Genomic DNA, 1,153,433 nt, shown 5'->3' on the forward strand with positions numbered 1-1,153,433 from the left:
TGATGTTATTGCTGTCGCATTCCATTTGTGAGGCAGGAGATCAGACTCCAGCTGGTGACACAACTTCAGGATAGTTTGCCTATTTTAATGAAACTTCTTAATTACATCCCTTTCTTCCATGGTGACAAGGTCTGGAAATGGCCTAAAGACCTGAGGCCAACATCTCCTACTCATGCCTGGGTTCAAAGGTCTGCATGTGTGAAAAAGAACACATCAGCTTCAATGGTCACTTCATACTTTGATGATCAACACACATCTTAAGTCTTTGTAACATTAGGAATGTAATTGTGTCATACATGTACATACATTGTTATCAAGTTTTTTGAACTTCAAAACTATTTTTTAATAATGTGCAAATAATACATTTGACATGTATTATTTGCACTTAGTTTTTTTTTTAGATACAGCCATTGAGGGTTGTACTTTCCCCACTGCACTATCGATCTCAAACACAGTAACAGGTCACTTTTTAATGTGTCATATTTTGCCAAAAACAGTGTTGTTCACACCTGACATTTGCATAGACACTAGCCTCCATTCTGAGTGTTGGTCAAGCACTAACAATTTAAAAATACACAGCTTCACATCCTAAAATGGCAGCTGCCTGACCTTTGCGTCAGGACTTTGGCTAAACGACAACTGTCAGCGGAAGTTGTCAGTGTAATAGGTGGAACAGTCCATGACGGACCCTGCCATAGGCTAACATGTGTGATGGCTACACACAAAAGCCAATGAATGTACACGTCTCAGTCAGGGATCGCATCCACTGTGTACTTGTACGTGGCATGTTGGAAAAAGCTCACTTGCCTCCTAACACTGCAGCCAGAAAGACCTCCTCATTTTTTGCTGCTGGTAATCACCTCTGGGAGCAACAATACTGGGCAAAGCAGGTGACAGGGCCCCTGCCTTTAGCTTGGATGAGCTACAGTTCCTTGCCAGGGAAGTCCTTTCCCCGTACAGCCAGCTGTATGGGAACTCAGATGAACAGGCACATGTCTGACTGGGAAATGTGTGACTAAGAAACTGGTTAATTAGTCCCTTTTGTGCATTGATGAAGTGCTGTGATTGGAGTGTAGTGAACTGAATGATTTAGCTGGGGATGGAGGGCATGAATCAGATATTGGCGGGAGGGGAATAATCCGGCACAAATGTGACAGATAGCCCATCTACCGTATTGTGATCCCATAATATCCTATGGAGATTGTAATACAGCAAACTGGGCGTCCGTCACATTTGTGACAGAGTATTCCCTCCACCAGGATCTAAATCAGGCCCAGAATGTTGTTTGACAATTTTAGAAATGTCTGTACATGTAAATGAAAAGTCATCTAAAAGGAGAAGCGGAAATATCTCTCCATGTGTATCACAATTCCAGATTTCATCAAACAAACTGAAGGCCCCTTACTACCAGTGTGCAGTAGCCAGTTTACCAGTAGTAAAAGTGAAAATATACAGCCCATGTCAACATGAGAGAAATGTTAAGTGCAAGAATATTTTCTAAAGTTATGGAGTTGTCGGGGCGTGGCCTGACCGCCGGGCAAGATGGCCGTCACAGCGTGAGGCTCTGCCTGGCCCGGGGCCGTTTCTCCGTTCTATTACTCCGTTAGGCGGTGCTGGCGGGTGCGGACCTAGCGCGCTCCCCTAGAGGAACCCCTGGGCTGTCACTGGTGGCCCGGGAGCGCGGGAGTGGCCTGAGCGGATGCGGAGTGGCGCAGGCGGGCCTGCTGATGGCCTCGTCCGCGCGTGCAAGGTGCCGGGCGGGCGGACGAGGAGGCCCGTGGCTGTTCCCGAAGGAGTGTGGCCGGGTGCGGTGATACAATTAGGGGGCCGCTCGGCGACTTGATCGAGTCGCGGCCCTGCGGCGCACTTGGATTTTGCAGCGCTGCTACTGAGGAGGCACTGCTGGACCCCACGGTACATCTGAGATCTGGCAGTTCGGCCGGGTGAGGAGGAGGCCCGGGCGGAGACGGGCTGGTGAGGTGAGGCCTCTCCTGGGGGCCTCGGAGGTTTGTCGTTGCTCTCCTTGGCTTTCGGGGGGGAGCCGCCTGGAGCGCCTGGGTAGGTCCCCGGGCTGCTTGCTGGAGACACGTGGCACTGCCCAGTCGAGGGTGGTGTCGGCTGTGGTCGAAAGCGAGGAGATTATCCTGCTTGGCGGTGTGGACTGCGAGAGCCTGCGCGGACTGGCTGGTGCCCTGGGGCCCTGCTGTTTGCTGGCCTCTATTGCTGGTTCAGGGTCCTATAGTGGGATCTGCGCTGTCTGGAGAGAGACATTAGATTGGGTGTTTCCGCTCGGTCCGTTCTAATTGCTTGGGCCTGGTCAGAGGTGTTGGTGTAGAGTGGAACAATGGGCAAAGCTGAACAGCGCCAGGCAAAACTCACCTTTGAGGGGGGGGAAAAAAAAGAACGCTACTGTTGGCTCACAGCCCTGCGAGGAGATGAACGGAGGGGATAGTTCTGAGGTGTCGGTGAAGTCCATGTTTTTGGACCTTAAGTCCAGCCTGGCTGGCATTGTCGCCAAGTTGGACCATGTAACTGAGCAGCTCGATCGCATCAGGGCCCGTGTGGATGATCACGATTCCAGGTTTGAGGCCCTAGAGTCATGCACCTCTGAAATAGAGGACGCACGCCAGGGTGACAGGGACCAGATTGCACGAATGGAGCGAATCCTTGAAGTCATAAGCAATAAGAACGAGGACTTGGAGGCAAGATCCTGCCAAAATAACATTTGCATCGTGGGGTTGCCGGAGGCGACCGATATGGGTCGAATGGAAGACTTTGTAGAGCGAATGCTATCAGACCTGTTTACTGGTGAGCTCTCTCGGATGTTAGTGGTTGAGAGAGCGCACAGGTCCTTGGGGCCCGACCTCCGCCGGGGACCCCTCCACGTCCAATTATTGCGCGCCTACTGAACTACTGTGACCGAGACACTGTACTCTGTTTAGCAAGGGAGAGACGTCCGCTGTTCTATAAGAACTCGGAAATACATTTTTTCCCAGACTATACCCTTGGCGTGCAGTCTCAGAGGCGTGCTTTTCTGCCGGTTAAACGACTGTTGAATCAAGCAGGAGTAAGTTTTGCCCTACTATATCCTTTCATGAGGGCAAGACGCTCTACTTCACAGATCTGAAACAGGCGGCCAAATTTGCTAGGCAGTTGCCTAAGGTGCGGGAGACCGCGGGGCACCGGGGTCGTGGTGCTGACGACGTCGCCTTGAGTGACAATGACTAACTGGCTCTGGTCGGCCCAGTACCCATTGCTGGAGCTGCTTGGGTGCGCTGGTTTGCTCCTTGCCTGATCCCGTCTACTTAGTAACCCGTAGTTGTCCCATGGGCCCCTCTTCCCCGGTGTTAGCTGGGCGGAGAGCTACTAGGCTGGTTACAGCCCCTGGGATAAGTCCTGACATTCACTGTTTTTGTTCTTGGAGAGGGGTTGGGGGCCTACATGGGTGGGTTCCTGGTTGGGTCCGTTTGGGGGGCCTGAGTGGGTGGGGGGTGGGGGGATTTCCCATGCTCGTGGGGACTTGTTTTTCTTCCTTTCTATGGATGTTTTGCTTGATCTTATGTTATATTTCTGGCAGGTGGCGGTTTGCCTTTGTGTGCAATGCTGGATGACTACCGATGGGGCTGAGGGGTGAGGAAGTTTCTGTGGTTAGGTGTTTGACTTGGAATGTACGAGGGCTTAACGATAGGAGGAAAGCTCGACTTGTGGCTGCATATGTCAAGCGACATGAAATTGATGTTTGTATGCTTCAGGAGACGCACTTGGTGAGGTCCACAGTGTGCAGACTGAAAACTGGGTGGGTGGGTGAGATGCACTGCTCCACGTACTCGGGTTACTCCTGTGAAGTCGCAATCTTACTTCGTAAGGGTCTGCAGTGGCGCACGAAAGAGGTCTTGGTGGATCCAAATGGCAGATACGTACTGATGAGTGGTGTGCTGCTAGACAAGGCCTGTCGCCTTGTTGCTGTGTATGGGCCGAATGTTGATGATCCAGGATTCTTCCTGGAGCTGTGGCGCCTGGTGGAGTCGCTGGTGCCGGGTGCAGTGCTCTGGGGGGGAGACTTTAACGTAGTATTGGATGCCAGGATGGATAGGGAGAGCTTGGCCAGGATGCAGCATGTCGCGGCGGCTAAATCCTTGGAGGCTGTGATGCGAGATGGCGCGCTGGTGGATCTGTGGCGTCAGCAGCACAGAGAGGCGAGGGAGGGTACATGTTTGAATTATGTGCATGGTAGCTGGTCTTGAATTGATCACTGGCTGGGTACCAGGGATATGTTGGTCTGGACTAGAGCGGTTAATCATCTCCCCCGCACGCTGTCAGATCATTCGCCGGTATGTCTGGAATTGGAGATACCAACTGAATTGGGTCGGTCAGTTATGTGGCGGCTACCTCCGGGGGTGCTTCGGGATGTGGCCTTTCGAGAAGAACTGCGCGAGGCGATTAGATTGTATTTTGCCGAGAATCAGGGGTCAGTGAGGTCCCCAGGCACTCTTTGGGAGGCATTTTTAAGGTTGTTATCAGAGGAGTCTGCCTTTCGAAACAACACGGTATAGTTAAGGCTTGGATGCGAGTGATGGCTGAAATTGAGGGTCGGCTTGCTGAGTTAGAGAGGCGGCTGGCTTCCCACTGGTCCAGTGATGTTCTTGCGGAGATCCGCTGTGAGGTATCGCTGTATGAAAAGGCCTCCCTTAGAGAAATTTGCTTTCTTGGGAGAGAGGCTCGCGCCCGCCAGTATGGGGAGGGCGAAAGGGCTGGACGTACGTTAGCAGCTTTGCTTCGCAAGCCTTGGGCCAGTGACTACGTCTCCGAGGTCATAGATGATGAGGGTGGGAGTGTGTTGGGATCAGGTGGAGTTATGCAGGTGTTTACAGAATTTTACACGAGGCTTTATGCGGCTCCGGCGGGCTTTAGCACGGCTGATGCACAGGTGTTTTTTGAGGACATCACACCAGTATGGTTTGATGAGGCGCATAGGATATATTTAGACGAGCCGTTCTCGGTAGAGGAGGTGACTGCGGCCATTCGTGGTCTTTCTGGAGAGAAGACCCCTGGTGTGGACGGCCTGTCTCCAGCGTTTTATAAAGAATATGTGGATATTTTAGCTCCTCGTCTGTTGGAGGTATATGCGGAAGCCTTGGAGACTGGGTCGCTGCCGGCCTCGCTCCGGGAGTCTTTGATAGTGACGATCCTAAAACCTGGAAAGGACCCGAACCGATGCGATTCGTATCGTCCTCTCTCCATGATTAATATTGACAACAAAATCTTAGCAAAAATGATTGCGGCGAGATTGCAGCCTCTCCTCCCCAAGTTGGTGCTACCGGATCAGTCGGGTTTTGTTCCGGGAAGGTCTACATGTAATAACTTGCGCACCTTTTTCGCGGTGGCCGGTACACTGGTGGAGGATGACAATGCAGCGGCTGTCTTCCTGGACGCGGCTAAGGAGTTTGACTCCTTGGCCTGGGATTATATGTTCGCTCTTTTGGGTCGGGTGGGACTCAGCGCGCGCTTCTTAAGCTGGATTAAACTGTTGTATACATTGCCTACTGCTAGACTGCGCCTTAACGGAAGTGTGTCCGCTCCGTTTCCGGTTGCGCGAGGCACACGTCAGGGATGCCCGTTGTCCCCTCTCCTTTTCGCTGTGGCGATGGAGCCTTTGGCGGCTGGGCTTCGGCAGAAATACAATGATAGAGGATTACAATTCCGGCAGCGTCCTATTTTGATATCTTTGTACGCTGATGACATTGCACTATATGTACAGAATCCTGACCAGAATCTGGACACGTTATTAGATGAGATTGTACGCTTTGGAACCTTTTCAGGTATTACTATTAATTTGTCTAAATCTGTGGTTCTGCCTTTGACCCCCAAGGCATCGCGGTTTGATTCCCGATACCCCTTGGCATGGGCAGAGGGGCCGGTGCGGTACTTGGGTATACAGCTGAGTTGTGATGTGGAGGCGTTGTGGCTGGCTAACTATGGTGCTGCTCTGGCGTGGCTGGAGAGGAAAGTCGAGACCTGGCGAGCCCTCCCATTATCATTGATAGGGCGTATCGCTATTGCAAAGATGGTGGTCCTTCCGAAGTTTCTGTACCTGTTTGTGAATCTTCCTCTTCCGCTCTCGAGAGGCTACTTAAAACGTCTGCGCTCCGCGCTGATTCGTCTGGTATGGGCGGGGCGACGTGCGCGTATTTCTTGGGAGAGGTTGACGCTACCGTTTGAATTTGGTGGGCTCAGTATTTCCTAGGAACCTCTAAATGTTTTCCAAAAACAGTTACTTACTGTTTGGTGAGTGAAGCAACAAAATGTTGTCACAGCAGCTCAGACAAAATAAATCACTCAAAACTTCTTTTCTTTTTTTTTTTTCTGTCTACGATATAGGTAAACGTCCATCAAAAGCGATATATATGGAAGGCCATCACTAAGAAGGTGCAGGCCCTGGGGGTCCACAAGTGGCACAGCCTGCATTGCCGGAAGAGATGGGAGGACCTCTAATGATGGATCCATAAGTCAGCGGAAGGCCAGCTTGGCCAGTCCTCCCAATGATCCAAGCAGGTGAGCCGCACCCTGACCCCCTCTAATGTCCCTGATCCTTGCTGTGGCATATGCAGTGTTTGATGGGCAGTTGAAGGCCCAACAGCAGCATCAAGGGGGTAAGTTGTTGTCTGCAGGAGCTTTTGTTTTTTAACCCTTTTTTTTTCCAGCCAGAGGAGTAGCATCAGCGGGGTGTTTGTGGTATTACACCCTCCCCCTAATAAATGTATTTTCTGGTAAATAGTTTGGTACAGGTACTTTCAGGTGGGTGTAGTGAGGTGTCTGTTGGATTTCACAAGGCATTTTTCCATAAATACAGACAAAAAACGGACAGTCTCCCCCTCTCTCTGTTTTGAAAAACGTTGGTTATTTTACCAAATATTGTATTTTCTCTCACCTAATATCCCCACCAATCAGTTTTCTACTCCATTTCCAATGCCCCTAAAGCCCCTCTAATGTACCCTGCTTCTCTGTCATGTAAAGGCATGATATGCATGCCTGATTGTTGGGAAATCTGAAGCCCACTCCCCCCCCACCACCAATCTCACTGACCAAGCTAGGACCCTGTTTCCAGCAAAATTGTATGGCATCAACATGATGGTTGACACAAATCCAATACACATGAGGATTTCATGAGGTGTAGGTTCATCAGATGGTGTATGATACTGTGTTTGGTGTACTGTTTTGCCCTAAAGGTTGCCACAACATTCCTCATCACAAGCCAAGTACTGTTCTGAGCAGACATATGGCTGCATGCGAACTAAGGGGTACATGCATTTTATCTATTTAATGAAGGACAGTTGGACCAAACTTGCCCCATTTGTGGATTGGGTCAGGTGTGATGCTCCATCACAATGTGAATAGGTAATGTGGGCCCTGTTACTGGTGACATGGCAAAATGTGTATTTATGATACAGGTGATGTATCAGACTTGACATTGGTATGTTTGTGCTATGACAACTTGGTAATGAGCATCTGCACCAAAAGAAATGGAAACATGTGCACAATTGCATTGTCCCTTATCTGAAACATGTTTAAAACCAGTTTTCACAGCAAAATTCTAGTCAGTTCATGTAGAAAGTAGCAGATTGTCATGAAGCATTAGTCCTTCACAAATGTGCATGTAAGACAGTCTGTGTCACACAACATGAATTTGTATGCCAAACTGTATTGATTGCAACAGACATGAATGTGTCCACATTGGTAAGAGAGTTACATGTACACCAAACAACATTTGGCTGTCCTTAGTACTGTCCAAATGGGAAATCAATAACGGGGAGACATGTGATACTTAAAGGGACATTGGCAGATGGAGAGTTACATCATATAGATAGTTTGGTTTCCCATCTTGAGAAGTCAACATCATGACTCTTTTCGAACTGAGAATATATTTTAGCTCTATACTGCAGTGGGATGAAAATGTCTCAAGGCCTAAGTCTTTACTCTTGCTGTTGAAGCCCTTTGTCATGAGGGAACTTCAAGTGGATAAAAGACAAAGGCATACCTGATATAGCAGCTAGAATGGGGAATTTCTAGACTCTGAGCAAATGTTGTGTGATCAAAGTTCATGTTTAATTGTATTTACACAGATACACTCAAACTGTTATATCTGTGTTTTCATCATGAGCTGGGCAATGCAAAGCTGACAGCGGCCACATTAGTGGGAAGGAAGCTGGCCACTGTGGCTTGGATGTGGACATCACAGACACTGAGGGACCCCGTGGCATGGAGGGTGAGGGGGACTGGCCTAGAGGCCACCAGTACCTCAACATCTTCTTCAGAGGCCTCCAATGAAGATCAACCCCTAATAGTGGAAGATCCTGGAGCGACTGTAACTCCTGAGTCATCGCCTGCCACCCACGTTCCTATCTCCACCCTCCCTCTTGCTTCCCCCTAGTTGGCCTCAGCTGCCCCCCCTAAAAGGGGTGGTGTCAGCTTTGCTGCAGGCACCTCCTACCCTGTCCTGGTGTCCCAGGCTGCGCTCACTCAGGAGGCTGTAGACCTTTTGCAGACTATCGTTGTAGGCCAAACAGCACTACTGAATACCATCCAGGGGTTGAGTGATCAGAACACTAAGATGTTGGCTTACCTGAATGGCATTCACAGTGCCCTTTCTGCCCTACAGTGGTCATTCCAGGGTCTGGCCTCCTCATTGACCTCAGCCTCCCATCCACCCCAAACTCATGCCTCCAACTCCCACCACTTCCCCATCCAAAGTCCCTTTACTCAGCACTATCCAGAGTACACACACACCTTTACATGCACACACACCAACACACACAATCAGCAAATACACCAGAACCACATGGACCCACACCTTCAATAGATACATGCACATCAGACTCTACCATTCCCCCATCTCCGAACCCGAACTCCCTGCCAACTACCCTAACCATTTTACTAAGGAAGACTTTCTTTTTTTCCCAGGCCAGACCCCTTTCACATCCCAAACCACCCCTCCCAAATGTCTTTCTACCCCTTCCACATCCCAACCCACACCTTTCCACATCCCAAACTACCCCTTCCAACTGTAAATCCACCCTCCCAAAAGCCTTTCCACCCCTTCCACACCTCAACCCACCTTTCCACATCCCAAACCACCCCTACCAAATCCCAGCCCACCCCTTACAAATCTCAAACCACGCCTTCCAAATCCCAACCCACCTCTCCCAAACCCACCCCTTCCAATTCTAAAACCCACCCCTCCCTAACCCAAAACCACCCCTCCCAAACTCCAAACCACCCCTCCCAAACCCCAAACTACCCCTTCCAAACCCAAGAACCCTCGTAACATCATTGAGACACCTTCTCTCTTACCTATATATGCCCCCTTCCAGAAGAGATTTATTTTGGCAGTGACATTAGGAGGCATGTTGTGGACATGCACCAACACTATGGACTACTGACCTAGTGCCTGTGTTTTTGTCTGTACGGTTTGATTTCATTTTTTTTATGAGAGAGCTATCTCATTTCTATAAAACATTTTTATTTTGAGAATACCTTTGTCCAAGCCTTATTTAATGATTGTTACTAATTGTTTTTGATAATGCTATTTCTGCTAATATGTGTTTCATGCACTTAGTCTCATTTGTGGCAGTCAGAAGCACAGGTTGTATATTTTAGATTTTTTTAATGCATACATTAGTGTTGTACACTTGTGATGGATACAATAATTTTGGTGCAAGCAGTCATCTTGTTACTAGACACTTACACTAAAGTTATATGAGTTTCTGCCATTGTGAATGGAGAATGCATGTGTGTTTATTTTTACGTGAAGCGTCAATGGTATGAACATATGCATTACACAGGGAACCTGGCACTTTACAGATAAATTACATCTCATGTTTGTCATACATTGCACCCACCAATGGGACATGTAACCTTCATACATCTCCGCCATGTTTGCAGTTTAAAGGTAAGATTAATTCTGTGTACACCCACTTGTATCATGTTGTAGTGCAACTGCTACATATTTATAGGATTGAGTAGTTCCTATTAGGTATACTGTTTCAGTTTATAAGTTCATATTTATTGGGAAATTATTGCACACACCTGTGTGGACATATTTCTCTTTGTGATTGCTGTGACTTTTTGTGTAAGTGGGTGCTACTAATATCTTGATGTCTGTTATGATACAATTTTCTGAGTACAACATTACACACATATGCATATGCATAGCACATCATTACTAAGGTGTTAGCAAAACGTTTTTATCCATGTACGAGCCCAGTGCGAATGTACAGCAACAATTCCAAGGATGACAGTTATAACAGTGAAGATGGGGTAGATTTTCTTTTTGGTCCAGGAGCAGCAGCAACAGCAGGGCTTATATGACCAGGTTCATAGTGGAATGTAATGTGGAAACAAAAAAAGTGAGTTTCATTCTTTTAATGTCCCAATCAGCCAACTCAGGTGTGGAGGTTTAGCTACCACAGTTGCATCAGCGGAAATGCACATTATGAGTGGTTCGGTGGGAAAAGGGGCTGGACTCCCCCCGCCAGCTGCTATAGCCTATGGTGCTGTCAACAGGGGTGGAGATTATTAGCGGTGACAGCAGACCGTCAGCGGTCTTTCACCTATGCTCCAGCTAACATCTAAATAGGGTGGGCAGACTGTCATGGCGGCGGACAGGTTTTTAGACAAAAAACAGATGGCGGGCCGTTACCTCCAAGATCTGAATCAGGCCCTATATTGTGATAGTGAGTAGGTGAGCTAGGAGTCATCTGCCTAGGGTATGATGTTCATTCTGTGGATTCTGATGATGTTGGCCAAGAGGGACATGTAGATGTTGAACAGTGTAGGGCTGAGGGAAGAGCCTTGAGAGATGCCACAGCTGATGTTCTTGGGTTCTGAGTTGAAAGATGTTAGGCAGATTTTCTGGTCCTTCCGGGGAGGAAGGATGCAATCAATTTGAGGGTGTATCCTTGTATACCAATGTGCTGAAGCCTCCTGATAAGGATAGGGTGGGATAAGGCGATGAATGCTGACAAGAGGAAGAGGAGGACCCGGGCCGCCATTTCTCCATGGCCAAGTTGGGTTCTGATTCCATCAGTGGGAGCGATCAGGGCAGTTTTTGTGTTGTAATTGGTGTGGAATCCGGATTGGGAGGGGTCCAGAAGATTGTTGATCTCCAAGTGTTCTGTGAGTTGGCAGTTGATGACCTTTTCAAGGACTTTGGCAGGAAAGGGAAGCAGAGAGATGGGAAGGTAGTTCTTTAGTTTGGTGGGGCCAGTGGAAGGCTTCCTGAGAAGGGGTTTGACTTCTGCATGTTTCCATACTTTGGGGAAGGTGGCCATGGCTATGGATGAGTTAAAGATGGCGGTGAGCTTGCTGATGATCATCCTGCTCCCGAGGTTGAAAATGTGGTGGGGACAGGGGTCTGTGGGTGCTCCTGAGTTGGCGGAATTCATGATGGCTGTGGGTGATGTGGTCCCAGGTGGTCAGCAGGTGATCAGAGATAGCATTAGGGTTGCATCCATGGGAGCGAGAAGGCAGAGGGTGTTGGTGGAGGTGGGCTGGGGTTCTAAGTTTTTAAAGATGGTGGAGACCTTGTCATGGAAGAAGCCCATCAGAGGATTGTAGAGTTCCTGAGAAAGAGTGATGATGTTTTCAGTGGCTGGGGGTATGAAAAACTCTCTGACGCTGTTGAAGAGCTCTTTGCTGTGGTTAGAACTGTATTCAATGAAGTCAACCAGGGCACTCCTCTTTGTCTCTTTCAGTAGTTGGTGGTATTAGTTGAGTGATGACTTGAAGGTAACTCAGTCTGTGGGCTCCTTGCTAGTGCACCATTTCCTTTCTTGTTGCTTGCAGTTGTGTTTCATTGTTTTCAGTCCTCTGGTGTACCAACTGACCTGTTTGGTGGGTTCCTTGAGTTTGGTGAGCTTGACGGGGATGGCTCTGTCAGCACAATCGATGATCCAGGTGGAGAAGTTTTTGACAGCTGTCCTAGGCTGGTTTCAGTATCAGGGTGGAAGGTGTTGAGGGCTTAGTCCACTGGCTCTCTGTTACTTTGTTTCAGCTGTGGTGTTAGGTGCTGGGAGAGTTGGTGGCTGTGCTGGGGGATTCTGTGATGGTAAAGTGGACAATGGTGTGATCTGTCCAGGTGAGCTTGGTGACAGGGCTTTACTTGACTTTGTCGCTGGCTGTGAAGATGGGGTTGAGTGTGAGTCCTGTGTAGTGTGTAGGGTCGGTGATGAGCTGGGTAAAGCCAATGTTGTTCATGCTTTTGAGGAGGTTGGCAATGTTGGCGTTGTTGAGGTCCTCGAGGTGAGAACTGAAGTCTTCGAAGAACATGTAGTGTTTAAAGTCAATGGTGAGCAGGGTGATGAATATGGGCATGGTGTCGCAGAAACTGGGGCATGGTCCTTGCATTCTGTAGGTAAGGGTGCCTCTGATGGTGGTTTTGACATTGATTTGGAGTTGGAAATTGAGGTGTTCCATGATCAGGGTAGTGTCGCCTGTGGAGATGGTGCAGTGAATGGTTTCTTTGTGGATGATGGCGATTCCATCTCCATGTTTGTTGATGCGGTTCCAGTGTACTATCTTGTAGGAGTTGCTGAGGCGATGTTGGGAGTGGATGCAGGGCTGAGCCAGGCCTGAGTGAGGAAGACGATGTTGGGGGTGAAGGAGGTGATGGTGTCCAAGATCTCTGTGGCATGCTTGCAGAGTGATCATGCATTGAGCAGGAGGCAGTCATGATTGGCATGGTAGGCGCAGTGGTGGTCACTGTGCAAGCCAGTGCTCCTGTGTTGCAGGAGAAGAAACAGTGCCAAGAGGTAAAGGGTCCTAACGTTGATTGTGGAGAAGTGCTGCAGCAATTGTTGCAGAGTCTGAGGTCAAGGGCTCGGAGCTTAGCTGCCGTGTACTGGCATGTGGCAGGAGAATCAGGGTTCCTGGTGCTGGGCGCAGTCTAGGTGGCCTCCATCAAGTAGGTCCTGGGAGGAGGTAGGAGTGCTGGGAGGCAGTGGTCGGGGTCTGCGAGTGCAGGGAGTGGGAGGGAGATGCGGTGGGAAAAAAGCAGCAGGAAAAATGGTGGGAAAGTGAGCGTGCAGAGAAACAATAGAAATCAACAAAGGTAGTACACAAATAAACAAGTTGAACAAGACTAGACAAAGATGAGATAAACAAGGTTGAGCACAATAACACAACAACAAAGTGAACAATTCAGTAACCAGTGAAGCAGCAAGGGAGGAGCTAGGGAAGAGCTTACTGACTGCCAAGATGGGGTACTAATTCATTTGAAAACGAAAGGTTCCCACTGGGACCTCTTTCCCATTTGGGAATTTAAAAACAAATATTTGTTGGCGAGCAGGCAGTGGTGCATGGGATCACTGACACTTTCAAACAAACTTTTCCAAAAAATAAAACTTTAAAAAAAAAAAAAATGCATCCCCATTTCCTTTAAGGAAAAAGGACTGAATTTGAAAAACAATCTTCATTTAAAAAGCAGTTGGAGACATGGTAGCCTGCAGAATCCTGCAGACAACCATCTCTATTATTATGTCCAATAATAATGAGTCACAATTTGCAAACTACCTCATGAAATTAATGAGGTAGATCTAATTATGACTTATTCCAATTTGGAATTAGTGCATAGGTCAAGTTGCATAATTCCACACTGGTAGGAAAAACACTGGTCGCAAATTGCAACCTGTTTATGTGGCCAGTTTAATAGTACACCTGACCCTTAATTATCCCAATCCCTTTGCTCCTTTAACTATCTTTCGATGACAAATTTGAGACAGGCTCAATGGCAGAATTGAGTGCCATGGGCACGCAATATTTTTATTCAGCGATGTTTAGGATTTTGTTATTTTTTTATGACTAAAAGAGGATTGCTGATAGGTAATGGCTATCTGGACCACCACTGTCCCTCGATAATGAACTCCCATACACAGTAATTATTCTCAGTCTATGTCCTGTTGTTTACTCTTAATACCAATTAACCATGCCAAAACAACAAATTAAGTCTTCCATGATCATACCGTTTCTCAGCAGGCAGCTGGGAAATTCTCACTTGAAATACAGCAAATGAACTGATCACTATCCAACCCACCGATTTTCTAATGAAGCCTTAGGGCTTTCACAGAGTCCATCTGAATTTTTTTGATTACTTGAATAATAGTTCAGATTTTATGGAGTAGGTAATTTTGTGAGCAGTCAGACAAACTTAGCCATGTTAAACACTCCAAGGCTTATTGTAACTTCGCTGATTGCTACTGTGACTGATCATGAATGGACGAGGAGGGTTTGACCCTCTTCCCTAGTTCTGACCCAGTTCTTCTTTCCTTGCACACTCTTGGTGTCCCCTACCAGCTAGACACTGGACAGACACCCCAATTATGGATTATCCTGCAGAAAATGTCCCATACCAGAGCAGGCATACTAACAAATGAACATTCACACATTTATTACTAAAGTGCAAAGGTCAGATTCCATGTTATTACTACAGTACTGTGTAACTAACCAGTGAAAACAATGCTTAGTGTCTTACAAAGAGCATTTTACACATGTTTGATAGGCAAGACAATCCTGCTGCTAGCTGCTAGGCCTAGTAATATTTGCAGATTCATAAAATATAATAGGCTATTTATTACCATTGTTTTTAAAGAAGATTGCCAACATGACACATTTGAGGTACAATCTCTCATGAGTCAAAGCCACAATTGACACTGGCAATAAAGAGTATATTACATTCTGTACAAATGTGTTTATAACATATATAAATAAACACGGGAGGTGACGTGTTGGGTCAAGCAGCACTCACTTTCTGAGTGGTGTCCACTGTCTTCTGCTAGCTTCAATCTCACACTCTTGCTTACCTGGCAGGTCTGCGGCACATACTGTCCTTGCTATGCTATAGGGTGTTGTGAGCCCTCACATGGTATCATTTCTGTGGTCCTTTATTAGCCATGTCACCCTGGGCAGTTTCAATATGATGCCATGCATCTATTAGTTGGATTGCATGTGATGTGTGTGCAATAGAATGTGTTCTGAAACCCACAATGCAGCAAGCTGCAGTGCACGTGTGAGTGCAAGAGTCAATGCAGGTGTGAGTGAATGTTCGAAAGAGTTTACTGCATACATGTCAACATTTTAGAAGAGAAAATTTTGAGAATCTGAAAATAAAACGGGGGAATGTATTCTCCCTATTGACGTCTATTGAATAAGACGCAATTTCAGGCAGGAGATAGCTAAAATAAATCATCTTTGCTTCACAAATTGGAGTCTCCCACCTACCTAAATCGGCCCTTTTGACATTTATGATACTGGTGCAAGTATCAATCCTAGTGCACGTACTAGTGCCAGTGCATGTATGAGTGCAGCTGTGAGTGAGGTTACTGGTGCAAGCACTAGCTCAAGTGTGATTAAAGGTGGGAGTGTTATGTGAATGTGAGTGCACGGATGGGTGCAAATGTCAGTGAAGGTATGAATTAATGTGCAACTGACATTGCTGGTACTAATGCCAGTGTATATGTGAGCGAGGTGTGAGTTGAGGGTATTGTTGCATTTTGCAGAACATGTACGAGAGTAGGAGTGAGGATGTTGGTGCCTGTGCCTGTGTAGGTATTAGTGAAGTTTCTGGTGTAAGTGCTGAAGGTGGTGTGAGTGCAGGTGAAATCTTGAATGATGCAAGTGTTAGTGCAGATTTGACGGCAAGAGCCAGCATCAGCAATGGTGCCAAAGGCCCTAATGTAAGCAAAGAAAAAAGTCCTTTGTAGCCCTTTATGTTAGAAAATACTGCCAAAATTGAGATGCAGAAGGTCCCTCATTCTCCTGTGTTCCTGTGTCTCTGCATCTGCAGCAATATTAATAGCTGAGCTCTGATTGTGGTGCGCTGCAGAGATCATACTCAGCCACTCGGTCTTTGCCTATGAAGACCCTCATGTGGCTCACTCACCAGGTGCAAGAGGTGCTGCTATAGTCTGAGTGTGTGAGCTAAGAACTCTATATCATCCCACAGAAAAATACAACTCTGCAGATCCAGGCCAGTCTAGAGGGAAGTATGGATCTGTTTGTGGCAGCAACACTGGGTAGCAGCTCATCTACTTAGACAATGTTCATCTGAATCAGTGAGCAGGGCCTCACTCACCTGAGCTTCTCCGGCTCAGCCAGTACTTTCAGTTTTCCAAGAGCATGCAGCAAGGATATCAGTTGTGCTTCTCCATGGGCCCTGCCACTCCCACTTAGCCCATAAATGACCCCGACATTCAAGACAGAAAATTTAAAGGCACACACTAATTATTTTGTATTACGTTTGTTTTGATAGTCCCAAAATGCTTTCACATATTCAAATAAGAAATCGAAAAACAAGCAACAAAACTGATGCATTAAACTGTGTGTGGGTATGCAGATAAAAATATAAGTTAGCTGGGCCCAGCCATCTTGCCCCTGCCTCTCTCCCTCCCTCACTGTCTAGCTCTCTAGACAGCTTCATGTGCTTTCAGTTTCAGTATACTGTAGTTAGGCAGACGGTGTGGGGGGAGAGATCGCGGACATGCAGAGTTGGAGGCTAAACCTAATTACATTTGTTTTTAATAATAAAAATTCAAAGTTTGCTTTTAATTAGGGAATTGGACCAAATTCTAGCCTGGTTGGTATCCTCCCCCACCCTACGCCCCTGACCCCAATGGCTATTAGTCGTTATTTTTGGGTTGGTAATGTGGTGATCAGAAAGAAAGTCAGGAAGTGGATAAGACTAGGAAAATGTGGTGACATGCTCAGTTGGATATTATTCTCATATTACTCCTTGCTGGGCCTTTGAAATGTACTTTATTGTTTCTTATCAGAATGACAGCCTATCCATGGTAGCAATAATGAGTAAATGGGAGATAGCCACCTCAGAATTATACCTCCTGATGTACTGCTAAAAGCACCACCTCGTCCATGAGCCAGACTTCTCATGATGGTGTCAGTTACTGAAGTTTGCAAGGTGCTCTATATTTCTGAGTTAAAACCTGTTTGTAAATCATTGCGACTATTTTAAAGCCAATCATTGTTTTCTAAAATTGTGACAACGTAGGAAGGTAGAGGAGTCTATTCTGGTAGAAGAGAAGTAAAAAAAGAACAAGTCTTAATTAGAGAAAAATGGAAGAAAAGATAAAAGAACGCAGAAAATCACATCCCAAAACTCAAAGAGAGATATTCATTTCAGAACATCTAAACTGAAGACATTTAAGATGCATAATAAATGTTCGCAGCTGGGAAGTAAACGTTGATATCTCAGGCATGCAATAGCCACAAGTGTTGATAACCTCTTGCTCTGCTAAACTATAAGAGGATACATTGTACATAGCCCTGTCTCAGAGCTTTAACCTTGAGCAACATGTTGCTCAGACGGGCCATCACAAGAAGATGCATGCACTGGTTTCGAAGTGGTAGGCACTGAGAAATGTCAGAAGAAACGAGTTATGCTATCAAGCAGAGCTAGAACTAGGACAAGGACTATTTCGGGCATCAGTTTGTGCCTGTGATGTGCGAGGGAGCAGTATTCCCAATGGAACTATCTCAGTATTTACAAGATTAAACAATGGTTACTGGATATTTTCATCTTCATATAGGAATATAGAAATAAGTGCAGGAGACGGAAACAGATATCATCCCACCAGTGTCTTCATGTAAAGTCTCTTAACTTTTTGCCAATTTTCACTTGCCCTCTCACGCAATTGCTTCTTTTAGCTTTTTTCACGTTTAGGTAATGACCTCTGCATTGTCAGGCGCCTAGTCAATACTCAGAGGGACAAAGCTCCATGCAGAATTAATGTTCCGAAAGCAGTCACCTTGCGGCAGCAGGTCGAAAGGTAATTTTAGAGAGAGGGCGCCTGGCCGGGACATAAAGTAGCAGCTGCGAAAACAGAACCCAAGCGGCTCAATTTCCCATCCACGCTTCTAGCCGCGTCCAGTGTGCTAATCCTTTGAGGCTCGCGAGCCACTTCTGTGGCTACCGCGTAATGTGTGTTTTGTTACACTTAAAGAAGGTGTGACTAACGAGGTTTCTCTTTGGCACAGCAACTTAAACCTTTCACTCTTTTGACAGAAATACGGGTAAAAATCCAGCTGTGGTATATATAATTCACACTCGGGTTTGTACAAGTTTCACTAAAGAACTATCTTTGAGAAACGATCAGTTTAATACAAAAGATGTCGCCCAAATACAGGCACATTATTGCATACATATAACCACCGGTGGTACGTCGAACATTTTTTTTTCTGCTGATGTAGACAGCGCGAACTGATCGGGAACTATCAGTGCTTGAAATGGAAAAATAGAAGTGCATGTACTATGTTTGTTCCAGAGTACCTGCTTGTTTCTGAGAAGTGTCGGTACTCTCAAATTAAAAGTATTCCTTTTTTCGTGAGAAGTGCAGGTACTCTCCCTCTCAAAATCAAAAATTGCCGGTACTCAGTACCGGACAGTACCGGTCCATTTAAAGCACTTGTGGAGATCTTTATATAACCACCTGTGACATTACACATGGTCACGTTCAGTTTTTCAGGCGGGGGGAGGATAGTGATTTGCCAAAATCACAGGATTTTGAACAGCGACAAGACTCGATACTGGTGCCCCCGTTCCAAAGTCGGCAGCTGCCTTCCTCCATACACTAAGAGTAAGCCTTGATAATGCATTTTTAAAATATAATTTCATAATGTATACCAAAAGTACAATTAAATCATAATTCTCAATGCACAGATCAAACACTGGCAAGTAGTACAAAGCAACATCTATCTATCTATCTATCTATCTATCTATCTATCTATCTATCTATCTATCTATCTATCTATCTATCTATCTATCTATCTATCGCCATTTATCAGTGCTTGGACCAGTGCTTTAAATGGGCAGGTACGGTCGGGTACGGAGTACCTGCACTTCTATAATTTGGAAAGGAGAGTACCTGCAATTCTCAGCACTGATGCAAAAAATGTAATGGGTAGAGTACCGGCACTTTTCAGGAGCAAGCATGTAATCTTAATAGTGAATACCTGCACTTCTATATTTTCATTTAAAGCACTGGCTTGGACTCGGTGCTGAGTTGGACGACTGTATTGTACTCTCTGGTAAATATTAGGACAATATCTTTAACAATGCATTTAGTGCTAAGTGACTATGTCTTCTAACAGGGACGTTCTAAAAGTGAAAAACCCTGCAATAGAACACGCACACAGTGGCTTCACGAGGCCTTCTTCCACCGTGCCTTGTTCGCAGAAGTGCAATTACTTTATTTGAACTGTAAGAGACACCACAGCACCAGCAGCCTGCGGCCCAGTGAGTATGTGTGTGTAGGTGGGGGCGGGGGGCGGAGAGAGAGAACGGAGAGGCGGCGTATGGGATTTCCTGCACCTGTGTGAGGTTACCTCATCCCTGAGGTCCAAAGGGCGCCCTCAGCCCCTCCCTCTTCCTGGGTCTCGTGTCACTTAATTGACTTTAGCAACTTCCTCTCGTTTTTTAATAGCACAGTGTCTTCTTTATATGGTACTTTTTTTTTTAGCAGGAATGTAAATAATTGGATAGCTCTGGAAACGCACCTGAGCAAGACAACCTGCTTTTTTGACCCGAATGTGTCAATATATTTTCAAGATGTGAGCTCTGGGAATGTTCAAGGGCTAATCCAATTCTGTATGTCAAAGGGTGTCACTGACGCAATTTTACGGTTCCATACCAACACTCAACTATGAACTGATCTGTAATTCAAAAACTATTATCTACTATATTTGTTTTGTACTTCACTTATTTTTAATCCGCTGGAAGCAACAGCTACTTCCCTTTCGTCACAGGTAAAGTACCAACACTTCCTTTTTTTCTCCACAAGTACTGTACGGATACTTCCCCATCCCCCTCTCACACACAAAATGGAGCCCTGATACTTCTTTTTGCTCACAGGCAAAGAACTGGTGTTCGTTCTCTACAACTAAAGTTCTGGTATTTATGTTTTGCGCATGTGGGATGCTGGTACTTTCCCATCACGTAGAGTAGTAGCATTCAATTTCCTCTGCAGATGTGTTGTATTGGTACTTCTACAATTACGGTGCTAGCACTCTTTACTTTGTTCACAGAGACTGCACTGATAAACTTGGTGTTTGCCACACGCACGATACCAATACCCATTGGTATAGTTCGTGTGGCAAAACACCAAGTTTCACCTAGAACGTAGTAGCAATATCATTTTTTCTCTCTAGGTGTAGAATAGTTTCCCCACAGGTAGGTAGCTACAGTTCTTTTTATCCACATGTAGTGCAATGGTACTTAACGTTTTAGCACAGAAACTGTCTGTACTTCACTGCCTCCAGAAGTAAAGCAGTAGTAGTTATAACTGCTAGAGAGTAGGGTACTTAACTGCCCCTTCTTCCACCTATGGAGAACTAGTACTTTTTTGCCGTCACAGAGTACCAGGGTCATGTTAAGGATTTTGGGGTCTCCAGACAAGACTTATTTTGGGACCCCCTGTATAGACCAAATTTGTTTGTTTTTTCACCAATTTTCTGCTAATTCAAGTCGGCATGATGCCAAACAATACTGAACTATACATTAAACGTTAACAGGGTCAAACAAAATAATGGAATATGTCTTGCCTGAGACCACAAAAATACTTAAGATGGCAGAGAGAGAGAGAGAGAGATAGGCATACACGTAAGCAGAGGTGGGAAAATGTTTAGAGGCAGAAATATAATAGACAGATTTAATAGAGAAGAAATTCACCTTTAAGGAGGGCGTTGAAGGCAGGGGTCTGGGCAATTGCCCACTGTGCTCATGCCTTAAAAAGTCTCTGCTTCTTCTCCAAAAGTAGCGTGCAGCTATGTTTTTCTAAAGACAGAGATTCAGACAACTATCCTCAAAGGGATGCCGTTTAATGGACCAATACCAGCTTCTTCACTGTGATTCCAGAAGTGGCACTTCTCATTCTGCAACACAAACGTTGCTGCAAAATGCAACAATATTTAACGTGCTACAGATTGCGCATTCAAGAGCAAATCAGCAAGGACGTTGACCTAAATATGCCGAGCTATCATGTTTATTCTTACTACCCATAGCCCGATTACTTTGGACATTGGCCTTCCTTGAACTATACACAGGAAAGGCACCCGGCCCAACCAGCCCTACTTCGCACCCCCCACTACTCCACCTAGTTAAGGAAACCTTTGAAAATACATACTCATTGACATTTTGAAAAATGGGTAGCATCTAAAAGAGCGCCGAGGCAGATGAACAGCACCAAGGGGCTGTTATAGTCTCTGAATTCCTAATTCAAAAACTAAGGTCACCCCTCCAAGTCTGGGCAGGTGGTCACCACGAAGCCAGTGTGATGCCAAGAGGCTCTCCGGCGCGCCGTCTGCTGCGCCTCCGCAGCGAGCTTGTCCCAGCAGCAGCAAGGTGTGAACCAGAGCGGGCGAGGGAGGAGTCGGCTCGGATCCCAGCAGCGCTGACAGTGTAATGTGTGAGCGGTGTGCGCGCAGGATGCGAGCCCAGCTCGGGTTGTCGAACTAGCGCGCGGCACCCAAGGGCAAGCAGCGCGTCTCGCGGGCACTGCCGCGCCGCAAACCCTCAGTGCGGACCGGGCACCGAGCAGACGGCGAGCGATGAAGAATGACCGTGCTGGGGCGCGGGAGGACGCTGTCCCCGCCTGAATGCGCCTCCGCCGCCGCCTCCAAGGACATGGCCACGGGCAGCGGCGGGGGCGAGGCGGGCCCCCGGAGCCGCGGCGCCCGGGAGCAGCAAGTGCAGCTGAAGCACAAGCTGCGGGAACTGCCCGGCCTTCTGAGAAGCGGCCTGACGCTCCGGAGGAAGAGCAGCGCCGCAGCGAACAACAGCACCTGCAGTAGCCCGGTGAGTGCCTACGCTGCCTTGCCCGCAGAAGGAGGGGAGTGCGCGGCTCTCGGGCTGTGGTAACCCGGGGCTGGAAGGGCAGCAGGCAGGTGACATGGGACGGGAAGGGGTCAGTGTTGGCATCCTGCACAGTGGGACATACTCGGTGGATGGTTCTGCTGTCTAGACCACAGCCTTAGGCTTGTGGTTTGTTTTTAAATAAACGGCCATGTGATTTGAGTCTCTGCAACCCCGAGGAGAGGTGCCTGTCACCGTGCTGTGCTCGTTAAAATCCCCGCCGAGAAACCTATATCTAGGAATATGAATACGTGTGCTGCCAATGCCACATATTTAGTAAACAGCGTACGAACAAAGAAAGACTCGTCAGCGCAAACTACATAAAATGCGAACGGTAGCCGAGAGCGGGGCTGGCCAAGCAGATGAGGTCAAGTGCCTAGAGGCTGTCACCTGATCTGGCGTGACCCTGACAACCTAGGTGTGGCACATTGTGCTCATTAGACAAACACTTTTTAGCCAACAGGGCAGGGGAAATCTATTTCTACTGTCAAAATTCCACATTGAAGTACTAGTGTGCTGTGATCAGATTCCAACTGGTTGCCTTGATGATTATGGATTCCACAGACAGGTTCAAGGAGATTCAGTTTACAGGGCTGCACTGCACCAAATCATTCATTCATTTAATCACCTGTCCATTCATTCTTTTGTTAGATCATTCCCACGTGGAAAACGCCAGTATTTTACACAGCCAAACAGCATAAGCATGCTGGTAGTATATTTTTGGCCAGTCCGCCCACGTAAAACTCAACCTAAAGGGTTCTGAAATGGATCTTGAAAGGATAGAGCTGATTGGTTGCAGCTGTAATATTATGCATAGAAATGGGTAGCCCGATTTGATTGTTTTTACTGCGTTGACATTTTATGACATCGTGGCGACCATGTCTCATAAACTCAGTAAAATTTAAATAACTATTCCCCTGTAAAAGGCAGAAAGGCTGTACCTCACGATCCTGTTGTCTATGCATGGCGGCAGATTTAGAACAAGTGTCGGAGAGTGTGGTTTGAAAGGATCCTCAAGGGAATCTCTCACTTGTGACCTGTAAGGAGGTTTTAGATAGTTTTACGCTATGAGGATTTGTGAACGATTACAGCAAAACCCTCGGGGAAAATCCCATTTTAAACATGGAGAGAACCATCCTTTCCACTCTGAGTTCACCTCACTGAAACAGTGAAACATCAAACACCGGTAGCCAGGAAGGGCAAGGAGTTGTTTCTGAGTGGGTTGTTTTCATCTTTCACGAATTATGCTCCTAGCTGGCTGCCACCAGACACATTAATGTGTTTCCCGTTCTCATTTTGAAACAGCACATTGGAGGGTAGCATTTTGACCTTTTCGACTCCGTCGAAACCTTGAGCCAGGATCTACGGATGATGCGAACACATGGCTTAAGAGAATTGCTTACAGTCCTTGTTTGCTTTTGAAGGTGAAAGGTACCTCTGTTACTCTCCAGGTCACACCATTGACTGCAACCATTAGCTCTGTATACAGCTTTTACAAAATGTAAGTTCATTATGCGTTTCCGGTTTAGCATGTTTGATGTGCTATAACACTAGCAAGATGTTTTTTTACAAATAAAAGGAAGAACAAAGTATGTATATTTGCACCTTTAGTTGATTGGAAGATTATTTTGGATCAAAATGGTAATTTCTTACATGAATCCTTTAGTGACGCACAAGGATTTAATCGTACATTAGTACCGTGTTAACAATAGGCATGGCTTTCTGTATAAACTTGCTTTCACACCCTTACGTGCACTGTACTAACGACACAAGTAAGCCTGTTACCAGGCTGAGAGAAGAAAAGTATGTCTGGAACTTCTAAGCACAGACTGTGTGAGCACAAGTTAGTGTTCATCCGCTGTCTGTCTACAGAGCAATGCAATTAATGATAGTGTCAGTAGGGTGTGATCCATGCCAGATTTCAAGGATTACCACTTCATAGAATTTGCAATATATTAATTCTGTCTGTATTTTGATGATTTCATTGTATGTATAACTGAATATACTACAAATTGTGCATGGATCTATTTTTTTACACCTGTGAAGTTCGTCCAAACTCTGTCAAATCCTTAGAGTATTATGTCATATCTTCAATCTATCCATCTTCTTAGAGGGATTCATTAATATCCACAAGTCTAGTCAGTCACAGCAATCCCTCTTTATGCCACAATTAGTCCCTCTATCTATTTGTAGAAAGCATACAGCATAGACATAATCAGGCCTACTTTTTCATCCATAATAAGCATAAAATCCCTCAGGTTTTCCTATGTGGGGAATCTGGCTATTTGCAGAACTCTAAGCAATTACAATACGAAGCACAGGTGATAGTAGAACATTTGTTTTAACCAACTTCATTCAAGATTCATAAAAATGTGAAGAGGACAAATGGATGTGGAAGAATTGTCCAGTGAAGAAAGAGTGCCTGACAAACTCAGGCACAGTTTGGTTATCTGCTCTTAGTTGAATCAAAAAAACCTCATGAAAGAGAGCAAACGTTCCAGATTAGGAAAGCATCAGGGAATTATGCCATAGCTCTCTACATAGATATCTTAAACCTCACATGAAATCACCTCTCAACCCGAACAAGAAAACTATGGTAATTTTGATCCCAGGCCCTAAATCTAATGACAATGTAGATGCATATTTCACATTTTGAAGTAATCCACATCAGAAGGATTAATTTTTTGCAATTTTATTACTTTTAAAATTGCTTGGGCCTGAACAAGATGACTGCCCAGGTAATGGTAAATATAATTCTCCTTAAAAGCATTGAAATACAGTATTTTCAACTTGAATTCAGAAAAGTGTCCACCCTAAATAAATATGTAAACAAATAAACATATGGTCATGCTGGTTAGTACATATACATTGTGGCCCAATTTTGGTGGTGTTTTGTCGAGTGGATTTTGAATTCTAGTCTATTTTCCAAGCACATTTGACTAATTGCTCACTGGTGTGTCCCCGCCAACTGACAGGATCCACTTAGTGGTAAGTGGCTAGAACTCATTCTTGATAGATGAAAGGGCGAGCCTTAAATAGCAGAAACATTAGCAGAGGAATTTTAATAATATTACATTGCATATTGCAAAAGTGCATTCATTCACACTCAGTGCAGTTTTGCGTTTTTCCAGTGCGACAGGTCCTTCATCTCCTGCGCCTTCCCTGCAATGTGAATCTATTTTCAAGTAATAATTGGTTTTATATGCGTTATGTAATTATAATTAAAACATTGGACTGTTGAGTGCTCCATCAATGACGGTGAAGTGGCTCACTACCTATATTGGCTGGGATAGACCTTTTGGTCCAACACTGCAATGTTGGATTTTCTGTTTCTCAGTATTTAATTTAGAACATTCTACTCTGAGGGTAAGTGTTCTAATAGGTCATAGCCCCCGTCTGCCTCAGGGAATACCTGTTGTTAAATGCCCTCTCCATTATTATCGGCTCTCTTCTATTGATCTGGCTTACAACTCTCACTCAGGGCCTTTACTAAGCAATATAGCTCTCAGCAGGGGACATAAGGATAATGTTTGATTAACAGTGTAAAACGTATAGATTAAGATAACTGACCTTTCCCAACAGTGAATATAACCATTTCGTGTGAAAACCGGATTAATGTGTGGGTTTGGAAGATATCTAATTATTATGCCAGTGTGAAGATTAAATAGGGCGCACCTTTAGTTGGCCACTTTTATATTTATGCTGCTCAACCTTTCCTAAAACAAGAACATCTCTACCATGGGTAAGGCAGAATAACTTACTGTGGGGTTGCTTGTAAGTTAGGTATAAAGTAGTGATGTTAAAACAAAGAGCTGTATGACTGTTACAGCTAGGCTGCCTGTCCCTTGTGAGTTAAACAAGACAAAATCAGGCATATTGTGTAGTAACATCATCACCAACCTGTTTTTTGTAGCGGCCGGAATTTTGTCCACCCTTTGATGCATTTTTATCTTGTCAATGATGTGGTAAAAGCAGACCACTCGTAGCAGTTTTACAGTTTATCACACAGTATGGCCAAATGATGCTATGTCTGATAATCACTGCACATAAATATTCACCATTTGCACCTGGGTCTCACTGACCGACCAGTCACCGCGGACTTCATTGATAAGTTGGTTAATGGTCTGACTTTGCCTAGCTTAAAGCCCTTTCCAAAATATTGAAAAGTTCCGGAGGTCAACTTAGGTCTGCTAATCTTCAGGGAGTTTCAGTAGAATTTAATTAGTTTTTAACGGAATAAACATTACACTGATTCCATTAAATTAATATTGCTCTTTGCATCACTTCAGTAGGAAAAAATGTCCGGACATTATGTGACTAACTGTTTAATAATGCAATGACTTAATTAAGATATATAGTTAAACAGATTAGAAGACTGGTTGGCTGCTTCCTACCTACATTTTGTGGCTGCATTCAAGTGTTTGGAGCATGAACTTTTAGTGCTAAGTGTTTGTACATGTCCTCCATTAATTAAAATTTAGCCTAAACTGATACTGTATTAGTCATATTCCTTAAGCACCAAAATTGTGGTCTTTGGTTTGTGTATTTACTTTGGTTTAAAAGTAGTAATACAGTGGCCGAGAATTCCTCCATGGTGACTACCTGACCAGCAATGTGATTTGATGATTGCCTAGCTGAGAAAGCATCCTTACTTCACTCTTTGCTGCTGTTTGAATACATCTGCCATAACGTTGTACTTTTCCACTCTGCATTCTGTGGGCAGAAGGTTTCTTGTACTGTGGTCTTTATTCCCACAGCAACATGTAATTTCAGAAGTTTTTGGGAATGTCCTCCAATTAAGTTTCCATTTATGTGTCCTAGAATAAATGTAACACTTTATGAACTTGGGGTAAATATGTGGTCGATTGATCTGTGGTTGGGAAGGTGCCACATCTGGCTTATGTATGCAATAATTTTACCATTATTCAATAATGACATTTTCCCGAGAGATAGGGAGAATTCCATAGGGAGGAGTATTGGTAGTGGACAAAAATACCCCAAATTGTGAGTAGGTTGGCATGTTATTGAGAGTATTTTGGAATCTCAATGTAGATGTTTGGCCAGCTGGTCTGTTTTGAAGTATTAGCAAAATATCCATCTTAGAGCAATAAATCATTTGTGGGTGTGAGAGGACATTTTGAATTTGTTTAGTATACAACCCAAGGACCTAAAGTGCAGCGATTATGTAGTCTGGGCACTTTAAGACAATTATAAGGAAAGATGTGTTGACTAGTGGACCAAATGATGGATGCTTTTTCAACTCCCTATATCACAACAATGTGACATGAGGGTATCTTATCAGAAGACTGATTTGGCATATTGGAATTGAAAACTGCCCTCCCTGTCTGATGCTTGGGACGTTTTTTCAAAATAGTTACTTTTCATGAATCTAACCTTTCCCTCCTGCAGCCACTCAGTTACCTTCACACTCAATATCCACATTTTTAGTCACTTACTGTCACAAGAATATTAAGAATATCAGAGGAACACTGATGGAACAAGAGGCAGGTTTTCCTGTCTCATGTAATTTACAAACACAAATACTGGTGAGATACTAGTCTTATTCAACTGCACTTGGCTACTTAATCATGCCTCATTCAACATTCTCATTAAGGATTGTCAACTTACTGGCTAAAACTCTTGTTGCTTGCCAAGCTAAAATCTTGAAAACTCTTGTATCAGTGATAAGCAAAGATCTGCACAATGTGGCAAATTTGTCTCTGTGCAATAGAAAATATCTTATTTGTGCTTCTCTTGTAAATGCATCTCTATGTCAGGCCTTCACAGCAATATTTATTCTCATCTCCAAACGTTTAAAAAGATAAAAAAACTAGGGAGAAGGTGGGTGAAAATCAGCTGCAAAATTTCGCTGAGGCAAGGTACATTGTCCAACCACAACAGATGAGGTTTAGGTCATGAATGGGAACATAATTGTTGATAGAGTCAGTTTTTAAATGACCAGAGACTGCTTATGGTGGCAAGGATGCAATTTTCATCCCGTCAGAGTTATCCACAACTTTTGGCAACATAGATCAACTGCAGAAAGACAAGCAGTGAGTTGTGGAATGTAGGGAACAGCTTTAGCTTTGACAATATTCTTCCAGTTCAATCACTATAAAATTGTGGTGGTTCAGACAATCACACCATTTTGGTGCCCTTTGATTTGTCAGGTCCTACTTGGATCCATTTTCTCTCCCCTTCTTCTCAATATTCGTATACTGTCAGAGCATTTCATAGACTATTCTATTTAAATGTAAGTCAGCAATGACCAACTTGTGCTGAATAGGCAAAACTCCAAATATGACCTATCCAATCTTGCATGGCAGGAATGTGATGTCTATATGTATTTATAGAAACTTAAAATCTATGGAGAAAATAGCAAGACAGGGTTTTATGGCACCCCACTGGACCCTTTTAAAGTTGTGATTGAGTCAGAAATATTTATTGGGCTACGTCTTAAAGCAAGCACTAAGAGTGTTTTTACCAACTTCAAATCCTAAGGAAATTCTTGCACTTGCTTTCCATATTCTCAAATGTCACCATTATCCACTTTAATTACTTAAGTCACCAAAATAATTAATTCACAATGCAGCTGAAAAGCAGGGTAGCACAGCAGGATAGCAGGACAGCAGAGTGGCTGTCCTTTCTGCAGCACAGCAGCCATTCGTCCTAGCAGAGTCTTCCACAGGTCCAGAAATCTACATAAGAGTTGGTGTCTCAGGTCAAATATTTGTACCTGGTGCTGCCGTTGAAGTGTAAGAAGCTTTGAGAGGATTTCCTTTGAAGCACTCAGGTTTCTTGCTCCACTGCTCTGGTCCCAGACTAACTCAATGGGGTAGGCTATCGTTTGCCTGAAGACAGAACACAACCTATTCAAGTGGAAGTTGGGCTGTGCCCATCCCCCACCCTGCAAGTAATGGTCCCTTTAGGCACACCTAAGCTTTCTATTGTGTGTGGCTGTCTGGGAGGAATACACAAAGGCCAACTGCCAACTACACCTAGTTATGTGGCTCAGACTCAGGCTGTAGGCACTAAATGGCAAAGGCAGGAAAATGTCAACTTTCTGAAAGTGTCATTCACAAAATTAAAATTCATAGTCCATCTTTACGATAAAAGAGGATTTTTCATTACTATTCCAAGGACACCAGACATGAACTGTTGACCTGTTCCAAATTGGAAGTTATTCTTATTAAATGTAATAAGTTAACCCCAGTGTTATCTGAAGGGAGAATGCAGTCTTTACAACTGTGAAAATGAATTTAAGAGATTTCCACCATTAGGACATGTAAAACTTCTTTTTAAATGCATTGCAATCTACCCAATGTGCTGGTTAGGATTTACCCTAGGGGTACCGTATATGTAGTAAAAAGGAAGTTGCAGACCTGATAAAAGGTTGATTTTGCCAGGTCGAAATGTCAATTTAAAACTGCCCACACAGGCAGCAGTGCCAAGCCAGAGGCAAGTTTGGAAGGCTATTTAAGTGGGTAGCACAAGTGCTCCAGCCCCCCCTACAGGGGTGTGGAATGCCTGTAGCCCAATACCGAGGACATATTGTTTTGGGTCAAGGATAACAAGTTTTCCTATTTATTTTGTCCTTGGGACAAGCATGCCCAGAACCCGGGTTCACAAACTCTTTGGCTGCCAGTTTGCAGTGCCACATTATGGCACAGGGAAGGGGATTGTCTGAAGTTGGGGTAATATTTATGTCCTTATGTTACTGGTGCTCTAACTTGCATTTATGGTTCATTAATACAAAACCTTTATTATCGGGGTGATCGCTCTAAATACATTCTGTAAGCCCAGACTGCTTTACTGACAGTGGTTCCAGTAAAAACATTGTACACACGTTTGTAAGTTCAACTATATGATGCTATGTATAATGGTCCCAGTATGCTTTGTGATTAGATGTAAATATTTGAAGATACTTCCAAGTAATATTGATGATTCTTTGCGTTCAAAATAAAATGTTTACAAAAATGCATCTAGGAAAAAAATGTTTTTCTAACTTACTTTGAAATTTTGGGTATAATTTCTATGAAGCATCATTTAGTAAAATGCGTTGATGCATGTTAGTATTACCAAACATAGTCATAATAGAAAAATCATTGTAACCAACTTCAACAAGATTATGGGGATTATGAAAATAAACAAGTTCTGGCAAAGCCAATAGGTCTGACATTGGTGGTCAGTCTTTTAGATTTGTCAATGCGTGTGTGGTTTTGACATAGCTTTTGTAAAAGTTCATTGTTGTGGGAGCTGTTGGGCCCTCATCATTGAAACAAACATTGGCAGAAAAATATTTTTTGTCTCTCAAAGCACATATTGCCATAGTAGTTCCTGGCACTGATCAAAACTACTTTGTGCCCCAATATGCTACTTATGAAAGAGCAGATTACGATCATGCAGAGTGAATCCAGCCAACACAAGATTAGAAAGTGCAAGAGAGATAGAATTTTAAGAAAAGCAGTGTCTTGGTCAACACCAGACCTAATTAGGGGCCAGTTCTTAAAGAAAGTCACAAAAGTGCACCCAGCATAGATGTCTTTGCATTAGTGCAGATTTATGTATTTTGTGAATTCACAAGAATTTACACGAGTAGACCAGAAAATTGTACTGATATAAAATATTTGTGAACTGTATTTTAGCATTAGCAAATATGCATGTGTAGATTTGCTCATACGAAAATCTGTTGAGCATTTGCAAGTTCACTTTCACTACAACCACTTTTTTCCCAACCCTGGAAGAAGTTTTATTTCTGCCCTTGAGAGGAATACATTTCCAACCATTCTCAGTATGGAAAAGATTATAAAAGAGCTGGCGAAAACCCTTAATACATGTAAGTTAGTAGGTTTGCAGAGACTCAAAAGGGCATTTATTCCCTGGAACTATTGCTTACCGGCACTTCCAGCCCCAGCATGCAGATCTGCAGAAAGGTGACAAAATAAGGCAATTGGTTGTGTTCAAGCCTTACTACAGTATTTAGCCCTAGCATAATCAGCATTCTATTTTCAGAGCTCTTATATGATAGGTTGCTGCCATCAATGTTGCTGTATTACATGCACCAAAGGGACAACTAGATTTTTTACAGGATAAGTAGATTTATAAAGCAGCTTGTCACATGGACAAGTAGCTATTTTAGTACATTCCACATCCCTGCCACTAGTAGCATTCAATTTACAGACCCTGGGTACACACTGTACCACTTTACTAGGAACTTATAAGTGAAATAAATATACCAGTTGGGGATAAGCCAGTGTTACCATGTTTAAAAGAATGAGCACACACACTTAATCACTGAGTAGCAGTGGAAAAGTGCACTGAGTCCTAAGGCCAACAGAATCAAGAGCACAAAAATATGGAGAAGTAAGACAAAATGTTTGGAGGAAGACCACCCTAAGGCTGATAGGTTTAATAAAAATGAATAAATCAAAGACTATTATCCTTAACACATAACATTTTTTTTTATCAGCGTCTTCCATGTTTTTATCTGGCAAATATATGGTTAGTGAGTTGATACTTGTTGTTCATCCTATAAATGCCCTGTGTCTGTTTGTCTCAATCTCCAGGAAGGTCTGGATAAGAAGGTCTTTCTCTGTGCAAGTGGCTTGGTTATGGAACTTCTAAATGATAGACATTTACACCTAGCCTAACCTCCTTAAGTTCAGGAGGGTGTTAAAACTTGGTATCTTCGTGCTTAATTTGAATGGTGCCGCCATACCAACCAGTGCGATAATGCACAGACGATGACTCCGCACTTAATCTGTTTAACATAATATACCATAGCACCCCACAGTAGCTTGACACTTACACCCAGGTTGCATATGTAGTTAAAATTCACTGACTATTTTAGGTCTGTAGGCCACCTCCTTCTTTTGTTCACATGTTCCTTAAGACAGGGACTCCCTGATTAATTGAGAAATATCTTTATACCAAAGAAGGGTACCCTGTAAACTGGATTTGATTGACTGTATGCTTCATGTTTGAACTATTTTAAACTTTAATTAGTTACCGTGTTATTTCCTAGAGCATAAGAGAATTTGTTGTGCCAGCAAATCTGTTTTCTCAGTCTAGAAATTCAGTGAACGTTTAGAGAGCTGACAAAGCGGGGTGGGGCACCGAGGCTGAGCCATGCAGCTGCCTACTTGAAAAACTGGAAGCAAAAGTAAGTTCGTGATATATTATTTACATCCGGGAAAGGATAGTTTAGGAAATACAACGACAATTTCACCTCTTGTGAAACACATGCACTCGGCCAACACTTGACGACAGGATTTATGGTAATAACTTTTAACAGTTTGTAGCACTTCGCATTTATTTGCAACGACAGTAGTCTTAAACGTGAATGGCAGAAATGAACATTTTGCGCTTGAAGGGAGGCCATGTTCTAATATCATTAGGCATTAGCGCTCCCAGATGAACGCCCTTCCTTCTCAATATTTGCCTTAACATCTGTCGGATGAGAAACGTGTGTTGACGACTAAGTCTAGCTGTAAAGACGGGTCTATACTTGGCTGAGAGCCTGCTTTCGCAGCCACCGCTGCTGTAATATCGGATCCTGTTTATTTTGTGCATACACTTTGCCTGTGGCCTAAATCTGTTTCCTTGGCAGATGATACACAATGTTGTTTTCTTCGCTATGTTTATCTAACATTAATTAGTAAAGTGAGGTATAGCATAAGCACAGCTGCACCTGATTGGTAAATCAGAATGCATGGCAATTTCCTTTTAATTTTACTTCTCAACCTTTTAGTTTGTAATTATTTTCTAGATATTTCAGACCTGCCTCAGTCTAAAACGAAATGTCGCTGTGTGCGAGAAGGTAGGGCTTAGTGCCAAGCCCTTGCTAAGGCAGTTTGACCCATCAGCATAACCTCTCCACTTATACAAAATATAATTGACACACCATAACCAACATTGGGTGTGCACGGTCAAGAGACATGATCTGGAAACCGGCTCTGGGAATGGGTTTTCAACTCATCCTTTGTGGTAATGTGTAATATCGGCTCTTCACTGGAAGACCATGTAAATCGGGTGGGGGGCGGCGTTAATCGTAAGCCCCATAGTGGCACCATGTGAGTTAGGAGGTCTGGTATTTGAGAGTGATGTTATTTTCAGTATACATTCTATCTGTTTTCTGTACTCTAAAAGAGTGGCTGCCATTTATATTTTTGCACAAGGCCTGAAAGCCACCTTACATCTGGTGGAGGACCACCCACCATAAATAGAAATCACAGACTGCATGGCAGGGATCTCTGTGCCAAAAATACACCCACCAGTATAGAAGATGGATTTATGTCACTACTTATGCCAGGCTGTCCAGCATGTTTTTTAGCTCCACTTAGCATTGGTTTTCTTTTATCTGAATCCGATCATCAAAGTGGATTTTGGTTCTGAAAAAGAAAACTCAATGGCTCAGTTGTCCTGGGCCTTTTTTGCCCCTGTGCATGGACGCTATTGTAAGTTTTCCCTACCTGGGTCTACCATGCTTTGATGGTGGACTGAGGCAGGGAAATGAGTGATGGATAAAGCACCCTAAATTAGGAGGAGTGATAATCAATGTAATGTGGCAGCCAAGTGATAGACATGCCATCAGGTCAGTTTTACAACCAGGAAGCAGCTGAGGCTCTGTCTTCAGAAATCCTGTGGTTTCCCCACATCCAACTAAGGTAAAGGGAGCGTGTGGTAGAGGAGTGCGCGGCTGCCATTCTTTTTTTCATGGTTGCCACACATCCGGCAAACTCTAAATTACCACCATTATGTCCATATAAATGCGTGGGAACACTGTAGTGATATTTGACTACCAATGTCTTTTCCTCAGTGGTTACTGGTCAACGTTGTAGGAGGGATAATAGTGTTTTTGTGTATTATCCACCTTCTACAGGAAGAAATGTTTAGTTAATTGATAGGCATGCAATCTATGGCACAGTAACTCAATGAACCCTGATTTTACCTACAATTCTTTTATAGATTAAAACATGTTCATTTTACTGGCAGCACCTCGATAATACAGATGTATATCCTGCTTTTGTGTCCTAGCACACAAAGACAGACATCCTGACAGGTGGTCTGTTCAGTGATTGTTGGGATGTTCACTGGCATGGGGCATTAGTTCCAAGCACGACGTTTGAAACTGGTGTTATTTCCCATGTGACTGGATTTAGGAAGAACACTATTTGCTCTTGCAGACTATGGGGGTCATTCTGACCCTGGCGGTCATTGACCGCCAGGGTCAACGACCGCGGGAGCACCGCCAACAGGCTGGCGGTGCTCCCAAGGGCATTCTGACCGCGGCGGTATGGCCGCGGTCAGAAAGGGAAAACCGGCGGTGTCCCGCCGGTTTTCCGCTGCCCTGAGGAATCCTCCATGGCGGCGCAGCTTGCTGCGCCGCCATGGGGATTCCGACCCCCTCACCGCCATCCTGTTCCTGGCGGTTTTGACCGCCAGGAACAGGATGGCGGTGAGGGGTGTCGTGGGGCCCCTGGGGGCCCCTGCAGTGCCCATGCCAATGGCATGGGCACTGCAGGGACCCCCGTAAGAGGGCCCCAAAAAGATTTTCAGTGTCTGCCATGCAGACACTGAAAATCGCGATGGGTGCAACTGCACCCGTCGCACCCTTCCCACTCCGCCGGCTCCATTCGGAGCCGGCTTCCTCGTGGGAAGGGGTTTCCCGCTGGGCTGGCGGGCGGCCTCCTGGCGGTCGCCCGCCAGCCCAGCGGGAAACACAGAATAACCGCGGCGGTCTTCTGACAGCGTGGCGGTATTCTGTTGGGGGAACTTTGGCGGGCGGCCTCCGCCACCCGTCAAAGTTGGAATCACCCCCAATGTGTCTGAATAGCATTGATTTGCACGTGACCCACACGTTTTTTTGCTGTTCATCCAGTGTTTCTGTCAGGTATACACATGTGTGAGGGGCATATTAATGAATATTTATGCTGGTTGTTGAAGTAATTTATTATTGCATCAACATTCACCTCTGCAAAACCATCCACAGCTCCTTTGAGTCAGCCACCTTCCCAGAAAGATGGAAGCACGCAGAAATCAACGTCCTGCTGAAGAAACCAAAGGAAGACCCAGATGACCCCAAGAACTACCGGCCGATCTCCCTCCTTCCCTTCCCAGCCAAGGTCATCGAAAAAATCGTAAACAGCCAACTATCCCGGTTCCTGGAAGACAGCAAGGTACTCGACACCTCCCAATCTGGATTTCGCAGAAACCACAGCACCGAGACTGCACTCATTGCTGCCACAGACGACATTAGGACCATGCTCAACGAAGGAGAAACAGCAGCACTCATCCTCCTGGACCTCTCTGCAGCTTTCGACACGGTATATCATCACACTCTCCGCACATGCCTCCAGAACCCTGGAATCTGCGACAAGGCTCTCAACTGGATCTCGTCATTTCTCTCAGGCAGAACCCAGAGAGTCCGCCTCCCACCGTTCCTGTCAGAAGCCTCCAGAATCATCTGTGGCGCTCCCCAAGGATCTTCGCTCAGCCCCACGCACTTCAACGTTTACATGGCCCCCCTCGCCAACATCGCACGAACCCACCACATCAACATAGTTTCCTACGCAGACGACACTCAGCTCATCCTCTCCCTTACAAAAGACTCTACAACTGCGAAAAACAACCTCCACAACGGACTTCACACCATCGCCAGCTGGATGGAATCAAGCCACCTTAAGTTAAACACAGACAAGACAGAAATCCTCATCTTTGGCACCAACCCCTCAACTTGGAATGACTCCTGGTGGCCCACCTCCCTAGGAACTGCGCCCTCACCCACCACCCACGCACGCAACCTAGGCTTCATCTTGGACTCCACACTCAGCATGACTCAGCAGGTCAATGCCCTCTCCTCTTCCTGCTACAACACTCTCTGCATGCTCCGCAAAATGTTCAAGTGGATTTCGTTCGAAACCAGGAACACTGTCACCCACGCCCTGGTCAGCAGCCGATTGGACTACGGAAATGCCCTATAAGCAGGAATAACAGCCAAACTCCTAACAAAGTTGCAAAGAATCCAGAACGCATCCGCCACCTCATTCTGGACATCCCAAGCCGTGACCACATTTCCCCCCACCTCAGAGATCTTCACTGGCTACCAGTATCAAAGAGGATCACCTTCAAATTCCTCATTCACGCACACAAGGCCCTCCACGACACAGGCCCAGCCTACCTCAACGACAGACTCACCTTCCACACCCCCACCTGCAATCTTCGCTCCGCCAGCCTCGCCCTCGCCTCCATTTGCCGCACCACCGCCGGAGGAAGATCCTTCTCTCACCTAGCCGCCAAGACCTGGAACTCCCTACTGCTCCACCTTCACCAGACCCAAGACCTCTTGACATTCAGGAAACACACCAAGACATGGCTCTACGACCAGTAGCTCCCCCCCCCAGCGCCATTAGACCCTAACGGGTGATTAGTGCACTCTATAAATCCTTGATTGATTGATCAGAACTGTTTCTCAAAACCGTTACTGTTTCAGTTGATAGTTTGAGAAATGTACTTTACAATACAATTATTGCCAATATTGGTCAATACAGTATATGAGTGTGGATTGTCTTTATTTTGCCCCTGCAAAATGTGGCCTTGCTCTGCTCCATCACTAGAGGCTCAGTTCACAAGGTCTATGATTTCAGTGTAGCAATGCTGGAGTTTTTACGCCAAGCGTTCATCTGCAACCCTTAAGTTAACAACACAAGAGTGTCAAGGCTATCAGTCCAAGTTCAGCAATGGCAACCAAACTCAAAGCAAGTAGAAACTATTTGTTTCCAACCACCAACAAATGCATCAAAAAAAAGCTAGCTTTGACTTAAGCCTCAGGAGGGGGAAAGGGCGAGAAACGAGACACTTCGTATTCCACCTCTTTCTAAACTGTAACACATTTATTTGGTAATATTATTTTCCTCTATGAGATATTTGGAGGCATTTCTTCCCACTTGTTTTTTGATGTCTCTCTTACCGGCTACAAGCAGCACTTAGTTTTTTACCTGAATGGCAGTTCTTTGGGATCTCGGATACCTTGGGCCATTCCATATACTCACACCAGAATTAGGTTTTTTTCCCAGACCTAGAAATATATTCTAAAGATATTAGAAGAAATTGAAGTGGTGTTGCACAGGCTGACCTAAAATACCCACATTTAAATAAAGAGATCAGACTTTATAAACACCACTGAACAGGGTGTGTGACTGCTTCTACTCATGTTATTTTCTTAATAAAATAGTCTGGGAGAACTGCTGTTATGAAATATTGCCTTTGTAATCCTGGGCAGTTTTGGAGTAAGATTAATATTTTCCTATGTTGGAATGGGTTACAAATGAGATTTTTGTCCTACTGGCTGTTAAAACCACACAGTTTCTACATTTTTTCTTTCCCTTACAAATTCCTCCTGGTAATATTTAGAGAAATTGGTGACTATTGATCCAATTTGCACTAAACCGGGACTCTGAAATTTACTGCATGTTTGTACCTTACTTCATGCTTACCTAGCATCTTTGAATAACACTGTAAGTTTCTAATATATACTAATACCAAATATAAGAGAGAGTTACCTCTTCAGCCCAATAGGAAGGTATCCTAACACCACTTTTTCACCTTACTTTGAGCAAGATCCTCAGTGTATTAGTCATCAAGGAGGTAAAACGTCTCTGCCATCTGTGGTACTTCAGTCCCAACTTTAACCTTGAAATGGAGATCATATCAATCAAACAATATGGTGACTGCTCTGAAATGACTGGAGTAAGCTTGTAGGAAATCAGAGCATTAAGTTAAAGGTGAAAAACCATAGTTTTGATATGAGGGTTTATTAAGGATCTTGCACACATACCCCGTGTAGCTGATTCTGCAACCTGCACGCAGGCAACTGTTTCCTACAGTGATAGTTATGGCAAATTGAAAAATCAAACACACATTCCTAAAATTGAGAAAATAGTGAGTCTTTTAGGCAGGCATCAACAACTTCAGAGGTTAAAATACCATATATGCAGTCATAAAATGAGGAAGGCAAGGCAAGGTATAGACTGCTCATCTGCATTAGCTTGGTAACTGTAAATTCTGCACCTTCTTCGATTCCACTTAACATGTGTGGGACTGTAAAATAATGAACAATGTGAATATTCTGTTGATATTACTTCATAGTGATTTATGTGTGTGTGCCTTAGAACACGAGGAAATTATGCATGACATTTGTACATATATGTGCATCATAATGTAGTTGAAAGATTCATCCTGTTCTGGCCAGGTTAACACTTGGTATAATGTAACAAATCCAAGTCTTAGAGTTCAGATACAAAATGAGTTTGCATCAACAACATGACTTTGCTGAGTACTTCTCTGTATTACAGTGTTCCTTAATGCAAATTCTAAGAAAACAACAGATCTTGGAAAGGGAAACAAGTGATCTGTGTAACGAGGACTTGAGTGCAGCACCATTGATCACAACTGCTTAGCAGAGACTCTGTGAACCATAAGGGCAATTACACCTGATTATCCTAAACAACAGCTGCCTTGATAGCATATGCAAGAGTTCATGACATGCCGATAATTCTCATTAACTGTCAGTATGCTGTCACACAGTGGGTTCTCTGTGTGCAGGCACGGTCTAGACAGGACAGACGCTCTGTCATTGATGACCAGCCTCTTCTTCACAGAAAGGAACGTAGTGCAAGCAGGTTTGGACTACTTCTTCCCTAACTCAAGCACAACTAACCAATTCATAGTATCTCTAGCCCCAGTTTGTGACAGGTAGGCAAGACACAAAGGTATCACACAGGAGACTTCAAAAGTTTCTTTCTCCATCATCTTTCTTCTTGTCTGAAGTATTCTGGAAAGCACTTCTTATTCAATTTTTATGGGCTTTCTGAAATGTCCTTTTTAATTTATGGATTCCCACCCGCACCCCATGTTGTTTGTTGAGAACCTGATACCTTGTTTTAACCTTTGGGGTCAGTCAGCTTGAATTCCATTCCAGAGCAACTCAGAAAAAACAGTAACTCAGGATTTGCTGCATTAAATTAAAGTACTTGTGAGAAATAGTATTACTGTCTCTATATATCATCACAATTATCTAATTGGGTCCTGTGCTCAGACGTTATTAAGATCCATTTTGTTTCTTATCTCTTTATTAGCCAAATGCTATATTTAGATTGTTCCAGAATCAAAGCTGCTTTCCCTTCATCAATGACCAAATCTTCTTTTTTTTGTTTGCTCCATAACAAGCTGATCTCATCCCAATCAAAGATTAAATTACCTTTGAAACTTTCTGTCCCCCTTCTCTGTTCCCTATCTTTATCTCTCTTGTAATAAAAACAATAAGACCAATGGAGAATGTTATACTGATGACTAAGGCTCTACTGTGAATCTTGGGGGGACAGTGGCAAGAGAGAGAGCTGAAGTTCTACCTCTTCTCATCCACAGAAAGTTCTCTGGCTTCCCTTGCTTCATGCCAAGCCCAAGGGCTTTCTCAAGCTCTACTTCTCTTGAAATTGCATTGCATGCTTTTTAAAAAAAGTGAATCTTGTTGTATGCATGTCATCCACAAGGCCAACAATAATACAGTTAATACATAAAGAAATAAATAGCCCCTAATACAGTCAGTCAAAAGATTAACATCTAGTATTAGTGTCAGATTGTTAGACCTGACAGCCTTAGGGTAGTCACCCCTAACTTTTTGCCTGCCTCCCTCCTCGTTTTTGGATACTGTTTTTGCTGGTTTTTAGACTCTGCGCACTTTACCACTGCTAACCAGTGATAAAGTGTATATGCTCTCTCTCTGTAAACATGGTAACTTTGGATCATACCTGATTGAACTTTTAATCTACTTATAAGTCCCCAGTCATGTGCACTCCAGGTGCCTAGGGCATATAGATTAAATGCTACTAGTGGACCTGCAGCACGGATTGTGCCACCCACTTAAGTAGCCCCTTTTCCTTGTCTCAGGCCTACCATTGCTAGGCCTGTGTGTGCAGTTTCACTGCCACCTCGACTTGGCATTTAAAAGTACTTGCCAAGCCTAGAACTCCCCTTTTTCTGCATATAAGTCACCCTTAATGTGTGCCCTGGGTATCCCCTAGAGCAGGGTGCTGTGTAGGTAAAAGACAGGACATGTACCTGTGTAGTTATATGTCCTGGTAGTGTAAAACTCCTAAATTCGTTTTTGCACTACTGGGAGACCTGCTCCCTTCATAGGCTAACATTGGGGCTGCCCTCATACACTGTTGAAGTGGCAGCTGCTGATCTGAAAGGAGCAGGGAGGTCATATTTAGTATGGCCAGAATGGTAATACAAAATCCTACTGACTGGTGAAGTCGGATTTAATATTACTATTCTAGAAATGCCACTTTTAGAAAGTGAGCATTTCTTTGCACTTAAATCCTTCTGTGCCTTACAATCCACGTCTGGCTAGGTTTAGTTGACAGCTCCTTGTGCATTCACTCAGACACACCCCAAACACAGGGTACTCAGCCTCACTTGCATACATCTGCATTTTGAATGGGTCTTCCTGGGCTGGGAGGGTGGAGGGCCTGCCCTCACACAAAGGACTGCCACACCCCCTACTGGGACCCTGGCAGACAGGATTGAACTGAAAGGGGACCTGGTGCACTTCTTAGCCACTCTTGGAAGTCTCCCCCACTTCAAAGGCACATTTGGGTATAAAACAGGGCCTCTGCCCTACCTCATCAGACACTTGCTGGAGAAGAAACCGGAACCAGAAACTACATCCTGCCAAGAAGAACTGCCTGGCTGCTCAAAGGACTCACCTGTCTGCTTTCTACAAAGGACTGCTGTCTTGCTGTTGCCCTGCTGCCTTGCTGAACTCTTGTCTGGCTGTGAAAGTGCTCTCCAAGGGCTTGGATAGAGCTTGCCTCCTGTTCCTTGAAGTCTCAGGACCAAAAAGACTTCTTCCTTTCACTTGGACGCTCCGTGCGCCGAAAATTTCGACGCACAGCTTGTTTCGCGGCGAGAAAAACGCCGCACACCGACGCTGATCGACGCGACGCCCTCGGGACGATCGAGGCTTCGACGCACAACCTCGCAAGGACAAAGCCGCTCGACTTTCCAGGAGAAATCGACGCGACGCCCACCGTGAGTGCGAAACTTTGACGCACGGCCTCGCAAGGACAACGCCGCCCGACTTCCAAGGAGAAATCGACGCGACGCCTGCCGTGAGACCAAACTTTCGACGCACGGCCTCGCAAGGACAACGCCGCCCGACTTCCAAGGAGAAATCGACGCGACGCCTACCGTGAGATCGAAACTTCGACGCGCAGCCCCGCAGAACGACGCGCAGCCGGAAAACAAGCAGGAGAATCCACGCACAGACCCGGGACATCTGGTAATCCCCGCGATCCACAAAAAGAGACTGTCTGCGCGCCGGAAAACGACGCCCGACTTCCCCGCGTGGAAAAGACCGACGCAAGTCTGTGTGTGCTGAGGAGAAATCGACGCACACACCCCTTTTTCCACGCATCTCTTCTCCTGTGGCCCTCTGAGGAGATTTTCTACCAGAAACCAGGTACTTTGTGCTTGAAAGACACTGTATTGCATTCTAAAGACTTAAGACACTTTATATCACTTCCCTGTGATATTTCTACAATTTTCCATTGCAACTTTATTCTTTTTGACCTACAATTATCCTGATAAATATTATATATTTTTCTAAACACTGTGTGGTGTATTTTTGTGGTGCTATATGGTGGTATTGTATGATTTATTGCACAAATACTTTACACATTGCCTTCTAAGTTAAGCCTGACTGCTCGTGCCAAGCTACCAGAGGGTGGGCACAGGATAATCTTGGATAGTGTGTGACTTACCCTGACTAGAGTGAGGGCTTTTGCTTGGACAGGAGGTAACCTGACTGCCAACCAAAAACCCCATTTCTAACATTGGTGATCAGCGGTGAGGATAGGACTTGTATTTGTGCAGTGACATACAGTAGCTAAGTATTTCACTACATACCCACAGTTGAAGGTCAACTTGGTTTTTATCTCTTTTTGAAAATCCGTTTTTTTCCTGACAATTTTCAAAAACTAAATCCTCACTCAACATGTCTCTGACTGGGTCTCAGACAGGGGACTTTGACCTAGTCCAGTTGGATACATACACGGTCAAACAACTAAGAGGATTCTGCAGGGCATTAAGGGTACCCACCCAAGGGGCCTCCAGAAAGGAGGACTTTCAAGTGGCGCTGAGGGCCTGGGCAGAAGCCCATTTAGAGGATGATGAGGAAGAGGAGCCAGAAAATGGCCCCTCAGAAGGATTTTCACTATCTATGGATGGTGTTACCACTGCAATTGTGCACCCTTCCAGACCAGGGAGCAGTGTCTCCATGCAAAGCCTGACCGCAGAGGAAAGGAGAGAGGAAAGGGAGTTCCAATTGCAAATGGCAAAACTGAAAATTGAGGCACAACAGGAGGAGAGGAGGGCAGAAAGAGAAGCCAAACAAGCTGAGGCTGAAAGAGCAGCCAAACAGATTGAAGCTGAAAGAACATTCAAACAGATTCAAGCAGAAGCTGAAAGGGCAGCCAAACAAGCAGAAGCTGAAAGAGCAGCCAAACAAGTGGAAGCTGAAAGAGCGTTGGCTGAAAAGAAACTATTGTTGGCTCATGAACTGAGTCTCAAGGAGCTGGAGATCAAGGCAAGACAGTCTGAATCCAGCAATAATGGTGGCAGCATACAGACAGGACCTGCTGGAGAAAAGAAGGTTCGTATACCCAAAAATGTGGTGCCCAGTTTTGTGGTGGGAGATGACATAGATAAATGGTTAGCTGCTTATGAAGTTGCACTAAGGGCTCATGAGGTTCCTGAAGGGCAATGAGGGGTAGCTATGTGGGGTTATGTGCCGCCATTGGGGAGGGACACACTTCTCACATTGGACCCACCGGATCAAAACACATACCCACTCCAGAAAGCCACTTTACTTGCCAAGTTTGGGCTGACCCCTGAGGGATACCGTCAGAGGTTCAGGGACAGCACCAAACAAACCACACAAACATGGGTAGATTTCTTTGATTTCTCTAGTAAGGCACTGAATGGATGGGTGCGGGGCAACAAAGTAGCAGATTATAAAGGTTTATATGACTTGATCCTGAGAGAGCATATGCTTAATGTTACTTATACCGATTTGCGCCAGCACCTAGTGGATAGTAAGCTGACTGATCCCAGGAAGCTTGCTGAGGAGGCGGACCTCTGGGTTAGCACCAGAGTGTCCAAGAAGGTACCTGGGGGGGACTCCCACAAAGGTGGTCAGGGTTCCCAACAGAAGAAAGAGGGGGGAGATAAACTTACAGATAAGGAACTCTCTAAAGGCCCCCAAAAGAATTCCCAGGGAGGGGGTGGCAACCCTTCCTTTTCCAAATTTGGGAAGAAGCCAGGGACATTTGACAGGTCAGGAAAATCTAGCCCCAAATGCATGGAGTGTTACCAATATGGTCACTACAAAGGCGATCCACAGTGCCCCAAGAGGGCACCGTCCACTACCGGACAGGCGCCTGGGTTGACTAGTGTAGCACTCGGGGGGGAGATGGACCCCACTAGCTTTGGGGAGCAGGTAGAGATTTCCCTAGTGTCCCTGGGAGAAGGAGAAATGATGTCCAAGGTCCACATGCCTAAAAATACTTCCAAGTACCGGCAGTGGGTCCTCATTGATGGGCAGAAGGTGGAGGCTCTGCGTGACACAGGAGCCAGTATGACTACTATCAAGAGTCAGCTGGTGTCCACAGAGCAGATAATCCCTAATACATTCCACCAGGTCATAGTCGCTGACAACCGCGAGAGTCACCTACCGGTGGCTCGGGTTCCCTTTGAGTGGGGGGGGTCTCTGGTACTCTGAAAGTAGCTGTGAGTCCTGCCATGCCTGTAGATTGTCTGTTAGGCAATGATCTAGAGCATACTGCTTGGAAAGAAGTAGAGCTCAGATCTCACCTGGAGATGTTAGGGTTACCTGAGTGGGTCTGCATGACCACCCGGTCCATGGCTGACCGAGAGGGAAGTCAAGGGCATCTGGAGCCTGGAACGATGGCCCAGGGAGCTGCCAAGAGGAGGGACGAGGGGCGCGGGAAACCGGCCCCAGAAGTTCCCACAGTGGCTGACGGGGCTCCTGAGGAGGAGACTCCCGAGCCAACTGGGGAAGACATTGCCACCCTAGGTGACTTACCGGAGCTTGCTGGCTGGCAAGTTGAGGGTGGACCCACCAGGGAGGAATTCTGCAAGGCGCAGAAAGAGTGTCCCACTCTAGAAGGGTTGAGGAAACAAGCCTTAAACCAGGCAGCAGGTGACGCCTCTGGCAATCACCACCTATATTGGGAGAATGATCTCCTCTACAGTGAGCCTAGGGTTCCGGTCTTTGGGGCAGCACGTGTGCTGGTGGTCCCCCAATGTTACCGAGCCTTCCTACTGGGTCTGGCTCACGACATTCCCCTGGCAGGACATTTGGGACAAGACAAGACCTTCAACAGGCTTGTCAACCACTTTCACTGGCCCAAAATGAGGACACACTCAGACAAATTCTGCAGGGCTTGTCCTACCTGCCAGGCTAGTGGTAAAGCAGGAAAGAGGGTTAAAACCCCCCTGATTCCACTTCCTGTCGTTGGCACCCCCTTTGAAAGGGTGGGCGTCGACATTGTTGGCCCCTTGGACCCCAAAACTGCCTTAGGCAACAGGTTTATCCTGGTTTTGGTGGACCATGCCACCCGGTACCCAGAGGCAATCCCTCTGAGGACCGTAACTGCATCGGTGGTAGCCAGAACCCTGATGGGGATATTTACCCGTGTGGGATTCCCCAAGGAGATAGTGTCTGACAGAGGCACTAACTTCATGTCCGCGTACATGAAGCATCTGTGGGATGCGTGTGGTGTAACCTACAAGTTAACCACACCCTATCACCCCCAGTCTAATGGGCTTGTGGAGAGATTCAACAAGACCCTGAAAGGCATGATTGGTGGCCTCCCTGAGGCCATGAGGCGTAAATGGGACGTCCTCTTACCATGCCTTCTCTTTGCTTACAGAGAGGTCCCCCAGAGGGGGGTAGGGTTCAGTCCCTTTGAGCTTCTCTATGGGTACCCCGTCAGGGGACCCTTAAGCATTGTCAAGGAGGGATTGGAGAACGCTCCAAAGACACCCCCTCAGGACGTGGTCAGCTACATGTTGGCCCTCCGCAATCAGATGACCCGCTTCTGGAAAGAGGCCCAAAGTAACCTGGAGGCCAGTCAAGAGGTGATGAAACAATGGTATGACCAGAAGGCCACTCTGGTAGAGTTTCAACCTGGAGACAAAGTGTGGGTAATGGAGCCAGTAGAGCCCAGAGCTCTCCAGGACCGCTGGTCTGGCCCATTTGAAATAAAGGAGCGGAAAGGGGAGGCCACTTACCTAGTGGACCTCCAAACCCCTAGGAACCCCCTAAGGGTGCTCCACGTGAACCGACTAAAAGCTCATTTTGAGAGGTCGGAGATCAACATGCTTCTGGTCACAGATGAAGGAATGGAAGAGGAGAGTGAACCTCTCCCTGACCTCCTCTCTGCCCAAGAAGGTGATGGGTCCGTAAGCGGGGTCATTCTGTCTGACTCCCTGACTCTAAACCAGAAAGGAGACTGCTATGAGCTGTTGGAGCAGTTCTCCCCCCTCTTCTCCCTTACTCCGGGACTGACCCACCTCTGTGTTCATGATATTGACACCGGTGACAGTCTCCCTGTGAAAAACAAAATTTACAGGTTGTCAGATAAGGTGAAGGCCAGCATCAAGGAGGAGGTCTCCAAGATGTTGACGCTAGGGGTTATTGAGAAGTCCAGTAGTCCCTGGGCCAGCCCAGTGGTGTTGGTCCCCAAGGCTACTGCCCCAGGCGCGAAGCCAGAACTCCGGTTCTGCGTGGACTACCGGGGTCTCAACTCAGTCACACGGACTGATGCTCACCCCATCCCCCGAGCTGATGAGCTCGTGGACAGGCTAGGCGCTGCCAAGTTCCTGAGTACGTTTGATCTTACTTCAGGGTACTGGCAGATCGCCCTGACTGAGGGGGCTAAGGAAAGGTCCGCCTTTTCCACCCCTGACGGCCATTACCAGTTCCGGGTGATGCCGTTTGGATTGAAAAATGCCCCCGCTACCTTCCAACGGTTGGTTAAGGGGGTCCTGGCTGGCAAGGATGCCTTCTGTGCAGCCTACCTGGATGACATAGCTGTCTACAGTTCCAGCTGGGAGGAACACCTGCTCCACCTCAAGGAGGTGCTTCAGGCCCTGCAACAGGCAGGCCTGACCATCAAGGCTAGTAAGTGCCAGATTGGGCAGGGTTCCGTGGTGTACTTGGGACACCTAGTAGGTGGTGGCAAGGTGCAGCCACTCCAGGCCAAGATCGAAACTATCAAGGCCTGGCAACCACCTCGAACCCAGACTGAGGTGAGGGCCTTTTTAGGCCTCACCGGATACTACCGCAGGTTTGTCAAGGGCTATGGTACCATTGTGTCCCCCTTGACACAACTCACGTCCAAGAAGCAACCTAGGTTGGTGAATTGGACAGAGGCTTGTCAGAAAGCCTTTGACGCCCTAAAGGAAGCCATGTGCACGGCCCCCGTGCTCAAGGCCCCTGACTACTCCCAGGAATTTATCGTGCAGACAGACGCTTCAGAGCATGGCATAGGGGCAGTCCTAGCACAGCTAAATGAGGAGGGCCAAGATCAACCGGTAGTCTTTATTAGCAGAAGGCTATTACCACGGGAACAGAGGTGGAGTGCTATTGAAAGAGAAGCTTTTGCTGTGGTCTGGGCACTGAAGAAGCTGAGGCCCTACCTGTTTGGGACTCACTTCCTAGTTCAGACAGACCACAGGCCCCTCAGATGGCTCATGCAGATGAGGGGTGAGAATCCAAAACTTCTGAGGTGGTCCATTTCCCTACAGGGGATGGACTTTACGGTGGAACATCGCCCAGGGGTTGACCACGCCAATGCTGATAGTCTCTCCAGGTACTTCCGCCTTAGCGATGAGAGCTCCCAGGAGGTCGGGTAGCTCTCCCCACTTTCAGCTGGGGGGGACACATGTTAGACCTGACAGCCTTAGGGTAGTCACCCCTAACTTTTTGCCTGCCTCCCTCCTCGTTTTTGGATACTGTTTTTGCTGGTTTTTAGACTCTGCGCACTTTACCACTGCTAACCAGTGATAAAGTGTATATGCTCTCTCTCTGTAAACATGGTAACTTTGGATCATACCTGATTGAACTATTTAATCTACTTATAAGTCCCCAGTCATGTGCACTCCAGGTGCCTAGGGCATATAGATTAAATGCTACTAGTGGACCTGCAGCACGGATTGTGCCACCCACTTAAGTAGCCCCTTTTCCTTGTCTCAGGCCTACCATTGCTAGGCCTGTGTGTGCAGTTTCACTGCCACCTCGACTTGGCATTTAAAAGTACTTGCCAAGCCTAGAACTCCCCTTTTTCTGCATATAAGTCACCCTTAATGTGTGCCCTGGGTATCCCCTAGAGCAGGGTGCTGTGTAGGTAAAAGACAGGACATGTACCTGTGTAGTTATATGTCCTGGTAGTGTAAAACTCCTAAATTCGTTTTTGCACTACTGGGAGACCTGCTCCCTTCATAGGCTAACATTGGGGCTGCCCTCATACACTGTTGAAGTGGCAGCTGCTGATCTGAAAGGAGCAGGGAGGTCATATTTAGTATGGCCAGAATGGTAATACAAAATCCTACTGACTGGTGAAGTCGGATTTAATATTACTATTCTAGAAATGCCACTTTTAGAAAGTGAGCATTTCTTTGCACTTAAATCCTTCTGTGCCTTACAATCCACGTCTGGCTAGGTTTAGTTGACAGCTCCTTGTGCATTCACTCAGACACACCCCAAACACAGGGTACTCAGCCTCACTTGCATACATCTGAATTTTGAATGGGTCTTCCTGGGCTGGGAGGGTGGAGGGCCTGCCCTCACACAAAGGACTGCCACACCCCCTACTGGGACCCTGGCAGACAGGATTGAACTGAAAGGGGACCTGGTGCACTTCTTAGCCACTCTTGGAAGTCTCCCCCACTTCAAAGGCACATTTGGGTATAAAACAGGGCCTCTGCCCTACCTCATCAGACACTTGCTGGAGAAGAAACCGGAACCAGAAACTACATCCTGCCAAGAAGAACTGCCTGGCTGCTCAAAGGACTCACCTGTCTGCTTTCTACAAAGGACTGCTGTCTTGCTGTTGCCCTGCTGCCTTGCTGAACTCTTGTCTGGCTGTGAAAGTGCTCTCCAAGGGCTTGGATAGAGCTTGCCTCCTGTTCCTTGAAGTCTCAGGACCAAAAAGACTTCTTCCTTTCACTTGGACGCTCCGTGCGCCGAAAATTTCGACGCACAGCTTGTTTCGCGGCGAGAAAAACGCCGCACACCGACGCTGATCGACGCGACGCCCTCGGGACGATCGAGGCTTCGACGCACAACCTCGCAAGGACAAAGCCGCTCGACTTTCCAGGAGAAATCGACGCGACGCCCACCGTGAGTGCGAAACTTTGACGCACGGCCTCGCAAGGACAACGCCGCCCGACTTCCAAGGAGAAATCGACGCGACGCCTGCCGTGAGACCAAACTTTCGACGCACGGCCTCGCAAGGACAACGCCGCCCGACTTCCAAGGAGAAATCGACGCGACGCCTACCGTGAGATCGAAACTTCGACGCGCAGCCCCGCAGAACGACGCGCAGCCGGAAAACAAGCAGGAGAATCCACGCACAGACCCGGGACATCTGGTAATCCCCGCGATCCACAAAAAGAGACTGTCTGCGCGCCGGAAAACGACGCCCGACTTCCCCGCGTGGAAAAGACCGACGCAAGTCTGTGTGTGCTGAGGAGAAATCGACGCACACACCCCTTTTTCCACGCATCTCTTCTCCTGTGGCCCTCTGAGGAGATTTTCTACCAGAAACCAGGTACTTTGTGCTTGAAAGACACTGTATTGCATTCTAAAGACTTAAGACACTTTATATCACTTCCCTGTGATATTTCTACAATTTTCCATTGCAACTTTATTCTTTTTGACCTACAATTATCCTGATAAATATTATATATTTTTCTAAACACTGTGTGGTGTATTTTTGTGGTGCTATATGGTGGTATTGTATGATTTATTGCACAAATACTTTACACATTGCCTTCTAAGTTAAGCCTGACTGCTCGTGCCAAGCTACCAGAGGGTGGGCACAGGATAATCTTGGATAGTGTGTGACTTACCCTGACTAGAGTGAGGGCTTTTGCTTGGACAGGAGGTAACCTGACTGCCAACCAAAAACCCCATTTCTAACACAGATCATGAAGAAAACCGTAGGGGGAGGGATCAAACATCGATAAGACAAAACAACACATTGGGAAAGCCGACAAAATGCTCACAAATAACATATAAGAAATAAAGCAAGAAAAATACAACTGACATCTTTGCTGTTGATTAAAGCCTAGGCACATGGTGGGACTGACATGCACTTGAATGTGGTCTAATATAGGTTGTTTGTTGCTGCTGCTGAAATACCTTCCTTTAGTCATAGATACATGTAGGAAATCCACCTTTTCTGCAGGGTCACCTTGAACTTGTCACATTTTGTTGGACCCTACATCTTTGTGGGCTTTACAACTCTATGCACTTTACCCTTTCTTACCAGTAGGACTTGTGCAATGGTTAAATTGTCTTAAACGTGATTGACATATTTAACTTGCCTGTAAATCCCCAGTATATGGTGTAACAAGTGCATGCAGGGCCTGGAAGTTACATGCCACTTGTGTACTGCAGCCCCTATTGTGTCATCTAATACAGTGGGAGACCCCGGATTCCAGTATTGATTCAGTGGAGGTCACTGGGATCCAGTAATGATATTGTGGGGTCCACAGAAGTCAAAAGGTTGGGAACCACTGATCTAACACAGTGGCAGAGTAAACATGCCTTCAGACCCCTACTCTGTGTAGCCTGACTGCTGCAGTGTAAAACCTTCAGTGCAGCCTGCTAAAATAACCCTTTCAACAGGTTAAAGTCACTCTTTTAAATATTTGTCAGTCACATCTATTTAAGCCTTGTAAAAGGCATGGCTCATGGTATTCGAAAGTGGGGGCTGATCACATTACTAACAATACTAACCCAGAAAAGGTGCCCGATAGAAAAGCTATTGTTCCACTGATTCTAATAGTTATTAGAAATTGCAATTTATTGGTGAAGTCCGATTTTTTTTTAAATAGAGTCCACTTAAGTTGTGTTTGATGCAGTTCTGTTGTTTCTTCTTGAGAGCCAACCTTATTGGTTATGTGTACATTGATTGAAGTTTGTCAACAAAATGTGGATGGTAGAAAGGCATGGACCAGTGCATTGAGTTCCATTCTTTCTTTTTCACCGCCACAACAGTATAGGGTCTGTGTATGCCGCATAGCTGATTTACTCTTCTACCTGTCCTAGAATATTTGGAGATAGTTAAACCTTCCACAAAACAGTCCAGGACTCATGTTTACTAATCTGACTACAGCACTGAAATGATTGATTAAAGTTAGGAATCGCCCTAATAAGGTAACATAGGTTGTGATTTGGTAAGGTTGGCTCAGATTGGGGTCCCAGCAGTGACCACATTGGAGTAATTGTATTGTCACTAACATTTGCTGTTATCTCTTTCATGAGTTCCATTTTGTGTTACAGAAATGGTTTACGTGGTAGTGGCCATAAAATGTAGAGGCCTTCTTTTAACTATGCATAGAAATCTGCATCATAGCTGAGGAATTGTGGCAATGATTGGTAAAGCATTTCTCCCCTACATGTTTACTAATTCCCAATAACTTGTTTAAACCATGAAGATGAGTAATTATTAGATGTGGGCCATCATCAAACGTATACACAGGTGTCAAACATTCGCACAGTTTTCATTGTCATTCTGTTTACTACTAAAACGTGGCTCACCTAACACGTTCTTGCAGTCTTGCATAAAATGGCACCTGTTTGAGTTAAAAAGCATCACCAATATTGAAGTAGAGCGCCCAGCGTAACATGCAGTATAAGCCTATTATTAATATTGGTGTTAATGGTCCTGAATTAATTACGCCTTTGTTTTGAACAAATAGAGCAGGATTTTGTACAGCACCTTTCTGCCACTGGGTGCTTGGTGTCAGCTACGTTCATTCACCACTTTAAGACCGTGCGGTTTAAAAATCACGGGAGACCAGATGAGTTTTTATGCCTCGCTGTCACGCCATTTGCTGTATTATTCTGTCTCTCAGGTCATTACTTCATTAAAATGCGTGAGATGTATTGTTTTCAAGACCAGCAGCACCTGGGCAGGACTATTTGGTGAACGCAAAAGCAATGTTGGGATGAAGCCTTAGCTCACTAATAGCAACACATTGTACACGTTAATCAAAATATGACTTGAAGTATGATGCAAATAGGTCTGTAAATGCTAACACATTTAGACATTATTTTTCATCATGTTACTATTTCAATGTGTAACAAATTATTTTGTTGAAAATGAGATATGGCATACATTAGGGCGTGTTACCACATATTTATGGATCTTGGTGCAAGTAAAATGTTGTGTTTTTTGTTACTTGAGTTACCTTTAATCTTCAAAGATGCCTTTCTAGGATAACTTCAGTGTCTGTATTTTTACTTGGATGGGTTTACACACTGACTAATGCTTGATCTTCCTGTGATCACCATGGGCCAGATGTAGCATTATTGCAAATTGCGACTTGCAATTTGCGAGTCGGAGCGACTCGCAAATTGCAAGTCGCAATTTGCAATGCAGAACGGTGTCTCAGACACCGTCTGCGAGTCGCTATGGGGTCGCAAAGACCCACCTCATTAATATTAATGAGGTGGGTCGCAAATTGCGGCCCCATAGCGACTATAGGCACTCGCAAACATGGAGGCCTGCTGTAGTCAGCAGACCTCCATGTTCGTGACTGCTTTTAAATAAAGCAGTTTTTTTTTTTTAAGTGTAGCCCGTTTTCCTTAAAGGAAAACGAGCTGCACTTAAAAAAAAAAAAACGAAACCTTTAGTTTCGGTATTTTTTCAGGGCAGGTAGTGGTCCCTTGGACCACTACCTGCCCTGAAAAAATAGTTTTGGGTCCATTCACAAAGGGGAAGGGGTCCCATGGGGAACCCTTCCCATTTGCGAGTGGGTTACCATCCACTTCAAGTGGATGGTAACTGCGACTCCATTTGCAACCGCATATGCGGTCGCAAATGGAATTGCATTCCACTGCGAATCGCAAATAGGAAGGGAACACCCCTTCCTATTTGCGATTCGGAAATGCATTTTGCGAGTCGGTCCCGACTCGCAAAATGCATTTCTGCATGGGAAACACGCATTTGCGAGTCGCAAACGGCAAATTTTGCCGTTTGCGAGTCGCAAAGTGTTTCCTGCATCTGGCCCCACATTCTCTAATTGCGACATTGACTGTAAGATGGCTACCCTTGCCTCTCGCAAGATATCTTATACACTTGTAAAATCGTGTAGCCCTTTGATAAAGCAACCTTTTTAAGGTGTCTTCCAAACAGGATGCCACTACGTTTTTGTGATCTTTTAACTTGTCAATGCCACACTTCTTTTATGTAAAATAAATTTAATTGAGGGGCACCCCGAGTGACAAACATATTTTTCACAATTATTTTATAAAAATTGAAACTCGAAATGTATTTAACAATCCAAGCATTCCATTTATATTCATCTATCCCTTTTAAAATGCAATCACATCCATGTTTAGCAACATGCTGTGATGAGCCTGGTCTCCCCAAATAGTAAATGTAACCATGGTGTAATCTTCTATCAAATATGGATGCAGGGATTTTGAGGGCTAGTTGGGCCCTTTCTCCTTTCACACCCGCTTCCATCCAGAACAAGAGTGACAAAAGATGTTACTGATGGCTCATTACACAGTGGCTCACTGGCACTCTGTTTTTTCACTAAAAAAATAGCACTGTTTTCAGCATGATGATCCGCTTGGTCAGTGCCCGGTGCCTCTTGTAGATCAGTTCAGACTTGCCAGGGACCCATCGCACAATTGGAAAGCCCTCTCGTATAAGGGATTCTCTGTTTTAATTAGTATCTCACAGCTACCTACGACTGTCCCAGTAGTCAACAAATAGGACAACTTTCCTAATAGTTTGGCCATCAGTCTCCTTATCCATGTATACCTCAATCCTGACGAGTTTGATGGAGCAGAGAGCAAAGTGTTGCATAATCCCAGTAGCCATCTTTGAATGAAGTGGGTATTGCTTGATGGCAAAGAAGTCCTCACTTTCCTTTTATACAATAATAAATACTTTTGTTACTGGCTCCATAACTGAGTAGGACATAACTACATAGTATCCTACAATTTTTCATTGGTATCACACGCCTCTGTATGTTTCAGTCAAAATTTGTATAAGATATAAGTTGTTATTTATGTTCACACTATTAACATAAAAGCCTATATGCATATTTTACCCATATTATTATTAAAATTTATTTTAAAATTATTTAAATTTAGTTATGTTAATTCAATTCGAAAATCTTCCTGTTGTGTAAAGGTGGTGCCGGTGGTGTTCTCTGTGTCCTGCTTGTAAATGTCATTACTTTTGTGTAATACATTTGTTTCTGTGACATGATTACCTAACTCTTTTGTACAATTGAAGGTGAGTCGGCTCCAGATGCCCATCTTGAACTGCTCTTCAGCTAACATGTGATTATGTGACCTGGGTGTCCAAGAACTTTGCTATCTCATTTGTCTCCATTTCGTAACAGCTGGTGTATTTTTTAAGCCTCTTGTTTGTTGAATCAGTACATGCCCTGGTGCTGATTGTTAGTTGATCTCTGCACTGTTCTTCCTTTGAAAATGATAACTTCTGGCACTGCCTTGCTGTTCATTGTTTTCCTAGGCTCCTACCTCTGGTGCAATCAAAACATCCCTAGGTAGTATTGTGTTGGCCTAGCTTATCATAATTTTTTCCCTCCTCCTCTCTTGCTTGGTGTGTCAGTTACTGTTACTGGGGTATAAAACAGAGCCCCACTTACCCTGCACTGCCTATCTCATTAACAGGATGTTGGGCTACCAGATCGGTCCTCATATGTCTAAAGGAGGTCAGGCTTTTCTTTCACAAAACAACTTAATTTGAAACCAAAGTCGACAATGGTAGGAAAAAGGCGCAATCCATCTGCCCTTTTCCTGGATCGTTGCATCTTCTTCCTTTGGATGTTGCCCACACCCCAGTAGTCTGCATTTTATGTTTTTAAATCCAGTGTTCGAAGGCATGTGGGCTGTAGATATACATGTTCTGCATACTCCTGCCATCTAGTTTTGGGCCCAGATGTGTGCAAGCTCCTAGTGTCATGAGGTAAAGTGATCCCTCCTATAGGTGATACTGCACATGGGCATCGTCTTCATTGTTAGATTGTTTTCATTCCACCATCTGGTACATATGTTTTCTTTGGTGCTATGGTTCGTGTCCATTTTCGGTCTCCATTCATACTGTTGTTAAACTCTTTATACTCGTATGTATTGATTTTGTTTGCATTCTACCTTCGAAAGCAGAATAAAATCATCATCCGTCAATTCGACGCCGTCCACTCACGGCCTTTGGGCCTTTCTTTCTTATCTCATTGGATTCGATCGAAAATACGCTGCTTATGGAATGTACTCCATTTTCATTCTGCCCCGGCTACCACGGGAAATACCCGCACACCGACCTCCATCAAGTTTATAACCTGTGCCCATATCCCAGCCACGACTAGAAGAGCTGTGATGCCTGTTGATTCTTTTAGTCAAATAAAACACTGTGGGATCATCATGTACGTCAGAAAGAAATGCAGTGCACAGACCTGGAGGAGACACCAGACATCTTTGGTCACCATGATGTCTAACCGGAGGAATAACTGTACGAGGCCTTTACAGCAGAGGCATTTTTTCATACCAGACTCTGAATCAAACTCAGAAACCGAGCTCAGCTTGCAGATACAAGATCTTCCTTCAGGACAGCGCGCAGTGAGTACATATACACCTGCCCAACCCACCAAAAGACATTCAAAACCGACTGAAAATGTGGCTTCTGGGCCACCACAGCCGACAGGCCATGATAGGCACTGATCATTTGCTAAGGATGCCCCGCCCTTGGGCCCGGCACAAAAAGCCATGCTGAAATCTCCCGCCGCTGTACTGAGCCGATCACTCTCTGTGCCGATCCGACCATCTGCCTTCACGGCTCCCAGCACCCCGGCTCCGGCCACTTCACTGACCAAACAAAAATATACTTTTGCACTGAATCCTTCCACTTCATTACCGGAACTGATCCTAGATACTATGACCGAAAGGCTCGATCCAAAGCAGAAGAAAATACACATTCAGCCCTCTACTGGTGAAGTTCTGGCAAAGGCAGTGAAGTTGACTCCTTCCCCATCAAAGCACCAGCTTTCATTAGAGGAGGCCATAGATTTGCCTTCATCTTTTAAAAAAAAAAAAAAAAAAAGAAAGGAAGAAGGACATTGCCACCACTCCTATACAGCCCCCTCTGCCTGCTTCCCCTCCACCTCCTCCTCTACCTCCCTCACTCACAGTGTTACTCAGCAAGCCTCCCCGCAATCTTATACAGGGGAGATAACATAGATCAGACACGTACAGATCCCAGGGACACTTATGACATTGAACCCCTGGGAGATACTGACCCAGACTTTTACCCAACTAAACCACCATCCTCAGATGATGCCACATACATCATTCCAGGAACTTATAGCTAGCACAGCTGCATATCATCAGGTTCCCCTATACAAAGACTCTATAGAGGATGATTTCTTCCACCACTAGGACATGCCTATACCTGCCCAGGTTAAAAGGAATGACCGGTCATGCAGATGAGATCTTTAAAGATCCAATATTCACACGTATTATTCTACCAAGGATAAATAAAAAATACAAAGCAGCAACTTCAGGTCCCCTTACATTAGGGGAAATTGATGGTACACATATTGCCTTTGTGCCCCCCTCCCCCCTGGAGAAATGAACAGGTGTTCAGAAATCGAAAGAGTTTTCATTTGATGAATGTACAGATAGTGTACCTGGTGGACTAGTACATTTCCCATGTCAATGCGAAGTATCCTGGGTCTGTGCATGATGCCTTTATCCTGAGGAATAGCAGCATCCTATATGTGATGGCTCAACTCCAGAGGCACCGGGTGTGGCTAATAGGTGAGCCCTGGTTCCCACCCAGTATATGTTGGTGTATGGGTATGGGGTTGGCCCTAAGGGTAAGTGGTTGGCTACCAGGTATCCCTCGATTTTGCACGTGACTCTGGTTACCCCAACCTTTCATGGCTACTCACCCCAGTGCGGAATCGCAGGACAAGGGCAGAGGAACGTTACAATGAGGCACATGGGCGAACAAGAATAATAATAGAGAGGTCATTTGGCCTCGTGAAGGCCAGGTTTCGGTGCCTCCATCTAACAGGTGGTTCCCTGTGCTACTCACCCAAGAAGGTGTGCCAGATCATCGTGGCATGTTGTATGTTGCATAACCTTGCCTTGAGATGCCATGTGCCTTTTCTGCAGGAGGATGAGGCTGGAGATGAGCGTGTGGCAGCGGTGGACCCTATGAACAGTGACGAAGAGGAGGCAGAGGATGAGGATTTGGACAATAGAACAGCAATCATACAACAGTACTTCCAGTGACACACAGGTAAGACACTGTAACTTTACCTTCCATTGACAGTTTTATATTGGATATTGTCACTGGCAGGCTGATATTCCCACTACTATGGACACTTACTGTACCCTTTGGCATGTCTACTTACAGATATCTGCGCCCCACTCTGGCTCCTGGTGTGTTGACTGCAGCCAACTACAGGTCATACCTATGTATATATTACTGTACAGTTGAATTGCAATGTTTACAGCTTGTTAAATGAATACATACAGTAGTTCAATCAATTGACAGACTCCATTTTTACAAGGGTGTTTATTTATGTGCTAATACGTGGATGGGGTATTGCAATTGGCTGGGGTGGTGGTGGAGGAGAGTTCAGGATAAAGTTCTAGTCTATTTGCATCACAGGTGCACTGTCCAAGGGGGCATAGAAAGTGGAACAATGGCAGTTCAAGGTGGACAGGGTTACATAGTGGGACACAAGGGTGACATTCAGGAGAGTCTTATTTCCTGGCGGGGTCTTGGCAATAGTCTCTGGCTTCTGCCTGGTCACAGGGACCATTTGCGTGGAGGTTCTCCTTCTGCAGGGGGAGGGGTGCTGATGGCCAGTTGTTCCTGTGGTGGGGCCTCCTGTCCACTAGCGTCAGTGTAGTTGGAAGGCTGTTCATCGGTTTTGCTAGTGTCAGAGGCCCATTGGTGCGCCACTGCATCCTTCATGGTGTTGGCCATGTCTACCAGCACCCCTGCAATGGTGACCAGGGTGGTGTGGCTGTCCCTCAGGTCCTCCCTGATCCCCAGGTACTGTCCCTCCTGCAGCCACTGGGTCTCCTGCAACTTGGCCAGTATCTGGCCCATCGTCTCCTGGGAATGGTGGTATGCTCCCAGGATGTTGGTGAGCGCCTTGTGGAGAGTCGATTCTCTGGGCCTGTCCTCCCTCTGTCGCACAGCAGTCCTCCCAGCTTCCTTGTTGTCCTGTTCCTCTGTCCCCTGAACTGTGTGCACACTGCCACTGACCCCAGGTCCTTGATCATCCTGTGTTTGTGAGGTTGCCTGGGGTCCCTGTAGTTGTGGACACACTGCTGATTGACGTGTCCTGGGGACAGAGATGTATGGGCCCACTGGGTGGGTGCTGTCCTGGCGTTTCCTGAGGGGGTAGGCTCTGTGGTGGTATGGGACTGTGCCTGGATAACCGACTGTCCGGAAGTCCCTGATGTGCCAGGTTGGTCATCCTGATCCAGGTGTGCAGAGCTGCTGTCATCACTGTGGGCCTCTTCTGTGGGGGGACTGGATGTTGCCGGCACCTCCTCTCCGGTGACATTGTGTGTGGGACCTATGGGGATGTAAATGCAGTGCTATTGTTTCTGCGTGTAACATCCTGTACATGGGTGTGTTGCCCTGTATGGTTGTTATTGCCCTGGCAGCTTAGGCTTGTGTGAGTGGTGATTTGGTGAGTTAGGTGATCGTCTGAGGTTTGCATGCTTTGGTGATGGGTGTCCATGCAGATCTGTGATGGGTGTCCATGCATTGGTGTTGCATGCAGGACTTGGTTGTGGGAGGGGTGGGTTATGATGGTAGGATGTGTGGGAGGTGGTGGAGTGATGGGAGTGAGGGTGAGGTTGAGGGTGGGGGATGTGATGGCATGCAGGTAGGGGGGTGATAGTAATAGGTAATTGACTTACAGGAGTCCAGTCCTCCTGCTACTCCTGCCAGGCCCTTCAGCCTGCATGATTGCCAAGACTTGCTCCTCCCATGTTGTTAGTTGTGTGGGAGGAGGTAGGGGTCCACCGCCAGTCCTCTGTACTGCTATCTGGTGTCTTGCTACCATGGAACGCACCTTCCCCTGTAGGTCGTTCCACTTCTTCCTGATGTCATCCCTTGTTCTGGGGTGCTGTCCCATGGCGTTGACCCTGTCCACAATCCTCCGCCATAGCTCCATCTTCCTGGCAATGGATGTCTGCTGCACCTGTGATCAGAATAGCTGTGGCTCTACCAGTATGATTTCCTTCACCATGATCCTTAGCTCCTCCTCTGAGAGCCAGGGATGTCTTTGTGGTACCAAAGGTGTATTGTGTGTGGTGTGTGTGAGGGTGTGTGGGGTGATGTGTTGGGGTGTGTGCTGTAAGGTGTGTGGATGGTGTATGGGTGATGGTGTTCTGTGGCTCTGGTTCTGTGGGTCATCTTGGTGTGTCTCTCTCTCTGTTGTCAATTTTCTTGAGTTGTAAAGGATTGTAGGTAATGTGTGTGTGTGTTTTATAGTGGTGTGGGTGTGGTGTGTGTAGTTTGAATTGTCCAATGTGGTTGTTTAGTATGTGTTTGTGTATTTTGAGTGCAGCAGTATGTACCGCCAATGGCTTACTGCGGTGAATGTTCGCCGCAGTGATTCATGGGCCATAATACTTTGGGCGTAGTTCTGTTGGCGTAAGGGTGTGGGTTTTGGTACCGCCAGTTTATCACCAACCTTTGGGCTGGCGGACTTGTGTGTGTGTGTCTATATAGTGACGGATTTCTATGTGTGTGTCATAATATGGGTAGCGGTAAACCGCGGTGGCGACGGTATGTAGGCGGCAGTCAGCATAGCTGTAAGCGGGACTTACCGCCAATGTCATAATGAGGGCCTAAGTTTGTTATTGCTAACTTCCACAGTCTTTTCCCTCTTTCCACTTACTTGTATCCGAGCAACTAAAGGGTCTCTCTCAACTGACAGCACTTGCGATTCTTACATCTAATGCCAGTAAATGCCCCTTTTCCTCTTAGCAAATATAAAATGATGGCTTGCTACTCTATTGCACTCTTGGACTCGCGGGATTATTTCCGGTCATCATACTATATTTGCTGTAGTGTCTAAAGTCAATCTTCAATCAAAAACCTCTTTTTGGTTTGGTTCAGTTAGATGCACGGTCTGTTCTTAAGAGTCTGCTGAATAATCACTCTCTACGACTTTAGTATCATTTGAGCTTTTTTATTCTGTGGTGCTAGCCCAGATGTTTGGTCAGATGAGTACGCTGAGGACTATTGTGTGCAAAGTCAGTGTGACATCTAGGCATGAGGGAGCAGGCAAAGCACCTCTCAGTGTGTGAGGTGTGAATGATTTCCTAAAAGTGAGCTGGTACCAGGAGCAGTCTTCCAGTATGTCTAAGCATTTAGTGGGTTTGTTACCACTGATAACTCTACAGAAGTGTATCTAGATTGCAAACAAATGCACATCTTTGCTGTGCAGGGAGAATGAGTGTGTACATCCCTAACCACAGATGCAGCTTAATATAGTAAAGTTAAGCTACTAAACATAGCTTAACTTTAATTACCAGTACCATGCAGAAGCATGAGAAGAAGAAACTGTATTATCCTGGAAACACCAGTGCATAACACAGAAAGAGACTTAAGAAGAACAACTTCATTACTGCCAGCATTTCCAAGAGACTCCTGGATTTATGAGATAGAGACTTGATTTAAGGGAATGGTCCTTCTACAAAAAACAATAGAAGTCCAGTTTCTTATTTTTTGCATTTCTGTACATCATTAAAAGGTTGGGGTGTTAGGATTGGTGTGGCCTCCCTGTATATTTGCCTCTGCTTCCCATCTTTTGACTGTGTGCTAGACTCTGTTTATGCTGTTTTTGGCACTCTGGGCGCTTTCCCACTGCTGAGCAGTGTTAACATGCAAGTGCTCCCTGTTTAAAATGTATGATTTGGCTTTTCCATGATTGGTACATTTGATTTACTAGTAGGGCCCTAGTACAGTTCACTTGAAGTGCCAAGGGCCTGTAAATCAAATGCTATTAGTGAGCCTGCAGCACCCACATAAATAGCCCTGTAAACATGGCTCAGACCTGCCACTGCAGTGTCTGTGTGTGCAGTTTTAAACTGCCAATTCAACCTGGCAAGTGTACCCACTTGCCAGGCCCAAACCGTCCCTTTTTGTACATGTAAGGCACCCCTAAGGTAGGCTGTAGGTAGCCCCTTGGGCAGGGTGCAGTGTATGTCAAAGGTGGGACATGTATTGATGTTTACCATGTTCTAACAGTGAAATACTGCCAAATTCAGTTTTCACTGGTGCAAGGCCTATCTCTTTCATAGGTTAACATGGGGGTTGCCTGCAAATATCCTTAATGTGCAGTTTCCCTTTGAGAGCAGATGGAGAAATGGAGTTTGGGGTTTCTGAACTCGCCATGTAAAATACATCTTTTGGTAAGTGTTGGACTTTTGCTTTTGCAGGGTCATCCCCAGACTTTTTTGCCTCCTGCCTCCTATATTTTTCTGACATGTTGCTGTTGGCTTTTCAACTCTGAGCACTTTACCACTGCTAACCAGTGCTAAAGTGCATATGCTCTCCTGTTTAAATTGTATGTAAGTGGTTTATCCATGATTGGCATATTTGATTTACTAGTAAGTCCCTAGTAAGGTGCACTAGAGGTGCCAGGGCCTGTAAATCAAATGCTACTAGTGGGCCTGCAGCCCTGGTTGTGCCACCCACATAAGTAGCTCTGTAATCATGTCTCAGACCTGCCACTGCAGTGTCTGTATGTGTATTTTTACACTGTAAATTCGACTTGGCAAGTGTACCCACTTGCCAGGCCTAAACCTTCCCTTTCCTTACATGTAAGGCACCCCTAAGGTATGCCCTAGGTAGCCCCAAGGGCAGGGTGCAGTGTATGGATAAGGTAGGACATATAGTAATGTGGTTTATATGTCCTGACAGTGAAATACTGCCAATTTCGTTTTCACTGTTGCAAGGTCTGTCTCTCTCTCATAGGATAATATGGGGGCTACCTTTAAATATGATTAAAGTGTAGATTCCCCTAGAGAAGAGATGGACAGGTGGAGTTTGGGATCCCTGAACTCACAATTTAAAAATGCATCTTTTAGTAAAGTTGATTTTGAGATTGTGAGTTTGGAAATGCCACTTTTAGAAAGTGAGCATTTTCTTGCTTAAACCATTCTGTGACTCTGCCTTGTTTGTGGATTCCCTGTCTGGGTCAGTTGACAGTTGGGTTGTTTTTCACCTCACACCAGACAGTGACACAAAGGGAGCTGGGGTGTGATCTGCATTCCTGATTAGCCATCTCTGCTAGGAGGTAGGGGTGGAGTGGTCACTCTCATCTGAAAGGACTGTGCCTGCCTCTGACAATGCTGTCTCCAGCCCCCTGGTGTGTGTCTGAGGCCTTGCCTGGGCAAGGCAGGATTTCACAAGAAGGTGTGAGTCCCCTGTGAAGGAAGGTGACTTCAAAGACTAAAATGGGTATAAGAAGGGCATCCAAACTTACAAACTTTAGAAACACTTCTGGAATCAAGAGGAACCTCTGCCTGGAGAAGAGCTGATCGCTGAGGAACAAGTGCTGCCCTGCCTGTGACTGTGCTTTGTGGAGCTTTCCTGCAGTGCTGCTTCTGCCAGAGTAAGAGGGCAAAGACTGGACTTTGTGTGCCTTCCATCTTGAAGAAGAAATCTCCAAGGGCTTGATGTAGAGCTTGCCTCCTGTTATTGAAGTCTCAGGGATAGCAAAGACTTCTTCCTGCCAGCACCTGGAGTCTCTGGAGAGACCCCTACTCTGCTCTGTGGTGCCCTTCCAGTTCCTGGGACCCTGAAAGGAGAGGCTGGCAGCCTAAGGACAAAAATACACGCACCGAGCGCCGTGCGGGGAAAAGATCGACGCGAATCCGATCGCGGCTGAGAAAACGACGCGACGCCGGCTCCGCAGCTGAGAAACGACGCCGCAGGAAACGCGACCGGAGAATCGACGCCCGGAGCAGGAGAAACGACGCGCAGCATCGCTGACGAAGGCTGAGAGATCGCAACCTGCGCCGCGGGACTTTCGGACCGTCGCGTGGCTGGCTTTTTCGACGCGCATCGCCGTGCCGAGTTGTTTTCGACGCATATAACCGTGCAGGGTTATTTTCGACGCGCACCGCCCGTGCGGGGTTATTTTTGACGCAAACCAGGTACATTTACACGCTAGCAGCGCTAGTGTGTTGTTACAACTACCTAAAGACTCTTTTTATTTTAAACCTTTAAAAAATCATAACTTGACTTGTGTATGTTGGATTTTTGTCGTTTTGGTCTTGTTTTGTCTAGATAAATATTTCCTATTTTTCTAAACTGGTGTTGTGTCATTTTGTAGTGTTTTCATTAAGTTACTGTGTGTGTTGGTACAAATACTTTACGCCCAGCACTCTGAGGTTAAGCCTACTGCTCTGCCAAGCTACCAAGGGGGTAAGCAGGGGTTAGCTGAGGGTGATTCTCTTTTATTCTAACTAGAGTGAGGGTCCTTGCTTGAACAGGGGGTAACCTGACTGTCAACCAAAGACCCCATTTCTAACATTGGTGACCAGCGGTCGGGATTTGGACTTGTATTTGTACTTGACATACAGTAATTAAGTGTACACTACTGTTTTGATCTCAGACCACTACGTGACCACATACTACTTGTCTTGTGATTCTGCTTTTTGTTCTCTGATGTCCTCCTGGAAGTATTGATAATATTTTTGGACTTTGTTTTTTGGTTGTGAAGCCTTTGCAGAAATGGAAGTCAATTTCTGGCACCTATCTATGTATAAAAAGTGGCAGCTTAAAGCATTCTGCATGGAAAGGGGACTGGCTGTGAACAAGGAATCCAGAAGGGAGGATCTTGAGTCAGCCCTGTTTCAGGATGAATTGAAACGTTGTCAGGCAACACCACCAAATGAGTCTGAGGAGGATAACTACTCTGAGGAGGAGGATTACTCCAAAGAGGAGGGCAGTGGCCCTGAGGAGGGAACAGAAAGAGATGATAGGCTCCTAGCTCGAATCCGGAGTCTGGAAGAGTTTAAGAGGGCCGAGGAGAAGAGAGCCTTAGCCCTGGCAGAAAGGAGGAGGGACTTAGAGATTAAAAAAATGATTTATGCTTACGAGCTTAAATTGAAAGAGCTGGAAGTCATGAGGGCTGAGTCCAGCTGGAATGGTGGCAGCAACAATTGTATATCCAGTGATGCTGCAGAAGTGCACATGCCCAGAGAGGTGGTGCCCTACTTGAAGGAGGGAGTTAACACACGCCAGGAGGTTCAGGGGTATGAGGTAGCTCCAGTGATGCACAGGGTCTCTGAGGTAGATTGGGGAACTGGCATGAGGAGTCATATTCCTACTGGTGGGAGGGACACTCTACTGACTCTAGGTGAGAGTGACAGGGAGAGGGGTTCCCCCCAAGTAGAAGTCCTGGTTATGGAGTGTGAAGACATCCCAGAAGAGTGTGGGTTGAGTGTCAGGGACAGTCAGGTACTGTCTCACCAGTCTCAGGAGGGTGATGTGGGGTGCTTTGTCAAAGCAGAGTCACTGGATGGTTGGGTGAAGGGTACTCTGGTTAATTCATGTGAGGGGCTGAGTGATGTAATTGCTGGAGAGCATATGTCTAGTCCTTATTTTCCAGAGCTATGCCAACACCAGGTGGAGTGTGAGTTCTCTGACCCCAGGGAGCTTACAATGGAGGCAGACTTCTGGGTGAGTACCAGAGAGTCTGAAGAGGCATTTGGGGGTGCTCCTGAGAGGAGTGGTCTAGGTAGTTCCCAACCAGGTGAGGTAGGGAAGGATTGTAGTGTCCCAGGTAGGTCCCAGTGTAGTGGGATGGGTGAGGGACCCCATGTCCAGTCTCAGAGGAGAGGGAATGGGGATGGGTTGAGGCCCAAGGTGCCCGAGATCCGGTCCCAGGTCCTGGAGGGTTCCCTGCGGGAACCCCAGGAGGGGAGCCTAGCCTGTACCATAGGGCCATCTGTTGAGGGAGACCCCACAGTGTCAGGAGAACTTGGGGGGGCCGCTGTAGCCAGCGTCCAACCAGTTCTGGTGTCTGGCAGTGCCACTCCTAGTGAGGGGGTGCAGAAGTCCAGACAGAGGGTTGAGAGGGGGTTGCGGACCCCAGTGGAGAACCTGGAGGGTCAGGGGTCAGCTCTGAGAGCAGAGCCCCCCATGAATGACCTTGGTGAGACCATTTCTGGGCTGGGGGGAATCCAGACTCTGTCAGATGGGCAGAGGTCAGGAGACCTGCGCCAGCCAGACTCTTGTGTGGCCCTTCGGGACAGTGTGTCCCTTGAGGGGGGTAAGTGTGCCCCCCTGGAAGTCCTGGTGTGCCAGGCAGTGGTTCAACCGCAGGGTGGTGACCCTGGGTTGGATGACCAGGTTCAGAGGGTAAACTCTGACCTGGTAGGGGGTAGGTATGCCCCCCAGGAAGTCCTGGTTTGCCAGGCAGTGATCCAGTCTGTGGGTACAGACCCTGGATTGGGAGGCCAGGTTAAGGGTGTCCCCCCTGACCTGGAGGAAGGGGCTACTGCTAACAGTGCCCCTACCATGTTGTCTTCTGGGGGGGTCACTCCTAGTTGGGTGGTTCAGGACCCTAGAAGAGAGGGCAGGGGGAGGGAAGCCTCACCCCTGGCCCTGGTCCAACCTGAAGGTACAGACCCCAGGTTGGAGGATCAGTTGCAGGTTAACATCCCTGCACTGATGGAAGAATTGTGCAGGACTGCTTCTACAAGCACCCTGACAGTTTTTGACTCTGGGGGTGCCGCTTCTGCAGGGAGGGTACAGAGCCCCAGAGGGGAGGACCAGGGTCAGGTTGTCATCCCTGACCTGGTGGAAGAGAGAGTGGTCAAAGGGTGCCAGGCACCTGGGGCTACCGCCCCCCACTCTCCACAGTCACAGTGGTTAGAGAGGCCTGAGGTCGGGCTCTCATCCCTGACAGTTGTCTGGGGCCACTGTGGCTTGCTGTCCTGGTGGACAGAGTTGCCCCTGGGGGGGGGAGGACGAGAGTCACACCCCGGGGGTGGAGTGGGCAACACCACTGTGTTGGCCCTGGTGGTACTATCTGCCCATTGCAATACATCTGTGAGCAAAGTAAAGTTAGGTGTTGCACAGATGGTGTCTGTAGATGTGGAGAAGGGTTCCCCATGGGTTAGCTTAGTGGGCCCTGAGAGTATGGACAGAGGGATCCAACTGGAGTCAGGAAGGCGTAGAACTGGAACATGCCCCTGCTGTTGTGGGCCTGGGTCCCTGTTCTATCGCCCCAATCAGGGAAGTACATCAAGGTATTGATTGTTCTCCCCTGGCTTTAGGCTGCTAGGGGGTCGTGTTGGACTTTTGCTTTTGCAGGGTCATCCCCAGACTTTTTTGCCTCCTGCCTCCTATATTTTTCTGACATGTTGCTGTTGGCTTTTCAACTCTGAGCACTTTACCACTGCTAACCAGTGCTAAAGTGCATATGCTCTCCTGTTTAAATTGTATGTAAGTGGTTTATCCATGATTGGCATATTTGATTTACTAGTAAGTCCCTAGTAAGGTGCACTAGAGGTGCCAGGGCCTGTAAATCAAATGCTACTAGTGGGCCTGCAGCCCTGGTTGTGCCACCCACATAAGTAGCTCTGTAATCATGTCTCAGACCTGCCACTGCAGTGTCTGTATGTGTATTTTTACACTGTAAATTCGACTTGGCAAGTGTACCCACTTGCCAGGCCTAAACCTTCCCTTTCCTTACATGTAAGGCACCCCTAAGGTATGCCCTAGGTAGCCCCAAGGGCAGGGTGCAGTGTATGGATAAGGTAGGACATATAGTAATGTGGTTTATATGTCCTGACAGTGAAATACTGCCAATTTCGTTTTCACTGTTGCAAGGTCTGTCTCTCTCTCATAGGATAATATGGGGGCTACCTTTAAATATGATTAAAGTGTAGATTCCCCTAGAGAAGAGATGGACAGGTGGAGTTTGGGATCCCTGAACTCACAATTTAAAAATGCATCTTTTAGTAAAGTTGATTTTGAGATTGTGAGTTTGGAAATGCCACTTTTAGAAAGTGAGCATTTTCTTGCTTAAACCATTCTGTGACTCTGCCTTGTTTGTGGATTCCCTGTCTGGGTCAGTTGACAGTTGGGTTGTTTTTCACCTCACACCAGACAGTGACACAAAGGGAGCTGGGGTGTGATCTGCATTCCTGATTAGCCATCTCTGCTAGGAGGGAGGGGTGGAGTGGTCACTCTCATCTGAAAGGACTGTGCCTGCCTCTGACAATGCTGTCTCCAGCCCCCTGGTGTGTGTCTGAGGCCTTGCCTGGGCAAGGCAGGATTTCACAAGAAGGTGTGAGTCCCCTGTGAAGGAAGGTGACTTCAAAGACTAAAATGGGTATAAGAAGGGCATCCAAACTTACAAACTTTAGAAACACTTCTGGAATCAAGAGGAACCTCTGCCTGGAGAAGAGCTGATCGCTGAGGAACAAGTGCTGCCCTGCCTGTGACTGTGCTTTGTGGAGCTTTCCTGCAGTGCTGCTTCTGCCAGAGTAAGAGGGCAAAGACTGGACTTTGTGTGCCTTCCATCTTGAAGAAGAAATCTCCAAGGGCTTGATGTAGAGCTTGCCTCCTGTTATTGAAGTCTCAGGGATAGCAAAGACTTCTTCCTGCCAGCACCTGGAGTCTCTGGAGAGACCCCTACTCTGCTCTGTGGTGCCCTTCCAGTTCCTGGGACCCTGAAAGGAGAGGCTGGCAGCCTAAGGACAAAAATACACGCACCGAGCGCCGTGCGGGGAAAAGATCGACGCGAATCCGATCGCGGCTGAGAAAACGACGCGACGCCGGCTCCGCAGCTGAGAAACGACGCCGCAGGAAACGCGACCGGAGAATCGACGCCCGGAGCAGGAGAAACGACGCGCAGCATCGCTGACGAAGGCTGAGAGATCGCAACCTGCGCCGCGGGACTTTCGGACCGTCGCGTGGCTGGCTTTTTCGACGCGCATCGCCGTGCCGAGTTGTTTTCGACGCATATAACCGTGCAGGGTTATTTTCGACGCGCACCGCCCGTGCGGGGTTATTTTTGACGCAAACCAGGTACATTTACACGCTAGCAGCGCTAGTGTGTTGTTACAACTACCTAAAGACTCTTTTTATTTTAAACCTTTAAAAAATCATAACTTGACTTGTGTATGTTGGATTTTTGTCGTTTTGGTCTTGTTTTGTCTAGATAAATATTTCCTATTTTTCTAAACTGGTGTTGTGTCATTTTGTAGTGTTTTCATTAAGTTACTGTGTGTGTTGGTACAAATACTTTACGCCCAGCACTCTGAGGTTAAGCCTACTGCTCTGCCAAGCTACCAAGGGGGTAAGCAGGGGTTAGCTGAGGGTGATTCTCTTTTATTCTAACTAGAGTGAGGGTCCTTGCTTGAACAGGGGGTAACCTGACTGTCAACCAAAGACCCCATTTCTAACAGTAAGGTTGTTTTTTAAATTGTCTGTTTGAAAATGCTACATATGGAAAGTGGGCATTTTCTTTCTTAAACCATTCTGTGTTGGGCTGTTTGTGAATCCCCTCTAGACAGTGACACAAAGAGGTTTGGGGTGTAGCCTGCATATCCTGATAAGCCATCTGGGGGTAGAGTGGAGGGAACAGTGGTCACATACACCCAAAAGGGCTGTGCCTGCCCTCACACAATGCAGTCTCCGACCCCTGGTGTGAGTCTGGAGCCAGGCCTGGGCAAGGCATGATCTTGTGAACAACAGATACCGTCCTTTGAAGTTTGCCTACTTCAAATGCAGAAAGGGGTATAAGTAGTGGACCCAAAACCCCAGATTTTAGATCACTTCTGGAATCAAGAGGAACCTCTGCCAAGAAGAAGAGCTGGAGGAGGAGTACTGCCCCTTTGCCTGTGCCTGTGCTTTTCTGGGTTGGCCAGCAGTTGTTGCTCTTGCCTGAGAGAGGATAAACGCTGGCCTTTTTGGTTTATTCCTGCTTGTGAAGAATCTCCAAGGGCTTGGATTGAGCTTGCCTCCAGTTTTGAAGTCTCGGGCCATCAAAGACTTTGTCTGCCAGCACCTGGGCTCTCTGCTGAGACTCCTGCCCTGCCAAGTGGTGCCCTATCCAGTCCTTGGACCTTTGAGAGTGAAGTTGGCAGGACAAGGACTGAAATTCATGCAGAGAACACCGTGCAGGGAAATTTTTGACACACCACCAGCAACACGGCTGAAAAATGACACGCCACCCTCTTCGTAGCTAAAATCGAAGCTCTACCTGCATTGAGTTTGGGAGATCGACGCATTGTGGCTGGAGAAACGATGCAACTCCAGCTCGTGGCTGCTGATAACGACACAAACCCCACACAGCATGATTTTCCGACACACTGTGCGACCAAATTTCTCACACATCATTGCTGGGCATCAAAAATCAGCGCAAGCCTGCGCTGATCCGAGGTGCCACATCCAGAAATTGATGCTTCGCTCTCTTGTGGAAGAGAAAAACAACACACCGCCAACCCAATCAGAGAAGAAATGACACACTGCCTCGCTTGCGAGTAAGGAATAGACGCGTCACTGACTATTATGATGCACGTTCACCTGTGTGGATTTATTTTTTAAGCAAACCAGGCACTTTGTGTATAATCAACGTTTCTATTGTTTTCTATGAGGTAAGACTCTTAGGGCCATATGTACCAAAGCATATTCCTATATACACAGAATGGGTAAAACCCTTTCATACATCTTGCCCTTATTCTTTTGTAAATTCATATCTTGACTTGTGTATGTTGGACTTTTGTTGTTTTGGTCTTGTTTGATTTAGCTAAGTATTATCTAATGTTCTTAACTGGTCTGTGTTGATTTGGTAGCGTTTTCACTGTGTTACTGTGTGTGTGTCTGTACAAATTCTTTACACATTTCCTTTGAGATAAGCTAGACCGCTTCTGCCAAGCTACCAAGGGGTTGAGCATGGATTGTCTTATGATTGTAACTCCCTTACCCAGACTAGAGTGAAGGTCCCTGCTTGGACAGAGTGCAAACTGACTGCCAGTCGGCGACCCCATTTCTATCATGGGGAAATCTGCAAGTCCTTGTGTTCAAGCATTCTATCACTCTGCCATTAAATGTGCTATAGGACTCTGGAGATGACACTAAATCGGACCAACCCAATATTTTGTCTCCCTAATTCAGATTACTGAAAACCACCCAGAGCTACTGTCTAAGTAATGGATTCAATATGGATACATAAAGACCACACAACTTAAACACTGTATTTTAAGTACTACAGACTAATTTAAAAGCAGAGGATCTGTATTCCAAAAGGCCCCCAAGTATCTGTTTTATCCCTTTGCTCTTGTTCATAAATCACCTCGAAAGATAAGTAAGTTATTTGTGTTTGGGATCTCTTTGCCATGCAGTACATGGGTTGATACAGCTCTCATTTTGAGAGTTAAGCCCCGAAACAGTAAGTCTATCTGGGTAATTGTTCTGTAGTCATATGGGTTATTATATCCATATTAAGCAAATCAGACTTCCCCATTTTAAGACACATGGGGGGTTATTACAACTTTGGAGGAGGTGTTAATCCGTCCCAAATGTGACGGATATACCACCAGCCGTATTACGAGTTCCATAGGATATAATGGACTTGTAATACGGCTGGTGGTATATCCGTCACTTTACCGTCACTTTTGGGACGGATTAACACCTCCTCCAAAGTTGTAATAACCCCCATGATACTTTTAAGTAAAATCAGAAGTCATGATATATTGTGTAAGGCACATGTATACTTTGTTGGTCTCTACAAATGTATTTCTGAAGTCAACCCTGTAAGGTTTTTTGTTGGGTAATCATTATCACATATTAAGGCACAAAGAGATTATTTTAAAGGCCAGTCACTACTATATGAAGGAGAAACAGAAGGGAAAAAGGAAAAGCAGAAAGGACAGAGGAAGAAAAAAAAAGAAACAAAGGGAGGTGTAAGAGAGAATACAAGGAGAGGAAGAAAAAAGTTTAAAATGAGGGGACAAAAGAGGAGAGGAGGAAGAAAGAGCAAAGAGGAAGAAATAACATGCTGGGAGAGAGAGCAAGAGGAGGAGAAACAGTCCAATATAGAGAGGGGAAGATGGAAGTAAGAGAGCAATTCATAAAAAGTTAGGAAGAAAGAGAAACAAAACAAAAAGAATGAGAAAAAAGTACAGGAGAGCATGCAAGGAGAAGAATAAAGAAGCAGCGAAAGAGAGAAACAAAAGGTAAAGGAGACAAAGAAGGAGGAAGAAATTAAACCGTGATGATCGAAAGTAGCAAAAAATTAGATGAATGAAAGAAAGAGAAAGAGGGGAGACTGGGAAAGGTGGGCAAAAAGAAAGAAACAGAAAGGAGTGACCGAAAGGAGAGAAAGAAATAGGAAAGAAGAAAAAAAGTAATAAAAAAACCTAAAGAAAACACGATATAGTAAAAAGCATGGGTGGCTCCTCCATGAGGGCGGAGGAGTGTCACCCTGCCCTGCCAGCAGCGACAGCTGCAAAACTTTTACCAAAAAACAATAATAAACTATGTTTAGTATCGTTTTTTGGCAAAAGGGTGGGGTCATGGGGGTGACTAGCAGTGAGGGGAAGAAGAACTGCACTCCCCTCAGAGCACATGTGTGTTTGGCTGACCGTCTCGGGCTGGCCTAACACATGTGCTGTAGGCTCTCTCCAGCCCAGCAAGACAGTTGTTGGGCTGAGAGAGCCTGCACAGGCTCCCAGTATTAAGGTAAGTGTTTTTTTTATTTTTTATTTACATTTAATTACCAACCCCCTCCGCTCCCCTCCTCCATGCGCCGCCCCGTCCCTTCTACTTGCCACAAGATGCTCCTGGTAAAAAGAGAAAGGAAAAAAGAAAAACAGAGAGAAAGGGAGAAAGGGAGAAAGGGAGGAGGAAAAAGACGAGGCAAATGATGAGAGGAAAAAAGGAGAAATGCACAAAAATGACAGTATAGATGAACGAGGCGTAGAAAAATAATGAATTGGTGAAAGATAAGCAGAAAGTAAAAAAAAAGAAACAAATAAGAGGAAGCAAAGAATGGGAGATAAACAGACCGAAAGAATGAGATAAATTACGGAAAGGAAAAAAGACAAAGCCAGAGAAAGAGGAAATAGAAAATTGAAGGAAATAGTTGAGGAATAAGGAATAGACAAGAACATTTTTGAAAAAGAGTGCAGGCTGCAGGGCCCTGCGCTGACAGCTTCGCGCCTCAAAGAACTGAATGCAGTGTTGTAAATGCTGCCTTCACAGATCGGCAGCTGTATATTATCAATCCATTCGAAAGGCAATTAATGTGTGAGCTACTCCGAGGCAGCCTCGAAAACACCATATACATTGTGGAATTTTGTCATTGAGTTTTTCCACCAGAGGCGACTCTTGTCATCACAAAACTTTGTGGTATTCAGTGTCTCATCCTCTGAAGCACGAATGGCTGAGTGGGTTCCGTCGATATTGAATCTGTGACCTACATGCTATACACTCAGATCTAAATAGGGAGTGCCTTAATCACTGAGCTATTTTACAATTTAAATTAACCTGTTTGAAGCAATCAGTGAAGCAACATACATTAACTCAAAATGAATAATTGAGTTAATAAAATTATAGTAGGTTGTTGTTAAGTGATGCTGGGCACAACTAATCGTGCCCTCTTCTAAGGTTGCTATTACCCAATTCAGTGATACCCTGCATTAAACTGAAACGAGCCATCTTAGCTAAGGAATCTGCAAAAAATTAATGTCTGAAGTTTCACTGCCTAATTATTTTAAGGAACGTAAACTAAAACATCTGAAATAAACATGGGAACATGCAAATAAAACCATTGCTTACTAAATCGGTTTAGTGATGGTTATCATGTGTATGTATATAAACAAAGCTGAGGTGGGCTCAATCAATACAGGCACCACACCAGACTATTCAGTAGCAAGGGAATTGTTATGCTGTATGCATTCAAGGACGTCATAGAGTGCAAACCTAGCCGGGGGGAGCAATGGAAGACTACGTGGTGGAACAGCAGTTCTAGTGTGTATAAATGGGTTATTAGGAGAGGTGCATGATCCTGTACAGTGCGAGCAAAGGATAGCTTCCCTCCAGTGTGAGACCTTTTTGATGGTGCCCAAGTAGGTGCTCATTGGACAAAGTGGTCATTTAATTCAAAGTTGATCCTTACTGTTGGTGCATTAACTAAAAAAAGACTTCTCTCTTGATCTTTTCTTTCTTACAGGTCTTGATTCTGAGCCTGGGGATGCATGGCCCTTCTAGTTCTGCACTAGTACCTTGCAGTGGTTTGTTTTTCAGCTATTTACACTGGCACACAGCTTGTTACTGCTTTGTCAGTAATGGGGAATAAAAATAGCTAAATTGGTCCAAAGACTACTTTAGTGTGACTATAAATCATATTCCAGCATGTGTACATTTTAGTGGTTATGCAAATTACGGGCTAAGATATAGCAAAATACATAAAATGTTATTTTTTGAGAACAGGCAATGTATATCTCCTTTTTGAAAATAGTTACCATTTCATTATCCCCATCCTCCTTTGACAAAAGTGATTGAAATTGCACAGGTGACATTGCATACAATGTACCTTCCAATAGTATCAGTCAAATTTATGTCACACCTCCTTCGGCCCAAACTACCCAAACTACAGTTTATCATATGTCTTTTATAAGGCATTGTTTAGCACACTCCAAATGATCCATCTCTGCAAACCGTGATTGACACTAGTTGCAAGCAACAAACCACAACAAGTAACACAAGTTAAACAGAGTGGAATTTCATTAGATCAGTATTGAGATTGCAAACTATCATAGGATTTGCAAAGCAGTCCACTGGCGTTAAAAGCAATAAATTTTGAGTAGTAATTGCTACTCCTTGGTACCGATAAATGCTGCAATTACTCAGGAGCTGTTTTTGTTTCTTTCATGCAATTTATTAAACACCTTGCTTTTGACATAGCCTGAAGTTGTGTAAACATTTGAGGATCATGATTCCTGATGGAAAATATGTAAATCAAATGTTACAACCTCCTCATGACTACCAACTAACAGTATCATGGCTAGCTTTACATTTTTGTGTAATTTGTTTAGAACTAAGGGCCAGATGTACGAAATTCAAGAATTGCGAGTCGCAAATTGCGAGTCGCAATTCAGGATGCAGAACGGTGTCTCAAAGACCCACCTCATCAATATTCATGAGGTGGGTCGCATTTTGTGACCCCATAGCGAGTCCCTGCACTCACAGGGATGGTGGCCTGCTGTAGTCAGCAGACCTCCATGCCTGTGACTGCTTTTTAAATAAAGCATTTTTTTTTCTTCATTTTGCAGCCCGTTTGTCTTAAAGGAAAACGAGTTGCAAAATGAAAAAAATACCGAAACCATTTGTTTTTGTTTTTTTCAGAGTAGGGAGTGGTCCATAGGAACACCCCTAGTTGCATTCCCAAATTGCGAGTCGGTACCGACTCGCAATTTGGGAATGAGCATTGCGTGAGGCCGTTTGCATGGCGCAAACTGCGATTTTCGCAGTTTGCGACATGCAAACGGCTTGCTTCATCTGGCCCTAGATCCTCAAGGTAGGCGACTGTTGTTAGTGTCTAGGTGGGTATGTACTGAATATGTATATATATATATATATGTATTTATATGATATTTCTATAAAACAAACCTAGCTAGAAGGTGGCAGAGCACTGCACATGGTCAAGACGAGCATAAAGTTGATGAGAAATCGAAAATGAAGCTGGATTGCACAAAATTGATTGTGATTTTGTGTTCTTTGAATAGGGAGTCTTCAACTCTTCCACAAATTTGATGGGTGTTTGGGCGGTTCTAATGAATATCAGTGTTGTATAAGAGTTGGTTTGCTGACCCCTTGCCTCCTTCAGATTATGGTCATTTAGTTTTAAGTATTCCAGAAGGCCCTGTTTGTTTCTTCAATCTCCCATTTGAGATGTACCCTATTGAAAATCAGTGGGGCTAGGATGTTGAAATTATGATTAGAAAAAAAGTGGAGGCTGCGGTCCCGCTTATTTATTACTCAGACTCTTTGTCTATCAACTTCCTTTCTTCCTGCTGTTCCTACTGCACTGGGAATGACGAGCAAGAAAAGCAGGGAGCAAAAGGAAGAGAAGAAGGAGGAAATGAAGAATATGTGGAAGAGTGTTTGTTCCATCCAGAATTGCTTTCAACTCAGTAAAAGATTGTACCCGTTTGATCACTGGCTTCTGTAAACAGAAACTTGACAAGAGGGATCACATTAGATAGAAGACAATTTTTTGTTAAAGCCATAGTGTGAGCTTGGGATTTCTTTACTAAATGATTTTTGTTAGACAGTATCCCCATCGTTAGAGGGAAATATCAATTCCCAAAAGTTAACTGGATACAGAATTGTGCTTTTATTAAAGACATGGAGGCTAGCATTATGCATAACCTTTTATTTACTACTTCTGAGCAGCAGCTTAAAAGCTCCAAGTAGAACACAACATGAAGTAGTAGAACAATAGAACCTTCACATAGTATATAAGTCCCAAGCACTCCATTCTCATCTTCATTTACTCTGCTTCTTTAACCAATACGCCTTGTCCTGACCATCATCCTCTTCATCTGTACCTCATTGAGACACTGAAATTTCAAAATACACACTTAAAAATATATTTACAAATATGTATGCCTAAACGTTCAAATCTTACTTTGAACAATGCTTAATTTCAATGAATTTAACAAGCAATGTATCTAAACACTAAATATTTGAATTCACCTAACCGCCACGGGTGGGAGGGAGGGATACTGCTAGCCTCCCTACCTTTAATAAAATCACTATTATCCATACAGTTAACGTCTGAGAATCTGACAGTAGGCTAGCATTGTGCAACACTAGGTCATTTGTTCAATCCGCTGCCCTCAAGTTTACTCCTGCATGAATCTCTTTTGATGCCATTGCTCCTCATATTAAATGTGTTTTAATATATTCCGATCCTCTACTGCTTTCCTCATGGAACTCTTCACCCATCTTATGTAGCTGTAGACACTGTACCATATGGTTTCACATAAGATATCAATAATTGATCCACTCCTGCAGTCCCATGTTCGCTCACTCTTCCTTCATACTCCTTAATGCATCTCATCACACACATCTTTGGATCTTCATTTAACCTTGGATAAAAGACTGATTCTGTCAAAGTCTTAGATCTTTTCCTTATCTCAAACAAACCATGCGTCTGATAAAATCTACATGTCATCTCCAGTGTTCTTACATCCAAAAAATTTGTAAATTAAATCATACAACGTAAAGTTTCTATCTTCCATGATAAAAGTTTGGTTGACAAATACTTGTTACAAGCATTCCCTTTATCACTCTACAGTCTAACAGACTTCTTCCCATGGATAACCTGTTTAGAAGTGAACTTCCAGCTGCTATTGTGGACATATAGTAATTCACTGTTCTATAATTCAAACCTTTTCCATCTAGTTCGGCTAATAAAATGTGCAATCATACTCTCATCCACCTTATCAGGATCCAAATCCATTACCATTCACCAGCGTACCCAAATGTCCAATGCACTCTTATCTCTTCTCCTTGTTCCTGGTGCCCATGACTTATACAATTACTCTGAAGCCCATCCTGATAACAAAGAGCATCTTTCTGATCTCCTGAAATGTTCCATACAAAAAGGCTTCACACCCATGACTCTAGCAGAGGATGCTCCACACCGTCTATACCCTGTAAAAGCCCTTTGCGAGACTGTATCAATAGGGATTGTTTATTGCTATTTGCATCACTAATGGGCACCCAGCTTTCATCAACCAAAAGGGTGCCACTAACACCAATTTGCATTTCTGCCTCCTCACCTGCATCAAAACTATCTGTATAATCGAAAATGGAGGGAACGCATAACCCCGCATGTCCTTCCAAATGAGGCTGAATGCATCCACTGCCACAGCACTGATCTGGGCTCCAACTCACATGGCATAGACTTCCAATCTATGTATTCCTTCAAATGTCGAGAATTCCTGTCTGAAACTAAAATATATTTCCATGCAAATACTTTGCTCTCATGCTTAGATTGTGCTCCATGCAAAATTCCCAAAATTCCTTTGCTAATTTTGAAAGTCTCTTTTTGATCTGCTGCCTCCCAACTTTTACATGCAAGTCATAGCAGATATATTGTCCGTTTTCAATATAACAGTGCAACCCTGAACTTGTTCCCCAAAACTGCAAATTGCTAACTCTTCTGTCTTCATTGATATGATCTATCCTTTCCTATAAACTCCATCTTCCTCTTGTCACCTGTACATCTAATCTGGCCCCCGAACCTATATTGCTCACATCTGTCTCCCAAAAAAAATCTGGGGTAGCACTGAAGATCTCTCAGCCATTCCAGCCCTGCAGAATCAATTCCTCCTGTGTCTCGCTTTGTCTCCGGTCAAACTTGATTTCTTGAAATGTTGCAAGGCCCTGTAATTCAGAGGACTTGGAAATACTGCCTAAATCGATGATGACAGTAGCCCAATCACCCTTGCTATAACTCTCTCAAACTCAGTTCCTCCTTCATCAGTAAACCTTTTGCTTCTCTCTTTATCACTGTAATTTTCCTCTCTGATTACTGCAACTGAGCCTTTGCTGTCTCTACTTTAAAACCTAAAAACCTAATTCGTTGTGATGGCTCTCCAATTGACATTTCCTTCTTTATCACAAAACCCATTGTTTCCAACTTGGTCTGCACCATAAGGCTGTTTTTATTGAATACCTCTATATCCTGGTTCATAATCAAAATATTGTCCAAGTAAATTATCAGTCTGACTCCTCGCTCAATGAGATAACCCATTACTAGTCTTAACACCTTTAAAAACACCATGATCTTGACAAAAGGCCAAAAGGAAGGCAAGTAAACTGGTATAACGGCCCATTGTCTCTTAATTTCAGATACCTCTGTCTTCCTTGTGCAATTGGTACTGAAAAGTAAGTGTCCTTCAAATCTATCTTCACCATCCAATCTCTGTCTACTAAAATATCTCTCAAGAGATGCATCCCCTCCTTCTTGAAATGTCTGTAAACCACGAAATAATTGAACTCTTAAAATGTATTACTGGCCTCTATCCTTTGTTTTCTTCTTCCACCAGAAAAAGAGTACTCACAAACCCTTTCCTTTCTGATCCTCTCTTATATGATCCTTTGTTATTTCACTATTGCCTCTTTTGCCAACATTCCATTAATCTTTTCTGCAGCAATTTTATGCACTTCTTCTTGTAAATACATCTCCCTGGGATCCTTCCTTTGAAAGCGATTTGATTGAAATTCTATAATGTACCCCTTACTGCTTCCAATACCGAAGAGCTGGTTGTTATTGTCTCCCAGGAGACGGGGAAATGCTTTAACCTCCCTAACGTGTTTCTCTGGATAAAACCAAAAACACTATTCATACTCACCTTGTCCTGAATATGATCCTGCCTGAGACCCTTGAGATCTCCCTCGGGTTTATCTGTTCCTTCCACCTCTCCCCCTTTGAGGGTAGAAGTTTCCAGAGTATGAGTTTCCTTTAAAATCTTCTCTAACTTGACCATAGTTGCCCCCTGCGCATATAGGCCTGTGTAGTACGTACAGCCAAAAGTCCGACCGGCCTTCCGGCCCTGCCATATGAATTCCCTTCTCCGGATAATTTTCTCATAGAAGTATGTGCCTTGTCTAAGGCTGTGATGGTTTGAACATGCTTTCCCAGAGACTTCACTAATCCTTCTCCAAATAGAAGCCCTTTTGACTCTTCCCTTGCTCCTTTTTGGCCAAGTATCCTAACTTTGGACAAATCCTCAAAAGAACAGCCTTATGCCTCTCTGCAGTGAGGCCCTCGACGGCATTGCCTAAAAAGCAAATCTCCCTTTGGCATCAGCATCTCAACAGATTAGTATCCAAATCCGTGCCATTCAAGTAGGATTCCTCCGCCATATCAAAAAGTCTGCCAACAGGGCCCAAAACCTCAAGGTGTATATCTTCGCATTTTTTTGAGGACCTTCATAGTCCCTTCCTTGGATTGCGACCTATCTTAAATAAGTACGTTATTAAATCTGTGTCTAAATTAGGGGTCATTGTTTCCTTCACCTCAGTAACTGGTCAAGAGCTCTCTGCCTTTATTAGATTTCGTTCATTTCTCTCCAGTGGCTTCCTTAGCCGGTACTTGATTTTAATCAGCAACATGACCCAATGGCCACCACTCTGATGTACATGGGAGCCTTATCTTAGAAGGATTGGATAAAGCCTGCCCCCAAAGGATCTTTAACTTCTTTCTTATTGATTATACTTGACTCGTAATACCAGAAAACTCATCTGACCCATCATTGTATCCTAAATCAGAGATGTACTCATCAGTGCCAGCATCCAAATCCTGTTCCACCCCACTAGGCGGCCTGCCCCTCTCCTTTTGCAGGGTTCACTTGCCTTCCTTTTATTCTGCTATGCACACTTAATTGTGAGTCATTTGAAACTCCAGCTTTTCCACCGTATGATTCCTGTGTTTTTGTTTCTTAAAACATTTTTCTCCTGGTCCTCTATTATGTCCTCAGACAATGACCAAAATTCCTTCTCTTCTACCAACTTTCCTTTCCTCGTACCTTCTTTCAATAATGGTTTCACGGTGTCTGTACTTTATTCTGAATTTCTTTTTTTATCAGCCTTCTAATGACCTATTCTTGAACATCCTGGGATGATATATTTTCCTCAGCCATCCTTTTACTATTCCCTCACTCTATAATTTAGATCCTACTCTGTAGAACCTTCCAAAATGAAAACTCATTTATTTCCTTCACTCTCTCCACTCAGCCTACAAACCATCAGCTGTGACAGTTTGTACGTGTATTACCAAGCAAAATCCCTGCAACTTGACAACACTTTATCTCCCTTCAAAAGGACGCCTCTTTCAGCACTTTTCCTGAATGTGCCAAATCAGCCTTAAAAAAAAGTCCTTTCCCTGGACACAACGATTTCAACTGCGCCTGGACTGAAATGCTCGGCACGCGATCCGCCAGCACCGAAGTGCATGTCTCCGCAAACATGCTTGAACATGTCTATTTTGAACACCCTGCGCCAAGTGTAATGTTTTAAATCCATACTCTTTAATTGCCAATTAAATGCTGTATTTAAAGAAATCTAGCCCCTAAAGGCTGACAATATTTAACAGTATTAAGTCTCATAAACAGCGTATTAAGAAACATAACTATGTATGAAAGTCGTTACTAAGCCTGTCGTAAATAAATACAATAACATCTAAATTACCTGAAAACTGGGCAATGCCAATACACTTGATAAAGCGTCCAGCCCTTATAATTTACCTGTACCTGGATACGTTGGAGGTTGGTGGATCTTTTAACCGAGTCGGGCTCTCCTCATCCTAAAATAGTCGAGTCACTCAGATCAATAATCAATAACTATTGCAATCGGTAATCAATACTCAATTAATAGATCAATATAGCACATCAGAAATCAATAACAGTTGGTATTTCGGCGCACCATGACCTTTCAGTCATGAATAACCACACCAGTTTATTAAAAGTTAGTGAATTTATTTCCCTATATTAACAAAGCTAGCACGATGTATATAAGTCTCAAAACCAAATGATATATGTAGATGAACATTGCAAGCTGTCCATAGCGGCGAAAGAAACGCAATCTACGCAAAATCTGGATAATAATGCACTCAATTATCGCAATACAAATCACTAATATAACTAACTGTATTTGACTAATTTCATACATTGGTCAGCATAACAAGATTTCAAATCAACATGGTGCATCAAATGAATCCCTCGACTAACCTCTAATAAGCATTGGCATGTGAGACTTCATGCAAAACGAATTTAGTCAACACAAATTTGGAAAACTTCTAGCTAGGACCCTATCAAAATAGCAGTTGGTACCTAAAAGGAAAAACACAATGCATAATACATTTATCCTTTCATATTTACCAAATACAATCAGCATTCAAGAAAAGTCTTCGTCCTTCAGGTACCGGTTGATCAGCATGGGGCAAGTTTCAAGGGGGCAAAGTTAAGGGCAAGCTCCCTTGCAGAGGCAAGGAGAATGGGGCAAAGTTACTGCATGGGCAAGACGGGGCAAATCAGAGTTAAAGTCTCTAGGGTGAGAATTCTTAAAGTCTCTTTCTCTCAGATAGAAAAAAGGGCATCAGGGTGTCGTCCAAAATGGAGTCTGGCATCTGGCTTCAAACTGGCATCGAGGAAAATGGCTGACTTCTCTTTGTCCAGTGGGTTTAAGTAAGAAACATTCCAAATTCTGCAGGGTCTTCCATTGGAGGGTTCATAGGTTGGCTTCAAATTGTCCAATGAAAATTGTCTTTTACTAGCGCTCATTTATGCATACACTGTCCTTGGAGCCTTGGAACACAAATTGTAACATGGTTTGCCAATTATTTTACTATCTGTACCTTCATTGTCCGCACCTGCAGACTGACCTTGTATCAAAGGGGATGAAACCGGCCTAGTACGAAACCTTGGAGATAAGTGTATCAGTCAGCTCTACTGGAAAAATACAACTTCAAGCAAGAATATATGTTTCATTAGTTCAAGGAAAAGCCACGCAGTTAGAATTTGAGACCAGGCAACTAGGCCAAAGCCTGTACTAAATTTAAGCTAAGCAAAAACAGTTTCAAACGAGAAATCATAGCATACATTTGCAATTATGACGGATTACTACATTTTCAATACTTCATGATTAATAAAGATCGTTTACAATGATGGCGAACTACCCTGAGGGCACAATTTCCCTCGTACATTTTTTTCTTTACTAGAATCACACTACATTATACGTTTTGATTACACGATATGTATGAATATATGTTGGACCCTCTTTTTCTGCGTCATCAATCCCTCCTCTGATGACTAATTATGTCATCACATCAAATCTACCCACAAATTTTATTCCATTAAAATTCTGTATAGTAATTTTGCACTTCAGTCAATTCCCTTTTTCTTTTAGTCCCTTTTGATTTTTCTCTATATATTTCCACCATTTTGTTCTCTATTTTCTCTTCTCTTTTCCTTTTGTTCCTTGCTTTTAACATTTTGATAGCTTTCCATATTCCCCAAGAGCCTAATAGACAAATTAATATTATTAATATTCCCTTTAATATTTTTAGTAACAATCCGTTCCAAACGTTGCTGAGCCAATTTCCCACAGAAGCAAATCCTTTTCCAACTTTCTCCCAAACTCCTGGTTCTTTCAATTCCTTTAAATCTACACTTTCTTTAGTTAAATTTGTAAGCATCGTTTTAATTTTTCCACTGCTGTCTGGTATATATGTACAACAGTGACGTGTACCAAGCATTTTGCAAACGCCGACATCCTTTGCTAAAAGAATGTCTAGGGCAAGCCGATTTTGAAGAGTCATAGCTCTTTCTGCAGCAAGTTCAGCATCCATCAGGATTATAGCTCCTGAAAACTTTGTCAGCATGTTATCCACAATAGTAGACAACTTTCGTATTTTGATTGAATTCAGTATGACTCCTACTGAATGAATCAATGCTCCAAATATATCTCCTACCACACCAGAAGCTGTCTCCCTTTTCTGAACATGATGTGATTCAGACTGCCTTGGAAATTTCTTTAAGTCGTCTAGTTGGTAAATCTTTGGGAACACTATTCCCAAATAACACCTCCCATACCATCCTTTAGGAAGACGATAATAGGCGTTGAGTCCACAAATATAATATATTCCAGGAATAACTGGGTCTTGTCCATTCAGCTTGAACGTCCACTTAGGTTTAAATGCATACGTATGTTTGCATTCAACCGTTCCCACACAAACTGTGTCATAATATGATTCAGCTCTATATATACAAAATTTCCCTACGTGCAATGTATCTAAAGCTATTTTCCCTTGTGTCTTTATTGCGGCAAAAGCATAATTATCTACAGATGTCCTTTTGTGTAATTCCCTTTCTAATTCCTCCTTCATTTCTTTCCTCCTATCATCAGTGCGGTCTAAGAAATGTATTTCTACTGGTGAAAGCAAGCATGTAAGGTTCTGTCTATGTGCGTGAGCTGTGTGAAAAGGTGACATTGTTTCGAAGAATTCCCTCATTAATTTGGCATAAAAATCTCTAGCTATTTTACTCAGGTGCCCTATTATGGGGACATATGCAAAAGTAACATCATAATTAGTGTAAAAATAATGAATGTACGTCTGACCATAAAATCTGGACGCTATTATACTACATGTAATTCCATACGTAAGAGGCATGCTGTGATATGTCACCCCTTCCACCACTGAGGTAGGTATTTGTGTACACACATAAAAATCTTTCGCATCCATGTTCTCAACATACTCACTCAGTAAGCGATAGAAAACGTTAGATGAAAGTTCCTTCTTATCATGCAAGTGTCTCTCGTCTTGTTCGAGTCTCTTCAGAGCTGTTAGTTCAGTAACGATAATAGGTTTAGAAGTAGGAACATCATTCGTCTCATTCTCATTCTTACCATGCATTCCAAGAACTATTGCTACAATGATTAGTACGCATGCGGTTATTAGACCGATACACATGTATTTACAACACTTCATCTTACGCCCCTGTGTAGTGAAGCTAGTCTTGATCTGTATAGAATCAGAAAGTTGAAGACACTTTATCAAAGCGGATTTGCAGATATTTACAAAGCTGAACAAGTTCAATGTTCACACAGTTTTCTTTAGCAGTTTTGGTCTCTTATCGGTTAGCAGCGTTGTCTCAAAATCGGTTTCAAAGTCAATCAAGTTAGCAATGTCTTAGCCCGTTAAAAGTCAATCAGGTAGTCAATGTCTTCAATCGACAGAGTCCATGAAGTTTTTATTTCCAAAATGAAGTTCTGCCTCTTCGATCTCGAGACTGAGGGATACAAATTTGTCTGACCAATCGTTATTGGCTATGTATGCCCACTCCGGACCGGACCGGACCGGAATATCTTCTGTTCGGTATCCTTTTTCTTTTCAATTTTGCATCTCTCTTTGATTCTTTCTCACTGGTACTTTCCTCTTTGGCCAAGTCCTTTTCTTCACTTGGTGTTGGTACTACGACAGACACTTCCTTTCTTTTCTCTTTCACTTTCGGCCCTTCGCTGTCGTTCAACGTTTCTCTGATTCTTAATTTTACTGGTGATATGCTTTGTCTTCTTTTTGCACTGTGTCCACTTGATGGACCCGCAATTTCTTCCGAAGAAATTTGAACAGCTTCGTCCCGTTCCGTCTTGTCTTCTCCTTCTGGGAATTCAATTAGGTTTTCCTTTTCTTTTCCTGTGTCGTCTGTTTCTGGAAGAACCCTCCTCTGATCAGGCTCTTCTGCTTCTTCACCTGTTCCGAGCCCTTTGCTTCCGTTACTTTCTTCAGGTTCTATGTCACTTTCAGCTGCTTCAGGCTCTTTGTTACCTTCAGCTGCTTTGTCGCTTTCTGAGGCTCCTCCTTGGTCTTCCCCAAGTGAATCAGTTGCTTCGTCCTCAGAGAATATTTCTCCCTCCTCTATTTCTGCCTGTTCGCTTCTAGTTCTTTTTCGCTCTGTCTCAGCGCTTGGCACTTTGTTATCAGGTACTGTTAACTTCAGCGCTTCAACTTCCTCGTCTGTGGGACACAATACCCTCTTTGTGTGACTGGCGTGAATCCAGTTGGGAACTCCCGCACACTTCACAGCGGTGGTAGTTGTCAGAATCACTTGAAAAGGTCCTTTCCAACGGGGTTCCAAACACGACTTCCTCACGTGCTTCTTTATCACAACCCAGTCACCTGCTTTCAGGGCGTGTCCTGGACCTTGGATCGGTGGCAAAGTGGTTGCCTCCACCTGGTGAGAGAAAGAGCGAACCACATCAGCTAGACCTTTACAGTAGTCTAACACCATATCATCTGTAATATTCAAAAGCGCATTTGCAGGAACTGCTGGAAGTCTCATAGCTCTGCCCATGAGAATCTCGTGTGGGGACAGTCCAGTCTTTCTGTCAGGGGTGTTTCTCATTGACATTAGTACCAAAGGCAATGCGTCAGGCCATTTCAAGTTTGTTGATGCGCATATTTTCACCATTCTTGATTTCAATGTGCCATTCATTTGCTCCACTAGACCTGATGCTTCAGGGCGGTAGCTACAATGCAGCTTTTGCTCAATGTTCAGTGCTGCACAAAGCAATTTTAGTACTTCATTATTGAAGTGACTTCCCCTATCTGATTCTAAAGAGATCGGGAATCCAAAACGTGGTATTAGCTTTCTCAAGAGTAGTTTTGCAACTGTGAGACTGTCATTCCTGCGTGTAGGGTATGCTTCGATCCAGTGACTAAAAATGCACACAACCACCAACACATACTTCAAGCCTCCATGCACAGGCATCTCAATGAAGTCCATTTGCATCCTGCTGAATGGACCCCCTGCTCTTCCTATGTGGCTCAAATTTACTACAGTTCCCTTCCCTGCGTTCATCTGTTGGCAAATGACGCAAAGGTGGCAAACTGCTTCAGCAACTTGACGGAATTTGGGGTTAAACCAATCAGTTTTGAACAATCTAATCATGGCATCCCTCCCAAGATGAGCTTGTCCATGGTAAAATCTGGCTATCTGTGTCAAAAGGCTGTTTGGAAGAACGAATTTCCCTTCACTTGAAACCCATAATTCATCTAGTCTCTTTACACATTGTGATTTGGTCCATGAGAGTTTCTCATCCTCACTGACATCATTCTGTAAGGATTTCAATTCGTCCATTGTATCTACAACCTTTAGAGCAAAGATTTTGCTTGGTTCGAGTTCTGGTTCACTTATCAAATTCCATTCATCCCTAAGCAATATACAGTTCAATGCGCAAAACCTTGCGACTTGATCCGCATATCCATTTCCCAGAGAAACATAGGGCCTCATTATGACCCTGGCGGGCGGCGGAGGCCGCCCGCCAGGATCCCGCCCTCCAAATTACCGCGCCGCGGTCAAAAGACCGCGGCGGGTATTACGAGTTTTCCCCTGGGCTGGCGGGCGGTTCCAGTTAAACCGCCCGCCAGCCCAGGGGAAAACGACCTTCCCACGAGGATGCCGGCTCGTAATCGAGCCGGCGGAGTGGGAAGGTGCGACGGGTGCTACTGCACCCGTCGCGTATTTCACTGTCTGCAAGGCAGACAGTGAAATACATTTTGGGGCCCTCTTACGGGGGCCCCTGCCGTGCCCATGCCATTGGCATGGGCACGGCAGGGGCCCCCAGGGGCCCCGCGACCCCCCCTACCGCCATCCTGTTCATGGCGGCTTTCCCGCCATGAACTGGATGGCGGCAGGGGGGGTCAGAATCCTCATGGCTGCGGAGCGCGCTCCGCAGCCATGGAGGATTCCAATGAGCAGCGGAAAGTCAGCGGGAGACCGCTGACTTTCCGCTTCTGACCGCGGCTGAACCGCCGCGGTCAGAATGCTCATTGGAGCACCGCCAGCCTGTCGGCGGTGCTCCCGTGGTCGGTGGCCCTGGCGGCCACCGGCCGCCAGGGTCAGAATGACCCTCATAGTCTTGTCCCTTCGAGTGTGCACTGCATTTTACCACTGCTACTTCCCCTGGCAATTGAATGGCATGTAACAATTCTCTTATTCTTTCACCATTTTTCACTGGTGATCCTGAAGAGGTCATGAAGCCTCTCTGTGACCACAATTGTCCAAAGTCATGCACTATTCCAAATCCGTACTGACTGTCAGTGTAGATGGTGACTTTCATCAATGCAGAGAGTTGGCAAGCTCTAGTAAGGGCTACCAATTCTGCTTCTTGTGCAGAGTAAACTCCTTGAAGCCAAGATGCTTCCAGAACACCCGTTACCGTGCATACAGCATATCCTGCTTTTAATATTCCCAGGGCATCTCTCAAACATGAACCATCAACAAAAATGACTTGATCATTTTCTTCCAATCGGGTATCTTTTATATCAGGTCTTGGTTTGGTGCAAAATTCAGTCACCTGAAGACAGTCGTGCTCGATGTCTTCAGCGTTCTCAATTTCGGCATTTTCACTGGGAAACAAGGTTGCTGGGTTCAACGTAGTGCACCTTTTCAGCTGCACATTAGGTGATCCCAGAATTATTGTTTCATACCTTGAGAGTCTAGCACCAGTCATATGTTGTGTTCGGGAACGTGTCAAAAGTATCTCAACTGAGTGAGGGACCATGACTGTTAAAGGGTGTCCCATCACTATTCCTTCACTCTGAGTGAGGCTGATACCAACTGCGTCTACGGCACGCAAGCACCCTGGCAGTGCTGCTGCGACCGGATCCAAAGTAGCTGAAAAATATGCTACTGGTCTGTTTACGCCACCATGGGCTTGGGTCAAGACAGACAAGGAACATGCATCACGTTCATGGCAAAACAATGTGAAAGGCTTTGTGTAATCAGGCATACCTAGTGCTGGGGCCCTGCACATGCACTCTTTCAATTCAATAAAAGCATCCATCTCATCTCCTTTCAGCTCTATTTCATCTAGCGCATCCTTCTGGGTCAGTTTCAGTAAAGGTTTTGCTAGAGTTGAGAAGTTGGGAATCCATTGGCGACAGTAGCTCACCATTCCCAAAAACTTCCTCACCTCCCTCCTCGTCTTTGGGGGACTCATTTGAAGTACACTTGTTATCCTTTCCTTCATAATTCTTCGTGACCCTTTCTCTATTTGGTGACCCAAATATTTCACTTTCTTCTGACAGAACTGTAATTTTGAAGGAGACACCTTGCGTCCATTCCTTCCCAAATGGTTCAATAGGGCAATGGTGTCGGCTGTGCAGTCACTTTCTGTCTTGGATGCAATCAGTAAATCGGCAATGTACTGTACTAGGGTTGACTCGAATGGCAATTCCAACGCTTCCAAATCTTTCTTTAGAATCTGATTGAAAATTGATGGTGACTCCGAAAACCCTTGAGGAATTCGACACCAACTATAGACTCTGTCTAGGAATTTGAAACAAAAGAGAAATTGGCTGTCCACATGAAGAGGCACAGAAAAGAATGCTTGCGACAAGTCGATGACTGAGAACCACTCAGCATCGCAGGGAACTTGAAACATTATCACAGCTGGATTCGGTACTACGGGACAACATTTGATTATTATGTCATTTATTTTCCTCAAATCCTGAACAATTCGAACCTTTCCACTCGGTTTTATTAGTCCCAAAATTGGTGAATTACATGGACTGCTTAACACCTCTTTCAGTACTCCCTGTTTTACAAACTCATCAATGAGTTGGGCGACTTTCATAAGGGTGTCTTGTGCCATATGGTACTGTGGGGTCTGGGGAAAGGTTACATTGGGTTTTACAGTCACTTTCACTGGCTCCACTCCTTTCACCAATCCCACCTCTTTTCCTGTCATATCCCACACTTCTTTTCCGACTGTTTCCTGTAACTCAACAGGAATATCTGCTTCAGTGATCATTGGGTAAAGGGTAATCAGGGGATACTCTTCATCGACAGTTTCTACTTCGTCCCCTCCTACACTGTCCTCTTCTTCCCCATCACTGCTCGTCTGAATTTTAATTCCATCGTTCAAACACATAATTGAACATCCCAATTTGCACAGTAGGTCTCTCCCTAACAGTGATATCGGGCCTGAGTCACACACCACAAATTTATGTGACCCTTGGTAGTTGCCAATTCTGACTTGTACTGGATCTGTGATTGGGTTTGTCAAGTACCTATTTGCTACTCCCACTACTTGAACTGTTCTCCCTGAAAGTGGCAAATTTGGTACTTAAATGCTCCTGACAGTGGAACGTGTAGCTCCTGTGTCAACCAAGAATGAAACGCGATGACCCATAACTCTTCCCTCCACATACGGACCCTTCAGATCAACTTCCAAAGATGCTGCAAGCACACAATTTCCCTCCTCATCTGAACTTTCACTCTCCCATACATCGTTTATTCCATTCTCGCTGTGTAGTGGGAATTGGTGTACTGTGTCATTTTGACTCATTCCCTGACCCGTGACCTGTTGAGGAAGCATTGCTTGCTGCTGATTCATTGGTGCTAAGGGTATTTGCATTTGCTGATTAGGTACCATAGGAAACTGCTGTTGCATTGGCTGCAATTGTGTCATTTGCACACGAGGCATTTGCACCTGTTGCGGTTGCATGGGTTGTAAACCCTGCAGCTGGTTTATATTATTTTGGAAATTTGGGTTTGGACCTCTCAGTTTCGGTCCTCTCATAGTCTGGAATGCATTGACATCATTGTTTTGCTGACCTACACCTTCCTGCACCATCATTGGGCACTCCCGTTTCCAATGCCCGACGATTCCGCATGTGTGACATGGCATCACCTTCTTCATTGCCTGTATACCATTTGGAATCATAACGGTATTCAAATCAGGACCATTATTCACAAAACCTCCTCGGCCTCTGCCTCTCATCTGCGGCTGAAACATAGCATTTCCCTGCTGCTGCTGCTGCGGCATCTGTTGTTGAAAACCTTGCAACCCTTGTAAACCTGTCTGAGCTGCTCTAAGCTGCATCACCATCACCTTTTCCTTCAATCTTTTCTGCTTTGTCTCAATCTCATCACTGCAGTATTTTGCATAATTCAACACTTCATCAATCGACTTTGACTGCCAACAAATCAAATGCGTTTTAATCATCTGGCTGATTTCGGGTCTCAACCCTTCCACAAACCTGAACACAAAATGGAGCATGTCGTTTGCCTCAATCGTTTCTGTGCCACTGTAATTCTTAAAGGCTTTCAACAACCTCTCATAATACGCATGTATAGACTCTTTAACCTCTTGGGCGGTCCTGTCAATCCTTTGCCAATCCACATTTTTCGACGCAACCTTGGTTTTCAAGTGCTCAATCACCTTGTGGTACAAACTCATTACCGTAGGTGATGGCACACCTGTGTCCCTATCTCTCTCTGGTTCACTCGTCGGCCAACCTACAGCCCTTTTACAATCTTCCCACAAATCTGCCGGAACCACAATTTCGAATAAAGTATTCAGGTCTTCCCAGAGACATTTCGCGAGTTTCACAAATCTATCTGTTTGTTGAAACCACTCAATCGGCTTCTCTCTCAATTTGGGAAAGTCATCCGTAAAGGATTGAATATCGCACCTGTGCCATGGTACATGTACAAGTTTTCCCCCTGCTGTCTCTCTCATTGGTAACATAGTTATCAGATCGTCATTCTGTTGTTTTTTCTCATTCCGCTCTGGAGTATTTTCTTTCTTTTTGTCCTTTTTCTTAACCCACCTGCTTTACCATTTGTCTAAACATCTCCAGACCTGTGCACTCTGCAGTATCTCTTTAAGGTACGTCTTCATTCCTGCGGATCTCATGTGTTCGAAGTCTTTTGTCTAAAAATCTAACCTGTAACTTCTGCTCAGGTGTTTAGTCTTACTTATATCGATCTTGTTTCTGTCTGCAATTTCTTGTAACTTCTTATGTATGCTGCTTACTTCTCTTGTAATCCTAGGGCACATGTATCTTAGTTCTTCCTCTGTGTATGATTCTAATCTGTTCAAACCCATTGTTCCCTCTACCAGTTCATCTGCCTCCATACCCAACCTTATTTTATTCAGGTACTCTTCTCCCTTCCCGCTGGATGTACTCTGTGGGGAGTTCAGGCTGTTGAACCATTGTGTTAACTGTTGCACGTTCAGTCCCATCAGTGTAGCAGTTACATCAACTGCCACTGATGGTTTCTGTAATGTTTCAGTCTGTGAGGTTAACGGTACTAATAGTGGTGGATGTGACCTTACCACGGTTGATGGAGCACAAATTGGAATTGGACTGAATTCCGACAAGGACCCGGATCCATTTGGCAGTGCCGCTATCGGAGTTGTTTCTGGGGTGGTCTCTATGCATCTCCTCCCTGTCCCACTCTGTGTCATTATTACCCCTTGTTCACGTACATTTGGGTCTCCTTGTATGTACAGTGGTACTGGTGGACCTACAGTAATAGGCAGAGATATTGCTTCTGGATTCTGTCTGTTCCCCGAATTCTGTGGCATGTTAATCCCCACATTGTGGTTCATCATCGCTGGCATACCTAACTGGCTTTCTATTACTCTCACTTCTTGTGTCTGCTTTTGGGGCATCGAGAACTGTGTTGATTCAGCTTGAATCAATGTCGGTCTCTGATAGTTTTGTCCTCCCTGCGCCATTGAATCAGAAGTCATTCCCATGTTATGCTCATCACAACAGTGCCTTTGAACCTGTGGCTGATAGTTATCAGCAGGTTTCAATGTCGGCACGTCTGGGTATATTCTCTGAATCTGTGGTATTTGTGGTGAGAAAGGCATATCGGAACTGCTCGGCCTCTGAGATATTCTCAAATTCGGTGTTACATTACCCTGTATTGGTTCTGGAGGGGCAGTACTAATGCTTGAGCCTTTTTCGCTTTCTATATATGGTGGCAGGCGATCATTCAGCAATTGTATAATGAACTCCTCATCATCTGACTCGTCTCCCCTTTTTGAGTTTCTATTGTTCTCTCTATCTCTAGACTGACTCCTGTTTGTCTTATGTGTGGCTTTCCTTCCTTCCGTCTCCGCTTCATCAGTAATCGCTGGAAACAATTTAATCCCCTGCAATACATCTGATCTCCAAACCTTTTGTGTGCTGTCCCATCTAGCATCCGCTAGTGTCTTTTCTACTTTTCTTATTCTTGTCTCAAATTTCTTTTGTTGTTGGTTTCTAGCTATTAGCTCCCAAATTGCTAGTGCCTCAAACTGTGCTGGTCTTGGAGGTACTTTCATGTTGTATAGCGCAAATCTCAGATTTTCTAAAACCCTTAGATTAAACGACCCGTGGATAGGGAACGCTACACTTCCATGTTTCTCTGTTAATTTGCACCATTGTTTTAACCAAAGACATGGCGCTACACCCTTTTCTTCAATGACAATGTAAGCTGGTGTACCCTCAGGCGGTGTTTCTTCTCCTACATTTGCTTTAATATAAACATCTCCCCTCATGGCACTCTTAAATCCTTTGAAAAATTTCATCTTTCCGTCTTTTGTTTTTCTAAAATATGTAATCAATAAGTGACTTTAAATCCCGGACTACTCTTCGCTTGCCTTTCCCCTTCCAATTGCGCTTCACGGACTGCGTCCAATCCGTGCGCGACCCTTCTCACCAACCGTCCTATCCCAGCGCGGCTCCAAGTGACGTCACACTCACACACTGCGGCTGACAAAGTCCCGCGGCTTGTCCTCTTTTCATTCGGCTTCACTCATAAACTAATTTCTGCAATATAACGCGAGCACTTAACCAAAAGAATAAAACAGATCTGTTGGTTTACTACAGGAAGGGTAACACAATCGCTTCAGAAACCTTAGGGATTTTTCACTAGCCTCAGCAGTTATTCCATCTTTCTCGGTTTCCCACTTTCGCAAGCAAAATTTGACCCGCAAACTTTACTCTCAACTGATCAATGAACTATTCTAGTGCACTTTAGAATTCGTCAAATCTCAAAGTCGAAGTTTTTCTTTCGCTCCACAATATTCGTACTGACTTGTTGACCACGTCCGATCAACCTATTAAACCGACCAGATCACAACATCAAAACAAGTGTCTCATACACTTTTCAACATACTCCGGAGTCTCTTGACCTCACAGGGCCCGTCTCAACATCAACAACCACGTGGACAATTTTTCTGCACAAAGCGCTACACACACGTGAAGTTCGACGACTTCCCTACTCTCACACTTTTAGAGTAACACTCCTCTAATATCTTTTAACCCCCTAAAAATCCTCACAAACTTCTCAATTATTCTGCGGCAATAAGCTGTGCAAGCACAAAACCCTAACTTCACTCATACCGTCACTAGAAACGCCGAAAACAGTCTCACACCTCCATGTCCTCCATTCGCAAGCTCCGAGATCCCAGGAAAGTCATTGGGGACTTAGGGCATCATCATCCCTCCAACTTGTTTTATCAAAGAAAATTCTAACTTGACTCTGTCTATTGTTCGGATGGGGTCCCAAAGGGCTAAACCATCAATCTCTGCTACCATCTACTGATAACGCGCCCAGCCCTTATAATTTACCTGTACCTGGACACGTTGGAGGTCGGTGGATCTTTTAACCGAGTCGGGCTCTCCTCATCCTAAAATAGTCGAGTCACTCAGATCAATAATCAATAACTATTGCAATCGGTAATCAATACTCAATTAATAGATCAATATAGCACATCAGAAATCAATAGCAGTTGGTATTTCGGCGCACCATGACCTTTCAGTCATGAATAACCACACCAGTTTATTAAAAGTTAGTGAATTTATTTCCCTATATTAACAAAGCTAGCACGATGTATATAAGTCTCAAAACCAAATGATATATGTAGATGAACATTGCAAGCTGTCCATAGCGGCGAAAGAAACGCAATCTACGCAAAATCTGGATAATAATGCACTCAGTTATCGCAATACAAATCACTAATATAACTAACTGTATTTGACTAATTTCATACATTGGTCAGCATAACAAGATTTCAAATCAACATGGTGCATCAAATGAATCCCTCGACTAACCTCTAATTAGCATTGGCATGTGGGACTTCATGCAAAACGAATTTAGTCAACACAAATTTGGAAAACTTCTAGCTAGGACCCTATCAAAATAGCAGTTGGTACCTAAAAGGAAAAACACAATGCATAATACATTTATCCTTTCATATTTACCAAATACAATCAGCATTCAAGAAAAGTCTTCGTCCTTCAGGTACCGGTTGATCAGCATGGGGCAAGTTTCAAGGGGGCAAAGTTAAGGGCAAGCTCCCTTGCAGCGGCAAGGAGAATGGGGCAAAGTTACTGCATGGGCAAGACGGGGCAAATCAGAGTTAAAGTCTCTAGGGTGAGAATTCTTAAAGTCTCTTTCTCTCAGATAGAAAAAAAAAGGGCATCAGGGTGTCGTCCAAAATGGAGTCTGGCATCTGGCTTCAAACTGGTATCGAGGAAAATGGCTGACTTCTCTTTGTCCAGTGGGTTTAAGTAAGAAACATTCCAAATTCTGCAGGGTCTTCCATTGGAGGGTTCATAGGTTGGCTTCAAATAGTCCAATGAAAATTGTCTTTTACTAGCGCTCATTTATGCATACACTGTCCTTGGAGCCTTGGAACACAAATTGTAACATGGTTTGCCAATTATTTTACTATCTGTACCTTCATTGTCCGCACCTGCAGACTGACCTTGTATCAAAGGGGATGAAACCGGCCTAGTACGAAACCTTGGAGATAAGTGTATCAGTCAGCTCTACTGGAAAAATACAACTTCAAGCAAGAATATATGTTTCATTAGTTCAAGGAAAAGCCACGCAGTTAGAATTTGAGACCAGGCAACTAGGCCAAAGCCTGTACTAAATTTAAGCTAAGCAAAAACAGTTTCAAACGAGAAATCATAGCATACATTTGCAATTATGACGGATTACTACATTTTCAATACTTCATGATTAATAAAGCTCGTTTACAATGATGGCGATCTACCCCGAGGGCACAATTTCCCTCGTACATTTTTTTCTTTACTAGAATCACACTACATTATACGTTTTGATTACACGATATGTATGAATATATGTTGGACCCTCTTTTTCTGCGTCATCACACTCAAAACTTAGAACCATTAAAATTCTTCAGAAACCTCCTTTAAAACCCATATCAAGATAAATATAAGACAATACTTATCTGCCGAGAATAAGAACGGAATGCTTGGGATTTATATACTGTTTAAAGGTTCTATTGTTCTGTTACTTCATGTTGTGCTTTACTTGAAGCTTTAAAGTTGCAGCTCAGAAGTGGTAAATAAAAGGTTATGCAAAATGGTAGCCTCCTGTATTAACATAAAATTAAGTCCTGCAGCAACACTTCCAATTGTGGAGTGTGTCCAAATAGTGTAAAGATTTTTATTGGCATAAAATCATAAAATGACTCATTAAGATTGTTCTTGGTTATCGTGGTTCAAATTCCACCTGGATGAGTCGATGAAAATCTGTGAGAGTTCTCCTGATCTTGTCAGTGTCCCATCTTTGAGCTGAGCCAGATCCCGCGCAGTGCTCTGCTACAGTCTGGCTCCAGTGTCAGTTCAGAAAAGTCAACAATACATAAAACATTCGGTCTCATTATTTATTGCTGTGCATTTTCCAAAAGGTTCCTTCTTATTTAATTAAAAATAGCTTCAACTTGTCTTTTCGATCTTCTTTTCCACACATCACCATCCCTTGCAGCTGCAAACAGAATGTTCAGAGAAATGCAAGAAATGAATATCTGTAAGTGGCTCGCATGTGTCCTAAAACACTTCTGTGCCACAAAGCTTTGCCTACAGTATGCCTTTGCCCCAAACATTCTTCTCAGCTAAGAGATTGAACCCTGAACCACCTGAGTCAAAAAGATTGCTATTCCAATTGCTCCTGCTTCTGTAGAGGATATCTATGCAAAGGACTGTGGGTGTGTAGATTTTCGGGAGCGGTTTAGAAGCAGAGGGAACGACAATGGGGCAATCTTGTGTGCTTAGTTGAAGGTTTTTCTTTCAAGTGTACAGGAGGAGAGGGCGTGGCAATGCTGCACACCATTGTTACTGTCTCCCCTGGAGAGTGTGTATAGCATCTTGTACATGACATTTACAGGGGCATGAGCGAGCTTGAAAGCACTTTTTTTTTACAATAAACTGGGTTATTAGATACTTTCGAATTTATAAGGGCATCAGTCTTGCCTTGGCTGGATAATAGCCTGTGTAAGGGCACCGAGGAAGAAAACTCAGAAGGTAAAAAGAATGAAGCAGTGAGAATCTGTCCAAAACTAAAAACAAACAAAAAATTGTACCACATTACCAAGGAATTTTAATAGCCTCATTGAGCCCTAAAGGAGCAAATGATTAAATCCAAAATACAATTTTATCATCTACAAAGCCTTTGATTGGGAAGATCCGGATTGTCTTAAGAAACTACCTGTACCCCTGCTACACTCTCGGTTTTATGATCTCTTAGGCCACTGTGAACTGAAAAAAGCCAATAGGTCTCGTCTATACAAGAGGTATTGGGTTGGCAATGTGTTTTTGCCATATTGTACACCAGTGTGGCTGCTGTTAAGCATGGCTAAAGTTGTTAGTGGCGTAGAGTGTCATAGAGCGGAGTGGGGGGAAGTAGTGTTGTAGAGTGGATTTGCTGGAGTAGAGTGGAGTAGGGGGGAGTAAAGTGTTGTAAAGGGAAGTAGAGTTGAGTGGTATGGTGCAGAGAGTTTCATAGAGTGCAGTGTCACAGAATGGAGTGGGATGGAATAAGATGGAGGGGTTTGAGGTAGGCTGGTGGATTTGATTGGTGTAGATTGGGATGGATTGGATTGTGGTAGAGTGGGGTGGATTGGGTGGAGTGGGGTGGAGTTGGGTGGATTGAAATGGGGTGATAGGAATGGGGTGGATTGGGGTGGGGTAGATTAGTTTGGGGTGGATTGGATTGGATTTGAATGGGTGGTTTGGAGTGGGGTGGATTGAGTGGGAGGGATTTTTGAAGTGGGGTGGATTGGGGTGGACTGTATTGGAGTGGACTAGATTTGAGTGGGGCGGATTGTGGTGGATTGAACTGAGTGGGGTGAATTGGATTGATGTGGAGTGGATTGGAGTGGGGTGATTGGATTGTAGTGGGTTGGATTAATGTGGTTGGAATGGGGTGAATTAAGGTGGACTGGTTTGGGGTGGATTAGTTGAACTGAAATGGAGTGGGATGAATTGGGTGGGTGGAATGTATTTGAGTGTGTGAATTGAAGTGGGGTGGAATGCAGTGGAATGGATGGGATTAGAGTGAGCTGGATTGGAGTGGGGCAGATCAGAATGGACTTCATTGGAATGGTGTGGGGTGGAATGCAGTGGAGTGGATTGTGGTGGATAACAGTGGGGTGAAATTGGATGGAGTGTGGTGAATTGGATTGATGTGAGGTGAAATGGGATTTGATTGGAATGGGGCAGGTTGTTTTAAATTGGAGTAGGGCAGACTGCTTTCGATTGGAGTGGAGCAGATTGTATTGGATTGGGGAAGATTGTTTTGGATTGGAATGGGGCACATCGGAGTCTGGCACATTGTCTCGGATTGCAGTGGGGCAGGTTGGAGTAGGGCAGGTTGGGTGGGGCAAACTGGATTGGAGTGGGGCAGACTGTTTTGAATTGGAGTGGGGCAGACTATTTTGGATTGGAGTGGGACATATTAGAGTGGGGCAAATTGTTTTGGATTGCAGTGGGGCAGACTTCTTTGGATTGAGGTGGGCTAGTTTGTTTTGGATTGAGTGAGGCAGACTGCTCTGGGTTGGTGTGGGGTAGATTGTTTTGCACTGAGTGGGGCAGACTGCTTTGGATTGAGTGGGACAGACTGCAGTAGATTGGAGTAGATTGTTTTGGATTAGCGTGGGGCAGATTGGAGTGTGGCACATTGTTCTGGATTTGAGTTGGACCGATGGGAGTGGGGAAAATTGGGGTAGGCCAAATCGGAGCGGGCGATTGATTTGGATTGGAGTGGGGAAATGTTTAGTGGGGCAGATTGTCTTGGACTGGAATAGGGCAGATTTTTTGGATTGGAGTGGAGTAGATTGTTTTTTACTGGTGTGGGGCAGATTTTTTTGGTTTGGAGATTGGCAGATAGGATTGGGGCAGATTGGTTCGGTGTGGGGTGGATTGGGGTGTACTGCACAATTATTAGCATAATTTTGGAAATTACACATAAAAAAGAAAATGTCGCTCTGAGGTATTTACAATAAGTTAATCATCATTTTATGAGAACAGTGCCCACGAGCAAAAACAAAAACAAAACATGAGTGCAAAGCTAGAAAAGAAGACTTGACAATGTAAAAGAGGTAACTATTGACAATAAAACATTTTTGTTTGTTCTGCTGGGCACGTCTTTGGCAGTCAGACACCATCTGCTTGCAGGGACCTAGAAGTTAAAAAAAATGTAACAAAAAGTACCTCAGCCATGTGGGGAGCAGCGAGCAACCACTGATTAGCTTGAATCAGTAGGTGCATGGTCCCTGCTCCACAGACAGGAATGGAAATTATCTTGGCCTGCAGTGAAGAATTACCAGGATTTAAAAAGTGCCATGCAAGTCAACAAATGGTAAACAATGGGCAAGCTCCCAGCCGTTTTTAGAAAGCAACAGAGTTTTGCAAGAGAGACGCATGTGCTAGTGCATGCTCGTGCATGCTCAACCCTAAAAAGCACAAAGGAAGAGCCATTAGCATACAGGTCCGATAATAGTGGATTGTAGTGAGCCTACACCTGAGGAACCTACCCGATTTGAGGGACTTTAAGGGGGGATGATATGACCTTCAAGGACTATTTTCTGGTTATCAAGCCAACTCTGTGACTGCTTCTCCCATACTTCTTCCTTGAAGAGACCTGACATCATTATTGGTGCCATATATCTATATGTAACGAATCATTACCTCTGCTCTCCTGCCAAAGCATCACAACTTTGATGGGAGAAATTGGCTTTTAAATTGTGTAACTCTAATTGTTTCCTGTTTCAATGCATGTCATTTAATTGAGCAGATTGTTCCTTAAGTTAGATCATTTATATGTTGTTTTTAAGTGTGATTATATAAGGACTGTTCCCTGTATTCCACCAATAAAAGAAATGTGGCTCATTTCAGATCTCATGTCTGGATATTAAGTACATTTTATATTTGCACAGCAAGCATAGTGTAACAACTGATTGTGTTGCATTGTAGTGGCCATGGGCAAATAATGCAAGGTTCTGTGTGTGGTTTACGATTACTCTATAATAAAGCCATTATTGGCGAACGCAACACTTATTGACTCGGAGTTGAGCTCTAAGAAATGCTTTTTTCAAGGTCTCTTGGATAGCCACAAACCGTACATGTGAAATTGTTTCAAAGTCAAATTATAACTGCTGTGCAATTCTGAGGCGTTTTGCAACAACGTTTATGACAAAGGGTCACACGCTCGTGAAATAATGACTTAATTTTAGTTGCACATGGGCGCTGTTGTTGCCTTAGAGTACTACCTTTTATCTTCAGTTTACTAAAAAGTTAACTGAGGCCCTCTGGACACATTTTTGACAACTTTATCAACCCATTAGTCATACTCTAAATGTTCACTATGTATTTTAATAATTGGTGTTTGCGGCAAATTCATTTTACCCATAAAGATGGAGATTAAAGTTAAAATGGTGAAATAAAAAAGTACTTCCATTAACATCAATGTTTTTCTTTGAATTGTTAGATCTAGATTTTCTTGTCAGATGGGAGGATGAGGGGTTCAGATTTTTTATTGCATAATGTTTTTAGTGGAGAACCCGTTCACATATTGCTCTCGCTGCTCTTCCGAGAAACTTTAGATCGTTTCTTGTCTCTGGGGCACAGTATTGCTAAGCATGCTTGAAAATATTGTGTAGTATTGAGTTTGTGTTTATCTAGAGCTTCGTACCCCTGACTCGGCACCAAGGTGCTTTAGTTTGAAGAACTTTGAGTTCTAGTGTAGCTTGCATGGTAAGTGTTTTGTGTCACTAGTGATTGCCAATGTGGTGCTCCTACCCTGACATTGGTGATTTATGCGCAAATACATGAGGAGAGAAGAAGAGTAAGGTGGAGAGTAATGACATATGAACGTATCCTTTGGCAGAATTATTTTAGTGGTGCTTGTAAAGTAATGCCACTGTAACAACATACCTGTGTTTATGTTTGCAGTAGAACAAAGCAGTCCGAGAAATAGGTGCAACTGTTGTACTTATCACTCTTTCTAGGCACTTGCTTTCAAGTTTGAGTGGGTATGGTCCAGCACCATGTGGTGTCTATATTTTCCTCCGTGGTGAAGCGTCAATCTTACTCGTAGCTAGCTCTAACCACAGTGGATCTACCCTAAGTCTGTGTCAGGACACAAGCAGGATGCTGGGAGTCTACAGATTAATGATCTAGTCATTTTAAGCTAACAGTAGCATGCGGGCCATCTTGGTCAGCTACCTACTTGTAAATTGTGGAACAGGTTAGTCAGACCCATAATAATAAACATGGGCAATGCAGTTTGAAATATTGCTCAGACTACTAACAGCAGTGCTGTTATGGCATTGTCGTTTGAAATGTAAAACCTTGACTGTATATTATTATCTCGGGTCGGATTGCAGGTACCTTTAGGAAATATGTTATTTGTGGAAACTGGTATAAGTTTCATTTTTTCTATATTCTTTCCCTTATTTTTAAAGTTACAGGACATGGAACATTTTGTGTGTAGAATTTCTCTCTCTCATCAGGCAGTGAACACAACCATTCACACATACAAATTGGCCTGGCTTGCTATCTTCAGGGCCTGTAATTTTAGATAGATTGGACACACTACACACGATTTGGGTGGGTGAGTTGACCTAGCAATGGCCAAGCTGTTAGGCACAGAATACGGTCTACCCTGCTGTATGAACACTTTGCTGGCATCATCGATTTGTCCTAGACTGCCATTGGAGTAGACAGTGCTGCAGTAATCATAATAGGTTAGATTGAATTTTTGCCTGAAAGGCCTCCGGAAATGTATAGTGCCACACAACTTATACATATTTGCACATATTTTTATTTTGCTGTAAAAATAGGAATGTAAAGTGAAGGAAGTTGTTTAACTACTACATTAGAAGCACATATCAGGGATGTTCGGTATAAAAAAAACTAGAACCAAGAAGGCATAAAGATATCTATAACAATTATGCTAAGAAGGGTGCGGTCTACAAGAAGTCTAGAAGACTCATGACTGTATATGTTTGAGTCTCTTGAGAGCAGACTCAAGGATCTGTCCTTTGACCATGGACACAGGAGCATTTATAACTTGATCTACTCAGAGCATCCTGCCTTTTGTCACACTTGTTCCTGTTTTTGTTGAAGAGCTAAAAATTTTCAAGGTGACTGGGTTTGTCCCAACATCCTTAAATATCTACATATTATTTGGGTTTTAGAAAAATTATGTTTACATATTCTGAGACTTCGAGCCTGTCAGCATTAAACAATTTCATCTTTTAAGCTCACTTTCAGTCATGGCTTAGGGGAGAAGCCACTTTAGCTGGATGGAGCTTTTTGCATCAACCACACCTTATTTATCAACTATTTGAACTGAATGCACCTGGCTAGGGTGCTGCCTCGATACATATATCGTAGTGAGTCAAGCTGCTGGGCTCACAGAGGTACGGAGAGAATACGTAACCCACACTTGATGTTGGGGCAAAGTTCAAACTCAACAGATACTTTCACAGTGGAAGCTTCTACTGACTTGTTAAAAGGTTCACCATAAGTTTGACACTCGAATATTTTTTACTTTCATGAATGCTTACTTAATGCAGTTACAAGCTGTTGTGTGTTGGTATACTTGGATCTTTCATTCTCTTAAGATTTTCGTACATGTGTTTTGCCATTCCTGGAGATTTGCTGAGCTTCAGTTGGACTCTTTTGCCCATTTTGTTCCCCATAGGAACTTTTATCTACATAATTTGTATCTCTTTCTTAAAGTTTCTCTTTGTAGGTTTATTCCTATCATTACATGTATTATTTTAAATGTTTTGTATGGACCTCTAAGTTCTCTATTTCTTTGAAATACAATTGGATTGTTTTTTTTAATCACTAATCTCGCACTTTCTCTGAAAACTGCATGCTGCTCAGGCCTGTAGTGCCTTGCTCAGGCCTGTAGTATCCTGCTCAGCCCTGTAGTGTCCTGCTGGACACGTAAAAATGCAGCCCCTCCCAGGGGCCTTGCTAACACCCACCCCTCATCCATCCAACAGAGACATTACCAGTCAGGAGACCCTGCTAATAAAAGGGGCTGGGAGCATGGTCGCTTGGCCAGTTCAGTAACCACTCACACAGTGTTTGTGTCTTCATTTATTAGATATGTGGAACTAGGGACCACAACTTTACATTGGCGACAAGGACCTTTAAAACTGGACCCCATCACCCTCTCACTATCTGTCCTACCTTCCTGGAGAGGTGTGCCTGAAGACAATTTGGGTCAGCTAAGGCTGCAGTAGGAGGTTGATGGGTGCTTCAGTCCCACCCGGTGAAGGACGGTGCCAAAGCTGTATGGCGATGGGTGTCTTGGCCCACATGATGAGAAGGTACCACTGCCATGGTAAAAGGGAAATGTTCTGTGCAAGAAAGGGAGTCCGCATCTAACACATAGCAACACAATCTCACCATCTGTCCTGCCTGCTTGGAGAGGTGTGCCTGACAGCAGTACGGGTCAGCTAAAGCTGCGGTAGGAGGGTGATGAGCACTTCAGTCTCGTCCAGTGAAGGACGGTGCCAAGGCTGTATGGCGAGACGAATCTTGGCCCACATGATGAGAAGTTGCCAATGCCATGGTAAAAGAGAAATGTTATGTGTAAGAAAGGGAGGCCGGATCTAGCACCTATGGAGCTGGTAGAACATGAACCCTGTGCAGGTGAGGAAGAAAAACTGTGATGAAACCGACGATAGCACGTAACCCCTTGTGGCTGTTTGCTCGGGCTGAGTACACCTTGTGCCTCCCACAGGAACCCTGCTGCATTGGCCAGCGCTTGTGTTCAGAAAGGTGAGGCCACCCTCTGCGGAGCAGCCCTCACCTGAAACCACTGAGGCTGGAAACACCTCACCCTAGCACTCTTCTGCATAACCTGCCTGCCCGAGAAGACACCCTGTGATTGGAGCTGCTGCTAATATGGACAAGAAGCTGCAATGTGCATATTTAGGCCTAGCTGCGAAGGAGTGAAGCACTCAGGTTGGGTGCCAGCCAAACTTGGGTGAGCCTCAGATTGCAACAAAGAAAGGGACTTTGGCATGCAGCTAAAGGCGCTGTTGGCAGGAAGAAGTCAGCTCAAAGCATGTAAGAGGTGAGCAGCCCCACCAGTGCCCGAAAGGGCACCAGCTTAACAAGGGCATACTGAGCTAACTAAAACAGAGGATGTGAGCTCTAACTCAGTGGGGCACAATCTGAAAAACTATCAGACTTTTTTGGCAATAACTATGGACACACCTACAATACGCATCCCTACTGCCCAACAGTAAATAAAAAGTGGGTTGGGGCAAAGAGAGGTGCACAAAAGACTGAGTTACAGGAGGCCATAATCAAGCTTCCGTTCAGCATGCTCAGGGATGCGTTGCTGCTCTGACCAGCCTCCTGCTAAGAAAACTTCACAGCCGTCTCCATCACAACACAGCCTTCAGAATGCCCCATCAGTTACATCAAGGCCTGAGAGGTTGCTGCTAACACCAGAACAAAGAGATACTGTGCCAAATCACCACATGCCAATAGCCTGTATGCAGAGTGTCAGGGCCAGGCTGGCAGCCGCAGAGGCCACAGACCAACGAAAAAGGAGAAGAGACACAGCCAGGCCGAGAATGTAACCAGGCAAGCACCCCTCACAAAGGCAAGCACCCCATAGATACATAGTCGGTAGCAGAGATGGACATAGCTCTGCAGAAAAGGCCACAGTCAAAAGTCCCAAAATGAAAGGTCCATCTGGTGGCTAACAGAGACTTCAGGGGAGTAAGAGAAGAGAGAGAGCTATGGCCAACCATGTTGCGGTGGAACTGGAACTAATCTGCCTGTGGGCAGCCAGACCACCTCAAGAAGGCGCTCAGAGAGGGATTGGCAGCATAACATGGATGTTGTGCCATTGAGGTACCGGACAATCCCCACCGGCCCTTCAATAACCCTGCCCGAAGCCTAGTACCCCTGAGGTGAAGAGAGAGCCAGAGGAGTTGAACTGTGAAAATGAGGAGAGCCCACTGACATTGGCCTCCGCATGACAAAAGAGTAGAGGTTTCACAGGAGGGCAATTGGAGCACGCGGGTGCAACTAATAGAGAGTCACCCGCTAAAGAGACTAGGAACAACAGAGACACCACAGTGTTTGTCCAATTCACTTTTTTAATATCTGAACCCCTGTCTGAGAGGAGTATCGAATGTGAGAGGTCAGGAACCCTTACTAAATTGTCTTGCATATTGAGTGACTTTAAACGTTAATGCACACATTTTATGATTTAGGTAATGAGGACTTCAAGACCGTGATTAGCCTAAAATTAATTAGGTTCCCCGAAAAACTGACCTGATTAGAACTCCCTAATGGAAACACAGAAAGAACTACAAGATAGACACCGAAAGTGGCAGTTCTTTTATTTATAATATGGGAGCACACCAAAAGTTTTACTTTAAATAATTTAACAATGGGCAACCCTCCTGGCATCTTGATTTGAAAGAGAAGGTCGGCTCAATGAGTTTTTACTGCAGAGAGAGTTTTTTTTAACATTTCTTTTCTGTGAATTTGTGTGAGAGATTGCAATTCTGTTATTGTCCCGAACAAGGTGGCAACATTGTGTAGAATTGACAGAAACATGTCAACGTACTTGATGTTCAAATGCGGATTTACCTTAAAGAAATGAAAGACAAGCACCCTTAAATACAATTTTTGAAGGGTTATAAAACAATTCTATATGTTTTTTGCAGAATCCAAACCGTGCCTAGTCACAGAGACTGACATCTGATAAAGTGCTCAAGCGGTCTCAACTTTGTGTGGACAAAATGCGGGCCAGTAGATAGCATGTCCAGATGTCTGGCATGAGGAGCGTGTGATCACTGCGTGTTGTGTGTGTGGGTTGTGAGCTGTTTGGCAGAGTGTTACTGACTTCATGTGGCATCTAACTTTTATGGTGTATTTGGAACACTCGCCCCTCTGGCCGCATGTTTTTTTGGGGTCCAATCTCCTACGACTATTGTGATGTTGCTGCCCATTTGAAGAATTGATCTGGGTTTTCCTGTTTGAGCGTTTGTCTACGGGCTACGTGTCACCTCACTGTGATGTGTCACAATAGCTGCAGGCCTAGGTCACGGGGCTTGCCTGACCAAGTATTTTGACTCTGGGTTGATGAGGAGGTCACATCGGGTGAAACTGACAATAGTAATGCAAGTTTGTTGTTATGCGCACACATATCATGGCGTACATTTGACATTGTTTATCTCTATCAGCATAGTTTTTTAAAATAGTATTTTATTGATTTTTTTTTGTTACATACAGAACATAATGCAGGCATATTTCCCTCTCTTCCCATCTTCCCCAAGTTGCCATGCTCCTCTCTCTAGGACACCGATCCACCCGGTCCATAAATTATCAAATTTAGTGGGACATCCTCTACCCTCATATATTGCCTTTTCGTGCATATAAAATATGTCAATTTCCTGTTCCCAGTCTGTTATCTTTGGGGGATGTATTTTCTCCCAGTATGTGGTTGATTTTGGGCAGTCCCACAGAGTGTTATATAATGTTCAGTCACTGTCGCAGACAAAGCGAGCCTGGAATCTTTCCGATAATATTTAATTGTGTTCTGGTGTAACACACTTTGTATAACATTTTAATCTGTATTAGCTTATTCCTGGCTCTGATTGCTACTTGGTTGGGGAATTGTAGCGCATCTGCCCACTCATTGTCCTCTGATTCACCCACATCATTCTGCCATTTATGCCTCTAATTCTGTTTGAGTGCTCTTCATGAATGTCCAGCAACCTAATTTCCAGAGGAATGGACTCTATTGTTTCTTCCCCACTGTAATGTGGGCGTTCAATGCATGGCCTAATTTCACGCCTCTGTATTGTTGTGAGGGGTACATGTCATATTCTGTTTGAAAATGTGTAAATGGGGCCATGCCATTGGCATCCCACTCATCCACCAGTGTGATGGATCCCTACGAGATCCCACTGTCTAAAGCCCTCAGTGCAGCCACTACCAGCAGTCTGTTTCCCACCCATAAGGGCATGTTAAGTGTCAGTTTACCCTGCCATTCCATTTTCTTATGTAGTTGAAGCCACAACTCTACTATCAGTCTCGTAGCTGGGGGGCGTCTTTCTCCGGTTTCCCTCCGTATAGGATATGAAGATAGCCTTTAGCCCCCATCGTCTCTCTGTCCATTCGGATTGCAGGATGTGTCCGTAATGCAAAGGCCCATTTGTTTATTATGAAGAGGTGTGCATCCTCATAAGATTTATGCATATTGGGTAGTGCTATCCATCCCTCATACACAGATCTTTGGAGGTGGGAGAGCACTATTCTTGGTGCTCCATCCCGCCAAAGAAGCATTCAGAGGAGCACGTCTGTCTCTTTAAAGAGGGTATTAGGTAGCCTGTTCTGCATTATATAGAAGAACTTCAGTGGCATCACCATTTTAAAAACTGCCAGTTTGCTGAGTAGCGACAGCGGTAGACTCCCCCAGTGTCTAATGTCATCCCTCAAGCTCCGGACTAGCAGTACAATGTTATCCTCAAAGTGCATGCCGGGAGTCGCGGAAATCCATAGGCCCGAGTATTTGAAGTGGGTCCTTTCCACTCTGAGGGGCATAGGGAAAGGCATCTCTGCTTTCCAATCACCCACTGGGAAAATCAAGGACTTATCCCAGTTAATTGTAAGTCCGGTATAGTCTCCATGAGCATACAATGATATTCTCTCTTTGCATGTTGTGCTCCACCTCCACCCCTCTATTAGCGGATCACCTCGTCTCCATTCAGCCAGTGGCTCAAAGACCAGGGCGAAGAGCAGCGGCAACAGGGGACAATCCTGTCGAGTACCTCTCTCTATAGGAAAAACTCCAGACAGTACCCCGTTCACCCTCATCCGTGTTCAGGATTTCATGTATAATAGTCTGACCCATCTCAGGAAGCTGGAACTAAAGCCCATCTCTGCCACAATCGTGAACATATAGGGCTTCTCCACCAAATCAAGCTCTTTATGGGCATCCAGGGAGGTCACTGTCAGTGGGACCTGAAGCCCTGACACCAATGCCAGATTGTTATACAGTCTCCTATGGTGAAGTTGTGTGGATCAGTGTGGAATAAAGCTGTTGTGGGCTGGGTGTATCAACTCTTTTATCACTCCTCGGTTGCGATTCATCAGGACTTTAGTTAAGATTTTCACATCTATATTTAACTTCAATAGTGGCTTATATGAGTCCCATTTGTCTGCCTGTTTCTTGACCTTCAACACTGGGATTATTATCGCTGTTCTTAGATCTTCAGGCAGTACCCCATCGCTATATGCTTCGATGTACATTTTATGTAGGTGGGGAACTACCTTCTCTGCCATGCAGGAGAAGATTTCCACCAGGAGTCCACTAGGACCCAATGTCTTCCCAGGTCGCAATTGAGCTAGGGCCACACCAATTTCTCCTTCCGTCGCCTCCTCCGCCAATGCCTTAGCGGCTGAGCTGTCCAGTCTCCTACAGAGCCAGCCATTTACAAAGTCCCGGAATTCACCACTAGAGTTCTCATATCTTCCCCTATACAGGTCCCTCATGTAATTCGCTACTGTCTCTGCTACACTACCACTAGTGTGTAATTTAACTCCCTGAGGATCAGTTGTTGCCATAATGTGCAACCTCGCTGCCAGAATCTTCCCAGCTTTATCTCCACTCTCATATATACGGTGTTGTTGGGCCTGGTATATCAATTTAACCTTATTTGTGGCACTTACTCTGTATTCCTCTCTAGCCTTCCTTAGCTGCCATTCCACTTCAGTTCCTGCGTGTTGGGCAAATTCAGCCTTTAATGTACTATTTGCTGTTCTAATTTGTCACATTTTTTATTCTGTTTCCTTTTATCCGCTACTTCACCCGCTGTTTGCCTCCCTCCCTGTCACCTTGTGGACTTCCCACAATACTGTCTAGTTTACATCCTTTCACTCATTCTCCTTTAAAATAGGAATCGGTGACCTGGGACAGTCTGTCCCCTTTCTGAGTGGAGGATTGCCTCCATGTCGCCATTTGCCAGCAGCTTGTTTGACTCTCTGTGCTTGTCCGTACTTAAAATCTCAAGTCGGAAGTGGTGCGATACTCCACATGCTTGAAACTGTGTGTCTGTACATCTATGTGGTGAGTGTGCAGGAGTGAATATGTAGTCTATAAGGGACTTTAGGTTATGCGTTCCTGAAGGATGAGAGTAGGCTGCTGTATTAGGGTGAAGTGTTCTCAGCATACTTTTAAGTGAAAGATTCTCCTGACATGGGGACATGGTAGACAATTATTTGTGTGAATCATCGTGTATCCATCTGAATGATCGTTATGAACCAGCACTATTTGAATAGACTTCTGTTCACTGTCTTGAGTTTTCTCCCTTTCTTTAAATTTGTGTATTTGATATTCTTCTTGACATACATATTTTATGTCAAACTGTGGGGTGGGGATTCATACACACTCATTTAAATTTTTTTATAATTTGATTTTCAGGTGGAAGTTAATATCATATTTATGTATACAAAAGCACCATTGAGATGAATTAATGTATTACACAGATGAACATTTCTGATAATGGAAATTTGGTGGTAACAAACACAATATGAAAGTTCTGTGCAAATTTGACATTTAGTACGGCTTATGATTGCAGACACTTAAGCTGTATGTTTTGTGGCTGAAAGGTGAAGTCTGACGATTTACACTTTGATTTGCTTTCCCAAGGGAAGAATGTATTTTACTAATGATACAGTGTTCCATCCCCTTGGATTGTGAGGCCTTTCTCTCTTGTTTGGTCTTTCCTGCCAGACGAACATAGCCCAAGCAGGAGAAGTCCATAGGAAGTGAGACTGCACCAAAAGCACACAATGCCATGATATTGGTCCAGGCAATAGGACCACATTGTCATGCATCTTCAAGGCAGACTGTGCCACTCCCAACCAGCCCTGCCGGATGGCAGCTATGCCTCAAGTTGCAGGTTGTGTGCCACCCAGAGAAAGTGGGTCAGAACCACTGCTTCCTGCTGCCTGAGGAAGAATGTCCCAGTAGAGGGAACACCACAGATATGGAGTTTCAAGAAGGTCCCTGAGGAGAGAATGTGCAGGGCGTGACATGACACCACACTGACCCAGAGAAGAAGAGGGTCAGGTAGCAGGAAGATCCTCAAGGCTGAGGGCAGTCATACATATCTACCCTCAGAGTCGAGCTCCAAGAAAGTCTCTGAAGAGTGAACACAAGACATGTGGCTGGGCACCCAACCATACTAAAAAAGAATAGAAGAACCAGATCAGTGACTGCCCTGTTCACCACTAAGCTGGACCCCAACATCCAAGGAGGGTGACCCACCCTGGAGAAGGTGCATGCCACTGCCCGGAAGAAGAGACTCAAGGAAGTTGAAGTCTCACCCACATGGTCCAGAGACCGTCGGCTGCTGAAAAGGCCCTTTTGGACTGTTCTAAAGATGGTGCAATGTGCTATACCCACAAGAAGAGACTCTCAATGAGAAGTCTCATCCGCATCATTGGAAAGGTGGTTCATGCCGAAGCACCAAGGAGAAAGAGAAGAAGGAAGTGTAAGTGTGACCCATTGGGAAACCTGCCGACCAGCCAAGCCCAGGAGGGAAGATCCAGAGAGGCCAGGCCTGAAAGGCAAGATCAAGAAGATTCGAGGAGCTGACAGAGCATATCTAGATACACAAGCAGCAAGCCACCGAGGTGCAACGAGAACAACCTGATGACAGCGGAATGGGAGAACCAAGAGTAAACCAAAAGCACCTACAAACTGAGTTTTGTTTCCCCGTGTATCTGTCCAGACACAGTCACGACTGAAGAGCAATCCAAAATATCCAGGCTTCAGGATGCACATGCCTCCACAAAGGAAGAATGGTAACACCTGGCCACTATCTCCCCAGTTGTCAACGACCCAAGAAAGGCCTGCTATCATCAAGGCAAGTCATCGCCACCTGCCATTCAGTTTTACTCCACGACTGGCAACCCCAACATGCCAGCTCCTGTTCAGTAGTGCATCATCACTACCACGCATGGAGCATCAAACAAACAGACAGGAGTCCTTCATTGATGCTATACCATCAGACATGAAGCACCAGTGACTACCTGCTCACCCTGCCTGCATCCTGATCTCAGTGGCAGAACCACATCTTGACTAGGACCCATCTACCCCTGTGGTTACACGAGCAACTAGACAGTGTCTCCTCAGTGGTATTGCAGTGGCGCAGACGTGGCACATACACAGCCCCTGCATAACCCACAAGCAGTCCTGTGGAAACACAATCAAGGCACATCCCTAGTGTGAGAGATGGATTTGATATTGCCCCACCAACAGATTCCAAGAGGTAGTAAGGCTGCGTAATGGAGATTCTAACAGGTCACACCATGCAAGACTTTCTTCTGTGGATTGAGCAGCACCATTGGTAATTTCCTGGGGTATCCTGTTTATGAACTATTGACACCAATCACGAGTCATCATCAGCGGAGTGGACCAACTCCAAACAAGGGATGTGGTTCCACCCAGTATGCTGCCAGAATATCTCTGACGTCTCTGAGCCAGCGTGCATGTCTCTCAATTACTCAGGCTAAACTATGAAGGCAAGCAGAGATGTCCTGTGGCAGCCAACATCAACAATCCATGTACTCACTGCTATCTTGATGATTGACTATAGAGACTGGTGGACTATGGGGTATCCGGTTTGTTTTGTTTCCTAAGTTTGGACTTGTCTTTTCCATTGGATTTCGAGAGAGAGGTAGTGTCCGCTGGACACATAATGATGCAGCCTCTCCGCATGGGCTGTGCTAACACCAACCCCACAACCGTTCAGCAGAGGTGTCACCAGTCAGGTGACCTTGCTAATAAAAGGGTCCGGGCAGGCCAACTGCACGTGCTCTGGGCCAGTTCAGTAACCACACATGCAGAGTTTGTGTCTTCATTTATTAAGTATGTTGGCCTACGGCCCACGACCATACAAGGCCCAGCTATAAATGTGAGATAATGTTACCCTAATTTTAACTTCTTAACTCTAAAGTCCGATGTTTTAGGCAGGTGAAATGGTATTTTTACTTTCTCCACGATACCATGTTCGCCAAATGCGTCCAGTGCCTTAAATGTTTTCTCTTTTTCATTCTCTTTTCAGAATCGTGTTTTTTTGCTGCCTCTTTTATTTTCTCTTTTATTTCTATTGTATTTTTAGTGCAATGACAGTCCCAAGCTACTTCTCCTGTCATAGGTCTGCAGGTGATTTGATTTTACCTAGGCAAATTATTAAAGGTGTGTCACACAAAGTGCATTGAAAAATCTGGACTTTCCAGGCCAGGTTAATAAAACGATTTTACCAAACTGCATGTGTGTAGATTATGATAAAACAGGTTGCACCTGACTAAACTACAACGAGCAAAGTATTCACGTGCAAAACCTGTGCTTAGTAGCATTTTCAGGGGTTGGATAGCACTCCTTAAATGGGCACATCCCCTGTTCACAAAAGGATGCCCCTCCTTGTGTGCTGTTATTGCTCTTCCTTCCCCATACAAGACAAGGCATGGTACATGACTGAAGCAGGAAAAGGTGCAGAGCAAGTAAGACGAAGTCTGCCCCCTGCTTACATTGTGCAGACCATGATGAACACCACTGTACATCATTTGAATTGTTAAATTTACCTGCACTAGAATTTTGGGGTCAGTTCACGAAGAAGCTCTCCCTGAACCATGCGGGTGGAGGTCTGGACATCAGCAGGTCAATGATATTCACACTACATGGTTCAATGTACAAAGCATACTATAGTATCATATGTGCTTCCAATAATTTGGTATGCAGTGATGTATATGCAATGCTCCTGTCCCCCACAGGCACCCTGTGAGAATCTGAAATGTCATGCGAGGAAACCACACTCTCATATCTACGAGGGGCAGTACAACTACAGTTTTTGTGAAACCTGCCTGTAATGTTTTTATCTTTGGTCGTTTTGCCTTTTGATATTTTTTCCTGTGCTTTGGGTACTTTTTATTTTTTTAAATATTTTTATTGACACACAGTAAAAGACATATAGAGTTACATACAGATCCAAAATGAGCTGCAGCTCCGTAAATTTACAAAAAAAAAAGAAAATAAAGAAAATACCATCATACGAATTACATACTAACTAATTCATCACATATTACGAGCTATCCTTTAAATGTCCTGAAGCCATGATGACAATGGGGCCATATTCTTGCTCCCCTTTCCCTGTCTGCTTTGCCTTTAACAGCATACAGGCTGTTTTCTAGATGGTATATTGAAAGGAGTCGAGCTATCCATTGACTGCAAGTTGGGGAATCTGGTCTCAGACAGTCTGATGCAATACAACCCCGCAAAGCTGCCATAGCTAAAAAAAGAAACTGCTGCCCTTGGCCTTTGCAGACCTCTTCATCAGTCCCAAGCATTACCAAAACTCAACCTTTTCCAGGAATTTCATAATATCCTTAATACATAAAGACAGCTTTTCACAGTTATAAAACATATGACATAAATCAGCATTTGAACTTTGACAGCGTGAGCAGGTAATACCTTCTGTCTTTCCCCAACTCTCTAGCCTGGCTGGTGTGTGATATAAATTAAAAAGCGGTCCAGCTGATAATAATCCGCTCTGGGCCATGTCTAAAGAAGCTAACAAAGTAGTTTCACTATCCCCTATCCGCTGTTCTCAGTTTTCAGCCTGTTTGATCAAATCGTCTTGCATGGAGTCTAATAATTGCGGAAATAGATTCCTGATGGTACAACTATCCCTACTTTCCAATAACTCCATAACTCTCCCTGGATATAGATAGCAAAAATATCTAATCTGCAGAAATGTAAAGAAATCCTTGCTATCCAAGGAGAATTCCTCTTTCAGCTTAGAAAAATAATTTATTTGACCCCCCCACACTAAAGAGATTCCCTAGTTTGCGAACTCCGCTATGAATCTATTTCGAACAATAACTGTCCTTAAAAATCTCTGGGAGGAACAGGGTATTTCAGAGTGGCATATAGTAGCTAACCCGACCGAATCCGACCCTGCGCTTATCTGGTGACCAAACTTGGAATGCAGCCCTAATAGTCTTGAATCTAACCTTTTTAAAATGGCTGCATCGGCCGTATTACCCCATATCATTGTATATATAGATGGAAGGGGATCCATTACCAATTTGCTGGAATAATTAGGTATATATTGTGTCTGACTATATTGCAAGGCTGCAGCCAGATTATATAATCAGAAGTTGGGAAGTGTCCAGCCCCTCCTCTCTCTAGGTAGCATTAGATATTTAAAGGCTTGGCGTGTTTTAGAAAAGGACCATTTGAAGCTACTGACCAATGTCTTCATCTGCTTAAACCAGTTTTGGCCAAATTCCAGAAGGATAGTGCTAAAAAAAAATACAATACTTTGTGAAAGAAAATCATTTTGATCACATTACAACGCCCAACTCTTGAAAGATGCAAATTATACATCCGCTGCAGTTGTTTTTTGTTTTAGAGTTGGCCAAGACCGGAGCGAGGTTGATCTTTATCCAGTCATTGGTCGTCATCTGGCATTTATAATTATTCAGTGAATAGCCGGAGATCTTCTCAAATCTTGTTGTTTCTGACTCTATCTTTACTATTGCCGTAGCTGGGTCAGGTCACGACCGCAATGTCATTGGCATAAGCGAGTATCTTGGTGCTGCCTCCAACCATTACCACTGGTTCAATTTCCTTCGCATGTAGCAGCGCTCTGATAAGCGGATCTATGTATAAAGCAAAAGAGAGCGGAGAGCAGCGACATCCTTGTCTAGCGCCCCTCATAATTAAAATAGGCTCAGATTCCAGCCCTGCTATTTGCACTTTCACTATTGGTTTCCCATACAAGCTCTTAATAGCTCTCATAAACCCTGGGCTTATATTAGCCCTGTGAAGCGTAACCCAAAGACACATCCAGCCCACCCGGTCAAAGGCCTTCTCCGCATCCAACAATATCAATGCCATAGGTTCCTTAGCCACTTGTGCAGCTTCTATTAGTGCTATCACCCATCGGATATGGTCATCTGAACCCTTACCTGGAATAAAACCATGCTGCCATGGGGAGAGTACTTTGTGAATCACTGCCCTAAGTCTAGAGGCAAAAACTTTGGAATAAAGCTTTGCAGCTCTATTAACAAGAGAAATAGGACGATCTGAACCGGGTAGCCATTGGTATGTACTTTGAGTCTACATCAAGTATGGTGCTATATAATAATTACAGAACACTACTGGAGTATTTTGTAGCATAGTTAGCACACCCAGAATTAAAATAATCTGCCCTGTCCTTTATATTGATCGTTTATGACGAAGTATATTTTGTTATCTTCTAAAATTGCACATTGAAATGACAAGTTGAATTCAAAGCTGAACATGGATTTCCACTCTGGCTGTACTCAAAGGTAATTAAACTCTAAGTAAGTGGTAACATTATTAGAGCTAAGAGAAGTGCTGGAAAGTGTCTGGGTTAACAAAAGACCCAATGTGCCATTGGGGTTTTACATGTCTGAAGGATTAGTGCAACATACCTATATTATAGAAGTTATGACAGCCAATCCTGGAATTATTTTTTGTGGTTTTAGATTTGCTTCTTAAATGTGACATAATGATTTTTGCAAGGGCAGTAGATATGGTGGGTGTGAATTACGAGGAGAATTTATCAGTATTGATATCACTTGGTTATAATACATGATTCATTGCATCCTACTTGTAGGTTCAAAAACGGTTATCAACTCCTTTTTCAGCCAGACTGGAGTTATGGCTACCTGTCCCTTCACCACTGTAAGGTGTCCACCTGATTTATTCCTTGTGGGGACATGCTTCTGTATTAAGGTCCTAACCCAAGCCCCTCTTACTTGATATCTGTAATCCTCCCTCTAAGTACGATGTCATGCACCTGTGCTCCAGAAAATGATTAGTAAAGCAAACTGTCATGCTAACTCTGCCAGATTCCATTCTCTATGCTTAGATGTTCACATGCTCTTTTTTATGAAACTGTGTGTTGTTTGTAAGTGTATCTTTCATTATATCGCTTTTATCTATGTAACTGTGTTGGCTAACGCACCTCTTGACTCTACCGGTGTCTGTGTAACTTACAGTCTTCAACCACTTGTAAATCAACTTTTTTCCAATCGTTTTCTTTCACTTCTCACCTGGTTTCTTGTAAGGGTTCTCAGGCAAGTGTACTTCTTAGCTGCCCCTTAATTCCACATTCAGCGGACCTAACATGACCGTGATGAACCCCAGAGGTCTGTTGAATCTGACAAGCAATGTGTGGTCCTATATAATTTCAGTTATTCCTCCTTTGTTACGGGAAAGACTAACAGTTGCCTTTTCAGTATTGGGCTGGACAAAACAACGAATTTGTGGTCTAGATAATCCTCCTCTATATGTCGTTTGGGTGGATCTAAGAATTTACAGTTAGTTTGGGTAGCTCTCAGTTTGGTATTTCTCCTCTGGACAGAAATGACAAGGGTTCAGAAGTCAGAACAAAATCTCAATTGACTATGCATCTGTCATCCCTATGCACCAGTACATAATCTTTGAGCAGACTCTTAATAGCCTCTGAGCTAGTCACCTGGGTTATTCTCTTTAAAGATTTGTGATCTGATTAAGTCTCAAATTTGTCTGTATTTTTCTTCCTTAAAGGATCTGTGGTAAGAGTAATAATGTTCCATATTTGCATCTCTCCTTGGGTGACTAACAAGACATCTTTCATCCAGGTAATTTAGCTGCAATGTGCTCAGGGCGGGCCTAACGTTATATTTGTAGTCAAAATAATTGATCTCCATTTGCAATATGGATGGCCCTAAGTAGGTTACAGAATTGATTCTCAACCGTATACGAAGTTAAACTTTCCGTAGAGTTGGAACAGAAGTTGATTCTCGTGAGAATTTAATACAGCTGTGCTAAGTACTGAAACCTGTCTCGATTAACAAAAGACCACAATGTTAGTTTCCTTTATGAAGTTTGTAACATATTGTAGGCTTTACAAAGCACTGCATGTATACAGTATTTCAAAAATGGTTTCTGCAGACCAGGAAGGGTTTGCAGCCATTCTGGGACTCTGACTCAGTAGAGTCACTGTTGGACCTGGCTTTTTGACAGGGTCATCCCCAAACTTTTTGCCTCCGTCCTCCTATTTTTTCTGACCTGTTGTTGTTGGCTTTTGACCTCTGGGCACTTTACCACTGCTAACCAGTGCTAAAGTGCATATGCTCTCTGTGTAAATTGTACTATTGATTGGTTTATCCATGATTGGCTATTTAATTTACTTGTAAGTCCCTAGTAGAGCGCACTATATGTACCTAGGGCCTGTAGATTAAATGCTACTAGTGGGCCTGCAGCACTGGTTGTGCCACCCACTTCAGTAGCCCCTTATACATTGTTGAAGTGGCAGCTGCTGATCTGAAAGGAGCAGGAAGGTAATATTTAGTATGGCCAGAATGGTAATACAAAGTCCTGCTGACTGGTGAAGTCGGATTTAATATTACTATTCTAGAAATGCCACTTTTAGAAAGTGAGTATTTCTTTGCACTTAAATCTTTCTGTGACTTCAAACCACGTCTGGCTAGGTTTAGTTGACAGCTCCTTGTGCATTCACTCAGACACGCCCCAACACAGGGTACTCAGCCTCACTTGCATACATCTGCATTTTGAATGGGTCTTCCTGGGCTGGGAGGGTGGAGGGCCTGCCCTCACACAATGGACTGACACACCCCTACTGGGACCCTAGCAGACATGATTGAACTGAAAGGGGACCTGGTGCATTTCTTAGACACTCTTTGAAGTCACTCCCACTTCAAAGGCACAATTTAGTATAAAACAGGGCCTCTGCCCTACCTCATCAGACGCTTGCTGAAGAAGAAACCTGAACCAGAAACTACATCCTGCCAAGAAGAACTGCCTGGCTGCTCAAAGGACTCACCTGTCTGCTTTTCTACAAAGGACTGCTGCCTTGCTGTTGACCTGCTGCCTTGCTGAACTCTTGTCTGGCTGTAAAAGTGCTCTCCAAGGGCTTGGATAGAGCTTGCCTCCTGTTCCCTGATGTCTCAGGACCAAAAAGACTTCTCTTTTTCATTTGGACTCTTCGTGCGTCGACGCACAGCTTGTTCCGCGGCGAGAAAAACGCTGCACACCGACACGACGCCTTCGGGGGAATCGATGCGACGCCTGCCGTGAGAGTGAAACTTCGACGCACAGCCCCGCGGAACGACGCGCAGCCGGAAAACAAGCAGGAGAATCCACGCAGAGACGCGGGACATCCGGTAATCCCCGCGACCCACTGAAAGAGAATGTCCGCGCGCCGGAAAATGACGCACAACTTTCTCGCGTGAAAAATAACGACGCAAGTCCGTGTGTGCTGGGGAGAAATCGACGCACACACCATTTTTCCATGTATCTCTTCTTCTGCGGCCCTTTGCGGAGATTTTCCACTCCAAACCAGGTACTTTGTGATTGAAAGAGACATTGTTTGCTTTTTAAAGACTTAAGACACTTGATATCACTTTTTAGTGATATCTTTACAAATTCATATTGCATCTTTGATCGTTTTTGACCTGCAAATACCCAGATAAATATTATATATTTTTCTAAACGCTGTGTGGTGTATTTTTGAGGTGCTATATTATGGTATTGTATAATTTATTGCACAAATGCTTTACACATTGCCTTTTAAGTTAAGCCTGACTGCTCGTGCCAAGCTACCAGAGGGTGGGCACAGGCTAATTTTAGATTGTGTGTGAATTACCCTGACTAGAGTGAGGGTTCTTGCTTGGACAGAGGGTAACCTGACTGCCAACCAAAAATCCAATTTCTAACAGTCACCAACAAAAAATAAAATTTAAGAAAAGAAGGCAGTGTAGGAATACCCTGACCCCTTAAGCCTAGTACTGGGGTTCCCCAGGAACCCCTCCTCGGCCAAAACTCATTTTCTAAAAGTTTTACAGCGGAAATAGTGGAGGATCCACGCATCTGCGCAACAATTTAAAAAAAAAGGTGCAACCTCCTACGCTTGTTTACATTTCAGCCCTTGGATGGGCCGGGTCCCGAGGGCACAATATAATATATATTATGAGGAGGTAGGCATTTTCTGCAAAACTCTTGAATCTTCTTGAATAAATAAGCAGATGAGGGTTCATTTTGGCACCAATGCTCCTTTCACAGAAATTAAACATCAACAGTAAGCACTTAAAAGTTAAACATACGAGGTGACCCAGCTGAAGCTCTTCTTTTGTAAAGGGAAATGTCACCCAACATATTGAACTAATCTGAGGCAGAGCAAGGGTGTTATTTCTCTGGAATTTGCGTGGTGCAGGGTTGGTGTGGCGTGTGGTTGGATGGCTAGGATTGTTGGCCGACTATAGAGGTTGGGCACAGGCCCTGCAGCCAAACCCCGCCGTTCATGGCCAGAGTCTGTGCATGATGCGGGGTTGGATGCCTACACGGGGTTGACCAGGCCCTGGAACCAAACCTCCGTTGTGCACGGCCAAGGGCTATGCACTGCGAAAGTTGGATTAAGGTAACTTAATATTACTTAACGTTAAAGAAACCTTAGAAATTCACTGAAAAAAACAAGGTTGCAGGGATGTTATAGTTAGGAAATGGAATTTAAAAAAACTTAGAAATTCACTAAAAAACGAAAGGTTAGAGGGACGTTATAGTTAGATTCAGATGTTCGAAATTCAACAGTTATAGTTCTACTTATCTCAAGAAACTATAACTTGTGCCCTAAGGTAACTATAACTCACGCCCTCACCTTGCATTGCTAATTACCCCACGTATTATATCACTCATGACATCTTCTATGACATCGTTGATAATATCACCACAACATTTGCAATAAAATTATTGATGAGAGAACTGTGCATGGCAGGGGCGCGAGTCATAGCTACCTTAGGGCGCGAGTTAGTTTCTTGAGATAAGTATAACTATAACTGTTGAATTTCTATGGGTTTGTGTGTGGGTAAAATCTGAACCTAACTATAACGTTAACGAAATATATATATGTATATATACACATTTGATCATCTTTAAGCAGTTGTTAGGTTAAAAAAAGAACATCTATACCACTATCATCTTAGCGATTTTCGGGGGCCCTGGGCACAAAAATGTCCACACCCTCTTTTTGGAGCAGCTTTTAATTTTATTACCCATGTTTTGGGATAATTATAGCCCTGTGTTGCCTCACAATTTTTAATTATACGATAAAGGTAAAGATACCTACATACACAGATGTGGGCTAGAGAAAACGTTCACTTTCTCAGGGGGCCCCTTGGAAGGTGGGGAACCTGGGCAATTACCCACTTTGCCCACGCCTTAACACGTCTCTGATCTATACATCTATACTTTACCGTCATGATATTTTGATAATCGATATTCAGGCCACGATATGTTGGTTGCACCATATATTTGGACTTGATATTCTAACATAAAATGAAATAAATCTACTTTTTATTTATTGTGGAGCAATAGGTTTGGAACATGTGCACAAAATTTGACAGTGTGAAATTGCCCATCCTAATGTATGGCGTTCATGAATAAATCCATCCTCTATACAACCTAGTCTCTGGTCAGTTGTCATGAAAGGTCCCTGAAACTTTTGAATGGGGAACCAATTATGGTGCACCCACATATCAAACGTGAATGTGGACAAACAGGACAAGGTGGAAAATCTTCTAAATTCCCAAATCAAACAGCAAAACAGATATCCGAGAAACACGAGTAAATATTAATAATATGAAACAATTCGTTAATAAAGATTCAAATAGATTATAAGAAACATTACAGATATTAACAACAGACCCCCGCTTACCTTATTGCAGAGATATGTAAGTAAGTCATTTATTGTCATATAACCTACTGAAAAGACAACGGATTTCGTTTAAAGTGGTCTGTGTTTTTCTTTTTCTTTAAAACATGCTAAATGCCATCTTAAGTGGCAGGCCTGGTTTGCAAGGGCTCGCCTAGAGCAAATACACAACTTTTATGAGAAATATAAAAAAACAGGAGTACTTCAGACAATTTACAACAGGTGTGGATTTACTGAAGTGCTCACAGGGGGATATTTTTGCATGCAAAATGTGACGCAAATGAGTGTTTACACATTTAATGTTTGTTATTTTTATCATTTGGGAAAATAGTTTTCCCTGCTGGAGAATACTCTTCCTTACTAATTCCCACTCTAGAAACATGCTAGGAAGGGAATGCTGTATTAGCAAACCGGACACTATTCTCCATGGTAAAAAAAAAGTATTGGTCTGATTTATCAAAAAAGCTTGTAAGTAGCGAGCTAGATGGGACATTTTCGACCTCAAGTTGTTCACAAAACCTATCTAGTTCACACCTGGAAAACTGGGTCAGAAGCACACAGGGCCAACTTTAGCGCTGGTGGGCCCCGGTGCAACAATCTTTTTTGGTGCCCCCACCCCATGACCTCCTGCTCGGTTTCTCTTACTACCACTGGTAAAAGTGCCCCTCATCACTCCGTAGCCCCTCTCTCACATATATTTCCTTTGTTTTAAAGGACTTGTAAAAGCTGGTTTTACTAATCCACTCAGCTACATAGAATATAGAGCTGCTCTTTACAGCAGGCGCACTAACCCCTTGCGCTACTTTATGGCGAGTCAGAGCTGCCACTGGACAAAACGCCGATCTCTCTCCAGCAGGAATATTAATCACAAGAGTTATCTTGACATGGTAGTTGCTTCCGGAAGGCTGGATACTCACAAGGGACTTTTCAGCAGGTGCTTTTAAATCCCAAATTATCGCTAAACACAGCGCCCACCCCTTGAGGTCCGCGCCCCCCATCCAGGTCAGCACCAGTGTGGCCGCACCTCCCTAAGGCCGGTCCTGGATGCACAACTCAGGAAAGATTTTCTGAATTCCTGGCTATGCTTGCGCATCGGCATTCCGCTGCAGCTATTCCACATGGTGTAAAATAGCGCATGCTGAATTGCCAACAATTTGGCAATAAATATTTATTCCCACGAAGTAATCCTTCGTCAGCACCCTCACAAACTTAGGGGTGTTGTGTTCCCTTCATACTGTGGAAAGCAAATTATTCTTCCGGACAGGAGCACAAACCCAACCACTGCCAGGGTGCTTAATTTGTCAAATACATTCTGGTGTTCCTAATTTTTCTTAATAGGACCTCCACCAATTTCTCCCACTAATACCACTCACGTCCAATGCTGGCGTGTTCTCTTCCAACTCTGACCTTAACTAAGCGAAGCAACTGAACCTGCTTTTCTCAAATGAGGGTTCCAGAAGGGTTCATCCCCTCAAAGGTCCAGTGTGTGGGCGCCACTTTTCTGGTCCTATGAGCCATGATGAAACCTAAAAAGCAGCTCACACGCTTGTCCTTTCAGGATGGCCCTCCTAACAGCGCCAGACTGCGCACGAGGATACTTCAGCACTGCTTATGTGTACTTTTTTTTAATCAATAACAAGAGTTTTCCGTTGTAAACCAGACATATTTTCTCTGGAAATGTTTGTTTATTGTTACATATGAAGCTCCGTGACCACCCAGGAGAAAAATAATTCTGTGAATTGTGCAGAGAGGACACTATCCTTTGCTGAATGTGGATGCACAGAGTGACTGCAACTGCTTCCTCTTCCTGTTTAATTCGTAGGAACCAAACTAGTTTGTCAGTAGTTCAAGTCACTTCACATCCCTCTCTTCGCAGAACATTTCCTTATGTGAAAAACATTTCACGTGTAAAGTTATCTTCGCTGAGAATTTTCACAGCACTCTACAAGCTCTTGATGCTGCGATCAAGGGGTGGGGGATAATGACAAATGCTAAACACCTGCAGTGTGTGGGCTTTCTGTAAAAGTCTGCTTGCATTTCACTTGGTTCATGTGAAGGCCTGTACCTCCAGGGACTCTTCCGAGCGTGTAGTTGACGTCAATAAAGGTGTTGTGCATGTTCTGAAATCATTATCCTTTTTAAATTAGAGAGAATTAAGTGGTAACAATATGAAGCAAGCATTGGCAATGCCAATAGGTTTCACATTTGCGAGTTAGAGCTGTTGCCATTGTGTATGACAATGTCTTTTAACTATGTGTTATGGAGTGAATGTATGTGGTGTGGAATTATGTGGGTTGGATTGGAATTGTTATTTGTGGAATCGTTAGTTGTGGAATTGTGTGGCATGGGATTGTGTGGAGTGGATGTGTGGAGTAGAAATATGTGGCATGGTGTGCAGTGGAAATATATGGGTAGTAATTATGTGGTTTTGAGTGTACTGGAATTATGTGGAGTGGGATTGTGTGTCATAGAGTGTAATTATGTGGGATGGCATTTTTGATGTGTTGTGTAAATGTGTAGTTGAGTGTTGGAATTATGTGGAGTAGGATTGTGTGTCATAGAGGGTAATTAAGTGGAATGCCATTTGTAGTGTGTTGTGTAAATGTGTAGATGAGTTGAATTATGTGGTTTGTTGCCGAATTATATGGTGTGCAATGTAAATGTATGGAGTGGATTTGTGTTGTGTGGAACTGTGTGGCATTGAGTGAAATTATGCTGATTGGTATTATGTGGCATGATGTGGAGTGTATTTATGTGGATTGTTGCTGTGTGTCATAGTGTCCTAGAGTGGAGTGGGAGGAGCAGATTGTTGGAAACTGTATTTGTTGGAGTAGAGTGTCGCAGAGTGGAGTAGGGGTACTAGAGTGAGTAGAGGGGAGCAGAGTTCAGTTGCAGAGAGTGTCATAGAGTGCAGTGTCTCAGAGTGCAGTGTTGTAAAGTGGCCTGAAGTGGGTTGGAGGTGAGTGGGGTGGATTGGATTGGGGTAGAGTGAGTTGGACTGAAATGGGTGGACTGGATTGGGTGAATTGGATTGGAGTGGGGTGAATTGAATTGAGGTGAGGTGGATTGGAGTGGGGTGGATTATATTGATTTGGGGTGGGGTGTATTGGATTGGGGTATGGTGGATTGGAGTGTGACAGATTGTTTTGGATTGGAGTGTGGCAGATTGGAGTGTGCTAGGAGCTCTGAAAGAACAATATTAAATAAGAAGGTGGTTTTACATTAACCAAATTAACGCAATTGTTTGGTGAACCAAAGTGTTTCTTGGGACTTGCTGTTGATAGGATCTGTGATCTAAACTGAAGGGTTATAGGTGTATGTTAAAATGTTATGAAGGAGCTGTCTGTCAGCTCCTGGATGCTTCTTTGCCTGTATGAGATGTGGGAGTGTACCAAATAAATCCTTAATTGGACTTCTAAAAGTAATTTGAAGAACATCTTCTTTCCGTCACACTTGCTTTAAGGCAGATTTATAACGATGTGCTGCGCTTTGCAAAGTTCTCTAATAAATTCAAAGTTAATAGATTTGGTTGTTAAAATTGTGGTCTCTGTAGCGCATGTGATGTTTTATGCGCAACAACCACCTCATTGTATGGCTATCTCCAGTCTTGTGGAAACTGACTTGGTCCTGGTCCTTGATATCATATATCAATGCGTCCATCACTTATAAATGTGAGACCATATGGAGCTGGGTGGATCAGGTGACAAATAGGAAGGAAAGTTGTAAATCTTTTAGAGGTAAAAATAACAGTAAGTTACTCTGGAAAAAGATACTGAAAAATGCATTAGAAGGCTTTTTGTTTGGGGGGAGTTATATCTTCTTGGTTTTCATACATACGGTACTAGAGTTTTTTTAATATTTTGTGATACTGCACTATTAGCCAGCCCCACGCGAAATAGATAACAAGCACTCAAGCACACACAGACAGAAACAAGCACACGAATACACGCACACTCAAGCACACACAGACACACTCAAGCACACACACAAACACACACACCTTCAAGCACACAAGAACACTCACACAGACACACACCCACGCACACACAGACATACAGCTGCAGTTTACAACTCTGCAGATCTTTAATAATAAAGACGGGGTAGGGGGTGGTGCCAAGGGGACTGCACACAGAGAAACGATGGTGGAAGGGGAAAGCAGTAACACTGGTTGCAAATATCAGCTGCACACGTACATCAGAACATGAGCCGGGAAAATGTAAAAAAAAAAAAAAAAAAAAAAAGCTCTTGAAACGAACTAAAATTGCACACTCGCTCTGGTAAAACTAGAAGTGAAAATACATATTAAGCGCAAAGGAAATTAATTAATAAAATTTTCTCTGTGTTTATCTTATTTATAGAATTCTCTGTATATTCTTTAACGCTTTATTTTTTAAGTATCACAGGTGAGTGAGGTATATGTCTCCCATTTTCTTGGTCTAACTCGTCATAAATTCCCCATCCACCACGTTAAAGGAGGAAATGTGCTATGGAATGGTGATAGCATGTGGTAACACTGCCCAGCGGGCTGTTATTGCTATGGTATTAAAGTTTATTGCAAGTAGAAGCCTGCCCCCGTGCATCTTTCTATAGGCGTTCGCAATGGAAGTAATGCTGATGGGTGCTGCCCTCGTGCTTACACACAAACCCAGGGAAATCCAACGGGATGTGTGTCGGGTGCTCACAGTACCACGGTGGGAGGCAACTTTATTCGGAGAACCTTTTATTATTTTTTTCTACTTTGAAACATTCCTCCTCCCTCAGAACTGTGCAGACTGGCAGTCTGAGCCATGATCCCCCTTTCCCTCTTGCTAGCTCCCTGTCTTTGTGTTGAGCGAGGAAACTTCAGCAGAAACAGCACTGCAGTGGACTGTGCAGACTGCAAGCGCTCAGGGTGGATTTCTGTGCTCAGTTTGTCTTGCTTAGTTCTTGTCAGGAAACTGCACCTTCAAAACTGGCCACATATTTGCTGTTTTCAGATTGGAGATTTTTTTTAAAGTGTTTTATGTTACTCTTTTGTACAGGTGTATATTTGGTCAGCTTTTCGACAGGTTGGCAGCAGACCTTGCCAGCCAGGCAGCATCAGGGACACAAGATTACATTTTCAAGGTTCACAAGTGACACACTTAAGAGCCACATGGCTCTTGGTTATGTATAGCTGTACAAATGGCAGCTTTGAGTTGGAGTCCTCTTACAAACTTGTGGAAGAATGTTCTTACCAGCACCAATAGCATATCTTCGCATCATACAGGCCTAGTGCTTAATTTGTGCTTGTTGTTTCTGGTGCTGAGCACCGTGACTTTTTTTTGAGGGCCGGGTCTTATTCTTCTGCCTCAAGCATTTGCTGTGAGTAAAATACCCACAAGGGAAAGACGGGTGAAGGAAAAAACGAAAAAAGAGTCACAATGAGAGAAAGCAGAAAGCTGCAGGTGTGAGCTGAAGGGGCAGGGGTTGGCTTTAAATGGATTGAAGAGGCTCGAGATGATTTCAGGATTACGCTTCCTGAGTATTCCGTGTTTACACATTTAATTGCAGCAGCCGCATGTTTGAGGAGGGCTTTGAGCACCGGCACCTTTTTATTTACAAATTAAGCACTGCACAGGCCTTGCAGCTGTTTCAGGCCCGGGCGTTGTATCGCTGTCCACCTTTATTATTTAAAATAATTTTTAAAAACAAGCATAACTCCTTTCAAAAGAAGCCCAACAAGTCATATTTTACTAAAAGAAGCCCAACTAGGAAACATAAAAAAGACAAGCATTATTTAATAACAAGGACGGGTAAGGGGTTCGTGCGAAGGGGTCATCACACAGACAGACGGAGTATGGGTGTGGACAGCAGTAACACTGGTTGCAGATAGCAGCTCCATATGTACATCAGAACACAAGCCGAGGCAATCCCAAAAAATAAAATATTACCTCAATTGTGTTGGGAGCAGCAGACAAGCACTGATCAAGTTTAATCAATCTATGCTTGGCCGGTGCTCAACTACAAGCACAGTAAGGGACTTTTCAACTGAATTAGCCAATTAGGGATGTTAGAATGAAGAGGGACGCTGCAGCACACAAATGGTAAGCATGGAAGGGCTCCAAGCCCTTTTCTGTATATAACATGATCTCTCAAGCGAGACGCATGCGCAAGTGCATACACGCGCAGGCTCGACCCTAAAAAGAGTACCCTGCCTTCCCCTAACATTGCAATTTCTCTATTAAGAACTTTGTTGCAACTTCAGTTAGCATGCATTCATTAAACAGTGTAAAAATGTAGCTCCTCCAACAATTAAGCAAAAAACATTATTACCCTTTGATGCAAAGCAGGACAGAGAAAGGGATACCGATCTAGTGGCTGAGTCGGCAGAGAATACGGGAAATGAGGAATCAGTCTTGTCGTCTCAACTGAACCTGGACCTGGCTGTGTATTCCTGGACAATTGACTATTTCAATGTGCCTCCTTTTTTCAGCGTCATATTTTAATGCAATTAAAATATATCTGCTCATTGTGTGACCTTTGCAAATACTTTGCTTGTAAATGGTTAAACAGACTGTAAGATTTTGCCATCTATGACAACGATCTACACAAAATGCGCTCATGACCACTCGCTCAACTCTTGGTTGACTCATGGTATCATCATCAGCGTGGAGGGGGCATGAATGTTTATAAGTTCATGCACAGTGATGGCTGGCTTCTACGGAGAATGGTGGGGACAGATGGGTGAGTGCATGCACGTGCAGAGATACTGTAATGACAGTGTTCACGAACGGCAGCAGTGATGCGGCTGCCACTTTTTCTCTCATACAAATAACCTATCGAGGGCCTACACTGAGGCGTTTTCTTTTGCGCAATACTTTGTTTTCTATCCCAAATGCTATGTTTAATCTACTGAACCAACACATGCATCTCTGAGAGACGTAAACATCAGGTGCTCTTCTGATGTGGAGACAGAAGCTGTATTTTCGTTGCTGGGCTTCTCTGAATTACACTAAGTAGGAGTGAGATTACAACACGCATGAAGAGCGCGTGGCAAACATTACCAATCCAAAGGTCACAGAGCTATGGTTTGCAAAATGCAGCATGCTAATAAGCCTATAAACAACAGATAAGATGCTTATCAAATGAATACAATTTAGAAAAATCACTTACCGTACTTGCTGCACAGCACATCCTATGTTCTTCTTGGCTCGTCCAGGCTCCAACTCAGGCACCAGCCATTACCCTTACCCAATCCTGGCATTGCTCTCATGCTGTTGAGCAGCATGAGAGAAGCATCAGGAATGGATTGAGCTGCTTGTCTTGGCACTCCTGAGGGCACTGGAGGCCTGTGCTTGCTCTCAAACCCAGCTGCCTTAAAACAGTTGGATTAGAGATGTTTAAAGTGCGCATGCCTGGCTGGCCATCTGAAGACAGCCAGCCAAAGAGATATGCACACTTTAAACTTAAATGCACAGGCAGCCCACCTCTCTTTTCTGCTGCTGCCTCTCAGCAGGCCCGCCCCCGTCCTGACACTTGGTTCGGGAGGGTTGATGAAAAATAAAATGGTAATAAATTAACTTTATTACCATTTTATTTTTCATCTCTGGGGCTTTTATGGGGGCATTTTAGTTGGCGGGCCGCCACTCCTCCGCTCTGATGGAGGAGTCACCCTGTACTCCTAATAAATTCCTCTTAGCATACTAAAGTGGAAGAAACCCTTAGATTGTTACATAAATACACTGTTGAATTTCTAAGAGTCTTTACTCTTCTCCTTCAAAGGCCCTGCATGTTATAGCAAATCGGCCCTGCAGTACTAGAGCAAATGTAACAGGACCTAAACACCAGACGCAGCTCTTCTGCATGGGCGGAGGAGCTTCACCCCACCAGCAGCAACCGCTGCAAATCCTTTTACATGGAAAGGATAATAAACCCCGTTTATTATCCTTTCCTTGTAAAAGGGGCGGGCATAAGGGGGTCACAAGCTGAGGGAAGTGCACTGTGCACTCCACTCAGAGCGCATGTGTGTTTTGCCCGCTGTCTTGGGCTGGGCTGGAGAGAGCCTGCACAGGCTCCCAGTCTGCCTGGAAGCGCCCTGGCTGGGTGCTCCCAGCCAATCCTGAAGCTGCTCTGAGCTGGGAGCCTATGCCTGCAGCAGCGATGGGAGAGAAGCACGGGAGCAAAGCAGGTAAGTAGGTTTTAAAAAAAATAAATCCGTGCCTTCCGTGCCCGCGCCCAGTCCCAGCCATGGAAGCCACTGCTGCTAAACACACTTAACAAGGAGGCCTCACTAGAAGATTGCAAAAAAAGAAATATTAAGTTTGTGTCCTGACATAAGTGCCCCTGGCACCCACTGGCACCGACCGACTCAAAATAACTACAGGTTTGGAGAGGAACCTGTGAATACCCACAAAAAGTGCATGTTTTGTGAACGTTAAGAAATGTTGTAATCAAACCATGCTTTGAAAAGTCCTCTGAAGTGTCGGGTTAACTCCATTATAATATTCCACCATTAAGCGTGAGAAAAAGAATTTGTGTCTGCAAAGTTACCCTTTCTGAATTCCTTACAATCTGAAAATCAATAATTTTTGCTAGTACGTCAAACTCAGAAGCAAATGGCTTTGTGAATTGGGCACTATATGTGTCTATCCCTCAGATGACATACAAGCCTCACCCAGAGTAAAACTCCCTATTCTAAGTATTGGCAAAACTGAAATACAAATATTCATTGCTAACACTAAACTGGGTGCCTCATAAGCAATTCAGGAGTGTTTTATTCAAGCGTACAGTACACAGCCATAACGCAATCAATCAAGCTAAGTGTTTTTCACACCACTCTTTCCTCTTTCAAATTGACAGTAATTTCAAGCAGCAAACCTGCTGACACAGCGCTTTTCAATTTGAATACTACGCATTTACTGCTCCTCTCAGAGGTCAGACATTTTCCAACCAAAAAATAATTGTTTTCTTTATATCTTATTTAAATTGCAGTGTGCCATTTTGTAGCTCGTTATTGTTAGTGGTTGCCAACATGAACGCTATTAAAGCAGGCATAACTCTTGGATGTTGGCAACACGTTTATGAACTTGTCGAATAATATTAGATGTGGCAGTAAATAGATAACTTTCAAATATGTAAATCAGTCTGGCCCATATTCAGCTCTGTTTAGAGCATATACAGAGTGTTAGAAATGGGTTCTTTGGTGGGCAGTCAAGTTACCCCTGTTCAAGCAAGGACCCTCACTCTAGTCAGAGTAAAAGAGAATTACCCTCACTAACCCCTGCTTACCCCCTTGGTAGCTTGGCAGAGCAGTAGGCTTAACGTCAGAGTGCTAGGTGTAAAGTATTTGTACCACCCGCACAGTAACTTAATGAAAACACTACAAAATGACACAACACCAGTTTAGAAAAATATGAAATATTTATCTAAGCAAAACAAGACTAAAACGACAAAAATCCGACATACACAAGTCAAGTTATGAATTTTTAAAGATTAAACTCAAAAATAGCCCTTAGAAACACAAAATGCTTCGATGAGGTGTTAACAGGGCGTCGTGACGGAGTCGTTCCCAACAATCCGACACCAGCGGCGCCGGACATGGAGTCGCGTAGACCCCCAGGTACAGTACCTTTGGTGAAGAGTGAAAACAAATCGATGCGCAAAGCCGGGGATCACGGCGTCTGGGCGAAACATTGAATCTGCGCACTTCGAGCGGCGTCGGTCACGACGTGGTGCGGCGACTTGCACGGAGTCGCGTTCCAGCGGGGCTGCAGCGATGTCGGGCCTGCGAAGGTTGTCGCGTTCCAGGGAAGATCATGGAGTCGGGTGCAGTAGGCGTCACCGGATTCAGCAGTGGTATCGGTCCGAAGTCGATTTCCTTGGATTTTCACCAGCTTTCCTTTCAAGGGCCCATGGGCTGGATAGGGCACCACTTGTCAGAGCAGGAGTCTCTCCAAAGACTCCAGGTGCTGGTAGAGAGAAGTCTTTGCTGTCCCTGAGACTTCAAACAAGAGGAGGCAAGCTCTAGATCAAGCCCTTGGAGATTTTTTCTCAAGATGGAAGGCACACAAAGTCCAGTCTTTGCCCTCTTACTCTAGCAGAAGCAGCAACTGCAGGATAGCTCCACAAAGCACAGTCACAGACAGGGCAGCTCTTCTTCCCCAGCTCTTCAGTTGTTCTCCAGGCAGAGGTTCCTCTTGTTTCCAGAAGAGTTCTAAAGTCTGTGGTTCTGGGTGCCCTTCTTATACCCAATTTCTCCTTTGAAGTAGGCCTACTTCAAAGTAAAGTCTCTTTTGAATGTGAAATCCTGTCTTGCCCAGACCAGGCCCCAGCCACTGACCAGGGGGTCTGAAGCTGCATTGTGTGAGAACAGGCACAGCCCTTTCAGGTGTAAGTGACCACTCCTCTCCTCCCTCCTAGCACAGATGGCTCATCAGGAAATGCAGACTACACCCCAGCTCCCTTTGTGTCACTGTCTAGTGTGAGGTGCAACCAGCCCAACTGTCAAACTGACCCAGACAGGGAATCCACAAACAGGCAGAGTCACAGAAATGGTATAAGCAAGAAAATGCTCACTTTCTAAAAGTGGCATTTTCAAACACTTTGGGGGTTATTACAACTTTGGAGGAGGTGTTAATCCGTCCCAAAATTGACGGTAAAGTGACGGATATACCACCAGCCGTATTACGAGTTCCATAGGATATAATGGACTCGTAATACGGCTGGTGGTATATCCGTCACTTTACCGTCACTTTTGGGACGGATTAACACCTCCTCCAAAGTTGTAATAACCCCCATAGTCTTAAAATCAAAATCAACTTTACTAAAAGAGGTATTTTTAAATTGTGAGCTCAGAGACTCCAAACTCCACATGTCCATCCGCTCTCAAAGGGAATCTACACTTTAATCCGATTTAAAGGTAGCCCCTATGTTAACCTATGAGAGGGACAGATTGCAACAGTGAAAAACAAATTTTGCAATATTTCACTGTCAGCATATATAAAGTACATTACTATGTGTCCTACCTTAACCTTACACTGCACCCTGCCCTTGGGGCTACCTAAGGCCTACCCTAGGGGTGCCTTACATGTAAGAAAAGGGAAGGTTTGGGCCTGGCAAGTGGGTACACTTGCCACGTCGAATTTACAGTTTAAACTGCACACACAGACACGGCAGTGGCAGGTCTAGGACATGATTACAGAGCTACTCATGTGGGTGGCACAACCAGTGCTGCAGTCCCACTAGTAGCATTTGATTTACAGGCCCTGGCACCTCTAGTGCACTTTACTAGGAACTTACTAGTAAACCAAATATGCCAATCATGGATAAGCCAATTACATAAACATTTTGTAAAGGAGCACTTGCACTTTAGCACTGGTTAGCAGCGGTAAAGTGCCCAAAGTAACAAAAACAGCAAAATCAGAGTCCAGCACACATCAACAACCTGGGGAACAGAGGCAAAAATTGGCTATAAGAAGGGCACCCAAAACCACAGACTGGAGAACTCTTCTGGAAACCAAGAGGAACCTCTGCCTGGAGAAGAGCTGAGGAAGAAGAGCGGCCATGCCTGTGACTGGGCTTTGTGGAGCCCTCCTGCAGTTGCTGCTTCTGCCTGTGCTAGAGGACAAAGACTGGACTTTGTGTTGCCTTCCTTCTTGTGAAGATCTCCAAGGGCTTGATTTAGAGCTTGCCTCCTGTTGATTGAAGTCTCAGGAACAGCAAAGACTTCTCTCTGCCAGCACCTGGAGCCTCTGGAGAGACTCCCACTCTGCCAAGGGGTGCCCATCCAGTTCCTGGGACCCTGAGAAGAGAAGCTGGCAGCCAAAGAGTAAGAAATCCATGCACAGAATGCCGTGTGGGGAAAAGATCAACGCGACTCCGATCTGCGGCATAAAAAATCGACACGCCGCCTGTAACGATACCCGAAGATCGACGCCCAGGGCTGGAGAAATGACGCACACCATTATTGATGGAGGCTGGGATCTCGCAACCAGCGTTGCATGGTTTTCGGATCATCGTGCGGCTGGATTTCCGAAGTAAACACTGCTGGGCGTGTAAAAACAACAAAGGCCTGCCTGGAACCGAGAGTGCTGACCGGATCGACGCATTCCTCTACTGCGGAGAGAAGAAACTACACGCCCGACCCGGTGAAAGGAGAAATGATGCAGGGTCTCCCTCGTGAATGAAATCAGTGCATTGCAAGCCCTTTTTGACACACACTCGTCCAAGCGGGGTTATTTTTGACGCGCCCAAGGTACATTTTCACGCTAACAGTGTTAGTGTGTGTTTAAAATTACATGAAGACTCTTTGCATTTTCAGTGATAACTTGACTTGTGTATTGTGGATTTTTATCATTTTGGTCTTGTTTTGTTTAGATAAATATTTCCTATGTTTCTAAACCTGTGTTGTGTCATTTTGTAGTGTTTTCAATAAGTTACTGTGTGTGTTAGCACAAATACTTTACACGTAGCACTCTGAAGTTAAGCCTACTGCTCGTGCCAAGCTACCAAGGGGGTAAGCAGGGGTTAGCTAAGAGTGATTCTCGTTTACCCTGATTAGAGTGAGGGTCCTTGCTTGGACAGGGGGTAACCTGACTTCCAACCAAAGACCCCATTTCTAACAAAAGTGCACTGATTATTGCACATAAGCATGGGTGTTGCAGATATGTTCATGTAACAGAAGACACACCAAATCGACAGAGGGGCAACACATCAGAAGCACTCTTCAAACACCACGGAGCTTTATATGCAGTCTGATTAATAGCATCGTAGAACTCAAACATTGGGAGCAACTGTTGAAACATCAGGGGTAATATATGCAGTCCTGCAAGGAGCGAAAGCGGAGTAACTCATTTGAGGCACTGTTAAACTAACAAAGCAACTCTCTTTGTATACAGTGTTCCCATAGGACTCAGGGAGGGATAGAAGAGAGGAAGAAAAAGGGGCTAAGGCCCTATGACGTTCTAGATCCTAACAGATCCAAACGGGAATGGCACTATACAAAGATTACCTCAATCTTCTCTCTCCAACAGCTGTATGCAGATTGGCAGAGGAACAGGGAGGGTAGAACAGATGAAGCCAAAAGAGAGAGTTGAAGTCCCATACACCAGTAGTGGAAGGCCTTTGTAGATTTTATGGAAGAAAAGAGAGCAATAGACAGAAACCAAGAGAAAAAGAGTGTGGATTGAGAGGCAAAGGGACCAACATGGGAGAGAAAGGAAGAGAAGAAAAGGAAAATGAAGTGAAGGGGAAAAATAAATAACTAAATAAAAAGAGAGAGAGAAGATAGAACCAAGAAAAAACTAAATGTAAATACAGGACCAGCGTGCATCTTGTGAAAGGTTGCTCCACGTTATTGACTCCTTCCAATGGAGCAGGTGTAGATTGTTTCTTACAAGACTAAAGAATGTTGGCTTTTAAGTTTCTTTCAGGTAGAAGTGTAGCTTGTCCCTGGAGAATCTGGTTCTGATCAGATACCCTTCTTGGTCTTAAGAGAGGCAAACAAGGGACTTGCCACAAGACGTTTCCCTTTACCAGGGGATGCTCTTAACCAAACAATGCCTGGGTGATTTAATTTGCTTGGGACTGTGGAGAACAAGGCATAATGTATACAAAACTGAAGAAAGAATAATGAAGAGAGAGCACTGGATCCCTGCTTTTTATTTCATTATGTGAAAACGTTGGTGTCTGGTCAAAATCAAGCCTAATTACAGATTCCTGGAATTTAGGCTTCTTTATGTTTTCATACATTGCTATATATTCATCAGCTTTTTCTGACATCCCATTTCACCTGTATGATACTCTTCTTCAGTTTCTAGGCATTGTCTGTATGTATTTTTTCTCTATTCTGTTTATGATCTATTACCATGTTTAGTCGTGGTCTGATTGTAATGTCTTCTATTATGTTGATGCTTTAAAAGCAGGATCTTGAAGGTTGTGAGGGATAGCTCTGGAATGTCTGTCACATGAGAGGTGATGTGAAGATGCATGCTGAAGATCAACTGAACGTGAATGAGTCCCTTGACTCACTGTATAATGAGGGAATCCACCTGCTTTACACTCATCCCCCTTTAACAATTGAAGGAATACAGTGTTGAGATGCAAAAGTTCAAATTTATCATTGAGAACTTATATAATGATAGTGTCTGGAACGGGAAATAGGCAGTATTGTAAGGTCAGAGGTCATACATGTCAGGAAGCCAAATATCGATCCAGCATGTGTCAGGTAACAGAAAATAATCTAACCCAGCAACAAGAGTTAGTCTTAAAGCCCAGACACTAAGGGGGTCATTCTGACCTCGGCGGTAAAAGGCGCTTACCGCCGGTCAGAAGACCGCCATAACACCGCCGCGGTCACGGTAAACCGCCACGGTCATTCTGACCCGCAACTGGCAAACCGCCAAAAACCCGACATCAACAAAAGTCCGCCACACCAACGGCCAGCGAAAAACTGGCGATGACCAAACCTCCACCGTCACGCCAACAGAAATACGCCCATGCCATTCCGACCCACAAATCCCCGCAGCGGTCTTTCAACCGCGGTATTCCATTGGCGGTACACACCGCCGCGGTCAAAATACACACACCTTTACAAAACACTACCACATTGGACAATTCAAAATACACACACCTGAGACACATACACACACCACTCCCACACACCCAATACAATATAAAACACACACCCACATCACCCACAAACCCTTACGACCACAATTGCGACTGAAGACGAGAGAGAGACAGCACAGAATAGAGTAGACCATCACACAGAGGCAAATCACTACATCACCCACACAATATCCACGCAAAAAACACCACACACCAACACACTCACCACACTCTACAACACATACCCCACCCCACACCTCATCCACACCACCCCATGGCACCCCAAAGACACCCCAGGTTCTCTGACGCAGAACTCAGGGTCATGGTGGAGGAAATAGTTCGGGTAGAGCCCCAGCTCTTCGGGACACAGGTGCAGCACACCACCATTGCCAGGAAGATGGAGCTATGGCAAAGAATAGTGGACAGGGTCAACGCTGTGGGACAGCATCCACGAAATCGGGACGACATCAGGAAGCGGTGGAACGACCTACGGGGGAAGGTGCGTTCCATGGTATCAAGGCACAACATCGCAGTGCAGAAGACTCGCGGCGGACCCCCACCTACTCCCCCAGAATTTACAGCATGGGAGGAGCAAGTCTTGCACATCCTGCATCCTGAGGGCCTCGCAGGAGTAGGCAGAGGAATGGACTCTGGTAAGTCAATTCTTCACTACTTCATTCCCCCCACTCCACCTGCATGCCAAATCATACCCCCACCCTCACCCCCACCCCCATCACACCAACTCCTTGCAAATGGCTCACCATCACAACCCACCCATCCCAACACCTAGCCCTGCATGCGTCCACAAAGCATGGACACCCATCACCCAAGCATGCCCACTGCACATACCCATCTCCCCCACAAGCCACCGTCACAACAGCCCCCACAAGGGAATGCCAGCACTGGGGTACACGGCCACCCACCCATTGCACACTATGGCACACACAGAAGCAATAACCATACTCTTATACCCCTGCAGGACCCGAACGCCACCACACCGCCCAGGAGGGTCCAGAAATGTCCATCCCACCCCCAGAAGAGGCCCCCAGTGATGACAGCAGCTCTGTCTCCCTGGACCCAGATGACCAGCCCGGCCCATCGGGGACCTCGGGACAGTGTGTTCCCCTCAGACAGCCACTGGCTACAGCAGACCTAACCCCCTCTGGGAACTCCAGCACAGCTCCCACCCAGCGGGCCCATGCCTCTGTCTCCAGGACACGTCAATCAGCGGAGTGTCCACCACTACAGGGCACCCAGGTTGACTCACCACCCCAACAACAACAGGGAACTGGGGGCAGTGGTAGTGGGCACACGGTCCAGGGGACAGAGGCCCAGGGAAACAGGGGAACTGGGAGGGCTGCTGTGCGACAGGGGGGGGGACAGGCCCAGGGAACCCACTCTCCACGAGGCCTTCTCCTCCATCATGGGAGCATACCACCGCTCCCAGGAGACGATGGCTACGGTACTGACCAGGTTCCAGGAGATCCAGGTACTGCAGGAGGAACAGTACATGGGGTTCAGGGAAGAACTGAGAAACATTAGTTCCGCAATGGGGACCATCGTCGTGGCTCTTAACCAGATAGTCACCACATTGCGGGACCATGTGGCACCACAAAGGGCCCCGGTCACTAGCATGGACCAAGACCAGGCTACCACCTCCGCCGGCGCTAGTGGACAGGAGGCCCCCACACAACGACAGGCCACCAGAACCCCACCTCCTGCAGAAGAAGAACCACCCCGCAAGCGGGGCCTGAGATCTCAGAAGAAGACAGAGTAGGATGCCAAGACCCCCGCCAGCAAAGGATACCCCCTGATGTCATCCCACTGTCCCACATTGTCACCCTGTCCAACCTTAAACTGCCCCTGCTCCATCCTTCCACAGGCATATGGACAATGCACCTGTGAGACTGAAAACTGGAATCTGGCATGGACATTACTCCACCATCACCCATCACCGTTTTTCAACCATGTCCCTAAATTTAGCACTTTAATAAAATCACTTATTGCACAAAAAATATCTGGAGTCTGCTTGTATTTTGAACAAATGTATTAGACATAACGGTGCCAAAATGTTCAGTTACATTGTGATGACAACATACCACTGTCACACAGCTGTAGTCCATGGGCAAACAAAGCAGAGGTCACGCAGTGGGGCCCACATCTCTGAAAACGGAAGGGAAAGTCACAACTCAGTTAACAGAAACTGGGGGGAAACACAGACAGTAGAGAGGCAGGAGACTGTAAGTACATGTAAAATGCCGGTGTTGATTCTTACCTGTGTGTCATTGAAAATACTGTTGTATCACTGTGTCCCTGTTGTCTGTGTCGTCCCCGTCGTCTTCTTCCTCTTCACTCTCCACAGGCTCCACAGCTGCTACAACACCACCATCTGGACCATCCTCCTGCAGGAAAGGCACCTGGCGTCGCAAAGCCAGGTTGTGAAGCATACAGCAGGCCACGATGATATGGCACACCTTCTTCTGTGGGTACATTTGGGATCCACCTGTCATATGCAGGCACCTAAACCTGGCCTTCAGGAGGCCGAAGGTCCGCTCGATCACCCTCCTAGTCCGGCCATGGGCCTCATTGTACCGTTCCTCTGCCCTGGTCCGGGGATTCCTCACTGGGGTCAGTAGCCACGACAGGTTGGGGTAACCAGAGTCACCAATTAGCCACACACGGTGTCTCTGTAGCTGTTCCATCACATAAGGGATGCTGCTATTTCGCATGATGTACGCGTCATGCACTGACCCAGGGAACTTGGCATTTACATGGGAGATGTACTGGTCAGCCAAACAGACCACCTGGACATTCATCGAATGATAACTTTTTCTGTTCCTGTACACCTGCTCACTTTCACTGGGGGGAACCAAAGCCACATGGGTTCCATCAATGGCACCAATGATGTTGGGAATATGTCCAAGGGCATAGAAATCACCCTTCACTGTAGCCAAATCGCCCACCTCAGGGAAAACAATGTAGCTCTGCATGTATTTCATCAGGGCAGACAACACTGGACAAAACCTTAGGAAACATAGGCTGAGACATCCCTGATGAAATGGCCACTGTTGTTTGGAATGATCCAATTGCAAAAAAATGGAGTACTGACAGCACCTGCACCAGAGGGGGAATCCCTGTGGGTTGGCGAATGGGTGACATCAGGTCTGGCTCCAGCTGGGCACACAGTTCCTGTATAGTGGCTCGGTCAAGTCTGTATGTCAGTATGACATGTCTTTCTTCCATTGTCGACAGGTCCACCAGCGGTCTGTACACGGGAACATTCCTCCATCTCCTCGCAAGTCCCAGCGGACGGTGCCTAGGAAGGACAACATGGAGCACAGAGTCAAGCAACCGACAGGTACGTAACCACAGCTTGCACAGAACACGATTCGCTATGCATTGAATGGCTTGTATGAGTGGCAATGCAAGGCCTAGGCCTGTGTGATGCAGTAGAAATTAAGCCATGTGGGCCCTTGAAATGGCGGCTGCCTGACCTGTGAAGTGTGACAATGGGATGTGAGGTCAATGCGCTTGCGTGGCACACCGTGGCGGTAGGCGGTCGAAGACCGCGGCGCAAAGCAGCATTGGTTAACATTGAACCCTATGGGTCTCAGGAGCCAATGACGATGTGCGCCGGCGGTCGCGGTACGCACCGCCGCGGTACGCACCGCCGCAGGAGTGACCGCCATTTTCTATCTGCTTAATCACTCGAGACCTGATCATCCACAGGAGAGGACCTATACTGCAAGTGCTGCTGTGACCTCGGTCTGGAAGAGACAATGGCTGCTGCGACTGGGGAAATGGCCCTTGCGTTCACATCTGAGGAATTGGAGAAACTTGTTGATGGGGTCCTCCCCCAGTATGCGCTACTCTACGGTCCTCCAGACCAACAGGTTAGTACACTGGGACCATGCTTTGTGGGCAATGCCTGGGTTGAGTGGGGTGAATGAACGATGGTGCGGAGGGGAGCGTATGAGGCATACATCAAACGACAGATGAGAGCATGTGCCACATGGCAAGGGTGGAGATGGGGGGACACTCACATCGAGCATGCAGAAAATGATGATATTGTATTTTCTCTCCCTGTACGTGTCACATAGGTCAGCGCCCATCAGAAAGTCGACCTTTGGCATGCCATCGCCAAGGACGTCCGGACCCTGGGGGCCCACAACAGACGGGGCACCCACTTCCGTAAGAGGTGGGAGGACATCTGCCGCGGGAGCAGAAAGACCGCGGAGGCTCTGCTGGGGATGGCCTCCCAACGTAGGAGGGGTGCCACACGTCAATTGACCCCCCTGATGTCTCGGATCCTGGCGGTGGCCTACCCAGATTTGGATGGGCGCGTGAGGACATCACAGCAGACACAAGGGGGTGACTACACTCTCATTCTGCTGACTATGCGCGCAGTGGAGGTGTCTGGGTGGGAGAGGAGGGCTGTGGGTATCCCTAGGCCAGAGCGATTTCTGTAGGCTAGGCCCCTCCGTAAGGCATGGCCCTGTGCCCCCGGCCCCGCCCCCCACCTCTGTAGGGTTCCAAGTACAGCTATCCATGGCCCTGTGTCACCTATGTGTGCAGTTGTCGTCCATAGGCTTGTAGGCCAAGTCCCAATGATTGAGTAGTGTACCCCAAGTGCGCGGCGTAGTGCAGGGGGCTTCTGTGTCTGTCCTCTCCGCCAACTGTGTTGCCAATGCATGCACTCAACATGTCTTTATTTCCCCCCCCCCTTTTTTGGTCTGCTCTTCCTGTTCATGTGTGCATTAGCATCATCTGGCGGAGGAGAAGTGGCATTGGAGCACGAGGGAGCTGCATCTCACATGGCCCCGGAGGGCCATGCAACGGACTCAGATTTCAACAGTGAGACGGAGGGCGAGGGGGGCTCCACAACGGGGACACGTGGAGACATCAGCGACACCGACACGTCCTCGGAAGGGAGCTCCCTTGTGGTGGCAGCAACATCCGTGCCCACCGTAACAACAGGTACAGCCGCCACCCAGCGCACCAGCTCTGCCCTCCCAGCAGCCCCTCAGCGTTCACCCCGTGCCCGCTCGCACACCAAGGCGTGCATCTCCTTCGCCCCAGGCACCTCAGGCTCTGCCCCAGTTACCCCTGCTGCCCTCAGTGAGGAGGTCATTGACCTCCTCCGGACGCTCATTGTTGGGCAGTCTACCCTTTTGAATGCCATCCAGGGGGTGGAAAGGGAGGTGCATCGGAGCAATGCATACCAGGAGGGCATTCATTCGGGTCAGGCTGCCCATCAACGATCGTTCAACGCTCTGGCCTCAGCACTGACGGCAGCCATTGTCCCTGTCTCCTGCCTCCCTCCTCCAACTCCCTCCACCCAGTCCCACTCCCCTGTTCCTCTGCCTATCCCAGACACACCTACAGACCAGCCAGCACACACCTCAACACCCAAGGTCAGCTCATCCAAACATAAGCACCACACATCACAGAAGCATTCACACAAGCAACATCCACATGCAGACATGCCAACAGCCACTGCCTCCTCTGTGTCCCCCTCCTCCTCGTCTCCCTCCTCCCTCCCTGTGACGTCCCAACTCACACTTGCATGCACCACTTCATCAGCCACTACGTCCATCACCAGCACACCCACCAGAACACTCCGCACACGTGCAGTCACCACCCCCACTGCCATTTACACGTCCCCTGTGTTCTCTCCCAGTGTGTCTGTCACCCCCTCTTCCAAACCACACAAACGCAGGCAGCCACCCACCCAACAGCCATCCACCTCACGACAGCCTCCGTCACAAGCACCTGCACCCAAAGACAGCACACTTGACTCTCCTACAACCACATCCTCTTCCTCCACTCCCATACCCACTGCACCTACCCTTCCCATTGCTCCTAAAAAGTTTTTCCTCTCCAAAATTAACCTCTTTCCATCACCTGACCCAACCCTCCATCTCGTAAAAGTACAATCTGCACCTCAGCCACCACAACCCCTGGACCTACAAGGACCATAGTCCAGGGATATTGGAGTCCCCCACCTTCGAGGGCAGCTACATCGGCCAGCAGCAAAGGGACAGCCAGCCCACCCCCTGGGAAAAGATTGAAAAAAGTCAAGGGCCGGCGCGAGAGGGCAGAGACGGCAGCCTCCACAGGCACCACCCTGGCACCGTCAGGGAGTGGGGTGCCACCTGGCACATCTCCAAAGGGAGGCAAGGGCCACAGAGGATCAGGCAAGGATGGCAAGGGCAGCATGGCCGACAAGTCCGGCAGCAGGCGAGCTGCCCAGGAGGGCCCCACCAGCCCCATTCCAGGGGTGAAGGAGGACACCCACGGGCACGGGACACCAGCACAGGAGGGCCCAGCAAGCGAGAAGTCGGATGGCGAGTGAACACCATATATTGGCCGGATCTGGTGCCCTGGAGACACATGTGAAGAACCGCTGAACAGGGCCCCGCCGTCTCAAGAACCGCTGAACAGGGCCCTTCAAGACAAGCACCGCTGAACAGGGCCCTTCAAGACAAGCACCGCTCAACAGGGCACCGCCGTCTCAAGAACCGGTGAACAGGGCCCTTCAAGACATGCACCGCTGAACAGGGCACCGCCGTCTCAAGAACCGCTGAACATTGCCCTTCAAGACATGCACCGCTGAACAGGGCACCGCCGTCTCAAGAACCGCTGAACAGGGCCCTTCAAGACAAGCACCGCTCAACAGGGCACCGCCGTCTCAAGAACCGCTGAACAGGGCCCTTCATCTCAAGCACCGGTCCGCTGGGCCCTTCAACTCAAGCACCGCTCCGCTGGGCACCGCCGTCTCTGCACCGCTCCGCTGGGCCCTTCATCTCAAGCACCGCTCCGCTGGGCCCTTCAACTCAAGCACCGCTCCGCTGGGCACCGCCGTCTCTGCACCGCTCCGTGGGCCCTTCATCTCAAGCACCGCTCCGCTGGGCCCTTCAACTCAAGCACCGCTGACACATTGGCAGAAGGGGCAGGCCCGGATCAGTGTCGGACAGGGCTGCACGATACACTCTGGGCACCAAGAGTCCTCCAGTACCGCTGGAGTCTGTCATCCACTAGAGAGACTGTGGCTTTGCACTCCCCCGGATGGCACAGTGGGCAACCCACCCACTGCAGAGACTTGAGAGACTGTGGCTTTGCACTCCCCAGGATGGCACAGTGGGCAACCCACCCACTGTAGAGACTTCAGAGACTGTGGCTTTGCACTCCCCAGGATGGCACAGTGGGCAACCCACCCACTGTAGAGACTTGAGAGACTGTGGCTTTGCACTCCCCAGGATTGAACAGTGGCCGTGGAGGCCCCTCGTGGATCTGGCGTCGTGGACTCATGTGGCTGAGGTGGCCCCACTTCCCTTCCCCCTGAGGTGCCTGTAGTTTTCCTATCTGATGCCCCTGCAGTGTTCTCTCCAATGGATTCGGGTCTCATGTGTGGGCTTTGCCCTTGTGTTAAGGACCATTGGCCCACGTACAATGACAGAAAGCCAATTCTGACGGGACAATATACATATGTGTATATAGTTATGGGATGTTCGACTTACTTATTTACTTAGCCTTACAATATATTTGTATTACAATAACATATTATTTTGTCTTTGCATTCTTCCGGGGGGTTTGAGGGGTGTCACTCTGAGTTGTTGCTCTGCATTGGTGTGTAGGTAGTTGGGGGGGGTGTGTGTCACGTATGTGTGTGCCCGTAATCTTTTCTCCTCCCCCCTCCCCTGTGTCGTAGGTGCAGTACTCACCGTTGTCTTCTGCGCCGGCGTTCGTGCTCCTGGTAGACGAGCAGGTAGACAATTGCTGGTAGGATGTGTAGTTCTGGTTCCATGCTGTCCAGATTCCTTGTGGAGTGTGTAGAGGTGAGCGTTTTCCCATTCGTAGTCTGTTTCCGCCATGTTTTTATCGGCGGGGCTCCCGCCCCGGAAAAGGTGGCAGATTGGTGAGTTGTGATAGGGGGGGCGGTACATTGTCTGCCGCCTGTCTGTTGGTGGTGACCGCCGCGCTGCTTGTCTGTACCGCCGTGGCGGTCGGAGTGTTAAAGTGGCGGGCTGTGTTGGCGGTTCCCGCCAGGGTCGGAATTAAATTTTTTTGGCCGCCTGCCTGTTTGCGGGTTGGCCGCCGCTTTAACACCGACCGCCAGGGTTGGAATGACCCCCTAAGTCCTTTGAGGGGAGGTGTACTCCAGTAGCTGCCAATTTAAGGACGTACACCAAATCCTAGGACAGAGGTTTTTTTTAAGCCAAGAATAGAAAATAAGGAGATGCAATTGTGTGTGTAGGTGTGTATATAATATATGGAATTGGAGGAAAACTATAACCAAAACAACCAAGGGCCATATGTACGAACACATTTTCCCATTGACACAGGATGGGAAAAACCCTTTGCTACATCTGGCCCCAAATGCTTCCTGTTTAGTCTTGTGTGTGATGTCTTGCTTCGTGTTGATACACAGAGATCGACCCGGAGATAAGTCCAGCCTCACTCTGATGCACACTTTCAGAAAAAGCAGCTGTGTTACACAATACATAGCCCAGGTCTTTGCCGAGTCTCACTACATGTATGCAATTCAATCACATATAGACAAAACAGTGCCCTTTGCTGTACTTTTACATGCATTCTGTGTCCATGCAGGTACATTCCCATGTTGCACACTGCCTGCCTTCTCATTCCATCTGGAAAGCTGTAAAGGCTGGTTCTCAAGAATGTCAAAATAGACATGTACTTGTACATGCACCTGCACAATCACACTCTATGAAACTTAGTTATTGAATACAGAAAAGCCTTGTTTATGACCAGTCCCTGGGCTCTTGCGGCTATAGAAGCACATCTTGTACTAAGATATTACAGGGTCATCTTAGCCTTGCTTTGCAGCAGAGTCAAGCAATGTTCTTAATTACACTGTTAATCCTTCTTTACTTGTGCTGAGTTACATCACTTTTCTTCCCGAAAACATATCCTGCACTACTCCTAGCTATCTCTACCTACTCCTAGGTGCTAGCCTTGCATCTTGGGACTACTCTTAGTCCTCCGAAACAATACTCCAGGACTGGCAGCCACTGTATAAGGAGATGTTAATCATTTGTGGGCCTGGGCGGCGTTTGCAGAGTTCTGCTGTGCGGCACTCCACAAAGTGCCGAAAAACCTTGCCTCGCTACGCGAGTGGCAGAGTTTGGGTAAGTCTTGCTGTTAGCACTGATTTACAGTGCCAAGTGTTTGCCCACATTGTAAAATCTGTGTGAACTGCATCATGGGGAGCGCCAGAGGCCACTAATTTCTTTCTGCCGCTACAGCAGATTTGCTACTCAAGCGGCAGCTTCTTTAACACAAGCGGTAGCTTTCTCAGTGTGAGTGGTTGTGGCCTACTGTGACTGCTCACGTTCAGAAATCTTGTTCACGCTTGCCAACATAGTGATTTCTCTCACTCGCCAACTTTATGTTGGCGAGCACGAGTGAAAGAAAAAACTCCACTCAGACAGGGGATAACTCCGCTAACTTCGCCAGCAGTACACAGACATATAAAAGGGGGGGGGGGTCAAGCAAATGAACATACAGAAAATGTAAGGAGAGATCTATGGATATATGTTTAGTCCAAATTAATATATAGACCCTTTACTGATTAAATCAAATTTGAGGTAGTGAAAAAGAGAACATATTTATCTAAATGCCTAACCAAGCCTTGGCCTCTTCTTAGAGAAATCCTTTCTTCTTGTTGATTGAGTAGACCAGTTTCCATGACCATTTCCCTTTTTTTAAATAATCACCTGTTTTACTACTGTGTATAAGTGAGGGTATTTGTCTAAAACAGTTGTAAAAGGACAAAGGCCTGAAAAGAAAGGCTATGGTGCATTCTTGAAAATACTTACAGTGAGGCAGAGAGAAGCTGGGTACGTAGTTTTCTTTCTTCTTGTATAAGAAGGTGGAGAAACTAATGGAAGATATGAGATCAGCTGTGTCTTTAGTCCCTTTCTTATTTGCAAGATAGTGAGAGTTGTTAGTTGCTAATGGGTACGCTCTTCCAAATTGAGAATGATTGTCTTTTGGTCTCCTTTTCTTGCTTTTCCTATTTTAAGTTTGGAAATGTTTTTTGCTTTTGGTGTGGCAATGTATCTCGACATTGGTAGGTGATCTGCTAGGTACAGTAGTGCCTTTTTTTCTTGTGCAGTTGTGGATAATGCTTGGGTTTTGAGGATGATGCACGTCTAACACGCATTTCCTGGTCTTCCCAATTGCATTATGGGCGATCTAATGCAATGTAGCTTTTACATTATCGAAGCGCAGAGAGTGCTGGTAGCTCTTGGCACAGGGATTCACAAAGGCTGTCAAGAACACAGCAAAATTGTCATTGTATTTTGTCCTGTATAATTGTACATAGTGCACAACAAAGAATATGAAAAGTTAGTTGCATTGGTTCAGTTACACTTTCTTCCCCTACAGGAACAATATTTTTCCTCACTAAGAAATGTATTCCCTCAGTCATCAATCTCCTTTGGTTTTCATTCAAGATGTATAAAAATGTATACAAAAAGTGAGTTGCATTGGTTCATTTACGCTTTCTTTCTCTACAGGGACAATATTTTTCCCCATTGAGAAATCTTTTTCCTTGCATCCTCTACGGTTTTCATTCACTCCATTGGAACAGATTCACTACTGCACTTTACAGGATTACAGGAGGTTGGGAATGTGTTGCACAAATGTTTGTGGCTGTACAAAAGCTTTCCAGGATATTGCTGCACTGGATTGCCTCTTTAACACTTCTGGGAGGAGAGTAAATCAATTTAAAAGTGCATATTCACCTTCTTGCATAGCAAAAGGGAATTTGAATTCATAAATCAATTTCTAGATGTTTCAGGTATATGGGGAACTTCCACTGATGTAGCTTTCAGAAACAGAACATAGTTTCCTTTCTGCAATATTGTAATTGGAATCATAGCTAAATTAAATGCATCACGGAGATCAATGATATTCAAGTTATATTACATATTTCTATTTATTAGCATAAATCACATTGTGGCTACGTCAGCTCTCAGCCCAGTGGGACTTCCATCAGCCATATGGAACTGATAATAAACCATGATAGTGGTTCTTATACATGACATTAAATCTACATGTAACTAATCATAGTTATGAAATGTATTCACACGTTGGTCCATTTAACAATATACACGTTTGACAGCAACTACATTTTCACATTTGCATCTATGATGTGCTCTAATTGAAAATAAAGTGCATCATGCCCATTGAACTATCAACTTTAGGTTATGGGGTAAGCTGTATCCTTGATCACATATTGACCACCTGTAAAAGTTCACAATGCTCAATGCTTTCCATATAGGCCCTATTAAATTAGCATCTTTTGTTTTACATGATTAACTCCAATGGTACGGTATTTTTGTAAACAATATTTAGTGAAATATATGATGAACACATGATATTTAGGCCATTATATTTTGGTACTATACTTTCGCTACTGTGTGCGCACAGCCAGTGCCATTCCCTTCATGTCATTACAGGGGGCCATGTCCCCCGTAACCAAATATTCCTGGCTATGTGCCTGAAGACAGCACTCAACCAGTACCACCATCTCCTGAAAGAAACCAAGAAGAACACCCTAGCAGACCGCATAGAAGCCAGCACTAACCACAGCAAGGAACTCTTCACCATCGTGAAGGAGTTCTCCAATCCTACAGCCTCCACAAATTACATGACCTCCTCCCAAGAATTCTGAGACTCCCTGGCAGACTTTTCCCACAACAAGATCTCACACATCTACGAAAACTTCAAACCCCAACCCCCTGTCACCAACAGCATCAACCTATTCACACCCACGAACACCTACCCTGTGCACCTGCTCACCCATTGGGACCCTCTCACAACTCAAGCCACAATCTCCGTCATGAATTCCGTGCATTCAGGTGCACCCAAAGACCCATGTCCCACCATATCTTCAACCTTGGGAGCAAGACGATTGGAGGAAAGCTCAAGAAAGTCCTGAACACCTCTGCCTCCTTCCCTGGGGACTGGAAACACACTGAAGTAAGACCCCTCTTGAAGAAACCATCTGCCAACCCAACCAAACTAAAAACTACTAGCCCATCTTCCTCCTCACCTTCCCAGCTAAGGTTTTCAAGAAGGCAATCAACCAGCAACACATCTAGTACCTGTAATGCAACAACCTCCGTGACCCCTCCCAATTTGGATTCCAAGCCAACTATAGCACAGAGACCGCCCTGGTCACGGCCATCGTTGATATCAGGCCCCCGACCACGACCAAATGTCAGCCCTCATCCTCCTGGAAAGGTCTGCGGCCTACGACACCATCTCCCATCACATCCTGATCAACAGACTCCATCACATCGGAATCCAGGGAGACATCCTCAATTGGATCGCCTCATACCTCTCCTGAACAACTTAATCAAACTGACTCCCACAATTTACCTTGGTACCCAAGAAGATAATTTGTGGCGTCCCCCAAGGATGGTCCCTCAGTTCCACCCTCTTCAACGCTTACATGACCCCCCCAGCCAACACAGTCAGATTGCATGGGCTCAACATCATCTCTTACGCCGACAACACAAAGCTCATCCTCACGCTATCAGAAGACCCCTCTACCTGCAGAGCTAACTTTCACAGATGCCTGACAAATGTCGTCAACTGGATGAAGGACAACTGTCACAAGATCAACATGGACAAAACTGAATTTCTCATCTTTGTGAAGGACACCTCTCCTTTGAACAATACAGGGTGGCCTGCCGAACTCGGCCCAGCCCCTGCCCTGACAATACTAAACTAAGCAGCCAGGCTCATCTTCGACCTCTACAGATGAATCCACACGCGCCCTATCTCAAGAAGCTACACTGGCTCCCAATCCAGAAGATATAGCAGTTCAAGATGTTGACGCATGCGTACAAAGCCCTGTACAGTGAAGGACCAGCATACATCAACAAATTCATGAACTTCTGCCAACTGACGAGACACCTGAAATGACAACAGAGGACGCGCCTTCTCACACTTCGTGGCCAAAACCTGAAACGACCTGCCCCGAAGGGCCATCCCATCGCTCCAGCAATGCATGGAAGAACTCAAGACCTGGCTGTTTGAATGAGTCAGATTACCTCAGAGCAGCCAGCAAGTCCAGCACCTAGAGACTCTCACATGTGATTTACCTCGCTTTTTAAATCCTCATTGAGTGATTGATTGATCTCTTAAAGCTTTAGAAATGTGCTGACATAGATTGATGATTACATTTCAGAAAAACATGCTTGACGTAAACAAGCATCCCCTCAACACTAGGGCCCTCATTCTGAGTGGCTGATGGACCAATACTTTGCTTTTGTCAGCATCTCTTTTCTTTTAACTCTTTATCATTTTTTATTTTTTTGTCATCTTTGATGTTTAAACGATATCAATAATTCAACGGCCTTAGTTAAATTTGTTTGTGAGAACAAAAATTAGCTTTCTGCGATGTGCATTAAAACTAACAATAGTTTTCATACCAGTTCCTTGTACATGTTCCTGCAACAAAAAAAAACCTGTATTGTTCTTGAAAAATAAAACAAATTATGAATCATTTCATATTATTTAATTTTTTTATTGTAAGCATAGTGATGCCAGGTTTAGGTGGCGGCCCGTTTTCATTTTTTTCAAATTGCGTTTATTTTTGTGGCATATGGTGTATGATATATCAGTGCACTCTATTTTCAAATTGATTTTGCTGCTGCTCGAGTAAAGAATCTACTCAGGAAGACACCATCTGCCTGCGTGTACCTGTGACCTCCCATGTTTATAAAATCTAGCTGGAAGCCCTCCTACCAACTGGAAATTCATGCCAATGGGCACCAAACTTGCTCAACAGATTGCATTCTGAAGCCGTTTTTTGTTCTTGTCATTGCGTTGCTTGAACAACAACAAAATTCTGCCATGCAGCGATTGGCGGAATTTGGTGAGAACTCCGTGTTACAGTAGTAATGAGGAGTCACCAAAATTCTTCAATTCTGCTTGCAGAATTAAAAATCCGCCCGGGCCTGGCTTCATCCTTCTACAGCACACATTCAGGTGTGTTAGGCTTGGTATCCTTGGCGTGGTCTTCCCTAACGTTTTGCCTCTGTTTCCCAGGTTATTGATGTGTGCTGTTTGTTACTCAGGGCACTTTACACCTCCTATGTAAAATGGTAGTGTAATTGAATGTGGTATGGATTTCCATAATTGGCATATTTGATTTACTGGTAAATCCCTAGTACAGTGTACTAGAGGTGCCCGGACCCTGTAAAACAAATGCTACTAGTGGGCATGCAGCACTGGTTGTGACACCCACATGAGTAGCCCTGTAATCATGTCTCAGACCTGCCACTGCAGTGTCTGTGTGTGCAGTTCTAAATTGCCAATTTGACTTGGCAAGTGTACCCACTTTCCAGACCTAAACCTTCCCTTTTTTTACATATAAGACCCCCTAAGGTAGGTCCTAGGTTGCCCCATGGGCAGGGTGCACAATATGCTTAAGGTAGGACATATACTAATGCGTTTTATATTTCCTGATAGTGAAATACTGCCAAATTCGTTTTTTACTGTTGCAAGGGCTATTCCTCTCATAGGTTAACATGGGGCTGCCTTTGAATATGATTCATGTGTAGATTCCTTTGGGAGCAGATAGACACGTGAAGGTTGGGGTCTCTGAACTCACAATTTAAAAATACATCTTTTAGTAAAGTTGGCTTTGAGATTGTGTGTTTGAAAATGCCACTTTCAGAAAGTAGGCATTTTCAGGTTTAAACCATTCTGTGCCTGTTTGTGGATTCTCTGTCTGGGTTAGTTTAACAGTTGGGCTGTTTGCACCGCTCTCTAGACAGTGACACAAAGGGAGCTGGGGTGTAGCCTGCATATCCTGATGAGCCATCTGTGCTAGGAGGGAGGGGAAGAGTGGTCACTCACACCTGAAAGGGCTGTGCCTGCTCTCACGCAATGCAGTCTCCAACCCCCTGGTGTGTGTCTGGGGCCTGGCCTGGGCAAGGCAGGATCTCACAAACAAGAGAGACTTTCCTTTGAAGTAGGTCTACTTCAAAGGCAGAAGGGGGTATAAGAAGAGCACCCAAACCCCTGAAAATTATATCATTAGACTCAAGAGGAACCTCTGCCAAGGAGAAGAGCTGAAGAGCTGAGGAGAAGTGCTGCCCTGCCTGTGACTGTGCTTTATGTAGCTATCCTGCAGTTGCTGCTTCTGCCTGTGAAAGGGGACAAAGACTGGACTTTGTTATGCATTCCTGCATTCCTCCTGTTGTTGAAGTCTCAGGGCCATCAAAGACTTCCCCTGCCAGCACCTGGACTCTCTGTTGAGACTCCTGCCCTGCCAAGTGGTGCCCTATTCAGTTCCTGTGCCCTTTTAAGGTGAACCTGGCAGACCAGGACTGAAAATCCACGCACAGACAGCCGTCCATGACGTGGCTGAAAAACGACGTGCCGACGGCTTCGCGGCTGAAAATAACCCTCCACCTGCATCGCGACTGGAAGATCGATGCAACGCAGCTGGAGAAACGACGCACAACACCTGTTAATGAAGGCTGATAACTATATAAACCTCACGCAGTGCGGTTTCATGATACCGTGCAACCGGATTTTCAATGCAACATCGCTGGGCTCTGAAAAACAATGCAAAGCCTGCCCGGACCAGTTGTGCCTGTCCGGATGGACGCATCACTCTCTTGCAGGAGAGGAAAAACGACGCACGCTGACCCGACAGGAGGAGGAAAAATGCACGGTCTCGCTTGCGAGAGAGAAATGGACACATCAGTGGCCTTTTCCAATGCACACTTGCCCGTGCGGTGTTATCTTGACGCTACCCAGGTACTTTTGCACACTAACAGCGTTTTCACTGTTAACTAAAGGATTTAAGACTCTTATTCTCTAAAAATTTCATGACTTGACTTGTTTATGTTTTTTTTTTGTTGTTTTGGTCTTGTTTTGTTTAGATAAATACTATCTATTTTTCTAAACCTGCGTTGTCATTTTGTATGTTTTCACTGAGTTACTGTGTGTGTTGGTACAAATACTTTACACATTGCTTCTGAAGTTAAGCCTACCTGCTTGTGCCAAGCTACCAAGGGGATGAGCGCAGGTTAACTGAGGGTGATTCTCCTGTACCCTGACTAGAGTGTGGGTCCTTGCTTGGACAGAGGGTAGGTAACCTGACTGTCAACCAAAGACCCCATTTCTAACAATTTGTGTGTGTGAAATGCCTGCCTGTTGGTTGCTCCTTTGCTCTAACCACATAAAGCATGCCTATTTTCAATTGAAATCTTTTCCAGGTGTACTAGGTTGCCCAGTAGAAACACCCACAAACGACTTTATTGCTCTGAGAAAAACAGTATATTTTGTTGTCATTTAGTAGTTGATTGAAATAAGTCCGTGAGCGATACCATTTTTGGGGAATATGGTATTGCAGCTGCCCACAGCATGTCTATTCTGTGAATGTGTGCTGCTTCTGCACTTGCTGTACCTACCCTGAGTGTGGATTAAGCATGAATTGCTATGGGCTGTACTCTATGTTGAGACAATTTGCGCTGCTGCTGCCTGTGCTGTACATGTTCTGCGTGTGCAAGGGAAGCCGATTCTTAAGTGAAGGAAGGTTGAACTGCTGATGCCCACGGGAAACGGTTTTGCTTCTGGGTATGGGATTCTTGCACTACTGCTTATGTGTATGCTGTACCCGTTATGTGTGTACAAGGTAAGGTTTCACTGCTGATACGTGTGGTGGCTTGTGCTGCCGCTTGATTGTGCTGCTGGTATATGTGCTCTCAGTGCCTGTGCATGGGATGGAGGTTCCACTGCAAGTGCTTGAGTGCCGCTGCTGCCTACGCTGTACCTCGTCTATCTGTTTAGATCCTGGTGGCTTGTAAAGCTGTTGTATAGACAGTAACTTTTCTACGTTAGGGAGGCTTGCTTTGCTTCTGTCTTCTCAACACCCTTTTTGGGGATTTATGTATGTTTTGAGAGTCTCTGTCTTTGTTGTACCCTGTGTGACTGTGGATGTGCTCACGTCCACACTTATAGCCTAGGTGCACCTGTGCCATCTTACCCTCTGCTGATGCCCGTGCGATGCCTTGCTTGTGTGTTTCACTGAATCTTGATAATAAATGTCACTGTAAAAAAGCTTAAACTATTGTCATTGCTAATGTTTATCCATAGATAGAGTATTCACACTTTCCTTCTCTGCCTTTCATTTTAGTCACAACACCCCTTCGTTTAATAAAGTCTACAGTGTAACTTTTAATTAAAAACAAAACGTTGAAAACTTTACTTTCTTCTTCTTTCACTCATCGGTATTTGTTCAGAGATGTTGCCTACTGACATTAATAGCATTCAGTTTTGGGTTAGTACGTAGGGAGAGCAAAAGTGAGAAAGATCACACTTTCCACTCTCCCCGCAGACATTTAAGATGTTTGATTCATCCCAGACACGTACAATCTGAACAGCCACCCACGTACAATAACATGGCAATCTAATGTGCTAATTAACTTTTACGTCAGAAGTTCACAGTTTCACGGTTATACGCTATTTATAAGCGAGTGATAGAGACTTGTGACTAACAGCAATGCTTTGGAGAAACACGAAGGAAAGTTGAATCCATTTTTCAAGGTCACGAAAAACATTAAAGTCTGGGATAAATATCACATCACTCAGCAGGAAAGTATTTGTTTTTATTAAAGATGTTCACGGGAGGAACTGAATGGAATTGGTGACAAATGCTTGTCCAGAAACAGCATATTAGTGCCAGTCTAATGTGGAATCCTTGCAAATAATGAATTATTATTTGTATCGATCAGCACTAATAATTATCTTTAGCTGCCCACTGCAAAAGAGCTTGGAGGACTCATACCCACATTATGTTTTTGTTAATTTAATTTATTAAAAATTGTTCACAACGCAGGCAATATATGCTTCTTTGCAACACAAAGTAGGACCCAAATCTCAGGCCCACCACCTCATCAGACTAAAAATATTTTAAGATACGCTTCTGGCTTGGCCCCTGTAATATTTCAAAAAGAAAAACCTTTGTAGCCCCATAGAGATCCATAATAAGGAAGCAGACACAACCAGTGACAAAGAACATGGAAAACCACTCAAGTGAGCCAGTACGTGGTTATATCACCCTCTGTCCCTTCTTAGATATCTTAAGGCCATGGAGCAACTGAGAACGAAAATAACTATTCCACATCCTAATCTAACCACTTCACAAAGGTCCCTATATAAACTGCTTCCACTCAATTTCTTCAACTTTCTCACTCAACAAAAACGTCCTTGCCACCTCCTTTTGAATAATGGAATATCTCTTCCCCCCTGTGATCCATTTTGAGTCTTGGAATTTCCCTAAATAGAAAAAATCCAGTTTCTTCTTAATATCCAGGAGTTAATTTTTCCTTTTCAAGGTCTCCAACTTTGTTTTGGGACAGGAGAAGACAATGGGTCCTATAGCCCTCTTTTTCAGTTTTCTGATTTGGAAGAGCATTTCAGCTAAGATTTGTCACATCTGATTTCCATTTCCATATATTCTTATTGGGATATAACAAAACATAATTCCAGCCCAAGTTGCCAAACCTTCCAGATGTGCCAATGCTAAATATGCTTTTGAAAAATTATTTAACACAAAAATATGAAAATAATGAATTCCACATACATTAAGCAGCTAAGATTGTAAGGCATTGTTATAAATTCTGAAGGTTGTGGTGTGCACCAGTAGATCCCGATAAACTGAAAATCAATACAATTTCACAGGACAATGGAAACAAAAACTGTCTCAAAGTTACAAAAATATTAGCCTAGTGGACAGATAACAGTTGAGGCCTAAATCACAATGCCTAATCAAGCAAACAAATAAAAAAAATCCCAGATGACTTTTTATGACCACTGAATGGTAAATATTACTGGCATTCACCTGTGCTATTAACAAAAAATAAAAACGTTAAGACCTGAGATGGTTGTTGGTTCTCAATAGAAACCAAAAATGATCAGAGTAAGCTTACATAAAACATGACCATAACTTGTTTTATATTACATTAACCCATGTGAACTACCAGCTCTTCATCTAAATTCATTCCTTTTGGGGGATGAGATTTCAAAGGCAATGATATAGCATGATTCCAATCGATGTTATTTCAAAACTCTGTCCCCACCTCTGATGCTGGGAGGAGTTTGGTCAAATGCAAAAAATTGTAATTGGTGTTGTCACCTGAGTTAACATCTTTAAAGGGTTGTACCAGTGGGTATTGTCTCCTTACAGTGTTGATTGTCGTCATGTGTTATAGCACATATTTTGTTTAACTTGATGGATGGTACCACAAATGTAGAGCAGGTTGATTGGGCATTTCAGACCATATACACAGTAATCCTAACTACAAGAAAGATTATTTGTAATATTAAAGTTATGTGGGCAGTTAAAAATCTTTTCAAATTCTTACTATGTTTATGCACTTTGCAGTTAGTACAAATGAATAAGCCTTTGCTGCTGTATAAATTGCATTTCTTATTGTCACTGAGAACCGTATTCCTGCTCATCAATATACTTTGATACTGTCATCTGTCTGTATTATGTGACAATGTTTTTGCATGATATGCATGACCTTATCAGCTTTATTGCTGTATGTGATGATGAATCTGATGAACTCCAACTCTTTTATCTTTTTATCTCTACTAAATGAAAGGTCATCTTTCTTCACTATTTCCATACTTTCCTCCTCTGTTCTTAATACTTTATTGCTGTAACCACTCTCTCTCAAAACCTTTTTAACCTGACCTTTTTCTGTCTTTGGAAAGATTCTTCATAACTGCAATTTCTTTTCACTCATAGTATTTCTCCATATGGGTTACTGCTGATCACATTTCTGTGTTGACTGCTGCTTTTTTGTGTAAATCGTGTTACCTGCAGTCTTTTTGCATCATTAAATCAAGCATTCCCTATTATGTGTATCAAAATTTCTGGTAAAATGCAAGTTTAGATCATTCAAATTCAGTTGTTTCACAAAACGCATGGCTGAGTTGCTGATTCACCTCCATATGAAGAATGTCATCTATATAGCGAACCCAGGGCACTACATGTTTGTTCGATGTAATTTTCTTTCATACTAGAAACCTGCTATGCTCACCAGCCCAGAAACTAAATAGCATAGCTGGGGGCAAAGCAGGTCCTAAACGCAGTGCCCTAGGTTTGTTGTAAAATTTGCCATTAAAAATGACAAAGATGTTGCTAAGACAGCATTTTATCATGTCTGGCAACATTTGAGTATGCAAAATAAATTATAAAGATCTTGCTCTTAGAAAATGGCGACAATCTGCCATGCCTGGCTTATCTTGTATACTGGTGTGTAAACTGTTCACATCCAAAATCATGAGAATGTAATCATTTTCCCATTCCACTTGTTAGACATGACAGCCTTAGGGTCGTCTTCCCCTAGACTTTTTGCCTGCTTTACCTCTTTTTTGCTGACCTGTTTTGGTTGGTCTTGGGACTCGGGGCACTTTAGCACTGCTAACCAGTGCTAAAGTGCATATGCTCATTTTCCTAAAACATGGTAACACTGGTGTATCTACAATTGGCTTATTTGTGTCCAGGGCCTGTAAATTAAATGCTACTAGTGGGCCTGATGCCCTGATTGTGCCACCCACTTAAGTAGCCCTTGAGACATGTCTCAGGCCAGCCACTGCATAGCCAGTATGTGCAGTTTCACCACCTTGTCAACTTGGCATTCAGAACCCCTTGCCCAGCATTAAATTCCCCTTTTATGACACACAAGACACCGCTAAGGTAGGCCCTAGGTAGCCCATATGGCAGGTTTGCATTGTAAGTGAAAGGCAGGACATATGCTTCTTAGTTTTACTTGCCCTGGTAGTGTGAAAACTCCCAAAGTCGTTTTACACTACTATGAGGCCTACTCCTTCTCATAGGATGGCATTGCGGATTACTTAAAACATTTATTACGTGTAATTCCTGATTGAGAAGGCGAAGGACAGTCATGTTTGGTACCTAAGTACTTGTAATAATTAAACCTCTTAAATGATAAAGTTGGATTTATGATTGCAATTTTAAAAATGCCACTTTAGAAAGTTTGCATGTTTCTGCTCGGAGGCCCTGTGTGCCTGCTGCCTGCCTCCAATACACATCTTGTTTGGGTGACAGCTGGGCTTTTGCGTTCCCCCTAGACTATCACACACAATAGGGCCTGAGGTGTGCCATTTACATCCTGATGGCCCATCACCAGGCCGATGGCCTTCCTGATCTAGATGGGAGGGAGGAACTGATTCTTGCACCTGAATAGGGCTGTGCCTGTCCCCACACAAAGAGCTGTATAACCCCATGTAGTGTGTCTGGAGCCAGGACATGAAATGGAGCTCCTGTGTGCACTTCAAATCCTCTCTTTTAAGTCACCCTTCACTTTGAAGACACCACTGGCTATAAGAACTGTACTTCTGACCCTACCGTATCTCTACACTTCTGGACCTAAGGATACTCTGCTACGAATGACTGTTGTGCTGTTGAAAGGACTGCTATTTTGCTAGAACTCTGCTGGACCTTGCCGCACTCCTCCATTGTGCCTGCCCTGCTGCTTTGGCCCTCTTTTCTTGGAAGTGAGAAGGACTGGACTGGACCCGCATCTTTTCATCCCCAGAACCAAGTGACCCCACGGGCTTGCTGGCCTGCCTCCTGTTCTGAAGTCTCAGGGGGATCAAAGACTTCACTTACCTCTGTTGCAGCTTCTGCCAACTGTGAGTCCCACCCAGGTGATGCCAATCCAGTCCTGGGCCCTTGAAGTGGGTTCTGCAGCTGTGTTCTGAGAACATCCATGCATCGCCGTCACTGTACCATTCAGGACCTCCTCTTCTCTCCTTGCTTCCAACGCATCACTACTGCCACTGAGGACAAGGACTTTGCATCACTGATTGTGTGGCTCCGGATTAACGCATCACCATCAGCCCCGGCACATCACCTTCACATTACCGACTGCATGGCTCAACAACAACACGTCCCCTGCCTGCGCAGATTGGAACTGACACATCGCCTTCACACTGTCTCCTCTGTTCCTCGCATCAGATCACAACTGTTACTCAACCCTCCATGTAAGGTACTGTTTTAGCAGGACTGTAGCCAGCCTGTGCTCCATTGTGGTCTGCCTGAACTTTGGATTTACCCTGGTCTAGCGTGACCAGATAGCCTCGGTTGGTGCTTTAAATTTCAAAGCACTACAACTGCAGGTATTCCTTAATAATTCATATCTCTACGTCTACTTATTTAAATCTTTCGTGTTTTGGTCTTGTTTTACTCCCAAAAATTGTACTTTATTTTTCTAACTTGATGTGGACTATTTTACTGGTGTTTTCACTGTGTTACTGTTTAAGTGTTGCACATTACCTCTTTAGTTAAGCCTGACTGCTCTGTGCCAAGCTACCAGAGGGTGAGCACAGGTTAATTTAGGGTGTTTATCTTACTTTCCCTGACTAGGCTTGTAGTCCCTATTTGGCAGAGCACATACCTCTAACAACTAGATACCCAATTTCTATGATCACTCCTTATATTAGCCTAAACAAATGACCACTGTGCCAGACTTATGTGAGTAAAGATTGTACAAAGAGGTAAAGAAAGAAGTCCTTGTATTTGGATGTGTTCTTTAGGGGACACCCAATGGAAGATACAGTGGTCTGCCAGGAGAGTTCTTGGCATCTTTATGATGGATTTTCGGAATTAAATACAACATAGGAATTTTAGGATGGTCACATTTAAGGTATTGATATTCCTCCCAATCGAGAAGGAGCTGTTCCCTCCAGTTAGACAGTATGTTCCAATAGGCTGTGTTTGTCTGACTATTCACATTTTTCTCAACTTGTTCACAACATAAGACATCTTGGGGCTGTCAGTAACCTTCCTTAAGGTATTCTGTTATTTGGAAAGGCCAACCCTATTCCCACCCTTATCTTTAATCCCATCCCGTTTTATGGGGGAAATAAACATCCAAATCCCTACTACCTCATAACCCTTATATCTAACCTTAAAAACAATATAGGATCTCATGGGGTAAATCCTCTCAGCCTGCTTTGCCACTCCTATAACCCTTATCAGGGCCAACTCTAGGACAGTGCGACCAGTGCTGACTTCGGATGGGGCGCTGTGTTTGCAGGTATATAATGGTTAAAGGAACATGCTGCAGCGTTTCTTGCTCCAGCGATTTTCATACAACAATAAACATGTCAAGATAACTCTGGTGATTAATGTTCTGCTCGAAAAGATATTAGAGTTTTCTCTAGTGGACGTTTTAAGGTAGCACAGAGGGTTAATATGCCTCCTGCAAAGAACGTCTACCATGCAAATCACAAATTGCAAATAATGCAAATAGGTCAGTGGGTTACTACTTTTGTCACAAAGGTACTTCTGTTACTGGCAGTTTATAAGTTAACATCCTAATAAGAAACAGTAAGCTATTAGGTGCCATCAAAGAACTGCATGCATTATGCAAGGTATAGATTTGAGTGTTATGATTTTCCCCATTCTCTTACTATCCTAATTTTGCAAAAAGGGTTCATTTGGGTAATAATCAATTATTATTAAAGAGAACCCCCAATCATGGTATTATCTTTTAAATATTGAGTTTGCGGTTTTCCAGCCCAAGCACGTTTACACTATACAGCCTACCAGTATGTACAACATGTGACTCCTACACCTTGTAGTCCTCTGTCTTATGTCACACACTGATTTACACGCCTATGATTGATTGTCTCTTTGTAATGTGTGTGATGTAAAGTGCGCTAACACCTACACTAGTATGAGTGGCACTAAAAATGAATTAAATGCATCTGAGAGAGGGGGACTATGGAGAATTGAGGGGCACTGTTAAATGGTGCTAGTGAGAAAATCCGTGGCAGAGGTGGTCAGTGGGGCATGCCAGAAAACATTGTTGCACAGGGCGCCACCAGCGCTAAGGCCAACCCTGACCCTTTGTTGAATAAGATTCACTCCCCATAAAAAGCTGCATGCATCGCAAGCATGTACATGTCCTACCGCATGGGCGGTTTAATCCACAGATTAATGCTTTTAGATTAATGGAATACCGAAAAACACTAAAGGTATCAAAATGGGGAAAGTGGATCCAATCACCGTGCCTGACTTCATCAATCCTTGCATCATCAGGGGGTAAATTGGGAGTTTTATCCCTCAAGGTGTATCAGAAGTTGTATCATGCTCCACCCACCACCACGGTAGTCATCTATCCACCCTGGAAAAGTGACAGAAAAATCCAGTCCTTCTAGCACAGACCTCAACTTCCACAAGACCCTAAACACAAACATCCTTCGTCTGCACAACAGGCAGTTTGTGTGGAAGTTATTTGCCCAATTTGGCCCATCCAGGGAGGTGAATCCCTTTAGGCACCGAGGATATAATAGGCCTGGTGCCAGGGAGGCCCACAAACACCACTTTTCACATCAAAACCTCTGAGTCTCCTATAGCCTGAGCCCTCCTCTGTGTAGCAGATAGGGGGAGGAGCACCCCTGATCTGCAATCCTGGCATGGAAGGTAGAAGCCCACCAAACTCACTTTAAAGGGGAGAGCATTTCCCTGGCATGGGCACTGAATCTCCCAAAATTCCAGGCAAGGCATAGACAGTCTTTCTTCTCTTCACGGGAAAAGGTTAAGGAGTTATATATCAGTGGTTTTAGACTACAATTGAAAGGTTACCGACATCTTCCTTGGTATGTTCACAAATTTGCAAAGTGGAACCCGTCCCTTTGGACAGCTTACACTTTCTAAATGCTGGTGGGCACCTTCAAGCTTAGCAGACGTTATCCAGGGGTCCACTTCCTGCTCACCCTGATGTCAATCCTTGTTTGTGAACTTTTGGTTTTGTTAAAAAAAGGCACCCCTTGTCCCTTTAGGAAACCAGTCTGCTTTAGCAGTTCATGGGAGAAAAGAATGCTCCGTTGATTTCATTCTTTGCAAGTTATGGTTTAAAAAAAAAAAAAAAAACAGGCCCTGTTTATGTAAGAGACACTAGCTACTTTAAATAGAACGTTAACATGAAAATGCAAGGACGAGGTTGTTTGCCGGTCGCAGGACTTCATTAATGAATTCGCAGGCCGTAAAATATACCCTTCATGTTATAAAGTTAGAACTATTTCGTGACCTGCAGAGAATATATATTCTGCAGTACGATTGCTGAGTACACCTGTCACCGCCCAACAAAAAGCCCAACGCACAAACCCATCGATGCATAAAAATAGTCACTTGCTCACGACTTGGGTATAGTACAACGGCCCCTACGTAACTTATGCAAGAAACTTTCTTTCTGTCCCCACCCTCACCCCACACTGCTGATGCTGTATCTGTACAAAGTAGAGGCTTCCCACAGCTTAGATTGGAAGGCTTTGGATCACTGAGATATTGGAGAATGGTGTGAAAGAAACACATCTGGAAGGTGCTGCCAAATGTCTCTCCAGGAGCTTTGATAAACATGCCATTGCTTTCACAAAATGTTTGCGACCTGCATTACTAGAAGGGTTACAGAATAATTCAGAAGCTTAAAAAGGGTGGTGGAAAAACACATAACCATGTTTTTTTGGAGATGAGGGGGCACTTCGTTTCGCCGGTTGCAAGTAGTCCATTAAAAGTGGGTAGGTTTTACACTCAACGGAAAGGGCTTAAGAGTATGAAGCAAAATTATACTTAGAAGAAGGTGACTCCAAATGTATGTTATAAGCAAAGTGCAACAAACTATTGAAAAGCTTCAGAAACACAGAGAGGCCTGTCATTAGACCACAGTCGGTGCCATGATAAGAGCACTGAAAGATACGGTGATGATTTGCAATATCCTGTATCCTTTTAAAAACACAGCGAAGGAATGTTTTTTTATGTTATCCTCCTTACTCTTATGCCCCACTTGTTAATCTTTGTGCTGCTGCTTTAAACTGCGAGGTACACTCCAATACCAATTGTTCATTCATGGCTTGATCCCTTGAAACTGTTTTATAGCTGTTGGGGCACAATGTTCCATTTCCCTTTTAAGGTTTAGCTGGCTGTATTCAGAGAACATGGTGTTACAGTCCAGTAAAATTATTGCCAGTGAGAGAAATTCCTGGAGGGAATTGTGTTCATGCTCTCCCTTCCCTTCAACTCGCCTCATCACTGACTGCCTATGCTGCCGGATGCTCTACATTCAGGTTTTCTTGCTGAACAGACCTGGGCAGCACTGGCCAAATGCTGATCCTTATTTGTATTTTTCAGGGCAGTGGATTGTTCTTGTTGCATTTTACGAGGGGGGGGGGAATAAAGAGATGGGTCAGGCAACGGAGACCACATAGGCTGACACATTTGCTTTGGAGAGAGCAGCAGGCAAACATTGATCGACATAGACCTTTGGAAAAGCCACACTTTCTCATGGCAATCCACAGGCAGGCCTCTGTATGTGTCAGCCACTTGGTGTGGATTTGTATGTTCTGTCTCCCAGATCTCAACAAGAGAGCACACATCTCTCCACTCACTGCTTAATTAGTGATGGTGGTTGCAGGTAGTGGACACTGGAGCTCATTTTTCATCATTAGATGTTGAGACATAGCAAGAGAGCGCATGAACGGAAATCCAGAGAGAAGGAAGCAAAAGATTAAAAAAATGTAACTGAGAAAACATGGATGTTAAAGAGACCGGTGGTGTACGTGGTTGGAAAAAGAGCGTTGACTTGGATTCAAGATTAGCTAGCCTTGGTTTTCAGCAGTGTAGCCATACAGCAGTATCTGCTATAGGGTGACCTCCTGGCATTGAGGCAAATTCTGGACAGGACATGCCACACATCTGATTTACTCGCTGGGGTGCCGTCAAGTAGCTCTTTCCACTCTAAAGCTACCTGTGACTATGGGTGGATTAGTCCTTCTGGACTTAGAACGTTATTACTCAGCTGCACAGGTCCAATGGGTGGCTCGCTGGCTTTCTGCCCACCCGTGCGTGAGATGGGGTTTATCCGTAAAGACTTTTAAGGAGGGCCTACTGCACTGATCATTGTTTCCTACTGACCATTCTATGGCTCACCATCTGGGGTTATTGTGCACAACTTTCTCTTTCCTTATTCAAACCTGTAAACTCATTGACACAAAGAAACCCTGTGCTCCTGCACTACCTTTACTACGCCTTCCCACTCGCAGAGTACAGCGGTGTTCAGAACAACTCCATCAGTGGCATGCTGCAGGTGTCTTAAAATTGGGGGATTTGTTTCTGGACAGCGAGCTACTAAATTTCTAATCCCTTGTGGCAGACTACCATCTTCACCCAGGTCAACTCCTTACTTACAACCACTGATAGAGCGGTCAGTACTAGCAATTTTACCTGTATTCGGACGCTCTTTAGGCCGATGAATCTTTTGACTAAGTGGGACTCTCCGTACTCTTAATCGGTCGCCTCAATCAAATCAATAATCAATATCGAACATAAGCAATACCTTGATCAACATAACACTTAACAATTAATCCAGAATACATTTCGGCGAACCCTGACCTTTCAGTCAGGAATAACCACACCAGTTTATTGCAAAGTTAGTGAATTTATTTCCCTATATTAACAAAGCTAGCACAATATAAATGTGTCTCAACACCAAATGATAAACATAAATGAACATTAATAGCTGTCCATAGCGGCGAAACAAGTGCAATCTATGCAGCATTTGAATTACAAGGCATTCGATAATAGCAATGCAAATCACTAATACGATAATCTGTAATGAACTAATTGCATACATTTAGTCAGCATAACAAGGTCTCAAATTGCATCGTGCAACAAAAGGAATCCTCGTCTAACCTCAAATTAGCATCGGCATGTGGGGCTTCATGCGAAAACAATTTAGCAACATTAATTTAGTAAAACTCCTAGCTAGGACTCTTGTCAAAAATCAGCAGTTGGTTACCTAAAAGAAACACAATGCAATTGTATCATTTCCTTTCATATTTACCAATTACGCTCAGCATACATGGAAGTCTTCGTCTCACAGGTACCGTTTCTCGATCAGCCTGGGTACCGTTTCGACCGGCATGGGACGGGGCAAAGGGGCAGGGGTGGACGGGGCAATTGCCTCACGGCGGCAAGGTGAAACTATTACTTCATGCAAAGGGACAAATCAAAGTTAAAGTCTCTAGGGCCAGAATCATTTAAGTTCTCTTTCTCTCGATTAGAGAAAGCATCAAAGTCTCTTTCAAAATGGCGTCGCAGCAAGGTGGGCCATAATAGCTACGAAGTCTGCAAATGGCGGGTATCGAGCTGATAATGGCCGTAATGATCTAATTTCTTCTCGTGCACCTGGTTTTTATAGACAACAGTTCAAATCCAGTAGGGTCTTCCATTGGAGGGTTCATAGGTTAGCTTCAAATTGTCCAATCAAAAACAACAGTTCTCAAGCTTTTACTTAAGCATACATTATCCTTGGAGATGGGTACGCAAGTTGCAACATTTTATACCAATTAGCTCACTTTCAGAGCCTCCATTGTCCGCACCTGCAGATCGACCTTGGAGTAAAGAGAAAAATGCCAAGCTGGCACGAAACTTTAAGATAAGCATGTGAACGATCTCAGTGGAAAAGTACAGCTTCAAGCAAAAATACACGTTTAATAGCACATTGGAAAAATACGAGCATCTAAACCGTGAGACCAGGCAACTAGGCCAAAGCCTCCGCTAAAGTAATGCTAAGCTAAAACATTTCAAGCAAGCAAATCGTAGCACACGTTTATGATTATGTCGGATTAGTGCAATTCTAGTACATCACGTTATATAAAGCACGCTTATAAATGTTGGCAAACTACTCTAAGGGCACATTTTGTCCCCGTACAATCTTTATTAGTTCGGTTAGAGTCACACATGATTATTGCAGTACTACGTTTAAGCGCTAATAAATGTAAAACCTTCATTTCTGCTTCATCAATACCTCCTCTGATGACTACTTGTCATCACACCAAACCATGCCCACAAATTTTATTCCATTAAAATTCTGTCAGTTCTCTTTTCCTTTTAGTTCCCCTAGTTTTCGCTTTGTATTCTTCTGCCATCTTTTTCATTATTTTCTCTTCCTTTCTTCTTTTAATTCTTTCCATAATCATTATTATTCCCCTTTTTATTCCCCAAATTCCAAATTTACAAATTATTACTATTAATATTCCTTCTATTATTTTCAATAATATTCCATTCCAAATTCCCCCAATCCAATGTCCCACTGAAGCAAGTCCTTTTCCAACCTTCTCCCACACTCCTGGTTCTTTCAATTCCTTCAAATCTACACTTTCTTTTGTTAGATTAGCAAGCATATTTTTAATTTTCACACTATTGTCGGGAATATAAGTACAACAGTGTCGTGCACCAAGCATTTTGCAAACGCCACCATCCTTTGCTAAAAGAATGTCTAAGGCAAGCCTGTTTTGAAGAGTCATAGCTCTTTCCGCTGCAAGTTCAGCATCTATCAGGATTATAGCACCTGAAAACTTTGTCAACATGTTATCCACTATAGTAGACAACTTTCTTATTTTGATGGAATTCAGCACAACTCCCAATGAAGGAATCATGGCTCCAAATATATCTCCTATCACAGCAGCTGCGGTCTCTCTTTTCTGGATACGATGGGATCCAGACGTCTTTTGAATCATCGATAGGTCATCCAGTTGATAAACCTTTGGGAATACTATACCCAAATAACATCTCCCCACCATCCTTTCGGAAGACGATAATAGGCATTATACCCACAAATGTAGTATACACCTGGAATGACAGGGTCAAGTCCGTTCATCATGAATGTCCATTTGGCCTTAAAGATAAACGTGTGTTTACACTCACTCGCTCCTACAAAAATGTTGTCATAATAAGATTCACCTCGATATATACAAAATTTCCCTACATGCCAAGCATCTAAAGCTATTCTCCCTTGTGTCTTTATTGCGGCAAAATCATAATTATCTACTGAAGTCCTCTTATGTAGTTCCTTTTCTAATTTCGCATTCATTTGTGCCCTTCTATCATCTGTGCGATCTAAAAAGCTTATTTCTACTGCAGAGAGCAAGCAGGTAAGATTTTCCCTATGAGCGTGAGCCGTTTCAAAAGGTAGCATTGGCTCGAAAAATTCCCTCATTATTTTAGCATCCCAATCTTTAGCAATCTGGCTTAGCTGCGCTATTATAGGAACATATGCAAAGGTAACATCATAATTCGAGTAAAAATACTGTATGTTAGTTTGACCATAAAATCTAGACATTACTATGCTACATGTAATCCCGTAGGTAAGAGGCATGTGGTGATATGTCACCCCTTCCTTTACTGATGTCGGTATCTGTGTACACACATAACAATCTTTCGCATCCATAGTCTCAACATATTCTGTTAGCAAGCGATAGAAAACATTATACGAAAGCTCTTTCTTATCATGCAAGAGCCTCTCCTCTAATTCTAGTCTTTTCAATGCGGTTAGTTCAGTGACAGTAACAGGAGCAAAAGTAGAAGCATCAATCCTCTCATTCTCACCCTTACCATGCATTCCGAGTACAATTGCCATTATTATTAGTACACATGCAATTATTAAGCCTATACACACATATTTACAATATTTCTTTCTACTGTTTTGCGTCATGATCTGTATAGAATCAGAGAGCTAGAAGCACCTATAAAGAAACTGTTTAGCAATTCAGTTACAAAGCTGAACGAGCGCAATGTTCACACCGTCTTCTTCAAGAGGCCAAGTCACTTATCGGTTAGCAGCATTTGTCTCAATTCGGCAATAACTCAGTCTTTATCGGTTTAGCAAATGTCTCATCCGGTTTAGCAATATCTCAGCTGGTTTTAGCACTTTAGATTGTAGCAGGCAATGTCATTTATCACCCTTTCAATCAACACTGTCCATAAAACTTTTCTTTTCTATTGGTATCTCTTCTTCTTCGTTCTCGATGCTTAGAGATACAAACTCGTCAGTCCAATCGTCATTGACTACATATGCCCATTCAGGACCGGAATATCTTCTGTTCGGTATCCTTTTCCTTTTCAATTTTGCTTCTCTTTTCGATTCTGCCTCGCTGGTACTTTCCTCTTTTGTCAAGTCTTTTTCGTCACTTGAGGTTGGTACCACGACAGACACTTCCTTTCTTTTCTCTTTCACTTTTGGCCTTTCTCCGTCGTTCAAACCTTCTCCAGTCCTTTGTTTTACTGGTGATATACTTAGTCTCCTCTTTGCACCATGTCCATTTGACGGACCTGCGATCTTTTCTGAGGACGCTTGAACCGTTTCGTTCTGTTCCGCCTTGTCCCCTCCTCCTCCTGGGGAATCAATCACGTTCTCCTTTTCTTTTTCTGTATCGCCTGCTTCTGGGAACGCCCTCCTCTGATCAGGCTCTCCTGCTTTTTCACCCTTTTCGAGCCCTTCGTCACCGTTACTTTCGGCAGGCTCTGTATCACTTTCAGCTGCTTCAGGTTCTTTGTCACCCTCAGCTGCTTCAGGCTTTTTGCTACCCTCAGCTGCTTCAGGTTCTTTGTCACCTTCAGCTGCTTCGTCGCTGTCTGAACTTTCTCCTTGGTCTTCCCCAAGTGAGTTAGTCTCTTCGTCCTCCAATAATATCTCTCTCTCTCCTGCTTCTGCCTGTTCTCTTTCAGTTCGGTTTTGTTCTGTTTCAGCACTCAGCACTGTTTTATCAGGCACTGGCAGTTTTAGCGCTTCAACTTCCTCATCTGTGGGACACAACACCTTCTTTGTGTGACTGGCGTGGATCCAGTTGGGAACCCCCGCACACTTCACAGCGGTAGTTGTCGTCAGGATCACTTGGAAAGGGCCTTTCCAACGGGGTTCCAGGCACGACTTCCTCACGTGCTTCTTTACCACGACCCAGTCACCTGCTTTCAGTGCGTGTCCTGGACCTTGGATCGGTGGCAAGGTGGTTGCTTCCACCTGGTGAGAGAAAGAGCGAACCACGTCAGCCAGACCCTTGCAGTAGTCTAACACCATATCATCTGTAATATTCAAAAGCGCGTTTGCGGGAACTGCAGGAAGTCTCATAGCCCTGCCCATGAGAATTTCGTGCGGAGACAATCCAGTCTTTCTATCAGGGGTGTTTCTCATTGACATTAGCACCAAGGGCAATGCGTCAGGCCATTTCAAATTTGTCGATGCACATATTTTCGCCATTCTTGATTTCAGTGTACCATTCATCTGCTCCACCAATCCTGATGCTTCAGGGCGATAGCTACAATGCAGTTTTTGCTCAATGTTCAGCGCTTCGCAAAGTAACTTTATCACCTCGTTATTGAAGTGACTTCCCCTATCTGATTCTAAAGAGATCGGGAATCCGAAACGTGGTATCAACTCTCTCAACAATAGCTTTGCAACTGTAAGGCTGTCATTTCTACGTGTGGGGTATGCCTCAATCCAGTGACTAAAAATGCACACAATCACCAACACATACTTCAGACCTCCATACACAGGCATCTCAATGAAGTCTATCTGCATCCTACTAAATGGGCCACTGGCCCAGCCAATGTGGCTGGCGTTCACAACTGTTCCCTTTCCTGGGTTCATCTGCTGGCAAGTGACACATCGATGGCAAACTGCTTCTGCAGCTTGACGAAATCTGGGGTTAAACCAATCTGTTTTGAACAATCTTATCATGGCATCTCTCCCTAGGTGAACCTGCCCATGATAGAACCGCGCAAGCTGTGATAAGAGACCACTTGGCAAAACAAATTTTCCCTCATTTGAAACCCATAACTCGTCTGGTCTCTTTATACACTGTGATTTAATCCAGGAATCTCTCTCATCCTCCCTGACGTTATTCTGCAATGCTTTTAGTTCATCTATTGTATCTACGACCTTTAAGGCGAATGCTTCAGCTGGTTCGAGTTCTGGCTCACTTATCGAATTCCATTCATCCCTGAGTAATATACAGTTCAAGGCACAGAATCTTGCGACTTGATCCGCATATGCATTTCCCAGAGAGACATAATCCTGTCCTTTCGTATGAGCACTACACTTTACCACTGCAACTTCGGCTGGCATTTGAATGGCATGTAACAATTCCCTTATTCTCTCCCCGTTTTTCACTGGGGATCCTGAAGAAGTCAGGAAACCTCTCTGTGACCATAGTTGTCCAAAGTCATGCACAATCCCAAACCCGTACTGGCTATCAGTGTAAATGGTGACTTTCATCAATGCAGACAGTTGACATGCTCTTGTAAGGGCTACAAGTTCTGCTACTTGTGCAGAATAGACTCCTTGAAGCCATCCCGCTTCCAAGACACCTGTTACAGTACATACAGCATATCCTGCTTTTAAAATTCCCATCCCATCTCTTAGACATGAACCATCAACAAAAACAATCTGGTCATTTTCATCAAGTTTAGTATCCTTAATGTCAGGTCGAGGTTTTGTGCAAAATTCAGTCACCTGAAGGCAGTCATGCTCGACGTCTTCAGCGTTCTCAATTTCAGCATTTTCTCCAGGGAGCAAGGTTGCTGGATTCAACGTAGTGCACCTTTTCAGCTGCACGTTCGGTGAGCCCAGAATTATCGTTTCATACCTTGTGAGTCTTGCTCCGGTCATGTGTTGCGTTCGGGAGCGGGTCAAAAGTATCTCAACTGAGTGAGGGACCATGACTGTTACTGGGTGTCCCATCACTATTCCTTCACTCTGAGTGAGGCTGATACCAACTGCTGCTACGGCGCGCAAACACCCTGGGAGTGCTGCTGCGACCGGATCCAAAGTAGCTGAAAAATACGCTACTGGTCTGTTTACGCCACCATGGGCTTGAGTCAAGACAGACAAAGAACATGCATCACGCTCATGACAAAACAATGTGAAAGGCTTTGTGTAGTCAGGCATACCTAAAGCTGGAGCCCTACACATGCATTCTTTCAATTCAACAAAAGCATCCATCTCATCTCCTTTCAGCTCAATTTGATCCAAGGCATCCTTCTGGGTCAGCTTCAGTAAAGGCTTTGCTAGAGTCGAGAAGTTGGGAATCCACTGGCGACAGTAGCCCACCATTCCCAAAAACTTCCTCACCTCCCTCCTTGTCTTGGGTGGACTCATTTGAAGTACGCTTGTTATTCTTTCCTTCATTATTCTCCGTGACCCTTTCTCTATCTGGTGACCCAAGTATTTCACTTTCTTCTGACAGAACTGCAATTTGGAAGGAGACACCTTGTGTCCATTCCTTCCCAAATGGTTCAACAGAGCAATGGTATCGGCTGTGCAGCCACTTTCTGTCTTTGATGCAACCAGTAAGTCATCAATGTACTGTACTAGGGTTGACTCGAATGGCAATTCTAATGCTTCCAAATCTTTCTTTAGAATCTGATTGAAGATTGACGGTGACTCAGAGAACCCTTGAGGAATTCGACACCAACTGTACACTCTGTCTAGGAATTTGAAACAAAAGAGGAATTGGCTGTCCTCATGAAGAGGCACGGAAAAGAATGCCTGTGACAAGTCAATGACTGAAAACCACTCGGCATCGCAAGGGACTTGAAACATTATCACAGCTGGATTTGGTACGACAGGGCAACACTTGACTATGATGTCATTTATTTTCCTCAAGTCCTGCACAAGTCGGACCTTTCCACTTGGCTTTATTAGTCCCATTATTGGTGAATTACATGGACTGCTTAACACTTCTTTCAGTACTCCCTGCTTTACAAATTCGTCAATAAGTTGAGCAACTTTCATGAGGGTGTCTTGTGCCATGTGGTATTGTGGGGTCTGGGGAAAGATTGCATTGGGCTTTACAGTCACTTTCACTGGTTCCACTCCTTTCATCAATCCCACCTCTTTCCCTGTCATGTCCCACACTTCCTTTCCGACTGTTTCCCGTAATTCGGCTGGAATATCTTCTTCAGTTATCATCGGGAAAAGGCAAATCAGAGGATACTCTTCATCAACAGTTTCCATCTCATCCCCCTCTACACTGTCCCCTTCTTCCCCATCACTGCTCGTCTGGATTGTTATTCCTTCGTTCGAACACATGATCGAACAACCCAATTTGCACAATAGGTCTCTCCCTAATAGTGCTATCGGGCTTGAGTCACATACCACAAACTGATGCACCCCTTGATAGTTACCGATGCTGACTGGTACCGGATCTGTTATTGGGTTCGTCAGGTGCCTGTTTGCTACTCCCACCACTTGAACTGTCCTCCCTGAGAGTGGCAAATTTGGTACTTCACTGCTCTTAACAGTTGAACGTGTGGCTCCTGTGTCAACCAAGAATGAGACACGATGACCCATTACTCTTCCCTCTACGTACGGACCCTTTTGATCAACTTCCAATGATGCTGCAAGCACACAATATCCTTCTTCTTCTGAACTTTCACTCTCCCATACATTGTTTATTCCACTCTCACTGTGTAATGGGAACTGTTGTACTGTGCCATTTGTACTCATTACCTGACCCGAGACCTGTGGAGGAACCATCACTTGCTGCTGACTCATTGGTGCCAAAGGTATTTGCATTTGCTGATTAGGTACCATGGGTAACTGCTGTTGCATCGGCTGCATTTGCGTCATCTGCATACGAGGCATCTGCATCTGCTGCGGCTGCATGGGCTGTAACCCCTGCAACTGATTTACGGTCTGAAAATTTGGGTTTGGACTTCTCATTTTCGGTCCCCTCATTGTCTGAAATGCATTGACATCATTGTTTTGCTGACCAACACCTGCACCTGCACCTTCCTGCACCACCATCGGGCACTCGCGTTTCCAATGACCGACAATTCCGCACACGTGACACGGCATCACCTTCTTCATTGCCTGCACACCAGTCACAACAGTGTTCAAATCCGGACCATTATTCGCAAAACCTCCTCTGCCTCTGCCTCTGGCCTGTGGCTGAAACATCATATTTCCCTGCAACTGCGGCTGCGGTTGCGGTACCTGCTGTTGGAACCCTTGCATCCCTTGCAAACCTTGCAGACCTGTCTGAGCTGCCTTAAGCTGCATCATCATCACCTTCTCTTTCAACCTTTTCTGTTTCACTTCAATTTCGTCGCTACAGTATTTCGCATAATTCAACACCTCATCAATCGGTTTCGACTGCCAACAAATCAAATGCGACTTTATCATCTGGCTTATCTCTGGTCTCAGCCCTTCCACAAATCTGAACACAAAATGAAGCATGTCCTTCGCCTCTATTGTCTCTGTGCCACTGTAGTTCTTAAACGCCTTCAACAACCTCTCATAGTAACTATGAATCGACTCTTTAGCCTCTTGGGCCGTTCGATCGATCTTCTGCCAATCCACATTTTTCACGGCAACCTTCGTCTTCAAATGCTCAATCACCTTGTAGTACAAGCTCATCACCATAGGTGATGGTGCACCCGTCTCCCTGTCTCTTTCTGGTTCACTTGTCGGCCAACCTACAGCTCTTTTGCAATCCTCCCACAAATCTGCTGGAACTACAATCTCAAAGAGAGTGTTCAGGTCTTCCCAGAGACATTTTGCAAGCTTCACAAACCTATCAGTCTGTTGATACCATTCAATCGGTTTCTCTCTCAGTTTGGGAAAATCATCCGTAAATGACTGAATGTCGCTTCTGTGCCATGGTACATGTATTAATTTTCCCCCTGCTGTCTCCCTCATTGGTAACATAGTTACTGCCTCGCTACTCTGTGGTCTTTTCTCGTTGAGCTCTGTAGCACTGTCCCTCCTCTTTTCCTTCCTCTTTACACATCTGCTTTCCCACTTGTCTAAGCACCTCCACACTTGTGCACTCTGCAGCAGTTCTCTAAGGTGCGCCTTCATGCCTGCTGACCTCATGTGTTCAAAATCTGTGGTCCCAAAATCCAACCTATAGCTCCTGCTCAAGTGTTTCGTCTTGTCTATATCAACCCCGTTTTTGTCAGCTACTTCCTGCAAGCTTTTGTGTACCTTGTTCACTTCTTTTGTTATCCTGGGACATAGATACCTCAGCTCTTCTTCCGAGTAGGACTCTAACCTATTCACACCCATAGTCCCTTCCACCAATTCTTGTGCTTCCATGTTCAACCTCATCCTATTCACATAATCTTCTCCCTTCCCACTGTCCGAGCTTTGTGTGGAATTTAGACTGTTGAACCATTGTGTCAGCTGTTGCGCATTCAACCCCATCAGTGTACGTTCACATCGACTGCCATTGATGGTTGCGGCAACTTTTCAGTGTTCGATGACAGAGGTATTATCAGTGGGGGACTCGACCTCACCAGTGTCGACTGAGCACATATGGGGCTAAACTCCATTAAGTACCCAGATCCATTTGGCTGAGCCGCTATAGGAGTTATCCCTGGAGTGTTTTCTATGCACCTCCTTTCGGTCCCATTCTGCAGCATTGATCCCTGACCGCTCATACCTAGATTAGGCTGACTGTACAAAGGTACCGGTGGACCTACAGTAATGGGTAGTGATATCGCATCTGGGTTTTGTCCATTTCCCACGTTCTGAGGCACGTTCATTCCCACGCTATGGGTCATCATTGCCGGCATGCCCATCTGACTCCCCGTCATCTGAGCATGTGCTGTTCCCCCCTGCATCTGCTTCTGAGGCATCAAAAACTGAGTTGATTCAGCTTGTGCCAATGTCGGGTTGTGACCATTCTGTCCTCCCATTGCGGCTGGATCTAGAATCATTCCCGTACTATTGTCGCTGCTGTAATACCTTGGGACCTGCGGCTGATAATTTTCTGCAGGTTTCAACATGGGCACATCTGGATATATTCTCCTAACCTGCGGTATCTGCGGGGTGAACAGTAAACTCGGGTCCTTAGATCTGATGAAGCCCCTGAACTCTGTGTTTCATTATTCTGTACCGATGCCGGAGGGGCAGAACTGGTACTTGGACCTTGTCCACTCTCTGCATAAGGTGGTGGACGGTCGTTCAGCAATTGCATGATTAACTCCTCATCCTCTAACTCCTCTTCTCTTCTCAACTTTTCCTCGTCCTCTCTATCCTTGGAACACCTCCTGTTTGTCTTACAGGTAGCTTTCTTACCTGTCTCCTCTTCTTCCTTAGTAATTGCCGGGAACAATTTTATCCCCTGCAATACATCTGACCTCCACACCTTCTGTGCATTATCCCACCTAGCGTCCGCTAGTGTCTTTTCTACCTTCCTTATCCTGTTCTCGATCTTATTTTGCTGCTGCTGTCTAGCCATCAGTTCCCAAATTGCTAGAGCCTCAAACTGGGCTGGCCTTGGAGGCACCTTCATGTCGTACATCGCGAATCTCAAATTCTCTAGAATCCTTATATTGAATGTCCCATGGATCGGGAATGCTACGCTCCCATGTTTCTCTGTCAACTTGTGCCATTGCTTTAGCCAAAGGCACGGAGCTACCCCCTTTTCCTCCATTACAATGTAAACCGGTGTGCCTTCGGGCGGCGTCTCCTCTCCTACACTCGCTTTAATGTATGACTCCCCCTTCATCGCACTCCTTAATGCTTTAAAAAATTTCATTTTTTTTCTCGTCTTTTATTTCACAAAGTTTGTAATCAATAGGTGACTTTAATTCCCGGAATACTCTTCGCTTGCCTTTCCCCTTCCAATCGAGCCCCACGGACTGCGTCCAATCCGTGCGCGACCCTTCTCTACAACCAACCTATCCCAGCGCGGCTCCTAGTGACGTCACACTCACACACACTGTGGCTGACAAAGCCTCGCGGCTAGTCCTCCTTCACTCAGCTCCTCTCGTAACAACTTCTTGCATATATCGCGAGCTACCAAAAAATATAAAACAGATCTGTCGGTTTACTACAGGAAGGGTAACACAGTCGCTTCAGGACCTTAGGGACTTTTCACTAGCCTCGGCAGTTATTCCATCTTTCTCGGTCCCCACGTTCGCAAGCAAATCTGACCCGCAGACTGCTCTCAACTTGTCAATGATCTATTCTAGTGCACTTAGAATCTTGTCAAAGCCCGAAGTCGAAGTTTCTTTCACTCCCTTAACACACGTACCGACTCGTTGACCACGCCCGATCAACCTACTAAACCGCCCAGACCACAACATAGATCAACATACTCCGGAGTCTCTTGACCTCGCAGGGCCCGTCTCAACAACAACAACCACGTGGACCTTTTTATGCACAAAGCGCCACACGCACATGAAGTTCGACGACTTCCCTACTCTCACACTCGGAGTCGCACCTCCGCTATTTCTATGAAGTTCGACGACTTCTCTACTTCTACACTCGGAGTCGCACCTCCGCTATCCTCTAAAAAAGGAAAAAAAAATTCCTCGCAACCTTTTCACACAATCTGCGGCAATAAGCTGTGCAAGCGCAAAACCCTAACTTCACTCATACCATCACTAGTACCGCCAACGCTGTTTCCACACCTCCGTTCTCTCCATCCGCAAGCTCCGAGATCCCGGGAAAGTCGCGGTGGACTTAGCCCATCATCATTCTGTCAATCAGTTTTATCCAAGAAAAATCTAATTCAACTTCTCGAGTGTGGTCTCAAAAATCGAAACCGTTAATTCAACACCATGTACTTTAAGAGTACAGGGTCCCAAAAGACGAAACCGTCCTCTGCTACCATCTACTGATAGAGCGGTCCGTACTAGTAATTTTACCTGTATTCGGACGCTCTTTAGGCCGATGAATCTTTTGACTAAGTGGGACTCTCCGTACTCTTAATCGGTCGCCTTAATCAAATCAATAATCAATATCGAACATAAGCAATACCTTGATCAACATAACACTTAACAATTAATCCAGAATACATTTCGGCGAACCCTGACCTTTCAGTCAGGAATAACCACACCAGTTTATTGCAAAGTTAGTGAATTTATTTCCCTATATTAACAAAGCTAGCACAATATAAATGTGTCTCAACACCAAATGATAAACATAAATGAACATTAATAGCTGTCCATAGCGGCGAAACAAGTGCAATCTATGCAGCATTTGAATAACAAGGCATTCGATAATAGCAATGCAAATCACTAATACGATAATCTGTAATGAACTAATTGCATACATTTAGTCAGCATAACAAGGTCTCAAATTGCATCGTGCAACAAAAGGAATCCTCGTCTAACCTCAAATTAGCATCGGCATGTGGGGCTTCATGCGAAAACAATTTAGCAACATTAATTTAGTAAAACTCCTAGCTAGGGCTCTTGTCAAAAATCAGCAGTTGGTTACCTAAAAGAAACACAATGCAATTGTATAATTTCCTTTCATATTTACCAATTACGCTCAGCATACAAGGAAGTCTTCGTCTCACAGGTACCGTTTCTCGATCAGCATGGGTACCGTTTCGACCGGCATGGGACGGGGCAAAGGGGACGGGGTGGACGGGGCAATTGCCTCACGGCGGCAAGGTGAAACTATTACTTCATGCAAAGGGACAAATCAAAGTTAAAGTCTCTAGGGCCAGAATCATTTAAGTTCTCTTTCTCTCGATTAGAGAAAGCATCAAAGTCTCTTTCAAAATGGCGTCGCAGCAAGGTGGGCCATAATAGCTACGAAGTCTGCAAATGGCGGGTATCGAGCTGATAATGGCCGTAATGATCTAATTTCTTCTCGTGCACCTGGTTTTTATAGACAACAGTTCAAATCCAATAGGGTCTTCCATTGGAGGGTTCATAGGTTAGCTTCAAATTGTCCAATCAAAAACAACAGTTCTCAAGCTTTTACTTAAGCATACATTATCCTTGGAGATGGGTACGCAAGTTGCAACATTTTATACCAATTAGCTCACTTTCAGAGCCTCCATTGTCCGCACCTGCAGATCGACCTTGGAGTAAAGAGAAAAATGCCAAGCTGGCACGAAACTTTAAGATAAGCATGTGAACGATCTCAGTGGAAAAGTACAGCTTCAAGCAAAAATACACGTTTAATAGCACATTGGAAAAATACGAGCATCTAAACCGTGAGACCAGGCAACTAGGCCAAAGCCTCTGCTAAAGTAATGCTAAGCTAAAACATTTCAAGCAAGCAAATCGTAGCACACGTTTATGATTATGTCGGATTAGTGCAATTCTAGTACATGACGTTATATAAAGCACGCTTATAAATGTTGGCAAACTACTCTAAGGGCACATTTTGTCCCCGTACAATCTTTATTAGTTCGGTTAGAGTCACACATGATTATTGCAGTACTACGTTTAAGCGCTAATAAATGTAAAACCTTCATTTCTGCTTCATCACCACCTCAAACAATCATTAAATGCCCTGATTCTTGTCTGCCACCTAGTATTAACCCTACATGAGGTCAGCCAGAAGCTCTACACCATATGGACTGGTGGCAAACTGATAGAATGGGTGTACAGACCTTTCCTGTAACATGGAGACCACTCCAGATCTTCTCCCCATACTACCTGGGTGATTAATGTAGCCAAACCTTTGCAAGATACAGACGGGACTAAAATACTGGACTTTCCCCACAAAGTATCCCAAGGCTGTAACTTTAAGTACATTCATAGAGCTTCCTTGGGAATGCATTCCATCCGTTGCTTGCCATTGGCTTAGTGATTTGTAACTCACGTTTTGTTGCTTTGAATTTGCTGGCTTTATTTGTTTTAGGCTATGCAGCTAGAGTTCGTCCCTTCCCTTGCCCAAACCTTATTTACAGTGTCCTTCTGAATGCTCCCTTTCTGTAAACAGGCCTGTAAATCTTGTTCTTATCTCATCACATTTTCTGTGCATTCAAAGAACAAGGTCAAATGTCAGGCTCTGTCTTCGATGGTAACTTAGTGTTTACTTTTCTTTCTCTGACTTCAAAGTGAGAGGGTTTATGCATCAATCTTGCTGGATACTGGGGTTAGGAAAGACATTTTTCTATCACATGATAACATTTAAATAAACTTCAAAATATATCAGAATTAGGAGCACAAATTAAGCACATTTTTGTTAATTCTGAACTTTGCTGGTAACAAATACCTTTATATGATTAAAATAAATCATTGCATTGCATTAGGTGATGCAATTTCCACACATCATCATCTGTGCACTGTATAGATTTATTTGAAAAACTGTATGTCTGTGTAAATGTAATAGTCATTTAAATCAAAACATAATGGGGGTTATTACAACTTTGGAGGAGGTGTTAATCTGTCCCAAAAGTGACGGTAAAGTGACGGATATACCACCAGCCGTATTACGAGTCCATTATATCCTATGGAACTCGTAACACGGCTGGTGGTATATCCGTCACTTAACCGTCACTTTTGGGATGGATTAACACCTCCTCCAAAGTTGTAATAACCCCCAATGTCTGTAATGGCAGTCTGTTACCACACCATTCATACTCTACTCTGCTCTGCACTACTCCACACCACTCCACCCTCACCTGCATCACTTCACTTTAATCAATCAATCAATCAATCAAGCTATTTGTAAAGTGCACTACGTACCCGTTAGGGTTTCAAGGCGCTGAGTGAGGGGTGGTGCTGCTACTGGTCGAAGAGCCAAGTCTTAAGTAGTCTCCTGAAGGTGAGTAGGTCCTGGGTCTGTCGCAGGACGGTCGGGAGGGTGTTCCAGGTCTTGGCGGCGAGATAGGAGAAGGATCTGCCACCGGAGGTCTTACGCTGAAAGCGGGGGGCGATGGCGAGGGCGAGGTTGGCGGAGCGGAGTTGGCGGGTGGGGACGTAGAAGTTGAGTCTGTTGTTCAGGTAGGCTGGTCCACCGTTGTAGAGTGCCTTTTGAGCGTGGGTGAGGAGTTTGAAGGTGATCCTCTTGTCCACGGGGAGCCAGTGGAGGTCTCTCAGGTGGTGGGAGATGTGGCAGCGGCGGGGTTTCGTCGAGGACCAGTCGGAGGTGTTTTGGATGCGTTGGAGGCGTTGTATGTCTTTTAGCTGGGATGCCTGTGTATAGTGCGTTGCCATAGTCTAGCCTGCTGCTGATGAGGGCCTGGGTCACAGTTTTTCTGGTTTCCGTCGGGATCCATTTGTAGATTCTGCGGAGCATGCAGAGGGTGTTGTAGCAGGAGGAGGAAACTGCGTTGACCTGTTTGGACATGGAGAGGGAGGAGTCGAGGATGAAACCCAGGTTGCGTGCGTGGTCGGCAGGTGTTGGCGGGGGACCCACTGAGGTGGGCGGGGGTGCGTCTGAGGATGAGGACCTCCGTTTTGTCAGAGTTCAGCTTCAGGCGGCTGCTTCTCATCCACCTGGCGATGGACTTCATTCCCTCGTGGAGGTTGGCTTTGGCGGTGCTCGGTTCTTTAGTGAGGGAGAGGATGAGCTGGGTGTCGTCGGCATAGGAGAGAATGTTGAGGTTGTGCCGACAGGCCAGTTGTGTGAGGGGGGCCATGTAGATGTTGAACAGCGTCGGGCTCAGTGAGAAGCCTTGAGAGACGCCGCAGATGATGTTGGTGGCTTCGGAGCGGAAGGGTGGGAGGCGGACTCTCTGGGTTCTGCCAGAGAGAAATGAGGAGATCCAGTTGAGGGCTTTTTCTTGTATTCCGGCTTCGTGGAGGCGTGTTTTCAGGGTGCGATGGCAGACCGTGTCAAAGGCAGCAGATAGGTCCAGGAGGATGAAGGCTGATGTTTCGCTGCTGTCCATTTGCTGTCTGATGTCGTCTGTGGCGGCGAGAAGGGTAGTCTTGGTGCTGCGGTTACGTCTGAAACTGGACTGGGAGGGGTCCAGGATGGAGTTGTCCTCGAGGTGGTGGGTAAGCTGAGCGTTTACGATCTTCTCGGTGACCTTCGCCGGGAAGGGGAGCAGGGTGATCGGTCGGAAGTTTTTACAACTTTACACCATTCCATGCCAATGCACTCTGTTACTTCACACTATGCCTCTCTACTCTACTCTGTACCACTCGACTGTAGGCCAATGCATGTAATGCCTCTCTACACCACTGCGCCTCTGCATGCTACTCCAGTCTAGGCAACAGAAATCTAGTCCGCAAAACTCCACTCTATGCCACTTTTCAAGACTGCACTGTACACCACTGCACTCTATTCTAATACACTCTATGCTAGTGCACTTTACTCTGTAACACTCAACTCTAGGCCCCTGCACTCTACATCAGTACACTGTACATCTCTCCAATATACTCTGCACCACTACACTCTATGCCACAAAACTCTATACCACTTTGCTCTGTGCCATCACACACTGTGCCACTCTATGCAACTTCACTCTACCCTGCACCTCTCCACTCTACCTTACTCTACTGTGAAACAATCCACTTTACTCCACTGCACTCTATGCCACTGCATTCTATGCCACTGCACCCTACCCTGAACCTCTCCACTCTAACCCACTGCACTCTACTCTGAAACAATCTATTCTACGCCACTGCACTCTTCACGACTCTGCCCCACTGCCCTCTAAACCACTGCACTCTATGTCAATGCACTATAAACAGCTGCACTATACTCCACTGCACTTTGACACTCTACTCTGCAATACTGCACTGGCTGCCACTCTACTCTACAACACTCTGCTCTGTACTACTGCATTCTGCACCAATATACTCTATTCCACTGCACTCTATACCACTCTACATAACTCCACACCACTGCACTTTTCATCACTACACTCTGCATTGCTTTACTCTACACTACTCCTCTCTGCACCACTATACGCCTCTGCACGCTATGCCACTCAAATCTACTCAGCACTCCATGCCACTCCACCACTCTGTACTACTGCACTCTCTGCCACTCTGTTGTATGCCATTCTACTCCACTGCACTCTATGCCACCCTACTCTGCCCCATGCCACTCTATGCCACTGTACTCTATGCCAATGCACTCTAAACAACTGCACTGTATGCCACTGCCCTATGCTCTGCACTCTACGTCACTGCTCTCTGTACCCCTCTACTGTACACCACTGCACTGACACTCTACTCTGCAACATTGCACTCTCCGCCACTGTACTCTACTCTGTACTACTACATTCTACTACTACTACTACACCGCTGCATCCACTTCTCCTACCAAAAACCAGTCACTCACCACCACCGCACACAACCCCCCTGATGCAACTGGAGAAAAATATCAACGGATCAACTGATCTACACTCTCGCCCGGGCCCCACCCCCTGGGACCCCAGACCCCAACACAGCCACCACCAACCTGCATCGCTGGATAGAAGAGTGTGCCAACACCCTCGCACCGCTAAAAAAATAAAAAAAACACCTCTGACAGAGTCAAGGCCAGCTGGTTCACCCCAGAACTACAGGAATCCAAACGCCTATGTCGCAGAATGGAAAAAACCTGGCACCTTGACCCTACCAACTCCAACCACATCGCTTTCAAGGATGCCCTACGCAAACATCACCAACTGATCCGCACCACCAAAAGGACCCACTTTAAAAACCACATCGATGCCAACGCTCACAACAGTAAAGAGCTCTTCGGCATCGTCAATGAGCTCTCCACCCCCACGACCTGCTCCAACAAACCCCCGCCATCACAGGAGTTCTGCAACTCACTGGCAACCCACTTCCGTCGAAAGATAGAAGAAATCCACAATAGATTCAAACCCCAGACCCACCAGCTGACTACAAACACCCAAGAACCCAACACTCCAAGCAACACCCACCTCCTCCACACCTGGACCCCCATCAACATAGAGGACACCGCCACCACCATGGCCTCCATCCACTACGGATCACCATCGAACCCCTGCCCACACCATATCTTCAATAATGAAAACATCATCATCGCCCCCCACCTCTGCAAAACCATCAACAGCTCCTTCGAGTCAGCCACCTTCCCAGAAAGATGGAAGCACGCAGAAATCAACGCCCTGCTGAAGAAACCAAAGACAGACACAGACGACCCCAAGAACTACGGCCGATCTCCCCGCTCCCCTTCCCAGCCAAGGTCATCAAAAAAATCGTAAACAGCCAACTATCCAGATTCCTGGAAGACAGCAAGGTACTGGACACCTCCCAATCCGGATTACGCAGAAACCAAAGCACCGAGACTGCACTCCTTGCTGCCATTAAGACCATGTTTGACGAAGGAGAAACAGCAGCACTCATCCTCCTGGACCTCTCTGCAGCTTTCGACACGGTATGTCATCACACTCTACGCACACGCCTCCACAACGCTGGAATCCGCGACAAGGCACTCAACTTGATCTCGTCATTTCTCTCAGGCAGAACCCAGAGAGTCCGCCTCCTACCGTTCCTGTCAGAAGCCTCCAGAATCATCTGTGGCATTCCCCAAGGATCTTCGCTCAGCCCCACGCTCTTCAACGTTTACATGGCCCCCCTCGCCAACATCACACGAACCCACCACATCAACATAGTTTCCTGCGCAGACGACACTCAGCTCATCCTCTCCCTCACGAAAGATCCTACAACTGCAAAGAACAACCTCCACAATGGACTTCACACCATCGCCAGCTGGATGGAATCAAGCAACCTCAAGTTAAACACAGACAAGACAGAAATCCTCATCTTTGGCACCAACCCCTCAACTTGGAATGACTCCTGGTGGCCCACCTCCCTAGGAACCGCGCCCTCGCCCACCACCCACGCATGCAACCTAGGCTTCATCTTGGACTCCACACTCAGCATGACTCAGCATGACTCAGCAGGTCAATGCCATCTCCTCTTCCTGCTACAACACTCTCCGCATGCTCCGCAAAATCTTCAAGTGAATTCCCAGCCGATTGGACTATGGAAATGACCTATATGCAGGAATAATAACCAAACTCCTAACAAAGCTGCAAAGAATCCAAAACGCATCCGCCAGCATCATTCTGGACATCCCACGCCGCAACCACATTTCCCCCCCACCTCAGAGACCTTCACTGGCTACCAGTTTCAAAGAGGATCACCTTCAAACTCCTCATCCACGCACACAAGGCCCTCCACGACACAGGCCCAGCCTACCTCAACGACACACTCATCTTCCACACCCCCACCCGCAATCTTCACTCCGCCAGCCTTGCCCCCGCCTCCATCCCCCGCATCCGCCGCACCACCGCCGGAGGAAGATCCTTCTCTCACCTAGCCGCCAAGACCTGGAACTCCCTACCGCTCCACCTTCGACAAACCCAAGACCTCTTGACATTCAGGAAACGCCTCAAGACCAGTAGCTTCCCCCCCAGCGCCTTGACACCCTAACGGGTGATTAGTGTGCTCTATAAATCCTTGATTGATTGATTGATTGATTCTGCGCCACTGCAGTCTATGCCACTGCAGTCTGCATCACTCCACTCTATGCCACTGTACTCTACGCTGCACTGCACCACTGTACACCACTGCATTCTAAGCCACTCGCATCTACTCAACACTCTACGCTACTGTACTCTATGCCACTCTATTGTATGCCACTCTACTCTGTCCCATGCCACTCCGTGCCACTGTACTCTAAACCACTGCACTCTACGACAATGCACTTCAAACAACTGCACTATACCACACTGCACTCTACTCTGCACCACTGTGCTCTACGCCACTACTCCTATGCCACTCTACTCCACTCTACACCACTATGCAACTAACTTTTAGCCATGCTAAACAGCAGCCACTCTGGTGTATAACATGGCTAAAACACATTGGCAAAAGCCAATAATTTTTGCATATATGAGATCTATTGGCTTTGCCAATGTTTGTTAGTACTATGAGGTACCAAGGTCCCTGAAAGAACTGTGAATGTGTAAGCCCTTATTTTAAACATGCATTACACGCATCATAATATAGGCTGCCTCAAAATGCGCAAATACAATTTGGTCAAATAAAAAAAGTCCTTCTAAAATACAGATTTTAATAAAATACAGTTTCTATTTGATTAAATAAAAAAAAGTTCTTCTAAAATACAGATTTGAATAATATACAGTTTATACCTAGTACTAAAATTTGTTTTTACAGTCCATTAAAACCACTCACTCCATAGATCACCTTGTAACACCATTACAGTACCTCTCTGTTAGAAATGGGGTTTTTGGTTGGCAGTCAGGTTGCCCTGTGTCCAAGCAAGAACCCTCACTCTAGTCAGGGTAAGTCACACACAATCCAAAATCAGCCTGTGCTCACCCTCCGGTAGCTTGGCACGAGCAGTCAGGCTTAACTTAGAAGGCAATGTGTAAAGCATTTGTGCAATAAATCATACAACACCATAGCATAACACCACAAAAATACACCACACAGTGTTTAGAAAAATATATAATATTTATCTGGGTATCTTCAGGTCAAAACGATCAAAGTTGCAATACGAATTTGTAAAGATATCACTGAAAAGTGATAGAGAGTGTCTTAAGTCTTTAGAAAGAAAACAAAGTCTCTTTCAAACACAAAGTACCTGGTTTCTGGTGGAAAATCTCGTCAGAGGGCCACAGGAGAAGAGGTGCGTGGAAAACTGGTGTGTGCGTCGATTTCTCCTCAGCACACACGGACTTACGTCGTTATTTTCCACGCGGGGAGTCGGGCATTGTCTTCCGGCGCGCGGACAGTCTCTTACTGTGGTTTGCGGGGAGTACCAGATGTCCGGGGTCTGTGCGTGGATTTTCATGCTTGTTTTCCGGCTGCGCGTTGTTCTGCGGGGCTGCGCGTCGAAGTTTCGATCTCACGGCAGGCGTTGCGTCGATTTCTCCTGCGGAGTCGGGCGGCGTTGTCTTTGCGAGGCCGTGCGTCAAAGTTTTGATCTCACGGCAGGCGTCGCGTTGATTTCTCCTGGAAAGTCGGGCGGCGTTGTCCTTGCGAGGCCGTGCGTCAAAGTTTCGATCTCACGGCAGGCGTCGCGTCGATTTCTCCTGCGGAGTCGGGCGGCGTTGTCCTTGCGAGGCCGTGCGTCAAAGTTTTGATCTCACGGCAGGCGTCGCGTCGATTTCTCCCGGGATGTCGGGCGGCGTTGTCCTTGCGAGGCCGTGCGTCAAAGTTTCGGTCGTCCCGAAGACGTCGCCTTGATCAGCGTCGGTGTGCGGTGTTTTTCTTGCCGCGGAACAAGCTGTGCGTCGAAAAGTTCGGCGCACGGAGCGTCCAAGAGGAAGAGAGAAGTCTTTTTGGTCCTGAGACTTCAGGGAACAGGAGGCAAGCTCTATCCAAGCCCTTGGAGAGCACTTTTACAGCCAGATAAGAGTTCAGCAAGGCAGCAGGCCAACAGCAAGGCAGCAGTCCTTTGTAGAAAAGCAGACAGGTGAGTCCTTTGAGCAGCCAGGCAGTTCTTCTTGGCAGGATGTAGTTTCTGGTTCAGGTTTCTTCTCCAGCAAGTGTCTGATGAGGTAGGGCAGAGGCCCTGTTTTATACTAAGTTGTGCCTTTGAAGTGGGGGTGACTTCAAAGAGTGTCTAAGAAATGCACCAAGCCCCCTTTCAGTTCAATCCTGTCTGCTAGAGTCCCAGTAGGGGGTGTGGCAGTCCTTTGTGTGAGGGCAGGCCCTCCACCCTCCCAGCCCAGGAAGACCCATTCAAAATGCAGATGTATGCAAGTGAGGCTGAGTACCCTGTGTTTGGGGTGTGTCTGAGTGAATGCACAAGGAGCTGTCAACTAAACCTAGCCAGACGTGGATTGAAGGGCACAACAAGATTTTAGTGCAAAGAAATGCTCACTTTCTAAAAGTGGCATTTCTAGAATAGTAATATTAAATCCGACTTCACCAGTCAGCAGGATTTTGTATTACCATTCTGGCCATACTAAATATGACCTTCCTGCTCCTTTCAGATCAGCAGCTGCCACTTCAACAGTGTATGAGGGCAGCCCCAATGTTAGCCTATGAAAGGAGCAGGCCTCACAGTAGTGTAAAAACGAATTTAGGAGTTTTACACTACCAGGACATATAACTACACAGGTACATGTCCTGCCTTTTACTTACACAGCACCCTGCTCTAGGGGTTACCTAGGGCACACATTAGGGATGACTTATATGTAGAAAAAGGGGAGTTCTAGGCTTGGCAAGTACTTTTAAATGCCAAGTCGAAGTGGCAGTGAAACTGCACACACAGGCCTTGCAATGGCAGGCCTGAGACAGGGTTAAGGGGCTACTGAGGTGGGTGGCACAACCAGTGCTGCAGGCCCACTAGTAGCATTTAATCTACCTGCCCTAGGCACATGCAGTGCATTCTACCAGGGACTTACAAGTAAATTAAATAGTCAATCATGGATAAACCAATCAGTAGTACAATTTACACAGAGAGCATATGCACTTTAGCACTGGTTAGCAGTGGTAAAGTGCCCAGAGGTCAAAAGCCAACGACAACAGGTCAGAAAAAATAGGAGGAAGGAGGCAAAAAGTTTGGGGATGTCCCTGTCAAAAAGCCAGGTCCAACACTCTCTAAAAGAAAATATCTTCAGATGTCATCAGAAAGCTTCAAGTGACTCCTTTAACTAAAGTCTATGCAGGTTTCCAAGCCTCTTTACATTTACAGATTTACCAGTTGTGCACATTTGCATTTCTTTAGGGAAGGAGATACCTTGGCAAGAAGCCTTTTTCTAATCTGTCTGCCCCTCCCTCCCTCAGAGCACAGGAGATTCCTTGCCTTTCAATCTAGCTAGGGAAACTGATCTGTTTTAATTACCTTTCGTCCTTTAGGTGAAAGGCTAAAATTACAGGCTGTCTGTTTAGCCTTAGATCATGGCAGAGCGAAATTTGAAATTACGGGCAGTCCGTGAAAATTACGACAGGTGGTCACTCTAGAGTCTGTTACAACAACTCTGAGTCAATAAACATATTTTATTTTTAACTAGTGAGGCGCATGGGCTCGACTATCGCGCTGTAAGGCTCAGTTACTTCCAGGGCTGGCGGTATGGCATTGAAGTGAGCCCCTATTAATGTAATTCCACACCTCTAACGACAGATTAACAGATGACAAATGACATCGTTTTCTCTTTACCTGTGCTCTCGGACTTCCAAACTTCCTTATGATAAGAAAATAATGGACACCACGATGTAAGGAAATTAATCACTCTGTATTATAATGATGTGATAAGTAGAAGACTACAGTAATCGGCTAATAATCCGTTCATGAAACGTTCTGAACCCAGAACTAGCCCCTCATGTGTAAAAGGGGCTCAGCTGCAGCAAACTTTCACTTGCAAGTTTTGACATTAAAATGCCTCGCAAAGCTACTGTTCAGTATTATAAAGCATGTGAAGGTGTATGAGTAACCGGTTAGTTGTGTAGTATGAAGCTAGAGAATATTGGAGGAAACCATGGAAAAGAAAAGACTAACTTGGAATAATATTTCGGAAGGGGTTATCACCACACTTGTTAAGAAGATGGGATGTTAGGCCCCATTACTTTGGATTACATGATTAATTTCATTTGGATGAATATAACTTTTGATTTCAGTAAAGTAAAGAAGCATGAATGTTAGATTTAGTACCCTGTAGAGAATAGAGAGTGACAGCATAAATTTATTGTGTGGAGGAAGCTGTGTGAACACTTATTTTTTTGTTTAGAATATTAATCACACTAAGGTTCAGCTTGTGCACAAATACTGAGTGATACGATATTTTAATTCCCGAAATTACCAATATTGGGAGTATCAGTAATTCAGAGTTGAGTGACTACCGTGGTTTTCCAACGTGCACCTTGAGCAGCTCTTGAGAAATAGGGGATTACCAGATCAGAGTTATTGCACATAATTGTCACAGTAATTATCCATTTTTGTCCAGTTGACTACCCAGAATTTTCAGCAGGTTTTACCTGTTAAAGTTTCCTGGTGGGAAACGCCAGGAGTGTGGTATCCATGCATCAGTTATAAGTCTTATTTCGACTGCTAACCCAGTCAAATACCAAACTAGGAACCATTGATCACCCACAACGATGACATAAGAGTACTTAAAGATTTGCAAATCACCTTAAGGTTTCCTCACCTTAGGACAGCATTCTGCTCTCTGCTTTTTTCCGGTCGCAGACCTCAGTGACACGAAATGTGTGGATCGCATTCACTATGGTATATTTAAAGTGCATCGCTTCATTATACCTATCCTTAACCAGTCTATGAATAGGTCACCTCAGCTGTTATATAGTAAATCTCTTATAATCCCAAAAACAATATTGAAGACTGTGGTGGATAAATTATACATCGTATGATGCATTCCTCTTTAACTATTTCAACGCGTTCTTCCACAGTGTACAATACAATGCAACGTCTGTGAAGGGTCACATAGATAAACAGTATCCTAGGACAAACCTGTTTATCGAGATGGCATGGAAAGATGCAAAATATTTTCTAGGGATCAGACCATTATAAACTCTGTACGTCGACTGCAGACTAAAGTTAATGTGAAAGAAATAGGTCCTTAGACAAATTGTTAGCAAAACTACTAGGATCCGTCTACATTTGCATCTTTTAATTAATTCCCTAAACAGATAGATCAATTTGCGTTTATTTTTATTGTAAGTATATTTGTCTAAACCCCCCAGAAGGCCCCGCAACTGAACCGTGATTGAGAGGGGTTTGTTTTGAAAGGTCTGTAACTTTTTTCAGTCGGGGATTATGAAGTGGAATTCTTTTTACGTGTTGTTATGCTATCCCAAGAAATGCTACCATATATGTACTTCATTTAAAAGGCATGTTCCTGGCTTATCTGTGTACAATAGAGGTTGGGATGATTAAAACATAACAGGCATTCCCCACTCGGATCTTCAACTATACTCATGGCAGTTGTTAAATAATATATATAAATAGTTTATTTTAAACTGTGTGCTCATTTTCTGTCAGTCTTCCAGTCCTATAAAGTAATTGAACTGAATGTTCTTATGGCATGCAATAGAGTTATTGCCATTTAGCATCGCTGGTAGAGCAAACACAAATATTTGCCATACTGACTGGTCTTTCAAAGCTGGTGAGAATGACACTAGAGTCCATACTCTGCTACAGCAAACTTAATAACCAGTGTAGCAAACTTAATAGCCATACTTTTTGAAACCAGTAATCAAAAGAGCGCACTCTTTAGGTAGAGACATAAATATGTTTTCCACATCATTCTTGTCAACCAGCTAATATTTCATCCGAAGTAAAACGATGGCATTTTATGACCACAGGCGGGGCTTTATAATATCTTCATTTTCACACTGCCCACACAGTTCGCAAACCTTGTGAACTGAATTGAGGCAGTGATGTGCAAAGGTGTCTTTCTAAACACCATCATTTTTTTCTAGGTAATATTGATTGAATGAAAAAGAAATGTCACCATTGTCCATTCCTGCACACATTGAACAAGCTTTCAGTGAAGCGCTGAAAACAGTTAAAGATGAAATGATGGAAGAACATGTGCTTTGGCTTTTTTTTTTTAAACAGATTCAAGCTTCCACTAGTTTAGCTTCTTGAAGGTGTCACAGACACACTGTCTTTGCAACCTCTTGGCTTCCCTACTGTGCTGCGTGCAATACCAACATGTGTAGAAGGACTTGCGATCCATTTCTCTAGAAGCCTTAGTTTTACTTTAAAATTATCTGCATTTAGAAGGGTCAGATAACATGACTCGATGGTGTAGTCAGTTCATTTATTTTCTTAGCTTAAAAGCTTTAACGGGTCCTTCTCAATTCTGTCCTTTAGAAATGTCAATATCTCTTCATATAGGATTTGGGGCCTGATGTATCACAGGTTTTTGCCCATTTTGTGTCTAAGGAAAATACATAAGGGTCTTGTGAGTTATTGGAGTACTTGTTAATGAGGGAGAACATTCACAGCCCAAGCAGTAGCACATAACTGCCAAAAATGTGTGTTCTGCATGGAAACATGATGCAGATAGGCTATGATTTGAGGACTAGGTTTTCTGGCCACATAATCCTACAAAGGGTAGGCCATTAAACCATCATTGTGAGTGCACAGCACCTACATCTTCAGGCCGTGCTTAATTTGTAAACAGTGCCAGTGAACTCGTTAGGGTGCTACTGCAGCTTGCACAACCAATTGCCCCTACCAGCATTGCCAATGGCAGTACCAACACAGCTACTAACTATCACACACCTATAATTGTGATAATTCAGACTATTCTAGGCCACCAAAGCTATAAGAATGACTTGAGTGGGGCGTATTAGTAATTTTTGATGTGTATTGCGTCAATAAACAACTGTTGTGCTCATCTTCAAATTAGACAAACAGCACTACCATGTGGCAGACTGCCATAAATGCTAGTGTTGACAATTAAGTTCCTGTGCTGAGCACTGGAAACCACTGGCTCAAATTAAGCTCTTTTGTTTGCCAACTAATCAGAATTATCAGTCACTTGAAATTATTTTTTCTGCCTGTTATTTACCCACTGCCTGTAGTTGTTTAGAGGTTTGACCTTTGTTGGATCATACTTTCATAATGCCATTTAAAACTTATAAAACCACAGAAACTCTGCATTTACTCTAAGCTGAAGTAGCTGTAACTAGCTCCCTTGCCATACTCAGTGTTATCAATTATTTCATTTCAGCTGTCACAGTGGTGTTATAAATGACATCCTAGAACATGTCATGAGTAATGTAATATGTGATGTTCTAAACAGTGTATGACGAGGGTGCAAGTTATAGCTACCTTACTCAAGTATAACTGGTGAATTTCAGTGTTTTTGTCTGAGCAATTTTTTTTTGATTTTTAAATGACTTTTTCAATGATATTTCTAAGGTTTTTTACAACTATGTTATTGTCATACCTAGCTATAAGATCACTGTAACCTTTGTTTTTCACAGTGAATTTCGGAGGTTTTTTAAACATAGATTAACAATGTAAAGTAGTGTAATTTTAAATATGGCATACCTACTTGCTCTGTCAAATGGTCAGATCACCAAAATATAAAAGGCTGGCCTATTGGCTTTAGCAAGGGGGATCAGCACATGAGTCTATATAAAGCAGATTGCTAGACCTGTCATCCTTAGGGTGGTCGTTCATATGAACCTTTTGCCTTCACTCGTGCTATTTTGCTGCCCTCGTTTTGTTGGCCGTAGAACTCTGTGCACTTGACCCCTGCTAACCAGTGCTGGAGCCCTTGTGCTCCCTCCTTTAAACATGGTAGAATTGCCTTAAATGCAATTGACATATTTACTTTACTTGTATGTCCCTAGTAAAGTGGTACTACATGTACTTAGACTCTGTAACTGCTAATAATGCGCCTGCAGCACTTATTTTGCCACTCAAGTATGTAGGCCTGCAAACATGTCTCAGGCCTGCCATTGCAGCCTGTGTGTGCAGATTTAAACTGTCATCTCAACCTGGCAAAACAAACCTTTTTTTGTTCCCAAACTTCAGTTTTTAATGCATCTAAGTACCATTAGTTCAGGCCCTGAACAGCCAAGAGGACAGGGTGCCATGTATTTAGAAAAATGGGCATGTACTTTTAAGTTTTACATGTCCTGGTAGTGAAAAACATTAACTTTTTTCACTACTCCAAGGCCTATGTCTCCTATATGAGAACATTGGTTTATCATATCACATTCAATAAGTGATAACTTTCAATTGGGAGCAGGTGGACAGGTCAAGTTTCTTGTCTAAAGAATGGTAATTAAAATCCCTTGTTAATGGTAAAATTGAATTTTTTGTGACAATTCTTAAAATGCCACTTTTAGAAAGTTGGCATGTTCTTACCCCAAACATTTGATGTCATCCGGCCTGTTTCATGGACACAAGACTAGGTGTAGTTTGCAATGGTTCATGTTTGTTTGGCGTAATGAAAGGTGCTTATGAAGTGAAACCAGGATGCAGGAGTTAAATTTGTGCAGTAAGGCAAAATCAAATTGAAGATACTTCTTTCCTGATTTTTTCCACCAGAACTATGCTCTCCTACTGCTGTCTAACCGTTGCACCCCTATGCTGTAAACCCAATTAGTGCTTCTAGCTGCTATAAACCTGTAGGAATAGCTAAGAACCCTAGTGGTTAGCCCCGATCTTTTCGCAAAACTCCTATTTCTGATATTATTTCTTTTTATTAGCAAAATATTTTAAAAGATTTTCAGCATCCTCCAAGGTAAATAAAAACTTATCATTGTTGCCTGTGCGTAATTTCGATGTAGAAGGGTCTAGAACATTTTATCACCTGTTACTTTAAATCTTAGAATGCAATGACATCACTACCCTCTTTGTTTCTCAGTTTTCTTTGAAATGTCTAGTCGGACTAGCAGAGAAAATGTACTTATGTTTTCTGAATAATGGTCTAAGTGAGGAAATTAGGATCTTTCTTGGTTTATTAGGGGCTTTCTTGGATTGAAAATAAGGTTCTCTATGGACTTGTTGAATCTCGACCGATAAAGATTTGTCTGAGGGAGGTCTGGGATGTGGTATCTCAAATATTGCACAATTACATTTTTCAAATCTGATATACCGTATTTTCCGGCGTATAAGACGACTTTTTAACCCCTGAAAATCTCCTCAAAAGTCGGGGGTCGTCTTATACGCCGGTATACGGTGTGCTGAAACTTCAGGGACAGGCGCCCTGTAGCTGAGCCACCGTGCGTTGCATTTGGAAATCGATTCCAAGCGTATGATGGGTTCCGCATCCCACAAGATTCAGCTACTTGTGGACACGGAGCTGATTGGTCAACCGTGAGTTGAGCTGTCCTTACCGTGTGCCGCAATCCTCGCTGGCAGTTGTCTGGACAGGCACGTATTCCAGCATGTGCTCCAGGCTATTCCACTTGCACTGTTTTATGTTTACATGTTTGATGACAAACAGCCTTCTGTTTATAAGTGACAGTTTTCCTACTAAGTACCTGCATGTCATAAGCATTTGAATTAAAATTACCATGTTAAAATCAAATCTGATGTTTTTAAATTTTTATTTGGTGTGCGTTGGAAGAGGGGTAGTCTTATACAGCGAGTATAGCCCAAACCCTATATTTTAACAGGAAAAGTAGGGGGTCGTCTTATACGCCCAGTCGTCTTATACGCCGGAAAATACGGTAATCTTAGTCCCAGCCTCATCTAGGACTCCTAACAATATAATATTTTATCTTCTGGAAAAACATTCCAATCTATCCAGGTTAGCCTCCATTTCTTCTTGTTACGTGTGCAGAGATTGCATTTCAATTACTTGAGTCTACATTTTAGTTTGAATCACAGTTTGAGTGGGTTTGAGTAACCTGAGTCACAGTCTGGTTTACTAGTTAATTTAATCTTGTTTCCTGTTGACAAAAATACATACTAAGGTCAGTCATCTGAGAGGTCAAAGTCTCATGTGAGGTGTCTACTTACGTGGCCAGCTTTGCCTTACTGTCCTTAAGATATTTCATTGTGAGTAAAATTTAGACACAGGCTGTTTCAGCCCATCTGTCCACTGCCCCACTGTTGAGTTGGGGTGGAGGGGGGGGGAGAGGTCCCTGATCAGATTTGAGGCTGCAACCTCTGTGTTTCTTTTAAAGGTTGTCAAGTAGTCTTTTAAGATCAGATCCTCTTGTGTGGCAAATAAAGCAGAATCCATCTCATTATTTTGGGCCATGATGAAACTAGTCTCGTTGTCCATAACCACTGAAGTAGAGCACCCAACCACGAGACAGAGAGAGACCTACATTGCTTCTTTAATAGAGTCAGTGCTTGGCAATGCCAATTTGTGTTATCCGGTCCATCCTAAGAAATATATTAGAATGACTGCATCAGTAGCCCAAAGAATCAAATTAAAAACTCTGGTGTAAGACATTGGTTTACTGGTTGAGGGTGTGAAACCCCACTCAAGCAGCAACAACAATCCTTGTACTTCTGCTCTTTCCCTAAAACATGGCAAATTTAGCATATACCTGATTAGCACATTTAATTTACGTACAACTCTCTAGTATATGGTACTACATGTACCAGGGCCTGTAAATTAAATTCTGTAAGTGGGCATGCAGCACTTGTTGTGGCACCCACTAAAATAGCCCTTCAAGACATCTAAGACCGTCCATTGCAGACTGTGATGCAGTTTTAAACTAACAATTCAGCCTGGCAAACTAAACTTTTTACCACGTTTAAACATTCTTTGTATTTAAAAGGCAGGAAATTAGTTTTTACGGTTTACATATCTTAGTGGTGAAAAACTCCTAAATGTGTTTAGCACTATTGTAAGGCTTACCTCTCCCATAGGTTAACATTGGGTTTCCATATTTCATTTAGTAAGTTATAGCTTTTGACTAGGAACAGGCAGGACTGTCATTTTTGAGCTCCAATGACATTTAGATTAAAACCATTATAATGGTAATATCTGATTTTAAGGCAGTTGCGAAAGTGCCATTTTTTGAATGTTGCCATTTTATTGTTCTAACCATTTGGTGCCTGCTACCAGTGTCCTGGGTCACATGACTGTGAATGGTTTAGCTGTTAGGCTTTGAGTAGTTCTACAAGACGGTGAGACAAAGGGGGATTGTGTACTTCCAGCACACAGAAAGGAACCTGACACTAGTCTTTTGTCACCCCAGACCTTTTGGAGTCTTGACAGAGAAAGGGAATAACTTTTGAGCACCAGATGTGGGGGTAGTATAGGTAATCAACCCCCACTCCAAAGGCTGGCACCAGGTTTAAATTTTGGACCTCCTGAGCCATGTTTCTTTACACCTCTGACCAGTAGACACTACAAAAAGACTACCTTGAACCCTGGAGGACTGCCTGCTAATTGAGGCCTACCCCTTCTCCCAGAGGGCTGCCCTGCTGCACCAGAGGACTGCACTTCTGCATGAGGACTGACTTGACCCACAGAGGATTGCCATGCTGCTTGAAGACTGCCCTGCTCTCTGAGAAGGAAGACTGGGCCTGCTTCCATAATCCCAGAATAACCTGAGTGACTCCAAGGCTGACCTCCTGTTTTGAGCTAAAGGGACACAAAATGTTGCAAAGGCCTTCCTGCACCTGCCCAGTTGATCTGTAACTGGGCCTACCTGAGCAACGCAGGCCCTGTGTGAGTCCTTGATCCTCAAGCGGTGCCTCCAGAGGTCCTGGCCCCTTGACTGGCACCTGAGTGCACTTCTCTTCAAGAAAAGGAGAACTTCAGAAGTTTTGAACTTTTTATGACCACAAACCAATCGGTTAGCTATGCGACTCTGCTGCCCATAATGACTACTAGTGCGAAGCTTCCGTGAACCTGCCACTTTGTTCTACAATGAATGCCAGCGATTACCAGCAATGTTAATGTTTGTGTACTGTTGAAATTAACAGGAATTTGACCTTTATACTGTAGTAATAAATGGGTGAATACTACTTAATACGTAAAGTTGCTATAAAGAATCATTGGGCCAGATTTGTTTTTGTTGATCTATAATTCTCTCTCCAATTTCCACTCACTGATTGTCCTAAGCACGGCAGGCCACAACGGGGGACAAACCTCCTTAAAATCCCAAATTCTTTATTTCCTGCCCTGGGCTCCTCTACAGATGCTCCCTTGCAAAAGACAGTCGTGGCCACTACGTTTTTTTGTGTGAAGCAAATCTATTATTCCATGACAAAACACAATCCAACACTTTTCGGGAACAGGCGTCCCCTTGATCACAGGTCAGCCATCAGTAAACAATACCTCCATTAAATCACCACATTCAGTGTAAAGAGTGCTAGACATGAATGATGGACTTCAGAACTATGGGCCAGATGTAGCAAGGTCAGAATTTGCGATTCTGAAATTGCGAGTCAGTGCGACTCACAATTTCAGAATCGCAAATCCTGATGCAGAACGGTGTCTCAGACACCATCTGCGACTCGCTATGGGGTCGCAAAGACCCACCTCATAAATATTAATGAGGTGGGTCACATTTTGCGACCCCATAGCGAGTCCCTGCACTCACAGAGATGGTGGCCTGCTGAAGTCAGCAGACCTCCATGTCTGTGACTGCTTTTTCAATAAAGCAGTTTTTTTTATTTATTTTGCAGCCAGTTTTCCTTAAAGGAAAACGAGTTGCAAAATAATTAAAATAACGAAACCATTTGGTTTCGTTTTTTCAGAGTAGGCAGTGGTCCATTGGACCACTGCCTGCTCTGAAAAAACCTTTTAGGCAACATTCACAATTTTGCGAATGAGTTACCACCAGTGTGACACTGCTGGTAACTGCGAATTGCTTTGCGACCGCATTCGTGGTCACAAAGCAATTCTGCATTGCAATGCGAGTCACAAATAGGAAGGGAACACCCCTTCCTATTTGCGAGTCGCATTCACAATTTGCGAGTCGGTACCGACTCGCAAATTGTGAATGTGCATCGCCGAAGGCTGTTTGCATGGCAACGGCTTACTACATCTGGCCCTGTATCCTGTAATAATGCAAGCAAAAAGTGTCTGCCATCTTGAATATTTCATCAATACATAGCGATTGCAGCTTATTCAGTTATATAGCTATATTATCAGCCTAATTTGACCATTACTTTGAAGCATGCTTAAACTTAGACAAAATAAAACAATCAAAATCTCATAATGCAGACCCCAATTTTTCACACTTAGTCGGGTCAAAAGAGGCAACTAATCACTCTACATTACATATACCTGTCCTGGTCATTGTTTGGCATTCTTTACCATAAAAAAATCTGAACACCAACATCAATCTTTGCAAAAAAAGTATAAAATAGCTCTTTTGTTTGATAATATTAACTCAAAGGTTAATGTCCAACTTCAAATTGTGGCCCTGCTTGCTTCCATGAAAACTTCTTAGTCTACCCCCTAATTCCATAAGATGAAAAGTGACAAAATAAAAATTAAAAACAGTGAATAAGATACTTTGATGGCAACTAACAACTGAGAGAAGCAAAGAGACAAATAATGATACAGCAGTATCCTTTTAATGCAAAGATTGATGTCTGTGTTTGGTCGGCTGTATATAGGGGGGTTGGCAGCAGTGTGTGTCTGCAGGCCAATCCCTGCAGCCAACCCCCAGCCGCGCACTGTTGAAGGCCATGCTGTGGGTAGTTGCATTGGTGTATGCAAATGAAGTATTTTGTTATGTTAAAATAAAAACCCTAGAAATTAATATGGAAAAAAACAAAGGTTAAAAAAACATTATAGTTAGGTGTAACAAAAAGACTTGTTTCTGTTTAAAAAAAAAAAAAAAAACATAGTTTGCTAAAAAAAAGCAAAAGTTAAAGTAACATTACAGGTGGGTGAATTTGTCCTACTGCAGACTGCTTTTATCTGTATCAAACCCCTGAAACTCACCACACCTACATTGAGAAATGAAGTTGATATCAGTAGAGACCTGGGTACTGTATACAGTGCCTATTCTATGGAGAGATTTTACTCTATACCGCACTCTTTGCAAACAGTGAATCTTTCATGAGAAATCCACCACGGAGTATTAAAAGTATTCACTAAGAACAGAGTACACCATATGCAACATGTAAAAAAAAACAGTATTTTGTTAAAAATAACCAAGATCTAAAGGTGCTAAACAACATTCTAACCGCACCCTTCAGACAGTGATGAAAACTTTACAGATAGCCATTCTTCTCAAGCAAAACAAGCACATGTACATTAGTTAGTCCCTAGTGTACACATTCTTGAATGTTATGTACAAAGTGTCATACTGACACAATTCTGTCTAATAACTCAATGATGCATACAAAAGTTAGTATCTACTACATAGAATCTTACCCCTGTTGAAAAAAAAATCTGCAGAACCAAAACACTTGTGTGAAACATAATGGATACAAGTCAACTGTCACCTCCCACAGAGTTATTGCTGAATACAAAGATATGTAACATGTTCAGTATCTCTACACACCTATGGTGATTAGAAGCACATGTGTTTGAAAAACACTTACACCCATTAGCTGGTTCCAGTCTGTACAGAATTAGGTAGACAAATTATATAGTACTTAACCACCAATATGTAAACTATAAAACAAACTAGCACTCTTCTTGGATGATGTCATCAGTGATATAATTTGAGGTCTCATCATTAATATCATAAATTATGTCATAAGACGTCATGAATAATGTGTGAGGTCCTAAGCAGTGCATGGAGGGGGTGCAGCTATCTATAAGTAATGAACAGACCTTTCTTATCATACCTAATAATATTTCTTTAACCTTTGTTTTTTTCCAGTGAATATATATATATATAAATATATATATATATATACTATTAAGAAACCAAAGGTTACAGGGACATTATAGTTAGTCTCACATTTTAAACATACAGAATCATAGAGTTATCTCAAGTAACTATAACTTGTGCCCTCACCATGCAAAGTTTGTTCGTCAAACATTTTACTACAAATATTACATTGATATTATTAATTATGTTATCAAAGATGTCATGAGTGCCGTAATTTGTGGGGTAATTAGCAGTGCGTGGGGAGGGCATGAGTAATAGTTACCTTGGGCACGAGTTATAGTTACTTGAGATAACACTATACCAGATGAATTTCTATGATTTTACACATTTAAAAGGTGAGCGTAACTATAACATCCCTGTAATTTTTGTTTTTTTTAAGTGAATTTCTATGTTTTATAAAATTCTATTTCTTAACTATAACGTCCCTGTAGCCTTTGTTTTTTTCAGTGAAAATCTGATTTTTTTCTTCAGTGTAAAGTCATTTTCAATACTAAGGCCCTCAATACAACCCTGGCAGTCAGTGGAGAAATGGCGGTAATACCGCCAACAGGCCAGCGGAAAAATAAATGGCATTACAAGTATGGCGGTGACTGCCATGCTAAACCGCCAGTTCTCCACTCCGACCGCCAGGGTGGCAATGACCGCTGGGCTGGAGACTTCGGTCTCCAGACCAGCGGCTGTCACTACACCGCCGGAGGTATCACGACCCCGCATACCGCCATGGATTTCGTGGGGTTCTGTATCGCCACGAAATCCATGGCTGTAGGCACTATCAGTGCCAGGGAATTCGTTCCCTGGCACTGATAGGGGTCTCCCCCACGCCACTCTCCCACCCCGAGTCCTCCCCCCACACCCCTGACCCCCACCAACCCCCAAAGGTGGCAGGAACCCCCTCCCCACCCCTCTCAACATCAACACATACCCCCCTACACGCACACATACACTACAACTACACATACCCGCACACATACAAACAGAAATTCCAACAGACACACACAGATATACACGCACACATACTCACAGACGTACAAACAGACAGGCACGCACACATTTTCCAAACACCCAACACCCCCGCATGCATACACGCACTCACACACCCCCTCTACACACTCACACGCAGACCCCCATGCATGCACACAACACTCCTCCACCCCCCTCCCCTAATGGACGATCACCTTACCTGGTCCGGTGATCCTCTGGGAGGGAACGGGATGCATGGGGGCTGCTCCGCCTCCAGCTCCCCGTTACCAGAACACTGCCACACCGAATCATGGGATGTAATTCGGTGGGCGGTGTTCTGATGACGTGGCGGTAAAGCAGCCTCCACTTCACAGCCGACTGCCAGTATGGCTGCTGGCGGCTCTCCGTCCGAAAAAGGACGGAGGGCTGCCAGCAGTCATAATACGCTGTGCAGAAAACCACCTGCACTGGCGGTCTTCAGCACGGCGGTACCTCGGCGTCTTGCAAAAAGACCGCAGAGGTTAAAATGAGGGCCTATATGTTAATCCAACCACCGCTGCGCAAGACCGATGGCCGTGTGAGGCGGCAGTTGGCTGCAGGGACTGGCCTGACACCAGCCCCTGTGGCCACACCAATAACAACCCAGCCCTACGCTGTTCATGGCCTTCGGCCATGCACAGCAGGGGTTTGCCACAGGGCTAGACACTGCAGCCAACTCCTCTCCAGCCACTCTGCGCCCAGCCTTTGACCATGCTCTGCAGGAGTTGCCTGCGGCCTGTCTCTCTGGGTGTGAGAATTGTTGTGGCAGGTTGTATCTGGGTGGGAGAGTGGCTGTGACAGTGTCTGTCTGGGTGCGAGAGTGGGTGTGTCTGCGTCAGTGTATCTGTGAGTGGGTACATGAGAGTTTCAGTGGGTCTGAGAGTGGGTGTGTGAGAGTGTGAGTGGGTCTGTGAGTGAGTGCTTGAGGGTCTGAGTGGGTGCATAACGGTCTGACTGAGTGGGAGAAAGATTGAAAGAGTGAGAGATAGAAAGAGAGTGAGAGATAGAGAGTTGTTTAGGCTTTGATGGATTAAATACTTAGAATGAGATATTTCTGAACAAATTGAAAAGAAAAATGCATTTGTCAATTAAAAAGAGTGAGCTCACCTTTCAGTATCAACTTTAAACTTTTGAAGTTTAAAAGAAATTAAAGAAGGAAAACAACCACAGGCACACCTGGAGTAGAATCCTCAACTTTCAGTTTGAAGGTCTTTGACATGAAACTTTAGATCATAGGTGGCTCCTTACTGTGATGCTTCCAGACATACCTACGACAGTCAACCCACACATGATTGGAAAGAAACATGAATGTTCCATCACTAGGAAGGTTTAACAGTCAAAACACTACTAAATAAATAAGTGCAATGCCAAGCGATACTAGGCTTTGAACCTTCAGCCTCCTGAGTGACAACACAAGACCGTGACCATTAGGTCAGAAGTGACTCTGTTCTACTCTGCATCGAAAGGTAACTATAACATTATTACCAAACATCTTGCCAGTTTGAAGCTTTTAAGTCATTGCATAAAGAGATCATTGCAATGACAATCTCTCTCTTTCATCCCAATATGGGATGGAAGAGAGATAGTGACAGGACTTTGGGGGTTCCTGAAGGCCCCTGCGGTTCTAGCCGCCTCCCCACATCCTGCAGGAGATGGCATTGTTCCAGCAAACAGGGAGCTGCTGCATATTTGCATGCAGAGAGGACAGATGAAAACTCTGCTTTCTGAAATTGAGAGGTGTTTGACAGCTCTCACTTTCAGAAAGCGGACTTTGTTTGCTTTTGCTTGGTGGGAGATGGCAACCTGGGACATAGCAGGAGCCAGCCCTGGGGGAAGGGGTGGTGTCCCCATAGCCTTCAATGGCTACTCGAGGGGGGCCACGAGGCCCCCCTACACTTAGGAATTTGCCATGGGGAGGTTGTGATCCCTGGATCTCGGGGGTCCACAACAGGCCGTTTTCACTTATGTTATTGTAGCCCCAGGGAGGTGGTGGTCCACAGCGGAGCATGCGGGGGGAGGGGTTCGACCCCCCACATTCTATTTTGAAAGTGCCTCAGGAAGGTGGTGGTCTTCAGGGCTGCAAAGGGGCTGCACCCCCGGCTCCGCATTCTGTTTTAAAAGTACCTCGGGAGGTGGTGGCCCCTGGGGCTGAGGGGGGCATAGAGCTGCGCGGCCCCAACATGGTTTTACTTTCAATCTCTGGGGGGGTCCCTAGGGTTGAATGGGTGGTGGCCGAATGGCCCCCTACTTCCATTTTAAATTAAAGTCCCTGGGAGGTGGTGGTCCCTTGAGCTGCGGGGGTTACAAAAGTTCCTTCTAAATAGTTAAGGGAAGTCTTCAATTCTTCTGGTCCATGCTAGAGAATATGTTCTAATTAGCCCACAATGAAAAAGCCAAAGCCTGTTTTTTTCAGATATCACATTGGCATAATGTTCAAATAAAATTAATTTCTACCACATTACATTTTCGACTGCACTGCACAAGCAGTACATTAAAACTTAACAAACCTATCTGATTTTATATTTCAGCCCCTTCATAATTGATTGCTGACACCTTGCCTGTACGTGTGTGCTTACAGAGGCAATCCCTTTTATCCAGTGATGTATCATTTTTTTAGGGTCGAGCGCACAACGTCCTGTTGTAGTCCCTTTTGGGCTTTTAACCACCCTTATGTCACCCCTGTCACTTTCATTGGTTTGTGGGCTTGCCTTTTAAAATCCACTTGATTTCATTAGTAAAAGGCATGCACACGTCCTGCCTTTTCCAGTATTTAGCCCTCCTCGAGCGCAGCGGGCAACTACTAAAAACATACGAGGCTCCATGTTTTCAGCCTGATTTCTGCACTACTTTATCTTTTTATTTTCCACGCAGCGCGATCGCGCTGGGATTTACATAGCACGATTGCGCTCATTTTTTTCTTGCAATTTATGTGGCAAGAAAAGTCCGGTTAGGAGCTTAAACGCTAATAGCTCTAACTCGAGCAAATGCGAGACCTGTTGCATTTCAAATACTTGTTTGTCATTGCTGTTACCTACTCATGTAATCACTATTGTAACTGCTTACTAAAAAGGCACGATCATGAAGTCCCTATTTAATACACTGATGTGGAATCATCAGCAGGCTTCTTATGTGAATGGGCTGTTATTATTCTTTATTTCCATTAATTTTAATGGTGTCTAAAATAAAGGAAGTCCCAGTTATAACATCCTCAGCTCACATGGTTCAAGACTCTTTCTGCTGCTCTAGCCTTAATATTCTCTTTACTGTGGCAGTATTCGAGAATTATCAGTACGTGTAATACTCTACTAACCTGACAAGGTTTAAAGCGCCTTCATGTTCAGGTAAATACAGTACATCTGACATTTACTGGGCTAGATTTCAGGCCAATCGTGCTAATTTGCCTAAAAGCCCTCCGGGTGGCTAGAGGTACCGAAAGTCTTACTAGAGGCTTGGTTGGAGGTGGTTTCAGTGTTTTGAATTTTCACTGATCCTCTATTTTGACATTTGAAGGGGAATTTGCTATCTAATTGGCAAGTGAGTCTTCCACACACTATCGCTGTAGAATGTGTCAGCGAAGAGCAGATACGAGGTATTTTTCAGCTCCTTGTTGATGGCCTCTATGAGTAGCAGTGCATATAATGTATAAACTGATCAATAGCCTCTTCCATATTCTATAGTTGTGGGGCCTTTACAAGGTTTTGGTCGTGACTAGAAACAATCCTGTAAAAACATTCATAATGTGATGGCTTTATAATTCCAGAACAAACTGAGCTCAGCAGCTATTGACTTGGTGGTTCTGTGGTGTGCCAGAGAAGTGGCCACGGCTTGATCGTTTACCTGCCCTTAGTTTTCACTGGGTTTGACATTTTTTCGCTGTTCCCTTTCAGGAAATGAACGAGAACCAAACGTGTTTTTTGCATAATAATTTTGCTAGCCTATGGATTAATAGAACGGCTGGAGTGTAAAAAGAAAAAAGGTATAGGACCTGTGAACTTGAATTCGAAAACAGACCGAGGAGGCACTTGGTTGGGTTAGAGGGGTGAGGGCAGGGTCAGAGATGTGACTAAAAAGGGCAGATTATTCAGTAGTAATACATTGCTGGTCTTTTACCTAAAGACTACCAATTGCTAAATATTTTGACTGGTACCCTAAGAACTGATAGTTAAATGGACTATTTCTAAACACATTGATTGTTGACCTTTAAATACATTCACATACTATTCCATATTGTTAGTGGAGTGATGGCATGGATCTATTTTACTAAGTTAGGGAATTGAGTACAGATTAAACAAAGGTCTGTGCAGCATGTGCACTAACCCACAGACCTCACTGCCCCTTTTACAGAAGTCTGTGCAGAAGGTGCATTGACACACCGTTTTTTTTCTGGCTGAGATGAGAATAGGTGACCTTCAGTATGGACATGGATCTTTCCATTTAGTATATTAACCAACTGATCTACATCACAACAATTAGAACTACTGAACTACAGGTAAGACATATTATTAAGTATACAGTATGTAAATGTTTATTTTTTTCACTTCGCCGTTTTCCTCTTCTTTCCTTTCATCTTTTTACCTTGTTTTCTGATTTCTAAACCCCGGGCAAATTGTCCAGTGCAGTCCTGAGATTGCTTACCCAGGGCACACCCAAGACTCATTACCCAGTGGCCTCTTAACACTTCACTCAGTGCAATCCTAAAACCTCATCCAGTACTCCCCACGTGCACCTCACCACGTCCACCTTCCTGTCCATCACAATGCCTTCCAGTGAAGTGCACCACTGTGCCATGGGACATCCGTCACAGTGATGGCAGAGAGTACAATAGGAGTATGCAATAGCAGTGCTGCAGGGGTATCTCTAAGAGTGCTGCAGGGTGGTTTGTACTCGAATCTAATAAATAAACAGTAAAACTTCACATTTCCTTTGATTATAGCGGGAGGTTGTGTTGCTAACATCGATTTATCTGCTTGGAGTTTGGGTATTTTATTAGCTTGAATACAAAATCTTGCCCTTTTTTAACACACCTCATCCCTCTCAGTTTTAGCATCATCTCTGAAATGACCCTCCCTCATTCCGAGTGTGAGTCTTCTTACTGGATTCTGTTAACACACAGTAGTAGACCTTTGATGATGATGCCAGAAAGCCAAAATATGATTCTCTATGCCTCTGCTTTTTTGCCAGATTAAGTAAGAAATATAAGACTGTGTAAGAAGTCACAAAATGTCCCGAAGATCGCCTTTTGTTTATCATCCTATTTCATACATGTACTTTTCTCAAAGAAAGCAGCATTCTGGCGAGCAGGGGCTTAAAGTTTCCATTTTTTATTGTTTAACTGCCCATTCCTTTTCTTATTTTTAGCAAAAGAGGAAGCCCTTTCTTCCCCCTCCACCACGTCAAACTGAGAATTTACCGTCCAGGAGCCGTTGTTTTATTTGAAGTAAGGGAACGGTTTAGGCAAAAACTGAAACGTTTTAGAACGTTGTTTTCAAAATATACCACCACATCGACTTTGAATTTTAACTATGGACTTCATAGCTGGTAAATTTTGGAACGTCAGATGAGCAGTCCGTGGGGAAGTATGTGCCCTCTTCCAAAAACATGCATTCCCAAAAGAAGGCAGAGTTCTCCAATACACCTTTTTTTCTGCTGGCCAAGGATAAATGTAGTACAGAATTCCTAGTGATTTCACATTGACTTTTATCCAAGCGGCAGACAACAGTGTGTAGGAGAAAATGTCTGATTTACAGGCTAATGTCTATGGTACCAAGTCTCCTTGTCAGTCAGATGCACAGCTGAAGAAGGAGGAAGTACACGAAGTGTTCCTTGGGAGAAAGTTTGAAGGGAAGGAAGCATCACTGAGGAAAATTAAATGTTGAAGGTATCTCCACAGTGAAAAACTGTCCAAAAGAACAACCAACAGTCCAGCTGTATTAATAAACAAGGATCTGTGAAGGAAAGAACGTGGTTGCAAGATTTAGACAGAGATGCCTGGGATGGAGCTCTTTCCCTTGAGCTGCAGAAAGCCTCCATTGTCCCTTCCCCCACAAATGCTTCCCCCTTGCATATTCTCCTCCAGGGCTTTATGTGTATCGTTGGTTACTCTAAACCAAGAGAGAATGTTTTTGCCAAGGAAACTAAGCAAACTTCACTCTCACTACATGGCTTCATTGTTTCAGCCCCCCTAGATGTATTTTTTTTTTTTGATTATGGTAGCCTTGCAGGCATGACCACTAATCTCGTTCATGCCTCAACTTCATCACCACTTTATCTTGGTGATCTTGGTGTGTGGGCTCAATGCGTTGCCAATGGACCATGTGACACTCCTGTGCAACTCTTCCTTGCTTTAGCCTCAGGGCCTGACTTTTGGGGTGGGCTCCTTGGTTATTTTTGGGATGGACCAGCCACCCTGGAGACCATGCACAGAGTATCTCATTGCCTCTGACCAGAGGAGCAGAACAGCATAGGTCGATCTGTCACCAGCATCGCCAACACAGCGATAATTTTCTGTGAAATTCTAACCCAAGTGTTCTGCGAGCATTTACAGTCATGTGGCAAATCTGGCTGCGAATACACATTGAATATCCTAATTCATGAAAAGGTAAGACTGGGCATCTTCAATGCACCTATGCATGTGCGAGTTCAGAAGATGATTGTCACAGATGGTGGGGACCTGGGCCTGAGGAGACCAATTGTAGGTAAAGTATGAGTCCCTGGGTACATCATGACAGCTCTGGCACAATCAAGAACTGACTTCGGGAGTGTGGCATGTTCCTTTTAAATATAAGGGTCGTCATACCATTTGGAACAATTTTCCCTCCTTTAGACACAGACCTAGTAGTACTGCCCCTTTTGAATTCTAATGATCTCAGTCTGTGATTTTTTTATGGGTAGTATTTTACTGTGGGTAGAATAAAATGCTTTTCTTAAAAGACCACGCACAAATTGAACATTGGTTTATAACATGTTTATAAGTTGCACCAAATTCTGAGATTCTCACCCCACACGACCTCCCTGAGAAAGCCTTGGGCTGCTCTGCCTCGCTACCCTGAGTTAAATCCTAAAAGGTTGCCCTTGATGATTACTTATTTGTCCTGGGTAAGGCCCCACAACAGCAGAGGCACAAATAACCCAAGTTGACACAATTGGAGCCCAGTTCCCCCATCTGCCTGCCGGTGACCCCCGAATCATTTCCGATAAAACTGTTTCTGCAGTGCACACCTCACTACAGTGACAGTGAATTAAGAATGGTTATAGTAGAAATATGGCATAGAAGTCTCATGCAAGACATTATCCCGTGCTCCCCTCGTGCATTTTACTGCCAGCGCTGTAATATAAATAGAATGAGATGATTAGCGGTATTCTGGGAAATTAGTTCCACATTTTCCGAGCAAAAATACGTTTTTTAGAGTCTTGTCTATCATGGACCAAGGGATTTATAAAATGGAGAGATTTGCTTCTGGCTTTAATAGGCAACTTCAATTATAATCATTTGTATTAAATATAGTGTGTCGAAATAGAATTAGTTGATGTCATCTGTAAGCATACATGTGATAAGTGTCACTTACGTGTAACCAATTTAATTGACCTTAATGGAGACTATGTTCTTCAAGTAGTTTGTGTTATAAGGTCTGTCATAGCCAATGGTACAGTGATCCCCGCTCTCAAAGGTTCATAAGTTAATACTAAGCTAAATAATTATATGAAAATGAAAACGTGTTTTGCAGCGACGTATTTCAGGACATGAAGGGAGTAGTATTGTATGATGTCTGCCTTTAAGGTTTTGCTTTATCCCTAAAGAATATTATGTTTTCGTTCTATTGCAGGAGTTGATGTTCAGTCAATACATCTAAACGGGGACAACACTGGTGTATGCAGAAATTGTATGTGCACCATAATGTGCAAAGTTGTCTTAATTTGTAAAGTTATCTTGCATTAGAGATATCTGCTTAGGGCTTGTGATTTTGTGATCTGAAAGTGTCCCCATCACCCATGTGATGTAATTAATACTGAGTTCCAGAGTAGCCCATATGTGTTTCTTTGATGGTGATAGTGTTGCGAGTCAGTGTTGACTCCGTGGTGTGGCGATGCTGCACTCCCAGAGTGCAACGATTCACTTAACCAAGGTCCAGTCACCTTGAAAAGTGTATGTACACAAACACAAAGCAAAGCTAAACTGGTGGGAATGAGTGTGTACTGCATTCTACCAAGTATGTGAAAAAGCATTTGAGAGCAGGCGTTGGTTACATTGGATGCAGTCACTATCACCAATTGAAATGCTCTCTAGAGGAAGAGCTGGCCCGCTGTGTGGAGAAGAGATAGCTATAAAGTATTTCTGAACCGAGTTCACCATGAGGGCAGTGTCCATCCTTTGCAAATTTCAAGCAGAAATCTACAGTACATATTTTTTCTATTGCTTAAAGTGCCATTTGAGTGAACTGTTTTCTTAAAGTAAAGGTGAAACAAGAAACACTGCACAACACTGGTGTTTGTGTCTTGTTAGGCTCCTATTTCGAGGTAATGTTTTTCGTGTTAGAAGTATTTTAGCGACGCTGTATTGCAGCTGAGGACTCGTAATGTTCAAAATACTACCTTTACAGGAAATTGTGGTCTAAACGATTCTAATGTTTGGGACCCTTGAACGTTTACAATATTCATAAGTAAATATTAATGTGAAGATTGCACACGACGTTATCTCTTTTCATCGCCCAATTTGATGAGCTGTAGTTGTACAGTTGTGTGAGTAGAGTGTGGGATGTTACTGTGAGCCTTCGTGGCTTGCCACTAACCTGCCAAATCACTGGCAATCAGCTTTACAACATTGAACAAAAGTGATGTTTGCTGTTCAAAGTGATTATTAAAAAATTTCTTCGTTCCGCTCTCCCATAAGGAAGGCCTCACTTATGTCATTCAGCATCGAATGAAATAGAGAAAGAGTGATTTCACACAAGAAGTGCTCAGTAAATCATTGTATGGCATTTTTTTTTAAAGTGAATTCGACTTGAAGGAAGTTAAATCGATTAGTGTTTGGAAGGCAGTAGTGACGAAGTAGGTTACAGCAAAGAACCCAGTAAAAACATAGGGAGTATCATTCTTACAAAATTATTATAAAGTCTCTAAAAACAGTGGCATGTTATTCAGTGCCCCCATATGATTGTGAGAATAACCTATTGGTGCCTTAGTTTCATAGCCCAGTGTCACGGGAAGTTGTAGGATGTTATTCACTATACAAGCGCCAAAGACGGGAAACTCTAGAGACTTGTTACCCAGACAATCCTATGAGTTTATGGAAATTGGCCAACAAGATAACCCCATGCATCTTAAAACCATGGCTAAGGTATTCAGGGGAGATATGTGAAATTAGGCAAAACAAATATAGTATCCAGTAGAACGTTATACTTAATTTGGTTTAATTGTATTACAATTGAAATGTGAAAAGCTCAGAGCTAATTTATAGCATCACAATAGCATGTTTTTATTTGTGTTTGTATTTGCAGGGGTGCAATCTGCTCCATGGTGTAATTCTGGGTTACCTGTTTACCTGGCCAACTTGCTTTCAACATTTTCGAGGAGCTAGATTGTGTCAAGAAAGCCCCTCCGTACTTTTCCTCTCAGATGAGCTTCTTCTGAGGGTTCCTTCTGATGGTTTCCTCACCTAAACCTAAGAAACAGCCCAATGCCAGTGCTATTTACATTGAAAAGATGCCATGAGTTAATTCTCCTCCAGTGAAAATAAAAAGGCACCCAGTACTCGTTAATAGGAGTAACTGACAATAAACTTGTCAAAACTATTACTGAGGTCAAACCCTCCTCACTTGATATACCCTGCCCCACTAACCTTATTAAAGTCACGAACTATTACACACCCATCCACCTACACTGGATCAAACTTATCAAAGCATCCGGATCACATGGAGAAGTTCCTAAGTGCCTACAAATTGGTTGTCACCCCCATTGCTAAAACTAAAAGAGCAAATTTGAGAAGACAATAACAACATCCACCCCATAGCCATAGCCGACCTCCCCTTCTTTTCCACTAAAATCTTAGAATACTGTGCTGAATCTCAAGCTAAGCAATTTATCGCTAAGCATGACCTGCTTGAAAAACTCCAGTCAGGTTTTACAACGGATTGTAGCACTGAAACTGCTACCTTCCCAGTTTTGGATGATGCACTTACTCTTCCTTTGTTATGGCGAACCACTTATGTCTCCTTAAGATCTTGGAAAAATGACTGGGACCTTTCTGGGATGGTTCCCTTCCTAGCTCTGCAGCTGCTCCCAACTTGTCGAACTAGCAAATTCTTTCAGTTTTTCCTCTGTCTCCTCAGTCCGTTCTTTTACCACTCTCTTCAAACTTTACATAAAATCTGTTACTGCCCTGCTGTGACAAACCAACATCCTCTATCATCTCTATGCCAACAATACCTAAACAGTTCTGCTAATACATACCCTCCATAGAACTCGGGCTATGCAGCATATTCTCCTGGATTTACCTTTTCACCTTGAATTTAGCCTTTCTAAAACACAATTACCTTTGATCTCTCTTCACATCCTAATGTATAGTTGTAGCTCAAATCACCCAATACATTTGACTGAAAGCCCTTCATGATCAAGTGTGCTTAACCATTGGGCTTTGATGGACAAAAACCTAAATCTACAAGAGCACATAAATCCACTAGGCAACAATACTCAACAACAAATTCATATCTTCCAGAGAACCAGACCTTTTCTTCCTGATGATAACTCTCACCAAGATTGATAGTGGAAACTCACTTCTGGTTGGCATCCCTGAAGTGCACTTGGCCCCATGTAGGCAACTATCCTGGTGACCACAAGATTGGTAGCTGGAACCAAATGACTGAACACATCACAGCAACTATAGTCACCCTCAGTTGGATACCCATAGAATAGAGAAGCTATTTTAAAGTGGCTTGCATTGTCAACTGAGGTCACAGGAGTTCAACTGAGGCCACGCCAAGGATCGGACCTGAAGGGCACTTCTTTGGGGTCAGGAATTCACTCTAGCAGAGGTCACCAGGGCCCAGGCAGGCCCAGGCATTAGATCTGCTGGTCAGATGCAGGGATACCTCTGGAGCCTATGTCCCTGTAGCTCAGATCAAGAGGTCAGTCATTTGACCCTTAGAGAGTCACTTCTGTCTGGGATAAAGGGTGGAGGTCCAGTCTTCCTTCTCAAAAAGTGGGCAACATGGTAGCAGAGTAATGGCTGCAGAGTAGCAGACCTTTTGGCAGCAAAGCATCACAGTAGTCTTTCTTCGGTAGAATACACAGGTCCAGAGGTGTACTGGAGAGTTTGGTCTGAGGGTGCAATATTTATAATTGGATCAATCCTTGAAGTAGGAGAGGCTCCCTGAACATCCCCTTCAGTCTTTCACGTTTCCTACATGCCCTGCCTTCTAAGCTGGCTGCATAAACAATGCAGTGATGACAAGTTCTGTGTGTGGAGGCAGGGCACAACCTATTAAGTTGCAAGATGGGCGGTGTGCAGCTCTGCACCCCATCCTGGCAGTTGATGGCAAATACAACCATACCTAATCCCTCTATTGTGTGCTGGCTGGGAGAACTAAGGTCCAGCTGCCAACTACACCTAGTCATGTGATCCGGGAACAGGCTGCAGGCACCTAATTGTTACGGCAGGAATATGCCAAGTGTCTAAAAGTGCCATTTTCCAAATTATAACTTAAAATCCAACTTTACTGTTAAAGAGAATTTTAATTACAAGTTCTCAGACACCAAACATGAAAGGTTTACCTGTTCCCAATTACATGTTAGCACTTATTAAATGTAATAAGGCCACCCAATGTTGTCCTATGGGGAAGCTAGGCCTCACAGTAGTGAGAAACGAATTTAGGAGTTTTCACTACCAGGACATATAAATCTTAAAAGTACATGTACAACTTTTTTTAAATACACTGCACCCTGCCCTATCGGCTGTTTAGGACCTACTCTAGGAGTGATTTATTTGCTTTAAAAAGGATAGTTTTCGCCTAGAAAAAGGTTTCTTTGCCTCGTTGCAATGGCAGTTTAAAACTGCACAGACAGGCTGCAATTGCAGGTCTGAGACAAGTTTAAAAAGCTATTTAAGTGGGTGGCACAATGATTGCTGCAGGCCCTTTCTGACCATTTAATTTAGAGGCCTGTAGTACCACATGGGACTTAAAAGTAAATTAAATGTGCCAATTGGGTGTAAGCCAATTTTATCTTGTTTAAAGGAGAGAGCACAAACACTTTAGCACCTGTTTATAGTGGTAAAGTGTGCAGAGACCTAAAAGCCATCAAAAGCATGTTCTGAAAACAGGAGGTAGTGTGAGGGCTAAAGGTTCGGGAATGGCCCCACAGAAAGGGACAAGCCCAATACAAGCCTTATCTTGTTTTAGTATTTTTACTTTGTAATACTATCTGATCACTTTTGATCTGACCATGGCTGCCTCTTTCTTAAGATGGCAACTTCTATTGCTGATCAGCCTGTGCATGTCTTGTGCCTCTTGGTTCTAGCTCATGTCATCTCTTGTGTCCTCTTTGGTACTCGACGTCTCATTTCTACAAATGTAACCTGTGAACCATTCAGCCTAAATTTGCTTTTTCCCAGGCTCATAAAGAAGTGGTCTGTGCCCCTACTCCTAATGTGGATACACCAGGCTAAAATTTCCTATATACTTATAGTGCATCCTAACTGTAGTCTGCATCTTGGGTCTTTCCTTTGTAGAACCTCAGTTTGCGGTTGTGTTTCTGTTACGTACTGCTGCACAGATTCCCAGTTTCCCTTTGAAGGAGTAGAAACATCAGCGTTACATCAAAAGCTTTTTTTTTTTAGATCTATTCCCCCTTGACATTTTTCCATAAAGATATTTACCTTTTCTGAGTGTTATTGTGGGATAAATGGGGCCATTCTGACTAGGAATCTGAATGGTGAACGAGAGGTGAAAAAAGCACTCATTTTGAATTAGATCAAATCCCAGCCCTGTCCGTTTGCTTCGGTCAAATTATGCTGTAATGAAATAGTGCAAAATTATGAAAATTATGTAATGATCAGGAAAATGATTTTAAAAATGTAACATAAGGCTCAAACACGATTTGATATTGAGAAAATATGCAAATCGAAAGAGGAATGTAGAAAACCTGTAGTAGTAAATATTGAATTCCTAGATTTAGTTTCACTTGATTTGCTGTAACTGCAGAGTTCTGATGTGTGATAGGTTTAAATTGGAAAAGATCAAGTCTCATTCTCAGAAGAATACTGCCACTTGTAATCATCGCTTTTCAAGTACCAAGAATGATGAAATAGTAGTCAAGTTATGTTGTCATTGGTGCAAATGTTTATACTGGTAACTAATAAACATTTCAGTTTATCAGTTAGCTGTCACAGGTACCCTTTGCAATCTCAAACATGCAGTTAACTTTATTTAGTTCATTATTTATGTTGAGCCTAGGTAGTGCGTATGCGCTGCCTGTATTCAGTAAAATTACTTTGATCCCGTCTGCTGCGTACCATAGGTTGATTCCAGTGACACTCTTCTTTGCTTCCTTCTAACTGGTTTAAGCAGTTGATACCTCACTTCCGTTCTTAGCTGAGGAGCACCGGCCAAGCACCATATTATTACACTTTATGTGTTTATCTGTTTCTTTCAAGGACTACTTTGTTTTCCTTAGGTATTGGAGGGCAGGCTCGAAAGTGCTTCCTGTGCTTCAAGGTCCGCCGCTTTAACCATTAAGCCATATCCTATTTCCCACTTTCAGTTCTTTTTAAAGGGAAAGATTTGTAGAAGCTCTTCTGTTTTGTGCTGCCTTTGTCAGAGTTACAATTGAACATATAGTTCTAACATTTGTTGCATTCCATTAAAGGGGTTTTTCTTATCAACGTGCGCCTCACACCGATCACTTCAAAGACTGGTGCTTACATAGAGTGCTTCCTCTGCTACCATTTTGTTGCACTCTGTTAACCCATTTGATGTGTCACAAAATATGGGATACTGTTCATGTGACTGTCTTGGACGCGAATGCTGAACATGATTACACACAAAACTGCCAGCTGTGACGTAAGGCAGAATGTGAAATGGCAGAACAGTCTACACCACATGTGCAGCTTAGTGTAATGCAAAGTGATACTAGTACTGTCTGCTACCACTATCATAGAATAGAGGAGACATTTGCTCTGCTGAGAACCTTTTCTTTTGGCAACAAAAACAAAGAACTTCAGGTGTCTATCTGTTTCCTTCAAGGACAACTTTTTTCCCCTTGTGTATCAGAGGGCAAGCTTGAACGAACTTCCTCAGCTTCAAAGTCTGCCACTCTACCCATAACGCTTCATCCTATTTCCCCTCTTTCAATCATTTTTAAAGGGAACGATTTCTAAAATCTCTTTTCTTTTGTGGTACTTTTATTAGGATTGTCATTGAACCCAGAGTAACTATGGGTTACTGATCGTCTTTCCTTTATATGTTATGTGTTCACTTCTGCAGCAACCTGTTACTGCTGTATTACTCAGCTGCAGCCCAGATCTCTGGTGCCCCTTACTGTTAGCGTTTTGAAGCCCAGCATGCATGCACCGCACCGATATAGAAAAGATGCATCTACAGCCTTAAGTCAGCTGAACAATAAATGCCGTTTCATAGTGGAGCAGCACTTGGCAGTGCTTCCACTAGTCAAATACACTACACACCACACAGTACCATCCCACACAATTCCACAACTAACAATTTGTATCCAAACCACATAAGTCCACTCTACACCACATACATCCACCACACTCCAAACTAAGGGCCATATGTACGAACACATTTTCCCATAGACACAGAATGGGTAAAACGGTTTGCTACATCTGGCCCTAAAACACATGGGTAAAAGACATTACCATTTACAACGCCAATAGCTTTAACTCGAGCTAATGCGAGGCCTATTGCATTGCAAATGCTAGTTTAAGTTTACAATTTTTAGTTTGTGCAATAATCGATCAATCATTTAATAACATTAACAAAAATAATAATATTTAAACAGATTAATATGTGCAACCCATCCTAAATGTCACACGTAATTAAACAAAAAAACGAAAATTATAAACGCCCTGTTGGGTGCTGCATGCTGTGATAAAGTGCAATCAATTTCCGTATAATTTTCTTAGTTTTAAGTCCACTCTGGATAAAGTTTATTAAAGCCGTACATATAACATCAGAGACAAATGTTTGTTGTAAAATACATATAATAACAGTGGCAATTTTTTTCTACAAAAAATAAGTGCCAATTTGTATTCTCTGAAGTTTACAGAGTGCAAAATGTGTACAAATAACGTTTTCTGGCCATAACAAAATTTATAAAAACATTAAGTGTATAGTGCTTTGGGTTGACTGCATGTCACCAGGGCACCATGAATACTCACTGAGACAGAAAATACAATAGGGAAATTACACTAAAATTCACCATATTAAATCCAAAACAAGTCAAATTGTGTTGTGGAGTTACTCACAAGTAATTTCAGTGAATAAAGAATGGCTTTCTAAGTTGAAAAAATATTTCGATTTCACACGACGGCGAAGTATGACCGCGGGTGTCAAGCCATGGATGCGGTATAATAGTATATCCCTACCTGCATTTCCTGCTCAATTGTTCTGCCCGTATGATACAAAGAAAACGATAAAAGCTATAAAAGCCAAGTGGCTGCTCTCACCGACAGGCTGTGTGTGCTCATGTTTGCTTTTCTTTGTCAGCAGGTTTGTTATTAATGTGACTCCTTCCAAAAGATCGAACAGCTTTCGTCTCAGCATGGTTTATGGATTACTGCTGAAGCAAAATTTGGTTATGCAAATAAACTCGACCCTGTCGGATTATATATGTGCAGCTGTTAGCTTAAAATGGTGACTCAAAAACGACGTGAGACAAATACATAGAATACTGCGTTGTACATACAGGCTACCCTGAAAAAGAGGATGAAAGCACCGGTGTGTGCGCAGACTAGCGCGTTGCCGCTGTCACGCAAAATTAAACCGTTTACATTCATGTCTACGCCTTAAAATATGACTTCATCTCCTCAAACAACTGAATAAATAAATAGGTTTGGTCTCAAACGCGTATTTACTGATATCTTTACAAAAAAGGTATCTAGTAAAGGTTTGCTCAGAATACTAAATCCTCTGACAAATGGTATGTTGAGTAACTTCATTGTACTAAGATGCACCTATGGCCTTTGTGGCCACATCATACAAAATATCCCAGCGGGCATGCGTGCTGACTTTCTTCACACCTGGAGCATTTGGACATTACACAAGCCCGAGGCTGCAGACACTTGTGAGGTTCCTTCTGCAATATGGATAGCATCAGCGCTAAAATGTGTTCTGGTGTATTCTCAGGTAGTCATATCCTTATTTGCATGGGGGTGTTTTCCCGTGCACAAAAATAACCTCACCATGCAGGTGCAGATGCACGAGGGCAGAAGGCAAGTTCGATGACTGTGCACCAGTAAGAGGTGGGACACAGTTAGGGGGCCCTTTGAGAGCTGGTCACAGGGGTACCCGGAACCCCTGTTATTCCCTTGAAGGTGTGCTTAGTATTTCACTATATCCATCAGCAGTGGGATCCCTGCCCCTCTTAAAAACTATGGTGGATCAGCTGTTAAAAAGAGGGTAGAGCCACAGTTGAAACTGTTGGTTTTTTTGCCTTTCACTGATGCCCTCTTCTCTGTGAAGGGGTGAACCAGGGGCATAGCTCCAATGATTTTTTTGGGGGGTGTTTCACCCCCCTAAAAATGTATTCTCTAATAATAATTGGTTACACGTGCTTTGTCAGATAATAAGTGTCGTATTTCACGTGGGATTTGTACACGCCAAATCTGACCAAAACACACACACTCTTGTCTATGTTTAGAAGGCCTTAAAAATGTTGATTAGTTTGAAAAGTATTGCATTTTAAGAACTCCTAACAATCCGCACTCCTCTTTCTTTCCACTTCCCCTCTCATGTCCTGCTTCTCATAGAATGTGATTTAACAAGATGCCCCAGCATGATTATTGGGACATCTGAAGCTCATACCCCGCAAATCATACTGACCAAGCTACGTCCTTGGAGTGACTGCCAAGCAATATGCTTGTATGGAAAAGCATGTTGTCTTCCATGATAGGATTCTCTGTCCCTTTCTGTACCGGGTACGCATAACTGAGGGTGCACCATATGGGAGACATAAAAAGTGCACCCAATCAGTAATGCAACCCCAGGTGTCCTCTGCAGAAACACATTATGATGAAGGCTTCAAACACCTATGGCTACTTTGGATAACCTCGAAATTTCAGCTGTTTATTCTATATTTTAGTAGTTGTGCTGTTTCTGTATTGAATATCAAGCAAAAGAACCCACAGTCCCTACATGTTGCTCATGGTAACATAAGAAATGATTGGTTCTGTACCCTTAGATGAGTCTGTTGTTTATACATCTGACTATTAATTAGTATGGAAACAAGTTAACGTTCTGTCCATTATTCAGTAGCAAATCTGCTAACAGTGTAACTCTGTAAATTGAGATTTGAGTGTGTTTTTGCAGTTCGGTTGCCCCCCCATGTAACTTTTTGCACAATCAGTCTGAATCTCTTGCTTCTGAAAAAGGACAATGAATAGAATACTACCTTACCAGTGCTTCAATTTTTCATATTTCTTATGTGATATAGGGTTGGCTGCCTTTAATAGTCTTAAGCAGTAGTATGATAGGAATTTCATAAAAATAATTATCCTTCACAACCCTGACCGTAAGATGCCCATCAGCCTATGCCTTCTGCTGTCTTAGTGTTGGCCTTCCTGCATATGAAATTGGATCAGATGATCAAAAGGGTGAATATATAAGACAGTGGTGTAACAAAGGCCCCCGCCCCCAAGCTTCAGCACAGTGACCTGCCCTGAGAGCTCTGGAGTGAGTCCGGAAGGGGGGCCCCTGCATGTACTTTGCAGGGGGGCCCCCTTCAAGTTTTGTTACCACTGATAAAAAGACCCTCTTTATCATCAGATTAAAAGATGCTTTCCCGGGTGTACAAAGTACCTGGCATTCTTTCCATCATCTTCAATCCTCACTACTGTTAGTATTGTGCAGTGTGTTTCTGTTGCCATGCCACATGCCTCTGCCTTTCACGGCCCTAGCAAACACCTTTTAGCTTGCATTGATTGGTGGTATTGGGTAACGTGACATATTTGACTGTGAGCCTAGCATCAAGAAGAGGTATTTAAGGAGAATTTTCTGGGCCTCCGGGGTACAGAATTCTCACTAACCGTGACACAAAAAAGTGAAGGTCCGATAATGTTCTGCATCATTCCTCTAAGCCAGTGGTTCTCAACCTGTGGTCCGGAGACCCTTGGGGGACCGCAAAGCCTCCTCAGGGTGTCCACGACTGTTGAGGAAATTAAATAATACTAACAGATTAGGTCCCTAGCTTTCAGTAATGACTCACTCGGGGGTCCCCGGATTCCAATAATGAATCAGTAGGGTTCCCTGGGTTCCAGTAATGATAAAGTGGGGGTCCCCAGGAGTCAGAAGGTTGGGAACAACTGCCCTAAGTGGATCACCATACCAGAGTACTGATGAAGTCTAAGGTATTGTTCTCTACATAGACACACATTATATTGTGAGTCTATCTGCTTTCCACCTCATGTCTCATGTATTGGTTTTGAATACAAGTCAGGCAGAACAAAATTAACACATGCTTGGATGCATTAATTTCGCTGGGCCTGATTACTACTAGTTAGGTCTTTCTGAAAGCATATCTATCAGATTTTGATGAACCAGTACAGAATTTTTACAGCCTGAAAAAACAGGCAGAAAAACTGCATGAAACTTTTGCTGCAGCAATATCTGTGCTTAATTTGAGCAGGGAGTTTTCGGTGTGGGGTACTTATTTTTTAGGGTAAGCACTTATTTTTCTGCCCCAAACATTTACTGTGAGCAAAAGACACATATAGGAAACATGGATGAAGAGAAAAACGAAAGAGCGTTGCAAAGGGACAAAACAAAAGCTGTAAGAGTAAGTCGAGGGGGAAAGGAGTGGCTGTAAATAGATTAAAGAGGCCTGAGATGGCTTTCCCTGCTCTCACATTTAATTGCAGCAGCCACATGTTTCAGAGGCGAGCTTTGGGCACCAGCACATTTTTATTTCCAAATTAAGCACTGAGCAATAGCCAATTGTTATGCCACTTAACCACACCAGCCCCCACATACAAATAATTCCACATTCTATGGGGTTTTACTTATAAATGCACAGTATTGTAGAAATGCCACCTCACAGAAACAGTAAAAATGCATGCTATTTTATAGTGCGGTAAAATTGCCCCGGTACGGAGTGCCAAATAGGGTGTCTGATGCAAACTAGGAAGCACACTAACATTTCTCCAATGACTACATTCATCTAGACTGCTAGTTCTAAGAATAAGTAAAGGATTCCCAGTTTGCTCGAGGTTCCTTGTACCCCCACACTTTGTAGGAGGCTTCTGGAATTAAATTGTACACTGAATGATCATAATTATTTACCTGTATGCACTTCAAAATGCTTTGTTCTCTTGGCTTTAAATTAGATATTGATTGATTCAACAGGACACTCAAATGTACCAAAGATGATGGAGGAATATCCGGTGCAATTATAACTCCATAATTTTAACACTGCGATGAAAAACCTGTACATTGATTGTTCTCTGCCTACTGATGTAGTTAAACGATAGATTATTTACTGCTTTTAGTACTCCCCTTTCTGTCTCAAATGGTATGTATTTATTCGCACTGCTCCCGTGCTCTGCTTGGTTTATGGAACATTCGGGTAAGGAAGTTTGGGGGTTACTTTCAGCAATACATATATTGCCTAAATGTGTTATTTCTGGGCTCTTTATCAAAAAGTATTTATCTCAGCTGCCCGGAAAGCGTTTTTTTAGAAGTAAGATAAACAAGCATTTGCAATGTGATGGGTCTCGCATTTTTCTCGAGTTAGAGCTATTAACGTTGTAAACTCCTAACCAGTCTTTTCTTGCCACATAAACTGAAGATTAAAAGTAAAACAGTTTCACATCAGCGAGCAGATTCACAGGGATGCTGCTGCCATGAGCATCAGCATGAAGAGACAAACAAAAGGAAAAATAAGTTCGCTTGCAGTCAAATGTATCAGCAAAAGTGCAATTAGCCATGTAACAGGGGCGATGACCAAGGTGGTAGCAAAACCTCCCCAAGGAGGGACAAACATAAACCATTTACCAATGTAATCAAAGGATTTTTGAAGGGCAAGCCGATGAAGGAGTGATAGTGATGTACGTGAGGTGGGCGTTGTTAAAAGCCCAGATACATACCAACACATCGGAAAAGCAGCGCTTGTGCGCTGCTAAGCTCAACCTAAAAAAGAATCACCCTAGTCTTGCCAGCACCGTGTGACCAAAAAACGGCATCGCTTTTGAGGTTTCGAAACCCTTTAAGTAATTATGCCTTTTCTTAAAATTATATCCTACAACCTTTGGCCCAACAATGGCAATCGCAAAGAAATACATTACCCCACATTAGACCCAGCTGAGTGGAAAAAAAACTATATGGCCTCTCACTCCGATGTATCACACGTCCTGGTTTTTGGCATGCAATCAGTTTTTAGTTACATTCCTGAAATTACATTTTTTGGGGGAAAGTTAATACATTTCATTATGGTCCCTATTTTGAGGTACTTAGTGACTGCCAATAATAGGCAATCAAATCATGGGAAAGGGTGCCATACACCAAATTCTGAAGATTTTATTAAATGTTGGCCTGATAGTCACGACTAGGAGTTAAATTGATTTAAGCTTTCAACATCATTTGCATTGTGATTGTGTACGTGGCTTAGAAAATCTGAGTTTTGCATAAGGAAAAAAACACCTGGTTAACAAAGATAAAGATGTATAAAACGCACGTAGGTAATTTACACTTACTTAAATGCAAGAAAACATGACTTGAGCCACCTAGGGAGTGAAGGAGTATAAAAACTAAGTCAATATGTTTGAACACGCAACATGTGAACATCTAGTTAAAAGATAGACGATTTCAATTAAAGAAACAAACACGAAGAAATAATATACCACAAATAGATTTGTAGTAGTCAAACGCGAGCAAAGAAGTTGCTTCACTTTTCCCTGATATTGTACTATCTTTGTGCCAAGCAGGTGCAAAACAGAGCACCTAGTAGTCAAAGGGTTCTGTTATTTCTGTTGCAAGGAAAATTGTTATTTTAACATGTTTGAACTCCGAAAAAGGTAAAACGTCATTCTAAGAGCTCTGTTAGGCTCAGAACCACTTGGCGGGATCTGGGGGATCATTTGCAAACGGTATCTTGCCCATTGTAAGGTTTCCTATGTGCCAATTGCACCTGTGCACATTCCCAAATGCTCCTTGCTATTTACTGTCAACGGTAAATACAGTACATGAATGACGCTTGTAACAGACCAAAATATCTGCCTTAATACGATTCATAAACAAATCTCTATTTAAAGTCAGTTGACCTTAATTTATGGTTATAATATTAAGTATGTTAGGCCTGAAGCCTTTGTTGAGACTTTTTACTATAAACAGATCGTACCAATAGCATTTGATGTAAATTTTCACAAAGAACCAAATGGGCTTACATGCTTTATTTTTGGCTCATAACCAGCTCATGCCTGCTGTATTGCGCATGTGTATTGCACATGTGGTCTCAAACAAGGTTAAACTTGGCATCCTTGGCGTGGTCTCCCCTAAGTTTGTGCCTCTGTTTCCCAGGTTGCTGATGTATGCTGAACTCTTGCTGTTTTTGTTACTCTTAGAATAAAGAACAAAGGGAGGGGGAGTCCCTCTTACCCCACTGGATCAGGGGCAAAAATCGTACTGAAGACAAAATATCCAGCAAGGATAAATATAATACCAATTACCTAAGTGAAAACCTCAATTTTTCACTGAAACGTAATTACTTTATTACAATTAAGTCAATACAGTCATAGTGTCAACACATTACCTATTATCCTAAAGAACTAATGAACAGGAAATTAGTAAAAGCACAAAACATCTAATTATATACAAATATTACACATAAACTAAGCAAATCAACCGACAATTCCATTGGGGCACCGTAGTACATAACAGCTAGGGTGCTTAGCCATCCAGTGGCGAGCAGTCACATTAGAAGGTAGTGACAGTTGTCCAAGGGAAGTATCTTCCAGCAGTAAGTGAAGACATCACTAGGAATAAATGTCCGATACAATCCAAAAGTTATTAAATCCAATAGTTCAGAAATACCAACAGTCACTCCTTTGAAATTATAGTCGACGCGTTTCGGCCTTAACAAATCCGGCCATCTCACGACAATGAAAGCAGTGCCTTAAGGCAGATGCATGCATAAACTGCAAATGCTGTAACAAACAGAAACTTAACAGGTGCGAAACCAGCCAACACAATTCCTGGCATGGAGCTTTTTCAACTGTCACTAACTTCTAATGTGACTGCTCGCCACTGGATGGCTAAGCAGCCTAGCTTTTTTGTGCTTTTACTAATTTGCTGTTCATTATTTCTTTAGGAGAATAGGTAATGTGTTGACACTATGACTGTATTGACTTAATTGTAATAAAGTAATTACGTTTCAGTGAAAAATTGAGGTTTTCACGTAGATAATTGGTATTATATTTATCCTTGCTGGATATTTTGTCTTCAATACGGTTTTTGTTACTCTGGGCACTTTACCACTGCTATCTAGTGTTTAAGTGCAATTACTCCTATGTAAAATGTAAGTGTAATTGACTTTCCACAATTGGCATATTTGATTTACTAGTTAGTCTCAAGTACAGGGCCTGTAAATCAATTGCTACTAGTGGGCGTGCAGCACTGGTTGTGGCACCCACTTTAGTAGCCCTGTAAACATGGCCCAGACCTGCCACTGCAGTGTCTGTGTGTGCAGTTTTAAACTGCCAATATGACTTGGCAAATGTATCCACTTGCCAGGCCTAAACCTTCCCTTTTTATACATGTAAGGCACCCCTAAGGTAGGCCCTAGGTAGTCCCCTGGACAGGGTGCAGTGTATGTGACAGGTGGGACATGTATCAATTTGTTTTACATGTCCTAACAGTGACATACTGCCAAATTTGGTTTTCACTGTTGCAAGGCCTATCACTCTCATAGGTTAAATATTATTAAAGTGCAGATTCCCTTTGGGAACAGATAGAAATATGGAGTTCAGGGTCTCCAAACTCACAATTTAAAAATACATCTTTTATTAAAGTTTATTTTTAGATTGTTGTTTGAAAATGCCATTTTTAGAAAGTAGGCATGTTCTTGCTTACACCATTCTGTGACTCTGCTTGTTTGTGGATTCTTCAAAGGCAGAAAGAGGTATGAGAAGGCCACCCAAAACCCCTGAAGATTAGCTCACTTCTGGAATCAAGAGGAACCTCTGACAAGTAGAAGAGCTTAAGAGCTGAGGAGAAGTGCTGCCCCTGCCTGTGACTGTGCTTTGTTGGGCTATCCCACAGTAGCTGCTTCTGCCTGTGAAAGGGGACAAAGACTGGATTTTGGGGTATTTTCCTGCTTGAGAAGAATCTCCAAAGGCTTGGACTGAACTTGCCCCCTGTTCTGAAGTCTCAGGGCCATCAAAGACTTCCTCTACCAGTACCTGGACTCTCTGCTGAGACTACTGCCCAGCCAAGTGGAGCCCTATCCAGTTCATGGGTTCTTGAAAGGAGAAGCTGGTGAAAATCCAAGAAGACCTAATCCTGTGATGCCGCCTGCAACCAAAGCTGTGGTCCTCGCTGGAGTGTGATGACCCTTGGAGGCCCGACACCGATACAGCCCCACAGAAGTCCACCACTCATTGAAGTTGCCACACCATGACGTGACTACCGGATATCGACTCTGCCCAAAGCGCACGGATTCAACGCTTCGCACCAACACTATCTCACCTTCACTGCTCCACATCAAGGACCTGATGCCTCTTCATGACGCCTCCACTCCATCACCCCTGCTGCACCAGAAGCGACACCGCCTCGGATCCAGCAACGTCGTGATCCCCAACTTCTGGCACCAACTTGTTTTCACATTTTACTTAGGTACTATACCTGGGAGGTCTGCGTGACTCCGTACCCGGTGCCATTGGTGTCAGATTGTGGGGAACGACTCCGTCATGACGCCATGTTATTACCTCATCGGAGCATTTTGTGTTTCTTAGCGCTATTTTTTAGTTTAATCTTTAAAAATTCATAACTTGTGTATGTTGGATGTTTGTCGTTTTGGTCTTGCTTTGTTCAGGTAAATATTGGCTTTTTTTCTAACCTGGTGTTTAGTCATTTTGTAGTGTTTTTAATGCATTACTGTGTGTTGGTACAAATACTTTACACATTGTCTCTGAAGTTAAGCCTACCTGCTCGTGCCAAGCTCCCAAGAGGGTTAGCAGGGGTTAACTGAGTGTGATTCTCCTTTACCCTGACTAGAGGGAGGGTCCTTGCTTGGACAGGGGGTAACCTGACTACCAACTAAAGACCCCATTTCTAACACAAGGCAACTGTGAAAATGTGGATTATTGGTTGGGGTGGATTTTAGTCTATTGGAAAAGGTCCTTTTTTCCTCAGTCATGCCCAGACTTTTTGCCTTCCTGCTCTTTTTCTGACCCTGTTTTTGCTGGCTTTAGCACTTTTTCACTGCTGACCAGTGCTGAAGTGCATGTGCTCTGTGTCTCAAATATAGTAACACAGGCTTCTCCATGACTGGCATATTTGATTTACTAGTAAGTCTGTAGTAAAGTGCACTGTCTGTGGCCAGGGCCTGTAAGTCAAATGCTACTAGAGAGCCTGCAGCACTGGTTGTGCCACCCACTACTGTAGCCTTTTAAACCATTGCCATTGCAGAGCCTGTGTGTGCAGTGTAAACTGCCATTTCGACTAAACCTTCTGTTTCAGGTTGAGCATAGCAGCGCGCAAGCGCTGCTCTTCTTGACATGTTCTAATCTATTTTGTGGGCTTTAACCACGCCCATCTCTCGCGCATCACTTTCATTCATTCCTGGGCCTACCTTTAAAAAATCCCTTGATGTTGTTGGTAAATGCTTTACGTTTGTCTTGCCTTCAGGCTGTTTTATTACCTCCTTGGAGACTGACCCTGTTACATGGATTATTACACAATGATTCATGTGGCGCACTTTTTTTTTCTTTGGCCTTGCGGCTTCGCACTCTTGTCGGTATGTTGGTTCTTCCTCTTCCTTGTTTTCGGGCATTTTGCTGTTTCTTTGTGATGTCTGAGGGGTCTTATTTAAAAAAAAAAAAAATTGTAGTTTTATGTAGCGTGAATTTGACACAAAGGTATTACAGAGCACCAGTTACATTACACAAGAACACATTCATTTTTGGTAGCAAGGGGAGATTAAGGCCCTCATTACGAGTCTGGTGGTCCACTGACCTCCAAACTTGCGGTGGCGGTTCCACCGCCAACGGGCTGGTGGTAAAGACCACCAGATTACGAGTGTGGTGGTTTAGCCTGTGCCAAACCACCACTTACCCGTTCCTACCACCAGGGCAGTTGGACCCGCCGGGCTGGAGATTAGTATCTCCGACCCGGCGGTCCGCTTTCCACAAGGGTTTCCTCAGCGGTAGCACCACCACAGAAACCCTGGCGGAAAGGCTACCAGTAACAGGAAACTTCTTTCTTGTCACTAGCAGATTACTCCCCCACCCCTCCTGCAAGCCCAAACACCACCCACCCCCCCTTCCATACCAGAACCTCCCACCCCCCTACCAAGACAGCTCCCCCCACCAGTACAGCACCCCCTCCTCCTCCCCTCCTGCATACACGCACACAGACACCCACATGCACCCCTCATACACTCATTCACCAACACTTACATACATGCATTCACTTTCAAGCATCCATACACACATTCACTTTCAAGCATCAATACACACATTCACTTACAGGCATCCATCACGCATTCACGCAGACATTCCAATACACACTCACTTCAACAATCATACACGCATTCATACATCCATACACATACACACACATACACACATGCATACTCACTTACATTCATACGCACAGACAACACCCACTCACACACGCACACACAATACCGCACACGCTCCTCCCCTGTCGAACGATCAACTTAGCTTCTCTGGCGAGGGGTTTATCCGACAAGGAATGGTAATGGGCGTTTCTACTGCCTGCAGCGCCCTGCTATCAGGACACCGCCAGGCTGTATTACTGTTCGTAATACGGCTAGTGGAGTCCTTTTCGCGGGGTGGGGCCGGTGGTGGAACTGTCCTTGCACCTCCGACCGCATGCACGACTACTGGTGGATTTCTGCCCAGATTGCGGCGTTCTTCTGGCAGTCTTCCGGTGCCCGAGGCTGCGGCAGTCTGTGTAAAAGACCACTGAAGTCATAATGAGGGCTTAAGTGATTAGACCAGAATCACAGGATGTTGGGCCAGCGCCGAGACTCGAACTGTGTCCCCAGCTCCAAAGTTGGCAGCTCTGGCCCTTATGCCACATCCTCTCCCCTAGGGTTTTTTGTCTGGTGCGTGTTGGAGCAGTCTGGGAATAGCTCATTTTTTTATATAGCGCTTGCTAATATAGGTTATGACATTTCATAATGCTGCAAAGCAGGTGCCATTCTTCACAAAATCGCTAGAATTCATTGGCATCGACCTTGCAGAGATGAAGAGGTGAAAAACCTATGTCAGGATTGTAATCTGTGGCATTCTCGTTCTGTCAAGAGCTCTGCAGTGGGTGCATTGACCAACTGACTTGAGTAGAGTTTTACACTAGGTGATAGCACCTGCTCTTGATAACCTCCAGAGGGTACCCAACCAAGCAAATAGGTTAGTTCTAGGCAAGAAGATGGCGAAAGGTGTTGTTTCCAAAATGGTGGAAAAGGAGTCGTGACTCCAGGTCCATGCACTTCACGGCCTCAAGCTTGATAGCAAAAAACATCTAGCCTTTGGATGTAAATTGGGCCTCTTCCAATAGAGTTCAGTTAGCGCAAAATTGATACAAATGTATTACAGTACTTTAAATGAGCACTCGTTACATTACCCAAGAGCACATTCATTTTTGGTGACAAGGGAAGATTAAGTGATTTGCCTAGAATCACAGGATGTTGAGCTGGCGTGTGTCATTTAACACACATTAATACAGTCTGAACAAAGATTTCTCCTTATTAGTACTAGTTTAACACATGATCACAAGAGTCAGCAACTAGAAAGTGACCAGATGACCTCTGCAATGGATCTGCCTTTCTGCAGAATATGCCAGAGTCACAGAACTGCATCATTCCAGTGGCCCAACCTCTTTCTAACATGCACCGAGGAGACATTGCATGTTTAATGTCGGATACATAAAGGACTTATCATTTTACTATTATTGCCTTTGCACTAGTTGTGTGATGGGGTTATGAAGAGGAATGTATCTTTACGAGTGCTCTACGTATACTTGATGAGGTCTAGGTTTCTAACACAGGAGTTAATATGTTCTCTAAGGTAATACATGATTCCTATTATGGCTTTTGATGCACTGAGAATGTGTGCTTCACAGACTTAGACACCTCTACTCACAGCATCACCATAACATTGATATGTTTCAGAGCAGCAGTTCACAGCATCTTCAATACACACCACTATTCCTCTCACGTCATCAGACTATTTCTGGACCTCTTCTTTGACTTTAAGGGAGGTCAGAGCTGAGTCACTGCCTGAGAGGGACACGACTGCCTTAGCTTATTCTCATTGTGTGTTCTACAGCTACACACCAGAAGTACACTAATGCTGTATGATTTATATTTATTGCATTTGGGGATGCCTATGTTCTCCTTCAGAGGGTATATGGTCTAACCAATCCCTTGGTGTAAGGAAGGCGCCTTATGGAGTCACCCTATTGGTTAGGTGAAATTATTGCCAATTTTCCTAAAGAACCTATTTAGGGATTGGACCATTGGCATAGTTCTATTTTGCCCGTGGAGCTGAAAAGTGCACTGCTCCCAGGCCCAGCTTTTCCAACAGAACGTCCATTGAATGGCTGGGCCAAATTCTCACATCGTTTGTCCCAGCCTATAATGGCACAGATAAGCACAAAAAAATGCAGAAGAATGAACCTCACCATGTCTCAGAATATAATATTAAATATTAAAATTCTCACACAACTTCTTGCCAGCTGGAAAAGGTCTGTATGATTTCTCATTTACAGCTGTGCCACACAAGGGAACTGTGTCAAAACCAGAAAGGGGACCAAGCATCAGCGTGATATAACACAAGGCACCACCACTGCGGTATCCAGTGCCACAACAGTGACGTGGACAGTGGCCACCCTTGGCTGGATCAATGTCTACATCCTGGTATATTTTAAACGCAAGCCTTTTCCCACCACCTATTTAGGCACCATGTGATTTACTTGTCAAATTATTTCTCTGGAAGCAAGAAGTCACTTATTGTCCGAGGCACAGTCATTTGCATGTATAGGTTCAACTTACTTTGGTAAATGGCTTGATTTACAAAAGTGGAATATATATTTGAGCATATAACTCAATATACAAACATAATATAACACCTGTAATATGGAACATTAAGTTGGAGTAAATCTGCTCTCATGGGTGTGGAGTGTGCATTCCTTGGTGGGGATGCAATCGACCAAATGATTGAATTGGTAACTGCTCACAAACATTCTAAGTCTTGAAAAGTTTAGAGACTTACTGTTGTTACAGACAGGAGTCGATCATTTCTTACTAACAGAATAAGGGAAAACATCCCTAAAAGTTATGGAGTTATAGTAGATGTGGCTTCTCCATTGGGGAAAGCATTTTCCCAGTGGAAAATGGGGGTAAAAGTCAGAAAAGTTAAATGTCTTAGTAATCATTTTTTCTCATATGAAATTGTTTTCCTTGAGCAGTTACGTATGTGTAGCTGCTTACGATTGTGAGTACTTCCGATAAGTTACGACTGTTGTAGGCTCCCAGGATTACTTCTGGAATTCTTCGAGAATACGAAATTTCCTAGCTATCGTGAAGGAAAGTTTCAATTCTATTAAGGACACGGAGGCGAGGATTATGCAGATCTTTCTTCACTTTTAATTAAACAGCAAGTTCAAAGTAAAACAAAACATGAACAAAAAAACTACAAGTTCCATGAGCCCGCCGCCATGGTAACGAGTATCCAATGAGGTGCGCTCCTTCACGTTGGTATAAGTATCCCGAAATGCGTCACACTTCCTCGACTTCACTGCGGAAGGAATCCTGGTAGAGTCAATTGGTCGTAGTCTCGGAACCTACCAAAAAAGGTATAATTAGATGCAAATCCGACAAAACATAGATACATACTGACTGCAATAAAGTCATGAACCTTAAAATACCACTAAATAGAATGTGATCACCTCTGAATCAAGTACAACATGATGTATTTAGAACATGATCAAAAGAACAACAAATAAATGCACAAACTCAAGTATACTACCTTGTTACGGAGGTAGATGCAATCGGGAGGGGACATACCAGCGTAGAGTATGTGGGTGGGATAATCCTCGCCTCCGTGTCCTTAATAGAATTGAAACTTTGCTTCACGATAGCTAGGAAATTTCGTATTCTATCACAGGACCGGAGGCGAGGATTATGCAAGTTTAAAGCTTACTCACCACAAGTGCGGCTGCTTCATGAATTGGTTTAAAGTAAAACTTTTTAAAAGTAGACTCTGAAGACCAATCAGCAGCATGCATGATGTCCTCCAATCTGCCCCCCACCTGTATGGCTTTGGAAGCCATAGCTCCCCGAGTAGAATGGGCGCCAAAAACTTGAACATCTATTCCTGCCTCAGAGAGAATCCATCGAATCCATCTGGCAATGGAAGGGGAAGAAACCGCCTTAAACGGTTTCCTTATGGAAATTAATAACTGCTCGACTCCTGGAGGTCTGCAAGAACTGGTCACTTCCTCATAGACTTTGAGACATCGAACCACACATAGCTTCGGGGAGTCAGGAAAAGCGGGATAGGATACTGACCTGGTATTAGACTTTGTCCTCCTTGCAATAGTAAACGTGACTCCCTCAGGAGTAAAGATACGAGCGGAAATATCCAATGCTCTGACATCGGACACTCGCTTACAGGAAATGAGGCAGAGAAGCACGGCCAATTTGGCTGACAATTCTTTTAGTGACAAATATTGGTTGTCCCGCCAAGAGGACAAGAGAGTAAGAACTAAGTTCACGTCCCAGAGTACCGAATATCTGGGCTGCGGAGGTCTGGAGAGTCTAATACCCTTAAGAAGTTTACAAATCCAGGGATGCTCCCCGACCGGGAGATTGTTAAGGGGCGGGTGGCCCGCCGAGATGGCCGAACGAAAAGAATTGATAGTGCGATACGCTAAGCCAGAGTCCCCTAATTCTGCAAGGAAATTGATGATGTCGGTAACACTGGCCCCCATGGGATCGCAGTGTTTGCCCACACACCAGCGAGACCATCTGTTCCATGCAGATCTATATCGTTTGCATGTACCCGGGGCCCAGGCCTGTGCGATGAAGTCATTAGCCTCCTGCGAAAGTCGGTTGTCTTGCCAACGATGCCGGAAATTTTCCAAGCTATGAGGGAAAGATGACCTTGAAGGACCAGAGGGTGATAGGAACCCAACGGATCCAGGAGTATTGAGGGAAAATGCGGGAGGCGAAGAGGACACTCGCACGAGAGTTCCAACAGGGTCGGGAACCACGGCTGTGACCTCCACCAGGGGGTTATCAGAACCACCGTCGCCTCTTGGCGGCGAACCTGAGCCGCAACCCGCGGGATGAGGAGAAATGGGGGAAAAGCATAACCCTGAAGGGTATCCCAATGCTGGAGAAACGCATCTACCGCCGCCGCTCCCGGATCCGGTCGCCAGCTGAAGTATAGGGGAAGTTGAGCGTTCCAACGAGACGCAAAGAGATCCACTGAACAGGGACCCCAGCGATCCATGATCAGCTGAAAGACCGAGCGATGTAGTCGCCAATCGCTGGGATCCTGGAGAAACCGAGAATTCCAGTCTGCCCCCACATTCTGGACTCCCGGAAGATACTCTGCTGTGACTGAGATTTGGTGTTGAAGGCAAAAATGCCAAAGATTCATCGCCAGTTCCGCTAGGGCTCTTGATCTTGTTCCCCCTAAGCGATTTATGTAATGTACCGCCGATACGTTGTCCATCCGTAGTAGAACAACACATGAGATTTTGTCTCTCGTGAGGGATTTGATCGCAAAAGATCCCGCCAGGAGTTCCAGGCAGTTGATATGCATGGTTAGTTCCTGCGGGGTCCAGCGTCCCCGGAACGATATGTCTCCGCAACGAGCCCCCCATCCCTGGCGACTGGCGTCTGATTCGATCACCAGATCCGGGGCTGCACCAAAAATGGCTCTGCCATTCCATGCCTCCATATGGTCCAGCCACCAAAACAACTCCGTCCTTGCCTCTGGAGACAGGGAGATCAATTCGGAGTACGTGACCCCTCGGCGAAGGTGAAACGCTTTCAAGCGTTGCAGGGCTCTGTAGTGTAGGGGACCCGGAAAAATGGCCTGAATCGAGGAGGAAAGCAGGCCGATCACCCTGGCTAATTGACGTAACGAAATGTGGTCTCGTCGAAGGACTTTCCTCAGTTCCTTCTTTATCTTGGAGATCTTCGGCGTCGGGAGACTGAGAGACGCCGATCGGGAATCCACTAGAAACCCTAGAAAGACTAACGATTGAGTCGGAGTAAGTTGCGACTTCTGTTGGTTGATCACGAAACCAAGGTCCTGGAAAAGCGCAATAGTTGTGTTCAGATTGAACATCAACTGAGACTTGGACTGGTCCATCAAAAGGAGGTCGTCCAGATAAATTATGAGGCGAATGCCTAGCAATCTCAGTTTTTCCACTATTGGTTTGAGAAGTTTTGTGAAGCACCAAGGTGCCGATGACAGGCCGAAGGGGAGTGTGGTGAATTCGAACAACTGGCCGTTCCATATGAATTGCAGGAATCTGCGATGGGGCGGAAAAATGGGGACTGTGAGGTATGCGTCTTTGAGATCCAGACGAACCATCCAGTCTCCTTGTAAGAGGAGGTCGCGGAGCATGTGAATACCCTCCATCTTGAAATGTCTGTAAACCACCCATTCGTTGAATGCCCGAAGGTTGATAACGGGGCGAAACCCCTTGTCCTTCTTCTCCACCAAAAAGATGTTGCTCACGAAACCTGTGGGGTGAAAGGAAGTGAAGGAAATGGCTCCCTTGTGGAGAAGGGCCTGAACCTCTAATTCTATGAGGTCTGAGTCTTCTGCCGAAAATACGATGGGCGGAGGCAGTCTCTCCTGAAGTGGGGTACCCCAGAACTCTATCTGAAAACCTGAGACAGTTTGGAGAACCCATGCGTCGGAGGTAATGCGCCTCCAATTGTCCTTGAAAAACCTCAATCTCCCTCCAAAATTTTTTGGGGAAAAAGGGATAAGCCTCACCAGAGGGACCTCCAGGGGCGTTAGATGCTCTTCGCGTGTTTCTGGACCCTCTGCCTCTTCCCCTGCCTCTGTTGGGGAAGAAAGTTCCTTGTCTGCCGTCCCTCCAACCGTTGTTCCTGAAGGAACTGGGGCCTCGCTGGAAAGGACGGCCGGAAGAGCGACCCCTGCCTCGCCCGGCCCCGCCAAAAACCTTGTTGGGGAAGATCCTTTTAATGGAAGATTGCGCTTTATCCAAAGCCGAAAACGTAGCCACAAACTTCCCCAATTCTTTGACAAAAGGGTCGCCAAATAAATTGCCTTGGGCAACAGCCCCTGCCTCTGAGTTAGATAGTTCCCCCAATTTGGGGTCGATTTTGATTAATAAAGACCTGCGTCTTTCTGCAGAGATGGCACAGTTCGCGTTGCCCAGGAGACAAACAGCTCTCTGAGCCCATCCTGCGACGATGTCCGTCTGAAGGGGAGTGTTTGCTTGCCTGGCACGCTCCGCCAATTGAACAATCTGTGTGAGGGGACCAAGGACATCAAGAAGTTTATCTTGACATGCTCGCCAGGAGCGGTCAATTCCTTTTTTGGGATCCCTGGTATACTTTGCAAAAAACGTACACATTTTAGGGTCAATATCAGGTGTACAAGCGACCTTATCCGATAAAGACGGGCGTGGGCACTCCGCCCGTAGCCGGGCCCGCACCTCCTTGTCCAGAGGTTGCCTAATTTTGCTGGCGACATACTCAGCCACCTTGTGGTCTGGGCGCCACTCCGAGGAACGTGGATGGTAGATACCCTCCGGTTCAAACATATCGGAGTCAGAATCAGCGCGATCCGAAGGATCTGGTAAGGTAGCCCCAGGGCGCCAAGGGCGACCTGAGTCGTCATCCAAAGATGATGAGTCCTCATCTGAACCTCCCATGAAGCCTTTGGGGGATTCCAAATCAGGGTTCCATAGGTGGTGAAGCTTGTCACCCATCACCCCGGGCAAACAGCCCTCCCGGGAGGGTAAGCGCGTATGCGCGCGCGCACTCTTGGGATGGGAAAAAAACTCGCCCTCCTCCAGGTGCCCCGCGTCGCGCTTGCGCAGTTTCCTGGGAGCCGAAAGGGTAGAGGAATCACCCTCCGCTCCCGTCACACCAAACATGCCCGTACCTCTGGACACCTGTTCAGTAAGTTTAGCTACACTATCCCTAAGAGGGGCCAAAGCGTGGGAAATAGCCTGTGAAAACAAAGTGTCCACCCCGGGGGGGAGGGTACGGCGAGAGGAACCCTCACCTGGGGACATGTTGGGAAAAGGCTCATGTTCATGAGGGGAGTGCATAATGAGGACTGGACAGAGTGTACACCCAACAAAAAATATGATATATAGGGTAAAATCCCTACCCACTCTGTCACTGTAAGTGCAATAAAAATAATATCTTCCCTAATGGGGTAAACCTTACCCAAATGGGTGTCACGGGTAGGGACAAAACTGTACCGAAGGTACAAACGTGAAATTGAGGGCCAAAAAACCCTTAATTGTAAAAAGAAAACAAACGCGAGGCGCGAGCGCCGAGCGCTGAGAGCTACATGCTCTCCGAGAGAAAACAGCGTGCGCATGCCCTCTAGTGGGCCCGACGTGTTTATAAACACGCCGGAGGGAGAAACACAAAAGAAACGCTCGAGCGGAACGTTCGTTCCGGCGAACGAAGACAGAAAATGCAATTAGCAGAGACGCGCCAAAGCAAACAAAAAAACCCCCGAACCGGAGGCAGAAAGGCACTTATCTGGCTCACAGCAGTGAAGAAAGAGGAAGTGTGACGCATTTCGGGATACTTATACCAACGTGAAGGAGCGCACCTCATTGGATACTCGTTACCATGGCGGCGGGCTCATGGAACTTGTAGTTTTTTTGTTCATGTTTTGTTTTACTTTGAACTTGCTGTTTAATTAAAAGTGAAGAAAGATCTGCATAATCCTCGCCTCCGGTCCTGTGATAGAATTCCAAAATCAGAATTGAAAATTTCCACCTTAATGTAGGAGTAAACTTAAGACTGTAGGTTGTCTTAGTGAATATGGTCCCTAGTGTCTGAAGAAAACATACACACAAGTGTAGAACATAACTGAATAAGCCATGTCTCCAGGCTGGGTGGAAGCCCAATGCCCCCCTCCTCCCTGTGAATATTTATGTTACTGTTTTGCTTCTGTAATTCTAATTAGCCAATAAAAATGATTTCTGTGATTTATGGTTAGACAGTCTTTGTTTGCTTCTGTATGCCGAAGTTTAACTTAATTTGCTAGTTCCATGTCTTTCAATTCTGAAGAGGTCATCTGTGGCTCAGGCTGCAAAGCCATGGCTGCTTCATACCATCTTCGGGCTGGGTAACTTTTCACTTCATAATTTGTATGGGCCTAAAGTATTTTCTTTCCAAATAGTCTGAACACTGGATTTTTCTACTTGCTGGAAAGGCTTGCTTTGGGCTTCTGACGTCATTCTCCTAGCTCAGAGAGGAGCGACGTCGGTGACCTCACAAGCTGATCGAGTGAGTGGCCTATTTATAGAACATGAGGTGACACAGGAGGCAGTGCACTGCACAGCAGCTTTTTATTGCATTTTTATGTTGCATCTTATGTGCTATATACATATGACAGGCATACGATGAGGTTGTTAGAACACTTTATTGCATGTCATCATAGATCACGCAAGTCCATTGAAGGACTGGGAAGGCAGGATCCATGCCAGGCTCGCAGGGTAACCAATGTGTAAATAAGTTCTATATAAATTATTTTTACATAATTTATCTTATGTGAAACTGTCACATGGTTCTGGACCTACATTGGGTTCCCAAGAAAAGCATTCATTTGAATCCATCATACCCTGAAAAAATGCCAATAAACTAGCCCTGTAGAAGCCTCACTGGGCACCACTAGTCTAGATGAAAAAACACTCGTCCAAACCGAAGCTTCTTGCTCTACTCTGAGTGGTCCAGATGGCAAGGCGAAGACTTCAAATTTTGAGTAGCCACCCCAAAAGGGATAGTTCTCACTTCAAAACCATCAGCCATTGCCCAAAGGTGTGCACCTGAAAGCACAATCAAGGCCCAGGAGGTTGAGGTACACATATTTGTTCTACAGAGTCCACTCCTGAGCCAAGGGAAGTCATGTGACTATTAACCCAAGGCAGTGCTTAAATGAATGCAGAGTACCAGCCCTTCAGTGTTTCCATTTAAAACATGGACCCAAAGTCACAGATGTCGCACCTCCAGAACCTATCCTGTCAGCGTCAGTGTTTTTAAAAGTTAGGATAGTATTGCCAATGTAGAATAATAATTCCTAGAAAGTTTAACAGAAATATATGACTACCCCCTTTTCTTTGTGACTAACCCTTTTGATCCCCTTATTCTCCAGGATAAATGTCATGAAGATGCCTCTTTGTGGCTTGTTTGGTGCTATAAAAGTTTAGGTAAAACACTAGAAAAGGTTGCTTCTCTGGGGTATCACAGCCAGTCTGTAGGAATGAGGCAAAAACACTCCCAAGATGGTGGTCTTGTTGTGGCCTCCCTACTGCAGCGTCATGCCGGGGAGGGTTGCTGTGGCACCTGGCATACACCCACTACACTCCAAACCAAAAACACATAGGTAAAAGACATTGGGGGTGATTCTGACCCCGGCGGTCTTAGACCGCCGGGGCCAGGGTCGGCGGGAGCACCGCCGACAGGCCGGCGGTGCCCCGCAGGGCATTCTGACCGCGGCGGTAAAGCCGCGGTCAGACCGGCAACACTGGCGGTCTCCCGCCAGTGTACCGCTGCCCTGTTGAATCCTCCAAGGCGGCGCAGCTAGCTGCGCCGCCGAGGGGATTCCGACCCCCCCTACCGCCATCCAGTTCCCGGCGGTCCGCCCGCCGGGAACCGGATGGCGGTAGGGGGGGTCGCGGGGCCCCCGTAAGAGGGACCCTACAAGTATTTCACTGTCTGCTTGGCAGACAGTGAAATACGCGACGGGTGCAAATGCACCCGTCGCACCTTCCCACTCCGCCGGCTCGATTACGAGCCGGCATCCTCGTGGGAAGGTCGTTTTCCCCTGGGCTGGCGGGCGGCCTTTTGGCGGCCACCCGCCAGCCCTGGGGAAAACTTGAAATACCCGCCGCGGTCTTTTGACCGCGGCGCGGTATTTTGGAGGGCGGAATTCTGGCGGGCGGCCTCCGCCGCCCGGCAGAATCAGAATCACCCCCATTGTCATTTACTACGCCCATAGCTCTAACTCTCACAAATGTGAGACCTGTTGCATCACACATGCCTGTTACTACATGTAAGTCACCACTGAGGTAGGCCTCAGTTAAGGGTGCAATGTATTTAAAATGTTGGACATGTACTTTTAAGTTTAACATGGCCAGATATTGAAAAACTCTTAAAATCATTTTACACTATTGCAAGGGCTATCTCTCCCATAGGCTTACATTGGGGTTACCTTGGAACGTCTTCTAACAGTAATTTCCAATTAAGAAAAAATAGAAAGATTGAGTTTGGTGTCTCTGGACTTGTAATTTAAAAACACACCTTTTGGTAAAGTTGTTTTTTAACTTGCAGGTCGGAAAATTCCACGTTTAGAAAGATTTCTTACTTTAACCATTCAGTCCCTTAGCCTGTCTCTGAATACACATCTGGCTTTAGGTGAGAGCTACATTTGTGCATTCTCCCCAGACAGCCACAAACAGGAAGGGCTGGGTGTGACAGGAGATACATCAGCATACTGATAGTCATCCTGGGCAGGGAAAGGGAGAGGTAGTTCACACTTACATCTGAATAGGCTGTGTCCTGCCCTTACACAAAGGGCTAATTACCTGTTACTGGTAGTCTTGAGTCAGGGCTGGGTTTAAAGGAAGCCTTGTGCACTTAAGAGAATCCTTTTGAAGTTATTCCTACATCGAATACCATTTTAGGTATAAGTACTGGGCCTCACACACCATATACTAAGAACACTTCTGGACTTAGGACATTCTACCAGGAAGAAGGCCGCTGTTCTCTCAGGAGGGACTGCCACTTTGCTGTTGGCTCTGCTATTTTGGCCTGTTTCTTCTTGTCTGGGAGTGAGAGGATTGGACTTAACTCTCTACATCCTGCAATCTAAAGTTTCTCCAAGGGCCTGACAGAGTGTGCATCCTGTTTATGAAGTCTCAGGGATATCAAAGTCTTCATCTGCATCTTGCTACTAACACTTGGGCTCCTCTGTTGTCAGTTTTGCTCTGTCAAGTGATGCCAAATCACGTCCTGGGCTCTTGGATGTGAATGTGGTGCTGCAGTACAAGAACTAATACTACAACACTGGCACGTCACTTGGAACCAATACAGAAATACAGTTTTGCTGCTGCCTGACCGAAGCCACAGACACCGCTCGCTGACTGCATGATGAAACAACCCCAACTTACAATGCAGCCCTGGCTTGGCTGACGCAGCACCAACGCTACGGAACCAGTACTCATCACTTCTGGACATCGATACATCAACAATGTTGCCCGATCAGGAACCAATGCATTGCCCACAAGTGTGACACATCCCATCCTCTGGATCAACACATCATCACCAAGCATTGAAACAGCAAATATATTGTCAGCAGGTCTGTGTGACTCCTGTACCCAGCCCGCGCTCCATTGCGGTCGAACTGCACTTTTGGATTTGTTACAGGTCTAGTGTGACCAGATGGTTCCGGTTGGAGGTATTGTCATCTAAGCACTGCGTTTTGATCTAACCTTTAAAGAGTTATAACATGACTTGTCTATGTTGGACGTTTTTTGTTTTGGTCTTGTTTGACTCCGATAAATATTGGCTATTTGTCTAAACTGGTTTGGAGTCCTCTTGTGATGTTTTTACTGTGTTACTGTGTATGTGCACAAATACTTCAGACATTGCCTCTTTAGTTTAGCCTGACTGCTCTGTGCCAAGCTACCCGAGGGTGAGCACAGGTAAATATTGAGTGTGTATCTAATTTGCCCTGACTAGGACTGTGGTCCCTTCATGGACAGAGTGCAAACCTCTGCCAACTAGAGACCCAATTTCTAATACAGTCCATCACAACTAATAATGTCACTATTATTTTTAGGTCCTGGAAAGAATTTGGTAAATCAGCTCAACCCCTTGTGGCTATGACACACAGCAGGCAGGATTATTTTAAGAAAATGTGCTGCAGCAATTAGAAGCATCACAACAGTTAAAAAGTCAAAAACAGAGCACAATAAAAATCCTACTTCAATTCATTAAAATAGAGAATATTTTATTGAACAAAATGACATCCAAAGAACAATTCAATTAGAGAAATTAGAGAGATGAGCCATTGGATATTTAAGCCAAAAAGCACAAAGCATAAAGCACCAACCACGGACAACTGATGCGCTAGACCAGTCATGGGTAAGGAGCGTAGAGTCCTCAACTGGGAAAGGCTGCAGGCTGGATATGAATAATAGGTTGGTGGAGGACGAGGTCTCAGTAAAGCCATCAATGAAGGAAGAAAGAGCTCTGGACGGGAAGGGTCCAGAGTTCATGTCCATTCGGATGTCGATCGAATGCAGCTCAGTATTGAGCCCTGTGATGCTTTGTACCTTTGGACTTAAACTCTTTTCAGGACATTGGACTTCCTCAGTGGGACAAGGCTGGTTACAGACTATAGCTAAGGGGGATTCAATGCCGTTGGATGATGGCCAGTGTCAATCCTGCTGAAAGTGATTTTCTGCTATGTAGAAGAATGTAGCAGAAGCTGCGGTGAAAATTAGACCCACCGGTGATGCACAGTTGGTGGATCAGCAGCCAGGTTGGTCCCAGTCCCTTTACAATTCTCAAGGCAAGAAGTTAGCATGCAGTTTTAAAGTCCAAGGTTTTTAGGCTTAGGAAGGATGAGTACACTCTGACTTCGACCCAGGGTTTCAGGACCTCCATAACATCACTTGAGGTTAAAGCTCACTGCAAAAGAAACCACCAGTGCAGATCCAGTTGAAATCAGTCAGCTGAGTTTTTATGGGAAAGGGGGCTTCCTGCAGCTTTTGTGTCCCTGTAGCATAACAGGAGGCCAGCCAACTGACCATTGGCATTCACTCCTTTATCCTGGGTACATGTGGAAGCATAGGTCAACAGGGTTAACACTTTTATGCCTGGCACTAGTATATGGATGGGAGTGGCTCCTATGACCCTCCCTAATCAATAGTGAAAAAGGTCCAGGTAATAACCCTACTCACTTGTACAGTAGTGCCTGTGTGCTTTACTGCAAGCAATCCCACAGTGCTCCTCTCTACCTAAATGCAACATGGCAAAGCCTTTCTCTCCTTTTCACAAGGTCTGGCCAGGGAAATGAGCAACCCATCCTCTGTGAACACTCAAAACATGTTCTGGGGAAATTGTGCCTGTGACAAGGTAGACCTCTCTGAAGTTAATTAAGTTCCAGCCCAAATTGTCATCCTGTGAGACGAACTGGACAGCCCACCACATCAAGGCCTTTGTTTCAACTCAGGAACACAGTTCACTCCTATTGAACATGGACTTTTCTGCAGGGTTACCCCAAACTTTTTGCCTTCTTCCTCCTCTTTTTCTGACCTTCTCTTTGTTGACTTTTAGGACTCTGGGCATTTTACCAGTGTGCATGGGCCCTCTTCTCTAAAAATGGTAACATTGGTTTACACCTGTTTGACATATTTAATTTACTTATAAGTCCCTTGTAGAGTGGTATAACATATACCCAAGGCTTTTAAATTAAATGCTGCTAGTGGACCTGCAGCACTGACTGTGCTACTCAACAAAGTAGTCTTTCAAAGCTGTCTCAGGCCTTCCACTGCAATGCTCATGTGTGCAGTTCATTGCCAGTTTGACTTGGTATTTAAATCCTCTTGCCGAGCTTTAAACTCCCCTTTTATTACACATTAGTCCCCTATAATGTAGGCCCTAGGTAACCCATAGGAAATAGTGCTATGTAAGTAAAAGGCACAACATGTACTTTTAAGTTTTACATGTCCTGGTAGTGACAAAGAGCATGTGTCAGTTTACCTTACAGGGAGGCCTGCTGCACTCCTAGGCTAGCATTAGTAATTCCTTAATATGCTTTTAAGTCATAATTCCTGATCAGTAAGGAGTAGCTGCATCATGTTTCAGATCATTGGAAAGGTAATCATAAATTCTCGTTACTGGTGAAGTCAGATTTATTAATACTATTTTAGAAATGTCACTTTGGGAAAATGGGCATTTCTCTGCTCTCACTGCTGTGTGTGCCTGACAGTCTGCCTCCAATATGCGTCTGGACTGGGCTAGGTAACAGCTACTTGTGTGCATTCTCTCCAGTCAGACACAACACAGGATACTCAACTGCATCTGTATTCATCTGTATACTGAGGGTTCTTCCTGGGCAGGGAGGGTCCACACTTATACTTCAAAGGATAATGGGCTGACCCTACTCAAAGGACTGGGTTGAATGTGATCCTTGTGCGCTTCAGAGAGTTTGCTTAAAGTCCTCCCTCACATCATAGGCATTTTGGGATATAAGTGCTGGGTGTCTGGCCCACCTCAAATCAGATCACTACTGGACATGGAAAGAACTCTGCTGGAGGAAAGACAGCCGTGCTGTAAGGATTGCCACTTTGCCTGGACTGACTGCTCCAAAGAACTGCTTCTCTGCATTGCTGAGCTGCTCTTCAACCTGTTAATCTCTGCCCCGCTGAGGACAAGGACTGCACCCATTCTGCTGAACCAGTGTGTCTCCAAGGGCCTGCTGGCTTGCCCCCTGTTCTTATACAGTCTCTGGGACATCAAAGACTACCTGCAACTCTTCTCCAGCTGCTGGACTCTGCCATCTGTGAGCCCTTTGCTTGCCTGTGGGGCCACCCCAGTCCTGGGCCTCAGAAGTGTGTTCTGCAGTTGATTTGTACAGAAAACTGACGCATCACCTTAAGTGCGTGTAACATTTTTCTACATCACTCCTTCAACACCGACACAGAGGCTGCTCAACAGCGGGTTCACAGCCTGCATGGTTCTGTGATAACGCCCTGCACAGCTCGACGACGGCATTAATTTCAACAGAGCCTGATGACGACACAGTGACTCAACTGCATGGAAATCACCGATGCAACGTGCCCTCGACGTCGACGTTTTGCTCCATCAAACGTACTGTTTTAGTGGACCCTGCATGTTGTCTGTAGCCGGACTACCCTCCATCCCGGTAGGTCTGGATTTTGGATTTGCACCAGTCCCTCGCCACCTCAAGTAACCTTTTGACAGCTAGTGACTTCTAAACATTGTTTCACATTTAATCTTCATAAAATCATATCTCGACTTCTAATGCTTGGATCTTTGTTGTTTTACTTTGACAAATATTATCTATTTTTCTAAACTGGTGTGGAGTCTTTTTGTGGTATCTGCATTGAGTTACTGTATTTTAAGTGTGTTGCACAAATACTTTACACATTGCCTCTTAAATGAAGCTTGGCTCCTCTGTGCCAATCTACCATAGGGTGAGCACAGGTTAATTTAGGAAGTGTAACTTACTTACCCTGACTGGACAGTATGCATATTCAGGTGACAGTTGGATGTTCATGCCAATATTGGTTGGTAAAAGTTGACTTATTAAAAGTGACTTTTGTAAAATATTTGTTACAAATCCGTCTATACAAATGAATTGTTTGTATTAAATATTTTAAAATGTGTGAAAATTAACTTTGTAGCTGGTTGCAAGGGAGAAATTACCTTTTTCACTTTAATAATGCATCCCACTGCTTTCATACCGAACTGTTAACCCTGCTACAGTGACAATAACATTTCAAGACATTGTCATTGTAAGGACATGCACCATGAAACATTTACATGTCTTACTTTTAAATACAATGCCCTCTGTCTTTTGGGCATTTAGGGCCTTTTTTGGGGTGTTGGAACCTGGTTATAGAGGTGGATACACACCTACCACTAGCAATAGTGCCCCCAGGAAATCGAATCAAATCAGGATTTATAGAGTGCAACAGCTCACCAGTAAGGGTCTGAAGGTGCTGAGGGGGTTTGTCCCCTGTGCTTCATTTGAAGAGCCAGGTTTTAAGGTCCTTCCTGAATTCAAGTAATGGTGTTGACTGCCTGAGGTGCATGGACAGGGTGTTTCAGCTCTTTGACGTGAGGTAGGCGAAGGATCTTCCTCCCGCCGAGGTCTTCCATATGGGGCGTGTGGTGGCTTGAGCTTGATGAGCTGAGAGGTCTGGTGGGAGGAGTAGAAGGTGATGCAGTGGTTGAGGTAGGCAGGTCCTAGGTCGTGGAGGGCAATGTTAGGTCCAGTCAAGGTCTCAAAAACATCAGCCCCTGGCTCAGTGACTGGTAGCTTGGCAATCAGCAGGCAGGCTTAACTTAGGAGACAGATATGTAAAGCATTTAAATACACCAATACAGTAAATAAGTGAGACACAACACACTATAAAAATCCCAAACCTATTTATAAAAATAGTAAATATCTCTATCTTTAAAATGACACCAAAACGACAACAACCCAATATAGGAAAAAGGAGTTCTGATTTTTCAAAGATTAAATATAAAATTGTGCTTTGTAGCACTTAGAAATCAATAACACCAACTGGGGACATCTGGTCGTGCTTGACCAGGGCAAAGTCAAAGTTTGAGGCCGACCATGATGGAGCCCTGCTCAGATACACTGAGCGGGAGGCCTTGGTCAAAATTTTGCCTTCGCACTTAGAAACTTTTCTGGAACTTTTCTCTCTCAACGTCGTGCTGACCTCCCCAGCATGCTGATTTCAATGCAATGTCATTGGGCTGCTTTTCCGCTAGGCCCTGGACAAATCATGGAAGTCTGGTGCTCTAAAGCATTCAATGGGACGATCCTAAAATCCAGGCTGAGTTGCAGTCAGTGGCGGCTGTTTTGTAAAAGTAGTGGTAGGGCAGGGGAGGATGGGGGCACTCGTTTTAAAAAATAATAATGAAATAGAAGTTCACTTACCTGTGAACTTTCGCCGCCTCTCCTCCGTCTTCTTCTCTTCCTGGCAGCTTGGAAGCACACAGGCTCCCAGACTCCCCTAAGCCAATTACAATGCTGCTGTCACCAGCATGACAGAAGCTTTGTGATTGGTCTGAGTGGCCTGCTTTGGCGCTCGGACAGGGAGTGGTAGCCTGTGCGTGTTCTCCGCCCGGCTGTGCAATACAGCCCGATGGAGAAATTCTAAGCGTACATGTCTGTTTGGCTGGCCAAAGCATCATGTACACTTATGGTGCACTCAACTCTTCCACTAGCCCAGTCTAGACACGCCTTGTCCTGACCTGGCTCGCACTGAAAAATAAAATAACATTGTGTTATTATCATTTAACTTTTCCTTTTAGCACAGTGAGGCAATGTTCCTCTGCTTTAACGAAGGAGCCGCCGAAGATCGCTTCTCCAAACTTCTGGAACTTCTGCGTGAAGTTCCTCTTGAGGGTTCGAAGTGTCCAAAACACAAATCCAAGGGTCTAGAAGCTCTGAGATGGTCCTTGGAAGTTGAGGGTTACAGCTCCCACAATGCACCTGGCCAAATCCTTAAAACTCCACTGGACGCACTCTTGGCTGGGGAATTTGTGATAGTTGGTGGAGGCAAGCTCTGTTAACCTTATGCTTTAATGGAGTTCACTCCTGAGTACTTCTTGAGGCAAGGCAAATTCCTTAGGGCTGTTGTTCCAGTGTGTAACAGGAGCAATACTTCAGAGTGCAGTTCCTGGGGTTGCAGACGCAGGTTCCAGCAGAGTAGTCCTTCTTGTGATTTCAGGCAGCAGATCTGATTTGCAATGTAGCTCAGCCACATTAATTCAGTCATGTAGGGGGGACAAGCAGGGGGGCACCCTGTCCAGTGAGCTGCAGGGTGTCATCCAAAAGCAATACAGCGTTTTCCAAAGTGTGGCATGTTCTTGTTTCATAAAGCACTTCATTTTAAAATTCAAGATGGATATTTTTTTATCCAGAGGAGCAGGACCTGGTTAAACCAACCTAGTGGTGTGGCTCATTTCCATTTACAGTCCCACTCCAGACCACGTGCAGATTCCTTTCCTGGGCCTGCTATCTATCTGTGAGGTACAGGATGAGAGGGCAGGCCTGACTGGCATTCATTTTTGTCCTGCTTCCTTTGAAGCCTTGGTTAGATTTACCCAGGCCCGCCCTGGCCTGGCATCTGCAGACCTCACCCCATCAGAGAACTTCTCCTCAGTACAGGCCACTCACCTCATCAAACCAGCCTGGCTAATCTTGTTAAGGGTGACCGATCAGGAGAGGCCACTAGCAGGTTGGAGTTTGGCTTACAGAAAAGAAAGTTCTTTAACTTATTTTCTGTATTAATTATGATAACTTCAACAGTGGCAAGTTTTTGGATTTATCATTACCTACTTTTTGAGTCCTTTCATGATACATTTAGCTCCTTCCTAGCAATACTTATGCTTATGTGAGCTATTCCCATGGTATTCTATGTAGCTAATTATCTACTATGAGGAAAAATGAAAGGCGAAAATATTCTGTCACCAGAGGATAGAAAACATCTTTTACGATGTCTCTTCTTATAGTTACATGGCACCCCACTTCTGGGACACCTAGGGGAGTCCTTGGGAGTGGCGTATATGTAACAAGTAAGGTAGATTATCACTTTGGAAGTACCTTTAGGTCTGAAGTCGAATTTGCTCACATTTTACTTTTTAAAGACAGTCTGCCTTTAAAAATGACAGCAGGGAACACAGCAGTGCACACTCCAGTGCAGAAATGTACTGGGCCTCTAGCCTTTCCTGCCCTATGATATACTAGGGACTTATAGGTAGTTTGAATTCCCCTTGCCTGATTATCTACTAGGGACTTACAGGAGTCTTTTATTGGCTATTGTAATTGTACCACTTTACCGTATACCTTCTACTCAGAGCACTGGCCCTGGGCTTGGTTAGCAGAGCCCAGAGCACAGTGAGTGTCAGTTACCACCAGGATCATTCAAACAAATTTGAGCGAACATGCTAAAAGGATGCCTTTCTCACATGGGGTGACCTAATATTATTTAAAAAGTAGGCTTAAGTCTGTCTAAAGGTGCTATATTCACAGGTCTTATTCACAGTTTTAAAATGGCACTGGCTACCTACAGTCGTTGACCCGCAATCATGTTTGTACTGTCACTCTAGTAGTGGTTCAATGTGTTCAATGTGTTCTGCAGACCACTAGTGACATTTACGTACCTTGGGTATACTTTGTATAATATACCAGGGACCTGTAGGTAACCTAAAATGCTAATTAGGAGTTTAGCCAGCTTCAACATGTATTCCAGATTGGAGCACTTGGAATGGGGCCTGGTTAGCAGAGCACCAGTCCACATTCTAAAAAAAACAGCAGCTTCAGTTAAAAATAAATGGAGTGATCATGCAGAAAGAACATTTTTCTACATCAACCACTAGACATACAGTTATGAAATCACAAACCTGGAGCTCTCCAAGGTTAATAAGAATTGTCAAAGTGAAAACCGTCAACCCCAGGATTTGTGAAAGCAGGTGACCAGAGCCATTGTCTACTACAGCAATCTGTGAAAATTCCAATTAACCAATACCTGTCTGGCTTTAACACAGTGTTATAACAATCCACCCTTAGAGGCTTACTATATTGAGCGTAAGTGTTAGACTTTTCATCCTTGGCGTGGTCTCCCTTAACTTTTTGTCTCTATTCCCCAGGTTGTTGATGTGTGCTGGATTCTGATTTCACTGTTTTTGTTACTCTGGGCACTTTACCACTGTTAACCAGTGCTAAAGTGCAAGTGCTCTTTAAAAATGGGTATGTAATTGACTTATCCATGATTGGCATATTTGATTTGCTATAAGTCCCTAGTAAAGTGCACTAGAGGTGCCAGGGCCTGGAAATCAAATGGTACTAGTGGGCCTGCAGCACTGGTTGTGCCACCCACTTAAGGAGCTCTGTAATCATGCCTCAGACCTGCCATTGCAGTGTCTGTGTGTGCAGTTTTAACTGTAAATTCGACTTGGCAAATGTACCCACTTACCAGGCCTAAACCTTCCCTTTTCTTACATGTCAGACACCCATAAGGTAGGCCCTGGTTAGCCCCCTGGGCAGGGTGCAGTGTATGGTTAAGGTAGGACATATAGTAATGTGTTTTATATGTCCTGACAGTGAAATATTGCAACAAAAAAAAATTCACTGTTGCAAGGCCGGTCCCTCTCATAGGTTTACATCGGGGTACCTTTAAATTGGATTAAAGTGTAGATTCCCTTTAGGAGCGGATGGACATGTGGAGTTTGAGCTCACAATTTAAAAAAACATCTTTTAGTAAAGTTGATTTTAAGATTGTGTGTTTGAAAATACCACTTTTAGAAAGTGAGCATTTTCTTGCTTATAACATTTCTGTGACTCTGCCTATTTGTGGATTCCCTGTCTGGGTCAGTTTTACAGTTGGGCTGGTTGCACCTCACACCAGACAGTGACACAAAGGGAGCTGGGGTGTAGCCTGCATATCCTGATGAGCCATCTGTGCTAGGAGGGAGGGGAGGGGTGGTCACTCACACCTGAAACTGCTGTGCCTGCCCTCACACAATGCAGTCTCCAACCCCCTGGTGAGTGTCTGGGGCCTGGCCTGGGCAAAGCAGGATTTCACATTCAGAAGAGACTTTACTTTGAAGTATGCCTACTTCAAAGGAGAAATTGGGTATAAGAAGGGCACCCACAACCACAGACTTTAGAAACACTTCTGGAAACAAGAGGAACCTCTGCCTGGAGAAGAGCTGAAGAGCTGGGGAAGAAGAGCTGCCCTGCCTGTGACTGTGCTTTGTGGAGCTATCCTGCAGTTGCTGCTTCTGCCAGAGTAAGAGGACAAAGACTGGACTTTGTGTGCCTTCCATCTTGAGAAGAACTCTCCAAGGGCTTGATTTAGAGCTTGCCTCCTGTTGTTTGAAGTCTCCGGGACAGCAAAGACTTCTCTCTGCCAGCACCTGCATTCTCTGGAGAGACTCCAACTCTGCCCTGTGGTGCCCATCCAGTTCCTGGGACCCTGAAAGGAGAAGCTGGCAGCCTAAAGAAAAGGAAATCTACGCACAGAGCGCTGTGCGGGGAAAAGGCCAATGCGACTCCGACCTGCGGCTGAAGAAACAACACGCCACCGGCTCTGTGGCTGAAAATCAACTAACTGTCATAACTGTCTTTAAAGGCTCAGAAAGCAATGGGTACGCTAACAGGTGAAATATAGTCTTGTTTGGGGATAGGTATGAATTACATCTGCAAATCTACATTTGCACGTAATTAACTTCTTTTTCAGTTCTTCAAAAGTCTGAAATCTACTAGAAATGTAGGTAGCAACAGAGGAATATATTTCTGACCTTTTAGCCATTCCTTGTGAATTGTAAGATTTGTATTGCAAAAATGCTGATATCTGGCACAAAACACACCTGTTTTACACGCAGAAGCCTAGTTTTATTAATTGAAAATATTACATTGTAAAGATAGTCGGTTCAAAGGCGTATCGTGGACTTGGCATGCGGAGACTTGGCCTGTTTTTTTTTTTTTTTTTTAATTCATAGCTCTAGTGAATGCCTGCTGGAATGTATGAAACAGAAAAGCATGTGAACTCAAGAAAAATCTGCACAAATGGATGTTGACAGAGATGGGCTTGGTGAATGTGCTTACATGTTTTTATAGGTTGTTTTCTCTACATGTCTGTGAATCAGATCGTGTTTACAATCCACTATCTTTTATTTTTGTTGTTTACCGATTGCTTTTAAAAAGCTAGATAAGGACATTTAAAAACTGCAGCTTTTTAACTTAGTCATTCTGATGGTCATATTACCTCCTTTATTTTTTCTTTTTCTTCGAATGTTGCAATTTGTAACCATTTGTAACTAAAGCAGACGGCCTCTGTAAAGTATTTTGCATTTAATGAGTTTAGAATACACCCGGGGCTTTCTCCTTCCTTTGAACTGTTCTGCACTTGGAACAAGAACTGAAGTAGCTTGGAGGGATATCGGGGTTACACAAAGTGTAAACAGTACAGCCAATACTAGGTTATCAATTATTGACTTCCACTAAAAAAGCTAACCACATATGAGAAATTATATGTAGACAAGCTTTGTAAAGTTTCATAATCAATCTACCCACAGATCGCACATCCACCAAAAAGTATTTGAATTATCGACATAATAGAAATTCTAAATTTTGTTCACCATGCATATTTTGTTGTACAGAGATGGATGATTTGTAGTTCCCAGGTAAATGCAGAAAACATGAGATGATTAATAGTTGATTTTAACAGTACAGCATGGTATTTCTTTCTATATGATACTTAGGACCTCGTTATAAATGCACTTTGTCATCCTACTGATGAGCGGTAGCTGGATTTACCAATCCAACTGAGATTACAAATTGTGGTGTTTTAGAGAGACTCCTACTGCTGAACACTGGCTACAAATGTGTGAAAATCGGTGCAGAAAGTGGTGAATTCCTTAATTTCCAAGCCTCTGGGAGTGGGAAGTACAATTGCAGGGTTTATTCACACAGCTTGAAACGAGGCCCTTAGTAGCAAATCTAATAATATGTACAATAAAAACATTTCTGAGAAATTGCAAATGCAGACCATTTACATGATGTGTGGCAGAATTATTTAGTCAAATATTTTATGCCACTTAACTGATAAAGGGGCAGCTCCTGTCGGGGCAAAGTGTCGGGGCGGGAGGCACAAAACAAACACAACAGAAATAGATCTAATTAAAAAAGAAATTGATCTCACCAGCCACATTGCTGTTGTCGCTCTTCTGGCTCCACTTGCAGGCACATGCTCCCAGTCTGCCCTGCGGCCAATCCTAAAACTGCTCTCATGCAGCTGGCAGCATGAGAGCAGTGTTAAGCTTGGCCTGAGCACCCAGACTTTGCACTCTCAGGCAGGCGGAAGCCTGTATCTGCTCTCTCCAACCCGGCAACACAGTGCCTGGTTGGAGACAGTTTAGTGCGCATGTGTGTTTGGCCGTCTTGAGATGCCCGGCCAAACACACATGCGCACTGAGGGAAATGTACACCACTCGCCCTTCGTCCCTGTCATGGCCCCGTGAAAAATAAAAACAATAATAAACATTGTTTATTATTGTTTTTATTTTTCAGTTTGATGGGGGGAGGGAGAGGAGGTGACACTCCTCTGCCATGGTGGAGGAGCCACTGCTGAACCAATGTAGTACCCCACAAATAACATAAAAGCCCACCTCACAGTTCAGAAACTTTGAGCTTTATGACTACACTACTTAAGCTCAATATCCAGAACAGTAATTATTGTAGCAAATATCCTTCGTTGGGCAGAGCATAGACATACAAAGTGCAAGGAGGCTGTGAAGAGTGAGCTTTTAGGTCGAGAAAATCTATATACTGTCTCAGGAGTTCAAATCATACACCCTTTCAGGGTTAAGACATACAGAATCAGGGCTTTAGTAATCAGTATGAGGAATCAATTTCCCTAGGTATTCAAAGATTGGTCAATATCCTCCCCATCTGCATGCAGCAAAAATGATACAAAGTCACAGGAGTCATGTGCATTGTAAACAACAGATACACACTAGGATGAATTCACAAAGAAAGTAGTAAATCTACTGATTTTAGATGCACTACGTTCTAAGATTCGTAAAGAATTCTAGCACGGAAAACTGCAGCAGGTGCTAGTTTCCATCGGGATTTGTGGGACGGGCATGTGATATTCCCATTGAGATCTCATTATTTCTGTGCAGAGTTCTCCATAACAGAGAATTTGCCACTGCTTAAAAAGGGTACCTTGTGCTAACACACTTTTTTTGTGCAGGGAGAATATTTTTCCTTCTGTAGAAATTCACCTCACTCCCAATTCTAAAACCAGCGTGGAAAGGGAGATGTGAGGCATTTGTTAATGTACCCAAAAGTAGTTGAGAGCTTTCCCAAGTTTCCAAATCTAACCATAGCAACAAACCTTCGAAATGCCCATATTCCAATCCCTTTGTGAATTCCTGGCTGGCATACAAAATTGGTTGTAAACTGATTGGTTGTAAACTGATTTCCAAACCAAGTACTTCACACTTTAAATATGAGATTCTATGGTACGCTATCCAAAACTATAGAAACCATAGACTACACCCTGTGACCTGGTTTGCAGTTCTGTCTTCTCTCGACGTCTCACAATTCCCACATTTTTAGCCGTGGTATATTTTCTCTTTTGTCTCATTTCATTCATTGTATTTGAATAACCTAAATTTATGGATGGTAAAATACAAGAGGATATTCCAAGCACAGGATGAGTGTTTACATGAGGTTAGCATAAGTCTGAGTTATGGTAAACTGGTCAAGCCATGTTGATCATTTACTAGCAAAATCAACTAAGGAGTTTCCCACCATATTTAAATATCCCCACCACCAATGGGGGGAATAGTCTCCAAAAGTGGTCGAGCCGAACACTGAGGTTGCAAGGCATCACGTTAAAAAAAAAAATGCAAAGTCAGGTGGCCATCATGTCAAGGTGATGTGGTACAAATTATTATTCAGATGAAATGCTATTTTGTTTCAGAACGTCAAAATGGCAATCTCCTGACAGTGGGAATTCTCTTCCAGCATGTGGTAAGCATTACTTTTACTTTTCCCTGGCCGGACTTCCATTAATTGAAAGCCAGACTCAGGCTGGAAAAACCAGCTTTGGTTGCTGTGTCCTAGGAAGCGTGGACCTACTGACTTCCTCAAAGTTGTGGTACTGTGGCCTATGGTCTTCCAGCTGGACGTTTCTAAAGTTGGAGTCTGCTGAGGCTCAGCTATCTGAAACACAATGTTGCCTCGATCTCTGAAAGGTGTCGGAGGTCCACTAGTGGAGTGGAACAGCTGCTGGTGCCTAATGGGTGTCTCTTATCCACCACACAGTAATTGAGGCCCTTAGTATTGTTTAAAATGCAGTCAATTTTGTTTTACTTGGGTTAATATACTATAAGGGTGAGACCACGATGAAAACCTGACTTGTTCAGCCTTACCTATTGGCCTCATGTCAATCATGTATGTTTTTCTGACACCTCATATACCATTCTGACTGTGGATTGTCCTCTGCTCATGTAAGTGAAGGAGCCTCATTTGTGTTTTTTTGTGTTTTGTTCTGTGACGAGTCATAGATCATGTTGAGAATAGTCCAGAATAGTACTTTACTTCATTACATGTTGTTCTCTGGAAATTGCTTTTCTTGTAGATTCATGAAGCCTCCATACTGTTATGAAGTGCACAAAGTTACTACTGCTGAGACTCCATCTTCTTTCTAACTGTCATGTTTTGATCTGCCTTACCCGATCAAACAGTTGATTATCTAGTAATAATTCAAAGTATCAGTGTTGCAGCCTCCCAGTAATATTTTGTTAGTTGCTGGCACACCATTGGCTTCTCTTTTAGGATGGTCTGTAAAGACAGCACTTTCTCTAGCTTCTGTACTTTCTGTAGAATGGCATCAAATACCTAGTGAGCAATCATTTGTTTGCACAAATAGTGCAAAACCCATATTCAGAAGTTACATGGCAGGTGTGCAGAAAACGGAAATGATGACACGTGTTCGCTGTGCACATGTTGCAACAATTCTCCCTCTAAAGATGACCTCAAAACCCTATTCACGTAAACCATCGAGCTCTCCCACATCATCTGCAAAACTACAAGTGCTAATAGAATCTTAAACAGGAAGGTATAATACGTGGGCAGATACTGTGGCCTACTGCAGGTTTAGTTCTCTGGTATCAACTCCACCGTCCTTTGTAGCATCTTGCCAAACATTAAGAAGCAGTAGGATATTTATCTTGTGCCAAGTTCCACGCAGAACGTTTGAATGATAACTTTTGAATGGCAACAATGCAAGTGATTTGCCAACAACCTTGTCTAGGCAATATGGTCCTGCACTCTTTCAAATAGTCTGTTGAATCTCCTTTAAGTAAATGAGGGAAATTGTCAGACAGACCTGGCAATGGACGTAAGCAATAGTAAATGTTTCAAATCTTAGAAATTGTGCTACCTAAAATAGATCTTTAAATCATGTGTTATATGGAACTGCGTCATGGTTAGCACAGTGAATATCAAATAACAAGCTCTGTGCGGAACTTTAATTCAAATAGTATAGTTATGTGAGCTTCACAACTTCATGACGTTGCAAAGTTTTTACCATTTACGAATCCTATTCAATTTATTTTGACCGAATTCTCCCATCAAGAATGGGTGTCTTAGATTTTTTTTTTTCTCTTGACACAAAGAATAATATTTTTCATGTTTTTTTCATCCACAATATTTAAAACGTCTCTTCCTTTGTAAGTGTCTGGAAGTTGTTGAAGTTATAAGACAAATGCTGACGTGTGCCCACGTGAAGGTCATAACACAAAGGAGAAGCAACATTACCAACAGAAAAAAATACAAATATATATAAAAAAAACGAGATAGTAGATCATGTTTAAAGCACAATCGCAAAACAAACATTTTCAATGCAACAGGTCTTGCATTTGCTCGAGTTAGAGCTATTAGCGTTGTAAACTCCTAACAGGACTTTTCTTGCCATACAAATCAAAAGAAAAAAAAATGCAGCGCGATCACACTATGTAAAATGCAGTGCGATCGTACTGAAATTGAAAACGGAACAACAGAGCGAGATCGCACTATGTAAACCCCAGCGTGATCACGCTGTGTGGAAAATAAACAGATAAAGTAGTCTGGAAATCATGCTGAAAACATCGAGCCTCATATGTTTTTAGTAGTTTACTGGTGCTGTGTAGGTGGGCTAAACACCGAAAAAGGCCTGACCTATGCATGCCTTTCACAAATGAAAGCAAGCGAATTTTAAAAGGGAAGCCCACTAACCAATGAAAGTGACCGACGTGACAAGGGCGTGGTTGGAAGCCCAAAGAGAGATTACTACAGGGGGCGGAGCTCTTTGCGCTCGCCCCTAAAAACAGCCTTTTTAAAACAGCCTTTTGTGAAAAATAATGCGAATCTTTCTTTAATGGAAGAAATATAAATGTGTGTTGTTTTTTATTAATGTGTATTACCTTTGGTAGAATATTTTGAACACTCAGTTTTTCAGTGAAGAAAACATGCTGCTTCTGTACGGTTGTACTGCAACTTGAAAGTGGAAAATAGCGTGCAAATAAAACACACGTTTCTGCCAATTCATAAGCCAGGGAGACAAAAGTAGTGACAAATAATTGATGTATGCTTTCAGTTCAAGTATGCTTGCTAAGACATGCAGAATACACCTGCCGGCCTCACAGGACGTTTCTTGTGTATTTTTGCATGATATATTTTTGACTCTTCAGGTTTTTGTTCTTGCCCTTTTGGGTGTGTGACTCCACATACTAAGTGTCTGGCACACGTACCCGAGTTTGAGGTTGCTGACCCTGGCTCAGAGGTGATTTTTCTCACAAACATATACGAGCAAGAAGGCATATTCCAACTTTTTAGACTTTAGTTTCTGTGCGTGGCACTACTATGAACCATGCAATCTGTATATATTTGCTGTCATTTATTTTTGATGTTTTAAGATGATCGTGCAATTTGTATATATTTTGTTCTTCTGCCATGCATCAATGGTTTGCAGCCGCGGTTGCAAACCATTGATCATGAATTGATACCATTCAGGCTTCTGTAGGCTTCTGTATACAAACTGGAAGCAGTACCCAAAAGGCAGATTCCAGTTTGAGAATATCGGCTTTCGACATTAGGGGAAATAAACAGGAGTCCAAGGGACTGCTGCATGCTCCCCCCGCTCTCCCTAGTTCCTTTTGCAGTGTAACAAAAATGGTGTAGGATTTTGCGAATTCAAATACAGTGATGGACGTCTACTCTCCCTTGCATGCCTTCATCCCTGCATTCGCAGTCTATACATGGGATTTGAAAACAGAATCATATCGAATGGTAATTTTGCACTGCAGTGGTGTACATATGTTGCAATGCAAATTAAAGGTCGTCATAGAGCAACTGTTGTGCAGAAATACCGAGTGATTTGTGACCCGAACTTTAGCTCATTCGGCCCTATAGTTAATATATATCCTCTTAGCAACCTATGCCATGCCTGTGCTGTTTAAAGCTACATATACATATATATATAGTGAGAATATTACTTTTATCTCTAGCCGTACAGAAACATGTTTTATAGTGTATGATGATGTGTAAAGTGTAAATGGGCCTACGTGAGTAGAGAGGCTAATCTTCAATACGTGACTGCCCCACCGTTTGAACAGATTGCCAAAAGACACCTAGGTAATGAAGCTGGTTAACAGCAGGCCTAAGAGGGCACTTCCTACAGCTTACTAGTCACAGCAGAAGCACATTTCATTTGGTAACACCAACAGGTTAGAGTTCAAGACTAAATGACCACTGCACCACCAGTCAGCGAGCTCGAGGTGATGGTATAACCTCAACTCCTCTACTGATATACTTTTAGAATTAGGTTCCATGTTCGACAACTGTATTGTGGAGACAACAGCCTAGCAGAAAGCTGTGCATATGCCCTTCTCTGCATTACAGACCAAAAAAACTGTTCTAATTTCCCCTATTACTATAGACCAGTTACTGTAGGATTTTAAAGGGCATGCTTGATTGTTGATGGTGGAAAATCAGAGTGCATGAGCACCCTAAGGAGCTATGGAAATCTGCCTCTCAACTTCCCACAGGTCTGTTGTTTTCCCTATTTGTGAAACTAGCCCTTATGTACAGAATGAAACTCACCCTACTTCCTTTTAGTTGCCTACTTATCACTGCTTGTGCTGTCGAGAAATTGCTACCATATTTATTTTGTCAGTTGTACCTCTAAATACCTTCATCCAGATTCCAAAGAAGTGTTTTAGGTCACTTGTCATTGAATGTTTCCTTCATTTGTTCCCCCGGTGATGAACGTCCATCTAGTCCATCTAGTGATGACCTGCATTGTATATCTTGGACATTTCTGACGTCTGTATCAAATTGAGGCATGTTTTGATGTTAGTAATGCATGTTTTTTATTTTTTTTTGGCATGTGGATAGTTGCTATTTTACATTAGGTTTTAAATTATTTATTATCACAGAAAGTAAAGTGTCAGGAAGGAGGCTTAAAGATGGCTTATTAATATACGTCTCAGTTGAGATGAAAGTGACGGTTGGAATTTCTCACTTGTAAAACTGTACTTTACTTTAGACTTAAACTACAGTGTTGGGCCTTCATGAATTAACCAAAATGCATAATACTAAATGTATTGAGGAATAGAGATTCAAGTCCATCCCAGGATCATCTCTGGTTCAGAAAATAAGCAATAACAAGCATTTGCAATGTAATGGGTCTCACATTTGCTTGAGTTAGAGCTATTATCGTTGTAAACTCCTAACTTTTTCTTGCCACATAAGTTGAAAATGAAAAGTAAAACAGTTTCACATAAGCAAGCCGATTCAAAGTGCTGTGGCATGAGCGTGAAGGAGACACACAAAAGGAAAAAGAAGTTTGCTTGCAGTCAAAAGAATTGGCAAAAGTGCAATTAGCCATGTAACAGGGTCGATGTCCAAGGCAGTAATGAAACCCCCCCCAAGGAGGGGCAAACGTGAAGCATTTACCAATGATAACAAAGGATTTTTGAAGGGCAAGCCCATGAACGAGCAATAGTGATGGGCATGAGGTCAGAATGGTTAAAAGCCTAAATAGATAACAACACATCGGAAAAACAATGATTGCGTGCTGTTATGCTCGATCTAAACAGACAAATTCTCCAAAGAATAAATGGTACTGCAAGGCTTGCCCTTTGGGACTGCTTGGCTGCCCTTTGGTACTGCCTGTGGCTTGCCCTTTGGTACTCAAATTTGGTTTTTTCTGTATTTATGTTTTAATTCTTCCTACAGTCTTCTAGGGCTCAATTATTACAAAATAACCCATCATAGACATCTGCACCCAGGGAAGGACAGGGGCTGTGAGTCCTAAAACTCGAAAAATTAGAGATGACCACAGCTGGGAGAAAGGAGATAAGAGTTCATCTTCTGAACCAGGTACCTGCCGGTGCTGCTGGTCCATTCCATACCTGCAGACAGGCAAAGCCAGTGTTTGTAAGGAGCTGTGGTGCACACGATGGAAGGAAACTGGATATACAAACAAACACCATCAAAGGCTTTCTACTAGGTGAAGTAAATTGTCTACATGGTTGCAAATGTCATATTGGTCTTCGCATGTCCTGTTCTATTGCAAGATCACACATTGCACATAGCCTGGAATGGACTTTTAGGTCATCACATAAAAAAATGTTGGATTGTTTCGGACAGCAACCTTTAAGTAGTTTACTGCAATGTAATAATCTTGAGCAATTTTTAATCTTTGTATGAGGCCACCACTTAGGCACCTCTGAAAAACATCAAACATGCTGCAGCACATCTCATCAAGAGCTTGAGGGAGTTTGACCTTATCACCCTAATGCTAGTAAAACTATATTGCCCCCCCCACCATAACTGTACGATCTTCAAAACCAGCTATGAGACCATCACAAACTACATTGTGTTATATTAGACAAGAAACTAACTACTTCGGGCCGAGAGTGCCACACCATGCGCCGTGACACTGCAAATCACACTATGCAAAGCACTCGACTACTGCCCAACGAGATTTGTGCTGTGTAGGAAATAAAAAGAAAAAGTAGTCCAGAAGTAATGTGCAAAACATGGAGCCTCATATGTTTTCAGTAGTTTACCAGTGCTCTCGAGGATGGCTAAACACCTGAAAAGGCATGACATATGCATGCCTTTCACAAATGAAAATAAGCGATTTTTAAAAGGCAAGCCCACGAACCAACAAAACTGATGGATGGGCATACAGTGGGCATAGGTAAAGGCCCACAGAGACGTTACAACAGGGGTCAGAGCGCATGCGTGCTCAACCTTAAAAAATATTTTCTTCAGCAGGTAACATGGGGTTGCAGAATTCTTGCTGGCTAACTGGATGCCAGCTAACAATATTAAAGATGGTGGAATATCCAGAGTGGGACACAGAGACATGGGTTTCAAGCATGTTAGTAAATGGGCTGGTATCAAAACCCACAGCATCCTTCTTTGGTCGTGTCTGACAGTGACTCTGGACGAAAGAAATAGTAGGGTATATTAGGCGATAATGACCATTTGACGATATGTCCTGTACACTGATTGGAGCTGTGTGCCATGTGATAGGAACTACTGAATGGAGCTGAATGTGAAAACAGAACTAAAAGAACTCTGAACTCTAAAATATGTAATTGCAGATAGAATAATGGGTATAGAATATGAAAATAAAAAAACAATTCCACTGCGTTTTCCTACAATAATGTACTTTGCATTGTAGTTGCACTTTGCATACCTATCACCCTATACTTCTTTATTTTTCTTAGCCAAACTTTTAGATGTGACCGACAATCCAGTAAATCAATGGAACAGAATGGCATTTTGTGTAACATGTCCTGACAGCTCACTGATTAGAAGATGTCTTTCTTTTCCTCATTACTTTACTTATTATGTCTGCACACTGAGGAAATCAACTTAATTCCTCCCTAAACGGTTTTAAGTGGTTGCCCATAGTGCACTGTAGACTTTCTTCTCCTTTATGGTCATGAAACAGTATCCCACTTCATCTCGTCATGGTTTACTTTTGAAAGGAAGAGCTATCAAAGTCCGGCTTTAAATGATGAAGAGTACATGTAAGTAGTTGAGGCATTGTCACGATATTCCTCTTAATCAATCCACCCTTTTCAAAATGAAGTTGACCAAGGGGCACTCAGATCAGTGTAGCCAAATCTCACTTCCTTAATGAGTCCTTGTCTGGCGTTCAAATATGGGAGCTGAATGATATAGAATAAGTGCATGTGCAATTTTACACCATCAAATACGTTATGCTAGTGCTCATTTGCACCAAAATCGGGATTGATTGTCCCTAATTTTTTTTTTTCATTTTTAGGGTCACGCGCAAGCACTGTGGACCATGTTGTAATATCTCTGATGGCTTCTCACCACACCCATGTCTCACCACGCCCATGTCACTATCATTAGTTCATGGGCTTGCCTTTTACAAATCGATTGATTCCATTTGTGAAAAGCATGCATAGGTCATGTCTTTTCCAGTGTTTAGTCCTCCTCGAGCGCACCGGTAAACTACTGAAAACATACAAGGCTCATGTTCTCAGCTGGTTTCTGGACTTCTGATCATTTCCTGTGCAGCATGATCTCGCTGGGCAGAAGTCGAGCTCTTTGCATGACATGGACCCTGTTACATGAATAATATCACTTTTGCTGGTTACATGGATAATTGCACTTTTGCCGGGAACATAGATAATTGCACTTTTGCCGATAAGTTTAACTGAGAGTGAACTTCAGTTTCCTTTTCTGTGACTCCTTCACGTTCATGGCGACCATCAGCTTGCATATGTAAAACAGTTTTTCTTTTCATTATTAGTTTATGTGGCAAGAAAAGTCGGGTTAGGGGTTTACAACGCTAATAGCTCTAAGTCGAGCAAATGCGAGACCCGTTGCATTGTGAATGATTGTTTTATATGTTGGCTAGTACAGTGATCAGTGAAACACTGCACTTGCAGCACTGCATTTATTCAGTCCCCAAATGCCTGCATTGCAACTTATGTAAAAATGGTAAAAAACAAGAGAGATGCACATATCAGTGGTGTAATGCTACAGAAACATAAGGCTGTGCTTTTCACCTTTCTGTATACAACAAAGCACAGTAGCCATTTAGCTGTCTTTGTGGTGCTTCTCAACAGGGGTACCCTTCGTACCTCACACACCTCGCCATTCAGATTTTCAAATGAATCCATCATACAACCCCAAACTCACTCACTCAACACAGCCCATGAGCCATAATAACAACTAACAACCAGTGTGGAGTGGTGAACCAGTCTTCTTAATGAAAAAATAGTAATACAATTGTTCAGCGACTCATCACTCATACCCAAAGACCAGGACTATATGTCAAACCAAATGCTGCAATCACCAAGCACTACAAAGAAAATACTCAAACAAGACACAGACATGCAAGAATAATCAGAAGTCCTGTAAATGTGAAAGGACAAAGCGATTCAAAAAGTTACCCTCCAGAATTCCATTGGTGCTATGAGGTCACACTAATGGCAACAATGTTGTTCACTAGGACCACCAAACACGGGACCAGGAAGGCATAATTCATGTCGAAATTTCCGCATACTCAGTGTCTATGTAAATTAATCCTTTTAGATCACCTATAACAGAACTTCATTTTTCGTAGATATCATTAAAGTCCGTCCACCCTGGACAAAGATTAGACACCTCTGCAGTGTGCAAATAGCATAATACTAAATAAACCTTTACAACCTACAGGTCATAGACAAAAGTAGAAAACGTGTTTTTGCCGAAATAAATAAAAGTTGGTTTAAACATCCTTTTATCAAAAAGGCCGGGAGTTCATTTGATTCTTCATTTTCCCTTTGGTTTTCTTATGTATAGATTTTAGAGTGTGAAAAAATAACTACTGTCTTCACATAATTCCAGGAGCCTATACTTCCCCTTTTAAACAATTACATCGTTCATGTATTCGAATTAGTAAATTTAATATAAATAAAGCAACTGTTGCTTGTACTATATTTTAAGGTAATCGCCCATAACCTGTTCAAGTTTGATGTGGCTCAAATACTGTTGTAAATCTATTCGTTCTCTCAAACACGCTCACATAGATGCTTTTTTTCATGAGTGTGCAATTTACTTCCTTTGAATACAAATATAGAACGTATCCCTTGCGCTGTACATTGTTTTACCTGCCCTTTTTTTTATAGTAAGTCTAAAACTCCCACGCATATTGTCTGTTGCTGTTGTGTATAGACTTGCAAGTGGGAAAATCCATGACTGCTCTCAATTGTTTATTTTCTTAGTGTGGTTTACCTTAGCTGATCCCCTAACTGCAGTCATTTCTGTCAATTTAAAACAATACCTTTTTTGTTATTATTCAAATATATTTATTTTCCAAAGCAACAGTTTTGGCCATGAGGGACAGCTGAAATCCTCTCTCATTTCAGTTGTTAACCACAAATTACATGTTCACTCCTAGGTTTAAAAAAAGCAAACATCCTAAGCACACTATACAGGGATGTTTTTGCTTACTGGCTTGGAAATAAATGCAGGTTTCTCACACACAAAGGTATTATTCAGATGTGAAAGAACCACAAAGATTCATAGGTATTACTGTGACGCCCCCTGAAACCCATTGTCTTCCATGGTGCCCACAAACTGGACAATCAGTGAGAGATCTGTGGTTGACTAAGACATATTTGTGTGTTATCACTGGGACCTTGACTATCCAATCGTTGTAACATTAAATATCCTTCCCATGATCAAAGGGTATTTATAGGCTTAGGGTTACCAATGACTAATTGTCCCCAAAATATGTATCTCTAGTTATTACGTCATAAATAGTGCAATAAGAAGTTTATTTTTTCAGTTTTTCTTATTACACTATTTGTATATTTAGTCTGATAAATGCAACCCAAAATATGAAGGAAATTAATACATTCAGACATTTTAAGGAAATGCGATAATCAACCTCTCACTCTGCCTTAGAAACATGGTGAAAATTATAGGGCCCATATAGCCTAAGTACCAAAATATGTATGTATGTAAGCATGCGGTACTTGTATGGTATTATATAGTGCATACAGATACCAGGGGTGCACTGTATGTGGTCAAAAGATGGATTCTGGGTGCAGAATTTGGCAAAAAGTTAAAACTTTACTCAGTCTGATTTTTGTAATTTGGCATTCTGCCATTGTTGAGAAACTTGGGTTTAAATAAGTGCTCAAGGTGGTCATTCAGGGTTTAACAAAATGGGTATATCTGGACTGGTGGTGTCCAGACATGCTTTGATTAGCCTCTCTAAAAGGAACTAATCTATCTTGATGGGCTGGCCATAACATGAACAATAAGTTGGGCCGCCATTACATCACTCGGGACATGGTTCCTGTGCCTTGAAAATGAATAAAATAAAAACAAGAGTGCAAGGTGAGCACACACTGCCCCCCACAGGCTGGTCACAACATGGAGATGTTAGGACAGCAGTTACTGAACTTTGGGTCAAGGGCCTCATTGAAATGCGTTGTAGAGAATGGCTGGTTTTCAATATCAGAAAAAGGAGCACATATAAAGGGTGATAACAGAAATTCTGGTGAGGTCTCAGGTGATGTAACCATGTGAAAATGTTGACTTCCTGTTGGGATTTGGTGACCCATGTTTGAGAGAAAACAGTTTTTCTATGATTTTCTTATATTGTTCAAAAATAAAACATGAGAGCACATTTTGTGTAAGTTCACACTATCTTTCTCAGCCGTCTAAGAATACAATCTTGTTTTCTGAGTAAAAGAGGTACTTGCCACAGTAGCCCATCAGGTGATTTTCCAGTGTTCTACTGCAGCTTTCCCGTAATGTTCTAATGGATAACTAGAGTGCTAATTTCTTGATTAAGACAAACATGTTTTACACCTGAAGCCATTTCAATGGAATGAAAGCTTCAGATTGAATTCAGTCCATTTCAAATTGAACCAAATGAGGGTGTTGTGTTTTGTGGAAATTTTCATGAAAACCTGTCAAATGCCACAAGTGTTACTAGCAAAACAAAAAACACTCTTCCTAAGGAAACTCTTACTTACATATAAGTACACAGTGATGATTGCCACTGTGCGGTATATATATATTGATGCACTGCTTATGATATCACATCGAAATGTTCTATAATATCAGTTAACATCACATCTGAAATGAAATTATTGACATGACTGTGCATGGTAAGTGTGCAAGTTATAGCTACTTCATTCAACTATTACTGATGAATTTCAGTGACTTCTTTTGAGTTTAGAATGGCATTTTAGCTGACATTTTCATCTAACTTTAATTTCACTTCCTTTTGTTTTTTTGTGTGATTGTTCTATATAATTATATTATCTCAAAGCAATACCCTTTCTATCTGAGTGCCACATAAGCTCTGCAAAAAAGGAAGTAGGTAACTATGGGTAGTTCCCAAGTTTTAGGTAGAGAGCAGCTCCTTTTTAAGGGACACTCTACAACACTACCAACACATCCAACTGTCCACCTCGTGTCTGTTTTTCCAGCAGAGTTGCATGCATAGGATTAGTATAGTGCCACCCATGCTCAGTTAGAATTGTGAGAATCTGTTGCCATTTTTGCAGCAAGTATTTTAGCATAGGATTAGCTAATGCTATCCATGCCAACCTGAAAAATGCCATCCAGGCTCAACTGGTATAAATAAAAGCAGACCCCGACCCATGTGTTTTGCTCTTATTAGAACCCACCAGAGAGGCATAGCTTTGTCCAGACACAAGGGTGCATCCAGCAGAAGCCAAAATAATACACTTTCAGGCTTAGTGTGCTGCGTAAATTATCCAAAAAAGGAAGTAGATAACTCTGGATAGTTCCCAATTTCTTGATGAAGAGCAGCTCAATTAAGTGGAACACTCTACAACACCACCAATACTCTAAAACTTCTCATTTCATGTGTCTGTTTTTTCTAGCTGAGTTTGTAAAAAAAAGGATTGGTATTGTGCTATCCACACAAAGCTAGAAAAGGGACAGCCCTTTGCCAGTTTGCAACAAAGCCTTTAGGTATAGGTTTAGTTGCTCTCTGCCTACAACTTGAAATTACCACGAGTTCCATACTTCCTTTTTTGCATATATGTTACCTAGTGGTTGTCGCCACAAAGCAGTTATTGTTAGGTCAGCTGTCATTTTTGTGTTGGTGATAACTTTGGCACCGTTTGACGAATCTCTGCAAAACTTTCCAAAAAGTTTCTACTTTTTGGTTAGTTTGTGAATGGAAGATTTCCAGTTGATCTGGGTGGGGTGCCAAAATGCAAGATCACCATTCTTTTTCTATAGACTTCTTTAGGCAGGGCTACAGCAAAAACTGCTGAACAGACTTACACCAAATCAAAGGGGAAGCTAGATCTTTCATTACAGATTGTGTTTTTTTGTTTGGTTTGGTGTAAGTTTACTGAGTAGTTTTTGAGAAAGGTTAAAAAATAATTGGATATCTGGATGTCAGGGTCTGTGAGTCTCGTGAGAGCCCTGAAAGGGCGCAAATTCAAAAATCTAGCCCTGTGATTGGTCAAGAGACCCATTGTTTCAACAAGCTTTCATGCTCTCCCCAAAGCGAGAGACTCCGGTGAGAAAAGCAAGCGCTCTGATTGGCTGGCTGTTGGAGGATTAGATATGAAATGGCCCCCATTACTATGTATTGGGAAAGTTTGCAGGTGCTGTGGAAATTAAGTAAAACAGCTATATAAGGGGGCAGAAGAAAGGTATCCTGCCCCCCAAGACTTAGAGTAGAGGTCTCTGAGGCCATAACTAATATGATGAAAATAAGTTTCTTGTTTTTGAAAAAAAAAATGTTATAATCTTGCGGAACTCTCACTGGATAGTGATTAGTAAAAAAGATCATTGAGAGAAGGTTTGTAAGACCCAAGTATTGTGAAGAATAGAATGTTCATTCTTTTTTTTACAATGTTACAATCTTGTGAGACTCTCGCAGGATTGAGAAAAACAGAAAGAAGAGTAGGTGTAGTTTGAAAACACTCTGGTATATACACTGTAGGAAGGAGTGCTAGTGGCAGTGGTGTTTATCAGAGTCTACTATATGTACGTGTTGGCTCGGGAAGAGTTCTCAGTGAAGAGTTAAGACTTTCCCCACACCCTACTATGTATATCCATTATGCAATAGATGGGTGTTAGCGTTGAGGCAAGTCCCCCCCGCACACCTTATTATGGACACCCGTCATATTAGAGAAATGTCTCATCAGATAGGCCCATCCCTTCATAAGCTCTACTACACGCACTTGTTATCCAGGAGAGAAGACCGAAAAAAAGAGGCCAGTCCCTCTCCACACCCTAATATGTACACTTGTCATCTGAAATAGAGGTCTCAAAGGAGAGGCCATTCCATCCTTTCTGACTGTCCCAGGGAGCTTTATTTACCTTAGGCCATCTCATTCCCACAAAAGTAATGAAACACCTTAAATAAACGTACATGGTCAAAACTGCATTATTAAAAAAAACAAAAAAACGCTTTTTCTGTATTATAAGTGTCTCTTTAATGTAAACACAGATAAAAAGCTCTTAAACTCTTCCATTGGATTATTAATGAACTTGTTGGGAAGATCACTGAATGTGACAGTTAGAAGAACTGAGCAGGTGGGCAATCTCTACTGAAATATTGCATTATTACACTATATTGTACTCAGAAATCATTTATTAGAAAGATTGTGCAAACAGTGCAACCTTTCCTGTTATCTTACAGTGCAAAGCCATTCCTTTTCACAAGATGTGCACACACACAATATATTCTTCAGTCATTCTACCATATATCACACAAAATAATTTATGTACTTTAAAAAAATGGAAATTCATTGAAAAGAAAACAAAGATTAAAGTAACATTCTAGTTAGGTGTTATAAAAGGATCTGCTTTCATTTAAAAAAAGAAAAATACATAAAACTTAGAAATTCACTGGAAAAAAAACAAAGGTATAAGTAACGTTATAGTTAGGTGAATTTATCTATGACAACATTAACATTTTGAACTAAAAAAAAACTGAAGTTTGCCAGTTATAGTTAGCAGAGCTAACTGTAACTTGCACCCCGCCATGCACTTCTTATGACCGCACATATCACATCACTCAAGATATGTTCTATGATGTCCTATCTAACATCGTTGATGACATCTCAAATTACATCAGTGATGACATGATTCAAACCTCTTTTTTCACATTTTGATCTATAAATTACTATGGCAGTAGACTCCTGAAAGTAAGTACAATATAGCTCACGAGAATATGAACCATCATTAGTGTAAAAAGTATGCATTATGGACAACATTGACCCTATAGCTCACATTTTATAGATATATTAGTTCACATTAACAATCAACCACAGATATATGGGAAACCATCATTGAGTACGGTGTTCAATCTGTATACAACTGTCCAGAGAAAGCCAAGTTCCTAAAAATACTGAACATCTGTTCCGAAACGAATGTCCTACTGTGGACAGCTTTTATCTGTATCAAACCCCTGACACTCATTGAACTCACCTTGAAAGATGAAGTTGATATAGGTAGACAAGAGGGTATTACAAACATTGTTTACTCTATGGAGAGAGCTTACTCTACACCACACTATTTACAAACAGTGAAACTTTCATGATAAATACACCACAGAGTATTAAAGCAGTGAGAACAGTGACTACTCTAGGCACCAGTTGTCAAAAAAAGACACTATTTCCTTAAAATAACCACGTTCTGAAGGTGCTAAAACATACTACCTGCAGCCTTCATACAGTGGAGAAAACTTTCCAGATAGCCAATGTTCTGAAGCAAAACAAGCACATGTACATAAGTTAGTACATGGTGCACACAGTATTAAGTTAAGTAGAAATTGTCATGCTGAGACAATTCTCTCCAATAACTGAAGGCTGCTTACAATACTTAGGCTCTCATTACAACTTCGGCAGTCTTCGCTAAAGAATGCCGAAGCCGCTGCAGCCAGCAGACCGCCAGTGCTAGCGGTCTGCTGACTGCCATATTAGGAGTTGTGAATGGACTTCTGCCCGTTCCTGGGTGGAAGTCCTACTCCGCCTGGCCGATGGAGGTGCAGAGGCGGGTGCACCACCACACCACCAAGACTCTGCCCGCAATATTACGAGTTGTAATATGGCTCGGTGGAGCCTTGCTGGCGTAGTGGTGATGGCGGTGCAACACCGCCAGGGCCCATCCCCTCCCGAACGACCACCTCGCCGGAAAAGGTAAGTGGATCATCCGCAAGGGGGAACTAAGGGGTTGTGGGGTGCTTGTGTGGTGTGTGCGTGTATTTCTGTGAAAAGGGGTGTATGTGTACATGTATGTCTGTGAATTGGGGTGCTTTTGTGTGCATGCGGGTCTGTGAATGGAAGTGTATATGTGTGTGCGTGTGAATGAGGGGGGTGGTTTTGAGTGTTTGAATGGGTGTGCCTGAGTGCGTGTAAGTGCGTGTATGCATGTTCCAGTGTGCATGTTTGTGTTAGTGATTGGGGTGTATGTAGCAAGTGTGTGGATGAGTGGGGTGCGTGTCTGTGCATGGAAGTGTGTGGGTGCATTTGTGAATGTGGGTGAACGTGTTGGGGTGCTAGTGTCGGAGACAGGAATGGGGATTCCTGTCACCGGGTGCATGACCGCCAGGGTTTTCGTGGCGGGGTGACTGCCAAGGAAAGCCTGGCGGTGTGCAACCTCATAATCTGGACAGCGGCCTGAAGCCTGCTGCTGGATTGGCGGTGGTCATCGCCAGCCGCAGAGGTGCGACCGTACCTGCGGGCCAGGCGGAGGTGGGGAGGTTTGACTTCAGCCAAACCCCACAACTCGTAATACGGCAGTCTTCACTGCCGGCTCTGTGGTGGTGAGACCACCACAGCGAGTCTAAAGGTCTCAAGACCGCCAGACTCGTAATGAGGGCCTTAATGTGTAGAATCTTTGCTCTGCTGCAAACCTTTGTTTTGCAGTATCAAAAAAAATTGTGTGGTTCATAATGAAATCAAATCATCATCTGTCATCTACACACAGAGTTACTCTTTGGTACAAAGATTTATAATGTGTCCAATACCTCTACACACCCATGGTGCATTAAGAGCACATGCGTTTTGTAAATAATTACACTGATTAGCTGAGCACAGTCTATACAAAATTAGGCAGAAAGTTAATATGGGAGCTACCCGCCATTGTGTAATGTATAAATCAAACTAGTACACATTGAATTATGTCATCAGTGATGTCATCAATGTCATTTGAGATGTCATCAGTGATGTCATAAATTATGTCATAGAACATGTCATGAGTGATGTAATAACTGGTGAATTTCTGTAGATTTTTTAGTTTAAAACATTAACGTTACCATTGACAAATTCACCTAACTATAATGTCACTTTAACCATTGTTTTTTCAGTGAATTTCTAAGATTTTTTTTTAATAAGATCTTTTTATCAGACCTAACGATGTTACTTTAACCTTTGGTTTTTCATATACATCTATATATGTATATATATATATATATATATATATATATATATATAGTTACAAATTGTTTTTCTTGCAGTGGGTGTAAACTCATCTCATGTAACAACTACAATCCTTGTCAGAGAGAACAACAAAAAGTCACTTAATTAACATGTGCTTAACCCTCTGGTAGCTTGACAAAAAAAGTAGTCAGGATTAACTTGGATGCTATGTGCAAGGTATTTATGCAGCACTCAAACAGCAGTACATTGAAATTACAGCACAAGAAAAATGGCGCACCAATTTAGAAAAATAGAAAAAAATAATACATGTTTTCTCTAAAATGACAAAAATCCATTCCATAGGTCCGGAGTTATGATTTAAAAAAAAAGGGTTTTTGGTAAACAAAAGGCACCTAAAAGATCGTGATTGTGATAGAGAGTGGTTCAGACACATGAGGTGGATTGGGTCTGGTCTTGGCTTCCCTTCAGACTTTGAACTTTACCATCTCAGACATATTTCCTGTATAATTCTTCAGAGAGGCTAGGCTGCCACCAGTGTCCGAGGAGGAGGCGTCCATGTTGGAGAGCTGTTGGATGAAGTTGCAGTGAAGATTTTTATGTTTGAACTTCATTTTTTGCTAACTAAAAATATCCAGCAGGATGAAAATGCAAGCAGTAGCCAATGAGGGCTCCACAAGGCCGGAAACGCCTTGTGCGAGGAGCTGCTGGACAGGATTTTCTGCTGCAGATAAGAATGTAACAGAGCTCCCGCAAAGTTGGGTCAACTGGCGATGCCCCTTGGGCGGATTGGGGAGCAGGTAGGTCCCAGTCGCCTTTTGGTTCTCAGAGCACTTTTCAGTTGAAACTTATTTGAAGTCCTGTATTTTGGGTTGTGACTGTTTGGGTACCTTCAGCACCATTTCCATGGGTCCAGGACGTGGTGACCACCACTTTGGAGGAAGGACTCACTTCAGGCAAGGACCAGGTACAGGTTACAAATTGTTGGAGCTTTTTGTGTCCCTGTAGCTCAGTACGGTAGGCCAGTCAATAGGTAGAGTTATTCTGGTAGTCCTGAGTTCAAGCTGTGAGGCAGTCCTCTGGGAGCAGCAGGACAGTCCTCTGAAGTATAAAGCAGGCCTCAGGCAGCAGGCAGTTCTCTGAAGTACAGGGCAGGCCTTCTGAGTGTCCTCCATAGGTACAGAAGTGAACTGAAGAGGATGTCTGAGGGTCCCATTTTTATACGTTGTACCAGCTTTGAAGTGGAAAAAAGTTCAGGAATCTTCCCTCCACAGATGGTTCTGGAATTGCCTTCTATAGGCCCACTTGTAGCATTTAATTTACAAGCCCTGGGTACATATTGTACCACTTTACTAGGGACTTGCTAGTATATTAAATGTGCCAATCAGGTATAGGCCAATTCACCATGTTTTAAGTAGTGAGCATAATAGTTTAGCAGTGGTATAGTGTAGAGTCTTAAAAGCCAGCAAAAGCAGGTTCAGAAACAGGAGGGTGAAGGCAAAACGTTTGAGGGTGACCCTGCAGACAGGGCCAAGTCCAACAAATAAACATGTGTGGGTGTTCAAATCACCATGCACATATATGTGTGTGTATCTGTGTGTTGCTCTGTATTTTTAATATGTATGATACTTAGCATATAAACATTTTCTCGAATATTATTTAAATGATTTGCTCTGCTAAACTCTCAAAGATGTCTACATCCTATTTTTTTGGCTGGTGTATTTCAACTAAGGCTTGAGACAGGACTTGAAATTAGTCAGTAAACTTTTTGAAAAGCTTCTAGATTTAAACCAGTTAGATGGCTGTTGCTCTGTTCAGAACTGTATGTAAAGAAGTTACATTAATTAGTGATATTAATATTTCTAATTAAGTACGCACAAAAGCATCACACTAGACATTTTAAATTAGATAGTTGTTGACATGTTGACCAGTAACTCAAATGATGATTTACCTGGTATGCTTATATTTTCGCACATACCTGCATTTTAATTAGTTTAATCATCTGTGATATTTTAAGCATAGCAAAACTGGGCTGCGTTCTGCTTCTTAGATAAAGCAATCTTTGTTGATTGCGTTACTAAATACTTAGGTTATGAATGACAAGAGATCTTCCCAAATGGAAGTCTGTTTCATTTTCATTCCTGTTTAAGTGTATCTGTTAAGTTATTCTTCTGCGTGCCATTTTATATGCTGTTGGGATGTGGTCACAGTTACCTTAGCATTAGCCATATATGGAAGATTCCAGGCCAGCCTATAATTGTAGACATGCTCTGGTCACAGAGCTGGTGCAACTACAAGGTGATACCAGGCAGCTGCCCAGTGAGAAGTAGCTACTGGAGCCACATGTCTTCTACATGTATCAAATGGGGCCCCGTTAGCAGGGAAGTTGCTAGTAGAACACTGCTTGTTGTAGGAAGCCTGACATTATCTCTCTGACCTTGTCTTTCTGTAAGAATACATTCAAATTCACACACCGCTTGCTTATTAAGTTTATAGAGCTATAGTAAACCAACAAACACTTCTTTTAGGAGCATTTTCTGTAACAAGATAAAAGCAAGCATTGGCAAAATCAATTGATCTTGCATATGATAACAGGGTGCTGACCTACTGGCATTGTCTGTGCTCATCCCAGCCCTGATATGGCCTCTGTACCCTCACATTCGAGGGTGGCCATTATAGAATAGATTTTTCTGAAAGCTTGTGCATAACATTGTAAGATGGCCCCAGTGCGTGTATACATGTATGCATGTATGCACATGGCAGCGATGTTCCAAGGCTTTGAAAAGCATTCAAAGCTGGCCACTTGCAGAAATGGGGGTAGAAAGGGAGCAGGGAATTGGGAAAGGAGGGGTAGCAGGAAAAACAAGGAGAGATAGATACCTTATTTGGTTAGGTTCCAGGTGTAAGAGTGTCTTTTGTATAGGAATTATACAGTCAAACATGCAGTCAATAGTTAGGGGGAAGTACGCAGGACTGGTACTTTCAATAATCATGTCCCAGGTTCTCTTGAACACGAATTGCAGAAACGGGGGTAGAGAGGGAGCAGGGAATTGGGAAAAGAAGGATAGCAGGAAAAACAAGGAGAGGCAGAGACCTTATTTGGTTAGTTTCCAGGTGTAAGATTGTCTTTTGTATAGGAATTATACAGTCAAACATTCAGTCAGCAGTTGGGGGAAGTACTCAGGGTTGGTACTTTTAATAATCATGTCCCAGGTTCTCATGAACACCAGTTGTCTAAGCAAGTATTTCCATTTGTACAGTTGCCAACTTCAGCTCCCAAACCAATAAAAAAATTAGGATGACTTACGGGTTCATTGTGACCCTGGCGGTCCTGGTCCACCACGCCGGCGGTGGCGGGCAGACTGCCGATAGCGTGGCAGTGCAGGACCGCGAAATGATGACAACGGAAGTGAACTGGCTGCAGCCAGTTCACCACCTGTACCGCATGGGAGGTAGGACCGCCTGGCCGAAGGTTGACCGCCTTCAACCCGGCTGTCCACCTAACACTGTCCATGGTATTTTGAGCATCCTCACTGCCAAGGATTCTGTGGCAGCAGCCCGTCACGGATTCCCTGGCGGTAACAATACTGGCAACAGAAATACTCATTCCTGTCATCACTGCAGGACTCCCCAATCCCCCCTCCATGTACGACCATCCTCCCACCCCCACCACATCAGAAGCCACCCACCCCTAAGCAGTGACACCCCTCCCCGATCCTCATTCCGAACCCTCTGTCCTCCCCGATCCCCATTCTGAACCCACCCAATCCCCTGATCCTCATTCCGAATCCCCCCACTCCCGTATATCCACACTGGCACACATCACACATACATACATACATCCACATTCATTCACACATGCACACACGGCCACATCACCCCCCATGCATTCACACAAACACACATACACTTTATACACATGCACACAAACACACACAACACCCCCCACCCTCTCCATTCACACAAGCACACACCCCTATTCACGCACACAAGACTCAACACCCCCCTTCACTCTCGGTCAATCACCTTACCTGGTGGTTGTGGTGGTCATCAGGAAGGGAACTGGGTCCATGGCGCTTGCTCCGCTGCTAGCGCCCCATCACCCCAACATCGCCATGCCATTTACAGTGATGTAATACAGCAGGCGGTGTTGTGGAGACGTGGCAGTGGAGGTGGAGCAACCTCCACTAGACCGCCAATGGCCAGTATGGCTGCTGGCTGCTTCACCGCCTAATAGTGGCGGAGAGCAGCCGGCAGCCATAATATGGTGGTCTGAAGACCGCCATCACTGGCGGTCATTTGGTGGGCACGACATTGACGGTCTGTGTAAAAGACCGCCAATGTCAAAATGACCACCTTAATGTCAGAGAAATCTTTCATGATGAAGTTGAAAAGAGATAGTGGAGTAGGGGTAAAAATAAAATGGGGTTGAAATGCGTTTTTGGGGTTTTGTATTTTTTTCAATAGAGAAAACCTCTTTGGTTTTGAATTTAAGATTTTTATTTTGTTCTCTCATATTATGGCTTTAAAGACCTACCCTCCAGTGACTTTCACCTGCTGTGTGCTACTGAACACAATCACCAGTTCTCTGAGTCTCCTGGTGCCCCCCACTGTGTTTTTTATTAACTTTCCCATACAGAGTTGCTATACTAGAGGTGTGTGGGGTGTCTTCAAGAGTTATGTAAGACTCCTCAGAGATGTGACATCCACTCTATTATTATCTATTTTTTCTCTCTCATTCCCTGTTGAAAAGTGGGTTACAGGTGGGTGGAATCCTACTCAAGCAGCAACCACAATCTCTTTCAGTGTGAGACACAAGCGAACCCGAAAATAAGCTGTGCTCAACCCTCTGATAGCTTGGCACAAAAGAGGTAATTTTTTAGCTTGAAGGCAGTGTGTAAATTATTTATGCCATACTTCAAACAGTAATAAAGTGAAATCACAGCACAAGAAAAATTTCACACCAAATTAGAAGAATAGCTTAAAATGTAATAAGTTATTTGGGACAAAAATAACAAATATCTAACCAGTAGAACCAGAGATATGCAATTTCAATTTCAATGTAAAAACAGCATCTAAAAGCACAAAGCACCAAATGTGCTTATCTGGCTGCACCATACCGGGACAAAGTCATAAGTTCAGGCTGACCATGATGGAGTACGAACAAGGCCAGGGACCAAGTAAGGCCCCCCTGAACAAAAGTATCTTGAACTATATTTTGTGGAGCGTTGTGAGATCCCTCGTAGAGCATGTGTCGTTCAGCGGCGGTTTTGAGGAACTGCAGGGCTGTGCTGCAGAATCCTGCGTCATTGTTGAGGATGCTGTTGATGAGGGCCTTGCGATGAAAAGTCTTGTGTTGGGGATGCCTCGCACACTTGCAGTTCTGTAGAGCTGTGGGGCTGCAATGTGGAGAAATGCGTCATTGACAATGCTGTTGACAAGGGGCTTGTGTTATGAAGGCCTGCACTGAGGATGAGTTACACAGTGGTGGTTCCCATGAGGCTGCAATGCGAGTTCCAGTGTCTGGGATGCGATGCACTGCAGCAGTTCCTATGCAGCTGCAAGGAGTTGTCACTCTACATCGGTTCTGCTTCACAGGACCAAACTGAGCTGGCAGAGCACCTTCTGCCCATTTCCAAGGGTCTAGGGCTGGGGCGGCACCACTGGAGGGGGGGTAGTACTCACAGCAGACAGAGCCCAGGTGCTGGGGCCAATGTAGTTGAAGTCTTTTCCATTCTTGAGGCTCTGATCAGGAGACCAGCCAACTAGTCCTTGGAGTTACGCTGGTGGTCCTGGGTTCCAGATGGAGGTACAGTCCTTTCACTCAGGCAGCAGAGCAACAGAGTAGTAGTCCTTTTTGCAGAGCAGCATAGTAGTCCTTCAGTATTCCACGGGTCCAGAGGAATACTAAAGAGTTGGTTCTGAGGGTCCTTTCTTTATATCTGGTACCCACTTTGATGTAGGAGAAGGTTCTGGAGGTTTCTACCCAAGAGGTGCTTGGAAGTTCCTGCCTCGTTGCCATGGCCCCAGCTTGTCTGAGGTCACAATGGACTAGTGTCAAACCCTTTGTGAGAGTGCTCAGGCAAAGCATTTGTGATGTGAGAGTGTGGTACCTCCCCCTCATCAAGTCAGAGGTGGCCCACCATGCTAACACCTATTCTCCATTGTCTCACTGTTATACTAACTGCCAGCTACACCTAGTCATGTGACCCAAGAAACAGGCAGCAGACACCAAATGCTTAGGACAAGAAAATCATAACTTTCTAACAATTGCATTTTCAGAATTGTGACTTAAAATCACAATTGCTGCCAGAACCCACAAGAAGTAAACTAGGATTGCAAATCCAATAGCCCCAGGTGGAGGAGGAGACCAGCGCACCATCTTTGTTTTATAAAGCACCAGTGAAGCCTGTTGGGCCATGGGTTGCAGTCCCTGCCACGACTCACCAGAGGTAGCCGATGACTGTAAAAGTCCATTACCTGCAGGCAGGGGAGGAGTCTGTTGCACTATCTTTGCACTATAAAGCACCAGTGAATCCCGCTGTGTGGGGCATGCATGGGCCGCACCCAGGCGAAGCCCGAAGGAGGCTGGACTGGGCCATCCCTCTACGTTTCTATTTTTAGGTACTGTTGGTGTTTGTTTCTACTTCTGCACCTGTTGTATGCCCCACAGGACTGGTTCGTTCAGCTTTCTTTATTGGAACTGTATTATCAATTGTGTATTCCATTGTGACTTTCTCCCAGATGCAGTTCTTCATCAAGCTGCCATTCTGTTGTGTCCCCTGGGTTGCCTATAAGGGTGCAATTTTGTTGTTGCTTCACTCCTTACATTCATTTTTATACATACTTGCTACATGTTGGTGTTGGGAGTTTGAATTGTTTGCACTTTGTTTCTGCTAACGTCAAATTTATCACAAAGCATGGGCAAAAGGAATAATGTGGAGGTAGGCAGTGGGCCTAATAAAACCCCAAAAATCCAAAGAAGCACTAAAACAGCTGTAGGTAACTGCGTTACTGACAGAATTGACAATCTGCTTCTCGAATGAGAAGAGATACTTGGCCCTGCTTTGACCCTCCTCCCATAGCAGTGCCCATTCCTGGTGCTACCTCTCTCAATCCTCAGCTCAGATAAAAGTGAATTTCAGGCATCTTTAAAAAGTTGTCGATTCTGACAACTCCCATATCTCATACATCTCCTGGCAAGTCTGATAGATCCTACAACGGAATTTATCCATGGCTCACAACATTCACTTCCTTCGAAAGTTGCCCTCCTTTGTTGTAATCGATTTGCACCACTGCTTGGTTTCACAGAGGTGCAGATTAACTCTAACGCTCTCATTAATATGGTCTCTTCACCCATTCTGTCCCCCTTTCCTAGTACTCAACAGGCACATCACATCGCGCTTATCACGGACTTAAAGGCAGATGTTGGGGACTTAAAATCAATGATACTGCTTATGTCTTCCACCTTGAACCAACTTTTACCTATAAGGTTCACCAACACTTCTATTGACCAAAAGACCCTAGGTCCAGCTGCAACTTATCCCTCCACTTTACCATCTAGCTTACTGTTGGGTCCTGTTAATTCCGGGACCCAATGTGCTCCAGGGTGGGTTGACTCTAGAGATTATAACTGGCAGGCGTCAAGGCCTGAGTCAATGCGAGACCCTATATACAAAATATCAACTGGCACTTCCCACAGACCCCAGTATTTGAATGCACAAGCAGGTCATGCTTCATTTGACAGCCCTTTCACCCATAGGGCATCCCGTGGTGATGGTCCCAAGCCCTTTTCATTTCCCAATAATAGGCAGCATCCTCTTGCGAATTGCATCATGATGACCTATGTTCTAAAATTGCCCCTCAGCATTAGCTAGGAAGAGGAATATTCCACCAAAAATAAAGTGATACATTGGATCCGATATGTTGGGGGATGTCGGGCAGTCATTTGTGATGACATCATCAGTGCCAAAAGAAACTCTGTAGCTAGCTCAAAATTTGACACAATCAAAATGACTTTCAGGGGCAAGGTCATGGGTACTAATTTGGTGGCTTTAGATATCAGGACCTGGCCACCAAGCCATTCTAATATACAGTTTAGGTATCCTTGGCCGCTTCATAATTTAACCACTGTCTCACATTCTAGATTGGTTTCTCTCCCAAGAGCTTCACGTCTTGGGGACATTGACTGACTTCTGGGCTCAATTTGTACATTAATACACCAGCCACGGTCAACCCCGCTGTTTTATTGTAATGTTACTATGCTAGAACCAAGTAGTACAATGATAGTTCGATCTTGTCCTATATTGTCAGTAGCCCGGACACCTTCCTATCCTCCCACTACTCTTGGGGCAATGCCTTACCCGGATTTTCTTGCTAGTGCACCACCGGTGACTTGCCTGTAGCAACAGATCCATCTCAGGCCTACGGTTCAAATAAGCTCCTTGCAGTACATGAGCCCTCTAATTCATTTCTCTGAGACATTTGTGTCTTGGAATGTGGCTGACCTTAAGTCAAAGGTGGCCATACTCGCTGAACAGATTTATTGAGGTATACAACATCTGCTTATTTCAAGAGATATGGGCTGTGGACCCCACATTTAAACCAGGCTATCTTTACTTTTTTGTTCCAGCAAAACCTAGCCCATGCGGGAGAGCCTCTGGAGGCTTAAAAACGTGGGTCAGGGCCTCATTAAATTGCCATATCTGAAACTTGACATTGACTGCCCAGATATTCTGGGCGTCTAGCTAATGAACAATAAAAATCCTATGGTTGCTGTTTTTAATATTAATGCTAGAGGGGCCAAAGGTGGTTTGGCTTCTCAGACTTTGAAAGCTCTTGAGGAATACTTGGAAAGGTCCTCTCTCCATTACTACCATACCCTGGTAGGGGACTTCAATACAACCTTTGAGCCCCTTGATATGGATGATTTCCAGTTAATCCATGAAGAGAATGAACTGTGGGCTGTTCCTTATTTGGATATTCCTCCTATAAACAGATGGATACAGGCAGCACTCCAGTAAAAGGCTCTTTCAATTGAATATGGACTTAGGGCGACTAATGGTCGAACAAGAACGAATCAAAAAGTGGCCCACATAGTTACAAGACCTAACCACAAGAGCTGTATTGACTACCTCCCTAGAAGACTTAAGGCTCTGGTCAATAGTTGATGACATGACTGTTATAGACAAGTTGGAGAGCAATCACAATCCACTCGCCCTCATTATTTTGGCATTTTTCAATAATCATTCCTAGATCATTGTCCTCCTTATACATAGGACACAAAGCTCACAATTGACATGCGAGACCTAAAATGGCGTCAGGTGGCAGACTGTCTGGACATTTTATGCATCATAAGCCAAGACCTTCAAAGGTGCTCACCCAAGTTGAGGGAGGTCCTACGAGCCATGTAGATTTGGTGTCTTTAGGCGATTTGCATTGTCAATTTTGAGCGCCTCTTGTCTCACTTTACAATTCCTGGGAGACTCTCTAACAAGCGGGCCCTAAATCCAGCCCTTGGTTTAAGTGGGATTGTTGCGATCTCAAATGTTCTTTGGGCAGGCCATTAAAGCAAAGGATGTTGTACGCATCCCTGCTATTAGGAAAGCTAACAAAAAGCCTTTAGCCAAAGCAAAAAAAAGGCTGGGATGAGCAGAGGTGGTGAGCTCTTAAGAATACATGCTGTGCTAAAGAATCTACTAAATTTTGGTCAATGGTTTCTCAGGGTGGTAACTCTTCAGTGACGAAAGTCACCAACTATGTTACACCATCAGACTGGTACACTCATTTTAAGATCTTATTTTATGTTTACACTCTAGATCAAACAGAGGGATTCTTTCTGCCTACATCATCCTCGAGCAGTGCCCCCTATGTTTGTTATTTTTGAAATTCTAGAATGCCATTGTGAGTGGTGGGGCTGCTGGGCCAGGCGGTATACAAGCTGATATATTTAAGCTTGACAAGGAAGCTTGGTCTGAATGTGTACTCATCCTGGCAAATGCAATTGCTGGTGGCACACCTATCCCCGACTTTTGGTGAGGTGAGGTAGTGCTTCCAACTTACAAAGAAGTGTGATAGGTGTGATCCCAGCAACTATAGGCCCATAAGTTTAATAGACTGCATTCAGAATGTTTTTTGTCACTGTGTCTTATCTAAAATCCAGGATTACATCTATGAAAATGATATTCATCATCATTTTCAAGCTGGGTTTTGGAAGGAGATTTCCACAATCAATCAGGTTTTTCACTTCCTGTTAATTTACTGGAGGACAGTATTAAATGGCAGAGGCAACCTTTATGTTGCCTTTGTTGATTTAAATTCTGCCTTTGACTTAGTACCCCACCCTAGTCTATGGCAGGCCCCCAAAGACATGGAAATGCTCTCTGATATCCTGTCTCTGGTGGTATGCTTACACAAGGATAACTTTGCCAGAAATCTATGGGGAGCGTGGGCCACCTGACTGAGAGGGTATCGGTTTTTTAAGTCGACCGCAGGGCTATATACTCGCTTAACTGTTGTTTTCGCTATATTTTAATTAAATTGTGCACTTTTTTTATCTTTGGTCCATACTGATGCTCCCTCACTTGCAAACGTTAAAACCCCCATTCTCTTATTTGCTGACAAAACCTTATTGATCTCCAAGATGCTGAGCAGGATTCAGAAACATTTGACTCGGTTTGATGAGTTTTGCCAGGCCTGGGGCATTGAGATCAACACCACAAAAACAAATCTAATGTCTTTGAGCCCACATAAATCTTACAAAGAGGGTTTAGCTTTGGGGAGAGTTCCATTAGAGAAGTTGGATTACCTCTGCTTACCAGGGTTTTACACTTTCTGCTGACATGACATTGAAACCTCACATCAATAAGATCGTTATAAAGCACAGACAAATTGTGGGTGCAGTTCTCAAAGAAGAACATGCTTCCTTTACTAAGCCTGCAGCACCTTCTCTCCAAACCTATGAAGCCAAGGCCACCTTTCCAAGGAAACTGTCCCTCATGTTTTCTTTGCCTGCTCTGTCTACAAAAGCCCCCATTACTTTTGGCTTGCACCAATTTGCAGCTGGCTGGGTACACGCAGGCATTCAACTGCTCTTTGAATTCTTTGAAATGACGGCCAGCCCTTATGTGCCTGTGTAGTTGCCTGATATCTGGGTGAATTGTGGCTGTTCAGAAGGAAGGCTAATTCCCTCTAGTTGAGAAAGGGCTGCCCTTTCTTCTGCTGTTAATTTCTGGTCTTGTTTTGTGTTATGGTGTTTTTTAATCTTTAAGAGGTTATTTGCCCAGCCACTTTAGTGATCCTCAATATGCACTTTTAACCTATACTGCTTTCTAACTGCTGCTGTGCTCGTGATTGTTTGGTCCCTGTCCATACTTTTCTTTCTATAATGTTTACTTGCCACTGGTATGAAGTGTTTCTTTTAGATATGAATTGTTCGCCAGATGTGAATATGCTTATTTTTACCTCTTGATTAGGATTTTATGTGTTTTATGTATACTTTTATGGTCCGAGTTGCTGAAATAAAGTTGTTTTTGATTTGATTTGATTTGACTTGAAATCCGACTTGACTATTAAAGAGGGTTTTAAATTACAAATCTTTAGACACCAAGCTCAATATTCATAATTGAAAGTTATTAAATTAAATTCAAGGTTATCAGTTATTGTATGTAATAAATGCAATAAAGTAACTCAATGTTATTGGATGAGAGAGGTAGGCCTTAAGGCATTTGAAAAAACAATTTAGGAGTTTTTCACTACCAGGATGTATAAAACCTAAATGTACTTGTACATTTCAAATACACTGCACCCTCCTATTTGGGCTGTTCAGAGCCTACCCTAAAGGTGGCCTATATGAATTAAAATGGAGGTTTTGGGTCTGGCAAAAGGTTTAATTTGCTGTGTCGAAACAGCAGTTTGAAAACTGCAGACACAGGCCGCAGTAGCAGGGCTCAGACATGTTTAAAGAGCTACTTAAGTGGGCATCACAATAAGTGCTGCACCGACTAGTAACATTTAATTTGCAGGCCCTTTACTAGGGACTTACAAGTAAATTAAATATGCCGATTGGCTGTAATCCAATGTTACCATGTTTAAAGGAGAGAGAACAAGCCCTTTAGCACTGGTTAGCAGAGCCCCAAAGCCAGCACAATTTGGAGAGTAAAGGTAAAATGTTTGGGGATGACCCTGTAGAGAGGGCCAAGTCCAACAGAGCTAATGTACCTCCTGCAAATAATTAGAACTATGGGTTCTCTGTGGAATTCCCAAGATCAATCGAACTGCTGCATTTTGCACCACTTTGAGATGGTTAATCAGCCTGTCTGGAAGGTCAAGGTAAAGCCCATTGGCCTAGACTAAGTGATTAGCAAATGCATCATACGTGTCATCATGGGCTAGAGATCCAGGAATTTTTTAAATGATCGCAGCAGAGGACAATAAGTGGCAGCAACAGAGTTAGTTTGTTGTCATCTATTTGTACACCTAAATTCCTCAGTGATGAAGCAGGCTCCAGAGAGTGTGGCAGGTCCTGGGGCCAGCAGTTAAGCAAGCATTCTCCCTTTATGTTTCCAAGCAAGAGTAGCTCAGTTTTATCTGCACTGCATAGCAGGTGGTTCTCTCAGCCAATGAAAGGTGGCAGTGCGGCCAGTTTCAGCTCCTCCACTGGGAAAAGGGAAGAGGTATCTACTGTTAGAGGAGACTGTGTTTCATCTGCATATGAAATAGTTCTAAGGCCAAAGGATTCAATTAAGCTGAAAACAGATGCAAATGCTACTCCGCACATGCCCTTACTGATTACCCTCATATGTATCACCTTCTGGATCAATAAATACAGGTATATCAATTTCACCTTCCTTTACCACAGCGCTCTGTTGCCTTTTTGCCAGATTTCCACATTCATACATAGCTTATCTACATGGTGTTTCTAGGTTGTACACTTACGCCTTTATGCTCTGTCGAGTGGCGGCTGATGACATTTGAAAGTGGTGGAGCGTAAAAGTTGGTTATGACTTTTATGTAGCGTGTGAAGCCAGAAAGCTTAATGGACAAACGTGGGGTCCAAGGTGAGCCCTCCTCCCAAGAAATTATTTTAAAAAAATGAGAAATGGTGCATTTGAAAGCAAAATAATTTAGTGAGAAAGCAAGGTTTATAATGCAGTAGGAACGTATAGTCTTGAAATACTAAACACATTGAAAACTGCTCCATATCTTATTGCATTCATCTAAACAACAGTTACTTTAATGTGCAAATTGTATAACGCAACAACTTCAGGCCCTTTAAAGTGTGAGCTTACCCAGTGTCTTGCACTGCATGCAGCATCAACTTTGGAAAAAAATGCAGGCATCAGGAAGTACCCACAGCTGCTGCCTGCAATCAATCATACAGAAATATGTGCAGATAGATCTTTAAGTAGGATGAAAAAAGTGGGGGCTCTCTGGAAGGTGACATGTAAAATACATTTCTGTGATTCCGATATTGTGCCACCCGACCTGTATTTTAGTTTCTCTTTGAGATGTTATTGCATCCAGAAATCACAACTGACATACACCTAAAACCTGTCAGTACTGTTGAATTTATCAATGATTGTTAGCTGTTTAAGATAAATGAGTAACAACAATGATTAGTTATAAATAATTAACATTGGAAATGTTTCAATTCTGAAATTGTGAGACTGTGAATTACATATTATTGAGGATTATGACCTTCAGTAAAGTGTGCTTTACATTAGATTTGTATGCCCTTTTTTTCTTCACATCTCATCCATCTGCAAATTTTCAACCTCCTCTCTTTCCTCTTCAGCACCCTCTTTTTCCTCTCCCATGAATGCACTCCCTTGCATCTCCCTCATTTTATCACCCCAAACATACACTGCACTCATTCACATTTAAGCACTTTATTTCATTTTGCATTTGCCTTCTAAATATTTTTACCTCTACACACCCCTTCACACACATTTACACTGAATTTCATTTGTAACTGGAATACATGACCATTGTTCTGTGTGCTCTGCAGAGAGATCACCCCACTATCAGGCACTTTGCTTTGTCTTCAGCCTCAGTACCAGCGCTCTCAATCAAAGTTCATCTGTCAAGAGTCAAAGTATGCACTATGCAAGAGTAATACAACGCACAGAAACATGAAAGAGCTAACTCTCTTGGGGAATGCAACATTAAGCAAAACATGTGAAATAAGAGGAACTAAGGGCCAGATGTAGCAACCGGTTTACATGTCGCAAACTGCGAAAAACGCAGTTTGCGACATGCAAAACGGCCATTGCGATGCAGAGTCACATTTTGCGAGTCGGTACCGACTTGCAAAATGTGATTCCGACTCGCAAATAGGAAGGGGAGCTCCCTTCCTATTTGCGACCGCATCACCATGCTGAGTTGCTTTGCGACCGCGAAAGCGGTCACAAACCAACTCGCAGTTACCACCCACTTGAAGTGGGTGGTAACACATTCACAAACGGAAAGGGGTCCCCATGGACCCTTTCCCCTTTGTGAATGTCGCTGAAAATATTTTTTCAGAGTAGGCAGTGGTCCATGGTTTCATTATTTTTTTGAATTGCAACTCGTTTTCCTTTAAGGAAAACGGGCTGCAATTGAAAAAAAAAAAAACTGCTTTATTAAAAAAAGCAGTCACAGACATGGAGGTCTGCTGTCTCCAGCAGTCCACCATCCCTGTGAGTGCAGGGACTTGCTATGGGGTCGCAATTTGCGACCCACCTCATAAATATTCCTGAGGTGGGTCTTTGCGACCCCATAGCGAGTCGCAGAAGGTGTCTGAGACACCTTTCTGCATGCACTTTTGCGAGTTGCAATTTGCGAATCGGTATGACTCGCAATTTGCAAGTCACAAAATGTTTTCTTTCTACATCTGGCCCTAAATCGCTGACACACATTACACACATTTTAACATTCATTGTGCGCATATCAATCCATGTTTGTGGCTTCATTGTTAAGGGCATGGAGATAGGGCCAGTTTCACACCATACAGCTGATAACTGCCTTTCTTCTAAGCATGTATTTCTCCCCTTGCTCTTGACTCAGATATTTGGATGCATTTTGCAAGGGAGCAAGAACCGTGCTCGTCATTTGGAACACTTTCACAAGGAACAAATACAACAGCTCCACTTCTAAAGGAACCAGCGATCTGCAGCCAGGGTCTGGGACGTCATATGGGGAAGGTTAGCATCAAAAGGAGTCTCAGTACAACAAAAATAACACAAGATTAGCATTAGAAGACTTAGGCCCTCATTGCAACCCTGGCGGTCTGCGTAGAAGTGGCGGTAATACCTGTAAAAAAAAAAATTACATTACAAGCATGACGGTCACCGCCATGCCAAACCGCCACTTCTACACTCCGACTGCCAGGGTGGTAACGACAGCTGGGCTGGAGACTTCAGTCTCCAGTCCGGCGGCCGTTACTAGACCGCCGGCGGTATCACGACCCCGCATACCGCCATGGATTTCATGGGGTTCTGCACCGCCATGCAATCCATGGTGGTAGGCACGATCAGTGCCAGGGAATTCGTTCCCTGGCACTGATAGGTGTTGTCCACACCTTCCTCCCCAGAGTCCTCCCCCCAAACCCACGACCTCCCCCACCCCCAAAGGTGGCAGGACCCCCCTCCCTAACCTCCCCAACATTGACATACACACCCCCACCCCCTACACGCACACTCACACAACTACTACACATACACGCTGACATACACGCTGACATACAGGCACACATACACAAAGACATATGAGCACACCTTTCCCATACACCCAACACACCCTCCGCATGCATGCACGCACTCACACACCCACTCTACACACTCACACGCACACCCCCATGCACGCACACAACACCCTACCATCCCCCTCCCCTAAGGGACGATTATCTTACCTTGTCCGGTGATCCTCCGGTGAGAGAACGGGATTCATGGGGGCTGCTCCGCCGCCAGCTCCCCGTCACCAGAACACCACCACACCGAATCCTGGGATGTGATTCGATGGGTGGTGTTCTGATGACATGGAGGTGGAGCAGCCTCCACTTCACCGCTGACCGCCAGTATGGCTACTGGCGGCTCTCCGTCCGCAAAAGGGTGGAGGGCTGCCAGCAGTCATGATACGCTGGGCGGAAAACCGCCTGCACTGGCGGTCTTCAGCACGGCGGTACCTCGACGATCTTTGCAAAAGACTGCCGAGGTCCAAATGAGGGCCTTAGTGTTTCCGAAGACAAGGCACTAAATCACACGTGCTTGCATCCACTCCTAATGCATGATGAATGGGGAAAGGGTGGGATCAATGCCTGTTAATGACAGATGGCTGCCCTCACGCAGAGATGAAGACTCAGACGCCCAAAATCATGACGTCATCATTGGCCTATAGTAGATACTGCAATGGACCACAACAGAAATGAAGGTCTTTAGAGCAGTTAGTCCTGCATGGCGCGTCACTGTGTAGAAAGTTGATTTACTGCCCGACTTCTGTCTCACGCTTCTAAGCGAGGCGGGGCAGGCAGCCTGGGACAGACAGCCCAGACTTAAATGCATCGATTTGTTTAGAGATATGATTGTATCTCCAAACAAATCAATCTGTTTAATTGTTTTTCATATAAATGTGTAGGAATTTCAGAGGGGCGCAGCCCCCCAGTCCTAAAGGAGAAACCACCCCGGCTCTGTCCCAGTAAACATCAGATGAAATTGGTCACTCACAGTTGTTTTTTTAAACTTTCCAATAGCAAGTTGATGCAGGAATTGCATGGCTGGTTGGAATTTAAATATTCAAGGCAGGCTGCAGTGTGTATTTATACCACCCAAATATATGACTAAAAAGTATGGCTCCATGCCCACCGTTGTGACTTAGCTGACTGCAATTTAACAGTACAGTAACACATCAGAAAAGTGCTCTGACATGTAGAAACACCTACATTTATACATGTAAACCCACGCAATTGGATGCTCAATATAATGAAAGCAGGGCATGCAAATATTACACAAATATTTCCCTAAAGTAAAGAGTTATCAAATTGTACCCAACCAGTGACTAATGCATGGGATAAAAAAGGTACCCACAACCAGAACGCAGGAATATTCCTGAAAGAAAGTATACAAGGTTGTAAGAAAAAACTTGTGCTGAACCATCTCTATAAAGAACCTCAGGCGACTTCTGCTCTTTACTGGAGCTGAGGGACTGGAACTGTTTAGTACCGGGCACCTGCCTGGCCTCCTGTAACTGTCCTAGTTGCACAAAAAACAGAAAAAGGACTCCATTTGTGTGAGAGACCCAGTTGCCCATTTGGGATTTGACTGCACTGGACCCTCTGGGGGCCCTAATGGAACCAGATGTGGGCCCTGAAAACAATTGTTAGGGATCCGGATTGAATTTTCTGGCATTAATAATAATTGTGGCTGTTAGACTTTTCATCCTTGGCGTGGTCTCCCTTAACTTTTTGCCTCTGTTCCCCAGGTTGTTGATGTGTTCTGGACTCTGATTTTACTGTTTTTGTTACTCTGGGCACTTTACCACTGCTAACCAGTGCTAAAGTGCAAGTGCTCCTGTTTAAAATGTGTACGTAATTGGTTCTCCATGATTGTCATATTTGTTTTACTGTTAAGTCCCTAGTAAAGTGCACTAGAGGTGCCCAGGGCCTGTAAATCAAATGTTACTAGTGGGCCTGCAGCACTGGTGTGCCACCCACACCAGTAACCGTGTAATCATGTCTCAGACCTGCCACTGCAGTGTCTGTGTGTGTATTTTTACACTGTAAATTCGACTTGGCAAGTGTACCCACTTGCCAGGCCTAAACCTTCTCTTTTCTTACATGTAAGGCACCCCTAAGGTAGGCCCTAGGTAGCCCCAAGGGCAGGGTGCAGTGTATGGATAAGGTAGGACATATAGTAATGTGGTTTGTATGTCGTGACAGTGAAATACTGCCAACTTCGTTTTTCACTGTTGCAAGGCCTGTCTCTCTCATAGGATAATATGGGGGCTACCTTTAAATATGATTAAAGTGTAGATTCCCCTAGAGAGTAGATGGACATGTGGAGTTTGGGGTCCCTGAACTCACAATTTAAAAATACATCTTTTAGTAAAGTTGATTTTGAGATTGTGCGTTTAAAAATGCCACTTTTACAACATGAGCATTTTCTTGCTTAAACCATTCTGTGACTCTGCCTTATTTGTGGATTCCCTGTCTGGGTCAGTTTGACAGTTGGGTTGTTTTTCACCTCGCACTAGACAGTGACACAAAGGGAGCTGGGGTGTAACCTGCATTTCCTGATTAGCTATCTCTGCTAGGAGGGAGGGGTGGAGTGGTCACTCTCATCTGAAAGGACTGTGCCTGCCTCTGACAATGCAGACTCCAACCACCTGGTGTGTGTCTGAGGCCTTGCCTGGGCAAGGGAGGATTTCACAAGTAGGTGTGAGTCCCCTTTGAAGAAAGGTGACTTCAAAGACTAAAATGGGTAGAAGAAAGGCACCCAAATCCGCAGACTTTAGAAACACATCTGGAACCAAGAGGAACCTCTGCCTGGAGAAGAGCTGATAGCTGAGGAAGAAGTGCTGCCCTGCCTGTGACTGTGCTTTGTGGAGCTTTCCTGCAGTGCTGCTTCTGCCAGAGTAAGAGGGCAAAGACTGGACTTTGTGTGCCTTCCATCTTGTGAAGAAATCTCCAAGGGCTTGAGTTAGAGCTTGCCTCCTGTTGTTTGAAATCTCAGGGACAGCAAAGACTTCTCTTTGCCAGCACCTGGAGTCTCTGGAGAGACTCCTGCTCTGACAAGTGGTGCCCTATCCAGTCCCTGGGCCCTTGAAAGGAAAGCTGGTGGAACTCCAAGGAAACCGACTTCGGACGACTCCGGACCGATGCCGCTGCTGAATCCGGTAACGCCGCCTGCACCCGGTGCCGTGACCTCCGCTGGAACGCGACGCTCTTCGCAGGCCCGACACCGCTGCAGCCCGCTGAAGTCCGCGACTCCATGGAAGTCTCTGCACCACGTTGTGAGCAACGCCGCTCGAAGCGCGTGGATTCAACGTTTCGCACAGACGCTGCGATCCCCGACTTCGCGCATCGGCTTGTTTTCACTCTTCACCAAAGCTACTGTACTTGGGGGTCTACACGACTCCGTGTCCTACGCCGCTGGTGTCGGCTTGTTGGGAACTACTCCATCACGACGCCGTGTTAACATCTCATCGAAGCAGTTTTGTTTCTAAGCGCTATTTTTGAATTTAATCTTTAAAAATTCATAACTTCACTTGTGTATGTCGGATTTTTTTTGTTTTGGTCTTGTTTTGTTTAGATAAATATTTCCTATTTTTTAAAATGGTGTTGTCATTTTGTAGTGTTTTCATTGAGTTACTGTGTGTGTTGGTACAAATACTTTACACCTAGCACTCTGAAGTTAAGCCTCATGCTCTGCCAAACTACCAAGGGGGTAAGCAGGGGTTAGCTGAGGGTGATTCTCTTTTACCCTGACTAGAGTGAGGGTCCTTGCTTGAACAGGGGGTAACCTGACTGTCAACCAAAGACCCCATTTCTAACAGTGGCTTTGTCATTTGTCTGAGTTTTGGAGGAACAATGTGTCCTTGCCAGCTAAGGATTGTGGAACTAGGCTCCTCAAAGTTTTTTCTTTCTGACTTAGAGTCTACTGCGGGCCCACCACATAGATATATTAAACATCATTTAATCTTCTTCTACAGCCTCCCAGGTTGCCACACAGGAGAAATGTAAGAACCAGAAAAAAGACTAAGGTGGTAATTTCGAGGCTGGTGGTCTTTAGACCTCCAGCCTCACGCAGACGGTCTCCCGGCCTTGGACCCGATACTGAAGACCGCCACATTATGGGATAGGCAGCTTGGCTGCAGCCAAACTGCCACAGTGCCGCCGGTACCCCCATGGCAGTTGGACAGCCTGGCCAGAGGTGAGCCCCTCCGGCCTGGTGGCAGCTGTGAGACTGCCAGCGGTATTATGACCCTGCAGACCGCCAGGCTTTCCGTGGTGGTCACACACCACAAAAACCCTGGCGGTAACGCACCCGGTGACTGGAATCTCCATTCCTGTCGCCGGCTCCTTCCACATCCACACACATGCATGCACCCTCCCCCCACTTCCATGCACGCACCCTCCCCACCAAACCTAACACAACTATACACCCCCCCCACTCGTGCTCACCATACCCACCCCCCTTCCGCAATCATGCACACACCCAGACACCGCATCCATTCACACACTCCCCCTCCACATTCATGCACACACCCAGACACCGCATCCATTCACGCACCCAGACACTCCCATTCGCACACATCCATGCACCCCCATTTGCATACATATACGCACCCAGACACCCCCATTCGCACACATACACGCATCCAGACACCCCCATTTGCACACATCCACACACCCAGACACCCCCATTCGCGCACTTACACGCATTCAGACACCCCCATTCACACACATACATGCACCCAGACCACACACATGCACCCCCCCTTTTGGATGATCAACTTACCGGCGAGGTGATGGATGCTGGCCTGTTCCACAGCCAGCATCCCCGAAAGGACTCCGCCATGCCATATTACGTATCGTAATACGGCAGGTGGAGTCTTTTTGGTGTGGCGTGCTGGTGGTGGAACCCCCTCGCTTCCTCTGTCAGCCAAGCCGACGGGGTCGGTTTTGTGTCTGTAAATGGGTGGAAATCCTACCTAGATTAAAATATGGCGGCCTTCGTACGCCCGGCACTGGCGGCCTGTTGCCTGCAGTAGCTTTGGCAGTCTTGGAAAAAGACCCCTGAAGTCTTAATGACCACATAAGTTCGAACAAATAACATTCATAAAATAAGAAATCCATCCCAACAGTGAAGCTCCTTCTGTGGCTCCAACACCCAGCTTTGTGGTTCTCTGAGCTTTTGATGTGAAACTTAACAATAGTGTATTCAACTATGAGGGACTCTCTCCAGCTTCATTATTTAGCATTGCCCTGATAGAAGACTCTAAAGAACTGGAAAATTTGCTAAGTTTCAGGGTAAAGTTTTGACCACTGAGATGCACAAAGCTTACCCAACCCTATTCCTCTGCAAGCAAACTTGTAATATCATTGGTTCCAGATGAAAGCAAACATGGACTTTGAGAACCTCTTTGCTGTCTCTCTTGCACTTTTTGCTTTCAGACTGTAAAAAATAAATAGTGTGGTTATCGTAATCCAATTTTAAAATTTTTTATGAAATCTTTGTTATGTTGCTTGTTATGTTTCTTGATTTTCTCTGAATTTGTTTTGGAATTTTATGTGCTTTTGTCTTAAATTCAATGTAGTTTAATAGTGTTTAAACCTTTCACACGTTTCTCCGTGGAAACGCCTGCTGCTTGTTTCATAGCAACCGAGGGTTATGCAGAGTTTTCTCATTCAAGTTTGCTGCAACCATAAAGGATTATATCTTGTTAACTTGGTAAGGCCCTCCTATCCCAAACTAATAATCTGACACACAACTTTACACTGTATTTATAGCAAGGTAAACATCTGCTAAACACAGCAATGAGATAATGAAGAACGCGCCCTTTTATGTGACAATGCTGGAATACTATGTCACTCGGCAGTACCCCATTGCAGCCCTGTTTGATCTCGATCTGCTGCACCTTGCAAGATCTTGGACAAGTACATATGCTTTCTAGGACCCTCGCATATTTCCATAAATATTAATGCAGGTGTTGGACTTTATGCCTTACGCAGGGTCATCCCCAGTCTTTTTGCCTCCTTCCTCCTGGTTTTTCTGACCTCTCGCTGTTGGTTCTAGGACTCTGAGCACTTTATCACTGCTGACCAGTGCTAAAGTGCAGGTGCCCTCCCATCTAAAGTTGGTATGATTGGCTTATACCTAATTGGCATATTTAATTTACCTATAAGTCCCTTGTACAGTAGTATCTCTATACCCAGGGCCTGTAAATTAAATACTACTAGTGGGCCTGCAGCGCTGCTTGCGCCACCCACTGAAGTAGACTTTTAAACCTGTCTCAGGCCTGCTAGCACAGGGCCTGTGTGCGCAGTTTTTTGCCACAGGGACCTGGCATCTAAACTTACTTGCCAGGCCCAGAACTCCCCTTTTACTACATGTAAGTCACCCCTAAGGTACGCCCTAGCTAGCCTTATGGGCAGGCAGGGTGCCATGTATTTAGAAAGGCAGGACATGTGCCGTATTGCATGGCCTGTCCAGGTAGTGACAAACAGCCTAACCGGTGTCTCACTGCTGTGAGTGCTGCCTTCTCATAGGATTGCATTAGAAATGCCCTGCCTTATGTGTTAGGGGTATTGTCTAATTTATGAGGGGTAGCGTAGGCGTGTTTGGTATGGTGGTGATGGTGATAATAAATGCTGCTTACTGGTGTGGGTGTATTTTTTATTACTATCACAGAAATGCCACTTCTAGAAAGTGTGCATTTATCTGTGCTTATGACTCTGGTGTTTTGCAGCTTGACTCCAATCCACGTCTGGGCAGAGTGACAGTTGGGGCTTTGTGCCATATCTACAGCAAGGTTGGCAGAATGATTTATGTTGACCAGATGAAATACACAATGTGAAGAAACACCAAATCGCAGTTCTGTGTTTTCGTCAAAGCATTATTAAAAAAACATAAAAAGTACGTGGCATTTTCACACATAAGGATGAATTTCACATGTGGTAGTTGTAAGGTGTGAATGTTTTCAGCAACCTTACATACTGCTTACCTGTGCCTGGCTGATCTGTGTGAGTGATAATCAAGTTAATGCCATTAAGAAAAGCAAATCACTTTTGAATTAATTAGTAAAGATAGCTTCAAAGACACAAACAACCTTGAAGTCCAGCTGGCTAATTGTATTTGATGGATTTGGCGGTCTTAATAAGGTGTATTATGGGAGTTACTCGAGAGCCTAGATCTCTAGGTATTGAAGAGCTGTCCTCCCTGGAGATTGAATAAACCAATTCTCTTCTCGGGGGCATTTCATTTTCCTTGGTCAAGGAAGGTTCTGACGCTGCCTGCAGAGTGCCATCTTCACATTGCGTATTACCTACAGGAGTGTGCAGCATACCACACTATCATTTTAAGTAATCGATATCCCATGAGGTATTTATAATCAAACACGTTCTAGTTATACTCTAGCATTCTAAATGTTACCTTTTGTAAACAATGAGTCTACAGAGCAAGGTCATTGCTTGGCTTTCCTACTCTCTGACCCACTTGAGATCAGAAATTAATAGCCATTCATTCATATATTCTGTCACAAAAGAAACACCTGCCTTGATGGGAATTAAACACAGTTTTTAAACATATATGTATTTTGTGAGTCATTCTACGCAGTGTAAGTAGTATTATAATGCATATACATGAGCTCACAGCCACAGTCATTGACTAAATGTTCTGCAGTCTGTGTCTAAGCAGAATAAAGTAAAATTATTCAATATCATTATGCCCATAAATACAGCCGTAGACATAAACATTTTGTATCCAGAAGGTGCCAGTTCAGGAATAAAACGTTTATCAAGTTGTCTGCCATTTAGTTGCCTGAAGGCCATGCATGGCCTATCTATTCTGAAGATGGGGTATACATTTTTGTGTATATATATATATATATATATATATATATATATATATATATATATATATATATATATATCCCAGATAAAGTACTCTCTACCCTATGTCTTAAAGGTACTCATTTATGTGGTTAATTTACACTGTGCCTTTCGTTCCACGTTTTACTTTCTCCCCTTACCATCTAATGCATTCTGAACGTGGATACGTATAAACAAAATGGGAGAATTAATGTGAAAATATTTTTTTTAATGAAGCTGTTGTTCATGGGATGAACATATGTTCACCACTTTATTATAAGACAACCCAGCACCACGATAAATGAACACAGTTGGCCCTTTTTCAGCTAATGACTGTTTATAATCAGAGCTGAAGTTTCCCTCAGAAAATAAAATACAGAAATGCTTACCTTTGTAGGACATGATTTTACACATACAAGGAGGAACAACGGGGAAAACACTAAAAAAAAGAAAAAGGTCTTTTGAATAATTTAATGTCAAATATTACAATCATCCTCTGATATATATTTGAGGGTGTTGCGACAGATTTCATTAAATAGGCCAGTCTGCTTCTGATCCAAGACGATTTTCTATTCTGTGTAAATCACAAGTCAGCAGTTCGTGTTACCATTTATAAGTCACTGCTGAGAGGATGTTCACTTGAAAAGATTCTGAAAGGAGTCATCTATTTAATTAAGCGTTCAAATGTCAGTTGCTCATGTGCCCCGACATATGCTGTGAGCACTCAGCGCTGGCTCTGGCAGCAGTCTCTGTGGCGAGAGAAATACGTCCTTGTTTTTGGAGAACATTTCTTTTATTAACTTGTTTTACAAGAATTAATCAAGTAAAGCTGTGTTGCATTTCTCATCATGAAGGTTTTGTTTTGATGAAGTCTTTCTTCTTATATTTGATATAAACAATCAGTTGGTAATTATACAATCAGTAATAGGTAGTGATAGTCATTTTGATTCTGAACAAGTGTTTTGGAAAATGCTGTAGGTGAGACAATAAGCCATGAAGGGAGACCAGTTTCAAAAAAGGTAAGCAGGCAGGATTAGTCATAGGCTAAGTGTAAGGGGTAAGTAAGTTGCATGATTAGGATGAATGTACGAGTTCAAAAAAAGGTAATGGTTACTGTGTGGGTTAGGGTGAGGGTTAGATGCAGGGAAGGGATGTAAACTAGAGTGAGGGTTAGCAAGGGTATGGATTGAGGTTAAGGGTTACTGTGGATTTTAAGGTAAGAGATGGAGTTGGCGTTAATTATGGCTAGCATCAGGTTTCAGTAAGTGCTTCTGCCTGAGGGTGACTACACTGCAATAAATGAGGGACTATTTTACAAGTAACAAATGCATCCAACCACCACACGTTCAATTCTTTGTACATTAATCACATTTTTAAATAAAACAATCCTTTAATATATATTTTGATTTATTTAGGGCTTTACAATGATTTTCTCCAGACTTGAGTGCACAAAATTGCCCACATTAGTACCACCACCAATTACCGTCATCATTACCAAAATCTGTATGACTACAGTTACCACCACTACTATTAGCACCACCATCACAATAGCATTTATGCATGCCATTGTTTACATGCTCTGCTGCAAGAGGGCCTGATTTCTTTATTTCCATTGTCAGTGCTTACTTAACAAATTGGGAAAGCAGTGGTCCAGTAAAAAGTGGAAACTACACATTTGTATATCAGTTTTGAAGTTGATATCATCATTACTAATTTACTTTTTCCTATAGGTAGCCAGATCCGTTCTTATGTTTTTAGGACTAAAATGGAGGTGTTCCTGGACCATATTTTCTACTTTCCTTTTAAACTTTTGACTGAATAATTAATATACCTCTTATTTAACAATATTGTTTTCTTAAAAAGGAATTCATATATAACTTTTTGTCCGTTGGGATATTTTTTTTACTTCTGATTGTCCAGCAAGGATTCACTACTGCTCAGTACCATTTTCAAATAATCATTTATCATGTTTATTTTCACTTGTTTGTGTTAAGCCTCTTGATGATTTTGTTTTGCAAAATGGTGGGCCACAATGGTTCCAAACCAATATGTAATGTTGTTGTTCAGTGCTTTGAATAGTTGTTCCTCATTAATATACACATGTCTTCATAGCAATACAACTCAAGCCGCGTTTGACCACATCTCCATGACAGTACAATTTAAGCCAACACGTGTTTCGTCTTGGGAAAACTCCAATCCACTCCCAAACGACTTCTTCAGGGCTAAAATTGTAAATATGTACATTGAATTAGCAACCAAAATACTAGAACTCGGTCTTTGAAGGTCTCGAAAAGGAGATTTAGTAAGAGACTTAGTGAAAAAACTCCAGCTGGAGCCTAAAACAAAATGGCCGAAGTGTTGACCGTACAGTGTCTTGTTTCTAACAGTGATATCCCAAATAGGTGGAAAGGAACCCAAAGAAATAGAATTAGATACGTCTACCCACAAGTACCAAGCTAAATGGTTAATAGAACAACAACCACTGGCTTGCACTAGCCACAAGTTCAAGTGTTCATGTGAAAAGACACCACTGTGTTAATAATCATGGAGAAACACTTAGAAGTCATACCTCCTAATCCTTCAGAGGTTGACCCATTTCAACCGTAAACCAACAGCGTCCAAGAAATACGAACTGGTAAGTAAATGATGACCCCAAAATTCTATATGCAGTGTATGCACATGTTAGAAACTAAAAAATAAAAAATGCAAATGAAAAAACAAAGAATAATGCTAGACCTTGCGCAGAAAGTCCTCAAATTAAAAGTGAGCCTACAATGCTCCACTTATAATTACCTAATTTCACAGGGTTATATCCTTAAAGGTACGATTTCATATCAATATAAGTGTCGAATCCAAGGATCAGTAAATATTAGGTACATCAGTCTTTGTTAAAACTCCAAATCTAGTGTGAAATCAAACAAAATGAGAATAATTAGGTAGCCACCATCTTAAATTGGTCAGAACATCACTGTAAATAAATAATATTGAATCAAGACCAAACTCCAAATATCTCATATTACTAATCCTAAGTGTAGAGATGTATACACAAAAAAAACACATCATAGGTATTAATACATCACTTAAATTGTATCGTTTATAAAGGCTGTTAAAACGCCGAAGAAATTTAAACACAGTACAAAACCATGATCGGGTTTTCTAACCCACAAAATAAATGTTATGACAATCACAAAAACACCGCTACCCACCGCGTCCGAAATGTAATTGAAGTGTGCCCCACTGGTGAACGTGAAAGGAACAGGGACAAGCGAGTACGCAAATATCGCGTAGTGAGAAGCTGTGATATGCGAGTACGCGACTCCCGGGCCTGGCGTTTAAGACCCGGAAGTAAAACTGAGCCGCCAGTTCCAATGTATACGTGATGTCTTGAAAATAAAAGACGGACTCCCGGAAAGCACGCGCGCTGAACCATAGAAACAGAAAACAGACTAATATAAGTTAAAGGAGTCGGAGTAACTTCAAAAACAATGCAGAGAAAAGCACCATTGTTTGCCATTTGTGCCACCAATGTTAAACCCGATGGTTAGCAATTCAAACAACCACAAAACTACAGGGGCGCACTGAATGAAGGCCAATATTTTTGAAGAATATACAATATAAATCAATTGATGTTTAAAACGTCCATACGAATAAAAGATACTTGATACTCTGTTTTTTCATTTGCATTTTTTATTTTTTAGTTTCTAACGTGTGCATACACTGCATATAGAATTTTGGGGTCATCATTTACTTACCAGTTCGTATTTCTTGGACGCTGTTGGTTTACGGTTGAAATGGGTCAACCTCTGAAGGATTAGGAGGTATGACTTCTAAGTGTTTCTGCATGATTATTAACACAGTGGTGTCTTTTCACATGAACACTTGAACTTGTGGCTAGTGCAAGCCAGCGGTTGTTGTTCTATTAACCATTTAGCTTGGTACTTGTGGGTAGACGTATCTAATTCTATTTCTTTGGGTCCCTTTCCACCTATTTGGGATATCACTGTTAGAAACAAGACACTGTACGGTCAACACTTCGGCCATTTTGTTTTAGGCTCCAGCTGGAGTTTTTTCACTAAGTCTCTTACTAAATCTCCTTTTCGAGACCTTCAAAGACCGAGTTCTAGTATTTTGGTTGCTAATTCAATGTACATATTTACAATTTTAGCCCTGAAGAAGTCGTTTGGGAGTGGATTGGAGTTTTCCCAAGACGAAACACGTGTTGGCTTAAATTGTACTGTCATGGAGATGTGGTCAAACGCGGCTTGAGTTGTATTGCTATGAAGACATGTGTATATCAATGAGGAACAACTATTCAAAGCACTGAACAAGAATGGACTTTTACAATCATGTATTAAAAGTTGATGCTGGACTCTCTTTAATGATCTATTGACTATCTTTATAATAAGTTTCTGTTAGGTGTGCCGCACTACATATTATTGTTTGTTGGGTTATTCAAACCTGTAAGGGATGGGTGTGTTCCCTTGTGCTGGCACCCTTGCATTCTCTGTTTTCATGTTTACTTGAATTAAATTAATGCCATTTATGATCCTGAGCGCCTGCGTAACCCCAATCGTTCATCCCACTATTAGAATTCCATTTACATTTTAGGGGGGGCTGCTTGGATCTCGAGCCCAAGTACAATTTGACATTTCACTATGGATAGGAACAAAGTAGCTGAAGATTTGTTTGATAGTCTAGCCAGGGGAGTCACACCCCCAAACACATGGCGCAATGATGCGCATGTACAAAATGAAGGATTAAGAAGTAAATTTATTAGACTTGAAAAACTCAAGAAAAATGAACTGTCTAAATGGTGGGATGGGGCCACTTTGAAACAATATATCAAATTGAATCGTATCCCTAGGGGGCTAAGATCCCAGATATTTCCAACATTTGATGATTTAGATCCGGATTTGTTGGCTATGTGGAATAAGGAATTAACAGCAAGTTCAATGAGACTTATGGAAATATTGATTATTAATGCTGAGAGAAAGGTGACAAAATTACAGGCCGAGATTTCGTCTCTTGAGGAAGAAATTGAGAGTTTAAACCTAAAGGAATCCACTGATAAAAACTATAAAATCTTAGAGGAGGTTATACTTAAATTTCAAGAAGAGATAACACAGAGAAAAGCGCGCAAATTAAAGAGGGATGAAAAAGATTATCTGACAGGAAGAGTTTTTACCTTTGCCAGTAAATATGATCATTTAATCCATACTAACCTGACACCCAGGAGCCCTAGTACGTCAAATGTCTCAGATTCAACATCGATTAGCACTCCGGCCACTAGTGATAGTGAGGCAGATGGAGTTGGGATTGTACCTATCCCTGGGGTGGACAGCACAGACAGCAATTCCATTTTTTTACAAGAACTTATGAGGATGAAACGGGGCAAATTCATCCAAAGCAGAAGTGCAAAAAAACAAGAAGGGGCGGTAGAGGAAAAAGGAGTAAAGATAAGAGAGCGGGATGGGGTTACAACAAGATCCCGGGACAACAAAAGAACTTAGATGATGACGGGTCAACCTCCATCAATGTGATCAATTATTCTGAATTTGAACTTACTACAGGGGCGAAGAGTCTTCTGGCTAGAGGGCTCAATTTTTGCCCCAGATCTTTTGGGGATCCCTGTAGGTCCAAGATCGATTTATTCAAATTTGTACATAAACTCAAAATAAAGAAATATTTCCAACAGCACCCGACGAGTAGGTCTAGTGATTATTTATGCACATCTACCCCTAGCACTCTGTCCATCGAACAAATACACGATACAGCTCTTATCGTTTCTCTAGCAGAGAGAGATGAAGATCCAGGCATTCTGTCAAGAATGCTGCATGATTTGGACATTGATTCGGACATGAGTGTTCCCAGTGGCTTTAAGAAAAAATCGGGCTGGACACCTAGATCGTGGAGCCTGAATTGTTTTGATCAATTCTTTGATTTGGTATGTCAGGACTTCGACAAGTACTTAGCTAAGACAAACTTTAGGCAATTTGTGAAGAATCTTACTCTTGAGGAGTCAATTGCACTGACAATGCTGAAGCGTAATAAAGACATCATTATAAGACAGGCAGATAAAGGAGGGAATGTGGTTCTCATGAACAAAACTGATTACGACAATGAAATTCTATCACAACTCAAGGATGTAATCTGTTATGAGAAGGTATGTGGGAATCCTATCCCTAATCTGACTCATATAATAAATAAAAAATTGGTGACCTGGCGGGAGAAGGGGCTTCTGAATAAAGTGGAATACATGTATCTGAGGGTGGATCATCCCAGGTTTCCGTGACTCTATACGCTACCCAAAGTACATAAGGTTTTGCCTTTTCCACCGGGCAGACCTATTGTCTCAGGTATTTTAGGTCCTACTGAAAAACTTTCAGAATATGTAGATTGTTTTTTACAACCACTAGTATGCAACTTACCATCCTTCATCAAAGATACTACACATATTCTGAGCATTCTCAATGATGTTGAATGGGACAGTGACATGATGTTGGTTACACTGGATGTAGTCTCATTATATGCATGCATTGATCACGAACTAGGCCAAGAAGCCATCTGTTTCTTTCTACATAAAAGATCGGCTAGCTATTGGGAACATACTGATATGTTGATTGAAATGATGAACCTTATTCTGTCAAATAATTTTTTTCTGTTCAACAGGGATTGGTTCCGTCAAAAGCAGGGTGTGGCCTTGGGTTCCAAATTCTCCCCCTCATACGCTAATCTTTTTATGGGGTGGTTTGAACACAAATGGATTTGGGGCCCTGGTGCAAGCGAATGGCAGACTTACATACTATTCTGGGGAAGATATATAGACGATTGTTTTTTGATTTGGACAGGGGGTGAAGAGAAATTATTGGAATTTTGTGAATTTTTGAACTCTAACAATATGAACGTGAAATTCACGCATCAATATAGTTCGACAAGTATTGAATTTCTCGATGTTGACATTTTCATTGCTGAAGGTAAGATCCAGAGTAGATTATTTGGTAAAGCCACAGCTTGCAATTCCATACTTCATGCTGATAGCTCGCACCCCAGGCATCAAATAGCATCTATCCCTTATGCAGAATTTGTAAGGGCAAGACGCAACTGTAGCTTGGATAAAGAATTTTTCCAAGAGTTGGATGATATGGGTAGAAGATTCTTAGCACGGGGCTACTCGAAAAAGATGGTTAGGAAGGCCCATCGTAAAGCCAAATGTCTAAAGAGAAGTGACACACTACAAAAGGACAATACCAACAGGAGGGTAGATCAACCTAATACAGTTCGATTCATTACAGATTTGAATGATGCTTCATTGATTTTACAAAAATGTATGAACAAACATTGGAAGTTATTATTGCAAGACGAATCATTGAAAGATTTATTACCAGGAAGAATACCAGTAGCATTTCGGCGGGGCAGAACCTTAAAAAGCATATTGAGCCCTAGTTTTACTGCCAATCCTCCAGAGACAACTTGGCTTTCCACAAAAATGGTTGGTTTTTTCAGATGCGGAGGCTGTGGAGTCTGCCGCTGGGCTTGTCACAATACCAAGGAATTTTCGGATGGGAAAACACAATTTAAGATTTATTCAATGATCAACTGTAACACTACTTTTGTTGTATATATTATACGGTGTAAATGCCTAAAGATGTATGTAGGCAGCACAATTCGTGCACTTAAGATGAGAATAGCTGAACATGTGAGAGCACTTAACAATGCAGACATGAAATATCCAATAGTGATGCATATAATGAATTGTAATTCACAGACCAATCATAAGAACTTCGAATTTTTTGGATTAGAACACATCCCCAAAGATCCGAGGGGTGGTAATAGAGAGTTAATCCTACGGCAAAGAGAAGCACTCTGGATCATGAGATTGAGGACCGTGGAATCTGGTCTCAACTCTGATAGGGAGTTGGAATTTTTCCTTGCAGACTAAGAGGTTACCCAGATTTTGTTGATATTTAGGTTAATTCAACCATTCATTATTATTTATATCTGTATTATTGTTATCTGTTTTCTCTGTTCATATAAGGAGTGTCATTTGGTCTCTATCTTTCTCCCATTTCCAATGGGGTTTGAACATTGAGTTAATAACCAAAATCCTTCAACTAAGTCGGGAGGGTTTTGTATATACCTTGTTTAATCATATACAGATGGGACAAATTGGTTATTTTTCTGGTTTAAACATAAGGAGACTACATATTTGGGTTTCCTAAAATCTTATAGCACCAACACAAACAAGAGGGATCTTATTTGTGTGTTAGTTTGAGTATACTTGTTGATCTATCCCAATTGCCCGTTATGGCTTCCCACATTTCTGGGAGTATCAAGTATCTTTTATTCGTATGGACGTTTTAAACATCAATTGATTTATATTGTATATTCTTCAAAAATATTGGCCTTCATTCAGTGCGCCCCTGTAGTTTTGTGGTTGTTTGAATTGCTAACCATCGGGTTTAACATTGGTGGCACAAATGGCAAACAATGGTGCTTTTCTCTGCATTGTTTTTGAAGTTACTCCGACTCCTTTAACTTATATTAGTCTGTTTTCTGTTTCTATGGTTCAGCGCGCGTGCTTTCCGGGAGTCCGTCTTTTATTTTCAAGACATCACGTATACATTGGAACTGGCGGCTCAGTTTTACTTCCGGGTCTTAAACGCCAGGCTCGGGAGTCGCGTACTCGCATATCACAGCTTCTCACTACGCGATATTTGCGTACTCGCTTGTCCCTGTTCCTTTCACGTTCGCCAGTGGGGAACTCTTCAATTACATTTCGGACGCGGTGGGTAGCGGTGTTTTTGTGATTGTCATAACATTTATTTTGTGGGTTAGAAAACCCGATCATGGTTTTGTACTGTGTTTAAATTTCTTCGGCGTTTTAACAGCCTTTATAAACGATACAATTTAAGTGATGTATTAATACCTATGATGTGTTATTTTGTGAATACATCTCTACACTTAGGATTAGTAATATGAGATATTTGGAGTTTGGTCTTGATCCAATATTATTTATTTACAGTGATGTTCCGACCAATTTAAGATGGTGGCTACCTAATTATTCTCATTTTGTTTGATTTCACACTAGATTTGGAGTTTTAACAAAGACTGATGTACCTAATATTTACTGATCCTTGGATTCAACACTTATATTGATATGAAATCGTACCTTTAAGGATATAACCCTGTGAAATTAGGTAATTATAAGTGGAGCATTGTAGGCTCACTTTTAATTTGAGGACTTTCTGCGCAAGGTCTAGCATTATTCTTTGTTTTTTCATTCGCATTTTTTATTTTTTAGTTTCTAACGTGTGCATACACTGCATATAGAATTTTGGGGTCATCATTTACTTACCAGTTCGTATTTCTTGGACGCTGTTGGTTTACGGTTGAAATGGGTCAACCTCTGAAGGATTAGGAGGTATGACTTCTAAGTGTTTCTGCATGATTATTAACACAGTGGTGTCTTTTCACATGAACACTTGAACTTGTGGCTAGTGCAAGCCAGCGGTTGTTGTTCTATTAACCATTTAGCTTGGTACTTGTGGGTAGACGTATCTAATTCTATTTCTTTGGGTCCCTTTCCACCTATTTGGGATATCACTGTTAGAAACAAGACACTGTACGGTCAACACTTCGGCCATTTTGTTTTAGGCTCCAGCTGGAGTTTTTTCACTAAGTCTCTTACTAAATCTCCTTTTCGAGACCTTCAAAGACCGAGTTCTAGTATTTTGGTTGCTAATTCAATGTACATATTTACAATTTTAGCCCTGAAGAAGTCGTTTGGGAGTGGATTGGAGTTTTCCCAAGACGAAACACGTGTTGGCTTAAATTGTACTGTCATGGAGATGTGGTCAAACGCGGCTTGAGTTGTATTGCTATGAAGACATGTGTATATTAATGAGGAACAACTATTCAAAGCACTGAACAATAATGGACTTTTGCAATCATGTATTAAAAGTTGATGCTGGACTCTCTTTAATGATCTATTGACTATCTTTATAATACGTTTCTGTTAGGTGTGCCGCACTACATATAATTGTTTGTTGGGTTATTCAAACCTGTAAGGGATGGGTGTATTCCCTTGTGCTGGCACCCTTGCATTCTCTGTTTTCATGTTTACTTGAATTAAATTAATGCCATTTATGATCCTGAGCGCCTGCGTAACCCCAATCTTTCACCCCACTATTAGAATTCCAATATGTAATGTTGATTTGTTTAGCATGGCTTATCACCCTGTTGGGTATCCAGGCACTGGAGCAGACGCGTAGACATGGGACTGAGTGTGTTGAGAGTCAGCCCAGGATAATTAGTCGAAGACCCAGGTCTTCAGCTTCTTGTCAAATTCAAGAAGTGAGGAGGATACCCTAATGTGTCGAAGGCGGTAATTCCAGTCCTTGTGTGCAATGTAGGTGAATGCTACACCTTCTGTTATGCTTTTGAGGATGTGGGAATGTGAGTGAGTGAAAGTGAGGCTGTGTGCAGGTTTCTGGTGGTGGTGGACGTGAAAGCAGTCATTAAGGTATGTAGATCCAGTGTTGTGCAGTGACTTGTATGTGGCTGTGAGGAGTTTGAATTGGCAGTGTGTATGTATGGGGAGTCAGTGGAGCTTTCTGAGATGTGGTGTGACGTAGGAGCACTGTGGAAGGTCAAGGATGAGTCTTGCTGCGGTGTTCTGGATGGTGGGGAGTTGGTGGATGAGATGGATGGGGATTCAGGCGTAGATTGCTTTGCCATAGTCTAATCTGCTTGTTCTGAGGGCTTGCGTGACAGTGTGTCTGGGGAGCAAGTTGAAGATCTTGTGGAGCACGTGAAGTATATGAAGCCGGAACAGCTGACAGTGTTGAGAAGGGCTGTCAAGCAGAGCTTGTTGCCAAGAATGATTCCCAGGTTTGGTGTGGTGGTGGGTCCAGGCTCTGATGACCACCCGGTGGAGTCCCAGGGAGAGTTCTTGTTCCTGAAGATCCACACTTCTGTCTTGCCGGAGTTGAGCTTAAGGCAATTGGCTTTCATTCAGCCTGCTTGACCGTGCAGTTGGATACACTTGGTTGGGTGTTTGCAGATTTGTTGATCAGCAAAAGGGTGATTTTGGTGGCATTGGTATAGGAGATGGTGGAGATGCCTTGTGCTCTGATAATATTGGAAAGCAGTGTCATGTAAATGTTGAACAGGTTTGGTCCTATAATAAATTATAGTGGAAACAGTTGACACTCTCTTCTCTCTTTCCTTATTAAATGGATCAGTTATAAAGTTTCTGCAGATAAGCATCACTGATGGATCTTCGAGTAATACCATGAATTACTTTTTAAAACCATGGCGTTACTAGATCTTTCCATTGCTCTGAAGCTGTACCCTACCTGTCTGGTGAATGCCCTTTGAGAAAATAACTGCTTCTCTGACTTGCCCCATTTACTGCATTAATGTTCTCACATTTTCTATAGACTGTGTTCTTCTTTTGCATAGCAATAAATGTGACAGACTGTTCCTGTGCAATATTTGCCATCTCCATTAGGTCACTACTGCTGCAGGAGCAGGCTGCAACCTTCTACAGTCAGTGAGGCACAGGGGACCTCCATGCCCTCAGGGGCCCTCACTCCTTTCCTTAACAAGATATACTATGAACCCCTCCTCATGTCATTAAATCAAGCCTCTAATTTGACCTTTGTTTTTCTATGAGGTCATGCTGACTGCTTTGCTTTGAGAAGCAAGGACCCAATCTTAGTTCTTCATATAATCGCTCGGGAGAACACTATATGCAAATCATTAACGGAAACTACAATCCCTGTCCCCTGTTCCCAGATTTACATGTACTTATGATACATTTATTTAAGCATTAAGTTCTTTGATACTATTTTTATGTTACATAGAGTTCACACTCTGGATAGTCTCTCTTCCTTATACCTGGATGTGTCCAGTCAGTGATTTTTCTCATAAATTAGCCTCCACTAGTTTAGCACATCAGTGTTTGTATTTTACCTTTTAAGTCAGGAGCTGCTTCCAGTCACTGGGGCGGCAGCTGTGCATCATCATTTACATTTTTGTTTCTGTTTCTTTCACTGTGCTGGCCTTATGTGCCATTTTCATGAGAAGCAGCAAGCATTTCATTCTTGGACGAAAAAAACTACAAGAAATCCTAACATCGCTGGCAGCTACTCTAAGTAGTCAATCTGATATTGTTAATTGCCACTGTAGCTCTTTTCTTATTGCTCTACAAGGTGCACAAGTGCAACACGTCACGCTAAAGCGAACCTGGGTATAATTGTATAGCTAAAGAATAATATCTCACAATGTACTCTATGTACGTGCAGCATTTAACAGTGGTTGCCTTTTCAACCATTTAGAGGGAGCTGGTTCTCCCTTATGTTGCGACTCTTTGTTACAAGGCTGTTACCTACTCGGTTAATGTAGCTACCCATCGAATTGTTTTGTTTCTGGCTCTACCCTTAGATGTCCCATATATTATGCCAGACCTAATGAGACCTTGATATCTGGAACAAAGGCAAAATGTACTTATCAACACAAAACTGAATTAACTACAAAAGGGTCCTGGCCTAATACTTACTTGTTATAGCTCTATATTACTAATGTACTTAATCTGTATGTTTTTTGCATCAACACACTTTTTATGGGTGTTACAAATTGTATTTATTTGTGTGAGCACTAGCGACACATAGCACACTTTTCTATTTTTTTCAAGTGCTAAGTGTATTTTACATTGTACATTTATCTAATTTTGATTAATTTTGAAAACGAAATGCTTTCTGTTGTGAACTTTGATATAAGCGGGCTTGCTCCGTTCCCTGGTTCACATTAATTGTTCTTGCAAATTGATACACTTTTTTTGTCATTGCAGAATTTCGCCCTGGTCTTCCTCGCATGTATACCTTGTATCCTACTTAATCTACCATTGTGGTATGCACAGGCTTCTTAAGAATTTTACGCGGTTTCTCTAAATTGCTGTTCAGTTTACTCTTCTCAGTGGGGTACTTAAATTGGATTTTGTTCATCCTCCACATTAAACCGTGTGCTGTTTTTCAATATTCAGGATTATATATGGTGGTGCCATGATTCTCGTCACCAGGCACCTCTTGCTTTAATTCCTCATTCTTGAGGGATAGTGAGGGCGTTTGGAAGACAAGTCTTGTAAGCGTTCTTTGCGCACAATAGTTTAAAGGGTATTCCCTTCGTAGTGGGTGTAGCAGCTTCCATGGACCATTAAACTGTATCTGCAAAAACTTCCTTTCAGCCCGATTTAGTTGTTTTGTATGGTTTGTTTTGTATGGGGTGCCAGTGTGTCCAGAACTGAGCCTAGAATGTTGTTCCAAATTCCAACAATTATAAGGAGCTACAAAAGCCTTTTGCAAAGAATCAATTTATTTTTTAATGGTACAGTTGTATATGGCCTTCCCGGTCTCATCTCCCTTTAACTAATTGGCTTTTTGTGACATAGAGTTGAGGTTCTTATATGAGAGTAATGTTGCATGGCAATTAAGTAAATTTTTGTGTGTGCATGTGCATATATCTATGATTCAGAGTTTCTTTATTGCAGCGTGCCATTTTTCTAACTACCTTTTATAATTTATTGAATTTGGCCTTGTGACTTCTGTGAAAGATGTGAATGCACACTTCCAGGCGCTTATTGCTATTTTGCTAATCTTAAATGGCTTCCTTTGCCGGTATAACTAAGCAGCATAGCTTAAAAACAAACCTGACTTTGTGTAAACCACATTGTATTGGATTTTCCCTACTTCCAAAAATGTGTGAAGCATAAGGTAAGAAGTATGTGAACTGATATTATTGGACATAAACAATAAGTGAAAAGACTGAAATAAATGTGTAAGGCGACTCGAGTGCTAAATTTTAAAAAACATTTTGACTTGCTTATAGTGAATGAGGGTTGTTGATGGGTGTCTTCAAAAGAGGAACGTTTTTAGTCCTTTACGAAAAAGGAGAGATTCTGACTTTTGAAATTTCACGGAGAACAAGTTCTAAGTGGATGTGTTGGACCTGGCCATTTTTCCAAGTTTATCCCCAGACTTTTTTGCTTTTTTCCTCCTATTTTTCTCATCCTCTTTTGGTTGTTTCTAGGACTCTGTGCACACTACAGCTGCTGACCAGTGCTAAAGTGCATATGCTCTTTGTGTAAATTGTGATACTGATTGGTTATCCCTGATTGGCATATTTGATTTACTAGTTAGTCTCTAGTACCAGGTTTGCCCAGGGCCTCTAAATCAAATGCTGCTAGTGGGCCTGTAGCACTGATTGTGCCACCCACACGAGTAGCCCTGTAAACCTGTCTCAGACTTGCCATTACAGTTTGAGTGTGCAGTTTTAAGCTGCTATGTTGGCCTGGCAAGTGCACCCACTTGCCAGGCCCAAATCTTCCCTTTTTTTACATGTAAGGCAGCCCTAAGATAGGCCAAAGGTAGCCCCAAGGGAAGGGTGCAGTGTTTTTAAAAGGTAGGACACATACTAGTGTATTTTACATGTCCTGATAGTGAAATACTGCCAAATTTGTTTTTCACTATTGCAAGGCCTATCTTTCTCATAGGTTAAAATGGTGATTGTCTTGAAATATCTCTCAAGTGTAATTTCCCATTGGGAGCAGATGGAGATGCGCAGTTTGGGGTCTCTGAACTCACAATTTAAAAATACATCTTTTAGTGAAGGTGGTTTTCAATTACGTGTTTGAAAATGCCACTTTTAGAAAGTGAGTATTTTCTTGCTTAACCTTTCTGTGCCTCTACCTGCCTGGGGAATCAATGTGTGGTTTAGACTGACAGGGGCTGGTCATGCATACACTCTAGACAGTCACACAAAGGGAGCTGAGGTGTGCCCTGCATATCCTGACAACCCATCAACCGTCTGACCAGTCTTCCTGAACTACTGTGGTGCACGGAGACATCACTGACACCTAGCTAGGATGTGCCTATCCTCTCACAATGCTGTCTCCACCCCCCTGGACTGTGTCTGGAGCCAGGCCTGGGTACGGCAGGCTCAGGTGAACAACAGAGACTTTCCATTGAAGTCCCCAAACGTTTAGAACACTTCTGGATCAAGAGGAGACTCTGCCAAGAAGAAGAGCTGTGAGCAGGGAGCAGGAGTACTGCTCCTTTGCTGTGTGTGCTATGCTGGGTTGATCTTCAGTTGCTGATACTGTTTTGGAGAGGACAAAGACTGGACTTTGCTGTGTATCCTGCTTATGAAGTTCCACCAAGGGCTTGGACTGAGCATGCCTCCTGTTAAGAAGTCTCCGGGACATCAAAGACTTCACCTGCCAGTCCCTGGGTTCTCTTGTGGAGGACCCTAACTTATAACAAAATGTGCCCACTCCAGAAGAACCAGGCCCATCAACTCCCAATGACTCCAGAACCGGGGAATTAACTAATGTGCAACTACCATGATCAACGCCACTTGCCTGACGCCGCTGCAGCACCTCTGAAGTCCTCAGACATTGTGACTTCTGAGTGCCGTGTTATCGATGTCCGTGTCACCTGACTCCGCCGCAGCATCTGTGGCCTAGGGGTGTGACCTCGCCTCATTGCGTCTTGACCCTCTGGTCTTATCGACCCCACTGGCTCATTGGGAACTGACGCCTCACCACCGACGCTGCCTCACCTCAGCTGCCTCTGTAAGGAACCAACAAATCACCTACATAAGGAACTAACACCTCTCCTCCTGTGTAGCAGCACAGAACCAACGCCGCACCGATGTACTGCTCTCCTGCAGACTAAGAGAAGACGAAGTAAAAGAATTGCCAAAGGCCAGCACTCTTAGTCTGAATAATACATTTATTAAAACACCGTTCAAGTCTCATGCACAGAAAAATAACATGAGCTTTTATTTTAGATATGAAAACACGTGTGCAACTCTGAAAATGATCAAAGCAATGAAATAATACTGATCACAGAAATCAACAATGGCTAATATGTACATGCATACACAATGCAAAGCCAAGAAATAAGAATTTAAAATGCATCACCATGGGGCTTTTTGATTCCATCAACCCCTAGCCAACGGCAAATCATGAACCCAACCAACCGCGAAAGAGAGAACTACCCTAATGAAAGAGAACCAGGCAAAGATGATCCCCTCCTGAAATGAGTTCAATCTATCCGGTCGTCGAGCTCACATCTTATATACCTTATACAAGCTGGAGAGGAGAATTCTAGAAAATCCCCCCTCCCCTACTGGGACTTGTTGTTCAACTGTTGGCTGTACCAGGTCAGTGTTGAAAAGAACATGCTAGAGGTAGGCCAAGTCTCACTGTGTTTTTCCAAGTTTGAGTTGTTCCCTGCCTTACCGTAAACATTCTTAGCTTGGTATACCTTATCATTTGTGCTCTTCACTCCCCCATGTTATGTACTCATCCTTCAGTGAGAAAGAGCGAAAACACATTGCACAAGCTGTGCATGGAAAAACACCTGACAGTGTGTGAAGCTAAGCTAAGCACAGAATGGAGTCAGTGGTCAAGATGGAGCCGGGAGTAAAATACAGATAATACAGATAGGATCAAAACAAACTTTTGCGATGCCTCACCTCCCCAACTCCGTGCTACATCTTTGACTCTGCCTAATTTCTAAGGTACTGTACCTGGGGTCAGTGCAACTCCGTGACCGGCACCGCACTTCCTCACAAGTGGCGTCAGACTGTTGGAAACAACTCCATCACAACGCCATGGTAAGCACCAGTTGGAGCTATTGTGTTTGTAAGTGCTTTACTGGGATTTGATCTTTAAAATTAATATCTTATTTTGTGTCTGTTGTATTTTTGTTGTTTTGGTCTTGTTCTACGTAGACAAATATTAGCTATTTTTTTTAACTGGTGTGGTGTCCATTTGTAGTGCTTTCACTGTGTTACGGTGTGTAGGTACAATTACTTAAGCCTGACTGCTTGTGCCAAGCTTCAGTGGCGTAGCGTGGGTTGTCAGCACCCGGGGCAAGGCAAGTAATTTGCGCCCCCTAACCCGGGGCAAGGCAAGTAATTTGCGCCCCCTAACCTGTGGATTTAGTCTCTTCCAAGATGTTGCGCCCGGTGCGGCCGGCCCCCCCTGCACCCCCTACGCTACGCCACTGCCAAGCTATCAAGGGGATGAACAGGGTTTATGTTAGAAGTGTGACTCGCTTACAGTGACTAGAGTGAGGGTCCCTGCTTGGACAGGGTGTAGCGACCCCATATCTAACTACGTGGGAGCTCCTGACAGGAATTGTGTGGTTGCTCTTTGAGTGTTGAATGTTGTTAGATTCTGTATGTTTTTTACTTTGAGTTTTTTGGTAAATCTTTTCAGCATGGATCTCAAACAACAAGCAGTATTGGGATGACCGGGGTTACTGTCTCGTATTTGCTGGCACTTGTTAAGAGTGAAGGATACAAAAAAGTAATAAATGGAATCTTTGAATTATCCTCTTCCACTGGTAATTACTCACAGCAATCGTGATTGTGAACACCATTGCACCTCTGTAAGCGTTTGGCAGCGGAATGTACACTTCCTGCAGGCCCAAAAATAAGTGCATTATTTTAGGTACAGCTAGAGCCTGTGTTTCCTTAGCATTGGAGACACAAATGTTTAGATAATTTGAAGTGTTATTTCAGTTGGTCTGTATTAATTCATAAACATTTATGCTGATGCAGTCAACTTAATTAAATAAATTACTAAAGCTAAAAAGATGTCACTGGCAAATTTCAAAGTGACTTTTAATTGCATGTAAACATATATTATATGGTAATAGAACAATAGTATGTACATCTGGGAGTGAATTTCGATTCCACGTTCACCTGAATTCAGAGGGGAAAATGAGATCAACCCATCTTTCCATAGGTACACTATCTTGAGTTTATAAGTATAGAAAGAGTTCAGAGGCTCCTCTGTTAAAGGCATATTATATGAGAATATGTTATATGCTGCATACGGGGCAGAAATATATATATGAGAGCAAACTGGATTATTCAAACAAGAAGGTGTGCTAGAAAGAGGCTTGAGTTTGAGGGAGAGTGACTCAATAAATCGCCTTAGAATAACATTAGGGACTCCTCTTTTAATTAGACATTTAAACACTGCTGCTCTTTTGTGTTTTTGCCCATAATGAGTATTCTCGATTTGGCTTAGACTATAGACTATAGATCAGGCTGTTTTTGCACATCAATTATACACAAACAGGACTCTGTATAATACTAGCAGAAAAGGGCATTTTACATTCTAAAGTGCCACTGTCCTTATGTCTGTTATCCTCTGGCGATAGCATTTATAATGCCAGATCTGCATGATTTAAATCTGTTCTAATGAAAATCAGCAGATAGCAATATATCCTAGCTAGTGGGTGCTGAAATTGATCAGTGGAGTGGTTTAATGTGCTGTTTGCCTTATGTACCAATTTGTGTTTTTTTTTTTCTCATTATGAATATGTTATATACAATGTTTGTGGGGCCACCATGCAACATTTATGTGGGTGAAGTATTTACTAACTGCAAATACATGGATATTTAAAACATATTTGCAAAAATAGATGGGTGGATATTTATTGACAACTGAAGATATCCCTGTTTATAAAGTTTTCTATGAAGTTCTTCTGTTCTGTTATAAGCTCTAGCCCCTCAAAACCAAATAGCAGTTTACACTGTTGCCTCCAACACTGAGATGCTGTTGTTGATTAATCAGGGTCCGGTTTTAGGGAATGGGACTCCATTCATCCCTTTGGGCCTGAAGGCCCATAGGTGCGAATGGTTTTGCATTTCCTAATTTGCAAATTCCTTTTAGGAATTTGCAAATTGGGTAATGCAAATCCAATGGTGCTGGGGGCCTAAGGGCCCCTTTGATGCAACCCCGCCAAACAATTTTGCACATGTAAAGGGCACATATGCCCTAGGGGCAAGTGTGCACTACATGGAATTTTTAAAAATGCATTTTTAGTGCATTCTTAAAATTGCACATGGTTACCTCCAAATTGGATTTGGTCAAAACTGCATTTCCTAAATGCCCAGTTCACATTTAGGAAATGAATGATGCATGTGCATAGGAAACTGCAAATAGGAATTCCCCATTTGTGATTTCCTATTCGGAGTCGCAATTTTAGCGAATCGCTAAAAATTGTGATTCCCTAAAATTGCACTGCAATGCCTTTCATACATTGTGAAAAGCAATTTTGCATTCACAAATGGTGGAATCTTGCAATTTGCGCCGTTTGCGAATGCAAAATATCTTGAAAATTCTGGCCATTAGTCTCTACATTTCCTTTCTTAGGGTAAAAGTTAGTACAATCTTAGTCGGTGGTTCTAACTTTGTGAGAAGTTGCTTCAAGCAGGGCTTGCAAGCAAATTACAAAGTATGTTTCCTTGAATATATGCTGCAAATGTACAAGAAACAGATCTCAACAAAAAAGAGCAACCCTAACTGCTAAACGTATAAACGGAGGAAATCCTAATTAAGATGTTAAACTTGCAAATAAATGTGTTTGGGTTTTAATCCATGAACACGCCCCACCGAAACATCATTACTGCTTAAATAGTTTCCACATCCAGTCCCTTGGTACTCATGATCCTTAAGTGATGCTGTTGTGAGTTTCAGATTAGTTTTTTATATCATCGCATTATTATCATTACCGTGCTTATCCATGGTGATGTTGATTAGTTCCTGCCCAGAAGCTTTAGGAATTATTATAGCTGCCCCGAGGGGTGAATGCTGTGTATGTTGTTGCAATTACTTGTGCCATATAAGGCATCCTCGATAATTTTGAACTGCCGTAAAAACAAGTGCATACTTTCAAAAAGATGCCTGCTGTGGCTGTACTCATTCTGGTTAGCATCATGCCACAACTTTCCCTCATGACCCACTTAAATTGTAAGTGAATATATTATTATTCAAAGTCTGTTACCATTATTTTTTCTTCAATATGTTAACAGGGATTATATTTTGCGTTGATTAGTGTAACAAATACATACAAATATTAATTGCAATTTCCAGAAATTACTGGCAAAGATTAATAAATTGCTTGTTTTCCACTGATCTAACAATGTAGTATACACTTGGGACATATACAAAAATGCAAGATAATTTATGTTTAGACCCTTATTTGATCCAGATGGCTTGGTTTCCCTGTCAATTGCTTATTGTTGTACCAGAACAGGGCCCTGGGATCCATATCTATTTTACTGTCACAGGATTATGGTTAGTCAGCTACTTGATCTAGGTTACGATATAGAATTTATGACCTTAGAATTGTAAAGTTAACACACTTTCCCTCACTGTTGTACAATGCATAGAGGTGTAATAGCGAAACGACAAAGGTACAGAGAAACAAAAACTCCCCATAAGCCTCCGGTCTTCCTACCATGGTTGGCAAGATGGATCTCAGCCGAGCATTCACAGATGGACCAAGATACGCTTCTCGCCCTTAAAACAATAGTCATCTTATTAGTGACTAGAAATGCACACACAGGAGCAATCCAAAGTGCAGCAGAACACCTAAAACTAAGACATAATTATACATTAAGGGGCTAATGTCTTATGTTGTCGGAGAGAGAACACCAAGTCAATTGAAACATTGTTCCCTCCCTGCCAACATAGTGGTCTGGCCTCCCAATTTATATGCGGGGGACCATTGGATTATTCATGGTGGAGATCACTCTGCCTCCGCTGTGATTAAAACCCCTCTGATGACCGTGCTGAGTGAGGGCAGTCAGAGGCAGACCTGTAATTCCACCCACCTATTTTAGATGGGTGGAATTAAAGGTTAGTTTTTACTTCCCATCACAACCAGGAAAACCCTGGCAGTAAATGGCATTGGGAACTGCTAAATGCTCCCCTTGCCTGGAAGGAGACTTCAATGGGGGATGGAGCACTTTTTTTTATTTTCAAAAAAAAGATCATGCTTCGGGATTTTCTTTTTAAAACTTAAAACTGAAACAGTTTGGTGCAGGACTCTGTGAAGTTGACAGAGGCCTTCATCAACTGCAAAAAGCATTGACAGGAACCATTGCGACTGCAGTTCAAGAAGCGACTGACAGCTTGGAGTGATCATTTATAAATTAGGCAAGCTGCATCTCTTTGTGGTAAAGAGAGTAATTTACTCTGTCACACTGGCAGAGAAACAGGCCTAAGTATAAATTTAGCCCTAAGTCTATAGAAGTCTTGTTTAATTTTGCAGTGTGCAAAACAGCTCTTTCAGAATTTAGACCAAGAAATGATGTCATACTGCTGTATTGCCTACCTCGATCAGTGCAGACCCAAACTCATTTTTATTTCTATCAGCAGTTGCTTTTTGCACATCATTTTACATAGACCGTATTCTACATATGATGGTAAGAAAGCTTCTTTGCACACATTTTGGTTTGCTGGGGGTGGGGGGTAAGGTTGCGGATGCCCATTGCACACATATGGAGCATCATTTAGTATAGCTTTCTCTTTACATGAGATGCCAATAAGACTATGAAAAAAAATATATAAAAAGATTTATGAAAGACTGCCTTCGGACTAGCAGAGCCTGAAGCCTATCATCATTGACTTACAAAGGCCCCTCCTCCCAATCAAACCTGTTCAGCCTGTAGCAAAAGATCAAAGGTAAAGATAGCCAAACTCTTATCCCAAAACATCTGAAAATGTGTGTGCATCCTTAATAAATTACTTAATCACATGCATCCCCATTACTGGATTTTAAATTAAACAATTCTGCATTGATCCATTGTAAGCAGAGTTTAATACTAATTTAGTAATGTACTTTAAATAGATTGTAATGGTCCCATTGTCCCTGTCTGGACATTATGTAGCAAATGATATATTATGCAGCATCTATAATTATGCAAAAATCACAGCCGCTGCACAATCTCGTATTTCCAGTTGCCCTGCCTATATGTTAATAAAATGGCATGTCCGTTCTGTACTCCAGCAGTGACTCAACCAGAACAAACCCAGACCAAAATGACAAAACTCCAATAAGTAGAAGATGTAATATGACTTTTAAAAACAAATTGACAAATATATTGTCTAGAAACATAAAGCGCCACCCTGAGCTATCTGGTCACGCTTGACCGGGTCACATCCGAAAGTTCAAGTCAACCACAATAGAGTTCAGGTCGGATAGAGGGCCGAACCTTGTCCCACTGAAAGTACCTTTGGATGGAGGATGGCCTATCAACATGCAGGTCACCTTTAACTTACACCTACCCTTCTTTTGTGTGAGGCTGTCTAGAGGGAATGCAGGAAACCAGTTGTCATCCCAGCCCAGACGTGTATAGGAGACAGGCTACAAGAACACAGGGCTAAAAGGAGGGAAATGACAACTTTCCTAAAATGGTATTTTCAAAATTGTAATAGTAAATCTGACTTAACCATTAAAGATGATTTATTATTACAATCCCATAGGTACCAAACATGACAGGTCTACTCCCTCTCAAACAGGAATTATATTGTATTAAGTGTTAGAAGAAATCCCCAATGTTATCCTATAAAAGGGATAGGCCCCACAGTAGTATAAAACAAATTTGATAGTTTTTCACTACCCCTGATTTTCAATTGCATAATAATCTGCCCTTTTGCTACCTAGGGCCCACCTATGGGGTGACTTACATGTAATAAAAGGGGAGTATAATGCTTTGCAAGGGGGTTTAAAAGCCAAGTCGATGTGGCAGTCAAACTGCACACATATGCTTTGCAGTGGCAGGTCTGATATATATTTAAAGGGCTCCTTAAGTGGAAAGCACAATTAGAGCTGCAGGCCTACTAGTAGCATTTAATTTACAGGCCCTGGACACAGGTAATGCAGTTTACTAGGGACCTAAAAAAAAAAATATGACAATTGTGGATAAGTCAATTGTACTATTCGTTAGGGGAGTGAGATAATGCACTTCAGCGCTGGTAAGCAGTGATAAAGTGCCCAGAGTCCTAAGACCAACAAAAACAGATCAACAAAAAGGAGGCAAAACTGGCAAAAAGGGAGAGGGAAGACTACCCTAAGGCCAACATGTCTAACATTGTGTGTTAGAGGAAATTTGGGAGCTATGCAAGCAACATTATTCTAGTGTAGCAAACATTTTGTACAGGCCTAGTGAGAATATGAGAGAATTGTTTTGTTTTTCCTATTCAAAAATGTATGTATCTATCTATGAAGAGATTATCTTTCTCTTAAATGTTTCTGGTAGTCTTTTATATGAATGGATTATTTATTTATTTATATATTTATCTATATATTTTTTATTGGTGACATCTGGGTCCTGGCCATGAATTAGTTGTGTGTGAATAAACCCCTGAAATGCAGAAATGAGACACTAAGTTTGAAATTGTTCAGGTTTGACGAATTTGATCCAAAAAAGTCATAGCATGTTCTACCGACTGAAAATGTGTGGACCCTTGTTTAAGATTGTTTCAACTGCTGAACTAGTCCCGTAGTGCCTCATGGGTTTTGAAAATGTCAATCATGCCCTTCAACTCCTTGCGACATAGTGCCACCATAATGGGCATGTCAGAGAACACTCTAAAGGAAACATTATCGGCTGTATGATATACCCTATCTTTGATAGCACTGGATAGTACTGGTTCATTTACCCTATAGTCTCCGAAGCTCACCAAGATAGTTTGTGGATGCTGGAAGTTAGGTTTTTGGTTATATGGTACTCCATGCACTTGAGTAATGGTAAAGTCCATACCTTTGGAAGCAACGTCAGCTCAGAAGTACTTACTTATAAGTTCAGTTACTACTGCTTTAACAGTGGTCCCATTTTCTCAACCTTTTGGGATACTATTAAAAGGCAGTTTGGTCCGACGAAATTGATTCTCGAGATCGTCGAGCTTCCACTGCAAGTCAGTAAGTTCAAACTGCAGTTTGAGGAAGCTAGGTCCATCTTTAGCTTGAAATCTTCCAGGCCTGAGATTCTTTGTTCTTTCTGTGACATCCGGGCACTTATATGCTGCATATTGTTGTTCAGTTTACCGGGTTCGCTTGTTTGCCTAGGGGCTTCTTCCTGGGAGAATTTGATCTTGTGAATTTAACCCAGTATTGGATGCAGGAGAGTCTCCACTGAGACTGTGGTTGACGAAGTTGAGGATATATCTTTTCCAGAGAGCCTTAGGATCCTATGTGAAGGAGAGCCCTTAGAAGAGAAGACGTCCCTCCATCCTCCTTATGAGTCTAATCTGGGGAGTCACTCATAATAGTGGGAGGTGAATGTTCATTGGAGAGGGGGTTGCAGGTAACTGGGTTAGATCTGTGACTCCTAATATATTTTTTCATGGTAAGAGAATTATACCATTAGTCCCCTCTTCATCTGTGACTGGTCTTTCTACTGGCTGGTCTTGTTGGACTTGCTGAACCTGCGAGTCCTTCACATTGGAGTTGGTGATGATAAATATGGGATAGGTTTGTAAGGCCCTTGGTACATCTTCTCTGCCTGCAGGGATACTGCCAGTGGCTGAGCTATCTGACACTGGTTCCCGCTTGTACACCGCTACAATCTGATAACTCGCATCAGTCATCTGTCAGTCTCATTCTCTCCATATCTGCAGACACAAGAGGGGCTTCTTCTTCTGGAGCCCATCGCATTTCCAAGACAGACATTGTGGATTTCCTCTTGACTGTGGCCCCCAGTAATGCTGGTGTTTCAGTTGGCTGAATATTGTTTGTAAAAAGACCTGGACTGGCCGGACTGTCCATGTTTTTATGCCCTGAAACTGTTTTGGGCTATTAGAAGAATTATGTTCCAGATGTTTAGAGGCCTTGGATGGCTTACCAGCAGTGCAGGCTCGCAGCAAAGTATCCCAAGATAGCCTCTTCATCCCTGCTTACTGTTTTGGTCTGTGAACCAGTTTGTTGATTCACACCACACAAGTTCAGATAGGATAGTTTAGCTAGACAGGCAAGAGAATGCAGCTTGGGGAGCCCACAAGTGCATCCACGACTACCCGGGCCACTTCTGTAGCTTCCCATGCTCATCTGTACTTGAAGGTACCCCTTATTGGGCCCTCCAGGCTGCCATGATTTTGTTGTATAGCAACTGAGATCTTACGCATGGCTGCTTATAGCCCAAAAATGTTCTCTTAAGCTAGCGAGCTGCACCGTTGATTATTGAGGCCCCCCTCTGCTGTTGCTAAATATTAGCTCATATAGAGGAAGCAAGTAATTTCTCCCTTTTTATTATTATTATTTTTTTAAATATTTTTTTATTGGGTTTCTCATATTAGGTTACAAAAAAATAACAGTGACAATAGGAACCTCCTGGGCCGTCAGTGCATGGTCCATGATGCTGTATCATCGGCCATCAGAATGCTTAAAAACAGGATAGCTTAATAAGGACCATACTTCAGTAGAGCTATACATTGCACTGTAATACTGACATCATCGCAGAAAACATCCAGACCGTGAAGAACTGTTAAACGGTGGGAGCAGGGAGGGGTGAAGACAACCACTCCAGCAATCACTATAAAGTACTTAACAGTGTAAATCTTGGGAAACCTCTAAGTGAGGATGGACGACCGCCCAACTAGTCCCAACCCTCTGCCAGGATTCAACACCCACTATGTCCCAGGCATTGTGGTCTGTGTGCAAAGGAATGCATGTAAAGGGGCCCATCTGTCAATGGGTCACGCATTCGTTGGCATTAAGTCCCAGTATACAGTTAGTTGTTCCTGACAATACGCCGTGCCCTTCAGCCAATATAGTTCATGCAGGCTGCGCTCATGCCCCCAACATATGGCAGTTCTGCGCTTTGCCAAAATAAGTAGCATTTCCACCAACTTTCAAAAGCAAGCTGTATATCATTATCATATCCTAATAGTGCTAGCAATGGGGTGCGCAAGAGCACTTGGCCAACCATCTCGTCAATCACATCAAATACCTCCTGCCAAAAGATCTGAATCACTCTGCAACTCCAAGCGGAGAGTAAAAAATATGCATCATGCGTCGCACATCTAGGGCAGCCTGAGTCCGAAAGCAGACCCATGAGACAAAGCCGCAGTGAAGTATAATATAATCAGTTAATACATTTTATATTTATCTAGCACAACCAGTATTTCCTGGATAAGGCTTGCATATGCACACAGCAATATTTCCAGCGTCATCAGATAGAGGCATATCAATATCATGTTCCCATTGTGCACTAGTGCGTGGCCTAGCAGATGGAGCAGAAGCCTGCATAGTTGCATATAATTGAGTAACGAGCCGCCTAGGTATTGGAATGGAGTAAATCTGCTCCAGCGCCTGCAACACCGAGGCGGAAGAAGGAAATGCACTGTTCCATGTGCAAATCGCAATTCAGATTTGTAAATATGTATAATACTATCATGCAATATTTTGGGTTTCACGAAGCGCTGCTGCAAGGGTCACAAAGTAGCCCTCTGGGTACAGGGGGCCCATAGTGATTAGCTGCATATTACAACAACATCTTCGCACATCACCCTCCTCCGTAATAGGCAGTTCGGCTGAAGTAGAAGTGCCATAGAAGATGCATACAGAGTTGAGGCACCAGTACAGCAAAAGAGCGCCCTTCAAGCCAAAGCTGTGCACGCCACTGTGTCAATGCTCATTCGCAGCCGACTAGAGAGTGCACATGGCCAAATAAAGTCTTTGGGGGCAGTATGTGGCAGATAGCGGATAGGATGTGTCCAGAAATAAGCAAATTGCATCTGGGCACAATTGTAATATAATTCCAAACTCAAAAGTCTAGGTCTGCATATGCTATGAGATTATGGGCTGTCTGCTCAGACCAGCGATACCAGCAACAATCAAAGCCTCTTTTTAAAATGGGAGGTGAGAGGCATGGGGATATAAATGAATAAATATAGAAATTTAGGCAGGACCACCATCTTGACAATCACAATCCACTCCATGAGCGAGAAGGGAAGAGAACACCAGGCCAAGATCTTATCCTCGAACAAAAAGATTGGTCTGCCATAGTTTTCAGTGCAAAATTCACTCACGTCCCTGCACAGCCAGATCCCCAGGTAGCACATCGGCTCTGTTGCACAATGAAGCAGGTACCTCGTGTTGTAACTGTCAGGTGCAGGACCGTGGCAACAGACTTTGCCCAGTTTATTGTAATGCCCGAAAGCTGACCGAACCTTATAAACTCTAACATAATAGGGTCCAAATTATTATGTGGGTCCCACACATAAAAGGTGACATCATCAGCGTACATTGACACCAATATGGGGCTCTGCTGGAAGGACAGTCAACTGTTATTGTGATGCTGAATCGATCCCGTAGCCAATGGCTCCATTGCCACTGCAAAAAGCAGCAGCGAGAGGGGGCAGCCCTTTCGGGTGCCAATGAAGATCTGGAAGGGCTCAGTGATATTCTCGTTAATTCTCAATCACACAGTCGGGATTCAATAAAGTAATTAAATCAATTGTATGAACCTGGGGCTCAGTCCCAGCTTGGCAAACAGTGCAAATAAAAAAGGGCCATGTAAGGGAGTCAAATGCCTTGATGACATCTAAAGAAAATTACTGCTGCCCACCCTTCCGAATCCATCGACTGGGTCACTGCAAAGAAAATGCGTAAGTTATACGCAGTTGAGTGGCCAGATACGAACACTGGCTAGTCTGGCAGTACAATGGTAGGGAGCAGCGGCTGTAGTCTGAACGCAATCAGCTTCGCCAGAATCTTATTATCCACATTGATTAATGACAGTGGGCTGTAAGAATCGCAAAGGCTAGGGACTTTACCGGGCTTTAATATAGTAACAATGAGTGCCTCTTTCGTAGCAAGGGGGATAAAGCACCACCCTCCAAGGATTCCGCAAACATTTCTAGCAAATGTGGCACCAGCAGTTCTGCATATTTCTTATAAAAGGCTATCATAAGCCCGTCAAGACCGGGCGACTTATCGCTTGGGAGCCCACGTATCATCCAAATTACATCTCCCTCCGAGAATGGGGAGTCCAGGTACTGCCTGTGTCCATTCCCCAGCCAGAAAAGGCTGATCTTATCAAAATAGCCAGTGCAACACTCAGACTCTGGGTCATTTATCACGGAATACAGAAAGGAGTAAAAGTTTGCTCCCGTCATCCCTGAGCTCTACTATGTAATCACTAGCCCAAGGTTTACACAGCAACCATGCAAGGGCCTCAGCACAGTTTCCCTTGCTGTAGCGCCTCGCAGTCGCCTCCTTCTCGTAGAAACAGACTTCATGTTGCACCACCTCATCATACAGTGACATCTTGTCCCTGGCCCCCGCCAGGAGGGCAGTGTCTACTAACTCATAAAAGCGACTTTCCAGAGATGACAGCTGACACTACAGCTTTGTCAACTCATGCCTAAGTACCCAGAGAACACCATGCTGATTGGAGATACATATTCCCAGGAGGACCACCTTAAAAGATTTCCAGAAAGTACTGAGAGAGTACACCGATCCCTTATTGAAGGTACAAAAGTCAACAATAGCCTCCTGCACCTCCATCCTGAATACCTGATCATGCAACACGCTTGAGGGCAGACGCCATGTAAAGGTTCTCCTTACATTCCCAGGAATACACAGCTCAAAAAACACAGGAGAGTGGTCTGATAATGTTTGCAGGTGTCTGACATCCACAGTCCAGAGTTCAGCGTCTCTAGTGTCGAGCCTCAAGTCAATGCTGGACCAGCTATTATGCACAGTGTTTACGCAGGTGCCTTCCATAAGCGTACCATTCTTAGCACACCATATGTCGACTAGGGCATGCTCCTTCACAATATGGATCAAAACTTTACAGCAGCCGAATGTGGGGGGTTGCGTGCAACTATCACGGTCTGTCGCTGGATTAAGCACCAAATTAAAGTTACTCCCCAATAGCAGCAGTCCAGTGCCAAGCACGCCCGGTAAGCACCATACCTCAGCCAAAAATTATGGGTCGTACACATTAGGGCCATATACAGACACCAGCTGGAAAGGCTGATCGAAAAGCACTCCCGAAATCAGAACATAGCGCCCCTCCGGGTCACGGATCACCACCATGGTACGAGCATAGCTAGAATATGTAACCATGTGGCACTCTGCCATCCAACCCATACGCACCTAGATTCCGCAGCCAAGTGAACCTCCTGTAAGATACAAATGTCTATGCCATCTCCATGAAGATATGCTGATGACAAGCGCCTATCCTTCAGCCCCATTAAGTTCCAAGACCAGCAACGCAAATTTGTACTCATGTTTTGAGGCAACATGGTAACTCACTCAAATTTTCCATTCGCATCTCCCCTACCGGGGGGAGATGCCCAATTCACAGGAGTGCAGGAGAGGGAATGTAAGGGAACAAGGACAACTCAACCACATTAAACTCAGTGTATAACATCCTGCATACCACCCACGTCTGCCCCTCAATTGGGCTAGATAGCTTACGCCCACCCAGATCATTCCCACAACTAGCCCCAATAACTGAGGGCCCAGCAGTAGCCATGAACTTATCTGGGGGGCGCTGAAGAGACCAGAAGTCCCTTGCGCTGAAGAGACCAGAAGTCCCTTCCCATCAGAGGGAGGAATGGACAGTAGACAGGAGGAATGTGTAAAACAGAACCATCTATGCCTTCAGTCATAATGTATAACTTTTCAGGGCACGGGCCTATTGACTATATAGTGTCTGACCAAATGAGTCTATGTTCAATCATTGTCACTTAGGCCACCCCCGTTCTCTCTTTCACCCTCTGGGGCAGCCAATTCAGGTTACCGGGGGACAGTTTTCACAAATTTTGTAGCCTGCTTAGGATCTGTGAAGAAATTAAGCTTTCCGTTGTGTTGGATCCTCAATTTTGCTGGGTAGATGAGCAAGTACTTAGCCACAGTTTGATTTAGCAAGCACTTCGCCTGCAGAAAGGACCTGCCCACCACCTGAACTTCAGTGGTGTAATCTGGAAAAATTGTAAGGGTGGTGTTGTTATAGACTATTGGGCTGTGTTCTCTGGCCAGCCGGAGAACTGGATCCCGGTCTCTATAATTTAGCAGGCGCATTATAATAAGTTGGTCTGGAATCCTCGGTGGAGGCCATGGACCAAGATATCTGTGCACCTGGTCCACCACCCGCACCGAGGACAGGGCACCTGCGAAAAGCGACCCTAACATGTCCTCCACGTAGTCCTCCATATGGCCCATGTCTGTGGATTCAGGGATACCTATGATTCGGAGGTTGTTCCATCTCAAGCACGTCTCAAGATCCTCATTTTTATTACGGATCACCTCGAACACACACTCCATCTGAAGAAGTCTCATCAGAAGCATGGCACCCGTTCTCTAAATCAGAAGTGCGGGTCTCCACCTGGTCAAGCCGGGTATCATGGTTATCTACTCTGTCCTTCAACCTATCCATGTGGTCTGTGAGATGGTCCAACTTATCATCTATGCCAGTGAGGCCTTGTTTAAGGTCCAAGAACATAGCTTTCATGAATGAAGATTGCCCCTCCTCCACTGGAATTGAATCCATTGCGACCTTGTCTAAAGACACTCTGCTGGCATGCCCAGGTTTGTTCCTGGCTTCAAATGTAACTTTCATTTGATTGTGGTCAATTTCACCCATACTGGCAGTCTTCCAACTTGGCTGGTCAAACCTCAGGTAGGCCAACATTTGGGATCAACAATCCCATGCTCCCAGAGACCCTTCGCCATGCAGTTCTTAGTGTCTGGCGTAAGAGTGCCCAGCTGCATGCCTGATTGCCGTAGCATATGAGGGAGGCCATGTGACTGCCCCGTCCCTCCTTCCTGGTGGCCTCACCACCCCTTAAGACTGATGTAGCAGTGCTCCTTCACACACACCCGGTGCGTTCACCTTCTTTATGTCACAGCGAAGTTCAGCTAGGCCTTGACCAACCAAGGCTAGGTGCCCCCCCTCGGCACTAGTTCATGCTCTCCTCCAGCTCACCAGCACCAGAGCTGCGCTCATCACTCTCTGTCTCACCACTGGGTCCTCCATGCCAATGTCCAGCCGCAGCACACCCAGCATTCCCCCACCGGTGTTTCTCCCTCCTGCAGGTACAATCAAGTCAGGCTGAGTTGTTCTTCACTTCCAGAATGGGTACTCCATCACATCCAGGCCACAGGAAAGGACAGACACAGCTCTGTGCTCTATACCATGGTGTGCCCCTCAGCAGCTCGTCCTGAATCGCAGACCCCTGCAGTGTCCAGCCCCATGGCCGTGGAGCATCCTCACCTCCACATCGCTCCTCTGGATCTCTTCCCACCTTCAGGGCCACAGTCCGGGTGGGTGCTTTTTCAGGTGGTGCCCCCCTCTACAGCTACTGTGTGAGCCGCTCTCCTACCTAGAAACCCGGCCCTCAGCACTGCATGTGTTATGCAGTCAGTGTAGCGGCCTCCCCCAGGCCCTCTCTTTTGCAGAGGGGGTCCCTCCAATGCCTCCCAGTTGTCAGCACCTCGGCCAGTGCGTCCACAGCAGCCAATAGTTCTCAGAGGAGGAGAAATACAGGATGAATTCTCCTGTCCCGTGAATTGGCAGCCATCTTGCGATCCGGCAAAGCCACGCACCCCTCCCTTTTTATTTTCTTAACAGCATTTGGTGTGCTTGGTGTGGGTCCTCCAAGGTTCCCCATGTTGTGAGACTCTGGGCACAGTTTATGTCCTTATGTTGTGCTTAAAGCATGTCTCTGTTCTGATCTTCTGGTCACCAGCACTGCTTGTCCTATAATACCGCTCGGTTGGAGTGGACTAAAGTCTACCTATACCTTTTTTAGTTGTTATGTCCATAGCTTTAAGCTTGCAGTCTCTCCATTTTTAGGTCTGGCCTATGAGACAGCTGTAGCTGTGTAGCCAGATTATTGTTTTACAAAATAAATACACAAAAATACATACATGTTTACATACACAGAGGGGCTTACAGCCAGCCCTCTTCATCTATCGCGCCGCTACTGTGCCGTTCATAGCATTCTACCACCAACTACAGCACACAGCATCAGACAGTGGGTCAGCCCATTTTGGTCACTGGCTCCCTTCACTTTGAGTGACAGCATTTTGCTTGTTAACACCTATCTAACAAATAGTTCCCATTTACATTTTCTCTTTTTCCAGGCAACATTTAATTTATTTATTTCTTTCTGTGTTTTTTTCTTTTTAGTCTACTTGTGTTTTTTCCCTCACTTGACTGCTCTAGTAACTGTGGCTCACAGCAGTCTCCTCGGCTTATCTATCCACCCTCCTCGGATCCACGGTTCACTGCAAAATATCAGCTTCCTTTCCTAAATATAAAGTGCACAACTGTCAGCACTGTGGTCTTGGGAATTGCACCTGTATGGTTGTGGGGTGATTTTTGTTTATATTTGTTCTTGTTATACCAGTTACTTATCCTTTTTATATGATTTATGACGTTTCAGTAACTAAATTTAGGTTGACATGGCTTCTCTTTCTGCAATGTGCGTGTCATGTATTTTGGAGTTGGAAACAGTTGTTCGCCATGGCTCCCATTCCCTCATCTCTTAGCACACACTCACCTCCAACCTTTGCTTCTGTTGGAACGCTTTTCTAGCCTGAGTGTTTCAAGTATGTTTCCAATAAAATCTAGCAGAATTCTAAGTAGGTTTTAAAGATGTGCAAATCAGGAAGGTTCTGATTTGTCCTTTCTGTATACTCTTTAGTTTTGCGTATACTAATTTGTTTTGCTGCGGTATTTCCTGCTTGTTTATATCTACTCCTTAACTCCAAGTTCAGGTCTTTTACAGGGGCAGTCATCAATGCCTGCAGACAAGTGAATAGTGGTTATTAACTTGTGAAATAAGAATAGTATTTCCAATTTGAAAAGCGTTTCTGGTTGCCGCAGAAGGATTCCTGTAATTGTTCTTCAGTCCTATTATTTGTTGTGGGCTAGGAAAACACCAAGCATCACACTGTAGTGAGTGAATATGACTGGCCGAGGCAGCGTATGGGCATGTGTCAACTGAATGCTGTAGTATTTGCCGGCAGAAGTTTGAATTATACAGAATGCTTTTGGGTTTTATAGAAGCTGTTTTCAAATGTTTAAAGAAGTGTTTACGCACACATATCTTTGTATACTCAATACCCCTTCATCAGATCGGCACTACCATTGGTCTACACAGCAGATTGGCCAAATATTTGATCTCATTAATTGTTGTATGTGGTGTCAATCTTCATTTTTTCCACAATGTGCTTTCGGTCGGTAAGCAAACAAGCCAGCACCATAGCGAAGCGAATTACATCCTATCCAACCTTATTCCAGAGTAGAGCACCTAATGAGAGTGTCTCCACATAGCCCTGTACATTCTAAATCAACTTTCCTACAAAATCGAAGCCGTTGTTCTTATAATTTGCAGTTTTAGTCACAAATGCTACAGGAAATGTCACCTGTGCTTTTATTCACTGCATTATTTCTTGCAGTGTATGTTTTTACAGCATCAACATATGCATGCTTAGATGAACTCTACAGTATAATTTGCTACTAACCTGGTAAACAAAAAAGGATATGCTGCACCACCTCCATACTACCACCACTATTAACACCACCATCGCTGCCATTATCACCTGTGGTGTAACAAAATAATGGGGCCTCCCTGTAGTACACAAGGAGTGTCCCATTAGTCTGCAATGTCTTTAGGATATTCATTGGCCACAAGCACTGCAAGGGCCTGTGTTACCCCCCTGATACAGGGCAAAGGTACCAGTGACCCCTTTCAACCCCTTTGCTGAGGGTTTGTTATGCCCATGGGAGCCAACCAATGAGCAACATTAAAGCAATAATGTTGCACGTTTTCTTTATTTCAGCTCTATGGAAAACAAGCATGTGCAATAGGTCTCGCGTTAGAGCTATTAGCATTGTAAACTCCTAACCTGACTTTTCTTGCCACATAAATTGAAAATTTAAAGTAAAAAAGTTTAACATAACTAACCGGACTTTTCTTGCATAGAGACTAAAAAGTAAAATGTTCACATAAGCGAGCCGACGGCTGCCGTCAGCACAAAGCAGACACACAAAGGGATATAAAAGTTCACTCGCGGTGAAAAAGTGCAATTATCCATGTAAATGGCAAAAGTGCAATTATCTATGTAACCGCCAAAAGTGCAATTACCTATGTAACAGGATCGACGTCATGCAAAGTGCTAGACTACTGCCCATTGAGAATGTTGCTCAAGATGTATTATTAATAATAGTTTGAGTATGCATTCCGCATAAGCTTATTCCGCTGCCTTAGAGATGTTATTTAAAGGTTAAAGTATAAAAGTTAGTGTTAGGAGGCCCAAAGTTTATAGTATTTTCCATGCAAATGTATAATGAGCACAGCAAAGATGCAATGTGTACATAACAACAGATAGTGTCGAGCATGAGAAGTCTTCATATGAATTAAACAAAATTAAATAGTTATGGTATATGTCTGACCAGACTTTTCCTTTTAAACAAGGACAGAGTTTCAAAGAGGCAGGAACATCATTCAGATGGCACGAACCCTACGTCTTCACCAACCAGTGCCCCACCAAACACTAGCCATGTTTTCCAGATTTTAACACAGCCTGAAAGGAGAATTTGTGGCTGGCTGGCAGGCCGGCAGTAGACATGGAGGATCAATGTGGCCCCTGGAATTCAAATTTATAAAGTTTGACATGCTAAACCATGGACGCTGTAGGCTGAGACTTAGGAGCGATTTGAGGGTGGTTACAACGAAGTCCTGGTTGAATATATCGCATGGATTGGTACTGATGAAAGGTCTGTAAGTCAAAAAGTTTAAAAAAGTTTCCAAGTCCTACTTCAAACAGTCCACATATGCCATTAACTGTCCAGGCTCTGGCCTGGATACATTCTCTTAACCTTACAATAGGGAATTATAGGCAAGTTAAATAACGAATTAGGGATAAGCATTTTAAAGATGCAGCACAGACATCCTACTCCTGTTAAGCAAGAATAAAGTGCTTAGCAATTTTTAAGTCCAGTAAAAATATAGTCCAGCAAAAAATCTAGAGTGACAACGCATGAAAGGTGGATTTCCTGCAAGGGCCTTGCGGTGTTTTAATGCATGAGTGCAGCAAAGGTTTGTTTGAGGGTTTCAGAGAGAACAGCTAAGTCATCAATGAAGTTCAACTGTTAACATTGCTGTTTGTGCGCTTGCCTGCTGATTCATTTATTAAGCTGTTGAGAAGAAGTAATAGCTGGTGAAAACAAGTTATGTAGTATTAATTGTGGTAGTAAATTACTTTTTTATACCATACCTTATCACACTGCTTCTCACAATTATGTCTTTGAGCAATGTAACTAAAAGGTGGTACTGTTATCCAGTTAAATAGTTCTCAATTTACCAACATCAGAAAGATTTGTTTGTTGTTATCGGGATTAGAGCTCATGATGTGCCTATGACAATAGATGTCACTGGTAAGTGTTTCAGACACTGCGCTATCATTGTGGCTGACTTTTCAAAGGAAGGTGTAGGTGAACTGTTATAAAAAGAATAGCTGAATGATTAGATCAGTTTAGTAAGAATTGTTTTCTGTTTGAATAGTGAATACCAATGCAATTATAAGGTCACAGGTATTGTGTTTTTTGGCAGTGGTATATATGAATAACTGGGGGAGATCATGTATGGTACCTACACTTCAGGCACATTTTATGGGATTGTTTTGCAATTTAAGGCAATGCTTAAATATCCAAGGAAAGGGTTATTTGTGTAGTGCATAAGCATAGAGGTGATGAGATTATTTGGTTGTCGGAGAAGTTTATACTCATCTTCGTGGCATTAATTGTTATAGAAACATAGGCTCATATAAACAGAAAGGTTGGTCATTGCAGAGTTGTCTCAGCAGTCAGCCTTTGCCTTTGAGTACCAAAGAATGTATCAACCTCTCAGGAATTTAAGGGGCTGGGGGAAGCGAGAAGTATGTGATTCTTCTCATGAATAGTAGCAAGCACTAATTCTAGTTTAATTTCCATAATATTGCCTACTGCTGCAAATGCAAGGTTAAAGTCTTGCTAAAGACAACATACCTCTGTGTATGCTTTCACATTTTCAGTTCCCCAGAATTCCAACTGAATCTATTAAATGTGCACAAGAATGCAGCTGCCTATGAGGCTACTGTCTACTATTCTCAATTCTTGAAGCTCTCATTTACAGTTTTGAAGCTGTCCATCATGTGCATTTCCGAATTTATGAAAGGTTAGTATCACATGTCACGTGTTGGAAGAAGAGGGCAAATATGCATTTGCCTTCTTCCCTTTTCTCTTTTCAAGGACTGGCAACATGGAGACTGCTGTTACAAAAGCCAGCGGTCTCCCACTAGGTGAACAGGTGTGGTTTAAATGCCATGAGCTCCGAAGTGTGAACATCCCGTAGTCTGTTTTTTTATTTTAGCTATAACCAAACATTAAACTTTTGTGTGTGTGTGTATGTGTGAGCGCGCAGAGGCCTTGGTCTGTCAATTGACATGCCCGAGGTTCTGTACCTTTGCTGTGACCTGGAAAGGTGCACCAAGCTTGCTTTAATTTTAATGACAGTGGGCTACTGTCCCTGTCATTGGTTTAGCATGTAGAGCACTGGTGCATCATACCATGTTTTGTGAATCTACAGTTCTGACCAGGCATTTTTTGCTGTGTCACTTGAATGGAGGTCTGTTAGCTCACATCTATTAAAATTTCACTTTTGTATGCTAACCCAGATCTTAGCGCTAACATACTGTGGTGGTCATTCTGACCCTGGCGGTCTTTGACCGCCAGGGCGGAGGACCGCGGGAGCACCGCCGACAGGCCGGCGGTGCTCCCGCCGCGGTCGGACCGGCACCACTGGCGGGGTCCCGCCAGTGTACCGCGGCCCCATTGAATCCTCCGCGGCGGCGCAGCTTGCTGCACCGCCGCGGGGATTCCGACCCCCCCTACCGCCATCCAGATCCCGGCGGTCGGACCGCCGAGATCCGGATGGCGGTAGGGGGGGGTCGCGGGCCCCTGGGGGCCCCTGCAGTGCCCATGCCACTGGCATGGGCATTGCAGGGGCCCCCGTAAGAGGGCCCCTACATGTATTTCACTGTCTGCTGCGCAAACAGTGAAATACGCGACGGGTGCAACTGCACCCGTCGCACAGCTTCCACTCCGCCGGCTCGATTCCGAGCCGGCTTCATCGTGGAAGCCTCTTTCCCGCTGGGCTGGCTGGCGGTCTGAAGGCGACCGCCCGCCAGCCCAGCGGGAAAGTCAGAATTACCGCCGCGGTCTTTCGACCGCGGAACGGTAACCTGACGGCGGGACTTTGGCGGGCGGCCTCCGCCGCCCGCCAAGGTCAGAATGAGGGCCTGTGTGTTTTGTGTATGTGAAATGTATGGTACATACATGGTGAGTTAACAAGAGTAATGGAGTTGCAATCAGTCATTTTATTGGTTGATAGTTTCTACACATCTTTCCTGTTAGAACCACTTCAGACACAGAACTGAGAGTACAGTGCATGCTGGGATTTACTCAGGCTCAGTGAATGTTTTTGCAGTCAGCTCGATAATTACTGCAATATTGGTACCAAGTGTGATATACTAGGATCTCAGTTTTTTCTGGTCTAGGCAATCCACATGAAATATACCTAGACCCAGTTCTTAGAAACACAACAGACTCCAACACGTTGGAGGCCAGTTTGCCAGAACAGTGAATGCAGCTAGCTCAGTGCAATGGGAGTGTAGTCCGAGCTAGATCATTGTCCTCAGCAGCAGAAATTATGAGAATACGCAGAAGCGGGCATATCAGAGGAGAGGGGACTGAGGACTTCTTTTCGTTATGTGAAAAAATGTATACCTCTATCAGCACCAATAGATGTTTCTGCTTTAACCCATAAAATGTAATTCTATGTCACCAATATAAAAAGGCTTGTTCAGTCGAATTGAGAAGCCTCGTGGCTCAGGAGCCACAAATTATGGGTATGGGATTTTAAGGGTTTGAAGGGGAAAATGTTACCATAACTGACAGCACTAGAGTGCTTACTGATCAATAAGAATGCCCACAACTGGCATAGTTTATTATTTTAGTAAACTCCTCTGTTTTCCTTGACCACAGCAATCTGTCATGCTTACTAGGGCGGTTTTCAACAATTCTCCACAACTGCATTTTTTTCACGAGAATCTACTCTGGGGGATATGCAGGAATATAATTAATCATTACGGTGGATCCTTCTGTCACCCTTTACAAAGTACCCTGGAGCTCAGCGTTCCAGCGCATTCACTTCTTCAATCAGTACATTTTTTTGTGCTGTTGCAGTTTTTCGAATCTCTAAATCTGTATACCTTTTCAAAAAATAACATCGTCTAAACCAGCTTTAAGTTGAACGTCGTCACTGCTAAGATTAGCCTGTAAATCCTCACGTGGCGCTGCTGATCACATCTGCCTGATCTCTGCCTTCTAATGCTCGTCTACTTGAATTGTTACATTTTGCCAGTACAGCTGGTGTTGTTCGGCTTAAGTTATTTATGCCCACTACCAGTTGCTTACATTTTTCATGCTTATTTGTTAATAAATACGAAGCAATATTTGTTCAAATAGATGTTCCGTTGAATTTTGAGTTGCTCTTCTCCTCAAAAATACTTAACCACAATTGTTTACTGCTTGCTTTGAAATGTTCGCCACACCTGCTGCTATTTTCAGAACATTTAATGAATCGTGTTTTTGAGGTGGTTCCCCATCCACTTTGCAACAAACCCAATACAAAATTTCCCCTTACATTACCCTCAAATCACTGTAATCACTTGCAATACATGTTACAAACAAAAACCCTTGTAAATAACATTTGTATCAGTGAATTGAACACAAGACACCTAAAATAATACATCTTTCCCAGGATGCTCTAATACCGAAGGTTGATATATTTATATGAACTGTGTCGTATGGGAACATTCACTTTGACATCACATTTTGGTACTGCCAACAGTAAACTATTCAAATATGTTTTCCTATCCTTTTGAAAAAGCTGCCCCCATCTATAAATATGCAGTTGATACATGTCAGCATGTACTTTAACATTAGTGTAAAAATGTCCTGTCCTGTGCCAGTAGTGAGAGATAGCAACCACAAATGTGTTAGGCAGGTAAGCCTGTCATCCTTGTAAGTTTGGTGGGTAAATTATCTTCTTCTAGCTACACCTAATTCCTTGTAAGATTGCATGTTGTATTATTCTTTTTCCCCATTGAACACATTATTTCCAACTTTTTGGAACCACTCACTTTGCAGATTGCTATTCTTGTTATATCCTTAGTGGAATTTCTGAGACTTAGTTGTTGTAAAATTTGTTGAATTAATTTCACATACTGAGAAACTGGATAGAGTTCACATCTGTTAACAAGTGATTGCGCCTTCAGCTGATAGCCTTGTGTGTATGTCGTGTGGCTTCCTTTTTTTTTTTTTTTGACTAAGCTGCCATATGGCTCCTCAGATATAAATGCATTCATGTAGCCTAAAGGAGGAAGGAAACTTCATGCATTGATTTCCAAAAGGCTGTGCTATTTGATGACATCCTGATGTCCAATGGTTGGCCATTCACAACCATGTGACACAGGATATTGGCAGAGGGCACATACCGATGAGACAAGAACATGCCAACAATCTAAAAAGTGGCATGTTGACAAGTTTACATTTGACTTTAGCCTTAAAGAGGATTTAAAATTACAATTAATTTGAGTGTATATCTCTATCTGCTCCCAATCCAAAGTTATCACATATTATATGTAATAAAGTAACTCAGTGTTAGTGAATGGGAAAAATAGGCCTTACAGCAGTGAAAAACGACTTTAGAAGATTTTCATTGCCAGGATATGTTAAACTTAAACAAAACCTTTTTAAATACCATGCAAAATGCACAATGAGCGTTTAGGACATATCTTTGTGGTGACATATTAATATTAAAAATGAAGGTTTAAGTAGGGCAAAAGTTTATTTTGCCAGGTTGAAATGTCAGTTTAAAACAGCACTACAGGTTGCACTGGCAGGCCTGAGACATGTTTTAAAAGGCTTCTTTATCGGGTGGCAGATGAGTGCTTAAGGCCCATTAGCAGCTCTTAATTTACAGACCCATGGTACATGTAGTGTCATTTACCAGGGACTTACAAGTAAATTAAATGTGCTAATTAGGTGTAGGCCAGTTTCTCCATGTTTAAAGGAGAGAGCCAACCACTTTAGCATTGTTTAGCAGTGTTAAAGTGCACAGTCCTAAAGCTAACAAACACAAATTCAGCAAAACAGGAGGGTGGAAGTGAAAAGGTTTGTGAGAATACCACACCAAGGGTGTCAGGTTTAACAGACACATATACTGGTGGAAGTAAACAGCTACTCAACGCGCAGAACCATAGATACTGTTTACATTGTATGGAAGTTATCACTTATGCAACATTTAGACACAATTATAGACCTATTTTTATATTTGAGGTAGATGATTCCATTTCTCCCCTCAATCACCCATTTTGCATTCAACTCAGACAGCAATCAACATTTTCAAGACATTGTTTCTGTTTATATTTCATATATAGTATGAAGATAGCCTGCTAGATAAAGGGACCCCAGGTTTATTGGTGCAGGATCATTAATGTACTTCAGTTTGACGGGAAGGTGATCACATTGATGCAGGTAGCCTTTGGAGAATGATTTAGACACCATTCATGTTTAGTTTGGTCTACATTAATGGCAAATAGTTCCACTCCCACTAGAAGCTTCCTATAAAACCTGTTATTTTCTAACTGCTCAACAATACTTTGATTCTAAAGAGGGAGACATTTTCCTAACATTTTCCTTTCCAATATCAGATTGTTTGCTGGCTATTTGACGGTTCTGCCGCATCATATTCAAAAATGTTTTTGAGCACTGTGAATTCGAAATTGTTAAGCTTGGTATCTGGTTTAAATAATACTGAAGGAATCTCACTAGTTTGTATCTCTTATAATTAATGTATATCATGTCATATGTACTATTAGAAAACTGTAACAATTATTTTGAAAGATGCAAATTTATATAATTTGTCTGATCATAAAAGACAACGTGGTTAAGCATTACATACAATTCATTCTATAAAATCAACAAAAACAAACTGCGTTTATAGAACACCTAGCTACCCGTGGGCATCCCAGTGCTAAGTATGCTTACTCGATGACCAAGCATTATTGGAGAGAATGTTCAAATAGGCAGGTTTTCAGGAGTTTGTGGAAATAAACTTCTGAGTCAGTTGCCCATTTAGGTAAGGGCAGAATGATAGCATATATGAAATCAAATGCTCAAAAAGAGTAACAAGGTGTAAAGCAGTACTCATTTGCAGACAGTAATAAAAGCAGTAATCTGCATGGGATGATGCCAGCAAGAGGAAGAAGACGTATGATGAGTACATACAATTATAATTGTACTTTCTATGATAAAGCTGTGCCTTTATAATAAATCTTTATTTTTCTGTACCCTGGTCATACATTTTTAAAATGCAGTGTAAATTTGTCACCACAGACTTTGATTTTCAGGACTACAATTCTTTATTTGTGTACTTAATTTGTTGCAACACCTTTTTAATTCTGGCTTACCATTTTTTAGGGAAACTAACAATTACCAATTGGTATGCCAAATGTGGTGTGTATGAACAATACTCAAGTGTACTTTTTGTAAGTCATGAAACCTAACGTTACAGAATACAACTAAGCAATTATTTGGCAATATAAGGTGGACAAAGAGTGCTCTTCCACTTCTTTACTGGATGACCAAATAGAAACAAATCATATCTAAAGGCACAATTTGGAATATGAGGGCCCGACCACCGGACCGCCAATATGGCAGTGGTGAGGACACCACTAAGCTGGTGGCCTCCCCACCTGCCGTATTATGTTGTTTCCACTAGGCCAGACGGCGAATGCAGTGCAGCAGCATTGGCTTCGGCTCTAAGGGAGAGCCGAGGCCAATGCCGCAGCACTGTCTGTGCCATCTGCACTCTAGGAATGCGCACTGTTGTAATTGCAGACAGTGCACATTCTGACTCTGCTGACAATGGGACCTCTGCACTGCCCATGACGTTGGCATGGGCAGTGCAAGTGATCCCTGTGGCCCCGTCTCTGCTTGTGCGCCGGCCTTTTCATGGTGGTGTCCCTTCCATGAAAAGACTGTTGGAAAGGCAAGTTGTGATCAGCACGGTGCTGACATTGACACCGCTGTACTTGACCACGACAGTCCACCCTGCCAGTGTGGCAGAATCCATGATCCTAGGGGTTGCGGCGGTCTTGTGGCGGTTAAACTGCCAGCATCCAAATATGGTGGTCAGACCACTACCACGGGTACGGCGGTCTTAGGACCGCTGTCCTCATAATCAAGCCCTAAGTGTTTTCTTACCTCATATGTACTAGATGGACATCCTGTGTCTGCTAAAACAAACATTTTGACTGGACCGTTTTGCAAGACGACCACTCTTGTTACTTCAGCCCCTAAATTCCCATAGACAATTTAATTAAAGTTGAAACCTACACAGGCCATTCTCAACAGAAAGAGCACAGTCCTCTGCTTTACTTAAACTGTTTCACCAATCTCCGTATACAAACAAGATTGATGTTTTTTATTCTTTGATTAGCATGAGCTTCTCATCCATCACAAGGAAACTGGCTCAATTATTATTTTCATTAATGACTTTCTTAAAAGAATATTCTTAAGAGGCAGTTATCTAGTCCAACAAAAGATGGAAATTTTGCTCTTATGAGTATGTTGGGCTTCAGTTTCATCTCTTCAAATAGTATAATTTTACATCTGATCTTGAAACATAGAATTCAATATTGCCCCTTCGTTTTCAAGAAGAGAAAGTGAGGTTTATGCTCTTAATTTTAATAATTCCCTTTCATTTTTTAAAAGGGTATTAGGCAGTTCCTATAATTTGTCCATTCTTTCAACCTAATGACTTTCATTTCTTTCAAACATTAACTCTTTGTGGTTGAGTTTTCTGATATCACTTGCCCTAAAGCTATGAGTCACATTCCCAGGTTACTCCTCACCCCTCTGTGCCAAAATCCAACTTATTCCCCAAACCAACTATCTATAACTACCAGAATACCCCCTATTTCAAAAACCTTTTCTAGCCCTTTTTATGCCTCTGGACTGTATACATACATACAATCATACTCGCATATATTTCTGTCAATATTTCTTCAATTTTTGTTTGCTAATCATAGAACCGCCCCCTCTCAATTGACCAGTTCCCATCTTTCCATATAATCTAAGCTGTAACACACGGTCATTAATGTTTAAATACATTCAGAGAGAAAAGATTGCATATTGTGCAATACTAATCTACGGTCCATGGAAAAGTAGTTTTAAATCATCTCCAAAAAAGCAGTTTCACAATTTTTACAGGACCATGTTATTAGAAGAGGTTACAAATAACTTTTGATAATCTCTCTCAATTAAAGTCGCACAGACTTGTGTAACTTGCTGTAATCCTAATTTATTCCATTTCATTTGGAAAGAAGCTCTGGAGTGGTTGCTCAAGTGCATCAGTTTTATTCATCATCAGTCTGAATGAAGACATTTTGTATACTGGCCCCAAAAGCCACTCACTAATTGATTTTATATTTTCACAGTTGAAATACCTTCATGGTCGGGGCGAAATTTCCTCTTACCTGTTACATTTTACAGCATTATCATATATTATGTGCATTGAGCTTTCTTCGAATTAGATGGAATTTTATCACCATTTTCCCCAATGAAATGAAAATTGCTCCTTTTTAATTTTACTGTCAAGGCTGTTGTCAAGAACTTTAATATATTGACTGCTGGTCTAATGTTAAAATATTAGAAATGTTAAAGAAACTGTCTCTTGTATTAGCAAGAGTAAATATGACATTTGTTTCTGAAACCATATGACAATATCCTGTCAGGTCATCCAGATGTTGTTATAAATTTTTAACAGACATGAATGGCATTGCTATTTGCAATACCAATAAGTAAGTAAGGGAGATCTGTACACCACCCTGTTTGAAATTAAGAAACAAAATCATACTGCTTGTGGCAAAGAGAAATAATTGACCCATACTTTCTTTACAGGTTCTCTATGACAGAATTTCAAATCCCTGTCTTGATCACTCTACAACTGAGGTAATGTACTTTAATTTATTTCTTCTGAATTTCGAACTCAGTATTGTAATTCCTTTTATTAGTGCTTTATCCTTTTATTTATTCATTTTTTATTTGTTCATATGTATGATTTTAGATGTCTTTCACTGTAACAGTGCATTTGCCATGAAATGGCAGAAGCACCTTTTCCTACCAAACTCTTGGTTTTTCCACCCTATTTATAAGAGGAGGAACTGCTGGGTTCTTGCTAGAAAAGCATCAGCTCTTCCCCTCCAGGTCCATAAACTGAATGTTTCTCCATCACTAAGTTTTAAAGTATTACCTGCTATCTCTATGTATAAAAATGGCAAGGTTCTGATCTGCTCTACTGTTGACTCTTTTGATTTTCATCTCTCAACAGTTCTACATCCTGGAAAATTACTGTCCTCTTTTCCTTCTATGTCACGTCCACAGATTAATCTTTCACCACTACTGTTGCCTTCTAGTCCTGCTCACAGTAGGCATCCCTCTTACCCTCATTGACTAACAGCCCTTGTAGATATATCACTATTTTTCACAACAGTCACAAACCTCTGAATCTACCATGGCTCTATATTCTCATATTACGCCCTCTCAAAAAGAGGTGGTACACATGTTGACTGCTCTCTCCCACCTGTCTCACCTATCAACTGTATCCCATACTCATTTTATTCAATCAGATATCACCCCTTAATTCCTTTCTTTTTTGTTCTCTCACAGCAAACACAGTTGACCTAACTAAGAAGAAACTAACCTGGTATTGGGACTCTAAAACCCCCTCTTTTTAACATCTTAGTTGTATTGACACTAAACAACCTCTCTATCAGTCTCAATGATGATGTTAATGCTGCTTCTTCCAAATTTAATGAATTTACTTCTGTGATGGTGAAATAGCCCCTATCACAATGAAAAGAAAACTAAGAAAATGTTCAAAGCATCTGCTACCTGGTACCCTAAATATCTCTTTGAAGAAAGGAAATCCCTACATGTAATATGGAACAGGTCAAACACCCCTCCCTCCAGCCTGATCTGCCTTACAAAAGTCAGAGGATGCTGCAAGGAAAGCAGTCTTGAAGCCAAGGCCACTCTTATGACTTCTCTGATCAAATCTGCTACAAATTGATCAATGCAACTTTTAGATGGTGTCAGTGTGATGAATAACCTGCCTCTGTATTCTAGAGTTCATGGTCCTGCTGCCAAATCATATAGTTTGCCAAGCTCTGGCATGGGCAACTCATAATAAGCATCCTGTAGCAAAGGTAATGACAAAAGACAACACTGGATGTGCATCCTCAGCTGAAGCACTAATAGATTGATGTCGGTAGTCTGGGCCAATTTCGTAGCGAGGCATATGTCTAGTGTGCACTCGAAAGTACATCAGAGACAGTTGAACACAGGCTCTACACTCTGAAACCACACGGCCTGGAAAGACAAAGACCAGTTGTTGTTCAATTCCAGTAGCAAAGACAATCAAAAGTACTGCACCATATGTTTATGGCATAGAAGGATGTATGCTCTTCTATGCGGTAAACTTATGGTGCAGTTGCATTGGCATTTGACCATGTTGTAAAACATCCATTGCAGAGCAACAAAAATGGGACCAAAACAGCAATTAGCAGGAATAGTACCTGTGGAGTGCTTCCAAAAACTCTTGAAAATAAAAAATGTAGGAAAGATGGAATCACTACAAGTATAGTATAAAATGCAGAGACAAATCCAGACCCAATAACTTAAAAAACGTTCACTACACCAGTAGTAGTTGAAGCTTTCAATTGTACCTCTGAAGATGACAGAGAAATTTGGAGATCGAAAGTTTCTTTGGCAGATGTTAGCTCTACATCCTTTTGAAACAATAAGGCTTTCAGTTGGCTTAGCCAATCAAAGTTCATTCTGGAAGTAGGAACTGTTGGACACAAGGTTATTTCCCCTGCTGTATGCTTTGGAGGGTAAACACATTAATTATGGAGGTGACCTCTTTGGAACCTGTTATAACATAGGGGACACCTGGCATTGTTCTGCAGCAGCTCTGGGTGTTCGGAGTCAAGTTACTTCCATTTGAAAGTAAAAAATAACTAGCTTAATCAGGGTTACTGGAATACCCTTCAAATAGCATGCCTAGTTGGCCATGGATACATTACCCATGCCAGGCAGTGTTATTTCTTTACAAGGCAATGAATGGCCCGAGGAAATTCTACATTCATCCCCACTTAGAAAAACCTCCCAGTCACCACTCCCATTTGTAATCGTAGGAAAGAAACCATGTCTCATGCACGAGACTCCTAACCATCTGCTCATATCTGCCTATCAGAAAGTGTTCCGGAAAAAGCATGAAGTGAAATGCAGAAATTTGTAAAGAAATGAAACCATGAATTAACCACACATTTGACGGTGTCTCAGCTACAACGAAAGGCAATTTCTCTAAATGCTCTATGTTAAGCATGGTGTAGGTTGCGTATTTCTTTGTCATGATGTGTCGAAAACGTGAAAGGTTGTAAACTAATAACCATTCTGTTGCATTCAAATACTTCCATGTCACATGGTTTGATTTCAAAACCTGCAACGCCCAAACTCAATTGCAAAATTGTTATTAATTGATTTTGGACATGTCACTTAGTAAAATATCAAGTACAGACAACACAATATTATTCATTGAATAAATGTGAGTAGGCAATGTAGTTATGCCATTATCAACACCAGCTAATGCCTTTTCTAACTTTTCTTTGTCAATTCAACACTCTTTCAGCCAGTTCTTGGATTAAAACTTTTCAAACCTAATTGTAAATAGAATAGAGAGAGTGTTTTGAACATGGAGATCTGAGACCTAATAGAAAATCTGGCAAATCCATGAAGAAAGAAAGGAGAGATGAATGTTGCTTAACAGCAGTCAAAGTGGAAAACTCTAACCATTGCTGGCATAACTTACCCACACTGAAGGTAGGTACTATACCTACAAGTGTTGTGACTGGACATATCTGGAGTCTGGTCTGCTAGCTTTGAGCCCCTTGGGAGATTTTAAAAGTGTGCATTTCAGCCATATTTTCAGTGGGCCACACCAACCATCCTTCTGAACTGTAAAGTAAATAGTTCCTCTTTCATTAGGCTGTTCTACTCTGAGATGAATGTACTGTTGCAATTTATCTAATCTTGTGATAGAAGGAATGCTAGGTGTGTTTGCATTTTTTGTGTTAGGCAATCCACGACACATAGGGGGTCATTATGACCCCAGCAGACAGCGGTAAAATGGAAAAAAGTACTGCCAACAGGCTGGCAGTACTTTTCTCCATATTATGACATTGGCGGTTTGGCTCAAGCCAAACTGCCAATGTACCACACCGTTCGACCACTGCGGTAATGACAGCTGGGCTGAAGACTTCAGTCCCCAGCCCGGCGGCCTTCACTAGCCCGCCTGTGGGATTATGACCCCGCCTACCACCATGGATTTTGTGGCTTCCTTACCACCACAAAAACCATGGCATATCAGTGACAGGGAATCCCTTCCCTGTCACTGATAGGGGTCTTCCCTGCACCTCTACCCCTTCCCAGATTCCCCCCACCCACTCTTCTCCCAGAACCCCCCTCCATACACGCACCTTCATTCACATACGAACACACGCATACACACACTCATTCCCACATTCATCCATGCATGCATACATCCAGTCACACACATATCAACACAACATACACGCACTCGCATATTCATACATGCTTGCACATACAACACGCATCACACACCCTTGTACATGTACGCACAGACATCCACACATAACACCCCCCTCTCCTGTCGGAGTACCCGACTTACCTTTTGTGAGGGGGACCTACGGCAGGAGACAGGACGGGGTGCTGCTGCCAGCAGCAGCGTCTGCCAGCAGAACACCGCCAGGATGTATCATGGGTCATGGTACAGTCTGGGGCAGTCTACTGGCGTGGCGCTGCTGCTGGCAGCAGCACCACCTTACCGCCATCCCCTGCATGGCCGCAGCCGGATTTCCGCCATTCCTCTGTCAGAAATACGACTGTTGTCATAATACGGCTGATGGCTGGTAGCTGCGGTGATGGTCTTTTGGCGGCCGTCACCACGGCGGTAAGTTGTATATACCGCCAATGTTGTAATGAGGGCCATAGTCTGCTGTACAGTTTTGTTTAAACATATATCATTTGTCTAGGAATTGAGCCTTAAATAAAGCATCATTGCCCTGGTGCTGCCATTGTCTTATACCCCAAATTGATTTTAAATCAATGTTTTATTTCCAATATGTGTAAGCCTCCTCAGTACTTATGGCATATTTAGTGGAAATTCCTGCCACTTCCTTCTTTTTGAATCAGTGTTTTCGTTGTGGATGTTTCTCTTCCTTTTTTATGATGATGTCAGAAGACCATTTCAGTTTCATATACTCTTTATGTCTGTGCTCACCTCATCCCACTTTCTCTGACTTTATCTGATAAGTCCTGAAAGGAGCGAGAAGGGCATGTATCAAAATAATGATACCTATCAGGCTGTTTAATTGTATCATGTTTATGTAAATTGTAACGTTTCTCAGTGAACTCCTATTGTGGAGATCCACTCCGTGTTTTCTGTTTTATTTGTTTTATCCCAGCATTTTTAGAAGACTCAGGTGTTTGCTTGGTGGTACCTGAATCAGATTTTGTTTTAAGTTGTAGTTTACCATGCCTTCTTCCCAAATTATCATGACCTATTGAAGCATACTTTACGTAGCTCGCATCCCTGTGGGGCGTTGGCACATTGCCAATGATGCTGCCTCCCATTTAATATTACTTGAAATTTTTAAGTTGCTTTAGCACTTCAGTCAAAACAGGAATTGATTGAGTATTGTGTGTTATAGTATATACAGCAGCAAAGAACGTATCCCTAGTAGCATAATCTTCAACTGGTGCAACCATACCAAGTGGGAAAACACTACTTCAGGCTGATTTGGTTTTTGTGCAATTCAAAATAGAATTTCCTCCTATTTTGGGGACTAATAGTAACAGGACTAACTTCAGCATAGGTAACTGTGGCTGCACAGCTGAAACAGCCCTTGCTAGGCACTCATTATTGTACGCATCACAAACTGTGTTAGACACAGATATAGTCTGACTAAACTTGTGTAAAAGCCACAAGGTTCAACAGTGGTCCTGAATGTGGAAATGGTGTGCAGCTGCCTAAAACTGGCCAAGTTGCCCCATCATTGCTGAGGGGACCCAGTCTTGCATTTTGTAATGCATGTGGAAGGGATCCTTGGAACCAATTGTGATGTTCCTGGTATGTTCATGGTATTTCCAAATATTCATAAGCTCTATATTGAGCTGGTGATGTAGCTTCAGTGTATGTATAAAATGTTTTGTGTGTTAGCATCAATTGCAGGAAAATGAACCCAGCATTAAAACATTTTGCACTTATAAGCTGCACACACCTCAGTCATGAAGATAACATCTCCCCTGCCTGGGACGAACCCATGTGCGGCTAAATGTGCAGTTACTGCCTGTCTACAGTGAGTTGGATTAACAATTAGTTGTGCCATGTTTAATGAATTGTATTAAAAGAAAAGGCAATCTGTAGTGGAACAATTATTTTAAATGTTCAAGTTTGAACAACCTACAGACATAAATAGGTGTTTCCTGTTAAGGTGAGGAGGATGAGTCCCTTTCACTATGGACGTCTCCATGTAGAGTTGAAAAGCAGCCTTGGACACACTTGAGAAAACTTCTCAGGAGACCCGTTAAATTAGTACCTGGTCTAAAACATTGGTGGCAACATGTTATACGGTTCCTAAAATTATAGTAGGATTAGACCAACACAGACTTCACAATATAGTGACTTAATGTGTATCTCAGCTAGCTCACAGTATCAAATCCAATCCCCAAACAGACCATGGAAAGATGTTGTTGACAACCTCAAGCATGACCCTCTAATTACCAAGGAATCTGTGGAATCAGATCTAACCCTTTCATTAGTGACTCATGCACACCCAAAGTAAACACAAGAAAGATACAAAAAGTTTTTTCAAAACATTTATTGAAAGTATCGTATTCTTGTAAAAAGAAAAATGTGCTGTGGTTATTAGAAAGATGAACCATACTACAGTGATCAGCATTATTGGAATGGTAAACATTATGAACAATTCAGCATGATAATTGTTGCTAATGTTTGCATACTCCTGTCTGCATCTTATACTCTACTAAGGAGAATGTAGCAGAAGTACTCTCTGCCAGATCAGTTGGGATAGTCTAACTCCATTACTTTGGTGTTCAATATCAGGGAGCCAGTACAGCTATCCTCCTTGGCAGGATGAAGGTAGGAGCAGTGCTGAATCTCATTCAAAGTTCATTGATAGTCCCAGCATAGAAGTCCTCTCTCTGAGTCATAGCACAGAAGCTGTTTATATAATAAAGTAGCATCCTTATCACATTAATGGAGAGATGCAGAGCAGCTTATTTGTTTTGTCTAGCATCTGATAATGCATGCATCTAATGAAGCATCTGATAACGAGCACAGCAAGAAAACAAAACAATGCCATTGCGTTCCGATCCTGGAAATAGCTGTAATGACTAAATGGTGTCAGTGTCTATCTGAAATGCACATTCATGCACTAAAGTGTGGAAAAGGTTCCCACGGAACTGCAATGTCAACTTAATAAGTTGCATGTAAAATGGCAACTATAAGCAAGCTATGCGACAATCAGAAAGTTAACTCTGCTGAACTTTAATTGCCCCACCCATGACTATAAGAATACTTTTAAACCTATATGTAAACCCAAGGCAAATTTGATTTTTTCATCACTGTATCAAAGATCATCTATCAAAAATGATTACTACAGTTAAATCTTCGAATGATGTTAAAGTTCTGATCCTGAGAAATATTGCAAAAGATTTGTCTTTCCACCTTTTCCCCTACCGGACTACATTGGTGAATAGCATCCTTGTAGAATGATTTTCTTCAATTGCCTCAAAATGGTGAAGTCACATGCATGCTACTGAAATAACCGTCAGTGGATCCACATGATCCCAATAATTTTCATACTTTCTCAGGTCTGGCCTTTATGCTAAAATTATAATATCTATGTTTCCATGCAACTTACCCAACATATCACTTATAATCTTTTTGATAAGGGTCATTGGTTTCAAGACAGAGCTGCAGTACTTAGGCAGCCTGGTCAGAGGTCATTGATGATGCCACTACACACTTTGTCACTGGTTCCAAAATATTTGATCACATTCCTCTAGTGTTGTTGATACTATAATCTCTTTCCATAAAAGCAGTAGTGCTTTTCAAAATTATTGGTATTACTAACAAATTCTTACACACCACCACTCCTCAATACTTAGCTTTGAACCTATATTGTGAAGTGTCAGTCTAGTTTGTTTATTAGCTAAAAATTTCTCAAGTACAATAGATTTATAAAAGACCGGTGAAGTGTGATAAACGCATCATAAAAAGTAAAATACTATCACATAAATCTAACTAACAAATTTGTTTAGATACTTTAATAGCAGCCAATAAAAGATTCATAACAGGAAGTCAACTCAAACTCCAAAGTTTAGTGACTCTTTCCTTAAAAGTAGCAAAGCTACATCTATGAATTGTACTTCATATGCATTTGATGATGTGCACAACTTAATGTGCATCTTCAGATATCAATAGCTAAACAGCAATCTGAAAGTGTTGTGATTTGTTAGACCTCTTTAAAGTAAAGAAGTGCTTATTTTGGAACCTTAGGTTTTTAGAAAGAAACATACAGTGGAACAGTCCTTTTCTGGGAGTGCATCAAGTGACTAGAATTATTTTCCATAAAGTCTACACCCGAAATCGTTGTTGAGGCCCTTAAGAAGAAGTAGAAAGTTCTTTTCAAGAACCTGCCCTGTGTTGCTGCAGATACATTCCCCTCCCAGATGGTAGCCCTCACTTGTTTCTGATTCTCTTATGCAGTCACGTTTTCTCCTCACTCCGCTTTGCTCTTTGTCTCGAGTCACCTACCTCCTACCTCATCCTTCCTTACTTAAGCAATTACATAGTTGTCTACGATCACACACACTGATGCCTCATCTTACTCTTTCATCTTCCTGTGCTTTTGTTTCGTCAATGTTCCCCATTTAATAGCGACACTAAATCTCCTCTGTGTTGCTCTAACTTCCATTTATCCTTAACTGACTCCCAGTGTTAAATGGACTGTTGCCTTGTATATGTTTTCTGAGATTTCTAAATATCCTATGGATCTCTTTTAGATATTGTACTGTACTTTGCATACTTTTGTTAATAAATAATGCATACTTGCATTGGTATGTTTAAACAAACTACATCATATAAAGCTGTGTTCATTTGAGTGCACTAAAACTGCAAAACAGTCTGACTTAAATGTAAGGGTTGTGCCTAATTTGTAGACTGGTTTGGAAATAGAGAGGATAGCAGCGGGAGAATTTTATTATGTTATTTTATCTCTTAGCTTAGAAGCATGCAGGGTTTGCCCAATGAAGCAAAAACTTTCCACACGCGTTTGACAGTAAGCCAGAGAATATTTATTCTAGTTATGAGAAAAACAGTGTCAGAGTGTTTTAAAGCTAGTCACAGAGGAATTTCATGGAGTGTCTTCCTGATCAGTCATTGTTAATTTATGGAACGTTGCAGAGAAACAAATGAGGCAAGAGCAACTAAGGTAAGTTAGTACGTTTCTTAAATTTGTCAGTGAGAAAGGATGGACCAAGATGATAACTTAGCTTAATTAATATTTCATATAATTTTAAACTTGAATGAAGTGCAATTGCAAGTACAACCCAATTCAGAGGCCTTTAAAGCAGTCTTCTGTTTGAGACAAAGTTGTTGATTTGAGTAAAACATTGTAGATTGTGTTTGCAGAAACTGGCCAATGAGTATTTTTGGAAAAAACATATAAACGTCCTTAGCATAATCCATTATCAACTTAGTTAGGACCAGTTTGGAAGAAGGATGCCGTGGTTAATCTTGAAATATACACACCCAACAGGGCTCTAATAAAAGGAACCCTCCTGTCTGCATACCATCGCAATGTGAAAGGGGATTGATAATCATTTACTGTGTGAGGCACCCATGTTATTAGCTATATTGACTGTCTTTGGGCAGAAACAATGTGTAACAAGGGGAAATTAGTTGTCTAGAAGTGCCAAAACAAACTAAACACAATGACGTCTGCTTTTTATGGATTCAGTTTTAGACTGCTGTCTGTCATCCATTGATCAGACATATGGTGAAATTAGCAGATAAATATGGATTTGATCAATGCATTGCCGGGGAATGTAAAATGTCAACTGCATAGTTGTGAAACATCACCCTGCCAGATCAGACAACTTTTAGATCTGGTGTTCTCCACTGACCAGGTCAGTGAACTGCTCTGCCTCCGTGTAGCTCCCCAATCAAGTACAGCCTGTGTCTAACTGAACTCTGACTCCGGTCACGAGTTCGAGGCCCTCCGCCACCCGCAGGCTCCTGCCTGCACCTCATCCCTGGGGTCTAGTGGGAGAGATTTGCTCTTCTGCTAGGCTGCCCACCGACCCTTGGACTCTCTTTCTCTGTCCTTCCCCTTTCGTGCACTTCTGATCATTGTATCGTGCCTTTGCGCTTTCTGCGCATTTTTCGGTCTGTTTCCCCTTTCTCTGTACTTTTACTCTCATTTTGCTTTCTACTCACATCCTCTCTCTTTTCTTTCTCTCTCTCTCTCTCTCTCTTTCTCTCTCTCTCTTGTTTTTTCCCCAACTCTCTCTCTCCTCCCTCCCTGCCGCTGCGGCCCCCTCAGCCCCGCCCCATTTGTCCCGCTGGTTTTCCCACTTCTGCCTTCCAGCTGTCCTCTCCTCCCCCTCTCCCTACTTAATGGCGGCTGCTCCATGACCAGCGCCAGAACCCCTGGACCTCCCACCCACCACCTCTATACCCCAGCAGCTCTCCTCGCACTCAATCCAGGATGCAACAACAACTGCAAGCTTGCATCACCAACCAACACCCACGGACCTTGGCTGCCGCCAATCCTACACCAGCACCAAGACCTTGGTCCCGGCACAACCCACCCACAACAGCACTCCGACACTGGAGACCCTGAAATGCATCCTTCTCAACATCCGCTCCCTCCATAAACACACTACCAAAATCTGGGACCTCCTTGACAGCACCACCTCAGACTTCACTTTCCTCACTGACACCTGGACCAACACCACCTCAGGCCCGGACATCGCCATTGCCATTCCCCAAGGATACAAGATCACCAGGAAAGACCACCCCAGCCACCCGGGGGGGGGGGGGGAATCGCCATCGTCCACAAGTCTAACATCCATCTGAGCACACACTCCGAAGACCCCACAAGTCTGATAGAACACCTTCCTTTCAAACTACAGAGCAGCCCAACATCCACCCTCAAGGTAACCCTCATCTACCGCCCACCTGGACCCCACGCACCCATCACCAACTCTATCACTGACTGCATCACCGCACAGGCCATCACTGCCACCAACTACACCCTGCTGGGAGACCTCAACTTCCACCTCAACAACCTACAAGACCACAACACCGCATCCCTCCTAGACAACCTCTACAGCACAGGGCTCTGATAGATAATGACGGAACCAACGCACTCTGCAGGACACACCCTCGACGCCATCTTCACAACAGGAACCTCCTTCACCTTCAGCCACACCTCCGAACCTCCATTGTCAGAAGATCAATGCATCCATTTCACCTTCAACACATCCACGTCCTCAGACCCCAGCACCAACCATCGCACAGAAGCTGGGCAAGAATCACCGACGACCAGTTCACTACCACCCTTGCATCATCCGTCCCCTCCATCGCACACAACGATGACCCGAACACCGCAGCACACACCTGTCACAAATGGATCACCGACTGCGCCAACACCATAACCCCCTCAAAAAGAACAACAGCACCCACGCTAAGAATGCCAGCTGATTCACTGCAGAACTCAGAGAATCCAGACACACTTGACGATACTTCGAGAAACACCAAATCCCCAGAAGCCCAAAGCAACTTCAGAGCTGCCACTACCGCACACCACCAACTCATCAGAAGCACCAAAAAGAAAGCAATACAAGATGGAATCTCCTCACACACACATAACAGCAAGGAACTCTTCAGGATCATCAATGAGATTGCCCAACCCAGCAGTGAAACAATGGACATCCCACCCTCACAGGACCTTTGTAACAGACTGAACACTTACTTCCACCACAAAATCAAGACCATCTATGAAAGCTTCAATGAGGACAACCTACGCGCAGAACCCCCTCCACCAGAATCCTACACCAACCAACCAATGATCACCAACTGGACCCACCGAAGATACATTGAAGACAATGAAGTCCATACACTCCGAGGCCCCCACCACATCTTCAACAGAGCCGCTGACTCCATCATCCCCAAGCTCCACCTCACCATCAACTGCTCCCTAGCTGAACCCTCCTTCCCCGACAACTGGAAACATGCAAAGATCAACCCCCTCCTCAAGAAACCCTCGGCAGACCCCACCGATCTCAAGAACTTCAGGCCCATCTCCCTGCTCCCATTTCCAGTGAAAGTAATCAAGAAAGCCATCAACAGCCAACTCGCAACTTTTATCGAAGACCACAACATGCTTGAAGCCTCTCAATCCGGATTCAGAAAAAAACATAGCACCGAAACAGCCCTCCTGGCTGCAACAGACGCCATCCACTCCCTGCTGGACAAAGGAGAGACGGCGGCACTCATCCTGCTAGACTTCTCAGGAGCCTTCGACACAGTCTCCCACCACACCCTGCTACGCAGACTTCACGAAGCCAGTATCAGAGACAAGGCCCTCGAATGGATCCAATCCTTCCTCTAAGGCAGAACTCAATGAGTGAGACTCTCCCCCTTCCTCTCGGACCCAACAACTACCCTGCAGAGTTCCCCAGGGATCCTCCCTCAGCCTGACACTGTTTAATGTCTACATGGCCCTACTGGCCACCATCATCAGAAGCTACAGAATCAACATCGTCTCCTACGCCGACCACACCCAACTCATCCTCTCCCTATCCAACGTCCCCAACACAGCCAGATACAACTTCCGCAAAGGCATCGGAGAAGTCGCCAACTGGATGAAAAACAGCTGCCTTCAACTCAACACGAACAAGACAGAAGTACTTATCATGGGTCCTCAACCTGATGCAGGAAATGACTTCTGGTGGCCACCCACCCTCGGAAGCCTGCCCCCACGAACCAAGCCAGAAACCTCGGGATCATTCTGGGCTCCAAACTCAATATGGACTGCCAAATCAACTCAGTCACATCCATCTCCTTCCGCACCCTCCGCCTCCTATGCAAGAGCTTCAAATGGATCCCCCTCAAACACAGAAAGACCATCATAGACGCCCTCATTACCAGCAGACTGGATGCAATGCGCTCTACGCCGGGATCAACAATAAGCTCACCCGCAAACTACAGAACATCCAGAATGCTGCCACCAGACTGGTCCTCAACCTGCCTCGATATTGCCATATCTCTCAACACCTGCACACACTACACTGTCTTCCCATAGAGAAAAGAATCACCTTCAAGATGCTCACCCACGCACACAAAGCCGACCACGACACCAGACCAGCCTACCTGAACAGGCAACTCAACTTCCACGTTCCCCACAGGACCCTATGCTCAGCCCAGCTCTCTCTCGCAGAAGTACCCCCATCAAGAAAACTAGCACTGGGGGACGCTCTTTCTCCCACCTCGCAGCCACAGCCTGGAACGCCCTTCCACTCCACCTCAGATGAACTACCCCCCTCCTCAACTTCACAAAGGAGCTGAAGACATAACTTTTTGAAGAACCACCTTACTGCTACACGCCCCCGCGCCTTGAGACCACTGCGGGTGAGTAGTTGTGCTTAATAAAAACCTGATTGATTGAATTATCCAAGACTATTTCTTTGAAAAAAAAACATAAAAATACATACATATACATACAAGGAGGCTTTCAGTCTTCCCTTTACATCCTTTGTTCTATTGTAGCCATGTGCACAGTTAATGCCCAGCTGGCACAGAAAATGCCTATGACAATCAGCTGATCCACAACTGCTATTGGCTCCCCTCACAGTGAGTGTCTTTGTTCTGGCTGCGCATACCTGCTGAAAAAGTAGTCCCCTTTAGTGCCAGAGAATAATTGCCTAACATCTCTTTTTTTTTTTAAAAGAACAACATTTTTTATTCATTTATTTTTGCCAGGGCCCCGTAGTTCCCCCTAACCTGCTTCAGGGCCCTTGCTGTTGCTTGATTGCACCACATGGCACACAGGCACTACCAGTGACTGCCGTCTTGGAAATGATATTTCTAAACCATTCAAACATGGGAGTCCAAGCATGCACATTAGTGCTTAAGTATTTATCTCTGAATTATTTTTCCCAAGATGACCGCATGTACATGTGTATGCATATGCATGCGGCGACTGCCTTCTTTACACATTTGTGTGTAAAGTCTGCACATAAACAAATTAAGAATGGCCACCTCATGGATCTGCCAACATTCCCACAGACAGGTAGACGTCCTGGTGTGATAAAGAAAACTAAAAGAAGCAATCATTGGCAATGCTAACAAGTCGTCAACCAATGCCAGACCTATTGACTTTGCCAATGCATGATACTTAAGATTTTATATAGACACCTACAGCGCTGATGCCTTAGGTATATCATAAGTTAGAGGTTAAGACAGTGGTTCCCAAACTGTGCGCCGCAGCTCCTTGGTGCGCCGTCAGAATTAGCCAGGGGCGCCGCACACAGTCTGGAAACCACTCGGAGGTGCTTTTAATCGGTAGCTTTTCACCGTGGTTTTGGAAACAAAACCCCCTGCATTAATTATTGTGACCAGCGGAGGGCGCCAGAGTACCATTAATAATATCCCTATGACAAAAGAAAAGAAATAGTTTAAAATAAATGGTTTTCAGGAACCTGAACGAGAGAATTAAGAAGTCAAACTGTAAATAGTGTAGGTACAGGTACAGGCTGGGATTACGTTCCCCCACCCGCCAAAAAAAAGTAACATAATGGGGAGCCGTGGCCAACACGGCCAATAGGTCAAAGGAGCCGGGGATCGAAAAAGTTTGGGAACCACTGGGTTAAGAGTTGAAATTTAAATGATGCAACTCAATTCAAACAGGTCTCCCTCAGTAAATTTGGTCAACAGTCATAGTTTACAGTATATTGTAGAACAAGGCAGTTTAAACTCATTTACCATTAACTATTGGTGATATCTCACAATCTCAAAACTCAGCGAAACGGCTGTTCTTTTAAGTGTGATTGATTTTAAAGGGTTACTGAAGAGTAGATTGCAATTTAGATGCTCCTATGCAGAGGTTATTATCTCTAAAGTTTGTTCCATGTGTCTAGACCTGCCCTTTTAGCTTGATATACGTTCATTTGCTGATGTGAACGCAAGTATTTTATACCTGTGTTTGTTTACCTTTACAATATGTCTTGCCATGAAGGTGAAGACTTATATGTGGCTGAAAACCGATATATAAATTGAAACATAATACCAAAAAAGCACTGGTTTTGTTACAATTCATTTTACTGAACAGTCAAATCAAAAGTTCTTGTTGAGTCTGGTGGAGCTCACCAGATCACAAATGCTGGTGTTCCTTCATCTAGAATTACCATTGGGCCTGTTTTTCTGAGCATGGGTCTGCACCTTGTGAAACTGCAGAGCAGGGTTTAAGGTCTCAGGGCTGTGGCACGGTCCATCCTACACCCATCCCCTGCTACACCTGTAGAGGAGCAGACAATGTGCACCCAAGCCAGGCTGCAGCATGCCCTAGATGCTCAGAGCAGCCAGTATATGTTACAAGAATAGATCCCAGTATCAGTAAAACATGCAGATCTTCACTTAGTATTCCCAGGTCCATTTAGATATTCCATATTCCAGGGACTGTAACTCATAATGGCCAGATATCGATGGTGTGATTCCCCCAGAATTGGAGATTCCAGCCCTCATCCCCTATTCCCCAGCGTCCTTGCATCTAAATCCCTAGCCCATAATGAGAGCCTAAGTAGAATTACCATATCACAATTTTCCACTAATGAAATCATTTCATAAAGAACCAGATATAAATGCACAAGCAGTATAATGGGTTCTGAAATGTGCCGTTTCTTAGCAGCATTTCACAACTCAGGCACTTAACAATCACTTGGCTGATGAGTAATGACCTCCAACATAGCGTATTACTTGGCTTCCTCTCCTGTTTTCAGTTCCAAATGGATTAATTATCAAATGTGTATCGTGTAACACAACACAAATCCTTCATGTTAAGGCTACAACAAAGTCAAACATGTAATTTGAGCTCACCAGTGGTTATGATTCAGCACATTCTCTGTGGGTAGGACCTTAAGGTTCATGGCTTTTTCTGCCAGTTAAGAAACATTAGTTTCCTAAGACGGAAGATATATGGTACAAAGATTGAGGATCCTTTATCTACTATAAATTATGTGTTTATTGTTCTGTTTTACTTTATAAGAGGGGTAAAATACTCCCTGCAATAAGCTATTAGGATATTGAAAGTCACTGAGGACTTCCAGGACCATATAGAGGCACCGAAGGGTAAATTCCTTTAAAAGACTTGAAACTCCAAGGTGACTTGCAATATCCTTATCCTGTACAGCAGGGTGTACTTTTTCCCTTATAATACAAGGTCACACCATCGTCTTTACCACAAATCGATTAGATCTTTGCTGTGTATGAAAGAGTCAGCTTGCTTGCAAATATCAAGAATAAAACTCAAATCTCTAGTGCAAAATTAAGCACATTAGAAAAGCTGTTATATGTTGCAGAAGACATTAGAATCAGTTTAATGTCATTGTTTTTTTAAAAAGAGGTGCAGTATTTCAGAATGTGTAAAACATGCAGAAAGCTTATAACATTTCTTTAATTACCTCAGGTTTTCAAAAAATAAATATGTTGCCATAACTCCTTTCTGCTTGTCAATACACAGAAAAACATAGAAGGATGAAAAGATACAGTTCATTCCTGCTTTAATCAGCTGCTTTAATTATGCTTGTGACCTGACTGTCTTTCTCTTCAGCTGCTGGCTCTGGCAGCAGCCATTGTGACGTGAGAACTCAGCTGTAACAAGTTATAATAGTTGAGTTCTGATGTAAATTCTTCATAATTGGTGAGTGGGTGTGTCATAAGTTGCTGATATATAAGGGATTCGGTACCCCCTGCCGTACAACATAAGGATATTGGAAGTTACTGAGGAGTTCCATAGCCTTATAGAAGATCGAGACCAAAGGCAGAGTTCCTTTTTAAGGTCTGGAATGATGAGGTGACTTGAAATATCCTCATGATGTACGGCAGGGAGTGCCTTATTCCGTACAGAACATGGTCACACCATCACCTTTTCTACAAACCACTGAAAACCTTGGTATGTAGCTATTTCATATGAAAGAGAGAGCATTTTGCAAATGTGAGGAATACAACTAGAACCTTTAGTTCAAAATTACACACATCAAAAATCTGTTGAATATTTGTTGTAAAAATATATTAGAAACAGTTCCATATTTCAGGTTTTTAAAAAGCTGCAGTAGTTCGGAAACTGTAGAAACATGCAGAAAGATTCAAACTGTTCTATTATTTTCTAAGGAATTGAAAAAATAATGATGATCTTTCTGCTAATCACGTTAAGCTAGAGAAATAGAGCAGAAGAAAAAAAAAAAACATTTTCGTTGCTTAAACAGCCTCTGTTACCTGGCCTGCCTTCCACCTCTGCTGCTGGCTCTGGCGGACAGGCATTGTAAGATCAAAACTCAATTGCAAAAACTAAATACAGTCGTTCTGATATCTTTTCTTTATAACCAGGAAATGGTTGCTTCACAGTAAGTTGGATATAAAGCTATTAGAGACAGGCGTTTGTCCAGGGTTTGCAGAATCCCGTGTAATATAAAGAGATATACACCGAAAAGGGTAAAAACAGGGACACTAACATTGAAACGGATATCACAATACCACATTGGCAAACTTAGTACCATAACAAAGAAATGTACTAGCTTCCAGATAATCAGTAACAGAGGTCACAGTGGCAATAAGCACCACCTTCAACACACATGTGGCCAGCCCGCATGGTGTTCCTGCTAAAGTTTATAGATGTTTATATCCAGTGTTACACTAATATATATTTACAAAGCTCATAAAGTGCACTACTAGCGCTGAAGAGACACTTGATTGAAGCACTGAGAACTTTTTCTCATTAAACCATCTTCAAACAGTGTGTGGCAAACTAGAACATCTGGACAGTTTGGTGGTGTAATGCTAAATGTTAACAATAATTGGCAGAGTCAATGGCATGTGTTGCAAAAATAAATAGAAAAAAAATGAAATATGCAATAGGCTTCCAATACAAATTTCAAAGTAAAACAAACAAACTGATGTGGCTGCTTACTAGTGATGGTTAATTTAATAACAAGTCTTTCAGTTGTGCCATACTCGTTATAAATTTATGAGGAGGGAGGAATAAATCACCATCCCTCCAAGCACTCAAATTGCAGGCAGCTACAATGCTATAATGTATTTTTATAACTTTAGAAGGGAGAAAGGAAGTGTGGGGTGTTTGATGTTAGTATGAAAAAAGCACACTTTGAACCAGCAGGAACTATTTTGGTTATAAGTGAACAATCGGCACAGGCTTTGAGCAGTCATTCAAAGCGAAGGGAGCGAATGAGTGAAGCAGACTGACCCATTGCCCCAGGCTGTTTGTTGGGGTGGGCAGAAGAAAATGTGAATGACAATTAAACAGACCAATCAATGAAACCTTCTGACCAAAAGCCCTCTATTTATGGATATCATGTATGGATTTTTCGAAAAAATAATAATCTAGCAAGACAGTAAAAGCTGTCTCAAAGACCAGACGTCAAATACACATAGTAGGGTTATTCATTTAAAGGCTGTATGCAGCTGTCCACAGCTGCCAGTTGTTCTGCTTTACTACGTTGCTTATTGGAAAGAGCTATGGATGTCAGCAGTTTGGCAAGCCTTAGAATCTATTCAGCTCTAAATGTATTTCTCAAATCTAACCATGTCTGTGGTTGAAATGTGTTGCCAAATTGATAATTTGTAAAGTCAGTTCAACATGGAGGCATGTTTTTCAGATTTCTTGTACATATTATAATACCTCTGGCCATCAAAAAAATTAGCACCCGGTTTCCTGATCTAAGGAGTGAGGCCAGTAGTGAATTTGTATGAAATTCAACCCTCCCTTTTAGTGTCATAAGGTGGTGTCTTTTGGCACTAAACTGAAAGTAAATGTCAATCTATTTGGCGTTTTGTGAGAGCATTTTAGAACACTGCAGTATTTCATCAAGAGATGAAAGTTTGACACAGCAAAAGTTAATTCTAGATCAGTGGTTTATAACCTGTGGTCCAGGGTCCCCTGGAGGTCCAAGAAACTTTTTCACGGGGGTCTGTGACTGTTTAGAAAATTAATTATTATTAACAAATTAATAAAGTGAATGTAAATAGAGAAGCAACAAATTGAACTGAACATTTCAATACTCTCTCCAAATGTGAAGGACTTTGAAATTGGAGACCAATCCTGTAGTTAGAATCCTCATATTGATTCATGGGAGCAGTCCAAGTGCATCAAATAGGATATATTTACAAAAACCTAAATCTTCTCATTTAAATTTAGATTTTTTTTATATTTGTGCAATGAATATTTAATCTTTTGTATATTGTTTGATGAATGCTCGTTTTTGCTATTTGTATGTATAGTTTTGCGATTCCAATTATCAAAAATGCTTAGGTTGATGTCCCCTGACTTCCAATAATTATTCAGTGGGTTCCTTATATTCCAGTAATGATTTAGTTGGGTCACCAGGTTCCAGTAATAAATAATTTGGGGTCCACTTAAGTAAAAAAGTCATGAACCTCTCATCTAGAGATGATCGAACCGCACTATAGGGCAATCAGGCAGTGCTTGAAGGGCTGATTTGACAGGTCAGTGTGTGGATCATTTTCTAGGCTCTTTGTGAGCCTGTTTTATGGTCTGCTGGGCCAGTATTTAATACTGAGCTCCATAATATTAAACAAACATTGCCTGTAGCAAGTTCAAATTCATACAGTTTCCATTTCTTGCCAAAAACTTAAACAGCCCATCCTTACAAGTACAAAAACTGACCCAGTTAGCAAACCTGCCACTTTTTTAGCAACTACTTCACGGATAGGGGCCACTTTTATTTTGGTCCATGGCCTCTTCTGGATCTAGATGAAACAATCATCCACTGAAGGCACTGATTTTCATCTATCTATTGAAAGGGAATGCCTGGCCTCCAGGGCCAACAGGCGTGAGTAGCTACTGCAAGACAGTCATCTGCACTGAAGGACATCTTTCTCTTTTCACATTTTTGTACTTGGTGAAATAGGCTAATCTACACTTGTGCACAAAAATGCATATTTCAACATCATCGACAATTATACTATCAACATTTACATAATCATGCCATCAGTAATAAATTTAGGTTCTCAAACCTGCTACATCTTTACACTAAACATAGCCTTTAGGAGCGTGGAGAATTGTAAATATAAAAAATACTCTGTAACTCTTAGATACCCAGAAGGGGATCTTTGGAATGGGATAGAAATAAAAGCTGCAATTTTCAAATACAATACATCAAACATATATCTTTCAGGAGTCAATAATGGAAGCTTTGATTAGAGTGCAGTTTTATTTATCATAAGTTTAAAATCATTTCTTTTTTAGGCAAATAACGTTTACAGAAAATTGCATAAAGTATATCCCGAAATCTATCCCTATTCTAAGTCAATTACAGTCAATAATTTTATTTGGAATCATTAAAAGGAACAAGATTTCTAAGAGGCAATATAGTTAGCAAAGCTATTAGTACTTACAAAGAATACTGTAACAGACTCTGCTAGAGAATAGTCTAGGCAGAAAAAAACTCTGTCTGAAACTGAGTCCAGAGAATCTGAGAGCGTAAGAGTTTGTGTATGTGTGCTCACTATCTGTTCTTTCTCTGGGACATTTTTAATAACAAGTACTTTTTAGTAAAAACAATTTCTGCTAAGATATTGGACTGTCTATCACATGCAACAAACTAATGAGATGAGAACAGTTTCCGTAGAGATGGTAACTTCTAACAAAGACAGCTCTAACCGTAAGATACATTTGACAACAATTCTACATAAATTGAAATTCTAAAATATTTTCCCAGGCTTGGTCTCTGAAAGAAAAAAACATTCATGTAAATGTTCTTTGTTAGCATAAAAAGGTTTGTGTCCTGCAAAGGCCATGCAAAAGTGATGCTAGAAACGTTTCTCCCAAGGGAATGTTGTTTAGAATTTGTCAACGTTAGCAATCAAGCAAGTGATGCAGAGTTTGAAAGGGAAGTGCACGTTAAAATGAAGCTTTTGGTTAGGCCACTTGTACGGGTCATTAATTGAATGGACTTTATTTTTTAGAAATGTCTAGCAACTTCATTGCTACTAAACACCTTCCCCTAATCCAAACACCTAAACTAACACCAACCCTATGCCTAACCCAGGCCCTGAGTCATACACTAGCCATGCCCTTCACACTATTATTTAGCCTTCTACTTAGCCTAATCCTAATGACTTTCGTTAGCATACACCTTGCCCTGTCGCAAAACTAAAACTGGTTTTAACCCGTACTCTAGGCTTCAGCATAACTAACCCATACACAGACATTTAACAGCTTAGCTCTGTTTATCCTATTTCCTACGCCAACCATTAAACTATATCCTAGACTAACCATAGCACTTACCCTTATCCTTCCCCAATGCACTTTTCTGAAGGTAAACCTAACTGTAACCCCAATATTTTGTCTAATCTTGCGCCTGAGATAACCCATGAATGTTACCCTAATCTTACTCTTAGTCTCTTAGTATATGTTTATACTAACCCTTATTGTTCATTCAATGTCTGTGTAATGACATCACACAGTTCTGATATGACTCTGTAATAGTAAAGATTTAAATGTTGACAATGTAACTATTATGGTCCTATAGAGGTTACTCTCCTTTTTCTTTGTTGTGCCATTTTCTAATGCATACAGCATTGTCCTTAGGTGTGCGGGGACAGGCTCTTCTTAAAGTTTAGATGTGCTCTGCAAAATGAAGTAGTTTTTAAAGCTGGGGAAATGTGTATGCAGAGTTGTATGTGCCATTGTGACAGGTGGAAAGCAACTTTCCCTTCTCTACTGAGTGAATAGCATTGTGCCTGTGGCTGCAGTGTTATACCGCAAAAGATGCTGAGGTGTGTTTTAGGTGGGCGAAGATCATCTTTTTTTGTCTTTGGTGCCACCCTTCAAGGAAAGCATTCCTCTTCTCTATACCATGTTAAGGTGGGTAGGTGAATTTGGTGCTACCTGCAAACATCTGATGAGATATGTTTGATACCGGTTTGTAAGCCAGCAAGGCCAGCTTGACAGTTAACAGTTTCTAGGGTGATGAACTTAATATTATTACATTTGATGATTGGAATACCTGTTACTTAGGGCACTTAGGAAAGAGAACATGCATGTTGCTGTTGTTATTACTAGTAGTACTGGTATTAGTAGTGGTGGTGTTATAGGTGTTATAAACACGTTTACCACTGCAGTGTTTAGTGAGCTATTGAGATTGTGAATCTTACTCCATCAAAGAAAATGTTACTGTACAGGTGAAGAATGACCTATATGGGTAAGCATTTAGCCCATCTTAACAATGCGCACACTGCCCTGTTCCTGTCCCCAATTACAGGCTACCTTCCCTTATATTTTCCTAAATATGTGCTGCTAATCTCTTTAAACTGATAGTTGGTGGGTCTCTCTCTCTCTATTCTAAATTCTTGCTATAAAGGGTCTGCTCACATCCAGTTTCTGTTATTAATTATTGGTATTACCACAGCTATCCCAGCAGTATGGATTAGTGGTGGTAAAAGCCAAATTTCTCTAGCTGAGAATATTGAAAGGGGAGACGCAAGTGGATCTATAATTTTCAGGACCAGTGAACCGGTCAGGGGCATGAAAAGTGGAGGTAACATATGAGCATGGCTACACTGTGGGGGCTTGACCTACTGGAGTGTTCTCAGTGCACTGGTACCATGCCTCTATTGGGATGGCATCATATGTCTAACTGAACTTCAAAGTGTTCTGGAAGGTATGGATTGTCACAACTATTCTGAATGGCTACGGAATAACCAAAATACAGACACCAATTCTAATTGGTCAAAAAACAGGCAGTAAGTGTGCTGACCTAGATAGTTGATATAATTAGACCTCGGGACACCAGCAAGAATCTAAACACTTCTCAGTGCATGTTGTCTCCCACAGTACATGGCAACAATTTGGCATATAATCAGTTGGCATATGTGTGTCTTACTTACATCTACAACAGAAATGTGGCTACTATGTGATCTTCCATCACTCATGTGGAAGACTTTAAAACATTGTACTAGAGCTGTCCAGCAGCATTTGACCATTTCACATTTATGTATCAGAGTAAATGCATTTTCTTTTTCAATCATACTTATAACAGTAAATAAGTGAAAAATTAGATGAACCTTTAAGCTAAAAAGACTTGATGGCACTATTTCTAGAAGTGATGCATGGAAAGTATGTTAACTTGCTTGTTTCTACAGGAACAGTTACTAAAGCTGATATTTACTTCTCAGGCTAAGGTAGCTTCACTATGGACAATGTAGGATTTTTGTTTTAAAATCACAAGTTTATAATTTAGATAAGAAGCAACCTAGAATATCCATATTTGCTGCACTTTGTTAAACAAAGAGGATCTAATTAATTGACTAACTTACATTTTCAGTATAAATGTCCTAATTACGATACTGTGAAATGTTGATTCTGCCTCAGCCGTGGCAGCCTCTGAAGCCTTTTCTGGCAGGAACCCCCTACCAATGCCAAGAACTCTTCCCAGTAAGATGTGAAATACAGGCATTAGGTTCTCTGCTTAGAGGACAGCGCTCTTCTGGTGAAGCTGTCCTACTGGGAGGTGTTATCACAGTAGTCATGTCTATCTGACAAAGGACCGAGGACCTGTGTCCTATTGATTCTTGAATCCAGGTTGTGAAGGTGATTTTTATGAGGCCAGAAAAGCTGGTGGTCTGAAGTCCACAGGATAATAAAGGCTATCTTTTGATAAGAACCAGAAGACCAGTTGGTACTGGATTTTGGCTGAGCTCTGTCTGAAAACAATTGTTGCACCAGTCTCCCACTGCCATCTGTGCTCTGGTTTCCTAAAAGATGTCTACAGAAGCCTAGAAAGAGGAAATTCAGCTTACAGTAAAGCTACGACTTAGAAAATGTTTGACTCACAGAGGACCAAGATAAGGTGCTAATGCTACAGACAAAAATGGTTTCCAACTTTGTCCTGTTTGTATCTTGTTGGCCCAAATTTCGGGGGTTTAGCAGGAATGTATTAGGAAGGTCATGAGCTTCATGGAATCCTGTTCAACCTCAGCATCTAGGCTTTATGTGCTGAAGAATTCTGAACTCCAAAAAATGCCTCAAGCCCCAATATATAGTGCTAGTCAGGGGACAGAATGCGAGGTGAACCAAGAAATGAAGTGGCTTCAGTGAATACAGATGTAGTTTTTTAACTGCTTGGAGTGCTTGGTGCCACACCTCAAAGGTTTAATGGAACCCCAAATTTGGTTTATCTGGCCTTGAAAAGGCTGTCTCGGTGGCAGTGTCTTATCTCTTACTATTCTAGGATTTTGACTTCCATAACAACTTAAGACCACACTTGTAGAAACAGTCGGACCGCCGCAAATGTGGCAATACAACCGCCACATTATGACCCTGGCGATTGCACCTCTAGAGGGCTGCTGTTTCCATCTGGGACATTGTTCCCAATAGGATGACGACGGTCTGAGTTGTTCTCAGCCAGGGTGGCGCTGAACTCAACGCCACTTGGCTGATTACAACTCAACTTACCACCAGACTTTCCATGACTGTCACCCCACCATGGAGAGGCTGGTGGTAAGGGTATGCTGGGGGACACGGGGTGCTGCCCTGCCAATGCCATGGGCAGTGCAGGGCCCCCCCTGCCCAGCACCATCAGAATGCTCACAGCAGACAGTGCTGAGGGTGCTGGATGTGGAGCAGAGTCTAGTGCTGCCGCACAAATTCCACTGGGTTGACCTGTGGGAACCTCCTAATGCATAGTTTCCCACCGATTAGCCCAGGGGAAACATTGTAATTGGCCAGGTGGGGAGACTGCCAGCACTGCAGCGGTCTCATCACTGCAAGTCTGGCGGTCGGATTTTCCAACTGCCAGACTTATATTTAGGACCTAAGCCCCACCTATAACTGGTAAACCATTGGGCTTTACCTAACTCCGTTGTGTTTTGCCTGAAAATGCTCCTAAGACCCAGTCATGAATGTCCTAAACACTAAATTTGACTATTGAAATATTATTGTTTTCCGGTTTCACCTTCTGCTTCCCTTTAAAAAAACAATCATACTTCCTTTTCATAGTAACCAGTGTTTGCCATTTTGGTATCATTTTAATGATAGCATTACATTCATTTTTACTAAATGATTTGGAAATATATGTGCTTTGAGTCTCAATTTTCATGTTGTTGAATGCTCATAAAACCCTCTATCAGTGTCTTCTCAGGAGGCCTGCAGTATGACACCATTAACAGAGGAAAGCCCAGGATTCATCCTTGAAGTATATTGCTTACAATTGTGGGAGCATGATCTTTGAGCTTGCTGTGGTCTACTATCCAGTTTCTAACAGTTTGTATGTCTAAACTGTTCTGAATTCCTACTGCAAATCTAATCAGCTTACCACAGCAGGCTGCAATTTCCACTTAGTGGCATGTTATCTGGACCTTGTGTAGCACACAACTCCCACTAGTGCAGCAACATGCCACTCAAACCATACAGATTGATTACAGGAGAACCTTCATGTTTTGAGGCAGATTTGACTGGTTCTAGTGTAACCTATGTAGGAACAATAGGGTGAGGTGGGTGAGGTCCTGACACATGGTTGTATTTTGCCACTGTGGTGCGGCTCATAGTCATGCTCTTGCTTAATGGTTATGAGAGCTTATGCTATGAAAGTTGTCCTTGAAAAGAAAACATGTTTCACAAGTGTGGTTGAAGCTGGTTCTCTCGGAGTTGACTTAAATATATCACTTCGAGTCTGAAAATGAAAAGAGCTAAGATTTTATAGTCTTCTGGAAAGTTAGGTGGGTTTTTAGATTTTTCATGAGGGTGGGGAGGAAGTTTCATACCTTTCTGGTTTGAACTGAGTGAGCCAGATATGGCTTGGACTGAGCGAACAAGACGTGGCTCAGGCCAGTAAGTACTGGGTGTAATAAATCTGACAGCTTCCATTAAATTTCTGTAGGACAAGTCTGCCTGTGTTTAAGAGTGGGCAAAAGAAGCCGTGTAGACTGGGATACGCATCTTGTTTCAAAATCCGCAAATTATTTCTGAAAAAGACAGAACAGGTTCTAATTATTGCTGTTGTTAAATTCCAGTCGCTCCAAAGAAATTTCTTTTGGTGATGATCATTGCATCAGACACTGACCACCTAGACTCAGATCCCAGTGCCATGATTCAGGGATAAATGCTGATCCCAGTGAGAGCTAAGGTACAGAATCCAGGGTTGTGCGATAATTATCACACACATACTGTTTTCCTATGAGAGATATCAGCAGTCAAATCTGAATAAATTTAAAAAGCCCAGACAAAAGTCAAAACTTGCTGTTTCGTGTGCATGTTCTGCCTAATTTTTAGTTTGATATCACCTAACCCCAGATAATGGTATTTACAGTTGGAGCAAATACCCCACCCTATTTCGCACAAACAGAATCCTAGTCTTAGAAAGCATACTTATGTGCATCATAACAATTGAGGCATCAAGAAGACACATTGCACTTTACCTCTTACATCTATGTGGTTTTGCACACCTTTAATAACCGGCATTTCAAACAAATTAAACATTATAATTCTGAAACATGCATGATAGATGTTAGACTTTTCATCCTTGGCGTGGTCTCCCCTAACTTTTTGCCTCTGTTCCCCAGGTTTTTGATGTGTGCTGGACTCTGATTTTACTGTTTTTGTTAGTCTGGGCACTTTACCACTGCTAACCAGTGCTAAAGTGCATGTGCTCCTTTACACAATGTGTATGTAATTGGCTTATCCATGATTGACATATTTGACTCTCTAGTAAGTCCCTAGTAAAGTGCACTAGAAGTGCTAGGGCCTGTAAATCAAATGCTACTAGTGGGCCTGCAGCACTGGTTGTGCCACCCACATAAGTAGCTCTGTAATCATGTCTCCGACCTGCCATTGCAGTGTCTGTGGGCAGTTTTAACTGTAAATTCGACTTGGCAAGTGTACTTACTTGCCAGGCCTAAACCTTCCCTTTTCCTACATGTCAGACACCCCTTAGGTAGGCCTTAGGTAGCCCCAAGGGCAGGGTGCAGTGTATGGTTAAGGTAGGACATATAGTAATGATGAAGACAGTGAAATATTGCTAAATTTGTTTTTCACTGTTGCAAGGCCTGTCCCTCTTATAGGTTAACATGGGGGCTACCTTTAAATCTGATTCCCTTTGGGAGCAGACGGACATGTGGAGTTTAGGGTCTCTGAGCTCACAATTAAGAATACATATTTTAGTAAAGTTGATTTTAAGATTTTGTGTTTGAAAATGCCACTTTTAGAAAGTGAGCATTTTCTTGCTTATACCATTTCTGTGACTCTGCCTGTTTGTGGATTCCCTGTCTGGGTCAGTTTGACAGTTGGTCTGGTTGCACCTCACACTAGACAGTGACAGAAAGGGAGCTGGGGTGTAGTCTGCATTTCCTGATGAGCTATCTGTGCTAGGAGAGAGGGGAGGAGTGGTCACTCACACCTGAAAGGGATGTGTCTGCCCTCACACAATGCAGTCTCCAACCCCCTGGTGAGTGTCTGGGGCCTGGCCTGGGCAAGGCAGGATTTCACATTCAAGAGAGACTTTGCTTTGAAGTAGGCCTACTTCAAAGGAGAAAATGGATATAAGAAGGGCACCCAAAACCACAGACTTTAGAACACTTCTGGAAACCAAGAGGAACCTCTGTCTGGAGAAGAGCTGAAGAGCTGAGGAAGAAGAGCTGCCCTGACTGTGATTGTGCTTTGTGGAGCTATCCTGCAGTTGCTGCTTCTGCCAGAATAAGAGGCCAAAGACTGGACTTTGTGTGCCTTCCATCTTGTGAAGAAATCTCCAAGGGCTTGATTTAGAGCTTGCCTCCTGTTGTTTGAAGTCTCAGGGACGGAAAAGACTTCTCTCTGACTTCTCTCTGCCAGCACCTCAAGTCTCTGGAGAGACTCCTACTCTGCCCTGTGGTGCCCATCCAGTTCCTGGGACCCTGAAAGGAGAAGCTGGCACCCAAGAGTGAGAAATCCACGCGGGGAAAAGATCGACGCGACTCCGATCTGCAGCTTAAGAAACGAAGCGCCACCGGTTCTGCGGCTGAAAATCAGTGCTCGCTGGAAAAACGACGGAAGAATCGACGCACGGAGCTGGAGAAATGATGCGCAGCATCGCTGACGGAGATTCGGGGATCGAAACCGGCACTGCTTGGTTTTTGAATCATCGTGCAGCTGGATTTCCAACGCAAGTACCGCTGGGCATGTAAAAACAATGCAAGGCCTGCCCAGAACCGAGAGTGCTGACCAGATCGACACATCGCTCTTCTGCGGAGAGAAGGAACGACGCGCCCTGACCCGATGAAAAGAGAAACAACGCAAGGTTGACGCATCGCAAGCCCTTTTTGATGCACACTCACCCGTGCTGGGTTATTTTTGATGCACCCAAGGTACATTTTCACGCTGACAGTGTTAGTGTGTGTTTTAAACTACTTAAAGACTCTTTTTGATTTTTAATTGATAACTTGACTTGTGTATTGTGGATTTTTGTCATTTTTCTCTTGTTTTGTTTAGATAAATATTTCCTATTTTTCTAAACCTCTGTTGTGTCATTTTGTAGTGTTTTCATTAAGTTACTGTGTGTGTTGGTACAAATACTTTACAGCTAGCACTCTGAAGTTAAGCCTACTGCTCTGCCAAGCTACCAATGGGGTAAGCAGGGGTTAGCTGAAGGCGATTCTCATTTACCCTGACTAGAGTGAGGGTCCTTACATGAACAGGGGGTAACCTGATGACTGTCAACCAAAGAACCCATTTCTAACATTGGTGGCAGCGGTGGGATTTGGACTTGTACTTGTACTTGACATACAGTAATTAAGTGTACACTACTGTTTTGAGTGCAGACCACTATGTGACCATCTTTGTGGTAATCTTTGATTGACTTATGAACTTCATTTTGGAACTTTTCAACTTTTTGGAACTTTGCACTTTTGTTGACTTTTCATCATGTTCCAGTCTGGAGATGCATCAGTTGGAGCTGCTTTTGACCTGGAGAAATTGGATAACTATACCAAGGCTCAGCTAAAGCAGTTCTGTAAAAGCTTTGACTGTCTCATTAAGAGCTCATCCAAGAAGGAGGAGCTGCAAAAGGCGCTGAGGGCCTGGGTGACAGCCAAGAGCACTAAAGGGCACACAGAGCAGGAGGAGGAGGAAGGGCAGTCCTTACACAGTGGTATTGTGGGTGGGTCTGTTATGTCCAGGGAGAGTGTCGCCAGGGCAGGTAGCAGTGTCTCATCTAAGGGTCTGACCCTTGAAAAATTGCAGGACAGACAGACAGGCAGAGAGGGAGCACCAGAGGGAGTTGGAGAAAATGAGGATGGCCCTAGAAGAGAAAAAGCTTTTGTTGGCTCATGAGCATAGCTTGAGAGAGCTGGATCAGAGGAGCCAGTCTAGTAGGGATGGTGGCAGCCACATCACAGTGCAGCCTGAAAGGAAGGTACACATTCCTAAAGATCTTGTGAAGGATTACAAGAGGGAGGAGGGCATATACTTGTGGTTCAAGGGGTATGAGTCTGCTCTCCACATGAATCTGGTCCCTGAAGCTCTTGAGGGGGGGCAGGTCTGTGGAAGCACTTTGAGGTAGAGGGGAGGGATACACTGACAGCCTTAGGGGATGCTAAGAATCTCACCTAATCTAACATGAAGGATTCCTTGCTCACAAGGTGTGGTCTCACCCCTGAACAATACAAGGATAAGTTTAGGTCCTACAAGAAGAAGGAATCCCAAACATTGTTGGAATGTGTTGATTCTTATTGCAGGTCACTGGATGGTTGGGTGAAGGGCAGTAAGGTTACTACATATGAGGGGCTTTACAACCTGATTGCTTGGGAGCACTTGTACAGTTTATGTTTTCCAGAGCTGCGCCAGCACCTGATTGACAGCAAGCTGACTGACCCCAGGAACCTTGCGCAGGAAGCAGACTGCTGGGAGAGCACCCGGGTCCAAAAGAGGTATGGGGGAGACCAAGCCAAGGGTGGGCAGGGTCCCTCTCGGAAGAAAGGGGGTAAGGGTAAACAGGGAGAGTTCTCTAAAAGGCCCCAAACTGATTCCCAGGGTAAGGATTCCCAACTCCCCAGTGAGAAGAAGCCATGGTTCTCCAAAGGGACGCCAGTGGCAGGTGGTCCCCCATGTAAGTGCTATGCATGTGACCAGGTGGGTCATGTGAGGGGGGACCCCAAATGCCCCAAAAGTACACCGACACCCACTGGTGCGCCATCCCAGGGTTTGGCCAGTGTAGCGCTTGGGGAGGAGTTGGTTTCAGGTGGGTGGAAACCAGCTAAGAGGACCTTTGTCTCACTAGGAGACAGTGAGATGGTCCAGAGAACCCTAGTGCCTGAAAACACTAAGAAGTACAGGCAGTGGGTGACCATTAATGGACAGAGGGTGGAGGCTCTGAGAGACACGGGAGCCAGTGTGACTACAGTGAGGAGTCAGCTGGTGTATGAAGAGCAGATTGATCCCCGGGTACTTCACCAAGTAGTTGTAGTGGACAACTCAGAGCACCTGTGCAGAGTGGCGCAGGTTCCCTTTGAATGGGGGGGTCTCAGGTTTCTTGAAGGTAGCTGTGAGTCCAATCATGCCTGTTGATTGTTTGCTAGGCAGTGACTTGGAGGATTCCCCTTGGAAGGAGGTGGAACACAGGTCTCACTTGGAGATGTTGGGTCTGCCTGGGTGGGTATGCGTATCCACCGGGTCAATGGCAGCCCGTCAGGGTAATCAAGAGCCCCTGGAGCCTGAAACAGTGGCCCAGGGGACCGCCAAGAAGAGGAAGGGCAGGGTGCACAGGAAACCAACCCCAGAAGTGCCCACAGTCCGGGAGGAGGCAGCGCCTGAGGTTGATGCCCCGGAGCCTACAGGGGAACAGGTGGCTGAATTGGTGGAGGTCGCTGAGCTGTCGCAGTGGCAGCAGGAAGGGGGCCCACCAGGGAAGCATTCTTTGCAGCACAGAAGACATGCCCTACTTTGGAGGGTTTGCGGCAGGAGGCTGCAGACCAGGCGGCTGGCAAGGAGCCAGGATCACACCTGATCTATTGGGAGGATGACCTCCTGTTTAGCGAGCCTAAGGTTCCGGAGCCTGAGTCAGCCCGCGTGCTGATTGTACCTCAGAGCTTCAGGGCCTTCCTACTGGGGTTGGGTCATGATGTGCCTTTAGCTGGACATTTGGGGCAGGACAAGACATTTGAGAGGCTTGTCACCCACCTTTACTGGCTCCTAATGCGCAGGCACTCAGATGCACATTGCAGGTCTTGTAAGACGTGCCAGGCAAGTGGCACGATTGGGGGGAAATGTAAGGCTCCCCTCCAACCTTTGCATGTTGTCAGTACTCCCTTTGAGAGGCTAGGCACTGACGTTGTGGGGGCTCTGGATCCCAAGACAGCCATGGGCAACAGGTTTATCCTGGTCTTGGTGGACCATGCCATCTGTTACCCAGATGCCATTCCTTTGAGATCAATCACTTCCCCTGTGGTGGGTCATGCTTTTTTTTTTTTTACCCGCATGGGGTTCCTACTCAGGAAGTGGTATCCGATAGGGGTACCAACTCCATATCCACGTATATGAAGTCTCTGTGGAAGTAGTGTGGGGTAACCTACAAGTTCACCACCCCTTACCACTCCAAAGTAATGGTCTGGTTGAGAGATTCAACCGCACCTTAAAAGGCATGATCCTGGGCCTGTCAGAGCACTTGAGGCGGACATGGGACGTCCTCTTGCCATGCCTTCTGTTTGCCTACAGGGAGGTGCCTCCAAAGGGACTTGGGTTTAGTCCCTTTGAGCTGATTTATGACCACCCTATGAGGGGACCTTTGAGTCTGGTTAAGGAAGCTTTGGAGAAAGCACCTAGTAGACCCCCCAGGATGTCTTCAGTTACATGCTGGCTCTGAGAAACCAGACTGCCAGCTTTAGGTGTCTCGCTCAGGAGAACCTGGAAGCAATCCAGGAGGACATGAAACGCTGGTATGACCAGAATGCCACTCTGGTCGAGTTTCAACCTGGACAGAAAGTGTGGGTGATGACACCAGTGGAGCCTAGAGCACTCCAGGATAAGTGGACTGGGCCATTTGAGGTGGTGGAGTGCAAGAGTGACGTCACCTACCTGGTGGACTTGCGGTCTCCAAGGAACCCTTTAAGGGTCCTACATGTCAACTGCCTCAAGCCACACTTTGAGCGGACTGAGCTGTCAATGCTCCTTGCAACAGATGATGGGGCAGAGGAGGAGAGCGAGCCTCTTCCTGACCTCCTGTCTGCAGAAGGAAAAGATGGGTCAGTGGAGGGAGTGATCCTCTCCTCCTCCCTGACTGAGGAGCAGCAGGGTGAGTGTCATCACGTGTTGGGACAGTTTTCCTCACTGTTTTCCCTGATCCCAGGAGTCACACACTTGTGCACACATGATGTGGACACTGGGGACAGTACGCCTATTAAACAGAAGGTTTACAGGGTGACTGACGGGGTCAGGAAATGCACTAAGGATGAGGTATCCAAAATGCTTGCCCTAGGGGTTATTGAGCACTCCAGCAGTCCTTGGGCCAACCCAGTGGTATTGGTCCCAAAGGCTGCTGCACCTGGTGCCACTCCAGAACTCAGGTTCTGTGTGGACTACCGGGGACTCAATGCGGTCAGCAAGAGTGACGCACACCCCATCCCCTGAGCTGATGAGCTCATTGACCAGTTGGGAGTTGACAAGTACCTCAGTACGTTTGATTTAACATCTGGGTACTGGCAGATTGTCTTTACTGAGGGGGCCAAGGAGAGGTCAGCATTCTCTACCCCAGATGGACACTTTCAATTTAAAGTGATGCCATTTGGGATGAAGAATGCCCCTGCCACCTTTCAGAGGTTGGTCAACCAGGTGTTGGCTGGACTGCATGAGTTCAGTGCCGCCTACCTGGATGACATTGCTGTGTTTAGTTCCATATGGGAGGAACACCTGCAACACCTCTGTAGAGTGTTAGAGGCCCTGCAGAAGGCAGGCCTCACTATTAAGGTGAGCAAGTTCCAAATAGGGCAGGGTTCTGTGGTGTACTTAGGACACCAGGTGGGGAGTGGCCAGGTGGCACCCCTACACCCTAAGATTGACACAATTCTGGCTTGGGAGCCTGCCAAGAACAAGACTGAAGTGAGAGCCTTTTTAGGTCTCATAGGATACTACAGGAGGTGTGTTAAGGGATATGGTACCATTGTTAACCCCTTAACTGAGTTGACTTCTAAGAAGCAACCCAGGAAAATGATCTGGACAGAGGCTTGCCAGAACACTTTTGATGCCCTGAAGGCTGCCATGTGCACAGCACCTGTGCTGAAGGCACTTGACTACTCCAAGGAGTTAGTTGTGCAAACAGACGCCTCAGAGCATGGTATTGGAGCAGTACTGTCACAACTTAATGAAGAGGGCCTAGATCAACCTGTAGCCTTCATTAGCAGGAGGTTACTACCCAGGGAACATAGGTGGAGTGCCATAGAAAGTGAAGCGTTTGCTGTGGTCTGGGCACTGAAGAAGCTAAGACCCTACTTATTTGGGACTCACTTCTGAGTTCTGACCGACCACAGGCCCCTCAGTTGGTTAATGCAGATGAGTGGTGAGAATCCAAAACTGTTGAGGTGGTCCATTTCCCTACAGGGGATGGACTTTACAGTGGAATACCGTCCTGGTACAGAGCACGCCAATGCTGATTGTCTGTCCAGGTTCTTCCACCTTAGTGATGAGAACTCCCATGAGGTTGGGTAGTTGCTCCCCACTTTCAGCTGGGGGGGGAACACGTGTTACACTTTTCATCCTTGGCGTGGTCTCCCTTAACTTTTTGCCTCTGTTCCCCAGGTTGTTGATGTGTGCTGGACTCTGATTTTACTGTTTTTGTTACTCTGGGCACTTTATCACTGCTAACCAGTCCTAAAGAGCAAGTGTTCCTTTACAAAATGTGTATGAAATTGGCTTATCCATGATTGGCATATTTGATTCACCAGTAAGTCCCTAGTAAAGTGCACTAGAAGTGCCAGGGCCTGTAAATCAAATGCTACTCGTGGGCCTGCAGCACTGCTTGTGCCACCCACATAAATAGCTCTGTAATCATGTCTCAGACCTACCACTGCAGTTTTAACAGTAAATTCGACTTGGCAAGTGTACCCACTTGCCAGGCCTAAACCTTCCCTTTTCATACATGTCAGACGCCCCTAAGTTAAGCCCTAGGTAGCCCCAAGGGCAGGGTGCAGTCTATGGTTAAGGTAGGACATATAGTAATGTGCATAGTAAGAGAGACTTTGCTTTGAAGTAGGCCTGCTTCAAAGTAGAAAATGGGTATAAGAAGGTCACCCAAAACCACAGACTTTAGAACACTTCTGGAAACCAAGAGGAACCTCTGCCTGGAGAAGAGCTGAAGAGCTGAGGAAGAAGAGCTGCCCTACCTGTGATTGTGCTTTGTGGAGCTATCCTGCAGTTGCTGCTTCTGTCAGAGTAAGAGGGCAAAGACTGGACTTTGTGTGCCTTCCATCTTGTGAAGAAATCTCAAAGGGCTTGATTTAGAGCTTGCCTCCTGTTGTTTGAAGTCTCAGGGACAGCAAAGACTTCTCTCTGCCAGCACCTGGAGTCTCTGGAGAGACTCCTACTTTGCCCTGTGGTGCCCATCCAGTTTCTGGGACCCTGAAAGGAGAAGATGGCAGCCCAAGAGTGAGAAATCCATGCACAGAGCGCTGTGTTGGAAATATTTGATGCAACTCCGATCTGCGGCTGAAGAAAGGACGTGCTGCCGGCTCTGTGGCTGAAAATCAACGCTCGCCAGAAACGTGACCGAAGACTCAGAGACTGAAACCCACGCTGCTTGGTTTTTGAATAATCGTGCAGCTGGATTTCCGACGCAAGTACCACTGGGCATGTAAAAACAATGCAAGGCCTGCATGGAACCAAGAGTGCTGACTGGATCGATGCATCGCTCTCCTCTGGAGAGAAGAAATTACACGCCCTGAAACGACTAAAGGAGAAACGACGCAAGGTCTCGCTAGTGAGTGAAATCGACACATCGCAAGCCCTTTTTGATGCACACTCACCCATTCAGGGTTATTTTTGATGCACCCAAGGTACATTTTCACGCTAACAGTGTTAGTGTGTGTTTTAAACTACTTAAAGACTCTCTTTGATTTTTAAATGATAACTTGACTTGTGTATTGTGGATTTATGTCGTTTTGGTCTTGTTTTGTTTAGATAAATATTTCCTATTTTTCTAAACTGGGGTTGTGTAATTTTGTAGTGTTTTCATTAAGTTACTGTGTGTGTTAGTACAAATACTTTACAGCTAGCACTCTGAAGATAAGCCTACTGCTCTGCCAAGCTACCAAGGGGGTAAGCAGGGGTTAGCTGAGGGTGAATCTCTTTTATCCTGACTAGAGTGAGGGTCCTTGCTTGAACAGGGACTGCCTTTTTATGAACCTGGGCAAGTAGCCAGCCATACACTGCGAGGGCTGCATGCCTCTGTAGATTCACACTACATGAGATATTACTAAGAAAGCTAAATATGCTAATTTGTTACATATAAATTTGGTGTTCTTAATATTTTAAATTGTAATGTCTGGAGTTGGGAAGAATAAACATACTACTTGCGAAGAAATTTGAGTTGTGCATGATGGCTCAGTGAACTAAACGTTTACTGCTGGTTACGCACCCTACAACAGCTATCCCTTCTTTCCGAATTTGGGAAATTGATTACTGTTACTTTGGTAATCCTAATCCCTGTTACATACCTCTCATAGAATTCCCAAGAACTGTTGCAGGAAAAGCTGAATAAAGATAATTTCGTATGTTTAAAAGGGAGTAGCTTAAATGTGCTTTGTAATGAAATACATTATGTGCTTCTTCTTGAATGTATAAAAGTTATTTTTTGAATCAATTATTATTTTTCACTCTAGTCGATATTAATGGAATAGCAATAAAATCAAGGCAAACCTTCATGAGTATCAGCTTCTATGGCTTGCGCATATTCTCCATGTTTTTTGGTAATCCTACAGGAAAAAACGCCGATGTATTAAGAAAATGCTTTGTAACAGCAGGCTAAGCAGCGAACTTGTGTGCTGAGTGTGTCTTTTAGTTGCTTACTGAAGACTTTAGCTGTGTTAGCAAACATCCTGGAGCTGCCAACACGCTCAGGTTTATATATATGCATGTAACCTCGCCCTAACCACTGAGTCTGCAAATAACCATTCGACTGGTGGTTCACACAGCAGATCTCTACAATGCATTTTCTTAAAATTAGACGTTTATAAAACGAAATAAAGAAACAAGAATGGTGATCTTAAGGAAAATATGTTCATGGAACATAGATGAACACATTGCTATTTTGGAATTTAAGAACATTGTAACTTTTTATAGACACTTATAGGCAGTGCTTTAAATGGAAAAATAGAAGTGCAGGTACTCTGTAATAGAGTACCTGCTTGTTTCTCAGAAGTGCCGGTACTCTCCAATTAAAAGTATTACATTTTTCTTGAGATAAGCCGGTACTCTCCCTCTCAAAATAAAAAAGTGCCGGTACTCAGTACCGGAGAGTACCGGCCCATTTAAAGCACTGCTTATAGGTACAACACTGAACTTCATCAAGTCACGACTTCTCTTGATGAGTAGCTCATATTGATTAGCTGCTCACTCTAGTGGTACCAGTGCTGAATCTTCGTGGCATGTATCTTCAGCATATTTAATGGAGTTATAAATCAAGGGCATAGATTTGGCCAGCGTTACTGTAACCCATTTCTTTAAAAAAACATTTCATTTATTTGAAAAATAGCAAACCAACAATGTCACCTCGCACCAAGAGAGTAGACAGAAGATCACACGTGCAGATTAGTCATGATTCAGGAAAGGGTAGAGGAACTGGATTAACTGCCCCAGACAATTTTGTTTTATAGAAAATGTGAAAGAGATGGATCTTGGACCTTTTTTCAAAACTAGTGTGAATGAAAAACTAATTTTTACCCAAAATCTCTGGTATTAGTATGTTAATGTATGTATTCTGGGCCATCACATGGGTAGGATTGCTGCAGCTGCTTTCCAGTTGTTTTCTAGCACTTTTTGGGCTCTAGCTCTCCTGTTTCAGCATACATTTAAATAATAAAAATTTAACTTGAACTGTTCCTTTGTTATGCAGCTAACACACCCAGATCACTAAGTGTTGCCAAATACTGTTTTTTTTTTCTCTTTTCTGTGCCTACATGTTCCCTTAGCTATAAACTGTCCTTTGGATCAGAATCCATAGAGGGGGGTCCCGCAAAATGTGTTTGTCTACAGCCCCACAAACATCTCTGGCATGCATGAACATAGTAAGGCAGTGGAAAGTATTTGTAAAATTATTACAAAGCAACAGAGCCACCTTACAACTGGTCTGTGGTAATTTGGGTGGTACCAGATTGATATTTGAGTGTCAGATGCATGTTGGATGTGGTTGAGGCACATAAAGCAGGCTAGGGAAACATTTATAAAACACACCGGGCCCATTATTATATATATATATATATATATATATATATATATATATATATACATGTTTACATTGTTTACATTGTAGGATAGTAGGTGGCATAGCAGTATCAGAGTAAAATGATAGGAATAAGTGATGATTACATTTGAGATGTTAATGCAGTTTTAAATCCGAAAGAGGGGATCTAGAGTACAGTTTGAACAGGAAGATGGGAACCAGAACACAGTCTGGCTGGGAAACATGAGAGAATTAGTCTGAAGCACCCAAAAAAGTGAAAGCACACAGTAAAGTTTGAGGCAACAAGTTATATGTGAGGCAAGCGAAGATTTCTGGACTGGAGTCAACTGGCTTGTATTTGAGATAGGTAGATATGGGTTAGCTCGTTAGTAACCTTAAAGACCATGATTAGCTATTTTAAATTGTCCTCTTTTTACAGCAGCTAACAACTAATTTGATTATGTTAATGGGATGTGTGAGTGCATACGTTGGTTATAAAGAAAAGTGTTGCTTAATTTGGTTTAAGTGTTAAGTTACACTGAAGAACTTAAAATCAATTGATCTGTTTTGGAGAATGTTCTCGGAATGGATAACAGACCCATATGGCAAGAATAACAACCTAGCCATTACCCATGGTCAAATGGTAATCTATATTCAAGACGTGAATGGGCGAACCGTTGATCAGTCCTGCTTAAATCTAATTTTCTCTGAATATTTCAGTGTTTTTAGAGGTTCTTGAAGGAAGTGAATAGTTGTATGAAAGTACCTAAGATGTTGGATCCCTAGGTCTGGGCAGTTATTTCAGTTATTATACAGTGGGAATCAGGAGCCTCTTCATTTATACTAGCATTTATAGCTTCATTTGTATCTGGATTTGTCATCGAAGAAATCTATTTTGGTCCACCTTAAAAATCATAACGACTCATTAATTATAAATCAGTCTAGATTAGAGATCATCATCATAAACCTTGTATTCAATTTACAAGAGGATAAATTTTAAAGGTACAAATAATAACACATTTCATCAGCAGTAAAACATCATTCAGTAAACATGATTAGTTAAAAGACAGTAAAACCTTACATAGATAAGTAATATATACAGCCACATATAAAATCAAAGAAGATAAATTGCATTAAATTGAAAATGCCCTCCCGAAAGGGTAATACGGCACTCAGAGTACGGTAAATTCTGCCACCAAAAAGAATACATGCTCAGAAGGGAGTAACTGTAAAAACAAAGGATCTTAGACCAGGAGGGGGTTGTTTACAAATCATTAAGGATTGGTTGTATGCCACAAAATTGACAGCAAAAATGTCCCGAAACAAAAAATCGTTGCTCAGACACAGACTGCAATATTATCAATGTTACATACACCCCATGTAAAATACAATATTACTAGGAAAACTATGCACGGTTGGGGCATCAGTTATAGTTACCTTAGGGCACGAGTTATAGTTACTTGAGCTAACCATACCTATAGCTGCTGAATTTCTATGGTTTTGAGGGTTATCTTATGAATTTTAGCAAGGAAGCTATTTGGAGACCATTTTTTCAGTATTATGTTTATTTTATTTTATTTTTTATTGTATAATTAAATTAAATAAACATCAGATGGTTCACAGAGTTCAAGTTCACCTTCTGCTTTTGTCATGACAATGTCAGAGGTGAAATCTATTGTCTTATTAAAAACGACCCTCGCTTCCTGTCCTCTATCACTGTTTTTCTGCATATCGTTCTTGCCTTACACCTTATTCTCTGTGTGGTCCTCACTAATGTCAAGGATTCAGTCCAGCTCCCTTCTTTCAGCTCAGTTCTAGGAGGCATAAAGCATTTTCTTACTTAACTTTATTTTCCAACTTCACTAAGTTACTTCTGTCAAAATAATGTGAGTATGCCAGCCACTTCATTATCTTTCTACCAGGACTGTGCCACTAGATCTCCTTTTGATCCCCTTTAACCATTGCAGCAGGTGTTGCCCACTTCGACATCTGATGATTTGTGTCTGAAACTAACTAGGCAACAGGTGCGTCGACTGCAGGATATTTTCACACAGTACAAACATGCACACCCTGGGTACATTCATAAAAGGACATGGATGGTTGGCATATTCCCCCTCACAACAGTGTCCTATTTTAACTCGTACTGTATCTGAGCTCATCTTGCTATACCTTTGGTGCGTTATTGCACATGTTTACTAGTCTCCATGCTTCACTTTTTGTAGCAAACACTAGTAAATGACCCAAAAGCATATATTCCAATCTCAAATTAATCAGACACTCTTGACATGTGTGCTAGTTATTTTGCTTCTTAACAATTTATCTGACCTTGCTGTGCCATAATTTAAAAATCTAAAATAATTCCTATGTTTATTTCTCTACCAACAAAGGGAAGCCAGGTGGTTTTTATAATTTCTTTACAGTGAAGCACTTGTTCTTTCTCTTGACTACCTGTAGCAACCCTTTTTATTTATTTCATCTTGATTACCTCTGTTTTTCTTCAAATGGCCTTTTGCAAATCCATCAGCCTTTTTAGTCTGTGTCTGTCTGGTGCCTTTACTGTTAGTTTGTACTTTGACCTTGTCTGTGGTGATGGTGGGCCCTCCAGTAAGCGGCAAAAATTTCAACCTTCTCTATGTTCTGCAGACGCTTCAAAACTATATCAATTTTCATCTCTCTCTTTTCTCCCTGTGTTTGCCCTATGCATCTTAACACTTAAATTGCTAGTGTTGGGCTCCGGCTCTCAAGTCAAAAATATGGACAAAAGCAATAGCTCTTGCATTGACAAGACCTATAGGCTTTGACAATGCATGTTCCTGTGGCCCTACTCTCACATGAAGCCTACCGTGAAACCCCGCCTGCTGTCCCTTTTATCTTTTATTGTCTTGTGTTTCCCAGGTTCTATTCTCTCATTAACCTATGAATTGGCTTCTCAGTCTCCTTATCTCTTGGGTCCATCTGTGCCCTCAGTATGTGTCAATTTCCCTGGTCCAAGCATATCTGCTAGTCATCCCTACATACAGCACCTCAGAGGAGACTGCTTGCAGTACCAAGTGACATCTTTCTTCCCGGGGAAGTTCCAACCCCTGTGTCATTCTAGTCTTTCAACATCAGCCAGTCCCATGTATAATAACATGCCGAGCGCAGGGTAAGGCGTCCCTCAGGCTGCTCCATCATTGCAAATGGCCCCGGGAATAAGGGTGGCTAAAGACCATGCCCCACTTACCTCCACCCGCCCAGCAGACTTATCAAGCAACTCTGCCAGTGTAATCGTCACACTGACAACCACTCCTTCCTAAATAATATGTTTCGCATTGTTTTGTCAGATACTAAAAGTATTAACAAATCTAGAAATCATCAGTTAAAGTGGTGTCATGGATTAATACAATTCTCTAAACAGTTGCTGCTTGAAGAAGTGTAAATATACCGTTGCCAAAGTAGTACTAGTATTCACTTTCGATCGAATCTCTCGCCAGTCTGTTTATGCACTCGTGATAATTACGGCCCATGTAAAACATTACTTTGCGTGCTTTCCCTGCAGGTATGCCCAACTCGTGTTTTTGGGTTTGTCTATGCAACTATTGCATGCCATCTATATTGAAATAGTGAATAATGGAATTCTCCAGCTTTGGTTTACGCACTTTAAAGATTGTCATCCACTGCTTGCAGCAAGAAATATTCAAACGCCTATATTTATCTTCCTTCATTTCTTCACTTAGTTTTCAGCAGAGAGAGTTACCTGTGCAGGCAGAGCCTTGAGAAATGCTTTCACTGGACAATCATCTGGGTTGATTAAAGACCGAATGTATCTGACTGGATTTTGCAGGTAATACCACAAAAACATAATATGGTTTGCACGAAAAGGTGGCGCATATATATTGGTGAGCTTACCATACATAAAAGCGTATATATCAGTGGGTTCCTGATTTGTTTGTTTAGAACCTATTAATATAGAATTTTTCTTTCCTCTAATATGCATGCAATAAAGTAGACAGTACTTTTAATGAAATATTGTATATTTTTTATAGGTTCCTTTCTCTCTGTAATACCAAAAGTGTAATGTATTTTTTCATTCTAAATGAGTGCACCATTTGCGAAGCCTTACGAATGGAAAAGAGAAGTGAAAGATACGATGCTTACATGGTCCTGAGATAAATTTGACACTGATAGCCTTTTCATAGACATACACACTAATTATTTTTTGTGTGCAGAGTTGATACATGACACTTTCAAGTATGCAGTAAAGGTAACCGTTAAATGGACTTGTTCATTTGCCTTTCCTAACAATGTTGCATGATGTATAGGGGTTAGTTGGTACCCTGACTTGAACCACATACCTAAGTGGAGTGCATGTGTAATACAGAGCACAACCAGAGAATTTTTAACTAAGGCTACCCGTAAGTATGGGAAATGTTTTCATGGGTAGAAAGAAAAAGTTGTGACACTAATTTCAGGCTATGGATTGCATTTGCAACCACACACTTCAGTATCAATGGGATATTTGACAGGGCCAAGCTGAATCACCAAACAATTAATTCCTCATAATATCTAACTTTCATTAATGTACAGTGTGGGTATTTGGATTGATGAACTCAACTGGAGCTTCTGTGACCAAGCAGTTTAATCTGAATGGGAAATATGATCTGAAAACCACACATGAACCTCCTCAATTTAATTTTTGACTTCCTCATTCATGACATATGTCAATACCCACAAAAGGTATAATTTACTCTGAGAAGAACATTGAAATATAGAGAGTTTGGTCCTTTCTCATACCCAGCTTATTTTCGTATGTGCGAGACCAAGGGCTAAACCTATGACCAGATGACTAACAATTCTAACTCATGGAACTATTCCAGTGCATCCCCGTCTCTCATTGTGTATCAATATGAAACAGAAAGTTGTTTATCTTGTGTCATGGAAGATTGTCTATGTTGGCTTTCGTAACGAGAGAAACGTTAATTGGTATTGAGAAGGAATATCATTCATCACTCATTATAGCATCTCATACCAACATTACTTAATCCAAGAGACCTTAGGCAGTACGAGCGCAATAATAATCATTCTTTTTCCTGCAATAGGAAGTAAATCTTCTCAGCAATACATAGTCTGGGATTTCACGAGGATTCGTGTTCTAGTGGAAAAAAAAGTTGAATTAATATGAATATTAAAAGAAGTGCTGGAGAGCCATCAATATTCCATCAGATACATGTTTTTTAACAAAACAACTTTCTAGCACATCCAGGTTCGGCAAAAAGCAAGATTATACCAATACATTCTGACAAAGTTTGCATTTTAGGATAGTGTAAAAGTTCCGGAACACAGCACACTCAAGAGGAGGTACTCATTAGAAATTGATATCCAAAGTAAATGCAGATGTTACAATGATGTGAGCTTCAAGCTATTAAAACATGTCCAAACACATGCAATAATCATGGATAATTGCTGGAGAAAAAATATTTAATAATGTTTAAATAAATGTGCAGCAGAGCTGAAAATTCAATAATCACCGTGAACCATAAATAACATTTCCCTTGTGTCAAGAAATCAGTTTCCTGCCCATCCTATAGGCTTGTGTCCATTCAAAGATTATTGCAGTGCTGGTGTGTCCCAGTGCTTAATTTGTGCTTGTTTTTTCCGGTGCAGAGCACCTGCACTTATTTTTGAGGGCTGGTAATTATTTTTCTGCCTCAAGCATTTACTGCAAACAAAAGACACCTATGGGAAAGACGGAGGAAGAGAAAAACGAGAAAGCGTCAAAAAGGGAGAAAGCAGAAAGCTGCAAGAGTGGGCTGAAGGGGCAGGGAGTGGATTTAAATTTATTGAAGAGGCATGAGATGGCTCCAGAATTACACTGCCTCAGTATTCCGTCTTCGCACATTTAATTACAGCAGCTGCATGTTTAAGACGAGGGCTTTGGGCACTGGCACGTTTTTATTTACAAATTAAGCACTGTGTGTGTCCTATTTTTTTGTAGAATGTGGCTGTTGTGTGAACTCTTTAATGTGCTTGTGGGTGGAATGTGAAACTCTTGGTGGGTAATGTAGAGTTTTAGGGGAGGACAGTAGCTCTACTGTAAATTATATCTGGACCTCTGCAGTGTGTAAAATGTTGTAAACCATAAACTATAATTAGTACTATGACTACCGTGATTATTGGTGCAAAAAAGTTGATGACCTTGTCACAATTGTTAGTTGGAAAGGAAAGAAGGGGAGGAAGAATATGTAGAGACCCCATTTTTCAATACTGTAGAGGACAGTACTCAAAATATTTTGACCATTCTCTGCTTTACGAAGTACTACAGTTTTGAAATTGTTTTGATTAAAATTTTCTTGAAGTGACCATAATTAGAGTTTGCCATGGAAGCGTTAGTCTTTATGTTGATGAAACTTTTCATGAGAGTGTTCCACCATGACTGGTGCCCAGAAGCGTCGGTCAGAGAAATGGTTGTAGATTTTGGTAATGGATATGAAGGAATACAAAAGGCATTGTATAAGGTTCAGAACATCGGGGAGTAAAATTTGAAATTGTCTGTGTCATATCTGTCTCATCTGTGAGTGTTCAAGGAGCTGCTTGTTACTGTGAATGCCCAACCCATCCTATTGTACTTGACATTGAATACTGCAGGTGGCATGGCAATTCAATGAAGAAGCCTATTGGTCTGCAAGTCACACTCATGCTTCATCTACTTGACCTGCAATCCCGATTTATAATCTTAAGGAATGTTCCCTTTTATGGGAAGTTCATACATACTGCATGGACTCGGAAGTGTTGCATCATTGTATGCACAAACAAATAACAAGTATTACACAATATTGTTCTATTCACCACCTTCTAAGCCAGGTGGGCGTACACTGTTCCAGTCCTAGTGTTTCTGCTAGTTTCGTGGCACAGGTTTCTGTGACTTTTTCCCTAACAGCTACTCTCGATAATGTTTATTATGGCCAGATTTGTAATAAGAAGGGACAAAATCGTTCTTGGCTGTTTATTGAGGGTGTTATCACAGTGTGATATAGCAAACTGTTCTCACGATGGGATGTTTAACAAAGATCTCACAACAATATTTACTCACTTAGATAAAATACATGGTAGATATTGTTGGGGGAATCTGATATAGTCTGCTGTGTTCCTGTGTAAAGAAGTAAAACACACTGGATACCCAGCCCTTCCAGCTGAGGTATGGGCCCGCACACCATGTTTTAATCATTATACATTAAGTAGCACTAGAATATTTCCTATGAGTGCGTGGCTTCTCTTAAATGGAAAAAGCGTTGATCTGATTCTGCATGAAAGAGTGTTATCATACTGGCTTATAGGTCGTAATTAAAATTAATTCCTTGAATATGTTGGCGCGTTGGTCCTTAATAAGTAAACTTACAATGGGACACGTATAGGTCGATGTACCTTTTGACTCGTTTAAGATGTTCTTGCCATAGTGCCAGTACACAAACAATAATCACTACACAATAATCAATAATCATTAATCAAGTCAACAATCAATAATCAAAGGAGTCAGTAATTTCCACACACTGTGACTTTTCAGCCATGAATAACCACACCTTTAGTAAATGTTTAGTAAGTTTATTTCCCTTATATTAACAATGCTAAAGTCATGTAGATTAATCTCCAAATCAAATGAAACGCAAATATTAATATTGGTTAACCAAAAAGACGCAAGAAACATAACCTAATCAAAGCTTGAGTCACAATGCATTCTAAAGCATCAGTCAAATCATTAGTAAAATCTGCTTCAATAGTTCTGCATATTCCATAGAATTCAGCAAAATAATTTGTCAACCATTTGTCTCCGTAAAATGTCAGTCGTCATATATATAACCTTAACTAACCCAAATTAGCATCAGCATGTGGGGCTTCATGCAAAACAATTTAGAACACAAATTTTGGAAAAACATCTAACTGAGAAACTATCAAAAATAGCGCAATTGGTACCTAGAAAGAAAAGGCATAATTCAGTCACATTGTCATATCTACCTATCCACTCTGTGGGTCAGCAAGCAGAATCAGTCTTCGTCCTCAGGTCATCAATCGATCAGCAAAAACATCAGGCTCTCAGTCAAAGAGTATGAGCCCAATGACAGAATCTCAAATCTCTTCTTCTTCCACCGTCACTCTAGATCTCTACTTTCACAATCTCAATCTGTCTAAGTTCCCTCTGTCGCGTAAATGTAAATTTTGCACTTGTATAGCGCACTACTCACCCGTTAGGGTCTCAAGGCGCTGTACTCATACCGTTATGGAACCCCTCCTGGCTTTTCCCTGTGAGGTGCCCACTCCTGGGCACCCCCAGGGTGAAGCCAGGCATCCAAGCGCTGTTGGGGCCATTGTGGAGATTAAGCAAGCTATTGCCCAGAGTTGCAGAGTGGGACCCATTAATTAGATTAGGCACCGAGGCGAGAATTATCTGGTCCAAGGGAATTGAGCCCAAGACCTGCCGAAGCAGGACTTGAACCCTGGTCTTGAGCCAGATCTCTGCTTCAGGGTCTGCCGCTCTAACCATTGTGCCACACTTCTCTCGCGTTGTTATATCAAAGTCACCCAAACAATCCCCTAATTCCCAATTGGTCAAATTACATTATTTCTCTGTCCAATAATTTTCATATACCAAATCTATGAATTCTAGTATTTCACACTTCACACGTCGTTGATTGGTCTGCTTTACGATGTTGTCATCATCTGGCTGATCAGGTGTCAAATTTGTTGCATCTTCTTCTCCAGTCAGTGTCTTCATTGTTTGCGTCCTGTGAAAGATCCTCTAACACCCATTACACACATATTGATACATTTTAAGGACACTGTCTGCTGTTAGTCGGTTCTTATGGAAAGCTTCTACTAAGCATTTTAGCAAGACAATGAGCATTTCACAGATAGTTCACTCTGTCAGCATTTTTCATTAAACGCTAAGAAACACAGCTTCTGCATGAGGCCTGGCAAACTAGGCCAAGACACTCGCTAAGTTAAGGCCTACAATTAATAATCTAAAACATACTTCATAACCCTTAATATGACATATAACTACATTAACCTAATACATTTTCAATATTTCAAAAGCATTTATAATTATTTAGTATATCTTGTGAACACTGCTGGCCATTTTTCAGGGTCACAATTTCAAACATGCACATTATTTTTTCTATGTTATTCGTTTTCTACATAAGTCATTATTAAAAATACAGAAACGCTCATTAATACATTTCTAATTAAGACATCTGCTTCAGCAAATACATATAAGTATGTTTTACTGAATACATGTGACACTTGAGAAGACTGGACAACTGTTCAGTATATTGCAAAGCGTGCAAAGTGGTGAAAACTTGAAAATAGGAGAGCGTACATATACAGCAATAAAAATATAGAAACACGTTTCAAGCGAATGTTATGTGTTGATGTTAACAAAAATGCAATCTCTTTCTCTTTCTTGTTGTATAATGATATAATGGCTTTGATAATGTAGTTCGGAGCAGCTGTCAGCTAGAACTGTAATCTTTCTGAAGATCAAAGTAAAGCTCTGCAATAGCTCGGAGGCCTTTGTGGTGCTCTTTCCTCCTTAATACCCTGTGGTTTTAAAGTAGCTTCTGTGGTGGTGTAATGTCACTCCCATCAAAGTAAATTACCACGCAGCAATGCTCTTATGTGCTCTGTCTGGGAATAGTACTGCATTTGTATGTTCATACTGTTAGTGTGCTTGAATGTTAAATAGAAGTATGCAAAACAAAAAGCGTTTTTTTCTGTTTGAATATTATTTTTTAATTGCATGTTGAGGAATTGGAAAATGTCACGATTTTTTCGGCCTACTAAAGGTGCAGAATTATTTCTCAACACAGAAACAACTCTATTTATCGCTCAGCGCAGTTGTACCCATTTTTCTCTTTTTCTGACTGAGTCGTCTCATCCCTTTTATAAAGACATTGCTTTGTTGTTTCTTAAGTGTGCAGCCTCAGTTTAGATACGGTGCATTAGCGTTCTCCTTAGTGTAATTTACTGGATTATAATCTTTTTACCGACCGTTGTGATGTGTGGCTTGTTTTCATGCACTACCTTTCATTTTCTTTCATTTGCTTGCTCTTTGTAGTCTGTGTTTAATATTGTTTCGTTCAGTGTTGAAACTGCTGTTAGAGGGATCTTTTGCTTAAATGGACTCCCTTATTTATGTTCTCTACCTACTAGAACTAAGCTCTGGTCCAACTGTTCCTGGAACTAATTTGACTCCCACCCATGAAATAAAACACTGGATGCCAGTAACGTATTATAGATATATTTTGTAAGGATATATAATGCTTGTTCCAAAATCCTTACCAACACCCCTAGGATGACCCCTATAGGAAAGTCATCCATTTCTGCCCTGATCACCCTCGTTTTATGACTGCTACTGGTGGTTACTGATTCTGAAAGTGCCCTGGGCTCTGCTGACCAGGCCCAGATCAATGCTCTGTCCTTACAGGTATAAGGTAATTGGGGTAATTCAAAATGGCCAAGGCAACCTGCCTGTAAGTCCCTAGTACATGGTAGAGACATGTAGGTTTAGAGACCCCCGGTGGACTTAATGCTCTTAAGTGTGTACTGTTGTGCACACTGTTGTGTCTACTGTCATTTCCAAGCCAGACCTGCCTTGCAGGTTGGTTTTAAGATAAAACTTTGCCCAAATTTGACTTTGGAATTAAAAGTACTTCCAAAGTCCAAAACTACTTTTTTATTAAATAAGTCACCCCTAAGGTCGGCCCGCAGAGCCCCAGAAGTAGGGTGTCTTGTTACAAAAAATAGGGACAGTATAAAATATGTTTTAAATGCTTTGGTGGTGAAAAACAGCCAAAGTCGTTTTTTCCCACTGTAGTGCTGCTAGCCCCATAGGCTAACATTGGAAGGCTTTAGTAAACTTGAATAAAGTCTAACGTTTGATTGGAGTTAGCTAGCAACACGATTCAGAGTGTTAAAAGAATAGGTACAATAAATCAAACCGCTTTCCCCAGTTGGATTCATTATAATTATTACAGGAAAGTAGATTTAACACTAACTATCATGAAGTTACATAAAGCATCTGTGCAACAGCCTCTTCTGATTGGTTAACCTTCTTATAGCCTGATCCAAGCTGCTCCCTGAGTAAGTATGAAGAATCCTGGGGCTGAAACAATGCATCCCTTTGGTGGGAGGAGATCTGTGTCTTGGAGAAGCCCTTACAGGAAGGGAGCAGGGGATATAAACAACTCCAAAGGCAGGAGCACATTTGTCACAGAACCTGGGCCTGTGACCCCACTTCTTTGATCCCCAGCCAGATGGGAGCACCCCCCCCACCAATTAGAGTAGGATCAGGCTGGAAGGAGAGGGGAGGGAAACGTTAGCCACACCTGTGGGCTGTGTTAGCCAGACTTGCACTTTACAGAAATAATGCATCCATGTTGATTTTTGAGAAACTGCATTCTGGTACAAAAATATGCCACACTTCCCAGGAATCACAGAGGGTGGCACCATTGTAATTGGTTTTGGGTGCCCCACCCACCTTGCTAGCCAAAAATGTGGAAACAATTTGGGAGATCTGAAGGAGCCTCTGAGATCCCTGCCTGAAACATCTGAAGAAGGACTGTCCTGCTGGACCTTTAGACTGCACAACAGAGGACTGCACCTGCTGCACTTTAAATGCTCCACACAAGAAATACTTTGCCAGTCTTCAGGGATAAGGAGTGGACTCCCTGAGCAGCAATAGGTAGAAAAGTGCTGGAAGATGCGACCTGCAGCATCTACTAAAAAAACAACTCCAGCTGACCAGCTTCATCTGGCTTTTCCTGGACCCGGTGCATTGTGGGATGTGGAGTCGCAGACCCTCAACAGGCAAACTAGAGCTTCTGAAATCTTGGCTGGTGCTGTGGGCCCTTTCTGACTCTCGAGCAACCTATCAGAAAAAGATCTGAAAGTTTGTAAACTTTTTGCCAACATTTGAGAAAAAAGCTTCTGTAGAAGACCGGCTTGACGTCAAGATTCAAGTGCCCGTCATTGATCCACAAGTCTGCCTGACCATGCTGGGTTGTCCCAATGAAGGCTCCAGAGCTCCCTGTCATTGACACCGAGAACAAAGACCTCCAGAGACAGACCAAGGCATTGCACTGAAGCAGGCCCCATCATCGAAGCAAACTCTGGATTCAAGGGCTCAATCTCTTGACATTGACAAGAAAGGCTCCAAAAAAGTGACTAAGTGCAAGGGTAAAATATTGGCGAGGACCTACTACTTAACCTATCTGAACTGTGCTCCATGACAGTTGGTCTAAAACGTTTACATTGTCCCTGTCCAGTGCGACCAGATAACCACAGTTGGCACTTTATGCTTTTTGGCAGTAGAATGCAGATTTTTTAATTTAATCTTTGAAAATGCATATCTCTGGTTCCCTACATTGGATTTTGGCCATTGTGGTGTCATTTACAAAGATAGAAATTGTCTATTTTTATAAATTGGTGTTGTATTTTCATCCAGTTCCGTATTTACTTATTCAATGTTTTGGTGATGTTAAATGCTTTACACTTAATTTAAGCCTGCCTGCTCATTGCCAAGCTACAAATGGCTGAACAAGGATTAATTTACTGAGACTTGAATAGACCTTAGTAGTAATTGTGGTACTATTGAGCTGAAGGTACACAACTCCACCTACTGATAACCCACTTTCCGACAACTGACCAACTCAAACAGTTTCCAGTGTGAGGCACTGTGATTATCTGCTATTAGTGCCCTGTTTTGTCAATGGCCCCCACTCTATGCAGGTTGTCCTATGTGCGGGTTTCAATTAAGTCCATTGAATTGGTTTCTTCCCATCCTCTGACATTTCCCCTGAAAGAGGCTATACTTATGTTATCCAATTTATTCCATCTCAGTCTAGGATGGGTAAACCACCACCTTGCCCCCTATGTAAGGTATTTCTTCTTGGCCTTTCGGGAGCATTTTGGCTCTTTCATGAAAAACATGCAGTAAGTACAACACACACTTCTGTGTGTCTCATGAATTTGGCATAGCATAATGCCACTTACAAGTACAAGTTATAGAGACAACTACCACCATGGCTTTTCTTAGTGTTAATTAAAACATGCACCTGATTCCTTTCTTCGTAAATCAACCTAGTGTGAAATCCCCCAGATATTTTATAAACCTATACTCCCTTGTGTCATTGTGTCAAGACATTACTTGATAGATTGACTGGTTGCACTGTACAAGTAGTGTTCAAGTGTTCAGGTATCTAATGGAGGGAAACAGTTTTCAGTTTCAAGATGAGAGGGGAGGCAGGTGGAGGAGAAATTGTGAGCATCCTCTTTAGAATACTCAGTGGAACATAGTGGGTACTGGAGAACATTTCATCGGAAACCCATTCACCCTGCCCTTGCTACATTGGCAGACTAAGAAACACTTCCAGTTTAGGCAAACAAAAGTTTCTATGGCATTATCCTACTCAGTATGGCAGATTTACATTTAACCTAAAGGTTCCAGCACTTTCAGCAGGTTAGTAATACTATTGATTGTCTCTTTCCAGCATTTCTTGGATGGCTGGTTAGAAAATGCACCTACTGGATCCTACTGACCAGACATTTGGCAGTGAAAAAGCAACCATCCAAGCAGCAACTTTGCATTCTGCAAGGTGCCCTTCTCAGGATTGCAGAAGGAGAATGGAATCAATATGTGTAATCAATAAGTAATATTGTTTTTGAGAAGTGACTGATACCTTGCAAAGAGACCTTCTGGGTTCAAACTGTTTGATTATAAACATGTATCATTAATTTGTTTATGGCACCCAACAAAGTTATTTTGCATGCCAAATTCTCTTATGCATCTTTCGTTTATTTCACTGGCACCTCTGAGAAAGTTCATTGGTGTTTTGGGTCACTGTTCAAACGCGGTGATTAAAAACAGATCAACAGTTCTTTACTAATGTTTCATGCCTGACGTCAGATATGGACCACAAAAAACAGTGCACTCTCATGTAATTGTGGTGCATGTATAGCTTTTTAGGGTTTTATAACTTTTAAAAATATGGGACCTGAATTAGAGTTTGGTGGACGGGTTACTTCATCACAAGTATAATGAATCTCCCATCCGATTTATTACAAGTGCGTTATAGCCAGGGCCACTGGAACTGTGATTGTGCAGCCACAGTATTTTTTGCATGATTATAGATATGCCTCATAGTCCATCATCCGTTGCATAATCTGCAAATTTTAACAAAAATAATTGTGTTTCTAGCTCAGATTATTCAAAAGGTATGAAAAACACCACTACATCTGCTGCGACTCAGTGAAATTCCCTTTGCAAAGTTTAACTGGTCACCTTTCTGTTGCTTATTGCTATATCTGGATGTTAATCTGCTACTAATGAGGTGCAACAGGCAGTGTTAAAAAGTTTAAGAATGACCAAAAAAAGGAACTAATACCATCATAAAATACTATCATACAGTGTGCTGCATTAAGTTGCGTAATTTGCCTTCTCTTTATGCCCTAATTTAGTCAATACTGCTGCATAATGCGGCCACTGTTGCATTATTCCAATGGTCCTGTTATACTCTCTGGCACTTGTAATAGGATATGCCGGATTTCCGTCGTAGTTTTCCAGCAGACTTGAAGACAACCAGTGACAGCTAGTTCAAGGAAGCGCTGTATATTCGCAGGTCGTAAGCCACAACAAATCTGATCAGAAATACAAGGCTCTGCCAAATTATTCCTCAATATGTTATATCTGATTGCATCAAAGGAAATAAAAACAGACTTAGCACATCTCTTTACCCACACAACCCGTATTTACAAACATATATTTCTGGTGGAATGTCCGTGGAAAATCGATGCAACGCATCCAAATCGCTGTGCGTTGTCATACGGTCTTTAGCAAGCACTTTATTTACGTGTTTTAATATATTTAGGTTCAAACCTTCAGATATTTTTTTAGACATTGATTGTGACATGCCCTATAGAAGTGCTGTTTTGTTAATTGTTGATGACAGAAGTCAGACTGCTTTACATTATTTAACAACATTATTGAGCCTGCCAAGGGAGGGGTATTTGAGCTTCCTTGACAACATCAGTATTTGCATTTAAAACAGGTTTAGCATTTACTACATGTGCTCTAGATAAGACATTGCTGCTTCAAATGAACAAAGTTCACACTGTAATAAAAAGGTTTCAGTGGGTTGGCTCTTGCATATTTAGATAGTTTACATTATTATTCCTTATGTTTTCTAGAGAGGGTCCCATACATCTGCACATGCCCAAGTAATTGTACAGGAGTCTATCAATTATGTGTTCTTCAATATCTCAGGATGCACCCCCTTCTTGCTGGAAATAATAACTTCGATTTTGCTTGATTAATTATCTGAGCGGAGATGAGGCTATTTGTACTGTGCAACTAACTTGTTCTTGGCTCTGAAATTATTTAAGACATTCAAGTATCTTGTAGGCTGACAGATGTTAAGTCAAACAATACTGCTCCAAACGACACACTGAAAAACAGGTTTGTTATTTCCCACCTTCTTTTGGCATAAGGTCACTGACGGCTGCCCAGTATTTCCCCATATCCTCAGGGCATAAACTAAATAATGAGGCAACAACGCACCCTTTCTTTAGGCCATGGTTGGTATACATTTCTCATGCAATGTCAATGAGGCCATAAGCGTTGTAGTAGAAACGAACAGGTTTATTTCACGCATTGTTCCTACAGGCACCCTCTAATGTACCTAGACAGGCAAAATAACTATAAAAGATGGACATTTTCAAACCGTTCGTTATTAGTTTCCTAACATTGAGTTAAGTATTACATACTCTGGTGCCCTGTAGGCTGAACGAAATACAGTCTTAAAAGGGATCAACATGTTTCATCACCCCGGTTTTACAATTTATTAAGTAAAATGCATGTAGAAATCTTTGCTTTCACACCTAAATGGGTAGTCATGTGGTAGTTAATAGGTCCTGCGTAGACACAATTTTTTTAAACGAAGAGGGATGAGCTGCTTGCCATAACTAATTTACATAGAAAGAAATATCAAATCTGAAAAAGGAACCCCCAAAGCTTTCAAGGCCTACTACAACTACCTACACTCACTATATTATTTAAGTAGTCTGGTGTAGGAGTGTACCTATATACAAAAAATATACAAAAACCATATCAAAATGCCTAATCTAACTTCACATTTAATTTTGCTTTTGACTTATACAGACAAGAATTGGAAGTGCCAATAGGTCTACTTTTAAAAATTATTTTTGTCCTCATTCACCTCCATAGGCAAGACGAGGGAGAAAACCTCGAGATTTTCTTTAGGATCTGGGGGGAGATGGTATCCATATCTTAAGATACATATCTTATATCTCAGAAGAGGCACTTGCCTGAAGTGACCCAATTCGCTAATGCATCCAGGCCGTGCAGCCCGATGTCAGAGCGTAAATAGGGCCGTTAATTGGTGTAATCATAGTACATTCTTCACACAAAACCTCAGAGATTGCCCGGTCCTAACCAATCCATTAAGGGGCACCAAAACATATATCTTCTATTTCTTACATCTTTCACCTCCGGTTTTAAGTTATAAATTAGAGAACCCTTCCATTCAAGAAACATAGAGGTGAGGGGCTAATCCACCTTCTGCATTTCTCCCTCCGGGCAAGTAACATCCCTCCCATAAAGTAACTTAGCACAGTCTCTGTTCACCTTAACCTAAACCTGCAGACTTCCAAAAATAACAAGAGAAGGACTTACTTGGACGTTTATAGAAATAATCTCACTTACTGCCCTGCAAACGTCCTCCCAAAATTTATCAATCTTGGGTCACTCCAAAAACATATGTAGGTCTTTGACTCCGTTAACCCCACATTTCTTACAGCTAACCGTATTGCAACAGTTTTGATCATTTCTCTGGAGTACAAAGAGCCCTGTGAATGGAAAACAGATGCTTTCTCCTTAGACAGGCAGGATTAATTGTAGCATACAAAAGAGTAGTAGATACTTGCCATAAGTCTCTTATCTGCATCCCAGGCAAGCATTTTCTCCATATTTCTTCTGGTAGTGTAAAGTCTCCGTCAGGGATGTCCATCACCATCTTGTAACTTCCTTCTTCATTGAGGCCTTCTGATACAGTAGCTCTTCCAAATCATTTGCCCCTCCCCAACTTGTCGTTCACACACTGCATACAACTCCTCATTTGAAGGTATTTGAATTTAGAGACTTTCCGCCCATCTTCAAATTTAGGTCTTCCCATGACAACAGACATCCATTTTGCCAGAGTTAGCCCCACTCCAAGAACCATGCCTCCCTCAAAGAAGTAGCCAAAATATTTCTAACCCTCTCCAGGATCCTGGGGAGTCCCAAAAAGGAGCATGCTTGCTATAGTATGGTAATTCTGTAGCTCTTCTAACCCCATACCATAGCTTCGCCAGAACATGCAATAGCTTGAACCTCACCTTTCTGAAGAACTTAAGGTCTCCAAACTTTTATAAAAAGCTAGGATACTCTTCCTGAGTGATACTTATCATGGTTGAACATATGGCCCCCAGACCTGACTCCTTGCCCCACACAATAACCCTTTCCTATTCTTCAAAAAGAATGCCTATGCATAATATTGAAGATCGGGCAAAGGCAGACCACCCTTCTCCTTCTTCCTTCTCAACTTCTTCCAGGCAATATTTGCCCCCATAGAGGCCTATGTAAAATGGTTTAATTTACTCAATCATTCCTTTTTAAACATCAATGGTACTGAATTAAAAATAAAGGTAAACTTAGGCAGTATAGCCAGCTTCATTATACTGACTCTCCCTAAGATGCTAAGAGGTAGATGTTCCCAATTTCTCACCAACCTACAAGAGTCTCTTATAACCTTTATAAAGTTATTTTCTGCATTTTAGTTTATGTCATGAGTAATAATTGCACCCAAAAACCTCATTGCCTTCTTTTATGAGACTCCCTCCCGAGGCATATTCCAGACCATGACTTCGGTCTTTCTATTATTAACTGCCTTTCCAGCCACTTTTCCAAATTCCGCGTTAGCTCGTCCAAGGCTAGCAACGTACCCCTTAAATCAGCCTTTGTAATACTGCTACCCAAAGCTTTATAAATTTCCATAAGTAGACCATCCGGGCCCAGTGCTCTCCCTATTTTACAGGATTTTATAACCTGCTCCACCTCAGACTGCCCAATGTGCTCATTCAGAACCATGTTCTCTTCATCCGTCAGCATGGCAATATCTAATTCCTTAACCCAGCTTCAAACCGTCTCTGTTGAGACCTCTAAATCTTCTGAATATAATTCCTTGAAAAAACTCAGAAAGATTTCCCCAATCTCCCTACTACTCCTACTTATGACCCCAGTTCTATTTCACTGTATTTCACAGGCTATATTCCTAACTAAATCAAATTTTATTTTCCAGGCCAGCAATTTACTGCAGTTTTCCCCATACTCAAAGTGAGCCACCCTTTAACCTCATGCCTCTTTCTGATTCTGCCCTCTATCACCGCTACGAGCCATTCCCATGTCACCAGTAATAGCTCCCTTAGATGGCCAGTTTCCTCAGCACCCAGATCCAGCTGCGCCAACTTCTGCCCCATGTCTTGTAACAGTGTCTCCAGCCTGTTAATTTCCTTTTTATAGGAATGTATTTTAAAGGAGGTGAATCTCACCAGTCTTCCCCATGAGAAGGCCTTATAAGCATCTCACACCATACCAGGGGAAGCTGAGCCTGAATTTAGACAAAAGAACTCCTCTTTATCAGATCGCAACTCCGCTACCACTTTCTCATCTAATAACAAAGTTCTGTCTAATGTCCATATTTTTTTACCAATTTCTGCAATTAACTGGATGGACACTCTCCTTGCTGAGTGGTCTGACAGATGCTCTCCCACATGTCTCCTTATGTACTGAATCCTTCAGTCTCCTATCAATCAAAACATAATCAATCCTTGACTGATGCCTGCATTTTTTATTACTATAGGTGTACCCTCACTGCAACCCCTTCCTTTTTTCCAAGCATCATACAGGCCCAGCTGCGTCATCACTAATGTCACCTGTAGGAGCATTTTTTCATTCATCCTTGACCTACTATCTGAAGATGTGTCTAACTCGCACTTCAGCACAACATTTAAGTCTCCCATCTAAAAAATTGAGTTCTGAAAGTGCAACAAATTTTGAAACAAATCTACTAACAGTCCAATATCATCATTATCTGGGCCGTAGAATCCTACCACGGTATACATACATTCCTACACTACTAACTTCCCAATTACCTGTCGCCTGGCCTTGTCCACTACACTCTCCTGTAGGGTAGGATAAGAGTGTTTTTGAAGTAGAATGGCAACTCCTTTAATACCCTCATTCTGGCTAGTGCACACCACTTGTTGTATCCACCTACATGGTTTAAAAACCTCTGCACTCTTTCTTGGTCAGGTGAGTTTCCTGTAAAACTAGTACATTTGCCTGGGAGTCTCTCAGATACTGCATCAGCCCTCCCATGCTTATTTTTAACCCGTAAGCCTCTGACATTCCAGGATAGGGGCCTTAATAGTTCCAGCCTAGGCATCTGGTGCAAACTTTACTTCCTAAATAGCCTTAGGTAACACCTAAAGCTGCCATGCTGATCTGTAACCAAACCTGCTAACCATACCACCACAAACCCACTCACTTCTTGTGTGCTCTTGATTGTTTTCCCACATGTTCCCCACCCTGTGTCTACACGCTTCCCACCCTCACACCCACCCACACCCCAACCCAAAACCACACCCTAGAGGAACCCCCCCTTCTTCCTTCCTCATGGCACCACTGCCTTAAGGAGGGCCCCTGCTAAGCATTATAATATATCAGCCCTCTGTCTCCTATCTTCATTAGCTGAAAAACAGAGTGATTATTGGTAGAGTTCAAAAATCCAAGCCCCAAGAGAGAGGAAATAAAGTGTCCTATAGCCTACCCCCTTGCTTCAAGTAAGGCACCGACAGGGCAGAAAGCAGGAGATGGGAGCCTAGAAACCTTTTAGAGTTGAATATCCCTTTCCGGGTCCTTAAATAAATCATCCACTCTCTTACATTCTCTGAAGTTGTACATTTTGTTGTTCATCATAACTCTTAAGGTGGAGGGGAACTTCAACTGTGCCGTGGCCCCCAACTTCTTTAACATGTCATTTCTCCTCCCCTTCTCCCATTGCGTATTTAGAGTTATGTTAGAGATGTCAGATATAATTTCAAAAGAGACCCCATTCACAGATAATGTCTTCTGCTTTAGTGCAGCAGATGAAATATGCTCTTTAATAGAGTATGTGTGGAAATGAACCAAGATCTTCCTCGGCATATCTCTATTGTGGGCTTTCTAAAAGGATCTCGGTGCACCCATTGAATATCCTTTGCGATTTCTTCCTCTGATTCCTCCACTTGTATCCCTGTTTTAATCAGGCGAACCTCCAGGCCATTCAGATCTCCACTCTCCATCCCCTTCGGAACTTTTAAAATTCTCAAATGAATTCTCCTTTGGTTGTTTTCCAATGATTCTAACTTTGTTATAGTTCCTTCCTCGTCAACTTTCAGTTTCTGGATTTCCTCCTTGTTTAACTCCACTGTTGTCTTCGGATCCCCTCAAATTCCTCTAGTAAAGTTGCCCTTCTTCAAGGTCATCCAACATTTTTACCAAAATCCTCACACAGGCCCCTTATCTCTCTCTGATTTATATTAGAGATCTCAAAACCCTTTCTGACTTCCAACAACAGAGATCTTAACAAATCTGCAATAGACCGACTAGGAGAGTCCCCTCTCTCTCTGTGCCTCAACCCTGCTCCTTCATCGGGTAGGGCTAATTGTGATGCCGGCCTCCCAGACCCTGTAGCTGCCACTTCCAGCAGCTCATCAGGGCAATTGCATTGCTCAGGCTGTTCAAACCGAGGCACTTGCGGGTCATGATTCAATAGCGTGCTGTCACCAGGACCTTTACAGTTATGTTGTGCGATGGTGCAAATTGGGTAATGCAACCCATATGAATCTGCACCAGGTTGATGAGTTTTGTTATAGCTAATGAATTAATAGAATTTCCTATTTCTTTCTAAACAACGTTAGCATTCTGCTGTTAATCTGCAATTCATGACCGTTAAAAAGCTCTGGCCCTTGCTTAATATATCCTTCTATTTATAAGAGTGTAACTAGGCATCAGTTTTCCATCAATATCTATGCATATTCTACATGGGTACCTAGGGCCTCTACTAGGAAATAGATGGCTGACTGGAGAGTCTCTGATAAATATCACTCTGACATGCTATTTATTTGATTTCATGTCCAAACGAGGTGCAGTCCATTGTCCTGTTTATGAAGTTAAACCTCATGAATGTTTTCTTTGTAGTGAGAACAGAATGATCCAGTGCACTGGATGAGCATTCACATTGTCAAACTTTATATTGAAATAATATTAATACATTTTAAATACTTGGGCTGAATTTCCAGCCGTAAGCAGCAGCCTTGGATCTAATGTCAGGGCAACACTATGGTTCACTCTATAGCTCCTACAGCATTGTGAGCCTTGGGGTTTACAGGGTGACCTGTTATACTTGTCATCTTTAGTGTGGTCTTCCCCCAAACTTTTTGCCTTCACCCCTCCTGTTTTCTGAATTTCCTTTTTTGCTGGCATTAGGATTCAGTGCACCCGATTGGCACATTTAATTTACTTATTATGTCCCTGTTATATGATAATACATGTACACAGGGCTTGAAAATGAAAAGCTGTGAGTGGGTCTGCAGCACGCATTGTGCCTCCCACTTAAGTAGCACTTTAAAACATGTCTCAGGCCTGCCATTGCAGCCTGTAGTTCCATTTTAAAAACTGACAATGCCTCCGTCAAAATGAAGGTTTTGCTGGGCCTAAACCTGCTTTTCCTATACTTTTAAGTGACCCCTAAACAGCCCACACAGTAGAGTGCATTATTTTTAAAATGTAGGACATGTGTTTTTGAGTTTTACATATCCTGGTGGTGAAAAAAACTCCTGAATTTGTTTTTCACTACTGCAAGGCCCATCTCTTGCATAATATCATTGGTCTGCCTTATTACATTTACTAAGTGCTAACTTTTGATTGGGAACACATAAGGGTGTCAAGTGTGGACTCATAGGAATTGTAACTTCAAATCCTCTTTAATGATAAAGTTGGATTTTAAGTCACAATTCTAAAAATGACACCTTTGAAAAGTTGGCATTTTCTTGCCCTAATCATTTGGTGCCTGCTTCCTGTTTCCTCAATCACATGACTAGCTTAGCTGTTTGCCTTTGTATAGTACTCTGACACCTGCCTTTTGTTACCCCAGACCACTTGGAGCCTTGGCAGGGGAGAGGAAGAATTTTCCAGAACGAAGTGTCGGTGTAGCCAGAATGTCACCCCTGTCAAAGGCTGGCACCAGGTAGACATATTGGAACTCCTTAGCCACCGCTTTAGTACACTCCTGAACCTGTTAAATAATTCAGAAGGACTTCCTTGTACTCTAGAGAACTGCTCCGCAGTTTGATACCTGTGTTGTTCTTTAGAGGACTACTGTGCTGCTTAAGGAGTGACATGCTCCCCAGAAGACTGCCCTGCTGCTTGTGGCCTGCCTGCATTGCTGCTTGAAGGACAGAGGACCATCTCCTTGAACCCAGGACTACCAGAGTGACTCCAAGATCTAGTTGGCTGGCCTCCTGTGTGAGCTACAGAGACATAACAGGCTCCAGAAAGAGAAAGCCCTGGATGTGGTCTCTGCTGGAGTGAGTCCTTAGCCCCAAGAGGTGTCTCCCAGGTGCTAGACCCTTGATTAGCATCAGAGTGTACTACTCCGTGTCCAGCTGAAGATTCCCTCGAAACAGACGTATCATGCTGCAAATCAATGCAGAACCTTGCATCGAAACACCTCACAGCTTCTGATCGGTGGCCTCATCAAAAATGATGTAGGACTTCACATATCAGAACCATGCAGCTCTTTATCTGTGGCCTAATTGGAGCTGGTGCACTGTGACACAAGATGCATCTCAGCCCAAGTACAAAAAGGTATAGCTTCCAGTGTGGCAAACTCTGTCCCGTACCTGGCTTGCACTCTATTGTGATTAGTACCAACTTGCGACATTGTCCTGGTCTGGCAAGACCAGATCATAACATTTGACACTTTGTACTTTTTAGTGTTATTTTTACTTAAAACCTGAAGTTGCATAGCTCTTGTTCTACTGATTGTATTTTATTTCTTTTGGTGTTGTTTTATATATTTACATATTCTCTATCAAAATAGGTGTGGGATTTTTGTTGTGTTGTGTTTTAACTTAATTACTGTCTGTGTGATGCATAAATACTTAACATAGTGCCTCTAAGTTAAGCCTTACTGCTTTTGTGCTAGGCTACCAGAGGGTTAAGCACAGGCTAATTTAGTGGCTTTTGTGGTTCACCCTGACAAATATTGTGGTTGTTGCCTGAGTAAGGTTTGCACTCCCTCAATCAAAATCCCAATTTCTTACAGGACCTTCAGTTTAAAAACAAGGAGAGGCAGGTGATTTCTAAAATGTAATCAAATGTGCATCTGAATGAATTATTTCACTCCAGAAGATATTACCTCCTTGTATAGCAGAATGATCGGCCTGTTATTGAAAAGGCAGTCTCTGCTTGTGAGTGTGCCTATTATTACCTTTTAGGTTTTTGGCGTGTCTTTGTAGGATTTCAACATGACTGCTGACAATTTCACTAGGACACTGACTATTCACACTCCAAGTTCTCTCTTTCATATTGAAGGTATATAGTGAGAATATATAGTGCCCTTAGTAACTATCTGGCTTATGTGTTGTACTATTTAGGAAACTCAGCATGCCTGAAAAAACAGATCATACTACTTTTAAGCCTACTAGAGACTTTTGTCATGCATGGTGTAGAAGTCACCATAGTCATTTAATAGTTGTTACTTTTCCACGAAATTCGAGATCCTGCTCTGATTTCAGAGTCTGAATTACATGTATGACAGCTCATATATTTCTATTCAGTTCTGGAAGTTCATATTTAATCTTTAAAACCAGTGTCGCTAAAACCAAAATCCCTGATGCTCACAGTTCAGAACTTGGGGTTGAACAGCAATGGATCAAGAAGTATCCTTTGGCTGATGGTTTGAGCATGGCAGAGAAGGTGGAATCGTGATCATATCTATACCCAGTCCTTCATTGTTCAGTTACACTAGACCATGTTAATCTGAAGGTGCTGGTTAAGTCTCTAGTATTCGAGCAGTTTACTTTAAAACATGCTTAAAGGGTGGGATGCTTAATAAATCTCTTACATATTATTCTTTAGAGATTTTCAGATATGGATTTTCCTGTTGTGCCTTTATATGGAAATGTCATTAGAACACGTTCTGAGAAGAAGTTGTCCCGCAATAAATACCTCACTGACACTTTCGTTATTGAGCCACAGCTACTATCTCAACAAGATGACTGTGATGCCAGGAAAGTGGACCAGAAAAAGAGATACCCCTGATGAAGCAGAAGTAATGTTGAGATAATTGGTGAATGGTATAGTTAAACATTGTTTGTGCACAGCCTTGAAGTGGGCCATCTTGTGAATAGACAACATAAGACTTTTGTAATCCAAAACGTTATTGAGTACAGTTAAGCCGCAACGCTGCAAGTTATGAGCATTTCCTGAGTAGTTTCCTGATTATTTAAAACCTGTATTCACTTACAGATAAACATATGTAAGGATATATGCAGCTAGCTTAACAGGCGAAAATTGCAAATGACCTTTTAGGAAGGGCTTCACAGCCAAATTCCAAATGTGAAGTTGTATCATCGCACATGACTGGAAGTAAGATGGAGATAACATTGATTCGAAAACCGGAAACTAAATCCCCACTGTTTGCTTGGCCTATAAAGCGGAGCATAAGCTTTATGCCATCAAAGAAAATATGAATTTCAGGTTTCCTCTTCAACACCAGTATTATGTTTGCTCTCATAGTCAGTGATGTGTGAATGGTGGGAACATGCAGTTCGGTTCATTCCCAGGAATCAAGAGCTTTGGAACCAAACAACCAGAAAACTGTCTTAGTTTTAGAAAGCAGTACACCACCAAACCTGCTTTTATTGGTGTCCACTGGCTCCCAGTAGATGCCATGGGTATATGCACGTCACTGTGCACAATACACAAGCTTTTCTGGGGCAAAAGTGTCACGCACCCACAGAACCTGACATCTCACTACATACCTGCCAAAGGTCTTTTGCTTAGCATCAGCCCATTAGACCGATATTTGATCATTCAAAAAAATGTAGTGTGGGATTAGATCTTTGGGTGTACAAGAACTGAAAACTCTGGCACACCTTGGCCCTAATTGAAGAACAGAAACCATTCACATGAAGTTCAGTCAACTTTTCAAATACTAAGCTTTCAGGCTCACCTCCACCTGCGGTTGACCAAGAAGAAGGGTTGTGCTGAAGTAAATTGGTCATGATACTAAGCCTGCTTCCCCTCCCAACAATCAATTTGTTCTTTTCCAAAAGTCAACACAGCACTACACAAAGCTCCACAGTAGTTGTATAAATAAATATTATGTAAAAAGGAATTATAATAATGGATATATGTGTTCCACTTACATGGAGCAATATGGCAACCTTCCCAGTGACCATAACCCAAGAATGAAAGGTTCTAGAGTTACCATAATACAGAGGAGGAAGCAATACAATACTATAGTTCTCAGAATGTAGTCTGATATTTATATCAGGGCTTCAAAACGTTTATAAAAATATAACCCTGTTGTAGTTAATATAAAATCTATTCCAATGAGATAATAATTTTGTAAACAATATTGAGAACAGGTCACTTGATTGTGACAACATTTCTGCGTACAGTTTTCTGATGTATAACCCAGCCGAGCGAGAGTTTGTAAGCGTCGTGGCGGAAGGGTCTATAATACTAGTTCAAGAAAGTCGTGGGTAGGAAGCAGAGATACAAGGATGAAGAGCCTTCTTAGGCATTGCAGGAGAAGAACTGTAGTATTTGGGTAAGGGATCGAAAATCGGATAATGGGAGAACTTCAGGCTGAACATTTGCTAGTTCTGTAATAGGATAAGGGATCTCGGCGAATAAACTTTGTCAATCAATCTAGACAAAAAAATTGTCTTATTTCTTGGTGGAAACATTCTTCATATCATATCAAGTATCAGTATCGCTCAATAACACAGTAAAGAGTTTCATTATAACAATCTACAAATGTTTTAAACTTAGTCTGAATTGAAAAAGCAGTTATCAGAAAAGTAGAACAAGGTGCCTCCCTGAGCATTATGTGCATATTTATTCTGTGGATGAGAATGTTCAATTTAGCATGAACTAATTTTAAGTGGTGGATGTATACGGCTGATTTAATACAAGATGCAGCGAGCATGATAATGTTTTAAAGGGGTTTTAAGTCTAAATGATAGCATTATTACGTGTCGTGCCAATTAATTACTGCAAGGTCTAAAAATTGAAGTTTAGGTATCACTAATGTCAGTTTTACTTTGCAATTTACCATGAAACGCGCTGGTTGCCTGGTAATAGGTGTGGGTTTATGAGCATAAAATATTCTGTATAGGTAGAAAACATTTTGTTCTACAACATAGCAGTACTATTGTGTGAATAATAATAAGTCCAATTTCAGAAGATTATTCCCCTTACGTTTATTTACCTGGTCAGTTCACATTTTGGAGAATAACACTGATAAAGTTGCACATTATTGACTGTGGTTGACTCGTTAAAAAAAATCAACATTTATGCAAGTGCCTAACGCTTTGCATAATAGTCAAAGGCATAGGCTGTCCAGTGTTGCGTTTATTAAATCCAAAGCTGCCTAGACCTGATTCTGTATTATGACTCTTTTGTTAACCCACCTAACGCTCTCTCTCTCCCCCTCTTTCTTTCTTGCATGTCCTTTTTAACTACAGTGTTCTCCCTCCTCCACTGTTATTTGTCTTTCTCCTTGGCAACCATTCTCCCTTTTCTCTCTCTTTCTTTGGGTCAAAGTCTGATGCAGAAAAAATAATATAATTTGCCAAAAATGAATGTTGATGCCTATCTTCTGCAGCCACTGACCCCAATTAAACACTGACTGTTAAATTGATATTTTGCTAAATGAATATGTGCCATATCTCTTTTCAGGAAGACATTTGTTGGATCCGAGCTAGTTGACTGGCTCATACAGTATTGTCCCTCTGTCCAAAGAAGATCTTCAGCGGCAGGTGTCTGGCAAATCCTAATGAAAATGGGGATTTTGTCTTCAGGTGAGAAGAGCTCAGAAAGCTGCTTGCTTGTATTTGCACTGAAATTTATACTGGGTCGTTTAGACTGGTCAGTAGAGGAAATGATCCCCGTTTCCCTGGTGGTGGACAGCCTGCTATACTTAGAGATATCTGTCTTCATAGTGGGCATCCCAAAGCCTTCAGAGCAACTGCTGGCCTGGCAATAGCTAATAGGGCTGAAGAGTTTGGCAAGTGTGCACCCTCCTGGTGCCATCGGATTGGCAATCTTTTTTTGGTTTTAAAAAATAAACTCGCTGTAAAAGTTTGTTTTTGAAAAACAAAAAACGTTGCCTTGACACACCTTCATTCTGGGGCCATTTTGCAATTTTCCAGTTTGGGACCTCTACATCTTGCACGCAGTCCTGAGGAAGAAAATCCAGTAATGGTCACACTGCTGTAAATAAGGAGTGACAGCTGTCACAGTGACATGATGGCCCTGTGGCAGATGGGCCGTCAAGTTGAATGCTTTTGATGGGGGAGTCAACTGAAACTCTGCCAGTGGAAACCATTACTTCCACTGACTCTAGATCAAGGCAGGGAACCATGAGTATGGCGTGGCAGGAGCTCTGAGGATATAGGGCAGTGTTCTCGCTCATCCAAACACTAAATGACCGCATATTGTTTTTTCAGATCGGACCCATGGGAAGATGATTATTCATGTGCACTTTCTGGTCTACTACACAGTTGCATCGATGTGAATCGTAAAACAGATTTACATTGCGTCAAAAGAATTCTGTGTACCCTTGGCTAATTACACTGACTCTCTTCTTTGTGGAAGAAATACAAGTGTTACAGGAATAACAGGTTCAGGTTCAAGTGCTTAATCCACTCACAGATGCATGGATACAAGCTGAAGCCCTCCATTTGGATTACCACTGTGTACAGCACCTGCCCACATTGAGCAAACAAAGGGGTAGAAGGGAGACTTATATTTAAGTAACCATAAGGGCAATTCCGATTTTTGATCTGGCTCTCGGGTCCAGTATAAGATCAGCAGAGACAATATGGAGTCTGCTTGCATTCCACAAAACCGTACAGACTCCATATTGTCTATTCTGGTCTTTTATTGGTCCTGAGAGCCATATCAAAAAATCAAAGTTGCCTCTAAGGTTTCTTAAATGTAAGTCTCTTACCTTTTAAGTTGCCTTGTTAATCTTCTTAGATCTCTTCTGCTGTTGACAGTCTGCACAAGCTATTTTCCTTTCTCACCCTAGCCACCCCTTGTGCCCCATCCTGCACCCCCGAATGGCTGCATAACAAAATGTCCACCTTCTTTCTTTATGAACGTCAATTGACCAGGATGGCAATGTGACAACAGTGATGTCCTGTGCCTTTTGACCCCTACATGACATCAGCAGAAGTGACTTCACATGACCTGAATAATGTGTCATTTGGTACCGTTGGTTCCATGGGGGGGACATTACAGACATGGATGCTCAATTAATAATGTAATTATTATATTACTAATATTGTCTCAGGTTAGCAGACACAACTACCTCAACATAGTAAATATCAGATAACACTGTCTTAAGTTTCCAGAGATGATATTCATGTGTGTAAAGAGGAGCACCATGTAGATAGCTTCACTGCCAGCCTTTCGCTTCAGGTTTTGGAAAAGGTATGGCTTTAAAAAAGTGTAGGTCATTTGATCAGGGACAGCTCCTTCGCTATTGCGAAGGAGCGTCGCCCCACTGACTGTGCCAAAAGCAGAAAAAGAAAACAATAGTTTTTTATCGTTTTATTTTTCTGCTTCTGGCACAGCAGTGCAGAAAGGGGTGGGGCTGGGCCAAGGGAGGAGGGAGAAGGGGAGAGTGCACTAAGTGCACATGTGTGTTTGGCCAGCAGTCTGAGGCCGGCCAGACACACATGCGCATTCAGTTTTCTCCAGCCCGGCAGCATATACAGCTGGTCTGGAAAAACTGTACAGGCCCCAGGCTTGTGTCTGAGTGGCAGTGACTGCTACTCAGACCAATCCTGATGCTACTTACATTCTATGCATAGCATGTAAGCAGCACCAGGATTGCTGGGGAGCCTGTGATGGTGTCCTAGCAATGAATGCTGGGACACCAGAAGAGGACTGAGCTGGCAGGTGGCTGCGGCAACGGAAAAAAGCAAGTTATTTTTTAATTAGTTTTTATTCCCTCCCAGCCCCCCCCCATCCCTGTCCTCCCTCTCTCTTCCCCTCCCCTCCCCTCCCCTTGAGAGTTGCGGCAGCCGCTGCTCTATTTGAATGGTTCTCATACACCATGGTCACTGCACGACTATTTATTACCAACAGCCTTTAGGTGTATTGAAGAGACCATGGTAATATCTAATCTCAAAAAACAACAAGCCATATTCGGCAAGGAGGAGGAATAACACATGTCAAAGCAGAAGTGATGTAGCTGCCAGCTTGCTCCAATAAACTTCTGATTCAGTTTGCCAGGCCTGGATTTTTAAGCAATGTAACTGTGTACTCTGGGATTCTTAGTTCCATTTCACCAATATAGGAATATATGAGAACTCTGTGGATTCAAAGTGCTGTTTGACTAAAAGTCTAATCAAGTGAAGTTGCAACATACTACACTTAGCCCTTCATTCTGACCCTGGCGGACCTAGACCGCCAGGGCCACGGGCAACGGAAGCACCGCCAACAGGCTGGCGGTGCTTCATTGCCCATTCTGACCGCGGCGGTAAAGCCGCGGTCAGAAAAGGGGATCCAGTGGTTTCCCACCAGATTTCCCCTGTCTGGGCTGAATCTCCATGGCGGCGCTGATTCCTACCCCCTTCCCGCCACCCTGTTTCTGGCGGTTTTTACCGCCAGGAACAGGATGGCGGGAACGGGTGTCGTGGGGCCCCTGGGGGCCCCAGCATGATTTTCACTGTCTGCCTAGCAGACAGTGAAAATCGCGACGGGTGCAACTGCACCCGTCGCACCCCTGCAACACCACCGGCTCCATTCGGAGCCGGCTTCTGTGTTGCAGGGCCTTTCCCGCTGGGCCGGTGGGCGCTCCCTTGGCAGGCGCCCGCCGGCCCAGCGGGAAAGTCTGAATGGCCCCTGCGGTCTTATGACCGCGGAGCGGTCATTCGTCGGGGTAAGCAGGCCATCAATGGTTCAGTGTACAATTTAAAGAATGTGTATGAAAATAAGCATTTCATTATTGTGTTTTGTGTCACTACACTAATTTGTGTCTGTATACGTTACCTGCTTCTTTCTCTCTTCATTTCCTTTAATATATGTCTCTCTTCCACACCACCTCTCATTTTCCTTTTCTTTGTTTCCGTTTCTCTGTCTGTTCATATCATTGTTTCTGGCACTACCATGATCATTTATTTTCCAAAGTACTCCATTCTCTGTGCCCCTCTTCCAGTGAACCACGTTGCCAACATTGCAGAAACACTTGAAATAACCATAGGATAATGCCCTCTTTGTTAATTCACCAAACATATGCTCTTCTCAAATACAAGATGTACAAGCAAAGGGATCATTGATCGCCCTACAATGTCCTTCCATTACCCTTGACAACCTATGATACCTGCCCAAATACTTGTTTCTGATAGGGACTTAAAGGTACAGATACCTCACCCTTTGAATATTCCTCAGGCATCAGACTGGATTCAGAAACTTTTCAGCAGTATCTCTGCTCACTGAATGGTAGCACCTTGCAGCTCCACACTGACACTTTTTCGCTCTAGAAATGATGTGCTGCTCCTGTATAGGTGGCACTCCCTTCACTGACATCAGTTCATTTCTTTCCATGCCACCAGATGTGCACCTGGAGCTCCCACTCATCTCTCTGAGACAGTTGTCTCAATATTTTCACAAACTTTCTTACAGTGTGCAAGTGATGTCACCCTCTAAAATGACAGGTTCCAAGGCCTGTAGTGACTGTCACAAACGTCTGTGACAGATCGCTATCAGGTGTGCCTGTTGTTGAGTCACAACTCCAAGGACTGAGGGTGACTACTTGACAGTGAACCCGAAGGCCACCAGCAAACGCAAGGTGAAACTTTACGTTGCAAAACTTAAGAAGACCACAAAAGAACTGTTCCAAGTCCTGCTCTGTGTCCAAGGCCCGCTCTCAGTCTCATTCCCATTCCCAGAGTGGATGGAGCTGCACCAGAGATCAGTCTTTGTTGCACTTCAAGTCTTCAGGTAAGTTTAAGAAACATAGGAAATCGAAGCAGGATTCTGTTCCCTTGTGCACTCGCATTTACCTGAGAAGGCACAGGGGAAGAGCTACTCCTCTCAACCTCACTCTGAAAGTCGGCCAACTTCAGAGCCAGTCCTGTAGCTGGTTCCAGTACAACTTCCAGAGACTTCAGCCATGCAGTGTCAGTCTGAAAATTCTCAGCACAGCCATGCTTCAGTGCTTTGGATTCCTGCCAACTGCCTCTGGTGCACTGTCAGGCCACAAAGAGCTGAGAGGCCTACAGCCTGGGACATCTCTGGGCCAGAGGGACCCTCGGAATTTGTCTTGCCTCCAACTCTGGTGGCAGTGCCATGGCCCACAGCAGTCCCAATCACATCGATGCTGACTTCTCCAGCTGAAGAATTGGCCCAGATTGTCCTCTCTGATGCCAATCTGACCTTGACCAGTGTCATGCCGTAATCTTCTCAAGGTGCCCCTTACCCCTCTTGAATTACCACAGGCTCACAAACACTCTTTGCATTTCCTTTTTTGGGATGGATTTGGATAATGACTGTGACCAAGATGATGAGTTTGCTCATCCCTACCAAGATGGCAACTGGTATGAGGACTTACAGGAGGCTAGTGGCCTCAGTACCTCATGGAAGACAGGTCTTTTTCCTCCCACTTGCCAGCCACTGAGAAATTAATTTCCTACGCCATGGTGCATGGTACTTAACTTTCTGCTCCCCATAGTGGAGGTTTAAACTAATGTTCCAACAGACATCCTGTAACTGGCTCAAACATCTTCTGAACTCAATCTTCCCTTTAATGAGGCAGTGATGGAAACCTTATTGGGGGCTTGGGCCAAACCTTGCTCCGGCCCTCCTATCATTAGATAAATTGCCAGGTGCCATTGTGCTGCTCTTTGCGACTCTGCTTTTCTGTCACAGCACCCCTTACCAGAAAGCCTACTGTTGCAGGCTTGCACCAGCCACTGTAATCCCAATACATTTCCCACCAAACTCCCCAATGGGGAATCCGAGTGAAACTCTGGGCAAACATGTCTTTTGTTCTATTAGCTTGGCCCTCCGATCTGTTAATGCCAGCTATTTGTTGGGATGCTACTTGAACACCCTTTGGGATTCAGTGGTACAAGTCCTTCTTGGTGTGGCTGAATACCTTGGTGCTGTACTACAAGGCAATTCTAAATGGTTGTGATGCTGCCAAGTTCACGATTTGTTGTGGCTTGGATACTGCGGATTCCATCGGGTGGGCCAAGGCACTAGCATTGCCATTCGCCACCATGTGTCTATAATTGACTGAGCTCTCTGGAGATGTCCAGTCCTCCCTAATGAACAAGCTCTATGAATGGGCTTGCTTGAACAAGCATAAAGCTGATTCTGCTCTTGAGCACTTTAAGTAGTGCAGGGTTACTGCTCACACTCTGGGCCTTTCTTCTCCACCTCACGAACTGCAACAGTTCCACCATTCTGTTTGCAGCTTTAGATAAGGAGTCTTCCACTGCCAACCTGTCCCAGCCCCCCACAGGGAGCCCAGCAGATTCATGTTAGAGGTTGTTGTGCCTACCTCCCCCACGGGCAGCATCAGCGGGCATCCTGGCCTACAGCCACCCCTTTGTGGCTCCACCTGGCAAACCATTTTAGCATGCCCTTGCAGGAACACAGCGACTCAGTGGGGGGCAGAATCCACCAATACCAGGCTGACAAGTGATAATGTCATACAGGTAGGCCCTACAGCTTGCTCGCAAAGGAATACAAGCTTACCCCTTTCTGTTCTGTGTTGCATATCCCACCATCCCCTTGGTGACTGACTGTGGGCCATCTCTCCATTTTGCGGAAGGAAGTGCAAGCCCTTTTGGCCACAGGAGCTGTTGAGAGTGTTTTGGTGTTGGAAGTAGGACATGGTTGTTATTGCTGCTATTGTCTGTTCCCCAGGACGGATCAAGGTCTTTGGCTTATTCCAGATCTGCACTCTCTCAATGCCTTCCTCTGGAAGGAGCAATTCAGAATGCTCATTCTGGCCTATGTCTTGTCTGCCCAGGACCCTGGTAACTGGATGTTGGAATTGGACCTGCAGGATGCCTATTTCCATAATGTGGGCCTGCTAGCTCATCCGCGCTATCTGCGGTTTGGAAGAGGAGCATGTTCAGTTCTTTGTGCTCCCTTTTGGTCTCACCAGCGCGCCCCTCAGGTGTTCATTACGGTGGTGGTGGCAGCACAACACCCCCAGAGGTCAGGGTGCCTGTCTCCCCCTACCTCGGCTATTGGCTGTTGAATATGGACTTACTCAAGGCAGTAGCCTACCACCTCTATACTATTGTGAACCTCCTGCCACCTTTGGGGCTCACTGTCAATGTTACGAAGTTACACCTTACTCCTTCTCAGATGCTCTCCTTCATCTGAGCCTTTCTGGACATAGTTCAGTTTTGTGCCTTTCCTCCAGGAAAGAGAGTCTAGGACATTCAGGCTATGATCCTTATCTTTCAGCATTGGTCCTGGATTTCAGTGAGCTTGGCTCTAAGACTGCTGGAACTGATGGCCTCCTCCATTCTGCTAGTTGAGCATGCCAGACAGCCTTTGCAGGTTGCACAGTAGAATCAGCAGTCCTGGAGGGCACAATATCACGGTTAGATCTCTGGCCACATTCAGATTTCAGAGGAGACTGCAAAAGATCTCCAGTGGTGGTTAGTGGGCTGCAATTGGGTCAGTGGCAGACTCCTCTTCCTTCCCCATCCAGAGCTGATAGTGGTGACTTATGCATCATTTCTGATTTGGGTAAGCCATCTGGTAAAGGTGATGATCAGAGACCTGAGGTATCCAGTGGAGTCCCAGATCCACATCAGCCTTCTGGAGCTAATGGTCATACACTTGGCATTAAAAGCTTTCCTGCCAGCCATCAAAAGGAGGCTGGTGCAGGTGCTTCCAGACAACACCACCACCATGTGGTACTGCAACAAATGTGGTGGGTGGGGTCATGGACCTCATGCCAGGAGGCCTTGCACCCCTGGTATTGGCTAGAACATCAAGAAATGTTCCTGGTGGTCAGCCACATGGCAGGATTATTGAATGCCAGGGTGACCAAGCTCAGCTGTCAATGCCTCGTGGATCAGGAATGGCAGCTACACCCCCCTGTAGGTGATGCAAGGTTTCTACCACAAATGGGAGGAACCTTGGCTCGATCCTTTCACCACCAATGAGAACGCGCAGTGTCAGTACTTCTGCATGTTGGAGCTTCCAAGGAGTCTCTCGCTCAGAGATGCGTTACACTTTGAGTGGAACTCTGGACTCCTGTATGCTTTTCTGCTGATATCCTTCGTGCCCCGAGTGCTCAGGACAGACCAAGCCCAAGACATTCTAGTAGCTTTGGATTGGGCATGGAGAGCATGGTATCCAGAACTCCTGGGCTTGACCTTACTCCTCCGATCAGGCGATTCATCTGGGAGACCTGCTGTTGCAGCAACAGTGCAGGGTACTGTAGCCGGCCTGTGCACTCTCCACATTCATACATTGAGATTTAGCAGGAACAGCTGAGCACCTTCGGCCTTCCTCTGGAGGTCATTGATGTCATCTTGCACCAGCTATCCCTCACCGGAAACTGTATACTCCTATCCTTGGGACAAATTTGTGACTTGAGGCAGCACATGACAGATTGACATGCTCTAGGTCAAGTTATCTGATGTTCTGTTATCTAGTCTGCCTCTTGCCCAGCAAGACTTTGTTTTGGCAACAAATTAAGGGATATCTTTTCTCCCTTCTGACCATATTACATTTGCCAGATCAGCTTGAGATATTTAAGTCAACAGTTGTGATGCAATTTTTTCCCCATTTTCCTTTTGTCATGCTCAAATGGGACATAATCTAGTCATGACTTATCTTATGTGCACTCCATCTGAACCAGTTAAAAGCTGTCCTTAATGGCCCCCCACTATCAAGACTGTGCCATCACTTTGGCACGGCATGCGAGTGAGCTTCTAAATTTTTGTATCGATCCACCGCACGCTTCCATCTTCCCATACACACTGGATCTGAGGACACGAGCATTCTTCCTGCTGAAGTTGTGACGTCATTCCACGCTGGTCAAACCATCACCCTGCTTGCATTCTATGCTGGGCCTTACCACTTTAAGGAGGGGGGACTTCCTTGCTTGGACCCCAAGAGACCACTGAGCTTCTACATAGATTAGACCGAAAACCACGGGTAGATGACCAGCTATTTGTGGGGTTTGCTGGAGCGAAAAAAATGCAAGGCTGTGCAGAAGGGAACCATCTCCCACTGGATCATCCTCTGCATTAAGTTCTGCTACACATTGACCTCCAGAAAGATTGCTTGCTCAGTCTACCAGGGCCAAAGCTAGTATCAGTGTCTTAGACATTTGCAGGCATCTCTCTATACATTCAGGAAACAATATTTCCTGGACTGTCTGGTTCATTGAGAGGAGCCTTTTACCCACTTGGTCCTATAGGACTTTATGGCTTGAGTTCATTCACAGACTCACCTTCATAAGGGTATTGCTTTGGGATCTATTCAAAAGGTGAGGAATTTGCGACTACAAATCACTATAAGAAGTACATGTTACTTATCTTTGGCACCTCTCTTTCTGGTAGAGACTCTACCTAGCCGCAGATTCCTCCCTGACCCTCCTATCCTCCATGTTCTGTCATTGGACATTCTTCAAAGAAACTGACAGCAGCATGGGCCCCAAACTTCATTTCTGACATGGAATGGCTACTGTGGAGAAATGCAAGGTGTAGCTATCTGGCATGCAGAGGTACCACTGAAAATTTTACAGATGCAGACTTGACATTTGGGAAATATTTGGAAGGTGAGGAGTCTGTGACTTGATGGAGTCTCTATCAAAAAGAGGGTTACCAAAGGTAAGTAAAATGTTCTTTATCACATTGGTAATTTATGCGTGCCAAGAACAAATAATGAAGTTGAGTTACTGCTTACAAGCCCAAAAAATGCTACTAGTTGACTACTTCAGAATGAGAAGTCACAAGAAAACTAACAAACGGGCTAAAATAAAGATGATATACATCCGGTAGGCTCTATGCATTAGCCAATTTGAAAGCTTGCACAATTTAAAGAACCTATCATTTTGGACCTGATCGTTTAACAGGTCGAACATTACCACACTGGAAGTTGAAGCCTAGACATTGTCAGCATGCATTCCTCCTGAATAGCAACGTTTCCGTATCCTATTTTATGCAGATCCCTCAGAACAGTAGCTCAATGCTCATTCAATAAAACGTTTAAGTGTACACATTCTATTCCAAATTCACCTATATAATGGATCCAGTAGACATTAAACTAGAACCCATCCTTACCGGGCAGCAAGAATGGGGATCTCCACCTGCTGTTAAGTATTGCAGTCTTGTCATGGCCAACCTCGAAACTATGGGCCTCGAGATAATAGTTTTTTGTGCAAATCTGATGTAGAAGAAGGCTTGATTGTTTCTAGGAATCACATAAGAGCAGCTAACAGGTTGATTAGGCATGCAGTGAATGAAAAGTAAAATGTAAGGTCTTCTAAGAAGTCTCTGAAAGCAGCATCTTTATGAAGATAATGAAGGCGATGCCATTTCTACTCTTTCACTTCCTCATGCCAAAGCAAACACTTTCTGCAGTGGATTGGATGCTACAACATTTTATAGCCTTTTGTTTTCTGAATAAGGTTAATTTGACTGCAAATTTGTGCTTAGCTCCTTGAAATACGTTCTCCACAGGAAGTCATTTTTCTGTGGATGTAAACAAATAACGGCAACAATGCTGTATCCCTTGTACAATTGCAATGTTATAAGGAATACTGCTTGGCTGAGTGTCAGTTTCAGCAGAAGGGAAATGGTGTCTTTTAGCCTGAGCGTGCAAGCGTTCTGCCCTGTTGTAATCTGTCTGTGGACTTTTAACCATGCCGACTCCACGCCCATCACTATCACTTGTTCATGGGCTTGCTTTTCAAAAATCCTTTGTAATCTTTGGTAAATGCTTTACATTTGTCCCTGCTTGGGGCAGTTTTATTACCGCCTTGACCCTGTTACATTGATAATTGCACGTTTGCTGATACATATGACTCTGAGCTAACTTATATCTCATTTTTTCTCTCTCCTTTGTGCTCATGCTGCCCATGGCACTTTGAATCAGCTTGCTTATATCAGCTGTTTTACTTTTCGTTTTCAATTTATGTGGCAAGAAAAGTCTATTAGGAATTTCCAACTCTGATAGCTCTAACTTGAGCAAACGCGAGACCCATTGCATTGCAAATGCTTGTTTCCTACTGTAATGTTGTACTTGGCATCTTAAGTGCAAATCCGTACAAAAAAAGTGCAGACTCTACAGTAGAATTATTCTGGAGCTATCTTTCTTGCACAGCTGTGTTTATCTTCAGGGATATCTGTTAGAGCGAAAAATGGACTGTAAAATTTGAATGGCAGTTCTGCAATATTAAATTGCATGTAGAAATCGTAAACGTGCTAACAATATTCATTCTTGTTTGGGCGAATCTGACCATGTTTGACTTAGAAATGTTCACAAGCCATACTAGGACGTCCATAATGGTTTGCAAAAATAGTGGATTGATTTGGCTCCAAAATCACCATGGTTTTCTGGCACCTGATCCTACATATATACTTTTCAACTGGTTAGTCAGCCATATTTAATTTTGAAAGCCATGATGGATGGCAGTCTGTTATAGGAAACGTTCAACACACCTTTGATCCTCTCCTTGAGAACACAAATGCGTTTGTAACAAACTGTTTTTAAATGCACTCTGAATGCTGAAAGAGATAAAACACTCTTAAAGTTCCTATTATTGTCCATTCTTCATTTGGCATATAGCCAGGTCACGTGAAGATGCTAAGAAAGTATCACTACTGCTGGCGTACCTGGTCCTTTATAAGTAAACTTACAAGGGGACGCGCGTAGGTTGATGAACCTTCTGATTTGCATGGAGTATCCTAGCTATAATGTGACCAATGTTTCTCAATAATCAATGCACAATATTCAATAACCATTAGACTAGTCATCAATCAACACTCAGTACTCATCACACCACGACCTTTCAGCCATGAATAACCACAACTCAGTATACGTTTAGTAATTTTATTCCCTATTAGATACAATACTAAGTCATGAGATTAGTTCAAGCTTTATTCAAATTCAACTAATCTGTATTAATTCATTAGAAGGCGCCAAAAACATAACCTAATTAGAACTTGCATCAGCGTACATTCTAAAGCATTAGCATAGATCAACAAATGAATCAAAGGCAATAAGCCAACATGTGTCATTAAGTTCAGCAAATAAGTCCGTTAACCATTTTTCTTTGTCACCTATCAAGCGTCATGGAAAGGAAACCCTTATCTAATCCAAATTATCATCAGCATGTGAGGCTTCATGCAAAACAATTTAGAACAAGAATTTAGAAAAGATCTTTAGCTAAGAAAAAACTATTTAGACAGTGCAGTTGGTACCTAGAAAGGAAAGGCATCAAAATATAATTCAGTCACATTGTCATATCTACCTATCCTCGGTATGAATCAACAACAAAGTCAGTCTTCGTCTTCAGGTCATCAGTCGATCAGCATCTCATCAGGCTCTCAAGAGCACGAGCCCAATGACAAAATCTCGAATCTTCTCTTCCCAATATCGCATCAATTTCGGAATAGGGTCTCTTCCCTTGACATCTGCACCCAACATCTGAACTAACTTCCCTCTGTAACGTTGTTATATCAATGTCACTCAGACTATCTCCCAATTCCTAATTGGTCAATTAATCACACGATTTTACTCTAACCAATAAATTTCATAATTCAAATCTCTGAGTTTCAATATTACACAGTTCTCAGATTGTTGATTGGTTCACTGTACGATGTTCTCATCATCCGGCTTGTTAGGTATCGAAAATGTTGCATCTGCTTCTCCAGTCAGTGTCTCTATTGTTCGAGTCCTGGGAAAGTACACTCAGAGCGCTTTACACACTTTTTGCTACATTTCCAATTCCATCATCTCCTGTCCGTCGGTTCATGCAAATGTTTTAGCTAAGCAAATTTTATCAAACTGGTCGTCAGCATCTTCAATTAACAATAGACATACAGCTTCTGCATAAGGCCTGGCACGACTAGGTCACGACTTTGGCTAAGTTAAGCGCTACAATATAATGGAAAACATAAGTTACATCTCTCAATATGACATACTACTACGTTATTTGAATACATTTTCAATATTTCACATATGTTAGTTGTTCTTTTAATATAATTTGTGGAGCTTGGCGACCGCTCTCCAAGTTCACAATTTCAAACGTGCACATTATTTTTCTACGTTAGTCATTGTTTACATTTTTCATTATTCAAAATACATAAACCCTCATTAATAATTTCTAATCAAGACATTTGCGTTAACACTACTGTGTAGACTGCATTGTGCAGGAGAAAATCACTAAACTTTATTGAATAATTCAGAAGTTAATTAATCTGTACCCAAATCTAGTTTTGTATTGGCAGTAACTAATATTGTAGATTTTTGATTATATTTTATGATCACACTATGCATCCAAGGCCTGTATCAACTCCCTTCCTCGGTCAGAGAACGGGTTATCATATTGCCCATTTCAAACAACTCTTACCACAAATGTCATTCTTGTCTTGTTTTTCCACTACGTTGCAAATAAATTTAATTAACACTCCTCTTTTCCTAAACAGTGGATAAGCAGCTGTGCTTTCAGGACACTTACGCCTTTTACCAGTTCTCAGAAGATGAATGTAATGAAACGTTCTGTGAGTTTGGAAGGGACAGTGAATGGGAGAATGGAGTGAGGTTTTTACAGCAGCTTGTACCAACGGTTCCATCAAGTCCCAGCTTTTGTGGTCTGTGAGTATTTTTGTTAATACACAATAATGATGTTTTTGTTTGGTCAGAAAATTACTTACGTTCTAGTACTTCACTTAATAAATGCACATTGTAAATCCTTATGATATTTTATTAAAATAACACCAACAAAACACGTTTTGGAAGGGCAGTTAATTGATTCCAGACCGAAACAAAACTTTGATGAGGACGTCTCCTGTGATAAGACACTTGCTTTGGCTTGAAAGCCCCACTAACACCTTATAAAATACATCATATGGGCTGATTTATGGTAGAGTCTTGCCTTATCAAGTGCATCAAGGGAATAGTACCACCACAATTTATGGATTGATTCTTAGGTCTCCACATTCCCCAAACTAAACTCTAGTGAAATTTGACCACAGATTATCGATAGTTAGCGCATAGGTCTGGAATATACTTCCCCAAGATATTAATGATATGGATACTCTGCTTACCTTCAGTAAACATGTAAATAATTCTGGCATCCCTTTGTGACACAACATTATTTACAGAAAAAACAAAGGTTAAAGTGAAGTTATTTTGGGTGTTGAAATAATACTAAAACTGTTTAGAAAGCAAAAAACACTGAAACTCAATAGGTATAGTTTACTGAACTATAGCTTGCACCACCGGCTTGCACTTTAATTTATTAAATGACATCTTTGATGGCATCACTGATGATATCACTGATTACATCATAGTCATATACACAGTAGAGTTATTGGATGTACATGTGCTAGTGCATAACATGGAAATAGGATCCACCATGTAGGCAAGGGTTGTGCATGTGAAATTAATATTGTTCACAGTTTACAAATCACTAAAGTTTGTTGTACAAGTATTACTCCATGTTTAACAAGATATATATAGTCTGAGCACACCTGATCTGAGTTTCAGAGGGACGTTTCATAGTAGTAAGTGGACTAAAGCCAAAGCTTGGTAAAAAAAATCTGAGAGACTGTCCAATGCTTCTGTTGAGAATAAATTATCCATTAGTGGACATCTGGACATGTACCCATTTAAATAGTTTCAATACAGTGCTATAGACAAATTCAGTACATCTTGCATGTTTATGAAGTGTATATGTTTGTTTCCAGATCCTCGCTGAAGATGTTGAGGCATTCAGGATTGATGAATAATGTAGAAATGTGCGATGCCCTGCTTAGAAGGGGCTTATCTCACAGTGGCTTTGTGAGCACAGCTGTATGGTTCTGTCCCATTGTGCCCATCTCAGGAATGTAGGGACTTTATTTTCATCAACTTTGGGAAGTTGTTGTAAGGTCTGGCTGAAGGTGTCTTTTCAGTGACAAATACATACTTGTCAACCCATTGACTTAAAATGCTGGGTCACATCACGTCTAAAGAGGACAGTCACATTAAGGTGAATAGAAAATTAGCCACAGATGTAGCATGTTTGAATACTTTAAGTCCTCAAACCCTACATGATACTTTCACTATGGCTGGGTAATGGCATCAGTGAAGTAATAAATTGTCATGAGTGATGTAAGTTGTGTGAGGTTATAAACAGTGCTTGGGGGGTGCTGGCTACAGTTAGCTCAGTAAAGCAGAGCTGGTGAACTTTAAATGTACGTTTTTTTATATTATTTCAGCACCTAACTATAAAGCCCCTTTAGGCTTTTTCTTCAGTGACTTTCATAGGTTTTTAATGTAAACTACGATCTTATTACCATACGTGTGGTGTTTCTTTTCAGTGTTTTTCAGACATTTTTATTGTCATATTCAGCCAACGTCCTGCTGGTTGGGCGACAAGTGTGTGTGCTCTAGCCAACACCCACCCCATTGCAGTTGGCCAGCTCCTAGCTGTGCATAGCCTTTGGCTGTGTGCAGCATGCAGGTCACTGCAGAGCCAGGCCTGCGGCTATGCACCACACCTAGACCCCTGTGGTTGGCTACCTGTGAGGGGTTGGGTGCAGGGCCTGGCAGAATTCTTTGGCCATGTTCAGTATGGAGTTGTGCCACAGGGTCGGTCTCCAATCTGGCTTTGCACCTCACCACCGTATGTGCCAGAATCAACCCCCACCACTGTGCACAGCATCTGTCTATTTGCATATGTTTTTGAGCTGCAGAGCCTTACCTCTGATCAAGTCATGCATCCAACAATCTGCAGGCGACCAACTCCCCGCTATGCACAGTAGGGGATCGGGTTGCTGGACCTTGCATCTTCAATACACTTGGGCTACTGTTTATTGTTGCACATAGGTCGCCCTTGGTCTCTTCTCTCACCACCTGGCTAGAGTCACCACCAGGACCACAGCACTGTGAAAGCTCTGTTGCTGTCTCACTTGGGGCATGTCACTGGGGTCCATCACCGCAAATCCTCACCTTTAGGCAAGACTATCATGGATGGGCTGGATGCTTTTACTCTGTCCAGCTGTTTCCCTCAGTTTGGGAATTTCAACTACATGAAAACAACTGCTAAGGAATCCTCTAAATATGATTTATATGTTGGCTAAACTCTTCATTGACTGGTTTCATCAAACATGCACATCCGGGAACATCAGTTGTTCCTTAAAGATGCCTTTACCAATGTTAATGTTTATTTTGTAATTTATTCTGTCGATGAAAATGAATAAAATATGACAGAATATAGTTCACTCTGGGAAATAGAATGTTAATCCTAGAACGCTCTGAGGGCTTAAATGCACATAAAATAACATTTGCTTGAAAGCCTGTTATTGAAAACTAAAATCACAAAGTCTTGCAAGACTAAAACCAGTTGTATTCATTCACACCTTTAACAGATGGTATTGTCTCACAATAAAATTGATTATAGCAGGAGCTCATGCACCTATGTGCTTCAGCCAGTCACGTAGGAAGAAAAAGTATTTTTGTTTTGGAAAATCATGCAGACCTTCAATAGTTTAGGAAAATGCACGTCAAGGGACTGGCAAGGCTAGTTCTCATTGCTTATTGGCCATTGGGAGTCCACCGTAGCATGTCTTTGACCAGGCAAATTGCTTGCCAGTAGCTGATTGGGTTTGATATGTGGGAGGCAACAAATGTTCTGCCTTCCTAATTTGTTACGGGTGACTTTTCTGTTCCTGCATAGGGAGATTGTGGCAAAGCTAAAATCGTCTGCAAGGCTTGGTGATCCGTGTCTTGTAACAGTGCTGGTGCACAGTGGCATACGTCTGTCTGCACTGCAGCTTGACCAAACCTCAGCAGCCTCAGTAGTAATGTGTAGTTCTGGGGGCAGCTGGCCTACAACAGCCACTACAAACAAGTTAATTTTGGCCCTCTACTTCCTCATGAGGATTATAGTGCTTACAGGGGACCCCATACCAATAACACTGTATGCGGAGAGAAGCTGCAGGTCATTCAGCACACTGGGCTGCCATGAGTTTTGAGTATGGCATGCAGGGATGCTCCCAACCATTCACAAGCTCTGCACACACCATTTTGTAGAAGTTTTTTACTGCATCCGCAAACAACACAGCCGAGGCTTGTCGGCTAATGAGAGAAACCCATTCAAAGGGCAGAGAATGCAGGTGTCAAACCAAGGCTAATGTCAAAGCCCATTAAAGACAAGGGGATGTGCTCACCTTCTTTGTAGGAAATCCACATTCCCAATTTGCTATAGCACTGTTCTAAAAAGTAAGTTCACCCATTTCTAGAGATACTCCCCTTTCCCTTTGGCACTTACGAGTTGAATTTACCGCACAGAATGTGGTGGATTTTGGCTGGCTGGTCTTTCTCTTCTAGAATAATTGCAGGAATTTATAATGCATGAAAAGTAGATTCTTTCTCGGATTTAGAAGATGTAGGTAAAATAATAACTAACTAATAATATTGAAGGGATATATCTAGATGAAAGAAAATATTTGGGTCTAAAAAGCTGTCTCAGAATGTGTAAATATATTGATTTTTAGTGGTGACAGATTTGATTTATATGCATATCATTCTGAGTCCTTCTTTTAAAATACCTTGAATCATGCGATTACAAAGAAATTTCAAAACATTACATTCTAAGTCATTATTATAGTTTTCGTTATAAATATTTCAGCATCTCTCAGTTTTTATATACACACTGTCAGATTTTCAAGGTTCTAATATCAAAGGATAGAGCATTTTTCATTTTGTGTGTAGGTATAATTGTGTTAGTCACATCGATTTTATGTCACGAATCAGGAAAAGAACACAGTAACGGACACAAGGTACCAAATACTAATCCTCCACACTACAATGCCTTGGCATTGCTAAGAACTGAGTAGATTATGTGATCTGGGAAAGAGAGGGGTGTGGGGAATAAGAATAGACGTTTTGGTAGGTTGGATATAATCTTTAGTGTGGTGACAAATTGAGAGCTTCCAAGGCAGAGTTTCACTCAAGAAAGAGAGGTAGTCACTAATTCCCAAACACTAATTTTGTATACAGAATACAAAGATGTATATTCAAATGCCTAACTCCACTGATTTTTGGCAATTATGGTTATCAAGGTGCACACTACACATGCCATAAGTTCTGCCATCTATCAAGTTGTTCACCTGGTAACTGTTTTCTCGTGACAGTGGCAAACTGGCGTTTTGAGAGTGGTGGATGCCGACCATTTTGGGGGGCGGGTTTGTGTGTGTGTGTTGATAACCATAACTGGTAAATTTCTGTCAGTTTGGTGTTTGAGTTAGAACCATAACAAGGTTAATTACAGTGACTTTCAGAGTGCGTTTGGCCTTCAGCCATGCACAGTGGGGGCTAGGCGCAGGGCCTCGTCACAACCTGCCATAACCCCAGCTGCACTCATGCTATGATCCTGCTTCCAAATCCACCACAAGAGCCAACAACCACTGCACACAGCTTTTGGCTATACACTGCTGGGGTTGGACGGGGGGTTAGTCCGTGGCCAGTGGCCAGTGCTTGCATACAAATCTTGATGTACACAGCGTTGAGGCTGCGGCTGGGTGACTGACTTTACAATGCTGTCTTTACAACAGAATGCATTTACCATGCAGTGCTTTTTACATTATTTAAAAAAGAAATGCTTTTTAGCCCTGGGAGGTTCCTTTTGGGACCCCAGCACCAGAGCTAAGGGGTCTGGGTGTTCATACCCTGGCTCCATTTGTATTTTTCATTCTTTTTTTGTGTAGGACTCAGCTCAAACCGAGTCCCAACATGACTGCCAACACTTCCTGGTTTGAAGTGTTGGCAGCCAATCACATCTCAGCAGGAGATCGGGAGGGGTCCTTAAATGTCTCAGAAACTGCTGAACAGATAATACCAAATAACAAAAAGGGCTCTTTCTGGACCGAGAGCTACCTTTCTGCCAAATTTGGTGTAATTCCGTCCAGTGGTTTTTGCGCTATCGCTGTTCAATTATTCCTATAGGAATTAACATTGGAACGCTATAAATTTCACCCCCCTTTATCTCGGCCTGTGCTTGAGGAATCACTCCAAAACTTTCCAGACAGCTGCTCACATGTCTGTGAAACATTGTTGGAACATTTCGTGAAGATTCCTCAAGCGGCGTCACAGATATAGGCAAGCAAATAACAGCTTTTTCTATAAGAAGTAGGTCCTACCTAGAAATTGGGTCCCTAGTTGTCAGAGGTATACACCCTTGTCCAAGTAGGGACCACAATCCTAGTCCGGGTAAGTCAGAGCACAATCCCAAATTATCCTGTGCTCATCCTATGGTAGCTTGGCACAGAGCAGGTAGGCTTAACTTAGAAGGCAATGTGTAAAGTGTTTGTGCAATAACACAGTGAAAACACCACAAAAATACACCACACAGGGTTAGAAAAAGAAATGCTATTTATCTGAATAAAATAAGGTTGGAACACTAAAAATACAATTTACACAAGTAAAGTTATGAATTTTTAAAGATTAAATCCCACTAAAGCACTTAGAAACTCCATAGCTCCAAGTGGGGCTATCACGGTGTCAACGACAGAGTCGTTCCTAATACTCTGACGCCACAGGCGCCGGTCGCAGAGTTGCATGGACTGACAGGCAGAGTACCTTTGGGAACGAAGAAAGAAAGACATTGCACGGAGTCGTGGAAATGAAGCATCACTAGAGCCGGTTCCGCATCGATCCTTCATTGCGTTCGGCGAAGTGAGGCGTCTGTTCTGTACTGTGAGACAGGGAGGCGAGCCAAAGATTCCATCAGGTTGCAGAGGTAACTGGTGCAGCGTCGGTGGCAAGGTGTCGGTTCCTTGTGATCCGGCAGGGTCGATGAATCCAGTCAGGCAAGACGGGATGAGTCGACTTTGTTGTGTCACGATCACACTGCCTAACGTCAGAGGCATGGTGGCAATGTCGAACTTGCTTTGCAGACCACAGTAGTTGCGTGCAGCGATGTCTATGGAGTGGAAATAGCTGCAGCATAGGTTTTAGGGATAAGGGGTGGGTAGGGGCATAGAGTGCCAGCTGATAGATGCCAGTTTTCCACTGACACTACTTCCCAGAAGCCCACTTGGCAAACTGCACTAGCAGTCAGATATTTTTAGTTTTTTTCATACAAGTTTTTACCTCTCCTGAAAATCGTTCAGTAGAAATATTCTGTACTGTGTTCCATCAGTAAAATATTTCTGTCATTAGTTTCGTAAAGTTTCAGAAGTGACCATCAATGCACTACTTCTTTAATGTTTCATCCAACGCAGAGTACTGAAAAACATTTTTTCAGTGTTTTCATATCCCTGGTATATGTGACACATTTTGCAAATGGACAACTGCAGTTTGCCTCACACTTACTTGTGAAGGGTTTCTATTGGCTACGGTCTTCGAAAACGAAAGATAGATACATAACTAATTATATTTAGGTGGAGCGATGATGGCTAATTAATCTTGTATTCACTTAGAATGCAAATATTTGTTTCACATCAGTATATGCAACATGTGAATCTAGTCCTCCTTGCATGTGTTGTTGCTATATTCTCTCTATGTTGAAGAAGTGCTCAAGATTATGTATATTTTATAACATTTGCAAGATGCACATAATTTTACAATCCTGAATAAAATGCAGAGATGTTGAAAGGGATACGACTTTGACTTCTGGTGGGAGGGAACAGGACGTGGAATTACTTAAAGTAACTGGAACATGTTATTGTAGAGTGTTACTCCCTTAACAGCAAACCTGCATCTGCCGCAAGTGCAAGACTTGACCAGAATTCCAGCATCAAGATTTTAGGTATATTAAAGTGGTTTTGAAGACAGTCAACACAGGGAAAACATACTTGCTTTCAGTATTCTTGTCTTTACTGCATGCTGGAGTTTCTTGATGTCATAGCTGCAAAGCCATCATTTCCTAATAAGTGCTTTAATAGGAATGTCAAACCGATCCATTACCCTACTACTATCTTACATTTATCAGATGTTAAAAACATAGGTGTTTATTAGGAATTGAGTCAATAATTTTTAGTTCTAAAATAATAATGCAGTTTTATTTTATTTCAAGATCTTCAGCAAGACTGCAGCATACAATGGAAGTCAGCAATGAAATGTTGCAACTTCAAGCTCTAGCCCAGTTCACATCTGCCGTAAGTAAACCTAACTAATTACATATGATGAAAAAGTTCATATTCATTACTCATGTTTGACATGAAACATTTGGTGGTAAGAGTTGCAAACCAAGAACAGAATTTGTGCAACACACACTGTATTTTTCATGATGAATAAGACTTTATATATTGCCTCACAATGTCACGACTCACGTGCTGCTTGCGCCTGGAATTTGCAGATCTGGTGGCGTGAATCTTCAATGTTCGGCTTTGGCCCAAAAAGGGGCGACTCTTTCTGGTAGCCACGGTGCTGTAGGCGATGGAGACACCAAGAACAGACCGTGCCCTTCAGAAAGTAGCGCCAGAGGGAAAAAACCCCTTAAAAAGGGGAAAAAACCTCCAAACAGGAAGACTCCTGGAGAGAAACAAGAACAAACAAACAGGAATCCAAAAGGAGCAAAAATCAGAAAACGCAGAATGCTGAATCCAAAACCAAAAGGCAAGGAAATCAGGAGCGAAGACACTAACTGAGCAGAAAGTGTTGCAGCGCAAAGAAAGAGGAAAAACACAGCCCTTATATACCAAAAAACAGGAAGTGACCCACAGGAAGTAAAAGGACACCATCTTAGATAGGGAAATAATACATAGAACAGAATAGTAGAGGAACCATAGAGAATAGGGAACAAGGAATGCTGGGAAAGCACAGGAATCTGGGAAGGAGGAAAAAACATAAAGAAAGGCACACAACAGACTGCCAAAAAGAAGAAAGGACAAAGAAACGAAGAAAAACAGGTAAGAGGGTTCAGAGACCCCTGGGACAGTGAAAGGCAGAAGGAAGAACGAGGCCCCAAGCAAATCTGGGGCCTCGAAACGCGCAGGAGAGGCTGGGGGCGCGCCGCGTCTTAATAACGCGGTGCGCGGCCCGAGCCGAACGCCCGGCAGAAGTCGAGCTCTCGGCTCGCACCGCACCACGCGGCGCGACAGTAGGTCCCCCTCCCGAAGGCCCAGGTTTAAGAGGGAATAAACAGTGAAAGCGTTGAATCAGGAGAGGAGCGTGAACGGAAGAGGCATCTTCCCATGAACATTCACTGAGAGGATAACCCTTCCAATGAATCAGATACTGAAGTCGTTTATGAAAAAGACGAGAGTCACAAATTTCCTGCACTTCATATTCAGGAACATCATCCACAAGGACAGGAGGTGGACAAGGAAACTGACGTGAGTAAGGATCAGGCACATAAGGTTTAAGCTGAGAAACATGAAAAACCGGATGGATCTTCCATGTATGGGGTAAGTGAAGACGGACAGTGACAGGATTGACCAACTGGATAATACGGAAAGGCCCATAGTAACGAGGTGTGAACTTGTTTTGAGAGAGACGTGAGGGCAAGAATTTGGAGGAGAGCCAGACTTTATCTTGCAGATGATAATTTGGATTGGTTGTACGTCTCTTGTCTGCAGCCTTCTTCATATACCTCTTGGTATGTAACAAATTAGATCGAATTAGTTTATGGAGTTGGAGAAGGCGTTTGGAGAAATAGGTAATAGCAGGTAGAGGAGAGTTGGATTGTGGAGAAGTAGGGAAAGAGGTAGGATGAAAACCATAGGAACAGAAAAAGGGAGTGACCTTGGAGGCACTATGGACTGAGTTATTGTAAGAAAATTCAGCTAAAGAGAGGTAAGTGCTCCAGTTACTTTGGGTAGAATTGCAAAAGCATCGAAGATATTGCTCTAGTCCTTGGTTCAGACGCTCAGTCTGTCCGTTGGTCTGAGGATGGAACCCTGAAGACAGGGCTCTATTTATATTCAGTGTTTTACAAAAATGCTTCCAAAATCGGGAGATGTACTGAGGTTCTCTATCAGATATTATGGTATGGGGAAGTCCATGGAGACGGAAGACATGATCTATGAATATTTGACTTAGTTCTTGAGAAGTAGGCAGCCTTTTTAGGCCAGTGAAATGAGCCATCTTTGTGAAAGAATCTACTGTGACCATGATAACCCGGTTTCCTGCTGATGGTGGGAGTGAACACATAAAATCAGTAGAGATAGTATGCCATGGGGCCGATGGAACAGGCAAAGGCTGTAGTAATCCTGCCGGTCTGGTGTGAGGTATCTTGACTTGGGCACATATGGGGCAGGCCTGAACGTATTTTTCCACATCCAGTTTCCAGGTAGGCCACCAGAAAAATCGTGAAAGTAGTTCTTGTGTGGCTTTGATGCCTCTATGACCAGCTACAGGGGAATCATGGCACATTTGTAATGCTTTCTTTTGCACCTTGTTTGTAGGAAGGAATATCAGGTCTTGGTAATAAAAATATCCTTGTTTCTTGTACAATAATGGTCTTAGTTCTTCTATGTCATGGTCCGATAGGTTGGCGTATTCTTGTTGTACTTCTTCCAGGAAAGACTGAGCCACTCCAATGATCTTACTGGGTTCTAGAAGATACTGGGATGAGGAAGGAGAACACTCTGGATATCGGCGAGACAGAGCATCAGCCAGAATGTTTTGAGATCCTGGAATATATGTAATATAAAAATCGTACTGACTGAAGAAAAAGGCCCAGCGGGCCTGACGACTATTCTGGCATACAAAATTTCTTAAACATTGTAAATTACGGTGGTCTGTCCTCACCTCAAATGGTTCCTTGGAACCCATCAGAAACTGTCTCCACTCAAGGCAGGCTGTTTTCAGAGCCAATAATTCCCTTTCAAGTACGGAATAATGTTGTTCAGCTGTGGAAAGGATATGAGACAAATAGAAAACAGGATGTTCAAGGCCATCATCCTCTTGTCGTTGGAGTAAGACAGCTCCGATGGCTCTCTCAGAAGCATCAGTTACTACTATAAATTGTTTGGTGGTGTCTGGATGTCTTAAGATGGGGGCTTGGGTGAAGGCTCTCTTTAAGCTTTGAAAGGCTGCTTCAGCAGCCTCAGTCCAGACAAACCCCTTCTTTAGATTGTCCTTCTTTAAGGTGTGAGTTATGTGGCTAGTCTGACTGGCAAAGTCTAGAATGAATTGTCGATAGAAGTTTGCTAAACCTAGGAAACATTGTGTTTCTTTTATGGTAGAAGGAGAAGGCCACTCTAGGATAGCTTGTACCTTTTCTTGATCCATAGCTATGCCGGTGGGACTTAAATGATAGCCCAGATATTTGACTTCCGTCATGTCGAACTCACATTTCTCTGGTTTGCAAAATAGTTGATGATCACGAAGTCTTTGAAGAACTTGTTTCACATGGGAAGTATGGAGTTCAGGATTTCTAGAATAAATTAGAATATCATCTAGGTAGATCACGACTGTCTGATTCAGTAGGTCTGAAAACACTGAGTCCATAAATCTCTGGAAGATTGCGGGGGCGTTAGTAAGACCAAACGGCATAACCCTATATTCAAAATGGCCAAATGGGGTCCTGAATGCTGTCTTCCATTCGTCGCCTTCTCTTATGCGTAAAAGGTGGTAGGCTCCTCGTAAATCCAATTTAGTAAAACGTTGGGCCCCTCTGATTGCTTCCAGTATGTCCCTGATGAGAGGTAAAGGATAACGATCTTTAATGGTAATTTTATTCAGACCTCGAAAATCCAGGCACGGACGAAGATCCTTAGTCTTCTTGGGCACAAAAAAGAGAGGGGCCCCAGCCGGAGACGACGATGGAACAATAAGACCACTCTGTATATTTTCGTCTAGATACTCCTTTAGAACTTCCTTTTCGGGTTCCGTGAGGGAGTATATCCTCCCAAAAGGAACAATTGTGCCGGGTTCCAATGGAATTGCACAATCATATTCTCGATGTGGAGGTAGCACAGGTTTTGACGGTTTTTGGAAAACATCCTGAAACTCCAAATAGTGGTCTGGGACCCCTTGGACCGTATTAATGGACATACCAGTGGCACCTTCAGTAGCTAAGGATCTTTTCGGAGACCAATACTTGTCAGAAGTAAAACAGTTCTCATGACAAAATTGCGAAGACAAAGAGACTGTCCGGGTAACCCAATTTATATATGGGTTATGTCTGATGAACCACGGAATTCCAAGAATGATGGTATGGTTAGGGGACGTAATAAGATCGAAGGAGATGTGTTCTTGATGGTTTCCCACCTGTAGACTTAACATCAGGGTAGTGGTGTCTACAGGACCAGAGGATATCAAAGATCCATCCACAGTGTGTACCTGTTCGGGTACTTCTTTTGCTTGAGTAGGAACTAGGTTAGTAGCAGCCCAAGTCTTGTCCATGTATATACCACTAGCACCACAATCTAGTAATGCCATAGTCTTTTCTTGACGACCGTCAGGAAGTTGTAACAGGACAGGAAAGATGAACAAGGCAGTTGTATTGTCATTAAAGGAGCTGATGGAAGGTATAGCTGTAGATCCCGTCCCCTCCCTTCTTACAGAGGACGGGAGTTGGCGTTTCCCGAAGGCCTGGACGGACGTACTGGACAGGTACGGAGCATGTGACCAGCAGAACCACAATACAGGCACAACCCTCTCTTGCGTCTGTCTTCTCGTTCACTAGCAGAGAGCGGACCTCGGGTAGTATCCACCTGCATGGGTTCCCCTTCGATGTCTCTAGCAGGAGTGCGAGGTTCCTCGGGACGCTGCAGGTATGCACGTGAGCTACTTGGCTGGGCAAACCCTCTACTCCTTTTCTTTTCCGATCTCCGTTCCTGAAGACGATATTCGATGGACAGTGCTTGATCCATCAGGCCACGAAGATCTTCCGCTCTGGTAGAATGCACTAGTTCATCCTTTATTTCTTCTTTGAGTCCTCTACGAAATAATGTTACCAGAGTACGTTCCACCCAAGTGGTCTCTGCCGCCAGCTGACGAAAACGGGTTATATATTGCAGGACGTCTTGGGAGCCTTGTTGGATGTCGCACAAGGCTTCTTCAGCGGAGGCTTCCAATCCAGGACGGCTAAACATCTGTTTGAAGCGACTCACAAAGGCGGAATAGTCTGACAATACAGGGTCGTTGGAGGACACCATCGGGGTTGCCCAGGCCAAGGCTGGACCGGATAAGGCACTGATAAGATAACCCACCTTGGTCCTGTCGTGGGAGAATTGAGTAGGTCGGAAGGCGAAATACACCGTTAAAGCATCCAAGAACTCGCGAAGCTTGGTTGGTTCACCAGAGAAACAAGGGGTAGAAGCGGAGATTGTCGGAACATCACTGGTGCGGAGGGCCAAAGCCTGTCGTAACGCAGCATTTTCATTACGTAGTTGTTGCAATTCCTGGGCTTGTTGCTGAATCGTGGTCAACAGAGATTGCTCCGGATCTGCAGCAGCCGCCACTGTATTATCCATGGTGTTAGAGGACGTCGGAATGGTTGGGCGCTGCAATCTGTCACGACTCACGTGCTGCTTGCGCCTGGAATTTGCAGATCTGGTGGCGTGAATCTTCAATGTTCGGCTTTGGCCCAAAAAGGGGCGACTCTTTCTGGTAGCCACGGTGCTGTAGGCGATGGAGACACCAAGAACAGACCGTGCCCTTCAGAAAGTAGCGCCAGAGGGAAAAAACCCCTTAAAAAGGGGAAAAAACCTCCAAACAGGAAGACTCCTGGAGAGAAACAAGAACAAACAAACAGGAATCCAAAAGGAGCAAAAATCTGAAAACGCAGAATGCTGAATCCAAAACCAAAAGGCAAGGACTCAGGAGCGAAGACACTAACTGAGCAGAAAGTGTTGCAGCGCAAAGAAAGAGGAAAAACACAGCCCTTATATACCAAAAAACAGGAAGTGACCCACAGGAAGTAAAAGGACACCATCTTAGATAGGGAAATAATACATAGAACAGAATAGTAGAGGAACCATAGAGAATAGGGAACAAGGAATGCTGGGAAAGCACAGGAATCTGGGAAGGAGGAAAAAACATAAAGAAAGGCACACAACAGACTGCCAAAAAGAAGAAAGGACAAAGAAACGAAGAAAAACAGGTAAGAGGGTTCAGAGACCCCTGGGACAGTGAAAGGCAGAAGGAAGAACGAGGCCCCAAGCAAATCTGGGGCCTCGAAACGCGCAGGAGAGGCTGGGGGCGCGCCGCGTCTTAATAACGCGGTGCGCGGCCCGAGCCGAACGCCCGGCAGAAGTCGAGCTCTCGGCTCGCACCGCACCACGCGGCGCGACACACAAAGAGTTATTGATTATATGCTCGCTGCTTAAATCCATTTAAGGAACCATGGGAAGATCTTCAAGGGAGGTTAGAAAAACAAATTTCTCAGAAGAAGATCTGAAACGTTTAAGTGCTGTAACTACCAAAACCTTGATAACCCTTCAATCTTATACCAATTGTGTTGTGCTTATTTTATAAGAAGGGGTTGGAAAATGTTATCATCTGGTGAGAACTGATGAAATGAAAGACAGGTAATGAAGATTTAAAACAATGCACACTGAGATGTTGCAGAAAATGCTTAGATTGTAGTCAGTGATTGATTCAAAGAAGTGATAAATAACAAAATGTGAAGTAAGATATGAACAGAAAAATGTAAGTGCTACCGTTGAATCTGGTCCTTTCTGCAGGGTCAACTTCAGAGGTTTCCCTTCTGTTCTGTTCCTGAACCTCATTTGTTGGCATTTGGACAGTGTGCACTTTTTCCCCAGACAACCAGTGGTAAAGTGCTTATGCGCCCTCTCTAAAATATGGTACAATTGGCTTACATCTGTTTGGTAATTTTAATCTCCTTATAACTCCACAGGATATGGTACTACATGTACCAAGGATCTGTAAATTAAATGCTACTAGTGGGAAGCAGCTGTCATTGTGCCACCCACAAAAGAATAATTTTTTAAACACGTCTAAGGCCAGTCACTGCAACCTGTAGTGCAGTTTTAAGACTGCCATTTCAACCGGGGGAAATATACCTATTACCAGGCCTAAACCTTCTATTTTATTACTTATAAGTTACTCCTAAGGTAGGCCTTAAAGGCTCATAAGGCAGGATGCATTTTACTGAAAAAGTATAACATGTCTACTTATGTGTTATAAGTCCTGGTAGAGAAAAAGCTCCTAAAATCATATTTGACTGTTTTAAGGCCTATCTCTTCAATTGCCTCACACTGGGTTACCTCATTACATTTCATAAGTGCTACCTTTAGATTAGGAACAGATAGAGGAATGTTGTTTATACTCATATGAATTGTATTTTAAAATCTTTTTTAATGGTGCAGTCAGATTGTAGGTCACAATTCTGAAAATGCCATTTTTAGAAAGTTGGTATTTGCTTGCCCCAACAATGTGTTCCTTCTGCTAAGGTGCTGGGTCACATGGCTGTTAATTCCTCTGCTTTTGGTGCATTTGTACTGCTTTCAAGCAGTAAACAAAGGAGGCTAAGGTGTGGACAGGATGGGACATCTTAGCAAAAGGACTGTAAAGGGGTTGTACTTAGCAATAGGCTGTGCCTCCTACACACACACACACAAAGGAACCTGACACCATATCTGCCCTGCCTTTTGTCACCCCTAACAGTGTTGATCCTGTGAAGGGGAAGAACTTTCCAGAACCAGATGTGGGGGTAAAATAGAAAGGCCTCTCATACAATTGCTAGAACCCATGTATAAGTATTGGAACTCCAGAGCCACACAGCAGAACATCCCTGGACCTGTCAAAGTTACAGAGGGACTGCCCTGCTTCCGTAGGTCTGACCTGCTGCTTGAAGGACTGTCTTGCAGTTTGAGAAGGTACCTTGGACCTGCTTGTCTTCACCACAAGCTACTCAGAAAGACTCATAGGGTCAGTTGGCTGACCTATGTGAGCTACAGTTACACAACAAGCTTTAGAGGCCTCTTTGCAACTGATCTGCTGCAACTTTCTTTGCAGCTGTACCTGCTTGAGCTCTGCTGCTGGCTTTTGCTGGAGTGATTTCTGCTTGATCTCAAAGAGGTGCCCTCTAGGTGGTGGAGCCTTTGTGGGCATCAGAGAAGACTCTTCCTTTCCTAACTGAAGGCTCCATCAAAAGCAATGTGAAGCTCACAAAGCCTCACCACACAGTTAAAACCCTCATCGGAACAGGTGCCAACGAGAGCAAAGCCTCCCTGCAAAGATGATAGCTTAATCAGAACTAACACAAAGTGACGCAAAGCCTCAGAAAGCCTTGGCATACTGCTGAAAGAACCAATGCAGAATGATGCAAAGGTTCGCTGTGCAGACCTTGCATGAAGGACATGAGGTACAACTCCCAGCGGGTCAGTCTTGTTCCTGTGCCTGCCTGAGCTACCTTGCAGTCAACCTGAATGTGTGACTTAATCCCAGGCCAGCATGACCAGATACCCACTGTTGGTAATTTGTAGCCTTAGTCTCTATTTTTATCTAAAACTTTAACACTGAATATCTCCTGTCCTACTGATTGGATATTTGTTGCTCTTGTATCATTTTATTTATTAACATTTACTCTATTTTCCTAATTTGGTTTAGGATTTTTCTTGTTTTGTGCTTTTCACTTTATTACTGTTTGTGTGCTGCATAAATGCTTTACACATTACCTCTAAGTTAAGCCTGACTGTTTTTGTGCCAAGCTACCAAACGGTTCACCACAGTTTAATTTAGTGACTGTTATGGTTCATCTGTACGAGGTTCGTGGTTGTTGCTTCAGTGGGGGTTCCACCACCTCAACCAGTAATCCAGTTTCCTACAACTACTATTTGGATTTTCAAACACACAATAAATTATCAAAGATATTGCTTGTATATTCTTGTGGATGGGAGCTCTCTTTATGTAGCTATTAATTACCTATAGATTACTAAACATGAGAACATGGGACATATTTTTATTGGAGGTTGATAAACGTTTACATCTTTGTGCTTATTTTGCACTCAAAAAAGGTGTCTCTAGCTGAAGCTTAGACTTTTCGTTGGACCAAGAGAACAACAAACAACTAACCAGCTAGAGACTGTTTAACCTCTAATGGTGCATTGAAGAACCCTGGGTCTGAGATTTTAGTGATATTACAAATTTGCTTTAGAGCTAGGATATCATGTAGAACAGTTAAAGACCTCTGTAGATGGTGACCTACTGTTGTAGGCCCCTTTAGCACCTAGATGGACACCCTTATTTTAGCATTAGGTCCCTGGCATGTGTCTTTTTACAAGCATATACATTGTATTTGTTTAGCAAAGCTTGCTTTTAGCTAGTTGTTTTTATATGTTTAATCAGCTACCTTTTTCTAAGACAGGGTTTATGATGCAAGTGTTCATCATTCGCTTTGTTCCCTTCCCAAGGCTGTGCGTATAGTACAGGATAAGCCAACTCATATTGGCAGCCCATGAGCCAGTTCCTATCCACAAGACACATGATCACGTCAGGCCTGTTCTCTGAACTCTGTATGGGAGATTATATAAACAACAGATAGGCCTAAGGAGGGCATTTCGGTCCTGACCGTCTTGGCATGCGTACCACACTACAGAAAGATTGCCATCCAGACAACCATCCAGTCAACAAGTAGATCCCTGCTAGTCTATTAAGCTATGGGGTCCAGGTAACTACCTTAGATCGAGACAGGCAGAGAGTTAAAACCACTATGCTCTCGGATCTGGACATAACGTTCAATAGGAATCTCTACAATCCCCAGGCCTTCCAGAATCATACAAAATGATTGGGTTGTTTATCCACTTTACTTTGGTTGTAATGATGATTGCCGTGCTTTGTTTCATCTGCCTTATTATCACAGCCCATTTTTTTACACTAGTCTGCAATTGCTTCTATAAATGCATTGAAATCCAATTTGCATTTTGTGTCCTGCCTTGGCATGTGTGAGTCACTGAGTAACTGAGTGAAAGGAGTATGATCTGTTTCTCAAGGTTGCCACAAATAACCTCTCCTCTGAATGGGGTGGGTGAGGCCCTGCAGGCTAGCCAGTAGTTAGACTGACAATTTCCAAGTGGTTCAGGGTGTACTCAGCCTCCCACACTCTGTGGTGCTGCCTCCCAAAACGTGCAGACTTATTATCAGAATAGAACTACACAACATGGCTATACCAAAAGTAGGTCAGGTAATTACTGAACTGATCTCTAGAGTAATTCTCTCTCACATGCCAAAGGTATCCTAATCACCTTTTTATACAGAGACATCCATGGTGTTAGGGAAAAACTCTTCCTCAGCTATATAGGTAGTAACTACAGTAGTCTGTAAGTTGTTCAGGCTTGAACCTTAAAAGGACACCCCATTTTGGGGATTCTATTGATGAATTCTATCTTATAAATAAACACAATCACTCAAAATTAGTAGTAATTCCAATAAATTGTAGATAAGCTCTCACTCAACATTTACATGCCAATGGGCTTGCTAATGGGGGTGATGATGTTATGTTTGTGGTAGTAGGGAAAACAATATTCCAGTGGAGGAACCCAACTTCATATACTCACACTGATGTTGTAAAGAATACCTCACCATTTTCACTCTAAATTCACATTTACTTCTCTCTTGACAGCAGTGTGTGTGTGTTTTTTCTACTGCAACTATTGGTGAATACAAACAAACCTATGATTTTGTGGTTGTTCACCACCCTCTGCCGGTGGATCTCCTCCGTCCCCAATAAGCCTTCAGAAACTGGCCCTTATCCATGGATCTGCTCAATTTACCCCACAATCACAGAATTCATGTGTTTGTAGATCCTCCTTTGCAGTCTTAAAATTTGACAGTTGGGGGGCGTGGCCAAGATGGCGGTGTGAGCGGACGCGTTGGTCCGAGCTCTGCCGCCCCGGCCTCTGAAATCGGCTTGCGACCCGTGATCGGGGTGGCCTGTTCGGTCCCGCCTTGACGCCTGGTGTGGTGGGGCATCGGGGGCCCGAGAAACTTGAGGGCGCCTGCGGCCGCGCTGTTGTGTGCGTGGGGCCGCGTGTCTTGGGCTAGCGCCCGCTGGCCACAGAGGCACGGCGGCACCCTTAGCGGGGGCCCGACTTACTGGTGAGGCGGGCCTGCGACGAGGGCCCAGCGATGTGCTGGGGCCTGAGAGACGGCAGGGCCCTCCTTGTTAAGCCTTGCTGAGGGGGGCCTCGGAGAGGACGGCGATTGGACGAGGGCGCTCCTGTGTGGCTGGGCCCTGCAGCGGAGGAGCCTGTAGTGGTGAAGTGAGGCTGGGCCGCTGGTTGGCGGTGCGGGCGGCCCGCAGTGGCCTTTATTTGAAGCGGAGACGAGCTGTGTTAGGGAGAAGGCCCACGGAGTGTCCTGCGGAGGAAAGGCCGACGGCTGCTGGTGAGAGTGTGCGCCCAGGAGAATACGGCCCCCGGTGCTGACGCGTAGAGGTCTGGCTGAGATACTTGATCCTTCGCAGTGAGAGGGCAGAGGAGATGGCGGCCTCCAAGCCTAAGCGGGACCGGACGGTAAGAGATATGCTGACTGGGGGACGCCCGGTGCTGGGAGTGGCCCCTGAGGAGCCACCGGTCGTGAGGTCTCCTGAGGCAAGGAGGGAGATAGCAGAGGATTCGGCTGCCCCAGTCACAAAGGGCTTCCTTACCTCCTTGTTTGAATCGCTCCGCAGCGACCTGCAGGAACTCCGCAAAGACATATCTCATGAGGTGAAGGAGTTGCGGGTTGAGCTTACATCCCTGGGTGAGCGGATAGCACAGGTTTAGGATGGTAAAACTGCCTCGGTGCGGAGGTGGCAGACCTACAGCAGGAGGTTACACGCTTGTGGGAGCAGCAGGATCTCATGAGGTGAAGGAGTTGCGGGTTGAGCTTACATCCCTGGGTGAGCGGATAGCACAGGTTTAGGATGGTAAAACTGCCCTCGGTGAGGAGGTGGCAGACCTACAGCAGGAGGTTATACGCTTGTGGGAGCAGCAGGATCTCCTTCAGATAACGGTGGAGGACCTGGAGAATCGGTCGCGCAGGCATAATATCCGCATTAGAGGAGTGCCGATTGGGGCTGAGAAGGAGGACATTGGAGACTTTGTGGTGGCATTGTTCCGCACCGTCCTTGACCCGGAGGAGTCCTGGGAGATCGTCCTGGATAGAGTCCATCGGGTGGGCCGATCTGGCGGAGCCGGGGACCGCCCGCCGGATATTTTGGCATGTGTCCACAATTTCGGGCTGAAACAAAGCATTTTGCAGCGAGCACGCAATCTTCCGCAGGTCCACTTTAGAGGTCACCAACTGCAATTATACCAGGACCTTTCAGTTCGGACCTTGCAACAATGGCAGGAGTTTAAACCTATAACAGAGCATTTGCGTGCACATGCTGTATCTTACTCATGGGGTCACCCGTTCCACCTTGTTTTCCACTCGGAGGATCAGTTTCGTCAGGTGAAGTCTTTAACTGAGGCAAACCGGATCCTGGGCTTGGAGGGGGATATCCAGGGTCCGGACTGGAAGCTGGGCCCAGCTAGGGGTGATCATATGCGCTGGCGGAGGAAGGAGAGAAGGAGGAAATAGCAGCACACTACTGCATCGGAGTAGATCTCGGAACGTCAATCGGCAGTAAGCACTGTGGCGGCTGGGACAAGTGCCTAGGCGAGGAGAGGCGGGGAGCCGCTGGATAACAATGGGTCGCTGGTTGCGGGCCTGCGCCCGTCTGTGCGGGGCCTGGGCGGCGGAGTCGATGGACTTGGTGGCCGAACTTGTGTGGTTCTTCGGCCCTGCTGAGACTTTTCCTCTTTGGGATGTGTGTGAGAGGACTTCTTTGTTATGAGCACCTGTTGTGTGTTATGGTTATATGTTGGTATGCTTCCCTGCGGGTCTGGTCATTACGGGTCATGATGGTTTGGCCATGTGACTTAGAGCAGCTGAGGTGCTGTTCTGGGTCTCGGTTCCTCTGTGGATCTCCTCCCCCCTTGAGCATTTTTTCCCTGAGATAGCATTATAGTTAAGTGTTTAAGTATGAATGTCCGTGGGCTTAACAGTCCGACCAAACGGTTAGCAATTTTGTCGGGTCTAGAGAAATCCGGGAGTCATATCTGTTTATTACAACAGACACACTTGTTACATAAAGATACGTTCTGCATGCGTTCAAGGTGGTTCCCTAGACAACTCTGGTCTTCAGCAACTACGAAGCATGCGGGGGTGGCAATATTATTTTCGAGAACTTTTGATGGGGAGACAGTTGGGAGGGTGCACGAGGTGCCGGGCAGGTTCCTGGCTATTAGAATAAGACTTGGGGCCTTCTCTTTCACCATTGCTTCCCTTTATGCCCTGAATGCCCAGCAGGAGGCCTTCCTGAGAGCCTAAGTAGCTTTCCCCGCTACTTAGCTCACCAGATAGTGCCATTTTGGTAGGAGGAGATTTTAATCTGGTGATGGACAAAGAGCTTTACCGCTCGGGTCAACGCTTTGGGCAGGCGGGGGCGTTGTCGGAGGTGGGGCGTCAGTGGCTGGCTGAATGTGGGCTTGAGGATGTGTGGAGAAAGTCGCATCCCATGCTCCGGGATTACTCCTTTTATTCAGCGGCGACCAAGATTTATGCACGGCTCAATCTTTTTCTGGCCTCACACGAGTTTATGGCCCGGGTCAGGGAGGCCACGATTGAACCCAGAGCCTTGACTGATCATGCTCCAATTACTGTAGAGCTTACCATGGAGGTGGGTCGGTGGGTACTCCAAAATGGCACTTTAGGGATTCCTTGCTCCAGAGTGAGACAGTGGTGGAGTCGCTCCAGCACGCGATCACGGACTACATTAGCTTTAATGATGATGGCAGCACTTCCTTGGAGACTGTGTGGGAGGCTCTGAAAGCAGTAGTGCGGGGTGAGGTGATGGCACTGTGCGCGAGAGATAATAAAGCAAGGAGGGAGATAAGGGAGAAGTTGGAGCAGAAGGTAGCTGTACTGGAGCGCTTCCATAAATCCGACGGCGCGCCTAGAATTTGGCGGGAACTAGAGAAGGTGAGGCAACAGCTGAAACGACTAGACTGGGATAGGGCGGAGTACGCAGTAGTGCGACTTAAGCATAAATATTATATTGGGAGTAATAGGTGTGGAAAGCTTTTGGCACACCGGTTGCGAGCGCAGCGTGCGGCGTGCGTGATCAAATTGATCCGTTCCCCTTCCGGTGGGGAGGCCCGCTCGAGCGACCAGATTGCTGAGAAATTTGCGGAGTTCTACCGGGGGTTATACGCGGCAGATGAGTGGGACAATGCAGCCCTGGATTCCTAACTAGAGGGCATAGCAATCACTCCTCTTGGAGAGAGGGAGGCGTCCCTGTTGGACCAGCTGATAAGGACAGAAGAGGTTATATCGGCGATCTCTCGCCTAAAGGGTGGGAAGTCCCTGGCCCTGACGGGTTTACAGCAATATTTTATAAGACTTTCTGTGTGGAACTCGCCCCGCTTCTCGTGCAGCTTTTTAACTCCTTCCGGATGTCGGGAGCCCTGACGCCTAGTATGTTGGACGTTACCATTGCTGTTATACATAAGCCAGACAAGGACCCAGAGGAGTGTGCTTCATATAGGCCGATTTCACTCCTGAATATAGATGCCAGGCTATTCACTGGGATTCTGGCTCACCGCCTTAATCTTTATATGCCGTGTCTTATTGATCCGGATCAGTCAGGTTTTATCCCAAACCGACAATGTGGTGATAACACGAAGCGACTTCTGCATTTGTTAGATAAAATAGACCGATCTCGTAGGGAGACGCTCTTCCTCTCTATTGACGCCGAAAAGGCGTTCAATAGGGTTCATTGGCCATACCTCTTTCGGGTACTGGAGTGTTTCGGTTTGGGCCTTGGTTTTAGGTCTTGAATCCGATGCGCCTATCGGTCCCTCAGGGTGGCGATTCGAGTTAATGGTGTGCTCTCTATGCCGTTCCCGGTCAGGCGTGGGACTAGACAAGGATGCCCGCTCTCCCCCCTTTTGTTTGCGCTATATATGGAGCCCCTGGCGCAGCACTTGCAGGATAGCCCCTTGGTTTCCGGTGTGAAATTCAGCGGAGACCACCATCTCATTACCCTGTATACAGATGACGTGATCCTTAGCCTTGCGGAGCACGCAACCTCGCTGCCTGCGCTTATGGAGATATTAGTTGAGTTTAGCCAGGTTTCGGGATTCAAGGTGAACATGCAGAAGTCTCAGGTCCTTAGTTTGTCGGTAAACTCAGAACACAAGGAAGACTTGAGAGCTCGATACCCCTTTCATTGGTCGTCTTTGCATCTTTCCTATTTAGGGGTTGAATTGTCGACGTCTGCTGCAAAGACGGCGAGCCTGAACTATACGAAGTTGGTTCGCGAGGTACAGCAGCACCTGGAGTTGTGGGGGAGACACAAGCTGTCTTGGCTGGGGAGGGTGGCTGCGGTTAAGATGACAATCTTGCCGCATATACTGAATGTGTTTCAGGTGCTTCCATTGACCCTACCCCCTCGGACGATTGCTACTCTTCAATCGTCAGTCCTGAGATTTATATGGGCGGGTCGGCCGGCGCGTCTCCCGCAACAGGTTTTATATTGCCCTAAGAGTGGGGGGGGGGGACTGGCGATTCCGTGTCTTTTGCAATACTTTCAGGCAACGCAGCTGCTCTTTCTTCTAGAGTGGAGTCGCCCACTCACGGAGAAACACTGGTGCTTCATGGACCAGGCGGTTGCGGGCTCTCATATATGGAAGGAGACTTGGCTTGGACGTCAGCACAGGGCTAGAGGACTTTATTCTTCCCCGATCACGGGAACAACATTACGCATATGGGACGCAGTGGCCTGCCGTTCGGGGCTGACGTCTTTTCCGTCCCCGATGACCCCCATAGGTGCGAATCCTGACTTCGAGCCTGGACTCCTTCTGGAAGGCCTGAGGTGCTGGTACGAGGGGGGTTTCAGGAGGGTAGGAAGCCTCTTTGATGAACAAGGGGTGTTGTCCTTTGACCAGATAAGGGAGGTGTATGGCTTGTTGGAGGCGGATAGGCTGATGTATTATCAGATTCGGCATTGGGCTCTCCTGCCGGCTAACTGGGCATTAATAGATAGGCCTCTTACGCCATTCGAGAAATGGCTGTTGCTAAAGAAGGATGATAAAAGAGTCATTTCAGAACTTTATTGGCTTCTGCAGGGGGAGAAGCGCCCGCCTAAGTCAAGGGGACAGTTGAGATGGGAGAGGGAGCTGGAGAGGGAATTCTCAGATGAAGAGTGGGACAGTATATTCTATAGAATACACCACACAGCATATAATGCAGCAGGGACAGAGACATCATATAAAGTGGCTTCTTACTGGTATTGCACTCCAGCACGGATACATGCATGGGACCATGTTAAGTCGGATCTCTGCTGGAGCGGGTGTGGAGCCACAGGCACACTTGTGCATTTACTCTGGCATTGCCCCAAGCTTCATTGTTACTGGAGGAGCATTATAGACGATATTGATAAAGCGTTTCATACTAAGATCCCTAGATTCCCCTCGTACATTTTGTTGGGGCTGCCTAATCCCCTTACCTTTCCTTTGAGATCTCTAAAAGGGAGGAAGATGGCCCTGGCACTTAATGCAGTGCTGCTGCTGATTCTAGTGCTCTGGGGTACAGATAGGATTCCGACGCGTGTCTCATGGCTCCAGAAGCTGTAGTTTATCCTTGCCATGGAGAAACTCACCTTGGCCTCCCAGCAGCGGATGGGTGATCTTAGTGTATTGTGGAAGCCGTTCCTTCAGATCCTGCCCGCAGAATTTACTGAGTTGACATGCCCGACTTATTTGAGAGCTTTGAGGCTGACTTGAACTTTTGTCAGAGTGCTGTGTGGAGAGATGCTTGGGAGGGCTGAACTTGGACGGCGGGAGGGATAGAGGAGTGAAGAGACAGGAGGATGACATGGTCTCTGGAAGGAAGCATTATTGATGTGTTTTCATTTATATGTTTGTGTGGTTCTTATTTGCAGGACTCGCAGCCTGAAAGACTGTTGGGCGTTGCCAGCCGGCTCATGGGTTTGCAAGGAGAGGGCTGGCGGGAGGTCCCTTAGGGCAATGTCCGGGATTTACTGGAGGGACTTCTGTCTATAGATTTGGAGTTTTTAGGGTGGTGATACATTTCATTTACTGTCCTGCGATGTGCTGTATTTTGTATGTTTATACTTTTAAAATACTAATAAACAGATTTGATTCATAAAATTTGACAGTTACTAAATATGTGAATCAGAAATCAGACTTGTACTTTGAATTTTTTTTTTTGTGTTCCTGTGTTGAATTTAGGAGTGCAAAAAGCTATAAAAATTGTGCCCACTTCTAGAATAAAGTAAAGGAGGCTGTTCTTGTAGGATAGGGCTAAGCTTCCAGTCACTTTTGAAGTTCAGTCGTATGTTTGGGCAGTCAGGTATACCTGAGGCAGCAAAAGTTATTATAATCTCACCAATGTGAAGTGGAATGTACCTTGTGAGTTTTGGCAAGGCCATAAAACACCATCTAACTTTATTTGAATTTGTATGATTTATCACCTGCAGCATATAGGCTGCTAACACGGTGAGAAACAAACAGTAGCCTCATACATAAGTAATAATCTGGTTGTTAGAGCATAGAGAAACAAGGCACTCATTTGTGGTTTATTACTTTCATATCTCAAGCTGCATGCTGTGGCAATTGCAGATTTGTTCTGGCACCTTTCAGACAAAAGCTCCAACAATTGTTGCCATAGACTGAAAGTCCACTGTGCTTTTATCAAGCTGTTTATCCAGGGAATGATGGTGTGGTGGCCAACGTAATGGAAAGTTCCAGAAAATGCAACAGCTCAATGTCACGTACAGCCTTTCAGGAGGGTAAAGCAGAAAATAAATATTTTATAAGACAGTCACTCACAAATACACAGTTGCGTTCCATCTGGCATGGTGACAGAAGCTGCAGATTGATTTGTGATTTTAATAGATGACTCAGGAGCTTTGATTCAGGACATTAAGGGGGTCATTCTGACCCTGGCGTTCAGTGTAAAAGCGGCGGCCAACCCGCCAACAGGCTGGCGGTCCAAAAAATGGAATTCTGACCCTGGCGGGAACCGCCAACTCAGGCCGCCGCTTTAACACTCCGACCGCCACGGCGGGACAGACAAACAGCTCGGCGGTCACCGCCAACCGCCAGGCGGCAGACAATGTACCGCCCACCCTATCACAACTCACCAATCCGCCACCTTTTCCGGGGCGGGAGCCCCGCCGATAAAAACACGGCGGAAACAGACTACGAACGGGAAAACGCTCACCTATACACACTCCACGAGGAAGGAGGACAGCATGGAGCCCGAATTACACATCCTACCGGCCATTGTCTACCTGCTCATCTACCACGAGTACGAACGCCGGTGCAGACGACAACGGTGAGTACTGCACCTACCACACAGGGGAGGGGGGAGGGGGGAGGAGGAAAGCTTATGGGCACACACATATGCGACCCCCCCCAACTATCTACACACCAATGCAGAGCACCAAGTCACAGTGACACCACCCAAACCCCCCGGAATAATGCAAAGATATAATTAAAGTGAGAAACAACATTTATGTATATAAGAGGTTCTCTGACGTCATGGTAAAATAGAAATATGAACAGTAAAAAATCAAGTAAGAAAATTACAAAACCGATAAACATAGGCAATAAGTCCTGCACAGTCACCTAAATTTCCACTGTCCGTGGGCCAAAGTGTATCAACACATGGGCAAAGCCCACACAGGAGACCTGAGTCCGTTGGAGAGAACACTGCTGGGGCATCAGATGACAAAACTACAGGCACCTCAGGGGGAAGGGAAGGGGGGGCACCTCAGTCACATGAGTCCACGACGCCAGATCCACGAAGGGTCCACCATGCCCACTGTGCCATCCTGGGGAGTGCAAAGCCACAGTCTCACAAGTCTCGACAGTGGGTGTGTTGCCCACTGTACCATCCTGGGGAGTGCAAAGCCACAGTCTCTCAAGTCTTTACAGTGGGAGGGTTGCCCACCGTGCCATCCTGGGGAGTGCAAAGCCACAGTCTCAAAAGTCTCTACAGTGGGTGGATTGCCCACTGTTACATCCTGGGGAGTGCAAAGCCACAGTCCATCAGGTGTATTACAGAGACCACTGGTCATGGAGGAGGCATAGTGGGCAGAGTGCGTCGTGAAGGACTGCCCGACACAGAACCGGGACTGCCAATGGGCCAGCGGTGCTTGACAGGAAGGGCCCAGCGGAGCGGTGCTTGAGACGGCGGGGCCCAGCGGAGCGGTGCTTGACAGGAGGGGCCCAGCGGAGCGGTGCCTGAGATGAAGGGCCCAGCGGAGCGGTGCCTGACAGGAAGGACCCAGCGGAGCGGTGCTTGAGACGGCGTGGCCCAGCGGAGCGGTGCTTGACAGGAAGGGCCCAGCGGAGCGGTGCTTGAGACGGCGTGGCCCAGCGGAGCGGTGCTTGACAGGAAGTGCCCAGCGGAGTGGTGCATGAGACGGCGGGGCCCAGCGGAGCGGTGCTTGACAGGAAGGGCCCAGCGGAGCGGTGCTTGAGACGGCGTGGCCCAGCGGAGCGGTGCTTGAGACGGCGTGGCCCAGCGGAGCGGTGCTTGAGACGGCGGGCCCAGCGGAGCGGTGCTTGAGACGGCGGGGCCCAGCGGAGCGGTGCTTGACAGGAGGGGCCCAGCGGAGCGGTGCTTGAGACGGCAGGGCCCAGCGGAGCGGTGCTTGACAGGAGGGGCCCAGCGGAGCGGTGCTTGACAGGAAGGGCCCAGCGGAGCAGTGCTTGACAGGAGGGGCCCAGCGGAGCGGTGCTTGACAGGAAGGGCCCAGCGGAGCGGTGCTTGACAGGAGGGGCCCAGCGGAGCGGTGCTTGAGACGGCAGGGCCCAGCGGAGCGGTGCCTGACAGGAAGGGCCCTCTTCAGCGGTGTCTTTCTGCACGGCGGGGCCCTCTTCAGCGGTGCCTCTCTGCACGGCAGGCCCCTCTTCAGCAGTGTCTTTCTGCACGGCGGGGCCCTCTTCAGCGGTGCCTTTCTGCACGGCGTGGCCCTCTTCAGCGGTGTCTTTCTGCACGGCGGGGCCCTCTTCAGCGGTGTCTTTCTGCACGGCGGGGCCCTCTTCAGCGGTGTCTTTCTGCACGGCGGGGCCCTCTTCAGCGGTGTCTTTCTGCACGGCGGGGCCCTCTTCAGCGGTGTCTTTCTGCACGGCGGGGCCCTCTTCAGCGGTGCCTTTCTGCACGGCGGGGCCCTCTTCAGCAGTGTCTTTCTGCACGGCGGGGCCCTCTTCAGCGGTGCCTTTCTGCACGGTGGGCCCTCTTCAGCGGTGCCTTTCTGCACGGCGGGGCCCTCTTCAGCGGTGCCTTTCTGCACGGCGGGGCCCTCTTCAGCAGTGCCTTTCTGCACGGCGGGGCCCTCTTCAGCGGTGTCTTTCTGCACGGCGGGGCCCTCTTCAGCGGTGCTTGTCCAGTCATCCAAGGGAGCCAGACCTGGCCAGGACTCCCTGCTTAGTCGCCCTCCGACCGTGCAGTTGCTGGACCCTTCTGTGACGGAGTCCTGGGCCCGTGGGTGTCCTCCCTCACACCCGGGATGGGGCTTGTGGGGCCCTCCTGGTCCGCGCCCCTGCTGGCTGACTTCTCCGCCCTGCTGCCCTTGCCCTCCTTCGATGAGGCTCTCTGGCCCTTGGCTCCCCTGGATGTTGTGGCAGGTGAGGGCCCAGGACTTTGCTCCTTGGGGGCAGCCGTGTCAGTCTTCTCGCGGCGGCCCCTGATTTTACGGGTCCTCTTCCCAGGGGGGGGGGGCTGGCTGTTCCCTTGCTGCTGGCCGATGTATCTGTGCTGGGAAAGGGTGGACTCCAAAACCCCTGCACAATGTTGACACTTGAAGCAGGGCTGGTGGTGGCTGAGGTGCTCTTGGGACTCTTAGCAGATGGAGGGGGTGGGTCAGGTGGGGCAAAGAGGTTAAGTTTGGAGAGGTAAAGTTTTTTAGGACCAATGTAAAGGGTAGGTGTAGTGGGTATGGGAGTGGAGGAAGAGGATGTGGTTGTAGGAGAGTCAGGTGTGCTGTCTTTGGGTGCAGGTGCTTGTGACGTAGGCTGTCGTGAGGTGGTTGGCTGTTGGGTGGGTGGCTGCCTGCGCTTGTGTGTCTTGGAAGAGGGGGTGACAGACACAGTGGGAGAGGACACAGGGGACGTGTAAATGGCAGTGGGGATGGTGACTGCACGTGTGCGGACTGTACTGGAGGGTGTGCTGGTGATGGAAGTACTGGCTGATGGTGGTGTGCATGCAGGTGTGAGTGGAGACGTCACAGGGAGGGAGGAGGGAGACGAGGAGGAGGGGGACACAGGGGTGGTAGTGACTGTTGGCATGTCTGCATCTGGGTGTTGCTTGGGTGAATGCTTGTGTGATCTGTGGTGCTTATGTCTGGATGAGCTGCCCTTGGGTGTTGAGGTGTGTGCAGGCTGGTCTGATGGTGTGGATGGGATAGGCTGAGGAACAGGAGACAGAGACAGGGTGGAGGCAGTTAGAAGAGGGAGGCTGGAAACAGGGACAATGGCTGCCGTCAGTGCTGAGGCCAGAGCATTGAACGATCGTTGATGGGCAGCCTGACCCGAATGAATGCCCTCCAGGTATGCATTGCTCCGATGCACCTCCCTCTCTACCCCCTGGATGGCATTCAAAAGGGTAGACTGACCAACAATGATGGTCTGTAGGAGGTCAATGACCTCCGCACTGAGGGCAGCAGGGGTAACAGGGGCAGGGCCTGAGGTGCCTGGGGCGAAGGAGATGCCCGCCTTCTTGGGCGAGCAGGCACGGAGCGAAGGCTGAGGGGCTGCTGGGAGGGCGGAGCTTGTGCGCTGGGTGGCGGCTGTACCTGTAGAGGCGGGGGGCCCGGATGTTGCCGCCACCGCTAGGGAGCTCCCTTCCGAGGACGTGTCGGTGTCGCTGGTGTCACCACGGGTCCCCGTTGTGGTGCTCCCCTCGCCCTCCGTATCACTGGTGACCTCGGTGTCTGTAGCATGGCCCACCGGGGCCTTGTGAGTTGCAGCTCCCTCGTGCTCCGATGCCAATTCTCCTCCGCCTGATGATGCTAATGCACACATGCACAAGAAGAAAAAGAAAAAGGGTGGGGGTAGAAATAAAAACAGGTTGAGTGCATGCATTGTCAACACCGTTGGCGGAGAGGACAGACACAGGAGCCTCATGCACTACGCCGGGGTACACTACTCAGTACTTGTGACTAGGCCAACAGGTCTCTGGACAACATATGCGCACATGGGTGATGCTGGACCATGCCTTGCTGTACTTGGCACCCTACAGAGGTGGGGGGCGGGGGCACAGGGCCATGCCTAAAGGAGGGGACTACACTACACTACAGAAAGCGCCCTGGCCTAATGTCACCCACAGCCCTCCTCCCCCACCCAGGCACCTCCACTGCGCGTAAAGATAGCAGTATGTGCTGGTACTCACCCCCTTGTGTCTGCTGTGATGTCCTCACGCGCCCATCCAATTCGGAGTAGGCCACCGCCAGGATCCGGGACATCAGGGGGGTCAAGGTACGACTGGCACCCCTCCTACGTTGGGAGGCCATCCCCAGCAGTGACTCGGCGGTCCTCCTGGTCCCGCGGCGGATGTCCTCCCACCTCTTTCGGCAGTGGGTGCCCCGTCTTGTGTGGACCCCCATGGCCCGGACTTCCTTGGCGATGGCACGCCAAATGTCGACTTTCTGATGGGCGCTGACCTATTTGACATGTACAGGGTGGGAAAGGAAATTTCAACATTTCTTTCATGTTAGATGTGATTGCCCCCCCCTCCCCAACCCTGCCATGTGGCACATGCTCTCATCTGTCGTGCCTTGCACTCCTCATTTGCTCCCCACCCCACCATCTTACATCCACCGTACACAACCCAGGCATAGGCCATTCAACGTGCACTCAGTGTACTTACCTGTTGGTCTGGAGGACCGTAGAGTAGCGCATACTGGGGTAGGACCCCATCCACAAGTTTCTCCAACTCTTCTGAAGTGAAGGCAGGGGCCCTTTCCCCAGTCGCAGCAGCCATTGTCTCTTCCAGACCGAGGTCACAGGAGCACTTGCAGTATAGGTCCTCTCCTGTGGATGATCAGGTCTCGAGTGATTAAGCAGATAGAAAATGGCGGTCACGCCCGCGGCGGTGCGTACCGCGACCGCCGGCGCACATCGTCATTGGCTCCTGAGACCCATAGGGTTCAATGTTAACCAATGCTGCTTTGCGCCGCGGTCTTCGACCGCCTACCGCCACGGTGAGCCACGCCAGCGCAGTGACCTCACATCCCACTGTCACACTTCACAGGTCAGGCAGCCGCCATTTCAAGGGCCCACATGGCCTGATTTCCACTGCGTCACACAGGCCTAGGCCTTGCATTGCCACTCATACAAGCCGTTCCATGCAAAGCGATTCGTGTACTGTGCAAGCTGTGTGAACGAACCTGAGGGTTGCTTGACTCTGTGCTCCATGTTGTCCTTCCTAGGCACCGTCCGCTGGGACTTGCGAGGAGAAGGATGAATCCTCCTGTGTACCGACCGCTGGTGGACCTGTCGACAATTGAAGAACGACATACTTCGATACCGACTTGACCGAGCCACTATACATGAACTGTGTGCCCAGCTGGAGCCAGGCCTGATGTCCCCCATCGGCCAACCCACAGGGATTCCCCCTCTGGTGCAGGTTCTGTCAGTACTCCATTTTTTGGCAAGTGGGTCTTTTCAGACAACAGTGGCCATGTCATCAGGGATGTATCAGCCTATGTTTTCAAAGGTTTTGTCCAGAGTGTTGTCTGCCCTGATGAAATACATGCGGAGATACATTGTTTTCCCTGAGGAGGGTGATTTGGCCACTGTGAAGGGTGATTTCTATGCCCTTGGACATATCCCCAACATCATTGGTGCCATTGATGGGACCCATGTGGCTTTAGTACCGCCAAAAGACAATGAGCAGGTGTACAGAAACAGAAAAAGTTACCATTCGATGAATGTCCAGGTGGTCTGTTTGGCTGACCAGTACATCTCCCATCTAAATGCCAAGTTCCCTGGGTCAGTGCATGACGTGTATGTCATGCGAAATAGCAGCATCCCTTATGTGATGGAACAGCTACAGAGACACCGTGTGTGGCTAATAGGTGACTCTGGTTACCCCAACCTGCCTTGGCTATTGACCCCAGTGAGGAATCCCCGGACCAGGGCAGAGGAACGGTACAATGAGGCACATGGGCGAACTAGGAGGATTATAGAACGGACCCTCGGGGTCCTGAAGGCCAGGTTTAGGTGCCTGCATATGACAGGGGGATCCCTCATGTACTCACCAAAGAAGGTGTGCCATATCATCGTGGCCTGCTGTATGCTTCACAACCTGGCTTTGCGACGCCAGGTGCCTTTCCTGCAGGAGGATGGTCCAGATGGTGGTGTTGTAGCAGCTGTGGAGCCTGTGGAGAGTGAAGAGGAGGAAGACGACGGGGACGACACGGACAACAGGGACACAGTTATACAACAGTATTTTCAGTAGCACCCAGGTAAGAATCACCCACGCCATTTTACATTTACTTCTGGCCTCCTGCATCTCTACTTTCTGTGTTTTCCCCCAGTTCCTTTTCACTGATTTTTGACTTTCCCTTCCCTTTTCAGAGCTGTATGACCCACAGCGTGACTTCTGCTTTGTTTGCCCATGGACTAATGCTTATTGACACTGGTATGTTGTCATCACAATGTAAATGAACATTATTGCACCGTTATGTGTAATACATTTGTAAAGAATACAAGCAGACTCCTGACATTTGAAGTGCAATTGGTGATTTATTTTAAGTGCTGCGTATAGGTCCGTGATAGTAAAACGGTGATGGGTGGGGGTGGAGTAATGTCCATGGCAGAGTCCAGTTCTCAGTGGCACAGGTGCAATGTCCATATGCCTGTGGAAGGATGGAGCAGGGGCAGTTCAAGGTTGGACAGGGTGCCAATGTGGGACAGTGGGATGACATCAGGGGGTATCTTAGGCTGGCGGGGGTATTGGCATCCTACTGTGTCTTCTTGTGTGATCTCAGGTTCCGCTTGCGGGGTGGTTGATCTTCAGCAGGACGTGGGGTTCTGGTGGCCTGTCGTGGTGTGGGGGCCTCCTGTCCACTAGCGCCGGCGGAGGTGGTAGGCTGTTCGTCATCTGGGCTGGTGACAGGGGCCCTTTGTGGTGCCACATGGTCCCGCAATGTGGTGACTATCTGGTTGAGGGCCAGGACGATGGTCCCCATTGCGGTACCGATGTGCCGGAGTTCGTCTCTGAACCCCATGTACCGTTCCTCCTGCTGTGCCTGGATCTCCTGGAACCTGGCCAGTACCGTCGCCATCGTCTCCTGGGAGCGGTGGTATGCTCCCATGATGGTGGTGAGGGCCTCTTGGAGAGTGGGTTCCCTGGGCCGGTCAACCCCCTCTCGCACAGCAGCCCTCCCAGTTGCCCTGTTTCCCCGGGCCTCTGTCCCCAGGACGGTGTGCCCACTACCACTGCCCCCAGGTCCCTGTTGTTGTTGGGGTGGTGGGTCAGCCTGGGTGCCCTGTAGTGGCGGACACACCGCTGATTGACCTGTCCTGGAGACAGAAGCATGGGCCCACTGGGTGGGAGCTGTGCTGGTATTCCCAGAGGGGGTTGGGTCTGCTGCGGCCTGTGTCTGTGTGTGGGGAACCGACTGTCCAGAGGTCCCCGATGGTCCGGGCTGGTCATCAGGTTCTAGGTCGACAGAGCTGCTGTCATCACTGTGGGCCTGTTCTGGGGGCGGGATGGACAACTCTGGACCCTCCTGGCCGGTGTGTTGGCGTTCGGGCCCTGCAGGGGTAAAAGAGTATGGTTATTGCTTCTGTGTGTGCCATGGCGTGCGATTTGTGGGTGCCCTTGTCCCCCAGTGCTGGCATTCCCTTGTGGGAGGAGTTGTGAGTGTGGTTTGGGGGGGGGGGGAATGGGTTTGTGCAGTGGTCATGCTTGGGTGATGGGTGTCCATGGTTTGTGTTGGCATTCAGGGATTGGTGTTGTGTTGGGTGGGTTGTGCTGGTGAGACATTGGCAGGGAGGAAGTGTGCTGGGGGGTTGGGGGTGAGGGTGGGGGTGCGGGTTGGCATGCTGGTGGTTGGGGGGGGGTGAAGTATTTGGGATTAGACTTACCAGAGTCCATTCCTCCGCCTACTCCAGCGAGGCCCGCAGGATGCAGGATGTTCAAGACCTCTTGCTCCCATGATGTGAATTCGGGTGGAGTGGGTGGGGGTCTGCCGCCAGTCTTCTGCACAGCGATGTTGTGTCTTGACACCATCGACCGCACCTTCCCCCGTAGGTCGTTCCAGTGCTTTCGGATGTCTTCCCGGTTTCTGGGATGCTGTCCCACAGCGTTGACCCTGTCGACGATCCTTTGCCATAGCTCCGCCTTCCTGGCTATTGTGGTGTGCTGCACCTGTGTGCCGAATAGCTGGGGCTCTACCCTGATTATTTCCTCCACCATCACCCTGAGTTCTTGGTCCGAGAACCTGGGGTGTCTTTGGGGTGCCATGGGGTGGTGTGGGGTGGTGTTTGTGGTGATGAGTGTGGTGTGTGTGGTGGTGTGTGGTGTTTTGTGCGTGGATGTAGTGTGGGTGATGATGTTGTGTTCCTCTGTGTGTTGGGGTTTGCGATTGCTGTGCTCTCTCTCTCTCTCTCTCTCTCTCTCTCTCTCACCTTCTCTCCGAATTTGTAGTAGTGGGGGTTTGTGGGTGATGTGGGTGTGTGTTTTATAGTTGATTGGATGTGTGGGTGTGGTGTGTGTATGTGTATCAGGTGTGTGTATTTCGAATTGTCCAATGTGGCTGTGTTTTGTAATGGTGTGTGTATTTTGACCGCGGCGGTGTGTACCGCCAATGGACTACCGCGGTTGAAAGACCGCCGCGTGGATTCGTGAGTCGTAATGGCATGGGCGTGTTCGTGTTGGCGTGACGGTGGAGGTTTGGTCATCTCCAGTTTATCGCTGACCGCTGATGAGGCGGCCTTCCGTGGATGTCGGGTTTTGGGCGGTTTGGAAGTTGTGGGTCAGAATGACCGTGACGGTTTACCGCGGCCGCGGCGGTAGAATGGCGGACTTCTGACCGGCGGTAAGAGCCTTTTACCGCCGAGGTCAGAATGACCCCCTAGATGTTAGTTGTTGAGATTTGAGGTCTATTTCCAAGCATATCAAGTATTTTGAACTAGCATATGTTCAGTCCACCACCTTTTTGTGTAAATGATGTCACTTTTGCTTCTCCATACAAGAGCTAATTTTGATCATTAACTTGCAGCTCTTCTGAAGCAAGGTGGGAATACTGATAGAAGAAACTCCATGTGAAGGGCAAGATGTAATGTACCACCACAAACTAAAATTAATTCTATAGTATGTCAATACCCTCTTCCCGAGTGATGCAAGAAGTGGAAAATTGGATGCCAATGTTATTTTCCCATGATTTTACACTTTGTGCCCATTACTGGATTAGTGGAAACTGTGGCTTCCAGGTTTAATTTTTCTGTGCAGTGTTCGTCATCCCTCAATGAGGAAATTGCTGAGGCAAAACTGATAGCAAAGACACTTTTGCTCGTTGTTCCCATTTAAAACTGAAAGTTGTAATTAGGTGGCAAAACTAACCTACTATCATCCTTAATCCTTTGTGTGTGTCGGATGGCCAGGAGCAGTCCAACGCCACTGTGCTCAAGCGCGTCGGATGGCTCCTGGTCATCCATAACCATGGCACATGAAATACCAATGATGCAGGCACCTGAGGGATTTCATTTCAATATTTTTATCCCTGGTTGCTGGGGAAGAGCTCCACCCAGCAACAAGGCTAAAGATATACCCTCCTGGTAATGATGATTGGTGCACCAACATCATTACAGGGAAAAATTAGCCGATTGGCTCATTTGCTTTCATTTTCTGCAGTGCTCAGTGGCAAATCGCCCCTGAGCAGAGATTCCAATAGGAGAGGTACCATCGGAAATGGGTAGAATCTCCCCTTTCCAAAGGTACCTTTCTCTAGTGGATCCCTGCTTGGGGATCACCTGAAGAGAGCAATCTCCAAGCAGGGATCCACTCCATTGGATCACAAGGGAGGAAGGAGTGGCCCCTAGGGCAAGGGCTTTTGCTCCCTCTTAATTTTAAATTTTGTAAATGGCAGTCTTTCTGCTCCCCTGGATGTCAGTTGGGGGCAATAGCCCCTTAACGGCCCCCTGGGGTGGGGGGCAGAAAGCCCACTATCCACCTGGGACTTTTTTAAAAAATTTATTAAAGAGAGGGGTTGCCCAGAATGGGCAAGGTAATGCTCTCACCCCAAAAGTAGGCACAGTCTTTCTGCCCTTCCTGGGGGGCGGATGGGGGTTATTACCCTCAATCTTTCCCCCAGAGGGGGCAGAAAGTCCACTAGGCACCAGGGATTGTTTTGTTTAAATGTTCTAGTGGTGGGGGCTGAGCAGAATGGGCACGGAAATGCCCCGAACCCCTAACCCCCACAAAATAGGCACAGTCTTTTTGTCCCTCTTGGGAGGGGCAGAAAGCCTACAAGACACCAGGGATTTTCTTTTTTTTTCACTAAGGCCATGCCCTCACCCCTCTTAAATGGGTACCAAAGTCCTCCTTGCCCCTCCCTATGGGGGGCAGATAGAGTAATTACCCCTAGTCTCCCCCTTTGGGGGAGAAAGCCCCTGGATGCCAGGGAATATAACAAAATAAACAAGAGTAGTGGGGGCGGCCCACCACGGGCATTGCCATTACCCAACTCCAAATAAATGGGGATACAGTCTTTCTAACCCCCTGAGGGCCAGTTGGAGGTAATTACCCCCCATCAGCCCCAGTGGGTCAGACAGCCCACTAGATGCCAGGAAATAAAAAACAAAGAGGGTGGGCATGGTTATACCCCCACCCCAACTAAGGGGGCAAAAGTATTTCCGCCCTTCATAGACTAAAGCATCTCCTCCCAATGGCATGCAAGAAGACATTTGACTCTCCTGTGTGTTGATTTTACATATGGGCCAGGAGAGCTTGGCTAACTCCCAATATCGTCCCACTTGCAATAGTGAGCAGCTGCAGTTTTTGGACTTGGGTAAGCTGCCACTTGGAAAAACCTACAAGACTCAGACACTTCTGAAAACTAAACGCCTGGGGGAGTCCAGGGTGGTGTGCTTCACATGCACCCCACATCATTTTCTTACCCACAATTCCCTGCAAACCTTCAATTTTGCCTGAAATTGCACATTTTCCCCACATTTCTGTTTTGGAAACTTTCAGAATCCGCAGGTATCCACAAAATTCCTACCACCCAGCATTGCCTCATCTGTACTGAAAAACATTCTGCCCCACTTGTGTGGATGCCCAAAGCAGAGTCAGCCTAACAGCGCATGAATAAATCACCTGCCCTTTTGGACCCGCTTTAGTTGCAAATTCTACACGTTTTTAGTCCTTCCCTGTTGCAGGCACTTGTCCCACCTACACATGTGAGTTATCATTTTTATCAGGAGACCGAGGGAAATGCTGAATGGTAGGAAATTCCTGAACTTTCCATCACAGAAATGTGATGAAAATGTGTTTTTAGACAAATTTTGAGGTTTGCAAAGAATTCTGGGTAACAGTGACCCCATCCTGGATTCCCCTCTAGTTTTCAAAAATGTACGGGCCTTCTTGATTTCCCTAGGTTCTCGCTGAGCTAGAGCCCAAAACCCACAGCTAGGCACATTGCAAAAAATGGGTCCGTTTCCAGTGGAGAAATGTGATGTGTCCAAGTTGCGTTTCGGGCTGTTTCCTGATATGGGCACCAGGCCTACACACTCAAATGAGGTTCCATTTGTATTGAGAGACTTGGGGAAATGCTGGGTGGAAGGAAGTTCGTGGCTCCCTTCAGATTCCAGAACTGTCCATCACAGAAATGTGAGGAAAATGTGTGTTTTTAAAAATAATTTTTTTTTTCGCATTTTGAGGTTTGCAACGGGTTCTGCGTAACATAACCTGGTCCGAGCCACACCAGTCACCACATCCTAGATTTCCCTAGGTGTCTAGTTTTTAAAAATGTACAGGTTTTTTAGGTTTCCCTAGGTGCCAGCTGAGCTAGGACCCAAAATCCACAGCTAAGCACATTGCACAAAAAGGGCCAGTTTTGGTGGAAAAATGTGTTGTGTACATGTTGTGTTTTGGGCTGTTTCCTGTCGCCGGCACGAGGCCTACCCATACAGGTGAGGTACCATTTTTGTCATGAGACTTGGGGGAATACAGAATAGTAGAACAAGTGTTATTACTGTAAGAAAGTAGCCTCTTTCTAACATGGTTACTCCCATTTTTAGCCTGTTTGTGAGTGTGTGTCAATGTGTTTTTGCTGTGTCACTGGGATCCTGCTAGTCAGGGCCCCAGTGCTCATAGTGAAAACCCTATAAGTCAGTGTATTTTGCCTGTCTTACTGGGATCCTGCTAGCCAGGACCCCAGTGCTCATAGTTTGTGTCCTAATGTGTGTGTTGTCAGTAGTGCTTTACTGTGTCACTGAGGCTCTGCTAACGAGAACCTCAGTGCTTATGCTCTCTCTGCTTTTAAATTTGTCACTATAGGCTGGTGACTTCATTTACCAATTTCAATTGGCACACTGAACCCCCCTTATAAGTCCCTAGTATATGGTACCGGGTACCCAGGGCATTGAGGTTCGAGGAGATCCTTATGGGCTGGAGCATTTCTTTTGCCACCCATAAGGAGATAAGGACAAACCCTTCCACAGGCCTGCCATTGCAGCCTGCGTAAAATAGTGCACACACTATTTCACAGCCATTTTCACTGCACTTAAGTAACTTACAAGTCTCCTATATGTCTAACCTTCATTTACTGAAGGTTAGGTGCAAAGTTACTAAGTGTGAGGGCACCCTTGCACTAGCAAAGGAGCCCCCACATAGGGCCAATTCCAGGAACTTTTGAGTCCGGGGATGCCATTACACACGTGCACTCCATTTAGGTCAATACCAATATGTAGCTTCACAATGGTAACTCTGAATATGGCCATGTAAGGTGCCTAAGATCATGGAATTGTCCCCCATTCCAAATCTGGTATTGGAAAGCCAATTCCATGCATCCTGGGGGCTCCACCAGGGCCCCCCAGTACAGCCAAACCAGCCCTCTGAGGCTTGCAGTGATGCTACAGCTGCTGCCACCTCACAGACAGGGTCCTGCCCTCCTGGGGTCCTGAGCAGCTCAGTCCCAGGAAGGCAGAACAAAGCATTTCCTTTGGGAGGAGGGTCTTACACCCTCTCCCTTTGGAAATAGGTGTAACAGACTGGGGAGGGGTAGCCTCCCCCAGCCTCTGGAAATGCTTTGAAGGGCACAGATGGTGCCCTCCTTGCATAAGCCAGTCTACACCAGTTCAGGGACCCCCAGTCCCTGCTATGGCACGAAACTGGACAAAGGAAAGGGTAGTGACAACTCCCCTGTCCATCACCACCCCAGGGGTGGTGCCCAGAGCTCCTCCAGTGTGTCCCAGACTTCAGTCATCTTGTTTTCCAGGGTGTGGGGACACTGTGGAGGCCTCTGACTAGCCAGTGCCAGCAGGTGATGTCAGAGACCCCTCCTGATAGGTCCATACCTGATAAGGTAGACAATCCCCCTCTCAGGACTATTTAGGGTCTCTCCTGTGGGTTTCTCTTCAGATTCTGCTTGCAAGTTTCCATCAGGAATCCTCTGCAACTACTACTTCATCCTCTGACCTCGGATCGACCGCAGACTGCTCCAGGAACTGCTGTAACAGCAACAAAAAATCCAGAAGGGATACTTTTCCACTGCAATTTCAGCTCCAGCCAGCAACTGCAACAGTTTCCACAGTGTGCACGCTCTGGGGACTCCCTGTCTTCACCGTGCACCAGAAGGACTGAAGAAATCTCCTGTGGAGTGACAGAGTCACTCCCCTGCTGAAGCAGGCACCTTCTAAGTCGATGATTGGTTCTCTTGGACTCCTCTCCTGGCGACAAGCGTGCTCCTTGGAACCTGTCCTGAGGTCCTGCTGTCCCAATTTGGAGGAGGTAAGACCTTGCCTTCCCCGAGAATGACAGTACCCTTGTGCACTGTGTCTTCTTCACCTCCTGAGGCCTCTGTGCACTATTTTCAAAATTCCTTCATGCACAGCCTGGTCCAGGTCCCCAACACTCTATCCTGTGACGTTCAACTCGCTGAGTTGTTCTCCGGCGCTGTAGGACATTCCTTTGTAGTGCTGCACCAACCGCATTTTTCACCTCTTTTGGCCCCATGTCCTGGGACTCCTGTGGGTGCTGTCTGATCTTCTGAGGTCTCTCTGAAGTGTTGAGAGCCCCCTCTTCCTCATCACACAGAGTTGAGGCCCCCAGGTCCCTCCTGGGTTCAGACAGTGCCACTTTGATGCAAAACACAACTTTGCCGGAACCAAGGCTTGTTGGACGAATCCAGTGCCAAAACTCACCTGCAACCAACTTCTTTTCGTGGGACATCCAGTGCATCATGCAGGAACCCGCTGACATCTTCCTTGGGTGCATTTCTGCAGTCTTTTTCCAACCGGGGACTCTTCTTTTGCACACTCTTCTGGGTTGACAGGGGCTCCTGTCCTTCCTGAAACTTCTTTTGACTTCTGGACTTGGTCTCATTCCTTTGCAGGTCTTCAGGTCCAGGAATACACCATTTGCTGTTTGCAGTCTTGCTTGGTTCTTGCAATAACTATAATCATGACTTGTAGTGTGTCCTAAGGAAACTTGCAGTACTTTACTCCTGCTTTTTTGGGCTCTGGGGTGGGTTAATTAACTTACCTTTGCTGTATTCTTACTCTCCCAGCGATTCTCTACACACTACACTAGTCTAGGGGGGGAATTCGTGATTCTCATTCCACTTTCTTAGTATATGGTTTGTGTTGCCCCTAGACCTATTTTCTCCCATTGCATTCTATAGCATTTCCTATTGTTTGCACTATCATATGTCTAATTACTTACCTTATTTTGGTGTCTAGTGTATATATTGTGTATAATACTCACCTCCAGAAGGAGTATTGCCTCGAAGATATCTTTGGCCTTGTGTCACCCAAATAAACTACCTTTATTATTGGTAACACTGAGTATTGTCTTTACTTGTGTATAAGTATTGTGTAACTATAACTGGTATTGCATGAGCTTTGCATGTCTCCTCGTTCAGCCTAAGCTGCTCTGCTATAGTTACCTCCATCAGCCTAAGCTGCTAGAACACTACTACATTTCACTCATTTTACCGTCCACTGGCCCAGAGGAAAAGCCACATCAACATTGCTGCCGGCTCATATTAGAGCCGGCGGCAATGCTGATGTGCAGCAGGTGCAGTAGCACCCGCCGTGCATTTCACTGTTGGAAATTCGGGCAGTGAAATGCATGATGGGGCCAAGTGGAGGGGCCCCCAGGGGCACCCCGAGTCCCCTTTCCATGGATAGTCTGGCTGTAAGGGGAATCGAAATCCCCAGGGCAGCGCTGGTTGCAGCTCTGCACTGGCAGATTACGACCGCCATGGGGGACTGCCATGGCGGTATACCGCCGGTCCTGGCGGTGTTACCGCAGCGGTACTACCACGGTCAAAATGTGGTGTCCAGTACCCCCAGCCTGTTGGTGGTACGAATGCCACTATAGCCCTGGCTGTCAGTGACTGCCAGGGTTATAATGAGGGCCATAGTAGGACTCTAGTGGGATGTGTCACAGTAAAATGCAAAAAGTGTGGTGAAAATGTTGGTTTCCTGAGTCAAGTCTATCTGTTCATGAAAGCTGGGAAGATGATGATTTTAGCACTGCAAACCCTTTTCTGATGCCATTAGCAGGGAGAAATAAAGATGCTTTCTTCTGCAGCACTTTTTCCCACCTTTCCCCCAAGAAAACAAAAAACAATTAGCTGTATTTTGGCTAATTTCTGTAGCCCCTCCAGGGGAATCCTGAAACTCTGGGATCCTTTAGAATCCTTAGGATGTTGGAAAAAAAGAATGCAAATTTGGCAAGGATATCTTATGTGGAGAAAATGTTATGGAGGCCTAATCGTGAACTACCCCAAATAGCCAAAAACCGGTTTAGCGGAGGTCGTGGTCTAGCAGCAAAAGGGTTTCGCAGTTTCAGCATTTGATTTTGTCAGTTGTCACACAGTATCACTCGGAATGAGCCGTATGTTTAATAAACCTGTTAATGATCTGCATTTACGCTAAAGTTTGAGGCTAATTTCAAACTGCTAATCCTGCCACTACAATTCACAATTCTATTTGCAAAAAAGTCATTTGATAATAATATAAATTAATCAAAATACCTTTCATGTGAGTCACGGCTAGCGCTATCATCAGTGACAAAATTCTGGATATTCACACTTTGCAAAAAAAGGTCTCAGCAACAAGAATTTGTCAAGAGTCAGACATTTATGCTCATTGCGTCAATGTCCACTGACTCTTACAGTAAGGACACCACAGTCACTCCATTATGCTGCCCTGCAGTAAGGCATTTTAACGGAGAGGGAAGTAGCACGAAATAGTTTTGGATCACAAGTTTGAAAACTCATTAGTTGGAAAACCAAATGCATCCAAGTACATAGTTTACATGAAGAATCCAGGATGGGGTCTTTGAGATATACCTTTAACCCCAACCCTAACTTTAACCGTTAACTTTTCTATAACCCTGTCCCTGCACTTAAGACTGACCATAACGACGAACACAACCCCAACTTGGATCTGATGTCATAAATCAACAAGGTAATACTGAAAATACCAGGTGAAAGAACAAAAAATAAGAGAAAATCGAGGCCAGAAGTCCGCAGGCTGTGGAAGATCGTGCGGTGGCGGCTAGGAAGGTTACACAGGTTGGGTCTTCTAGGTGAAGCAGAAATAGTCGACCAAGCACAACGCAAGGCACTGGGAACAAGAACTACTTAGTTGTATGGTTCGTGTATGCTCACCGGATTTTGCATTCCCTTCACTTTAGTTTTGTGTTCTCAAATTCCTTTGTGTTTCCTACCTATTTTTGCTTCGTAGTTTTATAACTTCTTCCAATTTGAACCTGCACCATCCGATTTCCCAGCATCTTGTGGTGCTTTGGAGCTCGGAGACCGTCTCTGGGTGCTTCTAGGGTTCATTAACAGCAATGTTTTGCAGCGCATGTTATGAGTTAAAAGGGAAAGTGGCTTATATGGTGCCATTGTACATACATATACACCAATTACACAGCTGTGGATATTTATCACTATAGGTATACTAGATTGTCCGTTAGCTTTTGCTGTCCCTTTATCATATTCAAGAGAAAGGGAGCCAATGTACGAATCCGAACCGCTTTGAAAAAAAATTACTGACATCCAATGTGCTTCTTTTCTCCTTCGTATTCTCACTTTTTCCTCATAATAATGTGTAGGCTTGTGTTTGCTCACCTCTCAACCTGCAGCTCTTAATTGATGTAGAGCAAAAGATTTGCATTGAAGTCCATGCCTTTCTCCTCTCTCATGACACTCCCAAGTTGTGATAGTTTGCAGTGACCCTGTTGGAAATGACTATTGTTTGTGTGGTGGTATTGCATGGTATTCCGCTAGAATTTTCCAGCCTTTTGCTGAACCCATTATGTTGGTCATAGGACTCTGCACTTTACTCATACTAACCAGTGTTAAAGTACATGTGATTTATCTATTAAACAGGGTATATTATGTTATATACATAATTGGCACATTTAATTAACTTTTAAATCCCTAGTATGCAGTTATGCATGTACCTATGGTCGATACATTGAATACTGCCAGTAGGATGCAGCACTCACTGTGCCACCCAATAAAGTAGCACTGTAAGCTTGTCTCCAGGCCTGCCATTGCAGCCTGGGTCTACTATTTTAAAACTGCCCTTTTGGCCTGGCAAAGTAAATCATTTGCCAGGCCTAAACCTTTATTTTTAATATTTATAAGTTGCCTCTAAATAGTGGGCACAGGCTGGCACCCCGCATAAATATGGAGTCCCCAGCATCTTCCTCAAACCACTCCTGGGCATGTGGAGAATCAGAAGAATGACTGCTCTCCTGTCTGAAGACTTAAAGGAAGGCTTGACCTACTTACCTAACCAGAATCCCAAAAGTGATTCCAAGGGACAGTTGGCTGACCAAAAGCTTGACCTACTTTGACAAAACAAGCTTCCAGTGGGCTCTCTCCCAACAACTGCCTAGCTGACCTGTTCCAACTGGATCGGCTCTTGACCATGCTATTGGCCACTGTCAAAGTAAGTCATAACTCCCAAGTGGTGCCTCCCATGACCCGGATGCTTGGGTGGTGTTAGAGCAATGGCTCCCAACCTTTTGATTTCTGTGGACCCTCACTTTAACATTAATGAAACCCAGGGATCCCCACTGAATCATCATTGGAATGCGGGGACCCCCTGCCTGAGTCATCACTGGCACCTGGGGACCTAATTTGTCAATATTTGTCAATATTTCTTAATGTTCTAAGCAGTCGCGGACCCCCAGGGGTCCTCGGACCACAGGTTGGGAACCACTGTGTTAGAGTGTACTCCTCCTGTCCACACTTCAAAAGCTGACACTTACAAGCTTTTGGCCATTTTTCTGTCTGGAGAACCCATGGAGAAAGGGATTACTGTCGTAGCCGCAGCCTTCAATGTTGACTCACTTGTCGTCCCTAGATTGCTGGTTTGCTCCACCGAAGGAGATGTGACTTCCAGAAAAGTTTCTAAGTCCTAACTTAGAGGGCTTTATCAGGACGAAAACTAAGCAGCAACCTGTCAACATCTTGGCCTCCTGGGCACAGAATTCAGATTGTGTCCGCTTGGGGCTTTCCCACTTTGCCGACGATCACACTGTGAATCCCACCCTACAGTAACCCACCATCGTCAAGCCCCACTTTGGATCAAGTTTGCAGCTTGCTCCAACAACAAATTATCGATGACCACTTTTTATCCATAAAGGTTTCTAAGTCAGAAGGTAAATATTCCACCTGCAAGAGCTTGGTTCCTGTATCTGACACTCGCTCCATCATGGTTGACCTTAACTTCTTATTTTGACCCAGTCTAGCTTGACCAGATAACTGCATTCAGCGCTTTATCCTTTTATATGGTATTTTTAAACCTGAGCTTTAAAAGCTAATGCCTCCAGTTCTGCTTGTTGAATTTATCATTTTAGTGGCATTTTATTTATTAAAATTGATTCTTATTTTTCTTAAAATGGTGTGATATTTGTATTCTGTTTTCACTTTATTACTGATTGAGTGCAGAATAAATTCTTTACACATTTCCTCTAAGTTAGGCTTGACTGTTTTGTGTCAAGCTACTGAAGGACTTAGCACAGATATATTTAATGATTTCAGTGGTTCACCCTGAAAAAGACTGTCATTATTTGAAGTGGTGATAGTCCAGTTTGTTACAGGCCTGTAGTGGGCTCCAATGCACATCCTCCCAACATTATATCTCAATCTCTAAACTAGATACAGAATGATTTAAATGTGTCTATGCAATAGTAGACCTTCCTCATGAACAAAATAATCGAACTGAGTATAGGAAATAGAGCTTGAACACTCTTGGTCCAAGTACCTCGCTGGTAACTGAAGATTCCCTTGCAAATGGAGAGAACGTGAGTCTTAGTAAAACTGGGGCTAAAGTCCACAATCCAGCAAATGGGTTGGCATTGCTTGGAAAGTATTCAAGAGCTCTGCTACATTTTAAGACCATTAAGACCCAATATTGGCATAATTTCATAAATAGCCACAATCATTTCCCTCAGACAAGACAATTATGAATTTTATTGTTTCTTATCCAACAAAGGAAGCTCTTACTTGGGATACACCTTTAATGAACAGAAATTAATTTCTCCTATTTAACTTCCCTGCATTTATGTACTGATTTAAGCAGGTCCAATTTACCAATGTGAGACATGGGTTTGTTAAACCTAAAGGAAGGAAACCGAGTAGTTTCCTGTATTACATTTCCATTAATTAAGGAGTGAAAAAAATTGTACTGATGAGGTTGCAGCATTCAATAGTGGCTTATGGGATAAATTGAAGACACCTTGGTCTCATAACGAATCACCCCATGGGATGTGAGGCATTGATTGATTTAACACCTCTGATTGAAGCTGAGGAATATGCAAGAAGGGTTGATAATAAGATGCCTCCACCAATGGTGGTTTACTCTAAGCAATACCAAAACTCAAGCTCTACAAAGATGAGTTAGGAACCTATGCAGATTGGCTCTAGATGTCAAACTTTGACCATGAAGGAAGGATAGGACAGGAAAAGTTAATTTATATAGTGGTCATGGCAGTCATTTCATGTGGAACTGTCCTTCCCTTCAGGAAAACTAACATATTTGCCTCTGAAATGCAAACTCAAGACAAGTTTTTTGTCTCAAACACTGTTTGTTCGTAAACCAATGCATTTTCATCTCAGAATCCATATTAATACACCTAAAGTTCAAGTAAAATTGTCAGCCTTGCTTGATTGTGGAGCCTCTGGTTGCTTTATTGATAATAACATTTGTGAACATGTTATGGTTAAGGTATTGGTCTATCCATGGCCAGGCCTCTGTGTGGTGGAATCTGGAATGATGTAACATCATGTTGTGGATGCCATGCCTCCAGTGGGTAGTTGGGAGCTGGTGTCTGCACTGGCGGGTTGGTAAGCCTGCTGTGCATTTAACACACTGGAGATGTATATGCTCCTCCCTGTAGTATACCACAACAGTTTTGGGGACAAGCATGCTTGTATACAGGCGAGACCACCAACCAGAATACCTTCTCATTGAATTCATACAGGTATGTCAGTGTTACAGAAGTACCCGTAAATTCCTCTCTAATTGACACTTTGTCTTTCATGAGGCGGTGGGCTGATAACAAATGAACTCTGTGACATCTTCAATTACTGGGTATAATGTGGTGTGGAGCCTTTTTTGTGGATACACTTGGATATTGGGGGAGTCATTCACTAGTCAAGAGATGTCTCTGTGTGAGAAGTGAATCTGTCCAGTAAACTATAACAGGAGCTTTTGTTTGTGAATGAACTGGAACATCAGAGGAGTTGGTTACTAGTCAAGAGGTGTCAATGTATGCAGAGTATATCTGACAGGTGACTGACTTTCCACCTTTATTTTGCATGTTTTGGTGGCTTACAACGTTTACTCTGCTGTGCAGTTGTTAAATTCAAAAAACCTTACCAGCTCCGGATGCGCTGATGCAATGTGATTTCTGTCAAGGTGCAGCATGACATCATACGCATGCTATAGCCATTTTGGATCAGGTTGGGAGACAATCCTCCATTGAGAGAGATTTAGTACCAGAAACAGGTTGGTGCCAAAAGTGATAGTTGAGCTTCTGAGTTATCAGAGTTGGTCCTCATGCAGACAGGATTACTTCGCAAAGAGCTGACCAGGTTTGACTAACCATTTTTCCACAGTCTTACTTTGAAAAATATTTAACTTACCATGACTTTTTTTTTTTAATAAACCTCAAGCATAATCTTTGAAATTATGGGAACCTTCAATATGTCACAGCCTCCAGCACTCTTATCAGAAAAGGGGAACCAATATTTTCATGGAAATAATGGAAAACATATTTGACTCCTACTTGGTTGCCGTAGGTGGAGAACAATTTTTTGCAACTAGGAAGCAAGAAGTGTTCCTACATAATATTGACCTGGAGGGGAAGAATAGTTATGAATGCTTATAAGAATTCCCATTGGTTGCAGGAGATGGAGAGGTTAGGGATCAGTTTAAAATGTCGATGATGATGTTGGAGAAATGTTTTGGCACCAGGATAAACATCGTCTTGGAGAGAGACAAGTATTTCACGATGGTACAAGGCAAAGTGGAAAGAGTGGGGAACATCATGGCGTAGTTAAGGGTGCTTCACAGTATGAGTGATTTTGTAGACTCGACTGGCTCCCTGATCAGAGACCAATTGGTGAGCTGCACCAATGATCGGAGAGTACAAAAGAACCTATTAGCCAAAGACCCTGACCTCAAGGAAGCAATAGCAGTGGTGAAAACTATGGAGAATGCTTCCACCTGTTTTTGAGGTTTCCTTGAAGCACAATGTGAAGAACATATTAGCCTAGTCAATGTGAAAAATGTGGTGTCAGGGAAAAGTAGTGATGTGACTACAAAGAATCTTAAAACTATTTTTGGAAAAACTCAGATAAACCCAGTCAGTAAGGATGCGAAGTGTTAAAGGTGTGGTAGTGCTGCACATCTTTCCAACAGTTTAAATTATTACACCAGGAACGTGCTGCACAAGAAGTGTGGGAAGAAGGGACACTGTTTAAGAGAGTGTAAGAGTGGGAAAGTAAATGTTATTAAGGAATCTGTGATGATCGGAAGCAAAGTGGTTTTGACTGTAACAGATGAAGGTGTGATTGATGGAGGTGACTTGAAAATGTGGTAGGATGTTATGGACATTGCAGGTGAGACATTGAAGGACCCAATGTATTTGGTGTCTCTGTACACCATGGTGGATGACCAGCATTGAAGTGAACACTTTGGTGACAAAGATATTAACTTATTACCATCAGATATTAACCCACTAGGTTATGGTTGAGCAGAGATTAATGTGTTTGGGTTTACAGTTATGAAAATCCAGTTCTGTGACCGAGAGCCTGTGGGCAAAGTGTACGTTAAGCATGGAGACACTTTATTGGGTGACGACATTGAGTTGATATGGATATCATTCTTAGACATAGTGCCCTGGAGCATATTCTATTGGTGGCAAACAATGGAGTTTAGTATGATGTGGTGTGTGGGTTTCTCAAAGTGTTTGGTCAGGGGTTGGGATTTTTACATGGCTTTGAACACAAGATCCTATTGAGAAAAAATGTTGTGCTGTGTGTAATTAAGGTCAGGAATGTTAGAAATGTGGTCTCTAGTTGGCAGATGTATACACCCTTGTCCAAGAAGGGACCACAATCCTAGTCAAGGTAAGTTACAGCACAATCCAAATTATACTATGTCCACCCACTGGTAGCTTGGCGCTGAGCAGTCAGGCTTAACTTAGAAGGCAATGTGTAAAATATTTGTGCTATAAATCATACATTAACACAGTGAAAACATCACAAAAATACACCACACAGGTGTAGAAAAATAGATAATATTTATGCGAATAAACTTCTGTTGAAATGATGAAAATCCAATGTACACAAGCAACATTATGAATTTTTAAAGATTAAATCCACTAAAGTGCCTACAAAACACAATAGCTCCAACAGGGGCTATCACAGTGTCATTGGCGGAGTCGTTCCCAATAATCCAACACCACCGGTGTCGGTCACAGAGTCACACGGACCCCCAGGTACAGTACCTTTTGAGAATGAAGAACAAGGACATCGCACAGAGTAAGAAAGAGGTGTCGCTGGAGTCGGTGTGGCTTCAGTCCCTTAAGGCTTCTGAGGAGAGAGGTGTCAGTTCTGCTCTGTGAAGGAGGTGGAGGTGAGGCGTCGGTTCCGTCCATATGCAAGGGGGGGATGTGTAGTTGTCCATGAGGCTTCGATTACTTGTGACCCGGTGGGGTCGCTGGTTCCGGTCCATCAGGATGTTATGTGTCGACTTCGCAGGGTCGCCATGACCCAATGTGACATCAGTGGAGTCGCAGCAACGTAGGCCTTGTGTTGCAGGCAGCGGTCGTTGCGTGCAGTGAGGTCCACTGAGCGGGAGCAGGCTGTGGTGTCATTGACGTCGCTTAAGTTGTTCCAAAGTCACTGAAGTCAGTATACTAGCAAAAAGCAAGCAATGGAGGACTTTCTAGACCCCAGATAAAGAGGCAAGCTCAATTCAAGCCCTCAGAGAGCACTTTTGGGGGAAGGCAGAGTCCTTCCAGCACAGTCAGAGGCCAGCAGGTAGCAAGGCAACAGCAGGGCAGTAGTCCTTCTCAGCAAAGCAGTCCACAGAGTCCATTGGGCAACCAGGCAGGTTTTCTGACAAGAGTTCAGGTTCAGACCCAGAAGTGTCTGAGTTGGTGGGGTCAGAGACCCATTTTACATACCCAAAAATGCCTTTGGAGTAGGGAAGACTTCAAAGAGTGGTTTTGAAGTGCACAAGTTCCCTTTTCAGTCCAGTCCTGTCTGCCAGGGTCCCAGTGGGGGGGGGGGGGGTGGTTATCAGTCCATTGTGTGAGGGCAAGCCACTGGCCTCTAAAATGTAAGTGTCAGCCCCTCCAACCTTTCAGTCCAGGAAGACCCATTCAGTATGCAGATGAATACAGATGTGACTGAGTGTCCTGTGTTTGTGGTTGTCTGAGTGAAATACAAAAGGAAACTGTCAACCAGCACCGACCAGACGTTGATTGGAGACTGGCTGTAAGGCACAGAGAAATGCTTACTTTCTAAAAGTAGCATTTCTGAAAGAGTAATATTAAATCCAACCTCACCAATAAGCAGGACTTTCTATAACCATTTTGGCCATACTAAAAATGACCTTGTTACCCTTTTCAGATTAGAATCTACCACTCAAAAAGTACATGAGTGCAGTCAATGCTAGTCTTTGAAAGAAGCAGGCCTCACAGTAATGGAAAACAAATTTAGGGGTTTTCACTACCGTGACATGTAAAACATATGTACATGTCCTGCCTTTTACCTACATAGCACCCTGCCCTATGGGTCCCCAGGGCCTACCTTAGGGGTGACTTATATGTAGAAAAGGGGAACCTTAAGGCTTGGCAAGTACTTTTAAATGCCAAGTCGAAGTGGTAGTGAAACTGCACACTCAGGCCATGCAATGGCAGGCCTGAGACATGGTTAAGGGGCTACGTATGTGGGTGTCACAATCAGTGCTGCAGGCCCACTAGTAGCATGTCATTTACAGGCCCTGGGCACAGGTAGTACACTTTACTAGGGACTTATAAGTAAACCAAATATGCCAATTGGGGATGAACCAATGTTACCATGTTTAAGGGAGAAATCATATGCACTTTAGCACAGGTTAGCAGTGGTAAAGTGCACAGAGTCCTAAAACCAGCAAAAACAGTGTCAGAAAGGTGGAGGGAGGTGGGCAAATATTTGGTGGATGCCCACCCTAAGGCTGTCAGGTCTAACAAAGAAGTTTCCATATTTGATGAGGGGACCTCTTAAAACCGAGTTGGAAAAACTATGGAGACTAGGTATTATTGAGAAAATTAAATCCTCTGAATGGCTTTCCCCTGTGGTCCTTGATCCTAAAGATGATGGAAGAAGTGTGCAAATGTGTGTTGACCTCAGGGGACTTAACAAGCATATTTGGGTCAATCGCCGACCTCTTCATAATATGTCTGAGGGATCATGGAAGCTCCAGTGATTAGTACCAAGGATTTGGTCTCAGCCTACTCTCAGGTTTCCCTACAGGAAGAATCAAGGCTTCTCTCATCATTTGTCACTCCTTTGGAAGCCTATTGATTTTTAAGAATGCCCTGTAAGTTACAATTTGTGTTGGCCTATTTTCAGAGAGTAGTGAAGAAGTTGGTGGAAGAGATTCCACATGTCCTCTTCTTCCAAGATGATATTTTGGTGTATGGCAAAGACAAGGATGATCATGATAAAGTCTTGAGTTTTTATAAAAATCGCTAGCCTCATACTAACTTTGAGGAACTACAAATGCAGGTTTGGGGTCACAATGGTCACATATTTTGGCTATGCGATTGCTGGAGAAGATAGTAGTCCCAAACTAGATCTGGCTAAGAGTATTATTGAGGCTGCTACTCCTAAAAACAGAGATAAAGTGAGATCATTTCTTGGCTTAACTGAGTATTGGTCAGAATTCAGTGCAAATTTTATGAGTGTGGTCCAGACATTGAGAAGTTTGCTCAAAAAGGGTGTGGCGTCCTTATGGTTATGTGAGTGTGAAACAACCTTTCAGTCAGTCAAGTTATCTACTGTACTGGGAAATTGCCCACTTTGGGACATTTTGATGCATGTAAGAAGACAATACTAATAACTGAAGCAAGCCTTAGTGGTCTTGTTGGTGTTTTGTCATAAGTGGTTGAAGGGGAGCACATGTTTGTAGCTTTTGCCTCACGATCCTTGAAAAAGAGTGCAAGGCTTTGGCAAATGCATGGGCAGTACAACATTTCAGATTTTAACTGTGAGGAATATTTTTCGTAGGTAGATTCGATCATCGTCTATTGGTAAATATTTTTTACTTGCAGGGAACATGACAATCTGACGCTGAGAATCAGGAGATGAATGGAGGGGTTGATGGAGTATTATTTCCAAGTAGAGTATCTGCCTGGTGAGTGAACTGTGGCAGCAGATTGTCTGTCAAGACTACCCATTAAGAGGGAAAGTGAGGCTAGTGAGTCATTAGTGTTGTGTGATGCTGTGACAGTAAAATGGGTGAAGGACAGAGTGTAAACGCAACAAGAATGTGAAGAAGCAAGAGGTAAGAAGCAAGAAGTTTTGATGATGTCTTTAAAAAGAGTTTGTCTGAATTTCTTGTAATAATGTGGCTACTCTGTAATGAATGGTGGTGCTCCTGTCATAGTCCACAAATCAGCCATAAGCCATTTAAAATATGATCCCCACAACACCTGATGGACTATCCCCAACAGCATACCTATGGCTGACTTTGGGTGAATTAACTTACTGAAGACAGTCCTTGGCATCCGCTGGCTTTTGTCCTCACTCTAGGGTGGTGACCTAACCTCTGGTCTGTGAATTTACTTATTACTAATATGTACACGAGCAATAGGTTGAAAACACAAAAACGAATTGGTAACTTTTGGGGACCGTTGCCCATCTTGACTGCATCATCACTAGGATGATAGTCCTGTGCCTGGGATGAAACAAATTGCTACTAAGAAAGGAGAAACTGGCTCCTCCATAACAGAGGAAGATATGCAAGATCTCCTGGACAAGCTTCGCAATATCTCGAACGTGATCACCACACAAATGCAAGCCCTCAAAGCTGATTTTGCATCTTTGAAGTTAAAGCTTTGAGGAATTGTGTGACCACCGAAGAAGCCAACATCATCAAAATGAGTCAAAAGATCAAGAGAATGAAGGACTCCAGTGCTAAAATAGAAGAAGAGATCAAGGTGATTTGGTTGAAATGCACCATCTAAGATGATAGGTCAAGACATGACATAATGTGCATATTGGTAGTGGCTGTTAAAATGAAGAAGACTCTCATGAGGTACAGTTTTGTAAGCCCCTATTCTGATTTGTGCTCAAAGAAAGTCACACTTATGAGATTTTCATGGTCGAACGTATTGAGTAGGGACATCAAGGAACACACCAGGGGCATGACCGAGAGACATAACAGGAAAGATGGGCTCCTCCTGCTAAAAGACAGAATAATGAGGTTAGTCAGGGAGTTTGAGCAGCTGACATTCCAGGAACAGTCTCTTGATCTATTTCAAGATCTCTCACAAGCCAACTTGAACAAGTGAAGATCATTAGCACCAGTGTCAGCAAAAGTACCCAGTAGCCAAATCTAATACAGGTAATTCTTTTTATTTGCGTTGTACTTCCAGCGGGACTCAAAATCCTACACGTCTTGTATTTCAAAAGAAGAGCAGAACATTGTGGGCCCATCGAAGGTGTACCCCAATCCACCACCAAAAGATATAGATAGAAAAATGTGGAAGCCAAAGGAGAAATCGGACAAACTTAGACCGGCCTGCTGGACAACACGGGAAAGATAAGGGAAATCAGGTTCATAGACTCACCAAATTTATTCTATGCAACCACTGTACTTGTTAACCTAGATAATGGAATTGTACATAGCTCACGTGACTCTGAGTTGTACAGATAATATTACTACTAAGGGTGTTCTAATGTTCTACAGGAAATGTGTGCTATTGATCTAGTTGCCATATATTACAGACACAACTAGTTTAATGGGTTCTTTTTTAACAGTACCTAGGAGCTACTATGTCATGTTGCATAAGAGGACTTTGGGCCCTGGGACACGGGGTAGCAGGTTACAGTGTGACTCATCACAACAGTAGGGATGTATCTTTTTCCTTCCCCACAACAGATAAGTGTTGCTAAGGGGGGGGAGTTTTATAGTAGGAGGAATAGGGAGACATGAGGTGGCAATGGGATCCAGGTGGTTATTTGGTCAGTGTAATTATTCTACTGACAGTTATATGCTTACTTAAATGCTCTTGAGTTCACCTAGTATGAACAGCCTTACATACATCAACAGCTAGCCATTTGATTACCTGCTGTCAATATTATTGTTAAAATTGTAGCATGGGGCATAAGAGATTTGAACTTTCTTTCCAAGTGCCACAAGATATGGAGGGAAGAAAGAGAGATTCTTCCAGGTGTTATTGGCTTACAGGAGAAACGCTTGAAATCCTCTGGTACCTATTAATGAAACAGATACTTTTTTGCATCCAATATTGTGCTGCTACTAACACGAAGGAACGGGGGGTATTAGTCGGACCCACAAGGATTTACACTTTGAGGAAGTAGAGGTGATTAGGGACACAGGGTCGCAAGCTGTATTTGGAGTGACAACAATGAGGACATATTTTTCATCCTTTGCAAGAATCAAATGCACAATGAGGTTGACAGACCTTTGAACCCAGAAAGATGTGTGGTGAACCACCAACAATATTTGAACACCACCCCAACAATTTCGACACCAAGACCAACATGGCCACGGAAGAATAACTCTAATCAGGAATTAAATTCAAAGATTTATTACAAGCACAGACTCAAAGTTATATAGACAGTGTGCAAAAACAAGTTCTAAAGATACATTATCACAAAGGGTTGCCCAAGGTGAAGGATATAAATTCAGGCAAACTAACATTTATAAAGCTAAGCATTCAAGAAGAACAATACATAAATTCAATAAGAATATCTGTGATACTGGTATCTCACGGTGCTTGGAATTTACAATCAATGGTCAATTTAAATTTAGCAGAGTCAATGATCTTTGGCTGGGCACAGGTCAACTCTACAGCTACCCAAATCAGGGAAATACATGTGCGGGGTGGAACACGTGCGGACACAATAAAAAAAGTTTAAAAAGGACAACATTTTTGAAAAATTTATAACTCGGCTACAAGTCACTAACTAAAAACAAAATGTGCCACCATAGTGAAATTTCTAACCTAAAAGGGCATGTGAAGGGGTAGTGGTAAATAGCAGAGAGGAAGATATCCCTTCGAGTAATACAGCATTCAGAAAATCTTTATCAGCAAGCCATTTGGCCACCAAGGAATTTGCAAGCATCAGGAAAGTGTCTGGGGCTGACTGAGACTGACCAAAGTTCGAATGTCCATTAATATATCAATTCACAAGAAGTATTCTGATTTGGCAAAGGTGTCAGTTCATATTGTGCTGAATAGGCATCATCCATTCATAAATTATCACCAGACTCAAGGTTGAAACAGTTCGACAGTTTCCCAAGTCTGTCATGGGAGCTTCCCATTTCCATGTGACTCCAAACGGGCTGGAAACAAAAGTATGCAATCTCAGTCCATGTTCTTGTATTATAATGTTTCCAGTGACAAATTGGTGCAACTTTCCATGCTTTAACAATTAACTCAGTACAAATGGACTTTGCTTCTTATGATAAAGAAACCTGAACAAAACTTCACGTTATGAAAAAATAATTCAACACTTTTCCATGACAGAATGCAAGCTCTGTAGGCCACCCTTATGCTAATGCAAAAATCATGATAGTCCATTAAATTAATACATTTTATTAGAACACATATAAAATATAAACTAATCAATTTGCATTATTACAGCCTTATTGTTGTGAATAATACATTTGAAGTTAAATGGAAGACTTTGTCATTACATTCCATGAAGTATATCAGTTAAGTGCATTTTTCTCATTGTGTACTCATCTTAAAACTCTTAAATCTTAAATCACAAGAAATTCAATATTGTTTCTATATGTACTGTTAATTTAAAGTCTAAATTAAAATTTAACATCAGTTTTAACTTTCCTGCATGTGAATACATTCAAAAGACACCTAAGTTTAACTTAGAAATAAAAGCAAATTACACATTTAAAATGTCAGTGGAGCTTTTCCACGTTGGTTTTTCCCTCTTTTACTCTCATAAACTAAACTTGTCACAGATGACTTTTGTGACACAAAGGACAGCACTAAAATTTACGCTCTATCAACACCGAGGGGTAGCTCTCAAAATTCTCAATGTTCACACCCATAATCAGGGTCAGGAATAATATATTCCTAATCTTTTGCTAGGATCAAAGATTGAGGTCTGGACAATCTGGTGTAGATAGGTGATTTTAATCTTGTATTGGATACACTTTTAAATTGACACCCTCAGGATAGATACACACAGTTGGTAGTGCCTCTGGTGTTGAATCAGGAAATAAGAGTCTTTGAGTTTATAGATCTGTGAAGAAACAAACAATCGGATGTGAAGAAATTCACCTTCTTTTTGCATGTGCGCTGGTCATAGTCAAGGGCTGACCTAATGTGAGGCTCGCAGGAAATACTAGAGGTTACAACCTCTATCACCCACAGTGCAATAGCTCTTTCAGATCATGCCATGGTTGTATTCGAGGGGGAGTGACATATTTATAGGAACACTTTGAACATTGAATAATCCTTGCTCAAGGATTGCCTGATCACATAGGAATTGTGAGATAGGTATTCTAATCCTTCCTGGAAAATTACACTGAGAATGTGTCCCCCAAATGTGCTTTGAAATGCTTTTAAGGTGGTTTTCAGAGAATATTGTGTAGCAGAGAAAACAAAGCAACCTCAGACCAGAAGGGGAGGCATTGGTGGTAAATTAAACAAAATAGCTACAGAACAGCAGAGAACACAGATTTACTCAAAGCATTGTGACAGGCTACTTCACTAAAAGGCCAAACCTATTCTTTTGGCCATAGAGAAATCTGAGAATGCACTGTTGTGCTTAAACAAAGGTTTTACGAGCAAGCTACAAGACTGACCAGAATGCTAAGGCAGGAGGTTTCTAGAAAGATTCCCACTCTTATGGGGAATGGTGTCATCTTTTCAGTAGAAACAAGGACAAAATTAAGGTTTTCTGAGATTTCTGTTCCATCGTATATTAAGAAGAGACAAGGGACTACTGGAAGAAGTTGTGGCCTTTATTAAAGTGACACACCTCCCAACTCTGACTAACTCTAACAGAGATAGTCTGGAGGACCTCACTATAACCGAAGAGGTCACTAAGGCAATGTCTGATTTACACTGTGATAAATCACCAGGCCCAGACAGACCCACAAATAGATATTATAAACAATTCAGATCTACACCTAGCAAATCAATTTAATTCCTTGTTACAATCATAAACAGTTTCTCCATCAATGGCCAGAGAAAGTATTACTTTAATGCATTGTCAGAGTCACCAGATCCTCGGGGTCTGCGCACGTTCCCAACACGTTCACCACTGAACAACTCCAAGACTCTGATAGATGAATCACAGAGGCTGAGAGAGTTCAAGAGGGGAAGAGTGGATTAGGAAGGGGACAGCTGGGAAGGAGACCTGTGGGAAGCAAAAGATTAAACAACACAACATCAGATTCAAAACCACATTTAGATTCATTAAAACTATCTGCTGAATCTAGGGTTCGATGATACTTGGAACATGAAATAACACTCTGTTGAGCTTAGAGTTCAGTGATACTTGAAACATGAAATAACACTCTGTTGAGTCTAGAGTTCTGTGATACTTGAAACATGAAATAATATCTAAAACTAAGGAAACATGAATGGCCTAGAACTAGACTCTAATTAGGCCTTACTAAATCTAGGTACCTGGAAAATAATCAAAAATGGTTAGTACAATGTTTCATATGGAATTTTCATGAATTGAAAACATACTGTTCTAGGAATACAAGAACCTTCCAGAACAATGTCCCAGAACAAACACGGCCTCATTACATGAGGATAAAGGCTATCCAAACATTACTTGGAAAATAATAGGAATTGTACTAAAAACCTTACATGCACATAGTATATAACATCCAGAATTCTAGCACTTTAGATCTTTAGAATGCAAGAACACAAATTGCGCACATCACGGATTTCCACAAGAGTTGTGTAAATGTCATGAAATACTGGCCACAATGAATAACATGAATTAAGCACAGGAAAAGGAATCACACGTCTTGCCGATTCGAAGGCCTCCATGTGAATGCCAAGAAATGATAGCACAGACAATGAGTAACATGAATTAAGCACAGGAAACAAATCGCGCGTCTTGCCGATTTGAATGCAACCTTGTAAATGCAAGAAAATGGTTGCACGCAATGAATATCTAAATTTGTACGCGAATAAAGAATCGCGCGTCTTGTCGATTCGAAAGCAACCTTGTAAATGTCAGAAAATGGTTGCGCACAATGAATATCTAGATTTGTACACGAGTAAAGAATTGCACGTCTTGCCGATTCGAATGCAACCTTGTAAATGTCAGAAAATGGTTGCGCACAATGAATATCTAGATTAGTACACTAGTAAAGAATCGTGCATCTTGCCGATTCGAATGCAACCTTGTAAATGTCAGAAAATGGTTGCGCACAATGAATAGATTAGTACACGATTAAAGAATCGCGCGTCTTGCCGATTCGAATGCAACCTTGTAAATGTCAGAAAATGGTTGCGCACAATGAATATCTAGATTAGTACACCAGTAAAGAATCGCGCGTCTTGCCGATTCGAATGCAACCTTGTAAGTGTCAGAAAATGGTTGCGCACAATGAATATCTAGATTAGTACACCAGTAAAGAATCGCGCGTCTTGCCAATTCGAATGCAACCTTGTAATTGTCAAAAAATGGTTGCGCACAATGAAGATCTAGATTAGTACACCAGTAAAGAATCGCGTGTCTTGCCAATTCGAATGCAACCTTGTAAATGTCAGAAAATGGTTGCGCACAATGAATATCTAGATTAGTATACGAGTAAAGAATTGCGCGTCTTGCCAATTTGAAAGCAACCTTGTAAATGACAGAAAATGGTTGCGCACAATGAATAACATGAATTACACACAAGAAATAAATCGCGCGTCTTGCCGATTCTAATGCCACCATGTAACTGTCTAGAAATGGTTGCGCACAATGAATATCAAGGGTTAAAGCACGAGAAACGAATTGCGCGTCTTGCCGATTCAAATGCCACCATGTAACTGCCATAAAATGGTAGCGCACAATGAATATCAAGGGTTAAGCACAAGGAACGAATAGCGCGTCTTGACGATTCGAATACCAGCAGGTAAATGCCATTAAATGTCAAGCGCACTTTCACACGCACAAGAGCAAAATGCATTTATCATACTAACCAGGCCCAAGAACTCGAAATCCTTCGAGAACGGATTTGGGGGCCCAGCCCGACCTCCGTCTTACCGCCCTGATCAAGAATCACCCAGCCAAGTGAAAGGGCGAGGCCTGGAAGATCAAAGTAGGCCACCGGAACAGGAGCTCAGGAAGTTGCTGCTGCTCTGCACCGGGACCTCTGAATAGTGAACACGTGGAGCTGGGCTGGCTCCCTTATATAGAGTCTTGGCCCAGCTTCAAACCACACCCAGGCATGCTGCAGAGGAAGTTTCTAGAAGGCCCTGGAAAGGGACCACACCCTGACCCACTCTGAAAGCCTGCAGCAGTACATTGCAAATGAACAGTATTTACAAGCACCTTGAATATAAGTCTTCAGGATTAAACTCTGCAATGCAAAAGGTTAAACAACAGCATATCAACATAATGCATGAATTACGTCATCTCATAAGTGCTGGGTTTTTGCATTCCAGTCGCCCGTAGAGCGCGCACTGCCCAGATGTTGACATACATAAACCAGGCAAACCTACTGAGAGTTTGAAGTCTAATGACCTATAGCGCCTTTAAATAACACTGCTAAAATGTTCACTAATTTATTGGCCAATAGGTTCATGCTCACATAAAGTAACTACAAGACCTGGGCCAACTAGACTTTGTACGCCAGACTTGGGCAGTAGATAACATCAGGCAAATACTCTGTCTAATCAAATAACCAAACATCATAAAAATAACCTTAGCTGTCCTGTCATTGGATGGTGGGAAAGCATTCGACAGAGTCAACTGGGCATTTCTTTTGCGGGTTCTGAAGGTGATTGCCCTGAGTCCATATATGCTAAATGGGATATCACAAAGCTAATAATGACTAGAAGCAAAAGCAATCCTTAACTGTGCTAAACTGGAAGCTGGTTCTACAACTAGGGGCACAAGACAGAATTGCCTTCTCAATCCCTCTTACCCTTTATTTGCCTTGTACTTAAACCACTGGTAGTTATTATGGAGCAACATCCAGATGTCATAGGGATGCTTTTGCGGGGAGACCACTATACAATACATGTATTAATCTACAATATTCTTCTCTTGTGGACCAACCCATAGCACTCTATCCTCAAGATAATGAAGGTTTTGCACGCTTACGGAGGGTATCAAGGTTTAAGGTCAATCTTGAAAAATCAAAAATGCTTAGTATAAGATAACCTCTGAAGGATAAACACCAACTTTAATCCTTGACACATTTGTGTTGGGTTAACACCAAAATGAAATACTTGGTTCTATATGTTATATCAAAACATTGGCTACTTTATACAGTAAATTACCCTTGAATTCTCAGTACTTTCATTAATACTTGCATAATCTGTGAAAGGTTTTTATATTGTTGCTAAGCAGAGTGGATGTGATCAAGCACAATGTACTACCCTAATTACTATACCCTTTTCCGCACCTTCTGGTCACAGTTTTGTACAAGGATATTAAGACCTTGCAGGTCTTGAAGACTTCGAAGGCTATGGACTCTCATTTGGGCTGGAAAGAGGTCAGTCATATTAAGAAACAATTTAGCATATTAAGGAAAACTTTAGCATACAGTCTAGAGAGCTGTGACTTATAGATGTAAAGAAATATAGACAAGCAGATATTTTTTACCAGAATTGGTGAGGAGTAACAGAGAGCTGGTCTGAAGGAGGGTACAGAATAGTAGGAGACCTATTTCAGGGGCGTGAAATTAAATATTTTCATCAATGCAAGCAAGACTATAAACTACACGGAACCCGCTGTGTATGATACATTCAGTTATATAATTGAGCCCTATATCTAGAGACTAAAGAGGTAACAACTAGGCCTCTAACATGGTGAAAGAAACTCCTAATTACCCATATTAATCCCAGGGGCCTTATGCCCAGTATCTATGCAATCCTTGCTACTGTGAGTCCTGACCTAAATGAAGAAATTGCATCAGACTCCGGGACACAACAGTTTTTTAGGCCAATAGCAGAAAACTTTGGCAGATATCCCCTCAATATGTAAGATTGTGCAGAGTAGGGAACTGATGTGGAAACTCATGATGATGTGGCATGCTACTCCTAAGAGGTTAAAAAAATGTATCATGTAAATGATGCTTTATGTTGGAGGGGCTGCTAGCAGGAGAGAAATGTGCTTTTTGGAAAGAAATTCTCAGCCATGTGAAGGGGGTGGTGGGCTACCCCTAGCGTCCTGATCCAACAAGTATCATATTGGGATGTAAACCCACAGAACTCTGAAGCCTAAGTTCCACAGACCTGAGACTGATAACCTATATGCCTCTGGCAGCTAAACAACTACCAGCACTGAAATGGATAAAAACGGAATAGAACGGCAAGCTTTGGATGCTGCTGGAAATGGAACTAGTGACATGGAATATTATCAAACTGGGATATAAATATGATATCCAGTGACAATCCCTGATATAATATTTGATGGACAAGGGTTTTGGACTTTGTATGTAGGACCAAATGGCATGCTTTTGTTACTTAAGAAGTGCAAGGTAAAGTCCTGATGTGATTGATGTGGAAGGTGCACTTGTCAAATGGTTTTGTTTGAGTACCGGGGGTAGAGGGGTGGGAGGAGAGTATGGGATGCAAAAGGTTCTTGTCATTTAGAGGTACGACTGATGACTCATTACAAAGAAAGCTCATTGTTTGGATATTTTAAAAGCTGAAAACAAATAACATTTAGTTGGAAGAAAAATCAAAATACCAGGGATAAAACTCAGAAAATCTGGAGCAATGAGTGGGTCAACCCCGTTTCCTAAAATCTACCGGCAAAGAGGAAGGCAAAGAAATCATAAAGCCCTCCAGCACATCACTTTGACACTAAAGTCATGTACCCAAATGTCTGTGGGCAAGACAATGCCACCCAGCCTACCGGTTGACCGGAACATTGTGGCCAAAACATATCATCACTTGCCATGTCTGACTTATTACCTTGTAAAAAAATACCTCTTTGATAGGCGACAGCCTTTCAGGACCATTCTAATGGCAGAACTTCCACCTAGCAATAGCCTATATCACATACTAATGGGGCTACACGGAGGGGACCTTGCATGGTTGCTCTGGAGGCGTGTATTCTCTTTAAATCTGGTCATGCTAGAAATGGCTATGATATTTCAATTCTTGCTGACATTTGACCCCGTGTTGCTTACCTGCGATTAATTATTTTTCAAAGTAATCATGCAGAGAGATATGAAGGTATGAATATATCAGTGACAGCAGTGGAGGTGGCATTCTCAGACTAGACAACCATGGCGAAAGCTTAATCACCTGTTGTAGTAAAATACTGGACTAAAATTGCAAAAAATAATGTTCCCCATGTAAACCATTTTTGTTGCAAAAACAATGTTTAAAATAATGTGTTTCAAATTATTTCCTACCCTTTATTTATACAAATATTTTATATTACATAGTGTCCTTAATCAATCCTTTTCACAACTGGCATTAGGAGGTGAAGGTTAAAGGTGAACATAGCTTTATATAGAATTAGACCCTACAGTATATTTCAAGTTAATAAAAAATGAAGCTTGCTGTACGTTCTATTTTTTACCAGAAAATAAATAAGAAAAGAAAAGGCAAAAGATGTCTTACGAATCCCGTGCAAAGGTTACATAAGGTTTCTGTGTATGTTTACAGTTTATGTAAAGTGTAATTTGCTTTTCACATCCAACACCCTCATTCACAGTTACATGGAGAAAAACAAATGTTTTTGTGTTCGTGTTTTTTTCACTTTAAACTTATTATGAGATGTGCCTAAATAACGTTCATTAATCATTTTTATATGGATAATGTTCTCTACACACTACCAAGCTAACATGAGCGTGCAAAACTGGGTAATAGCTGTAGTACTCTATGCACAATAGTTTCACAAGTTTTTCCCATGTTTTTCTCCATTGTATACTGAAAAGTACGTATCGTGCATTCAAAAATGATCTGAGACAAAGCTCAATGGGTGTGTTTACCACAAACAATTCTTATTATAGTTTGGCATTCTTGAGTTTGTGCAAGCTGGTTATATTTGTATGAGCAATGTCAAAATACAGTTAAACAAGCATATGACATAACTTAGTTTTCAGATCTTCTGCATACCTCCAGAACAGTGCTGCAGTGTATTCCCTACATTCTATGGTAGTGGTAAAGAAAAACAAATGATTGATTGCTATTATGTTTTGATGATAATAGAATGGAATCGCTGGATCAGTTGTGGGTGGCTATGTTGGAAAACAATTTCCCGTTGGTCTACACCTGTTCATCCTCTCAGGAATTACCTTACCTCCTAAACCGTCCTAGCTCTTATCCTCAACTGTGTTACAAGCAAAACTGGTGTGTTCTTTGTAAGCTGGTTTAATGCCCATGAACGTTTATTCAAACATCTTCTGGCACTGAGACATTTTCCTACACGTCAGCTCCAACAAGTTTAGCCCTAACTCGGAATAGGCCAGATGTAGATTGGTATGTGTAACATTAAATAATGACCTGTGAGGCAATAGCAGACACCATAACGACTGGGCATATTTTAAGAAGTGTTCACATTCACAGCTCTTATTCTGATACATTAAAACCAAATGTTATATTTTTGCAAAGCAGATGTATTTCTAGAATTGCAATTGACAGTCATAAAAATACTAACGTTTGGTATGCAACAGTTATTCTTTTTATTATGTCAATAGTGTTGTTGCTATAAGAGAAATACAAGCTCTCAATAATGTCTACTAGATTAGAAGGCCCAGCTTTCTCCCTGCTGAGCCAAGCTTGTAAATGACCAACCTTTCAGGAAGAATACGAGTGCTAAATATTCCGGGTGACCCTCTGATGTGTATGGGTCTTCTTTAATTTCAAAGTGAGACTCACAAATATTTGTTGGTCAACTTAAAAAAAAAAATCACTTGGGCCTTCTAATGGTCTAATGGAGCACACACTTTAAAAATCAAATGCTATCTGGTTTCATTTAGCTTCTTTAGGATATGTTCGGTTAATCATGTAATCTGAGTATGTGTCAGTCGAGTGTCAACCAGTGGTGCTGGAAGTAGCGGTGCCGGGGTGCTGCAGCATCCCAGATATTCTTGATGGATAATTAACAATGAGAAGAGGATGCTATGTATTACTCTTGGAGCATTTGCTGTGTGTCGAAGTACAGTCGCATGACAGGTAACTTCCTTTGACAAAGTACAGCTAACTCTTTGAACGTGGAGTCATGCGTGTACTGATCTTTTCTCTAATTGTAGATTTAGGGCAATTTACCCTTTTAACTAGTGACAGTCTGAGGTAGAGATGTTGTAGTAGTAGCAAGACAGTTATTTAGACCGTTGTCAACTAAACAGCAACAATACATAGATTCAGTAAAACCAGTTAAAAAATGGTTACAGACCATGCGATTTAAAATGAATACAATCTATACAAAGGTTGCTTGACCAAATACTGCTTTTCAAAACCTTCCATCTGCAAAGGCAGCATTGAAGAACTGCATATAAAAAAATAGGCAAACTGTACCACTCCTTGAACTAACGTCGTATCTAAAGATTTTTTTAAAAAAATTTGACATCTTGAGGTGATACAATGTTTACAAATAAAATATGCAGATTAAAATTTCATTTACTTAAACTACATGTGGGCTGCCCATCCCATACCACTAAAAGCTCAGCAATACTTGTACTTGCATACACAAAATTAAAACTTTAACAAAACTTCAAAATGCTTATATGTATGTATTTATTAGGTAAGAGATATGGTTTAACTAAATTTTCTTGACAAGATACTAAAAAGTATAGCATAGAACTCTTTGTAGAAAAATCTCATATCCCTGTGTCTATATTCTCTTAGTAAGATTTATTCTAGGTTTTTTTGACAAAGCTAGCTATTCCCAGCATTATAATCCCCAATATTAAAAATGTTGGCAATTTTAACAAATTGTGCTCTTATTTTTTAAGCCCATTATTTTTCACTTAACAAGTTTCCCTAGAGCATAAGGTAGATATTTTTTTCCTAGGAACAGAAACCAGTTTATACCAAAAGTGCAAACTTAAATTAATTCCTACATGAATCCATGCATGTATCTGTTACCGCATGGATCATTATACCTTTTTAGGTGCCATAGTACTCTTTTTCAGCTTTTTCCCCAGTCATAACCATTGCCTAGGCATAAAATGTCAGCACCATATAACAATTGCCACACACACTGGCTCCAGAGAGGTCCCAACATAATCCCTTTTAAACTTCCTAAGGCCATCAACCGTAGTTACAGCTTGTATTGTCTAGGCATCAATGAGTATTTTCCAATTCAAATTTTTAATAAAGGTCATACCTAAGTACTTGTAGGATGTAATTTCTATCCTTTCTCCTATCAATATCGTAAATGACTTACTCTTCATATCGTATGTAACAAATTCAGTTTTCTCCAAATGTATGGCTAATGAGTTTGCCACACAGTAAGAACTGAACACCTCGAATTTTCTCTGGAGCCACACCTTTGTCATTTAAAATTGCTAGATCGTCAGCATATAATAGGCACAGGACTTGTCTTTTCCCCATTCTTGAAGAGAAAGCATGTGCCTCCCAAATCCTTGTTGGTAAATCTGCAAGATGAAAAGTGAAAAAGGTTGGCGCTAGAAAGCATTATTGTTGCAACCCATTCCCTATCGGGATATTACTTGATAATGACTGTTCCTGTCCATTTCTCCAATTGCCTAATTCTCTTTGAGTAGCTCTTCCAGAATTAACAAAAGACTGATGGTTATACACAAGTTTCTTAGTTTATCCCACAAAATAGTACAGTTGGCTAAACCAAACTCCTCACAGAAGTCCACAAACCAACCAAATAGGTTCCCCCAGGAGTCTACAGCTTCCTGCGCCTTAGCCCAAAAACTGAAATAGTGGTCTATAGTGGAGGGCCCCTCATTTAAACCCCCTGTTCTATATGGATGCGATCATTACTCTCTATTCAGTTGATTAAATATAGGGGAATAGCTTTGAAGTACAATTTGGCTCTTACATCTGTTAAAATAATCAAACTGTTTTAGGGTTCATGGTATCATTGTTCTCATTAATTGGCTTAATGATTGCTCCTTTCCAGCTTTGCCTGACTGAGCTACTGTGCAGAACACCCTTGAAAAAATACACAAGCCCCCACCACCCTTGATTTATTTTTATGATAACAGCTGGCTGTTTATCAGGGCCAGCAGCTTTTGTTGGATTGAGTGAGAATATTATCTTTGTAACGAAGTTATGTTAATGTGAAGACATCCTCCTCTGGCTTTACTCAATCAGCTCTAAGCGGAAGCTTTCTCTTTTTATATAAATGTAATCTAACTGAGATTCCCAGGCTACCTCCGGAACCATGCATCGGGTAGCCGGGATATCCATGTTAGACCACCAGTGGACAAGCTTCCAGAATTTGTTTTTTGCAATTTTTGATGCTATCCCTTCTACCATTTCCTCCCAATTTGCACTGTAATAGCTATATATCTATATCTATATCTGTATATATATATATATATATATATATATATATATATATATATATATAAATATATATATATATATATATATATATATATATATATATATATATGTGTTTGCTTTACAAAGCAAAGAACAAATATCTCAAAATATTAATCAGGAGCATCGAACAGTGCCGTGGCAAAGAAACATTGGACCCTGTTTGAAGCATGAAAAACGGACCCTCTGTGCCGTGATTTTGTAGTGAAGTAATTGCCATAATTTGGGTGCAGAGTGCCTTTCTCCGCCCTGGGTTACATCACATGCTGCGCTATTGATTACTACATACCTAGCATGGAAAGTGTAACAGAGGGACTTAAGGCACGTGATGTTGATGACCTGCAAACACCCCGCCCCACACACTGAAAATGGTTCCAGCATTAGCTAAATTGGTTCTTAGTTTCTGAAATAATGTAACATACCAAACCATAAAGGGTTATATTTAGCCACAGTGAAACGTACTCAAAGTTCATGGCTGCCTTGTAACCTCATGAACATTGGACTCTTCAGAGTGTGCTAGACTTTTAATCAACAGCACTTTATATGCTGACGTATTAGGGCCCATACTCACAATGTCAAAAGCAAATACAAAAGCAAAGTTTCTGAATGCAACGTGCTCTTGGCACAAAAAAAAGGAAATTGCGACCAAAATTTTCACTACTGACCTAAGGCCAGGCAGGGAGTGGTGATGAAAGTTCTTCACATTTACAGCTGTAAACCTTTTTTTTTCAAGAAAGGTTTAGTTAGCGTACTGATGCGTTCCTGAATACGAAGAAACGTATTTAAAGATAATCCTCGTCTCCGGCCCTATATACCAGAGGCAAACAAACGGGATAGTGTTTTACAGCATAGATATTTACATTAACAGGGATATGTTTCCATCCCATTTTCTTATTTACGTTTCCACCCAACGCTGACCTTGAAATACTATTTTCAGCTCTGGAAGGTAATTCTCCTTTGTGAAAATGTGCAGCAGCCAGTGTCAGCAGTATAGAGTATTGTTAGCTGAATCATTTGATCACATCCGGAGGGATAAAGAGACCTGCTGGCAGAAATGTTTAAGTTTACTTTATAGATACAAAGGCATAATCTGACAAATAATCTCAGTCAAAATGCCTAGGCAGGAAAAAGTACCTGGACTTGGAAAACAGGTAATTAGAATGTTGATCCATGTCACCTGAGTGCACATTTATTTTCATACTTCTATCAAGTTTTCACATTATAACAGTAAGAGGTGAGAACTTGTGGTTTTATCAGTCACATGCAGTGATGTAAGCCAACACATTCTACTGATGCTTGTAAAACATCATATCACGCACAATTGAGGTGAGGACACTGTTTATAAAATCCTCAACAGGAATAAGTTAAAAAATGTAACTATTTAAGTGAAGGTATATATAACAAGTTTAAAACTGTTAGGAAAAATGCATACTGTAAAAACGTGTTTTCAACCATTTTCAAGCTACATATTCCCTTTCTGCTACTGAGATTGGTCGTATGTGGCTTCAGAGCTCAGGGCAGTCCTATCTTTGATTTCTCTGTGGATTAGCATTTCAGTGTTGGTTTTTATATTAGATTCCCTGTGTTTTTGAGCTCAAATAAGTGACTGTGGATTAATTGTCTCCCATTTTCTAAGTGGGAAGATCTGCAGCCCACATTGAAATTCACAGGGGCTTAAAACAAAGCTAGCCTTCTAAATAGAAGGAGAAGTTCATATTCAAATAACAGTACACAGGGTATTTGCCCTTTTTGTGAGCATCTTCTCTTCAATAAGTCTCTAGTGCCCCACTCTCACTGAGGGTACAGATGACTCCCCTTTAAATGAGTTGAGTTTGTTCATATTGGACAGGGTGGGCTGGATAAGCTCCAAGGGATGTAGCAAGGATTTTGTTAGAAGCAAACCTGATTTGTTAAAGCACTGCAATTGTGGCTGCAAAAACCCTTTCACATATGTAATTAACCCATTTTTCAATTCAGGAAAGAGTTTAGGAAAGATTATTGTTGGACCTGGCCTTTTTTATAGGGTCATTCCCAAACTTTTTGCCTCCTTCCTTCTGTTTTTTATGACCATTTTTCTGTTGGCTTTATGACTCTGGGCACTTTTCCACGGCTAACTAGTGCTATAGTGCATATTCTCTCTGTCTAAATTGTATTGGTGATAGGTTTATCCATGATTGGCATATTTGATTTACCAGTAGGTCCCTAGTAAAGAGCACTATGGGGGTGATTCTGATTCTGGCGGGCGGCGGAGGCCGCCCGCCAGAATTCCGCCCTCCATTATACCGCTCCGCGGTCAGAAGACCGCGGAGGGTATTATGAGTTTTTCCCTGGGCTGGCAGGCGGTCTCCAAAAGACCGCCCGCCAGCCCAGGGAAAAACTCCCTTCCCACGAGGATGCCGGCTCGTAATCGAGCCGGCGGAGTGGGAAGGTGCGACGGGTGCAGTGGCACCCGTCGCGTATTTCAGTGTCTGCAAGGCAGACACTGAAATACTTTGCGGGGCCCTCTTACGGGGGCCCCTGCCGTGCCCATGCCATTGGCATGGGCACGGCAGGGGCCCCCAGGGGCCCCGCGACCCCCCCTACCGCCATCCTGTTCATGGCGGCTTTCCCGCCATGAACAGGATGGCGGTAGGGGGGGTCAGAATCCCCTCGGCGGCGCAGCGAGCTGCGCCGCCTTGGAGGATTCTTAGGGGCAGCGGAAAACCGGCGGGAGACCGCCGGTTTTCCTGCACTGACCGCGGCCAAAGTGCCGCGGTCAGAATGCCCTGCGGGGCACCGCCGGCCTGTCGGCGGTGCTCCCGCCGACCCTGGCCCCGGCGGTCTAAGACCGCCGGGGTCAGAATCACCCCCTATGTGTGCCCAGGGCCTGTAAATCAAATGCTACCAGTGGGCATGCAGCCCTGATTGTGCCACCCACATGTGTAGCCCTGTAAACATATCCCTGACCCGCCATTGCAGTGTCTCTGTGTGCGGTTTTAAACTGCCATGTTGATGTGGCAAGTGCACCCACTGCCAAGCCCAAATCTTTACTTTTAGTATATGTAAGGTAGGCCCAAGATCGGCCCATGGGCAGGGTGCAGTGTATTTAAAAAGTAGGACATGTACTAGTGTGTTTTACATGTCCTGATAGTGAAATAGTGCCAAATCTGGTTAACTCTATTGCAAGGCCTATCTCTCCAATAGGTTAACATGGGACTTGCCTTGAAATATATCTTAAGTGTAATTTCCCATTGGGAGCAGATGGAGATTTGGAGTTTGAGGTCTCTGAAGTCAGAATTTAAAAATGCATCTTTTAGTGAAGGTGGTTTTAAATTGCATGTTTGAAAATGCCACTTTTAGAAAGTGCCTCTGCCTGGCTGTTGAGTACACATCTAGGTCAGGATGACAGTTGGGCTGGTTGTGAATTCACTCTAGATAGTGACACAAAGGGAGCTGAGGTGTGCCCTGCATATCTTGATCGGTCTTTCTGGGCTAGAGTGGTGGAAGTCGCCTGCCTGTCTTTGCACAATGCAATCTCCAACCCCCCAGAGTATGTCTGAGACCAGGGCAGGAAAGGTAGGATCTTGTACAATACAAATACTTTCCTTTGAAGTTTGCCTACTTCAAAGGCAGAAATCAGTGTAAGTATTGTACGCAAAACCCCAGTCTTCTAGAACACTTCTGGATCAAGGAGAAGAGCTGAAGAGCTGTGAGGTGGAATATTGCCTCTTTGCTGTGATGCTTTTCTGGGTTGGCCTGTAGTTGCTGCTTCTGCTTTAGAGAGGACAAAGACTGGACTTCGCTGTGTATCCTGCCTGTGAAGTTTCTCCAAGGGCTTGAACTGAGCTTGTCTCCTGTTAAGAAGTCTCACTGGCATCAAAGACTTCACTTGCCAGCCTCTGGGTTCTCTTTCTGAGGACCCTGACTTGCCAAGTGGTGACCACTCCAGTTCCTGGGCCTTTGGAAGTGAAGGCTCGCCTAGAAACAAGAAGAATCAGGCACATTGACTCCATATGACCCAAGCACCATTGCTGCTGCCCAACTCCGTGACACAGCCTGCACCCAAAGTCGTGGTCCCCCCTGAAGTGCAATGACTACGACCGATGTCTCAGGCCCAGTGCCACTGGCCCAAAGCTGCCAGAGTGCCTCTGAAGTCCCTCAACATTGTGAGTCCTGAGTGCCATGCCACCGACATTTGGGACACCTGACATTGCCATGGCACCTGTGGCACAGTGGTGTGACCGCCACACTACCAAGCCGACTCATCACGTTTTGACCCACTGGACCCATTGACCCTGCTGGATTGGAAGGAGCCGACACCTCACCACCGATGCCGCATCATCAACCCTGCAACCGTAAGGAACCAATGCCTACCTCTGTAAGGAACTGACACCTCGCCTCCTGTGCAGCAGTACGGAACCAATGCTGCACTGGCTCCAGTGAGGCCTCAGCTCCCCAATTCAGTGCCATGTCTTTGACTCTGCCTTGTTTCTAAGGTACTGTACTTGAAGTCCGTGCAACTCGGTGACCGGTGTCGCACTCCCTCGCGAATGGTGTTGGACTGTTGGGAACAACTCCGACACAAAGCCGTGATAGCACCAGTTGGAACTATTGTGTTTCTAAGTGCTTTATTGGGATTTAATCTTTAAAATTTAATATCTTTGCTTGTGTATATTGCATTTTTGTCGTATTGGTCTTAATTTACTTAGATAAATATTGTCTATTTTTCTAAACTGGTGTGGTGTCCACTTGTAGTGTTTTCTTTGTGTTACTGTGTGTGGGTACAAATACTTTACACATTGTCTCCGAGATAAGCCTGACTGCTCGTGCCAAGCTACCCAAGGGGGTGATCAGGAGTTATCCTCAGAGTGGGATTCCCTTACACTGACTAGAGTGAGGGTCCCTACTTGGACAGGGTGAAGACTGACTACCAACTTGAGACCCCATTTCTCTCAGTTACCAAATCTCAATTTGGAAGAGGCACATTTGGGGCATTCCCTCAAAACTGTGATATGGTAATTTATGTATCAGAGTTCTCCAAACATAATTCTGGATGCAAACCATTGCTCAGTAACAGACTTTCAAGTGAGGTGGTAATGAATTCATAATGGGGAACTGTTCCCCTTTGTGAAGTGGGATTGCAGCTTTTGGTGAGTATACAATTGTTCAGGTGACCTTTATGGAACTCAGACTTCCTTTAATAAAAAAATGCAGTCACATGGATGGTGTTCTGCTGTTCCTGGCAGACCACAATCCATGTGACGGTAAACAATCAGACGGGGGGGTCGCAAATTGCTACCTGCTTAATGTATATTAATCAGGCAGGTCATTCTGCCACCTCCAGCAATTATTTTTTTAATTGACTGATTTGGACATAGGTAGATTAACAAAATAAAATAGTGGTCGCAAAAAATCAGTACTCAGTTTGTTTTTGTGGCCACTTATTTAGAATTTGCTAGACAGGGTACTCTTCCGCAATTAGGGTGGAATACCTTTTCTGCCACAGTCCGGGTTCACCTGTTCTATTTAGAGTCAGGCATAGCACAATGGTGGTGATGGCGGAGCTGGTGGAAGCCTTAGATGGACACTGTTGGCCTAAACATACCTCAGGCCGCTCACCCTATCTAGGATGGTTGTCTCTATGTATTTATTTCCCGTTTGAAACTGACAGAAACATCCTGCAGTGCTGAACAGGAAAGCAACATAGGCCCTCATTCTGACCTTGGCGGGCGGCGGAGGCCGCCCGCCAAAGTCCCGCCGTCAGATTACCGTTCCGCGGTCGAAAGACCGCAGCGGTAATTCTGACTTTCCCGCTGGGCTGGCGGGCGGTCGCCTTCAGACCGCCCGACAGCCCAGCGGGAAAGAGGCTTCCACGATGAAGCCGGCTCGGAATCGAGCCGGCGGAGTGGAAGCTGTGCGACGGGTGCAGTTGCACCCGTCGCGTATTTCACTGTCTGCGCAGCAGACAGTGAAATACATGTAGGGGCCCTCTTACGGGGGCCCCTGCAATGCCCATGCCAGTGGCATGGGCACTGCAGGGGCCCCCAGGGGCCCCGCGACCCCCCCTACCGCCATCCGGATCCCGGCGGTCGGACCGCCGGGATCTGGATGGCGGTAGGGGGGGTCGGAATCCCCGCGGCGGTGCAGCAAGCTGCGCCGCCGTGGAGGATTCTATGGGGCGGCGGTACACTGGCGGGAGCCCGCCAGTGGTGCCGGTCCGACCGCGGCTTTACCGCCGCGGTCGGAATCCCCATTGGAGCACCGCCGGCCTGTCGGCGGTGCTCCCGCGTTCCTCCGCCCTGGCGGTCAAAGACCGCCAGGGTCAGAATGACCGCCATAATGACCGTCAAAAGCTGGGACAAAACTCCCAGGATGTCATGGACATTTATATTTTTTATTTTCAAAATTAATTTGAGCTTTTGGAGTGTCATTTGCTCTTCAGAAGGCGGAGATTTGTGTCAGCAAGGTAGATCATTATTCAATTTTAAGAAAAATATACATGGTAAAAGGATGTTATGCTAATGCTATGGCACTTTAGTGGTAGTAAAATATTTGTAATTTTTGATAACTTGTGATATCATACTATGACTGTATATATGAATGAACGCCAGGACTATTAATTAAATAATTAATAGAAACGGATGTCTTTTATATGCAGCAGAAGAGTGGTGCTGTGTTCACGTGACAAAATAGGAAAAACCCATAAAGTAATTGCTAGTGATGCTAGAAATATGTGCCCGTTTTCGAAGAATGGTAAGGGATTCCTGGCCGATTAGGGTACTTCTAAATCGTGTATGACTAGTATATGTAACATTTGAAGGGCTGCTGTCGGTTGTTTTTGACGCAATGGAATAAACAGATGGGGCCTCATTACGTCCTGGACGTTGAATTGTATCTTGGAGGGCCCTTCTGCTTCCCAGTGTATGAAGGGCGGACCTTTGACGGAACTAGACGTGTGATTTACTCGCCCTCTTGTGGGCGCAGTACATTTCTTGATTAATTTCTAACTGCTATTGTACAAAACGTCTTTTCCTGTATTCCAAGGATTCCTTTAGTTTAGTTTGTTTTCTAACCTGCTAATTGAACTCTTTAGCTGACAGACTTGAGAATGACTGTACTTTCCTGGACAAACGCTGGCAGTGGTGCACAGCGAGTAGCACAATTTAATAGTCAAAACTAAAGAGGTCAAAGCATTTGGCTAAGATCCATTAAATGGTACGTTCAGTGGTTAATAGTCTATTAACGCGAATTGCTCTACAGTTCTTGAAAGTTTGCAGTTGGTCTGATCTTAATATGGAGAAATGACTGCTCATTATTGAAATAAATCAACCCAAGGTTACAAGATACAGAACAAGGGAGTTTTCAGACACAGTGGATAGTCATCAAGGGCTTTCCACCAACAGTTAATTTCACTGCCAGTGAATATATTTGCTCGCTTTCTCAAGATTTCAAACACCTCTTTAGGGAATGGTCTGGTCCTGAATGGTGGCAATTATATTTTGTTGGCAATTTTCAACAGTATAGCTGTTTATTTTCATTATTCTTGCTTCTTTTAATCTCTGGCAAAAAGACCATGCTGAGTCATAGTCAAGATTTCTTTGTTTGCACTCACTTTTTTGAAACGTTGGTACCATCACCAGGCAAGAATGAAGGCTGTAGTCAAAGAAGGCTCCATGAGGCCTGATATCTTTTCCACAATGCCGTGCTGAATCAGATTACTCCTGTGGAAAAGCTCTGAGCATTGGAATCTTTATTTCAGAGGCAACATACCTTGTGCCGGTCCTCCAAACGTCTTTGAATCCAAAAAAGCTTCTAAGTTCCAGGTTTCTCAGGATGTTAGGAGTCATACACTCTAATGCATCCCAGGGTTCCAGGACCTCAATAACAGCATTTGGGGCCATGGCTCACTCCAGTAGAGGCCAGCAGCTCAGTCCAGGTCAGCTCCAGTTGGAATTGGTCTGCTGGACAGTTGCTGAAACGGCCTCTGGTAGCTTGTAGTGTCCCTATAGTTTGAACTGGATGCCAGCCTTATGACCCTGGGAGACGACTTATTTGTCCTGGGTACAAGAGAGAGTGAGAATAGACCTTCAGGACTCTTCTCAGGTCTCAAGCAGCAGGTTCAGTCTTGATCTTCCTCAGGTCCAGTAGTGTTCTCGGGTGAGTACAGGAATTGCCACATTTATGCCTGGCATCAGTTTGGGAATGGGAATGACTCCTGAACCCTCCTTACCCAAGAGGCTAACAGTTCCCAGGGGTGAGCCTACCTACTTTGTCTGCATATCCTGTGAAAAAATCTCACAGCACCCCTCAATACCTAAATCGAAGATGGAGAAACACGTTTTTCCTTGTATAGAGCCTTTGTGCCTACCCAAGAGGTGTGGCCACGGATATGATCTCCCCTCTGTGGTCACTTCAAACCAGTTCTTGGGCCAGCCCCCTCCCCATTGTGAATGGAGCATGTCTGACTGGCTGGGACAACAAAGAGGGGGCCTGTCTGAGACAGAGGAGGCCCATTTGAAGTTAGTTATGTTTATGGGCACAACCCCAATGGTCCTCCTGCAGAATAACAGAAACACCACCCCTCACCCAGGCCTTTGTCTCTGTTTTGGGATCAGTTTTCACACCTCATTTAGGGTTGGAACATTCATTGTGCTGCAGCTTAAGCTAATGCAAAATAGCCTCCAGACCCCTTAGAGAGGGATAGGTAACTTTTTTAAAGTGCCTTTTCCTTGACATATTAAAGATCTGCTTTCACTACTGAATTTGGCTTTTCATAAATATTACAAAGAGTCTACAAGGAGTCCAAGAATGAAGTCTCTAGTTGTTTCAAAGCCAAAGATAGCAATATTACATTTTGATATTGCATCCTAGTGTTTCACTATAGAACAGCCACCTTGAAAAAGTTGTTTTATTTGCTAGTCACCGTAAGAACATGTTTAACACTACATTTATACATGTCCTATTTCCACGTACCATGCATCCTGCCTTATGGTCTATAAGGTCTACCTAAGATTGACTAGTTAATATTTAAAAGGAAGGTTTAGACCTGCCAAAAAGGATTTGATTGACAGGTCGAATTCCAGTTTAAAACCACTTTGTCACGTTACTGTGGTAGGCCTGAAACCATATTTACAGTGCCACTGCAGTGGGTGGCACATTTGATGCTGTAGTCCACTAATGGTATTTAACTTACAAGCCCTGGGTACACTTAGTACCATATACTAGAGACTCTAAGGTAAGTTAAATATGTCATTTAGGGTTATGCAAATTCAACCATACTTAAAGGGGGAGCACATGCATTTTACTACTGTTTTGCAGGGGTAAACCACATAGAATTCTACAGCCAGCAGAAACAGCTAGGGAAAACATCTAGGGATACACCAAGCAAAATATGATAATTTTCAACCTGGGTCCCTCCCCTGCCAAAGGTAAAGATAACTACCCCCCCCCAAGGAAGTTCTCATCACTAAGGCAGAAAAATGTGGAGAGACCATCAATGTTGGCATGGTCAGCCCCAGGACAGTGTTCTACTGTGAAGTCCATGCATTGTAGGGAGATGGACCACCTCACCAGTTTATGGTTCTCACCCTGCATTTGCATCAGGCACCTGAAAATTCGGTGGTCTGTCTCAATCTGGAAACGAGTCCCAAACTGGTATGCTCTCAATTTCTCAGTGCCCAGACCACTGCAAATGTTTCCCTTTCGGTTGTACTTCACCTTTGTTCCATGGGTAGAAGCCTTTTGCTAACAAAGGCTTGAGGATGGTCTAGACCTTCATCATTCAGCTGTGAGAGAACTGCGCCAGTCCCATGGTCTGAATCATCTTTCTGCACAACAAATTCCTTGCTGATATCAGATGCCTTGATGACTGATGCTGTGCACATGGCTTCCTTCAGGGTGTCAAATGCTTGCTGGCATGCCTCTGTCAAAATTACATTCTTGTGCTGCCTTTCTCAGCTCAGGTTGGGGCAACAGTGGTTCCACACCCCTTTACAAACCTCCAGTACGGCCCAGAAATGCTCTCTTTTAGGACTCGGTCTAGGGAGGCTCTCAAGCCAGGTTGGTTTAAATCATGGGCTGCAGAGGCCGTGCAAGAACTCTGCTAACTTGGTTGCCTAGGTGCAACACAGAGCCATGCCCTATCTGGCACTTACTGGTCTTGAGAGTGAGGCCTGCATGCTGAAGGGTCTGAATCACCTTTTTCATGTAATTCATGTGGTCTTCCCAACCGGAGCTGAAGACTGTAATATTGTCTAAAAAGGCAATTTTGAATTTTTCCAACCCAGCCATGACAACATTGGCCAACCCTGGGAAGGTGGGAGAAGCATTCTTTAACCCAAACGGCATTACCGTGAAATGAAAATGTCTCTCAGGGGTGGTGCATACTGACCTTTGTACTCTAAGTTATAGCAATCTGACAATATCCTCATGTGAAATCAAAGATATTGAGGAAATTAGCACCCACTAACCTGTCATTGAGTTCATCGGCTCGGGGCATGGGATATGCATGAAGGACAAAGCAGAGTCCCTCAGCAACCAGATAGGATATACAAGTATTGTCTTTGCATCCTGTTCTCTCCTTTTCAAGTGTCACATGTTGCTTAGCAGACGTGTCAAATGATATTTGACACTGTGCTGTACTCGCAACTCCCACTCTTCACATTCTGTGAGGTTCAAAGGAGTCATCTCTGCCCATTCAGGTCAGCCTACTGTTTGCTCCTGTGAGGCTTTTCATACCTTTTCCCCACCTATTCAAATGATAGTCACTGGCTGGAGAATCTGGAGAGCAAATGCAAATTAGCCTCCAACGAACTTTAGGCAGGGGAAAAGGCAACATTCTGAAAGTTACTTTCCCTTCATGTTTTTTTAAAATCCAATCTCCCAAAGAGTTGGATTTTAATAATTATTAAAATTAGTTGTCTAAATATTTTTCTAGCTAGTCCGATTCCAGAGATACAGTATTGGTATTTTGACCTATACTCTGGTTTCTCGTTGGACAAGACAGCCCTCCTAAAGTGAAAATAGTGTTTAGGTGGTAGTCATTGTGAGGACATGTTAACTTTATATTTGTATATGTTCTACTTTTAAATACCACGCACCTTGCCTTGTAAGCCACAAGCCTACATAGATGTGACATTTTGAAATTTAAAAGGTGGTTTTGACATGCTAAATTGCAGTTTTTCTACTGCTACAGTTCAGGCTACAATGGTAGGTTTGAGCTATATTTGCACTGCCACTGTAGTGTGTGAAGGGATCCACAGCCAGCAAAAGCAATTAAGGCAAGACATCTGGGGGTACACCAGGCAAAATATGGTGATGTCCTACAGACTCAATATATTTGACAAAGCAGAGTATTTGCACAAATAATGACCAAAGAGTAGAGTTAAAGGTAAGGACAAACAAAGAAAAGATTTTGCACAGTGTATGAGTTAAAGGATTCAGTAAATGTTTAGGAGGGATTCAAATGCGTTGTGAAACTGAATGGCAGCGTCATTGTGAGCTGCATCCTAATACCAGAAAAAACAGCAGGAAAAAGTACTATGGAGGAACTGTACCACTACAAAATGTTGGTGTTCTTTACAGTTGCCTGTGTATCATAGTAGATATAGCAGATTAAAACATGCCTGGTCATTGTCCTTGATGTCCACTTAGAAAAAGGTGTAGCCGTTTTTAGGATCGAGCGCGTGCAAGCGCTCTGGACCATGTTGTAATCTCTATGTGGGTTTCTAACCATGCCTGTCACTTCCATTAGTTAGTGGGCTTGCCTTTTAAAAATTGATTGATTCCATTTGTGAAAGGCATGCATATGTCATTCCTTTCCTGGTGTTTATCCCTCCTCAAGCGCACCAGTAAACTACTGAAAACATAAGAGGTTCTGTGTTTTCAGCTAGTTTCTGGACTACTTTATCTTTTCATTTCCTGCACAGTGCGATCTCGCTGGGCAGAAGTCGAACACTTTGCATGTCATGGCTACCATGGGCTTGAATATCTGAAACAGTTTTACTTTTCGTTATTAGTTTATTTGGCAAGGAAAATCCAGTTAGGAATTTACAATGCTAATAGCTCTAACGTGCACAAATGCAAGACCCGTTGCATTGCAAATGCTTGTTATCCTTGCTACTGCTTATATCTGTTTTATTTTGGAATATCATTCCATCCACATCTGTCTTATGTACTGCAAATATTCTTATGGATAGCATTCTGACCGAAATGGTTCTGAAACCACAAATAAAACACAAATTAAGCCTTCACGTCTGCAACTCTTTCAGGTTGCATGACACCGTATCTGAGGCATCACTAATGCAGGTGAGGATGAGCTCAGTTTTTGTGTGCCAATCAAGGCTGAAGCTCTGCCTCTGAAAGAAGACTGCAGTGCCCAGTGCTTCCTCAGATCATGCCCTGAGCTGTGGAGCAGATGTGATAAAAGCACTTTCAACACAGGCAAATGCTTAGTTAGTGAGTTCAAATATTGACCCGGCACACTTGGCTTTTATTTTTCAGTTTCAAAAACAAACTTCCAGCATGAGTATTTATATCTAAAAAGCAAACACCATGGCTCTGATCTGCAAGGCTTTGGAGGGTCTCGTGGAGAGCAGACACAGTCTAGTCTCTCCAAGGGAGCTTTCAGGAGGAAGGAGGTGGTGCAAGAGGGCAGGATTGGTGGATGGGTGCGTGGGGGTGGGATAAGGGGAAGCCTTTATATAGTGTGGGGAAGGGAGGGACTGGCCTCTTCCGCACCAGCCCATTGCAGGGTAGAAAGTTTGGCCGCCCCCCCGCCCTACATGCGGAAGCGTATTTACATGGTTTTTTTTTGTGGTTGGAGTGTGGATGTTGGGGGACGCCAGTTATGGCAGGTTGCTGATGGGGTGTGTGTCAGTAGATGGGGGTGGGTGGAGAGTCGGATGCAGGCCTGTCCACCCTTCCAGGGGGAAGAAAGAAGCAGGTGAAGGTTGATAGCGTGGGGGATGCCTGAAGCAGGCAGGGAATGAAAGGGAAAGGGTGGGTGTAGGTCAATTGAAGTGGAAGATGGGTGAACGGAGGCAAAGTGAGGGAATGAGTGAAAAGGAGGACTGGGAAGAAGTTTCAAAGGGTGGGGTTTTAAAGTTAGAGTTTGAAGTTTAGTATATACAATGTTTATGTATATGATGCAATCTTGTCCTAAATAAATGGACTTTTGCACTGCGTAAATCATTGTGTCAGTGACTGTGTCCCGATGAGGCAGTTGCTAATTTTCACTGCAGGGAGAATGCATATCAGAAGACCCCACTCAATAATGCAAATACCCTGTTGCATGAAAGGCAGCAACCCTGTGACAGACGGGTCAGACCACTGTGGCTCCACCAGGGGTCATTACGTGGTTCTCCTTCCTGAAATGGGCAGAGGTAGTGAAAGTTTGGCGCCTGTGAGAACTGCCGATTTACAGTATCTCCTATGCTGCCAAACGCTAAATGGCCTGCTTTGCGTTTTATTGTTAGAAGGAGATTGTGCTGTTACTGCTTTAAAGTTACCTTGATGAAAATAATGCAAAGATTTTTGGGGTATGCCCTAACGCCTTTAACATCTGTGACCAGTCTTGGCCAAACTTAGTTGCGGGAACTCTGTTTTGCAGAGGGTTTGTGGGGATTTTTCCAGAAGCTTCAAGGTATAACCTGCAAAAAAAATGCAGTTTTATTGCAAAGTAAGACTGATTATTATATAGACAGTCAGCCGCCTGGACTCTAATGCAAAGACGTATTTAGAGCCATGAAAAGCAGGAACAATGGTTTCAGAGTTTTTGGCACACAGTTTGTGCACTGTGTTAATTTAGACTGGCACACAGTGCACATGTTGCCTTTTTGCACTCAGTATTATGATCATCTGTCTGAAGGGATTGGCACCAAACTCAAAACTGGAAAACTGCAGGCATCACGTGCAAAATATGGACACACAAATTCTTTCCTCACGTTTTCATTGTTGGCTGATGTAAAAATCCAGTTCAGACACTCGTGCCTTGGGTGTGCAAGGTTCCATAATCAAGTATCATGTTTCTCGCTGGTTGGATGGTGGCTAGATTAGGTATGGTTGACTCTAGTTGCAGAGCTGGATTGTAAATAGGTGTGTGTGTGTGAAGCTGATAATGCCAAAAAAGCTGTGGCACATCGAGAAAAATAAAAGCTTTTTTGGGGGGAAAATGTTTGCCATATATTTTTGATGGAGAGTTGTTCTGCAAAAGAAGGGTTAGGGGGAAAACAATTCCCTCAAAATCTTTTGTTGAGGGAAATTTCGCTTGTAGGCAAAGTTGTAAGAACATGGCACATTTCACACTTTTAATTTGTTGCACAGTTTGTCAGTTTTACATAATGACTCCCGCTCCCCATGCGTTAATGGCACGACCAGAAACGCTTCGAAAGGGCCCCAAGAGTATCATCAAAATCTTTGGATTTGGAATTTTGATCTCTTGCTGACCTAAAGACAATGTAAAGTCTTCCAGGCTAGATTGATGTGCCCATGTTTCCTTAGAGTGAAAATGAATTGCGTGTTATGGTTTTTGATTTCATTCAACGTATGTATTCATTTTTGTAGTTTTTTAAGTTATCTGTAACATGCTGCCTTCTAGCTGTTTTCGAGTTTAGATTTTTGTCTAGCAGCTCAGCTTGTAAAACGTTGGAACAATCCAGAGTGTGGAGGAATATTTTGCAGTGCTATCACAAACCAGTAACTTTTCGTTACTATATCCAGTAACCATAATAGTTTAAAAAAGGTGAAGTTGTTTTAAAGGTGCAAAAACATGCAGAAAGTGTTTCGGGCATGTAAAGCAGTATTTTAATCGCAATAATTTTTTGGGGGAGTGGGTGGGCGTTAAGGGACACGTGTCCCCTAGAGCGAAGTGGTATTAGCTGTATTTTTTAAAGCGGTAAAACCGCTACAAAGAAAAATAACTACACATTATTTGTATTTTCCCAATCTGCTTTTCTTTAGTGATAACTTGGAGAATTTGTGGGAAGCAGAGGATTTCTTGTTTGTAAACAGTTGGTCTTGCTGATCACTTTACTACTTAACTGACCCAGCACATAAATTATATTCCACCCCCCACCGTGACCATGGACTTTTCTGTTTACATCATCCTACAACGTTTGAGTGCGATGGTAATGTTTCTTAGATCAACAGTGTTAAAAATGGGGTCTTTGGTTGGCAGTCAGGTTACCCCCTGTCCAAGCAAGGACCCTCACTCTAGTCAGGGTAAGTCACACACAATCCAAATTATACTGTGCCCACCCTCTGGTAGCTTGGCACTGAGCAGTCAGGCTTAACTTAGAAGGCAATGTAAAGTATGTGTGCAATAAATCATGCAATAACACAGTATCAACACCACAAAAATACATCACACAGGTTTAGAAAAATATAGAACATTTATTTGAGTAGAATAGTCAAAAGAAACAGGATTTGATAAATACAAGTGGAAATATCACTTTTGTAATGATAAATAGTTTTTAGTTCCTAAGATGCAATAAGTGTCTTGTGCAAATGCAAAAAACCCGAGTTGCGTCTAAATTATCCACACGGGACCACAGAGGAGGAGATGCGTGGAAAACGGGGAGGTGTGCGTCATTTTCTCCGGGCGCACACAGACGATGCGTCAATGCTTTTTCACGCAACAAGGGCTTTGTGTCGATTTCCAGTGCGCAGGCTTGGATCCTCTTCCAGTTGCGGGGTATTTGGACGCCACGGGGACGATGCAGAGAAATCCTGGGCATGCAGCACGAAGTTACAGTGGCTGCATCGATCCGGTGGACAATGCAGCAAACTTTCTGCCGCACTGCAGGTGCTGTGTCGATTCTTCCGTTCCGGCTCAGAGATGCAGCGTTTTGGTGGGCCGTGTATCAAAGTTCTGGTTGCAACGCTGGCACTGCGTGGATCTCCACTCGGGGAGCTGGGCTGCATCATTCTGGTTCGGCGTTGCAGTGATTTTCTCACCGCAGGGCAGGCTGTGCTTCGATTCTGGCAGGCTGTGCATTGATTTTTTGCTGCACAAGGAGTTCTTTGCAGAGATTAAGTCTTTTTGGTCCTGAGACTTCAGGGATCAGGAGGCAAGCTCAATCCAAGCCCTCGGAGAGCACTTCTCAGCAGAGCCAGAGGGCAGCAAGGCAGAAGGGCAACAGCAAGGCAGCAGTCCTTTACAGCAAAGCAGTCAGGTGAGTCCTTTGGGCAGCCAGGCAGCTTCTCTTAGCAGGTTAGAGGTTCTTGTTCAGAGTTCCTTACCCCGAAGGTATCTTGTCAAGAAGTGTCTGAGTTGATGGAGTCAGAGACCCAGTTTAAATACCTAAATGTGTCTTAGAAGTGGGGGAGACTTCAAACAGTGGCTTAGAGGTGTGCAAGGTCCCCTTTCAGTTCCATCCTGTCTGCCAGGGTCCCAGTAGGGGGGTTGGTAGTCCATTGTGTGAGGGCAGGCCACTGTCCTTTGACATGTGAGTGTCAGGCCCTCTACCATCCTAGCCCAGGAAGACCCATTCAGTATGCAGATGTGGGCAGGTGTGACTGAGCAACCTGTGTTTGTGGTTTGGTTTAAAGGCACAAGGGAGCTGTCAACTAACCCGGCCAGATGTGGATTGGAGACAGGCTATAAGGCACAGAAGGATTTGAGTGTAGACAAATGCTCACTTTCTAAAAGTGGCATTTCTAGAATAGCTATATCCAACTTCACCAATAAGCACATACTACCATTCTGGCCATACTAAATATGACCTGTTTACCCCTTTCAGACCTGAATCTACCACTCAAACAGTGTATGAGGGTAGCCCTAATGCTATCCTATGAAAGGAGCAGGCCTCACAGTAGTGGAATTTTATTTTAGGAGTTTTACACTACCAGGACCCATGAACTACACAGGTACATGTCCTGCCTTTTACCTACATAGCACTCTGCCCTATGGGTTACCTAGGGCCTACCTTAGGGGTGACTTATATGTAGAAAAGGGGAAGTTTAAGGCTTGGCAAGTACTTTTAAATGCCAAGTCGAAGTGGCAGTGAAACTGCACACACAGGCCTTGCAGTAGAAGGCCTGAGACATGGTTAATGGCTACTTATGTGGGTGGCACAACCAGTGCTGCAGGCCCACTAGTAATATTTAATTTACAGGCCATGGGCACATGTAAAGCACTTTGCTAGGGACTTACAAGTAAAATAAATATGCCAATTGGGTATGAGATAATGTCACCATCTTTTAGGGAGAGAGCATATGCACTTTAGCACTGATTAGCAGTGATAAAATGCGCAGAGTCCTAAAGCCAGCAACAATTAGGTTAGAAAAAGAGAAGGAGGAGGGCCAAAAGTTTGAGGGTGACCCTGCAGAAAGGCCATTTCCAACAGACAGAAATTAATTTTTTCTTGATTTATGTAATAGATTATATGGTGTCAGGGCTGGTGGTCTGAGCAGTTGATGTACTTTCCTGCACTTGCAAACAATGCAGAGGATGCAACATTTTTGTTCTCTTGAAAGGAATTTCACCTCCAAGTTCCGCATAGGGGTGCTTAATTTGGGCTGGGACTTCTTTTTTGGGTCTGGGACTTATTTCTCAGAATTAAACTTTGAGCAAGAAAGAGGAATATAGGAAACAGTTCTGAAGGAAGAATGCAGGAATCAAAACAAACCTGCAAGCTTAAGTAAAAGAGACAGTAAGGGAGAACGGGGAAAGACAGTGGCGTGAGATAGAATCAGGACATATAGCCTTGATATTCAGCTTCTCAGTCATTCGGCGGTGCCGCCTGTGACCACCTAGGGCAAAAACCTTTGGACTCCTGCACTTGTCATGGTTGTTATTATTAACGTTATTATTATTGTTATTATTATTATTAGTACCATTATTATTATCATCATCACTATTACTAGTATTACTATTAATAATAACATTGTTATTATTGTAAGTGTTATTCTTGTTTTTTTTTTTTTTTTAACATATAAGGGACTGGAGCTCAATGAGCGTTTTATCTATCTATTTCCAAAACAACTCCCCCACACAAATTACTTACTAGTTTATTATTTTTGCTTTCTATTGGTTTAAGGGATTGCCTACGTTTGTTATTTCTAAAGTTATTAAAAGGTATGAGGTTCTGCTCGGCTACGCATTAATCAGAATGCTGCTGGAGTTGAAGAATTAGTAATCGTTGCAAAACCTTTTATTAAAGAGTTTTGGAATACACTTCTGACAATTAGGCACAGGAGAACTAGTAAATGTTTCTGTGCCATTGCATTTTATTAAACTGAAGCGTGCTCAACGATATATAGTTTGTTGTTTTTCAGTACTAATGAAAGTGTGGAGATCGAAGCGAATTATTTTTCTTGTTTGTATGGCCATCTAGTGTCCAGATTGCAGATTACAGTTTGACATTGTTTACATTCTAGACTGGTTCCCAACATTCCGCAAAGCCTCCTGAGGGGTCCGTTACTGCTTTGAAAATTAACTACTATTAACATATTAATATGTTTTATAAGAAATAAAGTCAGTAAATGTGCAATTAAAAAATGTGAAAGGTAATGTATATGTCAAAGGATTTGAAATCGAAGGCTAAAAATTAAATAAATATCCTCACATTGATTAATGGTGCGTGACTTCAGTTGAATTTAGAAAAGCTCCAACTTTCCTAATAAACTTCTTTTTTTTTGGGGGGTGGGGGGGATGGCAAATTAAATAAAATATGTTATAATTTATGTATGTGTTTGATGGAATGCTTGTTTCCGTTTTTTGTGTATTTGTGGTTCAAATCATCTACAATGCTTATCCCTGGGTCCCCGGTTTCCAGTAATGACTCAGGGGGTATCCCCGGATTCCAGTAATAATTCAGTGGAGGTCCCTGGGTTCCAATAATGATGAAGTGGACGCCCACAGATGTCAGAAGGTTGGGAACCCACCATACTTAGTCACCCGTCATGAAACATAAAGCATTAAAGCTAAAGAACACTTGTAATACTGAAAGGACTGTCAAATATGTGTAAAGTCAGTTGCAACAAGTGGAAAATGGTCACTTAATTGACATCCATAATGAGTGGCAGACAAGTCTATTTTGTCGTCAACATATTTCTATTTATTGCAGGTGCAGAGGGAGTTAGCTGCTGTTATTGCACTGAAAGCAAGGAAATCAGGTGAGTAGATTGCATGAAATATTTTAGAGCGCAACATGTGTCCCTATCTAAATCTGCACTGAGATCTAGCAGTAGTCGCGGCTCCCTTTGCTCATAAGGAGGGGGCGGGTGCGGCACACTGGGGGGTTGGGAGCAGGTCTAAAAAATTAATTATAAAAATAAAATAAACACTTACCTCGCTGCGCCGCTCTTACGTCTCGCTGCAGGCAGGCAAAGGCTCCCAGTCTGCCCTGCGGCCAGTCCTGACGCTGCGCAAAGCAGAATCAGGATTGGCTCTCTCCAGCACAGCTACACAGTGCGGGGCTGTAGAGAGCCTACTGCGCTTGTGTGTTTGGCCGGCCTGAGACGGCCCTGCCAAACATACATGCACACTAAGGGGAGTACACAGTGCACTCACACCCTTCACTGCTCGTCACCCCATGGCCATGCCCCTGTCACAACAAAGGGATAATAAACTGAGTTTATTGTCTCTTTGTTGTGAAATGTTTTGCAGCTTCTGTTGCTGGCGTGGGGTGACGCTCTTCCGCCCTAATGGAGGAACCACTCCTGTCTAGCAGGATTACTGCTGCACTTCTATCCTTTGATCCAGCTTCCATTTAAGTTCTTAAACCGTTGCCAGCAGATTCAGTGTTGTGCTGAGATAGAACACTGGACGGGGATGCATGACAAAGGTCATAAGCCCGAACGTAGGAAGAGAGTTGATATTTGATGTGCATTTCAAGCAGTTTGGAGGCAAAGCAAGAAGGAGATGGGATTGTTTGACTGCAATAATGGCTTTTTGACTAGTGGTAACATTACCAAGCCTGAGGCACTGTAGGAGATAAGATGGAAAGAGCCAGTAGTTCCTCCAGCTAGGGATAGATAATGTTGCTGTGATTTTGTTAGAGAGAAACATGCTAATTCTTTACAGCTGTTGCACACAGGGACAAGCAAAGCTATGATCTAAAAGGACCTAAGGATAGCAAAGATCTTTTTGGCAGGACTGGATGATAAATCAATTTTGTTACCAATAAAAGATGCCCAGGCAGTTTTTATGGCTTTAAGGTACTTCTGGATCGACACTCTTTTGGTTGCTTTTCTGGATGCTTCATAGTGTTTGAGCGAGTGTTGAGGCCTCTCCATTATAGGTATAAGAATGTCAAGAGAGCCAAGCATCCAGGTTCTTACAGACATATCCGCATCCCCTATTTTGTTAGGAAGGTTGAACTGTGACAACTCTAGAAGGTTACAGAAAGACTGTTTGTCTAACCTAGACCAGAGTTGAGACTTGAAAGGTAGTGACAGTGCAAAGGGAGGGACAGCCTGGGTAGAAAACTTTGGAGGGATAGAAAAAAGATCTGACCAGTTGAGAGAAATTATTATACCTATATTTTGAACAGTATGCAGGATGGTTCTCATTGCAGAACCAGAGGCATCCTTTGCAATTCAGAACAGTGTGTGCCCTCACTTGCCAACTGGCTTTATTATGTATTACCACATATGCTGAATGTAGTCACACACAAAACAAGCACTTAGCAATAGGTGGTCGAACACAATGAGAGCACTTTTTATTCTGTCTGGAAGTGTGCACTGTTGTTTGTTGCAAAGGATGCAGTGGACAGCTGCCTAGCACTAGCCCAGATGTGGTAAATGTACTGGTCTGCAGCTTTGGAGCACAGATATATATATTTACTGAAAAAGCCAAAGGTTACAGGGATGTTATAGTTAGTAAATAGAATAAAAAAAAACCTTAGAAATTCACTGAGAAAAAACAAAGATTACAGGCAAGTTATAGCTAGGTTCAAATTTTACTTAAACAAAAACACAGACATACGAAACTTAAAGATATACCTATCTCATGAAAGTATAACTTGTCCCAAAAGGTAGCTGTAACTTGTGCCCCTTCCATGCACAGAGTTCTCATCAATAATTTTATTAAAAATGTTGCAGTTATATTATGAATGATGTCATATAAGATGTCATTACTGATGTAATATGTGGGGCAAGTAGAAGTGCATGGTGAGGGCGCCCCCCCTTCTTTCTTATTAACGGGCCTGCCTCAGGAAGGTGGTGGTCCCCTGGCCTGAAAACAGCCTGAGAGGGGGTGAACTGCATTGGGAAGGGTGCCCCCTTCTCGTAATGAAAAATTAGATATGCCCCTGGGACCTGACCAACACGTGGGCTCAACTAGAACCAAGCACAGAAGACAATGTACAATTGGGAATTCGCTGGGAGTTAGTCCCTTTAGGGGGGATTGGCTGAGGGCCAACTTCTGCCTTGCATGGCCACAGGCTGTGTGTGGTGCAGGGTTGGGTGCCTATATGGGGTTGGCTGCAGGTCCTGGCCAATCCCAACTGCGCACGGCCAAAGGCCGTGGTTGGATTAATGTAAAGTAATTACATTTTACTTAATGTTAAAAAAAACATAGAAATTCACTGAAAGAAACAAAGGTCAATGGGACATTAGAGTTAAGAATGACCAAGAAGGGAGTGCTTCACATGTTCCCAGAGCAGATTATGTGGGTAAGTGGGGGAAATTTCAAGAGCTTTTCTGCTCATTTTTGCATGATGGTCTTGGACAGAAAGGAAGTCAGTAGAAAAGGCAGTGATTAAAGTGGTTGGGGTGGTGGGCAGAGGCCATAGAGGTAACTCCGCCAGGATGGGATGCAAGAGGTTCCTCCTATAACAAATAGATAGAGCACAGGCTACAATAGACAAGGTTGTTGACATATACAAATGGTACTGCATGGGTATCAGTACTTTTTACCGGTGCTCCAGAGCACACCACAGAAGTCCCGACATGGGCCCAGTCGCCCATACAAAATACTAACACAGTATCCAAATGCAAAAGGATACATCGGGAGACAGCATAGGTTGCTGATAGCTTCGCTCCAACGTGTTTTTAGCCCTTTTGTAGATTTATTTTAAAGAAGTAACGACATCCAGTGGTAAGTTACTTCAGGAAGATGTTATGCTTATTGCATCTAAGGGATTTTAAATGTTGAGGATTATTTGTTTTACCTGTTGTGCACTGACACATGAAAACTCTTTTTATCTTGTAGCACTGATTCTGGTGGGCTTGTGGTTTTGTGAAGACAGTGGGCAAAAGACTCGAGCTCTGGGCTAGATGACAGTTAAACAGTAAGGATGGAAATCCTGATAAAAGCACTGTTTTAATGTAGTGGCCTAGTTCGCTATTCTATCTAGGAGGCAACCCAGAGATTTTGCACTTGAAACCAGTGCTATAGAAATTTCATAAACCATCACTGCAGACCTCATTTATTTTCATTTGACATTATATAGCTGGAAAGAATAAGGGTTCTCTTGGATTTACAAGTGACATATTTTATAGACTGTCAATCAGAAGATGACTCACTGTTCAACAACCCTCACTAGCTTTTAAGATTGCTTGTCCTTCCATTGTGAATTCTCAAGGGTATTTTAATTTGACTTAGTAAGATTTGCTTATTGGCTCTTCTCCCAAATCACTCCTCTTATATATCTGCTTACCCATCTTATCTAGTGCCTGTTCTAATTGCAGTCTTGTTGCAGTAAGACCGCCTTCTCTTTCTCTGGGTTCTTCCCTTTGTGTTTCCAGTTTACTATTATGTATTGCTCTGTTAGCCTACTGCTCACTTCAAGACTGGCAACACATTTAGGGCATGCCCTCATGTGAAGATGAAAGTTGTTTTGATGGGCTGCCCCGGCTAATCTTGCTAACTTCATAACTTGCTAGGTTGAAGAGGCCCAGTACCTCATCACTAGGTATGCCAAGAAGAGTTAAAACAAAATCAGCGAATTGAACAGAATCGATCTTGATACTGGCAACATAACGTTACTGTGTGCTGCTCTAGAGAATTGTTTCTCATGACGCGTGAAGGAGTTTTATCCGCTTCTTGTTTGTTTATCACCCAGAGGATTGTGAGCTTGAATTTACTGTCAAGCTCAGATGGAAGGTACCATTTTGTTTCAAAACCACTCAGTGTTGTGCAGCAATGTTTTTGTGTATGGTTTAGGTTTTCCCATTACACAACGTGAATATGGCAGACTCCACACTGGAGTCAGCATCAGGTCAAATTCATCACTTTCATTTGAACTCCCTGAAGTGCAAAGTTCCCTTCAGAAGTTATGCTAGTCTTTGGGATCCAAAGATGACTTCTGTCACTTGTGCTGTCAGAGGTTGTAAAACTTTGTTATTCTTTCACTTAGGTCCAGTGGGGGGGATTCCAAGTGTACCATAGACCAAGTCCTAACCTCCAATAGGCAATTTGTCATAGGGAAACGTTTACAACCAAAATTCCATTTAAAAAAGCTCACCATGATTACCGTTTCTATGGTGCCATACAGCCTCACATACAAGTGACAAGTGTCTTCGCTTTGGTTGGCACCATATAACACTAGCCTTATAGTTATTGTTAGGCTTGGCATCATTTGCATGGTCCTCCCTAACTTTTTGCCTCTACTTCCCAGGTTGCTTCTATGTGCTGGACTCTGCTTTTGCTATTTTTCTGTTCTGTTTCTCTTCTGCTGACCATTGGTAAAGTGTAAGTGTTCTCTGTGTAAATTAGATGTGTACATTGGCTTTTCCATGATTGGCATATTTGATTTACTAGTAAGTTGCTAGTAAAGTGCACTAGAGCTGCCCAGGGCCTGTAAATCAAATGCTAATAGTGGGCCTGCAGCACTGGTTGTGCCACCGACATTAGTAGCCCTGTAAACATGTCTTAGACCTGCCACTGCAGTGTCTGTGAGTGCAGTTTTAAACTGCCATTTCGATTTGGAAAGTGTACCCACATGTCAGGCCTAAATCTTTCCTTTTTATACATGTAAGGCACCCCTAAAGTAGGCCCTATGTAGCCCCATGGGCAGGGTGCATTGTATGTTAAAGGTGGGACATGTACTTATGTGTTTTAAATGTCCTGACAGTGAAATACTGCCAAATTCAGTTTTCACTGTAGCAAGGACTATCTCTCTTATAGGTTAACATGGGGGCTGCCTTTAAATATTACAAGAGTACAGATTCCCTTTGGGACCGTATAGACATGTGGAGTTTGGGGTCTCTGAACTTACAATGTGAAAATACATCTTTTAGTGAAGTTGGTTTTTAGATTGTGTGTTTGAAATGCCACTTTTAGAAAGTAGGCATTTTCTTGCTTAAACCATTCAGTTAGCGTGCTTGTTTGTGGATTCCCTGTCTGGGTCAGTTTGACAGTTGGGGTGTTTGCAACTCTCCTCTAGCCAGTGACACAAAAAGGAGCTGGGTTGTATCCTGTATATCCTGATGGGCCATCTAGGCTGAGAGCAGGGGAGAAGTGGTCACTTACACCTGAAAGGGCTGTGCCTGCCCTCACACAATGCAGTCTTCAACCCCCTGGTGTGTTTCTGGGGCCTGGCCTGGGCAATGCAGGATCTTGAAAACAACAGACTTCTCTTTGAAGTAGGCCTACTTCAAAGGCAGAAAGGGGTATAAGAAGAGCCTCCAAAACCCATGAAAATCAAATCACTTCTGGAATCAAGAGGAACCTCTGCCAAGGAGAAGAGCTGAAGAGAAGTGCTGCCCCTGCCTGTGACTGTGCTTTGTTGGGCTATCCTGCAGTTGTTGCTTTTGCCTGTGAAAGGGGACAAAAACTGGGAGTTGTTGTGCATTCCTGCTTGAGAAGACTCTCCAAGGGCTTGAACTGAGCTTGCCTCCTGTTGAAGTCTCAGGGCCATCAAAGACTTCCCCTGCCAGCACCTGGACTCTCTGCTGAGACTCCTGCCCTGCTAAGTGGTGTCCTATCCAGTTCCTGGGCCCTTGAGAGGTGAAGCTGGCAGCTAAGAACTGAAAATCCATGCAAAGATCACCATGCGGGGAAACTTTCGATGCACCACCCGCCTTGCGGTTGATAAACGATGCGCCACCAGCCTTGTGGCTAAAATCAACGCTCCATCTGCATCTTGGCTGGAAGATCGATACAACACAGCTGAAGAAACGACGTGCAATGCCCACAGCGGCTGCTGTTAACGATGCAAGCCCCCACGCAGCGTGGCTTCTTGTCACCATGCGACCGGATTTCAACGCAACATTACTGGGTGCGGAAAATCAACGCAAAGACTGCCCGGATCAGAGGTGCCCGTCCAGATCAACGCATTGCTCTCTTGCTGGAGAGAAGAAATGACACACGCCGATGCGACCTAAGGAGGAACGACGCACGTTCTTGCTTGCGGGTGAGAAATCAATGCATCAATGGTCTTTTTTCGATGCACACTCGCCCGTGCAGCTTTACTTTGAAGCTACCCAGGTACTTTTGGCCGATAACAGCGTTCTCACTGTTTTTGAAGGATTAAGACTCTCATTCTTTTAAAAATTCATATCTTTACTTGTGTATGTTGGATTTTTGTCATTTTTGTCTTGTTTTGTGTAGATAAATATTACCTATTTTTCTAAACCTGTGTTGTGTTATTTTGTAGTGTTTTCACTGAGTTACTGTGTGTGTTGGTAAAAATACTTTACACTTTGCTTCTGAAGTTAAGCCTGCCTGCTCGTGCCAAGCCACCAAGGTGGGGAGGGGTGCGGTGGTTAGCTGAGGGTGATTCTACTTTACCCTGACTACAGTGTGGGTCCTTGCTTGGACAGGGGGTAACCTAGCTGCCAACCAAATACCCCATTTCTAACAGTTGTTATTGCTTGTCCACAAGCCGTTAAATCGCCTACCTCCATACATTGTTGTGATTCATAGCTAAATGATCTTCTCTGTGGTGCTTCAGGCATCTGCTTCTTCCTGGAATGGCTCAGCAAGCATCATCTCCCTGCTGACACAGGTCCTCCTCTATTATTGCTCTGAGCTGGCTTTCTCCCTCTATGCTACAGTTACTGCAGCACTACCTGTCTTTATCTCATTGTTTCTTATCACCGTGCAACTTCAACAGCTCTGGACTCCGGCTCATTTCTTACAACACCACTCCAGTGCTTTGATGTTAGTCAGGCCTCAAAAGAAAATAGGTGCATCCATATGGAAATTTTCACTCTTACTTCAAGAAATGGGTAGTACAGGGGATGCACACTCGCCAATCCTCTCTGACCGTGCATACCATTTCTCTTCGTACTTTGGGTTCACTTGCACCGCTAGAGAAGGCATGCCTTTTTAGTGATAATTTCTCATGAGAGAAGTTCCAAATCAATCCTAGAACAAAACAAGAATACCAGTTTTATTTTTTAGCTCAAAAATCATGACAAAAAAATAAATTGCAGCTAGTGTTTGTATAATTCGCTATCACCTGAAGTGTTAGAGAACTATAGATTGATTGGTTACTCCATTTAGACCATTGATAAAGAGGATTAAAATAGATAAAATTATCAAACCCTGATCAGTGACTTTCCAATCATAATTTCACTTTAGGGTCACTACTGTATAAGCAGAGAGAACTTATTAATATTTTTTTTAACCCCACCTGCTCTCACCCTGTTTCCTTTAAGTCGACCTTCAAAATCGTCACTGGCACTTTCATAGTGCTGATCTAGGATGTTTCAGTGATCACTGCAGTACACCCTATACCACTATGTCCAACCAATTTTCTCTTCTGATAATATTAGTCAACTATTTAACTCCTCCACATTTCATAAATTATGCATTTTATATGGCACATGAATTTCAGCACCTTCATTTTAGCACTGAACATCCTAAACCATTCATTTGTCTAACTGCCATCTTCTGTAGCTTTGCAAAAACTATGGCCCTGATGTAAAACTAAAAGTCATGGGACTCAGGGGTATCAACTTTCACTGTGACTGCCTGTATCCGCTCTTTTGCAACATAAGAAATAAAAGTACCTTGGCGTCCTTCATCTGGGCCTCAAAACTTCCTCATGATTTTTCTTTGAAATTGTATCTAGTATGCAAGGGATGTCACCCCTTAAGATGACAGGTTTTGAAACCTATAAGGACTGCAGATATCTGTGAGAGATCCTCACCAAGTTTGTCTGTGGTATCTGAGGTTGAGCCATGACTCCAAGACCTAAGGAGACTATGGCCCTCATTACAACCTTGGTGGGCTGCTAAATTTTACCACTGCTTACCAGTTGTAAAGTCCATGTGCTCACTCCTTAAAACATGGTAACATTGGCTTAGCCACAGTTGACGTATTTAATTGACTTGTGAATCCCTGGTAAAGTGGCAGCATGTGTGTCCAGGGCCCGTAAATGGAATGCTACAAGTGGACCTGCAGCACTGATTGTGCTACCCACTTAAGAAGTCCTATAAACATGTCTCAGGTCTGCCATTGAAGCCTGCATGTGCAGTGTTAAACTGCCATTTCGACTCAGCAAAATAAACCTTTTGCAAGGTCCAAACCTTCCCTTATTGTACACAATGGTCACCCCTATGGTAGGTCTAGGACATCCCAAAGGGCAGAGTTCAATGTATTTAAAAGGTAGGACATGCATGTTTGAGTTTTACATGTCCTGGTAGTGAAAACCCTTAATTTTGTTTTTCACTACAGTAAGGCTTGCCTAACCATAGGATAATATTGGAGTGATTTTATTACATTTATTGAGCTGTAAAATCCAAATTTGGGAACAGGTAACAAGTTCATGGTTGGTATCTTTGGAATCGTAATGAAAAGTCCTAACTTATGGTGAAGTTGAATTTTAAATTGCAATTTTGAAAATGCCACTTCTAGAAAGTAGGCATTTCCCTGCCTCAGCCATTTAGTGCCTGTAGCCTGTCTTTGAGACACATGACTGGGTGTAGCTGACAGTTGTGCTTTGTGTGTACCTCTGAGACAGCCATGCACAATAGAGAGCTTAGGTGTGCATGTATAGGCCATCACTGGCAGGATGGGAAGGTGGAGCTGAGCACAGCTCTACTTACATCTGAATAGGCTATGTAGTACCTACATAAAAAGGGATACATACCTCTTGTAGTTAGTCTGGACCCAGGACAGGAAAGACAGGATGCCCTGGGATTTCAAAGGGAAACCTTTAGAAGCTTCTTCCCCAATTCAAAGGCACAACTGAGTGTAAATACTGGACCGCAGACACCAAATTTTCAGTGCACTTCTAGATCTATGGGCACTCTGCCAGTGAGAGGGACTTCTGTGCTGCTGAAAGGACTGTCACTCTGCTGGACTGCTGTTTAAAAGACTGTTTCCCTGCTCTGCTGACCTGTTGCCCTATTGCCTGAGTGTCAAGGACTGGACCTGCATCTCTAAAACCCAGAACTCCAGAGTGACTCCAAGGGCTAGATGGCTGGCCTCCTGATCTGAACCCTCAGAGACACAACAGGCTTCCAACAACCCTGTACCTGCACCAGTACTCTGCCTTCTGAGAATCTACCCTGCTATGTGGTGCCACCCCACGCCTGAACCCATGGAAGTGGGCCTAAGGTGCTTGCCAGCATCTGTGGATCCAGCAGAACCCACTAATCTCCTCTGCTGTGCCACACAGCCCCAACCAGATGCATTGCTGCTGGTGCATGGATCACAACCATAGCAAAGACCTGCATCGCATCGCAACCCGTCGCCTCATCGGAACTGCTGCTGCGAGACACATCTTCAGAGCAAGGTCTTGCATCACTCCTCGACAACAGCCTTGATGACGTCGATAGACTCCGCATTGCAGCCTCACAGCTCTTCAGAATGCTGCATTGCCCCGGCTGCACAGTGCATCCTCATCACCGAACTTTGCATTACTATTCCTCATCAATGGTATCTCCAACAATGCAGGAGCATGCACTGCAGACTCCCCGCATCTCTGAACTGATGCCTTGCTTCTGCTGTGCAAGACATCTTTGTGGATCCTCACAACGCTCCACAAACCAGGATTGAAGGTACTTTGTTCAGCAGGCCTAACTGGATCCTTCTATCCAGCCCATGCCCCATTGCAATTGGCCTGAACCTGTGACTTTGTTCCGGTCCGGAGTGACCAAATATCCACAGTTGGGACTTTACACCTTTTGGCGGTATTTCTTCTAAAACCTTTAAAATTGAATATCTCAGGTTCTTCTGAATAGGTTTTTGCCATTTTAGTCCTGTTTTATTAATAGAAATTAGTCTATTTTTCTAACTTTGTTGTGTAATTATTTTGTAGTGTGTTTTTATTGTGTTAGTGTTGGAAGTGTTGCATAAATTCTTTACACTTTTCTCTTAGTTAATCCTGTTCCAAGCTACCCAAGGGTTGAACACAGGTTATTTTAGTGTTGCTTGTGACTTCACTCTAAGAGGAGCTGTGGTTCCTGCTTGACCAGGACTCACACCCCAGTCAACCAACAACCCAATTTTTTTACTGAAGCTCATGTTCTCTTCTGTCAGTTTGGCCCTGCAATGGATCAATGCCTATTGTTTGTTGGGCCGTTACCCTCATGACCTCTGGAACTCAGTGGCACAAGCTTTTCCTAGTGTACCAGAAGACGTTAACCCTGTCCTTTCGCAGGCAGTTCAAGATGTAATGATACAGCCAAGTTCACAATTTGTTTGTGTCTTGGACATTGCTAACTCCATTGGGTGAACTGTAGGCACCAGTGTTGGCATTTGTCGCCATGCGAGGCGACAGACTGGGTGCAGGGTCCAGTCCTCTCTGATGGCCAAACCCTTTTGATGGGATTCACCTGTTTGGAGACAAGCTTAACTCTGCCCTGGAACATTTCAGGGAGAGTAGGGCTACCACTTGCTCTCTGGGCCTGTATGTCCAGCTTCGCCAGCAGCACGAATTCCAAAGTTCATTTCATGTCTTTGGTAGAGGTGTCTCTTACAGCCACCCTGTCCTGCCCCACTAACACAGCAGTTTTGCTGGAGAGACTGAGGTGTCCACAGCCCCAGAGGCCAAGGCCAGTGTACTGCTTGGTCCACCACCCCAACCCCTGCAGCCCCACCAGCTAAATGTCTTTGGTATACCCTTCCTGAGTCACAGCCACACAGTAGGGTTGGCAAGTGATCACATTAGACATGTGGGTTCTGCAAGAGCATTACCGAAGGTACGTAACTGGTACTTTTGTGCATTTACCCAGGTATCTTGCAAGGGCTCTGTAGACTTAAGGGTTCCCCTGTTCACCTTGCAATGGCCGTGCCTTGACTCCACAAATTGAGAGCCACTGACCCAAGGTAAATTGGTCTCATAGTGAGAGGGAATGAAGAAGGACATTTACTCCTAGCTATTCGAAAAGCAATTCTACAGACTATTTCCTTCATGGTGTTCATTGTACAGTATGTTTCCCTGCATGGCACAAATTCCCCTACATCAAACCTAATAAATTCCTCATACCAAACGAGGTTTGCTTTTAATCACCAGGTACTTTGAGTATGCGAGCTTTGGTTAATTCACAAGCTTCACGTCTATCTCCGGACTGCACATAGCTCCCATCTGTAGCTGTTGTATGTTCACCTTCCATGGTTTCATGGCAGCAGATAATAATGTGGTTTCTGCCTATTTTATTTTAGCTTCAATTGTGTTTACGACTGTTTCACGTTTGGCGTTTTATATAAACACATTACCGTGTAATAATACCCACCCTAATTTTCCCTGATGATGTAAAGCCAGGTCTTTCTTTTGTCTGAACTAAGTGCCTGTTTTGCTTAGATTGTTAATGTCTTATCAGCTCATTAGCGTGACCTTTTTTGAATTAGAGGAAACGTTCTCGCCTATCTTTTAGTTCCAGTTTCCTTTTTTTTGGGATGTGAGAAAGAGTTGCAGCGCAAGAGCCCTTGGGAAGCTATTGAAAGTGTAGTCTAGCGCACAATAATGAGAAGCCTGTGCAAATTCATTATCTGTTCCACACTTAAGGACAATTGAACGTTAATGACCGTGTGCAACCTGCCGGTGTATACATTGAAATGTCCACACCTGTGATTAAGTTAGTATGTGTTTGCATTTTTAAATATTAACCTCAAGAAAGACCCTACAGGAAACTGATTTGAAAACTGATATCCAATTCAGTTTGCACGATGGTTCTGCAGTAGTAAACAGCAGTGTTATGCACCCAGCAGAGTCTATCTGATCCCACTGTGTGTGTACTGACAAGAGCTGTAAAATATGTGCGCAGGCATGAGTGCCTTATTGGTTTCCTTTATTAGCCAATTTATTCAGCTGAGTGTCAGAAACGATCAGGGGCATGTGTAATAATAGTCGAAGGAAAGGCATTAAAATAATATAAATATGCAGGGATTCACAGTAGAATGGAATGTTCATTGTTCATTTATTTTTCTGCTTGAATAATTACCGTACCCGAAATTCTTTCTCCAGAGTCTTCTAAAAGTGGGTTCCAATCTACCTCTATGTTAATACTTATTCGCCACTACCCCAAAATCAGATATCATTCTCTCGCTGTTATTATGTAAAGCAGTATGCGTTGCAAGCGAGGAGAAATGGGGAATTGGCGCTTGTGGGATTTTCCTCTAAGAAAAGAGTATAAAAAAAACTGTTATTCAGTAGTGCTTTCATCACTTTACAATAAAAATGAGATGTTAAAAATTTCAAACATCTTTTTTTTTTAAAGAAAAAAAACAAGCTATATTTTTCGTTACAATAACCGCAGTATATAAAATGAAAATGTACCATATGTATAAGAGTAAAAACATCTATGGGAGTTTGGGGTGCAAAGATGTGCTATTTAGGGTCCGATAATTTCTGACAAACATTAACCTCTGTTAAGTTGTATTTTCTCACATTAACATACATGACGTCAAACATTTAAAAGATCTCCAGTTTTACCGTACATTATTGCCAAGGATATTGACAAAATGTATTGGTTTCAAGAGACAGCTCTCCACACATTGTCAGGGCTCCCCAGTCAGGCAGAAACCGCTCTGCATCCCTGGGTGATCCTTAAACAGTTGGAAGAGCACTTCTTCCAACACACTGCAGAGCTGTTGTACAGATGATAATATCATAGGTTTGAACCGATACATGAGAGTCTCAATAAGAGTAAAAAATGTGTCGCATCTACCTTTATACTAAAAGGCTGTGATGACGTACTGTAGATTTTAGTCTGCTTAGCTTTTCAGGATCATATGTGTAGCGTGTGTCTATAGATTTATGGTTTTATCCATTTTCCATTTGGAAATGTACCTTCTCTCATTTACATCTTTAGAAAATCTAGACAAATTCTTATTAAAAATATGTTTGTAGGACAATCGTTAGAAATAGCAAATTCGAATAAAATGAATAGCCTTTTATAATGGGATACTCGATAGACAATAATGGTTACATTGCTCTCCCAATTTTCACCATATTTTGCTTGATTCTATTAGACACCATGGTTTAGTGCTTTATAGGAAAACTGCAGATTTTTTCAAGTAATATTGAAAGGAAGGATAACAGGTTTTCAAATTGCTTTTTGAATAGGGTGCCACTTTTATGCCTTTTATCTTTTTGATCGTAGATCCCCTATATGACTAACAATTGTTTAGAACAGGGCTGCAAGCTCCCTGTTCTGTCCTTGAGATAGTAGGTGTATGTGCATTGTCACTGGACTCCTGATATACTGCAGTATAATCCGAACTAAATAGAAGCCCCGAAGAGTAGTACTTCTTAGCTGTGGTGCTCAGCACCACTTAGTCAAAATGGAAGGAAGAATTCTGTTTAAGTAGATAGGCCTCCTCTTGTCCAAATGTTACCATGATAGACTTGCTGATTGGAGGAATTGTGCAAAAAAGACCATCGAGCTCCCATCAGATCTCTATATGCACCAGCTTGATACAAACCATGAATCAATAGTTTTTTTCCATATTTTGATGGTATGGAGCATGCTTTAGGTATTTTTAAAATACCTTCAGGCCTGATTTAGAGTTTGGGGATGTGTACACCATCTCAAGTGTGAAGGATAGTGTATCCAGCCTATTACAAGTGCATTATGTCTAATGCACTTGTAGTAAGCCAGAAGGGATATGCGTCACACTTGTAACCAGGGGCCAGATGTAGCAAAGGTTTTTACCCATTCTGTGTCTATGGGAAAAAGTGTTCGTACATATGGCCCTTGGTACCTATCCACTAAATTGAAAGTCATGCTCATTGTCCTCACGACCCTCTCAGAAAAAACAATATTTAGAATGTAACAGCTATATTGATCCAATGACGTGCGATCTTACTTACACATACAACACTCCCCACTGCAACTCAGGTGACCGAGGCTAGGGCACAAAAGTGACGAACTGAAGAACTGAGGTTTTTAACTCTGAAATAAAAGTCCTTGTCAACTTAATGTTGGGATATGAGAACAAAATGGTGTTTCTGAATGCATTTAAATGGGAGAAAAATAAAATGAAAAGTTACCTTAATGATTAAGTTAACTCATTTTAATTTTCTCCAACTTCGAAGTGTCACATTTACAAACAGCAAGCCTCTTGGTACTAGTGGCCAGTAGACACTGTGCCATATTTATAACTGAAAAATAATCTTTCTTTTTAAATGGAAGAAACATAAAGTGAAAAAGTATTTCTTTAAAACAATGTCTTGATGTTTTCTCCCCTTTCAATGAATCCAATTATGTCAATGTTTTATGATGCATGTTTCTTCACTTTAGCTTTCTCTCATTTAAACAAATAGTTAAATTTTTCTGTAATTAATATGGCACCAAGTCTACAAGCCTCTAGGAGCAAGACGCTTGCTGTTTGTAAAGTTTATAATTCTCCCATTTCAAAGTGTCTCCTTTACACACTTCAGGCATCTAGCTCCCAGTGGCTGGTAGACATGGTGCCATATCTAGAACTGAAAAATGCAACCATTATTTTAAGTGGGAGAAATTTAAGGTGCAGAAAACTGTTCTATATTAGGAACATTTTTGCAAAACATTTTTCTATACTTTAAGTTTCTCACAACTGTGCCACATATGGCCAAAGGTATGTCCTGTGCCACAAGTACACAACACAAGCTCTCAATCGGCAGTACACATTTATCCAATTCTTACGCACAAATGTTCATACATCCCCAAAGACCACCTTATAACTGACATACATGGCAGTCTTGTCATACTGCCCTTAGTCAAATTATTTTGTTCATATCTGTTAGACTTGGCATCATTGGCATGGTCTCCCCTAACTTTTTGCCTCTGCTTCCTAGGTTGTTTCTGTGTGCCGGACTATGTTTTTGCTGTTTTGTTTGCTTAGGACACTTTACCACTGCTGACTGGTGCTAAAGTGTAAGTGTTCCCTGTATAAATTATGTGTGTACCATGGCTTATCCATGATTGGCATATTTGATTTACTAGTAAGTCCCTAATAAAGTGCACTAGAAGTGCCCAGGGTCTGTAAATCAAATGCTACTAGTGGGCCTGTACCCACCTTAGTAGCCCTGTAAAGATGGCTCAGACCTGCCACTGCAGTGTCTGTGAGTGCAGTTTTAAACTGCCAATTCGACTTTGCAAGTGTACTCACTTGCCAGGCCTAAACCGTTCCTTTTTATACATGTAAGGCACCCCCAAGGTAGGCCCTAGGTAGCCCCATGGGTAAAGTGCAGTGTATGTGTAAGGTGGGACATGTACTTATGTGCTTTACATGTTCTGACAGTGAAATACTGCCAAATTCGTTTTTCGCTGTTGCAAGGCCTATCTCTCTCATAAGTTGACATGGGGGCTGCACTTAAATATGATTAAAGCGCAGATTCCCTTTGAGAGCAGATAGACGTGGAGGTTGGGGTCTCTGAACTCACAATTTTAAAATACATCTTTTACTGAAGTTGGTTTTTAGATTGTGTGTTTGAAAATGCCACTTTTAGAGAGTAGGCATTTTCTTGCTGAAACCATTCTGTGGCTCTGCTTGTTTGTGGATTCCATGATTGGATCAGTTTGACACTTGGGCTATTTGCACCTCTCCTCTAGACAGTGACACAAAGGGAGCTGGGGTGTAACTTGCATATCCTGATGAGCCCTCTGGCCTGAGGGGAGGAGTGGTCACTTACACCTGAAATGGCTGTGCCTGCCCTCAGACAATGTAGTCTCCAATGCCCTGGTGTGTGTCTTGGGCTCGGCCTGGGCAAAGCAGGATCTTGAAAACAACAGAGACTTTCCTTTGAAGTAGGCCTACTTCAAAGGCAGAAAGGGGTATAAGAAGAGCACCCAAAACCCCTGGAAATCAGATTACTTCTGGAACCAAGAGGAACATCTGCCAATGAGATGAGCTGGAGAAGCTGGAGGAGGAGTACTGCCCCTTTGCCTGTGACTGTGCTTTGCTGGGTTGGCCTGCAGTAGCTGCTTCTACCTGAGAGAGGGCAAAGACAGACTTTTGTGCAACTTCCCACTGGTGAAGAATCTCCAATGGCTTGAAACTGAGCTTGCCTCCTGTTGTTGAAGTCTCAGGAGAGCAACGACTTCTGTCTGCCACCACTTGGGATTTCTGCTAAGAGTTCCTGCCTGCCAAGTGGTGCCCTAACCTGTCTCTGAGCCCCTGGAAGGTGCAGGTGGTGGGAAAGGACAGAAATCCACGCAAAGACCACCGTGCGGGGAAACTTTCAACGCACCTCCTGCTTCACGGCTGACAAACGACACGCCACTGACCACGCGGCTAAAGTCGACGCTCCACCTACTTCACAGCTTGGAGATCGATGCAACGTGGCTGGAGAAATGACGCGCAACACCCGCAGTGGCTGCTGTTAACGACGCAAGCCCCCACGCAGCACGGTTTCTTGACACCGGGCGACCGGTTTCGACGCAACATCGTAGGGGTCGGAATATCAACGCAAAGCCTGACCGGACCCGAGGTACCCATCCGGATCGACACATCCCTCTCTTGCAGGAGAGAAGAAATGACGCACACCGACCCGACCGGAGGAGGAACGATGCGCAGTCTTGCATGCGAGTGAGGCAGTCAACGCATCGCTGGCCTTTTTCGATGCACACTCGCCCGTGCGGCATTATTTTGACACTACCCAGGTGCTTTTGCATGCTAGCATCATTCTCACTGTTTTCTAAAGGATTTAAGACTCTTCCTATTTAAATTCATAACTTGACTTGTGTATGTTGGATTTTTGTCGTTTTGGTCTTGTTTTGTTTAGATAAATATTATCTATTTTTCTAAACCTGTGTTGTGTCATTTGTTAGTGTTTTCACTGAGTTACTGTGTGTGTTGGTACAAATACTTTACACATTGCCTCTGAAGTTAAGCCTGCCTGCTTGTGCCAAGCTACCAAGGGGGTGAGCAGGGGTTTAACTGAGAGTGATTCTCCTTTACCCTGACTAGAGTGAGGGTCCTTGCTTGGATAGGGGGTAACCTGACTGCCAACCAAAGACCCCATTTCTAACAATACCATAGGATCTGGCTCCATGGACATTAGGCTTAAAAACAATGAAGGTGGGTGTGAGGTTGTCTGTAACAGTCCACGAGTTGCTTAGCCCTTTAAAAGTTCACAATTATTTTCACTAATTAGAAGTGGTAGTTGTTTCTAATGTTTCAACCACTTGGAGCAACTTTTTTTCAAATATTTCCCTTTTTTATTTCAGTGTTCTGCCATACACTAACTTAAGTTGAAGCGGGCTTGTAATAGGTTGCTAGTTCCAGATAAACTGTATGTAGTAGAGGGCAACAAAAGTGAACAACATTTATAACAGTCATTTAATGCTCCTGGTACTAATTAAAATAGCTTTACATTTCCCTGAGCTACTTTTCATGCACTTGAAACAGCCATTAAAAAAAGAAACTTCTAGATGGTGAGAGGAGACAACTTAAAAAAATGTAGGAATGTAGAACTCCTAAGGGCTTAAAAATCTTGATCTTTCTACCAGTAGAAAACTTGAAAAACAGGAAAATAACTTAAGGGAAGACGCTAACTACATGATCAGAATGTTAATTTATACTGGTGAACAGGATTGCGTGAAATATAAATCTGAAATAGAGAAGCTCACCAAAGCAACTGAAGACCGTAACTGTGAGATGCCTCAAAACTAATTACATAGTGCTTAAGAAAGATATTGAGGGATTTCAAGATAACCTCATAAAGAGAAAGAATAGAAATTCTCGATAAGGCCAACTGGGCTACCAACTGAGTAGAGTCTATACATTTGGATGAAAATATGACAAAGCATACTACCCTTAGCCGGACCACTCTGATAATAACAATATTGTTACCATACCTTCATTATCTGAAGTAGATCCACGAGGGAGTGGAGATGAAACAGCAGCAACGTCCAGAATATCTACAATTTTGTTGGAGGAAGTGTAGAGATATTGCCAAGGGAACTTACAGTTTTAAAGATCAGATCCAAGACCAACGTACTGGAATTTGGAACCCAACCAAGGATGCAAACACAAGTTAGGAATCAGGAACAACTGTCCAACCTTTTAGTTATAGAAGGTTCTTCTATAACATCCCAGATACTGGATAAGGGACTTACCATCTGCCCATTGACAGTGAGGACCAGACCACATAGCCTACGTTATACAAGGAAAATCCTGCTCTTGTCTCGTTGACATTGCACACTACACTGATTACTTTAAGCTGTTTCTTTGACTTGAAAAATAACTAGCCTAGAACTTTAAGAAGCCCCAGTCCCTAAAACACCAAAGATGATGAGACATGTGTTCGCTGTTGTAACCATTAAGGAATTTTTTGCTTTTGCACATGAACTTGATTACCCAGAATGGTTTCCATGTGGAAGACGTATGATTGTTTCTCCAAAAGAACTTCTAGTATATGTATACAAACAACTGAATCTCTGAAATTCGTTCTAGTAAACTAAATAATTCACACAATCACAGCAGCCATGTACGAAATTTTAATTACTGGAATTAATTTATTTATGGCTGAAGTATTATACATTTGGAAAATACTGGACGCTGTGATTCCTTTGTCTGTTAATGTATTTGAGTCTAACAGTAAGTCAATCGGAATTGATGCCTTCAACAATATTGGCAGTATCAGGTCCAGGCTACTATCGCCCCAGGCTCTCAAATTCATAGTGCAGCATGTTTTCTTTCCATGTCATGCTTAGTGCCTTCTCTTGTAAATGAGAAGGCAGCCAGACAAGTAAGTCGGGCCTCAGGTCATGACCAGAAAATCTTTCTATATACCATCTGCTTGCTGAAACCTGAAGCCTAAGAATGTTTGTAAAAGGCTCAGTTCCTTTAAAGAGGCTTGTTGAATGGGATAAGTCACTCTTCTTAAGGAAAGAATAATTTGTCTGTTCGTGCTTTTACTGCAGAGATTTGAGCATGAGTTTTGCTAATCACTTTCAGTTTCTGCTGGTGACCTTGTTGGGGTGTTTGTATCTTTGGAGAAGTCAGAAATCATCCTGAGCTGGAATTAAGTTCATCTGCACATTATATCCTAGGCCAGCTCTATTTACTCTTTTATCTTCTTGCTGTAAATACCCTACTCTGCTGCAAGAGATAGACCATGTGAATTTAACTGCACGAAAGGGCTTTAAGTTTGCTAGGTGTGACCCGTTCGTTTTTAGGGTGCTTGTTAGGCCCATACAGTTGTTGGTTATTTAAGTGAATAAATAAGTAAGTAAATGAGGGATGGATTAGTGAATGGATAAGTCACAGTTGGTCTGTGCCTGTGAAGAAGGAGAACATATAGGGCACAATTACCATGATAGGATGATGTTAATGACCAAGTATGAGTGAAAGAGTTAAATGAGTCTGTTTGTGCATAACAGGTGTCTGTGGAGCATTTGAGAGAGCAGTAGAAGCGCCAAAGTGCCAAATATAGGAGGATGCTGAGAATAATATATTCCACCTTTGTGACCCCCATCACCACCCCCTCATGCTCCAACATCTTGTTTCTTACTACTTTGTTTTGCTTTGCTTTGCTTTGCATGAAGTAAGATGGGCCACACATGTTTTTTCAGAAGCCCAGTGGGACACAAAGACATCGTCTCCAGTGTCTGTCCATGATTATCATGTTGTGTTAGTCCCCCTAACAATGTTGGTCAGTTACCTCTTTTTCTGACCAGATCTTAAGAAGAGAAGTGTGAAATTGTGTAATTGTTTGGTGAGAATCTATGAAGTTATACAAATAAAATCAGCAAAATTATACTTTTAGAGCAGGAGGGGTTTGGGGATAGCTTGTGTGACTTTTTTCATGTGAATGCAGTCATTTTGTAATAAAGAAGCTTCACAAGATACCTACAAGAAACTGGTTCAAGCAGAAAATATTTGTTTGCTGAGTCGAGTCTTTTCCTGCACAAGCACACTTCCTGCATGCAAACAATACACCAAATTGGTCATGCGACAGTTCAAGACATTTCGCGTAGTGCAAAATTCAGAAATTAAGCAAAATTCACTGGCATATTTTTAAAATTTCACATAGGCCTAATCTTAATTTCTATGCCCCTAATTATTCAGAACTAAAAAACTGATCTGAGGGGTTTTGGGAAAAAAGTATTTATTGTTTTAGTGTGAGCAAGAACACGTGTGCCATTACTGAATAGTCTGTAAAATTACTTTCAAGCAACATTACAAATTTACTGCAAAGGAGACCGCAAGTCCAAGCTGCTCAGGCTGATTATTGGCAAGGGTGGAATAGCCCGCACTACATAATACTAGTCCTACATAGCTTTGTGGAATTTATTTATTTATGCTTGGGTTATAAATACACCCAAAGTCATGCATTGATGCAACCAATTCAAATTAATAGCATTCTTTCCTTTTTACTGTGATCGTGCTAAAATATGTGTATGTGGCTGTTGGAGCAATAAGTCTTATCTGGAAAAAACTGTAGGCAGTCAGAGAGGCATTTGTGAACAACTTAGGGCCTGATTAGGAGTTTGGCGGATGGGATGACCCCTCCCCCCAACTTCCTACAGAAAGGTTGCTGCCTCCCAGCCGGACCCATTACAACTTTCTCGCTAGGCTGACGGGCAGAAACCAAGGTTTCTGCCCATCAACTCAGTGGGAAAGTGGTGGCAGCATTGTCGCTGGGGAAACCAGCACCCTCACATTGCTTCTTGTCTGCATAGCAGACAGTGAGCATTTTGAGGGTGCTGGGCAGGGGGGCCCCTGCACTGCACATGCCTAATGCATGAGCAGTGCAGGGCCCCCCCTGTGGCTTTCTGCATCTGTTCTCTGGCAGCCTTTTTGATGGTGGTGATACCACCATGAAAAGGCTGGCAGAGAACCAGGTCATAATCAGCACCTTGGATGATTCTCACCTCCGCTACTGCCAGCCCCTCAGACAATGTAGGAGGTTGCCTTTTTATAGTTGCCACAACCTTTTAAAATGTATTTTTTTACGAATTAATTCAACAGCAAGTCTTCAAAACAGTAGAAGCAAGATAAATTAAACAATCCATCAATTGAATTAAGATTTATGCCACCTAATTAAAATCAATATTTAAATACATTAATAAGTAATGAAATACTAAATCGATGATTCCTGGTAATAAAGTTCATTGTGAGGCGTAGATTAATTCAAAGTTGAAGATTTTCTCAAACATATTTACATGAGCCAGCAAAGTCGCTAGGACTTTTGGAAAATGTCCAAAGATCACCATCAGTTTAAAATGGGGACATGCCAACATTTGTGGGAACCCGCACCAATTGTACATTAAATGTCTGACTGAAATGCAAGAGATTAGCTTTCCCTCTGTCAGCAATCCCTAACAGGGCTGGACTGCGTGTACTAGTGGAGAGGAAACACACTGTTTATTTTGGCACCCATTTAGAACACTTGTCACAATTCCAATGGTAACAGGTTGTACACATCACATTTCAGGGAAAAGACTCTGAAAAAATAGCTAGAATGGGAAATAGGTTCTCACCGCACCCTATCCCAGTGTTCTGTCCCCCTGCTTCCCTCCACGGAAGGATTAATTTATTATAATTAACCGTCTGTGGGTCAGGAATAATTAGCTATGTCTTCCTTTTTATGTATATTTTAAAACAAACCTAAGACGCATGCTGCTGTGCATCACCATTTCTGATTATCGTCTCCATTTATTTTTGCTTATGGGGTAGTGCACTTTTTTAAAGCATTTAATTAAAAGCAAGAGAATGACGTTTTCAAACATTAGTGAGAGCTTCCAAATAAATGGCAACACTTGCACAATGTCTATAATCTGAATTTCAGTAATTTACCAATGTAATGCTCAAGCTGCAGATGAAGCATTTGTGAAGGAAGGAATCATGACATACTGTACAAGCATCATGGACTACAAGCAATAGTTAATTAATGATAAATTCTGATGATCAGATTACAAATACAGAAACTATTAATTAGTACCTTTTTAAATATCCAAATTCCAACATTTCTTCTAATGTTTGTGCATTTGATAAGGGTTGATGTTTGTTGAAATGTGCGGAATTACACAAACTCAAGTTTGAATTAACGCCCTTCGTACAAGTGAGTTGCTAATCCTGCTTCAGGTACAAAATCCTGTTTGCATGAGAAATGGGATAACACCTTCTTCACAAATGTAGCCCAATGTCAGTATTTGGCCTCGTAATTTTCAGTAAAACTAGGTTCAAACTTTGGTATAGGTGGGATCAGTTTGTACACCCAAATATAGGAGAATTCAATGACAGTTTGAACTCAATTCTGCATTCCAACGTGTCAAACTTGGATTCGGGTGAAAATTACTGATGAACACACCTCATGTGGTTTTTAAATTTCCATTTCAACCTGGCAAAATAAACTTTTCTTACCAGGCTTAAACTTTCCTTTTTAATACATGTAAGCCACGCCTATGTTGGTCCCTATATAGCCGATAGGGTGGGGTGCAGTGTATTTGCTTTTACATGTCCTGGTGATGAAAAACTCACTTTTCAATACTCAAGGGCCTGCCTCTCCCGTAGGATAACAAAGAGTTAACTTATTATTACATTTAATAAGTGATAGCTTTCAATTAGGAGCAGCTAGGAATATTGAGTCCGGTGTCCAAAAAACTATCATTTTAAACCCTCTTTAATGGTAAATTCAGATTTTAAGTCACAATTCTGAAAATGACAGTTTTAGAAAGTTAGCATTTTCTTGTACCAACCATCTGGTGCCTGCAGCCTGTAACCTGGTTTACATGACAAAGGTGTGGTCTTTGTGTGTTGCTTCCAGACAGTAAGACAAAGAGATACAGTAGCTGGCAGGATGGACCATATCTGACTTGAAGAGGGAGAGGAGCTGTCACCTACCACACTTGCAGATAACAAAAGCTCTGCCCAACACACTCACAAAACATCTTGCCATTAGTCATTTGTGATGCCAGACAAGGTGGGGCCAATGCAGGGAGGCAGGAAATTCAAAATGGGCACCAGGTGTAAATAATAGACCCTTAGACCCAACTCTTTGGTAAACCTCTCAACCAGTGGAAGACTCAGAAGGACTGCTTTGCTGCTCTGCAAGAAGGACTGCTACTCCGATGCCCTGCTGCCTGAGTGAAAGAATTGGACTTGCATCTTGAAACTAGGACCACCTGAGTCACTCCAAGGCCTAGTTGGCTGTCCTCTTGAGCAGAGCCTCATGCTCAGAACATTCTCCAACCACCTTCAACCCAGCACCTGGGCTCAGTTTGCTGAGAGGCTTGGCCCAAGTGGTGCAATAACAGTTCTGAACCCTTGGCTGTGGGCCTAAAGGTTCTCTTCCAGCCCAGCTGTGGTTCTGTGAGCAGAACTGATGCAGTGCAATGCATCGCCTCACAGCTGCTTTGTAACTGCCACTGTGCAACTTAGCCCCTACGCAAGACCTTGCATTGCAGCCTGCAGCTTTCTGGTGAACCGCCACTGTGTGACACATTTTCTGCGCAGGGGATTTGCATCAAAAGCCTCCTCGATGCAGGACTCCACACTGCAGCCTTGCAGCTTCCTCAGAACTGTTGCTGGGTGATGCATTCTTGTGCAGGATCTCATAGCGCTCTACGAACCAGGATTTGAGGTACTTTGTACAGTTGCCTAACATGGTACCTGTATCCAGCACACGGTCTATCATGATCGGCCTGAATCTGGGACTTTGTCCCAATCTGGTGTGACCAGATAACTGGAGTTGACGCTTTTTACTTCTAGGCACTATTTTTACTTAAATCTTCAAATTTGCATAACTCTGGTTCTACTGATTGGATTTGTGTGGTTTTGGTTTCAATTTATTAAATCTTACTCTATTTTTCTAAATTGGTGTGGGATTTTTCTTGTGTTTTGTTTTCACTTCATTACAGTTCGAGGTGCTGCATAAATACTTTACACATTACATCCAAGTTAAGACTAACTAATCTTGTGCCAAGCTACCAGAGGGTTGAACAGAGGCTATTTTGAGTTTGCATGTGACTTCACCCTAACAGAAATTGTTGTTGTTGTTTGAGTAGGGTTTCAGCATCCCACCAAACCAGTAACCCTATTTCCAACAATAACAATAATACAATAAAAACAATCAAATGTGAAGTTGTTACATGTTTAATAAATAAGTTCTTTTTTTAGTGGCCAAATACATTTGAAACTACATTTGAGAATAAATTATTCGAATTCCTATCAAATAAAGCCATTGTTTAGGTTGCTTGGGTGGATGCAGACTTAACTGGGCTGTTTATAAATAGAATATAAAGTAAAGTATGCGCACAGTGCAAATTATAGATCTGTTTGTAGAATTTCAAATGCATTATATCTGTATATACGTTTTTGATAAATGTTTTTATTTGAATACACTGTATTGAAAGGAATCATGAATGCATGTTTGAGTATTTGTATAGCCAAACCTAGCTACAGAGCAACAGGTGATTGAACATAGTGTGTACCACGGATGCAATTCAGATTGTTTGCAAGCAACAGAATATTGATGGGTATCGATTCTTTACATTTAGAGATTTAGTGCTCTATGAAGAGGAATGTTTTAAGAGCCTTTCCGAATTGCAGGAGAGTTAGCGCAGGCCTGATGGTGTTCTCTTTCCTAGGTATATACATGGAGAAGGCTTGTTTTCTGTGGTTTTCACTTTAGACATTTTTGTTGCTTTATCTGGCAAAGTCCTGGCGTCTAGTTTGGTACTGTCTGGTTGGGATGCTTAATTTCTTGGATTCAGGATTGACATTTCTGGTGACTTTGTCAACAATGCAGCTGGTCTTGGAGGGGGAGCAACGGCATTTATGACATTATAATTACCGTCTGTATGTGGAATCTTACCTCGTGTCCTTGGTATTGTTTTTCTTAGGATAAACCGTGAGAATTTGGCTGACCTTTCCATGCCATTCCTTTGCCACCAATTTCTATGGCAGTCTTCTGGAATTAAGGTCACCATCTTACTCTTGTACAAATTGCAGAAGTGCATTTCTGTCAGTCTTTCATTCCTCTATGTTAGCTTGACACATTGATTTATATTGTGGAAGTCTGCTTATCAAGGCGTACACATATTGCTTTCCTCATGAGTTCATGATGCAAATGATGGCGATGGTGCTGAAAGCACAGTAAGGTCTTATTTGTGGAGTGTGATATGGAGAGGTATCCGTTATGGAGACCAATTAATTCTGTGCCGTGTAAAACTAGTCATGGAGCTTGAGGAAGTGGTGAAAAACGTGGCTAGGAGAGGTATTCAGTAAAAGATACATGGAAGAGTAGACCGTTCAGGTTTGTTGAATAGAGGTAATTATAGAATGTAAGAATCATGAGAACAAGTGTAGCACACGTAGGAGGTATATTGTGACAACGAGAATGAAATACGAGCTGTTATGGTCCGGGATTTTGTCAGGAGAGCACAAGGTATGGCCAGGATGCAGTTGGCTGCCAGGTGCTGCATGCCATTAGATTATAGCCAAGAATCCTGGAGTGCTCTCTCTGTGAAAAGTATGTCTGTCATTCTCTCTCTCTCTCTCTCTCCTGACTGTCTCTGGGTATTTGTCTTTCTTCTGCTTGATGTATCTATCTCTTCAGTTCTACCCTTCCCACTTGTTTCCTTTTCTGGATATGTGTCTCATTTGCATGTAGTGAACGTAGTCTTTCCTCTGAATTCATTAGCTGACAAGACTTTGCAGCCAGGGGATTTTTTTAACCACATATAACAAGTTATGACAAGGCACATATGTTACCAAAGTGTGCCAAAACCTGCCTCTCTATTACTTATACTACATTCCATATCTACTGCCCTCTCTTGCTCTGTTTAGGTGGAGAAGCCTCTTTGTTTTCATCCTGTAATTTGTTTGTTTTTATTTTTTGTTTGTTTTGTTCACCGTTATGGACCATCATTAATGTCATTACCTTTTGCAGCTGTTTTCACTGGGTCTTCATTCTTTGAGGAGTCATTACTTAAATCCTGAGGTCATGCAAGACACTCTAACATGTCTCACAACTTATGCTTCCCTTTTTGGTTTCACACAAATTCACCTGACGTGCTGCACACTGCACTTCACCTGATATGCTCGATGGGACATCACACTGCCCTTTGTACCTTAGGGCAGCATTTTTTCTTGACTTTCTCGGTGGTACCCTTCCAGCCCTAACTTTGGGCTTTCTCTGTGGTGTCCTTTGGAGCCTGGAACAAGGATTTACTCCTCTTGCCTCAGGATTCATATACAAGGTTGAACTCCCGAGGGCGGTGGGACTTATGGGTTTCGTCCCAATATATTTGTGGGGTTATTCAAGTACAGTAATCAGCTTGTGGTGCTATTTGGGGCATTACGTGGTGGTCCTACTTATGACCCTTTTGTGACCTTTCAACAGGTACTGCTGAATAATAGCACTTTGCTATGTATCACTTTCTACGAGTCCGTCTTTTTTACTGGAGTGCTACCTCTGAGGTGCCCCTTGGTCTTTAGATCATCAAGGACGTTATTGACTTCTTTGTGCCCTTGGCTATGTTCAGAGGACACCTGTAAGGTTGGCCCGCTCCAGGCCATCTCTTTGTTTCCCAATGTGTCTGATAATTCTGGGCTCAGGGATACTAGAACTTGAGTCATCTGCGGCAGATCGGCGGGGAAGTCACTCTCACCAGCTGAAGAATAAAAATATCGCCTCCCGCCCCTTTCGACTGCCAAAGGCAAAAATAAAAGAGCTCAAACATTTACCACCTTCTCAAAGCAGGTTGTATATGGCTGTATATTTAAGCCCATTGTTTACACAGAAGGGGAAAACAAGTGGATTTGGACCTTGTATTTCCAGATCTGACAGTGCTCCCCATTCTATGTGAACAGTTTGTAATCCCTATTATTTTACGTGAAGATGCTATGCCATATAACAAATGCTGACCCTGTTAACTGTACGCAGAGAAAACAGTGAACTTGTAGAGGGAGACATAAATTCTATACCCTCCAACGTAAGTGCCAAAGCTAGTTCATTTTTTTTCTAAAGCCCATATATGAGAAGGGCTTTGCCTTGGCATGGTTGGCCACAACCCACAGACCATGCTATCTCCCTGTTGGCTCTGTCTAATTTATTTTGCCACTCTTACTGTACCGGCACTCCTGCCACTTTAAACGTTATTTCCACTCTCTGGGAACCTTTTTACTTTCACTTGTTAAACATGTCATGCTCTGAGCACTTCTCACTGGGAGTCTGTGTTTGGGGACTTAGCATGCTAGTTTTGGCTGTTCACAAGGGCTGATCATTTTTTCTTGTCATTACCAGGACAACATGAACACGATTCTATTGTCCATTTTCACTTTCTTGTTTGTGGGCATAAAGCTGCTCCTTTGCCTTGCTCAATATCTCATGTCTTTCAAGGTCTTCTGTACACTGAGTCTTCTGGGCCCACGTGTAGGCTCCTCCGATTCCCCACCTCAGTATTCTCATATACCCTTAGAGATTTGGAAATCAGTATGCTTTTGAACAGGGCCTGACCTCCTTCACTGTTTAGCAGTCCACAGCGGGACACTATCATTTACCAGTTTAAGAGCTTTTAGATCGTCTGGGATTAACCGGGTTTGGTGCTACACTTACCTTCACCATGGGGAGTGCTCTCATCCTTTGAAACAACTGATCTTCCTTATTAGAGAATGAGCTAAAGAAGACTTTGAAGTTTGAAAGTCTCCTCTCTTTCTAGTTGTTCAGGATCAGGTTTTTACAATTTCCTTACAGCATCCATGCGATGCCTACAGCATTTTCACGTTCTCCCTTTTCGCCCTGGATCCCACATCTCAGCAGGAGGATTGGGGCAGAATTTATCTGTATGTTTATAAATTCATACTATAGTCTGTTCTTCAGAAAAATGTGCAGGAAGTTTTTCTGTTCAGCTTTGATAAGCTGACACAGCATTATTGTGTCAGTTGCCACAGTGAGGTCTTCGTTCTGCTTTGTGAACCATGTCCGAGTCACCTCCAAGAACTCCTGAATTACCTTCATCACTCTCTGTGTGGATTACAATAACACTAACACCTTTGAACTTCAAACTATCCTGGATCATGTTGACAGAGAAGCCAGGGAATTGAGTCACTGCTATCAGACAAAGGGACATTTTGATCTTATAGCAGGGGTATCATAATTTTTGCAGATTAGAGTGCAGCGCATAGCTTCACCAGACTGTCATCAGAATCTAGATATACATGATACCACAGTAAACAAGAACTATAACTAAGGTTACATACCATGAATAGGGTGACCTAATATGTCCTCAAGGGGTCTCAATAATCACTATATAAAAATAACTGGAACGCCAAGAGATTTTTCTGTATTTTTCTAAAGAAGTTACGGATATTGAAGTGAAAGTGACAGAAGTGGAACTGAATTAAGCTCTGGATACATAATGAATCACTAAGGGCTAGATGTATCAAACTATTTTTCATTTGCAAATGGTGCGAATCGCAAAATTCCACTGTTTGCAAATGCAAAATAGCCTTTCTCAATTTATGGAAGGCATCTGCAGTGCAATTTTAAGGAATCACTAAAATAGCGATTTCCTAAAATTGTGACTCAAATTTGTGAGTCGCAAATTGCGATTCCCTAAATAGGAAATCGCAAAGAGGATACATGTATTTGCAATTAACTATGCACATGTATCATGCATTTCCAAAGTGCAAACTGGGCATTTAGGAAATGCAATTACCACCAACTCCAAGTTGGTTGTAACCATGTGCAATTTAAAAAAAAAATATTAAAAATGCATTTTTAAAAGTGCCATGTAGTGCACATATGCTAGGGCATGGGTGTGCTTTACACGTGCACAGTTTTTTGAGGGGGTGTATCAATGGGGGTATTAGGCCCCCAGCACCCTTGGATTTGCATTACCTAAATTGCGAATTTCTGAAAGGAATTACCAAATTAGGAAATGCAAAACCACTCGAACCTATGGGCCTTCGGGCCCATAGGGATGAATGGAGTTCCAGACCATATTAGCGATTCCCTAATAGTGTTTGCAAATTTTAAGAAATCTCTATTAGGGATTCACTATTTTCTTACATACCATTTTGCATTTCTCAAATAGAGATTTCTTAAAATTTAGGAAAGGCAAAACAGTACTTAGATACATCTAGCCCTAAGAGTATAAACATTTTTTTTTTAGTAGGTTATAATCATAACTCTACATATATTGACAGATATGAAATAAAAGTGTAGCAAGGGGACCAACACAAATTATAGGCATGTCAAGCATGTTCAGTTAGAAAAGTAACATGCTGTTAAACTAGCTTGATTACCGACATTAGGATAGTGACTTTTTCATATCAGTTTGCATTTAATCAAGAACAAAATGCTGAGTACATCATAGTCACCTAGAGAAGGCACATTCTTCTAAATGTTTGAGAACAAATACTTATTGACAATAAATGTACGAACAAGTGTCTGAGCCTCAAAACATACGTGAGAAATCCCACATATTGTACCTGATAACTTTCTAACGTCCAAATGAGTGGGTATGCTTGCGGTCACTGCTGAATCATTGTACTTATAAAGTAACAGTTAAAATTGAGGCTAGTAAAAAGGTATGCTTTTATAGCAAGAATATGAACCCATTCCAGGGCCTTGTCTTCGAAGTCAACTGTGTCAGAATATCTGATAATTCTCTCAAAGGTTTATACATATGGACCTATCGACTAGGAGTAATTTCTGTGCAACAGGAGAGGAGAATCAACAGGTTGATCAAAAAAGGAGAAACTAGAATATGAAAATGCAATTAAGTTTGCTAAAGACAAGCTTTTCCGATAAGGATAGTTTTCCACAAAGCCTATCCTCGGAGGGGAAGCAGTGAAAGGGCCATGTCTGAAGAAGTCACAGCTAAAGACTAAAGAGTCTTGAGTGCAGAATCAGGAAGGCTAATCACCCATTAGTTCAACCCCAAGGAATGGGGAGGTGAGCCATGAGTAAAGGAAGAAAGAAATTAGGACTTTTGGAAGAGGATGAAATAGGGCTTTGGGTAGACCAGTAGCTTTAAATATGTAGTTGGAATGCAGTGGTGGCATGAAATTGTCTTGTTTTGCCATAGAAGAGAGTATCTTTTATGTTCTCAACCTTGAAAATAAGATATTTATCTATCTGAAGTTGAAGATGTAAATATGTTTGTTGAGCACTAGACTTAGCATAAGTCTATCAGTAGCTACACATTTGCCACAGTAATGTTTCATGATATTCCAGGCTCATCTCTTTCCTCCCCATTGTCACGAAGTAGCATAATCACATAAGCTCACAGCAAGTTGTGGCTTTCTTTCACTGTCTGTGGTTTTCATGCTTTCAGCACTTATCCAAGACGGAGAAGATAATCACACTGGAACAATGTCAAATGAGCTAAAATGTTCAGAAGATAGAGAGGTGAGTGTACGTATTGTGCATGTCAGTGTTGTGCTGCTAATCTCACAGACATCAGGCACAGAAACCATTTACCTAAGCTTCTGTAAGTGAAGCTGCAAATGTCCTATTCCATGATAATGAATGTGTGTATTATATGGACATTTTATTTTACCAAAGTGAATCTGCTTATATTTCAACATCATTTTCTGCAAATTCCATTGGAGCATCCATCCACGGGTAAAAGTAAGGACTCCCTTGTAAATGAAACCAAATGCATCAAACAAGCTGGTCATTCTTGACATGCAAGAGTTAAAAATATAACCATTGAATAACTTTTTTTTTTTTAAGTTGATTTAAAAGTACTTTTTTATTAAATTTGATATCAATCATAGCGTTTACTATATGGCTAGTGCAACCAAGAGATACTTAAAGGCACCCAATAAACAAGGCTTAAAGCCTTGGCCCTCAGCCCTCAGATGGAAAGTCAATAAGCTCTAAATGGCTGAACCCTAACAGTGCACGGTCCTCCTCGCAAATCCTTTGTATGCTAAGATGACCAATGTAACAAAGGCGCTGAGGGCCGGGGTAGCCACCAGAGCTTCCAGTGGGCAGTCTGAGGATCCAAATTGAGAGTCTGCTGACACAAGCTCTAGAGAAGATGTACTGAGGGTGCAGGAGCTGCCAGGGGGGGAGGTGCCCCATGTGCCAAGCAGCAGTGGTGGATCAAAAGGCCTGACTCTAGAGGAGCTGGAGGACAGGAGAAAAGCCAGGAGGCACCAGATTGAATAGGAGAGATTAAAAATGGGTAAGGGGTACAACCTCACCTATGATGACATGAAGAAGGCCCTTCTTACTCAGTATGGTCTCACTCCTAACAAGTACAAGGGTCAGTTTAGGCAGAGTAAGAAAACTGAGTCCCAGACCTGGTTAGAATGTGTAGATTCGTTTTGCAGGGCACTGGATGGTTGGGTGAAGGGCAGTAATGTGACAGATTTTCAGGGGCTGTACAACTTAATTGCATGGGAGCACTTGTCTGGTCTGTGTTTTGCAGAGCTGTGCCAGCACTTGACTGATAGTAAGCTGACTGACCCCAAGAAACTTGCTATGAAAGCAGACCGCTGGGTGAGTACCAGGGTCCACAAGAAGGTATATGGGGAGACTCCGACAAAGGTGCGCAGGGTTCCCAGAAGAAGGAGAGGGAAGTCAAGGGAGACGCAGACAGGTCTCAGGGTAAGGAGGGAGAAAAAGGGTCCCTCCTGACAGGAAGGAGGGAGGTTCTGGTAGGCGGTGGCACAGGGCACCCCATTTTCAACCCTGGTGCTTTGAGTGTTCCCAGTTAGGACACATGAAAGGGGACTCTGTCTGTCCTAAGACAACCCATATTGGTGGCCCACTACTGAGGTGCCTAATGTGGCCTTAAGGGGAGGTAGCCCCCAGGGGCGTGTCATAGACCATGCCATGATATCCCTTAATTGGGAGGTTGACTCAGAGGGTGACTTGGTGATCCCTGAGGGTGGGAGTCGTCACTTCCACCAGGTAACAGTGAATGGGGTCCCTGCTCTGCTCTGAGGGACAGTGGAGCTAGCGATACCATGATGGTGGAAAGGCTTGTCTCTCCAGAGAAGTTCACCAGCCAGGTGTGTAGGGTGACACCAGCCCATGGGCAGGAAATCTTCCATCCTATGGCCCTTGTATCCCTAGAGTGGGATGGGGAGGTGACCCAGATGCCGGTCATAGTCAGTCCCCAGATGCCCATAGACTGCCTTCTGGGGAATGAGTTGGGAACTGGGACCAGTGGCCCCCAGAGGCACCCTCGCAGTTCATTCGTCTGGGGGTACCCCTCCAAGGTGGAGGGTACTAGATCCCAGCAAGAGGGGCAGGAGGAGGGAGAGCCCACTCCTGTCCCCTGCTCAGCCGGAGGATACAGACCCAAAGGTGAGTGACCAGTCTCAGGAAACCACTCCTGGACTGGTGGGAAGTGAAGTGGAAAAATGGTGTAAGTCACCTGGGGTTACTGCCCCCCACTTTTTGAAACCACGGAGGCTAGAGACCCTAGGATGGCCTGGGGCCTGGCTCTTGACACTGACAGCTGTCAGTGGCCTCTGTTGGTTGTTAACCTTGTGGGAGGGGAACTGAAGTCAGACCCCAGGGGTGGAATGGGCCACATCACACTGTTGGTGCTGGTGGTACTGTCTGCCTACTGGGATGCATCTGTGAGCAAGGTAAGGTTAGGTTCTGCACAGATGGAGTCCTCAGATGAGGAGAAGAGTTCCCCCAAGGTTAGTTCAGTGGGCACTGAGAGTGTTGACCGAGTGATCAACCTGGGTTCAGAGAGGGGTAGAACTGACAACAGCTCCTGGCGTAGTGGGCCATTGTCCAGGTTGCATAGCCTTGAGCAGGAAAGTCCAGCAAGGTATTGATTGGCCTGCCCTGGCTTTAGGCTGGTTGGGGTTGTGTTGGAAATGGCCCTTTTTGCAGGGTTATCCCCAAACTTTTTGCCTTCTTCCTCTTATTCTGTTGAGGTCTGTTTTTGCTGGTTTATTGTCTCTGCGCACATTACCACTGCTAAACAGTGCTAAAGTGCATATGCTCTCTATGTAAATTGTACTGTTGATTGGTTTATTCATGATTGGCATATTTGATTTACTGGTAAGACCCTAGTAAAGTGTACTAGAGGTGCCCAGGGACTGTAAATCAAATGCTACTAGTGGGCCTGCAGCACTGGGTATGCCACCCACATTAGTAGCACAATAAACATGACTCAGAAATGCCACTGCAGTGTCTGTGTGTGCAGTTTTAAACTGCCAATTTGAAATGGCAAGTGCATCCACTTGCCAGGCCTAAACCTTCCCTTTTACGTCATGTCAGGCACCCCTAAGGTAGGCTCTAGGTAGCCCCATGGGCTGAGTGCAGTGCATGTTTAAGGTAGGACATATACTAGTGTGTTTTCTATGTCCTAACGGTGAAATGCTGCCAAATTAGGGTTTCACTGTGCAAGGCCTATCCCTCTCATAGGTTAACATGGTGGCTGCCTTTAAATATCCTTAAAGAGCAGATTCCCTTTGAGAGTAGATAAAAATATGGAGTTTAGGGTCTCTGAACTCACAATTTAAAAGTACATCTTTCATTGAAGTTGGTTTTTAAATTGTTTGTTTGAAAATGCCACTTTTAGAAAGTAGGCATTTTCTTGCTTAAACCATTCCGTGACTCTGCTTGTTTGTGGATTGTCTGTCTGGGTCAGTTTGACAGTTGGGCTGTTTTGCACCTCTCTAAACAGTGCCACAAAAGGGGGTGAGGGTGTAGCCTGCATATCCTGATGAGCCATCTGAGCTAGAGTGGCAGGAGGAATGGTCGTTCACATCTGAAAGGACTGTGCCTTACCTCACACAATGCAGTCTCCGACCCCCGGTGTGTGTCTGGGGCCTGGCCTGGACAACGAAGGATCTTGCAAACACTTGAGACTTTGCTTTGAAGTTTGCCAACTTCAAAGGCAGAACAAGGTATAAGAAGAAGTCCCAAAACCCCAGACTGTTAGAATCTTTCTGGAATCAAGAGGAACCTCTGCCCAGGAGAAGAGCTGAAGAGCTGAAGGAGGAGTACTGTCCCTTTGCTGTGTTGCTTTGCTGGACTGGCCTGCAGTTGCTGCTTCTGCCTGAAAAGAGTGCAAAGTGTGACCTTTGCTGTGTGTCCTGCTTGAGAAAGTTCTCTAAGGGCTTGGAGTAGAGCTTGCCTCCTGTTGGAAGTCTCAGGGACACCAAAGACTTCAGTTTCCTCGACCTGCAGCACTGGGAACTGTGTGTTTTCTGCTGTTCAAGAGGAGAAACCACTGTGACGCCGCCAACTAAGCTGCTGGCCGCACCGTGACCTGCTGACGCCGCATGGAGTCGCTTTGCCCCATTTCGCATCACGACCCTGGTCTCAACAATGCCGTTATCAGACGACTTCACCGAGCCGCTGCTCGCACTGTGACCTGTGGGCCCCAACTTTGGGATCACCTGCTCACAGCACAGCCTGGGCCTCCCCGACGACGCTGCTCCTGCTGACACTGGTGCCGCTGCCTGCACCGTGGCCTGTGCACACCGCTCGTGAGGAGCACGAAGCACTGTCCCGTCCCGCACTGCAGCCCTGGTCCACCGACGCCAGCACCATCGACTCCAGTGTTGTCACCAGCCATCCCTACCTGCACCATGGCCTGTGGACACCGCTTGTGAGGGTCACAAAGCACCGTCCCATCCCGCACCACTGGCTTGGGCATACCAACGATAACACTTCCGCATCGATGACGACACTGCCGGGACTGTGACCTGTGGACATCGCACATTGCACCGCCCCACTTCACACCGCAGCCCTGGTCTCACCGACAGCACTGGATGCCATCACCAAGCCGCTGCCTGCACTGTGACCTGTGGGCACTGCACGTCGCTTCATCCCGCTTCGCACCACAGCCCTCCACGCCAGCGCTCCTGACTTCATCAGCCCAGAGTTCGATCTGCAACACATGTGACTTCAAGGGCCCTACGACTCCTGCACCAACTCTGGAACCGACACTGCAACGTCAGCAATGCCCCTCTCCGGAGCTCACCGCGAGGATCACAACACCCTATATATCCAAGGTACTGTTTGTTGGTCTTTCTGACACCATAACTGGCCCGCGACTGTTGGTTTTGTTGATCACGACGCCGTGATAGCCCCAGGTGGAGCTATTGACTAGAAGGTACTGTATTTTTTAGTAAATCCTGCAGAATTCATATTTTTATTACTGTATGTTGGATTTTTATCATATTTGGTCTTGTTTTAAATAGATAAATATTGGCTATTTTTCTAAAACTGGTGTTGTGTCCTTCTGTAGTGTTTAAACTGTGTTACTGTGTGTTGTGTGCAAATTCTTTACGTATTGCTTCTGAGATAAGCCTGACTGCTCGTGCCAAGCTACCGAGTGGGTGAGCAGGGGTTATCTGAGCAGGTATCTCCCTTATCCTGACTAGATTGAGGGTGCAAACCGACTGCCAGCTAGAGACCCAATTTCTAACAATTAGCCTTCCTTTTATGAAACAATTCAAAGAGAGTAACATATGTGGTTGTATGAGATTTTAGTCTGTAATTCCTAATCTTACTCAGTAATTCTTTTTGCCACCGTAACCTCCCTGAGACAGCTCTTTGTATGGTTTCCTATAACACTTTATTTAACGTTTCCACCATGCCATAGTTTCAGGAGGATGAAAAGCAGATTCGTTATGCTCAGTTCACCTACCTAAAAGAAACTTCTCAGTTTTATCTGGAAACAAACTGAATGTCATTGTCAGTCAAAAGAGTGGAAGGAAACCCCTATTGCAAACTTGATCTAGAACACCAGTCACACTCTTGGAAAGAATTTGTAATGGCAACTTAATGCTGCCTTTAACAGATATCTAGCAGTACAGTAATATACTTAATTGTGCTCGATATACTGATGAGACGCAGAATGTCCAGAGCTACATCATCCCAAGGCTTTTGGGTAATCTTAAAACTATGGACTCTACCCTGCATTTAATTGTTTTGTCACTAGTTATACATTCAACTTATTCCAATACAATTTTTTTTACCTGGATGGCTACCAATGCAAGTGCTTAAGCCTTTTTTGGTTTTTAGAAATACCAGGATGACTTTCATGGGCAAAAGTAATTACGTTTTCTGTTAGAGAGACCAGGGGAATCAATTTAGACCCACATAATAACAAACCTCCTTGGACGGGGAATAGATGCTGCCACTATGCTGCCTTAATGAGCGGTTCGCCCTTCCTGGTACTGGATTGGTGGCCCCTTCCATCAACAGAGCTTCAAAGGAGCTGATAGTGTGCTTCATCTTTTATGCCATAAACCATCAATAAGGCGGAGCCATCACCAATGCCACTAATCCCCCCCGGCTCTTATGGCTGCCCCCTCACAGCCTGGTTGCAGTCTTAGGAGGCCAGCCTAGTGAAAGTAAAAGGGAAGGCAGTTGCGATCCCAAGCATCAAGGCAACCAGGAAAGTTAAGAGACAAGACTGCACATTGTATACAACTGAGGATTCTTTGAGGTCATCAAGCCAGTACACCAGACCGGGGAACAGGGCACAGGCATATTCATTTCATTCTTGGCTATTCAGACAAAGCTGATTGGGGCAGTAAAATGTTGGAGCTGGATTGATTGGCTGGACTGAAAGGGGCTGAAAAGGTGAGAGACTATGGGTCTAAGTGTGGGTGGATCCACCTTGTAAGCCTGCTGAGTTCCCAATCAAGCCAGTCCATCTACATGAAGAATAAATAGAGAACTTGGTGGGATTATGGCATTTCGACTTTTATGAATTTCATGTATGACATTTCCCCTTGAGGGTCCCTTTTTGGAAGTTACAACTTTGGGCTAGATGAGCGACAGTCATTGGCAATCTCAGATTTTTGATAAATACAAGGCACCCTTCTGCCACAAGTATTTTCTAAGCTTGGAGCAAAGACTTTAATCCGTAGTTATAAAATGTTATCATTAAGTTGGTTCCATCGGCTTTAAAAAAGCATTAATGTATTCAGCTAGTAAAGCTAGTCTCCTCTTTCCCTCGAACACCTTTATAATACAATTAATTGAATACAATTTTAACACACTGTTTCTTGTAATATAGCGCAATCTCCTGGGAATGGAGGGAATCAATGTGTGTCTCAAACAGTAACAGCTCGAACTCAGTCATGCAGTTATTTCCATCCATGTTTTGCTTCTGTAAAATAAAATACTTGTATGAACTCCTTTGTTAGAGTAAGAAGATGTTTTGTATTGTGCGTAGGCAATACAAAGGTTAGTACTAAAACTTGTATGTCAGTTAACCTTTAAAAAATGTGTTAACATTAGCAGTTGAACAAGTCAGACAACATAGGTCATGCAGGGTTGAACGGTTTTGAAAAGACAGTTTCACTCATTCAGGGCAATTGAACATATTGAATTGTATTTTTAGTTAAAGCTAAGTTGAGGGTTTGGAAACATCACAAATAACAATAATAAATTTATTGAGTATAATTCACTTTCATTTTCATCATCAAACGCTTCTCTTTTCCTTTTCAGGTTCTCTCTTTCTTATATTTCTCATTCACTCTATCACTGAACTCCAAATTGTTTTTCATTGTCTTGTTCATTTCCCTTACTCCCTTCTTTGTCAGGACCATCTTGATAGCTACATATATGCCTAGTGTAGATAGGAAACAGACTATTACAACTAATAATTAGTATAGTTTTAAGAAACCCTCCTCCTAGTCCTTTTAGCCAGGTTGTTGCTGTTGCGAACCCTTTGGAATAGCTTTGAACTATACTAGTAATTTCTGAAGCTTCAAAATCAAACTTTAGGTAGGTAATGTTCTTTGCATAGTCAACTATCTTTTTACTCTCTTCAGGTATGTAGCTACAGTCATTTTATACTGTCAGCATATTGTAGTCTTCTGCCTTTTCAGCTATGTACAAATCGGTTTTGAGTAACCATAGATCTAATAGCTACAAGTTCTTTGTTTTTGCAGCATAGCTTCAGATGTACTCGTTGCCAGTCTATCAACCACTGTTGAAAGCTTTCTTATTTTCTAATCATTCAGAACTACTGCTGGTATTATGGCTTCAAATATAACTCCCACTTGTTGAGTTCCCTCATTCATACTTTGCATATACCTTTTGTGGACTGGTGTCATTGTTAATGCCTCTGACGTTTGTACTTAATACATCCTTTGAAATAATAATCTTAAATAACCAATTCCCTGCCAAAATGAAGGCATCCTAAAATATGCACTCTTTCCACATATAAAATACTGCTAGTATTGTTGGATCACCTTCTTGCCAAATCTGCCATTCTCCACCAGATAATTGGAAATACATGCCCACAGTTGCTATTTCCCACTGGTACTTTCTTTCCACTTTTTCCTCTCTTGAGCGCACACACATTTCCCTTGTTTCTTTTATCTAGCTTTAGTTTAGGTATTCATTTTCTAAATTTGTTTTCTTCCTTTTTCCACACATTCCTTTGCACATACTCTTTCTTTTATGCATTTCTTGTAAGTTACTCATTTCTCACCTCTAGCATTTGAATAAAATATTTTTCTTGTGAGATCATTAGGCAGGCTTTAACAAGATTTACAGGAGGAAACGATCAAAAGTAAAACCAAGCTGTTTCCATTTATTTAGCTTGAGGATGTAAATTCACGCTCTTCTTTAATGGTATTTTAGAGAGTAGCAAATCAAAATTGAAATGACAATACTCACAATGTTGTTGTCTATAAACAAGACTAAGAAAAATACTACAGAAGAAAGCGTGTGAAAGTGGAATTTGGAAATATAAGACTTGCTCATCAGCTGAAGACGACACGTGTGTACAAACAATTCTTAATTTCTGAAGCTTTAATGTATTCTTGTACTAATCTAGAATAAACATTCATTGAATAATCTTCACTTGTATAATCTATAAAGTATGTTTTTAAACTATCTTCTTTTATAATTGGTTTCTGTGTTGCATTGACAAAATCTAATACAGCTTCCTCTGTCAGGAGTAAAGTGTATTACTAAAACTATTGTTACTCCTATTATAATTATTAGTGTAAGCAAAGTCCCTCAAAATATCTTAACACATGTTGTCTCTATAATCATATCTACTACCAATAAGTGATTTGTGACAGCAAATTTAATGTGTTTAGTTGAACAATTTAAGTATATTGTTTCTTCACATTAGCTTTTTTTTTCTTTTTTCTGTATCAGTCCTTTATGGTCTTTTAGTTTTTTATTGACACTAATACTCCATTTTCTTCTAAATGTTATCCCTAATGTTATCCCTAATATTTCATTTTCTTTTGCTCGACCTATGTAATTAACCTTTTGATAGTTCATGTAATGTCTCTGCATTTTAAAAGGTATTTTTGCAATTTGGACCTTCAAGGAAGGTTCTGGTAGTTCTTTGCTCCAATCGAGTAAACAAGAAATAGGAACATTCAAGATCTGGCTTAGGTAATATGTCCATTCAGGTGATGAATATCTTCAACAAGGTATTCGAGTTCTTTTTGATCTTCAGAGTATGTTCAAGTCTTCTTCATCATCACTGGTACCACTTGATTCAGTTTCTTTCTTGATTGTTTCTAGTGGTATTGATTCAGTAGTTACACTCATTTTTTATTTCTTTTTGTTATATCTTTCAGGGAAGCTTTCATTACATGGGGTTCTCCTTGTCTTTAATCCAGAACTCGTACCTTCTTCTGGATAAGCTCTGTGTGTTCTGTGACCAACCTAGGATTCTCTTCATCAAAGGAGTTTTTCTCCAAAATCACTCTGTGAGACGTCCGGCCATTGGATCGCTTCATCTGTTAGAGCTTCTTCACCTCTAATTCCCTCCTGCACTCTCTGATCTCTTGATTTCCTACATGTATAAGGGGCGGTAGTATGCACACCAGTGCTCTTGGTTCCTCTGAGTCATAAATCACTATTTCATCATGAGGATTCCTTGTTCTTTAGGTGTGTGATGCATGCACTCAATTTACAATCCCTGCACAGGTGACTGCAGTATTTGTATTCAGTATCACTTGAAAGGGGCCTTTATAACGTGGCTCTAAACAAGAGACTTTCTTACATATTTCTTGACCAGGACCCAGTCTCTAGGACTCAGGTCATGACACTGGTCTTGGCTTGGATTTTCAATCACAGCTTCAACCTGTGGAGAGACAGAAAGCACCACATCAACCATTCCTTTGCAATAATCGAGCACATGTAATCTGTAATATCCGCTAGTATATGTGCTGGAAATGCAGGTAGCCTCATTGCTCAACCCATCAAGACCTAATGGGGTGATAAGCCAGTCTTCTTGTCTTCTTGCCATTGTACTTTGCAGGCTCGTCAGTACTAAGAGTAAAGCATCTGGCCATTTTAATGAAGGAAACCCTATTACAATGTTTTCACATTTCTCCAGACTTGCGCTCACTGCAGCCACCACTCTCAGACATCCGGATAATGCTGCAGCTACAGGCTCAGGAGTCACCTAGAAATGTGCAATGGACTTTTTTGAAACTCCATGAACTTGGGTCAGAACTGAAAGAGTGCAGCCCTCCCTCTCACTGCAGAACAGAATTAACTGTTTTGTATGATATGGCATTTCCAGTGCCAGAGTTTTGCAAAGCCACTCTCTCAGCTCTAGGAACTCTCATGAATTTTTTGACCAGTAACATTGCATCTGTTACATCTTTGTGTGTCAACTTCAGTTAAGGTTTTGCCACCTAGGGAAAAGTTGTGTGTCAACTGTCTACAATAGGCGACCATTCTCAGAAACATCCTGCCTTATTTCTGTATTTTCGGTAGATTCATTTGCAAAATCATCCCAACTCTTTATCTTGACACTTTCCTTATTCCCTTTTCAATAATGTGTCCCAGATACTGCTTTCCTCTCCAACAATACTGTAACTTGTTTGGAGATGCTTTGTGTCTATTTTCTGCCAAATGATTTAGCAATGTTGTTGAATAAATTTGGCAAGATTCCATAGTACTTAATGCAACCAATAAGTCACCAATGTACTGGATCAGAACTGAACTTCTGGGCAATGCCAATGTTTCCAGATTCTTTTCAGTATCTGATTAAAAATTGATGAACTCTCTGTGTACTTTTTTGGGACACAGCACCACATTAATACTTTGTCTCAGAAAATGAAAGAGACTAGGAATTGACTCTGTGTAAAAGTATTGAACATAAAGCCTGGCAAAGATCAGTCACAGTGAACCATTCTGCTGTACATGTAATTTGATAAAATACAGTGGCTGGATTTGGTACCAAAGGACAGCATGGGATTACAATATCATTTATTTTTCTCAAATCCTTGGCAATTCTAAACTTCTTGTTTAACTTTTGCAATCCTATAATTGATGAGTTGCATGGGCTCCCAATTATTTCTTTTAGTATGCCTTTTCTCAACATGGCGTTGATCAAAGGTGTAATTCTTTCTATTACTTCTAGAGTGATCGGCTAGGATGGTGTCTTTGGGAAAGCTGCACTTGATTATGTTTATTCTGACTGGTGCTGCTTTCTTAATTAATCCAAATATCTGTTCTTGTCACATCCCACACTTCTGGTTTAACTTTCTCAATTAATTCTGTAGGCAAATTGTTTATCATTAACATGGGATAAAATGCTGCTGCTCATCATGTGTTTGAAATTAAATTCCATGTGACATTTAACTAATAGTGCAATTTAAGTTGCACAGTAAATCTGTTCCTAACAAATTAATGGAACTTGAATCACACACCACAAATTGATGATTTTCATCAAATGAACCTACTTTTACAGGTACTTTTTTAGATTGAGTTAGTAGTTTGTTTATTGGTAACTCCCACAACTTGGATTTTTCTTCCCATGAGGGGTAGGTCTGGTATTTCTGCTAGTCGCACAGTGGAACGGGTAGTTCCTGTGTCAGTTAGAAATGACACTTTGTGGCCATTCACTTCACCAACTAAATAAAATCTACTCTGGTCTACCTCTAAGACTGCACAAAGCATGCAATTTGCCTCCTCTCTCAGGCACCATCATTGTGACGTGCCAGAGTCAAGTATCGCACTGTCATCAAACACTAGGAATTGTTGAATCGTATTTGATTTTGAGCTTTCATCATATTTCGGCTCATTTTGTGTAACTGATTTTGATTATACTTTACACCATTTATAGTAGGCTGAACCATAGGGGCTTGTGGCACAGGCAAGATTTGATTTTCATTTAGTATGGGTACTTGTACTTGCTGCATTGGATCATTTGACATTGGCACTTGATTCATTCACTGCATCTCATTATTTACATTTATATCTGGTTTAAATCTCCACTTGCGCTTCCAATGCCCCACCTTGTTGCACATGTGAAAAGGTGTCATTTTCCTCAACCTGGCAACATCAACACATGTACTCAGGATCCACAGAATGCACTTCTTCCAGGAGACAACATCATTCCGCCCTGCAGTCCTGCTTGAAATCCATGTGCTTGCAGTCGCCTTACACCTTGTGCTACACCCCAGTATCAACAATCGACTAATTCTGGAACCCTCACTGTACAAACTTTGTCTAAGCTAATTGTAGAAATGGGGTCTCTAGTTGGCAGTGGTTTGCACCCTATCTAAGTAGGGACCCTCACTCTAGTCAGGGTAAGGGAGCCACACAGCTAAGATAACCACTGCTTCTTCTCCTCCTTGGTAACTTGGCATGAGCAGTCAGGCTTACCTCAGAGGCAATGTGTAAAGTATTTTTACACACAGTAACACAGTGAAAACACCACAAAAGTACTCCACACCAGTTTAGAAAAATAGCCAATATTTATTGGAGTAAAAAAAGACCAATGCAGCACAAATCCAACATACACAAATAAGGATATCACTTTTTAAAGGTTTCAATGAGTCTTAATCCATATGAATCAATGGCTGTCTCTTTCTAGCACAAAGTACCTGGGAGATGCATTAAAAAGAAAGATGATGCGGGCCACAGGGGAGGTGAGGCACTGAAAAGCAAAGCAATGCGTTGGTTCCTTTCTGTGCAGGGGAGGTGATGCATTGATTCTTTCCTTGCAGTAGAGGCGATGTCTTGGTTCCTTACTGTCAGGGGAGGTGATGCATTGATTCTTTCCTCGCAGGAAAGGTGATGGGTTGAATACAGGACTCTTTGCCTCGGTTCCTTATTGCGGTCAATGAAATATTGCCACCCAGGGACAGTGCATGGAAAATCCAGATGTGCTGTGTTGATGGAGCTGCGAGGAAACAGGCGCTGTGATGATTTTCCAGCCGCAGGACAGGCGTTACGCCACTTTTTCTGTGTGGCGTGTCGATGTATGGATTTTCTTCTTCAGGTCACCAGCTTACACTTCCAAGGGCCCAGGGACTGGATATAGCACCACTTGGCAAGTCAGGACTCTCAGCAGAAGAGTCCAGGCACTGGCAGGTGAAGTATTTGATGTCCATGAGACTTCTTAACAGGAGGCAAGCTCAGATCATGCCTTTGGTGAATCGTGGAAAGCAGGCTGTAGAAAGCAAAGTCCAGTCCTTTCCCTCCAAGGACAGTAGCAGCAAGCAGGAGGCCATCACAACAAAGCAACATGCAGAGTGGCAGTCCCTCTTACAGCCTCTAGCTCTTCTTCCTGGCAGAATGTCCTCCGTCCAGAATTGTTCTAAAGTTGTGATCTCAGAGGTCCTGTACTTATACTCATTTCTGACTTTGAAATAGGCAAACTTCAAAGCAAAGTTTTTGTAGTGCCCAGGGCTTTTCCTTTCTTGCCCTGTCCCCAGTCACACTCCAGGGGGTTGGGGACTGCTTTGTGTAAAGAAAGGCACAGCCTTGTTCGGGTGCAAGTGTCAGATCCTCCTACCACTCTAGCTCAGGAAGAACCATCAGGATATGCAGGGCACACCTCAGCTTCCTTTCTGTGACTGTCTAGAGTGACTTTAAAAACAGCTCAACTGCCATCCTAACCCAGACATGTATTCCACAGACAGGCAGAGGCACAGAATGGTTAAGCAAGAAAATGTCCACTTTCTAGTGGCATTTTCAAACTTACAATTTAAAACCAACTTCTCCAAAAATTGTATTTTAAAATTGCAAGTTTAAAGACCCTAAACTCCAAATCTTCATCTGCTCCAAATGAGAAAGTATACTTAAAAGATTTTTCAAGGCAATCCCTGTGTTACTCTATGGGAGAGATAGTCCTTGCAATAGAGAAAAATGAATTTAACAGTATTTAACTATCAGGGCATGTGAAACATACTAATATATGTCCTTCCTTTTAAATACACTGAACCCGGCCCATGCAGCTGCCTTCAGCCTACCTTAAGCTTGACATGCATGTAGTAAAAGGGAAGTGCACCCACTTGCCAGGTTGAAATTGCAGTTTAAAAGTGCACACACAGACACTGCAAATGGCAGGTCTGAGACGTGTTCAGTGGGCTACTCATGTGGGTGGCACAACTAGTGCTGCAGGCCTACTTGGAGCATATGATTTACAGACCCTGGGCACATGGTGCACTATACTAGGACCTTGCAGGTCCATCAGATATGCCAATCATGTATAAACCAATCACCAGTACAATTCAGACTGAGAAGACTTGCACTTTAGCACTGCTCAGTAGTGTTAAAGTGCCCAGAGTCCTAAAACCAGCAAAAACGAAATGCAGTACACAGTCAAAAATAGGAAGTTAGAGGGAAAAAGCTTGGGGATAACCCTGTAAAAATGGCCATTTCAAACAGCTAACATAAATTTCTCTTTGATTTTCTGCTGCTTCATCTCTTGCACATCACTACGGTACTGAGCATAATTCAAAATCTCATCTAAAGTCTTTGTTTGCCAAAAATCACATTCTGCTGTATGTTCTGACAAATCTCAGACCTCAAATCAAGCACAAACTGTGTAGTGAAAAATCCCATATAAGTGAGGTCAAGATGTTTGTCCTGTTTGCTGTTGACACGTTTTCATCAATCTTTCGAATAATTCATGTACAGTTTCCTTGACCTCCTATTGTATTCTTTTACAGCTTCAAATAATCTAGGTCTTTGTGGGATTCTGTCTACCAAGAAGGTTATCGCCTCATTATACTTAGTCATTGCCTCTGCTGAAGGTGCATTTTTAACAGGATCTCTTGACGGTTCTGTACATGGCCAATGAATAGCAATTTTATATTCTGCCCAGAAATTACTTGGAACTACAATATCACAAAAGTGTCAACATCAATCCACAACACCTTTGACAATTTTACAAATCTCTCAAATTGTGTATACCACAGCATCGGGGCACTCTCAATTTTGGAAAGTTGTTCGTAAATGATGTAAGATCTGCCCTTCTCCAAGGGACATGTACATACCCTCCACCTGGTGTTTCTCTTAAAGGATATGCTGAAACAGTATCCTTCTTTCCTGATTATTCTTTCTGTTTTCTTTTCTCCTCAACTTCTTCAGCTTGTTTCTTTTTCTTGTATTTTTTTTGTGCCTATTAAGTTTCCTCCATTTATGCATCTCACTCCATTTATATACACATTGGCCCTCATTCTGATTCTGGCGGGCGGCGGAGGCCGCCCGCCAGAATCCAGCCCTCCATAATACCGCTCCGCGGTCAAAAGACCGCGGAGGGTATTATGAGTTTTTCCCTGGGCTGGCGGGCGGTCTCCAAAAGACCGCCCGCCAGCCCAGGGAAAAACTCCCTTCCCACAAGGATGCCGGCTCGTAATCGAGCCGGCGGAGTGGGAAGGTGCGACGGGTGCTGTTGCACCTGTCGCGTATTTCACTGTCTGACAAGCAGACAGTGAAATACTTGTAGGGGCCCCCAGGGGCCCCGCGACTCCCCCTCCCGCCATCCGGTTCCCGGCGGGAGAACTGCCAGGAACTGGATGGCGGGAGGGGGAGTCGGAATCCCCAAGCCGGCGCAGCAAGCTGCGCCGGCTTGGAGGATTCCTGGGGGCAGCGGGAAACCGGCGGGAGACCGCCGGTTTCCCTTTACTGACCGCGGCTAAGCCGCCGCGGTCAGAATGCCCCGCGGGGCACCGCCGGCCTGTCGGCGGTGCTCCCGCGTGCCGCGGCCCTGGCGGTTCTATACCGCCAGGGTCGTAATGAGGGCCATTGTGTTAATTCTGCAAGACAAATTGGTAGCCTTGGAGAATGCATGTTCTCAATAGGTTTGTCATCTAATTGCAGCATGATGCTCCTCTGCAGCGGTACACTTCTAGAAATATTAGCATCATATTTATTTGCTAATTCAGTTAATTTGTTGTGTACTGTGCCAGACTGTTTTGCAACCTCTATACACAAGTAAACAAATAATTTTTCTTGATATTTTTCTATCAAGATTTAAACATCCTTTTAACATTTCTTCCAATTCAACTTTAATTTGTAGCACACTTAATGGTCCTTCGTCCTGGGGGTCTGGTCTCATCTCTGGACTTGTCCTAGTGCTTGGTTTTCTGGATCCTGAACTTTTGTACCGTTCCAGACAGATTCTTCAAATGAAGGAAGAAATAAACCTCCACCTTGATCTCCTTCACCTGGTATCGTCTGTCGTGAAGACAAATCTCTTTCCTTCCCCTACTGTCTGAATAGTCTGTGGTGGAATCCATATCCAAATCTGGAATTCTGTGAAGTCGGGAAAGATCTATTTACTGGAGTACCCCCAATTGGTTGTTGAACCACTGTAATTTAAGTAACCTGTGCAGGTGCTGTCGGCGGAGTAACCAATCCAGTCACCTGTGCAGTTGTGACCATATTAACTGGAGCATTCACTGGATTTATTGTCTGTGCTATACTTGTTTGTGCAAGAGCACTGCAATTACTCTCAGTGATACAGGCTGTGTAATAACAAGGTGGGCAGCAATCGGTTGAACTAACACTGGCTGTGATAAAACTGGCTGAGTCAACAGGGGTTGTATCTTTACAGGCATTACTGTTTGCATCTGGCTTTTATTCTGAGAAATGCCAGGATCTATGGGAGCTGTAGCAGAAACTATACAATTTATGGATAGATTTCCATTGGTTGTTGTTGGTTCCATGCACGGTGGAGGATGTGTAGGTAACATTTCTTCCAATATATATTATCTCCAAAATCTAATTTTGAGTCAATTTTTTATTCAACCTTTTTGTTTTTTTGCACCCCTAAATGTTTTCCTTACTGCCTTTCCAGTATCTTTAATTCTAGTGGTTTCTTCTCTGGTATGTAGGGTATAATCTAGTACCTTCAGCTATGCCTTTTCTCCATACTGGTGCCCTGCTATCCCAAACTGCATCAGTATAATTTCCCTTTGCTATTTTAGTCTTTCTTTCAAATCTTTCTTATTCTTGTTTTGACGCAATCATTTCCCATTTGCTGAGTACATCAAACTGTGTAGGTCTAGTAGGTGGATTCATTTCATGTAAATCATCCCTCAGTTTTCCAAGAATTCCCAAATGTAATGTTCCCATCTAGAAAAGTTCAATGACTCTTCATTTTCAGTGATCTTACACCATTGACTAAGCCAAAGACTTGTATGTAAGCCTTTCTCAACCATCATATAGTATGCTGGTGTGTCCTCCGGAGGTGAATCCTAACCTACTCTCCCCGGAATCTCTGCATCACCTCTCATTAAACTCCTTACTGCCTTTAAATTCGTCATATTTCTAAATTAGAATGTCTCAAGCACAGCGTCTAAGTGTTTTAAATCTGTTCCATATATGTCAGGTCTAAATCCCCCCTTTTGTCAAATCACAATACAGCTTAACAATGCAATCAACCAATAACTATGCATGCTTTGCTGATCTTAACCCTATCACAGCGCAACCTCACACTAACCGACCAATGGCAGTGCAACACTCTTTTATGTCACAACTCGTTCCTTGCAGCAGTTCACCCTTCTTTACAATTCTTCTCTTTTCAACTAACAAAATACATTTTTCCAATTAATCAAAACAGAAAGACATCAAATATTTGTCTGCTTCTTCTAAAGTCATTTAAATAGTAATAGGAACTAAGGTTTACACCTTTGTCGATCCTTAACCATAAAGAAATCGCCTTTCACAATGATGAGTTTTTGACCTGCGGGAAATCACCTAATAATTGTTGTGTAACCTTTGTGCATCTGGAAATCAGGATCCCAAACACCAATCAATATTAGTACAGTCACTACAAAGTATTATGTCCCTACCTTTTGTGCAAAGTCAACGGCGTCTCACAACTTACACTTCCCCTAGCAGACAAAATCAACCCAATTCAATATAAACCATTTCAAAAGACATCACAATTTATCATATATATATATATATATACATATATATATATATATATATATGTTCGATGGCATGTGTATCTGCAGATACACATGCTGTGCACATCCCGCCATCTGGTGTTGGGCTCGGAGTGTTACAAGTTGTTTTTCTTCGAAGAAGTCTTTTCGAGTCACGAGACCGAGGGACTCCTCCCATTTCGACTCCATTGAGCATGGGCGTCGACTCCATCTTAGATTGTTTTTTTTCCGCCATCGGGTTCGGACGTGTTCCTTTTCGCTCCGTGTTTCGGGTCGGAAAGTTAGTTAGAATCTCGGAAAAATCGTCGGTATTGTTTGCGTTCGGTATCGGGTTAGTTACAACAGATCGACACCGAATTAAGAAGAGCTCCGGTGGCCCTTTGGGGTTTTCTTCCATCCCCGTCGGGGCCTGGTCGGCCCGGCCACGTGTCTCTTCAAGGCTGATGGAACGGACCCCATTCCGCTTCTGCCCAGAATGCCATAACAAGTATCCATATACAGATCAACATCTGGTCTGTAACTTGTGTTTGTCACCAGAACACAAGGAGGATACTTGTGAGGCCTGTCGAGCGTTTCGGTCCAGGAAGACACTCAGGGACTGAAAAGCAAGAAGCCTGCAAATGGCGTCGGCGCCGACAGGAGAAGAGCGTTTCGAGGAGGAGGAAGAAACATTCTCCACCCAGGAGTCGGACTCTGAGGAGATCGATCCCGAGGAAACGCCGAAAACCGTGAGTAAGACGTCGAAAACAAAAACTCACGAGAAAAGTGCTAAAGCCCAGGGGACACCACCGCTAACAGGCCATGGCTTAACCCGAAAAGTAGGTGACCGTTCATCGGCACCGAAAAAGGGCGAACTGATATCGAAGTCATCCGACTCCGGTCGAGATACCGGCACACAGCAATCTCGGGCCCGAGATAGTGGCTCAGAGAAGATTCGGCACCGAGACAGCGGCACCGAAACGGGTCGGCACCGAGAGAGCACAACGCCGAAAGCAAAAGAGGTTTCGTCGGAGCCGAAAAAAGCAGCCGAAAAGGTTTCGGTACCGAAATATCCGGCCTCGGAACCGAAAACAAGTTCCTACACTGAGGAACAAGGACTGTCCACACAAATGAAGACACATAGATTTGGACAGGAATTACAGGCAATAGAGCCAGATCACACACAAAGACGGCTCTTTATTCAAAAAGATACAGGGAAGATCAGCACTCTTCCTCCAGTCAAAATGAAACGCAAGCTTGCCTTCCAAGACAAAGACAAACAACCACACGCAAAGGTGGCTAAACAAGTAACACCACCACCATCCCCACATCACTCTCCGCAACCATCACCGGTAGCCACTCCACCAATGATGCAATCCCCAACTCATACAGCAATGAGTCAAGATGACCCTGACGCATGGGACCTTTATGACGCACCAGTGTCAGACAGTAGTCCAGAATGCTATCCAGCTAAACCATCGCCACCAGAGGATAGTACAGGCTACGCACAGGTGGTGTCAAGAGCAGCTGCATTTCATAATGTCAGCCTTCATTCAGAGCCCATTGAAGACGACTTTCTTTTTAATACACTGTCGTCCACACACAGCCAATATCAGAGTCTTCCTATGCTACCCGGAATGCTAAAACACTCCAAACAAATGTTTGAGGAGCCTGTTAAAGGGAGAGCCATTACTCCAAGAGTAGATAAAAAATATAAACCGCCACCAACAGACCCAGTGTACATTACACAACAGCTAACACCAGACTCTGTTGTAGTGGGAGCAGCGCGCAAAAGAGCCAACTCTCATACTTCAGGAGATGCACCACCTCCAGATAAAGAAAGTCGAAAATTCGATGCTGCAGGCAAAAGGGTGGCGGCACAGGCAGCAAACCAGTGGCGTATTGCAAATTCGCAAGCTTTGCTAGGCAGATATGATAGGGCCCATTGGGATGAGATGCAACACCTTATTGAACATTTACCCAAGGAGTTCCAAAAAAGAGCGCAGCAAGTAGTAGAAGAAGGACAGGGTATCTCAAATAATCAGATACGGTCAGCAATGGATGCTGCAGACACAGCTGCTAGAACTGTCAACACAGCTGTAACAATAAGGAGACATGCATGGCTGCGTACATCAGGATTTAAACCAGAGATACAGCAAGCTGTGCTGAATATGCCATTCAACGGACAGCAGTTGTTTGGGCCGGAGGTGGACACTGCGATCGAAAAACTTTAAAAAAACACTGACACGGCCAAAGCCATGGGCGCACTCTACTCCCCACAGAGCAGAGGCACATTTCAAAAGACACAATTTCGAGGGGGGTTTCGAGGGCAAACCACAGAAGCCACAACCTCACAAACAAAGCCCACTTACCAGAGCCAGTATCAGCGGGGAGGTTTTCGGGGACAATATAGAGGGGGACAATTTCAAAGGAACAGAGGAAAGTTCCAAAGTCCCAAAACTCCTCCAAACAAGCAGTGACTTCAAGGTCACAAATCCCCAACACATAACACCTGTGGGGGGGAGACTAACCAAGTTTTACAAACATTGGGAGGAAATAACAACAGACACTTGGGTCTTAGCAATTATCCAGCATGGTTATTGCATAGAATTTATCAAATTCCCTCCAAACATTCCACCGAAAACACACAATATGTCAAAACAACATATAGAGCTTCTAGGACTAGAAGTTCAGGCATTGCTACAAAAAGAAGCAATAGAGTTAGTACCAAAACAACAAATAAACACAGGAGTTTACTCCCTGTACTTTCTAATACCCAAAAAAGACAAGAGTCTGAGACCTATACTAGATCTCAGAACATTAAGGGGGTCATTCTGACCCCCGCGGGCGGCGGGAGCCGCCCCCCTGGAGGGAGCCGCCATATGGCCGCTCTGCGGTCGAAAGACCGCGGAGGCCATTCTGGCTTTCCCGCTGGGCTGGCGGGCGACCGCCAGAAGGCTGCCCGCCAGCCCAGCGGGAAACCCCTCCCCACGAGGAAGCCGGCTCCGAATGGAGCCGGCGGAGTGGGTATGTGCGACGGGTGCAGTGGCACCCGTCGCGTATTTCAGTGTCTGCAAAGCAGACACTGAAATACAAAGTGGGGCCCCCAGGGGCCCCACGAAACCCCTCACCGCCATCCTGTCCCTGGCGGTCGGAGCCGCCAGGAACAGGATGGCGGTGAGGGGGTCGGAATCCCCCATGGCGGCGCAGCAAGCTGCGCCGCCATGGGGATTCCCAGGGCAGCGGAAAACCGGCGGGAGACCGCCGGTTTTCCTGGTCTGACCGCTGCCAAACCGCCGCGGTCAGAATGCCCTGCGGGGCACCGCCAGCCTGTTGCCGGTGCTCCCGCATCCCCGGCCCGGCGGTCCTTGACCGCCGGGGTCGGAATGACCCCCTAAATACCTACATCAAATCAGATCACTTTCACATGGTTACATTACAAGACGTAATCCCACTGCTCAAACAACAAGACTACATGACAACACTAGACCTAAAGGATGCATATTTCCATATACCAATACATCCTTCACACAGAAAGTATCTAAGGTTTGTATTCCAAGGGATACATTACCAATTCAAAGTGTTGCCATTCGGAATAACAACTGCACCAAGAGTTTTTACAAAATGCCTAGCAGTAGTAGCTGCACATATCAGAAGGCAGCAAATACATGTGTTCCCGTACCTAGACGATTGGTTAATCAAAACCAACACGCTAAGACGGTGTTTACAACATACAAAATATGTCATAGAAATCCACCACAAATTAGGTTTCTCAATCAATTACACAAAGTCACACCTTCTGCCGTGTCAAACACAGCAATACTTAGGAGCAACAATCAACACAGCAAAAGGGATTGCCACTCCAAGTCCACAAAGAGTTCACACATTTCACAATGTGATACAGACCATGTATCCAAATCAAAAGATACAAGTCAAACTGGTCATGAAACTACTAGGCATGATGTCTTCATGCATAGCCATTGTCCCAAACGCAAGGTTGCACATGCGGCCCTTACAACAGTGCCTAGCATCACAATGGTCACAAGCACAGGGTCAGCTTCTAGATCTGGTGTTGATAGACCGCCAAACATACATCTCGCTTCAATGGTGGAACAGTATAAATTTAAACCAAGGGCGGCCTTTCCAAGACCCAGTGCCAGAATACGTAATAACAACAGATGCTTCCATGATAGGGTGGGGAGCACACCTCAATCAACACAGCATCCAAGGACAATGGGACATACAGCAAAAACAGTTTCACATAAATCACTTAGAACTGTTAGCGGTATTTCTAGCGCTCAAAGCATTTCAACCCATAATAAGACACAAACACATTCTTGTCAAAACAGACAACATGACAACAATGTATTACCTAAACAAACAGGGAGGCACACACTCAACACAGTTGTGTCTCCTAACACAGAAAATATGGCATTGGGCGATTCACAACCACATTCGCCTAATAGCACAATTTATTCCAGGAATTCAGAACCAGTTAGCAGACAATCTCTCTCGGGATCACCAACAGATCCACGAATGGGAGATTCACCCCCAAATACTAAACACTTACTTCCAAATGTGGGGAATACCACAAATAGATCTATTTGCAACAAAAGAAAACTCAAAATGCCAAAACTTCGCATCCAGGTACCCACAACATCAGTCTCAGGGCAATGCACTATGGATGAACTGGTCAGGGATATTTGCGTACGCTTTTCCCCCTCTCCCACTTCTTCCATATCTAGTAAACAAGTTGAGTCAAAACAAACTCATACTAATAGCACCAACATGGGCAAGGCAACCTTGGTACACAACACTACTAGACCTTTCAGTAGTACCTCATGTCAAACTGCCAAACAGGCCAGATCTGTTAACACAACACAAACAACAGATCAGACATCCAAATCCAGCATCGTTGAATCTAGCAATTTGGCTCCTGAAATCCTAGAATTCGGGCACTTAGACCTCACACAGGAATGTATGGAGGTCATAAAACAAGCTAGAAAACCTACCACTAGACACTGCTATGCAAATAAGTGGAAAAGATTTGTTTATTACTGCCATAATAATCAAATTCAACCTTTACACGCATCTGCAAAAGAAGTAGTAGGATACTTACTACATTTGCAAAAATCTAACCTAGCTTTCTCTTCCATTAAAATACATCTTACGGCAATTTCTGCTTACCTACAAATTACGCACTCAATTTCATTGTTTAGGATACCAGTCATAAAGGCGTTTATGGAAGGCCTAAAGAGAATTATACCACCAAGAACACCATCAGTTCCTTCATGGAACCTCAACATTGTCCTAACACGACTCATGGGTCCACCTTTTGAACCCATGCACTCTTGTGAAATGCAATACTTAACGTGGAAAGTTGCATTTTTAATTGCCATCACATCTCTAAGAAGAGTGAGTGAAATTCAAGCATTTACCATTAAAGAACCATTTATTCAAATACACAGAAATAAAGTTGTTCTACGGACCAATCCTAAATTTTTACCAAAAGTAATCTCACCGTTCCACTTAAATCAAACGGTAGAATTACCAGTGTTCTTCCCACAGCCAGATTCTGTAGCCGAAAGAGCACTACATACATTAGACATCAAAAGAGCACTAATGTACTACATTGACAGAACAAAACTAATTCGAAAGACAAAACAACTATTTATCGCCTTTCAAAAACCTCATACAGGAAATCCAATTTCAAAACAAGGCATTGCTAGATGGATAGTTAAGTGCATTCAAACCTGCTATCTTAAAGCTAAAAGAGAACTGCCTATTACACCAAACGCACACTCAACCAGAAAGAAAGGTGCTACCATGGCCTTTCTAGGAAATATTCCAATGAACGAAATATGTAAGGCAGCAACATGGTCTACGCCTCATACATTTACCAAGCACTACTGTGTAGATGTGCTAACTGCACAACAAGCAACAGTAGGTCAAGCTGTATTAAGAACATTATTTCAAACTACTTCAACTCCTACAGGCTGAACCACCGCTTTTGGGGAGATAACTGCTTACTAGTCTATGCACAGCACGTGTATCTGCAGCTACACATGCCATCGAACGGAAAATGTCACTTACCAAGTGTACATCTGTTCGTGGCATTAGTCGCTGCAGATTCACATGCGCCCACCCGCCTCCCCGGGAGCCTGTAGCCGTTTAGAAGTAGATCTTTAGAAGTAGATCTTAAACATTTGTACATTTGTAAATATATTACTTAAAACTTTATTATGTACATACGCATTCACTCCATTGCATGGGCACTATTACTAGCATACACAACTCCTACCTCACCCTCTGCGGGCAAAACAATCTAAGGTGGAGTCGACGCCCATGCGCAATGGAGTCGAAATGGGAGGAGTCCCTCGGTCTCGTGACTCGAAAAGACTTCTTCGAAGAAAAACAACTTGTAACACTCCGAGCCCAACACCAGATGGCGGGATGTGCACAGCATGTGAATCTGCAGCGACTAATGCCACTAACAGATGTACACTGGGTAAGTGACATTTTCCATATATATATACATATATATATATAGATTCCGACGCATCAACCCTATCGATACTTACACCCTTCTAATTTTTCACCAACTGTGCAACCGCAAGCTACAATCACTTTGGAAACAGCACCTCATCAACCTTCACGAACAGGTTCTGGGCACTGGGCACACGATCCTTTTTATTTCTAACTCCTTATTCTCTTTTTAATTATTGCAGCTTGTTTTTCCCAGCACTCTTAATCTTACCTCTGCTACAACTTTTCTAGGCCAGCACAGCAATACTAAGGGGGTCATTACGACCCTGGCGGTCAGTGTTAAAGCGGCGGCCAACCCGCCAACAGGCTGGCGGTCCAAAAAATGGAATTCTGACCATGGCGGGAACCGCCAACACAGGCCGCCGCTTTAACACTCCGACCGCCACGGCGGCACAAACAAACAGCGCAGCGGTCACCGCCAACAGCCAGGCGGCAGACAATGTACCGCCCACCCTATCACGACTCACCAATCCGCCACCTTTTCCGGGGCGGGAGCCCAGCCGATAAAAACACGGCGGAAACAGACATTTCCAATGGAAAACGCTCACCTCGACACACTCCACGCGAAATCGGGACAGCATGGAACCGGAACTCCACATCCTCCCAGCCATTGCCTTCCTGCTCTTCTTCCAGGATCACGAACGTCGCCGCAGATGACAACAGTGAGTACTGCACCTACGACACAGGGGAGGGGGGAGGAGGAAAGGTTACGGGCACACACATACGCCACACACCCACCCCCACCCTCACCACCACCGAAATACCTACACACCTATGCAGATTAAAAAGTCAGAGTGACACCCCCAAACCCCCAAAACAAAAATGCAAAGACAAAAGGCAGTGATTGTAAAAATAGAACTATATTATAGCAATAATTAAGTATAGCAAACTTAGCAATATATAAAGAACTATTACACATCTAGAACTATATATATACAAGTAGCAAAAGTCCGGCACAGGTTTGCAAAGTTCAAATGTCCGTGGGCCAATGTGCAGCAACACATGGGCAAAGCCCACACATGAGATCGAGTCCATTGGAGAGAACACTGCTGGGGCATCACAAAAATAAAATACTGGCACCTCAGGGGGAAGGGAAGGGGGGGCACCTCAGCCACATGAGTCCACGACGCCAGATCCACGAAGGGCCTCCATGCCCACTGTGCCATCCTGGGGAGTGCAAAGCCACAGTCTCTCAAGTCTCACAAGTGGGTGGATTGCCCACTGTGCTATCCTGGGGGGTGCAAAGCCACAGTCCATCAGGTGGATTACAGAGTCCACTGGTCATGGAGGAGGCATGGTGGGCAGAGTGCCTCGTGAAACCCTGCCCGACACAGAACCGGCCCTGCCAATGGGCCAGCGGTGCTTGACAGGAGGGCCCAGCAGAGCGGTGCTTGAGATGAGGGCCCAGCGGAGCGGTGCTTGACAGGAGGGCCCAGCGGAGCGGTGCTTGAGATGAGGGCCCAGCAGAGCGGTGCTTGAGATGAGGGCCCAGCGGAGCGGTGCTTGACAGGAGGGCCCAGCGGAGCGGTGCTTGAGATGAGGGCCCAGCGGAGCGGTGCTTGAGATGAGGGCCCAGCGGAGCGGTGCTCGACAGGAGGGCCCAGCGGAGCGGTGCTTGACAGGAGGGCCCAGCGGAGCGGTGCTTGAGATGAGGGCCCAGCGGAGCGGTGCTTGAGATGAGGGCCCAGCGGAGCGGTGCTTGAGATGAGGGCCCAGCGGAGCGGTGCTTGACAGGAGGGCCCAGCGAGGCGGTGCTTGAGATGAGGGCCCAGCGGAGCGGTGCTTGACAGGAGGGCCCAGCGGAGCGGTGCTTGAGATGAAGGCCCAGCGGAGCGGTGCTTGACAGGAGGGCCCAGCGGAGCGGTGCTTGAGATGAGGGCCCAGCGGAGTGGTGCTTGACAGGAGGGCCCAGCGGAGCGGTGCTTGAGATGAGGGCCCAGCGGAGCGGTGCTTGAGATGAGGGCCCAGCGGAGCGGTGCTTGACAGGAGGGCCCAGCGGAGCGGTGCTTGAGATGAGGGCCCAGCGGAGCGGTGCTTGACAGGAGGGCCCAGCGGAGCGGTGCTTGAGATGAGGGCCCAGCGGAGCGGTGCTTGAGATGAGGGCCCAGCGGAGCGGTGCTTGACAGGAGGGCCCAGCGGAGCGGTGCTTGAGATGAGGGCCCAGCGGAGCGGTGCTTGACAGGAGGGCCCTGTTCAGCGGTGCCTGTCTTGGCGGGGCCCTGTTCAGCGGTGCTTCTCACGGCGGGGCCCTGTTCAGCGGTGCTCCTCACGGCGGGGCCCTGTTCAGCGGTGCCTGTCTTGGCGGGGCCCTGTTCAGCGGTGCTTCTCACGGCGGGGCCCTGTTCAGCGGTGCTCCTCATGGCGGGGCCCTGTTCAGCGGTGCCTGTCTTGGCGGGGCCCTGTTCAGCGGTGCTTCTCACGGCGGGGCCCTGTTCAGCGGTGCCTCTCTTGGCGGGGCCCTGTTCAGCGGTGCTCCTCACGGCGGGCCCTGTTCAGCGGTGCTCCTCACGGCGGGGCCCTGTTCAGCGGTGCCTGTCTTGGCGGGGCCCTGTTCAGCGGTGCTTCTCACGGCGGGGCCCTGTTCAGCGGTGCCTGTCTTGGCGGGCCCTGTTCAGCGGTGCTTCTCATGGCGGGCCCTGTTCAGCGGTGCTCCTCACGGCGGGGCCCTGTTCAGCGGTGCCTGTCTTGGCGGGGCCCTGTTCAGCGGTGCTCCTCACGGTGGGGCCCTGTTCAGCGGTGCCTGTCTTGTGTTTCGAGTGAACCACACCTGGCCAATACTTCCCGCTCAGTCAGCATCAGACCTTTCCGTTGCGGGGCCCTCCTGTGATGGAGTCCTGGGGCCCTGGGTCTCCTCCGATACCCCCAGAATGGGGCTGGTGGGGCCCTCATGGCCAGGTCGGCTGCTCCCTGCCTTTTGCGCTTTGCTGCCCTTGCCCTCCTTGGCAGACTCTCCGTGGCCCTTGGCTCCCTTACCCGATGTGGCAGGTGACGGTGCAAGGCTACCCTCCTTGGGGGCAGGCGTATCAGGCCTGTCGCGCCTGCCCTTCAGTTTTTTGCTCCTCTTCCCAGGGGGGGGGCTGGCTGTGCCTTTGCTGCTGGCCGATGTCCCTGCCCAAGGAAAGGGAGGACTCCAAAAACCAGGCACGACGTTCTTGGGAGTTGCTGGGCTGGTGGTGGCTGAGGTGTTTTTGGAACTCTTACGAGATGGAGGGGGTGGGTCAGGTGAGGAAAATAGGTCCAGTTTAGAGAGGAATCGTTTTTTAGGAGCAATGGGAAGGGTAGCTGGAGTGGGTATGGGAGTGGAGGAAGAGGATGTGGTTGTAGGAGAGTCAAGTCTGGTGTCTTTGGGTGCAGGTGCTTGGGCTGGAGGCTGACGTGAGGTGGATGGCTGTTGGTTGGGTGCCTGCCTGCGTTTGTGTGGTTTGGAAGCGGGGGTGACAGACACACTGTGAGAGGTCACAGGGGACGTGTACATGGCAGTGGGGGTGGTGACTGCACGTGTGCGGACTGTAATGGAGGGTGTGCTGGTGATGGGTGTACTGGCTGATGCGGTGTGCATGCAGGTGTGAGTGTAGAAATCACAGGGAGGGAGGAGGGAGACGAGGAGGTGGGGGACACAGAGGAGGTAGTGGCTGTTGGCATGTCTGCATCTGTATGTTGCTTGTGTGAATGCTTGTGTGTTCTGTGGTGCTTATGTCTGGATGAGCTTCCCTTGGGTGTTGAGGTGTGTGCAGGCTGGTCTGTAGGTGTGGATGGGATAGGCAGAGGAACAGGGGAGTGGGACTGGGTGGAGGGAGTTAGAGGAGGGAGGCTGGAGACAGGGACAATCGCTGCCGTCAGTGCTGAGGCCAGAGCGTTGAACGATCGCTGATGGGCAGCCTGACCCGAATGAAGGCCCTCCAGGTATGCATTGCTTTGATGCACCTCCCTCTCCACACCCTGGATGGCATTCAAAAGGGTAGACTGCCCAACAATGAAGGTCCTCAGGAGGTCAATGACCTCCTCACTGAGGGCAGCAGGGGTGACTGGGGCAGGGCCTGAGGGGCCTGGGGCGAAGGAGATGGCCGCCTTCCTGGCCGTGCGGGCACGGGCCGAAGGCCGAGGGGCTTCTGGGAGGGCGGAGCTGGTGCGCTGGGTGGCGGCTGTACCTGTAGTATCGGTGGGCACGGATATTGCCGCCACCGCAAGGGAGCTCCCATCCGAGGACGTGTCGGTGTCACTGACGTCTGCACGGGTCCCCGTGGTGGAGCCCCCCTCACCCTCCGTCTCACTGGTCATGTCGGAGTCCGTTGCATGGCCCTCCGGGGCCATGTGAGATGCAGCTCCCTCTTGTGCCGATGCCACTTCTCCTCCGCCTGATGATGCTAATGCACACATTCACAGAAAAACAAAGAAAATGGGGGGGGGGGTGGAGAAATAAAGACAAGTTGAGTGCATGCATTGGGGACCCCGTTGGCGGAGAGGACAGACACAGAAGCCCCCTGCACTACGCTGCGCACTTGGGGTACACTACTCATTCACTGGGACATGCCCTACAAGCCTATGGGCGACAACTGCCCACACAGAATACACAGGTCCATGAATAGCGTTACTAGGCACCCTACAGAGGTGGGGGGCGGGGGCACAGGACCATACCTCAGGGAGGGGCCTAGCCTACAGGAATCGCCCTGGCCTAGGGATACCCACAGCCCTCCTCCCCCACACAGGCGCCTCCACTGCGCGCAAATATAGCTGAATGTGCTAGTACTCACCCCCTTGTGTCTGCTGTGATGTCCTCAAGCGCCCATCTAAATCGGGGTAGGCCACCACCAGGATCCGGGACATCAGGGGGGTCAAGGTACGACTGGCACCCCTCCTAGGTTGGGAGGCCATCCCCAGCAGAGCCTCGGCGGTCTTCCTGCTCCCGTGGCGGATGTCCTCCCACCTCTTGCGGCAGTGGGTGCCCCGTCTGTTGTGGACCCCCAGGGCCCGGACGTCCTTGGCGATGGCACGCCAAATATCGATCTTCTGATGGGCGCTGACCTATGTGACATGTACAGGGGGGGAAAAGAAACATCATCACTTTTCTGCATGCTCGATGTGAGTGGCCCCCCCTCCCCAAACTTGCCATGTGGCACATGCTCTCATCTGTCGTGCCATGCATTCGTAATTCGCTCCCCTCCCCTCCATCGTACATCCACCCCACTCATCACAGGCATTGCCCACTATGCATTGGCCCCCGTGTACTCACCTGTTGGTCTGGAGGACCGTAGAGTAGCGCATACTGGGGGAGGACCCCGTCCACGAACTTCTCCAACTCTTCGGAACTGAAGGCAGGGGCCCTTTCCCCAGTCGCAGCAGCCATTGTCACTTCCAGACCGAGGTCACAGCAGCACTTGCATTATAGGTCCTCTCCTGTGGATGCTCAGGTTTCGTGTGATTAAGCAGAGAGAAAATGGCAGTCACGCCCTCCGCGGTGCGTACCGCGGCGGTGCGTACCGCGACCGCCGGCGCACATCGTCATTGGCTCCTGAAACCCATAGGGTTCAATGTTAACCAATGCTGCTTTGCGCCGCGGTCTTCGACCGCCTACTGCCATGGCGTGCCACGCCAGCGCAATGACCTCACTTCACATTGTCACACTTCACAGGTCAGGCAGCCGCCATTTCAAGGGCCCACATGGCTTAATTCCTACTGCGTCACACATGGCTAGGCCTTGCATCGACACTCATACAAGCCATTCAATCCAGAGAGATTCGTGTACTGTGCAGGCTGTGGGAACTTACCTGTGGGTTGATTGACTCTGTGCTCCATGTTGTCCTTCCTAGGCACCGTCCGCTGGGACTTGCGAGGAGACGGAGGAATGTTCCTGTGTACAGACGCTGGTGGACCTGTCGACAATGGAAGAACGACATGTCATACTCACCTACAGACTCAACAGTGCCACTATACAGGAACTGTGTGCCCAGCTGGAGCCAGACCTGATGTCACCCATCCGCCAACCCACAGGGATTCCGCCTCTAGTGCAGGTGCTGTCAGTGCTCCATTTTTTGGCTAGTGGATCATTTCAAACTACATTGGCCATTTCATCTGGGATGTCTCAGCCTATGTTTTCAAGGGTATTGTCCAGAGTGCTGTCTGCCCTGATGAAATACATGCGGAGCTACATCATTTTCCCTGAGGTGGGTGACTTGCCTACAGTGAAGGGTGATTTCTATGCCCTTGGACACATTCCGAATATCATTGGTGCCATTGATGGTACCCATGTGGCTTTGGTCCCCCCAAAAGACAATGAACAGGTGTACAGGAACCGAAAAAGTTATAATTCGATGAATGTCCAGGTGGTCTGTTTGGCTGACCAGTACATCTCCCATTTAAATGCCAAGTTCCCAGGGTCAGTGCATGACGCGTACGTCATGTGAAATAGCAGCATCCCTTATGTGATGGAACAGCTACAGAGACAGCGTGTGTGGCTAATTGGTGACTCTGGTTACCCCAACCTGCCTTGGCTATTGACCCCAGTGAGGAATCCCAGGACAAGGGCAAAGGGACGGTACACTGAGGCCCATGGGCGTACTAGGAGGGTGATCGAGCGGACCTTCGGCCTCCTGAAGGCCAGGTTTAGGTGCCTGCATCAGACAGGTGGATCCCTAATGTACTCACCAAAGAAGGTGTTTCATATCATCGTGGCCTGCTGCATGCTTCACAACCTGGCTTTGCGACGCCAGGTGCCTTTCCTGCAGGAGGATGGTCCAGATGGTGGTGTTGTGGCCGCTGTGGAGCCTGCGGAGAGTGAAGAGGAGGAAGACGAAGAGGACGACACAGACAACAGGGACAGAGTGATACTGCAGTATTTCCAGTAACACACAGGTAAGAATCTACTCCTGCATTTTATTATATCTGTAACAGTACTGGCTCTCTACTGTCTGACCTTTCACCCCAATGTATGGTAACTTAGTTGTGAATTTGCCTTCCTATTTCAGTGATCTGGTCCCCACGGAGTGCCCTCTGGTTTATTTCTCCATGGACTACCGCTGTGTGACACTGGTATGTTGTCATCACAATGTAATAGGACATTTTTGGTTGGTTATATCGAATACATTTGGTTTAAAAATATAAATAGCAGACTCCAGATGGTTTTTGTGCAATAATTGTGTTTATTGAAGTGCAAAAATTGGTGTATAGTTCAAAAAGGGTGATGGGTGATGGTGGAGGCATGTCCATGGCAGAGTCCAGACTCTCGTTCGCACAGGTGCATTGTCCATATGCCTGTGGAAGGTGAAGCGGGGCAGTTCAAGGGGGACAGGGTGAACAAGTGGGACAGTGGGATGACATCCGGGGGGATCCGTGCATGGCGGGGGTCTTGACATCCTACTCTGTCTTCTTCCTAGGTCTCAGGCCTTTCTTGCGGGGTGGTTCATGTTCTGCAGGGGGTGGGGTCCGGGTGGCCCGTTGCTGTTGTGTCGGGCCTCCTGACCACTAGCGCCGGCGGAGGTGGTGGGCTGTTCTTCCTCCATGCTAGTGGCAGGGGCCCTTTGGGGGGCCACATGGTCCCGCAATGTGGTGACAATCTGGTTGAGTGCCACCACGATTGTACCCATTGCGGAACTGATGCTGCGCAGTTCTTCCCGGAACCCCATGTACTGGCCCTCCTGCATGGCCTGGATCTCCTGGAACCTGGCCAGGACCGTCGCCATTGTCTCTTGGGAGTGGTGGTACGCTCCCATGATGGTGGTGAGGGCCTCTTGGACAGTGGGTTCCCTAGGCCTGTCCTCCCTCTGTCGCACAGCTGCCCTCCCAGTTCCCCTTTGTTCCTGGGCCTCTGTCCCCTGGACGGTGTGCCCACTACCACTGCCCCCAGGTCCCTGTTGTTGTTGGGGTGGTGGGTTGCCCTGGGTGCCCTGTAGTGGTAGACACACCGCTGCTTGACCTGTCCTGGAGACAGAGGCATGGGCCCGCTGGGTGGGTGCTGTGCTGGGGTTTCCAGAGGGGGGTAGGTCTGCTGTGGCCTGTGGCTGCCTGAGGGGAACCGACTGTCTAGAGGTCCCCGATGGTCCGGGCTGGTCATCAGGTTCTAGGTCGACAGAGCTGCTGTCATCACTGGGGGCCTGTTCTGGGGGTGGGATGGACATTTCTGGACCCTCCGGGCCGGTGTGTTGGCATTCGGGCCCTGCAGGGGTAAAAGAGTATGGTTATTGCTTCTGTGTGTGCCATGGCGTGCGATTTGTGGGTGCCCTTGTCCCCCAGTGCTGGCATTCCCTTGTGGGAGGAGTTGTGAGGGTGGTTTGGGGGGGGGATGGGTATGTGCAGTGGTCATGCTTAGGTGATGGGTGTCCATGGTTTGTGTTGGCATTCAGGGGTTGGTGTTGGTTTGGGTGGGTTGTGATGGTGAGACATTAGCAGGGAGGATATGTGCTGGGGGGTTGGGGGTGAGGGTGGGGGTGTGGGTTGGCATGCTGGTGGTTGGGGGGGGTGAAGTAGTTGAGATTAGACTTACCAGAGTCCATTCCTCCGCCTACTCCAGCGAGGCCCTCAGGATGCAGGATGTTCAAGACCTCTTGCTCCCATGCTGTGAATTCGGGTGGAGTGGGTGGGGGTCCGCCGCCAGTCTTCTGCACAGCGATGTTGTGTCTTGACACCATCGTCCGCACCTTCCCCCATAGGTCGTTCCAGCGCTTTCGGATGTCGTCCCGATTTCTGGGATGCTGTCCCACAGCGTTGACCCTGTCGACGATCCTTTGCCATAGCTCCGCCTTCCTGGCTATTGTGGTGTGCTGCACCTGTGTGCCGAAGAGCTGGTGCTCTACCCTAATTATTTCCTCCACCATGACCCTGAGTTCTTGGTCCGAGAACCTGGGGTGTCTTTGGGGTGCCATGGGGTGGTGTGGATGAGGTGTGGGGTGATGTTTGTGGTGATGAGTGTAGTGGTGTGTGGTGTTTTGTGCGTAGATGTAGTGTGGGGGATGATGTTGGGTTCCTGTGTGAGTTGTGGTTTGCGTTCCCTGTGCTCTCTCTCTGTGTATTGCGCCTTGTCTCTGAATTTCGATTTGTGGGGGTTTGTGGGTGATGTGGGTGTGTGTTTTATATCGTATTGATTGTGTGGGAGTGGTGTTTGTATGTGTATCAGGTGTGTGTATTTGTAACTGTCCAATGTGGCAGTGTTTTGTAGATGTGTGTGTATTTTGAGCGCAGCGGTGTGTACCGCCAATGGGATACCGCGGTTGAAAGACCGCCGCGTGGATTCGTGGGTCGTAATGGCATGGGCTTATTTCTGTTGGCGTGACGGTGGAGGTTTGGTCATCTCCAGTTTATCGCTGACCGCTGATGTGGCGGCCTTCAGTGGAGGTCGGGTTTTTGGCGGTTTGGCAGTTGTGGGTCAGAATGACCCTGGCAGGTTACCGTGGCCGCTGCGGTGTTATGGCGGTCTTCTGACCGGCGGTAACTGCCTTTTACCGCCAGGGTCAGAATGACCCCCTAAGTTCATAAATACTTTATGTGGCCTTGGGCCCTTTAGTTGAATTAATCTTGAGAGTGGTAAATAGGAGAAACTGGCTGCAATATATCGCTCTATTAGTCTTACATTTATTTATATATATATGAGTCGATGATGAGAGTCTAAAGTTGTTTAAATTGTTTATTCAAAAATGGAATTGAGATTATTGTATTAGTCAAAACGTTTACAGGACATTGCATACAGCGTGTCCTGATGTCCTGAAATCTGCCCCTACTCTAATCGCGTAAGTCTAGTCAGTAATAGATTTCAGTACTCATAAAGAATACAGTAACGGTTTGGTAAGAACTAATGTAGCCAGCTAAAGAAGGTCTGAGAAATGCTGATGCTGAACAACTCACAAAAGTAATTCTTTATGCTATCTTCCTCTCATTCAGCCTCACAGGATATCAGTTCATAAGCTTCTGACTATCACAGCTACTAAGTTCAGTCAAGTCAGACCCTCTACTCTGGATTAGTCTGCCCTGGCTCTTCTCTGTCTAGCAATCCTAATGCCCCTCTCTTTCGTACTGAATTATTTAACGCTCCTTCATCTCCTTTCTTCTCCTCTTTCTCCTGGACACTTTTATAACACAATTCATTGAATAGAATTTTAACACAATGATTCTTATAACACAACAGCTTGAACTCAGTACTACAGTGGAAACATATACAGTTACGCCCATGCATGTTTTGCATCTGTAGAGCAAACTACTTGTATTCATTTTTTGATTGTCTTATGCTTTCCCACAGCTTTTTCACAGTCAGCCCATTTATAAAAGATGCAGTTTTATAAATTAATGTTGCAAATTTGTGTATACCAAAGCGGGTCATTAAGGCAGAAAAGAATAATATAATACAGGTTCCTTTTTTAGATTATGAATAATTGTTGTATCATACATAGGCCATCGCAGTTTAGCAAGTCAGCCAACATAGGTCATAAGGGATTTAAAACAAGTGCACAATTTCGAAAAGACAGTTGTGGTTAGGCCTAGTTTCACTCATGCAGGTTAGTTGAACATATTGAATTTTATTTTTAATAAAAGCTTTCACAACCTCATCTATTATTAAATCCTTTCCTAAGAGAAATGCAGACTGATTGGCATTGCCAAAGCCTTTTATGTCATCTGGCCAAACTGTGCCCTCAGTACTGCTTGGATCTAGCAGCAATCAAGTTACTAAAGGTGAACAGCCCACTTATGCAAAGTGTGGCATAAGTTCTGTTTGTGGAAATATATATTGAGAGGGTAAGTCTCCCTCTAGCGCCAGCACCAGCAGCTAGAGTGTGCTTTAAGTCTTTGACTGCTTTAGGGAAAAATAAAATATATACACACACACACCCATACATATATACACACAAATTATGGAGGAGATTGTTGATTTTGCTGCAGGTGAGCCGATTCCATTATTTTGCCATAAACAACCATGGCGGCAGAATCTCAAAATTCTAGTGGCCTTAGCCTCAAGACGCTGGCTAAAAACATACCTGTTTTGGAATAACATAGGTGACAAAAAATATCTTGAAAGCAAATAATGTTACTCTCTGAATTCTGAATGTGTACCTCTTACCCCCAAAATGGTCTATCAGAATACATGTTCTTAATGATATTTTGCAACGATTGCGTTAATTTCACAAATAAAAAGAAGTAAGCAGATTCCTAATATTAGACAGTTTTAAGACTTTTCATTTGTGTATGTTTGGGGCAAGATGTGTAAACTGGAAGTAGGGCAGTTTACACAAAGGAAAACTCTGTAAGGAAGTGTATATTAAGGTGATTTGATCTATTGATCATACTGCATCGCTGGATTTTATACAGCTTACATTTGATATACTGGCTTCGTCGTAAGACAAAGCCTTCAGTATAGGTTTTGAAATTAAAGGAAACTGACATTTGCTGCACACTGCGTGTGACTTTTATTCAATCGTCGATATGGTGTTGTGCGAGCGGAAAGCTTTTGGGAACGTGTGAGGCCATGCTGAATTTTAAATCGGGGTTATTTGATCAAGTCGTGTACAATGTTTGCATGTGTTTCAGACAATGACCGCTGAAAGCTAATGTACACAATTCATGAAAATTCTCATGCCATGCAAAGCTGTGCTCGTTCCTGAGGTCTGTCGTTTTTCCCTGAGAACAGACTGACATTTCAAGTGTTCTTGAAATCACAAAACATCAGATATTAATTTTGAATTAAACCCTGTTTGCTAATATTGTGGCTGGTGATAAAATTTTAAGTGCATAATTCTTTATTTCAGCTGCATTAGCAGGCACCATTTTCTACTTAGGTCATTTCGTTGTTCGTTTTTTTGTTAGGTCCTCCTTTTATACTCTGTTATGTTTTTTTGTTCTGCCACGTTTTGTCAAACAAGTTTACGGGAAAGGTCTCCGCAAATAATAAGGAAGCTTGCCTAGCTTGCGTATTCTGTCGTGATCTTACACAAATTATTCTGAACTGAGTTTTATGAAAATTACAATTGCAAAGGTCTACTTTCTGAAAAAGCAAGTGGTGAAGCAGAGGATGGGAACGTCAAGATGTGCAGGTGAAAGTATGGATTTAAGCATATTTGGTCAAAACATGGCTTGGTTGTGGAGAGTGAGCATGTCTTGGCATCTTCCCTTTGGATGGAGATTTTGGTGTCCCTCTTTGTGATACCATGCGGGGTCTCAAATAAATTGGGGCGTCCCACTTTACACATTTACATCAGGTAATCTTTAATTATTGCTTTATTAAGGACTGGGGCTGGTTTACACCAAACCCTGATCCATCTAAGCAAGGTTGCAAGTGTCAATAGGTAACCTATATAATCTAACCGCAACTCTTTGTGTAATATGTATGAGGGTACTGACTGTGGAACAGCTAACAACTGTCTTTTTCTTGTTCTCGAAAATCTGTAGTTCCCTCATTTCCAGGTAGCCCCAAATATCATTCCCATAGCTGCTGATTGAGATACACTTGGAGTGATAAACATTAATGAGTGCCTGCACCAGCTTAGCCCCCAGCCATTTAACAAAGTCAAAGGTTGCTTTCCTTTGGGGGCCCCATGAGCCTCGCTCATCAAAAAGGACCCCAAGATATGAAAAAAAGTATGTGCCCTGGATAATTTAGTGCATCCTCCAAAACATTTTTGTGATGTTTTCTAGAGCCAACAACCAAGGTATGCGATTTAGAAAAAGGGCACAAAACAGTTGACCAACTGTTGCAGACCTACAGCAGTCCTAGAAATTAGGACTGTGTTGTTTGCATAAAGAAGCGCCCTCTACCCCCCCACCCAAACAAATTAACATGTCCAGGCAGGCTCCCAGCCTGGTTATACCTTATTGAGGCAACAAGATCCTGGTGTAATTCATGTGGGAAATTAACTATGTTGTGGTCCGCCCCAAGGTCAATCAGCACTCTCCACAGTTACGATCTGTGTACTCGATCGAACGCAGAAGTGAGATCCATAAATGCCATAAACAACATACCTTCATATGCAACTGTGTATTTTCCAATAATCGATTGTAGGTTTAGACATTGGTCCAGGGTGCCTTTTCCTGGCCTGAACCCATATTGAAGACCAGAAATTACGTTGTTCTGCTCCACACTGTATTAGTCTACAAAGGTGGTGTCTCCCTAAAAATGTAATGGTCATGTCTATGATGGAGATTGGTCGGTTGCATCTTGGATCCTGGTGGGCCCTTGAACAGATGTGGTCGAACCCCTCTCTCCCTCTATGGTCATTTTACCTACGGGCCTTCCAAGATCCTTTGCAACCTGCCCACAAATCTGAACCCCCTTATCTTTTTTTGTCTGTACCTAGACAAATATTAAAATCATGTTCACATACACTGTAGAGATTAATGACAAAGGACTCTGGTATGACCTTACCTCTTTGATCCTACAATCCTGATTCTTAGTATTCATCTCCCTACCGCCATTCCCTGCATTAAGCCTGTTGGCTACTCCTGTGTCCCGATTTAATTCAAGAAAAAGTTGATTATGATTGCTAAAATTACTACTTTAAATCTCAAAATATTTAACTTGTTGGATCATAGCAGCAGAAATGAAGATATGGTTGATTATCGAGTTACATCTTCCCACAAATAGGTGGGATAGGTTCCGCTGCCCATTCATTAGTGATTCGCTGCAGATTACCATTAGCAACCGAATTCTTTAATAGCTCTTCCTGAGGGGTATGCTCAAAATGAGTGATATCTAAGTTCTCAGAAAATCAATCATATATTACACAACCCAGCGGGCACAGATGCACATTAAAATTAAAACCACCTTAAATAAACTCCGAATATATTGAATTCTGACTTTCCTCATACAAATCAAGAAAGCTTTCAAGACTTTGCAAATGCTCATTGGCATTAGCCTGCACAAAATAATTATAAAAATGAATACCCACTAAGCTTGGGGCTTTCTTGAAATCAAGCTGGACAGCCTACAAATTATCAAAGCCTGCCTCAGTTGAATGAGAGGTACACGGAATGTGCAGAGATGCTAAGGTAAGTAAAGGCCCCTCTAGCTCTACTGTGATTCAACAGAAAAGTAACACCAAAGTAGAAGAAAACCTATCCATGAACAAGAAGTTGTCCACATCCCAACTTTCATGTAGGCCTATGATATTTAGCCACCTCTCATCGTGTTTGTTTGTTGTTGATGCCAGCAGTGTACCAACTTACTAGTTTAAAAATAGCTTCTGGGATTTTTTCAAACTCCAACGGGGGTCAAACCTTCACACTCTCACTCCTCTCCCTTACCTGGTTTATTCCAACACAAGTGTCATTCAATCAATCAATACAATCCAAACAACTCCAGGTTTTGAATCTGTTTGTCAAGCAGATCGGCCTAGGCGGGTCCCTTCTCCCCCCACCATTCAACCTTTTAACCTTAACATCCTGTTTGTGAGAGAAGATCTATTGAAAGGATAAAATAATCCCTGGGGAAGGACTCTAATGCCTGTAACAGACATGTGATCACTTGTTCTGTGATGTAGTAGGCCTCTCGCAAACCCCTGGTCCCTAAAATTTAAACCTATACAGTCCCCCTCAAGTTCTTTTTCCCTAGTGCTCACCTATCCCACTCTCCTAGACATTATTAAGTGTGAGGATAGTTGCTGTCCTTCTTCCATAAAGTTATAATAACACTGGCTCACCCATTAGCTCAGGAGTAAATTCGTCCACCCCTATTTTCAACAGTGTAACGCCCCACAAGATGACAACAAACGGTGTAGACTCCGGTGGGGCTGCAGTCTTGTGAACCTACCAAATGGGTCTTTCTTTTTATCCAGAAGTGAAGACCTTGGCTCCTGCAGGTCTCTGTGGGCCAGGGGGGTGACCTCAGCTGTATTTTGGGAGCTAAAAGGGACAAGCCCATTGTCCCCCACCTACCTCACGGTTTGGAGTGGTAGATTACAACTATCCTTGGAAGCATTTCCATGCCGCCCACCAACATTCCAATGCTCTTCAACGCAAATGTCAGCAGAGCCAGAATTAGGGTGAGCAGAAAGCATTGGTGAACTACGGGGTTCTTCAAGAGCCCGCTGCACACTTGTCTCACTTGAAGTCAACTGTGCACCCCACAAATCCTGCTATCAAAGTTGTGGGATTATACAGAGATGATTCAGTGGCCCCTAGCTTTGGCTGCAACACCTCCAGTGAGCTGAATATAATGTTAACAATGTCATCACAAAGGGCCTTAAGTGCAGAGTCCAGGAGAGATTTTATCTGTGATTAAAAAAAAAAAAAAAACGTTGAGTCAATTACAGTGGTTCTGAGAGCGGGAGTCACCAAGTCAATAGGTAAACCCTTGTCATTGTTGGGCATCAAAGAAACTACAACCTGGGCACCCCTTGTTTCGTGGTTTTTCCCCTTTCTTTTGACCCACTGCAGTCTGTACACCATTTTGGGTTCCATCACTAAATTGGGCCTCAACAGGAGTCTTTCCTTCCCTCAGATTGATGCTCATCACCAAAACCCTATGCATCTTGCTTGGGGGTTATTGTAGGGTCCCCCTCCTCTGGCCTTACGTGAACAATAGAGTCAAGTGGGCTGGAAATTTTGAGCACATTTTTGCACCATGCTCCAGTTTTTGTTCAGCATTTTGTATTTTCTCTATTAAAGCCCCCCATCACCGATGTAAGATAAGACATAATGGCTAAGTCCTTACGTGGGCTTTTTGATGAATCTGAGTCTGTGTCCTGGGAGCTTGTTATCTTTCTCCTACCCATAACAAAATCCACAATGTCAAATTAAGGGAGGTGGTCCTGCCCTGCCTCTTCCTGGTACTGATGGGCGCAGGATAAGCTTGCTCTTGGCCAAGGCTTTCCCTGGGCATGGCCCACGCAGCGGGACGCTTTGACTCACTTTATAACGCCGAGTAAGACAGGTAAAATCAGTTGCAGTGTCCACTTCCTTTAGCCCTGAGAATGCTGGTTGCTGTGGTCCCCTTACAGCAGAATATGTGGGTGGGAAAAGCAGCGCCTGTTCTTCTATAAGGGGACTACAACAACCAGCATTCTCAGGGCACCAGAAGGTGGACCCTGGAACTCATTTCACCAGTCTCTTACTCTGCGCTAAAAGCAGCGCCTGTTCTGCTGTAAGGGGACTACCACGACTAGCATTCTCAGGGCCCCAGGAGGGCAGACCATGCAACTCATTTCACCTGTGTCTTACTGTCTTATCTTGTAGGGTATGCAGACACTACATTGACAAAATAGGGGCCACATCAAACATGTTAATGTTATGGTTGCCGGTCAGTTCATGAGTGTCCTTGGGTGCCCTGAGAACATAGAGTAAACCTTCAAAAGAGCAACAGAAAAAATTCAGTTTTTCCATTTTTCCATAACATACATGCATCAAATCATCTCACAGCTAGTAGAACAGCAGTGGGCATTTATTTTCCCTCTCTAAGTTTAGATAATAAACAATGAATTGCCACAGTAGAATGCTGCAGTCTCCGTGAATGTAGTCTTCAGTCCCGAAACCATACGTTCTTTCTCTTCACATTTGAGCATTATTCCCTTACTGGACATTTCCCTGTGATGCTTCTGATATTGCATTTGCAATTTCTGCCCACGTTTGTAGTAACCCTCCCAATGTTTCATCTCTTCTAACCATTTTCATTCTCAGTTAGCATCCGCTCTGTCTAACCTTTCTCCAGACTATGTTGTGGTGGGCCCCTGGGAGATATCCACCTGATTGCTATATACCATTTTGTGAGAAGCAAACCTAACTCCACAAACTTTCGTCACAGCTTGCACGATTGTGGGATAGGGATGAGCCCCAGTAAACAGTGTCTCATTGTTATTGATATATGTATTCGGGTAATCTGACAAAGTGAGGTCACCATCTCACTGCAGGATTCTGATATAGCCTTACAGTTCCACACCATATGTCAGTAAGTAGTCCTCTGTCCCCTGCACTTTGGACAATGGGACGTCCTTTCTGGATTTATTTTAACTAATCTGGAATGTGCGAGGTATGTACGATGAAGGTAATGGAAGTGAGTCAGCTTAAACCTGGCTACTTGAAATCTGTTGTACTACTGCACATGCTTACTCCCACTCCGTATCAGTTAGCTGGTTTACTAAGCAACTTCCCCGTGACTGTTTTACTTTTTAAGAGGGAGATGTCTGATCTACTTTAAATGGCTACAGGTGAGAGAGCCGGCTGCTACCCTGCCTTGTTTACAATATTCCTTCTGAAACTTCAGAAAAAATGCCGTCCAGATCGCTATTGGGGTTTTTGTGAGTATTGCAAATTTCAGAAATTGTTTAAGGGTCACTCTTAATGTTACCTGGGCCACCTCAAAAGATACAAATCTCCCTTCCGGTGATAAATTCCCTAATGCTTGACATTTCACCACGGTTATTGTTTGAATTGTTTGCCTAAAAGGTTGCATCCACCAGATCGGTAATGAGCGGCTGAATGGGGATCATCGCAGATCCGCCTTTCTACCACTTCTGATGCCACATGGCACACAATATGGAGAGAGTCCATTTGCTGACTGTCCCCTTTCATCAAGAACATAAGTAACACCCTTTCTTGGGCCGTTCCCTGAAGTGGTCTTTTCTCCCAGTTCTCTCTTTCCGTGGACCATTGTGCTAAATGTTGGTGCTGAGCTGCCATGTCATATAGCTCTAGATCCAGCGGGCCCAATCCACCCATCTCCCGGTCTAATTTTGGCATGTCTAGGCATACTAGACTTCTCTCAAGGCCCATACTAGCGAGATCAGGCGACTATCAATCTCTTGAAATGCACATTTAGGGATCGGGCACAATGTGTTTTTTAGTACATACATGGAAGAACACCACCTTTGCTACTGCTACTCTGCCTATCATAGAGAGTAGCATCTTGTCCCAGTACAAGGCATTCCGTACCTGGAGGACTTTTTCCATGATATAGTCATATTGAAGTTGCGGGAATTGCCTATCTGGAGAACCAGATAACATAAAGTATATGTCTTCCTTTTGAGCAGAGCCGGAGTTTCCAAAAACTAGATTTCAAGCTACCACTTGCTCTGCCTCTCAGAAGCTTGCACATAGTTGCCTGACAGCTAGTTTCAAAATATGCAGCTACCCTTTTGCAGTACGTTGAAACAGTCTGCACCTCGTTTTGTGAGGCCTAGGAATCTCACAGTGCATAGTAGCCTCTTTTGAAAATGTCTTTTATTTCTCTTTTTTTTTTACTTTTCATTTTTCTTCTCATTGTCTACTCCTTCTCTGGTTCTTTCTCTTTTTTCTTTTTAAGCCTTTTTTCCATCTTGATTCATTATTTCTCCCTTCTGTTTGCTTTCCCTTTTTCTATTTTTTTTCTTTCTTGCTACGTCTGTCTTTCTTTACTTTTTCCTTCCGTCTTGCTGTTTTTTTCCCTTTTTCTCTATCTTGATGTTGATTTTCCTTCTCTATTTTTCTTTCTTTTCATTTTTGTCTTTTTTAATTTCTCTTTATTCCTTATTTCAGTTTTTGATTTTTTTCTTTTTTTCTTTCTTACTCATGCCTTCTTTCATCACATATTCTTCTTTGTTCTCTTTTCTTCTACCTCACCTTTCAATCACTTAATTTTGTTTTCCCTCTCCTTTCTTCCTTTCTGTTTTCTGTGGCTTTCTTTTTTCCTTCTTTATTCCCTTTTCTGCTTCTTGCTTCATTTTCCTTTCATTCACACTTTTGCTTTGTTTTAACTTTTATTTCTTCCTTACTTCCTTCTTTTACTTTCTTTATCTTTCTTCCATTCCTTCTATTTTTCTTTCTTTTTCACCTTCATTTTTCTTTCCTGACTGCTTTCTATTGTTCGTTCTTTTATCTGCTTGTATCCTTTCCTTTCCTTTTCTTCCTTTCCTTTTTGCTACCATCCTCCTTCCTAACCTTGTTCACCATTTCCTTCCATCTTTCTTTCTTCAATTCTCTTCCTACTTCACCATTTTTCTTTTCTTGTTTACTTTTTGTATCTTTGGCACTTTCTTTAGGTGTGCCTAGCTGTTATAAAGAAGTCTCTTCATGCACTAATTTGATTTGCATGCTTGCCTGACAAGTTTACGATGAGGAGTGACTGCAGAGATTTGTTTACTTGTAGACAGCTATGGAGTCTCAAAATGGATTTTAACTAGTAGTTCTTACTCAGGAAGCAATTGATATGTTTAAAAAATAATGTTCTGAGTTGCGTATTTGTGGATTTGTCGATTCGCCGGGACTTTTGCTAGTAGCTTTGTGTTAACATTCAGCATCGAAAGTTGTCTATAAGAGCCCTGCACCAGCAGATCCCGATCTAGTTTCCATTTCATAACTAGTATGGCCTCTCTCACCATTTCTGGCAATTTACCCTTGGCTGTGGCCTCTTACCATGTCCAGGAGAATAGCAAGGAAGGATTGGTAACATTTTGAAAAGTATCTCTCAGATCCCAGCGTTTTGTTTGAGGGTAATTCACAGGTAGCCACTGCTAATTACTCTTTTTCGAGGTCTGTATCTAATTCCTCTCTGTCTTCTGGTGAATGTGTCTATGAAAGGTTGAATTGCTTGCGTGTCTGAGTTGGTGTTTTCTACAAATCTGCAAGATGACGTGCGAATGTCTCATTGCTACTCGTCTGCCTGACTACCACTCTTCATTTGTTCCTTCTCTGTGTAGTTTTTGTCGATAATCCCTGAGGTTACATCTCTTTAACTCATTCCAGGTTAGTTTGTGCTGGTCAACGCAAATGACTAGAAAGAGGACAGGTGCTGTTTGCACTGCTTTCGGTTTCTGTGCTATTTTTTAGCATGAAATGGGTGGGCCCTGTTTTCCATAACAGATTAAGGATACATTTCACCCTAAACTATAGTGCAAAATGCCGGTTTTGAATTAGACATAGTTTTTCCAAAACCTTGCATAATTACGCAAATGCAGATTATACTAATTTCATACACTCCTACTTTGTACATGGCAGAACAAGCATCTGCAATGCAATACGTCTTGCATTAGTGAGAGTTAGAGCTGCTGGCATTGGAAATAATGACAGTCTTGCCTTTAGGACCTTATAAATATTTAGCCATGCAGCACATTAGGGGTCAGAATTAAGAAACGTGGCACTGCACCTAGTGCAACACCACTTTCCTTGCGCCCCTTAGTGCCCAACTACCGCCCTCATGTGTGCACCATATTTAAAATATGGCACAGCATAACACAGGGTAGAGGGCAATAGTGTCAGAATTTCTGACGCTATTGATGTACTTTCAGGTTTGGTGTCAAAATTTTGGCCCTAACCCTGAACAGTACATAGGGACCTACTGAAAACAATGGCATGCCACCTTTAAATGCCTTCTCTGAACAGGTGTTCAAATGCTGGAAGAAAAGACGCAGAGAAATCTTTTAGATTTCTTTGCGCAATTCGTTCAGCCCCCCCAATGGGAGAACAACCCCTTGCCTACATTATGGCTGGTGCAGGCATAATGTGGCGCATGGGGTTTAAAAGTGTTGCAATACACGCACTGCATCACTTTTTAAATCTGGCGCTTCGATTTTGGCCTCGTTGAGCCACATTAATGCAAAGAAAAAACGCTAATGTGGTGCAAGGAGGTGCTAGGGCCTCCTAAATATGCTCCTAAACCTTTATCAGAAAGAAACTGTTTGTGCATTCCTTCATACACTTAGCATTGGACTGTTTTGGCCCAAACAGCCCCTACAGAGCGCCACATTAAAAATATCATTTGGAAGAAGCATGGTCATGTAATCATATAGTCAGCCCCTAGATGGTATGATCTCATAAAAAGAATGACAAACAACATTGCAGTGTAACCATCTAATCAACCCCTTGAGGGCATAGTGTAGCACACTTTTCAGTCCTAGCAGGCCTTTTAAATATTATTTAACTGTGGAGTCAGCGGCACAAGGGTGCATTGCTGCAGGTCTTTACTACATGTCCCTGTGGGGTCAGTAGTAGAAGGTGCAGTACCACTGGTCATGGCTAGATGTCCCTGTAGAGTCACCAGCAGAAGGTGCAGTATCACTGTCGTGGCCAGATCTCCCTGTGAAGAACTTAGAGTACAGTGTCACAGAACACTGTCTGAACTTCTTCTGACATCAGAAGTTCAGAATGTCCCCCAAACACGGAAGTGGCTGGAGAAGTATCAGGTCCTCAGTGAAATGGCTGAAATATATGTAGCCATGCCTCCCCTTAAACCTTTATCAGAAATAAACTGTGTGTGCATTTCTTTACAAACTTGGCATTCAACTGTAATGGTCCGAACAGCGCCCTACAAAGTACCACATTAAAAATAGCATTTGGAAGAAACATGGTCATGTAATCATATACTCAGCCCTTACAGGGCATAATCGCATAAAAAAGAATTACAACGAACATTGTAGTGTAACTATATAATCAGTCCCTTGAGGGCACAGGGCCAGAATTATGAAAAGTGGAGCTGCACCTAGTGCAGCGCCACTTTCTTGTGCCCCTTACCGCTCCCCTAATGCCACCATGAGTGTGTTGTACTTGATATACAGCCACCACGGCGGTAGTTAGGAAACCAACATCAGAATTTATTACTTTAGTTCAGCACTTTGCAGGACTAGCATCAAAATTTCTGACGCTAATCCTGCAAAGCATCCAGAGGCCCATTGAAACCAATGGGAGCCTCCTTTTAATACCTGCTCTGAGGAGGTGTTAAAAATGCAGATAAAAATGGTGCAAAGAAATCTGTTAGATTTGTTTGTGCCATTTTTTGGGCACCACTAACGAGGGAACACCCCCTTTGCACACATTATGCCTGTAGCAGGCATAATGCAGCGCAAAGGGTTACAAAGATGTGCAATGCATGAATTGCGCCCCTTTGTAAGTGTGGCAATTTTGGCCTTGTTAGGCCACACTGGCGTGAAAAAAAATGATGCTATTGTGGCACAAGGAGGTGCTAGGACCTCTTAAATCTTCCTGATAGTGATGTACACATTTTCAGGCCTAGCAGTCACTTTAAATATTATTTAACTGCTGAGTCAGCAGCACAAGGGTTCAGTGCCACAGGTCGTTACTAGATATCCCTGTAGAGTCAATAGCAGGAGGTGCTGTACCACTGGTCATTACTAGATGTCCCTGTATAGTCAACAGCAGAAGATGCAGTACCACTGGTCTTGGTTAGATGCCCCTGCCAAGCCAAAATCACTCAAAGTACAGTGTCACAGAACACTGCCAGAACATCTTCTGACATCAGACGCTCAGAACGTCCCCCAAACCGGCTGGAGAAGTACCAGGTTCTCAGTGATATGGCTGTAATACTTAGCCATGCCACACATTCAACTTTCATCAGAAATAAACTGTGTGTGCATTAGCAGAAAATGCAGTAGCACTGGCATGGCTAGATGTCCCTGTGGAGCCTACTGAATTAGTTGTACCTTGGGGCAACTATCTTCCTTCAGCCCCTGGATAACATAGTGCATTACACATTTACAATCCTGTCAGAATATTATTACAAGCAAAGCCCTTCTAACAGAAGGTCTCCTCAGGTGGAAAAACAAAGGTTTAAATATACATTGCATAGTGGAAGAGGTTATGATTTTTGTCCCTCCTCTAACCTAGGGTGACTCTGAAGATGGCCCAGAAAGGGCACATTGTTCTGAATGTTTTGGTGATGGTCCCATTGTCCTATGACCACCACAGGCTGAGTTATGTGCAAAAATGTATTGTAAAACAGATGTCTGCAGAGCATTATGGGGTGAGTTTCCCCAAGTGTAGTGAATATTGTAGTGTCAGCTGTGCAAGGAGAGCCAATGTTGAGGATTCAATATCTGGGTCGATTTCATGCTATATAAAGTCACAAATAAAATGTAAAAAACACACACACAAGACACAACTACACATAAAGTACATACATATGAGGACCAAGTGAAGAGCAAACGTGGAAAACAAACAGGGCTGTGAACACGAGTGCTTACTGACAAACACGAGAGGCAAGAGAAATAAAAAAATAGTCTGTCCAAACAACACAAAAACAATCCAGGCGTAATTAAACTGTACTTGGCCAGTGCTCCTCATCCAAGAACAGGAAGTGATGTATTGGATGCCAACCAGTTAGGAGACAGAAAAACAAGGGCGACACTGCCTTCATCCTATGGTAAGTGGCAGGCAGAGGCAGGTGGAAGCAAAGTCCTTTACTCATTCCTTTACTCATTCCAACAGGTCTTACAGACATCACATGTGCGCTGTCTAGCCTCGACCTAAAAATGACTGTAATATATGGAGACATCAACAGGGAGCCTTTGTAGGTCAAAATGCTTGAGAATGATATAGGGAGATTTTCTGAAGGCAGTAACATATTTGTTATTTCCACATGAGTATTAAAGCCAAATTCTTTTCAAGACAATTTTAGTGATTTGTGGGCAATAAGCTATGTGATGCCAACTGCTAGTCCTTTCAGGTATTCAATGATTCAATGCATCAAAGCTTGCATGAAGGCCACTGGGAGTCTGTAGCACAATTTTCAGCCTAAGTGTTATTTCAAGGTTAAAGCTTCATCTAGGCTGTGACCCTAGGGTTTCAAGATGCTTCCTAAATTCTGCAGGAATTGTTATGCAGCACATGCTTTTATTCCATCCTACAGGCGCTTTGCCAGGATTCTCCTGACAAAATATGCAGGGCTAAAAACAGAAGTTGCTGTTTTCCCTAACCAGTTTTAATTACGATTCTGGCGGGTATTCTGTTAATGTCATAACTACAATTACAGTATAATTCGTAATGAAGTTCTGTGTCTGAAGGAAGTATGTTACTGATAGATGGGCCGTTTGCACATAAGTGCGCTGTACGAATATTTTCGAGCTTTTATCCACGGCTACAAAGATGTAATTCGTCACACAGGCGCCTGAATGTGTGCACAACTCATGTTATTATGCAGTTTATCACACATACCCTAGAGCAGCAGAGTTTCCCACAACAGGACAGCAGGCATGATGAACAAACTAGAAGCCACTTGAGTTTTTTGAGAAAAGCATCACAGGCTATCAGACTCCGCAATTTTCCAGTAATGGCTCCAAGATTTACCTTGTAAATTGAATCACAACAAAACACCTTCGATTCATCCATGCGAGTGCAGAGTTTAAAATATATAAATTCTCACCATCTAAATAAGCTAATTGACGTTTGCAGTACGAAAATTATGCATTATGATCAATCGCGTGCATTGCCAGGAGCAGGGCAACCATGTAATGACCTTGAACAAATTATTACTCGAAGCGTGATCAATACAACCTTACTAAGTGCACTGCTTGTATCGCGGGAAGTCCTGAAGGAGGCACAGTGCAAACATTCAGCGAATAGTTGGGTCCTTAATATATCTGAAGTGAAATCCAGAACCACTGCTGCATTAGAACGCTACTCACTGATTAAGGCTGCCTTATGGAAGTAGGCCATGTGGCCACCGGAAGCAGAAAGTTATCAGTAAAACATACCTGCCCACATTAGTATCCCCAAGACCTTACTTGTCATTAACTAATTTATTCGTTTGTTTTCATGTCCTGGACTAGTAGAGATGGAAACTTCAATGTTGCTCTTTATGCAGCACATCTTTTATCCTCAGAATATGCACATAGATTACAATGTACGAACATAGATCCTAATGCATGCGCCTCTTTTCCGTGTTGCATCTATAATCCAGGTTTGTTTTGCATTGATTTTATTACTAACCCATTGATTTCTCGTAGTCAGCAGTACGTGCTTGAAAACACCGCACTGGCTAGCATGCATTTTTCAAAAAAATGACAAAAAAGGCAGTGCGACTGGAGTACGAGGAGCTGCTGTTATTTTTAGGAATGACGACTGCGCGTCACTGCATCCTTGTGCCGGGCCAGTTCCTGGCTAACTTTCCCATGAGCTTGTAGCAGCCTCCTGTTGCAGTGCCCTTATGTCACAGGAAATAAGCTGAAAGGAACAAGTGAAACACAAGCATATCAGGCCCGGGCAGGCAGAGTGGAAAGAGCAATAACCGGTCCCACCTTACTGCAGTTATCAGCCAACAGTGGTTTCGTCCATATAATGGCCTTCAAGAGAGCATCAAGGCTTTGTTTTCTGGCTGCGTAGAACATTTTTGTTTGACGAATATTGATCAGGGACATCACAAGAGATGGATTTATATTGTTAAACAAAAGTGAGTGTTGTCATGTCCTGGGACTGTGGATTTAGGTATTTGTTTGCTCTTTCTCCGTCAATCAAGGCCGGGGTGATGTGCAAGCTCCAAGAACGAGAGGACATCGGACGGATTGAGCTGGTCCAGAAGCTCGCCAGAGAGAACTGCCAGTTTCTGCATGCGGAGAAAAAAGCAGTTGGGGCCATAGAACAAGTAAGAATTCTTCATAAGTTACTTTTTTCCGGAGTATGTGCGTCTCAGTTTCTTTTAAATCACAAGCAGTGAATTAAACTGCAAGTACGACTTCTAGTGTAATCTGTAGTTTGTTGGTTACTTGTGCAAGTTTCATGGGGAGCATGTTTACATGAGTAATAACTCAATTTTAAATTTGCATTTAATCATTATGCCACCTTTATACCCTCAAAATGCACCCATCAAAGCAGGAGAGTGATATCATGATTGCAAGAGATGGATAATGTTCTGAGAAAGTTCGTACACTACACGGAAAAGAAGGAGTGGATGAAACACATACTAATTCAAGTTAACGAATTCCAGAAAGCATTTAAATACCTACACGAATGATCTTGTGTGGTGTACACTGCAAACTAAATTACCTATGGATAAAATGACTTGCCAGGAGGGATTGCTTTTGGGTAAATGAGGAAATTGCATGTATAAACTGTGGTGCAAGTTGACCAGTTATAAATTGTTTCTACTTGATGCACTTGCTGGCTTACGGGCCTTGAAGGCATATAGTGAACTGACGTGGAGAAACTTCAAGTAGTTACCAGTTGCATTGCAGGACTGATTATACATGCCTACCGGTGCCTGCTGCTTTCAAGTGATACTTTTATGAATCCAGCTGAATATTCTGTTTTCTACTGAATTCCTGTATGCTAGTGTTCAAAACACTATATACTGCTGGTGGAACCAGTAAAAACCATTTGCAGAAAATGAACAAGAATTGGCAAAGCCAGTAGGTCTCACCTATACAAGAGCTTTTGGTTTTGGAAATCTATTTTGCATTGTTGTACACCAGTGTGGCTCCTGTTCAGCATAGCTAAAAGTTAGTGGTGTAGAGTGTCAAAGTGGAGTGGGGGAGTAGAGTGTCATAGAGTGGATTTGTTTAAGTGTAGGCTCCAAGTCCCTTACTGTACACAACAGTCTCTCACGCGAGATGCATGCGCTAGCGCATGCACTTGCAAGCTCGACCCTAAAAACAAGTGAGAAAAACTGTACATGTTCTGTAAAACCTGGTGAAAACAGGTCACAAATTGTATTTAATTAGTTTTGTGCTTTTACAAATGCTGGATTAGGAGACATTTTTAACATAGGCTGCATAATCGAAGCCATGGCCAGATTGAGCTTTGGAATGTCATGCATAGGTCAAAGATGCATTGGTTTCTGCATTCAAATGTGTACACGAAGGGAGCTCCCTTGGGATTCGGGTTGAGGAACTTTGCTAAGTCAGTAGATGTAAGAGAAAGGACCTCAGCCTCCGCTCGCACAATGTGCAAAATAGAGAGAATTAATGAAATTGTTCAAATGTTTCTAGCCCAACACCTTGGGTGAGCACTACTAGTATTGCAAATGCATTTGTATTCCAAGTGTACTGTATAAACTAAATAATTGTTATGATTTGCAGTCTGGATACTCTTATAGGCTACTCTTCTGAGTATGTTGCTGTTCAGATAGTTTGATTGGCTATTGCCGATTTATGTGCAAGGCCTACAACTAACAGACGTGCTCACCCTTTCATCCTTGATATAAAGAGCAGTGTTGAGTTGGGTGAAAATAGCAGGCCTGTGGAAACAAAATCAAGGTTTATCAGTGCTATTTGTTATTATTATTATTACAGGCAATATCATTATCTGATATCTGTGTTCCTTCCTTGATTGTTTAACCCTAGTTTCATTGATAATGCGTGCCACTTTAAAGTTAGCTCCTACATGTGGCATGAGTTGCAAAGAATCTTTCCCTGTCTAAAACGCAGTGGTTGGCGCTTGTTTTCGCAAAGCCCACACAGGACGACTCTGATGGTTTTCATCCGTTTTTGTGTGGTCGGTTTTTCTTCACTTTCTTTGGCCATTTTGCCAATAGACAGAAAAGGAAGCTGCCCATATGATAGGGTGAACAGATTTTTACAACCAAAAACCAAACCGGAACGGGCACAAACATAGAAACAGGACTACATGTTGTCACGGCATACAGCGATAAAAAAAAAAATATATATATATATATATATTGCTGAATGATGTGTTGTTTAGTTATATATGTGTATATATAATACCCCCCAATTGCTGTCAGAAGCTCCAGGGTCTGACTGTTGATGAGCTAAGCCCTAGCTTTTGGAAGACCTTATTCACCCCTAATTAAATCCTGCTGTGCTGCTAGAATGATGGGAGGCAGTCCAGCAGGTGACTCTAAATGTTAAGTTGTGTCTCTGGTATGACAAGAGGTTCGGATGAAACGTGAGCCTCCACAACTCTGATTAATGTCTCCGTTCATTCGACCCTCTCTCAAAAAAGGGACATGCCTTTGTTTTGACAAAAAGTGTCAGGACAGTACTAAAAAAAACAGGACTGTCTGAGGAAAACAGGTACGTCTGGTAGCCCCACTATATGAACTTTTTTTTTGCAGTTTTATATAGAGCGAACTTGACCCAAAAGTATTGGAGGGCTTTACATGAACACTGGTCACCTTACATAAGGTTGCATTCATGTTTTTTAGGCACAGGACATTAAGTGATTTACTCAAAATCACAGGATGTTGAGCGGACACCGACAAGATTCTAAACTGGTTCCCCAGTTCCAAAGTAGGCCGCTCTGGCTGTAACGTCATCCCCGCCTCTGTTGTGATACACCTGGCTGCAAGCATTCTAGTGATGCACCCGTCTTCCCTCCTACGTTATTTGTGCATTAGCGTGCGCTGCTGCAGTGTCTGTTATTTTTATGGCGACAAATGAATGTTGGCACCTATCTTGCAGTTCTCACTTGTTTTCAGTTCTCACTTCTTTTTTTGGGGGATGAATTAACGCAGTAACACGTAGGTCCCAATTTATGTGGCTGTCTCAAAGCAGTCTCATGAAATTACACATCCTTAGTTTTGCGAAGCAAATGTAAGACATAAAATCTCACAGAGGACCTCACGCTGTTCCATTTTAATGGCATGCTTGTCTCTGTGGGATTAGAGATGTAAAACCATGAAGCCGCGCAGTCTCCGGAGATTGCTCTTTCCCGTCCATTACTACTGTGAATGAGCTGCTCTCTTCCAAGGCCAAGCTGCTAACTCGCGCCTTCCCGCCGATTTTCCATTTAGCAGTAGCTGTGTCGTAAGATCCCCGGGTGTCGCACGTTCAGCACGCCCGAGGGCTCGCCTGAAGGCTTTTCGAATCGCTTCCGGAGCTTAAACTTTTCTTGCATGCTTGGCACTGAAAAAAAAAACCTGAAGTTGTTATTGTTGAGTTAATATGATACAGTTGATGTCGGTACAAACGACTCTAACCTTTAGAATTGACACAATAGCCTTGCGGTTGCAGGTCTGTATTCCCGAGCTGACATTAACTGCTTTTGATTTTCTACTTCTCCAAACCCCAGCCACTAAAATCAGTATTACTGCCAAAAATTCAGTGCATACCAAAAGGGCGCATATTGTTCGATTTTTCGGTGCTAGTGGAGGTTAATATTTATATCAGTGTTTCCAGTGCTTTAAATAAAAACATAAAAGTGAAGGCACTTACTATTTAGAGTACCTGTTTGCTCCTGAGATGTGCAGATACTCACCCATTAAATGTATCGCAGCAGGACTGAGAAGTGCCGGTACTCTCCTTATCAAATTAAAGAAGTGCAGGTACCCAGTACCACACACTACCTGACCAGTTAAAGCACTGAGTGTTCCATCTTTTCATGTTAGCTTAAATGTGACTGTGTGCAGACACAAACGCTCAGTCACAGAGGTTGTTGCAATTGTGCTGTAACCAAGTTACATTCAGTATATGGGGGCCATGGAAGACCATTCACAAAAATGTCCGGGGTAGCAGAAGTGACCTCCACTTTCACTCACACATACACTTACACATACACCCAAATCACACGTACATACACTGTCTCACACATAAACACTCTCACCCACAAGCATGAGCACAACGTACATTTAAAGCCATTTTTTACTTACCTAAAGTGCCATTGAAGGGCATATTCCAGCTAATTGTACTCAATTTTTTTTACACTTATAGTGAATAATAGCAGATTATTCACTATTAGCGTAATGAAAATTGACAGAAAGCAGAGAGTGGAGCCCCAGTCCTGGCACTGAATTTGCCACGTCTGAGGCCAGGGATCGCAAAGACAGTTCCAAGGGTCGCAAAAGGCAAGCTAGAGGTAGCGGCTGCATCCTATGTTGACCCCAAAATGATGTCCATGATGGGGGCACAGCTGAAAAAAATAAAATGCCCCTTTCACAACTTTTCAGTGAAAGAAAATGCAGTACATGCTTTTTACAGAGAAGAATGGAGCAGTGGTTGACGGGAAATGACTCTGTAAAATCATAGATAGCTGATTATTTCATAATTTCATAATTTCAATAAATTTCATACTCATAAAAAAATTCAAATCAAATCCCCTATCAAAAAAACAAAATAGAAATATATACTCAGCTGCAAAATGAGTTGACATTGAACAGATGTCACTGGGAGGTAAAATAAGGGTCCATGTAAACCCCCTATGAAAACCAGTTGTATGCCTTAAATACAATCCTCTCCTGAATTCTAGAAGATTGTCAGCCCTGTCATGCAAGTTCAGTGTTATTAACTATATGCTAAACTTGTTTTTCACAAATCTACTCAAGATTCAAATCTTCACTTGTTCTATTTTGTTTCATTTCCGTATTTACCTATAGTTTTAAACATGCCATTGGGTTGAGTGTTCCTGCTGATGTGTCTAGATTGAGCACTTCAAAAAACTTAATAGCTCTTGATCTGTACATGTTCTCAGCACTGCCAGTTCAAGATTGTTTGGCTAGAGGTGGTTGAACTGTGTATTTCGTGTATTTGGTGTATTTATTGCATGCTTGTTCTCTGGCACTTAATGTCTGTGTTTAGGTTGTCTCCCATCTTATGTTTCACATACTGACCTTTTAGTCGAGATTGATCATGAGGTTTAATTATTTATTCATTTGTTCAGTATTGATGTATAGACATGTCTTTCTCTGTGGATGATTCCCTTTAATCATATCACCCCACTGTCACCTCATATACTTTTGTATTGACCTTAGGCATACTTTTAAATCAATATCAGCAATCTTGTTCTTAACCCCAGGTACATACTTAACAATGTAATTATAATCTAGCAGCTTGACGGACGTTTCGTGCTAATCATGGTGAAGCATTGCATAGACCTTTATTAGTTTGCACTTTCATCTGTGGCTTGTGAGCACTGTGTAATTCCATCTGAGAAACCCAATGATTCAAGCCCCATACACATGCTAATGCTCGATCACAGAATTCTTCTGCTCAGGAGGAGATAAGGAATATGAAGCGAATGCTATCACACATTCTTGTCCCAACATATCCACTTGTGTGAGCACTGCTCCTAGGCCCTTACTACTTGTATCTCCGGTAACTATATTTAGTAGACTTGGATCAAAACCCTGTAAAGGAGGTGCATTGGAAATATCCCTCTAAATGGAAACAAATGCTTCATCACATTCATTCAACCACACAAAATATCTCCCTTCTTTGAGAAGTTGTCTGATGGGGTATGTTTTGGTTGAAAAATTATGTAATACTTTGAGTAGAATTCAGTTAACCCCAGCAATGCCCTAATAGCTTTACTGGCTGGAGCAGGTGCATCACTTATAGCTTTTACTAAAGATGACTTGGGTACAATTCATTTGTTGCTTGTGTCTTGATGCAAGAAAGGTACTTCCTTCCTAGCAATTTTGCATTTGCTACTGTCAAACCATTTCCTTCAACTTATTGAGAACTTCAATTAAGTTTTCATCATGTTCCCTCTTATCTCTCCCTATATTCAGTATGCCATCCTGCAAGAACAAAATATTTATTGAACAGCAAATACATATGGTGCCGTAACACTGCAGCTGCCAATGCCAGTCCAAAAGGAGCTCTCACAAATTGAAAGCAACCAAACGGCGTTATGAATGTTGTGAATCTCAACTGTATTCATGAAGGGAGACCTTATGATACACAGACCTCAAATCAAAGGCCGTAAACCACTTCACACCTTTAGTCAAGGACAGTTCATGTATTTTAGGAAGGGGAAACTAATCCACTAAAATGCTCTTATTTAAATCCCTTGCATCAATGCAGAGCCTTAGGTTTCCATTGGATTGTCATACAACAACTGGGGGGAGGGGCAACCAAATCAGATGACTGTACCGGTTCTATAATTCCAGCCTTTTGTAATTTGTCGGCTTCTAATCGTACTTCAACTCTGATTCTCAACAAGATATGTCTGACTTTATGTACACTGGGAATGGCATCTTTCTTTAAAACGATCTTATGTTGGATCCCCTTTAAAAATTCAGCCTAATCAGAAAAGTCTTCCGGGTATGCTGAAACGATCTCAGTGTCACTTTTGGTTTCAGCGGCTCCATCAACCAACACCGGTTCAGGGCTATTAGGATCGAGTATAATGCTGAATCCCCTTGGTCATACCATCCCAATACAGGTGTTCCAGGTTTAGAAATATACAATTTACACAATGCCTCTCTATTTTTAAAAGCAAAAGGAAGTTCTCGGACACCCTAACACATCAATAGAATCGCCAGTAAACGTTTAGAAGAAATATCAGGTGGCAATAACCTATTCCCCAAAACTGATGTACATTTTCGGTCCCAAACATTCTTGTTTACTATGGTATCTGGAGATCCAGAGTCAGCTATAACTAAAATTTGGACACCACCAATTGATAGTTCACATTTAGGTTTGTGCTTTTTTGAACTAGAGGCATTACAAGGGGGTTCTATACTCATCACATCACACATTAGTGTCATCTTCTTCATCTTTAGATGACTCTTGACTAGGAAGGTCTTCTAACATTTATATTGCCCCACTCTTAATTTTTCTGAAAACTTTTTTAAAATGACCTAAGATGCCACATGCCGAACAATGTTGATTTTTTGCAGGACATTTCTTGTCATTGGTGTAGTGTCCCGAAAAACCACATCTGAAGCATTTGATACTACTCTTATCAGCATTTTTCACCTTTTGCCCACTGGACACATTTTCTTCTGTAGAACATCCTTGTAATTGTTTTTCTTACTTTGTTTGATGTCATGAACCACTACACTAGAGAAGTGCAATTTTTCCTCGTTATGCTCCTTGTTGGTTTCAAATAGGAAAGCATTTGCACATCTACCTGTGTCTGCAACTGTCTAGTGTGTGTGTTTAACTATTTCAATTACTTAATGTAATGGGGATTCACCCTTGACCCATAAATTATCTTAAATGATTAAATTGGCAGATTGCATGACAATATGATCTTGTATTAGTTCATTATGTAAATATCCAAAATGACATGTTAACGCTAAGTTTTTCAAAACTGCTATGTAGATATCAGTCAGTTCTTCCTTTTTTTCCTGTGGAAAAATGTATAACTATCTACACCCACACAAACGGTTGGTGTAAAGTATTTATCCAAATTCTCTAATACATTCGAAAATACCTCGCCCTGCACAAATCGTTTTTCAACGCAATTGTATATTTTCAAACTTGATGGCCCAAAGCAATTATCCAAATTCTCTAATACGTTGGAAAAGACCTCACCCTCTACAAATCGTTTTTCAACACAATCGTAGATTTTCAAATCTGATGGCCCAAAGCAATATAATAATATCTTTTTTTTTCTTCTCAGAAGTGAAATCTTCATCATTACCAAAGGTGGAAATATTTGTTTATGGAATATTTGTGGCATTCTTGCCACTTAAGTATACAATCTCCAGTTGAATAACTAAACTGTTGATATGGCGTGAGGTTGAGTGGACTATTGTAAGCCATGTAGAACTAAAATAAAATGTAGACTAGAAAGCTTGTCTGGTTAAATAAATGTAAAAAAACAGAATATAAATGAATGAGTGTGAGTGTAAAATCAATATTGTGCGTATCGCTGTGAATAATAATTTTAATCACACAACTGTAGCAGCTGAAATACACAGAGACATCAAAAGTGTGCAAAAATGTATCCATCACTGTCCAATCCAAAATATTGCATCATGCACAAATATGTGGAAGTGTGCATGTCACTGTATACTGCATAATGTTATGGGTGTTCAAACATCTGTGAAACAGAGAAATCAAAAGTATGCTGATGACATGCATAAGAGCACAGCACAAGAGGCATAAAAAAAATGCAGTACACTAGAACTTTTATGAGCGTGCATATTGCTGTGCATACACTGATTATGGGAGTATGTCTGTTTAAAGTGTGCACTTTGCTGTCAAATTGAAAGAATGTGACATGCGCAACATATGGGAACGTCCGCATTGCTGTGGTAACATGGCTGTGCTTCCATCACAATAACAATCCAATTAAGATATGCGTTGGCCTGCTTTTCTCTTTTCACATTTGTGTACAACGTGGGAGAAAAGTATTGCTGAGCAGCAATGATGCAGTCCTGTGGCAAGACGATGAGACCAATAACAATTGGCAGGTGCAGGGCTGTGAATTTGCCAAAAATAGCAGTAAGATTACTTACAGTTTGCCACTCAAAAACACAATAGGTGGCTCCGTGTCTGTGTTGATCCACAGTGGGGTGGAATATGCCTCCAATAAATCGAAAATAGATGTGGCCACAAACAATTTAACAGTGGTCTCGGTGAATGTCCGGTGCCAAGGTTAGCTCGTCACCAAAAATTGTAAGATAAGCTGATACACATAAAAGTAGGGAAACAGCTTTTATAATAGAAAATAATGACCCCACCAGCTGTCAGGGAACACAACCCATCTGGCTGATACACTTTTCCTGCTCTGTCCCCCAACATTCTACGCCCTGCTCTTTTAACCCTATTCTAAGATGACATTACATTCTATCCTATTTACATCACAACAGTAGGTGTTTTCTTTATACAGAAATCCTAGATATTTCACCATCTCCAATGCCATCTCTGTTGTTAAGGTTGAAACCTTCCCTGTATCAGTTTAGAAATAAGTGTCTTTGAAATATATGGATCTATCAGTCTTTGCTTTCCAGGCTAACAGAGCTCCACAGCTTTCCCTATATTATAAATGCTGCATATTGCTAGCTCTCTAGCTATCCCGTGCCTTCCTTGCTAACCTTGCTTGATATTCTACAACAGAATAGGCTTCAATTTCTCACTCTTTCTTTCAAATATTGCCCATAAAAACCTCATCCTGCTTTTGTAAATATGTATGAGTCTTCCCTTTTTATTCCCATGATATAAGCCTTATATGCATCCCAAATGATGAGCTGATTAGCTGTGCTGCTATTTTGATTGAAGAACTCCATAGTCTTATCTGCCACTTCTCCACAAATACTCTCTTGAGGCAATAGAACCCTGTCCAGTGCCCACCTCTTCCTGTCCATCTTGGCTGAAAATTTCAGGCATAAAGCTTCAGCTGAATGATCTCACAAGGGAACTCGAAGGCGGGCATCTGACTCTACCATATCATTCATGGCTTCATGAAAGCAAAAGTAATCAATTGTCATTTGGTGCCTGTATTTTTTGCTGTAGAAGGTAAAACCTTCCTGAGCGCTCAACGTCCTACGCCGAATATCTGACAAGTTTAGGTCATTTATCTGGTCTTTTAGCTTTCAACCCATTTTTTGGGAGTTTACATAATTAGATTTAGAAGTCCTGTTTATCTCTTTGTTTTAAATAATATTAAAATAACCTCCCACCAATATGGGTGCAGGAGCTTCTAGCAAGTTATATTTTAAGATACCTAAATACATAGGATAATCACAGTTGGAACCATAGTATACTTCACTTGACCAATTTATATAGCCAATCCCTCAAGGAGCAACAAGCCGCAATCCTGTGTCAGCAGTTTTATAATTTACAAGCTTGATTCCTGAGTGTTTGTTTTACGATTATGTCCACCCCTCTTGTGCTGCCTTGCTGCTCTGGACACACAGGGGGTTATTCTAACTTTGGAGGAGGTGTTAATCCGTCCCAAAAGTGACGGAAAAGTGACGGATTTACCACCAGCCGTATTACGAGTCCATTATATCCTATGGAACTCGTAATACGGCTGGTGGTATATCCGTCACTTTACCGTCACTTTTGGGACGGATTAACACTCCTCCAAAGTTAGAATAACCCCCACAATGTCTTGAACCCAAGTATATTTGCTAAAAAGATTCCTACAGTCAGATCTCTCCAAGTGGGTTTCCTGCAACATTATAACCTAAACTCCACTGTTTTTTAAATAGTCTAACACTAAATTCTGTTTCTTTCTTGATCACAACCCATTCACTTTCCTCATGATATTTGTAACCTTGAAACTCCTTCTCTCATTATATAACCTTTTGCTCCCCGTAGTCCACCGAGTGATAAACCAACAACTCAACCGTCAGGGTTGCTACTGCTTTACCAACTGCCTCTGATGCATGTCTTGAGGATTTTATTCTTTTTTGTGCATTTTCTCCCTTCTTGCTCTTCACCTAGTACTGTTCCCATTTAAACACCTTCCTCAGAAACCCTCCCTTCACCATTTGGCATCATTTCTGCCATTCAAGGAGGAGATGATTGCCCAACGTATAGACACACCTGTATTTAAACTTAGATATGGTGCCTGTTCATCTCAACCTTTCCTCAACCTTACTAGTGTTCTGTGGATATGCTTCTGACCCCTAAGAATTTGCTTTAATCTTTTTTTCAGTTAATGTGTGTACTTTAATTACTTCTCTGAGGTTAACCATTTCATTCCCCTCATAATCCTTAACATGGCAGGGAACTTCATCTGAACTTTGGCCCCTAGCTTTTGCAGCTCTTCCTAACTCCCAATGTCTCTCACTGTTATTTTGCTAATAGCTGACCTTACTTCATATGAAAAACTTTCAATTGTCTGAACTTTGTCTCTTAGAACACAAGTCAGAATTAGCTCATTTACTGTCTAAGTTAGAAAATTGACAACAATTCTCCATGGAGATTTCCGATTCGGGTTGTGCTAAAACATGTTGTGCTAAAACATGTACTTGTAGGATTTTCAGATCCAAATTTGATGTCATCTCTGTCCTGTAGGATTCCTGCCTTTTACAGTTTGATTAAATGCCCCTTTAGATCACCATCCTCTGTCCCTTATGGAATATTCAATAATCTTAGGTGGTTTCGTCTTCTGTGATTTTCTAATCTTTTAAAGTCTTCCGTCAGAAGTTTGCTATGCTGTTTTAATTTGCATACCTTCTGTGTGTTTAGTTGCATGCAGAGGCTGGCTGTTTCCATGCTCTCCACCAAGACCTGTGTTCAGCCAGCAAGGTCATCAAACCTTTTCTTTAGAGCACAACATGACCTCTTTCTTTTTTTTCTGATATCTCAAATCTTTTAATGATTTCAGATCTGAGACCCCAAAGAATGCCTTCTAAAGACATGTGGATTGTCCATCTTGTTCACCCTATTTAACTGTATGCCCTCCACAGCCTCTTCAGCAGTGTCTTCCTTCTTCTGTACGTCCACACTTTTAGATATAACATCCATAGGTGCAACAGGAGTCTCTCCCTGGTCATCTGCTACCAAAAGTATCTCAAGCCTGTTTTTAGGGGTATAGGTGGTCCTATTACACAAGTTGATGCTTCTCTCACACACTTGATGTCCCTCTGATTTTGTTTGAACATCTCTGTCCTGTCCTCAACTTACATTGCTGGCTGCTCTTTCTGTTTACTCTATTCCATTATTCTGAAAAAGGAATTGAGCGAGGGTGTTATTTTTTTTGCTGCCGCAAACACTCACCCCCCCACCCCACAGGCTTTTTGGAATTCTTACTTAGATTAGGTGCTTGTTTTGAACTGGAATGCATTTATTAAATACTAGCTCCAATCAGCTTTTTCTCCAGTTCTGCTGATCGTAGCAAGTACCTGTTTCTGCTTGACCCCGTGTTTGGGATAGTTGGTTTTGTTGTCAAATAGTAAGAGAGAGTTGTTAGTGAACTTAATGTTTTGGGCAAGGATAAACTGCTAAGACCATTCTGCTCCTTACTTGAACAGCTCTTGCAGCCCCACCAGTGCCTAGCTTCAGCTGTTTCACCAGTTTAGACATACCTTACCCTTTTTGACCACTCGCCTCTTTGCTAAAATTAGAACCACCGATAAGTACTAGCAGGGCCTGTGGGAACGTCTACTCCCATTATTCGTCTGTCATTAATGATTTTGTGCTCCTCTGTATTCTCCTTGCACTATGTGTAGGTTTTGAGATAACTAGACGTGAGCCAGCACTCTCAGCACGCCTCTCTATCCTCGTCCTGTACAGTGCTGACTCTGCCTGCAGTCCCTCGGTGGTCCCCCGGGCAACAGCAGTTTGGGCATGTCGCTGTGAAACCAGTGCTATGTGCCAGCAAGAGTCTAGATGGGAAGACTGCAAGCTGCAAGAGCTAGGCAGTATTGCTGGCCGTAAATAGTCGATTTTGTACTGTAAAATTCACCCCTTTGGATTTTTGGGGCTTACTGACCAGCGAACAGCAAACAAGACCATTGTAAGTGTGGGCTAGCCTATGGAGCAGTCATTCCTGGGCCCTGAGGTCCCACAACCGTTAACAGCCCTCCACCATGTTCCTTGTCCTTCGGAAGTCACACCTGCCTCACTCCTGACATACAGGATTCCCTTGTTAAAGCTGAAAAAGTAAAAGTAATAGTCTTTAAAGCCATATCTCTTCCTGATATCTCTGATATATTCCACTCCCTCAAAGTAACTTGTTCTGAAGATGATACTTTGCCATCATCCAAACTCTCTCTGGAAATACTATCTTACCCCCAACTTATAGTTGTCAGTGCCTCTCTCAGTCAAGACCAGATTCTCCTACTTTTAAGCAATCTACACTAGACACTATTCAAGCACTATGCAGCTGCAAGATCATCGAAAAAGCAATCTATGTTCAACTCCAAGACCACATCAGTGTTAATCATCTCCCGAATGACTATTAGCTTCACTTCAAATCATGCTGCAGCACGGCTACCTTACACACAATAGATAATGGGGTCTTGACCAGAGATGAAGATTACCTATGCCTTTTGATATTGTTGGACCTCTCAGATGCCTTTGACTAAGTTAACCATTCCACATCATAGGCACAATGGTGTCATGAATGGGATTCAACAGCAATGTCCTTCGCCTCCTGTCTTGCAGAGCAACACTAATTTGGACTTTGGGAATAAATAAAAGGCACTGTTGAAATGACACCTGTCATTTTGGGTGGTAAAACATGCGGTTGGACTCTAAGGTGCCCATCATTTTAGATATAGAGTAAACCATATGGACACTGTAGGCCTACTTCCATTTTAATATCACCTTTGCTAGCATCAATGGAGCAGAGGAAAATTAAAGTGGCCCCTGGTATATACAGTCCCCTTATTCCTTCAGTAGATTGGAAGAGTTTATACAGCAGAATGTGATTTTGCCTTTCTTTTTGCATACTAGAGCATGTTCAGTCTCAATATGATCTATAAACATGGATAAAAGTACTGCTGAGAATACTGCTACTTTTAAGTAGGTAAGTGTGGGACCTCTTCACTGGTCTGACTGGCATGAACCTTAGTTTCCGCTGGTGAGCCCAGTGGAAAAGTTGTAATGGGGACAGTCGAGAAAACGCCAGCACCATGGCGGTATCCTCATCAGGAGTTTGGCAGATGGATGTTTTTGTCTGCCAAACTCCTGTTTCTTCTATTAGTAGATAAGTGATGAAAATATAAAGGGATACATTCTTTATATATGTACATACTTGACATTGTGTTGTGTGGCCAGGCAAAGCATACCACTCACTTCAGACAGCCAACTGCTGCTGCGCATTGACATCAGCTGTGCAAAGTGAGACTTTGCTGTAGTTGCTGCCCCATCCTGCAATGGACAGCCCATTCCCACTGCACCCACCAGTGATTGGGTGCAGCACCTTACCCTTACGTGGTGCCAGACCGTGCTGCATATGGCATTCGGCAATTCTGAGTGGGAACTTGCTGCAGGGCTTGGCCTAAAACCAAACCCTGTCCCCAATCCACCACAGATGGACAAGCTCTACCTTTGGCCATGTGAAGGAATGTTGGGAGCAGGCCCTGGCAAGTAGCTAATGTCCAAGGTTTAACCCAAAGTGCTTGGCCTTTGAAAATGCATTTCAAACTTTTAAATAAGTTTAGTTTTTTGGTGAATATGCAAACCTAACTAGGATATGCAAATATAATGCAATCTTCATACCGTGAGGCTTGTTTTGGAATTGAGAGTTTGATTTATGACTCGCAAACCTCTGACATTTAAAATGGATGCCGAGGAGCACAGTACCTTTCTCCAGCCACTGTTTTCGGTCTTCAGATTTTGAGTCAAAAATCAGACTTGCAGATCCCCCATATTTCTTTCACATAATTAAACTAAGGAGGTCCCATTGAGGGTCCCCTACTGTGGCCTGTCCTTGTGTCCTGGTCTTGAAAATAATTTGCTAATCCTGCTCAGCAATTTCTTAATACTCTCATATCTCAAAATTCTGAACGAATTTGCATCAAACCAATGAAAGCACTCTTTCTGAGTAAACTTCAACTTTTGTGCCTATTTTGCTGTAAATCTGTTAAGCCAATTAGGCTGTAGGCATGACCAAAACTTAATATGGGTGCTAAAATATAAAAACTATTTTTTTTTTAAACCTCCTGGCCCCACACTAATAAAATCTATTTTGGAAAAGTAAAGGAAGCATGCTAAATGTAGTTTACAAAAAGCTTTGATTGGGTTAACAAAGGGCCTGGGATGTAATTTAGGGCCTTATTATGATTCTGGCAGTCACTAGACTGTCAGACTTGCTGTGGTGGTCCTGACCACGATAGTTTTGATGGTCCACCCATCAAATTAAGAGTTTGGCTGTAGGACCGCCAAAAGACTGCTGTCTCCGCCAGGATCAGTGATCCCGATGGCATGACAGCGGTCGTAGTTGTAATCAGCCACAGCGGCGCTGAATTCAGCACTGCTGTGCTGATTAGAACCTTGTTCTCTGGCAGCCCTTTCATGCCGGTTCACCCGCCATGAAAAGGCTGACAGAGAACAAGTGCAGGGGGCCCCTGCCCAGCATCCCTGAAATGCGCACTGTCTGTTTTGCAGACAGTGCGCATTTCAAGGGTCAGGTGAACCCTGTGTGCGGCAGCATTGCAGTCAACTCTGTTATGAGCCGGGAAGAATGCTGCTGCACCTCTTCATTGGGCTGACTGGCGTAAACCTTAGTTTCTGCCAGTGAACCCAGTGGAAAAGTTGTAATGGGGCCAGTCGAGAGAACGCCAGCACCATGGCGGTCTCCTCATCAGGAGTTTGGCAGATGGATGTTTCTGTCCTCCAAACGCCTAATGACCCCCATATTTTCTAAATAACTGACTTTGGAAGCAGATGCTACTAATACTAATTCCTTCAACCAATGATACCAAGTGACCTCTGTGTTCCCTCCAAAACATGGAAGTACATGGATGTAATTTAGAGTATTTTGTGTGCTACAAAACAATGATAAACTCTTTCCAAGAGCAGCAGGCTTTGGTCCAAAATTATGGTACCTGGTAAATTCTGATACTGCAAAGTATGGAATTTACTGGGGTAGTATTCCCTCACCATCCATCTGGGTGCATTGAGCTTCCTCCCTGACTTATGGTGTTAGACTTGTGTATAAAAGACCAGTTCCTCTGGTGTTTTTACCTCATATCTTCTTGATTGCCACTATATGTCTAAGTGGTGCTTTGGGTGCAAAGTTAAGTAAGAGGCCTCTGAAAGATAATGTTCTTCCTCTAGGTCACTAAGAAACAAGAACTATTCCTCCATTGCCAATCCAGTGTGCTTTCCTTTCTCATTGCCTTAAGTTCTACCTTACATTGTCACTCCTATTTCTGTATCCTGCATTGGAAGCTGATTTCCATCGTATTTGATGGGACTGAACCTGGTTTAGAGTTTGGTGGACAGGTTACTGCATCACAAACATGACAGATGTCCTGTCTGTCTTATTGCAAGTGTCATAGGATATAATGCACTAGTTATAAGGCAGGCAGGTCCTCTGTCATCTTTGTGATGGAGTAATCCATTTGCCAAACTCTCAGGCTATCTTTCCCGTGGTCATGATGAGTGAAAGATAATTGGGTTAATTGAGGATAATCCATGTTTCCAGGATCTGTGTCAAATCAGCATCCCAATAGGACCATTTGAAAACAGGATAACTGAGTCTTGTGTTAACACATGGTTTTCATTAGTCATTTCTGGCCAAATGTTTGAAAGCTGATGCCTAAAGTTGCATCAAAAAAGTGACCATCTTGAAGTAAAGGAAACCATCATACTCACTGAATCCATACTTGGAAATTCTCATAACATTTTAATACTGGTTCTGTGATTGGATCAAAATGATTGTATGTTGGAAAACCAACTTCATAAATATCATGACCCACAAATATTATGTCAAAACATCACTAACAAAAACATTGTCTAGACACTTATAATGAAAATACTGAGAGTAAAGCATAGGTAATACAAAAATATCGACCACTAAATATAGACTACAAAAAGGCTTCTGGCAGTCCGACTGCCATGATCGTAATCTGGCAGTTTGACCGCCAAGATTGCTGCGGTCAGACCGCCACCGCGTAATGAGGCCATTAGTATTCTAACTTCAGTCCCATCAAGGTTTGAAAAAGTGGATTTTTTTAGGGGAGTATTTTTATTTCTATACTGCCAATACAACAGGTGTAGGGAGAAGTGGATATATTAGGCTTGGTCTGATTTACTATTAGGGCTGCTTTCGCACAAACATTAATGTATATATTTGGTGGGTGTCAGCTTTCAAATAACACAAAACATATACATTTGGAAATCTCTGCACTTGGAAATCTCCACATATGACCAGATAAAGAGGACACATCACAGATGGAATCTGACAGATCCCTGCAGACATCTGTGCCTAGGTTTAGAGTTGACACATACCACAAAAATTAGGATCACAGCTGAGATCATAGTTTATATACTTATATAGAAAATTAGTAAAATTAAGTAAAAAAGAAATATTTGTTAGTTTGATCAAATAAATATAAAATCACTCTTTCCTAACTTTTCTTCACCTAGGACTATAGCACTAACAAAACAAAACGTACCAGAAAAGCTAAAAACGTAGATTTAATATTAATTTTAAAAAATATGTTTATATTTACAATATTTGATTACCAAATTATGTAAATTGGAATGTTCCCCCCTTTTTACAGTATCAGTTGTATTGAAGATATTACAAGCCTGGTTGCAAGTTGCAATTTTAATCTAAGTTACCATTTAAAATAAATGAAAATGTAATTTAATGGTTATAAAATAAGTAATGCAGATATAAAATGTAATTTATTTATACTTTAAGTTCTATTTGTTCCTATATGATGGCAGCGTTATTGCCTGGCTTCTGTGATTATTTATGCAAGTGTGTTGCAGTACCAGTGGTCGGTGTTTGGCATACTCCAAGGCTTGGATTGAGTAGATTAAAGCATGTTATGTCAATACTACCATATTAAAGGTGAGTGTGTATTTTATATTGGCATGTCCCCCCCCTTCAATTCCCTCCTTTAAATTCACTGACCTGCAACTATTTATTTATAATTATGTTTAACTGCCCCACCACTCCCCTTCACCCTTCAAAATTTGCTAATAGAACATATACCTCTGTGTTCAGCAATCTCTTCTGTGGTGTACAGATAAGATAGAAGATGCTGAAATCTCCCAAAAGACGTTTGTGAGTTGCATTATGGAGCGCATAAGGTAATACTACTTTACATACTCCATAGTGCCTTTGTGAATAGGACCCCATTGCTGCAAATTTCATGCAGAGCTCTGTCGGGGTTTGAGGAGGAGGTTAGAAGACGTAGCATTTTCCCTTTTGTAACTCCTGTAGGAAATTATCGTCTCATCTACAGCGAAAGCTGAACAGGGCATGTAAGAACTAACTTACTCGAAATAGTCATTTTCTTGATTTGGTGTAAATGTGTTCAGAGTCCATGAGATATTTGTGTTACAAAAAAAGTGCCCGGCATACTTCCAAGGGTTAATATTTACATATCTTGACTATTCATTTGTTTATCCTCAGAGGAACCGAACCCTTCAAAATAATACATTCCAGAAAATACATGAATACATTAAAAGAGAGAGATTTTTTTCTCTTTCATTGAAAGTGGTTACTTGTAAAAAAAAATCATCAGTTTTTGTTTTATGATGGAGTTCCTACTTACGCTTGCAAAGGGCATCATCACCATTCAGATCTGATAGAGACTTCTAGTTGTAGATTCCGTACCTTAGAATTTTCCCCCAGGCGTCAGACTGGATCCAGAGATTTTTTCTTCAAGCAATACCCTTGCGCATCGGTAGGTGGCGCCAGTTGACTCCACGGGCGTTGTTGCCATCAGAGTCACCGTGATGACGTCAGGAGTAGTACATAGATGCCGCCTCAACGGAGTGATGTCAGTTCTTTTCTTTCTATGCCATGCGCTGATCCGGAGAGAGCTACCCTAGTCTCTTTTTGACCGCCTTCGACCCCTTTGTCTACTTTTTGGTGAGTTTTTTGCTGTGTCAAGGATGTCCTTGAAGACTGGTTTCAAACCATGCAAGGACTGTCACCGCATGATGTTGGTGATGGATCTGCATCGGGTCTGTGTGTGGTGCCTGGAACGTGACCACAACCTGAAATCATGCTCCGAATGCCAGGCCATGCACCTGAAGGCCTTGAGGGAGCGTTTCCTCAAGCTTACTGCGGCCCGGTGGCCCGGCAGCCTGGCGCTCGACTCAGTGTAGGTCCCGGTCTCGCTCGAGGGGAAGGTCTCGAGACCAGTCGCAGAGCCACAACCATTCTTCTTCCTCGAAGTCTTCGTGCCAAGGCAAGAAGAAGAAGAAGTTGAAAAGATCCCGTCACCCTTCAACTTCACCTTGTTGCTCGGCTGATGTGATGCAGGAGGAGCGCCGGCACTCAAGGCCTCTGTCTTCGGAGCCTGCTCCTTTGTCTGCTCCGCACTTCCCTGAGTATCCGAGAGCCGGAGCAACCCCTACCCAATTAAAGGAGTTTTCTGAGGCCATGCGTCTCATTTTTGGGCAGGCCAACCCTGATACGGCGCCTTCGGGCCCAAAGGGTTCAGTCGGGGGCCTTAGGGTTCTGAGCTGGCGGCTCCGGGTCCAGCCACCGAGGTCCCCTCTGGATCCGCTCCTATGCTGGTCATAACACTGAGACCTTTGATTGTCGATACTCACAACGTCAGTGGTGTCCATCGCCGACGACTCAGAGTCGGACCGGCCTCGGCCGATGCCGCCTCCTTCTTCGATGGGGCCTATTCACCCCAGGTTGGATACTAAGCCCTTTTCTTATTGGTATTGGTCCCTGGACCCTTATGAATACCAGGATGACCCTAATTTGGACTGGGCACAGGAGTTGGGTGAGGCCATTGGCCTGGATCCTTCTCCAGACGCTGGCATGCTGTCTCCTCCTACCATGGCTACAGCGGAGGGAGCGCCTTATTCAATGTTGGTCAGTAGAGTGGCTGAGGACCTCGGCCTTGAGCTGCTTACTGGTCTGGTCAGGTCTAATCTCCTGACCGAGGTGCTTCAGCCAGGGACTTCCACATCTGAGCCTCTTCTGCCACTTCAATGAAGCCCTCACCAATGTCCTATTGGGTACTTGGTTCAGACCCAACACAGGGGCTCCTGTGAACAGGACTATTGCTCGCCGCCATCGGCCCTCCCCGAATAACCAGAAATTCCTGTCCCAAAACCCCAGGCCTGAGAGTCTGGTCATCCAGGCATTCTCTTCCTCGGGCACATTCCCTTCCGCACCCCAGGGTAGGGAATCTAAAAGGTTGGAACAATTTGGGAAGAAGATGTTTTCTTCCTCCAGTCTTGTGCCTTTTGGGGCACTATACCCCCTGTGTGGGATATGGTCGTGCAAGATCTGCCACAGATACCAGAGGAGGCCAGTGATATTGTCTCCCAAGCTGTCACCGATGGGAGAGATGCGGCAAATTTCACAGTGGGCTGGACACGACCGACTCTCTTGGTAGATTGGTTGCGACGATGAGGCACCATGCCTGGTGGCGCGCATCTGTTTTTTTGAGGGACGTCCAAAAGACTCTTATGGACATGCCCTTTGATGGCTGCGGTCGCTTTGAAGACAAGCGGACTCGGCTTTGGAGAGGTCAAAGACTCCCAGGCTACGGCTTGGTCCCTCGGCCTTTCCACTGCCCCTTGCCTCCAACAGTCTGCCTTTCACACCTTTTGTGGCCAGGGAAGGGGCTCCCTGTCGCATCCCTATCCCAGACACTGTGCCACCCATGCTGTTCAGCTGCTGCGTGGCCGGGGACACGGAATTCGTGGGTCAGGGAACTAGAGGTCTGTCCAATCCACCCCTGCCCCTGCTGCAGCCTCCAAACCCTCCTAGTCTCCTCACTCTCCTCACTCCAATCCAGTTGGTGGCAGGATTTGCCATCTGCCCCACTGGGAGTCCATCACTATGGACAGGTGGGTTTTGCAGATCGTTCGAAGTGGCTACTCCCTCCCCTTCAAATCTGCCCCACCAGTCATGCCTCTATCAGTCAGCCGTATTCCGGAGGATCATTTGGCACCTCTCCGCCAGGAAGTTGCAGCTGTCTTGGACAAGGGAGCAATTGAGAAGGTCCCTGTGCTAGAAGTAGGTTGTGGTTGTTATTCCCGTTACATTTGGTGCCCAAAAAAGACAAGGCCAACGTCCTATCCTAGACCTTCAGGACCTCAATCTCTTCCTCAAGAAGGAGAAATTCAAAATGCCCACCCTGGCTCAGGTCCTGCCTGCCTTGGACCCAGGAGACTGGATGGTAGCGTTGGACTTGCAGGACACTTGTTTCCACATCCCTATCCTGCCTTCCCACAGACGTTACCAACGATTTGTGGTTGGTCATGAGCATTTTCAATTTACCGTACTCCCCTTCGGCGTTACCAGCGCCCCTCGGGTGTTCAGTAAAGTGATGGCAGTGGTTGCAGCTCATCTGCGCAGTTTGGGGGTTTCATTCTTCCCCTACCTCGACGACTGGCTGTTGAAGGCAGACTCGCCCCAGAAAGTCGTCTCCCACCTTCAGACTACAGTGAACCTCCTGCACATGCTGGGGTTCACTATACACGTGCCGCAGTCACATCTGACTCCCTTTCAGATGCTCCCTTTCATCGGAGCTGTTCTGGACACAGTGCAGTTTTGAGCCTATTCTCCCAAAAAGTGAGCCCAAGATATTCAGGCTATAATTCCGATCTTTCAGCCTCTATTTTGGGGTTCGGTGAGACTAACTCTGACGCTGCTGGGCCTCCTGGCCTTCTGCATCCTGCAAGTGATACATGCCAGATGGCATATGCGGGCTCTGCAGAGAATGCGCAGAGAATGCGCAATGTCAGCTGTTTTACACATTGGAGTTTCCAAGGCAGCACTCGCTCTGAGATACTTTTCGTCTCAAGTGGAACTCTGGCCCCCTTTCTACCTATACCATTTCTGCCCGGAGTTGTCAAGAATATCAGGAATGACCGGGCCCAAGTTATCTTGGTGGCTTTGGACTGGGCATGGAGACTATGGTATTTCGAGCTATAGAGCATGGCCACGGATCCTCCACTCAGACTGCCTGTTCGGAAGGATATTCTGTCACAGCAGCAGGGAACGGTTCTCCACCCAAACCTGTCCAGTCCAGTCTCCACCTTCATGCATGGAGATTGAGCAGCGGCAGTTGACAGCTTTTTCCCTTCCACCCGAAGTTTGTGATGTTATCTTGGCAGCCAGGCGTCCCTCCACCAAAATGGTATACGCCTGTTGTTGGCATAAATTTGTGGTATGGTGTACCAACAAATTTGTTGACCCCCTCTGTGCTCCTCTTTCTGAGGTTCTTTTGTTCACTCTTCTTTAGCCCAGCAGGGCTCTGCTTTGGGCACCCTTAAAAGTTATTTATCGGCTATTTCAGCATTTCTTAGGTTACCTGATCAGCCTTCACCCTTTAAGTCTCCTATTGTTGATCAATTCCTTAAAGGTCCCACTCCATTTATCATGCCTCAGTGGGACTTCAATCTTGTACCTACTTTCTTAATGTGTACTCCCTTTGAGCCAATGCGCAATTGTCCATTACGGCTCCTTACTTTCAAGACTGTTTTTCTTGCTGCCATCACTTCTGCTCGCAGAGTGAGTGAGCTTCAGGCTCTTTCTTCAAAGCCTCCATACTTGTCTGTGCACCCTGAAAGAGTGGTGCCGCGCACTCAGGCTTCCTTCCTTCCCAAGGTTGTTACGCCTTTTCATGTAGACCAGTCCATCACCTTGCCTGCTTTTTACTCACCCCTCTGTCTGGACCCAAAGAGAGTGTTGGCGTACTATCTAAATCGTACTAAAGATTTCTGGGTGGAGGATCAATTCTTTGTTGGATATGTGAGTGTGAAGAAAGGAAAGGTGGTGCAAAAATGTACCATCTCGTGATGGGTACTTCTTTGCATCAAGATGTGCTACGCTTTGGCCAAGAAGCAACCTCCTGAGGGCTGCGCTTTCATTCCACCAGAATGACTGCTGATTCCACTGCATTAGCATGCGGTGTTCCTGTCATGGATCTCTGCCAGACAGCTACGTGGGCATCCTTGCACACGTTTGCTAAACATTACTGCCTGGACAGGCAGGTCCGTCAGGAAGGCTACTTGGACATTCGGTCCTGCAGGACTTTCTAGTAAGATCTTCGTTTGCAGCCCACCTCCGAGGATGGCATTGCTTGGGTATGTATTCTAAGGTAAGGAATCTGCAACTGGGAGTCTCTATCAGATGTTCAAGTTACTTACCTTCGGTAAAGATATATCTGGTAGAGACATATTCTTGTTCAAATTCCTTACTGACACACCCATCCTCCCCGCTTGCAAACTGATTTCTAGGGACAGGGCTTCCCTATTCAGGGCCTTAGATCTGGCGGACCAATCTCAGTGTTCTTCACAGCTCTGTGCTTTGGCGTGGAAAGTTGTGAAAAGAAACTGCCATCACTGCTCTGAGGCAGCGTTTATGTACTACTCCCGACATCATCATGGCGACTACGACGCCTACGATGTCCGCAGAGTTGACCAAACGTCACCTACTGATGTGCAAGGGTATTGCTCGGAGAAAAAAATCTCTGGATCCAGGCTTACTCCTGGAGGGAAATTCTAAGGTAAGGAATCTGCAACTAGAATAAGTCTCTACCATATATATCGTTACCGAAGCTAAGTAACCTGTACTTTAATATCTGTGTGCTTTCTGTGCTTTGGTACCATTTATAATTTCTTTTTAACTGTCATTTTTCCGGCAACATGTCCATTAAATTTCACTCCATCTTGGCAGAGTCATAGAATTTATTTTGGGTTTCATCTAACCCTTCTGGTTTTTTTCCTGTTTTCAAATAAATATCTAAACAAACATTACCAGAAACACGACTTGCAATCCATCACGCATAGCTATGACTTTGAAAAAAATAAATAGTACCAGAAAATGCTGACTTGAGGTGCAGGACAGGGCTAACTGACAAGGGTCACAATCCTCAAACACAGAAATTGCACTGAAATACAAAGAAGGACTAGCATAGAATATTTTTCGTGTTTTCAGTCTTCTCTGAGGTAGTGAACACAAACAATGAGAAAACGTCAGTGACAAACTAAGCATATGTTAGGTCAATGCCTAAGATGGAGAACTAAGTAATATTATGCAAGAGGCAGGGCACTTTTGGGTAGTTATACACTGGGATGGAGTCAAAGAGCCCGAGACAAAGCACAAAATTATGTTGCATACCACTGCCTTAGACATTCAATATCCTGTGAGTGGAATACACTTGGAGCAGTGTGCATTAGATCTGCCAATCCTAGATGTGAATGCATGTTTAGCGTGGAGATATGGCGGTACGGATCAAATGTTCTTAATATGTATGATTACACCTAAGAAAACAAGGGTTGGAAGGACATGCACCGGGTATTGTATTGGTAAATGCAAGTGTTCATTGATTAGAATGTATAGATTGAATTGACATTGAAACTGAAGTTTGCCATCCCAGCAGAAGTTATTTGTGAATTATCTGTGCAAGAGGAGGCCAATAGGTTCATTTAGAGCATGGTGGCCAGCCTGCTTGCCTGCCATATTAAGAGATACTTGCTAGGACAGTGGGGCCTCTGTGCTTCCAGTGTTGTTGCTGATATGGCAGCTCCACAGAAGGTACTAAGCATTCTTGAGTAGGTGTTCCGTTTTGTTGCACTTAATCAGCAAGGTTTTCTTTTTTTTTTTTTATAAAAGAAACTCCCAAAGTTTTTCTATTTTTTTTAATATTAAACAAAAAAGCACCATGTCATGGAGGGGGTGTGGTTCTTCCTGCAGGTCGGACCATTTTGAGTTTTCCCTACTCTAGATAGCTATGTCTTTCACGGCTGTTCTGGGTAGGAGTAACGATAGGACCTTGGCCAGCTCTTGCTAGGGCAGGGATTTTGTCACTATGACCTGATGGTCCTGTGGTGCAAATGGCCGATCAGTCAATGGTTTGTGCCGGCAGAACCAGTGGAGGCTCCATTGGAAACAAACTGCTTCCCCAACTCTAAACAAAGATGGGAAATAGCGAGTTTGGTGGGGTGCGAGCACTGCCAGTTTATAGCGCAGCTCCCACTATGCCAAACTCTAAATGAGCCCCCAAGTCAACACAACTCTCTTCAACTCAAATAGGACCTCTTCTATTAAATGGCTAAAGTAACTGTGTAGTTCACACTTCCTCGGGAACAAATAGCGTTCTGCCCACCTCTTAATTTGCCCCTTTGTCATTATCTCTGTCAATGTTGGTCTATCAGGGTGCTGTCTGATTGTGTGCGCCTGTAGCGCATGTATGTGTCATAGAACACCTGTTTGCAGGTAACTGCATATCTGTGTTGTGATGGATTAATTTCTCACTGTATGTGTGCGTTGGTTCATTTAGTTTTGGTGGTTTGTGTGCAAGCCTTCCAGTGTATACTGTCAGAGAGCTTTATGGCATTGTGCACGCCTGTCGGGAGTAAAATGAGCTAAAGTGCAGTTTTTGAATCTGGCAAAAAGATGTTTACTAAGTCTGCGTTTAAAGACTTTTTACTTCTTTCTTATTCTGTTGCTGCTTTTATTTTTAAAAATAAGGAAACAGTAAGAAGGGACGGAAGCATATTTGTAGGCAACTTCTCTCAGCTCAATGTGCAGCTCCCCCATAGAGGCTAACAGCTGCTCGGAGCAGTGTGTCAAAAGAGACAATGACTAAATTGATTTTGGATGTTAATCTACCTATCTATTTTTTTATTTGTCCATTTTTTCATTCGTTTTAATAAACAATTTAACCTTGCCTGTTACCTTTTTCAAGCAAAAACAACCTCAAAAAGAGCACACGCCATTACCCTCTGTAAGGATGCAACTATGTGTGATTGTTCCATCTTACTCTACAACCCACACCCTTTCTTTTCACTGGCGTTTTAACACCGGTTCCCGTCACAGCTTTATCATTTGCCAGCTGTGTCAGCAAGCGTAGGAAGGAGATGGGCACGTATGCCTTGTACAAACATAAACACAAGATGACTTCATGAATAGAGTTTGTAATCTGTGAAAACAATGAGGCATTGCAAAGATGGTTTCCTTTAGAGACGTGTTGATATAAACTGGCATTCAGGATACATCTGGAATTTTCGTAGAAGAAAATAACCCAAATAATCTGTGCTATTTTGTAATGTTTCACCCATGCTTGTGAATTGAATTAGTCTTTGGAAAGTACACAACAGACAAGATACCCATCAACTGGTGGCTTCTAAATATAGTTTGCACTGATTGCACAGGAAATGTCAATCAACTGCAGGACTCTTTAGCCTCATAAGTAGGATAAATTACCAACAGCTGTATGTGAAAAGGATATTGCAGTTCACCTAGTACTGCTATCATCTTATGAAAGAACAAGGCTGAAGGCAGTGTTTCTTTATATGGACTTCCTAGGTGACTTTGCAGTATCCTTATAATGTATGACAGGACATTTTATTCCTTTAAATACGAAGTCACACCAACCCTTCCCACAAACTGCTTACATCCTTGATGTGTTGCCTTTTCGTATGAATGGGATAGGATGTTTGCAGACAGGAAGACTAAAAGTAGAATCTGTAGTACAAAGTTAATTGTGCCAAAAAGCAGTTAGATATTTGTTGCAAAAGATATAAGGGTCTGTTTAATGCAAGTCAGATTTTTTAAAAATGTAGGGCCTGATTATGAATGCCAGTCCTCGCATTGCCACACTCACTTTGGCGGTTGGACTGCCAGGGTTGTGGCAGTCCGACTGCCACATTACGAGATTGACAGGCAGCCCCACCAGCTTACCGATGTCTCCGCTGGGATCCTCCATCTCGACGGGCTGACGGTGTGGTCAGCATCAGCCAGGGCTGCGCTGAAGTCAGCGCCGTCCTGCTGATTACTCACTTGTAACACCGAACAGGTGCAGGGGGCCACAGGGGGTGCCCTGGCACTTGACATGGGCAGTGCAGGGGTCCCCCTGCCCAGCTCCCTCACAATGCGCACTGTCTGCTGTGCAGACAGTGCGCATTGCGAGGGTGCAGGTGCCCCCTGCGGGCGGCAGCATTGCTGCTGGCTCTATTACGAACCAGCAACAATGCTGGTGCCACTTTCCCTCTGGGATGATGGGTGGAAGCCTTGGTTTCCGCCCGTTAGCCCAGCGGGAAAGTCGTAATGGGCCCGGCGGGAAGGTAGCCAGTATGGTGGCAGCCTCCCCGTCAGAAGTGCGGTGGACAGGCCAAACTTTTAATCAGGCCCTAAATCTGTAGCTCAGAATATGTAGAGACATACAGAAATTTTCTGTCTTCACCTAAGCGTGCAAAAATTAAACATGTCCTTCTGCTGATTACTGTTTATCTAGCTAAACAGAGCAAAAGGGAAAGTCAGGTCTGTGGCCACTGTTTAACTATGCTCAGTGCCTGACCATTCCCCTTGTCTGCTGGGTTTGGCATCAGGTAATATGATAGCAGAAATCATCTATAATAAAATATTACAGTTCAACAGCCATGTCAGATGTCACAAGTTGCCTGTAATAAGGAAATTAGGCACAGACTTTTATACAGGGGTTAAAGGCATCCATTTCCTATATGAGAATACAGAGTATTCAGGATAGTTTTGTCAGAGACAGTTGACAATGGGACACAAAATGTAAACACATTTTAAAGGGGTATCCTTCTTAATGCCAAACAACAAATGTAACTTACCTTACCACACAAAATGAGACGGAAATAACTTCTGCATTAGTCTACCGCTAGCCTGGGAAAATTATTTCAGTAAGTATGTATTAGTATGTTTAATATCGAAGAGAGATTATATGGCCAACTGAGGGATATTAATATCTGAAGTGGAAAGATGATTTAAAGTTAATTATATGTTAGACTTTGTGCCTAATAAGTAACAAAACCCGAAACATTTCCAGAATGATTAACAATATGATTACTAGTCTGTTCCCTCCTTTCTTTCCTGGTGCATCCAAGTAATCTTCACATGCAAGAAACAGTTCCTGCCCCTTTCCTCCAATGACGAAGAGAGCATCTTTATCACAACCAAAGATTTAGAATACAAACTAATGCAGTATACCACACTAAAGGTCATTTCTTTATTAGAGTTATTGTCTTACAGTTTGTAAATATGATGGGCATTGCCAATCTGGGCAGCAAAATCATTGAGGTGAAGCACAGTAATAAACCACTTTTGATAGACCAGCACTGCTTAACTTGTAAAACAATAACTGGCGGGCCATAATTATCTGAAGCCCACTTCAGGTGGCACCATCCACTGTCCCTAACAGCACTGTGAAATGGCATTACCAATGTGACCTGCAAAACATCAAACCCCTGCAAAAGTGGAAATGTGGTCTATTCCAGGTCACCCAAAGTAGCCTGGGCACGCTTGTATTACTACATTCTGGTGAAAATTCATAAAAATGTGCAGTGTTAAGGAATACGTGACTGTGCCAAGCCCCGGCAAACACCAGCACAAATTAAGCACTGCTGGCCAGATACCCAAAGTTTGGAAGAATACTACCTTCGCTCCATTACTGACAAAGGAAGGAGCAGACTCTAATGTGTTTTCAAGTTCTAGTCCCATACCACTGCTACCCTTTGCCACAAATGCTATTGAAAGCCTGGTTGTCAAGTCCGCCGAGCACCTCCACTTCACCATCTACGTAAATGCCAACAACACACTCAGAGGAACACTGGTCTACAGACCTCCCGGCCCGAGACCACAGTTCTGCGACAATATCACCGACACCATCAGCTCCCAAGCCCTCACCTCAACGGACTACATCCTCCTAGGCGACCTGAACTTCCACCTGGAAAATAACAACGATACCAACACCACAAACCTAATCGCCAACCTCGGACTCAAGCAACTTGTAACTTCACCGACCCACTCCGCAGGCCACACACTTGATCCCATCTTCTCAACCAGCAACCACGTCGCCTTCAGCCACACCACCGAACTCTACTGGACAGATCACCGATGCATCCATTTCTCCTAATAGAAACCAGTCACTCACAACCGCCGCACACAACCATCTGACGCAACTGGAGCAAAATTTCCACGGACCAACTGATCTCCACCCTCGCCCAAACCCCCCCGGGACCTCAGACCCCAACACAGCCGCCACCAACCTGCACCACTGGATTGAAGACTGCGCCAACACCCTCGCACCGCTCAAAAAACACCCAATCCCCGCACAGAATCAAGGGCAGCTGGTTCACCCCAGATTTAAAGAAATCCAAACAACAATGCCGCAGAATGGAAAAAAGCTGTTGCCGTGACCCCACCACCTCCATCGCATCGCATTCAAGGAGGCCCTACGCAGACATCACCAATTGATACGCACTGCAAAAAAAGGACCCACTTCAAAAACCGCATCGACACCAACACTCACAACAGCAAAGAACTCTTTGACATCATCAAAGAGCTATCCACCCCCAGGGCCTGCTCCAACAAACCCCTGCCATCACAGGAGCTCTGCAACTCACTCGTATCTCACTTCCCTCGAAGATAGAAGAAATCCACAACAGCTTCAACTCCCACTCCCACCAGCTAACTACAAACACCCCCGAGCCCTACGCGCAAAGCAACACCCACCTCCTCCACACCTGGACCTCGGTCAACACAGAAGACACCGTGAACACAATGGCCACCATCCACTCCGGATCACCATCGGACCCCTGCCCACACCACATCTTCAACAAAGTCAACACCATCATCGCCCCCCATCTCTGCCACACCATCAACAGTTCCTTCAAATCAGCCACCTTCCCAGAGAGATGGAAGCATGCAGAAATCAACACCTTGCTAAAGAAACCCAAGGCAGACCCTGACGACGCCAAGAACTACTGACCTATCTCCCTCCTCCCCTTCCCAGCCAAGGTAATCGAAAAAAATTGTGAACAATCAACTATCCCGGTACCTGAAAGACAACAAGGCACTCGACACCTCCCAATCCGGATTCTGCAAAAATTACAGCACCGAAACTGCACTCATTGCTGCATTAGACGACATCAGGACCATGCTCGACAAAGGAGAAACAGAAGCACTCATCCTCCTGGACCTCTCCGCATCTTTCGACACGGTATGCCACCACACTCTCCGCACACTCCTCCACAACGCTGGACTGGATCTCGTCATTTCTCACGGACAGGACCCAAAGAGTCCACCTCCCGCCGTTCCTATCAGAAGCCTCCAACATCACCTGTGGCGTCCCTCAAGGATCTTCACTCAGCCCCACACTCTTCAACGTGTACATAGCCCCCCTCGGAAACATTGCACGAACACACCACTTCAACACAGTCTCCCACACTGACAACACTCAGCTCATCATCTCTCTCATGAAAGATCCCACTACCGCAAAGGTCAACCTCCACAACGGACTCCACGCCATCGCCAGCTGGATGGAATCAAGCCACCTCAGGTTAAACACAGACAAGACAGAATTAATCATCTTCGGCACCAACCCCTCAGCCTGGAAAGGACCCGCACCCTCACCCACCTCTCATGCACGCAACTTGGGCTTCATCCTGGATTCCACACTCAGCATGACTCAGCAGGTCGATGCCATCTCCTCTTCCTGCTACAACACCCTCCACCTGCTCCGCAGAATTTTCAAATGGATTCCCATCGAAACCAGGAAAACCGTCACCCACGCCTTGGTCAGAAGCCGATTGGATTACAGAAACGCCCTATATGCAGGAATAACAAACAAACTCCAAACAAAACTGCAAAGAATCCAGAACTCATCCGCCCGCCTCATTCTGGACATCCTACGCTGCGACCACATCTCACCCCACCTCAGAGACCTACACTGGCTACCAGTATCACAGAGGATCACCTTCAAGATCCTCATCCACGCACACAAGGCCCTCCACAACACAGGACCCGCCTACCTCAACGACAGACTCACCTTTCACACCCCCACCCGCAACCTTCGCTCCACCAACCACGCCCTTGCCTACGTTCCTCGCATACACAGCATGACCGCCGGAGGAAGATCATTCTCTCACCTTGCTGCAAAGACCTGGAACTCCCTACCCCCCCACCTCCGCCTGACCCAAGACCTTCTATCTTTCAGGAAACACCTCAAGACTTGGCTTTTCGACCAGTAGCACCCCCCCCAGCGCCTTGAGACCTTACCGGGTGAGTAGCGTGCTTTATAAATCTCATGATTGATTGATTGATTAACATCCAATTATGAACCTGTCTGAAAAAAATGACCTTGTTTGACTAGGAATAATTGGGCTTTAGACCAGCTCATACCACTGCAGAGGTCCTGACTGCTTTGTTAGTCTATCTCCTTCTGTCTATGGATAAAGGCAGTTCTGCTTTCATGTTTTTTGCACCTTTTAGCTGCATTCAGCACTGTTTCCCATCCTCTGCAGTTTGCGTAGCTCAGGATCATCGTGAGCTGGTTTAGGTCCTTTTTTTAGGGTAAATCCCAATCAGATCTTTTTAGTCCCTGTAGCCTTTAATGTTGGCCACATCAGTTTGTCTTCCAGATGTGGCCAACCAATCGTATCTTGTGATCCTGCAGGATTAAAAAGTGTAGGAATGAAAAAGCTCTCTGTCCAATCAGAAATGCTTACTTTTCTAAATTAATGGTAGTGCCGGACACCTGCAGCACCAACCGTCCAGATATACTTTTTAACACATCCAGATATTGTTTTTAACACTTGCATGACCAACTGAGTGCCTATTCAAATGCGAATCACACGAAAAGCATACTATTCTAAAGAAGTTGTAACTTAGTGGCAAATTTGGTGCAACACCGTTCAGTCTTTTTTTCTGTATCATTTCCCAAACGTTTACTTGGGAATTAACATGGGAAAACGATGAGGTGGATGAACTTTTTTCTTTAACGTTTTGTGAAGATTCATTGAACAACACCAAAGTTATAAAAAAAAAAACACAAACACTCTTCCTATGGAAACTCTGACATAACTATAACTACTTACCACTGCATGGATGTGATTTGACCAATCTTAATGAAACTTTTCAAAACAAAAAGTTCATCAACCTCAGCTCCTTCATAGGAAATTTCAGGGTGATCTGTCAAGAGGAGACAGAGAAAAAGGTGAGCTTCTAAAACACTTTTTTCCACTCTGTAAATTCCGTAGGAATAAATAGACATTGTTGCAAAGAAAATGGCTGAATAGAATTACACCATAGTTGGCAGAAACTTCATCTCTATTGCGAAAAATGCTTGTTAAGATTGGGTGTAAATTTCATCGTAGTTATTGAAAAGATAAGGTACAGAATATATAGATATATTGGCAGTTAGTTTCAAGGGATTGTCGCTGGACCGCAAATTAAAACATGGAGCATTTTGTTTGGTTGCAAAGGTTTTTTCCCCATCGGATCTTGCTCTGGCTGTCCGCAAACTGAACAAAAATGTTGTTGCTTACGTTACAGGGCTCATAGTCTTCGTTCCTGTGTCCTAAAAATTAAAACAAAAGGGCATTAGAGGGCATGGTAGACGTGCCCTTACCCCCTGGACCTAGTGAGGTGTCCCAGAAGAATACCCCCACCCCCGGATCAAATGTTCAAAAAAACATTTTTTTGGAAGGCACCTCAATTTCTCAGGAGCCAGGGTGGCCTCCTGTAAACTGCTGTGGGAGTCCCACAAAAGCCAAGTTTGCTCCAGTGACATCGGTAAAACAATTTAAAAAATGGGAGTATGTGAGGTGTAGGTTGGTTGGTGGGTGCCTACTAATTAGAGTTTGACTACCAGCGGAGGTCCTGGCCACAGTGTGGGGTTGTGGGCAGGGCCTGACTACAGGCCAAGGTCTGTGGCCACCCATGCAGTGCACACTGCTGAAGGCTGTGATCAGCATGGGGTTGACCAACAACTGGTGGTTAGACGTGGAAGGAGTTGACTGCAAATGTTTTGTAGTAAGATATTACTTTACCTTAAAAAGCACATTTCCCTATAAGTGGAGCTATTGAGGAAGGTAGTAAGATTTTAACCTAATTTTAAAAAACCTTAGAAATTCACAAAATAAAAAAAAATTAAAAAAGAAATGTGCCTGTTCTACTTAACTGACATAAGTATAACTTGCCCCACTGTGTTGTCCGGCTACCACCACTTTGTGTTTTTTTACACACATATATATATATATATATATATATATATATATATATATATATATGTGTGTGTGTGTTTGAGGCAGGTGTAGCTGTAGATACACATGCTTTGCATTCTCCTGCCATCTAGTGTTGGATACTTGTGTGCAGGTTTTTTTTTTTAAGAAGTCTTTCGAGTCACAAGGTAGAGAGACTCCTCCTCTGGGTAATAATGTGCACAAGCATTGTAAGATTGTTTTCTTTCCACTGTTGGGTTTGGTCATGCATGCATGTGCTTCAGGTCAAGAAACATTCAGGCTAATTTTGGTTCGCGCTTCACCCTCACCCCTGTTGGTATTTTTTTCGAACACGTAACCCATCTTCTGTATCGACTTTCTGAAAACTACCGCTCAGTGGATCGATGTACTTTATTAGTGGCCCTTTGGGCCTTTCCCTTTCGGGCCTACATTTCCATCCCCTCTGACTTCATAAGAGAATGCCCTGCTGATAGAATAGACGCCTTTTTGTTTCTCCCCAAACTGCCATGCAAAATTTCCCTTCACCAATCTCCATCAGGTCTGCAACCTATTTTTGTCTCCGGGACACAGGGGGGAGAATTGTGAGTCCTGCTGCCCCTTTCAGGCTAAAAATAATCTCTGAGACCGCCGGGAATGTCGAAAAGAAATGCATCGGAAAGACATTGAGGAGACTACCGAAATCTTCGGCCACCATCATTTTGAGGAAGAGGAAGAACTGTCCTAAGCCTCCACAACAGAAAAACAGGCGTTCTCTATTCACGGCTCTAATTCCGAGCTCAAAATCAAGCTCAAGATACTGGATGTTTCGCCAGGTCAGCAAACCATGAGTACAAAAGTCCCTGTTGCTAATCCTAAAGAAAATTCGGTTCTGACTGAACACAAGGCGTCTGGGCCACCGCTGCCATCAGGACATGGTCAGCACAGAAAGATTGATTTGGACGCCTGACCCTCTGTTTCGGTACTGAAACATCAGCTAAAACCCTCAAAGTTGACTGCTGCAGCGCTGACACACCCTTCCACATGGAGCCAACCAGCTCCATCTTAGGAGCCGATGACTGCAAAGCTGAAACACAAATCCATTTTGGCTCTGAAGCCTTCGAAACCAGCTCCAAGATATGACCCTAGCACTCCAGTGAAGTTGATCCTCCATAAGTTACGAGAGGTACTCTATGCCCACTAGAGCCAAATCCACATAAGTGTCTCAAATGTGGTGCATTCTGACCAAGCCTTTTGTTACTATTCCACTATCATTCTAGTACCAACTTTCTTTGTGTGAAGCAATTGATCTGCCGGTGCCATCTAAAAAGAGGAAGTCAGACAAGGCCACAGGGCCTTTACCACCTCCTCCACCGTCATCTCCTCCACCACTTCCTCCACCTCTCCCTCCACCACCTTCGCTCTCTCCAAAGCACTCTCAGGCTGATCCCTTAAATATCACACCTCAAGGGTCCCCACACTCATTTATAGGTGGTCATGGGACAGGTGATGATACATATGGTGCCACAACTATATCTTCTCATCCTTGGATGGCATAAGACATTGACCCTCAAGGGGTCACTGATCCTTATCTATACTCTGCTAGGCCTTCTCCTCATGACGACTCTACCTCGTATCAGGAACTTATTGGCAGGATTGCAACATACCATGACTTCACCTGCATAAAGAGCCTTCTTTTTCAAGACTTTTTCGAGACTCTCCCTGTGCTTAAAAGTGTGCTATGGCATACAGAGGCCATTTTCAAAGACCCTGCATGAGCTAAGATCATCACTCCCCGGGTTTACAAAGTACAAAACCTCCCCATCTGACCCTATTTACATCAGGGGAGAAATTCCACTAGTTGTTGCTGATGCGCATAAGAGAGTTAATTCCCAGGCTTCCAGTGATGCTCCACCTCCTCACAAGGAGAGCAAACTAATTGATTCCTCCAGTAAGAAGGGAGCGGCACATTCCACTAATCGCTGGAGTATTGCTGATTCGATGGGATCGCTGGCAGGATATGACTGTACCCACTAGGACAAAATGGAGGAACCTCCCAGAGGAGCACAAAAAGAGGGTGGTAAGCTGATTTGCATAGAATAGAATGCAGCAGATACTGCTACTAGGGGATCCATATATCTTAATGCAGCAACAAGTTTGGCTCCACATATGTGGTTTTAAGTCAGAAGTCCAACAAAGTTTATTAAATGCCACTTCCAACAAAGAACATGTTTTCGGTCCCAAGGTTGACTTGGCCCTAGAAAAAAAATGAAAAAAGGATATGGAAACTGACAAATCCATGGATGCACTTCAGACACCTAGTCCTTGTGGTTCCTTTTGCTGCTCCATCTACCAAATGGGATTGAAAACAACATCCTCAGAAGCCTCTACCTCGTATCAACATGGCCAGGGTCACCACTCCTCTCCCTGATGTTACTATAAATTCTCCTGTAGAGGCAACAATGCCAAGGGTAGAGGTTTCCTTCACCTTCCCTCCAGACACTGAACACATGTTGAGGAGGATTACAGGATTTTCTGCATACATGGCAATCAATAACATCAGACCAGTGGGTGTTGGACATTATCTAACAAGGCCATTGGTTAGAGCTCATTACTACCTCACACTCAGACATTTTGGAACACCAAACACTGCTAAAACAGGAAGTTCAATTTCTCCTGCTCAAAGGTGCTAAAGAACCCACTCTTCCGCTACTTCAGGTGTCAGGAGTATACTCCCTGTACTTCCTAATCCCCCAAAAGATGGATCTTTAAGGCCAATCTTAGATCTACATCTCTTAAATCATTGCATCCTGTCAGAGCACTTCCATGTGGACATTCTCCAACATGATCCCTCTTCTTCAGCAAGGTGACTTCCTCTCAGCCCTAGACATAATGGATTCCTACTTTCACATTCCCATACTTCTAGCACTTCGCAAATACCTCAGAGTTGTGATACCAGGCAACCATTACCAACTCAAAGTCCTCTCATTCAGGGTGAGTGCTGCACCTTAGGTATTCACCAAATGCCTAGCCTTGCAGTAGCATTTACGCAGTCAAAACATCCATTTCCTTCAGTATCCTGACAACTTTCTTATGAAAGCCAGCACTCTTCCTCTGTGTCGACAACACAGTCACTCTACCATAGACCTGCTCAATCAACTAGGATACACCATCAATGTCCAAAAATCTCATCTTAACCTTTACAGGTTCCACTATAACTGGGGCGGTTCTAAACACAGAGGTGGGATTAGCCTATCCCAATACAGCAAAAATCCAAAATTTCCAAACGCTATTACCATGTTTCCAAGCCAGTCAACAATTGACAGTTAGAACTGTCATGCGCCTACTGGGCATGATGGCTTCATGGATCGCCATAGTGCCACTTGCAAGGCTACACTTGCATCCACTGCAGGAATATTTAGCACAGCAGTGGTCTCAGTCACAAGGTTAGTTAGAGGATCTAGGGGGTCATTATGACCCTGGTGGAAGGGGGAGAACCGGCGGTAAGACCGCCAACAGGCTGGCGGTCTTACTTTATGGAATTATGTCCGCCGGTTCTCTGTTCCGCCCGCCAGGGCGGAGACGACCGCTGGGCTAGAGACCTGGGTCTCCAGCCCGGCGGCCGTCACTAGACCGCTGGCGGTATTTGGACCCGGCTTACCGCCGTGGATTTCCAGCGGTTTGAACCGCCATGAAATCCATGCACTATTCCTTCCCTGGCACTGATAGGGGTCTCCCCCACCCCACACCCCCACCCCGCCTCCCTCCCCTACACCCCCCACCACCCCTGCCACCCCCCAAAGGCGGCAGGGCCCCCCTCCCCACCCCGACCCCCAACATCACATCACTCATACCCACACGTCACGCACGCAGGCACCACCTACACACTTACACGCACACACGCCGACATACATGCCTACATCCACACACACAGTCAGACACGCACACACACACACATCCATACAGACATACCCATAGACATACATGCACTCATTCCCATACACACAACACCCCCGCAAGCATAAACGCATTCACACCCCCCCTCTACATACACACACGCACACCCCCATGCACCCACACAACACACAACACCCCCCCACCTCCCTCACAGACTATCGACTTACCTGGTCCGACGATCCTCCGGGAGGGGACAGGAGCCATGGGGGCAGCTCCGCCGACACCACACCGCCAACAGAACACCGCCACGCCGAATCACAGGATGTGATTCACTGGGCGGTGTTCTGTTGACGTGGCATTGGAGGTGGAGCAACCTCCACTTCCCCGCCTCCCGCCAGTATGGCTGTTGGCGGCTCTCCGTCCGTAAAAGGACAGAGAGCTGCCAACAGTCAAAATAGGCAGAGCGGCAAACTGCCACCACTGGCGGTCTTCCGCACGGCGGTCTTCAAAAAAGACCGCCGAGGTCAAAATGACCCCCCTAGTGTTAATAGACAGCCGCACTCATCACTCTGCAGTGGTAGAAAAAGAGCAACCTGTTAATATGGTGGCCTTTCCTCGACCCTGTTCCTCACATTATTCTGACAATGGGCGCATCACAGGCAGGCTGGGGTGCGCAATTACAGAATCTCACAGTCCAAGGTCTCTGGGACACCAAGCACCAGGGTCTCCACATCACATCAACTACCTAGAACATCAAGCTGTTTACCTGGCGTTGAAAGCGTTCTCTCCTCTTCTGTTCGGCAAGGTTGTTTAGTCCAGATGAACAATATGAGAACCATGTACTATTTACAAAATTAGGGAGATACACATTCTCTACAGTTATCACTCCTATCTCAGACCATTTGGCATTGGGCTCTGCACCACAACATTCTTCTGTTAGTGGAACACCTTCCGGGAACAATTTTGCAGACCTCAGCAGGCTCTACCCCTAGAGTCTTCCTCCTTACTTTGACAAGTGTGAATTTCTTGAAATAGATCTGTTCGCGACTGCGGACAACGCAAAATGCCCAAACCTTACCTCCAGGTTCTCACACCTATTATCTAAGGGCAGTGCTCTATGGATGAACTGGTCAGGGATATTTGTCTATGCTTTTCCACCTCTCCCTCGTCTTCCATTTCTGGTTCAGAAGCTCAGACAAACATCCCTTATACTAATACTTGTGGCTCCCCCATGAGCCCAAAAACCCTGATTCACAACACTACTAGAACTATTAGTAGTTCCTCACAAGACGCTTCCCATCAACCTCGACCTTCTCACTCAGAGCCATGGTTAAATCGGGCACCCAAATCCCAAGGAACTCAACTCCGCAATTTGTCTCCTGAGTTCATAGAATTCAGTTTTCTCAATCTCTCACCTAAATGTATGACCTTTCTCAAAGAAGCTTGCCAGCCTACTACTAGAGCATGCTATATGCTATGCAGCTGAATGGAAAGGATTTGTTTGTTACCGTCATAATAAGAGTATCAATCCAATTAATGCATTGACGTTGTTAGTTACCTGCTACATCTACAGAGCTCTGGCCTTGCATTCACATCCATATGCTTACATCTGGCAGCAGTGGCTGCCTATATGCAAAATCAACAACGCCTGTCTTTTGCTTAAGATACCAGTCATCAAAGGCCTTATGGAAGGTCTTAAAAGAGTGATTCCACCATACCAGCCCCTATGTGGAATCTTAACACTATTCTAACAAGACTTATGGGTCCACCATTTGAACCACTACTTAATTGCTACCTCCAATTTCTATCTTGGAAGTTCAACTTTTTGATTGCCATCACTTCACTCAGATGTGTCAGGGAGCTCCAGGCACTAACCTTAGAAGAACCTTTTTTCCAGCTACACAAAGATAAGGTAGTACTTCACACAAACTCAAAATTCCTTCCAAAGGTGGTCTCCCATTTCCACCTTAATCAATAGTAGAGTTACCTGTTTCCTTTCCTTACCCAGACTCAGTGGCGGAAAGGGCTCTCCATATATTAGATGTTAAGAGGGATGTACTACATTGACAGAACTAAGGACTTTTGCAAAACCAAACAACGTTTTGTTGCTTTTTCACCCCCTCACAAAAGAAAGCCCGTATCCAAATCAGGCATTGTTATGGGGATAGTTAAATGCATCCGGACATGTTAGGTTAAAGTTGAAAGGACCTTACCTACACCTCCTAGAGCACACTCTACTTGTAAATTAGGGGCTTTTTTAGCTGTCCATAGATGATATATGTAAAACAGTTAAATGGTCTACACCACACACCTTAACTAAGCACTATTGTATAAATGTTCTAGCGTGCCAACCACTAATGCAGATCAGACAGTGCTACAGTCACTTTTCCAAACAACTGCAACACCCACAGGTTAGCCATTGCTTTTGGAAGGCACTGCTTTCCATTCTATGCAAATCATGTGTATTTACAGCCACACATGCCTAGGACTGATTGTTGCTTACCTTGTAAGCATTGGTTCTTGGCATGTAGTGCTGAAGATTTGCAAACACCCACGCTCCTCCAAGGACACCTGTGGCTATTGCATTTCTTTTACCTTATCATTTGCATGGACATATCTTTACTTACACTTACTTTACACTCTATTCTCACTGCCTGCGAGAAAACAACCTAACAATGAAGTCCATATGCAATATCACCAAAAGAAGGAGTCACTCTGCCACGTGACTCAACATACTTTTTCAAAGAAAAACAACTTGCATGCATCCAGACCCAACACTAGATGGCAGGAGTATGCAAAGCATGTGAATCTACAGCACTACATGTTAAGAACAGATGCTTACAGGGAACATAACATAATCTGTACAGACAGATATATAAATATAGATATTTATTTATTTATTTCCAATTTCCAGAGAAAGGAATTCCTCAGATTTTTGCTCACTAATAAATTTGCCCCCGTTTGACGAATCGCCACAAAACGTTGCAGGCCTGTTCTTTTATCTACATTGCCAGATGATGCGACGTTTCACAGTGATTCATTAAGGGGGAGGGGGTTTTGTTGCTCGTTAAAGTAAAAACATATTTTGACTGCCAGTCCAAAGCATCTTCCATTGCAAGAAAGTATTGATGATTACAAGTAAATCAGTAAGATTTCAACTTGGGTTTTCTATCTGGTTAAATGCTTACTGTCTTATAGTTGGCTGTGGTGGTCTTATTGATTTAGATAATACATACTTCTTATCATGAATTTAGGCAAGAGGTTTGTTCACATCTTCTTTGTGTGAAATGGAATTCACACAATTAGAGAGATGCAGTTCATTATTCTAGTATACCTGATGGAAAGATGCATTAGTCTACCTGACCTCAAAGTCTGCAACGAATGCCAGTACACAGAAGCACAGAGTCCTCTCTTGAGCAGCCCATACAAACGTTGTACATGCAAATCACTCTGAAATCATGAAGTACGGCATGTCTGCACCTAAAGATAAAATGGGGTTATACAGCGTATTGTGTTCTTTATATCTGAATTGAATCCCCCACAACCTTGACCAAAGCTGTGCCTGTCACGCATCTTCTTGGCAACCCCTCTGATTCTGATACCTTTTCCTTACCAAATGTTTGGACCGGACTTTATGCATAATCTTTTTGATACAGATTCTGAAAATGACAACTATAATGAGGGAGATGATTACGTTTTCTGTTATGATGAGGAAAACTGGCATTAAGAGTTTCAGGATGACAGTGAGCTTCACATTTCCCCTGATATTGCTTTTCTTTCTTTCCCGGGTCTTGCTATGGCAGAAATCATTACTTTTGGCGCAGTGATATGGGCCGCTGAGGCTTAGATTTACAATTGTCGATGATGGCGTGAAAACCAGTGTATTATTTGAAGCTCTACAACCTGGGCAGCCTCCTACCGGACCGCTGTAGCCACTTATTAATGCATTTACTGAAACCATTTTAGGCACTGCGGCTAAGACCTGTTCAAGGCAGCCGGTTAATGGGCAGGCTACTCCTCACCATCGTCCTGCACCTGGCAAGCCTTTCTTTCTAACACAGCATCACAATCTAGAAAGTCTGGTGGTACACTCGTCCACCAGCAGGGTCAGCCCCAGTGCCTTTATTGCCACTCCTCATAAACGTGAGTCCATCACTTAGAACCTTTTGGTAAGATAATTTTTCCCCCTGCAAGCCCGAGTCTTATCCAGTTGTGTCTTAGCCATTACTCCTATGTCTTTTGTGATACATCGGCTCAATTTTTGCCAACTGTTCCCTATCACCTTCCAGCTTTTCTTAGGCAGGCTAATCAGGATGGCTGTGATGCAGCAAAATTTGTGACGTCCTCAGGACTGGACACAACAGATTGTCTGAGACATAACATAGATACCAGTGTTGTCCTCTGGCGCCACTCCTGGATATGCTCCACTAGCTACTCTGTGGAGGTCCAGGAATCTTTAATGGACATGCCTTTTAGGGAATCTCATCTTTTTTGTGATAAAGTGGGCTCTGCCTTGGAGCATTTTAAGGAGAGCAGAGCCACAGCATATTCCTTTGGCATTTCTGCTCCCAAAAGGCAATTACACCAACAATTTCAAACTCTGTGGCTGCAGCAGACGTTTTCCTGTCTGTCTATACCAGACTTCTACTCCAGCATAACAGGCTTCTCAACCCTTTCCTGATGGAGGCAATGGCTCTCAGATACAATGAGGACAGCAGGGACAACATGCAGCTCGGCCCGCCCTTGCCCTCCAGCAGCCACACCCGCTATACTGCTTTAGTATTTCCTTGATGGCACACAGCCGATCTTTTTGAGACAGGATCCAAAATTTAGTTGAAGAGTGGCAATCCATCACGACAGGCGAGTGGGTCCTCCAAATTGTCCATTGGGACCAAGTCTGTCCTTTTCTTTCAACCTGTTGCACCTTCCTCTAGCTTCCTGGGCAGCTGATGGAGGACCATCTGTTCATCACATAGCAGGCCAAAAAGGTCCATAAAGAGGGTTCTAGCCTTTGAAGTAGAAACTGGGTGTTCCTCCTGCTGCTTCCTTGTTCTGAAGGAAAGAGGCTTTTGTCCTGTTTTACATCCTTGCCCTCTCAATACCTTCCTGCAGAAGAACAAATTCAAAATGCTCCTATTAGCCCATGTCCTGTCTGCTCTAGACCCTGGAGACTTGAAGGTGGTATTGGACCTGCAGGATGCATATTTTTACATGCCGGTGCATTGGACCTGCAGGATGCTTATGTTCACATGCCCGTCCTGCAAGACCACAGGCCCTACTATGGTTCAAGGTGGGCCTGGGGCATTTTCAGCTCACAGTTCTCCTCTTTGGCCTCACTAGAGCTCCTGGAGTGTTCATGATAGTAATGGCAGTGGTCCCAGCAAATCTACAGAGGCTGGGGATGCCAGTCTTTCCATATCGTGACTGGCTGTTAAAGGCAGACTCGCACCAGACAGTCATCAACCACCTCCAAACAATGGGGAACCTCTTAACATTGTTGGGGTTTACTATCAATGAGCCGAAGTCGCAAGTGACTCCTTAGAAGATTCCCCATTTTTCTCTGAGTCATTCTGGATACTGTACGGTTTCGGGCTTTCCCTGCTGAATGCAGACTCCAGGATATTTAGGCTATGATGCAGCCTGCTGGTGACACATGCCAGATTGTACATGCAAGATCTGTAGTGGTACTAAAAATGCCAGTGGGCACAACATCACAGAAATGTCAGACTGTATCCAGATTTTGGTAGACACTTTAAAAGTTTGCAGTTGTGGCTACTGGGCCACAATAGGATAGGTGGCATCCCCCTTTCTTTAATCCACCCAGAGCTAACAGTGGTCATGGATGCATCACTGCTGGGTTCGGAAGGCCCTTTGGGAAAGGTGTAGTTCTAAGGCCTTCCGACTTCAGCGAAGACTCAAACTCTACATCCTTGTGTTGGAGTTGGGGTGATTTGATTGGCACTGAAGGCCTTCCTGTTCATTAACAAAGGAGGGTTGGTGCAGGTGCTCATGGATAACGCCACTGCCATGTGGTACTACAACAAACATGATAGGGTGGGGCCTTGGACCCTGTGTCAGAAAGTGCTTTCCGCAAAGTGGCTAGACTGCCACAGGATTTCTCTGGAGGTGAACCATCTAAAGGGATCTTTAAATGCCAGGCAGACAAACTTAGCCACAGGCACCCAGCAGATGATGAACAGCAGTTGCACCAGGAAATGGCACAGGCCATCTTCCTGCATTGGCGAAAGTCCTGACTTGATGTCTTTGCCACCACTGAGAATTCCCAATGTCTGCACTTCTGTGTGCTGGTGTTTCCAAAGCAGTTCTCGCTTGGAGACTCGTTCCATCTTGAGTAGAGCTCAGAAATCCTACAGACCTTCCCACTACTGCCTCTCCTGAAGATTAGAAACAATAGGGCCCGAGTTATTCTAGTGACTCTGAATTCAGCCAGGCAAGCATGTTATCTGGAACTCCTGGGCATGAGCATCTGTCCTCAAATCAAACTGTGGCATCAGGAGGATTTTCTGTTGCAGCAGCAGGGCAGCATGTTGCACCATATCCTGCACACTTTGCATCTCTATGCTTGGAGATTGATCTGTGACAGTTGATTTACTTTGAGCTGCACCCCGAGGTTGTTGATGCCTTTTTGATTACATAGCATTTCTCCACAAAATCAGTATATGACAACCATTGGGACAAACTTGTGGATTGGTGCGGCACCCGATAAATTTGCCCTTTACAGGCAAAAGTGTCTGAAGTTTTATTATTTGTTCTTTCTTTATAGCAGCAAGGACTTGATTTGGGCACAGTTAACATCCACTTACTGGCTCTTTAAGCCTTCTTGCGGTTGCTGAATAAGCCTTAATTAATCAAATCACCCATTGTGATGAGTTTTTTTGAAAGGTTTGCAATATTTGTACCACTAAAACCCTTTGTGATACTCAAGTTGGACTTCAGTGTAGCCCTCGCTTTCTTGAATTGTCCCCCTTTCAAACCGTTGCACACTTGTACGATCTGACCTTAATGACAGTTTTTTTTTTTTTAAACTAGACATGTGAACCAATTTCAGACTCTTTGTGTCTGTCCACCTTACACCACCTTTTTCACTGGCAAGTTGGTTCTAAGGACTCGAGCTTCATTTTGACTTAAAGTAGTCCTTCCTTTTCACATCGATCAGGCTATTATCCTTCTGCAGTTTTTACTCTGCCTTATCACTTTAAGGAAGAGAGGCTCCATTTATTAGAACCTAAAAGAGCATTAAGTTACCATATCAATGTTATCAAGGGACATCAAGTGAACAATCAGTTTTTTGTAGATTTTTCTGGAGCAAAGAAGGGAAAAGTAGTGCAAAAACAGACCATCTCCTCGTGGATTGTTCTCTGTATCACAATATGCTACACTCTGGCTAGAAACAGCCCCCAGAAGGCTTATCAACTCATACCACTAAAGCCAGAGCAGCTACCACTGCATTGACATGTGGAGTACCTGTCCTGGATATTTCTTAGGCTGCTACGTAGGTGGGTGTTTTTACACAAAAACTGCCTCGCCTGTCAGGTCCATCGAGTTGTGCATTTGGCCCGCTTAACTAAGCAGTACTTTTTGGTATGGGACAGTTCACAGACCCACTGTCTGGGGAGGCATGGCTATAGTATCTATTCACAATATGAGGAATCTGCAGATAAATGTATCCATCAGAAGAACAAAATACTTACCTTCAGAAACAATCTTTGTGGTGGATATTCTGTCTAACTGCAGATTCCTCACTGACCCTGCTGTCATGCTATTCTGTAAATTGGACTCTTTTCCTCTAAAAGGGTCCTAATCTAGAAATCTTCACATTGGCCATGGCAATATGCTGATAGGCTGTGTCTCACTGGGTGCACACATTCTAGAAAGCAAATAACATCAGCACTCATTGCTGGCGCTTATATGCAGCTCCACTCATCACTTCTGGAGTGGAATGACATTGGTGCAGAGTTGCACAATGTCACCTAGCTGCACGTCACAGAACTGCTCTGAAAGTTTCTGGATTCAATCTGGGGATTATTCAAAAAGTGAGGAATCTGTGGTTACATAGTGTCCACCCGGAGGATCTGGAAGACATTTCACATTTCCTGTATAATCACCTGTGCTCTTGTCTCTTCTGTAGCACTGATATTACATTGTAATGAAATGATAAACTCCTTGCTCAAAGCATCAATACAAAATTGGACTGATGTCCCAGAATATCACCGAACTCCGATGGTGTATCAAAAATCAAAAACAATTTCCTGAAAAAACTTTATCATAAATAATGAGAAACTGCATTTGCACAAATGGGGAGCATGTTTGCCACATGAATCATCAGGATGAAGAATTGAGACACAGATTTAATCAATAGCATTTACAGTTCTAAAGCCCGTGCACCCAGTTGTTTTCTCTTGGAAGTTTAAATAGGACATCAGTAATCAAATAAACATAAATAGTTCTCACCAGTATTAATCCCAAATTTACCTCTGCAGGAGTACTCATTTGTGGAGACAAAAATGTATCTTTAGAGAGACATCTCCACCATGAACCCATCCACCCCCACCATCCATCCACCTCCACCATGAAATCCATCCACTTAGGAGCTCCCATAGACCCATGCCTGCACCACATCTTCAACCTTGGAAACCAAAGGATCAGCCAGGAACTCATCACCGTGCTCAACAACTCTATCACCTCCACAACATTTCCCAGTTCCTGGAAACATACCAAAATCAGAGCACTTCTCAAAAAGCCCTCAGCCGACCCCAGTAAACCAAAAACCTACTGGCCAATCTCCTTGCTTCCATTCCCAGCGAAGGTACTGCAAAAGATCATCAACAAGCAACTCATGACATACCTGGAGCAGAAACAGCTAGTGGGCACCTCCCAATCTGGCTTCCACAGCAATCACAGCACCGAAATTACCCTTATTGCAGCCACCAACGACATCCAAACCCTTCTTGACTTAGGTGAAGCAGCAGCTTTGATCAAACCACTCGGCAGCCTTCAACACCATATCCCACCACATTCTGTTCAAAAGACTCCACCATTTCAGCATCCAAGGGGACGCACTCAGATAGATAACCTCCTTCCTCACCGGAAGAAGCCAGAGGATCCACCTCTCACCTCTGAACCCAAAGGTATCACCTGCTGTGTCCGCCAGGGCTCAGCCCCATGCCCTTCAATGTATATATATGACCCTCCTGGCCAACATGGTCAGATCCGATGGTCTCAACATAATTTCCTTTGCAGCTGATGCCAAACTTATCCTCTCACTCACTGATGGACCCCTCACCACCAGAACCAACTTACACAGATGCATTACAAGTGTGGCTGACTGGATGAAGAACAAATGCCTGCAGCTGAACACAGACAAGACAGAAGTAGTGATCTTTGGCAACAGCAGCAACACATGGAACAACTCCCTACATACCAGACGCACCATGACACAGGCATTCATCACCTTCTGACTGGACTAAGGCAATGCCCTCTATGTAGGAATCGCCACACACCTCCTACAGAGACTTCAGACCATACAGTACACCACAGCCAGGCACATCCTTGGCCTTCCCTGACAAATTCACATCACACCCCAACTCGAGCAACTCCACTGGGTCTCTGTACAGAAGAGATGCTAATTCAAGCTGCTGACCCACGCACACAAGGCTCTACACAACCAAGGACCTGTCTACATTAACCAACGCCTGAACTTCCACCAACCATCAAGAAGACTACACTCTGCCTTCCTTTAACTTGCCCATTCTCCCCGCATCTACTGAAGCAGAAGTGGAGGACGCTCCTTCTCCCACAAAACAGAAAACATATGGAACAGCCTCCCCAAACACCTCCGAACCATTGCCTCACTTCTGGAATTCTGAAAAGCCCTCAAAACCTTGCTGTTCGAATAAGTCTCCAGGACCTGCAAGCACCTGGATTCCTTTTCGAGTGATTAGCCATGCTTTATAAATCCTGCTTGATTGATTGAACTTTATAAAGGTAAAGCATGAATTTAGCAGGCCAAAAGAGGAAAGCTTACTTTCTGACCAGGAGCAACAAAGATTGACAAGGTTGTCCAGTCTGTTAGGACCATGATGCACAAATCTTTAGTTGGCCAGCAGTAGAAGAAACCAAAATAAGCTAATTACTTTGTCAAAAGATGTATTCACATATTTCTGAAACCACAAACTTTCTTGAAAAAGTAATTTAAGAAGATAACTCCCTCACTAACTAAAACTGCAAGGGAAGTTACTCAAATAATAATTCATCAGACTTTGATGGGCTAAATCACTGAACTTTATTCCTCTTCAAACCCTCCTCCGAGTCCAGTTGTACTCAAATCACCAATTTACCTTAGTGACAAGGCAACATGACCCTTTGTAAAAGTAATCTTTGCCTCAGAACCATGTTCAAATGTTATGCCTTGTCTTGCTAATTAAAACTGAAAGCAATTCATACTTGCTCTTTTTTTTTAAGTACAGGACTCTCCTTTTTAGTGTCGAGCCTGCGTTGCATGCGCTCGCGCATGCGTATCGCAGCGAGACGCTTTAGGGTTTAGAAAAGGGCTCGGAGCCCTGTCGACGTCACATCAGAGTTTTTCATTGGTTCGTAGGCTTGCCTAATAAAATCTGCTTGCTTTCATTAGTCGAAGGCATGCATACGTCATGCCTTTTCCGGTGGCTAGCCCTCCTCGAGCGCATTGACCAACTACAGAAAACGTGCGAGGCTCGCTGTTTTCTGTCCGGCTCGTGGACTACTTTTTCTCTAATTTACTAGCGCGATTTCGCTTGGCAGAAGTCGAGTGCTTTACATAGTTAATTGCACTTTTTCGGGTTACGTACATGAATGCACTTTTGCCGATAGGTGAAAAGTCGGGTTAGGAGTTTACAACGCTATCAGCTCTAACATGAGCAAATGCGAGACCCGTTGCATTGTAAATGCTTGTTTTTGCTGTTCTCGCCGTGGGAAAAACTCTCCTCACCTTCCAGCCCCAAATGTTTTTTTTTTTAGGTTGTCTACCTTGTTTTTCCAGATTCTATTACCTGAAAGCATGTTTTCTTAGCCTCCAATTCATGTTTGTTGTTAACATTTGGTGCCCTTTATTCAGTCTGCCAAGGAGGGAGATGTTGGCATAGGCCGTTTCTTTTTCTTTGGTCCTAATGGTGCCTGCTATGATATAAATACTTCCCATGTGATTTTACCAGGAATTTCACTGGCGATTGAACTGTGGCAGTGAATTTCACATACCCCAAAGTCCACAATTATGTCAGGATATGGTTACCCTCAAAAGCTCTTTATTGTAGCACTGATCCCTAAATTACGTCACGTAGGGGTGGATTCACAAAAGCATGAATGCAAAATAAAAAAATCATGTTTGAGAAACGTGCTACATTATGGTACTACAGTAGTACTCTTTTGTGTACTCTTGCATGCCTTTGAGAATGGACCTGTAAAAGCCCCACTATCTTTTCATAAAAGCGAAAAACTTATTTCTGCATGTTCTCGTGGTATATGAATATTCCAGTAATATCGCCATTTTAGATGTTATGGGCCAATAATACACCAAGTCATGGAAAAGAATAGAAAAGAGAACTCCTAGTCATCAATTCTCCGTCTTGTGCAATTCATATGGTTCTCCATAGCAAAATTAGGTCCCTGGAGATCGAATCAACTCTGCTTTTGCGGAGTTGGGGTAGGTCGCGCGGCTGTGGTTCATTAACAAAGTGCACGAAAAGTGAAAAATCTGCCCATTTCATCTGTTCGACTGCAAAGTGAATTTGGGCAAATCTGGTAATTTAATTTCTCGCCCCAGATGAATTTAAAAAAAATATATAGATTTCGCATGTTTTGCTAAATGCTTTCGCCTGCATATACTATCATCACGCTACTTGAACACTAAAACCGACTTCTTACGTTCATTCCTTTTGGGTTGTCCATTTAGATCTATCTGTTGGTGAGGCAGCAGGAATCTAAGAGAGCCATAATCTCTGTTGTTTAAAAGTCTGTTTCAACACATTATCTATGCCTTTATAAAGCATTTTGTGCCAAAATGTATAGTGTTAAAATTTTGGTATTCTATTTTAATGGTTCACCGTCACTCTTTAATATGTATAAACTTTAGAGGGATTAGTATAAGAAACAGCCAGAAAGCCAGCCGGAATTTTATTTTGATTATGAGAGACTTTTCTAAAACATTTTCCAAGGCTCTTTAAAAAACTATATTCCCAAACCACTGCACCGGGAATTGCTCACTTTTTGCCTTTTAATTGTAAAAGAAACTATAAACGGTAATTCTGATATTCTAGGAAATACCTGATCATTTAGGCCTGTAAAAATAACCTCCATATGCCTTGTGAATGGAGGGGTGAAAAGACCCTAGCCCAGCCTTGATAAAGAATGGTGATTCTTGAAAGTTTTTGCTTTATAATTGAGTTCTCCCTTATTTGAAACAGGAGTTACCTCGATACTTGTATCTGTTTTTAGGCTTTGCAGCAGAGAACTAAATGCGCAATAAATATGAGTACCAACCGAGCAATGGCAAATCCAATGGGGTTTGCCTTATTAACTTTGCAGTCAAAAGGATGGTAAAGTGGCTGTGCTCCTGCGGGGTGACATGGACAAGAAGCAAGCAAACGAGAGTGTCAGTAAAGTCTATCAATGGAAATCAATGGGTGGGCTTTAAGAAGACCACTGCATGTTTTTGGTATGCACACAATATATATAGCTGTCAGATAGACAAGATCGCTGAAACGACCGTTGTACGTTTTCTGATAAAGAAGGGAGACTCCTGGATTCTATGATGTTCTCGTATTCTTAAACGAATTCCTCATTGACCGCAAAATGCCATTTAACTGACATTAGCAGTAATCTCGGACCATTGTCAAGGGGGTCAGATCATACTCGCCGAAGTAAACTAATATAGGTAGATGGGTCAACCAATTCGCGATAAGTATTTGAAAGCCACGCTGCCTCGCATTAATTTACACCGAGACTATATTTATAACTTTTATTTTCTTTCACGCAGAGTTCTTCAGTGCCTGTTATGAGGAGCCCATGCTTTGAAAAAGGGTAATAATTCTGCATTAGTATTTTTGAACATGGGCTCCCCTTACTGTCAGGGGACTTTCGCAACGGCAATGAAGCATTAATTGTCTCTGCCACGGTACCCCTGACCTTGCAAAAATGTGATAGATCAGATAAGGTACTCATTCACATCCCCCAATAATGAAGCAAGAGCCTAATGACTCGTAAATTTGCTGCGCCATCTGACTTCAGGGTATTTATATTGAATTACTTTATCTATGTGAGACTCCTTTTTTAAATGGATGTGTTTGTCCCACCTCTTAAGAAACAATAATGCTATGCTGTTCTGTTTTTCAGTGTTAAATATACAGTGATTTACATATTTGCATATTCGCAGCAATGTGTATGCTGCTAATTGCGTTTTAAAATGATAGACTCCCAAAGCTGCCAATTTTCATTTTTCTGATGCATAGCTGATGTTTGTATTGTGCTGTAGCTTTGTTTTAGAGACTCAAACGTAGAACGTGCATTTTTTTACTTTCGCTATCCTGAAAGTTGAAATGACGATTTTTTTTCTAGTAGTGCTTACGTCATATGGAATGTTTAATCGAAATAGCAGGGTGCTTATTTTCCTGTCTCTTTATACATTATTATTTTATAGGGGAGTCTCTCCCTACCTCCTATTTTCTTCATCTGCTCCCTTCCCACCCCTGACATGTGCGCCCTTTAATTTTGGCTCCCTAAGCAAGAGCTATTATAAATGTGGCCCTTATTAGAAAAAATACATAATCTTAAAGACACGTAGTAGCTTTCAATTCCAGCTTTCTAAAATAGAAATGGATCTCGCATTGCTCTGGAAAGCTAGTATCTCTTCTGGTATGAGTCTCCAAATGTCCCTTTGCACCTCCATATTGTTCTTGTTTTCTGCCCCAGTGCCCAGCCCCAGCCTGGATATGTTTGCCATGAAAATTGACATTTTTCATTAGTTCGTATTTTCATTTTGGAGACGCAACAGAGTACTTAGACTCCAGGTATCCTTACATTAGCAAATCTGTAGTACTGCAACCATCCTTGTACAACTTCTACCTTATGTGCACGTCTGGGATCCACCTAGGTTGCTTTACTCCTACATTGCAGGTATTTAGGAACCTAATGCACAAGGTTCAAGGGTGCTCAGATCTATGTTGTGTCTGCTCTTAAAAGACAAGGTGTGTAGTCAATACAATAAAGAGTAATGGCACACATGCGGTATAACAATTCTAAGTAGATCAAAATTAATCTAACACCAGTCAAAGTAATCTACACACTGTATCTATCTGGAAAGGCACCAAAAGTATATACTTATACAAATTTATTGATCCTATTTAACATTCTGGAATTTACAAAATTATATGCACTGTATATAACCATAAATATCACTCTATTTCAAAGCCTATATGTGATCATTAGTACATGAGAAAATATACAAAAGAATATACATTTCAATGTCAACTTCATTGTTCATATTCACAATTCCATGATTGATCTAATTAACATAACTGCCTAAACCAAAAACTCCCCACTTGCTCGTTCGTCGTCAACACGTGTTTTATCCGGGGGAGTGCCCCTAGGATTTCCTCAGGACTTTCTTGTCAAATAAAGATCCATCCAATACTTCCTAAAAACAATATTGCCATATGACACAAGTCAGTTACTAATTCTCCTATTCATCCATATCCTAATTGTAAACTTCAAATTGAAAGCCAACCATGTGAGCAGGTGAGAACCATGCAAATATCCGACATCATCATTATAATAAGTGATGTTTCAATGTGTATCTAAAGTGAACACATCATTTTATAAGTGTTACGCCCTCTCATGCTATAAACTATGTAGTGATGCATAGAACAAGTAAGTGCAGCCCCGCTCTAATTTAAATTAAGAAAATATTCAATGCCAAAAAGATAGTCCAATTGTAAATAAATAAAATTAATACGAATTGGAATCGAAAACGATTATAAATATGAGTAAGTGCCATGCTCTTCTTTCACTCAGATGGGCCCAATTGTGCTTCATTATAAACCCAACAGAAAGAGGTGTGCCCCCCAGTATATTTAAATTGTAATTTTTAAAATTTTAAATTTTACTAACTCGGTTGTGCCTAATTTCTTTTTTCTTTTAATGCTCCAATGTACCTCTTGATTCTCGAAATAAAATCTGGTAGTATATAGATACGATAAAAGTATACATAAATATTTCAATCGTTATACATTTCATAACGTATTTGTGATGTCCATGTGATCCCCAAGTAAGCTTACCAATTAACTTGTTAGCTTGAATTAATTCTAGAGCCTGTCTCCGCGTATTTTATATCGATTCAACCTACTGTGAAAGTTAGCACCAATTAGTTACAAGTCCTGTAAAATTAGATCTATCCATATTGATAGAAAAATCAGAATCCCTATTTACCTGTTGCAGTATCTAGATGTGAGCGAGTACGCTTCCGATTATTTAAACCGAATTTCTATTGTGCGTCCTATTTAAATGCCTCAGACGCTAACGCAAAATAGAAGACGGACTATCGCGAACCTAGCCGTCTCTGCTGTAAACATAAATGATGCACTTCTATCTTGCGACTTCCCCTTCCTAGTTAGTAACAAAACATCAAAAACGGACTACATTAACTACAAATAAGTCTAAGAAGGAAAGCAGCCACACGGGTCCAGTCATTATATCCTAATTGGAGCCAGTTCTGATCTCTATAAGCTCTGTGTCTATGTACTTATAATTACCTGTCTCTCATTCTATGTAAATAAAAAAATAAAATCATTTAATTACTTTTATAAATGGTTATCTTATAATAATATACTTATGAAGAATTATGGAACCACATAGGCTGTTTATATCAGACTTTTCTTGAATTAATCAACCCATTAACAATAAATATATAGTATACACTACAATTATTCAAAAAATGATATTTTACATATCCTTAATCTTATTTGCTTCAATATAGATTTACTCACTGAGACTTTGCTTATTACTTATCACCGAGAAAATACTCAATCTCACGATCTGTATTTAATCCTTGTTCCACCGCTCCTAACTTCATGATCCATAATGATTCCCTTCTTCTTAAGGCCAATTCTCTATTGCCTTCACATTGTTCAAAGCCAAAAAATGTAAAGTCTTTATGTGCCTCTTGCGCTTTACATATCATCATATGCGAGGCTATCGGGTAACGTTCATCTAGTTGCCTAATTGCCCTCCAGTGTTCCGAAATTCTCGTCTTAAGTGCCTTAGTTTCCTCTGGTACATAACTTGGACTTAAAATACTTTGGAGGGTGTTCCCCCTTCTAAACGACACCTCCGGTTTCGTACCTATTTATTTCTTAAGCACCTCATCTTGAGTCAGTATTGACCAATGTTTTTTCATTATTTTCAATAGTTTCTGAGAAATATCCGTGTAGTCTAAAACAATCCTCACTCTCCGAGCACTGTTCTTCTTGACCTCCTCATTTTTTTGAGTCGTTAGTGACAGTGTCTGTGAACGAGAGGTCTTAAGAGCCTTATTTCGAGATTTAACTATATTGTTATCCGAAAAACCTCTAGCTCTAAATCTATGTTCCATGTCCACAATAGTATCATAAAAATCGCAATCCCTACTACAGTTTCTTCTCGCTCTGATCATCTCACCCAACGGTATAGCCTCTATTTGGTGTTGAGGGTGTGAGCTTGATGCATGCAATATAGTGTTGCAGGAGGTAATTTTCCGGAAAAGTCTACTTTCTATCCTATTGTTCTCCACAAATAATTCTACATCTAAGAATTCTATTTTGAACTCACTGTATTTATATGTGAATTTGATATTCACATCATTTCCATTAAGATAATGGCAAAAACTCTCCAACGCTACTGCATCCCCTGTCCATAACATAAGACAATCATCAATGTATCGCCCCCAATAGAGGATATATGAGTGCCAATTTGCCGCTTTAGAACCCCATACCCAATTTTCTTCGAACCATCCCATGAACAAATTAGCATACGATGGTGAGAATTTCGAGCCCATCGCTACCCCCTGTTTTTGTCTAAACCAGCTTTGTTTAACCAGAAAGTAGTTGTTATTAAGTATAAGATCAATCATATCCAGCAACATATGTGTATGTTCTAATAGGCTCGCCGATCTCTTGTTTAGAATATATTCTATTGCTTTCAATCCCCAATCATGTTGAATGCTAGTGTAAAGAGCTGTCACATCTAGAGTTACCAAAAACATCCCTGGTTCCCATTGGATATCTGACAATAGACTTAGTACATGTTTCGTGTCATTTATGTGTGAAGGTAGATTGTTTACAAATGGTTGTAAAAAAATATCGACAAATTCTGACAACCTCTCAGTAGGTCCTCCTATGCCTGAAACTATCGGTCTCCCCGGTGGAAATTTAGATTGTTTATGAATCTTCGGTAATGTATACAGACACGGATATTTGGGACGAAATACTTGTAGGTACAGAAATTCTTCCTCATTCAATAAATCCTTATCTTTCCAGTTCCTTAACATTCTATTTATTTTCCCTGTCAGAGCTGATATTGGATTGTACAGAAGCTTTTCATAAGAGGTAGTATCATTTAATTGTGTGCTCATTTCCTGCTCATAGTCTGTGCGATTCATTACCACTATATTACCTCCCTTATCCGCTTTTTTAATGGTCAGGTCCACATCTGATTTCAAAGTCTTTAGTGCCTTGTGTTCCTCTTGTCTCAGATTTGATCTCCTCCATTGTCTCATCTTCGTTTCTTCTTTATCCAGATCATTCCAAACTAATCCAATTTTTTTTTCTATATTACTGTCCATGGTTGATTTGGGTACCCAAGTTGATCTTCGTTTCAAACCACTAGCAATATGTTTATCCGGAGAAATGCTCAAGTCTTGTAAAATTGAAGACGTGGTTATTGGATCTCCCTCATAGTCTGTAATTGTCATTAATGTTACAGTGTCATAAACATCCTGAATCGACAATTTGCTCAATGCTCCTGTTCCAATTGAAGCCGTTTCTGTATCTATTACACGTGATTCAAAATGTCTCTTAAGTTTCAATTTTCTTATAAATTTGAATAAATCAATTTTAGATTGACACACATTGCCCTTGACCGATGGACAAAAACCCAGTCCCCTATTTAAAAGTGATAGCATCTCCAAGGAAAGTTGCTTATCAGACAAATTAACCACATTATTCTCAGATTCAATCTTTAAGTCTATGTCTTTTTGTCCCGTGACCTTGTTTTCATGCCCACATAAGTGTCGCCCTTTACTTCCTCTTTTCCCTCTACGTGTCCTCCTACCCAGTTTCTTTTCTGATTTATCTCCCAATTGCCTTGTTTTATTCTTTTCAATTCTTGTAAAAAACCTACTGCTTGCGAGTCAGATCCTATATGCAAATCTCTAGTTTCAGTATCACTACTGTCTGTCACTAAACTACTTCTAGAGGTGGATGCTGAGTCTGTCAAGTTATTAGATTCTACTGTAGAGGCTGCACTCTTTACCAAGTGGTCATATTTACGCGAAAACGTAAACACTCTCCCATTAAGGTAATCCAGTTCGTCCCTCTTCAATTTCCTGGCTTTTCTTTGCTTAATGTCCTCTTGAACTCTCATTATCACATCATTTAAGATAACATAATTTTTATCTGTCGCATCCTTCAAGTTTAGCTCACTGATCTCTTTTTCTAACTTATCTATATCTGCTTGTAATTTCACTACTTTTCTCTCATCATTTTCTATTAAGATATCCATTAACTTCATTGAGTTAGATCTGAGTTCTTCTTCCCATCTTACCAGCAAATCCGCATCTAAATCCTCATACGTAGGGAAAATGTGTGATCTCAATCCCCTGGGGATTCTATCCAATTTTCTATATTGTCTTAGTGTGGTTGCATCCCACCACCTAGACATTTCATTTTTCTTCATCCTTTCCAACCTGATAAATTTATCCTTTAAGCCTTCCTTACTTCTACGGTTCCCACCAATCGTTGCTTGCTTCACTGTGCATCCACTATCTAAGCTCTTGAAGAGTTCCTCTGCTACCTTCATTCTGTCTTCCATTGTGCCGAATATAATAAATGTGTATCCCCTAAGGAGTATGGTGCTGCCTACTCACATCTAACTAATATGATTCAAAAGAAGAGGGCGAGGTAGTGAGTGAATGGCGCTCCTACTTCCAAAAAATTATAGCTAAGGGTAACTCAATTAGCACGGTGCACAAACTCAGGTAACCACCCTCCAAAAATTACCTAACGATATACCCAAAGGGATATCTAACAATACAATAAAGAGTAATGGCACACATGCGGTATAACAATTCTAAGTAGATCAAAATTAATCTAACACCAGCTATAATTTTTTGGAAGTAGGAGCGCCATTCACTCACTACCTCGCCCTCTTCTTTTGAATCATATAAGGTGTGTAGTCAGTTATCTGCTTTTATAACAGTATATTAGTAATCGGTTTGTTCTATTTTTCTCTAGGAGGGGAATGAGTACAGTGATGCAGTTCATAATTATCAAGTTCTTTATTATTCTACATAGATAGGGGCAAACAGGGTCTAGCCACGCTGCTACAGATATAGTAAAAAGACTGCCTTCCATGACCATAGATATAACAGGATTTTTTTCAGTTACATAGAGGGTAAAGTAGTTTAGACAATGTTAACATTAAAGCTTGAGCTTTAAAACTCCCAGGTGGGGGCAGGGGCTTCCCTCCTCATTAGAGATAAGCACCAACCCGTGGAGTCCTGTCTCTTGTGGTCCCACCAGCAGTGTTTAAAACTCAAAAAACACATAAAGTGCCTTAAAAGGACTTGCTAACCCCCACATTGTCTCAAAATTAATAAAAATGCACATTTCCAAGTCCGCCAAATAAAACTGAACCAAAACTTTGTTGATTTGAGCAATTTATTATATATATATATATATATATATATATATATATATATATATATATATATATATATATATATATATATATATATACATATATATATATATATATATATACACATATATATATATATATATATATATATATATATATATATATATATATATACATATATTTATAATTTTTGTAACATACAAAAGGTAATCGGAAATGTTCCAACCTATAAGGAAGGGTACATACATGAAATCATACACAAGGTCTGTATAAAAAAAATAGACTCATACCACAGTAGAGCGTGCCATGTTGTGAAAACAGGATCAGTGATACCATCCATACATCATACTAGAGCACTGTGGCAAAAAAAGCAGTTCTGACCCAAACAGAAATGGATTTGAGTAATGGAGTTTGGGGGAGGAGAGAGGAGATCAAAACATGGTAACATGGGACAAATTAGAGGATCTATGGAAGGGAATGGCAGGGGGAGAAAATGATAAAAAAGAGGAGTTTCTGATCAGTCGCACAACAGAACAAAGTATTGCATGGCCTTCATTGTGTCGAAGGTCGGAAGTAGGGTACACAACAGAGAGCAGGAGGACCTACACATAAGAAAACCCTATAAGGTGAGAAAGCACATCTATGTCATTGGTTACCTCTGCAAAACCAAGAAGAGGCTGCAGACTCTACTGTGGTCCTAGTAGTCTGGGTGGGGTGGAGGGAAGCCAGTGATAATCTTGCCTTTCAAGGAGAGAGCATTGTAGGGTGATCTAAAGAGTTAGGCACAACAGCAGAGCTGAGGTTAGTGACCCTACAGGGTCTCAGTCTGTGAATAGCCCGTGTTTGTATGGTGGAGGGACGGGGGGGTCAAAGGCTACAGTGTGCAAAGAGTGTAGGACAAGGGGGCAAAGGTGAGCGGGGGTAGTAGTATCATTGATGGGCCGTATGGTCCTGGCAGTACCCACACTGCAGGGTTTTGGTGCCCATGAAAGACAACATGATCTGTAAATAGGTTTCTGACTTATCCTGCTCTTTGTATATAAGTCTCTCATACAAGGCCACCTTATACATGTTGGTTAGGCATTCATCATGGGTAGGAAGATGGAGTGATCTTTAGTGCCAAAGAATGAGCATCCTAGCCAGTACGTGCCTCTCGTGGGTAGTGAAAGACGTATAGTCATCTGTGTCATGTAACATGATTAATTGTCTCAGGAAGGGCGATGGTGGTCATAGAGCCCCATTGAGGGTGGACTCGATCTCTCACCAGTACTTCCAGATGTGCAGACACTCATGGAGGATATGGACTCTTGGTCACATCTCCAACATTTGGAATGATGGAGTAGACCCTCCGAATAGAATATATGCAGGGTCCAGTACCAGTCTTGGAGTTTAATTCAGGAGTCTTGAAACCCTTAATCCAAGTCTTCAATCAGGGCGGTCCAATCTGAGTCAGTACAGTCAACATGCAGTGGCCTCTGCCAAGATTCTCATACCCTAAAAAGTTGTGTTTTAGATAGAGGTGGGATATCAGCAACTTATAGTACCCTGATATCATGCGATGCAACAAACCCCAGTTTGTCAAATAGCATTGTATGGGGTAATCACACTGGTCCCAGGGCGGTTGGCCAAATTTGTTCTGTAGGCAATTATGTAATTGGGTGTTTCCACTGTTGGTGGTCAAGTAGCTTAAATTCATCTTGGAGTGATTCAAAGGAGCATACGTTACCCTGCAATATTAGATGGTCAAGAGTCAGTATTCCGACTCTGCGCCACAGGCATCAGCCTGCAGTATCTTTGCCTACCGTAAGGGCAGTGTTGTTCCATGAGGTTGCATATTTGTGCAACCAAGCGTCGAGATTATGGGCTCGGAGCCAGCATTTCATCATTGAATGTATCATTTGACTTTGTGTCATGGAAGAAGGGAGTTTTATGTTTATAAAGTGGCTTTATCCCAAGTCTGTCATACTTGATGAGACATTGATATTACTCATAACAAAGTGTTTCTCGCACTGGTTCGAGGCACAACCAGGTGTGACAATTGCAGGGCACTGTAGTGATGTTCCATGCATGGGAGGCTAAGGCCATCCTCCCACATGTGAGCCATCAGCTTGTGGATTTTCAGTCATAACCAGGAATCATCCCAAATAAGGGGCTTGATATTTTGATCGCTCATTCTCAAGAGGTCAGCCTGACCAAGATTGGTAGCATACCCAGAATGTATGTGAACCTGCATGCTATGACCATGTTTTCTGCTTGTATCCTGTCCCACAGTGACAATTGAAGGTGCATCCGCTTAGCGTATTTTAACCAAGTCCTGGCCACCAGCGGGTCACTGTTGATGGGGACAATTCTCTCCAAAACCTTGTTGCAGTTGATGCAAAGGTATCTGACCCGTTCCACTTTTCATTGGAAAGGTTAGTCAGCAATGGCTGCTGCAGTTGTAATATGGGACATGGGTAATGTCTCACTTTTAGTCCAGTTGATGTTGTAGCCCAATATAGTTGCAAAGTTTGAAATAAGTGACATGTAGGTGGGAAGGAAAAGGCTGAGAAGTACTGGTAATATGTTATCTGCATACAATAATAGTTAAAGTCGCCTATTGGAATAGTCACTCCAGTTGCAGAGGCTTTTTGCCATATAGCTGTAGCTAGAGGCATTATTGTGAGCAGGAATAAGATGGGCTATAGGGTGCATCTCTGAAGTATGCCCCAATAGATGGGGAAGATAGCAAATGGAAAGCCTCTGCAATTAACCTGGGCTGTTGGGTTCTCGTAGAGCCATTTAACTTTAGTGATTAAGTCATCACCTAGTCCAAACCTCTTAAAGGTCCCAAATAAATAGGGCCCTTCAATCCGGTCAAATGCTTTCTAAGCAACCGAGAGGGCAAGGGCTTCTTTCTGTAGGTCTGTGGCAATCAAAGAAGATGAGTTAGGCTTCTTAGATGGTTATGTAATGTGCGTCTTGGTACGAAACCTACTTGGTCTGTGTTAAATTGGGTCTTTAGTTGGCAGAAGTATGCCCCCTGTCCTAGTGGGAACAACAATCCTATTCAGGGTAAGTTACAACACTACCTAAATTCTCCTGTGCTCACCCTCCCGTAGCTTAGTACAGAGCAGACAGGCTTCACTTAGAAGGCACTGTGTAAAGTATTTGTGCAATAACTCATACAGTAACACAGTGAAAACACCACCAAAAAGACTCCACACCAGGTTAGAAAAATAGATTGTGATTTTATAAATGAAACAACCAAAATGATGAAAATCCAATACGTAGATCCTGAGAGATGCAATTTAAAGATTTAGATGAAAATATCGCACAGAAGCTCAAAGTGCTAACTGTGGTTATCCAGTCACGTTGAACTGGGGCAAAGTCAGAAGTTCAGGCCAACCACGATGGAGTGTGGGCCGGTTATAGAGACCCACTTGGTCCCGTTGAACGCTGCCTTAATCCTTGGTGTGCGGTCTGCACAGCATTGCTTTGCGAGGCTTTGCGTCATCCTGCATCAGTTCCGAGAAGCTGTGTGGCGAGGCTTTGCAGGGCTTTGCACTGCCCGGTGTTGAGTCTGGTGAGGCTGACAGCTGCACAGTGAGGCTTTGCATGGTTTCATGTTGCTTTGCTTCATTTCCAATGAACACCACAGAATGTACGGGACCTTAAGCCGACTTCCAAGGCCGGGCAGACTCACAGCTTGTAGAGTCCTGGTGAAGATGGTTCAAATCTTTGATGTCCCCAAGACTTGGTAACAGGAGTCAAGCTAACAAGCCCTTGGAGATCACTTGTGGTGGGAAGGCAGAGTTCTTCCAGCAGAGTCAGGGAGCAGCAGGGCAACAAGCAGAAAACTAGTCCTTCCAGAAAAGCAGTCCAGTTGAGGCCTTTGACCAGTACTTCAGTCCTTCTGACAGAGTCCTGTTGTAGGTCCAGAAGTGTCTGATTTTAGGGGGGCACAGTCCCAAAACTTATACCCAAAAGTGCCTTTGAAGCGGTGGAGACTTCAAAGAGTGGTTTTGAAGTGCACTAGTACCCATTTTAGCCCATTCCTGTCTGCCATTAGATCTGTGGGGGGTTATCAGTCATTTGTGTGGGGTCAGGCCACTACCCTTTTGAAGTGTAAGTGAGAGCCCCTCCACCCTCCCTTCCCAGGAAGACCCATCTGTATGCAGACGAATGCCGATGCAGCTGAGTGTCCTGTGTTTATGGCTGCCTGGATGAAATGCACAAAGGGGCTGTCACACCGGACCAGACGTGGATCGGAGACAGGCTGTAAGGCACAGATGGCAATAAGTGCAGAGAAATGGCTACTTTCTAAAGTGGCATTTCTAAAATAGTAGTCATCTATAAATCTAGGTGATCGACTGATTGACTGGTTAATAGTTAATTCATCCAGGCCTATGTACCAAGACCTATCAGCCACCTACAGTATTCTGGTTAAAAACATTTATTTTATTGGGAAATAAATATTCCTGCAACACATCAAAATAAATGGTTCTGGCATGTGAAAAAATGAAAAGCGTTTCAGCAAATACCTCACAAAAATATGAGTCAAACCTGAGCCCCTCACAGAAGGTGAGTGGAGACGGGTGTTTGCACAAGTCCTGAAGCTTACCAGCTTCAAGCTCGACCATTTTTTTATCTGCACTGCACCTACCTAACGCCTTAGGTGCTGCATAGATGTAATGCAACGCGGTCTCCCCATTGCCCCAGATTTGGGGTTTAATCAGCAATGTTCCTCCACATGACTTGGGATTGCGCTAAGTTGCGGAATTACTGGGTCACGATACTGCATGAACTGTGGGAGATCACACAGGTCCAGATAGAGAACTTGATCGTACAGTGTCTGCTCGGTGTGCTGCCGACTTCGAAAAGGGGGACACAGATGAAACATAGGTTCACCTTGTGAGGACTGGTGCTGGCTAAATGATGCATCACAAGCCACTGGATGCATCCCAGCCCCCTCGCGTTGGACAGATGGCAGGCAGACTTGCGCTAATAGGGAGCGGTGGGAGAGCAGCGGTTAAGACTGGTCCGCACTGATGAGAATGTGCAGAGGGTCATGGAGCTAAGGGGTGACATGTTGGAGGGTCTAGTGACCGAAAAGCCACGGCCGATCACATTTTCTTAGCACTCAATGGTTGTAGAATCGGCTGCAATCCTCAGTGGAAATATAGACTGCCCCCGACTCCTAAATTATATGTGTCAGTGTCGATGCATGTTTGTTTGGGTGTATGAGTGCCAATGCTTTTACAAAAGGGGTGAGGTGATGCAGCTCCATTTGGATTGGGATCTGAATCTCCTTCAGCCCTTTTCACCCCACCCCCACTGGGGAAAGATTCACCCCCCCCCCCCATTTTCCCACTGGCTGTCCACCATTACTCCCTTCTCACAGATGGAGGTCCGAGGGAGGATGAACACACACTGGCTAACTACTGCAGCTATTTTATGCTACTTTTTAGTTTCTTTAAGTTTCCCATGGTTTATGCCTTAGCTGGTTTTTAGTTTACTTAGGTAGCATAATCTCAAGCAGAGTCCTATGGTATAAGTCCGATACTCACGGTTGTGTGTCTTCCCAGAAGTGACAGTTGTAGCAGGTCTTTAGCCCAAATTGGTGGATCATTGTTTCATTTGTTCCCTTTTGACTGATGGCTGTACTGGATTGTACTATGTTTTCGGTGATGCCAACATGTATGTTTTCATGTTATATTGTTTTCATATGCGCTGCTAAATAAAAACAAAAAACAAACAATATGACTGAAGAAGTTGCCAAAATTGAGATCACTGAGCCTTCGTTTCGCATGCAGTAGTTCACATGTTTGGATCACTTGATGAACACAATGTCATTGTGTTTCATTCGAGGGGAACTGAATTGAGGAGGCAGATACAGTAAAAATTCATAAGCCTAATTGTTGGACCTTTTTGGGTTGTGCAGGGTCATCCCCAATCTTTTTACCTCCTGCCTCCTATTTTTTCTGACCTGTTGCTATTGGCTTTTGAACTCTGAGCACTTTACCACTGCTAACCAGTGATAAAGGGAAAATGCTCTCTGTGTAAATTGTAATGTTGATTGGTTTATCCATGATTGGCATATTTGATTTACCAATAAGTCCCTAGTAAAGTGCACTAGTGGTGCCCGGGCCTGTAAATCAAATGCTACTCGTGGGCCTGCAGCACTGGTAGTGCCACCCACATAAGTAGCTCTGTAATCATGTCTCAGACCTGCCACTACAGTGTCTGTGTGTACAGTTTAACTGTAAATTCGACTTGGCAAGTGTACCCACTTGCCAAGCCTAAACCTTCCCTTTTCTTACATGTCTGACACCCCTAAGGTAGGCCCTAGGTAGCCCCAAGGGAAGGGTGCAGTGTATGGTTAAGGTAGGACATATAGTAATATGTTTTGTATGTCCTGACAGTGAAATATTGCTAAATTCGTTTTTCAGTGTTGCAAGGCCTGTCCCTCTCATAGGTTAACATGGGAGCTACCTTTAAATCTGATTAAAGTGTAGATTCCCTTTGGGAGCGGACGGACATGTGGAGTTTGGGGTCTCTAAGCTCACAATTTAAAAATACATCTTTTAGTAAAGTTGATTTTAAGATTGTGTGTTTGAAAATGCCACTTTTAGAAAGTGAGCATTTTCTTGCTTTTACCATTTCTGTGACTCTGCCTGTTTGTGGATTCCCTGTATAGGTCAGTTTGACAGTTGGGCTGGTTGAACCTCACTCTAGATAGTGACACAAAGGGACCTGGGGTGTAGCCTGCATATCCTGATGAGCCATCTGTGCTAGGAGGGAGGAGTGGTCACTCACACCTGAAAGGGCTGTGCCTGCTCTCACACATTTTAGTCTCCAACCCCCTGGAGAGTGTCTGGGGCCTGGCCTGGGCAAAACAGGATTTCACATTCAAAAGAGACTTTACTTTGAAGTAGGCCTACTTCAAAGGAGAAATTGGGTATAAGAAGGACACCCAAAACCATAGACTTTAGAAACACTTCTGGAAACAAGAGCTACCTCTGCCTGGAGAACAGCTGAAGAGCTGAGGAAGAAGAGCTGCCCTGCCTGTGACTGTGCTTTGTGGAGCTATCCTGCAGTTGCTGCTTCTGCCAGAGTAAGAGGGAAAAGACTGGACTTTGTGTGCCTTCCATCTTGAGAAAAACTCTCCAAGGGCTTGATTTAGAGCTTGACTCCTGTTGTTTGAAGTCTCAGGGACTGCAAAGACTTCTCTCTGCCAGCACCTGGAGTCTCTGGAGAGACTCATACTCTGACCTGTGGTCCCCATCCAGTTCCCGGGACCCTGAAAAGAGAAGCTGGCAACCTAAAGAAAAGGAAATCCACGCACAGATCGCTGTGCGGGGAAAAGATTGACGCGACTCCGATCTGCGGCTGAAGAAACGATGCGCCGCCAGCTCTGTGGCTGAAAATCAACGCTTTCCAGAAAAGCGACCGAAGAATCGACGCACGGAGCAGGAGAAACTGACAGAGACTAGGAGATCGCAACCCGCGATGCGTGGTTTTCAGGTCATCTTGCAGCTGGATTTCCGACACAAGTACTGCTGGGCGTGTAAAAACAATGCAAGGCCTGCTCAGACCCGAGAGTGCCGACCGGATTGATGCATCTCTCTCCTGTGGAGAGAAGAAACGACGCGCCTGACCCTACTAAAGGAGAAATGACACAAGGTCCTGCTCATGAATGGAATCGCCGCTTCGCAAGCCCTTTTTGACACACACTCGCCCGTGGGGGTTTATTTTTGACGCACCCAAGGTACATTTTCACACTAACAGTGTTAGTGTGTGCTTAAAACTACTTAAAGACTCTTTTTGCATTTTTATTGATAACTGGACTTGTGTATTATGGGTTTTTGTAGTTTTGGTCTTGTTTTGTTTATATAAATATTTCCTATTTTTCTAAACCTGTGTTGTGTCATTTTGTAGTGTTTTCATTAGGTTACTGTGTGTTTTGGTACAAATACTTTACACCTAGCACTCTGAAGTTAAGCCTACTGCTCTGCCAAGCTACCAAGGTGGTAAGCAGGGGTTAGCTGAGGGTGATTCTCTTTTACCCTGACTAGAGTGAGGATCCTTGCTTAAACAGGGGGTAACCTGACTGTCAATCAAAGACCCCATTTCTAACACTAATTATATTCGGATTTAAAAAAAACATTACTATTCATATTTATAAGTATCATAGGTGAGAAATGCAACATGTGTTTCTCCTGGTCTAGTGAGCAGAAAGCAGTTCATCACAAAGAGGAAACCTGAGGAACACTGACATTTTTCATTCAGTTCCATTATATTGGCAGACAAGTGCAATTCTGTCACTATGAGAGGTCGTCCTCACACTTACTTTGGATGATCCAAGGAGTAACAATACTCATGTTGTTTTTATGAGTAACCATTTTGGAAGATGGGGTCTGCCTTCTGACTAGCCAGTTTTTCACCCAAGGGAGCGTCTACTGCATTCTAAATGGTGAAGAGGCAGATCTTCATATAACAGAGAAATTAACACGTAGGTTGTGCATATTGGTTACAAATTCATTTAAGGGGTTAAACGATGCAGCTTATAAAGTATCTCCATAATTATGAACCCACAAATTGTCCACAACTTTAATCTAAAAGACTGTGTATTTTGACCTTTCGTTATCCTATAAGGCAATCAGAAATGGGGACCTGATACTTGTGGGTAGTATGTGATCCAGCACTCCTAGCAGTGACTACCAGTATAATCATGAAGCTAATCAAAATAAAATATTATAATCCACAACTTGGTATTCCTAAATACTTCCAGTGGATTATCCATTGTCCATCAGTATAATCGTATTTCCCACTTAACAATTAGAAAATATTCTTTTACTGGAACTTGGAACTTGATATAGCGCACAACTCACCACTAAAGGGGTATTTCGTCTCTGGGGTGCAATCTAGAGAAAAGATAATACCAGAAGACAATAGCTAAAAAGCCAAGTTTTGTGGTGCTTCTTAAAATGCACCAGATCTGGGCAGGATCAAACATGCAGAGGGAGTTTGGTTCCAGAGGTGCGGGCCAAGAAATGAGAAGGCCTGGCCTCCACATTTTGACATACGTACCCCCCGGGTGCAGAGCAGAAGCTAATTATTAGATCTTAAATTTCTTGCGTGAAAATTAGGAACAAGCTTTTGTCGAAAATAGGCAGGCCCTATCCCAGAATACGACTTAAATACAATGTATAAAAGTTTGAAGACGCCCTGCTTTTGATGGGAAGCCAATGGAGATACCTTAAAATAGGTTCAGATGAAGTATTGGGGGGAGGAGATTACAGACCAACTGGGCTGTAGTGTTCTGCACCACCTGCATATTGGATGAGAGTGACTTATTTGCAGCTGCCATGAGGAAGCTCCTATAAGCCAGGTGACTGACTGCCAGTGCCTGTATAAGGGTCTTTCTTGTATGAATTGGAAGCCACTGAAACATCTTTTTCAGCATTTGCAAAAGGCCAAAACAAGAAATGCAAGTAGAAGCAAGTTACCATTTCATGGATAGACGGTCGTCAATTAAAATATCTAGGTTCTTAACCAATGCTTTAGGTTGAAGAGGGGCACCTAGTTCTAGAGGCCACCAGACGTCTGACAAGCAGTCCTGGCCTTTCTCAAATAACACTATCTCTGTCTTATTGCCATTGAGTTGTAAGCAATTATGGGCGATCCAGAATGCTATTTTCTGTATGCATTCCTTAAATTTGATCTTGGTGGAATCTGGATTAGAACCCATTGAGTTGATCAACTGGGTGTCGTCTGAATATGATATCAAATCAAAGCTGCAGGATCTGCCAACCTGAGCCAAAGGAGCAACATAGATATTAAACAGAGTGGAGCTCAATAATGAGCCCTGAGACACTCCCCACCAGCAGGCTTCGTGATTTATAGGGGCCGAAATTGTTGGTTTGTGTCCAATTGCTTTAAAAGCTCTGAAACCAGTCCCAGGCATTACCCTAAATGTCTCAGAGACCCTAATTTATTATAGCAACACAGGATGATGGATTGAGTGCTGAAACCTATCAAACACACACCCCCAGTCATTACTTTTTCTTATTGCTTTTGTCAACCTAAATGGGAAGGGCATGCCCAGACGTGGGTCCCTTGCTCACTGTGTCACTGGATTCAAGCTAGCCTGGTTGTTGAAGGGCGATACCCTGAAACCAGTCCCAGGATGCTGGTTTCTTGTCCTGGGAGAACCTGGCTTGGCAGTTTGGGCTGGACTGTTCCCATGGGGAACAGGGTCAAGACTGATTTGCTTATGGCTGGGTCCAAACTGAGGTGACGTGGTGGGCAAAAAAACAATGGATTAAACCCAGATCTTTGTGACTAGAGGTGAATGTTTGTATTGCTCAGCATTCCGTCCTCATTTGTTTTTGTGTTTTTTTTGCTTTTGTCACCCTAAGTGGGAAGGGGATGCCCAAAAGTGGGTCCCTTGCTCAATGCGTCACTGGATTCAAGCTAACCTGGCTGGTGAGGATTGATACCCTGAAACTGGTCCCAGGATGCTTGTTTCCGGTCCAGGAAGGACCTGGCTTGGCAGTTTGGGCTGGACTGCTCCCATGTGTAACAAGGTCAAGACTGATTTGCATATGGCTGGGTCCACACGGGGGTGGCATGGCAATAAAACAATGGATTAAACCCAGATCTTTGTGACTGGGAGTGAATGGTTGTCATTTGCTATGCCTTCCTGCCACTTCCTTTACCGCCACTGGTATTGGGAAAGCTTGGGCGTGAATGATATGCATGCCAGAGCAGTAAATGTTCCTGAAACTGTTCAATTTCAACTTTATTTGCAAGCAAGAAATCTTTGTAAATATTCCTGTGGAATCTTTGTAATTGGGGTACACCAGGACTCTCCTTGTTGACTCTGGACTCTCGGAAAATGGACGCTCTTACTCTTAAGCCATAGGTTAATGACAATAATTTCCAAGAATAGATGCCAGCTTGGAATGTGCTTTCATGTGTGCATAATCAGTCCATCTGTTCAAGGATGTGTTATAAATCCATGTCATAGATTTGTTGCAATGCGTGCTAAGCCTTGAGTATTATGGAACTTAACCTATCCACCCTTCATATGTAAATGCCTTTTTTGGTGTTTTTCTTCCTTGCTAAGCGTCCTTTGCTAGGTCCATGCCACAACAACACACATTAATGATAAAAAACAAATCTAAACCAGTACTTGACAGAACAGTAATAAACTTTAACACGGAGGTATATCAAACACTGGCTTCTCCCTGGGGTTTACCTTGTCAGATCCAGGCATGTTGATATACTTAATATAACCTGTCACCACTTCTTTAGAAAGGGGGAGTTGTAGACTCATAACAATGGTTTTCTAAAGGTTGGTTATCTTTCATAGACTAAAGGTGGCTTTAAGTCGCAGTGCTAGTCTGCAATCACATACCAGCTGTGTGTACTACGACCCTGACATAAAGAATGAAAACCATGTCAGAACCTGTCTGCTCAAGCAAGGATTTATAGGGGCACAGTGGTGGCAGCTGGATGATTTGTGACAGTAGAAACATCTCAAATAGCTTTGAATAGAGGAGACACAGGCTGAAGAGAGAGCTCTACCTCAGCAATGTATATTTACTGTATGAACTGTTTTCTCCTTCTGAGCTCTGTGAATTTCATCTTTGATGATCCCACACTTTATTTGGTTATTCAATTTATAACAATAGCGTAAAGTAATTGACACTAGGTCCAGATTCCTAGAACTTCTTTCTGATTATGAACATATTGCTATGGAATTATTCATGTACAAAATGTTCACACCCATCAGAAGAAATTAAGCATTGGATTTGAACAGGTCCAGAGAGAAGATGGCAATGAAAAAAAGACAGTAAAGATTATTTTTTAGACAATTTCTGTCTTCAGTTTTGTTCCAGTGGGTGGTATGTACTTTAAGTGGGGTGGGTATGTGTAGGAAAGTACCATCTTGCCTGGCATGTTACCCCCATTTTCACTGTATGTATGTTTGTTTTTGCCCTTGTGTCACTGGGATCCTGCTAGGCAGGACCCCAGTGCTCATAGTGTATGCCCTGTATGTGTTACCTGTGTGGTGCCTAACTGTATCACTGAGGCACTGCTAACCAGAACATCAGTGTTTATGCTCTCTCTGCTTTCTAAAATTGCCACTGCAGGCTAGTGACTAATTTTACCAATTCTCATTGGCACACTGATACACCCATATAAATCCCTTGTATATGGTACTTAGTTACCCAGGGTATTGGGGTTCCAGGAGATCCCTATGGGCTGCAGCATTACTTTTTCCACCCATAAGGAGCTCAGACAATTCTTACACAGGCCTGCCACTGCAGCCTGAGTGAAATAATGTCCACGTTATTTCACAGCCATTTTTCACTGCACATAAGTAACTTATAAGTCACTTATATGTCTAACCATCACTTGGTGAAGGTTGGGTGCCAAGTTACTTAGTGTGTAGGCACCCTGGCACTAGCCAAGGTGCCCCCACATTGTTCAGGGCAAATTCCCCGGACTTTGTGAGTGCGGGGACACCATTACACGCGTGCACTGCACATAGGTCACTACCTATGTGTAGCGTCACCATGGTAACTCCGAACATGGCCATGTAACATGTCTAAGATCATGGAATTGTCCCCCCAATACCATTCTGGCATTGGGGGGACAATTCCATGATCCCCTGGGTCTCTAGCACAGAACCCGGGTACTGCCAAACTGCCTTTCCGGGGTTTCCACTGCAGCTGCTGCTACTGCCAACCCCTCAGACAGGATTCTGCCCTCCTGGGGTCTGGGCAACCCCGGCCCCGAAGGCAGAACAAAGGATTTCCCCTGAGTCAGGGTGTTGCACCCTCTCCCTTTGGAAATAGGTGTGAATGGCTGGGGAGGAGTAGCCTCCCCCAGCCTCTGGAAATGCTTTGATGGACACAGATGATGCCCATCTCTGCATAAGCCAGTCTACACCAGTTCAGGGATCCCCCAGTCCTGCTCTGGTGCGAAACTGGACAAAGGAAAGGGGAGTGACCACTCCCCTGACCAGTACCTCCCAGGGGAGGTGCCCAGAGCTCCTCCAGTGTGTCCCAGACCTCTGCCATCTTGGATTCAAAGGTGTTGGGGGCACACTGGACTGCTCTGAGTGCCCAGTGCCAACAGGTGACGTCAGAAACACCCCTCTGATAGGCTCTTACCTCTCTTGGTAGCCAATCCTCCTTTCTTGGTAGCCAAACCTCCTTTTCTGGCTTTTTAGGGTCACTCCTCTGGGGTATTCTTCAGATAACGAATGCAAGAGCTCACCAGAGTTCCTCTGCACTTCCCTCTCCGACTTCTGCCAAGGATCGACCACTGACTTCTCCAGGACGCCTGCAAAACCGCAACAAAGTAGGAAGACGACTACCAGCAACATTGTAGCACCTCATCCTGACGTCTTTCTCGACTGTTTCCTGGTGGTGCATGCTCTGAGGGCTGTCTGCCTTCACCTTGCACTGGAAGCCAAGAAGAAATCTCCTGTGGGTCGACGGTATCTTCCCCCTGCTAACGCAAGCACCAAAAGATTGCGTCGCCGGTCCTCTGGGTCCCCTCTCATCCTGACGAGCGTGGTTCCTGGAACACAGGAGCTAGATCCAAGTGACCCCCACAGTCCAGTGATCCTTCAGTCCAAGTTTGGTGGAGGTAAGTCCTTGCCTCCCCACACCAGACAGCAAACCTGTATAATGTGTGATTTGCAGCTGCTCCGGCTTCTGTGCACTTCTCCAAGGATTCCATTGTGCACAGCCTAGCCTGGGTCCCCAGCACTCCATCCTATAGTGCTCAACCCTCTGAGTTGAACTCCGACGTCATGGGACCCTCCTTTTGTGACTCCGGTTCACAAATCTTCTAAGTGCCTGCTCCAGTATGTCTGTGGGTGCTGCCTGCTTCTGCGGGGGCTCTCTGAGTTGCTGAGCGCCCCCTCTGTCTCCTCCTCCAAAGGGTGATGTCCTGGTCCTTCCTGGTCCCCAGCAGCACCCAAAAACCTCTACCGCGACCCTTACAGCTAGCAAGACTTGTTTGTGGTATTTCTGCTTGGAAACACATTTGCAACATCCAGCACACCGTGGGGCATCTTCCATCCAAAGGAGAAGTTCCTAGCCCTTTTCGTTGTTGCAGACTCTTCGGCTTCTTCCACCCAGAGGCAGCCCTTTTGCACCTTCATCCGGGGTTTCCTGGGCTCCTGCCCCCCCGGACACTATCGCAACTCTTGTACTTGGTCCCCTTGCCTTGCAGGTCCTCACGTCCAGGAATCCATCTTCAGTGTCTTGCTGGTGCTTGTTGTTCTTGCAGAATCCCCCTATCGCGACTATTGTGTCTTTCTTGGGTAGTATGGTAACTTTGCTCCTACTTTTCAGGGTCTTGGGGTGGGGTATTTTGGACACCCTTACTGTTTTCTTACAGTCCCAGCGACCCTCTACAAGCTCTCATAGGTCTGGGGTCCATTCATGATTCACATTCCACTTTTGGAGTATATGGTTTGTGTTGCCCCTAGACCTATGTTTTCTATTGCATCCTATTGTGATTCTACATTGTTTGCACTACTTTTCTTACTGTTACTTACCTGTTTTGGGTTTGTGTACATATAACTTGTGTATATTACTTACCTTTTAAGTGAAGGTATTCTCTGAGATACTTTTGGCATATTGTCATAAAAATAAAGTACCTTTATTTTTAGTAACTCTGAGTATTGTGTTTTCTTATGATATTGTGCTATATGATATAAGTGGTATAGTAGGAGCTTTGCATGTCTCCTAGTTCAGCCTAAGCTGCTTTGCCATAGCTACCTTCCATCAGCCTAAGCTGCTAGAAATACCTCTATTCTACTAATAAGGGATAACTGGACCTGGCACAGGGTGTAAGTACCACAAGGTACCCAATATAAGCCAGGCCAGCCTCTTACAGTATGAAAGTGAAATCCAGGATATCTTGGTTGAATTTCTCAATATCCATCATTCTGTCCTCCTCTAGTACTCTTGAAGGCTGAATGACAACTGATTGTATTGTTGATTGAGTCTTTCAAACTCAATAAATGATTTCTTCATTGGGTGGATACATGCTGCTTCTAAGTTCATTAGTTCAAGTTTATAACTTTATTGTGCCTCGTGTAGTTTTTAGGTCCGATGCTAACTTGGTAGGGATTGCCAAATCACATCTCAGTGCTTACAATCCTCGCTTTTCTTTTTAGGTTCTCCCGGTAAAACTAAAATCCAAATTAAACTTTAACCTCTGAGCCTAGTTTTCACCTGGTTTGGTAGATAATATGATTGCGTCAGTCTGTCACCATTTTTGGTACCCTAAAGTGATGTAGATTATATCTTCAGAAAACAGTTTGAACAAATGGTTGCACAGAAACCGGATCTATTTAGAGAACATTTAAATAATGTTTGTATGGATGTTTTATCTTATGCTAACATGCCACCAATTATCCACTTAATAGTATTATGGGACACGTTTATTAAACAGAACTCAAAGGGAAAAGCAGGATTTGGGCAGTTGCATTTAAAATAATGAGCATCGTGCATCGCAGGACATGCATCTTCTCATGTGGAAGAATGCTCCTAAAGGTCCAGAGTATTTCAAATATGCACTTTCTGGAGTCTGGTGGATTTGCTTCTGTGCTTCTGCTTCCTGAATCTGTGCTTGTTGATCAGTCTTGCAATGTTTGAGCTGTTTCTTCAGCCACATGAATAGTGAAGATCACGTTTCTCATATTTGGGGCCTTTGCTCTCTAGGCTTCGTACATCTAACAAGGGAATTTTAACTTGGGTCGTTGAACCACAGTAAACCGGTGGATTATTTAATTGCTGTCCACTTTCCTCCTGTTTTGGCAGATTTGTATTGCTTCATTCTGGATCCTCTGGGGTTTATTAATATAATTTTTTAGTGTATTAATATAGACTGAATTGGAATAATGTATGTGTAACGGCACTATGGTTCTGGTGAAGTCAATGCACTTGTTCACCTACAACAGTGGGAAGAGCTTTCTGACCACCATGATGTGGAACCCCGGTGCCATTTATGCTGGCTATAATTTTTCCATATTACAGCTCTGAGTCTAAATAAATGTAAAATGTTTTACATTTATGAATTGATATTATGTCTACCAATTCTGACAGCATGTGAACGTTGACAAGATAGCTGTGGTTGTAGGCCCTGCTTGGTTTTGGGCAGAGCCAAAAACAGGTAGTTCTCCTTCTTCTAGTGGGTAGATGTTTCTCAAGCACTCTGTGATCTTGCGCCAGTGCTCTAAGCTCTTCTTGCATAAATGGTGATTGTAAGCTTCATATCCATCCATTTATAGTTGAAGGTGATGGTGTATAGTTATTTTCACCAAGAGCCAAACATACATGTTGAAGATCTACATTAAGTGTGATGAGTCTCTTTGGGCAGTATGGATAACATGGCGGATGAAGTAGTGATGGCAATTTACCCAGCTATCTCTAGTTGAGGGAAAAAAGCAGTAAACTATTTAAATGCACATTCTGCCCCTTGGACTTTTTCATCATTAATAATTTCAAAATACAAAATATGCACAGTGAAGCAAGGCACCAGCTATGGTCTTCTCAGAAAGATGAGCCACCTCATCCAAGACTAGTTAGATAATAGATACAGACATTTTTTTCTCCATATGAAGGATAGTAGCTCAATTTGGATTGTCATTGGGGAGTAATACCAATATCCCCGCTCCCATTGTTTTAAAGAGATGTAGTGTGCTAAGGCTTAGACCAGATGCTTTCCTAGTTTTTAATGGAAGATTAGTTGTTGAACATACATGAATGTCTCAGTATTGTTCCAGACTTTGTTCAAATAGAAGCCAAGTACCCATGATGGAAATTCCAACTCCAAACCATCCTGACTGTAATAGAACTAGAGGAAGTTTGTCTACAGATAAAGAAAGATCAATGGGAAATTAGGATTATGTTTATCCCTATCAGTAGCATCAGATGAAATCATCTGAGGATTTCAATAATAAGAAAGTTTCAAACGTTTTTTTCATCTGATGATTTGAAAAAGAAGAGTGCATAATAGTGATTCCAGGAGAAAGTCAAATAGTGAGTCTGAGCCCCTCAAACGAAAAACTTAGTTCACTTTTGCCTTTCTGCACTTTAAATGTTATCTATAGCATTTGCTGTCTGACCGAGCCCAAACCATATTCAAATAACAAGAGCAGTGGTCTTGAACAAATCACATAAAAAGGATATTTACATGGTAGCTGGACCAGAAAAATCATCAAGTCAAGGAATCTATCCTTGAAGGTCCAGTTGCACCTTGTTGACAATATATGCAGTCCTCAGTACAGCCAGTGACCTCTAAATCACATATTATGTTGCGAGTCAAATATGTGGAGCATAAAGGGCAAATGCCAAAGACATCACTTGTGTGTTTTGGTCACAACGGTTCTAGCAATAACAGTCACAATGCCTAATTACAGCCACCAAAGATGATGCAAACCCAGGTGAGTCTCCATGTAAAAGATTTACATTTTAAACCTCTGATCACTTCCGAAGGCTCTGAATCCTGACAGTAGACGGGGACCAATGGTGGTAGAAATTCAGCTGGTACAAGCAACAAAGTATAGCTGATCACTCTATCCACATAACAAAATTAGAAGAATACAACACTCACCACCACATTAGATTGGTGAGATTTGAACTTTCATTAGGATAGATACTGTGTAGATATTTGTATGTCAGAATATCATCAGAAAAAAATATTGTACTGCCAAAGTATTGTGACAGAAATATTGAGGACCCAAACTACGAGAAGGTAAGTGCAGGTAGGTAAGTATAGAGTTACCATTCTTAACACCTCGACTATGCACCTTAAAGATATACATATTGTCAGAGTAGATATGGAGATAAGTATTGTAAATCTATACTTACCTTGATAAATTTACCTTCTCAATACTTTGGCTGTGATATTCCGATAGCACAATATTTTGCTGTTGATATTACAGTGGAATACCAGACTGACAGCTCAAGTAGGTTAGGTTACGGACCACAAGACCCTCTACCCCACTGCAGAGAGACAATTACATTTGAAGGTTAACAGTACCACTTGCCTTCATAGAACATCTCTATATGTATGTTGAATGTCCATCAAATCCTTTACAGTCATCAAGATGTATTACAGATAGGAATTCCACATTGCAGATGCCCCACTGTATTAACTGCAAAGCAAAGTCTGCACATATTGCCAATAGATCAACTATTTGGTAAATGGTGTGCTATAAAAATATTCAGTAATATAATATAGCATAAATGCATCATACACAGCAGTTCCAGTTTCTATCCTCAGTTGTTGTCTAAGGAACCTCAATGCAGTCAAATAACTGAAGCTCTGTGGCACAAAAAATATGCAACACAGCAGAAAGAGCGGGTGCAAGGTTTAGAAACTGTTAACATGATGTTAACTGCACAAATTGCTAAAGAAGAGATAAATCTCAACATAAATATTTACCACCCTGACAACACATAAATAGAAGGAAGGTAGAGCTAAGAAGATCATTCTCTCAATGCTAATGTGGCCTATTTTATTTAGTTCGTTTTGGTGTTTGACATTGCATGGACCTGGCACTGAGCAGTAGAGAAGAGCTTTATTTACATTTGTATTGTAGCAGAATCATGTCAATCACGAGGTATCAAATATCGCATAATATAGTTCCTATCACCTTGTGGAAGCTAGATTATTGAAAACAGAATGTAATGGGGTGCAAGTGGAGTAGGAACATGTAACTGGAATCACAATACAGAGCTTCTAAACTCTGGTTTATTACATATTTTACATATAATTTTACTTGATTTTGCATGTAGGTTTTTTTTAACAAATCAATTAATTTTTAAAAGGACTAAAATGGGAACAATCACTTTGCTACTAAAAACTTAGGCAGATCTCACCAACCTTTCCAATTACACACCAATCACCAATGCCCCTTGGACTGGCAAGGCCAGTGAGATGTGTGTGGCAGTACATCTAACTTATATTTTGCCAAAGAAAAACTTTTAGTCCCTCACCCATCCATCTTCCCAAGGGGATACAGCAAAGGAACTGCAACCTTAAAATTCCTTCATGACGTAGCATATTGGACAACTTATTAACAGCCTTCAATACTACTGATCATCAGATACTTTAGCCATTAATGTCTTAGTGAAAACATGGTTCACACAATTCCTGATCAATTAACATCTGGTCAGAACTAGAATATGGTCCCATAGTTAACCTGTGGGTCCCTCAAGGTTCAATACTTGTGCCTACATAATTAAATTTTTACTGGGAGTCACTAGGAATACTGGCGGAAGAAATTAGTATTAATTTTCAGCTGTATGCTGATGACACCTAACTTTACCTGGGAACAAACTAGCTCCAAGACATTTTGTCACTCAATGTCTGCTTGGAAAAACTATAAAACTTGATGGCATCAATTTTCCTTAAGCTCAACATTGAGAAAACGGAATGTATTATTGCTGAAGACACTGTGAATGCAAATGTATTAATGATGCTAGAGCCACTCTGCAGTTGCTAAACCAAAGAATGAAAACCCTATCTGTCACCAGCTCATGTTTGTGTAGTGGCCCAATATCTTGTTAAGTCCAGTATTGTTTACAGAAATGCTTCACTTGTGGGAGCTTTCAACTCCACTGTATCTCCTCTCGCATCAACCTTAAACTTAGCAGCTAAATTAGAGTCAAGCATGAAAAAATAGACAATATCACCTTGGTCTTGAAGAACAGCATTGGTTCCCCTTCGAAACATGAATCAAGTGTAATATGACCTAAAAAACCTTTAAAGATATCCACCTCACCATACAAAATTATCCAAGATTCATCTAAAAACGTCTACAGGCAGTAAGTACCAAAGGAGCAAAGCTAGCTTCACAATGGAGTTAAATCTAACACTAATCCATCATTGTAAAGGATGATGTTGCCTTAACTAGAATTAAAACATTGATGACACCAAATTTCGGTGAATTTCAACACAGATGCTCTATTTTAGAAGATCTACTGTGCTGTTATTGTTTCTACAGTATTCTATCTCTTTCCGATTGTAGGTGTATTTGTATAGCATAGACCTAGCTGACAGGCAGTGGAGCACACTGCAGGGTCAACATCAAAGATACAGTCAACTCATGCTTGGCATGGTAGCCATGTTCTGTAGGAAAGTACCCTCTTTCTTGGTATGGTTACCCCCTTTTTCTGCCTGATGTCAGTGTGGTTGACTGTACTCACTGCGATCCGGCTAACCAGGACCCCAGTGATTATGCTGTCTCCCAAAACTCTGTATTTCATCCCACAGTTGGCACACTGGTGCCCCGCTGTAAGTCCCTAGCATATGGTACCTAGGTACCCAGAGCGTTGGGGTTCTAGGGGATCCCTACGGGCTGCAACATATATTTTGCCACCTATAGGGAGCCAAAGCAAAGGGTTCTGCAGGACTGACATTGCAGCCTGCGTGAAAAGGTGCAAGCACCCTTTCACTGCCACTTTTCACTGCACCAGGTCTTTTATAAGTCACCCCTGTGGCAGGCCTTCTAGCCCAGAGGTCAGGGTGCAAAGTAACTGTGTGTGAGGGCACCCCTGCACTAGCAGAGGTGCCCGCACAAACTCCAGGCTTATTTTCCCAGACTTCATGAGTGCGGGGAAACCATTTTATGTGTGTACTGGTCATAGGTCAATACCTATGCCAGCTACACAATGGTAACTTTGAACATGGGCATGTTTGGTATCAAACATGTTGTAATCATACCCCAATGCTTTTGCAAGCATTGGTTGTATGATTTCATGCACTCTGGGGGCTCCTTAGAGGACCCCAGCATTGCTGCTACACACTTCTGAGGGTTTCCGGGCAGCCCAAGCTGCTGCCACCTCACTGACAGATTTCTGCCCTCCTGTTGCGTGAGCAGCTCAAACCCAGAAAGGCAGAACAAAGGATTTCCTTTGGGAGAGGGGTGGTACACCCTCACCCTTTGGAAATAGGTGTTACAGGCTTGGGAGGTGTAGGCTCTCCAAGCCACTGGTAATGCTTTGAAGGGCCCATTTGTTGCCCTCCTTGCATAAACCAGTCTACACTGGTTCAGAGACCTCCAGTCCCTGCTGTGGCACGAAACGGGACAAAGGAAAGGGGAGTGACCAATTCCCTGTCCATCACCACCCCAAGGTGATGGACAGGGGAGTGGACACATGTATGGTGCTAAGGGCTCCTCCAGAGGGTCCCTGGGTTTTGCCATCTTGGATTCAAGGTTGGCAGGGAACTCTGGGAGCATCTGAGTGACCAGTGAAGTGACATATTGATAGGTGGTCACTAAGCTAGGTGACCAATTCCCCTTTCAGGGTTATTTAGGGTCTCTCTCTTGGGTGGTTTCTCAGATTCGGTTTGCAAGACTCCAGCAGGATTTCTCTGCAACCTCTACTTCGACTTCTGGCCAAAGAAACTGTATCTGGATGCTCCAGGACCCGACAAGCTGCAACAAAGAAGCAAGATGCTGCCTGCAACAGTGTATCCACGTCTCCTTCCAGCAACTGCAACATTTCCCAGGTCATGCATCCTCTGAGGACAGCCCATCTTCAGCCTGCACAAGAAAGAAGAAGGAATCTCCCTTGGAGTGAAGGAGTCACTCCCCTGCAGGTACCAACTGCAACAACGACTGGCTGCATGGCTCCTCTCTCCTGCTGAGCTGCATGAATCCTGCAACACAGGTGGTGGACTGAAGTGGTCCTGATGGTCCTCTCTTCCAGCTGTCCAACTTGGGAGGAGGTAAGCCCTTGCCTGCCCACTCAGGACAGGACCCCCATCCACTGCATCATTTGCAGCTGCCAAAGCTTGTTGGCATCTTTTCCAAGAGATCTTCATTCACCTTGAAGCTCCTGCCCCCAGCACTCCATCCTGTGATGCACAGCTCCCTGAGTGGTTCTCTGGTGGTGTGGGACTTCTTTTTGTAGTCCTGCATGGGCTCCTTCGACTTCGGTGTCCCTGTCCTGTGGGACTCCTGTTGGTGCTGTCTGTGCTTCTGTGGGCTTTCTGTGTCACTGAGGGCCTCCTCTGACTCCCCCCTCCTGGGTAGAATCCACGTGGTCCTTCCTGGTCCCCGGCAGCACCACTTTCTGCCAACCACGAGTTTTGCATGTGTCAAGGCTTGTTTGTGGAATCCGAAGACGCAAACCCAACTGCAATCCTCCTTCCAGTGTGGGACATCACCTGCATCCACCAGGAACTCAACTCTGTCTTCTTGGGTGCAGTGCTGACTCTCCTGCATCACTGTCTACTCATCTGTTGCACCTTCAGAGTGGATTCTGCTGTGCTTGCTGAATTTGGTCCCCTTCCACAGGTCCTCTTGTCCGGGAATGCACTGTTGGTGTCTTGCAGTCTCTTATGGGCTTTTCATTATTTTCTTTTCTTCCAAGTGGGTTTTCCCGGGAATTTACAGTGATTTACCCATGCTTCCCTGGTCGCTGGGGGTGTTGTGGTACTTACTTTTAGGCTTTCCTAGTACTCCAAGCTCCCCTGTACACACTCCACTTACCTAGGTGGGGGACCGACTCTCACATCCCACTTTTTTAGTATATGGTTTGTGCTCTCGCTGAGGCCATTATTCTCTATTATGATTTTCACTATATTGCACTGTTTTCTGATTGTTTGTATGCCTATTTCTGCATACTAGTGTATATAACGTGTGTATTACTTACCTCATAAGGGAGTATAGCCTATATGGAATTTTTGGTATTTGTGTCACCAAAATAAAGTACCTTTATTTTTGTAACACTGAGTGTGTTCTTTCATGTGTGCAATACTGTGTGTGACTACAGTGGTATTGCATGAGCTTTGCATGTCTTCTAGATAAGCTGTGGCTGCTCATCCAAAGCTACCTCTAGAGGGCCTGGCTTCTAGACACTGACTGCACTACACTAATAAGGGATACCTGGACCTGGTATAAGGTGTAAGTACCGTGGGTACCCACCACACACCAGGCCAGCCTCCTACATGTTCTGAGAGCAGAAGTGTAGTGTTGAGTTGTCTTTATAGACGTGTGTCTTCATCGGACTTTAGAAGTCTCATAACTAACAGTTAATGTATCATGTGATGCTATTGGTTTCCCTTGAAGGGTGTATTCACAATTCATTAACCCCTCTGTGCATGTTATTGAGTTGATAAATGCCCCCTTAGTACTGTAAACATCTACACATCACCCACCCACATTTTTATCACCCTCGCTTTCTCTACAGTTCTCGATGCTGACCTTGGATTGTGACCACATCTACCCAGTGCTTGTGGTAAATCGGTTGAAGTTAGGTTTTTACTTTGTTGCTAGGGATAACCTGCTCCTAGCAGAGTCAAGTTATGATAGTCCATCAACTGTCTTCTTTTAAATGCTACCTTCACCACCATGCGTGGTACTTTTGGGTTGGATGCTTTAGAGTGAGTATGCAAAGTCATCCATCTCTATAGGCGTAAGCAATTACATGGGAGATCATGTAGCTTTTCATATTGAACTAGCAGAGGACAGTAAGTGCTCTAGAAGATTGCCTGAAATGCTTGCAGTATTAGTTGTATTCATCCCCTCTTACAGGCTCCGGCAATGTGTGTCTCCAGCCCATGGGTGGGCTGGATTGTATCATCAAGGCACAGCTGACTATTGCTGCACACCAATAAACTCTCTTGTGTACACTAGCAGCACTCCCTTCATTGTAAAGAACCAAAAGGAGTTTTTTTTACCTGCTTCTATTCACATTATACAACTAGTCTTGGATGAGGTGGTTCATGTCCCTGCCTCTGCCTGCTGTATAATCCATCAGGGGGTCCCACCGACTAATAGGAAAGGGTACAAAGCCAGTTTTCATTAAAGATTCACATATGTGATAGCGTAATTAACGGAGAGCTTACTGAAGAGCCTAGCATCATGGTCTCCAAAAGAGTACCAGAAATCAGTGTTCCTTGTATCCACAGATCATTGCGTAGTTGGCAGATGTCCACTAAAGGTAGTAGCCCACCCCTGCTACTGGCACCACTGTTGGTCATTAATAAGTTGCAATGGTTCTATCTCAAAGTTAGTATTAGTTGATGTGAATGTGAGATGACAGAATGTTTTACTATTCCCTGAGATTGTTGACTCACCGAATAGTACAATCCAGCCTACTTTTCAGTCTGGCCAACAGTCAGGTAAACAAGTAAGCCATCTTCACTCTTTGTGGTTATCTATATTTGCCACAGATGTGCTCCATGCTGATTTCCTGAAAACCGTGTCCATCATTCTGGAGTACTACTGCTGTCTCTGGTGTGTCCCTTTTTACTCCTGATTCTGTCCTTGCAACAACTGCTGGTCTCAGAGATCAAGAAACAGCCATAGAAAACCAAGGTATGCAGGAGCCCGAAAACCATGTTTGCTTTTAGTAGCTTCCACTCCTTGCCCTTTTATTAGTACATAGGTTCTATGCATAAGATGACCTATGAGTTGATTTAGGAGGTTAGCCTTCTCGTCGTTACAAATCAAAGGGTATCTGACACCACTTCCTCTACTCTAGCGTTTTGGTCGCTTGAAGTCTATCTTGAATGCCTGACTTGATTGCCTGGTAAGTCGATGAGATGATGCCTACTGGGAAAGGGGTTTGAAATGAAAACGGGAGGAGTGAAAACGAATTTCCCTTATTTTCTTAAACATAAAAGATGCCTAGGAACTGTGTATTCCTTTAGTTGATGGCACATTTCTTTAATTTAAATGAACTAATCTTACATCACATAATAGCAACTGAGATTCTCGCAGTTCTCTACTTAAGAGCCCATCAGGTCTACTGACAAATTTGCAAATGTTGAAAGAGAAGACATAGATTATAATTCTGCCATGTGAACTGGACAACGTGTGTGTCCTTTGGCAAGTCATTTTAACTTCTGTGACTTAGCTTCTCCGACTTAGTTTTATATATATGACAAATTTAGGCGTACTTGATCGGCATAAAAGTCGATATTGATCAATGCATATGTGTACAGAATATATATGTCACCCTGACCCCCTAGCTCTCATTTTTTAGTTAGCTCTGATTGCGTAGAACGAAAAAAAAGGAAAATGAAGCAGCTTTTACTCGTCTGGCTCCTGGAGAGCTTTCGTTAAACCATTGACAGCTTAATTTCCCTACCGGAGGGCCCTGAATCGACTCCTCGATGCATTAAAGCAGTTAATTTATTTTGGAGAGCGCTGCCAGATCAGCATCCTCCGCTACTCCCCGAGACCCTCTAGTCCTCCCTTGCTGCACAGTGCACTGTCAGCTATCGCTGGGTGGTGTGCAGGCAGAAAGAATGACTGCTCAGCCCCCTCATGCCCATGTGAACTGAGATAGGAAAGGGTGGTGCAGTACTCCATAATAACATGATCTCCGATCTCGCCCCTTGATTACTGCGTATTGCAGTTGCATTTATTTAGCGCTTCATTTCATACCTCTGGGCGCTTTCGTTGGTCGGGTAGTGCTTTGCTGCTGCTGGATCCCCACCCCCTGGTTTGCAAGTGTCTTAATTACGTAACAGCTGTGCAGATGCGAAGAGTGTGCTGTGCCTGTAACATAAATAAAGGTTTTGTAAAATCTTGCTCGGTGCCTTTGAACCCATCAAGTGTACTAACTGCTTAAAAGCAAGGCCCAATATTTTGCATATGAATGATAAAACATATAAATTGGTAATAGTAATTCCTTTGCTTGCTTGTATCACAAACGCAATCAGCTGAGCGCTCGTAGCTCTGCACTTAGATGATTTACGTGTACGCATTAATGCGGTTCAGTGCAACTGTCATCAGCGTTTAAAATATAAGATCGTGGTTACAGAGCGTAAACGTTGTTTCTGAATATAGAAGGCAAAAATGCGTGTCCCAGATAATATTTTCTGTAGAACAAAGAATACAGGCTTTGCATTGTGCTGTGAGGCGCGTAAATCCTAGACAGGCACTGCAAAGCAAAGACAGAATTGCGCTTGCAACGCCAATCAGCGCTTTTCGCCTGTCTCAGGAGAATCATTTCCAGGCGTTTTATGTGTGGTTTTCTTTTTCTAAATTAAAACAGGATGACGAAGTGTCCACTCTGCAAGTGAGGGAAGAAGACCAGGATGTGCTGGTGCTCAAGAAAGTGTCGTCGGAGAGCCCAGCCCCCGCAGCAGGGAGCGCCGAGCATGATTGGAGGTAAGAGTTTGTCCTCGGGCTGCGTCCACGCGCAGGCACCACACATACACATTCAGGCACAGGCTGACTGCAGCACGCTCCGCAGCCGGATGGACGCAGCCGAGCAGCGAGAGGGCGGGATGGCGCAGTGAACAGGGAATATGCCCTTGCCAATGGATATCTAGCATGGGCAGCGCCAAGCTGAGGGTCTTTCGCCCCCATTTGGAGGGTAAAGGTGCCCTGTCGCTCGCTGCGCGGGAGCTGCCCCCGCCGACCTTTGACGTGCCGTATTTCAAGTACATTGACGACGAGGATGAGGATGACGAGTGGAGCAGCCGCTCGCAGTCCTCCACAGAAGATGACTCTCTGGATTCTCTGCTTTCTCATAGGTACATGGTGGTCTCGGGGACACCGGAGAAAATCCTGGAGCACCTTTTGAACGACCTGCACCTGGACGAATTACGGGACAAAGAGACAGGTAAGGACAGTGCTGCTTCCAGACAAGACAGTGCGCACGTGTGCACTACCTCTGTGGACTGCACTTGAGACCACAGCGCATGTCCTGTGTGGCAACTGCAATAAGGTAATCTCAAGGTGAATCGGAAGATGGGTGATGGTAAAACTGACCGAAACATGCTGCCACCCAGTCAGAACGAATGGACATTTTAAATGTGCCATGTGTGCAGGAAGCGACGTGGAGAGCGGGTTGAGTGGGAAATAAATAGCACTGTTCCACGGCCACACGCTGCGCAGCAACTTCCCTGGGATACAAATTGATTTAAGGCCGACTTTAACTGCTCGCACTGCGCAATCCAGCTTTCCCATCCTGAACACAAGGAAATGTCATTTTCCTTCTGCCGGGAGAGGCTATTACATTGATTATCCAGACAGGCAGGCGTTTGGCTGCACACCCTCCCAGAAGCCTTTGTTGATGGGGATGTGGGGGAATTGTTTAGTGCGCAGGTTTAACGAATCTCCCCAAGGCTCATATGCTGCATTTATTGTTAGTGTGCCTGACAGGTGACAGATTGGGAACACTGGAATCTGAAGCATTGTGCAGCAGGACAAGCTCTCAGTCTGTGCACTTCAAACCTCACAGGCAAGTGAGCAGAGCGCAGGCACCTAAAATCATAGACCACTTTGTAGTGACTGCAAAACGATTGCACGTTTTGTTGCAGAGTTACACATTTCTGGGGGTAAACAGAGACATACAATGAACATTATTGTTCAGCACACTGGGCTGATATCGTCATAACAGCATTTCGACCTTTATCATAACTTCAGAGACTTATCAGGCATTTAATTGCAAAGGGTGTTCTGGATGAATGAGGAAGGAAGTGCATTTTATTGCTTTCAGCAGTGGAGGATGAATTATTCTGAACAACTGGATCTGTTGGACAGTTAAACAGGACACATGCTTCCATACAAAATCAAGTACATTTATAATTTTCCTGTGGTAATGTGTCTCTCTAGTCTATAAGCAAACGACTAGATATAAGTGAGAAGCTTTAAAACAAATGCCACTGCACACCGTAATATTTAGGCCCAGTGTTAGCAAAGATCTTTTGTTTTTAGTAAAACTGTTTGTAATTCAAAATAGACTTGTCAAGAGGGACTTTCATACAGTCCTGTTCATCCATTGGTCTGTTCAGCTCTCTTCTCATTAACTTTTTGCTTCTGCCCGTTACGGCTTACTACATGGCAATGTGCCAGACTGCTTCAGCCTTTGGTTCCATTTTTCTGTGAGAGACCGCATTCTGCCCTAGCACAATGTTGCCACACAGAGAAATAGTCCCTTTCAGAGCCAGGGACTTTTAGGCCCGTGTAGGGTTCTTGAAAAAAAAAGTGTCCCACTTATTTTAACCTGTATGACAGCCTTAAAAGCGTCAAGGACACTGATACAGGAACCTTGCAGTAGTTTGCAGTGGGTTGCATCCAAAACTCACTGATTGCGATGGCCATGTTTTTAAGTGGGATTTGTGCCCATTCCAAAATGACCGCCTTTGCATGCTTGCAAGTGCACCCACCTTTAAACAGATTTGTTAAACTTTACAGATTAAATCTTTCAAAGGTGTCAGTGTGTGTGCACGCATGTCTTTTCGAGATGTCCATCTTTTTATGTTTTTGACAACTTTGTTACAAAACATTAAAAGACAGGCACCTCTATATGCACGCATGCATTCATGCATGCCCAGCCTCACGTTTTTTTTTAAAAACATTTTTTAAAGTTCTATAAAATACTCTAAAAACAACATCATTGGCGAAGTTAGTAGGCTGACAACCAATTAAAGATCTATTGTCTTTGTCGATGCTTTTTTGCTTTGAAAAGAGCTCATCTTCCAAGGGGTTCTATTGTGTCTTGAAGTTCCCATTTTGGCATGGTATGTAATTGCCATTACCGTTGGGCTGTTTATTTCGTTTGCATTCTTCCTTTCTTGAATTACGAAGTATATAGTGCTGTTTGCAGGGTCAGCATAGTCACAGTAACGTCTCTAACGATGGCAGTTCATCTATTTCTCATGGCCTCTTTTCATCTGGCATGGTGCAAGCCTTCAATCCACTTATCACACAAGAAATGGAATTAAAAGCCTTAATGGGATAAGAAGAGAAAATCTCTTATTCCTATTTTCATCCTTGGAAATCCCGTATCATTCACAAAGTGAGCTGTCTCACGGCCACCAGACAATTCTTTTTCCGACAGAGTTCATGACAGAACTGAGATTCATGCCAAGATGCAGCTCGGTGCATGATCTTAAAATGCCCATTTAAAGAGTGCAGTAAAACATTTAGAGACCAGAGGTATTCAGTTAAAGAAGTTTAACACATAAAAGGTTTTGTGCTAAATCACATATAAATAGCAAAAAAAAACGTACACAGATGACTCTCTTTTAGAATACAACAGTTTCCGAATTTTCCAGCAATCTATGCAATTCAGTGCCCTAAGAAAAGCAGAATCCAAAAAAGGGCGTTGTGGGTTCTAGGAGGAAGGGAATGTTCTAATCACTTTTGTTCGCTGCATTCACTGCAGACTGCTTCACGCCTCTAAACAACCACGTATAAAGAATATGTATAAAGTTCCCAAAGAACTGTGAGATCACGAAGGAAACAAACATTCAAAATGCCAATACTTCTGGCTCTGTTAAATTTTCAGCTTTTTCCATGCTTATTTTGATAATGTTTTTGTATGAAGACACATGACAAACGAGAGGCCCAGCGTAAGTGTTGGGAGATGTGCCGTACCCTCCTCTAAGTAAAACAAGCATTATCAAAATGCCAGAATATATTATTTTAATTTAAAAATGTAAAATCGCATTGCACCAATAGTCCCTGGCATTAAATGGAACCACTTAAAGTGCGGACGTGCACATTACAAGAAGAGAAAGCCTTCACTCTGTCAGGTAAGCCAAGGGCTAAAATGGGCTGACCCTGTGTCCCAGGGTGTATGATGTGGTGGGATGGAACAAAATGTGAATGGCACTTCAACAGACCAATAGATGAAAACTGCAGGCTGGAAGTCCCTGTAAGTATTTAGGCATATGGTATATACATATATACATACAAACAAAAGGTCTTAGCTAAAGCCAAACCTAGGAAGGAATATTGTGCTGCACTGTTATAAAGTAGGTTATGCCCCTGTACCAGGTTCGACTTTAGTCCCATTTTACAGCACCGTGATGAATCATAGCACATTGCATCATGCTGCTTTTCTCCAGTCTAGACCCATCTTTAGTCATACTTTTTCAACATTCCACAGAGAGCATTTCTCTGAGCTCTCATACTAACCCTCTACCTACTTGCTATGGCTCTCCCTCTCCTGGCTGCCTCTTTATCTGGCTATCTACCTCTTCTAATCTTCCTGTGTTTGCTTTTGTCCCCATTGACAGTGTCTCCTAACATTGTTATCTGCAGTTCTTTACACATGTACTGCCCCTGTCTCTATCCCCTTGCTTCCTCCCTGCCTCTTTTCCATCTGCCCATCCACTCCCGAGAATACACCTTTGCTACTGTCATTGGTTTTATGTGGCCTACCAGTTCTGTATTTACTTTCTTGTACATGCTGCTTGGGTACTAGTGCTTTTTTGTGTTTTGCTTCTTCAATCCCTGCAGCATGGCATGATACTGTTTTGCTCTGTCCGGTGCCAATTCTTATGTCTGGCATTAGCCACCTTTTATGGTATTTAAATCACACATCCAATATACTTCTAGGGCCTTTCAACCTGCCCTATCATGTGTCATTCATATGTTTCTTCTGCCCACTATACCATACAGTATGACGCAGTGGGTCAGCCCCCTTGAGCAGCTGGCTAACTTCATTGAGTAATGGCATTCTGCTCATTCACATAGAGTTCACATAGTTTCATCCAGTGTCAGGACAGGAGCCACACTGTTGTGACAATGTGTGTTTTTTGAGACCACAACTTTTTTACCTAGAGCCAGAATTTAGTATGTATTAGTGGAAGGATCCACTGATCCCTCAACAATAAAGTTTTACAAAAACATGGCAAAACAAAAGTCTGGCAGCCCACACCAGACCTATTGACTATGCCAATGCTTGTTTTTTTGACACAGAAATAATTAAAATCAGACCCTCCCAGTTTTGTAGAATCTATGATTCAGAAAATGGATGCCAGAACTATCATTAAGAAAATTAACTACTGGGAAATCCACGTAAAGCACTCTTGCTGACATATTTCTCAAATGCTGCCAATTCCTTGAGAAAGAAATGTTGGGTTCAGGCATTGGTCCAACATCTCTTCCACTCACCATGTGACAAAGACTCAATGACTTGGTAGCGTTTAGGCTTAGCAATGTGGTCAGTTTTAATCGGCCTGCAAGTTCACTCATGTATCATTGACTAATTCCAGGATAGTGCTGCAGGCATACCCACATATTGTTAGTCTTTAATGCATTGCATAATAAAAGCAGATTACACCTCGTGCTATACTAATTGTTAGTTTCATAATATAATAGAGTGACTTTATTATAGTTGGCAGAGCATGACACTAATATTAGCTTCCACAAATGTGTGTGACAATAAACTCACACAATGGACATCCACACCCTGCACAAGTTCTCCTTCATTGTCAAAAGTGTAATCCTGCATTCTTTTCTTAGTGGCTGTCTGGGAAACAAGTGTGTAATGCAAATTAGCACACCAGCACCCTGTCAAATGTACCCACAATACAGAGTATTAACAACAATACAATCACTGTTTGTTGAGTGTGTCCACAACCTGGCAGACATTCGCTCACAGTTACATATCCCAGGCCCAGAGTAATAAGGACACAGGAAAGAGCAGGGTGGATCAGCATGATTTAAATAGTACCAAAAGGAACACTAACCACTCCTTAGAACATATTTTATGCACAATTATATAAGAACCAATAGGCTTACTCCTTATGATAGTACTGCAGAAAAGAACCTGGTGGCTTGATGCTATAGACAAAATGTTATAACTCCATATGTATGTGTATACCTCAGCTAGGTCTAAGAATGAAGGTTGGTTGAATGCACGGGAAAGGAGGTGCAGGATTGTCAAACAGTAGTATTTTTGTGCATGGCTTGCAAAGGAAGCCATTAATTACAGAACTGGATTTGAAAGCATGCTATTCACTAATATTCTGTCACAAGAAAACGTCGTATTCACTGATATTCAGTCATAACATTCAAGCTGTTTTTTCATTGTTGTGACATCATAATGAAGCACTAGCTTCCCCACATTTCCTTCAAATCTAAGCAAAGCAATGGAATGGTAGATGATTAGCCACCATCTCACTCACCTTCCCCTCCCTTCCTTGGATCTCCAGAGACCTAAGGAGGAGAGTAAATGTGGGTGGTCACCATCTACTGTCTTCTGTGTCAGCTATGGGCCTGTGCCGACCCACTGCAGACAGGAGACCTCGGACCACTCTGGTTGCATCTTAAAGAGAGTGGCTCAGTGCAATGGTGAATCCGTACTCCGGAATGGAGAAGGTGAAACCAGTGGTACAGAATTATGTCTGCATGCCAGATATTTATTTTGCAGTGGAAATGGGGAGCTATTAAATTGAAGGTGATAAAGAAGATGACAGGATTCCAGGTAAAGTTTTTAATATTTTGGTGAGGGAAACATTCTAACAGGTTTGGTGCAGGAGGCTGGCGGTACACTGTGCTTTTTTCTTGTTATTGAGGGTAGAGGGATGTTCAGGGTGGGAGGTTATGTGAGAGGTCAACAGGATTGCCTTGTTTTTCGAGCTACAGTTGAGGGATAAGAGATGATAGTGAGACAATAGTGTGCCTAGTTTGCTGTAACTCTTCCAGCACTGCACAGCTGATCCATGACATCATCCGTGTGGGGTGAGGGGCAGCAAGTGGGGGGGGTGGAACGGAAAGAGTGCGACATTAAATGTTTTATATCTAATATAGTGAACATTCTTCAGCAGTGTTTTGGGGAGGCCTCTGTGGGCGGTATTGTGATGATCTAGAAGAGACACACACCCTCCATGGCCATCAACTTATTTGAAAACATTTGGAACTAAAGCAGGCGTTGTTGGCAATGCAAACAATCAAATCCTGAATTTTAAGACTGGATCATTTTGGGTTTCTACTGAACATTGAAAATCAGCTAAGAAGTCCAGCTTTATCAATAGAGTAAAAGACTCATGCTCGCCACCCCAGTGCAGGAGCAACTGCAAAGACCACACAATCGAAGGTCAATACGATCCAAAACTGCATTCAGTCAGTATAGTGAACAGCTGATCTATGACACCGGCTGCGCAGGGGGAGAGGATTTGGGGAACCACGCACAACACAATTACGAATATAGCAAGCTCCTATTAATGTAGAGTTTTCTATTTCTGGGTTTCAAGTGGTTTCATTCAAAACTTGAGCTCTGCTTTCGTTTACTATGATGTGACATAAAAGCCCTCAAAAGAAAAGCACGTTGCTGACAGCTGACATCTGCAGTTACAGTCAGTACTTAATGACACACTTATTGCTGTTTTTAAGCGCTGTAAATAACAAATGTTATTATTGACTAATGTAAAGGCGCTTCATGTATCTACCTCAGATAGGTGGCAGGTTGAGTTGTCAATACATGGATTAAAAAAGGATCATGGTCTGCAAACGACAGCAGTATGAAGAGCAAGCATTTACCTTGATGTGCAATCTTCCCAAATAAATGCACAAAATACATTTCAAAGCGTAACTGTGATATTTACTCCAAGAATGGAGCTAATTCTGCATTTGTGTTCCGTGAAAATGTTCCCCTTTATCTGCACAGTCTGTCCTTACCTTTATGTGAAACTGTCAAAAATATTAAACAGGTAACTGGACTCTGGTTACATAGCAGCAGGTACTTCAGCGTTGGTGAAATCTGACTGCACAGGAAAATGCTGACCAGTACAGAAACTCTGGGAGACAAAAAGGTTTCTGGATCTCAGAACTAATTTCCCACCAGATGTCATCATCGCCTCAGTTCCCTCTCTGCCCCTGGAGCAATGGACATGGTGGTCCCCCATACAAATCTCTTCAGATCCCTAGCTCTGCCAACGGTGCAACCTGATATCAGCGTACTCCTCTAGAAGGGCCAGTTACTCCCAACATAAGATTAGCTTTTTACTGGCCGTATTTTGATTGGCTGTGCTGCTGCATGCACTGTCGGCTCATAGAACCCTTCAGTTGTAGGAACGTTTAGCAGTTGCTTCCACAATAAGGAGGTGAGCTGGAGCTTGTTACTGTTTTGAAAAATCCAAACTTCTCAACTGATTAACAACTTTCATTAGAAACCCACAAAACCCAGTCATGAAATCCAGGACTTGTTCAGTTTTGCTTCCCACGACACCTTCTTTAGTTTTTTAGTTTTTCAAGCAGGGTGATTGCCATGAATATGTGCACCTCTTTTAGACTATCACAGTGCTTCCTATAGAGACCTTCCCAAAACACTGGTGAAGAAATGTTCACAATAAGGAAAATGAAGCAGTTACTGTTGGACTAGTCTTATCCAAGTCAGATCATGCCAGACGCACTTAAGTCTGTCTTCGCTGGATTCCAGTAAATGTCTGGCAGTCAAAGTGCGCTAGCAGGTCAGACCATTTACCATTGCAGCAAAGTTCGATGATATCAGCCAGCCTGTTGGCCTTCAGCTTCGGGACTGACATCTAATCTAACTTTTAGGAAAATGCCCCTTGGTGGTAGATGCAGTACCGCCTCGCAGCGAGGGAAGTGGTAAATAAAAATTATATTAAAAATAAAAATAAATAACACTTACCTCCCTCACCGTGCTTCTCCATCTGCTCCTCTGCTGGCTGCAGGCACAGCCTCCCAGCCTGCCCTGCGGCCAGTCTTGACGTTGCTCAGAGCGGTGTCAGGATTGGCTGGGAGTGCCCAGCCAGGGTGTTCCAGGATAGACTGGGGGAGCCTGTGCAGGCTCTCTCCAGCCTGGTGACTGAGTTGCTGGGCTGGAGAGAGCCTACTGCACATGTGTGTTTGGCCGGCCCGACACAGCTGGCCAAATATACATGCGCGCTGAAGGGGGGGAGTGCTGTGCACACCCCCTCAGTGCTTGTCACTCCTGAGGCCCCTTCCCTTTTACCAAAAAACGATAAACACAGTTTATTACCCTTATTTGGTACAAGGTTTGCAGCTGTCCCTGCTAGCGGGGGGCTGAGGATGGATGGGGTGATGCTCCTCCATCCTAACAGAGGAGCCGCCCCTGCCCTGGGTAGATGTTGCTTGTTATATGCAGCTGCCCTCAAGAAAGGCTATTCTCTGCATCTGTCAATTCAGTCTGATTTCCTACAGCTCAGTAAAGACAAAAAAGCCTGGTCTTGTCCATTTAACTTTGTTCATCTTTAGCAATTGTCAGCACCATGAGGACTTATAGTGAAAGTTTGCTGCATGCTGTCCAAGATCTCTGGTACTCCACTGGAAAAGCATGTATTGCTATTGCACACTTGACTCTCCAAGTTTAGCGACTTCAACAGCTAAGGCTTAATCCAGATGGTGGTAGATATTTTTGTAGTTTGCAAGCGAATACAGTCGTCAAACTCAAATCTAGCCAGATCTTCAAAAAACGAATTATTTTAGTAACAGCAATGTAGCACAGTTCATTTTGGAGCAATACGAAAAACAAAAGGATGTAATAACTTCTGGGGTTTGAGATATAACCCCCAAACACAGTTATGGCCCTTAAATGATAAGATACTGCAAAGCAAATATAATGGAGCAGTGTCGCCAATATCGTTCTTTGCTGAAAGACCCAGATGTCATCAGTGATTTTCGTGTACTCTCTTTACTAATGTCTCTGTTTATTAGTCTCTAAATGAGTCGGAGGTGCCAGATAGGATGTTACAGGCTTCCATGCAGGCTATGATAGCTTGCTGTGTGCTCTGGCTTCTCTGGCGATAAGGGGAGGGTGGTAGAAAACTTGGTTTGAGCCAAAGTGACATAACATCTAGTACAATGGTACAAAACCTCAAATATGGGCCCCAGCCTATGGCCAAGGAAAGATGTTACAATGCCTCTGGGGTAGGCAGGGTGGCTCCCCCAGTTTTGGTAGTCTGTGTTTACAATGGAATAGAGCTCAAGGGTTGGGGAAAATCAGTCAAGTCGTAGATTTCTTTGGAATTGTACTTTCTACCTTCCGACTGCATATCAGTGTTAGTATTTCCACAGAGTATCAGAGGTGTTAAGCGAGAAGAAAGGATTCAATTGCGAAGAGTCCTGGAAGAAACAAAGGTGCAGTGAATCACATCGCTTTTTCGTGAGTCACAATTAACCAGTCCAGTTAGAAATATTAGAAATAAAACATTTAGGAGTTTATTTAACTGGCCCTAAAATGCATGTTACCTGTTAATACTTTTCTTTTGTTTTCTAGAGCAGTGCCTTTTTGTAGTCTTTGATGTGGAATTTGTTTGTTAGAAATGTTATTACCCTACTTTCCTATGTAGCAAATAGTTACTAGTTTTTACCACCAGTCTTGATCACTTCGCTATGGCAACTCAGTTCAAAATATTGTTCTCAGTTTCTGCAACCTTCCGATGTTTTTTCGGGTGTAGTACACATAGTTATTCTCTCTCCTTTAGTTAATTGGTTACAATTTTACTAAGTTTCTCTGTCTTTGTCTGTGCTTATGAATGCAGATAAGACTCTCCTCTCTAAAAAAACACTTCTCCAAACAAAACTTTCCTGGAGAAGTCACAATATTCTTCTGTTCGTTACATGCCCCATTTCACATTGTTCTCCAGAATCGATTCACACTTTCTCTCCCCGCTTTCCTAATCTAAATCAAGAATTTGTTTCTTACCCAGTTTGTGCCTTCTCCTGCATCGACTACACTCCGTGAATGCCTCGAGTGCAGAGTGCCATCTCAGTGCCCCAGAATGCCACCACTCACAAAATCCATCCACCGGATGCAGCTCTGCTGCGCCCCAGCCGCCAGTCAGGAGCCCCACCAAATAATAGGCACATGCTTGAGGTTGGCTTTTATAACCAAAATGGCAGCCAGGTTTGGACTAAGTCTTTCAAGAGGTCCTGCTCCCTTGAGGTTTTCACAAGGTTCTAGTTTTTACTGCAACAAAACTACCACTCCCCTCTTATGAATCCATCCACACAGGACTCGAGAAAACGGTCAAAGCTTACATTTTAACTTTCTCACAGAATACTAGTAGCACGGTACCAAAGAGTTAAAAGAGGTCAATGGAGAAACACTTGTGACTGCATGGGTGAGATGGGTATATCCTGTGATGCCAAGTTAAGGTCCAAGATGGTCTCTCGGTTACAGTTTATGCTACACTGATTAACAGTGCTGGATTTAAGTTGAAACCTAGAGAATGTCAGAATGTCCCCTAGAGGTTTCAAACTTCAAGAACCGTTGTAGTTAAACTGGAATCGAATGGTAAGATGCTCAGTTGACAGGGGCACCAATGGCACCGAGTGCACCTTCTGGACCGACAGTCTAGCCTCACCAAAGGAGGAAGATGAACATGGATATAAAGTGATAGAATTAGAGTTCAACCATGACATCAAATCAAGGTAAGACTACAGAGATAAGGAAACAATTTGGCAAGCCAGGTACCTGGACGTAGCTGGTAAGGCAATATTGTAAGGCCTGGATTGAAGCAGAAAACCTCTGCGTCCCTCTATGTCTGGAAACAAGCAGTTAGAAGCTCAGACAAAGTCAGTGGTAGTATCTAGAGAGCCCGGGATCATCCATCCCCACCACATCACTGACTTGAAAGCCTTATCTTTACAACCTATATCTATAGGGCTAACTTGTGGTCTTTTCTCAGTTCTAGTCATCTGGGCTTCAAGTTTCTCAAGATTCCTGGGCAACTGACTCCCTCAAGATCACCTCATTGCAGATTTCAGAGAGCTGGACCCATGGTAATCACCTTCTTGATCATGGGCCTGCTCTTAACCACACCGTGGACAAAAACATGACTTTTTTTTCTAGTTCAGGTTACGTGAGCAGAGCTTCTCTGTGCTTTTGGTCTATTCGTGATCTTAAAGGAAATAGCAACCAGAATAGTTCTTTTTCTGGCAAAACGTTCCCTAGGAGGCCATAGAAACTCATTCAGAAGTAAAGTGGAATACAGCTTCTGAATGGGTAGGTTCTGTGTCCATCCATATTTTGGGGCATTGTTGGGAAACCAAGGGCAACCAAATGACTAATGTGACACAGAATAGAAACACTCCCATAATCAGGACAGAGTCCATCTTCCTTTGATTTCCGTGTGCAAGGAAAACTGGCAATAAGTGAACAAAGGAACATGGATTCCACCCAGTCACATTCAACCTTAGTCGTTTAGTTATTAGGTGTAAACAGCACATCAAAGAGGGCAGAAAGTGTAGATACTATGGTAGACAGAAAGTTACTGCCAGTGAAGCAAATCTATATTTCTTCAGACTGCCAGACATGTAGTGGATCTGTGATGCTGATCCCTGGGGCCAGAACTATGCCAGTTGTAAATGATGTCCTCTTCATAAAACCATGTACACCACAAAATGTTTCCCAGTTTATCAACATGTGTAACATAAAAATGACAAAAAGCAATCCACACACTTTCTTATGGTTGCAAATAATCCCGTTTATGGAGACTGCTAGGATTTTATAGGGAATGCTGCCTCCGCACCAAGTGTACAAGTGAAAAAGGACTGTCTGTATAAAACTTTCATCAGCTGCCACTAACTGTTAGTCACCCCATTGACTGTTGTTAAGGGGTCAGCAGCCGCCCTCAGCTGTGGATGGAGATAAAGTTTGAAAGAACCGACTTAACCAGCAGAGCTTTATGATATGCTGCTGAGCACCATAGAACATGAAACTCCTCTAGTATGCCAATAGAGTGTTGAGTCCATAGGCAGTAAAACGTGTCATTCCCCCCCCAAACAAATCACAAGATATTACAGACTAAGATGGTATTTTTCTTCTGCCTCAGGGTGTTAATCCCCAGTAATGTGGTAGCAAAAACCTCCCCTTCATCAAATTCCTGAACAGTGGAGGAAGGAGAAAGAAGCAGAGTTCTGACAACAGAAATCAGCGCAGTAAATGACATCACAGCACCCATCCCTCCTCCCCCTGCCAGGTCCTACTTAAGGGCACCTGCAACATGGGCAAGCAGTAGACGCACAAAGATGAAACTCCGCTGGCACACCAAAGGCAAGCCCATCTCTGCCCAGACCGCACCCAGCCCCAGGAACCCTTGTCTGAGCACCCCCAGCAATACTCAGCAGCACTCCTTAGGATGCTTGACTCTGGATGCCATCCCCCAAACTGCTGCTGAGTTGCGCCTAACACCACAGTAGCAGCTTTCACCAGCACCCACTGCTGGTTCTCCTGCAGCCACAAACCCACACCCCCTACGCAAATACTAACAACACTATATACACCCCCTCCAAACACACACACCACACAAGCTCCAACAACACCTTCAGCCCCACCCTACACCACTCCACAGAAGATACACACATCAACACCCACTCACATGCATGTTTCTCAACACACAATCGCCCAACAAACACATAACTGAAGTATGGGACTTGCTGAGTAGTGACATCCTCTTTATCAGAGAGACCTGGCTCAACCCATCATCAGCTCCTTACATCGTCACGGCAAACCCAGTGGACTACAAGATCCCTCAACAGGGCCGCCTTCACAAGCCAGTAGGTGTAGTCGATATCATCTACAATGAATCCCTCAAATGTAAAACATACACAAAGGACACCAACCCATTCATGGAACACCTTCAGTTCAAGATGTAAATCTCAGAAAAATTAACACTGAATGAATCCCGCACCTACTGACCACCCAGACCTCGAGTCACCTTTACCAACGTCATCAGCAACTTTGTTGCTCCACTCACCATCGACTCCAGAGTCTACATTCTCCTCTGTTACCTACATTTTCACCTATAAGACCGAAAACAACCACTGCTCTGCAGCACTCCTTGAAAGCTCCAGCAAAATCAGACTCCCCCAGCTCACCCCACAACCAACACATGCCACAGGATGCACACTGGACCACATCTTAAACACAAGCAACAGCATAAAATACAGCTCATATGGATCGACCACTCCATCATCCACTTACAATTCAACACATTTCATTTCAACACCCCTACCAGGTTCAGCATTTCAAGCTGTAGCTAGGACAAAATCACAAAGCAGACTCACTCAGCGCTCTCAGCATAGATCAACCTAGCCCCACAGACAACCTTGACAAGAACATCAACAACTTAAATAAATGGATCAAGAAATGCGTGGAATCCCTTGCACTTATCAAACCCATCAAGCATAGTACATCACACAAGCAGGCCAGCTGGTACACAGAAGACCTCCAAGACACCCAACAACACTGTAAACAATTAGAAAGGAAATGGACAGCTAGGCAAGACACTACAAACAGAACTACCTACAAGGCTGCAGTCAGATGCTATCACCTGCAAACAAGAGGCACGAAGAAAAAACACTAGTTGACCACATTGAGGGAAGCTCCAACAGCTGCAAGGTGATCTTCTCAATCATCAAGGATTTCATCTCGTCTTCAGCCACTGTCAGCAACATCGCTGCCTCCCAGAAACTCTGTGACAACCTATCCAACTTCTTCCACAGCAAAATCACAATCATCTACAGAAACTTTGCACACCAACCCAACCGTAGAGAATTTGTTGCTAACCTCCCCACCACCAACCAAGATGGCCACCTGACCGAATAGACAATCTTCACCAGATATGAGACAGTGGTAATCATGCAAACCGTCCACTCAGAGGCCCTAGCCGACCTATGTCACCACCACATCTACAAGCTGGGAACATCAACAGTCAGCATCACCCTGACCATCATTAGCAATACTTCGATCACATCTGCCACTTTCGAGGATGAATGGAAAATTGCAGAAATCTACACCTTTCTAAAGAAGCCCACAGCCGATCTGAATCCACTGAGGAACTTCTGACCCCTCTCCCTGCTTCCCTATCCAGCCAAAGTGATTGAGAACTCGAGCAACTCACAGCCCACTTCAAATGTCACTATCTGCTAGACAATACTCAATCAGGAGTCACGAAGAACCGCAGCACCGAACCAGCACTCATCATGACTACCAGTGACGTTTGAATCATCCTAGACCAAGGAGAAACAGTGGCCCTCATCCTTTTTGACCTCTATGCGGCCTTTGACACTGTCTCCTATAACACCCTTATCAGAAGACTCCATGAGATCGGCATACAGGGATCAGCGCTCACATTGATCTGTTCTTTCCTCACAGGAAGAACCCAAAGGGTCAGGCTACCACCCTTCACATCAGAGACCAAGAAATTGATATGCAGAATCCCACAGAGATCATCCGTCAGCCCCACCTTTTTTAACATATATATGTCACTGCACACCAACATCATTCAATCACAAGATGTCACCATCATGTCCTATGCTGATGACACCCAATTCAGCCTCTCCCTGATGGACAAAAACAACCACTGCCAGAACCAACTTCACCAACTGCATGACAATGGTAGCAGACTGGATGCGAATCAACTGCCTGCAGCTCAACTCTGAAAAGATTAAAGTACTGGTCCTCAGCAACAAGATCTCCCCATGGGACACCATCTGTTGGCCGTTGGAGCTCGGACCAACACCCACAGAGTCAATGCAGTGTGCACCTCCTGCTTCTACATCCTACGCATGGCTGCAAAAAATCTTAAAATGGTTGCCTCAGAACACCAGATGGACCATCAGGCAAGCACTCATCACCAGCAGCAGGACTATGGCAACCATCTATACGTTGGAATCTCTAAACAACTCCTACACAGATTCCAGACAATCCAGAGCACTTCTGCAAGACCCATACTCAACCTTCCACACAACACCCACGTCACACTACATCTCAGGAAGCTACATTGGTTCTCCATTCACAAGCCCAGTCAATTCAAACATCTCACACACACATACAAAGCCCTACACAACACAGGTCCAGAATACCGAAAAGCCGCATATATTTTTAACAACCCACCAGACACCTACACTCTGTCTCACTCGCACACATTGCCTGCATGTGCAAAATCAAACTGGGAGTCGCTCATTCTCTTACATCGCACCCAAGACACAGAACAACCTCCCTCTACACATCAGAGCCTTCTCTTCATTTATTGAGTTCTGTAAAAAGCTAAAGACATGGCTCTTCAAATAAACACCTTAGAGACCACAAAACAGCAAACATGCTCAAGTGCCTGGATACCCTCTTGAGTCACTAGTGCTCAATACAAATCAATATAACATATCAGAAGTATGCATTACAATGTTGACTTGTTAAAGCATTATGAAGAACAACATAGCAGATGTTCAAATGCTTGCTGTACTCTGATCAATAGTTGTATAAACACTCGCAAGTGTGGGCTGTCTTCAGCTGCTTTGTGCTGCATGGATGGTTCAGGAATGAGGAGCCTGAATTTGGCCCTTCGGATCTGGCCCACAACAGAGCACAAGTGGGCACCATCAAGGACCCAACATCCATTCATTTTTAGGAGAGTATATTGTTTGTGGAGCTACAGTAGCATCTTGATGAAGACTCCCTTCATGTTCTCCCTTGTGCCCACAGAGGCCTTATTAATACCATGTTGTAGAAGATAGATGGCCTCCCAGCACTGTCCTGAATTTAGACACGCCCTGAATGCATGGACATCTTTCCAAGTTTGTGTCCCTCACTGCATACACAATGCTCCTGCCTCTTCTGTCCTTCTCTTTAGCTGTCATTTACAAGTTCCACTCTGCAAGCAAAGTGTAATGTGCACGTCCTTACTCACATTCATGCAGGTTTCATGTAGTGAAACACTGTCATCCATGTGCAAGTGGCCACTGGTCCAGTTCATTCAAGAAAAATAAATAAGAGCGTGTATTTCTGCATATGGTACAGATAGGGAGAAAAGTCTCAATTTCATAGACCGTTTGTGTTGTATTTCTTTCATTCCCAACAGCATCCTAAATTTAGGAGTGTATGTCCTGTTTATTTCCATCGTCAATTAATATGGGTGTCTGCATTCACTACGTGAACTCTTATGTCTTGATCTGAATGATCAAGAATATTAGAGGGAATTACCCAGAATTTGCAGACAGTTGCCTGTGTCTTCAGCAGTCCTTACTGATACCAGTGTCAGCAGTAGTTCTCGTATGTGGAATTACATGGCTTTACAAGTAAGACCCTGTGAAATTAGAATACCTACCGAAACTGGGATTAATTCACCAATTTCTGTTGGATGGTCTATTTGTGGTTCATTACCTCTTGGACATTTTAGCTGGTGTTTGAAGCTGGGATATTTAGGGAGGGGAAAGGACAACGGGGATGTGGTGCTTTTGCTTCACTTGTAGTCTTGATGTGAGCAGTAACTCCTGACCCACTTGTATTTGGGCCCTTAATATCAGCTGATAATCACGATGTTGGGCACTAAATCAGTATATCTAGTAATCTTTAGTATCTGCTGAATTAACCGATTAGCCCACAATTCTGTATCCAAAATAACCCTTGAGTGTGTGTTTTTTTAATATTCTACTCTAGGATTCCATTGGGGAGTGTTTTGGAAGGCTCCCTGTTGCCACCATTCTTTCCATGCTGAAATTGTTGATACAATACAGTATACGTTTTGAAATAAATACTTTGCATTACGTATAGTCAGTGTCAAAGCACCAGGTGGAAGGAGGGTTATCGTGAAGGCAAGAGCAGAGCTCTAATAAAGGTAGTGGGATAAATTGGAAAAGTTAATAGGGTGTCTTCAGAGTTAATTGCGTCTTTTTCCATGTTTACTTATCAGTGCCAAAGGTCTGTGCAGGGAGGTTGTTTATCCAGGTTTTATGGTCTGATTATAGGTCCTCTTAGTGATTGTAAGAGTCCAGGCTTTCGGATACCTTCGTAGTTTCCTTGATCGCCCCTTGTTTATCAATTGGGTCCAAGAACACTTGGCAGAAGTGCATATTTTTAGTTACTCTGGAACCTGAGCTGGCTCTGTAAGGCCAAGAATGTCTGGCACAAGTTGTAGTGGTCATATTGTTGTGTCAGTTTTGGGTTTAGATTTCCCACGCCATGGGTCCTCGTATCCCAAGGGTTTTAGTTACTGCTATTTCTTATTGTAGGCTGCTAGTAAATTATGTTGTGAGTCTCAAATCTCAGGTTGTGAGTCCTTCTACTTGCAAAACAGCTTACAAGTGTATTTGGGGGCAATGAGACCAATATGTTTAGTTTGTCTCAAAGAATGTTAGAAGATTGCTCTCTGTTTCATAAATTGCCAGCATAACGACTAAACTCCAGGTGTAGATATTATGTGGCTTCTTTTTACCTAAAACCAGGCTCTGATCAGTTTCTACCAGCTGAAATATTTTCAATGACTTTTGGCCTTTTGGTAAGGCCATTTCACTGGATATTGTAAAAGCCACTCATTGTAGCACCTAATCTTCCAACTCTGTTAATCTTGTGGCTTAAGTACTCCAAGGGAAAGACTTTGCGTAATGTAATTTTAGGATAGTGGTCTCCGTCATATGGCGTTTATCACATTGTTTAGTTGTGGAGGGAAAAGAAATGCTGGGTTGAAGGTGATCCGAGTGAGCACAGATTTCCGCCATTTTTTGGGTTTATCAGTCAATGGAATGGTAGCTGGCTTGAGTCAGTCATACTAAACCAAATAGAACTACTGTCCATCTTATCATTGGCTCTATTCTCTCGTCCATTCATGGACGTGGCAAGGCAATCTATCATATCTTAATGATGTTACTGTTCATTTTTGAAGTGGTGGATCATTTGTGCACCATCCTCATAGTTCCAAATGGGTTTCTTGTAATGGACAATATGTCAGCCAGTTGTACATATACACACTGAAAAAACCCTTAGAGTAGTTTGGATCCTTGCGTGACCCACAAAACTCTGTGAGGTCTAGCCTGCCTAGCTGATGCATAAAAGATACTGTTACCATGGTAGAGTAAGCAATGTGACTCCGAAGTACCATAGGAACGAACAGTAGATAAACAACTTTGATTAAAAAAAAGAGTAGGATAATGAGAACACTTAAAAATATGATTCAATTGGTATATGGAGAGAGATACCTGGAAAGTGTAGTACCCTCTGGGAGAGAAAGGAGCTCTTTTGGGAACAATATAGAAGGGCTCTTGATGTGCTAAGAAAGAAGATCACTTGTCCTGCCTGGTCAAAAAATCCTTTGAAACTGGGGGAGAAAATGGAGCAGAACACCTGGCACATGGCAGAAACGAATGGATTTTGAGAGAAATGAGAAAGTTAGTGGCTATGTGGAATTATTGAACAGCTGAACCTATCTTGTTGTGCTAATGGTACGATGAAGATGTGAGCCCAGTGGTGTTCTTTTCTGTTATCTTTTACTTTTGGCATTTGAGCATACCATTTTGATGGTGATGTGTAGGTATTTAACTGGGTTTCATAAGAAAATCAAATCCGAATAGTCAATCTACAAACCATGCAGTGGACAGCAAATTATTTTACTCAACTGAAAAGAGCACATCTTTTGTTCTTAGGAGCACTGTAAGGCTTCACGGTCACCAAAATATTTCACAAGAATAGTTTTATATAGTTTTATAGGTGTGAAGCACTGTATGAATACACGCCCATGCATTTCTCTGACATAGCTAAACATTGGGAAACAATATAACATCTCCAGGTCATAATTATGTTACAAAAAATAGTTATATAAAATCATTTTAATGTTAGGAAGAGTATGTTGCTGGTTTTCATTTTCTATTTCTCATGTACCTATGCTGACACACCCTCAATCACTACTTGGGCTGGTTTAGACTACTAGGGATTGTTAGCATCTACATGCAACACCCTCCATCAGGGCATTCAGAATAATTTTATAGGCCTCACTTTCAGACCTCTTTAAGCTGTTTGATGTCAAAGACCTATTGTGTGCAATATCAAAACTCGGAGTGGGATTTGGGTCTGTATATTGTTTGATATTGGTTGCGGTTCTTGTCAATCCCATTTGCTTGTTTCTTTTTTGATGGTTCTCCTTCCTCTTCTTGGGTTTGTCATTACCCTGAAGCATAGCTTCTTTATTTCAGTTTTGATTCGATTACTTGTAATTCCACAACTGATACCAGAAATGTTCTTTCTTTTTAGCAATCCACGGGAATGCACATTTTCTTACTTTCTGCAAAGTGTGCTGCTTCCCCACCGCATACCCCTGTTTACTACTTAGTGCTCTCCATGGACCACTGTGCTCCCAATTACGTTTTGTATGCTCTATATTTTTTTTCTTTTTTAGGCTACTGTCAGCTGCAATTTTTGTTTTCTATTTACTGCTCCAAGATCGGCGTCCACCATCTTTGAACAGTGATTTTTAATAAATGGCTGCTGCATCACCTTGAGAAATGTGTGGTCATGCTTGTTCTCACATACATTATCACACTGGACTGCTTTGCGAGTTTATTTTGCCAATGTGGTTTAGCATTGTCAAACAACATTGGCAAAGCCAACATTTTGGCTAAGGCCCTTGAAAGGTGAGAAATATTCCCTTTGCCAATGCTTGTTTTGTTAGCTTGGAAGTTGTGGAAGGCACCCGCCTGTCCTCATAAAATATTGGCCTTTCAAAACAAATAGACGCTAAAACTCTGTGCCCATTATTTTCACCAAGAACATTACTTAGTATCTGTTTGGTTCCAATTGTAAACGTCAAGACTTCAACTGGTGCATGCCCACGTATGAACAGTAGCAAACGCCTAAAAGTGCTTTAGAGGCCCTCAGTTTCTACAGTCTAGCTGGTGTAAATTGGCCGTGCAAACACAGGAGCAGCTGCTGTTCGTGCTGGTCTCCAAGTGTGCACACCTATCAATGGAGACAAGTTCAGTTTTCCACCCATTTTCACAGAAACACCTTCTTTTAAAAGACCATGGAGGACTATCCTGAAAACAAAAGGCCCGTGTCTGAAGAAAGTCTGTTTTTATTCATCTATTTCTATCTTCCCTTCATCACACCCAGCCACAATGAATGCGCTGTTCTAAACACCACACACAGTGTTACAAGAACTGCTTTGTACAGAAGTGCATGAAGACAGCCCTGTAGTGTGAGGCGCGGAATGCAGATACAGCAGCACACAGTATGCGAACTGTTTGATGGCAACGCCACAGAACTGCTGTGCTTCCAGTTCCTAGTGGATGAGATGCTTGCTCTTTCACTAACAGCATGTGCTGGCTGTGAAATCTAAAATAGAACGGGTTATATTATATGTTCCCTCCAATATGCCTGACTTATGAGTTCTCCCGGTTCACAAGGATGTTTTCGATTCAAGAAGACAGCACTGTATGCACTTCGTCAAAGGTGCTGCTCGGATGACCCGGAACCATTTATGTATTGCAGCAGAGCTCCAGGTATCTGTAGACTCATTAATCACTGCTTAGGTGGTACCTACTCATACAGGAACCCCGCTGGCTGCGGATGAAATCGTTTTAATTTTCAAAATGTTTTGCTGCTGTCATCAACATCTTTGGAGGAAGTGCTGACAAAGACAATTGACTTTTCAAGTGAGATTAAACGCTTCATTGGGAACAAAACACTATTAACAACAAACGTTTTCAACAAACCTCTTTAGATTTGGATAACTCATTTATTTCGAGGGCTTATATTTTGTAGCATGTATTAACTTAATTGCTTCTGTGCATTTTGAGCTCCATTAAATAATGGAGCATTTTGATGATGTTGGTGGGTTCTGTAAAATTTGTGGCGCCCTGAATAGTTATTTGGGCTTCCTGTTGTGGTTGCTCAGGTGGATTCTCATGGTACAGGTGGAAGCTTTGTTGACTGAAAGTGGCAAAAGAGAGCTGAAGGGCCATGGTTTAATGAAACATGGGAGCATGCAATCCCTGAATATAAACCAGTCTCTTATTACAATCGAGTTGTGATGTGTCCAGTCACCGCAAATAATGAAATGACATAGGGCCAGATGTAGCAACTGACGAATTTGCGAGTTGCAAAGTGCGAGTCCATGCGACTCGCAATTTGCAACTCGCAAATTCGTATGCAGTACGGTGTCTCAGACACCGACTGCAACTCGCTATGGGGTCGCAATGACCCACCTCATGAATATTCATGAGGTGGGTCGCAAATTGCGGCCCCATAGCGAGTATAGGCACTCGCTAACATGGAGGCCTGCTGACGTCAGCAGACCTCCATGTTCGTGACCTGCTTTTTAATAAAGCAGTTTTTTTTTTTTAAGTGTAGCCCGTTTTCCTTACAGGAAAACGAGCTGCACTTGAAAAAAAACCGAAACCTTTAGTTTCGGTATTTTTTCAGGGCAGGGAGTGGTCCTTTGGACCACTCCCTGCCCTGAAAAAATATTTTTGGGCCCAGTCACAAACTGGAAGGGGTCCCATGGGGACCCCTTCCAATTTGCGAGTGGGTTACCATCCACTTGAAGTGGATGGTAACTGCGACGCCATTTGCGACCGCGTACGTAGTCGCAAATGGTATTGCATCCCACTGCGATTCGCAAATAGGAAGGGAACACCCCTTCCTATTTGCGAGTCGGAAATGCATATTCCGACTCGCAATATGCATTTCTGCATAGCAAACCCACGTTTGCGACTCGCAAACGGCGATTTTCGCCGTTTGCGAGCCGCAAATGGTTTGCTACATCTGGCCCATAGTTACTTAACTTTGATAACGTACTAGGGTTGAGACAAGAAAAACGAGAGCTGGCTTTTCGTTCTGGCCTGTTTTTCTAAAATGAGGAGTGAACAGTAGAAACGGGAGATGAGTGGCAACATGTTTATTTTTTCCAGGATGCATTTTCTCTGTGAATTGGCACGCATTTTGAGCTACAACATTATTTAATCTGATTTACAGTACATGCATTCTAATATCTTCTTAAATCAAATTACTAACTGTGTTTTTTGTGTTTCATTTTTCTGCTTTCATTCCACTCGACCTGACTAGGAAGAATAAAACATGCTCTGGTGTACATTAAAACGATTTTGTATGTCACCTCCGAGCTCCATTGCCTTATAAAAGTACCTGCCTTTTGGCATCGCTCATCGGTGACTTGCAATATCCTTATAATGTACGTAAGGGGGTCCTTTATCTCATAAACAGTCTCGAGACCAATAATTTTAAAAAGCTCGAGTCTCGTGGACGTTTTTTGTTTACACATTACTTGTCGAGCCACTCCACTGTGCATAGCAGTTTTTTTCGTGTGTCTTTCTTCTCGTGTGATTTATAGTTATGTTATGAAGGAATGATGGGACGGTACTCCTTAATAGAAGACCATGTAATTGAAACAGCTCCAGGAAGGTTACCTGAGGTATAAATCTGAGCACATGCTGCTCGCCCCTCCTCCCCAGCCCCAAGGCCCCAGGAAAGCTAGCTCAGCTCTTGAATCGAAAACCAGGCTACCCCAGGGAGACAGAGAAACACAAGCAAATGGCACATCATATGAAACGAGGAGCTTGGGAAAGAGGGGCATTTCAGTTAAAAATCAAATAAAAGCGTATATCTTTAATGCTCATCTGGTGCACAGAAATAACTGCAGAGCATCTTTTCCACTCCGCTGCATGCACAGGATATAGATTTGGTCTCTCAGTAAACTAGTTGGTCTCCAGTTTCTTTTTATTATCAATAGATATTAGGGTAATTTTAGTTATCCTCATATATTAACCGGTATTTGGGCATGGGAGGAAAAGGCAGCTCTACCTCTCGTCGTATACACACTATGGGTAGAGGCAGGTGTGCACACTTCCAGTGTCTGGAGGAAGCTGCCCCAGAGCCGTACAGCCGTCCATCCCCAAAAGATCAACCAATGAAATGAGCACCACGTTTGTTTCGTAACACTTTTGATACTACCTTTGTGACGTTCCTAGATCACAAAGGACTATTGTCCCTGAAGATGACAGACGGTTGAACATTGTGTATGCATAGTTCACGCTACATGACAACCAGAGCATAACCACTGTTTCTGATTTTTTTCAGTACATTTTTTCATTATTTATAAATATCTTAAGCCTATATCGAATTCTTCATAGGCCGTTCGCCATTTTTCCTGAACAATTTTGCTTCGTGCATTGACCCTCCGAGTACAGTGTCTTCCAGCTCTTTATTTTTGTTAATGAGAGATTTTATGCTAGTTTTACAATATGCCTAGACACGCTGAAGGGAACAATTATGCAATATATGCTCATTATTATGATTTATGATGATTAGAGTCAATATTGTCATCAATATCAATATTGTCTGTGTTACAGGTATTGTTATGTTAATAATAATAATAGCAACAGTTATATTATTATTTTTATTACTGGTACTACTACTGTGTTACCTAAGTTGCAGGATTCTCAAATGGCCCAATCACACTCCAGGCCACCTTCACTGCTTTCAGATCGATCAACCTTAGCTAGGTGGGTGATACAATGCACAAAGTTGCCCCTAATGGTGTGACTTAGTCGTAGATTTCTGGGTTTAAGACATTTGTACTCAAGGTAAAAAACTGCGAATTGGGTTCAGTGTGAAGCAAGTTGGCTAATGGAACTGTGCGCAGCATCTGCAGTTAAGGAACACACACATCGCAGAAAACTCATGATTGACTAACTCATTCCACCTGAAGGCAGAGTGGCAGGTGTTCTGAATTCCACTCTTACTACTCCCAAAACTGGTTAAAATATTCTGGCCTAAAATCTTCTATCAATGGCCGCTGAAGTTCAAACCCATTGTTTCTGAATATGATTAATGAAGAGGAGTCAATTGGACAGCTCCATGGTCCAGGAAAGCCCAGCAGTGCTAGCTTTAGCGTGGTGCGACCGGTTGTTAAGGTTGAGGGCGCCATTAGCGCTCCCAAATCGGCACAGATCTCATCGCCTATAGGCATGCATTGTGACCAGTGTTGCTCACTTTACTCTCCGTACCATTTGTTGTGGAAATAAAAGAGGTACAATAGTGTTCACATCAGTCAGTTAGAGTTACCACCTGGCAGACCAGTATTAATGTTTCTATGACACAAAATTTAGGAAAATCACCTAGATCTGTTTATTTCCCATCTTGTTAATACACAAATTGCATGAAGAAATGCATGTGTTAATGTGTTATGGGGCTGCCTTAATGACCCTTGACTGACAAAGTAAACAAAGAAAGTAATGGCTTGTTAAAAACTATTACTGACAATTATATGTGAAGTTCTATTTAAGTTTCATCTCTGGGCCTTTGCAAAATCCTAAAACGCGAAACAATTAACTGTATTTTGCCTCTGGGAAAAGGTGGCAACCCAGTTCCCCCACTTTTTTTATTCAATTCTACCCCTGGTTCATCACTTGGCTAAGGATATTGCATGCAGATGTGTAGCTTCCATTTCTGCAGCAGTTGCAGTGACACCTGGGCTCAGAGGGGCCTTCTGAACCCTGATTATTTGCTGTGTTATTTCATTCAGACGGTCAGTGTCAGTTTTAGTGCAATGCAACCAGTGCCCCTGCGTGTCAAGATCGAGGGTACGCCCTTTGAATGCCGAGGCAAGTTAAGAGCAGCAGACTGTAAATATATTTTTGTGCATGGCATTTGTCATGGTCTAATAACAACAACATTGTACCTCTGGTGATAAATGCCCTTAATGGAGAGATCTGTGATGTGTCTTCCTGGAGTTTTGATTCATGATAAAGTAGCACAAGGGATTATTGTTCGCACTGCAAAGCAAAAGGAGTAACATACAGACTGCAAGTTTGTATTTTGTGTAGATAGTGGAGTGGGTTACTGCTTTTGTCACAGAGATCGATTTGTTACTTGGAGTTCGTAAGTTACAAGACTTCCAATACAACACATTGAGCAACAAACTTGTACCAAATCGCTGCATGCAAATTGCAAGGCATAGGTTTAGTATCCTGTTGATTGTTTTCCTCCTCAATCTTTCATTATTGCAAAGTTGATAAAAATGGTTCCTTTAGGTAGTTACACAATTTTATTGTTATGGCACTCCAATTATTTTGTTATATTTCAAATCTGAGGGGCAGCTTTACTAGCACTTTCTGCCTGTTCATCACAGAAATTAAGCAAACCTGATGCAGATTGTTGTTTTGGGGTTTACTTTAAAGTGCAAATCCCGAATTGTTTTGGAAAATAGCCCTAATGTAATATAAGTAGTAGTATATGCTACTTAGCATCAAGAGCATGCCATGGGTGGTATATGGGCATTCCCAAGCACCCACCAATAGATCCTGACACAAATCACTATCTGCTAACTTTGGTGGAATGGGATTTTCATTGAACAGTTATGCCTCCTTGAGGCAGGCGTGAAGCTGATGGAAAGATTTACTTTCTCCTAACCTTTCTAAATTTGTATGTGTGCTGTACAGTGCAGCACACTTGCAAAGTGGTAAAGTGTTAAACTTTGTCAGAGCAAAACCTATGCTCAACAATATAGACACCACAGTGCAAGAGTGTGTTCATTGGCTCACGGCAACCATTATGTAAGCCAAACCTAGAGGAGCGAGCAACAGCACCATATCTTAATTGATATGGTACTGTTGTGCACTATCTATTTCACATAACGCAGCGCAGCACCTCGGGGAGTCAGCTGTGTGAGAGCATAGCAAATCCTCCCCATTGTTTCTCCTGGCTAGGCAGTCTTAACATATAAATCCTACCAGTATGGATTACGTGATTTCTACAACATGTAGTCCTCATTGTCTTAAATAACGCATATATTGATTTACACACTTTTTTTGACATATTAGCTCTCTAACACTCTGCATTGGGATGACTAGTGCTATAAAGTAAAAAAATGTGAGAGAAGGGCTAAGGAGAGATCCGGAGCACCATTGGAGGGTGTTAGTAAGGGAATCTATGAAAAAGGAGGTCATGGGGCACCAACAAAGATTGTCAGACTCCGTGCCACCAACGCTGAAAGTAATCCTGAAGCCCAGCACCTTCTTTTTTTTTATTCAAGCTTGAAGCACAGGCTTGCATGGGAAACACAGTCTGTGCTAATGAACGTCTAAGCAGGCATCCTAAAACCTTAGGTGAGGATTGTGGCAAGACTCCTTATTCTGTAAAATGTTTCTAAATCAGTGAATTACTATGTCATCCTCTGCAATCTCTGTGGATAGGAAGTAACAAATAAAAAGGTCCTGGTATGGATAAAATCTTTTTTCATAAATTGAAACCTAAGCTTAGGATTTAAGTGCTCCAACATCTCTGAGCATGATTATATGATCCTACGGAGGTCAAGCTTACCCGCAAACTTCTTTAACACATACATATCCCCACTTGCAAAATTCATTGAAACAAATGACATACAGTTCCAAATGTATGCATGTCATACCCACACCTGTGAATGTGGTGGATGAACTGACTGGACAACTAAAGGCTGCCTTTTTTATGAATGGATTGAAAACCATCAGCATACTTCCTTCATATTGTGTCTGTCTTTGGCAGTTTGCTTTTGAAAAATGTTAAACTTTGCAAAGGTTTGACAGCAGGTTGTCATCTTTGAAAGAACCATCTGTCAAAGCTTGGAGAAGTTTGACGGTTGGCAGTCAGACTTTTTTAATGGTTTTCTAACAGTGGTGTCAGTCTGAGGACATTCTTCCAGGAAGATGAGCTGGATGCTGTAGGAGGGACTACCACTCTGACTGTTGCTTCATTGTGCTGGCTTGCTGCTTCTGTCCTGGTAGTGAAAGGACTGGACTTTGCTGCCAACATCTTGCTTTCCAAGGTCCTCCAAGGGCTTTAACTGAGCTTTCCCCCTGTTAAGAAGTCTCAGGGGTAACAAAGACTTCACCTTCCAGAATTTGAACTCTCCTGCTGAGATTCCTGGCTTGCCAAGTGGTGCCAAATCCAGTTCCTGGGCCCTTGGGAGTGAGTTCTGGTGCAACCAGGAAGTAAGTGGTACATTGGCTTTCAAAGGGACTTTGGGACCGATGGTGCTCTCTGACTAAGCGCCGCTGCCTGCACCAGAGCCATTGTCCCCACTGAGTGCAACAAGCGTGCCTACAATGCAGTCCCCGATCTGCTGCAGCCGCTCTGAAGGCCCGCCACAGCGTGAGTCCACAGAGGTGTGTCATCGATGTCCGTGACACCCAACTCGGACTCTGTCGCACCATCTGTGGACCCTTGCTATGAGTACGATACCACAAAGTTGACGCCTCGCGTCTTGACCTGCTGGATTCATTGACCCCCTCCTTGTGGTAAGGAACCGATGCTTCGCCAACACCATATTACTTCCCCTGCAATCGTAAGGAACTAAAGCCGCACCTTGCCTGCCTAGCAGTAAGAAACCTATGCCTCAACTCCCCAGTGACAGTGTGGAACTGACGCCGCACTGGCTCCAGTGATGTCTACCCGAACCTATGCAACATCTTTGTTTCCTCATCATTTTCCAAGGTACTGTAACTGGGGTCTGTACCACTCCATGGCCGGCCCGTGCTCCCTGGCGGGTAGGGCTGAACTATTGGAAGTAACTCCGTCAGGCCATTGGGTAGCCGCAGTTGGAGCTATTGTGTTTCTAAGCGCTGTACTACATTTAATTTTTTTTAATGTGTATGTTTCTTGTGTACGTTTGTCGTTTTGGCCTTGTTTTACCCAGAAAAATATTGGCTAATTTTCTAAACTGGTTTGGAGTACTTTTGTGGTGTTTTCACTGAGTTACTGTGTGTGTACACAAATACTTTACGCATTGCCTTTGAGGTAAGTCGGACTGCTCATGCCAGACTACCAAGGGGGTGAGCAGGGGTTATTTTAGCTGTGTGAATCCCTTACCCTGATTAGAGTTAGGGTCTCTACTTGGATAGGGTGCAAACCACTACCAACTAGAGACCCCATTTCTAACAGTTCATCTAACTGTCAGCTCTCAATTCTTGCAGAGACGGGATCTGAAATATGGATGATAGTGTTTTATGCACTATTGCACAGTTGTGTTAAAACCTGGATATGCTACTTTAAATCATATTAGATAGCATTTGTGGGTAGCCATAACTCAGCAGTAACAAACTAACACTGTGATTGTCTTTGTCAATAACATACTGTAATAATTAGGAGAGATTAGAATCAAACATCTAAAAAAGCATCATGAGACTGAGTGCTTATGATAGTGTTTGACTCATTGCTGGGTATCTGGAGCATATCTTTAGTTTCTGAAACATACTCCCAATTTGATCGGCCAAATACAAACATGCGATGCAAAAATAAGTAGGGAAGCTCATTATGGGACACAATTTCTCCAGAGATTTCAACAGTGCAATGAAGGAGAAATGCTACATGCTCTATAATCTGAACTCTCAGTGGTTCTACCAAAGATCAATGTTGTTAAAATACACTGAGATTGATCGGTAAATGTGGGAAATGGTATTGAACTGTACCTTCCGAAACAGCGTTTCAGGGCTCCAGCTACCTGATCTCGCAGTCCCTCGAGATCATCAGACGACCTTGCACTTGTTCAGAGATCAGTCAGTGACATCCTTATGCAAAGAAAAAAACGAGCTCTGGCATTGCCTTGCACTGTAGCTTTGCATACTATAATCCATTGCCCGGTTCTAATGTTATGGCTGCCTCTCCTTTAATAGACAGGGATATTTGTAATGTGTAATGATCTTTAAGTGTGCCTACACTGTACAACAATTCTGGTCTTGTTTTATTTTACTGTTTTCTCGCTATATTTGTATGTAAATGACAATAAAAAGATTCCAGTACAACCTAGCCTCCACCCCCCCCGCACCCACTAAACACAAACAGAAATACCATAATCAGGTGACACTTATATCCATTACTTAATGGTGTGTGGGAGAGATTCACTGTTAAAAGAAAGGTAACAATTATCTGTTAAATTTCAATTGGAACTAAATTGAGTTGTTTAATACATGAGCACCTTGCAGTATCTTTGCCATGACTTGTGTGTATATTTGTATTTTCAGTGTAGCTGTACTACTCCTATCTAAAAAGAAAAGGCCATCACAGTTATAGTTTAATATTCAATGATTATGATGCGTTGTTTACTGTGGTGTACTTTGTAACTCGTAGATTGCTTTGAGGTAAAGGTCTGAGGTGAACCTGAGGAAAAGTCTAAAACCAGTCCAACGGAAACGGGGTTATCAATCTGGGGGGGGGTCCTCTACAAACTCATTCTGGTTAGGTCAAAGTACAGTTCTGAAAGAATCTCTTCTCAACCCCTGTTAGCTGTGGCACAGGCAGCAGGTAATTCCCACAGACATTTGTGCCAACCTCAAACAGTACCAGCAATCTGAAAGTAAAATACACAATGCAGAAAAATCACCAAACAAATTTCGAAAAATAAAGGTACATTTAATGAGTAAAATACACAAAGGTCATCATAAGAGGTTAAGAGGATCTGGAGATATGAATCTTTAAATGTTTTAGGGCAAAGAAAACCTTAAAAAAGGCAACCAGTATGGAGAGCCAAAAGTTTGCAGTGAACCAGAACCTCAGCCCAATTTTTGCCTCACAGTGATAGAGCAGAGGTCATATACACCAAATGGGTTGTTCAGTCAAAAGATTTTACCATCAGACTTAGTCTTCAGCTTCTGGGACAGGTTACCCTGTTAATTTCTGCAGCCACTAGTTCCTTCAGGCAGGCTTTTGAGCACCAGGTCGTTCTCCATCCAAGTCTCCTTCAGTGCGTAGCTCTCTTTAATCAGCTGGGCTGTCTTGAAGTCAAGGAGTCAGAAGTCCTTCTGCTTTCTGTGTCCCTGAAGAAGATGAAGAGGAGCCCAGCAACTTTACCCTTTGAGAACAGTTCTGTTCTCTGGGTGCCAACAGGATTCAGGGGTTCTTGTGTGAGTCATCCCACTCAGCAGGAGTCAAGATTCTTCTTCTAGCATGGACCATATCTTCAGATCGAGTCTTTCTAGGTCCAATAATGTTGTAAAGCAGTAGTAGTGGCGGTCTCAGAAGGATTCTATACACTAGCCAGTGATTGGAGGAATTCTACAGCTGAATCCTAACATTCTCCTACTGCCCCTACTTCCTTTTGCCGCACTTTTTCTTTGCTTTACTGTAAATTTATCCAGGAACCACTGTTTCAACATGGTGGGGCACGGCTGCCCCCGGACAGGCCTGACTTTAACTTCTTGCCTATTTAACTGCATGACAGGGTCAAAAATGCCCTTTTCTCCTACTGTGGCTGGATGAAACCTGTTTAAGAGGGTTTTGAAGATTTACAAGTAAAAAACGGTACTGCTAGACCTAACCTTTGGTCTCCCAACTGTTCCTGCCCACCGACAGATAGCTGTTCCCTGTAAAACTATCAGAAGCACTCATTGAACTTTCCTGGGCCTAGAGGCAAGTCCTTGTCCTCTGAGCCATGGTCATTAAGTCTCCCAGGCAAGAATGTGTATTCCAGCTTTGGCAGTGTGATGAGTCGAAGAAATGGTTTTAAGTCAGTTCTGGCTCAGGCAGATAAATGTACATTTTTACAGTGTTACTTTTCCGCTTAACTTATCAAATATCTGACTTTACCATTAAGTATGACTTTAAAAATTAAGGAAAGAATAACTTTATAGGATGTTTAGCCCTTTCCTACACAGAGGTGGGAAATAATGGTTTTAACCCCATAGGCCTATCAGCAAAACATCAGGCCAGATATACAAAGTGAAACAGAATTTGGGGTTTATTTCACTGTGGGGGTACACTAACCTCCATTTGTATCATGCTCTATTTTTTATATTAGCAATTTTTTAGGGGGGACCTATGGATATATAAAAAATATCCTGGCAGATGCATTTTCTCTGTCATATCTCACTGCAGTGTGATTAAACTGCAGCCTAGCGAGAGCACTGTGGTGCTCCTGGCAGAAATGTGTGTTAGCCATATATGTAGATGGTGTAAATACAGACTGCAATCCACAGATGGTATTTAAGATTCCATGCCAAATGTGCATTCACAACACTATTTGCTGTGCTCTTATAGGGACGTTGCGTAGGCCAATTTAAGGAGTTCCTGTCTACAGCATGTGATTTGGAGGGGAAGCGCAGGCACTTGGTTCCTGTTTAGCAGTGGGAAAAGTCTCAGAGACATAACAGCTGCAAAAACAGGGCCCACAAAAAGGTGATCTTGAATACATGCTCTGCAAGAGACCTTCATGGAAAATCGCCTAAAACTATAATGGTTGAGATATAAGGAGGGTCATTCCAGGTTGTTCAACCCTAGCTGACTAAAGTCTGAAAGCTGAAGCTCAGGTTTACTCTGCAGTGTAATCAGTCCCAGGCTGATGCTTGATTTACAAGGGTAGTTAAAACCAGTATCTTCTCATAGAGTCTTTTAAGTGCTTAATGCTAGTGTGTGTATATAAGAACGGAAGGATGCTTTTCATCAGCTGACACTTGATTCTACTGCTTTTGAGCATTCCTTTGATTTGCATTTTAGTGGATATTTTTAGTCTGATATTTAAAATTCTAAGCAAGAAATTGATGATTACTTTAAAGACTGGCCTTTAATGAGTTTTCCATGTAATTCGTAAATTCTTCACTCCGTCTTTTAGGGAATTGTCAGTTCCTAAACTGAGTGGGGTTTCTGAGTTCTTTACTCTGGCATTGCGTTCTGACATCATGCTGCCTACTCCCGGCAGAATCATTAAAGCAGAGCACATCGCCAAATGCCTGTCAAAGCTTTCATTAAGATGATGTCTCTTGACAAAATGTTTGTGACGACTTTACCTTATCTGATGGCATGTCACAGTGATTGACTGATTGATAACATCTCAATGCTTAAGTGCTGATAGAGTTCAAAATGGCACATCAGAAATCTACCTACCTTTGATCAAATTTATTCTGAAAGAACATTACAACAAACTAAGGGCTGAACATATTTATTTTCTTTCCACGGTACGAATGTGAACAATTGTTCCAGGGACAATGTTTGACTTAGATAGACCATAACATACATTATTGAAGGGGGTGGGTGATCACCATCATCACATGTAGTATAAAGAATAAAATGTCTCCTACCTTATGGAGAAAAAACAAATCAAAGACACTCCAGAATTCTCTTACCTTCATAGAGGAAATCAACCTTCTTTCTCTCCCTTGTATATGTTCATGCAACTCCTCTGTGACATGCTGTCTTCGTATTCTTTATAACATGAATAACATTTCAGTGGGTATTTTGTCTGCCATGTGTATTTGACGTCACCTTTGGGGGGAGGGGTCAGGAGCGGTGTCTGATGCCTTGTTTGTTAGAAATCATGTTGCCTTCTTTATGTTTTTATTTCTTACTTAGTGAATGATGTATGTCCAGGAGGGTAGCTAGCAGTGGTGCAGCAGGTGCAGTGTCGCCAGAGACCAGAGGACTGGGGTCGCACTGAAACCTAAGTATTGCTGTAATTTACTGCCCAATAACGATTCAGAGGCCCAATTTCTTTGCTTGCACTGGGACTCATGCCACTCTTGCTCTGCCACTTAGTGTGTCTTACCACTGTCCGGGGATTCGCAGTTTTCTTTTTCTTTTTTTTCCAGCGTGTCCCACCTCCCTCTTTTCATTGTTCTCTCACGGCCTCTGGCACTTTCTTGCTGCAACAAATGAAATGCTTCTTTTGGAGTGTTTTCATCAATCCAATCCCATTCAACGCAGGGCCTCCCATTAGTGTGCCAGTTACGCCCTTGTTTTCAAATCTGCCTGCCTTGGCCCTGGAGGTGTAGGGAATACAAAATCCGCAGATTTACAAAGGAAGATGAAGTATGAGTGACACATTGGGATGACTGTAATGCCTGCCCCTTCAGTGTGCATTTCATTGCAGCTCTGCTTTTGAGATTTTCTTTTCTGCATCGTACTTCTTGAATGCCCAAAGCTTACCGTTTGATCTCAGGTAGGATTTACGCCAATTGTGTGTGGATTATAACTACTTCTTCATCACAGAAAAGCCTACACACCCATAAGTAGAATCTCAGAAATCTAAAAGCACACACTTACACTGACACACACAGAATAACATTCTCCACAGACACACTCACGCACACTATTATTGTACTCACACACTCTCACATACACACTCCAACACTCTACACACATATGCCATATAGTGAAAATAGATGTAGCCCAATAAAACAGTATTTGGAGCAAATCTAGCAGTAAACACAGATTCATTCTTTTTATACTCCAGCACAGATTCATTCTTTTGATACTCCAGCAAAGATTCATTCTTTTGATACTCCAGCTCAAAATGCAAATCCCATGTTATTACTGCAGTACAGAGGATGTTCTTCTGAATCATCATACTCTTGATGTGGGCATTTGTAGTGAATTGCACTCTGGTTCTGTCTGAATACCTACCTACGTTTACAACTGTTAGACAGTATTGCATAAACCACTATGCAGATTCACAGATGGTAATCTATTTATTGCCATTCTTGAGGGAAGAGGTTGACATCAAGGACAGCAGACAGCGTAATATGAAGTTTATTCCCATTGGTGAATGGGGAGAGGAGCCATGTCTCCGGATGGTATCATGCTGCCCCTGCCCTCCCTGTCAATGGCAACCCCAAACCACTCTGCGGTGCTTTTCCATTGTAATGGCTACTAGGATTATATGGCAACAGAGTACCAAATCATACAGCAAGGTTAACTAAATTATGCAGCAAAAACAACAAATTATGCAGCACAGTCTCTGCAGTATTACTTTCATCCATTTGAAAAATAAACATGTGTTGTGAAATATGGATATTATTTGACAAATGCACTAAATTTATAATTACACCATAAATTCTGGAGCCACAGCAGCATGGCATAAATCCACTGTGCCTTGCCATTGTATAGCAAAACATATATCCACTAAAGGTAAAAAAAGCCTAAATATTCTTATTTTAACCGAGCCTATTGTTAGCTGCACTTTGTTCAAAGCAGCTTTGTCAAGCTATCTACCCCAAACTAATCATGTAATATAAAACTACATATTGGTCAACCTGTATAATATGGTCCTATATATATCTTGAGGTTCTAGTGGCATTTAGAAACCACTTACCCTCCAGTCTCCTAGTTATGATGTCACTAGAACCCCTAGATGCAATATTGAACCATATTATACAGTTGCACATTATCTATCTATCTATCTATCTATCTATCTATCTATCTATCTATCTATCTATCTATCTATCTATCTATCTATCTAATCTATGTTACAGTGGTGGCAACAGCATGTCTATAGTTATGGTTAGATCTAACTTTCTATTTGAAAGCTGTTTGTTGTTTTGCTAACAACGTTGGTGTCATTTGACAAATCTGCATGACATTTTCCCCAAAAAATCTTTAGCAAATTTGGGTTCAGCGTGGCATGTTTCGTGCAAATCGGTCAAGCAAGGGATAACACAAGGGGAGGTTGAAAAAGTGGGCTTTCCTATTTCCATTCTCATAGAAAGCTTTTGATGAAGCCGCAGGAAAAACGGTTGAATGGAATTTCACCAAACTTAGCACGAAAGCCAGACATTATGCAAGAAAGAGCCTTTCCTTAGTTTGCTGTAATTCCATTCACTGCTTTTTAAGGAAGTAGCAATATGAAAAGATTTTTGGTGACCTCAAAGTGAGACCAACCAGTAAACCTTGGAAGAGAGGGACATCTGGACCATTAGTCCAAATACGGTTTCTGAACCATCTGTGGACCTACATTTTCAAAAATATATAAATCTGATGGGAAATGGATGCTTTTTCTCCTATCTTCCAATTCAGGCCCTTGAACACAGAGCAAGGTTCACAGACCTCAAGTTCTCTGAGTTGCTGAGTGCAGTTTGAACATACATGTTGTGGCAGCAATTACGGGATGCAATGACATGGTCACCATGTCCTGAAAAAACAATGAAGTGTTTATGACCTAACAGTATTTATAATAATAAATAATAAAACCTAAAGCACAATATAATTAAATACCAACACGTACTTAAATAAGTAAATAATACTACATTCATATTCATCTCATGGGCTAAAATAATGCAAGATGAGTTTTGTGTTAAAAAAAAAAAAAAAAAAAATCCTTTAATCATTGCTTAGGAATCAAGAAGTACATGTTACTATGGTCTGAAAAGTAGTATCATTCTTTTCTAACTATCAGCATCCCACCTAGCACCTTGTCCATTCAATAAATTAAGTGTAAAATCTATCTTAATGTAGTGAACAGTTAAATTGAGACACAAAATAATAAAACACCCTTAAACGAAAAAAAACAATTGTTCCCCCTATGCACACTGTTTTTACAAGTTCATGGCAGGAGAGCATTACCTCAGTTTTAGAAATGGGTTCTCTAGTTGGCAGTTGGTTTGTACCCTGTCCATGTAGGGACCCTCACTCTAGTCAGGATAAGGGAGATTCCCAGCTCAGTTAACACCTGCTCACCCCCTTGGTAGGTTGGCACGAACGGTCAGGCTTATTTCAGAAGCAATGTGTAAAGCATTTTCCCATAACACACAGTAATACTGTGAAAACACCACAAAAGGACACCACACCAGTTTTAGAAAAATAGCCAATATTTATCTGTGTAAAATCACACCAAAATGAGAAAAATCCAACATACGGTAATAAAGATATGAATTTTGCAAGAATTAACTTAAAAATACAGTTCCTTGAAGTCAACAGCTCCCTCTGGGGCTATCATGGCATCGTGAACAAGTCCAACAGTTCAGGCCGCCTTGGTGTCACGGGCCAGCTACGGTGTCGGGAAGTCCCGCAAACAGTACCTTGGAAATGCAGGGCGTTTTGATCCTCGAGATGGGATCTGGAGTGCGGCGTCGCTGGCGTCTGTTCGGAGGTTGGTGTGGGGGGTCATTGGGCTCTTGAAGTCGCACACATTGCAGATTGAACTCCGGGCTGATGATGAAGTCAGGAGCGCTGGTGTGGATGGCATCGGGCTGCGATGCAAAGCGGCACAATGTGACATGCGGTGCCCACAGGTCATGTTGCAGGCAGCTGCTCGGTGACGGCGTCCTGCGGCGTCGGTGAGACCAGGGCTGCGGCCTGAAGTGGGGCGGTGCAACTTGTGATGTCTCCAGGTCACGGTGCAGGCAGCATTGTTGTCATTGCTGAAGCACTGTCGTCGGTAGGTCCAAAGCAGCAGTGCAGCGTGGGGCGGGCTCCATGAGGCATCCACGGGTCACGATGCAGACAGGAGTGCCTGTTGACGACAGTGGAGTCAATGTGCTGGTGTCAGTGGACCAGGGATGCGGTGCGGGACGGGATGGTGCTTTGTGTGCCTCATGAGCGGTGTCCACTGGCCATGGTGCAGGCAGCGGCACCAGTGTCGGCGTGGAGCACCATCGTCATGGATGCCAAGCCTGCGGTGTGAGCAGGGTGATGCAGAGTGCGGGCCCCACAGGTCACAGTGCAAGCAGCAGCCTAGTGACACCGTCAGGTAGCGGCATAGGTGAGACCAGAGTTTTGGTGCAAAATTGGGCATGGTGCCATGTGGTGTTGTCAGGTCAAGGTACAGTCAGAGGCATAGTTGATGGTGTTACAGTAGTTTCTCTTCTGTTGCAGCACAAAACACGCAGTTCACAGTGCTGTAGACAGATGAAGCTGAGGTCTTTGATATCCCTGAGACTTCCAACAAGAGACAAGCTCTACTCCAAGCCCTTGGAGAAACTTCACAAGCAGGATACACAGCAAAGTCCAGTCTTTGCCTCTTTAAGGCAGAAGCAGCACCTGTAGGCCAACCCAGCAAAGCACACACATCAGAGGGGCAGTACTCCTCCTACAGCTCTTCAGCTCTTCTCCTTGGCAGAGGTTCCTTTTGATCCTGAAGTGTTCTAAAAGTCTGGGATTTTGGGTCCACTACTTATACCCCTTTCTGCCTTTGAAGTAGGCAAACTTCAAAGGAAAGTCCCTGCTGTTGACAAGATCCTGCCTTGCCCAGGCCTAGTCTCAGACACACACCAGGGAGAGGAGACTGCACTATGTGAGGGCAGGCACAGCACTTTCAGGTGTAAGTGACCACTCCTCCCTCCACTTTAGCCCAGATGGCCCATCAGGATATGCAGGCTACAACCCAGCTCCCTTTGTGTCAGTGTCTAGAGGAAATTCACAACATCTCAACCGTCACTCCGACCCAGACGTGGAATACACAAGCAGGCAGAGGTACAGCATGGTTAAGCAAGAAAATGTCAACTTTTGTAAAAGTGGCATTTTCAAACTGACAATGCAAAAATCAACTTGACAAAAAGATGTATTTTTACATTTTGAATTTAGAAAACCCAAACTCCACATTTATATCTACTCCCAAAGGGAAACTGCACTTACATTATTTAAAGGCAGCCTCCATGTTAACCTATGAGAGAGATAGGCCTTGCAACAGTGAAAACCGAATTTGGCAGTATTTTACTGTTACAACATGTAAAACACACCAGTACATGTCCTACCTTCTAAATACACTGCACCCTGCCAATGGGCTACCTAGGGCCTACCTTCAGGGTGCCTTACATGTAGTATTATCTGTAGTTTAAAACTGCTCAAACAGACACTGCAGTGGCAGGTCTGAGAAATGTTCACAGGGCTACTCATGTGGGTGGCACAACCAGTCCTCCAGGCCCACTAGTAGCATTTGATTTACAGGCCCTGAGCACACATAGTGCACTTTACTAGGGACTTATGGGTAAATCAAATATGTCAATCATGGATAAACCAATCACCAATACAATTTACATAGGGAGCACTTGCACTTTCGCACTGAGCAGTGGTAAAGGGCACAGAGACAACAAACCAGCAAAACAAAGTCCAGCATACCAAAAAAGACAGGAGGGCAGAAGGCAAAAAGACAGGGGAAACACATCAAAAGATGCCAAGTCTAAGACTCACAATTTGCTAGTAAGCAGTGGTGGTCTTTTCCAGGCATTCAGGAATTCTCCCACACCCCAACTGACTTCATATAATGTAACAGTCTATCCCTTTAATACATTATATGCAACACAACTGTTCAGTACAAGTTCATTCATTCAGTCATCCACCCTTTAGTATGTCATCCTGCATTTGGAGGAGGCAGGGAACTCCAACAGGTGTTGAAGTGCCCTTTCTGTTCTACACTCCCCTTTGGGAGGGGGTGGTCTGAATTGTCATTGGGACCCTCAATACACCTTCCAACAGAGGATTGATGTGTGGCATACTAGCAGTGCACTGCTTCCTGGGTGGGCTTGAACCCATAAATAGGGACCTTGGATAGTCAAACAAGGGACTTTTTGACAAATAATCTTTGTTGTTAATATTGTGCAATTGCAGGGATAAAACCTTCAGTCAGGGCTTTAAGTAGAATGAAAAAACTGGGGGATATCTCGCAAAGGGGCATGGTCAGTGTAATTAAGGGCATGGCTTAAAAACCCTAAAGCTAAAAATCTGTGTTAAGTATAGTGTTCTGCCCGACTGGTATTTTGCTGCTTCTTTTAGATAATACAAGTAGCATTACACCTACAGCATGTCAGGATTATTGGTTTAGTCAGTGATTATTGCATGCATCCGATAAATAAGCAACAATAATTACTTTTTTCATAAAATATTTTAAATGCTTCAATTCTGAAATGATGACTCTGTGAAAGAACTATAAGCAGTCTCTTTGAATTTACACCAAAGGCAGCGCAGGGTGGTACTGCTGCCGAATTATGATTTTATTTCCACCTTGAGGATGAGGGCAAAATGGAGAGCCCGATAGTGACCCATCTCAGCACCTGCTTCATAGAACTACTGGTGCTGAGCACCGACAGGCCGACTTAAATTCCATGGCATTAGTTCGTTTGCATGGGATTACCCTCACCGACCAGGAAAATGATGGAATACCCTTTTCACATTGCATGGCCGCAAAATGTGCGCTGTTGCGGAATGTGCTGCGGAAGGGATCACAGTGCACCTGTGTTATCTTCTGTGAGAGAAAAAAAACATAGCAGACAAATGCTGGTGCAACTCATTTTTGTTAGGGCCGCCCACGATCCACTTCTGCCTGCACAATACGCGGTTTCCCATATCATATTTGTTGAAGGTAAACATGTCATTATTTTTTGCTGGAGACCTTGTGGGACTACCCAGAATATCCACTGATATTACTGTTATTGTGGAAGTCAGTGGTTGGTGACAGCTATCATTTCTGCATTTTTATTCTTTTTACGAAATAAAGATTTCTTCTTCAGTTAATGTGCGTTTCTAGAATTCTGACTTTGAAAGCACAATTAAAAAAATAGATGTATGAGTGTTTTGCTTGTATAGTTTTTTTTTAACATTTATGTTCTCAGCTGTGCGTGCGCCAACAAGTTTCAAAGGCATGTGCGTCTTTGTTTCATTCTTTTAACATATTATGTGAAAAAATGCATCAGCCCAAAAGCATTTTTTTTTTTTTGCATCGTTTATGCTGATGGTCGCCACGAGTGTGTGCAAACTAGATCAAAAAATGCAATTTAATCAGCTGCGAAATAATATTTTATTGAGCTTTGGTGTGCTAACCTGGCTAACACTTTGAGCTACATTTTCCAGCTGTCAGACCTGGTGTATATGATACATTGCCGGATTTCAGGAGGTGAGCTGACTCGTGGGGAAATAACTTTTAAATATTGCTCTTTTGCTACCATGAAAATCTAATTCTAACAATGATGCCTTGTTTGTTGTTGACATTTTTTTTTCATGTCCTAGCCATATCACATATCTCAGCAGCAAACAATCGACGCCCCGAGCTACATTACCGGCTTATTGCCTGTACCCAATTCATAGAGTAACCGAGTCTTGTTTGATCTGAAAAATATGTGAGTTCTGGAGAAGCGTTTGTAACGTGTGTGACAGTCGCAGTGTGAAAGCTAAGGGCGTTGCTAGACATCCTCCAGGGCTGTTCATCTCTTCATCCTTAAATACAGTGAGACCCTGATGAGCCATGGTGTTATCGACGGTTACAGCCAGCCCCAGGCTCTGCTGCGGTGCAGCGTTCACGGCTTACCTCAAGGCAATGCAGCAGCTGTTCCCAGAGCCTCTTTTGTGTCCATTTAAATGTATGATGGAAATGTAAAATCTGTGCAGTTTAATGTTTAAAATAAACTCTCAATGGCTACAGAGGACGCCAGTCCTCTGAGTGTTTGTATTCTAAATGTTCCATGTGCATGAAAAGTCATTTTTTATATGTAAAACATTTTTTTTAATGTTAAATGTGCAATAATTTAATGTTGGCTAACGGTAATTGATTACTGGAGGTGACATTGTTAATCAAACCGGTTTGATACTGAAACAGATTTGATGCATTGTTTTTTTCGAGCTTGAAAATGCGAACTTACAATTTGCAGAAAACTGCTTTATGATTCATAATGACCTTTACAAATCAAATGCAGGCATGTTGAACCCTTGATAGCAGCAGGAGAGGAGGGGCAGCCAAGGGATATTTCACCCCCTCACCCTTGTAAGTCGCAATACTGTGCACAACCGTGTATATGGTCCTGAAGCAAAGAATGGTTATCTCTTGCATAGGGCAAGCAATCATTATTCGCAAAGTGAAAGTTCTCCGAACTTGACAGCTTAAACGTTGCTTCTGTAGGGTGCAAACAGAGGTCCCATAAACCAATGCATACACTCCCCGATGTTGCATTCACAAGGTGGACGTTGTCAATGACTATAGAATCTGGCGCTCCTGTTTCACATTTTGGGTGGAAGCTAAAACAGTAGGTAACATTTTGTGAGATTTGTGTTGAACTTAAATAGGACCTCTGAGTTGTGTAATTTGAATGGCAGGAGATATGGCTTTATGACAAATTTCTGTTACAAATGCAGCCACAGAATAACGCTACGAATCCTCTGTCTTTGGTAAATACATATCTTTTTTTTATGCGATTCTTCTCTCTTATTTCATGCACAGTAAGGTTGCGTGTCCAATTCGAGAAATACAGCAGCATTGTTGAATTTGTAAAGTGCATAAAATGGTGAAGTCACCTTCCCCTTAGGATGGCCAACTGGCACTAAGGCAAATTCTGGACAGGACTGTAAAAAATTCAGGAGAAAGGGTCAAAATTCAGGACAAAAATTCAGGACAGAGGGTCAAAATTCAGGACAAAATTTCAAGAACAAACATCAGTTTTGCAGACACACCCAGGGGAGGCCATGCCTCACTATGTTGTCAGTACATTTATTTACTTTTTTTTAACATAGCACTATTTATTCACTGTGCTCTTTTTGTGATTGCCTCCTGGTATGCTACATTCAGATGCCACATTACGTCCTTGTTCAGTAGTAAATTAATGCCCTTCAGCACCTTTATAAGGCCATCACCCCTACCCAAATCTACCCTATCTTTATTGAAGAGCAAGAAACAGCAACATTTTAATTATCTTTCCGAACATTTCAAAACCACTGGCAAACAGTTTGGGAAACATTAGGGTAATTAACCTTATGCTAGTTTAAACAAATTGAACAAAAATATCTGGTTCACCCCAACCGCCCATGGACTTTCAATCTACATTTATTTTTAATGAGGCAGGGCAGGTGGTGTGGGCGACAGTCTCACACCTAATGTCAGGATATGAGGTACCCACAACTTGTCTCTAGTCTCACAGCACTAGAGTGTATGTCTGGGACTCTACGTTTATCTCACAAATCGGAGCCCGGACTACCAATTAAAGATAATAAAAGAGGAGGATGAAATTGAGATCAAATGGGAGATCCACGGCAGGTGATTCAAAGCAATGTTGCTAAGAATTGGGTAAATAAGGAAGAGAAGAACAAGGTAGGATGATTCCTAAAATAAGACAAGATGGGTCCACCAAGACTATTGGAAGGTATTGGGTACCTGAGGAGATGTCTCTGCACACAGCAGAGAAACAAAAGAGGCACTCCCAAGTGGTTGAACAAGCAACACCCATCCACCTTGGCAAACTCTTCTGGTGCAATGGTCCGCTGTTCGTGCTTGTGAAGGATGAGCATGGGCCAGACCCCTAGCAAGGTTGTGCAAGGCAATTGCCTGCTTTGTCCATGTCTTTAAATGGTTTTGAAATTTTGCAAAATCCAAATTAGTGATCTGGGTTATCCCTAAATGTCAAGTACAAATAGAATCTTCAAAATATTTGGGATTTAAATTGCACATACAAAAAGTAAAAATGTAAACATTTAATTAGTGTTTCTTTAACATATGGCACTGTTTTCCCCTTTATATACAATTAGATCTCAGATTGAACTGGGAACCAGTTACCTTTTGATACCTAGTGATTAATATCTGCCATTCTCCCACTGATTTGCAGGATGGAAATCTCAGCAGAGCGTCACTGTCTCTCGAAACCCAATTTGCTTTTTGGTCTTCTCTTCTGCTTTTTGTAGTGGGCCACGTGGCACTAAAGAAGATGGTGTGCTACCCCAATGATAGTATTTGTTTTGCAAATCTTCTCCTGGTCATCTTCATTCCTTCTTCAGACATGCTACACATCTGATTTGGTCACTGTGGCACCGTGGGGTAGCTCTTTCCACTATAAAGCTTCCTGTGACTGTGGGTGGATTAGGTCTTCTGAACTTAGAATGCTATTATTCAGCTGCACTGGTACAATGGGTGGCTTCCTGGCTTTCTGCCCACCCACCTTCATGAGATGTGGTTTATCCGTAAAGACTTTTAAGGAGGGCTTACTGTACTGCTCATTGTTTCCTACAGACCATTCTATGGATCACCATCATGGGTTATCATGTACAGCTTTCTCTTGCCTTGCTAGAACCCGTAAACTCACTGACACAAAGAAACCCTGTGCTCCTGCACTATCTTTGCTAAGCCTTCCCACTCGCACAGGACGGGTGTGCTCAGAGCAACTCCATCAGTGGCATGCCGAGGGTGTCTTAAAATTGGGGACTTTGTTTCTGGACAACAAACTACTAAATTTCCTAAACCTTGTGGCAGACTACCATCTTCACCCCGGTCAACTCCTTACTTACAACCACCTTAAAAAATCATTAAATGCCCTATTTCATGTCTGCCACCTAGCACTAATCCTACAAGAGGTGTGCCAGAAGTTCTACACCATAGGAACTTGTGGTAAACTGATAGAATGGATGTACAGACCTTTCCTGCAACATGGTAACCTCTCCAGGTCTTCTCATCATACTACCTCGGTGATTGACGTGGCCAAACCTCTACAAGATATGGACTGGACTAAAATACTGGACTTTCCCAACAGAGTATCCCACGGCTGTCACTTTAAGTACATTCATAGAGCTTCCTTGGGAATGCATTCTGCCCGTTGCTTGCCATAGGCCTTGTGGTTTGTAACACACATTTTGTTGGTTTCAATTTGCTGGCTTTATTTGTTTTAGGTTATGCAGCTTGAGTTCGGCCCTTCCTTTGCCCAAACCTTATTTACAGTATCCTTCCAAGTGCTCTCTTTCTGTAAACAGGCCTGTAAATCTTGTTCCTATCTAATCACATTTGCTGTGCATTCAAAGAACAAATTCAAATGTCAGACTCTGTCTTCGGTGGGAACTTAGGGCCAGATGTATCATCACGGCCCATTGCGATTCGGTAATAGCGATTTTTAAGAAATCGCTATTACCGACTCGCAAAGGGCCATGTATCACATTTGCGAATCGGTAATAGTGATTTCTTAAAAATCGCAAATGCTATTACCGAATCGTAAATTGCGATACCGGCCCCATTCGCAGCTATGGGCCTGTAGGCCCATAGCTGCAAATTTTTTGCATTTCCAAAATTGCGATTTCTGAACCAGAAATCGCAATTTTGGAATTGCAAAAGGCCAGGGTGCTGGGAGCCTAAGGCCCCCTCTCCTGCACCCCAAAATGATTTTTTTCAACATGTAAGGTACACACATGCCAAAAGGGCATGTGTGCTTTGCATGTTAAATTTAAAAATGCAGTTTTACTTCATTTTTAAATTTTGCAACAGGTTACCACCTGGTTGCAGATCATGGTATTTTGCATGTGCAAAATGCCATTCTGCGAAAAATCGCAATTTGCGATTTTTTGCAGCATTGAATTGCGACCTGGATTTAGCAAATCGCAAATTGTGATTCGCAAAATCCAGGTCGCAACGCTAGAAATCGCAATTTTAGCGATTTCTACTTTGTGGTCTGCAAATGCCTTTCATGCATTGCAGACCACTATTTTGCACAAGCAAACGGCCGATTTTACCGTTTGCGAGTGCAAAATATTTTCATACATCTGGCCCTTAGGCGGTCATTCTGACCGCCGCCGCCCGCCATGCGGTTACCGCCGAATGACCGCACCGAGGTCAAAAGTCCACGGCGGTCATTCCAACTTTCCCGCTGGGCCGGCGGGCGACCGCCAAAAGGCCGTCCGCCGGCCCAGCGGGAAAGCCCCTGCAATGAGGAAGCCGGCTCTGAATGGAGCAGGCGGAGTTGCAGGGGTGCGACGGGTGCAGTGGCACCCGTCGCAATTTTCACTGTCTGCAAAGCAGACAGTGAAAATCTTTGTGGGGCCCTGTTAGGGGGCCCCTGCACTGCCCATGCCAGTGGCATGGGCAGTGCAGGGGCCCCCAGGGGCCTCACGGCACCCGTTCCCACCATCCTGGTTCTGGCGGTGGACACCGCCAGAAACAGGCTGGCGGGAAGGGGGTCGGAATCCCCATGGCGGTGCTGCAAGCAGCGCCGCCATGGCGGATTCCCTGGGCCAGGGGAAAACCGGCGGGAAACCGCCGGTTCCCCTTTTCTGACCGCGGCTTTACCGCCGCAGTCAGAATAGCCCACAAAGCACCGCCAGCCTGTTGGCGGTGCTTCCGCCACCCTCCGCCATGGCGGTCATGGACCGCCAGGGTCGGAATGACCCCCTTAGTGTTTATTTTTCTTTCTCTGACTTCAAAGTGAGAGGATTTATACAACAATCTTGCTGGGTACTGGGGTTAGGAAAGAGTTTTTTGCTATCACATAACAACATTTAAATAAATTTCAGAATATATCTGAATTAGGAGTACAAATGAAGCACATTTTTGTTAATTCTGAACTGTGCTGGAAACAAATACCTTTACATGATTAAAAGAAATCATTGCATTAGGTGATGCAATTTCCACACATCACCACTCTGCATTACTGCACTCTCTGCCACTCTATTGTATGCAACTCTACACCACTGCACTCTATGATACTCTACCCCATGCCACTCTATGCCGCTGCACTCTGAACTCTGCACCAATGCACTCTAAACAATTGCACTGTATGCCACTGCCCTCTACTCTGCACCCCTGTACTCTGTGCCACAGCTCTCTGTGTCACTCTACTTCACTCTGCATCACTGCACTGACACTACTCTGCAACATTGCACTTTCCGCCACTGTACTGTACACCAATCTACTCTGTACTACTGCATTCTACGCCACTGCACTCTATGCAGCTGCACTCTATGCCACTCTACTCTGCATCATTCCACTCTACGTAACTGCACTCTACAGCACTATACTCTACTCTGCACTACACCACTCTACACTACTTCACTCTATGCCACTGCACTCCCTGCCATGCAAGTCTACTCTGCACTCTATGCCACTGCACTACTCTACACTATTGCACTCTCTGCATTCTATTGTATGCCACTCTATTCCACTTCTCTCTATGCCACTCTACTCTTCCCCATGCCACTCCATGCCACTGCACTCTAAACCTACGTCAATGCACTCTAAACAAGTGCACTGTTCGCCACTGCACTGTACTCTGCACCACTACGCCACTGCTCCTATGTCAATGTACTCCACTACACACCACTATGCCACTAACTTTTAGCCATGAACAGCAGCCACTCCGGTGTATAACATGGCTAAAACACATTGGCAAAGTCAATAACTCTTGTATAGACTAGACCTATTGGCTTTGCCAATGTTTGTTAGTACTATGAGGTCCTGAGGTCCCTGAAAGACTGTGAATGTGTAAGTCGTTATTTTAAACATGCATTTGATGCCTCATCAGGGGTAGTAAGCTCTATATAAATACAATTACATCATAAAATAGGCTGCTACAAAATGCGAAAATACTTTTCGTGTTAAATAAAAAAAGTGCTTCTCAAATACAGATTTGAATAATATACTGTTTATACCTAGTACTATCATTTTTTATAACACTCCATTAAAACCACACACTCCACAGCTCACCTTGGATTACCATTACAGTACCCCTCTAAAAGAAAATACCTTTGCCATCAAAAAGCTTCAAGTGACTCCTTTGATTAAAGTCAATGCAGGTTTTCAAGCCCCTTTGAATTTGCAGATTTACCAGTTGCACACATTTGCATTTCTTTAGGGAAGGAGACACCCTGGCAAGAAGGCCTTTTCTAATCTGTCTGACTTTCCCTCCCTCAGAGCACAGAAGACTCCCTGCCCTTCAATCCAGCTGGGGAAACTGATCTACCCATAATTTCGCCCTGCCATCTATTGTCCTTTTGGTGAAAGGCTGAAATTAGGAACAAATGCCGTCCGTGAAGCCTTTCATCACGGACAACAGACAGCAGGGCGAAATTATGTGCAGTCCATGAAATTTACGGACACGTGGTCACCCAAGTTCCCCTGGTCTCATGTCTGATGAAGGTCATCTTAATCTCCTACAATTTGTGATAGGGAATAAGATCAGTAGCCACTGGTAGTAACACAAAAAGAGTATAATCTGTAGTTTCTTCCTACTCCAATGATCACTTGTTAAGAATAGAGAATCTTCTTCTTTAAATCTTTATTTGGCTGTGAAGCCATAAAAGCAGTTGTATGATGGAACCACGCATGCCTTAAGAATGCGGTCACAACAACCGTGTCTTTACCACTCATGCCTTTACCACGCATGCCTTTAGAACGAATTCCGTTGTAAAACCTTGTTTGGTAAAGGATCATGCATGGTAAATTGTCCCTTCCCTGCCTCCTTACACCTGATACCAGACTCTGCAATCCACCCCGCACCAGCCCTTAAAACTGCCCCTTCCACCTCCTGCCCTGAGTCCTACACCCCCACCCTGAGCCCTAAAAGTAACTCCGCCGTGCCCTTAAAACTACCCGACCCCCTGAACCTGCCCTGAACCCTAATACATACCCCCTGTCCTAAAAACTACTACCCTGACCCCTACCCCTACTGTTAACCCTAAAACCTACCCCACCCTGTCCTAAAAACTACAGCACCCTAAAGTCTAAAACCTACCCCAACCTATCCTAAAAACGTCCCTGACCCCCGTCCTGAACCTTAAAATCTACCCCACTCGGTCCTAAAAACTACCTCTGCTCCCGCCCTGATCCCTAAAAACTACCCACCCTGTCCTGAAAACAACCCTGACCCCTGCCCTGAACCCTAAAACCTATTCCACCCAGTCCTAAAACTACCCAAACCACCTTTCCCCTCCCTGAGCCCCAAAACATACCTTGTCCTAAAAACTACCCTAAGTCCCCACCCTAAATCCTAAAACCTACCCTGCCCTGTCCTAAAAACTGCCCCAGACCCCCACCCTAAACCCTAAAACCTATCCCACCCTGTCCTAAAAACGCCCCCCTGACCTCCAGACCTGAACACTAAAAACTACCTTGCTCTTGCCTAAAAACTACAACCGCCTCCCTCCACCCTGAGCCCTAACACCGACCCCTTTAAAAAAGAAAAACGACCACCCCCCAAAAAAAGTGCCCCTTCCCCCCCCAAGCCCTCCATCCCCACCCTCTCCTTAAAAATTTCCCCCACCCACCCCAGCCCCATTTACCCGGCTGCCATCTTCCTCTCCCGGCTGCTTCCGCTGTGTGCCTGAACCAAGTATGTGCATGGTGCCTTTACCACGCATTTGCATGGTTTAGTCAAGCATGGTAACGCCTATGTGGTTACGGCCTGCGTGGATCCAGCCACGTAGTAAAACCACGAAGTATCCATTACAATAAAACAACGTAAAATCAATACAATGCGAATACAGAAATAGGATAAAAAATATTACATCCTGCTACATCAAAGCAATATACAAGGTTTGAGCTACAAAATTAAAAATATACAAATTCTGGCGGCTAAAATGTATGACTCACTATACTGCAATCTTTTTGTGCCTGAGTCTCCACATGCATAGTGAAAAATGTGAGACCACAAACGCTGTTTTTTTTTTTTTACATCACTTCTCAGGATCCTAATGGCTACTGTATAGTTTTGAATGCCCAAAACACAGCAAATCGGGAGGATCCATCTCCTTCTAAACCTTTTGCAAATAGGACAAAAAGTACAGCATATTCAATACTTCTAATGCAAAATGGACAGAACCCATCAGGCTCCCTGGATACATGCTGCCATTTGGCCGTGAAAGAAAAAAGTGGCAGGGTCTGAAAACAGAATTGTACACATTAGGGGTTATTACAACTTTGGAGGAGGTGTTGATGCGTCCCAAATGTGACGGGTATACCACCAGCCGTATTACGAGTTCCATAGGATATAATGGACTCGTAATACGGTTGGTGGTATATCCGTCACTTTACCGTCACTTTTGGGACGGATTAACACCTCCTCCAAAGTTGTAATAACCCCCATAGTGTCTTTGCTTGGGGAGGCTCTGTCTCATCAATAAAGAATCCAAATGTAAGTCATCTTTAAACTCAAGAAACAGTGTTACAAGAGAGTAACATGCTTGTATCACCAGAATAGCCCTTTAAAATGTCCTTAGATTCTCCAATAAGATCTGAGGGAGTAGGCCAGAGGTTAGCACACCTTAACTCCATAAGAGAGTGTTCAATAAACCTAACCCAGGGAACCTTCAAAGCTCCAGGTTGTTGCATGATGTCCTCCAAGCCCTGCCGGTAAGGTAGAAGCTCAGGGTCACCCAAAATCTACGCCAATTCAGAATGTATCTCAGGGCCGATCTGGACAGAGGGAAATAAGCAGAGTGCTAGCAGGAGGGTTGCTTAATGATCGCATAAAGCAATTTTCGACTTTCTCCATACAGCTTATGTCTTTGTGACCCCATAGCTCCGCATCATACAAGAGGATCTTTGCAATCCCACCACCAGTGCGTTAAATTTGTATGTCATGCTAGTGGACAATGATTTGTGTCTCTTTACCTCTGGGGCACAAATATTAAAGGGAATATTTGAAATGCATTCAAAACGTACATGGCCTGTGTTAGAAAGGAAGATGCAGTGTAAATTGTTTTGGCTTAAATCTTAGAAACAAAAAGAGTAGCAGAATTCTCTTAGTCTGAAGGATGATTCCTTCAACATCTTTTTTTTATTTCCATTAACAGAAGTACATCCACTTTGTAACAATGATTTTCGACCAAATATAGTTTTACAGTCATTCAGAAAACCTAGAGATCTTGCCAAAAACAATGCTCATCGTAATGGCCGTCATCTACCTGGCATGGCTCATGACCTCTTGTATCTACGCATTTACATTGTGGAGCATCAGTATCCCATTGCAAGTCGTCCCACTGTCCCTTCCAAACAAAGAGAGCATGTTGTCTGTTAGATACCAGATACCTTTCATTAGTGAGAGGTCAGTTTGAGCACCCCAGAAGAGATTCTGGAGATACTTTTTGCCATTAGTCAACCTGCTATAAAACGCAGCAGTGATAAAATTTAATAAAATACTTGAGAAATATTCAATGAGAAATAACTCCTCACTCCACCACAAAATAAAGGGAAGAAGATTGCTAATGATTTGGGTTAAATGAAGTTAGTGGGTCAGATTGAATTATCTGGATACATAAATTGAATTAAGTTTCAAAGTATCATAGACGTCTAACAAAACAAACCTCATTATGCTCCTGACACCGTGAGCTTTGATTCTCTAATGGATGACTCTCATGCAAAATGGATTATTGGTGATATTATTTCAGTGCAACGACTGGCCTGCCAACACTAAGAGGTTTAAGACAATGGCGTCTTTGTAAAGGCTTTCTGTGACCAAATCACAAGGTTTGCTTGTAACTAGGTATCCCTGCGTTTCTCCAACTGTCCTGCAGAGCTTAGAAAAGTACAGCAGTGTTTTTATTTTTTCAATTCTATGATTTTCATAACCAGGAACCACATTGGGAATGCTTAATGTTAATAATGAAGGCAATGTCTTCCCTTTTTGTCATAAATACAACCCGTTGAAAACAATGATATTCTTCTGTGCTACACTGTGGCTTTCTGTTCATTCAAAGAAACTATGGGACAAAAGGTTTCCTTTTGGACTTTTTCCTTTTTTCATTTTGTTCGGGTTTGGGGTTTTATTGCCTCTTGTACTCGATGAAAGAAAAACATATAAATAATACTAAATACTAGCCGCTAGTCTACCTATTGTGTTACAACATACTTGTGACTCATGGCAGCACTACCTCGTGTAGCAGGAAACATCTGAAAACTAAGAATCTGAGCCACACATGCTTCTGATGAGAACATAACCCCAGACTCCCCTTTTGTTGCATTTTTTAACATTGCTTCAGAGTTCTAATTTCTGAGGATGTCTTGCGTAATGTTGTGGATGCCACTCAGGGTTGAGGAGGGCAGGACCATTTTTTAAATCATCTCTAAGGATAGTGAAGGTACCCCACGCCGCTTTCCGTATGTTACATAGCCATGTCTGGCATCCTTTGAGGGAAGTGAGGTTGGACAGTGAATTTAAGTGCTATTCATTGACATTATCCGTGATGGTCCTGCCCTTTTAGCTCCCATTAGACACCTCTGAGCTACATCCCAGTAATAACTACTAAAACCCACTTGCTTAAACTCTGCATTTCCAAAGTCATTATGCCTTCGTAGTTTAAGTGTGTAATTCAGTTAACAAAAATGCCTGCAGGAGTTTCAGGTGATCCTGTCAGCGTGACTGCCAACTTTCCTGACTGCCGGTCTCTGGTTCAGGTCTGGTGCCAAGAGCAAATCTATTGCCACTTCACAAGAATGGAGACGTGAGTGCTTGTTCACGCGAATCACTTTCTCTTCTGGGAATAACCCATCATTTATTTTTCCAGCTTATAGTAAACAAATTTGGGAAAACACTCCTGAAATGTAAAATATTATAAAACACAGAGTGCATTCAATCTACCCTAAATGGCAATATTTTATTCTGAAAACGTAAACTTTGTTTGATAGGATTCAAGCCCCAAAGCAAGAAGTAACTTGCATGAATTGTCATCCAAGTTGGAATTCGTTTCCAGACCCTTGTAGGAACGGAACGACTGTGTGGCACATTAGAAATAGGGCTGTGCCTAATTACTTCACTGAAACATTATCTCAACAAAAGATATTTGTACCACTGACCTAGCTGTCCCTGACTTTGCAACGTACTATTTGGCCGCACAGTTCCAGTGGTTGACCCAATGGGTAGCGGCCCGTCGATCTCCGGGAAGATAGATGGGTCGGGGGATTCCTGAACTTGGACAGCTAATTAAGGTATTAATACAGCTGATGGGCCCTACTGACAGAAATACCACAGAATGTAAGTTTCTGAGACGCTGCTGGACCAGGTGCATGTAGAAACCATGAGTGAGTACACCTGACATACCACACATAACACTTGAGGTTCTCCCCCACGGGGGTAATTGGCCGAAGCTTGTTGACATGACGTGGAGGCATGAGCGACAGCACTGGGAGACCTATATAGGGAGGGATTTCTTCTCCTGTTCGAAAAAAAATTCAGATCAGAATTCGACTTGCAGCCTAGTAATTTTTTGTTACATAGAGCTGTAATAGCTGCACCTGTAAACACTGGGGGGGGCAGGCCTGACAGAACCCCCACACCACAAGACGTGTAGTTACATTACAACATCATCTGGGCCTTTAAGGCTGTTACCTGCCTCTATAAGGTGATTTGGGGAGACATGATGCTAACCTTGAACACACTATGCACCCACTTGCGGTAGTATTAGAAATGGGGTCTCTAGTTGGCAGTTGTTTGCACCCTGTCCAAGTAGGGACCCTCACTCTAGTCAGGGTAAGGAAGCCACACAGCTAAGATAACCCCTGCTAACCCCCTTGGTAGCTTGGCACGAACAGTCAGGCTTATCTCAGAAGCAATGTGTAAAGTATTTGTACACACACACACATACACACATACACAGTAATGCAGTGAAAACACCACAAAAGTACTCCACACCAGTTTAGAAAATAGCCAATTTTTATCTAAGTAAAACTAGACCAAAACAACAAAAATCCAACATATGCATGCCAAGATACACATTTTTAATGAGTAAATCTCAATAAAGCGCTTAGAAACACAATTGCTCCAACTGGGGCTATCACAGTGTCATTGACGGAGTAATTCCCAACAGTCCACCGCCACTCGCGAGGGTGGGCAGGCCGGTCACGGAGTTGCACGGACCTCAGGCACATTGCCTTTGAAAAACGATGAAACAAAGACATTGCATGGAGTCAGGGAGGTGAGGCACCGCTGGAGCTGGTGCAGCTTTGGTTCCTTACTGCTACAATGGAGGTGAGGTGTTGGTTCCTTACTGCGAGGCAGGGAAGGTGAGGGATTTCATCCTTACGGTTGCAGGGGAAGTGGCGAGGTGTTGGTTCCTTACGATCCGACAGGGTTGATGAACCCAGAAGGTCAGGACGTGAGGCGTTGACATTGTAGTGTGGTGATCACAGCATGATGCCACAGGTGCTGCGGTGGAGTCAGTCGGGTGTCCCGGATGTCGGGGACATGACGCTCAGGACTCACTATGTAGCAGGACTTAGGTGGTGCTGCAATGGCATCGGGCCTGCGGTGTCTGTGAAGGTCGTTGCACTCAGCGGGAACTATGGCTTTTGTGCAGGCAGCGGCATGGATGCAGACAGTGGTGCCAGTTCCGAAGTCGCTTTGGAGTCAATGTATTTGGTTTCTTCTTGGTTACACCAGAACTCACCACTAAGGGACCAGGAACTTCATTTAGCACCACTTGGCAAGTCAGGACTCTCAGCAGGAAAGCCCAGGTGCTGGCAGATGAAGTATTTGATGCCCTGAGACTTCTAACAGGAGGCAAGCTCAGTTCAAGCCCTTAGAGAACCTTGGAAAGCAGGATATAGAAACCAAAGTTCAGTTCTTTCACTCCCAGGACAGAAGCAGCAAGCAGCAGGCCAGCACAGAAAAGCAACAGGCAGAGTGAGAGTCCCTCCTATGGCATCTAGCTCTTCTTCCTGGCAGAATGTCCCCAGTCCAGAAGTGTTCTTAAATTGTGGCCTCAGAGTATCCTGCCATTGCTGAAGAGTATTGCCAAAGGCACTGGCAAAACCAACAGATTCCAAAGGCAAGACTGATTGGCTATGCCAATGCTTGTTGTTAGTTGGAGGTTGGATTCTATAGAAAATGTCTTGTATCAACATTGACACTACTTGTGTGCTGCAGTCGCAAGCAATGTACTACCACCATTCACTGCATGACTATAGAAACGATGTGGAAACTACACTGAACTTTCGTCTTGGGTGCATTTTGTGTGAAGAGTCTAAGTAAAGCCTAAGTAAAACACGACAATCCTATGTATTAATCATGGAAATATTATGTATTTTTCCCATCCCTAATTAGAAAGAGGTTGAATTACTCATTCTGTGTTGTTTAAATTCGACCAACTTGCTGAATGTACAGGCCAAGCTAGTGGAACAACAGCCCGCCAGTAGCGAGACGGTACTAGATTAAATTAAATCTTTATTTTATGTCACATATACTAAGATTTGTGTGTCACAGGTTCGCTCACGTGCAGGTTTTCCCTTGGGCTCAGTTTTTCTCCTTTATCATGAAATACATGTGTTTTCTTTCTCTCGGATGTTTGACACAAGGAGTCTACATTAACGCATCAGTGAAGATGATCTCTAGGTGTTTCTTGACATTCAGTTGCTTGGTGCTTCACCCAGTCGTTTATCCAGATGCAGTGGCTGGTGAAATTTATTGTTGTCCCTTTTACGACATTGAAGAAAAAAATGGGAAGAGCAGGAATGCAGAGTACATAAAAGTGGTGTCCAACACAGGGACAGGATTTCAAAACTAAAATGGTTCCAAAATGGCAGCGAATGTCAGGTCTTTGAAAAAATAACTAATCATGGACATGTGTTATGTGTTATGAAGAGGTTATAAGGTGCGATGTAAACCCTACACAAAACACCTGAAATATATATTTTGGGGTTTCTCTAAAGTTCTCTGCAATAACATAACACATTCCATCCTCAAACGTCCTTTGGCGTTTTCACGATGGATTGCTACATTACAAAAAGCGTATAAATTATTAGGCCCCACCTGGCTTTGTTTATAATTCCCCTCCTTTGCCAGGATTATGTGACGAATGCACTTAATTTTTATATAAATATTTATTTAAAAACGAATGGAACTATATATATGCTATACAATGTTTCTTTGAAATTCAAGAATATTTACAATACAGGATTCTTATACCAAGGAGCGGCTTTGCGGTGCACAAGAAAAATACGTCAGACCACTTGCAAATTAGACCTTACATTGCCATATACCCACGTGTCTACGTCAGACAAAGCTCAAAGGCAGGCTTGAGCGCTAAAGACTTCCACGTGTTGTATTCCAAATCGATCAAGGTTTGTGTATCGCTAGTCACTTCCACGTATGATATCAGCATTTATCACTGATTACAACTCCCCCAGCTTGTGACCTGCCAGTTGCACATGTACACGTTCATGTGTGTCTACACCCCGCTTCGACACAGAGTACCGCTCGTGTGTCTGCACCGACGCCTTCTTGTGCCTCGGGTATCTAATGCACTCAGCAGAAATTCTCTTTTCACCAATCATGATTAAACCTCTGGGCAACAAGGAGGCTACATTTGGAATGCTTTCCAGGACCCTAAAGGGAAGCAAAGTTAAAAGCTCGGCGAAGTGGAAAAATGTATTATAAAATGGTCTAGAAATATTTGGACATAAAATATCTTGGGACCTTCTTTCTTAAGTGCTTTGTTTAGCGCGGCTGTTTATGGTACCCGCAACAAAGGGGCTCTCTCTGCTTGAGTGCTCCATCATATTGTCTTAGGAGAAAGCTGCGTGTACTCTAGTAAACCGACTGTCCCCGCAGCCTGATGTCCCCGAACTAGATCTCTGGCTATCTTAGTCCACATTCTGGAATAAACAGAAGAACGATATCTATTTTTTTACACTTGCGCTCAAATATTTCATGAAACATTTCTCTCCATCCCCTTTCTGTCCCCCTTTGTTCTCTATTTCAGAATGCTTTCAAAGTATAAATACAAATGCACCAGAAGGGCCATACTTCTTAAGTGACACCTCTTTGAAAGTGTAGAAGTAACTTGAAAAGGCTCAAAACAATACAGCACTCTGATAAAGATGAAAGCAGCGCCCCCGCATGCAGGAGGAGCTTCCTGATACAAAGGAAGGAGAGCAGTAGAGCACCTCAGTGTCACATATCAAGCTTTTTAACTAAAACTCTAAGAAATATATCAAGTATTCGTTTTAGACCCAGACCATTTTTACAAGACCCATTTCTCTAGTTCTTAATGTATTTGTTAGCAAAGGATTTTAGCTGAACACCGAATCTGTCACAAATAAAGGGTTTTCAATGGAAATCAAGAAACTTACAGAGGTACAGGGCACCCTGCTCTGCGTACATTTCAATGCCCTTCTCGCCCACACCCAGATTCCCTTTGTGTCACCGTATTGCACAGCAAATGTCTAGGAGCAGCGTTGGTAGCAGCAGTCGAACCAAAGCCTCAACAGATTTCCCAGCACAACGTTCACCTTTAGCATTGTCATCACAATGTGCATTATCCCTCACCATAGTACATTTGCATTAGAATTATAATTTTGAAGTGAATGTTCCGGTGCTTGAGCGTGGTAGGCACACTGTTCAGGACGGTCTGTTGTGAAAGTAAAATGTCTAGTTGGTCTTTGTGTTCTCAAGTGGACATTATAGAAAGTTTCACTGCTGCCAAATATTCGATTGATATCGCTGCATCATAGAGTCCAAGGTCTGCAGCCTCCTCTAGAGCAATGTTAACTGAAGTGACATTGACAGGGTCATTTACAACTTCTTTTGTACCTCTGAACACGTCTTTGCATAAGAATTCAATTGTGCTGCACATTGACCATATGTGTGTCACATCTTTCAAGGTTAGGCTATCCAGACAAATAATAGAATACCTCCATCTTCATAAACCTAGTGAAGAGCTAACTCACTCTATGCAGTCCCGTTCTGTAAAGCTATCATGCAGTAACTGATAATCCAATATTATTGCACTCTGTGGTAATAGAGACCCCAGAGTATCTCAGTACATCAACCAATAGGTTTTATAACATCAACACAGAGTTTACTTTCACCTGTTTGTAAAACTTAGACTCTCCAAACAAGAAATGCTGAAAACCTTGTGGAAGATCCCTGGATTCAACTCATACAAACATTGACCGTGAAAAGCCCGATAAATAACTCCCTCAAGACAAAGCAAATCCTTCTTGTATCTAAGGAAGCTGCTGGAACAGAAACATCCTCATAAATTTCTTGCATGCCTGGATGAATAATTAAATGGCCAGATCTAGCCTAGTAAAGAATTTGCTAGAAATGTATGGTGGCAAGTCCTGGAAGGAAATCCCAATTTGCATAATATGAACTTCTTAACTAGGTTGACATAGCTAGTTAGTGTCAGTCAAAACCTATCCCAGCTCGCCAATATCTGGACACACTGCTGTGGCAGCAGTTGATGTTTAATGATAAAGTAGTGCTTCTGAATGCCAAGGAAGAATTCAATATGTTATTGAACCTTTATGCTATTTCATTTAGTGGTTTAAGTTGGCAGGTTACGTAGGAGAGGAACTCACGGACACCTTATAGTTTCTCTCGAGTCGTTATGCAGTAGGCAGGCACAGGTACAAATATGTAAAGCAGACCCCACCAAAATCAGATGTTACAGGTAGCTCAATCCAGGTCAAACTGCCAGCGACAGTCAACAAGGAGGTTGAAACACAAAACATTCTATGCTATCATCACAGAGAATAAAGGCAGGTTTCCACACATCCTTGCCACATGCTCAGTAACAGGCATGCTTGTGCAGGGTCTGAAATGCAAATCACAGCATCATTGGTGAATATTGTGGTTTGTACATGCCCCATTAGAGACAGTAGATGTTTGCAGGATATTTAGAATCAAAGTCTTGAAGTCTACGGCACATAGTGGTGGGGAAATAGCCCACACCTCCTTTGTACACTGGATGTCAGTGATTGGGGTGGTTGTAAACCCACACATAGGCAAGACATCGAGGATCAATAATTCCTGACCTTAATCCAAGCTATGGTAAACCCAGTTTGGGATATCTCAACAACTGCCACTCAACACAAACCTTATAACCTAAGCAATATCATCACATTATTGAGGAGTGATATAGGCTCAGAGGATGCAGGCTTCATGTAGTAGTTACCTATTCTGATAAAGATTACTATGTTAGCCATTTGCAGAGAAAAATGGATGCCTGTGCCATTCTCCTGCATAGACTTAATTCATGCAGCAACCACTTAGCACTAGGGAGAGAAGAGAAACACTTGAAACTCCAGTAGCGGCGAAGGAGCCCCATAAACAAGGACCTCTCATTGACTAAGTGAGGCAAGGCCCCCACTTGTGACATAATGTGCTCAAGTGTTTCAAGAAAATTATTTTTTATCAGACTGCAGTTACAAACACAATTTGCAAAGGAAAAGCTCAACACCCCACTGCATCCTTGTAAGTGCTATGGAATATCATAGAGGAAATATTGCCCTACAAAATATTGTGGCAAAAATATTAACTATCAATATGTTGTGAATGTAAGTGTACATAGTTAGATATAGGTTTAACATTCTTAACTTCACTTATATGTAGCCTGAAGATGTAAATCACGACACGTGGATGTGAAGTTAAGAAAAATAAATCTTGACTTGCCTATGCTTACCTACCTTCACAGTACTTTGGTTTGTGATATTTAGGCCACAATTTCTTTGTTGGATGATATTTCTGCCCTTCATTTTCTGGCATACAACCATCTAGCTATCAAGCCACAGAGGTTTCACTGGAATCACTAACCACCATGTTATTTATATTTGAGCATACGATTAAGTGCTTAGGCACTCACATTGTCTTAATTACATGTATTTATCTGCCACACACCTCTAGGATTTATATTGCTGGTTTCTTTTGTTGTATCTTTTATTTTGTTGCTACTTTGCTTATAGACATTAAGGGGGTTATTACAACTTTGGAGGAGGTGTTAATCCGTCCCAAATGTGACCGATATACCACCAGCCGTATTACGAGTTCCATAGGATATAATGGACTCGTAATACGGCTGGTGGTATATCCGTCACTTTACCGTCACTTTTAGGACGGATTAACACCTCCTCCAAAGTTGTACTAACCCCCTAAATCCTGAAATGCTAACAGAAGCTGAATTTGTGTTGGTTTGAAAATGAATTTGTCTAAGTAAAGTACTTTCAGCAGTGTGCTGTTCTCCTCGGTCCTGTAACAGGCAACTAGGTTTGATCAATAAACAATTATTTTTTTGGGTTGTGTGCTTTTAATTTTCAACGTTTAGCTCGGAAGGCTTGTCCCAGTATTATGATGAACTAGGGTGTGGATTGTGGTTTGGAAGGGCAGAAAGCCTCAGGCAAATGGTCTGTTCTTACAGTGCAATGCAAAGTAATACCAGCTACTCACAGACTGAACTTTATCCTACAATTTCAGACTTATTAGTGAAAAACTTGGATATATAATCTTGGGTCATTGTCTTTTTCATTTGGTTGAAATTTGCCTAACAAATGGTTAAATACCTAGATAAGTAGTCTTCATATGATATGTTGCGTGCATGTATATGTGTGTAATACATATGCACATGAGTACAATATGTTTTATTGTCATTTGGGAATCTGTGGACTGGGTGTGGGTCCAAAATGCATAGCCATGATGCTCCTTCAGGACCTCGACAAACTTTACATATGCCATAATATTCCTTAAGCATCTGCATAAATATATGTATGCCATGCTGTCAATTCATTTGCATTAGAGATAAACTAAGGGCCTGATGTACAAACAATTTTACAGTTCCAAACAGCCTTTTTCATTGTTTGCAACTGTAAAAAGGTTTTCTAATATTCACTATCACAATGTTAGGAGTCAATAAATGTGTTGGAGGCGTCACTTCCAAATACCATTTTTTTAGGAGATGTATCAATGATTTGCAACCAAAATCTGTTTCCACACCATTGAAATGTACCTATTTCCGAGTCAGGGTGGTATGCTATTCACAAAAAGGAAGTATCATACCTTAGGTTATCACTGCTTCAAACTATAGACTTAAACAATGAAATTCTGCACCTTATCTGCTTACATACCATCATTATAACTTATGGTGTTGAACGAATACCATGGCAGAGAAAAATACACGCACAGAGTAATATGCTATACAACAATAATTATGTTTATGCTTTGTGAATTTACCTATGGTGGAGTGTACGTTTATACATGAGAAATGGGATTAGAACGAGGCATGCACAGGTAACTTACTACAGGTAAGAGTGACATTTTTCAAGTTCAAATTTTCAAATTGAAAAAGAGACTGGCGTCACTCAGTTTACTTGTGAATGAGGCATTCTTCAAAACAGTGAGATTAATTCTGTTCGTATTATTAGTATGGTGCACGGTGCAGAGTAAAAGGAGGCTTGTTCTATGGTGTGTTCTTTCTTACATTCTGTTTTTTTTTAAGTATGCCCATGTCATTGTGGCATGCATTTCATTATTCAACAGTTACCTTGATTTAGTGTCCACTTTTGATCACAGGCTTGAGTTCTCCTTTTTAAAAGTGATGCAGAATTTCTTAAAAGAGCTGGGGCTATGCAACAGAAGTCAATGAAGTTGGGTTTATGCGATACTTTCTGCTCAGGTCCTTGTTGAGGTTTACAGCCAAACAGAGGATGATTATAGGGGTTTAAAGTGGATGTGTTGATTAGTTTGAAAAAACATTTGAAAGTTGGACTCGGTGAGGTGTGCCTTTACTTTACAGAGACTGGAGATTTGGTGCTAAGTTACGAGTCTTCATACTTACATTGTGTTAGACCTGACAGCCTTAGGGTAGTCACCCCTAACTTTTTGCCTGCCTCCCTCCATTTTTTTGGACACTGTTTTTGCTGGTTTATAGACTCTGCGCACTTTACCACTGCTAACCAGTGCTAAAGTGCATATGCTCTCTCCCTTAAAACATGGTAACCTGGAATCCTACCTGATTGGACTATTAATTTACTTATAAGTCCCTAGTAAGGTGCACTTTATGTGCATAGGGCTGGTAAATTAAATGCTACTAGTGGGCCTGCAGCACTGGTTGTGCCACCCACCTAAGTAGCCCCTTTTTCCTTGTCTCAGGCCTGCCATTGCAAGGCCTGTGTGTGCAGTTTCACTGCCACCTCGACTTGGCATTTAAAAGTACTTGCCAAGCCTAGAACTCCCCTTTTTCTACATATAAGTCACCCTTAAGGTGTGCCCTAGGTAACCCCTAGGGCAGGGTGCTGTGTAGGTAAAAGGCAGGACATGTACCTGTGTAGTTATATGTCCTGGTAGTGTAAAACTCCTAAAATTCGTTTTCACACTACTGAGAGGCCTGCTCCCTTCATAGGCTAACATTAGGGCTGCCCTCATACACTGTTGAAGTGGCAGCTGCTGATCTGAAAGGAGCAGGGAGGTCATATTTAGTATGGCCAGAATGGTAATACAAAGTCCTACTGACTGGTGAAGTCGGATTTAATATTACTATTCTAGAAATGCCACTTTTAGAAAGTGAGCATTTCTTTGCACTTAAATCCTTCTGTGCCTTACAATCCACGTCTGGCTGGGCTTGGTTGACAGCTCCTTGTGCATTCACTCAGACACACCCCAAACACAGGGTACTCAGCCTCACTTGCATACATCTGCATTTTGAATGGGTCTTCCTGGGCTGGGAGGGTGGAGGGTCTGCTCTCACACAAAGGACTGCCACACCCCCTACTGGGACCCTGGCAGACAGGAGTAAACTGAAAGGGGACCTGGTGCACTTCTTAGCCACTCTTTGAAGTCTCCCCCACTTCAAAGGCACATTTGGGTATAAAACAGGGCCTCTGCCCTACCTCATCAGACACTTGCTGGAGAAGAAACCTGAACCAGAAACTACATCCTGCCAAGAAGAACTGCCTGGCTGCTCAAAGGACTCACCTGTCTGCTTTCTACAAAGGACTGCTGTCTTGCTGTTGCCCTGCTGCCTTGCTGAACTCTTGTCTGGCTGTGAAAGTGCTCTCCAAGGGCTTGGATAGAGCTTGCCTCCTGTTCCTTGAAGTCTCAGGACCAAAAAGACTTCTTCCTTTCACTTGGACGCTCCGTGCGCCGAAAATTTCGACGCACAGCTTGTTTCGCGGCGAGAAAAACGCCGTACACCGACGCTGATCAACGCGACGCTCTCGGGACGATCGAGACTTCGACGCACAACCTCGCAAGGACAACGCCGCCCGACTTTCCAGGAGAAATCGACGCGACGCCTACCGTGAACGCGAAACTTTGACGCACGGCCTCACAAGGACAACGCCGCCCGACTTCCGAGGAGAAATCGACGCGACGCCTGCCGTGAGACCAAAATTTCGACGCACGGCCTCGCAAGGACAACGCCGCCCGACTTCCAAGGAGAAATCGACGCGACGCCTACCGTGAGATCGAAACTTCGACGCGCAGTCCCGCAGAACGACGCACAGCCGGAAAACAAGTAGGAGAATCCACGCACAGACCCGGGACATCTGGTAATCCCCGCGATCCACGAAAAGAGACTGTCTGCGCGCCGGAAAACGATGCCCGACTTCCCCGCGTGGAAAAGAATGACTCAAGTCTTTGTGTGCTGAGGAGAAATCGACGCACACCCCCTTTTTCCACGCATCTCTTTTCCTATGGCCCTCTGAGGAGATTTCCCACCAGAAACCAGGTACTTTGTGCTTGAAAGACACTTTATTGCATTCTAAAGACTTAAGACACTTTATATCACTTCCCTGTGATATTTCTACAATTTTCCATTTGCAACTTTATTCTTTTTGACCTACAATTATCCTGATAAATATTATATATTTTTCTAAACACTGTGTGGTGTATTTTTGTGGTGCTATATGGTGGTATTGTATGATTTATTGCACAAATACTTTACACATTGCCTTCTGAGTTAAGCCTGACTGCTCGTGCCAAGCTACCAGAGGGTGGGCACAGGATAATCTTGGATAGTGTGTGACTTACCCTGACTAGAGTGAGGGATTTTGCTTGGACAGAGGGTAACCTGACTGCCAACCAAAAACCCCATTTCTAACACATTGATGTTGGTGTTGAGGATGAGTTTGATGCGGAAACTGTGGGTCTTCGTCCCAGTTTACTACTGTTGGGTGAATCCGTCAAGGAAATAAATATTTTAAAATCTTTAGAACATTTGAAAGTTGGACTCGGTGAGGTGTGCCTTTACTTTACAGAGACAGGAGATTTGGTGCGAAGTTACGAGTCTTCATACTTAGTACATTGATGTTGGTGTTGAGGATGAGTTCGATGCGGAAACTGGGGGTCTTCGTCCCGGTTTACTACTATTGGGTGAATCCGTCAAGGAAATAAATATTTTAAAATCTTTAGAATTGTAAGCTAAAATGTATCTTTATTTTAGAGTAGTTCTAAAAATATAAATTTGGTTCATATGTTAAGTGTTAATTCGGTAATGTAAAATGTCTGAATAGTTAGATAAGAGGTAAAAATTCTATATGTTTAATGAAGGAATAGTTACATGAAATGTGGGTTTTGAATAGCTTAAAGGACTGGAATTGCAAGTTAAACAATTACGTATGTTCATCAAAATTGTTCTGACATTTGAAATTTGGTTCCAGGACTTTTTAATTTTTTAAAATGTTTGTAATACGATATTTCTCGTACATATATATTGCTTGAGTTAGACCTGTTAGTTAAAAATCCCCCCAAAAAATTGTGTTTTTAAAAAGCTTGAATTAGTCAAAAATGTCAAATTATTACTCTTTGCAAGCCAACCCTTTATTTATAGCCAATCACAGAAAGTCAGAAAGTAGCTGCCTGCCTAACTAATATTCACTTGGGAGGTCATTCTATGTTATCCTTGATATGCACATATTAGTACTTAAATCGAATTGCAAATTCAGAGATAGGTCAGTATAAGTCTGTGTGAAAATGCCCCTTTGTAAATCTCACACTTCGTTCAGTTTCTATTTATTATCTGGCGCCTGAATGGGTCTCTGTCTGACAGTGAAGCATTTTTTTCATTTTGGACATTTACAGTGTGTACTGGAAGCGTTTCCTGTATCTTTAATTTCCAAAACAGATTTTTGCTATTACTAGCAAATACCAAAAGCTGCAAAATATGCTGCAGTGCAATATTGGCATAAAAGAACATTTTGGCTTGGGATTTTTAGAATTCAACTGAACCGTCTCTTGATGTCACTTGAGATGGACGTTTCCGATTTGTAAACATCCTACCAGTTCTATGTGCATTAGTGGGTAGAACTGAATGTTTTTAGTTCTAGTCGTGCGTACAATGTATGAAACGCATTTAAATATTTAATTAGTACATGGAAAATAAATTAGAGGAACGTTCGTGGCAGCAAACGCCTCACTTTCATTCTCCGTAAGTGCTTTCATGCTTGAAAGATTCTTGTCGGCACCCTAGCCCGCTTCCGTGAAATAAAAAAAAAGTAATCAAGCCTCTAGGCAGGAACTGTCAGAAAGATCTTTACATATTCTGAGTTCACGTGCAACGCTCGCAAACCTCTCAGCAATGCATGTGCATGTTTGGCAAGTCGAATCTAGAGTTTAGCAATTTGTTAGATTCTTTCAAGCTGAAAAACTATTTGAGGGCAAGGTGGGTCCTGCCTTTTGTAAAATAAATGTATCTTGTTCCAGCAACTGAAATGCTGTTTCAAAAGATATCAGACATGTAACTGTGAATACTAACCTATATTTCAATACAGCGTGTCTGGCATCTTAATGCTGTCCTCAGAGCAACAAATACATTGAAATTGACTTCTTTCAATAGGGATCAGGCACTTAATTCCCAAGAGATTTCCATAAAGCACACACATTTTTGGGTAATAAAATTGTAGTGAACTAACAGAAACAAGTGAACTTCTCTCCTACTAATATAGTGCGATGTGCAATTGTATGACCATAAGCTAACATATCAAGAGCATGTATACTACTGACCCTCAGTCCTGCTGTATGACAATAGAATTGTTGCATAAATATACATTTTGTTATCCTACCAGAGTATCGAATTTTAAATATTTATATATCATGAGTTTGCCTCTATGCACATTATTATGAAAGATATATATTGCATCTATGTATATAGTTGTGGAGTTAAGTATAGTAAACCTATACCTACTGGCATATATGTCTTGTCACAATATTTTGGTAGTTGATATTCTGCCTCAATATTTTTCTAGCATGATGTTTTTGTGTTGAAATCCTGATATGCAACCGTGCATTTCAAATTTCAAACAGCATTGAAACATCTCAAAAGACATTCTGTAAGACTCGGTCTTTTGTAGGCTTTATGATGGAATATATATGTCTTCACTGAGAAAACCAAAAGTTACAGGGCTGTTATAGTTAGGTTGACATTTACCCATACAAAACCATAGAAATTCAGCAGTTATAGTTATACTTCTAGTTATACTTATGTTAAGAAACTATAATTTGTTGCCCAAAGTTACTTTCTGGCCAAGTTAAAGTTTCTTAAGATAAGTATAACTATAAGTAACTTTTCTGTCAGGTTGCGGACAACCAATCAGGGCCTTCCTTTTCCTCCGGGATGCCAAGGTTCCAAGGAGGACCCATGCCTCTAGATATACAAATTTGTTTTTCCTTTTATATCTCAAACGACTGAACGGATTTACACCAAATAAAAAAATCTTTCTTTCTTGACCAATAGCTACCTTTCTGCCACTTTTGATGTAACCCCGTCCAGCAGTTCGGACTGTAGTTGTGTTTAAAATCACTTTGAGAAGTAATATAGGAAACACACTTATTTTTACCACCTATTTCGTGGCCCCTACTTGTCGAATCACCCTGAAACTTACCATGCACGATAAGACACAGCAGGACACTTTTTGGGGGTAATTTTCATGAAGATACGTCAAACTGCGCCAAAGTTATAGGCAAGTCAAAAAACGCTTTTCCTATGTAAACAAAGTCCTAAATATAACTACCTACTGACGATCACCAGCAGGCAATATGATACTGTATATATATAACATTTATCTTGAATGATCAGCAAGGAATTTATTGCAGGTCCAACGCTGTGAACAGTGTTTATCAAGCACAAAGCCACTGATCCGCTAGATGCTCATGGGGAATTGTGTTTCTGGTAAACATTACTGTGGCGAACAAGATGCTGGTTGGCCAACAATATTTTTGAACCCATATTCTGTCTTGCCAAAAGTATATATTAGTTCTTATACAGCAAGTTCTCCCCTTCATGGTAAACTGATGTGCACCACTGCCCTGGCTGACCCACTGGCATGGGGAATTGGTATCCTGACTTTTTACTTGCCCAGCTAAGGCGCTAATCTACTGTGTGCAGGGAGACCTCTGCCTTTTCATGGTAAGGTCCATAAATGGTTCTGTGATCTGAAGGGTTGCACTAAATGTGTCCTCTTTTATTGGCAAGGGGCAGCTGTCCATTGTTGGGCTCTTATGATGAAACAGTGGCAGCATACCGATTTTTGTAAACTAATAATCCTGAACATATTTTTTCCTATGTCAGAGAGATATGTGGACTACCAGCCTCACTCAGGTAAAGTTTTTGCTTCAAAATGGCTCCTACCTCTTTGCACAGACAATCAGTATGCATGTAGGGTATGTGTGTATATTGTGCATGTGTGGTCCATATGGGACATCAAGACCCTGTTTTCAAAATGATTCTATTTGTTGGAACCATTGGGATCATTTTTTGCATGGCCCCAGGTTTAGAATGGCACGCGATGGAGGACAGATACAGTTTACTCAGCCAGTGGATGTGTCTTCTATACATTATGGTAGCTCGAAAGTGAAGACCCATACAGCCAAATGAGGAAAGAAAGAGACTGAGCTCCCCTTAGAAATTTTATGAGAATATTTAGGCAAGGGATTGTTGATTAGTCTTTCCTGAGCACTGCCTTTCTGTGGATAGTAGGGAAATTGGGGGTTGGGAGGCAAGTCAGCAGATTCTGTTTGTAAAGGTGCGAAAGTTTCTGGGCAGGGCCTGCCCTTTGTCCTTGGTTGCTATTTCAGGAAGCTTATGACAGCCAAATGCAGAGTCTTGACATGTCATTGTGCCCATGTTTGGATACTCCTGATTGGAGCAGGCTTCACCAGTACCAGCTGTGTGAGTCATCACCTTGGTTAAAGGCTGTATCTGCACTAAAGCCAGAAAATGACATTTAAGAGTGAACCACAGCAAACTGGTTTCAGGATGTAGGACAGTCGATCCACATCCTCTGTTTGGTAAATGAGTATAAAGTGGGAACCAAACCACAACGCTTTATTACAGTTCCAGGTTTTTCCTTGATCTAGAATGGGTGTGCTATGCAGAGTACTCCTAGAGCTTCTGTGAAACCAGGGTTGGTGCCTCAGTAAGAGCTTGTCTCCCAGAGGTGAGGGAACAACACCTGAAGCCTGCACAACTTGCTAGAGAAGCTGTGGGCCCGATGATCACCTAGAAACCTTCCTCTCTGCTCAGAGAGATAAGAGAACTTGATCCTGCAGGAGGAGAGACAGTACATGACCAAGCCATGTTCCCAGTATGTGGACCAGCCAGGCGGAGTGGACTGGACTGTCAAGAGGAAGGATACTCAGTCTTTAAGTGACTCTCAGAGCATGGTTGTAGTGGTGAACTACATAAAGAAACTTTGGACCTAACACCAATGTGCCACTCTGCACTACAGTTTCAGAAGGACTGATGCTACTGCTGCAGACAAGTGGCATAACCCTGAAGGAGTTGTCGCCATTAAAGCTGCATTTTTTCCCCCCTAAGCTAGGAGGCCACAAACTCAGAAGACGATCTGCCTTCAATTGATCCTCCTGTGCTTATACTTGTTGTGGTCAGAGAAAGGGAGTAAAGAGACTGCCACCACAAATAAGCAACACCAAGCCAGACACCACCAGTTTAAGCATACACTTGCATCATCCAGCACTAAGCAAGCCATCTCTCCTGAGAAGGTAAGGTGAGGTCCAACCTCCAAACACTGAAGAAGTGAATCGTGAATGCAGAGATAAACCTGCAGTAGGAAATTTTCCTTATGTTGAGACTCTTTGGGCTTCAGAAGTGTTTAAACTTAGTGAACTTTCATCTCTGCCTAATCTTGCCTTGATTCGTATAGCTGGGAAACACCACAGACATTATGGGACACTGTAGGTTGAGTAGGAGGCATCATAGAAGATGTAGTGCTTTAAGAGCTAGTGGGTGATATATTTAACCTTCTTATTTTACTCCTAATTTTTTCTGTAGTATTCTGTTTTGTGGTGCTAACAAATTATTGTTAACAAAACAACACAAATACTATGCTAGATAGTAATTTATCTCATCTGTTGTTTGTATAAGTTTGCAGTCTCTTCCCCTTCTCACTTCCTCCCTGATAAGCATTTACATGTTCATCCTTGATGCTTTGAGACAGGTGAAAAAAGGTAGTACATGGTTAGTAGAGCAATAGTAGGATCGATCCCATGACACCAGTGTCAAAGAACTACAACTACCTCCAGTGTGGTCTGGCATCCTGACAATCTGGAAATGACTACTTTATAATTTAAGTGGCCTAGGTAGGTCTGGGGATGGTTGCATGGGGACCCATTTGACATTTTCAGGGGACCTACAAAAGATACATTTACATACAGTTAATCTAAATGGTTTTCACTTACAAAGTCAGCAATAAGCCTGAAACTTGTAAGGGTGTGGCCTTCCTGGGAATACAATGATCACTTCTTGTATCCCCAGATTTCACACATATTGTTTAGAATGCCATTTATAAGTTTTTGAGAATACAAAACTTCAATTTCTCACTAGTAGTATCAACGATCTTTGACACAAGTTTACCTCATAGTTTTAACCTTTGATTTCAAACACCTGTTAAACAAAGTCATAATGTTCTTTAAAGGTAAAGCCCACATTGAACATTATCTTTCTTTAGTGTTATTTACTGCATCATGCTGTATCTCAGTTTCTTCTATCACTATCTAAATTAAATCTTCTCTATTTCTTTTACACACACGCTTATGTAATTGACAGGCCTTCTGGGTACTCACCTCTTATCTTGTACCATCTGGCACCTTTCCCACAGTTCTTCCTGCACCAATTTCCCCTTCAGAAAAGAAGTGGGTGTCACAAGATCTCTGGGCAGACATTGCACATGGAAGTCATGCAGTACAGAGGTGAAGTCATTACTGCAGGCACTGTCTGTTTTCCCAATATGTGTCACCTTGTCCGAGATAGAGGGTAACCTTAGCAAAAAGTAGCTTTGGGACTGCAGTCAGTCTGATGGTGCAGAAGCTGTAAACACTGTTATATTCTGGCTAATGTAATTTATCCTGATACATGTCCTTAATGATGCCTCACATATTGTCAATGTCACATCTGTAGTAAAATCAATATTCAAAACAGTGCAGTGCATTAGCTATCGACAAACTGCACAGTTGACGCCAGAAACCCTATAAAGAGTGAGGAATTGACTTACATCTGTATACTATTGGTAGGAGCATTGCTAGCAGATGTATGGTAGAGGGATTTAAATGTTTCAAGGGTAAGAGAGATGGATTTAGAAATGGTTGTCACAGAATTATTGTTGAAGAATAAATGTGAGAGATACTGGGTAATGTTTCTTTTTTACAGCATGATACAGTGGGTTTTAGGTTTTGCCTGCACAGAGTTTGTGTTGAGCTTGCGAAAACATTTGTAGAGAAATAAAATGTTAAAAGGGGCTTAGAGGTGACTCATTACTTACCTTCGGCTCCCATGTCACTCTTGTTTCCTTGCTTCCTACTGGCCAGCTCCTCCTCCTCCATCTTTCCCTTGGGCTTCATTCTTCTGTCCCTGCCATGGAGCATGGACCAAGTACCGCTTCCTGTGTCCAGTGTCTTTTCAATGGCCTCATACTCCTGCAGGCACTCTTTTTATTTATTTTTTTTAACTTTTCAGCAACCTCTGCAGCACACCTTTTCCGCTCTCCATGGTGCTAACCTTCCACCCACCCCCAATACTGGTCATCTCATCTTTAGTATTCCAATCAAATAATTTGCTCAGTAGATAACCCCAATATTCACATATAGACAAAATTTTATGCTTACAGATCAAGGTGTGGGAATCCAAATTTTCTCTTCCTTGTTCTGCAGCCTGCCGTCAGAATGACTGCAAATTACCGACTGAACACCTTTCTCTCACTCTTATTGCTTCCATTTTGGCATTGCTCGAAACATTTTCAATAGGGCATGATAGTATTGCTATGAAATGTCAATCATTTTAATGTTGTGGTGTTACATATGTGTTTAAGGCACACTGCACCCACGGAAAGGGTTAATAGATGCACAGACATCAGAGTTGTGTCAGACTGTCATAAGGAGCTTTGCTCCTTGGAGCTGAAGAACCCGTAAGCACAACAGCAGCCACCCCTTTCGGCTCCTCACCCTGCTCCCACCTTTTCACGACAAGAGAAACATCGTACAAACTGATCTGTGCCCCATGCAGTCTGCAGTCTGCCGCATAAAGGGAAACCTGACAGTTTAAATAGTGCCTTCGCCCCCCTAGTAGCACAAAATGCTACATTTGGTTCCAAACTGGGACACTGTAGCATTGGACTACGTTGTTTTAATTGTGTCTTCTAAAACGAGATACTGGACAGTGTGTTGATAGTTTACATGGTGTAATGTCCTCACGTTCTCGAAATACCCTGAAAAGTGTAGTGAGATCAAGTCGAAAACTCCCGTGGCTAGTTCCAAGCATTAGAATGGGCAAATATATTTTTAATGAATCCAGGGACAGCAGCCACAGTTAAAGTGAACGTTTGTTATTAATTGCGTAGGGGCAATGCATTATTACAAACATATTAAGACAAATACAGATTCATTTCCCTGTATATTTAATGCTGTTTTTTTTACACCATTCCATTTCATAGTGGCTTCCTCTGATATTTGTGTTCTTGATGTGCCAACTCTCTAATCTTGCCGTGCTGGTTTCAAAAGACTAGACTTGGCGGCCCATCAAACAAAGATGGTTAACATACCATGAATGTGTGACTCACAAAGGCTCTCCATTGGTCATAGAACTTTGGAAGGAAGCGTTTTATCTACAATATGTTAACAGATTAATAGTTGCATCTTGTTCACTTGCTCCAAAAGAGGAAACATGTACATCATTAATAAATTTGGTTTACTGTAGCAAACCCGAACAGAATACTCCCATGAGGAAGTTTGCCTGTAGGTATTATAGTAGTGAGCCTATTTTTAGAGGTGCATGCCTATGTTTAGGCGGAGACACAGCACTCAATGAACATAAATGCTAGATACTCACTATTTGTTTAAACAGGAATTCAAGAGCATAGTGACTGCAGTTTAACGCTCCCCAGTATCGCCAGTCATCTAAGTGCATACGAAATTACATTGTCATTGTATAACGTTTGGCTAACTCCATATGCCGCAGCAGTATTTTCATCCCCACGATTCCAGCCTGGGTCTTCATTCTGTAGTAAAGTTTCTTGGAAAAGGACTTCTGTGGTGTATAAATGAATATGGAGAGAAGTTGAATGTAAGTGGTTGTTCTGATTTCGCTTTGATATAAATCCCTCCTTCCTGCCTGTTGCCCTCAGAGATGTAGCCCCTATACCATAGCTTTGTCTAAGGGGACGCCTGTGCTGCTGTGCAAACGTTTTTAAAAAAAACATTGACATCAGTAGGTCGTGCATGTGTGAAATCTATTGGCTTTCCCAGTGCTTGTTATCTTAAGTTGAAGTTTACTTTGGACAACTCTTTCTTGCATTGCTCCCACTTTTGAATTTGGTGGTACTTGTGCCTCAGCCGGGGGTGACCTTGCTACCCAGAAAAAGCAAAATCAGTACTTAGCAAGACCAAGCATTCTTGGTGAATATGTGTGTATTGTTGCACAGATCTTCTAACTCAAGTTTGTAGTTCAGCATTTCTTTCAGCGGTGCAAATTAGACCAACAAGTTTCTCATAGACTATCTGTATGTCTGGTTCATAAGGCCTCAATTCACGAATGAAAAAAAAAATTGTTGTGAATATATCGGGAATATACAAAAGGGAAAGATGGAAAGTGCTCCTAAATAAAACACATATAACTCCTGTAGTGTCAGAGCATTCACTGTGAGCATGCTGTGACATTAGAATGTCAGTAGCATGTAACTAGGTGTCCACATACATCCTGGATGTGCATTATAGCCGTGAGAAAGCAGCTAGGCTCTAAGGGTCCATGAGAAACATGTGTTCGCATAAATTGCACCGTTACAAAAATGCACAACCACTGTGCCTATTGGTGCTATGTAGTGTTTAACTTTCAATGACGTTGCATGTGTTAGCATTACAGTCCTTCTGTATTCACCTTTGACACACTGTTAGAAATGGGGTCTTTGGTTGACAGTCAGGTTACCCCCTGTTCAAGCAAGGACCCTCACTCTAGTTAGGATAAAAGAGAATCACCCTCAGCTAACCCCTGCTTACCCCCTTGGTAGCTTGGCAGAGCAGTAGGCTTAACCTCAGAGTGCTGGGCGTAAAGTATTTGTACCAACACACACAGTAACTTAATGAAAACACTACAAAATGACACAACACCAGTTTAGAAAAATAGGAAATATTTATCTAGACAAAACAAGACCAAAACGACAAAAATCCAACATACACAAGTCAAGTTATGATTTTTTAAAGGTTTAAAATAAAAAGAGTCTTTAGGTAGTTGTAACATCACACTAGCGCTGCTAGCGTGAAAATGTACCTGGTTTGCGGCAAAAATAACCCCGCACGGGCGGTGTGCGTCGAAAATAACCCGGCACGGGTATATGCGTCGAAAACAGCTCGGCTCGGCGAGGCGCGTCGAAAAAGCCAGCCACGCGACGGTCCGAAGTCCCGCGGCGCTGGTTGCGATCTCTCAGCCTTCGTCAGCGATGCTGCGCGTCGTTTCTCCTGCTCCGGGCGTCGATTCTCCGGTCGCGTTTCCAGCGGCGTCGTTTCTCAGCTGCGGAGCCGGCGTCGCGTCGTTTTCTCAGCCGCGATCGGATTCGCGTCGATCTTTTCTCCGCACGGTGCTCGGTGCGTGTATTTTTGTCCTTAGGCTGCCAGCCTCTCCTTTCAGGGTCCCAGGAACTGGAAGGGCACCACAGAGCAGAGTAGGGGTCTCTCCAGAGACTCCAGGTGCTGGCAGGAAGAAGTCTTTGCTATCCCTGAGACTTCAACAACAGGAGGCAAGCTCTACATCAAGCCCTTGGAGATTTCTTCTTCAAGATGGAAGGCACACAAAGTCCAGTCTTTGCCCTCTTACTCAGGCAGAAGCAGCACTGCAGGAAAGCTCCACAAAGCACAGTCACAGGCAGGGCAGCACTTATTCCTCAGCGATCAGCTCTTCTCCAGGCAGAGGTTCCCCTTGATTCCAGAAGTGTTTCTAAAGTTTGTAAGTTTGGGTGCCCTTCTTATACCCATTTTAGTCTTTGAAGTCACCTTCCTTCAAAGGGGACTCACACCTTCTTGTGAAATCCTGCCTTGCCCAGGCAAGGCCTCAGACACACACCAGGGGGCTGGAGACAGCATTGTCAGAGGCAGGCACAGTCCTTTCAGATGAGAGTGACCACTCCACCCCTCCCTCCTAGCAGAGATGGCTAATCAGGAAATGCAGATCACACCCCAGCTCCCTTTGTGTCACTGTCTGGTGTGAGGTGAAAAACAACCCAACTGTCAAACTGACCCAGACAGGGAATCCACAAACAAGGCAGAGTCACAGAATGGTTTAAGCAAGAAAATGCTCACTTTCTAAAAGTGGCATTTCCAAACGCACAATCTCAAAATCAACTTTACTAAAAGATGTATTTTTAAATTGTGAGTTCAGGGGTCCCAAACTCCACCTGTCCATCTACTCTCTAGGGGAATCTACACTTTAATCATATTTAAAGGTAGCCCCCATATTATCCTATGAGAGAGACAGACCTTGCAACAGTGAAAACGAAATTGGCAGTATTTCACTGTTAGGACATATAAACCACATTACTATATGTCCTACCTTATCCATACACTGCACCCTGCCCTTGGGGCTACCTAGGGCCTACCTTAGGGGTGCCTTACATGTAAGGAAAGGGAAGGTTTAGGCCTGGCAAGTGGGTACACTTGCCAAGTCGAATTTACAGTGTAAGAATACACACACAGACACTGCAGTGGCAGGTCTGAGACATGATTACAGAGCTTCTTATGTGGGTGGCACAACCAGTGCTGCAGGCCCACTAGTAGCATTTGATTTACAGGCCCTGGCACCTCTAGTGCACATTACTAGGGACTTACTAGTAATTCAAATATGCCAATCATGGATAAACCACTTACATACAATTTAAACAGGAGAGCATATGCACTTTAGCACTGGTTAGCAGTGGTAAAGTGCTCAGAGTTGAAAAGCCAACAGCAACAGGTCAGAAAAACATAGGAGGCAGGAGGCGAAAAAGACTGGGGATGACCCTGCATAAGCAAAAGTCCAACACGACCCCCTACCAGCCTAAAGCCAGGGGAGAACAATCAATACCTTGATGTACTTCCCTGATTGGGGCGATAGAACAGGGACCCAGGCCCACAACAGCAGGGGCATGTTCCAGTTCTACGCCTTCCTGACTCCAGTTGGATCCCTCTGTCCATACTCTCAGGGCCCACTAAGCTAACCCATGGGGAATCCTTCTCCACATCTACAGACACCATCTGTGCAACACCTAACTTTACTTTGCTCACAGATGTATTGCAATGGGCAGATAGTACCACCAGGGCCAACACAGTGGTGTTGCCCACTCCACCCCTGGGGTGTGACTCTCGTCCTCCCCCCCCCAGGGGCAACTCTGTCCACCAGGACAGGAGGCCACAGTGGCCCCAGACAACTGTCAGGGATGAGAGCCCGACCTCAGGCCTCTCTAACCACTGTGACTGTGGAGAGTGGGGGGTGGTAGCCCCAGGTGCCTGGCACCCTTTGACCACTCTCTCTTCCACCAGGTCAGGGATGACAACCTGACCCTGGTCCTCCCCTCTGGGGCTCTGTACCCTCCCTGCAGAAGCGGCACCCCCAGAGTCAAAAACTGTCAGGGTGCTTGTAGAAGCAGTCCTGCACAATTCTTCCATCAGTGCAGGGATGTTAACCTGCAACTGATCCTCCAACCTGGGGTCTGTACCTTCAGGTTGGACCAGGGCCAGGGGTGAGGCTTCCCTCCCCCTGCCCTCTCTTCTGGGGTCCTGAACCACCCAACTAGGAGCGGCCCCCCCAGAAGACAACATGGTAGGGGCACTGTTAGCAGTAGCCCCTTCCTCCAGGTCAGGGGGGACACCCTTAACCTGGCCTCCCAATCCAGGGCCTGTACCCACAGACTGGATCACTGCCTGGCAAACCAGGACTTCTTGGGGGGCATACCTACCCCCTACCAGGTCAGAGTTTACCCTCTGGACCTGGTCATCCAACCCAGGGTCACCACCCTGCGGTTGAACCACTGCCTGGCACACCAGGACTTCCTTGGGAGCACACTTACCCCCCATCAGGTCAGAGTTTACCCCCTGAACCTGATCATTCAACCCAGAGTCACCACCCTGCGGTTGAACCACTGCCTGGCACACCAGGACTTCCTTGGGAGCACACTTACCCCCCATCAGGTCAGAGTTTACCCCCTGAACCTGATTATTCAACCCAGAGTCACCACCCTGCGGTTGAACCACTGCCTGGCACACCAGGACTTCCAGGGGGGCACACTTACCCCCCTCAAGGGACACACTGTCCCGAAGGGCCACACAAGAGTCTGGCTGGCGCAGGTCTCCTGACCTCTGCCCATCTGACAGAGTCTGGATTCCCCCCAACCCAGAAATGGTCTTACCAAGGTCATTCATGGGGGGCTCTGCTCTCAGAGCTGACCCCTGACCCTCCAGGTTCTCCACTGGGGTCCGCAACCCCCTCTCAACCCTCTGTCTGGACTTCTGCACCCCCTCACTAGGAGTGGTACTGCCAGACACCAGAACTGGTGGGACGCTGGCTACAGCCGCCCCCCCAAGTTCTCCTGACACTGTGGGGTCTCCCTCAACAGATGGCCCTATGGTACAGGCTAGGCTCCCCTCCTGGTGTTCCCGCAGGGAACCCTCCAGGACCTGGGACCGGATCTCGGGCACCTTGGGCCTCAACCCATCCCCATTCCCTCTCCTCTGAGACTGGACATGGGGTCCCTCACCCATCCCACTACACTGGGACCTACCTGGGACACTACAATCCTTCCCTACCTCACCTGGTTGGGAACTACCTAGACCACTCCTCTCAGGAGCACCCCCAAATGCCTCTTCAGACTCTCTGGTACTCACCCAGAAGTCTGCCTCCATTGTAAGCTCCCTGGGGTCAGAGAACTCACACTCCACCTGGTGTTGGCATAGCTCTGGAAAATAAGGACTAGACATATGCTCTCCAGCAATTACATCACTCAGCCCCTCACATGAATTAACCAAAGTACCCTTCACCCAACCATCCAGTGACTCTGCTTTGACAAAGCACCCCACATCACCCTCCTGAGACTGGTGAGACAGTACCTGACTGTCCCTGACACTCAACCCACACTCTTCTGGGATGTCTTCACACTCCATAACCAGGACTTCTACCTGGGGGGAACCCCTCTCCCTGTCACTCTCAACTAGAGTCAGTAGAGTGTCCCTCCCACCAGTAGGAATATGATTCCCCATGCCAGTTCCCCAATCCACCTCAGGGACCCTGTGCATCACTGGAGCTACCTCATACCCCTGAACCTCCTGGCGTGTGTTAACTCCCTCCTTCAAGTAGGGCACCACCTCTCTGGGCATGTGCACTTCTGCAGCATCACTGGATATACAATTGTTGCTGCCACCATTCCAGCTGGACTCAGCCCTCATGACTTCCAGCTCTTTCAATTTAAGCTCGTAAGCATAAATCATTTTTTTAATCTCTAAGTCCCTCCTCCTTTCTGCCAGGACTAAGGCCCTCTTCTCCTCGGCCCTCTTAAGCTCTTCCAGACTCCGGATTCGAGCTAGGAGCCTATCATCTCTTTCTGTTCCCTCCTCAGGGCCACTGCCCTCCTCTTTGGAGTAGTCCTCCTCCTCAGAGTAGTTATCCTCCTCAGACTCATTTGGTGGTGTTGCCTGACAACGTTTCAATTCATCCTGAAACAGGGCTGACTCAAGATCCTCCCTTCTGGATTCCTTGTTCACAGCCAGTCCCCTTTCCATGCAGAATGCTTTAAGCTGCCACTTTTTATACATAGATAGGTGCCAGAAATTGACTTCCATTTCTGCAAAGGCTTCACAACCAAAAAACAAAGTCCAAAAATATTATCAATACTTCCAGGAGGACATCAGAGAACAAAAAGCAGAATCACAAGACAAGTAGTATGTGGTCACGTAGTGGTCTGAGATCAAAACAGTAGTGTACACTTAATTACTGTATGTCAAGTACAAATACAAGTCCAAATCCCGACCGCTGGTCACCAATGTTAGAAATGGGGTCTTTGGTTGACAGTCAGGTTACCCCCTGTTCAAGCAAGGACCCTCACTCTAGTTAGGATAAAAGAGAATCACCCTCAGCTAACCCCTGCTTACCCCCTTGGTAGCTTGGCAGAGCAGTAGGCTTAACCTCAGAGTGCTGGGCGTAAAGTATTTGTACCAACACACACAGTAACTTAATGAAAACACTACAAAATGACACAACACCAGTTTAGAAAAATAGGAAATATTTATCTAGACAAAACAAGACCAAAACGACAAAAATCCAACATACACAAGTCAAGTTATGATTTTTTAAAGGTTTAAAATAAAAAGAGTCTTTAGGTAGTTGTAACACCACACTAGCGCTGCTAGCGTGAAAATGTACCTGGTTTGCGGCAAAAATAACCCCGCACGGGCGGTGTGCGTCGAAAATAACCCGGCACGGGTATATGCGTCGAAAACAGCTCGGCTCGGCGAGGCGCGTCGAAAAAGCCAGCCACGCGACGGTCCGAAGTCCCGCGGCGCTGGTTGCGATCTCTCAGCCTTCGTCAGCGATGCTGCGCGTCGTTTCTCCTGCTCCGGGCGTCGATTCTCCGGTCGCGTTTCCAGCGGCGTCGTTTCTCAGCTGCGGAGCCGGCGTCGCGTCGTTTTCTCAGCCGCGATCGGATTCGCGTCGATCTTTTCTCCGCACGGTGCTCGGTGCGTGTATTTTTGTCCTTAGGCTGCCAGCCTCTCCTTTCAGGGTCCCAGGAACTGGAAGGGCACCACAGAGCAGAGTAGGGGTCTCTCCAGAGACTCCAGGTGCTGGCAGGAAGAAGTCTTTGCTATCCCTGAGACTTCAACAACAGGAGGCAAGCTCTACATCAAGCCCTTGGAGATTTCTTCTTCAAGATGGAAGGCACACAAAGTCCAGTCTTTGCCCTCTTACTCAGGCAGAAGCAGCACTGCAGGAAAGCTCCACAAAGCACAGTCACAGGCAGGGCAGCACTTATTCCTCAGCGATCAGCTCTTCTCCAGGCAGAGGTTCCCCTTGATTCCAGAAGTGTTTCTAAAGTTTGTAAGTTTGGGTGCCCTTCTTATACCCATTTTAGTCTTTGAAGTCACCTTCCTTCAAAGGGGACTCACACCTTCTTGTGAAATCCTGCCTTGCCCAGGCAAGGCCTCAGACACACACCAGGGGGCTGGAGACAGCATTGTCAGAGGCAGGCACAGTCCTTTCAGATGAGAGTGACCACTCCACCCCTCCCTCCTAGCAGAGATGGCTAATCAGGAAATGCAGATCACACCCCAGCTCCCTTTGTGTCACTGTCTGGTGTGAGGTGAAAAACAACCCAACTGTCAAACTGACCCAGACAGGGAATCCACAAACAAGGCAGAGTCACAGAATGGTTTAAGCAAGAAAATGCTCACTTTCTAAAAGTGGCATTTCCAAACGCACAATCTCAAAATCAACTTTACTAAAAGATGTATTTTTAAATTGTGAGTTCAGGGGTCCCAAACTCCACCTGTCCATCTACTCTCTAGGGGAATCTACACTTTAATCATATTTAAAGGTAGCCCCCATATTATCCTATGAGAGAGACAGACCTTGCAACAGTGAAAACGAAATTGGCAGTATTTCACTGTTAGGACATATAAACCACATTACTATATGTCCTACCTTATCCATACACTGCACCCTGCCCTTGGGGCTACCTAGGGCCTACCTTAGGGGTGCCTTACATGTAAGGAAAGGGAAGGTTTAGGCCTGGCAAGTGGGTACACTTGCCAAGTCGAATTTACAGTGTAAGAATACACACACAGACACTGCAGTGGCAGGTCTGAGACATGATTACAGAGCTACTTATGTGGGTGGCACAACCAGTGCTGCAGGCCCACTAGTAGCATTTGATTTACAGGCCCTGGCACCTCTAGTGCACATTACTAGGGACTTACTAGTAATTCAAATATGCCAATCATGGATAAACCACTTACATACAATTTAAACAGGAGAGCATATGCACTTTAGCACTGGTTAGCAGTGGTAAAGTGCTCAGAGTTGAAAAGCCAACAGCAACAGGTCAGAAAAACATAGGAGGCAGGAGGCGAAAAAGACTGGGGATGACCCTGCATAAGCAAAAGTCCAACACACACCATGATATGTCTTCACATTGATGTGTCCTATGCAGCACCCACAATTGACCTGAAAGAGCCATATTGAAATGTGTCCACTCCTTGGCTAGAATTTGCACATTCACCCATGTTCCTTGACTTGAATTGTACAGTTAGAACACGTGATGCAGGGCCACTTGTCCAGAGGATGTGTGCATAAGTGTGACTTCACATGAAACATCAATGGTCAGATGTCAGGAACAGGTCCATTTTGGTCTTTTTATACAACAAAACGGACGATCTTGTGCATGCAGACGTCGGGTTACCTTTCTTTTACTCATTAAACAATTGATCAGATTATGGCAATTACAGCAATATTCAGCACACTGCGCCTTGTATATTTTGTAACTAACTATGCATATAAGCCCAGCTAAGCAATTTTACCAGAAAACATGTTTAATGGTTTTCATTAGTTTCGGATTAGTGCGGTTTACAGTGGTGTATTACAGTAGTATCCGTTTACGCATTTATAGCCTCAGTCACAGTTTCCCTCCATTTACCCATTATTTAATGATGGCGCGCTCTGGGCTGCAAGCCTGTCAATGACGTGGAATTTTGCCTGCAGCAGTAACCATTAAAAGGCACGCTAGGATAAATGTGCATCTTTATTTCGTCCCAGTTCTGCTGTTTTGAAAATACATAAGCACAAATTGTAGCATATGCCGTGTGACAGTCAAACGTGTCATGTTGATTTAAACTGTGAACGCACACAAATAGCAATAAAGTAGGAAGGAAGGAACTCTTCAAGCATATGCAAACAGACACATTTGTGAACATTCAGGAAAATTGAACATAGATTGTTAGTGTTCGATTGTTTTTTGTTTTTTTGTGTGGCAAAAGTGCTAACAGAATAACACACGCCAATGTTTTAAAGGCATTGGATGTTGAATAATTTTGGAGAATAGTAAACATTCTATTTTATCTCTGCAGCATAATTTGAAGTATTTTATAGAATACAGGAGTATAAATGAATAGAGAAAAATGCACATTATATATTAATGATTTCTGTACCACCTTCAAATGATATTGCCCTAACGCTTTCCCCATCAGTCTTTCAGTGAGTTTGAACGTGATCACTAAAGGACCAGCCGTTTCCATAAAATCAAATCAAATCCCCACCCCCTCTAAATTAAATCTGTCTTTGCCCCAAGAGACTTGTCACTTCATCAGCTTTCTACTTGTAGTATATGGAGGGACTGCTGCTGTCCTAATGTCACAGCTAAGCCAGTGTAATTTAAGGTGCCATTGGAAGCCTTCCTTCATTAATATATGAAAAGTGCTACTTAGGAATCTAAAAATGCCTAATTCAGCTTCCTTTCCTGACATAAGATCATATTTGTGTGAGAAAGCCGTCAAAGAAGAAGAATTTTCACTTTTTTAACTATTGTTTTTCTAGGTGAACATTTTAAATGATTGCACATATGCGGCAATCGGATATAAATTAAAACGAGTTAGAAGACACCCTCAGAAGTCACCCCACAGTAAGAATAGCAGAGCCACAGTCTAACACGACTTCAAATAGCATTGTGGTAAATTATTAACACTAACAATCCACGCAAACTGGTTAGAAAAGATAATAAATGAACACGACTCTGTTCACAAACCAAAAGGTGATTTTACAAGGTAAGCACATGCACAGAAGGTACACACTTGAAGGGAAAGTGGAAGAAAGACGAGAGACTATTATCTATATATTACTAAGGCCAACTGCAACCAACATAGCCTGTGTTTAAATAACTCAATCTTCCAGTCAGTCTTCCAGACCTATAAACTCAAGTAAGATCCTCAGGTATTTTATGAAGGCTGGCTGCAATGGTTCACACAGACGTGATCTGTGCACCCTTTTCAGGATGAAATCAGTGCGGGATAGATGTGCTAAATACGTCTGCGGTTGTCAAGTCCACCTTTCTCAAAATCAAAATCTTTGTGAACGCACATTCACAAGGTTTCGTGTACCAAAGATCAATTGTGAGCCTGGGATGCATTTCAGCAATGTGCACTTCCATACACCCTGCGATCTAGAAGGAGGAGGGAGCATGAAAGGGCCATTTCACACTTATGAATCTCAATCACATGTACCAGTGCTTTGCAACTGCAGTCATAAACAATTGATGCCATACCTCCTCGTCACTGGCACTGGGTTTATAAAGTGGAAACCATCCATGAGGTTCAGCTCCCACTTGTGGATTCAGGAGTTCATTGGGAACATATAATTATCCAGGGGGAAATACATAGCTTGGGCAGTTACGTATAGTTGAACACATTGTGCATATTTCACAAAAGTGTAAAATATATATATATATATACACAGTATATGTGTGTGTGTGTGAGTTAGCATAACATAAAATTGGATTTGGCGATGGGAAGGTGAGCATCTGTAGTTAGAGCCATAAACAAGGATATGCAAAACAAATTTGGTTATCACTTGCGAATAGACTTTCTGAAAATATGTAAAAAATCAAAACTTCAATTACTGAGAGCATTAACGACCACCCCAATAAACCTGACACAAATAAGTCATTCAGTATATCAAAGTGCACCACACGTCCATGGTATGCTGTAACAGATATCCCCTATATTATGCTAAAAAACAAAATCAGAACACTAAATTACTGTGAAAAGAGTACATTTCCACTTTCCCAAATTTATACTTGCCTGATATAGCAAGCATTGGCAAATCCAATATGTCTCACCTATGGACGAGCCATTGGCTTTGCCATTGTGTTTTAGCCACGTTGTACATCATTGTTGTTTATTCAGCATGGCTAAGGATTAGTGTTGTAGAGGAGTGTGGAATGTTGTAGAGTACAGTGTCATAGAGTAGAGTGGTATGGTGTAGAACGGAGTGGTGTAAAGTGGAATGGTGTGGAGGGGCATACAGTACAGTGGAGGGGAGTAGAGTGGAGTATCAAAGAGTGGGATGCTATAGAGTTGGGTGGAGCAGAGTGGAGTGGTGTAAACAGGTGTGGAATGGTGCAGAGGCTGTTAAAGAGTGGAGGGGTGTGGAGCAGAGAGGAGTGCCATAGAGTAGAGTGTCATATAATGAAGTGGAGTAGAGTAGTGTGTCTTAGAATAGCATAGAGTGGCGTAGAGTGGAGTGTGATAGATTACAGCATGCATGGGGTGGTAGTGCACTGCTATTACAGACAACACATTTTCATTTGAAAAAACTGTTAAATTTGTATAGACATAGTTTTACTGATAAAACTATACAGCGCACAAACTAAAATGTGTGTAAATGGCATTACCTAGTGTATTTATTTGTTCTGAATGTAGTCAAAATAAATTTCTAGAACATTTCAGAATTGCAAAAAAGGTGCTTTTCTTTGTGCTTTCCCTATTCTGACATATTCGGAAATATTTACACAATTCATTTGCATTTTGTTATGTGCTAGAAAAACACTTTTCCTTTCAATCCCCTGGATTGTCAGATAAGCTCTCTCACTTTGAAGTCAGAGAAAGACAGAGCCTGACATTTGACCTCTGTCTTTGAATGCTCAACAAATGTGACAAGCTAAGAAAAAAGTTTATAGGCCTTTTTACAGAAAGTGAGCACTTGCTGAAGAATACTGTAAATATGCCACGCTCCACAGGTGGGACCACTCAGAATATGCAGCCTCAAACAAATAAAGCCAGCAAATAGAAAGCTGTCAACTGTGAGTTACATAACACAAAACCAATGGTAAGTAATGGGTGTAATGCATTCCCAGGGAATCTTTCAGAATGTCCCCAAGAAGCCTTAAGAAAATGAGACAGCTGAGCTACGGAGGTTTGTGCTATACCAATGACCTTGCAGGCGCATGAAACATGTGCTCGACTCTGTGCCAGAAAAGCTGATCATTATATTGCCCTTGTGTGGCATGTCCCGGGTATAAAAAGATGGATATACAATTCTGTCATTAATTCTTATTTATTTTACGTCATAGAAACTTAGCCAAGAATTATATAAAAACTTCATTGTTTACATAAGGCTGTGCCTTTTTGAATTGGCACCTGAGACCACAGTGTAAAATAACATGATAAATTATCTTTATGAATTGAACTCATACCTAAACAAACGGCAGTAAGTAGAATAGTCCTCAGTCTTTGAGCAGTCATTGGACAACCATAAAACATTTAAAAAATGTCTAAGTGTTTGGGAGTGTTAGGTATTGCAGATCACTTTTAAAACAAGTTTTTGAGACATCTCCTTCTTTAGCCTGTGTATCTTGCACCATAATAAACAGTTGTGAGATTTGATTTACCTTACTTGTACAGAGACCATTACTTTATCTTGCTTTCTAAGATGAAGCACAGTCAATGATGCATTTTAACAAACTGTTAAACTGTTAAATTCTTCAATTAAAGCCAAAGAGCATTGGCAGAGTCAGTAGGTAAGGGTGGGCCTGTAATGATTTTTATTTATAATTGTTTTCAAACTTAAGCGATATGTATAAAATACCTTGAAAACCTTTATAAAAGGATAAAATTCAGTAGTGGCCTAGCAGGCTGGGCTCACTAGCCCTTGCCCTGAAGTTCACTCCATTTCAGATGACTATGCACATGTGATCAGGCAAAATGGCATCACTCAATGCAAGATAGCCAGTGGATGAAGTTGGCTGGCTCTTTGCCCGATGCTGTATGTTGTAGAGGGAGAAGCTAAATGGCAATGATACTTGAAAAGACCACTGAATGAATATATGGATTTTATTAGAATTGTACTTTTAAAACATGGGCTAATGCTGTCTATATTCAGGCTTTTTGGTTGGGACTTTGTATTTAGTAGGGCATTATATATATATATACATATATATATATACATATATATATATATGTATATATATATCATTCATGAACAGTGAACAACAGCTTCCATGGCTAGCCGGCATTCTTGACCTAGTATCAATGGTGCTGGTGTAGAAGACCTAACATTAGTTGAGTGCCATTGTGTAACTCATCTGAATTTCATCAGAATGCCACTGTAGATGAACTTGAAAAATTCCGAGCTCAGTAGAACCAGTGCTCGTTTGAAATAACCCATTGATTTGCAGGTAGAATGTTAGATCTGTGACAAAGAAAATGCCCCACTGAACCCAATACTATGTTGCCACTCAATAACCATAATATTTCTTGTGGTCCAATTAAAAGAGAGATAGTGCATCTTCATCCAGAAATATACATGGCCCAGACAAGTTTGTATCCTAGCCTGAGTTGCTGATCATTTTCCAGCTGGCCATTAACATCGGCAAATATGGTGTTTTACCTAATGTTGATGACTTCATATTCTGGCATGGATTGGCTGCACATAGTCAAATGTTGGCAACCCTTCTTTAGAAACACCTCATTATCTTGTTGTTTTTTAGCTTACAATATCCAGTTTTCTCTCCCTCTAGTTACTCATGCTTTACTTTATTTGCATTTCTTGCATCCCCTCTGTATGTTTAATTGAAATAAATTACATAGTAAATCTCAGACATAAGAAACCCTAAGAACTAATCCTAATGGATGTCACAGTCCTTGTATTGTGTCTGTGCACCAGTAAGAATGTATATGTATATTCTCAGTGACATGTGGAGGCTATTCAGCAGTGATAATGTCCTAACCTACTGGAGGTACTGCTAAGCACCGAGAGTGACTCCTTTGTGGGGTTCACCTTGGAGTAGCAGTTACCACACACCAGGGAGGTCCGGCTACCTGCAACTAGTGTTTGTATACGAGTGGAGTTCTCGGGTCTAGGAGTCCACAAATGGTGCTGCACAAGTCAATCACCAGTCTTCAGAGTGCATCAGTCTGTGGGGTGCGTACAAAAGTGACGGTGATGTAGCCTTAAGGAAGTGGTGTTATTTGATGCTCGAGAATAGACTGCATCAATCAGCGATCCTTCTGGAATATTGAAGTAAGCCTGAGGAAGATCACAAAGAGTGGCAGGGTAGAAGAGTAGAATAGAGACAGTGGTTCTGGGCCCAGGCTTTTCCTCCCCATACACGTCTCTTGAGACCCAAAAATGTAAGACAGGTTGGTTAGTAGGGAGAAAGGTAGAGACTGACATTCCAGCGGGTAATGTGACCTATGATAGGAGGGGGACTTGACTGGAAGGCAATCCCTTATGTGGAACAAAAGGTCACAAGCAAGGCATACCATTCATATTATACAGACAATAATATTTTAAATCTCCAATTAAAGGAAACATTGTGGCGCATGCCTCGGTTTTGCTAGTGCAGGGGAGAATGGATTGCATAAATAAGAGAAGGTGGGCCTCTTCAGTGGTTTCACTGTCTCCGTGACTCATCCAACGGCGACTGGGCTGGAGAGAGAGAAACCTAAGGTGGGAGGGAAGGAGCAGGAGGCCAGTGTCCAAGTGATGTGGATAGGCGAGGGGGATTCAGAACTGATGGGGTTTGACTAGCAGGAAGTCAAGACTATCAGTGTAACAAAATGTCACAACTAATGCAGACAAAGCAAATGCAACCCATAATAGTTAAATTCTCCAGTCAAATTAAGAGAACGTGAAGAGGCCTGATGCTCACTGGCTTGTGGAATAGAATGGATTCGAGGAATGACTTCAGGCAAGCGAGTCTTTACCTGCATCCCGAGATATATGAACCAAAAGTTGGTTATGAAGGCAATTCAGTTTAAAGTGTATTCTTTCTGTCAAAGGTCTGTGAAAATAATCTCTTGTTTGTGCAATATAGTATTTTATACATACATAGATCAAAGTGAGAAGAAGCATTTTAAGTATGCTTTAAAAAAATTGTGGAAGTTGGAAAAACCGGCATGCACTACCATATGTTAACTGGGTTGTCTATAAAAATGATTGATAGTTATCAATGCAAACAGTTGGAAAAAACAACTCTAACAAGCATGACGTAATCTGGGTCACTGGTAATTTCTCTGGGCACATTCCATCATTTTAGATCATCTCTGCATTACAAACATGAACTAAACATATGCAAATCAGTCTAGACCCGACCCAAAAAGGAGCAGTCCGTCTTGAGTTACAAGGTCTTGCCTTTATTAATGAGACAAGGTAACAGCAGGCACATTGAAGCTCTGTTCGCCTTTAAGGAGCAGCATGAGCCCAAATGCCTAATTGAACTTGAAACCAGGCTTTGGGTAGACCAGCACCTCCAAGTGCAAACAGGTATTTGCTGAATATGTATACAAAGTTGAATACACTGACTTCGTGTGCATTGCATTGCTTGATTTTGAAGCCCATCTACCTTTACAAACCTCAGTATATCTTGATCCCACCCCAAAGGGGTCAGTCCGGCGAGAGATTCTAGGCTACGCCTGTTCTGGAGTACAAGAACCCCAGATATTGTAATCAGTGAGGAGTGGGTTGAGTCTCTATTACACTGCTGTTGAATAGCAAGGAGCATTTGATGTTTCCCCAAACAATAATACCACATTAGCAATTTTTAAAGTATAGAAATGCGGTTTAAAACACAGTTTTGTAGATACCTGTTTAAAAAACAAACCCTTTCCTGATATGCAAGGTAGCGCTTCGTCTTTCAAATTCTGTCTGACAATCCATATAGAAGCGGCACCCTTCTGTATCCTTTTTGCCTTCTGTATCCTTTTTGCCTTCTATTCTTCTGATTCATTAATTTGCAACACAACTGCTGCTGAGCCCCATATTCTTGGTTCTCAGACACATAAAGAATGTGGTCCTTCTCAGACAGAAACTGACAAAAGCGTGGCAGAACCAATAGGAGGGACGGGGCTGAAGTCTTGTAATGGGAGTCAATTTCCAAGGCTATTTACTTATATAAGAATTGACCGGGTTTGCTGTCAGTAACGTGAACTCATTGACCTTCACCTTTTTTATTTGCAGTTACACTGGGCTTCGAAGCATAACTGCGAGGGTAATCGATTAGTGGCACTGGCTGCAAATGTGCTCTATAGTGCCATTTCGTTTGTGTAATTGTATTCCTGCACGAGGGCGCTGTACAAAACATACTTGACATGTTTTTTTTTCTTCTCGTGCAATAAGTAAAATAAATAGAGGAAAATAAAGTATTAAATAACAATCCGATAAAGATAGACAAAAAAAATAAAGAAAAAGAATGAACACTTCTTATATTATGGCACCTACCGTGCATAAAGGCATCACATTTAAGACCATGGAAAGCTGACGTTGTCACTGTCTTTGGCCTAGAATGGCCTATCAGGAACCTCAAGTAAAACACATAAGCTAATGGGAACACAGTCTCGCACTGAGTACTTGTATACCTAGAAAATTCCAAGGGGTACTGTCTGCAGTAGAAAGTATGTAACAGCAACTGAGCTAAGAGATGTATAAAATAGTTTTGAAGATCCGGTAGTATTATAATTTAAAATGGATTTGTCCTAGGAGTTGAATTTGTCTACAACGGTAACTGCTCCCTCCGTGGGAGGTGGGAGGTCTCTCTAACCATGTATGAGGAGCTAGTGCACTTGACTTTCCCTTTATCGCTGAACATTCTCCCAGGGTTTAACATTGGCAACAGAGACCTTAGTATGAAAACCTATGACTTTAATGCTGAACCACACCCTTATTACTCACCAAATGGGTCTACTCTGGGAAATACTCTGTGAATTAAGAGCAAAGTAGAAGAGCTGGAGTGGAATAATATTTAATGAGGAAAGTCGCAGCTCTAAGAATATGAAACTGATTCAACTTGTCTGTTTTAGTGGTGCAGCAATAATAGTTTAGTTGTGATAAGAGACATGGCAGAGAGTCCATAGGCAGAGTTTGTGTTTTTCCTATATCCCATGAGTAAGAAATTGGTTTAATAGTTGAGTGTTGTCAAAAGCCTTCTCAAGCAACAACCACAATCCTAGTCAGGGTGAATCTCGAAAAGCACAAAATTAATTTGTGCTTAAACCTCTGGTAGCTTGGCACAAAAGTAGTCTGGCTTAACGTAGGGGCAATGGGTTAAGTGTTTATGCAGCACACAAACAGTAACACAGTGAAAACAGAACACAAGAAAAATCCTACTCAAATGTAGAAAAATAGAGTACATTTTAGTAAATAAAATGATGCTGAAACTAATTAAATCTAATCAGTAGAACTTGAAATACGCAATTTCAAATTTTTAGATAAGTATAGCGCCTAAAAGCACAAAGTGCCACTTGCAGTCATCTGTCCGGGCTAGATTGGAAAAGTTCAGGTTAGCTGCGATAGAGCGTGTGTTGGATATAGTTACCTTCTCAAAGTCTGGCACAAAGAGTCCAGTTCACAGTGGAGAAGGCTGTGAGGAGCAATGAGAGCATCACAGATGGTCATCGCCGTAGTGCGAAGAGCAGGCTGGTCATCATAAACGATGGCCACTGTAGTGCGAAGAGTTGGGTTCACTGGAGCTTCATGTTGGCAGTTGTCACAGGTGGCAGAGTCTTGATCCTTTACAGTTGTGAAGAGCGCAAAGATGTCATTTTGCATTGCAGAATAGTGCACTCTGAAGCCAGCCAAAGGTCCAGGACCTGAGGAGCCACCAGTCTGGCATCAGGGACTCATTCTAGCAGAGGCCAGTAGGGATCAGACCAGTCCAGTTGCAGGAGGTCAACTGGCCAGTTGCTGGGAGGTCTCTGGAACATGTTGTGTCCCTGTAGCTCAGAACAGGAGGTCAATATACTGACCTTTGGAATTACTAAGGTTAGCCTGGGATGAAGGTAGAAGGCCCAAACTTACTTCTCAGAGAACAGAACAGGCCTCAGGCAGCAGGACAGTCCTCTGAAGAACAAGCCACACATCAAATAGTACAGCAGTCCTCTGGGAAAGAAGGCAATCCTCCTCCTGTAGTCCACGGGTCTAGGAGTGTACTGAAGATGTGGTTCAAGAGGTCCAATATTTTATACTGAGCCAACCTTTGAAAAGGGGGTGACATACTGGCTACCCCCACATCTGATTCTGGAAAGCTCTTCCCTTCTCTGTCCAGGATCCAAGTAGTCTAGGGCGACAAAATCCTTGTGTCAAGTTCCTTTGTGTGCTAGAGGCAGCCCTGTGAAATGTAAGTGGGGAAGGGAACTTCTCCACGCCACTCATCCTGGCAGGATGCTCCATCCTGCCAACCTCACCTTTTCTCTCACCTCACTGTCTGAGAGGAATACACCAACGCTAACTACCATGTTATTCACAGTCATGTGACAGGACACATGCGGCAGGTACCAAATGTTTAGGACAACAAAGCACCAACTTTCTAAAGGTGACAGATTCACGATTTTGACTTGAAACCCGACTTTACCATTAAAGAGGATTTTGAATTACAGATCATTTGAGTCCAAAATTTGACATTCAGAACTGTTTTCAATAAAAAATTATCACTTAATAAATTAAATAAGGTAACACAATGTTATCCAATGGGAGAGTTTTGCCTTGCAGTAGTGAAAATCTAATTTTGGATTTTTTCAGCACCATGACATGTAAAACGTAAACACATGTCCTACTTTTTAGATACAGGGTAGTCTGCCCTATGGGCGCATTAGAGCCTTCCTTAGAGGTGAGCTATATATATATATCAAAAAGGAAGAATCAGGTCTGGCAAAAGGATTATTGTGCAAGGCTGAAATGGCAGTTTTAAAACTGCATTACAGGCTGCAGTAGCAAGCCTGAGACATGTTTTGAAAGGCTACGTCAAAGGGTGGCACAATGAGTACTGCAGGCCTACTGCTAGCATTTAATTTATAGGCCCTGGGTACATTTAATACCATACACTAGGGGCTTACAAGTAAATTAAAGAGGACAATCAGCTCTAAGCCAACTGTGCCATGCTTTACACGGAGAGCTCAAGCACTTTAACACTTGTTAGCAGTGGTAAAGTGCACAGAGACCCAAAGCCAACAAAAACAAATTTAGAAAAACGTTTATTGGTGAGACTGCAGAAAGTGCCAAATCCAACACCATGAATGACTTACATAAAGTGTATGGACCAAAGGAGATATGCACCACTTTTCCACTTCATCAGAAATAATGCCTTCTTCAAACTGAGGCAATTTACTGCCACAATTGCTTTAGTCATTGTGTAACTATTGCCACTGAAGTAACACTATGCTTGTTATTTTGTAGGCTAGCTGTATTGATGGTAATGAGTCCCAAAATGTACAGTCTCTTGAAACTCATTTCCTGGGACTTGTGTTAAGGTGTAAACGTCTAGCTATTAAAAACTTACAAGTATAGTACTAAAAAGGTTCACTTGAACAAATGATATTGACATTGCACAAGCCACCATAATATAATATAATATAATATAATATAATATAATATAATATAAATGTGCAGTGGATGCACAGAGGTTCATGTGGAAGGGTGGCAGGATGCTCAGTAGTTTTTACATACGGAGGAAGAATGAATCGAGGAAATGCAGAGATGGGGACGTGAGAGAGCATCAGGATGTCAGGAATGAATTAACTCTATTTGGTATGGGGAGTGAGGCAGGACACGAGGAGATGGGAATATTAATCACCTCAGAGTTCTGAAAAACATCTCCGAAAACTCGAGGTTCACTCAAGCTTTCTATTTCATGTGAGTCAGAAACATTACGGTTGCTCGCAGTTATCCATCAATAGTTCTAAATATTCTTTCTAAAAATTTTATTTGGCACATTTTCTTGGATTTCATGTTGTACAAAGTGACTTCTGTTTCAATAGTTCATGGGCATATTTTGTTCATATTGTAGGTATGGTCTTCATATTTCAGAATATATACACACACCAAAAATCCCTAAACTGGATTGCAGAAGGTATTACCACTGGTGATATAGATATTATAACTATGTTGTCAGAGCCTCGATGAACAACACTTTATAATAGTGTCAATTCTGGCTCATTTTGACAGGCATGATTCAATGGCTGAGGTATTTGTTGTCTACCAGAGTGAGTGGAGGAGCACAGAAGCGGAACTATCATCTCGAGATTGGAAATTGTCTAACACTAAATATTATGTTCATTCTATCTGTGATACTGAAGTTAATTTACAAATTCAGAAAAATGGATAGGCGCTTTTATCTAGAAGCAACAAGTAAATATTCCTACGAACCTGCATGTTTTTAAATCCAATAACGTTCCAAGATTTTTCTGCATCCTCTATATTACACTAATATTGCCTGATTTATGTAACTTAAAAAAAAAATGTTGGTTATCATGCTGAGTATGATCAAAATCAGAACACAATGTTGTCATTGTCCCAGATTGCAAGATCTACTCAAATCTCATTTCTGTTGAAATTGCGGCTGCTGATGCCGCATAAGTCTACCACTGTATAACTTGTATAACCTGGGGTCTTACTGACTGTTTTCTTTTGTGCAGATACTCTCCTTGATGACTTCCTGCTGACGTACACCGTCTTCATGACTACCAATGACTTCTGCCAGGCTTTGTTGCAACAATATCCTTTTATCGCTACTTGGTTGCACGGTAAGGTGCGCTGACTGAATTTACTTTTTTGCTGCCACATGAAACAACAGGACACTGTTAGAAGAAGACACTGCGCCCCTTCAGAATACTCATGGTTCCTGGGTCTCTGCTGGGATTCTCGGATTCACTGTTTCGCATTTTTGATTAAAAGTTCAACCCAAAAATGTTTAATCAGTCAATCATTGTTCATTTTAAAACCTAAAATTATTCTTTCCCATTGTTTTATATCACCTTCCAGGTTACTTAATGCTTCAGTAGTTTTCTGTTGGTTTAATTACTGGGTGTCAAAATTAAAATTTTCGTATGCATTTCATTGGTAAATATTTCGTCCTAATTGAGAAAAACAATTGTTGTGATAAATAGCATACTACTATCACAGGATTTACTTAGAAACAGATATACATACAACTACCAATCACAGGGGTAACAATAGTTCCCGCAGCACCCGCGGTGGAAGGGGGGGTGAGGAGTGGGGTCGAGCTCCAGGGAGTCCCTTGGGCTTTGTGAACGAGGGGGCCTGTGAGCTTCTTACTGGGCTTGAAGCGTTGGGGACCCTTCTCCATATACCTTGCAGAGGGGGCCCCTCAAGTTTCTTTATACCACTGCTACCATACGTCCTTTTATGTAAAAACTGAGTTTTGAGGCATCAAAACGAAAATGCAAAGACAAGAGTACCTAGTGGTCTGCAAAATCAGGCTCCTACACTCCAGTACTCTTTTAAAAATAAATATATTGATATGGTAAAGTACATACCTGGAAATGAAGAACTTCATCCACTTGCATTATGTACAAAGGAACCAAAATAAATGTAAAATTTATTCTTGGGGAAAAACAACTTTATATAATAAAACAGAATACGGAGTGAATCTGAACTGCAGATTTTTATTTCTGTTTACATGGGTTGTTCCCTATCTTAGATACGGACATAGAAATTAATAAGAATAACTTAAAACACATCTAATTATGTCCTATCACCAGGGTTTGCTGTAATGCTAGGACCCTGTAGTTGAAGCCGGTGAGCCCATTTTAAAAGGAAATCAGGAAAACCTATAAGACTGGATGCCTTTTCTTTATAAAAGTTGGTAAATGATCAATTAATTTATATCTCAAGCTTTTAAGGGCATAAGATAGTGACCTGTTGTACATTCATTTCATTATATAACTACTACAGTGTACTTTGGATAATATTTGTTAGAGTATTGTTTATTATGTTGTTCAGCTTTGTAGCTTCTTCAAAAAATATTCCTTCTTGAAGTTGAATAAAAGAGATGAAGTGGGTTATAGTTTTGTTCCTTTACGTTCAATCGCTTATATGATCTTTTCAATTTAGAGTAAAAATGATTGTATGTTTCTGGAGACTGCGTGTGGAAATCTATTACAGTAATCTCTTGGGCTTTTCGAATCCCCTAGTTTAAATACAAAAATTAGGATAATTGATTGAGTGAACTCTTTAGCTAAAAAGAGACTTTTATGGTCTATGATTCAAAAATTCGAACGGGTGATTAGTAATGAATATCTATATCAGATGTTGTCTGTGTCAATGACAATGGCCTGAAAATTTGAATATTAACTCAGTGTCAGGATAATTTGCCTTTGGTGGGATAGGCGAGTTTGCATCTGCATATTTCACTACAGCATTCCCAATAGCAGTGCAAAATATTGAATGTATTGGAAACAGAAAATAAATCTTTTTTCAGTACTTCACTACTACCTTTATCAGCATCAAGCATATCATGGTATTTGAGAGTCCAACATTTCTATACAAGGAAGATGCAATTAGTTTGCACAGTTGGGAGACAGAAACTTCCAAACAAATAAAAACATATATTACTCATGCTTTTTCCGCAGAAATGGCAGCAATACTTAGCCCAAATACAAAATTCAGCAAAATTCAGCCATGAGGCCACTAACTTTCAGCTCAATAAGTATCGCAGCATTACCTGAGATCATGAGATGACAAGCCCTATGAAGGCAGAGCGCTTTGTCTCTACTCATTGCCAGGGATACGACCTTCTGCATAATGTGCACTTCTGCTAAATGCTTTTCCTACAATTATGGGCTCAAGCTGAATCGAGGATGCTTAATCCCAAGAAGGGCAATTAACACATATTAATGCTTGAATGCAAGTAAGTCAACGACCTGTCTGGTTCTTGTCCGTGCCATTGTAAAATGATTGTGAGTAAAGAACTGTAGTTAGTGTCTGTAAGCATTCTGCTTGGCTGAGACAATAAACATCTTTGCAGTTTTTAGGAGTTACAGAGGTCAAATATGCATACAATGACCCAGGGGCTGTATTATATAAAGGATTTATTTGCCATAGCCTACGCCACAGTGCTCCTTTAACTGGTAGCACCGGGTGTATGCTTGGTCAGTACTCCTTATTATAGTTGATCTGCTGCCCCAAGGCAACCACAAACTCAGGCCTTCCCTGGTGGCAGCACATTAGTTAAAGGTGGGCAGGCTGCTTGAAGCAGCCCTGTTAGTCTTTCACTTTGAAGGCAGCATTTCAGCCTGCCTTTCAAAGGGGGCCAGAAATACCCATAAAGGCATTTGCAATGATTGATTTCACCCACGTGCAGGGAGATGTCTAGGGATCTATTGGGCCCCTTATCACTTTTTGAAGTGTGCTATCGTGGAACGTACAGCTGCACTGCCACGTTGTGGCATGCAGTGAGTGTGCCTTCTAACTACTCTTCCTCTACATACGCTCTGTATTATACTTATTTGTATATAAATGTATTACAGATGCAGGTACAGAGGGTAACTGTTCCCTAATTTGCATGAGGTCCACACCCTCATAAAAATGACAGAATGTCCCCTTGAGATTGTGTCAGTACTACATTCAAACTGGGACAATCTGTATTGTATAAATGGCAGTGCGAGCATCTACAGCCCCTTTTTTAATACCACAAAAGCCCAGAAGGTCAATAATAAGGGCACTTACCAGTTGCACCCCTGGTACTTTTCCCTAGCCTGGGAGCATGCAATGAATATGCCACACAAGGAGCTCTGTAAGAGACGTCTTTATTCCTCAGCATACTATTGCGCTCAGCACGCATTGCATCATAACTTTCATAACCACACCATAACATTCCCATCAGATTATGTTATTACTGTCTAGAGTCCACCCAGGACGGCAAGGGTCCCAGTGTGCGTGATATCAAAGACACTATGGGGGTCATTCTAAGTCTGGCGGGCAGCGGAGGCCGCCCGCCAGACTTCCCCCTCCGAAATACCGCTCCGCGGTCGAAAGACCGCGGAGGGTATTCTAAGTTTTTCCCTGGGCTGGCGGGCGGTCGCCAAAAGACCGCCCGCCAGCCCAGGGAAAAACTCCCTTCCCACGAGGATGCCGGCTCGTAATCGAGCCGGCGGAGTGGGAAGGTGCGACGGGTGCTGTTGCACCCGTCGCGTATTTCACTGTCTGCCAGGCAGACAGTGAAATACTTGTAGGGGCCCTCTTACGGGGGCCCCTGCAGTGCCCATGCCAGTGGCATGGGCACTGCAGGGGCCCCCATGGGCCCCGCGACACCCCCTACCGCCATCCGGTTCCCGGCGGGCGGACCGCCGGGAACTGGATGGCGGTAGGGGGGGTCGGAATCCCCTCGGCGGCGCAGCTAGCTGCGCCTCCTTGGAGGATTCCAAAGGGCGGCGGTACACTGGCGGGAGACCGCCAGTGTTGCCGGTCTGACCGCGGCTTTACCGCCGCGGTCAGAATGCCCTGCGGGGCACCGCCGGCCTGTCGGCGGTGCTCCCGCCGACCCTGGCCCTCAGAATGACCCCCTATATCTCCCTCTTTGTTGAATAAAAAGCACAAACAATATTAGTGTCATATTTCCTCAATGTGGTGCCAAGGCGCTTGTACTGGTTTGTGAGATCGGGTGGTATTGAGGTAGTTGAGGGGCACCTTCTTTGTGCAACAATGACATAGGCTCAGATGTGCGATCTGGACGTTCAGATGGGGTTGCCTCGCTTGTGATCTTAGGAGCTGATGAACATTGAGGTATGTGTTTAAAGTGTTATGAGTCCCGTTTGATGGATTTTCAGGGATGATGTGCTTTCACCATTTGTCCTTTGCACATCATGACCCTCAAAGGGTGGACAGCAAACAGAATTTCAGTTTTCTGCTACTTTGTGTGTTTAAAGACTACCTAGCCCCCTTCCTCAAAGACTGTGTCCTGGGTGCATCAGCCCTGATTGGCATTTATTTTCATTTTGCACTTTTGAGAAGTATCTGACACACAACCTTATCAGCATTCATTGAACGATCTGATGTCCATTGTGGTAGTTTGGTTCCAATTGCTCTCACAAATAGCAAGGTGGCAGAGCTCTCACCAGTTGTAGAGTGAGGAGTTGATCAACACACACAACGGGCTTGGCATAGAGCTTGGTTTAGGTTGATTCCCTCCATTGACGCTCGCTGAATTACCCTCTTGAGGGTGCCCATAAATTGTTCAACCTTGACTTTGGGCCACAGATGTGTACTGTTTTGATTCTTGACATAGAGTCGAACAAGAAACTTCTTGAATGCTTTTCTATTAAAAGGTGGGCTATTATCCGATTTTAGAATTGTGTGGATGCCCACGCTGCAAAGATGTCATAAAGTCGCTTGATGACGTTATCATTGGTTATTGATAATAAGCATCCCACATGAGAAAAATGTGTGTATTCATGAATGACTACTATGAGATGATGTCCATTTTCTAGAGGCTCAAAGATATCAACTCCAACTGTCTCCCAGGCATGCACATGAAGGTCTGACATTGTCAATAGATGCTGTTTCACTTTGGAGGGTAAACAGTTACAAAGGTGACATGGTTGTAGTTCTCTCTCAACTCGTTCATCTAGACGAGGGAACCACACTCAGTCTCTTCGGGGTCTCTTGGTGGCTACAGTGCCACAATAGACTTCATGGGCTAGCTCGATGACTTGCTGTCTCAGGCTCTCTGGTGTGATTCTTAAGCCTCTCAATATGGTACCCTCTCAGGGGACGGATAACTCATCCTGTAAATTGTTTGAATTTTTTAAATTCAACATCATCAGCAAAAGGTTGAATACTTTTCTCCCAAGACTGTGTTATAATGAGGTATTTGAGGATGAGCATGTCTTATCTGCTTTGATAGAAATAATCTGTTCAATGGATAGAGCAGCTGGTGTGCTGGACCTTACAATGAAGTTGAGATACTCTTCAGCTGCTTTCGATGTTGAACTGTGGCAATGTAGTGGCACTTGTGAAAACTAATCTGCAGAGTGTGTGTCTTTCCCCGGCTTGTGTACAGTTAGGTAGTCATACTCTTGCAGTCACAACCCCCACCTCTCAATGCAAGGGGACATCTTAGCTCTTGGGTTTCCAAAAGTAGTGAGCAACACATGGTGGTCCTGTGATGATAGTGAAAAGTTTCCCATATGAAAACACATGAAAATATTTGTGGGCCCACATTACGGCCAGACCCTCCTGCTCCGGCTGAGAGTAGGCACGTCCTGTTTTAGACAGGCTTCTACTGGCATAGGCCTCAATGTGTCTTTGGGCATTTGGATGGCCATTATGTTGAGCATGGATTGCCCCAGCCCCACCAGGCTCGCTTCTACTGTGATCTCAGTATGTAACTTGGGGTCAAAATAGGCCATTTCAGTTGTATTCTTAATCGCATGTTTTATTTCTTTGAAACTGTGATCACATTCAGGAGACCACTGGAATGGGACATTCCACTTTGTCTCTCAACGGGCCCTCACTGTAGCAAAGTTACAAATGTACCTTGAACAATAACTGGCCATGCCGAAGAAGGATTGTTGCAAGGTTACATGTTTTGGGGGGCAGGTAGATGACAGTGGCCTTATACAGATCAGGAGTCATTCCCCATCAGAGAATATGTGCCCAAAGAATTTGTTTGGTTTTGTGAAACTCACACTTTGCTACATTTAGAGTATGATGTGCATCAGCAAGTAATTGGCACCCTTGTGTAAGAGCCTTGTCATGCTCCTTTTGTGTTGCCTCAAATACCAGTATGTCATCATTGTAATCAAAAACATGCATAACAAGTTAAATAATTCAGCGAATAACATCCTGAAATATCTCTGCAGCAGAAGATACTCCAAAACTCAGTCTTTTTTGTCTGAACCAACATGAGTAAAAAGTAGTAATGTACCCACAGTTCTGTTCTAAAATGAGTTGATAGTATCTTTTGTCCAGGTCGGGAGATGAATTTGACTTCGTTCAGCTGCATGATCCTGTCCACTATGTGGGGACCAGGATGTCTTTCTCTTTCGACTGCTTTGTTGGCCTGACGATTATCAACACAAATGTGCACCGCACATCTGCTGTCCATTTTTGGCACCACAACTATGGGTGAAACCCATGGCATAGGACCAGTGGGACATTCAATCATCTCATGCTTCAACATTGTTTCTAGTTCTTTCTCAAGGGCTGCTCGTAAGTGAAAAGTGACTGTAGTGCAGTTGGGCAACAGGGCAAATGTCCTCATGAATATGAAGTTACAATTGCATCTTTTTGAGACTTCCTAAGCCATGAAACAACAAAAGGAACTGACTGACAATTTCAGCCTAGATGAAGTTACCTGAAGGACATGAACTGCAGCTTACATTGATTTCATTTTATGTCACAAGGATGCTGTAAATGACCCTTGACTCTGGAACAGTTAAGAAGCAGCCAATGTGTATTCCTTCATGTTTGATGGAGCAGGGCATGGCACAGGAAACAGGCTGTTGAACCTTTTTACTGGCATGATGTTAATGGACGCGCCACTGTCTATAGTGAAGGTTATGGGGTGAGCGTTCACATTTAATGTCATTTTAGGACAGTGTCCAAATTAATTTTGTTGCTTCATTTGTTGATTTTTTTGACTTTTGATCTTTGCAAGCAGCAAATCCTACATGTTGTTCCTTAGTCGATATCATCAACGCACACCCGTCTTTTTCACTAGTGCTTGATAATGACTTTGAAGAGCCTTTGTATGATAAACTTGATGATGATCGACTGTGCTTGATTTCTACTTGTCGTGACTGATTTTGCCTTTTGGCCTTGTGGGCGTGGCAAGAATGCTTCTGGAACCTTCTGTCGTCCATTTTCTCTTCTTGCTGTGGCGCATTTGATTTCCCGTTCGCTTTTCAGGCTGTTATGAATTGTTTTTCTTTCCCGTAGCCTTTGCACGTCTGTCCTGGGGAAATTCGGAAATGAAAACCCACATCAGAAGCATAACTTGTTCTTCTTCTGAGACACTCAATGTATGTGCATCTATCCTGTGTTAATGCTTCTTTTTATGATCAATTCATTATGCGCTGTTCCTGCGTCCATGTCAGTAGCTTGTAGATCTGATCATTCTTCCAACATTGCAGCTATTAGCATTCTCTTCAAACTGAGTGGCTCTCTCAACATGCGTCTTCTGAAGTACGCTGAAAGGCAGCCATCAATGACTCCAAGGGGCATGGCTTCTTCATCGATAAAGTTACAGAACTTACAGTGTTTGAGAAGTGCATCAAGTCTCACAACAAACTCATCCATCATTTCACAAGCTTGTTGTTATGCTTGGTTGAAGATGTACCTCTTGTAGTCGACATTGAGCATCGGGTTGAATTTGGCATCCAACGCCTCTTTTATCTTTTGGTATGATGTTGCATCAGCTTGTGAGAGCTTCTTTAGCACTTCTTTTACTCCGTGACCAGCTAAGGTTTTTCAAATATTTATTGATTTTTTTTATTGTTGTTTTCTCCTAGCTCAACTATGAAGTTATCAAACATTTTGATCCATGCAGTCCACCTGGCACCAATGTTATCTTTATTTGTTGTATCAAATAAAAGTAGTGGCTTCAGGAATGTAGCTGCATCGTATTTTGTGCTCCCTTCTGCACCACTGAGGGCATGTGCTGTTCAGGCAGCCTTCTTCTCACAAAGCAGGACTGGCAACCTATTCACGCTACACCCTGTTGCTTGGGCTTGGTCGTCTCATCAGATTTTCAAGGTCATGTAGCACTTCACTCACTTGTGCAAGTAAGTAAGTCTCTGTTTTCATACCTGGTCATCACTGCTTTAGCCTTTGCTTCATATTGGTGATGGCTCTGTGTTTTGGTGCAGCACATTCTCTACTTTCAGCCTTAATAGTGGGTTTTGACAGGCTTTTTGAGTGTGCTCCTCTGTAGGGCCTTCAACTTCTTTAATGGCTGTGTATGAGTTGGATTAGGGCTTTGACTACACATGCACCAGTTGCAGACTGCTTTGCATCGATTTGGGTTGCACCTGGAATGCACGAGTAGTTTGCTACACCTTTGCAAACTCTCAGGGAGAGTAGCTTTGCTTCTTCAGGCATGTATCTCGTACCCAGTTGTAGTGGCTTTCCCTGGCCAGGAGCAAGCAATAAATACATCACACATGGAGGTCTGTAAAAGACGTCTTTATTCTTCAATATTCTATTGCACTCTGCACATTGCATCATAACTTTCATTAAAAAACCTTAACCCCTCCCATCAGATTATGTAATTCTGGTCTAGAGTCCACTCAGGGCTGCGAGGGTCCTAGCGCACATGATATCAAAGACACTATAGGCACTTTCTGTTATGCAGCCACCGGAGTTAGGAAATGTTGTAGAGGTATTTTTGTGGCACTGAACTATGTTCTGCAGTGCCACCTCTCCATTAATGTTTAGATTATTGTAGATAACAAGCATAAGTTTGATCGCCAAGCAATGTTGGCTTTTTGGTGGTGTCTATGCATGTGATTCTCTTGTTTCCATCACCGACTATAGTATTGGTCATCTTGTGATATGTTCTGGATATTTTGCTATAGTCCATCTTTCGTTGAATGGCATTTTTGAGCTGTGGGTGTATGAGGTTTGTGTTTGAGAGGTATACCAGAAAGGACACACGTGTTTGTCCATCTCTCTGGCATGTAAAATGACTTTTGCCTGGTTATTAGAAATAGTAGCACCCACAGATTGTTGTGAGCAATTTCATAGCCCATTTGGCACCGTGTTGGATCCATGTGGGATATAGTATGTAACATGTACACTGAATAGATTTTAAATGTCAAGGAATAAGAATGTTAATAATAATTTACACAGCCGAATATAATTCCACATTACCATCCCAGCAGATGTAAAACCTATTCTCCCTGTGAGTAATAAAGCATATTTCACATCACATTATTTTGTTATTGGGTTTGACTTGGAACTTATTGTGGTGAAAAAACGCTAGTTGTAAATTTCAACTCCACATAGAATATTGTTCCTCCATTGTAATTACATATTCCCACTAGTGTATGACATTACTGGTGGTAATAAATAATCCTTGCTTTAATTGCAGCTCAGGGTAAAAATACAACCATCTAAAAGGACAATTTGCTAAGGCTAGTTTCATTTTCTTCAGTTGAATTCACTCTTTGATATACAGTTACCTCCACTAGTAAACAGTGCAGTCACACATCATACATGAAGTGCCATGATTACAAGCCAGCCAGATAATTCTGACCATGCCACCAGCATTTAAGTAGGGATCAATATTATACTTTATGTGAAGTTCATTACAGTCGGTCATTACCAGGTGGGATAAGGCCTGCAACCCCACAATTTTCCCCAACTGCATTTCAAGAAGGTAAACCTGCCAAGTATACTAGGGAAAATTCTTGGTTAATAGTGGCAGTTCCTGTTTTTATTGAAGAAGGTACAAAAATTGGTGATGTATGCCACAGTGCAGATCTCATGATTAGAGTTAATACTTGAATTCCAAACTCTCAGAGTATTGGGTTTCACCAGGTATGATAATTATCCCATCAAGTTAGGGCCTAAATTTCAGGGTCAAGATAGTGGCACGGCGGTTGTATGGATGAATACTAATGACAGAAACTTCACCTTACAAGAATATAGGTAAAAATGTATCCTGAACTTAAGTATACATGGGTATGATTTTAGATGGCCTATTTGTAGCTCCACATCCATCCGTTACATAGACACTCCACTGTTGGTGCTGCCTATGCTCCCCTGTCTAAGCGAGGACTGCAACCAGTGCAAAATCAGGCTGGGACAAGCCCCATGCTGTGGTTCCTTCACAGCACACATCCCCTTCAGTAGCAAGCCCATTGATAATAAATTACAGGAGCTTTTGGCTCGAATAGCAGCAAAAGGTCAGAATGGCATAGTGCTATTGGTGTTAAGGAAGGACGAGGGTAACATTGAATCCTTTTACCGTTTTATTTACGTATACATGGAATTAAAACGATACAGCCCCAACCGCATCTGGCTCCGACTCCAAGCCGTCTCCTCACTCCTCGCTCACTGCTCTCCACTATCCTCGCTCTCTCTCGTTACAAACTCTCACGTCTTCCAAATTCTAACATTCCACTTTCTCCAACCCTCGCGCACAATCAACTATATACAACACATCCCCCCTTTAGAATAACAAAATTAAATTAAGTTAGCCAGAAAAATAATAAATAGTTGAACATATAAATATTGCATTTGAAATCCTTTAGTCCTTAATATCTCATCCTTGTTGGACCATATTTACTAACATCAGCACAGGCTCCTGCTCCCACCCCCACATTGCTAGATGCTTGACCCGCAGTTCCATATACCCGTCTCTGATGTGCGGACTCCTGCAGACTCGTGTTCTCTTGCAAGACTCCTTCCTTATCCAATCTTTGTGTCTCTTGTATTTTATCATTAATCATCTCATCCCTCAGCCAAGTATTATCATCCTTGCCTTCACCTTTTCCACCCTTATATGACTCAACACTGCTTATATGCCATACTTTCCCATCACTAAGTAACACAGTCAAACAAAACTTTTTCAACCCTTAGTGGTGAATAGAATCTTCCTGCCCCCTTTCTTTTGAAACCAGGAACCTTAACTCTAACCAAATCTCCTGAACGTATATCTACTACCTTGCATTTGTGTTTTGCATCATACACTTCTTTTGTATGCCTCTGTTTGACACTTATATCCTTCTTGATCACCTCTGGGGACCACTCACTTCTTCTAGTTTTAGCCATCCAGTCAACACTATCTTTACCTAATGGAATCCTGTCCCTCATTATTTCAAAAGCACTGCAACCTGTGATATCACTAGGAGTGATTCTGTATGACCATACTGTAGTCCACACTTCTTTTTCCCATGGTAAACTCGCACTATTGGCTAATTGAATAGCATTTTTTAGAACTCTATTAGAGCGCTCTACCACTCCATTACCAGCGGGGTGATACACTGATGTTGTTTTGTGTATTATACCATTCCTTTCCAAATACATCTTAAACCTTCCAGATGAAAATTGTGGACTATTATCCATCAGGACAACCTTTGGTAACCCCTCTCTCAGAAATATTTTATCCAAAAATGTCACTATAGTTGAGATATCCATTCTTGTTGAGATCTTCACTTCTGGCCATTTCGAAAAATGATCCGTTAATACTAAAATAAATTTTGCATCCCCATTTTCATAAATTGGCCCGGCAATATCTAAACCTACTCTGTCCCATGGCATATCCGAACACGTTAACGGGCACAAGGGTGGTTTAAATGTCAACAAATGTTTTTCTGATTCATTGCATAAAACGCAAACCCTCACTTTCCTCTCAACAGCTATATCTATTCCAGGCCAGCAATATAATTCCTTTACTCTATTCTTCATTTTAGAAATTCCCAAATGCCATTCCTAGCAATTATCGAACAATCTGTCCCTGAGACTTTCTGGTGGTACAAGCCTGCCACTGCGTAGTACCACATTGTTTTCTACAGACAATTCTTGTTTCATCTCCCAAAATGTGCGTAAATTACCTTCAAGGTCATTCTTGTTGGGCCTACCCTCAACAATCAAAGAATGTACCCTTGACAGCATGTCATCTTCCTTTGTGGCAGTGGACCATTCCTCATTTGAAATTCCTTGAGTCCCTTCCATAATTTCTGCCACACCATTACCTTCCATCTCATCATTCTCACCATCTGTTGTGTCTTGTGCACGCGCAGGTAACCTACTAAAAAAATCTACAATAATGTTTCTTACTCCTCAAACATATTGTACTTTTTACTTATAGTCTATGAGTTTTATAGACAACCTTACTATGCATAGTATATCATCCTGAAAGAACATGACATTTTGCACATTCTTGAATAATTTGAACATCATTCTTTGAAACACAGCTGCTGCTGATGCCAAACCAAATGGCACTCTTGCAAATTGGTAGCAGCCAAATGGGGTAATAAATGCAGCAAGCCTACGACTCTCTGTATGTATTAACACCTGATGGTAAACTGAGGTTAGGTCAATCGTGGTGAACCAATCCACGCCTTTTGTGAGCACAACCATTTCATTAATTCTTGGTAAGGGAAATTGGTCCACCAAAATATTTTTATTTAAATCTCTCAGATCCACACATAACCTCAACTTACCATTGGCTTGCTTCACCACCACCAAAGGAACAATCCAATCTGAAGAGTCAATCTGTTCTATGATACCTGCGTTCAATAATTTTCCCAATTTCTTGCTGACATCAGCCCTAGTTCCCATAGGAATATTCCTAGCTTTGTGTGTGACTGGTGTAGCATCTTCTTTCAAAACAATTCTGTGTTGGAAATCAGTTAATTTACCAATTTCACCCGCAAACTCCATAGAATACCTTACTTTGGTATTATTTTCATCCCATCTTTCTTCCTGTACCACCAAAACAGGATCAGAACTATTAGGATTAAGAATAATATCTAATTTACCTTGGTCTCACCATCCTAAAACTGATGCCGCCGCTTTTGAGACATAAAATTTACACTCAGCCTCTCTATCCTTAAACACAAAGCACACCTTCCTACAACCCAGAATGTCAATACGTTCTCCAGGAAAACTCTTACGAGAAATATCTGGAGGTTCAAGCTTGTTTCCCAGTTTATGTTCTAGCTTATCCATCCACACTGCTTGGCTGATGATAGTATATGGAGAACCGGAATCTGAAATAACATTAACTACAATTCCTTCTATGGACAAATTGCACTTAGGTTTTTTCCTTGAAGTGGGTGGACGTTCCCCATCCGAAAGATCTCTTACATTGAATACACACATATTTAAATCGTCACTGTCCGAACTAGATGATTCCGAACTCGAGTTATTCTCCAAAAGTTTTATGGATTTCTCTTTCTTCTTCCTGCATCTTTCACTAAAAGCCCTACAATTCCACACTCTGAACTTTTCTGGTTTCATGCAGAGCACTACTTGTCATTTGCAAAATGACCTGTAAACTCACATCTATAACACTTCTCAGTGGATTTGTCATTTTTTGCATCATTCTTCTTTAGATGCACTTTACCAGGTCTAGCACTTAACGTAGAATTATCCTGTACAGCTTTTGAATTTTTCTTACCACCTTTAATTTTATTAATCTGTTTCTTATCCTCAATTTCACTCCTGTTTCCAAGAAGCACTGCTTTAGCACATCTGCCTGTTAGTTTTGCTTTTTTTTACTACTTCAACCACTTCCAATAATGATGCTTCTCCTTTCGCCCATAGACAGTCTTGTATAGAAGGATTAGCCGCATGCATCACAATTTGGTCTCTAATCATTTCATCATGTAGCGATCCAAACCAACAAGTCAATGCCAAATTCTTTAAGGCAGATACATACTCTTCAATTGATTCCTCCTTTAATTGCTTTCTATTATAGAATTTAAATCTATCAATGCCAACACATACTGTAGGTGCATAGCATCTATTCAAATCTTCAATTGCATTTGCATATACATCTCCTTGACCCTCTGGTCTTGACTTTTTTTCTATGTGATTATAAATTTTTAAAACCTGGGGTCCAAGACAATGTAAAAGAATGTTTCTCTTCTTTGCAGGAGTGAAATCATCTTCTTCATCACAAGTTGCAATATAGTTTAGAAAATATTCTTTCCATTTTTGCCACTTAATAGCATTGTCCCGTACCACAGGTTAGAATGGTTGTGGAGGTAGTAAATTCAATGACCAGTTGGAAGCCATGGCTGCTGTATATATTCAATAAAAAAAATACATATGTATAAATATAGTGATATATGAAGTGAAGTAAAAAAAATGGTAGTTAAAAAAAAAAAAAGTATTGGGATGTTTATCTAATGTCGAAAGAAACCACAAACCAGTAGGAAACAATTAAAATATAATGCCCATAAGCTTCAACATGAGTTTTTTTTGCTCCTTATTGATATGCAGGATACCATTTACTTTTGTTTTGTATAAGGAATCCCGTTCCTTAGTAAATGTGTGCGAAGCGCGTGCCAAACGCAAAGGGACGCAGACTAGTCTTTTTTCTAAAGTGGTGGCACACTGTTATTACATTGTGCGTCACACAGTGAATGGAGCTTGTGACGAGAAAGGGGTGAGCTCAAGACACTTCAGTTAGCTTGTCATTTGAATGTACACACTGTACAACGGAGGATTTTCGTGGGTATCTGCCGCTCCAAAATACCAGGTATACTTTAACAGTGTGCTGAGCAATAAAATAATGTTTTCTTACGTTGCGAGGCGCTGCACACAAAGGAAATCCACACAAGAACTACCGGGATACACGTCAGGGCTGTTCGTTCCCACCCTGTTCGTCGCCAAATTTGTTAAGGAAGGATGAGGGTAGCATTGAATCCTTTTACCGTTTTATTTAAGTATACATGGAAGTAAAACGAGACAGCCCTACCACACCTGGCTCTGACTCCAACCCGTCTCCTCGCTCCCCTTCTCCACTATCCTCGCTCTCTCTCATTCCAAACTCTCACTTCTTCCAAATTCTAACATTCCACTTTCTCCAACTCCTGTGCACAACCAACTATATATAACAATTGCGAAGGGTCTAAAAGACAAACTCTTTTGCACAGGGTGTTCTGAACTGCAGGAGCTTCCCATGGAGAACTCACCTTAACTTTCCCGAAGGATAAGTCCTGGTGAATATTAGCACATAAATATCTGTAACTAGGGAACAGCTTAGACTGTCCACAGAAGTTGTCATGGTTACTAAGTGCACAGCTGCAGAAGGAGCAATGGAAGCTGCAGCGAGGGAATGGAAGCTACAGCGATCAGGTAGTAGGCCCAGGTGCCCGACCGCCAGCACCACAACTCCGGCAGTCCAGTAAACATGCTGCCAGGTCTCTTGCATCCTCCACTCCCGTTCTGCCCAGCTCAGCTCCTCCTCCCACTGCGAAGCACTCCTGGAAGCACTCCGCATTGGAAGCTGGGTCACATAACTTCCTCGCGTCAGTAGCCCCTTTATCTCTCCACCCTTCAACCGTCAGTTTTGAAGAAGTACACGCAAGAGTCCTTGGATGGCACTGCAATCATTGATTATCTGTAAATAGAGTAATTCATCAAAATTTCCCAGAGGCCTGGATATTTTATGTGGTGAAAAAATCATTTGAAACAAAACGCAGCTGTGGTAAATTCCACCTGATAAAACATTGTTTTTGGGGGGGGAAAGCCAAAGGAAAGTAATTATACTTTTCCCGCTGGTGAGCAGGTTCTCATTTAAAGGACCCCTCAGTGGAAAAATGAGGAAATGCGTTAACATAAAATGCGTACATTCCTATGCTCAAAATTATTTTGGACTATTTGAAAACGAAAATGTTTCTTACAGTATTCTGTTGCATGTGGCCAACCTTATTATGTTGTTTGACTTTTTTTTTACATACTTCTACCATTCGTGTGTTAAATTATGTGGAATGTTTGTAGGTCACTGACTGCCATTATTATGACCTCATAGCACTATCGGATATCTGCGGATGACTTACGCATGATTCCATGGTTTCTATCCCAGTCCTAATTCTGAGTTTATCTGTGATTATTGTAGCTAGCCTGTTACCTCACAACACCTTCTGAAACACTTACTCCAGTCTTCTTCACTCATCCTCCTACTCCCCCTTAACTGTGATCTCACCCTATCATAGAGCTTTTGATCCCAAAATAGCTAAAAGCCTTTATCAGGTGTGTAAATTATTGACCCAAGAAGCTCCGTGATCTGCCTCTTCGAGGGCAGGCTCCTGCTCCCAAAGTGATTGTACTGTATTGCAGCATTTACAAAGAACTCACTTACCCAGTGTGGGGGTGCTGAAGTGCTTGCCTACATGAGTATCCCCATACACCATGTAGGTTTGGAAGGAAGTTGTTTTTGTTTTGAGCCAATGTGAAAAGTGTTCCATGTTGTGCGTGATGGCCACGAGGTGCTCTTATTGTGTTATGGGCTGCCGTACAGTGTAGCAGTGTGTTGGATGATAAAGTGTAAAAGACAGACATGCCGTTTTATGGTTTTCAACATGCTGGTAGCTTTGTAACCGCTCTGCAGGTAACTTTATGGTACTTTATATAATGCGATGTGCTAATCTGGTTACTACACTGGGTTCTTCAATCTCAAATTTTGTGTACAGTTGTGGTCCTGAGCTGGCATGGTTGGAGTGAGAGAGAAGTGAAAGGGTATGTTAGGCTGGACATTTTGTATGGATATCCAATATCTGAGTGTCTATGGGAGATGTATAAAAGCTGTCAACTTGTGTAGATATGTGGGACCTACAGTGAAATAACTATAAGAGAGTCCTCCACAATTGTACAGTAGTGTGAGACAGATCCCTTCAATTATTCTATGCCTGCTCGTTTGGTCATGTTTGGTAGTAAAGCTCTGATGTTGTAGCACTTTTTTAAGTCTGTGCTTCCTTTGCATATGGTTCTGGAATTTCTCACTGAATGGAGTCACATTGATGTGGTTTCACTTTGTCTGATCAGTGTCTGTTGGTCTTTCCAGCATTTTGTTTAGTAATGGATCATATTGGTTAATTGGAAGAATTGTATGTGTCCATTCTGCAAAGGGTATTTGTAATGTTGTGGATGGATGCATGTGCACGAGAACCTTGACATTTATTTTATTCCGGAGAGTGCATTTCAGTATTCTCATGATGTCGCCTGCATCTATTTTTAGAATACACGTAGAGAAATTGTCCGGTATGGCAAGACCCCCAGATCTGCATACTTAAGCATTACTTCTAGGCCCCTCTCTTGACTGCAAATTATGCAAGGCTTGGTCGATATCTTCAACTAATGATGCTGCACATTTTCCTCTGTTGATTTCTTGGCTATTGAGGTACCTTTGTGCCCAGCCCCATTTATCATCACTACAGAATGCCATCTGGGCTATTTCCTAAGCATTAATCTATCACAATGAAGGGTCCCTCGAGGCCCGGCAGATGAAACCTAATTGTTAACTAACAAAGAAGTGGAGATTCGTAGTTGCCCACAGTATTATTCGATATAAGTAGTTTTAAGTCAGTGTCCTATTTATTTGTGGTGCTTCAGTCATTTTAGTGTGGCAGATTAAACAGTGTGTATGTTTATGGAAAGTTTTTTTCTTTGATTCAGAATGTTTGTAAATCATATCTTAGACTTGATTGCAGCAGCGACTCGTGGGGTGTGGAAGGGGTGGAGGGGCACATGTGGGGGCAAGGAGGGAAATAAACATTAAATGTATTAAATAAAAAAAAACACTTACCTTTTCCGCCGCCATGCCACTCCTCTGCTACAGGCAGGCTCCCAGCCTGCCCTGCTGCCAATCCTGTTGCTGCTCAGAGGAGCTTCAGGATTAGCTGGGAGTGCCCAGCTAGGGCGCGCCCAGGCAGACTGGGAGCCTGTGCATGTCCTCTCCAGCCCGGTAACTGTGTTGCTGGGCTGGAGAGAGCCTACTGCGCATGTGTGTTTGGCCGGCCCGAGACGGCAGGTTAAACACACATGCGCTCTGAGAGGGAATGCTGTGCACTCCCCCTCACTACTCGTCAGCCCTGTGGCCGCACCACTTTAAAAGAAAACAATAATAAACAAAGTTTATTATAATTTTCTTATAAAGGTTTTGCAGCAGCCACTGCTGGTGGGACGACGGGGTGACGCTCCTCCACCCTAATGGAGGAGCTGTCCCTGCTTGATTGTAACTTCAGAGTGTGACAAAACGAAAATAGAGCCTGTTGTGAAAAGTCCTGGGCACTTCCTAATGGAGTGTTTTGGGCCTTATTCACTAAGGTTTTACTGTGGCTTACTATTGTTGTACACTTGGCTTACTGCTGAATTCTACAATCAACCATGATTCCTCCTATCTTACTGCAGGAATTTAGGAATAAGCTAGGTGTAAGATGTGCAAATTTCCCTCATGAATGGTAGACTACCCCTGCATGTTTCGTCCATTCTTTTGGTAACATCTACAATTGTTTCTTGTAGGTTTATATCATTCAGCATACATCCAAGCAAGGAATTACATTTTAGTAAAATGTTTAAAAGAGACCTTGTAGCGATGACGTCAAAGAGAGGGTTAAGTCTCTCTATGTTTAAATGTGATAATGAGTTCACAAATGTATATCAACAAACTTATAGCTTTTTTTGACTTGCTACTGCTCCTTAACTTAAACGTACCTATGGTGCCAAGAAATACGAAGGAAAGGGAGACTCTTCGGAGGCCCTTTGTACAAAACGTAAAGTTCTGCACCTCGTGTCAGAATGGACAACATTGTACAAAGATTGGCTGCACGACGACGAGCACTCAAAGCTCTTCCTAAAGGTAAGACCTTGACACACACCGGCCTACGATGTAAGGACCCCACAGAGAGTCTCTCCTGTACGGCTTCCAGAGTTCAGTATGCATGTTGATCACCTCTTTGCAGAAAAATAGATGAAATAGAAGTGTCGACATAATAAAATTACTTAGAAATGCTTTCCATTAGTGAGAATTTGCCCTTCAATGATTGTTTGAGGTATGAGTTTAGTGCTGTTACTGGCCGCCATGTCTTTGCATTGTAGGCTTAAACCATTTGACTATAAGAGATAAGTAAAAAGCAGAAGCCCATAACATGCCAAACATAGGCACTTACAGCCAGATGCAAGAGGCAGCATTTAACAGTATCCCAACCCTCCACAGCATAGATTTAAACTACTTCCACACTTACCACACAGGACACCAGCAAATAACCATTTTCATTAAACCCCCATTGAGAAACTTGCCCCTGATTAAAGGTCGTGCTCTTGGAATGACGCTCCTTATGAAAGGCGTTTCCACTCGAAGTAAGAATGCTGCAGATGTGCAGAGGCGACCTTTGCAAGTTGAGGCTGGATACCAAATACCCCAGAGCATTCACAAAAGAATGCTGCACGAAGCGCTCGCCTGCTTTTTTACGTACGAACATTTCATGACATGCTGCCGTTGCTTGTTGGTTACTGTAAACATTAGGAGCTGGAAGAAAAGAGCGAAAACCAACAAAACAATCGGATTTAGCCATGCATTATTTTTTTTTTATCATTTTCAGACCCTTTACAGATATGTATTGGATGACGTCTTCGAGTATCCAATTCTGGAGAAAGACTTAAAAGAGTTCCAGAAGGCACTGCGAATGCATCGCCGCCAGTAAGTATGACGTCAGCACGTTCACTGGGCTACTTTGGTGCCTCAGTCTCGCTTGTTGCACTTTGTTATGTAACCTTCTACTCTCGTTTTACATTCAGAAAGTGGGTATGACAAGTTCAATAGCATCTCAAAAAATTATCAAAGAAAAAAATCCAAATATATACTATTTTATCAGCCATAACTATCATGACAGTGGTTACTTTATTTCAGTATCAACTAAGTGCAAAACATAATTCATAGTTTATTTATTTTTATCTGTTCACATAAAATGGTGTTTGGTACACTGGCGTCCGTCCAGCCGCCATAGTCGGATACATTTTTTAAACGTCTGGCACATAAATATATTACGATGGTCCCAAATAAGGCAACTCCACACCTCTACCCCTCAGTACTAAGCGTATTTAAAGAGGGAGAACTTCGTACATAGTAGCTTGTAATATTTACTGGCCCCTGAAAAATTGTGCTGACTTTCCTAATGTTAAACTTATTTTCAACTGTATATAATTGCACCAGTACCTCAAGTGTTATTGAATGGCGCATCTAGTTAGAGCAGTGGACAGTCTATCTACAGTTTAGGAAAGTCGGACCTTGTGTCCCTAATTATTTAGACAGGCAACACATATGTTGGGCTGCATCTGTGCACGTTTGGGAAAAAAGAACACAAAAGATGAGGTTGCAAAGCCTGAATGGAAATAAAAACAACACTTTCGGATACTGACGGATTTTATATGCAGCGGCTGCTCCTCTGCTATGATGAAGGAGCGTCGCCACCCCCAAACTCACCCCCACCCCCCGCCAGCAGCAGCAAAACTTCAAAAATAAAACAATAATAAACTATGGGCCACATGTACGAACACATTTTTCCATAGACACAGAATGGGCAAAACAGCTTGCTACATCTGGCCCTATGTTTATTATCCTATTATTTGTAAAGGGGTGGGGCCATGGGGGATGACAAGGATGAAGGGGGAGTGGTGTGGACTCCCCTCAGTGTGCATATGTGTTTGGCCAGCCGTCTTAGGACGGCCAAACACACATGTGCACTGAACTCTCTCCAACACAGCACTGTGTTGCTGGAATGGAGACGTCAGGCACAGGCTGCCAGTCTGCCTAGGAGCGCACAGGCAGGGTGCTCAGGCCAATCTTGACGCTATTCTCATGCTGCCAGCAGCATGAGAGCAGCATTAGGATTGGCAGCAGGGCAGGGTGGGAGCCTGTGTCTGCAGTGCAGCCTGGAGACCGGCGTGGAGTCAAGTAAGTTTATTTATTTTTTAATGTATTTTTTTTGTTTATGTCGTTCATATTGACACCTCTCCAATAGTGCAACCTTGCTGTTGATGACTGATTTATGAAATGCAGGAGGTAGTCTGGGGGAGGGGGCAGATGGATGGAGAACGCAGAGGAGAAGTACAAAAACAAGAGGCCAAAAAGCAAGAAAAGGGTAGGAAGTTTAAGCAGAAAAAGTATAAACATTCTATATTGACAGATGTTTCAGATCATTGCAAAGAGCATTGAGAGTTTAGACAGATCAGCCAGAGCAGCATAAAAGGGACAAAAATAAAGCACCTCAATGGCTCTTCAGCATTAGTAAGCACTCTTTTAATGCAATTTACAATTACAAAGTTAGAATAGACCATTAGATGAGTAATCACAGAAAAGTAATGCAAGTACAACAGTGCACATCACTAGATTCTCCCAGCTCGCAAAGATATAAAAAATTGTTCTGATTCAAATGGAATGATTATTCATGGTCACAAATATGGAAAGCTATTTTTCCCAACAAAGCTACTGATGACATGCAGTTTCTCCAACTCTCAAAGGATACCTTTTATTGAGATGTAGTTTATTTGCTACCATAAGGGCTTTGTTTCATTAGTGTTTCGGATAAACATTCATACGGAAAGTCATTGAAAATTGTTATTGAGCGACACAGTTTAATTTCCTGAATTAGAGTGAAGCAAATCTTAACCAGTGACTCATTCTAGAACTCCTCAGCCACACGTAAACTGTTCTGAATCTTACCTATCGAAATCTTTCTTGAAATTCAATTTTGCCTCTGTAATGGTATCCAATAAGAGTGCATTGTTAGTTTCAATTGAGTATATATTGTGCCCAAATGGGGACCTTCCTTAATCATTTCACTCACGTGTAAGGGGGTATAATTTCTATCAGAAATACCCAAATCTAATTATTTCAACGATTCTCTTTTAGTTTTAGTTAAATCCAGGAATGGATTCGTTTGGAATTAGCTTGTATAATTTAGGTGTACATATTGTTGACTTTTATGACTTGTACAGTTGTACATATTTATATGGCACAATTACGTTCATTTAGAGGAGATTATGACATTCACACAGTCACTTTCTGCAACTATGAATGCAGAAAAATCTTTTACCGCAGGGCACTATGCTTTCATGCATACCAAAACACTCACATGACATCTCTGAATACTTGATGCTGTAATCAATCATTCTGAAGGAGGAAGAACTAACATGGGAGTTTGATGGGACTTGAAATGTGAGGAGAACAGAATGCAGAATATGGTTGAACAGAACTCTACAACTGAGATATTGGGCATTCAGGGTGAACGAGTGAAGGGTGTAGAATCATCATCAAATAAATAATACCTCCAATTTTATTTACTTATCTTGGTGTCATTTCCTTCACATTCAGCAGTTGTTCATGTGATGAATGCTTAATTCAACAGCTGACTTTACCTAACCTCACATCACATTGTTTCAGGTTCTGTATACACACACGCATCCCAACTTGACCAATCCTCATTTCCGCCAAATTCTCCCTTCTGCAAGTTTGCCATTACAATGCATCCTCATCCTTTTAAATGAAACTCTTTTCCTGGAAGACAAGATATCTTGTGATTTGAAATGAATTCCACACTTGCCTTCGTGTCCGTTTTAGATTTAGAAAAGAGAATTTGATCCTTTAGGGTTTGCTCATAGTTCACTTTTTGTCATTGCTGCATGGGTAAGCCTTCCTGTAGAAGTGAAGACTAGGAATATGATGTGCGTTGCAGAATATAAACTTCATATTCAAACTCATTTATCTTACTGCCATGTCTGACCCAGTGGTCTAGGAACGAGTGTTCCTAACCAGTCTTTGAAAGTTATTTGCTGGTGCTGGAAGATGTACTTACACTGGTTTGTATGAACACTAATCCTCTAATAGTGTTGCATCACCTCTGCAAAAGAGCATGGCAATGTCACATTACCTTACATGGTAAAAGGTTACAAACTCACATTCAAAATGTTGACGTCAATGACGACTCATTTTATGACGTAAGTGGGCATGAATTGCAAACAATAAAGGTGTGTTTAGAAGTGTTCAAAAGTGTATTTCTACAAAGACCTACTTGGTCACAAGTTCGTATTCTGCAAAGCAGACTCAGGCTGCCATAGTAGTAACATAATTGATTGAAATTGTTTAGCAACAGCAGAAGTGTGTTATGCAATGCTTTACACAACAATATATTACCCTGATTGTATTGAATGAATAGTTTTCTAGCTAGCAGTCTGGCTTCATAATATGCATACACAACCAGAGTGGGCATTCCTGGAAGCTTCCAAACCTAGACGATCCATTTAATGACCAGTATTTCACTGGGATGAGGGATTCTTAAATTATAAAACATTTCCCCAACATGAGAGCACAATAAAGAGGTCGAAGCCATGGTACTTTGTTAGGCAAGGCAGTATTTAGATACAGTGAGATGCGTGACTCTCCGCGTAGAAATTAACTTTAATCTTGCGAATATTGTAGGTCTGCTAGAAGATGAGCACACGCCTAAGGACATAACTAGGGGCCATCTAGAATGGACAGGAAGTCTTCAGAGACGTATACCGTTCTCGACAATGCTCTAAAGTTTATGGAGATGCCAAAGAGTAGTAAAGGAGTCTGGAATATACATGCACTTTTAGTTACTTCAGGCCTTGAGATTTACGTAACTCATTGGGTTAAACATCCCTAGAAATGTGGCAAAATTTTCCAATTCCAACATATACTATCTTGGAATTCTGATTCTTTGTAAGGAAGACGTTATGTTCTTACTTGGAGACCATATGATTGTACCACAGCTGAGAGAGAGCTCTATTCATGTATTTTGGGCTTGAGGGGCGCATATGCCGAAGCCTGTCTTATTCTTGTAGCTAGTCCTGAGAGATCTTCATAGAAATTTTAGGAACTGAGAGGAGAGAACTGCACAGAAAAGTGCAGCATAGGAACACAAGTGTGACTTGAAACCATTTATCCAGGGGCCACCGTTTATCAACTGACCTTACCCATTGAGTGTGACTGCACTAGTACTGTGCTGTAGGGACGTAAGGGGCCAGTTAAGGTTTGATGGGTCGGAATTCCTTCATAAACTGGCAAGGCTTATATTGCTGAATGCATAGCTCCCTCACCCCCCATTTAGCCAAATGAGAACCACTGCCTTTCTCACAGTGTTGCCTCAGTTGGTTCCATTATTGCCAGTTTTGAACTGGTGACCTGCCTGCTACAGGGCACCATATCACATTAGGAATCCCCCCCTCCAAATTTAGTGTAGGGCTGCTGCAGTGATTTTGCCTTCTTAGAACTGCCATGCTGTTGCCTGGTTTAGCCAGAACTTTATTTTAACATCTGGTTTATTTGCTCTTGAACTTTCTAAATGTATTTATTTCATGAGCATTACCTCAGAAGAGTGAGATTTTTCTTTTGCATTTTTGGTGTTTGTTTTTATGAAGTAGAAGAGAATCCTGAACAGGTCAAACGGCATGATGGTCTGCTTCAGCAGTGATGAAAGTGCTTCCCCTGCAGTGGTGGACACACTTAAATCACGGAGATCCCTGCTTGGACGGTAACTGTCCCCAGATATGGTAAATGATCCACAGTGGAAGCGAGGGCTTACACGTACCTTGAAGGTTGGTTGGCCACCTATCAAACATCATATGATTCATAGTGTCCTGTGTCAGCGTTGAATTTTAGAAAAACACAAGCCTGCATGCCAGGCATCTGACAAACCAACAGGAAACTACAGTGACCAGATGAACAAAGCATCTTTAAGTTGCTACCCAGAGTCACCTTCTCCCAGACAGAGATTTAGTAGTCGGTCATGTTTGTTTTACCCGGAGCTCCCAAAAAGGCTATCCAAGTTTATCGAACACCATTCAGTAGTTCTGGCAGCCACTGCATCAATAAAATCCAGAATAACTAGGTAAGTTAGAAGGTATGTAGTTAGACAGTACCAAACCGTCCATCCAAGTAGGCACTGTCCCAGTTAAAGACAAATGTTGGTAGTTACCATATATCGCCAACATGCTAACTAACTTACCCTTTATGAATAACCTTGGACCCTTCCGTTTTTTTTACTGAAATGCAACCGTGGCTACCAACTTCTGGCCCCAGCAGAATGCTACCATTATTGAGCAAAAAGTCATTTGAGGGAAGCTCACCTCGGTTTGTAAGCTCCTGGATCTTAACCTTGACTGAGCTTATTTAGTGTGTTAAAATACTAGCCTTTCCTTCACTCTTGCCCAGGTGGTTGATTGCTCACAGGAAGGTCTTGTACTAGTCTTTGACTTTTTCTACAGCAAGGGTGGACTGACTATCCTGCTACTCTGCATTTTTCAGCCAGGCTGCTGGCTGAGTGGGTGCTTCTGGTGCTCTGTGGGATGCCATGGCCCACCCATAAAAGCCCCCTATTCTAGTTCAAACTTCTTGCATTGTGGGCTGCTTTTAGCGTTTTTGATAGGGGTGTTATTGGTTCGTAGTTTGCAGCGGCAGCTGCCGCAGATATTAAAGGTAGGGGTGGGAGGGACGACGGGGACTGGGGAATAAATTAAATTAAAAAACAAAACTTAACTGTTTGTTGCTGCCATCCTCTATTGCCGTCTCGCTCATCCTCCTTTCCTGTTCTGTTGTCCCATCATTCACTGGGACACCAGAAGAGGCTCCCCGGCAATCCTGGTTCAGCTTACATGCTAAACATAGCATGTAAGTAATGTCAGGATTGGTCTGAGCGGCAGCGACTGCCGCTCAGACACAATCCTGGGACCTGTGCGCGTTCTCCAGTCTGGCTGTGTACAGAGCCAGGCTGGAGAACCCTAAGTGCACATGTGAGTTTCGACGGCCGTCTTAACCTGTCCAAACACACATGCACACTTAGTGCACACAATTCCTTATCCCCCCTCCCACCTCCCGTGGTCCAGCCCCTCCCCTCCCTGCACCTGCTGGCTGAGCAAGCAGCAGAAAATTAAAATGATATTCAAATTTTGTTTTATTTTTTTGCTGCTGGCTCTTAGCCAGTGGGGTGACACTCCTCCGCCATTGCAGAGAAGCCACCCCTGCTATTTAATTTCTGTTACACAATGTACAGAAAATATTCCAGAGCATTGATTTTCTCTGTAAATAACATTTTCTTTTCAAGGGGAGCCATAACGCCTTCCCACAACATCTATTCCACTCTAAAACATAGCCTTTAAATGTTATAGGCCCTTTTTAATTATTTATGCCTGGCATGCATTGATACTAATGAATTTTTGACAGTCATGGATTGTTTTTACACATCCGATCCCCAACTCTTTTTTCCCTTTACACATTCTTGCATTAATGTTCAAAGGAGTTTTTTGCAAGATGTTCCCTGGTAAGTCCGTTTTACAATCTGTTACAGTTAAATGTGCACGTATGTTGGTGGCCACTTTATAGCATATGTATGCTCATTGTGGATATATCTGTCTCATTCGTGATTTCTATTTATTCCAATGTGTCTTTCCGATATTGAAATAAAAAGAAAGAATATATTGACCGAGTGGTTATGGCTAAATATGTTTGTGAAATTACATTTCTGTAGACTATATAATACATCGGTGTCTTTTGTGGCAAAATAAAATAACCATCCTCTTTAGTCACCCTTTGTGATATTGTAGAGCCCTGTGTTTGATGTGGGGTGTGCCCATTATTGTGAAGGTCTTCAGCCAGTTTGTGTTTGGTCCACTATTAGAGGTCTGAGACAACTAAATTTAGGATCTGTTGGCTTGCTGGAGTTTTATCTTTAGCTATACCTTCTCTTGTCCGATTTATTTCGACATTACATCCTGCTGTACTCGAACATCAATAATCCAGACATAGTATTGCCGGTGAGGTAAATGAACTGCGCAGAATCGGAATATTGAAAGAAACAAGAACATACTTGCAGATAATGAAATCAATTGAAAAAAGCTTATTAATGCATATAAAAAATAAACCCGAATTTTTCGGATTTGTATATTTTTCGTGCGTGATACACATTAAATCTAGCTAAAATAAAGCTGCACTGCTGTTCATACATTCTTATTATCTTATGATTCGCGCAGGGAGATTTTTAATGCTTAATATCAATTATTCACTAAGCAAGTTCTGATGGATGTCTCTCCTGCTCAAGGCAGGCACAGACCACTAGAGTGGGTCTCGTGAACGAATTGGCTTGTAGAACGGAAAAACGTGCTCCTTTCTCATCCATATATTTCGTCTCGCGTCTCCCTTAATGATACCAATCTATTGTCAGCATCAGGCACCCCCTAAATTGTGGACGAGGTGCGTTGATTCATGCTTGACTTAAGACATGCACAACATCCTTAATATTTCTCTTCCACACATCAATATGTCCAGTCTTGCCTTCTGTACCAAAACATTTTTAAGGAGAGTTACTCCTCCTGATTTCTGCATAGGTCAGTGTGTTACGAAATGTACGTCTGCATAAATGTAGCCCTGTTCTCAGGTGGACTGATTTGTATTTTGCTTTATTTTTCAGCACCGTAGATGAATATTCACCACACAGAAAGGTAATTCTATCGAGCATGTGAATATATTTGATTTCTAATGCTTGACCACTTTTCTAATCACGTTCTGTCAGTAAATTGGACTGCCTCTGCTGAGGTCCATATGTCTTTGTTCTTTATCTTTTTGAAGTATTTTCTGTATATTAATTAATGCAAACAGTAGTTCAAGGAATAGCGGTGTAGTACCCCAGAGTGGTGCCCCACCCATGGCTCTGAGGAGAGAGATCATTCTAGGGCCCTAGTGGTCTTCTGGAAGCCCGACAGCCTTACACATCCCATCCCAGCCCATCCATGCCCAACCTTGCAGTGGTGACCGCGCCCAGAACGTCCGCCTTACCTTACTTTTTTTCTTATTGAGGCGACCTTTGAACCACATTGATTATTAAAATACAAATCTCTTATGCAAGTAAGAAAAAGTGATATTTATTGGTTATTTCTGGGTGGGGTTTATATAGTGATACGTTTAATCTAATGAGAGCACAAAAGGGTTAGAAGCACAATATAATCTGCCGAGAAGAGTGGGTGAACATATCCAGTTACGTAGGATAGGTACCCAAAGCTGATATCCTGAGAGCACGCCCCTGTTGAAAACGTGAATCTCAACAGTTCAGATCACAGGGACAAATTGCTGGTATCCCACACTGTTTGACCTTGTACACTCAGGGGTCTGGCTTCATTACAAACACTTGTTAACAGGCCCTAATTTGGATGCTTAACTGTACGAACTAAACCCCTTTTAGGCTTTCTTGAGCAGGGATTGTTTTGAAACATTACTCTTTAAATATGGTTTTCATCATTGAATAATTATAACACAGCGTGTCATAAATTAAAACCGAAATTACATGGTTTTGTGATTTATGGTAGAAGTGTAATTTGTTTCAATTCTTATTTGAGTTCCATAACATAGCTCATTCAATGTCTAGTGAACGTTGGTTTGAAATAATTTGATTTACCTGCACTATGAAATACCAAAGATCAGAAATGGTTGCTTAAGGTGTAATTGGATCTACCAGATGCTATGCAGAACATTCAGCAGTATAGCAAATAATCATCCATTTAATATTCTGGATGATGTCTGTAGACAGTCTTTTTCTGTGATTTAATACACTTTGAGAAACATTTGTCAGTGATAATAGGATTAACCATGTGCAATGCGGTAATAGACTGTCAAGCATTGCGTTATATCGGAGTGGTTTCAACTTAAAACAATTGTATTTCATATTTTAGCTAATCCACAATTTCATTCACCTTTTTTCTAAATGTAATTAGCTAGAGTTGCAACACTTTTCTTTTTACGTCCTTGTGTGTGTGTATGTATGTGCCTCTACTATAGTTCTATCAGTTATTACATTATCTGTAAATATATTTGCAAAAATTATACATTACTTGATCAAATTCCAACAACACACGCAAAGACTTGCTTCCTTGAGAAGTTGAACATTTAACTATCACAGCATTGGTAATTCTAACATCTGATGTCATTGAAATTGATACTAGCCTGTAGTGGTGGCCAGCTCGTATTTACAATGGAGGGGGCGGGGGGGCTGTAGGGAGGATACAGTAAAAATAACATTTCTAAAAATGCACCTACCTGTCGATGATCTTCTCTCCTTGCGTCACCTCTAACAGCTCTGACGCGCAACGGTCAGGGGACCCAGGAAACTGCACAAACCAATCCTGATGCTGGTTTCATCTTGGTAACTAGCATGAAACCAGCATCAGGATTGGTGGTAGCGGGTTCTCTCAGCACTCACCAGAGCGCTGGAGGCCTATGCTTTCTCTAACCCAGCTGTCTTAAGACAGCTGGGTTAGAGATGTTTAAAGTGCGTATATCAGGCTGGCCACCGCAAGACAGCCGGTCAAAGGGACAAGTGCACTTCAAACAAGGCACTGAACAATAAAATGGTAATCACGTTTATTACCATTTTATTTTTTCATTATGGGGGCATTGTTTTGGCGGGGTGACGCTCTCTGCCCACGTGGGGGGCTGTCCCTGCTAGTCTGGGTTTAATTTCTGTAAAAATAGCAGATTTTGCTAAATGGGATGCATGTAGCTCCTTTCCTTCCCTTAGGGAGCTGTGAAATAAATGGGATGTTATACTTCCTACATTTCCATTTATGATTTACTGTTTGAACAGTAAAAGAAAGGCTCTAGCACATTTATTACTTTCTCACAGTAACAAAATGTAATGGAGTGGAATATTTCTCACGTTCTTGTCTTACATATATTTAGTATCCACTTAACCTTGTGTGTACAGACATTCTGATGAACACATGGTTTCGAGCAAGGCTGAATTCAAACACAATTCAGATGGTTCTTTTCACAAGTGGTAAACTTTCCCACGCTTAAGGAGTGGGTTCGCCAATAATTAGACCGAACCAAATTGGAGGTTACTTTGAATGCAATGTTTTAGATGTCACAGAGGCAGGGAACTTAAAAGGATTGCTGCTGCACGCTTCAATTGTATAAGTGTACATAAAGAGCAGCAACAAATTCTTTGAAAGAAGTTAGATGATGTTAGCCACATTGAGGATGTAAATACAGACACTTCCTACATCTGTTCTTGTTTCAGAGAAGAGCCATGACAAAGGTTGCAGATTTACGTCAGTAACGTAATCTATATTACAACCATGTTGTCTTCCAATGACACCCAGAGGACATTCTCATTAGAAGAAAAAAGGTGTGAGTGTCTGTGGCCTAAAAGCTTTCTTTGTAAACCGAGTCAGAGGTTGAACCACGCTAGAGTATTAGTTGGTTTCTATATGGTTGAGAAGTATCTACTAGTTATCTGCTCCTAAGTGTAAATGAAATGCAACAATAGTGCTCTCTTTTCCTAACAGAAGGGTAAGCTTGTGTCAGACTAATGCAACCAAAGTAGGGTGAATTTGAGAAGAGATTTATTTACCGAAATACATAGCATATATTCATATATCCGTCAGTGTTCATCATTGGCTTTAATAATTTGGGCCAATTTATTACATGCACTACTGCGAAATCTTCTAATCCACTGGCCTGCTAGAGTCTTAGTGTATTTCTTTGCAGTGTTCTATAGAGCTCAAACATCATGCCTTGCAGCATCTTCAAAGCGCTTTATGGAATAAGAATGGCGCAGATGGTTGTTGCATCATTATGGGTCAAATGTTTGCTAATTTGAGTAACTTATATAACTCGAAAATCAAATTGAGCTCCTGGACCTCAGAGGAGATTTAAGGGAGTCACCCCAAAGCTCTCCATCTAGATGTGAGGATTGTGGGGGCAATTGATAAGGTGCTGAATGTGTTCTTCGGATCACCTGTATTTATTTGTCTCTTTTTTAGTTTATTTTTTTATTTGCAGTTTTATATAACACACAGAAGTTATGAGTACCACTTACGTTACACTAGAACACATTTTTATAGACACAAGGGTAATAGGTACCTTACCAGAATCACAGGATGCTGAGCTGTTGCTGGGACTCTAACTTGGTTCCCCAGTTCCAAAGTTGGCAGCTCTGGTCATTACGCCACATCCGCTCACCATGTGGTGATAACCAAATCTTAGGTGTCGTGTTCTTCAGTGCTTTCTCCTATTTTATAAAGTGTAAGTCATTTGGTTGCATTCTCAGACAATAACAGCCCACAACCTGGGATAGTATTTCTAGAGACAGCCCCCTCAGTGTTGTTCTTTGATGTTGAGGTTAATGTTCTGCATTTATGGAGCTTGCACGTTCCCGATTTGAACATTCTGATGGATCAGTCCCATCAGACATCCTTGTATATCTTTGGAATGATGCAGAGGACTTTGGGTTTGTTGCCAGTAGAGTGTTTTCATTGTGCACTCATTGCAGCGTGTCAGTTGTTGCTTGGGATTGTTTGGGAAAGTATGTGTAGATCATATTTTTTAGCCCAGTCTTGTGTTGACCAGAGATATGCTATGTTCCCCTCAATAGTGAGTTTGAAGAAGTAGTATAACACTGAAATGTTGACAGTTCGGTTATTGATAATGGAGTGACTAGGCAAATAATGGCTGTTGTAATCCTTCTGCTCAACATTCAGATGTTTGTCTTTCTGCTTCTTCTATTTAAATTTAGCACACTACACCCTCGGTAAGTGGATTATTCTAATAGCCTTGTAGCATATTTACATCAGTCATCAGACTATGCTGGCTGCTAAAGGTCTTTCTGTCTTGTTGTATGCCCTTTCCTCCACCCCAGGCGCATAATTTGGGATCCGAGTTGTTAACCAATATGAATCTCAAGAGTGGTCATAATGCTATAATAAGACACATAAAACACAGTAGGAATGCTGTACCTTATTCACAATCTTTAATGTATCGTTTATCCAAAGGTCAAAGCTTGCCCTTGAATTCCCTACTTTCTGCATTGTTTTGCAGCATGTCAACATTGGAACCTCTCTCGCAAACATTTTGCAGCTAGCTTGTGATATGATTTGGGTTCTTTAAACCTGAGTGTTTCCACGTTCATTTTAAATTAAAAGTAATATTAAATTGCTTAGCTGCACAAAATGTCACATAGGTGTGTGAAATACAGGAGATGAAGGGGAAGGTTATTGTGGAACTACTTTAACATTTACCGATGGGATGACTCAACAAGCTAAATCCTGACTCATAGACTATGATTGAGATGAAGGCAACAGATTAATCTTTTCTAAATATTTTATTAGTTTTTTTTATAGTGAAATTACAGAAGACAGAAAAGAAAAACAATACGTGCATAACACACAGAAATATATCTAAGGTCCACACTCAAAAAATATCAAGCATAGCTAGGGATTACAATGGAGAATAATCAAATGAACAGGTGGGGGGTGTGGCCTAGGGTGTCAAGATGGTAGCTGCACTCTGAGAATGCTCCGGACCCCTCCATCATCCTCACCGTCCTCACTGCCAGACACTAACCATAACTGGTACACCTCTTCTGGGCCCCTTTTCACACTACTATGCTACAGAGGAGCCCCCTTTGATTGCTGCTGAGTGTAGGGGGTGGCTGCCGAAAGCGCAATCATATTTAAGATGGTGGCCGCCCTTGAACGCTAAGGCCCTGATTGCTGTGGCTGCACCCCTGGCATTGTTCTACACCGACCCCTCTTTTCGGCCTTCCTGCTCTGCCCGACTGCTGCACCAGAGGTAAGGAACCTGCTGGGGACATTTTTCGGAGTGTGGCCTCTTGAGCCCCCTGGGGCCGCCGCACCTGCTTCGGAACTGTGGCGGCCTCCAGATCGTAAGTGCAGCCCATAAAGCAACCTCCTCCGTGATATGAGTGGTGATTCCACTGGACCCACAGCGGTGATGTAGCCCTGCCTGCCTGCGCATCACTCCACACGACTGGAGACCCAGTGCATTGCGAGGTGGAAATGGTTTTTGGCCAACACTAGCGCTCCTGCTACACTGCCTGATGCTGCTTGAGAGTCTGGCCTGACATGAGTCTTGCACCTCCAGGTGATGGCCTGTAATTTCACTCCTTCCTTGCACCTGAGGCTTGCCAAGTGGGGATTACTGCTCTCCTCTTCCTCGCCCCCCAATAAGACTAACAGTTAGCGCTACTTGGGGGAGGCAGAATGCTGGGGTAACTTTGGCTTTACACCACAACTTCTGCTGCCTTATCCATCTTGCTACCCAGCAGAGCCATCATAAGTTCTCACCCATATATTGATCAGATGCTCTTGCCCTCTCACATAGCCTCCCTGGTGGAAGTGACTTCCCACTGCACTAAGACCGTCTGTAGACTTGTGTGTCTTCTGATCCTAGCCTCACGGCTATGCCCACTTTCCTTGGCACCTCTGGAATTGCTCCTGCATGAACACAAGAGTGAGTTTATGTGACACATGCGTCTCTGGGGGGGGGTCACCCATGCTCGCAGCAGCTTGTGAGCTTTGTGAACCCCAATAAGCCTGCTGACCGAGGAGTTGCTCTCTGCTCTGTTTCCTTGAACACTGCCTCTTGTTCCTCTTGTGAGGCCTCGTCTGCACCTCCTCTTTTCTTCAGTCAGTGGCCCAATCTCCACTGCGACCTGGCACAACTCATCTTGCGGATCTCCTTTGGTACTCCTGGATGACTGCCAGTACTCGGGTGCCTTGCTGCTCGTGCTGCTACAGGCAGTGGCTAGTGGATTGGGCGTCCTTATGTAACTTTGATACTGATTCTTACTGCCATGGGGAAAGACAGGAATGTGAAATCCCATCCTTCTCAGTCTTGCATCTACAAGTTTACGACTCTGACAGGACCATTTGGGAGTGACTCCAAGGAAGCCTCTACCGGAGGTGACACTGACAAAATCCTGCAACTTATTCAGCTCTCACAGTCGGCGGTGGAGACTAAAATTGGAGAGGTACTGGCCGATGTGGCTCACCTCCATCAGGACCTCAAAAATGCCAAAAGCCACATCGCGGAGGCAGAAGGGCATATCTCCACAGTAGGAGAGACAATACTCACCTTCAGACCAAGGTAAATTCTTTACTCACCCATGTACATGATCTCCAGCAATAGGAGCAAGATGCCGAGAATCATTTGAGAAGCAATAATTTGTGCTTCATTGGATTTCTGGAAGACGCAGAAATCAGTTGTGCTGGAAAATTTTTGGAGGCCTGGATTAAATCTTGGATCTCACCTGACAAATTGTCCCCTGGTTCAATGTGGAGTGCGCTTACCAGATGCTTACACCCAGACCTACCCTAGGGATGCCACCTAGACCTATGATTGCACGCCTATTCAATTTTAAGGACCGCGACTGTATCCTGAGAGAGGCATGTTCTCACATGGACCTATGCTTCCAGAGCTCATGAATCCTTATTTTTCCAGACTACACACATATAGACATGTTCCTTATGCCTGCCATTGACATAACGTCTGTCACCCAGATTCAGATCTTTGCTGAGTTATCTTGGCTCATGCTCCACTACTACCTGGCATTGCCCCACCTGACCCCCTGAGATGTCCTATGTGGTGCCTTAATGCCTGGCACCTCCAGGATGAGACTTATACATAAGACCTCCACCGAGAGCTTGAAACGTACTTTCACAGTAGTACTGATACTGCTCCATCCAAAAGCATTCTACGGACAGCATGCAAGGCTAATGTCCGGGGCCATGCAAAGGCCCTCCTCATACAGAAAGAGAAGATCCAACAGCAGCATATTACCCAACTGGAGGGCCATGCGCTCCGTATGGAAGCACACCTGAAGCTTAACAATCACACTGGCACTATAGGGGCCCTAGCCTTGGTGAGGGAAGAAATCAGAGCCCACTCCTTGAAAGCAGAAAAACAAATCTGGTGCGCTTCTTTGGCATGAATCTAGGGCTGGAGAGACCAAAATACCAAGTTGTTGTATTGGTTCACCTGTAATCCTTTGGCGGGCCAGATCATACCTGAGATGACACTCGTAAGGCATTACGTTACCACTTCTCTGGATATAACCATCTCTGACTACTATGCAAAGCTATATACAGGCATCCCTCGACCTGCAGCCGAGAGGGCGACTCCTCTTATTGAAGACACACCCATGCCTTCTTTGCCCAACTCAGCACGAGGCAGCTTGGCTCAACCCATCACACTAGCGGAGATTGGTGAGGCAATCTCAGCCATGAAACTCGGCAAGATGCTGGGTCCTGATGGTTACCCGACTGAATTTTATGTTAAATGTAGGGTATTTTTACCCCTCATCTACTAAATCACTATGAGGAAGCAGTGAAGATGGGCACCATCCCCTGTGATCTTTATCAAGCCACAATAGTGGTCATACCAAAGAGACAGCCAGCATCCGTATCATGTGCAAAGTACAGACCTGTCTCTCAAATCAATGCAGAGATAAAAATCTGTGCCACCATTCTGGCCGTTTGACTGCAGCAAGTTATTGGGACCTTGATACACTAGGCCCATGCTGCTTCATGCCAGCATATAGTACCAGCCACTGTCTGTGGTGCCTGCATGTTGTGCTTGCCCAACGACACACTCCCAGTGCCACTGGCCTTGTTATTAGTGGATTTTGAAAAGGCATTTGACACAGTGGGCTGAGATTACTTGTTCTGTGTCCTCATGAAGGCAGTCACGGGGACCCACTTTCGACGCATGGTCCATTTGCTAAACACACCACCAACGGCACAAGGTGGTGTCGGAGACTTTCACCATAGGCCATGGCACCTGAAAGGTATGCCCTATATCCCCACTCCTGTTTGCGTTGGCCATAGAGCCTCTCGCTCATTTAATTCGATGTGATCCACTGCTTGCAGGATGGAGGTGGGAGATGGATCATGAGAACTATAACCCACTTCATGCGGATGATGTCTTATTATATGTGTTGAACCCAATGGACAGCAGCCTTCGCTGTCTTTATTTTCTGCAGCTTTTTGTGGAAGCTTCCTGCCTAATTGTTAACCTGGCCAAATCACTTTTGTTGCCATTAGCTAGAATGCAAGAAACCATTGATTGGCAATCGAATATACTGATTCGACCCCTCAGCTTTTGCAATCTTGGTATAAATGTAGTTCTTGACCCATCCCTGACTTGGTCCCTTAACTGACACTGCTGATCTGCAGGGTTAGACTGGACCTTAACGAATGGCAATCATTATCACTAAACATCACAGGTCAAGTTGCTTTATATAAAATTCTACCCCATTTTCTTTTTTTCTTTTCCAAAACACCTCTATTGGAATCCCGTGCCATTGGTTTATGGAAATGGACTCCATGGGTGGTGCCTTAATTTGGCACAATAGCAGACTCCGTTTGACCTGGAGCACTTGCCACTGCACCTCCTTTGACTGAAGACTGGGCATGTCTAACTTATACTACTATTATTTAGCATCCCAAATCCTAATCATTAATGACTGGTTCACTGGGTATTGACCGGACCCAGCTTACCAACTACAACTTAGTTTATTTGGCTTGCCCCAGATCATGGGGTTAATTTACTGTGACCCCATTTCTGAGGCTGAAGCAACCCAAGGGGTGGTGGAAAAAAATAACTCGACATAGTCCCTTATGACATGGGATATGGTTATGAGACATAGCTACCTTAGAAGGCTTTTCCCAATTGGGTACTGTACGCATTACCCTAGTCGATCCATGGTCCGGTATGACCATTGCCTCCTTCAAGGAGCTTCAACTAACGTATACCCCGTCTACTACACAATTGTATACATTTTTGCATCTACACCATGAGTTATGGGTACACATTCCTACGGACACCCCCATACCAGAGTTCAGTCCCATGGAAAATAAGGTGCTGATAGGGGCACTGGGTAGGAGAGGGGTCTCCCAGATCTATCGCTCCATGATACTGAATGCCCCAGACACTCTTCAGCCCCTGTGGTCCTGCTGGGAAACAATGGTTGGGCCCTTGGAGGAGGAGGACTGGCGAGACTCGTTGATGGTACTGAGTGTCATCACAATCTCTGACAGACTATGATTGGTGCAGCTATATCACTTATACTGTGCTTATCTTACCCCTCTAGGCTGTATCTGGCAGGTCTTTTGCCCACAAATGGAACAGTCAATGTACATAGAAAGAGGATGCCTACAAAAGCACACCAACATCTGGTCCAAATAAGTGGATGGTTAGACGATGCAGGGCTAGCTATTGAATTGTATAATGTTGGGATGGAATGTCTATTTATGGAAGTTACTCTGTATTTCAGACTATTTATATACCACAATGGATGTGTACTGGATGGGGCGGACTGGGCATGCTTTCTTTTCTGCTGTAACAGTGACTTGTTATTGTCTGCATAAAACAATAAAATTGGTTATTAAAAAATCAAATGAACAGGCAGAAAAATTAACCAAGCTTTATTAGAAGACTAATAACAGAAAAAATTGCATATGTTTAATCAATTTTCCGATATACATGATCACAGAAATTGAGGGTGAATATACTGCCCTAGGTATATATAAAAGCCATATAACAGCAACGTCTAACAGAACGATGGCTGCATTGCCATACAAAGGAATAGCAAAAGATCAATAGAAAAAGAAAATAGGGTAATGAAGTTACCTAAAAATTAGAAAAGAGAAGAAAGGAAAAGAGAAGGGAAGAAAAAAGAAATAGAACAGTAAATAGGGAAATAGGAAGGGAAGAAACACCACCTGGAAAAAACATAAGAATAAATGCTCTCTTTGCGGTCAATAGATTCAAATATCAAGGAAGAGGCTGTCATGCCGTAGACATAAAAATGTCCAGAGTGTGCCACATTGATTGTGAAGGAACATGTATGGCGGAAGAGAAGGTCATGCATTTGTGTGTACTCCGGAGGTAAGTCACCCAGGTCCACCATATATAAAGGAGACATTATTGAGGGCTTTCCACTCAATCAAAATAACTTTTATTTTCTACCGTCAGGAGTAAATCCAGTAGTGCCAAATCTCTATTGGGTATTTCAAGCAGAGGAGTCCGTGCATACGGATCTAGTAGAACGTGGGCCACAATCAGAGAAAAGGTCACCCTAAAGATACTCAAAAGATGGTCATAGACCTCCAACCAAAAGTTTGAAGTTTTTATGTCAAGAACATATGTTCAGGGGTACCAGTAGCTGCTTTACAGGACTTACAGAGATCAGAATCAATTAGCTTCGAGGAGGGAACAGATTAATCTAAGAAGGTGTCTCAGCTTCCCTTAAATTAAATTCTAACAGCCTCATTGCTACTAAAACTCCATAATCTAGCACACTGCAGGTTGATGAGACTTCAGGATGGGCCTGGTAGTTTCCATCAATAATGATGGGAAGTTCTCTCTGCTGTTTGAAAGTTTCTGTCACATTGAGTGATTTGAAGTCTGATTGATGGTCTTACAAAACACTAGTATTTTCATATTGCTTGCTGTCAAAGTTCTTCACTTTTACATCACTATAAATAGTACCAGTCAATGTTAATAATGGTATTAACCTTCAAAGGCTGAAGAGGTAGTAAGTAAACAGAAGTCCTTCAGGTAACACAGGTCTTAGATCTCAGTAGTAACTTTATACCTCACCGAGCTATTTTATGAGAGGTATTACACTGTGATGTTCAACATAATCATTGAGTTATTTTAGGACATTCCTCTTTAGAATTTTAGGGCACTGTGGAATCAGCATTTAATTGTCTTAAGACCCAGGCATCTACAACTCTGTGTGAAACTTTTCACCATTCAGATGACGCCTGTATTGTTTTATACATCTGTAGCATGTTAATTCTCAGGAGAGCCCTCCCCCTTGCCCTCCACAGGTTGAAATCTCAATTTGTACACGTTGGTTTTGGCCACAAATTGTAGTAGTGCAAGATTATGAACCTCATCTAGAGAGCAGATGTTACATCTTTGTGTGTCAAAGCTAACTACTGTGACAAAGCAAGTATTTGACCTCATTATACAATGAATGATAAAGAACACACCTTTTCTAGGAGCACTACCCCGACCAAACAGTCTTCCCTTGGACTTCCTCACTGATTCATTTTCTAAAGTCCATGCCCCATGCTCAGTTCTCTGCTACTCTCGAGCTAAGTTTGTTTCCCCCATTTATCAAGACATACAAACATACCTATATACATACATACGTAAGTACTAGAACTCATATGCTATTCATTATATAACATGGATTTCGGTGCTCTAATGCTCTTTGACTGTCTAATATCCCAATTTATAAGTTGGAGTCTCTCTTCCAGTATTGTACAAAAAGTTTAAATGAGTCTAGAGTCCACCAGACCAGTAACGTAATATGCGTTTTTGATATGACAGGTGTCGATAAAATGTTTGTGGTGTGGATGATGTTTCTCACTTTAAGGGCTCTGTGCAACCCCTGCTCTGTTCCATTGCTGCATCTTCATTCTCTTGTTGCTCAGTCACCTTATGAGGTCAGATTGTTTAAGGAAGTACGACAGGGTACTTCAAGGTGTGTCTTTTTAACTTTGACGTTTAGCTTTGTGTCCGTTGAAGTTAGTGCATATAGTTATGGTGTGCGTCATGGACAATGGATCTGAGTGGAGAGTAAAACCGCTTTCCTCAGTGCTGTCCTGTGACTTCTCTTATCAAGAGGTAATCGTTCCAAACGTTTTGCAGAGCTGTCAGTAAGGGGGTAGATATACCATGTCACATAGCTCTGTTGGCTACGTTCTGTTCAGTTTGCTCCTCCCCTTCTTGTTGGTTGTAAACGATGGTGCCATTGTGACGGTCCCCATTGAACTGTTACTAATCTCTTTGATGTGGAAATGTGTTCAGAATGAATCCTTCAAGGACCCAGCTGATGTATTATGTTTTTTGTGTATCCCATGAACATTTCAGTTAACTTTTAAACGAAGCTTGAGTGAGTCAGACCTGGAGGCTCAGTGGAGTAACGAATCTACTCTGGGATGATCCGGTGTTTAAACATATGGTCACAGTTTTGAATTCCAAAGGGTCCACTCAGCCTTTTATGAGTACCATTCTGTTGGGTAACCATATTCATTTGTTACTGAGCGCTAAAAAGCCCCTGTTACAAATACACGTTATATTAAGAAACCACTTTCAAACGAAATACATTTGTGCCAAATGAATTGGCCACATGCAAACGGTTAAATAAAAATAGCAAATTCTGCTTTTTAAATATACAATTTTTGATAATAGTATTCTTTATCTTTCATGACTGAAATGAACATAGAGTATACTAGCTGAAGTCCGGAATAATTTTTGAACTACTACCTACAAGTGTATGAGATTGCAATTGCGGAATTATTTCACTACGGGGACCAGCCTCAGAAACATTTCAGGATGATGTTGTACACGTACTGTCAAAGGATGCTTTGTCTTTCTATTACAGTTTAGACTACAGACATTTAACTCAACAAAGTCGATTTTGTTTTAATACCAAACAAAAGCTCATTCCAGTTTTTTCCTAGGCCTGGGTGGATGGGTTTCCTATTTTCTCTTTTGGTCAGCTGCTCTGCATGGAACAGGCTATTAAAGATCTAAAAACAGCTTCTGTTGTACAGAGGGAGTGACACAGGCACACATTGTTCTTCTTTTCTGCCCACAGAATAAAGCCCTTTTCCACCAATTCAGCCTGAAAGAGAATTGGCTTCTACAAAGAGGAAGTGTGACTGAAGCAGAGGAAAGTAAGTATAATATCGTAAGGAGGTTGTGGGGGTGGGACGATGGGATTATATATTAAAACACTATGGAGGACTGTTGGAGACAGATGTTCACGTTTTTATCTGCAACAATAAAAATTACCGTCACATCAAAATAAATAGAAAATGTAAATGTAATATGTTAGTTTGAATATGTATACATGGTGCATAGCAAAATATATCGGAATACTGCAAATCTCAGATCTTAAACCCAGCACACTACATGTTGCGTATTAATAATTTGTTTTATGCCTGGATGATGGGAACACGTTGTTACTCAAGATCAACGTCATGGATCAACTTTATCGGCCTATGCCCTTAAACTAATGAAAACTGTTTTTATCTTGTCAGCTGGGCCTATCTTGAGGTAATCACTAGTTGTCTTGAATTGCGTAGCTTATCAGATATATTTCTTCATTCATAATCGGTAACATATGGAAGGCATGTTTATATTACTTCACTTCATCTTCTGCCTTCATGTACCCAGGTCCTAAACGAGAACCTTGTGACCCAAACTGCTACCTCGTGTAGAGTGTGTGGTAAATCCATCAGAAACATACTTTGCCTTTATTTCACATAATACCGTTGGCACCAGTGTGCAGGGCCTCCCACTTCCCATGACTCAGGTGTCACCCTAGAACCCATATTGGTCTTTTAATTTGCAACTGGTCTAGGTACCACGGTCACCTTACCCTTCTACAACGCATGATTGCAGTGTATCTGCATATGCCGTAGTACTGGGACTAGGACTGGGCCTGCAGAATCCTAATTTGATTCTTTTGGATTGTCTCCTGGACTTTTTTATACTGCTGCTGTGTTTTTATTGAAATGTATTGACTCCAGGTATGTTTCAGAGGTGAACTTGTTATTTTATGTACATTACTGCCAGCTTGTGAGGCATAGCCTCACACACCACCCTGGGTGTTGTCCTTCATCATCGGCCAGCCATATTCACCAGAGAAAACCTTGTAGTGAATGGCTCCCTTGGAAACAGGATCTAGTGTGTGCTCCTGTGTGTGGGACCCTGCCTTACAAATTTTTGTAATCCCCACCCTGGGTCCTGTCTAGTTTGGAAACTAAACATGGACATGAGGGTCCCCGATAAATGTGTAATTCCCTGTGAGCGAACCCTCCATCTAGTCCTTCCTGGGCTGGTCACATTTGCTGATGGTATGATACTGTATATGTAGGGAGGACAGAAACCTTGACATCTCTTTCTTCCTCTTGTTTCCCGGAACTCACCCCTCCTGTATTGTGGGCGTGGGACTAGTGTTGTGCATTATCAGTGTTCCTCATCTGTAATAAACATTGTTACATGATATGACTGATCCTGGGCATTGCAGGGGGATGAGGGATGGCCCAGGTACATGAAGCACTGGTCACAACAGGCAGCCGGGGTTGACAAGTGAAATATTGCAAGGGGGTGGGGAGCAAGTGGTCCCCAGGGGATATCGGTCTGAAAGTGGGACCTGGACTGGTGCCTCGCATGGGTGGGTTTTTAAATGTGACCATGACATGTGTTAAGACTATACGCTGAGCATGGTTTGAAATGAAAAGATGGTTTTGAAAACAACAAAAAAAGTATAAATGTCAGCAAAAATACTTCCCCATGAAACATATTGTTGAGGACTGGGCAATATCCAAAATTGACGCTGTAGAGTCTTCAATTTATGTTTTTCTTGTGGAGTGATGTGATGATACACATGCTGCTGCATTCTACAAATTACCCACATGCAAATGTCGTCCTGCTAATTTGGGCCTTTTCCTATGACTGTATTCATGCTAAACAGATTATAGCTATGGTTGGTGCATACTGTATAGGGCAGAACGTTCTCCAGGATGAAAGATGTTCGCTGTGAACCCGTTTTGTATGTTTATTTTTAATTTTTGTTCAGCGATTAGAAAAAGGTTGTGGAATAGATTGTACATATAAATATTACATCAAAATATATCTTCTGTTTATTCCTAGTTGTAGATATGCTGCTTGCTTTCCGAATCTCATTTAAGTACTGCCAACACTTTGATGCATGCTACTTTAGTGACTGATGTCATGAGCAGTGCTTGAAATAGAAAAATTAAAGTGCAGGTAGTCTGTGCCAGAGTACCTGCTTGTTTCTGAGAAGTGCCGTTACTCTCCAATTAAAAGTATTACGTTTTTCTTGAGATGTGCCAATACTCTCCATCTCAAAATAAAACAGTGCTGGTACTCAGTACCAGACAGTACCGGCCCAATTAAAGCACTGGTTATTAGTAATTATCTCAGTGAGACTTTATGGAAATGACAGTGCACATATTTATTGCTATCTTCATACATACAATTGAAGTAATCATTGTTTACAATGATAATCAACCATAGAAAGTACTCTGACCACTACCCTGAAACCACAAGTTGGCAGGGTTTTTTTTCGCTTACTTGTACAATGAACAGTTGTTAAAATGGTAATATAATACATACAAACTTCGATTTTGAGAGTTGGAGTTGTAAAGAGTTTTCATGGCCACCACCATACCACTAACATTGAGCTATATTCACCTCACTCGTTGCTTTACCAAACCCTAAAGTAACAACGTCTAAAAATATGCCGTAATTGCAGTTCTCCAGAATCATACGCAAAATTTGCCTTTTGAAGTAAAACTTCAATGTGCACATTTTTTTCATAATCGGTCACCAACTCCATAGCCATCATGAAGAACACAATTAATTGAAGGTCACTGAAAAACAAAGTAAGTGTGCTCCATTCACCTAAAACACTTCCAGTACCTTTGAAGCAATATATTTCTGTAAGAGGCGTCTCTTAATTCTTCAACAGACTTTCTTGAAGATACAAATTTCCAAACAAAAAACATCATTGAAAGAGAAAATGGCTTGCTTTTAGTGGAATCGGAAATGTGTAATGCCACCGAAACCAAAACGTTTTCAGCACTTGAAGTCCCCGTGTTTCCAGATGTCGGATAATTCAAGCCGTCAATGCCATAGATTGGCTTCACTGAGAGGTCATGTTATAGCTGGATCTGACAACTTGTGACATCTTGGATGTTGGGTGGATGCCAGAGGCAGCATATACTTGTGAGTGTAAAAATGTAAATGCATTTATCCTGACAAACAGGCCAGCTGTTTTATGATGATGATACATAGAGCCTGGACTGGTTCCCACATTGAGAGAGTCTGGAAAGTAGCAGTCGATCAGGAAGTAGGTCTAGGAACTGTGCTCAGTTAATTTCATCACTTATTAAAATTGTCTGGTCATGTCTGAGCATAGGTCAATGTACCCTTTGTCTTTGCACTGGGAAGTGCATTCTAAAAAGTGTAAAATTCCCATCTATCGGTTTTGGTAAGATTTTTCCTTTGTCGCTGGGGATGCTGAGAAGAGCAGGTTTTGCCCCACTCTTGGAACAAACTGAAGGAGGTCCTGCAAGACACCAGGCAGATACATTCTTCAATGGTCTGTTCTTATTGGAATCGTTATGCATTTTCATCGGATACACTGTAGTCAAAGAAAGAAAAGCACAGTAGAGTAAATAGGGGCTGAGGCTTTCCTATCTAGGGGCAGTGACCACCCTACATTCACACTAACTGCTCTCACGTGAAGCATATTGGTGCCAATTGAGGGTATGCTGGAAATGGTCCTTTCTACAGGGTCATTCCCAAACTTTTTTTCTTTCCTCTGGAAATTGCCCTTTTTGCAGGTTTTCCCCCTGCCTTTGTGCCTCTGCCTCCTGAATTTTTGACTATGTGCTGGATTTTGTTTTTCTGGTTTTGGTACTCTAGGCACTTTACCACTGCTAATTAGTGCTAATGTGCATATGCACTCTGTGTAAATGGTATTGGTGATTGGTTTATCCATGATTGACATATTCGATTTACTAGTAGGTTACCAGTAAAGTACAGTAGACGTGCCCAGGGCCTGTAAATCTAATGCTTCTATTGGGCCTGCAGCACTGATTGTGCAACCCACACGAGGAGCCCTGTAAATATGTCTCAGACCTGCAGTGTCTGTGCAGTTTTAAACTGCCATGTCGACCTGTCATGCACACCCTCTTGCCAGATCCAAAACTTCCCTTTTAGTACATCTCAGGCACCCCTAAAGTAGGCCCAAGATAGCCGCATGGGCAGGGTGCAGTGATTTAAAAGGTAGGACATGTACTAGTGTATTGTACATGTTCTAATAGTGAAATACTGCCAAATTTGTTTTTCGCTATTGCAGGGCCTATCTCCCCTGTTCCTTTTTGTTGGCTTCAGGACTTTATATACTTTTCCACTGCTAACCAGTGCTAAAGTGCTTGTGCTCTCTCCTGAAAACATGGTAGAATTGTCTAGTACTCACTTGGCTTATTCAGTTTACTTATAAGTCCCCAGTAAATTACATCTGTCCAGGGCCTCTAAATTAAATGCTACTGCTGGATCTGCAGCCCACATTTTGCCAGCCCTTTAAATATGTCTCAGGCCTGCTATTGTAAATCTTTTGCCAGGCTCAAACCTTTCTTTTTATACAAAAGTGTCCCCCCTAGTGTTGACCCTGGACAACCCAGACGGCAAAGTGCAATGTATTTAGAAAGTTGGACATGTACTTTTGAGTTGTACATGTCCTGGTAGTGAAAAAACTCTTACATTTGTTTTTCACTACTGCATGACTCATTTCTACCATAGGAGAGCATTGGGGTTGCCTTATTATATTTTATAAGTGTCATTTCCAAATGGGTAGATATAACTCCTGATAGTTTGGTGTGTTTGGAATCACAATTTAAAATCCTAAGTTATGGTAAAGTCGGATTTTAAAGTGCAATTCTGAAAATGCCAGTTTTAGAAAGTTGGCATTTTGGTGCCTTAGCCATTTGGTGCCTGCAGTCTGTCTCTGATCACATGACTAGGTACAGTTGGTAGTTGGGCTTTGTGTATTCCCCCTAAACAGCCACACACAATGGGAATTTAGATGTAACTAGATGGGCCATCCTAGTTAGGCTGGGAGGGAGGAGCTGGACAGGTCCTCACTTACATCTGAATAGCCTGTGTCCAGTCCACACACAAAAGACCTAACAACTCTGCTTTGTCACTCCAGCTAGCTTGGAGCCAGGGTAGGAGAGGTAGAGAATTCCTTGCACTTCAAAGCCACTGTTTAGAGGCTTTTCCCATCTTCCAGAACCAGGGCATCAGGGTATAAAAGATGGAAATCAGACACCACCACTTCAGTACACTTCTGGACCTACCCTGCAACCAAGAAGGACTACTGCTGTGCTGCCTGCTGCCCTCTTCCCTGAGGAAGACAAACTGGACCTGCACCTTCATCTTGACCCCAGGGTAAATCGAAGTGGTAGTCTTCTGTCCTCCTGATACGAGCCACATAGACATAACAGGCTCCACACAGCTCCAGGCCCCGTCTTCAATAAGTTTCTGACCCCCAAGAGGTGCCTCACAGGTTCCAGACCCTTAGTGTGGCTTTCGAGCTCTTAAAGTCAAGATTTTGGGCTCTTTGTGACTGCAAATGGGCCCATTCACACCAGAAATGCACCACCCGCACTCAAAATAAGCGCGAGGCACGGCACATCCATCTCTTCTCACAGCAAGCATCGCCCACCTGCGTAGATCACCAGTGCGAGGCTCCAGCTCCCCCATGTGTGACACCTGGCCTGCTCATCATCATCCTTGTTCACAGCAAACTTCTTCTACGCACACAGGACTCTTGGCTCAAAACTTTAGAAACCCGACTAATCTGGGATTATGCAATCCACACTCCATTGCAGTTGGCCTGAACTTTTGGATTTCACCCAGCCCGCTGCTACCAGCTAGCTCCAGTTGGTGCTTTATGCTTTTGGCATATTGCAGTTTAGTCTTCAATAATTCATAACTCTAGTTCTACTGATTAGATTTTGTCATTTTGGTCTTTTGTTTATTAAGTTCTGCTCTGTTTTTAAAAAGTGGTGTAGGATCTTGTTTTATTGTTAGAGGTGTTGCACAAATACTACACACATTGCCTCTACGTTATGTCTGATTGCTCTGTGCCAAGCTACCAGGGGTTTGAGCAGAGGTTAATTTGTGCTTGCATGTGGCTTATCCTGACTAGGACTGTGGTTGCTGCTTGACCAGAGCTCACAACTCAGTCAACCAGTAACCCAGTATCTAACAGGATAGGACTAGTGTATGCATGGCTCTTGTCAGAAGCCTTATTCTGTCGGGCCACACAAGCTGTGGCACACACTAACCGGAAAAATGTTCAAAATATCATCAGGGAGCACCTTGGATGTGCTGATCACCATATAGTGTAAATTAATTAAGAGGACCGGGATGGTCCAGGCAAAAAAAGGGACTTTAAGAGAAGCTCATTTGCAATAATATGTAAAAACAAATATAGCAAAGTACCTACAAATGCAGGAGAGTTTACCTTGCCTGCTCCTTTCTCCAAACTCAGCATTACAAAAATAAATTTATAGATTTTTCTTTCCTGGGTTTTGGACAGCTGGTTTTCTAAGCACATATAGTTGCACTGGTTCCTCTCTTCCCTTAGCCTACTTAACTTTAATGTATTTTCTTTTTACATTCATGGCTTGGCACCAGTATACTTTGGCTAACTCATAGTATGCTAGGGAAATGCCATCATTAAACCAGTATCACAGAAGAATGGACACCATTATGCGGGAAACATCCTGAACAACTAGTCCTAAACAACTACTTGCCTAAACCACTACTGCTAAACAACTAAAAAGTCCCTACAACGAAGTACTGAACAACTACTGTCTAAACAACGATTTTGCCTGAATAACAATTGCCTGAACAACAAATTTTAAGGTAAGTTTTTAGTTTTTTTTATGGTTTATTAGTTGTTTAGAAAATATATATATATATATATATATATATATATATATATATATATATATATATATGTTCGAAGGCATGTGTAGCTGCAGATACACATGCTGTGCATATACTTCTGCCACCTAGTGTTGCGCTCGGAGTGTTACAAATTGTTTTTCTTCGAAGAAGTGTTTTCGAGTCACGGGATCGAGTGACTCCTCCTCTCTGGCTCCATTGCGCATGGGCATCGACTCCATGTTAGGTTGTTTTCTTTCCGCCGTTGGGTCCGAACATGTCTCCTTTCGCTCCAATAGTTAGATTCGGAAAACTTTGAAAACGCTTCATTTCTCGTCGGTATTGTTTCGATCGCGTTACATCTTCTAATGACACTTCGGTACCATCGGAACAGACATCTCTACTCGCCCTTCAGGGCGCACGCGCCCAACTCGGGCCTCGTCGGGCCGACCGTTTGGAAGCCTCATGGATCGGACTCCATTCTGATTCTGTCATCGGTGCCACGCCAAATTCCCTTATACAGACCAACACCTCGTCTGTAATCTTTGCCTTTCCCCAGATCATCGGGAAGAAAATTGCAAGGCCTACCGATCCTTCCGAACAAAAAAGACACTTCAGGACAGAAGAGCACGAAAGCTCGAGATGGCGTCAAAAAGCTCCAAACATCTCGACGTTGAAGAGGAAGAGATCATGCAGACCGCAGTCTCTGTTCGAGGATCTGACTCCGCCCAGGAATCCGAGGAAGACAGACCGGTCACAGCAGGACAGCACGTGAGTATGCCTTACCCTGTATCATCTAAACTGAAATATAAGGCCTTGGGGACACCACTGCCGGAAGGCCATGGCTTGACCCGAAAGAAGACACCCGGTGACCAAACCCCCAGTTCGGCAAAAAAAAGGCCAATCCTCCAAAGCCATCGGAGTAGACCAAAAGCTCCGTCTCTGACTCGAGCAAACACCACTCTTCTGAGTCGAAATTTCGGAAATCCCTTTCAGAGCTGAGACCATCCACAACTCCATTTGTTTCGATACCGAAAAAGCCAGCTTCGGAGCCGAAAAGAGCAGGTTACACCGAGGAGCATGGACTTTCTAAGACACTCAAAGAAAGCCATAAAACGTCTGAGGAGGATTCCCAACTATAGCCAATACTGGAAGTAATGGACGAAAGGCAAGCCAGGATTCATATCCATAAAGAGACTGGCAGAATTTTAACTGCTCCTCCTCTAAAACCTAAGAGAAAATTAGCCTTTCAGGGGAATTGGACACTACACAACCTCCAGCTAAAGTGCCAAAGACAAAGGAGAGACCACCACCTCCTCAATTTTCTCCTCCTCATTCTCCTCCTCACTCTCCACACCTGCATATCTCTCCTACTACCAGTCCTACACCAATGCAGTCACCATCACATTCGTTTGACTCGTAGCAAGACAATGTAGACCCATGGGATCTTTATGATCCAGACCCCATTCCCGACAATGACCCTGACTGCTATCCCTCTAAGCCTTCACCACCTGAGGATAGTACAGAGTACAATCAAGTTTTAGCGAGGGCTGCAGCATACCATAGTGTCACCATGCACACTGAACCGTTGGAGGATGATTTTTTGTTTAATACACTCTCCTCCATGCATACAACATACCAGTCGCTCCCTATGCTCCCGTGCATGCTAAAACATGCTGATCAAATATTTAGCAAGCCTGTCAAAGCAAGAATAATAACTCCCAGAGTAGAAAGAAAATACAAGCCACCTACCTCTGATCCTGTCTATATAACTCAGCAACTCCTTCCAGACTCAGTAGTGGTAAGCCCTGCCAGGAAGAGGGCAAACCCACAGTTGTCAGGTGATGCACCCCCACCAGACAAAGAGAGTAGGAAATTTGATGCTGCAGGGAAGAGAGTGGCATCCCAGGCAGCCAACCAATGGAGAATAGCCAACTAACAGGCGTTGTTGGCTAGATACGACAGGGCCCATTGGGATGAGATGAAAGATATAATTCAGCATCTCCCCAAGGAACATCAAAAGAGGGCACAGCAGATAGTGGAGGCAGGGCAAGCCATCACCAATAATCAGATTAGGTCTGTCTTAGACTCAGCAGACACAGCGGCCAGGAGCGTCAACACTGCTAAAACAATCAGGAGGCATGCATGGCTCAGGTCCTCAGGGTTCAAACCCGAAATCCAACAAGCGGTTTTGAATATGCCTTTCAACAAAAAACAACTTTTCGGCTCAGAAGTGGACACCGCAATTGAAAAATTGCGTAAGGATTCAGACACTGCAAAAGCTATGGGTGCACTATACACCACACAATAAAAGGGATCCTTTCGGAAACCTCAGTTCAGATTTAGGGCTCAAACTGCAGAGGCAAACACATCGCAGCCAAAACCAGCCTATCAATCTCAATACCAACGAGGTGGTTTTAAGAGCACATATAGGGGGGCAGTACCCCAGAAGCAGAGGGAAATATCAAACACCTAAACAAGCCTCACAACACACTAAACAGTGACTTGTTTCATTCCCTTCCACTCCACACCTCCCCTGTGGGAGGAAGACTACAAAAGTTCCACACCAGTTGGCAAAATATTACCAAAGGCAATTGGGTACTATCCATTATCTGCAATGGTTATTGCCTAGAATTGATACAAACTCCTTCAATCATTTCACCAAAGCCACACAAACTATCCACAGAACACATCAGTCTGTTAAAGGAAGAAGTCAAATCTCTGTTACTGAAACAAGCAATAGAACCAGTGCCACAAAATCGAGTAGGAACGGGAGTTTACTCACTGTACTTCCTCATTCCCAAAAAAGATGGCACCCTGATGCCAATATTAGATCTCAGGACCCTCAACCTTTATATCCTGTCAGAACACTTTCACATGGTAACTCTCCAGGATGTTATCCAACTACTCCAAAAACACAATTTCATGGCAACATTAGACCTCAAGGATGTGTATTTTCATATACCGATCCTCCTGCACACAGAAAATATCTTGGGTTTGTCATTCAAGGAAAGCACTATCAGTTCAAAGTGTTACCCTTCGGAATAACAACAGCTCCAAGGGTATTAACAAAGTACCAAGCAGTAGTCACAGCCTTTCTAAGAAGACAACATATACATGTCTTTCCATATCTATACAATTGGCTCATAAAATCATACAGTCATACGCAATGTCAAAACCATGCGAATTACATAATACAAACCCTGCACATGCTAGGGCTCTCAATAAACTACCAAAAGTTTCAGCTACAACCTGCGCAAATACAACAATATTTAGGTGCAATACTAAATACTCATGAAGCGCTAGCAAGTCCAACTACGCAAAGAATACAAGCATTCCAAAATATAATCACACAGATACACACAGGTCAACAGTACACTGTCAGATTTGTCATGAAAATATTTGGGATGACGGCATCATGTATTGCAATCGACCCACATGCAAGACTAAACATGGGGCCCTTACAACAGTGCCTTGCACAACAATGGTCACAGGCACACGGTCAACTTCAAGATCTAGTGTTTATGGACCGCCAAACATACATGTCCCTTCAGTGGTGGAATTCCGCAAATCTAGACAAGGGGTGGCCTTTTCAAGACCCTGTGCCTCAGACCATAATTACAAAAGATGCATCAATGATTTGCTGGGGAGCTCACCTCAACAATCACAACATCCAAGGACAATGGGATGCCCAACACAAACAGCTACACATAAATCACTTAGAGCTGTTAGCTGTCTCCCTAGCACTAGCAGCTTTTCAACCTCTTCTCAAACAAAAGAATGTCCTAATCAAAACAGACAACATGACCACCACGTATTACCTAAACAAGCAAGGAGGGACTAATTCATCCCAACTCTCCCTCCTAGCTAAAAAAATGTGGAAATGGGCCATACACAACCAAATTCACCTGGTATCACAATACATTCCAGGGATACACAACCAACTAGCAGATGTTCTCAGCAGAAATCATCAACAGACACACGAGTGGGAGATTCACCCTCAAGTACTTCAAAAATACTTTCAACAATGGGGAACACCAAACATAGATCTGGTCGCCATCCAGACACCCACTTCCCTTATCCAAGCGCAATGCTCTATGGATCAATTGGTCAGGGATATTTGCTTATGCTTTTCCCTCTCTCCCACTCATTCCATTTGTAGTCAACAAATTGCATCAAAACACACTCAATATGATACTCATAGCACCAACATGGGCTCGTCAACCGTGGTACACAACATTATTAGACCTATCACTAGTACCACTCTCCAAGCTCCCAAACAGACCAGATCTGTTGACACAAAACAAAGGACAGATCAGACACCCAAATCCCAACACACTCAATCTGGCGATTTGGCTCCTGAGGTCAAAGAGTTTGGATATTTACAACTACCATCAAATTGTATGGAAGTGATTAAACAAGAAAGAAAACCCACTACTAAACAATGCTATGCTAACAAATGGAAAAGATTTGTATATTATTGTCAATCTAAACAGATTGCCCCTCTTACAGCATCAATACAACATATTGTATGCTATTTACTTCATTTGCAAAAATCAAATTTAGCATTCTCTTCCATAAAAATACATCTTACTGCAATGTCAGCATATTTGCAAAATGTACATCACAGCTCTTTATTTAGAGTTCCTGTTATTAAAGCTTTCATGGAAGGCTTAAAACGCATCATTCCACCCAGAACACCTCCAGTTCCTTCATGGAATTTAAACATAGTGCTTACGCAACTTATGGGCCCACCATTTAAACCTATGCACTTATGTCAAATGCAATTCTTAACATGGAAGGTTGCCTTCCTAGTCGCAATTACATCATTGTGAAGGGTCAGCGAAATTCAAGCTTTCACCATTGAAGAACCGTTCATACAAGTACACAAACATAAAGTTGTACTACGAACTAACCCTAAATTTCTTCCCAAAGTAGTATCACCTTTTCATATCAATCAAACAGTGGAACTACCAGTCTTCTTCCCACAGCCAGATTATGTGGCAGAAAGAGCTCTACATACGTTAGACATTAAGGGCCATATGTATGAACACATTTTCCCATAGACCCAGAATGTGCAAAACTGCTTGATACATCTGGCCCTAAAAGAGCACTAATGAACTAGATAGATAGAACAAAACCACTCAGAAAACCTAAACAGCTGTTTGTAGCTTTCAAAAACCTCATACTGGTAACCCCATTTCAAAACAAGGTTTAGCAAGATGGATAGTAAGATGCATCCAAACATGCTACGTTAAAGCCAAAAGACAACTCTTACTTACTCCTAAAGCAATTTCCACAAGGAAGAAAGGTGCTACAATGGCTTTTCTAGGAAACATACCAATGGCTGAAATAAGTAAAGCAGCTACTTGGTCAACACCACATACATTTACTAAACACTACTGTGTAGATGTTTTAGCAACACAGAAAGCCACAGTAGGTTAAGCTGTACTCAGAACATTATTTCAAACAACTTCAACTCCTACAGGCTAACCACCGCTTTTATGGGAGGACTAACTGCTTTGTAGTCTATGCACAGCATGTGTATCTGCAGCTACACATGCCATCGAACGGAAAATGTCACTTACCCAGTGTACATCTGTTCGTGGCATGTTCCGCTGCAGATTCACATGCACCCTCCCACCTCCCCGGCAGCCTGTAGTCGTTTAAGTTAACAACATTTGTACATATGTAGATATACATATATGTTTAACATTCCATTAGCACGGACATCTCTTTTCTTTATACTCTATCACTCCTACCTTACCCTCTGGGGAAAACAATCTAACATGGAGTCCATGCCCATGCGCGATGGAGCCGATGAGGAGTGACTCGAAAACACTTCTTCGAAGAAAAAAAACTTGTAACACTCCGAGCCCAACACTAGATGGCAGAAGTATATGCACAGCATGTGAATCTGCAGCGGAACATGCCACGAACAGATGTACACTGGGTAAGTGACATTTTCTAAATATATCTCAATTCTAAACAACTAATAAACCATAAAAATAAAATAAAAAAAAGCTTACCTTAAAATTCGTTGTTCAGGCAAAATTGTTGTTTAGGCAGTAGTTGTTCAATACTTTGTTGTAGAGACTTTTTAGTTGTTTAGCAGTAGTGATTTAGGCAAGTAGACGTTTAGGACCTAGTTGTTCCATCACATATTCCCATTATGCCATTGTATGCTCACCATGTGTTATGGATTTCCATCATAATGTAGGAGCCAGCATTATAGCAGGTTGAATATCATAACTGACTGCAGTATGACAAGAATTACCACAGTTGTACCAGGGTGAATATTTTGCCTAGTTGGGCACAACTGTGCAATGGAAGCCCACTGTATGCCAAGAATTTTCACCCTACTGCCGGAACTACCTTTGTACCATTTGTGACTACCACTCTGTCATTAATATTGAATGTGCACAATTTGTCAAGAATGACTACCATTCTGTTAGGACTAACATTAATGCTAGGAATAGGCACAGACATGCCATGGATGCCCATAATATTTCAGGAATTACCACTATAAACCCGGATCAATATTCTACCTCTGGTGGGCAGCTTTTTATAGATCTCCTCATGGGTGGCCAATGGACATCTTCCGATGAATGACCAAAACTACCAAGGATTGCTACCATTATGCAATGGCTGTCATTTTACAAGGGGAAGTCAATTGGCATAATTCGACGGTTGGCAAGAATTACCACCATTGTGTGAGGGTCAACATTATACATGGGCATCATCCCATGCTTGACCATCAGTCTGCAGGAATAACTACCATTATGTGAAGTCTACCATTTTAGTAGGGGTGGGCAGAGGGCATCATTCCATGGATGCCCCAAATTCCCCCAAATACCCACCATTGTGCCAGAGCAAGCACTTTATCAAGGTAAACAGTAAGCTCAACACTGACGCACACACTCTCATTTAAAGAACTACAAGCACACTTGCAAGTGTGCACACAGACGTATACATCATTGACATATTGTTTTTAATACTTGCCTTCTGCTGTCCCGACAGTGGCACTTTCTCCTTTAGGGCAGCAGAGTGTTCCCCCTCTGCCTAAAATGCCTACCAGGGATGAAAAATAATCGTAATAAAGTTCATTTATTACCATTTTATTTTCCATCTTCACATCCTGAGCCAAGTTTCAGGATGGGGCAGGGCCACTGCTGATGTGTGGCAGCAGTGAGCTGTGCACTTAAGTTTAAAGTGTGCATGTCTTTTTGGCTGGCAGTCTTGCGATGGCCAACCAGAGATGCACACTTTAAACTTCTCTAACACAGCTGTATTAAGCTGGGTTAAGCCTTTCTGCTTGTGCCAAGCTACCAAGAGGGTGAGCTGGGGTTAACCGGGTGTGTTTCTCCTTTGCCCTGACTAGAGTGAAGGTCCTTGCTTGGACAGGGGGTAATCTGACTGCCAACCAAAGACCCCATTTCTAACATCTGCCGTTGCAGCATAATCTAAAAGGTATACTTAAAACAGACACTTCCAGCACTTTTAGTTGTTCACTAGAGTTGATAGAGGTTTTCTGTGATGGAACTAATTCCCGTTCTTCCAGCAGCCTGGCTCCAGTGTCACAAATGTTATACGAAATACTAGATATCTGTTAGGTTTATAGTCCGTGCAGTTATTATAATGAGAGTGGTGCCAGAAAGGGGAATCTTTTGTGTTGTGGTATATGGTGCCTGTTCCATGTCAGCAAAAGATGTTTCTATAACAAAACAGAGAACTCTGCTGTAGTTACAACAGGCCTGTCTAATCAATCTTTGCACTTGTCATTGTTTCCCGCTTTCCCACTTCTCCCCTTTGTTTAGTTTTCTTTCACGTGCACATCAATGATCACTCCTATGTGAGCATTAAGACCAAAGTGTCCGCCTCGGCCCAAGAGTTACTGAAAATCGTGGCAGAAAAGATCCAACATGCAGAGGAGGAGCTGGCGCTGGTGTCTGTCACATTCTCGGGGGGTAAGAGCCTGTCTAGGTCATTATCATGCTAATCTTTTAACGCGTGCAAGGGTGTGCTGCTCATCTCGGGTGTGCTCGGTGCTTGGCCGGGCCGTCATCAGGACGACCATGGCTGACAAAGGGAACCAGGCCCGTTTCCATGACAACTCCTCAATCTCTGGTCCCACTGCTCAACACTGGCTTTTCTCCTTTGGACTAGAATGTGAAGGGCTTTCTATGTTTATAATTACATTTGAAGGCATTTCACTTTCAGTAATCCGGGCAAGCTTCGTGTTTCCATATTTGGAATTAAGAGCATGCCTCTGCTTGAGCTGTGCGTCCTGAAAGGGTGTTGTGCCGTAGAATAACATCTGGTTGACCGTACTGTAGATGCCAGTGTTTTCAGATGGAATGTGCCTGCTATTTAGGTACTCGGAGAAGCGCAATTTCCACATGAATGTATTTGTGTCAGAGGCGTCTCTTAATTCTTCAACAGGATAGCAATAAACTACTTCCTGGACCCACGTGAAAAGGGTTTATCGTGGCTGCCAAATACCATTACCTGGATTGGTTGCTGATGGTATTGATCTGTAGGGCCTGTCTGGTCCTTTTATACTCCTTGCTGCTTGGCACGGCAAAACCTCTTGCAAACCTATAGGAGAAAATGCCTGTTATGTTTAAAGACCCAAGGTGACATTGTAAGCAGATGCATGCGCTTTAATTAATTTCGACTCATTTGAATATCCCTATTGGGATGTTAACTTCCCTTATCTGCCGCCACCGTTGCTGAAGGGCCACATATGTTTTTCGCCAGGTAATAAAAAGAGATTGGAGGAATGGATTTCTGATTTTCTTTGGTTAATGTAGCAGGGAAATATGCACTCTTTTATGTATGATGCTTTCTGTGCATTTGAATTCCACTTGCAAGTTCCTGAAAATTCCCAGTACAAAATATCCCAGGTTCTTGGTGTTACACATTGCATACACACGCCTGCAGAGCAGATATTGAAATGCACTCTACATAATTCATACATCTCAGAAAAGGGATTCCATCTAGCGTCAGGTTCTAAATTGCAGGTTGTTGTATACATAAGAGAAAGAATATGGTGATATGTATCATAAAATATTTTCAGGCCGTTAATTATAATAAACCTCTATACAGTGTATTTTGTGCGTATGAGTGCATATTAAATATAGGCTCTTTTTCACATGTTGACCTCCAGTCCCCCTTCACGGTTGAAAAGTGTCTGTTGTGTTTATTTTACCGCGTTGTATTTTCTCCTCCGCCCCAATGGAGGAGCCGCCCCTGCAAACCACCATAGAAAAACAGAACATGACAGTCACTTGGGGGAAAACATCGGCGTCAAATACGAGTCTGTGTTTGCTCCATGGTGAAATGTTGCAATTATGCCACCTGTCACACGTTTGATAAACATAAAGCGGTTCCTTTGTTTATTCAGAAAGGGGGACAGGCATCACCCGAAGTTGCAGCTGCTGCACCTCAAAAACATGTTATTGTTTCCCGGGCGTGTGCAGAGTAGGTCTGTGGGCTATTGTCTCAAGATTGCTGAGTGAGAGGACCATTGAGGGCATTTTCATCTCAAGGCGCATCAAAGGTGTCCCTGAGAGCGCCGTGTTTTTGGGATCAAGGGTCCCACAAACTGTTGCAAAAATACACAGGAACTTGAGGCACAAAAAGATCAATAGTAGGGATTGTTCAACAGTACAGATAGTTTGGAAATTATGTATAATTCATACTTCGGATAGTTTCGAATGATTCATACTTCTCAGTAGAACTGTGGTTTTCAGAGATTTATTACTCACTACCTATTTCAAAGTGTTATCATGGGGCTGTTTGTTTGAAAATTATGCTTTATTAACCCCTTCTTATAAAAGTATTTATCATATAACAATCTCAAGGAATTAAAAATGTTATGCTTTTTATTTTTCTACACCTACTAAAATGGTGTTACCTCTGAAAATGTTAAGATTATGAAAGTTGCCTAATGGGGACATGCCAGCCTTCATTCAAAAGTTGTTTCACTACCATGTTTATTATTCATTCCATTTTCACTAATGACATGGTAATATGTTCGTGGCCAGGGGAGGTCTTCACAAGGACCTTACGTTATTAACACAATACATTGCTAGAAGAGTAAATGTTATGTGACCTATACATGTAACCCTAAATATATTCAATTAATATGCAAGATTAATTGCAGTATACGGCTTTTGGCAGCTTGACACAGGAATTGTAAAGACTGGATGATGATAGAGAACATGTACAGGGCCTCAAGCATATAGAAAAGCTCTGGGTAGCATAAATTATTCCATGACACAGGAGAAGTATGTATGCACGTCATGGTGACTGACTGATAATGCATATGAAGTCATAGAAAATTATGTGCCTGTTCATAGAGTAGCAGTCTTTTTTCTTTTACAATGTGATTTGATATAATTACTTTATTTTCATAGAACATTCCTAAAGTTTTTTTGTGCTTGCCATCCTTCTAACACCGAAAATGTCTTTGTAGAGAAGCACGAACTTCAGCCTAATGACCTGGCCCTCTCAAAATCCCTTGAGACATCAAGTCGGATATTTACCTACAGGAAGGATTTAAGTGATATTTTGGTGAGAATCGTTTTGCTTGATTATGTTGTTTGATGTAACTCATTTTAGAAGGATTCTATTCTGAATAAACAAGTCGAATAACGTTTTGGCACATTATAAGCCACCTCAAACTAAATCTGAATCAGACCACCCGACTTCAGTTTAAGCCATGAAGTAACTGTTCTTAATGGTTAAACTCTGTAGTATAAGAGATAGGTAATCATAATATGTTTCATAGTATTCGGCAGTGTCAGTGCTACACAGTTCATCTTTGTCAGCACTGCTTCAGTTAATCTTGTTAACCGAGCGTGTATCCTTTGAACATGGCGTATAATTTGAATACCATTTAAGGACTACATTTTGAAATGCATTGATCTATACCTGTTTATTCTCTATTGATCGCTTCTCAAAAAATGTTGGGGTTATTGGCAAATGTACAGCAAAGTGAAAGTCTGATTACATAATAATATGTGTATTTTTAAAATGTAATTTATTTTCGACCTATCAAAATGCACAATCATTTTTAAATGCTGCTTAAACAGTCTTTTGTCAAACAGTATATCTGTACTGGCGTTTAAATGCTTCTCTGAAATATGATCAGACATTTGGAGTCAGATTCTAAAGGCAATGTATGTATTGTAATGTGTTTGCATATGAAGAAGGTAAATAACCTTTCCAGGTTTTTAGATTGGGTCCTGAATTCGTAATTTAATCATACATTTTAAAAACCAACACAAAGTAAAGAGGCCACAGTGCATGTCACTTCTCTAATATTTGTCAGTGAGTTCAGACTAAATAGATCTAAACTTACAAAAGAAGCTTCTGCTCTCATCTTTTGATTTAGAACCCATTTGTTGAGAATGAAGAATCGCAGCATAGGTCAGTACGGATACTTGGGATGAACACTTGGGATCTTGCACTGGAATTAACAAACTTTGACTGGAGTCTCTTCAATTCAATCCACGAGGTGAGCTTAGTTTATTACATGTCTTAAAAATGCACAACAGCTTTATTTGGTACATTCATCACCGCCCCTCACACTTGAGTTTTTAGTTACAATGTATCTTATAGTGTATCAAGTACCTTAGTTTGAGAACATGGTGCTGTCACGGTAATGATCAAAGTTTGTTAAAGTTCCAACGACATAAATTGAAAACTGAGATTTTTGGGTCATTTGATTTTTTTTAGCAATTCTCTGTGACTTTGAAATACCGCTTTAAATTATCATTTACCAATTGTATTTAAAAGTAATTGGAGTGTATTTTTGCAGCTTTCATAATTTTTGGTCTTTGCTGTGGGACTCATAATACATGTGTCTTGGAGTTTGACACCGGCTATTTCCTTTTAAGTGCATGTATTCTTCATATACTGTAGAATTTATATATTCTGTATGTTGTATATGTCTATAACAATAGATTGCGATAATACTTCTGCAGGCCTGCAGTTATGGTTAGATCGTGCTTTACTTAGAAAAACATTTTTGTTTTGCTATTATCTGTCCAAAATAAAGTCCTGCTCACTTGTGTTCAGTGCATTTAAGTTGTATGTAGATTGGGCAGCAGAGCATAAAGATTTTGGGGGACGGGTCCCAAAACATTATTTCTTTGGTCTAATTCCAGAAAATACTGCTGGATGGAGTGATATCAAATGTGTCTAGCTTCCTCTGTTATTTAAAAAATGTAGCCACATCTGTTCTTGTATTATGTCTGTAGTTTAAAATTGAAAAAGTGTTGCTATAAGGATGGCAAACAATCAAGGTCCATGGACCATATTTCTAAAGAGTTAAAGCAAAATATGATTGCCTTTTCAGGTCTGTACCTGCTTCTCAGTTTCTATTACTAAAATAGTATTTTTTTGCCAGTGAGTAATGATCCTTTTGATGCTGGATCCTCTGACTAACGAAACTTGATCCAATGTGGATACAAGGACTGCAACATTCATAGTGCTTCTGTGAACCCATGTGCAATTTGTTCAAGCAGTCTCTAGACTTTAAGTGGCTAGCATAAGTGATCCGCACCACTTGGCACTGCTGAAGGCTATGTCATTTCCCCAAAGTCCTGGAGTGATCATGGGCATCATTAGGGGTCACCAGGGGTTGCATCTGCGACTCATGGGTTAACCTTTGCAACCCCCTGCACTGCCTTTGCATCCCCTGGTCTCAGAAGTGGCAAATTCTGTGCCAGGAATTCAGTGGCAGCTTGTCCTTTAGGACGTCAGTTGGGGGTCTGCTCTTTGTTTTCTGTCAGGTTTTTTCATTACACTAATAGTAAATAATGATGTATTATTGACTATGAATGTAATAAAAATGGAGCACAATTACATGGAATATGCTCTTCCATGGCAGCTGAGGTAAGAAAAAACTGTTTTTAAATGCATGTAGTGTGCGTGCTTGCGGGTGAGAGTGCTTATATGAGAGTGTGTGTAAGTGGGAATTTGTGCATATGTGTAAATGTGTGTGTGAGAGAAGGTGCAAGCAAAGAGCATGTGATGTCACTTCCTCTACCCCTGGCATTTTGTTGAATTGACGTCCATGGTAGTGATGACACCTGACTCTGGTCACTGGGCACAGGGTATGGTCGAAGGCCATGACCTGCATCCAAGCCCTCTGATTATAGTCAATAGCTGTGCCCCATGGGTTCAGGTTCCAGGGGTGACTAGGGCATGTCCCGGACAAAGAATGTATACAGCACTCACACCTCATTGCACGTGGCTAAATATTATGCCTTGTAGTGTCTGCAGCCCGAGGGACCTAGTGGTCCTACCTAGCAATTAAACCTCTCTAGGCGTAGTTCAAAACTGTATTAGGTGAGCTTTTGGGTCTTGTTGACTGGTCTTAGGGCTTGTCTTGTGTCCAGTGCCTGTGGCCAGAGGCTAAGGCACGCCCAAAGACATCAAAGAATATGTTCTATGCCCAAAGCCTGTGAGGCATAGTTTAGGATTATGCAATGCAGGCTCAGGCACTAGAAAAACTGCCTGTAGAGTGTGACTAAAGCCACGACTTGTACAGAATCCATTGGGCATGACTGGACCCTGTGCCTACTGGTTATGGCACAGTGGAATTGGGTGCAGTGCTGGCTGATTATGACACCGTTTGTGCAACACCTGCAGCTAGATATGCCTCAAACAGTTCATGTCTAAATGCCACCTGTTAGAAATGGGGTCTTTGGTTGGCAGTCAGGTTACCCCCTGCCCAAGCAAGGACCCTCACTCTAGTCAGGGTAAGTCACACACAATCCAAATGATCCTGTGCCCACCCTCTGGTAGCTTGGCACTGAGCAGTCAGGATTAACTTAGAAGGCAATGTGTAAAGTATTTCTGCAATAAATCATACAATAACCCAATATAGCACCACAAAAATACACCACACAGTGTTTAGAAAAAATATATAATATTTATCTGGATAAATGCAGGTCAAAACGATAAAAATGCAATAAGTATATGTTGAGATATCACTGAAAAGTGAGATAAAGTGTCTTAAGTCTTTTTAAAGCAAACAAAGTCTCTTTCAAGCACAAAGTACCTGGTTCACGTGAAAAATCTCTGCAAAGGACCGCAGAGGAGGAGATGTGTGCAAACAAATCAAATCAAATCATTAACATTTATAAAGCGCGCTACTCACCCGTGCGGGTCTCAAGGCGCTAGGGGGGAAAGGGGGGGTTATCGCTGCTCGAACAGCCAAGTCTTTAGGAGTCTCCGGAAAGCGGAGTGGTCCTGGGTGGTCCTGAGGCTGGTGGGGAGGGAGTTCCAGGTCTTGGCCGCCAGGAAGGAGAAAGATCTCCCACCCGCCGTGGAGCGGCGGGTGCGAGGGACGGCCGCAAGTGCGAGGCCAGCGGAGCGGAGGGGGCGGGTGGGGACGTAGAAGTTGAGGCGTCTGTTGAGGTATTCCGGTCCCTTGTTGTGGAGGGCTTTGTGTGCGTGGGTGAGAAGACGGAAGGTGATCCTTTTGCTGACTGGGAGCCAATGCAGGTGTCTCAGGTGTGCGGAGATGTGGCTGTTGCGGGGTACGTCGAGGATGAGGCGGGCCGAGGCGTTTTGGATGCGTTGCAGGCGGTTTTGGAGTTTGGCGGTGGTCCCGGCGTAGAGGGTGTTGCCGTAGTCCAGGCGACTCGTGACAAGGGCGTGGGTCACGGTTTTTCTGGTGTCGGCGGGGATCCAGGGGAAGATCTTGCGGAGCATGCGGAGAGTGAGGAAGCAGGCGGAGGACACGGCGTTGACTTGCTTGGTCATGGTGAGAAGAGGGTCCAAGATGAAGCCGAGGTTGCGGGCGTGGTCTGCGGGGGTCGGTGCGGTGCCGAGGGCCGTGGGCCACCAGGAGTCGTCCCAGGCGGACGGGGTGTTGCCGAGGATGAGGACTTCCGTTTTTTCAGAGTTCAGCTTTAGGCGGCTGAGCCTCATCCAATCTGCGACGTCCTTCATACCCTCTTGTAGGTTGGTCTTGGCGCTGGCGGGGTCCTTGGTGAGGGAGAGTACAAGTTGGGTGTCGTCGGCGTAGGAGGTGATGATGATGTCGTGCTTGCGTACGATGTCGGCGAGGGGGCTCATGTAGACATTGAAGAGTGTCGGGCTGAGCGATGAGCCTTGAGGTACGCCGCAGATGATCTTGGTGGGTTCTGAGCGAAACGGAGGGAGGTAAACTCTTTGGGAGCGGTTAGCGAGGAAGGAGGCGATCCAGTCCAGGGCCTGGCCTTGGATCCCGGTGGAGCGTAGGCGGGTGATTAGGGTGCGGTGACAGACGGTGTCAAAGGCAGCCGAGAGGTCGAGGAGAATGAGGGCGACTGTTTCACCGTTGTCCATCAGGGTTCTGATGTCGTCTGTGACTGAGATGAGGGCGGTTTCCGTGCTGTGGTTGGTTCGGAATCCGGTTTGTGAAGGGTCGAGCAGGTTGTTGTCTTCCAGGAAGGTGGTCAGCTGTTTGTTGACGGTCTTTTCTATTACCTTGGCTGGGAAAGGTAGAAGAGAGATGGGGCGGAAGTTTTTCAGGTCGCTTGGGTCAGCCGTAGGTTTCTTTAGTAGGGCGTTGACTTCAGCGTGCTTCCAGCATTCGGGGAAGGTAGCAGAAGAAAAAGAAGAGTTGATGACGGTCTGGAGGTGCGGGGCGATGATGTCGTCGGCTTTGTTAAAGATGAAGTGCGGGCAGGGGTCCGAAGGGGCGCCGGAGTGGATAGAGTTCATGATGGATTTGGTTTCTTCCGTGTTGATGTGGGTCCAGTTGTTGAGGGTGATGTCCGGGGAAGCGGGTTCAGTGGTGTATGGTTGGGTCTGGTGTCCGAAGCTGTCGTGGAGGTCGCTGATCTTGCGATGGAAGAAAGTGGCGAGGGATTCGCACAAATCCTGTGAGGGCGTGACGGCGTTGGCGCTGGCGCTGGGGTTGGAGAACTCTTTGACGATGCTGAAGAGTTCTCTGCTGTTGTGGCTGTTTTTGTCTAGTCTGTCGGTGAAAAAGTTCCTTTTGGCAGTGCGGATCAGGTGGTGGTGTTCGCGTGTAGCGTTCTTGAGGGCGGTCATGTTGTCAGCGGTGTGGTCCTTGCGCCAGGCCTTCTCAAGGGCACGACAAGTTTTCTTTGATTCTTTGAGGGTGTCAGAGAACCAGAGAGGTTTTTTGGTGTTGGTCTGTCGATGCGTGCGTTTGAGGGGAGCAAGGTTGTCAGCGCAGTTGGAGATCCAGTTTGTGAGGTTGAGAGCTGCGTCGTTGGGGTCGGTGGTGAGGGTGGGTTGGTTGGCGGCGAGAGCGGAGAAGAGTTGCTCTTCAGGGATCTTGTTCAACTGTCGACGAGGGATGGGTTGAGTGCGGAGGTGGGAGGTCTCGCGTCGGAATGTGAAGTGGACGCAGCTGTGGTCGGTCCAGTGTAGGGCAGAGGTGTGGCTGAAGAAGACGTGTTTGCTGGCGGAGAAGATAGGGTCGAGCGTGTGTCCGGCGATGTGGGTGGCGGTGTTCACCAGTTGTTTGAGGCCGAGGTTGGCGAGGTTGTCGAGCAGGGTGGTGGTGTTGGGGTCGTTGTTTTGTTCCAGATGGAAGTTGAGGTCGCCTAGGAGGATGTAGTCCGGTGAGGCGAGGGCGTGCGGGGAGATGAAGTCGGCGATGGCGTCGCTGAAAGAGGCGCGAGGTCCGGGAGGACGGTAGACGAGGGATCCTCTGAGGGTGGTCCTTGGGTCGGTGCGAATCTGAAAATGCAGGTGTTCAGCGGCGAGGGGGGGGTCTTCGGTGGAGGTGGTGAGGCTGATGGAGTCTTTGAAGATGATGGCGACACCTCCTCCTACTTGGTTGGTGCGGTCTTTTCTGGAGATCTTGTAGCCTTCGGGGATGGCGGGTAGCGATGTCTGGAGCAGAGGAGGCGTTCATCCATGTCTCCGTGATGAAGGCGACGTCCGGGGCTGTGGAGTCCAGGAGGTCCCAAAGTTCAACGGCGTGCTTGTGGACGGAACGAGCGTTGACCAGGATGCACTTGAGGTGGTTGATGGCGCGTGGGCTTGTGGTCGTGGTAGTTGCGTGGTGGAAGATGCGTTTGCAGGAGTTGCAGGCGAAGGGTCCATGGGTGCGTTTGGGGTGAGCTAGGAAGCAGGTTTTGGAGCGCCCTGGGTTGAGGGCGTGGAGGGTGGTGGGGTCGTAGCGGATCAGCGGGGCTTGGGGGAGCTGGGGACCAGGGGTCGTGGCGCTGGGCGCGGGCCAGGCGCGGACGGGCGCAGACGGGCTTGCCATAAGAGGTAGGAGGGGGGGGAGGGGTCAGCTGGGGGCGAATGGGAGCTGGGGGGCGGGGGCGTGCAGGAGGTCGCGGCGGGAAAGCGCGAGGGAGGGGGGGGACAGGTAGAGTGAGAGGAGCTGGGGGAGGGGGTTTAGGGTGGAGGAGGGTGAGTGTTAGGAGGTTTGGAGATTAGGGAGAGAGATAGGAGTAGGGTTGTGAAGATAGGGGAGGGGGGGTTGTAGAGGTGGGTGAGGGAGAGAGGTAGAGTGAGAGGATAGGGAGATAGGTAGTAGAGGGGGTGGCGGGAGGGGGGGAGAGATAGAGAAATAGATAGAGAAAATAGATAGAGAAGTCGATAGATAGGGAAATAGATAGATAGACAGATAGGTAGGTAGGAGGAGGTGGAGAGTGGGGGAGTTAGATAGTGAGATAGGGAGCTAGAGAGATAGGAAGATAGGAGGAGTGAGGGAGGTAGATAGCGAACGGGTTAGCTAGGGGTGAGAGAGGGGGAGGCGAGTGAGGGAGGGGGATGAGGAAGGAGCAGGAGGGCAGGCTCGGGGGAAGAAGACGGAGGAGGTAAAAGAGCCGAAGACAGGAGAACAGAGGACAGAAGAACAGAAGACAGAAGAACAGAAGACCGGAAGAGCAGAAGACAGAAGAACAGAAGAACAGAAGACAGGAAGAGCAGAAGAACAGAGAAGAACAGAGAAGAACAGAGAAGAACAGAGAAGAACACAGAAGAAACGAGAAGAAGAACACAGAAGACCGGAAGAACACAGAAGAACAGAAGGGAAGAACAGAAGAACAGAAGAGAAGAACAGAAGAACACAGAAGAAGATTGCAGAGGGGGAGCGAGGAGGAAGAGACAGAGAGGAGGAAAAGAAGCAGGAGCAGGAGAGAAGGTGAGTGGCGCAGGGCAGGGCGAGGGGCTGGGAGGAGGGGGGTACTTACAGTTAGGTGGGTCTCAGGAACACAGGAACTTGGGAACTTGGAGGAGCTGCAGCGGCAGGGGGAGCGACCTACCCTTGGGTCAAGGGTCGCTACCACTGTCGCGCAGCAGCCGCCATAAGAGGTAGGAGGGGGGGGGAGGGGTCAGCTGGGGGCGAATGGGAGCTGGGGGGCGGGGTCGTGCAGGAGGTCGCGGCGGGAAAGCGCGAGGGAGGGGGGGGGACAGGTAGAGTGAGAGGAGCTGGGGGAGGGGGTTTAGGGTGGAGGAGGGTGAGTGTTAGGAGGTTTGGAGATTAGGGAGAGAGATAGGAGTAGGGTTGTGAAGATAGGGGAGGGGGGGTTGTAGAGGTGGGTGAGGGAGAGAGGTAGAGTGAGAGGATAGGGAGATAGGTAGTAGAGGGGGGTGGCGGGAGGGGGGGAGAGATAGAGAAATAGATAGAGAAAATAGATAGAGAAGTCGATAGATAGGGAAATAGATAGATAGACAGATAGGTAGGTAGGAGGAGGTGGAGAGTGGGGGAGTTAGATAGTGAGATAGGGAGCTAGAGAGATAGGAAGATAGGAGGAGTGAGGGAGGTAGATAGCGAACGGGTTAGCTAGGGGTGAGAGAGGGGGAGGCGAGTGAGGGAGGGGGATGAGGAAGGAGCAGGAGGGCAGGCTCGGGGGAAGAAGACGGAGGAGGTAGAAGAGCCGAAGACAGGAGAACAGAGGACAGAAGAACAGAAGACAGAAAGAGCAGAAGACAGAAGAACAGAAGAACAGAAGACAGGAAGAGCAGAAGAACAGAGAAGAACACAGAAGAACACAGAAGAACACAGAAGAACACAGAAGAAACGAGAAGAAGAACACAGAAGACCGGAAGAACACAGAAGAACAGAAGGGAAGAACAGAAGAACAGAAGAGAAGAACAGAAGAACACAGAAGAAGATTGCAGAGGGGGAGCGAGGAGGAAGAGACAGAGAGGAGGAAAAGAAGCAGGAGCAGGAGAGAAGGTGAGTGGCGCAGGGCAGGGCGAGGGGCTGGGAGGAGGGGGGTACTTACAGTTAGGTGGGTCTCAGGAACACAGGAACTCGGGAACTTGGAGGAGCTGCAGCGGCAGGGGGAGCGACCTACCATTGGGTCAAGGGTCGCTACCACTGTCGCGCAGCGGCCGCCATAAGAGGTAGGAGGGGGGGTTAGGGGTCAGCTGGGGGCGAATGGGAGCTGGGGGGCGGGGGCGTGCAGGAGGTCGCGGCGGGAAAGCGCGAGGGAGGGGGGGGGGACAGGTAGAGTGAGAGGAGCTGGGGGAGGGGGTTTAGGGTGGAGGAGGGTGAGTGTTAGGAGGTTTGGAGATTAGGGAGAGAGATAGGAGTAGGGTTGTGAAGATAGGGGAGGGGGGGTTGTAGAGGTGGGTGAGGGAGAGAGGTAGAGTGAGAGGATAGGGAGATAGGTAGTAGAGGGGGTGGCGGGAGGGGGGGAGAGATAGAGAAATAGATAGAGAAAATAGAGAAGTCGATAGATAGGGAAATAGATAGATAGACAGATAGGTAGGTAGGAGGAGGTGGAGAGTGGGGGAGTTAGATAGTGAGATAGGGAGCTAGAGAGATAGGAAGATAGGAGGAGTGAGGGAGGTAGATAGCGAACGGGTTAGCTAGGGGTGAGAGAGGGGGAGGCGAGTGAGGGAGGGGGATGAGGAAGGAGCAGGAGGGCAGGCTCGGGGGAAGAAGACGGAGGAGGTAGAAGAGCCGAAGACAGGAGAACAGAGGACAGAAGAACAGAAGACAGAAGAACAGAAGACCGGAAGAGCAGAAGACAGAAGAACAGAAGAACAGAAGACAGGAAGAGCAGAAGAACAGAGAAGAACAGAGAAGAACACAGAAGAACACAGAAGAACACAGAAGAACACAGAAGAAACGAGAAGAAGAACACAGAAGACCGGAAGAACACAGAAGAACAGAAGGGAAGAACAGAAGAACAGAAGAGAAGAACAGAAGAACACAGAAGAAGATTGCAGAGGGGGAGCGAGGAGGAAGAGACAGAGAGGAGGAAAAGAAGCAGGAGCAGGAGAGAAGGTGAGTGGCGCAGGGCAGGGCGAGGGGCTGGGAGGAGGGGGGTACTTACAGTTAGGTGGGTCTCAGGAACACAGGAACTCGGGAACTTGGAGGAGCTGCAGCGGCAGGGGGAGCGACCTACAAAGGGGTGTGCGTCAATTTCTCGGGCCGCACCTGGCGATGTGTCATTTAGTTTTCACGCAGGGATGGCTGTGCGTCGATTTCTGGCTCTCGGTCTTGGATCCTCTTCGGGTTGCAGGGTTTTCAGATGCCCAGGGACGATGCGTAGATTTCCAGCGCTGCTAGGGCGAAGTCACAGGAGCCTCGTCAATCTGGTAGGTGCTACTTCTATTTTTCTACCTCTCAGCAGGCGTTGCATCGATTCCTCTCTGGAAGTCAGGCTGCGTCATTCCGGCTCAGCTGTGCGTTGATCCGGTGAGGCTGTGCGTCAAATTTCCGGTCGCTACACTGGCACTGCATCGATCTTCTCATTGCGAAGTCAGGCTGCGTCATTCTGGTTCAGCGTGCAGTGGAATTTTCACTGCAGTGCAGGCTGTGCATCATTTCTGGCAGGCTGTGCTTAGAATTTCGCCGCACAAGGAGTCCTTCGTGCAGAGATGAAGTCTTTTTGGCCCTGAGACTTCAGGGAACAGGAGGCAAGCTCTATCCAAGCCCTTGGAGAGCACTTCTTTACCACAGCCAGAGAGAAGCAAGGCAGCAGGGCAACAGCAAGGCTGCAGTCCTTCACAGAAAGCAGACAGGTGAGACCTTTGAGCCGCCAGGCAGTTCTTCTTGGCAGGATGTAGTTTCTGGTTCAGGTTTCTTCTCCAGCAAGTGTCTGATGAGGTAGGGCAGAGGCCCTGTTTTATACCCAAATGTGCCTTTGAAGTGGGAGAGACTTCAAAGAGTGGCTAAGAAGTGCACCAGGTCCCCTTTCAGTTCAGTCCTGTCTGCCAGGGTCCCAGTAGGGGGAGTGTCAGTCCTTTGTGTGAGAGCAGGTCCTCCACCCTCCCAGGCCAGGAAGACCCATTCAAAATGCAGATGTATGCAAGTGAGGCTGAGTACCCTGTGTTTGGGGTGTGTCTGAGTGAATGCACAAGGGAGCTGTCAACTAAGCCCAGCCAGACGTGGGTTGTAAGGCACAAAAAGATTTAAGTGCAGAGAAATGCTCACTTTCTAAAAGTGGCATTTCTAAAATAGTGATATTAAATCCAACTTCACTAATTAGCAGGGTTTTTTATTACCTTTCTGGTCATACTAAATATGAAATTCCTACTACTTTCAGATCAGCAGCTACCACTCAAACAGTGTATGTGGGCAGCCCCAATGTTAGCCTATGAAGGGAGCAGACTTCACAGCAGTGTAAAACAAATGTAGGCGTTTTACACTACCAGGACGCGTAAACTACATAGTTACATGTCCTGCCTTTTGCTCACACAGCACCCTACCCTATGGGTTACCTAAGGCATACCTTAGGGTTGTCTTTTATGCAGAAGAAAAGCAATTTTAGGCTTGGCAAGTATTTTTAAATGTCAAATCGACCAAGGGTAGGTCGCTCCCCCTGCCGCTGCAGCTCCTCCAGGTTCCTGAGTTCCTGAGTTCCTGAGTTCCTGAGACCCACCTCACAGTAAGTACCCCCCCCCTCCCAGCCCCTCCCTCTGCCCCGCGCTACTCACCCTCTCTCCTGCTCCTGCTTCTTTTCTTCTTTTCTTCTTCTCTGTTCTTCTGTTCTTCCTCCTCGCTCCTCGTCTGTAATCTTCTTCTGTACTCTTCTTTCCCCCGTCTTCACTCTTCTTCTCTTCTTCCTCATCTTCTTCTGTGGTCTTCTGCCCTCTGTTCTTCGTTTTTCTGTATCTTCTTCTGTGTTCTTCTGTGTTCTTCTGTGTTCTATGTTCTTCTGTGTTCTTCCGGTCTTCCTTTCTTCTCTCCTTCCGGTCTTCTTATCTTCCTTTCTTCTCTCCTTCCGGTCTTCTGTTCTTCTGTTCTTCTGTTCTTCTGTTCTTCTGTTCTTCTGTTCTTCTGTTCTTCTTGTCTTCTGTTCTTCTTGTCTTCGGCTCTTCTGCCTCCTCCGTCCTCTTCTCCCCGTGCCTGCCCTCCTGCTCCTGCCTCATCCCTCTCCCCCACTCGCATCCCCCTCTCTATCTCTCCTATCTAACCCGTTCACTATCTACCTCCCTCACTCCTCCTATCTACCTATCTCTCTATCTCTCTATCCCACTATCTAACTCCCTCACTCTCCACCTCCTCCTATCTTCCTATCTCTCTATCTATTTCCCTATCTATCGATTTCCCTATCTATTTTTCTATCTATTTCTCTATCTCTCCCCCCCTCACCCCCTCTATTACCTATCTTCCTATCCTCTCACTCTACCTCTCACCCTCACCCACCTCTACAACCCCCCCTCCCCTATCTTCTCAACCCTACTCCTATCTTTCTCCCTTTTCTCCTAAACCTCCTAACACTCACCCCCCTCCACCCTTAAACCCCCCTCCCCCAGCTCTTCTCACTCTACCTGTCCCCCCCTCCCTCGCGCTTTCCCGCCGCGACCTCCTGCACGCCCCCACCCCCCAGCTCCCATTCGCCCCCACCTGACCCCTCCCCCCCTCCTACCTCATATGGCGGCCGCTGCGCTAGTGCGCAGCGTGCGCGCCGGAGGCGCGCCAGAGGCAAGCCCGTCTGCGCCCGTCCGCGCCTTGCCCGCGCCCAGCGCCACGACCCCTGGTCCCCAGCTATCCCAATCCCCGCTGACCCGCTACGACCCCACCACCCTCCACGCCCTCAACCCAGAACGCTCCAACACCTGCTTCCAAGCTCACCCCAAACGCACCCATGGACCCTTCGCCTGCAACTCCTGCAAACGCACCTTCCACCACGCAACAACCACGACCACAAGCCCACGCGCCATCAACCACCTCAAGTGCATCCTAGTCAACGCTCGCTCCGTCCACAAACACACCATTGAACTCTGGGACCTCCTGGACTCCATAGCACCGGACGTCGCCTTCATCACGGAGACCTGGATGAACGCCTCCTCGGCCCCTGACATCGCCACTGCCATCCCTGAAGGCTACAAGATCTCCAGAAAAGACCGCACCAACCAGGTAGGAGGAGGTATCGCCATCGTCTTCAAAGACTCCATCAGCGTCACCACCTCCACCGAAGACACCCCTCTCGCCGCTGAACACCTGCATTTTCAGATTCGCACTGATCCGAGGACCACCCTCAGAGGATCCCTCGTCTACCGTCCTCCCGGGCCACGCGCCCCTTTCAGCGACGCCATCGCCGACTTCATCTCCCCGCACGCCCTCGCCTCGCCGGACTACATCCTCCTAGGTGACCTCAACTTCCATCTGGAACAAAACAACGACCCCAACACCACCACCCTGCTCGACAACCTCGCCAACCTCGGCCTCAAACAACTGGTGAACACCGCCACCCACATCGCCGGACACACGCTTGACCCCATCTTCTCCGCCAGCAAACACGTCTTCTTCAGCCACGCCTCCGCCCTACACTGGTCCGACCACAGCTGCGTCCACTTCACATTCCGACGCGAGACCCGCCATCTCCGCACCCAACCCATCCCTCGTCGACAGTGGAACAAGATCCCTGAAGAGCAACTCTTCTCCGCACTCGCCGCCAACCAACCCACCCTCACCACCGACCCCAACGACGCAGCCCTCAACCTCACAAACTGGATCTCCAACTGCGCAGACATCCTTGCTCCCCTCAAACGCACGAATCGACAGACCAACACCAAAAAACCTCTCTGGTTCTCTGACACCCTCAAAGAATCAAAAAAAACTTGTCGCGCCCTTGAGAAAGCCTGGCGCAAGGACCACACCGCTGACAACATGACCGCCCTCAAGAACGCTACCCGCGAACACCACCACCTGATCCGCGCTGCCAAAAAGAACTTCTTCACCGACAGACTGGACAAAAACAGACACAACAGCAGAGAACTCTTCAGCATCGTCAAGGAGTTCTCCAACCCCAGCGCCAACGCCAACGCCGTCACGCCCTCACAGGATCTGTGCGAATCCCTCGCCACTTTCTTCCATCGCAAGATTAGCGACCTCCACGACAGCTTCGGACACCAGACCCAACCATACACCACCGAACCGGCATCCACGGCCATCACCCTCAACAACTGGTCCCACATCAACACGGAAGAAACCAAATCCATCATGAACTCTATCCACTCCGGCGCCCCTTCGGACCCCTGCCCGCACTTCATCTTTAACAAAGCCGACGACATCATCGCCCCGCACCTCCAGACCGTCATTAACTTTTCTTTTTCTTCTGCTACCTTCCCCGAATGCTGGAAACACGCCGAAGTCAACGCCCTACTAAAGAAACCTACGGCTGACCCGAGCGACCTAAAAAACTTCCGCCCCATCTCTCTTCTGCCTTTCCCAGCCAAAGTAATAGAGAAGACCGTCAACAAACAGCTGACCACCTTCCTGGAAGACAACAACCTGCTCGACCCCTCACACACCGGATTCCGAACCAACCACAGCACTGAAACCGCCCTCATCTCAGTCACTGACGACATCAGAACCCTGATGGACAACGGTGAAACAGTCGCCCTCATTCTGCTCGACCTCTCGGCTGCCTTTGACACCGTCTGTCACCGCACCCTAATCACCTGCCTCCGCTCCACCGGGATCCAAGGCCAGGCCCTGGACTGGATCGCCTCCTTCCTCTCTAACCGTTCCCAAAGAGTTTACCTCCCTCCATTTCGCTCAGAACCCACCGAGATCATCTGCGGCGTACCCCAAGGCTCATCACTCAGCCCGACACTCTTCAATGTCTACATGAGCCCCCTCGCCAACATCGTACGCAAGCACGACATCATCATCACCTCCTACGCCGACGACACCCAACTTATACTCTCCCTCACCAAGGACCCCGCCAGCGCCAATACCAACCTACAAGAGGGTATGAAGGACGTCGCAGATTGGATGAGGCACAGCCGCCTAAAGCTGAACTCTGAAAAAACGGAAGTCCTCATCCTCGGCAACACCCCGTCCACCTGGGACGACTCCTGGTGGCCCACGGCCCTCGGCACTGCACCGACCCCCACAGACCACGCCCGCAACCTCGGCTTCATCTTGGACTCTCTTCTCACCATGACCAAGCAAGTCAACACCGTGTCCTCCGCCTGCTTCCTCACCCTCCGCATGCTCCGCAAGATCTTCCGCTGGATCCCCGCCGACACCAGAAAAACCGTGACCCACACCCTCGTCATGAGCCGCCTGGACTACGGCAACACCCTCTACGCCGGGACCACAGCCAAACTCCAAAATCGCCTGCAACGCATTCAAAACGCCACGGCCCGCCTCATCCTCGACATACCCCGCAGCAGCCACATCTCCGCACACCTGAGACACCTGCATTGGCTCCCTGTCAGCAAAAGGATCACCTTCCGACTTCTCACCCACGCACACAAAGCCCTCTACGACAAGGGACCGCAATACCTCAACAGACGCCTCATCTTCTACGTCCCCACCCGCCTCCTCCGCTCCTCTGGCCTCGCACTCGCTGCTGTCCCTCGCATCCGCCTCTCCACGGCGGGTGGGAGATCTTTCTCCTTCCTGGCGGCCAAGACCTGGAACTCCCTCCCGACCAGCCTCAGGACCACCCAGGACCACTCCGCTTTCCGGAGACTCCTAAAGACCTGGCTGTTCGAACAGCGATAACCCCCCCCCTTTTTCCCCTAGCGCCTTGAGACCCGCACGGGTGAGTAGCGCGCTTTATAAATGTTAATGATTTGATTTGATTTGATTTGAACCACACACACAGGCCTTGCAGTGGCAGGCCTGAGGGAAGGTTTAGGGGCTACTGAAGTGGGTGGCACAATCAGTGCTGCAGGCCCAGTAGTAGCATTTAATCTACAAGCCCTGGGCACATATAATACACTCTACTAGGGACTTATAAGTAAATTAAATAAGCCAATTGGGTATGATCCAATATCATCATGTTTTAAGGGAGAGATCATATGCACTTTAGCACTGGTTAGCAAATTTGAATAGCTTAATTGGCTATGAACCAATGTTACCATGTTTAAAGGGAGAGGGCATAGCACTGGTTAGCAGTGGTAAAGTGTGCAGAGTCTAAAAACCAGCAAAAACAGTATCTCAAAAGTGGAGGGAGCTAGGCAAAAAGTTAGGGGTGACTACCCTAAGGCTGTCGGGTCTAACACCACCACATGCACTCAGACTTTATATCCGGTGGGCTCTGGGGTCAGAAGCACCAGTAAACAAGTGGTGCTTGCAATAGTGTTTACATAAAATACCCCAAAATTCAGAAAACATGCTTTAGTGGACGTTATACCGCAGAGACAATTGAACTACTCCCGGTATAGTGAATTACACAATTATAACCTCACCTTAAACCTTCCACATGAAATCATAAGAGCCCATCCTCAAAGACAATGTTAAACCTTCAGTCATGTAAATGATTGTGTAATTTTTTGTCCTATCATTGATGTAATGTTTTAGATTATTAGGGGAGTCAAGCTTTCGTCCCAAATTTCATTATATATCAGATTTTGACTCATAACCAAGCATATATTACTAATCTTATTCCAGTGCAAAATAACAACTTTCATTAGTGCTACACCGAGAACTTTTGTGCATAAACAAAACACTGTACCCTTGTTCCTCTCCATGTCCTTTACATCTTGAAAGTGTATACTTCATTTTCCTTCAGAGGCACCCTGTGTGTCATGCAATTTTGCGCATTGCATCGCCAATTGCATCATAGACTACAAACGTTAAGCAGCAAATAATTGCTCTTTTCAACATCTGCTTGCTAGCAGTGGCAATATAGCAATTTTCTCCGTACAAACGCACTGCAGGGTCTTCTATTATAAAAAGTGGGACTCAAATCATATTTAATGTTTATGAGAATATATATTTCAGGAAGTGGAAGCACGTCTGCATTCCTTCATATAGAATACACTGATCATATCAGAAATATTATGTGGCATAACATCACTATAACAATGATATTACATCACCTTTCAGATATTCAGGTACATAATTGAACCTCCAAATAATGCCTCTTACCACAACTGTTTACTGAAGGTTTACATACTCCCTTGCTTCTTTATTTTTTGTTTGAACAGTTGACATGATTAGTGATCACTAGTAACACTTTATATCACATTACTGCTGGCATTCTTGATGACTTCGGTAAAACCGCACACCACTGCCCTTTATCAAGTGTCTTTGCTATGCAAGCTTCCTCCCAGGCCCAAGGTCAGAGCCCATAGGCCATGACCTAAGAGAGAACTTAGCGCAGACATCTTTCTATAAACTAATCGCTTGTCACTTCATCAGTTTTCTCTCATTGTAGGCTAATCGCCTTCATTTGAATTTCATAATGATAATGTATTGGCTACAAGGTACAGGATAAAAGTAATTTGTCTGACATGTGTCCCTTCGTTCATGCCTTGAAGTAATTACTGGCTTGATAAGTATTGCTCTTGCCAGACATATTTTCTATGGGTGAAACCGCATACCAGAAAGTCTATGTCTTCTCTGAAGAAAATGGCTGTAATATCTGCATTGTCCCTGGGAATACATTTGGCAGAGTGGTTGTAATGACATTTCTCAGTGGTTCTCTAAGTGCACTTCTGTTCTCTTCCATTGGCAACTCGCCAATTTGCGCCTTATAATTAAATCTACTTGAATCTAAAAAATGTGAACATCATTTACAGCACATGCTGCCCTACGTCAGGCTTTCTTGATTTAAAAGCGGCTTTAAATATGCGTTCTCAACTAGTGACTTTTTACCATCTATAAGCGAGGAGACGGCATAACAAACTACAGGAGTGTGAGTCTGCTGTGTCTTGCAGCTGCACTGTTCGGGTCAGTCGTCTGCCCTATAGTCACCGTGCTCCAGTCAAGAACCCACAGACAGCCAAAAAGAGCACCAGTTACTCCCCATGAGTGCTTTCCAATAAAGGCTGATGATAAAGTGCAGTAGTGAAAATTCATTCATCATTAACCCTTTAGGCCTTCCGTGGATATGTGCCAGTGCATTTCTTGAATTTCTTTGTTGGAATAGTAAGGGCATGTGTAAGAATATTGGTTGAAGGGGGTGGCAGGCCCCAATCAGGAAACAACCATAACCATTGTCAGGGTGAAGCAAAAACGTCACTAAATTAACCTGTGCTGACCCCTCTGGTAGCTTAGCACAAAAGCAGTCAGGCCTAACTTAGAGGCAATGAGTGAATTATTTATGCAGCTCAAAAACTGTAATAAAGTTAAAACACAACACAAGAAAAAACCCAAACCAATTGAGAAAAATAGACTAAAGTTTAATTAATAAAATGGCAACAAAATAAACGTAATTCAATTAGTAGAACCACATAATGATTTTTTTATGTTTTTGGTAAATCTAGGGGATAAAAGATTTAAGTGCCAACTGTGCATATCTGGCTGCACGAAACTGTCAAAAGTTAAAGCCCATCATTATCGAGTGTGGGTCTGCTACAACGGGTGGGATGGGCCCGGATTACCTTCAGACTTAGAAAATGTCTTCATGAAAAGTCCAGGAGAATGTAGAGTTCAGCAGGTCAAGGGCAGCAAGCTGTGTCCGAGGATTGTCATCACCTAGAATCCCGTGGACCAAGTTTTGGTGAAGTTGTTGATGATGGTGAAAAAAAACTCTGAGTGGGAAAAGCTGGATGTCCAGTGAGAGGAGGTCATCATAGTAAGTGGGGAGCCACTTGCCATCGAGCCCAGTGAAGATTTTACCCTCGGACTTACACAACTTTTTTGAAGTTGAAAACCTCTAGCAGGACAAACCTGCAGGCAAAGTGGGCTCCATAAGGCGGATACCATCACTGAGAGGTCTAGCTGATTATGATTTGCTGGTGCAGAGAAGAACAAAGCATAAGCCACCATCAAGTCAGGCCGACTGGCAATGCACCGTGATGGGGGGGGGGGTCAGATGGCAGATAGGTCCTGGTCTTGTTGGTTTGGCAGGAAGTTTTTGCTGAAATTTATTTTAAGTCTCAAGCTTTAGGGTTAGGCAGGAGCAGCACCTTTAACACCACTTCCAATGGTCAGGGACGTTAGGGGCACCACTTGTGGGGCTGGTACTCACTACAGCGGAGGTCGGGTGCATGGTACAAGGTCTCAGAAGCTTATGTCTCTGTAGCTTGCAAAGGAGGCCAGCCAATGAGCCCTGGGACTCTCTTCTGGTGGTCCTGGGTTCAAGGAGATGATCCAGTTCTCCTTCAAGCAGCAAGGCAGTTCTCTAATAGTAGCAGGGCATTCCTCTGTGGGGTCATAGAAGTCCTTCTGAACTCTTCCACAGGTCCAGGAGTGGTCTGAGGCATTAGTCTGAGGGTCCAAAATGTATACCTGGTGCCAGCCTCTGAAGTAGAGGAATTCCTTATGCTACTTCCACATCTTGGTGTGGAACATTCTTTGCTTCCCTTGCCAAGGTGACAAAAGGTTAGTGTGCCGGAGGAAAGCACTTTGAAGTGTAAATGGAGAAGGAAGCAGCTCAGCCTCTGGCCTACCTGGCAGAATCACCCATCCTGCCAACACTATTCCCCTTTTGTCTCACTGCCTGACAGCAATACAAAAAGGCCAAGAGCAGACCCATGCACAGTCATGTGACACAGGACACTGAAAGAAAACACAAATGCCTAGGACAAAAATGCTGAATTTCTAAAAGTGGCATTTTCAGAATTGTCTTAAAATCCAACTTTACCATTAATGACTTTTTAAATTACAACTCATTTGAGTCTAAACATGACATCTCTACCTACTCTGAATAAAATGTTAGCTCTTATTAAATGCAATAAGGCAATCTAATGTAAGTCTATGGGAGAGGTTGTTAAAGAAAAACAAATTAGAGTGTTATTCACTACCTGGACATGTAAATCTTAAACCCACATGTCCTATTTTGTAATACAAGGCACCCTGCCCTATGGCCCATTGGAGCCTACTTCATAGATGATGTATATGTATTAAAAAGGACGGTGTGGGCCTGGTAAAAGGTTTATTTGCCAGGTCAAAATGGCAGTTTACAACTGCACTACAGGTTGCAGTGGCAGGCCTTAGAAATTTTTTTAAGGGTTACTTTGGTGGGTGGTACAACGAGTGCTGAAGGTCCAATAGTAGCATTTAATTTACAGGCCCTGGGTACATGTACTCCCATATACTAGGGCCATACAAGTAAATTAAATGTTTCAGTCAGGTGTAAGCCACATTTACCTTGTGATAGGGAGAGAACACAAGCACTTTAGCACTGGTAAAGTGCACAGAGTCCTAATGCCAACAAAACAGATTCAGAAAACAGGAGCTGTGAAGGGTTTGGGTAAAGAGTATTCCAAAGTCTAACAGCATCCAACAAATAGGTGAACTGCTTGACCATTTTCCCTTCTGGAGAATCTGTGTGACTCATCTGACCCCTTGCAAAGTTCCTAGATTGACCCAACATGCTGACAATTCCAAGGATTGTTTATAGTCTGTACTACTACAAAAAGACATATTCCACAATGTATATTCTGTAATAAAAATCATGCCTGAAAAAGTATGCTTTGTGATAGTCCGTGAAGCAAAGGAAACAACTACAGTTTGATAATGTTATTGCAGTCAGTCACTCTTCCAGTCAGATTGTTGTACAGAAAGGGTCATAAGATGACACTCCAGGATTACCTCTCACCCTGGTAGCTGAATACATGCAAAATTCAGGTTCCAAGCCACATCCTCCTCTCCCCCCACAAACACACACCCGCTCTCAAGCCCACACACTGCAAAACTAATTGTGTTTTATTCTTATTTATGCAGGTGTCCACTAGTGCTTGGGTCCGTGGAGCCTTAAGCCTTGTCTTTACACACAAATAAATAATTATTTATGGCAGTAATATTCAGCTTCTAACTCATTAACTCTTTCACAGCAAGAACTGATTTACTTCACCTTCAGCAGACAAGGCAATGGAGAAAATACAGTTAACCTCAGCCTCCTGCTTCAAAGATGTAATGAAGTTCAGCTCTGGGTAGCCACAGAGATCCTTCTCTGCAGCCAGCTTGTCAAGCGTGTGCAGCTTGTGAAAAAGTTCATCAAAATTGCAGCTCAGTAAGTTAACTATAATGTTTTTATTGGTTCTATTTTATATTATATTTTGTTTGTATGATAAATGTAAAATATAATCAAAGGACAAATGTTTGTGGAGGACATATTTCTCCAATACAAACCAATTAATGAAACTGTACAGTTAATGTCTGAAAAAAAAGCTTGTCTTGTTGATACCGTGTGCCACCACACACTCCGCACACGCCTCCGCAACATAGGAATTCGCCACAAAGCCTTAGACTGGCTCACCTCCTTCCTTACCAACCGGACCCAGAGAGTCCGCCTTCCACCTTTCCACTCCACCACTACCACGATCATCTGCAGAGTCCCCCAAGGGTCCTCCCTCAGCCCCACACTCTTCAACATTTACATGATCCCCCTAGCTAATCTCCTTCGATCACACGGAATCACTATCCTCTCCTACGCAGATGACACCCAACTCATCCTCTCCCTCACCCACAACCCCACCACCGCCAAAACCAACCTACACGCTGCCCTCCTCGACGCCGCCAACTGGATGACAACTAACCACCTCAAGCTTAACTCCAGCAAAACCGAGATCATCATCTTCGGCCCCAACAAAACCACATGGGACGACTCCTGGTGGCCCACCGCCCTAGGACCCGCACCCACCCCCCAAACCACGCACGCAACCTCGGCATCATCGTGGACCCCTCCCTCTCCATGACACAGCAAATCAATGCTCTAACCTCCTCCTGCTTCCACACACTCCGCACTCTAAAAAAATCCTTGCAATGGATTCCCCTAGAGACCAGGAAGACAGTCACCCATGCACTCATCAGCAACAGACTAGACTACGGTAACGCCCTCTACACCGGCACCACACTCAAACTCAAACGCAAACTCCAGAGAATCCAGAACACAGCCGCACGCTTCGTCCTTGGCCTCCCCCGCCACGAACGAATCTCACCACACCTCAAATCCCTTCACTGGCTCCCCACAGACAAAAGAATCACATTCAAGATCCTCATCCACGCACACAAATCCCTCCACAACACCGGCCCAACCTACCTCAACGAAAGAGTGAACTTCCACACGCAACCTCCGATCAGCCGACCTCGCCCTAGCCACAGTCCCCCGCATCCAACGCACCACCACAGGAGGCAGGTCCTTCTCCTACCTCGCCCCCAAAACCTGGAACTCCCTCCCCACCAACTTTCGCAAAACCAAAGACCTCCTGCTCTTCAGAAAGAACCTCAATACATGGTTGTTCGAACAGTGACCCGTATTGTCCCACCCTTGACCCTCCCCCCAAGCGCCTTGAGACCCTCACGGGTGAGTAATGCGCTCTATACATTTTTTGATTGATTGATTGATTGATTGATTGATATATCAAACAGACATATATCAAATTAATTCTTCCTAGTAGTTGCTGTGGCATACATTGAACTGAGCCAGGATATTAGAGTGACTCAGTTTCCCCTGCCTCATTGGTGGTAGTCTAGGGACTTTGCGAACACCGTGTGACCCAAGTATCTTATGATGTTGTCCACTAAATACCCAATCTCATGGCATGTCATGCTGTTACTACTGTGTTATATAAGGTGGACATGCGGCCTCCCACTGATATGAGCATCTGTTTGGTTTTTGACTTTGCTTTATATTGGGTATGTGAGAAAGGACTGCTTTTAGTTTCAGGTAGGACTCTCTGGAATTTCCATGATGGCAGCATTGTAAGAACTTTTTAAGATGGCCGCCATGTTGTGTCAGCTATTTCACATGACCTTATTCCTTCTAACCAAGCAGTACTCTTAAATTGGATGTTGGCATCTGGGTGTACTGTAGACGCTGAGTTGGTCATGTACCTGTGAAGTAACTGAAGTAGAGAATCAAGAGTTTGGTGAATATTGCAACTTATGCCAATTCGTTCCCTATTAGACTTAGTGTAAAGACAGAGGCCAGTATGCTTTAAGTAAGTTTCTCTACATATGTGAGTTTTCGAAAGATGGTCTAAGTTGTGTCATTGAAAAGAAGCCGTCATGATGTATATATTTCTTACTGATTGCACATTGATCTTGCAAGCTATTCCTCAAATGTTTCAATTCATGGTAAGATTTTGGCTGTGCACTATATTATGCTCAATAATGTTGGTTATTTTCTGAGAAGGTGGCTGATTCTTTGGTGTGTTGCACCACCACTAAACTGACCATGTGATGGCCATATATACAGGTACCCCGGATTGTTTTGTAGTGGGGCCTTGTGTTACGTCCCGCGAAGAAAAGATGCGACATCACAAACAGGTAGATGTTTTCCGATGCTTTATTCTTCTTAAATTGCGGTAACAACAGCATGCCCCTCCCAGACCGGCAAAACTCCAATGCCTCGCCTGACCACAACTGTCAATGAACCCCATACCACAATTGGACTTCAACATTCCACCTGAAGTCCTCGCGCCACACCTCGGCTCTGGAGGTGCAGACAAGAACACCAAGTGAGAGAATATAACACCCTGGTGTTGTGTTCATGTTTTGATCTAGATGGATTGGAATTAGATTTTCAGTTGATCACATTAGGTTTTATTATTTTGTTGTGGATGTTGACATGTGGGCCTACGATATACATTTCACATTCAACCTTTTTGTGTTTTATTCATAAGTGGTTTGTGAGTGGGCGGCACTCTTTGTGTCTTGCATGTTGTTTTAAACTTTTGTGATTGATTGTATTGTGTGTTGATTGACTTGTAATATATTTTATCAGTACCTACAGGAATAATTCCATGTTGACACTGAGTCCTGATGATGGCCTTTTGGATTGTCTTTTGAGACCAAAATGTCAACTACAAGTCCTCTTTGACAGAAATGACTGCATACAATTGCACCAGTTCCTCTCCAAATGATTTGAATAATGTGAAAAAGATTAGAAGGGAATGTTTCATTTTTATTCTTGTGTGAAGGGGAAGTTGTCTAAGGGCTGGATGGAATATCGTAGATGACACCAGTGTCTCCTTTTTAATAATATTTTGTGTAATGTTCTATAAATGTTTTGAGGTGTTTGATTATATAAAATGATCACATTTGGCTTATAAACAAGACGCTTGTCTTGTTGATGTTTGCTTTCTTACTTTTTATTCATACATTAAATATACAGTTTCATTGATTGGTTAGTATTTGAGGAATAATTCCTCCATGAACATTTGTCCTTTGATTACATTGTACCCAGTTCTGTGGGGGGGTATATTAGGTTGCATTGTAGTCTTCAACAATGTAAAATATAATCATCAGATAGAAAACAAATGTCTGAAATGTAATATCTATAGTGGCTTTTCACAACATGGTCTTCCTGAGAAAATCCCAGGCTCAGAGGGTCAGAACAAAATGCTTACTTTCTCAATCTAGTCCAAAGGAAGCTGCCTTGATGAACAGACAGCATTAGTTTACAGAAGCAACACACATACAAATAATTCATCTGTCTTCTTTTTCAAGTCAGATTAGAAGTTCATTACTTAGGAAGAAGCTTAGTAAGGGTTGTGTTTGGAGGCTAGGCACAAGCCAGAGTGGTACTACTGATTGGCTTGATTTTTTTCTCTCTCTAAGATGTTCAGGATGTCACAGACTTCTTGAGTGTGACAGCGTAGTTTGTAGTCACTGGGTGAGTCTGAATCTTTGTATAACTTTGCACAGTTCACACAGATGTTGATAGAAAATGTGTCCAGAGACATAAGCTTTTTGTGTCTCATTACCGTTTTCTGTGGTGCTATTCTTGTGTGTTTGGGTTGGATGTTCAGCATACAGAGATTATTTAGTGCGCAGCTGTCACTTGTGAACATTTTCAGAATATCATTAAACCAGGGGTTTTGCTGTGGTCTCTTTTTCCGGTCTTTCCTGTACCTATTCATGTTCTCTCACTTCTGAGAGATATCGGATACAAGAAGCATGGAAGCCCGCCTATTGCTTACCATTCTTGGCTTCCTTGTCACTCTTATTTACTGCCTTCTAATTGGCCAGTGTTAGAAATGGGGTCTTTGGTTAGCAGTCAGGTTACCCCCTGTCCAAGCAAGGACCCTCACTCTAGTCAGGGTAAAAGAGAATTACCCTCAGCTAACCCCTGCTTACCCCCTTGGTAGCTTGGCACAAGCAGTAGGCTTGACTTCAGAGTGCTAGGTGTAAAGTATTTGTACCAACACACACACTAACTTAATGAAATCACTACAAAATGACACAACACAGGTTTAGAAAAGTGGAGAATATTTATCTAAACAAAACAAGACCAAAACAGCAAAAATCCACAGTACACAAGTCAAGTTATCAATTAAAAAGCAAAAAGAGTCTTCATGTAGGTTTAAACACACACTAACACTGTTAGCGTGAAAATGTACCTTTGGTGCGTCAAAAATATCCCCGCATGGGTGAGTGTGCGTCAAAAAAGGCTTGCAATGTGTCGATTTCACTCACGGGCGAGACCTTGCATCGTTTCTCTTTTTGTTGGGTCGGGCGCATCATTTCTTCTCTCTGCAGGAGAGTGATGCGTCGATCCGGTCAGCACTCTCGGGTCCGGCAGGCCTTGCTTTGTTTTTACAAATCCAGCCGCACAGCAATCCGAAAACCACGCAGCGCGGGTTGCGATATCAGCAGCTCCATCAGCGGTGCTGCACGTCGTTTCTCCAGCTCTGTGTATCAATTCTTCGGTTGTGTTGCAGGCGAGACTCGATTTTCAGCCGCAAAGCCAGCGGTGTGTCGATTTTTCAGCCGCAGATCAGAGTCGTGTCGATCTTTTACCTGCACGGCGTTCTGTGCATGGATCTCTTCCTCCTAGGCTGCCAGCTTCTCTTTTCAGGGTCCAAGGAGCTGGATGGGCACTACTTTGCAGAGTAGGAGTCTCTCCAGAGACTGCAGGTGCTGGCAGAGAGAAGTCTTTGCTGTCCCTGAGACTTCGAACAACAGGAGGCAAGCTCTAAATCCAGCCCTGGGAGATCTTCACAAGATGGCTCACAAAGTCCAGTCTTTGCCTTCTTACTCTGGCAGAAGCAGCAACTGCAGGATAGCTCCACAAGGCACAGTCACAAGCAGGGTAGCTCTTCATCCTCAGCTCTTCTTCAGGCAGCGGTTCCTCTTGGTTTCCAGAAGTGTTCTAAAGTCTGTGGTTTTGGGTGCCCTTCTTATACCCATTTTCTCCTTTGAAGTAGGCCTACTTCAAAGCAAAGTCTCTCTTGATTGTGAAATCCTGCCGTGCCCAGGCTAGGCCCCAGACACTCACCAGGGGGTTGGAGACTGCATTGTGTGTGGGCAGGCACAGCCCTTTCAGGTGTGAGTGACCACTCCACCCCTCCGTCCTAGCCCATATGGCTCATCAGGAAATGCAGACTACACCCCAGCTCCCCTTGTGTCACTGTCTAGTGAGAGGTTCAACCAGCCCAACTGTCAAACTGACCCAGACAGGGAGTCCACAAACAGGCAGAGTCACAGAAATGGTTTAAGCAAGAAAAATGCCCACTTTCTAAAAGTCTCATTTTCAAACACACAATCTCAAAATCAACTTTACTAAAAGATGTATTTTTAAATTGTGAGCTTAGAGACCCCAAATACCATATGTCTATCTGCTCCCAAAGGGAATCTACACTTTAATCATATTTAAAGGTTCACCCCCATGTTAACCCATGAGAGAGATAGGCCTTGCAACAGTGAAAAACTAATATAGCAATATTTCACTGTCAGGACATATAAAACACATTCCTATATGTCCTACCTTAACCATACTCTGCACCCTGCCCTTGGGGCTACCTAGGGCCTACCATAGGGGTGCCTTACATGTAAGAAAAGGGAAGGTTTAGGCTTGGGTACACTTGCCAAGTAGAATGTACAGTTAAAAACTGCTCACACAGACACTGCAGTGGCAGGTCTGAGACATGATTACAGAGCTACTTATGTGGGTGGCACAACCAGTGCTGCAGGCCCACTAGTAGCATTTGATTTACAGGCCCTGGGCACCTCTAGTGCACTTTACTAGGGACTTACTAGTAAATCAAATATGCCAATCATGGATAAACCAATTAACCATACAATTTACACAGAGAGCATATGCACTTTAGCACTGGTTAGCAGTGGTAAAGTGCTCAGAGTTCAAAAGCCAACCGCAATGGGTCAGAAAAAATAGGAGACAGGAGGCAAAAAGATTGGGGATGACGCTGCAAAAGGGCAAAAGTCCAACAGCCAGCATGTGCTGACTTCACTTCCTCTTTTTTCGACTGGAGCATAGAACAAGTAGTGATTGCTGCAGCTTGATTGCTGTCCTTCCACTGGCATTGCTCTGAAAAAGGTACTACTTTTTTTTTGCTTCCCTTCCATTGTTGTTGAACTTCTTGCCATTTGTAGCTATATATTTACTATGCCACACACACTTCTAAAAAGCTGTTTTCTTTTTTTTTTAATGGATGTTATTGTGACAAAAGATGGTATAGGTTTCTAAATGTGTTTTCACTAAGACATGGGCATGTGTACTATTGCATAATTTATGTGATCTGATTTTTTGCCACGTTATTATTTTTTCCTTTTCACGCATTGGGAGATAAATCACATGGGTGTTGTGCTGGGACCAAACAGTTCTCGCCTTTGTGATTTTTTGCTCTGCCACTGCTTTTTGGTCATTCTGTACAGCCTGGAAATTGTCAACTTTGGCAATGATTTAAAGCCATGCTATATACCAGCCTGGCTGCTGTGCAGCATGGTGCTAAAATTAATAATAAAATGGAAAGGACTATAATTCATCCAGTGCTAATACACTTTAAAAAAGCATTTTAGCCCTGGTTTCATCGTAGGATTTAAAAAAATTAGTTTTAGCCCCACTGCAAAGCATCCACGTGGCTGTACCGCATGGCTACAAAACATATCTTTCTTATGTTATCCCGATTGGCTCTGCTAATACTTGTTTCTTTCTGAAGTGGGTCATGGTTTTCTGTGGACTAGCTGACGATGTGTGAGTGTTAAAAGCTTATGGGGAGTTGTCAAGGTTGACCTGGGAGAGTTGCCTGCTAGCTTGGAACTGAAGGTACATGACATTTGTTTTTTACTGAATTCTATGATGTGGTGGGATGTGCCGAATTCTTTGACAAAGGCATTGGTCAGACACTTGTTACACATCAACAGGTTAAAATTATGCAGTTAACTCTGTGGTGCATTTATACATGTCTCAATGAAAGTGCTGATGCTGGAATTGGATACTGAAGATCGTGAGCGTCATTTATTGTATCATGGCCACCAAATACAGGGTTAGTGCTGTCTGTCATCTAGGTCTCTGTTGTGAGGAAAAAAGGCAAGATTATCATCTGTGATGAAGTTATGGATGAGAGTAGCATGTTTGATGGCAAACATAGAAAATATTTAACAGCATTAGCACACTTCCTTTCTGGTGCTTTTACATTTTGAGAATAGAATGTAAGTTTACCAGACTGTGTAATGGTGACAGTTCTATGTGTAATAGCAAGTAGGTATTGCATTTTATTTGCAGAGTCAATGTGAGCACAAATGCAATACAAATCAAACTCTTTTTCTTGTTCACAAGCATAGGCTAGGTACCGACATAACTCCAGGAAAAGCCCCAGTGATGCCAACCATTCTACTCACTCTCTGCCCTCTTTACCTCCTACTAATTATCACCACCAAGTGGAAGAAGTTAGGAAACAAACTTTTCAAATGTATCCATCTATACGTATGCCAGGGACACGACAGGCCTTAAAATTATGCCCCTTGTGACAAGCAGAGCTCTAGACTGTTGACTATGGCTCCATCATTAGCAATATATTATTTTGTGCAGAGACGTATTAAGACATGGGCAAAGTGGCAAAAGCCGAGGGCCCCACCTTTTAAGGGGCCTCTGGGAAAGTGAAACTTCTTTCTATCTCATTTCTTTCTGTTTCTCTATCTCAACCGTTAAATATATGAAAGTATTAAGTGTCATCAAGGGGCTTGAATTAGAAAATCGGAAATAAAATTCTGAGCTCTTCCAAATAGGAGACTGAAAATACTTCTTACCTGAAGACCCCTAAAATATTTAAGATGACTCTACCTTCATGCCAATCTGCAGTCAATACAACTATAACTCCCTGTGCCCCGAATACAAGGAGAGCTTGTGGCAACTTCACTCACTTCTTGGCACAAACAAGACATAGGGGGTGATTATGAACACAGCGGAAATTCCTGCAGTGTTCATGCCGGCGGCCTTATCACAGACCGCCAGTCCCCTTGAGTCCCCGCCGGCCGAATAATTAACATTCTGTTGAAACAGTGATTCTGCCAGTCGGCCCAGCGGAATGCTGGGCCTGGACATTGCTGACAGCTCCACATGGAGCCATTGTCAATGCCGCAGTGCGGCGGGTACAGCAGAACCGTCCCGCAAATGACCTACGCGATGGGGATGTGCACGGGGACCCCTTCCGCCAGCCTTTTCCTGGCGGCTGAAACCGCCAGGGAATGGCTGGCGGAACAAGGGTTCTTCATATAGAGGGCAGTGCTGCTTGCAGCGCTGCCCTGTCGGATGAAGAATTCCACCAACGTCAGGTTGCCTGTCGGCGGTAGCCTGACGGTGGTGGAAGGCCGCCTGTGGCGGTTCCCACTGTGTACATTATGTGGCGGTCAAGACCGCCAAGTTCATAATGAGGGCCATAGTTAGTGTGGCATTGGATAGTGGAAGCCAGCAGCAGGTGGTGTGACAGATGAATATGTAACCCACTGACAGACACTAAATAAAACCAGCTGGCCCTTAGGCTCCAAGCCAAAGCTCTCAATCGTGGTCCATGTTAAACAGTGTTTACAACAAACCAAGATTGAGAGCTCTGGTGTTGAGACTGAAGGCACTGCGAGTTTCTGACAGTGCCTTCCAGTGAGTTAGATTAAAAATAAAGAACTAGAGATTTACCTGCTCACTGCTCCTCTCTGTCTCTGCAATTGGTGGCTCCTCCAACACAGACAGCAAACTCCCAGAGCCTCGTCCAAATCACCTCTACCAGTCCTGGCGCTGTTTTCATGCTGCTCCGACAGCATGAGAAGCACCAGGATTGGCTGGAGCACACTGGTTCAACGCTCCTTGAAGCACTGGGGGCCTGTGCATTCTCTCCACCCAGCTGTCTAAGACAGCTGGGTTTGGAAAGTTTAAAGTGCGCATGTCAGGTTAGCCGTGGCAAGACAGTCAGCCAACGTGACATGCACACTTTAAACTGAAGTGCACACTTTTCTCCCTGCTGCTCTGCCCTAAGACTTTGCTGCTGCCAACACGAAAAATAAAATGCTAATAAATCTGTTTTATTACCAATTTACTTTTCGTGCTTCCTATTCTACAGTGGAGGGGCAATGCTCCTCCGTCCTCATGGAGGCACCCTGGTGTTGGAGTCCTGTGACTCACATCTGAGGAACATTCTGTCCCCAGTGTTCCTTTAACTGTTGTGGAATGATGTTGTTCAAATAAACAAGATTATTCACGGGTACCTGAGTTCTGGGAGGAGTGAGGCGTTCGCGCTCGGCTGCAATTAAGTGTTGAAACTTACCTCTTTTTTCATGTTTCCGTCCGTCAGCACTATAATTAGCGCTCTCCTGAGCACCAACTTGCAGTTATACGGTGCACACGATCAAAAGAAAACACATTAACATATAAGAGGACAGACTTACTATGGAACAATATTGTAACAATAGTAATGCAAATGGACACTGTTTGGTTCCATCTACTGTAAAATATTTATCTGTGGAAAATGCATTACAGTACAGTAAAGATAAAAAAGCAGCATGGTTGTATTGTGATCTGGAAAACAACAAATATGGCTGCATAATTTACTCCTCACGCATCAACATTTTGTGTCTGGACGTTACCGTGGACTACAAATTTGTTAACAAATGTATTGGATGTTTTGTCTTTTACAGTTGCAAAGCTCAGAAAAATCTAAATTCCTTTTTTGCCATTATCATGGGACTCAATACAGCATCAGTGAGCCGGCTGTCTCAGACCTGGGAGGTAAGAACATTTCTAGCATTGCTTGAAATGGAGTGAACTTCTAGAAAGGTGAAATATGGGTAACCCAACAGGCACAAAGCTTTGAATGAATCCAACGTGTCTTGCAGACAAGATAGTACAGTTCATTCCTCTCGGGGATTCTCAAAAGCTTTTCTGCTGGAGAACCATAGCTTTAGTCTGGTATGATGCACTTGACAGCTAGTCTTTGCAGTCTGAAGGAAGGCAGACGTTGCCTGAATGGAAAAGTAAGATCTGTATATAGCTCTGAAGAGGCCCATGAAGTGCTAAGGGTTGTTTTTTTTTTTTTACAAAAGAGATGGTGCTTCCTGTTTAGAGCGTTTTCTACATGTTGGGTCACACATATAGAAGGCAGTGCAGTCCACAAAAAGCATTTTATTAACCTATGAAACTAGGTGGGAGTAGGACTAATTTGCATTAAATTGCCCTCGTCGTTATCTTTCAGAGTTGGACTATTAAGTCTTTTTTCCATCATTTTCACAGTATTCAATATTTATTAAAACACTTGTCGAGTCTTTCATTGGTATGTGTAGCACCTGCCTGAGTGCTATACATGCTCAGGATTTAGAAGACTAATTAATGTTAAGTCAGCAGCAGCCAGGTAGATAAGTGTGCGAGCTGACACATACTATTAATAATTCTGCCACACCAGCACAGACCACCCAGCCACACCTGCAAACGCCATCTTCCTGTCTACACCACTAGCAGCAGAGTGTGTCTTGCCCCCAGATGCCCTATCGACAAAGAATGGATTCCTGACGACGTCAGCGGGAACCAGGAAGAGATTTTGGATGTGACAAGAGTCACAAGTGAAAGTTTATCGTTACAACAAAATCGTAATGTTTTGTGAAGCTTGATAATGTGTTAAGAAAGTGACGTTGTGGAGTTGTTTTTTTTCAGAACTAGTATTTAAGTTTTAAATAACGTTTTTAAGTTGCACTTATATGAAGAAACCGTTCTGCTGCTCTAAATTCAGCGGATTATGCAGTAGTGTTCACTCAAAAGATATCTGTTGCCTTGATTATTGCTACTGTTTCTTCTAGCCACTGAATTTACCATCCGAAGTGAGTGGTTGCTTTCTGTGAGGACACTCCTGCAACCTCCTAGTAGACATGCGTGTCTTCTCAGTGCCTTACTCCTCCCTCTTTTGTTTCAGGGTTCTTCTGTATAGTATCAGAGAGTGATGTCTCCGAAAACTTGAAAGGTTGTTTTCAGGTCTTCGGTGTGCACATTCCAGTCACATGTTGACATCCATCAGTAAGTAGGGATTTCAATGTCAACGTATGGCAGAAAAGTCTGACTGTGAATGCTTATAACAATCGTTACCTGGTTAGGTGACATCTTACCCATAATAATAAGTTAATTAAATACCGTTTTAACAGATAGACAGCATGCTTGGCAAGCTCACAATCTGACACTAGCCACGTGAAAATATGTGACAATTTTTTTTGCTTAAGGCATGTGCATTAAACCTTGTCCATACCACCAGCTAGGCAAAATACCCTGCCTTAATTTGGGAATTAGGCCGGACATTGAGAAAACAGTACTACTACGCTGTAATATTGCGGATACCTGAAATGTTTTTTAGGAACTGACCCTCTTTTCAGTTAGCACATTTTTCAACACCAGGGCATTCTTTCGATGGGTACTAATAAACTGCAGTGTAAACTGGGTGCAGCAGGTAAAATCTAGCAAATGGGGATAAGTGGAACCTTGTAAAACAAGCAGCTAATTTGTTAGTGTACTGAGTCACATGTGGTCTTGCTCTGGAAAACACTCTATGAACATGGTCATATGTCGTAAAAGAGCCCAATGCCTGAGTCCTCATACCTTCCAAAATTTGGACGAGCAAGAGGCGATTGAGTTTTCATTGGGCTTTATTCTCTCCGTACTCTAATCACTTCATGTGAAAACCAAAGTCAAAAAGCAAAAATACCAAACACCATTGTTAGCTGGCCAAACTAACTTGTGAGCATTCATGGTACTAGGAAACACTTAGACAAAGGGCTTCTTGATGAGCAAATTTCACACAAACAAGATAATCCAAACCATCAGCACTAAAGCTGCAGATGCAGTAGTAGCTATTGCAGGAGCTTATTTGTTTGTCAGAGTTTCATACTGAGCAGAAGTTAAATGCAGGAAACCTGCTATCATTTGATACCCTGCACTAGCTCATTATCCATGGTTGAGCTAGATTAAGTGGTTCATTTATTTGGTTCATTCTAAATGCTCTCAAAATAGGATCGTAAAACAGAAGTGGTAATTTAAACTTGTCTTGAATAGAAGGGGCTGTAAAGTTGGATTTGAGAACCTTATAAAAGGTATTTGACGTTCCAGTGTCTCTGCAGAAGGCAACTTTTAAGTATGATCCTTATCAATTCAAATTGAAGGTCTACCGTTCTGTTGCCAAATGCAGAATGATTCACAAATAGATGCAAACAGTGCTCCCCGTGCCCATCCTCAGATTAGCACAATGTTCCCCTGTTGAGGTAGGCAACAATAAAACAAAGGGTAGAATAAGTTGTGGGTGCAGCAACGGGGAGAGAATATACGTCTTAAGACATGGTTCATAAAAGTTTGCAAGTGATGCCCACAGATATAATAATACAATATGTGAGCCAGGATTTAGACTGAAAAAGAAAATTACTCGATGGTTCAGGGATGTGACTGAGCAGACCTAGCTGCAGCAGAAACGCTGCAAACTGTTTCTGGGCGCTTTGCTTTGTAAGTGTATTTGCAGAACCAGATATGATTTTCAGATTCTTTATAACTCACGGCAGCTTACATTTGGGCGGGTCATTAATTATTCTCTTACTGCTGCCAAGAATTTTAGGAGCTGTGTCCTTTCTTGCAGCACTTTACATAATGCAGTCTGGTCTGGGCTCTTTGTTGGCAAGAACATATATTCCACTCAACGTTCAACTATAATTAACTGTGCTACATGATTCGCTTCCAAATTACATCTGAGAAGAGGGTGGCTCTGAATGAAGTACAAGGTTTAGTGTACTCATTTCAAGACGTATTGTGCGAACCATCCGTATCTATTTTGTTGTCTACATTTATACTATTTGTTTGATAAAGAAGAACATTTCATCCACAAACGGTGTAATGAGTTTAGCTGCTGACCAAATGGGTGATGATTTTTGACAGTTCATCACATAGATTTACTGTGGTACAGGTGTAAAATACTATACATTGAGCAGGTTTCTTTATAATTCTGTAAGGCACTGAGGGTCCACTATGGTCGGGTGAAAGGGGTCCTCTGCTATTTTGAGATTGAAGTATATAAATATGCACGTCAAATCCAGTCCTAAACATTTCGTAAAATGAACAATGAACAGCTCTCTGGCCAGCTGAATGCAATGGATTGGGCCTATTAAGTAAAAAGTGCAGTCACTGGAAGCAGCACATGGACGTGTTACTGCTATTGGTTGAACATAGACTGAGACAGGGTTGCGCTGTGGGTCCGCTGGACTATGTTTATGATGCTAGTTTAACAGAGCCCCATCACTGCCGAGTAATCAACTAGTCATGACACAAGGGAGAGGTGGATATGTACTATGGGACATTGATGAGTATAAAATAGGTCATATATACACTGTGCATTCATTTTAAATGGTAATGTCCAATCTGTCTAAGTGGCCACAGACATCAACTCTTACAAATTGAAGCTGAGAGCTGAACTGAGAATCGCATTGGTTCTGAACTCGTAAATCAACAAATCTATTTAAGGGGTGGCAAACTGACCACGTGTATTCTTTAGTAAACAAGCTAATCCATTCACCCTTTAAGTGATCACTGGTGTTAAACTTTTTTCCTCCATCAGAAAAAAAACATTTTTAGAATCCATGACACAGGAAAGATTGAAAATGAACTGAAATATGACCCATCTCGCATTGTTTGCCTCAGTACTGGAATTCTACTATGCTTTCCCAGCTCAAAGTAAAACAAAGATTTTATATGGTCAGGGATATGAATGTTTTAATCCTTAGTCTATCCTATAAGCAGTTCCTTATGTGGTTTGCCTTCTGGTAGGTATCTTTAACCTGAGGAACACACAGTGTCTGAAGGCAGCTTTGACTTAACCATGCGTTGGATTGTTGTGCTTGTCCCAACACACTTATGTCAAAGAGACTGCTCCCTTTTTCCATATGTATGGCAATATTAAAGGCAGAAACCTACCCCTTCAAACCATGGCATACTGCAAAATCCTCCCCTTCCTTTTTAGCACCCATGAGTCCAGCCCTGTGATTTATATGTATATGCACATCTATCCTAGCAGGGACTTGATTAAAAAAATGGTAAGGGAATCAATCAAGTTCTTATTTACCTTTTTACGTAAAAGCTCACTCAGTTGTGAAGATAGATTTCTGATGGGGCTAGTAAAAAAAGTATTTTAAAAGTGCGCTTTGTGGTGCCTAAGACAAAAGTCGAATAGACCAGTTGCAATGGGAGCCCAATTCCTTAGGCTAGAATACACATGCTAGAATAGATATTATTGGCTGGCTTCCTGCTGGACAATGGTTTTACATCTGGGAACAGGAAGGCAGTGACCGCTTACCAAGGATGAATCTTCTGTGAGGAGACTGGATCAGTTGGCAAAAAAATGACTTACACGTCAGCCTTTTCTATGAACTGTAGAGCCATTTGGGGATTCAAAAAATGCAAAATATTTATTCCAGGAACCTTCGAATACATTTATATGTGCACCCAGCAGGAAAAAGACTGTTTCTAGGATGGGCATTGGAAGGTTACCTTATTTCAGTAGTAGTGTATCTGAGTGACTAGGCTATTTCAGATAAAAGAAGCTAAGGCAGCCTTCAACAAGGAATTCTGGAAGGTTTGCAGTAAGCTGAAAATTAAGTGAAGTAAAGGAGGTGGATTTCTGTGGGAAAGCTATCAGCATTGTGCGTAGGAAATCTGACCTCACATGCCAGTGCACAGGCAATGAATAGCATGTCCTCTCCTCCAACTAAAAAAGAACATTCTGACTGACTGTTAGAGAATAAAGAACCCAACTTTCACAACAGGTAGACCTGTTCATTTGGTGGTACAAGAGCGGACTCTGGTTACTTTTTATATAATGCACACTGCTTTATTATGACTTTTACTCCTTCATTGTTCCCCTAGTTATTTCTTATTATTTTTTTGTAAACTTTAAAAATCTATTTCGCTGTCCCATTTATGTTTTTATACATTTTTGTCTTTTGTTTATTGAATTTTTCACGTTTTTCTCATTGGCTTAGTATTGTTATTGAGGTTTGCTTTTAAACTTAATCTTGGTTGGTACTCCTTGAAAACACAACACATTCTTCTGGTGAGCTGCCTGCTGCTTGTGCTGTAGCTACCACAGGTTACTGAATGATTCTGTTGTGTCCGAATCAGAAAATGTTTATTTACTTGGCATAAGTACTCCCTCTTAAATTGTTAATCCACTTTCTGATAATCTCTGTCTGGCCCTTTCACAACTCTCAACGTTTCAAACCACAAGTCTTCATCTTCTCTGGCTCCTATCCCAAATGTTTTAAATTAGTGGTCATTCTAATTCTGGGTAAAACAAAAAATAGGAAGCTGATCCCTCCTCCCCATACAATTAACATTCAGTATCTGAACCTCCTCTTTTTCCACATCTCTAGAATGTTTTTTTTCTCCAAAATTTCACCTTGAAATTTTCCTTTTTAAAATACTACACTCATTGAAAAGTGACAACTGTCAACAGCACTAAAAGAGTGCACAGTCAATGTCTCCAACGTTTTAAACTCTGTTCATCACATTCACCTCTTCTCCATTCATATTCTTGTAGATCCTTCCACCACCGACTGTCAGTGACTTTGCCGTGCTAGCAACCATAGCTGCCTGGGCATCAAAAATAGGGAAGATAATATAGTTCTCCAATTACCTCGCTAGGCACTCCTTCACAGTTTACTGAAGCTCTCAAAGTTACCAGTGGTTTTATTATTCAGAGTTCCCTAGGTTTATATCATAGCTTTTATTCTTTTAAACCTGTACCCTACATTTGTATGTGATTTCCCCTAATCTTTTATTTTCTCCTATTATCTGCAGGATGATGGCACAAAGATTTTTATTTCCTTCTTCTTTTCTTCTTGATACTCTTATTTGAAATCTAGGCATGTCCTAGTGCCATCAGATACCAGAAAGTACACCATTCGCTAATGCTCTACTCCTCTAAAACAAAGCACAAATTATTGCCTTTTCTTATGGCTCTGTGCACCAAATTTGGCTCACTGTTAATATACTCAAAGCCAATTTTGGCACTGCTTCTGACCACTTGTTAAGTCTAATTGCATGGCACACCACTCTTTAATCATTATGGCAAGGCATCTAGCACTAAACACTCCCGAGGCTCATTGTATTTCACATCTTTCAAACCTCTTTGTGTTATATTGTGGAACACGTTTTCTAAATAAGGTGAGACCTGAAAGCTAAATGTAATAATCTTGAGTGCCCAATCCATCCAATATCCCATCCTTCTTCACAATGTCGAAACTAATTTTCCTCATTCATGGCCACTACACTAAGAATTTCTAAATTTGTAATCTTTGAATTGATCACCTAGCTTTTGTGTGGTTCTCAGTGTAAATTGACTTAATACTTGTCTAAATACTTATTAAGCTACCTCATGCATAATTTGCGATTTTCTTCTAATACAACTTAATCTGTGTATGGCATTATGTGACAACTCATCACTATGTACAACACTCCTGTTGTTAGGGTTTCAAACTTTCACAGACGATTTGCATAAGGTTTCACTTTTTTGAGCAGAAGTGATGGTAGGAAACTTGTTGAAAATCTTTCATCCAATTGATGAATAGCAATTTTACTAGGATTTTCTGTCAGGTTCAAAAAGATTATAGCTTTGGCCTTTTAAATGTTATGTAGTTCTCAATAAGTCTATCTGTGAGAAACATCTGTCATAGTATGAGTTATTCAGGAACCTCTTGGCGGGCCTTCTCGTGATTGTCTGATCAGTGGTCAATCTCCAAAAGGAGATGGGTAAGGTGCACTAAGACATTTGCGTGTCATGTTGCAGTGCTTTGGGTTTGTAAATAGTAAACTTTTGTGGTGTTGTCCTGGACTTCATTTCACTTTCGCACAGCAAGGATTGGAGAGTTAACCTTGTAGCGCTTCACTCTGTGATAAGGCATAGGTAGCATGACTTTAGTTCAATCAATATCCAGCTAGATCCCCTGGAATAATCAGAATGTAAGGGAGCATAAGACACTACTGATGCCTTCTTAAATATTCTAATATACAAAACCCTTATAGACAATTTGTAAAAAGTAGTTACTGTATCTGGCGGGGGATGCCATTGAGAAAAAAATGAACTGTTGCTCTCAGACTCTCTGGCAAATGCACCCACCGACTAACCAGACAAGCTTAAGGCTTATATTTTTATGAAAAATATATAATATTTTCCCAAGGAAAACCCTCTTCTCCCATATCCCCATCATTTATTGGCAGTGCTACCTACCAATGGACATCTTGGAAAAAAAACGTACTCTTGCCCTTGCTAGCAATAAATGTGCAAATATTTCAATGTTTGGACACTACCTGCAAATTATTCACGAACTCCGACAACTGAACACGTTTTTGGGTGATCTCTTTCTCTTGAAACCAGTGCAGGGCCTCCGTATTTGCAACATTACCCTCTTGACAAACCCCAGCGTAAAAGCTGCCTAGAATAGGCACTGTGTGATTCTATAAAGTACACCATACAGAAAGAGCGGGTTCATACCATGGTAAGATGTGCATATGATGCATATGTGAAAATAGGTAATTTTTGGCTGTATTTTCTAGTGTACTACGCATTAGATTAAGGATGTGTGCAATGCCTTTAAGATCAAAATAACTTTGGGAGCGTTCTAATTCAGTGCATGGTGCAAATAAAAAACAAGCATTGCTGAAGCTTTTTCTGGTGTTAGCTGCTAGCCTTTTAGGTTTGCCAATGCTTGCTTGCTTGTTTAGTTTTGTCATGGTCTTTATAAAACTCTATTGGTGGGAGAGCTGCACAGCCCTTGCCATAAAAAGGTTGCCTAAAAGCAAAAGCCATTTTTTCAAAAAGCACATATTGCCATAAGAGATCATTACACTGAAGTGAACTACTTTGTATGTATATACTCCTCGTGAAAGAGTAGACTGTCATCACTCGCAGTGAAGTTAGCCAATGGTTGAGGTGGGATAATCAGGTGCCCCATGCTGTATACTGTAGTGGGCTGAATTAAAATGTGAATGAGACTGCAAAAGACGAGTGGATGAAAACGGGTTGCTGAAGGCGCTTAAATAATCATATTATACAATATCATTTTAGTAATGCAATAAAAGTCTAGCTAACACAGATCTAAAAAGCAGAACACCAAACGCTCCTTTTGTGCATGTAGGTGAGTGAAACTAGTGCTGTTAAGGCGACATGGGCAAAAGGTATTTCCTTATGGGCATATTTCCTTAATAGTGCCTCATATAGTTAAATTTCTTTAAGAATGACCCCTCTCGCTGCAGAGTTATAAAAATGTAAAGACGACTTCATCAGATGAAATCAGCATATGCTATTTCTTGGGTAGAAACCATTACATCCAAAGAAGGGTCTTATGTGGTCTGATTTTATAATATACTGCACTAAATTGATACCTGTTATGTTGGTCAAACGGAAGGCATCTCCAAGTGCAATATACTTTTGAAAGAATGAATTAATGATGACTTAAATAACGCCCGTGATAGCAATACCACCCATGTACTGTTTTATTGTCCCTGCGATATTTATCAGATGAAAATATCAGAATTTTATATGATTCGGCCAGGTGTGGTGAAACAGCAAATATTCGTTATTTAAGTTAAAGTTAAAAGTTCAGTGTTGTATAGTTTCTTCAACAGCATCAATGTAATGTTTAGTTTCTTCAGCAGCATCAACGTAATGTCAGGGTCAGTTTTCTACTGTAACCAAATTGCAAACAAAATGTTCCCCTGTTGGGCACTTTTTAAGATAACACAAAATATGCCTTTGAAAGATGAAGTAAATCTCTGCAAAGAAGCAATATATGAAATTGTTTCCTCAGGCTGGTTGCTAAAAGGAGGGTTTGATTTATTTAACAAGAGTGAAAGCAGTTATGGTGTATTTCAGATTGAAGACCACAAGTGAAGGGTATCTTTGATTTTCATCAACATAGAAATAAATTGTTTAGTTGAAAGATTGATGTGTTATGAGAGAAACACTAAATTAAATAGACTCGCACACTTGATATTGAAAATCACAAAAGCACATTACCTACCAACTGTTGTTTTTGTTTCTTCACTACCACCCACATTTCTAAGACTGGGACATCATACGAAAAAGCTTTAAGGTACCAGAATTATACAGTAGGAAACCACATTTAAAGAAATGGAGCTCTGTTGTTTTGAGCGCTTGAGATTTTGTCAAGGGTCAGTGGTGAATTATTCCATAAATAAATAATGACGAGATTTAGCAATAGTCTATAGAAAGTATTTTTTTTTTAAATCACAATATATGCATAATGCGTATGTGATGGTTTATGTGATGCTGCAATGGGGATAGGGATAGGTTATGTAAATTGCATTGGTGTAGGTACAGTTGTGCATCAAAGTTAACTTAATACAGAAATTGTGCTAGTGCTGGTAAATATTTTGCACTGAAGCTGAAGTGCTCGACAAGTGCAAAAAATTTAATTTGCACTGACTTGTGACTGATTTGTATATAACCTGTAAACAATATGAGAGGATATCTTGGAGATAGTCATGCTTTGATCTTTCCAAGGTCAATACCACAAGTACAAATTAGTTAGATAATAGAAAACTATTATTACAGAGGTTGCATATCCAGGTATTAAACAGAGACATTAAAAGTGTTACTGTACCCGGTCATTTCTTCCAAGTCGATCTTTGCAGGGCGCAGGCTATTGGACCTCAGAATCACTTAAGGCCTTGGTCAGCACATCAAGTTTACTGTGAAAAAAAGTAGACTTGAAACCCCTGTTAAAATGTGAAGAAGGTACCACAATTCAGTAAACATGTTCAAAATTAGGCATGGGTGAAATGTAAATTATGCTGGTGAAATTTCAGGAATTTCATGTTACGTTTGTGTGAAATTCCTAAAACTATCCCATGATGCCCCTTTGCATAATTATGCACTCTTCATGGTATAAAGTTACACAAATGGCATAATTTGTGGTTATATGCACAGAAACAAGTGAGCATGATTGTTAGTTGTTCATGGTGCTCTTATTTAAATGCGTCCTCACGCCAAAAATTGGTGCAACAATGCATTTTGTGTTAAAATAAGGCATGAAGTGACAGATTTGCAATTTGCATAATTATTTTCAATGTCACAGAATTCTGCTGGAATTTGACGCAATTACTTGAATGCGAAATATACACATTTCACACACCTCTATTCAAAATTATCATATTGTAAATTGAAAGTGTGGGTCAAAGTATTTATCAATTGATAAGCAACACCACTGTGTACTGACCATCCAGGCACAAAGCTGAAGTTTGCAAGCAGGTCGGAATTCTGAATAGCACAGTAATTGCAAACCCCATACAATTGTTCCCTGGCATATGTAGCTGCTCAAGCCTGTGGATCTTGACACGGGCAAAATGTGTGGTATGATCCGATAAATGCCGAATTCTGTGGGGAAATTCTAATTTCAGTTGTCATGTCAGATTTTTGAGAAAGGAACCTCGACTATGAGGTATTTTCCTAATCCAATAAATAATGTGTGCTGGGGCATCTGTATTTACCAGGTGCAATAGATACCTCGCCCTCTACTCAACACATGGTAATCGGAGTCTAAATCGGACTTTAGTGCCTCTGCTCGCATCTTCAGTTCCATTTATCACTTCTTTCAAACCAGAATGGATCTCTGAAGAAAACGTAATAGAACCAGATACAAATATTGTACTTTATTGTATTAACAAATATATTCCGCTTACTTCCACCTGGCAAGTCAATTGGAGTGCTTTTTTTTAATAATATCTCATTTCTTCCCTTTGCAGAAAATCCCCGGGAAGTTTAGGAAGCTTTTTTCCGAACTGGAGAGCTTGACAGTAAGTGCTTCTGCCATTAAAAGTTCCGGTGTTCGCAGTCGTCAGTCCCATGCTTGTCTTGTTTCTGTTTAACAGGTTCATGGAGTGGGCTCCCTTAATCCTAATCTGAACATATTGCATTTTCACATTAGTCGGCTGACAAGAGACATAGGGGGTGATTCTGACTATGGCGGACGGCGGAGGCCGTCCGCCATAGTACCGCCGCCAAATGACCGCACCGCGGTCAAAAGACCACGGCGGCCATTCAGACATTTCCTCTGGGCCGGCGGGCGCTCTCCAAAAGAGCGCCCGCCGGCCCAGAGGAAATGCCCCTGCAACGAGGACGCCGGCTCAGAATTGAGCCGGCGTAGTTGCAGGGGTGCGACGGGTGCAGTTGCACCCGTCGCGTATTTCAGTGTCTGCAAGGCAGACACTGAAATACTTAGCGGGGCCCTCTTACGGGGGCCCCTGCCGTGCCCATGCCATTGGCATGGGCACGGCAGGGGCCCCCAGGGGCCCCGCGGCACCCCCTACCGCCATCCTGTTCATGGCGGGTTTCCCGCCATGAACAGGATGGCGGTAGGGGCTGTCAGAATCCTCATGGCGGCGGAGCGCGCTCCGCCGCCTTGAAGGATTCCCCCGAGCAGCGGTAAGTCGGCGGGAGCCCGCCGACTTGCCGCTTCTGACCGCGGCTGAACCGCCGCGGTCAGAATGCTCGTGGGAGCACCGCCAGCCTGTTGGCGGTGCTCCCGTGGTCGGTGGCCCTGGCGGCCACCGGCCGCCAGGGTCAGAATGACCCCCATAGTCATCAAAACATAAAGCATTGGTCCTAGAATAACCTGCAGCAGCTGTCTTGGAACATAATAATATTAGGCTTTGCGGGGACAGCGAGCTTTATCTTTCACTGGATGTGTTCTGAAAGATCCTCATTGGATTTGCATTTTTAGGACAATCCACGCATGTACAGTTTATACTTGTTTGCATACAATGAAAGCTTGGCAGGAAATGTCATGTCATTTATTTTTTGCAGCACGCATGTGCTGATGATATATTTTAATATAGTATCTCATGTCAAATATAGTCTTTATCTTTGCTATTGTGACAAGCATGTACCCTATGAACCATGCCTTCAGACCCAAAAAAATATGCCAAAGCGTTTGCAAAATAATAATATACTCATTCCAGCGGAAGGCAGTTGATTATGGTACATGTTTATCGTGGACTTCAGGGAAGGTAACACCTCCTTAAATCTACACAATCTATATAGAATGGACTGCTCTTTAGGCCTTTGTGATTTATTTTATTTTATTATACTGTCATAATTAGGGAATTTCATATTGCATAAAAGTGTGAAAGAATTGTGCCTATTTTGCTTGACATTTTCCTGCAGAGGCTGTTTGAGCAAAAATGTTTTGCTGAGAGACATTTTCTGCTTGAGTAAAATTGTTTTTAATCACAGAAGTACCCTGCTACTTTCTCCTTTGACTTTTCTGTGTGAGGTAATCTTGTGGAGAAAGGTTATTTGATATTCTGATCAAATGTATTCATGTCATTTTGTGAAAACTGTGTTTTGCGGAAGAAACAAAATCGCAAATTCTACCTACTCCCCATTTCTATATCAGTCTAGACACGCAGTACAGCAGTAAAACACAGTTTATTCTGTTGTCCTTTAGTAATTCTTATTTCAAGGGCTTCCAAAAGATAAAATGTGTGTGCAGGGAAGATAAATGTCTAATCATATTCAGATTAGTGCAGCCACACTTCACTACCAGGCGCCGTTGTGTTCAAGTCATAAACCCTTCCCCAACATCTTACTGAAAGAGACAGCACATAAATCATTAATTCAGAACAGGCTAGTGATGGATTAGGGATTCCTATATTTCCAGGTCATCCATCAATTGATCATTCTCTCTTTCCCCATCACCAAATTGTTTTTCAGGACCCTTCCCTGAACCATAAAGCTTACCGGGACATGTTCAAAAAAATGAAGCCGCCAAAAATACCATTTATGCCGCTGCTTCTGAAAGGTAATGTTGGAAACGCCTGTCTGCCTGGACCGTGTAATTCATTCATCCAAGAGCATCGGATGGTAACTCGCAGCTTGCAGAGCTGCTCTTAACGCACAATGTGTTTTGTTGGTTAAATATGTGCAGCATGAAGAATAGATCACTTGAGCCGTGAGTGTGTAAAATGGCTTATTTTCATTAGTGCGCCTATAAAGTTTTTGTTTTCCATTTTTTATGTCTTTTCCAGGGCGGCCACGAACACATTGTTTAGTCGCCTCCTTCCCCCTTTTCAAGAAAACTCGAACACTTAGAACAGAAAAGGATGTTACAAAAGCAAACATTACAGGAGTCCTATGTTATCACATGATGTGTGCCAGTAATTCACCCAGTGCAGTTTTTAATTGGTTTGTGGAACCAGAATTGTTACATTTAAAACGGGACAAGGACATCCGCAACATGAAAAAAGTACTGTATGAACTACTTATACCAGTTTGACATTTGTGGTATAAGTAGCACTTGCTGGGCATTACCATTCAGTGGTTATTTGATTAATTAATTCCTAAATTTACTAAACAAACTTTGTCTTTTAAGAGAAATAAACATGCTTTTGACTTTTAAAAAATAAAAACCTATTACCTTTAGAATTATCTGAGTGTGTGAGTTACAGGTTAATGTTTCATCTATCATGGGCTGTTACATGCATTAGAGCCTTTCCGTGATGAAACCCTAGGGCTTCATTAAGACAGTGGCGTTTTTAAGACCGCCAGGGTCTCAGTGGCAGTCGTACCACCGCCAATGTGGCAGTCCGACACCACATTACAACCATGGCAGTAGCGCCATGGTCAGACCGCCAGTTTTCCTCCATAGGAGAGTCTGGCAGTCCTAATCTGCCTGGGCTGTGCTGCAAGCAACACCACCCTAGGGATTATGACCCCCTTCTCCGCCAGAAGTTACATGGCGGTGCTAGTTACATGACAGTCAATCAACCCCTGGAACTAGTAATTCCTATAAAATCTCAAAGCACTAAACCTAAATCATCCTCTTGGTATTCTCCTCACCTCAGAACTTTACGACAACTGTGTCAGAAAGCAGAGAGTACCTGGAGGAAAGAATACTCAGCAATAGGCAAAACTAATATAGGAAGATACTCAGACAATATCAATGTGATAGCAAATCTGCGAAGAGAACATATTATTATGAAAAACTAAAAATGGCACCAAAGGCACCTAGAGAAATATTTAGAGAAATATTCAGGGTTGTTCAAACTCTTTTAAATCCGCCCTCTAGCTGCCTAACCCCCCTGAATCATCATCCCATTGCAATGATATTGCAAGGTTTTTCCAGAAAACAATTGATGATATTTACCTTACTTTCCGTCCATCTAATTTACAACCTAACCCCATGGTTCACAGTGATGGCAATCTGGTCCTTAACACAGTCCTCTGTATTTTTCCTGGCATAACGTTAGAGAATCTCTTAATGATTTTCAATAAAGCTAAGTCAGGTTCCCCACAGGATCCTGCCCCTCCGTTTATCCTAGCTAAAGTTCTTGATCAGATCCTGCTGGCCCTACTTGGCATCTTGAACATTCTCTTAGATTAAGGAATTGTTCCCACAGCCTGAAAACATGCCATAAAGGCTGTCCTGAAAAAAACTAATCTTTACCCCCTCAACCCAGGGAATTACAGGCCTGTTTCCCTGCTGCCTGAATTAAGCAAGTCCTGGAGAGTCATGGTAATAAGCATCTCTCAGAATAACTAGATGCTAACAACATTCTCCATCTCACCCAATACAGGGTTTAGACCTAAACTCAGGACACAAACTGCACTCCTGGCAGTAGTTGGGAAGGCTAAAATGCTGCTGGATTGAGGAGGAATGGTTGCCATCATCCTCCTTGATCTAAGTCCCGCTTATGATACTATCAGTCATGACATTCTTATTGCCCTCACCTGGCTCCATTACTTCCTTAGTAATAGGACCTTTTAGGTTTTTGAGGGATGCTGTAGCTCAGACTTTTTTTCATTGAACAGTGGAGTCCCTCAGGGCTCCTCATTAAGTCCTACGCTTTTCAATTTATATATGCATTCTCTGGCCGACATCGTTATGTCATTTGGGATTACTATAATCTCATTTGCAGGCAATACGCATTTGGTTTTTGCCCTTTCTCATAAGCAGGATCCCTGCTCCCCAGCCTTGGCCATTTGGATGAACAATTCTGCCCTGAAATTAAATGAAGAGTAGACTGAATTTATTATTCTGGGGAATTCCTCACACCCTCAGTTGGGCATGGGATGGCCGAGCATCTTGGGCACTCCTTCCTCCCTCAAGCCGGTTATAAAAAAGTCTAGGCTTTTGGTTAGACAAAGCACTAACGATGGAAATTCCGTTACAAAATTAGATGCAACATGTTATGGCATCCTTAGGACTCTCAAATCATAATTACAGGTTTAAAATGTACAATTATAAGCAAATAAAAGAACTTAACAATACGCATTTGTTTAAAGCGGAACTCTTTGTCCACCCTTGAACTTTCATCCAACACATACACACACACACACATACACACACATTAAAGAGAGTGAGCGCAGCTCTGGCTTTATGCTTAAGTGGCAGTTCCATTGATAAGTCACTTTATGTTTGCTTTCACATTGTTTGACAAATCTGCAATCAGATAGAATAACTGGCTAAGTTTCAGCATGTTAGGTCAAGTACAGATTCTATTCTTTGGAAGGGTAAAATTAAAAGTGGAGTCCAAAAGAACGCTTTTTCAAAATTTACCCCCATTGTGAAATTGAGCTCTTTGCTATAGCAAAAAACACTGACTCGAATTAAATCAGTCATGGCATGCAACTAAAACTATTGAGCGCAGTGCCTTGTCTTTGATTTGGTGTATGTTGTAGGAAAATACCCTCTTTCTTGGCATGGTTACCCCCGCTTTCTGCCTGATGTCAGTGTGCTTGACTGTGTTCACTGGGATCCTGCTAACTAGGACCACATAGATTATGCCCTCTCTCCTCTAAATTTGGTTCTTACTTATCTTTAACACAGTATTTCACCCACAATTGGCATACTGGTGCCTCCTTATAAGTCCCTAGTATATGGTACTTAGGTCATTAGGGTTCCAGGGAGATCCCTTTGGGCTGCAGCATATATTTTGCCACCCATAGGGAGTCCATGCAAAGGCGTCTGCAGGACTGCAATTGCAGCCTGTGTGAAAAGGTGCAAGCACCCTTTTAGTGCCATTTACACTGCATCAGGTCACTTATAAGTCACCCCTAGAGCAGGCCTTCCAGCCCTGAGGTCATGGTGCAAAGTACCTGTGTGTAAGGGCACCCCTGCACCCGCAGAGGTGCCCCCATGACCTCCAGGACCATTTTCCCAGACTTTGTGTGTGCTGGGACATCATTTTACACGTGTACTGGACATAGGTCACTACCTATGTCCAGCTACATAATGGTAACTCCGAACACAGACATGTTTGGTATCAAACATATTGGAATCATACCCCAAGGCTTTTGTAAGCATTGGTTGTATGATTCCATGCACCCTGGGGGCTCCTTAGAGGACCCACAGTATTGCCATTGGAGCCTTCTGATGTTTTCCAGGCAGCCTCAGCTGCTGCCACCTCACAGGCAGATTTCTGCCCTCCTCTTGCTTGAAAAGCTCGAGCCCAGGAAGGCAGAACAAAGGATTTCCTTTGGTAGATGGGTGTTACACCTGCTCCTTTAGGAAATAGGTTTTACAGGATTGGGAGGGGTAGCCTCGCCAAGCCACTGGAAATGCTTTGAAGGGCACTTTTGGTGCACTCCTTGCATAAACCAGTCTACCCCAGTCCCTGCTCTGGCACGAAACTGGACAAAGGAAAGGGGAGTGGCCACTTCCCTGCCCATCACACCCCAGGGGTGGTGCTCAGAGCTCCTCCAGAGGGTCCCATGGGTTTTGCCATCTTGGATTCCAAGTTAGCAGGGAATTCAGGAAGCATCTGAGTGACCAGTGCCAGCAGGTGATGTCAGAGCCCTCCCCTGGTAGGTGCTTACCTGGTTAGGTGACCAATCTCCCTTTCAGGGCTATTTATGGTCTCTCCTTTGGGTGGTTATTCAGATTTGGATTGCAAGACTGCAGCAGGACCCCTCTGCATCCTCCACTTTGACTTCTTACTGAAGAAACTGCATCTGGTCTCTCCAGAAACTCTACAAACTGCAACAAAGAAGCAAGACACATTCTGCAACATTGTATCTTCAGCTCCTGCCAGCAACTGCAACTGTTTCCCGGTCTTGCATCCTCCAAGGACAGCCCATCTTCAGCCTGCACCAGAAGAGCGAAGGAATCTCCCTTGGGGTGAAGGAGTCACTCCCCTGCTTCAGCAGGAACTGACTGCAACAACGACTGGCTGTGTGGATCCCTTCTCCGCTGAGCTGTGTGGATCCTGCATCACGGGTGGTGGACTGAAGTTATCCCGATGGTCCTGACGTCCTACTGTCCAACTTTGGTGGAGGTAAGAGCTTGCCTCCCCACGCAAGACAGTACCCCCATGCACCCCATGTTTTGCAGCTGCCAAGGTTTGTTGGCATCCTTCCACGAGGTTCTTCATGCATCTTGCAGCTCCGGTCCAAAGCACTCTATCCTGAGAGGCACAGCTTCCTGAGTGGTTCTCTGGCGGCGTGGTAGCCTTTGTCATAGTGCTGTATGGACGTCTTTTGCACCTTCCTTCCCCGTGCTGTGGGACTCCTGTGCATGCTGCCTGGTCTCATGTGGGCTCTCTGAGTTACTGAGAGGGCCCTCTGACTCCCCCTTTTGGGTAGGGTCCACCTGATCCTTCCTGGGCCCGGGCAGCGCCATTATCCACTACCCGCGAGCTTTGCGTGTGCCAAGGCTTGTTGGCAGACTTCAGCTACGCAAAACAGACGGCAATCCTCCATCTGGCATGGGAGATCACTTGCACCAACCAGGAACCTCACTCCATCTTCTTCGGTGCAATACTGACTGTTCTTCACCGGTGGTTCTTCTTTTGCACCTTCATCCGGGTTAGCAGGGGCTTGTGTTCTTCCTGGACTCTTCTGTGTTTCTTGGACTTGGTCCCTTCTTCCACAGGTCCTCAGGTCCAGGAATCCGCTGTTGGTGTCTTGCAGTTTCTTCCGGTTCTTGCATAATTATTTTTGTTTTTGTGTGTGTTCTGGGAAAGTTACTGTGATTTACTCCTGCTTTCCGGGGCTCTGGGGAGGGCTCTAGTACTTACCTTTGGGGCTTCTAGTACTCCCATCTCCCCTCTACTCACTACACTTGCCTAGGTGGGAGACCAACTTTCACATTCTACTTTCTTGGTATATGGTTTGTGCTCCCCTAGGCCCATTTCTAACTATTGTGATTTTCACTAATTGCACTGTTTTCTTACTGTTTTTATGCCTAGTTCTGCATACTAGTTTATATAATTTGTGTATTACTTACCTCCTATAGAGTATAGTCTCTATGGTATTTTTGGTATTTGTGTCACCAAAATAAAGTACCTTTATTTTTGTAACTCTGAATATTTTCTTTCATGTGTGTGAGCACTGTCTGACTACAGTTGTATTGCATGAGCTTTGCATGTCTCCTAGATAAGCCTTGGCTTCTCATCCAAAGCTACCTCTACAGAGCCTGGCTTCTAGACACTGCCTACACTACACTATTAAGGGATAACTGGACCTGGTATAAGGTGTAAGTACCATAGGTACCCACTACAAACCAGGCCAGCCTCCTACATATATCCAAAGTTCTGGTGATATTAACATTACAAAGATGATGTGTAGGCTTCAAAGGGTAAGTAATTGTATAATTGAACTACTAGTATGCTGATTATACATGATTCTGGATCATAAAATCTCAAAAGGAAAATACTTTTGAAAAATAAGCAAATCCCTTTGGCCATATAGTCAGAACATGTTGTACCCCATAGGCACTTGATGGAAGGGAGAGTGCAGGTCCTGGTCAAAGGCAACGGAAACCAAAAATCTCCCACAAATGGACTTCTCATTACTCTGTACATAATGTAACAATTGCCATCAAAAGTGAATGATGAAATTACTGGTGCTAATATTGATGCCATTACTTTATAGTATAATTTCGTTGTTTGAATTAATGTTGGTATTTGAAGATTGTATTTATTGCTGTAAATATTGTGAATACTTGAACAGTTCATTTGTGGAGGGATTTGTGGTTTTCATGTCTAAAATCAAAGCACAAAAAAATCATGCATTTAAAGGTATATATGGATTGAGCGTCCCTCTTTTTTCACCTCTCTCCATTACCAGTGCATTGGCAAAGTCATATCTTTCTTTTCGGAGAGAGTTTGGCTACGAATGTACACTACTAGCACATGTTTACTTGCATCAGGCTGTCAGTGTGACCGGCTTGTTATGCTTCCTCTGCAACAAAGTCAAAGGTGATATATGTTGGTTCAATTCCAGTAACAGGCATCAATTTTACTCAGCAGTAATATGTCTGTGCCTGCTGCTATCAAATTCAATCAGTGGACTGCAGAATAACATCAACTATTTTTTCAGACAGTGTAAGCATCTTATGCCTAGTTTCAGGATAACTAGATGCATGTCCTATTGCTTGATGCAAATCTGTGATTAACCTGAAACAAGCATGTCAAGTAAATACATTTTTGTCAGCAAGTAGCCTTGAAGCGTAAGGCTTCACCCCTGAAATTTTGCCTTCATGGAAAAGAACATGTCATCGGCAGACCTAGCCTGCCAGTTCAGGCTGGACTGTTCCCATGCAGAACAGGGTCAAGACTGATTTGCACATGGCTTGATCCAAACTGGGATGGCATGGTGAGCAAAAGAACGATTGATTAAACCCAGATCTGTGACTGGGGGTGAGTGTTTGAAAAGATTTAGCACTCTGTCATCATCCTTTTGTGTTGCTTAAGTTGCCCTAAGTGGGAAGGATATGCCCAGACGTGGGTCCCTTGATCACTGTGCCACTGGATTCTAGCTAGCCTTGCTGATGAAGGGTGATAGCCTGAAACCGGTCCCAGGATGCTTGTTTCTGGTCCAGGTAGGACCTGGAATGGCAGTTCGGGCTGGACAGTTCCCATGGGGAACAGGGTCAAGACTGATTTGCATATGGCTGGGTCCAAACTGGAGTAGCATGGTGAGAAAATTAAAAATGGATTAAACCTAGATCTGAGACTAGGGGTGAGTGCTTGAAAAGATTCAGCACTCCGTCCATCGTCCTTTTGTGTTGCCAAAGGAGGGATATTGATCAGTAATTGATGAGTTTGGTCAGGTAGGGATAGGGATTTCCCTTTTGTTGAAGGCATTGTGGGGACAGGAGCCCCAATGTGAATGGTCTTCATGATAGCTGTGGTTTCATGTATGCTATGGTGTCCCTTGTGGTGATTGTGTTGAATTCCTTCTTTGCTGGGGGACCTCTGGAGAGAGCCAAGGGGTACAGTTGTGGTGGGAAGTTGTATATGGTTGCAATTTGGTGCAAAATAGATTTGAGAGGTCGTTCCACAGATCTTGTGATGGGTTGAGGTTTGCAGTGACAGTTGTATGTCTGGTTAAGTCTTTGACGATTTCAAACATTTCTTTGCTGCTGTTGTAGCTGGTGTTTATTTGTCTGACTAGGGCCTCACACTTGGCTTCTCTAATGAGCTGATAGTACCTCCTCTGGGTGGCTTTGAAGGCACCTTTTTCCACTTCCTCCTTGCTAGTTCTCTATTTCCACTCCAGTTGTTAGCAGTGTTGCATGGTCATTTTGAGGTCTTTAGTGTACCACCTGGCTTGTGTTCTGGTTTTTGCTGTGTTGCTTCATTTCATTGGGACCAGAATGTTGATGCAGTTGGTGATCCACTTGTTGAAATTCTCAGTGTTGCGTGCCAGGATGCCTGTGGGTTTCGTCAGTCCCTAGGCTCACAGTGCACTGCTCACATCTTTATCATGCATAGTATCACTCTGATTTTTGTTACTTGTCATGTTTACCATGACTTGCAATAAAATTGTGTACAATTATTTTAACAAATTTGCACATCTACCTGCAAATGTGATCTTCTGTGGTCCCTGTGTTCAGCGTAAGCTCCTCCAACCCATTTATGTCCTGTCTGACACTTTGGTGCAGGTTGCATACTAGTGATTCTGCATAGGTAGAGGTGTTCTTAATAAACATGCAAAATAAACTAGTAAATAAGTGCAAAAAATATAACCATATAATTACTTTTACATGACAGTTTATAAAGACCATATAATCCATGCCGTTTATCGAATGCCTTTTTCTTATTTCAAAACTAAGAATCATTTTAATGAAGGCAAAAGCTGTAAAATGGGATAGATGTTGTCTTCTCTTCACAGCAATAGTACATCAGACATAATTTCCTGTGTTTCTTGTTTATTTTTAGATGTGACATTCATCCACGAAGGAAATAAAACATTTCTGGATAATCTTGTAAACTTTGAAAAGTTGGTAAGTAGTTTCTATATTTTTATGTGTTTTATTTTGTTCTACAAGCGGGCATTAACTATCATTAAATGAAGGAAATTGCTTGTAAATATGAGTGTTTGATGGTTCATGTTTAACTGAACCATGTTCTATAAATGTATATTGATTAACAGCCCATAATGTTTGTATTGATCGTAAACCAGAGACCGGCAGCTTCTCCCTTCTTTTTGCCCATTCCGGCATTCATTAGACTGTTTGCTTGCTTTAAACCGTTTCCCCACCTGTAAAAATACACACAAACGGTGATAATTCCAGTTTATTTGCTACAAAAGGTTTCTACTGCATCAATGTTTCGGTCTGGCCCCATAGTCACATTATCCTTCATCTACAGTATATAGAATGCATAAGGATCCGAATTTTCATCCTCTGGTCTGATAAATTGTCATTCACATTTTGGTTTCCGTTCCCAACAGCATTCAGCACGAACCGTCCGCTTCAGTCATTGGCTGTCCTCACTGTGAGGGAATGCATTTTCCTTGTGCACAGTTTTAACATCTGCCTCTGAAGATTTTAGTGATTGGACTTGAAGCCAATATGTAATTTTCTAACAAGTGTTTTACATTTTCTTTTTCTTTTACAAGAGCCTGACAACTTCATGCACATTGGCTGCAGGAGGTTCACTGCTTACTGTCCCGCATTGACACTGCTTTGATTGATGGCCATTTTAGCATGTTGTTTTAAATTCTTTATTTTTAGTTCACCATTCAAAGATATCGGCCCAGTGCCGGTGTACAGTAAGGCGGACAGATTTTATTTTTTCCCCATAATTTAACATTCTTTACTGTGCAAAAATGGATAATGCTTGGCTTTGAAAACGCATCAGCCATATTCAGCGGCAAAGCTATGATAAAATGTGTCCATTTAAACACAACGGTAGGCAAAGACAATAGTTCTGTGGCTGGGCTTTAAAATTCACACCTATTGACTTTGCAAACGCTTCTTAACAAATGCGATTTTTAATATTATATCATGTGTAATGTAATCTAGTTCATACAATCTTTGCACCTACCATTGGCGGGCTTGGTGGTTTTTGTGTTAGTTAATTTGTGTTTTCCAAAGAGAATTGAGTTTATGATAGACTCGAGTCTGGTTTATTTGTTTTTAAATAATTGGTGGAGAGAAACATGTTGTCACCTTATGGTATTTCACACTGTGATAGCTTTGATAACGTGGTGTAAATGCATATATTAGGTTTGTTGGTATGCAAGGTGGTTTGTAGACAACTCCATCATGGACCTACTTATTGTTTTGCTTGCTTACAGGCATTACAGGCAAACTTTGCCAAAGGGACAACTGGGTTCTTCATACTTGCACCAGCAAAGCAGATGCGATAATCCAGAGTTTGAGAAAACCTGTGCGCCTACCATTGGCTGGCTTGGTGGTTTTTGTGTTAGTTCACTTGCGTTTTCTAATGAGAATTGAGTTTATGATAGACTAGAGTCTGTTTTTTTTTTTTTTTTTAATAATTCTGTAGCACCATGGAGCATGCCCATCCGGTTTAAGTGTAAAAGTGATATAGGCGTTCATTGACCTCTTCCTTCCATGTAACCTGGCCCTTATTATGTTTATGCACGGTTTCCTTGATGGAGAGAAACATGTTGTCACCTTATGGCATTTCACATTGTGATAGCTGTGAGAACACGAGGTGTAAATGCATATGATAGGTCTGTTGTTATGCAAGGTGGTTTGTAGACAGCTCGATCATAAACCTACTTACTGTTTTGCATGCTTACAGGCAAACCTTGCCAGACGGACAACTGGATACTTTATACTTGCACCAGCAAAGCGGATGTGATAATTCAGAGTTTGGGAAAATTTATGCAGACCTTTAAAGTGAAAGTTATTGACAAGTGTCCTATATTCATGCCAAATGAGCAGCATAAAACTGGTACGGTAATTAAGTGGGTGACACTAGCAGAATCCACACAACCCTTCAATGATGAATTTCTTGACATTCCTTTAGCCAAGGAGAGACCAGTTTTGAGCTAGGTTTCACCCCCCCCCCCCCCCCCCCCCCCAAAAAAAAAAACTCTATCCCAGAATGCCAAAGACACATACTGTCCAGCGGACCACAGGAGGTGGAACAGATGCAAAGCATGTCAATCATGGCTCTAATTACTCTCTGACCCCATTCAAGCCCTCTGATTCTCCTCAGTTTCCCCCTGCAATTTCCCTGTATGTCCAAACCATTACGTTAAACCCCGGAGACCATTCCTGTTTCCTTCTGGCCATCGTTACAGCAAGGATGGCACAGTATCACCCAGCAGGAACCTGTGTGAGCAGGTGTCCAAAACCGTGTGCTGGTTACTCCATTCTACAGAACCATTTATAAGTGTTCAACTGGAAGTTGTTTGGCAGTGTACCAGTATTAACAACATCAATGCTGGGGGCGGAGCTTCATCTCACGTGTTTAATAAACATAGATAGGCCTTTGGAAACAGATAAAAAAACACATCTGTATAGTATATGGGAGAGAAGGGCCATTTCTTATAAGCGTGGCTACCTTGAATGGTGTCTTTCCTTACTCTGCAATGAAATGGGCAGGCTATTGTGCTGTCTCTAGATTCCTTTATCGTATACGTCAGATTAGGGCAAACTGAACAGTAGGTTACAGTCAACGGCCTTGAAGTGGGGAGAGTTGTCGTAGAGATGCATTAATTAGGACCTGAGCTTTTACAGGCTGACTAGGCTCATGGAGCCCGAGCGAAAGTATAATCAATCACACCAAATTACAAATCTTGCAAACCGTTCGTTCTCCAAGCAATTTATTTCACCTCTCATCTCTATAAAGCTAGATGTGGGAAACGCATTTCCTTGCACGGCGAGGCGACTGCTATCTCGAGCAGACAGTCCTCTTTTTGTCTTCGTCCAGGCAGTACTATTGAGCCTCTGATCTGGCACCCAGCAGCGCCACCCATTGTTCCATCTAATTTGCTCTTGCCTTGTGTTTTCCACAGCAGTTAGTGAAGGAAATGCAAAGGCGGTACAGCTGTTAAGGGAAAATGACATACTTTATCTAATTTGAACAGAGATTATTTGTCTGTATTGCATACTGAAATAGAAAATTTAAATATGTTTAATTCAAGTAAATAGTGGAACATCGGAGGCGTTTGAGAATTTGAGTTCGCTCTCGGAACAAATTTTCAAAATAGAACTGAGTCGCAGAAAAATTGCAATTTCACAGCAGATGATTGTAATTTCCCCGGGCAAACCATACGTCATAGCGAAGAGGATGTTTCTAAAGGACCCCACAATTACTTTCCTGACCAGATACCAGTATATGTCAGGTTACTCAACTCTTTAATGTTCAAAGATCGGTAAAATGTGTTCAGTTACAGTATGTAATAATGGCATAAATTATTTTAGCCTTTAGAGGTAGTGTCTGGCATGCCCTGTTGCCATTTTATCTTTTGTTATATTGTAGAGGTATTTGAATTTTGTCATGTCGTGTCCTGCAAGGTGAAGAATTCAGCTAGTGCTATAGAAATGCAAACGCTATGTTGTTTTACATTGTGTTTTACCTAAAAAAAAAAAAAAAAAAAAAAATTCAAGGGAGATTATAAACAGTGTTTGCAGAAAATAGTCCAATAAAACGTAAATTAGATGACTACATAAATAAAATTTGAGGATAGCTCTACCAACTACAGTGACATTGTTCAGACTCTTTGAAGTTATAACCTCAACACAAACAATTGAATTAAGACATTATACAGCCCCTGGTATTCATCAAGTAAACGGGATTGCTAAATCTTAGATTTGTAATCGGGCGAAACAGTGTACAGATCACAACTCTCATTTAAAGGGGTAAAAGGCCTCTTTAATAGAACAGGTCTGGAAAAACACATTAACCTTGGCATAAAAGCCTCCCAAAACTACATAAATCCTCACTAATACAAATATGTCCTCCTAACCCCTCCCCCACCCTCTAAACTTACCCCTCACCAATACCCCTTGCCCCATCCCCCACCTTGACCCGACCAATCCATTACCCATCTGTCCTGCTGCCCACCTTCTGTAGTTACCCTTGCCTTTCTTCCCTTGTGTTCCTTGTGAAAACTCCCTGCCCTCTCATCTTTTAGCATCAATCCCCTTTCCCGCAAAAGCCTTTCTGTGAAAACCCCCGCCCAGCCAGACCTGCCTACCAGCGGCATAATTCCCAGCTCACCCACAACACATAAGAAAACCCCCTCCCAACAACCTACCCCAACACAGCAGACCTGTCCTAGTAGAGCTATTCAAACCCATAAACAACATCATCATGAAACTACGCAGCAACATCTGCCTCAATTGCATAACCCAAGGCTTTAGAAAAAAACCCTGCCCCAGAGGCCCACGCAATAGAATTCCATATGGGAGGGTGGGGCCCAAATCACAGTACCTCCTACTGGGTGTGACCAATGGCCAAAGAGGCCGCCCACGCCCTGCCCCTGCCTTATAAACCCACCCCAAAGTACCCACCCCATCCTGAAATCCCAACCAATCCACACCTCTCGCTATGGACTGTCCCACTGCCATCCGATAAGCCTGGGGGGAAACCGGGCAAGCCCTTTGCTCCCCCCATGCCCCCATTGTGTTCCTCGATTGAACTAGAACAGCAGAAACTTCTTGATAATGGGCGATCTCTAGGCCTTCCGAAACCGAATTAGACTGAAGTAGAGGTTGAGATTGTGTCCATTCCTGGGGAAGGTTACCCGCCCTTGAGGTTTGACTAACACACAGGAATCTATCTGATCTCATAAGCTGAAAGCACTGTTATTTTAACTTGCCTTTGCCGTCCTAAATTAGGCAGCCTTCAAAGAAGTTTAACAATCACAGCAGTGGTCCTGTTTAATTTGAATTAATTTGAACTAAATGTGGGTGTTTCCCAATAAAAAATAAATATAGGCAGTTTGCCCTTCTGCTGTAGATGAGCTAATTTATAGAAAGATTTAGTGGCTCATTCTAAGCCTTGTAGAATCATGGGTGGCATTTGTGCTGGGTGTACTATTTATTGAACCACATTTCTACACTATCTAAACTTTCGGGCCTCAGCTTTGGGATGTTTATTCTTTTCCAAGGTGTACAACCTGGCAATTGCCTACACAGCTAATACACATTTTTTAACTGTTAAAAGTCATGCAGACAAACATCTACATATGCTGTGATTACCACTAAACTCAGAATTCTGATCCGTAAGCAAGCAGCACTTGGCGTTCAAGCCAGAATTTCAGGAAAGTGATAATGGAGACCTACGTATTTTGAAAGGTAGCAGCAGAAAATTTAACAAAATAAGACAGATTGCTTAAAGTATACCCATATAAAATTGAAATATTTTCATATCTATTGTGGACCCTAACTAAGATTTTGAGTCCTCATAGAGGACCATATCACTGCTTGTACTCTGCAGTGACAGGCAGCCCTCTTTCGTGGGACTTTGTTCTGTCATCGAGCTGCATATGTAGAAGCAATAAGGATGACGTTTTGGTTGTGAACATCTGTATTTGGTGTAGTGGAACACAGGTAGGTAGCTGATTTTCTTTTTTTAATTAAAACATCTAAAGTGGCAGTATTTGTGGTGGCACTGTCACTTCAAATACAACTTGTGAGACAATACATTGAAGGACATTGCCATGAATTTGTCAAGGTGCCGGATAAGGAAATGTGACTGGGGTGATGGGTATGAAGAGTTTAAGTGATACACTCTTCCTCCAGTTCTCAGTATCCTGTTTCCGTGTCATCTCATCTGCTGTGAAAGCACCCTGCAGTGTGCCAAGGATATATTTGATTGGGTCATATTTTTGAATTCATGATATAGGCATGAGCTTTTATGAAGAAATTGCATGAATAAGACAAGTGATGGAGGACAGGGTTGGAGAGGTTCTACACAGCACCGAAACCGAAATAGCTGTCCACTTGGAGAATGATTTATGCATTTAGTGGTATCCAGACCTTTGGAAACACTGTAAGGTATCCAAATGTCATGTGTAAGAAATGTATTCATCTGCATTTGCATGGGAAATTAGATATTAAAACTGCGTGCTAGATGAGACTCTCCCACCCTTGATTTTCTGTGCTTATTCCGATCTGTTTTTTTCCTTTCAGCATATGATTGCTGACACCGTGCGATCTCTGAGATACTGTCGCAATAACCAATATGGTGAGTACTACCAACTATTACCTATGCAAAGTGTTGATAGTAGGGGTGTGTTCTAGGAGTGCAAGCAACCCTGTTCAATGCACTTTGTGTGTTTGATGCTCCTCAGGATGTAGAACCTAGAGCGGATGCTGAAGGGTTACTGGTCTGAAGCCAACCTCCACACCAAGTTAAACAAGCTTTTTCAATGCAACGGGTCTCGCATTTGTTCGAGTTAGAGCTATTAGCGTTGCAAAGGAAAAAAAACAGCGTGATCGCGCTATGTAAAATGCAGCGCAACTGCACTGCATGGAAAATAAACAGATAAAGTAGTCCGGACCCCAGGCTGAAAACATCGAGCCTCACATGTTTTTAGTAGTTTATCGGTGCTGTGTAGGTGGGCTAAACACCGGAAAAGGCATGACGTATGCATGCCTTTCACAAATGAAAGCAAGCAGATTTTAAAAGGCAATCCCACAAACCAATGTAAGTGACTGCCGTGACACAGCGTTGTTTGAAGCCCAAAGAGAGATCACAGAATGGACAAAGCACTTTGCGCTCACCCATAAAACAGAAGGCAGCATCCCCAAAGGCAGAACTAACACTTTGTGCATTGTCATTGGTGCCCCAGTGGCTGTAGTACATTCATGAGGGGGACTCTTTCAGATTCAATAAAGATACTTTTTGTAACCTTCAATAAAAATCGAACCTGAGATCATAATGGTTTGTTGCAAGTAAACAGCTGTCTGCTTCCATTTGTAGTCACTCCAGACATATCACAGAATTCTCTGAAAGTAGGCAATAAAATGCTAAGCAAAGTTAGCGAGTTGTTCAATAAAATCAACCATTACAAATATGTTGCATTTTTGCAATCCATATTTATCTAGTGGAGAAATGACCAACAGGTATTATGGAAGAAGATTTTCAAATTTTCATACACATTTTAAGGAAACAATTTTTAAAAGAACCAGGGCAAGTTATCACTTTTGTATTTTTTGTCCTTGGGTTTGATTTTTCTCACAGACATTACTCCCAATCTCCTTGCTGTAGTGATGGCAACTAGACAGAAAACTTTCAAAGATGAAAACATCTCAGCAATCTCCTCTAATGGCCCAAGTCAGTGATGCTGTAGGAGTGCGAAAAGAAACTGTAAATCCCAGAAAGGAATGGGTTCTTTATTTTGCACCTAAAAGATTCAAATTCTTTGATTAACTTCATTTCCCAATCCTCCACTTCAGTCAAAGCTCCCCAGGCTGTACAAAAAACCTTAATAGCTTCCCATTGAGGTTGAAAAGTTGCCATAGAGCTAGAACATTTATTAACACTCTGGACAAACGTTTGGGTAAAAGGGTAACACTTGATGAGGGAGCACCCCTACTTCAAATCTTTAAAACGTCTGAGATGACTCAGCTTTAGGGATATGTAGATATGAGTCTTGCAGAACTACTAATGTTAAAAAACTGTCTCATTCCACTGATGAAATCAACTTGTAGCAATGAATTCATCTTGAAATAAATTATCTGGATGAAACGAAGTCTTTCAGGTCTGTCACAACCTGTACTGGCCTGTTTGATTACTAACCAAATACATGTTAGATGCCATTTTGGATCTCGTCTGCTGAAAGCGCATGCACTGTCCGCAATGAGGGGTATCATTTACAATAAAGGGCCTTGAGCCTGCACACTGCTTACCATTTATTGGCTTTATTGTCTCCTAATTGGCCAGCCTGTGCTTAGCGTCACTTCCTGTTTATTCTATGGCACATGGACCAAGCATAGATTGACTCATTGTGGTTAGTATCCATCTGCTGCTTGCATTGTGATTGAGGTAGTATTTCTTCTTCCCCTAAAAAAATCTCTTGTTTGTGTGTGCTTCTTTGCTATCCCACCCACCCCTTTTCCATGTTTTCTCATTCAGTTTACAGATTTCAGCTATCGTCTTTAAAATGCCTTGTAAACATTCTTGTCTTGTGTATTCACAAAGGAATATACAACAGAACAACGCATGCTGGAACCACGCATGCCTGAACAACGCGGTCGGAACAACGACGCGTTGTTACCACTAATGCTTTTACCACAAATTCCTTAACAGCGTTTTTTTGTTGTAAAGGCATGCCTGGTAAAGGCATGCGTGGAACGGCATGCATGGTTCCAGCATGCGACCCCCCTGACACCCAGCCCTGCCCCTAAAACTACTGTGACCCCTACCCCTAAAACTACAGCAAACTCCCACCCGCCCCTAAAACCTAAACTATCCCAACCCCCCCACCCCAACCCTAAACTAACGTGACCCCCACCCCTACCCCTAAAACTACTCCAACCCCCACCCCGCCCCTAAAACTACTACGACCCCCACCCCGTGCCTAAAACCTAAAACTACCTGATCCCCCACCCCGCCCCTAAAACCTAAAACTACCCAAACCCCCACCCCGCCCCTAAAACTACCACTACCCCCCACCCTGCCCCTAAAACCTAAAACTACCCGACACCCCACCCCTCCCCTAAAACCTAAAACTACCCCATCCCTTCCCTTAAAAACTAAAAATACCCAAACCCCCCACCCTCGCCCCTAAAACTAATGTGACCCACACCCCTAAATCCTAAAACAAAACCGATCCCCCACCCTGCCCCTAAAACCTAAAACTACCCCAAACCCCACCCTGCCCCTAAAACTACTGCAACACCCCACCCCTGCTCCAAAAACCTAAAACTACCCGACACCCCACTCCTAAAACTTAAGCTACCCCAACTCTCCACCCCACCCCTAAAACTACCCCAACCCTTCAACCCGCCCCTAAAACTACCCAACCCCCAACCGTCCCTAAAAACTAAAACTACCCCGACCCCCACCCCTAAAACCTAAAACTACCCCAACCCCCCATCCCCCAAAACTACAGTGACTCCCTACCCTGTCCCTAAAACTACCCGACCCCCACCCGCCCCTAAAACTACCCGACACCCCACCCCTAAAACTTAAGCTACCCCAACCCTCCACCCCACCCCTAAAACTACCCCAACCCCTCAACCCGCCCCTAAAACTACCCGACCCCCAGCCACCCCTAAAAACTAAAACTACCCCAACCCCCTATCCCTAAAACTTAAAACTACCCCAACACCCCACCCCCAAAACTACAGTGACTCCCTACCCCGTCCCTAAAACTACCCCGACCCCCCTCCCCTGCCCCTAAAAACTACAATTACCCAAACCCCCTACCCCGGCACTAAAAATACCCCAAATCCCCACCCCCACCATTAAAGTCTAAAATTACCCCGACCCCTAAAAAACTAAAACTACCCTGACCACCCTACCCTTAAAATCTAAAACTACCCCACCCCGCCCCTAAAACTACTCCCAAACCCTACCCCAGCCCCATTTACCTGACCGTGTCCTCTCCGTTTCGGAGTCTGTTTTCCTCTGCCTTAACCACGCATGTTCATTATTCTGGTCATGCAAGGTTAAGGCAGAGGAAAACCGGGTCGTTGTTCATGAAAGCGTAGTTCCGCTTTCGTGAATAATTACCCTTGTTGTTAAGGAGTCATGGTTTAGGCTTCTTTCCTTCACAAACTTACTACTGTGCTAATTTTCTACCTTATGGTGAAACCTGTACGGTGCTTAATTAGTCAGCAGACGCGCTGTTTCCTTAACATCAGCAGTGTGCAACTCATATGCCTGGCACATTGCATTTCATTGCTATAATTTTATCCATTTGTAAACCTGCCATGTCTTCTTATTTAACATCTGTAAAAGGAAAAAACACACACAGGCTCCTTGCATTCTAATACTATATGCATATTTGAACCTTTTTTTAAATCAAACCTGTAAGTGTTATTGTGAAGTAAAAAAAAATGCATTGAAAACAATTCCACGGATCTGACTGCCCAGAGCAGCTCAACAAGCTTACCACAAATATCTGATCAGCTGCGGTGAAATGTGGCAGCGGTAGTAAAATCTAGACAGCAGAGAGAGAGAGCAACAAAGTTATGTGCATGCCACACAAATATATTCCAGTCTACTCACACAACTCCACTCCACACACTGCCACACAATTCCACTCCACCCCACAGAATTCCACTCCATGCCACACAATTTCATTCCACTCCACACAATTTCACTCCACTCCATGCCACACAATCCCATTCTACACAATTGCACTCCACTCCATACAATTCCCCTCCACAACTCAACTTCATGGCACACAATTCCACTCAACTCCATGTCACACAGTTACACTCCATCACCACTTAATTCCAGTACACACAGTGACACACTGCTCCACTCAATGTGACACAATTTAACTCCTCACCACATAATGCCACACAATTTCTCTCCATGTCTCAGTTCCACACCACACAATGCCACACAATTTCGCTCCACACAATACCACACAGTTCCACTTCACTCTTCTAAATTCCACTCCACTCAGTTCCTCTTCACCACAGAGTCCGTAGCTGGGGATCGCATAACCGGTTAGCACAATTCCACTCCACTCAATACCACAGAGTTTAATTACGCTGTATCCCATGCCACATAATTCCACTCCAAACAATGCCACACAATTCCACTCCACTCCGCGCAGTGCCTTAAAATATTGCTCTACTCCATGCTACAGAATGCCACACAATTCCACTCCAGGCAACGCCAAACGATTCCACTCCACGCCACTCAATGGCACACAATTCCACTCCATTCAATACTATGTAATTCAGCTTCATGCTACACAATTCCACTCCATGCCACACAATGCCACCCCACTCCAATCCACTCCAATCCACAGAGTACCACTCCATTCCATGGCACAAAACTTCACACAATGCCACACAAATCCACTACACACAATGCCATACAGTTCTCCATGTCACACCATGCCACACTGCCACACAAATCCATTCCACACAATTCCCACTCCAAGACACTCAGTACCACACAATTCCAATCAGTTCACATAATTCCACTACACACAATATTCCACAATGCCACTCCATGCTACTCATTTCCACTCCACTCCATGCCACACAAATCTACTCCACTCTATACAGTGCCATACAATTTCACTCTATTCCACACAATGCCACATAATTCCACTCCACGCTAGACAATGCCACACAATTCCACTTGGTGCCACACATTTCCACTTCACACAATTCAACTCCACTGCATTCCATGGTACACAATTATACTCCACTCCACACAATTAATCTCTGCTCCACACAATTCCATACAAAGCCACCGCAACCCACACAACAACACACAATTCTACTCCATGCCACACAGTACTGTTAATTCCACTTCACATAGTGTAACTCAGCTCCATGTCACATAATGCCACTGCACACCGATCCACTCAATTCAATCTAAAAATGTTATTTCAGCCACCAGGACCATAATATACAAAAAATAAATATTAGCATATAAAGCAATTTCACACAATAATACATGAGCATTAAGAATCATAAATAATGCCTGTACACATATTACTCTTTCTGTAATCAAAACTTGAAAACAATAAAAAAAAATACAGCAGTTAAATTACCCAACATCTTCAGGCTTCGCCAATGAACTTAAGATTTTCACTCTAACGAGCCACATGGCACCAAGAAACTTGGCTACGGAAGTGACTAAAGCTGGTAGGGTGCGCATCCTTATAATGCGTAAAGCAACAAAGTAGTTACAGACACCTATAAGTCTGCATGCTGGAGCTAACCACTTCCTGCAAGGCACTGCATAAGCCGGACAAACAAATAAGACATGGAATGGATCCTCATTGTAGATATTGCAACTGGACGCACAGTTGCTCCCCCACTCAACCATTTGCAAGTGAATGATTTTAACGGCAAAGTACCTACTTGAAACTAGAAATAGAGTTTCCTGTACCTAGATATCAAATGTGGTCCCAAAACACCTCACGTCTGCTCTCAGATTTCTTTATCAGCTGCAACCATTAACCAGTAATGCTTTTTCAAACTGGTCTTAGATGGAAATGTAGCAGAGTCACAGCAATCCCATAACTCAGACAACCCAAGTGAGTGCAACATGTTTTAACACTCCTGAGCCATGGTACTCTGGTAAAGCACTCAGCATTTAATACAGCCTTAAGAGCTCCCAAGTAGTGGACTATCTCATGAGTAGACCAGAGACACCTTCAATACAGAAGAGGACGCAATATTGCTTTGCGTGCCAGCCTCTTTAATACCCAAGTCCATAAAAAGCGGGATTAACTGAGTATTCTGTGGAAGAGAAACTAAGTTCCTCACAAAATTGTTTTCTACTTTAGATAATTCTTGGATGCTAGAGAACCCCCACAGTTCTGCACCATAAAAGGTGGAACCCAAGGTCTTAGCCTCGTTAATCTGTAGGGCCGGTCGAATTGGTTTTGTGTGTGAAACAGAAAGTTCTTTAATTAGGGCACCCTTAATTTGCTTTAGTTCAATGGCCGCTTTTAGAATGTGTGCATTTCATGTCGTACCCTCCAAGATTGTTATTCCCAGGTAAGTAAAGAAGTCCACCGTCTCAAGTAAAGTAGCTCCCAGGACAATATTCCCTTTTAATGACTTATGTGGGTTAAATGTCATTAGTTTAGTTTAGTGTTGATCTCCAGACCACAAGGGTGACACAAATCATCAAAACAAGTTAGGAGTTTCTGCAATCCACTCTGGGTCTTGGAGATCAACAGAGTGTCATCCACAAATAAAAGTATCAGAACTTTAGTTTGCAGCAGAGATGGAGCATATGTCTCTACCTGGGCCATAAAAGGGACAATATCATTAATAAATAATGAAAATAAGGTGGGCGCCAGCACGCAACCTTGGTGCACTACCATAGAGACTGTTATCTTGTCTGTCAACTGGCCAGGGTCACCCCACCTAACATGTGCATAAATATCCTCATGCAAACATGAAGTAGTGAAAACATGTGGGAGGGCAAGGCCATTTCAGAAAGAACCTTCCACAGATCAGCCCATGGTACTAAATTGAAAGCTGACTTTAGATCTACGAATCCTATGGAGAGATGGCCCTTACCAATTGTGACCATTCACCAGTACAGCGGCAAAAACTGGAACACTTGCGAAATCCAGCTTGCAACTGGTTGAGGATGTAATAATCAGACATCCAGTCCTGGATTTTCCCCACAACACCTCAACAGAAAACAGTCTGCAGGCAAGCTATCAAATTTATAGGCCTATACTTACTCTGTAGGGACCTATCTCCCTTTTTTTTTTTTATATCAGTACAACAATGGCACCCTTCTAAGAATCAGGGGATAGGAGCCCCTGCTGCTATTGCATTAACTATAGTGAGGATTCCACTCCCTTCCATGCCACACAGTGCCACTCCAACAATGCAACTCCACTCCACCCAATTCCAATCCACCCAATTCCACTCCACATAATTCAACTCCTTTCCACCCCACTCACTTCAACTCCACTCCCCAGTCACTCCACACAATGCCACTCCACACAGTGCCATTCCACTCAATGCCATTCCACACAATCCCACTACACTTCTCACAATGCCACTCCACACCATGTAACAAAGTGCAACTCAACAGCAGTCCATGACGCCCAGTGCCACTCCGCACCACACAATGCCACTCCACCCCACACAGTTCCATTTCAGTTCCATTCCACTCCACACAATGCCTTTACACTCCACACAGTGCCACCCTACTCAATTGCAATTGTATTTATAGAGCACTTACTACCCCTAATGAGGCGTTGAAGGACTTTGCAACATATCACTCCACTCCTAGACACTCCACAGTGCCACTCCACACTGCCACTTCACCACACACATTGCCACACCACCCCGCACAATGCAACTCCACCCCACACAGTGCCATTTCACTCGACACAGTGCTACTTCACTCCACACAGTGCCGCTCCACTCAATTTCAATTGTATTTATAGAGCACTTACTACACTTGATTAGGCATTGACATGCTTTGCAGCATGTCACACCACTTAGTGCCACTCATGCTACTCCACTTTATGCCACACAGTGCCACTCCACTCAATGCCACTCCATTCAATGCCACTCCACTCAATGCCACTCCATACAATGGCCCTCTAATCCACACAGTATCACTCCACGCCCCACAATGCCACTTCATTGCTAACAATATCACTCTTATCTACCCAGTGCCACTCTACTCCTCACAATGTCTCTCCACTCCTCACAATGCCACTTCACTCTACACAATGCTACTCCACTCCACACAAGGCCACTCCACTCATTGCCACTCTACATCACACAATGTCAATCTACTCATGCCACACAATGTCACTCCACTTTATACACTCCACCAAAGCCAATGTATCTCACATAGGAGAAACCTATTGGTGTTGTCAATTCTTGTTTCACCTTCTGGTGCTGGTAAAATGTAATCCCTGTGCACAAAAAGTCTTTCCTGAAGAGCCTGCTTCTTGGCAGAATACTTTTGCAGGTGTTTCGCAAAATATCTGGTATTTAGACATACTCGTCCTTGATTGTCTCAATCCACCTGTCCTGAAGTATTGACCAGTCACCTCGTACTCAAGAGATTAGGCATTGCAGAGCGCCATAGTCAGGACTTCTGTTTCTGTAGGAAGCTGGCCTGGTGTGCGGTGAGCACCTATGGTGTTATCACCTTCAACCAGGCCCAGATATCCCCTATTAGTGAGGTGTAGGCAATGTCTAGGAAGCCAGGGCTCTCTAAAGGTAGCTGTTGTTGAGCAGCCAAGACTTATCCTGGAAACATGCAAAGCTTATGCAATACCACTATAGTCCCACATCACTTACACACATGAAAGAACTGCACAGTGTTACAAAAATAAAGGTACCCTATTGTAGTAGCACAAATACTAGAATACTGAATAGGCAATTCCCCAACTGGAGGTAAGTAAACACACTAATATATAAACATTAGAAATCAGTAAATAACATAGAAAGCAATAAGCATTGGGAAAAGCAATAACAAATAGTGAGGGCCCAAGGGGAGGGCCAATCCATATACTACAAAAGTGGAATGTGAAAGGCAATCCCCCACCCAAGGAAGTGGAATCAGTATAAGGGAGCTGGAGGAACTAGGAACCCAAGAGGTGAGTACCAGAGTGACCCCCAGCAATCGGGAGAGCAGAGGTAAGTACCTGTTTTTCCCCAAAACCAACAGAAGGAAAAGGATTATGCAAGATCCCACCTAGACTGAAAGAACCCAAAGGTGGATCCTGACAAAAGAGCACCTGTAAAGGAAGGGGACCAAGTCTAGTTCGTATTGAAGTGTCCTGTCGTGGCAGGAGCCCCTGCCCACCCTTCTGTGTATGCAGGACCAGGTCAATAGTGGACGAAGAAGGCCAGCAGTGCCGCACAGGAGCTGAAGAGAAGTCCCAGAAGTAATGCAAGTAATATCCCACATTGGCAGTCGAGATGCAGTCGATCAGTGGTGCTGGAAAACCACTAACAAGCCTTGGCAAATGTAAGAGACAGAGAAGAAGGTTTGCAAGGCTGAAGAAAACCAGCAAGGTCCAGGGGACTCAACCCAAGGAGGGGAGTCTGCGATGACCCTCAGCAGCTGGTAGAGTCACAAGAAGAGGAGGCAGCCCCCACAGGCAACCCATGGGCAGTAGGCACAGGAGTTGGTGTGAGGCCCACCCAGCACACCTGAAGAGGAGTCCAACGTCGCTGGAGCAGCAGGCAGGAGAGTGTGCTTTGCTGGAAGGAGTGCTGGTAGCTGGGGCTACACGGAGGCTGTAAATCTCTTGGAGGAGGATCAAACAAGCATTGGTTGTTGCAAGAGTCGCAGTGCACAGGGGTACTGTCCTGCAAGGGGAGACAAGGGCTTACCGTCTCCCATGTTGGACAGCTAGTAGAGAGGACCAAGGGGACTAGTCCAGACCACCACCTGTGATGCAGGATCCACGTAGTCCTAGAGGAGAGCAGCTCTATGCAGCCAGTCATCATTGCAGTTGGTGCCTGCAGATGCAGAGGAGTGACTCTTTCGCTCCAAGGGAGATTCCTTCTTACTTCCTGTGCAGACTGAAGACTCACCACCCTCAGGAGATGCACAGCAGGGGAAATGTTGCAGTTGCTGGAGGGAGCCGGAGAAACAATGTTGTAGAGCAAAGTCGTCACTGTAGTTGCAGATTGTCCATTCCTGGAGAATCCAGTTGCAGTCCCAGTGGCCAGAAGATAAAGTAAACAATTCAGAGGAGTCCTGCTGAAATCTTGTACGTTGAATTTGAGGACCCACCTAAAAGGGAGACCCTAAATAGCTCAGGAAGGGGGATTGGTCCCCTAGCAGGGTGACCACCCATCAGGAGGGGGCTGTAACGTCACCTACCTGACCTGGCCACTCAGATGCTCCCAGGGACCTCTGCCCACCTTGGATTCAAGATGGCAGAATCGAGTGGCCACCTGGAGGAGCTCTGGGCACCACCCCAAGGGTGGTGATGGACGGGGGAGTTGTCACTCCCCTTTCCTTTTTCCAGTTTCATGCCAGTCCAGGGACCGAGGCTCCCTGGACTGGTGCAAACCAGTTTATGCAAGGAGGGTACCAAATGTGCCCTCCTGTGGCTCATCCCGTGGCTTGGGGGAACTACCCCTCCCAAGCCATGTAACACCTATTTCCAATGGAGAGGGTGTTAGCTCCCTCTCCCACAAGAAGACCTTTGTTCTGCCTTTCTCTGCCTGAGCTGGTCAAGCAGCAGGAGTGCAGAAACCTGTCTGAGGGGTGTCAATAGCGCAGGTTGCCCAGAAAACCCCAGAAGACTAGTAGGAGCAATTCTGGGGGTCCTCTAAGGAGCCCCCAGAGTGCATGGAATCATACAACCAATACTGGCAACAGTATTGGGCTAGGATTCTGACATGTTTGAGTTACCATTATGTAGCTGGACATAGGTAGTGTGACCTGTGTCCAGTACACAAGTAAAAATGGCCTAAGAAGTCCAGTGTAATGGAGCTGGAGTTCATAAGAGCACTTCTGCTCATGCAGGGATGCCCTCACACACAGGTACCTGCACCCCATCTTCTGGGCTAGGAGGGCCTACCATATGGGTGACTTACAGTGACCTGGTGCAGTGACCTGTAGTGAAAGGGTGCATGCACCTCCTTTTCACGCCGGCTGCAATGGTAGGCCTGCAGACAAATTTTGCATGGGCTCCCATGGGTGACACAATACATGCTGCAACCCATGTGGGACCCCCGGGTGCCCCAATGCACTGGGCACCTAAGTACCATATACTAGGGACTTATATGGGGGCACCAGAATGCCAATTGTGGGGTGTGCAAAGTACTAAGGAACCAAATTTAGAGTACAATCACTGGAGTCTTGGTTAGCAGGTGGGGTAACCATGCCAAAAATAAGGTACTTTCCTACAGTTTCCCCCTATTATCCTGAGCATTTTTTGTATTAGAAACATGTTGCTGTACTTTGCAAAGTTTTTTGGTTTGTCTCAACATATTGTTGACTGTAGGAAACAAAAAATAAGGTTGCTTAGGGTAGGACAAGATGCAAATAATAAAGTACATTGGTTCATACTCCCTAAGCAAGTGCTGATTTGACTGTCCCCCTCATGGTTCTATGCCCCAATAATGTATTGTGTAGAAATGATAGTCTCCAATATTTAAAAAGCATTTTTTGTTAATAATATATTGAATTATATGAGGTTTAGTTCTAATTTACACAGTAGTATTGAAAGGGTTAATAGATTTAGGTTTAACAGTTATGAATACAACACACCACAGGGATTGTATTATGAAGAACAACACATGAATAGATGTATAAGTAAGTCATGGAAAATAAGTTGATGTATAGAACTACATGTCCCAGAATGTAACATCTTAGTTAATTGGTTTGAGACTATATAAGTGGGGTGAGGTACGACAATGTTCACCTGTGATCAAGACCTGTTTAGGTTGAAACGCGTTGGGTGGTGGAAGCACTAACTTATGGAATAATTAAGGACTGAGAAAAGAACTTCCTGGAGTGCGATGATTAATTTTTGTTGAAGAAATATATAAAGATCAAGGCTACACCCTTTCAGGTTTAGAGTGCTGCATAAATTATTTTTCTTTTCTAGCGTGTGTGTGTATATCTAGCTATATATAGAGATGTATATATATAGGTATATATATCTGTGGAAGGAGAGAGAGGAATGACACAGTAGTGTTGAATAGACTGCATTGGCGTAGACAAGAGTGGAGTGACGGAGAGTGGAGTTTCATAGATTGGAGTGGCATGGAGGAATGATACCTGAGCACTTGTAAAAATGTTTTAAAAGACGTTGTAAAAAGGTGAAGAACAACACTTACTTGGTCCATGCTCCAGGGAGGAGCTAACACAAGAAAGGAAGGGAAGCCAATGCAATCAATTGAACGACTGTAAAAAGAAAACAGCTAATGGTATGCTGTGGGCAGGTTGTAAGCCCACTGATTTGTAAACAATACATGTGCTCTGTAGGAAAGACCTAAACAGGATGAGAGCAGGTCTTCTTTCCCTTACTTAGGTAATATGGTGATTTATTTCATGGAACGGGAAGAAGTTGTTGCTTTGGAAGGGATGCCTTGGTTAGAATAAGTCCTGCATAAATGCACTATTGTGTAAATTGACGAGGAGGCAATGGATGTATTACTCACCTGTTAAGCAAACTAGGCCTGAGGTCGTTACGGTGCCAAAATAACAACTACAGAAACGTGCCTATCGTGTAATCTAATAATATTAAGAACGTATTTATATTTTCATTAATTCAGTGCCTGGGGCTAGCCTAATTTTCATGCTTGGCATGTAAAACCGAACTCACTATGGAAAGCCCGCAGGTGGTTTGTTGTATGTGTATTCAAGCTTGAAACAAATTAACTTATTATTTATTGCAGCTTTGCAGATTGCCTTATTTTTTGCCGATTTAGTTAAACGTTTAAGTTTAAAAACATTTTCACGAATATATTTATTCAGGCTTGAAGCAAATTAACTGAATATTGCAATTTTGCAGATTGCCTCATTTTTTGCCGATTTTGTTAAGCGTTTAAGTTTGTGAGGCTGTGATCCGCATCACAGCAGTAAGGAGACTGGGCAACATGCATCGGATTAAAAAAAACAAATACAATTTAAAAAACACTTCACAAAGTGCAGTGTGCAGACTGAAGATATTAGTGATGGAGGCGTCACTAATCCCTGTGTGATATTGGATTGACATAGGAAGGCCGCACTTTGTGTGAGAACTACAGCTGTATTTTAGGCTTATCACTAACTCTAGAAGCTTATTTCTGACCTGCTGAAAAAATAATGCATTTTGTTTTTTCAAGTAGAAGAGAAGGACGATCAAAGATCTAAATGACACAATTAATCCATATTGTTTCTTTAAGAATATCTAGGTCTGTATTACAGTGCCCCAGAGGCGCAATAGGTGTGCGCCCCCAGTGCACTATAGTACTATACAAGGGGCCGCAGATGCTTGTGCAGCCCCTTCTGTAACACTGGTGGTGCTAACGCACATATCGCACCAGTGGTATCTTAGTAGTACAGACAATCCATGTCCTGAATTTGATAGTGTATGTTGGGAAATAAAAATCAGAATATTAGCTATGAATTTGGTCTAAAATGCTTAGATGTTAATATGTTCCCCGTTAAAGACTTAAATAACTTGTGGTCTAAACAATATGATTGGTTAACATTACTTGGCAACATTAATAATATGGGCTATTCAAGTTTAGATTCTAGCTAATAATTTTAGGGACTTGTGGGCTAAATTTGCTAGCAGGCATGCTTGTACCTCACGTTAGAATAGCTAGAAATAACACTGTATTGTATGTGAGAATCTGCAGCGTTATCCAGACTTATCAACATTTCAATTTAAGTAACACCCAGACAGAACATTCTTTATTCACTCTACTCCTAGGCATCCCCTTACATTTATGTGTGGGAACTGTTGGCTCTTGAAAATTTGGAGCCTCGTCCACTTAAGGGCTTCCGGAGGAGGATTCATGTGCGTGGACCCTTGAGGCATTTTTTACAGAAAGCTGGTAACGAGTTTAAAATAAACCTCATGTCAAATAAGTTGAACAGTTATGTACTAGTTTTCTCTGTTTGAAGCTCATCAGTGCAACGTATCTGAATGCTATGTGTGTGGTACTTTCCAGACCATAGCTTTTTTACCACCTTTTGAGTCACCTTCCATCCTGTAAGAAGGTGTTTGCTTTTGTAGGAGAAATATTTTGTGACCCTATGGACTACAGATGTCTGCCTACTCGTGTGCAAATCGTAGTGGCAGCATTTCTTCCACGTATTACTTTAACAGATCTTCCAACGGATGGCCAAGGGATGAGTCCTCATTGTGAACAATGACCTATTAATAGAGGGTGATGATCAGCTTTGTGAATGTAATGATGGTTCTCAGTGTAATCTTTATTTCTTCTCTCTCCTTAGTTGGCGAAGTCCCGCAGAAGGACCATCAAGAGGTCAAGTCATGCATCCATCACCTGCATGTCATTGACAGCCAGCAAATGCTGTTCGAGCTTTCTCACAGAATAGAACCTCGAGTGTAAAACCAACAGCATCTTCTAGACTATGACACTTTGAACGATGTGAATGTTGATGCCAAGCATGCTGCTTTGATAAAGCAACCTTATACTGAGTTTTATCAGTAGCTCACTACTACAAATGGAGCAGTCAAAAGAAGCACTTCCGGGCAACGTCCCCAATGCAGCAATTTCGCTTTTCACCTGGAAGACAGCAGAGTAGCAGAAGACAACTTTTATCAGATTCCAAACAATACTTGTATCTGGAGATAGTGTCATTTCAAGGTTGAGTTTCAGAAGGAACTAATTGCAAAAGAGTATTAGACTTGACACATTGTGGCCGAGAAATTACCTTAGATGTGAAGAATGCGTTGAAAGGTCTTTGTTCGTACCGGCTTTACAGTGGTAGTCTGTCTTTAGCAGATCTGAAGATGTAAACGACTGTCTTTTAGTGATTAGTGAATTCTGAAGATGCCACCATATAGGAAACAGCAAGAGCATTCGTGCAGTTTTGGATATGCTGTCTCGGCCTATGGGAGGTAAAACTTGAACGTGTTGCCCTATTTTCTCTGTATCCTGAAATGACCTTAAAGGTCCCTTGTCGGATATCCATGGTCATCTTGAGCTAATAAAGAGAAACCAAAGCAGTTTTGAAAACATATGCTTCCTAATCTACAGAATTAGATTTTGTAATTTCAGTTTTGACTCTGGGAAAATGCTTCATAATTATGTATAGAATACTACATCAAAAGCTTTACAATGTCCAGTAGATCTACCATTTTAACTAGATGTAATCTCATTCTAGGCTGCCCTACTGAAGTATAGAGGGCGCACTCTTGAATACAGAAACAGGTGTCATGTAATCGTAACATTACTGATGATTTGCCTAAACATTAACTTACTTTATAATTCAGATTAAGTATATATCGACAATTTTGGCAATAGTACATTTTATGGTAGATTCATTGTCATTTAGACATGAGGATGATCTGTTTTTACCATGGCACAGACTTATGCTTCACAGAATAACAGCGCCATGTATGTTAAGGAGCCTGAAAACCTTGACTCAGCAAACTTTATCCATCAAGCTTCATCAAATGAGAATGTGGTCAAAACCTTCTTAGGAGCATTTCTGATGACCTCGCTTCTTGTGTGGAATCATCAATTAATACACATGCATTGTATTAAGGCTGGAAGGCACCATAATATTTATATTTCTGAAGTGTCAAGCTTTTCCTAAAAACGTATTCATAGTTTCAAGAAAAATATATGGAAATTGTATTCGGTCTCAGTGGTTAGAATTTGCAGTGGCACTGTATCTGATTGAAGTAAATTGTCCCCAAATGGAAATGCACCAGAATGTTGGTGGCTCATACAATGGCATTAGATTACATTCTAGGGGTAAGGCAGGTTAATTAATATATGTCATTATGTTGATGGGCGTCCCAATCCTTGGTTCTAATTGCAGCGTCTACTGTACTGTTATAAAATGAAATGCTATAATGTGTTTTACCATCCATTACTTCTTGATCTTGCTGCCTGCGTTAATTTTCTCCATTGCTCTTTAAAAAACTGAGAAAGTTATCATAATCAGCTGGTTTAGAAAAATTAAGATTCCTTGCTAGTTTTGTGAAAAATGCACGGACCATGGAGGTGGTTTCGTCCTTTTTGGTTAATTTAGAACGTTGAATTCAGTATTGCATCTTATTTTCTTTCATCCATTGGTTATTACACTATAAGCCATGCCAAATTTAAATGCCACACTTTTGGATGGCTGAATCTCCATGGGTCCTGAGGTGAAAGCAGCGGTAAAAATACTTAGGCTCAATCTCGCCTGATAAAGAAGAGTGATTAATCTGATTCTGCAAAAATTGAAAGACAATTTAGCAATTGCTAATTGTGAACATACAACTAGATCATACTAATGCCCTTAATTTTGGAAAATTCAACTATGTTACAGTATGTCATCCTTTGAAAAATGGGATAAAAATGTATATACAACTTCCTTTTAACCTCAGTTGTATGGGCTATTGTACAGTATTCTTCCATCAGAGCTAAGAAATATATCTTATCTCGATTGCTCCAATCACAAACTGGACTGTTCTATTAAAAAAAACATTCCTTTGAGTCTACAAGTTTCACACCCTCAGACAACTTGGGTTCTGAAAGGTGCTATATAAATGCTATTTCTAGAACTCTTACTGTTATCTATATTAGTTCTAATCGTTTGGTGTCAGAAACACAGGGAAGCATCAACAGTTAAGGGTGTTATTGTCACAGAACAAACCCAAATCATGGCAATATGAACCCTGATATCATTTTCACAGGTTCAAGTCGTCAGCTTGTGGTTCTCGTTTTCTAATGTGACATACCTGTTGTAGCGTGAGCTATATTCAACAGAATTGTAGTTGTCATGGCTGACAGGCAGCCATTGTCATTGGGGTTCATTGCAGGCAACGGCGAAGGGTTGTGTGACAGAAAGTCATGGACAAAAATATCCTGAGGCTAAAATATCGGGTCCCAAAATATCGAGAAGATAAGTGCATGTAGGTGAGTATAGTTCTGCTATTTCTAGCTAGATGTCTACGTACTTTGACGGTATGTACCTCATAAGGTACATAGATGCAGAGTTAAATATAGTAAACCTATGCACACATGTAAACTTCTCGTCACAATATTTTGGCCCTCAATATTTTTGCCACGATATTTTGACTCCACAATATGCTGTAGACTATATTCTGATGAAATACCAACAATACATGGTATTTAGCTGTTCTTGGTAGGAAGGTTATTCTAAGATGCAATATATGGTTTGTGCTGTTCGTGTTAACGGGTGTGGTGGACAGCTGTGATCCATGCAGGAGTAGCTTTGAGTTTCTGACATAATTTCGCCTTTCACTATTTTAACCCAGTGAACACAAAATGGTGCTTCAGACCGCAACCCGCTATGCCTGAAGGGCTGATCGGTGTGTGTGGTGATATCGGCACTGCTTGAGATATTACAGTGCGTGTGGCACATGACGTCAGGTGAGGTAGCTCAGGGAGCTAAGCGCTCGCTACTGATATCTGCATGTGAGGTGCACGGGTGACTCACCCTTTCATCCTTTCAATGTTGCACTTTGACCAACTTCGCGTTAGTAATAATACAACTCTGTATGGAACTAATTTATTGAAAGCGCAGTAACGAGACTGCTGTATAGTTCGTTATCTCTAAAATATACTTTTCCTCATACTTTTCTCCCCATGTGCTACGGCTATAGCGGGTGCTACTGGACTTTATTCAGCCGACCTAGCATTTCATTTTCCAGACGTCGATACGTTGAGTGCCATTAAATGCGGTAATAGTAACACCTGGTGTTTACAGTGCTTAGAAACGGTATAACGTGGTATAACGTTCTATGTAAAGGCCAATTATTAATATTGTGCGAACCGTTCTCACTGGGAAAACCTTCAAATGGGTTGTTCCGTATTGTTTAGTCTTTCATGGTATCACCTTAATGTGAGTAGATTCTGTCTACTGATGTGGTTTTAGTGGACGGTTTAAATAATAAAACTATTGTAGTAATCGATTGAGATGTAGCAGGCAGTAGTTTTGAAAAGAGTAGACGACCTTGTCATAGACTAAATCACCTGTCCCTTTGTAACATATTGTACAGTGTAAAGTGAAACTAACATTTCAGAAATGTTTTTGCTTGTATTTTAGAAATGTATTCTAAGATAACACAGTTTGTGATTACTGTTTTTAACTTGTGAATGAAAAGCTAGAAACTCTTGCTGGCCATGGAGTGAAATGCTTAATGCATATTTTGTATATACATTTTACGTGACAGGCGTTTAACCGTTGAAACACTGGCTTTCTTCTATTTGTTTGCTAAGCGAACTACAATTAATACTTTTTCCAACATCTACATGTTGTTTGCTCATTTCCTGTTCATGACGCTTTGAGTTGCATTATTTTCATATTCGACATATGAGCTCCCCCTTGTGGTACTTTACATTTTGATATGCCTTCAATTAATTATACTTTCAATACGTTGCCTCAACCAAGGCGGATACCCTTTTAACCATGTGCAACCCAGAGCAGGCTCTTCAGCTCCAAGTTAATTTAATACATAGAACTACTTTTACAGTTTAAAAATGTTTCTTCTGAAGAATTTAATGCCGATATGATGCCAGGACACAGTCTTCCTAATTGCCACAAGCCATCCAACCAAGGCCGGCGTTAGCGCTGTTGGCGCCAGGTGCTTCAGTCTTTTCTGTCGCCCCCATAACCTCCTTCTCCATGAAGTCCCTCACTAGCATTCTCCAACAGTGCCCCTCTTCTCTCCCCAGCTTAGTATTTGAGTAGTCCACTAAGTTTGTTATAATGCCCTCAAAAGCGCATCTCACTCACCTAAGTGCGTCTCTTGGCACTGAAAAAAAACAGGACGTTGCTTGTGACGTCCCAGTTTGAATCCTGAAATGGCCAAACCAGTCTTCCTTCCTTCTGTCCATCCTTTTTATGTCTGTAAATTGAGGACCATTACATTGGATAATAAAACACTGGCTATTTGCTAAAGTGGCTGAATTATGGTATGAAATGCTATCCAGTTCATTTGTTGGAAAGATCATCTATGCCCAGGATGCTTCAGCTGCAGAGGTTCTGCCCTCGAAACAGGCCTTGGTAAATTTTTGAAAATCCATCCGATCAAAAAGATCTGAAATGAATGGTTTGACAGGCCAATTTGATCAAGTTCTCTCTATCAGACACTGAAAACTGTCTATGTCTCCTTCATCTAGGCAGTTATGATGTTCGTCCCTTATAAGGCTTTGTCACAATGTGGGATCATGTTCATTGGCAGATATCTTCTGACACACTCCTCTGGCACTCTGGATTCCTAGCACCAGTTTCTGGCAGTTTTTCGATGTTGCAACAGTTACTCCTAAATGTACCTTTGTTTGACAGCGCTCTGAGGCCACAGAAAAGTCGTAAGCAGCTCTTGACGAAAAACTCTAAATCAAGTAAAATAAAGCCGTCTATATGGAAATACCTGGGGCTTGCTTTGGATCGGTGTACAATGCGTGTAACTTTATGAATAATTCTCTGATTCACTGGAAGGCAGCAAAAGGCACTCAACTCCGTCTCTAACTTCACGAAGTGGGTGATTGCCTAGGCTACTCGGTTCTGCAATGTGTGCAGGCGCATTCACAGATAATCTAATAGACTTTAATGTGCCATCGGGCAATCCAGCGTGGCTGACTGTTTGGAGCACTTCATTGGGCACAATTTTCCTGTTTGTCCTGAAGTGAGTAACTGAGTACACTCACTTCACAACATTGGCCACATTATCTTTTACATCTCCCTTATTACCCACCTGTGTGACTGGTGGAGGTCAGTTACAAGTGTGAGTGACCATGTGTCTTCTGGCCATCATGTTTCTGAGTCACCCTCCGCCAATATCTCCACAGCCGGATCGCTTTGCAAAAGCCAACTATGACCTTAGCATCTTGTTGACTACCTAGCTCTATGTGTGCAACACGTTTTTCATCCTTCCATAGGGTGATACTGAAAATAACCCAGGGGCTTCTGAGGTATAATAATTCTGTTCAATCTAGCCCGGTTGTGCTTAAGAATTATCCTAAACTAAACAGAGATAAAATAGTGACCGATATTATCTCCGTATTATGATATTAGTGGACAGTTTCAAAACCTTCAGTAGTATAGCCTTGTAGCCCACTACGAGGGCTATACTGGTTGTTAAGGGCCCTGACCACTGCAGGTCACGACCTATAACTAGGGAGGGGGCCTTTGACAACCAGTATAGCCCAAGACAGAAGGGCTAAAAGCTATTAGAACATTCCCTGCACTGAAAGCTGAATATTCTAAATTAAAAAGGGAGACACAGAAAGACAAAAATTGGATTGTTGGAGTAAAAGTTGTATACCGACCATCCTTAGCCCTGAGGCACTTCAGTGGAGCTCTCCACCCTCGAATGATTTAATAACAGCTTCCGCTTATATATGGACATGTTGAGATGCAACATGATGCTGAATGGGAAGTGTGCTTCTGTAATGGAAGTGATTTCTTTTGAAAGTGCACAAGAAGCCCTTCATTCAGTTATGTGCGTGCCTATGAGCATCAATGAGCTCTTCGCTTAACCCCATTTCATAACAGTCCCTGCGCACTTTCCATTGTCTGTTCTGTTTAGCAGCCGGCGTCCCTGAGATGCGGTTAGTGCATGGGAATCTTGGGAAAAAATGAACAGCAGTAACATAATGGGTGAAATCAAAACTGGACATGTGCTCTAAACACAGCCATGATACCAATACATATGTGTGGCACCAAAACCAATTTGCAGGCACAGAGAAATAAATTGTCTGTATGTGTCCTGGGGCTGCTGACAGGTTTCAATATGTACTTGTCCCTAATTCCCTCGTGTTTAATGTAGTTATTGATTTCTGGATTTGTTTTCTGTGTTGTTTTAACTGAAAGATACAGCGATGGCATTAAAAGATGCAAAGTAATCTCACTTGAGGGTTTGCAATCACAGTATTTTTATGGCAGAAATGTCTTTTTTTGACTTTACGAGCAGAAGTAAAACAAGTTTGTGGAAAATTGTAACTTTCTTGGTCAACCTGAGAACCTGGCTAGATATCATTATTTATTGGTTTGCCAAGCCCCTTTTCAGGTTTAATAATTACATGGTCTTTTGTAGATGGATATAAAGTGATAGATGTGAATACCTTAGTGGCCATTTCATATATTGACACCTTAAAACCTTAATCTGTTGCTTGAAAATGTTATGGCATCATGGATGCTGAAACAGTTAGAAAAATATTCAAGCATTTGTCACTGTAGCATATATGTTGGCAATACTTTGTGATCTTCAGCTTCCAGATGTCGTATTCTGATATCAGGCAAGATAAATTTGTTGTTTTATCCTAAAGGAGTGAATTGCCAATAACGCTGCAGCTTTGAATAATGACGATAACATGAATACACACAGCACTGATGCATCGAACTAACTTCTCAGGGACCTCCATGTGTATGTATCTCCCCTCCTTCCAGGACTGGTATGCATGAGACAGCCTCTCTGTTGAATTACCAGAGTCATTTTCGCTCTGCTTTCCATTTCACATTGTGTTTTTCTCGCATCTGTACATATGATTGTTTGTGTATTTATTTATGAGAGCTAGCAAGCAATAATTTATATGTAAATGAAAAAGTGGCCAAGCAATACAATGTTAGAAACATGTACACGTTACAGTTACCCCACCTTACATTTTCAAGTGTTTTTTAATGGCTTTTGAAAATAAAAACTGAGGAGAAAGTGGATTCTTCATCTATTTACTGATCGGGAATGTATGAAAATGGATTGCTGTGAATGTACATAAACTAGATCTAATTTGCTTTGGTATTTATCTATTGAAGGTGTTAGTTTAGTGCAACCCCAGCTTACTAGGGGGCATCTCCCATTCCGAACAAGAGGAGCAAATCATGAAAAGAGGCGAGTTTGAATTTCTAAGCTATATCTCATTGTTTTAGTTTATGTCCAGAGAGCCGGTGTACTTGCAAGGAATACATGTATGAAATGAGAAAATAATGCCTTCAACCCTGAGGAACAAATTTTGATGAATATCCGATTTGACGAACGGCAAACTTAATTGAAACGCCACTTAAATATGCCCACAATGTGCCTGCTGGTTTGGTGTACAGGTCCACAGATGCGTTGTAGCAGCTTGCATAGGTGGAAGCCTTAATGTTGAAAAAGTGGATACACAAATGGCAGCTCCTTCCATTCCTTCCATTGAAAGATGTTTTCTCCACAAATCACAGAGTTGTAGTTGTTTTAACCTTATACCATGATGTGGTTCTATTTGCATCTATTAAATACCCTACGTTATTTTTACAGTATCTGCCGATTAATCTTTTCATGGGGTTTTAGGTTTGATTTTATGAATTCCTGTGCTAAGAATGGTTTTGGAAATGTAGGAATAACTGACACTGATTTATTTTAAGTGAAATGATTGGCTTGGGTGACATATTACGTTGGCAGCATCATGCTTCCACAAAGGTTTAGGTGTCAGCATAATATTTTTCAAACAACATCTATTTATTTTTTCACATGTTTGGTGAGGGCAGACGCATAGTTTTATCTTGGTTACGTTTTAATGTATAACTGTTCTAACGAAGCACTTGTTTCATAGAAGAGTAACAAGGGCTACACCCTGGACCCTACAATTCACCCTCATGCATACATAAATGAATAAACCCTTCAACTTGATTGGTCCGACCAGTATGCACTTACATTCTACTTGACTACACCACAACATTACATCCAGTGTCACACCAATGAGACATAACTCATGAGTAGGGTTCTGTTTTACTTTTCTGATTTTTGCAGATAAATACAGACAGAAAACCATGTATTTTTCAGTCTACTTTTTTAAATTCTAAATGGGGATAAAAAGGAAATTATTTTTTGGAGTGATTCCAAATACTTATAGTCATTACTGCCAGGCCCATAGCTGTGCACACCTACAGGTAAGGTGGTTAAAAAAGAAATATTTTAGGAATTAGGCTTAAACAGAAGTCTATATGCACAAGGACGGTACTAAAATCTCATGTTTTCACATAGTTGTTTTGATTTGTCATCTCTGGGTGTCAGGCATTGAAATATAAAATCTGCTGCTAAATGACAGACACCACCCCTTCATCAAGTAATACTATAGTATCACAAGTAATTGGATGATAGCTTTTTATGTGCCACATTAAGTGTGGAATGTACATAGGAAATAGTTCAGCAGTTTGATGTTTATTGTTTAAATACATTTGGAAATATACTAATTTCAGCTTCCTTTTTCACAACACCTAAAATAAATATGGATAAATACAGATAAAATCAGCAAGAAATGGATAAATACAGATGGAAATATAAAAAAAATGCCATAAAACTGTGAGCCCTGCCTATGAAGTAACCACTATGAGACAGTGCAAATTTACCAACTCGCCAATTAACTCAGATGTGCAGAGATCACTTTCTAATATCGCCAATTTCAGATGCCATCTCTAATTATTACAGCCACACCCTAGTAGACAATGAACAAGCTCTCCCTAACTCAAGAATTAACCAAGAAAGACCCCTCCGCCACCGGTACACCAAGGACCTCAACATCAATAAAGCAGCTACCAGAGAACTAGAAGAAAATCTTGAGAAACACCAAATGCCTGAATCAAATCAAAATCTAATCTAATTAAAGGAAAATACACATAGATCTGGTACTCCTCGTCAATGAAGGCCAACTGCTTAACAAGACAGACCAGTGAGGCCTTGGACTGTCCTAGTGCATTCTTTAAAATGATCTAACTTTGTATTAACCTTACGACACAGAAAATACAAATAAAACTACAGTAGCAACTAGCATTGCTAACTTTTTTTAGGAAACGTTTCTAAAAATACTCAATTTGGTCAAAAAGGATTCCCAATAAATCCTTCTTGTACTTGCATTCCAGAAAGAAAAGTCCATTGTAAAGTGGTTGGCTTTCAAGTAACTTGACAACATGTCCTTCTAAAAATGATGAGCTCAATGAAACTCTTGTCATGTGAGGACGACCTCGTGTCTGGAAACCAGAAATAAATACTGTGCCCAGGATAACGGCCTCCCTAATTTTCAAAACCAACAACCCTTTGCTTCCATTACTAAGTCCAGACAAAACAAGCCTCTGCAGAAAAAAAATCAAACCAATATTCTAACAACTTCTAAAACACGAGTGTAATCCCCACAATCCCTTTCCTTGGAGATCTTTCTTTGAAAAAGCTGTTTCTTTACAAAAAAATTCTGACATATTAAGCATTAACTTTGCTGGACTCTCTTCAGTGTGTATTTCAATGAGTAATCGCAATATAAATATTTTAACTATAACTCTTACTGTTATCAACAGTAGCTCTGCTCTTCTTCTGCCAAAGATACACAGATGACGCAACAATTGTGCGTGTTATTGCTACAGGGAAAACCCCAAATCCTGCCATTATGAACATTGTTATTATTTTGACACGTGCAGGTCATCTTCAGCTTGTGGTTCTCGTCTTCTAATGTGACTTACCCTGTTGTATCGTGAGCTATATGCAACAGTAGTGTAGTTGCCCCGGCTGAAAGGCAGCCATTGTCTTTGAGGCGCACTGCAGGCAACGGTGAAGATCTGAAAAATGGAGATATGTGCATTTAAAGGACACCGTACACTCTCTTGTTTAACTTGCATATGAGATCAAGGTTGTGTGACAAACTATCGAGGACAAAATTATCCTGAGACCAACGTATAAAGGACCCAAATATCAAAGGTAGATGCATATAGGTGAGTATTGTTGTACAATTCATAACTACATATCTACTTACCTTGATGGTATATACATCACTAGGGTACATAGATGTGTTGTTAAATATAGAAAACCTATGCATACTTCTTGTCACAATATTTTGGTCCTCGATATATTTGTCACGCTATTTCGACCCCACGATATTCGGTAGTCGAAATACTGGTGGAAGAACATGACATGACCTTCAGATGTTTTTGGTAGGAAGGTAATTCTAAGATCCGGTATATGGTTTGTGCTGTTCATGCTATTGGATGTGCTGGACAGCTATGATCCACGCAGGAGTAGCTTGAAGTTTCTGACATCATATCCCATTTCTCTATTCCTACCCACATGAAAAAATGGTGCTTCGGACCGCAACCCGCCATGCGCGAAGGGCTGGTCGGTGGGTGTAGTGATCTCGGCACTGCTTGAGATATTACAGTACATGTGGCACAGGACGTCTGGTGAGGTAGCTCAGGGAGCTCAGCGCTCGCTGCCGAGAGCTGCACGTGAGGTGCACGGTTGACTCACCATTTCATCCTTTCTTTTCGACCAGCATTGTCTGAGTAATAATACAACTGTGTATGAAAATATTCTATGGAGCTCAGTAGTGAGACTTCTGTATAGTTAATTATTTCTAACAGATCATGTTCTTCATACCCTCAGTCCCAGGTGCAGTGTCCATTATGTGTGCTACTAGATTTATGCAATCGATCCAGCATTTCATTTTTGAGGAGTCGATACGATGAGTGCCATTGAATACGTATTGGTGTTACCTTGTGTTAGAAACGGTAAGTCGTGGTATTTCGTGCTATAAAGAGGACTACTTATGATGTCGTGCGAACTGTTCTCAATAGGAAAATCTGGTTTTAGCGGAAGGTTTAATAAAACTGTATTGCAATAATCGATTAAGAGTTTAACAGGCAGTAGTTTTGAAAAGAGTAGACGACCTTGTCATAGACAAACACACCTGTCCCATTGTAACATATTGTACAGTGTAAAGTGAACCTAACATTTCAAAAATGTTTTTGCTTGTATTTTAGTGATTTATTCTAAAATAACAGTTTGTGATTACTCTTTTTAACTTGTGTATGAAAAGCAAGAAACTCTTGCTGGCTATGGAGTGATCTGCATAATGCATATTTTGTATATACATTTACGGGGCAGGGGTTTAAATGTTGAAGTACTGGCTTTCTTCGACTTGTTTGCTATGCGAATGCAATTAGTACGTTTTCCAGTATCTACATGTTGTTAGTTCATTTCCTCTTCATGATGCTCCGATTTGCATTATTTTCATGACCGAGACACGGGCTCCACCCTGTGGCACTTTACATTTTGACATGGCTTCAATTAAGTATACTTTAAACACGTTGCCTCAACCAAGGTAGGCAAGTCATGGATACCCTTTTAACCATGTTCAACACAGAGCACAAGTGTCAGCACCAAGTTTGTTTTACACATCGAAACATTTCGACAGTTTAGAATGCTCCTTCAGAATGATTTCATGCAGATATGATACCTTGACACATTCTGCGTAAATGCCACAAGTCATCCAATTTTTTTTAGCCGTGAGTGCAGCTAATTACCGTTAGTACACTATCCTATATTGCTATGCGATCCCCAAAGCAAGAACCATATATACGGATTATAATACTCTTAAAGGGAGTATATTTTAATAACCTGAATACTCCATATCGCTTCTTATGAGACAATCTTGCCATCATAACTTTGACAAGATTGTCTACTTCCTCTATGGAGAGTTTGCTTGCTAATACATTTAGCCAAACTTAACTGAATAAAAACAGACAGACAGACAAACACCTTTATCTCTTTGACGCGCAGCCATAAAAGAAAGCAAATAAATACACAAAATAACCACAATCAATTATACAGCGCATCATAAAATATAGATCATACTATATAAAATTGTATCAAAACATCTAATCACAAAAGTACACACGTATAGGTAAAATCATGCAAAAGGTCGAGTTGCAATTGATACGTTGACTTGCTACTGCACAGATAAACAGTCTGGGTAAGTAACTAAATTACTCGAAGTGAATTCTGCTTCTAAAATGTGCACTTGCTTGCAAGAACAGGGTTACATGATGACAGGTTCCCGCCTGCTAGTCCTAGCACGATAGGAGGGGGGCACAATATTGCAGGTTTCTAAGTCTCATAAAAAGAATAAGTATTTTTTTATTATATATTTTGTAGAATCCGCAAAAAAAGAGGAAATGAATCATTGTTTGACAGAGTTATTAGATGGGCGTACTCTGGCAGCAAGCTTAGACTGAAAACGCATCAGAAAACATAACCCATATTTATACTTTTTTAGCGCCGCATTTGCGTCGTTTTTTGACGCAAAGTCAGCGCAAACTTACAAAGTACAATGGCATTTTGCAAGTTTGCGCCGTTTTTGCGTCAAAAAACGACGCAAATGCGGCGCAAAAAAAGTATAAATACGGGCCATTGTATTTTGTAAGTTTGCGCCGATTTTGCGTCAAAAAGCGTCTAAAATGTCGGCCCTGAATGGAAATAACAGGGCACAGTCCCAGCTCCTGGTGCTGTTCCATAAATAGTTTGTGTGAGGGGGCCTCGTAAGTGACTTGCAAGTAACTCGCCATAGTCACTTTCTGGATTTCTGCCCTCCTTCTCTGTGCTTGCGCATGCTCCAATAGTAGGCCATGAACTTTTTTTCTACCAGGAATAGAACTGGATGCCTTAAGAGAAAAAAAGCCGGTAAAACCGATCTCTTCCAGAGATCTTTTTACATAGGCCAGCCAAGGTGTGGAAGAGCCCTTGACACAAGCCAGGAAATCATAAATTATCCTCCTTGTTAGGGACGCCTCTTCCGTGTGTAAAATATACAACCACAGGAGAGGTGGGCAGGTATAAACGTAGTTGCTCAGATTAATTAAGTTTAATTCCTTATGGCAAATGAAGTGTGATGTCGACACTTAAGCAGATAAAACCCTTCTCAAAAAACGATTTTCTTTCCTTTGGAGAATTAATGTGTTGGCTATACCCCAGATTCCTGTCCCGTACATCGTGATAGGTACGCACTGAGCAGAATAGATCTGCATCATGAGTGCAAGTGCCCTCCCTCCCTTTGAGGACGGTAGAGTAAGGAGAGAGCCCACTGCCCTAGAACATGTAATCCTATCCTGTGCAATGTTGGGGGACCACTGCCAGTAGAACTGAAGGAAACCTCCAAGTAGACGAAGGTACTGGTACTAGGTAAGGTGTTTGAACCCACCACGATTGATGACAGCCTAACTCGTTTTGCCCCCACAAGTCATAATAAAAGATATGGAAAAATTATTGAACAAATCAAGATTTGCCATAAATTGCACAAATGAGTGGACTAAAATAGGTAAATGCAGGCAACTAACACTGCATCTTCCACATAGTGTAGGGCGTGAAGGGATGCACAGTTTATCATTGGTACACCGGGAGTGCACCTAATGAGCTCTGCACTAAGATCATTTTTATACAAAATAAATAGGAGTGGGGCTAGCGCACGCTCTTGGCGCACCCCACACTTAATGCAAAAAACATCTGACACTTCCCCCTTCTCACCGATCCTGACACATGCTTTTGTGCCAGTATACAGACAGACCAATAGATGTACCAATGCCTGATCAATTCCCACCTTAATAAGGAGTTGCCACCACTTCAATTGATTTACGCAATCAAAAGCCATCACACACAGTAACTTAATGAAATCACTACAGAATGACACAACACAGGTTTAGAAAAATAGAGAATATTTATCTAAACAAAACAAGACCAAAACAACAAAAATCCACAATACACAAGCCAAGTTATCAATTAAAAAGCAAAAAGAGTCTTCGTGTAGTTTTAAACACACACTAACACTGTTAGCGTGAAAATGTACCTTGGGTGCGTCAAAAATAACCCTGCACGGGCGAGAGTGCATCACAAAGGGCTTGCGATGCGCCGATTTTCAAAGTCCTCATCCACGCTCACAAAGCCCTCCACGACACTGGACTGGCCTACCTCAACGAATGAGTAAACTTCCACATACCAACTCAACAGCTCCGCTCCGCCGACCTCACCCTCGTTACAGTCTCCCACATCCAACGCACCAACTTTGGCCGCCAAGACCTGAAACTCCCTCCCCACCAACTTACACAAGACCCAGGACCTCCTAACCTTCAGAAAGCACCTTAAAACGTGGCTTTTTGAGCAGTAACCGGCACCATCCCCTCCCAGCGCCTTGAGACCCTACCGGATGAGTAGTGCGCTTAAGAAATTATTTGATTGATTTCACTCACGAGCGAGACCTTGTGTTGTTTCTCTTTTCGTCGGGTTGGGCGCATCGTTTCTTCTCTCCACGGGAGAGCAATGCGTCGCTCCGGTCAGCACTCTCGGGTCCGGACAGGCCTTGCGTTGTTTTTACACGCCCAGCAGTACTTGCGTTGGAAATCCAGCTGCACGAAGGTCCGAAAACCACGCAGCGCAGGTTGCAATCTCACCTGCCTCCGTCAGCGATGCTGCGCATATTTCTCCAGCTCCATGCGTCGATTCTTCTGTCGCGTTGCAGGCGAGTGTCGGTTTTCAGCCGCGAAGCCGGGGGCACGTCGATTTTTACGCCGCAGATTCAAGTTGGCTTGATCTTTTCCCTGCACGACATTCTGTGCGTGGATTTCCTCCTCTTAGGCTGCCAGCTTCTCCTTTCAGGGTCCCAGGAACTGGATGGGCACCACTTGGCAGGGTACGAGTCTCTCCAGAGACTCTAGGTGCTGGCAGAGAGAAGTCTTTCCACATGTCCATCCGCTCGCAAAGGGAATCTACACTTTAATCAGATTTAAAGGTAGCCCCCATGTTAACCCATGAGAGGGACAGGCCTTGCAACAGTGAAAAACGAATTTACCAATATTTAATTGTCAGGACATATAAAATACATTATTATATGTCCTACCTTAACCATACACTGCACCCTGTCCTAAGGGCTACATAGGTCCTACCTTAGGGGTGCCTTACATGTAAGAAAAGGGAAGGTTTAGGCCTGGCAAGTGGGTACACTTGCCGAGTCGAATTTACAGTTAAAACTGCACACACAGACACTGCAGTGGCAGGTCTGAGACATGATTACAGAGCTACTTATGTGGGTGGCACAACTAGTGCTGCAGGCCCACTAGTAGCATTTGATTTACAGGCCCTGGGCACCTCTAGTGCACTGTACTAGGGACTTACTAATAAATCAAATATGCCAATCATGGATAAGCCAATTACATACATATTTTGTAAAGGATCACTTGCACTTTAGCACTCATTAGCTGTGATAAAGTGCTCAGAGTAAAAAAAACAGCAAAATCAGAGTCCAGCACACATCAACAACCTGGGAAACAGGCAAAGAGTTAAAGGAGACCATGCCAAGGATGAAAAGTCTAACAGCCACCGTAACTTCTTTCAGGGAGTCTCGGATAAAGTGTTGAGAGTCCCTTACAGTAAACTGCACCCTAGCGGGGTCCTCAGCTGCATGAATTTTCCTGAAGTGTAACACCCAGTCTGCCCCATTTATGGGGCAGCTAATGGAATTACCACCCTAGTCTATGGTGCGCATGGGGGACACAGTCCTCCAGAAAGTCTTATTATCTTTAGTGCGAGCCGTGTCTGTCAATACAGCCCACTGGTGTCTAAGTACTGCTTTCCTATGCTTGGGAGTAACAGTTTTGTAGTGCTTTCACTGGACCTCTACCAGAGCTTTTTCGTGGGGCCATGTTTAAAACTCTTCACAGGAGATGATTTGCCAATGAGCATTCATGGTCAAACCATCGTGGGATCTGACGTGCTTGTTTAATGGGTGCAGATCATAATTGTCTAATCTTTTCACAAAGTATCACAAAGGAGACCACAACCTATTCTGCATCAGTATCATAAGCTAAGCAGCCCATAAATAGATTTATGTTCTTGGCTATCACCAAGAAAAAGATATGGGATTGGGCAAGTTCCAATGCAATCTAAGATTATCCGTAGTTGGTGCTAGATTGCTAAAAGCAGGTCTGCCTTGTGGGATGTCCTGAAAGAGTGCTTGCAGGGTTATTTCATACAGATTATGATCTTCAAAATTAGTGTTTATAATTGTGCTGTGTTCCAACAGATTTACCAAATTCTGGGAAATGAAGATGTAATCAATGACTATAAAAAAATTCCTTCCGCTCTATGTGAGCAAACCTGACATGTCAGACCCCTCCAGAACATTACACAAATCAGAGTGAGCAGGCCAGACGGCATTGTGGTGGTTTGGCTTCGGCCAAACCCCACAACTCGTAATGCAGCGGTCTTTACCGTCGGGTCCACGGCAGTAAGACTGCCACCGCGAGGCTGGCAGTCTGATGACCGCCAGCCTCGTAATGAGGGCCTCAGTGCCTGCACTGTTAAGGGGTAAACTGGCATAAAACTCTACAGCTAGACAGAGGTACACTTGCTGGCCTTATTAAGATTTATGCTCCACAATAGCGGTTATAAAATCAAATAAACCTGGGAATTTCTGTTTGAGCACAGATGGTAAAATCTTTATTGTAAAAATTAATAAGCAGTAACGTCAAGCCCCCCCAACCCATAACTAGCAGCTTGATCATCACTACCCTGGGTTGTTACTGTCACAGCATGACCCCAAGTAATAAATTAACCTAGATAGATAGTCAGACAAAAGCTCGTCCGGAGCAGGATGGTAATGCTGGTAAGCTAAAGCACGTAAAACCCTCAAGTTCTAGCCAGCAATGTTCCAACTCAGAAGTTTTATCAAATAATTTGTAACTGTTACAGACAGTAAGGCAAGGGGTGCACCAGGGCCCCCAGATGCTATTGTGGGGGCATTAATTAGATCAGTTGATGGAGAGCATGGTACAAAAAACAGTTCTTGGGCAAACAGGCCCAGTTAAATTGTTATGACCGCTGAGACAACAGGACACACAACCACAGCCTTTGCCATAACATTCTGTTCATCATTAACAACACATGGATTCCTCTCAGGCAGCCCAGGTGCTAACTGTCAATCAATCTCATTTAAATCTGCTAGGGAACAGAACATATTACTGCAGGGTAATCCCACTGAGTCTTAGGGCAAGGGCCAGAAGAGGTTGGTTGTAACAAGTGCTCAGGAGGATTGTAAAAATAGTCCAAGGGCAGAGTAAGAATCTTTAAACTTGCTGTTGTCCCCAAAAAGTGGGTCCCCAATAAGTTTCCCACAATGTGGGGATGCCTAAAATTGAGGACACGGTCACCCTATGTTTTTTCTGGAAGGGCCGATCCAACCCATCCTCCGTACCATTATATTTTCTTGGCTTTTACTGGGTTAGATTCCCTATGCATGGTTAGGCAATGAGTCACCTTGTTCTGTAATACTGCCCATGTCTCAACCTGACTGCTTTTCAATGGTGGCACACCAGCCAATATCAAAACATAAGGGAAAACCTCTGGGGGTAAGTTCAGAACCAAAGGATTAGAATCTTTGCCCATACGGCTGCTTCCATCATGGTTTTTGTGTCCTCTACACCGTAGATAGCTGATGGTGAGTTCTTGCGACCCTTCCCCAACTGTGTTGGCGAGGTAGGAAGTGAAATTGCTGCAGCTTAACAATTTGCCCCACCTTGTGCATGGTTTTCACCTGCCGGGGCCCCCACTAAGAATACTAAGGGCACATGCCACGATGCTCATAGAACAGCCTGGGCCTGCATGTGGAGTGGGTCTATGCACGGTTATCATAAAATATTCAATGGCCTCAAGGCAGTCATTTATTGGCTTTAGTTTGGCTTCAAAATAGATGAAAACCTATTACAAGTCTCCTCAATATTAACATTGACTGTTGGGGGTGCACTCAGATCCATTCCTGGCGTGAAAAAACTAGGCTAGTCTTTCCCCCTTAATGCACAAGCATGCTGTCTTTTCCATTAGGTTACAGGCTCAGTCAGAGAAGGTGAGCTATTAGGCTCCATGGGTGCCGTAGCAGGACCGGAGCTTGTTGCAGTAGTTGTAGGGCCTGGCAGAGTAGAAGAGTCATGAGGAAATACTGTCACCCTTCTCCCCGCCCCTAATGATACTCTCCTCCATGGGAATGTTATTTAGAGTCTCATTGATGGCAATGCTGCTCCCTTGACCAAGATATAACGTACGATCGCTTAGGGCAATTTAATCGGACACCACCCCAATTGCACGTTTCAGTATGGTATTTGATACTGATGGGTTTGCGTGGGGCTTTTTATAGGGAGATGATGCATTCAGTTAAATTAGTTTTGCCCATTTTAAATGGGGGTAGAGACAAGAGAGTAGGCTCACTGAATTTATCTACAGTTTGATTGACCATCTCAGAGGGGTGGCCCTGCCACGCCTTGCCTGGATCTGGATGGGTGCAGATGAGCCCGCTCCTGGCCTGCTCTTCACCCGGGCAAGTCCAGCGCCACAGGTCTGAGCAGCCAGTTTTATGAATCACATCTCCTAGCCCTCAGGTGTACAAAAATGATCAGGGGCAGGCTGGGGGATAAAGTTCTACCCCAGCACCAACAGCAAGCACACATCTTGTTCTGTGTCATGAATCTGAGCATCGGGTTTCATTGATCTTCTCTGCTGTGCAGACTGCAAGTGCTCTCAGGTGTGCAGAAAAGTTGAGGGACAGGCAGGGGGGTGAAATGCCACTTCGGCACTAATAGCAAGTACATAGTGCGTCCCGCATCACTGGTCTTGTGCAGCCAGTTTTTATGGATATCGTCTCTGCAGGCTGCAATAGCCCTCAGGTGTGCAGAAAAGTTCAGGGGCAGGCTAGGGGATGAAGTCTCACCCAAGCACCAACAGCATGCAACAGCGCAATCCCACAAAATTCTGGGAAACCACACTTATCTGATGAAGCTAAATGGATAGTGGGCAGATTTAGTAAATCCTGACATTGTCATCTTCCCGCTCATTTGTAAAAGTTTGTATCTGAATAATTCACTAAAGTTATGTTATGATGTTTGAAAAGCACAGCTCACTCACATAAGTGAGTAACCTGTTGCTGAAGAAACCAAGACATTGCTTGCAACGTCCTATTTTGAATCCAGAAAAGTCGAGCCCAGTCTTCCTTCTGTCCATGCTTTCAATGGCTGTAAATTGAGGACCATCAAGTTAGATAATAATGACACCACCTATTTACTGAACTGTTGTATGAAATGTGTTAGAACTAACAGCCTTAGGGTGGTCACCCCTAACTTTTTGCCTGCCTCCCTCCACTTTTTGGACACTGTTTTTGCTGGTTTGAGGACTCTGCACACTTTACCACTGCTAACCAGTGCTAACGTGCATATGATCTCTCCCTTAAAACATGATGATATTGGATCATACCCAATTGGCTTATTTAATTGACTTATAAGTCCCTTGTAAAGTGCACTATATGTGCCCAGGGCCTGTAGATTAAATGCTACTAGGGGGCCTGCAGTACTGATTGTGCACCCACTTAAGTAGCCCTTAACCATGTCTCAGGCCTGCCATTGCAATGCCTGTGTGTGCAGTTTCACTGCCAATTTGACTTGGCATTTAAACGTACTTGCCAAGACTAAAACTCAAATTTTTCTACATATAAGTCAGCCCTAAGGTAGGCCCTAGGTACCCCCTACACCAGGGTGCTGTGTAGACAAAAGGCAGGACATGTACCTGTGTAGTTTACATGTCCTAAATTCGTTTTGCACTGCTCTGAGGCCTGCTCCTTTCATAGGCTAACATTAGGACTACCTTCCTATACTATTTAAGTGTTTGCTCCTGATCTGAAAGGAGTAACAAGGTCATATTTAGTATGACTAGAATGGTAATACAAAATCCTGCTGACTGGTGAAGTTGGATTTAATATTACTATTTTAGAAATGCCACTTTTAGAAAGTGAGCATTTCTCTGCACTTAAATCCTTCTGTGCCTCACAATCCACATCTGGCTAGGTTCATTTGACAGCTCCCTTGTGCATTCACTCAGACAACCCCAATCACAGGATGCTCAGCCACACTTGCATACATCTGCATATTGAATGGGTCTTCCTGGGCTTGGAGGGCCTGACACTTACATGTCAAAGGACAGCAGCCGGCCCTCACACAAAAGACTGCCACACCGCCTACTTGGGACCGTAGAAGAAAGGATGGAACTGAAAGGGGACCTTGTGCACTTCTAAGCCACTCTTTGAACTCTCTCCCACTTCAAAGGCACATTTGGGTATTTAAGCAGGGTCTCTGACCCTACCAATTCAGACACTTCTACCACTGGAGAAGAAATCCTGAACCAGAACATGCAACCTGCCACGAAAAACTGCCTGGCTGCCCAAAGTACTCACCTGACTGCTTTTCTGAGAAGGACTGCTGCCTTTCTGCTATCTGGCTGTGCTGAGAAGTGCTCTCCAAGGGCTTGGATAAAGCTTGCCTCCTGATCCCTTGAGTCTCAGGAACAAAAAAAACCTTCATTTCTGGAAGAAGAACTCCCTGTGAAGCGAAAATCCCTGATTCCCTGAAGTCTCAGGACCAAAAAGACTTCATTCCTGCAAGAAGATCTCCCTGTGCAGTGAAAATCGATGCACAACCTGCAAGAAATGACGCACAGCCTGCATCGAGGTGAGAAAATCACTGCATGCGGAACCGAAATGACGCAGCCTGACTTCGCATGGAGAAGATCAATGCAGCGCCAGAGTAGCAACTGGAAATTTGATGCACGGCCCACGGGATCGATGCAAAGCCGAGCCGGAACGACGCAGCCCGACTTCCTGAAAGGAATCGATGCAGCGCCTGCAGTGTGGTTGTAATTTCCATGCAATGCCCACCGGATCGACGCAGCTCCTGTGACTTCGTCCTGCAAGCACCGGATTTCAACGCATCATCCCCAGGGTGTCCGAAAACCCTGCAACCCGAAGAGGATCCTAGTCTACGCACCGGAAATCGACACAAAGCCTGCCCTGTGTGAAAACTCGACAACGCATTGCCTGTGTGTACTGGAAAAATCTACGCACACCTCCCCGTTTTCCATGCATCTCCTCCTCTACAGTCCACAAGTACAAGTTAAGCCTGACTGCTCAGTGCCAAGCTACCAGAGGGTGGGCACAGGATCATTTGGATTGTGTGCTTTGACAGGGGATAACCTGACTGCCAACCAAAGACCCCATTTGTAACAAAATGCTATCCAATTGACCATGGAATCCCATTCAATATCTTCTATGTGGACAGAAGGCCAAGTACTGATATGGTTCTTCTCCTTCATCTCATCAGAATCTCATTATATACACATAAATTGTTTTAGATCATTACATCAGCCATGTATCTTTGGCATACCGCTTCTTTTAATGTTTTCCTATTTCTGTTCAGCCTTTATATGGATCCTCTTCATTGAAGGTTCGTTAGTATAAGGGATCGTGTTAAGCAATCATGCATTGATCCTCACTTTGTTCCACCATTCAACCTCCATAAGGAATGAATATCACAATATTAATGGCTTATTCATGGAAGGATGAAGTGAGTTCCTCAATTCCCAAAGCAAATTAAGTGGTTGCATAAAAACTCTTTCAATGAAATGCATGTGCCCTATGCCCATTGACCTAAGAGGGCCAGTTCAGAAAAGCTTGGTCTTGGGAGACAATAATTTACTCATGTGGGATTACTCCAATGGTTGGAACACACTTGTGATATTTATAGGATTGTTATAAACCCTTAAAGTATTTCAGGAGATATAGGAGGAAATCACCACTGTTGCAGATTTCTCTAATTTATAAAATGTATGCATAGTGGATTTCTACCATGTGAAAAAACTGAATGTAGCAATCCAAAGCATTTAAATGTTATTATATTTTTGATGGGTAATATATTTTAACACTTCAAGGAGAGATTAAGAAAAAATCAGTGAGGTATCTGCTTTTTACCAGCCAATATTAATGGTAGACCTCAAAATCTATTTAAATGTGATCTGGAATTGTATTGTACCTGTTGGACTTGGCTCTTTCTGCATGGTCACACCTGAACATTTTGCCTTCACCCCTCCTGTTTTCTAATACACTTGTTTTTGGTTTTTAGGAGTCTGTGCACTTTATCCCTGCTAACCAGTGCTACAGGGCTTTTTCTTTCTCCCTTAGACATAGTAACATTGGCTTAACAAATTGGTGCATTTAATGTACTTGTAAGTCCCTAGTCAAGTATTACTACACATACCCAGGGTCCCTAAATTGAATGCTACTAGTAGGCCTGCAGCACTTGTTGTGCTACCCACTTAAGTAGCCTTTTTAAATGTGCCTCAGGTCTGCCACTGCGATTTGTATGCAGTTTTGACCTGCCAATTCGACTTTGCAAAACTAGGTGTAGTTGAAGGTTGGTCTTTGTGCATTTCTCCCAGACAGCATCTTAATAGAGGGACTGTGTGTTGGCAGAATGGGCAGGGGTAAAGCTGTGCACAGCCCAACTTGCACTTCAAAGAAACTGTTTCAGCTCATACACAAAGAACTTCACATCAGGCTGTTGAAACTCCAGACATCCTGAGACAAGGGCAAGGAGGCAGGAAATTTCAGACAATTCTGTGGGGGTGGGAACTCCCAAAGTTTCTTGCACTTTATGGTGGGCACATGTGTATAAAAGGACTCTCAAATTCATTCCTGCACCTGGGAATAGTAGAGAAGGGCTGCCCGGCTCCCCTGCTGCCTGAGGCCTGCCCTGCTGTCTGAGAAGGAAGACTGGAACTGTTCCCTTAATCCCAGGCTACCTGTGTGACTCCAGGGGTCAGATCACAGAACACCTGTTCTAACCTACAAGGACACAACACGCTCCAGATGTATCCCCATAACTGCTGAGCTGACCTGCTGCACAGGACCTGCACTGGACCTGTCTGAGCCCTGCTTGCCTCTGCAGGAGTGAGTTTCTCATCCCCATGTCCTTGGCTGACATCATAGAGCCGTCCTTCTAACCTACTTGAACGTTCCACCAAATCCAAAAGCACCGCAAAGCCTTGACACACAGCTGCAAGCTTCACTGGAACAACCACAGAGTGATGTGAAGACCCGCAAAGCCTTGCTTCACAGCTGCCACCCTCTTCTGAATTGACAGTGGTCAACGCAATGCCTCACAAAGCCTCGTCGCACAGCTGTCAGCTTTATTAGAACTGATGCCGAGTGATGCAAAACTTTACTGCACCGCTCATCAGAACTGACACAGAGCAACGTAAAGCCCTGCAAAGCCTCTATGCATAGCTTCATCAAAACCTATGCTGGACGATGAAAAAGCATCAAAAAGCAACACTGCATTGACTGCACACCAAATACATAAGGTTACATCCTGAGCAGCCAAACTTGTTCCTGTCCCGGCCTGTGCTCCAGCATGGTTGGCCTGCACTTGTGATTTTGTCTGGGTCCAGCGTGACTAGGTACCCTCAGTTGGCACTTTGCGTTTTTTGGTGGTATTTTCATGGAAACATTTGAAATTGCATATTTTCAATTCTAACAATTGAATTTTTGTTGTTTTGTAGTCAAATAATTTATTAAAAAATACTTTGTTTCCCCTAAATTGGTGGATAAGCATCACCATTGGCCACTTGATTAATAAAAATAAATATTCACATCAGATTGCACAGCAATTTAATTAGGTGGGAAAGATCTTACTGGGAAGGAACAGGAAGCTAAAGGGTACAAGTAAGCGTTAACAGGTTTGGCTTTAGGGCTGCCCTGAATGCAGCAAAAGACTGAAACATTGATACTCCTTTTACAAGTAGTCTGGATTACGAAACCTCAATCCAGACCGAAGCATGCTTGAGACAATGAATGTTCGGGCTCTCGTTCCACTATCCAACAGAAATCCAACCTGTGTCAGTGCTTTCACACTTCATTGACTTTTCTAGTTTAGTTTCCAAGTGGCCAAACTCAAGCCAATATGCTTTGTATATTTTCTGAAATATGGGATGAGAGTGGCACTTGTGTTTATACATGGCTTCTTGTTGTTTTGAGGCCAAATGAACGTGTAATGTTTGTGTTTACATCTGCCGACAGCAACAGCCAAGTCATGTGAGGTCTTGAAATCATGGAAAACCTAGCATCAGTTATAAATTCCCCAAGTACAGTATTTTTAGGAGGTGTTGAAAAGTAATAACTGTGGACTGGAAAAAGTTCTGCCCTGAAGTTGCAGCTCAGGGCAAAAAAATTGGAATACCATTTAAAGTTCACCCACGCCTACCTTGTTTGCTGTCCAGACCCTCGTTGAGCAGGAGCCCCTCACGTACCTCTTGCCTTCACGCAGTTTCACTTGCCTGTTTTGCTTTACATGGCGCTTCCATTTGGCTCGAGCAAATACTAGGACACATGGGCGTAGGAAGTGTGGGGGACGCGGGGGACATATCCCCCCAGATTTTGGAGGGTTGGGGACATGAGGGATGAAGGTGGGGGGGACAAGGGGACAAAATAATTTGCCCTTTTACATCTATAATTCAGAGGGCCATTAGCGCACAAAAGCACTACTTATAATAGCCCTGTAGGGACCATCCTCCAATCTGATGGTAACAGAATGAAGGTGAGTCAGGACGCCCTCTGCCGTTTTGTTTGTCCTGTTCACAGCTGTGAGCATTAAGGGTGCTCATAAGAACAAAGGGCACAAGGAGGAGAAGAGTTTTGGATGATTACTGTCTGCATCACCTGCTGCCGCCTTGAAGAGGAGCACTGCAGGTGGCCTTTAAGAGGAGCTGCAGAACAATGAGGAAGATCTAAAGAGGAAACAGAGTCCCACTCAGCCTGGTGCCTGCAGGCTAGAAAGGAGACTGTGAAACACAGTATTTGTATTTGCCTAAGATCACACCAGTTGGTGAAACAGTGAAGTCGAAATTGGGCCCAGATTTTACCCTTTCCCACAACAATTTATGTATTAGAAGGGTATATTTTTCTAAGATTTATGCTTAATGCTTTTTTATCTAGGTAATGAAGGGCTTGATTATAGTGTGGCTAACAGGGAGAAGCCATATTTCATTTTGGGCCGTTATGCCTAGCGTTATTATTTATGTTGTTGTTATCGTTACATACTTAAGCATATTGAAGAATATTATCTTTTCTTTATCTTTGCTTCACTCTACTCTGAAACAATCTACCCTATGCCACTGCACCCTACACCACTTTTCTCCACTCTGTGCTACTCTACGCCACTGCAATCTATGCTGTACCACTCCACTCTACATCACTCTACTCTGCATCACTCTACACTACGCCACTGCAATCTATGCTATTCTACTCTAACCATTGTACACTACACCCCTGCACTCTGCCAGTGCACTCTTCACCACTTTACTCAAAACCAATGCACTCTATGCCACTGCACTCTATGCCAATCTACTCTGCACCACAGCACTCTATTCCACTGCTTTCAATGCCACTGTACTCTGCGTCACAGCACTCTAGGCGACTGCACTCTATGCCACTCTACAATACACCACTGTACTCTTCGACCCTCTAATCTGCAACATTACACTCTGCCACTGAACTCCACGCCACTCTACTCTGCACCACTGCATTCAATGCCACTGTACTCTGTTCCAATGCACTCTATTCTGCACCACGGCACTCTAATCTACTCTACTCTACACCACTCCACTGTAGGCACTTCACTCTTCTTCGAAATCATCTCCTCTATGCCACTGCAATCTACACAATTCCACTCTTTGCTATGCCAGTCTAATCTACCCTGCACCACTCCAATGTACCCTGCGCCACTCCAATCTGCTCTGCACTGCTCTATGCTACTACACTCTACATCACTATGCTCCACTCTGCAACAATCTACTCTTCACCACTATACTGTACTCTGCAGCAATCTACTCTATGCCACGGCACTCTCTGCAACTATGTTCTACTCTGCACCACTGTACTCTAAGCCACTCTTCTCTACTCTGCATTACTCTACATCACTGCACTCTACACAAATGCATTCTATGCCACTCTACTCTACACCACTCCCCTTTATGACACTCTGCTCTGCAACACTCCACTCTGCCACTGAACTATACTCCTCTCTACTCTGCACCACGGCACTCTACTCTGCACCGCTCAACTATATGCCACTCTACTGCACTCTACACCAATGTACTGTATGCCACTACACTCTATGCCACTCTACTCTGCATCACTGCACTCTACACCAGTCTACTCTACCTTGCACCACTCCACTCTACCATGCACCGCATCACTCTATGACACAGCACTCTGAACCACTGCAATCTATGCTGTGCCACTCCACTCTGCTCCCCTCTACTCTTCACCACTCCACGCTACTGCACTGTACGCTAAACCAGTGCAGTCTTCGTCAATGCACTCTACACCAATTTACTCAAAACCAACGCACTCTATACCACCACACTCTACACCAATCTACTTTGCACCACTGTACTCTATGCCACTTCACTCTAGACCACCCAACTCCACTCCATGACACTTCACTCTGACATTACACTCCATGATACTAGACTCTGACACTATATTCCATTAAACGCTAACACTTTCTCCACTCTGTGACTCCCTACACAACTCCCTATGTGCCACTCCATTCCACTATACTCCACACCACTCTATGCCACTTCAATCTACGATACTCGACTCAACACCACTGCACAACCCTCTATGCCACTCCACTATACAACAATGTACTATGCTCAACAGTACTCTACCCAACTTTCTCTATGCTTGTTCACGTTACTTTACTTCACTCTTCTCCAGTTCACTCATATTTATGCCTTTCCACTCTACGACACTCTGCCACTCCACTCTATGACACTCTATTACACTGTGACACTACTCCACTGTACTACTACTTTATGGCATTGGCGCTTGATTAGAGATTCAGATCTCCACTGATTGCCTTGTCACTCATATGAGACGTGAGTCAGATTTATCTTGGCCATTTTGGTTACAAGCACTCTGTAACCCTTTTAACTCAAGCTTAACAAAGGCTTAGGATGATCCTGATACTTGTCTAGGGGATTGAAATATCGTCGGCCAAAGTACCTTAACTTGAATTTGTGATATTGTACATAAGTTGGCATAAGCATAGGTACTATGAGCTAATGACTTCTTGATTCACTATTTGAGTCATTCATGTAAAAGTGGGTGTATAAAAGCTTGTAAATCATTATTGTGGATGCTTACCTTTTAGGAAAGTAGCCTCTTTCTAGCTTGGTTACCCCCACATTTGGCCTGTTTGCCAGTGTGTTTGAGTGTGTCTACTGGGATCCTGCTAATCAGGACCCCAACAGTTATGCTCTCTCCCTTAAATTATGGTTGTTGCATACTGGTAACTCAGTATTTCACCCAAGATTGGCATACTGGTGCCCCCTTATAAGTCCCTATTATATGGTACTTGGGTACCCAGAGCATTGGGGTTCCAGGAGATCCCTATGAGCTGCAGCATTTCTTTTGCCCCCATAGGGTGCCCATGCAAAGGCTTCTGCAGGACTGCCATTTCAGCCTGCGTGAAAAGGTGCATGCACCCTTTCACTGCCAGTTACACTGCACCCGGTCACTTATAAGTCATCCCTATAGCAGGCCCTCCAGCCCTGGCAGGGTGCAGAGTACCTGTGTGTGAGGTCACCCCTGCACTAGCAGAGGTGCCCCCACGACCTCCAGGACTATTTTCCCAGACTTCAGGAGTGCGGGGATGCCATTTTACACGTGTACTGGAAATAGGTCACTCCCTATTCCCAGCTACATAATGGTAACTCCGAACAAAGGTATGTTTGGTATCAAACATGTTGGAATCATACCCCAAGGCTTTTGCAAGCATTGGTTATATGATTTCATGCACTCTGGGGGCTCCTTAGAGGACCCCCAGTATTGCCATTCCAGCCTTCTGAGGTTTTCCAGGCAGCCCCAGATGCTGCCACCTCTCAGACAGGTTTCTGCCCTCCTGTTGCTTGAGAAGCTCAAGCCCAGGAAGGTAGAACAAAGGATTTCCTTTGGGGGAGGGGTGTTACACCCTCTCCCTTTGGAAATAGGTTTGGAAGGGGTAGCTTCCTTCCCCAGGCCACTGGAAATGCTTTGAAGGGCACATTTGGTGCCCTCCTTACATAATCCAGTCTACACCAGTTCAGGTACCCCCAGTACCTGCTCTGGCACGAAACTGGACAAAGGAAAGGGGAGTGACCACTCCCCTGTCCATCACCACCCCAGGTGTGGTGTTTAGAGCTCCTACAGAGGGTCCCTGGGTTTTGCCATCTTGGATTCAAAGTTGGCAGCGAACTCTGGGAGCATCTGAGTGGCCAGTGCCAGCAGGTGGTGTCAGAGACGGCCCCTGATAGGTGCTTACCTGTTTAGCTGACCAATCCCCCTTTCAGGGCTATTTAGGGTCTCTCCTTTGGGAGGATCTTCAAAGTCAGATTGCAAGACTCCAGCAGGAATCCTCCGCATCCTTCACTTCACCTTCTCACCGAATAAACTGCATCTGAACCCTCCAGGAACTCCACAAACTGCAACAACGAAGCAAAGACGACTTCTGCAACATTGTAACTTCAGCTCCTGCCAGCAACTGCAGCTGTTTCCCGGTCGTGCATCCTCAGAGGACAGCCTGTCTTCAGTCAGCACCAGAAGAATGAACGAATCTCCCTTGGAGTGAAGGAGTCACTCCCCTGCTTCAGCAGGCACCTCTCTGCAATGATGACCATCTGCATGGGTCCCCTCTCCTGACGAGTTGCATGGATCCTGCATCACGGGTGGTAGACTGAAGTGGTCCCGATGGTCCTGACGTCCTACTGTCCAACTTTGCTGGAGGTAAGAGCTTGCCTTCTCACGCAAGACCGTACACTGTGCACCACATGTTTTTCAGTTGCCAAGACGTGTGGCATCCTCCTATGAAATTCTTTGTGCACAATGTAGCTCCGGCCCCCAGCACTCCTTCCTGAGATGCACAGCTTCCTGAGTGGTTCTCTGGCGGCGTGGGATCCTTTGTTTTTGTGCTGCGTGGGCCTCCTTTTGCAACTCCTTTGTCCCCGTGCTGAGGGACTCCTGTGTGTGCTGGCTGGTATTCTGTGGGCTCTCTGAGTTGCTGAGAACCCCCTCTGACTCCTCCTCCTGTGTAAAGTCCACCAGGTCCCTCCTGGTCCCGGGCAGTACCATTTTCCACTAACCATGTGCTTTGCCTGTGCCAAGGCTTGTTGGTGGAATCCAGCGATACAAACCAGACTGCAATCATCCATCCGGTGTGGGATATCATCTGCACCAACCCTCATCCATCTTCTTGGGTGCAGTACTGACTGTTGTTCTTCAACAGTGGTTCTTCTTTTGCACCTAGATTCGGGTTAGCAGGGGCTCCTGTCCTCCCTGGACTCTTCTGTGCTTCTTGGACTTAGTCCCATTCTTCCACAGGTCTTTAGGTCCAGGAATCCACCCTTTGTGTCTTGAAGTATCTTCTGGTTCTTGCATTATCTTCTTTCTCGTGTTCTTGTGTGTTCTGGGAAAGTTACTGTGATCTACTCCTGCTTTCCTGGGCTCTGAGGTGGGTTCTATTACTTACCTTTGGTATTTTCTAATACTCCCGGCGCCCCTCTACACACCACACTTGCCTAGGTGGGAAACCGACATTCGCATCCCACTTTCTTAGTACATAGTCTGTGTTTCCCCTAGGCCCATTTCTAACCATTGTGATTTTCACTAATTGCACTGTTTTCTGTTTTTATTGCTATTGCTGCATACTAGTGTATATAATTGGTGTATTACTTACCTCCTAAGGGAGTATAGTCTCTATGGTATTTTTGGCATTTGTGTCACTAAAATAAAGTACCTTTATTTTTGTAACACTGAGTATTTTCTTTCATGTGTGTGAGTACTGTGTGACTACAGTGGTATTGCATGAGCTTTGCATGTCTTCTAGATAAGCCTTGGCTACAGCCACCCCTAGAGAGCCTGGCGTCTAGGCACTGCCTACATTTCACTAATAAGGGATAACTGGATGTGGTATAAGGTGTAAGTACCATAGGTACCCACTACAAACCAGGCCAGCCTCCTCCAAACCACTGTACTATATAGGTTACTTTTTAAATTTTTCTTGTAATTGGCGACATTGGGTCATCCAGATAACTTGTGTAATGCCCGAATACCAGTCTTTCTCGATTTCCCCTGTTGATGTTTTCCCACTACATTTGATCTTTTATATTTTGATTGAATAAATGCATAAAACATTCCATTTGCATACTACTTTAATATCATTGTTTATGGGAGTGGTGTTGCATTTTTTTCCAGGGACCCCTGTTCCTTCAAAGTTAAGTTTACTGCTCCATTCTAGGACACTCTACTTACTCCATGATACTATGCCACACCAGTCGATGACACATCATTCTCCTTTATGCCATTAACTTTGAGCCATGCTGAATAGTAGTCTCACTAGTGTACAGCATGGCTAAAACACATTGGCAAAGGCAATAGAACTTACATAGGCGAGACCTATTGGCTTTGCCACTGCTTGTTTATAAGGTATGAACTTTAAGGTGACTTGCAATATCCTTATGTACACAGGGGGTATTTTACCCCATATAATACATGGTCACACCACCAACTTTCCCACAAACCACTTAAAACCTTAGTGCATAGGTTCTGTCATTCCAAGCTATTAAAGTAGAGCAGAAGAAAGAAAAGCAACATTAAATTTTTTGCTTTAAAGAGCTTTATTAATTATGCTCCTTGACCTGATCTGCCTTTTACCTTGGCTGCTACCTCTGGCAGAAGGCATTGTAATGTCAGAACTCGACTGTAATAACCCTATCATAGTCATTTTCTGATGTCTTTTCTTTATAATCAGTGAATGTCTTTTCCTTACACGCTGTGACTTGGTGCATCACAAACAGTCGTTTCTAAAGAAATTAGTGACTGCAGTTTATACAGAGATTAGAGAATCCATGTTTATATAGACTGTAACTCCAAGAGTTTCTTCAGTTGAAATGCTTCTAGTTATGACTGATGTGGAGCTGAGCTTCCCAAGATTACACACAGGAGTAGAAGTGTTATTAGAACTATGGTTTCCGAGCACAGTTTACAACTATTGTACCTAATCGCTTTTGATCTCTCCAGTGCGGTTCCAATTGGCATGACGCGAAGGGCAAGATGGGTGTGGGGCGCAAAGGGTATGTTCTTCCTTTTTACCCTCCTACCTTGATTTGCTTGGTGCATGAAGATGCAAGGTTAATCAACATGTTATTTTCACATTTGAGCTAATTACTTTGTGAATATAAATAACAATAAAAGATACTTTCAGACTGTGTAAACATGCCTTCCTTTCTCCCTATTTCACTTCCAATATATATGATTGTGTATATTTATCGGAGCCTGCAGTTCGTAAACAACGAGCGATTTGTATAGGGTTGATTGAAAGTCCCCAAGGCTGTCCCTGTCCCCCCCCAGAAATTTATTGTCTCCTACGCCCCTGCTAGGACATCATCCTGGCCAACTAGAAAAGGAGAAAAAGACAATCTCGTAAGTTAAATTAAAGTATAACAAGTCACAGTGTAAGGTGCTGAGCCTAGACTATATACCCATCTGAATCAATCAATCCGTTTTTGTAAAGCGAGCTCCTCACCTGTGATGGTCTCAAGGCGCTGGTATCAACTTCCACTGGGTGGATTCATCAGGAGAAGGTCTATCATGTAATAAAAGAAACTGATTAGCCACAGAACAAGGCAGCACAATATTAAATAAATTGCGTGACATTATTGTTAGTAGGGAAAGCAAGAAACTTCGTTGTAGACTCTATTAAAGGTGGATTACGGAGTATTCTTGGTGGATTACGGAGTGTTCTTACGGAAAGAAGTTATCAAGTTTAAAGAATTACTATTTCAGTTGGTAATTGGGGTTTAAGAAGAAATTTCTGAGGTGAAAGTAACATTAGTAACAAAAGCTGTATGATAATTTGGAGAATTGAAAAGAGGCGTGTTTATTTTGAGAGAAGCCAACAGACAAGTAGCTAGGAATGGAAACACAGTAAAATGTGTTTGTCACGTAGCAACTGAGAAAGCCGTTTCATAGCTGCATATTTCTTTGCCTTTGGTGCACGATTTATGGTTGTAAAGACAATGGGGGTCATTCTGACCTCGGCGGTAAAAGGCCCTTACCGCCGGTCATAAGTCCGCCATTCTACCGCCGCGGCCGCGGTAAACCGCCACGGTCATTCTGACCACCAACTGTGAAACCGCCAAAAATCCGACATCCAAGGAAGGCCGCCTCATCAGCGGGCCGCGTAAAACTGGAGATGACCAAACCTCCACCGTCACGCCAACACAAACACGCCCATGCCATTCTGACCCACGAATCCACGCGGCGGTCTTTCAACCGCGGTATTCCATTGGTGGTACACACCGCCGCGCTCAAAATACGCACACAGCTCCAAAACACAGCCACATTGGACAATTTGAAATACGCACACCTGAGACACATACAAACAACACTCCCACACATCCAATCAACTATAAAACACACACCCACATCACCCACAAACCCCCACTAGTTGGAAATCGGAGCGAAGGCGACAGAGATAGAGATAGAGAGAGCGAGCACAGCAATAGAAAACCCCAACACACACAGGAACCCAACTTCATCACCCACACCACATCTACGCACACATCACCACATATCACCACGCACATCACCACAAACACCACCCCACACCTCATCCACACCACCCCATGGCACCCCAAAGACACCCAAGGTTTTCGGACCAAGAACTCCGGGTCATGGTGGAGGAAATCATGAGGGTTGAGCCCCAGCTCTTCGGCACACAGGTGCAGCACACCACCATAGCAAGGAAGGCTGAGCTATGGCAAAGGATCGTAGACAGGGTCAACGCTGTGGGACAGCATCCCAGAAATCAGGAAGATATCAGAAAGCGATGGAACGACCTACGGGGGAAGGTGCGCTCGATGATCTCCAGGCACAACATCGCTGTGCAGAAGACTGGCGGCGGACCCCCACCCACTCCACCCCAATTCACAGCATGGGAGAAAGAGGTGGTAAACATCCTGCATCCTGATGGCCTCGCTGGAGTACACGGAGGAATGGACTCTGGTAAGTCGAATCTCAACTACTTCACCCCCCCAACCACCAGCATGCCAACCCCCACCCCTCACCCCCAATCTCAACCCCCAAGCACACAACCTCCCTGCCAATGTCTCACCAGCACAACCCACCCTAAACAACACCAACCCCTGAATGCCAACACAAACCATAGACATCCACCACCAAAGCATGACCATTGCACATACCCATACACCCCCCCCCCCCACCACCCTCACAACACCTCCCACAAGGGAATGCCAGCACTGGGGGACAAGGGCACTCAAAATGCACGCCATGGCACACACAGAAACAATAACCATACTCCTTTACCCCTGCAGGGCCCGAACGCCAACACACCGCCACGGAGGGTCCAGATTTGTCCATCCCACCCCCAGAACAGGCCCCCAGCGAGGACAGCAGCTCTGTCGACCTAGAACCTGATGACCAGCCCGGACCATCGGGGACCTCTGGACAGTCGGTTCCCCACACACAGACACAGGCCACATCAGACCCAAACCCCTCTGGGAACACCAGCACAGCTCCCACCCAGCGGGCCCATGCCTCTGTCTCACGGACGCGTCAATCAGCGGTGTGTCCGCCACTACAGGGCACCCAGGCTGACCCAACACCCCAACAACAACAGGGACCTGGGGGCAGTGGTAGTGGGCACACCGTCCAGGGGACAGAGGCCCGGGGAAACAGGGCAACTGGGAGGGCTGCTGTGCGACAGGGGGGGGAGGACAGGCCCAGGGAACCGACTCTCGAAGAGGCCCTCACCACCATCATGGGAGCATACCATCACTCCCAGGAGACGATGGCGACGGTACTGGCCAGGTTCACCGAGATCCAGGCACAGCAGGAGGAACGGTACATGGGGTTCAGCAATGAACTCAGGAACATCGCTACCGCTATGGGGACCATAGTCCAGGCCCTCAACCGGATAGAAACCACATTGCGGGACCATGTGGCACCGCAAAGGGCCCCTGTCACTAGCCAGGAACAGCCTACCACCTCCGCCGGCGCTAGTGGTCAGGAGGCCCCCACAGAACGACGGGCCACCAGAACCCCACCTCCTGCTGAAGAACAACCACCCCGCAAGAGGAACCTGAGATCTCAAAGGAAGATAGAGTAGGATGCCAAGACCCCCGCCAGCCTAATATTCCCCCGGATGTCATTCCACTGTCCCACAGTGTCACCATGTCCAACCTTGAACTGCCTCTGCTCCATCCTTCCACAGGCATATGGACAATGCACCTGTGCGACCGAGAACTGGACTCTGCCATGGACATAACTCCACCCTCACCCATCACCGTTTTAATATCATGTACCAATATCTAGCACTACAAATAAATCACTCATTGCACTGAAATAATTCAGGAGTCAGCCTGTATTATTTACAAATGTATAACACATTACTGATCAATAATGTTCTGTTATATTTGTGATGACAACATACCAGTGTCAATAAGCATTAGTCCATGGGCTAACCAAGCAGAAGTCACGCAGTGGGTCATACAGCACTGAAAAGGGAAGGGAAAATCAAACATCAGTTTAAAGGAACTGGGGGGAAATACACAAAGTAAAGATGCAGGGGGCTTTCAGTAAATGTTAAATGGCGTGGGTGATTCTTACCTGTGTGCTACTGAAAATACTGTTGGATAACTCTGTCCCTGTTGTCTGGGTCGTCCTCCTCGTCTTCCTCCTCTTCACTCTCCGCAGGCTCCACAGCTGCTTCAACAACACCATCTGGACCATCCTCCTGCAGGAAAGGCACCTGACGTTGCAATGCCAGATTGTGAAGCATACAGCAGGCCACGATGATCTGGCACACCTTCTTTGGTGAGTACATCAGGGATCCCCCTGTCATATGCAGGCACCTAAACCTGGCCTTCAGGAGGCCAAAGGTTCTTTCTATGATCCTCCTAGTTCGCCCATGGGCCTCATTGTACCGTTCCTCAGCCCTGGTCCGGGGATTCCTCACTGGGGTCAATAGCCAAGGCAGGTTGGGGTAACCAGAGTCACCAATTAGCCACACACGGTGTCTCTGTAGCTGTTCCATCACATAAGGGATGCTGCTATTTCGCATCACATACGCGTCATGCACTGACCCAGGGAACTTGGCATTCACATGGGAGATGTACTGGTCAGCCAAACAGACCACCTGGACGTTCATAGAATGGTAACTTTTCCTGTTTCTGTACACCTGCTCATCGTCTTTTGGGGGTACTAAAGCCACATGGGTCCCATCAATGGCACCAATTATGTTGGGGATATGTCCAAGGGCATAAAAATCACCCTTCACAGTGGCCAAATCAACCTCCTCAGGGAATACAATGTAGCTCCGCATGTGTTTCGTCAGGGCAGATAACACTCTAGACAAGATTTTTGAAAACATAGGCTGAGACATTCCAGATGACATGGCCACTGTTGTCTGGAATGAGCCACTTGCCAAAAAATGGAGGACTGACAGAACCTGCACAGGAGGGGGAATTCCTGTGGGTTGGCGGATGGGGGACATCAGGGCTGGCTCCAGCTGGGCACACAGTTCATGTATAGTGGCTCGGTCAAGTCGGTATCGTAGTATGATATGGCGTTCTTCCATTGTCGACAGGTCCACCAGCGGTCGGTACACGCGAGGATTCATCCGTCTCCTCGCAAGTCCCAGCGGACGGTGCCTAGGAAGGACAACATGGAGCACAGAGTCAAGCAAATCACAGGTACGTTCACCACAGCATGCATAGCACACGATTATCTATGTATTGAAAGGCGTGTATGTGTGGCAATGCAAGGCCTAGGCCTGTGTGACGCAGTACAAATTATGCCATGTGGGCCCTTGAAATGGCGGCTGCCTGACCTGTGAAGTGGGACAATGGGATGTGAGGTCAATGCGCTGGCGTGGCACACCGTGGCGGTAGGCGGTCGAAAACCGCTATACGAAGCCGCATTGGCTAACATTGAAGCCTATGGGTTTCAGGAGCCAATGACGAGGTGCGCCGGCGATCGCGGTACGCACCGCCGCGGTACACACCGCCGCGGGCGTGACCGCCATTTTCTATCTGCTTAATCACTCGAGACCTGATCATCCACAGGAGAGGACCTATACTGCAAGTGCTGCTGTGACCTCGGTCTGGAAGTGACAATGGCTGCTGCGACTGGGGAAAGGGCCCCTGCCTTCACGTCTGAGGAGTTGGAGAAACTTGTGGATGGGGTCCTCCCCCAGTATGCGTTACTCTACGGTCCTCCAGACCAACAGGTAAGTACACTGGGTGCACATTGAATGGGCTATGCCTGTGTGGAGTGGGGTGGATGTAAGTTGGTGGGGTGGGGGGCGAATGAGGAGTGCAACGCACGACAGATGAGAGCATGTGCCATATGGCAAGGTTGGGGAGGGGGGCCAATCGCATCTAACATGCAGAGAATTGATGATTTTTTCCTTCCCACCCTGTACATGTCAAATAGGTCAGCGCCCATCAGAAAGTGGACATTTGGCGTGCCATCGCCAAGGAAGTCCGGGCCAAGGGGGTCCACACAAGACGGGGCACCCACTGCCGCAAGAGGTGGGAGGACATCCGCCGCGGGACCAGGAAGACCGCCGAGTCACTGCTGGGGATGGCCTCCCAACCTAGGAGGGGTGCCAGTCGTACCCTGACCCCCCTGATGTCCCGGATCCTGGCGGTGGCCTACCCTGATTTGGATGGGCGCTTGAGGACATCACAGCAGACACAAGGGGGTGAGTATCAGCACATTCTGCTATCTCTCTGCGCAGTGGAGGCGTCTGGGTGGGGGAGGAGGGTTGTGGGTGACATTAGGCCAGGGCGCTTTCTGTAGTGTAGTCCTCTCCTTTAGGCATGGCCCTGTGCTCCCGGCCCCCACCTCTGTAGGGTGACAAGTACAGCTATCGATGGTCCAGCATCACACATGTGCGCGTTTGTCGTCTCTAGACCTGTTGTCCTAGTCAGAAGTACTGAGTAGTGTACCCCGAATGCGCGGTTAGTGCATGAGGCTCCTGTGTCTGTCCTCTCCGCCAACGGTGTTGACATTGCATGCACTCAACCTGGTCTTCGTTTTTCTCCCCCCACCCTTCTTCTTCATCTTCGTGTGCATGTGTGTATTAGCATCATCAGGCGGAGGAGAATTGGCATCGGAGCACGAGGGAGCTGCAAGTCACAAAGCCCCGGTGGGACCAGGAACAGACACCGAGGGCACCAGTGATCCGGAGGGCGAGGGGAGCACCACAACGGGGACCGGTGGTGACACCAGCGACAGCGACACGTCCTCAGATGGGAGCTCCCTAGCTGTGGCGGCAACATCCGGGCCCCCCGCCTCTCCAGGTATAGCCGCCACCCAGCGCACCAGCCCCGCCCTCCCAGCAGCCCCTCAGCCATCCACCTCACGACAGCCTCCAGCACAAGCACCTGCACCCAAAGACAGCACACCTGACTCTCCTACAACCACATCCTCTTCCTCCACTCCCATCACCACTTCTCCTACCTTTTACCTTGGTCCTAAGAAAGTTTTCCTTGCTAATCTTGACCTCTTTCCCTCCACTGACCCACCCCCTTCATCTGCAAAGAGTCCCAAGAGCACCTCAGCCACCACCAGCCCAGCTTCGAGTGTCACTGTGGTGCATGGGTTCTGGAGCCCACCCTTTGCCAGCAGTGACACTTCAATCAGCAGCAAGGGGACAGCCAGCCCCCCACCAGGCAAGAGGACCAGGAAGCTAAAGGGCCGCCGTGAGAGGACTGACACGGCTGCCCCCAAGGAGCAAAGTTCGCCCACTTCACCAGCCACAACATCTAGGGGAGGCAAGGGCCCGAGAGCCCCATCTAAGGAGCGAAAGGGCAGCAGGGCGGAGAAGTCAGCCAGCAGGAGCGCGGAGCAGGAGGGGCCCACAAGCCCCATCCCGGGTGTTAGGAAGAACACCAAAGGGCCCAGGACTCCGTCACCGAAGGGTCCAGCAACAGCACGGTCGGAGGGCGACTGAGCAGGGAGTCCAGGCCAGGTCTGGCTCCCTTGACCTACTGGACGAGTACCGCTAAAGAGGGCCCCGCCGTGCAGAAGAGCACCGCTGAACAGGGCCCCACCGTGCAGAAGAGCACCGCTGAACAGGGCCCCGCCGTGCAGAAGAGCACCGCTGAACAGGGCCCCGCCGTGCAGAAGAGCACCGCTGAACAGGGCCCGCCGTGCAGAAGAGCACCGCTGAACGGGCCCCGCCGTGCAGAAGAGCACCGCTGAACAGGGCCCCGTCGTGCAGAAGAGCACTGCTGAACAGGGCCCCGCCGTGCAGAAGAGCACCGCTGAACAGGGCCCGCCGTGCAGAAGAGCACCGCTGAACAGGGCCCCGCCGTGCAGAAGAGCACTGCTGAAGAGGGCCCCGCCGTGCAGAGGAGCACCGCTGAACAGGGCCCCGCCGTGCAGAAGAGCACCGCTGAAGAAGGCCCCGCCGTGCAGAGGAGCACCGCTCCGCTGGGCCCTTCCTGTCAAGCACCGCTCCGCTGGGCCCTTCCTGTCAAGCACCACTCCGCTGGGCCCCGCCGTCTCAAGCACCGCTCCGCTGGGCCCTTCCTGTCAAGCACCGCTCCGCTGGGCCCCGCCGTCTCAAGCACCGCTCCGCTGGGCCCCGCCGTCTCAAGCACCGCTCCGCTGGGCCCCGCCGTCTCAAGCACCGCTCCGCTGGGCCCTTCCTGTCAAGCACCGCTCCGCTGGGCCCCGCCGTCTCAAGCACCGCTCCGCTGGGCCCCGCCGTCTCAAGCACCGCTCCGCTGGGCCCTGCCGTCTCAAGCACTGCTCCGCTGGGCCCTTCCTGTCAAGCACCGCTCCGCTGGGCCCCGCCGTCTCAAGCACCACTCCGCTGGGCCCCGGCGTCTCAAGCACCGCTCCGCTGGGCCCTTCCTGTCAAGCACCGCTCCACTGGGCCCCGCCGTCTCAAGCACCGCTCCGCTGGGCCCTGCCGTCTCAAGCACCGCTCCGCTGGGCCCTTCCTGTCAAGCACCGCTCCGCTGGGCCCTGCCGTCTCAAGCACCACTCCGCTGGGCCCCGCCGTCTCAAGCAGCGCTCCGCTGGACCCCGCCGTCTCAAGCACTGCTCCGCTGGGCCCCGCCGTCTCAAGCACCGCTCCGCTGGGCCCTGCCGTCTCAAGCACCGCTCCGCTGGGCCCCGCCGTCTCAACCAACGCTCCGCTGGGCCCTTCCTGTCAAGCACCGCTCCGCTGGGCCCCGCCATCTCAAGCACCGCTCCGCTGGGCCCTTCCTGTCAAGCACCGCTCCAATGGGCCCTTCCTGTCAAGCACCGCTCCGCTGGGCCCCACCGTCTCAAGCACCGCTCCTCTGGGCCCCGCCGTCTCAAGCACCGCTCCGCTGGGCCCTTCCTGTCAAGCACCGCTCCACTGGGCCCGCCGTCGCAAGCACCGCTCCGCTGGGCCCCGCCGTCTCAAGCACCGCTCCGCTGGGCCCCGCCGTCTCAAGCACCGCTCCGCTGGGCCCCGCCGTCTCAAGCACCGCTCCGCTGGGCCCTTCCTGTCAAGCACCGCTCCGCTGGGCCCCGCCGTCTCAAGCACCGCTCTGCTGGGCCCTTCCTGTCAAGCACCGCTCCGCTGGGCCCCGCCGTCTCAAGCACCGCTCCGCTGGGCCCCGCCGTCTCAAGCACCGAACCGCTGGGCCCCGCCGCCTCAAGCACCGCTCCGCTGGGCCCTTCCTGTCAAGCACCGCTCCGCGGGCCCCGCCGTCTCAAGCACCACTGGCACAATGACAGTGCCGGATCTGTCTCGAGCTACTGTTCACGGTTCACTGTGCCCACCATGCCTCCTCCTTGACCGGTGGAGACTGTTATCCACCTGATGGACTGTGGCTTTGCACTCCCCAGGATGGCAGAGTGGGCAAGCCACCCACTGTAGAGACTTGAGAGACTGTGGCTTTGCACTCCCCAGGATGGCACAGTGGGCAAGCCACCCACTGTAGAGACTTGAGAGACTGTGGCTTTGCACTCCCCAGGATGGCAGAGTGGGCAAGCCACCCACTGTAGAGACTTGAGAGACTGTGGCTTTGCACTCCCCAGGATGGCACAGTGGGCAAGCCACCCACTGTAGAGACTTGAGAGACTGTGGCTTTGCACTCCCCAGGATGGCACAGTGGGCATGGTGGCCCCTTCGTGGATCTGGCGTCGTGGACTCATGTGGCTGTGGTGCCCTCCCCCTTCCCTTCCCCCTGAGGTGCCTGTAGTTTTTTCATCAGATGCCCCTGCAGTGTTCTCTCCAAAGGACTCAGGTCTCCTGTGTGGGCTTTGCCCTTGTGTTGATACACTTTGGCCCACGGACACTTGGAATTTCGTTAGATGTGCAGGACTTATTGCCTCGGTTTATCGTATGCACTGAATATTGAATAGTTTTTTTTTAATTGTTATTGCTATTTGACCGTGACTTATCAGTGGTTTTTATTTCCCATAAATTTAGAGTCACAATTTAATTATGTCCTTGCTTTTTTCACGGGGGTTTGGGTGGTGTCACTGTGACTTGTTGCTCTGCATTGGTGTGTACTTGGTTTGGGGGGGTGGGTGTATCGCGTATGTGTGTGCACGTAACCTTTCGTCCTCCCCCCTCCCCTGTGTCATAGGTGCAGTACTCACCGTTGTCGTCTGCGCCGGCATTCGTACTCGTGGTAGATGAGCAGGTAGACGAGAGCAGGTAGGATGTTTAATTCGGGTTCCATGCTGTCCTCCTTCCTCGTGGAGTGCGTAGAGGTGCGCGTTTTCCCGTTCGTAGTCTGTTTCCGCCGTGTTTTTATCGGCGGTGCTCCCGCCCCGGAAAAGGTGGCGGATTGGCCGGTCATAATAGTGTGGGCGGTACATTGTCTGCCGCCTGTCTGTTGGCGGTGACTGCCGCGCTGTTTGTTTGTACCGCCGTGGCGGTCGGAGTGTTAATGGGGCGGGCTGTGTTGGCGCTTCCCGCCAGGGTCAGAATTCCATTTTTTGGACCGCCGACCTGTTGGCGGGTTGGCCGCCGCTTTATCACCGACCGCCAGGGTTAGAATCACCCCCAATACCTTAGATTCATTTGGAGACGCAGAAAACAGAAAAGTGTCTGGTGCGATGGGGTATAGATTTATTCCACAACCAGGAAAGACAGAGCCTAGGGTCAAGTAGTAGGGGACAGCTAATTAACCATTTTTATCTCTCACTTAGCACAGATGCACATCCCACCCTCAACAGGACGACCGGAGAGAAAGCACTGATCTTTGTAGAATCCATGCGTCTTCTGATCTCCCGCTCTCATCCCCACCCCTTTTCACCTACTGGTTAGTCTGCAACCTTAGCGTAACCAATCGTAGGGTGCGGCTAGCTTGGTGGGAGGGTCGGGGTTAGGCTTCTGCTGCAGAAGTCGTGTTGCTCAATCAGGGACAACCACAGATTACAGCATCAGGTCTTGACATGTATAGACATTTAGATGGGACTGTGCTCCAGGTTGAGTCACAAATGTCAGCTGACAGAAAACCAGAAATCAAACCACCAAATGCGCAACCAATGGGCAATTCAAAATGAAGCCAAAATACATAAGCAAACAAAGCAGATTTTCAACTTTGCCAAATGCAGCAGCTAGAGGACTTGATGTAAACGCCACAATAAAAGGGAATACTTTCCATCAAAAAATGGTAGTGCTTGGAAAACGGAGTGTTGCAGTGGCACAGAACCAAACAGCATCTGTCTTGCACACTGACCATAGGAGGTATACCAGGTTTGGTGGAAGGGCAATCATGTATGAACGTTGATAAAAACATATCAAAATCTGTGTTGACATCTCCAGTGCATACCCAGAAAGGAAAACACTTTGCAACAAAACAAAGCTACAGGCCAGAAAGTTAGCAGTAGCAGGGCCACTCCTTAAATCACAAAGGCCCTCATTACAACATTGGCAGTAAAAGCAGCTTACCGCAGTGCAGAAGACCGCCAACACACCGCCGCGGAAAACCGCCACAGCTATTATGACCCAAAGCACGGAATCCGCCAAAATTCAGACACCCACACAAGTCCGCCACACCAAAGGTCAGTGATAAACTGGCTATAACAAAACCTCCACCGTCACGCCAACAGAAATACGCCCACACTATCACGACACACGAATCCACGCGGCGGTCTTTCAACCGCGGTATTCCATTGGTGCTACACACCGCCGCACTCAAAATACACACACTCTTACAAATCACAGCCACATTGGACAAATCGAAATACACACACCTGATACACATACACACACCACTCCCACACACCCATTACAATATAAAACACACACACACATCACCAGCAAACCCTTGCGACCAAAAATTCCAAAAGAAGGCCAGAGAGAGACACCACCAGCAAGAGCAACAGCATCCACAGGCACACAACACCATCACCCACACAACTTCCACGCACCTCACACAACACCCCACTACATATCAGAACACTTATTACCCCACACTACACCCCACACATCACTTACACCACCCCAGGGCACGGCAAAGACATCCCAGGTTCTCGGAGGAGGAACTCAGGGTCATGGTGGATGAAATTGCCCGGGTAGAGCCACAGCTATTCGGATCACAGGTGCAGCACACCTCCATAGCTAGGAAGATGGAGGTATGGCGAAGAATAGTGGGCAGGGTCAACGCAGTGGGACAGCACCCAAGAAATAGGGAGGACATCAGGAAGAGGTGGAATGACCTACGGGGGAAGGTGCGTTCCGTGGTCTCAAGACACCACCAGGCGGTTCAGCGGACTGGCGGCGGACCCCCACCTCCTCACCCACAACTAACAACATGGGAGTAGCAGGTCTTGGCGATTCTGCATCCTGAGGGCCTCGCAGGAGTAGGTGGAGGAATGGACTCTGGTAAGTCAAATCTCAACTATTACATCCCCCACCCTACCTGCATGCCATCACATACCCCCACCCTCACCCCCATCACTCCTACTCCTCACAAATATCCCACTATCACAACCCACACATCCCAACACCAAGCCCTGCATGCAACTACAAAGCATGGACACCCATCACTAAAGCATGTCCACTGCACATACCCATACAACCCCCTAGACCACCATCACACAAGCTCCCACACAGGAATGCAAGCACTGGGATACACGGTCACCCACCCATTGCACACCATAACACATACAGATGTAATAACCATCCTTTTATACACCCTGCTGGACCCCTACCCAACGTCACTGGACAGGAGGGTCCACACATGTCCACACCACCCACAGAAGAGGCCCACAGTGATGACAGCACCTCTGTCCAACTGGATCTAGATGACCAGCCCGGCCCATCGGGGACCTCGGGACAGTCGGTTCCCCTCACACTGGCACAGGCCATCACAGACCTTCCCCCCTCTGGAAACACCAGCACCCACCCAGTGTACACCTGTTCACTCCTGTGGGGGGGGGACCAAAGCCACATGGGTCCCATCAATGGCACCTATGATGTTGGGGATATGTCCCAGGGCATAGAAATCACCTTTCACTGTAGGCAAATCCTCCACCTGAGGGAAAACGATGTAGCTCCACATGTGTTTCAGAAGGGCAGACAACACTCTGGACAATACGTTGGAAAACATAGGCTGGGACATCCCTGATGCTATGGCCACTGTTGTTTGAAATGACCCACTTGCAAGGAAATGGAGCACTGACAGCACCTGCACTTGAAGGGGGATTCCTGTGGGATGGCGGATTGCTGACATCAGGTCTGGCTCCAACTGGGTAAACAGTTCCTGGATTGTGGCACGGTCAAGCCTGTATGTGATTATGACATGTCGCTCCTCCATTGTCGACAGGTCCACCAATGGTCAGTACACCGGAGGATTCTGCCATCTCCTCACATGTCCCAGTGGATGGTGCCTATAAAGGACAATAGCGAGCACAGAGTCAAACAACTCAGAGGTACTTACCCACAGTTTACCCAGAACACAAATCATGCACAAAAAGTGGCCTGTATGTGTGATGAGTCTAGGCCTAGGTATGTGTGACGCAGTTGGAAAAGAAGCCATGTGGACCCCTGAAATGGCGGCTGCCTGACCTCTAAAGTGGGACAATGGGATGTGAGGTAACTGCACTGGCGTTGTACACCGTTGCAGTAGGCGGTAGGCGGTCGAAGACCGCTGCACAATGCTGCATTGGTTAACATTGGACCCTATGGGTCCCAGGAGCCAATGACGATGTGTGCTGGCGGTGACGGTACACACTGCCGCGGACGTGACCGCCATTTTCTATCTGTTCAATCACTCAATACCTGATCTTCAACAGGAGAGGACCTACACTGCAAGTGCTGCTGTGCCCTCGGTCTGGAAGAGACAATGGCTCGAGTGTCTGGGGAAAGGGCCCCTGCCTTCACCACGGAGGAGTTGGAGAAGCTCGTGGATGGGGTCCTCCCCCAGTACACGCTACTCTACGGTCCTTCAGACAAACAGGTATGTACACAGGGATCATGTTGTATGGGCTATGCCTGTGTGGAGAGGGCTGTATGTAAGAAGGAAGGGGGGAGAATGCTGCGTGCATGAAAGACAGTGAATGCATGTGCCACATGGCAAGGGTAGGGATGTGGGCCAATCACTTTGATGGTGCAGTTGGTAATAACTTATCTATTTCCCCTGTACATTTCATGTAGGTCAGTGCCCACCAGAAAAAAGATATTTGGGGTGCCATCGCCAAGGACGTCCGGACCCTGGGGGTCTACCACAGACGGAGCACCCACTGCCGTAAAAGATGGGAGGTCATTCGCCGCTGGAGCAAGAAGACGGCGGAGGCTCACCTGGGGATGGCCACCCAATGTGGGAGGGGTGCCCGTCGCACCATGACCCCCCTGATGTTCCGGATCCTGGGGGTGGCCTACCCGGAGTTGGATGGGTGCTTGAGGGCATCACAGCAGACACAAGGGGGTGAGTACACTCTCATTCTGCTGACTTTGCGTGCAGTGGAGGTGTCTGGGTGTGGGAGGTGGGCTGCGGGTTCCCCTAGGCCAGGGCGAGTTACGTATGCAAGGCCCCTCCATAAGGCAGGCCATGTGGCACCCCAGTCCTCCTGTGTACAGTGCCAAGTAAACCTAGTCATGCCCCTGTATCATCTATGTGTGCAGATGTCGTCCATAGCCTTGTAGGCCATTTCCCAGGAATTGAACAGTGGAGCCCAAGAGCGTGGCGTAGTGCAGGGTGCGTCTGTGTCTGTCGTGTCCGCCAACAGTAGCAGTGATGCATGCACTCAACATGTCTCTCTTCTGTCTTTCCCCCCTTTTTGTGGTCTCCCTGTTCTTGTGCATCATCAGGCGGAGGAGCAGTGGCACCGGAGCACGAGGGAGCTGCATCCCACATGGCCCTGGAGGGCGACACTACGGAGTCAGAATTCACCAGTGGGACGGAGGGCGAGGGGAGCTCCACAGCGGGGACAGGAGCTGAGACCAGCGACATGGACTCATCCTCTGATGGTAGCTCCCTTGTGGTGGCGGCAACATCTGTGCCCCCCACATCTACAGGTACAGCCGCCCCCCCCTACCAGCACCGCCCTCCCAGCAGCCCCTCAGACTTTGCCCCGGGCCCGCTCACCCAGGAGGGTGGGCATCACCTTTTCCCCAGGCACCTCAGGCCCTGCCCCAGTCACCACTGCTGCCCTCAGTGAGGAGGCCATTGACCTCCTCAGGTCCCTCACTGTTGGGCAGCCTACTATTTTGAATGCCATCCAGGGTGTAGGAAGGCAGTTGCAACAAACTAATGTATTCCTGGAGGGCATTCATTCTGGTCAGGCGGCCCTTCATCGAGCTTTTCAGACTCTGGCCTCAGCACTGATGGCAGCCATTGTCCCCGTCTTTAGCCTCCCCCCTCCAACTTCCTCCACCCCAACCCAATCCCCTCTACCTCGGCCCATCCCAAGCACACCTACAGACCAACATGCACACAAGTCAACACCCAAGGGTAGCTCAGGCAAACAGAAGCACCACATATCCCATAGGCACCCACGCAAGCATCACACACATGCAGACACACCAACATCCACTGCCTCCACTGTGTCCCCCTCCTCCTCGTCTCCCTCCTCCCTCCCAGTCTCGTCTACATTCACACCTGCATGCACTACATCTACAGCCACAACGTCCCTCTCCAGCACACCAACCACCACACCCCGCTCACGTGCAGTCACCACCCCCACTACCATTCACATGTCCCCTTTGTCCTCTCCCAGTGTGTCTGTGACGCCCCCTCCCAAAATACACAAACGCAGGCACACACCCACCCAACAGCCATCTGCCTCATTACAGCCTCCAGCGCATGCACCTTCACCCAAAGTCACCAAACGTACACCTCCTACAACCACCACCTCTTCCTCCACTCCCAAACCCCCTCCAGCTACCTGTCCCAGTGTATCCAAAAAACTTTTCCTGTCCACCCTTGACCTCTTTCCCACACCTCCCACACCCCGTCCATCTCATAGGTCCCGAACTAGCACCTCAGCCACAACATCTCTGGGACCAGTGGTGCCTGTAGTCACCGGAATCTGGAGTGCACCGGCCACCAGAGCAGCCAGTGTGGCACGGAGCCACAGCACAGACAGTCCCCCCACCTGTGAAGCACCAGAAGTTGGCCAGTGCCCGGCGGGAGAGGGGGAAGACTCCAGCCACCAAAGCCGCTCCCAAGAGTACAGGTGGGAGTGTGGAGTCAGCTGTGACACCTTCCAAGGTGGGGAAGGGCCACAAGAAACCCGGCAAGTCTGGGAAGAGCAGCATGGCGGAGAAGACAACCATCATCCCTGCTGCCCAAGAGGCCACCGCCAGCACCATCCCAGCTGCCCAGGAGGCCACCGCCAGCACCATCCCAGCTGCCCAGGAGGCCACCGCCAGCCCAGCTGCCCAGGAGGCCACCGCCAGCACCATCCCAGCTGCCCAGGAGGCCACTGCCAGCACCAGCCCAGCTGCCCAGGAGGCCACCGCCAGCACCAGCCCCGCTGCCCAGGAGGCCACCGCCAGCACCAACCCCGCTGGGCCATGAAGGACCGCCAGCAAAAGCCCCGTTGGGCCATGAAGGACCACCAGCAAAAGCCCCGTTGGGCCATGAAGGACCGCCAGCAAAAGCCCCGTTTGGCCATGAAGGACCGCCAGCAGCTGAGACCCTGCAATGGAGACCGCCATCTCAAGCACCGCAGAACAGGGCACTGCCATCTCAAGCACCGCTGAACAGGGCACCGCCATCTCAAGCACCGCTGAACAGGGCCCCACCATCTCAAGCACCGCTGACCCGTGAGCGGCAAGGGCACTGACGCAACTGAGTCCGTCACGGGGTGAATGATGCACTCTGGGCACAAAGTCCCCTCCAGAACCAGTGGAGAGATCCAGCTACTACCTCTGTCCTTAGCAAGATGAAGCACTCTGGGCACAATGCCCCCTCCAGAACCAGTGGAGTAAGGCATCCACTTGTGAGACTGTGGCTTTGCACTCCCCAGGATTGAACAGTGGGCAGCTCACCCACTGTAGAGACTTGTGAGACTGTGGCTTTGCACTCCCCAGGATGGAACAGTGGGCATGTGGCCCCCTCGTGGATTTGGTGTCGTGCACTCAAGCGGCTGAGGTGCCCCCCCTTTCCCTCCCCCTGAGGTGCCTGTTTAGTTGTTCTCTGATGCCCCTGCAGTGTTCTCTCTGTCATGGTCAGGGATCTTGTGTGGGCCTCGCTCATACCATGTGGTCCCAGTGTTCCATGGACTTTCTTAGAACACTACCTGGACTACTATGCTTGGTATATATTATGTACATGGTGTATATATATATTTCTGCCTAGTTGCTTTTAATATATTACAATGGTTACACTCATTTTCTATTGTCTTTGCATTCTTCTGGGGGGGTTGGGGTGTAACTGTAATGTATAGATATGAATTAGTGTGTGTGTTGTAGTGGGTGAGGGTGGGGGTGGAGGTGGGGGTGTTGCGTGTTTGTGTCCCTGTTTTTTGCCTCCCCCCTCCCCTGTGTCGTAGGTGCAGTACTCACTGTGGTCTTCGCCGCAGGCATTCGTGCTCCTGGTAGAGGAACAGGAAGACTACTGCAGGTAGAATTTGGAGTTCCGGGTCCATGGCGTCCTCGTTCCTCTTGGGGTGTGTAGAGGTGAGCGTTTTCACTTTGTGATTCCTGTTTCCGCCGTGTTTTTATCTGCGGTGAATCTGCCACGGAAACATTGTCTCCCGCCTGTCTGTTGGCGGTGACTGCCGCGCTGTTTGTTTGTACCGCCGTGGCGGTCGGAGTGTTAAAGTGGTTGTCTTTGTTGGGGTTTTCCGCCACGGTTGTGATTCCATTTTTTTACCGCCGGCCTGTTGGCAGTCTTACGCCGCTTTAACACCGACCGCCAGGGTTGTAATGACCACCAAAGTCTTAGCAACCATTCTAATATTAGGTCAGACAAACAGATACACCTTCTTAACACCCAAAAGCAAAATGTAGTAATTATGCTGCAGATGACACTGAATCACTCATCCAGACTGATGCAATAGTCAACCATTGCCCCTTGAAATGAAGTATGGGTATGCTGTCATCTAATTTAGTGACAGAACAGTTACTGCCAACCTCTTTTGGTACCACCCATAATAATGTTAAAATTAGCTATCCACAGAGCGCACTCACATGAATGGCCTAGATGCACACACAAATAAGTAAACCTGAATCAAAGGTACCCATTTACTATTGATATAATTCCTTTCTGTCAGAAAACTGGTTTACGCTTAATCTGTCATCTAAAAGTGATATCTTCATGTACATATAAATGTGATCAATACTGTGGCCATATTCAATCTAATAAGAAAACTGACCTGGCAGCCACATGGGAAACAAACCAGAAATTGAATAATATGCTCTCAATAGTGCGCAGACTGCTTGTTGAACAATCAAGACTGGTGAAACCATCCTTGAACCATACAACAGCTAGATTCAGCATGTGTTATCAAATCATTAGGAAAGAGCACAGATAACATACAAATTAGGGTCCACATACACACACAAAACACACTAAGGCCCTCATTCTGACCCTGGCGGTCGGTGATAAAGCGGCGGCCGACCCGCCAACAGGCCGGCGGTCCAAAATATGCAATTCTGACCCTGGCGGGACCCGCCAACACAGCCCGCCGCATTAACACTCCGCCCGCCACGGCGGAACAAACAAACAGCGCGGCGGTCCCCGCCAACAGCCAGGCGGCAGACAATGTACCGCCCACCCTATCACGACCCACCAATCCGCCACCTTTTCCGGGGCGGGAGCACCGCCGATAAAAACACGGCGGAAACAGACTACGAACGGGAAAACGCTCACCTCCACATACTCCACGCGAGATTCCGGCAGTATGGAACCCGAGTTGCAGGTCATCCCCGCACTCCTATACCTGCTCCTGTACCAGGAGCACGCCCGGCGGCGCGGAAGACATCGGTGAGTACTGCACCTACGACACAGGGGAGGGAAAAGATTACCGGCACACAACCACCCACCCACACCCACTACAACACACACATCAATGCATTCCCACAGATCACTGTCACAACCCACAAACCCCCCCTTCCGAAATAATGCAAAGACCAAAAGAAGAGATCTCAAACGGGCAGATATATTGAAAAATGGACAGCAGTAATCCAAATAAATAAATAAACTATGTACAAAATATATACAGCTACTAAATGTAGTCCAACCACTGTCCGTGGACCACACGGGTCCTGAGCAAAGGGGCAAGGCCCAGTCCCACGACAAGAACTCCACGGAGAGAACACTGCAGGGGCATCAGAAAAAAAAAAGGACAGGCACCTCAGGGGGAAGGGAAGGGGGGGCACCTCAGCCACTTCCACGAGGGGACTCCATGACCACTGGCCCATCCTGGGGAGAGCAAAGCCACAGTCCAAACAGTCCATACAGTGGGTGGCCTGCCCACTGGGCCATCCTGGGGAGAGCAAAGCCACAGTCCAAACAGTCCATACAGTGGGTGGCCTGCCCACTGGGCCTTCCTGGGGAGAGCAAAGCCACAGTCCAAACAGTCCATAACAGACTCCACTGCCACTGGAGGAGGCATGTTGGCCAGAGGACATCCTGCAGCCCTGCCCGAGACAGATCCTGCCCTGCCACGTCTGCCAAAGGGCCAGCGGTTCCTGCCTGGAAGGGCCCAGTTCAGCGGTTCTTGCCTTGAAGGGCCCAGTTCAGCGGTTCTTGAGACGGCGGTCCCCAGCGGAGCGGTGCTGGAGACGGCGGGGCCCAGTTCAGCGGTTCTTGCCTTGAATGGCCCAGTTCAGCGGTTCTTGAGACGGCGGTCCCCAGCGGAGCGGTGCTGGAGACGGCGGGGCCCAGTTCAGCGGTTCTTGCCTTGAAGGGCCCAGTTCAGCGGTTCTTGAGACGGCGGTCCCCAGCGGAGCGGTGCTGGAGACGGCGGGGCCCAGTTCAGCGGTTCTTGCCTTGAAGGGCCCAGTTCAGCGGTTCTTGAGACGGCGGTCCCCAGCGGAGCGGTGCTGGAGACGGCGGGGCCCAGTTCAGCGGTTCTTGCCTTGAAGGGCCCAGTTCAGCGATTCTTGAGACGGCGGTCCCCAGCGGAGCGGTGCTGGAGACGGCGGGGCCCAGTTCAGCGGTTCTTGCCTTGAAGGGCCCAGTTCAGCGGTTCTTGAGACGGCGGTCCCCAGCGGAGCGGTGCTGGAGACGGCGGCCATTCTATGGCCAACTGCTCATTGCCTGGTGGTGCCCTCCTGGGCAGCGGGGATGGTGCTCCTTCAATGCCCACCTGGGCTGTGGGTGGTGGGGCCCTCCTGGCCAGCTGGGCTGGGTCCTCCCTGGGCAGCGGCTATGGGGGTGGTGGGCTCTCCCGGGGCAGCTGTGCCGGTTCCTCCCGGGGCAGCGGCTATGGGGGTTGCGGGCTCCTCCTGGGCAGCTGTGACAGGTCCTCCATGGGCAGCAGGCCTGCTGCCTGACTTCTCCCCCTTGCTGCCCTTGCCCTCCTTAGTCGGGAGTCTGTGGCCCTTTCCTCCCTTTGGAGCTGTGGCTGTTGACGGTGGCTGGCTAGTGTCCTGGGGGGATATCGAATCCAGGCTCCGGCGGCGGCCCTTCCGCCTTCTGCTCCTCTTCCCAGGGGGTGGGCTGGCTGTCCCCTTGCTGCTGGGCGAAGATCCAGACCTTCGGGCTGGTGGGCTCCAATACCCCTGCACCCTTGTCAAGGGGGCTGCAGGGCTGGTGGTGGCTGAGGTGCTCTTTTTACCCCGACGAGAAGGAGGGGGGGGGCTCAGGGTCAGGAAAGAAGGTAGCAGTAGAGAGATAGATTTTCTTGGGACAATGGAGAGTGGTAGGTACAGTGGGTATGGGAGTGGAGGGAGAGGATGTGGTTGTAGGCGAGACAAGTTTGCTGTCTTTGGGTGCAGGTGCAGGAGCGGGAGGCTGTCGTGAGGTGGATGGCTGTTGGGTGGGTGGGTGGCTGCGTTTGTGTGGTGTGGAAGAGGGGGTGACAGACACAGTGGGAGAGGACACAGGGGACGTGTAAATGGCAGTGGGGGTGGTGACTGCACGTGTGCGGACTGTAGTGGAGGGTATGCTGGTGATGGAAACACTGGCTGATGGTGAGGTGAATGAAGGTGTGAGTGTAGACGTCACAGGGAGGGAGGAGGGAGACGAGGAGGTGGGGGTCACAGAGGTGGTAGTGACTGTTGGCATGTCTGCATCGGAATGTTGCTTGTGTGAATGTCTGCGTGATCTGTGGGGCTTATGTTTGGATGAGCTGCTCTTGGGTGTTGAGGTGTGTGCAGGCTGGTCTGATGGTGTGGGTGGGACAGGCAGAGGAACAGGAGACTGGGAGGAGGGAGTTAGTAGAGGGAGGCAGGAGACAGGGACAATGGCTGCCGTCAGTGCTGAGGCCAGAGCCTGGAACGATCGCTGATGGGCAGCCTGACCCGAATGAATGCCCTCCAGGTACGCATTGCTGCGATGAACCTCCCTCTCCACCCCCTGGATGGCATTCAAAAGGGTAGTCTGCCCAACAATGAGCGTTCGGAGGAGGTCAATGACCTCCTCACTGAGGGCAGCGGGGGTAACAGGGGCAGGGCCTGAGGTGCCTGGGGCGAAGGAGATGCCCGGCTTCCTGGCAGAGCGGGCACGGGGCGAACGCTGAGGGGCTGCTGGGAGGGCGGAGATGGTGCGCTGGGTGGCGGCTGTACCTGTAATGGCGGGGGGCACGGATGGTGCCACCCCCGAAAGGGAGCTCCCTTCCGAGGACGTGTCCGTGTCGCTGCAGGGTCCAGTCGTCCCCGTTGTGGAGCTCCCCTCGCCCTCCGTCTCACTGGTCCAGTCAGACTCTGTGGCATGGCCCTCCTGGGCCATGTGAGATGCAGCTCCCTCCTGCCCCGATGCCACTTCTCCTCCGCCTGATGATGCTGATGCACACAAGCACAGAAAGACAAACAAAAAGGGGGGGGGAGAGAGAAATAAAGAGATTTTGAGTACATGGATCACCGGTACAGTTAGCGGACATGACAGACACAGATGCCCCCTGCACTAAGTTGCGCACTTGGGGTCCGCTACGCATTCCGTGGAACATGCCCTACACGCCTAGAGTTGACAACTGCACCCATGGATGACACGGCCCAGGGATGGCTGTACTGACACACTACTGAGGGTGGTGGCTGGGGACACAGGGGCTTACGGGGGTGCCCAGCCTACAGATATCGCCCTGGCCTAGGGGGACCCACAGCCCTCCTCCCCCACCCAGACACCTCCACTGCGCGACAACAGAGTAGATAATGCTTGTACTCACCCCCTTGTGTCTGCTGTGCTGCCCTCACGCGCCCATCCAAATCAGGGTAGGCCACCGCCAGGATCTGGAACATCAGGGGGGTCAGTTGACGGCAGGCACCCCGCCTACGTTGGGAGGCCATCCCCAGCAGAGACTCGGCGGTCTTCTTGGTCCCGCGGCGGATGTCCTCCCACCTCTTGTGGCAGTGGGTGCCCCGTCGATGGTGGACCCCCAGGGTCCGGACTTCCTTGGCGATGGCACGCCAAATCCCGATCTTCTCATGGGCGCGGACCTATGTGACACGTACAGGGAGGGAGAAATACCACGTTCAAGTTTGTCTGCATTTTCGTTGCCAGTGGCCCTACGCCCCCCATCCCCGCCAGGCCCCCCGCCAGGCCCCCCGCCAGGCCCAACATGCCCCCCATCCCCGCCAGGCCCCCCTACCAGGCCCCCCGCCAGGCCCAACATGCCCCCCATCCCGCCAGGCCCCCCGCCAGGCCCAACATGCCCCCCATCCCCGCCAGGCCCCCCGCCAGGCCCAACATGCCCCCCATCCCCGCCAGGCCCCCCGCCAGGCCCAACATGCCCCCCATCCCCGCCAGGCCCCCGCCAGGCCCCCCGCCAGGCCTAACATGCCCCCCATCCCCGCCAGGCCCCCCGCCAGGCCCAACATGCCCCCCATCCCCGCCAGGCCCCCCGCCAGGCCCAACATGCCCCCCATCCCCGCCAGACCCCCGCCAGGCCCAACATGCCCCCCATCCCCGCCAGGCCCCCCGCCAGGCCCCCCGCCAGGCCCAACATGCCCCCCATCCCCGCCAGGCCCCCCGCCAGGCCCAACATGACCCCCATCCCCGCCAGGCCCCCCGCCAGGCCCAACATGCCCCCCATCCCCGCCAGACCTCCGCCAGGCCCAACATGCCCCCCATCCCCGCCAGGCCCCCCGCCAGGCCCCCCGCCAGGCCCAACATGCCCCCCATCCCCGCCAGGCCCCCCGCCAGGCCCAACATGACCCCCATCCCCGCCAGGCCCCCCGCCAGGCCCAACATGCCCCCCATCCCCGCCAGACCCCCGCCAGGCCCAACATGCCCCCCATCCCCGCCAGGCCCCCCGCCAGGCCCCCCGCCAGGCCCAACATGCCCCCCATCCCCGCCAGGCCCCCCGCCAGGCCCAACATGACCCCCATCCCCGCCAGGCCCCCCGCCAGGCCCCCAAGCCAGCCAGTGGCCCCAAATCCATATTGAATTAAACTCACTTGTTGGTCTGGAGGACCGTAGAGTAGCGCATACTGGGGGAGGACCCCATCCACAAGTTTCTCCAACTCCTCTCCAGTGAAGGCAGGGGCCCTTTCCCCAGTCGCAGCAGCCATTGTCCCTTCCAGACCGAGGTCACAGCAACACTTGCAGTATAGGTCCTCTCCTGTGAAAGTTCAAGTCGCAAGTGGATAAGTAGATAGAAAATGGCGGTCACGTCCGCGGCGGTGCGTACCGCGGCGGTGCGTACCGCCACCGCCGGCGCCCTTCGCCATTGGCTCCTGAAACCCATAGGCTTCAATGTTAACCAATGCGGCTTCGCGCCGCGGTCTTCGACCGCCGACCGCTGCGGTGTGCCACGCCAGCGCATTGACCTCACATCCCATTGTCACACTTCACAGGTCAGGCAGGCGCCATTTCGAGGGTCCACATGGCTCAATTTCAACTGCGTCACACAGGCCTAGGCCTTGCATAGCCACTCAGACACGCCATTCACTGCATAGAGAATCGTTTACTGTGCAAGCTGTGAGTACGTACCTGTGGGTTGCTTGACTCTGTGCTCCATGTTGTCCTTCCTAGGCACCGTCCGCTGGGTTTGGCGAGGAGACGGATGAATCCTCGCGTGTACCGACCGCTGGTGGACCTGTCGACAATGGAAGAACGCCACATTATCCTGACCTACCGGCTTGACCGTGCCACTATACATGAACTGTGTGCCCAGCTGGAGCCCGACCTGATGTCCCCCATCCGCCAACCGACAGGGATTCCCCCTCTGGTGCAGGTCCTGTCAGTACTCCATTTCTTGGCAAGTGGGTAATTTCAGACAACAGTGGGAATTGCTTCTGGGATGTCTCAGCCCATGTTTTCGAAGGTGTTATCCAGAGTGTTGTCTGCCCTGATGAAATACGTGAGGAGCTACATCATTTTCCCTGAGGTGGGCGAATTGGCTACAGTGAAGGGTGATTTCTACGCCCTTGGACATATTCCCAACGTCATTGGTGCCATTGATGGGACCCATGTGGCTTTGGTTCCCCCAAGAGACAGGGAGCAGGTGTACAGGAACAGAAAAAGTTACCATTCCATGAACATCCAGGTGGTGTGTTTGGCTGACCAGTACATCTCGCATGTAAATGCCAAATTCCCAGGGTCAGTGCATGACGCCTACATCCTGAGGAATAGCAGCATCCCTTACGTGATGGAACAGCTAGAGAGACACCGTGTATGGCTATTGGGGGACTCTGGGTACCCCAACCTGTTGTGGCTACTGACCCCAGTAAGGAATCCCCGGACCAGGGCAGAGGAACGGTACAATGAGGCCCATGGGCGTACTAGGAGGGTGATCGAACGCACCTTTGGCCTCCTAAAGGCCAGGTTTAGGTGCCTGCATATGACAGGTGGATCCCTAATGTACTCACCTAAGAAGGTGTGTCACATCATCGTGGCCTGCTGCATGCTTCACAACCTGGCTTTGCGCCGCCAGGTGCCTTTCCTGCAGGAGGATGGTCGAGACGGTGGTGTTGTGGCAGCTGTGGAACCTGTGGAGAGTGACGAGGAGGAAGACGACGGGGCTGAAACAGACAACAGGGACAGAATCATTGAACAGTACTTCCAATAGGACACAGGTAACAATTCAAACATAATTCAGTAAATGTGAACTACTCTCCTGCATCTCTGCTGCCTGTCTATTTGCCCCAGTGTATGATGACTGAGTTGTGGCTTTTCCCTCCCTATTTCAGATCTGGGGTCCCCACTACGAGTCCTGTGCTTCGTTTCCCCATGGACTACAGCTTTGTGGCAGCTGTTTGTTGACTTCACTATGTACAAGGACATATTTGCACTGTCATGTCAATTACAATATTTTGAAATCACAGCCAGACTCCAGATAGTTTTGTGCAAAATAGGTGTTTATTTCAGTGCTCAAAATGGGATGGGTGGTTTCAAGTGGGTGGGGGCTATGGTGAAGGAATGTCCATGGCAGAGTCCAGAGTAACAGTCACACAGGTGCATTGTCCAGAGGCCTGTGGAGAGATGGAGCATGGGCAGTTCAAGGATGGACAGGGTGACAATGTGGGACAGTGGGATGACATCAGGTGGTATCCTTTGCTGGCGGGGGTCTTGACATCCTACTCTGTCTTCTTGCGAGATCTCAGGGCCCTCTTGCGGGGTGGTTCTTCTCCTGCAGGAGGTGGGGGTCTGGTGGGCTGCTGTTGTGCGGGGGCCTCCTGTCCACTAGTGCCGGCGGAGGTGGTTGGCTGTTCTTGGTCCAGGCTAGTGGCAGGGGCCCTTTGTTGTTGTTGAGTGTCCGTCCTGGTGTTGATGAGGTCCTGCAGCAGCCCTACCATGGTAACCAGGGTGGAGGTGAGGGCTCTCATGTCCTCCCTGTACCCCCGATAGTGTTCCTCCTGCAGTACCTGGATCTCCTGGAACCGGGCCAGTACCGTCGCCATCGTCTCCTGGGAGCGGTTGTATGCTCCCATGATGGTGGTGAGGGCCTCGTGGAGAGTGGGTTCCCTGGGCCCGTCCCCCCCCTGTCGCACAGCTGCCCTCCGAGTTGCCCTGTTTCCCTGGGCCTCTGCCCCCTGGCCGGTGTGCCCACTACCACTGCCCCCAGGTCCCTGTTGTTGTTGGGGTGGTGGGTTATCCTGGGTGCCCTGTAGTGGTAGACACACCGCAGATTGACGCGCCCTGGAGACAGAGGCATGGGCCCGCTGGGTGGGAGCTGTGCTGGTGTTCCCAGAGGGGTTTGGGTCTGTAGTGGCCTGTGCCTGTGTGAGGGGAACCGACTGTCCAGAGGTCCCCGATGGTCCAGGCTGGTCATCAGTGTCCAGGTCGACAGAGCTGCTGTCATCGCTGACGGCCTCTTGGGTGGGGGGTGTGGAGAATTCTGGGCCCTCCGTGGCGGTGTGTTGACGGTCGGGTCCTGCAGGGGTATAGAGGTATGGTTATAGTTTCAATGTGTGGCATATGGGTGTATCTGTGGGTTCCTGTGTCCCCAAGTGCTGGCATTCGTGTGTGGGGGCTTTGGTGAGGGTGGCTTGTGGGGGGGATGTGTATATGCATTGGGCATGCTTTGGTGATGGGTGTCCATGCTTAGTGGACGCATGCAGGCCTAGGTTTTGGGATGTGTGGGTTGTGATGGTGAGACATTGGCAGGGAATAGGTGTGCTGGGGGTGGGGGTGAGGATGGTGGTGGGGGTGAGGGTGGGGGTGAGGATGGGGGTGGGGGTGAGGGTGGGGTTCGAGGATGGGGGTGAGGGTTGGGGTATGATTTGGCATGCAGGTGGGGGGGAAGCAGTAGTGAAGCTTCAACTTACCAGTATCCATTCCTCTGCCGACTCCTGCGAGGCCGTCAGGATGCAGGATGTTCAAGACTTCCTCCTCCCATGTTGTAAATTGTGGGGGTTGAGGTGGGGGTCCTCCGCCAGTCTTCTGCACGGCGATGTTGTGCCTGGATACCATGGAACGCACCTTCCCCCGTAGGTCGTTCCATCGCTTCCTGATGTCTTCCCGATTTCTGGGGTGCTGTCCCACAGCGTTGACCCTGTCGACAATCCTCTGCCATAGCTCCGTCCTCCGGGCAATGCTGCTGTATTGGACCTGTGTGCCGAAGAGCTGGGGCTCTACCCGAACGATTTCCTCCACCATGACCCTGAGTTCTTCGTCTGAGAAGCGGGGGTGTCTTTGGGGTGCCATGGAGTGGTGTGTATGATGTGTGGGGTGGAGTATGTGTAGTTAAGTGTGTTGAGTGTGGTGGTGTGTGTTGTTTTGTGTGTGGATATTGTGTGGGTGATGGTGTAGTGTGCCTCTGTGTGATGGTATTCTGTGATCGCTGATGTGTCTCTCAGTGCTTCTTTCTGAATTTTTGGTCGTAGGGGTTTGTGGGTGATGTGGGTGTGTGTTTTATATTGTATTGTGTGTGTGGGAGTGGTGTGTGTATGTGTATCAGGTGTGTGGAATTCAAATCGTCCAATGTGGCTGAGTTTTGTTCGTTTGTGTGTATTCTGACCGCGGCGGTGTGTACCGCCAATGGAAAACCGCGTTTGAAAGACCGCCGCGTGGATTCGTGGGTCGTAATGGCATGGGCGTATTTCTGTTGGCGTGACGGTGGAGGTTTGGTCACCTCCACTTTTCCGCCGACCGCTGGTCTGGCGGTCTGTTGTGGCTGTCGGATTTTCGGAGGTTTGGCTGCTGCGGGTCAGAATGACCGTGGCGGGTTACCGCGACCGCGGTGGAATTATGGAGGATTTCTGACCGGCGGTAGGCGCCTTTTACCGCCGAGGTCAGAATGACCACCTAAGTATCGATTCAAGGTCATTCTTAGTAGGAAATCTTTACTTGCTATGAACCTTCTTACAATGTATTACTTGAATGATTAGAAGAAAAAAGCCCTAATGTGATTGAACTTCGGTCAGAGAGCCATAGGCCCTCATTCTGACCTTGGCGGTCGGCGGAGAGGCGGCGGTCGGACCACGAACAGACCGGCGGTCCAAAAAATGGCATTCTGACCGCGGCGGTCACCGCCGCGATCGACCGCCACTTCCCCACTCCGACCGCCACGGCGGTCATGACCGACGGGCTGGAGTTTGCGCACTCCGGCCCGGCGGTCGCCCCAAGACCGCCACCCGTATCATGACCCTGCTTACCGCCGCGGTTTCTGGCGGTCGGGAACCGCCATGCGAACCATGGCGGTAGGCACTATCGGGGCCCGGGAATTCCTTCCCTGGCACTGATAGGGGTCCCACCCCACCCCCCACTGCCCCCGGAGTCCTCCCCCCACCCCCTCCACCCCCCTGCCACCCCCCAGAGGTGGTACGAACCCCCTCCCCACCCCCACCCCGAAATGCACATACACGCACCCCGACATGCACGCACCCCAACATGCACATCTGCACACCCCCATGCACGCACACATCACACAACACCCCCCCACCCCCTCCCCTCACGGACGATCAACTTACCTTGTGCGTTGGTCCTCCGGGAGGCGACGGGAGCCATAGGGACATGACCGCCGACAGCACACCGCCAACAGAAGACCGCCACACAGAAATGTGGGTCGTAATTCTGGGGGCGGTGTTCTTCTGGCGTGGCGGTGGAGGTTGACCAGTCTCCACTTTCCCGCCGACCACCAGTCTGGCTGCCGGCGGTTTTCCGGCGGAACGCTCCCAGCGGTCGGAATGCGCACAGCGGCATACCGCCGCGGTCGGCGGTCTTCACCGCGGCGGTAACTCGGCGGTCTTGCGAAAAGACCGCCGAGGTCAGAATGAGGGCCATAGTTCTTAATCACTGAATTGGAATACATACAATCATTCTTTTTGTACAATCAAAAGAATTACATGGATGACCAAAACCCACAGCAGCACAACAAATACAATTACCGGGCAAAGGAAAATATTTGGAGCATGGATCCCATGACTTGAAGTGGAAGTGTGAGAAGCAACATAAAACCATTCAACCATAAGGTTCTTCATAATAATGTTGTGCATCTTCTTACTTGAAATACATTTGAAGTGACGGCGGCAAAACTGGCCTTGAATAGCTTCTTTACAATACCAGCATTGAAGACCTTGGTAAAATTGAAATAGAGGCATTATAAGCATGGAGGAAAAGTGAGGCGGTTGGTAGCAGCCTAACCAAACCAAAGAGAAACATGTATGTCCCTTGCTACAGTCAGTAATGAACATGGACACCTACACACACAAAGTCAGGACATATCATAGTTATTTGCATCTTAATATTACAAACTGCCTAGCCCAAGTTTTAATGATACCTTGCACTTAGAGGGTCGCTTTGTGCAACTACTGCACTTAATTTGCATATCAGGCAAGGGTAGAGATGCTGCTTGAAGATGAGATCTCAAAGGATGAGAATGTGGAGGTCATATCCAATCTCCATAAATGTTAGTAGCCAGGGGGAAATGGTTTCCCTGGTAAGTTCTCCAGAACACGTGTAACACCTCTTCCATGAGGGCTTTAAGGAAGCCAATATACTGGTACTAAGGTCCCACTTCAAATCAGGTCTTTATTACACTACCAGCCAAGGAGAAAAGGAACTGACTATTTTGTTCCACTTAGTGCTCCACCTATCGCTCCAAACTATTAGCAAATAGGCTGCAAAAAGTAATCTCCTCATTCCAAGAAGACTTAGGCGGTCATTCTGACCCTGGCGGTCAAAGACCGCCAGGGCGGAGGACCGCGGGAGCACCGCCGACAGGCCGCGGTGCTCCAATGGGGATTCCGACCGCGGCGGTAAAGCCGCGGTCGGACCGGCAACACTGGCGGTCTCCCGCCAGTGTACCGCCGCCCCATTGAATCCTCCAAGGCGGCGCAGCTTGCTGCGCCGCCGAGGGGATTCCGACCCCCCCTACCGCCATCCAGATCCCGGCGGTCCGACCGCCGGGAACCGGATGGCGGTAGGGGGGGGTCGCGGGGCCCCTGGGGGCCCCTGCAGTGCCCATGCCACTGGCATGGGCATTGCAGGGGCCCCCGTAAGAGGGCCCCTACAAGTATTTCACTGTCTGCTTGGCAGACAGTGAAATACGCGACGGGTGCCACTGCACCCGTCGCACAGCTTCCACTCCGCCGGCTCGATTCCGAGCCGGCTTCATCGTGGAAGCATCTTTCCCGCTGGGCTGGCGGGCGGCCTGAAGGCGGCCGCCCGCCAGCCCAGCGGGAAAGTCAGAATTACAGCGGCGGTCTTTTGACCGCGCAGCGGTATTCTGGCGGCCCCCGACAGGCCGGCGGCGACCGCCGCCGGTCAAAGTCGGAATGAGGGCCTTAGTACTGGGATGATCTTCCAGAAACCATCTGCGTATACTATTACACACTTTATGTAATCCAAAACATAGCCTGCTCAAAACCCTTGCCATGTCGCTATAAGCTGAAAACGCTGTTGATAGAGTTGAATGGGGTTACCGTTTTAGGGCACTTCAAAGTGCAGGACTGGGGCAAGACTTTAAATCATATTAATATTAATTGCAATGGCTTTCTACCCAGATCCAGCCACATTAAATAAACACTCACTAGGGTTGTCCTCTGTTACCTCTTCTATTTCTCCTAGAGCCAGAACGAATGTCTGAGATAAAGATGTCAATGAACATTCCTGGAATCCAATCATTGGTTAGGCAGATAGAAGTGTTTTCCCATGGCATTTTACTTACCCTTAATAGCCCAGACTCTTCAATCCCAGTGATAATGTATTTAATAAATCTTTCTTTCATTTCTTAGGATTCAAAGCTTATTGAGATAGATGTGAAGCTTGGCCCATACCCCACATCACCACAACAGCATGTGTGGGTAATTAATTTTAAGAAGAGATGGGTGCAGAGAAGCGTTAAATACCTATGAGTCATGGTCGACAGAGGATTAGAGAAAGTTGTTGAAGATAACATAGCATCTTTAATAACTAAATCTGAACATGATTTTGCAAAATTAATCCAGCTTAATTTATCATTTTGAGGAAGTATACAAACCATGAAAATGACGGTAGTGCCCAGATACATTAATATATTTGATATGTTCATTTTCCAAATATGGAAATCATTGCTGGCCTGCAATGATACAGATATGAAGTCATGTATCTGGGGCAAAAGGAAATCAAGACTATGACTTCAGAAATTCTGGGCACATACTCCATCCAGAAGTCTACAACTGCCTCAAAAGACATTGGGCCTGATTCTAACTTTGGAGGACGGTGTTAAACCGTCCCAAAAGTGGCGGATATACCACCTACCGTATTACGAGTTCCATAGGATATAATGGACTCGTAATACGGTAGGTGGTATATCCGCCACTTTTGGGACGGTTTAACACCGTCCTCCAAAGTTAGAATCAGGCCCATTGTATTATTTACCCAGCCAGCTCTCACAACATTCCTGTTTGCTATGGCAATGATCCCTCAAAGTGGGTAGCCATCACTCCATTTTCAAAATATCTACCACAGGGTTTTATAATCACCACACATTCTCAATGTTAAAAGCTACTCCTTTGATAAAATTGATATTTTCAGCATGGAAGGCAACACACAAACACTTGAGTATATACCCTAGATTACATAAATCAGTCCCTATTTGGCACAATGGGAACTTTTTAAGTGAAGACATTTATTAATTGGCCCAAATGGTTGGGAAGAGAACTGAACTCACTAGCCCAACTTTTCATCATTAATGTCCTCAAACCAGTGTTATTATTGCAAGATAAATTTGAGTTAGCTCTATCATATCAGTGGCATTCTGATCAATTGGAGCACTTTCTCAAAAGGGTGGTAGGTTTAGATCCACAAGTATTATCAATTTCATCTATCACACAATATCTTCAATTCGTGGATCAATATTGTTGGGTAGTGGTATTTCTTTTGATAATGGATTGACCCAAATCTTTAGCAAAAGATAAGTTCATGAAACTTCCAGTTGCCCGAATCAATTAATCTAAGTAGAGATTTGATTCTTTGGTTCCCATTCTAATATTACCAGTAACTGAAATTGTTGTATTAGATGTCCTTAATTCGTAGAAGAACTGCGATTTCTGTTGGGTTTTCACAACAACCAGGTTCCGGAGTTTTCCTCTTCCTTTTGGATGACAGACACTGATCTAGGTTTTTCTTTAGGTTTTAAAGAACAGTCTTCAAGGAAATGCCCTGCCTTCCCACAATATAGACAGAACTTTTGATCCCTTCTTGCCTGTCTTTCTTCCTTGGAAACAGACCAGGTACACCCCCAATTTACACTGACTCACTGATCAATTGTCTTGATTTCTGGTCTCTTTTCTTTTATCATGAATGCCTTCTTTATTTCTTTCTTTCCGATAATCTATGATCTAATTTGACCACAAGATCAATTCATTCATTACAGCCTGCAGATGGATTTACCATATGGGTGAATAAATCCTTTAAATCATTTCTTAACTCTATATAGAAAATGAAAGCCCTTTCTCCTCATGCCACCCCGATTCAGCAACCAAAGGATTGAAAATAGTCAGATAGGAAAGACTATCTTGTTATGTTGCTTAAGGTTCAATTGTTCTGTATCTACAGACAGTGTAAAAGAGTGTCTATCTTCAAGATGAAAATAATCAGTCGCGGCTAGCGACTTCGAAAAGTGGCGGGGCAGGGGCGGGGGCATGCTTCTTATGTCTGTCACTTATTTGTTATTCGTCACGCTTGCAGTGCTGCATGGCACAGACAAATGAGTCACAGAATCGAACACTTGCCTAGAGGTACAGCACAAATACACTGTACATTTCTGCATTCATTCATTTTAATGCATTAGTATATCAAAACTAAAATTGTTAGCTTTGAAAGTGCTTGTTTCTGGTGTCTAGATTATTACAATTCCATCTCAGGTGTAGCATGAGAAGGCATGTTAAGGTCAGGATTTTGAAAGGAATGAAAAGATGGCTAACACTCCAATCTGGGAGAGATTGAGATTTGTCTGTAGTGTCTTGTCATAAAAATAAGGCCCAGGATAGAGCCCTTATTGTGAGTAGAGAAAGTGTAATGTTTCAGTAGGTTGTTGATTGATGGAAAGGAATTGAACAATGTGTGGGTGTCTGTCTTTTTCTGAGTGGAGGTTGCAATCATCCAGGTCAATCTGCTCACGAGAGACAGTGAGTAGATCACTGCTTTAATAAAAACCTTGACAAAACTGTTTTGATGCCAGGTAATGGATTTCCTGCATCAGTGGTTTAGTGTTGTATTTGTAATCAGTACATTGAGGCATTGAGATGAGGAGGGAATAGTAAGTTAATTGTATTTGCATTGAAGGGGCTCCTTTTGGATAAAGGCACCCCATAATTTTTCTTTTAATGTTCTAACAAAGTGGAGGGTGTTGTAAACTGGTGCTAAGATCTGGGATAGATAATGTTTGAAATGCATCTCGTTTTCCCTTAAGGAAAACGGACTGCATTTAAAAAAACAAAAAACTTCTTTATTTAAAAGCAGTCACAGACATGGTGGTCTGCTGTCTCCAGCAGGCCACCATCCCTGTGAGGGCGGCCATTCCCAAGGAGGTCGCAAATTGTGACCTATCTCATGAGTATTCTTGAGGTAGGTCATTTGCGACCCCCTTGCGAATCGCAAACAGTGTCATTGACACTGTTGAACATAAGGTTTTGTCGACTCGCAAATTGCGAGTCGCTCTGACTTACAATTTGCAAGTCGCAAAACCTATGTTTCGTACATGTGACCCTTAGTCTCCAGGTGGTGATTGTTCTTAGGTGCATTGCCACTACCCACATCTCACGATGCCCATGTTGAGATGAATTCAAATAAAGTACTCTGCTAGTATAGGGGTGGGTTGTAAGAGGAGTAGGGGCTCATCTTCCAGGCTCTGACACTACACCAGGTTTAGGTAATCCATGTTGAGCAGAATTCCACTATTGAAGAAACCCACTATCCCCCTGGTGTACCTGCTGTATACATTGGTTTAAAGCTTGCAGTAAGATAAAATGATTGTGATTGTGTACAAGAGGGGTGCTTCAGGGACAAAAGGCATGGGATCAGGCTGCTACTGCTCTTCCACACATTAGCTAACGGTGTGTTACATGCCCTTTTTTGTCTTCTGAAGGATCAATTACAACAAAAAAGAAATCACAAGCCAATAATGGACTGACTTTGCCGTACCTTGGTGCACCAGTAAATCTCTTCTTATAATGTGAGATCACATAGGCCCTCATTCTGACCCTGGCGGATTGAATCCGCCAGGGCCGAGGGCAGCGAATGCACCGCCAACAGGCTGGCGGTGCATTCATGGGCATTCTGACCGCGGCGGTAACGCCGCGGTCAGAAACGGGAAACCAGCGGTCTCCCGCCGGTTTCCCGCTGCCCATGGGAATCCTCCATGGCGGCGCAGCAAGCTGCGCCGCCATGGGGATTCCGACCCCCTTCCCGCCAGCCTGGTTCTGGCGGTTTACACCGCCAGAACCTGGCTGGCGGGAACGGGTGTCGTGGGGCCCCTGGGGGCCCCTGCAGTGCCCATGCCAATGGCATGGGCACTGCAGGGGCCCCCTAACAGGGCCCCACATTGCTTTTCAGTGTCTGCTTAGCAGACACTGAAAAGCGCGACGGGTGCCACAGCACCCGTCGCACACCTTCCACTCCGCCGGCTCCATTCGGAGCCGGCATCCTCGTGGAAGGCGCTTTCCCGCTGGGTCGGCGGGCGATCTTTTGCAGATCGCCCGCCGGCCCAGCGGGAAAGTTGAAATGCCCCCCGCGGTCTTCTGACCGCGGGGCGGTGTTTGGGCGGTTTCCGCCCGGCGGGCGGCGTCCGCCGCCCGTCCGGGTCGGAATGAGGCCCATAGTGTTAGATTAGTGTGGGATCTGCAATTGGAGGCTCCAGTGTACCACAAACAATTTGATGTGTGGTATGCTGGCCCACAGGGAATACTTGCCAACATCACAGCCATAGTTACCGACCTTTCTCTACCATTAACATGCAGCATAGACATAGAGAAAGGAGAAACACATAGGCCCTCATTACAACCCTGGTGGTCGGTGATAAAGCGGCATTAATACCGCCAACAGGCTAGTGGTAAGAAACATGAAATTATGACCATGGCGGAAACTGCTCAGAGAGACAGCCACTTTAAAACACCGACCGCCAGAGCGAAACCAACAGGCACCACGGCAGTAACCGCCAACAGCCAGGCGGAAGACAATGTACCACCCACAGTAATATGACACACCTATCCGCCACCTTTTCTGGGCAGTACCAACGACATCAAAAGCCTGGCGGAAACACTGCACAGAAGGGAAATGACTCACCTATGGACACTCAGGGAAGAACCACGCCGCCCTGGAGCCCGAGATGCATGTCTTCCCCATGCTCTTCTACCTTCTGCTTCAATACAAACACCAACGCTGGCGAAGACGACCACGGTGAGTACTGCCACCTAGCACACAGGGGAGGGGGAAGTGAAAAGAGGGTGACACACACGTGCAACACCCCCACCCCCAACACCACGCACACAACCAGATGCAATAACATATCATATACATCCTGTACCCCACAGGAATAATGCAAGGACAACTACTATAGTGTAAAAAGGGTGTAATACGATAAATATAGGTGAAATACGTGCATCCAAATAAAACAAATATATACATATTTACAATGCAAGGGACACTACCCAGTCCTCAATGTCCGTGGGACACAGGGCCACATCACAAAGTCCAAGGCCCAACCTCACTCCTGCAACAACACGGAGAGAACACTGCAGGGGCATCAGGTCAAAAATAGACAGGCACCTAAGGGAGACGGGGAATGGGGGGGCACCTCAGCCAGAAGATGGTACAATGCCACTGCTCCTGGAGGGGGCAACATGCCCTGTGCTTGGTCCTGGGGAGTGCAAGGCCACAGTCTCTCAAGTGGGTGATTTGCCCACTGCTTGGTCCTGGGGAGTGCAAGGCCACAGTCTCTCAAGTGGGTGATTTGCCCACTGGTTCTGGAGGGGGCATTGTGCCCAGAGAGCTTCATCCTAGGAAGGATGGGTTGAGTGAATGTCTTCTCCACTGGTTCTGGAGGGAGCATTGTGCCCAGTGAGCTTCATCCTGGGAAGGATGGGGTGAGTGGATGGCTTCTTCCACTGGTTCTGGTGGGGGCATTATGCCCAGTGAGCTTCATCCTGGTAAGGATGGGGTAAGTGGATGACTTCTTCCACTGGTTCTGGAAGGGGCATTGTGCCCAGTGAGCTTCATTCTGGGAAGGATGGGGTGAGTGGATGGCTTCTCCACTGGTTCTGGTGGGGGCAACATGCCCTGTGATGCAGATCTTGGGGAGTGCAAAATCACAGTCTCTCACCTGGGTGTCAGACCCACAGGAATTGCTGGGGCCAGGCTGCACTACAGCCCATGGGTGCAGGACTACACACTGTCCGCCTGCGGTGATGGCTGCTCAGTGGTGGCAGTGGAGGTGCTGGTGGCGGTGCTGGCAGTGGTGGGGGGAGGCTTCAGCCCTTCCCCTTCAGCCTCGGACAGCTGCCCACTGGGGCTGCTGCTGATGGCAGTGGTGGGAGGAGGCTCCAGGCCTTACCTTGCCACCTCGGATGGCTGCCCACTGGGGCTGCTGCTGATGGCAGTGGTGCTGTTGGCGGTGCTGGTGGAGGTGCTTTAAGTGGTGGGGGAGAGGCTCCAGCCCATCCCCTGCAGCCTCGGATGACTGAACCACCATGGTCCCAGCACCAGGCCTCTTGTCCTTTTTGCCTGATGGTGCATGCCCCTTGCCCTTCCTGCCAGCAGCTGGGGACGGCTCCTTGCTCCTATTGGCAGCAGCTGGGGACTGCACCTTGCCCCTCATCTCAGCAGCCGTGTTTGCTCCCTGCCCTTCCTTTTACCAGCTGGGGGTGCCTCCTTGCCCTTCCTTTTTGCAGTTGGGGGTGCCTCCTTGCCCTTCTCTGCAACAGCTGAGGGTGCCTCCTTGCCCTTTCTTTCAGCACTTAGTGCAGGCACCCTATCAGTGTGGCTGCATGGTGCCCGGGATCCTCTCCCATCTGGTGTAGCTGTGGACACTACTGTGCCCCTGGACTGGGTGGCTGAGGTGCTTTCCTGGGTTTTGACCAGCCTGGCCTGACGTGAGGGATGGGGGGGGCTAGGGAAGAGGTCAATGTTGGCGAGGAAAAGCTTCTTAGGGACATTGGGGTGGGAAGAGGGAGATGGTTTCGGAGTGGAGGAAGAGGGAGTGGTGGTAGGAGGTGTCTGTCTGCTGTGTTTGGGTGCAGGTGCATGGGATGGAGGCTATTGTGAGGTGGATGGCTGTTGGGTGTCTGAGTGCTTGCATTTGTGTACTTTGGGAGGAGGGGGGCACAGAAACAGTGGTTAGAGGACACAAGGGGCGTGTGCATGGAAGTGGGGATGGTGACTGCCAGTGAGGGGCGTGTGCTGTTAGGGGTGCTGGTAATGGGGGTAGTGGATGAGGATGTTGTGCATGCAGGTGTGAGTGTAGACGTAACTGGGAGGGAGGTGAGGGACGAGGAGGAGGGGGCCACAGTTGAGGCAGTGGATGTTGGTATGTCTGATTCTGGATGGTGTTTGTGTGAGTGCCTGAGGGATGAAGTGTGGTGCTTGTGTTTGCTATGTCCACTCTTGTGTGTTGTCCTGGGTGCATGCTCGTTTGACTGTGTCCTTGGGACAGGTTGAGGGGAATGGGATTGGGTGGAGGATGTTGGAGGGGGGAGGCTAGAAACAGGGACAATGGCTGCCATCAAGGAGGAGGCCAGAGCCTGGATTGATCTATGTTGGGCTGCCATGTCAGTGTGAATGCCCTCCAGAAATACATTTGTCTGTTGCATTTGGGCTGCCAGCCCCTGGATGGCATTCACAATGGTTGACTGCCTAACAGAGATGGATCGCAGGACGTCAATAGCCTCCTCACTCCAGGCAGCAGGGCTAACTGGGGCAGGGCCTGAGGTGCCTGGGGCAAAGGAGATGCCCACCCTCCTGGGTGAGCGGGCATGGGAAACTCACTGAGGGGCTGCTGGAAGGGTGGTGCTGGTACGGGGTGGGGGCTGTACCTGTAGCTGGGGTGGGCATAGAAGTGTCCACCACCACCAGGGAGCTTCCATCGGAGGAGGAATCTGTGTCCGAACTGTCCCCTCCTGTCTCTGCCGTGGTGCTCCCCTCGCCCTCCGTCCCACTGGTGCCCTCACCGTCGGTGGATTCGGGCTCCTCGGTCCTGTGGGATGCAGCTCCCTCCGTCACCGGTGCTTCTGCTCCTCTGCCAGATGATGCTAATGCACATAAGGACAGGGTGATGAAACAAAAAGGGGGAGGGAAGAGACAAAGGATACACTTGATCAATGGCGGCAACAACACCACCGTTGGCGTACACAGCACACACACAGGGAACAGCCCTATGCACTAGGCAATGCATTAACAGTCACAATGCTAGTCACCAGGCCATGGATAGGGATACCTAACACCAATTGCAGCATACCTGAGACCCACAGACCCCTGCCCAGTAGTGGATGCCTACTAGCTTGGTAGGAGGTATTTTACATAAGAACCCTGTCCAACGTGGGACCTACTCTGCAATGTCAGGCCTGGCCTAGGGCACCCAGAGGCCCACATTCCCCCCCCCCCAGATCCTACCCCACCAGGCGCAAGTTGTATATTAGGGGCACTGTACTCACCCCCTTGTGGCTGCTGTGATGCCCCCAAGTGCCCATCCAGCTCCGGATAGGCCACCGCCAGTATGCAGGCCATCGGGGGGTCAGGGTTCAACGGGCACCCCTTCCTCATTGGGAGGCCATCCCCAGCTGGGCCTCCGCCGTCTTCCATGCCCAGCGTCTCAGGTCCTCCCACCGTTTGCGACAGTGGGTGCTCCGCCTGCCGTAGACCCCCAGGGTCCACATGTCCTTGGCAATGGCATGCCATATACCCTTTTTCTGATCGGCGCTGACCTGCAGGGAAATTGACACAGGGAAAGTTATTAGTCCGACGCCCTGCCTGTTACACTTATGGCCCACCATGCCCTTACCATCCCCATTAGCACAGACATGGCCCACCATACATCCTGCACGCTGCCCAGGGCCCATCCGCCCCCCTCCCTACATGAGGCCTTAACACACATCACTCCATGCATTCACGCCCCATGCATCGTACTCACTGTGTACTCACCTGTTGGTCTGGAGGCCCATACAGCATTCGGTACTGGGATAGGACCCCATCCACCAATCTCTCCAACTCCGCCGAGGTGAAGGCAGGGGCCCTTTCCCCAGTGACACAAGCCATGGTCAGTTCCAGACACAGGTCACAGCAGCACGTGCAGTGTAGGTCTTCTCCTGTTGAGGTCAGGTAGCAAGTGAGTGAACAGATAGAAAATGGTGGTGACGTCCGCGGCAGTGCATAACGTCACCACTGGCGTACATCACCATTGGCCATTGTACCTCATAGGGGCCAATGTTAACCAATGATGAGTTGCATCGACCATGTCCAGCAACGGCGCACAATGTCAGTGGAATTACCTCATTTCCACCTGTCCCTCCAAACAGGACAGGCAGATGCCATTTCAGGGGGGAGTAGGCCATGGCTCCTAACTGCGTCACAGTACACATATGCTCCATTAGGACATCTCCAACAAAAATACTGTTACAATCACAACATGCAGTGAAGTATAGTGGTTGGAAATAAGAGATACTGACCAGCTGCTCACCATTTTGCCCCATAGATTGCAACTGCTGCGGATGAATAGGAGATGGAGACATCCCCCTGTGTACAGACCCTTGGTGGATTTAGCAACAATGGAGGACAGGCACATTATCCTCACCTATAGACTTAACAGGGCCACAGTCACAGAGCTGTGTGCCCAATTGTAGCCTGACCTAATATCTGCAACCCGTCACCCCACCAGGATCCCCCCTCTTGTGCATGTGCTATCTGTGCTCCATTTCCGAACAACTGGCTACTTCCAAGTGACAGTGGGCGTGGCAGCTGGAATGTCTCAGACAATGTTCTCAATAGTTCTGACCAGAGAGTTGTCTGCAGCTACATCATTTTCTCCCAAGTGGAGGATTTGGCCACAGTGGAAGCTGATTTCTATGCAATGGGACATATCCCCAACATTATTGGGGCAATTGATGGTACACATATTGCTTTTGCCACCCCCCCCCAGCGAAATGAACAGGTGTTCAGAAATTGAAAGAGCTTTCACTCCATGAATGTGCAGATGGTGTGCCTGGTGGACCAGTACATCTCCCACGTCAATGCAAAATATCCTTGGTCTGTGCATGATGCCTTTATCCTCAGGAATAGCAGCATCCCATATGTGATGGCTCAACTTCAGAGGCACAGGGTGAAAGCTAATAGGTGAGCCCTGGTTCCCACCCAGTATATGTTGGTGTATGGGTATGGTGTGGGCCCTAAGGGTTGGCGTGTGGCCAACAGTTGTCCCTCGATATTTGCAGGCGACTCTGGTTACCCCAACCTCTCATGGCTACTGACCCCTGTCAGGAATCCCAGGACAAGGGCAGAGGAACGTTACAATGAGGCACATGGGTGAACAAGAAGAATTATAGAGAGGACCTTTGGCCTCCTGAAGGTCAGTTTTCGTTTCCTCCATCTAACTGATGGATCCCTGTACTACTCACTCAAGAAGGTCTGCCAGATCATCGTGGCATGCTGTATGTTGCACAACCTTGCCCTTCGTCGCCAGGTGCCTTTTCTGCAGGAGTATGAGGCTGGAGATGGCTGTGTGGCAGCAGTGGACCCTCTGGACAGTGAAGATGAGCAGGCAGAGGATGAGGATGAGGACAACAGAAGTGCAATAATTTGACAATACTTCCAATGACACACAGGTAAGACAGTGTAACTTCACATTTAAATGACTGTTTTGTGTTTGACATTATCACTGGTAGGCTGATTTCCCTACTTCAATGGCCACTCACTGTACCCTTTGGCATCTCTATTTGCAGATATTGGTGCCCCACTATTGCTCCTGGTGTGTTGACTGTAGCCAACTACAGGTCATTCCTATGTATACATTACTGTACAGTTGATTTTCAATTTTTAAACCTTGTTAAACAAATACATACTTAAATCATTTGACATACTCCATACTTGTATTTTTTCAAAGGGTGTTTATTTAAGTGCTAAGAAATAGAGGGGATGTGCAATGGGCTGGGGTGGTGATGGAGGAAAGTCCAGGTTACAGTCTAGTCTATTTGTATCACAGGTGCATTGCCCAAGGGGGGCATGAGAAGGGGAGCAATGGCAGTTCAAGGTGGACAGGGTGACAGAGTGGGACACAAGGGTGACAATCCGGAGAGTCTTATTTCCTGGCGGGGTCTTGGCAATAGTCTCTGGCTTCTAAGTGGATCGCAGGGTACGTTTGTGGGGTGGTTCTCCTTCTGCAGGGGGAGGGGTGCTGGTGGCCGGTTGGTCCTGCGTCGGGGCCTCCTGTCCCCTAGCGGCAGCAGAGGTGGAGGGTTGTTCATCGGTTTGGTTAGTGGCAGAGGCCCGGTGGGCTGCCACTGCCTCCCTCATAGTGTTGGCCAAGTCTGCCAGCACCCCTGCAATGGAGACCAGGGTGGTATTGATGTCATTCAAGTCCTCCCTGATCCCCAGGTACTGTCCCTCCTGCAGCCGCAGGTTCTCCTGCAACTTGTCCAGTATCTGGCCCAGCGTATCCTGCAAATGCTGGTATGCTCCCAGGATCGCGGTGAGTGCCTCCTGGAGAGTCGTTTCCCTGGGCCTGTCCTTCCCTATCACACAGCAGTCCTCCCAGCTTCCGTGTTGTCATGTGCCTCTGTCCCCTGAACCGTGTGCCCACTGACCCCAGGTCCCTGATCGTCCTGTGTTTGTGGGGTGGCCTGGGGTTCCTGTAGTGGTGGACACACTGCTGATTGACATGTTCTGGGGACAGATGTATGGGCCCACTGGGGGGTGCTGTGGTGGTGTTTCCTGAGGGGGGAGGCTCTGTGGTGGTATGAGAGTGTGCCTGAGCAACCGACTGTCCGGAGATCCCTGATGAGCCAGGTTTGTCATCCAGATGCAGGCAAGCAGAGCTGCTGTCATCACTGTGGGCCTCTTCAGGGGGGGACTGGATGTTGGCTGGCTCCTCTTCTCCGGTGACATTGGCTGGGGGACCTGTGGGGATATAAATGCAGTGTTATTGTTTCTGCGTGTGACATCATGGGCAAGAGTGTGTTGGCCTCTATGGTTGTTGTTGCCCTGGCAGATTTGCCTTTGTGTGAGCTGCTATTTGGTGGGCTAGGTGATTCGCTCCAGTGTGCATGCAGTGGTGATAGGTGTCCATGCAGGTATGTGAGGGGTGTCCGTGCATTGGTGTTACATGCAGGGCTTGGTATTGGGATGAGTGGGTTGTGATGGTGGGGTATGTGGGAGGTGGTGGAGTGATGGGAGTGAAGGTAAGGATGGGGGCTTGTGATGGCATGCAGGTAGGGGGGTGATAGTAATAGAGAGTTGATTTACCAGAGTCCAGTCCTCTTCCTACTCCTGCCAGGCCCTCAGGATGCATGCTTGCCAAGACTTGCTCCTCCCATGTTGTAAGTTGTGGCGGTGGAGGTGGGGGTCCACCACCAGACCTCTGTCCAGCTAGTTGGTGTCTTGCTGTTGTGGAACGCACCTTCCCCCGTAGGTCGTTCCACCTCTTCCTGATGTCGTCCCTTGTTCTTGGGTGCTGTCCCACAGCGTTGACCCTGTCCACGATTCTCCGCCATAGCTCCATCTTCCTAGCAATGCGTGTCTGCTGCACCTGTGATCCAAATAGCTGTGGCTCTACCTGGATGATTTCCTCCACCATGACCCTTAGCTCCTCCTCTGCGAACCTGGGGTGTCGTTGTGGTGCCATGGGTGTAGTGTGAGTGGTGTGTGTGAGGGTGTGTGGGGTGATGTGTTGGGGTGTGTGATGTAAGGTGCGTGGATGGGGTATAGGTGATGATGTTATGTGGCTCTGGTTGTGTGGGTGCTCTTGCTTTCTCTCTCTCTGCCATTGAATGTCCGCCTTGGTGATTTGTGGGTCATAATGCTGTGGGCGTAGTTCTGTTGGAGTAACGGTGTGGGTTTTACTACCGCCAGTTTACCACTGACCTTTGGGCTGGCGGACTTGTGTGTGTGGCTGTATAGTGATATGTGTGTGTCATAATATGCTTGTCGGTTATCCGCTGCGGCGGTGTTATGTTGGCAGCAGTCGGCATGGCGGTAAGCGGAATTTACCTCCAATGTCATAATGAGGGCCATAATGTGCTAACTACCATTCTGGTGGACAATAATTATGATGCACGGAACGGAATGGAAAAGGACGCAAAGGGCAGTGCACCAAGGATATTGTGGCATTCAGCTTTTGGGCTGTGTCTAGGTGAAATACATCTGCACACTATAGCACACATTATGTTAGAAAAAGAAGAGTCACCTCAAGCCATCAGTGGAATACAGCATATCCAATCAGAGCAGTGTGAGAGAAGAATGTTCCTGGGAGGGACAAATGCAGTACTAGGGAAGAAAGCCATCAAATAAACAACGGACAGCTGAAATAGACAGCAAATCTAGCCAGTCGGGGCAAAGGCTGACCCAAAGCCAACTGCCAATATCGGTTATGTATTGCAAAGTGTAGGTCTGCCACCAGACAGCTAGAGTTGACTGTAGGAGAGACCTAATTAACATTTAGGTTCATATTACTATGAAAACTTATCACTGGTACAACATGAGTAGGAAGATGGAAACACTTTATGGAGCACAAATGAAATTTGGGAATTAAAATACCATGTAGGTTGAAAATTATCAATGGAGCAACTCAGCACAGGCTTGTATTAATATATTTAGGGCCATATGTACAAACACTTTTTCCCATAGACACAGAATGGCTTAAAACCTTTGCTACATCTGGCCCTTAGTAGGATAAATTGCATTTTGGGGCGTGGCCAACTGCACCAACATGGCAGACGCATAATCCTGAGGTTCTGTCGGGGCCAGAATCCTGCCTGAATCTATTCCCCCTGTGAGCCAGTAAACCAGGCCGTGTTGAGGGAGATAGAGGCCCCGGTGTGGAGCGGCCAGCCGGCGCTTGGGAACTCGGAGGTGCCCGCGGATGGCTTTGGGAGTGGACCCGGGCGTGGCTGGAGGCCTGGCCCGGACGGGCCCGCGGTGCGCGGCGGCGCCTTGCTGGCCCGCAGAGGTGGGAGGCTGCTGTGAGGAGCGGCTCGCGCTCCCGGAGGACTTCCGCCGTGTTCGGACCTGCCGGGCTGGCTGGGGTGCTCCCCTTGGCCCTTGATGATTGGTGTGCTGCCGTGGCGGCTGCAGCCCGGGACCGGGGCCTCCTGGCTGTCCTGACCTGCGGGTGCTGCGGGAGGATTGGAGCGGGACCCCTGGAAGCGCAACTGGACGGATGTCGTGGCCTGGCCTGGGGAGCGCTCTCACTGCTGGTAAGCCAGAGGCCTCTGATGGAGAGGACAGAGTGGGCCGCTGGGGCAGAGCCGACACAGCAACGCGGAGGGAGAATCGGACTGGACCCATTTCCCCGCTTGAGGCAAGTGGACCAGAGGGAGCCGGGAGAGAGCACACCGAGTGGTTAATTGGGCATCCTCAGACAGCCATTGGCGGCCTGCCCTGGGCCGCGGTGGTGAGTTAGAACGCGACAATCGGTGAAAGACGGAGACCGACGGAACTGAGCGCACAAGAGCACAATCCAAACTTGATCGAGGCCCTGCCTTGACAGCGCAGAGCGAGGGTGCCTGGTCCGATGGCAGAGCGCCGTACCATACAGCACCACGACTGCCGGGGTCCTATATATAGACAAAACTTGGAAACAGTGCCTGATTGTTGAAGACGACCGGTTTGTTGTCACGGCCTTCTGGGGGGCACTCATGCCACATTACTTAAGATAGATAGTACTGGGACGACGCCTGACTGGTGCCGCTGATCGATGCGCCCCTAGTCGGAGCCCTCGCGGAGGAACATAGCATCTGTGCCGTGAAGAACAGCTGGAGGTGAATCTACAAGCCCCTGGACAAGGCACTGAGTAATCTTCCACCCGCTTGACAACTGAAGTACAATTTACATATCCCGGATGACCACCAGGTACAAGACAAGAGGCAAAACCCAGGGCTGTAAAACCACCAGAGAATATGACAAAGAGAAGATAAAGGACCCCGCATAGTCCACAGTACAGACCACCCTTGACAAGATCCTAGGTGCAATAGACAACACAAAAAACACTCTGAGACATGACATCAACCAGGCAGTGGTTGAAATGGGTCTGCTGAGAGCCGACCACCACAAATTGCTGGACAGAGTGAAGGAAACGGAAACAACACTGACATAGCTCGCACCCAAACAAGATAACCTCGCCGCCACGGTCCTCCACCTGACTGAACGAGTGCAACACCTAGAACGTAGGGTGGAGGATGCAGAGGGGAGAAGCCGCAGAAACAACATACGGATCGTGGGTCTTCCTGAGGGTGTCGAAAAACCAAATATGGTGGAGTTCCTTGAGGAATGGCTGCGCACGGTCGTAGCCCCGGAGCTTCTCTCGCTCTTCTTCTCCCTGGAACAGGCACATAGAGGCCCCTCGCGCCCACTGGCGCCGGGAAGGCCACCAAGGGTGGTGATAGCCAAACTAATGCACTACAGAGAAGGAGATACCCTACTCCAAAGGGCCAGGGAGGCTGGGCCATTGAAAGTCGAAACTGCCACAATGACGCTGTTCCCCGATTTCACTATGGAAGTGCAGATGAAACTGGCTTTATACACAACAGTGAAGAGGACACTCCGAGAGGCTGGGATACCATACTCCCTTCTCTTTCCGGCCAAACTAAAGGTAATCCTAGACGGCAAAACCATGTTCTTTCAAACACCTGGGGAGACATAGGAGTGGCTGGAGGTGAAGGGAATGGCGGAGGGACCGCGCAGCCGGAACGAGCGCATGGACCACACGGGTCAAAGGAGTCAGAGGAGACAGCGAAATAGAAACAGATCACGGGCAAGACCAACCACAGCCCAAAAGGAACTGGTGAAAATAGATGCACTGAATGCGGCGGCCTCCGTTTGTGGGGGTGCTTCATCGTGGATAGCGTAGTGGAGACTCAGATCGTGCATCTGTGTCCTCTGAGGGGGGCTCCGGCGGCTCAAGAGATGCACCCAGGGTAGCCCCGTAGACGGCGGACGAGCTAGGTTAAGTAGTTTATAACTTGAACACGAGGTGAGGAGTGTCATATGAATGAGGCCCCAACGGACATGCACCCACCCCCCTACTAGTTTCTCGGCCATGAGACAGGATGGCGAGAACTTTAATCAACTTGTTGTTATTGCTTCACTTTTGCAATGTATTATGGGCAACCTACATTTCGACAGGTGCCCTGGGGTCCGGGAGTTGGGGTTTACATTTGTATTTTTTTTTATGGTGATAGAAACATTGAGAAAGTAATACACAATCCTTCACAACGAGAAGTGGGGGATGGGGCACAAATTGGCGCGAAAGAACTCAGTTTCACCCTAATTAATCTAGCATGGCTGAATACAACTTTCTGACCTGGAATAACAGGGGAATGGGATCGCCCTCTAAAAGGTACAGAGTGTTATTGTACTTGAAACGGCTGGGGGTGCATATCGCTATGCTACAGGAGACTCACCTTACCACCACCGAAATAGATAAACTTAGGCGTAGATGGAGGGGACAGATATTTGCCACCAAGTACTCGGTCTACGCTAGGGGAGCACTGATATGGGTGAGAGCAGGAGTCCCCTTTGAGGCCAAAGCTGTGGACATAGACCAAGAAGGCAGGTTTGTAGTTGTGGAAGGTAGACTACATGGAGTTACAATTACCATTAGCAGTATCTACGCGCCCAACCAGGACCAGATACCCTTCATGCAGCGCCTATCGAGCCACCTCACGCGCCAAAGGGGGGGGAGCTGCTATTAGCAGGGGACTTTAATAGTGTATTAGATACAGAGCTGGACCGCTCCACCCCACCACTGGCTGGAGCAACAATGCATAAGATAACTAAACACATGGAGGAATGGATGAGGGGCTGGGGTTTGGTGGATGTATGGCACGCGCAGCATCCGCAAGATAGGGACTACTCTTAGTTTTCACACTTACACCAGTTACACACCAGAATTGACAGGGTGATTTGCTCAGCAGCGGTAGCACAGAACATGATCCACACTGAATATCTGGGGCGCACTCTGTCTGATCATAACCCACTACTTTGCACATGGCGAGCAACTAGAGACAGACCCCCTATACCATTATGGAGATTGGGCCCAGCCACATTAGAGGACCAAGTATACAGGGAGACATTGTGTTCCTTTCTCACAGATCACATCACCACCAACTGGGGCTCAGCATCAACTAGAGGGGTGGAATGGGAGACGATAAAGGTTGCGGTAAGAGGTCATTGCATGAGCCAGACTGTTGGGATTACACGCACTCTTGAGCATGAGCTAATAGGTTTAGAGAAAACCATCCACGAGGAAGAAAAGAAAAAGAGCAGAACTGCCTTAGAATGTGATAGACTCAGAGAGGCGAAGGATTCGCACGCTAAGACTGAGGAACAGTTGAGATGCCACAACACACAAAGATACCTAACCTCAATACAAGCGGAGGAGGGCAGATCGGGGAGGATGCTGGCATGGTTGGTGAGACCAGGAGAGGAGGGGATGCCTATAGTGAGCATAAAAGATACAAAGGGACTACATAAACACACACCTGATGAGGTCAATGGAGCCTTTAGGGAGTACTACACCTACCTATACAGACAACCGGAGAACCTGGAAATCTAAAGGTTCAGTGATTACCTTGGGCATTACCATTGACTTCTCTGATGGAACAGGACAGGGACAGCCTAGGGGACCAGTGATGTTAGAAGAGGTAAAAGAGGCCATAGAACAGCTGGCAGCGGGGAAGACCCTGGGTACGGATGGTCTTCCGATGGACTTCTCCCCCTGCCCAAATGGGACACAGGTGAGCTCTCAGTGACAGACTTCCGACCGCTGTCAATGTTAAACTGTGATTTTAAAAATTTTAGTAAACTAATGGCCAACAGGCTGCTTAGCTACATCCCCAATTTAATACATGAGGACCAAAATGGATTTATCCCAGCACGAAGCACCTCCCTACATTTGAGACACCTGTTTAATCTTTTACGTATGCCGCAAGCTGCAAAACCCAATGGGGCGACGCTGTTGGCAAAAGATTTTGAAAAAGCCTTTGATTCGATACAATGGGATTTCCTGCGCTCAGTGATGCTCCAGATGGGGATGGGTGAGGGCTGGGTGCGCTGGGTGGACCTGCCATACACGACTCCCCTGGCACGAGTGAGAACGGGTAAAATAATTTCTGAGACTTACCCTGTATACAGGGGAACTAGACAAGGATGTCCGTTATCCCCTCTGTTGTTTGCTCTGGCAATCGAACCGCTAGCGGCCCGGTTCTGGATGGAGGGAAAAGGACATGGAGTGGAGTGGGGGCAAACTGAACACATCATCTCACTTTATGCAGACGATGTATTAATTTATCTGAGAAATGGCAAAACCAGTTTGCCATGGGCATTGAGAATATTAGATGACTTTGGTGCTGTTTCTGGACTCCGTCTGAACCGTGGTAAGACCTTTGTCTTTCCCATGGTAGAGGGCAGAGAGCAACCTTCCTCTTGCCCTGGGGATGTAGTGCGGGCTCCATGCACCTTTAAGTACCTTGGAATACAGGGGTTTCATGATTTAAAAGACCTCTGCGAGGGTAATCTGGGGAAAGAGTTGCTTTCGCTCCGATCCTCGGTGAGATTCTGGAGATCACTCAGACTAACCATATCAGCTAGGTTGTCCCTATCTAAGATGATCATGCTCCCACACCTTCTCTACTTCTTTGCCAACCTGCCAGTGCTCATGCCTTCGACATGGTTTCACGAATAAAATACACTTCTCAGGGATCTGGTGTGGGACGGAGGCGCACATCGCTGACGGCTCTAACTAGGCCAGTACTCATGGGGGGTCTGGGGGTACTGGACTTTGAGCTATACTATCTGGCCTGTCAACTCCAGTGGACAGCCCGATGGCGGAGGGGAAGAGGCCAACTGGACAGATGCACTAATGCCGGAGTGCAGGATATAGGCAAGATACTAGCACACATGATTGCCCGAGGTGGAGCACACAGGGAGGAAAGCGTCCTAATGAAGGTTGCAACATCCTGCTGGAAGCGTTGCTCGCGACGAGTAGGGGTGGGAGTAGCTTATTCACCAGCCCTTCCATTAACAGTGCTGGTACATAACTCTCCAGATAAGCCACTAATGAGCCACGGGCTGGGAGTCAGGGCGCGGGCCGGAGTACAGACAATTGGAGATTTCTTTCAGGACGGGATAATGAGAACTTTCACAGACACGACCAATAAGAATAATGTCATAGGTGGGAGGTTCTTGTCGTATCAATACCTAACACACCGCATAAAATCACTCTGGGACACTGTCAACGCAGAACCCGAGGTACACAAGATCCTTCATCACCTCCTGACACTGGGCGATGAAACCCACCTGTTAGCTAAATTATATAAGGCCCAAGTGGAATGCTCCATGGTGCCATTACAGGCGCTTAGAGTACGCTGGGAAAAAACACTAGGGGAAGACTTAATGGATTGGGCCTGGAAGAGAGCACTGTCCTACCCCAAGACGGTATCACGAAACACACGATCGCGCTATATCCAATATAATTACCTACACAGGACGCACCCCACATAGACTAAACATTATTTACAGAGGCGAAACTAGAGCATGCCCCAGGTGTAGGGAAATGGATGCAGACCTGGACCACATGCTATGGCAGTGCTCTGAGATCCGGTATGCCTGGGGAAAGGTACTGGACAAACTAGGGGCGCTACTGGATTTAGAACTGGATCGGTCCCCATCGGCATGTCTGATGGGACTGCATACCGGAGCAGCGGCTGGATCGGTAAAAGCCAGATTCTTGGACCTGGCTCTGGTACTATTTAGGAGGCAGATTGCCATTGGATGGAAATCTTCTGAAAGCCCACCCCCCTAAAGATCTGGAGAAGGGATGTCTCAAAATGGGCGAGAGTTGATCTTAAGGCGCTGAGACGAGTGGAGATGAAAGGGCTACACTTGAAACCCATTGCTCCTGACTGGGAGGAAATATTAGATAAGTGGGAGCAAGGAGACCAGGAAATGGGAACTCACAGAGAGACAACTGACACCCCATAGAATAGAACTAGAGAGTAAGGAGTATACAGTAGTAAACTGGCATAAATAAGGAAAGAGGAGGCAGGTCAAGTACCAACACAGTAGGCACTAGAAGAAAGAGCCAGATTGCACCACAACATAACAGACCTTTGAGAGGAGAGAGCATGATGGCATCAGCACACAGTAAGCGCATGCAGAGACCATCCCCCCTAGATTGCTAGATTCAGTAATTAAGGATTAACACAGAACTGAATAAACTAATATCAACAGACCTTCCTCGACACAACACCGTACAGACACACCATATCATCATCGTGTAAATTGTTCCGAATAGAGTCAGACAGGTAATTTCTACAATAAATGACTATGAATAATTACTGTTCACATGCATAAGAAGTATCCCAACCATGAACGATTTGTTACCCAGAAATAGACCGATATTGATGAATACCCCAAAATGTACAATGAAGCAATATGTATGAACACAGAAGCAAGTAATGTAAACAGTACCGGAATTATGTCTGTTTGTAAGTAAAATGTTAATAAATATATATATATATATATATATATATTTTTGTTTTTAAAGCATAAATTGCATCTAGGTGCAGACACACATTTGGGTACAAAAGCATCATTGGCCCAACAAGAGTATGAACACATTGAGGATCAACCGCTCCCCGTATCCCCAACACACACATCATCATTATGATTGTGGAAAGCCAAGCCACCCAAATAGCCTTTGAGTGTGTAATCGCTCGTAGGTGTATAATCACATTCAGTGTGAAATCACACTAGGTGCAATGAAAGCAACAGTGTACTATCTTACTTAGGAGTTACACCATATTTGATTCTGGCTGGTAATTTCTCCTCTGTATTTCCCATTCACAAGACATTCAACATCAGGCTGACCCAGTTTTACCAGGAAAAAATAGGCCTCCATATGCCATTTCTGGGCAGAATAATGGACAATATTCTGCTTCAATTTACCGCCTTCTTTAAGCAGGTAGTAAATCAGACCCAACCATAATATGGGTCAGCGAATAGCTTTTTTGTGATAATTGTGTTTTAAGGTATTTTTTGCCGCATGAAATGCGTTCTTGTATCCATTTTGGACACAACAAAGCATGTTGTGTTAAAAAAAAATAGCCGCAAATACCAGATTTTCTTTTCGTGTAATTACGCACACGTTCACTTAATTTTTACCAAACCTTAATGTAATTATGGAATAGCAAATTGCACTAATTTATCATACCCCTAATAAAGGTGCAAAGTCACCCTTGATGGAAAAACAATGAGTGTGTAATAAAACTTTTAGGAACTCAAGTAACACGTCATGGTAAGAAAACTGTTAGAAGCAAAATCATATTTAGATGAAAAATCCCACCAAGGGGAAAAATCACAATTGCTGCAATATCAATAAAGAAAAGTAGAAACATTTTAGGAGCACAAATATGCCTCTTTTGCAGTGCATGGTTGCTTCGCTGCTCAATCCATGGAGCAAAATGTGAGGAACACTTCAGACAGGTGGACGGACACGGCGAGAATGAAATGATCCTCTGCCTGGATCCAAAATGTGAATAATACTTTCTTACTGCAATGGTTGAAAGGTCTGTCCCAAACGAGCTAATGGCGGAAGAGGCCGAGTTTGTGAGATTGAGGAGATGACCTCTGACAGACTGCTAAAGTAATTTCTAGTCAGGTTTAAACTGCTCTAAACTTGTTCAGTTTTTCCGAAGATTGAAAACAGAAATGCAGTCTACCCTGACATCTACTGGCCAGATCACAAAATTTCAATATCCTTATACAAATCCTCACAGAGGCATTAATGACCTAATAGGCGAGATACCTTTGTTCAAAAACATGCAATTAGCTGGAAGAGCTTCAGAATGCAGGCGAACATGTTAGCGCCATCACAGAATTTATTTTAGAACGAAGACTGACAATTTAGGGCCATATTTATACTTTTTGACGCAAAATTGTGCTAACGCAGTTTTGCGCCCAAAAAATTAGCGCCGGCTAACGCCATTCTGAAGCGTCATGCGGGCGCCGTATTTATTGAATGACGTTAGCCGGCGTTAGTCGACCGGCGCTGCCTGGTGTGCGTGAAAAAAAAACACGTACACCAGGCAGCGCCGGCGTAGGGAAAAATGGCGTTTGGGCGTCCCAAAATGGGGCAAGTCAGGCTGAGGCAAAAAAATCGTCTTAACCCGATTTGCGCCATTTTTTTTTGCCGCCCAGACGCCATTAACATGACTCCTGTCTTAGCAAAGACAGGAGTCATGCCCCCTTGCCCAATGGCCATGCCCAGGGGACTTCTGTCCCCTGGGCATGGTCATTGGGCATAGTGGCATGGTGGGGGGCACAAATCAGGCTCCCCTATGCCACAATTTTTTTTTTTTTTTTAAACTTACCACAACTTACCTTTTCTTCCCTGGGATGGGTCCCTCCAGCCTTGGGTGTCCTCCTGGGGTGGGCAAGGGTGGCAGGGGGTGTCCCTGGGGGCTTGGGAGGGCACCTCTGGGCTCATTCTGAGCCCACAGGTCCCTTAACGCCTGCCCTGACCCAGGCGCTAAAATCCGGCGCAAATGCGGGTTTTTTAGTCCTGCCCACTCCCGGGCGTCATTTTTGCCCGGGAGTATAAATCCGACGCAATAGCATCGGAGTAATTTTTTAAGACGGGAACGCCTACCTTGCATATCATTAACGCAAGGAAGGTGTTCACGGAAAAAAATGACGCTAACTCCATGAACTTTGGCGCTAGACGCGTCTAACGCCAAAGTATAAATATGGAGTTAGTTTTGCGTCGAATTTGCGTCGAAAAAAACGACGCAAATTCGGCGCGAACGGAGTATAAATATGCCCCTTAGATTTTTCACTGGCTATTATAGTATATTGTCAGGGGCGTAACTTGATCAGTATGTCCGGGGATGTTAGATTCAAATTTCTCGGCAATCACGCTTGCAAAGGATGTTAAGACTTTATACAACAAACACAGCGTTCTTACATGGAAATTGTCGTTTATGCAGCGGTGTTAAGCCTGCAACAAGGCATTTGACAGCTTAGGTCAGAAACAGGAAAAGTATAATTGATAATTTTGCATTTTTGTAACAAGTCAGTGATTTCCGTGTCTGTTGACAAGGTATATTATTTTTACATTTTTGATGGTGAGAAAGGGTGAAGTGCGTTCGATCTGAATGGGTAGTGCATTCCAGAAGTTATGTGGGTTTCCAGTTGAGAATTTCTTCTTTAAAGCTCTATGGAAAAGCATAGCCAGATTTTGCTTCTTAGACCGACAGTGCACTCAGATTTGGGGTTCATCTGCAAGATATTTTGGTGAGAAGGGATGGAATGATTTAAAGGTCATATGCACAATCCTCTATGTGCCTCTGTATTCCAACTCGAGGCAATTTAGAGAGGCGATAAGCGGGGTGTCCTGGTCTACTCTTTGAAAACTAGATATAAGAAGATATGATAAGCGTGATATTATTGCCTTGAGGAATGTAAAACAAATTTTCAGAAAGAACTGTTAGGGCATTTCCGTATTTAATATCGGAAATAACTAGTAATTGGACAGTACGTTTTGCCAACTAGGTAATGTGTGACTTTTGCTGCAGCCCGAAGTCCAATATGAAGCCTTGAGATTAAGCAGTTATAAATGGTTAGGAACTAATCCTATAGATTACCTCCCATTTATTTGGAGCTGTGGATTTTGTTTCTGAATTCCATTTATTATGTTATTTAGTTCCAATAAAGCGTAAGTTACGGTTATATATATTTACTGAGTGTCAATCGCCACTGAGTAGTTATAGTTAGGATCAGGCTCCCATAAGAAATGCATTTTTTGGTTTGCTTATATCTTTGGCATTGACAAATCTTCACAAAACTTTCCAAAATAAATGTTTACCTCCGCTCCTTCCTGGACAGTTGTGGGGTGATCTGTCAAGTGGGGGCCATGAAAAAGTAGCCAATAAAAAGAGGGGAAGTGGTCCAAAACTTATTTCCCCCATTCATTTTCCATAGGAACTTTAGGCACACATAATTTGACAGAAAGCTAGATCGTGGCCCCGAATAGGACTTTTTATGAGTAATCACGGCTCAAAACAATTGTATATTTCATGCTGTGGAGGAGCCGCAGACCTGACAGATCTCAGGAAGAGATCTAATTGGCTGCCACCACATCAGCAACAATGGCAGCCATTTTAGGACTTAGGATTCAGTCTTGAGTCCCCCGCCATGCAGTCTTTTCATCAATAATTTCATTGCAAATGTTGCAGGGATTAATGATGTCATAGGTGTCATGAGTGATGAAATAAGTGGGCTAATCTTTTATTTCCATACATAGAGTCAACCCCCTTCCATGCTGCTACCAAGCCCTGTTGCCAAACCCCCACAAGCAACCAACCAGATGCAGCGCTTAGCCGAAGCCTGTGTGCGTCATGGGGTTGGCTGCACGTCCTGTGTCCAATCCACTGGCACAGCCCTTGTCCTCAAGCCACTTCAGGCACCAAGGATCCCATCCCCAGGGTTCATTTTCGTTTAAGGGGAGGGGAGTGCACGGACTCACTCACCTGGACACTTCAGGGCCTTGGGCACCCACTATCCTGTGGTGTGTTTTATTTTAAACATAGGGGGCACATAGTCACCCTCTCTGAGCCACTTTGGGCCTCTCAAGGGAGCAGAGTCCACTCCTCAAGCCAGTGGGGGTGTGGACCCCATCCCTGGAGTGCCAAAACATATTTGCAAAGTGGAGGGGGCACATGGACGCCTTGCTCCAGCCACAAGGAGCCCATCGGACTCCACACCCCCACCCCAGGCCTGTTAGGGGAATGGGACATGTGACTCACCACTTCCACCCAATACTGGCCCCAGGGACCTCATCCCCTGCAACCTTACTAGGTGTGGGTGGCAGCCCCCAATCCCACCAAACAGTAATTTGCAGGCTCTGGGAGGAACTCCTGAGCCCCCCGGCTCCCCACATGCAGCCATATTGGGTGCTGCAGGAGCCGGCAATGCTCACACCCAGTGGGAGCAGCTCTTTTTATTTGTTAACATCAGCAGGAGCAATGTCACTTTCCCTGCCCAGAAGGGCAGGAAAGCAAAAGTCTGCTCTCACCTGGCAGGAACATTTTTAAGGCTCCTGCCGGGTGTGAGCAGACATGCCTTTCCTGACCACGCTCCTGGGAGCAGGGAAGGCCTGTCTGTTCCTACCCAGTGAAAGCTTTAAAAATGTTCCTGCCTGGTGAAAGTGGAGAAGTGTGGCACAATGGTTAGAGTGGCAGACCCTGAAGCAGAGATCTGGCTCAAGACCAGGGTTCAAGTCCCACTTCGGCAGGTCTTGTGCTCAATTCCCTTGGACCAGATAATTCTCTCGCCTCGGTGCCTCATCTAATTAATGGGTCCCACTTTGCAACTCTGGGCGATAGCTTGCTTAATCTCCACAACGGCCCCAACAGTGCTTGGATCCCTGGGGGTGCCCAGGAGTGGCATCTCAAAGGGAAAAGCCAGGAGGGGTTCCATAGCAGTATGAGTACAGCGCCTTGAGACCCTAAAGGGTGAGTAGTGCGCTATACAAGTGCAAAGTTTACAGTTTTTTTTTTTAAGCAGACATATGTTTCCCTTCCCATGATTTTGTGGCCAGGGAAATTACTGTGCCCAGTGGTTTACTCTCTGTGACACAGTAATTAAGCTGGCCCCATGGGACTGGGTCCTGTGGCCTTTACAGGCTTGTGGAGGACAGCTGCATGTCCCTTTCCCCTTTAATTTTAAATTGGTCCCTATGGATGGATTCCTCATGGCCTATTGGGACTCGGGAAGGGGGGTGTCCGTAGGATCTCCTTATTTTAATGAGACTACTGGATGTGAGCGGCAGGATCGCCTGCGGTGTGGGAGACTGAGTCTTAACACACTACAGGTGACACCTGTCGCCCCAATCTGGGTTTTGCTCCGGCTAACTAGCAGTGCCTCATCTCTACCCACGAGCAGGGATCATTGGGCAGCCGAGCGCATGACACAATTGACTCCTCAGGGAAATCGTGATCACTCAGATCTCATCCGTTTCTCTCAGTTACATTAGTCTCACATATACAATGACAGACAGAGGCAGTATATTTTGCAATAAGGTTTTTAATGAAGCAACTGCATATTAGATAATAAAGCATGTACTGCAATAATCAGGACAACACAGCATAACAGGGTAAAATTGTGACAAGGAGAGTAAAGCTTAGAAATAATGCTACTATATTGTCACTAGAGTCAGTAGACTAATTCCTACCTAGGCTATATTAGAGCACAGCATGTTAAGCTCTTGTTCTGCTCTTCAGGTTTCCCTGGGAAGACATCATACCCCATACCTGAGTAAAGGCCTGAAGTCTTCACGAGCAGCTGTAGCGAACCGTTTAGCAATCAGCATACAGTCGTGGTCATCTGGCTGGAATCTCCCTCTAACATGTATGGGACAGGGATGTGTTTTTATAATAAAACAGTTGATGTTCTGAGAAAATGTCCCTATGTAAGGATGTGTATATTTCTACGAATACCAGAGACAAAGCGTTAAAACATTTTACCGGCAACCTATCGTACTGCAGTCTTGAGAGAAGCACAGAGTGAACAAGAATGTCTTGTTTAAGGACGTAGTGCTGGCCTAGGCAAAGAACAGCTAGATAAAGAGAAATAAAACAAGACCGCAAATGTGGCCATTGTTAAAATAATAAACAAAGCTGAATAAAATATATCTAGGTTAAAGTGCACAGCGGCAGGCCTAGTGTGCTAAATTAATGTGCATGGAGCTATAACTAAAATGGCTACACAACAAGGTGAGTGCACTCATCTCACCATTTCATTGATATTCGACCCCAGGGATGGTCCCTGGCGCCTTTGAGGCCTTGTGACCCCTGCAATTGTCCCTGGGGACTATTGAGCCCCCCCCGAAAGTTTTTTTAGTAGAATCACTTTAAAAAAAAAATTCTCATGGATTTGAAGGTTCTCTGCAAAATTGTGGCAACATTTAAAAAAAAACATTTTTGACCCCAAGCTGGTTCATCTAGCACCCCCTCCAACCAGGCCTAGGGGATCAGGTTATCTCCACCCTGTCTCCTTATGTCTTTTATTTGTACCTTTTTTTTAGGATTCTAGACTCGGTCACGAGTCCTAGCATGGCTGCCGCCACATCCTTGTTGATGTTGTGGCAGCCAATCAGACTACAGCATGAGATATGTCAGGTCCGCGGAGCCTCTACTGCCTGATACATACAGAGGTTTTGTTTTTTAGCCTTAATTACTCAAAAACTACAGAACATATATACATCAAATCACAAGAAAGCGCTCTTCCTGGACCTAGATCTAGCTATCTGCCAAATTTGGTGTAAATCCATTCATGTGTTTGGCCTGTAGCTGTGTTTAATTCCCCATGGAGAAATGTGTGAGAGAAATGTTTTGGGACCCCCTTTTGTCTTGGCTCATATTTGGTGGATCACCACAATACTTTCCATACACAAATTAGCCAAAAAAGAGCACTTTTTAAAAGTTTAGTGAAGATTCGTCAAACGGCGCCAAACTTATTAGCAAAAGAAAAAAAATATTTCCTATGGAAACACAATCCTAACTATAACTACCCAGTGGTGACCGCCACTGAATATTATAAGTTATACATTACACACAAAACAGTCCCCTAAACCATTAGCTCTAGTTCTTGTGAGGCACATTGTGCCAACGGGTTAAGTAACCCTGACTGTATAACAGTGTTGACTCCACAATTAAAAGGACACTCACAGAAAGGCCTGAATTACAAGTGTTCATTTATTTCTGCAATGGATTAGATGTTTTTCGATTTGTGACTTGCCTAGATTCAATTCATGCTGTCACTTCTGCATTATTAAAGGTATTGTTTCCAGATGAATAATTCATTTACTCATTGTTAAATCACTTCTCCCTCTCCACATGGGATAGATTCATTTCAATTCCACAACTATGAATGCTTAAAAAAGATTAGTGTCCCCTAGTGTGAGAAAATATAATTTTTTGTGTGATCACTCCCAATTTTGTTTTAATTGTATTGTTGTTTTTTAAACTCTGCACCCTGGGGCACTGCTGTCCAGTGCCCAGTGTGTGTCCGCCGACCCATAAATACACCCATGACATGAAAAGTTAAATGTCACCTATGGACTGCAGCACTTACTGTGCCATCCACTATTGTGATGGAGGATAACATGGCTTCAGGCCTGCTATTGTAGCCGGACTGCTGCAGTTTAAAACCTTTTGCAATCACCCTTTTTCTTTTTAAAAAGTAAAAGTTTCCCTTTTAAATATTAGTAACTCAGCGTTATGAAAGCATTGTATACCACAATGTAAGGTGCATGTAAAAAACTAATGTTGCATGTCCTTACAGTGACAAGTACGCTAAAAGCTATTTTCACGTGGCAGACCTAGCTGTCCTACAGAGAGAAGTGGAGTAAATATTAATACTAAATAATATAATATTAAATACATAAGTAAGTATATAAGTATATTAAAAATTAATAGAAATATAGGCCCACAATATGACAACGGCAGCATATGCCGCCTACCGCCGCAGTGACGGATGTCAAAAGACCGTCACCGCAGCTACCATCCATTCGCCAGATTATAACCACAGCCGGACTTCAGCCACAAGAAGGGTGGAAATTTGGCTGTGGCCATACTGGCGGATGATGGTAAGGTGGCGCTGCTACCACCAGCACCGCCATGCCAGTAGACTGCCGCCAGCCGTATCATGACACATGATACACCCTGGCGGTGTTCTGCTGGCGGTAGCAGCCGCCCTTCCCGTTCCCTGCTGGAAGACCCCCTGGATGCAGGTAAGTTGGGCTTCCGACAAGGGTGGGGGTTGGGGGTGTTGTGTGTGTGTTGGGGGTTGTGTGCATGAATGTGTGTGTGTGTGCATGAATGCGACTGTGTGTGTAGTGTTGTTTGCATGGGTGTATGCATGTGTGAGAATACATTTACAAATGTAAATGTGAATGCTTGTTTGCATGTCATTGTGAATGTGTGTACGGATGTGTGTGAGAATGAATGGATGCGTGCGTGCGTGAATGAATGCATGTATGCCATTGTGAGTGAGTGTGTGTATGCATGGAGCGTGTCTGTGATTGTGTGCGTGTATGGGGGTGGGAGATCAGAAGGGGGAGAGTGGATTGAGGGGGGATGGGGGTCATCTGAGGAGTGTTTGGGGAGGTGGGTGAGGCTCCTACCAGTGACAGGGAAGACATTCCCTGTCACTGGTAGGGCCTACCGCCATGGTTTTTGTTGCATTGCGAATGCCACAAAAACCATGGAGGTAGGCAGGCTCAAAATGACGCCATCGGTACAATAGCAGCCGCCAGGCATAATGTGGCGGTATGTACCACCAGCCTGTTGGTGGTGCTACCACCACATTATCACCTACCTCCGGGGTCATAATGACCCCCATAGTGCCTACAAATATACAAGTATAATACTAATAAAAATAATACTGATATCTTGGGAATAGGACAAACTAGAAAAATGACTAAACCACTGTTTTTAATAGTTATTAAAAATCTAATTAATTGGTAAAGTCAGAGTGTTAATACATATTAAGGAAGAGTAGAATTTAGAAAGTTACCATTTATGTGCCTGAGCTGTTAGGAGACTAATTGGCCTAAACCTCTCCCAGCTCCCACCTTGTACTCGAGAATATGTGTGAAAGAGATACAAAATGTTTCCCAGGAGAAAATAATAGGTTGACCTGCATAGGCAGAGATCACTCCTTTGAACTTTGCAGAATATTCAGAGCGGGTATGTGGACATTCTGTTGTTTCCACATCCTAACCCACTAAGTGGTGCCTGTAGGAGGCTGGCCTGGTTTGTAGTGGGTACCTTGGGAACTTACACCTTCTACCAGGTCCAGTTATCTCTTATTAGTGAAGTAGTAGTGTTCTAGCAGCTTAGGCTGATAGAGGTAGCTATAGCAGAGCAGCTTAGGCTGCACTAGGAGACATGCAAAGCTCATGCAATACCACTTATAGTTACACAATACTTATACACAAGTAAAGACAATACTCAGTGTTAACAAAAATAAAGGTAGTTATTTGGGTGACACAGTACCAAAAATATCTTAGAGACAATACTCCTTCTGGAGGTAAGTATTATACACAATATATACACTAGACCCCAAAATTAGACAAGTAAATAGTCATAGAACAATGCAAACAGTAGGAAATCCTATAGAATGCAATGGGATAAAATAGGTCTAGGGGCAACAGAAACCATATACAAATAAAAGTGGAATGTGGAATGTGAATCACAAATTCCCTGCTAGACAAGTGTAGTGTGTGCAGAATAGCTGGGAGAGTAAGAATACAGTAAAGTTAAGTAAATTACTCCACCCTAGAGCCCAGAAAAGCAGGAGTAAAGTACTGCAAGTTTCCTTAGGACACGGCAGACCTCATTTTTGGGATTTTGCAGCAGCCAACCAAGTCTGCAAACAACACCTGCTGGATTATTGGACCTGAAGACCTGAAAAGGAAGGGGACCAAGTCCAGAAGTCGGAAGAAGTTCCAGGAAGGACAGGAGCCCCTGCCAATCCAGAAGAGGGTGAAAAAGAAGAGTCCACCGTTAGTCAAAGACTGTAGAATTGCACCCTAGGAAGATGCCAGTGGGTTCCTGCATGATGCAAAAGATGTCCCACGGCGTGAAGATCATTGCAGATGAGATTTCGTGTTGGAAGTCGCCAACGAGCCTTGGCTACCCCAAAAGTGCTGTTTTCATTAAAATGGTACTAAATGGACCCAGAAGGAACCTGGGGGCCTCAATTCTGTGTGAGGAGGAAGAGGGATTTCTCAGCACTTTAGAGAGCTCTCAGGATGCCAGTCAGCACCCCCAGAAGCCGCAGAATATGGGTTTGAAGGAGGTGCAAAATGCAGTTGATGCAGCACAACAAAAGGAGGTTCCACTCCGCCGGAGAACAATTCAGCGAGTTGAACATTGCAGGATGGAGTACTGGGGACATGGGCCAGGCTGTGCTTGAAGGAATTTTGCAAAGAGTGCACAGAGGCCTCAGGAGGCGAAGAAGACACAGTTCACAGGGGTACTGTTGTTCTTGGGGAAGGCAAGGTCTTTCCTCCTCCAAATTGTCTCAGCAGGACCTCAGGACAGTTTATGTCGGTGATGTCTATGCTCTGTGTCCTTAGGAGCACGCTCGTTGTTGTGAGAGGAGCCCCAGGGTACCAGTCGTCATCTTGGAAGGTGCCTGCTTGGAGCAGGGGAGTGACTCCATCACTCCACAGGAGATTTCTTCAGTGCAGGATGAAGACAGGGATTCCCCAGAGCGTGCACACCATGGAAACTGTTGCAGTTGCTGACTTGGAGCTGAGGTTGCTGAAGAAAAGTGTCTCTTGTGGGCACTTTGTTGCAGTTATAGCGTTTCTTGGAGCAGGCTGCGGTTGATCTGAGGTCAGAAGAGTCTGAAGTTGTTGCACAGGATTCCTGAAGGAAACTTGCAAGCAGAATCTGAGGAGAACCCACAGGAGAGACCCTAAATAGCCCTGAGAGGGGGATTGGATACCTTATCAGGTATGGGCCTATCAGGAGGGGTCTCTGACGTCACCTGCTGGCACTGGCCACTCAGAGCCCTCCAGAGTGCACCCACACCTTGCAAAGCAAGATGGCTGAAGTCTGGGACAAACTGGAGGAGCTCTGGGCACCACCCCTGGGGTGGTGATTGACGGGGGAGTGGTCACTCCCCTTTCCTTTGTCCAGTTTCCCTCCAGAGCAGGGGAGAAGGGGTCCCTGAACTGGTGTAGACTGGCTTATGCAAGGAGGGCACCATCCATGCCCTTCAAAGCATTTCCAGAGGCTGGGGGAGGCTCCCCCTCCCCAGCCTGTAGCACCTATTTGCAAAGGGAGAGGGTGTAACACCCTGCTCTCAGAGGAAATGCTTTGTTCTGCCTTCCTGGGACTGGGCTGCCCAGACCCCAGGAGGGCGGAACCCTGTCTGTGAGGTGACAGCAGCTGTAGCTGCAGTGTAAGCCTCAGAGAGCTGGTTTGGCAGTACTGGGGGTCCATGGTGGAGCCCCCAGGATGCATGGAATTGGCTCCCCAATACCAGATTTGGAATGGGGGGACAATTCCATGATCTTAGACATGTTACACGGCCATATTCGGAGTTACCATTGTGAAGGTACATTTAGGTATTGACCTATATGTAGTGCACGCATGTAATGGCGTCCCCGCACTCACAAAGTCCGGGGAAGTGGCCCTGAACTATGTGGGGGCACCTTTGCTAGTGCAAGGGTGCCCTCACACTTAGTAACTTTTCACCTAATCTTCAGCAAATGAAGGTTAGACATATAGGTGACTTATAAGTTACTTAAGTGCAGTGAAAATGGCTGTGAAAGAACGTGTGCGTTATTTCATGCAGACTGCAATGCCAGTCCTCTGTAAGGGTTTGTCTGAGCTCTTTATGGGTGGCAAAAGAAAAGCTGTAGCCCATATGGATCTCCTGGAACCCCAATGCCCTGGGTACCTAGGTACCATGTACTAGGGACTTATAAGGGGGGTCCAGTATGCCAATTGAAATTGGTAAACGTAGTCACTGGCCTACAGTGACAAATTTAAAAGCAGAGAGAGCATAAGCACTGAGGGTCTGGTTAGGAGAGCCTCAGTGACACAGTTAGGCACTACACAGGCATACACATTAGGCCACAAACTATGAGCACTGGGGTCCTGGCTAGCACGATCCCAGTGAGACAGTCAAAACACACTTACATATAGGTTTTTATCTATGAGCAGTGGGGTCCTGGCTAGCAGGATCCCAGTGACACAGTAAAAACACACTGACACACACACAAACAGGCCAAAAGTGAGGGGTAACCATGCTAGAAAGAGGCTACTTTCTCACACAACCCCGCCCCCCCCCAAACGAAGGACAATAAGGCTTACCATGACCAGTTGAGACGTTATTGTCTAAGTGGTGATAAGTGGAGGGTAGATCTGCAATAGAGAGGTTGATCCTTTTATCATCTACTATGTGGTTACTTCCTTGTGGGGATGTAAACCACCCTGTTTGGAGATTTTTACCTAACCAACAGTGTGAGTGTAAATTCTCAGAGTTCCTATGAGTATGTTTTAAAGTTGGGCAGTGGGATTGGTCCACTGGTCCTATGTCCAATGCAGGAAATGCTAGACAGGGATGCTGTCTCAATAAAGCCATAGCTGGGCAAAAGCTTTGTCCACATGGCTGTAAGAGAGAACAGGGCTGCTGTTCTACAAGCTCCACACCAGGACAGGGCTGCTGTCCTAAGTGTTTAGAGGTAGTGCAGGGCTGCTGCACCAAAGTTTCTCTGAGAGGGCTGGAGGGATGCTCCATATTTACAAAAATGGTGCAATTTTGCACATCTGGATTAGTAATTCCACAGAGAGGTACTTTTACCTCTCAGAGTCCAACTGTGGTAGCTGATGGCTCCTTTGGTACAGGTTCCACCCTAGGAAAGGTTTCTCCCACCATAGGAATGGTATCCTTAGTGGCAGGGTGGGGAATGGATATTTTGATACCCTTTTTACCTGTTGGTGGAGAGGGATCCTGAGATTTCAGGCCTTTTTCTCTCCTTTGCTTTTTCATTTCACCAGAAATTATAGGAAGCAATTGCTCAGGGATACCCAGCATGGATGCATGGGTACCAAACTCTACCTCAGCCCAACCTGAGGCCTCTAGGTCATTACCTAAGAGACAATCTACAGGTAAGCTAGGTGATACCACCACCTGCTTAGGGCCAGTAACTCCACCCCAACTAAGTTGAACTACAGCTAAGGGGAGAGACTGAGTGGAGTTATTGATATCAGTAACTTGGTACTTCTGTCCAAGGAGGTGTTGTGCAGGTGACACCAGGTTTTCAGTCACCAAAGTGAAACTGGCACCTGTGTCCCTGTAGGCCTGGGCCTCAACACCATTTAATAAGATTGACTGTACTTATCCATGTTGAGGGGACAAGCAGCCAAGGTGGCAAGGTCAATGCCACCAGGTGTGACAGAAACTGTCTTTGGACTGTCTACCCCAGTTTCTATTATAGTCCCAAAAGCGAACCCAACTACACCTTTAGTTTGACTATTCCCAGTAGTCCCACCACTATTACCACTACTGCTAGGGGCACTAGAGTCTGATGTCTTAGTGGTGGTAGGCTCAGGGGCTTTACCTGTGCAGAACCTATCCTCTGGCCAATGGCCTTTATTTATACACACATAACACCAAGGCTTTTTCCAATTGTGTGAAGAGTTTGAAGAAGATGAAGAATTCTTATCCCCACAGGAGTGTTTTGGACCTGAAGAAGGATCTTTATGTTTACTTTTATCCCCATGCTTGTCCTGAGATTTTTCGCCATCTTTCTTCTTGCCATCTTTGTCACCCTTTGTATGAGCTTTTCTTCTCACCCTTGTTCTTACCCAATTGTCTGCATTCTTTTCCAATTCCTGGGGAGAGGTCAGATCTGAGTCCACAAGATACTGATGCAGCAAGTCAGACACAATTATGTAAGATATGCTCTCTCAGAATCAAGTTATATAGGCTTTCATAATCAATCACATTACTGCATGTAACCAACCTTCGAGGGCCTTCACAGAACAGTCCACAAAGTCTGTCCAGTCCTGTGATGACTCTTTTTAGGTCTCTCTGAACTTAAGTCTGTACTGTTCAGTGGTTAATTCCAGACCATCCAAGAGTGCATTTTTTAAGAACCTGATAATTATCTGCTTCATCCTCTCTGACAATAAGAAGTCTGTCTCTCCCCTTGCTAGAGAAGGATAACCAAAGGATAGCAGCCCACTGTACCTGAGGGACCCTCTGAACTTTACAGGCCCTCTCAAGTGCAGCAAACCACTTGTTGATGTCATCACCATCCTTGTAAGGAGGGCCAACTTTGTGCAGATTCCTGGAATCAAATGAAGGTTTCCTAACATTTGTATTTCTAAAACAGCTGCTGCCACCATGGGGAACTAACCCTAAACCCTGCCTCTCGTTTTCCACAGCCAGGAATCCCCTGTCTAAGGCCAACTTCTGCTGCATTAGCTTCAGTCTGGCCTCCTCTAACCTCAGCTTTCTGAGTTCCCTATCTAGGGACTGGTCCTCAGGGTTAGAATTATGTGAAGCCTCAAAAACAGAGGTAACATGAGAGTTTGCGGAGGCAGACCTATCTCTTACATGGGCCACTCTAGTGACCTGACCTCTAGGGGTGAAGGGAGCCCTACTTGTGTGTGAACCCTTACCACTACCAGTTATACTAGGGGGCTTGTTGACAGATAGGTCTGTGGAAGGACCCTCCCCAGGATTGTCATCTTGCTCCTCTGAGCTTTCCTAGTTGAAGTTATCCTCTACCTCTTCCTCAGTGCTGATTCCCTGGTCATCCTGCAGGAGGAGATTTAAGTGGACTCCTTATTGGGGTTCTTCCCAATCCCTACATTTATTTCAATGCAGAGCTCCTTCAAGCTTGTATAGTTTAAATTGTCATAGGTAGTCTTGACAGCTCCAGGGGTGGCTTCTGCAGAAGACATATTGAAAGAAAAAAGTTTAGGAAAGTGAGTAAAAAGTTAGTAGAATAACAGAGTTAACTTTTCAGAGAAAAGAAGAAAACTTTTCAGAACTTTGTAAAAACGTTTGCAAAGTTTAAAGAACTTTTAAGAAAGATAGAAAATTGTTTCTAGGTATTTATTATATATGCTCTAAGTATTGGAGCAATCATTTCTTGTGAAAAGCACAGGTAACAAATTGGTAAAGCAATTGCAAGTACTTATCCCACCGCTGCACCACCAATGTAGGAGGCTGGCCTGGTTTGAAGTCGGTACCTTGGGTACTTACACCTTATACCAGGTCCAGTTATCCCTTATCAGTGAAGTAGTAGTGTTCTAGCAGCTTAGGCTGATAGAGGTAGCTATAGCAGAGCAGCTTAGGCTGCACTAGGAGACATGCAAAGCTCATGCAATACCACTTATAGTTACACAATACTTATACACAAGTAAAAACAATACTCAGTGTTACCAAAAATAAAGGTAGTTATTTGGGTGACACAGTACCAAAAATATCTTAGAGACAATACTCCTTCTGGAGGTAAGTATTATACACAATATATACACTAGACCCCAAAATTAGACAAGTAAATAGTCATAGAACAATGCAAACAGTAGGAAATCCTATAGAATGCAATGGGATAAAATAGGTCTAGGGGCAACAGAAACCATATACTAAAAAAGTGGAATGTGAATCACAAATTCCCTCCTAGACAAGTGTAGTGTGTGCAGAATCGCTGGGAGAGTAAGAATACAGTAAAGTTAAGTAAATTACTCCACTCCAGAGCCCACAAAAGCAGGTTTAAAGTACTGCAAGTTTCCATAGGACACACTACACCTCGTTTTTTGGTATTTTGCAGCAGACAACCAAGTCTGCAAAGAACACCTGCTGGATTATTGGACCTGAAGACATGCAAAGGAAGGGGACCAAGTCCAGCAGTCGAAAGAAGTTCCAGGAAGGACAGGAGCCCCTGCCAACCCAGAAGAAGGTGCAAAAGAAGAGTCCACAGTTAGTCAAAGACTGCAGAATTCCACCCTAGGAAGATGCCAGTGGGTTACTGCATGATGCAAAAGATGTCCCACAGTGTGAAGATCGTAGCAGATGAGATTTCGTGTTGGAAGTCGCCAACGAGCCTTGACTACGCCAAAAGTGAATGTTTCATCAAAATGGTGCTGAATGGACCCAGGAGGGACCTGGGGGCCTCAACTCTGTGTGAGGAGGAAGAGCGATCTCTCAGCACTTTAGAGATCTCTCAGGATGCTAGTCAGCACCCCCAGAAGCCACAGGATCTGGGTTCAAAGGAGATGCAAAATACAGTTGATGCAACACAACAAAAGAAGGTTCCACTCCGCTGGAGAACAATTTAGCGAGTTGAGCATCGCAAGATGGAGTGCTGGGGACCTGGGCCAGGCTGTGCTTGAAGGAATTTTGCAAAGAGTGCACAGAGGCCTCAGGAGGTGCAGGAGACACAGTGCACAGGGGTACTGTTGTTCTCGAGGAAGGCAAGGTCTTTCCTCCTCCACAATGTGTCAGCAGGACCTCAGGACAGTTTATGTTGATGATGTCTATGCTCTGTGTCCTTAGGAGCATGCTTGTTGTTGTGAGAGGAGTCTCAGGGTACCATTCGTCGTCTTGGAAGGTGCCTTCTTGGAGCAGGGGAGTGACTCCATCACTCCACAGGAGATTTCTTCGGTGCAGGATGAAGACAGGGAGTCCCCAGAGTGTGCACACCATGAAAACTGTTGAAGTTGCTGACTTGGAGCTGAGGTTGCTGAAGAAAAGTGTCTCTTGTGGGCACTTTGTTGCAGTTACAGCGTTTCTTGGAGCAGGCTGCGGTTGATCCGAGGTCTGAAGCTCTTCCAGAGGATTCCTGAAGGAAACTTGCAAGCAGAATCTGAGGAGAACCCACAGGGGAGACCCTAAATAGCCCTGAGAGAGGGATTGGCTACCTTATCAGGCATGGACCTATCAGGAGGGGTCTCTGACATCACCTGCTGGCACTGGCCACTCAGAGGCCTCCAGAGTGCCCCGAAACCTTGCAAGGCAAAATGGCTGAAGTATGGGACACACTGGAGGAGCTCTGGGCACCACCCCTGGGGTGGTGATGGACAGGAGAGTGGTCACTCCCCTTTCCTTTGTCCAGTTTCCCTCTAGAGCAGGGAAGAAGGGGTCCCTGAACTGGTGTAGACTGGTTTATGCAAGGAGGGCACCATCTGTGCCCTTCAAAGCATTTCCAGAGGCTGGGGGAGGCTACCCCTCCCCAGCCTGTAACACCTATTTCCAAAGGGAGGGGGTGTACCACCCTGCTCTCAGAGGAAATGGTTTGTTCTGCCTTCCTGGGACTATGCTGCCCAGACCCCAGGAGTGCAGAACCTTGTCTGTGAGGTGACAGCAGCTGTAGCTGCAGTGCAAGCCTCAGAGAGCTGGTTTGGCAGTACTGGGGGTCCATGGTGGAGCCCCAGGATGCATGGAATTGGCTCCCCAATACCAGATTTGAAATGGGGTGACAATTTCATGATCTTAGACATGTTACATGGCCATATTTGGAGTTACCATTGTGAAGCTACATATAGGTATTGACCTATATGTAGTGTACGCATGTAATGACGTCCCCGCACTCACAAAGTCCAGGAAAATGGCCCTAAACTATGTGGGGGCACCTTTGTTAGTGCAAGGGTGCCCTCACACTTAGTAACTTTGCACCTAACCTTCAGCAAGGGAAGGTTAGACATATAGGTGACTTATAAGTTACTTAAGTGCAGTGAAAATGGCTGTGAGATAACGTGTGCGTTATTTCACGCAGGCTGCAATGGCAGTTCTGTGTAAGGGTTTGTCTGAGCTCTTTATGGGTGGTAAAAGACATGCTGCAGCCCATATGGATCTCCTGGAACCCCAATTCCCTGGGTACCTAGGTACCATATACTAGAGACTTATAGGGGGGGTCCAGTATGCCAATTGAAATTGGTAAATGTAGTCACTGGCCTACAGTGACAAATTTAAAAGCAGAGAGAGCATAATCACTGAGGTTCTGGTTAGCAGAACCTCAGTGACACAGTTAGGCACTACACAGGCATACACATTATGCCACAAACTAAGAGCACTGAGGTCCCAGTGAGACAGGCAAAACACACTGACATATAGGTTTTTATCTATGAGCACTGGGGCCCTAGCTAGCAGGATCCCAGTGACACAGTAAAAACACACTGACACACTCACAAACAGGCCATAAGTGGGAGGTAACCATGCTAGAAAGAGGCTACTTTCTCACAGAGCCAAGCATAAATGGGACTCCCAGCAACATCAATCAATCATAGCTCTTTATTCGGTTATAAACAATAATCATAAAAGGACAACAATAAGATTAAACATCATAAAATCAGCTAAAATCCATAAATCGCAAAGTACAATCATGACATATCTTAGTCATTAGGATGCACATTACAATAAAACGTCGGTTAGATGTAAAAAGAATGTCTAAAAATTCATTGAGGTACGCCAGCACAAGGCACGTTTTAAGAAGCCTCCCACAGTATGACAGACAGCCAGCTCAGACAGCATTTGGAGGAAATAAAATGAGGTCCTTATTACCGGAACCCATAAACTTTAAAAATAAGTAGTAAATATCTGCACCAAAAAAAGGCTCACAATAGTAGCAAAAAAAGGTAAAGTTCTCTAGCGTCTGCAGGGAAGAATTATCACAAGGGCAGACAAATATAATTTTGCTAGCCTGTTGGAAAGCAAAGGTAACATTGGATTGAGCCCACCCGAAACTTAGTTAAGAGGGGCTGTTTCCAGATATTACTCACCAGGGGAAGGTAAGTCTCAAGACCATCACTCACTTTGATGGCTAGATATTCCCTCAATGTCAGTTTGCCCAGTTTCCTTCGCTCCCTGGTGATACCTGAATAATTTATTGACCTTGACACATTCACTTCTTAACCAACTGGTGAGGGGACAAATACAGGTTAGGCCTGGCCACTGCCTTGGTGGTGCTCTTTCGATATATCCCATCCATAGAATCTTATGACCATTAGTACAACCTCAGAAGTCTGAAATCACCTCAAAGTTAAGAGATGTATACTGGTTGCTCCAAACTGCCATCCAAAGAAGGGGCGGGGCACATTTTATGAGATCTTCCACATCAGGTAAACTTCCTCATGGAGCGAAAAATATGAACTACTATGGCTAAGGCCAAGTAGTCTTCTATAGAAACGGTTCCCCTCCTGCTAAAGTTTCGAGCAGTCCTGATACCCCCATATGGCTGCCCCACACATCATAATTGGTAGGCGCTTACATCTATAGACCTCCAACAGAGGTGGTATAGGCTTATTCCCCTTTCTAGTTGGCAACCCAAACAAAACCCCTACTGATTGGGTAAATGCAAACAGCGGTTTGCCAGACATGGGAACCAATTATTCCTTGAATCAAAGGTGATCCCTAAATAGAGAAACTCGCAAACCAGATTGATATTTTCACTCTTGATAGATTTTGATCTAATTTTACAGTTTTACTTCCCTACCACCATACAGTGGGTCTTAGCAGTATTGGTTTCTAAATCAAAGTTGTCCATAAAAACTACAAAAGAGTCAATAAAACCCCTAAGACCATTAAGTGTGCAGGAGAGCAAAACCTCATCACTGACATAGAGTAGGTCTGGGATGAAGGTTGATTTCACCTTGAGCATGTCCTTCCCTTGCGATAGTAAGAACGTGTTTAAATCACTATGTAAAAGAAATAAAACAGGGTCCAAAACTCAGCCCTGGCAAACTCCCCAAGAAAGACCAAAGGGATCTGTGCATTCCCCCTTGGTTCCATATCTTAGAGAAGCTCTAACTCCATTGTGAAAAGCACAAAGAAAATCCGCAAGAGGTAAAGGTAAACTAATATTAATTAATAATACTCAATAGCTTGGACCAATTAACACAGTCAAAAGCACTACAAAGGTCCATAAAAGCCAAATTAATGGACCATTCTTTGCAAACACATATTTTCCTTTAATAAGTTGCAAATGTAGACACTGTTCCAAGGTTCCCAAGCCTTTCTTGAAACCATATTGAGAAACACAAAGGAAACTGCTTTCCTTGACCCAGTCCCACAATTCTGTGCAAGATACGGTGCCCTACAATCTTAACTACAGATCCAATAGTGAAATTGGCCAGTATCAACAGGGGTCCTGTGGATTACCTTTCTTAAATATAGGCACAATTTTACCAATCTGTCAAGAGGCATGGATCAGCAGCGGATTCTGCAAAAATCAAGGGGAGGGTTGGGGGTAACAGACGGGGTGGGAGGGAAACAAATAATCCATAAAAAAAAAAAAGACTCACCGTTCCCGTCGCCGCGCCGCATCGGTTGTTGCTCCTTTCCTGTTATGGTGTCCCAGCATTCAGTGGAACACCAGAACAGACTCCCCAGCAATCCTGTTACTGCTGTCATGCTAAAGCTAGCATGAAAGCAGCATCAGGATTGGTCTGAGGGGCTTGGAGTGCCGCTCAGACACATCCCTGGGGCCAGTGCAGCTTCTCCAGTCCGACTGTGTACACAGCCAGGCTGGAGAAACTTAAGAGCGCATGTGTGTATAGCCGGCATAAGACGGCTGGCCAAACACACATGCGCACTTAGTGCACTCCATTACTCATCCCCCCCACCCATGTCCGAGCTCCAGCCCTCCCTTCACATGCTGACTGAGCCAGCAGCAGAAAAATAAAACGATATTGGAGTATTGTTTCATTTTTGTGCTGCTGGTTCTTAGCCAGAGGGAGACGCCCCTGTCAGGGATGCCAGAAGAGGCTGTTGCATTCAGAAAGTTAGTGATTATGGGGGCCCACAGTCCTCTTTGTAAAGGTCCATGGGCACCCCATCTATACCGGGTGCCTTATTCGATGGACTAACTAGTATTGTGGCAGGAACCTCATGCAACCCAAATCTAATCACCAGTGGAAACTGCAATATCCACACTTCCACACATCGCACACGCCTCCACGATGCTGGAATCCACCACAGGGCCCTGGATTGGCTCACATCCTTCCTCTCTGGCAGAACCCAAGGAGTCCGCCTCCCCCTGTTCCTGTCAAAAGCCACTAAGACCATCTGCGGAGTTCCCCAGGGATCTTCTCTCAGCCCCACCCTCTTCAATGTCTACATGGCGCCACTTGCCAACATCCTCCTATTCCATAGCCTCAACATCGTCTCCTACGCGGACGACACACAGCTGATGCTCGTACTCACGAAGGACCCCGCCAAGACCAACCTCCACATCGGACTTCACGCCATCACCAACTGGATGGAGGCAAGCCGCCTCAAAATGAACTCAGAGAAGACCGAGATCATCATCGTCGGCTCCAACAAATCAGCATGGGATGACTCCTGGTGGTCTACCACTCTAGGAGCCGCCCCAACGCTCGCCACCATCCCCGCGTCCACCGTACCACAGCCGGTGGCAGATCCTTCTCCCACCTTGCCGCCAAAACCTGGAATTCCCTGCCAGTCAACCTACGTCTGACTGAGGACCTCCTGACCTTCAGGAAGCGTCTTTAGACCTGGCTCTTCGAGCAGTAGCACCCTCCCCCCCCAGCGCCTTGAGACCCTACTGGGTGAGTAGCGCGCTTAACAAAATACTGATTGATTGATTGATCCACGTCACCAGCCATAGGGCTGCCTCCATATGAGCAAATAAATATGAAATGCTCTAACCTTTTATCAGGATTAATATTGGATCCTGAACCCTCTGATATGGGGGAATTGAACTTTGTGCCATTAACAATTGCCCAGAATCTGTTAATGTCCTTGACATTGCATGTGTGGTCTAAACGTTCCAACGTTGCCCGTTTAATCACTAACTTCCTATGTTTAATTCATTGTTTATAAGCTGCCCTTGCCTCTGCGATGCTCTGATGATCTTGTGGCTTACCTACAAGGGCTTCACAAAGTCTTCGATTAGCAATTCTACAATCCTTGTCTAACCACCCTGATTTAGGGGCCTCTTTAGCCCTTTAATGACCTAAAATGGTGTTTCAGATAGCTAAATTCAGAACCCCGAATGCCTCTAGCAAGTCAGAAAGCAGGGGATTAAGAACTAACAGACAATTAACAAATAAATCAAACTTTGACCCTAAAAGTAAGCTCAGGAGGGTAAGGATGTCAATAGCTCTCCAGCTTAACTTTAATCCACTATCCTTCTTGGACAAATCAGTTACACCCGGAGAAACGGGGGGTTACATACAACTTGGAAGGTTAAGGGTGAGCTCAAGTGAATTATGGTTGTGTAAGCTATTTTCAATCACCCCTCTGAGTTAACAAATGGTTAAAAAATCTTGGAGATAAAAATTTTGGCCCTCATTACGACCCTGGCAGTCCGAAGACCACCAGGGGCCATGGTGGTGGTCTCACCACCGATAGGCCGACGTGAAGATCACCACATTACGAGTTGTGGAGTTTGGCAGAAGCCAAACCGCCACAACACCCCCTGGCCCGCCGGTGCAGTCGCACCGATGAGGCTGGCGGTGGGCTCCTCCATCCTGGTGGCAGGCCTCTGCCTGCCAGCCGGATTACAAGGCTGCAGACCGACAGGCTTTCCATGGCGGTCACCCCGCCACGAAAACCCTGGTGGTAACGCACCCGGTGACCGAAATCCCCATTCCCCATCGGCACTCACAACCCCACCATCTGCACACATGCAAACACCCCCCCACCCGTCCACACATACAGTATCCAAACACCCTCACCCCATCACGCACGCATGTATTCATATACGCACCCCTCCGCATACATTCACACAGACACCACCACTCACTTGCATACATGAAGACACACCCCCCCATTCATTTGCAAACACAGACTCAAACACCCCTATTCACACGCACATACACACACACAAACATTCACATTCAATTGTATACACAAGCACATTCATCACCCCATCTGCATACTCACACTCACGTACCCGCACACACGGACAACTCATCCCCCTGTTGGATGATCAACATACCTTTTCTGGCAAGCTGGTTGTCCGTGAGGGATGGGTCCTGGTGGTTTTGCATCACAAGCAAGACTCGTAATGGGGTGGGCGGAGTCTTGCTGCTGTGGCGATGCTTGCGATGCAACCGCCTCTTCGGAGTCAGACCTTCGCCGATAAATAGACGGAAGTCATCCAATGACTCCTAGCATGATGGCGGTCTGTTGGCTGCAGCAGCTTCGGCGGTGTTACAAGAAGACTGCCAAAGTTGTAATGAGGCCCATAATCTATAATGAGTCTTTGCCCCAAGTCAGGTGTTTTTTGTAGAGATCTCCCAAAATTTCTACAGTACTAAGTAGACTAAAGTTGCGTAAGATGTTAAACAGCTTCAGGCCCCTGCAAACAAAAGCTTCAAAACTGCATTATAGGAATTGACAAGGAAGAAATTACACTTATAGAATAAGACAATCCAGAAACTTTGGATCCCACCATGGTTACAACAGATTTGAACAATCCTATAAAACTTTGAAATTCTAATCAGAGTGGCTAGACCACCCAGCGCTCTCTGACGAGGTGAGACAACCGCAAGAACTAAAAAAACTTTCAGAGCCATCCAACACAATTCCCTCTGGGGAGCAAGCCTCTACTTGCATTATGATTTAGAATCTAGTAACTAAGTCTAACCATGCCAAGTCATGCTGTTTAAACCATATGTCGGCGATATTCCAGCTAACATGCTTAGTGACTGCTCCATTAGTGAGAATCAAGTATTTTTGGAGGGAACCTACAGAGACGTGGAAGACCTTTGATAGCTTTGTTAAATTCTTAAGTGGAATAAAAGCATATCAGACAAAGGAGAAAATCAGTTTGAGGTTGAAATCTGAGCTCTTCCAAACCCACTTGCCATAAGATTAATCACAGAAGGCCAGTCTGCATCTTGGGTTGCAGGTATCTGAAGACACAAAAAACCCGAAGAGAAGAACGTTAATGCAGCCGACCAGGGGATTATTTTTCTTATTACTTGCAATAAAACAATGGGCTAAATTCGGGTGCTTATAACTGATGGGGAAACTGAAGGCTCCTTTCAGGTTCTTAAACCCAGGGCTATTAATCCTACCCTCCTTACAAAGATAATGTCATTGAACTCCTTGACAATGAAATTCAAGTTTTGGGTTAGCCAGTGGCACACCTTATTTTTCCTTTGTGTTGGGTGGCAGGTGTGGCACCCCTGTCATTACTGCGACATATGGACAGCAATAAGAAGCAAGATTTAAGCACAACTGACTGACCACCTATGGCTGGTCAGTACCTTCATTGTCGCACAGGCCATAGTCCCCCTGCAGTGTTCCTTTCAACCCTTTCAGCATCTTTGGGGTACTTACTGCTGCATTGGCTGGTGGTTTGTTGTTGGCAGGTCCATTACACATGGAGGGTGGGTGCCCATCCATGCAGGTCATGCAGGTGGCAACTGACATAGACCCCGCTGATCCGGCAGACCCTGCAGACCCCTCAAGACCAGTTGTATCTGCAGACTTCACAGGACCAGCAGTGTTGGTTACGCTTTCCTTGTCACGTATCCTGCTTAGATCCAAGACAGTATTCTCCATGCTCCTCATTTTTTCCACTAAAGGGGTTATACAAGCAACAACAATGGGTTTGAATTTGTCTAGCACCTTGTCCCAGGAGAGGTTGGAGTCACCTACAATAGAAGGCTGTTGCACAACCAGAGAGAGATTTTGTCTATGTACTTCTGTACATGAGGCTTAGAGCTACATATGCACTTAGATTGTTGATTTATTTTGACAGGTGGCACACACTTACTCACACAGGATGCAGCTGACTTATTAAGAACCTCTCTAGGTGTTCAATTGTCCTGGAGCACCCCTGGTATTGTTCCCTTTGACAATGAGCTGTCGATAACCGGGTATCACTGGGCCCAGTACATTGTTGGTAATTTAAATGCTGCAAGGGGGTATTAAGGCGTTCCCCCACATCCAAGGATAGGCGCCTCTCTGCAAGATCAATCTCTTTAAAGACGACCCCCACTGCTCTTTCCAAAAAGGAATCCAACATTATGTATTGGGGGTGGTAACTGTGTCATTATCTTTGCCCACAGGTAACTTCCTTGTCCCTATGATCCTACCCATACTGCCCCAAAGGGAGTGATAAAATACATCTCACCTTTGCAACACAGGAGTAAAACAGTCAGTAATTGAAAGAAACCTCCCAAGTATGAAAAAAAGTCTCAACCAGATAAGCTTATGTTGAAGGTAAATGGCGACTCACCGCTGGGGCAACATAAGCCAAGCGCCAGGATGGGTGGCCCGGACTGGACTCTTCCGACCAATGACTGGTGAAGACAGGGCTGCTCTTGGTCTTTTCTTCGCCCGGGCATATTCCTCCACACATCTCGTGCTGCAGGAACAAGTAAGCTAGGGGACATAGTCCCACCCCACCTGCGGCAGGGAAACAGTTTACAGCCTCCCGCACTGCAGAAACAAGGAAGTGCTTTTGGCACACTGGTGTGCCCCTTCTCCTCTGCTACGGGCAGCGGACTGCTGAGGGGCATAGTCCGACCCTAGCTGCAGCATGTAAACAGATTCTGCAGCTTCCCCACATGAAATCAATGTTTCTAACACGACCACTGGCCACAATTGATGCTTTGCACTGCTGGTGCTATTTTCTCTTACATCTTTAAAAAAGTTAATACTTCTGGTTTTCTTTATTGGATATATACTTTTGGTTTTGGTGTATTTTTTTAAATAAAATTTTACTCTATTTTTATTAATTGAAGTAGGATTTTTATTGTGTTGTACTTTCAACATTTGAACTGTTTGTACTTCTAAATGCTTTACACATTTATTTTAAGTTAAGATTATCTGCTCTGTGCCATAGCTATCAGGGGTTGGACGCAGGTTGAAATTACTGCAACTGTGACTGGACCGCCAGAATAATGATTTGATTTCCTCTGGTGGACACCAATTTACCCCAACAAACAATTCACTCTCTCTGTCCCGGCGGTTTAAATCCCCCAGGGCAGCACTGCTTGCAGCGCTGTCCAGGGGATTACGAGTCACCCTCCCGCCAGCCTTTTCATGGCGGTAAGAACCGCCATAAAAAGGCTAGTGGAAAGGGGAGTCGTGGGGCCCCTGCACTTCCCATGCCACTGGCATGGGAAGTGCAGGGGCCCCCTGCCACTGCCCCATGGAGCTTTTCACTATCTGCTATGCAGACAGTGAAAAGCGCAACGGGTGCAACTGCACCCGTCGCACAGCCGCAACACCGCCGTCTCCATTTGGAGCAGGCTCCCGTGTTGCGGCTGAGATCCCCGCTGAGACCCCGTGGGAGTGCGGCCGCATTGGCGGCCGGCCAGCGGTTCAACCTTAGCGGGCGGCGGTTGCCGCCTGCCAAGGGTGTAATGAGGGCCTATATGTATTACATAGGATTTTTGGCACACTTTGGCCCATATTTATACTTTTTTAGCGCCGCATTTGCTACGCTTTTTGACGCAAAAGCGGCACAAACTTACAAAATACAATTGCCTAGTAGGCACTTATAATTTAATTTCTGTATCCAAGAGTGATGTATAGAAAAAACTAATCTGGGACCCAATCAGATGACTCATCCTAAAAAAGGCATTGTGACCTGAGGGAAAAAGAGTCACAAACAAGACAAGAAAGCAGATATAGCAAAGAGAAGAGGGAGTTTTCATGAAGCACTCATTATTTGGGCAAATGTACAAACAGGTCTTCAGAAATGTTTCCGCCATATGGCTCACAAGTCTCAAGGGCGATAATGTACCATTCTATCATGCAGAAACTGCTAATTCTATCACATCCTCTAGTCTGTTTTGGAACTCTATTGATGTGAAAAAAGAGCCTGTTAGGCCCGGCATCCTTGGTGTGGTTTTCCCTGCCTTTCTTTGCCTTCTAACCTTGTGTTTGCTAAAATTATTTTTGCTGGCTTTAGGACTCTGGGCACTTTGCTGCTGCTGACCAGTGCTAAAGGGCATATGCTCTTTCCCTGAAACACAATACCATTGGCTTATCCACAATTGACATATTTATTTTACATGTAAGTTTCTATTGAAGTGGACTCCATGTGCCCAGAGCCTGTGAATTAAAAGCTACTGGTGCACTGGTGCACCTGAAGCACTGATTATGCCACCCACTTCAGTAGCCCTTGAAACATGACTGAGGCATGCCATTGAAGTTGTAAACTGGCATGTCGACCTGGCAAGTTAACCCTCTTGCCAGGCCCAAGCCTTCTTTTTTAATACATACAAGTCACCCCCAAGGTAGGGCCCAGACAGCAATGTGCAATGTATTTAACATTTCTGACATGTAAGTTTAAGTTTTATATGTCCAGGTACTGAAAAACTCTTACATTCGTTTCTCACTACTGCCAGGCCTATCTCCCCCATAGCTTAAAATTGGGATTGCCTTTTTACATTTTATGTGTAATTTTCAAGTGGGAAGAGATGGGAACCCAAGTTTGGTGTCTGGAATCACAGTTAAAATCTGAGCTTATGTTGAAGTCGGATTTTAAGCTGTAATTCTGCAAATGCCTCCTTTAGAAAGTCTCTGAATACACATCTGGGTGGGTGGCAGCTGGGCCCTTTTGCATTCCCTCCAGGCAGCCACACACAAAGGGACCTTAGGTGCGGTTGAGTGACCATCTGAATGTTGATGGGCTATCCTGGACGTGATGGGATGGAGGAGCTAACACACCTGAATGGTTTGTGTCCTGCGCCCTCACAAAGGCTGCATAACCTCCCCTAATGTGTCAGGCCTTTCTTTGAAGTCTCTTCCACTTCAAATGCACCACTGGGTATAAGAACTGGACTTCTGACCCTACCAAATCAGCACACTTCTAGGACGTGAGGACAATCTGCTAGGAGTTAGGACTGCTGTACTGCTGAAAAGAATGTCATCCTGCTAGACTCTGTTGGGCTATATTGGACTCCTACTTTGCTGTGCCTGCCCTGCTGCCTGCTGCCATCCTTCACTGTGAGTGAGAAAGATGTGGACTGCATCCCTACATCCCTAGAACCAAAGTGACTCCAAGGGCTTGCTGGCTTGCCTCCTGTTTTGATGTCCCAGGGACATCAAACACTTAACTCAAACCTGCTACTGGCTTTGAACTGTGAGTCCTAAACTACCAAGTGGTGCCAGTCGATTCCTGGGCCTTTGGAAGTGGGTTTGTCAGCTGTTTCTACAAAAATCCATCCATCGCTATTCTTGCGTCCATTGGAACCGGCACATCTCCCCATGAAGACGACGCATCACTACTGCTACCATTGATAAAGACATTGCTTTGCCGGTTGAGAGGCTCGATAACAAAGCATCATCTTCATCTCAAAAGGGTTCGCTGATGCAACATTGTTCGAGGACATTGCATCACCAGCTGCGCAGTTCGACAAAGCTGCATCTCTGACTGTGTGGATCAGAACCGAGTCATTGCCTACATCTGAAGGGATCAAAGCCAATGCATTACCTCCTCTGCTCCTCGCATCTGGTCTTCGATGTCAATGCAACCCTCCAACCAAGGTACTTTTTCCAGGAGGACGAGGTTGGTCCCTGTATTGGACCCGTGCTCCATCCTGGTTGCTCTGACTTTTCGGATAGCCTTGGCTGGTGATTTATGATATTAGGCACTATATTTGGAAATATTCTTTAAAAATGCATATCTTGACTTCTACTTATTGCATTTTTGTTGTTTTGTTGTTTTGGTAATTAAATTAAGCTCTATTTTTCTAACCTGGTGTGAATTATTTTCGTGTAGTGTTTTCACTGTTTCACTGTTTTATGTATTACACAAATACTTTACACATTGCCTCTTAGGTTAAGCATGCCTGCTCTGTGCCAACCTACCAAAGGGTGAACACAGGTCAATTCCTGGTGTGTATCTGACTTACCCCGACTAGGATAGTGGTTCCTGCTTAGACAGGGTGCATACCTCCGCCATCCAGAAGCCAAATTTCTAACAGAGACTTTAACACCCTCTGCATTTTGGAATTTCTCAAAATATCTGGCTGCTGGGTACTTGGTGTCATGATTCATGATTGCTTTGAAGTGCTCCAGAATGGACATTTTTGACTGGGAACATAGAGGTTGCGATGTGTCTTTTGACAAAGGCAGGTCATTATGTTTACAGTGTACTCAGCTTCACATGTAATATTTTTTTCTGCTGCAAATTCCCTAGATGTGAGTGGTTAACTGTAATGTGTGACAACATTACAATTCTTGCATGCTTTGCATTTTTCAAATGGGAAAAAGCTTAGTATCCCTCCTAATCAATGATGAGCATCACTAGAGATTAATATCTCTTTACCAGGATGCCCTTAGATCAGTGTTTCCCAAACTGTGGGTTGCAGCACACTGGTGGGTCATGAGCTGATTTTTATTGGATTGTGTTCAGCAACATATAAATATGCTTTTCAAGTCTGTGTTTACCTTATCACACATGCCAGTGCTTAATGTTTCCTGACAAATTGCTTTTAATATGTGGATTAGTGTTTACTTTTCTTTCTCTAACTGCAAAGTAAGAGGAGTTTTCAAAATAAATTGTGTGACAATCTTGCTGGAGTAGTGTGAGAGGAAAGGCTGTATGATGTTGGGTTTTGCAACACACAGCAAAGTGCAAATAGCTGTAAATGAACTGTATGCATTCAGCAGTTAGGAAAACAAAAACCAAGCACCTTTAAAAAAAAGATTCTGACATCAGCTGGAAATACAGATTTTAATAGGACCAAAACAAATCAAAGATACTTTCTTGGTGATGCACAAATAAAAAAGATTCACAGAAACCCCTTTCACACAGATTATCATTTGTGCCCTATATAGTTTTATCAGTTAAACAGCATGTCTGTGTATAGTTAGTTGTCATTTAATTGGAAAATGTTCTGTGTGTAAATGACACTGCTCTACCAAACAAAGCTCTAATTACATGAATAAATCGCCTGCCTCATGTCCATTAGGTAGGTGGGTCACAAAAGATGGTAATTCTAAACAGTGGGTTGTGGTCCAAAAAATTTGGAATGCACTGCCCTAGACATGCTAAGCTTATATGTAATAGTAGGATTCTTCAGAAGCTATTTCTGCATCCTAGTATCATTCAGTAATATACCCCAATGTTTCTGAAGTTTCTGTTTGATGATATTAGAATATTTGAGAATGTGATTGTGAATCTAACTGTGTTTGCTTGTGATGTATTAGATACTATTTCTGAAAGTTCAGTCTTTGCATGTTTGAAGAGTATGGCCCTCATTTTGACTTTGGTGGTCATTTCCCAAGAGTGCTAAAGCCGGGGTGCCAGAAGATCGCCAGTGCTGGTGGTCTTCCACCCACCAGGTCATGAGTACTGAAGGATTTCTGCCACATTTTGGGCAGAAATCCTCCAGTAGTCGTGCTGGCAGTCAGAGGCGCATGGGCGGTTCCACCACCAGCCCCGTCAAAAGGACTCCACTAGCCATATTACGAGCAGTAATACCGCCTGGCGGTGTCCTGATGGTGGGGCGCTAGTGGCGGTGGAAGTGCCCTTTCCCTGCCAGATGACCTCCTCGCCAGACAAGGTAAGTCGGTTGTCTGACAGGGGAGAGGGGGAGAGGGTGTGGGGGGTGTTGTGCGTGCATTTGTGAGTGGGTGTTGTCTGCGTGTGTGCATATATGTGTGTGTATGCCTGTGTGCATGGGTGTTTGTATGGGTGTGTGTATGCATGGTTGATTGTGCGTATCAATGTTGAAATGAGTGCCTATATGAATGTTGAAGTGTATGCGTGTATGGATGCTTGTGAGTGAATGCGTGTGTGTCAGTGTTGTTGTATGACTGTATGCGAGGTGCGTGAATGAGTGTTGCGAGGTGCGCGAACGAGTGTATATGAGGTGCATTTGGGTGTCTGTGTGCGTGTATGTGGGGGTGCTGTATTTGAAGGGGGTGGGGACTGGGGGTAGGGGCGCTGTACTAGAAGAGGGGATGGGGGTTCTGGTATGGAGGGTGGGTATGGGTATTGGGCTTGAAGGGGGGTGGGGGAGTCCTCTTCCGGTGACAGGAAATAAATTTCCTCTCACCAGTAGCCTTTCAGCCAGGTTTTTCGTGGTGGTACTACCACCATGGAAACCCTGGTGGAGAGCTGGCTTATAATACCAATGACCGTCTTCATTGGACTGATGGTCTTCATTGGACCACGAGGTCGGAGATGCTAACCTCTGACACAGCGGAGACCAACCGACCTGGCGGTACAGAAGGGGATGTAGTGGGTTGGCAGAGGCCAACCCGCCACACTCATAATGTGGCAGTCTTCACCACCAGCCCGTCGGTGGTGAGACCGCCACCATGGCCCTGGCGGTCAGAAGACTTCCAGAGTCATGGTGAGGGCCTATGTCTTTTCTGCATTAAGGATTGTTTTTTTCTACAGTAATCTGTACCCTTGTTTCTGGATAGCGTTTTGCCCTCTTTGAGTCTTCTCATCAGATCATCTTTGGTCCTTTCATAATCTGATACATGAATACAAGTTATTTTTATTCTGATCAATACCCTTTGGGGTATATTCCATTTTAGAGGACCTGAATTGCAGCTTTTAGCATGTAACGTGTTTATTAGCTGACATTTGGGCCCATATTTATACTTTTTGACGCAAAACTGCGCTAACGCAGTTTTGCGTCAAAAAAATTAGCGCCGGCTAACGCCATTCTGAAGCGCCATGCGGGCGCCGTATTTATTGAATGACGTTAGCCGGCGTTAGCCGCCGGCGCCGTCTGGTGTGCGTTAAAAAAAACGACGTACACCAGGCAGCGCCGGCGTAGGGGGATATGGGGCTTGGGCGTCAAGAAATGGGGCAAGTCAGGTTGAGGCAATTTTTTCGCCTCAACCCGAGTTGCGCCATTTCTTTTCACTCCCAACCCCCATAGAAATGACTCCTGTCTTAGCAAAGACAGGAGTCATGCCCCTTTGCCCAATGGCCATGCCCAGGGGACTTCTGTCCCCTGGGCATGGTCATTGGGCATAGTGGCATGTAGGGGGGCACAAATCAGGCCCCCCTATGCCACCAAAAAAAAAAAAAAAAACACTTACCTGAACTTACCTTAATGTCCCTGGGATGGGTCCCTCCAGCCTTGGGTGTCCTCCTGGGGTGGGCAAGGGTGACAGGGGGTGTCCCTGGGGGTATGGGAGGGCACCTCTGGGCTCCTTTAGAGCCCACAGGTCCCTTAACGCCTGCCTTTTGCAGGCGCTAAAAAACGGCGCAAAAGCGGCCGTACGTCATTTTTTTTTACCCGCCCACTCCCGGGCCTGAATTTTGCCCGGGAGTATAAATCCGACGCACATGCCTCGGAGTCGATTTTTTAGACGGGAACGCCTACCTTGCATATAATTAACGCAAAGTAGGTGTCCACGCTAAAAAATTACGCTAACTCCATGGACTTTGGCGCTAGACGCGTCTAACGCCAAAGTATAAATATGGAGTTAGTTTTGCGTCGAAATTGCGTAAAAAAAAACAACGCAATTCCAGCGCAAACTGAGTATAAATATGCCCCTCGTTTTCTGTACAGAGATGTAATCAATTTACTAACCCTGACCTCAACTTTCAGAACCTTAGTTCTCATTTAGAAGTAACCATGACTTTTTCAGACCATTCACCTGCCTCTCCTAGGCACCCATGAACAGAGTTGCTTAGCTGGGGGCCAACAAGGTGCCCATTCTTGTATTTCTTACTTGTATTCTTAATTTTCAAAGGACAAATAGTTTTCATTAAAATACATCTGGATCATTGGAATCATCATTTTGGTATGTTCATTAATTGCCCTTGCATTTAAAAAATGTTCATCCCGTCCTGGTGACAAATGCTATTGTACAAACTGTTAACATCCATGAAACCACATAACTCACAGGGTCTATATGTATGCCATGGGGTCTCGAAATAAAATCAGAGCTATCCATCAGATAGCAAAGTAGGGTTTCAACAATGGTATAAAGGAAATTATCTATACAAGTAGAATTCTTCTCATATACACTATTGATGTTGAATGCTATCTATTTTGCAGGTGGGCTACTTAACCCCTTCGCTGCCAGGCCTTTTCCCCTCCTGTGCCGAGCCTTTTTTTGGCCATTTGGGGCAGTTTGCACTTAGGCCCTCATAACTTTTTCTCCAAATAAGATACCCATGCCAAATTTGTGTCCTTTTTTCCAACATCCTAGGGATTCTAGAGGTACCCAGACTTTGTGGGTTCCCCTGAAGAAGACCAAGAAATTAGGCAAAATACATCAAAAATTTCTTTTTTTTTAAAGAATGGGAAAAAAGGGCTGCAGAAGAAGGCTTCTGGTTTTTTCCCTGAGAATGGCATCAACAAAGGGTTTGCGGTGCTAAAATCACAATCTTCCCAGCTTTCAGGAACAAGCAGACTTGAATCAGAAAACCCCATTTTTCAACACAATTTTGTCATTTTACTGGGACATACCCCATTTTTACTATTTGTTGTGCTTTCGGCCTCCTTCCAGTTAGTGACAGAAATGGGTGTGAAACCAATGCTGGATCCCAGAAAGCTAAACAGTTCTGAAAAGTAGACAACATTTTGAATTCAGCAAAGTGTAATTTGTGTAGATCCTACAAGGGTTTCCTACAGAAAATAACATCTGAAATAAAAAAATATTGAAATTGAGGTAAAAAAACAGCCATTTTTCATCACGTTTTACTCTGTAACTTTATGTCATATTTTCAAAAGCAATATACCGTTACGTCTGCTGGACTCTCCTGGTTGCGGGATATATAGAGCTTGTAGGTTCATCAAGAACTCTAGGTACCCAGAACCAATAAAGGAGCTGCACCTTGCAACGGGTTTTCATTGTATACCGTGCACACAGCAATTCATTTGGTGAAATATAAAAAGTGAGAAATAGGTATCAAGAAAACCTTTGTATTTCCAAAATGGGCACAAGATAAGGTGTTGAGAAGCAGTGGTTATTTCCACATCTCTGAATTCCAGGGTGCCCATACTAGCATGTGAATTACAGGGCATTTCTCAAATAGATGTCTTTTTTACACACTGTCTTACATTTGGAAGGACAAAATGTAGAGAAAGACAAGGGGCAATAACACTTGTTTTGCTATTTTGTGTTCCCTCAAGTCTCCCGATAAAAGTGGTACCTCATTTGCATTGGTAGGCCTAATGCTCGCGACAGGAAATGCAACATGGACACATCACATTTTTTACATTGAAATCTGATGTGTTTCTTGCAAAGTGCCTAGCTGTAAATTTTGGCCTCTAGCTCAGCCGGCACCTAGCGAAACCTACCAAACCTGCACATTTTTTAAAACTAGACACCTAGTGGAATCCAAGATGGGGTGACTTGTGGGGTTCTGACCAGGTTCTGTTACCCAGAATCCTTTGTAAACCTCAAAAGGTGGCCAAAAAAACACTTTTTCCTCACATTTCAGTGACAGAAAGTTCTGGAATCTGAGAGGAACCACAAATTTCCTTCCACCCAGCGTTCCCCCAAGTCTCCCAATAAAAATGGTACCTCACTTGTGTGGGTAGGCCTAGCGCCCGCAACAGGATATGCCCCAAAACAAAACGTAGACACATCACATTTTCCCAAAGAAAACAGACCTGTTTTTTGCAAAGTGCCTAGCTGTGGATTTTGGCCTCTAGCTCATCGGCACCTAGGGAAGCCTACCAAACCTGTGCATTTTTTAAAACTAGACACCTAGGGGAATCCACGATGGGGTGACTTGTGGGGCTCTCACCAGGTTCTGTTACCCAGAATCCTTTGCAAACCTCAAAATATGGCCAAAAAAGCACTTTTTCCTCACATTTTGGCAAATTCTGGAATCTCAGAGGAGCCACAATTTTCCTTCCACCCAGCGTTGCCCCAAGTCTCCCGATAAAAATTGTACCTCACTTGTGTAAGTGGGCCAAGTGCTTGTGACAGGGAAGAGCCAAAAACATGTTGAAATTGAGGGGGAACCAAAGCGGGTCCAAAAGGGCAGTTTGAAAAAAAAAAAATTTTTAGGCTGACAAGTGCAGCAGAATTTTTATCAGTATAGATGAGACAATGCTGGGTGGTAGGAATTATGTGGATTCCTGCAGATTCCGGAAGGTTCCATCACAAAAATGTGGGAAAAATTTGTGATTTCCAGCAAAGTTGGAGGTTTGCAGGGCATTGTGGGTAAGAAAATGGTGTGGGTGCCTGTGAAGCACACCACCGTGGAATCACCTAGATGTTTAGTTTTCAGATGTGTCTAGGTCTTGTGGATTTTGCTACATGGCAGCATCCCAAAGTCCATACAGTGCAGCCCTCACCATTCCAAGTGGGACGATTTTGAGAGTTAGCCAAGCTCTCATGGCCCAAATGTAAAATGAAAACCCAAAATAATCAAATGTCCTCTTGCTTGCCGTGGGATAAGATGTTTTAGTGTGCGGGGGAGAGCTGAAAGACTGTTACCCCCTTCAGTTGGGGTGGGGGCATAACCAGGCCCATACTGGTTGGTAGCCACCACCCCACTATTTATTTTTTGATTCCCTGGCATCTAGTATACTTTCTGGCCCCACAGGGTGTGGATCAGGGGTAATTGCCCCATCTGCCCACTGGTGGGCAGAACAACTTTGTCCCCATTTATTTGGGGTGGGGGTATGGCCATACCCCCACCCTCAAATTTTGAAAACAAATCTTCTCTGGTCTCTGCAGATGGGCCTTCCAAAAATAAGCCAATCTGCCCCCAAGGGGGGCAGATATGGCCAACAGTAATGTGCCCCCATGGGGAACGACCCTTGCCCAAGGGGCTGGCTCCCCAAACAAAACACACACATACAAACACCAATCCCTGGTGCCTACGTGGTTTCTGCCCCCACCCGGGGGCAGATCAGCCTAATAGAAATAGGCCGATCTGCCCCCAAGGGGAGGAGAAATGGCCTAAAATAAATTCCCCTCCCCCCAGGGGAGGGACCCTTGCCTCAGAGGTCGCTCCCCTTGCGTGAAAATGGCGAGAAAAAAAAATCCCCTGTGCCGAGTGGTTTCTGCCCCACTGTGGGGCAGATCGGCCTAATAAAAATAGCCCGATCTACCCCCAAGGGGGGCAGTAATGGCCTAAAATAAATTTGCCCCCCAGGGGAATGAACCTTGCCTAAGGGGTCACTCCCCTTGTGTGAAATTGATGCAAAAAATAAAGATCCCTGGTGTCTGGTGGTTTCTGGCCCCCTTGGGGGCAGATTGGCATAGAAAAAATCGGAAATGGCCTAAATACAATTTGGCCCCCCACCCCCCGGGGAGCAACCCTTGCCTAAGGGGTCACTCCACGTCTGTAAAACAACAACAACAATAAAAAATCCCTGGTGCCTAGTGGTTTCTGCCCCCCTTGGGGGCAGATCGGCCTAATTAAAATAGGCTGATGGGGCAGAAATGGCCTCAAATAAATTTGCCTAAGGGGTCGCTCCCCTTGTGTGAAATTGACGCAAAAAAATAAAGATCCCTGGTGTCTGGTTGTATCTGCCCCCCTTGGGGGCAGATTGGCGTAGCAAAAATCAGCCGATCTGCCCACAAAGGGGGCAGAAATGGCCTAAATACAATTTGCCCCCAGAGCGACCCTTGCCTAAGGGGTCGCTCCCCGTCTGTAAAAAAAAAAAAAAAAAAATCCCTGGTGCCTAGTGGTTTCTGACCCTCTTGGGGGCAGATCGGCCTAATTAAAATAGGCTGATCTGCCATCAAGGGGGGGGGGGCAGAAATGGCCTAAAATAAATTTGACCCCTGGGGGAGTGACCCTTGCCTAAGGGGTTGCTCCCCTTGCGTGAAATTCGCGTTAGAAAAAAAACTCCCTGGCGTCTAGTGGTTTCTGCCCCCCTTGGGGGCAGATTGGCATCATAAAAATAGGCCTATCTGCCCCCAAGAGGGGCAGAAATGGCCTAAATATAATTTGCCCCTAGGGGAGCGACCGACCTCTAAAAAACAACAAAAAAAAAATGATTTGTGGCGCCTAGAGGTCCTTGAAAAAAAATGCTCCCCAGGGGAGTGACCCTGCCCAAGCGGTTGCTCCCCTTATGCCAATTTTCCTAAATGAAAATAATCCCTGGTGTCTAGTGGGCATTTTAGCAGCCGGATCGCTTGACGATCACACTGCTAAAATGCTCTGAGAGACTTCAAAGGGAAAGAAATTCATTTCATTCCCTTTGAAGCCTCTCAGGGCCCCCATCACATGATCGGAAGAGAAATGCAAAAGCATTTCTCTTACGAACCCGCTGGAAGCTGAGCTTCCAGCGCGATGGGATGGGGCCTCTGTGAGGTCAGCGTGGGATCACGTGCTGACGTCACAGGGGAGGTGGGGGGCTCGGGGGTGGAAGGGGAAGGTCTTCCCCTTCCATCCATGCCCTAGTGTTCCCTCTGGGCTCTGTGCCCAGGACGTAATGGTTACGTCCTGGGCACACGAGCACTGTGCCGCAGGACGTAACCATTATGTCCGGGGCACAGAAGCGGTTTATGCTTTATGGCTATTAGGTGTCTGAAACATGGTCAGGTTTGTAGGTAAGAGTGGTGGTGAGTTCCGCTCTGCCGGCGGAGTTATCAAGATTTTTTTGCACACAGCACTCTGCTTGGAGTTTGGAGTTCAGCCATGTGCACGAAGAGAATGGTGGCGGTCAGACGTGGCTCTGCTGCTGAGGGGCTGCACTTGTGCCAGCACCGGATCCAGGCCTCCCTACTTTCACTGTCCTCCACCTGGGAGCAGGGGGAGGCAGAGAGCTAGGCTGCTTGCAACCAGGACCCATCTGGATCCAGGTAAGTGCTTGTCATTTCTCTTTCTCTTTTGTGTTCAAAGGGGCTGGCACTGGGCATGGACAAGAAGGATTTGCACATGAGGGGGGTCTGTGCTGGAAAAAAAGAAAACTTCAGAGCTCCACTTAAAAAAAACCTGTCTCCCCAGAGTCCGTGAGAAAGGAAGTGGCATAATGGGGGTATAATGCTGAGGCCAGCAGTGGGAGCTGGACACTGGAGGAGCATCAGGCTGCTGGTGGTGAGCTGGTTTTCTGCTGCTAGTGCTCGGCCTTAAAGAAAGAGCGGTCTGAGGCTGTGCATAAGTGCAGAGGAAGCAATTGCAAGGCTGGTGCAAGACAGGGGGTGTGCTTGGCCCTCCGTAGCAAGTTTGTGAAGGAAGGCACATGATGAAGGGGTGTGTATAGGTGTGGTTGAGAGCATCCAGCTCCAGGCCGGTGGGTGGTGTCTGCACAAGAGGCCTGAAACAGTAGCTTTTGCTAAGGGATGGCATACATTCTGGCCTGAATGCGCCTGATCTCAAAAGTGCTAAGCAGGCCTACCCTGTTTAGCGCTTCTGAGATTGGGTGCATTCATTGCTAGGGTGTGAAGAGCAGGTGGCACTCCTCCCCCATAGTTTTTACCCAACTCTGCGGAATTCCACGGAGTAGAACTCCATGAGATCCGCCAACCCTTAATTGTAGGGGGCTCTCTTTTCAGATATAAGTATTCCAGCAAACCCTCTTCACTCCATTCTGTTAGTTTATTGTGATAGTTGTTGGTTAAATTCTTATTATACTCATGTCCTACCTTTGTTTAACATTCATAATCATTTAATTGTCACATAGCTTCCTATTTATATTTATATCTAGGTCAGATCACTACATTCCCTCTTTTCTCTGAAACTTTGATAACCAGGTGTTACTACCCAGTCTTCTTAATGCTTCACATTTGGACCATGTTGAATTTCTTTTATTTTTCACTGAAATGCTGCCAACTTACACTTCTAATTTGCCTAATCATAAGACTATGGAATACCTCTATAGAGTCAAAAAGCATGTTTGAGATGCCGCATGTTCTTTGCTTGAAACCACTTCTACTGAGTGCATTCACTTTTATTCCTAAACTGTTTAGAGTATTAATGAAAAACATGGCATTGTTTTCATCATTGAAGTCATACGTACCCAAACTCAGTTTTTCTGCATTAAATTATTAGCAGTGCATCAGCCTTCCACATCCCTTATTATCCAGATTCCCCCATTCTCTGAAGGTACATTTTCAGGACTCTTCAAAGGATTATTGCTATGTACCAACAAAAGATTATACTTACGTATGAACTGGAATAAATCTAGTCTTGTTTTCACATAATTTGAGGCATGACTGGGGTGAAAATATAGACTTAAGGCCTGATTTAGATATTAATGGATGGTTTACTCCCTCACAATGGTGAAGGATACCCCATCCACTGAAATCAAAATCCCATTATGTCCTATGGGATTTAGATTTTCCTTTCTGTTAGAAAAAGTACTAAGGCCCATATTTAAAAGAAAATGATAGACAGTGATGCTGTGCCAAAATTGGCAGCGGCGCGCTCCGTCATTTTCACAACGCAGGGATGTGCCGTATTTAATTGAATATGGCACACCCCTGTGTTGTCCCCTGCACTGGTGCTAAATTGAGCTGCCTAGTGCCAACGCAGGCAGCGTTTATGTGTGGAAAGGTGACCCTTCCTGCACAAAAACAATCACTAATAATGATTTGGCACTTCTGTGTATGCTGCAGAATGCAACATACAGAAGTATCAAATTGTCATTTTGAAATTATTGTTTATGTGCAGGAAGAGACACGTGCCTAGACATAAACAATCATGTCTGGCATTTTGCTCTTCAATGTGTGCTGCAAAATGCAGCACACATAGAAAAAAGCAAAAAACGAGGAGGAATAAAAGTATTCCTCGTCGTTGCTCCTTGCTAACGCAACCCCTGAGGCGGCATTAGATTTTGACGCTGCCTCAGGTTTACGAAAACCTGTAAATCTGAGGCAGCGTCAAAATACAATGGGTGTTGCTGTGGCAAGCCCACAGCAACACCCATATCACACCCCTTCCACGCAAAGGGCTGCGTGTGAAGGGGTTGTATTTATAAGGAGGCTTAACGCCACCTTGTAAATACAGCACAGGTCATAGTGCCACCGGAGCGTCGCTAAAAGTCACTAGAAGCTCTAGGGGTACTAGGGGCTTTTAAATATGCCCCTAAATTTCTGAAGAAAACAAAGAGTAAAGTGACTTTATAGTTAGGTGTTGAAATAACACAAAAACTAATGTTCAAATTCATGGATATAGATAAAAGACTACAATACTGAAACAAGGTGGTTGATGCTTAGCGACGCACATCTGAAACCAAGAAACAAAAAACAACAAACACAATAGTATGTCGTCAGCAAGTCCTGTGGCGGGTGCCAGCCTGGTGCAGAGAAACCCAACCACCGAGGGTTTCAAGGTGCACACACACAGAGGTGGATGGCGACAACCACCTCTGTCGAGCGCTGTAGGTTACAAAATCTAAGAAAAGAGCAAACCGGGGCACTCCAAACAAAGAGAGTCCAAAAGTCGGGTGACTTAGTGTGGAAAAGTTTAATCCTCAGTAATTGGTCGTTGAATCATAGTTCAAAATTGTTTGAATCCACATATGAGAAAGTATATAGCAGGTTACAATAACAAACTGACTCCTCAGAATGAACAGGCATAGATGAGCAACAAAACAGCCAACACGTGTTTCGTCCTCTCGGACTTTTTCAAGGCTCTAGGTATACTTTTTAGGTAAAGAATGGCTGATGGTGTTCAGTTAGATATCCACACATATCATATGGTGAAACGGCAGCGTTATCAGACGCTACAGTGGCAAGCACATACGCCTTTGTTACTTGCTTCCCGAACTCTACGGTTAGAAACAGTCAGGACTATTTCATCGTGTGGATATCTAACTGAACACCATCAGCCATTCTTTACCTAAAAAGTATACCTAGAGCCTTGAAAAAGTCCGAGAGGACGAAACACGTGTTGGCTGTTTTGTTGCTCATCTATGCCTGTTCATTCTGAGGAGTCAGTTTGTTATTGTAACCTGCTATATACTTTCTCATATGTGGATTCAAACAATTTTGAACTATGATTCAACGACCAATTACTGAGGATTAAACTTTTCCACACTAAGTCACCCGACTTTTGGACTCTCTTTGTTTGGAGTGCCCCGGTTTGCTCTTTTCTTAGATAGATAAAAGACTGTCTACTTCGCAAGGCATTGCAAGTTAATCACATAAACATCACCATAACTAGTTATTAACTAATAAATAGTTTTGTGGGATGTTAAAGCTTACAGTATTATTCAGACCCCAATCCTTGGTGGAAGTCATCAATCCCTAAAATCTAAAAACTCCAAATTAAGAACCATGTAGTAGAAGTACTGTGAATTCAAATGTATTTCTAATTCTATCTCAGCATTAAGCACTTCTGGAGTTTTATAATAAGCAGGTCAATTATATATAAAGTAGTCCGATTCCAACATCTTACCACTCAGGATTAGGTAGGATTCTGTCAAAACAAAATAGCTGAAACAGTTACATTATATTATTATGCATCTTTCTGAAATACTGTGCCACTCTGTAGTTGGAATCCTTTTTTGGTTCACTCATATATATGCTAGCTCCCCTTTCCTTTGCTGCCTGCAGCATGCTTTCTAAAGAGCATTTGTTACAGAAGCATATTAGAATATAAACTGTGTAATCGGAGTTCTATTTAATATATTTAATGATTGTATTTTCTCCTGTCTATAGGGGACATCGTATTGAGTTTTGTTCCAGCTGTTCTTACATGCTTTACATTTCATGAAGGTCAGAAACACATTTTTGTAACCTAGACAGTTGGCATCCATTTTTCCGTGTTTATGGTCATTTAGACATGGTGCTCACCTTCACGTTATTTGTGGATATTCGTGTACGTCCTGCCTATAATGGTGTTACTCGTCAGAATATTACAATTCTTTTTCGGTACCCTCTGAGACTAGTGTTATATCCGTATTAAAGGGTGTTATAAATCTATCCTGTGTGATAGGTGTTGTTTTCCTATCTTTCATTAGACAGAAATTAGCTAGGTTTCCTAAATCTAATCTCAAAATATGTCCAACGTAACCCCTTTGTTGAAATCTGTTATTCCTTATTCATTCCCCTTTGTTGAAATCTAGTAGCCATATAAATTTCCTTTATGTTGCAATTCCTTCTGGCTCTAAGTAACTCCCCAAAGGAGGTACTGCTTTTTAGATTATTGCAGTGGCTACTTGAACTACGTAGAAAACAAGGAAAAATACATGTAGGGTTATGTTTTTAATCGATGTTGCACTTCTCTTATTGTTAGGTCTAACTATTCTACCTGAATCTTACTCATGTCAACAGTAAGCCACAAACCACTGCAGTAAAATAGATATACAAGTTTCCAGGACATATTGTCTTCCCCTCTCCATGCTGGGAGGCGCTGACACTAAATAAATAACTCAGCCTGATTGGCACTCCGAACATTTACTAAAATGTTGCAGCAGCCATTACACAACTCCAGGGATTTAGTCATCTGTCCTGAAAATGTTAAAAATATATACATAAAGGGACAGGGTAGGGATATCCTGCCCTCCTTGTACTTGTGGGGGCTGGGGTCCTATAGGGCTCTCACGGGGCAAAATACTTTTTAAAAAAAACTAATTCCCACAATTCCATAGGACTCCTACTGGATAATAGTTCAAAAGAAAACAAAATGGTGGCCACCATTGTTTTTTTGTATATTATGACCCCATGCTCTGGGCCAGGACCTGGGGTTCCATATATAAAATGATCTGTGGGGAGGGACATGTGGGGCTTCCCTCTCTGAATCGAATTTGACCCTGCGACCACCATCGGCCAGTGCAACATCTCTCGTAGCCCCCTGTTAGAAATGGGGTCTTTGGTTGGCAGTCAGGTAACCCCCTGTTTAAGCAAGGACCCTCACTCTAGTCAGGGCAAAGGAGAAACACACCTGATTAACCCCCACTCACCCCCTTGGTAGCTTGGTGCGAGCAGGTAGACTTATACCAGAAGCAATGTGTAAAGTATTTGTACCAACACACACAGTAATACAGTGAAAAAACTACAAAATGGACACCACAGCAGTTTAGAAAATAGGCAATATTTAGCTAAATCAAACAAGACCAAAAGGACAAAAATCCAACATACACAAGTCAAAATATGAATTTTAAAAAGAATAAGAGTCTTACTCCATTGGAAACAATGGAAACAATGATTTTGCACAAAGTACCTGGTTTGCGTCAAAAATAAAGCTGCACGGGTGAGCGTGCATTGGAAAAGACAGTGATGCGTTCATTCTTTCCTCGCAAGGGAGGCTGTGCATCGTTTCTCCTCCGGTCAGGTCTGTGATGCGTCATTTTTTCCCTCGCAAGAGAGTGATGCGTCGATTTTTGTACGGGCACCTTAGATCTGCGCAGAGTCGGGATGACTTTGACGCCCAGGGACGATGCATGGGAAATCCGGTCACACGGTGTTAGAAAACCGTGCTGTGTGGGGTTTGTGTCATTATCCGCAGCCACAAAGCAGGTGTTGCACGTCGTTTGTACAGCACTGTTGCATTGATCTCCCAGCTGCAATGCAGGTGGAGTGCCGATTTCAGCCGCAAAGCCAGTGGCGTGTAGTCTATCAGCCACGTTGCAGATGGCGCATCGAAAATTTCCCACATTGCAATCTGTGCATGGATTTCAGCTATTGTTCTGCCAAATTCAAGGGCCCAGGGACTGGAGGGGGTCCAGGGACTGTTGTTCACAAGATCCTGCCGAGCCAAGGCCAGGCCCCAGACGTGCACCAGAGGGTTGGAGACTGCATTGTGTGAGGGCAGGAACAGCCAATTCAGGGGTAAGTGACCACTCCGCCCTCCACTGTAGCTCAGATGGCTCATCAGGATATGCAGGCTACACCCCAGCTCCCTTTGTGTCACTGTGCAGAGGACATTCACAAACAGCCCAACTGTCAGTCTGACCCAGACAGAGATTCCACAAACAGGCACAGAATGATTAAAGCAAGAAAATGCCTACTTTCTAAAAGTGGCATTTTCATACTGACAATCTAAAAACCAACTTCACTAGCAGAGGAATTTTTTAATTGTGAGCTCAGAGACACCAAACTCCAAATTTCTATCTGCTCTTAAAGGTAAACTGCACTTTAGGGATATTTAAAGGCTGCCGCCATGTTAACCTATGAGAAAGATAGGCCTTGCAACAGTGAAAACCGAATTAAGCAGTATTTCACTGTTAGGATATGTAAAACACAGCAGAACATGTCCCACCTTTAACATACACTGCACCCTGCCCACGGGGCTAACTAGGGCCTAACTTAGAGGTGCTTTACATGTATAGAAAGGGGCGGTTTAGGCCTGGGAAGTGGGTACACGTTCCAAGTCTAATTGGCAGTTTAAAACTGCACAAACAGACACTGCAGTAGCAAGTCTGAGCCATATTTACAGGGATACTCATGTGGGTGGCACAACCAGTGCTACAAACCCACTAGTAGCATTTGATTTATAGGCCCTGGGCACCTCTAGTGCACTCTACTAGGGACTTACTAGTAAATCCAATATGCTAATCATCAATAGCAAATTACACATACATTTTACACAGCAGCACTTGCACTTTAGCACTGGTTAGCAGTGGTAAAGTGCCCAGAGTATCAAAAACAGCAAAACAGAGTCCAGCTCACATCAACAACCGGGGACGCAGAGGCAAAAATTTTGGTGAGACCACGCCTTGGATGCCATGTTTGACACCCCGATGTAAAACAAAGGGGAGGGTGGCATGTGGCCTGGACATCTAAAGGCTCTATGGACCCCATACCTCAGAACCATTCTTCTAAATAAGAGGAGGGGGCACAGGTCCCCCTCTTCAAGGTCCTATAGAGCCCAGGGACCTCATCCCCCAGGGCTGATACTTTAAATAAGTGAGGCACACAAACCCCCTCCCAGAGTCTCTAAAGGCCATGAGGACCACACCCCTGGGGCCAATGTATATAATAAAAGAGGCGGTGCATGTGCCCCCTCTCTGAGAGCATTTAAAGCCCCTGGGAACCCATCCTCTGGGGTCTGCTCTGTTGTGATGTCCCAGGGAGCTGACCCCAGGACACTGCTTCCCTCCCCACACTCTTGCATACAGGAAAACTCAAGTTGCCCCCGAGCAGGAACATGCAAAAACAGCTGCTTCCACTGGGTGGACAAAGTCTCTCAAGAGGCACCCAGGATGGGTGCATGTAGGACAGCAGTGTGGCCTCAAAGACCCTTGGTATCCCCACACAGCCCCAATACAGTGGCTTGTTGGTTACCTGGGTGGGCACTGGGGAACCCACCTAAGGCCCCAGGGGATGTATTCCCTAGGACCTCTAGAGGCTTGAGGAGGGGGGCTGCATGACCCTATCCTTTAAAAACAAAAGTTGCTCAGAGGATGGATCCCTGGGTTCTAAAGGCTAAGGGAGGGGGGACAATGTGCCCTTCTCCCCTTATTAAAAGTAAACAGCTCCTGGAGATGGGTCCCTAGGGCCTGTAAAGGCTCAGAGAGGGATGGTGTGCCGCCTTCACTTAATAAAGGAAAAGGGTCTTGGGGATGGGGTTGCTGGTTCCTGTAATGACCTAGAGAGGGGGAATGCACCCCCACCCCATAAAATAAGAAGCAGCGCCTCGGATAGGGTCCTAGTGGCATATAAAGGTTCAGGGAGAGTGGCCACACAACCTCCTCTGCAATAGCTATTAAAACAAATCGAATCCCAGGTGGGCACTAAGACCCACAAATGACTAATAAATGAGTGGCAGGAGCCACTCATTATTATTTACTGTTCATTGAAGGAGTCTCCAATAACGCCCTGTGAGGTTTTTATAGTTAAGGTTTTTGTAGCTTGTTTGTGTCCCTAGAATAAGGAGAGGCACCACCAAACATTTTTTCAATGTTGTGGGGGACTGCAGGGAGTGCAGCAGCCCTCTTTCAACATTAAAGAAAAACAGTAAGTTTCCTGGGTCTTTAAATCCATAACCCTAGGAGAGCTTAACATATTTTTTAAGGTACTCCTGGCTGGACCGTGATGCTCTTCTGCTGGAGTGCAATGCTCTCTTGTAGTTATTTTATTGATTGTATTTTGTGGGCTTATAAATGTTAAAAGAAAGATTTACAGACATGTTGGTTTCATTTAAAAAATGACTCTGAGTCCTTCTTTTAACATTTTTAAGCCCACAAAATGCAATAATAAAACCTATGTTAAAAGAAAGACTCACAGGCCTTCTGTCTTTTTTCTTAAAATGTTAGTAAACATTTTTACAATATTCACTACTATTAAACATACGATAGTGTTAAGTACTGAACTATGCATTTGATTAAAAACACTGGTGGTTTTTAGAGAAAGAATATAGATCTGCTTTATATATATTGAAATGCTCATCCCTTGATAAAGCCAATAGACTCACATTTATATTTTGGTTTTGTGACTTTGTAAAAGTCAATAAGTCTGCCTGAGTGCAGCCAGGAACTGTAAGACCATCTGCAATCTGTGCATGCCTGTGCATGGTGAGAGGTTGCTTGTCTATGACATGCTGGACTCAAGGCCTGGCCACAGACCAGGTCCTACGGCCATCCTCATGACATACATAGCGGAAGGCCATTTGAGGTGTGGGGATGGCTGCCCGTGAGTGGTTGGATGTCCTCTGGGCAACCCCACATGTGCTGAATGGGTTTGGCTTTACATATGCTAATAAAATATCACTTTGGCCCTCATTCCAACCTTGGCGGTAAATGATGCCTACCGCCGTGCTGACGGCTGCCAACATACCGTGAGCGCGGCAGTATACCTCTATGGGTATTATGACCCACACAGAGAAATCCGTCACTATACAGACATCCACACAAGTCCTCTAGCCCAAAGGTCAGTGATAAATTGGCGGTACCAAAACCCACACCGTCACGCAAACAGGAATACGCCCACCGAATCACTGCAGCGGTCTATCAACAGCGGGAAACCATTGGCGGTACACACTGCTGGGCTCAAACTTCTCATACATTTACAAAACACCACCACATTGGACAATTCAAACTAAACACACATACACAAACCCACATTACCCACAACCCTTTCAGCAAAAAAATAGATTGCCAACAGACAGAGAGTCACAAGCCAGGAGCACCCACTCAATCTGAGCTACAGAACACCATCACCCATCCACCATCCACGCACCTCACACCACACATCACAACACATCACCCCACACATCACCCCACACATCCTCACACATATCACTCACACAACACCCATGGCACCCCAAAGGCACCCCAGGTTTTCAGAGAAGGAGCAAAGGGTCATGGTGGAGGAAATCATCCTGGTAGAGCCACAGTTATTCGGATCACAGGTGCAGCAGATGTCCATTGCTAAGAAGATGGAGCACACTAGGCACCAAGCCCCCTCCAGAACCTGTGGAGAAAGGAATCCACTCACCCTATCCTTGGCAGGATGAAGCACCCTGGGCACAAAGCCCCCTCCAGAACCTTTGGAGAAAGGCATCCACTCACCCTATCCTTGACTATTTCTAATATGACACCGATTTGACTCAGTTCCTTTTGTCCTTGCGTTCTTCCTGAGGGTTACGGGGTGTATATGTAAGGTTGATGCATGTATTTGTGTGCATGGTGTTGGGGGTGAGGGTGGGGGTGTTGCATGTGTGTGTCACTCTCTTCCCCCCGTGTGCTAGGTGCAGTACTCACTGTGGTCGGCGGTGGCGCCGCCGTTCGTACTCCGGGTAGATGAGAAGATACACCAACATCGGTAACACCAGTAGTTCGGGCTCCATGGCGTCCTAGTTTTTAGTTGAGTGTCGAGAGGTAAGTGGTTTCCCTTCAAAGTACTGTTTCTGCCGAGCTTTTGATGGCGTTGGTACCTCCCCAGAAAAGCTGGCGGATGGGCAGGTTGTAATGTGGTGGGCGGTACATTGACTTCCGCCTGTCTGTTGGTGGTTACCGCCGCGGTGTTCGTTGCTACCGCCGTGGTGGTCGGAGTGTTAAAGTGGCTGTCTGTGTTGGCAGTTTCCGCCATGGTCGTGATTCCATTTTTTTTACTGCTGGCCTGTTGGCGGTATTACCGTCGCTTTAACACCGACCGCCAGGGTTGTAATGAGGGCCTTTGTGTTAACAATAGCTTAAAAACTCACTGAAAAAACAAAGGTTGAATTGATGTTATAGTTAGGAATTGTAATTATATCTTACTTTGCATAAAATAACTTAGACATTCAATGTGAATAAAAAAGTTAATGTCTCATTATAGTTAGGTGAACATTTCACTGACAACATATTGTTTAACACTAAAAAAATACATGGAAATTCACTAATTACATTTATATCAACTAACTATAACTTGTGCCCTAATGTAACTATTACTCGCTCTCTCATCATGCAGTGCTAATTAGATAATTACACAATAATAATATTACATCATTCATAAAATGTTCTATGACAATATTGATAGCATGATTGCAACATCTGAAATGATATGATGGATAACAAGAATAAGCATGGCAGAGGTGTGAGTAGTAATTACCTGTGGGCACAAGGTATAGGTACTTGAGACAACTATGACTAGTGAATCTGGGCGTTTCTTTTTTTTTTTTTTTTTTTAGTTAAAATCATTATGTTGTCAGTGAAATGTTCATCTATATTCTATAACATCACCTTAACCTTTATATATTTATGTATATATATATATCCATGGAGAATTCCGGTGAAGGCTGCTCCAATCGCATAGTATCAGGAGCGGACCCGACCTTGTATATAAATCCAAAACGCTCTGAGTAAAAATTTAAACAAACACACTCTGGACTTAGATTAAAATATATCCATTTATTCTGGATAAAAACACAAGCTCATGCAATGCATTTCAACTCCACGGCCTTGATCATGTATGCATGTTCCTGTGAAACAACATTTTTAAATCAGTGACTGTGTGATCATGAAAAGAGGATTTTGTCAACAAAATTACAAAAGCAGTGCAACACGGTCTCCAAGTTGGATGTAGCAATCCTCGGAGATCGACATAGTTAAATAAGTGCATTAAAATAAATCATGAAATGAATGTAAATTATATCAGCAATCATGGAATAATGTAAACAGTATGACTTCTGTAGTATTATTCATAAGCTTCAATAACATTAAAAAATGTATATTCAAAGTTGTGTCAACCACTGTCAATGCATATATCAGTAAAATATATAATACTGGTATAACATGGGACAACAGCAATTTGCCCCCATTACCGCCCAAGTGGGCGTATGACGAACTAATGGCAACTAATTAATATGGTAATTACAATGTACTATGTAAAAGAATATAGGACTTCTTGAACAGAATTACATAAGCAGTGTAGCACAGTCGCAATCTTAGATTGATCAAAGCTCACAGATCACCATGATCAAACAAGTTAACATGTTAAGTGCGATGAAAATCATGGAATAATATAAACAACCATGGAAACAAATAGCGCTTACTGTAGTATTACTCATAAGCTTCACAGATATAAACATTTGTTTATTCATAAATTATGTCAACTATAGTGCAATAAATCATACCGGTACGGTATGCCATAAAGCTCTTTGCACCAAATACCGCCCCAATGGCCATATGAAAAGCTAATGGCAAGTGATTAATATGATAGCATCCAAGAACTGTGTTAAAGAATATGTACTTTTGGCCATAATCAGAGCATTCAAAATCTATTGTTCATTGATAAGTCATACGTGCTGTCACAATGTAGCATTTAGAAGTACATACAGCCCAAGTGGGCACCTAACCATGATGTCCGTCTCTTTTCCATTTCTGAAAAAAGTGAAAACTGGCAAAAGAGGAAAAAAACTGAAAGTTAAACGATCAGGTGTCACCAATTCTCCTATGGGCACCCCCACCAGGGCAACCTCTCCTCAACCCAGCTATACTGGGTTCAGAGAGTTCCTTCCACTCCTCCTAAAAATGAAGAACAAAATGCATCAAAACCCAAACTACTCACATTTACAAGGTAAAAATTACATCACTCTAGAACCTAAAGGGCAATATAGCTTCACGATACAGCTGATAAATTCCTAATCTAGATGAACAATTAGTTTTTTGACGGAGTTCAGACCATGAGAGGACTTGTGTTCAAATCTACTACATAGCATGATTGTCTATTCCTGATCTTCAGAACCCTATTGCCCCCTCGTTGGTCCCCATCCAACTTCTCAATCCCATAAAAACTGAGCATGTTAAAATTGCTAAAATGAAACTGTTAGAAGTGTCTTGACACTGAGTAGTCAATTGATTGTCAATAGTTCACATGAGTTCTAACACTCTCTTTCGCACAGGATGGATCATGCTGCCAACATATCTGAGTCCACAAGGGCATTGTAACACATAGATGGCATGGTTGGTACCACATATAAGAAGCTGAGAAATGTTCCTCTGTGTCTTGGTGTAGGGCACATAGTATTCTTTCTGACTGACAGGGTTTAAACAAGATGTGCATTTGTCACAGGCATAAAAACACACCAATCTATGCTCTGTTTATCAATCACATTGGTAGCAGTTGTGGTGTCACTACATACAAAGGTATCTCTGAGTGATCTGCTTTTCTAATGGGTGGCAGGTTTATCCCCTTCTGAGTCATCTATCATAGTGTCTCATTAAGCAAATTCCAGTTTCATGTTTATTAACAATAGCTGACTCACTATTAAAGGTGGCAATCAACTTCAAAGAACACTCCTCATCAGATTGGGCCTTCTTATTGGGGCCAAACAATAATACATTTCTTGACTTCCTGCTTGCTCTTAGAACAGTCCTTTTTTAGTACCCACTGTAATAGCCACGGTGCTTAAACCTCTATCTGTCATGGTGTTTTTTTCTGCTTGAAAATCCTCCTAATTATTGCAATTCTGCTTTGCTTGAATCAACTCATCATAGGTATACTCCACGTAAGCTGGTTAGGGTGGCTTCTTAAGGTGTGGAATGGGCTGGTTCCAGCCGTGAGTTTTCTGTATTCTATATATATTGGCTTTGCTCACATTGCATGTCAGTTCTAAATTGTGATCATTGACAGTCAAACATTCAACAAACTGTCCAGCCTCCTCGTGACTCCCCTGCCAGGTTATGAAAAGATCATGAATAAATCTGGACCACATCAAGATCCTTTACCTGTGTTCTAAAAACTCAGGAGCAGAGGACATCTGATCTGCTCACTATCCCATCAATAAGCTGGCATAGCTGGTGATGAAGCAGGTGCCTATCACTGTCCCCTGTATGTGCCTGTACAAAACTAAGCCTGGGCAGACTTCATGGAGTTATGTGCCACGTAAATCCGCAGAGTGTCTAAAAAACTCGGTTAACACTCTTCCTCACTCCGTGAACGGGTGGAATTTGATCTGCTGCCTATTTGCACTGCTTGGTGCCAAGCGCACAGTCCGCACTCCAAAGCAAGTGCAAATGGCACCACGCAGTCACGCAGACGTTTTGTTTTACCTGTTTTATATGCATGGGGCTGGGCATATTTTATTAATCCACCCTAAGTTTTTTAAGTCCTCCCCATTCCTCTGATCTACCACTCTTTTACCTTTATTATATTAGTGTGTGTGTTTGTGTATTTTATGTTTTTGTCTTTTTAAAAAAAAATCTGTGACTTTTGTGCTTTTTGGGTTTTCCATTTACTTTCTTTCTTATGCTTTCCTTTTTCTGCATTCTTGTTTTCCTCACCCAGGACAATGGCAGAGTATGGGTGAGGCAGCACCAGTACAGCTGCTAACCTCACACCTTTCGGTCGCAAGTGCCACAAAGGGGTGTAGCCCTGCATCTTTTTTTTCTGAGGTGGAGGTGGTCGCACTCGTTTTTATGTGAAGTATCTCCTCCCCTCCATACTGATAGCAGGCGTCAGGCCTGGGAATGGGTATGGCCTGCGGGAGGGATGGCTACTGTGGGGGACGGTGTGCGGGTGTGAGGAGGAGGACTGGAGTGAGGCATGCCAAGCAGCAGTTGGGGCACCACTGGGTCGACATCCTCTACTGAGAGCAGGACATGCTAGACCTCCAGGGCATCCATTTTGCAGGGCTTGTGAGTTATTATTTATTTGTTGTGTCCTACAATGCTAATTTGTTTTTCAAATCTCATGCGGCTCACACTCAGAAGTGAGTTAAGTTGCCGTAATATTTTGAATATTATGTGATCCAATTTGAGTGACCAAGGTGCTCGGCACTACCTAATTGTACTCTTCGGTGCTTGCTTGGGCTGATTATTTACAAAGTCATGCAGACTCCTATGTCCTGTCACTAAGATAGTGGTAGTAGTAATATCAGTGAGTTACTGGGCTCTGTGTCTTTTTTAAGTAGCTCGTACATTTCCAAGCAATCTACCAGTGATGTGTAGTATGCATCTATGCATTGAAAAGGGAAACTGAGTTGGCCCATCAAAGGGGGCTGAGAAATAAAGATCATTTGTGGCAATGCATTAGTAGTTCCAAATGTAGTTTAGAAAATTTGGTATAGGGCTTAGGTTTGGGAAATTAGCAAATAGGTCAAGTTGAGACTAGTAATATAGGTGATCTGATTTAGAAAAGTACAATATATTAGTGTCTTTGCTTGTCAAAATATTTTTTGTGAGATTAACTGTACCACTAAGGTATTTTTGTTATCTTCTTTATTTCTTACATCAGCACCCAAGGGCAAAAAGAGAGCATTGGAGGGTCAGGCTGAGGCTTTCACCACCAGTGCCACAGTGGGTGGAAGAACCACCACCATCAGTGCTGCAGCCACGGCTGATGGCGCTGATGGCCCCAGTAATTACTCCTGTTAATAGTATTTCCCTAACTTTTATATGTTCCCATTTAGAATCATTTTTCCTTTTTTTACACTCTAATCAGGATTTATAGAGCACAAGTACTCACCCGTAAGAGTCTCAAGGCGCTAAGGGGGGTTTCCTCTGAGTTTCAGTTGAAGAGCCAGGTTTGAAGGTTTAAGGTCCCTACTGAATTGAGGTGAATAGTGATGGTGACTACCTAAGGTGCAGGGGCAGTGTGTTTCAGCTCTTTGCCACAAGGTAGGCAAAGGATCTTCCATATGAGGGGTATGGTGGCTAGTGTTTATTAAGCAGAGCGGAGAGGTCTGGTGGGAGAGCAGAAGGTGATGCAATGATTGAGGTAGGCAGGTCCTAGGTCATGGAGGGCCCTGTATGCATAGACGAGGAGTTTGAAATTAATTATTTTCTCGCTAGGAAGCCAGTGGAGGACTCTTAGGTGACTGGAGATGTGTTTGAGGTGGGGAATGTCCAGGGTGAGTCTAGTTGAGGTGTTTTGGATGAGCTGTAGTTTCTTCAGGTTTTTCTGGGTGGTGCCGACATAGAGGGCATTGCCATAGTCGAGTCTGCTGGTAACCAGGACAAGGGTTACGGTTTTGCAGCAGTCCCTTGAGATCCATTTGTAGATCTTTGGTAGACGTCGGAGTGTGTGAAAGCAGGAGGATGTGACAGAGTTGACTTGGCAGGTCATGGTGAAGATGAGTCCAGGATGAAGCCAAGATTGCCTGCGTGGTTTGCTGGAGTGTGGGGGCGCTGAGGGTGGATGGCCACTAGGAGACATCCCAGGCTGATGGTCCTAGGATGAGGATCTTGGTCTTGTCAGAGTTGAGCTTGAGGCAGCTGTCCTTCATCCAGGCAGCGGCAGCTTCCATCCCATTGTGAACATTGTCCTTGGCAGTAGTTGGGTTTTCGGTCAGTGAGATGATCAGCTGGGTGTTATCAGCGTAGGAGACGATGTTCAACCCGTGTATCCTGATGATGGATGAGAGTGGGGCCATGTAGATGTTGATGAGTGTGGGGCTCAAAGAGGACTCCTGTGGAATCTGCAGCTGATCTCCATAGGTTCTGACAGGTAAGGTGGGAGTCTGACTCTCTATGTTCTGCCAGACAGGAAGGAGCGTATCCATTGTAGGGCCTTTCCGCGGATGCAGGCTGAATGGAGTCTGGAGCAGAGGGTGAGGTGTGAGACCATGTCGAAGGTGGCTGATAGGTCCAGAAGGATGAGGGCTGCTGTTTGGCTGATGGCAAGGAGCATGCGGATGTCATCTGTGGCCGCAAGGAGGGTGGTCTGTACTGTTTTTAAAAAATCCTCTTTGTTCTATTTAATGTTTGTTCTTTCTTGTTATCCTAGCATTATCTTTTTTTAAATAATTCATGTTTCTGTAGCTGACTTCCTCCTACCTAATCTGTAGCTTTCTTCTGCTTTGTTATTAAGCTTTCTCTCTCCTCTACCTTATATATACTGTGGACAGATACTGTAAGACTAAGAGAATAGATTGTGGGTGCTCTACTGTGACAATTGCAGACCCAAGCAAGCTATTCTATGCTTGTTTGTTGAGAAGGCTTTCTTTTTCTTGCTCATGCTCAAACAGTACAACGAGAGGGTGGCCATGGTCATGGTGAGCCCCACAGTGTTGTGTTGTATGTATTATTCAGTATACCAGCAGTTTCGATGACAATGCAGCATGGCAAGAAAGTAGTGTAAAGACAGTCCCATTGCATTTGCCAACCAAAACCATGTGTCCTTCATTGACCAATTTATTCTACACTTCCATTACGCTTCAAATGATTTAAAGTCACCATGGCTCTGCCCCTCCTTTACAAAATGAAGGGGCAGAGCACTTGACTACCTAGTTTTTGTCATTAACATTGTCAACTAACAAAATTCACAAAGTGATATTTTTGACAGAAGAGAAGATACTGCTAACCAAACTGTAGTGATGTATTGTAGTTGTATTTTGTTTAAAAAAATAAAACAAAAAATAAAAAGGGGAGGCTTAGCTGGCATCTAACATGTTTATTTTTTTCCCCTAGAAGCACAGATCACCAGGGCCAGCACCAGTGCACCATACATGGAGGTGGTCAGTGGGAGAGTTCCAGAGGATGCAGGGGTGGTTAATGGTAAGTCACATTGCTTGGTTATTGACAATTTCTAGTATACTAACTGTATTTGTTAAGTGAGGCAGATCCCACCCATCATCATTCATGACTTCCCTGCCCATGAAATTTCATGACTCATGATCTAACTGCAGCATGGTTCAGTTCAGCACTGCAGTGTTGGCTGTACAATGGGCTTCAGTTCATACAGCATTTACAAAGTTTTCAAAGCATTGCAAACTGAAATGAAAACAAGGTGTGTTTCCCTTTCCTCCAAGTGCCCACCCTGTCACCCCCTAGTACTTCACTTCTCTAGTCTTTCCTAGATTCTGTGCTAGCCTATCAAAACAAATTGAATAAATCCCTTCTTGGCATGTCCCACATTTTCTGGCCAAGTGGTTCATATATTTATTGGCTTCCTTAATGGATTTACGCCTGTTCAAATTTTTCTATTTTGACTTTCTTCAAAGTTCAACTACAGTGACTGACTAAGCTAAAGCTTAGACATATGATGACCAGTTTCACCCGACTATTCCATAGCAAAACCTGTACCTACCTGACCCTTTTCCTCTAACTTACCCTGCAGGAGAGTAAGTCATGTTTCCTTTCCTTACTGTCAAGTGAATGTGTTTGTTCGAAATAAATTGTGTTTGAGGATAAGGCCAGTGAATAAAGTGTGATTAAGTACCTGTGATTTTGTGTTTTGTGATGAAAGCATCCAATAAAAGCTATATAACCTGTTCCTTCCTCTGTACTGCACTTCATTGTTTTTCCAACCATCTACGTACGGCAGGCAGGATATTTTTTATTTGCATGATGTACATGACGTGTGGTATGATGTATATTATTCATGTGCCTCTTTTGAGTCAGGTAAGAATTGAAAGGCATTTGGAGAAGAGCTGGGTCATTAGAATTAAAGTAAGATAATTGTCCATTGTAGCTGCCCCAGCTGCAGACTGCAGAGAGTAGCAAAGTAGTCCCTGATGAGTTAGTTAGCTTGCCTCCATTAGTTTAAAAGAACAAGAATGCTTGTACTCCATAATGGATCATGCCATACTCATTAATGAGAGTTAATTTACTATTATTTTTCCACACAAAGGCCCTCATTATGACATTGGCGGTAAGTACCGCTTACCGCCATGATGACTGCCAACATACCGCCATCGGGGTGGATCACCGCTACCCATGTTATGACACACACATAACAATCCGTCACTATACAGCCACACACACAAGTCCCCCAACCCAAAGGTAGGTAATAAACTGGCGGTATCCAAACCCACACCATTACGCCAACAGAACTACGCCCACAACATTATGACCCACAAATTACGACGACAGACATTCAATGGCAGTAAACCATTGACTGTACATACCACCACCCTCAAAATACACACACACATACAAAACAATACAACATTGGACAATTCAAACTACACACACCTGACACCCATACACACACCACACCCACACCACTATAAAACACAAACCCTCATTACCCACAACCCTTTGACAAATAGAAACAAGTGCCACAAGAGAGATAGCAAGACCACATACAAGACCACAGCCACACACCACCATCACCTATACACCATCCACGCACCTTACATCACACACCCCAACACATCACCCTACACACCCTCACCCACACCACTCACACTACGCCCATGGCACCATGACGACACCCCAGATTCTCAGAGGAGGAGCTAAGGGTCATGGTGGAGGAAATCTTACAGGTAGAGCCACAGCTATTCGGATCACAGGTGCAGCAGACATCCATTTCTAGGAAGATGGAGCTATGGTGGAGAATCGTGGACAGGGTGAATGCCGTGGGACAGCAGCCCAGAACAAGGGATGACATCAGGAAGAGGTGGAACGACCTACGGAGGAAGGTGCGTTCCATGGCAGCAGGACACCAACTAGCTGTACAGAGGAGTAGCAGTGCCCCCCCACGTCCTCCCCCACAACTAACAACATGGGAGGAGCAAGTTTTGGGAATTATGTATCCTGAGAGTCTGGCAGGAGTAGGAGGAGGACTGGACTCTGGTAAGTAAAATCTCTATTACTATCACCCCCCCCTACCTGCGTGCCATCACTTACCCCTACCCTTACCCTCATTCCCATCACTCCACCACCTCCCACACACCCCACCATCATGCACACTAGAAGGAACCAGCTAGCCCACCAAATAACAACTCACACAAGGCAAAGCTGCCAGGGCAATAACAACCTTAGAGGGCAACACACCCATGCACAATATGTCACATGCAGAAACAATAACACTGCATTTACATCCCCACAGTTTCCCCCAGCCAACGTCACTGGAGAGGAGGTGCCAGAAACATCCAGTCCCCCACCCAAGAAGAGGCCCACATTGATGGCAGCAGCTCTGGATGCCTGGATCTGAATGACCAACCTGGCCCATGAGGAATCTCCGGATAGTCGGTTACCCAGGCACAGTCCCATACCACCACAGAGCCTCCCCCTTCAGGAAACACTAGCACAGTGCCCACCCATCGTACCCATACCTCTGTCTCCAGGACAAGTCAATCAGCAGTGTGTCCACCACTACAGGGAGCCCAGGCCACAAACACAGGACAATCAGGGACCTGGGGTGAGTGGCAGTGGCAGTGGACACATGGTTCAGGGGACAGAGGCACAGGACAACAGGGAAGCTGTGAGGACTGCTGTGCGACAGGGGGAGGACAGGTCCAGGAAACCGACTTTCCAGGAGGCACTCACCGTGATCCTGGGAGCATACCACCATTCCCAGGAGACGATGGGCCAGATACTGGACAAAATGCATGAGAACCAGCGGCTGCAGGAGGGACAGTACCTGGGGATCAGGGAGGACTTGAAGGACATAAAGACCACCCTGATCAACATTGCAGGGGTGCTGGCAGACATGGCCAACACTATGAGGGAGGCAGTGGCACATCAGCGGGCCCCTTCCACTAGCCAAACGGATGAACAGCCCTCCACCTCCACTGCAGCTAATGGACAGGAGGCCCCGACACAGGACCAACAGGCCACCAGTACCCCTCCCCCTGCAGAAGGAGAACCACCCTGCAAATGTTCCTTGCGATCCAGGCAGAAGCTAGAGACTATTGCCAAGACCCCTGCCAGGAAATTAGACCCTCCTGAATGTCACCCTTGTGTCCCACCCTATCACCCTGTCCACCTTGAACTGCCATTGCTCCCCTTCCTATGCCCCCTTGGACAATGCACCTGTGATCCACATAGACTGGACTCTATCCTGGACTTTCCTCCACCATCATCCCAGCCCATTGTACATACCCCTCTACTTATTAGCACTTAAATAAACACCCTTTGAAAAAATACAAGTATGGAGTATGTCAAATTATTTAACTATGTATTCGTTTAGCAAGGTATAAACACTGCAATTCAACTGTACAGTAATGTATACATAGGAATGACCTGTAGTTGGCTGCAGTCAACTCACCAGGAGCGATAGTGGGGCACAAATATCTGCAAATAGAGATGCCAAAGGGTAAAGTGAGTGGGTATAGAAGTGGGAAAATCAGCCTGCCAATGACAATGTCAAGCACAAAACTGTCAATTAAAAGTAAAGTTACATTGTCTTACCTGTGTGTCATTGGAAGTATTGACAAATTATTGCACTTCTGTTGTCCTCATCCTCTGCCTCCTCATCTTCACTGTCCACAGATTCCACTGCTGCCACACACCCATCTCCAGCCTCGTCCTCCTGCAGAAAAGGCACATGGTGACGTAAGGAAAGGTTGTGCAACATTCAGCATGCCACGATGATCTGGCAGACTTTCTTGGGTGAGTAGCACAGGGAACCACCCATGAGATGGAGGCAATGAAACCTAACCTTCAGGAGGCCGAATGTCCTCTCTATAATTCTTCTTGTTCGCCCATGTGCCTCCTTGTAACGTTTCTCTGCCCTTGTCCTTGGATTCCTCCCAGGGGTCAGTAGCCTTGAGCGGTTGGGGTAACCAGAGTCACCTGCAAATATCGAGGGACAACTGTTAGCCACACACCAACCCTTAGGGCTCACACCATACCCATACACCAACATCCACTGGCTGGTGGCCAGGGCTCACCTATTAGCCACACCCGGTGCCTCTGGATTTGAGCCATCACATATGGGATGCTGCTATTCCTCAGGATAAAGGCATCATGCACAGACCCAGGATACTTTGCATTGACATGGGAGATGTACTGGTCTGCCAGGCACACTATCTGCACATTCATTGAATGAAAGCTCTTTCAATTTCTGAACACCTGTTCATTTCTCCGGAGGAGGGGGGACAAATGTACTATGTGTACCATCAATTGGCGCAATAATGTTGGGGATATGTTCTATTGCATAGAAATCAGCTTTCACTGTGGCCAAATCCTCCACCTGGGGAAAAACGATATAGCTGTGCATGTGTTTAATCAGGGCAGACAACACTCTGGTCAATACTATTGAGAACATTGGCTGTGACATTCCTGCTGCCAAGCCCACTGTCACTTGGAAGGAGCCAGTTGCCAGGAAATGGAGCACAGATAGGACTTGCACAAGAGGAGGGATCCCGGTGGGGTGACGGATAGCAGAGATCAGGTCAGGCTCCAATTGGGCACACAGCTCTGTGATTGTGGCTCTGTCTGTATAGGTGAGGATAATGTGCCTGTTCTCCATTGTTGCCAAGTCCACCAGGGATTTGTACATGGGGGATGTCTCCATCTCCTGTTCATCTGCAGCGGTTGCAATCTATGGGGCAAAATGGTGAGCAGCTGGTCAATGTCTCATATTTCCAAACAGTACACTTCATTGCATGTTGTGATAGTAACAGTATATTGTTGGATAGGTCCAAATGGTGCTTATGTGTACTTTGACACAGTTAGGTGCCATGGCCTGCCCCCCCTGAAATGGCATCCACCTGTCCTGTATGGAGGGACAGGTGGAAATGAGGTAATTCCTCTGACGTTGTGCGCAGTTGTGGGAGGTGGTCGAGAATCGCCGTGCAGCTCCTCATTGGTTATCATTGGGCCCTATGGGTTACAGTGGCCAATGGTGATGTATGCCAGCGGTGATGGTACGCAACGCCGCGGACGTGACCGCCATTTTCTATCTGTTTACTCACTTGCTCCCTGATCTCAACAGGCGAGGACCTACACTGCATGTGCTGCTGTGACCTGTGTCTGGAATCGACCATGGCTCGTGTCAGGGGGGAAGGGCCCCTGCCTTCACCACAGCAGAGTTGGAGAGACTGGTGGATGGGGTCCTACCCCGGTTCCGAATGCTGTATGGGCCTCAAGACCAACAGGTGAGTACACTGTGAGCACGATGCATGGGGCATGAATGCATGGAGTGCTGTATGTGAAGGCCTTGTGTAGGGGGCATTGGTGGAAGGGCCCTGGGCAGCATACTGCAGGTATGTTTGACCTTGTCTGTGCTTAAGGGGTTGTAAAGGGCTATGGTGCGCTATGAGTCTAACACGCAGGATGGTCTGACTGATACCTTTATCTATGTGTATTTCTCTGCAGGTCAGTGCCCATCAGAAAAAGGGTATATGGCGTGCCATCTCCAAGGACGTGTGGACCCTGGGGGTCAACGGCAGACGGAGCACCCACTGTCGGAAACAGTGGGAGGACATGAGACGCTGGGCACGGAAGACAGCGGAGGCCCAGCTGGGGATGGTCTCCCAATGAGGAAGGGGTGCCCGTCGAACCCTGACCCCCCTGATGGCCCGCATACTGGCGGTGGCCTATCCGGAGCTGGATGGGCACTTGGGGGCATCACAGCAGCCACAAGGGGGTGAGTACAATATACTACTTGCGCGTGGTGGGGTGGTATCCGGGTGGGGGATGTGGGCCTTTGGGTGCCCCTAGGCCAAGCCGGACATTGCAGGGTAGGTCCCATGTTGGGCAGGGTCTGATGTAAACTTCCTCCAACCAAGCTAGTAGGCATCCACTACTGGGCAGGGGTCTGTGGGTCTCAGGTATGCTGCAATGGGCGTTAGGTGTCCATTTCCATGGGCTGGTGACTAGCATTGTGACTGGTAGTGCATTGCCTAGTGCGTAGGACTGTTCCCTGTGTGTGTGTGTCGTGTACTCCAATGGTGTGTTGTTGCCGCCGTTGACCAAGTGTATCCTTTGTCTTCCCCCCCCCCCCTTTTTGTTTTGTCATCCTATCCTTATGTGCATTAGCATCCTCTGGCGGAGGAGCAGAGGCACCGGCGATGGCGGGAGCTGCATCCCACAGTGCCCAGGAGACCCAATCAACCGTCGGTGAGGGCACCAGTGGGACGGAGGGTGAGGGGAGCACCACAGCAGGGACTGGAGGGGACAGTTCGGACAGTGATACCTCCTCTGATGGAAGCTCCCTGGTGGTTGCGGACACCTCTGTGCCCACCCCACTACAGGTACAGCCGCCTCCCCCGTACCAGCACCTCCCTCCCAGCAGCCCCTCAGCATGTTTCCTGCGCCCACTCACCCAGGAGGGTGGGCATCTGCTTCGCCCCATGCACCTCAGGCTCTGCCCCTGTTAGCCCTGCTGCCCTGAGTGAGGAGGCTATTGACCTCCTACGATCCATCTCTGTTGGGCAGTCAACCATTGTGAATGCCATCCAGGGGCTGGCAGACCATATGCAACAGACAAATGCATTCCTGGAGGTCATTTACACTGGCATGGCGGCCCAACAGAGATTAATCCAGACTCTGACCTCCTCTCTGATGGCAGCCATTGTCCCTGTTTCAAGCCTCCCCTCCAACTTCTTCTACCAAATCCCATTCCCCTCAACCCCAACCTATCCCAAGCACACAGGCAGACCAGCATGCACACAAGACAACACACAGGAGTGGTTCAGGAAACACAAGCACCACACATCACCCCACAGGCACTGACACAAACACCATCCAGATGCAGACATACCAAAATCCACTGCCTCCACTGTGCACCCCTCCTCCTCGTCATCCACCTCCCGCCCAGTTGCGTCTACACTCATAACTGTATGCACTACATCCTCATCCACTCCCACTCCCACCATCACCACCACGCCTATCACTACACGCCCCTCACTGGCAGTCACCACTCCCACATTCATGCACACATCCCCTGTGTCCTCTCCCACTGTGTCCGTGCCCCCTCTTCCCAAAGTACACAAACGCAAGCACTCAGACACCCAACAGCCATCCACCTCACAACAGCATCCAGCCCATGCACCTGCACCCAAAATCAGCAGACACTTCCTACAACCCCTTCCTCTTTCTCCACTCCCAAACCTCCACCCTCTTCCTGCCTCAATGTCCCTAGTAAGCTTTTCCTCTCCACTGTTGACCTCTTCCCTACCACTCTCCCTCATCCTTCATGTTCAGCCAGGGTGGTCGGAACCCAGGCGAGCACCAAAGTCACCCAGTCCACGGCCACAGTAGTGTTGACAGCTATTCCAGGTGGGAGAGGATACTGGGCACCAGGCAGCCACACTGAAAGGGTGCCTGCACCAGGTGCTGCAAGGAGGCACCCCCAGCTGCTACAGGGAAGGGCAAGGAGCAATCCCCAGCTGCTGACAGGAAGGGCAAGGGGCCTGCACCAGCAGGCAGGAAGGACAGGAGGCCTGATGCTGGGACTCATTCAGAGCCCCCACCACCAACCATGGTGGCTCAGCCATCTGAGGCTGCAGGGGAAGGGCTGGAGCCTCCCTCCACCACTGCCTGCACCGCCACCAGCACCGCCACCAGCACTGTCACCTGTACCACCAGCAGCAGCAGCAGCCCCAGTGGACACCTGTCCGAGGCTGCAGGGAAAGGGCTGGGGCCTCCCCCCACCACTTCCAACACCGCCACCAGCACCACTGCCAGCAGCAGCAGCTCCAGTGGGCAGCCGTCCGAGGCTGCAGGGGAAGGGCTGGAGCCTTCCCCCACCACCACTAGCAGCAGCTGCCCCAGCGGACAGCTGTCCGAGGCGGCAGGGGAAGGGCTGGAGCCTCCTCCCACCACTGCCAGCACCACCGCCAGCAGCAGCAGCACCAGTGGGCAGCCGTCCGAGGCTGCAGGGGAAGGGCTGGAGCCTCCCCCCACCACTGCCAGCACCGCCACCAGCACCACTGCTACCACTGAGCAGCCGTCAGCGCTGGTGGACAGTGTGTAGTCCTGCATCCATGGGCTGTTGTGCGGCCTGGCCCTTGCAAATCCTGTGGGTTTGACACCCAGGTGAGAGACTGTGACCTTGCACTCCCCAAGATCTGCATCACAGGGCACAATGCCCCCTCCATAACCAGTGGAAGAAGCCATCCACTCACCCCATCCTCCACAGGATGAAACTCACTGGGCACAATACCCCCTCCAGAACCAGTGTAGAAGCCATCCACTCACCCAATCCTCCACAGGATGAAGCTCAATGGGCACAATGCCCCCCTCTAGAACCAGTGGAAGAAGCCATCCACTCACCCCATCCTCCACAGGATGAAGCTCACTAGGCACAATGCCCCCTCCAGAACCAGTGGAAGAAGCCACCCACTTGAGAGACTGCGGCCTTGCACTCCCCAGGACCAAGCAGTGGGCAAACCACCCACTAGAGAGACTGTGGCCTTGCGCTCCCCAAGACCAAGCAGAGGGCAAACCACCCACTAGAGAGACTGTGGCCTTCCACTCCCCAGGACAAAGCAGTGGGCAAACCACACACTCGAGAGACTGTGGCCTTGCACTCGCCAAGACAGCGCACAAGGCATGTTGCCCCTTCCAGGACCAGTGGTGTTGTGCCATCTTCCGGCTGAGGTGCTCCCCGATTCCCCGTCCCCCTGAGGTGCCTGTCTATTTTTGACCTGATGCCCCCGCAGTGTTCTCTCTGTGTTGTTGCAGGAGTGAGATGGGGCCTTGGCCTATGTGTTGTGGCCCTGTGACCCACGGACATTGAGGATTGGGCAGTGTCCCTACATTTGTAAATATGTATATACATTTCGATTTTGATGCACTTATTAATAGTATTTTCTTGTATTAGACTCACTTTCTTCAAATCATTTTTTCCTTGCATTATTCCTGAGGGGTACGGGATAGATATGTTATGTTGCTGCTTCTGGTTGTGTGTATGATGTTGGGGGTGGGGATGTGTGTTGCGTGTGTATGTCACTCTCTTTTTCCTCCCCCCTCCATTGTGTGCTAGGTGGAAGTACTAACCGTGGTCGTCTTCGCCGGCGTTGGTGTTCATAATGAAGCAGAAGGTAGATGAGCATGGGGAAAACTTGCAGCTTGGGCTCCATGGCGTTGTGGTTGTTCCTTGAGTCTCCACAGGTGAGTCCTTTAACTTCTGAGATCTGTTTCCGCCAGGCTTTTGATGCTTTTGATGTCATTGGTACTGCCCCGGAAACAGTGGCGGATAGGCCAGTCATAATAGAGTGGGTGGTACATTGTCTTCCGCCTGGCTGTTGGCGGTTACTGCCGTGGTGCTTGTTGATTCCTCCCTGGCAGTCGGTGTGTTAAAGTGGCTGTCTGTCTGAGTGGTTTCCGCTGTGGTCATAATTCCATTTTTGTTACCGCTGGCCTGTTAGTGGTATTACCGCCGACTTATCACCGACCACCAGGGTTGGAGTGAGGGCCAAAGTGTCTGTTTGATTTTTTAGGCAATCCTTTACAAGAAAAAAATACTCTGTTTTTTTAAAATCTGGTATTATGCTACTTTAATTCCTTTTACTAGTCATTTCTTTTATATGAGGTATGTGTGGGAAAAATCATGTCCCTGTGACTTCTAATCACACCAAAAATTACAATGGCCCTAGGGGACTAGCAATGTATTGCTACTGTGCCACTTTATAATTTTAGACAACTGTTTGCACAGAACATGTCACGTTCTGCCCTTTTCTTACCACCCTTGTTGGATGGAACTGGGGAGTGTATTTGGACCTTGCACGTTCTGCTCTGGCCGAGATAGGTGCCTTTGACAAGATAGGTGTGACCCTTTCTGGTAGCCGCGGTGCTGCTGACAAGGTAGATGCTAAGGTAGTCCGTGCACTCCAGAAGGAGTCCCAGAGTAAAACCCAAAAGGGAAGAAATCTCATATGGAGGAGCTCCAAGAAGCAGGATAGAGCGAGCGTCAGTGTACCAGGACTTCAAGGACTGGAACAAATATAAGCTGCAAGAGATACAAGCAGGAAATACTCCACAGGAAAGGCAAGAAGGAGGGAGGACCACCAGCAACAGGAAGTGCTGAAACGCATGGAAGAAAAGAACCTGGGCTCCTAATATACTGATGAACAGGAAGTGGCAAACAGGAAAAAGAAATAACGCCATCTTGGATTGGGACGTACCATAGAGAAAACTGGAAAGGACATCATCTTAAAAGAGGAAAAAGAAAAGATTTTAGTGCATGCTGGGAGGTGAAAGGCATTCTGGAAAGAAGAAATATGGTCCCAATGTCCAGAAAGAAGAAAAGAAGAAAAAGAAAAGAAGAACAAGGCCCCAAAGACTCCAACAGAAGATAAGTTTTATAGGGGTGCCGCAAGGGCACGTGTGAAGCAACACCATACAGCGTGTTGACTGTGACAAGATCTTCGGAGCGATCTTGGGCCACCTGAACTCTCTGCAGGCCAGAAGGGGAATGCCACAGCCAAGCAAGTGGCCCACAGTGAATCCAAAGGCCTGGGAAGCAGACTGCGGACCTCGCTGCCAGCTGGGAATGTGACACCATTGGTTTAGAGACTGCCAGTGGCATAACAGTAAGTCCCCCCCGAAGCTCCCAGCTTGTCCGCATAAAGGTGGAAAAAACATTGGACAAAAATGGGAGCATGAAGAGAAGAACCATCTTACCAGGAATATTCACTAGGGGGATAATCTTTCGAGTGAATGAGGAACTGAAGTTGTTTCAGAAAGAACCGGGAATCACATTTTTTCTTGCAACTCCTACTTAGGTTCCCTCCCCACCAAAGGAGGAGGGGGGCAAAAATAATGTCTCTGGAAAGGATCAGAAACATAAGGTTTCAACTGGGATATATGAGATACTGGATATATTTTCCAGGTCAGAGGTAACTGTGGGTGAAAGGATACTGGATTCACCACTTGCATGATCCTGAACGGACCATAAAATGAGGCTTGAACTTGTTTAGGGTTTAGATGAAGAGGCAAAAATTTAGAAGAAAGCCATATTTTGTCTTGTACTTGACATAATGGGTCTGAATGTTGTCTAGAATTAGCGGTCTTCTTCCTGTATTGTTCTGTGTCCAGTAGGTTGGAGTGTATCATACGCCTGATATTACGGAGCCAACGAGAAAATGAGGTTACTGTCGTAACAGTAGTCTGTAGGAAAGGCCTTGGGATGGCAATCATATATACAGAAGAAAGGAGTGTCTTCCGATGTACTGTATTGTTGTAAGAGAACTCATGTTAAATATGTGGATCAGTTACTTTATGATGTGTTACAAAAGCAATGTAGATATTGTTTTGAGTCCTTGATTTAGGCACTCTATCCATTAGTTTGAGGATGGAAACCAGAAGATAAACCTACTTCAATATGCAAGGATTTACAAAAATGCTTCCAAAAACGTAAAACATACTGGGGGCCTCAATCAGAAATAAGGACTTGAGGGAGGCCATGAAGGCAAAATATTTCTAATATAAAAAAATGATTCAGCTCCTTAGCAGTGGGTAATTTCTTCAGCATTATAAAATGGGCAATCTTACAAAAAGAATCCACAGCTACCATGATTTCATGGTGTCCTGCGGAAGGTGGTAATGAACACAGGAAAACGGTAGATACAGTATGCCATAGGACTGGAGGAACGAGAAAGGGTTGAAGTAGCCATGCCGATTTAGTATGTGGTATTTTTGCTTGTGCCCACGCAGGACAAGAAGAAACATAGTTCTTTATATCATTTGTGACAGTGGGCCACCAGAAAGAACAGAAACTTAATTCTGAGTTGCCTTGACTCCACGATGACCAGCAATAGGTGAGTTGTGACACATCTGTAGTGCTTCTATTTGGATTATCTTAGTAGGAAGGAATAACACATTTCCATGATAGTTGTATCCCTTGGTCTTTCATAGTTGAGGATTTAATGTATTCCATTCTTCATTAGTAAGGGAGGTATTTACTGACAATACTCTGTCAAGGAAGGATTGCATTAGACTGATGACCCGATGTGCTTCTATGATATGCTGTGAAGGAAGAATAATACTGTGTGGATAACAATGGAATAGGGCATCCACCACAATATTCTTTGACCGAGCTATATAGATAATAACAACAAAGTCGTATTGACTATAGAAGAAGGCCAACCGGGCTTGTCGACTATTCCAACATTGAAAATTCCAGGGACACTTCAGATTTCAATGATCAGTCCTAACTTCAAAGGGTTCATTGGTGCCCATTAGATACTATCTCCTTTCACCACAAGCTACTTTTAAAACGGGCAGTTCTCATTCCAGTGTAGAATCGTTGTGTTCAGAATCCGTCAAGATGTGAGATAAATGGAAGACTGGATGTTCTAATCCATCATCATCTTGTCTTTGAAGAATGTATCCTATTGCTCAATCTGAAGCATCAGTTTCTACTATGAACTTATTTGTGGTGTCTGGATGCTGTAGGATAGGTGCTTGTGTAAATGCTTGTTTAAGGTTTTGGAAGGCTTTTATAGCGGTCCTTGTCCAGCAGAATTCGCCCCAAACACTTTCTTTCTTTAGGGTCTGAGTGATGTAACTTGTCTTCTGAGCAAAGGTTTCTAGGAACTGTCGATAAAAATTGGCCAAGCCTAGGAAACATTGTGTCTCTTTTATAGTTGAAGGAGATGGCCAATCCAGGATAGCTCAGACTTTCTCGGGATCCATAGCAATACCAGGCTTGTTAATACGGTAACCAAGATATTCCACCTCGATATTGTCAAATTTGCATTTTTCTGATCTACAAATAGCTGGTGATGTCTGTCCAGAACTTGAGCAATATGAGTTGCATGTTGATCCGGATGAGTGGACTAGACCAGGATATCATCTAGATATATAACAACAATTTGATTTAGGTGATCCGAAAACACGTAGTCCATAAGTCTCTGGAAAATAGATGAAGCGTTTGTTATGCCAAAATGCATTACCCGGTACTCAAAATGATCTAAGGGATTCCAAACGGCAGTCTTCCATTCATCTCCTTCCTTGATTCGTAGGAAGTGACAGGTTCCCCTTAGATCCAGTTAAGTAACTATAAGTGCTCCTCTAACTGATTCCAGGATACCTTTGATGAGGGGTAAAGGATACCTGTCCTTTACAGTAATCTTATTCAGTCCACGAAAGCCTATGCAAGGGTGTAAATCCTTCATCTTCTTTGGTAAGAAGAAAAGAGGAGCCCCACAGGCGAGGAAGAGTGTGTAATTATCACAGTTCATATGTTTTCTTGTACATATTTTCTAAGTACCTCTTTTTCTGATTCGGTAAGAGAATACATTCTCCCAAAGGGAACCACAGTTCCAGGCTCCGAAGGAATGGCACAGTCATATTCTCTATGCAGTGGCAAGACTGGTTTCTATGTTTTTTGGAAGATATCTGTATACTCTAGGTAATGACTTATTACCCCTTACACGATGTTGGGGGAGCAACCCACTTCCTTATCTATTAAGGTCATACTTCTAGGGGACAAATATGTTTCTGAAGAGTAGCAATTATGTTGGCAAAACTGCGAGGACAAAGAAATGGTTCTGGTTTCCAAGTTAATGTAGGGATTATGTCGTGTCAGCCAGGTATGCCCAATATTATCATTTGATTAGGTGGAGCAATCAGATCGAAGGTGATATATTCTTATTGTTTCCAAAGCCTCAGACATAAGGTTGGGGTTGTGTCTGTAACTGGTCCTGAAGTAAGAGGAGTACAGTCTACAGTATGGACTTGCTCTGGAGTTTCCTTGGGTATTTGAGTTTTTTTTTTCCTTTGCCTCTTTTTCCTCAAGATATATTTCACTAGTGCCACCATCTAACAAGGCAAATACTCTTTCTTCTCTCCCATCATTTAATTGTAGCAACATGGGCAAAAGGAAAAGAGATTATGGCCCTCATTACAACCCTGGCGGTCGGTGTTAAAGCGGCAGTAATACTGCCAACAGGCTGGCAGTAAAAAAAAAATGGGATCACGACCACGGCGGAAACCGGCAACACATACAGCCACTTTAACACTCTGACAGCGACGGCGGTAGCAACAAACACTGCGGCGATCACCGCCAACAGACAGGCGGAGGACAATGTACCACCCACCACATCACAACCCGCCAATCTGCCAGCTTTTTCAGGGTGGTACCAACACCATCGAAAGCACGGCGGAAACAGTCTATGGAAGGGAAACCTCTCACCGCTCGACACTCAACGAAGAACCAGGACGCCATGGAGCCCGAGCTGCAGGTCCTGCCAATGCTGGTCTACCTTGTCTTACATGAGGAATATCAAAGGCGGCGGCGACGACCACGGTGAGTACTGCACCTAGCACACAGGGGACACGGGGGAGGAAAAAGAGATTGACACACACACGCAACACGCAACATCCCTACCTACACCCCCACCCTCACCCACAACACCATACACACAAACACATGCAACAACAGTACATTTACACCCCGTTACCCCCTGGAAGAATGCAAGGACAAAAGGAATTGAGTGCAATAAGTGATATATTGAAATATGCAGATATACGTAACAAATAGAAATACACAACATACAAATATTTACAATAGGTACAGAAGGCCATACACTGCAAATGTCCGTGGCCCACTGGGCCAAAAATCATGGGCCAAGCCCACACTTGACTCCTGCCTCAATACGGAGAGAACACTGCAGGGGCATCAGGTCGAAAACATACAGGCACCTCAGGGGGACGGGGAAGTGGGGCACCTCAGCCGGAAGATGGTACTACGCCACTGCTCCTCAAGGGGGCTCCATGCCCACAGCGATGTCCTGGGGAGTGCAAAGCCACAGTCTCTCTAGTGGGTGGTTTGCCCACTGCTTGGTCCTGGGCAGTGCAAAGCCACAGTCTCTTTAGTGGGTGCTTTGCCCACTGCTTGGTCCTGGGGAGTGCAAAGCCACAGTCTCTCAAGTCTTTCAAGTGGATGCCTTCTTCCACTAGTTCTGGAAGGGGCCTTGTGCCCAGTCTGCTTCATCCTGTCAAGGATAGGGTGAGTTGATGCATTTCTCCACTGGTTCTGGAGGGGGCTAGGTGCCCAGTGTGCTTCATCCTGCCAAGGATAGGATCAGTGGATGCCTTTCTCCACTGGTTCTGGAGGAGGCTTGGTGCCCAGTGTGCTTAATCCGGCCAAGGATAGGGTGAGTGGCTGGCTTCTTCCACTGGTCCTGGAGGGGGCATTGTGCCCTGTGATGCTGGTCTTGGGGAGTGGAAGGTCACAGTCTCTCACCTGGGTGTCACACCCACATGCTTTGCAAGGGCGAGAATGCACAACAGGCAATGGAGGCAGGACTACACACTGTCTGCCGGCGGTGACAGCTGCTCAGTGGTGGCAGTGGCGGTGCTGGTGTCGGTGCTGGCAGTGGTGGGGAGAGGCTCCAGCCCATCCCCTGCAGCCTTGGTCGGCCGCCCAATGAGACTGCTGCTGCTCGTAGTGGTGCTACTGTCAGCAGTGCAAGTGGCGGTGATTGCAGCAGGGCTGCTGGCAGTGCTGGCGGTGGTGCGGGTGCTGGTGCTGCCAGTGGTGGAGGGAGGCTCCAGCCCTTCTCCTTCAACCTCAGACGGCTGCCAACTGGGATGCTGCTGCTGGCAGTATTGGTGGCAGCGGTGGTGCAGGTGGTGGTGCTTGCGGTGGGGCTGCTGGCAGTGCTGCACGCTGTGCAGGTGGCGGGGCTGGCGGTTCTGCTGGTGGACACCAGGGCATCACCTGTATCCTCCGTCGGCTGAAGTGCCTTGCCTTCAGTTTTCAGCCCCTTCTTCACCTTGGCTGATGTTGTTTTGCCCTTGGCTCTGTCAGCTGGAGGTTTGGAGGATGCCTTGCTGGGTGGGACGTCATACATGCCCCTGCTGCATGCTGGCCCATTCTTCACCTTGGCAGGTGGCGGTATGGTTTGGTCCTTTGCAGAGGTTGGTGGTATACTGGCTTTCCTGATAGGTGCCCCCTTTGAGCCTCTGGGAGCTGCAGGGTCCACATTGGATGGTGACTTGGTGGCTGAGGTGTAGGGCTAGGTTCTGGGTAACCTGGCCCAAGGGGAATGGGGGGATACGGGTAGGGAACAGGTCAGTGTTAGCTAGGAAAAGTTTTTTAGACACAATGGGGCGGGACGAGGGAGAGGGTTTGGGAGTGGAGGAAGAGGAAGTGGTTGTAGGAGGTGTCTGTCTCCTGAGTTTGGGTGAAGGTGCATGTGCTGGGTGCTGCTGTGAGGTGAATGGCTGTTGGGTGGCTGTGTGCTTACGTTTATGTACTTTTGGAGGAGGGGTTACAGACAAAGTGGGAGAGGACTCAGGGGACATGTGTATGGCTGTGGGAGTGGTGACTGCTCATGAGGAGTGTGTTGTGATGGGCATGCTGGTGATGGCGGTAGTGGATGAGGATGTAGTGCATGCAGGTGTGAGTGGAGACGATACTGGAGGGAGGGGGATGACGAGGAGGAGGGGGACACAGTGGAGGCAGTGGATGTTGGTGTGTCTGCATGGGGATGGTGCTTGTATGAGTGCCTGTGGGATGATGTGTGGTGCTTGTGTTTGCCCGAGCCACTCCTTTGTGTTGTCTTGTGTGCATGCTGGTCTGAAGATGTGCCTGGGATAGGCTGGGGTTGAGGGGATTGGGACTGGGTAGAGGAAGTTGGAGGGGGAGTCTAGACACAGGGACAATGGCTGCAATCAGTGCTGAGGCCAGAGCCTGAAATGCTCTCTGTTGGGCTGCCACACCCGAGTGAATGCCCTCCAGGTATGCATTTGTTTGTTGCAAATGCCTCTCAACACCCTGGATGGCATTCAGAATGGTTGACTGCCCAACAGTGAGGGATCTCAGGAGGTCAATGGCCTCCTCATTGAGGGCAACAAGGCTGACTGGGGCAGGGCCTGAGGTGCCCGGGGAGAAGGAGATGCCCACCCTCCTGGGTGAGCGGGCACGGGAAACACGCTGAGGGGCTGCTGGGAAAGCAGTGCTAGTGGCGGGTGGCAGCTGTACCTGTTGTTGGGTTGGGCACAGAGGTGTCCGCCACCACCAGGGAGCTTCCATCGGAGGAGGAGTCACTGTCTGTGGTGTCCCCTCCTGTCCCCATCGTGGAGCTCCCCTCGCCCTCCGTCCCACTGGTGTCCTCACCCTCAGTGGATTCGGCCTCCAGGCCCATATGGGATGCAGCTCCCTCCGTCACCGGTGCCTCTGCTCCTCCGCAAGATGATGCTAATGCACATAAGGACAGGGTGACAAAAAAAAAAGGGGGGGAGACAGAGGATACACTTGGTCAATGCCAGCAACACCACTACCTTTGGCGTACGCAACACACAGGGAGCAGCCCTATGCACTAGGCCATGCACTACCAGTTCCTAAGATAGCCACTAGCCCATGGGGTACAATCCCTAACACCATCAGGTGCACCCCAGAAACCCAGAGGACCCTGCCCAGTAGTAGATGCCCACTAACACTATTGGTGTAGGTGGGCCTCAGAGCCTGCCCAACAAGGCACCTACCATGCCATCTTTGCCCTGGCCTAGGGGCACCCATAGCCACCACACCCCACCCAGGTAACTCCTAACGTGCTCACAGAAGGAGTCAGATTCAGTACTCACCCCCTTGTGGCTGCTGTGATGCCTTCAAGCTCCCATCCAACTCCAGGTAGGCCACCGCGGTCATGGTGCAACGGGCACCCCTTCCACATTGGGAGGCCAGCCCCAGCTGGGCCTCCGGAATCTTCTTTGCCCAGCGGCGCAGGTCCTCCTACCTCTTGCGGCAGTGGGTGCTCTGCCTGTCAAAGACCCCCAGGGTCCACACTTCCTTGGCGATGGTACGCCAAATACCCTTTTTCTGGTGGGCACTGACCTGCAGGGAAAAGACAGCAGAAAAGGGAATTAGTCACCCGTCTGAACCGTCACACTCATTGCCCACAAGATCCCACCCATCCTCTGACGCACATACATTGACCACCTTACATGCTGCACTCTGGCCAGGACCCCTCAGCCCCCCAAATATGTGGCTTACACACAGAGCACTCCAGACATTCATGGCCCACACTTTATGCTCACAGTGTACTCACCTGTTTGTTACACTGTAGAGTAACGTGTACTGTGGTAGGACCCAATCCACCAGTTTCTCCAACTCCTCTGCAGTGAAGGCAGGTGCCCTTTCCCCAGACACTCGAGCCATTGTCGCTTCCAGACACAGGTCACAGCAGAACTTGCAGTGTAGGTCCTCTCCTGTTGATGGCCAGGTAGCAAGTGAGTGGATAGATTGAAAATGGTGGTGACGTCCGCGGCGGTGCGTACCGTCACCGCTGGCATACATCGCCATTGGCTCCTGGAACCCTTAGGGCCCAATGATAACCAATACAAAGTTGCGCAGTGGTCATTGACCGCCTACCGCGACGGCGCACAATGCCAGTGCAATTACCTCATTTCCACTTGTCCCTCCTCACAGGTCAGGCATCCGCCATTTCAGGGAAAGCTGACTTTTATGCCCTGGGACATATCCCCAACATCATAGATGCCATTGATGGTACACATGTGGCATTTGTCCCCCCCGGAGAAATGAGCAAGTTTTCAGGAATAGAAAAAGCTAGCACTCTATGAATGTGCAGATGGTGTGTTTGGCGGACCAGTACATCTCCCATGTGAATGCCAAATATCCTGGATCTGTGCATGATGCCTTTATCTTGAGGAATAGCAGCATCCCATATGTGATGGGCCAACTCCAGAGGCACCGGGTGTGGCTAATAGGTGAGCCTAAGGTCCCCACACAGTATGATTAGGTGTCTGGGTATGGGGTTCTCCCTAAGGGTTAGTGTGTGTCTAACGGGTATCCCTCAATAGGTGACTCTGGTTACCCCAACCTCTCATTGCTACTGACCCCAGTGAGGAATGCCAGGACAAGGGCACAGGAACGTTACAATGAGGCACATGGGCATACAAGTAGGATTATAGAACGGACCTTCCGCCTGCTGAAGGTCAGATTCCGGTGCCTCCATCTGACTGGTGGATCCCTGTACCACTCACCCAAGAAGGTGTGCCAGATCTTCGTTGCCTGTTGCCTGTTGCATGTTGCACAACCTGGCCTTGAGACGCCAGGTGCTTTTTCTGCAGGAGTATGCGCCTGGAGATGGTGTTGTGGCAGCAGTGGAGCCAGTGGACAGTGAGGAAGAGGAAGAAGATGTTGACAAAAGGAGCAACATTATTCTGCAATACTTCCAGTGACACACAGGTAAGACATTGTACGTTTATATTACATTTCAGCTAACTGTTGGACATTGTACAAGACAGCCTCTTACCCTATGTTTCTGGCCACTGACTTTACCCTTTGCCATCTCTATTTTCAGATCCCTGTGCAAGCCAGAGGTGGACCAGACAAGGCGCTGATCACATGTCCCACTTTGGTCTTATCCAGAGTAAATTGAGAAGGTCAAAATGCAAAAAAGACTGTCAAAGAATCAAATAATTTGTTATGTATTATTTTTATGTGTTGCATGCTCTAGGCAATGTTACACCTGTTGTGTTTTAAGTTATGGAACCATTGTAGTGTATTTTCTGGAATGGAATGTAGAGGGTTGAAGGGAGATAGCTAGGATGGCCTGGACTGAATTGAGCTGAGAAGAGGAGTACTGTGCTGCTGGAAATAAAGATAGCTTCTAATACCTTTCATCACATTTGGAACTGATTTCAACAAGTGGCAACCAGCTGGAGAAACACTTGTTATTACGCATGTATTACACAGCACAGGGGCAGTGTTTTCTCCTTAGAACCCATGGCTTCCAGATTTCTATTTGTCAGAACATTGAGTAATCTTCAAATCTTTTCGGAGTGTAAAAGCAACACGACTGACATTGTGGTGTCCAGATGTGTGGTAATGTACAATTTTTAAAATTATTTACATACTCTGAGGAAGTCTTTGGCTGCAGTTCATTTGTAAACTGTAGCATGAGTTACTTCACACCGCGGTAGTAGCATTAAATAATGCAGTGCTCGTGCTTTATAATGAAGGATAGCTAAAGCGCAAGCTTCACCTTCTCAGCAGAGCTTCTGAATGATGCTAGCAAGCCTTAATGTGGTACTCATGCGGATCCTTCATGTACAATATATGTACATTTAAAAGTGAATGTACCTGATTTCACCGGTGGGATGCAGCTCTTTCTGTTTCTCTTGCTGAATATGATGCAGCTTCTCTAGCGTCACGTGATGTACAAAAAAGGAATAGAAAGAGGACCTTGTATTTTCTTTATTTCACTGTCACGATTTGCACGCTAGCTCCAGTTATAGTGCAGATCAATATTATATTTATTCTACAGAGATTTACAATCTCGTGTAATTTGAAGTACAATTGTTTATTACTGTTGACTACAGCGATTTGCACACTCTTGACAATTAATTCAACAAATACAAGTCATTTTATTATATTTGCTAATAACTGTTTCAACTAAGCAGATTCAGTGATTTGCACACTTCTGGTGCAAATTTCCAGTATCTCAGTGATTTGCACACTATTTCCACATTTGAGCTATGCAGTTTGAACCACCGACCAAATTCTTACAAAACAAAGGTGATCCACCTATTCCTTGGGTGAGATGGAAGGAGGAGTTTCTAACATATATGAGGGCAATTGATGATGAGTACATGTCTCAAGAAAGAAAAAAAAAAAACATTTTATTACATGTTTTAGGCTCCGAGGGGCTAATGATATCTAGGACAATTCCACCAGTTATGACTCAAGAATAACAAGAGGAAGCGGATGTGTTCCATGAGGCATTGTTAGGATTCGGAAAGAGATTTAAACCAATTGCAAGTATAGCTCTTAATAGATTCAAAATTTACACTAGAGCACAGAAGAATGAAGATAACTTTCATGAATTTCTAACTGCATTACGAGGATTATCTTTGCATTGTAACTTTGGTGCAATAACTGATGATATTATAAGAGATCAAATAAAAGTACATGTCAAGAGTAAAAGGATACAAGAACAATTGTGGGTAATGGGAAATCTGAAATTGAAAGATTTAATTACTACAGCTAAGGCATTAGAACAATCTGAAAGGTGAATGAAATCTGACAATGTCAAAGGGAACGAGAGTGGTGTTGTATGTGCTACCGTGAGTGCCAATGCACAAGGCAATATGTTAGGAAAAAAGTATGATAAACCTGATAAGATGGATAAGTTTGTGTGCTATCGTTGTGGTAGCACAAGCCATATTGTGTCCTCTGCTAATTGTCCTGCATTAGGCAAGGAATTCAAGAAATGTGGCAGGGTTGGGCATTTTGCTTCAGTGTGTAGGGATTTGAGAAAGGGATATACTACTGTGAAGGTTAAGATGGCATATGTGAGCAATGCAAGGTCTAGTGAGTGTGAACAAGCGTGTGTGTGTGTAAGGATGACAGTGAAATAGGTATGGTATTGTCAATATTGATGGGAATGATGAAGATGGTGAGATTAGATGCCCTCCCAAATGCAAAGTATGGATAAGGGACACAGAACTAGAACTTATTGCTGACTCAGGATCACCCTGGGCAATTGTTACCGAAAGTTATTTTGTTGAAAAGTTTGGAACATAGAAAATTTTAAGATGTCTGACATTACAGCTGAAAGTTTTGATGGCATGGTAATTGATATCATTGGTTACGTAGAAACTGAGATCAAATTTAAAGGGAGACGTGCAATCATAAAATTGTATGTTGCAGTGAAAGGGGTAAATGTACTGGGCTGGAAGGACCAGTGGAAACTAGGAATAATATTGAATCCAAGAAGTCAAGATCCGATGTTGATAGTGGAAAATGGTGAGGAGAAAAAATTGATAATATCTAAATTCCTGCAGGTATTCACTGATAAAGTGGGAAAACTGGAAGGATACAGTCACAAAATCAAGGTAAAAAATAACGCTAGATCAGTAGTGCTAAAACTCCGAAATGTACCCATAAGTGTCAGGGAAGAGTTAAAAATATGTTGTCAGAGATGATTAAGGAATATGTTATAGAGGAGATAGAGTCCTCAGAATCGGTTTCTGTGATAGTTTTGGCCCAAAAAGCAGACAAATCTTTGAGATTATGTGTAGATCTTAGAGCTGTGAATGCAAATATTTTAGTGAACTGTCATCCCCTACCTAATAAATGAGATAGTTAGCATGTTTGATGGAGCCATGATATTTTCCACTTTGGATTTGAGGTCAGCGTATCACCAGATTAAACTGACCAAAGATTCACGCCACCTCACAGCATTTTATCATGCCAATGGGGTTATTTAAATTCAAGAGAATACCTTTTTGGGCTGGCTTCTGCTGCGTCGGTTTTTCAAAGGGCAATATTTTATTTATTCAAAGACATGGAGAACTATGTAAAATGTTTCCAAGATGATATTTTGATATTTCCTAGGAATGAAAGGGAACACACAGAGCATATTAAAAGTTTGTGTGAAATATTGAAGAAAAGTTGTTTGACTTTAAAGGAGAAGAAATGTCAATTTGTTTCTAAACCAGTGGAGTATTTGGGACACACATTGTCAGGAGAGGGAGTAGTACCCAGAAAATCCCTGGAGGATGCTCTTATCAATGCTCGCGCTCCTGATAATCATGAAAAGTTGATGTCCTTTGCTAGGCTCAGTGAATAATATAGTGAGATTATAGCAAATTTTGCCACTAAAATTTAACCACTTAGAGAGCTTACCCGGAAAGGAGATGATTATGTGTGAATGGACAAATACAAATCTGCTTTTGAGATGATAAAGAAAAAAATTGCTGAGGCACCTACATTAAAGCCTTACAGAGTGGGTATACAATGTATTGTTACCACAGATGCCAGCATGTGTGAAATTGGGGCAGTGCTATCTCAAAAATGTGGAACTGAATTATGGAATGTAATATTTGCATTTCATACTCCTACGGATACTGAAAGGAGATATTCAGTTATTGAAAAATAATTATTGGCATATATCTGGGCAATTGAACATTTCTTCAATTATATAAGCCTTTGGTAGGAATTCTTTCCCCAGTTAGTGGGTGGAATGCAACAGCTCAAATAGCCAGATAAATTTCACGATTACAGGAATACTGTTATAGTATGGAATAAGTACCAGAAGAAGTAATATGATGGCTGATTGTCTATCACGACTTCCCCGAGAGAATGTAAAGTATGATGATATGAACCAGTATGAGATGGGAATTGATATTGTGTCAGTAGTATTTGAATATGTGACTGATGAATTTAAAGGTGTAGATGAAAAGGAATGGATGGAGTGTGATGGAAAAGATTTGATTTTACAGGAAGATAGAAAATACATTATGCAAGGTTGGCCCAACAAAAGAGGTATACCCGCAGAAGTAGCATCGTTTCACAAAGTAATGGATGAGTTAGAAATGGAAGGTGACCTTGTGTTCAGAAAAGAAAAATTTATTCCACTGATGGACAAGCAGGAGGTGATTCCTAAATTAGCACATGAGTGCCATACAGGAATGTCTTCTATGAAGAGATTAATATACATGTTTTTGGTGGCCTGGTCTGGATAGTATGGCAGACAGAGTAGTAAGAGAATGTGAAGTATGTGTGAATAGTGAAAAAATTTTGAAACCTGTACCTGCTCCTCTCCAGCCTTGGCCAGATTCACCATGGCAGAAACTGGAGTTTGATATATCGGGACCATTTTATGATTTACCCAGCGAAGCTCGTCACGCTTTGGTCTTGGTAGATTATCATTCCAAATGGCCAGAGGTGAAATTAGTTCAGCAAGCTACCTTCAGTGTTATTATTGAATTCTTCAAATACATTTTTGCAAGAGAAGGATATCCAGAAATGTTAATAACTGACAATGGAGTTCAACTAATGGCAAAGGAAATTCAGAGTCTCTTCAGATACAGTAACATTAAACATGCTACCACAGCATTATATGAACCACAGGGCAATGGACAGGTAGAGAGGTTTAATTGTGTCCTCAAGAATAGCATTAGCTGGGCACGAGGATTTGGAGGACAATAGAAGGAATAGTTAAGGGAGAAACTATGGTGATATTGTATTACTGTAAGTAAAGGGTATACCTCTCTCTTATACATATGGAAGGACTAATTTATGTAACACAGTCAGCCTTAAATGATAAATAGACTATTTTTTATTTCATTATTTTTTAATAAGCAAGTCATCAATAAATATGCAAAAATCATCTAATTTATATGGAATAGTTAATCACAGATTGTACAAACAAAGTATTCCCTCCTACTCCCAAACCTAACATGCAACAATTATTCTAATATATAAACAATTACCATATAGGACTCAAAATACATAGAACGTACAACAAACATGTAGACAACATACAAAGACCGGAACCACAAAAAAATCACAAATATCTACATATTGCAGAAAAACCAAATGCAAGATCCTGTCTCAAAACAAATATACTCCAATCATAATAAAAAACACAAATCAAAATGTAATTAATCTCCACAGCACTTTAGATACAAAAATCAAACAGAATACATGGAGCTGTTATTGTGGTAAATGTCTCAAACAGAACTGCTGATAATCACTACTTGAATTCGCACTGATGAGACTTAATCCGGCTCATCTATTGAAAGATATTACTTCATCTGTATGAGGTCAGGGACCCTGTATTTCTTTGTGTGACTATTGTATTACTCCCCAGTCCTTTCAGGTTGTTGGGAGGAAGACATACCATATCAAAATTGTGTCCATGGTGGTTTAAGAAGAAGCAAGTTCAAGACCAGGAGAAAATATGTGTAGAAGAGATTGAAGAGAGAGCGAGAAGAAAGCAGGAGAGAATCAAAGAAGTTTATGACATCAAGTGGAAGGTTAAAGATCCATCCTTTGTGGTGGGAGATTGGGTCAGAGTGCATAAGCCAGGATTAGTGAGCAAGGGAACATCCAAATTTGGAAAAGCCATGAGAGTAATAAAAGTTTACAACAAAAGTGTGGTTACACAGGATGGTAAATTTGTAATTTAAGAAGATAGGGGACGTGCAATGCAGGAAGCGAATGTCCACATGACTGTGAGGGGGAAAGACAATTGGTGAGGATAGGAAATGAGTGTGATTCAATTTTATGCCATCATTGGAGCAGCACAGAAGAAAATGGTGATCAAGACAATACCATGTATGAGAGTGGCTCTGCAGGAGAGAATGTGGCAGGAATGACTAGCAATGAAAACAACATGACAAAAGATAATGAGTCCATAGCTTCACGTGTCACATTCAGTGCTCGTGAGAGACCTATAACATCTAAACTGTGAGATTTTATATGATATTTTTGTTCATAGTTTGTTTTAGTTTATTTGTATTTTGTTTCAAAGAAGGGAAATATGTTATGTTTTATTTTTTTGCATTGCATGCTCTGGACAATGTTACACTTGTCATGTTTTAAGTAATGGAACCTTTATAGTATATGTTCTGGAATGGATTGAGGAGGCTTGAAGAGAGACAGCCAGGATGGCCAGTACTGAAATGAACTGAGAAGAGGTGTACTGTGCTGGGGGGAATAAACATAGCTTCTAGTACCTTTCATTGTGTTTGGAACTAATTTCAACAGAATTCTTTCAGCTTATTAGGACCCCCCAAAAGTGTGATGTATTAGTGGAGACGATTGGAACGTCTGTGGTTCTAGAAGCCAAGACTTGTCGTAATGCTGCATTTTTGGTATGTAGCTATTGCATCTCTTGAGCCTGTTGCTGCACAGTGTGCATTAGTGAATGGGCTGTCTCCACTACATCCTCTGATAGATCTTCCATAGTCTTTAAACCAAAATGGAGTTTTGGGGCGTTGCAATATGTCATGTTCCGTCCTTCTTTTACCACCCTTATTCGATTGAACTGGGCAGCAACTTCAGATCTTGCACGTTCTGGTCTGGCTGTGATAGGGGCAACCCTTTCTGGTAGCCATGGTGCTACTGACAAGGTAGATGCCAAGGCAGCCCGTGCTCTCCAGAAGGAGTCCCAGAGTAAAAACCTAAAAGGGGAAATACCTTTTGTGCAGGAACTCCAAGATGCAGGATAGCGAGAGCGTCAGGATACCAGGAATTCAAGGACTGGAACAACAGGAACCTGCAGGGGAAGCAAGCAGGAAATACTCCACAGGAAAGGCAAGGAGGAGTGAGGACCACCACCAACAGGAAGTGTTGCAACGCAAGGAAGAAAAGATTCCGGGCTCCTTATATACTGATGAACAGGAAGTGACAAACAGGAAAAAGAAGAAACACCATCTTGGATTTGGAACGTACCATAGAGACAACTGGAAAGGACACCATCTTGAAAGAGAAAAGATACCAGTGCATGCTGAGAGGTGAATTGCATTCTGGGAAGAAGCAATATGGCCCCAATGTCCAGATGGAAGAAAAGAAGAAAACGAGAACAAGAACAAGGCCCCAAGGACTCCAACAGAAGGTAAGTATTTTAGGGGCGCTGCGAGGCGCACCCAGGACACAACACCATGCTACGTGTTCACTGCGGTGAGATCTGCAGCCTGATCCCGGTCCGCCCTACCTCACAGCAGGCCAGAAGGGGAACCCTGCAGCTGAGTGAGCGGCCTGTGGTGGATGCAGTGGCCTGGGAAGCAGACCGCAGACCTCACTGTGGGCCGGGAATGTGACACCGCAGTTTTAGAGAATGCTCGCGGCATAACAGAGCATGGTTTACAATTTGTCTTTTTTCTTTTTTTCTTTCCTGATATAGCTTCTCCTGATCATCCACCACCAACACAGCCGGAGATATAATCCTGGCTTCAGTGGCAAAGGTTGGAGGCCCCCCAGGCAGAGTACCCACGGCTGGGGCAGGAGGAGGGTGAGGCGCATGCCCCTTCTCTTGGCCCTATTTCCTCCAGCCATCCGCCACAACCTCCATCCACCAGGCCGCATCAATGCCAGGACTCCCAGCAATTACTCACATCTACTCACATCTACGTCCATATCTCCATTGCTGCCCCCCATCGGATTTCCTGTTCCAATGCCACTTGCTACGTGAGCTAGTATACTTGGGCCGTCGTAAGTCATGCCTCGAGGCCCAGCAACAAGACTGCGGACCCACATAGAGAATGCCCTGTTCTGAGCCCTTTTTTCTTTGTTTTGTTTTGGTGGGAGTGACTTTTGTTGTGGGTGGAGACGGTGGGAATTGGGAAGGGACTCTTTGTATTTTAGCTTTTTTGGACATTGGTTAGAGACTCAGTGATTTGTTTGGGAAGAGGTGGGCCTGTTGTGGGTAGAGAGAGTGGGTTTACTTGAAACTGATGTTCATTAAGGGCTATTCTTATAACTTTTCCTTGGAAAAGTTTTTATTTTTTGCTTTTACTTTGCACTGCTGCCGCAGCATGTTTTAACCCATTTATCAAAGGGTATACAAGTTAGTTATAGTTAGTTCTACCCTTGTCCTACTACCTTCTGTTACTATATTGATTATTAGGGGAGTGTGCTACCATTGCCTAGATTGCCTACAACAACCTAGGTAAACAAGAATTTACTTATCTGCAGTAGATGTTCGTTACTTCCTATCTAAACAAGTTCACTTCACCCCATAGTGCCCTTATCCAAAACAGATGAAGCAATGCTGCTACCTCTCTCTCTTCCTTACTGCAGTATTTCCCAAGGTGCCTTCTTATTGGTGGTGGTACTACACTAAGAGGGAAGGCATCACAAGCAATGTCCCACTCCTACGTAGGTGGGCTCAAACTGTAGGACTAATCAAAAGGATTATACATCAGAGGCATCGAAACTGAAAGACAAACATAGATTTAGTGGTTATTACGTTTATATCATAGCTTAAGAAAGACTGAGACTAGACTACTACACCAATGACGCAACAAAGAACACCAGATATTATAACAAAGACAAGCAATAGTAAATGTATTCTGACCAATGGAGAGTAGAGAATTTAATGAAAATTAAAGTTACAAAATCCTTGAGTCAGGAAATGTGTACACATAGTCTGGAGTGGACAAGGTTAAGCGTTTATGCAGCACAAGCCCTTGATTTTCATGAATGGTGTTCTTTAACATCTATAATATATGGATCCCTTTTATGCGGGGTTGGGTAAGTGGGGCTGGTGTGGCTTATTACTCAGGTAATAGAACAACCCACAGTGAGTTGGTGTTACATTTATTCACATTCACCCCACCAAGTGTGTGATCCATTTGGTGTAAATTAGGGCACACCTCAATAAATCACAAAGCCCGGAGGAAGAAGGTTAGGGGTTTGATGAATGGATGGGAAAGGGGTTTTAGGGAAAGGTGTGACAAAGGCAAACACTACAGAACTCAACAACAAAATTCATCAGGGTGAATAGAAGCACATCATCATAAATCTGTTGTGGAAGGACATGAAGAAATGAGTATGACGCAGTTCAGTTAAATGCACTGCAAAAAGTCATACATCCCCAGAGGCACAAGTTATTATTCCATATCTAAATGTTCTGTCATCTAAGTTTGAAAAATACAAATTATGGAGGAGTGAAGTGAACCCACCCAGTTCAAAATATTATGATTGTTAAAATAAAAATGATACTGTATTGCCAAATTGAGCACTGAGTCTGCATTCTTCTCAGAATGTCCACCACTCTTGGGTGCCTGGCTTAACTAGTCCGGTAGGTAAGCAGGAGGGTTAAGTTTTTGCCTCTCATTCAAGCAGGAGAGGAGAAAGTCTGTGCATTGTAAATCAGAAACTGAATTGTAGAGTCAAGGAGAAGACCAGAAAAAAGATAACCTTTATGAGGAGTATACAAGAAGACTCAGAGGCATAGCAAGAACTTAAGATAAGTTTCACATTTGAGCTACTAGTGCAGCACACATACACAGTAGAATTTCCCAAATCAACACAATTGTTGAGTCCACAAAGAGGAGCAGTAGGACTCGGAGTCATCATCATCATGGTTTCCCTTTGAAGTCATTCACTTCCTTCATCAGGCTAGTGAAGTAGTCCTGTCCTGAGTCCTTCTACTGTCCTCCTGACTTCGACTAACTCCATCCCACTCCAGACCTGAACGAGATAGACTTGTAGTGCACTGCTGTTGAAGAAGAAGTAGAGAAACAGAATGGAAGCATTTTGTGTAGATTTGTGTTTGTTACTTAAGTGACCGGTCTGGTCTCTAAATAAAAAGAAAAGGCCTGCAGGTAAATTTCACTAAGGTTGAATGGGAAAATCACCTTCCAGAAAAATGACCACCAATTAGGCCCCAAACATTGCAAATCTTTGAAATCAAGTTTATTAATTAGTTGAACACACTCCCTCACTGTCTGCCACAACATAAATCATCAGTCATCACTCAAAATGACTCAATCATATATCATCACTCATTGGTGCAATAGTTACCTTTTCCAATCCAAGCATGATGGTAGGTACACAATTGCATCTCCTCTTTGATGCAAGCAACACATTGTAATTTGGCAGTCTTGAAACTCAATGACCATTCGGGGAAGCCCTGCTAGATGATGGAAAAATAGGATAGGCATGGGAGGGCAGCAAGCATTATCATCAATATCCTGAAGGGAATGGGGAGGCTTCTTCACTGCACATTGGCCCAAATCCAATCCAGCCATATATGTACCTAAAAATCATGAAGCAGCATAAGTCAGACACAAAAATGATGTTTCACTAGCTATATCCTTTTTTTGGCAAAGAAGGAAGTTCAATGATAAATAATTGAAACGTACTATGGAAGCATAATCATTCAGGAAAGTAGAGTTTGTCCTCAAACTCTGGTGGTTCACCAAAGGTTGGTCAGCTAATACACTTGAGTCTGACCAATCATCCTCCTCCTTCTCCTGTACTGTATCAAGAACAGTATAATTGTGTGGTTTAAAGTGTTGATTCATTTGGATCACGGTCAATATCTCCATGTTTTGAGGAGAGAGACTCATCCATTTCACTGCTCCAGCTGCTCCAGCTGCACTGAACACATGCTCAGCAGACACACTGGCTACAGGACAAGCCAGATACTTTATTGCCAGCCTGCTAAGCTCTGGCCATTTGCACATCTTCACATACCAAGACACTAATGGGTTTTGATCTACATATACCTCTTTTGGGCCATCCAGATACTCCTGGAACATCCTCTGAATGGTCACTGGTGCTGCCACTTGCTCGACCTCTTTTGCCTTCACATCTGCACTGGACTTAAGACCTGCCACTTGAAACCAGGCCAGTGCAGGGGTAGGCCAAATCTTCTGTTCCTGTTGTTGTGATTGTTGCCAGTGTTCTTGTTGTGGGTGTTGGCTGCTGTGAGACAAGACAGACCTCTCTGGAAGTTGAAGGTGGCACCCCAGAATGATGAAGTGGGACTCTAATTTCCAGCTGTTCTTCTCCCAGGCCTCCCAGGTCTCTAGCTTGCTCAGTGTTCCATGTCTTGTTTTCTTAAACATCCTCTTCATAAAAAGAAAATGAAAGTGGCCAGATTTATTTGTACTGTGGATCAAGTAGTGTGTCACAGATATACTCTTTGGATAACACAATCTCTCTTGGCAGCCTTGTATTAACAGCCAAGCGAATGGTTAATCTCTCAACCAAGTAATGTGCTTCTGTACTTTAATTTACACCTGTAAGTGTGAACCCTTCAGACACCCTTTTTAACTGGTCCTTTAGCAGATGCAACAACTGAATAGGTTGGCCCATCATACTGTCCTCCACTGTGTACACTTCAGAAGGAAGTAGCATCTGTGTCAGGCATTTGACTAGTCTCCATTTGTCTTCATCCATAATCATGCCTTTCCCAAATGCATCCCCTCCTCTTTGAATAACAGTCATTGATCTGTCTGTGCTGCTCAAACAGACGTTGCTACATGTAATTGGTTGAGTTCCAATGTGGTGGCACCTTCTGTATGATGGCTTTAACTGGCACTATATTAGCACGCTGAATGATCCTCAACTGCTCCAGGGCTTTAAAAGAATGGCTGAAATGAGTGCAGATTCTTTTGCAGGTGGTCAGTACAATGCTAACTCTTCATTTTTGAGAAATCCTGCACAACCAGGGTGATGCAAGGTAGCAAACACAGTACCCTGAAATAGCCACCATCTGCCATGGCCTTGACTATATGACTGCCATTGTCAGTGGCAACAAATCCAATTCTGAAACCTCTGGGTCACAACCTTGACGTTAAAGTCTTCCAAGATGTTTGCAGCTGTACTGTCAGTCAGTCAAAAGAACTTTATTTCAGCTACAAGAGCCACAAAAGCACAGCAACAATAAATAATTACACAGAATTAAATAAATTATGTACAGTACATGTGATTAGATAAAATAATAAAATTAAATAAAATTAAATACACTTACATACACTCCCAGAGTAAGTTTATACATTCTTGCTAAAGCCATTACACAGATAGAGGTGCCCCTCTGACAATCCAACTTGCTCCAAGGAATTTGGCAACAGCAATCACTAGCATAGGGCGAGTGTCTGATCTAAGAATTCAGAGAGCTAAGTCAGACCTGCGAACTCCCAGCAGTCTACAAGCCGGGGCCAGCCATTTCCTGCGTGAGGCAGTGTATGCCGGGCAGACAAATAGGATGTGAGGGAGGTTTTCAATGGGTGTTTTACAAGCTGGGCAGATGGTTGTTTCATCAGGTGACCAGCGACTAGTAAATAGTCTTAATGACAGCTGTACTGGATTACTCCATAGAACTTGGCAACTGTTGCATGCTGCTGAACACCGTTAATAGTATCACCAGTGCTGAGACCTGTAGATTGTTGTTGCCTAACCCCCGCAAAAGAGCTCCAGTGTGCAGTGATGCACAAGTAATCAGTTGCTTGACAACTGGTCCTCATGTCTGTTTTCAGGTGAATAGTGTGAACAACACTTTACTGCAAAGCTTGTCCAACCAAATGCAGCACATCATAGTGGAGCGCTGGAACAGCAACTTTGGCAAATAGGTCCAACTAGGAACCTTCCATTTTGGGGCAGATAGGTGACACAAATTCCAAAAATCCCACTCCTTCCACAAAAGAAAAAGGGAGATCCATTGCTAGCATTTTAGCCTTTGCCATTGCACAAATGTGTGTAGGTCCCCTCCTGCCTGAACAGTCCCATAATTGTAGCCTGGATTTTCTTCTTTTCTGGGGCCACTGGCTCAGGTGACTTCAGAGAAGTAGGAGGTGGTAGATTCATTGTGCATCTTGGGGCAGTCACTGTATGCAATGGTGTCTCTATCTGACTGTGGTGCCATTTTGAGGTAGATACTGGTGCACTGTTGGGGAGAGGGCTGCTTTGCATTAAGATGTCTCCCTCTTCTTCCTCATCACTTCCCATCGTGATTGGAGCAGATGATTCCCTACTCTTCTTACCTTCAGCACCACCATATACAGCCATTTTATTAAGGTGCTCTAAGGTGGGTAATGTTTTTCATATGGGACATTTGGTCTCCAATACCATAGTGTGAGCCAGGCTTGCCTCGACAAACACAAGTGTGGAAAATGGAGCATATTGCAATGTTATTCCCCTGCTTGTTAATCATAAAAAGTCCCAAACTGAGGACGAGCACTTTCTTAGTGTACCATTGCCAATGCCTGAAGAAGAACTGGAAGTTCATTGGTGTGTTGTTGATTACCTTTCTGCATTGCATACTTCTACCGAGGTAGGGATTGGTGCAGGTCTCAGGGGGAGCCTTACAAATATGGGAGCTGGCACTGGTACCAGTACCAGTACCACATCCCTCGGAGCAAGCTAAAAAGAAGGGGTAATGTCGGTCTCCTCTGGGCCAGCTTCCATAATAATGACAGACTCGTCATCCTCGTCATCCTCCTCATCCCTTTCCATTACTCTAAGGCTTCCAGCAACTTTTCTTTTCCCTTGCCTCTCCTGCCATGTTCTGACTCTGCTGTGGTCCAAACAATGTCCAGATCATCAAAAGAGGATCTTGGAGAATATGGTGGAGTACACTTCCCCTTCTTTCTGGAGAGCTGGGAGCCAATGATTATAAAAGAAGAGGTTATTGCCTGGCAGGAAGCTCAACGTCCAGTTCTTCTCCAACTTCAGGAAGATCGAATATTGCTGGCAGTGGCTGCTGTTCACTTTGCTATGTTTCCTGAAATGATTGGATGCTACTTTGAGAAAGGGACAAATCCAATTCAAGGTCACTGCATGTTGGTGTCCCCATGATTGCGGTGGCTACCTCGCTGACAGACATGGGCTTTGGCCTAGGTTGGATTGATACTGTTAATGTGGGAATGCTGCACCCAGCTTCCTCCCCTGAGGCCAGTGCAGTAGGTATAAGTTTCTGAAAAAAGGTTGTGGTCGACATATCAGTGGTGGAATGATGCTTCTTCTCACTGGCCACTTTCTTGGCAGCACCTTTCTTTGGGGCCATCTTAAAGCAGTCAGTTGGTAGTGGGACTGAGGTGCACAAGCGGAAGAGAATGGAGGACTGATGTCACATGTTGTGTGATCATGTGTCTTTGTACAGGCCTTTTGTCTGGAAGTACTATTGGTGATGTCTCTTCTCTTGTGCACCTAAAAGTAAACAAGCAAGAAAAACATTTAGTGAGAGGTGACATTGTTGGAGTTTGAATTAGTACAGAAAAAAACAATATAATTTAGTGTGGTTGTTTACTTAAGTTATTAACTTAAGAATATAACAACAAGATATCCAACCATTTTAAAGTCAAACCACCTCAACACAACATAAAATTTCATATCCAATCGGGATAACAACATACAGATGTACATTTTGCTTTATGTGCATCTAATTTAAGGGAAAAACATGTGGCAGTCAGGGAGGTGCATTGGAAAATGGAATAATCCTTTAAAAATTAAGGCTGTTGGACACCTGTGGCAGGCAGGGGGTCCATGGTGAAATGGAATAATACCGGAAAAAAATGAATGCTGTTGTGCGGCTGTGTGCCTCTGGCAGTCAGGGGGTGGATGGTTGGAGACACAATGCAAAAAAAGAAATAAAAAAGAAATGACAACAATAAAAAACAATTACAAAATTAAAATCAAAAGATTAAAATACAATACTTAAAAAAATGTAAAATAAAGATATAATAAAACAAAAATTAATTGCTAATGTTTGTACTATGGGAATATGAGTAACCCATTGGGAGCCAAAGCAGGGAAGGTGAAAAATGCCAAAAAATGCATGTAATATAAAGCACTGTTCACTACAATTATATTCAATATATATATATCCACATGAGCTACCCACGCCAAATTTGCGTCCTTTTTTTCCAACATCCTAGGGATTCTAGAGGTACCCAGAGTTTATGGGTTCCCGTGGAGGAGATCAAGAAATTTGCCAAAATAAAGCAAAAAGTTCATTTAAAAAAAAAAAGAGCTGAAGAACAAGGCATGTGTTTTTTTCCCCTCGAAAATGGCATAAACGAAGGGTTTGCAGTGCTAAAATCACCATTTCCCAGCTTTCAAGAATAGGCAGGCTTGAATTAGAAATCCACATTTTCAACACTATTTTGGCATTTACTTGGACATAGCCCATTTTTACTATTTGTTGTGCTTTTAGCCTCCTTCCAGTTAGTGACAGAAATGGGTATAAAACTAATGCTGGATACTGGGAAGCCAAACATTTCTGAAAAGTAGACAAAAATCTGAATTCAGCAAGGGGTAATTTTTGTAGATCCTACAAGGTTTTCCTACTGAAAATAAAAGCTAAAATGAAAAAAATTATGAAATTGAGGTGAAAAAAACAGCCATTTATCTCCTCATTTTACTCTGTAACGTTTTCCTGCTATGTCAGATGTTCAAAAGCAATATACCATTACATCTTCTGGCTCTTCTGGCTGCAGGGATACATAGGGCTTGTAGTTTCATCAAGATCCCTAGGTACCCCGAGCCAATAAATGAGCTGCACCGTGCAATTGGTTTTCATTCTATACAGTAATTCATTTGGTGAAATATAAAGACTGAAAAATAGGCATCAAGGAAACCTTTGTATTTCCAAAATGGGGACCAGATAAGGTGTTGAGAAGCAGTGGTTATTTGCACATCTCTGAATTCCGGGGTTCTCATACTAGCATGCGGATTACAGGGCATTTCTCAAATAGACGTCTTTTTTACACACTGTCTTATATTTGGAGGGAAAAAATGTAGAGAAAGACAAGGGGCAATAACACTTGTTTTTCTATTCTGTGTTCCCCCAAGTCTCCCAATAAAAATGGTACCTCACTTGGGTGGGTAGGCCTAATGCCTGCGACAGGAAACGCAACATAGACACATCGCATTTTTACATTCAAATCTGACATGTTTTTTGGAAAGTGCCTAGCTGTGGATTTTGGCCACTAGCGCAGCCGGCACCTAAGGAAACCTACCAAACCTGTGCATTTTTTTAAATTAGACACCTAGGGGAATTCAGAATGGGGTGACCTGTGGGGCCTCACCAGGTTCTCTTACCCAGAATCCTTTGCAAACCTCAAAGCGTGGCCAAAAAACACTTTTTCCTCAAATTTCAGTGACATGAAGTTCTGGAATTTGAGAGGAGCCACAAATGTCCTTCCACCCACTGTTCCCCCAAGTCTTCCCATAGAAATGGTACCTCACTTGTGTGGGTAGGCCTTGTGCTCTCGACAGGAAATGCCCCAAAACACAACGTGGACATATCACATTTTCCCAAAGAAAACAGACTTGTTTTTTGAGAAGTGCCTAGCTGTGGATTTTGGCCTCTAGCTCAGCCAGCACCGAAGGAAACCTACCAAACCTGTGCATTTTTTAAAACTAGACACCTAGGGGAAACCAAGATGGGGTGACTTGTGGGGCTCTCACCAGGTTCCGTTACCCAGAATCCTTTGCAAACCTCAACATTTGGCCCTAAAAACAGTTTTTCCTCAAATTTCGGTGACAGAAAGTTCTGGAATCTGAGAGGAGTGACAAATTTCCTCCTACCCAGCATTGCTCCAACTCTCCCAATAAAAATGGTACCTCACTTGTGTGGGTAGGCCTAGTGTTCGCGACAGGAAATGACCCGAAACACAACGTGGACACATCACATTTTCCCAAAGAAAACAGAGCTGGTTTTTGCAAAGTGCCTAAATGTGGATTTTGGCCTCTAGCTCAGCCGGCGCCTAGGAAAACCTACCACACCTGTCCATTTTTTTAAACTAGACACCTAGGGGAATCCAAGATGGAGTGACTTGTGGGGCTCTCACCAGGTTCTCTTACCCAGAATCTTTACCCAGAATACTTGGTAAACCTCTAAATTTGGCCAAAAAAACACTTTTCCTCACATTTCGGTGACAGAAAGTTCTGGAATCTGAGAGGAGCCACAAATTTTCTTCCACCCAGTGTTCACCCAAGTCTCCCTATAAAAATGATACCTCACTTGTGTGGGTGGCTCAGGTGCCTGCAACAGAAAAAGGCCAAAAACCTGTAGAGATTGAGGGGATAGCACAGCGAGTTCATAAGCACATATTTGTCTTTTATACATCTTTAGGCTGACTCTGCTTTGGGGACCTACACAAGTGAGGTATCATTTTGCTTGGGAGACTGAGGGGAATGCTGGGTGGTAGGAAATGTGTGCCAGAGTGGTGATCCTACAAAGAAAAGTGAGGAAAATATGCTTTTTTAGGCAAATTTTGAGGTTTGCAGAGGAGTCTGGGTAAGAAAATGTTGGGGATCCACGCAAGCCACTCCTCTCTGGACTCCTTGGGGTGTTTTAAAAAAAGTCTGGGTTTGGTAGGTTTTCCTAGATGAAGGCCGCACCCGGGACCAAAAACGTAGGTGCCCCCCCAAACACAGGTAGTTTTGCAATAGATCGTTTTGATGTGTTCACATACTTCTGTGATGTTTCAAACACTAAAATTGTGAAAAGAAACACACTTAGGTTATGTTAAAAAGACCCATCACCCACCAACTAAGTTGTTGGCATGCTTCATCATCGCGGTCATGGTTGTGCTGCGACGCCTGATTACAGCGGAGCAGGTTTTGTCATTTTTACAACACATACTGGTTGGATTTGGCACGAGGGTGAGAGATGTTCAGTAGATCAAAAATTAATAACAAGAGATTTCACAAAAATGAAATGCGCTGTTAATAACAGAAAGGCCCAAAAACAGAACCAATGACTCACAGCTTGTGAGCTGTAAAGCCAGGACAAGACACCAACCGTTTTACAGTCTATTCACACACCTTTCATACATGACATGCACAAGACCATTCACGCCGCCAGCCACGGGCCCAGTATATTACAACGCTCGCATCGACAGACAGTGCCACTCAAGAGCCCATCACTTTCATACACCCACTTGCCTGATACAGCACTCACACCAGCTGATGGGAGTGTGTGTTGGCTGGCGTTTGGCTGCTACCACCAGCCAATCGCCACTCCATGCACACCGCCAGCCAAGCGCCACCCCACGCACACTGCCAGCCAAGAGCCAACCCACGTACACTGCCAGCCAAGCGCCACTCCACACACACTGTCAGCCAAGCGCCACCCATGCACACCGCCAGCCAAGCGTGACTCCATGCACAGGGCCAGCCAAGCGCCACTCCACACACACCACCAACCAAGCACCACTCTACACACACCGCCAGCCAAACACCACTCCATGCACACCACCATCACTTTTTTTTGTTTTTAAACAGCAAAGAAACCGCTAACTAATTATAAATAAGTACAAAACTACAAACACAAAAGCTCTAACTGAATACATGACAGTAATGCCAACAGTGAAACTGAACATATGAAAATATAAAACGGCAGTTTATGCTCACAGTAGTTCCCAGTAATTCTTCTGGAAACTCCTGAAACAGCCAGCCACACACAGCCCAGGCTTTGAAGGACAGTCCGAGCAGTACATCCGGCTTTCCCTCCTGATACCTCTTTGGGTACAGACTCTACATTTTCTAGCGGGAAAGTCTTTTTTTGGGAGTGGGAGAAATGTAATCAGGAAAGTGGCGATCTTTCAATCTAGCCACATCCTCCACAACTGCTACTCTAGGAAATCTTGAATGATCCACCATAACAAGGCTCTCTATCACTGAGTCCTGAAATTTAACAAATTTCATCCTTGACTCAGTGGAACAATACTTCAAAACAATAAAAGCGTTAAAAGTTGCTAGATTAAACAAATGAATAGCCATCTTTTTATACCACATAAGACTTACGAACAGCAATGTAGGGTTCAACCTCTGATCTACTCTATCACCACCACCCATGTGCTTATTGTAATCTAAAATGCACACAGGTTTGCGCACTTCAGCAACTTGACCCCAAATAGCCACAGGTGAAGTTCTCATCATGGATGGTAGTTAGCATGTACACATCCCTCCTGTCTACAAATTTCAGAGCTAGCAGCTCATCATTTCACAAGGCACTGCACTGTCCCCTCTCAAGTATTTTACAGACAAGCTCCCTTGGATAGCCTTTCTGGTTAGAGTGGGTTGTGCCGCAAAAAACAGTGTCCACTCTGAACAATTCCTTGATCAACTGAACTGTAGAAGTGTAGAGGTTATCTACATACAAATGGTGACCTTTGTTAAACAGTCGTCTGCCAAGTTCCCACACAATTTTCGCACTAACTCCAAAAGTGGGCGGACAACCAGTGGGGTCAATACTGGAATCCCTACCAGTGTAGACCTGGAAATTATAAACATATCCTGTACTACTTTCAGACAGCATATATAATTAAATTCCATACCGTGCCCTCTTGCTAGGAATGTACTGCCTAAAAACCAAACGATCCTTGAACAGGACCAAAGACTCGTCCCCGCTTATTTCTTCGCCTGGAACATAGACCTCTGAAAACCGATCTACAAAATGATCAAAGACAGGCCTAATCTTAAAAAGATGGTCACCATCAGGGTGATCTTGTGGCAAGTAAAGCATTGTCAACAAAATGCAACATCCAAAGATGAAGCAAATACCAATTATGAGTCATGGTTGCAGGAAATATAGCCGTGGCCATCAAGGGACTAGTGGACCAATAAGAAGTCAGTGACAGTTTCCTTATCAACCCCATCAAAAATGTCAAACCCAAGAACATTTTCATCTCTTCCAGATTTGTGGGAATCCACTGGGTAGCTCTAGACTGAGGCCACGTCTGGCAGCGTTGTCCCTCAAATACTGCTCAGCATACAAATTAGTCTGCTCAACAATCTCTTCCAAAAATAAATCGTCCATAAACAACTCAAAGAAATTGACAGGCAAAAAGTGTTCCGCATTTAGTCTATACCCTGGGAGACTAGTAAAGTCAGGCAACTGTGGCTGCTCCATGTTTGGGGCAACCCAGGTATCAAGTCTTCCAATACGAAGCCTTTCAGCCGCTGGCTGCTGCACCATTGGTACATCAGTGTCCTCCTCTAAAACAGGCCCTTCATCTGCACTGAGAATGGCTTCCTCATCAGAAGACTCCTCTTGGACACAAAACTTACTGCCAGAATCTCTCGCTTCCTTCTCAGCCTCAGATGCAGAGTTCGTCTCATAATCATTGTCAGAAAAAGACTCAAAAAGCATGCCAACAACCTGCTGAGCGGTCACTCTGCGGCTAGCCATGATCCTTTCTAAGAAGTGCAACTTGACAAATGCGCCAACAACAACCAGCAGTGTCTAAAATAAGAAATAAACAAAGTGTGGCTTTATCACAAAGAGTTATGTACTCAAAAACTATACCGCTCACTTGTCTGAAAAAGCTAGACTCACCAGCAACTACTCTGCACAGACACAGCAATCACCAATGATATCCCACTTAAAAGAAGGAAGAAAAGCAAATTAGACATAACACAACACAAATATAACTGTGCACATATCTAAGGACAATTTCACACACAATCCTGCATTTAGTACACCACCTACAAATGTGTCATTCATGCATGGCAACAATACTCCTTTGGAGTAAATTTACATAGCTAAAACATGTAACTATGCAAACCGCAGGTCAACCACCGCCAAAACCACTACGAGCTACAGCAAAGGAAGCAAAAGCTTTGAACAAGATAAAAAAGAGAAATAAACTTTTATAATCACAAATGCAAATACTTCGGCAGTTGACAAACACCCTGCCACCAAACATTTAGAAATTTTCACTGGTGTCTGGTTGTCTGCGGGGGCAGATGGGCCTAAAAATACTAGGCCGAGCTGCCCCCAAGGGGGCAGAAATGGCCACCAGTACTGTGCTGAATCCCTTACCCAAGGAGCCACAACCCCTTACAACGAAATGTTTGGGAAGAAGCACAGAGAGAGAATAGCCAACACTACACCAGCATCCACAAGCACACCACACCATCACTCATACGACATCCACGCACCTCAAAGAACACACACCAAAACAACATTTCACATAGCACAACAAACATCACCTCACACATCACCCCCTCCACATCATGGGGCCTCAAAGACATCCCAGGTTTTCTGAGGAGGAGATCAGGGTCATGGTGGAGGAAATCATCCTGGTAGAGCCACAGCTTTTCGGATCACAGGTGCAGCACACCTCCATTGCTAGGAAGATGGAGCTATGGCGGAGAATCGTCGATAGGGTCAACGCAGTGGGACAGCATCCAAGAACAGCTAAGAACAGGGGATGACATCAGGAAGAGGTGGAACGACCTACGGGGGAAGGTGCATTTTGTGGTATCCAGACACCAGATTGCTGTACAGAGGACTGGCGGTGGACCCCGACCTCCTCCCCCACAACTAACAATATGGGAGGAGCAAGTCTTGGCAATACTGCATCCTGAGGGCCTCGCAGGAGTAACAGGAGGACTGGACTCTGGTAAGTCAAATCTTAATTACCATATCCCCCCACCCTACCCCTCACCCCATCACTCCAACACCCCACATATGCCCCACTACCACAACCCACCAATCCCAATACCAAGCCCTGCATGCAACACCAAAGCATGGACACCCATTGCCAAAGCATGTCCAGTACAGACACCCACACAGACCCCAAAACACCAATCACACAATGGCAAACACAACAAGGCAAGCACAGGAGAAGAGGGTAACTCACCCAATGCGCAATATGGCACATACAGATACTAAAACTATGCATTTACACCCCAACAGGATCCAAACCCAACGTCACTGGACAGGAGGTGCTAGACATATCCAGTCCCCCCACAGAAGAGGCCCACAGTGATGACAGCAGCTCTGCACGCCTGGCTCAAGATGACCAGCCCGGCCCATCAGGGACCTCGGGACAGTCGGTTTCCCTGCCACTGTCACAAGCCACCACAGACCCTCAGGAAACACCACCACAGCAGCCACCCTGCTGGCCCATGCCACTGTCCCCAGGACACGTCAATCAGCAGTGTGTCCACCACTATAGGAACCCCAGGCAAACCCACCACCCCAAGACAATCAGGGACCTGGGGGTCAGTGGCAGTGGGCACACAGTTCAGGGGACAGAGGCGCAGGATAACAGGGAAGCTGGGAGGACTGCTGTTCGACAGGGGGAGGACAGGCCCAGGGAACCCACTCTCCACGAGGCACTCTCCAACATCATGGGAGCATACCATCATTCCCAGGAGACCAGGGGCACGGTACTGGCCAAGTTTCAGGAGACCCAGCGGCTGCAGGAGGAACACTACCTGGGGATCAGGGAGGACTTGAAGTCCATCAACACCACCCTGGTCACCATTGCAGGGGTGCTGTCAGACCTGGCCAACATTATGAGGGACACAGTGGCAAACAAACGGGCCCCTGACACTAGCCTGGACGATGAACAGCCCTCCACCTCCGCCCGCGCTAGTGGACAGGAGGCCCAGCCACAGGAACAAGAGGCCACTAGCACCCCACCCCCTGCAGAAGGAGAACTACCCCGCAAATGGTCCCTGAGATCCAGGAACAAGACAGAGAACATTGCCAAGATCCCTACCAGAAAATAAGACCCTCCTGATTGTCACCCTTCTGTCCCACTTTGTCACCCTGTCCACCTTAAACTGCCATTGCTCCACTTCCTATGCCCTGTGAGACCAAGAAACTGAACTCTACCATGGACATTCCTCCACCATCACCCCAGCCCATTGCACACCCCCCTCCACTTATTGGCACAGAAATAAACACCCTTGAATCACACATCAATCTGGAGTCAGTCTGTACTTTCACAAATGTGTAATTGCAGCCTTTTGGAAATCTAGCAATGTCAATGTTCATGTTCACATACCATGGTTACACAGTTCTTGGGCAGCAGTAAACATAGCAGAGTACGCAAAGTGGGACCCAGATCGAAAGTGAGATGTCAGTGTCAATACACAGAGGTAAAAAGGCAGATTTATGCTATGTCCTACAGTAGTATTTGATGTGAGAAGCAGTGCCATCCTCTTACCTGTGTCTCACTGGAAGTATTGCATGATGATGTTGTTTCGGTTGTCTATATCTTCTTCTTCTGCCTCCTCTTCTTCACTGTCCACAGGCTTCACAGCTGCCACAAGACCAGCATCAGGCCCATCCTCCTGCAGAAAAGGCACCTGGCATTGCTAAGCCAGGTTGTGCAACATACAGCATGCCACGATTATCTGGCACACCTTCTTCGGTGAGTAGTATAGAGATCCACCTGTCAGATGGAGGCACCGGAATCTGGCCTTCAGGAGGCCGAATGTGCGCTCTATTATCCTCCTATTTCGCCCATGTGCCTCTTTGTAGAGTTCCTATGCCCTTGTCCTGGGATTCCTCACTGGGGTCAGTAGCCATGACAGGTTGGGATAACCAGAGTCACCTGCAAATATCGAGCGACAACTGTTAGACATCCTCCACCCATTACGGACTCTCCCATACCCAGACACCTATTTAAACTGTGTGGGGACCTTGGGCTCACCTATTAGCCACAAACGGTGCCTCTGGAGTTGCCCCATCACATAAGGGATGCTGCTATTCCTCAAAATGTAAGCGTCATGCACTGAGCCAGGATACTGGGCATTCACATGGGAGATGTACTGGTCTGCCAAACACACCATCTGCACATTCATTGAATGGTAGCTTTTCCGGTTTCTGTACACCTGTTCATTCCTGCAGGGGGGGGGGGAACAAATGCCACTTGTGTACCATCAATGGCACCAATAATGTTGGGGATATGTCCCAGGGCATAGAAGTCACCTTTCACTGTGGGCAAATCCTCCACCTGAGGGAAAACTATGTAGCTGAGGGAAAGCGCATGTGTTTCAGCAGGGCAGATAATACTCTGGACAACACGTTGGAGAACATTGGCTGTGACATCCCTGATGCCATGGCCACTGTTGTTTGAAAGGAACCACTGGCCAGGATATGGAGCACTGACAGGGCCTGCACTAGAGGGTGGATACCTGTGGTATGGCAGATAGCTGACATCAGGTCTGGCTCCATTTGGGCACACAGTTCCTGGATTTTGGCACTATCAAGTCTGTAAGTGATAATGATGTGTCTGTCTTCCATTGTCGACAGGTCCATCAGGGGTCTGTACACCGGAGGATGCCGCCATCTCATCACCTGCCCCAGTGGACGTGCCCTATGGAGGAGAACAGCGAGCAGAGGGTCATACACCACATAGGTTTCACAAGGCTGTTTAGCACAATCGTGAAATAATCTCTGTGTGCCTTTGTCTGTCCATATTCCTGGCCAAAAGTGCTGTGACACAGTTAGTTGGCCTGCCATGTGGCTCCCTGAAATGGCGACTGCCTGACCTGTAAGGAGGGACATGGGGAAATGAGGTAACTGCAATGGCGTTGTGCAGCGTGGCGGTAGGCGGTCGAAGACCGCTGCACAATTCAGCATTGGTTATCATTGGCCCCTATGGGTTCCAGGAGCCAATGACGATGTACGCCGGTGGTGACGGTACGCACCGCTGCGGACATGACCACCATTTTCTATCAGTTCCCTCACTTGATACCTGACCTTCAACAGGAGAGGACCTACACTGCAAGTGCTGCTGTGACCTGCGTCTGGAAGCGGCAATGGCTACAGTGTCTGGGGAAAGGGCCCCTGCCTTCACTGCAGAGGAGTTGGTGAAACTGGTGGATGGCGTCCTCCCCCAGTACACGCAACTCTATGGTCCTCCAGACAAACAGGTGAGTAAACTGTGTGCATGGTGGATAGCACATTATTGTATGGAGTGTCGTGGATGGAAAAGACAGAGGGGGGACAGGCCAGCATGTGAGGATGGTGTGTGTATGTTTTTCTGGGCCAGGGTGGGAGATTTGTGGCCAGTGTGTGAGAAAAACTGTATGGGGGAGTAACATCCATTTTTACTTCACTATTCCTCTAGGTCAGAGCCCACCAGAAGAAGGGCATTTGGCGTGCCATCTCCAAGGAAGTGCGGACCCTGGGGGTCTACCATAGACAGAGCACCCACTGCCGTAAAAGATGGGAGGACCTGCACCGCTGGAACAAGAAAATGGCGGAGGCCCAGCTGGGGATGGCCTCCCAACGTGGAAGGGGTGCCTGTCGCACCATGACCCCCCTGATGTACCGGATCCTGACGGTGGCATATCCTGAGTTGAATGGGCGCTTGAGGGCATCACAGCAGCCACAAGGGGGTGAGTACGGTCTCATTCAGCTGACTCTGCGTGCTTGACGAGGTGTCTGGGTGGGGGAGGTTTGCGGTGGGTTCCCCTAGGCCAGGGCAGACGTGCCAAGGTACATCCATTGTTTTGCAGGCTCTGTGCCACTCCAATCTCAAAGGTGGTAGTTGCCCTCTACACCTAGTCAGGCTCCTATGGGTTCCAGCTGTGCATGAAATGGGTCTAAACAGAGTCTCCCATGGGCATGTGCTTTTCCCCTGCACTGTTAGTGCATGCGCTAGTGCATGGGGCTGCTCCCTCTGTGTTGTGTCTGCCAACGGTAGTGGTGTTGCAGGCATTGACCATGTATCTCTTGTGTCTTTCCCCCCTTTTTGTTTTGTCACCCTGTCCTTGTGTGCATTAGCATCATCTGGCGGAGGAGCATTGGCATCGGAGCAGGAGGGAGCTGCAACCCACATGGACCTGGAGGGTGAATTTACGGAGTCTGAAGGCACCAGTGGGATGGAGGGTGTGAGGAGTTCCATGACGGGGACAGGAGCATACACCACCGATAGCGACTCCTCCTCTGATGGGAGCTCCCTTGCGGTGGCGGGAACCTCTGTGCCCACCGCAACAACAAGTACAGCCGCCACCCCCCCTACCGGCACTGCCCTCCCAGCGACCCCTCATCGAGTTTCCCGTGCCCGCTCACCCAGGAGGGTGGGCATCTCCTTCACCCCAGGCACCTCAGGCCCAGCCCCAGTCAGCCCTGCTGCCCTCAGTGAGGAGGCTATTGACCTCCTGAGATCCCTCACTGTTGGGCAATCAACCATTTTGAATGCCATCCAGGGTGTCGAGAGGCATTTGTAGCAAACAAATGCACACATGGAGGGCATTCATCCTGGCGTGGTGGCCCAACAAAGAGCATTTCATGCTCTGGCCTCAGCACTGATGGCAGCCATTGTCCCTGTGTCCAGCCTCCCCCCTCCAACTTCCTCTACCTAGACCCAATCCCCTCTACCTCAGCCTATCCCAAGCACACCATCAGACCAGCATGTACACTCATCAACACACAAGAGTGGATATGGCAAACGTAAGCACCACACATCCCACATGCGCTCACACAAGCACCATACCCATGCAGACACATCAATATCCATTGCCTCCACTGTGTTCCCCTCCTCCACATCCTACTCCTCCCTCCATGTTTCGTCTCCACTCACACCTGCATGCACTACATCCTCAGCCACTACCTCCATCACCAGCACGCCTATCACCACACACCACTCACGTGCAATCACCACCCCCACTACCATGCACACATACCCTGTGTCCTCTCCCGGTGTGTCAGTGAGCCCTCCTCCCAAACTACACAAATGCAGGCACACACCCACCCAACAGCCATCCACCTCACAACAGCCTCTGGCCCGTGCACCTTCACCCAAATTCAGCAGACGTACACCTCCTACAACCACTACCTCTTCCTCCACTCCCAAACCCCCTCCATCTTCCCGTCCCAGTGTGTCTAAGAAACTCTTCCTGGCTAACATTGACCTCTTCCCTACACCGCCACCTGCACCTCCACCTGCACCGCCACCTGCACGTCTGCTGCCTCTGCAACAGTTCCCAGGATCATCCCCAGTGGGCAGCTGTCAGAGGCTGCAGGAGACGTCCTGCTGTCTCCCTCCCCAGGTGCTGACACATCACCATCAGCAGTATCTCCGCCACAGACACCGCCGCAACCACCGCCACCACCGCCACCAGCCCCGCGACCTGCTCAGACAGTGCCACCACAGCTGACATGGCTAACATTCCCAGTGGGCAGCCATCCGAGGCTGCAGGAGACATCCTGGACCCTGCACAACGTACATGAGGCATGACACCCAGCACTGTTTGTAACAGCAAGGGGCAGGCAAAGTTGCAGCAGGGTGGAGTGCGTCTCTGCCTCCATGGAGTATCATGCTACCTGTTCCCAGGCAATCTCATGGCACACACATCCAGGTGAGGGAATGGGACCTGCCACACTGCATGTGAAGCACTCTAGGCACCATGCCCCCTCCAGAACCAGTGGAGAAAAGCATCCACAACCCCAGTCCTTGGAAGGATGAAGCACTCTGGCAAGCAGGCACCCTCCAGAACCAGTGGAGAAAAGCATCCACAACCCCAGTCCTTGGCAGGATGAAGTACTCTGGGCACCATGCCGTCCAGAACCAGTGGAGAAAAGCATCCACTCACACAGTCCTTGGCAGGATGAAGCACTCTAGGCACAATGCCCCCTCCAGGACCAGTGGAGAAAAGCATCCACAACCCCAGTCCTTGGCAGGATGAAGCACTCTGGGCACCATGCCCCCTCCAGAACCAGTGAGAAAAGCATCCACTCACACGGTCCTTGGCAGGATGAAGCACTCTGGGCACCATGCCCCCTACAGAACCAGTGGAGAAAAGCATCCAGAACCCCTGTCCTTGGCAGGATGAAGCACTCTGGGCACTATGCCTCCTCCAGAACCAGTGGTGAAAAACATCCACTTGAGAGACTGTGGCTTTGCACTCCCCAGGATAAAAAAGTGGGCAAACCACCCACTTGTGAGACTTGGGAGACTGTGGCTTTGCGCTCCCCAGGATAATGCAGTGGGCAAACCACCCACTTGTGAGACTTGAGAGACTGTGGCTTTGCGCTCCCAGGATAAAGCAGTGGGCAAACCACCCACTTGTGAGACGTGAGAGACTGTGGCTTTGCACTCCCCAGGATAATGCAATGGGCAAACCATCCACTTGTGAGACTTGAGAGACTGTGGCTTTGCGCTCCCCAGGATAAAGCAGTGGGCAAACCACCCACTTGTGAGACTTGAGAGACTGTGGCTTTGCGCTCCCCAGGATAAAGCAGTGGGCAAACCACCCACTTGTGAGACTTGAGAGACTGTGGCTTTGCGCTCCCAGGATAATGCAGTGGGCCAACCACCCACTGGAGAGACTTGTGAGACTGTGGCTTTGCAATCTCCAGGATACCTCAATGCACATGGAGCCCCCTCGTACAGCTGGAGTTGTGCACTCATCCGGCTGAGGTGCCCCCCCTTCCCTTCCCTCTGAGGTGCCTGTTTTATTTCGATCTGATGCCCCAGCAGTGTTCTCTCAATTTGGATCAGGTATCTTGTGTGGGCCTCGCCCATGCATTTTGGGCCCAGTGGTCCACGGACTCTGTAGGTGCAGTACATGGACTTGAAATCTTGGTGTACATATTTGTTTTTGACTAATGGATTTTTCCTCATTACATCGTTCAAATCATTTCCTTTTGTCCTTGCGTTCTTCCACGGGGTGTTGGGGGGTGCAAATGTAATGTTTCAACATGTATTTGTGTGTATGTTGTTGTGTGTGAGGGTGGGGGTGGGGGTGTTTCGTGTTACGTGTGTGTGTCACTCTCTTTTCCCTCCCCCCTCCCCTGTGTCATAGGTGCAGTACTCACCGGGGTGGTCACTGCCGTCGGTCGTGCTCCTGGTAGAGGAGCAGGAAGAGAATGGCAGGTAGAATTTGGAGTTCCGGTTCCATGGCGTCCTGGTTCCTCGTGGGGTGTGTAGAGGTGAGCGTTTTCCCTTCCAAGTCTTGTTTCCACCGTCCTGGTGATGGACGTAGTGGCTGAAGATGTAGTGCATGCAGGTGTGAGTGGAGACGTGACAGGAGGAGGACACAGTGGAGGCAGTAGATGTTGGCATGTCTGTATGGGTATGATGCTTGTGTGAGTGCCTGTGGGATGTGTGGTGCTTATGTTTGCCAGAGCTACCCTTGTGTGTTGAGGTGTGTGCATGCTGGTCTGATGGTGTGCTTGGGATAGGCTGAGGTACTGGGGATTGGGCCTGGGTGGAGGAAGTTGGAGGGGGGAGGCTGGACACAGGGACAATGGCTGCCATCAGTGCTGAGGCCAGAGTCTGAAAAGCTCGCTGTTGGGCTGCCTGACCAGAATGAATGCCCTCCGGGTATGCATTGGTCTGTTTCAACTGCCTCTCTACACCCTGGATGGCATTCAGAATGGTAGACTGCCCAACAGTGAGGGATCTGAGGAGGTCAATGGCCTCCTCACTAAAGGCAGCAGGGCTGACAGGGGCAGGGGCTGAGGTGCCTGGGGCGAAGGAGATGCCCACCCTCCTGGGTGAGCGGCCACGGGATACACGCTGAGGGGCTGCTGGGAGGGCGGTGCTGGTAGGGGGGTGGCAGCTGTACCTGTAGATACGGTGGGCACAGAGGGGCCCGCCACCGCAAGGGAGCTCCCATCAGAGGAGGAGTCTGTGTCGCTGGTCTCAGCTCCTGTCCCCGCCGTGGAGCTCCCCTTGCCCTCCCTCCCACTAGTGAATTTGGAGTCCGTAGTCTCGCCCTCCAGGGCCATGTGGGATGCAGCTCCCTCCTGCTCTGGTGGCACTGCTCCTCCACCTGATGATGCTAATGCACACAAGAACAGGGAGACCACAAAAAGGGGGGGAAAGAAAGTAGAAAGACATGTTCAGTGCATGCAATACCGCTACCGTTGGCAGACACTACAGACTCAGCAGCCCTCTGCACTACGCCATTCACTAAGAGTTCCCTAATTAATCACATGGCCATGGGGTACAAGGCCTATGCCCGATTGCTGCACACATGGAAGTCACAGGAGCCTGACTAGGGGTAGATGGCTTTTACCACTGGTGGGGATGGGGTGCCACTGAGCCTGACTCACAAAGAGTCCTAGCCTGCAAAACTCACCTTGGCCTAGGGTAACCCACTAGCCCACCTCCCCCACCCAGACACCTCCCATGCATGCTGAATCAGCTGAATGAGAGTGTACTCACCCCCTTGTGGCTGCTGTGATGCCCTCAAGCGCCCATTCAACTCCGGATACGCCACCGCCAGGATCTGGAGAATCAGGGGGGTCATGGTGCGACGGGCACCCCTCCCACGTTGGGAGGCCACCCTCAGCTGGGCCTCCACCATCTTCTTGCTCCAGCAGAGAATTTCATCCCATCTTTTATTAGTGGGTGCTCCATCTGTGGTAGACCCACAGGGTCCGGACTTCCTTGGCGATGGCACGCCAAATATCCTTCTTCTGGTGGGCACTGACCTAGAGGAATAGTACAGGGGGAAAGGAGAATATATAACCATCTGGACCGTCACTGTCATTGGCCCACATTCCCACCCTTGCCCTGACGCACACACACTCACTGTCGTTTCATGAACGCCTCATTCTCCACCCCCCATTCTCCCATCCACACCACTCCAAACAGGCATTGCCCATACATCATGCTCACAGTGTACTCACCTGTTTGTCTGGAGGACCGTAGGGTAACGTGTACTGGGGGAGGACCCCATCCACTAGTCTCTCCAACTCCTCCAAAGTGAAGGCAGAGGCCCTTTCCCCAGACACTGTAGCCATTGTTGCTTCCAGACTGAGGTCACAGCAGCACTAGCAGTGTAGGTCCTCTACTGTCGAAGATCAGGTATCAAGTGAGTGAACAGACAGAAAATGGCGGTCACGTCCGCGGCGGTGCGTACCGTCACTGCCGGCGTACATCGTCATTGGCTCCTGGGACCCATAGAGTCCAATGTTAACCAATGCAGGATTGCGCCGCGGTCTTCGACCGCCTACTGCGACGGTGTACAACGCCAGCGCAGTTACCTCATATTCCATTGTCCCACCTTACAGGTCAGGCAGCCGCCATTTCAGGGGGCCACATGGCATTAATTTGAAATGCGTCACACATACCTAGGCCTTGCATACACACTAAGAAAGGCACATTGCGGATTGACAAATGTGTGGAATAAAGTTGCGTTTTCGTACCTCAGTGTTGGCTGACCCTCTGCTCGCTGTTCTCATCCATAGAGCACGTCCGCTGGGGCAGGTGAGGAGATGGCGGCATCTTCCGGTGTACAGACCGCTGGTGCACCTGTCAACAATGGAAAAGCGACATGTAATTGTCACCTACAGACTTGACCGTGCCACAATCCATCAACTGTGTGCCCAGTTGGAGCCAGACCTGATGTCAGCTATCTGCCATCCCACAGGTATCCCCTCTCTAGTGCAGGTCCTGTCAGTACTCCATTTCCTGGCAAGTGGGTCTTTTCAAACGACAGTGGCCATAGCATCAGGGATGTCCCAGCCTATGTTCTCCAACGTGTTGTCCAGAGTGTTGTCTGCCCTGCTGAAACACATGCGCAGCTACATCGTTTTCCCTCAGGTGGAGAATTTGCCTACAGTGAAAGGTGACTTCTATGCTTTGGGACATATCCCCAACATCGTAGGTGCCATTGATGGGACACATGTGGCCTTGGTCCCCCAGCAGGAGTGAACAGGTGTACAGAAACCGGAAGAGTTACCATTCGATGAATGTGCAGATGGTGTGTTTGGCCGATCAGTACATCTCCCATGTGAATGCCAAGTTTCCTGGCTCAGTGCATAACGCTTACATTCTGAGTAATAGGAGCATCCCTTATGTGATGGGGCAACTCCAGAGGCACTGTGTGTGGCTATTAGGTGAGGACATGGAACCTATACAGTGTGAATATTTGTCTGGGGTTGTCCCTAAGAGTTTGTGTGTGTCTAAAAGTTGTCCCTCAACATTTGCAGGTGACTCTGGCTACCCCAACCTGTCCTGACTTCTGACCCCAGTGAGGAATCCCAGGACAAGGGCAGTGGAACGGTACAATGAGGCACATGGGTGAACTAGAAGGGTTATAGAGAGGACCTTCGGCCTCCTGAAGTCCAGGTTCAGGTGCCTCCATATGACAGGTGGTTCCCTATTCTACTCACCAAAGAAGGTGTGCCAGATCATCGTGGCCTGCTGTATGCTGCACAACTTGGTTTTGCGATGACAGGTGCCTTTTCTGCAGGTAGATGGTGCTGAAGGAGGTGTTGTGGCAGCTGTGGAGCCTGTGGACAGTGAAGAAGAGGAGGCAGAAGAAGAGGATATCGACAACAGAAACACCGTGATTCATCAATACTTCCAGTGAGACACAGGTAAGAAGACATCACTGCCTCCTACATCTGATACACTTCTTCTAGCTCCCATCGGTCTGTCACTTTCACCCAGTGTATGGACCCTGATTTCTCACTTTCCCTTTTGATTTCACAGATGTGGGTCCCATTGTGTGACCTCTGCTATGATTCCTCATGGACTAGAGCTGTGTGACATAGGTATGTTGACAATACAATGGACATTGCTATTTCCCTCAGTTACTGAAAATACACATTTGTGAAAGCACAGACTGACTCCAGATAGTTTTGTGATTTAAGGGTGTTTATTTAAGTGCTAAATAGTGGAGGGGGTTGTAAAATGGTCAGGGTTGATGGTGGAGGAATGTCCATGGCAGAGTCCAGTCTATTAGTCTCACAGGTGCATTGTCCAAAGGGGCATCGGAAGTGGAGCTGGGGCAGTTTAAGGATGGACAGGGTGACAAAGTGGGACAGAAGGATGACAATCAGGGTGGTCTCATTTCCTGGCGGGGTATGGGCATTGTTCTCTGTCTTTGTCCTGGATCTCAGGGACCACTTGCAGAGTGGTTCTACATCTGCAGGGGGTGGGGTGCTGGTGTTGTGGTCCTGTGGTGGTTCCTCCTGTCCACTAGGGCCGGCTGAGGTGGTGGGCAGTTCATCGTCCAGGCTAGTGTCAGGGGCCTCTTGTTGTACCACGGTGTCCCTCCTGGTGTTCACGAGTTCCTTCAGCACCCCTACAATGGTACCCCGGGTGGTATTGATGGATTTGAGTTCCTCCCTGAACCCCAAATACTGTTCCTCCTGCAGCCGCTGGGTCTCCTGAAACTTGGCCAGTACCGTTGCCATCGTCTCCTGGGAATGGTGGTAGACTCCCATGATGTTGGAGAGGGCCTCATGGAGAGTGGGTTCCCTGGACCTGTCCTCCCCCTGTCGCACAGCAGCCCTCCCAGTTCCCCTGTGTTCCTGGGCCTCTTTCCCCCTGAACCGTGTGTCCACTACCACTGCCCCCAGGTCTCTGCTATTCTTGGGGTGGTGGGTTAGCCTGGGTTCCCTGTAGTGGTGGACACACTGCTGCTTGACGTGCCCTGGGCACAGAGGTATGGGCCCGCTTGGTGGGTGCTGTGCTGGTGTTTCCAGAGGGGGGAGGCTCTGTTGTGGCCTGTGCCAGTGTGAGGGGAACCAACTGTCCCGAGGTCCAAGATGGGCCGGGCTGATCATCTAGATCCAGTTGGACAGAGCCGCTGTCATCACTGTGGGCCTCTTCTGTGGGTGGAGTGGACATGTCTGGAACCTCCTGTCCGGTGACGTTGGGTAGGGGTCCTGCAGGGGTGTAATGGCATGATTATTGCATCTGTGTGTGCCATGGTGTGCAATGGGTGTGTGACCCTGTACCCCAGTGCTTGCATACCTGTGTAGGGCCTTGTGTGCTAATTGTTTAGGGGTCTGTGTGGGTATGTGTAGTGGCCATGCATTGGTGATGGGTGTCCATGCTTTGTTGTTGCATGCAGGGCTTGGTGTTGGGATGGGTGGTTTGTGATAGTGGGATATATGTGAGGAGTTAAAGTTATGGGGGTCAGGGTGGGGGTATGTGATAGCATGCAGGTAGGGTGGGGAATGAAATAGTTCATATTTGACTTACCAGAGTCCATTCCTCCTGCTACTCCTGCGAGGCCCTCAGGATGCAGTATAGCCAAGACCTGCTCCTCCCATGTTGTTAGTTGTGGGGGAGGAGGAGGGGGTCCGCCGCCAGTTCTCTGAAACCCGATGTGGTGTCTTGAGACCATGGAACGCACCTTCCCCCATAGGTCGTTCCACCTCTTCCTGATGTCATCCTGTGTTCTTGGGTGATGTCCCACTGCGTTGACCCTGTCCACGATTCTGCGCCATAGCTCCATCTTCCCATCTATGATGGTGTGCTGCACCTGTGATCCGAATAGCTGTGGCTCTACCCGGATGATTTCCTCCACCATGACCCTGAGCTCCTCCTCAGAAAACCTGGGGTGTGGGTGATGTGTGAGGTGGTGTGTGTTGTGATGTGTGGGGTGATGTTTAGGGTTGTGTGTTGTTTTGTGCATGGATGTGTATGTGTGATGGTGTTGTGTGCCTCTGTATGCTGGTGTTGTCTTTGCTGTGCTGTCTCTCTGGCCTTCATCTAAATGTTTGGTAGTAAGGGTTTGTTAGTGATGTGGGTGGGTGTTTTATATTGTATTGGGTGTGTGGGAGTTGTGTGTGTATGTGTATCAGGTGTGTGTATTTGGAATTGTCCAATGTGGTTGTGTTTTGTAAATGTGTGTGTATTTAGAGCGCAGCGGTGTGTACCGCCAATGGTTTACTGCGGTTGAAAGACCGCCGCGTGGATTCGTGGGTCTTGATAGTGTGGGCGTATTCCTGTTGCCGTGACGGTGGAGGTTTTGTTATCACCAGTTTATCACTGACCTTTGGTGTGGCGGACTTATGTGGGTGTCTAGATTTTGGCGGATTCTGAGCTGTGGGTTGTAATAGCTGTGGCGGAATTCTACGGCCGCAGCGGTGTGTTGGCAGTCTTGTGCACGGCGGTAAGCAGCATTTACCGCCAATGTTGTAATGAGGGCCAATGAGCTGATCTGCCCCGAAGGTGGCAGAAATGGCATAAAACATTATGCCCTCTTAGGGAGTTGACCCTTACCCAAGGGGCTACCCCCACACAAAAAGCACACACACAGATACACATACAAACAACATTCCTGGTGCCTAGTGGATTCTTCCCCCCTTGGGGGCAGATGGGCATAAAAAAAATAGGACAATCTGCCCCCAAGGGGGGCAGAAGTGACCAAAAGTATTTTTCCCCCTTTGGGGGTGACCCTTGCCCATGGGTCTGACCCCCCTCACTAAAAAAAAAAAAACGCACAACATCCCTGGCGTTGTCGTGGCTTCTACCCCCGGGGGCAGATCCGCTTAAAAATAATGAGCTGATCTGCCCCCCAGGGGGGCAGAAATGGTATAAAACACTATGCCACCTTGGGGGAGCTGCCTGTGCCCAAGGGGCCGTCCGCAAACAAAAAACACACGAACACAAACAAAATCCTTGATGCCTAGTGGGCATTCCTGCTGCCCGATCGCATCGCGATCGGGCAGCAGGAATGCTAAAAGAGGAATTGAGCGAAAGGAAAACCCTTTCCTTTCCCCCGATGCCTCTTTTGAAGCGATTCACCCACCCTCCCCCTGGCTGGAAGAGAAACTCACATCTTTCTCCTGAGATGGACTGGAAGCAAATGGCTTCCAGCACGTCGGACGGCCTCTAATGATGTCAGTGCGTGATTCCCCTACCAGCCTTGCCCTAGGGTGGTGGGAGGGAGGCCCTCGGGGGGAGCGCTGGTGCTTTCCCCTAGGGCCGGGTGCAGGACGTAACCATTACATACAAGGCACCCAAGGGGTTAAAATGATATCAGGGAAAAGTTGAAAAAAAATGTATAAAAAAAAAAGCCATAGCCCTCTCCTATAAATTTCCCTAGAAAAACGGCTTTGAAAACTGAAATAAAGAAAGGGTGGCTTCACAAAATGGCTTCCAGCCACATGGTCAGACAATAACATTGAGCAAGGAGGCATGAAGAACAAAGAACACATGCAAGCCTATGGCAAAAGCACACTGGCTGGCTACACAAAATGGCCACCAGCTTAGATGATCAACCACAGGCAAGAAGCCATGGAAAGCAAAGTACATTTTCAGGCCTATGGACATCGACTACACAAAAGGGCCCCTGGCCATATGCAATGGAGAACAAATGGCAGACTATGGAAAACACACAAACACATACACACTGGCCAGAAAGAGGAGGCATAGTAACACTGAAGAAGACACTACCATTAATTCAGCAATGCCTAACATGAAAATGAACTGAGCTATAAACATTTCAAACAACACACATCCTCTTGTGACATCAAATATCTCCCCACATACACACTTTTTGCTAGAAAAAAGGTGAAATACAAACAATAATCCACATTTTTAATTTAATAAAATGCCGTCCCTGCCCTAAATGATGTTTTTGAATCATAAACATATATACTACAGAAACAGTTCTTTCTGATTACTTGTATTGGGCCTACGTACTGGATAGCCCATTTGCATACAAGACCACATAGTACAATAAATGAAGATGGCACATGTAACAAACATTGAGAAAAGGTACTGAATTGTGCAACACTTTTCATTTACAAAAGATAAAAAATGTAATGCCATAAAACTAGGCCAATACTGAAAGTCCAAACCACACACCACAATAAAATGTAAAAATCAAATAAAAGTACAAAGAAATACTACTGCATGCCTTATCAAACATACAACATCCTTATACAATAGGCTTTGAACTTACTTGTGATATTGTAGTGTGGTCAGTTTTACGTATCCTTTGCGCATTAGCTTCAGGCTTTAGGCCTTTGTGCATTTTGCCCTGGATGTATTTTATTCCTTTGCTCGCAGCTTAGAGCCTCTGTGCACTTTGCTCTAAATGCTTTTATTCGGCTTGGTACTGTTATTTTTCAAATAGCCAGTTCTACGGTCTTGTTTTATTTTTTATATCATTCTGTTTAGCCTACTTCAGCACTGGAGTTCTCCATAACACATTCCTGTTCACTCTGTGCTTCAGTCAAGGATAAAGTCTGGTACATTGCCGATAGACGTGGTAGGAGTTTAGTCTTTGGCATTCCTGCATAGGGACATTTTGTGATCACGCTGACATGTTAGTTATAAAAACACTTCCTTGTCCCAATACACGCAAGAGGGAGATTCCGACCAGGGAACCACAACTAGACGCTCACTGCCTCGTTGCAGATGCTGAACCAGATCACAGGCCTTTGCTCAGGTATGAGGGCTGATGTCTCCCCAGGGATTCAGAAAGGCAAGTTAGAAGCTTAACATGCTGTGCTCGAAATAGAACTAGCTGAGAGAGAGTAGAAATTGTTAAACACCAGGATAGCGTTGTTCTTATGTTTCACTCTCCTCGTGACTATTTCAGTCCTACTGTGTTGTATGGTTCTGGTTATTGCGGCTCACGCCTTAATATCTAAAATGCAGTCGTTTTATTAAAACATTATATAAAACTTATACTGCCTTTGTCATTTGTATATGAGATCATATTGTAAATGAGAGAGTTGGTTTGGATCTGAGTGACCACGACTTCCCTGAGAAGTTCCAAAGATGTCATGCGCTCGGCTGCCCAATCATCTCTTCCCTTTTGGAGAAATGAGGCACTGCTAGTTAGCCGGAGCAAAACCGGGTTTAGGGTGACAGAGGTCCTTCCAAGTGGGTCCGACTCAGTCCCCCACACCGTGAACGATCCTGCTGCCTAGAAATCCAGTAGTCTCATTTAGGATAATGAGAGCCCACGCGACAATATCACAAAACAAAATCCTTAAATCCAAAGGTATTTATGCAGCAGACAAAGAAAGTGATCCTTCTACTTTGAAATCTAAGTGAAAAGTGACCAGGAGATGGCCCTTGCTCTGGGATGAGCCAGTTGGACAGGACTTTCATGTTCTGGGCCCTTTCTTCATGTAAAAAAAGCAAAAGGTTTCTTGCATTAAAAAACAACTTGAACGGTCCGCTGGAGCAGAATATCCACTCAAAAATGTATTTTTTAGTAGATTTAGCTACTTATTGAGTAGAGAATCTGCTCAAGGTGCAGGCAGGGTCACTCGCCGGCAGCACATAGCCCCTCCCTGGGGTTATAATTGCTCATTATGTGGGGGGCTGAACCAATCCCCCTGGCCACTGGGGACCAACGCCTCCCCAAGCTAGATATTAAAATGTATGGGGAGGCCCTGCAGAACCCCCAGGCCCCAGGGAACACCACCTCCCAGGGCTATATTTCATAAAAATGCAGGGGGATGCGTGGACCCCCCTGCACCCTGGGGCCACCACCTCCCTGGGGGCATATTATGAAAAAGAGTAGGGGAGGCCCTGCAGACCCCCAGGCCCCTGGGGCCACCACCTGCCCAGGGCTACATTGAATTATGAAGAGGGCGTTCATGCGGATCCTCTGTCCCCGGGACCAACATCTCCCTGGGGCCAGTAACATTTTAACTAAAGAAGGCGGCTGCACAGCCCCCCTCTTGGGCCATACATGACCCTGGGGACAACCACCTCTCCAGGGTCAGCTCCTGTTACCTCCCGAAGGGGCTCATCATCGGGAGGTGGCTCTTTGCTTTTGCTTGGCGGCAGCTAAGACATCTCCACCAAGCAAAAGCAAACACTCCACTTCCAGCAAGCGGGAGCTGTGAAAATGCTCCTACTTGCTGAAAGCAGAGATTTAATTTCTTTCTTTGCCCACAGGCATGCGAGCAGGGAAAGTGATGAAAGTATTGCTCCTTCATGCAGGAAGATGCATTTCAAGCAGCACCCTGTGTGCAGGAGCAATGCTGGCTCTTGCAGGAAGCAAGGACCATGGGGGCCCGAGGCTCTTCTCGTGGACCCTTGCACCACCAGTTTGCACTTATTTTGGTTTGGTAAAGTACAAATCATCCAAGTTTGTTTTCTCTGCAGTTCCACCTTGATATGTTATGTGACAAAGACACTTGAGGAACAATCACACTAGCAAAGTTATAGATCCACAACAAAACTGGAGACATTACCTTGGAGTCCTTTACGCTGCTGTAGTGTAGGAGATGCACTATACAGTTACCCAACAAGATAGCACTTACTAATTACCCAGTAGAAAGTACTCCAGTTGGGTAGACATTCTGCAGAAAACAGTGGTTTCTTCTTGGATAAATACGCAGGGTAGGATTCATTCCTTCACGATCCTCCTTTCCTAGAAAATAAACCTCAATGGGAAGCATTTACAGATATAAACAAAGCAGGTGGGCAAGTTGAAACTCCACTTCTGTAAAGTACTAATCATCGTAATTTTTTGCACATGGTGAAGGCAGGTGTGTTTTCTTTGCATTTCTACCATAAAAAGTTATCTGTAATCCGTGATTGAGATGTTTACATCCTTGTTTTTTTTTTTAGGGCAATAAAGGAGCGGATTCATTTTTGCCATCTCCGGATGAGACGCTAGATCATGTTTCCCTTTTAAAAATACAAGTGTGTAAAATGGAATCCCCACCCTTTTGGCCCGCCCCATATACATTAGTGATAATCAACGTCTTTCTCCACATTTTCCCAAGAAGATCAACAGCTTACTAAAATGATCTCCACAAGCATGTTTCCCGCTGATCTTCATGAGAGCTGCGGGGTAGGCTACAGGGCCTGGACATAGGCCAGGCCTTGTGGCCAAGTCCTGGCTCGCACAGCCAAAGGGTGTGCATGGCTCAGCACTAGGTGTGTATAGGGGGTTGGCCGCAGGGCCGAAAGCCATGCGTGGTGCAGGGTTGGGTGGTTATAGGGAGTTAGCTGCAGGGCCTGGCCATAGACCAAGCCATGCAGCCAACCCCTGCCGCGTACGGCCAAAGGTCATGCATGATGCTGATTTGGGTAGTTATAGGCGGTTGGCAGAAGGTAGCCGGGTTTGGATTAACATAATAATTAAAATATTTTCTGTTAAAAAAAAGCCATGTAAATTCAATGAAAATCACAAAGTTTACAGGGACGTTATAGTTAGGAAATTGAATTTTAAAAAACACAAATTCACTTGAAAACAAAGGTCATAGGGACATTGTAGTTAGCCTCACATTTCAAATATACAAACCATAGAAATTCAGCTGTTATTTCTTGTAACTATAACTTGTGCCATAAGGTAACTATAACTTGCAGCCTTGCCATGCACAGTTATCTCATCAATAATTGTACTGCTAATGTTACATTGATATCATTAATGATGTTATAAAAGATGTCATGAGTGCTGTAATATCTGGGGTAATTAGCAGTGCATGGCAAGGGCACATGAAATATATATATATATATATATATATATATATATATATATATATATATATAACAAAGGAGAACTCTGGGAAGTTCCCAATTTAGGTGGAGAGCTGCTCTAGTAAGGAGCACTCTGCAACACCAGCGACACTCTAGATCTGCTCACCTCAAATGTCTGCTTATCTAGCAAAGTTTTTAAGCATAGGATCAGCACGGTGCTATCCTCGCTGAGCTAGATAGTGACAAAGTCTTTTGCCATTTGTACAGCAAAATCTTTAAGCATAGGATTGACATAGTGTCATCCTCGCCGAGCTGTAAAATGACAAAAGCCATTTACCACTCCAGGCACAGTATTACAGCTTTGTACTGGTCAAATACTGTCCAAGCCATATATGTATATATATATATATATATATATATATATATAGACACTTTCACTAAAAAAGATAGATTACAGGGACATTATAGTTAGGAAATAGCATTAAAAACTGCAGAACTTTACTGCAAAAAGATACAGGGATCTCAAAGTTAGGTCAGATTGGACACATGAAACCATGGAAATTCAGCAGTTATAGTTAAAGTTAGCTCAAGAAACTATAACATGTGCCCTAAGGTAACTATAACTCACGTCCCTGAAATACAGTTTTCTCATCAATACTTTTATTGTAAATGTTGCAGTTATACAATCAATCATGTCATAGAACATGTCATTACTGATGTAATATGTGCAGTTATTAGCAGTGCATGGTGAGGGCACCTTTGTAGTTCACCTTCTAGTGCTGCTGGCGGATGGTGGCCCTGGGGCCGAAATCCGCCCAGGAGGGGGGCTATGTTTCCCCTCCTGCTTTATTCGAAAGGCTGGGCCCTGGGGGATGGGGACCCAGGGGCTGAAATCAGCCTGGGAAGGGAGGCCACGAGCGCACTCCCCCCAAATATATATGATTGTTCACCCCAGGACTTAGCCCACCTGGAGGGTCTAAAAAGACAAGCATGGGGGATCACGCTTGGTTTTTTAAAGAATTTGCTGCAGATCCACTGCAAATGCACAGCAAAATATTGTCCCCATTACTAGGACTAAGGGGTCAAGACATTCCTACCCTGCCCGCATGTGGCTTTTTTTGCCATTTTTCTTCGAACTCGGTGAGTTTTAAGTCCTAAGATGGCTGCCACCACTCCCTGGTTGAAGTGGTGGCAGCCAATCAGATCTCAGTATGAATCTGCAGACCCTTTGCGTCTCTTGATTTACATAAATTTTCTTTTTGATTTCTCCAAAACACACTCTTTCTGGACAAAAATCTATCCTTCTGCCAATCATGGCCAATCCCGTTCAGCGGCTTGACTTTTATTAGTTTGCCCGCCTGTCTCACGAACCGGGGAATTCTAGTGAGGAATAGGGAGGCAAACGGACTGCAAGGAGAGAGATGGGTTCACTGAGGAGCTATCAGCTGTTACTAGTTTTGACGGGGTGGTTTTCACACATAATAAACTTCAACTTCTGAAGATTACTTGCCTGAGAGTGTGCTACTTGATTTTACATTGTGGCGACAAGTGGAGAAGCATATTACTAAGTGGAGAAACCACCCATTCGACGAATCCACACTTATCAAATTGACGAGGTGAGAGCTCAGCACACATCGTTCACCTCAGATTAACCACTTTTGTTGAACAGAGGGAGGAGACCCCACCTCATCCATTAGCCTTTCAACAACTAGAATGCTCACCTTAAAAACTGGTCCCGTGTTTGTCCAATTTTAAACACCATTTTATTTATCCAAGGAAGGACTGCAGAGAAAACTGAATTGCTCTCTGTTTTGGAATGAACTTCTCTTATTCTAAGGAACTTCACAATACAGTCATCAATTTAATTTATAATTGTTAAACACAGTGCCAACTTAAAAAGGAAAAAAAACAAAGAAAAAAAAGTACAGTTGGTATCAACATAATTCTGTGATTAAGTATGCAGTCTGTGTTCCCACCACAACCATTCCTGGAGACTCCTTGTGAACCACCAATTATATGGAAGCGTTGGTTTGATGAATTTGAAATGTATTTAGGTGCATTAGGAGGTACAAGATTTAGACCTGAAAGAAAAAAAAATCTTTTACTACACTCACTTGGCTTTGAGGGGAGAGCTACGTTTAAACATTTACCTGACATACAAATACAGATAGACGAAGAACTTGATGAATTCCAAGAAGCTGTAAAAAAACTTCAAATGCGGTTTGATGAACCTCCAAGTTTAGTCATGTCAAGACACAAATTCTTCAGACGCACACAGAAATCAAATGAAGATATTGATACGTACATATCAGCATTAAGAATGTTGATAGCAGAATGCAAATTTGAAAATTTTAGTGATCAGCTAATTAGAGACCAATTTATTTGCCACTGTTTGGACAAAAACCTTTGACTTTGGGAAACCCAAGCCTTAACGAATGTATCAGAATTGCGAAAAGCATTGAAACATCTGTACGCTCAGTAAAGGAACTTGAAGACAGACCTCAAGAACATGTCTGTCCTGTGGATAATAAGGAGGGGTCTGTCAATCAAAAAAAGGGGATGCTTCCATGAAAAACAGTAACTCCAAAACATATTTTTCTTAATCCAACATATGTTTCAGATGCAGGAATAGTTACCACAAAAAAAGAGGCAAACGGTGTTCAGCCAAATTCGTCTCTTGTACATTGTGCAGTAAGGTGGGCTACTTTGCTAAAGTTTGTCAAAGTTCTAATTGCAAGAATACCAATGTTGCGATAGTCAAAGATGAAACCCAAGACTTTCAAGAAAACAAACTTATCACGGAAATACAGGACATGGTTTTGGTTGTTGATGACGATGTTGTCAAATGGCGAGATCCCTCTGACTGTGTTGATCCATATGTGGATTTGGGTATAGGAGATAAAGAACTTCATCTGTTAGTTAAATCTGGAGCACGTATAACAATTATCACAAAAGAATTATTCAAAGCTACTTGGGACAATAGAGTTCTTCTACCTCCAGACAGATCTCCTGTGTCACATGAAGGACGGAAAATTGAATTAATGGGATAGTTTGAAGACATGTTGCAGTTCAAAGGAAGAGTGATTACTGGCAAAACGTATGTAGCTGTCATGGGCCTAAATATCCTTAATTGGTTTCACCAAGGACTGATGGGTATGGTATTAAAACCGGGTGCACATGAGCAAGTTCTTGCTATCAGAGATTCAGAATTAGTTGAAAATCTGTTAAACGATTTGCCCAAAGTCTTTTCTGGGGAAATTGGGAAAATTAAAGGTTTTAAACATAGAATAAAAGTAAATGAAAGTGCTTTAGCCATTAAATATAAGATGAGGGGAGTGCCATTTAGCGTACGTGAAGATTTTGAAAAGGAGTTATTTTTTTTAACTAAATCGGGCATCATTGAGCGAAATGAGTTTTCACTTTGGCTTTCTCCCTTAGTAGTCGCTAAGAAGAAAAGTGGTGAGCTTAGGGTATGCATAGACTTACGTGCTCTCAACAAAGAGATTTGGATCCTTTGCCGAAAATCAATGATTTGTTAGCTCAGGTGGCTGGGGCCAAGTTCTTTAATAAGTTAGATCTAGCATCCGCCTATCACCAAATAGAACTGTAACATGAGTCCAGACACTTTACAGCTTTTTTTTCACTGTGTGTCACCTATCAGTATTGTCGGTTGCCTTTCGGTTTAGCATCAGCTGCGTCGGTTTTCCAGAGAGTCATGGAAAATCTACTAAAAGGCATTGAAAAGGTGGCTATTTTCAAAGATGATGTATTAATATTTGGGCCTGATCGTCAATCCCATGATGTCACACTCAGACAAGTTCTTTCTATTTTTCAAGAGCAATGTGTTGTATTAAAAAGAGAAAAATGTGAATTCTTCAAAGATGAAGTTGAATACCTGGGCCATGTGATTTCTTGTTCGGGTGTCAGTCCCAAACCAGGTTTAGTCCAAAACATACTTGATGCACCTCCACCCACTGATAAGAGCGCTGTTAAAAGCTTTCTAGGTCTTTGTGAATTCTATTCATGGTTTATTAAGGATTTTGCTTCCAGTCAGGCCAGTCTCAAATCTGCTTAAAGCTAGAGCAGAATTTAACTGGAGTTGCGATTGTGTTTCTGCATTAGAGTGGATAAAGCATCAGCTTTCTAAGTGTGTGGCACTTAAACTGTATGACCCAGAACTGAAGTTCATACTCACTGTTGATGCCAGTAACATTGGTTTAGGTGCAGTTCTTACTCAACAGACACCTGAGGGTGAAAACACTGTAGGATTTGTTTCCAGAGTCTTAAAAGATCCAGAATATCTTTATTCTGTGATTTAAAAGGAGCTTTTAGCTTGCTGGTAGACAATAGAGAAATTTTGCACTTACCTCTGGGGAACAACGTTCTTGCTGCAAACAGATCACAAACCTCTTATTTTTATACTTAGTGGGAGGAACGTTAAGAATTCTTCACCCAGAATCGCAAGGTTATCAGCTCACTTTCTTCAATTTCAATTTGAAATTCAAAACATTTCTGGGGTAAAAATGTGCAAGCTGATTATTTATTTAGGTTTCCTGCAGTTTCCTTGTCTCATGTTTTGAAGAAGAATTTGACGATGAAAGTTGCTTAATTGCGTCTCTAGAACAAGATGATCCAGGTCCATTTTCTGAAGCAGAATGGATTTCTGCTAAGAATGGCGATCCAGTTTTGAGTTCTGTTTCCCAGTTTATCAGTGAGGGATCGCCCAAGGAGAAATCATTGGAACCTAGTATTCAACCTTTCTACAAAATAAATGAGGAATTACCGTTGGAGTGTGGGTTAGTTATGAGAACTGACAATCTGACAATCTGATACCCCCTGAAATATTTGAAACAACAAATCATAAAAAAGCCCAGGAGGGTCACTTAGGTTCGACATTCACAAAACGTAATGTGCAATCCTTTTTCTGGTAGTCCCAGATGGATAGAGAAGTGGATGACGTGGTCAAGGGATGTGTTGTATGCTCTACAAGCGATAAAGTCCTTAAAACATGTGTGCCGCCTTTAATGCCTATTGAACTTCCAGAGCAACCCTGGGTAAAAGTTGGTATCGATATGATAGGTCCTTTTTATACTCTACCATCAAATTCAAAATAAGCTTTAGTTCTGTTGGATTATTACTCGAAATGGCCAGAAGTTAGATTCATTAGTGAACCAAATTCAAAGGCAGTAGTGAAATCCATCAGAGAAATATGCATGAAGGAAGGAAGGATTTCCTGAGTGTATCGTTTCTGATAATGGCGTGCAATTTGTTTCTATTGAGGTTGAAAATGTTCTCAAGAGTAGTGGTATAAAGCACATGAAAATCTCTTTGTTTCATCCCCAAATTAATGGTCTTGTAGAACACTTTAACCGTGTTCTGGATGATTGTATAAAGTGGGCCATGCAGAACGAAGTTGAGATTTACTCTGCTACTCAGTCAATGTTGTGGTTCTATAGGACTATACCCCAATCTTCCCCTCTGGTTTCTCCATTCGAATTATTACGTGGAAGGAAACCAGCCACTGAGTTTAGACCTGCATGGATGTTCAAGTTGTTGAAACAAGAGGTGTGTGTTCAAGACTTAAATCATTTTGTAAGAGAAAATGTAGCTATAGCACAAACCTCCCAAAAACGTTACTATAGTGAAAAGAGAAAGGTGTCTGATATGTCTGTAAATGCTGGGGATTTTGTGAAAATCAGGCTTGGGGATTTCATCAAGAAAGGTGACTCTAAGTTTTCATCTCCTGTCTTGGTTAATAAAGTATTTGGAAATGCTGTCAGGGTAGAGGATGGTCAGTGGTGGAACGCGTCTACAGTTGTGAAGGTTCGCTCACCATCTAATGCAAGCTCTTTATGCAGCGAATTGGATAGTCATAATAACTGTAAGAAAGATACTCAAAATTATCTTTACAAAGAATGAGGTTGTGCCAGCAACAGCTTTGATGATTTCTCGATTGTACGCAGAAGTACTTGTGTAAGACGTAAACCTTACAGATTTAGATGATTCTATATCTTTGTTTTTATTGTATGACATATTTTTCCTTTACTCTATTATACTCTGTTTCTCTTAAGCTTTATTTTGTTATTTTGTTGTTTTTGTTATTAGTTAGGTTTCCTTTCATCATCAGTGTGTTAAATTATCTGTAAGTATTCAACAGTGTTGAATATGGAGTTTATAGTTGATTTCAAAGTCGATTTCTGAAGTTGTGTTAATATATAGCATTATATAATTATTTGCTTATTTATTCTCTTCCCTTTGTTTTTGGAACAGGAAAACCTATGTGATAATCTCTAATGTTTCTGGCTCACTACATCGGTGCGCTTGACTTTTATTAGTCAGGTTGCCTTTCTCGCGAAACTGGGAATTCGAGTGAGGAATAGGGAGGCAAACGGACAGCAAGGAGAGAGATGGGTTCACAGAGGAGCTGTCGGCAGTTACTATTTTTGTCGGGGTGGTTTTCACACATAATAAACTTCAACTTCTGAAGGTTACTTGCCTGAGAGTGCGCCGCTTGATTTTACACTTTGGTTTTTGAATTTGGAGTTTTTTATGCAAAGTAAGATTTAATTAGCCACCCCAATAGTCCCTCTGCCTAAACTCCTCGTGGGCATGAAACTTACGCTGTTGGTTTTGGCGAGGCCCTGTAACCAATACCTCACAGGTGCAGCCTAGCTTCCAACAGGCAGCCAACACCCCACTTTAATACAAGGTAGGCCTATTGGCTTTGTCACAGTGTCACAAAACCAATGTGTAAAGGCAAGTCTATGGTATTTGCTGATGGGTCACCACTGTAATACAATAGGTATTAACATAACCTGTAGATTCCATAACCACATTCAAAAACTTTCATTATGAATAACAAGCAGTACAGTGCTTGCCACTAACATTTTAAATAAACCATTTAACTTCACAGCAACATTACATTATTCAGAGTCTTCATTTCGCAACACCCAGGCCTCATGATGTAACCATAAGACCAACCACCAGGGGCCGCTGCATGTTTGACCTGAAGTGCAAACGTCTTAGCTATAGAAAAGCTTGAAAATGTTTTATACTTTTCTTGGGACACCAGGAAACATAGGGCTCATTTTTGTTAACTATTTCTGTGAGGCTTCTGTACTAACTCCAATCCCACCCAAAACCATTATTAAGTGTATGGTGGGACCACTACCCAGATTGAGGCACTACAGAGCATAACCATAAAGACTAAATTAGCCCACAAAGGGCATTATGGGGCACTCATATCAGAGAGCAGGGAATAATAAGTGAGTTGCTGCGGCCATTCATTGATTATTCATTCAAACGGGCTCAGGGTGCATTGTTTATTAATCTGTGATGTGTCCTTGTCCCACCCGGGACAGTCTCAAGTTGTTTGTTCATTGGGGACCATGGGAGGATCCCCAAGGCCCCCACTGGCCCATTTGCTCTGTGTACACAATCCCTGTCATCTGCAGCGATGCAGGAGCCAGTATCCAGTGACTGCTCCAGGGGCAAGAGCACTTTTTCCTTTGGGCTCTTGCTAGCAGGAGAAAAGCATTATTCTTCTACCTGTTCTGCCTGGGTTGAGTTCAGTGGCCAGCGTGACTGCCCAGACACAGAAGGGGGAGAAAGCAATGGCCGGCTGTTACTGTTTTTGTGTCCCGGGGACATAAGTATTTAATTGGTCCTTGGAATGGGGCTCTCCGGGCACCTGGGGTCATCACTTGTCATGGGGAAAGAACCTTCATGTCTGCTCCCCAATAAAGAACTAAGGCCCTCATTACAACCCTGGCGGTAAATCCCGCTTTCCACCATGCAGAAGACCGCCAACATACTGTTGCGGCCGCGGAATTCCACTACAGGTATTACGACCCACAGCTCGGAATCCGTCACAATACAGACACCCACACAAGTCCGCCACACCAAAGGTCAGTGATAAACTGGCGGTACCAAAACCCACACCATCACGCCAACAGGAATACGCCCACAGCATCACGACCCACGAATCAACGCGGAGGTCTTTCAACCGCGGTAAACCATTGGCGGTACACACTGACGCGCTAAAAATACACACACACTAACAAAACAGAACCACATTGGACAATTCAAAATACACACACCTGATACACATACACACACCACACCCACACACCCAATCCAATATAAAGCACATATTCATACCGCCCACAAACCCTTACTACCAAAAATTTGAAAGAAGGCCAGAGAGAGAGACTACCTAACAACACCAGCATCCACAGACAAACAACACCATCACTCATACAACATCCACGCACCTCAAACAACACACACCAACACATCCCCTCACACATCACAACAGACAGCACCTCACACATCACCCACACCACATCATGGCACCTCAAAGACACCCTAGGTTCTCTGAGGAGGAGCTCAGGGTCATGGTGGAGGAAATCGGCGGGGTAGAGCCACAGCTATTCGGATCACAGGTGCAGCAGACATCCATTGCAAGGAAGATGGAACTATGGTGTCGAATTGTCGACAGGGTTAACACAGTGGGACAGCATCCAAGAACACGGGATGACATCAGGAAGAGGTGGAACGACCTACGGGGGAAGGTACGTTCTGTGGTATCCAGACACCAGATTGCTGTACAGAGGACTGGCGGTGGACCCCCACCTCTTCCCCAACAACTAACAATATGGGAGGAGCAAGTCTTGGTGATCATGCATCCTGAGGGCCTTGCAGGAGTAGCAGGAGGACTGGACTCTGGTAAAGCAAATCTTTACTACTTTATCCCCTCTACCCCACCTGCATGGCATCACATACTCCCACCCTCACACCCATCACCCCAACAACCCACAGATACCTCAATAACACAAGCTACACATCCCAAAACCAAGCCCTGCATGTAACACCAATGCATGGACACCCATCACCAAAACATGTCCAGTAGAGAGACTCACTCATGTCCCAAAATCACTAATCACACAAGGGCCAAGCCAATAATGCAAGCACAGGAGTAGAGGGTAACTCACCCATTGCACAAGATGGCACACACAGATACAATAACTATGCATTTAAACCCCAACAGGACCCCTACCCAACGTCAACGGTCAGGAGGTGCCAGACATATCCAGTCCCCCCACAGAAGAGGCCCACAGTGATGACAGCAGCTCTGCACACCTGGACCAAGATGACCAGCACGGCCCATCAGGGACCTCGGGACAGTCGGTTCCCCTGACACAGTCACAAACCACCACTGAACCTCCCCCTCAGGAAACACCACCACAGCACCCACCCAGCGGGCCCATCCCTCTGTCCCCAGGACACGTCAATCAACAGTGTGTCCACCACTACAGGGAACCCAGGTAGCCCCACTAACACAGGACGACTAGGGGCCTGGGGGCAGTGGCAGTCGGCACACGGTTCAGGGGACAGAAGCACAGGATAACAGGGAAGCTGGGAGGACTGCTGTGCGACAGGAGGAGGACAGGCCCAGGGAACCGACACTCCACGAGGCACTCTCCAACATCGTGGGAGCTTACCACCATTCCCAGGAGGCCATGGGCATGGTACTGGCCAAGTTTCAGGAGACCCAGCGGCTGCAGGAGGAACACTACCTTGGGATCAGGGAGGACTTGAAGTCCATCAACACCACCCTGGTCACCATTGCAGGGGTGCTGTCAGACCTTCTCAACACCAGGAGGGACACAGTGGCACACCAACGGGCCCCTGACACTAGCCTGGACGATGAACAGCCCTCCATCTCCGCCGGCGCTAGTGGCCAGGAGGCACCACCACAGGAACAACAGGCCACCAGCACCCCATCCCCTGCTGATGGAGAACCACCCCACAAACGGTCCCTGAGATCCAGGAACAATACAGAGAACATTGCCAAGACCCCTGCCAGGAAATAAGACCCCCCTAAATGTCACCCTTCTGTCCCACTTTGACACCCTGTCCACCTTAAACTGCCATTGCTCCACTTCCTATGCCCAATTGAACAATGCACCTGTGAAACAAATAGACTGGACTCTGCCATGGACATTCCTCCACCATCACCCCAGCCCATTTCACACCCCCTCCACTTATTTGCACAGAAATAAACACACTTGAATCACAAAACAATCTGGAGTCAGTCTGTGCTTTCACAAATGTGTAATTGGAATATCTCTGGAATATAGCAATGTCAATGTACTTGTTCAAATACCAATGTAACACAGCTGTAGGCCAGCAGTAAACATAGAGGGCACAAAGTGGGACTTGGATCTGTGAAATGGAAAGCCAAAGTAACAAGTCAGGGTCCATACACTGAGTGAAAAGGACAGACTTATGCTAGCTCCAACAATAGTATGAGATGTGGGAAGCAGGTACATTTTCTTACCTGTGTCTCACTGGAAGTATTGCATGATGATGTTGTTTTGGTTGTCAACATCTTCTTCTTCTGCTTCCTTTTCTCCACTGTCCACAGGCTCCACAACTGCCACAAGATCACCATCTGGCCCATCCTCCTGCAGAAAAGGCACCTGGCGTCGCAAAGCCAAGTTGTGCAGCATACAGCAGGCCACGATTATCTGGCACACCTTTTTTGGTGAGTAGTATAGGGAGCCAGCTGTCAGATGGAGGCACCGGAATCTGGCCTTCAGGAGGCCGAAGGTGCGTTCTATAATCCTCCTGGTTCGCCCATGTGCCTCATTGTAGCGTTCCTCTGCCCTTGTCCTGAGATTCCTCACTGGGGTCAGTAGCCATGACAGGTTGGGGTAACCAGAGTCACCTGCAAATGTCGAGGGACAACTGTTGAACAGACACTAACCTTTAGGGACAACCCTATGCCCAGACACCTATGTCAACTGTGTTGGGACCTTGGCCTCACCTATTAGCCACACAAGGTGTCTCAGGAGTTGGCCCATCACATAAGGGATGCTGCTATTCCTCAAAATGTAAGTGTCATGCACTGAGCCAGGATACTTGGCATTCACATGGGAGATGTACTGGTTTGCCAAACACACCATCTGCACATTCATCGAATGGTAGCTTTTCCGGTTTCTGTACACCTGTTCATTCCTGCGGGGGGGACAAATGCCACATGTGTCCCATCAATGGCACCAATGATGGGAATATGTCAGAGGGCATAGAAGTCACCTTTCACTGTGGGCAAATCCTCCACCTGAGGGAAAACGATGTAGCTGTGCATGTGTTTCAGCAGGGCAAATAACACTCTGGACAACACGTTAGAAAACATTGGCTGGGACATCCCTGATGCCATGGCCACTGTTATTTGAAAAGACCCACTGACCAGGAAATGGAGTGCAGACAGAACTTCCATTGTCGACAGGTCCACCAGGGGTCTGTACACCGGAGGATGACGTCATCTCATCAACTGCCCCAGCAGATGTGCACCATGGAGGAGAACAGCGAGCAGAGGGTCATCCAACACTGAGGTATCACAATGTGTTATTTGCAGAAACGTTGGTAATTTGCAGTGTGCCGGTATATGTCTGTATTCCCGGCCTAGATAGGTGTGACACAGTTTTTATCCATCCCATGTGGCCCCTGAAATGGCGGCTGCCTGACTTGTAAGGTAGGACAAGGGGAAATGAGGTAACTGTGCTGGCGTTGTACACCGTCGTGGTGGGATGTCGAAAACCACAACGCAATTCTGCAAAGGTTAACATTGGGCCTAATGGGTCCCAGGAGCCAATGACGATGTACGCTGGCAGTGACGGTACGCACTGCCATGGACGTGACCGCCATTTTCTGTCTGTTCACTCACTTGATACCTGACCTTCAACACAAGAGGACCTACACCTCAAGTGCTGCTGTGACCTGTGTCTGGAAGCAACAATGGCTACAGTGTCTGGGGAAAGGGCCCCTGCCTTCACTTCGGAGGAGTTGGAGAAACTAATGTATGGGGTCCTCCCCTAGTACAAGCAACTGTACGGTCCTCCAGACAAACAGGTGAGTACACTGTGAGCATGCTGTGTGGGCAATGCCTGTTTTGAGTGGTGTGAATGGAAGATACATGGGGGGTGGGCTGAGGCCTGCATGTGCGGATGGTGAGTGTATATGCGTAAGGGCATGGGTGGGAACTAGTGGGCAATGAGTATGACGGTCCAGACGGGTGAGTAATTTCCTTTCCTTCTGTACCATTCCACTATGTCAGCGCCCACTAGAAGAAGGGTATTTGGCGTGCCATCGCAAAGAACGTCCGGACCCTGGGGGTCTACCACAGATGGAGCACCCAGTGCCGTAAAAAATGGGAGGACCTGCGCCGCTGAAGCAAGAAGATGGTGGAGGCCCAGCTGGGGATGGCATCCCAACGTGGAAGGGGTGCCCATCTCACCATGACACCACTGATGTACCAGATCCTGGTGGTGGCCTATCCGGATTGGCGCTTGATGGCATCAAAGCAGCCACAAGGGGGTGAGTACACTCTCATTCAGCTGACTCTTCGCACATTACGAGGTGTCTGGGTGGGGGAGGTGGGCAGTGGGTTCCCCTAGGCCAGGGCGAACTTGTAGGCAAGGCCCCTTATGAGGCAGGCTCTGTGGCACCCCAACCCCACTAGTGGTAATAGCCATCTACTCCTAGTCAGGCTCCTGTGACTTCCAGGTGTGCAGCAATTGGGCTTAGGCCTCATACCCCATAGGCATGTGAATTTGCTAGGAACTGTTCGTGCATGGCGTAGTGCTGAGGGCTGCTCCCTGTGTGTTGTGTCTGCCAACGGTAGTGGTGTTGCATGCACTGAACATGTTTTTCTTCTGTGTCCCCCCCCCCTTTTGTTTTATCTCCCTGTTCTTGTGTGCAATAGCATCATCTGGCAGAGGAGCATTGGCACCGGAGCAGGAGGGAGCTGCAACCCACTTGTCCCTAGAGGGTGAAGCAACAGAGTATGAAGCAACCAGTGGGATGGAGGGCGAGGGGAGCTCCACGACTGGGACAGGAGCATACACCAGTGACAGAGACTCCTCCTCTGATGGGAGCTCCCTTGCGGTGACAGGCACCTGTGTGCCCACTGCATCAACAGGTACAGCCGCCATCTCCCTACCAACCCTGCCCTCCCAGCAGCCCCTCATCGTGTGTCCCGTGCCCGCTCACCCAGGAGGGTGGGCATCTCCTTCGCCCCAGGCACCTCAGTCCCTGCCCCAGTCAGCCCTGCTGCACTCAGTGAGGAGGCTATTGACCTCCTGAGATCCTTCACTGTTGGGTAATCTACCATTTTGAATGCTATCCAGGGTGTTGAGAGGCATTTGCAACAAACAAATGCATACCCGAAGGGCATTCATTCTTGGCAGGCGGTCCAACAGAGAGCATTTCAGGCTCTGGCCTCAGCACTGATGGCAGCCATTGTCCCTGTGTCCAGCCTCCCCCCTCCAACTTCTTCCACCCCGACCCAATCCCCTGTACCTCAGCCTATCCCAAGCACACCATCAGACCAGCATGCACACTCATCAACACACAAGAGTGGACATGGCAAACATAAGCACCACACATCCCACAAGCACTCACACAAGCACCATCCCCATGCAGACACATCAACATCCACTGCCTCAACTGTGTCCCCCTCCTCCACTTCCTCCTCCTCCCTCCCTGTCTCGTCTCCACTCACACCTGCATGCACTACATCCTAAGCCACTTCCTCCTTCACTAGCACGCCCATCACCATACATCGCTCATGTGCAATCACCCCCCCACTAGCATGCACACATCCCCAGTGTCCTCTCCCAGTGTGTCTGTGAGCCCTCTTCTCAAAGTACACAAACACAGGCACACACCCACCCAACAGCCATTCAACTCACGACAGCCTCCGGCCCATGCACCTTCACTCAAATTCAGCAAACGTACACCTCCTACAACCACTACTTCTTCCTCCACTCCCAAACCCACTCCATCTTCCCAGACAGTAGTGGCCCTCATTCTGACCTTGGCGGGCGGCGGAGGCCGACCGCCAAAGTCCCGCCGTCAGGTTACCGTTCCGCGGTCGAAAGACCGCGGCGGTAATTCTGACTTTCCCGCTGGGCTGGCGGGCGGTCGCCTTCAGACCGCCAGCCAGCCCAGCGGGAAAGAGGCTTCCACGATGAAGCCGGCTCGGAATCGAGCCGGCGGAGTGGAAGCTGTGCGACGGGTGCAGTTGCACCCGTCGCGTATTTCACTGTCTGCGCAGCAGACAGTGAAATACATTTAGGGGCCCTCTTACGGGGGCCCCTGCAATGCCCATGCCAGTGGCATGGGCACTGCAGGGGCCCCCAGGGGCCCCGCGACCCCCCCTACCGCCATCCGGATCTCGGCGGTCCGACCGCTGGGATCTGGATGGCGGTAGGGGGGGTCGGAATCCCTGCGGCGGTGCAGCAAGCTGCACCGCCGCGGAGGATTCAATGGGGCCGCGGTACACTGGCGGGACCCCGCCAGTGGTGCCGGTCCGACCGCGGCTTTACCGCCGCGGTCGGAATCCCCATTGGAGCACCGCCGGCCTGTCGGCGGTGCTCCCGCGGTCCTCCGCCCTGGCGGTCAAAGACCGCCAGGGTCAGAATGACCACCAGTGTGTCTAAAAAACTTTTCCTGGCAAACCTTGACCTCTTCCCTTCACCTCCCCCCCGTCCTACCCCTAGGGCCAGGCTTTTCAGGTCCCAGCCCCTCAGCCACCAAATCCTCAGGCACAGTGGTGCCAGCAACTGTGGGGTCATCGAGTGGGCCACCCATCAGGGCTGCCAGTGTGCCATGTAGCGAGGGCAAGGACATTCCGCCACCTGCCAAGGTGAAGAAGGTGCCCACATCCCGGAGGGAGAAGCCGCACCTACCAGCCACCAAGGGCTCCGCCAAAACAAAAGGGGATAGTGGCAAGACACCTGCGGCACTATCAAAGGTGGGGAAGGGACAAAAGCAGAAGAGCAGGTCAGGACAGGGCACGGTGGCACCGACTGAGGGAGTAGTGTCACCCCTTCTGTCCACGACTACACCAACATGTACAGTGGTGAACACCACAAGCTGCCCCGCCACCAGCACCGCCACCAGCACCGCCACCAGCACCGCCACCTGCACCGCCACCAGCACCGCCACCAGCACCGCCACCTGCACTGCCACCAGCACCGCCACCTGCACCGCCACCTGCACAGCCACCTGCACCTCCACCGGCATGTCTGCAGCCTCAGCAACAGTCCCCTGCATCTTCCCCAGTGGGCAGCGGTCCAAGGCTGCAGGAGACATCCTGCTGTGTCCCTCAACAGGTGCTGACCCCTGCACCACCGCCAGCACCGCCGCCACAGACATCGCCGACGCCATCTATCCTGCTCCTGATAGAGCAGGAGGAAGATCAGCATAGGCAGTACGTGTAGTTCGGGCTCCATGGCGTCCTGGTTCCTCGTTGGGTGTGGAGAGGTGAGTGGTTTCCCTTCTGTGTACTGTTTCCGCCGTGCTTTTGATAGCGTTGGGTCCGCCGCGGAAAAGGTGGCGGATAGGCCTGTTGTGATATGGTGGGTGGTACTTTGTCCTCCGCCTGTCTGTTGGCGGTGACCGCTGCGGTGTTTGTTTCTACCGCTGTGGCGGTCGGAGTGTTAAAGTGTCTGTCTATGTTGGTGGTTTCTGCCATGGTCGTGATTCCATTATTTTTTCCGCCAGTCTGTTGGCGGTATTACTGCCGCTTTAACACTGACCGCCAGGGTTGTAATGAGGGCCTAAATTCTTTCTGAACTCTGGGTGCTGGCTCACCTTGGGGGTATTTAAATAAAACAGAAGGGGGTGCTATTGCTTAGCTTAATTCCACTCGAGAAACTCAAGATTGTGGTAAAAAATATAATGTTTTATCTTTAAGCATTTAGCACCTCTCCACAATGGCTATGAGGGCAGTGTACCCCTACTCTGCCCTATCATACCCCTTTTGTAAAGCTTTTTCATGACTGGGGACCCTGTCCTCAAGTCCTGTAATGGTCTCCACAACATTTCTATTAATGTTGCAGCCATTTGATCAGAGCACTCACCCGCTTTGAAGAAGCCCCCTAAGCAGAACAGAAGGCTTGCATTTTTAAATTTCATATGTTCAGATAAATTATTTTTTAACCTTAAATTTTGAAAAACTACTGAATAGATATATACCAAATCGCACAATGCACGATTTCCAGGTATAGATCTAGCCAACTTTGTTTTAATTCCATTCAAATGTCTGTTGCGCTGTTTCAAAAACTCTATGGAAAATGCATGGGTTGATTTCGTTTTGAGACCCTCCCAGTGTGATTTTTTTCTTGGCCCCGCTTGACAAATCACCCTAAAATGTTACATAGAAGAGCTGAGCGGGATGAACTTTCTTTTAGAACGTTTCATGAAGGTTCGTCATAGGGCACCAAAGTTATGTACCAAAACAACAAAATCATTTTAGATAGTACATAGGTCCTAAGTATAACTACAAATTGACACATGCCATTGTGTAATATATGTATATATATATATATATATATATATATATATATATATATATATATATATATATATATATATACACTTCTTTCACAATACAATATTTTAATAAAAAACATATCCAAATTTCAATCGATTTCATCTTATAAATTATTTAAGAAAGAAGACATTCTAACCGAGGGAAAATACTTTAAAATAAATTCTGCTCCAGTAGCAACATTTACTGTTACCAAGGCTCAAGAGATATTTAAGAACACTTTCTATAATTGTGTAATAGGTGATTTAAGGTGTTTTTCCTTTCTCTAAACAAAAAGACATATTACATTTAAGTGCGATAAGCCATTTTGGCCTTTTTTCACACAACTACAGTTTAAGCAGTGCAATTTCTTCTTTATGTTTATTTGAAGTAAATCATTAATCCATATTAAAAGTACATTTATTTTTAGTTCTGGGCTATCTGTTCTGGGCTATCTGTGTTTATATACACGTAAACGTTTTTATTGGAGATATAAAGTGAGTCGTTGTTAAAAGTAATTTCCTAATCTTTATTCTCTTTACAGGTTTTAGTAGCAGCCTCATATTCGCTCTTCTGACACTAAAACACTTTCACTCAATACACTACCTTTAGTGGGTCCTGTTCACCGGGGAAAATTAGCTCATCCAGTTTTGCTGAAGTTCCACCCTAGATTGTAACAAAAAAGGATGACCATAGACCTTTTGACCGATCTCTTCCTGACTATCACATCTGAGGCACCTTTAGCTCACAAAGATAGAGCTGGTCATTCCCTTGACCTTCAATTAACAAGGAAAGCTTGCACTCTGTCTCTGCACTTTAACTGATCGTTTAGGTTGAGACATAAAGACCAGTGCTTGAGTTGTTAAAAAAATAATTAATTACAAAATAAGGCTAGGGCCCTCTTCAGGAGGCCACAGTTTCTTGAACTGCCAAGTGCTGCTGCCAGGCCTCCAAACCTATAAGAATGGCTTTGGCAGCAGTATTAACCATTACTTATGTATATTGAAGTAATAAATAGCAGTTGTTGTGCTCATCTCTAAATTAGACAAACAGCACTACCATGTGGTAGACTGTCATAAGTGCCAATGTTTACAATGAAGTACCAGTGCTGAGCACTGGAAACCTGCAGCTCAAATTAAGCACTGATAAACACATACAAAAGTAGATCCTCATTACGAGTTTTCAGGTCAGACTGCTGGACCACCATGGTGGCGGTCCTTCGATTGGCACCAGGCTGACGGTCACAAGACTGACAGTTTATAAATTTGCAGCTGGCGTGACTGGCGGAGGTAGGCAGGGGACAGTATTATGGAGCTACTGCCTGCCATTCATCCATACCTGTCGGCACGATGGGCAGACTGTGCCATGCACCAAACTCATAATGAGACCCTAAGTGACAATATGTAAAAGGAAAAATCTTTATGTACACTCAATAAAGTAACAAAGGCTGGTATGAAGAGGTTAGAATTAAATCGATGCCAACTGTCATATTCTCAATCTTCTGGCAACGTTAACTTCCTAAAATCTATTCTGTACTTTTTCAGGGTTCCTCAGATGTTCAATTCTGCTATGCTTTCCCTAAACATATATGCCCTCATTACAACCCTGGAGGTCAGTGATAAAGTGGTGGTAATACCACCAACAGGCTGGCGGTAAATACCGCCAAATTATGACCATGGCGGAAAGGGCTCAGACAGACAGCCACTTTAACACACCGACCGCCAGGGCGGAATCGACAAGCACCACGGCGGTAACCGCCTACAGCCAGTCGGAAGTCAATGTTCCGCCCACTGTATTAAGACAACCCAATCTGCCACCTTTTCCGGGGCGGTACCAACGACATCAAAAGCCTGGCAGAAACACAGCACAGAAGGGAAACAACTCACCTTTGGAGACTCAGGGAAGAACCACTCAGTCATGGAGCCTGAACTGCATATATTCCCAATGTTGTTCTACGTCCTGCACCACCACAAATACCAACAATGGCGAAGACGACCGCAGTGTGTACAGCCGCCTAGCACACAGGGGAGGGGGGGGGGAAGAGAGTGACACACACGCAACACCGCCAACACCATACACACAAGCAGATGCACTAACAGTACATATTTACCCTGTACCCCTCAGGAATAATGCAAGGACAACACGAATAGATAAAAGTGAGTGTAATAAGATAAATAAAGTAGTAATACGTGCATCCAATCTAAAAGTATATACATATTTACGAATCAAGGCACAATGCCCAGTCCTCAATGTTCGTGGGCCACAGGGCGACCTCACAAAGTCAAAGGCCCTACTTGTCTCCAATACCAACACAGAGAGAAAACTGCAGGAACATCGGTTGGGGGACGGGGAACTGGGGCATCTCAGCCTGCAGATGGAAAAACACCACTGGTCGTGGAGGGGGCAACATGCCCTGTGCACTGTCCTGGGGAGTGCAAGGCCACAGTCTCTCAAGTGGGTGACTTGTCCAATGGATCTGGAGGGGGCAACATGTCCTGTGCTTGGTCCTGGGAAGCTGGGGTAGGTGGGTGTCTTACCCACTGGTTCTGGATGGGGCATTGTGCCCTGTGCTTCTGATTCTGGGGAGGATGGGGTGAGTGGATGGCTTCTCCATTGGTTCTGATGGGGACATCGTGCCCTGTGCTTCTGATCCTGGGGAGGATGGGGTGAGTAGATGGTTTCTCCACTGGTTCTGGAGGGGCACTGTGCCCTGTAATGCAGGTCTTGGGGAGGATGGGGTGAGTGGATGGCTTCTCCACTGATTCTGGAGGGGCATTGTGCCCTGTGATGCAGGTCTTGGGGAATTCAAGGTCACAGTCTCTCAGGTGGGTGTCAATTCCACAGGATTTGCAGGGGCAGCCTGCACAACAACTGATGGACGCAGGACTACACACTGTTCATCAGCGGTGACAGCTGCTCAGTGGTGGTGATGGTGATGCTGCCGCTGGTTGTGGGGGGGGAGCTTCTGCCCATCCCCTGCAGCCTTGGACGGCTGCCCACTGGTGCTGCTGCTGGTGGTGGTGGTTGTGGGGGGAAGCTCCTGCCCATCCCCTGCAGCCTCGGATTGCTGCCCACTGCTGGTGGTGGTGGTGGTGCTTCTGGTGGTGGTTGTGAGGGGAAGCTCCTGCCCATCCTCTGCAGCCTAGGATGGCTGCACCACCATGGTTGGTAGTGGGGGTTCCGACTGAGTCCCAGCACCAGGCCCCTTGTTCTTTCTGCCTGTGGGTGCAGGCCCCTTGCCCTTCCTGGCAGCAGCTGGGGATGGCTCCTTGTTCCTCGTGGCAGCAGCTCGGGTTGGGTACTTGCTCCTCTTGGCAGCAACTGGGGTTGGCTCCTTGCTCCTCTTGCCAGCAGCTGGGGGTGGCACCTTTACCTTCATAGTAGCAGCTGGGGTGGCACCTTGACCTTCCTGGCAGCACTTGGGGAAGGCACTCTTTCTGTGTGGCTGCCTGGTGCCGGAGATCCCTTCCCACCACAAGTTGCTGTGGACACTACTATGCCCGTGGACTGGGTGGCTGAGGTGCTTGCCTGGGGTTTACACTCCCTGGCCTTATGTGAAGGACAATGGTGTAGAGGAAAAGCTTCTTAGGGACATTGGGGTGGGAAGAGGGAGAAGGTCTGGGAGTGGAGGAAGAGGGAGTGGTTGTAGGAGGTGTCTGCTGTGTTTGGGTGCTGGTGCACGGGCTGGATGCTGTTGTGAGGTGGATGGCTGTTGGGTGTCTGAGTGCTTGCGTTTGTGTACTTTGGGAGGAGGGGCACAGGCACAGTGGGAGAGGACACAGGGGATGGGTGCATGGATGTTGGGGTGGTGACTGCCAGTGAGGTGTGTGTTCTGATAGGTGTGCTGGTGATGGGGTAGTGGATGAGGATGTAGTGCCTGCAGGTGTGAGTGTAGACGCACCTGGGAGGGAGGTGGATGAGGAGGGGGACAGAGTGGAGGCAGTGGTATATCTGCATCTGGATGGTCTTTGTGTGAGTGTCTGTGGGATAAAGTGTGGTGCTTGTGTTTGCCTGTGCCACTCTTGTGTGTTGTCTTGTGTGCATGCTTATCTGCCTGTGTGCTTGGGATAGGTTGGGGTTGAGGGGAATAGGATTGGGTAGAGGAAGTTGGAGGGTGGAAACAGGGACAATGGCTGCCATCAGAGAGGAGTCAGGAGCCTGGATTGATCTCTGTTGGGCCACCAAGCCAGTGTGAATGCCCTCCAGAAATGCATTGGACTGTTGCATTTGGGCTGCCAGCCCCTGGATGGCATTCACAATAGTTGACTGCCCAACAGAGATGGATTGCAGGAGGTCAATAGCCTCCTCACTCAGGGCAGCAGGGCTAACTAGAGCAGGGCCTGTGGTGCCTGGGGTGAAGGAGATGCCAACCCTCCTGGGTGAGCAGGCACGGGCTACTCGCTAAAGGGCTGCAGGGAGGGCGGTGCTGGTATAGGGGTTGGTGGATGTACCTGTAGACAGGGTGGGCAAAGAGGTGTCCGCCATCACCAGGGAGCTTCCATCGGAGGAGGTATCCGTGTCCGAACTGTCCCCTCCAGTCTCTGCCGTGGTGCTCCCCTCTCCCTCCATCCCACTGGTGCACTCACCGTTGGTGGGCTTTTCCTCTTGGGTCCGGTGGGATGCAGCTCCCTCCATCACCGGTGCCTCTGCTTCTCCGCCAGATGATGCTAATGCACATAAGGACAGGATGACAAAACAAGAAAGGGGGGGAGAGAGACAAAGGATACACTTTGTCAATAGCTGCACCAAAACTACCGTTGGCATACACAGCACCCTCACACACAGGGAACAGCCCCATGCACTCTGCATGGCACTACCAGTAACAATGCTAGTCTCCAGGACATGGGGAGGGACACATACTGCTCACTGCAGCATACCTGGGACCCACACACTCCCAGTAGTGGATGCCTACTAGCTAAGTTGGAGGAATATCACATCAGAACCCTGCCCAACATGGGACCTACACTGCAATGTCAGCCCTGGCCTAGGGGCACCCACAGGCACACATCCCCCACCCGGATACCACCCCAGAAATAAGTAGTAATGATGAGCACTGGACTCACCCCCTTGTTGCTGCTGTGATGCCCCCAAGCGCCCATCCAGCTCCAGAGAGGCCACTGCCAGTATGCGGGCCATCAGTGGGGTCAGGGTTCGACGGGCACCCCTTCCTCGTTGGGAGGCCATCCCCAGCTGGGCCTCCGCAGTCTTTCAGGTCCAGCATCTCAGGTCCTCCCACCGTTTCCGACAGTGAGTGCTCCGCTTGCCATAGACCCCTAGGGTCCGCACGCCCTTGGCGATGGCACGTCATATACCCTTCTCTTGATCAGCGCTGACCGGCAGAGGGAATATACACAGGGAAAGGTATTAGTTAAACCATCCTGCCTGTTACACTCATGGCCCACCATAGCTCTCCCATCCCTTTACGCACAGACATGGCCCAGCATAAATGTTGTATGCTGCCCAGGGCCCATCCGCCAACCCCCCCTACACGAGGCCTTCACACACACCAGTCCATGCATTCATGCCCCATGCATTGTGCTGACAGTATACTCACCTGTTGGTCTGGAGGCCCATACAGCAGGCTGTACTGGGGTAGGACACCATCCACCAGTCGCTCCAACTCCGCTGAGGTGAAGGCAGGGGCCCTTTCCCAGTTACATGGGCCATGGTAGGTTCCAGACACAGGTCACAGCAGCACATGCAGTGTAGGTCCTCTCCTGTTGAAGGTCAGGCAGCAAGTGAGTGAACAGGTAAAAAATGCTGGTCACGTCCGCAGCGGTGCATACCGCCACCGCCGGCGTACATCACCATTGGCCACTGTACCCCATAGGGCCCAATTATAACCAATGACGAGTTGCAAGGTGGTTTCCAACCACCTCCCGCAACGGCACACAATGTCAGCGGAATTACCTCACTTCCACCTGTCCCTCCATACAGGACAGGCAGATGCTATTTCAAGGGCGGGGCAGACCATGGATCCTAACTGTGTCACAGATCAAAATTGTACATTCAAGACATATGCCACTAATACATTAATAAATCACATCATGCATTGAACTGTAGTGGCTACAATGTACAGATTATGACTGGCTCCTCACTCTTTTGTCCCATAGATTGCAACTGCTGTGGATGAATAGGAGATGGAGACATCCCCTGTGTACAGACCCCTGGTGGACTTGGCAACAATGGAGAACAGGCACATTATACTCACCTACAGACTTGACAGGGCCACAATCACGGAGCTGTGTGCCCAATTGGAGCCTGACCTGATGTCTACTATCCATCACCCCACTGGGATCCTTCCTCTTGTGCAAGTGCTATCAGTGTTCCATTTCTCGCCAAGTGGTTCTTTCCAAGTGACAGTGGGCTTGGCAGCAGGAATGTCACAGCCAATTTTCTCAATAGTGCTGACCAGAGTGTTGTCTGCCCTGATTGAACACATGTGCAGCTACATTGTTTTCCTCCAAGTGGAGGATTTGGCCACAGAGAAGGCTGACTTCTATGCAATGGGAGATATCCCCAAAATCATTGGGGCAATTGATGGAACACATATTGCATTTGCCCGCCCCGCCAGAATGAACAGGTCTTCAGAAATCCTAAACGTTTTCACTTGATGAATGTGCAGATCATGTGTTTGGTGGACCAGTACATCTCCCATGTCAGTGCTAAGTATCCAGACTCGGTGCATGATGCTTTTATCTTGAGGAATAGCAGCATCCTAAATGTGATGGTCCAACTCCAGAGGCACAGGGTGTGGCTAATAGGTGAGCCCTAGTTCCCACCCAGTGGCTGTTGATGTATGGGTATGGTGTGGGCCATATGGCATAGTGTGTGGCTAACAGTTGTCCCTTGAAATTTGCAGGTGACTCTGGTTACCCCAACCTCTCATGGCTTCTGACCCCTGTGAGGAATCACAGGACAAGAGCAGAAGAATGTTACAATGAGGCACATGGGCAAACAAGAAGGATAATAGAATTAACCTTCGGCCTCCTGAAGGCCAGGTTTAGTTGCCCCCATCTAACAGGTGGATCCCTGTGCTACTCACCCAAGAAGGTCTGCCAGATAATCGTGGCATGCTGCATGTTGCACAACCTTGCCTTAAGACGCCATGTGCCTGTTCTGGAGGAGGAGGAGGGTGGAGATGGCCGTGTGGCAGCAGTTGACCCTGTGGACAATGAAGATGAGGAGGCAGAGGATGAGGATCAGGACAACAGAACTGCAGTTATACGTCAATACTTCCAATGAAACACAGGTGTGTAACTTCACATTTCATTGACAGTTTTGTGTTTGACATTGACATTGTAAGGCTGTGAATTCCCACTTCTATGCCCACTCACTATACACTTTGGCAACTCTTTTTGCAGATGTTGGTGCCCAACTATCGCTCATGGTGTGTTCACTGCAGCCAACTACAGGTCTTTCCTGTGTATACTTTACTGTCCAGTTGAATTGCAATGTTTAAACCTTGTTAAACGAATACATACTTAAATCATTTGACATACTCCATACTTGTATTTTTTCAAAGGGTGTTTATTTAAGTGCTATGAAGAAAAGGGGGTAGTGCAATGGGCTGGGGTGATGATGGATGAAAATCCAGGGTTGAGTCTGGTCTATTGGTAGTACAGGTGCATTGTCCAAGGGGGCATAGGAAGGGGAGCAGTGGCAGTTCAAGGTGGACAGGGTGACAGAGTGGGACACAATGGTGACATTCAGGAGAGTCTTATTTTCTGGCAGGGGTCTCGGCAATAGTCTCTGGCTTTTGCCTGGATCGCAGGGAACGTTTGAGGTGTGGTTCTCCTTCTGCAGGGGGAGGGGTGCTGGTGGCCTGATGGTCCTGTGGTGGAGCCTCCTGTCCACTAGGGCATCAGAGGTGGAGGGCTGTTCAGATGTTTGGCTAGTGGCAGGGGCCCGCTGGTGTGACACTGCCTCCCTCATAATGTTGGCCATGTCTCCCAGCACCCCTGCAATGGAGACCAGGGTGGTGTTAATGGCCTTCAAGTCCTCCCTGATCCCCAGGTACTGACCCTCCTGCAGCCACATGTTCTCCTGCAACTTGTCCATGATCTGGCCCAGCGTATCCTGTTAATGTTAGTAGGCTCCCAGGATTGCGGTGAGTGCATCCTGGAGAGTTGGTTCCCTGGGCCTGTCCTCCCTCTGGCGCACAGCAGTCCTCCCAGCTTCCCTGTTGTCCTGTGCCTCTGTCCCCTGAACCATGTGCCCATTGCCACTTACCCCAGGTCCCTGATTTTCTTGGGTATGGGGGGTGCCCTGGGGTCCCTGAAGTGGTAGGCACACTGCTGATTGATGTGTCCTGGGGACAGAGGTATGGGCACGCCAGCTGGGTGTTGTGGTGGTGTTTCCTTAGTGGGGAGGCTCTGTGGTGGTGTGTGACTGTGCCTGGGTAACCAACTGTCCAGAGGTCCCTGATGGGCCAGGTTGGTGACCTAGACTAGCAGAGTCGCTGTCATCACTGTGGGCCTCTTCTGTGGGGGGTCTGGATGTTGCTGGCTCCTCTTCTCCGGTGACATTGGCTGGGATACCTGTGGGGATGTATATGCAGTGTTATTATTTATATGTGTGACATATTGTGCATTGGAGGGTTGCCCTCTACGATTGTTATTGCCCTGGCAGCTTTTCCTTGTGTGAGTTGTTATGTGGTGGTCTAGGTGATTTTCCAGTGCACATGCTTTAGTGATAGGTGTTCATGCAGGTCTGTGAGTGGTGTCCCTGCATTGGTGGTTCATGCTGGGCTTAGCATTGGCACGAGTGGGTTGGGGGTGGTGGGGTGTATGGGAGGTGGAGGAGTGATGGGAGTGAGTGTGGGGTGGGGTTATGTGATGGCATGCAGGTATGGGGGTAGTAGTAGTATAGAGTTGACTTACCAGAGTCCAGTCCTCCTCCTACTCCTGCCAGGCCCTCTGGATGCATGACTGCCAAGACTTGCTCCTCCTATGTTGTTAGTTGTGAGGGAGGAGGAGGTGGTCCACCTCCAGTCCTCTGTACTGCGAGCTGGTGTCTTTCAGCAATGGAATGTACCTTGCCCCGTAGGTCGTTCCACCTCTTCCTGATGTCATCCCTGGTTCTTGGGTACTGTCTCACGGCATTGACCCTGTCCACGATCCTCCGCCATAGCTCCATCTTCCGTGCAATGGGTATCTGCTGGACCTGTGCTCCAAATAGCTGTGGCTCTACCCGGATGATTTCCTCCACCATGACTCCTAGCTCCTCCTCAGAGAATCTAGGGTGCCGTTGTGATGCCATGGGTGTAGTGTGAGTGGTATGTGTGAGTGTGTGTAGGGTGATGTGTTGGGGTGTGTGTTGTGAGGTACGTGGGTGGTGTACAGGTGATGGTGGTATGTGGCTCTGGTTGTATGAGTGTTTTTGCTGTCTGTAGGAGGCTGGCCTGGCTTGTAGTGGGTATCTTGTGGTACTTACACCTTGTGCCAGGTCCAGTTATCCCTTATTAGTAGATTAGTAGTGTTCTAGCAGCTAAGGCTGATAGAGGTAGCTATAGCAGAGCAGCTTAGGCTGAACTATGAGACTTGCAAAGCTCCTACTACACCACTTATATCATATAGCACTATATAATAAGAAACACAATTCTCAGAGTTACTAAAAATAAAGGTACTTTATTTTAGTGACAATATGCCAAAAGTGTCTCAGAGGATATACTCCCTTAGGAGGTAAGTATTATACACAAAATATACACACAAACCAAAATTAGGTAAGTAAACAGTTAGAAAAGTAGTGCAACCAATGTAGAACACAATAGAATGCATTAGGAGACAAAAGGCCTAGGGGCAACACAAACCATATACTCCAAAAGTGGAATGCGAACCACAATTGGACCCCAGGCCTCATTTAGTCTGTAGAGGGTCGCTGGGAGTGTAAGAAAACACTAAGGGTGTCCATGATACCCCACCCAAAGACCCTGAAAAGCAGGAGTAAAGTTACCCTACTACCCCAGAAAGACAGTAAAGTCGAGATAGGGGATTCTGCAAAGGCAACAACCGACTGCAAAGCACTGAAGACGGATTCCTGGACCTGAGGACCTGCAAAGGAAGGGGACCAAGTCCAAGAGTCACGCAAGTGTCCGGGGGGGCAGGAGCCCACTAAACCCCAGATGAATGTACAAAAGGGCTGCCTCTGGGTGGAAGAAGCCAAAGATTCTGCAACAACAGAAGGTGCCAGGAACTTCTCCTTTGGCCAGAAGATGTCGCACAGTGTGCTGGAGGATGCAGAGTTATTTTCACGCAGAAAGACCACAAACAAGCCTTGCTAGCTGCAAGAGTCGCGATTGAGGATTTTGGGTGCTGCCAGGGCATAGGAAGGACCAGGAGGTCACTCCTTAGAAGAGGAGACAGAGGGGGCGCTCAGCAACAGAGAGAGCCCACACAGATGCAGGCAGTACCCGCAGAAGCACCTGAACAGGCGTTCAGAAGATCTGAGCACAGTGGTTATCTCAGCACAACAAAAGAGGGTCCCACGAAGTCGGAGGCCAACTCAGCAAGTTGGACACTGCAGATCGGAGTGCTGGGGACCTGGGCTGTGCTGTGCACAAAGGAAGTCTTGCAAAAGTGCACAGAAGCCCTAGCAGCTGCAGTTCACGCAGTACACAGGATTACTGTCTGGCATGGGGAGGTAAGGACTAACCTCCAGCAAATTTGGATAGAAGGGCCACTGGACTGTCGGGGACACGTGGATCCAGCTCCTGTGTTCCAGGGACAAAGCTCGTCAAGATGAGAGGTGACCCAGAGGACCAGTGATGAAGAAGTTTGGTGCCTGCGTTGGCAGGGGGAAGATTCCGTCGACTCACTGGAGATTTATTCTTGGCTTCCAGTGCAGGGTGAAGGCAGACAGCCCTCAGAGCATGCACCACCAGGAAACAGTCGAGAAAGCCGGCAGGATGAGGCGCTACAATGTTGCTGGTAGTCTTCTTGCTACTTTGTTGCAGTTTTGCAGGCGTCCTGGAGCAGTCAGCTGTCGATCCTTGGCAGAAGTCAAAGAGAGAAGTGCAGAGGAACTCTGGTGAGCTCTTGCATTCGTTATCTGAAGAGACACCCACAGGAGAGACCCTAAATAACCCTCAGAGGACTATTGGCTACAGAGAGAGGTAAGCACCTATCAGGAGTTGTCTCTGACGTCACCTGCTGGCACTGGCCACTCAGAGGTCTACATTGTGCCCTCACACCTCTGCATTCAAGATGGCAGGGGTCTGGAACACACTGGAGGAGCTCTGGGCACCTCCCCTGGGGAGGTGCTGGTCAGGGGAGTGGTCACTCCCCTTTCCTTTGTCCAGTTCCGTGCCCGAGCAGGGCTGGGGGGATCCCTGAACCGGTGTAGACTGGCTTATGCAAGGAGGGCACCATCTGTGCCCTTCAAAGCATTTCCAGAGGCCAGGAGAGGCGACTCCTCTCAGGCCCTTAACACCTATTTCCAAAGGGAGAGGGTATAACACCCTCTCTCAGAGGAAATCCTTTGTTCTGCCTTCCTGGGACTGGGCTGCCCAGGCCCCAGGGGGGTAGAAACCTGTCTGAGGGTTGGCAGCAGCGGTAGCTGCAGAGAAAACCTTAGAGAGTTAGTTTGGCAGTACCCGGGCTCCAGGGATGCATGGAATTGTCACCCCAATACCAGAATGGTATTGGGGTGACAATTCCATGATCCTAGACATGTTACATGGACATGTTCGGAGTTACCATTGTGACGCTACATATAAGTATTGACCTACATGTAGTTCACGTGTGTAATGGTGTCCCCGCACTCACAAAGTCTGGGGAATTTGCCCTGAACAATGTGGGGGCACCTTGGCTAGTGCCAGGGTGCCCTCACACTAAGTAACTTTGCACCTAACCTTCAATAAGTGAGGGTTAGACATATAGGTGACTTATAAGTTACTTAAGTGCAGCGTAAAATGGCTGTGTAGTAACGTGGACGTTATTTCACTCAGGCTGCAGTGGCAGTCCTGTGTAAGAATTCTCTGAGCTCCCTATGGGTGGCAAAATGCTGCAGCCCATAGGGATCTCCTGGAACCCCAGTACCCCGGGTACCTAGGTACCATATACTAGGGAATTATAAGGGTGTTCCAGTGTGCCAATGAGAATTGGTCAAATGAGTCACTAGCCTGCAGTGACAATTTTAAAAGCAGAGAGAGCATAAACACTGAGGTCCTGGTTAGCAGAGCCTCAGTGATACAGTTAGGCACCACACAGGGAACACAGAAAGGGCACACTTTATGAGCACTGGGGTCCTGGCTAGCAGGATCCTAGTGACACAGGCAAAAACAAACATACATATAAGTAAAAATGGGGGTAACATGCCAGGCAAGATGGTACTTTCCTACACTGTCTCTCTCCAGTAGCAATGGTTTGTATTCGTAAAGGGTTGTGGGTAGTGTGGGTGTGTGTTTTATAGTGGTGTGGGTGTGAGGGTTTGGTGTGTGTATGGGTGTCAAGTGTGTGTAGTTTGAATTGTCCAATGTGGTCGTGTTTTGTTTGAGAGTGTGTATTTTGAGCGCAGTGGTATGTACCCCCAATGGTTTACGGTGGTTGAATGTCCGCCGTTAGATTTGTGGGTCATAATGTGATGGGCGTAGTTCTGTTGGCATAACGGTGTGGGTTTTGATACCACCAGTATATCACTGACCTTTGGTGTGGCAGACTTGTGTCTGTGGCTGAATAGTGACTGATTGGTGTGTGTGTCATAATGTGGTGAACGAATATCTGCGGCGGCGGTATGGCGGTGGCAGTCAGCATGGCGGTAAGTGGGATTTACCACCAATGTCATAATGAGGGCCATAATCTTTCATCTTTATTCGCCTTTCATTTTTACCCACCATTGCTTTTCCAACTTTCAACAACACCACATTGGAGATGTGCAATTGAGGAGAATAATTTCATGGTTCAGATCAGAATCCAAATACATTTAAATTTTGTATAGATCTAAATATGAATCCAGGCCTGTACTTTTGAGGGAAGTTAACACCACACAGATTCAATGGTCTGCCATCCTCCTTAGTCACACCATAATAACTCAGTTACTTATAGAGGCAGCCATGGTGTCTGCACCTTATTTTTAATTTCACTGAAGGTAATACAAATCTCTTAGTTGCATTAAGCTGTATACATTCTCTACAAGCATAGTGTTAATTACTATATTTATCTATGCAAAGGAACTAGAAATGTATCATTGTGAAACCAAATCTGAATTTCTTGACATGATAACTTTTTTCATCAGGATGCAGTAACATTGACAAGATTCCAATAGATTTATACTTGATTTTTTTTTATATATAATTGAGTTCCACAATATACTGGCAAAAACAACTGTACTGTGGCTTACTGTCATAAGGTACATCTTTGCAAGGGGGGCACCAATTCCAGTTACACAGTGAGAATGGAATAAATGATGATTGGATGAGCGACAGTTCAGATGAGGAGCCGTGTGTGCTTGCAACTTCCTTAGAATTAGAGCAGTGGGGACCCTATGAGAAGGGAAAGGTTATGGGTCATAAAGTTTCATTCTTGGTTGACACTGGAGCTACACTCTCTACAGTCAGAAGTGCAGGAGTTCCAAATTTGCCCCTTTCAGGTAGAACAGTTCAGATTGGAGGAGTGGCGAATCAGTATTTGACCAACCCCATTACAGAGAAGGTAGGCTATTGTTGCCAATGGATTCCAAATTTTTCAATCATTTAGAGAACATTGCAGAAGCTGACTCATAAGGAAGTCACTGATCCTATAGTGTTAGACCAGGCTGGAATGAAAGCGTTCACTGAGTTGAGAGTCTGTGCAAGGCTCCAGCTTTTGGTATGCCTGATTACACAACACCTTTCACATTATTTTGTCATGAGCATGATGAATGTTCTTTGTCTGTCTTGACACAGGTCCATGGAGGTGTAAACCGCCCAGTAGCAGATTTTTCAGCTGCTTTGGACCCAGTTGCAGCAGCCTTGCCAGGTTGTTTGCATGCAGTTGCAGCAGTTGGTCAAAGCCTTACACAGTGTGAAGGCATTGTGATGGGATGTCCCCTGACTATAATGGTCCCTCACTCTATTGAGATTCTACTTACAAGGATGAAAACCCAATATTTGACTGATGCGAGGTTGACCAGATATGAAACGAGTATTCTATGGCCACAGAATGTGTCATTGAAAAGATGTACATTGCTGAACCCGGCAACCTTACTCCCAAATGAAAATGTCAAAATTGAAAAGATGGAAGATGTTGAGCATGATTGGCTTGAAGTAACTGACTTGTGCATAAAACCGAGACTGACATTAGAGACACCCGATTGGAAGAAAATTACCAAATTATCTTTGTTGATGGTTCTTGTCTGAGAGACAGTGCAGGGACACTGAGAGCAGGATATGCTGTGTGCACAATTACTGAAGCTTCTTGGTTTCGAAGAGTGTATTCTGCCCAAGTAGCAGAACTGGTAGCCCTTACTAGAGCATGCTGTGTTTCTGCTCAGCTGAAAGTTACAATCTATGCGGATAGCCAGTATGGATTTAGAATAGTGCATGATTGTGGCCAGTGGTGGTCACAGAGAGGTTTCATGACCTCTTCTGGTTCACCAGTGAGAAATGGTGAGAAATGATGAAAGGATTAAATAATTATTGCATGCTATTCAAATGCCGGAAAAAGTTGCCGTGGTGAAATGCAGTACACATCTGATCATCGGATCAAGTTGCAAAGTTTTGCGCACTGAACTGTATATCATTTAAAGACAAGTGGGAACTGTTATCTGAAGAAGACAAAACATGTCTGAGTTTTGCATGGAAAGTAATTGACACCTTGGAGGAATAAAAAATGTTGCAGAATAATGCTGACAGGGAGGAAAAACATTCATTGAGAAAAAGGAAATGAGTGCAAAGACAAGATAAATTGTGGGATTCACAAGAGGGTCAATTGGGTTTGCCAAATAGTCTGTTGTCTCAAATGGCTGGGTACTATCATGGTCAAACACATATTGGGAGGGATGCAATGATTCGATTGTTCAAACATGATTGGTTTAACCCAAAGTTTAGACAGGTTGCTGAAGCAGTTGTGTCATTTGCCGACAACTAAACGTGGGAAAAGGGACAGTGGTTAATTTGAGCCACATTGGAAGAGCGGGAGGTCCATTCAGCGGAATGCAGATGGATTTTATTGAAATGTCTGTGTGTGGAGGTTTGAGATATGTGTTGGTGATTGTCTGCATTTTTATTCATTGGATTGAAGCCTACCCTACACGAAGAAATGATAGTCTCACAGTAGCGAAACTACTGCTTAGGGAACTAATAATGAGTTTCAGGTTTCCGATCTCTTTATTATCAAATAGGGGAAGTCACTTAAAAAATGAAGTAATCAAATTACTGTGTGCAGCACTGAACATTGTACAGAAGTTGCATTGTAGTTACCGCCCTGAGCATCAGGACTAGCGGAACAGAAGAATGGTACCTTGAAGTCAAGAGCTGCAAAGATGTGTGCGTCCACGAATTTGAAATGGTCTGAGCCATTGCCTTTAGTTTTGATGTCATTGCAAAACACACCCGCCAGGAAGAGAGAATTGTTGTCGCATGAGATCCTTATGGGCCTAGCCATAAGGTTGCCAGCGGTGAATGCAGATGCACTTGTCAACATTACAGATGACATGGCATTGGACTACTGCAAAGGTCTGGTTGATGTGGTTCGCTCTTTGTCTCAGCAGGTGGAAGCCACCGCACTGCAACCGATCCATGACCCAGGACACAACCTGAGAGCCGGAGACTGGGTTGTGGTCCAGAAACATATGAGGAAAACGTGTTTGGAGCCTCATTGGAAAGGACCTTTCCAGGTAGTTCTAACAACTACCACAGCTGTTGGATGCGCTAGAATTCCGAACTGGATTCATGCCAGGCACACAAAGAAAGTGGTATGTCCACTGGACCATGGGGAAGAAGAGTTGTTGAGAGTACCAACAACAGTGAAAGAAGTCTCAGGGCTGAAAAGAGAACAAAGAGGAACTGAGACCAGATCTGAGCCTGTTGAGGACGGTTCAGTCACTCCTGTGAGAGACGAAGGAGAAGACCTCCAGGAGGGTGACGGAGAGCCTATCTCAATTGAAGCAGCAGGAGATCCTAGTCAGAGGAGGGCCTTCCCAGAAGCAGACGATTTTGAGAGACAAACAGAGCAATTGCCAGACCCAGAGGGGAAAGGAGTTGAGGTGGATCAAAGTCACTGTGATCTGACTCCTCCTGAACTGATTGCAGGTCTGTCAAGAGAAAACACCGCAGAACAAGAAGATAGTTCATGATCAACTCTGAAGAGGACACTGACAAAAGGTCCACTGAAAGGAGATAAGTGTCTGGAGTCGCTAGGAAAAGGAAAGGAAGTGGTTGTTGAGGCAACAATCGAGGAAGAACTCAATACAACAAGGAGAGAAGATCTAAGTGAAGGAGAATTGAATGGTGATCGAAAGTTGCAAAGAAAGAGAATAACAAGTCAAAGATACCCAGGTCCTGAATAGGCATACTCAACTACAAGTGAATGGCAGAAATCATTTTTGTCTTTTTGTTTTGATAGAGACATTCCGGGTCAGTATTTTGGCACCTGAAGGAAGCTGATGAACGGAACTGTTGAAACAATCTGAGAGAAATGTTTTGAGAAAAGAGACTGTTGAAAGTAACCGAAAGAGACATTGATAACCCGATTTGACTTTTGAAACCTGATTTTAACAAGCTGCTTACCAATTTTGACAAGGGATCCTGAAAGTGAGAGTGAAAGCTATAGATAACTGCTGAAAGAAGAGTTATCTATTTTTGCTGCAGTTTTTCTAAATTTTCTTCTGCTTTCTGATTCTTTACAGATTATGAGTAACATTAGCCAGCAGGGTAAAAATACTAGGCGCTGTAAATATATGAGTATTGGTTTGGCGATTATGTGTGGGATATTGTTTTTGGTGTTGATTGTGGGTATGTCTGTTTTTGATAAGAGTGAAGCCAACCATACTTCTGCTATTGAAACAACTACTGCACTAACAGCAATAGAGAGGTTTAGGTTAGATGAGAGGTATTTGCATGGGCATTCTAATGTCTTCTATCACTGATTGAGCGAGTATGTAGAGACAATGGATGCAAGGAATTGTTGTGTCTACGCAAATCCCTTCATCAGTTGAGGAAGGAGTTATATACCATAGCTTGTCTCTAACATATGGAATAAGTTGTAGTCTGCTACTAACAAGATTTTATAACCAGGTGTACATTCAGTACTTTTATTCAAATTATGACATGGTGTTTTTGTTTGTCCCTATAATTAAGTATTGGAATAGAGTAGCTAGGGATAATGACATAGTAATAGTTAGAGGTTTCCTTGAACCTACATTGAAGTTTGGCACACAGGAATAATCTGACATGTTTGCGTACACCTTTAGAGAAAAGCTTCTTAGATCACATAGATGACAGGACAAAGGCATTGAAGGAGAATTTAGAAAAAGGCTTAGAGAAAAGGACTTACAAGAATGATTATGCTTATAGTGACAGTAAAACGCAAGGGAAATTAGCTTTAGATTCACAACACATAGGGAAACTTTGTATATACAGGCCTAAATCACGTACTGATGCTTTATTTGTGGGAACGAGTGAATGTAAGCACGTGTTTTTGTTTCAGAGTAATTGGACATTTATGTTGAATGGACAGGACCCGGCGATTCCCGGAATTTATTATATCTGTGGTCTTAATGCTTATTACCATCTTCCAAGAGGATGGTATGGGACGTGTTTTTTGGGGATAGCTTTCCCAAAGAATTATCAAATGGATTATTTGAAGAAGTTTCCGAAAGTGACCGAATTCCATCATATGAGACAGAGGAGGGAGTCCACTTCTGCTATAGTGGGAGATATATTTGGAGCAGTGATTCCTTCAGTGGGAGTCATTCTGAATTAAATAAAGATTTTAATGTTGTCTACTATTGTGGATAACATGGAGACCAATTTTTCAGGGGCCATACTCCTGATAGATACTGAGTTAGTTGCTGATAGAGCTATGATTTTCAGAATCGTTTTGCTTTAGACATTCTTTTAGCGAAGAATACTGGAGTCTGTAGAATAATTAATTCTAGGCATTGCTGTTCCTATATTCCTGAAAATAGTAAAGAAATTAGAGGCTTAATTACTAATCTGACTAATGAAAGTGCTGATTTGAAAGAATTGAATAAAACAGGAGTTTGGGAAAAGATTGGCAAAGGTTTTACTTCAGTGGGAAATTGGCTCAGCAACATTTGGAATGGGATTCTATTGAAAATCTTGCAGGGATATTAATTTTTTTGTTTGCCTAATTGGAATATGGGGATTGTGTAAATTATGCAAAATAATTAATTGAAATGTTAAAGAATAATAAGAGGGGGAAGAAAAGGGAAAGATTGTATAGGGAGTATTCAAAAAGGGAACAAAGGTATGAAGGGATTGAATTGACAGAATTTTAGCTGATGCAAAAATTTGTGGGCGGTCGTTAGTCTGATGATACATTTAGTCATCAGAGGAGGGATTGCTAGGGCAGGTGTTTTAATACAAAATTTATTAATAAGTGTTCATGCATCCTGAATAATGGGTTTGTGTAGAAAATATTAACGTAGAAAAATAATGCATGCATTTGAAAATGTGATTACGATGAGTGGCCGTCAATGTTCACAAAATGTACTTATTAATATTCTAATATTGTGAAAAGTTTAATGTATGTTTGACTAATGTAGTAATATGTCATATTAAGGGTTATGCATTTTGTATTAGCTTTATTAATTGTAGGCCTTAACTTAGGGAAGGTCTAGGCCTACTTGCCAGGCCTCAGGTCAAAGCTGTATTTCTTAACGTTTAATAAATAGCTGTCCAGAGAGTTAAACTGTGATTTTCCATTGCATTGTTTAAATGTGCTCATAACTGTAAGTTTCTCATGAGAACCGACTGCTAGAAGATACTGTTCTTGCTAATGTAACATTCTGTGTGTAATGTGTGTGAGACTGACTTTCTCAGGAGAAGAACAATGGAGATACTGACTGGATTAGAAGCTGCAACAATATTGTTACCTGACAAGCCAGATGATGAGAACATTGCAGGACAACCAATCAACGACATGTGAACGGAGTAATAGATTTGGAGTTTTAGTTTTATTGGACAAAGTGTGAACATGTAATTAATTGACCAATAGGGATTTGGAAAATAGTTTTAGTGGTTTTGATTTAACGACACTGCACTGAGAGAAGGCACCGTCATTGTCCATTTTCTTCCTGACTGAAAGGTCAATATTTTCCTGTACGTCTTGACAAGAGACGTACTTAACTTTAATGCTTAAAGACTTTGCGTTTTCTCAACTTTGATGCTGAATCCTGATGCCTTGCTGATCGACTGTTGTCCTGAGGACGAAGACTGACTCTGTTTGCTGATCCACACTGAGGATAGGTATTATGAATTAGACTATTGATTATTATGCATATTTGCTTTTTCTTTCTAGGTAGCAACTGCAATGTTTGATAGGGCCATAGTTAGATGTTTTTCCAAATTGGTGTTACTAAATTGTTTTGCATGAAGCCCAACATGCTGATGCTAATCTGATGTTAGTTAAGGATCCTCACTAGGGAAAATTGTGCTAATAGGGAATAATGCTTGATCATTTTTTTTACTGATTTCAAATCTATGTAATCACTTTGACACAGTTGACATTGTTATTATTTTGCACAGTAACCTTAGGATTTGTTGTCGTTCAAGCTTTGATTAGATTACATTCCTTCTGCCGCTTTGGACAGCCAGTATTGTTTCTGTATGTGTTATATTTGATTTTGAGATTAATCTACATGACCTTAGCATTGTTAATATAGGGAATTAATATTCTAACTTTTAGTAAAGGTGTGGTTATTCATGACTGAAAGGCCATGGTGCGTGACAATTACTGACTCTATTGATTATTACTGTAATTGATTGTTGTTGATTATTGATATTTTGTGTTGGTTATTGATTATTGATTTGCATGTACTGGAGCGATGGTAAGAACATCTTAATTGGGAGTCAAAAGGTTCATCGACCTATTCGCGTCCCTTGTAAGTTTACTTACTAAGGTCAGACGCGCTAACACCTTTGGTTAGGAGAGCTCAACCAAGCAACAGCCACTGTTTAACTGGAGGAAGTCCGGGCCTGATAAATGCGTATCCAGTGGACATTAATAGATACCTACTGTTATCAAGGAAACAAGAGTGGTTTGCACAGGACTAAACTACAAATGGAGTGAGAAGTGCTAACATCAAGTGCTATTGGTAACAATTGTAATAATAGTGCACACCCCTTTGCCCTTTGATAACATATTTGTCACAATTCCAATTCCACAATGATGTGTATGTGACTTGTGTACACAGCATTTGAGAGAACCTATTTCCCAAAAGGTCTCTAAATTGGACTAGTACAATGTTTCAAATACTTTCACATATATCATCTTGCACACTAAAATCTGTTCCACGTTTTGGTGCAAATTTATCCCATGAAATATCTTTTTTGTATAGGGGCCTTACAATTCCATATAACATTTGTCTCTTCTGTTGATCCTTCAGTCAACAAGTGTTTTATCAGTCAGGTCAGACACCATACAACAGGGCTAGAAGTAACAATCATAAAGTTAAAATCATGACATTTATTTATTTAAAAAAAACAGCGATGAAGGAATATATTTATAGCCCCCCCCCAACATTCCATTCAATAATTCTCATAAAAACATAGGGCAATCAGCCATTGCAATTGTACATTTTAAGTACCAACAATCTAAACATCGGTATCAACTTCTCTCATGCGTTAATAACAGATATACGACCAATTAAATCTATATAGAACACAGCATGCACTTATGTTCATAACTCTAGCAAATGCTTAAAATTATGTGCTTCCATCCTTTCACCAATAGTTAGAACATCAAAGGTTCCCAAGAATTACCTAACCTAAAAGTCTTAAAGCCATACTCATGTATGAATGAAAGGAGATGATCCTCATTTTTATGAGCCAGCAGGTATATTTGATAAAGCAAGAAGTACTTGATATTAATTGTATTAACCCCAAATGTATAAACTAAATACTTGTGGTTAATTGGTTTGGTACCAACTCTACTCTTTATGAATATAAGCTGAGTATGTGAGTCAGTCATTCAATTTCATACTTCTACAGCAAGGAGCGCTTTACACCAGTGCAGAAGAAATGACCAAAACAGGTACCAGAGATTGAATATTTAACACTGGATGGAGTAAGGTCAATAGCACTGGGGAAGAAAAGAACACTTTTGCTGATACCTTAAAGAGAAAAAGGTGCTAGCTGATAACCATACACATGTACTCCACTATGGTGTTTGCATCTGCTGACGCGGAGAAACCCTAGCTATATTTTAGTCACAAGAGACTAGATAGTGGATTTCACACACTAGGTCGATTAACCAAACTGAATCTGTTTTGAGAAAATGTCATTCAGAATACTTCATATACATCACTTATAACATATGACAATCAATCCAACTTCAATGACCACACCAGTTTATTAAGAAGTTAAAGGTGTATTTCTCTATATTAACAATGCTAAGGTCACAGAAATAATTCTTAAACACAAATGATACATGTAGAGAAACAATGAAGGCTGATTCGAACATTGAATATATCTAAGTTTAATTAACGCAAAAATACATATTATCTCAAGGGTTATTACACAAAGCCATAGCAAAAGAATCTGAGCAAAAGAAATTGAATACATCTGAATAATGATAAGGCAAAATATCAGTGATTATTCATGAGCATGTGAGTAACGCCTCACTAACCACTAACTAGCATCAACATGTCAGGCTTCATTTAAAAGTTTTAGTAGCACAAATTTAGGAAACATCCAGCTGTTGCGCTATCAAAAATAAGAGTAAGCAGCAGTAAATAAACATTTGCAGCTGGTACCTGAAAAAGAAAAGACAAATAGCATTTCACAATCCGTACATTACCAAATCTTTATAGTAATCAGCAACAACATCTACTTCGTCAGTGGGACAGCAACATCAGACACCAACGTCATGACAGGAACAGGAATAAGGATAGGGGTAATGGTTTAGAATTTCAGACTATAAGATAAACTAAACCATCTAAGCATAAGTTCAGTATTGAATAGTTTTATATTACCAGAATGTTAATAGACTATCTTGAAAACATGAAATATCCAAGTATCAGATCATAAAGTAATAGAATCTCTGGAAAACAAGATACACGAAAGTCCCAAAGAAAAATGACCCCCAAACAATGGTAAAATACACACGAAAGTACGGGGTTCTCTAAAAGCGGACGTCGCGGATATTAGCGTAGCCCTGGGTTGTATGTGTTCCTATTTGGAAGGGTAAAGTCAGTGGAATGTCAGTTGGAAATTACCGAGTGGAACAGCGAGGGGTGGGAAGAAAGGGATTTCCTTTTACGGACTAGGTGGTCTCACACACTATATAGTGTCATGCTTCATCATTTGACCACCTAGACCCACCCAGGTAGGACAGTGCCACCTGGGCGGACTCAACCTCACTGTTAAAGGAACAGGAGGGAGTGCGTAAATAAACTTGTTTCTGGAAAGATCGGGATCCAGCTAATCTACTGAAAAACTAAAAACACCTAAGCAGACACATATGAAGAGCAACAAATTTAATGGTGGTGTCTGACTGGTGTAGTTAAAAAAGGGGGGTTGGGACACCTCTGTGAGGACAAGGACTCACAGGGTCACCTAACTAATTACTAGCCAACATGTTTCTGCCCTCAAAAGTGAGCCAATGAAGGTCTCGGGGCATTCGTCAGGGCCTAGGATCCCTACGTCTCACGTTGGAGGAAAATACTCTATGGGGAAATCAAAGAGTGAGAAAATGAAAAATGAATGATCTACATTACCCAAGGAATTACCTTGAGGCGGCCTATGGGGAGAAAAACAATTAATTAGCACTCTGGTGGCACACAGCACTGCAAAACCAACCAACTACACACGTGTCAAGGGGATGCATTCATGCACGAAACACATATGTTCAAAAAAGGTAAAATACATGCGTGGAGTGACTGAGTGGGTATATCTACACAAGTGGACAGTCCTATCACTGCAGGGAATTATAGTTCTTACCCTTTTCTTAGAGGCAGCTAGCCTCTGGTATCCAGGAGGGGGAGTGTCCCCTTATAGTCACACACTAAGGGATAGAGATGAACATAAAGATGAAGTGAGGAGAGGAACAGAAGAAGGCAGAATAGATACAGAGGGAGCATTATGGGGGGGAAAGCAAGTTCCCATTAGGAACCCACTATTGCTGGTAGAAAAATACTGGTTAAGAGAAACCGAAGTGACTATAGACAAAAAAAGTAAGATTAAAAGCAATAAGGGCTTATCTGTGCTGCCTGTGATCCGGTATGCCACTCACTACATCAAAGGGGACGCTCGCCGTGCGCCTACTTCGTCCTCTCCTTGGACCGCTTGTGACAAGTGGCTGAGGGAGAACGGTCTATTTATGGCTGTAAGAAATTCCAGGTGCGCCCTGTTAGCGCGTAAATTGGAGTTCAATTGATGTTAATCTCCGCCGCGGGCCTCTTTGCGTTACTAGCCTCGATATGATTGCCGTAATGGCGGGCGCACCGGCCAAGCCGGGACGCCGGCATGAATGTGATCGAGTGCAAAGGCGGGCCTCTTTAGGTTGATGGCCTCGATGTGCTTTACCGCACCCGCGGGCGCCCCAGCTGTGCCGGGGCGCCGGCATGAATGCGGGCGAGTGCAAGGGTGGGGCCCGAGCCGGAAGATTCCGGCCCGAGCGCCACCAGCGGAAGGCTCGCGTTTCCAGTGGCCGCTGGGAAATGTAGTTCCCAGCGGTCCCGTAGCCCAAAGGGCCAAGAAAGAAAGAAAAAAAGAAGAGGAAAACGTGGGAAAGGATAAAGAAAAGGAAGGGGGGGGGGAAAGAAGGGGGGACGAAAGAAAGGGAGGAGGGAGAAGGGGGAACAAAACGGACGGGGGGGTTGGGTGTTGTAGAAGAAATGCAACCGGGGGGGGGAAAGAGAGACAGAACGGGAAGAAAAAGGAAAAGAGAGGGAGGGAGGGGGTGACAACCAGGTGGGGGGGGGGGCAGTAGAAGAAAGGGGGGGGGGAAACAAAAGGGGGGGGAAAAAGGGGAGAGAAATAAAATTAAAAATAATAATGATAAATAAAACTAAAAATAAAAAGGCGAGAAAAAGAGAGGAGAGCGGGAGATGAAAGATTTTCTTTTTAGGGGGAAACGAAGAAGAGGGAAAGACATGGATATTGTAGAAGAAATGCAACCGGGGGGGGGGAAGGGGAAGAAAAAGATAGAGCAGAAGCGGACGGAAGAGAGGACTCATAAATTAGTCAGAGAAATCATTTATTGAGTGTGAACCAGGGGATCTCATCATTAAGACCATTGGTGTCCGTGTGTAATCTCCAGACCCAACGTTGTTCGGTCTGGAGCAATCTCTGTGTCATATTGGAGGACGATGGAGATAGTTGCTCAATGACCGTCCAGTTTAAGTCATCTGCCGAATGTTTTTCCAGAAGGAAGTGGTTAGTCAATTTAGTAGCCTCTCGTTTACAACGGATCGTACTCCTATGTTCACAGATTCTTGTGGCGACCTTTCTAGATGTCATTCCCACGTATTTAAGGTTACAGGGGCATCTAATCAAATATATCACGTTTTTGCTGTTACAGTTGGTTAGGGATCTTTGAGCCCATGGAGTCTTAAGGTCTAGGTCTATTGTGGTTGACTTTTTGGTGAAACAGCAGACACTGCAGTTGCCACATGGGTAGTGTCCTCTTGGTGGTGGGAGGCCCCATAGTGTGGTTTGTGTCGTTAGGGAATTGTTTTTTTCTTCTTTGGGTCTTGTGTGGACAACCATGTCCCGTATGTTTGTGGCTCTTTTAAACGCATGTAGTGGCTGCTGAAAAGGTAAACCACCAGACAATGGTGACTGAATATAAAATTAATCTCGCTAAGTGAAAACAATTGGATAAAGCATTAGGTGAGAAAGATATAACCAATCAGAAATTATGGATATCAAAATTATACAATTAGTTTACTTTAAGCTCTTCTATTTGCTGTTATTCCATTAACGAAAACTATACTAATACATTAGTATCCTGTACTTCCTCTTCTTCCACCTCATCTGTGGATCCTTTGTTTTCACTCCACCAGATTAGGAAGTCACAGGAAAACGATTACAAAATATGTTACCACACCACCTCTTTTACCCTCAAGGAAAGACATACAAGTTAGAAACATATCTACCAACAATGAAGTCAGTCACACTATGGAACACACTAGAAACATTATATACAGCGTGTATTGTACAATGACCTTGCATCTGCTTCTACTTTAGTCCAGCAGAGGCCACTAAATACACATTTATTTCTACCATTCATTTAAGTTAAGATACACACTTTCTTGTAAAGACAGAATAATTCAATCAGCTTAAGTTAGCATGGACAAAATATAGGCCTTACATAAGGTGGTGGCCATTCAGTTAGTCACATTTTTCATAAGCATAATGTTATTGTGTATTAATTCACACATAATCAGTAAGTATAATGACGTAAAGACTAAACAAATTATCAATAAAAATCTCAGCTCTCACACATCCGATATTTACATGGCTCTTACAATGGACAGACAGTCTTCAGACAGCTTCCTATAAAATTATAGCGTTGATCAGTTAGTTTCTTGATTAAACAACTTGGCTTTTTGCATAGGACACTAGATATAACTGCATCAAGACACACTGCATTCTAGGCAGCCCAGTGCCCTAGATCTTTTTGGCTGTTTTTTGTCTAAATCTGCTTATTGATAATTCGCAATTTCAGCAATGATGAAAGAAAGAACAGCACATTACACAGCAGCCGACATAAGTGGCACAAATAACAATGACCAAATTAAACCCATGTCATTCTTTAGCCTTTCACAAACTACAGTCTAAATAGGGAGTCTTAGCAAGTCTAAACCAGATGCAGAAAGGCAGAGACCGAGCTCACTAAATGTAAATCAAACTGAAGGACCAAACGTCAAAACTCACACTCACCTTTACTCACAGGAGCATCCCTGATCCATCTCAATGATGGTCCCTCACCCTATGCCTGCTACAGATATCAGCATCCCAAAACACAGGGGCCTGATTAGAGCACATTATTTCCCAGTGTTAGCGGCAAATTCTCATGAGAGCATTTTACAAATTCCACCGGAAATCGTACATAGCTTCCTGTTGTATGTGACCCTCAGATATGCTAGGAAGCCCATTGGATCCTCTATATTGCTTGCCACTAGTTCCCTTTTAATCTCCACAAGGGCTATTTTCCTCACTAATGTGTCCAGGTGAAAGTTAAGGAATATTAGGAGTCCTTGATCCTCAAGAAGCACTACTTTCTGGTGAACGCTTCCAGAATTTCACTCCTCTCAGAGGATTGCAGGACAACAACCAACGAGCCATGCATGTCTACGTTGTTTTTTCGAGTTTTAGAGGGGAGATGGAAAGCTAATCTTACCATCTGCTGTACAGTGTCATCGTCAAGGTCCATTAACTCTGGCAATACCTTACACATCTCACCAGGCAGAGCCTAAGTACTTTCTTCACTGTAACTCCCAGCACGCTGAGAAGGGACCATCTTCACAGACTATCAAGCTGTTACAATTGAGTAAGAGTTTTCCTTCTGACATAATTGTCATAAAGGACTCCAAGCCTTAGAGGATGAGGTCCATCCTACTGGACCAGACCTTCTACTCCTGCATACTCTGTTCCATTGTTCACTGCTACTGTACCACACACTGCACCCAGTTTGAAAGACTCTTTGCTATAGTGACCATTCCTTCTGCCGGTTGAGATCATAGGGTCTCAGTCGAGCACATAAGCAATCTTTCTCCCATCGTAAGTCAATCACTGTCTATGGCCTCTTGTGAGTCCACACATATTTTCTATTTTAAAACACCTTTCCAAGATGAGAATAAGCCCTCTTTAGGATTAAAACGGCCTGACATGGCCACAGGACATCATGAGGCTCGGACAGGCCTTCGCCGACCAGGTGAAAAGGGAGCCATATGCAGCTTTTATGTCAGTCCTCATGCCCACAGCCACCCTCAGTAAGTTACTAGAGTTCTGGTTAATCTGCCATAGAGGTCACGCAATGCCCCACCTTCCATTTATAAGTATTGCTAGAGCTCCCAGTCACTTTCAGATGCCCCTACTAGGCACCAGGGTTGCCATGGCTGTTCTCCTCTCTCAATAACGTGTGCCTGCTATGGTAGCCAAGTTGGAGGGGAGGAGCATACCACCACAATGAATCTGGCAGGGCCTGAACTCCTAAACTAGATCCTTAGGGTCACCACCACCTCGACCATCCAGGAGGACCTCCATCGGGCTCTCCAGGAAGCCCCAGAGCAGCACAGCAGCCAGGCAGAAGGAGCCAGCCTCAACAGCGGACCACTGCCTCCTCTTAAACTAACTTTTTTTACATTAACAAAGGGGACCTCTTCCCATTTGTGAATGAGTTTCCACTATACGTTTATAGTAAGATTAATGTTTTGCAACCAGAATTCAGAGGCAAAACAGTTAAACACACCATTCCGAATCGGTATTTGGACGAAATGCGATTTGGTGAGGTATCCCAAATTGCAATTTGATGTATGTACCTAAAGAAAAGCTGTTTTGAAGGTTGCAAAGGCCCTGTGAATCAGGCCGTCTGCGACCTCAAAAAAACTTTGCACAGATTGCCCTAAATGCACAATTACACCTAGGTCGGCATTACAGAGGATCACAAAACCAGGTATTTCTGTTTGCCATAATACGCTCTCTAAAACGATTTCCTCTCCGAATCTGCCCAAGGAATCAAGGTCATGCATGAAACCTGCCTTTCGGAGAGTAGTTTTAAAGTTGATTTGCTTTTTGGCTACCACATTTATCGCATTCATTAGTTTTAGTTTGTTTGGAAGAAACCCTCTTGGTACCTGAAACCTGCTCTTTCTTGTGATAATATTTTTCATGTTTAATGTTTTATAAGTATTTTGTTTTCTGTCCCCTTAGAGCGTACACAAATGAAGTAGTTGAAAACGTACAGAATTCAACCGCTAATGGCTCCATGTTTGATTATCTGCCTTTGCCTTCACACACAGATTTCTTGAAAATTATATGTTTGCTAATTACACTAAACAGACAACATCTTTCTGCTTTGACAACAATGAAAGATAGATGGGAATGCCTGACACTAATTAAACCTATTTTAGATAAGCGAAGTGATTTGGTGACTAAGAATACTCCGAAACAAGCATTCTAAATGCTAGCAGATGCTTCCCATGCGTTGCCTATTAAACAAGAGAAAGCAACACCAAAATACAACCTCGTACCAACGAAATGACAAAGCAAACCTCTGCAAAATGAACCATGGCAGAAAAGTTTGGCGAGGTAAAATGATTCATTAATCACACATTCACCGTTGCCTGGTATCCAAACACATTGATGTTTCTAGGCTTGGAAGTTTAGAGAATACTTCCTCCTCACTAGATTCCCTTACAGTGGTGACCAGAAATGTATTTTTCAGAGGGGACAGGTACAGAGGCGGTGATGAATGGGCTTTAAGAATGGCTCGCTACTTCCTGACAGTTAGGGGCACACTATTCTATTTTATTTTGATAGCAGACCTGAAATGTGGTTGAAAACACCTTTACGTACATATCAGAGTTTCGTTAATACATCAATGCACCTGCTTACATAAACGCAAAACAGGTGTGACGGATATGCCAAGCCATGCACACTGTTGCACTGGACCCAAGCTATAAATGGCTGATGCACCCTAAGTAGGGCTAAACCGCTCCTGGGTTGCCTGTGTTCCGGTTCAGGGAGGACCTGACTTAGCAGTTCCTGTGGACTGTTCCCATTGGAGCTGTGTCAATTCTGATTTGCATGTTGCTGGGTTCAAACTGATTGGCATTGTGTACACAATAACATTGAACTGGGATGTGGCTGAGATTAATTCAGGCATTCCATCCATCACTTTTTCTATATTTGGGCCTGTTTACATAGAAGCAATCTAGAGTCTTTGAGGGATGATAAATGCCAACTTATACATATGTATATGTGTTAAACTATTCATAGTTTAGGGCTTTACATTTACCTAATTCATTAAATCCAAGTTTCCTGGGCAGGGCATCTGTAACTAAACAGATATTCAATTCATGATGGCTGTCTGGTTATACAATTTGAAACTTCAAAATTAAATTCACCAGTATACATTTATCACTCTGTTTTTCTCAAGTGCGAATAAGAACCCACTTATAGAACACACTTATAGAACACATTCACAGTAACTCTTGTTTAGTCAATTAATCCATTAATGTACAACTCAGTTCTTTAGTTCTAGGGTTGATTGATGGATCAGGGCTATGTGTGATCCTTTAAGATAGGAGATCTAAACACAATATACCCAATTTCACTTTGATAATACACATAGGTAAATGCACACACTAGAATTAACACAAGATAAAGTCCAGTGTACAAATCATGAAGGTTTATTTAGAGATTAAGAATCAATGCAGAAGGCAAAAGGGATTTCAATAATAAATCAATTAAAACTATTCTAAATGCGAATTTAAGCAGAATATCATTGACCGTGGAAGCTGAGTCCTAATTTAGTCGGTAGCCAGGACCAAAAACAGCCTAGCACAAAGCAAATAATGAGTCAACAGCAAATAGTTATAGAGACTACTCAGTTTAAAGGAAGGAGAGAATCATGGAACTATTCTATGTTCAATACTCAAATAATGGTCTGACACTGAGCCTCTCTCTAGGAGTAAAAGAATAAGCATTGGCTCACATCCCAAATCGAAAGTTTGTATAAACCTTTAGCTAGTGGTACGAGGTAAAAGTTACATTGAGCTATCCAATATTACAACTCAAAATGCGTCACATGGCATAATGACTTACGCTCTACATCTTTTGAATAATCCTACATTATGCCCTTCAACAGAAAACAAAATGACATTCAAAACACAGACAACTCTATTCAGCCAAAAGAAAGGGCCTTCAATTAAATACAATTGTACTTTCTGTAAAGTTAACTCAATTTTACACCATTGCTGAAATACTGATTGTCAAACTCGAGGCTCTAGAAAGCGATAGCATTTGATTCTGCACATCACATACATTTGAAAGTGCAATTCAAACTCAACTAGGGCTACTCATTTGCCTATCTTCAGCAACTGATTCGTTTTTAAAAGAGTTTAACTTTAGTTACAAACTACTGTGTTGTTTCACTTCTTTCAACTTCTGAGGGATACATGCGCTGCTTGGTATCCTTCTTTGCTGGAGAAAATAACCTTTCTTAATCTAAACCTGCTCAAAAGTAAAATGAGATTTCAGGTTTTATGTTCATTTTCACTTCCCTACTGCTTTAGTCCGCTCTAAAGTGGGGAAATTAATACAATTTCAATCAGTGACACACAATACAAGCATCCTGTTGACACAATGTTTATATTCATGATAAACATCTGCTCGTCTCACCTCTACTTGCCACACTAAAATATAGGGTCATAATGTGCATCCTTGGCAGCACTCAAGATACCTGGGAACTTTCTCTTGATTTAACATGTCAAAGATTGTAGTTAGATCAAAACAATCTTTAGGAAAGGTGCTCTAAGGATGTCTTCTCCCTTCTCAACTCACTTCTATCACCAAGGTTCCTCACCTGCTGTTTCAGTTTGGCTTAAACATCATCCAACAGTCTATGGATGGAATTGTCACAATGACTCAGCACAGCCTGCTCCTGGAACATTCTGTCCCTGCAAACACATACTTCATTCATATAAAGAACAATAAAGAATGTTTATAGCAAAGCATTTTGTAAAGAAATTCAGGCTGATGATAAATACTTAGCTAAGGCAATGAGACACAGACGATCTTTACATACAGCCTCTTCTGTCACATATTTCTGTGTAATGACGACAGGACAGGACACAGATGTAGGAGCTTAGCAAGTAGTAAGTAATCTCAAGAACATTCTAGCAATACTGGGAGTAGCCTCAATACTTTAACCAGTGTCTATGATCAGTGTGCAAGGACAATTTTGAACCCCTCAGATACTGCCTAAACATTTCTATGGCCCAAACACATGCTAGCATTTTCCTCTCAATCACTTAATACTTTTCTTCAGTAGGTGATAGAGATTTAGAGGCAGGGCACGCTTCACAAATTTTTCTGAAATCTGGGACAACGTTTCACTCAAACCTTTACCACTCATGTCCATAGTTAAAATGCTGCGGCCAGATACATAGAATCATTTTCATGTTAGAGGAGTACAAATCTCTTCCTTAATGTTAACAAAATCTCTTTGTAAGTTCACGACCCAAACAACTACTTGCCTATCCTTCAACAATTGCATTTACCTGTAGGTTTTCCAAGCGAAATGTTTTACAAATTCAGTCAGACCAATGATAGATCTCACTTCCTTCTTGCAGGTTGGTGCAGGAGCATTTCTTATAAATTCCTCAGTATCTTTCTTGGGTGATATACCAGCTTCACCCACTTCATTTCCCAAATAAGTGACAATTCTCATTGCAAATTTTCATTTTTTCCATTCAGAAGTCAACCCAAACTCAGCCAATATTCTCAAAACAGTTCTCAGTCTCTCATCATGTTCTTGTGAATGTCTGCCAATGACCAAAGTGTCATCTTTTAACTACATCACCCACTTAATATCCTTGAACAAGTGGCACATCAGTATTTGGAATACAGCTGCCACTGTAAGCCTATTTCAAAGGAAAGTGTATCTTGTTTGTGAGATCCTGCTTTGCCCAGGCCAGGCCACAGACACACACCAGGGGTTTGGAGACTGCATTGTGTGAGGGCAGGCACAGCCTTTTCAGGTGTAATTGACCACTCCTTCCCTCCCTCCTAGCACAAATGGCTCATCAGGATATGCAGGCTACACCCCAGCTCCCTTTGTGTCACTGTCTAGAGAGAAGTGCAAACAGCCCAACTTTCAAACTGACCCAGACAGGGAATCCACAAACAGGCAGAGTCACAGAATGGTTTAAGCAAGAAAATGCTTACTTTCTAAAAGTGGCATTTTCAAACACACAATCTCAAAACCAAATTTACTAAAATATGTATTTTTAAATTGTGAGTTGAGAGACCCTAAACTCCACATGTCCATCTGCTCCCAAAAGGAATCTACACTTTAATCATATTTAAAGGTAGCCCCCATTTTAACCTATGAGGGAGATAGGCCTTGCAACAGTGAAAAACGAATTTGGCAGTATTTCACTGTCAGGACATATAAAACACATTCATATATGTCCTACCTTAAACATACACTGCACCCTGCCCATGGGGCTACCTAAGGCCTACCTAAGGAGTGTCTTACATGTAAGAAAAGGGAAGGTTTAGGCCTAGCAAGTGGGTACACTTGCCAAGTCGAATTGGCAGTTTAAAAACTACACACACAGACACTGCAGTGGCAGATCTGAGGCATGGTTACAGGGCTACTCATGTGGTGGTACAACCAGTGCTGCAGGCCCACTAGTAGCATTTAATTTAGAGGGACTGGGCACATCTAGTGCACTGTACTAAGGTCTTACCAGTAAATCAAATATGCCAATCATGGAAAGCCAATTACATACACATTGTATATAGGAGCACTTGCACTTTAGCACTGGATAGCAGTGGTAAAGTGCCCAGAGTAACAAAAACAGCAAAAACAGAGTCCAGCACACATCAACAACCTGGGAAACAGGAAAAAAGTTAGGGAAGACCACGCCAAGGATGCTAAGTCTAACACAAATTTAACAGTCCACCCTGTCTTGACTACAATAGTATAAAGAAAACCAGAGTACACAACAATAGTTATATCAACACCCCCAATCTTCATTGTACACACCGGTTTGTCTTTAGATTTCTGGTTTAAGTGTGCTCAGCACCCCTTACTCTCTGAGACATCCCCTTCAGATTGTTCAGTATCAGATTCTATCGATACATACTTTATGGTTTGTTGAGCAATCTTTTTCTTACAAACTTTGGCAAAGTGACCTATAACCACACAATAAGAACACTTCCCTTTAACAACGGGGCAGTTTTTATTTCCAACCAAATGCTCCCTACTGCCACATCTATAATATCTAAGTCATTTATCCTTCCCGAACCTGCTATTCTGATTGTGCAATTCTTGAACTTATTTTTTTTACTCATATTCCCCCCTTCAAATTTGAAAACAAATTCCAAACAATTCCAGAGTCTTTGCTCGAGGAGTTGACAACTACTTTGTGCATTTTCTGAACAATTTCCCCCCCTTTTTTTTTTTTTTTTTTTTTTTTTACAATAGTGATCACTTGTTTCCTTGAAACATCACCACTCACCCATAGCCTCTCTTGAGTATTAGGACTGTATTCATAACAATCTGATCCCTGATAAGTTCATAGGGTGGGGCACTATATTCACATGAAAAATGCCAATTTCTTGAGAGCAGCCACATAATCCTGCACAGTCTCAGACATATCTTGTTTGAGCTGGAAAAAAGTATACTTGTTTATGGCTACACAGCCAGTAGGCCAATAGAAATGGTCTAAATCTTCCGAAGCTTGTCTAAAAACATCACCTTTACCTTCAGTTCTATTTTTCTTTTCCATCTGACCATAGATGTGCAATCCTTTAGGACCCAAACTATGTAGCATTTTTTTGTTACACGTTGGAGAGAAATCCTCAGACCTTTCTTCTTATATAGCAGAGATATAATTAAGAAAATACGCCTTCCATTCTGGCCACTTCATTTGTGGCTCACCAGGAAAAGAAAGAAAAGGTAAAGAAGGTATGAGAGTAAACGTTTGGGCATACATAAATGTACGTGACTACTAGCAACTCTCAAAAGAAAACTTACTATTGATACACCCCAAAGACAGTTGCTGTGTCCACAATAGTCAGCCACATAAAGGGGTGTATATCACCCCATCAAAACATTAAAAACCTCCAAAGATAAGTGCTTTACCGTAACTGCCAGTAACTGAAAATGTGCCCAAAACTTGTGTGGTATCACCAAGAGAAGTCCACAATGTCGGGCCCCTGAGGTGTAGTAATATGCCTTGTATAGTTGTGTGTCACAGAGAGAGGGAATCAACACTCAGAATAGTACACTGTGACCAATCCAAGGGGGCCTTGACGTACGGTACGTTGCATGACATTGCAAGGGGATGTCTGCTGGAGCGTTCCTAAGCTGGTGTTGAGTGTCTCCTAAGCAAACTCCTTCTTCCTGGTCACATGAACTGGAAAGCACGTGGGCAGCAAAAAAGGTGCTTTCAAAACCCCTCAGCAGCATGCATGTGGGCAGCACACAGTGGCTCTCACAATCCACTCAAAAGCTGTGACTCTCCTGTGATCAGCACACAACCCCAAACAGTGTAAGGTGCATCAAGGTGTGACCCAAATAGCAATGTGCCTCCAAACACCATTGCACTTTTGAGGGCAGTTCCTCCGACTTCCTGCCTGCCCTCAAAAAGGAAGGTTGATGGTGCAAGAATCTTAAGACATGACCACAACACCACAGGTAAGCTCCTCCTCGCCAGCTTGTAATGATGACAGGACATGGAGGTAAGAGCTGAGCAAGTACTTTACTAGAGGGCAGGCATACATCCAACTCTAACTCCAATTCCTCCCAACTGCCAACTGTCAGTTTCCCCCACACACTAGAACCCCTGGGTTCCCATAACAACTAGAACTCAGACACCACTCTGCTGCACCATTAAACAACATTTAGGCCCATATTTATACTTTTTTAGCGCCACATTTGTGTAATATTTTGACGCAAAAGCGGCGCAAACTTACAAAATACTATTGGATTTTGTACGTTTGTGCCGCTTTTGCGTCAAAAGAATTACGCAAATGCGGAGCTAAAAAAGTATAAATATGGGCCTTAGTTCCTCACAGGAACTAAATGGTCAGAGAACAGCATCACACACAGTGAGATGTGACCTCTCTGTATGATACCTGGCCATTTGTAAGCAGGGGTACATCTGAGCACCTCAGGTGTTGCAATGCTTTTCTTTGCTTTGCCTATTGAAAAAATATAAAAAGGTAGTGTAAGGACTGTGATCCCTGACTTACTGCACCAATTAACTCATGTATTCAACTGTCCTTTATCCACTATATTCCACTGTGGTTTTTGTACTTTTTAGGCTGAAGCTGTGGGGCACCTAGTCCAAAATTAACCATTAGTGTATCTTGAGACAGTAGAAATGGAAAACGAAGTTTCAACCCTGTAGTCTCTAAGGGATACCCCCCCTACACCTTAGCCAACATCCTGGCTGGTGCCAGAATGAATGAAGGTACCTAGTGTGATCGCTATCCCCAGGGATTTTGTGTACTAGCCTTTTTTGCATAAATAACATAATGAGACACCCTAATGGGGATCCATTTTGTATTTGATGAAGAAAAGTATTTGTGACTATTATGTCAATTTCATGGAGAATATTGGTTGCAAACATCATGAGAAGTACAAATAGAAGACATCACAATCAACTTTGGTGCACTGATCACTATGGGCATCTGTACATCATCATATTATGTGTGAAAGCTGATGGCTCTTGTCCATGTCCCATTTGTTTGTCTATCTTGCTTCTTTGTCCCGAGGGCTTGCAAGATAGGAATACACAGGGATTCCTGCCAGAGTGATTCCTGCAGAGTGTAATAGCCTTCCCTATCAATTCTGGGAGAAGAACAAGGCTTTATCTACCCACCATCATCGCTGAAGAGGGAAAACCTGCACCTAACTGACAGAATACTTGGAATTCACTTGGATTGATTTGCATTTAATTGCTATCCATCTGCCAAGGAATAAGGATATAAGCTGGAGCCCACCTCCAGTCAAGTGAAGATTTCCATTGGCTTAGATCTGTGTGGAGCCTACTGCAATGTTTCCTGGATGTGTGCCATTTAATGCCTGGTTTCTCAAAACTAGGACTATACCTAATGTTCTGATGAAGCTTTGCTGTCTAGTCCACCTATTTCTGCTGGTGTTGCCTGTGTGGATTAGATTTCCTCCAGATAAGGGCTCATGGTTTTAAATACACAAATACAATTGCTGCAAATTTATCTGTTTTCTGCATGATCTCCCTAGATTTTACACCTTTCATGGACAAGCTACTACGTGCATTGTAACTGTGTGCTGTGACACTGTGCCAGGAATCAGGTTAGGCAATAGGCATGTAGGTGCAGGCAGCATTGGAGAAAGGGCTGTCGAAGCTTAGATCACTAAATTCCCAGTGATGCACACCCATTCACTTCCTTGGATAAGGTTGTTTCTAGGTCAGCAGGGGTAGAGCCCTATTTAGATTTCTTGAGACAATTGCTCAGTGCCTGGCAACAAGTTGTGTAGTTGCAATGACTTTTCTAATCTTCGCTGTAGTTCGCACCCATTTAAGCATCCCTTGCTGTTTGTTGTTTATTCCCTTTGGGTTCCCTCAGTTCTTTCATTAGTGGACTCCTTAGATTTGGTCTCTTGGTTGTCTGTCTGATAACCCTTGTTTCTTATAGAGTCTCACCTGTAAGTGTTCAACAGCATTCTGAGGCCTTCATCGTATTTCTGATGGACTCCAGGTTTGTCATAGCATCAACTGCTCCTGGGATAACTAAGCAATGATTCAGTTGTGTCCTGTAAGTATCTTGTAGACCCTCTGCCCTGTGTCTTACAACTGGTCCGATCAACCCAAGGTTCGTATCATCAAGACAGAATGGTGTCATTGCTTGAAATAGACAAGGGGCCTGATTTAGATCTAGGTGGGGTGAATACTTAATCACAAATGTGACGGAAATCCTGTCCACTGTATTAGGATCTCCAACAGGATATAATGGGACCATAAGACGGAGGATGAGATATCCGCCACATTTGTGGCAAAGTATTCCCCTACGCCCAGATCTTAATCAGGCCCAAAGTCTTCGAGAATGCGCTCCAGCCCTGAATTTATTGCATACACCTCTTTCTACCCTGGTTGTTGTGTCTGGTGATACTTATCACTCTGTTCACCAACACAGCATCTAAAGGGCAACAGGGGCTTTTAGAGGGTCGATGACTCTGAATCCTCAGACACTGCGAGTGTGACAGTGTATGTGCTCTTTTCCTTTAAACCTGGGGTAAAATTGCTTACACAGTGTTGGCTTATTTTACTTTCTAGTAAGGGCATGGTAAATTCATGCAGGAATTGCCCCTGTGATGTGAAAACTAAATGTCATATATAAGCATCATTGTATATTACCACTGCTACTAGAATGACAAAATGGATAGCTCTCAAAACCACTGTGACACATGCGTTGCAGCAAGAAAATGGATTTATATATTAATTAAGGCACCTCTAATTGTATGACATAAGCCCACGTGGTTAGGTGTTTAATGTATAAAATCAGAACATGCTAAATAAAGGTATGTCCTTCCAGTGAACAGTTACCAAGAACTGTTTGTCACTGTGTAGAAAAAGTTGCATTTCCCAAGGGAGGGCCGGATTTTGGATAAGACTCTCTTTTACAATTTTGCCAAGTAAAACGATTAAACATTCTTTTTTTTTTACTATTTCATAAACACATCTAGGTCATTGGTGATTGTTCATATCTGTAAAGGAAATTGACTTTCAAAAATCATATTTTGTGGTGCCTGGGTTAATCCAGTTCTGCTAGCTTTCCTTTCCGTCAGTGGTAGTAATTAGCATTCCAATTGGGTATGGTGTGCTTACAGCAAACTATACAAAAACTCTTAAAAGTTAGGAAGGCTGGTGGGTGGAAAGCAATGAAGCACTTGGCTGGGAAGAACCAAGTGGGTGAGGACTAGAATCCAAAGCATGACAATGACCTAAGACAACAACCATCCATTTCCCATGAAGACACCAAAAGAAAGCCTAACTGAAAATTTGCTTTCATGCAAGAGGGTCACACAGACGTTTATCTCTGCCCATTGCAGGAGCAGTACAAAAATGGACTGTTAGTTGGACAGGTCCTTCCCAAGGAATAAGTCCAAAATCTTGTCAGTTTCAATGCACAAGTTTAAAAAATCAAGCTGGGTTCAACCCATGGTAACTATGGCATAAATCATTTAAGGAAAGCGTGTATTTAGCAGAATCAAAATAATTAAAAAGGCATAACATAACACAATAGAAATCCCACAACTGATGTTTGAAAGTTGAGGAAATCTAATGAGGAAAACAATGCCAAAAAGACTACCTTTCAATAAGGGAAAACGAAGATATGAATTTTTAAAGTTTTAGGGCAAAAAGCACCAGGAAAAATTAAAGCACTAATCAGAAGGCTTTTTTCGCGGTTGCCCAGAACCTATGCATGCTTTCAGGTCTACCACGGTGGAGCAGTGGTTCATACCCCAAGCAGATGATTCCTGTCAAAGACTTTACCTTCTGACTTAGTGCATGAAATGTATTTGGAAATCCTCCATAGGGGCAAGTTTGCAGGCTGTATCTGTTGAAGTACTCTCAAAGTATGATACCTGTGAGATGAAGTCTCACTGAAGCCATTGGTTTTGGTGAGAAAAGCTCTGAGCAGGAAAATTCAAATTTTGTACCTGTTGAAATGCTTTCAACTTTCGGATACTTTTCACACCTTTGTCCAGTCAAGATTTCTACCATCAGACTTAGGGCTTGATTTAGATCTTAGCGGCAATGGACCAACTCTCGCTTTTCAGTCAGAATTCCTGTCTAACACCATGATGGTCTGCCCACTCTATTTAGATGTTAGCAGGAGCATAGGCAAAAAACTGCAGACAGTCCGCCGACACCGCAAGAATCTCCTCCCGCTTCGATGGCACCATATACTAAAGCGGCTGGCGGCAGGACTCTGGCCCCTTTTCCACCAAGCCAATCATGATGGGCATTCTCTAGAACACATCTGTGGCAGCTACATGTCCAAACCTGAGTTGGCGGATTGGGAAGGATAAAAGGATGAACCTCTCCTTTTTTTTTTACACTTTCCACATTTCCTGCTGCTATGAACCAAGTCATACAAGTGCTGACATTGCTTCTGGGCCTGTGTCAAGATGGAACTCAAGCCTGTCATCACCGGAACAGAATGTAATTCATAATCATACCTGTTATCCTCAGAATTGTTGCTTTCCAGTAGCACTGAGCTCTTCATGGGTAAATATTTTTGGTAAACAATCCCATAATGATGCGCAAAGTTTATGTGTGCAATGTTGTATCAAAACAGACCTCAAGGTATAAATAGCACCCACCAATCTGGTACAAACTGAATTCATGGCAAAGGACACCTACACAAAAAGTCACAGCAATCACGAAGAGGAATGTGACAGCACAGGTGTGTGTAATAATCTCCCAATAAAATCAAAAGTATTAACTGAAACAGTATACCCAATAGGAACTAAACAATCCCATGATAATGTAGCAATTCCTCCACAACATGCTACAAGCGGGTGCACACAGAGTGTACTACCAATCTTACCTCTAAACTGCAAACATGGCAGAGATGTATGAAGGTCACATGTCCCCTTGGCATGTGCAATATATCACAAACATTAGATTTCACCTACCTGTAAAGTGCTAGGTTCCCTGTGTAATTCATATATGCACATCAGTGACACATCATGTAAAAATAAACACACATGCATTCCAAAGTCACAGAAACACACTTAATTTTGGTGTAAGTGTCCAGTAACAACATGAATGCTTGCATCAAAATAAGCATGTCCATCACAAATGTACAACACTAATGTATGCAATTTTAAAGAAATATCTAAAATCCACAAAATGTGCAGGTCACTGTCACAAATGAGAGTAAGTGCATGGCACATACATTAGCAGAAATTACATTATCAGCAAACAATCAGGAACATTCATTAAATAAGGCCAGGACAAAGGCATTCTCAAAATAGAAATGCTCTATAAAAATGAGATAATTCTCTCATAAACAAGTGAAATAAACTGTGCATAAGAAAACACGCATTTGCAATACAATGGGTCTCACATTTGCTCGACTTAGAGCTAGCTATAAGTGTTGTAAAGTCCTAACCGGACTTTTATTGCCACATAAATTGAAAATGAAAAGTAAGACTGTTTTACTTCCGCGAGCAGATTTAAAATGCCACGCCATGAGCATGAAGGAATACACAAAAGGAAACAGATGTTCGCTCGCTGTCAAATATATTGGCAAATGTGCAATTATCTATGTGACAGTCGATGTCGTTCAAAGTGCTTGAGTATTGTCCAGCGACATCACACTGCATAGGATTTTTTTTTTTTTAAAGTAGCCTTGTATGTTTTCAGTAGCTGGTCAGTGTGCTCGAAGAGGGCTAAACATCGGAAAAGGCATGACGTATGCATGCTTTTCACAAATGAAAGCAAACGACTTTTAAAAGGCAACCCATGAATCAATGAAACTGATGGGCTTGCAGTGGATGTGGTTAAAACCCCACAGAGAGATTACAGCAGGCTAGTCCACAGTGTGGGTACATGCCCACAACTTGCCTCCTAATGTCACTGCCAAAATAAACCCCCTCTGGAGGGGCATCCATGGGGCAGACAGCAAACACCTCAATGATGTCACTGTGAGAGGGGTCCTTGGGTTTGGGAGTGGTGTGATTGGGTTTGGAAGGGGGTGTTTGGGTTTGGTATGGGTGGGTTGGGATTTGGAAGGAGAGGATTGGGATTTTGAAGGGGTGAAAAGATGTTTGGGTGGGGTGGATTTACATTTGGGAGGTGTGGGGTAGAATGTGGCTGGTTTGAGATGTGGAAGGGGTAGAAAGATGTTTGGAAGGGGTGGTTTGGGATTTGGCAAGCGTCCGGGCCAGGGCAAAAAGTAGGTCCACCATTGGAAAATAGGTAGGGTGATTGGCAGTGAGTTCAGGTTGGGAGGTAGAGGGAGTGGCTATATCTGTTGTGCATGTGTCTGCAGAAGATGAGAGTGCCTGAAGTTATGGTGTATGTGCTGTTTGTTTTGATTTGTGTTTTGTTTACTGATTGTTGGGTGGGCGAGTGTGGGTGTTTTTGTTCAGTATGTGTGCATGTGGATGTGTCTGTTGTGGAGGGTGTGTGTGTTGTTGAAGTGTCTGAGGGTGTGCTGTGGTGTGTGTAAGTGTTGGTGTAGTGGTAGGTGTGCTGACTGGGTGTGCTGCTGTTGTGTGTGGGTGTTGGTGTAGTGGTGGGTGTGCTGCCTGTGAGTGTGCTGGTGGTGAGTGTGGATGTCTATGTCATGGTGTGTGTGGTGTCTGCAGATGTGGTGCTGGTGGGTGTGTGGGTTTGTGTCATGGTGAGTTTTCTAACTGTGGGTATGCTTATGGTGGTTATGGTGGTGGGGTGTGCAGTTTCTACATGTGTATGTCTGTATTTTTGCTATGTCAGTGTGAGGATGTGCTACTTGTGGTTGTTGTACTCAGTGCGTGCAAATTTTTGAGTGTACTTGGGATGAAACTGGGTGGAAGGATTTGGGATTTGGAAGGGGTGGGAGTCTGACAACGAGGTCCTCCCCACCGACGTAGCCACTGTCACCTTCACCTTGCCCAGATGATGCTGAAAAGACAGATACAACAGTTGAGGGTGTCTGTGGAAATACAATTGGACATGAACTTTGCTCACACAACATTTTCTCAAAGTCTAGAAATACCCCTTTCCAGCTCCTATATTATGCATGCCTTTGTCTCTTATCCACTTGTAGGCCTCTCAATGACAAAGGGCTTCAATAGCTTGAGTAAGCACATAGAGCATGAGACATCTCTAACCCACTGCAGTACAGAGCTAAAAATATATTCATAAATTGGATTGTTGGGTGGACTGCCCGAGTTGGCCTACTGCAGACTTACGCACCGAGCATCACAGGTCCTCCCACATCTTCCAACAATGCAGGCTGCACCGCTTATGGGCCCCCAGGATACGTACCTTCTTGGTGATGGCCTTCCATATTTCCCGCTTTTGATGGGTGTTGACCTGTTTGGATGATAGAAAAGAACAAGAAGGAAAGTTTTGCATGATCTGCTTTGTCTGCAGTGCTATGACACAATGTTCCAGCATCGCTCACATGCTTTTTACAAACAGTAACTCTACCTTTTCCTAGAACATTTAGAGGTTCCTAGGAAATACTGATCTGCAGTGTACGTTTGAGCACCCTCAACACTTTCTATCGCCTCATGTCACCAATTCAGGCCTATAACATAATCTAGGCAAGGGCTATGAAACAGTTCTGATTGTGAGACCCACTGCTGATTACTCACAATCATTGTGAGCTACTACGGGCTAAATACCCTGTACAAACCAGGCACCTAACTCCATATAGAGCTAGATTGTCTTCAGGCCTAAACTCCTAGGAGTCAGAACCTGTTATTTGGGTCATATATAGGCCCTCATTACAACCCGGGCAGTAAATGCTGCCTAACGCCGTGCTGAAGGCCGCCAACAGACCGAGACCACGGCGGTATTCCGTTACTGATATTATGACCCGCACTTAGAATTCCGCCACTATACAGACACCCACACAAGTCCGCCACACCAAAGGTCAGTGATAAACTGGCGATAGCAAAACCCACACAGTCACGCCAACAGGAATACACCCACAGTATCACGACCCACGAATACAAAATCACACCACAATGGACAACTCAAACTACACACAACTGACACACATACACACACCACACCCACACACCCAATCCAATATAAAACACTCACCCACATTACCCACAACCCTTTTAACGAAAAAAAAGATAGCAAGCAGAGAGAGACAAGCCAGGAGCACCCACTCAATCAGAGGCACAAAACATCATCACCCATACACCGTCCACGCACCTCACAACACATCACCCCACACATCCTCACACATGTCACTCACACCACAACCATGGCACCCCAAAGATAGCCCAGGTTCTCAGAGGAGGAGCTAAGGGTCATGGTGGAGGAAATCATCCGGATAGAGCCACAGCTATTTGGATCACAGGTGCAGCAGACGTCCATTGCTAGGAAGATGGAGCTATGGCGGAGGATTGTCGACAGGGTCAACACCGTGGGACAGCACCCCAGAACAAGGGATGACATCAGGAAGAGGTGGAACGACCTACGGGGGAAGGTGTGTTCCATGGTTGCAAGACACCAGGTAGCAGTACAGAGGACTGGCGGTGGATCCCATCCTCCTCCCCCACAACTAACAACATGGGAGGAGCAAGTTTTGGCAATAATGCATCCTGAGGGCCTCGCAGGAGTAGCAGCAGGTCAGGACTCTGGTAAGTCAAACCTTTACTACTCTCACCCCCCAACCTCCACCACTTCACACATACCCCACTATCACAAACCACCCATCCCAATACCAAGCCCTACATAACACAACAATCCATGAACCCCCATCACAGACCTGCATACCCACCCATCTCCACAGCATGCCGAGTAGAGAGAATCACCCAGCCCACAAAATCACCACGCACACAAGGCAAAGCTGACAGGGAAATCACAATCATACAGGGAAACACACTCATGCACAGGATGGCACACACAGATACAATAACACTGCATTTGCATCCCTACAGGACCCCTACTCAACGTCACCGGAGAGGAGGTGCCAGTTACATCTAGCCCCCCCCGAAGAGGCCCACAGTGACAACAGCAGCTCTGCACGCCTGGATCACGATGACCAACCTTGCCCATCAGGGACCTCTGGACAGTCGGGTACCCTGCCACAGCCCAAACCCACCACAGAGCCTCCCCCATCTGGAAACATCACCACAGCCCCTACCCAGCGGGCCCATGCCACCGTCCCCAGGACACGTCAATCAGCAGTGTGTCCACCACTACAGGGACCCCAGGCAACCCTTCAAACCCAGGACGATCAGGAACCTGGGGTCAGAAGGCAGTGGGCACACGGTTCAAAGAACAGAGGCACAGGACAACAGGGAAGCTGGGAGGACTGCTGTGTGACGGGGGAGGACAGGCCCAGGGAAACCCACTCTTCAGGAGGCACTCACTAACATCCTGGGAGCATACCACCGTTCCCAGGAGACCATGGGCCAGATACTGGCCAAGATGCAGGAGACCCAGCGGCTGCAGGAAGGACAGTACCTGGGGATCAGGGAGGACCTCAAACACATCTACACCATCCTGGTCACCATTGCAGGGGTGCTGGCTGACATGGCCAACACCATGAGGGAGGCAGTGGCACAACAACGGACCCCTGACACTAGCCAAACCAAAGAACAGCCCTCCACTTCCGCCAGCGCTAAAGGACAGGAGGCCCGACACAGGAACAACAAGCCACCAGCACCCCACCCCTGCAGAAGTAGAATCACCTTGCAAATGGTCCCTGCGATCCAGGCAGAAGACATAGAACAGCGCCCCCGCCAGGAATAAAAAGACTCTCCTGATTGTCACCCTTCTGTCCCACTCTGTCACCCTGTCCACCTTGAACTGCCATTGCTCCCCTTCCTATGCCCCATTGGACAACGCACCTGTGATACCAAGAGACTGGACTTCGATTGGACATTCCTCCACCATCACCCCAGCCCATTGCACATCCTCCTCTACTTATGAGCACCTAAATAAACACCCTTGAAACAAATACAAATCTGGAGTCTATCAAATGATTCAAATATGTATTAGTACAACATTATCAAAGCATTGCAAGTCACATGTACAGTTAAATATACATTGGAATGACCTGTAGTGGGCAGCAGTGCACATACCAGGAGCCAGAGTGGGACACAGAGATCTGTAAATAGAGATGCCAAAGGGTACAGTAAGTGGCCATAGACATAAGTAAATCAGGCTGCCATGTACAATGTCCAACAGAAAACTGAAAAGTAAAGTGAAGTTACAGTGCCTTACCTGTGTGTCACTGGAAGTACTGCAGTATTATATTACTTCTGTTGTTAACATCTTCTTCCTCTGCCTCCTCTTCCTCACTGTCCACAGGCTCCACCGCTGCCAAAAGACCATCTCCAGGCACATCCTCTTGCAGAAAAGGCACCTGGCGTCTCAAGGCCAGGTTGTGCAACATGCAACATGCAACGAAGATCTGGCACACCTTCTTGGTTGAGTAGTACAGGGATCCACCTTTCAGATGGAGGCACCAGAACCTGGCCTTCAGGAGGCCAAAGGTTCTATCTATAATCCTCCTTGTATGCCCATGTGCCTCATTGTAACGTTCCTCTGCCCTTGTCCTAGCATTCCTAACTGGGGTCAGTAGCCATGAGATGTTGGGGTAACCCGAGTCACCTGAAAATATCGAGGGACAACTGTTAGACACACACTAACCCAGACACCTACTTATACTGGGTGAGGACCTTGGGCTCACCTATTAGCCTCACCCGGTGCCCCTGGAGTTGGCCCATCACATATGGGATGCTGCTATTCCTCAAGATAAAGGCGTCATGCACAGAGCTAGGATACTTGGCATTCACATGGGAAATGTACTGGTCCGCCAAACACACCATCTGCACATTCATAGAGTGATAGCTTTTTCTATTCCTGAAAACGTGTTCATTTCTCGGGGGGGACAAAAGCCACATGTCACCAATGATGTTGGGGATATGTCCCAGGGCATAAAAGTCAACTTTCACTGTGGCCAAATCCTCCACCTGGGGGAATACGATGTAGCTGCGTATGTGTTTCAGCAGGGCTCACAACACTCTGGTCAACACGCTGGAGAACATAGGCTGAGACATCCCTGATGTCATGACCACTGTTGTTTGGAAGGAACTACTTGCCAGGAAATTGAGCACTGACAGGACCTGCACTAGAGGGGGGATACCTGTGGGCTGGCCGATAGCTGACATCAGGTCTGGCTCCAATTGGGCACACAGTCTGTAGGTTATCATGATGTGTCTGTCCTCCATTGTCGCAAGGTCCACCAGGGGTCTGTACACCGGAGGATGTCGCCATCTCATATTCATCCCCGGCGGTTGAAGCCTATGGAGGAAAATGGTGAGCAGAGGGTCATATTCACACATCTATTGCACTACTGATGCATTTTTTTCCTTTACAGAACCAGTATGTGAATCCAAGAATCAGTTGCTGTGCCAATGTCTGCTGTGATGCAGTTAGGTCCCATGCCTTGTGCCCCCCTGAAATAGTGGCGGCCAGACCTGTGAGGAGGGACAAGTGGAAATGAGGTAATTCCGCTGGCATTGTGCACCATTGCGGTAGGTAGTCAAAGACCGCTGTGCAACTTTGCATTGGTTATCATTGGGCCCTATGGGTTCCAGGAGCCAATGGCGATGTACGCCGGTGGTGACGGTATGCACCCCTGTGGACGTGACCGCCATTTTCTATCTGTTCACTCACTTGCTACCTGGCCTTCAACAGGAGAGGACCTACACTGCAAGTGCTGTTGTGACCTGTGTCTGTAAGCGACAATGGCTCATGTGTCTGAGGAAAGGGCCCCTGCATTCACTGCGGAGGAGTTGGAGAAACTGGTGGATGGGGTCCTACCCTAGTACACGTTACTCTACGGTCCTCCAGACAAACAGGTGAGTCCACTGTGAGCATGATGCGTGGGCCATGAATGTATGGATTTCTGTGCGTGTAAGCCACATGTAGGGGGGGGCTGAGGCGTCCTGGCCAGAGAGCTGCATGTATGGTGGTCCATGTATGTGAGTCAGGGGATGGGAGGGATCTGGTGGGCCATGAGTGTGGCGGTCCAGACGGTTGACTAATTCCCTTTTCTGCTGTCTTTTCCATGCAGGTCAGTGCCCACCAGAAAAAGGATATTTGGCGTGCCGTTGCCAAGGAGGTGCGGACCCTGGTGGTCTTTGACAGGCAGAGCACCCACTGCTGCAAATTGTAGGAGGACCTGCACTGCTGGGCAAAGAAACGGCGGAGGCCCAGCTGGGGCTGGCTTCCTAACCAAGAAGGGGTGCCCGTCACACCCTGACCCCCCTGATGTTCCACATCCTGGTGGTGGCCTATCCGGAGTTGGATGGGCACAGCAGCCACAAGGGGGTGAGTACAGATTCTGAATCTTGACTTTGCGTGCGTTAAGGGTTACCTGGGTGGGGGATGTGGGCTGTGGGTGCCCCTAGGCCAGGGTGAAGATGGCAGGGTAGGTCCCTTGTTGGGCAGGCTCTGAACACTCCTACCCCAATGGTGTCAGTGGGGATCTACTACTGGGCAGGGTCCCGTGGGTGACAGGTGTGCAGCTAAGGGTGTTAGGCATTGTACCCCATGGGCTGGTGACTATCTTAGTAACTGGTAGTGCATGGCCTAGTGCATAGGGCTGCTTCCTGTGTGTTGTGTATGCCAACGGTGGTGGTGTTGCTGGCATTGACCAAGTGTATCCTCTGTCCCCCCCCTTTTTTGTTCTGTCACCCTGTCCTTGTGTGCATTAGCATCATCTGGAGGAGGAGAAGAGGCACCACTGACGGAGGGAGCTGCATCCCACATGGGCCTGGAGGCCGAATCCACAGATGGTGAGGGCACCAGTGGGACGGAGGTCAAGGGGAGAGCCACGACGGGAACAGGAGGGGAGACCACAGACAGTGACTCCTCCTCTTATGGAAGCTCCCTGGTGGTGGAGGACACCTCTGTGGCCACCCCAACAACAGGTACAGCTGCCACCCCCCTACCAGCACCGCCCTCCCAGCAGCCCCTCAGCGTGTTTCCCATGCCCGCTCACCCAGGAGGGTGGGCATCTCCTTCGCCCCAGGCACCTCAGGCCCTGCCCCAGTCAGCCCTGCTGCCCTCAGTGAGGAGGCTATTGACCTCCTGATATCCCTCACTGAGCATTTCAGGCTCTGGCCTCAGCACTGATGGCAGCCCTTGTACTTATCTCTAGCCTCCCCCACCAACTTCCTCTACCCACACCCAATCCCCTCAACCCCAGCCTATCCCAAGCACATCTACGGACCAGCATTCACCCAACTCACCACACAAAAGTAGCTCAGGCAAACACAAGCACCACACTTCATCTCACAGGCACTTACACAAGCACCATCCCAATGCAGACACAACATCTACTGCCTCCACTGTGTCCCCCTCCTCATCCTCCACCTCCCTCCCAGTAGCATCTCCACTCACACCTGCATGCACTACATCCTCATCCACTACCTCAATCACCAGCACGCCCACCACAACACACCCCTCACTGGCAGTCACCACCCCCACATACATGCACACATCCCCTGTGTCCTCTCCCAGTGTGTCTGTGACCCCTCTTCCCAAAGTACACAAGTGCAAGCACCCACCCACCCAACAGCCATCAACCTCACAACAGCATCCAGTCCATGCACCTGCACCCAAACTCAGCAGACAGACACCACCTACAACCACTCCCTCTTCCTCCACTCCCAAACCCTCTCCCTCTTCCTGCCCCAGTGTCTCTAAGAAGCTTTTCCTGGCAAACATTGACCTCTTCCCTACCCCGCCCCCCCACGTCCTTCCCCTCGGACCAGGGTGTCCAGAACCCAGGCCAGCACCTCAGCCACCAAGTCGATGTCTGCTGTGGTTCCAGCAGCTAACAAAGGCTTAAAGGGGGCACCCGTCAGACCAGCCAGTGTGCCACCAACCCCTGCCAAGGACAAAAGCATTCCGCCACCTGCCAAGGTGAAAAGGGGGACAGCATGCAGCAAGGGGAAGGAGCACCAACCACCCAGCAAGGCCTCCTCAAAGACTCCAGCTGCCAGACCCAAGGTGACACCACCATCTGCCAAGGTGAGGAAGGGGCAGAAAACACCAGGCAAGGCACTTCAGTCATCGGAGGCTGCAGGTGCAGGCCTGGTGGCCACCAACACAACCTCCAGCCCCACCACCTGCACTGCGGCCAGCACCGCCAGCAGCCCCACTGCTAGCACCGCTACCAGCACCGCCACCAGCACCACCACCTGCACCGCTGAAAGCACCACTACTGTTAGCATCAGCAGCCACAGTGAGCAGCCGTCCGAGGCTGCAGGAGAAGGGGTGGGGCCTGCCCCCACCACTGGCAGCACCGGCACCTGCACCACAGCCAGAACCGCGCCTTCACCGCCAGAACCGCGCCTTCACCGCCGCTAGCAGCGCTGCAGGCCCCGCACCACTACCAGCAGCAGCAGCCCCAGTGAGCAGCTGTCCGAGGCTGCAGGAGAAGGGCTGGAGACTCCCACCACCACTGGCTGCACGCCCACCAGCACCGGTACTAACACCAGTTTACTCCCTCAGCTGCCACAGGATGGAGTCTAGCCCAGCCTCCATGGATTATCATGCAACCTGGTCCCTGCAAATCTTGTGCCTCAGACACCTAGGTGAGGGACTGTGAACTGCCACACCCCAATTGTTGCATCACTGGGCACAAAGCCCCCTCCAGAACCAGTGGAGATATGCATCAACTCACCCAATCCCTGTCAGGATGAAGCAGACTGGGCACAAAGCCCTCTCAAGAACCAGTGGAGATATGCATCCACTCACCCAATCCTTGGTAAGATGAAGCAGACTGGGCACAATGCCCCCTCCAGGACCAGTGGAGAAGAGATCCACTCACCCACTCTTTGGCAGGGTGAAGCAGACTGGGCGCAAAGCCCCCTCCAGAACCAGTGGAGAAAGGTATCCACTCACCCAATCCTTCGCAGGATGAAGCTGACTGGGCACAAAGTGGGCAAACCACCCACTGGAGAGACTGTGGCCTTGCACTCCCCAGGACCAAGCAGTGGGCAAACCACCCACTTGAGAGACTGTGGCTTTGCACTCCCCAGGACCAAGCAGTGGGCAAACCACCCGCTTGAGAGACTGTAGCTTTGCACTCCCCAGAACCAAGCAGTGGGCAAACCACCCACTTGAGAGACTTGAGAGACTGTGGCTTTGCACTTCCCAGGACCAAGCAGTGGGAAAACCACCCACTTGAGAGACTGTAGCTTTGGACTCCCCAGGACCAAGCAGTGGGCAAACCACCCACTTGAGAGACTTGAGAGACTGTGGCTTTGCACTCCCCAGGACCAAGCAGAGTGCGAACCACCCACTTGAGAGACTGTAGCTTTGCACTGTAGCTTTGCACTTCCTAAGACCAAGCAGTGGGCAAACCATCCACTCGAGGGACTGTGGCCTTGCACTCCCCAGGACCAAGCAGTGGGCAAACCACCCACTTAAGAGACTGTGGCCTTGCACTCCCACAGGACATCGCTGTGGGCATGGAGCCCCCTCGAGGAGCAGTGGCGTTCTTCCATCTTCCGGCTGATGTGCCCCCCTTCCCTGTCCCCCTGAGGGGCCTGTGTTTTCGACCGAATGCCCCTGCAGTGTTCTTTCCATATTGAGGCAGGAGTCAAGTGTGGGCTTGGCCCATGATTTTTGGTTCAGTGGCCCACGGACATTTTGAATCGGCAATGTACCGCCTTATGTATATGTTGTATAGTTTGTAAATACTGTTTTTCTATTTATTACATATATCTGCCTATTTCTAAAATATCACTGATTTGACTCTATTCATTTTGTCCTTGCGTTCTTCCAGAAGGTAACGGGGTGTAAATGTAATGTTGATGCATGTGTTTGTGTGTATGGTGTTGTGGGTGAGGGTGGGGGTGTTGCGTGTTGCATGTGTGTGTCACTCTCTTTTTCCTTCCCTCCTCCTCTGTGTACTAGGTGCAGTACTCACCGCGGTCATCGCTGCCGCCTTTCGTATTCCTGGTAGATGAGGAGGTAGACCAGCATGGTCAGGACCTGCAGCTTAGGCTCCATGGTGTCCTGGTTCTTCTTTTGTGTCGAGCGGTGAGTGGTTTCCCTTCCAAGTCCTGTTTCCACTGTGCTTTTGATGGAGTTGGTACCGCCCTTGAAAAGCTGGTGGATAGGCAGGTTGTGATGGGGTGGGCGGTACATTGTCTTCCTCCTGTCTGTTGGCGGTTACCACCGGGGTGTTTGTTGCTACCGTCGTGGCGGTCGGAGTGTTAAAGTGGCTGGCTGTGTTGGCGATATCCACTGTGGTCGTGATCCAATTTATTTACCGCCGGCCTGTTGGTGGTATTACCGCCGCTTTAACACCGACCGCCAGGGTTGTAATGAGGGCCATAGTCACTAAGGTAAGTATGGAAGGGCAGCTATTTGTCAGCGAGAGCAAGGATTTGGTGGATGTATGGACATGTGTATGTAGGAATGGGACATATGTGTGGAGGATTGAGAACTTGTAGCACAGGAAATACGTTTCCCTATATGTGTCACCCTGACATATATGAAACCACACAGAGCATCCTATTCCACAATATGGGCTGTAATCCCACTTTGCAGGACAGAATCAGACAACTCCACTACTTTAAAACATTTTTTCTGCCCCTTAAAATTACTTTGATATTGGCTGTATGTTGTCACTCATACTACTGGTACACTGTCTACTAGTCCCTGGTAGTAAGGGGTCTGCAGTTTGTTAGATGCGACTGGAATTGTGAGTTAATTAGACATATGTCACAGCTTCTCCTTTCTGGTGACTTTACATTTCCATGCACAGACATTTCTAACAGTGGCAAACAACATTATGTCCCCGGGAAAATCATTCATTTCACTTCACACAATCACAACACTTCACCAATTAACAGAAAGGGGCAAATTAGGCTGTGGACAAAAAAAACAGGTAAGTCAAACATTTTCCAATCAGACAGGTACTTGTTCCTTTGGGGTGCCATGGAGCTAGCTGTACAGGGAGAGAGTCTCCCTAGCAAGGAACTCCAGCTCACTCCTCCATGCTGAAGGCAGGGGCCAAGTCATCTGCTTTGCCTGACATCCTGGCTCCAGAGGTCAGTAACAGCAGCAGAAAACTGAGGAGGTTTTGTTGGCTACAGTGTTAAGAGGCAAGTGAGCTTTTTTTCAATACATTTTGTACAAAAACACAGCGGACGCGATCCGTGATGGAGATGGACACAGCCATTGGCTCTTGTGCGTAGCCGTCACACACGTTAGCTTATGGCAGGGACTGTTGTGGAGGGTACCACCTACTACGGTCTTAAATTCCACTAGCGGCCGTCAGATAGCCAATGTCCTGATGTCAAGGTCAGGCATTTGTCATTTTAGGACATGAAGGTGTGCATTTTTCAATTGTTAGTGCATCAGCAGCACTCAAAATGGAGGCTAGTGTATTTATAAATGTCAGATACGAACAACACTGTTCTTGGTAAGATATAACACAATAAAATGTGAACAGTGACTCTGTTTGACATTGATAGTGCCGAGTGGAAAGTATTACTGCAGTTGACAGTATTTTGAAAAATAAATAAAAAATAGGTGAAAATAATAGATTTCAAATGTATTATTTGTACATAACTAAAAAAAATGAGAAGAGAAATTGAAATTTTTTTTTTTTGAAAATCCAAACATTTGACTTACAAGTCCATTATATCCTATGGAACTCATAATACGGTGGGCAGGATATCCGTCACATTTGGGACGGATTAACACCCTCCTCCAAAGTTGTAATAAGGCCCTCTGTGCTCTGCTTGGAGCACAAAGTAGTCCAAAAAACTCCATTAGGCCCGCCAGCGGAGCAGAGCTCACCTGGTGCGCGCTGCAGCCCAGTTCGGCTGCACAGCACAAGTGCAGACAGTCCGCGCTTGCGCTGTGCAGCCCATAACTGGGCTGCAGCATGCACCAGAAAAGAAAAGGGAGGCAGCTGCTGAAGAGGAGGACCCTCTGGGAAGACCCAGGTAAGTCCTCTACTCTCCTCTCCTCTTGGTCGTTGTTTGTGCACACTAGTGCACCAACAAGGACTGAAACTGCAGCTTTCACTGCCTACGGCCCTGGCCTGAAAGCCATTTGAGGCCTCTTGTGCACCTGCCTGTCCTGTTTGGACAGCACATGGGGCAGGCCAGGCCAGTGCACAACAGGCCTGGCAACGTTTACTGCCTACGGCCCTGGCCTGAATTCAGGCCAGGGCCATAGGCAGCGAAAGAAAGCTGCTGTTTTAGGTCGATGCATAAAAGGCCTGTAACTGCAGTTTTCACTGCTGAGGGCCCTCTCCTAAATGCGCCCAATCTCGGAAGTGCACAGCAGGGTCGGTCTGGCTGATCAGGCCCAACCCTGTTGCTCGCTTTGGAGATCTGTCACATTCAGAACTCTGCAATTCACGGACCTCTGCCTCCGCAGAATCCCACTGGTTTTTTTTTTAACTCCAAGGAATTCCGTTGAGTCGGACTCCGTGAACTCCCCCCAAGACTTGTCCCAACCAACTTTCAGTGGTGTGCTACAAGAAGTCCTTGCTTCTCTGACAAGACATATCAACAGCTACATCCAGTTCCCACGCCAGCAGGATTTGGTCACCGTGAAGGGAGAATTTTATGCTTTGGGTGGACTACTAGATGAGTTTGGAGCAATAGATGGCACACATATTGCCTTGGTGTCACCAAATGCAAGTTAACAGTTCTACCGCAATTGGAAAAACTTGCATTCCATAAATGTGCAAGTTGTCTACTCATCAGATTTATACATCTCAAGTGTTTGTGCCCGCTTTCCTGGGTCAACACATGATTAATTTGTAGCACAGAACAGCACTATACCCCTGCAGATGTCACAACTTGGACCGGAAAGGACCTGGCTTGTTGGTAAGTACAATAATGACTTCAGGATTTTTTGCCTGAATACTGGTTTAGGAAGGGACAATGGCTTGATATGTTATTAATCTGTTGATGTGTTGCTTTCTTGTAGGAGACTCAGCATATCGTACCTGACCATGGCTATTGGCACCGCTGAGGAATACAACAAGGCCAGGGGAAGTCCACTTCACTGAGGCCCATGGAAGAACACAGAGGTCACTGGAGTGAGATTTCTGGCCCCTAAAGGCCAGGTTTAGGTGCCTGGACAAGACCAGTGGAACCTTCCTCTACTCACCCAATAAGGTGTACCAAATCACAATTGCCTGCTGCATGCTCCACCACATCACCCCTGCTCCGGAACATCCCTATAATCACAGAGGAGAGAGACTGTGAAGAGCCACCTTGTGAGTATGTTGAAATGCCCAATGAAGATGACAGTAGTGAAGAAGGAGTTGACCTATGTCAAGATGTGATTGACTACTTTCCCTACATTGACTACAATGGTTATTGACACTGATTACCTTTGCTTAAGCTAAGTATGTGTGTCCTTCTTACTTGTCATTTGAGTCAAATGTAATATGTGAAATCATTAATTATCCCATGCTCTTTTGTTTCAGGCTCCTTCACCGTGTCTTCTTCATTTGGACATTTCAAAGTTGTGACATTTGTGGTGATATGTTGCTATTGGAAAGTATAAAGTGAACATGTGTTGATTCTGGGACAGACACCTACTTGGGATGGACAGATCTTGTACAGAGACAACTTGCACTCTGCTAGAATGGAGGTTCAGGAGATTGTATCAGACCTGTTTTCTGTGGGATGATGCCATCAAAGCAATGTGTGACACTTACCTTGCTTAAACTACATGTTTATGTCAAGCCCTAGCATATTGCTCTTCCTTTGCATTTGCTAAATCTTCAATTTGTGTTTAGTGGAGGTAGCTGTTGATGGTGTCATTGCACTGGATACTGCCACAGTGTCCTATAATAGTCATGTGGCCTCAAATTGTGTTGCTGCCATGATATAGACTATTAGTGTTATGGATACAGGATTCCTATTTTGAGGGCATGATGTATGGCTCCAACTGAGGTCATGCATCAATGATAGTTTGCCTATTTAATTTGATCCCATGTAATATTTACCTTTTCCATAGTGTCAGGGTTGTGTAACATCCACCTCTGAATGGCACAAACTATTAAGGATATGCATGGTTTGTGAAACTCAGCTATGATTTATTTAAGGACTTGTTAGCTACGTATGTATGTTCCCAATACATTATGAATTGTTTTTGTGTTGTTTGAATGAAACAGGTAACACATTACCTCTTTGTCATTTCTAACTTTCCTTTGCAAATAATTCTTCAAAGGATTTGACAACATGATGGTGGAAGACAGACATGACAAATAAAATGCCACAATAAATCAAACAAGACCATTTATTTGCATGACACAAAAGAACAGAACGGTGAATAAAAAATGAGGAAATGAACAAAAGCAGTCTATCATGGGGGATGAAAGCATGGCAGTAGAGCCACAAGCAGTTTGGAGTCCAATGTACAAAATATAATTGTCCTCAGAAAAGGTAAATGTGTCCCTGACATAGTCCATAATGTGAATGGTAGACACACACTGGAGGAAATTAGGATCTGTGTCTCTTGGAGATGTTGGTGGCGGTCTTGCCATCCTCTCTTGGCAGTCCGGACGACCGTCCCCTCTGGGGAGGAGGGGCCACAGGTACAAGGGACTGGGGTGGGAGAAGCAGCCTCCTCATGTGGCAAGGCCTCCCTGTCTGTTGCTGGCAGTGGTGTACTGGGCCAGATGTAGAGGGAGCACAGATGTGGCAGATGGAATAGGAAAAGCCCTGCTCATGTGGTGGTAGATGTCGTAAAGCACCCCAGTCTGGGAGCCCATATTTTCTTTGTGGTTGCGTATTTCCAACATGAGCTCCCTCTGCACCTCCTTGATCTCTTGGAGCTTAGTCACCTTCTGGCCCATCATGTCTTGGGAATGTTGTGCTGCTCCCAAGACTTTGTCAATGGTGGTCTGGCTGACTAAGACACCAGTGGTGTCACTTTGCTGGCCACATATTTCCTCCCACTACCCCATAACCCTGTGCCCTTAAAGGTGTGTGTCCCATCCCAATGGGTCCTGGCATAAGTGGAGGTGGTGTTGGTGTTAGTGTTGGGTCAATAACAGCTAGGACTGGGGGGCACAGGATTGGTGTGTATCACCTCAGTACACAGGAAATGGAGGTCTCCTCATGCTGAGATGGTGTTGCAGCTGGGATGGGAGGTGTAGGTGTTGGCTGCGTGACTCATTGGAGCTGTCAGGCCAGACAAACTAGATGGGCGAGCTGGCTCCCGATCTACTTGACTTGCAGCAGTCGAGTCCTCACTGAAGGCTTGCCCCTGGCCTGGAGTGGAGGCGTCTTGGGCGGCAGACAGTGGTCCACTGGCCCAGGGAATTGGAACTCAGAAGGATGCAGAGAATATGTAATTAATATATAGTTTGTGCATTTTATGTGTCTTTGTCTACAAGGGGGACAACCTAAAAAAGTAGAAATAGAGTGAGAGACTGATTAGGCCTTTGTGTGATTTTTATTGTTTTACAAATGCAGGCTGATTTACACATATGACAGTTCCAGTGCTGATGTTGTAGATATGTCCTGAAAAGTGTTGTTTCCAGATTGTATTTTACATGTAGCAGACATTCAACCCAACACAGTATTGAGTAGATTAGGGTACTGGACCATTCAAAGGCCTAGCAGCCTACAAAACACTAGACTCTATGTGGTTCAACTTAAAATTCAAACTGACATTGGTCATCATATGGACAGTGGAAAATAAATTGTGTGTGCCTACTACGACAGCATGTCATAAAACATTGTTAGAAATCTTGTATTCAAAAGTCTTTGAATAATGTGAACATTTATATCACTTTATTGTAGCTATGAGAAGGTGCCAACATGCTTGAGATACTCAACAAGGGACATTTTAATCCATAGCTAGACATGGTGACTATCAAATGCACACTTTTTTAGATGTGTGCACATATGGAAGTAAAGATAGGTGGAGCAAAATTACATTGCACTATTATTTTACAGATAGAAAAACAGGACATCACGGTAGTTGTAGTCATCTGTTGACACCATAGACAATACTTGTTTAAAAAGTGAGTTACACATATCTATTTCAATGACTATAGTGGAGATGAACACACATTTACAACATGTACACACATATAGGTATAATGTGAATAGATGGCAATACCCCTTAGAAACACTATACCTTCCAGTGCAAATGGATAGAGTTTGGACCTGTTTTTTGGAAAACAACAGCATACTTTGATAGAAAGCAAGGGACTGAGCAAATACAAAGGATGAGCCACACAATCTGACTAAACATATTACACATTGTTAAAAACAGAGATACAACCATGATGCTAGTATTTTGTATGAAACAAGATATTTTGTGGAATCAAGTTTAGATATATCTGTTTTGCTAAGGGTGTTGAACCATTCTAAACGTCTAACTTAAGGGCAGGACTCCAATTGTGATTGTTGAGACTCTGCTCCTCAGGGATTCTAGTCAAGCCTTCAGGATGTAGGATCTGCAATACTTTTTTCTCCTACCACCAGGCCCCTGGGCTTCCAGGTGATGCTTGGAGGCCAGGGAAAGCACTTTCCCTGGCAGATCATTACACCTCTTCCTAATCTCCTCCTGTGCACAGATTGTTAGATACCGCATTCACTGTGTCAAATATCCTAGCCCACATTTGCTTTTTCTGAAATATGGTTATATTTTGCACTTGTGTTCCCAACAATTGTGGCTCTACTCTAATGACTTCATCAACTATGACAGACAGCTCTCCTTCTGTGAAACGTGGATTGCACTTCCCTGTCATAGCGAATAACTGTGAAAAAAACTAGTGCCCAAAAATATGAAGGATAATCCAGAAAAAAAAATGTATACAAAATACATAGAAGGAGAGAAATACAGAGAAAAATCCTAGCTCTGTGTGGCAATTCCTGCATCTAAATGGTCTGCTGCAGTGTGTTGGGAAAGGATCGTAGTCTGAAATGGAGTGTGTTGTATAGTGTGTTGCAGGTTTTCATAATTGTTCAATATACTGGTGTGGGCTGCTAGCGTCCAACCTATGGCCACAGCCATTCTATAATGAACAGGTCCTGCGTCAGACTCCCGCCATCATGGACCCGCCGCTGAAACACCACCTGCACAACTGTGTGATCTAAATAGGCTCTGTGGGATCGTGTCATGAAGATGGCAATGGAAGCCCTAGTTGTCAGCATTGGAGTCTCCGGTGTCGGCTGCGGGATGTAGCTTGCATGACGGAGTGGACTCTGTCGTGGCGCTCTTCGGCTCAGCCACAATACAGCTAAATACGGGGGGCTGGAAGACCATCGACTTGGCTTAGCGATGCAACCACCAACATCTAAATCAGGCCCTTAATCTCTTTTTTTTGGACCTCAAAATCCTCAAATGGAGCAAATTTGCAAATTGTAGCCTATGATTTTCTCTCAACATCAGATACCTCTGACGGAAGGTACCGCTGAAATTCCAGGGGGCTTGGACTGTGAACATGTTTCTAGGTCTCAACTTTTCAGACTTTCTGGAAAAGTTCACCTTGGAATCCTCTAAGGCTCCCAGGACCTCAGGGGCAGCATTTTGGGCCCAGGACTCACTCCAGCAGAGGTCACCAGGAGGGTCTAGTCCAAGCCCAGTTACTACTGGTCAGCTAGGCTGTCAAGGAAAAAGTACTTTTATGGCTGCCATGTTTGTGCAGTCACACAGGAGGTCCGCCAACTGATCCTTGGAGTCCATTTCTCTGTTTGGGGTCCAAATGAGAGCAGCTCAGGTTCCCTCATAAGTCACAGAAAGCAGGTCCAGTCTTCTTGTGTTCAGATCTGGATGTGTTCTGATGAGCTGTGAGTTCGGTGCGAGTTTTGTAGGATTCTGTAGACAATGGGAGAGGGTGGCTCCTAGACATTCTGTAACTATGAGGGAAAAAGTTCCCATGGACAACCTTTCTGACTTTTGTGAAACATCATATCTGCCTTGGTGCAACCTATCCCAGAGTGCATTATTTTGAGGCAATTCCAATACGACAGCACCCTTTTGCCATTGCAGGCTTTTTGGTGTACAACCAGGTGTTGGAACATGAGCAGCCATGAGCTGCTCCCTTGCTGGCTTGCGGATGCTAGTTATCCTATTGGAGGTTTGGGCAGACAAAAGTCTAACTTTTTTTAAAGTTACCTTCCCCAAACAGCTATCAAAATTCAGTGGTGGTTTGGATTTTAATACATTTTAAAAATAATGACTGAATTGGCTCTGTAACTGATCCCAAACGAATAATGGCAACACTTGTTTATTGGAACCTTTGTTTTTATCCTAGAACAGCTATAGCCCTTTACAGTGAAAATAGCTTTTGGGGGTTAGTTGCTATAGGTACATGTAACAATAATTCTTCCTTATGCCAGTTTCAACTAATAGGATTACTATGAAAATTCAAGTCTCAAAAGTCAAGTACTACTCAGAGATCTTCAGTTTTTGTTTTTTATAAAAACAATAAATTCACAGAGATCCTTGAGGAAAATTTGGCAATCTGTCCATTCGATGACTTCCACATATGACCTACCATCTGTGAAATATGACCATTCTGGAGCTGCATACCTTTTCTTTTGCACTCCTACTCTTGTTGATCTTTTGGCTCCTGGCTGTTCACTTTCATTGTCAACTGAGTCTCATTTTACTGGCTCTAAATATCCTGTGATTGTTTCTGGTCTTTGAACCCTTCAACACAATTTTTCCAACTCTCACCAATTCAGACCACGTTCCTCCTTGACGCGCTTTCTTATCTTCAGATGCACTTATGATTTCTACTAAATATTCATCTCTACCTGCCACTTGCTTCGTGGTTTTGTCTGAATCAGCTTGATTCACTGCAAACTGATTTCCTTCGGGGATTCTTGAAATTCATATTTTCAAATTCACTCCTTGATCTTTTTCTTGTTGATGTTGTTTATTAACATTATTTGTTAATTAGGAGACAACTCTTCCACCAGTGTGCACTTGAAAATGATGTAGTACCTTTAATGAGCAGTGGGAAATCCCGCCATATCATGGAGCATTGAAAATCAAGAATTTCTGCAGAGCCAACTGTTGGGAATAAAATAAAACATATTTAGAACTTCCCGCTGAATTGGGATGTTTTCAGTTACCACTGAAAACAAAGCTAGACTCTATATCTGTGTACAAATGTGGATGCTTTACCTTCTCCCTATCCCCACAGAAGTTTCATTAGTATGTAAAATTTAATAAAAACAAGAAAGTACCCTTGCTAATTTCAGGTCCCTCTAGTAAGACTAAGCTAGAGTGTTAGAAACAGTGGCAGAAATATTCATACTCTCACTCTTATTCTCTCTGTCTCTCTCTTTTTGAAACCTCAGAGCAAAAAGTTTCCCTATCTTATCCTCTTTATAGTGAAACCAGGTAGCATGGACATGTCAACTCCTGAATAACTATACATTTAAACAGGCAAATTCAATTCTGGAACTTAATTCATTTTTGGTAAACTATTACAATACATGTGTTAGAAATGGGGTCTTTGGTTGGCAGTCAGGTTACCCCCTGTCCAAGAAAGGACCCTCACTCTAGTCAGGGTAAGTCACACACAATCCAAATGATCCTATGCCCACCCTCTGGTAGCTTGGTGCTGAGTAGACAGACTTAACTTAGAAGGCAATGTGTAAAGGATTTGTGCAATAAATCATAGAATACCACAATATAACGCCACAAAAATACACCACACAGTGTGTAGACAAATTTATAATATTTATCTGGATAAATGGAGGTCAAAATGATTAAAGATGAAATAAGCAAATGTAGGGGTATCATTGAAAGTGATATCAAGTGTCTTAGAGTTAAAACATTACTGTAAAAGCAATAAAAAGTGTCTTTAGTTCTCCTAGAAACAACAAGTGTCTCTTGCAGTGCAAAGTACCTGGTTTGCATTAAAAAATCCTCGTAAGGGACCGCAGAGGAGGAGGTTCGTGGAAAATGGTGAGTGTGCTTTGGTTTTGCCCCTTCGCACACGCACTTGCATCATTATTTTCCATGCAGGGAACACGTTGCGTTGATTTCCGTGTGCAGACTTGGATCCTCTTCAGGTTGCAAGGTTTTCAGACGCCCTGGGACGATGAGTGGAATCCTGGGCTTGCAAAGCAAAGTCACAGGGGCTGCGTCGATTCTGGTAGGCGATGCGAGGAATTTTCTTCCGCACGGCAGGCGCTGCGTCGATTCCTCTCAGGAAGTCAGGTGGCGTTGTTCTGAGTCGGCTTGCGTCGATCCAGTAGGGCCGTGCATCGAACTTCTGTTCGTGTCGCTGGCGCAGCGTCGATCTTCTGTCGCAAAGTCAGGCTGCGTTGTTCCAGACTCGGCATGAGGTGAATTTTTCACCGCAAGCAGGCTGTGCATCATTCTTGGCAGGTGGTGCGTCGAATTTTCACCGCACAGGGATTTCAGCTGCAGGAGAGAAGTCTTTTTGGTCCTGGGACTTCAGGGAACTGGAGCCAAGCTCTATCCAAGCCCTTGGAGAGCACTTCTGCAGCACAGCAAGAGAGCAGCAAGACAGCATGACAACAGCAAGGCAGCAGTCCTCTTCAGAAAGCAGTCAGGTGAGTCCTTTGGGCAGCCAGGCAGTTCTTGCCAGGGTGCATGTTCTGGTTCAGGTGTCTTCTCCAGGAAGTGTCTGAGGTGGTAGGGCAGAGGCCCTGTTTTTATACCCAAATGTGCACTTGAAGTGGGGGAGACTTCAAAGAGTGGCTCAGAAATACACCAGGTCCCCTTTCAGTTCAATCCTGTCTGCCAGGGTCCCAGTAGGGGGTCTGGCATCCAAAGAAGACCTATTCAAAATGCAGATGTATGCAAGTGAGGTTGAGTATCCTGTCTTTGGGGTGTGTCTAAGTGAATGCACAAGGAGCTGTCAACTAAACCCAGCCAGACGTGGATTGTAAGGCACAGAAATATATAAGTGCAGAGAAATGCTCACTTTCTAAAATAGTAATATTAAATCCAACTTCACCAATCAACAGGACTTTGTATTACCATTCTGGCCATACTAAATATGACATTCCTACTCCTTTCAGATCAGCAGCTACCACTCAAACAATGTATGAGGGCAGACCCAATGTTAGCCTCTGAAGGGAGCAGGCCTAACAGTAGTGTAAAAACTAATTTAGGAGTTTTAAACTTCCAGGACATGTAAACTACACAAGTACATGTCTTGCCTTTCACCTACACAGCACCCTGCCCTAGGGGTTACCTAGGGCACACCTTAGGGGAGACTTATATGTAGAAAAAGGGGAGTTTTAGGCTTGGCAAGTACTTCTAAAGACCAGGTCGAATTGGCAGTGAAACCGCACACAGAGGCTTTGCAATAGCAGGCCTGAGACAAGGTTAAGGGGCTACTTAAGTGGGTGTCACAGTCAGTGCTTCAGGCCCACTAGTAACTTTTAATCGACAGGCCGTGGGCACATATAGTGCACTCTACTAGGGACTTACAAGTAAATTAAAAGGTGTGATCCAATGTTACCATGTTTTAAGGAAATAGCATATGCACTTTAGCACTGATTAGCAGTGGTAAAGTGTGCAGAATCCTAAAGCCAGCAAAAATGAGATCAGAAAAAGAGAAGGAGGAAGGCAAAAAGTCTGGTGATAACCCTGCAGAAAGGCCATTTCCAACAATATGTTACGGACATCTAACCATAATTAAATGATATTTTCCCCAATACATAACATTTCATGAAGTTTCAAACTCCGTAGTCTCCCTTTTCTCGTATATGCATGACCTCCTTATAATTTAACCTTTGAAGGTTACCTTAAATGTTCACCATGTAATAATTCTGAACCATCATCTCCTTTTCTAAATATTGAACAGAAAATCTACATGCATCCAATTAAGGGCCTTATTATATTGTGCAGAGTAATAACGAGGTAAAATACAGTCCAGTTTTTCCCCACAGCTCTAGTACCTCCTTATTATAATTGTTACGAAAGATTAAAAGATAACTTGTTAATGCAGAATTGTGTCCTAGATTCAAGGTGCAAAGTTCAGAAAATTGCACTTTTTCCTACAGACATGTCAGTGAGTATTATCTGGAGAAGTGTATGTGTGTGCGTGTTTGTAGGTGTGTAGGTGTAGAGGGGGCAGAATGCACTTCAGCATTACCGTCCAACTGGGACTTAGAGCCTGAGCTGAAATAAACCACAAAAAGATTCATAATTGGGCTTGCCAATAATTTCAACTACCCCACAATTTGTTTGATGGTAAACCAATAAATTAAACATAAGATCTTATTGTGCTTTCAATAGTAAGCAGCAAATTCCCTACAAGCAGAGCCAAGTATTTTGCAGGAAATAGATATATGTAGTCTAAGAGAATGGGGTTCTGCATTTTAGAAAGAATGTCAGTGGACCTGTATTCGTTATGGTTACAGCAGGAGATTGAAGCTTGTTCCTCAGGAAACGTCCAGAACAACGAGTCCGAAACAACTATGTTGTTTACATCGCAAAGGGAACGACACTTGCCGGAACAATGCAGGGCTTTTTCTGTGCTTTAACCATGAATGCGCTGAACAACGCACATGCGTGGTTAAGTCAGAGAAAAAGGGAGAGTGCATCGGAAGAGGACGCGGTCAGGTAAGTGGGGCTGGGGCAGGGTTGTGGGAGTTAGGCTACTTTTTTTTAGGGTGGGTGGGTGGGTCAGGGTAGTTCTGTTTTTAGGACAAGGGTCAGTGTAGTTATGCTTTTAGGGCGGGTGGGGTGTCAGGTAGTAGTGTTTTTAGGGTGGGTGGTGGGGGTCAGGCTACTTGTGTCTTTAGGGCGGGTAGGCGGGTGGAGTAGTTATGTTTTTAGGGCAGGTGGGGGGACAGGGAAGTTGTGTTTCTAGGACTGGTGGGGGTTGAGGTAGTGTTTTTAGGGAAGGTGATGGGTCAGGGTACTTGAACTTTTAGGGTGGGTGGGGGATGGGGTAGCTCTGTTTTCAGGGTGGGTGGGGGGTCGAGGTAGTTGTGATTTTAGGGCGGGTGGTGGGGCGTCGCAGTATTTGTGTTTCTAGGGCAGGGGTCGGATAGTTATGTTTTAGGGTGGGTGGGATTCGGGGTAGTTATGTTTTTAGGGTGGGAGGTGGGTTGGGGTAGTTATGTCTTTAGGGCGGGTTGAGGGGGTGGGTAGTTGTGGTTTTAGGGCAGGTGGGGGGCAGGGTAGTTGTGTTTCTAGGGAAGGGGTTGGGTAGTTATGTTTTTAGGGCGGTTGGCACCTTTTTTTTTAAGGCACGGGGTTGGGGTAGTTATGTTTTTAGGGTTGGTTTTGGGTCATGGGGTTAGTTATGTTTTTAGGGTGGGTGGTCAGAATGTTTATGTTTTTGAGGGTGGGTGGTGGTAGTAGTGTTTTAGAGTGGGTGGGGGATGGGGTAGTAGTGTTTT

At 44.5% G+C, this 1,153,433-nt stretch overlaps 1 protein-coding gene across 1 annotated transcript; it reads left to right on the plus strand.

The window, feature by feature from the left end:
* Positions 1-21,303: 21,303 nt before the first annotated feature.
* RAPGEF5 (Rap guanine nucleotide exchange factor 5) lies at positions 21,304-885,015 on the plus strand. The gene is made up of 26 exons (XM_069211465.1): positions 21,304-21,853; positions 330,984-331,034; positions 371,618-371,724; positions 395,002-395,123; positions 407,970-408,138; positions 415,547-415,628; positions 493,131-493,179; positions 523,624-523,697; positions 573,060-573,185; positions 655,638-655,753; positions 656,122-656,210; positions 747,113-747,191; positions 765,609-765,753; positions 766,496-766,593; positions 774,377-774,407; positions 787,376-787,454; positions 802,089-802,238; positions 804,752-804,849; positions 805,673-805,795; positions 825,415-825,593; positions 835,454-835,544; positions 846,591-846,641; positions 848,560-848,647; positions 857,010-857,074; positions 863,192-863,246; positions 877,614-885,015. The coding sequence occupies exons 1-26, from the start codon at positions 21,614-21,616 to the stop codon at positions 877,730-877,732; spliced, it is 2,676 nt and encodes an 891-aa protein (XP_069067566.1). The 5' UTR covers positions 21,304-21,613; the 3' UTR covers positions 877,733-885,015.
* Positions 885,016-1,153,433: the final 268,418 nt, after the last annotated feature.

The sequence above is a fragment of the Pleurodeles waltl genome, chromosome 10 (genome assembly GCF_031143425.1).
Source record: "Pleurodeles waltl isolate 20211129_DDA chromosome 10, aPleWal1.hap1.20221129, whole genome shotgun sequence".
NCBI lineage: Eukaryota > Metazoa > Chordata > Amphibia > Caudata > Salamandridae > Pleurodeles > Pleurodeles waltl.

Coding starts and splice junctions, on each gene's coding strand:
- RAPGEF5 (XM_069211465.1), top strand. CDS start 21,614: ATGACCGTGCTGGGGCGCGGGAGGACGCTGTCCCCGCCTGAATGCGCC. Junction 787,455..802,088: donor TGTGACTGAAGCAGAGGAAA/GTAAGTATAATA, acceptor CCCTTTGTTTAG/TTTTCTTTCACGTGCACATC. Junction 805,796..825,414: donor TCTTCAATTCAATCCACGAG/GTGAGCTTAGTT, acceptor ACTCTTTCACAG/CAAGAACTGATTTACTTCAC.